Here is a 972,258-nt window from a genome sequence, read left to right as displayed (position 1 = left end):
CTTCCTTCTCTCTCTCTTTCTTTCCCAGACAGAAGCAGGGATTAAGCCAAAGCAGAGAGAGACCCTTCCTTTCCTCATTTCCAAAGGCAGCCAAACAACTCCATTTCCCCACAGCTTTCCCTGTTGCCTTTCAATTGAAAACAAGGGTTCCTCAGACCATGTGCAAAGGGCCTTTCTCTCCCAAGTGAGCAGAGCATCAATGCGCTTTCATTCAAAGGTGTATAATACACCTTTAAAAGTATATACATTCCAAAAAGCAAACCTTGGTTTTGCTTCCTTCCTTCTTTCCATGTTATATGACCCAGCATTGGACTACTTTGTGCCATTGGACCATGACTCTGGAGACCATGGAAACCCATTGAGAGGCCTTGGCCAAGTCACACTTTCTCAGCCTCAAAGGATGGCAATGGCAACCCTCCTCTGAAGAAACTTGCCAAGAAAACTTATAGATGCCCTACGTGGGAAATGACTTGAAGGCGCACAACAGCAACAACAAGAAGCAACAAGAGTACCACCAAAAGTTATCTGGACATCTCCTTTAAGGTTCGGACTAGACCCCAGAACGGACTGGCCACCCCACTTGCCATAGAAGCCACCAGACTGGACTCGGTTTACCTGATGTCCTCCGAAAGGTTGGAGTGGAAGACATGCCTGGGGAAAGGAGGACATGCCTGGTCCCCTCAGGCTGCTTTATGTTGTATGCATCCATGGTTCCCCTGAAGTCCTTTCTCAGTCCTGAGCTGCGGCAATGATCTCTGTGGGATCACTCTGCAATGTTTCCGAATGGCAACTGTTGAAAGGCAATGATCACCCTCTGCATTTAAAACAGGCATTTCAATCCCCCAGTTTATTGTGGCATGCCATGCTCCCCTAGGCCTAGATGTCTTCAAAGTGGGGTTGCCACTGCCTTCCTCTGGGGCTGAGAGAATGTGACTTCTTGCCCAAGGCCTCCCATTGGGTTCACATGGCCAGGCAAAAAGGGGATTCCAACGCTAGAACCCCAGAGCCCTGCGTTGCATCTGCACTGCGGAAATGAAGTGGTTTGATACCGCTTTAAATGCAATGGCTCACTGGGACTGGTCATTTTGCGAGGCACCGGACGATTTGGCAGAGAAGACGAAAGACCTTGCAGAACTACAGATCCCTGGGTTCCGCAGGACAGAGCTGCAGCACTCTCCAACTGCATTATTAGAGGAATAATTAATCCTCCTCGATATAATTAATATTGCCAAGAAAATCCTAAGAGAGTCAGCATGGTGCAATACTAGGAATGTTGGACTAGGACTTTGGGATCCCAGAGGTCAGCTATGGAGACCCTCTAGGCAAGTCACACTCTCTCAGCCTAAAAACTGACCACAAAGACCCTAGTAAAGAGTTTTGTGGGGTTTTCGGGGTATTATGTGGCCATGTTCTAGAAGAGTTTATTCCTGAAGATGCCAAAGCCACAGATGCTGCTGGTGAAACATCAGGAGTAAACTCTTCCAGAACACAGCCACATCGCCCGAAAAGTCCACAAAAATCTATGGATGCCGGCCGTGAAAGCCTTCAACTTCACCTTAGTAAAGGGTTGCCATAAGGGACTTGTAGGACACAGAGCAACACAGTTGGTAGCGTGAGGTCTGGTGTGTAGCTGGAAGCCTAGTAATTGATAGTGTCTAGGGAGCCCACAGGGCATAATGACTGGGAACGCATCCACACTGCAGAAATAATCCAGTTTGACGCTGCTTTAACTGTCATGGCTCAAAGGTATGGCGTTCTGGAGATTTTGTGGGACATTTAGACTTCTCTATCAGAGAGCTCTGGTGGGTCCCACAACTAGAAAGGAAACACATGGCCCTCATAATAATAATAATAGCAACAACAACAAGAACAAGAACTTTATGTATATGTTGATGCTGGACTGCAACTCCCAGCATTCATCTACCAATGCTGACTGGGGCTGCTAGGAGTTGCAGTCCAACCACAACCGAGGGATTATTTTCTGTGACTTTTGTATTTGAAATTTTCCTTGCTGTTGTCCACCTCAATCCTCAAAAGGGAGAGGCGGGATACAAATAAATACTATTATTATTATTATTATTATTATTATTATTATTATTATTATTATTCTTTTTTCCCATCCCTTCCCATAGGATCCACAGTCCAGTCCTAGACAGTGGTGCTTTCTTTCCTTCTTGCAGAGAGTTTCTGGACACTCTCCTAATGGAAAAACTGAACCAAAGGCAAGCGGCGAAAGGAAAAAGGCCAGAACCGTCCTGATTTTTCACGGTCTGGGCCCCATTTCTTTTTCTTTTCTGGCTGGGTTTGAGTCTGGTGCCTTACAGGATTATGTAAATCAAAGTGTTTACGCTTCCAGACGGACGGAGATGGCTTTTTTCGGCACCTCCGCAACAACGCCGCTGCTCCAACCCAGATCTTGCGTTTTTCTGTAAAAATATTAATATGCGCAAAGTCTGCGGGAAATGTGCCTCGAGAATGAAAGCGCACCGTTCTCCCGGCGGATGATGTATTGGAAAAGCACTTAGAATAAAAATAATATTGTCATGGATAACTTGAGCCACTCGTTCCCGTAATAACAAAACTTTGGAGATCCTAGTAAATGTTTTTATGCGTCTAGCTAATTTATATATATATATCTATATTAATAATGTCTCTTAATACATAAGTGAAAGTGGAGTGAAACCCTTTCCTCTCTGAAAACAATGTTCTGAAATCAACTAGTCAAGGATCATCCCACAAATGGAGAGAGGATGCATGGAAAATGCAAAAGAAAAGAAAACCAAGGGCAGGACTTGTACAAAATGTGTCTTTTTAAGGGTCATATTTTTGTTGCTGCATGGCTTCAAGTCATTTCCAATTTATGGCAACCCTAAGGTGGACCTATCATAAGGTTTGCTTGGCAATATTCTTCAGAGGAGGTTTGCCTTTGCCATCCTCTGAGGCTGAGAGAGTGTGACTTGGCCAAGGTCTCCCAATAGGTTTCCATTGCTGAACCTGAGTTCAAACCCTGGTCTCCAGAGTCATAGCCTAAGGCTCAAATCACTGTCCCAAACTGGCTCTCTAGTTCTGTAGATACGTCAATGTATTCCTTAATCTGTCTCTTCTTGGGAACTGTAGTTCAGGGGAGAATTCAAAGTACATGATGAAACTACAAACCCCTGGATTCCATAGTATGCGGTTTTATTCGCTTATTAAAATGGTGTCAAACCGCCTTCGTTGAGCCATACAGATGCATGTGTGGAAACCACCTTGAATCCCAATTTTGGGAGAAAGGTGGGTTAGAAATCCAGTACTGTACATAAGTAAACTCCCAGATGCTGCAGGATTTGTGTGCAAAGGCAGTGGGCTGCCCAAAGGTTTTGCTAGTCTGTTTTATAAAGTCCTGCGTGCAAATCTCTCTGTCTATCTGGAAGAAATATTATTTCTTACTATTATTTATTACATGCATTCATCTTTTAAAAATCCCTGCCTGCCTTTCTTTCCAAACGGGCAAATCGCAATGCCCCAAAAGTTTGCACGGCTAGATTTGGGGGAGATGATCCCTTTTCCTTCGAAATTGCAAACTCCTGCTCAACATCTTGAAAAACAAATGGTTTCTCTTCTGGTTGGTGTCTGGGGCTGTTCATACAGTCCTCAATATTATTATTGATTAATCACCAAATACCCCATTCATTACTATTTATTTTATAGGCAAGGGTCCATTTCTGTTGTTAAAAAGTCTAGGCCATGATCCTATAGCAAGATAGTATAATTTTACGCGCATGGTGTGGCGCATAATGCAAAAATGCAACTTCGTTTCTTTCTTTCTTTCCAACCTTTTCCTTTATAGGAGACATATTAGGTTTGTAGCGTACGTTGGAAACCAAAATAAAGCTACAATAACCCATAATACAAAAGTTTGAAAGTGATGAATGATGCAAAACTCACAGAATTTAAAACCATTCGTAGGTAGGTAGGGTTTGTGAGATGTCTAGGGATGCAACCCGAACCTAAAGGTGGAGAGAAGAAATGGGTCGGGGGCACCCAAATTGGGGCAGAGATGCCCCTCCATCCATCCTTCTTTGTCCCCCCTCCTTCTATGGGTTTTTATGCAATTCCTGCGCATAACCATCTGTTCCTCCCATATAATTTCAGTGTTTGCGTTCCCCGCTTCGCCAGAACACATCTGTTTAAAAAATCTCCATTTCCCTCCTCGGACTGGGCACTCCGTATCCGAGCGAGTGTTTAAAGAACGGGGTTTTTGAAAAAGCCTTTAACAAGTAAATATATTTTCCTTATTTTTATGAATGGAGCCCTGTTTTCCTGGATCTGCGCTGGAACGCCTCTTTGTTCCCTGTCTGCTGGACTCTGATAAAAGGATATTCTTTACTCCAGGAACATATTTGCGTTTTTAAAAGACATTTTTTACAAGGCGGGTCGAAGAGGAGATGGATCCCGGTCGCGGTAAATAGCGAAGGCCGCAAAAGTTTGCGCTGCTAGATTTGGGAGAGATGGTCCCCTTTTTGTTTGCAGAATTGCAAACTGCTGCTCAGCGTCTTGCAAACCAAGTGGCTGCTCTTGTAATTTGCGCTCATCGGTATCTGTAATCGTTTATACAGTCCCCAATATTATTAATGATTAATCACCAAATATTCATTCATTACTACTTATTTTGGAGGCATGGGTCCATTTTTAAACAATCCAGACCACAATCATATAGCAAGGAAAGATAGTGTGGTTTTATAAGCATGGCGTTGTGCCGCATTGCAAAATGCAGCTTCATTACAAAATTGCACAAACAAATGTACAGTTTGCCTGTCTACCTGCATGCGCAATGTACCTGCAGCTTTACCTCTGCTGCCTTGAAGTGAACACAGACATTTCGCATCAGACACAAATGTTCAAGTGCTTCTGGATGGGAACTTCATGGATGCATAAGACAGCTATGCTTAGGGTCCATACTGGCAGAAACTTGCTCAGCAAGATAACAGAGCAGAAACTACAGTAGTAGTCCTACATCTGCACTACAAATTATAACTCACATCTATTCTAGTTTAACTGGCAGGGTTACCCCCAATAAAGCCAAGAAGAGTTATCCTGTTTGTAGTGCTGAGCCTGGTCATATATTATAAGTTGCATTTTGCTGTTTATTGGTGTCTAGTCGACTTCGCCTTATGGTGACCCTATGAATGAGAGTTGGGTACAGTGTGGCCTAGTGGTCTGAGTGTTGGACTGCGACTCTGTAGATCAGGGTTCGATTCTCAGCTCAGCCATAAAATCCATTGAGTGATCCTTGGCAAGTCACACTCTCTCAGCCTCAGGGGAAGGCAATGGCAAAACTCCTCTGAACAACTCATGCCAAGAAAACTCTGTGAGAGGTCTGCCATAGGGTTGCCATAAGTTGGAAATGACTTGTAGGTACACAACAACAACAATGGAGAAAGCAGAGAGGGAGAGCTTCTCCGTAATGCTCTGATCCAGAGAGGTCATCCACTGGAGCTAAAAGGCTGGAAATTCATTGTCATTAAACCACAGGACTCGCCATGCCATCACAAGATGTAAACATGGTTGCCCATTTGGAGGGCTTTAAATGGAGGTTTGTGCATTGGACTATGACTCTGGAGACCAGGGTTCAAATCCCGGCTCGGCCATGAAATCCACTGAGTGACTTTGCAGAAGTCACATTCTCTCAGCCTCAGAGGATGGCAATGGCAAACCTCTTCTGAAGACACTTGTCGAGAAAACCCCATGATAGGTTAGCCTTAAGGTCGCCATAAGTCGGAAATTACTTTGGGAGATTGCTTTGGTCCCATGATCCGGCTTGAGAGCAAGGATGTGCAAAAGAGTTTGCACCAGGCCCTGGAACAGAGAGAGAGGCCCATGCGAAATGTTTCTCATCAGCATAGGATTTTCCACCCTCCAGTGGGCCTCTGTTGGCTTGGCATTTGAGAGCGCTCCGTCACATGCCCCAGTTTTGGATTTCAATCTTCCCTGGACTGGCCTTTAAAAAGGAACCACTTTTGCCCACAAATCCTCCGGCAAAGGCTCCCTTCTCTGGGGTTCAGGGCTGGCACCCCAAAGGAGGCAAGGCAGACCCAGTGTCCCTTGCCCAACACACACTGCCCAGCTTACTCAAGCGCAACGGGAACAGTGTGCGCTGGCACAAGAAGGGCGATTAAGCCAAGAAACAAAAAACCCTCCGCCATAGTCTTGGATCATCAGCGTAATTATGTTTGCAACATTGATTGATTTGACAGGCCAGCTTTGACGTAAAAATCTGGCTTGGGGTTAGTTCATCTCATCCTCTGCATTAGGGTCTGTGTTAACTGGGGAATAAGGAGGTTTCCTGTAGCATTTAATTGTGAAGAAAAGAAAAGAAAAAGAGAGAGAGAGAGAGAGAGAGTAATATAGCTTCCTTAAACTGAAAATTCTTCTTTGCATTGCTGGATTAGTGTAATTGGATAGATAGGATAGCATAGCATAGCATAGCATAGCATAGCATAGCATAGCATAGCATAGCATAGCATAGCATAGCATAGAGAGGTAGGGGGGAGATAGAAAGGCTAGAGAAACAGATGATAGATGATAGATAGATAGATAGATAGATAGATAGATGATAGATAGATAGACAGACAGACAAGGATAGGATAGAGAGAGAGGTAGGATAGAGAAATTTGGGATGGAGAGATAGCATAGATAGATAGATAGATAGATAGATAGATAGATAGATAGATAGATAGATAGATAGATTACATGGCATAGAGCAGAACTTTCTAATGAACGCTTCCTATCTTTTCTCCATCCTATTGCACATCCAGTGTCAGAAGAGCTAAAGGTCCCATGAGTTCAGAGTGAGGAAAAGCTCCTTTTTTCCAACTGCAGCACCCAGAATCCCCCAACCAACACCATCAGGGCATTCTACAAAAGCAACTGAAGCCCTGCTTGATTTCACCTTCCCAGTCCCAACTGTTGGACAGTTCTCAGGCTTGGCAAATAAATGTGATAGCATGCTGCAGGAGTCATTACAACAACCTTGTAAGGTAGGTCTGGAAGTAAGTAAGAGAGGTGGTCACGGACGGCGCCAGGGTCCTAGTCCCTTAGATTTCCTGACATAATTGCTTACAGACTTTGCATGCTTATAGTTATTTTAATAGTGGACGGTGGGATGTGCTGCACTGTGTTAACCATGGTGCTGGCTACTTGCATTCTTTGAAGTGGTTAATGTGGGGGTCTATAGATCAGTCCCATGAGAAGCTTCAATGCTGGTTCCATGAGAATGACTGGTTATGGGACCAGAAGGAGAATCTGTCAGGGATACTTTAATTTAGATTTCCTGCATGGCAGAATGGGGTTGGACTGAATGGCCCTTGCGGTCTCTTCCAACTCTATGATTCTATGAAAGAGAATATGCAAGAGTGTTTTGTTTTATGGACAAATGGGCTGCAAGTCCACTCAGGGTTTGAATTGCTATATGCTTTTATTACATATAGTTAAACATGTCTCAGCCACTGCTGTTCCCAAACAAAAAGTGACCCTTCTGCAATAGAGCTGGTTGGGGAGATTCTGGGAACTGTCGTCAAAAAGGTTACATTTCCACACTCTGGAGAGAGAAGTTATATATGTGTGTGTGTGTGTGTGTGTGTGTGTGTTCAAGTGGGGATAGAAAGTCAAAAGAATATAATAAAAGAGAGGGACATAAGTATATTCTGGTCCAGAGTAAGGCCTGAGTCCTAGTTGGACCATTGAACCAATGGGTCTACTCTAGTTGAGATTCACAAAATCTCTCTTTGAAGGGCAGAAAACTGCATCAAGCAATGGCCATGCATATATGCCAGACGTTAGTAGAAAATCCATTCCTATTGGTGTGCTACACCCAACAGGCTAACTATTGTAACTGTCACAAACTGGTTTTCTCATGCCTTGCAGTTTCAAAAATACATTGTTGTGGTGGATGATGGGTCTTGCTTTTTGGAAAGGGGTCATTTCTGAAGTCCCACTGGGTTCACAGATCAAGTTCTACAGAGCTTTGGGTCCTGGACATAATTCATTGTTGATTGTTCCCAGCTTAACAGTTTAATAAAATGATTTTTAAAACTCTTGAATAATGACTGAGATCCTACACTGGAAGTGTGAAGAGTAAAACTCAACAAGCAAGGCTGCACATCGGTGACATTGCACAACTGAACCAGGACGCCAAATGCATAACTGAACGTGTATGCACATAAGGGCAATGCGCATCCATGCGCCATGGCACAACATGTGTAATTCTGCTTTCATAACCTTGAACTGAGTGCAGCTAATCTATAGTGGACAAAAGGAAAATGTCCATCTGCTTTCATAGGGTAACTCACACATGGGTCAGGAGCCACCAAGAGGTAGGATGCCAAAAGTTTTTGGCCAATGTCTTTGCAAGTATTGACCTGAACTGAGCCCCAATTAGAGTAGACATGCTAAACCAAAGAGATGTACCTACGAATTGATTCCCCAGTCAATGGCTCTATCAATGGTTTCTCTTTCACTATTATGCACTGGCCCATAGCCATCCCAACCCCAGATTTCTAGCCATAGGCTTGGGAAGCTTGAACTGGGCATTTCAGGAGTCTTCCAAGAGCTTTACCTTTACTACTGCTGCTCTGCTTCTCCTTCTTGCTGCCTAGACTAAACAAGAGCAACCGACCTCTTGGCCACAAGGACCAACCTTGGACATCCCTGCATCTGTCCAGGAGACGAAACCTCTGGACTGCGCTTCCTTCCTCTGCCTTTTTATAGCTGCCAAACCTTCTCAAAGCACACAGGGCCAGACTGCAAGAGAAAATAAGACCCAAGGCCAAGGGAGCCTCTGTTTACGCGGATGTTTGACATACAGAAAAAGAACGTTTTCTGAGCCAGCAGGTGGGCAAAACAGGAGCTCCATTGAGAAGGACTTTGTTGGGAGCTTTGGCCAAATGGCTCAAATGCCAGGAGAGCACTTCCAGGTCACTCCGTTCCATCCGCATGGGCATCTCTTGCTGACTTTTCTATGTGTAACAGGAAGGATGAAAGACAAGGGTCATGAAAATGGCAGGTGCTGGCCTTCTCAGTTTCCTGCTCCTGGATTCCAAAGAGAGCTTGGGCTTGATCTATTCTAGGACCCATTTGTTAGTCTCTAGCCCTCTCCTAAGTCTAAGGTATTGGAAGAAGGAAGCCCCACAAGCCTCCTTCTCCATCCTTGGCCATGAAATAACAAAATAAGTAACCATTTGCTGCTCTTGCATGAATGGCAAGCCTTGCCACCTAACAATAGGGCCAGCCCTGCAGAGGAAGCAGTTGGTGGCTGAGAAGTGAGAACTGATAAACATAAAAGAGGAAACCCCGATATGGGAGCCTTGCTTGGCTTTCTCACTTACCCCCCAAAAAGCACAACCTCAGACACAGTGGGCAGGATCGCCTTTGTTAGTCCCACCGAGAGTGGACCCACTGAATCAATAAGATGCATTAACTCACTATTCAGCAATTGATTCAGTCAGTTTAGTCTAGTTAGGGCTAGCCTGTAGGATTCAGGACATTATGTACAGTAAGTAAGTAAGTAAATAAATAAATAAATAATTTTTATCCTGCCTCTTCCAAAGATTGAGGTGGTGTACAATAACAGACATATAAAGGGGACAATAAGGGTCCAGGACCTTGGATCATGATTTCAGTTTAAGGAATACAATCTGCCATTGGGTGACAGGCAGTAATAACAAATGCTTCTGAGCCTGTGCAAAGTTCTGCTGTTAACTGTGCAAGCATGACTCCGAAGACGAAATTTGCTTTAATTTACTGTGTGCAAATAATGACTTCCTTTTTTCAGGAAGTGTGGTCTAAGGAAGAGGTTGTGGCAGCCTGGACTAATTGAAATATTAATGCGTTTTTGGTCAGCCACACCTTGGAATCTCTCTGGCTTTTGCTTTCTGGCTCAGCGAAGGCCAGCCGCCGGGAGAGGAATGTGCCAAGGCAGCGCACAGGGACCCCGGGGCCATTTGCCCTGCGGACCCGACTGAGTCATTCCTGCAAGCCTTGCTCCGAAACGCCCACGCAGGCAAAAGGGTTTTACTCAGCACCTGACGGAGAAGCCAGCATGAGTCACAGGTGGCGCTTTGCAACAATACCTCCCAACATATGGCTCAGTGGCATTATTAAGAACAGAAATCGGAGGTTTCCTATTAGTCACATGGGAAAGAACCAGACGGAAGAGGAGGGATGCAGGCACACACAGTCACATATGCACACCTTTGCTGGGGAACATGGAGCTCAGCAGCACACATGAATCACCCCGAATCGGGTCATGGCATTGCCTTTCCTTGGCTTCCTGGTGAAATGGAGAGGAGGCAATGGGTGCTCTTTTCGTCTTTGCAGAAGCTGGGCTAAAGGAAAGCCAGTCCAGGGACAGACCAGGTGGCATAGATTGCAAGTCTGCACCACTGAATCCAAAATCAATAATCAAAGGATTAAATCAAAGGAGTAAAAAGTTTAGCAAAATTTCAAATATCGGCTGGAATCCTGGCTTGGGAGATGTACACACCTCACATAGCTACATCTGATGCCAGCCCCCAAATCCCCACTTGGAAAGCAGAATGGCCCCCAGTCCAACCTGGCCATTTCTGGGCTGGAGAGTGGGGAGATCAGTGGAGATGAGTCCTGTGGCTGCACACATTGAGACAAGCCCTGCTCTCTTGGACTGTCCTTATCCAGTTGGTCAGGCCTTACCTGGAATAATCTTGTGACCAGTTTTGGGCACCACAATTCAAAAAGGAGGTTGAGAAGCTGGAGCATGTCCAGAGGAGGAAGACCCAAATGGTGAAGGGTCTAGAAACCATGTCCTATGAAGAAAGACTTGGGTTACTGGGGATGTTCAGCTTGGAGAAGAGATGGTTAAGAGGTGATATGATAGCCCTGTTTAAGTATTTGGAGGGATGTCATATTGAAGATGGAGCAAGCTCGTTTTCTGCTGCTCCAGAGAACAGGCCCCAATGGAGCAATGGATTCAGACCACCGGAAAAGAGATTCCACCTCAACATTAGGAAAAATGTCCTGATGGTAAGAGCTGTTTGACAGTGGAAGACACTCCCTTGGAGTGTGGTGTCTCCTTCTTTGGAGGCTTTTAAACAAAGTCTGGATGGCCATCTGTTAGGGGTGCTTGGATTGTGTATTCCTGCATGTCAGAATGGGGTTGGGTTGGATGGCCCTTGAGGTCTCTTCTAACTGTACAATATTATGAAACTATGATAGGATTTTCCAATATCTTGATTAACCTTCCAATCATTGATTGATTGTGTCTTTCTGCATGTCAGAATGGGGTTGGATTGGATGGCCCTTGAGGCGTCTTCCAACTCTTGCATGAGGCTCACTCCATCTTCTATATGACAGCACTTCAGATATTTAAAGATGGCTATCATGTCACCTTTCAGTCTTCACTTCTCCAGGAAGGAGATACCCAGACCTCTAAACCTCTCCCCATATGTCTGGCAGTTCCCAGATCTTTTGTACCATTGGTTCTGAATGTGTTCCAGCTTGTCAATATCCTTCTTCTTGGATAACACTTGCTTCACACTAAGAGCTGAAGCAAAGGTGAGTCTAGGCTCTCCAAATTAACCAGGAAATCTTTGCTGCTTTCCAGCTGGTCAAACCTCAGTTGACTTTGATGATGCATCATGTTTAGGATGAACAATGAAAAGCACCAGAGTCTTGCAACTGTGTTTGCTCAGGGCCACGGCTTGTGTAAACAAGGCCTTGGTCGTCACATCCACTTCGCTCTTCCGGAGAGCCTTGTCTTGGCTGGGTCTCTTCCTTCATCCAAAGGGGCTGATGCACATTTCTATGGCCGGTCTTGTGACTTCATCTTTGCCTCTTGGGGTCTTGGGCAAGAGATCAAAGTAGCAGTTGATAGAGGAGCGATGGAGATGAATGGCATGATCTAACACAAACAAAAGACTCAAATGGGGACCGAAGAGTGAGGAAGGAACGGCCCGCTGTTTCTGGCAAGTCAAGGCTGAGCATCAAACGCGCCTTCACAGTCTAAAGTCTGCCTTGGGACATGTCTGTCTGTTGCAACCACATCTTTCTTTGACTGAGATCTCAAGATGCTTTGAAGCAGACAGTGCAATTGGCCTTTCTGAGCCGCTTGGACAGTGGTCAGTGTTGGTTCTAATGTCAACGGAGCAGAGTGACCCAATGTCCTAACCATGAAGGAGGACAAGGCACTGCAAAACAGGACATTCAAGAAATTATTTTGGACTTTCCAAAATAAAAAACACTAATATAAATGTAAATTCGTGCTTCTTAGTCATGCTCAAACTAGAGGACATTTTGAAATTCCTCCTGGACAGAAGGTTGAAATGTCAGACAGGTCCTGGAAAAGAAGGACGTCTGGTCACTCTGCAACTGAGTCAACAAATCCACTCCTGGGTTTCACTTGATCTTTTAGAGTATTGAACATAAGGTACTGAGACGATGGTTCACTTGTGAGGGTATGGCTCAGCTTGGACTAAAAGTGGCCTCACTGACCAGCCGCCATTGCCTCCCAGACCGAGACAAAAAAGGTCTGTAGCAAAGGGTTTTCAGACTGGTGGGAAGGACTGGCCTTATACCAAGTCAGACCACTGGTCAGTCCAGTCTAGGATTGTCTTCACCTGGGCCACTGCAGCCCTCCAGATGTTTTTAACTACAACTCCCACTATCACTCACAATTGATTGTGCTGGCTGTGGCTAATGGGAGTTTCAGACCACATTTGGCATATTTATTTTTATTGTTGTGTGCCTTCAAGTCATTTTTGACTTATGGTAACCCTAAAGTGACCCTCTCACAGGGGTTTGTAGGCAAGATTTGTTCAGAAGGTTTGCCATTGCCTTCCTCTGAGGCTGAAAGAGTAATTTGCCCAAGGTTAATCAATGGGATTCCATGGTCAAGTGAAGATTCAAACCCTGGTCTCCCAAAGTCCTAATCCAATGCTCAGACCACTGCTCTGAGAGAGACACTGCTTGCCATTCGTCCTACAAGGATTCATGGTCATGGCTGGCTCTGACCCTAGAATACAAAACATGAATACTCTGTTGGGCACCTGGCATAGAGGCTGAACTTAATGAACCTCTGAAGAATCTGGGCCATTTCTACTGGCCGCTCTCACCTCCCTCTCAGTTCCCTTCCTCTGTTATCTCCCTTATGTCAATTCTAGATTGTAAGATCCCTGGGGCAGAGGCCTGTCCTATCATTCTTTGCAAAGCATTGCATGCAACCTGTGTCCTACCACCTGAAAAAGCTGAAAAGTGTCTTCTGGGGAAACAGACTGAGCTGGTTTTCTGCAGGTAAGCAGCAAAGTTGCAGACTTTGGCTCACATCTCTTGCAGAGCGATATGTGCGGCTTTTCAGTGTTTGCGCGCCCTCTCGTGGCATTCAGCATACATTGCAGAGCGGTATTTGGAAAGCTTCACTGCTCCAGACTTGGGCATGGTTGGTGAATTATGACGGTGTAAGAGCCAGCTTGGTGTGGGGATTTAAATGCTGGACTATGGCTCTGGGAGACCAGGGTTCAAATCCCTGCTCAACCAGGGAAACCCACTGGGTGACTTTGGGGAAGTCACACTCTCTCGCCTCTAGGGATGGCAATGGCAAGCCTGCTTTGAACAATTCTTGCCAAGAAAATGCCATGGTTCACCATGAGCTGGAAGAGCTTCAGGGGCACCGTAAGTGGGAAACTATTTGAAGGCGCACAACACACCAAGTCAGACACATGCCATTGCAACTCACTCCTATGGTTATTGTGAAGATTGGAATTCTGTTCCACCCATTGTTGTTGTTGTTGTTGTTGTTGCGTGCTTTCAAGTCATTTTCAACTTATGGCTACCCTAAGACAACCCTGTCATGCAGAGAGAGTTCAGAGCTTTGAAGGGCTCCTTGAGATTTCACGTTAATGCGCCAAGTGGATTCCTTGCTCCACTGATGTGGAAGCAACTGACTTTCCCATAGCGGAGATATTTCCCCAAACTCTCTGGATCTGAAATGGAGATGTCCCACCAAGCAAGGTTTCATGCTGGCTTGCAATGAGAATGAAAAGCACATCCAAGTTGGTGCACCAAAAGGTGCACCCAGAACCGTTTGTTTATCGACGCCGTTAAACCGATCGGAGTATTTATTTTTCCTTCTTAACCAACACAACAGCAAAACCCACAAACCTGAGTCCAGACATCTGTTCTCCGTTCCATTGCAGCATTGCAAGGCAGGAGCAGCAGGTGCTGGGAGTAGCTGGTGAACATTAAGGGAAGCTCTGCTCTGGAGCAGAGGCGATGCCAGGAAGAGGCTGCTGCCGTTTGGACAGATGTTAGTTCATTACTGTTAACTTGGAGCCTCGGATATTTCAAGGAACAGTTGCTGGTTGGGAAGAGACAGCTGCGAGTGGCGGGAAGGAAAGCCTTGGAAAAGCCTTGCGAATGTCTTCGAAGGACAGAGAAGACATACTCTGGTTTGGTCCAAAAACTCTCAGAAGAGCCAATATCCCATGCCTGAGTGCGCCAAGATGTCAGTCCTCCATCCAAGCATGTTCAAGACTTCAAAAAGTTATTCTTTCAATGACAACTTCTGAATTCAGGAGTCGTCCCCTTCCAAGTCCTAGCCTTCTTCTGATTTCTTGACTGCAATCTCCATTAGGATTAATGGCTTGAGCCAAGTTACGGGAAATCTGGAAACTATTTCGAAGTCTACTATTTACTTTAAAGTTATGCTAGCAATGGGGAGAACAAAACAGAGCACTCCAGACCTGGGTGGATCGTAACTCCCATAATAATAATAATCACAACAACAACAATAATAATAACAGGTTAGAGGCAGCTTACAATAAATATAAAAAATACAACAATATAACAGTATAAAATAAAACCATCATCCGTTCCATTAATACAACAATTAAAATTCCCTCACTGGGTTGGGATTCTAAGAACTATGGCTGAAAAAGCAACTTTTCCAAACTCCAAACGTAATTTGTGTAAAGATTTCACTCCTGCAACCAAATGCATTCAAGACTTTCGAAAGCTTGGGAAAGTCATTCTTTCAGCAACAGCTCCCCAAATTCAGGGAACCATGGTTGAAAAGACCAACTCTTCCAGGATCCAAATGTAAATGGCTCCAACTGAAGTTAAAAACCAAGGTCTGGACCCTGTTAGTAGCTCCACGTAGAGTAAACCTGTTGAATCAGTGGTTTCAATGGCAGCTGGTGGCTTCCGTTTCAGTGGGCTGGTGAACCTGGGTTCGCCATTCCTTGCAAATGGGTCCAAAATCTGGATTGAGTCCAGAACTTTGCAATGGCTTTTGTTCTGGTCCCATTAAATAACATCCCAAGTGGGGCAAGCGTGGAGGTTTCTATCGCACAAGGGACAGAAATACTTGAAATTATAGCGCAGGCCTTGGTAAGTTAAGCAAAATTAAAAAGTGTTGAGAATTAACTAAGGGCAAGCTAGACTGAACGGATAATAAGATACCCCTGGATCTTCATCATCGTGGATTTCCAGACAGTTAAATTGTTTAATGTGTTTCCTTGGGTTCTCCTATCAATCTCGCAGCCTGTCTGAAGGGCCCTGGTGATGTTTCTCCCCCTCCGTTCGAGACGATTATGGCTGAAATGCCTCGGTGGCGCCAGCGGTGCCTCTCCCACCAGGTAGGGCCTGTGATTCATTGGTGGCACTCGGCTGTGGAAAATGGATTGCCAGCCGTTGTCAGCGGGCTGCGATTAACTCGCCCGGGTTGCCTTCCCGACGCAAATTAATCGCGGGGGGAGCGCCAAAACAGGGAGGATACGTTTATTAATTAATCACTTCCTGTAAATAAATGGATCTCGGTTTCCAAAAATGGAGGCGCTGGGGAAATGTCAAACCATCAGGTTGGTTTCCAAAAATGGGGACTGATGCCCTTTGAGACCCACTGCAGGTTGGCATGATAGGAGAGATTATAACGAAGGTAAAGGAAATTGGGTTGATAGTTCAATAGCTTTCTTCAAAACTTTCTATGGAAAGGTAACAACAAGGAACGCTGAGTGAGAACCAGCTGGAATCTCTTTTCCTGAAGTTTGAATCCATTACACCAGATCCTGTAGTGGAGTCTCCTTCCTTGGAGGTCTTTAAGCAGAGGCTGGATGGCCATCTGTCAATGGGGATGCTTTGATTTGGATTTCCTGCATGGCAGAATGGGGTTGGACTGGATGGCCCTTGCGGTCTCTTCCAACTCTATGATTCTATGATTCTATGATCCTAGTCTCTGGAGCATCAGAAAACAAGCTTGCTCTGTCCTCATTATGATACCCTTTCAAATATTTAAACATGGCTATTGTGTCACCCTTTAACCTTCTCTTCTCCAGGCAAAACATCCCCAGCATCCTAGTCCACTCTTCATAGAGTTTGGGGGGTTCCAGACCCTTCACCATTTTGGTCACCTTCCTCTGGACTACGCTCCAGCTTTTTGAATTGTTTTGCCCAGAACTGGACACAATATTTCAGGTGAGGCCTGACCAAAGCAGAATAGAGTGGGACTATTACTTCCCTTGATCTAGACACTATACTTCTATTGATGCAGCTTAGAATCACATTCGCCTTGTTAGCTGCTGCATTGCACTGTTGACTCATGTTCAACATGTGGCCTACTAGGACTCCTAGGTCACTTTCACATGTACTGATGTCAAGCCAAGTGTCCCGCATCTGAACTTGACAAAAGCTTCAAGTGTAAAGATCTATCACCAAATACCAAAGTCTGGGTTGCCCACAGTCCTGCGGAGACCTTGGAGACTCCCTTGTCATCCTTGGGGCTGTCAAGCCACCTTAAACATGATCTTCCTCTTTTTCTCCTATCTTCCAGTTTACCAGAATGATCACTCCTTTCCTCTTAGGGTCCTACTTCTGACATTCAAAACTGCATTAAAGGGAAGATGAGGCTGACCTTCTCCCTGTTAGATTCCTACATCTGTTGTTTTTGTTGAATGCTTTCAAGTCATTTCCAACTTGATGATGATCTTAAGGCATTTAGCAGGGAAGAAACAGCCTGTTCATGGCAGCTGGTGCCTTCAGTGTCAGTGAACTCTGGATGTGTTCTGGGTTTTAGTCCAAATATTAAAGGATCTGTTGGAACCCTATCCTCTAAATAAATTTAGAGGATAAGCTGGGATAGCCATCTAAAACTTCAAGTGGATTCTCTGCCCCAATGGTAAGGTGCTATAACTATTTTGGAAATAAGGTTCATTCAGCATCTTGGACCCAGTGACTCCAATCAAATGTCAAGCATATCTTATTGCCTGGAATCCTGTTGGTGTCTTACACATGTGTAAGTTCCCCTATAAAAGTAGTTGGACATTGTGGAAACTCAGTTCAAGTTTGGGAAAGAAGAGTTGTGCATGCAGTGTCATTTGTTTGCACATTTTGGTGTCTTGGTTCAATTGTGCAACGTTGCCATTCAACGCAAGAGTTGAGTAGCAGAATTAAAGAGTAATTCTGCAAGCGGAGATTGGCGCTACGCTCCCACAATGTAGGATCTCAGCCAGTCATTGCTAGGATCCAGCCCTTGCTGTGGATCAATATTCGGTTTCTGTGTGTTAAACTTGTAAGCTTCAACAAGGACGCACATTCTTCCAAGTCTTGAGGCTTGAGGCAATCTCCGATTGATCGTTGAGACAAGAAAATTAAATTTGCATTTTAAACTGACAGCAGCTGTTCTCCTGGTAATGTTTCAGAAATGCCTCGGAGGGCAGATTATCAACGGCAAAAAACCTCGAAAAAACGAAAAGAATATTGCACACTTGTGGTGTTTCTTGATGACTGGCATAGCATGCTTGACGCATTAACACACCTTTCTCTTGCGCAAGGCTTTTGAAGTTCATCGCTTGACCTTGCCACACTTTCTTTTGACTTCAGTGCCTCCGTGGAGGTAGAACAACAACTTGGAGGGGCAGCTTTTGATGGGAAATACTGCGGGTGGAAGGTGGGATAACCCTCCATCTTTGCGAAGTACCAGCCCTAGGTTGGGAAATCCAGAAGGTACTCTTCCTAAAGAAAATGCACGCTGGCATCACTTGCACAGTTCCAAAACTCTGCTTCCACAACCTTGAGCTGAATGTGGTCACTCCACATTGGACACAAATGTCCATCTATTTGCAGGGGAACCTATTCATGTGCAGAACATGAGCAGAATTCTGGCCAAAATCACCTAAGTCCCCAGTTCAGCCTCTGATTGAAGAAACTCTTAGCCATAACATTTGTCACTTAATGTTTTCATAGCTGGTCATTGGAGTTGGCCAACGTTTCTCTGAAGATGCCAGCCACAGATGCGGGCGCAACATCAGGAATCAGTTCTTCCAGAACACAGCCACATAGCCTGAAACACTCACAAAGAACTATGGTTTCTTTGGAATATTTGTCTTACCACACCAGAGCAAATTTTATGCAATAATAAGCACCCTGATTTATTAAATACTGCCCTTGGTTTCCTGGGGGTGCAATGACACAGAGATCTACCATGTAAAAGGAACAAGTCGTCTTTACGATCTCAAAAATCACATCCAAAATAATGTCTGAGCAAGGTTTGGGGCACAGAAAATCAACTCACTTGAAATGTGATGCCGAAAGAGAGTTCTATGGTTTGTTGTTGTTGCCATTGTTTGCCTTCAAGTTGTTTCTGGTGACCCTAAACCAACCCTATCGCAGGGTTTTCTGAGGTTGAGAGTTTGTGACTTATCCAAGCTCATCCAATGGGTTTTCATAGCCGAGCGGGGAATCGAACCCTGGTCTCCAGAGTTGTAGTCCAATGCTCAAACCAGTACGGCATGCCGACGCAACTGTGATTGCCATTTTTTGGATGTATTATGACACAACATGATGCAAGATGATAATGCTTGGTAAAGTGGAAGGCAACATGGAAAGACAAAGTCTACACTGCAGTTGAATGGAGTCCATCAAGGAAGCCACAATGACTGCTCTGAGTTTGCAAGAGCTGAGTTCTAGAGGTCTCTAGGTCTTATGATATAAGACTTGGAGGTCTTATGATGTAGAAATCATAAGGTTTCCATAAGTCAAAGTCAACTTGATGGCAATTCACAGAAACAACAACAACAAGGGTTTGGAGCACCCTGCCTCCAACATGAAGTCAGAATCTTTTTGTTGGGATGGTACTATAAATACAGAATATTAAAGATGCATCTTCTGGTCATCAATAAATAACCCAGAGGAGGAAAACACACAAGATTTGTCACCAGCCGGGAGCACGCTCCAAACAACAAAACTTTCCAAAATTAATTTTCTTCATTTCAGTTTATTAAAATTGCTTCCATCCATCTCCCGCCTTAAATATTTTATTCCCCCCCCCCCCCCCATATTAATGGCTGCAATTTCAGCCGCGGCTTCTTTCTGTCATTAACACTGTACAAACTTTAATATCATTAGTAGTTTTTTCCTTTAATTATGTGACTGGGAAGAAGAAAAACATCAAAGTTTCCGTGAAATTGGAATAGTATATCTAAATTGCCTCATGTTTATTTTAACATTAACAGTAAATGAAGCTAATGGGCTTGTATATTATTAAAAGCAGCCATTTGTGTCTCGCCTGCTTTAAAAGATGTTAAATAATTAGTTATTTAATAGAGAGGTGCAAAACAAATCAAACAAGCCAAAAAACTTCCCTGCGAGGAGGAGAAGGAGGGGAGCGGCGGCGCTTCCGTCCGGAGAGGCCCTTGGAGAGATGGAAGATGGAGGCCTCCTCCTCCTTCTCCTCCTCTTCCTCCTTCCCTTCTTCCTTCTCCTCCTCCTCCTCGTCACAGTGTCCTTACGTCCTACTGTGAGTTTGATAGCTCTAATTTAATAACAAGCCCTGAGGGCTTCCCCTGCCATCTCTGAGATGTAAAGGAGTTGCCTGTCTGGAAATGGTCTTTGGAAATAATTTAATGAGTTTTGATTCCATTCCTGGCCTACTTGGGATGGCGGCTCAGCAGCAGCAGGAAGAGAAGGATGGAGCCAAAGTCCCAGGAGCAAAAGGTGGAGGAGCAGATCGCTCCAGCTTTCTCTCTCTCTCAGACACACACACACACACACATTAGGTTGCACTTGGGAGTGCGCATTCAGTTGTGCAATATGACCCTTCAACCCAAAACCTGGAAAGGACACATTCACAGTCGAATAATGAAAGGAGGCACAGGGCCTATACAGATGCGTGCCCTTCCAGATGGTGTGCAGCATCATGGCGCGACTCTGGTGCTGCATCTACATGATGCAGTGCCGGAAGGGTGTCACAAAACTGTGCTGCCATGGCTATGGCACCCCTTGGAGAGTGCAAAAAGGAGCTTCTTTTTGGAGCTCCTTTTTGCACTCCAGAGACCCCAATCCAGCCAGTAAAGGGGTAGCTGCATGCGGCCCATCTGTACAGTCCCACATGCTGTGCAATGGTCCAAAAATGTTTATTTCTTAAAAAGCTCCACATATTCATCCTTATCACCTTCTTCAGGAGCAAAGAACAGACACTGCTGGAGTTGCACTTACAAACACACATACATTTTCTCTCTCTGGACTACTTTCATTGGTCAACTCCCTGCCTTGGGGTTGTTTAATGTCGATCTCTGCAAATGTGGAGTTGTGTGTCGATTGTGCTCCATGAGTCTGCTGTGGTTGAGATTGCAGACTACTGCAACCTCTCTTTCCAGGGATGCCATGCTGGAGCCAGTGCTGCCAGTCGCAGTTGACAATACAGAGCCAGATGGATCAGGGGTTTGACTTGGTGTAACACAGCTAGAATCACAACATTCCTATGAACATGGTTAGCTATTCAGCCCACATTGCTGTCTCAAACCAACCCTCCGCTTCCCTTCTCTTGCCAGGAGAGGGCTCTGGGGCTTAGGCAGCCCTGGCTCCCTCCGTCTTCCTCTGCCACCAAAATGAGGCCAAAGAAAAGTGGCATCTCTATGTCCAATAGAGAGATCCACTGAGTATAGGCCAAGAAACATTAAGCAGTTGCAAATCAGTTTAATTTCAAGGAGCATTGGTGGAGGAATGATGGGGGAAATATGCATTTAACATTGTCTGCTTTTATACCAGACAGCAATATCACCATTTTTAATAGCTATACACAAAGGATAGACCCGGCTTCGAATCCCCACTCAGACTTGTAAACCCATTGGGATTCCTTGGGCAAGTCACACTGTCTCAGCCCCAGAGAATAAAATAATAATAAATAAAACAAAACTTTTATTTACATCTGCCTCTCTGTCCATGACGATGGCAATGGCAAACCGCCTCTGAAGAAACTTGCCAAGAAAACTCTATGTCTGATGTGTTCGCCTTAGGGTCGCCATGAGTTCGAAACAACTTGAAGGTGCACCACAACAATAACAATAGAAAGGATGGGCATCTTTTTGATTCAGCAAGTCCTGTCCCAGTTGTGGATGGGAACTTCTATGCCATTGACTGGTGCATCTGCTCTGGGTTTCAATTTGAAGTTTAAATGAGATTTCCAAGGTGACTCTGGAGACCAGGGTTCGAATCCCGGCTCAACCATAGAAACCCACTGGGTGACCTTGGGCAAGTCACACTTTCTCAGCCTCAGAGAAAGGCAACAGCGAACCTCCTCCAAACAAATGTTGCCAAGAAACCCCCATGATAGCCTTAGGGTCGCCACACATCAGAAATGACTCATAGAATCATAGAATCATAGAGTTGGAAGAGACCGCAAGGGCCATCCAGTCCAACCCCCTGCCATGCAGGAACTCTCAATTAAGGCACACAACAACAACAACAACAACAACAACAATGCTCTCTTAAAGTGCAGCATGATGGATAGCCCTTCCTTAAAAGTCAGCACTATGGACAGCTCTCCTTAGGTCAGTATTACACAACAGTTGGCCCTTCATGACTTTTGCAGATTTGATTATTCATGGATTTAATGGATTTTATGATCTCTCTAGGAATCTCCCCCAGTGTGATTTTGCTGGAAGTTGACCATAGAGTCCCTCTGGAGGACTTAGAGATTCCTAGACAACATACTTCTCTAGGCCTCTGTAGGTCCCCCAGCTCCATTCTAGGCCCAACCTTTGGCCATGTTGACCATAGAGTTGTGCTGAAGGATGTACAGATATCTAGAGAGATGTTTTCTCTAGAAGAAAGTAGAAAAACTGCAAATAAATAACCACTGGTATTTTTTTTAAATCTGAGATAAAGCCTCTCTAGGTGTTATCTGTAGGTCCTCCAGCACAACTCTATGGTCAACATCAGCCAGAAGTTGACCATAGAATAGAGTTGGAGGACCTACAAATGCCTAGAGAAGTGTTTTCTCTAGGAATCTCTAGATCCATCATAACACAGTGACATTGTCCTAAAAACTGGAGTGGGTTCAGTGTCTACTTTGACAGAGAAGCTACTAGCCATGCATTGCTATAACTGTTTTGTTGTTGTTGTGCACCTTCAAGTTGTTCCCAATATATGGCAGCTCTAAGATGAATCTATCATAAGGTTTATGGGGCTGAGAGTGTGTGACTCGCCCAAGGTATAAAGCGGAAGAAATTGTTCCTGACCTTTGCACAGGGCAATAAGAAAACCTGAGAAGCAGCAAAACCATAACCTTCAATGCCAAGGTCTTCAGAGCATCAGTTGTTTTGCAAACAATGCATAGAAAGAGAACGCCTGAACAATTGCTCCCATTTTTCCGTTTGCAAATCATTATTTAAAAGGAGAGCAAGTGCCGCTCGGAACGACTGTCAGATGTGCAATCGGGAATTTCAGAAGGCATCCAGAATCGCCAAATACCTTGTCAGAATCCCACCCGGCGAATATCCATCACCCGGTCCTTAAGACAGATTAAAGTGGACTTAAAATGACGCGCGCATTTCCTCTTTTTAAAGGAAGACATTATTTTTTTTAACGTAGGCCTTTGTTTTAATTAAAATAGGTATTGAAACCCTCCACGAAGCTTTGGCGGGTTGTTAAAAAGGCGACCAACGCATTCGCCAATCTGCAGTGCAGCCAAAAAGATAAAATAAAATAAAACAAAAACCTCCTCGTAATTGTCATTTTCCAAGACGGCAGAAGGCGTCATTTAGTTCAATCAAATCAAATAAAAAGCAGCCTTAATTTACAGAGCAATAAAACCCACAAGCGTCGCTTTCGATCAAAGGACTGGGGAGGGAGAATGGTCCAAAGCACCAGAGGAATGTTTGCTTTGTACAATGGCCCATAACTGTGTTTATGCCATTTAAAAGCCCCTTTCTCCCCTCCTTTCTTTTGGGAAGCATAGAGAACTGACTACTTGCTATGGCTCATTTCCCCCCACAGAGACCCAAAACCATTTGCAACTCTCTCCCAACCCCAAATATTTCTTTTTCCATATAATTCTCGCTGCATATTTTAAAGGGAACTTTTGCATTACGAATCCCCTCCACTTCACCTGAAGATGATGGTCGCAGATGGAAATTCGGTTACCGAGAGGCTGCTTAAGATTTCTCAGAACCGTGGCAGACGTTTATTTCCATTGCTGTGATGGGCAGAAGAAGAGTTTTCTTTAAGAAGACCCACAAACCTGTGCTTTTATGCCTGACAGATGCTTCGCGAGGCTCAGAGTGCTGTCCTTTCACATGGGGAGATGTGGGTTTTCAGATAGAAACGTGTGCTTTGGATAGCTTCATCAAAACCCCATACCTTTCCAAATGAGTTGGCCCAAGTTTTAAGAAAGAGACATCATGGTGTAGTGGTTTGGGTGTTGGACTAGGAATCTGAAGACCTGGGTTCGAATCCTTGCTGGACCATGAATATGCACTTGGGCAAGTCACACTCTCTCATCTTCTGAGGAAGGCAAAGGAAACCCTCCTCTGAACCAATCTTGCAAAGGAAATCAATCCCTAATAGAGTTGCATTAGGGTCACCATAAGTTGGAATTGACTTGAAGGCACACAACAACAACAATGTTTTAAGACCAGAGGAGGGCTTTCTCTCCATCCCACCATCCTTGCAGGCTCATCTGCTGAGGACCACAGGAGATAAGACCTTCTTGGTGGCTCCTCCTAAGCCAGTGATGTCCAAACTCTGGCCCTCCAGGTGTTTTGGACTTCAGTTCCCAGAAGCCTCAGCCACCTTGGTCAATGGCCTGGGATTCTGGGAGCTGAAGTCCAAGCCACTTGGAGGGCCAGAGTTTGGACATCACTGTCCTAAGCTATGCAAGTCCTTCCCAAGGGAGGCTGTCTTGGTCCCTGCTTTCCATACAGTTTGATCCTTCCATTACAGTTGGTCCCTGGGGTCTGCTGGGGTTTGGTTCCAAGACCACCTGTGGATACCCAAATCCCTGGATGCTCAAGTCCCATTAAATACAACGGCAGAGTAAAACAATGTCCTTATGTGAGATAGCAAATTCAAGGTTAGCCTTTAGGAACTCTTTGAATTTAGACTTGTGTGATGGGTGGAGATATTTATATGGCAATAAAAGGAATTATACTTTTTACTCGGGGAGACATCAATCACTTTCCAAAATTGACACGGCCTTTCTTTGCAAACCAACAATTAACAAAGTTATCAATGTGGAAAGAAAAGAAGAGACCATATATTTGGAGACTTAAGAAAGAGTTATTACAAGATCAAGATATTACTGTCAGAATTAAGAAGCTTATTAACCATTATTTTAAAGAAAACATGTCCAAAGGAATTCTTTGAGATGTTTTCAAGCCATGGCTGGTTGACTCTATGGATAAAGAAATTCCATGGATATGGGGGGCTGGGTGTACTTGTGATGCTTCCATCTTGGTTGACTTTTGCCAAGGCCTCAGACTTCAGGACCACCAAAGGAAGCACCGTTCCATCCAAAATTGCAATATTTAACCTTTGGAGGATGCTTCCCTTTTGATGGACCTGAGTCAAAGGTGCCTCCCTAGCCTGGACGGTTTTCCCCAAGGCCAGTTTGGTCCGCCAGTTTGAAAACACCAGTAGGAACTGGGATAGGCCTCCTTCCACTGCCATGTCCCCTCTGTCCCTTGTGTCCCAATTGTTTTGGAATCGGCTCTTCTCCTTGTTGCCTTTTGAGGATGGCTGGGTGAGAGCAAAGGCAGCTCCGATCGCAGCAGCAGATGGCAGATAAGTAGGAATGGTAAATAGTTTTAATTACTGCATAATGTAAGTGAGACAATCGTGGGGAAGAGAGTTGGAGCAAGCTGCTGCCACGGCACGCGCTGGAAGTGTTGCGGGACCCAATTTGTCTGGGAGGCAGCATGTGTTGCTCCTGAGTCTTTGGAGGGCTTTAAAAAGAGAACGCCGAAAAAGAGAGAGAGAGAGAGAGAGAGAGAGAGAAGGGGGGAGGAAAAGAAATATTAATTGCATGGTTCATCTGCCCATCCGTCTTCGCCGCCGAAGTCGCACGCTTCCTTTAATTTCAGGGGAATGGTTTTCAAATGGGAATCATGCAAATGAGTATCTTAGCTATTCATTTGTTTTACTGCAAGCGTTTTGTGAGCAAATGGCCTACAGCCTGCAATGAATTAACAGACACCGGCACTGGAGACCGATTTTTAATACAAAGTCCTGACACGAAGACGACCCCGACCGACAGCACCGAAAATGTTGGCATAGCAACTTTGGGCATTTTCATGCAAATTGGCTCCTATATAGATGATACGAGTGCAATGATTTCCTTCAACTAATCATCATAAAATTAGTTTCACTATATTTAAATGCCTCTACTTAATGCATTTTATCCATATGCATGAAATTGCCTCGGCTAATGCAGTACATAAAATGCCAAAGACACAATGAATAGCCAAATTGCAAACTGTTATGCTGTCTCCCATTAAAAAAGAGAGAGAGAGAGAGAGAAAAGAAACACTTTTTGTCTATTTTTTGGCAGGGGGGGAGGAAGAACAGGGGGAGACGTGTTGTTATTGAATGCGTGGTTCCCCAAAGGCATCTATCACTGATTGTAACAACAAGCACAACAGCCAGCCTTCCTTTAAGTAACATTAAGGTTGTAACAAAATCCAGCATCACCCACAGCATTGGAAGACTGATGCCCTTTCGGTCTCTGGATGCTGGCAAGAACAGATACCCGTTCATATACCTGTGTCTGTTTTGTTACACCTGCAGCTGTATTCGGTTCAGGTGGCCTAAACTGAGTTCAGAAAGTATGGTCATTCACATGATCATAAATCCTATTGCTAGTCCCACCTGGAAGGGAACCAATGAACCTGTTGGATTTACCAATGCATTGACTCAACGTTCAACAGTTGGCTCAATGGGTCCAACCAACAGGATCTTGGCCATACAGTTGAACCTTCTTGGATGGTGTATAACTCCTGGATTTGCAGAAACATCTACTGCACATTATTCCCACTGCAATAATTGGGCACCCAGGCTTATACACCATCAATTGCACAATGTTGGTATTCAGAACAAGGGGTGTGTAACTACACGAGTGTAGATTTACACTGCACTAGCATAATGTAGGTAGGATCTTGGATCAGGAGCTTGCTGTTAACTGCCATCCAGTTGACTCTGACTTATGGCAACTCTATGAATGAGAGGCCTCCAGGTCACCCTGTCTTCCTCCAACTTTGCTCAGGTCTTGCAGACTCAAGGCTGTGGCTTCATTGAATCCATCCATCTGGATCACACTCTTCCTCTTATCCTACTGCCTTTTACCTTGCCAAGCATTATTGTCTTTTCTATTAAGTCCAAGTATGACAGCCTCAATTTAGTTATGCTAACTTCTAAGAAGAGTCCAGACTTGATTTGCTCTAGGACCCATTTATTTGTCTTTTTTTGGCCACAGCATCCATAGATTCTTCTCCAGCATTGAATTTCAAATGAGCTGAATTTCTTCCTAGCCACATTCTTCACTGTCCAGGTCTGTGATTCTATGATTCTATAGGACCTCATAAGTATTTGTGATGTTGTTGCTGTTGTGTACTTTCAAGTCATTTCTGATTTATGGCAACCCTAAGGCAACAGGGTTTTCTTGGCAAGTTTCTTCAGAGGCAGTTGGTCCTGGCCATCCTATATGGCTGAGAGAGTATGACTTGCTCAAGGTCACCCAGTGGGTTTACATGGCCAAGTCAGGATTTGAACACTGGTCATAGAATCATAGAGTTGGAAGAGACCCCAAGGAGGGCCCTTATCCAGTCCAATTCCTATTCTGCCATGCAGGAACTCTCCATCAAAGCATCCCTGACAGATGATCATCCAGCCTCTGTTTAAAAACCTCCAAGGAAGGAGACTCCACTACACTCCAGAGTCATAATCCAATACTCAAACCACTACTTTATAATGGCTCTTCTTCATGATCACAAATTGCAACTATTCTTTCCATCCCTATTTGTTGGTGACCTCCCCTGTTGGTACTAACCAGGCCTGACCCAGCTCAGCTTACAAAATCAGATGGGATCGGTTGTATTCAGGGCCATTTACGGCGCTTCTTGTCTTTGCTGGAGAGGTCAATTGCTTGGATGAGGACAAGAGTGGACTCCCTTCCAGACAGAACTTACCACAACTGGGGAGGCCCATCCCGGTGCCAAGCGCACTCCGGAACAGCATAGAAGAGACTTTGTCAAACAAGCTTTGGAGTCTCCTTCCCAGACAGCCTTTGAACCTCTGTTTGCTCTGCACATTTTCTGAATTGCTTGGCACCAGACGCACCAAAGGCCACATCCAGCTTGGCATTCCAGGCTAAATCTCACCGAATGCTTAATGGCGCTCCATTAGGCACCTTGTCATGCCTCAAGAGGCACCAGCCTTTAAGACTAAGCCTAAGGAAAATGCTCCCCTAATGGAAAAGAATACAACTGGCTTATGCGATCATGGGCCATCCATCAAAGGCTGTTCTTTCTTTCTTTTGGCTTGCACTTTCCCAACCCAGCGAAACTCAGGTCATGTTCCTTGTGGAGTCCCACTTCATCTTCAGCGTGGCTGACCCCAAACACCTGAGATGCATAACCTAAGTCTCCATACAAAGAGTTATGAGTTAACTCTGCTACGCAAATCTTGCAATGAATGGCAATATTGGTAAACCAAACCCAAACACATAATGCACAGCCAGATGGACCAAGGCACCCAAGACACAGCCATCCATGCAGAGTAAGCAACGTACATCCATGCGCAATGACACTCCCTGTGCAACTCTGCTTCTCCATCTTGAACTGAATGCGGATGTTCTGCATTGGTCAAAAAGTCTCATGACTTCCATTGTTGTTGTTGTTGTTGTTGTTGTTGTTAACAACATGTCAATATCAACTCATGGTTGACCCTGTGGATGAAACATCCCCAAGACTCCCTGTCTTCCACCACTTTTCTTAGTTCTTGCAGATTCATATCTATGACCTCCTTAACAGAGTCCATCCATCCAGCGTGTGGTCTTCCTCTCTTTCTCCTTCCCTCCACTTTTCCTTAATATTTCTATTATTATTATTATTATTATTATTATTATTATTATTATTATTAGCCTTTTCTAATGTGTATTGTCTTCTCATGATGTGGCCAAAGCATGACAGCCCCCTGACTTCCCTAGGAAAACTTAAACACTTGTAAGACACCAATAGGTTTCTGCATAATTAATCAGCTTGACACCACTTTAACTGCCCCGGCTCAATGCTATGGAATTCTGGGATTTGTAGTTTTGTGAGACTGTTAGCCTTCTCTGTCGGAGCACGTCCCAGGATTCCATAGCACTGAGCCAGAACAGTTAAAGCGGTATCACACTGCATTAACTCTGCACTGCAGATGCAGCCAAAGCCATTTCTCCTGGCTCTCTGCTGAGCAAACCAAACCTGTGTGAATGTCTGCCCTAAACACATGCTCCCAACCTTCCTTGGATTTTCGATTTTCCTCAGTGGCTGAACTCCAAGTGCCTCAAACCCCCGTAACTCATCTCTCAATTACTAATTGCAAAACTACTTAATTAAGGCGGACCCTTATTTCCCCCATGTTAGCTGTATTTTCTATTGCTCTAGCTGGAGTCATTTTCCCCGAAATGAAAAATGATGGGCAAGTCCCTGCAAAGTTGCCCAGGTGCCATGCTGCAGAGGACTTGACTCGGCTCCAGGCTTTGGAAGGCTGGCACCCTCTCAGGAGACCCAAAATGTTTGTGGCAAGGATGTTACTTTGGCATGTGTGCAATGTCTCCCACAAATGGTATATGTCTGCAAAATAAGTGTGGGACTGACACATCTGGAAAGTTGCCCAGCTTTGCTCCTATATGGAGTTGCCTCCTTGGAGAAACTAGTCCTGCACTTGGGCCTCCAGCAGATCCTGAAACAGATGATGCTCTCCATCTTGCTTTTGATGTAGAAGAGGTTCAATTTGATCTTAAAGCAGAGGTGGGCAAAAGTGGCCCCCCAAAGCTGCTATTTTCTTCCCTCAACCCACCCAGACTCTTTGGACTCTGCTTTTGCTGTCCTCCCCCAAGAAAATTGCTTTCCTAGAAAGCCTCCAAGGATGCATTTGCACTGCAGAATTAATGCATTCTGGCACCACTTTAACCGCCATGGCTCAGTGCTATGGAATCCTGGGATCTGTAGTTCTGTGAGCTATTCAGCAAACTACAAGTCCCAGGATGGCAGAGGATGGAGCCATAGCAGTTCAGGCAGTGTCAAACTGCTCTCCTATGCAGTTGCAGCTCAGGAGTGGCAATTCCTTGTTTTAAAATAAGTTGCAGCCTTCATACTGTTTAACATCAGAAAAGGCTAGGACCATAAGTCAACACTAGAGGTAGTCTTGCAGACTTTTCTAATGCCTTTCATCATCATCATCATCATCATCATCATCATCATCATCATCATCATCATCATCATCCTGCCTTCCTCCCAGTACAGGGACTCAAGACAAATTTAAAACTCTCTAAGGAGTTTATCACACTGGGGCCGATTTCAGCATTAAAGAGAGATTAAAGTGCATTTAAAGCATCCCACAAATGAAGCTAAAATGACAAGTAATTGCGCAAATGATAATCACACGCAATGGCGCAAATAAAGTGATATTGGAAATGCATTGTCACTGAAATCCCGAAAGTAAAAAGATGCATGTTAATGCTTCTCTGCGACAACTTTAATGGTGGGTTTTGCACAACGTCGTGTGAAATGGTTTTGCGTAATTAAATGATTTTTTCCCGGGATGTTCACGGGATAAACTTCTTTGCATGATAAGCTCCTAAGTTAAAATAGTATAAAACGTTTGGAGAGTTTGGAGGGAGAGTTTGTGGCGGTCTATAGCTTCCATAGAATCCCAGGGACACAAAGTTGATCCCTAGACCTACCAGAGTCACCTATCACTTTGTTAAAAGCATCAAGAGGGAGTTAACGGGATTTATTTTAACTGTATGTTGTGTTTTATCTGATGCTGTGTGCCGCCTTGATACTACGGGAAAGGCGGCATATAAATAAAACATCCTCATCATCAGATGGTGCCAGTTAAATAAGGGACACACATTCTATATTAGGGCTGCATAGTGTGCTTCTCTGCATCCAGTATCCCATGGCAGTTGTGCTACACAACCTTTGTGCTGAATGATGATGTGGTGCAACTGAATGCACACCCAAGTGTACAACTTAAAAGCACAACTGAATGAGCATGTCACATGCAGTGAGAGTGCCACATGCGCTACCCCAATTCTGGGAACTTTGAACTGATGCAGACATTTTGCACCAGACAAAAACACCCAACTACTTCTGCAAGGGAACCTTCACACACCTAGGACACTGATTTGTGCTTTCAGGATACCAAAGAGATCTCTTGCTGTGAATTGGCATCGCAGGTGAAGTATGGCTAAGGTTGGCTGTGCCGTATTAAGAGGAGGAGCAAGAGAGAGCGATTGAGAGGGAGAGATTTGTGGTTATCTTCAATTTCTCAATGAATATTTCATGCGTTTATATTGCACCCCTATTTTCAAGCTGTTTGCTGTGGCTATGCCACTGTGCATGTTCCCGCATCTCAGGAAAGATGATTCTTGGAAGGACTCCTGGGGAGAAACGGATGTGAAAAGAAGGGACCGTCTCTCGATTCTCAGAACAAGGAGGAAAAGCCATTTGTTGTATGCCCACTTCTGTATGTTTTTAGTTGTATCGTTCTTTAATTTGTAAGCCACTTTGTATCCCATTTTTGAGCAAAAAGCAAGATAGAAATAATAATAATAATAATAATAATAATAATAATAATAATAATAATAATAATGTGCTACAAGAGGCCTTTATGTAATGATATTCCAGACTAACATGGCTATGGCATTTATCATATGGGGAAATCGCACGTAAAAACAGGATTTAAAAGGTAGAAAAAAGACCATTTTCACACGTTGTTGTTAAACTTGTGTTAACCTGAATGGAAAGTAGACAAAAACCGCTCCTTTTTACTTTTGGGATTTTCCGAAAGTAAAAAGGAGCAGCTTTTGTCTCCTTTCGCTCCACTTTCCGTTTTGACGTCGTGTGAAAATCGACCCACTTTTGCATTTTGTTTTCCAATGTACCCCCCCTTTTGCACAGGATTTCCCCCTGAGATAAACTCCTGTGTCTCTGTGTCATGAATTCTTAGCTATAGTTTGTTTTAGGTGGCTGTAGACGAAATAAATAAAGATGGGGAAAGTGGAAGGCAATAGGAAAAGAGGAAGACTGCACTGCAGGCGGATGGAGTCCCTCAATGGTTGCCCTGAGTCTGCAAGACTTGAGGACTTGGAGGTCTCTCATTCATAGGGTCTCTGTAACAACAGCAACCTTACAAGGTTGTTGTAAGGATTACAAGCAGAGAATGCACAGGAAGAGCTTTTAACGCTATACAAACCTTTCAATATTACCATTCCTGGGGACAAAAGACCAAGGCCTCATTTCCACTACGTTTTAAACCAGTTCGCAAATCGGTTTGAAGCGGTTTACATGACCCTGGTTTGCACTTGAATCAAATGGCTGAAGCCATCTGGAGAGGGGGGGGCATGCGCTGGACGCATTTAATCTGCGTCTTTTTGACACTGATTTTTTTCCGCATCTTTTTGGATAAATCGATTCCACGCAAGTGTGAACTAGATGTAGATCAGAATCGATTTACTATGACGCGATAAGGGGTTGCCGGATGGGGAAGCAGAAATTAACAACCTGCGTCCACACACCCTTCGACCCTCGTATGGAAATACATAAATGCGATTGCATTAATGGACGGGGGGGGGGGGAATCCCACTGAAAATGCTCCAAATTGAACCGATTCATTTGCCAATGTGAACTACAAGTGGGCCATTTTGAAAGACTCTCGCAGGAAATGGTTTAAACTGGATCGATTCATTTGTCCATGTGAACCACAAGTGGGTTGTTTTATTATATTTTGCAGCAAGAAAATGCGATCGGGGCAAATGTAGTGTGAACCATGCTCCGCTGCTGAACCGATCCATCGATTCAGATCGCAAAGTGATTTATTTGCAAGTGGGAATGAGGCCCAAGAAGCACATTCCAATGGAAGTGTCATCTGGCACCTTGGATCTTAGGTTCCCAGTAGCCTGCAAAGAGGTTTGGATCCCATTCACTTTGTTGAAAGGTGAAGAACCCATTTGTGTGTGTCTGTGGGTCAGCCATAGGGATTGTGTGAGCCTTCCCACCCGCAGCGGCCCGGTCGCAGGGGAAATAACTGGAACGTCGCACGGTTTCCCTCTTCTCCGGCGCCAACCATTTTTCAAGCTGTTAATTCACTTCGTCTCGCCACTCGCAAGGGGAGTGCCTCCAAGATATTGGCAATCATAATTTTTATGACTAGTTATTGTAAAGCCAGCGTCGAATTTGTCTCCATGTCACCCTGGAGAATAACGCCGCATCAAATTAGCATGGTAAGCAAAGAGAGAAAGGGAACGAAAGAGAGAGAGCGAAGAGGGTTGGTCGCGCTCCCAGTGAAGGCCAGAGACAGGTATAGACCCCACTGGAAGAGACACCAAATGCTCTGCAAACATTATTTTTTCCTTTTTAAAAATGGTCCCAAAGTATGGAATCTTTTGTGGAGGTTAGTCCTATTTTGTGAGCCAGCATTGCACAGTGTGTTGGACCACAACTCTGGAGACCAGGGTTCGATTCCCTGCTTACCAGTGAAACCCACTGAGTAACCTTGGACGAGTCACACTCTCTCAGCCTCAGAGGAAGGCAGTGGCAAAACCGCCTCTGAACAAATCTTACTAAGAAAACCCCATGGCCTTAGGGTTTAGGGTTGCCTTTGGGTTGCCATAAGTCAGACATGTATTGAAGGCACATAACAACAACAACAACAACAACAACAACAACACCATATTCTCCCCAGTGCATCACTATGTGTTTGGATATACTTTCTCAATGAAGATTTGTGAGTATAGTTTGTGTCCCCACTTAGAGATAATACAGAATAAATCTGCCACGGGAGAATAGAAAGAAAGGCCAAAAAGTGGAGCAACGTAGCAGCTAGGTTGCATTGTAAGTCAACACAAGAGTGCAACTGAGCTATCCGTGGGGTCTGCTTAGGTTGGGATGGTTTATCAATAGGATTGTCTTAAAACAAGCAACAGAGAAATACGTACCACTTCTGGAAAGTTGAAGGCAAAAACGTTTGTAGTAGAAAATAGTTAGATCACATAACATGGTAAATATCGTTGATGCCTTGGGGCCCATTGTGGCTGGTAAGGTGAGAGAAGAAGGAGATGACTGGTTGCAGTTTTGTCCCATACGATATCAAGAGACAAGTAAACTGAAGTATTGAGTACATCCACACTGGGCAATTATAGCAGTATTGTACCATTGTAATGGTCAAGGAGGCTCCATCCTCTGGGATCCTGCAATCTGTAGTCTGCCAAAGTCCATAGAATTAAACAGAGGCTGGATGGCCATCTCTTGGGGATGCTTTGATTTAGATTTCCTGCATGGCAGGATGGGGTTGGACTGGATGGCCCTTGCGGTCCCTTCCAACTCTAGGATTCTGTGATTTTATGATTCTATAATTCTCTGTACCTCATCAGACTGCAAACTGATTACTCACTACTACCAATAGTTGCTACTAGTGGTTCAGGAAAGTTCCTGCGTTTCATGAAATCTCAGCACTAGTAGTCACTACTCCCTAGCAGTCACTAGTAATAGTCACAACTAGTAGTAGGAGTAGTCACTACTACTTGGAGTACTACTACTACTTGGAGTAGTCACTAATAGGAGTGGTCATTACTAGTAGAAGTGGTGATTATTAGGACTTTCCTCAACCACAGCACTAGAGCCATAGGGAGATACGGGATATAAATTTATTATTATTATTATTATTATTATTATTATTATTATTATTATTATTATTGTCCCAGACTACACATCCTGGAACTCCATAGACTGCAGCTGTTGGAGTTTAAAAGGCATAAAACTGCTTCAAACATGCAATGTGCAGATATGTCTTATACTACTTCTTGGAGTAGTACTTGGAGAAGTGACTAGTAGGAGTAATCACTACTAGTAGGAGTGGTGACTACTAGGAGCCACAGCACTAGAGCTTCCTAGCAGAGAATTCTAAGGTTTTCTCCAAACTACCTATCCTGGAACTCTATAGACTGGAGCTGTTGGAGTTAAAGTGGCATGAAACTGCTTCAAAAATGCAATGTGTAGATGCGTATTATACTAGTTCAATGGTTTTCTATGTGATCCTACTTGATCCTGTCCTGTAAGAGTATGAGTTCGGTCTCTATAACCCTTATAGCCATCCTTTAGTCTGGTTAGCCCATCATTGCAAGGTAACCACCGAAACAATGCCCCATTTGGCCCCCAAAACCAGCCGACGTTGTCTGTGCCCCTCCGAGTATTACTTAAGGCAAATGCAAGATCTAGAAGTTCATTAATTTTTCTTCTTCCTTCTTCGATTTCCTTTTTCATTCCCACCCTCCTCCCAAAATTAAAAAAACCCTCTTCTAAAATGGAAGTCATTTGCGCTTATCTTCTGCTAAACAACCCGGGTCATAAAAGGTAATGCCATGGGTAGCAGAATGTAAACACACACATTTCCCCTCAATAAACATGCTAATTTCTGGCGGTAATATTCACAAGTAAAATATCCATCACGGAGATCCTATTTGGCGAAAGCAGCAGCCCTCATCCGTCAAGGGAAGGGGCTCCTGCCAGTTCGCGGCGGGAGGCAAATAGTGCGACTTCACGCGCGCGACGATGCCCGCCGGGGGAAAACATGGGCCCAGAAATGAGCCTGGAAATGTGATAAAGGGATAATCTTGCATAAATGAGATCATATCATCATTACCTGCACAAACATAACTCTGCAAGAAAGAAGAGGAGGAAAGAAAGAGGCTTCATTTGAGCAAAAGAGTCATCTTCGGTGCAAATGAAAACCCACCAAGAGAGGCAGCTCTGCACCTTGAAGGGAGATGACTTCCAAAGAGCCAGAGCCAGAGTTTGGGTTTTCCTGTTGTCTTGCGGTTGCCCCCTTAGTTTGCTCTTGTGGGCCTTCAAGTCGTTCCTGACTTATGGCGACCCTAAAGTGACCGTATCATGATGTTTCCTTGGCAAGGTTTGTTCAGAGGTTGGCCATTGCCTTCTCTTGAGGCTGAGAGAGATGACTTGCCTAAAGTGGGTTCCATGGCTGAGTAGGAATCAAACCCAACACTAAACACTGTGACTTTGTTTGTTTCCAACTTATGGCCACTCTAAGGCCATATATCATGGGGTTTTCTTGGCAAGATTGGTTCAGAGGAGGTTTGTCATGGTCTTCCCCTGAGGCTGAAAGTACATGACTTGCCCAATGTCACTCAATGGGTTTCATGTCCAAGCGGGGAATTTAACCCAGATCTCCAGAGTTGTAGGCCAACACTCAAACCAATAGGCCATGCTGGCTCTCTTACAGTTCACCAAAATGGTTGAAATCCATCAGGCTTTGTTGTGGTTGTTAACTACCCTTGAGTTGGTCTTGACCCATCTACTCCCTGTAGATGACCTATCTACTCTCTATACAGGGACCCATCTACTCTTTGTAGATGAGACACCTCCAAGATTCCCTGTCCTCCGCTGCTCTGCTTAGTACCTGCAAATTCATACCTATTATTATTATTATTATTATTATTATTATGAATTCCCATTACCTCTTTTATAGAGTCCATCCATCTAGCATGCAGCCTTCCTCTCTTTCTGCCTCCTTCTACCTTTCCTAGCATTATTGTGTTTTTCCAGTGAGTCCTTCCTTCTCTTGATGTGTCCAAAGTACAACAGCCTTAATCTTGTCATCTTGGCTTCCAGGGAGATTTCTGGCTTGATCTGATCTAGGACCCACTTGTTTGTCTTTTTGGCCGTCCATGGTATCCTCGGCACTCTTCTCCAGCACCACATCTCAGCGTTTGTGCACCCTTGTTATCAAACGAGGGCATAAACAGTATATCGGATAGTATATGTTTTAGGCGCTTGCATAGGAGGTGCCAGTGCTTTGCCCATTTTCCCATGGAGCATTAGCATAGAAGCATAGCTATCCCCATCCTGGAACATCCACTGGAACATCCCTGGAAGAGCCTCTGGAACGGTTAGGTAGTGTGAATCTTCACAGAGTTGCACATGGATTACGTGTCACCATCCTTATGTGTGGAAGGGCCACAACGCACAACTGAAGGCACAACCAAATATGGGTTATTTTTGCCTTGTGGATGCATCCTGGGGGATAGTTGCCCGTTCAGTCCTCTTCGGTTGAAGTCGATGTCCTGAATTAATGGGGTGGATTTTGATTATTTTGATACTTTTTCTGCCCCTGAAGCTGAGAAGAGTGTTGGAAATGCAAAAAGCTGGGAGAGTATTTGGATTTCCATCTTTTTTGCAAAAGGTACAGATTGGTCCAGTTTCTACTGGAGTTCACAAAGACCAGAATCTTCTCTACTGGACAATAGGGTGGATTTGGAGGTTTCTGGATTGAAGGTGTTCCTCCTTCCTCATCTCCTGATCTATTATCATTTCCGCCGAAGTAAACCTGGGTCCTGTTCTAATTGGAGTCTCCCACTTTGAGGGTCTCCCGTCTCTCCTTCCAGGCTCCTCGCCTGTCTAAACATCCCAAACCACTTATCTCCTCCTCTTACGCAGACCTCATTATATAGTTTCCCACCGAGGGAATATTGATCATAATTTTATCCCATCTGTCAAAAGTTGAATGCTCTGGGAGGAAATTGAGTTATTCGGTGAGTCGATATGCAAAAAGGGTCCTTCACGTCCTCCTTTGATGCTGGCTTTCCCGGAGCCTGGTGTGTTTGTGTATCAAGTGTGTGCTTGCTTGCGCATAGACAGCAACATTGGGCCCCAGGGAGAGATGGACGCATTTGCTCTTCAGCCCTGGAAGGGAAATGCAAAATCTCTATTAATTACCATGCAAATCACTGTGTGAAAAGATTCATTCCCTCCAGCCCTCCGAGGGTCGCAGAAGCTCAGCCTCAATTCCAGAGAGCTCGCAAAGTTACTTTTTTTAAAAAAGGTAATTCATTCCTGTTAAGTCATTAAAAGTAACCCAAAAGTCATTTGTTTTTTGCTACTAGTTCTGCTGCTGTCGAGGAAACTATATCCCATGCATTCTTGGTGATGCTTTCATTGCTTTGGTTACTTAAGAATGGTTTTAAAAATGGAATCAGGGTTTAAAAACGCCGTTAGAAGTACCCTGCAAGAGCAACATTTTGCAAAAACAAGAAACAGTTGCTCTTGCTCAAGGAAAGTTACTTCCTTCCCCATCAATGAGCTACGCCAGCCATATAACTATGTTGCATCCTGGGTTATCAAATGAGGGCATAAATAGTATATTGGATAGTATATGTTTTAGGCACTTGCATAAGGAGGTGCCTGGTACATCTTTAAGCCAGTGGTTTCCCCATTTTTCCACGGAGTATTAGCATATGAGCATAGATCTCTCCATTCTGGAACATCCACAGTGCAAAACTTCCATCCTGCAGAACAAAAGGATGGACAATGCCAGGTCTCTCTCTGCCTTTGTTTAAACTTGAAACAAAGAGAAAAGAGGCAGGTTCCCCTTCAGTTCTGTTGCTTCATTGCATTGTTGCAATCCAGCTCTCTTGCATTGCAAAGAGACAGGGCATCCTACACAACATGCATGTGGTTCTGCGGACCTTTGTCCCACTGCCCTGAATGGAAAAGAGAGGAAACGCAAGCCTTGGAAAGGAGGTAAATGCAAAGGATTGCAAAGGTAGGCCATGGCTGGAGGCTTTGGGTGGCTGCCAATGCAATCCCAGTTGCGGAGGGGAGAGGAAGAAAGCCGAGGAATTTACCTAATGAAGTCCTTTGACCTGCGCCTCTCCTGTTATTGTTGCAAATAAAAATTTTTCTTGTGTTGCTGAAAAACTCCACTATATAAAAAAATATGGGATGGTGGCAGGAGAGGGATGACCTCTGGGAGACACAGCCCTGGCTGGAAAACTCTTGGCTGGAGTCCTGGGCATAATGAATGGTCCTGTTCCCAGGGAGAGACAATGATGGATCTCTGTGTGCGCCCGGCCATACGGTTGTGCCTAATTCAACACTTGTCAGCCGCACTTCGGGTCTGTATCAACAAGCCCTTCGGACTAATGAGCAAAAGGCTCAAACAGAGAGTGACCTCATAAGGGAAAGGGATGCCAGCCACAGGAATCTCAGAGGCAATGTTTCCACACAGATGCAGGCTTCGGCTTGCTGCGGCTGGGATCACAATTGTTCTAAATCAGTGTAAGACGGGCACCAAGGAATTGGGAGGGATGGATGCAAAGACCGAGATTGCACACTCGGATCATGTGGAATAAATTACGTGCATTGGTTGTAGCATGCAACACTTGTCTTGGCCTGCAAAGAAACGCACTACTGGACCCAGGTCTGAAAGCACAGTTTCCATGGAAAGCACTGCTTCCATGATCTTGGACATCATGCATTGGAGAAATGCATGTGTTACACTGGTTTTTAGAACATTGCACAAGAGATGCAGCATGCAACATGCCAGTTCTCCTCAAAGTTGCCTATGTAATAGAATACTCCCCCTGAGGATAATCCTCTTACTTCAACAGAACTCATGTGAGGCTAAACAGAATGTGTCGCTTTGACACTTTAAGACTCACAGGTCAGCTCCTTGGCAGACTTGTGTTACGCAACATTTTGAAGACCTGACATAACTCTCTGATCCCATCCCCACAACTGTGTTGTTGCTGTTGTCGTTTGCCATCAGGTAGACCTCAACCTATGGCAACCCTGTGAATAGGACACCTCAAAGATCCCCAAACATCAACTGCCCTACTCAGGTCTTGCAAATCCAAGAGAGACAATCTACAGTACTTGTAGTGCGCTCTCCCTCTTTTCCTACTGACTTCCACTTTAAGGAGCGTTATCGTCTTATCCAGTGATTCACTTTATCTCATGATATGTCCAGTGTATGACAGCATCAGTTTTGTCCTGTTGGGTTTCAGGAGAGTTTGGGCCTGATTTTCTCTAAGACCTATTCATTTCTCTTTTATAGCAGTCCAGATGTGACTGTACTTTGCTCTATGGCCAAGGCAGCTACTCATGGATTTAGTTACAGAAATAGTCTTAAAGATGCCTCAAGGTCCTTCCTTCCTCTACATTGGTTTTAATTCTATGCGCGCTCAGGAGCATTGGAGCAGCTTTGAATCGAAGAACACATAAATGAGAAATCTTGCAGAGCACCAAGTTGCAGCTTTCCTGGGGACCTCTGGAGCAGCGTTAGGTCTCCTCTTCCACGCTCCTCCCAAAAGCAACTGAAAATAGGACTTCTTCCTGGAAGAAGACACCCTGCCATTATCTACACAGCCTTCAATCCCTTTTCCTTTCAAAGGCCTCCACTTATTGCTGGAGCAGTTTGGATCCAAATGACAGATGGGCCTGAAAGGAGACTTGCAATGCACACCCTTTATTAACCGAGTGGAGGGCTATGGTTTGGGTTTGGGAGAGGTGGCTTTGGCATTTTTGTAAGGAAAAAGAAAGCCCTGATAAGGGATACAGTGCCGGGAGTCTTAAATAACCCCTCCGAAGTTTGTCTGGGCTGCAATTTACGCAGTCAGTCGCTGACTCTTTGACCAGGGAAATGTGTAATTTCCTGGTATCCTCAATGGCCCTCAGACGCTCCAAGATGCCTGCAGCCGGGCCTATAATAAGCAGCCTGGATCGCTCTGCATTTTATTCCAGAGAGACCAAATGTTATGGCTACAAAACCAAGCGGTTCTGCTCTCCGTCGCATTTACAGACAGCAGCTTCAGCAACCGTTTGCTGTGGACTGGGTTTCTCACTGGCATGGAAAATCATGCGGCCTCTGGACTACAGAGGGTCCTGTATCCCTCTTGCCCCCAGATCATGAAAATGTTTACATCTGGGCTTGAATCCTGTTCTAACTCCTGGTTAGAATAGACTCACTGAATAAATGGTGTTTATCCATATGTTGACTCACGAAGTGTTGAATCAGCAATTGATTCAATCATACCTTCCAGCTGTCCCATATAATCCTCTGTCATCCCACTTTTTCATCTGTTTTCAAAATGTCCCAGTTTCTCTCTCTCTTCCTCCTACTTTCACCCTTTGTCCTCAGCTTATTTCAATTGCTGCAAACTCAATGCAAAGTGCAGAGGTACTTTGCGTTCAATTAACTCTCATAGGGAAGAAGAGAGGAAAGGACAGAGTCTTGCCCTTCCCAGCTGGCTCCATCAAAAGCAAACCGCTGCAGCCTCTCTTCGCTTGTGTGCCCTTCCTCATTAACAACTTTTACCATCATGGCCCCATTCTGATGTTGCTTTGACACTCTCAGCCAATCCAGTCCAGTCCCCTGCCATGCAGGAAGACACAATCCAAGTGCTCCCAACATACAACCCACAATGCAAAATGCCTCCCTTTTACATCTGCTCATTACCCAACTCCAAAAAAGAGAAACATTCCTTCCACCCAGCAACACCTTGGAATATGACCTATCCCACCATCCGCTAATTCAAAGCAAAGCAGGTACATCATAAATGACTAACAAGCATGGCATGTCTATATAAATAGAGTAAACAAGGGCCTGATTTGGTCAGCTGCTCCAACTAAAGCAGACCCATTGAAACAATTGTTGTAGGGGAAGTCAGCATGTGGGTCCTTGGTATCCGCTGGACTTTGGTCCCAGGATCCCCCCATGGATACCAAAATATGTGGATGCTCAAGTCCCATTACATACAATTTATTATTATTATTATTATTATTATTATTATTATTATTATTAAAGTGGGCTCTTGGTATCTGCCGGGGTTTGGTTCCAGGATCCCCCATGGATAACAAATTCTGTGGATGCTCAAGTCCCATTACATACAATAGTGTATCATCATCATCATCATTAAAGTGGGTCCTTGGTATCCGCTAGGGTTTGGTCCCAGGACTCACCATGGATACCAAAATCTGTGGATTCTCAAGTCCCATTATAGACAATGGCCTAGTAAAATGGTGCCACTTATATAAAATTGCAAACTCAAGTTTTGCTTTTTGGAATGTTGTTTTTGGAATATTTTCAAGCCGCGCATGGATGCAGAATCTGTGGATACGGAGCACCAACTGTATTCGCTTTGCATGTCTTCTTTCCCTCTTGTTGCCTGGCCCCAATCTTTGATGTTGCTTGGCCATAAATGTCCTGGTTTTCATTTGTGAAATGTTAAAGGGTATATGAACAAAGTCTTGGGGAGGCCTGGGACTACGCTCACTTCTTGCACAGAAGAAATGTATGGCATGCCAGTCCTTGCTTTCTGTGCTGGCCCTGCCTAACGCCGCTAGGTGGCAGCAGAGGGCGTTGCAAAATGCTTTGCTCTGGGAGGAGTTGGCACTTTGCAACTTTGCTGCTCAGTCTGGGCTCTGCAGCTGCATGCCTTTCATACCTGAAAGAGCAGCACTGGGGTCTTTAGGGGGAAAGCGCTGAGGGTCTGGGTGGGTCCTGCCAAAAAGAGAGAGACATCATAGCCATCCTTTGTGGCAAAGAATGATTGTTTGCAACTTTTTAGTCCCATAAATCTAGGGAAAGGGGTAGATAATAATGCCTTGGAGGGGATGCCATTTTTGACTCCCTGCAAGATGGATAGAACTAATAGATTAATAGAACTTAAAACAGGAAAATAAAATTGTGAAAGACATGCTAGCTATATAAGGGGCACCATTTTACTAGGCCATTGTCTACAATGGAACTTGAGCATCTACAGATTTTGGTAGGTTCCTGGGAGATTTTGGTTGCATCTGCACTGCAGAAATAATGCAGTCTGACACCGCTTTAACTGCCATGGTTCCCTCTCACTGAATCCTGAAATTTGTTTGGGAAGTCCTGGGGAAACCACATTTTCTCAGCCCCTGGGTAATGCAATGGCAGCAAAGCTCCTTAGCAAGAAATCTTGCTCAGAAAACCCCAAGAGAAGGTCACTGTAATTCACTACAGTCAACTTGAAGATACACAAGAAGAAGAAGAAAATACAGTCTGGAAAATGTTCTGTCATGAATAGCAGCCTGCTTGCTCTAGGAACCATGTATCCTTATACATAGGATGTCAGGCAAACTAGGCTAGAATGCAGTGCCAATGTCAGAAAAGGCAGCACAGCCCTTTCCTCTGCCAGCGGTGCCAAATGTTTGCTCATCTGAAAATCATCTATATTCTTAATTGAGGAAAGTCCAGCAATCCAAGGCTTGCTGCAACTCTGCAAGGGAAAGTCAAAGCAAGGGAGCGATGTGCACGGAGGTACAGATGGATCTTTATTAAAAGCTGACATACCAAATTATGGTGATGCAAGGATATTTGCAATGCATTGCATTTCACCCAAACATCAGTGTAGGTCTCTTTGTGACCGGAGTTCATTTAGACCGTAGAAACAACACACTTTTGACACCACTTTAAGAGCTGCAGCTCCATCCTTTGGAATCCTGGGATTTATAGTTTTACAAGGTCTTTAGCCTTTCCTGTCAAAGGATACTGGTGCCTTGCCAAACTACAAATCCCAGGACTCTGTTGGATGCAGCCCTGGAAGTTAAAGTGGTGTCAAAGTGCATTATTTCTACAGTGTAGGTACACCTCAAGACGATGCACAAAAGCCAGTGACTTTCCGGATGCTGGGACCGCAGTTCCCAGTATTCCTCCCCATTGGCTAAGGATGCTGGGATATTCAGTCCAAGCATATCTGGAGGGATTTAGGACTCCCACTTCTGATGTGGAAGGTCTGTGATGCAAAACGCTTAGGATCTTCCCACCCAGTTATAGAGAGAAGCTATGCTAGGATGGACGGTAACCATTAGGTGAGGTTGCCCCACTCTACCAACCCTTGTGCCTGCTCTTTGGACTGCAGCTCCCATCATCCCCCTCACTGCTGTGCAAAAAAAGAGGGGGGTTTTCCCCCCAATCCTGGAGTTTAAAAACACATTATACACCAGATGAATTTGGAATAGTTATGAGAAATTGCTTCCATCTTGCGCTTTAACAAGACAAGGCAGATGTCCAGAAAACAGCCGTGTTTCCCTTCACTTTCCTATCAGACCATGCAGGGAAAGGAGACAAGGAAGGGCACTTTGCCGAAAATCCCGGTGTCCCTCTGCTGCAGGTGCTGCAGACCAGATGGACTTCCAGTAGCTCAGCCCTCCGCCTGTTTTCACTTTGCTTAACACCTGCCCTCTGTGATCTCCGCTCTCTGCAGACAGCAGATGGATGGAGATGTTTTGCAGAACACATCCACCCATTTCAAAGGCTTTCCTCCGACTTGGAGCATCTTGGCCTGAGAAAGGAACAGGCAAACCAAAACAAATGAACCTCCAGTCTCCTCCTCCCAAGGCGATGAATTCATCCCAGTACAGAATGGCAGTAGTTTGCATATTTCTTGTCAAATAGTCGCAGATGCAAATGACCCCCAAAAAGCCGGTGTAATTCGAGGCTGCGGGAACAGGAGCTTAGGGTCCAGATCAAGGGAAGTTGCATGATGCCAATTTATTCTGCTTTGGTCAGACTTGGTCTGAAATCGCTGTCCAGTTCTGGGCATCACCGTTCAAGAAAGATATGGACAACCTGGAATACATCCAAAGGAAAGTGACCAAGAGGATCCAAGGTCTGGAAACCTAGGATTTTGAGGAAGAACAAACAATGCATTAATTGACACAGCGCTGATACCCTTCAAACCAGCCAACTGCCTTTGTTTGCTTTCAGTATCAAATCGATGTAAAGTCTTTGTTCTTGCTGGATCAAATGCTTTGCCGTTAGCAATACAAGAAGAGTAACTTTAAAAGATGTCGCATTGTCAATGCAAATATCCCCGAAATAGTACTGCGACTACCACCATTCCAACAAAGAGGTGGTCAGTTTTTGGAATCGTTGCACATTCCTCCATGCACCTTAACTCAGCCATGGATTCAAGGGTATCCTTCCCTGCGAACCATGTTCATTTGGAAGCCATTAGCCCAAAGATAGCGAGGGATGCTGGCATGTCAAGAGGCAAAGCCTGGCTAAAGCACTGGTCCAGAGAAGGGGGGAATAAAGGAAGCCAGGCTTGTTAACACCTGTCCAGCGAGCGCCCAACAACTTCCTTATTATCTCTCATTCACAGTTGGTTCGGAGGCCCAGGATTTGGCAGGCATCCAGAGCGTTCCAGAAGAGTTTCTCCTCTGTGATTCCATACCTTCCAACATTTCTCAGATAGAAACCAAAGCCTCGTTCCCACTACCTTTTAAAACGGATTGCAAATCAGTTTGAACCAGTTTAAATGATCCTGGTTTACACTTGAACCAAATCACTGAAGTGACTCGGAGAGGGGGGCCGTGTGCTAGACCCATTTAACCCACGTCTTTTCGACACTGATTTTTCCCCACATCTTTTTCGGTAAATCGATTCCGCGCAAGTGTGAACCAGATGCGGATCGGAATCGATTTAAACTGGCCCTTCGACTGGCTGGAGCAGGTCCATTTTGAATCGATTCATTTGTCGATATGAATCACAAGTGGGTTGTTTTATTTTATTTTGCAGCAAGAAAATGCAATCTGGGCAGATGTAGTGTGAACCACGCTCTGCTGCCAAACCGATCCATCGATTTGGATTGCAAAGTGATTTATTTGCAAGTGGGAATGAGGCCCAGGACATATCAGAGTGTGGTCAAGATGGAAAAAGTTATTAATGATTACAGAGAAGGACAAGACATTGCCTTCCTCTGAGGCTGAGAGCGTGTGATCTGCCCAAGGTTGTTTTATGCAATCATTAAAGGTATAGGAGCTCTCTCAATTTTTCAACCTGGCAACTCTCGCACAATGGCATCAAGACGGCGGCCTTTCCATCTCAAAAAAAGCAAAATGTAGTGGGACAATCTCTGAAAGGTCAGATTCGAAGCCAAGTCAGTTTTAGAAAGCTCAAGGAAAACTGAAACAATAATGACAGTCTATAGATACGCTGGTTTAAAATATAGCTTTCTTGGTAGGATTTTCTAGTACCTTTTCCTTCCTTTGAAATTAACATCATTGTTCTTTGAACTAATCATTTATCCCCAAATTGAGGACTCTACAGATGCACCCAAACACTGTGCGCCATGGGAGGCTGGCATCTTCCATGTCAACATGGTGGAGAATCCACTCTGTACTCTAGTTGGAATGCTAAAGGAGCTGCCCAAGGTGCGGACATGATTTAGGAGATATCTTTCATCACTTTGGAAAACTCCATTGAAGTTTAAGCTAGAACCCAGAGCAGATGCACCGACTCCTCCTGAGATGGAGGCCACCAGCTCTTTGTGGCATAGACAGAGAATTGGGGAAGAGATGGGGAAAGGGTTTGTCAATGCATGTCCCCACTCCACTTCTCTTGACTAGTGAACATTTAAAAAATATATCCTTCTGCAAACCGAGTAGCAAATAGGATTTGGTCTCTTTTGGACTTAAGAAACAAAACAAAACACCGCAGCTTTTTGAACTGTATTATACGAACCTGAGACCTCAGATCGCCCGCCAGACACTTTCTTCCTGCCAAAATCAGGGATTTGAAAACAGACACATAAAAACACACCATAAATGCAGTACTTTGTTCCTTCTAGCCTGGGGTGGGTTGGAAGGATTGGGGTGGGACCGGGCTTCGCTTGGTTTGGGACTTGGTTTGGAGTCCAGAACGGTAGCAAAGGGTCTCTTTTTTGGAGGGAATAACCAACTGGAGAGAATTATGGGTCAAGCCAGGAAGCCCAGCACCAGGTTGTTTAGTTATTTGTTATTTTTTAAAGCCAAGTAGAAATGTAATGTTGAAGGAGCGAGTTCCGGTTGGAGGCATGGAAGCAGAAAATCATTTCATCAGGGCCCAAAACGCAGGAAGATAAGGAAGAGAGTGGGAGGTAGGTCAGTCGGATCTAGGAAAGGAAGGAAGGAAGAAGGAAATGTCCAGATTCCATGCTTCCAAAACAGAAACCTGATCTGGGTTGCCAACAATGAGAAGGGAATGGGGAAATTGCACATGCAACCCAGTTCTTTTGCTGACATTCTTCCACTGCAAATGTAAAAATGACCATTCCAAGCACGCTCAATTTTCAGGGTCCATCTAATGCTTCCTATTTATTTTTATTTAGGGTATTTATACTCCACTCTTCAGCCCTAAGGATCTCAGAGCGGTTTATAGATAGTTGTTCGGACGTTTCTATGCTTGCTAGTCCTGAGTGGTCTAGTCCTGCTTGCTCTTGGTGCGTCTCCAACCTGCCAAGAGGGCCACAAAATCAGCCTCAGGGCCACATGCAGCCCCATGGCTACCCCTTCTCTGCCATCAGTCTCTGCGACTCTATGTTAAAATGTTTTGCAAAAAGCCCGGGTCTTTCAAGAACATGGTCCACCCATCTTCAGCCCAAAGAACAAACATTTGACATGCCTTCCGCCAGCTCATTCCCATCGGACAACACACAGCGGATTGTTCTGCAGACAAGGCCAACAGTGTTTTGGTTCCTCTGACATTTCCAAGCGGGGTTTCAATTTGCTTTGGTGGCACCCACTTGCTCTTAGGCCCTTGTTCCATACTGGGTGGCATTGTTGCCAGCAAGACGCCGCGGACCGACTGGCTCCGTTACATCACCCCGCGCGGTGGAGGCATCCAAACCCACCAGAGCCAAGGAAAAGGCCCTCTCTTTGGGATCTGTATCGTCCAGCAGACCTCTTGTCGCCAAGCTGGGATCGCAGATGGCCTGAGCGTGCGCAGGGCCCAAGGATGTACCCAGGCCAGGATGGCGCTGGCTCAGAAAGAAATGCCCCCGAGTCTGTCTCAATGCAACCCTGGAACGACCGGCCACCCATGGGACCTCTTGTTCCCAAGCCTAAAATGACGTTCCTAAGGAGGCGTGTGGAGGTGGCGCTGATGGTGGACAGGCATCGTATTAATAGTTTCCATTAATGGATCAAGACTGCTCCCTTTATGCTGTTGTTATGTACCGAGATAAAAACTGGCGACAGCAATTGAGAAAGTGTCTGGGGCTTGGCACTCCGTGGCTGTGGCTGTTTAGGGCTGGGTGGCAAGAGGAAGGGGGAATGACCCCCGGGATGGAAGGGAAACATTCTCCAGATATTTCCATCTTGCTTATGGTCAGGAAAGCGGAGAGGAACAATCGGACTCCTCTGCGGAGTTGAAACTTAAGCCCTGGGTCAATGGGTGGGAATGTGGGAAGGTTCCCACTCGATCTTGCCTTTTCAGCAGTACTAGAGGCATTTGGATGAGGCCTCACTAGCTAGCCACGTTTCAAAACCTATTATTATTATTATTATTATTATTATTATTATTATTATTATTTCCTGCCTGTCTTTTTCCCAGTTCGTGGCTCAAAGTGGCTTAAAAGAATTTTTTTTAAAAACCTATCGGAGATAACCGCATGAGCGTGCGTCTCCATTGCATTTGCGCATTTCCTTTCATGTGATTGCAGCGTTATCAGTAACATTATAGAAACAGTTCTTTCTGCATTTGTGCAATTGTGAGACTCTTTGGCTACAGAGAGCTGACCATAAATGGACAGGTACAAAGCATATTATAGTTGTGGAACTGGGATGGAACGTAATATGATCCAGAAAGATCAAGTCATGACTCTTGTCCTAAATTTTCAAAGCAAGGTAATGCAGGTCCTTCATATGCAAGACACTAACAGGGTCATTTCCCCCTCAACAGATTAAGAAGCAATGGCTGGAAAGCAACAGCCAGCTTTTTGGTTTCACTGAAACCTGTTTTTGACTTGATGAAGGGTCTTGCAAAGTCCAAATGTTAATCAATGTTGGCTTAATTGCAAATACTTGAGCACTTTAGGAGCTCTTAAATATTGCATGAACAGCCGGAGACATATCCTCAGTGTCCAGGGGACCCAGCTCTCAGGACCCAGCAAACCTATAAAATGACTCACCTGCAAAGCCTAGAAATAAATCAGTGAAAAATATTTTGCATCTCCAGATGAATGCTAAAGCTGGTTTTGAAGTAGGAAGGGATCTTTAAATAGGGAGGAAAAGATGTCCAAGCCCAAAGAAATGCAAGCAAGAAAGAAAACTTGTGCCGCTGGAGTGACCTAATCTCCCACGACAGCAATTCCAGACAATTATTTCTAATCCTTCTCAAACTTAAAGGGCAGGAGAAGCGGAACTTGAAAAACATGAAAGTGGGACTGGGAAAGTGTTTGAAAGCAAAGGATGGAGACATTGAGCGCAGATGGAAAAGATGTAACACAGTAAAGAATGGCACACTTTTAGATGCGACATGCATCTCTTCCTTGGCAATGGGCTCAAGAAACCAAGGACTCGCTCTTGGATTGAGGTCCCACAACTGATGAATTTATTATGCCTCGCCTCAAACGCAAAGGCAATGCTGGCAGGGATTTTTGGTTAGCAAATCTACCTTGTTGTAGTCTGAATTTTAAAGGAGATATCTAAGCGGCTGGAGCCATTTTAAGAGGGAAAGCCTCTTGTAGATGCTGACTTTAAGGTCCACACTAAGCTTGAATCTACACTGTAGATCTAATGCAGATTGGCACAACTTTAAGGGCCATGGCTCCATCCTATAAAATCCTGGGATTTGTAATTTGTTTGGCACCAAAGCTCTCTGGCAAGGAAGGCCAAATATACCTCAAAACTACAAATCCCAGATTTCCATAGCATTGAGCCATGGCAGTTAAAGTGGGGGCAACCTGCATTAATTCTGTAGTCTTATGCTCTCCAAGGGGAAACACTTGTTTTTAACATATAAATCCCATGGATGGGATATATTCTTCCATAAGAATCCACCAGTTTTAGGCCTGGCTCCGGAGGCCCAATTGCAAGTCTCAAATTATTTGGAAGCCCCACTGACTTTTCCAAAAAGCAGGGCCTTGTGGGTTGCAACCCCAGAATCGGAAAACAATCCTCCGTGGGCACTTTCCCTTGTCCTCCCACGCTTAGGGCTTTCTGCAGATCAGTTACATTATTTTGTGGATTTTAAAAAAAGAAATCTGATTTTTCCCCTTGCTTTAACCTTATTTTTAATCATTTTGTCCAACTGCTTCAGTACATTGTTTCAAGAGCCTCAAGCAGAGGCCCATCTGAAAAGTTTCATCCAAAAGAAAAGGAACAAAACCATAATGGGGTAAAAAATCATTTCCTGAGGGTTGTCCTTTTCTTGGCTTCCAATGTGGAACCCATTAGTAGCTAAATCCACTCCTTCCACAAGCCCCAGCCTCCTAATTGTGCTTTTCACTAGCATTTACGGCACAGAAGAAAGCTTTGTTGGACCGCTAGTATCTCTTACCCACAGGAAATTAAATAAAGTCGCCTTTTCAAATGGCTGTCAAAACAAGCAAGGCTGCCGTGCTTTCCGTGATTTCGCCTCTAAGCCCTTATTTTTTTTTACTTCTGGGCTAACTTTGATCTAATTTAATCCAGAGTCAGGGCTCTCCAGACAGATGGCTGCTCCGCTCTCTGCGGCAAAGGCCTGCAGATGTCTATGGCAGTGTCCTCTTCCATTAGGACTGCAGGAGCAAAGGGGAATCTGGAGAGGTTTGCATTGAACAGGGAGGCAGGTTTCTGCATCGTCCGTAACTGCAACCATGTGTGCATTATCCTGGGAACACTGACACACACATATCTATGTGGCCTGGATCTATCCGGCTAGTCTACACTAGAGTAAACCCCTTGAAATAGCTGTTGAATGGACCGCCAGCACATACTGTCAGTATGTCTAACCAAGCTGAAACTAACAATTTGATTTAGACTGTTTGTCTGTCTATGAATTCCATCTATCTATGAGAGCGATGGGCTGCGTCTGCACTGCAGAATTGATGCAGTTTGGCACTGCCATCATCTCCCATTTTGGCCAGTGGTCTGAGATTCTGGGAGATGAAGTCCAAAATCCCTTAAAGAGCACAGTTTGGGGACCACTGCATTAGATCCTTTGCTATGAGCCCCTAAATTTTACCCTTGACTTATCCCCAGGTCATGGCAAAATCCATAATTTTGGCCCCAAAACCTGCCCTCGACTTATACACGAGGTCGGCTTATAGTCAGGTATATATGGCAATCTTTAATGAAGCCTTTTGGTATGTCTTGTTTCGACTTGCAACCTAAAGCCTGCAGAAAAGAAAACAATCCGATTTAGCTCCAGTGTTAAGTTGTGTAGATGTGTGTGTGTGTTTTAATAGGGAGAAAAAGGAAAATATCTCAAGAGCCTTACAATGGCCCCCTTTTATCCTCTGGCTTACTCAGTAGGAGCACAATCGGAAAGACTGGGGCAAAGAGAGTCTCCTTTGGACACACCTAAAGAATAACTGCCGCATTCTTGGAGGGAGTTATCTCTGGAATGTCTCCCTGGCACCACCTTCTCCCTTTCCACAAAGGCGGCCTCCGATAATAACTGTAATGGCCTCCGCATCGGAGGTACAAATCCCGTCAGGTTTAAACAGGGTCACGTTTCATCAGGTTGCCTTAATGGGCCTTTCAAGAAAGCGGCGCGCCACATTTTTGGTTTATTTTCCAAGTCCTTCGCATTCCAGAAATGCAAACCGTCACCTGCTTATCTAGGAGCAAACCCCACTGAACTCAGTTGAACCTCCTCCTGAGGAGACCCATAAAGGAGCCTAAGGAAGGCATGAAAAACGTATCGGGACACTCGCCAATGTTGGAACAAGACTTTCGAAAACACCGGTTGTCTTTGAGCCAAGGAATACATGGCATTAAAATAACTTTGCATGTTTCCAGCAACAATGGCGTGGGTCTTGTTTCCAAGAGATGGCAGGGAGATAACTTTCTATTTGGTAATCAAAGGAAGGAAAGGCCGTCTTAAAAATACTTGTGGTGTTGTGGTTTTCTTACCATGAAAGCCCTAACTTTGCTTTAGGGTCACTGTAGGTTGGAAATGATTTGAAGGCTCACTACAGATTTGAAGGCACACTGGGGCTAATTTCGGCATTAAAGAGAGATTGAAGCGCATTTAAAGCATCCTGCAAATAAAGCGAAAATGGCGAGTAATCGTGCAAATGATTATCACACGCAATTGAGCAAATAAAGCGATGTCGGAAACGCATTGTCACTGAAATCCCAAAAGTAAAAAGATGCGCGTTAATGCTTCTTTGTGACCACTTTAATGGCGGGTTTTGTGCGACAGCGTGTGAAATCGTTTTGCGTCATTACATGATTATTCTGGGATATTCACGGGATAAACTCCCGATCTCCTTTGTGTGATAAACTCTAGCAACAAACTTCCCTGAGTTTCTTTTCTGGGGACAAAGGAGGGATATAAATATATAACATAACAGTCATTATCATTATCATCATTCTGAATGTTTTTGTAAAACTGGATAAGCTTTTGAAGACTGGCGATGGGTTTTTGGGGATTGCAAAAACAAGGTTCACTTTTGCAGCCCTGTTCTCGGGGACGACATTACTTCCAAAAACGTAACCGGCCCAAGACCCGAGTTTGGTTGGGATGGAGAGGAAGAGGACTAACAAAAGACACGATAGAGAGGTTTATAAGATATTTCCTTTCCTCTCTCTTGATGGCTTGGAACCAAACCCTGGTCTCCAGAGTCATAGTCCAAAGCTCAAACCACTATGCCATGCTGGCTCCTGAAAAGGGCTAAAATGTCTCTCCCTGTATCCCATCCAAAAAGGGAGAATTGGGCATCTATGCTCAGAGATGTCCCCAACAGGATGCTGCCCAAGATGGTCCATGTCCTAACAATGGCTGCAGAAGAAAGCCAAGCCCTTTCATCCTCTGGTATCCTGCAGCACTCTCTCCTGAAACACCCATGCTTTCCTGAATCATCCCTTTCTGAACTGAGCCTTCACCCCTTTGCTTCAGGCGATAAGTAGGTTACATCAGAGAGGAGTAAGGAGCTGCCAGACAGAAGAGAGTTGGCACAGATTTTGGCTGAGGTCAACTTGCCAATTGATCGGCTGCGATCGGCAATCCCTTCTCCAGACTGTGGTGCAATTGCTTCCTAATACATTTGCATGGGATTCTGCAGCAGAGGCAGCCAGCCAAAGCTTTGGGCAGATCACCTGAACCAGATAATGTAAAGCAACACCTGCCCTTGCAACACTATGGGAGGGAAAGCAGGAGGAGGCAGCGATGGCTGGAGGGAAATGGAGGATCCATTGGGAGAATTCAAAGATATAGCCACGTTAAATGGCTGTAGAATCAGTATGTAGAGAGATCTTGCAGCATCTTTGAGACTCACCGAAAGAAAGATGTTGGCAGCATGAGCTTTTGTAATGCATCTGAGGAAGTAGACTGAAGCCTACGAAAGCTCATGCTTCCAATTGCTTTCTTGCAGCGAGTCTCAAAGGCGCTACAAGATCTTTCTATATACATTTGGACATTGCTACTAGACCTGTCACTTGGGAGTTGGAAAAAGAGCCAAGAAAAAGAACATGGTGGCTTCATGTCACTGGAGCATTGAGTCCATTCTGGGTTTTGGATCCCTTTAGAAAGGAGCTATCCAGGATAGGGCTCACCGTCTTGCAGATTTCTTTCCAAATCTGGATTGAAACCTGGTCAGTTTACCATCAGCTGATGGAACCATAGGATCGTATCCTCCTAGAGTTGGAAGAGACCCAAGGGCTATCCAGTCCAATTCCATTCTGCCATGCAGGAACACCAAAGCATCCAGCCTCTGGTTTAAAAACCTCCCAACAATTTTCACAACCCTGTGGGAAACCAGAAGTCCTACTGAAAGGATGATCCTGACTTTGGTGTCCAATTATCTATCTATCTATCTATCTATCTATCTATCTATCTATCTATCCATACAGCTATCAGATAGAAGACAGAGACAGACAAAGAGACAGACATCACTTTCTCTGAGTAAATCTGGAAACGCTGTAATGAGAGCTGGAGGCCTTTGTGTGTATATTATTCCTGGCTGCAACCCTTTGCTGGAAGCTGGAAACAGAGAATCTCTACGAAGGAACCAGTTCATTTTGTTGAACTTTTGCTCGCACTCCCCTTCCAAAGGAGAACAAAGAGGATTTCCCCCCTTTTCTGTGTTTTGCCCCCTTCTCTCATTTGTCTCTCGGAGCGATTCATGGCGGTCTTCTATAACCCGATTAGCGCTAAGGAGCCTCTGCCAGGACTTTTTAAAAATCACTTTTCCTCTCCCATCCTCATCAGCCTCCTCTTTGGAGCCAAACTGCCTGGGTGTCCCAAGGAAAGCGGGCCAAACCTTATCCTCCAGAGATACGTGGATAATATCACTCAGATTAGAATCTGGCCTGCAAAGGCAAAACTTGGAAGTAATTGGTTACTTTTGAGGTAGTTCCTTAAAATGAGTGACTTTCCTTGCAGGCATCATCCCTCTTCTCCAGCATCACAGCTCAAATTATCTTCTTATCTTATTTACTTTCTTCGCTGTCCATCTCTTGCATCCTTATCTGGTGATGGGGAAAACAACAGCTCGAACCATTCTAACTTTAGTACTAAGTTGTGTATCTTTACACTTAAAATCTTGTCTAGTTCTTTCATGGCTGCCCTTCCCATTCCTATTTGTCTTCTGATTTCTTGGCTTCAGCCTCCATTCTGATCCATGTTTGATATATCCTATGCTAGTCTTCAAATGCTGGTGTTCCAGAAAGAATTCCAGACTATTGGCCACACTGGCTGGATTTAGAGTTTGGGGTTCATGTTAGTTTTAGGGCTAGAGCCAGGACAAGAGCTTCTAATAAGGTTAAGGTTTGGGTTCAGATTAGGGTTACGGCCAGAGACAGGGCAAGCACTATTGCTAGGGTAAGGGACTGGGTTGGGGTTCATATTCAGGTTAGGGCTAAAGCCAGGACAAATGCTTTTGCTAGGCTTCGGGTTTCAGGTTCACATTAGAGTTAGGGCTAATGCCAGGGCAAAAACTATCTAGAAGCTGACCTCCAAAACATCTGGAGAGCAAGAGATTGAGAAGCACAACCCTATACTTCTGTGCCCAAATCCATGGGCATCTGGGCAGCAAGGTGTCTCCAGTGGGTCTTGCCCAGCCAAGAGTAACTCAAGCCAAAGTAACTCATGCCCAACCAAGAGTAACTCAGGCTCAAGCCAAAGACCAGAAGCAGTTCTCATGACAAGAGAGTCCCAAATCTTCCAGGCTGCACCCGACCCCCTGAAATCCCAGGTCAACCCGTCGTATTTTATATTAAGCCCAGATGGAGATTATCCTTTCGTCAAAAAGAAGGATCTCTCCAATTGTTACAGAGGGCCAGCTGGTGTTTCGCTCTTCTATTCCCCGCAGAGCAATATATATAAGCAGCCGCCGTTCAGCCGAGATCCCAGTTTGCAACCTCCGTCTTCCGAACGCAGAAACCGGGGCACTGGATGCTCCAAAAATAATGCCTCGAATTAGCACTGCGCCTCCATTTAAAAATAAATCTTCTGATAATTCAGAATCAGGGAGAAGTCATCCAAGGCGAGAGTCGATATTTTCTTAAAGAAGCTTTTTCAAAACAAACCCAAACCAGTCTTACATGATCCACAAGGGGTCACTCGCTCTCTTGGAAGACATAATAGCTTGGAAAGGGACTTTAAGGCCTCATTCCCACTTACAAATAAATAGGCTTGCAATCCAAATTGATGGATCAACTCGAATGGACCCGTCTGAGCCGGTCGAAGCGCAAATTTAAATCAATTCCAATCTGCATCTGGATCACACTTGCGCAGAATCGATTTATTCAAAACGATGCAGAAAAAATCAGTGTCAAAAAGGTGCAGGTTAAATGGATCTAGCGCATGGCCCCCCTCTCTGAATCGCTTCAGCAATTTGGTTCAGGTGTGAACCAGGCTCATTTGAACCAGTTCAAATTGATTTGTGATCCACTTTAAAAGGCAGTGGGAATCAGGCCTAAGAGTAACATTAAACATGGATTAATTGTAATGGTCCTAATGAGAAGTAACTACATCACTGGTCCCAAAGTGCCCAGATTAGCAACAGCGAAACGTCCCACCTTAAAACAACAAAATGAAACTCCTGTTTCAAAAGCAACAAAACTGAAATAATTCCAACAGCTCAGTTTTAAGGGGATGCACCATCGAAGCTGTTTTGCATCGAAACCGCAATAGAAAAAGGAGTCCAGATGCAGAAGATGCTCTGAAGATGTTGGCTTCAATCTGCTGGGAATGGAGAATATAAGCCACTTAGAGGATCTCAAGAAGACAAGACAGCTGAGGACTTGGAAAAGTTATTTCTTTGGACCAAAGCTGCTGTTTTTAATTATTTATTATTGTTTTTAATTATTTATTATTTAACTCGTGGGAGCAAAAAAGGCATCGGAAAGTAGGTTGGGGAGTCCTATTTCCTCCAAGGATCCTGGGAAATGCCAGGGCTGCCTTTGCAATGAGTCACAAGGTTCAGTGGCACAGCTTTCCAAAGCCAAACTAATATATATATATATATATATGCCAATGTGTGAAACCAGCCAAATAAGTTGAATGAGGAGAGGTAGGAATTGCCTTTATTTTGGATCCATCCCAAGAAAGAAGTCCTTAGCTGCACAACCTGAACCAAAAAAACCCAAAACAGTGGGACTGTGCGCACAGATATTGTCGTTTTCCCTGTATCTCAGAAACATGCTCGATTCTAGGGAATCCATGGTGGTTTGGGTTTTGTTTTTTCAGTTTGCCAAATATGCTTGCTTTTTTAAAAAAGAAATACTGCAAAAAATAAGGACTTGGCTCCACAAAGACACAACTGTAAGAAAGCTTGTAATTTGCCCAAATAAAACTTAATTTGAGCCATGAAATAGCTGCGGTTTATTGTGTAATATATGTGCTATGTGTTTTAATTTAATAGAATGCAATATAATTGCATGCCAATGGAGTTTTTTAGTGTTATTTTGAGAGCAACCCCAAGCTGTTCATGGAAGGCGCACGGCTCCCTTTATAGATAGCGCACACGAGGCGAGCCATAAATCAATTGAATGAAGAGGGACAAATCATAAAGGACTTCACCCCTTTGCCTGGAAAGGAGGTCTAGGATGGTATCCTCTTCCCAGATCTTGCAGAAGAGGTCTCTTGTTCTTCCTTTGTTGCTGTCACCTTCTACTTCTCTGCATTGATTCTTATAGACTACTTGTCCCTGTGCACAAGTCCTTGAACATTGCATCTAGGGTTCACACCCTTTCATTTTTGTTTCTCCGCTGTCCTTAACTGCAGGAAGAGTTTCATCTGTTATCCATTGAGGCTTCCCTCTTTCTTTTTGGCTGCAGAGACTGCCTTTTTGCATCCTTCGCTCACAATGTCCCTGGCTTCAGCCCAAGTTTTTCAATTAGGCTCAATAGCGCATGTCTGTTTTTCACATTCCCTTTAAATTTAGCTTATGGTTATATTGGTAGGTTTTTCCTTAAGTCTTATTGATACGATTCGGTCAGACTTTGCGTTATATCCTTTGATAGCCTTTGCTACATCTCTCCTCACTATTAATGCCACCCCATTTCTTCTTAGATTTTCAGTTCTGTAATTATCTGACTCAAAATGTCCCATTCCTGTCCACTTTACCTTGTTTGCCTCAAGTATTACAGTGTTTATAGCTTCTTCTCTTACTATCTCTAGCTTCCCCAATTCATGCTTCTTACATTGCATCTTCCCATAATATGTTGTGCAGCTTTAGACTTTTATCTCAACAATTGAACATCCTTTCGGCTTGAGTCCAGTTGTATCATTTAACCTTACTCATGGCTGTCTTCCATGTGGCTCATTGAGTATCATCCAACCTGGGAGTCTCATCTTCTAGTGTTGTCTCTCGTTTCATTTTGGATTCTCCCATCATAGGGTTCAAATCCCATTCAGCCAGGGAAAGCCATCAGGTTGATCTGGGGGCAAGTCACATTCTCTTAGCCCCAAAGGAAGGCCAATTGCAAACCTCCTCCAAATAAATTCTTCCAAGGAAACCATAGAACATGTCAGGGTTGATGCAACAACAGTTCAGAAGGCATATGGTTGCCTTGCAAGCAGCGTCAGGATAGCAATAGTTGGAAGAAAGGCCAGTTTCTGGGTGGGGAACACGCACCCCATGCCCTCCATCCAGATGGAAACAGGTTGCTATAAACAGGCCGAAGTGTTGGGAAGTTTGGGATTTGATCATGCTTTTCAGACGCTGCATTAAAACCTTCATTAAAAGGGGATTTGGTGACCTCACTTGTGGAAACGCTAGAGCAAGCGGAGGGGAGCAATGGTGCCCTTCGTAATTAAATTTTGTGTGGCTGAACCAAAAAAGGAACAGGGGAGTGGGATCACAGAACGAATCGGGCAAAAAGAGGATGGCATTCTTGATAGCTGGTGACCCAGAATGTGAAGCAGTTGGAGACATGGAAGAGAAAAGAGAAGAGAAGAGAAAAGAGAAAGCATGCTAACTGTCTGAGATGCAAAATACAGATGTCACCAAGGTTAAATCCCTATACTTACAAAATATGGATCTGGGAGGAGAGTTGAGGGACATTATGTCCAACCCACTGAGCAAGGAAGGCTCTGTGGTTCAGGATGAATGACGGGAGGGTTGGGAACCTGAGGCCTACCAAGCCTATTAGGGATGATGAGAGTTAAGAGTCCAGCCTCTGGAAGGCCACCAGTTCTCTGACCCAGCCCTACCATATATCCTTGCTGGATGTCCATCCAAATTCCTCTGGTGGTAGTCTGTGCCATTGCCAAAGGTTGAGATGCATGTGTATGTCTGAACTGACCCCAACATTCAATTCGGATCACAAGTCAGAAAGCAACCCCATTTGACCCAAGACTAATTTGGAGGCTGCCTGGTGCAACTCAGGTCTGGATCCAATTGACTCCTCCATGAAAGGATGACTTAGGATCTCGTCCCTTATTTCTTTTGCAAAAACATATTTGTGTGCAAAACACAACGCTCTGCTTAAAATGTTTCTCCTGCCAAACTCTACCTTGTTTACACAGAAATATTTTTCTCCTTTACACACACACACACGATCTTGAAAGGTGAAATATCTCAGCAGTGGCTGCCACTGTTTCCAAAGGACATCAAGAAGAACCATTTTTAGTCTACAGACCTCCCAATGTCTCGAACATCAGTTCCAGTACGGCCGATGGTGAGAGATCACCACTTTAACTGCCATGGCTCAATGCTATGGAATTCTGGGATTTGTACCAGAACTCTCTGACAGAGGAGGCTAAATACCTCACAGAACTACAAACCTCAGAATTCCAGAGCATTGAGTCATGGCAGTTAAAGCACTATCAAACTGGATTATTTCTGCAGTGCAGATTTGACCCCAGTATTGCTAATCCAGCACTCAAACCACTTTATCATGTTGGCTCCCAACACCCAAAGCACCATACTGATTTCTCAGTCTTGTTGTCATGTGCTGCCAAGTTCACACTGATATGCAGAGACTCTTTCCTAAGCTTTTCTTGGTGAGACTTATTCAGAGGAGGTTTTGCCAATGGCTTCTTCTGAATATATTCCACAACACACAATATTCTCTGGCAGTCTCTCATCTCAGTACTAACCAGGCCTGAACATGCTTAGCCTCCGAGATCAGAAGTTGGACCTATGGTGCTATATGCCATTAACAAGAGAGCCAGTGTGGTTTAGTGGTTTGAGCATTGGGAGACCGGGGTTCAAGTCCTGGCTCAGCCATGGAAACCCACTGGGTGACTTTGGGCAAGGGACACTATCTCAGACTCAGAGGATGGCATGGGCTAACCTCCTTGGAAGAAACTTGCCCAGTGTCTTGCCGTTAGAGTTGCCATAAGTCGGAAATGACTCCAAGGCACACAACAACAACAACAACAGCAACACTAACAGGATGCTAGTCTTTTGTTTTCTCCCAACTGTACCTCCCTTGACAGTCTGAACCCAAAGGATAAAACCTTATGGACATTCCCAGTTTGGTTTTGGGGAGATGGTCTGGAGGGAGGCAGAAACTGGTGCCCAGTGGCTTCCCATCTATTTTAAGCCTTGTGGGTTTTTTAAAAAGTGGGGAAAGAAAACTGCAGACATGTTACATGACGTCTCCTGTTTAAATCCCAGAAAGCTGCTCCGTCAACATCATAAAAACAGCTGTTCCTTCCATCTTTTTGTTTTAAAAACACACAATTTTTGGAGGGGGAGCCTATAATGCAAATACTTTTTATTATCAATGAGTGACTGGTATTAGCTTTGTGTCTGGATGTAAATTATCAAAACAAAACTATGCAGCAAAAAGTTGGTAAACGCTCTCTTTTTGCTGTATAGTTTTCTTCTCCTTAAAAAAACAACGGTACTGAAAAGTCTTATAAGCCAAAGTGCATTTTCCTTTTTTTGTCCATATACGCATTGCACCATACATAAATAATTACATTGTAAAAATGACTCCATAATTACAAGTATAATATATATATTTTCATATAATATATATATATATATAATATATATATATATAAAAAAACTTTTATATTAAATCTAGGTAGATGATATTTTGGGACAGTCTGGTGTTCCGCTTGGCTCTCCCTCAAAGGTTGATGATCATGATGATGATGGCTTATCTGTGGTTGTTGTTCAGCAAAATTTCTAGCCAACAAGGGCAAGAGGTGATAAACTGTCTCGAGTAACAGGGTCCCCAGCCTTTTGCGAAACTAATCCGGACGCTGTTGGGGTCGTAAGGCCCGTCGGGATACTCCAAGTCAGTGGTGTGTTGTAAAAGGCAAGATTTCTCGTAATCGAAGACCTTTATCGAATAGCCGGGCATCACTTTGCGCACGATCAAAGTCCGACAGTTGGGAATGTCCAGTGTTGGCGAGTTGACGAAGATTGGGTGATCGCTGCGATTGTAAGCCCAGACGCCGTCTGGCTCTTTGCTGAGCAAAATCCCATACCCGATCTTACTCCGAGTCCGCCGGACAGTCTCATTCCTGTTCTCCAGGTTTAGCTGTCCGAGACAAAAGCCATTTCCTTGAGGTAGGTCGTAAAATATACTGACAGATTGTTCATACACTGCGTAGAGGCGTCCGACCCGCGTCCGGTGTTCCCAGTAGGCGACGCTACACCAGGAGCTTTGCTTCATAGCATCAGGCGACATACTGGCATCTGCGGGAAAGAAGAAACCAAAACAGTGGGTCATTCCAAAGCAAGAGAAACCAAGGTGCGTCTCCAACCAGCATCTCATCTCTCTTACCCTCCCAGAATGTCATTTCCCCAACGTTTGCTTAGGCTCTGGGACTGAAAAAACAGTCAAGTGGGCCTGATATGAACACAAGTCAAGCACTTGCTGGGACTTAAAAGACAAGAGTTGCAGCCCTCTCCTCTCCTTTTGCACTTCTTCTCAGCTCCTGGAAATGGAAGCAAGGCAAAAGAGACCACAGACTGCCCTCTGCAGCCCTGTCTGGAAACAGCTCAGTGCCGAAATTTGCATCTTTAAAAGCCGTCCTTTCCCCAAATTTATCATCTGGTAGGCTAGACATGGTTCTTTGCTGTAAAACCATTTTAATGGGGTGGGATGGTGGATTCCAAGGATGACTGTGAAAACAAACAGGAATCGAAGCATCCAAACCTCCTGCCTGTGTCAATTCTGTCCCCCTCTGTCTTTTGCTCAGCTTTGTTTTCCTTCTGATGCCAAAGCTGAAACACATTTGTGCCACTTACTTGGCATCTCTCCTGCCACTTTGGGATAATTTATTCCCAGGATGGGAAAGTAATTTTCCAACCTGAGGACAGTTCAGGGACTGCACCGGCCACCCTCCCTTTCCCATCTGAAGCAGAAATACTCCTTTTCATGTGTTAAGCCCATCCAACAAAATTAGCCTGGAGGGGTTGTGCATCCTATGGGTCACATAAGTTGCACCCCTGATCTAAATGAAGGTCCTCCTGAGGTTCCTCCAGGCCTGAGAGCAACATTGTCCCTAGAAAATTTCAAAGGGATCTTGTATCACCTTTGAGACTGAGCAAAAGATATTGTCCCATCGTAGCCTCAGTCTACTTCTTCAGATGCATGGAGTGAACTGATGCCCAGGAAGTACCTTTAGACTGTATGAACAGTCACAGAAATGCAAAACTTGCAGGTATAGTGAAGTGACAAGTTCAGTTTTAATGATGGTCTCGCTCACGTTTTGTATTTCCATGGCTATTCATACCGTCAATTGCAAAGGTCCTTCCTGGGCACCACTTCACTCCATGCATCTGAGGAAGGAGAGCAAGTCTACAAAAGCTTATCCTACAATGTCTTTTGCTCAGGTACTCTCAAAGGGGCTACTAAAATCCTTTTGCGTACTGATATTCCAGATTAACACAACTATGGCCTGTTACAGACAGGCCAAAATAAAGCTGCTTCGAGTCACTTTGAAGATATGGTATTTCAATGATGCATGCGTCCTAAGAGTCCAAAAGCCGCACCAAATCTGCACTCTAGTCCTTAGAACTGGCGCGTGGCTTTGGTGTGGCTTTTGGACTCTTAGGACGCATGCATCATTGAAATACCATACCTCCAAAGTGACTCGAAGCAGCTTTATTTTGGCCTGTCTGTAACAGGCCTATGTCACTGAATTGTTTCCTTTGAGGAACCAGGACAAGTCACTTTCCAAGCCTCCCATCCTATCCATTTGCTATAAACCCCATCCTTTTGCTAGCCAAAGTTTTCAAAGTTTGCCTGAAACGCTGCAAAACCATTTCCTCCGAAGAACCAGGACAAGTTGCTTGCTGAGTCTGCCATCCTATCCATTTGCTATAAACCCCAGCTGGCCAAAGTTTCCAAACAACGATGCCCTTCAATTGCCCAGCGAAGAGGAAAAACAAGGGAGACCTCAATGGAGTCCTGGTCGGTTGCTCCGTGCAAGAGCTGGCCTTTATTTTTTGGTTCTGGATGGGTTTAGCTTCCTTTTGTGGGCAACTGCGCAATATCAGCAGAGCCTCCTTGGTTTGGGGAGGAAGACGGAGCCCTGGAATTACCATATATACTCGACCATAAGTCGACCTTGTGTATATGTCTAGGGCCAAAATTATGGCTTTTGATATGACCCGTAGATAAATCGAGGGTTAAACTTGGGGGCATGTAATGAAGGATGTAAATGACAAAGCAAAGGGAAACAATGCCAACAAACTTACAAAACCCTATCAGGCATAACTATTGGCGCTCATGCTAAAGGCTGGATGGATGAGAGAGTAGAAGGGGGTCAGTACTTCCAGGGCAGATTAAACTCTTGCCTTTCACCAAGTACAGCACTTACATTGACCCCGTGGATAAGCTGACCCAGTTTTTTGGGGTCAACCTAAATTTCTAGACTTATCCATGAGTATACACCGCACAAGCCTAGCAACTCGCCGGGCCCTTTTGGTTTCTTATAGGGCGGGTATTCAGCTCCCTAACAATCTATCACAAGACGGCGGCCTCCTAACCCTTCTGCCTCGGGGCCATCAGGTCGGATTAACTCGCACACAAGCTGATGCCATCATTTTGCTTGAGAGGCTCTATTGACTCACCGGATTTCAAAAACAGAGGCCTGGCCTCCCCCTCCGGTTCCCTTTTCATTCTCAGATTTCACTGGCGGAGGGGGAAAGAGACCTCGGAGGGAAGGAGAAACCTCTGAACTTGCCCTGCTTTGTTAAGAGTTTAACTTGAGTTGTAACTCTGCAATTCTAAAAGGGAATGGTGGGGAGGGCCAAGGAGGAAGCCAAAGAGAGATCCTTTTTGCTTTTCCCACCCCTTCAGGCCAGACATGGATCGAGAATGGATGGGAAAGAGAAAACAGTCTCCTGTTTTATCTGTCAAGAAGAGGAAGAAAGCTTCTTTAGAAAAGGCTGGGTTTCCCCCTCAGTGATAGTTTTGTCATTGTGCGCCTTCAAGTCGTATCCAAACTTATGGCAAACCTCAGGCGAACTTATCTTGGGGCATTCTTGGCAAGATTTGTTCAGAGAGGTTTTTGCCTTGGTCATCCCATAGGTTTCTATTTATTTATTTCATGTATTCCGTTTATATCCCGCCTTTCTCCCCGGAGGGACCCAAGGCGGCTCACAGATTATACCTTTAAAATTATTATAAAATTCAAACAGACTGCTTTGGCGCTCCATCGCTATATGGAGACTCAAACCCTGGTTTCCACAGGCATAATCCAATGTGTTTCCCAACAAACTTGTGAACTTGGATTAGTGGGCACAATGTAATAGGGTTTTCGCTGAAGCAACGCCTCAACTAAGGACCAAAGAAAGTTAGATCGGCCCCATCTCTTTTTAAACTCTAAGAATCTCTAGGTCTTCCAGCGCGGAGGTCAACCATAAATTTACACTGGAAGGCCTAGAGATCCCTAGAGAGAACCTAATATTAATCAAATCCGTGAAGAATCAAATCTGCAGAAGTCAACGCCGCAAATGTGGAGGGCTGACCATAAACAAGTATGGCCCACATGTGTTCTAAAACACCTCTTGCAGAACCAGCACCAAAGAAAGAGCCATACTATGAGGTACCTTTTAAAAGTGAAGCAGGGGATTGCAGGAATTAGGCCAAAATACATTTTAAAAAATCCACATTCAAAGATGATGATCTCTTGATCGAGGGCCTTGGGCTCCCAGGTGGGGAATCAGGTGAGAGAAAGCCAAAATCTCCGAGTCAGGCCCCAACAGTGGCAGGTAGAGAAGACGCAGGTTGCGGCTTGATAGCAAAGTAGGTGGAAAAGGTACTGATGACAGGTGGGGAGAAGCAGCTCAGGTGCAGAGCAGGTAACATGGCAAAGGCTTAAGATCGGATACACAAAAGGAAACTGCTTTGTACAAGCCCAGCCCCAAGAGTACAAGTGCGGAGGGGGCCGAACGAAGGTGCTGTCCCCAATAAGAATCCTAAACACACACACGGTTCATTTTTCTTTAGTTTTAGCATTGCAAGTAACTTAGAACTTGTCAAGCATTTAGGGAAAAGGGCAGGCAAAATGACCAAGGAAATGCACATGCCTGCATCAAATTTAAGAGTTTTGGGTGTGAACTATTTCCAATGTCTCACTGCACTGCTGGAAATTTGGGGTCTGAAGGCAAAGTTTATTTAATGGGCAAAAGTGCAATGAGTTTAATTGTGGGGTCTTTAAAACCATTTTATAAAAACGGTTTGGTCTTTTCCTTACGAATATACACTGCTTTCATCTGTTCTCTATCACCTATACGTATCTTCTATATGGCAGCATATACAGGTTGAGCCTCCCTTATCAGGATTTCTGCATTATTCCAAAGACCAAAACGTGTTGCATGGATGTCTGAGATAGCGACACCTTTCTTTTCTGATGGTTCACTATACACAAACTTGTTTCATGCACAACATTAGTCAAAACATTGTGTATAAAATTACCTTTTGTGTTTAGGCTTGGGCCCCATTATTTGCAAATACGCGTATTCCAAAAACCCCCAAATAATCTGAAATCCAAAACACCTCTGGTCCCCAAGCATTTCAGATAAGGGAGACTCAACCTGTATCAATTTGCATGCATGCAAGCATATGTATGCAATGCATCCATGTATGATGTCAGCATGTATGTATTTAAAGTATTTACCACTGCCGCTCTCAGCTGCCAATACAAAAACGGGAGGATTTCCAAGTTCACAGTTTTCCTGGGGAGACATCCCTTGGAGACCTAGGACTCAACCTTGGATTTCAGGGAAAGGATTCAAAGACCCCAATGCTGCCCAATTGTCCAACCTTGTGGCGGAAAACACAGTTCCTGTTGAACTCCGAAAGTCATAATGTCAAAGGGGACAGAAGACCCATAGAAAGCACATGACTTAAGCCCTCCAATTCAACCCTTGGCATGACCCATTGCTCCAGAACGCACCAAGGGCCTTTGCAAAAACCCACTGGCGTCTGGAGTGAGGGATGACCGACGGAGAGGAAACCACTTTGAGTCAGCTTATTGTAACAGTCGCCCGGTTCTGTTTGCAAGGAACGGAGTTCACAAAGTGTGGAAGCAAACTTCTTTTTGCTCTGGCAAGTGGACTTTCCATCCCCAGATGACCTGCAGAAGGAGGACCATTTGCAGCTTCTCCAAAACAAACAGGTGGTCTGCATCCGCACTGCAGAATCCATCCAGTTTGCACATGCCCACGGCTCAATGATATGTAATTAAGGGATTTGTAGTTTAGTGAGACGTTTAATCTTCTCTGTGTGTGTAAGAGAGAGAGAGAGCTCAGGTGCCACAAGGACTACAAAGCCCAGGATTCCATAGCATTATTGAGCCACGGCAGTTAAAGCGGTGTCAAATTGCATTGCTTCTGCACTGCAGATTGCAGGCATGGATGCCACAAGTTTCCCAGATCCCAATGTGGGCAAATCTCTGTTTTCACTCACACCTATTCAGTATTAACTCAGCCTCCAGCTTGACTCCAAGCCCACCTCTTGAGAAGAAGAAAAAAGTGTGCATGCATATATATATATATATATATGTGTGTGTGTGTGTGTGTGTGTGTGTGCCCTCCTGTTCTAAGTCATGCCACAGTCCCAGCAGAATGGGGAGGTTTTTTCGTCTGTAAATTTTGGAATCTGGGAACAATTAAGAGAGCCTTTTTCGATTTAACCCTCTGCAGCCCTTTCCAAAGCAGTCCCTGGCCCATTAGATACAGCAGGCGGCTGCTATATGGGGTGCGGTGGGTGGGTTTTAAAGAAAGCACGGCTTAACCCTTAATGTTCCCCTTCAAAAGGAGAGATGAAAATAGGAGGACCCTTATGTCTGACCACAGTGCAATGAAATGGAAAGAGGTTTCATTTTCAGCCTCTGCCCAGATGGCTTCAAGGTACATTAACTGGTGCATGTGCTGCTAACACCTTCAGTTGTTCTTCTCCTGTTTGGTTTGCAACACTTTGCCTGATGAAGAAGGCAGCGAAGCTTCGAAAGCTTGCAACGTGTATATTGTTCATTTTGGTTGGCCAATAAAGGTATCGCTATCTGGTGGGTTTTTGACCGGATTTGCTGTTGGCATGTTTAGGATTTTTGTTAAATGTTCAGTGGGGCCTCCACATTTGCTGAGGTTAGAGACACAGGACCCCCGTGAATTTGGGTGGAATTGGCCCCAAACTGAGGCGAGTCTTTTTGCGCTTTTTAAAAGACTTTCATGCTGCAGAGGGAAGAAAATGACTAAAGTTACTCATAGCTTCCTTTGAGGACAAAATTAGCAAAGGAAGAGGAGGAGGAAGAGGAGGAGATGATGATGATGAAGGAAGGAAGGAAGGAAGGAAGGAAGGAAGGAAGGAAGGAAGGTAGGAAGGAAGAAAGAAGGGAAGGAAGGAATGGAGGGAGGGAGGGAGGAAGGGAAGGAAGGGAAGGAAAGGAAGGAGAGAAAGAGGAGGAGATGAAAAATGACGAAGAAAAGTAGGAGATGAAGAAGGAAGGAAGGAAGAAGACGAGGAGGAGGAAGAGGAGATGAAGATGAAAAGTAGGGAAGGAAGGAAGGAAGGAGAGGAGGATGAAGAGGAGGAGATGAAAATGAGGATGAAGAGTAGGAGATGAAGAAGGAAGGAAGGAAGAATGAAGAAGAAGAGGAAGAGATGAAGATGAGGATGAAGAGTGGGAGATGAAGAAGGAAGGAAAAGATGCAGAAGGGGATGGGGAAATGGAAGATTAAGATGAAGTGGAGGAGGTGATAAAGAAGAAGAAAGAAAGAAGAAAAAGGGCTGGAGGAGGAGATGAAGAGGAGGAGGAGGAGGAGGAGAGGCGTAAGTCATAGTTGTCGGCCTCCCTCTTCCCGCATCCTGCCCCAAGAACTCTTTGAGTTTTCATCAAGGCAGTATACTTAAAATACCTCAGCCTTACAAGTTTCAGCTGGAATGCATCACTATAAAACCCAGCGAAAGCCAGCCTCCAAGGCTATCCCATTACATGCAAAGCGCCAATGGAGGGGAGCAGAGGGGACTTATCTGGCGGTGGAAACTTTTACAAGCGGCATGGCCCACCACCAACTCGCCTTTGCTTCCAAGGAGCCCCTCTGCTCCCTCCCCCAAACCATGTGTGTGTGTGTGTGTATACACACTCACACATGCTATTTCATTGCACACAAAGCCAGAACCAGAGAGAGAGAGCACTTCATGACAGGTCGGGCCCTTTGCAGAACTACTGCGCTTTCACAGCCCCAAACAGCTTGTTTGTACAAGCCAGCTCTTCAGAGACATACCTTCAGAGTTAAGTCACTCCAAAAGCCCTCAGCCGTAGTAAACTACTCTTTGCTTTCCTCCACTCCCGGTCCTTCTTCCAAGACCCTTCCCTGCCTCTTACAAGTTGCTTGCTGTGTTTCAACCCAGGGCCAGAAAATGAACTGGGCTTCCCATGGGTCCAAATGGATGGCAGGGCGCCCCAAGAGCGGCCCCCAACCATTGTGGCTACTGCAGAAGACCATGTTGTCCCTCCACATTCTCTGGGGTTAGGGGCACAAGTCCCCCATGAAAGTGGGAAAACCACAAGTAACAAAAACACTATGTTTTTACGTGAGAGAACACCTCTGTAGGACTCTCTAGGTCCTCTAGCGCAAACTCTGTGGTCAACATCTGCCAGACATTGACCATAAAATTGTGCTGGAGGAGCTAGTGGAGTGTTCTCTCTAGGAATCTTTAGGTCTTTCCATGCAACTTTTGGTTCAAGTTGACCATCAAGTTGCATTGGAGGACTTAAGAGATTCCTAGAGAGAACATATTAATAAAATCTGTGAATAATCAAATCTGCAAAAGTCAAAGCCACAAATGCAGAGGGATGAGTGTAGTATATTTCTGGCATCTGATGGTGAGAGAGCTTGGAAGACTTCCAACTGTTGACCACAGAACCCATAATCCCCTAGCCAACATGGCTACCAGTTACTTCTCAGTGCTGATGAAGTTGGGAAAGGATAAGCAACCCTGAGCTAGGAAGTAGGATCAAAGGGAGCCAATATAGCAATGTCTAGGGCAGTGATGCCCAAACTTTGGTCTTCCAGATGTTTGGACTGCAACTCCCAGGATTCCTGGATATCTGGGGCTTCTGGGAGCAGACACACAGCCTGGAGGTCATTTCATATACAATATTTTAAAATAAGTTTGTGCAGGAAACAAAGTTTGTGTACAGTGGGCCATCAGAAAGCAAAGCCACTCATGTGGGCAATTTTGGATCCTGGAATTCCAGATAAGGGAGACTCAGCCTATACATACATACATGCATTTATGTATGTGTATACAATGGGCCCTCAGTATCCACTGGTTTTTTATTCAACCATCCATATATTCCAAAAAGCAAACCTTGATTTTGCCATTTTATAGGAGGGACATCATTGTATTATGCCATTGTATTTAATGGGAATTGAGCATCCATGGATTTTGGTATCCACAGGACATCCTGGAACCAAAACCCAGTGGATACCAAGGACATACACACACACACACACACACATCAATCTGGGATTGTGTTGCATGTTTCTATAGTCGTTCCCCACCTGTAAAAAAGGACATCAGATGGAATGACACCAATGGTTTTTTTTTCCTTCCCGGTTTTAGCTCTTCTGCTCTGTGTGCATTACACAGAAAACCTGCAATAGTTGTCCACACTCTGGAAGCATCACCCTACAAAGATGTTCTTTCTCAGGTCCAAGAGAAACCACCCCATCATGAACCGCCTCCCCCTCCATCGCGGCCTGCTTGCCTGCCTTCCTTCCTTGTCAACCGGTGGAGGCTGCGCACTGTCTTTTGTGTTGGCTTTATCTCTCTGCTCCCTGGGAGCGTGGCACCGCGCCAGGGCTCGCTATTAATTAATCTTGAGGGTGCGCGCTACATTCCTGGCAAGCCTAACCGCTTCCTACCCTGGCTGAGGCGGTGGGCACAGGCTGGCGCGCTTGCCAGCTCCTTTCCACGTCTCACAATACTGTGACCGCAAGACATAGGAAAGAACATTCGTAGCTTGGCGTTCTACACCAAAGAAATCCCCCAAACCTTCTGGCTTCTTTTTCCCCCTCTAAAAAAAGCTATTTGTTTGTCTTAAAAGCTATTTGCTGATGGAAATCCTACTTGGATGGAACAGCCTGAGAATTGACTATGAATGCAACAATGTGCCACTGGGCATGCACAGAGTGACTCCACTTTTGGCTTTAAATATACATTTTGCCTTCATTGTGAATGCAATGTCTTTGAGGAAGGGTGAGACCCAACCATGGCATCATAGCCCTGGTCACAAGCCATGCCAGCAAACTGGTAGCCCAAACCAAACCTCAACCATCATCCAGGCATAGGTCCATCCCTCCCAAAACAGGGATAACCGGACAGTTTCACAAACGGTCAAGATTTGGGATGGGATGTGACCTGTACCGGCCCCAAGGATGGCAGAAGTGCCATTAAAAATAAACCTCGGGGCTTAGCTGCATCTGCACTGCAGAAACAATCCACTTTGGCACCACTTTGGCTGCCATGGCGCCACACTATGGAATTCTGGGAATTGTAGTTCATTGTGGCACCAGAGCAAATTTCTGCACTGTAGATGCAGCCTATACTAGAAACAGAAGCAAAACACAAGAAGTCAGGAAGACATCTGATATGATTTTATGTTGTGAATCTGGAGGGTGGGTGAAAGATTTGATATTTTAATGTGTTTATAATCAGGTGACAATGACACAGTGCCCAAGTACTATTTATTATGATTTAGTTTTGTTAAGCTTTCCTATTGCTTTTTGGGTGGGAGAGGTGGAGAGGGAAATTGAACTCGCCTCATCCCTTGCATGCAAGGAGGACTGGGCATTTTCTCAGAGCAGAATCCCAATTTGGCTTCAAATCCCAAACCAACCGGAACAACAACAGCAACTACAACAACAAGTTGGGGAAACCGAACTGAACCATTCTCGTTTTACAATATGTAAGTAAGTAAATCCACCAACATGGGTTAAATCAACATCTGTAAAAGATATCTCCACTAAAACAAAATAGCAGGATTTCATTAAGCAAATTGCAACTTGGCAAAAATTTCTGAAAGAGAAAAAGAAAAGGGAGGTTTTAGGGGTGGGTCGAGGAGAGAAGAGAAGCCACAGCCAAGCCTGTAATTTAAGCCCTGCCTTAAACCATGATGGCATGACTGCAAGAGACGGCGATCCCAAGTTATTTTTCTGGCCTTAGGAGGAGAAAAGGAAGAAAATCCCCCCTCCCTCCAGGCAACCTGGCTCCTGCTCCCCTTCGCTTCCCAACATTAGGAAGATCTTCTCTGCTGCAGAGATTAAAAGGGTTAATGGGGGAATAAAGGAGAAGAGAGGCCTCTCAAGAGCCTCTTTGCAAAATCCAGAATGAATTCACAAGTACATTGAGAGCGCAAGTCTGTGCAGAGGGCTTTGGCCACAAGGGTGAGCTCAATGCTGCTCTTGAAGGCAGGCTTCCTGGGCAAAATGTGGCTGCCACACTGAAGAGTTAATGCAGTTTGTCACGGCTCCCTCTTACTGGAATCCTGGGATTTGACGTTTGTTGTGGCACCAGAGCTCTCTGGCAGAGAAAGCCCAATATCTCCCAAAACTACAAGTCCCTGAACTCCATAGCATTGAACCATGGCAACTAAAGCGGTGTCAGACTGCATTAATTCTGCAGTGTAGATGCAGCCTCAGGCTAGGCAGGCACAGGCATGGTTTAAAGGGCTAGCCTGGAGCAAGTGTGCTAAGCCCAGCTCCTGGAAGAATACTTCTTCCCAACCCTAGAAGCATATGGAAACAGAATTAAGTTTGCTTGGAACAAACGTATTCTTGGAAACTGTGGGAAACACTATGCAATCACACTTTTCTCATCTGCCTGGCAGCATCCTTCGGTCAGTAGTACAAAAGACTGAACTGCCATCCCTTCCAATGATTTGATGTTAGGTACCTTCAAGTTGTTTTTGACTTATGATGGCCCTAAGATGACTCTATCATGGGAATCAAACCCTCACCTCCAGAGGCGTAGTCCAACACTTGAACCATTACACCACACTAGTTGTCTGCAATGATATTCTGCACCATGAAGCAAAGAAGAAAAGGCCAGGGTACAATCTGTCTCCTTAAAAAGAAACCCAAGACACAATTTGCTGAGGCTAAATGGCAGAGCTGCTCTTTGCTGTAGGCTTCCTTTCTTTAACTCCAGCCTTAGTTTCAAACTCCCAAGGCAATTAAAATAACTTTGGGGCTAAACCCCCTCAAAACCTTGCCTTTTTTCAAGAGGCAAGATCCAGCAGCAAGCAAGGCTTCACCACCACCAATATTTGCTTAGACTGGCTTCTCTCTGGCTTTGTGCAATTTTCCTGGCACTTAAAGACCACGGTCTGTTATTCTGGAAGACTCTCCACTGTATACAGAGCTGAGAAAGCAGCAAACTTGCTTCCTCCGTGGTCTAAACATCCGCATGCCGTCCCTAGCCGGATAAACGGCGTTTCAGGAAACGGAGCAAGAACCCTCAGTCGTTCTGCCTGCAGAAAACAAAAAGCCAGCACCAGAAGGGAAAAAAAGAAAGAAAAAGATCCAAACCCCATCAAATGAGAGGCTCTCATGGACCATTTGCCAGCAAAGAGATCACAAAATAAACCCATTTTTCTGTATGATGCTCTCCCCAAGCCAGGAGCTGTCAACCATCTCTTTCCCCGCACCAGTTTCTATGGCCCAAAGGGTTTATTGGTGGTTTCAATAAGAGTCTTCTGCCTCCCAGGCTTGCAAGAATGAGTCCAACCTCTGGCCTTTGTTTTATTAAGTTAATTCATATCCCACCACTGACTTGGCCATCAAGTTGACTCCTTCCTTAGCATATAGCATCCTTTGTTGCTGGTTTCCTGTATGAGCATCTCAACATTTTCTCCACGGCCTTAAACACACCAAAGGCAATAGCATTTACATTTCTATACCACTCAATAGTGAACTCAGCACTCTCTAAGCAATCTGGAAGCCAATTGCCCCCAAGAAGCTGGGTATTCATTTTATAGACCCAAGAAAAGATGGAAGGCTGGTTCAACCCTGGAGCCCCTGGGATCGAACTCATAACCTTGCAGCTGCATTACTGGCATTTAATCACTGTACCACTAGAACTCCCAGGCAATTCAAATGGGAAAAAGGGATACAGGAATGACCAAAGATACCTAGACATTGGGCTGGGGAATGCATGGGGCAAATGTGGCCCTAATGCTCACAAAGTGTGTGAGTTTCACGGCAGAGCCTCGGATCCAGAGTGCATCCAGTCAGTCTAAATGCTTCTTGCTTGCAGGATCGCGGTTGGAAAGAGCAGAACCGACCTCCTTCTGTTTGCAGAGTTATTTCAAGAGGCCTGGAAAACCTCGCTGGCTGTTTGGAAAGGAAAACAAGCCAGCCCTTGTACGGTCCCCTCCTTCCAGCCAGACTAAAGAATCTTTGAGTGTCCTGAAACAAGTCTCCCCCTTTTCCCCAAAACCGTCTCACTTCCAAGAACGCCGGGGACACGAGGTTACCACAATACATAAAAACTTGCCGTCCCCGAAACGCCAGGAATGTGGGGATGGCGAAAAATGATTTAGCGTGAGAAAACATTATGCCAGGGCATAATTGAAAAAGGAGACCTTCTTGTTCTTTCTTTGAGCTTTTCGTCTGAAATGCCTTCCAAAGCTCTGCTTGCAAGTCCTTTGCTCGCAAGTCTGTGCCGTCTTCTGCAGGGCAAATAAACACACCCATCTCAGCTTTTTAATAAAACTCTTTTTCTCTCTCTCCATCCCTTTCTTTCTCCCCTCCTCTATTAAAACCCATTTTCAGCTCTGCTCTGCTCTGCTTCCAATAAAGAAACAGTTCAAAGTTGAGTGTCCTGGATGCAACTGCCGACAACAGCTGGCACCGGGGAGGAATGAGGTGACCAAGCAAATGACCGCAAAGTCTCCAAGGCCTTCCAGATGGAAACCGCACTCATTACCCATGTATTTGTAGGTGTAGCATCTTTTTTCCTTTGACGCAAGCGAGGGCTCCGGGTAATGGAAAAACGTCCGACTTGTTGCCTCGGCCCACTTCGCGGCTTCTATGGCAGGGAAGCAAGCCATTTTGCCGCGTAAGGCTGGCAAACGGTGTGTTGTGTGTCTGTTAAAAGTTCCCCAAATTGAGTTCTTGCATAAACTTCCAGAGTGACAGTGGCCATGCTAAACTCTGGGAGCGAACAGAAAGAGAGAAAGGTAACCCTTGGAGTTTATTTGTTGTAATGTGTTTGTGTATCTCAGCACAACCTCCACTGCGAGCATCAGGAACACGAGTTTTGTGGCCTTGAGTTTTCTCTAACTCTCCCAATACAACCAAAAAGTTCAGAGCGAATGTATAGTCTACTGAGTCCAAAATTAGCATTTGGAAAGATCTGTGTTTGGGTTCCCCCCCTCCCCAAACTGCACAGACTATTTCTGAAAAGATACCTATTTAGCAAGCTCTGAGAAAGATTTAAGGCTTTACCAAGCACACTGTATACATTCTAGGAAGTACTTCTAAACATTTACACGACAGAAGCATTTAAAGTAAACCTGTTATGTCTCCAGAATGCAACCACGGATCGTTCTGAACTAATTTCCATGTTCCTCCCCCCATCACTCCCCAGATGTTTTTCTTTAACAGGGGCAGATAATGGCAACATGAGACAGGCTAAATAGTTTTTCTATCTTGGCTTGAGACCTGTTGATCATTAGAGGATGCCTAATCCTGGCTGGTCCTCTCATAGACCAAGGACCATTGCATCCTATGCAATGATAGCCCTATGAGCACCTTAACTGTCATGGCAGCATCCTATGGATGGGGTTTGGAGTTAGTATTAAGGTTGTAGAATCTGGCAGAGAATCATAAAAAACTCTCCCCAAACTGCAAAGTCTATTAGATGGAAATATGGCATATGGCGGTATATTTCTGTAGTGTGGAATGATCCTTAGAGGGTACACATGGACCTGGTACAGATGACAGGACTGGTCAAGAAGTAAAGAGAAATCTTGGCTTGTTCACGCACAAGTTGTTTGCTGGAGCATGATGCTCACTTGCTCTGGTCTGCAACAAGAGCATGTCATCCAACCATTGTAGCTGTTATGATTTTCAAAAAGTCATTTCTGACTTATGGCAACTCTAAGACAAGCCTATCATGGGGTTTTCTTGGCACACTTTGTTCAGAGGGGTTTGCAACTGCCTTCCTCTGAGGCTCAGAGAGTGTGACTTTGCCCAAGGTGAGTTCCCACAACGATCTCCCCAAGCCCTAGTCCAACACTCAAACCACTACGCCACACTGCCCTATCCAAAACACCACTGTATCTGCTGGGATCAATACTCATCAAGAATTGTTCCCTGAGGTCAAGTATAACACTTTAACTGGCATTGCTGTATCCCATGGAATCCAGGAGTTTGTAGTTTGGGTTTGGCATTAGAGCCCTCTGGCAGAGAATTCCAAATCTCTCATGACACTAGGAATCCCAGGATTCCATACCATGGTGGCATTGCAGTTAAAGTGGTATGCAAGTGCTATAATTGTGTAGTATGGAAAAGACTGCTCTCCGACCACTAAAGCAGGCCTTTATGATGAACTCAGAGTCACAACCAATTCAGTTTTCACAGAAGGGGAACCGACATGGAGAGAGTTTCCTTTAAGAAGCAGCCACAACCCTGCTGTAATTTGATCTAAATTGCAAAAAGAAAAGAAGAAAAAGTGGGGGAGTGGCAGGATAGAGAGGAGGGCAAGCGAAGTGGAGCGCAGGTAAGGCCAGAAAGAAGCCCGTCTCAGGTTTCCCTAATAAACAAAGAAATGGGTTTGCTTGTCCTCCTGCAACCATTTTTGCTGGGTTTCTAGGGCCTCGTTCCCACTTACAAATAAACTGGTTTGCGATCTAAATTGATGGATCGATTCGACAGTGGAGCATGGTTCCCACTACATTTGCCCCGATCGCATTTTTTCCCTGTAAAATAACCCACTTATGGGTCGATTCAAAATGGACCCGCTCCAACAGGTCGAAGGGCAAATTTAAATCGATTCTGATGCGCATGTGGTTCACATTTGCGCAGAATCGACTTATCCGAAAAAGACGCAGAAAAAATCAGTGTCAAAAAGATGCACGTTCGATGGCTCTAGTGCATGGCCGCCCCTCTCCGAATTGCTTCAGCGATTTGATTCAAGTGGGAACCAGGGTCATATGAATCGGTTTAAACCGATTTGCGATCCAGTTTAAAAGGTAGTGGGAATCAGGCCAATCTTTGAGGACAAAAGAGGCAGCATCACCATGGGGTTTTCTTGGCAAGACTTGTTCAGGAGGGGGATAGCCATTGCTATCCTCTGAGGCTGAGAGAGTGTAACTTGTTTAACATCACCCAGTGCATTTACATGACCAAGCCAGGATCTGAACCCTGGTCTCCAATGTCCTAGTCCAACACTCAAACCACAAAGCCATGCTGGCTCCCACATTCCATATCTATTCTTTGCTACATTCTGCTCCTATTGAATGAGACTCACTGAGAGGTAATGAAATACAAGCAGACACATCCCAAATGCTCTCTGAGACTTCATCCTCAGGGGTCTCCAAATAGGTGGAATATCCTTCCAATGTATTTGGAGCTGGTGCTTCCCTGCAGAATTTCTATCTACAACTGTTGAATCATGTGCTGAAACATCACTCTTGTTTCTGTTTGGTTTTTAAAGCACAGCCAGGAACTTCTACATTTTACATGCAAATGTGCAGCACTGAAATCCAGCCCTGCAAAACATGACTTTGGGAATTTTTCACGTTCTGCCCAGGGGCGACCCTTGTTGTTGAGGCTGGAAGGGAGAAAGGGGTTGGAAGCGAGCATGAAAACTGGGCGCATTTCAAAAGCAACCGAAGAGGGGAGCCGAAAGGCCGCCAGGCAGCATTAAGAGACAAGTAAAGAACATGCAGCGGCAGAAACGCTGCCAATTCCACATCCAACCAGCCTTCCCCCCCAACCTCCAACCCATGCAGAGTTTTGCTCCTGCCTTCGAGGGAAAACATTCATATTCATCACCAGCTGTTTTTAATTGTGCCTTTCCCCCACAAGCATGCCTAAATTAAGTGGGGTGGTCGCTTGGGGGAGATGGAAAGAAGAGAACAGAACTGGCAAGGAGAGAAGGGGAGAGGAAAGATCAGGAGGTAAAACAAGGGGAGACAGATGTGGCCCTAGTTTTTGTGGTCCTCGGCCCCCTGTTCCTTCCCAAAAGATGGACTGCTTTTCCTAGAAGCCAACATGGGTGGCAAATGACCTTTGAAATATGCTGAAGAAGGGAGGCTAAGCTCTTTAGCATTTTAAAATGTCCATTCTTTCCAAACAAGAAGAGCACACCCAGTTTGTGTCCAGTTTTTTATACATATATACAGTGGGCCCTTGGTATCTGCTGGGGTTTAGTTCCACAATCCCCCGTGGATTCCCAAATCTTGGAATTTATATATTTTATGTATTTTGCTTGAATCTGTGATGAAGAATCTGTGGATATGGAGGGCTGGGCTTGCACACCAACACTTGCATTTGGAGCAAACTGCACATATCACGCCCTCGTTCCCGCTTACAAATAAACCGCTTTGCGATCTGAATTGACCAATCGGTTCAGCAACGGAGCATGGTTCACGTTACATTTGCCCCAATCGCATTTTCTTGCTGTAAAACAAAATAAAATAACCCACTTGGGTTTCACATGGACGAATGAATCGATTCAATTTAAACCGTTTCCTGCGGGAGTCTCTCAATATAACCCACTTGTAGTTCACATTGGCAAATGAATCGGTTCAATCTGAAGTGTTTTCAGCGGGGTTTTCTCTCTCTCTGTCCATCGATGCTATCGCATTGACATACTTCTGTACGAGGGTCGAAGGGTGGGCAGACGCAGGTTGTTAATTTTCGCTTCCCCACCTGGCGACCCCTTATCGTGTCAAAGTAAATCGATTCCGATTCACATCTCATTCACACTGCCACTAAATTGATTCGTGAATTTGATTCTTGAAATCGATTCTGATCTGCATCTGGTTCACACTTGTGCAGAATCAATTTATCTAAGAAGATGTGGGTTAAATGGGTCTAGTGCATCCCCCCCCCCCGCTCTCCGAATCGCTTCAGCGATTCAATTCAAGTGTGAACCAGGGTCATTTAAACCACTTCAAGCTGATTTGCAAACTGGTTTAAAACGTAGTGGGAATAAGATTCTAAGAGTTTCAGGACAGATTTAGCCCATGGCCTGTTGCCCAATACTGTGATTTAAAACAATACTGTGTCTCCTTCAATGGGAGGGATGCAGAGAAGGATGGAGTGGTCATCCTACTCACTATTCCCATGGAAGACCCCCAAAGAGGGAAGAGCCAAGACTCCTAGTAAGGCTAGGAAGAAATCTGGCTCAAAGTGACAGGCAGCCATGGCCGACTAGATAAGCCTTCAGCCTGATCCAAGCACAGCTTCTCTTAAATTCAAGATTCAAGATTCAAGAAGCAAACTCTACCCATTAGAGCCTGAAGGTAGGTAGCATGGAGGCCATTAGCCCGGGCAGCAACAGCAAGGCTAGCCCTTCCGCCAGGGCAGCTCCCACACAAAGCGACAAAGGTTCTTGCCCAAATTCAACAAGACAAGCCCTCAAAGCATGTGCTGCGGGAAGTGCGTCATGTTCCGCAAGGAGCCTTTTGGCTGTTTGGGCCCCAGCTGAATCCAATTTCAGATCGCCAGATTGGTATCAGTGGCGCTGAAATGGAAAACACTGAAGGCATTTTTTCAAGTTATGTGTGGGCTGCAATTATCTGAGAAGCTAACTTTTAAAAGAGAATATATGGAAGTGCATGGAATGTTTCCACTGAAAAAGAAGCAATGGGCTCTCTAACATCTTCAGCTGATGTTGGCCTTTGTTGTGTGCCTTCAAGTCGTTTCCGACTTATGGTGACCCTGAGGCAAATCAATCATGGCGTTTTCTTGGCAAGATTTGTTCAGAGGAGGGTTGCCATCACCTTCCCCTGAGGCTGAGAGTGTGTGACCTGCCAAAGTTACCCAGTGGGTTTCATGATCATGCTGGGAATTGGACCCAGGTCTCCAGAACTGTAGTCCATACTCATGTTGGCTCTTGTGTTTGTGTGTAAGGGGGCCATATTTAGGTTGGAAGTCTTGGGAAATGGAGCTTGGTGGTCGGATGGCATTGGCACAATTGATTCTACACTTCCAAAAGTTTCAAACTACAGAAAAAAGAGGTTCCACTTAAAAACTGGAAGAGCATCCTGATGGTAAGAGTTGTTCGACAATGGAAAGATGCTGCTGCCTTGGAGGGTAGTGGAGTCTCCTCCTTTGGAGGTTTTTAAACAGAGGCTGGATAACCATCTGCGACGGGGAGTGTTTCGAATGTGTATCCCTGCATGGCAAGGGTTGATCTAGATAGCCCTTGGGATCTCTTCCAACGCTAGGATTTTAAGACAGGAAAACGTGTTGGGGATAATGCTGCTAATCCTTTATACCTCAGCCTCAAGGCTTCAAGAAAAAATGGGGGAGACTCAATATATTTTCCTGAATTTTTCCAGTCTCTCTCCCTTTGGCTTTCACATCTTTAATGGTTACAAAACCATGGATCTCCCAAATCTACGTTCATCACTGACACAACAGTGGTTCTGCATATAATAGCTTTCATTTTGAAAATCCAAATGGACTCCAGCAGAGGCCAGGAAGCTCCAAAACTCCAAAAACTGTAGAAACAACAAGAGGAGAAGTAGATGAGGCCAAAATCTGGGTGGCCACCTTGGAGAGGACCGGCTGGCCAAATGACCTTTGGTGAGGCTGACCACCGTGTGACCGGAGGCACAGCCCTGGGACCAAATGTCTCCTTCCTATGCTATCAAGGGGAATACGAAAATCCCCCACACTATGATTTGGGTAAAGAGAAACTGGATCCCGGAAACACTTCGCGAAAACCAACTAACCCGTATCCGATGTTTTCCACAACAATGGCCTTGGCTAGAAAGCAAGCAGAAAGGGAAATACACACACACACACACACCCTTAAGTAAAAAAAACCCAGAAAGACAAGCAATCTCCATCCAAAAGCATTTCCCAACTGTAAAACAAGGCTCACTTTATTTATTATTTTGAAAACACACAGATGACTTCCAAAAGCAGGAAAGCAGGAAGGACGCAGCCTGCCGGAGTTGGCTGGCCCACCGGCGCTGGGCCAATCCCATAAACGTTTGGCAGCCGACAAAATACAGAGCCCTCTTCTACTGAAAAGCGGCGAGCTGCTCCTAATTTTTTCCCGCCTGCATTCCCAATGGATTCATAAAACACTTTTCAGATTTCAGAATGTACTTCCTGAGCTTCTCCGGATTCGAAAGCCGACCCTTCGGAAGTTCCTGGCCCTTGGATTTGTTTATTTTTTTCCCTCCTGTTATGCACAGAAGGAGATGCTCACTTCTTCCTCCAGTTATCATTATAACATCTTGTTAGGCAAGGATCTCCCAACATCACATGCTGAAGCCAACTTCCAAATGTTCATCTGGGCATAGCCCTTCCATCATGCCAGAGATTTCCATAGGGATTACCTATCCATAGGATATCTATCTATTCATCATTCTCTGGGCAATTATATTGGAGTCAACCATGTCTAGTGGGCTAAATCTAGGATATGTAGGGTCAAAGACAAATCAACTACCTCCTTCTCTCACAGATGTTGTTTGCCTCCAAGCCACTAAACCACTACCATCACTGCCTCCATCAAGAGCACTGCCTCACAAATGTGTCCAGGTGGAAATATTAAGGAGGATATCTCCACACATGAGAGATGCTCATCCCCTGCAAGCTCAGTCCAACCACGTGCCAAACAATAGTCAAATTCCGTATTCCTTCTTGAAATGTGGTTACAACTGTTGACATCTCAATTATGGTAATCCTAGCAAGGGTTTGAACCAACTGTTGAATGGAGAGTCATCACTTACGCGAACCATGTTGATTCTACAGTCTACTCTATTTGGGACTAAAAACAAGATTCAGGCCCTTCTGTAACCGTCTTACCAGGACCAGCTTGGTGGCGGCACCAAATCAACCTTTTACATCCAAATCTCAACTATGAAAATGAGAGAGAGAGAGAGAGAAAGAGAGAGAGAGAGAGAGAGAGAGAGAGAGAGAGAGAGAGATGAAGCGATAGAAGGAAGGCCACCATCAGCTACAGAGATGGGCGCCTGGATCCAGGGCAGGTGGTGGTGTCCCTGACTTTAATAAGCTCAAAACCCAAAAACCCAGAAAACCTCTGGAGGGGAGCCTTGCCTTGGCTTCTTCTGGCTGCAAAACCAGCTAGGAACAAAGAGGCAGGGAACGGCTACCGCCAGCGAGCCGCCATTGTTGCCGATCTTTATCCTGGGCTGTCATCTCCCCAATGCAAATGAGGCCTGCACTATCTGCCTCAGCATCTCAGGTACTGTTTGGTTTGGCACGTATTCCCTGCGTCTAATATACCGGGGTGGTGCCAAAACACCACGGACTTCAAAGCGCATGATTTTCAGAGAGGCGCCCAACTCACAAGCTACCCAAGGCAAGGCAAGGGCAAGAAGGGAATCCAGCAGGCTTCCACATCAATGGGAACCCAACTGGAAGACATGTCTGCAACCAAAGAAGGCAATACAAGAACCAAGAACTGGGAAGTAATGGGTGACAAGATTGTGTTTACGTGCATTATGTAGCTTCATGCTATGGAGTCCTGGAGTTTGGAGTTTTACAAGGTCTTTAGCCTTCTTTGCCAAAGGCTGCTGGTGCATCACAAAAGTACAAATCCCAGCATTCTGTAGCTTGGAGCCACGGCAGTTAAAATAGTGTCAAGCTGAATTACTCCTACGGTGTAGATTATTATTATTATTAAGCTTTATTTATACAGCACTATAAATTTGCACTTATTTCAGACCCTCCAAACCTCCACCAAACACTCCATCTGGCCCAGAAGACTGCCTCCATATCAGTTAGCTGGACCTATGTACCTCCCAATCCAACCCAACCCAACCCACAGATTTTGGACACATGCCATTTCTCATTGCCATCTGGGGGATTCTGGCAGTTTTAGTCCAAGACAGAAATCTTTCCAAGTTCTGGACCTCACTCAGTATAAGGCATGACACTCATTTCTGTGTTTCTTCTTCTGAACAAAACCAAGGAAAAGGAGCTGGAGGAATCGTGTCTTAATATACTTGCCTCCCGCTCTCCCCTGCGCCACCATGAAGAAATATTTCATTTCCAAAACACGAAAGGGCTGCAGCCCTTTGGATCCAAGATTTTGTAAGCCGGCAAGGAGGTCAGCCAAAAGGGGCAACTCCAATGCAAAGCACTTTTGTTGTTACACAAAAGCCAAACATCAATTCGACACATTTCCATCCGTTAAACCACCGCCATCCTTGGAGCTGGAAGGCCTCATCTGGAACAGGTTAATCCAGACCTCCCTCCTTGTTATGCTCTCCTTAGGTATTACATCTCTCTTTTTTCCCTCTAGATCAATCATCCTCCAATCCTTGAGAACCAAAAGGATTTCTTTTTAAAAAAGAAAAGATCTGAAGTAACTACATAAGTGACTGTAGCTTACGGAGATCAGGGGTGATGTCGGGTGGGAATTTAGGGGGGGTCTTCAAAGCCCGTGTTTTAAAATCCATCTTTTAAATGTGTTACAGGAGCCCCTTTAATGTTTAACCTTAAAAACACAAGCTGCTTTTTTATTTTCAAAACCAAAATTGGATATGTGGCTACTTCTATTTTGGGGGATTCCCCTCCAGATTTGGGATTTTGGGCAGTCCCTGGGGTCCCCAGTGGCTCCCAAAGGCAAAGAATGAGCCTCCCCAAACCCAACACAGCCACCCATCTATGTTTAAAGGCATGTTCCTCCATCCACCTATCTCTGCTCCTCTCTCCTTCTTCCAGTTCTGCCTCTTCCCAAATTTTGGCAAATAGGCATAAAGGGAAAGTGGTCAATCAGTAGCCTATGGACCCTGCAAGGCCCCCATGATGGCTTCTGTGGCCTCCAGGGAACCTCTGTGATGCCTTGAATGTCAAAAATAAATTGGAAGAGGAAAAACAGGCTTTCCTGGGGTGCATTCACACTACAGAATTATAGTGCTATTATTCCACTTGAACCACAATTACGATATCCTAGGAAATCCTGGGGTTTGTAGCTAAGAACTCTAAATGTGTGTGCATGTGTCTTCAAGTCGTCTGTCTACGTATGGCAACCCCATAAATTTCATAGGGTTTTCTTAGGCAAGGAATCCTGAGAGGTGGCTTTTCCAGTTCCTTTCTCTGAAATACAGCCTACAGCACCTGGGATTTGTTGGCCGTCTCCCATCCAAACACTAATCCAGGGTTGACCCTGCTCAGTTTCCAAAGTCAGACAGGGTCTATGCCTTTAGGAAACTGAGGCCCTGTGTTATATTGTGTGCATGTGCCTTCAAAGTCACCTGGTGACTTATGGTGACCCCATGAATTTCCTTAGGATCATGTCCTCTTTGACTGAATCTATCCATCTGGTGTGTGATCTTCCTCTCTTCCTACTGCTTTCTGTATTTCCAAGCACTATCATCTTTTCTCATGATGTGGCCAAAGTACAACAGCCTCAATTTTGTCATCTTGGTTTCTAGCGAGAGTTCAGGCTCGATTTGTCCTAGGACCCATTGGATTGCCATGCCTTCTCATGATGGGGCTGATGTAAAAGAGCCTTAACTTTGTTTTCTTGGCTTCTAGGAAAAGTTGAGGCCTTATTTGTTCTTGGACCCATTTGCTCATCTTTTTACCCATCCATGGTATTTGCAGATTAACAATTTGGAAATGCTGTGGGCACTCGGTATCCACTGGGGTTTATTTCCAGGACCCTCCATGGATGCCAAAATCTGTGGGTGCTCAAATGGCATAGTAACACGACATCCCTTATATAAAATGGCAAAAGCAAGGTTTGCTTTTGGGAATTGATATTTTTCAAAAGTATTGCATTTTCAAGCTATGGGTGGTTGAATCCATGAAGAAAAAAATCTGTGACTATGGAGGGCTGGCCCTACTCATTTTCTTGATGCAAATACTTTGCTCTTTCATGCAAAAAGAAAGTGGGAGCAGTGGGGAGAGAAAAAGAAGAAGCACTGCTCCAAACAAGTAGTCCGAACCCTTTTGCCGTAGTCCAAAGTACTTCAAAGCCTTAACCAGAAACAGTAGTTGCCACGTTCCTCTGAGCTGAATCCACACAAACACTGACTGTTCCAAGGCGGCAGGATCCAGCCATCAGAAGCTCTTTGAAATTATGGATGTTTTTCCAAAGTCCTCTCTCCCTAAGTTTGTCTTGGGATGGTTCTGAGTTTTGTTAATTTTTCTTCCACCAGCCCCACCTCCGGCTCTCCAAAACAGGACCTTCCCCCCTTCTTTCCCCCCGTTTGAGACTGGCAACTTTCTCCCCCCAAAAAGTAAATTGCTGAGTTTGGATTTGGCATCGTCGCCAAGGAACGGAGGCACCTTTGATGAATCCCAAAAGGGGCGGACTTCAATCGCCGCACATTTAATAAGTTATTTCCGTGGAAAAACCTTGGTCACATAGTTTGGAAGCAAAGGTTAGAAACGCCTCCCAGTCTTCAGAGCAGCGTAAAAGAGATGGAGAGGAAAGGAGGAAGATCCCTCCTTTACTGTAACTTTTCTCAACAGGTTCCCAGAAGGACCCAGAGTTTCTCCTAAGTTCCTGACTTCATTTTCAGGCACTGTAAATAATCTACAGCCAGCAGCCAGCTTCTCCTTCCATCTTCAGAAACGCAAATCAAACTAGCTAATATTTTCCCCATAAATACAGCTTTAGAAGAGAATTCAGGCTGAGTCTCCCTTAGCCAAAATGCTTGGGACCAGAAGTGTTTTGGGTTTTGGATTTATCTATTCGGACTTTGGAATATTTGCATGTGCATAATACATAATGAGATATCTTGGAGATGGGACCCAAGTCTAAACATGACATTCATTTATGTTTTGTATACACCTAGCCTGAAGGTAATTTTATACACAATCCTCTTAATAATTTTGTGCACGAAACATAGTTTGTGCACTTTGGAAATCATTTACCATATATATACTCGACTCTAAGTCGACCTCATGTATAAGTCGAGGGCAGGTTTGGGGGCCAAAATTGTGGATTTTGCTATGACCCATGGATAAGCAGAGGGTAAAACTTAAGGGCATATGCAGTATGTTTCACATACACCTTATACCAGTGGTTTCCAATCTTTGGCCCTCCAGGTGATTTGGACTTCAGCTCCCACTATTCCTGATTGTTGGCCTGGTTGGCTGGGGCTTCTGGGAACTGCAGTCCAAAACAAATGGAGGACCAAAAGCTGGGAACCACTGCTCTATACACACAGCCTTAAGGTATAGTCGGCCTCTGAGTGATCAGAGGAATTACTCTGTAATAATATTATGTGTAAAGTGAAAGATAGATTTGTGGCTGATGGCCCATCATTTGTTTTTCTTTTTGCTTTAAAGCAATTTGTTTAATTATTCTTGGACTGCCTTTTAAGATTAAAAAAACGCTCACAAGGTAAACATACCATAAAAGCATCAAAGTAAAATGTGTGCCACCATAAAACGCAGTATCGCTGTTGCCATCAATTAAACACCAGTGTTATGTAACATCAGGCCAGAAAAATACCATTAAAAGACAGTAAAAGTAGTCTCCCTTACCCAAAATACTTGCTTGGGATTTTGGAGGGATTTTGGAATACCTGTATTTGTACATATGTACATAATGAGATATCTTAAGGATGGGACCCAAGTATAAACAGAAAATGTATGTTCTGTATACGCTTTATCCACATAGCCAGAAGTGAATTCTATATTTGCAGCCCCTTCTCTGAGAGTTCTGGCACCACAATAAACTAGAAATCCCACGACTCCTTAGGATGGAGCCACAGCAATTAAAGTGGTGTCATAGTGCATTAATTCTGCAGTGTGGCAGCAGCCATAAAGAAGTTTATAAACATTTGCATGGAAAAGGCTGGATGCACGAAGAGACCTGCTGACTTCCATTTTTTGCTTTGAGATTTAGGTCTTTTCTTCAAGGAGAAGGATGTAGCTTCCAACTTACTGTGACCCAAATGGAAACCTATGATAGGTTTTTTTTGAAAGTTTCTGCAGAGGAGGGTTTGCCATTGCCTTCCTCTGAAGCTGAGAGAGTGTGACTTGTCCAAGGTGGGCTTCATGGCCAAGCAAGGATTCAAACCCTGGTCTCCAGAGTCCTAGTCCATCACTCAAACCACTACACCATGCCGGTTCTCTAGATTAAACCCACTGAATCAATAGGATTTGCCAATATGTTGACCCACCATTCAACACTTGATTCAATGGGCTGACTCTGCTTGGGACTAGATAATGGGACTTAAGCATAAAGTAAGACCAAAAGTTATCCTGAAGGCTTTGACACAATTTGAGGTCCTTCTCTATTGTTCCATCACACTTTGTTGATGGAACGGTACTTTTAAGGAAGGAGTCTGGCAGAACTTAAAGGCTCACTAGGTTTATCTGGCATAAGCTTTTGTGGACTGCATCCTATTTGGTTGGAAGCATGGAGCACTGCTGCCTCCCAATTGCCTCCTAAATCAGCACTGTTAAACGAATCACAGATATTTGCACCTTTTGCATTCCTAATTCCTTTGCATCCCGCTCTCACGCCAACGTGTTTCGTATCAAGGCCTGCCAACCGAGGCAATGCTCCATGTATGTCAGGAAATGGGCTGCCACCCACTCAAGCGGGTGCCAACTAAAACCCTTTTAGCCTTTCAGGTGCCTCTGGACTCTTTGAAGTTGTTTTCGCTGCAACAGACTAACCGAGCTAAACTCCATCACCGGAAATGTAAAAAAAAAAAAAAGACAAGGATCTGTTACTGTTGAAGTTCAAAGCTTTCTTGCGCTCCTAACTCATTAATAACCATCACTATTATAATTTTTAAAAAGCAACTCCCCTTTTTTCTCATAAGTAACCAGATGGGTTACTTTTGGGTCCTTTAAGCTTAGCTTCCACTAAGTTGTATTCATATAATTATAGAATCTTAGTGGTGGAAGAGGTCACAAGTGGTCAGGAAATCCAGCCCTTGGCCATGCAGGAATACACAACTAAAGCACTCCTGGGAAATGCCCATCAATGTTGGTTGAAAGACCTCCAAAGATGGGGGGTCCATCACCCTCCAAGGCAACATATTCCACTGTCAAAAAGCTCTTACACTCAAGACGTTCTTCCTAATGGTGAGGTGGAATTTCTTTTCTTCTAGTTTGCATCCATTGCTCCATGTCTCAGTCTCTGGAGCAGCAGAAAACAAGCTCCATACTCCTTCTACATGACACCCTTCTGGAAATTTAGAGATGTCCACCATGCCACCTCTCAGTCTTCTCTTCTCCAAGCTAAACATACATAGCCTGCTCAGTTGTTCCTCACTGGGCTTGGTTTCCAGACCTTTGACCATCTTGGTCCCCCTTTTTCAAAACACACTAAAGCTTGGCAATGTTGTTGTTGTTAGGTGCCTTCAAGTCATTTCTAACTTATGGCAACCTTAAGGCGAACCTATCATGGGGTTTTCTTGGCAAGATTTGTTCAGAGGAGCTTTGCCATTGCCTTCCCTTGAGGCTGAGAGAGTGTGACTTGCTCAAGGCTACCCAGTGGGTTTTATGGTTGACCCAGGACTCAAACTCTGGTCTCCAGAGTCTTGGTCCAACACTCAAACCACAATACCATGTTGGCTCTCTTCAGCTTGGCATTAAGTAAGGTAACCAATGGCTTGCAAGTAACTAGCTATACGTAACTGCTATTTTTTGTAGTGACTAGTATTATTTCCAAACCCTGGGCTTTGAGTAAGACAACTGCATGCCACGCCGCCATGTTGAAGGAATGCCAGCTCAACCATGAAGCATGCAAATGTCATTGGATCTTACACTTTGGGGATACCTGTAAGAGTACCCCAATACATCTGGATGCATTCGAGGAACCACTCAAGTCTGTGATTTTGTCTGAAATGGGGAGAGCAGGCCTACCCTTTTGGAGACGCACACTTTTCCCACCTAAAAGTTAGGAAAGTTAAAAAGTTTTATCTGTCAAGAGGAAGAAAAGAGACCAAGCTGCTCTGGGAACCCAAGAAGTTACTTTTGCCACCTTGCCCCAAAAAGGGTTAAAGGTGGCATGAAAAACCAAGGAAAGGAATGTATTGACCCTGTCTGTCCCCCTTTCTTTTTTCAAGCTACAAAACTGCTCAGTCATGCTGTCGCTCTCGGATTTTACAGGTTTGCAGAGTAGTCCAAAGCCATAAGGAAGAAATTCTCAGAAGGATTTTGTTATACTTTAAGCAAACTGGGAAAGAAATATGCTCCCTTTCTTTAAAATTTCCCATCGGCAAAATAGTCCGCCGAGGGGGAAAAAGTTCAATGGGAAAACATCTGATCAAAGAACCTCTAAGACGTTGTCTTTCTCTCTCTCTCCCTCCTCCCTCTCTCTCTATCCCTTTTTCTTTTTGGATCAAAGTTGTCATTTTTTGGCAACAGACAGAGTTAGCTCGACAAGAAGCCTCTTCAGCCAAGGCCTGACAATTGTTGGTGATCTGAAACTGAAACGCCAAATAACCTGAAATGAAGAGGCAGGGCATGGAGGGTGCAGGGAGGCAGGGATTGTGAAGGAAATATACACATGGCCCCAAATAAACATGCATCTCAGAAAACAGAATCATAGACTGGAAGAGACCCCAAAAGCCATTCTTTCCAACCTCTTCTGCCATACAGGAAGACACCATCCAAACATTCCCAACCGATGGCCATCCAGCCTCTGTTTAAAAGCCTCCAAAGAAGAAGATTCCACTACCCTCCAAGGCAGCACCTTCCACCATCAAACACTTCTGACCATCAAGAAGTTCGTCCTAGTTTTTAGGTGGAATGTCTTCCCCTGAAGTTTGCATCCACTGCTCCATGTCCTAGTCTCTGGAGCAGCAGAAAACAAGCCTGCTCCATCTTCAACATGATCTCCCTTCAAATATTTAAACATGGCTACCATGTCACCCTACTCACCTTCTATTTTCCAGACTAAACATACCCAGCTGGTGGTTTCCAGACCGTTCATCATTTTGGTCACCCTCCTCTGGACTTGTTACTTGTGCATTAAGAGATGCCTTGTCCCAACCACTTTGGTGTGGCTTCCCTTCAAAGATGTGTGCAGATGCCTTCCTTCCTTTGATATGGCCAAAAGCAGCAACCTCCTTCATGGGAGGAAGGGGTGTTGAGTGTGAAAAGTGTGTTTGTGTGTCCCCTAGTAACTGCCTTCTCCAGTCCAGCCTTGCAAAAAACATCTCCCTCCTGTTCATCTACTTCTTGCATCTTTTGACTAACAAACTGGTCAAACACAGAACAGATAGGGACACTGTCATAATAACTGGCTGGAAAGACATGCTCAGAGAGTCATCGTCACAATACGCTTTACACTGGAATGAGTGGAGTGCTTCAGGGTCCTGTCCTAAGGCCATTACTCTTCAACATTTTTATAAAGGACTTAGATGACATGGCAAAGGGAATCCTTATCAAGTCTGCAGATGATGCAGAACTAGGAGGGGTGGTTAACCCATTGGAAGATAGGGAGAGAATTCAAAAGGACCTAGACAAACTAGAAAATTGGGTAGAAAGGAATAAAATGAAACCCAACAGAGGCAAATGCACAATTTTACCCAAATCCACAGCCAGAGATCCAGCCTGAAGGATAACCACTTGCTGACCACAACTTCAGCAGAACGTAAAAGGATGGATTATTTTGTCAGGCAGGCTTTCCTGCCGATGGGTTTTCCTGCTCTGGCTGTCATCAGCCAAACTGTAAGAAAAACCGTATTTCCTGCAAATGAGCGGCTACCTTTACCTCTTCCAAGCCTATCCTTAAATGAAAATGACCACCGGACACAATGGGAAAACCACCAAGAAGTCACGCCAGCTGACTTTAGCGAACCGCATGAGCCTGGCTGTTTTGAATGAGCCAGCCAAGGCTAAATTTAAACACCTCTCATTGTGTGATGCACACTTTATTTTTATTTTGTGAAAAAAACGCAGCCAGGATTGCTTCAAATGAGCAATCTCTCTCTCTCCAGACCTGCGGTTCCACAACAAATAACAAAGCCCAGCGAGTGTGAGAACGCGATTATCAAAGGCTCCCTTGGGCAAGCAAAGTCCTGCAAAACAGGAGAGACGACTGAGAAGGAAACAACCAGCCGCCGAAAAGAGCAGAGAGACACTGTCCCAAGAGGAGGAAAACTGATGTGGTTTTTCCTTCCCCAAGCCAGAAATATGGAGCAAGAGAATCTTTTAACTGTCAGCTAGCAAGAAATGGATGTGAGTTCTTTATTTCATAAGCACTTTTACAAGAACTTGGAAAAGTTAGCTAGTTAACTGGATTGCAACTGTCTCCAGGATTCTCCAGATAGCATAACTATTTGAGAGGTCAAGTCCAAAAAGGAATTCTTATAAAGCTTGGGCTTCAAGAATCCTACTCTGAGGCTACTTTTATAAGGCAAGCTTCAACTGATCTTAACTAATTTACCTGCCATGACACCTCCTAAAGAACCCTGGCTTAGTAATGGTTTTAAAACCCATATAATGAGATCCCAAACAACTCGTTTTCACAGGCATATAGCCATGTTAGTCTGGAACATATCAATATGCTTGTAGCACTTTTGAGATTAACTGAGCAAAAGACGTTGTAGCAGAAGCTTTCGTAGACTTGGTCTACATCCTCAGATGCATGGAGTGAACGAACGGACCTTTATAATTAGATTGTATGAATAGCCATAGAAATGGAAAACTTGAGGGACAACCACCATAGTTAAAACCGGTCACCTCATCACCATTCCCACAAGTTTTGCCTTTCCATGGCTGTTCATATAGTCTGATTACAGAGGTACTTCCTGGGCACTAGTTCACTCCATGGATCTGAGGGCATAGACCAGGTCTATGAAAGCTCATGCTACAATGTCTTTTGCACAAAGGTGCTACAAGATCCATGTTCAAACTAATTTTTTCTTTATGATACAGTCCTGCCTTGATTCTGGCCTGCTTTCCAATACAAACAAGGCCATGATGTTTGGTATAATCCTGAAGCTCTGGGACCTAGGCTCATCTGAGATGATTGACCATCTCCTCTCTGTTTTCCATTTCCATGATTGGCAATTTTATCTCAAGCCTCTCAAGAGCAGAGTTTGAGGAAGCTGCCACTTGCATTCAACACATTAAAATGTCTGCCAACCTGAGAATTCTCCCGGAGTGATATTGGGCGAGTTCGTAGCCTCCGTTTCAGTGTAGGACAATGTTGAATCTGATAGATCTAGGAAGCAAGATGAGAAAGGGGAATGGTTAAATGAACAGCATTAATTTTCCCATTTTTAAAAAAAACCTGAGTACGAAATGCAAGTTGCGACATGCTCTGAACCCAGGTTTGCATTCGCACAAGCAAGCGGAACACAACCTTCTAAACGCCTGGGTGTTCTCCTCACACCATCCATGAACATGTTGCCTTCCTGAACAGAAATAATGAAGCCCACATTTGGATTACCCAAACCCTTTTCTGGCAGACAGCTTTTCACAAGATGCTGGAAGTTGTATAGCCCACCCACTTTCTTTGGGGGAAATCAATAAAAGAGGAACGGGGTGGAGATGCTGGAGAAGGAGAAGAAGCCTAAGACGGCAGCAACTGGGAATCACAAACTAAGGAAAGCATCTGTGAAAAGCGCTCCCGCCATGCTGCTTACAACTGGCACGGGCGCAATATGGTGGGAAACGAGAGATGCACGCCGGCGTTTTCGTGGAACAAACCATCGTTATTAAAAAGGGTTTTATTTGTCCAGCTGCCGTGTTTTGGGAAAACCCTTCTTCACAAGCTGATTCTTCCGTTTCTCTTTTTGTGCTGTTGTAGCCAAAGTTTTGAGTACATTTCTAGCAATTTAACACATTAATGCATTTCTCCCCTTCAACTCTCCCCCGTTGGCATGATATGGGCCCCAGACTGTGTGCAAGCTCCTAACCCCCCCCCCAATAAAAAGTCAGTGTAATTTCCAGGCAATTGTTGCCTCCAAGCCACAGGGAAATCCTCCCCCAGCAAAATGCAAAAACACATGAAAATATCCCCACCCGCCAGCAACTAAGAACCCTGTACAAGCCCCGTGAATGAAAAGTGGCGCAATTTTGCCGCTTTATTCATGGGATAATGCCGGGACAATGGCCACGTCGCGTGATATCATCTGAAAACAATCTCATTGTTGGGGGAAATACATGGGATTTAATCGTCATTTATTCACGGGATATGGCCACTTTGCATCCCGTGTGAACAAGTCCTGTGATAGGTTTGTCTTGGGGTTGCCGTAAGTTGGAAACAACTTGGAGGCACACAACAACAACAACAACAACAACAACAGTTCACGGGTCCATCCTTCCCAGGACTTCCCATTCCGACTGGCAATGCCATTTGGAAGTCAGAGGCAGGGAAGGGGGTCTTTCCTGACCGGTGACCCTGGCGCTGGAACCTGGGACCCTTTTGCCAGCAAAGAGGCCCTTGGCAGACGAGGTTTCCCTTTGTTCACTTTCCTGACACATCCAAACTGCCCTCAAAAATAACCAAGGCTGAGCAGATCAAACGAGTAGCAACTTGGAGCTCCTCGGATAAGGTTACGCTAAGCCTCCAAACAACTCGTTGTTACTATACTTAATTATCACTATTAAAATTCTTGAAGCTGTTTATTCTTGTTTCCTTCCTTCCTTCCTCCTCTGCTGGAACCAAGAAAACTTTGTTTTAACAAGTTTAACGTCTTTTGTTGGTCTTTTTTGCTCTCTTTCTGTCCCCCCCCCACCAGGAATAGCCTTTTAATTAAAAAATATACTCAAAAAGATTGCTTCAAAACCAACCAACTCTGGGTTGGGCTTTTTTGGGGGAGGGGGGTCTTCTTTTCCTTTCCAGACATCCCAACCTTAAAGAGCAAACTTCCATTCCTGAGCAACTCATTCAAAAGCTTTCAATGTAGAAAATGCAGCCACAATTTCAGTCAAAAATAGCATGGTTCTCAAGACTGTTTTTGTGGCCCTTGATCCCACCAAACTCCAGTCTGGGGTTAGTCTACATCTAAGTTCACTATGCAAATTGGTGTGCATTTTCACACATTTGTGTCGAGAGCCTTCACTTAATTGCACAAATTTGCATCAATTCACTCTCCCTCTGCTGAAAATTCACAGCCATCCAAATGCATGCAAAGCAAACTGACAGCCAAAAAGTGTGATCATGTGCATTTCTGCAAATTACTCCACAAAGCCTTTTACCACAAGGTTTAAGAGTTTTTCAGAGAAGGCCCTGCAAAAAGCCCAAACCCCTGCGAATTGCATGTGGCTGGATCACATTCTATTCAACTGGGATGAGGAGCATTTTAGTCTTCTCTTCACTCCAAAAATAATGGACTGCTTTTCCTAGAAGACACCAAGGCTTGAAAATGCACCTTTTAAATGGGTTGTAGCCCACCTACCTACCTACCAGGTGCTGTTGAATGTTAAAGAAACCCTGCCATTTGATCAAAACCTAAAGCACATTCCCAGCCAATTCTGCTGCTGGTGTTTTTTCTGGCATTTTCCAATCCTCCGTGAAAAATTTTGTCAGTGTTGTGGGATTTCTGGAGAACGTAGAACTGGAACATTTTACAGAACTCTTTCCATTGATCTAAATAACGTTATCTGATTTAGCACATATATTATATTCATACACATCCCATGTTTTATGTGGAAATTATTTTATTAGACTATTTGTAATAATGCAATGGGAATAGCATATACTTCCCTTACATTTAACCAAATGACTGCACCTGAAAGAACACTATTTTAAGACAAATACCTAGAGATACCTGAGATATCAAGGGTTTAACTTTCTTTTGCTACAAGTATAGTTTAACATCACTCTTTCATTCTCTGTACTTTAGCAGAACCTTTTATATCCTTGAAAGATAGATGTGAGCGTGGCACAGGGACATTGCATCTCGACTACTTGTATTGGTGACTGGTCAAGAAGTAAGCCATTTTGTGATATAGAAACAAGCTTAGCTGTGTGTTCATTTGTTCGCCTCTTTGCCTGAACCATAGAGTCTGTCAATGCATGTCTCCTTAGAAGAATAACTAGAACTTTGTATCCTATAGTTAGCGCATCGAACATGACCAGTGACAGTACAAGAGCCCACTCAGTGTAGTGCACTGACCATTGCAATTGACTGGGATTTGGGAAATCCATGTTCATGTCCCACTGGGCCATGAAACTAGGGTTGCCAGGTTGCCTTTGTACCTTCAATGGCCATGCAGAAGAAACTCATGGAACAAGCAAAACCTGCTGAAATCCCTTCTTCTAAACAACTACTACAGGTACAGCAGCCCTGATCCTGTTTTTCACCTGTCTACCTTGCAGCGATTCCCAACCTTTGGTCCTCTATTTGTTTTGGAATTCAGCTCCCAGAAGCCCCAACCAACTTGGCCAACAGTCAAGTGCAAATAAATGGGGGACCAAACAGCAAAGAAAGTCTTGAGGTCCTTACCCAATGGTTTTTGCTCGTCGTTTGGAGACAGCCGGGAATAAGGAGGGGGTGGCGATTCTGGAAAAGAAGGAAGACTTGTATTAACACTCAGCTGGGGAGTTTAAGATACAGAAATTTTGCATCCTCCCAACATAAGGCTCTAAGTACCTGCAAAGACCATTAGGAACGTCTTTGCAAGCTGCAATAACCTATAAAAAGAGTAGCAAGCTAGTGCCTGACTAGCTGAACTGGAGATTTGCACACAGTCCTCTCCCACCAAAACTGGATAATTTGCACCCACAAAATGAGATGACCCACAAAAACTCGAGACGCAGGGCAAGGACCTGAGATTTGACAACCCTAGTTCAAGAACACACACACACACACACACACACACACACACACACACACACCTTTTTTTCCCCCAGCCAGGAAATCAGTAGAAACCAATTATTCCTTCTATCTCTGGTGGAGCCTCAGTGATTCACTGTAGTCATGGAGAGACTGTCTGAACATTTTGTCACCCCAAAATGATCAAAGACTCACAAGAAAGACCCAGAATAATAATAATCAGATTTTTAAAGTAACCCAACACCAAGTACTAGGAGCTCCTTTGCCAGGGGATGGGGCATGAATGGGTATTGCTAAACATAGCCCAAACAACCCTAGAGCACCTACACACACAATGTGGGTCTTGAGGAAGCCACTGACTTGCACCTCTTAATCCCATAATCCCTCCAGAGTAGCAGCATCAAATGCAAGGAGGTTGCTCTGGTTAGTCAATCCCAACCTGGATATTTACTGGAAATGCAGGACGTCTGCACCGGCCAAAAAGACCTATTCCTCCCACATTGCACTGTTTGGACAACACATGTCCGAAACCCCAATTGTAGTGCAAGCAGTCCAGATGACATCCAGCACATTCCACACCAGAACCAGGGTTTCACAGCCTATGTTGTTGTTGTGTGGCTCCAAGTCATTTTCAATTTATGGCGACCCTATCATAGGGCCACTTTCTTCAGAGGGGGTTTGCCATTACCATCCTCCAAGGCTGAGAGAGTGTGACTTGCCCAAGGACAATATTTGCTCTGGGTCTTCCAGGAAGATACTGGGACGTTCCATCCTATGCCACCATGGCTGTCTATATGGGCATCCCTGTGTGTCTGATGTCCCCATGGGTCACTCGTTGTGAGGTCAGCACAAGATGCACAGTCTTGTGCCCATTGCTGGGTGCTCTGTCCTGATCTCAGAAGCAAGCAGCCTGGGATGGACATACTGGGAGGACCAGTGCAAACAGCCATGGTGCAGGAACAGAGACCAAGGTAATGGGGACAGGCCTCACCTGCCCACCAGAAAAGGTTAAAACATGCAGTGACGTTTTACATGCAAGTCTCGGGTGCATTTACTGGAGAGGAAGGATCACGTTTATGAGACAACTCAGGCTGCAGCCACACTGCAGAAATAATCCAGTTTGGCACCACTTTAACTGCCATGTGCTCCATGCTATGGAATTCTGGGACCTGTAGTTCTGGAGACACTTAGCCTTCTCCATTGGGTGCCACAGCAAACTACAACCCCCAAGAATCCGTAGCATTGAACCGTGGCTAAAGTGTTAAAGTGGTGTCAAACCGGATTACGTATTCACTGGGGATCCAGCCTCAGTTGCAAGTCAATGTAGGGAACAATCACACAGCAAGGGACCTGAACAAGTCAAACTCTGGAGGGGAAATCAAACATTTTATGTTACTTTCCCTAGCTTGAAAGAAACTTGGGAACTGTAGTCACTCTTTGCCAAGTGCCTTGTTCCAAAACTTGTGGCCAGCTCAAAAGAACTACAAATTCTGAGCTCCTGCGGGAACAGAGATAGTCAAACAAGCTGGTTTACATCTGCTCAAGAAACTGGCTTATATCTGTGCAGCGCCAAACTGGTTTCACGCACGGGATGAGTCCTTCCTGAATCTTCATTCGCGAAGCAAAGCCAGAGAGAGAGAGAGACTTAGGAATGTTCCTAAGGATGCCGTCAAGTTGTTGGAAAGCTACTTCCATTGCAGTTGTTACAAAAATGGTAGATCCAGCCCAAAAACCCTCTTTGTCACGACAATGCGCCTCTGTTACAAAGAACCCGGTATCTGGTGTCGAATTTAAGGGAAAGGATCCCATCACTCCCTGCAGAAAAAGATACAGAGCAAACTGGATTGGGAAGCACTGCATGAGGCACTGGGATTGCAAAACCTGATTTAAGGAAAGTTTATTTCCCACCCGTCCTCAAACATGAACACACAACTAAAGGAGGAGAGTAAAACGTCCAAAACTTTCTTCTTCTTCTTGAAACAACAGAGAGAACAAAAATTAGGGAAAGACCCAAAAATGCATATATGCACAACACACACACACAATCCACAAACGGGTTAACAAGAACCAGGACCTTGCAACTAGCATCCAAGAAAACTTTCTGGGACTCTTTCATTCCCAGATTCTGCTGGAATTCATTGTTCCGGGAAAAACAAGAAAGAAAAATTCAAGTGAAACCAACTTTTTAAATTCAATTTGAGATGGCTTGGTTTTGGGGTTTTTCCCCCCTCTTCTCTTCCTCTAAAAAGAGTTACGACAGAAGTACAGGTTCTGCTGCTTTAGAAGAAGAAGGGAAAAATTAAAAGCAGGGGGGAATCCACTTTGCAAGGCGAAAAGTTGGAAATAGAGCCGCTGCAGCTTTAAGAAAGGCAGTCAGATAAATTGCCAGCCTGCCTGGCGCCAGCAAAATGCAAACTGCGTATTATCACCACTTCTTCACCTAAATAGCAAGAAGGGGGGAACCCTCCTTAGGAAAAGAAGGAGGGAAGCAAAAATAAAAGGAGGAGGAGGAGGGAGGGAGGAAGAGCTTTTTAAGCCCAACTTGAAACTGATCTCAATTGAAAGGGGATAATGCCAGGCCAAAGGGAAAGGAATTTGTCCCTGTGTGTTTCCCCCCTTTAATTCCCATCTTCTTCTTCTTCTTCTGGCCTTCAGAAAGTGGTGATTTTCTGCGCTTGCAAAAAAAAAGAGAGAAAGAAAGAACGAAGGAAAGAGTTATCTCTCTGTCCACACTGCCAAAAAAGAATATCATCATTTTTCAGTGGATACAGTTACCACAAAATAACAAGCCAGGCCTAAGTTTTGTTTTGCCAATGCATGCTTCTTGTGGGATGATGGGGCTTTATGGCCGTGTAAAATATACTTCTGATGGGATTGAGATGCTGGTCAAAGGTGGCCATCCACACTGCAGAAATAATCCAGTTTCAAACCACTTTAACTGCCACGGCACAACACTACAGGATTCTGGGAATTGCACTTTGCTGTGGCACCGGAGCTTTGCTCTGCAATTTTTTCCCTTTTTGCTGCAAAACTGCAAACTGCCATTCCCAGGCTTCCGCAGTATTGAGCCAGGAGAGTTTAAAGTGGTATCAAACCCAATTATTTCTGCAGTATGGATGCAACTAGAGTTTCCTCTGATCCTTTTCTTCCATTCCAACACGAAGGAGGAAGGAAGGTGACTATACATATGGGGCTTTTCCCTGCACAATTCAGCCCACATCCCCAAACCAGCACCCATCTTCCTAAATTCACCCTGAGTTTGTATCTTTGCAACATGTCCAAGGTTTGGGTTTTAAGTCAAATAATAAAGTGCTTGTTGTCAAAGCAGAAGAAAACCACTCCCGCCTTCCCTCCTTCTGCCAGAGAGAGACTTATCATGATCTGCTCCAGTGAACGCCAGCTATTCCAGCAATTTCGGCAGAAAACCGAGACAACGCTCAGCTTTCGGGGGACCTGGGGACGGGAGGATAGGTGTGAGGGCAACCGAAGAAAGGAAAGAGCCAGGACTTTTTCATATGGAGGAATGTGTCACCCTCCCGAAAGAAGAAGAAAGAAGGGGGCAATCTGAAAATGCAAGAAATCATGTAGTAGCTTATCACACGCACAGACAGACGCGGCGTCCATCCGAAAGAGAAAGCAGTGCGTCTGCAGCAACTTGTTCAAACACCAAAAGGCCTGTCTAAATAAAAAGATATTTGTCTGGCGGAGGAAAAGAGAGTAGGGATCGGAGAAAGACGTTTCCCCATCTTGGGGGCAGCCACAGAGAAGGCTCTGTCATGGACCCTGTGGCTGCATCTGCACTCCAGAAATGATCCAGTTTGAGACCACTTCAACTACTGTGCTCCATGCTATTGAATTCTTGGAAATGTAGTTTTGGGAGACATTTAAGCCTTCTCTGTGAAAGAGCTCTATTGCAACAACAAGCTACAATTTTCAGAATCCCATAAGCTTTCAGCCATGGCTGCCAAAGTGGTGTCAAACTGGATCATTTCTGCAATGCGGACGCAACTTGGTGGTGGGACAGAGAAAGCCCCCCACTAAAGATCTTAAAAATTCAGGTAGGTTCATGGCTGTTGTCTAAAGTGAAGTTTTTGAAATTCGCACTACAGAAATATTCCAGTTTGTTTGTTCTTATGTTCTGATGAGTCTCGTATTTTGTTCTTATTTTGCCTATGGTTTGTTAACCTGCAGTAAAGGTGATTGATTGATTGATTGATTCCAGTTTGACACCCCCTTTAACTGCCACGGCTCAACGCTACAGAAATCTAGGAACTTTACTTTGTTGTGGCACAACAGCAAAGTCTCAACATCCCACAAAACTACAATCCCCCAAATTCCATAGCACTGAGCCACAGCAGTTAAAACAGTGTCAAACTGAATTATTTCTGTAGTGTGGATGCAGCCAGGGTGAGAAAGAGAGGGGGGTGTTTTGACCTACTTCAGGCATATTTTAGAGACATGAAGGAACCACTCCGGGACAAAAATATACCGCAAGAAGCTAGGAGGCTAGTTTACAACAGACTAGACCCAGAGTTTGGAAAGTTGCATTTAAGACAAATGAAATATAATAACATGCTGAAGTTACCCAGAATGGAACCGTCATTATGCCACCGCCGGCTTCAGCGTGGCATTACATTCATTCGCCTTCAAAGCAACTTTCCACGCATTGCTCCACATATCTCCATAGCATCTCCTCCATCCCTTCTCAGGCATCAGATGCCAGCGTTGGCCATGCTGGGTAAGGCTGATGGGAGTTGAAGTCCCAATAACTATCTATAGAGACCCACATTTGGAGAAGCCTAGTCCAAATTGCCTGGAGCTTTCTCACTCTCCATCTTACAAAGAAAATGGAAATGCTTGTTGTGTGACAAGCCAGTTTCCTTCTTCTGCACAATCTTTAAAAGTACTAGGAACCCTTTCTAATTTTCAGTCTGTATCTCTGGTAGGATTGCCAGAGTACTAAATGGAGAGGGCTCCTGTACTTTTAAAGGTTGGGAGGAAGCAGGTACTGTATTGCTTGTTACTTGGTTGTGCAACACCTGCTGCAATTCCCCCTTTTACACAGCCATTAACGATACAGGAGGTCTCTTTTCAGTTTGCTTTTCAGTACCATGAAACCCACTGGAAGGCCCTTGGCAAGTCACACTCTCTCAGCCTCAGTGGAAGGCAATGGCAAACCTCCTCTGAACCAATCTTGCCAAGAAAACCCCATGATAGGGTCTCCTTAGTGTTGCAATAAGTTGGAAACTACTTGAAAGCACACAGCGACAACAACAACGACTCATTAAAACCTTGTACAGTTAGATCCATAGCCGACTGGGGAAACCGAGGCTGAAAAAGAAAGCTGCCTTCTGCCTGGCTTAGAAGTTGGGATAGTTTATTTACTTTGGGACTACAACTCCCAGCATTCCCCAGACAGCTGAGTGACAGTGCTGGCTGGGACAAAGGATCCATCCAAAACCTAAACTTTGCAAGATTCATAAACAGAAGTGATGTGAAACTTGAATTCAGGGCTGCATCTACACAGCAGAAATAGTGCAGTCTGACAAAGCTTTAACTGGCACAGTGCTATGGGATCCTGGGATTGAGCCATGGCTCAATGCTATGGGATCCTGGGATTTGTAGTTTGTAGCACTCTCTGACAGAGTACAAATCCCAGCATTGCACAGCATTGCAACATGGCAGTTAAAGCATTGTCAAACTGCATTGATTCTGCAGCATAGATGCAGCCCAACCCAAGTCTCAGTCCCTCTGTACCCATGTGAACATTTTTGGATCAAGGATGGTGAAAAGTCTGGAAGCAGAAATGAAGCGGATGGTTGGGTAAAGCGAGGCAGCCTCATTGGGATTCCCACCAGCTTTTAATGCTCCACTGAGCGCCAACTACTCCATGCACCAGGCACGGTACAAAACAATGCTGTGCCACAATCCCTGCCAAGAGGTTTGGAGCAAAACAAGAGCAGTGGAATGCAGATCAGGGCTGGACAATGAGCGTCTGCGTGTGGAAGGTCTACACGCGAGGAGGGGCTTTGGTCCCCTGTATTGCCAGGGCACCCCCAGCAACCTCCACTTCAGGGACGCCATTAGTTCTCAACAGGACAGGAGCCTGATACAAATTTCCATTTATAACATACAGCGGGCCCTTGGTATCTGCTGCAGTTTGTTTCCATGGATGACAAAATCCAAGGATGCTCGTCCCATTAAGTACAATGACATAGAAAAATGGTAGAATTCAAAGAGATAGCCGTGTTAGTCTGCAAGATCAGTATGTAAAGAGATCTTGTAGCATCTTCGAGACTCACTGCAGGAAAGAAGTTGGCAGCCTGAGCTTTCCTAGGTCCACAACAAACTGCAGAAATAGTCGTTTGCGACCACGTTAACTGCCCTGGCAGTGGGGAATCCTGGGAACTGTAGTTTTGTGAGACATTTAGCCTTCTCTGTCCAAGACAAACTACAGTTCCCATGGTTTAGTGGTCTTGAGCCAAAGTATGAAAAATCTTTAACTATTTCATTGTCTTCATCATCTGCTTTAAAGCTATATAGATCATAGCACAGTAGTTTGAATGTTGGACTACAACTCCGGAGACTAGGGTTCAATTCCCACTCAACCACTGAACCCACTTTGGGCAAGTCGCACTTTCTCAGCCTCAGGGGAAGGCAATGGCAAACCTCCTCTGAACCAGTCTTGCCATGATGGGTTCTCTTTTGGGTCGCCAAAAGTTGGAAGCCACTTGAAGGGAGGACACAACACGCACATACAAACTGCATCAATGCAGTGTAGATGCAGCCTGGGCCAGTTGCAGTCTTTCCCACACCTGCAACCACAGAGATGGCTGTTGTATCAGGATTGTATACTGTTGTATAAGGATGCAACTCTGGCTGAACCCTTATATTGGTTTCCAAAGAGCCTCATCCCAATGGGAGAGGAAGTGCCAGAAGACAGCTCTGCCCACATTCTCAAGTTCCCAACCCAACCTTGCCAGGATGCGCCAGGCTAGTGGCACACCCTTGAGTGTCTTTCCTCTGACTTTTATCAGTCTACCAACAGCTTGCAAGGGAACAGCTTAGGGGAAACCTCAGAAGCCTAGGTACATTGGGGAAGGAAGAACCATTATCCTACACAACCAAGTCTTTCGCACAACTGTGGCAATGGCAATGGCAGCCATAGGTGTGTGGCACAGGATTTTAGGGAATGGCAGCCAGCCGACAAACTCCCAGTTGCCAGCCCCTGCTTCAGGCAGGTCAAACATAGATTGAGGCTGCATCTGCACTGCAGAAATAATACACTTCAAAACTGCTTTAACTGCCATGGCTCCATGCTATGGGATCCTAGGATTTGTAGTGGCACCAGAGCTCTCTGACAGAGAAGGCTGAATATCTCACCAAAATACAAATCTCAGGATTCCATAGCATTGAGCCATGGCTGTTAATGTGGTCTCAAACTGGATTATTTCTGCAGTGCAGATTCAGCCTTAGCGCATAGGTGCTACCCTGAAACACCCCACAAATTATTAAGGTGTATTACCACTGCGTACATTGCACCATCTGTGTTTTGGGACATGGATCAATGGAAGCACAGCAGAGTTGTTGTTATGGTTTTTCAAGTGATGAAAATGAGGAGGAGTGGGGTGTGTTCTTGTAAGCCTTCACACTTTTTAAAAAGTTACTTTTTGGACTGCAAGGCCTAGAATCCCCTGGCTGACCATACCAACAGATTCTGGAAGTAGTAGACCCCTCTCAAAGTAACTTTTCTGAGCTCTGTCTGTAACCCTATATAAAAGGACACATGCGTATATAAATAGAGCCTGAGTTCTTTCCCTAATTTAGGCTACAATCTATTGCAAAAGAGGGTGGAACTGACATGCAAGCAAAGGTGCTCCGGGGGTCAGGTTTGTTTTGCTTTGGTCCTTGCTGGAGACCAAAGTTTGAGACGGGTTTGTTTGGTCCCGAGCTCCTCTAGATCCCCTGGATGGCCCTTTTTCTGGCAAAAGAAGAAAGAGGATCAACTGTTTCTCCTGCAAGGCTCCAACTGAGGCAATTCACCTTCCAAATAGGCATCAGAGGTCTCCCGGCACTGATGGAAATGGGGGGAAAGCCATATGTTTTTCTATACCAGAAATGGACATTTCTGGGTTGTCTGTTTTCTGGCAATCTATGCAACCTTTGGAGGTTTATGGGCAGAACATTTGATCTAGGAAGCAATGTCCAACTCGCCTCATCCATCCATCCATCCATCCATCCATCCATCCATCTCATTTATAGGTCACCTTTCTCCCAGAGTGGGATCCAAGGCAGCTCACAAAAAAAGATTCACCAAAACCCTAACAATAAAGTTTTATCAAAGCAATTAAAACCATCACATTAAAGAGTACAGAATCTTTAAAAGCCACACAAAATGTATAAATAAAGCGCACACACACGCGCACACATCATAAGACGCTTCTTGCAAGCAGTTGCACATTAAAAGGTTGCTTAAATGAACAGGACTGCAGGGAGAGGGTTCTCCATTGATCCATTCATTATCTATTGATCCATCCATTCATTTTTCTATACCTTCCCCAACTCGAGGCTGACAGTTTGAGCAGCATTTAGGCTTAAAGAAAGGAGACACATGTGATGCGGTCAGCAACTAGAAACCTCTGGATGGAGCTACAGCGCTTAAAGTGATGTTGAACTGCACTATGTCTATAGTTTAGATACACCCTAAAAATATTAAACGCCCTGATCCTAAAGATTTCACAGCACACTCCTACCTGTGGATGATGGGAGGGCCAATTTGCACTGCAGGCTGCATCGTGGCCCATGCTTCCCAAAAATGAGTGAGAACTGACCCAAACAGGAATACATTTTTTTGTAGTTGAGGTGTCTCTTTTGATGGGGGGGGGGTGCTCTTTAGCTTAGTGGCACTTTGCCCATTATGGGGAGTAAGGGGTCTTTTCAATTTTCAAATCTGGGAAGGGACATCAGGGGCTGCAAAAATCCTTTGGGGCTGCTGCATGGACCCATGCTCCCCCAGCCCTATTTTGAAAGAATACCAAGAGGTCACCCTTTCTTAATGACATCCGAAACTACTAGGCCTTGGAAAGTGACCCCAGAAAGTGCAACTTGAACCATTCACAGGCTGGGCAAATTAAATTTAGACTGACCTTTCTCCAATGCCCATGGTGTGGATAATGGGCATTTGTAGTCCAAGATGTCTAGTGAACACACAACCAGGTTAGGGGACACTGGTTTTTAAACCAACATTCCCAGGATAAGGCAGACTGGGAGTTACTAACCATAAACACAAGAGGTAGGACACCTTATGGAAAAGCCACACCTTATGACCGCAAATGTAATGCGCCATTATCCCAGAATGCATCCTGCTTATGCTCCGATGCACCCTTCCGGGGAGCAATCTGGTTTTCAACAGCACCAGCCCTTTATGAAACTTCATATGCAAAAGAATGATTAAAGTTTCTGCCATCAGGAGTTTGTCAGCATGGGCCATCTTTGCAAAATTTGGAAATGTTATGGTTTTTTGGGACCACAACACCCATTATCCCCAGACAGCTTTGGAACTATAGTCCCCCAAAAGTAACTCCTCTATGGTTTGCATGTTCCAAGACTGCAGCCACACTGCTGAACTGGCACAGTTTGACATCACATTAACTGCCATGGCTCAATGCTGTGCAGTCCTGGTACCTGGGTTTTGTAGTGTTAAAGTGGTGTCAAACTGCATTGTTTCGACAGTGTAGATGCACCCCGACATGCGTTAAAAAAACAATTGTTCTTGCAAGAAACCTTCCTTGATTATTCCAATTTAACGTCCGTTTTTTGGCCCCTGTAAAAGCCTCCATATGCACAATGTGTGCCTTGCTTTTATTTTTGGACTTAAGCAGCATACAAATCTTTGTATATAAACACACAACCCCCTTTTAATTCCCTGGTTTGTATATTGTGCCTGTTGTACGTCTCACTGATAGACACCACTTTCCAATTTATGTTTTAAATCGAACCAGAACGCATAGCTTTGCAAAGAAGTGATTAAAATGTGGCCGCCAGGCCCTCTCCACCATTAAAAACAGACTTATTCCTGAAAGGCGTCCCATGCAACGCTGGCAGGAAGAGTCCAATCCTAATCATAGGTTTGATTTATCCATTTCTTGGAGCCGGTTGGATGCTCTGGCTAGACTATGTTTCACTGGCGAAATCCTATGTTTCACTGGCACAGAGTTATAGAAACGTTGCTTAGAAATCCCACCCGCTCCGTCTGCTCTTAGTTTCTGACATGTGTTTTAAAAGCATCCTCCAAATCTTAAGAGTTGGAAAGGGCCACAGAGGTCATCTAGTCTTCCCCAAACTTCAGTGATGGTCTTCCAGGTGTTTTGGACTTCAGCTCCCAGAATTCCTGACTGTTGGCCAAGCTGACTGAGGCTTCTGGGAGTTGAAGTCCAAAACACCTGGAGGACCAGAGTTTGGGAATAACTGAACTCTAGACCAAACTCAGGCCATTCAAGGAAAACACAGTTACTGCCGTCTTGAAAGATGTCCATCTAACCTCTCTATAAAGGCCCCTAAAGAGAGTGTGGCCTAGTGGTTTGAGTGTTGGATGATGACTCTGGAGACTCTGGATGACCCTTGGCAAGTCACACTGTCTCAGCCTCAAAGGCAATGGCACACCTCCTCTAAACCAATCTTGGCAAGAAAAACCCATGAGAGGTTTGCCTTAGGGTTGCCCTAAGTTGAAAACGACTTGAAGGCACACAACAACAACAACAACAACAACAAGAATCCATCCCCACAGAGAAAGTCTATTTCACTGTCAAACAACACCTTTTACAGTAACTAGAACGCTTCCTAATGTTTGGCAGTGACTTGAAGGTTGGGCCATGGCTCTGGAGGTCAGGGTTGGATTCCTCGATCCATGATGGGAAGCCACTGGGTGATCTTGAGTGAGTCACGCTCTCTCAGCCCCAGGAAACCTCAATGACTGGGTTGCCTTAGGGTCGCCAAAAGTTGGAAACAACTTGGAGGCACACAACAGGAAAGAAGGTTTTGAGTGTTGGACTGTGACTCTGGAGACCAGGGTTTGGTTCCCAACTTTGCCATGAAAACCTCCTGGGTGACCCTGGGCAAGTCACACTCTCTCAGCCTCAGGAGAGGCAATGGAAAGCCTTCTCTGGGCCAGTCTTACCAAGAAACCCCCAGGACTGGCTTGCCTTAGGGTCACCCAAAGACAAGAACTACCTGAAGGCAGACTAGACACACAGAAGAGCAACTGTTGGGTGACCCTGGGCAAGTCACACTCTCTCAGCCTCGGAGGATGTCAAGGGCAAGCCTCCTCTGAAGCCATCTTTCCAAGAAAACCCCAGGAGAGGGTCGCCAGAAGTTGAGAAACCCACTGTGGGACCTTGGGCAGGTCACACTCTCTCAGCCCCAGGGGAAAGCGACGGCAAAGCCTCCCCTGGGCCCACATTGCCAAGAAAGCCCTTTAGAGTTGCCAGGGCTCAGGAAGGACCTGAAGGCATCATGCCACAGAGAGAGAGAGAGAGAAGAGCAACCCATGGAGAAGCATGGCAGGAGACACAGGGCATGGGAGGAGGCTGCCCTTAGGGGATACCAAGGGGGCACACTTGCCCATAGAGAAACCTGGGGGGGGATACTAGTCCATGGTATCCCCACCTCCCTCCCCGCTTTTGGGGGTGCAACCCCCCCCCCCAAAAAAAAGACCCTCTGGAGCTACTTCAACAGATGAGGCACCTTTCCCCATAGGGGAAGACTTGCCCATAGGGAACCCTTGGGGGCCACTTGCCCATAGAGGGGCCTTGGGGGCTACTTGGGGGAAGAGGTGTCTATAGGGGAACCCGGGACTCCCCCAGAGGGAGGCCTTAGGAAAGAGAGCCCTGGCGGGGCTGCTGGTGTTCTCTCTCTCTCTCCGGCTCACCTGGCCCGCAGAGGCGGCTGAAGTGGAAGGGGTTGCAGCAGCAGCAGCCTCCGTCTTCGGGGGCTTGGCGGGGGAGTCCGGGTCCGGCCAGCTCCCTGCAGAGGGCCTTGAGCGGGGGCCCCCCCTGGAGCAGCAGGTCCGGCCATCGGAAGAGGCGTCCCAGGAGGAGGGCCGGCGGGGCCGGGAGCTGGCGGAGCTCGCTGCGGGGCAGGAGCAGGCAGGGGCCCGGCATGGCCCCGCGGGACTCGACGGCCTCCAGCAGCTGGTCCAGGGCCCGCTCCTTCAGGCGCTTCAGCAGCCGGTGGGCAGCCGCCTTCAGCTCGGCCGCCTCCTCCTCCTCCTCCTCCTCTTTCCCGGGGCAGCCGCCGGGCAGGGCGCCCTCCTCCTCCTCCTCCGCCGCCCCCGCCTGGCTCCTCCGCCGCCTGGGCCGCCTGCAGGGCGCCTCTCGGGGGCCTTTCCAAGGCTCATGCTGGCCCTCGTCGTCGGAGGAGGAGTGGGGCAGCCGGCTTCGCCAAAGCCTCCGGAGCAGCCCTGCCCGTCTGGACCGGAACATGCGCCTCCCGTCCCAGGCTCAGCGGCGGCGGCGGCAGCAGCAGCAGCAGCAGGAGGCCCAGGGGCCGGCCAGCCTCCCGGCCAGCCCCGCAGGGCAGCCCCGGGCCCCGGGCATCAGGCGGCGCCAGGCCCCTTCCCAGCCCCAAAGGAAAGCCCCCAAGCCTCCGCCACGAAGCTCTCCCTCCTCCTCCTCCTCGACGGCGCCTCCCTTCCAAGAACCAGGCCCCAAAAGGAGGCAGGGAGGGAGGCAGGGGAAGCCTGGGCTGCTTCTGGGGAGATGGAGGGATCTCTCTGGTCGGCCTTTTCCTTCCTCCGGGTCTTCTCTTCCAAAAAGGGGGCAAAGCCAAAGGAGAGGAAAGAAGGGAAGGAAGGAAGGAAAGCAGCCGAGCCTTCTCCCTCTCTCTCTCTCTCCTTCGGAAGCGGCGTCGGGGCTCCTCCGGGCCTTCGTTCTCCTCGGCGGCGCTGCCCCTCCAAAAAAGAAAAATGCACCCGAAAAGAGGAGGAGGAGGAGGGAGGGAAGGCTGGGCAGATGGAGCTGGCTCTCTCCTCTGCTGGCCTGGCTTCTTCCCCGGGAGAGCTGGCGTCGGGGCTCCTTGGCTTCCCAAGGAGGCAGGCGTCCTTCGGGGGCTTCTCCTCCTAGGAAGCGGGGGCGGCCCAGGGAAGGAGCCCCGGAGCCCCCGACGACGACCACGACGCCGCCCCGACGAAGAGGGCCAGCACTAGGCACATGGCCCAAGATTAAACTCCCACCAGAAGAAGGGGGCGGCCGAGGCGGGGGCTGGGGCTCTTTGCCCGGGGCTCCTCCGCCTCCTCCTGCTGCTGCCCAGGCGCCTCTTGCTCCCAGCAGCAGCAGCAGCCTCTCCTCTCCTCTCCTCTCCCCGGGCCCTTCGGCGTGTGTTGCGGGCGGCGGGGCTTGTGTGTGTGTGTGCTGTGTGTGTGTTGTGGAGGAGGAGGCGGCGGCGGCGTCGGGCGTCCGGAGGAGCCATTGGCTGCCTCCCATCATGTGCCAGCAGCAGTCTAGACACTTTGGCGGCGCCCAGGCCCTCCTTCCCTCCCTCCCAAAGCCCCCCCGGCCGGAGGAGGAGGAGGAGGCTCGCCGGCTGGGAAGGAAGGAAGGAAGGAAGGCCCCCAGGAGAAGAAGGAGAAGGAGAAGTACCGGCCCCGAAGAGAAGGGACGCCCCTTGCCCGCAGGGAAGCTTCCCTGCCCCCCTGGAGCCAGGGCAGCCAGCGAAGAAGGGAGACAGAGCGGGATACCACTCCAAAGGGACCTTCTTCCCCAGTCCCTGCCCTCCTGCTCTGGGGGATGTACACCCCCCCCAAAAAAAAAGCCCCTCTGGACCCACGGCAACAAATGGCACGACTCTCCCATAGGGAAGCATGGAGGATTGCTCGTCCCTAGAGAGACATAGGGAATACTTACCCATAGGGAAGCATGGAGATAGTCATTGCCCAGCCCTCCTCGCCCCCAGAGAAACATTGCAGGACACACTTGTTGAGGGCCAAAAGCATGCCCAGCTAAGGAGCGAGTTCTCTCAGGGCCCAGAAAAACATTTGGCAACCTTCTGCACCAACACTGGAACGGGCCTCATCGGGTGGATCTTTCCCTTGCAAAGGACCAGGAAAACCCCTCCAGGGCTGCCTCTTCCAAAGCAGAGGCGCACAGCCAGGGGAGGAATGTGGCAACCCCCGGTTTAGCCCTAGAAACCCCTTATTTAAAAAACCCTCCAGCGCGCCAAGAGTTAAATCCCCGCCAGTCAGCCAGGCTAGGCCACGCCCCCTGGAATGTACTGTATTAAGTTCAGGTTCCGAAAGCCCTGGTTGGCCTTTAAAGGGAGGAGGCCCCGCCTCCGCAGAGCGAGGGTTGGTTGGGCGCAGGAGCCCGGCCCCGCCCCTTTGGAACGCTGAGCGTGGCTTGAATGAAAGGAATTCCGCTGCTCCCATTGGCTGCTCGCCGGGATATTTATGCAACATTCCACTGGCCCAGGTTCTGAATGAAGCGCGAGCGGAGGGGCGGGACCGAGGGGCGGGGCCTGCGCCTGTTGGAACTGCAGTGCATCTGCATTGTACAATTAATGCAGTTTGGCACCGCTTCAACTGCAATGGCTCCATCCTGTGCAGTTCCTGGGATCTGTAGTTTGTGATGGCACCAGACACTCACCCATAGGGCAATACGTCCCCATGGGGAAACAGAGGTGACTTGCCCATAGGGAAAGACAGGGAAAGACGTGTTGCCCATAGGGAAGCATGGGGAATATTTGCCCATAGGGAGACACTGAGGGATACTTGCTCGTAGGGAGACACTGGGGAATATTTGCCCATAGGGAGACATAGGGAATACTTACCCAGAGGGATACATTGAGGGATACTTGCCCATAGGGAAACATGGGGAATACTTGCCCATAGGGATACATAGGAGGATACTTGACCATAGGGAAACATGGGGAATACTTACCCAGAGGGATACATTGAGGGATACTTGCCCATAGGGAAACATGGGGAATACTTGCCCATAGGGATACATAGGAAGATACTTGACCATAGGGAGACATAGGGAATACTTACCCAGAGGGATACATTGAGGGATACTTGCTCAAAGGGAAACATGGGGGATACTTACCCATAGGGAGACATAGGGGGATACTTGACCATAGGGAAACATGGGGAATACTTGTCCATAGGGAGACATAGGGAATACTTACCCATAGGAATATATTGAGGGATACTTACTCAAAGGGAGACATAGAGAAACATTGAGGTATTTATTGCCTATAGAGAAAAGACAGAACCCTTCCTTGCCCACAGAGATACAAATCCCAGGTTCCCCTGGCATGCGGCATAGTCTAATGCTCAAACCATGCGCCATGCTGGCTGCCTTACTATTTGGCAACTTAAGTCAACTTATATCTTTTAAGGACTATAGTTTTGGTGAAGAAGAGCCAGCCTGGCATAGTGGCTTGAGCGCTGGCCTATGACTCTGGGGACCTGGGTTTGAATCCCAGTTTGGCCACTGAAACTCACTGGTTGACCATGGGCAAGAAGTCACACTCTCTCAGCCTCAGAGGATGGCAATGGCAAACCCTGTTCTGAAGAAACTTGCCAAGAAACCCCCGTGATAAGTTCGCCTTAGGTGCCTTGGAAATGGGCAAATGCTGCATTGCCATCTCTGTCCACGAGGCGGTAGAGGAGCAGCTGGCGCTCGGAGCCATGGCATGCTTTTAAAACCTTCCGGTAAGAATAGAAAGAATATTCCTTGTGCAAAATAGTTTAAGCTCCAGATAATTTCAGGCACTTAAGGTCAACAACACCAAAGACATCAAAACCCGCATAAAATACAGGCAATTTGTTCTCCAGCAGTGACACAAAAATTAGCCCTTGTGTAGAAATAATACAGTTTGACACCACTTTTAAGTGCTATGGAATCCTGGGATTTGAAGTTTTGCAAGGCTTTTAGCCTTCTCTGCTGCAGAGTGCTAGTGCCTCACCAAACTACAAATCCCAGGATTCTGTCAGATGGAGCCATGGCGGTTAAAATGGTGTCAAACTGCATTATTTTTACAGTGTACATGCACCCATGGTTTGGTGCCGCAATAAACTACTGTTCCCAGAATAGCATAGCATTGAGCCCAGGCAGTTAAAACAGTGTCAAACTGGATTATTTCTAGAGTGTAGATGCACCCACTGACCAGTGCCACAATGAACTACCATTCCCAGAATAACACAGCACTGAGCCACAGCAGTTAAAGCGGTGTTAAACCAGATTATTTCTGCAGTGCGGATGCAGGATCAGTCCCTGTTTCCAGATGTCCAAACCTCTTGGTTTGAAGCCTTCTGTGAAGATCCCCAAACCGGAGTCCTCCAGTTCTCTTGGCCATGCTGTTTGGGAATGATAGGAACTGCAATCCCTACACAGCATTTGAAATCAGAACCGGATGCTGTGGTTGTGAAGCATTTGCCCAGGGAGAAGATGCACGGTTTGTTTGGAAGGAAGTCCAAGGAAACAATGTGCCGTCCCACAAATGCAACTTATTTGACATTTGCAATCTGAAAGCGTCAAGTTCATCCCTTTAAAAAACTGAAATAATGGCGAGGGATTAAAATAAAGAAACGCATCTCATTCTTGCCGGTGCATTCAGCCCTTTGGACTGGTTAAGAATTAACTTGCCAAGGCCACATTCATGGTGGTTTATTCATTGACTTCCCACCTTCCCCCAAAAGGCTGGAGAGCTACGCAAACTCAGTTTGGACTCTGTGGGATTTAATGCCGCTTTGGACTCCATGGAGTTTCCCATCTGAACCGCCTGAAGAGCTGGATTTTTCAGGGTCAGATATAATTGTTGAGTTTGAGTAAAGTAGACGACAATTTTCCTTTCCTTTTTTTGCAAGCAAAAGCAAGTTGGAAAAATGGTTCCTTCTCTTGCACACATAAGAGTTTGGCTGCATCTGCACTGCAGAAATAATTCACTTTGACGCTGCTTTAACCTCCGTGGCTCAATGCTCTGCATTTCAGGGGTCTGTACTTTTGCGGGACATTTAGCCTTCACTGTCGGAGGGCTCTGGTGCCACAGCAAACTACACATCCCAGGATCCCATAGCTTGCAGCCAGAGCAGTTAAAGCCGTGTCAAACTGCATTAATGCTGCAGCATGCGGATGCAACCGCTGCCTCGTCTCCTGCGGAACGGAGAGACTGCCCTTAATGCAAAAGACTACTTATGCATTATGGTGGGATTTGCTTAGAGGAGAAGGTCAGAGGCAGCTGAAGCAAGCATGCTTTTAAAGGAAATAATGAAAGGAAGAATAATTCCCCTCCCTTGGAAAATCCAAAGGCAGGCGCCTGGGCCCAGCAGCAGCCCTCCCTCTCCCTTTCCCCTATCAGCTGCCTTGGGCCATAAGTCCTGTTGTGGGAGCTTTTGCTGAAGAGGTTGGCGTCTGGCATATTTCAGAGGCAGACGCCAGGCGCTCACTAGAGAGAGCCACTTTCGACCAACTCAGTAAATATTTTCTGCAGTGTTGCGGCTCCAAGGCTTAAAAGGACAGGGCCAGGGTTGCTCCAGGCAGGAAGAAAGGAACCAGAGCGTGCCTTGATGTAACACAGCCATGGGAATCCTCGGCCCTTAGGGCTCCAGAGCAGACCACAGAACCACAGTTTGTTCCCAGACCCCCCACTTCCAAAAATGTTAGTTTGTTCCAGGGAGGAAAGAACAGGAGTTTCTGTTTTCCAAGGAAATAGGCGCGATGTGGCTGTCATACTTTGGATGCATCATGAGAAAGCAGGCCTCATTGGAAAAGAGGATAAGGCTAACTGTTTGCAAAGTGCCATGAACATGTCGTGCCGACAGTCCTCCATATTTGGGGCTTTGGCTTTTGAGAATTTGATTTTTCACAGATTTGATTAATGTGTTTGCACTTGCAGATCACTTAGGAGGTCAGCAAACCGGTTTATTTCTCCAAAAGAGTAGGGCAGCTGGAGAGCTATTGTGGAAGAGCTAGGAGTCTTCTTCATCCCCCAAATAAAATCTGCCATCTGTGGCAATTGCCCCAGGGTCCAGCTAGAGGCAACGCTTAGCATGCCTGACCATTCCTTAGAAAAAGAGCTCCCCCGAGTGGTGAAAGACATCTGCTTACCATAGCAGGTGTTTGTCCTCACCTCTGTATATTGCATTTGGCATTCTTTCTTTCACAATTGGTGAAGTGTGAGCTGAGTTCACAAGTCTGATGGCTGCGGCACACACTTTTGTGGAAATCCCACTGGAGAAGTGGAGAGAGGTTAATTGCAAGGCACACACTTAATGTTGAATTTGACCCTCATTCTGCCTTAGGATAGGTCTGGCTCTTCTGCTTTCAAACCTTGTGCTCTGACCACAACCGAGCTCTGGTCTCTCTCGGCAGAGATGGGATTTGCCTTTCAAGGAGTGACACACAGATCTGTGTGAACCAGTGCCATGAATAGACATCCAGGAAAAACAAAACCCATCTTTAGCCTCTGCAATTATCATCTGAAGGTCTGATTGCAAAGAGTTAAATGTCTGTCATCTGACTGTTTGGCCTTTTTCTTGGAGTATTGCTAAAGCCTTGGCCATGGAGCCATGGAGACAACCGGCCGAGTTAGTCACTCTGACCAGGGTGGCCAGTCCCTGAGAACTGCCTGAGGTCATTTCCAAAACAAGAAAGAATGGAGCCCCTGGAGACCTGCAGGAAACCAAGCTGGAGATGGAAGACACAGATAGGCCTTGACAAAGGAACACAAGAGAGAATCTCCCTTGTTTCTCTCTCTGGGCAAAAGAGTTCCTCCTTCCTCACCAAAGGCTCCATGTTCTATTTTAAGGTCCTTTGCAAACCAAAAATGGGCATTTCGGTCCCTGCGTGGTTCTCAGCACCAGCCCCATCCGAGGCAGGATCCGACGATCGAGGAAACGAAAACCCTGAAGCTGACTTTTTTGTGAGTGGAATTCTTTGCAGCGTTGTCTGGTGGCGGAAACCATCTGTGACTTGGTTTTCTTTGTCCCCAGTTGGCACTGGAGAGCGTCTGGAGCTGCAACCCGGTGGCACCGCCGGAGATCCAAAGGCCAATGATTGTTTACTCTGGCCCAGGCTTTAGGATGATGGCTCAGAGGCTTGTGTTTTGCAATATGGTCAGGGTGGCGCACCTGGCAGAGTTGTTGGAATAGGACTGGACAGACCTGAGTTCAAATCCACGTCCATCCATGAAACTCAGTGGATGACCGTCCGCATATCACTGTCTCTCAGCCTAACTGGCCTTACAAGGTTGTTGTAAGAATCAAACAGTGAGGCAGACTGTGAACACTGCCTTGTGTTCCTTGGAGAAATACAAAAATAAAATATTAAAACTGTTTTAAAATGAAGCAAGCAAACAAGTAAATAACTACATTTACAAAGCCACTCTTGAGAAGGATGGAGCTAAAACTAATCCAAACTTTCAAAAAGTTCCAAGAGGGGCAACTATCGCTCCCAAAATCTCCCAGGGAGGAAAAGGCCACTTTTCTATGCCAGCTGGGGGATTCTAGGAGTTGTCGTCCAGAAAAGGGCCATTTCATGCCCTCTACCTGTCCAGATTTGGCAAAGACAGTCCTCTTGTCCCACTTTTTCAGCTGCTTTTAAAATATCTTAGTTTGTCTCTTCCTCCTCTCACTTTCCTCCTTTGTCTTCAGATTTCTTGTACTGCTGCAAACTGAGTTGAAAGTGCAAAAAAGTGCAGGGACAGGTACCATATTTATGGCATGGCATGTTATTATCATATGTGCATAGTTTCCTGGCAACACAACTAGTCTAACAAATGAGGAAAATGGATATATATGCACACTTCTGAAGGAGGACTGAAGAAGAGGAGCCAGACCCTGAGGTGTGGGATGCTTCCTGTGATGATGCTTTCCATCCAGCTTTTCTGTGCATTTTTGTGCTCCAAAGAAGCAGCTTAAGGGATCCTGGGAAAACCTGCCTGTGTTGTTTTGCAGCTGGGGGCAGATTTTTTGGGAAGGGAGGAGGACAGATAGCAAGCCTTGAAGTAGGCAATGATATATCGTGTTCCATTATCCACACGCTGCTGGCTCCAGTGGGGGAAACCACAGCCAGAAATGGAGAAAGGTCACCCTCCGGAGATGACGGATGAAGCCGGCTACGTGGAAACAGCAGAGATTTGGGGGGTTGTGGGGAGGGGGATGCCTTATCTGGTGCTGGCCAGTTTGATGAAGCGGGTTGGCGTCTGTCTGGTTAAGCTCCCATTTAACCCCAGCAAAAGGCTGCCTCAAAGGAATGCCAAGTGAGATAGGGCTGAGCCTGGCTATCTAATCGCAAGGCCTGGTTATTATTTTTGCTTGCAAAAATAGAGAGAACACAACACATGGGTGAGGGCCTCTCTGGAGACCATCCCTTTTAGGAAGAGGCTGAGCGCCTCTGTGCCTTTTCACAGGGGGGAGAGGAAAAACCCACCCGGTGAGCCATGGCCACCCTTTCAAAGGCTTCCCCAGCCGGTGCCGAAAATCAAGATGGGCAGCAAGGTCTTTTTTAATCGGTCAAAGCTGGCAGACGGCTGTTCTCCAGCTTCCAGGCCCCTGGTCTCCCCACTCCCTTCTGGAGCCTCCATCCAGCTAGACATCAAGGAGACCTTCTGGAGATAAGGGCTCTCTTTTCCCTTGGCACTCTTTGCGGCAGTTCCTCTCGGTGGCCCCTGGCCTGAGAACCTACACTCCCCCTTCCTTTTGCTCCATCAGTACTATTATTATTTTTTCCTCCCCTTCATTAAAGAAGGAGAAGCTTTGATGAGCAGCTAAAGCTTTGCAACTCACTAGATGAAAATTGCATTAAGGCTCAGAAAATGTATCCTTCTTAGGCTTTGCTGTGTGCCTTCAAGTCACTTCCAACTTATCGAGACCCTATGGAGACCCTATCATGGGGTTTTCTTGGCATGGTTTCCATTGTCTCCCTTGAAGGCTGAGAGAGTGGGACTGGGCCAAACTCACCCAATGGGTTTACATGGCCGAGCCAGGATTCGAACCCTGGTTTCCAGAGTCATAGTCTAATGCTCAAACCACTACATCATGCTGGTTCCCATGTTCCATTTTCATCTATAGCTTTTGTATGTCTTTAGCTATGTTGTTGTTGTTGTTGTATGCCTTCAAGTCATTTCATTTCAAATCATGTGTTGTCTTATCTGGATAAATTAGGGGAACAAGGTGTTCACTGAAATTGCCAATTTGGTTGATAGGTCTGCTTTAAGGTTGACGTAAGCTGGAAACGGCTTGAAGGCACACACCAACAACACAATTTGTTTTGTAGGTCTCATCCCCACTGCACCCTGAAGTCTGGCTGTTTTACATCCATAAATCTTTAACCAATTGGCACCCTCAATGAACACCTTGTTCTCCCAATTTATCCAGATAATGCCATGTGTGTAACTTAATGCTCCCCTGTCAGTCTATCTCCCCATGCAAATGAATGGGAATTTTACCAGCCAAATTATCAGCACGGAGCCGGAGCCAAGTTGCTTTCTTTGCCTGGGCCTGGAAGGGACTTTCCCACCACTGAAACGACTGGGAGCATCCAGGCTCTCTCTAAAAACGGAGTTTGGACGCTGGTCTCCTGGATAGCTTGCAATACATTGCAATGTCCTATGAAGGGTTGAATATCAGGTGAAATGGCAACCGGAAGAGATGCAATGCCAGTTTTCATGCACCTACACATCGATGTGACCCCTGTCGAAGAATCACCCCACTCCAAGGAGTGACCTACCAATCTACAGAGAGGGTAGACCATCCATAGCATTTGGTAGCTTTACACAGACACAACTACCAGCGCCATTTGAAGTGACGGTTTTCCCATCCAGCACCTTGGATGGAGTCCCTTGGTTAGAAGGCCAGCTTCAGCTACCAAATTATTCCCTTGATTTGTCTATAAATCTAAGACCTAGACCTGCATCCTCATACCTTCTCTGCATTCCCAGAACACCGCCCAAAGTAGATACGAATAGTAATTTATTTGCCTCCAACTTGTCTCCATTCCTCCCGATTCTCCCTAGTCCCCTCTCTCTCATTCTTTGCTTTCTTCCCTTCTTCTTTTTCATCTGATGTGTGTTTGCTCAGCCTGGCTGCCAAAAAGTCCGGCTCAGCATGGCGCTAAAAATGCAGACTTCTGAATTCCAAACTTTCGCTTGAAGAATAATTTATGTTTGGGTGGCGGAAAGTACATTTGCTCATGCCAGTGGAGACAACAACAACGACAACAGCAAAATAGTTTTGCAAAAATATATTGGCTGCAGGAGAAAGTCCATGCGTTCATTGCTGTTCTTTTTCATAATGGAGGAATCCAGGCACTCATGCAACCTGAAAAATAGCACTGACCTTTTTTTGGAATCCAGGGAACCCATTTATTTTACAGTTTTGCATTGGTTCTCCATTTGTTTGCCCAGCAGGAGGACACACCAAGGCTGAGATCCTATACCAGGTTTGTGCCCCAGTAGGTTTGAGGATTGGGATTAGGGAACCTCACAAGTGAGGCTCAGTTCCCATTCATCCCAATAAGATTTGCACGAGAGGAGTTCCCAAGGGATTGGGCCCAGATTCTCAAAGGCAGGACTAATCTGCGATGGGTGCTGCCATAAGAAAACAGAGTGAGCAAAAATGAATGTAAATGGGGCCGTGGGGAGGAGGAAGGACCTTTTCGGTATCAGAGATCTGGTTCCCTAGCTGATGAAGAATAGAACTGGAAACAACTGGGAAGGAAAAAGGAAAAAAAGAGGGGAGAGGGAATCAGAAGTCAGAATCTCAAACAGGAAAAGCCCGGCGTCAGGACTGGCTGGCGCTAAGAGAGAACTCCGCTGAACACACAAACAAACAGAGGCAATCGGGTGAAAGCAGCCCTTCCAGGGGTGTTATCCCTACAAACATCATGGCCATGGGTCTCAATGCAGTCCAGTGTGGGGATCAGCACCCCAAGTAAATCCACTGCTTGAACAGTTTGGAGGCAGAGGGAATTTTTTTTTTTTGAATGACAGCTCCCAGAATCCTGCAGCCAACATGGTTATTATGACGCATAAGGTTTCATATAGTGCTGTGCAAATCTACAGCGCTATATAAATGAAGCATAATAATAATCCATCCATTGTGTGAGACACATGGTGGAGTGTTATCCTAGACAGAAACCAAAGTCTTCTTGGTGTCATATGTATGTGTAACTTCCCCCACTGGGTACATTTGTTCCAGTGGGCGTTTGCACATGGCTCCACATGCATCTCGCACATGGATCTGCCTGTGCATTACACATGGATGTCCATTGTGCTTGAAGATGTACATTTGCATTCTGTGGCACAATGTTCACATTCGCTAATGGTGGCATTGTAGAACTGCCACATAACTCCATTGTGCTCTATCACCTAATTTTAGGATCTCAGTTGGAGAGAGAAATAGAAGGAAAAGGACCACATCTGCACTCCAGAAATATTGCAGTTTGACACCACTTTAACTGCTATGGCTCAATGCGATAGAATTCAGGAGTTTGTAGTTTTATGTGTCATTTAGCCTCATGTCAGAGAGCTTCGGTGCCACAGTAAACTAAATTCAAAATTCCATGATGGCATTTAAAATGGTGTCAAACTGGATTATTTCTGCAGTGTAGACGCAGCTTGAGTGATGGAGGTTTGTTCTGCTGGTGACGTCTCCAGCCCGCTTTCACCATTGTGCCAAGCTGCAATTTGGATCTAAGGCTCTATACATGGAGCAGTTGCAGCTCCATAAATCTAGGTTACGAATCTGCACCTGCAATACAAGATAGATAAATAAAACTGATAAATGAAATCAATTGATCAATAAAAAAGACAGGAAAGAGGATAACTCTTGGGTAGAAGGAAACATCAGCTTACATGCACACATCAGTTGAATATAGCAAGTGAGAAAGAGAAATAGCCCTCCATAGTATAGGACCAGAAATAGAGTTTCACCCAATACATGCATATTTTCTTAGCAACACAAGCACAACAAAAAAGAAAGACCTTAACCACAGGAACGGTTATGGTTTCTCTTTCTTTTTCTTCTTTTTTCTTCTTCTCAAAAGGAAACAGGAGAGCACTTATGCCTTTCCATATTTTATGAAGTGAGACCTGATCCAATTGGCCAGAGCAGCCCAAATACGCAACCTGGGAAAGCTTCACTCCTGGTATTGTTACTTTGGCTTCCTGCAAACAAGGCCTGAGACTGCAGCGCAAGGCTTGGGAGATCCCTGCAGGATTTCAGAAAACAAGCCGAAAGGGCCGTTCGGTGACATTTCTAAATGCTGTTGACATGTTTGGGTTCCTGGATTTGTCACACAAGCCTTGTAATCTCCTCTTGGGTTACGGGAGACCCATTCAATGGACTGGTTGTATCTGGAAGGTGTTGCTAGTGGCATTTAGGTTACAAATCCTTGCATACCCTCCAATATTTTGCAGGTGGAAACCAGGACATGTGTGGCCAGGCAACACCAGCATGTGGCCAAGATAGGAAAAATTATGAATGAGGAAAAACAGACAACCTAAGAGAAGGGGCAGGAGTTTGCTTTTGCCTCAGCCAAATGGGAAAGGCAAGATTCCTCCACTCCTTTCCTCTCCCCCCTTTAACTGAATGCAAATTATGTTGAACTCAGGTTGCAGCAATTGAACTGAGGATGAAGAGAGGAAAGTGGGAGGAAGAGAGAGAAACCAGGACATTTCAAAAGCTGAATGAAAAATGGAATGACAGAAGAGAGGACATAAACAGGAGACTGTTGGCTTACAGAAATTCAAGTGCAGGACAGTCATCTGCAAATAGGACTGCGACCACAATGCAGAAATACAGCAGTTTGACACCACTTTAATGCTCAATTCTGGTAAATGCAATTTTTAGTGGCACTGGAGCTCTCTGACAGGGAAGGCTAAATATCTCATAAAAATACAGATCTCAAAATTACATGGCACTGAGCTGTGGAAATTAAAGTGGCATGAAATTATAGATCTATGGATGCCGGCCATGAAAGCCTTCGATTTCACATTGGCATGAAAATGCTTTATTTCTGCAGTGTGGCAGAAGCATAATATACACATGGGGTACATCCACAATATGATTTTGATTGACACAGTGACAGAGCGGCCCTAAGGTAGAGCCACACTGCACAATTATAGCACTTTAGCCTCACTTTAACTGCTGTGGCTCCATCCTATGAAATCCTGGGAGTCATAGTTGGTGAGGTTTTTCAAATTCTCCAGTAAACTCCCCTGTTGTTCTCTGCTAGATAATTAATGGAACTACAAATTCCAGGATTTCAACAGATGGAGCCTTGGGAGTGGGATAAAAGTGCTATAACTGACTAGTGTGGATGCACCCCAGGGCCACTCTGGCTGTGTCTGCTTCTCAACCCAAGCTGAATGGCCAATTGCCCAAAAGTTTAAAATGTATTTTAAAATGTATTTTGTCCTATGCTACAATGGGCAGATATGTTCAAGTTCAGTAGATGCAACCTAGAACTAGTTTCTGTCCATAATTCATAAGGAAGAGCGGAAGGAAGAGAGAAAGAGTAACAGGAATAGGTTAAAAGCATTTTGTATAGCTAAAATTAAAATAAAGACTGGGCCGTTCTTTGCTTCCCTGCCACACATGGCTGCAGCATCCATGCTGTAATCAAAAGCATATTTGGGCCATTTTTGAGGACATTTTGCCAGACCCACAGACGCATCAAACTTCACCAGCTAGTCCCAAAATACCCAGCATGTAATTTATGCCAAATCAACAAAACGCATCTTTTGCCCCTCCCCAGCCACATCAAAGAGTCTGTGGTCGGAGAGGCCAAATGTTAAAAGTTCAGGAAGAGGCCTTTCGTCCTGCAATGCGCTGGTTTGGGATCGGGAAACAGGCGAGCGTTATCCCCGTGCGCCACTCCTGTGCCAGGGATGGGGAACAAAAATAGTCCTGTCTCTTTCGTACTAGGACTTGGAGATTAACTGTTCAGTCAATTGCATCAATCAAAGATATTGAAAGTTTGTAAAACCAAGATCCAGGGAGAGGGGGATACATCCAGTGTGCTTTGCACAGGAACAAACCATCTGAGATCTTTCATCAAAGAGATGTAGCATAACTTTACACTTCTATTACAGTACTCCACTTCACTACAAAATAGTAATGTTGCACAATTAAACATGCACTGCATGTGGATGTGTAATGTGCGATCATGCACAACTGTGTTATCGAGGAACAGCGCACAAGGATGCAGAAAATGCTAACATCCAAAATCCACTAAACAGTGATACCTTTATTAGACTAACCAAAATGCATAAAGGATGCATCTTTTTGTGTTGCTAATGGAATTCAATGTTATTTCCTAAACTTTATGATTTTGTCTCCTAGAACCTATATGGCCAGATATAGGTCTGCCTACATGAATATACCATCTATACCTATCTACCTACATCCACCCCCCCCCCCAAAGTTGCCATAAGTCGGAATTGAAGGCACGCAACCACCACCACCATTCCCGAAGGTTCGGTCAAGACAGAGCAAAGTGTTTACCCCCCCCCCTCAAATGCATATGAGTCTGGAAAGCCATTGAGGAAACCAAATTCTCCCTCTCTTTCTGAAAGCCAGGGGTTTGGGTCTTGGCCATGTGAAGCAGGCATTTTAAAGCCATGGATGACCTTCTTGCGTGGCCTTCTGGGGCTATTTATCCTGGCTATGTTTCCCCCATCCTCTTGACTTGTTGTCCCAGCAGCCTTGGCCGCATGCAGTTTTTCCAAGCGTGCGCTCTTGACGCATTCCCTTTGCTAATGGCCGGTCTTGACTTCATTCCTCCCCCTCCAAGAAAAAGGTCTTTGTCCTGTCTCAGGCCTTTTGCTGTCAAAACAACTTGGCCAGGAAGATAAGAGAGCTCCAGATATGAAGAGGCTCCTTCCTGCAAGCCGCCTTGGCTATCTCAGAGAAAGCCACGTCTCGGAAGGGCAACAGACGCATGGAAATCACGATGGTGGGCCCCTTCTAGGGCTTGCGCCAGAAATACTCCAAACCACTCTTGACCTCCAGTTGTGATGTGTGGGGCGGGGTGTTTAAAGCCGCAAGCAAGTCTCATGTTTAGGAAGGGAATCGGTTGCACATCTTGCTTGCTTGCCGCAAGATTGGGATGGTCTTCAGGGTTGGGGGGAAAAGGACAACTATTCAGGAAAAGAGACATTCCTTGGCAGGGTTTATCTTCTCTGGTTGCTGAAGCCTAGTTTCCCACCAAGGATAGTCCGTCCCGTTCAGCTTAGGATCTCTGGAGCCTCCTCCTCCTGAATTGAATTAATCTGAGGCTTTGGCTTCGGCCCAAACCTGCCCCACACAGATATATACAAGAGGAAATAAGATTATAAAGGGATGTGATTCCTTTGGTTGCGTTTCCCCTTTTTAATTACTAAGCGCTTCCTTTGAGAAAAGTCATCTTCGGCCCAGAACTGGAAACTGGCAGCAATATCAATAGTTTCCTTGTGGAGGGGAGTCTGGAAAGGAAAAGGAATATGGTAGAAAGTGTGGGACAGATGAGGGGACAGAGAAGGCAAAAGCCCCTGCCTCTAAGGGAGAGGATGGAAGGAATTGGTGGCAAATAACTAATTGTTTAGAAGGAATTCCTTTCCCCAATAAAATGGCTGGCTAAGATTTTGCATCATCAATTGCTGACTGAGATCTTGCTGGCTCAGATCTTGCACCCCTTACTTGCCTGGTAGATTCCCAGCCCAAACATGTCAAAGTGAGGTCCTCACTGCTTTCCTGGTTGTGGAATTCAAAGACATAAAATCAGTAAGGAAAGATATCTTGTAGTAGCACCTTTGACACTCACTGAAAGAAAGCTGTTGGTAGCATGTGCTTTCGTAGACATTTGCAGCCTACTTCCTCAGATGCAGTTGGTTTGTGTGAAAAGAAGATCCTGTGGGAAGGCTGGATGAGCCATGGGACTGTAGCCAGGGCTCCAGATTTTGGGGTCAGAGGAAAGCCTCTCTGGATCTCCCAGGGTCTGTCTACACCATTGATTTTCAGCCTTTGGACCACCAGTTGTTTTGGACCTCAAATCCCAAGAGCACCGCTAGTATGGCCCAAGTTCAAGAATTCTAGGAGCTGAAGCCTCAAACATCTAGAGGATCAAAGGTTGAAAGCCAGTGTTGTCGTCATTGTGTGCCTTCAAATTGCTCCTGACTTATGGCGATCTTATTATGGGGTTTTCTTGGCAAGATTTGTTCAGAGTAGGTTTGCCATTGCCTTCCCCTGAGGCTGAGAGTGTGTGTGACTTGTCAAAGGTCACCCAGTGGGTTTTATGGCTGGGTTGGGCATCAAACCATGGTCATAGTCCAACACTAAAGCCATTATGCCACCATGGTAGACACTGCAGAAACAATGCTGTTTGATACCACTGCTATAGCTCCTGCTATGGGATGTGTAGTTTTACAAGGACTTCAGCCTCCTCTGCAGAAAAGTGATGGTGCCTCACAAAATTACAAATCCCATAATTCTGTAGGATGGAGCCATGGCGGTGCCAAACTGCATTATTTCTACAGTACAGATGCATCCTTGCTTCTCTATGAATTTTTTCTGTTATTGTTGTTGGATGCCTTCAAGTCATTTCTGACTTATGGCGACCCTAAGGCAAAACTTATCATGGGGTTTTCTTGCCAAGTCTCTTCAGATGGGCTTTGCCATTGCCATCTTCTGAGCCTGAGACAGTGTGATCTACTCTCTAGGAATATTGGTGGACCCATAATATGTGGGGAGGCCCTAATCCTAGGATCCTGCAGTTAAAATGGTGTTTTACTTCTACACCCCTGGAAAGACCCCTGGCCCCAAATTCAGCGTCCCCTTCTCCAATTTTCCAGAGGTTTCTGGGCTTTCAATGCGGGCGTGCAAGAACTCCCTTGGGCCTCTGGAGACCAGCCCCAGGGAGCCCCCCACTCAGTGCCTTTCTTCTCTTGGCGGCTCTCTTTGTTGGGTCCCGTCGGCTTGTCCCTTTCCCAGGCCAGGGAGAGATTTGCCTGGTGCCGGAGAGCTTTCTGTCCCATGGCGCGCCATAGCTGTGGCTGCCTTCCCCTGCCCCAGATAAACACAAGCCTGGTTGGGCTCAGTCTGTTGATAAGTCCCAGCAAGACTTGATAATGGGGCCGGTCGGATGTTGTCAGGACCAAGGAGTCAGACATACTGGCAGCAGCCTTTTCCCTTTCAAGGCGCACATGTTTAGAGAAGAGAAAAAGGGCCGCCAATGAGGCAAAGTGCCACTAGAGACGACCAGAGGCAGCATCAAACGCCCGGCAGAATCAATGCCCTTGCAAGGCCTGAGAGCTTAGTTTCTGCCGGTTCCCTCCCAGGAATAAAAAGATCTCACATGTGCATACATACACTGAACATGGCAAAAGCGGGGCAAAGCAGGATATTATTTATGGTCAAGGAGGTCTTGGGGTGCATCTACATTGTAGAAGGAATGTGGCTTGGCACCACTTTTAAGTGCTGTAAGCCATCATGGCATAGTGGCTCAAGTGCTGGACTATGACTAGGGTCCACAATTCGATTTCCAGCTCAGCCAGGAAACCCATTGGGCGACCTTGGGCAAGTCACACTCTCTCAGCCTCAGGGCATGGCAATGGCATACCCACCTCTGACCTAAATTGCTTTAAAATATTAGGCCCTACAAGGTTTGTACATGGGTTAATTTTCCTGCCCTCTGTGCTAATGACATCTTTTCTTAGTCTGCCATTAAAGCTTTAAGGTTGCGCTGGTTCCCATGTTTACAAGTCAGCGCATCATAAAGACACTTCTAAAGATTTTTGTGTCTAATGGAGAGGGAAAAAAGCCCTGCAGTGGTTCAGTTTTTGGAAAGAATTACTTCAGGTGTTTACAACTGAGTGCACTGTAGATGACGACTGGAGGGCTGGCGACCATGAAAAATATATTTTTAAAAAGCAAGAAGAGATGCTATCCAGATTCCTGTTGGGTTGCGGACGTTTAGGGACAAACTTTTCAAGGTTCTGACAGTTTTTTGATGGGTTTGCAGAGGTTTGCGGGATGCAAAAAGTAGGATTGCTTGGTCAGAAGGGAAGGGGGGAATAAATACTTTGGACATATTTTTATTAGGAACTTAAAGGAAGGAGACCTCATGAAGTGAACTCTTCAGCATGAATAAAGCTAAAAGCCCCTTTCCAAGTGCATGGTTTGCACAAGATCGCAGCCTGCATCTACACTGCAGAATTAATGCAGCTTGACACAGCTTTCATTGCCATGGCACAGTGCTGTCGTATTCTGGGAATTGTAGTTTTGTGAGAGATTTAGCTTTCTCTGTCAGAGGGCTCTGGGGCCACAGCAAACTACAGTTCTCAGAATTCCATAGAACTGAGCCATGGCAGTTAAAGTAGTGTCAGATCGCATTGTTTCTGCAGAGTGGATGCAGCCTCAGTTTGGACATTCAGTTGCCAGGCACCAAGGCTATCCATGATGCAGCCTTTAAAACCGTGTGGTCCTCCAGATGCTGTCAGACTGCAATTGCTATGAAGCCCTGCCAGCCTAGGCCAGAATAGTGTCAAAGCATGCTGGGAACTGCAGTGGAAGACATCAGGAGAGCTACATCATGATTCTGGATTGGCTCATTTTGCCCACTTTCACCTGCGGAAGTAGAGGAAAGCTGGCCTGGCTCTGTCCTTTGTTGTCTCCAGTGTCAAGTGCCATCTTGCCTGTGCAATTCTCCCTCCTTTGCTATAGTTCACAAGGCTTTAAATGTCATAACTTTGGCGCCCCTGCCGACTGCACCTTCTGCAAATTGTAGGTGTGTTGAGCTTGTTTAATCTGTTTATGACTTCTTCCTTTTTATTTTTAAACTTTCAAAACAACAAAAGGCAGGGTTGCCTCCTGGCATGAGGTGCCTCCATTTCCAGGTACTGGTTGTACTGGGGGCTCCTCACCCCATCAGAAGGAGATGCCAGGAAAGGTTTTCATCTTCTCAGCAATGAGTGACGGATGCCCCTGGCACCTCGACTTGGCTTGGCATCCAACCTGCTGGTGGTGTTTCTCTCCATGCACAAATCCTGTTTGTCAGGTTCAGCGCTTTTCCAGATTTTATTTTCCCCCTTCTTCCTTTGTTTTGGACTCTTCTGGTTGGGTTAAAGAAGCGTTGGATTTTTTGCAATGTGCATCCTTGGGTTTGGCTGGTTGCTGTTGCTTTTGCACCCAGTCATTCCATGCTATTGTTTTTGCTCTTTTTGTAGTGATTTTGTAGTGAACTCTGGTCTCCAAAGTCGCAGTCCAGCATTCAAACCACTAGAATCATAGAATCGTAGAGTTGGAAGAGACCACAAGGGCCATCCAGTCCAACCCCATTCTGCCATGCAGGAAATCACAATCAAAGCAGATGGCCATCCAGCCTCTGTTTGAAGACCTCCAGGGAAGGAGACTCCACTACACTCCGAGGAATGAGTGTGTTCCACTGTCGAACAGCCCTTACTGTCAGGAAGTTCTTCCTAATGTTGAGGTGGAATCTCTTTTCCTGGAGCATGCATCCATTGTTCCGTGTTCTAGTCTCTGGAGCAGCAAAAAACAAGCTTGTTCCCTCCTCAACATGCCATCCCTTCAAATATTTAAACAGGGGTATCATATCACCTCTTAACCTTCTCTTCTCCAGGCTAAACATCCCCAGCTCCTTAAGTCGTTCCTCATAGGGCATAGTTTCCAGACCTTTCACCATTTTAGTCACCCTTCTCTGAACACGCTCCAGTTTCTCAGTGTCCTTTTTGAATTGTGGTGCCCAGAACTGGACACACTATTCCAGGTGGGGCCTGACCAGAGCAGAATAGAGTGGCACTATTACTTCCCTTGATCTAGACACTATACTTCTATTGCTGCAGCCTAAAATTGCATTGGCCTTGTTAGCTGCCGCATCACACTGTTGACTCATGTTCAACTTGTGGTCTACTTGGATTCCTAGATCCCTTTCACACGTAGTTTCATTCAGCCAGGTGTCACCCATCCTATATCTGTGCTTTTCGTTTTTCCGCCCTAAGTGCAGTACCTTCCATTTCTCTGTGTTGAATTTCATTTTGTTAGCTTTGGCCCAGTTTTCTAGTCTGTTCAGGTCATTTTGAATGTTGATCCTGTCTTCTGGGGTATTAGCTATTCCCCCTAATTTGGTGTCATCTGCAAATTTGATAAGTATGCTCCCAATTCTGTCATCCAAGTCATTGATAAAGATGTTGAACAGCACTGGGCCCAGGACAGAGCCCTGTGGGACCCCACTGGTCACTTCTCTCCAGGATGAAAAGGAGCCATTGTTGAGCACCCTTTGGGTTCGGCCGGTCAACCAATTACAGATCCATTTAACAGTTCCTTTGTCAAGTCCACATTTTACAAGCTTGTTTGCAAGAATATCAATGGGAACTTTGTCAAAGGCCTTACTGAAATCAAGATATACTATATCCACAGCATTCCCTTCATCTACCAAGCTAGTAATTTTATCAAAGACCTACACCACATGCATACACAAATATTACGAAATCCTAAAAACTACAAAATCCAAAACACTTCTGGACCCAAGACAAGGGAGACCCAGCCTGTACTTATTGTTCCATTCATACTATGCTGATGAATTTGTTTTGAGGGTCTTTTCCCTCTCTTTGGTCCTCCTTTGGAGTGTCTTGTGCGATTGATAGACAGTCAGAGCAACATGGCAATCTGCATGTTTTCTCTCTCCACGATGCTGTTGATATCGCTGTCATGATGAGATCCTGAACTTGGGTGTTTACAACTACATCACTGATAGAAAAGATTGCTCAGGATTGTGGCCATGGCGCATGTTCTCTGGAAGTTAACACCTTGTTGCCTGTTGCTGCAAATCGTCTTCCCCCGCCTTTGAGGCAACCCAGCAGCAAGATCAAGTAACTCAGGATGGTTTGCTAGCAGTGAAGAGCCATTTCTTTCACAAAACACCTGCTCCCCATGCAGATGAAATCTGCTAGAATGATTGCTTGGATTTGTTTGCTTTTTTAAAGTAGCTTGACACAGCCTCCTTCTTCATTTTGGGACCTTCCTTGGGGGTCTGGGATAATAAGGAGGGCCCGCACTTTCAAATCCAGCCGCGCTTTGCCTTAATTGCCGAGGCTTTTTTCAGCCAAACCCGTGACGGTCTTGCAAGTTGCAAATTGTTTATAAGTTCATGTTTGTAATGAATCATGCAAGGAAGTGCTCACCGCATGGAGACAAAAGTCTGGAGTTGCTAAATCAAAAGGGAAATAAAAGTACGATGCATTTGCCTCTCCCCTTGGCACCGAGTCTCTTTCGGGATTTCTTCTTGGCTTTTATATTCAATTTTTTGCTTAGTCTGGCTGTTTGTTTTCATCCAGTTTTGGGCAGACTATTTGGATTCAAATAAATATGGCTTTGTACACCCCTCCCCTCTCACTTTATTATTGAAAGTGCAAATAAGGAGTCCATTTTCTTTTCCTCTATTATTATTGTATTATTATTATTATCATTACTACTGCTGCTACTTTGGTTGGAATCATGTATCAGTTACTTAGATGTCGTTGTTATGTGCCTTCAAGTCATTTCCGACTCAGGGCGACCCTATCACACGGTTTTCTTGGCAAGATTTGCTCATAGAGGAGGTTTTGCCATTGGCTTCCGCTGAGGCTGAGAGAGTGTGACTTGCAGGTCACTCAGTGGATTTCTATGGCTGGGAAGGGATTTGAACCCTGGTCTTCAGAGTCATAGCTCAATGCTCAAACCACTACACCATACTGGCTCTCTAGCTACTTAGTTACATATACTTTGAAAAGTAACTTCTCTTGGTGTTTCCCTTACGGAAACGTGATTGACGCATGCTCCAGTCGCTGGCAGAATGAGAAGCTGATGCTGAGTAAAGGAGGTTGGAAGGTGAGTTAGGACTGTGGCCATAGTGCCACAATTGTGACTAATGCAATTGTGAATGCAAAACAGTTGCAGATGAGTAAATTTAGGTAACTGTCCCGTATTCACAATCGCTATTGATTCACAATTTTGACACTTTATGTCACAGGTGGAGACTTTTCGGTTTCCTCCTGCAATCGATTTAAAAAGGTAAAAATTGCTTTCCAGGAAAGGAAATCCACCCCTTTGGAGAGGACAAAAAAGGAGGACAATTTGGGATGTTTGGAGGAGTCCAGGGATGGAAAAGGAGCTTTTTTTGGGGGGGGGGCTGCATGATTTCCCCCCATCCTTTTAGAAGTTCAAATAATAGCCTGGTTTCCAAGTTCTGGTTCCTCCAAACTGTATGTTGGTGGATCAGGACTTGGATGGGAGACTGACAATGGATGCCCAGTGCCTGAATGGACCCGTTGAGTGAAGGAACACCTCACCTGCGCACAACAAGAGCCCAACAACTTTCACCCACACTTTTGCAAGCCAGAAAGATGTCCATTTCTCCCCTGGGGCCTCCAAGTAAAATGAGATGCAACCCACAAAATTTTTGGGTCCAATTTCCTTCCCCCTCAGTGAGTCTCAAGAGTGCAACCGGCTAACATGACTACACCTCTGAGTATTCCTCCCCTAGTAATTACTCACAGCCACAATCCCAATTGTCGCCATGGCTGTGTTTTGCCACACTCTGATGTTTTTGCAGCCGTGAGTCACCCAAGGAGCACCCTCTTTCATTGGGCTTTCCTCCCAAACTATTATTATCATCATCGGCCGTGATGCTATGGCCCTCAGACTTCAAGGCCACCCACTCAGTCCTAGCATCCCACTAAAACTAAATTTCGCAGGCAGCTAAAAGCTAAACAGGGCCAGCCCTGGTTAGGATTTGAATGGGAGACCTCCAAAAAATACCAGGTGCTGCAAGCTTTATTTCAGAGTAAGGAACAAGCATAGCTACCTCTGAGTCTTCCTTGCCCAAGAAAACCCTATGAAATTCATGGTGTCGCCATAAGTTGACTTGATTTATGATGACACAAGGTGACTTGAAGGCAAACAAACTGCACCAGAATCTGATCTTGGAAGCTAAGCAACACCAGCTCTGGTTAGGGCATGGATGGGAGACTGCAAACGGATGCCAGCTGCTAGAGGCTATGTTTCAGAGGAAGGACCTGGCAAAAACACTTCTGAGGATTCACTGCCCAAGAAAACCCTATGAAATTCATGGGGCCACCATAGGTCGGCAGGCAACACGAAGGCACATGCACACTGAGGAATGGATGGTGTGCTCCTTTGGTGCCCTCTGCTGTATTGCCAAAGCATGGAAGACTGGAAGACATTGGAGACAGCAATGCAGAAGGATGAACCCTTGGTGGGATGAAGCTGGAAGGTTTTAGCAGGGGCCTTCCAGGACCTAGTTCATTTCTTTATCACTGGGGTCAGGAAGGTGTGGTCCATTAGTGCATATGGGATGCCAAGGGGTTATTTGGGGGCTCAGAGACCACTAGCACTCCAATGTTTTTTCACAGTGTAGCATACAGCACCTGGTTTAGAACTGAACATTAACAAAAGTAATGGCCACAGATGATCTGTGGTGTGTGTGTGTATTGTGTGCCTTCAAGACATTTTTGTGCTTTGGGCAGCTCTGGAAGAAACATGGGATTTATGCTTTACTGCTGTTGTGTGGCTTCAAGTCATTTCTGACTTTTGGTGACCCTATTATGGGGTTATACAGCATTATGCCTTCCCCTGAGGCTGGGAGAGTGTGACTCTCCATGGTTTCCATGGTCGAGCCAGGATTCGAACTCTAGTCTCCAGAGTTCTAGTCCAACACTCAAACCACTGTGCTATGATCTACATAACTTCAAAGCAGATGATTTGACACTGAAATAGGTCAAGATTTTCTGTACTTTGGCTCAGTCATTAATCAAAATCAAGAAATCAAAAGAAGACTAGGACCTGGAAGGGCGGCTATGAAGGAACAAGATAAGATTCTCAAGCAAAAAGAAATATCATTGAATACTAAAGTTAGGAGAGTCCATGCCTTCCTATTTCTGTGGGGGGACCTACAGGGAGGGATGCTACACATATTAGACATGGCATGGCTTATGTTTTTTAAGTGGAAGGTTGGAATAAATCAAAACATGGCAGGTTTCTCTTTTTAAAAACCCTCATTGTGTCAGAGCAACTGCCAGTGTATTATAACGTGAACAGTGCAGACTGGTAATGATAGAAAAGCAATTATGCGTTGTACTTTTCCCTCCCAAAACAAGAGTTTTTTGCAGCAATTAGGTCTTAACTCTTCTCTCCCGGCTGTCTCTTGTCCTCCAGTGCTCCTCTGCATCGAAACTTGCTTAAGGCTCTTGTTCAAGTGGCGCCTTTCCTTCTTGCTGGCAGCCACAAAGAAGACAAGTTAAAATGGTGCGTTTTTCACCATGTTGCTCCCTGAGTCCCTTGCTGGCAAAGCACAAAAATGGCAAAACCAACCTGTCTATTAATTTAGCCTTGGTGCATGGATTCTACAGAACCCTAGAGTTGGAAGGGGCTTCATGGGCCATCCAGTCCAATTGCCTGCTCAGCATAGTATTTTCAGGTAGGAGCAGGGATTCCCAAACACTGGTCTTCCAGGTGTTTTGGACTTCAGCTCCCAGAATCCCAGACCACTGACCAGGATAGTGGAGGCTTCTGGGTTCTCCAGGTGTTTGGGGCTTTGAATCCCAGAAGCTCTAATCAGTTTGGCCAACAATCAGGAATTCTGGGATATGAAGTCCAAAACATCTGGAGGACCAAAGTCTGGGAAACACTGAGCAAGAGCCTCTCCAGCAGGGTAGCTGCCCAGCTTCCTTTTGAAGACCTCCAAAGAAGGAGACCTTTGCTGAACTGAAATGAATGAAACAGTTTGGAAAGCAAGAATTATGAGGCATGACTGAGGGAGCTTGGCATGCTTACCTTGGAGAAGAGAAGACTGCGAGAAGGTAGGATAGCCATCTTTAAATGTCTGAATGGTGCGGGGTCATAAAAATGATGGAGCCAGATTGTTTTTGTGCTGTTGCAGAGACTAGAACATGGACCAATGGATTCAGATAACAGGAAAAGAGATTCCATCAAAGAACTTATTTATTGTTAAGAGCTGTGCAATGGTGGAATAAATTGCCTTGGAGGGTGGTGGATTCTTCTTCTTTGGAGGCTTTGAAACAGAGGTTGGATGGGCATCTTTCAGGGGTGCTTTACTGCATTCTGTGTGCCAAGAGCTTTGGCCTTTGTGGTCCCTTCCAATGCTAAGATTTTTAAATGCCTCATATATATATATATATATATATATATATATATATGATATTAACAACAACAGGTTTTCAACTGCTTTCCAGATTTCCTTGCTTCCTATCTCTTGACCAATCTGACACTCCAAAGGGGTTAATAAAGTCCAGCTTTGTACCGAGACCCAAAGCCTGAGTCTTGCTGGGAATCGGTAAGCTCTCTCATAAGATCTCCCACAAACAGCGTCAGACTATCAAGAGGATCAGATTTGCCTGGAACTGCAACAATCTTGTTCTCAGCAGTCCAGGTCTCCATTCATTCACTAAACCCAGCACCCAATGCTCCATAGTCTTCAATAATCCTTAATTTCCCTCCAAATACAATGTTTCACTCAACAAAACATCCTTCTTGGGAGAGATGACTTGCAGGAGTTTCCATCTGTCTGTTTTGCATGCAACTCTTTCTCATTCTGTTAGCAAAACTGAACAGGAGGAGGAGGGTGCCATTTGTGAAGCATCAAAACCAACCCACTGATTCCCAACACAACACCTGAATAAAATAAGTTTGAATGGTTCAGGTGGAGCTGAAGCAACTGCAGTGCATCCAGGGGACAATTTTCTGCCCTTGGGCCCAGCAACAAAGAGTGGCTGCAACAGAGTTGGAAAAAATATTTGAAATAACCCATTGCTAGATTGAGAAATGGGTTTCGCCCTAACTGGAAAACCCCATTGAATCGTAAAGAAGCATAGAGTTGGGAGAGACCCCAAGGGCCATCCAGTCTGCCATGCAGGAATACACTATCAAAGCATCATCCAATCTCTGTTTTAAAAGCCTCTTAACCTCTTCCCCAGCATACGGTCGCTGAGATTTACAAATCAAATTATCTTTTAAAAAAGCCCCGATGATGTTTATGCACATCACAAAGTAGTGAATAAAGTCAAAGCGGAGAGAAGGGAGAGTTCAGCCAGGAGGCTCAGAACGCCTGTTGCCAAATTCATGGGTTGGCCTTTCACAATCTTCCATAGTGCCAAGGAACACTTGAAAGCAACAAGTCTCATTATATAAACAGAGGTGGACGATGCGAGCTGGGAGAGGTGCCACTTCATCAACAGTTTTTCACATGGCAGCTGCAGCGATTGGTGGGGAATTTGGGAAGCTATTGGGGGCTTTGGGTAATGCTAGGAGCACACAGAGGAGGAAGAGGAGGCAGTTTTTGCTGCATCCAGAAATGCAAACCGGTTTCGCTCCACAAAGAATGCAGCCTGAAAGGAGTGAGGAAGCGCTGCTATATTTTATTCAAAATTATTTGGTCTGGGTTTTTACATTTTAGCTTTCAGCTGAAAATGTAAATTTTCTAGGGTGGATTTTTGTTTTAGGTTTGCTCCACTGCCGTTTCATAACTGTTGATTCAGTCATTGGTTTTTGCAGTCTTTGTTATGAGTTTTCCATTTTTGCTAGCTGCTCATTCTGGATGCCCATGCGATTCCACTTTAATCACTACGGTTACATCCTATGGACTCCTGGGATTTGTATTTTGGGAGTGATTAGAAATCTCAGCCAGAGAGTTCTAGTGCTTTTCACTCCAGGATTGCATAGGAAAACAAAATCAGAGTGTGAATGGACCTCTAGGCTGCAACCCTGGTATAACCGCAGCATTGCTGTATGCTTATTTGTAGCCCACTTTCCCCTGCAAATTGGGTCTCAAAGCAGTAGTTTACAGTCCAAAAACACAATACCATTAAAAATTTTGACAAATGATTCATGCCCAATGAATAGAGAGACTTGTGCATGACAGCCCAAGTGTGCTGTCTATGAGGACCCAAACAAATAGCCATTCACTTTTTCTTTTAGGATTTCCATATTAAAATGACAATAACACAGTTTACACACCCTAGAGAATCGCAAACTGAAATATACATACAGTGCACTTGTCTACAATAATATACTGACTATTACAAATACACATATATTTACTTCCCATTTGTTTCCTTGGGTTTCTGGGATATGATAACCTTCTTTCATTATATTCTGGGTAAGTGTAAATTTCATCATGTTATTACAGTCTACCAAAAGAGATTATTAGCAATGCTCCCCCTCCAAAAATATACTTTATCTTGTAAACTGTTAATCTTTCCAAATACTTTCACAAATGCCTTAACGCCAAAGCCCAATCCTTTTTGATGCTTTCTGCTGATTTATGATTTACGGCCATTCGCTTTTGCAAAAGGTTGCAAGACCCAAATATTTGCACTGCCTAATATTTGCTAAAGTCATTATTCCAAACCCAGGGCTGGCTTTCTGGCCTCTTCTCACAGGGTTTTTGTGCCTGCTTTTTTGGCATTCCTGCAGTCATCCCAGGGGCGGAATAATGGCCCACAAGCCCATCCCAGTTGCCCACTCCTCAGCTACAGCTTAAACATGGGTCATAAATACAGGGAAACAGGCAATAAAAACCAACACATTCCGGATTTCACAGACAGGCTGGAAAAGCGAATCCCCAAAGCCTCCTCTCCTGCTTCCATCCCTTTTTTTTAGCCAGCAAATAGTAATGAATTGCCTCAAGGCATAAAGTGAACCGACTCTGATGTGAGGAAAGCTATGCTCAACTGTGCTCAAGCGAGTGAGAAAAAGCTCATGTGCAGAGCTTTGGGGAAACATTACTTTTTATGGACTACAAAGCCCAGAATCCCCCAACCAGCGCTGCCACACTGCTCCCAGTCTGGATTATGAGCTAACCCGAGAGACTAATGAGCAAAACGTACTTTATTAACCAAAATATTTATTGTTGATGCTGCTGCTGTTGTGCGCCTTCACAACTAGATGTGAACTACTTGGTCTGAATGTTGTACTAGGACTCTGGAAACCAGGGGCTGAATCTTCAATCGGCATTACTTAAAATAAACTGAGAAACAAGTCAGCCACAACATTTCTTAAAGATTAGAAGTTGGACAGTCCAACAAGCAAGCAAGACTTTCGGCCTTAAAAGATGGGCAACATGGAGTTGCTTCTCGCTTCTAGGACATTGGTGCAACTCTTGACCTTCCTAAGCTAGGTTTATTGGGTTTCCTTGATGGGTTCTGAGTCTGAGATAGGGCTTTTAGGCGAGAGTCCCAAGTGTTTACCTAATTCACTTGGTCTTTCTCTGCCAACTCCTCCGTCTCCCCTGTTTTTCAAGATAGTGCCATCTCCACTTTCTTGCAACACCCATGGCGGGATCTTCCATTTTCAATCTTTCTTTTTGCGGTCTGTGGAGAGGAGCCTGAAGAACATGGAGCAATCTGGGGACCCAACCTTAGGAACACGTCTGGGAGATTTTGCCTTGTTTGGGCAAGATTCCCTCCAAATTGCTTGTTTTCTTCTGGTGCCCGTGCCTGGGAGCCAAGATTACCTGCAAGATTGTGGCGACTGATATGCCAGGGTGTTGCTGCCTATCAGTCAACAGTAAAGCAGGAGTCATGTTATAGGGAGTCTTTCCCTTCAATGTGTGTCTCTGTTTCACCCTCTCCAGAAGACCAAGCGTTAGTGTCTAAAACAGGGAAAGCACAAAGTCGAGATGGATAGGTGTTTTCATGGCCTGCAATTCCCAGCCCCTCTAGCCAGAAATGTTTGGGAAAGTATCTGCAAGAGGGGTGAGCAAAATGCATCCCTTCATATGTTGATGGATTGCGACTCCCAGCATGTCTTGCCAATGGAGACACAAGCAAGGGCTGGTGAGAGTTGCAGTCCAACCTGCTCTGTGGATTTTTATCGTTTGTCTTTTAACAGTTTTGTTGCAAGGGGTTTTAATTCTATGTATCGACGATACTGAAACTGTCGTACTTTGGCCATATCATGGGAAGACACTAGAAAAGGCAATAATGATTGGAAAGGTAGAAGGCATCCAGGGTTGTGGATGACAGAATGACTTGGAGGTCTCTCATTCATAGGATCACCATAAGCCAAAGTCAACTTGACAGCATTTAACTACAAATTGTTTAACTTCATTTTAATCATAACATCTTAGACCTTTTTATAATTCTTCTGAATCAAATTTAACTTTTGTAATCCAATTTGGATCCCAATATTAGGGGGAAAGTGGGATATAGTTTTATTCTCCTCTTCCTTCTCCACTATTTCTTCCTCTTCATTTTGCCTGCTATTGATCTTCTTGTTGTGATGTACCTTCAACTTGATTCCCAAACAACAATAACATGAAATTAATTTAAATCAAAACACATCAACCAAAATGCAGTCTTCTTCAAAGGACCACAGTGCAAAAAACAAACCAAACATGGAATCCACATGGAGTCCAAGGCAACACAGGAACATGTTATCACAGGAGAGGCTGTGAAATCCAGGGTGCATCTACGTGGCAGAAATAATGCATTTTGACACCACTTTAAATGCTGTAACTCCATCTTACTGACTCCTGGTATCTATAGTTTTCAAGATCTTTAGCCTTTTCTGCCCAAGAGTGCTGGGGCCTCACCAAACTCCAAATCCTGAGATCCTATAGGACGGAGCCATGGCGGTTAAAGTGGCATCAAACTGCATTATTTCTACTGCATAGATGCACCCCCAGACAATGTGAAGAAAGTGAAAAGCTGAAGAAACAAGTCAAAAGATACTGTAGACTGTGCAAACAATTTGCGCAAAAGACCGTGCAAATAATTGCACAGTTGCATGCTGCCTGTGCAGACAGCTATGCGCATTTTTTGTTCTGTGGTGTGCTAGAATAATAAATAAATAAATATACAGTTTGCACAAAAGACTTTTCGCGCGCTGCCTGTGCAGACAGCTATGTGCATTTTTGTTCCCTGGCGTGGTAGAATAATAAAGGCCGCGCTGACAGCTAGCCAGCTCTGGTCTTCTGTACTGAAAGATAGATGGCATTTCATTTTCAGCCGCCAGTCCTTGCCATCTCCATCAGAGAGACCTGCCTTCTAGTAGCTGGAGCAAGCTCACCGAAAGCCAGGAGGAAACAGTGAGCCTCTCTGTTGCATGCACACAATCCCTCTTTATAAAATATTTGTTTGAACATTTCCTAGCCAACCTTTTATAATAAAGATTGGGTACTTTCTTTGTGGGGAGGTGGGCTCCGCATTTAACCTTTCTGTCAACTTAGCAAGCCCACCTCCAGGAATGTGGGGCTGTGTATCCTGAATTTTGTAAGTGGGATTCGAGGCACCAGAGATCTCTGACAGAGAAGGCTACATGTCTCACAAAACTACAGTTCCCAGAATTTCATAGTATTGAGCCATGGCGGTTAAAGTGGCATCAAGATGGATTATTTCTGCAGTGTGAATGCGGCCTATACATGAATTTTAAAAAGGGAGAAAGAGGAAATGGTGGTGGAGGTGGTGGAAAATTAACAACAACAACAACAATAATAATATACCCATGCCTCAGTTAGCAAAGGCTCTGACAAATAACTTTCTTCTTACAAAGCCTCTTTTATATCCATCAGCCTCTCTTTCCTTCCCTTACTGTCTATCCAGCTGCAGGTTTTGTATAGTATCACCAATGTCTTGACAAGTTTCTTAAGAAGGGTTTTTGTCATTGCCATCCTTTGAGGCTGAGAGAGTGTGACTTGCCTAAGGTCACCCAATGGGTTTCCCTGACCGAGCCGGGATTCGAACCCTGGTCTAAAGAGTCGCAGTCCAACACTCAAACCACTACTCCATGCTAGCTGTCAATAGTTCCACGGCCGCATCCTACCAAATCCAGGGATGTCCCGTTTGTGGAGGGAAATACTTTGAATTCTCAGCAAAGAGAGAGCTCTAGTGCTCACCAAAGTGCATATCCCTGGGATTCTGTAGGATGCAGCCATGATAGTGCTATAACCATGTTGTGTGAATGGGTCCATTCCCATTTTTAGCACCAAAACAGTGTCCTCCAGATCCACGCCTTGTGTCCTTGGCGTGGCATCAAGAGAAGCCATCCAGAATCCAAACAACCCCCTTTTTCTCCTTTCCTCGGTGGTTTTGCCACCCAGATTTCTGGGTCACCTAGCGATTATATGGTTTTTATTTAGGCTAAGAGGCAGCAACCACAATGCCAGCCCTCCTCCGGCAGAAAGCCCTGTTGCATAAACAATGCTTTTTTTCGAGAGAATAAGCAAAGTTCTGTGTCGCCACGACCCACGACAGAGCCAATAAATTAGGTCCCTGGTAATAAATCGCCCAAGAAAGAGCCCTCTTGTTCCATCAGAAGAATGAAGCTCAACTCTGACCCCGGGAGGAGTAATCATATTACAGAATTAATAAAACAAGCTCCATCGGATCTCTGGTTTGCTTTCCAAAAGGAACATGGGCCCTCGACTTCCCAAGGAGGGGAGGAAGAAGTCACAGTTCCACAGTTCACAACGCAAAGGGGGGGAAATGCATAAAATGCACCACTACAGCTGAAAAGGAAAGACGGGGAAAAAGATTTATAGGGTAAACTCCTAAGGCTTTCAAGTCACATTCCTCCTGCCCACAGTCTCACTCAGCCTTGCTGCAAAAGTGCCTCTTTCTCAGGCTGGAAGATGGAGTTTAAGATTGCTTTTAATTACAGAGGGTGTGGGAGATGGTTTTCATGGGAGACAAATGCCTCTCGTGCTTCTGGAGCATGTTGATTTAAAAGGTTCCCGTCCAAAAAAACAAAGCTGGCAAGCAATCCCACACAAGCAAAACAATGTATTGGCATCAGGTATATCATACCTTGCTTCGGATTTCTTCAGGAGCTTAATCTCTTGGGCAGAGCGGAGAGTTTGCAGAACAGAAGTGGGTCTGGTGCAGTTTCTTTAAAATACACGGTGTGTTTGGGGTGGACATAGCCTCCCAACATTTTGCAAATGGATACTGGGACACAGTGTGGCCAAGCCACGTCAGACTCTGGTCAAGGTGGCAAAAGGATGAGCAATGAGAAACAAACACAGGCTAGGAATGGCTGCAGCTGTTTGCTTTTGACTGAGCCAAGTGGGAAGGGTAAGAATCATAAGTGTTTTATCACACAAAAGAGATTGGGAGTTTATCCCAGGAATATCTCGGAAAAACCATGTAATTACACGAAATGATTTCACACGTCGCACAAAAACCGCCATTAAAGTGGTCACAAAGAAGCATTAACGTGAGTCTTTTTACTTTTGGGATTTGAGCAACAATGCATTTCCAATATCACTTTAATTGCACATAAAACATGCTAATAGTAATGCAGTGCGTTATGTGAGCTGGTGACAAGGACAAGGGCTCCATGTTTTGTTTGGCAAAACAACAAAATAAGTAGCAGTACTCACTGTTGCGTCTCCTTGCAATGTCTACTGGTTGCCCAGGGAAGGGCAAAAATTCTTGGGTGCATTTTTGAGGATGTCCTCCTCTTCTCCAGGTTTAGGCCACTTTCTCCTTTTTTAAGATAGATGGTGGGTAGTTTTTGAGTATTTTTGACCTCCTCTGAACCTTGGCAGGCTCCACTCCCACAGCTCTTCTGAACGAACACCACTGAGTTCCCTACAAAATAAATAAATGAGTTAATTAAAATTACCCTGAAAATGGCAAATTGCATCCTTGGAAGCTTTTTAAATGCAGCCTCCACACCATCCCTGAGTCCAGGACTTTATCACACAGGGGCAATTGGAAGTATCAATGGGGTTATCTTGTGAAAATCGTGCATTCGCAATTAAGATTTTCACACGATTGGACAACCATTATCCCAGGAATATCCCATGAAAATTGCGCAATTGTGATAAAGGTTTTCACACGACGTCACGTTGAAAGCGTTAAAGTGCCATTAACCCGTGAATAACCAGGCAATAAACAGCAACAAATCCTTCATGAGAAAATCTGTTCATTGTGATTTATTTTTGTTGATTCCCTGGTTATTCCCGGGAGAAGGACTCCGTGCCATGGCTAGACTCCAGGTAACAATGCCCTGGAGTGTATGACTTGCCTTTCTCTCAAGGTGGATCTACCAGTTTGGAGATGCCAACTGGCGTCCCTCCAGAGACTTATGATGCAAAGCCCATTAAACTGAACTTGGCTGGGTTGCCACTTTCTTTTTTCAAACAAGGATAGAGCCTAGTCATGAATGATCAGAAGAGGGAAGAGAATCCATCAAAGCTTTTGTTCACCTGCCCCAAAGTTTTATTGCCTGTGTATGATGGATTGTGTTTCCTTTTTATGACTGATTTGCATCTTGTCCAGAGCTTTGACTTCCAGTCCTGGTTGGCCACTATTGTCTTACCCTTTCCAAAGCCCAACTTATAAAGATTAGGGTTTTTTTTTCTGGCAGAAGTACAGCCTGGATCGATGACACAAGCGGACTGGACATTTAAGGTAGATTTCCTCTACAAATAAACGCACTACTTTTATTTCAATTTAGCAGTCACTGTTGTCGTTCTAAGAAAACTAGCTCCGAACCTTCAATTTTTATAAAGCTAGCACCACTGCCTTAATCTATAATTCTAGATAGAGTCCTTGATTGAATGGAATTCATATACATATTATACACTTTTCTTATAGCATGACTGTACCTTATTTTGACTTTATGCTCAGCTTCTGACCTTTCCCTTCATTTACTTAGTTGTTATGCGCCTTCATGTTCAACTCAGACCTATGGTGACCCCATCGTGGGGTATTCCTGGCTTCTTCTGAGGTTGAGAGAGTGTGACATGTCCATTGTCAATCACCAGTGGGTTTCCAGGGCTGAGCATGGATTTGAACCCTGGTTTCCTGGAGTCTTGGATTGCAGTTTGACACCACTTTAACTTCCAGGGCTCAATGTGATGAAACCCTGGGATTTATAGCTCTATGACAGGGAAGACTAAATATCTCAGAAAACTACAGTTCCCAGAATTCCATAACATCTGAGTCATGGGAGATAAAGGTGGTGTCAAAGTGCTTTTATGCATTTTTAAATCAGTCCTAAGGATTTTCCCTGTTTGCCAAAATAATAAAATTCATGAAAAAGCACCAGGGGAAGATATTTCAAATGTTTTGCTAATGGAACGGCAACCAGTTAAGAGACGTGTGTGAAGGCTTTGCAATGAATTATATAATTATGTAAATTTAAAAAATACAGGCCGGTCTCAATTTACAAGGTTGCATTCCTGGACTTGTGATGTAAATTGAGGCTGACACAAATGGAGAGGAGCCAATTCCATAGGGGATCCTTGGAGACCAAGGGGATGCATTCCAGCAGAGCTGAAGTAGCCACAGAGTTAGCAATTTCACTCAACTCCCTCCCCCCATTTTAAAGAGTATTAAAGCATAAAAAATCAGAGCTGAACCTTTTCCAGGTAGAGAAAGGGGCAGATAGTCTCCAGAGAGAGCAACTGCTGATCCCCAGGGAATTCAGGAGCATTTCTAAGGGGGTGTGGATAACACGGGGTGACACTTCAGATGTGCACATCTGTCTTCTGGTGTGCACTGGTGCTCCTTTTTGCAAGTAGACTGGGACTCCCAGAGACTGAAGGTCCTTGAAAGTACATGGTCTCCCTACCTGGTCACTGAGGTCATCGGCTGAGACACTTTTGGCACACTACAGTGAACTTTGGCAAACCTCTCCCATTGCCAAAGGGCACTTGGATCCCTTCAGGACTTGCAAAAGATGTTTAAACCAGAACAAACCAGGTCATGGACAGTTTCCTCAGTCCATCAGCTGTTGGTGGCAAGCAGATTGGAGGCTTTCTCTTCAACATCTAATCCAGAGGGACCATTGACCTGGCATCTCCAAGCCTTGTAGTGACAGCATTAGGTGACCCTAGCGTCATCTGTGACATGTTGCACTGTATGCACTGCCAGATCCAAAGTTTAGCTCCTTTGGCAGACACAAGACAAGCTGAATTCTCATCTGTTGTTGTTGTGTGCATTCAAGACATTTCCAACTTATGGCAATCCTAAGGCAACCCTATCATCCACTGCTACTAAGTTCTCAACATCAGCATCTACTGCCATGTGCAGCCTGCCTTGGGCTCCTGTGGCAAAAGATGTTTGGGGAGATGTTTTTGTGACCCTGGAAACACCATGCCACCCACGCTAAACTTAAGGGCAATACTTTCTTCCTTGAAGTTGGAGAAAGTGTTGGGCAGAAAAGGATCGTCCCCTTCTCTTTGGCATGACTGAGCAAACCGCAGGCCTCGTTTCGATTCATGGGCAAAGAGCACACCGTTCCCACAGGGCCCACTCGAGTGAGGAATGGCTGCCAGGCAGAACGGTTCTTGAAGAAAACCAGACTTAAGTGTCATTTAATGGAGTAGCAGCGTTGCATTCTTTGAGAGTTAAATAACCAAGAGAAATAATCATAAATTGATCTCACCACAGTGTGTATATTCCTCCCCTCTCCCCTTTCAAATATTTTATCATTCCAAGGCTGCTAACATAGTAACCAGAATCACATCCCAGGGAATGATGGAGGGCATAAGCCCAAATGTCAACCAAAAACCTGTCAAGGGAAGAGGAACCACCTGGTGCGTGTACCCAAAGCACTTAATGCCATTTATGCATTTATGCAGCAATAGAAGTATAGTGTCTCGATCGAGGGAAGTAATAGTACCGCTCTATTTTGCTTTGGTCAATACTCACCTAGAATATTGTGTCCAGTTCTGCACACCACAATTCAAGAAGGACATGGACAAGCTGGAGTGACGAAAATGGCGAAAGGTATGGAAACCACCAAGTCCTTCCTGGGGAAGAGAACGTTAAGAGGTGACATGATTGCCATGATTAAATATTTGAAGAAATGTCATATTGAGGAAGGAGCAAGCTTGTTTTCTGCTGCTCCAGAGACTAAGACCCAGAGCAATGGAAGCAAACTACAGGAAAAGAGATTCCACCTCAACGTTAGGAAGAACTTCCTAATGGTAAGAGACGTTTGACAGTGGAAGACGCTGCTCCTTTGGAGGGTGGTGGACACTCCTTCTTTGGAGGTTCTCAAACAAAATCTGGTTGACTGTCACTGGGAGTGCTTTTTGTGTGTATTGCATGGAGTTGCTTGGGTATTACAAGGATTGTGGAATGTTGGACTTGTTGGCTCTCTCTCTGGGCACAAAAGAGAGAAGAAGTTAAAAACACAGCAAAGTGCCCCATCTTAGATCCTAGGGGGCATTCGGGGACCCCAAAAATCATTTTATGGCATTTAGTCTGCTCCAAAAAGGTAACTGTTCCAAGCTCTGTAAAGAGGAAAGGAATGGAACATGTAGCTCTTTGGCACCTCCAGCAGGCAGGAATGCATTGTATTGCAAGTCTAAATTGCAGAGAATAAAATGTCAGACAATAAAATCTTCTCTTTCTTTTGAATGATTTGATTTTGAATCCAGAAGCCTGATTTACTACTCACAAGCACGGGCTTTGATTTTTCCATGGGAGGTCTAGAATTAAAACTTCTATTCTCATTGCCAAATGCCGCCTGACTCTATGTTGGCATCTTTGGTGTCTGGATTTGCATGCAAACCCTTTTGGGGTTATCAAGTGTGCTGAAGTCTGAAGATGCTGCTCTCCCATTTCAAAACTTAATGGTCCATGCTTTGTGTTTCCTCCAAAGAAGCATATGTACCCTCAGAGCACTAAATCTTTCCTGTGCAACTGACAAACAACAACAACAAGAGCAACAACCTTGCCTTAGTTTCAAGGCAGGATCTAAAATGGGGATTATTTAGGTCAAAGCCGACATGCATTTTAACTTGCTAACTCTTATTTCTTCAGTAATTAGAGGTGATAGCCATGCTGATCTCGAGCCATAAAGTGATCTCCCATGGCTTGTCTATCCCAAATATGTCTCCTTCACATTTTTATGGATGCTCTGTTCCACGTGTGAAGCTGAGGAGGGATTGCCGAAGTCCCTGCTAGCCATTCGCAGAACACCCTAAATATCCTTTTCAGCCTTACTTGAACAGTTTTGCAGTTCATTGGCATGACAAATGCCTGTCATTCGTGCTCCAAAGAGTTGGGAAAGAGAATAAAAAGAAGAGATGCAATCGGTGCATTTCAGTCAACCAAGACACCCCTCCTCATCTTCCATACAACCCTCCAATTCTGTAGGATGAACCTCAGGAGCATTTGGTGGTTTGGAACAGGACTCAGGAGTAGTTCATGCAATCCCCGTTTGGCTTTGCTGCACTTTGCTGCAGGGTTATCACAAAAGTTTTGGCACTATGGGCAAAATTAGGGCATTGACACCCCCACTATAAAAGTTCTGCCAATCTCCTCCACTCCCCAAATTTCTAGCATTGCTTTAACTTTAAACTTCAGTCAATCTTTTAGAAATACATTTTAAGAGACTGCATGGGGAGATACAATTATGGAGACACGTCAGGAGAAAGCATTCAATATTGCCTCTCTATGAATCTCTAGGTCCTCCAGTTCACTTCTGTCATCAACATCTGCCAGAGCTTGGCTATCAGTTGCACTGAAGGGACTACAAATGCATAGAGAAGTGTTCTCTCTAGGAATCTCTAGGTTGCCCAACGCAAATCTATGGTCAACATCTGGTGGAAGGTAGCCATAAATTGCGCTGAAGGGTCTACAAATGCCTATAAAAGTGTTCCCCCCAGGAACCTCTAAGTCCTCCAGCACAAGTCTATGGTCAACATCTGTTGGAAGTGGACCATAAGTTACACAAATTCCTAGAGAAGTGTTCTCTCTAGGAATCTCTAGGTCCTCTAGTGCAATTCTATGGTGAACATCTGCCAGAGGTTGACCATAAATTGTGTTGAATGGTCTACAAAAGCATAGAATTAATGGAGTGTTGCAATATTTCACTTGATACAACGCTAGAAATTTGGGGACCGAAGGAATGTTTCATGGAGAGGCAGAATTCTTCTTTGGGAAGGCAATGACCTCCTTTTGTCCCCAACCCTGTAGTGAACCTCTGCCTAGGGATGCCCGTCATTTGGGTCTTGAAAAGCCTCCCTCGTGTCACAGTATCCCGCCATTTCAATCCTAAATCATATCATAGAGGCCACATTAAAGACAGACGGAAAGTAGCAGAAGTAGTCCGTTGTCTTTTTTTAAAAAATAATTAACAGCACTTTGTGTTTATGCCTCTCTCCGAAGGGAAGTCAGGAGAGGAAGCAACCCGAAATATACGTTGGTTATCCAGGCGAGGTCCTCTCCGCCTTTTCAGCCAATGCCACAGCCATTCATTAAGGGTTTTCCAAAAGGGGACTTTCCCCCCCTCCATCTTTCTAAAAAAGATGTCAATTTTTATCCCGGGTGTTAGTGATGGATGGATGGAGGGAGGCTTTGGGGCCTCTTAATTGGGTCCGTTTGTTCAAGCGGCACAAAGGCTTTTGACGTGAAATGTTCCAGCACAGGTGGCCATGTCCCTGACAGCTCCGGCGTTCATGTCCGATCCGTTCAGGGCCCGCGCCACTGAACAGACGGCTTTGGGCCTTACAGTCATTAACCCTAATGTTCTCCCCCCATCACTTAGCAACCGGGCTAAGTAGCCGGGATCTGTAGCATCCGTACCAGACATTTGCCTAAATAGATGCCGTTCTAGGGAGGACTGGATTTTATGGACATGGATCTTATTAGGGTTAGCTTGTGTCTTTTTTCAACCGCTTAACTGTCTACGCTTTACCTTGGATGGTTTTGAAGGACAAATGAGAGACTTGGGCTGCATTCGCACTGCAGAAATAGTAATCCGGTTTGACACCACTTTAACTGCTATGACTCATGGCAGTTAAACTGGATTCTTTCTGCAGTGCAGATCAGACCTGGGACATTTTAAATGCACCTGGAAAACTGGGAGAGAAAAGGGTTGATATACACTGTTCATGCCAAACTGAAGACAGCTAGAAAATATGCATTTTCCTTCCCTCTCCTCATCCCAAACCACAGCTTTGTGAATGCACAGGGCCATCCTAGGTGAGATTGTTTAGTTCGCTTGCTTTCTGCATGTGTTTCAGATACAGAAGTCCTCCTCTCTGGAGAACTACCTTTTCCTCTTTCCAGCAAAAGAGATGCATGATTGACAGTTTGGAACCAATTTCATGTTGCCTATTATTGATACTCCGAGCTTTAGATTTATTGCTGTTCCAAGTTTTTCCTTTTCCTACCCATGCCATAAAACTCCAAAGCCAAGCTGCGCCGATAAAGGAACAGACAGCAGCTTGTATTACACATGCAAATGGGGGTGTTTGTTAATCCTCCATTAAGCAGCCCTAAATGAAATACATGGACAAGCTGTACCGTCCTTTGCAAAAGAAATTAGTTAGATAGCAATCTTGGAATGGCATCTGGAAAAGCAGGAATGAGGGCAACGAAACCTGCCATTTTAGGATCAGTGCTGATCTTTCGCAATGTCTTAGCTAGCTTGCTGCCAAATTTTCCTGCTCATAGAAAGCAAGCAATGAGTTCTCCAAGTCTGGCTGCTTTGGATCATACTAATTCTTCTAGGTAAATGGACATTAGAAAAAAGTCACCCTGTTGGGACAGTCCTGATGAATCATGTCATCCCACTTTTCACTTGCTTTTAAAATGTCCCAGTTCCTCTCTGGGCTTATTCAGATAGTGAAAATAATCTGGGATGAATCTTTGGGATCATTCACATGTTGCTTTTTTAAGGACAACTACGCTAATAATCCTACTTACACATTCTGGGTTTGTTGTTCATGCTACGGAACAGCATCTCTGCACATCTCTGGAAGTTTGGTTGCTCACATGTGTCCGCACTCGAATAAAGATGAAGTCGATGACACAAATGCATCCGAAGCACATTCATGACATTCTGGGTTTTATCCCAGGTTTACTTGCATCGGTTATTCACACGGCCGAGAATCCAAATCTTTTAGGAAAACTCACTTCAGTTCAGTTCATCTTTAATATGGACACAGACCAGCACAGGTAAAAAGGGAATACAGAATAAAAGTAGTTAAAAGCAAGGTAAAAACACAGGTTAAAACACTATTTAAAATAGCCTTTTAAAATCCAGTATGCCAGGGCAGGAAAACTCAGAAAAACCCCCAACATAGATTATCCCAAGTTAAACAGGGTTTGTTTTTGGCAGCCCCCCCCCTCCCCAGTTTAATTGGATGTATTCAAAATGCATGTGAACAACCCTAACCTGGATTATCTTCACTGTCTGAACAGACCTGGGATAAAACCTTGCATGCCTTGAAAGTACTTGGAATACGTTTGCGTCATCGACGGTATCTTTATTCAAGGCACATGTGAGCAACCAAACTCCCAGACATGTGGTTCCATACTGTGAACAACAAACCCAGAATATGTGAGTGAGATTATTCGCACAATCATGCTAAAAAACAACAGCGTCTGAGTGACCCCTCTGTCTAGGAAAACCTCAGGATTTAAAAATGTCCAGATAACATTGTTAGCGTGTCTGTGGGTGTCAGAAAGGGATGGATTCATAAACAAAATACAGTCAGCCCTCCATGACCATGAATTCTTCACCCATGGATTCAAGCATCCATGGCTTGAAAATATTGCTATTGTATTTAATGGGACTTGAGCATCCACGAATTTTGGTATCCATGAGGGGTCCTGGAATCAAACCCCACTGGATACGAAGGATCTACTGTATATACAAATTCCCAAAAGCAAACCTTGATTCTGCCATTTTATATAGGAGACATCATTTCACTATGCCACTGTATTTAATGGGACGTGAGCATCCATGGATTTTGGTATCCACGGCGGTTCTAGAAACAAATCCCGGCGGAAACCAAAAGCCCACAGTAATGTTTTGACGGTTTAGTGTCCAACGGGAACAACTTGCAGGGTTAAAAGGAGACACTCCCGACTGCACATTAAATAAAGTTGCTTCTTTAACTCAAGATTGCTGCCGTCTAGTGGTACATAATTAATATTGATCCGAAAGGCAGACTTCCCAAGGGAACCAAAACAAATGTCGGGGTTACAGATTGATAATAGAAACAATCTGAGTATCCGGTGTTCTGCTGATCCCATAACCTAAATAAATAGGAGTCTCCCTGTGTTTGGTTTTACTTTTTTCTCATACATAAATGCTTGCCTTTAAGACCCTTGGGGAAAATGGGAATGTGCAAGATGGACTATACTGACTGGTGAATGGGAAGAAATAGCTGGAGCAGATGGCACTGGCTCCTAATAGTATCAATTGTATCAAGGGTTTAAATGCAATTTAAACATGTCTTTTTGTATGTACAAAATTGGTCTGTTTTTGTATATTTGGTATATTCAACTTCTTTTACTGATGTGAGCTTGCTATTATCATATTTATCTGCATCCCGCTTTCACCCCAAAATTGGGACTCAAAGCGGCTTACGGTCTAAAATCACAGTACAATTAAAAACTTACTAAAGCGACAATTAAAATGGAATTAAACTAGTACAGTATTAAAACACATCATTTGCTGGGAAAGGTTGTTTTGGACTACAAATCCTATATGTTTTTAATGTAAATAAACCTGAAGCTCAGTAGGAATCATTCCTAAAATAAATCCCCGGATCCAGTCAATTTCATGAAACTTTGGAGCCAGGAGATCCCAACTTATCCACTCTGCAAGAATTTCAGCCAGCCATGGAAAGAGCCTGTAATATCCACAATGAATTTAAGCAAGAGTTCTTAATTCTTAGCTTTGGATATATTAAAAAAAATTAAACTTTGCATTGCTGGCAAGACGGAAGATTGGCAGAACATTAAAGGGACACCAGTTTTGCTGAAAGAAACACACATCAGATTTTTCTTTCATTATTACAGCTAAAGAATAATCCCGAGGAGACAAAGTTCTTTTCTTCAAACAATGCCAGCAAACTTTGCTGAAGAACCAAATTGAATTAAAAATGTATATATAATTTTTGTAGTCATTTTTAAAGAAGAAAAATTTGCCCCATGACCCAGAGGGAACAAGACTAGAAACATCCAAAAATATTCCATTTTAGTGGCTAAGCCAAGTTGGAGAATTTACATAGAAAACGAAATGCTTTCTGATGCCTCCAAATGCCAGATTTCTAAATGCTAACATTCATTTCATGCTGCAGGATACTGTACTGAAAAGTGGAGCAGAGATCCTTCCATTAACTATATAGCACAAACTTTCCCCTGAGTCCAAAGGAAAGTTTTGTAGGGATGCATCTACACTATGGAAACAATGCAGTTTGACACTTTAATTGCCATGGCTCCATTTTGCAAAATCCTGGGATTTATAGTTTGGCGAAGCACAGCACTCTTTGGCTAAAGACCTTATCAAACTACAAACCCCAGGAATCCATAGGCAGGAGCTGCAATGTCAAATTGTATTGTTTCTACAAATGTAGATGCACTCTAGGGCAAGAACTCACTGCAAAAATAATCCAGGTTGACATCACTTTAACTGCCGTGGCTCAATGCTGCGGAATTCTGGGAATGGCAGTTTGTTGTGGCACCAAAGCTCTCTTGACAGCGAAGGCTAAATATTTCACTAAACTATAAATAATAATAATAATAATAATAATAATAATAATAATAGGTTTGCACAGGATTGCACAGCATCAAGCTTTGACCATTAAAGCTGTATCAAACCGCATTATTTCTGCAGTGCAGATGAAGCCACAGAAACCAGAACGCTAGGCTTACAACAGTTTGCTCCAGTTGTGGCATCATGCTTATGCTTTAAAGTCTGGTTTTCACAAGGCAAGAGAAGGAAAGACTTAGGTTAGTGCTGTTGAATTGTAGCCTGGGGGCCCAGTGAGGACTTTAGAGCAATGCCAGTTAAGCCTGAAAGCATTCCTTGATTGCTGAGTGTGATTAAGCAATTAATAGCTTGATTACAGAGTAAATATCCATCCCTGGTTAATTGGAGCTGGCAACCCACTGGGGAGCTTCCTTTCACTTCCACTACTAGAACTGGAGTGTTGTTCAATGTTCCCCACCATCCTTCCCCATCTTGCTGCTCCCTTTGTCTGAACGGTAGTCTTAACCCAGAACATGGAAAAGCCACTTTTGGGAACCACATTCCCTAAAATCCAGTTACATAGTCACTGACTCTGTTGGTTTAGAGGATTCAGGGCATTATGGTCCAAAAACATCACTTGCTCAGGCTTTGACCTAAACCCTTCTCAAGTTCTTTGACAGACCAGGCTGAATACTTCATTATTGTTGTGCGCCTTCAAATTGTTTCTGACTTATGGCAATAAAGTGAACCTATCATGGGGCTTTCTTGGCAAGATTGGTTTAGAGGAGGGTTTGCCATTTCTGTCTTCTGAGACAGAGAGGGTGACTTGCCCAAGGTCACTCAATGGCTTTACATGGATACGCCAGGATTCGAACTCTGGTCTTGTCATAGTCCAGCATGCAAAGCACTATGCCATGCAAATACTGGTGAACAAGAATGGGCGATGCTGTGCCAATGCTGCCATCTTGTGGTGTGAATGGCATATGGCTTAAGTGCTTCCGATTACCTTGTGAGTTGTGTGTCTGATTACTACAAACGAAGTCTATCACTATAAAAGAAGTCTTAGGCAGAGAGAGGCATCATTTATAAACGAGTTTAGGATTTGCAAAAGAGCCTAAACAACACTTCAATGCCTGTGGAAGTTTCCTGTGGGCAATTCAGCTACAATGGCTGAGGCATGAGACAAGTGTTTTGCAGGATAAGTGTGTGTACTTTTGTTTGTTTGTTTGTGTGTGTTTGTGTGTGACAAAGAGAGGGTCTTTGGAGTGTCAATGTTACTTTCAATGTACTAGAGCTCCCAAAATCCATCTACCTCTATGATGGCTAAGAGATTCTGGAAGCTGTAATCACAAACAGTAACTTCTCCCAAGCTCTGGCTGAAAGAGGGTGACCAGATGACATAGCCGCAGAGGACAAGGCACCTCAAAATATAGGAGATCCAAGAAAAATGTAGGCTATTACAACAATAAAAGTTAAAAACAGTAACATAACTATGAATTCAGGCTTCTTAGTCATGCTCCAAATGGAGGGCACTTCCTCCTGGGCAGGTTGAAATATAAGGCGTGTCATGGAGAAGGAGGATGTCTGGTCACCCTTGTGCTTGAAGCGATGGTGCTATGGCCAGAAGCCAAAGCTGGTGTTGGGTGAAATTTGGTGGCAACCTTTTAAAACCCTTTTTAAATCCTCAAGACATGACATTGTTTGAGACTAATGGAGGAATGGCAGAGAGCGATAAAAGAGGGAGGGCAACTGTTGTGGAGAAACAGAACACTCTTAGCATGGACTTTAACAATAATGCCAGTGGAAAGGACATTGTTGATGTTTTTGTTTTTATTATTTTCAAAAAGGCCTCCTTTCTTAGAGATACAAACAATATTTGTCTTCCAACCCTGTTGGCATGCTTCTGGATTAATTTATACATTTAACAGTCATTGTGATGCACTAATCTAACTTCTGGACAATCTGGCAGGGACAGAACCATCTCCTGGGTCGATTCCGTAGAAAGACAGTCCTAAAAATACTGACTGCGAGTTCCCTCTCCTTCCCCTGTGTTTAGTAAAGGCACCAGACATACTGTAAATATTACATAAATACTATATACATATCTATGTGCATATATGAAATGCATGTTACTTTAACACCCAGCGGTTATATATATACATTTTTACCCTTTGCATTCACTCTTCTTAAGCTATAATGCAGCTAATTTCATCATTATGTCGTTTATCAATAACAGTTTTAAGGATGCCTAAATAGTCTACTGTTATCAAAAATATACCGGACAACTATCAGTCATGGTGATAAAACACATTTCCTCTTTATGGCCACAAACGTCTGTATCATCCAGGAGGCCTGAAAGACAACAACAACAACAATAATGATAATGATAATAATATGAGAAAAGCTGCAAGAAGCAGCTTAAAAGATGGCCTGGATACCAGAGAGGCACCAGACCTATTTGTAAGGATTCTTTCTTATTAAGGCAAGAAGGACTGATTCTTCACACAGGTCTCAGGTCTGTCCAGTTCAACTACATGGTGAATGCATAGAAAGAGGGAGTTAGGCAACTGTCACATGGAGAAAGATGCTCCGAAGCAGAAGACAGGACAGAGCTATACTGTACGGGTTCAATACAACCAGCTCTAACATTCCTTAAATTCACCTCCAAGCCCAGAGTTGAAGTCAGCTGACGGACCAATACGTTACTGTATGTCAGTTGGAGGCAGCATCAATGAGGGGAGCACAACCTCAGCCTTTGCCTCAGCCAGGAAAGTGTCTTGGGATGGATATGCCTATGCTGGCAGTTACCCTTTTAGTGAGAGCCCATTACCAATTGCATTACTGAACCAAAACGAAAGAAGGAAAAAGGAAAGAAAAAGAAAAATGGCACTATCAGAAAGGCTACAAAAGATGTAACATCAAAAATAGTATCACACCACATTTCAGACTCACCAAAGCTGCTTGAGTACATTTGTTGAGCTGGAGGGCTGGTGCTGAATTGCCACATTGTTCTCACTTTTTTCAGTCCTTGTCCGCTGCTGATTTCCACTCTCCAGACTTGCGGGTAAGCACTGACCAAAAGGTGAAGATGAAAAACTGCTCTAACAGCTGAAAGTTAATACTCCGGAGGCGCAGGATACAAAATCAAGGTGAGCAACCTGCAGATCAACCTTTCCTTTGTGAATTCCCACAACACCCCCATACTTTACTTCTAAAGGAAGCATCACACCAGATGCTTAGGTATCAAAATGATACATGCTTCCTCTTACTCAGACACACACTTTATGGAGGATCTCCAAGAAATGGAAGATAGCACCTCTTCTTAAAGTTCAATTGTAATGTCTCCTCCCTAACTAACTATCATGGGCCCAACTCACTCATAGTCTAGATCCTCAGGCATTGCCCCTTGGCCTTTTGTGGACTTCTTTTACCTTCCTGGGAGGTAACTTGCTTTGCTCCTGGCTCACAGGCGAAGGCTCAGCATCCTGTCTCTGTTCTCATGACCCCATTTTCCAAAAGGCAACAACAAACTTTAACACATTGAGGCCAGAATGCTCTTAGTGACTTATGCTGGCCCAAAGAAGGGTTATGTCCCCACAAGTCCCTTTTTGGGCACAGCACAGTATTGCAAAATCCTCACACAATGATTTCCCCCAAACCATGCAAAGGCAGCTGGTTGGCAGCTTCAGCTCCCGACTCAACTGGCCACCATTTGTTCCATTCACTTCTCACTTCCCTCCCTGACATTGTGCCCCATCAACATTGAACAAGATCTTGGTGAAAAGTTCATTTGTAGATAATGAACAGACTTTTAAACTAAATTTTAAAAACCATGAGTAGAGTGGGGAGAGAACGTGGATGAGCAAGAGAGAGAATGAATGATGGATGAATTACATAGAGACATACTGCCCGTCCCACCATCCCTGACCTCTAAGGGAATATGGCCCTCAGCCTCAAAAGGATTGCCGATACCTGGTTTAAGCACTGAGGTTTTGCTTACTTTTGGTAGAACTCCTTCACAAAAGCTGTCTTAACTGGTAGTTGAAATACATGTTTTTCATTCAGGGGTTTTTCCTTGTAGTAGTTTATACAGGACCTATGAGGAGATATTTCATAGAAATATTTGTATCTTATCATTTATTACATTAAAATACTACCCTTCTCTATGATCTTAGGGAACATACATTGTGCAAGAGTATGCTGTGTTAAAGCTTAAATACCCTAAAGGCACCAAATCCCATCTGACTTTGGAAGCTAAACAGGGTTAGCCCTGGTTAGTACTTGGATGCGAGGCTGTCAATGGATTACAGATGCTGTAAGCGATATTTTAGAGGAAGGAACTGGCAAAAACCACCTCTGAGGATCCCTTGCCTAAGAAAACCTTGTGAAATTCATGAGGTCCTCATAAGTCGACAGGCAACTTGAAGAAATGTACATACATATTTCTGCATCCTTAAAAGAACAGACTACGTTTGTTCAACTAATTTTTGATTTCTTTAAAGACATGAATTTAGAATTAAGCTAAGAAAAACTGAACTAAACACACTCGCCCCTTACAGTTGCCAAAACAACTGTAGAAGCTATACAGGTTTGGATAAAGGGGAAAACCAAAAGTGGATCCTTTAGAATGGGAACAACTTTAGGAGTGCAATTCCCAACCTCAGTATCAGAATGAAAATGCCCATCTGTCCTTTCACTATTATTTGAAAGTGCAAGAGAATCCACTTATTGTTGCAACTGGAGAGAGAATGCTGGCAAACAATTACTGTGTCAGAAAGATGAGGTTCTCTTGCTCAAGCTTCAGAAGTTCCACACAGTTGTGCACTATTTCCAGCATATGATGGAGCTTCTGAACATGATGAACCTGTTCCTGCAGTTCTACAGAAGTAGACAAGAAGTAGTCCTGAGAAAGTGAGACAGACAGATGCAAAGATCATAAGCCATTAGGGTTGAAGTGAATCACAGAGTATAGATAACAGTATGTATTCTACAAGAAAAGCTAAACAAGAGTTAGAGCTTCCTTCTCTTCCCCCCAAAAGAGAGAAAACTCAGTTCAACAGTATCATTGCATTTCTGCTCATAAATCAGGCATAGAGGTGGGTCAAAATCTCTTACCAGGTGAATACGTGTTGCAAGTTCTTTGCCTGAAACAAAGATAGTTTGAATTAGCAAAGTTTTACATGGCAAAAGTATGAAACGTTACAAAATTGTTTGCCACAGCAGAACTTAACTTCGGTTCCATGGGGCTGGGACATGAACAACAACTTTGAGGGAAGAGCCATCTGGCAACCTAATCTAAGGAGGTTTCTTCAGAAAAATAGTCATTATTTGTTAGTTAATAGATCCAATCACTATTCATAGGAACAAATCCAACATCTGATTATTTGCCAGAACTTCCAAACTCTGTTTGATGATGTGCCCAAGGTCTGGTGATGGGGGTTTTTTAATCAGAAGGGATTACTTTGAAAAATGACAGAATACTGGAACAAACCCAAGAGTACTGCAATGGTTGGGCCAAAACCCTACATACCTACAAAATAGCTGACATAATCTCTCTTCAGCTTATCCACACCGATTTCCAGAAGCATTCGTATTGGAGTATCACCACTAAGAGAAACCGTTTCAACATTTCCGTGATAAGACTGTCTAATTAGTTTGCTCAGCAAACTGTTACTTCCTTGATGAACCTGTGCGGACGCAACATATATCCTTTATATCCTGCTCAGATATATCTTGAAATATAAAACAATGATGGCAACAAATGTGAACTTATTTTTGAAGGCTATATGAATGAGACATTCAGCATGCAAAACAAACTTCCTACTGTGATCATTCAACTGAAATATACATGTAAAAATTCCCTCAAGCCAAGATGGTATTGGACTCGGCCCAGCAAGTGATGACATATCACTTCCAGTTTTGTTTTTAGACAATTTGGGAGAGTTTAAATGGTTAAGATATGGGGAGGCTGGGGGCTGTGAGGACAAAATTAAACTTCTATGAAGCCTTGGCTCAAATTCTGAAGGCAAGGAGGAGAGGATATAAATATGCACCTGCAAATCCCTGATCAGTTTTGCTAAATGGTGTGTAGGATTGCTTTGCCCCGATTCCAGCCCCATTGGTTATACATACCGGGGCCTGCAGTTCACCACATTGAAGGGATTTCATTACTAATGTGAAACACGTCACCAGTTCTTCATATGAAACAATATCTTGGAAAAAAAGAGGAAAGAAAAGAGAGAACTGAAAAAAGCAGATCAAATGGATCAACGAGTCAGTTATGAAAGGACAGCATATAAACCTTCAGCCATCTCTCTTATGGGCTGAAAATCTGAACGGCAACAACTGGAGTTATAGCCTAGAATTATACGTACTTGACCATATCTTAGACCACAGCTGCTCCACAAAATCCAGGTCTCCTCTCCGACTAAAAAGAGCTTTCATGGAACCATAGGCTGCAGTGATATTGTCCTGGGGACTCTGAGAAAGAGAAGAAGAAATCTCAACACAACCACTGAAAAATAAAGTAACGTTTCTTAAATTATTACAACTCTTTATATCCTACTCTACAAAAACCCCAAACCCTATGCAACCACATCTATCCCTTCTAAACAAATCTTACGAAGAACACCCCATGATAGGGTTGCCATAAGTAAAAAATGATTTGAATGCACATAACAGAAATTTGGCAAACTTTATTACTACTGAAGGAGTGACTTCTAACTTTAATCCAGTTCTAGGGGGTAAATTCATAGAAATTGATTGTAGTTAGTGGGTAACACATTAAAGATTTTGGGAAATGAGCCATGATGAGCTTCCGCTTTGGATCCAAGATGAAGCATGCTATCAACCTGAGGAAGGGCAGGTACCTCTGCAAGTTCCCCCCCAAACACAGAATCTTACTTAATACCTCAGATTCATTTTTGTTTGGTATCTTCAACCCATCTACTTCATCCTTTAAATCTAAAGGAGGAGAGAATATAAAACAGTAGAGTTATATCACAAAAAGAGAACAATATCATGAAGATAAAGGAAATAATTCAGCTGAAACTAATAAAGCTGTGCCTGGAATTGACATTTACTGAAGTGAAACAGCAGGACTGTGAATAACTATTTCCTCTACAGTTATGTCAAGCTTTGCATGACAAGTATTTCTAGAATACTACAGCTTTACCTTTCAAGAGTTTTTGTACAAGTTCAATAGCAGGTTTCTGTCCCAAACGCTTCGGCCAGTCAGATGTGCCAGTCTTCAAGCTCTCAGCTAAACTCTGGCAATCCACAAAAAGAAAGCAAACAGAACTAGGCATGGGTCATATTCCACCTCTAATAATTTTCACCAGCATCTGTTGCATCAGCATTATGCACTTTAGCTACTCATATGTGACTCCCATGAAAATCAAAGGCCCAGTGGTAAGAATGTTTAGGATTATATTTTCAGTTTCCCTTCTGAAAGTTTTAAACCTCAAGAGGGACAGTTTATTAAAAACAAGCTGTGTAGTCAGCCTTCTGAACTGGAAATGCCACAGGTATACTTACAAGGAGAAACTGCAGCTCCCTGTTCAGCTCATACACAGAACTCAAGGTGCTCCCAGACGCCATTTGCACTTTCTAGAAATTCAAAAAACAAAATTACTGATGTGGAAACGACCTTTGCTGGACCTCATTAAGACTATGAAGTCACTTTACCCACTATGATTATATCCCAGTATTCACAAGGCTAAGGGGTCCTCCAGGAAATCTTGAAGAGCTGCATCCCCACCCCGGGTCTACTTCTTCTAAACAATTAAAATAAAATAATAATCAAATTTTGTCTCCCTCAGGGGACAAAAGGAGCATTTATACCATGCTTTTGGAGCCATTTTTTAACAGCTGGAAGTGAGAGGAAGTAATTTCCCATTTCCAAAAAGGCCTCTTACTTAAATAGGCCCAGGCTGGGCCAAAAAGTGGTGGAAATGCCCCTCAGACATCCTAGACAATCTTTTGGGGCAGTTTTTAAAAACTGTTTAACCCCTGGGCTCATAGGGGCCTTATCAACATGATGGAAGTACCTCCAACACCTTTTTTCCCAACCCACTGGGCCCCCAAAATGACTCTTGAGGGAGCACATGTGGCTCATGGGCTTCACTTTGCCCACCACTATACAACCATAATAAAACAAAGGCAAATGTTTCCCATACCAGTATAGCAAGTGAAGTGAGGGGAGGCGTCTGCAGAATCTTTGTGACGTTGTTCCAAGTGAAATCCGCATATATATTTCTCTCCAGGGGAGTGAGCATGTCCTCTAAGGAGAGGGACTCCAGTGAAGTGGTTTCAAGGAACTCATAACGGGCAAAGCCCCTTATGGTCAGCTAGAATTGATACAGTAAACATACAGCCTCCTATTACTATGTAGGATCAATAGTTGGGGTGTGTACGGGAGATAATCAAAACCCAAATACAAGTAGTTGTCTTAAGAATTCTCATTAAGAATGCAATTCTGAACATGCTGATACGAAATGAGGAATTCCCACTGAAATCAGAGGGCCTTACTTATGCGTAAATATCTTTAGCAATTGAGACGTGAACATTCATCATACCACTTCCAGTTCTGAGGCATCAGCATCAACTTTTTAATGTAATCTTTTAAGAGCCTAGATAGTTAAGGACCTTGTAGTTTACACTTTAAAATGAAAGCAGTGCCAGATGTGAACAAAGACGTACACAGAGGTGAATAAAGAAACTAGAGAAACCTACATCAGAAGAATGATGTCTCATTCGATGCTTCTCTTTCAGTTTTTCCAGGTCTGCAGAAATTTTTTTCTTTGGCACAGGACCTGGGAGGAAAATTTAGCAACTGTTATCAAGTTGCAACGGCATTTTAGAATAACATCCAGGTTTTGCTTGTTTTGGAGATCCCTGTCATGCCAACCTAATGCTCTGACGTTCATGTTTTTAAAGTGTTAAAAGCCTTTCCATACTTCTTCACGTCAAGCAAATTTGGCAAGCAACTTTGTGAGAATTAAATGCCCCAACCGGGAGGAATGCTTACCGACACACGTGACTGAATGGAGAAGGATGCCTTCTGGGTTGCTTCCAGCTCTGAGAGGCTCAGCTCCCATCCAAATAGTTTGTTTAGGATCAGAGCCATCACATCGCACCCACAGTGGAGGAAGCGGGGCTGATTCGTTTCTTTCTAAGTGGCTCATATTTGGGTTTTGAGACATTGTGTAGAATGAAATCAGCTGCCTAGAAAGAAACACAAAGGCCTGTTACAGACTGCCAAAATAAAGCTGCTTCGGGTCTCTTTGGAGGTATGCTGTTTAAATGATGCATGGGTCCTAAGAATCCGGAAGCTGCACCAAAGCTGCACTCCAGTGCTTAGGAATGGAGTGTGGCTTTGGCCCGACCTCCGGACTCTTAGGACCCATGCATCATTTAAATAGCACACTTCCAAAGAGACCCGAAGCAGCTTTATTTTGGCAGTCTGTAACAGGCCAAAGACACAAATCTTGATAAATAACTGTCACAGTTTAATGTAAGGTGCTATGAGTTGAATTCTTTCTATATCAAACAGATTTGGGTTTTTTGTTAGTTACCCATTTCTCCTTGCTTTGGGACATCCTAATGATGCATTCCAAATTGCAAGACATAATGCTCTACCTCAGAACTCAATTGTCCAGCTAGATAATCACATCTTGATTTAACAAGATCTGTTATGCACAAGCTGTTTTCCTCATAGGTTTTATCCTTCTGGAAAAGACAGATGGCATTCTATCAGGCACAATTTTCCATTATGCCCAAATCAGGGGCCTGGTTGCCAGTTTTGGAATGGGCTGCAAAATTTTAGCCATTCATTTTTGTAACAGACAATTATCACAAGTTTCTGTTTGATGAGAAGAGTGTGCATTATTTTATGGGGGGAAAATGTTAGCATTAGGATTAAACACACCTTGCTCTTGAAACCGGTAAAGCAAATGCCGAAGGATTCTCTTTTGTAATAGCCAAAGAAACGGAGGCATCGTCTACTTGCTGACCTTCTAGCGCATTGTTTTCTTCACATGGTTTCTATAAGAATAAACAGCGTTCTTATAACGACTCCTTGCACCAGACGAGTAAGTGCAGAATTTCACACTACTTACCACTTTCTCCAGAATAATCACTTCTCCGCTTTTGTTCCAGAAATTCTCCAAGGGATTTGCACATCCCTCACCATTCAAATAGCCTTGCACTTCCACCTAAGCAGGGAAAAAAGGCAAGTTGTCATAGTGCACTTTAAAAAAATAACATTTAAAATGATATTTCAAGCGGAGGACAAGATGATGTCCTTTAATTGGTTTATGCGCTTCAATTATTTTAAGAGCATTTCAAGAAAAGCTCTCATCTTCTCCTCTTCAGCATCATTTCCACTTCCTGGCGCCACCTCCCAAAATCCCAGGCACAGCTTTTCTGCCTCTTTGTTTTCATAGGTCCCTTTAACAACAGGTTGAATTTCACACTTGCAATAAAAGTGTTCTCCCATTGAAGTACACAGGCGTCTCAATCATAATGTATGCATAGCTTGAAAACTGGGCCAAAGAAGATTTCAGTACAGTCAGCCCTTTGTATCTACAGATTCAAGCATCCGTGGTTCGAATGTAATTTTAAAATGTATAAGTCCCAAAAGCTTTGATTTTGCCATTTTATATAAGGGACACCATTTTGCTACACGACTGTATTCAATGGGACTTGAGCCTCCATGGATTTTATTATCCACAGAGGGAGGAGGCAGGATAAAAATAACATTTACCATTATTATTAACCAAACCCCAGCAGATACCAATGGCCCACCGTATTTAAATTTAGTATCCGTTTCTAAAACAGCATAGCAAATGGCATCAATAGTGCACCAGGAAAGCTCGAGACCCTGGAACCAGTGAGAATGAGGAGGGAAGATATCTTTTTAAGGAGTTCATGTGAACATCCTCCCAAATCTGCAACTTCCAAGAATGAAAACTCCTCTGCCTCAGTTCTTATCATGTTAGCTGTCTTGTTATCTCAAAGCAAAACAGATCCGTTTTCCAGAAGGAGAAAGCTGCGTGTTTTAAGTTCACTAATCCGATTCCAGCATTAGACCACTTCCCTTCCTCGCATTGTTTCTACTTCCCTGAATATGTACCTAAACAAGATCAAGCGTATTAACAATTGCACAGACTGTGTAGCAAAAACCATTTCAACTTCGGTATCACTGCAAAGAGCGATGGTTTATTCGGAAGCAAATTCATGCCTGCGCACCTCAAAGACAAATCGTCCTTCGTCGGCGTTCTTCTTTCCTTCGTCATGTACCCTGAAACATAAGAAACGAGTCTGTTTACTGATCAAACGTCAACAAAAATAACTCTTAAGCTGCCTGAATGGGAGCTTTTAAAAACCTGGCACAGCGTTGTCAATACACAGACCCATGTTTACTTACCATGCAGCCTTCACTTTGATTCATTCCCATGCTTTAAGGTCAGCGCTTAGGCTGCATCTGCACTGGAAGAAATGATCCAGTTTGACACTGAGGCTGCATCCATATTGGAGAAATTAGCCTTTGTCTGGCTCAAAGGCTATGGAATTCTGGGAGATGGAGTTTGTTGTGGGGCCCAGAGCGGAGCTATGCAACAAACTCCAACTCCCAGAATTCCACAGCCTTTGAGCCAGACAAAGACTATGTCTGTCCCTGGCTTTGGAATGCTATGGAATCCTGGGACTTGTAGTTTCCTGTGGCACCAGAGCCCTCTGAAAGAGAAAGTTCTAGTGTCTCCTAAAAACAACCAATTACAGATTCCCGGCGCATGGAGCCAGGGCGGTTAAACCGGTGTCAAACCGCGTTACTTCTGCAGTGCAGACGCAGCCTGAGGCGCGATATGAATTAATTAGAGGAGAATAAAACTACACTTCGCAACAATTCCTTTTCAAAAACGTGATTATTGAGAAGAACCCGTGGGAAAAACGACTATCTGGAGGTATTAATGGACAAGAACGTTGTATTTCGCACTCACTGCTGAAGGAAGCCGCAGAAGCGAAGAACCGCCTCCTGAAGCCGCCTGGGCGCCATTTTGTTTTTCCAAACCGCCCGCCAGGACTACTTTTCCTCCCTCCGCTTCTGATTGGCTCCTTCCTTCAATCCCTCCGCTTCTGATTGGCTCCTTCCCTCAACCCCTCCGCCGACGCGAAGCGGCCTCCTCTAGCCCTCCCTCCCCCCCTCGAAAAATAATCCCTATCAATTCTGAGGCGAGTTGTTGCTAAAACTATAACCGACGAGAGGATGCCCCTCAGAAGCCGATAGAGAAGAGCCGGCTTTTTAACCCAGGGCCCGAAAAAGCGGCGGCGGCTGAGAAAAAAGAAATGGAAAGTGGGCGGGGCTAGGTGGCGGAGGAGGAAGGCGGCGCAAGGACAGAGGAAAACTCAGCGGCGGTGGTGAGAACTTCCTTTTCCGGCGAGGGCCGCGGAGGAGTGAGGAGGCTTCGGCACGAGGGGAGCCTCGGAGCGAGGCCGAGATGGTGAGGAGGAAAGGCCGGGGATGGACAAAGGAAGGGCAAAGCAAGGGGAATGGGGCCTTCTTCGCCCGCGAGGGAGGCAAACGGAGCCCGAGGCCCGGCGGAAGGACGCCATTTTGGAGCCGCCGCGTGGAGGCCGACGGGGCCTGGCCCCTTTTGGACCCAGAGGAGCCCAGAAACAGCCCCGAGGCGGCCGCTTCCTTCGTTTCTTAGGCCCCTTTCTCATTTGCACCCGCCTTTGAGAGTCACGTGGGGCCCAAGGCAGAGGCCTGAGTCCGGCCTAAACCCCCCTCAGACCCTGGAAGCTAAGCAGGGCCAGCCCTGGCTAGGGCTTGGGTGGGAGACCGCAACAGAATGCCAGGTGCTGCTAGGTGCTCTTCCAGAGGAAGGGGCTGTCAAAAGCCACGCCTCAGGATCCCTTGCCTAACTCTGATCTTGGAAGCTGAGCAGGGCCAGCCCTGGCTAGGGCTTGGGTGGGAGACCGCCAACCAAATGCCAGGGGCTTCTAAGCTCTGTTTCGGAGGAAAGGACTGTCAGAAGGCCCTTGATAAGAAATTAAAAGCACTAGCTCTTGTCTGATCTCAAAAGCGTAGCAGGGTCAGCCTTGGTTAATATTTGTATGGGAGGCCGCCAAGGAGGATCCCTTGCCTAAGAAAAACCTATGAGGAGTTAATGGGGTTGCCCTCAGTTAACAAGGGACCTGAGGCACTGGATCTTGCCTGATCTTGGAAGCTAAGCAGGGTCAGCCCTGGTCATTACTTGGATGGGAGACCGATAGATGTCAGGCACTGTGGGCTTCAGAGGAAGGAACTGGCAAAAGCCACCTCTGAGGATCCCTTGCCTAACAAAAACCTATGAGGAGTTAATGGGGTCGCCATAAATAAAGAGAGGGTCCCATGATAGTTGCCCACTCTTTTCCAATGGCTTCTGTGCAGGTCTTTTAAGTTTTCAGTTAGTGGCTCAGATGTAATTTCAACATGATGGTGATAATAGTATGTTACCTATTAGGTAGTTTTACCCTTAGGCAAAGAATCGGACCATCCATTATGTGAACATGCTGCATTCATATTTAGGAGTATGGTTATCCACAGTGTTATATCTGACTCTACATATTGCTATGATGTTGTAATTTGCGTCTTATGCGGTCTTCAGGGACAGTTGCCTGCTGTCCGCTTGCTGTTACCGTTGAGCTGAAGACTCTCTCAAGCTGAGCAATACTTGTGCTTTTATTGGACAGCATTACTTTTGAGTGCCCTGTATCTTAACAGCGGTGTCCTCTCTTTCTCCTCTCCCCGCAACGCAGGCTTGCACTCGTCCTCTAGTCTCGGTGTACTCCGAAAAGGGAGAAGTGTCAGGCAAAAATGTCACCATGCCTGCCGTCTTCAAGGCTCCCATCCGGCCAGATATTGTGAACTTCGTTCACACCAATTTGCGGAAGAACAGCAGGCAGCCCTATGCGGTCAGCGAACTCGCAGGTAAATGCTAACAGTTGTATAGCAAGAAAGTCTTGCTGGTGGTGTCAAGATGATTTCAATGTCAAGAAGGCTTTAACTCTTAGGTCCAAAACACATTCCAGAAATAACCTGGTTTAACTGCCCTGGCTCAGTGCTACGGGATGCTGGGAGTTTTAGTTTATCGAGGCACAGCACTTGGACAGAGAAGGCTAAATGGCTCACAAAACTACAGTTCCCAGAATTCCTTAGCGCTGAGCCAAGGCAGTTAAACTGGATTATTTCCGCAGTGTGTTTTGGACCTTAGTTATATGAGTTGAGCTGAATATGAAATATGCAGTGTGTGATTGTGCCTTCAGCCCTGTTTGTGTTGCTGCTGTAAACAGGCAACATGAACACTGTAGTCCTACTCAGTGTGCTGCAAGAGTGGAGCTTTTTTCGTCGGCCACATAGAAAATGATGAGATTCCACTTCATTGGTCCGTGTTTCTGAATTCTGTGATCTCAGTGGAAGTTCTGATGTAGGCTGTTTGCAGCTTCAGGAAAAGGACCTAGAACATGTGACTACTAGTAGTACATGAGTTAATGCTGTGCTGTTGTTTCTCCACAGGGCATCAGACCAGTGCTGAATCCTGGGGCACTGGAAGAGCGGTTGCTCGTATCCCAAGGGTTCGTGGAGGTGGAACTCACCGATCTGGCCAGGGTGCTTTTGGCAATGTATCCTTGACTCTGGCTGCCGTTTCTGACAGTTCTCACTTGCTACCATTTTAGCCTTTTAAAGTTTCATTTATTTAATGTATATTCCACCTTTCTCCCAGTGTGGAATCCAGTACTAGTATGTAGCTGCACTTACATGAATAGAAAACCTAGATTTTACAGCCAAGAACGGGATGCCATGTGTAATCCATGGCATTTTGGGGAGTAATTAGAAAAGAGTGAAGGGATCACACTTGCCATGATGTCGTAATTTGCGTCTGACTCTGTACCCAGCGACAGTTGCCTGCTGTCATCAGGCTGGTGCAGATGGATGGTGACCAGCTACCTCTGAGCAAGGCTGAAAGGAGGGGCTTCTTCAATAAATGTTCTGGTTGCATCCTTTATGCTGAATAAATAGATGTGTCGTGGAGGGCGCATGTTTGCCCCGACCAAGACTTGGCGACGCTGGCACCGTCGGGTGAACATAACCCAGAAGCGCTATGCGATCTGCTCTGCTCTGGCTGCTTCGGCCCTTCCGGCGTTGGTTATGTCTAAAGGCAAGTACTTTGTGTGTGTGTAGCCCAGGATTCTGGGGAAGAACATATTTGATGAACATGTTGCTAACAGACAATTTAAAGTATGCACAGAGAAATTGTACTTTCTCTAAACAGTGATAATGTTGGTGAGATTTAGATTACTAGTCCTATAGAGCAGTTTCTTCTCACAGTCTTGGCCTCATAATCAACATGCACTTGACCCTGAAACCATTTGTCTACCAGGCCATCGCATTGAGGAGATCCCAGAACTTCCTCTGGTAGTTGAAGACAAAGTTGAGGGCTACAAGAAGACAAAGGAAGCTGTTCTGCTGCTTAAGAAGCTGAAAGCCTGGAATGATATCAAAAAGGTAAACTAATCATTAATTCCAAAATGAGGTTTTTAGCATTTATTACAGTATTTGATCTCACAATACTTTGTGTTTGGATTGACAAATCATTGCATCAGTCTGAAAATACATAACAAATTATTAGACTCTACTGACTGGATTTTCAAACAAAGGCTACTACCGTGTTTCGCTTAAATATTTCTGTATCACAAGAACTAATCCATGAAAGTTACATGCTTATAGGTTTGTACGCATGTAATTTTTAGTTACTGTTGTCTCTGCAAAGTGATGAGTTTTTCACTGGTCCGTGTTTCAGATAATTGATGGTGATGGTGAAGCTCTGAGTTGGAGAAGAACATCCATTCATCTATAGAGTGGGTGGTGCATTTTTGGATTTTAACAATGTTGTTTTTGTTGTCCAGGTCTATGCCTCTCAGCGTATGCGCGCAGGCAAGGGTAAAATGCGGAACCGCCGTCGCATCCAGCGCAAGGGACCTTGCATTATCTACAACGAGGACAATGGCATCATAAAAGCTTTCAGGAATATCCCAGGTAGGTCTTGACTTTCATGCAAATTTTGAGAATCGTGGGCAGAAGTGTTCAAAATGATGATATTCCACTTCATTGGTCCGTGTTTCTGAAACACATGATTTGGTGGAAGTTCTGACTCAATACACAGATAGTGGAAAGTCCCTTGGAACAGGGATGGGAATAATGCAGGCCATCAGATTTTGTTAAGCTGCAACTCAACATTCCTTGGAGAACTGAAAGATTTCCAACCCCACTTTTAGAAGGAGCTTTCTTTAGCATATTGGCACCAAAAATACAATGTTTCTTCATAGTTGGGAGTTGTAGCTACTGCATAACATGAAGGGTACAAAGCTCTGTGGTTTTATTTAATAGGAATTACTCTTCTCAATGTCAACAAGTTGAACATCTTGAGGCTTGCTCCTGGTGGCCATGTTGGACGTTTCTGCATTTGGACTGAAAGCGCTTTCCGCAAATTGGATGAATTGTATGGCACCTGGCGCAAGGCGGCCACCCTGAAGAGTAACTACAAGTGAGCATGCTTCAGATTTTGTCTTTGGCTTTAGCCTAATAGGAATAGAGATGTTGCTTTCCCAGTTGGGGAACTTGAAAATTCCAGTCAGTCTCTCAAGAGTTTTTTGAATGCCAAAGATGAACACTTCCAGTTATGCCAAAGCTACTCCACTTATCAAGAAGGAGGGAAGTTGGTGGTAGAAATTCTAGAATGGTATCTGTACATGGACAGTGGGAAGATTAGCTCCAATAGATGGGTTTGAGAGCTACCTGGAATTTCCAGGTGCTGTTGCCTTACTGCTGAGCTTTCCTTAAACATTTAGTCTGCTACTGGGAGCTGGTTGCTGAACAGGAATGGCCTTTGGTCCAACTCAGCACAGCTGCTGGTTATTTCACTTATTTACATTCTTATTCTTATGGCCATGCTGGGTGGGACTGATATCATTATTGCCCAGGACATCTGGCTTGATGGGAGGTCTAATGCAGGGCCTCAATACCCTAAGAACACTAGATCCTGTCTGGTTTTTGGAAGTTAAGCAGGGTCAGCCCTGGTTAGGACTTGGGTGGGAGACTGCCAACAAATACCAGTTGCTGTCAGACTAGATTTCAGAGGAAGGGCCCACCTCTGAGCATTCTTTGCCTAAGAAAACCTATGACATTCACGGGGTTTCCATCTTAGCCAGCGGGTGACTTGAAGGCACATACACCACAAGTACAGAAATAACTTCTTTAGTCAAGGACTGTTCAATTGTGAGTAATACACGAATCTGTTCCAATGCAGCTTGCCAATGCACAAGATGACCAACACCGATCTTGGAAGAATCCTGAAAAGTCAAGAAATCCAGAAGGCCCTACGTGCACCAAAGTGAGTATCTGCCCTGAAAGCCTCCAATTCATTTGGGTGTGAGTGTTGGTGGACTGCAACTCCCAGCAGTCCTAGCTAGCACAACTGAAGGCGATGAATGCTGGGATTTGATATTTAACAGCATCTGAAGGGCCCCATGGTTAACACCTTTGCTGTAAATGGAATTGCAGTACTGCGCAGTGAGACACTGAAGTGTTTTAGGAATGGGACTTGTGGTTTTAAGTTTGAAACGCTGCTTCCTTAAATGACTCGGATTGATGGAGACATATTTGTCTGGTAATACTTGTCTGATTGCTGTGTCTAGTAGAAGTTAATAAAGCTGTCCCAGTTGCCTTCATAATCATTTTATATATTCATTTAATCTCTCTCAGGAAAAAGATTCACCGCAGAGTTCTTAAGAAAAACCCACTGAAGAATTTGAGAATTATGATTAAACTGAACCCATACGCCAAGACCATGCGACGCAACACCATTCTGCGCCATGCTAAAAATGTGAGTGAGGTCCAAAGGTGGCTAAAGTTAGGTAAGGCTTAACTTTTAGCAGGAAGGACTAACAGTCTTCTGCCTTCTTTTCTTCAGCACAAACTCAAGGAAGAGAAGATAGCCAAAGGGAAAGAAAAGGCCCAGGCTCAGGCTGCTGCTGCTGCTGCTGCAAAGAAGAAGAAGACTGAAAGTGCAGCATAGACCCAGCCAGGTCTGGCTCTTGGCTGCTTCAGGGCTGAAAAGGGCTGTACTGTGGAGACAGTGAATAAAAAACAATTACCCAGAGCAGTCTCTTCTTTTTCCCCTCCTCCATCACTGCAAAAGCAAGTACGTTTTTGTGGAATGGCTTGAGATTGTATCTTTAAAAACTTACAACATTCTTACAAGTGTGTGTAGACACAAAGTTATGTACATTGCTTGGTTACATAAAAGGTAAACGTTTTTTGCTATTGCCTTTCTTTTCACAGTTAGATTGGAAAAACAAAGCAAAGGCAAGTCCGTCTTGCTACAGAAACAGTGGCGGAAGGAGTAAATGCGAAGGAGCAATGTAGGTTTTCTGTTGTAAAACCTAGGTCTGAGCAAGGGAAGCTATCCAAGTATCTTTGGATTGCAACTTCCAGCAGCCCCAACTGTAGCATAATGTAATGTCCAAATGGGGGTCCTCACTGGAAGAAGAGTTGGCAGCAGGAGCGTTCCTAGACTTAAGTCTGTCTCCTCAGGTGCCATTTGGTTACTGTTCTTATTTAAAGATCTAGCCATGTTAAATGTAGAATCAGTACAAAGAGAGCTCTTCTGGCCCCTTTGAGACTGACTGAAAGAAAGAAGCTGGCAGCATAAACTTTCATAGATTAAAGTCTCCTTCCGCAGGTGCATTGATGGAAAGTTTTGTCTTGGTTTTTCCCAGTTGTTTTGCTTTGTAAAGCACTGTGTAAAGATTACGGTGCTCTATATTATAATAATAATAACAACAACAACAGATAAAGATGTTGAATAGCAAAACTGGGCCCAGGACAGAACCCCACTGGTCACTCCAAGACAGTGGTCACTCCCAGGAGGAGCCACTGAGGGCCCTCAGGTGCATTTATGTAATGTCCAAATGGAGGTCTTCCCTGAAAGAACAGTTGGCAGCAGGAGCTGTCCTAGACTTCACCTCCTCAGATGCTGTTAATATTCAGAGATATCGCCATGTTAGTCTGTAGGATCAATATGTAGCAAGATCTTGTTGCACCTTTCAGACTAACTGAAAGAAAAGTTGGCAGCAGGAGCTTTGCTAGGCTTCAGTCCACTTCCGCAGGTGCATTTAGATAGTAATAATATGCAAAGAGGCCTTGTGGCACAGAAGTTGGCAGCAGGAGCTTTCCTAGACTTGAGTCCCTTCCTCAGATGCTGAAGTCTAGGGGAGCTGCTCCTGCTGCCAATGTCTTCCTGGCATTGAAATGCCGGGTGGACCGTGCCATTGTGTTTCTTGGGGGCGGTTGCACAGTCTTTGCCCCAATTTAGGCCGGGGCCATTTTAAACATCCGTCCAGGCAGAGAGCCTTTCCTCCCAGTTCCAGCACTTGCCGCTTTTCTCCCCTTCGACCCCAAAACCGGGCCAGGTTTCAAAGCAACGCCCCCTCTGCTTTAAAATGGCGCAGTCCGTTCTTGAGGGGATTAAGCTGTGCCTTCCCCTCCCACGGAGTGGTCCCGCCCCCTCAACGGCGTCTTCGCGTGTTGCCCCGCCCCTTCCGGCGGAGGAGAGGGTTCCCCCCGCTTCCGCCCTTGAGGAAGAAGGCGCCTCTGGCTTCGCCTGGCCCTGCTGCGCCGTCGCCTCTTCCGTGACGTCATCGCCGTGCGCGGCGGCGTCAGCGTCGGTGCGGAGGAAGGAGGAGGATGCTGAGCCGGCTGCAGGAGCTGCGCAAGGAGGAGGAGACGCTGCTGAGGGTCAAGGCGGCGCTCCACGACCAGCTCAACCGGCTCAAGGTCCGGCTCCAGGAGGGGCCCCGGGCTCCACGTGTACAGTAGGAGAGGACACACGTCTCCTGTGACACGTGTCATCTCTGACGCGGTCCCCCCCCCCCCAGTGGCATCCTTGAGAAAGGGGCCTAGGCAATGCCACTGCTAAGTGGGTTAGGCATGGGCCGCCTGAATGGCTCCGCACGGAGTGGCCAATGGGTCCTCTGGGAGTGACCAGTGTCTTGGAGTGATTGATGGATCCACTTGGAATGACCAGTGCCTTAGTGACCAGTGTCTCCTCTTGCATTGACCAATGGCTCCCCTTAGAGTGACCAGTGGCTCCTCTTGCAGTGACCAATGGCTCCCCTTAGAGTGACCAGTGGCTCCTCTTGGAGTGACCAATGGCTCCCCTTAGAGTGACCAGTGGCTCCTCATGGAGTGACCAATGGCTCCCCTTAGAGTGACCAGTGGCTCCTCTTGGAGTGACCAATGGCTCCCCTTAGAGTGACCAGTGGCTCCTCTTGCATTGACCAATGGCTCCCCTTAGAGTGACCAGTGGCTCCTCTTGGAGTGACCAATGGCTCCCCTTAGAGTGACCAGTGGCTCCTCTTGGAGTGACCAATGGCTCCCCTTAGAGTGACCAGTGGCTCCTCTTGGAGTGACCAATGGCTCCCCTTAGAGTGACCAGTGGCTCCTCTTGCATTGACCAATGGCTCCCCTTAGAGTGACCAGTGGCTCCTCTTGCATTGACCAATGGCTCCCCTTAGAGTGACCAGTGGCTCCTCTTGGAGTGACCAATGGGGTTCTGTCCTCAGCCCAGTTTTGCTATTCAACATCTTTATCCATTATTATTATTATTATTATTATTATTATTATTATTTAATGGAGCGCCAAAGGCTTTACACAGCGCTTTGCAAAGCAAAGCCAGATAAAGTCCTGCCTACAGCCTGCAACCCATATAAAAGTAATAAAATAAGATTATATTAAAATGACACGGTGGGATAAAATAGTGCAAATCAGTACAAATTTGCAGATTCCTAGTCTTGGAGTCTACTTCCTCAGATGCATTTAGTGGAGTGCAAAGCCAGGGAGATATATATATATAGTCTTTGTTTGGCTCAAGGCTATGGAATTCTGGGAGTTGGAGTTCGTTGTGGGCCCAGAGCGGAGCAGAGCCCCACAACATACTCCAACTCCCAGAATTCCTTAGCCTTGAGCCAGATAGAGTTAAAGCGGTACCAAACCAGGTTTTCTCTCCAATGTGGATGCTGCCTTAGAGTGTTAGTCCAGCTGTCAGCCGAGTGGCAAGACTCTGCCATGAAAGAGGCATTGCATCCCAAAAACAGCAGCATTATAAATAGACAGCCAAGGAATGTGCCTGTTATTAAGCCTTAAGCCTCTGGGCATGTGCGGACGGCTGTGGGTCCTGCGCCAGCCCTGGGTTGCTATTGTTTGGGAACCTAAAGACAGGTCTGTTGTTATATTAGAAGCCCAGGGATTAGCTTTCCTAGGCTGTTACCAGCTTTCGTTTTATTGTCTGCACAACTCTAGTGTGGATTTCTAGATCTCACAATGCGGTCGTTTCAGAAACCGAGGGTCAATGCTTTCCTATTTCATTTCAGCAGGTCTTGCAAAGGGATAACTCCCTTTTGTATGTAGTGTGTGTGTGTGTATGTGTGTATACCTTTTGTATAGAGTTCTTATACTGAGTGCTGTAGAAGCTTTGTTGTGTTTTGAGACGGCCCATTAACAAACCTTGTTGCTGTCCTCCTTTCCAGGTGGAAGAGTTGGCCCTCCAGTCCATGATCAAGGAAAGCGAAGGGAACATGTCTGTCTCATCCAACGCTGCAATGGAGGAAGAAGACCAAAACGTAAGTGTTTCCTCAAACCCTGATATGATAGCCCTCTTTAAATATTTGAAGATATATGTCATATTGGGGATGGAGCAAGCTTGATTTCTGCTGCTCCAGAGAACAGGACCTGGAGCACTGGAGTCAAAGTACAGGAAAAGAGATTCCACTGAAACATTAGGACTGACAGTAAGAATAGTGTGACAGGGATACACACTCCCTTGGAGAGTTGTGGTGTCTTTTGGGGAGGTTTTTAAACAAAGGTTGGATGACTATTGGTCGGAGATGCTTTGTGTATTCCTGCATGGCAGCGAGTGGCCGTTGGGAGTCTCTTCCAACTCTTTGATTGTATTATTCTAACCCTTCCCATCCTGGGAAAGGCAGCTTTCAAGCTTTGCTGCTTAAAGACACAACTGGGCTTAGCGTAATGAAGTGGTTTGTGATATCGTGCCGTAACTTGTGTGTGTGAGATAGCTGTGGATTTCTGTGTCGAGCATGTTTTTGCAACCCTTATTAGATTTGCCAGCTTGCATTAACCCAGATGTTTTGTGCATGCTTGACCCCCTGGACAGATGGACAACGAAGCAGCGATCAATCAGACCAAACTGCAGCTACAGATGTGCGTCAGTGAAGAGGAGGAGGAGGAAGAGGAGGAGGAATCGGATTCTTAAAGTGGGACTGTGTTTAATAATCCCAGACTCAGGAACAACCTCCTGTCCACCTTTCAAGATTTTTGCCTGGTGCTACCGAGTCCAAACTACCCTTGGAAATGCGGCTGGGTTTCCGTAAGACTTCCGGAGGCAGCGATAAACTGCGGGTATGAGCAGGGGGCATTGGGAGAATGTGTTGTGGATTCAAAACCAATGTAGCATGATTCCTTTTAAAACACACACACACCCTTGTTTTGAGCCAAGTAGCATTTGGGAGATGCAACACACTACTCTCAAAAGCAATAATTGAGTCTTGAAACATCATCCGCTGCTGCTAAGGGCAAACAGCACAAATATATGAAAGGAAAACAAAAAGTGGTTTTTTGGGGGACTCTTTTCACGTAGCCCTTGGGTGCATTTTGCAGCGGCATAAACAAAACCCACTAGAGATGCTTAAATTCTAGTGTGAAACTTTAAAACGCTTCCATGGATTTACTGCGGGTAATATTGGGAAACATCTGAAATTTGTGTAGCATTTCCCATCCGAAGGTGTTACTTGGAAGGTCGCTCCTTTCCAGCTGCTGTCAGAGGATTGTATGGCTCTTTAGCTTTGCTAAATACAAACAAAAAATTACTGATCTTCCCTAAAATGAGGGGCCTTTTGCCATGAATGAGGATGGCCAACTATTCCTCCCTACCTGTAGTTTGGTCACTGGAAAGGAGGCCCTGCTGCAAACCAATAATGCAGCAAGGACCAGAATGAACCCCTCTGCCTGGAAAGTCCTTGCGGTGGCTACCTGCCCCAGTAGTCCCTATATTTTCCTTTACAGCACTTCTCCATCCGTATCTCTGGAGATGAAGTGGCCAAACAGCAGCCCTGCAGCTGTGGCTTCCCTTAAAGGATGCTGGGAGTTGAGGTTTAGCTGCATCTGAATGGCTGCACTTTGACCACCTCTGGCCACAGTAGCTCCTTTGCAGTGACCAATGCAACAACCTGTTTTTTTCTCTCCATGAAGGGAGTGAAGTTAGTCACATTCCTGCCTGTTTTCATGTTCTGGCTGTGTTTGTTTTCCCTTTGCTCTGGGTGTAACAGAATTAAAGCAGCTCGACACTTTAACTTCCATGACTCTTGTCCTACAGAGTGCTGGGGTTTGTAGTTTGATGTGGTCTTCAGCCTGGTCTGTCAAGAGAGCCTCACCAAACTACACATCCCAGGATCCTTAATCATGACACTTAATCATACTGCTTTAATTCTTCATTGCGGCTGCGCCTTTTGTTTCTCTTTCCCCTTGATTATGAGCATTAGAATAGGACTAGAGAGAAAGGGGACTTATTGGCATTAGAGGTTGCCTGAGGGAAAAGGACAGACCTGTTTCCAAAGTCATGGTCAGAATTGGTGATAGTGGGGGAAATCACCTTTTTTGTGGACTATGGCTGCCAGAATCATCCAGTGGCCATTCTGACAAAGGGATTTTGGGAACGAGTTATTTTCCCCCAAGTCTGGATTGCGATCAAGGATCAGCTCCAAGCTTAAATGAACATCGGGGCCCAAGTGAAGTCAACAAAGGTGTCCCCTTCTGACTTGAAGGTGGAAGGAATGAGTATAGTATCGGGTGAGAAATAGCTCTAATAGGGAACGCACAGCCTCTCCCGCCTCTAAAAATGCCCCCAGCATTGTCTTAATAACAGCCAGTAGCAGTTAATCTTTTTCTTTTAATCAATTCCCCAAAGTAACACCACGACATATTTATTAGTGTAGGATGAAATGGCTGAACATCTGACAGAATAAAATGATTAAAAGGATTTTTCAAACACTTGTAACAGTATGCAGACTTTTCTTCATAGACAAACTTCAGCTGATCTTAGAAGAATTCTGGTGCATTCTTTTAAATAAAAAGAAAGGCGTTTCATTCTGGCCGAAAGGCTTTTAGTCTTCTTACGACCCATTCTCAAAATACACATAATTCGGATTGACTGGGGAGAGGGACGGGTCACTTCTCCAACGAGACACTTGTTAAAATAAATAGAAGTGCCAACCAATTTCTGTATTTTGACGCGACGGGAAGCAGAGGGACCATCCAGGATGCCATCGCTGCCCACGCTCATCGAAAAGTCCTTACACAAAGGTCAGAAGAGTTACTGCGATTTCCACCTCAGCCTTGTAGCAGCTAATACATACCTGGGAGAGGAGTCCCTAACTGTTTCACCTGAGAGACTGGATAAGCAAGACTGCAAAAAGGGCCACTAAAGTCACAAAAAGGCTCACGGTCAACAACCACTTAGGAAGGGGGGGCGAGATTTCCCATTCGGCCGGGGGAGGAAAAGATGCTCAACTTTTCACTCCAAAAATTGGTAGCTTGTTCACTTAAAGCATCACACATTTGGTCAGTTAGCAAACAAGTCATCAAACACAACAACTGTTAATTTGGGACCCCGAGAGGGAAAGGAGGGCAACACAGAAAGAAAAGAATTTGGCACATGCTATGTAGGGAGATGGGGGGGTTTCCTTAAAAAGGACAGGTTTCTCCCTGCCACAATGGACAGAAGCTCTGAGAAGATGGGACCAAAACTGCGTTGCTTTAAACAGCCGGACAGGAGGAAGCGGATGCCAATCCACCAAGCACTGCTTCCAGTTCGTTTTTCGTGGGTCTGGGCGAGGGGCTCTTTAGTCAAGCTCCCCTTGGAATGAAGGTTGCTCAGCAGTGGTTGCGGCGGCAGCATTTGGTGGATTCTCTTCCCCGGTTTGAGAGTCAGACACCTCCAGTGTGGGTCGGGGTACTGGGCTGGTTTAGGCCAATGGTGGAACACAGCCAGCCTGCAAAGTCCACCTCTTCGGCCTCCGATCTCTTGATGAACGCATGGACCTGGCAGGGAGCAAAAAGAAAATGTAACAAACAAAATAGGCAAGGTAGTATTTCAACGTTCCTAGGTACACAACACCTGAGTTACAAGTACAGACTGAATCTCCCTTATCCGGAAACCCAAAATATTCCAAAGGTGTTGTCCACATGGGCGGCTGAGATGTGACACCTTTGCTTTCTGATGGTCCATGTACAAAATTATCAAATGTATTGTGTATAAAACTCCTTTCAGGCTTTGGATAAGGTGTTGAGGAAACATAAATGAATTTTGTTGCAGTATGTATATGCCAATATTCCAAAATTTGGAAAACTCCAAAACTACTCTGGTCCCAGGCATTTCGGATAAAGGAGACTCAACCTGTAGCAGTTCTTGAGCAAAAACTAACAAAAAAGTCAGAGGAAGATTGGACAAATTCCAATCCATTAGTAGAAGTAAGAAGGAGGATAGTGGTATGTTGGCATTCTATGAATATGAATGCACAAGTTCTCACAACTATACACCTAGCAAAAGAAGTCTCAGAAGGTTCTGTCTCCAAGGAAAATTGCTCTTGCTAATGTATTTAGTTGTGCCTCAGTATAAAAGACTTGATAGACCCTTATCATCCTAGATCACAATGCACATCTTTCTGTGTGCGACTGCGCTGTGAACCCACTCCCACAGCTATGTAATTGAGCTCCATCAAGTACAGCTGATGAAGTGGATTGATAAGCCATCAAAGCTCATGCTAAAATAAGTCTATTTGTCTAAAAGGTACTACTAGAGGCCTCCTCCCAAACTCATTTTCTTTTTCATGTTGTGACCGACTAACAAAGCTCTCTTGTTGGAAACCAAAAGGGTTGTTTTGTGTGATGTGTGTCAGGAGCAACTGTATACAGCTAGTGTGAGAAGAAGCCAAAGAGAGATTCCTTTCTATTGTAGCTTCAATTACCTTGCTGTATTTCATAGGAGAACTGCAGCAGCCAGAGCATAGCAACATGGAAAACCGCAGAGCATCAAAGTTGGAAAGGGTCACAAAAGCAATCTATTCGAACACCCTGCTATGCTGGAATCTAGAACTAAAGGACGCCAGAAATAGGGTCATCCAACTTTTGTTTAAAGACCTCTAAAGAAGGTGAATCCATCCTCCTCCTCCAAGGCTGCCTGTTCCACTTTCTGGTAGCTCTTACAGCCAAGAGAAGCTGACAGAGAAGTGTAAAAGTTTCCACTTACCATCAACTGCTTGAGATCAGCTCTCTCTGCTGGATTCTTGATCAAACTGTGCAAAAAGGAAGAGAAGAGTCACATTTCTGACGCATTCCTACTCCCCCCAGCAAGGGTCCATTCAAAGCTACACTAGAGCATAGGTAGTCAAAGCCACAGTAGCAGCAGCAGCATATGCGTTCAGGTATGACACTTTTTAAGCTTCCTTTTTTAAAAAGGCAAAAATCCGGTTCTTTAGGAGACGAAAGTGCTCAGGGGCTGAACTCACCACTTGTTCACAAAGTCCTGGAATTCTGGGCTGAAGACTCCGCTGGGAAGCTTTGGAGGTGGCTGCAAACATCAAGAGGGAAGACACCATTACCCCCAATGCCATCTTTAATCTTCTCAAAGCAGCAGCTGCTGAGCCTCTCTCCACAACCCAATTCATTAGAAAACCTAACTGGGGGATATCTTGGCCAGGTGACTCCAGGGAGTCAAATGGGGAAGGAGAAGAGTGGAGTGGAAAGTGGCGATGCAACTCCTCCCTCCATTTTGTATTCTGGTCTGGGATTTGTAGTTTGGGCAGTTGCTTAGACTCCTCCATCTCATTCTCCTGGATATATGGCATTATAGATCTCACACAGAGTATGCCAAGCAACTCACCAAACTGCAAAGGATCCCAGGTTCCCACAGGATTCAACCATGGCAGTTGAAGTGGGATCAAAATTATAACTATGGCCTGTTACAGACTGCCAAAATAAAACTGCTTCGGGTCTCTTTGGAAGTTTGCTGTTTAAATGATGCATGGGTCCTAAGAATCTGGAAGCTGCACCAAAGCTGCACTCCAGTGCTTAGGAATGGAGTGTGGCTTTGGCGTGACCTCCAGACTCTTAGGATGCATGTATCATTTAAATAGCATACCTCCATAGAGACCCGAAGCAGCTTTATTTTGGCAGTCTGTAACAGGTCAAAGTGATGTGAAAATAATCTGAGACTGGGAGGGTTCTTCCTCTCCTCCTCCTTTTTCCAAGGGCAGACATAAGTATGAATGAAGGAATGTATGTTTTCCTCTTGGGTCTGCTGCTTTTGAAGTGCTGCTTGTTCTCAGCTCTAACCCCCAAAAAGAAAAATTAGATGTGCATTAAGAATTCCCAGAGGATTTTGCCTTGAGGTAGTGACTGCCTCCTAATTCTGCTTGCAAAACCCACCAACAGCTACAATGCAAAATACACGGCGTGACGCTGGCTAACTTACCTCATTGACAATATAGTCTAGGAGTTCAAAGATGGCCATTGGAGGTCTGCTGTCTGAACCATAGGCTGGAAAATCACAGCAGAGAGTGGAAGTCAACAATAATATACTTCCTTTGGATAATAACTTTTATTATTGTTATTCACTAACTTTTCCAGGAACATTTTATGAGGTTTCCACGATGTCAGAAAAGGATGACTTTTGTCAAGAGACAGTCATGACTTTAAAATACAGTTATGGCATGTTGCTACCACCTGCTTTTAATGGACTCCTGGGATCTGTCAGTGTCTGCACACTAGTGTAAGTTGCAGCAAGCCTTCCTACTGTTGATCCTAGACTATCATGATGATTAATTCTCCTGCAGCTTGTAACCTAGAATCTTCTCCACATAGATAGCAAAATCCCTGAAATACTTCTGTGCTGGTTGTTGAAGGATCCTGTGTAACTTCAAAGCTTGCTTGCAACCACCCCAAGCCCAGTTTGGCCTAACAAGACGGCTAAGTTCCTACGCCAAGGAGATGGAGTATAACTTTATGTTAATAGAGATACCCAGCCCCATTAGTGAATTACAACACTTGAGCAACCAAATGTGCATACACATCTGTATGTGTGATGTGCATCCATCTATGTGCCCAATGCACAATACCCATCCAAGCACAATGGCATGCCATGTACAACTCCACTCTTTCAACGTGGAATGGAACGCAGACAGTCAGATTTGGGCCAGAACATCCAACTTTTTAAGGATGTGTAAAACATGAACAGGGTTCCACTCAATGTAACCTGACTCATATTTCTTATCCCCAAAGAGAAACGGCATCGGTGCAACCTTACCACTCATTGGCCGACCTGGTGTCCTTTGTCTGGGGGACGTTTCGGAGACGGGGGAGTCACCCCCAATGGGACACCCAAACATGAGCTCCAACTCCTTCGAATCCGGTGGAGGAATGGGATACCTTCCAATGGCCATTTCCACCAAGGAGAGCCCCATGCTCCAAATGTCCGACTGCACTGAATAGTGCGTTCCTTGTAGTCTCTCTGGCTACATGTACAACATGGGGGGGGGAATAAAATAAATATTAATTATATTTAAATATCTTTTAAAAGTTGCGGCAGTTGAAAATGGCAACAATAAATTCGTATCCAAGGAGGAAGCATCAACAGACCCCTTGTATCAAGGAAGGGAAGCCAGACACCAGACTTGATTCCACTCAGCTTGTTCTTCCGCTTTCCCATTTACATCTCAGCTGAGATTCACCAACTAGGATCCCTGGCAAGGAGGGGTTTTTAGCAGCAATAGTCACAACTGTAGCACTTCAGGTTAGAAATGAGACTGTGGGGACTGCAGACATTTTAATTCTGTTGTGTGTACGCAACTGTAAAATATACTGGGGATGGGGGAAGGAATCTATCCGAGGATTACACCTTCATGAATTCCTAACACCAAACGCTGTCTGCCTTAGGCATTTTGCTGCGTGTGAATAAGATTATCACAGATCTATGGTCTGTACTTACAGACATGTAGGATCGTGTCCCCACAAAGGAGTTGGCCATGGAATCGATCAGCTGCCCACTGACCCCAAAATCGCAAAGCTTGATCTCCCCTCTAGAGTTTACCAAAATGTTCGATGGCTTCACATCTGGGTGAGGATAGGAAAGAAAAAAGATGAATGGGCTACAGCCTAATTTATTTTACCTTAATATCTCTGATACACATTCATATGATTAAGATGAGAAGGGCATGGGGAAGAAACTAATTCATGAAAGGAACAAATGCTTAAATTATGATATTCCCCCATCTGCTTCTTCCTTCCAAAGGCATGCATTTTGCTAGATGGCCATTGTGTTCTCATTTCTATGGCTGATTTTCACGTAATCTTTGGCTCCAAAACAGCTCAAAGTGTGTCAAAACTGTCCATAAATACGGCAGTACAAACAACCAACCCAGCTACAAGCCCCCGTGCCCCAAAAATCCATTCAAAATTGCTGAAATGAGATGACAATGATGGGTAGAAGTGATGTCGCATCATTATCCGGTGCACCTGGAATGCAAACATGCAACTTGGGGGTAAAAATTTGGCTCCACATCATTGCACCTCCTTGATGCGCACCCATTATTTTCCTTCAAAAGAGCAGAAAGTCCAATTTGGGATAATAAAAATGAGTAAATCATCAGCCTCAGTATTGTCATCTGCAGAAATGAAAGGCCTTTTTTCAAAACCAGGGTTCCCCAGAAGTAAAGGTGGTTGTCCGAATCAAAGCATCACGGGAGCATTTGCATGCATCTGTCTCCCGGCTTCCTTCAAGGGTGGCTGCCTGTAACCAGGCAACTGGAGCCTGTTTCCGAACGCTGAAGCCTGGGAGCGTTCCTTTTCATCCTTTTCTGCTGTAGGCGTAAGGACTGCTCGCTCTGTAGAACAGAGCACTTATCCAGTCATTAGCAGTGCATTATGCCTCTTACATCCGCTAATCAATTCTGCCAGTAAGAAGAGGAAATTAAGGGAGGGAGAAGTGATGGGGGTACATCCAGTGGCCAGCCGCCTTCCATCATTTCCAGAGGTAGATTTAGCCCATGGTTCCTTCTTCTTTCTTAGAAGTGCCTCTGAAGACACTATACAGAAAGAGAGAATTGTGGGATGTTGCTGGACTCCAGCTCCCAGCATCCCTCATCCTTGACTATGTTTGATGGGGCTGCTGGGAGCCATGGTCCAATAAATAACCTCTGGAGGGGTACATTTGCCCCACTTTGTAGATAAGGACACTCAAGAAGGTTCTCCCTTTGGCCTCGTTTATCTCTCAGGCTGCATTTACACTGCAGAGATAATGCAGTTTGACACCACTTTAAACACAATGCTCTATTCTGTAGGAATCTACAAAATCCTGGGATGTGCATTGTTTTAAAGTGTGTACATCTTATTTGTCCTTTTAACTGATGTGTATTCTGATTGATGTGTTTGGACTGACCTTGTTTGTCTGTTAACTGTTGTTGTTCCCTACTTCAACCCACGGGGAGAGGTAAGAAATATAGTAAGTGTAGTTTTGTGAGGCGCCAGCACTCTTGAGCAGAGAAGGCTAAAGACCTTGTAAACCTTTAGTGCTTAGTTTGTATATCTTTACGTATTGCTTCATTCTTTCACAGCGTCCTTCCCATTCCTAGTCTTTTTCTTACTTCTTGACTGCAGTCTCTGTTCTGATTGACATTTGATCCAAGGTACCTTTAACTATTTCAATTTCCTTGTTATTTAGGTTGAATTTACATAGCTCCTCCGTGGTCACTATTTTTGTTTTCTCTGTGTTCAGCGGTAATCCTGACTTTGCCTTTCCTTGTTTAACTATTTGAAGGGGCGTCATACTGAGGATGGAGCAAGCTTGTTCTTTGCTGCTCCAGAGAATGGGGGCACGGAGCAATGGATTCAAAGGGCAGGAAAAGAAACACCATCTCAACCTTAGAAAGGACGTCCTGATGGTAAGTGATGTTCAACCATGGAAGCGGCTCCCTCTGAGTCTGGTGGAGTCTCCTCCTTTGGAGGTTTTTAAACAAAGGCTGGATGTCCCTCTGTCGGGGATGCTTTGATTGTGAGTTCCTGCACGGCTGAATGGGGTTGGACTGGATGGCCCTTCTTGGGGTCTCTTCCAACTCTATGATCCAATTACTCTTCTTTAACTTTCCTTAGTAATTGTTTAGAAGTGTTAGGTCCAGGTGTCAGCAGCCACAACCCCTTTAGTGGCAAAGGAAACTGGGAACCCCTGGAGAGCTTCACTCTGCCCACCCTGAATTATAACTTTTAGCACAGCTTCTGTCCGGGTTTTCTGGGATGAAGCATTTCCCCAGGGCTCCTCTCGACTTCCGTTCCAGGCCTGCAGCCGTCATGCCGCTGTGTTTTATGGCTACAGAAGGAGCCGGCTAAGAGCCTAAGTAAATGCAGTCAATTAGGCTAATGCAAGCGTCCAGCCCTCGGTTCTTTATTGCTCCCCTGCCAGCATCCAGGCCAAAACACCATCCAGATTATTTATGGTGCTCAGAAAACCAGGCTCTCCTCCTCCTCCCCTCTTTGAGGTTGGCTGGACAGTCTTTCCCTCTCTTGTCTTTACTTGCGTGAAGCACCCCTCCGACGGAAAGATGTAGGGGCATGTTTTTATGTGACCAAATTATTTTTTTCATCAGTGAGATGGAAATCATCTCCTAGATCGCTGCTTGTGGGGGGGGGGGAGCCTTTCTTGGTGCCCCAGTAGAGTGGGATTGCCCCTCAAAAGCTCCCTATGAGGAGCATTTGATGACAAAATAAAATCAAAATTGGTAAGTGACACAGCAGGGAGTGCTGCCATACAACAAACTTTAAAACCTTTAACACTCTTTGTGCCGCTAATTTGAATCAATAGACCAGTTCAAGCAACCCAGCTGCCTGACCTAGTGGGTTCAGAAATATTGACATGGAGGGGAACAATGTTTCTCAGCTTTTTCCTTTCCTATTTATATGAACTCTCCAGCTGTATTGATTTCCGTTGCCCAAACATCCAGTAATGACTGGCAGGAAGGGACAGGCTGATGATGATGCGAATACACTCTCAGGGTAATTGAGTTTTGAAAACAGCACGTCCAAGGTTTGTAAACATCATGGCGCACGCCGCGCTCCTAAGAAACTACAGCGGGAGTCGTGTCGGATACGGAAGCGCACAGCCATTAAGGAACTGCTGAGCAGCTGTTGGACACAGGAGGCAAACTTCACACTAAATGAAGAGGTGGGAATTGGATTCAGTATACATGGCACGAAAGCGCGGGCAGGAAAATAGCACCTTACTTGGAACATAGCGCTTGAAGAGTTTTACGGAAACAGCACGACCTTGTAACCACGAGGGATACGTTCCCATGGGTAGTGAAAACTCCAGATAACAGTGAACCTATATTTCTGGCAGAAGTTGACCACATCTAGGCATCTGGAGGTTCTCCAGTGAGACTCTATGCCCAGAGAGACCATAGTTTTTCAGACATGGGTAAGTGAAACCGCAGTTGTACTGTACTACAGAACAACATCACTAATACTAATACTAATACTAATACTAATACTAATAATAGGGTATGAGAGCAAATCAATTCTGAATTGTCCCTAGAAGCCAAAATGATGAAACTGAGACGACTGTACCTTGGACAACACAACTTGGTGGAAAAGACAGCAATACTTCAGGAAGAAGAGTGGAAGGCAATAGGAAAAGACGAGTACATGACAGATGGATGGATTTACTCAAGGAAGTACTGCTGCCCTGGGTTTGCAAGGTCTGAGCAGGGTTGTTGAGGCCTCTCATTCATTGGGTGGCCACAATTCAAAGCCAGCACAAATACCATTCAATTTAAGAAGAGTAGAGTAGCTAGACACAGACAAGGCTTTGTGCAACAAAAAGGGATGGCAGAGATCCCCTTCCATACATCCACAGATGCAGCATAGAGTTCAACCACTTCTCTGCACATTTTCATGGTTCTTAAACCAGTTGGTTGGTTCCATAAAGCGTGATTTCCTTTTGGATCCAACTTCTTAACCGGCTTTCCTTCCAAAATATGGAACCAAGACATTCATATTTTCTCCGATTCCAGCCACCTCCCTGTTTTCCACTGTGGCCCAAGATTAGCTACTGAGAATAATAACTGAGCAGAGAAATGGTTTCCTTGGCCTAAGTCCAACACTTATGAACTACGTCTTTGCTTTTTGGTAAGCAAAGATGTGCAAAGGCAGTTATTAGCATCCAGAATATAATGAGACAAAAGGATCCATTCTTACCTCGGTGCATTATCTTATGCTTCTCTCTCAGATATGTTAGGCCTTTTATCACCTGGATTTGAAAACAAAGTAATCCATTATATAATCATTAAAGAAATAAAATAAAAGCAGGACATGAAAAAAAATTGCATATACAAACATGGACAATTAGCAGTATTTCTTCCTCAACAAATCAAAAAAGGGCAGGTTATCTCCATATACAATTACATATAACAATTCTGGGTTGAATCCACTTTGCTCATCCTAACTTGATCAGATCTACTGATTCAATCGTTGAAGACTAAATCCCATTGATTTAAGGCCGAAACCCAATAATTGGGCTACACTGACTTGTTGAGCCTTATGGGTTAATAAAATCCACTCAAGCTCTTTTAGAAATTGTTCTTCCAAAACTATCAACATATATCTATATCTATCTATATAAAACGTACCCCTAGATACATGCAAAATGCTGAACACCACCATGGAAAGCCATATAGAATATTCTGAACCAGGGATCTGAATCCTATGACATGGGGACCCTATGAAGCACAAGAGTGAAAAACTTTTGTTTGCCAAAATCTGACAACAGGCAACAGTCATTTTGCCCCCAAAATGCCAATGGGGGGGGGGGGTCCTTCATCCCAATAGCTAAAAGAAACCCCCCAAAAACGCCCCACTAGAAAATGACTGGTTGTGACTGGCTTATCACTTCTAGTCTTCCATAGCTCAATGCTGTGGAGTCTGGGGATTTGTAGTTGTGTTGTGTCACCAGAGCTCTCTCACAAAGGAGGTGAAACGTCTCACAAAATGACAAATTCCAGAATTTCATAGCATTGAGACATGGTAGTTAATGTGGTGTCAAACTGTATCATTTCTGCAGTGCAGATGCAGCCCTAGTCTTGCTGCCTTTGGCCATCCCTCTTGTAGTGGCTGCCTGGTGCTGCTACTGTCAACTCAGGGCTTCTGGCCATGCAGAAACCTCCCTCTCCAGGATGGATCTCCTCTGCAAACCTGATTTTTTCTGAAGGCCCTGCGCTTAAAATGCAAAAAGCAAAAGTACAGGAGCGTGGTCAGATCTGTCCTCGTTGCTGCAATCTGCCTGGAGGAAAAACATTCACCAGCTGTCTCTGTTTTCTGGGGTTGACCTGCTGTTTCCAACTGTAGTTGGATCCTGCTTCCTGAATGCCAAATACTCACAGCAATGCTAACTTTGCCGAGAATCTTCTCCGGGATTCTGCCAGCCTTTTTCAGGACTTGATCCAAGGAGCCTCCATCCTGAGAAGAAAAAGACATTGAAACATTTGGAGCATTAATTATGTTTACATGCGACGTGTCAACGGCATTCTGCTAAGCCCACTGGGAAGGGAAAAGCATCCTGACATCTGATAGCAGAAAAGGAACAGCTGGGCTGCACTTTTGATGAAACGCAACGGCAAAGAGATCTGTGTGCAGCAGAGATTTAAGGACAGAGACAGGAAATGCTCAGGTTGTTTAGTAAGTAAACCCAACTGGAAATTGGGAGTCCATTTGGTTCTGCCTGCTTAGGCCCATGTGCTGGATTACTTGGCAGGAATATGAAAGCGGTCAATCCTTATCCTTAATAGGAAATACGTACTCCACTATTCTCTTATTAATCCTAAAAGTGGTTCAAAAAATTATAGGGACTAATAGAAGAGCAACTGCGGCAAGTTACTTTTCAAGTGCTGCTGACAGATTTGCAGGAAAGAAACAGCTGTAGCCAATGGGCACAAATATTATCCAGTCCCTGGCACATTGGGGGAGAAATCCATATGAAATAGATGTAGAAGCACTGCCTTCAAACACTCTCTAGTTGTTTTTTTTGTGGGTTTTTCAGGCTATGGGGCCATGTTCTAGAGGAGTTTATTCCTGACGTTTCGCCAGCATCTGTGGCTTTGGCATCTTCAGAGAAACAAAAAACTATGGATGCCAGCCATGGGAGCCTTCGGCTTTGCACTCTCTATATGTTCAAAAATAGTCTCAGAAGGAAAGATGGATGGTGGGGAATAGGGAAAGAAGACACAGCGAAGCAACACTGTAAGCCTAGTTGATCCTAGAATTCAGGCTTAAAAGTAAATCACTCCACTGGCTTATCAGGACCTGATTCAACATGTTATGCAAAGCAAACACACCCTCTCCAAGTTAAATATAAACTGCTGTTGCTAAGAGCTTCATGAGAAGGGGAAACAGCAAAAGCCTCATCGATTCTAAGTAAAGCGCAACCACTTTAAGTCAAAGCTTCTTCTTAAAAAAGAAAATTACAAGACCAGAGCAACAGCAATCTGGATCTCAAAAGCGTTAACACATGGTTCTGAGCAGGTAAACTGTAGCAAGCATACAATGTGCATCATGGAGTGCCAAAGGCTTCCTTACCATGTGCTCCATGCAAATGCTGATCTCGCCGTCGCTGTAAAAGGCTCCATAGAAGCCCACAATATAGGGAGAATTGCATTCGTGCAAGACTTGCAGCTCCCGGATGATCTGGTTCCGAATTGCCGGCTTGATCTCCAGGTGGATCAACTACAAAGCAATCGATTGCCATTAAGTACCATTATTGGCCAACTCTTGGGAGTTGAAGAGAAGAATCATCCAAATGTTACGATATGCCATTCCCACGGCGAGCTCCAGAACCCCCCTTCAGGGAGGGATCCCAGATGACGTTTGGGGTAAGGGCATCACAAATCACTCAGCCTGAGAGTTGAACTTCTTCCCAAAACTATACTTTATTTATCTACGGTCCAAAGACCTGACAATGCAAGCAGCAAGATGCCAACCCACCTCAGTTGCCCATCCATGGCTTTGCAAGGTTAGTAGTTGCGCTCGCTCACCTTCCTTGCCATGATGAGGCCCGAAGGCTTGTGAGAGACTTTGAAGACCACCCCGCCATTCCCAGCGCCCAGTTCACAGATTTTCTCGAAGTCGTCATCCTTCAGCTCCCCAACCTTTTGCTTCTGGGTCAGAAAGGCCTCCAGACGTTTCCGCTGCTGCTCATCCAGTTCTAATTCTTCCAACTTTTTCTGCAGGGCTTCCAAATTTGTCCTATGGCACAAGAAGGGAAGGGGGGGCGTTAATAAACATCAATTAATTGAGGAGAAAAGCAGAACCGTTCAATTGACACATTGGTTTGGAACTTGGCGTTTATTCCTGCTGCCATTTTGAGAGGGACTATAGAGGGAAACAGACATATTGCTTGTGGAGGAGTTTGAAGTCCTGGGGTGCTTGTGGAGGTGAATGAGGGTAATTTTGCATGTTATGTATTTGGGGAAACTGCTTGAAAATCATATCAATTCTTTTTAAACTTGAGAGACTGGGTTTTCAGGGACTACAAAAGTACGGTTCAAAGGCTGCATGAAGCTCATGGGCTATACCTTGCCAACCTTTATGTTAGGAAGATCATGTTGAAATGCTTGCTGTTAACATCTTACCTGATGTAAAAATTCATTTGCTTTAACATTTTGTGGTCCTTGTTTTGGTTTTTTCCTGTTTTTCTGAATTTATTCATGTTTTGCTAGCCATAGAAGCAGACAAGAAACTATGCAGGTACTGAAACATCCCCTTAAGTACTGGTAATCTTGTGTTGAAAGTACAACCACATCCTTTTAAGCCCAGTCTTGTAACCAAGGAGTACCAGGGAACACATGCAAGTATGCACAACACACACACACAGACATCAGGACTCTTTAAAGCATATTCTGCATTTTCCTTATATTTGCACAGACCTGCAGCAGGACATCACCCGCTGTGTTGCAATATCGCCAGTAACCAAAAAGTGTTTAGCATTTCGGAAGAGCTGACTGGCTTCCAACTAGCCATTCTTTTGCAACACAAGACGGAACTAAGTTTTCATTTAAATCCTTCCTTCCTTCCTTCCTTCCCTCCCACACTTTTATTGACTCAGTCCTGCTGATTCAAACCGGTGAGCCGTCATCATTTCTGAAGAAAATGTTGTAAGGCTGGCTTTCCTCAACCCGATCCCCTCCAGATGTGCAACTTTGTGGACCGAGGGACTATGGGAGTTGTAGTCCAGTACATCTGGAGGGGAATGGAAGGCCATGCTGGATGGATGGAGGGAGGGAGGGAAGGAGGGAGGAATGTTGCAGTGGCAGCATATTCCAGAGAGCCTGTGTAAATATTTTACACACTTATCTGTGCCAATTCTCAGGCAATTACATAACCACCAACACACCGCAGGAAAGCTTCTTGCTTGCACTTCCTTCCCTCCCTGCATAAATAAAACATGTCTGTAGATGAAAGGGAACGTGAACAAGGGAATGGGAGGCAGAGGCTTCACTTCCCAGCAGGGCTTGTATCACTCACATCTCTTCCAAGGTGTCAAGGGACGCTGTTGCTGTTTTTATTCTCCTCGTTAAAAAGTGATTAGAGTGGTTTTCTTGCTGGATTTGAATCCACACCCCACTCCCATTTTTGGACACCTTTTTACAAACTGCAGCAGTTGCAAAACTACTGTATTTGATTTGTTAAGTATCCCAGGTGCAGGCTGCTAGTAACTGAGATGGATACCCACGCTGGCACTGAAGAACTTCATGGCACATCCCAATGACGCAGGAAGCTCAAGTGCCCTCCTTATGTGCAGGGACTGCAACACCCAGCTGCCCCAAGTCGGCACAGTCAATGGTGAAGGATGCTGGGACTTATAGTCCAACGATGTTTGGAAGGCCACACGATTGCTATCCTAATGAAATAAAGAGAAGCTGCCAACTGTACACCTCGCTCAGCAATGCAGCCAGGACTCTGAGACTTTCCAGGACTACATCTCCCAGAATCTCACTGGCTGGGACACTGAGAGATGTGGCCCTAAAAAGAAACACTTCTAAATGCTGCTCCCACAGAGAAACCAGCAATACATCAATTGCAAATTACTAGGTTAAATTGATTTCAGGTTTGTACTGTATTATATATATATATATATATTTCCAATGGCATATAAATTACTAGCAAGAAACATTTGGGATTATATCTAAAAGGGAGCCGTCTTCTGAGACTGTTACGACACAAGATTATTGATTTGTTTTTGCGAGAGGCATGGAACGAAATGCACGCAGCCATGTTCGAACAATAAGCATCTGTTCAGAACTGTACCATGAAGGACGTGAGGGTTATGTTTTCCAAACCAGCGCACGCATCCCTCTCCCCTACCTTCAGGATAAAAAGGCTGAGTTCTTCTTGCATGTCTGCTGCAAAACAGCAAGAGCAGCCATGAAGAGCTGGCAATATATATAAACCCCAGCTGCCTTCTCTCTCCTTATCTTTACGCCGACAATCAGAAAACTAAATTAGAGCAGGCTATCATTAGGAGGAGCAGAGGAGCCTGCCTTTATCACACCACTGTAAATATTTGAGTGTCATTGCAATCTGATTAGGTACTTCCTGCCTTGGAAGTTTTCTGGCAAGAGAGGAGAATAAGCAGCTCACGCTCTCGAAAGCACATCCGTTGGCAGGGCCCCTCCGAGGCAGCTTTGGCCTAAGTGACAGCTGAGCCAAAGGAAGCAGAGTGCTTCCCCCGTGGAAAATCAGATGGCGCCAAGAGCCACAATCCTGCCCCAGGTCAAGAGATGCTCCATTTCCTACATATACCCCTTTGCCCTGGACTTTGGCTTCGCCACAAAGGCAGGCAAATGATGTCCAGAGCCTGGGAAGCCAAGGGGTTTGCTTGTTTTTCTTGCACATATAACCCTTCTGCCTCCATCTCTGCAGTTGGTCCTCTTTTCTTGCACCCTTCTCTACAGAGTTAGAATCATAGATCATAGAGTTGGAAGAGATCTCAAGGGCCATCCAATCCAACCCCATTCTGACATTCAGGAAGACACAATCCCCATGAAGATGGCCATCCAGCCTCTGTTTAAAAACTTCCAAACAAGGAGACCCCACCACCCTCCAAGGGAGTGTCCTCCACCATCAAACAGCTCTTACTATCAAGAAGTTCTTCCAAGTGTTGAGTTGGAATCTCTTTTCCTGGAGCTTGCATCCATTACTCCAGGTCCTATTCTCTGGAGCAGGACAAGCTTGCTCCATCCTCAATGTGACACCCTTTCAAATACTTAAACAGGGCCATCATATCATCTCTTAACTGTCTCTTCTCCAGGCTAAACATACTCAGCTCCTTCAGTCTCTCCTCATAGGGCTTCATGGTTTCCAGACCCTTCACCATTTTGGTTGCTCTTATTTTTCCTAAGTTTGAAGTTCTTGAGTAGGGCTGTTGATGACCAGGATTCTTGGAGGTCCTCTCATTCATCATTAGTCACAGCCAACGTAATAGTAATTAACAACAACACTTAGTTAAGGAACCAACCATTCATAAATAATAGGAACTCTTGGAGGTCTCACGTTCATAGGATTATCATTACTCAAAACTGACTTCACAGCAAACAACTTACGTTTTACAGAATGTGCTATTGGCATTGTTGTTTATTCTTCTTTAGATAGCCCTTGAGATGAAGCCCTTGTTGGGAGAAAGGTGGGATATTAATTAATTAATTAATAATTAATTAAAAGAACCCATCAGAATCTGCTTTGACTTTTGTTTCCGTAGTCATGAGAATTGTGCTTCTCGGAGGACACAGAGCTGTCTCCTAGATTTCACACTCTTCTGCCTCAAGACTAGCATTGTTCATGCAAATTGTACTGTCAACTGCCTCCTACTCTTCCAAGAGGCGACAGGTGCGTAGGTGCTCAGATGAGGATTCATCGCTTCACTCCTAATCCCCGCCCAATCTATACTTCTCTGCATTCACAGATCTGAAACACCCGTTGGCCCGACACCATTTGTACAACTAACAATGGCACAAACGGGTGTACAGTGTTTTTAAAATATCAAACAAGGGTGCAGGTAGGCTGGTTTTTAGACCAAAGGGGAGCATGACTCCATAGTGTCCCCTTGTCCTTGCTCTATATCAGTGGTCCCCAAGCTGTGCTCTTTAAGGGATTTTGGACTCCAGCTCCCAGGATCCCAGACTATTGGCCAATATGGCTGAGACTTCTGGGAGCTGAAGTCCAAAATCTCTTAAAGGGCACAGTTTGGGGACCACTATTTTATATCAAGGCTTCTAGCAGCTCCAGAACTGACTAGCAGAGCTGCACAAGAAATCTGGTCAAAGACAGTGACTCTACAAACAAGGAATGCATGCTATGGATAGCACCAGGCCAAGCATGGCCAAGAAAACCTTTTTCTGCACTTGCAATTTTACTTACTATTGTTAAGTTACTGCTTGTCAGAAACTCTTGCTGATCGGCTGCACATCACCCATGACTGGCCCACAGACCTACCTTCTACCCATCACCTGCCCTGCCACAAACTAATCCGACTCTCTGGAGCATTTCTTGCCCTGGTTAGTACTTGGATGGGAGACCGCCAATGACCTTTTAGCACCCTTGGCACACGTGGGCGGTGGAATGCCTAAGGGGTGATGAAATCTCTCAAAGGAATACAGAAACCGTGCCCCGGCCCCTAAGGAATGCCAGCCGACGACGTTCCAAAGGAATTTGCTCCCTTCCTGTCCAGACACAACTGTGGGTAGGAAAGAACTTCCATCGGAGAGCAGATGTTGGTCAGGAATTTCTGAGCGGCACATGGCTCCTTCCTCTCTAAACAGCTGTTAACTCTCTGCCGCGTTGGGCCTTCCCTCTGGCCTGCCGCCACTTCTAAAAGCACCGTGTCCTCAAATGCATCCTTTTTGCAGAGGGAGGAGAAGGGGGAAAGAGGAAAGGCAGCTGAGTTTGGCACCAGGGAAACCCTGCCGATGGGGAGGGTGGGCAAACTTTGCACCATTAGGTTCTGATAATAACATTAAACAGGGTTTAAAACCTGCTCTGGCGATCTGTAGTTTGAGATGATTTTCTATCCCCCTTCCCCTGCAAAACAGGGCAAAGTAAGGAATTGTTTGTATCTCTAAATATTGCTAACTAATGAGACAAACAGAAGGATTATGGCAGACTCTCTGCCAATGTTTCATTTTATGTTTCTAAATGCCGTATTAGGTTCTTTGTAAATTAGAAAAGAGAGAGAGAAAGAGAGAGAGGAATCTCTCTCTCTCTCTCTCTCTCTCTAGGGGCTAGATTTGGAAAGCAGGTGCCCCAAGCTGTCCTTGGGATTGAATAGGGATTAAAACTGGATTTGAAGTGCGTATTTAATAATAAACTGTTCCATCGCTGGCTGGGACTTATGCTAAATTCATAACGCACTGCTTACCAAATACAATCAGCAACGCACACGTAGAGATCGAGTTAACAGCAGGGATGGAAAAGGAGACAACGTCAAACGCACACCTAAAAAGAGAGGAGGATTTCCCAAGGCAATTGGTTGAAAGGGAAAAAGGAAAGAAAGCAACAACCAAAAGTGACTTTTGCAAGAATGGGAGATGCAGAAAAGGAAGACTATTTTATTAGCATAGGTCTGGTGGCAGGTTTGTATTATATATTTGTAACAGACTGTGCCTAGAGAACTCTGCTCAGTGGACATTTTGAAGCGCAGGCCTCTGATAAAGAAGGTCCTTTTGACAAAGTCTTTTTAAGCCCCTCACCCTTCGTCCTCTCTCTGAACGGAAGGGTTTTTTTTTTAGAATAGTAGCACTGTTTTGTGGCATTGCTCTTGTTGTGTGCCTTCAAGTAATTCCCAATTTATGGCGACCCTAAGGCTAACCTATGATGGGGTTTTCTTGGCAAGATTTGTTCAGAGGTTTACCATTTACCCTGAAGCTGAGAGTATGTGACTTGCCCATGCTTACTCAATGGGTTTCATGACCAAGCTGGGAATCGAACCCTGGTCTCCAAAGTTGTAGTCCAACATTGAAACCACTATGCCATGCTTGGCATTAGGAGGATGGCAAAGTAGGGCTGGAGGAACACAGACTCCAGGTGTCAGGTTGCAGCACCATGCCTGCTGTAAACAATGCAGTAAAGCCTGAGATAGGAAAGAGTGGGATTCTGCTCTCTCTGATCCTACTTTAGCCATGTGTCCCTGAGGCATAATAAACAGTAGCTTCCTCCAGAATAATCCCTTCCAGAGCATGTGTGAATAGCAAAACAGAGAGAAGAGGGGAGAGCCGCTAAGCCAGCCTCACCAGTTACTCCCAGCTTGTTAAAAAAGCATACATAGGTTTTGGTCACCAAAATGGAAATCATAAGAAAAGCAGAGACTGGTAAAACAAAAAAGTGATCCTTGGATGCATTTTGGAAGAAACTTTCAAATGGTTTCTAGAAGGTTCAAAATGTCAACCTGAAGGCATGAAACAACAATGAAAAGTAGAACCACCTTCTCAATTTGAAAAACCTCTGCTTGGTTCCCATGCCAATATTGCTTTATAATGTGAACGCCACATGTGTATAATATAGAGGACTGGCAGTTATCGCAGCTGGCTGCTGATATAATGGGAAAAGAGTAAGGTTGAAAGTGGGCATTTTCCCCATTTCCCGTTCTAAGCAAATGATGAGAAATAATGGACAGAGAAAGGGTTCAGGAAAAGTACAAGAATGCATTCCTTTCCAAAGTGTCACAATGCCCCCATTTGCAGCCAAGCTGACTTCAGTATATCATTTGCAGATTCTGAAAAATAGTGGCAGAGAAGAAAACCTGCAAGATGAATGAGTCACAGTGTATTTCCTCTTCAAAAAGTGCATTGGCTGATGGAATTGCAAGCCAAAATCGTGGCTTCATTACAAAATTTCCTGGCCTCTGGTTTGGCCTGACTCAAGGAAGCGTGAGCAGAAGAGAACATCGGTCACTCCACAGGTTTGTCCCTTTCCTTCCTCCTCTACTGCTTCTTGTATAAATTCTCAAACAAGGGAAGGCAAAGCGGAGCACTCCAAGTGATGTCAGACTGCAACTTCCATCATCCCCAGCTAGCGCAAGCAATTGGTGATAGGAGCAGTGCCACATCACCTGGAGCAATTGAAGAACTCAATGTGCTTTATTTCTTTGGTACCAGAGGTAGAAATAACATGGAAAGAATAGGGATAGGTTCCACAAGCGCAAAAAAGAAGAGCTGTTCAACCCATTTCAGCAAAGTTATTATTCAAAATTAACATTGTGCATATGTGAAATGAGTCAACCAAGTTAAAATCCAGAAGCAGAGGCAAGAGAGACAGACAGTGGAGGAAGGAAAGGGTTATGCAGGTAGGAAAGGATAAGAATATGCCATGAGTCCACCAAGTATCTTCCAGGAATTTGACTAATCCCACTTTGAAAATCTCATCCCATCTTGTAGGAGAGAGTTCTGCACATTAATGTCTGCACTGAATGGCTGTCCTGACTCTATTGCCCATCATGCTCCCTGGATGACCACTGGGACAAAGAGAAAGGGTCCCTATAAGTAATATATATAATCCTACGAACCTCTATCACATCCTAGCAACAATTTAGTATGGCCAGCAGAAGGAGTTAGATTTACAAAATTGTTGGGTGTGCAAACATACATTACAGCAGCATATTAAAATGCTGTTTGCTTGTAAATGCACACTCTCTCCAACCACATACTTCTATAATTTTTATATATAAAACACCCACATAGATTCCAAGAAGTGCACGGGAACATTTGGGGAACTCAATGGCCCATGGACTGGCAAGATCCTTTCCACCCATTCATCTGGAAGATACAGATGGGTTCTCCTCAAAGCAGAATTTGCAAAGGCTCAGTTCCTCCAGCATCTCTATTTTGGGAAGGCATTTCCCACCTCTTGCATCCACCGCAGTTCAGCAGTGAACCTGTTGCATTGCAGAAGTACTGCTCTCCACTCCTCATTAAGCAGAGAGCTTCCACACAGACTTTTCCGGCTGTAAAATTCACCATAGCAATTCACTGACACAAGTAATCCTGCCAACAGTTTGGATTACTGCAACAACTGATGGCGCTTTTTGCATCGGAAGAGTGGACATCACTGAGCGGCGCACTCATCCTGCACCCCATCAGCCTCCTTTACTGGGAGAAAGGGGGCCTAGAGAGGAAACAAATCGTAAACACATATTAAATAACCCTCCCAGTTTGTTGGCTTCTTGTTGCACATCCTCAGCCCTGTTCTCTGGAGATGCCAGGGAATGCTCCTTTTACTGGAACAGACGCAGGTGATCCTAGCAACAGCTCAGTATGGCAAGCGGAAACAGTTGTGATTGCAAAACTGTTAGGTGTGCAAATATATATTACAGCAAGTGCTTAGATGGCATTTTAAATGTGGTATTTCTTGATGTTGTGTGCCTTCAAGTCATTTCTGATTTATGGTCACCCTAAGGAGAACCTATTGTGGGGTTTTCTTGGCAAGGTTTGTTCAGAGGAGGTTTGCTATTACCTTCCCCTGAGGCTGAGAGTATGTGACTCACCCATGGTCACCAAGTGGGTTAAATGGCCAATCGGGGAATTGATCCCTGGTCTCCAGAGTTGTAGTCTAACACTCAAACCACTATGCCTCACAATACTGTGGTAAGAACACTCTCTCAGCCTTAGAGGAGGGAAGTGCCAAACCCTCTCGGAAGAAACATGCCAAGAAAACCCCATGATAGCTCTGCCTTAGGGTCGCCATAACCTGGAAAGGACTTGAAGGCACACAACGGCAACGACAACTGTAATGAAAATGACAAAAAGGAGTAGGAGGAGAGGAACTCTGCCACTTCATGAATTCAAAGGAGCCTGCTTCTAATTGACAACAGAAATGCTACTTTTTCTGAACACAAAAGGGTAATATTTTGCAAAGAAGGGCTACTTCCCCTTCAAGTGAAAACAGCTCCAGAGACATGAAAGCCACCGAATTCTTGCCTTGGGACAGTTTAATAGATCCACTCCCCTGACACCAGCATTTCTTTTCATGTGCAATATATATATATATAGTGCAATTTTTATTCCACATTTCAGCTTCAAATACGCTGTTGTCCTAAATTCTCCTCTACTTTAACCTCTGCCACAAAGCCGAAAGCACCAGACTGCTCACGGACCCCATTTTTAGGCCAGCAGATTCAAACCATTCCAGTTTTAAAGAATGAGAAGAAGTCCAAGCAAACCGTAAAGTGAGGATTATTTTCTGGAAGTGTGTGACGGGGCTTCACTTAAACCTCTCACACTCTTGAACTAAGGTAGCCGTTGTGTTGCTGTGCATAGTAAGACCACGTTCCTTATATAAAATGGCAAAATAAAGGCTTGCGTTTTGGAATTCATATATTTTCAAAACATCTTCTAGCCATGGGTGCTTGAATCTGTGGATACGGAGGGCTGACTGTACAAAGTTTTTTTTTGGGGGGGACACCTCCAATTCAACCACGTTCTTGTCCTCTTGAACCAAAAATTGCAAACTTCTTCTTGCAAAACACAACACGTCGAGACACACAAACACACTCCGGATCCCTCTGGTACAGAAGTCTCCAGTATCCTGAGGTTTCCTTGGTTCAATTTGACAAGGAAATCATGTTTTAATTCAAAATATAGCCATGTTAGTCTGTAGAATCAGTACATAGAGAGATCTTGTAGCACCTTTGAGACTCATGAGAGAAAGAAGTTGGCAGCAGGAGCATTCAGAAGTCCCAGGTATCATGAGGTTTCTCTGGTTCAAGAGGACAATAACATTGTTGAATTCGTTCATTCAACAATGTTGTTGTCCTCTTGAACCAAGGAAACCTCAGGATAGGGTCGTCCTCAGTCCGAAAAGACTTGAAGGCACACAAGAAGAAGAAGCTCAAAACAAGCAATGCAAATGCCAAGTTTAAAAACAAACAAACCAACCATCTTCACAAGAAGGAGGAGGAGAACTAGACTGCACTGCAAAGGAAAGCATTGCAATGGAAGTACAAAGTTTAAAAACAAACAAAGAGTCCAACCATCTATACAAGAAGAAGGAGAATGCAAAGTTTTAAAAACCAAACAATTCAAGCATCTTCAGGAGAAGGAGAAGCTCAAAGCCATGCAAGGCATCGCAATGGAAATGCAAAGTTTAAAAACAAAGAATTCAACCATCTTTATAAGAAAGAAGGAGGAGGAGAAATACAAAGCACAGAACTGCAGTGCAAATGCCAAGCTCAAAAGCAAACCAGCAATCCAACCATCTTCACAAGAAGGAGATGGAGCTCAAAGCACTGCAAGGCAAATGCAGAAGTTTAAAAGCAAGCAAGCAACGCGACCATCTCCTTGTCCTCTTGGACCAAGGCTTGCAAAGAAGTTCTTCTTGCAAAACCCAACACAGAGATTGAGAGAGAGAGAGAGAGAGAGAGCCCTGTGCCAGGGGAAGAAGCCCCTTTGCAAGCCAGGCATGGCTCTCCCTTGCCCCAGGGTGGCTCTCATGTCCTCCCAAGTCCTCCAAGGCCAGGGACTGCTACTCACTCGGCGGCGCTGGTCCCATTGATGGCGGATCCGTCTGGGGCCGGGTTGAGCTGGATGGGCATGGGCTTCTTCTTGGGCATGATGGTGCCCTCCTGCCTCCCTCTCTCTGCCAAGGCGAAGAAGGCGAGAGGAGGATGGAGGAGCCCACGAGGAGGAGGAGGAGGAGGAGGAGGAGGAGGAGGAGGAGGAGGCTTTAAAAGGGACACCCCACCCTCTGCCTCCTCCTCCTCCTCCTCCTCCTCCTCTTCCCCGCCCAGGAGGTGCCAAGGCCAAGGGCGCATGTGCAGAGTGCTGCTGCCCAAAAATCCATGCCTTGCACATGGGCAATGGGCAAGGAAGAGCCACTGCCTAGCTCCTGGCCAAGCTCAGCAAGAGTAGGAAGGAAGGAAGGGCTGGTGGTTTGGGACAATAGAGCCAGGCAGGGTCCTCCTTTTCCCAGAGCCTGTCCTCCATCCCAGGCTTCTGCCCAGGAGGGGGGGAGTCTCAAAAGGTCCTCCATTTGGAGCAGGGCTAAAAAGCATGGATTGATACTTAATATAAACATCAATCTGCAGTTCTGTGTTCAGTATAAATATCTGTCTGCAGCTCGTCTTTGCTTTTGCTAAGACATTTGGTCCAGGGTGACCAGGCACATCCTCCTTTTTCCAAGGCCTGCCCTCCATTTCAGGCTTCTGTCCAGGAGGAATTCCAAAAGGTCCTCCATTTGCAGCAGGACTAAGAAGAATGGGTTTCTAAGGGTGTTTTGACCTTTTATTTGGCCATGTCCCCCATTTTTATAGAACATCCTAAAGTTTTCAGTGCTTTGCCTTCCTTTGCAGTTAGGACACCTGGTCATCCTGGGTTCGGACATCTGGACCGGTCACTCATGCAGTCTGACACTAACTGCCACCCTATAGTCCTTGGATTTGTAGTTTTGTAAGGCACCAGCATACTTTGGCAGAAACCTTGTCAAACTACAGACCCTAGTATTCCATAGGATGGAGATGCAGCACTTAAAGAGTGTCAGATAACATTATTTCTACCAGGAAAAGAAAACCCTATGAACCCTATGAAATTCATGGGGTCACCAGCTGACTTGAAGCCACATGTTTCCTTTCTATGCCTTAAGTACAAAGATCACAAACTACTGCAGAAATTTGATCTAGTATAAAACACTGCTTTTCTCTTTCCAGATTAATCTTGTCTGTAAATAAAGGGCCAACAACAAATACAGACAACCACTTAATTAAATGAAAAAGCCACTGGATAAATGGTTGAAAGGAATTGTGATTGTGATGGAAGAAATGCCCTACAAAGAGCCAAATGTGAAGCCAGTTATCAAGCAGAGGACTACAGTAAGTGGTTGGGAGACGTTCAAATAACGAATTTAGCGTAATAAGGCAAAGGGACGTCTCCCTCGCAGTATTATTCATTAACTCTGAAGTATAAATTTGGCAGGAGAGGATCCCGAATGATTTCTTACCTGATTCTGACTCTCCCTTGGATACGTTCATGGAATGTTTTAGAGTCCTGCCAGGAAAAAGAGGGTAGAAACGTGCATGAATGATGCACTTTGAGACGCATGGCTACAGTACACCCATCATCACTGTAATTAATGTTCATACACTGATAAATATTATCAATTCAATGGGTCTCCTCTCATTGGAGTAAACAGTAGCATTCAGGCCAGAGTGAGCAACAATGTAGGTTTCCTGGGTCAGAAGCAACGGCGAAGGCACAGCTTGAACCCAGTGGCTCCTTTCTAAAATAAGATGGGCTTAAGCCTGCTTAGAAACCACACAAAGCAGGCCTTGTCCTCTCTAATCCCAAATGCCCTGTGTACCTTAACATGAGAAATGTGGGTGTTAATACTCAGTGACGCAGGGAAAGGAGCATCTTTCGTGCAGAGGGTAAACTATGGCATCAATACAGCTTCATCCTGCTCTGGTGTTTAAGGGCCACACAGCAGAGCCCAAGCCTGTTTGGATGCCATGTTTTCTGAGCTGCAAAGCTCTGACCTTCCTGCTCTCTAGTGTGTTTTTGTGTGTGTGAGAGAGGAAGGGAGCTGCTGTTAAACATAGTCATAGTCACAATAGCCTAGCATAACCGCAAAAGCAATTGAAATGGTTGAAACCGGTCCGTCTTCATGGGACAGGGTCAGATTTTGCAGAAGACAAGGCTGCAGTTGCCATGTCAGGAAGATGATTTCGGTGAAAGGTCATCAAATTGCTAGTTATTTACTTTGTTAACTACCAACTACCTTCTACTGTACTTTGCTAAGCATTATGGTCTTTTCCATCTCTTCTATGATGTGTCCAAAGTACGTCAGCCTCAGTTTAGTCATCTTGGCTTCTAGGGAAAGTTCAGGCTCGGACTGTTTTGGACCCATTTTTTGGTCTTTGTAGCAGCCCCTGTGTCCTCCAGACTCTCCTCCATTTGAGAATTCAAAGACCTAGCCGTGTTAGTCTGGAAAAGCAGTACGCAAAGGGATTTTTAGAGTAATTGAAAGATAGAAGTCGGTAGTGTGAGTTTCGTTTAACAAACTTTGCACACGCGTCAAATGAACGACTTTTCTTCCTCTCAGCTTTCTTTGTGGGCTAGAAATGAAGAAATAGGATGCCATGGGCCGTCCTGGGGTTGGTATTCAGTAAGTGAGCTTGACAGGATCTTGTCTAGTTCCTTCATAGCTGCCTTTCCAAGTCCAAGGCCTCATATGCCCTTCTTGTTGTTAACTACTGCTGAGTTGAGTTTTCATGGAGACTCCATGAATGAGAGACCTCCTCCAGTCCTCCACTATCCTACAATTCAGGTTTTGAAGACTGAGGGCAAATGGCTTCTTTGAGCCTGTTCTCCATTGGCCGAGATGACCATGCATCTTCCCTTCTGGCCCTCTTTTTGGGGCTCATCTGTTCATTACAATATCTTCCTCACCTTGCCACACAAGTTTAGAAGAGACACACAGAGAGACATTGTGTGTGTGTGGGGGGGGGGGGGGGGAATGCTTATATACAGGGAGCACTCTATACTTTTTGTAGTCTATGAGCCTGTGTTCTCGCGAGAACTCGCGGCTCCTATTTTGTATCTAGATGTGTTCTCGCGAGGTTACACCGCTCCTGCTTTCCAACACACACAGCTCCTGTTTTCTACATTTTTCTGTAGTCTAGGAGCTTCTATTCTCGTTCTCGCGAGATTACACGGCTCCAGCGTTCTACCCCTTTTGTAGTCAGTGTTCTCGCGAGGTTACACGGCTCCGGCTTTCAAAACCTCAACAACCGAGGCGCCACACTCGTGTGTGAGAGAGAGAGGCCGCCGAAAGCTCTCCAACGCGCGTGCGCGGCGGCTCTAACAGCCAGGCACTTCCGCTTTGAAGCGTCAGCCGAAGTCTTCGAATCCCCGCCGGGCCTCCGCGCATGCGCGTTGCGGAGTTTTCTCCTTGGCGCCTTTTTAACTCCTTCCGCCGCCTCAGCTTTGCTTCGCCCTTCCGACCGGAAGTCGGGCCTCCGGTTCCTGAGGGAAAAGGGTCCGCGGAGAGGATTGCGTCTTCTTGGGCTTCGGTAGGTTCCAGTCAGGCCTAAGCCACCGTTAGAAAGCCCGGTTAATGGGGCAGCAGAGGGTCCCGGGGGCCTCAGGGTCTAGGTTTGTATCTCTAGGCATCTGTGCATCTATAAGTATGTAATACATATGGGATCTGTATATATATATATATATATATATCTCCTATGTATATCTGTGTGTGTCTCTCTCTCTTTCTCCTTCTCTATATATAGGTTGAATATTTATTTATTTATTTATTTGGAGTATTTATACCCTGCTCTTCAGGAAAAAAGGCTCTCAGTTAGGAGAGATATATATATATATATATATACACACTATATATATATATATATATACTATGTAAAAATATATATATATATATACACACACTCTCTCTCTCTCTATATATATATATATACACACACACTATATATGTGTACATAGAAAGTATATATATATATAGTACACACATATATAGTATATGATATATATGAATCTATATATACACATATAGTGTATATCATATATATATATATATATATATATATCCTATGCACACAGACATATATTACAGTGTCTGCTTGTGTGTGTGTGAGTTGAATATTTATACATTTGGAGTATTTATACCCCACTCTTCAGCAACAAAGGCTCCCACAGTGGCACTCTCTCTCTCTCTCTCTATATATATATATATATATATATACACACACACACACACACACATATATAAATGCATGCACATGTATATATTATAGTTTGTTGAATATTTATAATTTTGGAGTAGTTATACCTTGCTCTTCAGCAACAAAGACAATCACAGTGGCTATATATATATGTGTGTGTGTGTACTCTATATATATATATATATATATATATAATATATATATACACACTTACATATATTTATGTCATATAGTGCATATATACGCATGCACACATATATATTATAGTCTGTCTGTGTGTGTATATATATATATATTATATATGTTGAATATTTATACATTCTGCGCATGGAACGAAGTCTGCGTCCCTTGAACCGCCAGAAAGCCAAGGTGCCACTCTCTCAGGAAAACAGCCAGGATGGCAGATAAGGGAGACTTGACTGTGGGTCCGAATAGGAGTCGCTAAAGAACAAGGAGGGAAGGTGCCTTTATTGCCGCCTGTGATTCCACCTTCTCCCCTTCTCTTATTCCAAGTGCCTCAGAATTCGCAGGAGAGAAACTTCCTTCATCGCAAGCTATACTTCAACCCATCCTCTTCCTTTTCTCAACACCTGCTGCTAAAGCCATGCCCTGTCGTTCCAAAGGTGTTTTTACATCCCTCTTAGGTCCAGTGGTGCTAACCCTTTTCATTCCTTCTTGACGATAGCTGTGCCGTTGCTTTTCCAGAACGGAGCTGCTTTTCCGGAGGCAAGATGATAGACCCAATAGAAGGCAATTTGTTTGATCTTCCTGCCTACGAAGACATCCAGGACGAGAGGTTCCTGCCTCTGCTGCCCCCCGACTCTCCAGGAGGAGATGCTGAAGCCAGCCTAGGCAACGGAGGTAACTGTCCGTCTGTCCTGAACCGTGGGATGCTAACAGTACGGACCAAAATGAGAGGCTTTGCTTAAAACTGGAAGTAAATGTTACTTTGGGCTTCCTTGAAAAAAGCCAGGTGGGAGGTGCTTTGTGCGTTTGTGTGTGCAGACACAATACTCCGGCACAGAAGGCAAACAACACGGACAATACATTTCTGTGGGGTTGGTGCAACATTAAAATATACTGTATACACTCATGCATAAGTCTAGAAATTTAGGTCAAAAGATTGACCCCCAAAACCTGAGTTGACTTCTCCACCAGATCAACGTTAAGTACTGTGTCTTAACTCTTATTTAAAAGAAGGAACCATCTCCTGGTGAAAAGCAAGAGTATAATATGTGAAGCACCGACCCCTTCTACTCTCTCATCCATCCAGTCTTAAGAATAAGCAGAAAGAGTAAAGTCTCCTGGAATTTTATAAGTTGTTTGACATTGCTTTGCTTTGCTTCATCCTTTAGGTCCTTTGCTATATGCCCCTAAGTGTTACCCTCGACTTATCCATGGGTCATAGCAAAATCCATAATTTTGGCCCCAAAACTTGCCCTCAGCTTATACATGAAGTTGACTTATAGTTGAGTATATATATGGTTTTTGTGTACCATATTTAGCAGTACAGTTGCCCCTCCATTTTCATTGGGATCCGTTCTGAACTCCCCCATGAAAACAGAAATTTGGCTATATTCAAGCGCCATTGGCTTGAATGGCGGCACGCGCCCCATTTTGTCCCCCTCCACCATTTGCCACTAGCGTCAAGTCTGCAAAAACGGAGGTGCGGCTGTGCTTAATTACCACGAGGGACTTACTGCTGTAAATCCAGTTGTTGTCATTTGCAGTTTTAAACTAAATTGTCCTTTTTTTTTTTTTTTTTTTGGCAGAGCCAGAGGGAAACAAATCATCACAAAGCAAGGATTCCTCTGGGGCGGCCAGGAGAGCCGTGAAAAGGCCATTGCCTAAGCTAGATGCTCAAAGGTATTTTAGTACAAAGGGTAATACCCCGACCCTCTGTATGTGCAGACTTTGTATTCAGTAAGGAAATGCTTTTATTGACTGCATTGAAGCCTTTTTAGTGATGCTGACTTCCAGAACCTGGATCTCCAGCTGTATTCCATTGTGGATGTAAGTTTGGTTTAAAAAGGAAAGCCACAGGGAGGTATTTTTGGTAGCAAATCTTCAAGTGAACCTGTCTGTTTCCATCTGCCATTACTACAAACCCTGTTTATATTAACCCTGCATATGGTTTGTTTCACTGGGATGCGAGGGAGATCTTTCAAGTGTGGTGTCTCCGTTATGGCTTTCTTTATATTCCTGAGAGACACAGTTGGCTTCTTTTTTATGTTTTATTTCCCCAGAATGCTATCAACTCCTTTTCATTTTGCCATGGCTTTCCTTTGGTTTAGTTTCCCCCACACATAGGATTTTATTGTCTAACTTTTGGTCTTCAGCTTGCCTTTTTATATATTGGTCCAAAACACACTGCAGAAATAATCCAGTTTGGGACCGCTTTAACTGCCCTGCCTCAGTACTAGGGAATTCTAGGAATTGTAGTTTATTGTGGCACCAGAGCTCTCTGACAGAGAAGACAAAACGTCTCGCAAAACTACACTTCCCAGAATTCCCTAGCACTGAGCCAGGACAGTTAAAGCAGCCTCAAACTGGATTATTTCTGCAATAGGCTTTGGACTCTAGTAGTTCCTGTTTTGTGCATTATATATTGCTTTAATAATGTCAACCATCTTGGGTCCATTGCCAAGAGTTGAAGGGTGGGATAGGGATATTTAAACAGATAGGTAGTCTTTTTAGATTAGTTTAATGATGGGTTGTTCTGCTTTAGCATCATTTACTTGGCGGAGGATGGGGAAGACAGGATGCGTTGTGACAGAATTTTTTGTGATCCAGTTGCTTGGAGAAGGGCCTTCTTTGTACCACAGCACTCTTCTCCCATCTAAAGAACATCCTATACATGAGTGTTTTTAACATGGTTCTATGCAGTTTTGATGTTCTATGTAATTTTATTGGGTTGTATTGAGCCAGATATAACAGGTGACATACTGTGCTTCTTACACCCGTTGACACAGTATCAAGATATTGGATGGATAGCTTCTTTTCCTCCCAAGTAACCGGAGACACCTCTAACCTTCACAGGCTAATTTCAGAGCGAGGACTTCCAGCTTTGCGGAGTATGTTTGATAATATCAAGTTCAAAGGGAAAGGTCATGAGGTAAGCTATGCTGAGAGGTCTTCTCCTGATTTTTGTGGGTCTGAAATAACTATCTACAGTGTGCTCTTGGTGTCTCCTGTGGTTTGGTTCTAGGACCCCCCATGGATACCAAAATCCATGGATGCTCAAGTCCCATTATAGACAACTGAGTAGTAAAATGGCATCCCTTATACAAAATGGCAAAACCAAGGTTTGCTTTTGGGGATTTATATATTTTCATGCCTTGGATGGTTGACTCTGTGGATGCGGAATCTGTGGATACTAATTGTTTATTAGTGAAAGGAATTGATAAAACATTAGGGGTCTTAATGACAGTGTAACTACTTTCTTTGTAACTACTAACTGAGTTACCATTATGGTTATGGCATTATTGGTACTGTATAAAACTGAGATGATAGTTGTGTGTGTCCGGAGCATTGTAAAGGAAACTGAGGCAAGACACAAGATTGACTTAAGTCTGAAGAGATCACCGTTCAGTGTATTAGTCTGTCTTTCAAAATGCCATCCCAAGTAACTGCTTTTTAGCCATGCTATATCTTATAGATCAAAGTAATTTGCTGTGGAAAAAATGTATGAGCTGAGAGAATAGCCCTCTTTTGTGCAGTGTGTTTTGGATAAAGGTTACCAAAAAAGGTCTTTAGTTCCTTAATAATCTTTTAGAGATTAGTATTCTTTCTTTAGATTGGCTGTACTTGGGGTCTAGAAATGAAAACATAATAGTTAAGACTGTGAGTGTGCCTTGTGTGATTTTGCCAATCAAGCAGTTTAATGGTATTTTGTTCTTACCATTAGGAAGCGGACCTGCAAACGCTTATAAGACACATGGAGCACTGGGCTCACAGGCTCTTTCCTAAACTTCAGTTTGAAGACTTTGTTGACAGAGTAGAAAGGCTGGGAAATAAAAAGCCAGTTCAGGTGAGTGTCAGCTGTGTCTGTTTTGAGTAAACATAATGCTTAATTGAAAGCAATAAGTAATGAATGGCACATTCTCATTCTAGGCATGCTTAAAGCGAATTAGACTTGATCTACCTATTTTACATGAAGACTTCACAACTAATGAAGGCAAGTATGCACTGAAAATTCCTACTACTGTATTTCTTTTGTCTTATCCTACGTTTGGATGCTACTGGGAAATAACATCCAATATTCATAGGTGAACTGCCCAGCCCTATTTAAAAAATGCTTATGCATATAGGTTTGTTCAAATAAAACCTGTAGCCATTTTGCTAAGCATTTTTTTCATGTTTTTGTAATAGACTTTCTAGTCTCTTTGGATACTTTGGTCTTCTTCGTGACATAGCAAATCATGAAATTCATGACAACTTCCCCAACGCTGGTGTGAAAAGCTCACTTTGTGGCTGAATAGACCCTTCTGAGGTATTTAATGGGACAGTAAACTGGAATAAGAAAGAACTTAATTTTTGAACTATCGACTTGACAAGATGAAAAATGTCTCGGAAGTAATACACAATGAAGACAGTTCTGTGCCTCCCTCCCCTGTATCAGAGCAATTAGACAAATGTGGCTGCAGTGAATATTGGTTGCATTTGTTAGGAATACAATGCAGCCCTAGGCAGCCACATACATTAACAGAATGGTTCCTGCCGACAGCGTCTGTCTAGTTATCAGATTTCTGTGCGATGGTTCCAGACATGATTAGAGAAATAGACAGTAGTTTGGGTTTCAGGAAAGGGTAGTGGCATTTTTGTACTGGCATGCATACTCCTATCATTCACCTTAAGATAGCTTTCTAATTGATAAGATCCAAGAAATATGCCAACCCTGGATAAATCACTTCTCCAACTGTGTTTTTACTGCTTCATGAAATGAGAGGATGCAGACTTGTGTTGTTCTAGCAGTGCAGAGAAACCTACCATATAATGTTTCATGTTATAGTCACTTTGAACCAAACCCTCTAAGATGCCTATAAGTACTAATAGGATTCTTGTATCCAGTACAGGTGAAGAAGCAGGAAACAACAGGCTTGATGTCGCCACCGAAGAACTAGATGTATTTTCTGAAATCCAGAATACAAGGGAAGGCTGTAGTTCACCTGTAAATACTAAGCTAACAGAGGAGCAACAGGAGAGAATCGAAAGGAACAGGCAGTTGGCCCTTGAAAGAAGACAAGCGAAAATGCAGCTGGACAGTCAGTCGCAAGAACATGGTAAGTCCTAAAGTGTGTATTGATGCTATTCAGGTGGAATTTGGGGATGCTTGAACTATGATATCCCTGGTAAAAATTACTGACTGGTCCAGTTCTGACAGTTGCAAATAACAAACCTGTTGCTCTTTTCTTTAAATTGGTTTTAAAAAAAAAAAAATCAAAATTGTATTTATTCTCAGAGAGAAAGAGAGAACTTTTGAACTTATAATAGCTGTCTTGCCATGGCCAAGGGAGCATTCAGACCCTGATGTCCACAGTCCTTGTCCAACACTCAAACCTGGCTCAGCGAAGCCCCCAAAATGTTTTAAACATTGAAGAAAGGGGTAGAATCTGAGAAGAAATCTGCAAAAGAATGAGTGCTAGTCTTAATCATTGTATCTCACTCCTGCATGGAATAGTACACTAGAGGTAGTCATCTGTAACCAGAACACAGTCTTCCTATTTAACGTTTGGTTTTTTGTTATAGGTAACTGTTTTCTGCAGCTTGACCTCCTGTCTTAGTGATAATTGCTTCCTTTTTTCCTGTAGAAATTGAGTTTACACAAATTGATTATTTCTATTTTCTCATAAAACTCTCCAAAGTTATTGACTAGCTTAGAGGACAAGTCCTGTGAATTAAATTACAGAGGGACTGGATGCAAGAACAGCTATTTAAATAGTCAATATTTTCTTGTTTCCAACAGAGCTGCCTGTTACTCAGCCGAGTGAAGAATGTGAAGGTCAGGAGCCAGAAAGTGTGGCCACACTAGAAACAGAAAATGTACCTTTCCAAACTTCTACGAAGATGCAGACTGAGAGTATGGAAGATGACAAATGACCTGTATGACTAAGTGACTAAGGACTTCCACATCTTGAAACAACAGTGGCATATTCGTCATTCCTTGCTGCTAAAAGGTTTTTTTTATGCGTGTTTTCCTTTGGGTGCTAAGGCTTACCATTTTTGCCACTCTCTTTAGATGAAAGTAGCACTGTAATTTAGAAAATTCTAACCCACAACCCTGAAAAGTTTGGCTTTCCATTTAAAAGGAGATGAGTCGGAGCTTGGATGGAACTAGCTGCAGTAACCTTTGAGCTAGAAAGCATTTGCACAGTAGACAGTAACAAAAGCTGCTCTGAGAGAACATTTCCAATAATTAAATCTTTTTTATAACTGTCACATTGTGAAATATTTGCAGTAATGTCCATATTTCATATGCGGAAAGTGATAAATCTTGGATATCAGAGGGGAAACGCAAGCTTCAATAAGAAAAACAAACTAGCCCTGGTCTTAAGGAAATGGATCCTACTTAGTTTGTAGAGAATCCAGAGCCTGTGATTTCAAAGGTAGCCACAAATCAAGCAATGCAGTAATTTCAGTCTAGGCTGAAGGAGGAACAAGGAAGAATAAACAATCCTCACTAGCTTCCAAGTGAACATGGACAACAACTTGCACAGCATGCTATCTGCTCGGTGTCTTTCTCTACAACGACGATAGCTAGTGTTTTAGTGTGGGAGGACTGCTGATTTTGACCCCACTCCCCCTTTCTTGCAGTGACACCAAGAGCATCTAAGTATGGCAGTACTAAAAAGCAGTGGCTCAACATTTTCCCTTGCCCCAGGATCCTCTTAATTTTGCCTGTTTTTAAACTGAGCCTCCCACAAACCATCCCATCACTTCTGTGGACAGCAATTCAGTTAACTGGCTGTATGGCATTCCAGAGACTGTTTAGCTGCCGTGAATCCCATCTTGAGAGAAAGGTGAGATAAAAATTCAAATAAATTAATATGTAACTTTCCCAACTATCCAGTTATTGTTTTATGCTAGTATATTTGCACATAGTGAAGTTAATGACTCTACTGATTCATCCAGACCTTCGCCCACAATCTGATTGAAACTCCTTTTCTGTTTGACTGTGGGGCAGGGGGTCATTCCCTCCAGGGGATTATTAAAACTAGTCTTGCTGCCACTTGCATCTGAAGACGAATGCCTAGTCTATGAATGCTCATGCTACAACCTCTTTTGCAGTAGTTTCAAAGGCACTACAAGACCCCTTTGCGTATTGTATAGAAAATACCTGTGATGATTAATGTAGTTTTGGCTGTACATCAACAGCCAGCCTCATCCAGTAACGTTTTGAAGTACTACCAGGTTGGCAGGTATTATCAATTTAATACTTATCCCTTGAGGTATGTTCACATATTTACATTTTTTCTTTACTTAATTCATACAAGTCAATAATACTTTTCATTGCCATTCAGTGTGTTTAAAAACAGACTTTTAAAATATAATGACCCACTTTTAACATTGTAAAAATAACCTTGTTTTATTATACAAGGTAAAGCAGCGTCAAGTAAAATTGTTCAATGTATCCTCATTTTTTAAAAAAAAAGTAAAGGTAATTAAAACGACTGAGTGAAGCTGACCAAACGAAGAGCCCTGTGTGAATTGAAGTGTCATGCTCTGCTATCTGCAGATACATCTAGCAGAGCCCAATCCTTGATTTCTTCCAACAGCTGGTACAGGCTCAAGCCCTGCGTCTGGCGATATTCCTCATATCCTTCCTCGATCTTCTCTGTTCTGGCTTTGTCATGAGCCAGCTGAGCTTCCTCGGCCGTCTTGGTTACTTCCCTTACCAAATCTGTTCTGGATATGTGAGAACTTTGAGACGGATCCCCTGCTGACATCTTGTGAGGCTTGCAGCTGGTTATCTGAAGCCGGATGGTATCGACATGGCAGCGAGAACTCTGTACGGAGATTTTTACCTGAGAGGAAAACACAGGGTTAAGATTTCTGGTTTACTCCCATGAGCAAGCTGGTGGTATCTAGGACATGGGTTTGTAACTTACGGTTACGTGGTCGAAGAGGTTCAGAGTAATGGAATCCCCAGCTGTTGGAGCAGAGATGATTTTGCTGGGAAAACGCTGGAGTGAACCAGGTTTCCATTCGCAGGTCCCATCAGTCTGGCCAGAGAGGACCAGCCCCTCCTTATTTTTCAGATAAGCAGCACCTTTAATTCCATACCTGTGACAGAATGAGATTAGACAGTGATCTAAATTAAAACCCAATTACTAGGACACTTTGAATTTCACAACAGCAGAGTTGGTACTTCAGGGGAAAGTGTGACAGTGATTAAAAACTATAAAAGGCAATATCACACGGAATACAACACAAGATAGAAAGCTAGTGAGAGATTGAGCAATAGTATTTGCTGAACGTGTTCTTGGGAATTCTGTCCCATATTCAAAAGCTCAAGATATTCCCAAACAGAATGGGTCACATGCTGTAGAGATGGATTGTCACTAGAATCAGTCTAGCTGGAGCTGGCAAAGACTCCCACGGGAAATAATCCCTGGAGCATGGCTGCAAGTCAGTATAATCTGCTGATGTTTTGAACAATTGTCATCAGCTGCAACCAGTACCACCAGTTCTTGGGGTTATGGCCACCAGTCCAATACACCTGGGAAACACTGGCAATAGACAATGCTTGGTTAGGAGAATCAATGCTTTGATTTGGTACAGAGCATGGATGGGCTCCTGGACCTCACTCTTGCATCCCTTGTGTGACATGTCCAGGTTTACCCAGTGGGTTTCCATGGCTGAGTGAGCTCCCAAGGAGCTCTGAAACGGAAACCTGCCATGTGGATGTTTTCTCTCGTTTTGAGCCACTGTTGTCTCACCTCGGGACGAAGATCAAGACGCCATTTTCTCTGATGGAATAGATCACCCCATCTGCTGTGCACTGTTCCTCTCTTTCTGGGCTCTTGTCTTGGAAATACATGCACTGGAAAAGCTCTGTTGACTGCTTCTGGGCATGCTGGGCAGCCTATTCGAAAACAGTAATTTAAGGCAGAATTTTATTTTCCTTCAGGAAGTCAAATTCACAAGGTTCCAGCCTCAAACGTTGCCATGATCAGAATCTTGCTTGCTATTTCTACCTGGCCAAATCTTTGGACTTTCCTGTGCACCCAACGCAGGGGTAAAATGGCTGCAGTGCTTGTACCTATTTGTTGTTCTTAGCAAAGAAAGGTCCTCTAACAATACACAGCTTCACAGTTACATACTTTTAAAGGCAAAATAATGTAATCCCTATACAGGGTAAATATGCCTTATGGAGAATTCTAAAACCCGAAGGAGTCCAAAAAAGATCTGAGCTACAACACAAGCAGTATAGTACCTATGCGTGCTGTATTTGTGATGCTGGAGAATCCACTCCTCTGTTCAGTTCACAAGAGATTTCAGAAATAATGTGTGGGAATAATGAGGAAATCCCTTTCAAAGCCTGCCCACCTGTTCCAGGTACAACAGAGAAAAGCTGTCTTTCTGAACAACAAAAGTCAAACAAGCCTTTTTCTGCTAAGCCGCTACCTAAACTCACACTAAATGCCTTCTGCCTCTTACCCTGTTTCTGTTGTTGATGTGTCTGCAGAGTTCCTCAAGTTCTTTGTTTCCAAACAAGTTATCCTTGGTGCCTGCTTTGTCTTCTTTGGCAGTGGCTGCCAACAGCAGTCGATGGACTATTATATCAGCATACCTCCGGATGGGTGAAGTGAAGTGGGTATATTTATCCAGAGCAAGACCTAAGGCCAAGAAACCCAAGAGCCATTAATGAACAAGGCGTCCATGGATGAGATCCTGTATAGACTTAGATGAGTGAGCCTCTACAAAGGTAGTGCTACTCCCCACCTCAGACACACAAACACACGCACACACACACAGAAGAACAAATGAAAGCAGATACCGTAGTGAGAGAACTCTTCTTCAGGGTAAGATCCAGTTGAAAAATAAACCGCATTAGACATTGCCTGCGTGGCCATAGATCTCAGGAGCTTATTCACAAGAGGATCGGAGGGATCCACTGCTCTGTCCAGGGAGTCAGCTAATGCTTTGTTAGACCTATAAAGAGAAATAGGATTGGTTTTTACAGATTTACCTTCCCACTGACATGAAGTCAATAACTGTCTCTGCAAAGAGCTACTGTACAGTCAAAACTTCAAAGGAAACAAAAATATTGTGCAGCTAAGGCCTTTGAAGCATTTCCCATTCTACTTACCGGGTGTCTATGGTGAAGCCTTTGGCACTTGCACATTCTCGGAGCTCAGAAAAAAATTCCTGCCGTGGCGGCGGGTGTTGGCGCAGGAGAGCTTGATGAGGGAAACTCTCCCAGATCTTCTTTGCCACCCAGTGATTTGCAAGGATCATACACTCGGCAATAGTCTCGTGAACTTCCAGGGGCTGCTGGGGGACAAGGTCATCTATGTTCTTTTTGTCATCCAGTTGAATTCTGACCTCAACCCCTTCCAGTTCCAGTGCCCCACAACTGTCCCGTTTAGCTCTAATGTGCCGGGCAACATCAGTCAGCTTTCCTATGGCCCAGACCAGCTCCTCCAACTTTCGTTTTCTTGTCTCATCATCCATGTCTTGGAGCTCTGGAATTTCATCCGCAGTGGTCAAGTCTCCTTCTAGCAAAGCCTGTGCAGCCTCATAGAAGAGTTTGAAGGAAGAGCGAATGATGGTCCTGTTGTACCAGACTTGTTTAATTTCGTAGGAAGTTTTGTCGAGCTCCCACATGACACTCACGGCGTACCTTGAGAACACACATCATCACTGTTTGGTGAGCAAATAAACTTATCACTGGGTGAAACTGCTAGAGTATTTTGAACATGAGAGAAACCCACACAATCAGACTGTTTCATTCTCTTAATACTGCTTCTACAATACATACAGGGCTATAGATATCAGCCAGACAAAATCTACTTGTATTCTTAGTAATGCACCTCTCTGGCATATTGCACTAACCAGATTATAGTTGGTGAATTTTACTTATAACCAGTTCAAAGGTGCAGAACACCATTTTCTTCGAATACCACAAAAGACTATGTACAAATCTGCTTCTTAAAGACTTAAGTGCTGGAGGAAAGCACAAGACCATATGAGCCTTAGACATAGATCAAACGTAAGCGCTCACCTGTCAACATTTCCGAGAAGAGAGCACAAATTGGCACTCAAGATGGCAGGCAGCATGTCGTAACGGCGATCAGGTAGATAGTAAGTGGTGGCCCTGAGATATTGAGAAAAGAACAGCAATAATTTATCATCCATTTACTGCTTAACAAACAGACATGTATATCTGACCATTCAGGACAGACCGTCTATTATCCCCTCTGTTGTAAACCACTCGGATTCCCAGTGATTGGGCGGTGTATAAATAAATCCTATTATTATTATTATTATAATACTGTAATGGGACTTTTATGTAGTCGCTGGATATTAGGTTCAGTGAAGCACAAAAGTGAACCAAAAAGCTTTCATCCCTTCTGCTGTGGGCTATTTATATTTATGCTCACTGTAAAGAAAATAAGATGGGCAGCCATTTACAAAGTACGCACCAAAGGTACAAGTAAGGTAACTGCAGAAGAGAGGGAGTGTAACACTACATGACTGTTGTACAGGTTGCTTACTTATCAACTGAAATATTGTACAACCAAATGTACATACACACCTAAACTTTTCTTGCCAAGAAAACCCCATGCTAGGTTTGCCTTGAGGTTGCCATAAGTTGGAAACAACTTGAGGGTACACCGCATTAATGACACCAATGTTCTGCGTCTCATTTTTCACAAGTTCTTATAGAAATATGGCTGCATGCAGCTTCCTCTCTTTTTAGTACAGTTGGCTGAAGGATTGTAACCAAAGAAACTGAGAAGCAAAACTCACCTTGCTCTTGCTTCAATGTCAGTGTAAGAACCTGCAGCCACAAAATGAGTGACATCTGCAATATGGACTCCTAGTTCCAAATTTCCATTGGGCAGCATTCTAATTGACAGAGCATCGTCCACATCTTCACAGCCTTTTGGATCAATGCTGAATACTAGGTGTGTATCCCTCAGATCTGTGCGTTTTATTTCTTCTTCTGGAGTCACTTTCCATGGCGTCTCTGGGATGACAACTGGCATCTCACACATCTGTGGGAATCAAATCCTGCTGATCAGCCATAAGAGACAGAAAACTAACTTTTATTCAGACCATCTCTACCGACCAGCTATTCAAAACCAGAAGAGCCCAATGACTTGGTCTCCCATGGATTCAAACTAGAGGAAAAGAGATTCCTCCTAAACATTACAAATGACAATTAATCAGCCAGTTAAACCCACCCACACACAAGTAAGACAGTCTGACCTGTGCTTCAGAAAATGGGCTGACTGAGATGCTATTTTCCACCAAGATAGATTGGATTTCGCTTTCAAGATCTCCTATCCGTCCTAAAACCCGCACGAAATGCCCATTGGGATACAGTGATGTCGACTCCCAAGAATCAATGCGCACAATGACACGGAAGTCCTGGGGCAAAACAATACAGTACATCAGAACACTTAAGGCAGTGGTTGTACATGTCACCAAGAAGAGACTGGCAGATGTTGGATAAATCTCTACCTGTAGGGCATCTGCTTGCTGGGTACTAATTCTGATTTTGGGAATCCTGTAATCCCAAGGTGTGACAAGGATTTTCTGTGTGCTTTTGCCATGTGACTGGTTCTCTTCTTTGGATGGGAAAGTGACCACATAGTCACGCCAGTTCTTCTGTAAGATGCCCACAACTTTCCCTTTGAAAGAAGAATCAGACGGATTACATAGCAGTGGTGTAAAGAGAAGCAAAAGAACCCAATGGTGGCTTTTAGGCTTGATCTATCTATTAACAGTAAGCTCTATTGACCTGTGAGGCAGTAAGAGAACTGCTAATATGATACAGTAAGCCAGTGGCTGACAATGCTGGGGAAACTACTGGCAATGCCAACTCATCCAAAAGCCCACTCCAAATATGACAAGATGCTGCTCCACTGCCTTACCTGTGGGCATTGGTTCACAGCAAGCCTCCCCAGAGGTCTTTTCCTCTGCCTCATTCTCACAAAGGGCAGCAGTCCGTCCTTTCCATTCACTCCGTGGCAGTAATTCAACAGCCACAACATCACCGTGGATTGCCCTGTTCCGAGCTTTGGTGCCATAAATGAGGACATCAGTTTTGAGATCTGGGTGCAAATCAAGGAAGAATGAATCAGGAGGGCTGAAGGAATCAAGCGCTTTATTTATACCCCACCTTTCCCCCCACAAAACGGAGATTCAAGGTGGTTTACAGGATAAAAATACAAACAAAATTATGTGTAGCTCAAATACACACCCACACCCATCAGGATGGAAACAGTATTAAACTGCCTATAGAACTAAAACCATTAAAAATATTAACTGAAAACCACAGAATAAAAATTGTATAGCACACTACAACAGAAAGCCTTCTTTGTGAAAACAATCCGTTCCCAAATGCCTGCTGGAATAGAAAGGTCTTTTCATGCTAATGAAAGGACAGCAAAGAGGTTGGCTGCCCAGATTGCCTAGCAAGGCATTTCAAGATGAGAACAGCCACAAGAAGGCACTTTTTTGCATTGCATCAAGAGGAACAGAATTTTTATTCAGTAACATTCTTATTTTGCACTTTCTACAGTTGCAGCCCTGGGACAAAACCTAACCAAGCCAAAGCCAGTTTCACTTTACAGATCAAAAATAATGAATCAGTTCTCACCTTTTTCTTTGTTGCTGGCTCCTTGAAGTCGGACAAATGCTTCTACTTGTGCTCTGTGCTTATTTACATTCAGGACTCCCTGCAAGACATAAGATTTGGAACGATGCACAACTGATGCACACATACCAGGCCTGTGGCAACCGTGACAATACAAAAGACTCTGCTCCAGAAAAGCAATTTGGTGCCCTCTCCAATAACTTGTCCCTCCATAAAGACTCATTTGCTCTGAGGTACATTTGTACAGCTAGCTGGCTGGTGTAATTTTTTTAGTACAGTCTTCTGTCTGCTGTAAGCATTTTCTTGTGGCTGTATTTTAATTATGTGATTTCAAGTGTTTTTATATTGAGACTTTGTCTTGTGAGCAGCACCAGGCATCCTTGAATGGAAGGGCAGGATTGAAATTAAGGGAAGCAAATAAATAGCTTGTGAGCACAATGCCAGATCTTCCAACTGATGGTTTTATTTCCCATCAGCTCTTTAATGACCTATAAAGGCCACTGGAGACATTTCGGCAAGAGTTTCCAATCTATCTTTTCTGGCACATACAATGCCCATTTTACGATGTCAGGGCAAAAGGGCAAGGAGGAGACAAAAGACTGATAAGAAAGGAACTTATTTACAGGAGATCCCAAGCGATATCTCTTTTATATCCCTACTCTAATCATTACCGCTTTGAGCATTTTACAGAAAGCAAGTGTAGGAATTTCATATAGAAAAATGATAAGCAGTGCCTCCTTCTCTACTCTTCTGTATGTCTGACGCTTTCAGATTAAGTACAGTTTTCTGGCTGCCAGGGACAAAAGCAGCCTACTTTTTTCCATTACCAGGTCTGGCCCAGAAACTTTGATATATACTTCTCTGAGGTTTCAAGAGTGACATTTCAGAGACTTATAGACCTCAAGCATGTTTATTGGAGTCTCCTTGTGTGTATTCTCTGAAAAATATCCAGAGTTACAGAAAGGTGGGTTTTGCTCTGTCTGTGCATACATGACGCATATCACCTGAATGTATCTTCCTGATTTGATCCCAGCTTCCAGGGCTTCTATAGGAACATGCTCAGCATACTCCTTCCCTTTATTCTCTTGACTTTCGTTCTCCCGTTCGCGACGCGACTGGAGGATAGAATCGAAAAGGTCATGTGCGGCTTTTAAGTCAGGCCAGAAGTTGTCCAAATAATCCTGTTTAGACAGACAGAGGAGAAGAGAAAGAAAATTAGCACTGGAGGTTTTCTTAATGCCATGGCCCTTGAACTTGGGATCCAAAGAGGACATTCCAGCTAAGGATGGACATCCATGGAGGCATGGTACCCCCTGCTTTCTGGTAGCTGAGAATAACTCCTTCTTGGTGCCTCCCAGAAGTGCCATTCTCTGTTTTCTCCCTGTAGATTAAATATTCTGCAATAGACCCAGCATGGTGTAATGGTTTGAATGTTGAACTAGGACTTTGGAGACCAGAGTTCGATTCTCTGCTCAGCCATTAAACCCACTGGCTGACCTTAGGCAAATCACATGCTCTCAGCCTCAGGGGAAAGCAACGGCAAACCTCCTTTGAACAAATCTTGCCAAGAAACCCCTATGATGGATTCGCTTTAGGGTTGCCATAAGCTGGAAACGATGTAGAGGTACACAGCCACAACAGTAGGGAACTCCGCAAGCAGGGCTTCAGGAGGACGGCAAAGAAATGGTTTTGGTGGGCCAGGTTATTCCCTCCCCAACCCTCCCACATCCTTGGACTAAGGACAAATTCCCAGGAGCAGTTATATTTTCTAGACCAGTGTTGATGTGGCAGACTGGCAGGTTTTTCCCCTAATGTGCCAGGGACCACTATCGCATGGAGGTTGACCACAGAATTGCACTGGAGGACCTAGAGATTCCTAGACAGGAATATATATGTATTCCTAGACAAAATATGTGTGGTTTTTCCACTTCCATGGGGGTCCTGCACCCCTAATCCCAGTGAATGCGGAGGACCCACTGGATGTCATTTTATATTATTAAATGTTATGTGTTGATATTTTTTTTTAATTACCTTGAATGAAATCACAAAGACACCTTCCGTCTCACTTCCGAGCTGCTCGATCGAATCTTCATCATCTGTTACCATTACAATGGGCATCTGACCCAAGAAGTGATGATAGTACCACACGGAGGCATTGTAAATACTCCTAGGAACCAAGCAGCCACATTTACTCATCTGCATCATGTTACATCTTTTTCAAAAATTCATATAATTCCTAACGTAGAGATGGTCACAGTCACATTCCCAACTGCGCATGATAACCATTTAATATCAAGCCACTAGAACAAGTATTCTTGTCCTAATACAATTAACAACTAATCAGAGGGGCTTCTTTATGGTGGCATCCCAGTTGTGGAATATCTCTCAGAGAGAGGCCTGATTGGCATTAACAGCCGTTTCATTCTGTGCCAGGTAGAAACATGGCTTTGTGTATCAAAGCCTTTGGGATCTAATTGATCTCCTCCACACTCTTTCCCACACTACAAAGTGTAGCACTGTGGTACCACTTTAACTGCCACAGATCCATCCTATGCAATCCTGGGATTTATAGTTTGGTGAAGAATTATAATTCTCAAACAGAGGGCTCTAAAGCCTCTTCAGACTACAAATTCCAGGATTCCTTATGATGCAGCCATAGGATTTAAAGTTGTGTCACACTGTTATGTGTAATGTGGAGTTGATTAATGTCTGTACTACAGGCTGAGAGTTGCTAACCCCAGGTTTGCAACAACACTTGTGAAGTTTTTAACCGTCAGTGCCGCATTATTCTGAAGACGTACCGCGTCTGCCACTTCTCCAAAGGTTCTCCTCTCTCTCTTGGCAAATACGAAAGCAGCTGGAATTCATTAAAAAACATAATGCAGTCGTGGCGGGCATCTCTCACTAAATTTCGCAGTTTATTGTATTGTCTGTAGAAGAAACAGGGCAGAAAAGGCACTGTGTCAAAGCGATGCAACATTTTACCATTTATGAGTAGAAAAATTAATTTTTAGTAAAAGATCATAAAAAATTAGACCCTCTTGCAAAGATCACTCGCATCCATAAGCAGCTTTACTGATACCAAAGAATCTGCTTTCTCCATTAACAGGACTGCAGAGACATATGCAAATGATATTTGTATAGGTAGACTTTTTCATTGTCGTAACAGGGAAGATTTACTGAAACAATTATACAAAACAAATTACACAATTAAATGCTGTTGCCTGAATTTAATTGCTTTCTTCTTCCTTCCATACTCCCCTTTCCCCCCTTTTTTTAGATTTAGACTCTTAGATTTTAGATTGCAGGGAACGTCTTATCTTTGCAGCGCTTAGAATATATTAGGTGCTTTATAAGCTATTAATAATTATTATTAATAATAAATCAAATTTCAAACTGGATGGAATCATTAACCGCACCCTTACACAATTAATATCCATTAAATAATTGAAAGAAGAGAGGGTATTTTAAATTTATAATTTAACATTGATGTTAATTACGATTAATAAAAAATGGCATTGCCTTGGCAATCTGCAGTATGATATTTTTAAAACATTTCCTTACAAGCTTAAAATTCATATATAAAGACAACAGTCCTGCAGATAATTAAGATCTTATTAGAGTGTAAGAAAATGAATTTAATGACTGTATCTGGTGCTGTATATCTACTCATGCAATAGCAGAATGTAACATAGGTTTGGGGAAGGGGAAGAAGAGAGAAACAGCCCTGTACACCATAGGTCCCCCCAAATACCCCGAAAAGCTGCTCCAGCAGCCAGTTTTGGGGCAATTGCTTGGACTGCAATGAGATGAGAAAGGAAGGAAGTTATGTGACAACATCACACTGGATTTAGCTCTCTGTGGTACATCCACACTATGCAGTTATGCCACTTTTATATCACTTTAAAAAGCCATGGGTCCCACAGATATAATCCTGGGATGTATATATTGGTAAGAGGCTTAGTGTGGCATAGTGGTTTGAGCATTGGACTAGGGTTTGAATCCCATCTTGGCCATGTAAACCCACTGGGTACCCTTGGGCAAGTCACACTCTTTCAGCCTCAGAGGATGGCAATGGCAAACCCCCCTCTGAAGAAACTTGCCAAGAAAGCTCCATGATAGGTTTGCCGTAGCATCACCATAAATGGGAAATGATTTGAAGGCAGACAACAAAAGGGAGTTGGGCTTCTCAGTAGACAGGTAGCTGTGCGCTCTAGCAGAGAATTCGAAGTCCCTCACCAAACTACAAATCCTAGGCTTCGGTATGATGGAGTCAAATTGGTATCAAAATTGATGTAACTGTAGTGGAGACCCACCCTGAGTTGTAGATCCACTGTGTTACAGACCATAGTGAACAGGGCTAATGCATTGGAGGGAGGTCAGGGTGACCAGACACCTTCCTTTTCCAGGACATGTCCTAGGTTTCAACCTGTCCAGGAGGAATTTTAAGATCTCCTCCATTTGGAGCATGTCTAAGAAGCACGGTTTTATATTTCTGTGAGTGCTTCAAGCTTTTATTTGGTCATGTCCCCCATTTTTCTTGAGCGCCCTACATTATGTGGTGCCCTGTCCTCCTTTGTGGACTTTGTCTGCTGCTGAACACAGAGGTCTTGGTGAATTAGTTAGTGCACATGGGAAAAAGTGTCTGGGATGTCAGGAATCCCTTGAGTTGTCCCATCAAATGAAGCGACTGATGCGGAAGAAGGAGTTTTGCAGGCTGTAGCATCATATTCCCAAAGCTCTGCAGCCAGCATCAGGGCTAAACAGAAAGATTAGGTCCAGGCTGTGTTTCATAACTGGGAGGCAAAGAAAGATGAACATGTGTTTCCCCCCCAAGGCATCCAAAGGGGGAAAGAAATGTTATCACAACCAAAAAAGTGCCCTCTGGTTAGAAAAAACGCAAGTGTCAGGGAAGCATTAAGCGTTTTCATTAACTTGCCTTGTTACAACTGAGGATTAGAATATTTCCATTCCCTCTGAAATATATTCATAGATAATAACGCTATAATTAATGTCCACGAGAGAAATCCCTGATTAACCTCCAGGGCCCCAAGGGCAGACACAGGGCTGATGCACTCACAAAGTCGCTGTGGCATATCATTACCCTTTGCCAGTCTAAAGTAAGGAACATATTTCGCAGTTTGGTCCTCTATTCCTTGCTGCCAGGCTGCCGTATCTCAAAACCGTAATCTATCTGCCCAATAGGAACCTGAAAACGCAGTTCATCCTTGAAGCACATCTATGGACTGGCAGAAACAGACTGTCTTTACATGGAGGGTGGGACCATAAAGCAATGTTTTGTTGTTGGTTGTGTGCCTTTGAGTTGCCTCCGATTTATGGCCACCCGAAGGCAAGCCTGTCATGGGGTTTTCTTGGCAAGTGGGTCCTCCAAGTCCTCCCAGGTGCCTAATGCAGCCCAGCTCTTCAGGCAGAGCGGATACCTGCGTCCTCTTTGGTGCTGCATGGCCTGACACGCCGTCTGCATGAACACAATGCCCTTCAACTGGGGGAACTCCAGGATCTCCAGGTAATCCTGGACCACCTTCCAGTCCGGGACGAGATAATGAGTTGCGTCGTCCGATAGCAGTTTCCCATCTGAAAGAGAGGAATCCAGGTCTGATTAACATTGGACACATTCACCTGTTTGCTTCACAGTCTGCAAGGCAAGAAGCTCCTGCCCAGAAGAGTTTACAATCCATAAATAAAAGTAGGGAAACAAAAGAAGAGCCATCTTGATGTAATGGTTTGAGTGTTGGACTAGGACTCTGGAGACCTGGGTTCAAATCCCAGCTCAGCCATGGAACCCACTTTGGGCAAAGTCACACTCTCTCAGCCTCAGGGAAAGGCAATGGCAAACCACAGCTGAACCAAAAGAAACCATGATAATTCACGGGAGCCCTGAAAAGGCAACTTCAGAAGGACAGTACAACGCTTAGGGGGAGAATTACAGCCCTGAACTACAACTCCTAGCATTCCCTTCAATATAAAGTTGGTGGGAGGAATTCTGGGAGTTGTAGTCTCCTCCACAAGCCCCACCCCTTAACAATATGGGCACATTTAACCCTTGCGCATGCGCAGCGTCGCCTACCTCGGGGACAACCCTCCCGGCAGAGGGCGCTGCCGCAAGGGACGTCGGGCCGCAAGTAGTGCTCGCGCACAACCCTCACGGAGCGGCCTTGGAGGCCCCGCAGCAGCAGCACTTTCTCTGTCCTCAACATCCGAGCCAGGAGCCAGAGCGCACGCGCACCGGGTGGAAGGGGGGAGCGGGTCAGTAAGAGAAAGGGGCGGAGCCTCAAAGCCCCGCCTTGCAGGCCCTGATTCGCCCTCGCTTCCGTCAGTCTTGAAAGAGCGCTGACTGCGGCTGAGGGGGCGTGGCCGGCGCTTGGAAGAGCGCGAGGGCGGGAGCAGCCGAGGAGAGAAGGGCCCGAGCCTAAAATGGCGGAGGCTTCTAACTGAAAAGGGGCGGGGTTGAGCTTAGCGCCTGAGGCGTTGGACTACAACTCCCACAATTCCTCCCTCTAACATTATATTGAAGGGAATGCTGGGAATGGTAGTTCAGGAATAACAACAACAACAACAACAACAACAACAATAATAATAATAATAATAATAATAATAATAATAATAATAATAATAATAATAATATATGGAGGATGTAATTCTTCCCCCAAGCTTTTGTACTGTCGAATTTTTTGCTGAGTGTGAAGCGTGGGAAAGTTACTTTTTTGGACTACATCTCCCACAATCCCTTCAGGTAAATTCAGTCGGTTTGAGGAATTTTTTGAATTCCCAGAATTCCCCAGCCAACATGGCCTCTGGCCACTTGGGAATAAGGGGGATTCTGGGAATTTTTTGGTAACTCTTCCCAGCTCTCTCATGATTAACATTGTTCCACACGGCAGAAACACTCCAGTTTGACACCGCTTTAACTGCCTTGGCTCAGTCCTGTGGAATTCTGGGAATTTAGTTTGGTGAGGTGTTTCGCCTCCTCTGTCAGAATCCCAGGATTCCATAGCACTGAGCCATGACAATTAAACGGTCCTCAGACTGGATTAATTCTGTGGCATTCAATCACCTCAGATTCCAAGAGACCAAGATAAATTACGGCCACCGTAATTCACAAAGCACATAAAAACCAATAAGTATAGTATCTATAGAGTAAGGATGCCGGTGTACCTTTTATTAGTTAATGAGCCTTTTCCTTTTTGGGCCCAGTCTGTAATTTAGAGGCGATTCTAATCCCTTTATTCGCTATTTTGCAAATAGGATTTTGTGCATTTTGGTTGGTCCCACGAAGGCATCAATGCTTTGTGGATTTTGGATTTTATCGTAGTAACTGGTAGTTATGGGGAAATGAGAACAAAACACAGACATTCAAGGCTCAGAAGAGAGAGAGAAACCGGTTTTTAAGAACCGTCATTTGAAATTCATTAGTATCTTCGTTCTGGGCTGCCTTGTCAAGAGATCTTATTATCAATTATTAAATAAAGAAGAAGGACAAAATAAATAACATTTGGTGAGATACCATTAATACCAGACTACTTTTCCCACATCGATATAGCGGTGATGCATCATCTTTTGACGTTTTAATCTTGCAGCTCTTGTATTTCAGATTATGCCTTCCACAAAATGCGGAAGAAGTTTCTTCAGTCGGTCTTCAGTCCTTGCATTTTTGGAGATTTAAAATAAATGGAGCCCAAATGCGGGAAAATGGACCGTGAAAGCCAAGAAAAGGGCTCCTCTCCTCTGCTTCTGAAGACTTGTGCAGTGAGATCCTATGAATCTTCCCTTATTGTTGGTACAGTTGTCCCTCCATATTGGCTAGGGTTAGGGGAACAAGGCCCCCATTGTGACTATGGAAAAACCCCAAATAACAAAAACACTGTTTTTACCTGAGAGGACACCTCTCTAGGAATCTCTAGGACCTCCAGTGCAACTCTGGGGTCAATGTCCAACATAGTCTGAACATAGAATGGCACTGGAGTAGCTACAAATGGTCTTTCAGTGCAACTTCTAGTTAAAGTTGACCACAGAGTTGCACTGGAGGACCTAAACAGTCCTAGAGAGAACATATTAATGAAATCTGTGAATAATCAAATCCCCAAATATCAAAGCTGCAAATATGGAGGGATGACTGTGTTATGATTATGATTTTACTTAGAACTGGGAGTGCATCTACAGCTAATGCACATTAGCAACTTTAATTATCCAAAGTGATGCATTGGCTTGAACGTGGGTGCATCTACACCATAGAAATAATGCAGTTTAACACCACTTTAGCCGCCACAGCTCTATCCTGGGATCTATAGTTTGATGAGAGCCAGTGTAGCATATTGGTTTGAGCATTGGACTATGAATCTGGAGACCAGGGTTTGCATCCCAGCTGGGCCATGAAACCCACTTGGAGAAGTCACACTCTCTCAGCCTCAGCGAATGGCAAAGGCAAACCCCCTCTGAAGAAATTTGCTAAGAAAACCCCATGATAGGTTTGCCTTAGAGTCACCATAAATTAAAAATGACTTGAAGGTACACAGCAACATCACAAAGCATCAGTACTCTTTGCCAGGGAAGGTGTGCATAGCCTTGTAAAAACTACAAGTCCCAGGATTCTATGGGATGGATCTACAGCACTTAAAGTGGTGTCAAGGTATGTTATTTCTGCAGTGTATTATAATTATTACGTTTATTTGTATAGTGCCATTGGCTTTACATAGCGCTTTACGAAGGAGAGAAAAAACAACCATCCAAAACAGAAACAAAAGGCTGCCCTACGGCACACGATCTGAGACCCAAAACAAGGTTATAAAATTAATAAAATATGTTACTGTAATGAAGTTTAAAAAGTACTGTAAAAATGTAAATTACGTAATACGAACAATATGGTCATATAATCAAAACGAAAGCTGGAAGGCTTCCCTAAAATAGAATAGTCTTTAGTTTAGTAGTCTAAAAAGGCTGGACCTGCACTGCAGAAATAATGCAGTTCGACGCCGCTTTAACTGCCATGGCTCCTTACTATGGAATGCTGGGATTTGTAGTTTTATGAGCCATTGAGCCTTATCTGCCACAACAAGCTACAAATCCCTGGATCCCACACCTTGAGACGTGGCAGTTGAAGTGGTGCCAAACTGCATTAATTCTGCAGTGTAATAAATAAAAGTAAAATAGAGTTAGGTCTGAGGTTATTGTAGCAGAATACATTTCTGTAGATGGTTTCCATTGTGCATTTTCCATTGCTGTCACTGGGAGTCACTGTTTCACTAAGCCAGCTTGACCACACAGTGCTGAAAAGTAGACTGTTTTATCCATGCGCAGCAGAGCAAACTTTGTGGCTGCTACTTTTTGCTCCAACCCTTGCTAACAGAATCACATGATCCCTTCCAAATTGAGAAGTTAAATATTGTTCTACACTGCAGCAGTGATGTATTCAGGTCATTTAATCCTAGTCTCAAATCAGGTCTGAAAGTCTCTGCCTTCGAGTCTCAAGTCAAGTCTCCAGTCCAGAAGTGCTTTGCATGTTAAAAAGTTGGTTTTTTTGGGAATACATGTATTTGCATATACATGCATATATACATAATGAGATATCTTTTAGAGATGGGACCCAAATTCATTCGCATTATACATATAACCTTCAGATTATACATATAAAGTGTGTATGAAATGTAAATGAACTTAGGTCCCCTCTCCAAGGCACCGCTATGTATATATGCATATATGCGCAAACACAGCTATACAACATTTATAATGGTTTTGTGCATGAAACAACGTTTGTGCGTACTGAAACATCTGAAAGCAATGGAGTCACTGGCAATTTTGGATTTTGGAGTACTGTATGTACTCGATTATAAATCATGTATAAATCGATGGCAGATTTTGGGGCCAAAATTATGGATTTTGAAAAGACCCATAGATAAGTTGAAGGTAAAACATAGGGGCACCCAACCAAGGATCTAAAGGCTGAAGCAAAGGGAAGCAATGCCAAAGAACTTGCAACATTCAAGCAGAGATAACTGTTTGTGATCATATTAAAAGCTGGATGGATGAGAGAATAGAAAGGGGTCTTTACTTCCAGGACAGACTATACTCTTGCCTTTCACCAGGGGATGGATATATATATATATATATATATATATGAATGATTAAAGTACAGTATTTTGGTCAATGTTTAACCCAAATTTGTAGACTTATACATGAGTATGTACAGCATTTTAGATTTTGGAATTCCAGAGGAGGGATACTCCATCTGTATAAATCAAATTAAGTGAATTATTGGGAGGCGCAGGTTGCTCATTCCTGGCCATGCAATGGGGAATAACGCAGCATAAATAAATAAAGGGGTTCTTCCACTGGGGACTTGACTTTATTCCAGGTGAAACCTGATGCTTTCATGTCACCTGCTGCAGAACCAGGTCCAGCAACGTTAGCCTCCGGAAAGGAATGCTGCTGGCTGCTGGTGATATTTTCCTCTTGGATTTCAAAGCACACCTTTGAGCCTCCAAGGAAAACTCTTCCTATCTCATTTGTACAGCAAATGACAACCAGGAAAGGTTCAATGGAGGTCGATTGCCTCCTTATTTAATATCTCATGATGGGTAGCTAAAAAGGAATCCATCAGTTTCACCCCAGTCTTTCAGTCTGTGAACGTGAAAGATTTTTTTTTTCATAGCTGCCAAAATGATCCCAGAAGAGTCAGGAACTGGATAAAAAATGTGAAATAATGGGGTTTCACAGGCTGCATCTGCACTGCAGAACTAATTCAGTTTGACACCGCTTTAACTGCCATGGCTCCTTGCTATGGGACCCTGGGGTTTGTAGCTTTGTGAGATACAGTATTTAGTTTTCTCTGTCGGAGAGCTTTAGTTCCATCACAAACTGCAAATCCCAGGATTTTGTAGGATGGAGCCATGGCAGTTAAAGCAGTGTCAAACCACATTAATTTTGCAATGCAGATGTAGCCACAATCGGGGAAGATGCTGAGTTAGGAGCGAGACCCAGATCATTCCCATTACACTGATTTATTTAACCCAAAGGCTAACCTTTGGGGCCCATTTTTCATCCTTGGTATCTCTGGGGGCCACAAAGATTTGCAAAACTGCCTCCAAACCTCCCCCAGACTGGAAGTGGCCAGAAGTGGACCTTTGGAAAACACAGTGTTTGACATTAAACCGTGCAATGTGTCTCTTTATGCCATTTAAAAGGTGAACCTCCATTTCTAGAGCAGAGATAATTCACACTTATTTTTTGAGCAGAAAAAAGTCTGTCCAAGGAGTCTGGACTGAGGGCCCCAGAAACATAGTGGTTGCAGAGTTGGACTAGGACTTGGAAGTCCAGGGTTCGAATCCCCGCTTGGCAATGGAAACCCACTGGGCGACTTTGCCACAGAGGATGGAAGTGGTGGCAAACCTCCTCTGAAGAAATCTTGCCAAGAAACCTCTAGGATATAGGGTCCTCATAAACCAAAGTTGACAACAGCCAAAGTTGCAAGCAGAAAGAGTTTTCCTGGGTCAATAAAGGCGCATCAGAAGCCCAGGGCTCCTTAATCCAAAATAAGATTCCATAATCTCGCTCCTCGTTTTTGTGGATGGCTAATTGTAAGACGTTAAATACCCATTGGCAGAACCAGTGGCCAATGCAAAGTGTTTCGGTACCATGGAGAGTTCCTGATTCCCTTCTTATTCCTTCAACAGCTTTCTCTTCAGTCTATGGCTGGATTCCTGCTGTTGTATTTTGTCGTTCTTATGTGCCTTCAAGTCCTTTTTGACTTATGGCAACCCCAAGGTAAACCTTGGAAAGGTTTCTTCAGAGGACGTTTGCCATTGCCCTCCCCTGAAGCTGAGAGCATGCAACTTGCTCAAAGTCAGGGAGTTTATCACATGAAGGAGATCAGGAATTTATCCCACGAATATCCCGGGAAAATCACATAATTAAGCGAATCGATTTCACATGACATCGCACAAAACCCACTATTAAAGTGGTCACAAAGAAGCATTAACACACACCTTTTTACTTTCGGGATTGCAACAACAATGCATTTTCAATATCACTATTTGTGCGATTGCATGTGATAATCATTTGTGCAATTACTCACCATTTTTGCTTTATTTACGGGATGCTTTAAATGTGCTTTAATCTCTAATACCAAAATTAGCCCCAGTGTGATAGTGGGTTTCATGACCAAGCTGGGACTTTGAACCCTGGTTTCCAGATCAATACATTTCCCAACAGAAGCAAGAAGTGAAAAATGTTTGCATTCAAGTTCAAGGCTGCATAAGCCAGGTTGCATATGCAGTCCCATTGTGCATTTGGACGGATGCACATGTGAGCCATATACAGGGGCATGCATTGTGTATGGATGCATGTGTGCATTGGGGATTGCATTCAGTTGCATGACATTGGTGCCTGAGGATGCATCTGCATTGTAGAAATGATGCAGTTTTGACATCAATTTAACTTCCATGGTACCATCCTACACAATCCTAGAATTTGTAGTTTGGTGAAGCACCAGCACTTTGGCAGAGAAAGCTGAAGCTCTTGTAAAACTGCAGATCCCAGGATTTCCATAGGATGGAGCTACCGCACTTAAAGTGATGTCAGACTACATTATTTCAACAGTATAGATGCACCCTTAATTCAGATAAGGAATGTTAAGCCATTCAACAAAGCATAACTAGGGATTTATGATACACAACTCTGATATCGGATCTTGGCCAACACTGCTATGTATTCCCTTCCATTTCCTTTCCAAACTTTCTTCCAAAGTCTTTGAAATACTAAATTTTGGATGAATAATCCATTTCCCCGCAAATAAATCTATATATTTTTTTCTCATATGCATCTTGATTATGGAATTTGAATTTTCTTGAGGGGGAATAATTGAGATTTATTTTATTTATTTATTGTCTTTTTGCACAGCATGTTCTCTTGCGCACGGCTCCCATCTGTTCTCCGCATTCCCTTCCAAGGAGGCATAAAAAGAGTTTGTGCTGACACACCTCTCAGGATGCAGGTAAAAAAGTACGGAGCAGTCACCCGTCTCAAGGAGGAACCTTGCAGGACCAGATTGATTGATATAGTTGCTGATCGTTCAAAAAAAGGAGAGAGGGGAAAGAATGAGCTGTGTCATTCTCACTTTCTCTCTCTTTTGGTTCAAGGAAGATCTTGGCTCAGGCAGAAGCCAGAGGCGCATTACTCCAGGGCTCAGGGGCTCTGAGATTTTGGCAGACTGCTGGCTGAACCGGCTAAGGCACATGAAGGTCAAAAGACTGGCCGGAGGTCATCCGTTGAGCCGTGTATCTCTGCCAGGATGGCCGCCAAGCCTTCCTCCTGCTTTTCCTGGTACGTTGCCCATCGGCTGTCAGTGCTGGGCTCTGTTCTTTTCTCTCTCTGTTTCATTCCTAAAGGCAAAACAGTTTCTCAGAGTTGCAATAATTTAATATACCCCGGTGTTAAAAAGGGAGAGGAAGATGCCTACAATGGCTTTACTATGTGTGATGACAAAATGTCAAGAGAGGCCAATACGGCGTATGGAGCAGGACTCCGCAGAGCCTTGTTTATTTCTCGTGAAAAGTGGTCTGTAACTCTGGTTGTGGCAGCTTGTTGCAATTTGCTGTCAAGGCAGCTTTGACTTGCAGCAAGCCTATGAATGAGAGAGACCGCCAAGACATCTTCTCATCCACAGTTCAACTTGGGTTTTGCAAATTCGGGACAGCTGTGGCTTCCTCAGTTGAGTAATTCCACCTGGAATATGGTCTTCCTCTTTTACTGCCTTCTACCATCTTTGTTGGTTGGGTGCCTTCAAGCCATTCCCAATTTATAGTGATCCTAAGATGAGCCTATCATGGGGTTTTCTTGATAGGTTTCTTTAGAGGGGGTTTGCCATTGCCTTCCTCTGGGGCTGAGAGAGTGTGACTTGTCCAGGGTCACCCAATGGGTTTCCAAGGCTGGGCTGAGATTCGAACCCTGGTCTTTATTGTCCTAGTTCAACCCTCAAACCGCTATGCCATGCTGGCTCTCACCTTCTACCATACCAAATTTTATTATTGTTATTATGTATTGATCATGCCATGTAAATTTTGCACAGAAGAGTAGCAGCCTTATGTAACTTTTTATTATTTATTTTATTTTTATCCCGCCTTTCTCCCAAAATGGGACCCAAGGCGGCAAACATATAAAAACATAACAGTTAAAATTGTACAATTAAAATTATAAAAATATAAAAATTACAAATATAAAATTTTAAAACATACAGAGTTAAAATTAAACAGTCCAAGTCCAACCCTCTCATCTCCCAATAAAACCAAGCCTGCCAGATCTCAAAAAGGTCTGTTTAAACAAAAATGTCTTTGCCTGCTGCCTACGAAAGGTCAGCAGTGAAGGCCAGCCTACTCTCCCATGGAAGGAAGAGACTTCCACAGGGAAGGAGCAGCCACTGAGAAGGCTCTCTCTCGGATCCTCACCAGGTGAGCCTGGGATGATGGTGGGACCGAGAGAAAGCCTTCTCCTGAAGATCTTAGGGCTCTAGGTGGTTCATATGGGGAGATACGGTCTTTCAAATAGTCTGGATCTAAGCCATGTAGGGCTTTTTAGGTCATAACCACACTTTGAATTGTTCTCAGAAATGAACCGGTAGCCAGTGAAGCTGTTTCAATACAGGAGTTATTCGCTCCCTGTAACTGGCTCCGGTCAACATTCTGGCCACAGCATTTTGGACTCGCTGAAGTTTCTGAACAGTTTCCAAAGGCAGCCCCATGTAGAGCACATTACAGTAGTCCAAACGGGATGTAACCAAAGCATGTGTCACTGTAGCCAGATCTGACAACTCAAGGAACGGGTGCAGCTGGTGCATAAGTTTTAATTGTGCAAATGCACTCCTGGCCACTGCTGAGACCTGGAAATCCAGATTTGGACTGGAGTCCAGAAGCACACCCAAGCTGCGAGCCTGAGATTTCAAGGGGAGTGTAACCCCATCCAGCTCAGGCATAGCCCCAATTCCCTGATCTGCCTTACGAGTGACCAGGAACACCTCCGTCTTGTCTGGATTAAGCTTCAATTTATTTGCCCTCATCCAGTCCATTACTGACATCAGACACTGGTTCAGCACAGGGACAGCTTCCTTGGAATCAGATGGAAAGGAAAGATAGAAGTTGGGTGTCATCTGCATACTGATGACACCGCGCCCCCAAACTCCGGATGACCTCTCCTTGTTCAGTGCGGAACATCTGTATTCAGTTCAAGGTTGCAAAAGCAGAATTAGTGGTGCCATTGCGCATGGATGCACATTGCATTTGGTAGTGCATTTAATGGTGAAAAGTTGTAATTCACCAGTAGGGAGGTGCTTTGTAACCACTGCGTAACTCCATGAATATGTGGCCTGTTACAGACTGCCAAAATAAAGCTGCTTCGAGTCTCTTTGGAGGTATGCTATTTAAATGATGCATGGGTCTTACGAGTCCGGAGGTCGTGCCAAAGCCACACTCCATTCCTAAGCACTGTAGTGCAGCTTTGGTGCAGCTTCTGGATTCTTAGGGTGCATGCATCATTTAAACAGCATACCTCCAAAGAGACCCGAAGCAGCTTTATTTTGGCAGTCTGTAACAGGCCAATGAGTCTCCTCAGTTCAGGATTTGAACCATTGTTTGGGTCCTGCTCAGCCTTTCCTCAGTTGTTTCATGGGAGTTTAGGAAGGCATTCCTGCCTTTTGTTTCCCTCTGAGTTGTCTTTTCTCCTTTCTCTCGCACTCGTGCCTCTTTTCTCCACTGAATGGTTGGCTCCCCATGTGTCAGATAATTAAAAAAATGGAAATTGCAGGCCAGGGAAGGCACCAGAAATCCATACCGGTCGAGGTCCTCTTGAATATTAAAATGGCTTTACTTTTGAGTGCATTGCGGATTCCGGCCTTGACAATTTCATTTTGAACACTATTTATGCTCACAAAAGTCCATAACAACATTTCCATTATGTACTTGCAGGGTTTTCTTTGCGGTCTTTATTTTTGTGAGTCAGCTTTTATTATTGTTCGGCGCTGATGTCAAGCAATGCAAATGCAAAACGGAAAGGGATATAAAAAAAAAAGCTTTGCAGTAAAGATATTGCTGTTTCTCTCTGGGCACAAAGGTGTCTGTTGGCCTGCAGCCCTGATGCATTCTCTCCCCAGCCTCCCTCCGTCATGCAAACCAGACTAGCGCGGGTGGAATTTATTCTGCCAGGGTCCCAACCTTCATTATCTGCCCCAAAGTACTCCATCTCACTATATTTAGATTTCTTTCCAGTGTTATCTCAAGCGTCTAGGCAGCTTATAGGACATAATTACTGCATTTCATCTTCACAGAAGCCCTTAGTGTTGCAGAGTTAGGCAGGGAGGTAGTCACTTGCCTAAATCAGGGCCAGGAGTGGACACATCTGCACTGCAGAAATAATCCAGTTTGACACCACTTTCACTGTATTATGGGGTTTTGGGAACTGTAGTTTACTTTGGCACCAGAGCTCTCTGACAGAGAAGACTACATGTCTCCCAAAACTACAATTCTCAGAATTTCATAGCATTGAGCCATGGCAGTTAAAGTGGTGTCAGACTGGATTACCTCTGCAGTGCAGATGCAACCAGTGTCTCTGCAGGACAATGGGCAAATTCCTGTTCTCTGGTTTATGTCCTGCACTTTGGACTAATTCTGCAGAAACTGGGTACAGTCTCGCATTAGGAGCATCTATGTTCATTGAAGCAGCTGCAGGGAGTGTGGGACATTGCTCAAGAAACCATACGGCTGATATTATTCTTTCACATATTTTATCTTAAGGACTGGAGTTGTATTGATGCCTTGGACAGATGTCCGTTCCCCAGTGGAGTCACTCTGACATTTTAATCTGATGTGCCGTGTCCACATGCTCAAGATCACAGAAACAAGAATTGCACATTTCGTTGCATCTAAGGTGGTGCAATGGAAAGCAATAACATGGGTCAAAGTCAGAGGTAGAAACTGTGCCCTACAGATGTTGTGGGACTATATCTTCCATCGGCTCCATCCAGCATGTTGGGAGATGTAGTCCAAAAGCATCGGGAAATCCACAGAATTCCCACCTCCTGATGTAGTCTCTGAAAGCCAAGGGAACTACAAAAAGGGGAACAGGGAGAGGGGATGTTGAACCCCCTTCCCATAAAACACCCATCATCTATAGTTTCTTCACTGGCTGCAAAGTCCATGAGGACTGTGCATTTAAATGGGATTTTCTTGTCTTTTTTCCCTCCCCCAGTGTCTTGTTCCACTCGCGTCTTCTTGTGCCAAGAGAAGAGCACCACCCTGGATTCCTTCCTAGGACATAATGAAGACAGATGGTTTACCTGGCAACGCTGATTCTTGCCTTCTGTCTGAGGGCAAGCGGATCAGAAGAGAGGAGGGGGAATCGAAAGAGGGTTCACCCAGCCCACAGTTGGTTTCTGAGCTCCAGAGAAGATGAAGCCCAGGAGCAGCGCCCAGGAAAGAAGGGAAAGGTGAAGGTAAGCAGAAGAGAGAGAGCGAGAGACTGTGCCAAAAACAAAGGTGACCATGAACCATTGTTCTGACACAGGCTAAGACTGCTCTTCTGTGCTTCTCCCTCTCAAGCAACCTGTCTGCTTTGGAGCTGGCAATCTGTGCTCTGCGTAGGAGGAGGCAGAAGGCTTCACAATCATCCAAATGCCACTGCCACTTATGTAAAACTTATACATGTGTACTTTCAAGACTTCAAGCACAGTGCGGAGGGGAAAGCAAACATGTACAACCCCCGTATCTACGGAACTGGTATATGCAGTTTCACTTACCCGCATCTCTAGGCCTTTCTAGGTCCTCCAGTATTATCCTATGGTCAACATCTAGGTCCTCCAGTGTGATTCTATGGTCAACTATTGACCCAAACATATCATAAAATCATGCTGGATGACCTAGCAATGCCTAGAGAAGAGTTCTGTCTAAACATTTCTAGGTTCTCCAATGAGATTCCATGGTCAATTTCCAGCCCAAACATATAGAGTCATGCCAGAGAGCCTAGAAATGCCTAGAGAATTGTTCTCTCTAGGCATTTTTAGGTCCTCTATGAGATTCTGTGGTCACCTTCCAGCCAAAACATACCATAGAATCACACCAGACAATCTAGAAATGCTTGGAGAAATGTTCTCTCTAGGCATTTCTAGGTCCTCCAGTGTGATTTTATGGTATGCTTGGACCAGAAGTCATTCATTTTAATAGGGTTTGCTGTGTTCCTGCAGCAGTAGCACTGGGCAGCTTGCAGGGATTGCAAGGGATTGCCATCATTGCTGCAAAAGGAGCCAAAAACCCATAGCAAAAGGTAACTTAGTAAAAAGATAACATCCCATGTTCTTCGGATGTTGCTTTTCTTTTGGGCCATTCCTCTCGAGTGAAGCCAGCCATAAAGTCCCCAAAGAGAGGATTGCATTTGATTTCGTTTCCTTTGGTCTCGGCACCTAAATCTAATATATGTTATTTGATTTGGGTTCTTTGGATTAGTAAAAAGAGATTAGCTGTTAAGGGGACCATATCATTATTCAGCGTTATTAATGATATTGTCTAGCCTTAGATTCCCCCAAACTAGAAAAACCCATAAATTTTACTTACGGGGGAAGGAGGAATCTCAGAGCAATCTGACAAATGTATAAATTCTTTGAAGTATTTAATATGTGTTAAGAGGACAGCATGATAAATTCAATATTGAAAACCAATATCAGGTTTACAATTATTTGCCATTTATCATCCCTGATTGCACAGACAGTATCTTATTGAAAATAATAAAGCGATTCATAAAGAGGCTTCTATTACAGAAGAAAAGAACAAAAATCACACACAGGGAGGAAAAAAAACCCCAAACAAACCCATTGGCATCCCTTGTTTTTTCTCTTTTGTCGTTATTGCCAACCATTATTTCCTCTTTCGAGAAACAAACTGTGTGTGTTTAATCACTTGTGCTTTGATATTAGAGATATGATAAATTTATTAAGGGGAGAAACTGGCGCCTTTCCCAAACAATGCTCTGACAGCGTATTTTTCTCCGAAGATCTGATTTTCCCTTCTCAGAAGAGAACAAGACAGATGCCTTAAAAATAAAACAAAACAAAACCTGACTTGGTTGAATGTTAATGCACTCAAGGAGGAGTGATTGGTTGATGAAGTTGTCATTCACTCGCTGGTAAGGCTTTGCGCAGGCAGTTTTGCCTCCCAAGCCTCCCTTTTGGAGAGGGCATTTCACGTGGCAAAGGAGGAGGGCATGGGGCAACACCTGGTTGCATCCCATTTATGATCATTTATCAGAAAGTGTCCCAATTTCTGGCTGCACAATCTTAGGACTTTATCACATGGGGAAAATCACACCAGCGTTTATCCCGGGAAAAGTGCACAGTCACGATTAAGGTTTTCACACGGCGTCGACATTAAAGGGCCATTATCCCAGGAATAAACTGGCAATAAACAGCAACAAATAATTCCAAGGGAAATCACATGAATGATTTGTTGCTCTTTATTGCCTGGTTATTTTCTCGTGATTCCCGAGATAATGGCCCCTTAAGCACAATGTGCGTGAAAATCTTTAATCACAATTGCGCAGATTTCATGGGTTAATTGCTGGTTAAACCCCCAATTTCTCCCATGTAATAAAGTCCTTAGGGGTTATTCACACTGTGAAAATAATCCAGGATGAATCTGGAAGAATCTGAAGAAATCTATTTCTCGTTTGCTTTGTTAAAATGGCTTATTAATCCGGCAGTATACTTTATTTGTTCCTTTTTTTACTGCTGTAGTAACTACAGACTAGTAAATACAGGGTAGTTGATATTGCATCTGTTGTACCATATTACGCTTTTCATTAGATTCTGTATACCATCCTAGTAGTGTTAAGATGAAGGCGCATGCATATATATATATATATATATATATATATGATATTAGTCTGTGTGTACTATACAAATATATTTATTTTTAAATACACACACACACACACACACACATATATATATATATTTACATATATATTTATGTATATATTTATTTACATATCCATCTATATGTATGTGTATATATGTATATATTTTTATATATTTACATATACATTTACATATTTATGTAACTATATATATATATATATATATACACACACACACACACATTGTGTTCTATACAAGTATATTTATTGGTTTTATATATATATGTATATATATATATATATATATATATAACAAATAAATATATTTGTATAGGACACACACATATACACTTGAGGCTTTTATTATTAGCAATTCATATTCTTACAATCACTGAATACTTTTAAAGCTAAAACGGGGGAGAATATAAACATTTGGAATAAGTAAAGATAACTAAATAACACACACAAACACCGGTCTGTTTTAATTCTGGGAATACATAAACCCAAATTGCATGGTTATAGCCTGATGACCATCTTGGTTCTATTTCTATGGAAACTTGGGATTTGTAGTTTGGGGAGAGATGCTTAGAAATATCTACAAGAAAGTTCTTTTCCAGCGTTTTTCCAGCTTTGGACCAATTTTGGAGTTGAGGGTCAAGCATTTTGGGAATTAAAGTCCAAAACATCTGGAGGAGCAGAGATTGAGAGCCAATGCTCTAGTCCATTGCCCGGAATTATGGCAACTAGAACTCTCCAGCAGAGAACTAAAGGACGTATCCAAACTACAATTCCCAGGAATTCATGGGACAGACCCATAGCAGTTCAAATGCTTTACCTTTGTAGTATGAAACTCTGAAAAAGGGGGAGAATGAGAGGGTTAAAGAGCTAAAAATGCAAACCCTGGCTTTTCTTGCAATGGCCCTCCATTGGTTTTTTAATATTCTTATGCAAATAATAAAGAGAAGCAATTAAGATGCTTCCTTATTTACTCAATAAAGCCATTGCTAAATTTCAATCAATATTCAATGGCCTTCGATCCCTCCCATAATTTAATCAACAATTACTAATTTATTATTGATGTTGTGATCTAAGAAGAAGTTTGCAATTCATTTATTTGGGGAGGGAGGAGAAGGAAATGATTAAAAACCGAGTGAGGAGAGAACACCAAGTTTTCTGGAATCTGCAGAGGACCTAAACTAGGAGGAGTAGCTAATATCCCAGAGGAGAGGATCAACATTCAAAATGACCTGAATAGATGAGAAAGCTGGGCCAAAGCTAACCAAATGAATTTCAACACGGAGAAATGTAAGGTACTGCACTTAGGCAGAAAAAATGAAATGCAGAGATATAGGATGGAGGGTCACTTGGCTTAAGGAGACTACATTTGATCTAGGAGTCCTAGTAGACCACAAGTTGAATGTGAGTCAACAGCATGATGCGGCAGCTAAAAAGGCCAATGCAATTCTATGCTGCATCAATAGAAGTATAGTGTCTAGATCAAGAGAAGTAATAGTGCCACTTGCTTCTGCCCAACTCTCAAACCACGACACCAGTGGTTCTCAGCCTTCCTAATGCCGCGATCCTTTAATACAGTTCCTCATGTGTGGTGACCCCAACCATAAAATGATTTTCGTTTCAACTTCATAATTGTAATTTTGCTATATGTTTTCCAGTGGTCTTAGGTGACTCCTGGGAAAGGGTCGTTCAAACCCCCCCCCCCCCACACACAGGGTGAGAACTGCTACATTACCCCACATTGGCTCTCAATGCTGAGACTAACACAACTAACACCTGGATAATGATGAAGCCAACGTAGAAGCAGGGCTTTGAGAGCTTGCATTGTGTATTTTGTGCATTTGGATCGGCTGAAGAAAGGGATCACTCTTTGGGGGATTTTTGAGGTGGTGGTGATGATGGAGATGGTGATAATGATAATAATAGTATGGTGATGATGATGATGGTAGTGATAATGATGATGGTGATTATGATGGCGATAGTCATGGTGGTGGTAGTGGTGATGATGGTAGTGATGGTGGTAATGATGATAGTAGTAGTGATAATGGTGATGGTGATTATGGTGATGATGATGGTGATAGTTGTAGTGGTGGTAGTGGTGAGGATGGTAGTGATGATGATGGTGAGGATGGTGGTGATAATGATGATGATGGTGGTAATGGTAGTGATGATGGCGATAGCAGTGGTGGTAGTGATGGTGATGATGAATAAGCTAAGCTTTGGAGAGAGCCAGCCTGGCTTAGTGCTCTGAGCGTTGGACTTCCATGGAGACCCCCTGGGTGCCCTTGGGCGAGTGCCACTCTCTCAGCCTCAGGGGATGGCAACCAGGGCAGACAGACCCGCTTGGGAAGAAACCCTGCCAAGAGAGCCCTGTGCCCGGTTTGGCTTGGGCACCCCCTCCCCTCCTGGCCCTGCGCGCTCTGCCCATGCTCAGGGGCCCCTTGCCTCTTGGGCAGCTGTGCTGTGTCTCTCTCTCCTGGTGGCTCCTCCCGTCCTGGGCTGGCAAGAGGCGGGTTTAAGGAGGCGTCGCAACTTTCCCGGAGCCTTTTGGTCCTTCTTCCAAGCGGAGCTCCTCCATCCTTCCTTCCTTCCTCCTCCCAGGTAGGTCCCTTGCCCGCCCGCCTCCTGAGCATGTGCAGAGTGCCTTGGGGGTCTTGCGGGGATGGGGGTCCTCCCTGGATGATGGGTCTCTCTCTGGGTGCCCCCCACCCAAAAGGAGAAGGGGGGCTGGCTGGCTGGCTGGCTGGCTGGGGGGCAGTGCCTTTCTTTGCCAGCCAAAATCCTGCCAGCCCTCCTTGGGCTGCCCTTGCAAATAAAACCCCCCAAAACGGAGCTGCTAAAAGCTCACCGGGTTTGGAGAGGAAAACCCCAGACAGAGCCAAAGACTTTAAATAGTGCAATAATTTGTTTCAGGATGGGAATCATTTCATTTTATTGCAACGTATCACTCTGGTTTGCTTTTAATGGTACTGTTTGTTTTCCAATATTGGAGGCCTTTCTGAGCCCCAGTTTTGGAGAAAGGGTGGGATATTAATAATAATAATATGGATATTCATAATAATAACCATGGCTTTCCTAGTCCCCTTGACTCCCAGGTTCCCAGTCCCTGGCAGAGGAAACTCCCTTAGACTTTCTGAGATTTTGAGGAGACTCTCTCTCTCTCTCTCTCTCTCTGATGGATGGGATGCTTTCCAGGAATAAGACCATCATCTTCATCCCTTGAACTCTAAATCTCAAGTCCCTAAGACAGGAAACTCCCTTGGGAAACTATCACTCTCTTTTATTTAGCAATAAGACCATCATCTTCCAAATCCCTCAATCTCAAATCCCTGGTCCTTAGGATGACTTTTGGTCTCCCTGCCTTGGTCTTTGCAGAAGGGCTTTCCTTTCTCTCCTTCCGCTCCATCTTCTCCTTTGGCACTTTCTGGGACCTTCCCTTGGGCCAAATGGAGGGTTAAGAAGTCCCTTCTTCCCAAGCACCATTCTTCCTAAACTTTATCATATATTAAACTTAATTCTTATTATTAAAAAAAAGGCAATCCAAATTCATTGGGAATCCCTGGGGCACATGTGTCCGAATCAGAACTCAGGTCCCTGCTCTTGGAAGGATGTATACCACTGGCAGGACCATTTTATTTGATTTTATTCTGTTCTAGTTTATGTACAGAGCTGTGTAAACTTACAGCACTTTATAAATAAAGTTTAATCATCGTAAAATAAGGAAGGACTATGTAGCCAGCCATCAAAACTGCAAGAAGGAAAACAGAACAGAATAGGAATAGCCTGCTCTTCACCCCAATTGAGTTCCCTGAGACCCCCCCAGGACCCCCCCCAAAGGACCCTATAGCTTGTCTGAATACCTGAGCCAATTTGGGGGAACCCTTTCTTGCAAAAAGAAGGACTCCTGATCTCTTTGGCCCCCCCATAATCTGGGTCTCTCCCAAATCCTCTCCAAAAGCTATTGCAGTTTTCCCCCTTGCTCCAAATCCCCTCCATGCAGCTGGAGTGGTTTGATGGATGGGGTTTCCTTGGGGCTGACTGAAGAAGAGGAATGACAATGCAGGCTTTGTGTGTATGGTGTGTTTTGTGGTATGTATGATGTGTCTGTGGGGCACTGGGAGTCATGGGGACAGAAGGGGCCCAAGTTCTGATCCTGACATGTGCAAACTGTGCCTAGGAATTCCCAGTGAGTTTGGAGTCTTTCCTTTCCTTTTAAAAGAAATCTTTATTCAAATTTGAATCCTGCTCAGATCCATAGGTTAGTATTGGGGGGGAGAAGCCCTTGAGGATGGGGTGGGAGGTCTCTCTTTGGCAAAGGGAAGCCTTCTTGCTTGCTGGAGGGAGTCCAAACCAAACCCCTCTCTGCCAGCTAGCCTGCCTCTTCTCTCTAGGTCTGCAGAGAGAGAGAGAGAGACAGAACAGAGAGGAGAGAGGAACCCCAAGCAAAGGGGGAATGAATATATATATATATATATATATATATATATATATATTATAGCATTGCTTGTACACATTTATATGTGCAGTATATAGGCAACAGTGCATTGATTTGCAGTAGCGATTTGCAAAAGGCAGCCCTTGCCATCTCTACCTGTGTGAGAGCAGAGAGTGAAGTTGGCCGGTTGGTGGAGGGAGGGAGAAGGCATAGGATGCAAGCTTGGGGTGGAGATCCCTTCTGAACCCTCTTTTCCCCTTTGATTCTTTGCGAAGTCCTTGCTGGAGCAGCGTTGGCGGATGAGGAGAGAATGGAGATCCCGGCAGCGGCGTAGAACAGCAAATGTAAGCAACCTTTTCATTACCTCTTATATATATAAAAATGTTTGCAAATGCTTCTCCTTTCTCTCTGGACCGCTCTGTAAGCCCACAGTGGGTTATCTGCATGCTGAACTCTTGGAAAGAAAAAAGGTTTTGTGTTTTCCTCCCCTTGGCTTCTTTCTCCCTGGTTCCCAGACCTGAATGTAGATGAGACAGAGCCGCATTCACAAGTTAATGAGTTCAGTGCAATCCCCAAACCCCTCAGGGTCAGCAGCTTTGTGGCTTCTGCACACTGTCCGCCAATCCAGAACATGTGTCTTTGTGTGTGGCTCTCGGTCCCTCAATGCGCCAAGTAAGTATGCATAGGATCGAAACCTCAACTGTGTTTAAGGAACAAATGTGCCAGGAGGACTGATGGCACGGGGTTATTTGTTGCTTTCACTTTGCTGCTTTGTTACAACGGCTTTGGTTTATTTAGACCACACAAATGGCATTGTAAACTTGCATAGCTTCTTTATTGCTTGTGAAACACAAGCCACCAGGCGAGGTCATGCGCCGATGGATTATTTTAAAACAGAATAGGGTGCACATGCAACACTGTTTAGTGAGCATCATTGGCTGCTTCACATCCCTGCATGGCCAGCATCCTCACAGGTATTTGCTAGCCCTCTGAGAGCCGTACCAGAGGAGCACTGCCACAAGGCTTTGAATGTCTTACATCTAGTTGGGCACTGATGGCAAAGGAAGGTGTGTGGGTTTACGCCTGTTGGAGTTTGCAAGCTCTCTCCCTTGGGAATGCATTTCCATCGAAGTGTATCTTAGCAGAGCAATCAATGGAGCAAAAGTAACTTGCACCGCACCATATGGAGTCGGGAGGAAGGTGTTGCATGCTGAATATTAGCAATGTAGCTGGGCTTTTGGCACATGGAAGGAATTTATGGAGCACATGGGGCCATATGAAGCGGTCTCCTGATGCTCCAAAGGTAAATGTGGACTATTTACTCCTTGGCTTCTTGGGGTGTGAGATGTGGGTTGCATTTCCAAATGTAACCCTCCATTCCTTCTCTCACCCCTCCACCACATCGCAAACACTTTGTAAACTTTATTGCTGAAATCTTTGATGAAAGTTGTCTTGCTCTTTTCTTCTTTGCAAATGGTGTTGTCGAGCCAATTTCTCTCCCCCTCCTCTTGCTTTTCAGAATTCAATAAAATACGATTATACCAGGTTTGCCACAGGGAAAATCAGATAGACGGTAGCTGGATGCTGTTTTATAAATTGTAGTAAGTTATGAGATTCTCCTTCCCCCTCAAATAAAAAAGACAGAGAGCAAACAACTATATTATTTTTCTGGCCCTCCTACGTTCCCCCTCATGCAAACTTTGGGGAATGTTTTTTCCGGCACTTAAATAGCAAATGAAAATAATAATGCCCAGCGACAACCCACCAGTCCAATGGTTTCGCCTTACCAAGTTGCCTTCTTCCATTATGCTTAAAGCGACTATTATCGTTCTGTGTCTCAAAGCAAATGCGCTACTCAGCAAAATTACGATTCCTTGCAAGCAGGCAGTTCCTAATGGAATGGTGAATAGGGGCTTTTAAATGCAGTTTTCACAAGCTGCCTCTCTCTGTGTCAAGAGGCACCTCTTCCCCTGAATGTGAGAAATGGTTTTCTTGAGCTGGTACAAAAACATAGGGTTGGCTGCAAGCTGGTCTTAAATATAATATTTAGCGCGCGCTCCTAGGTTGCCTTGAAAATTAGGAAACGAAGAAGTGAAGGAGGCGGAGTGCAGGGGAGGAGGAGGAGGAGAAGCTGGATATTGTTAAAAATGTAATGTACATTAGCAATTTAAATGATCCAAAGGGATGTATTGTTTGAGTGTGGGGGCATCTACACCATAGAAATAATGTCTTTTGGCACCACTTTAACTGCCATGGCTCGATCTTACATGGGATGTGTAGTTTTGCGAGCGCTTTGGGCAGAGGAGGTGAAAGACCTTGTAAAACTACAAATGCCAGGGTTCCATAGGATGGAGCTACATTATTCAGATGGCATTATTTCTCCAGTATAGATGCACCCTAGGACTCTGGGTTCAGAGGATGTTTGCCATTGCCTTTTGCTGAGGCTGAGAGAGTGTGACTTGGCCAAAGCCACCCAGTGGGCTTCATGGCTGAGCCAGGAATCAAACCCTGGTCTCCAGAGTCGTAGTCCAACACTCAAACCACTAGGCCACACTGTTTTTACTCTTTTGCAAAAGTCCTGACCTGCCCTTGGCTGTAAAAGAAGTCTGGCGGTGGCTTACCATAAAGCAAGCCATGAAAACCCAACAGTGTGGGACAAAAGCAATTATTTGCCGACAGCTCCGTCCCTTGCTGTCCTCCAGTTTTCCACGCTTCAGCCGCACCGTGAGTGAAATGCCATCCTCCTCCTGAGCCTTCTCCATTTGACTGGCAATTTGGATGCGATGGGAGAGATCATATGCGTCTTGCTTGGTTTCGGAGCGGGTAGAAACTTCTCCAAAGTTCAGCTTGACATAATGAAATATGCCTCTTGAAGAGACATGTTTGCAAGAGGCTTGCTGGCCCGTGTCTTAGGCTGCATCTATTGTTGTTGTGTGCCTTCAAGTCCTTTCGGACTTATGGCGACCCTAAGGCAAACCTATCTTGGGGTTTTCTTGGCAAGATTTGGCCAGAGGGGGTTTGCCATTGCTTTCCCTTGAGGCCAAGAGAGTGTGACTTGCCCAAGGTCATCCAGGAGGTTTCATGGGATTCGAACCCAGGGCTCCAGAATCCCAGTCAAAAACTCAAACCATTGCACCATACTGGCTCTACAGAGGGCATCTAGACTGTAGAAGTAATGCAGTTCGACCCCACTTTAAGGACTGTAGCTCCATGCTGTGGAGTCTTGGGATTTGTAGTTTTACAAGGTCTTGAGCCTTCTCTGCCCAAGAGTACAGGTGCCTCACCAAACTACAAATCCCAGCATTCTACATGATGGTGCCATGGCACTAGAAATGCTGCATCTGCACTGTGGTAATAATTATCCAGTTTGGCACCACTTTAACAACCATGGCTAAATGCTGTGGAAATCTGGGAATTGTAGTTTGTTGTGCTCTTGGACAGAGAAGGCTAAATGTCTTACAAAACTGCAATTCCCAGAATTCCATAGGCAGCTAAAGTGGTGTCAGAGTGAGTTATTTCTCCAGTGCAGATGCAAGCCAAGTGGTATCAAGCTGCATTATTTCTATAGTGTAGATGCACCCTTAGGTCTTAATCTCCACAACAATAAAAATACTGTACAACTAAAGAAATATTTCTGATGGAAGAAAGCAATATCAGGGAGAGAGGAAATTATTGCAAAATGCTTCCTTTGGAAAGGATGCAAGATGCTGAAGAAGACGAATAGACTTTGTTCCCTCCAAGGTCATGGTGCAAAGTGACATTTCATATCAGCAGGAATGGGTTTTTCTTTTTAAAAACTCTGCATTGCAGCCGTTGCTGATCTGAGTTTTCTGTCGGGTTGGTCTGCAACTCCCAAAATCCCCAGCCAACATGGGAATAGTAGTCCAACCCATCTGGAAGTTTGGCCAAAGCTGGAGTAGAGAACATCCATCGCAGCCCAGCTCCATCCTTTACATTGGTCCAAAACACACTGCAGAAATAATCCAGTTTGAGACTGCTTTAACTGCCCTGGGAATAGGAGTTTATTGTGGCACCAGATCTTTCTGACAGACTACAGTTCCCAGCTCTCTGACTACAGCTCCCAGAATTGCCTAGCATTGAGCCAGGACAGTTAAAGCGGTCTCAAACTGGGTTATTTCTGCAGTGTGTTTTGGACTGTTGTTTTCCAATGGAAAGAGTGTTGCAAGAGTACTCTTACCTCTTGCTCCCTTGGGCCAGAACATACTTTGCATGCTGTAGTGGTTTGAGTTTTGTACTATGACTCCGGAGACCAGGGTTCGAAACCTGGCATGGCAAAACCAAACCCTTGGTGTTTATTTGACGCTAATCAGAAAGACTTTCAGAAAGATTTTCAGTAATAATAATAAACACAGTGATCAATGGAGACAAATAGGGAAAGAAATAGGGAAGGTGCTAACAGTGGCAAGAAGTTCATTTGCAAATTTCCTGCCCTGCCCAAAAAAGATGGGAGAGCCAGACCATAAGAAGATCTGCGGATATAGCACCACTCTTAACTTATTTTATTTTTTAAAAGTCAGAGGTTCAAAAAACCCTGGATCTTATTAGTATTCCCAAATAGATAGACCTAATAAATCAATGGGATTTATGTATGGATTGACTCCCCTTTCAACAAGTGATTGAATTGATCAGCTTTAGCTGAGGCTACCAATAAGATTCAGTCCATAAAGCATTAAATTATGTTTTTAAATGTGGGAAAGATATATACAAAGACATCCCTCAAGTAAGACAAGCCATCCATCATACGACGTTCTGGTTGATTTTTATCCCAAAGTATCAATCCTAAAGGTGCCCATTTATCTAATTTGAAAGGCGTCTCTGCAATCAGTTTGTTCAGATTTAGCATAACTGCACCAGAAATATCCCCAGGAATTAATATTCCAGGAGAAGTCATAATGTCTGGACGCCACTAGCGTTGCCAATCAGCAGATATACCGCGTGGCATATTGTCACCCACTGGCATCCATTCAGATTTCGACCGGTTAATCAAATGAATGCATATTGTCGAAAATGCTTTTCAAAAAGACGGAGATCAACGGTAAGGTGATTTATACCTGCAAGAATCATATTTGAGATATATATATATATATATATATATATATATATATATATATCAGGGGTGTCAGGTTTGAGAAGAGATGCGGGAACTAATGGCAAAATTAATGGACGAAGATGAATGGACGATGCCTTGATTTGATGATCTCACTGCAAAAAAGTGAGCAAAGATGGGAATTCCTTTCATGCTGAATGCTTCACACAGAAGCCTCCAAAGTTTGTCTAATTCTGGGAAATAAAGTAAAAAATGTCAATGAAGTGGACTTATAGTAATTCCCTCGGAGTATAGCATGCATGGACCCATAGTGGTTTCAGTGTCGGACTACAACTATGGAGAGACCAGGGTTTGAATCCCATTGGGTGGCTTTGGACAAGTCACACACTCTCAGCCTCAGAAGAAGCCAGTGGCAAACTTGCTCTGAACAAATCTTGCCAAGAAAACCACTGTAAGTCGGAAACGACTTGAAGGCACATGACGGTGCATGTATGTCTCTTGTAATAGAAGCACATCTGCACACTGGTATTGAATGATTTATCAATATGGCTTGCAGAATCCTTGCTAAGCTTGAATTGCTTTAAAGCATCTGGCTAAACAACCAACTAAGACACTGGTAGCAAACCCAGAAGTCATATTAATTCCTAACTAGTAGGATCCTGGAGGAACCGGCGCCTACCATCACAGTAAAGCTTTCAAGTGCCATCTCTCCAGAATTTGCTTGCGTTGCACATTGGAAGTCGAAAATTGCAACTCCTAGCACAGAAGAGTTCAGGTCCTTTTTTTCCTCCTCGCCACCCGTTCTTTGAGGAAACACCAATTTCACAACTTGGAAAGCAAGAGCGGGAACAATGTAATAAACCAAGGTTTCCTTTCTCAGAAAGCAAACAAACTCCACTGGAGTGAGAAGCTAGAAGAGAAGAGAGAAATTATTTATCAGGGCCAAGGCGATTCTTTGAAAGGAAGAATGAAGGCTGTCCAGCATTTTTGCAGGGAAAGTCTGGGCGAAGAAAAGAAACAAAACAACGAGATTCCTCTTTAAACATTTCATTTTATTTAATTGTTGGTGTTGTGCACCATTATCTAAAAGTAACCACCTCCTGAGCAATGAGTCTAGCATCCCAGATTGCAAGATGAAACAGTAGACAGAAAGTTGGTTTTTAAATATTTCATTCCACAAGCAATATTTGCAGAGAGATGCAAAATGGAGCGCTCAAATTTTTGTTTCTGAAATGCAAACATCTGAAGGTTCGGCTTTGAGGAACTTGCTTTCTGGTGAATACAAATAGAAGTTGCAGTAAAACGTTGCAGTGCAGAGTCACCTTCCTTAAGGCTTTGGCGATGCTTTCTTCAACAAGACTTAATCCTGTTCCCCTCCTGTTTCTCTTATCCTGAATTTGGGGTGTTTCTTTTAAGACGTAGTTAGTTGCAATACAAGCCCAAAATTTTCCTTTTTTATTGCATATTATGAAAGACGGACCTTGTTTTCCAGTTTCTTACAAATAAGGGAAATAATTACTTTGAGTTACTTTTTTAAAAACCACGTGAATGATATACAGAGCTTCTGGCCTGTGAAACAGAACAAGCCTGAGACAACATTAAAAATAAATACACACATAAGAGGGGAGAACAAAAGAATTTTTTATCCATAGGATTAATAAAAGAGTGGCCCCTGTTCCAGAGCAATGAGGCACAAGAGTAAACTTGGAAAAAGTTAAAATGTCAGCGCTTTATAGACTAAGTCTAGAGTTTACTCTGGTCTTAGCATCAGGCTGGCCCATAGTTGCCCAGATGTAATGATAAGGACATATTGATCTGTCTCCAGCCATCTGTTCTTCCAGGCTGCATCTGCACTGAAGAAACAATGTACTTTTGACACTCCTTTAACACTTCTGGCTCCATCCTATGAAATCCTGGGATTTGTAGTTTGTTGTGGCCCCATTGCTCTCTGACAGCAAAGGCCAAATACGTATCTCACAAAACTAAAACCTTGCATAGAGCCATGGCAGTTAAAGCGGTGTCAAACTGCATTAATTCTGCAGTTTAGATGCGTCCTTAGAGTGACAGAGTCAGAAGGGATCAACTAATTCAGCCCTGTGCCATGCAGGGTACCACAATAAAAGCAGTCCTGAAAAATGCCCATCCAACGTCTGGTTAAAGATTCCCAAAGATGGAGAGTCCACCATCTTCTGAAGCAATGTAATCCACCGTCAAAAACACTGGGAAGTTCTTCCTAATGTTGAAGTGGAATCTCTTTCCCTGTAGTTTGCATCCATTATTTGCTCTGCATCCTAGTCTCTGGAGCAGCAGAAAACAAGCTCTGTCCTCAACATGGCATCCCTTCAAATATTTAAACAGGGCTCTCATATCACCTCTTAATCTTCTCTTCTCCAGGCTAAATACTTGGAGCTCCCTAAGCCGCTCTTCATAGGGCTTGGTGGTTTCCAGACCGTTCACCATTTTGGTCACCCTTCTCTGGTCACATTCCGGTTTATCAATATCCTTTTTGAGTTGTGGTGCCCAGAATTGGACACAGGATTCTGATCAAAGTAGAATAGAGTGGTACTATTCCTTTCCTCCATCTAGACAATACACTCCTATTGATGCAGCCTAGGATCATATTGGCTTGCTTAGCTTTTGCATCAGACTCATAATGCAAAAGGATCTTGTAGCACCTTTGAGACTAACTGAAAGACAGAAGTTGGTAGCATGAGCTTTTATAGACTTCAACCAACTTCCTCAGATGCATCTTTGTAGGACTTGTTTGTCGTACTGCTGGGACTTGTTCTTGGAGGTTGTGATGCATGTAAACGTCCATCTGAGGAAGTAGGCTCAAGTCTATGAAAGCTCATACTACCAACTTCTTTCTTTCTGTTAGTCTCAAAGGTGCTACAAGATCCCTTTGCACACTGATTTTCCAGACTAACAAGATCCCTTTGCATACTGATGTTCCAAACAAGATCCCTTTGCTTACCGATGTTCCAGACTAACAAAATCCCTCTGCATACTGGTTTTCCAGACTAACAAGATCCCTTTGCATACTGTTGATTCGTGTTTGATTTGTGGTTTACAAAGGCTCCCAGATCCCTTTCACATCTATGGGACACAATATCCCAGGTGAGATCTGATGAAAGCAGAATAAAGGGGCACTACAACTTCCCTCGATCGATCTGGGAATGGTGCTCCCGTCGATGCAGCCTAGAATTGCGCTGTGGTTTGGGGAGTTTTTGCTGTTCTTTACTAGTCTAAATAACTTTCTCCTTAAAACAACTCATGGAGGCTTGTGCGTAATTTTCAGTTGCATTAAGAGAGCTGTCCAGGTGCATTAAGAGAAAAATAGACTCATTGACGCGGGGCGTCGCTTGGCATTCTCAAGTAACGGCAAAACTATAAATGCTGGTAGACAAAGACTGCCTGTCAAAGCGTTATATATTTGCTTCTCTGGCATGAAAGGGATTTTTTAAAAAAGAAAAATAATAATACAGTATCGGCTGACTATAACTAGCTTAGCCTGTAGTCAAATGAAGACAATGCGGACCGCAATGTAGTAATAAATGGAGCCTTAATTAGTCTTTTGACTGCCTTTATCTTAAATTCAAGAGATGTTAAGGAAAAGCCTCACTTTCTAAAAATGGGTGGGCAATTAATTTTAAACTGTATGTAATCTCCACTTGTAAAAAAGATAAGGGTGATCTGAAATGATGATTCCTTCTCTCTTGCCCCACGAAATTGAACCTTGGACTATCTGAACTGCTCATATTCTTTCCCCCTTCTCTGCAAAGCAGATTACAAGGAGGAAGGGAAGGAGAAAGAAGCTGTATTCTGCTGGATATCCAACAGAAAAGAGGTGGCATGAAAAGGATCAGAGATCTCTTTGAACTCCTGGGGAGAAAAAGATGAAACGTGGGGAAGACCGAAGCCTTTCCTTCTCCTTGCAGGATGTAATGGGGCAAGGAAGGGTCAGACTCAGACCTACAAAAGTCCCAGCCTTTGCACTGCTTTTGTTTCCTCCAAACCTCACATTGCTGGTCAACTTCCATACTAAATGGAACTTAGGTCTGATCCACACTGCAGAAATAACGCAGTTTTGCACTGCTTTAACTACCGTGGCTCCATGCCATGGAATCCTGGGATTTGCAGTTTGTTGTTGCACCAGAGCTCTCTGGCAGAGAAGGCTAAATATGTCACCTGGCTACAAATCCCAGAATTTTGCAGCATTCAGTCATGGCAGTCAAAGCGGTACCAAACTGCATTATTTCTGCAGTGCAGACTAGACCTTGGTCTTGCTACAAGACGTGATGAACTCTGTTCAGGACAGCCATCTGATAGATTGTCCAGACATGCTAGTAAATACAGACCGTGCTGATAAGATAAAGATAGTAAGATAAGAAATATGTCTAGGTTACGCTAAAATAGATATGTGTCCGGTTATAATTGTAATGGATCCTTATGGATGTAATGGATGCTATTAAGATTTAAAATGCTTGAGGTGATGAAGCCTCAAATGCCGGTGCACTTCAGCTGAGAATGTATACCTAAATGGCTAAAGTCATATTGTATAAAACATTAGCGTTCCTCTGTGTGTTATCTACTACAAGGCCTGTGAAGGAGATGAAGAGAGATAAAGGTTCAGTCCTTATGTCTTCGTGGACATATACTCTAATGTAATGATACTTTACATGCAATATAATATAGTCTGATGAAAGCAGGTGCCTGGGCATTGACATGTCCATGTTTCCCTTAAGGGGATGTATATGTTTGTATATCTATGGATGCATATAATAAATAGCCTAAAAGATGACCAGAGGGCATGCACATTATCCTATAGAAATACCCAGAGACTCCAATATTTAGGAATGCCTAAGTGGAGGGTTGATGTTAACTCTTCCTGTCTGGTTTTAACCAGCATTGTAGATTGGGTCAGAAGGTGATAAGGGAACCTCAGACTGAATCCAGATTATCTGACCAGTGTCAAGGACTCTCAATTTCTCAGTTTAAAGAGATAGGGGTAGGGAAGCATGCCTATTTCAAGATATATCTGCGAAGATGTGCGACAGAAAGCAAGACCTCCGCAGATGATCTCAGAACATTGACAGACTCATATGAAAGAATATAACCCTTCAGACAATCTAAACTTGAGCCACATAGGGCTTTATAGGTCATAAAGAGCACTTTGAAAATCTACTGCTGCAAAGGATGTATGATGCTCCTTTTAGAGTGTTCCACAACATTCTGGCGAAGAGAGTATTTCAAACCAATGCTTCCTGCGGAAGGGACACGATGAAGGGCTGTATTTTTAACAGATGCTTTTTTGGAATAATCTGTGCAGAGTGCCCATCCATCAAGGCTTTGACTTTGCTGCAAGAGGGAGTTAAAATGCTGGCTTATGAAATGCTCATTCGGTTAACCTGGAAACCGATTATCAGTAGGACATTGTGATTCTGCTTAATTGGAAACGAGTTTTCAGAATGGCCTGCGAGGTCTATTCTGGACACAGCGCTTGGATTCATCTGCGTCGAAGAGGAAGGACTTATTTAATCTTCCAAGTTTCTATAGTTGGAGGCTTTCAACTTCTTTTTCTTTTTTCTTTTAAAAAACACGTGTGGGATTATTGTACTCTTGTAAAAGCAAGGAGTGAAAAAACATTAAATCCAGCGTTAAGGTGAGGTTCATTTGCTTGGCTCCTGCTAAAACTCAATGGGATGTGAAATTCTGTTTTATCAGGGAGGAGGATGGGTCTGGACATGTCTGTTTAGGAATATGTCCTAGGAGCTAAAATTGGCTTTTCTCTGTATGGTACGCAAAGCAACAATGAGCGTTAAGCTACATGGAAAATAGATGAGAGTGTTTCTCCTGGGAAGGTCTGTTGGGATCTGCAACCAAAGACTCTTGCATGAAGCCCAAACCCCTTAAGGCTACTTGCTGGTCCTAAGTTTTAAATATGGAGGTATGAGGGGTTTGTAGAACAAGGTTGGGAATCTCATTCAGCCTATGGTCTGGATTTCAGTTTAGAGAAGTTATTGGGAGCTGTGCTGGAATGATGGGTGAAATCAAAGGATGTTGAGAAGCTGGAGCGTGTCCAAAGCTGGGCAACCAAAATGGTGAAAAGTCTGGAAACTATAAAGCCCTATGAGGAGAGCCTTAGGGAGCTGGGGATGTTTAGCTTGGAGGAGAGAAGGTAAAGGGGTAATATGGTAGCCTGTTGAAATATATGAAGGGATCTCATACTTGAGATGGAGCAAGCTTGTTTTCTGCTGCTCCAAAGGTGGGGCAATGGATGCAAACTACAGGAAAAGAGATTCCACCTCAACATTAGGAAGAACTTCCTGAAAGTAAGAGCTGTTTGAAAGTGGAAGACACTCCCTGGGAGAGCAGTGGAGTCTCCTTCTTTGGAGGTTTTTAAACAGAGGATGGATGGCCATCTCTTGGGGGTGCTTTGATTGTGTCTTCCTGCATGGCAGAATGGGGTTGGACTGACTGGCCCTTGAGGTCTATGATTCTATGAATACCTAGAACCTTGTTCTAATTACCACAGTTCAAGAAACATATTGACAACCTGGAATACATCCAGAAAAAGGCAGCCAAGATGGATACCAAGCCTATTGGAGGAGTTGGATATGTTTAGCTTTTGGAAAAGAGAAGATTGAGAGCTGACATGATGATAGACATCCTAAAATATCTGAAGGGATGTTAGGTGGGAGATGGAGCCAGCTTGGTTTCTGCTGCTCCAGAAACAAAAACATAAACTTATAAGATTCAAATGACAAGAGATCCAACCTAAACATTAGGAAGAACTTCTTGACTTGTCCAATAGTGGAATAGACTGCCTTGGAGGATGGGGGATTCTCCTTCTTGGAGATCCTTAAAGAGAGTTTTATTTGATGTTTCTGAGGAGTGATTTAGTTGTGTATTTCTGCATGGCAGGAAGTTGGTCCAGATCAGTGATGCCCAAACCTTGGCCTTCCAGGTGTTTTGGACTTCAGCTCCCCAAATCCCTGACCATTGGCCAAAGTGGCCAAGGCTTCTGAGAGCTGAAGTCTAAAATACCCGGAGGACCAGAGCTTGGGAACCACTGATCTAGACGGTCCTTGCACAGGGGCTCAAGAAGAACTATTATCCAGATGCAGGGTAGTTTGCTGCAAGTGTCCCCATGTATGTGTTGTGTCAGGCGGTTGCTTCTCTCTGCCACATGGTCGAAACAGCCTTGGGCAGGACTTGGTAATGAGAAAGCTGTGCCTCTCTCTTATAGATCTGGCTTCTTTCCATAGTCTTTGGGCAAGCTAAAGACTCATTTATTTTCATTATAGCCCCATGGGTGTTAATTGTCTAAAAGCCTATTAAAGACTTGGCTGGCTTTACGCACTGCGAGGATGATTACTGAGAGCCAGCGTGGCAGACTGGGTTGGACTAGAGGAGACCAAGGTTCGAATCTCTGTTTGACCATGGAAACCCACTGGGAGACCTTGGGCAGATCACACTCTCTCAGCCTCAGAGGAAGGCAGTGGCAAACCCCTTTTGAACAAATCTTGCCAAGAAAATCGACATAAGTTGGAAATGACTTGAAGGTGCACAACTACAACCTGTAATAGAATTGTATTAACATACCATAAATCATGATTTTTAAAAATGGAATTGCATTGATGCTGATCCCCTCCCCTCATACTGGGTTTACCTCTTCTGGGGTAGTGTAATGATTTTTATGATATCTGTTTTTAATTTGAACTGTTCCTATCTCATACAGTCATATCAAAGCTGCTGTTCTGAGAGTCTTTGTCTTCAAACCTGGGTGGGACTCTGGCTGTATTGCAACCACCAGCATTCCTTCCCCATTGGCTGTGATGGTTGGGGCTGATGAGAGTTGCCGTCCGTCAACAAAATCTGGAGGGCCACACAACTCCCTTCTTAGCCCTTAAAGAAGCAGCCTAGGGATATTGTAAACAAAGAAATATATATCCCATGAGGCTATGCAGGGATGCTGTTAAATGGATGACAAAAATGATTTTTAAAAACCAGCTGCAGCTTGTAATCTATCTGGCAGTAGTTTGTACATCCAGAGACGTATCTTTTTCTAGGCTGGATTTCAAGGGAGCAAACAGAGGCCAAAACCCTGCTAAAAGTTTGGCATCAGACCATCATGTTCTCCCCCCCTCCCCCAGTGATTCTGCCTTCTTCTACGTAAGAAAAAGCTGAGATGGAGTGGACCATTTTTTGGTCTTCTAATACTCTGGTGCCAGCCACTTAATGGTCCTAAAACATCTTAACTTTTCCCCTGAGCTTTGAAAATATACTACAGGTCCCAGAATCCCCCAGCCAACAGGGTCAGTGGCCACAAGAGAAGGTTCACTGACTTAATCTCTTTCTTCTCAACTTATGGTGACCCATTAATTTCATAGGAATACTCAGAGGTGGTTTGGCATTGCCTTTCTCTGAGATGTAGCCCATGGAAACCCATTGGATTGGCTTGGCCAAGTCCCACTCTCTCAGCCTCAGAGGAAGGCAATGGCAAACCCCCTTTGAACAAATCTTGCCAAGAAAACCCCATGATAGGCTGCCTTTGTTGTTGTGCGCCTTTGTTTCCAATTTACAATGTGTATAAAATTACCTTCAGACTCTTTATAAGGTATATTATTCTTGTTGAGTAACTTCAAGTCATTACCAGCTTATGGCAACCTTAAGGCAGGCCTATCATGGGTTTTTCTTGGCAAGATTTGTTCAGTGGAGGTTTGCCAATGCCTTCCCTGAGGCTGAGAGAGTGTGACTTGGTCTCCAGAGTTATAGTCCAACACTCAAACCCACTACCCAGGGTTGCCACCAGTTGCTATTTTTTTAAATCCCAGTGGTTGGTGTTTAGTTACAGGTTGTTTGGTCCAAGTGGGGTGAGCTGCTTCCTCCCAGGTTCTCCCATTGCTTTCTCCACCATTCCATCATTGTTTCCTCTTTCATTTTTGTTTGGAGATGCCAAAGAAATGAGCCAGGGACCTTCCTACATGGCAAGCATGTGCGATTCCACTAGTTGGAGGCTTCCTCCAGTTGAAGAACATTACTGGACAAACTGGAGCTCCATCCACAGGTTTCGAATGATCGATCCCCAGTTTTGGTGACCTCCCTCTTGGTTTATCCCTCTCCAATAATGGAACTCCTCCCGCAGAAGAAATCAAAGCCACCTAATTGCCATTCATGGATCCATTTTTTAACGATGCCAATTAGGAATAGTTTATTAGCGGCCAGCTTGAAAAGCATCGGGGAAGCTAATTTACCCAAGGAGGCCTTTCATGCGCTTTGAAATCTGGGCTCGGTATCCAGGATCCAAATGAGATCACAAGAGGAATGAACCTGCCATTTAAAAGCTAATTTGTACACAGGAAATTTAAGGCCGAATATTCCTAGTGATGAAAAATGCATTATTTGGTCTTGTTAAGATGCTTCACTGCGGCTGTCTCTCCTTCTCCGATAATAATAATAATAATAATAATAATAATAATAATAATAATGATGAAATTTTGCTCTTGTTTTTGGCTGTTGGCTGTTTTTTGGTTGGCGATGAAAATTCTGCATTAGTTGTGGGTCTGTCCAGTGGAAATGCAGAAAATATTGCCTCCTTTTCAAATTTATTTATACCCCACCTTTCCCCCAAAACTTGGACACAAAGTGGCTTCTACGTTTCAAAGATTGCAATTAAAAACCAAGAACCGTAGTAAAAACATTCATTCTAAAAAGAGTTTAGAAGTGACAATTTAAACAATACAGCACTTACCTTTGGTTAAAAGCCTTCGATTCCAAAAGATTGAACAAAAGATTTCTCATCTCCAGTCTGAAAAGAAGACAATTCCTACTCTTTGTCTCTGCCTCCATGCTTTTACAATTTGCACAAAAGGTGAGGTTTGAGTCTCCTTTATCCAAAATGCCTGGGACCAAAAATGTTCTAGAGTTTTTTGGAGTTGGGGATATTTGCATATACCAATCTTGGAAGTTGGACCCAAGTCTAACCATGAAATTCATTTGTGTTTTGTATTCATCTTGTACATCCGAAGATAACTTTCTAGACGGCATTTAAAATAATTTGTGCATGAAACAGTTTGTGCACACCAAACCCTCAGAAGGCAAAAGTGTCACTCATGTGGACAGCTTTGGATTTTGCAGTATTCTGGATTTTGGAATTTTGCATAAGGAAATCTCAGCCTGTACTATAGATTTTTAATTCTCCATGAAACAAAGTGGACAGCCAGCTTTGAAGGAAGGGCAAAAAGGTACAAACGTCGCACCCGGTTGTTTCTAAGAACCAATATCTTGCAGGAGAGGAGAGGCATACGGTGGTTTCAAAAAAGCAACACGTTGGAATTTACATCTCTGTTCGCATGTAGTTTGCGCCTAGTTCTGTATCTAAAAAAGGTCTAATTTTGTGATTGGGGTTAATTATGTAAACCTCTGAGGCTTGAGTTTTGGCGTGCTTTTTGCAAATGAACCATTTTTCTTATGATCGCCAGGTGTAGAAGCTATTTAAAACTGTATCTCATTTTCTCCAAACAACCAAAAATGCTTTCGTTTGATTTCAAAGATTTCACCAAACGTTGTCATATACTATTTTGCAAACTCCATGAGGCTGGGGTCCAAAATACCTGACGTTTCATATCTGTGTGAGAATTTGACTTGTTCTTGAGCTACCTGGCTATGCTACTTAGTGGATTCTGGGAGTTGCAGTCCCCAAGATGAATTTCCCAAAGGTCTCTGTCAGACCTGCAACTCAAGGTGCATCTGCCATGTAGAAATAATGCACTTTGACACAACTTTAAGTGCTGGAGCTCCATCCAAAGGACTCCAGGAATATGTGGTTTTGCAAGGTCTTTCCCTTCTCTGTTTTGGTGCCTCACAAAACTACAAATCCCAGGATCTTGTAGGATGGAGCCATGGTGGTTAAAGCAGTGCCAAAGTGCATTATTTCTACAGTGTAGGTGCGCCCTCAGTTTCCTTCTGCTTTGCTTTCCAGATGGAAATTTATCCGTCTTTGATAACCACACTGTTAGTTCTAAAGAGTGAATTAAAGGAACCAGTTTTTCCTTCTTCTTCTTCTTGAAAAAACCTCCCTGTTTGTTTGTCAGGTTTTTGTATGTAGTTTAGTTACAGCGCCAAGGCAACAATGCTAAATTAAAATCCCTACGTTTGACAGCCCTGACATATTGTGCAGCAAGGGTGCATTAGCAGAAAGGGAGCGTTTTTCAAAGGAAAAATCCACATTAAAGTACTTTTGGTAGTACTCTTGGAACATTTGGGGTATGCACGCTTATTTAAATGCTGGGTTTCATTGTAATGCAGATGGTTTTTATTTTATTTTATTTGAAAAAATGCCATGGTTGGAAGAATGAATGAGTGAAAGCTCTTAGCTTAATTGAACTGGGTGTCTTAATATGGCAGCTCATCAGTCAGGAGTCAGCGTTTGCTCCTTCCATTGGTTGGGCTGGGTTGTATTTCTCTCTAGGACTTGGCAAAAGTAATGGGCAAAAGAGGTCGAGAATCGCCCCTCTCTTCCCTCCTCAGGAATAAAAAAGGGCTGGCCATAATAATAAACCAGCAAAGCACCATGAAAAATCTATTTTGTGAGCCAAGGTAGGAGGTGGGATTTGGAAAGGTAGCTTCAGTGAAGGGTGAAACCACCACGAATCCTGCAACATCTTTAAGACTATTATAGCACCAGCATCCAAGGGATGTCGCCTGCTTCATCTAATGCACAGAATGTCACCCAGTATTCCAAGTCTGTTTTTATTTACTTATTTATGCTCAAACTAACTCCCATCAGGGACCCAAGACCTCGCACAGCATGTTCGCCCTTTCTTTAAAATATTTAAAATATATATTTATATTTTCCCTTCCATGTACCAGCATGGTGTTGTGGTTTGAGTGTTGGACTAGGACTCTGGCTGACCAAGGTTCAAATCCTTGTTTAACCATCCCTGATTTGAAACATCCCTGGTTTAAAACAGTTCTAAGAGTAAGACTATTAAAGTGGAGGAAGGGAAATGTCCAACTGGAATCGTAGGAGATCTGCCTCCCTTGGAGAACCTCCCTCTTTGGATCCCCATCTTAAGAAGGATGAACTCCATCCTAGATGAGTCCGCTGGGTCTTTGCCAAGGCTTTCCAGACCAGCTTTGCTCATCCTTCGGGAACAAGGCGTCCATTCAGAGAGAACCCAGGAGACACAAAAAGGGACTCAGAGGCAACGTTGCCATTGGGGTAGGCTAAAAGGCAACTTATGAAAAGGGCTGCCGGCAGTCACAGCCAAGATCAAAGCTTCTCTTTTTGGAAGACGACATTCCCTTCTCTGTCCTGCCATTTCCGGCCTCCCAAATTCGGGCCCCATAATTCACAAACCAGCCTTTTCACTGGGAGATGCTGCAGTTGCTCTGAACTGGCACATGAATGTGCATCAATTAACTACATTCATTTGTAGTTTTGTGAGTCATTTAGCCTTCTCTAGGGCCGCAACAAACTACAGACCCCAGAATCCCAAAGCATGGAGCCATGGCAGCCAAAGTGGTGCCAAACTGCATTATTTCTGCAGTGCGGATGCAGCCATTGTGAACACCAAATGCTCCTCCTCTCTCCCTCCAGCCTTGCAAAGCGAAGCCTTTTGCCTTATTTCATTTGCAGGCTTATTATTATTTTTTGTGGGTGCACCAATTCCCTAAAGTTATTGTAAGAAGTGTTATTTTGATGTAACACAATTGCTGCGCACAAGCCATCTTGCCCGGCCTGGAGAATCAATGAAGTTAATTAGCAGTGATTAATGGGAAAGGGCAGATTTGTTGACTGTAAGCATTTGGGTTTGCAACTGGGCAACCCATTGTTGGCAGTGAGGTGTGAACCGACGCAACGTCCAACCCAACGTTGGCTTTATTTTCTGCAACCGTGGCATGCACTCCAAAAAAAGAGGGGGCAGGGAAAAAAGAACTCAAACTAGTGAAGAAAATGAAGGGATAAATATCTTTATTTCTAGCTCTTCCAAAGCATTCTTGTCCAGTGGAGTTGGGATGAATTCCTTGGAGCTGGGAAGACTCCAGGCAGCTTTAATGGGAGGAACTTTGGCTGAAAACTATAGTTTTGAGACTGCTGAAAAATCATCGAATGGCGGGGTCAGGGCTTCATAGCTGGTTCATTGAGGGGCAGCATGTTCTGAGTGTTGGACTAGGATGCTGGAGACCAGGGTTCGAATCCCCACCCAGCCATGGAAACACATTGGGTGGCTTGTGCCAGCCAGTTCACATGGAGACTCCAAGAAGCTTTAATGGGATTTGGTGTAAGGATGCGAGAGCTGGGCAAAGAACATAGAAGATGCAAAGCCACAGACACTGGCAAAACATCAGGAAGAAACTCTTCTAGAACATGGCCACATAGCCCAAAAAACCCACAAAAAGCTATGGATGCCAGCCATGAAAGCCTTCGACTTCACAGATAAACAAAGAAATAAATTCATTTGGGATGTGGTGCTGGAAAAGAGTGCTGAGGATATTCCATGGACAATCCACCCCACAAAACACTTGAATAAATGGGTCCTAGAACAGATTAAGCCAGAGATCTCCCTGGAAGCCAAGATGATCCTATTGAGGCTGTCATGCTTGGGTCATGTCATGAGAAGGTATGAGTCACTGGAAAAGACAAAAATGCTAAGAAAGGTGGAGAGAAGTAGGAAGAGAGGAAGACCGTATGCCAGATGGATGGACTTGTATTATTGAGGTCGTGGGTATGAATTTGCAAGAACTAAGAAAAGTAGTGGAAGACCAGGAGTCTCGGAGATGTCTCATTCCCAGAGTCGCCATGAGTCGAGATCACCTTGAGGGTGATTAACAACAACAACCACAGCAATAACCACGCCAACAGCAGCAGCAGCAGCAGCCCTGGATTTGAGACTGGACTAGGTCTACAACACATCAGTGACTTGGCAGCTGGTTTATTGCTGACTGGTCGTAGGTGGCCCCAGGGGCAAATTTGAGAGGCCTCCTACGTTGGAGCAAGACCTCCAACCCCTTTGTATGGATGTCTATTGATCGCCTATTTTGAATTTTATGCTGAAGTCCATTACTCTTGTGTCCTTTGAGCCTGGGCAGCATGCAAATAAGTCATTTAGCAATACACCACCGCAGCAGATGTCTTTCCTGGGGATGTTGGTCAGATGCCCTGGGACTCCTGCAGCCATTGGCTCCTCTGGCTTTCTCTGTTCCTCTTGAGTCAGCTCTTCGTTGCTCTCCAGGTAAAGCAGGTCACCTAGAGACTCTGGTGCCTTAATTATCCTTGCATTTGCCTTTCTCCGTCGCCGGTGATTTAAATGCAGCTACTTGAGCATGGATGTAAACATCGTGGTCCGCAGTCCAGCCAATGCGTTGTCGCTTTGCTGATTCCAAGGATGGGGCAATCCTGGATGGATTTCATCTCTTGCTGGGCTTCACCTTAGTATACCAACGACAACAAATGCTCATGCAGAAAGTTTGTCGAAGAAAGGTGTAGTTTGTCTTATTTGCCCATCTCTGTAAAAATAGCAAAAGAAAAACATGTGAGGCAGGAACTCTACTGGCTTTGGCTGGCTATTTTGGAATAGAGTTCAGCACTTTTAAAACCTGGATTAAAATCTGCATGACTGCCATGGGGACTATCATCTGCCACTGTATTAGATGTTTTTGGATTGCATCTCCCGCCAGCATAGCCAGTGGGGAAGAATGCTGGGATTTGCAGTCAGACAGCATCTGGAGAACTACATGGCTTCCACCTCTCCATTGTACCTACTCATAACTTGCTTCCCAGAACTTGGTGAAGATAGCAATGTCCCTTTTGCTTTTGCACACTCTGATCCTGAGGAATGTCCTAGTTGTCATATCCATGACTGATCTGTTGTCTATGGCTTTGTGGCATCCAAATATCAAAGCCAGCCTTTGCTTTGGCCCTAGAATTTGCTCTCCTTCCAAAGCCTCCCCTTTCATCCCAGCTCATCCTCTCTGTGTCGCGATGCCACGGCTCAAACTGCACACTGTTTCATCTTCCCCAGAAACCATCCCAGTTCGCCTGTGGCCACTCTTAGGAAAGGGAGAACAAAACCGAACACAAACAACACAGAATGAAGGCCTTCTAGCAGAGACAGCCTTTAATGGGCCCTGCATTGAGCTGAGCTTTTAACTCAATGGCACGGCACGCGCTTTCATGCACCCGGCTGAGGGCTTTTCTGAGCGCCACGGTCTCCTGCATATAAACAAGAAAAGAAATAAACTCACATTGGCATGATGAGACGCAGAGCATCTCTTTCCCTTTTCAGCAGAGAAGCTCAACGCTTCTGGTAGGCTCTGCATTGTAAAACCTTCCTAATTGAGACCAGATTGTGGAGCACATGAAGGAAGCCAAATGGCGCATTTGCGCTTCCTGATGTCTCTCTTTCTCTCTCTTTAAAGGAGTGGATGAACTAACCAAGCTGGAAACTGTGGCCTGTTACAGACAGCCAAAATAAAGCTGCTTCGAGTCACAGTGGAGGTATGGTGTTTCAATGATGCCTACGTCCTAAGAGTCCAGAAGCCACACCAAAGCCACACTCCAGTCCTTAGGGCTGGAGCGTGGCTTTGGTGCAACTTCTGGACTCTTAGGATGCATGCATCATTGAAACACCATACCTCCACTGTGACTCGAAGCAGCTTTATTTTGGCTGTCTGTAACAGGAATGTATATCCTGATACTTGTCTCTTTCTTGGGTTTGTGTTACTGCGTTTGTCCCAAGTTGCAGGGGATTGGGGTCTTAATGGGGCCACCCCACCAGAGAAGAAGCAAGGGTGCTAACAATGTGAGGAAAGCCATTGGTATATAAGATTTATGGGTGACTAGTGGTTTCGGTGTTTGACTACCACTTTGGAGACAATTCTGAGCTTGGCCATGAAACCCATTGGGTGACCTCGGGCAAGTCACTACTACTACTACTACTACTACTACTACTACTATTACTTGTCATCGTCATCATCCCACTTCCCCCCAAGATTGGGACCCAAAGTGGCTTCCACTGTAATGCTTTCAGCCTCAGGGGAAAGCAATGGCAAACTCCCTCTGAACAAATCTTGCCAAGAAACCCCCATAATAAGGTCAACCTGAGTTGGAAAGGACTTGAAGGCAGATAACAACAACACATTGGGCCCTTGGCATCTGCCGGGGTTTGGTTCCAAGACCCTTCATGGACATGAAAATCCATGAACACTCAAATCCCATTATATACAATGGCCTAGTAAAATGGTGTCCCTTATACAAAATAATAATAATAATAATAATAATAATAATAATAATAATTCTGTCCCGCTTTATGCCAAGCAATCAAAGCGGCGTACAGCAAGTTAAAATACAACCATATATACACAGTACCCCCCTTAAAACAAGATTAAACAGTATAAGATTAAAAACCAACTAATCCAAACAAAAAAACAAAAAATCATCATGGGCAGTCACTAGATGGGAAGTCTTGTCCATGGCCGAGTATTTTATTTCGGGAAGGCCTGCCGAAAGAGATCTGTCTTAATGGCTTTTAAAAAGCTCTCTAGATTGTTAATGTGACGGATCTTGTCCGGCAGGCCATTCCATAAATTGGGAGCGATTGCAGAAAATGTCCTCTGGGAGGTCGCCATCAGCCTGGTCTTTAAGGGTTGTAGTAAATTCCTCCCAGAGGACCTGAGGGTATGGGGCGGATTGTATGGAAGCAGGCGAGACCTCTTAGATAGGTTGGGCCCAAGCCATGTAGGGCTTTATAGGTGATAACCAACACCTTGTACTGTGCCCGGAAACTGATAGGCAACCAGTGGAGTGACTTCAGTATTGGTGTTACAAGGTCACTCCTTGCTGTTCCTGTGACCAATCTGGCTGCCATATTCTGTACCAACTGGAGTTTCCGGACTAGGCACAAGGGTAGCCCCATGTAGAGCGCATTGCAAAAATCAAGTCTTGAGGTTACCAGCGCATGTACTACAGTTTCGAGGTCACCCTGTTCCAGGAAAGGGCGCAGCTGGCGTATCAGCCGAAGCTGATAGCACGCACTCTTGACCATCGCATTCACCTGATTCTGATCTGAAACGACAGGTCAAGAAGCACCCCCAGACTGCGAACACAGTCCTTTGAGGAGAGCGTGAGCCCCTCTAGGACTGGAGGTTGCAGACCAGTACCTGGTTTGGGGGCCCCTACCGTAAATGCCTCCGTTTTATCTGGATTCAGCTTGAGCTTGTTTTCCCTCATCCAATCCATTACTGCCTGAAGACACTGGTTGAGGGGAGAGATGCTATCCGTCGTTGTCGCTGATGACCGGGACATGGAGAAATATATTTGGGTGTCATCGGCATACTGATAACACCCAGCCCCATATCCACGGATGATTTCTCCCAGTGGCTTTATATAGATGTTGAATAGCATCGGGGACAGGATGGCGCCTTGAGGGACACCGCAATTAAGCTTTGTTTTTGAAGAGCGACTGTCCCCGAGCATCACCCTCTGGAACCTGCCTGAGAGGAAGGAGTGGAACCACTGCAACGCAGTGCCTCCAATTCCTAACTCAGGCGTTCCAGGAGGATGTCATGGTCTACTGTATCGAATGCCGCTGAGAGGTCCAGCAGCACCAACAGGGTCATGCTCCCTCTGTCAATGGCTAGACGGAGGTCATCAGTTAAAGCGACCATGGCAGTCTCCACCCCATACCCGGTCCTGAAGCCCGTTTGAAATGGATCAAAATGGCAAAATCAAGGTTTGCTTATCTATCTATCTATCTATCTATCTATCTATCTATCTGGATTGGATCCATTACCCTACTGATGTGGGAGACACTGGCCAACACCGATACAACAAATACTCGTAGGGCTGCATAACTTCCATGTTTACAAAAACTGCTTAAAAACTCATGCAGCTCTCCCTGTTGAAGAGTAGTAACCTCAACTGGAGGAAGAACAGAGCCAGGCCTCACCTGCAGCTCATTTGGCTGCAGCTCATTTGGCTGACCTTCCGCAGCTGGGCAAAGAGTCCCAAGTCTACAGACCCAGGGAGAGCAGAACAGAGAAACTCAATGGGACTCCTTTCCCAGCTGCAGGAGAGGTGCTCTGGATTGGAACCATTGGACCATTTAACAGCCAGCTCTGGTTGTTGGAAGCAACTTGTTTGCCATTTTGTTTTATGGCTTCTGTGACCTCTGGACTGTTAGATGACCTTGCTGGATTCTTCGGCCATGGATTGCTTAACAAACACTGCTTGTTTCTTTAAATCTGGACCAACCTTGACCACCAAACAGGCAGGGATGCTTTCTGAGCCCTGTTAATGTTGACGTTACCTGAGCTATCTCTGTTACAGGCTTTCTTCCTTGCTCAGTTTGCAAGCGTTTGCTAGGTGAGCCAGGCAGCAAGAACCTCCTTGTTAATTGGTTGGATGGAGGCTGTTTTCCCTTGAAATGAATGCAATCCCACAGGCATGGGAGAAGTGCAATTGCTCTGGGGTTCATATGTGGCGCCAGAGGTGTAGGAGCTGACGGCCAAAGTTTTAAGGAGTGCATTGCTCTTGAGAATGGGTATTCTTTGTCTTGGTTGTATTGAGCTTCTGCAAAAACTCAGGCAAAAGAGCATTGGGTTCAGGAATTGGGCCTTGCTGACTGAGGTTTCACTGGATGAATGGACAGCTGGCCTTCCACATCTGTGGCTTTGACTTTTGCAGATCTGATTATTTTTGGACTTGATTAATATTTTCTTTCTAGAAATCTTTAGGTTCTCCAGTATGATTCTGCCGTAGGCAGCTAAATATGTCGCAAAACTACAACTCCCAGAATTTTATTGCATTGAGCCAGAGCTCTTAAACGTCGTGCCGAGATGCGTGGTTTCTGCAGTGCAGATGCACCGATTATTTCAAATGGCTGTAGACCTTGCACAACTACAAGTCTCAGAATTGCGTAGCATCAAGTCATGACTGTTAAAGCAGTGTCAGATTCTGCAGTGTGGCAGCAGCCTAGATGCATTGCAACTCTCACAATCCCCGATCCAGTCTGGCCTGTCCAGTTCCCATCATCCCCAATCTGGATGGGGCTGATGGGAGTTGTGGTCTAATATGGGGAGGGAGAGCCTTCCTAGAAAGTCTTTCCCCACCTTTTGTTGTGTGTGTGTGTATCTGTGTGTGTGTGTCTGATGGAGGCTTTGGCTCTTCCAGGAGGCGTTGGAGGGGAGATGAAGCAGGAATCTGTTCTGTCTGCTGGAGGGTATTGCAATATTTTATCAGCCTGTTTGATCGCGTGTTGGTTTTATTTTTATCTCTATGCTGTCAGCTACTTTCTGAGTATTTCTAATGGAAGAAGAGCAGAATGGCTTTTGGGGGAAAATAAGTAGCAAAGCAGGAGGAAAGAAAGAAAACAATGTTTGGGCTTATCCATAATAATGTACAGCATAAGCGAACATCCTGGCTTTGTACAAGAAATACAATACAAAACAAAGACAGAGCGCTGAATTACATGGCTTTTTCAGATTAGGATTAGGCTACTTTTGGGACCCTGTTCCTCAAATATCAGCAAAGGATAACCCTTCTCTACTATCCCTGCACCCGAATCTCCCAAATTTTCATGATGCCATGAAATTGCCATGCAATAACATAACATTGGAGTTTATCACACTGGGGCTAATTTCAGCATTAAAGAGAGGTTAAAGTGCATTTAAAGCATCCCGCGACTAAAGCAGAAAATGGTGAGTAATTGCGCGAGTGATTATCACATGCAATTGTGCAAATAAAAGTGATATCACAAATGCAATGTCGCCGAAATCCCGAAAATAAAAAGGTGCGTGTTAATGCTTCTTTGTGACCACTTTAATGGCGGGTTTCGTGCGACGTGTGAAATCGTGTCGCGTAGTTACGTGGTTTTTCAGAGATATTCACAGGATAAACGCCCGATCTCCTTCGTGTGATAAACTCCATAGCGCACTTTGCAGCACTCCTTGAACAAGTCCCAAAATGGCTTCATTACTTTTTGGACAATAGGCTTTCTTTTATTTTCCCAAGCCCTGCATGTAAATGACATTTAATCCTTGGCGCAATAGACCTTGTCTTTAAACTGTTCTGTAAGTATTTATAATAAATTAATTGGAGTGGACATTTTAAAACCAATCAATTTTGATGTAATTATTGTGGTGGGGCTCGGCTTAGCAAACAGAACAAGGAATCTTAAGTAGCTTTCCCTTGCATGGTTTGCCAATATCTTCCAGGGTTGGGGTTGGGATGGATGGAGGAGGCAACAAAACACTACATTCGCACTGCAGAAATAATCTGGTTTGACACCACTTTTAACTTCTGTGGCTCAGTGCTAAGGAATTCTGGGGATGGTAGTTTGTTCTGGCACCAGAGTGGAGAACTGTAGTTTTTGGGAGATATTTAGTCTTCTCTGCCATAGAGCTCTGGTGCCACAACAAATTGCAGTTCCCAGGGTTCAATAGCACTGAGCTGTGGCACTTAAATTGTGTCAAACTGGATTATTTCTGCAGTGCGGATGCAGCCTTGGGCCTCATTCCCACCTACAAAAAAAGCGGTTTGCGATCCAAATCGATGGATTGATTCGATAGCAGAGCATGGTTCCCACTACATTTGCCCCGGTTGCATTTTTTCCCTGTAAAATAACCCACTTGTGGTTCACATTCACCAATGAATCGGTTCAAAATGGACCCACTCCAGCCGGCCGAAGGGTGAATTTAAATCGATTCCGATCTGCATGTGGTTCAGACTTGTACAGAATTGATTTATCCAAAAAGACATGGAAAACATCAGCATCAAAAAGACGTGGGTTAAATGGATCTAGTATGTGGTCCCCCTCTCCGAATCGCTTCAGTGAATTGATTCAGGTAGGAACCAGGGTCATTTGAACTGGTTCAAACCGATTTGCGATGCGGTTTAAAAGGTAGTGGGAATCAGGCCTTGGTTTCATTGTACTGTAGCATTTGGCCAAGCTTTATACAAAGTAGGATTAAGTTGCTGGATTCTGCTGACCCAGCTAGATAGCAATGGAAGAACTCAGGCTTTGGAAGGAGAGTGCAAAAAATTGCAAAGGAGTCCTAATGTTTTGCATAGATCTCGCTGGGCTTGGTAATGGCAGCAGCCTCCAAATCTTTTCCCAGAGGAAGCTGATCTGCGCTGTGCATACGGAAAGTGACTTTGAAAAGGGATTTGGAGCAGGAATTGACTCAGCTCATGATAAAAGGGAAGCATAGTCAGATCTGATATGGGGCAGCGAACACTAATTTCTGAAGTGCTAGGTTTCTTTTTTCTTTGGAAAACTTCATGAAAATTGCACTGTTGAGTGTTCTTCGGCTTTAAGTTGTAAGAAGCTCACAAGTACAGCTTGCGACGTAATGTTGTAGCATGGAGGATGTGAAGTCTAAGGCTTTCATGGACAGCTTTTGTGGGTTTTTCAGGCTATGTGGGCATGTTCTAGAAGAGTTTATTCCTGACGTTTCACCAGCATCTGTGGCTTTGACATCTTCGGAGAAATTGTGGCCCATGATATAATCATGCTGTAATCTTCAATTCCCCTCCACTCTTCACCATTTAAGTAATCCATTTCTGCTGCTTTCACTTGTATTAAACTACCCCTAACACACACACACACACACACACACACACACACACACTCTGTCTCATCCCTCCATATTTGTGGCTTTGATATTTGCAGATTTGATTAATATGTTCTCTCTAGGAATATTTAGGTGGTCCTCCGGTGCCACTCTATGGTCAACTTTAACTAAACGTTACACTGAAAGACTTAGAGATTCCTAGAGAAGACACTCCACTAGGCATTTGTAGCTCCTCCAGCACAACTCTATGGTTGGTGTCTGTCGGACGTTGTCCACAGAGTTGCCCTGGAGGACCTAGAGATTCCTAGAGAGATGTCCTCTCTGGTAAGAACACGGTGTTTTTGTTGTTTGTGGTTTTTCCATGTTCATGAGGGTCTTGTGCCCCTAACCCTAGTAAATATGGAGGAACAAGTGTGTGTGTGTGTGTGTGTGTGTGTGTGTGTGTATTAGTTTAATGCTATAAGGTGCAAGAAAACCCCAGTGAGAATTGGTGGCTTCCATCACAGTGAGGCAGTGAATCTGTTCTGGATTTTGACATCTAATAATAATAATAATAATAATAATAATAATAATAATAATATGTTTTATTTATAGACCGCTATTCTGCAATGATCATAGCGGTGTACAATAAAAATTGCAGTACAAAATTAGCCCCTACCCACCCCCTCACTCCCTCCAGGCTGGACGATGACAGTTGGCCGTGGAGGGAGGGCTCTGTCCCTTCAGGGCAGTCTGTGTGTGCATTGTGTTCCTTCAAGTAATTTCCAACTTATGGCAACCCAAAGGTAGACCTATCATGGGGTTTTGTTCAGAGGAGGTTTGCCATTACCTTCCCTTGAGGCTGAGAGTGTGTGACTTGCCCATTGGGTTTCATGGCTGAGCTGAGACTCGAACCCTGGTCTCCAGAGTTGTCGTCTCAACACTCAAACCACTACACCATCCTGGCTCTCTTCTGGATTTTGGGCTGAACTTTAAAGGATCCTGGATCTCTTTGGGGATCAGTCTGAAACCTAAAGCAGATTTATTGCCTCTGCTGGCAAAGAAGCCTCCAAGTGGCGCTGGCTTAACCCAGTTGAAATGCCAGTCCCAGCACAACATCCAAATCAGGACAAGTTCAATTTTTTGCTTCAATTAATACATGAACATGAATCCATTTGGAGATAATCCTAGAATTAATAATTCAAGCAAAACAGGGTTAAATATTTACAGGGAAAGCAAAACAAAGCGTAACACACGCATTCAGAGAATGCAAATCAACGCACAACAAGTAAATGGCACTTGAAGGCAAGGGAATGCACGGGAGGGGGGAATTATGAAAAGTATATGATGAAAAGAAATATGAATTAGATTTAGATAAAGTAGTAAAGAATGGAATATAAAGGGATATATTATATGTATGGGGGATATTATGTAAAAGTTTTTATATATTATTGTAAGGCGAATTAACTAATATTTTGTTTTATCAATTTATTATAATTACATTTATTAATGTCATTCTACCAATAGAATGGGGGGGAAAAGGCAAGGGAATGCACAAATTACAGGAAAAGAGATTCCACCTGAACATTGAGAAGGGTTTATTTTGCAAGACTGCCTCGGAGGGCAATGGAGTCTCCATCTTTGGAGGTCTTTAAACAAAGTTGGAAGGCTGTCCCTCAAAAATGATTTATAGTCATATATTCCTGTATGGCAAAATGGGGTCGGGTTGGATGGCCTTTGAAGTCCCTTCCAACTCTGTGACTTTATGATTGTGTTAGTGTTTTATGCCGTCTCTGCAGATGCTTTTCAGGTCAGCGAAGGGAAAGGCTATAACTTTACAGTGTTCCCAGTCTAGCAAAACAGTCCAGTTTTTGCCATGCAGCTGGTTTGTTTGCAACATTGCAGAAGTAACTTCTTTTAAGAGGCTTGGCGGTCCTTTGATTGCTCTGACAGGCTTATGCCTTGACATAAATCTTGGGTTCAAACTGGGACTGTTGGAAAGCCAGTGAAGGAGTTTTTACCTTGCGGTTTTTCGACTAGGCCAGCAGAAATGCACCTTGTAAAATGGTGTTTTGGGGCTTTTCCTTGCCATCATTATATTCTACTTTCTTTGCTGGGAAGGAAAATAAATGTGTGGCCTGTTTTGGAGGGAGTGTTTCATGCGTTCCTGGAACTATATTTTTCTTATGGGTCAGAAATGGAGTGGAAAGAAGAAAGCTACTTGCTACATTTGCAAATTAGTTGCTAGTGTTGTTATCTTTAACAATCAAAGAAAAGGGGATATCAATGAACAGAGTTACAAGTAACATTGTTATAATGACATGATTTTTTAAAAGGTGTTGGAGGTGACTGGTTTTTAAAGTGATTGCTCAAAAAGTGGTGCAACACAGGAGTATTTGTAAAGTGAAACCATGTTAGCATCAACAGATTTACTCCTGCCCTCCATATATAACATTAGGGCTGGTATTCTATTGGGAATTTATGATTGTTGTAAACCAGCTTTAAGACTGTGGGGGAACGGCATCATTGCACAACGGGGGCATTCCCAGGAGGGCCGCATGGTTGTAAGATGGACACTTTGCTGGACAGGTGAACAAGGAATAATTCCCGGAGAAATTAGGGGGCCATGCTGGTGAATCAAAAATCCAACTTTAAAAGCTGTGTCTGGAGTCAACTTCTGTAGGTCAGAAGGCAAGAGAGAGACAGTAGAGTAACAAACTCCTGAGCAATGAGTCTAGATAGTTTCTTTGATAGTTACGGTAAAGTTCACAACATGTCAAATAAATTGTTGTTGTGCTTTCACGTTACAGTCCTCCCTCCGTTCTCGGGGTTTTGGAACCCGCGTCCCTTGCTTATGTGTGAAGGACGAACGGAGGGAGTATGAATGGGGCGTGTGCCCCTGCGCCCCACTCCTATATACAAGCCAATGGGGCTTGAATATAGGCAAAACTCCATTTTTGCGAGGAGGGGGCCGGAACGGACCCCCGTGAAAAAGAGGGGCAACTGTATTTTCAACTTATGGCATCCCTAAGGCAAACCTATCATGGGGTCTTCTTGGCAAGGTTTGTTCAGAAGGGGTTTACCATTGCCATCCTCTGCGGTCGAGAGAGCGCGACTTGCGTGAGATCATCCAGTGAGTCTCCATGTGTGGCGATAGTTCAGTTTTAACTATAGTCATTGGGTGACAAAGGCAGGAGGAAATGTGAAGAACTTGCTGCAAAAATGAGCTAGTGATTTTGGTCCAGCCCTTTGGGCCCAATGCAACCCCCCAAACAACTTCCCTGATACTAAGAGGTCCCCCATCCTTATAGTATGCACACACCTCTTGTTTAAAAACATACAACCCAAGGATCAGCTGGTACCCTTTAGGGATGTGGAGTTCAGGTGTTTGGGCCCAGCTCTCCTGGAAAGTGGTCCAGAGTTAACTTCTCTCAAACATAATTTGATCCTTGGGTTGAAAGAGGCTGCATGCATTTTTGTAGACTTGCTGACAGAAGGGCCGGCTGACCTTCCTCCTTCTGCCCCATGGTTTCTTTTTCAAGGGCAGTTTTATCCTGTCCAGCTGAGTGGGAATGGATGTGTTTGAGCTCCCTTGGGTCTGCTTTGAAAACCAAATTTCTGCAACTGGTGTTGGAGCGGAGTGACAGGATCCTGCCACGGAGTAATCATTTATGGATTGGATAATGATTCCTTCTCCCCATCTGGTGACTTAATGACATCTTCCTCTGCCTTGGAGAGCTACGCTGCTTTGGTCAAATATTGCTGAGATCCCCACTTACGTCTGCCAATGCTGATCAAAGCTCACTTGCTTTACTTTATGTGTACTTGAGTTGTTTGGCATGCAAAAGAGTTAGGAACTGTTGCTTTCCCTGTAGGAGGAACTCTTCTCTGTCTCCTTTTCCATTTTTCTCCTGCAAACAGAAAGGAGGCAAAAGGGCTACTCAAACAAGGATATATTCAAGGGTAACAAATACAAACAAAAACCCATCAGTGATACCTTTATTGGCCAACTGAAATGCACAACATACTTGTTGCAAGCTTTCAAAGCACCATGGGCTTCTTCAAGAAGAAGAAGGACATGAGTCCAGTTGAGCGATTCATCAAGAAGCCCATGGAGGTTCGAAAGCTTGCAACAAGTACGTTGTGCATTTCGGTTGGCCTACAAAGGCACCACTGATGAATTTTTGTTTTTATCAAACAATGGTTGTTTGATGACAAAAGTGGGAAGAATAGACTGGTGGTGCAGGAGAGGAATCTCATTGCACTCAACCATCTGGATTTAAGGAATATTTGCAGACCTCCCAAGACTTCATGCAAGAAATGCACCTTAAGGATTTGCACACTTGCAAAGTTTATGAAGCACTGCCAAGAAATAAAGTGCACAATAAACCATGCACACATTTTTTTTAAAAAATGCAAATCCTTAAAATATACGTAATTGGGGAAAAAATAGGCACAGACATGTTTTAGCCAATGCAGAGAAGTTGCATAAATTTGGTAACCTGAGAGCATACGACTTGCCCAATGTCACCCAGTGGGTTTCATGGCCAAGATGGGAATCGAACCCTGGTCTCCTGAGTTTAATTCCAACACCCAAACTACTATGCCACACTGGGTCTCAGATTGTGGATTACCATATATATATATATATATATATATATATATATATGGAACAGCTTTCAAAAAGTCTGCTGCCCAGTTAATCAGGGGTGACTTTCAAAGGCTTTTCAAAAAGTTCTTAATTGCTTTTAATTCTAACTGGATTTTAAGTTTTATTTTATGTACACAGTTTATGGTCCATCTGTTCCTTAACTGGTGTTTAGAGCTGCTTAATTGACCCTAGTTCTTATTCAGCTTTTCAAGAATGGGAAGGGTTTGCAAGAGCTATTCCCAGTCATGTTATTCCATCACCTACTGAGATTTTGTGACGTAGGGCAGGATGTAAATGGATTAATGGAAGAATATAAATAAAAATAATAGTAAATACAATAAAATATGTTTTGACCCGATGTGGAATTGTGGATGTAGATCTGGGTTTAAATCTTGCTTCTAGGCACTTGTGTGTCAAACTATTTCGTTTTGCCTTTAGTTTACTGTTGGTTGTTATGTGTCATTATGTCGACTTCAGTGTGGCGCAGTGGTTTGAGTGTTGGACTACGATTATGGAGATCAAGGTTCGATTCCCAGCTCAGCTATGAAACCCACTTAGTGACTTTGGGCAAGTCATATACTTTCAGCCTCTGGGAAAGGCGATGGCAAACCTCCTGGGAACAAATCAAGCCAAGAAAACCCTGTGGTAGCATCCCTATAAGTTGGAAAAGACTCGAAGGCACACAACAACAACTTCAATTTATGGCAGTCCTATGCGTGGGAGACCCCCAAAAGCAAATTGAAACCCATGTTTTTATGAACCAAAATGGCAGGAAGGTAGATACAAATCTGCTTAATGAATGAAAAGCCAAAACGCGTCCCAGAGCGGGAGATTATGGACAATCGGTTCTTCGGTCTTCCATCACGGTGCTTTTCTTTGTAATCTTCTTTGCTCGGTAGAAAATAGGATTATTGGATAATTAGACTGTCCGTATCACGGTGATGTAATTAAAATCCTACGGCAGCTAATTAATTTTCCACAAAAAAAGGTTTCTTTAAACCTACCTGTTAGTTGCTTGATATAGGCGCTCTTTATTTTAAGGAAAGGCATTGCTATTCCTGGCTGCTGACTGTTTGCTGGTGTGGGTAAAATAGAATAAAACAGCAGCGTACCCATTATTCATTTTTGGCATAGTCTGGGCTTTTTATATTCCTGAGCCTCCCACGGTTTGGATAGAAACCTTTTAAGAGTTCTTATCTGCTTCGTCTTCATGCAGGGCAATTGTTTTTCTCAATAGCCGAGGTACGTAAGAGTCAAAAAGGCTTAAAAAAATTTGCCAAACTTTTGATGGACTCCTAGCTTTGTACAGAGATGGAGAAAGTGACTGGGGGGACTACAACTTCCAGAATCCCCAACTAGCAAGCAAAGCCAGCTGTGAGACTCTTGGATTTGTACTCCTTCCCACCAAACTCACTTTCTGCAGCTCTGGTTCTTCGATAGGTGATACCTAGAAATGGCAAATTTGATAACAGGAGAGCTGCATCTGTTGCTTGATTATAGGTTTCTAAAAGTACTTCACTTGGGCAAGTCACACTCTCTCAGCCTCAAAGGATGGCAATGGCAAACAACTTACAAAGAAACTTAAGAAAACCTTATAGTAGGGCCACCATAAATCAGAAATGACTCGAACTACAATAATGTTAATTTTTTTTGTAGGGTGCATGGGTGTTGGATGCATAAGGGCTGAAGAAGCATATTTTGCCCATCTACAAATGCCAATAGTTGGCATTTAGTTTAATTGAAGTTTGAGAAAGACCTGACCTCTGTGAAGTGTCTGATCTGATCAATGGCTATCGATCAAGCCATGATGGTTAATGGAACTGCCATAAGAAGAAGCACTATACCAGGGGATATCAGTGTCACACTATCTGGCTATTAAAGCGAGACCTTGACCACTTCTAGGAATGAACTGGGTTGCCATATTGTCCAGAGGATTCTGGGAGATGCAATTCCCCAAATAACTTTTAAAACTAATGTCCTTTAATAAAGTTTTGCCAAGGTCCTGGACAACAAAGATGATGAACAATTTGATTTTTTAAAAACAACAACTTCCAAAAAACCTCATCCTGCACTGCTTTGACCAAACCCTTACATTTCAAGCCTTTTTCTTGCCTGGCAAGAGAAGAGAGGTTTGCATCATCTCTATGACTCTGGTCCAATCTGCATTGCAGAATTAATCCAGTTTGACACCACTTTAACTACTATGGTTCAATGCTATGGAATCCTGGGACTTGTAGTTTTCTGAGCTATTTAGCCTTGTCTTACAAAGAGCTCTGGTGCCACAACAAAATCCAAATCCAAACATTGCATAGGATGGAGCCATTGACAGTTAAAGTGGTGTCAAAGTGGATTAGTTATGCAGTGCGGATGAGACCTCTGTCTCCCTCTTAGCACTGATAGATCAAAACCTGGCCTTGAGGTCTAGTCCTTTTCCTTTCCTTCTGGGTGTTTTCGTGTGTGTTTTAAAGCAACATATTTCTCTGGTAAGGCTTAGTAACATTGACTATGCGCGGCTCAGGAGAGACAGGACCCCTGTGTGTATGAAATGTGAGAGAAGGCGGCCCTGTTAAGGGAAAGCAAATAAAGATTTTCGCTGGAAAGTAATAGTTATCTGTAACAGGATATTGCCAGGTTGACAAGTTGTAAATAGTCGTCGTTGACAGGATTTAATATCCTTCTCACCTCTGGCAGAGATGGGGAGAGATGAGTCTCCATCATCTCAGAATTCCTGCAAAAGGTGGATACATCTCCCATATTGTCAAGTGTCACCTTTATCTCAAGCACCAATTCTGGGACCTCCTTCCCCCCCCCCCCCCATCTCCCAAAAAAGACCCTTGCAGACCTCCCAGTTTCTCCCTTTCCTTTGTTTCTCAAGGTTCTTCATAAAACCCTAGGAGTTTGGCTGCCATGGTTTATGACATTTCGCTCCACCGCGTGCCATGAATTACTGCGGTGTTTGAGCTTTGCTTTGGCTGGATTTACAACGCTGAGATATTAGGGGGAAAGTTTGCATTAAATTAACAGATGTCAGACCTTTTTCTGAAGTTGTTGCAACCGTACCTTGGACCTCAAGGGCAACGCACAGACGCCGGGGCCTTGAATTTGACATTTGGGGATGCTTTCTTTTTGGAAGAGAGAATAGAGTTAACTGTTACTATGGATTGGACTGTTTTACTGTAAGCCGCCTCGGTCCTAGATGGAGTAGGAGGGATATAAATAAAAGTTGTTGTTGTTGTTGTTGTTGTGCCATTGCAACTGACTCAATTTCTGCTGCTGCCGCCATCTCTGCAGACTAGCATTGCCATAACTTCCTCATTCCAGAGTCATTTCTGGTTCCTTTTGCCATTTAAAGCTTGGAGGAAACCTTGGTTGTTGTGTGTCTTCAAGTCATATTATTATTATTAAAGGAGGAGAAAGGGCTACTCAAGGGTATATTCAGGGGTACCTGTGTTGGCCATTTAACAGATACAAGCAAAAATCCACCAAACAGTGATACCTTTCTTGGCCAACTGAAATGCACAATATACTTGTTGCAAGCTTTCAAAGTTCCATGGGCTTCTTCAAGAGGTGGCATATTATTATTATTATTATTATTATTATTATTCCATGATCAGGAGGGCCACACGATTCAAACCCTTACAACAGCTTTGTGGAAAGATTTTTGCAAAGTCCAGTGTAAGAAACAAAAGACAATGCTTCGGTTTTCCGGTCCTCGAAGGCTCCTGCTTGTAGGAAACTGGTTCCTCTTTAAGATGCTCCCTTGCTAACTTGCGTTGGGAAAAAGAAATGTTTGCCTTAAGATTTGCAGCGTGATCAAAAGCTTATGTAGATTTCCAGCCTCCCTGGATCAGATCTGACAAGGAGCTAAGAGGCACATGGGAAAATGCTGCTGCAAGAGGGCCGGAAAATGAGGGGAGGCGGTGGGGAAGAGGAAGGGGGAGAACGGTGGGGTTATTAGAAGAGACTTTGCCAAGTCGATGGAGCTGGGGAATCTGCATTTCAGCTTGTCACTATTACTTTGTGACCTTACGGATCTTAATGTGGCCCATCTGTTATTGGGAAGTTGCCTGTGTGTCGTGGCGTTAATGGGGGAGCTTATTCAGCAGGAGCGCTTGACCGGTAATCAATGGCGCAGGCCATAGGCTGTAAATTAAACCACATCTGACTGGGGCCTGATAGGGCTTTTTTGGCACTGGATGCACTTTGGAAGCCGCACACATGCCAATGAAGGGCACCCCTTTGGAGAGCAAGACCCTGGACCCAGGCAAGGGGTGGGCAACCCAGGGAGGTCCCAGTGCCAACTTTCTGAGAATTGCACTCCGGTGTTATTGTGGGGAAAAACATTGGTCCCATTCCCACTTACAAATAAACCACTTTGCCTTCCGAATCAATGGATTGGTTTGGCAGAGGAGAGTGGTTCACACTACATTTGCCCTGATCGCATTTTCTTGCTGCAAAACAGAATAAAATAACCTACTTGTGGTCCACGTTGATGAACGAATCAATTCAAAATGGACTCGCTCCGGCGGGCCAAAGGGCACATTTAAATTGGTTCCAATCCACACCTGGTTCACACTTGCGCGGAATCGCTTTATCCAAAATGACGCGGGATAAAATCAGCATCAAAAAGACACAGGTTAAATGGGTCTTGTGCATGTTCCCACTCTCAGAATCGCTTCAGCAGCTCGGTTTAAATGTGAACCATGGTTATTTAAACCAGTTCAAACTGATTTACGATCTAGTTTAAAAGGTAGTGGGAATGAGGCCATTGTTGTTTGAAAGGCTTTTCTCCTCTAGCACTGAGCCAGGGCTGTTAAAGCAGTCTTAAACTGGATTATTTCTGCAATGTGTTTCTGCAAAATTTTATGACTTTGACTTTTTACCAAAAAAATAATAAAAATTAAAATTAAAATTGTTTTCAAAGCCAGATTTGGGTGATGCTTCGCTCTCTGATACCTTTGGTGCGGAGCTGGTGCGCATCCTTTTTTTGTGGTCTGTCAGCGGGTGGCGTTTTTTGTGCGCCTGCCCACCGCCGTTACGTGGAGCTGGTGGTGCTGGTGATGTGCTAATGGCAGTTCAATTAATATGATAAGATCTTAATTGGCTGTGTAGAATATTGTCCCTTTTTTAATCTATGCAGAAAAACTTCAAGGCTACCAAGGGAGAGGTGGCTGTAATTCTCCCAAGTTGTAATAAAATTGCAGTATCAAAGCTTGTGACTGCCTGATGGACACAGGAGAGGGTTGTGGGGTGTGTGAGTGTGTATAGAAGCTGGTTGCGGACATCAGCTACTGGATTTTCCTTTCTCGTGTTTGTGCTAATAGCATCATTACCAGTGTCAGGAGTGTTTTCCAGTTGTTGCAATGTATTGGACTGGGGCGGTGGTCTTTCAATATGGAAGGAAGCAGGAACTGAGATACAGACCTTCTTTGCTTGTGGTTGTTGTTCTTGTTGTTGTTGCTATTGTTATGAGCCTCCAACTCGACTCTGAATTGTAGCAACCCTATCCTAGGGTTTTCTTGGCAAGATTTACTCAGAGGAGTGTTGCCCTTGCCTTCCTCTGAGGCTGAGAGAGTGTATCTTACCCAAGTGTAACTTGAGCAAAGATTCAAACCCTGGTCTCCCAGAGTCCTAGTCCAACGCTCAAACCACTACACCATGCTGGATTTTTTGCTTTCTGTATCATGCATTAATTTGGATTTGTCATAGACAGATAGCAGTGGTTAGCAAGGATTCTCCAAATCTTAGTTATACCCAAATATCATCAACTTGCCTGGCTGATAGCTGTGGGATTTTTTTGAGGCGTTGCCTAAAAAGTAACTTTTCCAAGATCTGATAGAAATAAATATAATGGTGCTCTCCATTTCCTGTGTGTTTATTTGACTAAGAAAATAGTAATGGAATGCTAGTCAAAGTGGATAGGCCATTCATCCGTCCATCCATCCATCCATCCATCCATCCATCCATCCATCCATCCATCCATCCATTTGCCTTTGCTTCATGCAAACAGATAAACAAACCAGGCTGTGCAAAATGAAGCACAATATCCAAACTCAAGATCCTGGCTTATTTCATCCCAACAAACCAGGATTGTTTACAGCAAACCTTGATGTAAAGCTGACATATGTTCCTGGTTTGTCTGGGTGCAATAAATCATCATTTCAGGTTCAGACACCATACAAAGTTTCCTAGTTTGTTCACCCTGAGAGAAAACTGGGGCCGCATCCTTTATTCACAACATTGTCAATAAGCCTGAATTTGTGCCTTGTTGTTATGTGGGATTCTCCCTTTGTGGGCCTGAATTTCCCTGCTTTTTTATTCTTTGCCACTTCTAAACAATACCAGGCGATGATGATGATGATGATGATGATGATGATGATCTGCCCTGCAATATCCTCTAGTTTAAGTAACTCTCTTTTAATATCCAGCATGGTTTGGGTGTTTTAATTCTCATATGGGCGAGCCCTCTGTTTTCTGAACAATGTTTATTTTTACCTTTACGGATTGTGTATACGTGTGATTTGGGATCGTAACAAAAAGGGAACTCCACGCTTAATTTAACTGAGCAACTTAAATTTCTTTCTCTGCTGTTGTATATATGCATTTGGCAGATGCAAATTAACGTTTGGCAGCTTGCAATAAATCCTAACCATGATTTATGCCTGATCTGATTGAGAGAGTGGCAATGGGAAAACGACTAATTCTTAAAGATTTAAAAGAAGGAGATGATGATTGAGGCAGCCTGCTTGGTGCCTGCGGCTGTTAATATTGAGGGCAGGCAGGTGGAATGGGTGGAGGAGGACCGGGTTTAATGCATTTCAGTAGAGTATTGCACAGTCCTGTTGTGGCTAAATATGGGCTTAGGACAACCTGCAGCCCTTGCCAGCACAGGCTTGGGTGACTGTTGTCCAGAAATAACTGAAGGGCTGTGTACTTTAACACTTAGGACTTGGAAGAATTCATTTCAAATCCCCATTTAGGCTGCTGCCACACTGCAGAATTAATGCAGTTTGATATACTTTAAATGGTCCATGTTCCATCCTATGAAATCCTGGGATTTGTAGTTCATTGTGACACCCAGAGGTCTCTGACAGACCGGGCTGAATACATCACCAAACCCCTGATTTACATAGCATTGAGCCATGGCATTTAAAGCAGTGTCAAACTGCGTTAATTCTGCAGTGTAGATGCAGCCTGATACTGAGGAAATCCATGGGCAAAATATTGGTATATTTTCCCCATGGAAATTGGTATACTTATAAGTAACTTATATTGGTATAAGTCAATCAATCAATCAATCAATCAATCAAATCCATTTGGCCCCCTCCAGTCCGTCATATTTGATGGCTTGCATGTCAATGGGTGTGGTTTTATTTTAACGGTGCTGTCCGAGGTGCCGAAAACATTTGGGATGTTGGGATTCAGCAATATTGAGATTTCCTTTAAAGTCTGTGCGGATGACACTCTCCTTTGCAGACTTTCCCATCCCTTGGGAGAAGATATTGACAAGAATCCTCTTTGAGTCCTGAGCATGCAAAAGTTCCCCTGCAGAAATGTGTGGATATGTCTGGTCTTGCAGATCCAAGATTTGATAGGACCAGAAAAACAAGCAAAGAAAAAAGACCAAGGATGTATTTTCTTATCTGAATGGGAGAAGATGGTGACGGGGTGAGGAGAAATATGCAAAATAATAATAAAAGAAGCATTAAAATCATAACCAAGGACATGGCATCTTTGAAAGCTCTCCCTAAGGGGAAGGCGAAAGGAAGGCGAGGTGGCCAGAATCTGCTTCAGCTCTTACTAGGGATGAATAATTATGTTCAATTCAGCCAGTGATATGGGTTCACAGCAGGTTAATTGGTAATAATGGGTTTCATTCCAAACAGTGAAGGGAAATGAAATTTCTATGGGGGGAAAAAAGGGCTGTCTCTAAGATGTCCTTGCACTTGGCATTACGCAGTGATAAATAGCGGCGGGACAAATGGTGATGGGACTTTTCCATGGGCTCCTGGCTGCCTATCTTCTGCTTGCAGAGGCTGAATCGATCTCTCGGGGCTGAAAAGAATAGGATGGGCATCTCTCCAGCAGGTAGGACCTGTTGCTAAGAAATGCTCAGATATCTCCCCAGAGATCCCCCCCGAAATGGTCTGCTTTGGCTGGGAGATGCTCAGGCAAGTGGAGAGATCCATTGGAGTTGGTGCAATAGAGCTACAGAATCACACTTTTGGAGGTTTGGGGGAAAGTTTGAGGTTCAGGGTGAAGGAAGTAAGGTGTCAGAGAGCTAGGTTGCAATACTCACGGCTTGCAGGATTTGTCTGCTCTCCCGCACAAATGCTGCATGACTCTGGAGAAGGAGCAATCTCATCCTTCCATTCATCATCTCTCCATCCATCACTTTATTTCTATCCCACCTTTTTCCTAGACTGGGACTCAAAGTTGCTCAGAAAAAGGCAGAAAGTATCAAAACATATGGGCTGCATCTGCATTGCAGAAGTAATGCTGTTTGACATTGCTTCAACTGCCATGGCTCGATGCTATGGAGTCCTGGGACTTGCAGTTTGTTGAAGCACCAGAGCGCTCTGACAGAGAAGGCTAAACATATCACAAAACTACCAATCCCAGAATTCCATAGCACTGAGTTGCCATGGCATTTAAAGCAGCGTCAGACTGCATTATTTCTGCAGTGCAGAGGCAGCCTTGGTCAAGCTCCTATGCCGCTAGTGTAAGACATCAACAGCATCCTTTGCAGTGAATCAGGCCGATTTTTTATTAGAGGTATGCTCTTTGCCAATCTGTGTATTTATTATTTTCATGAATTTGCCACCTTTTCTCCAAAGTGGCATATGTAGTTTACCTCCCTTACTGCTTTATCTTTGCAATGATCCTGCAAGGTACACAACAACAACAACAACAACAGCAAGTGATTGTGAAGAACTTTTCAAGGAAGCTGGTGAAGGACTTGGGTGAGAGGCATGTCTAAGTTAGAGACAGAATTTCTCTATGGACTTTGATGGCTTCAGCTGGTGTTCTTCCTGGATCAATTCTTATGAAACATTCAATCTGAGTCCAGGATGGCATTGACTAGGATAACTTATTTCTGACTGTAAGGAACTATTGATCCCTACTGTGATTGATCATTGCCCACTGATCACTGCTGATACGTTGTTAGCATGTGAGCAAGTTGGCTATCGGTAGCATTGACTCCTTGTTTTGCTTGCATGGCAGGCAAGATGCAAAATGCAAGGTCTAGGAACTACTGTGGCAAATAAGCATTAATTCATTGCAATGAAAAGAAGGGCCATATTTGCTTGTATCTTAAATCTTTTGCCAAATACATCTATTATAGTGACTGAATTAATACTAGATATTCACATGTTTTGCATTTTTAAGTGCATAAACATGGACATATACCCCAGAACAGAGGAAGCAGGGAGGTCTTAAGCCCCCAGACTATTCTGAGGAGGGATCTGAGTCCCCCCAGAAATTATTAGGCAAAATTGGACCACCTCCCCTGTAGTTGATCCCCTTCAAGAATTAGCCATCATACATCAATGCAAAGGTTTTTTTTAAGATTAAGATTCAGTTGAAACCAGAACTGTTTCTTTTGGGCCTGTTGGATGTGCAGTTGGAGAGGACCCATGGAAGACTATTGCAATATATGGCAAGAGCAGCAAGATTACCGTATTTTCCGGTGTATAAGACGACTGGGCGTATTCATTTTATTTTTATTTATTTAGGTATTTATACCCCGCCCTTCAGCCCTAATGGCTCTCAGGGCGGCTTACAATTATTACTTTTAATCAGACAGTTCCCTGCCCTCAGGCTTACAATCTAAAAGACACGAAACAAAAGGAGAAGGGAATGATGGAGACCACCCCCAACTTTTCCAGTTAAAATATAGAGTTTGGGATATACTTGCCGTATAAGACCACCCCTCTTCCAATGCACACCAAATAAACATTTAAAAAACAACACTGCATTTACCCCAACTCCTTCTCTAATCTTGGCTGGCTGGCTTGCTTGCCTGCTTGCTTCTCTCTCTCTCTCTCTCTCTCTCTCTCTCTCTCTCTCTCTCTCTATTTCTCTCTCTCTCTCTCTCTCTCTCTCTCTATATATATATATATATATGTATCATCTATCTATCTATCTATCTATCTATCTATCTATCTATCTATCTATCTATCTTCCCCCTCTCTCTCTATTTCTCTCTCTCTATCTCTATCTATCTATCTATCTATCTATCTATCTATCTATCTATCTATCTATCTATCTATCTATCTTCCCCCCCCTCTCTCTATTTCTCTCTCTCTATCTCTATCTATCTATCTATCTATCTATCTATCTATCTATCTATCTATCTATTTCTCTCTATCTATCTATCTATCTATCTATCTATCTATCTATTTATCTATCTATCTATCTATCTATCTATCTATCTATCTATCTATCTTCCCCCCCTCTCTCTATTTCTCTCTCTCTCTCTATCTCTATCTATCTATCTATCTATCTATCTATCTATCTATCTATCTATCTCCCTCTCTCTCTGTCTATCTCCCTCTCCCTCCCTCCCCCCCTCTCTCTCTATTTTTTCTCTCTCTCTCATCTATCTATCTATCCATCCATCCATCCATCCATCTATCTCTATTTCTCTGTGTGTGTGTGTGTGTCTATCTCCCTCTCTCTCTATCTCTCTATCTCCCCCTCTCTCTCCCCCCCTCTCTCTCTATCTATCTATTTCTCTCTCTCTCTCTTTCATTTTTTATTTTTATTTTTATGTACCCCAGGCCTTTGCTGAGGCCTGCAAAGCCTGCCTTGCATGCAGGCAGTGCCCTGGCCTACTATAGGCCAAGTTTAGGGGGCCTGATGCCCACAAACGCCGGCTTCCAAAGGGCTCCGGAGGGCTTTGGAAGCCGGCAGCCAGGGAGGCACCCCTGCGCTGGGGCAGGACAACCAGGTAAGTGCGCTGGGTTCCTGGGGCTCTCTTGTTACTGGCGTACAAGACGGCCCCCAGCTTTTGACCCTATTTTAGAGGGTCAAAAAGTCGTCTTGTACGCCGGAAAATACGGTATTATATGCCAAAAGATGGAAGAATCCAGATTCATGAGATGTTACCTAGGTCATGCCTACATGGGACATACAAACCAATTTCCCCCTGCCCTCATGTTGCCTTGTCTTCATGGTGCAAGGACAAAAATTCGATTTCAGGCTGTCTTCATGTGGAAAGGCCAGTTCTGCAGTGAATCTGGGCCATCTCTCCCTTACAGTAAATTTTAAAAAATGCACCACTTGCTCTAGATCTTCCCAAAAACCCCAGAGCATTCGAGAGTGATGCCGGGTAGCTGTCTATACATGCATCCTGCTGTGTTGCCTGGCACCACTGCCATGGGTTCCTCCATCACAACCAGGTACCCAACCATGTGATAGATGCTGGGCATCTCATATTCAACCTCAGAGGGAGCAACTCATGCCAGCAGCAGTGGGCACTACAGCCGAACACGTGTAGATACTGCCTGGCATTTTTCAGGAGTGGCCCGACAACTGGGGGCATTCAGAGAAACGTCAAAGCCAGGATACTCTTAAGTACAGACCCACTTAGAGTTAAGTATATTTAACTATACTTGATGAAGTAGCTGATCTAGGATCTCAGCTGGAGTTTTGCAGAAACATAGCCACAAGTGGTCAACCTTCCTGCCTGAAAAGCCTGTCCTGGGGTCCCTGTGTGTGCGACTGTAATGCAGAAGTTGCTTGCTCCCAGGCAAAGCTGCCAAGGGCTTTGTTGTGGAAAGAGATCCGTCTCTGGGGAGAAGAGGGGCGAGATTGACAGGCAGCGTTCACGCGGCTCTTTCCTTTGGTTGAGCAAGCCTTTGAGGTTGTTCTAAGTCCTAGCTGGATTTGATTTTTGTGTGTGTGTGTGTGTGTGCATTTCACGTCACTCTGCACTTGGAACACAACTCCAACCTCAGCTTGAAATCTATTCTCCTCTTCATTTTTGCTTTGTTCTGTTTGCCTCCCTTCCTGTAACATATCTCTTAAGCCGGTCCATTGCAGAATAAGGCTGGGCTGGAATAGGCAACTGCAGTGGGGCTGGGGTCCACTTTCAGCCCTGGGACCCTCTAAGGATTGCACAGAATGCTCAGAAAGGATTTAAAAAGCCACCACCACAATTTTACCCAAAGCTAGGCTGTGTCCGCACTGCAACAATAAAGCAGCTTGGCACTACTTTAATGGCCATGGCTCAATGCTATGGGATTCTGAGACTTGTAGTTTGTTGAGGCACCAGAACTGTCTGACAGAGAAGATTAAATATCTCACAAAACTAGCAGTCCCAGAATGTCATAGCATTGAGCCGTGGCTGTTAAAAGTGGTGTCAAACTGCTTGGTTTCTGCAATGTGGCAGCAACCCCTAGAAGTGTCTTCAAGTCCATTTTTTGGTTTGGAAAAATGGATATTTTCTGATATTAAACAGTACGGTGATGTTTAAAAGGTGAATTGCTCTTTCTAGAGATGGCTGCACTTTCTTTCCTTCCTTCCTTCTGAAAAAGGGCAGCTTGGGGAGCGAATGCAACCCAGAGAGTATAGTATCCCCACTTCTGTTGTAAACTCTTGTGTCAGCTTCTTTCAGTTTGTACCTTACATACCAAAAAAGTCCTGTTAACATGACTTTTGCATGCCTTGTAAAAGCCCACTGCACATTGTTGCGGTGTTGTGTAGTGGGCCCAACCTGGGTCTCTTGTTGGGAGATTGCTGGGATATAAATCAATAGAAGAATTAAGATGCACCTTGCCTCTGCCATGGCTCCATTTGGTAGCCTTGGGGAACTTGCTATTCCCTTAGCTTCAGGGCCTTGCTTTGCAAACCGGGAGCAATAAAGCTGTTGAGGTTCTCCAAGAAGTGGCTGGCGTATTTGCACAGCTGTGGATCAATGCAAAGGCTTGGCCTCCCTTCTCTCCCCGGGGTCTGTTTCTATGAAAACAAACATGCTTGGAAAGAGATGGCGAGGTTGGTTTTCTGTTTGCTCTCACTGAAAATGTATCCAAAAGGTCAGTGGTGTTCCCTCCAATTTCTCAGGCTCAGCTGGGAATTGATTAAAACGGCCAGCGACGGCATGTCAAGGGTTGTCCGAGGCAACTCTACAAACCCTCTTTTTTGTGTGTGCATTTGCTTCGCAAGGCGATAGAAATGTCTTTTATCTTCTTCTGTCAAGTTGCTGACAGGACAGGTGCAGGAACATCAGCAAGAGTTCAGGCAAAGGGACCTGATTAGGATGTCACCAGAAGTACAAGTGGCTTTGTCTTGTCACCATTCAGCTTTGCTTTATTTTCCTTTAATGATCTTACAGGGTCATGGCTAAGATTATTATTTCGGCAGCTTGAGATACAGTATATACAATTTCTGCAAATTTTGAACCCATGGAGGGACAATGCACCTCCTCCCCCTCATTATTTTCAGGGAAAGAGTGGAAATTTTCATAAACATAGAAAACATGCAACATTAGCACCTTTCATAGACTGAGATGAAGTCTGACCAAAGCTATATTCCTCTTGTGTTTTTGTTTTGTAATGGCATACACTATGCACTTGTGGTTGATGTTTAGTGGCATCATACACAGACTGCACCTTGTAACATAAAATCATAGAAGAGACCCACAAGGGCCATCCAATCCAACCCATTCTGCCATGTAAGAATACACAATCCATGCATCCCTGCCACATGGCCATCCAGCCTCTGTTTAAAAACTTCCAAAGAAGGAGACTCCAAGGTAGAAATGTATTAAGCTGTCAAGAATCTCTTACCATCAGGAAGGTCCTCCTAATGTGTAGGTGGGATCTCTTTTCCTGAATCCATTGCTTTGTGTCTTAGTCTCTGGTGCATCAGAAGACATGCTTGCTCCATCCTCAACACAGCATCCCTTCCAATATTTAAACTTGGCTATCATATCGCCTCTTAACCTTCACTCCTCCAGGCTAAACAAACCCAGCTTCCTGAGCTGCTTCTCATAGGACTTGATGGTTTCCAGACCCTTCACCATTTTGGTTACCTTTCTCTGGACTTGCTCCATTTTGTCAACATCCTTCTTGAATTGCAGTGTCCAGAACGGGACACAATATTCTAGATGCGATCTGACCAAAGCTGTATCCCTCCTTTGTTTTTTTAAATGTCCTGATGAAGTTGATGCTTCATGGCACCATACAAGGTCTCCCCTGTAATATCATTCTTGCAACATCACCAGGGACCAGTGTGGGCATTTCTACTCATCCCACCACTTTCCCCATTTCTAATAACCTCCTTTGGATTATCTAAGATACTGTCAAAGAGCGTGCTTGCATATAAACAAATTAATTCCTTTAACCAGAGAAGATAATGCAACTGTTCTCAGTTACTTGTTCTTCCAATGCAGGCGGTTCTTCCAATGCACACTGTCTTTTAGCTTAGTTCCTACTATTACTTATAGGCTTAAATACTTATTCTAATTAACCTTCCTTAAACATGTCGCACTCTCTCTAACCAACTGACCCCTGACTGTTCCCCGACTGCTGTCTTCGCTCCATCTCTTCTCTAATCATCTCTAACTAATGGGTCCCGAATAATTCATATTTCTAATTCACTAACTGTCAGACTGACCAACCCTTTTAAAAATCCCATTCAAATAGCTCAACCGACCATCAGTCACCTCCACCTTTCCAGGCTCTCATCGCCTCCTAACAGACCACTGGCCTTATTTCATATAATATTTGTACATAGCAATCCATTGCCTTTTTTGTTTTCTGTAATATAAATGCAACAACATACAGGTTGCTTGGGACCAGATGTGCTTGGGATTTTGAATATATATATATATATATATATATATATATATATAGAGAGAGAGAGAGAGAGAGAGAGAGAGAGATGATTTGGAATATTTGCATATATATAATGACATATCTTAGAGATGGGACTCGAGTCTAAACACAAAATTCATTTATATTTCTTAGACCCACTGTGGCATAGTGGTTTGAATGTTGGACTATGACTCTGGAGACCAGGGTTTGATTCCCAAATTAACCATGAAACCCACCTTGGGCAAATCACATACTCTCAGCCTCAGAGGAAGGCAATGGCCAACCTCCTCTGAACAAATATTGCCAAGAAAACCCCATGACAGGTCTACATTAGGGTCACCATAAGTTGGAAATGACTTGAAGCCATGCAACAACAACAATATACCTTATGAGACTGAATGCAATTTGATACACAATATCTTTGATCATTTTGTGCAGAGAGCAAAGTTTGTATACAACAAACCATTAGAAAACAAAAGTTATCTCAGCTATCCATGAAAAAGGTTTTGGAATGTTTTGGATTCCGGAGTTCGGATAAGGGAGACTCAACCCGTAATGTATGTTGCTTGATATGTGAAGCCTTGTCGACCAGTGATTTTGAATATGGTCAACATTACCCACATGTTTTTTGTGGGTTTTTCGTGCTATGTGGCCATATTCTGGAAGAGTTTATTTCTGGCATTTTGCCAGCAACGAAGATGCCAGCCACAGATGCTGGTGAAACATCAGGAATAAACTCTTCTAGAACATGGCCACCTAGTCCGAAAAACCCACAAAAAACTATGGATGCTGGCCATGAAAACCTTTGACTTCACATTACCCAAATGGTTTCTTCAGTATAGACTCAGGGATTTAACTTGGATTGGTAGATAAATTGGTCTCAAAGTGGAAAGAAGGTGTCCTTTTTTGCCAGTTGTGATGTTCTTGGCTCGGGAAAAGGGGGCCACCATTGCTCAGGTGATGGTATTAAATCCTTGAGGAGAAGGCAATGGTTGTCAAGGGATGTTTGGGGTCATCTTACCCTTGTAGAGGTGACCTCTTCTGAGAAAATGGCACATCACAGTACTTGAATGCAGGAGATTCAATCCTGGTTTCCAGGGAGGCCTAATTGGAGCGAAGTGCTCACAAACCTAGTTTATGGGTTTTCAGCAGAATGAAGATTTGTGCAGAACTCCCACTGATGGCAATGGGAAGCGGAGTCGTCCCTCAACATTAATAATAATAATCACTTGCAGCGATTTACATCCTGGCTAGGGATGCAAATGCTCAGCTATTTTGTCCTCACATGAAAGGATGAATAATAATGTTGGTAGTATTCTTCCCACTTGTGGGAGAGAATGAGTATTCCTCCACTGTATTCTCTCCTTATTGATTTATTCGGTTTGTATCCCACTTTTCTCCTAGTATGGGACGCAAGGTGGCATATCTGAATGCCATGAAGTGGGGTAAGGAATCATTCTGGGGAAGATACAGAGTTTTCTTGCAAACCCTTCCCCCCAAACTCTAGGTAGGATTTCTTTTGCACAAGAAGTCCCTTTTCTGCAAGAAAATAGAAGGAGGGAGTTCATTAAAAGGAAATTATTTTTCGCTGCAGAATAATTCCAGTGCAGAACTTTGGGACACTTACATTAACAGAAGAAAATGGCACAGAATTCTCATTCATCTCTTATTCTTCCTGATGGAGATTCCTGAATCTCGGGAAACTTGTTTTATTGACCTGGGAATGATTAATTATGAATATTATCTCAATCCATAGACACATCCGTTCATCTAATTGAAATCAGAATGCTCTCCCCGAAGCCAGCGGTTCCCTAACTTTGGTTTCACCAGATGTTTTGGATGCCAGTTCCCAGAATTCCTGACTTTTGACCAAGCTATCTGAGGCTTCTGGGAGCTGGAAGTCCTGGAGGACCGTAGGTTAGGAACCATTACCATAGGCCAGTCATGTCCAAACTCTGGCCTTCAGCTCCCAGAAGCCTCAGCCATCTTGGCTAATGGTGTGGGATTCTGGGAGCTGAAGTCCAAAACACCTGGAGGGCCAGAGTTTGGACATCACTGCCTTAGGCCAATAATAGGCAGCATATGACATTCCAGATATTATTGGTCTGCACTCCCTTGAGCCTAGCAAGTGTTGAAAAGTTGCCTTTTACATAGGTTTGTTACAAAACTTTCTATCTTTACGTCATTGCTCATTACATTTCTATCATTAGTATGTCTTGCTGTATACACTGTAGCTTATATTGACCATTACACTAGTAATAGTATTAGGAAGTAGTGTTACATATAGCTTGTTACATGACTGTGAGTCTCCGAATACTGACCAGAATTGGTATCCCTAGCAAGTGTTGGCATTAGGGGGACATGCTTGGGAAGCCATGCATGATTGCCAGTGTGCCAAAACAGTTAAGAAAAGTTCCTTTTTTGGATTACAGATACCATACTTCCTTCCTAGGGAAAATCTGCAAAGATGCATCCAGAACTTTCCCAAGCTGTACAATGGAGAAACCTGCACAATTGAGTTGAAATCTTTATTACTACAAATCAGAGTTTCTTCCAACAGCCTAAATTATGGGTGGAACATTTTTGGTGTTGTTTTTGTTCCTTGGGAGCCAGAAAATTTGTCTGATCTCCTGCAAATCACCCATTGACCAGTATAAGTCCAGTACAATGCTGGTCTTGGAGGAGCCATTGGCACACATACGATGCCAGGCTCTGGCACATTGAGCGGAAAAGAAAATGGTTCCCTACATTACAGTTAGAGAAACACTGTTCTAGTCAACCCAGAGTTTATTTATCTGATTTTATTTCCCCACCCCAAAAAGATTATTTATATCCCACCGTTTTGCCAGGGAGCTCAAAGCAGCTGTTCCACATGATAAATGCAACAATTAAAAGCATCCTTGCAAGTTTTTATAAAAGTCCCTGAAATATTAAAACGCGCCAGCTCCCCACCGCACCCCGACCTCCGTCTGAAGCGATGGTGCCTCTCTAATTGCCGTTTGCTTGCGGGAAGCCGAGGTTTCAATTGCTCCATATGAAATCCATCACAAGAGAGATATTAAACTCAGGTAGAGATCCCAGTGTGAGGGACGAGAACAAGGAAAACACAAGTGATAAAGATGGCTCTTTGGTCTCTAAGGCGGCATGGCTCAGTCATATGGAATCCCAGGATTTGTAGGTGCCAAAACTTGGTCAGGGAAGGCTAAATAGCTCACAAAACTACAAATCCCAGAATGCCATAACAGTGAACCATGGACACTAAGGTGATGTCAAACCGCTTTATTTCTGCAGTGTGGCAGCAAGCTGTATGTCCAAAGGCTATTCCCTTGCTTGCATCATGAAGGAAATGGCTAAAAAGACTTGGTGCTTCCTTTGAGATGAAAATTAGTTTGCAACTGCACTGCAGAATAAATACAGTTTGACACCTCTTCAGTTGCCATGGATCAATGCTATGCAATCCTAGGATTGATAGTTTATTGTGGCATTGAAGCACTCTGACTCTAAAGGCCTCACAGAACTAGAATCTCATAGCATTGAACCACGGCAGTTAAAGCAATGTTCAGCTGGACAGTTTCTGCAGCGCAGATGCAACCTTAGTGGACAATTGAGTTCCTAATAAGAACCATGGCAGTTTGAAGTGCTATCACACTTGTGTAACCGTGCAATGTGGAAATGCTAAGAGACAGAGGAGAAGGAGGAAAAAACAACAACCCTACAATTACTTTTTAATAATAACACCCCATGCTCTGGGATTGTTGAGCTCCCTTAGCCATTTCTCACTTGCAAGCCACCTGTCAGTGTTGCAGCCAGCGGGTGAATGGACCTTCTTCGCAAGTGTGTCCAAGGAAATAAAAAGCAAGACTGGGAAAATATCTGGTTCTAGGGCTGAGCAGATATGCTCTGCTATGCCAGGCAAGTTGCCATCTCTCCCTCTTTCTCACTGTCTTTTCATTTCCCCCTTTCCATTCATCCATTTGTGAACTGGAAACTGAGACCTTTCACACAGATGACTGCAAGGCCGCATTCCCACTTACAAATAAATTGCTTTGCAATCTGAATCGATGGATCTGTTCAGCAGCAGAGCATGATTCACACTACATTTGCCTCAATCGCATTTTCTTGTTGCAAAATAAAATAAAATAACCCACTTGTGGTTCACATTCACAAATGAATCGATTCAAAATGGACGCACTCCATGCAGCTGAAGGGCAGATTTTAATCAATTCTGATCCACATCTGGTTTACACTTGCGCGGAATTGGTTTTTATCCAAGAAGACATTGAAAAAATCATCGTCAGAAAGATGCGGGTTAAATGGGTCTGGCGCATGGCCCCTCTCTCCAAATCACTTCAGCGATTCGGTTCAAGTGTGAACCAAGGTCATTTAAACCGATTTGTGATCTGCTTTAAAAGGTAGTGGGAATGAGGCCCAAGAAACCTAAGACAATACCAAAGCAGTTTTCAGGGAGGGCAGTTCCAAATATCGACAGCACTTTAAGCTTTCCATGGGAGGAATTTATTTTATTCACTTGCTCGTTCATGGGGAGAGCGTATTGATTTTTATTGGTCGATGTGTGCGCAGTATACTAATTTCTGAGTTTAAAGCACAGTGATTGGCATGCTTTTTTTATTATTGAGCACGCATGGGTTTTCAATGCATCGATTATTAGGTTCCAACACCTTTTTACCTTTTTTTTTTAACAGAGCAATGTATTTGTAGGACGTCTTGCAGAAAACTCTTGGTCTTAAGTTTTTGGCACATTAGTTTCAATGCTTCTTGCTCTTAAGGCTCAAATCATATTGGGTACACTTGGCAAGCAGTTGGACACTGTAGGACATTCTTGTGAGTAAATATGCATTTGTATGCTCATTTTTATTGAGTTTATATGCTGCCTTTGTTCTGATCTGGGATTCAAGGGGGCTTGCAAAGTAGATGAAAACAAAATATTGCTAAAATCTAATGATAGGAGCACTTAGGATGGAGCTTCAGGACTTAAAAGTGGTGTCAAATTGCATTATTTCTACAGTGCAGATGCACTTAGGGAACAATACTCTTCCATCCAGCATTTAGTGTGAGCCAAAACCTTTATGCCTGCCATAATATTGTAGGTTCTTTGGCATAGTTTTCCTTTGTTTCATCATTTAGATCCTTCGTTGCATGGCCCTAAGTTTTACCCTCGACTTATCCAAGGGTCATATCAATATCCATAATTTTGCCCCCCAAACCTGCCCTCGACTTATACATGAGGTCAACCTATAGTCAAGTATATATGGTACTTTTTAAGACTACAGATTCCCGAATCTCTTGGACATGCTGGCTAGGAGGATTGTGGGAGCTGTAGTCCAAAAACCTAACCTTCCCAAGTCCTGGCACCAAAGGCAAGGAAAAATCCAATCTATGGATTGGCTGTGCTCAACCGCAAACACATGCTGCCTTTGCTCTTCCGTTGCAAGAAAAGGGCTCCTGGTTGTAAAAAAATACTCCCTTCTCATTTTTAACATTTCTTGGGCATTGGCTGTAATGGACGTCAGAGATTTATCCTCTCATGCAAAAAAAGAAAAAAGAAGAAGGCCAGAAATACAGCCTGAGCAAATTAAAGTTAATAACTCCATCTTTATGATGTTGAGTTGGAGGCGGCATTAATGTTAAGGTGGCGGTAAAGCTGGGAATGAGTTACAGCCCAGATGTTTACAGAAAACGAAACAGGAGTTTGAGCCAATCTGGGTCTGTGTGTGTATGTGTATGTGTGCGTTTCTTTACAAAAGGGCCCTTTTTGTATTCCAGCCTCCACCGAATTGGTGTGTGCGTATCCCATTAAGCAAAAGATTGGCGTTACAAAGTTTTTGGTGTCTTTTTGACGTGTCTTGGAATGGATGCTTCCGAGCAGAACAGGTGTGCAACAAGGAGCCGTTTGCTTGCAAAAATATGCCGCCGTCGGAGTATTAGGTTACTGATGTGGAAAATTGCTCTGACAGTGATGATATTGTGCTTTCTTTTTATTAAGGCTTAAAACTGTTGTTAGCTTTGAATGTGTCTCCTGTTCCAACCCGTGCCTGGCCTTGGCCCAGGGCTTATAATTGGCTAGTTGCGTCTTTCGTGCACTTGCGGTGAATTGACATGCCACGCGGAGTTGGCGAGGGAAGGCCCTGCCCTCTGGATTTTCCCCATTTCTGTCCTTTGTATAGATGGCTCACTCAAAGAGACTTGGGTGCTTTTTCAGACTACACAATTACAGCACAAGTATTCCAGACATGGCTCTATACTGTGGAATCCTGGGATTTGCAGTTCAGGAAGAGGTTCTTAATCTCAGCCATGGAGTGCTCTAGTGCAACACCAGACTACACATGCCAGGGGTTTATAGGATGCTGCTATGGCACAGAAAGTGAAATCATAGTACTATATTTCTATAGTGTGAAAGGACACTCTCTCTGTTGAGCTCAAAAGCAAATCTTGGAAAAATTCTTCCTCTCCTTCCTTCCTTCCTTCCTTCCTTCCTTCCTTCCTTCCTTCCTTCTTTTTTCTTCTTCTTCTTGTCTTTTTCTTTCTTCTTCTTTTTTCTTCCTCCTTCCTTCCTTCCTTCCTTCCTTCCTTCCTTCCTTCTTCTTCCCCTTTCTTTTTCTTTCCTCCTCCTCCCTTCTTTCCTTCTTTCTTCTCCTTCCTTCTTCTTTCTTTTTGTTTCCTCCTCCTCCTCCTTCTTCCTTCCTTCTTCTTCTTCTCTCTCTTGCCCCTTTTCTTCTTTTTCTACAGTTCCGACAATACTTTAACCATCATGGCAATTGCTACTATTCGCTTGGGGATTCTGAGACCTTTAGTCTAAAAAGGTGTCCAGGACTCCATTTCAACAGAATAGATAGAAGCTTAAAGCAAAGATGATTGCATTGTGGAACGTACCTGCGTCATTTGATCCATGAAAGCACCCCATGAGTATTTTCAACTTCTGCTGCCAGTAGGCAGCTGGTGATCAGGAGTAAAACAGTTTTGGCCTTAAGCTCCTTCCCAGAGCATTTTGGATAGGACTGTTGCCATGCCAAGCAAATGTATATGGGGGAGTGTTAATGGGGTCTGGTGGGGAGCCAGTTGGTCAATTGGACAGAAAGCCCTAACTTATTAGTCGCCTTGAGTCCCTATACTGGGAGGAAGGTGGAGTCATTGTCATCATCATCATCATCATCATCATCATCATCGCTTGGGTGTCTAGCATTAGTCCATTAAGGTAAGGTTCAGTAGGTGATGGTTTCCCTTTTTGGATATCAGTAACTCTTTAGAACAAGCAACCATTTACCCCAGATCATGCAAACTTTCTGCTGCTCTGTGTTTTGAGCAAGGTTCATGCCATAAGATAGAATATTACATCTTGAGTCTGGGGCTCCCGAACACTTGTACACTTTGTACACTTGAGGATTTGTCTTCCTAGCTATCAAAGCTACATCTGCAATGCAGAAATAATCCAGTTTGTCACCACTTTAACTGCCATGGTTCAATGCTATGGAATCCTAGGATTTGTGGCTCTGGTGCTGCAACAAACTGTACATCCCAGGTTTCCATAGGATAGAGCTGTGACCATTAAAGCCATATCAAACTGCATTAATTCTGCATTGAAGATGCAGCTTTGACAACTAGGAAGACGGATGCTCCAAGTGTACAAACCAATTCTCTGATGTTCGGGATATCATGCTAATACATTTCACCATTCCAATTAATTTGCCACCAATGAGGCAGAAATGTTTGTCTCGGAAGGCATTTCCCTTCTACGTTTGGGTTTGTAGACATCTTTCTGGGATAAGATTTGAGTTTCTTTCCCCTTGTAAAGAAGATATAACTACGATTGCATCCCAGAGAGCCTTCCTTGCATGAGTTCAGCCACTCCTGTTGTCTTCCACAATAATAGTTACTCTGAAATAATTCCTCAATTATAACAGGTTTTTTTTTAAAGGCGAGACTTAATTAGCTCTTTCTCTATGGGCCTTTTTGCCACGTGTGTTGTCATTAATTAACATCAGATGCCATTAATGATCATTGAACTTATGCAGATCAAAGTCGGTGTCAGTTGCAGCCGAAACTGAGAAATAAGCGCACGCTTACTAATTATGATTTTGGAATTTTTATTTTATATATATATATAGTTTGAAAACCTTAATTATAAGTGATATGAACTGGACTTCATAAGAGTCTGTTGGGGGTGCTTTGAACATGAACCGTTGCCGGCATTTTCTTGCAACTCTTTAACTTCTGAGGCTAATTGAGTATCCCTTTTCAAAAGGTGATGTTTTAATGGACATTGAAACCTGGGAAAGAAAAAGGAGAAGCAGGTTGCATCTGGTGCCACATGAAAGAGGCAGGAGATTTGGGACTTTTTTCCCCCTTCCCCTGTTTGTTTCCATTTTGAATTTTCTGAACGGCTCTGGAGACAGAAAGGAATGAAAGGTTCGGATCTGTAGGCGGGATACTTTTGAACAGCAAATATATATATATATATATATATATATATATATGAAAACATCCCTTCCTTTTAATTAGCAGGCTGTTTTAATGCACTTTCTCCCTAGTGTTGCCTTCGACTCCGAAAAGCTAAAAATTCCTAAAGTTAACAATACATACTTTTTTTCAGGTTTGGAAAAGTAGCTCTCAGTAAGAGCTTTTGCAAATGGGGGGGACCTTTGGGCAGCTGCTAAAGTGCGGGATTAATGCAGTTTGACACCACTTTTTAAGTGTCATGGCTCCGTTTGATGGAATCTGGGAATTTGTCATTTGTTGTGACACCGGAGCTCTCTAAGGAGTTTATCGCACAGAGGCTAACTGTATAAATCCCATGCAGAAATGAGATTTAAAAGTCTGAAAAGGTTTGTTTTTCAGACGTCTTTGTGTAAAGGAGAATAATGTGGCATTAACCCGAACGGAAAATTGCCAAAACCCACTCCTTTTTTACTTTCGGAAGTTTCCGAAAATAAAAAGGAGTGGGTTTTGGCGACTTTCCATTTGGTTTAACGTCACATTATTTCTGCTTTACGCAAACGTTGTCTGAGAATCTACCCGTGTTCGTGGGTTTCGTCCACTTTTTGTTCAGCCCCAGACATCATTTTGCGGGTTTTTTCTGGTTTAAATTCGGTTTCTGCACGGGATCCGTCCCGCGTGATAAACTCCTAAGAGAGAATGAGAAATATCTCACAAAGCTACAAGTCCCAGGTTTCCCTTAACTGCCTTGGCTCCATCCTATTGAATTGTGGAGTTTGTCTGGAGCAATCTGGCTAGAGAGGGCTAAATATCCCCAGTTCCAGAGCATGGAGCCGTGGCAGTTCAAGCAGTGCCAAACTGCATTAATTCTGCAGTGTAGATGGACCCATGGAGAACGGACAGGGAAGGAAAAGGGAGGAAGACATGTCATAGAAATTCACCCCTTAAAGCCTTGCCTGGCTGTCTCTTGGTGAGATCGAGAAAAAAGATCATTAATGTATTGGGTGTGACGGATGTTTTCAAAGCAAAGCGGGAAAAGGGGGATAGATCAATGGCGTAATTGCAAAATTCAGTACCTTCTCCTCTGGCCCCTTGCCTTCCTGCTTTCCTTAAGAACATAAAAACATCTATTTTTGAACAGGTGTCTGGCTCATTAACTCTGCCGTTCCGTGACACTGCCTCGGCCCTCTCTTCATAGGAGTAATGGAGGTAAAAAGTTACCCAAATGCTAACTGAAACTGCAAGGCAGAGCCACATTATTCCGCTTTAAAGGACACTTTTCCATCTGTCACTACAACACTGTTTTTCAGCTCAGCTTCACCTTTGGAAAGAAGGGGCGGGAGAGAAATTGAGGAAGAATTTAAGCAACTAGGACCTTGACTGGGATGTGAATATTCCTCCCATTTCTAAGCCAAAAGAAAAGTTGAACCTTGCATCGTCTCTAAATGCCTGCAGACTTAGTAAATGCATGCATTTGGCATGGACTCCTAGGCTGCTCCCAGACTGCAGAGTTAATGCAGTTTGATACCACTTTAACTGCCATGGCTCCTTGCTATGGATTTGCAGCATTGTGACATATTTGACATATTTAGCCTTCGCTGTCTGAGAGGTCTGATGTTGCAGCAAACTACAGAACCCAGGATTCCATAGGATGGAGGCACAACAGGTGTCAAATTGCATTAATTTTGCAGTGTGGCAGCAGCACTAGAGTTGGAAGGGTCCCTCAGAGGCCACTGAGTCCAATTCCTTGCTCCATGCAGGATCTCCAGTGAAGCAGTAATTCCCAAACTTTGGTCCTCCAGATGTTTAGGAGTTCAGCTCCCAGAATTACTGTTGACCATGTGGGCTAGAGCTTCTGGGAACTGGAAGTCCAAAACACCTGGAGGACCAAAGTTTGGGAACCCTTGAGCTAGAGCATCCCTGGCAGGGAGCTCTCCATCCTCCTTTGGAAGATGTCCAGAGATGGAGACATCTATCCATGCAATTGGTTCCTCTGCCCAATGGTTCTCAATTTCAAGAAGTTTCTTCTAATGTTCAATCCAAATCTACCCTCCTGCAACTTAAACCCATTAGATGTAGTCCTGCTTTTTGGGGTTATAGAAAAAGTCACCACGCTGAACATGCCCAGATCCTTCATCTCTCCTCATAGTTTTGTTCTCCATCCCTCTTATCATGGGGAGGGAAATCTATGAAAGACACGAACTCCTTCCCTCCGCGTTTCAAAGATTTCTCCAGGCATTGCCAGATCATCCCATAGTTTTTCTTTGCAGTTGTTGTTGTGTGCCTTCAAGTCATTTTCAGCTTACGGCGACCCTAAGGCAACCCTATCCTGGGGTTTTCTTGGCAAGATTTGTTCAGAGGAGGTTTGCCATTGGCTTCTCCTGAGACTGAGAGCATATGACTTGTCCAACTTGTGGGCTTCCATGGCCAAGCAGTGATTCGAACCCTGGCCTCTACAGTCCTAGTCCAACGCTCCGACCACTGCACCATACTGGCTCTTCCTTTGCAGTCTGCAACATTGCATTAATAAAGAATAAAATGAAAGCTGAGATGCTTGGATACAACTCAGTGTCTTCTGCTCTCATCTGGAATTGCAGAGCCCCAGCTGCTTTGCAAAATAGCTTTAGGGCTTTTCCCTGATAGCAGTTTAATTTGAGATCTCCACCGCTCTGAGGATTTCTTTAAAGGGGGAATGTAAACATTTATGTTGAAGGTCTCGCATACCGATAAACAGGGGCTATGTGCAGGGGAAAAGCAATGACGGGGTTTATTTTATTTTCCCCTTGAAATGTTTAGAACGTAGAGATTTCCGAGGCAGCCGAGAAATAAAAAAATATATCGAATGCCGCTGTAAAATTACGCATAGAGAAATACTGACAAGTCAACCAGCCAACTAACTGCGGTTCAAAAAGTCCTGCCTTCAAATGGTTTTTAAAAGCGGAAGAGAAAAGCAGCAGCTCAGTTTTTCCACATCTGATGATCAATAGGAGTGAGAGTGATAGAAAGAGAAATAGCTGTAATGTCAAAGGAGGGGGTGCCATGACCGAAAGGCCCTGCTTTTTATTGTAACCCACCTCGGTTCAAAAGGTGAAGGAATTCAATTCAGCCCTCTAAAGAAAGACCTTAATAGTGGGCTTCATAGGGAGGATGCTGGTCTTTCAGGTACCTTGATGTTGAGCCATTTAAAACTTCCAAGTGACTGTAGCATCCATTGCTTTTGACAGGTATCCAAATAGAGCTGTCCTTCCACTTCTCCCAGGACGTAAACATGAAATATGTGACTTGTGGCGCATCTAAATGAGTCAACGGTGTGATGCGGCAGCAAAAAAAACCAATATGATCCTAGACTGCATCAATAGTGTCTAGATCAGTGGTTCTCAAACGTGATCCCTTTGGGGGTCGAATGACCCTTTTACAGGGGTTGCCTAAGAACATTGGAAAACACATATTTTCGATGGTCTTAGGAACTGAGACACCGCAAGTTTATGGTTGGGGGTCATCGCAACATGAAGAACTGTATTAAAGGGTCGTGGCATTAGGAAGGTTGAGAATGACTGGTCTAGATCAAAGGAAGGAATAGTCCTGCTCTATTCTGCTTTGGTCATATCTTACCTTGAATCATCCTGTATCCTGTTCTGGGCAACACAATTCAAGAGGGATGTGGACAAGGTGGAGCGCACCCAGAGGACAGTGACCAAAATGGTGGAAAGTCTGGAAACCACCAAGTCCTATGAGGAGCAGCTAAGGGTGCTAGGTATGTTTAGTTTGGGGAAGAGAAGGTTAAGGGGTGACATGATAGCCATGTTTAAATTTTTAAAGGGATGTCATGTGTAGGATGGAGCAAGCTTGTTTTCTGCTGCTCCAGAGACTAGGACACGGAACAGTGGATTCCAGCTACAGGAAAAGAGATTCCAGCTCAACATTAGGAAGAGCTTTCTGATGGTAAGAGCTGCCCAAGAATGGAAGACGCTGCCTTGGAGACTGTTGGAGTCTTCTCCTTTGGATGCTTTTAAACAGAGGCTGGAAGGCCATCTTCACATGGAGAGCTTGGATGGTGAATGGCAGAAGGAGGTTGCATTGAATAGCCCCTGGCGGTCTCTTCCAACAGTAGAAATCTAGGTTTCTACACTAGAAATAATGCAGTTGGATACTACTTTAAGTGCTGTAGTTCCATCCAATGGATTCCTGGGATGTTAGGTTCACAACATCTTTGGATTTTTCTGTCAAAGCATGCTGGTGTCTCTCAAAAAGGGCCCAGTACTGTGTCCTAACAAAGTTGGCAGGTTTGACATCGGCTGGTGGTCACTTTGCTCTGACTGGCATCATTGTTAAAACCATTTTGCATTTTATTTGCCTGTCAACCCCTCTGAAAAATTCATGTTTTTTGGCAGGTATGGCAAATTCTTTATGTTTCCAAACAACGCCAATGTGTCTCTTTTGTGTCAATAATATATCATGATCCCAGGACCCCTGATGGACCTCCAGTCAGGGAGGAGCCAGTATTTGTGTGTACTTTGGACACACCTGGGTGAAGGTTGAAATAACCCAATGGTGTGGATCTGTCTACGGAAATGGCAACAGGGAAAAAATGGCTGCCAAGTGGCTAAGAGGACAGATGAAGGGCACCCCAGAGCAAAGTGAAATGCAGTCACCTGCTGCCAGTTCCACTAAGGTTTTATGGGCATCCCCCAATGCTGGCACCTGGCTTGCAACTTAATTTTTGCTGCTGTCTCCTTCGGTGCTTTTGGCTGTCTGTCTCCATTAACACAAGTAGATGACTTGTTGTTCTTGCCTGTTTTTAAATTGAATGTGGAATTGACAAGGCACAAGATGTTTTCCATTACTGCAAGGAAGGTGGTAGAACCAGGCGCACAGGGAAAACAATTTCAAAGAATTTCAGCATTACTTCTCATGTTTAATTGGGATCTACCTTCCTATAACTTCAACCCATTAGACCTGGGAGAGGTGGGAAATATAAATTATTATTATTAATATTATTATTATTACCCTCAGGGGCAGCAAGGAACAAACCTATATCACCTGCCCAGGATTAAGACACGTATTATTATTATTACTATCATTAGTATCATTATTATTATTTCCCACTTTTGGCCAGCATGGCATTCAAGAGGGCTCACAACAGATTAAAAAGAAATATTTGAAATCCACAAAATACAAAACTGGAATTATGATCAAAAAAATTAAAGGTGGTTAAAAGCTTGGACCATTAAACGGCATAGTACAAAAAGATCCTATGTTGTTGTTGTGTGCCTTCAAGTAGTATCCAACGTATGGCAACCTTAAGGTGAATCTATCATAGGGTTTTCTTGGCATGCTTCTTCAGAGGGGGCTTGTCATTGCCATCCTTTGAGGCTGAGAGAGTGTCACTTCTTGCGCATGGTTACCCAATGGGTTTACTACTATCTGCAATCAAAAAAAGAAAGGGATACCTCCATGGATGACAGATGAAACTCTTCAAACAGTTAAGAATAGTTTGAGAATGAGAAGAAGGTCTGGGGAACATCTGGACCCCTGGGTCTTGTTGAACTCTAGTTCCCATCAGCCTTAGCCAGCTTGACCAGTGGTGATGGGAGGGTTTCATCCAGACCTGGAGGGTCAGACTGGTCCCTTTCTTTGGGGCCAACCATAAGCAGTTCTGCCAAGTTAATGCCAGTCTGGCCTAGCTGTATAGTTTCAGCTTGTTTCCTCTGTATGCTTGGGTTCCCAGGGTTCATACTTGATGGATGTTTCTCACAGAGAATGAGGCTGTTTTCATGTCAGAGGGAATATTTTGCATTCTGAGCATGCGATGCAAAGTCGATGGGAGTGCTGCCTAGATATGGCTGTGGGGTGCCCTCTTTTGTAAAAAGTCATGGACCAAAAAACCCCCAATGCTTCCCCCACCGAAAAAAAGAAAATGAAACAACCAACCAACAAACCTTCGAGAAAAAACCCAAGCTGCGTGCCTTGTGTTTCATTTCCATTCCCCTTCTTAGGGCCGTTATTGATGGGAGAAGCAAACTGAATGGGAAAGCTAAAAGTGCCCAGAGGTTTGTTTCTTTTTCCCCCCCTTTAAAATAAAGCTAATGTTTCTTTCTCTCGAAAGAGGACAGTTTGTCTTTAGTGTGTTTTATGGACGAGAGCTTGGCTAATAACGGAGTGCCAAGTGGCACGTGGCCCTGGTTGCTTTTTCACTTTGGCAGCAAGAAAGAAGCTCTCTGCAGTGAGCAGGGCCTCTGTTACCAGGCAGATGGGCTTTGGAGTCCTTGTTTGCATGTTGGATGAACCTTAGCAGCTGTCTGAAAGTGTGGAAGAGTTAACGTTTTGCATTAGCTTTGCAATTTGGGGCTAGGAATGGATAGGAGAATGCATTTTCCTCTTTTGCTAACCTGCTTGTGAGACCCAGTGTACTAGTGTAGTGGTCTGAGTGTTGGACTAGGATTCAGCAGAATAAGGTTCAGTTCCCTACTTGACTATTGAAACCCATTGGGTGACCCTGATCAAGTCACACTCTCTCAGCCTCAAAGGATGGCAATGGCAGAGACAAACCCTCCGTGAAGAAACTTGCCAAGAAAACCCTATGATAGGTTTGCCTTAGGGTCACAATAAGTTGGAAACTGCTTGAAGGCACACAATACACAACCTGCTTGTACAGGTCTCATAACTTCTTGGGGGAGATGGGTCACACTTGTGCATTTGGGGTTTCCTTGTTTGCTTCTACACTGTATGGCCCTTAGGACTGGAGCCCATCTTCCAGTAGCTTCATATCCCAAGCAGTCCTCATTGGAGTATTTCATTGTTGGCTGAATACAGGGCCTGAACACACAGGCCAAAATAAAGCTGCTTCAGGTATGCTGTTCAAATGATGCATGTGTCCTAAGAGGCCGCAAGTTGCACCAAAGCCATATTCTAGTCCCAAGGACTAGAGTGCAGCTTTGAATGCAGCTTCTGGCCTTTTAAGATGCATGTGCCATTTAAAAAGCATACCTCCAAAGTGACCCAAAGCAGCTTTATTTTGGCCTGTCTGTTCGGACCCATACTCTGGATAGAACTTATTTGGGATCCCAATTCTACCATTGGCTGCATGTGGTGGTAGACCCATCAGCAAAAGGGCTGGAATGCTTCTCTGCTGTGCACCATCCTTTGCATCACTGACTGTCTTTACAGAGCAATATAAAAACCATATGAGGACAACGCATAAGTACATGAGGTCCAATTACATAACAGCATTAGTATATTTGTACAATTGTGCATCCTGTCTGCATACCCATTTTAAATCAAAGCGACAAAAATGTCTGAGCCAGGACTTCCAAAACCACTCCCTGGCAATAGGAACGCATCTTTATAAGGGCTGAAGGGAGCCCCCCTTCCTCTTGTAAGTAGACGGTATCAAAAATAGCAATAGTGTTCAAGGGCAAGTGGATGTAGTTGGGCAAAAGGGAGAGACTGCAAGATTTTATGGGCGTGGGAGATGGCTTCCTCGTTTAACAGAAAAAGTTGAAGGTTTTAAAGTTATTAAATTTTTAAGCTTATGAACTCTGTGAAATTGTTATGACAGTAGGAGTTAGTTTCCTCATGTAAGTCTGAAAGGGCCAAAAAGTTAAATCATAAACTACAATCCACCTCCTGTTTAAGCAGAACCCTTTGTCAATAGAGTTCACCTTCTTTGTTGCCCAAAATCTAAAGTCTTCTGCAGATCGGTGTTGCTCTTAAAACTGGCTCACTGAGGGAACACCTATTCTCCTGATTCTTATATTCAAAAGCTCTTCCTCTATAAGTCTCTTAAAGAAGTCTATTTGTTTCCCCCAAAGAATTTGTACAGCACAGCGTGACCCACAAAACTGCTTTTGCAGGTGGTAAAATGGTGCAAAGCACATCTTTTCGTGGTTCATGTGGTCCATGAATTCTGTTCTTTGGAGGTGTATGCATCTTCATTGGCAATAACATGTACATTTCTATCATCTTAATGGTGAACTCAGTTCTAAGTGGTTTACAATCTGTAAACCAATTGCTTCCAACAAGCTGAATACTCATTTTACCAACCGACAAAAGGATACAAGGCTTGAGTGGATCTGGGATCGAACTCACAATGTTGTGGCTACAATGTTGTGGCATTTAACTATTGTGCCATCTGGGCTCCATTAGACACAGTGACCACAGAAACAGTGTGCTGAAGGTCAGGTTACACCAGAAGTGTCATGAGTAGGGTGCAAGGAGTGAGTCCCATACTGTGTGACATCTCAAAGTGTGGGTGAGCATGCGGAGCAGTAGCTCATTGTCCATCTCACCCCCCAGCCACTGCCCATGCCACCACCTAGAGCATCTCTGCAAAAGGGTGAAGGAGAGGCATGGAAGAGGAGGAGGATACCACTGATGCAGAGCATTACCCCATCCTCTTTCCCTTGCTACCTTGCCTTTCTTCCCGGCCAGTTACCCAGCCAGCCCCAGACATTTCCAGGTCTGGGTAGGTGGGCAGCTGGGTGGATGAGCAGGCAAGCAAGGCAACAGGAGGGCAGGATAGTCCATCGCCCCAGCAGCCCTTTCCTGGCCAGGGGTAGAAGGCCAGGCAAGTGAGGCAGTGGGAGGGCAAAGAGGGTTGGACAGTCTGGTGCCCCCTGGCACCCCATAGCAGGTGACACCAACCCTTGTGATACTTCTGGGTTATACCCATCAGAGTATTACCTGGCATTTACTTGTGCCTCTTGAAGAATAATACTAATTATTATTATTATTATTATTATTATTTGTAAGAATATGCTCCTTAGCAGGGTATCTTTAACATTGTTAGTTCTTTTGAATGAAATCTGGAGGCTCTCTAGACAGCCTGATACGTATTGGACTAGATGCCAATGTTTCTCTGTAACACCCTGCAAACTGTTAGTAATATGATTAAAAGCAAGGCTGCGGCTGGAGACCGTTGGGTCATGATCTTTTGTATGATGTTTTATTCTTATACTGTTGTAATCCTCTTTGATTCCTCTACTAAATAGTGGAATATAAATAATGTTATCATCATCATCATCATCATCATCATCATCATCATCATCATCTGTTTTGGTTTTGGTAAAATTAAGATCATGTTGTTTGCGATGCTTTGTGCCACAGAGACATTACGTTTTTTGTGGGTGTCTTCTATCCTGTGATGCTTTGAATAAGCTCAAAGACATTATTTTTGGGGTGGTATCCTCTATCTGTCAGTTGTTCTGTCAGTATACAGGCTTTATTTCTGAAGTCAATATAAATTCAGAAAAATGTATTTTAATCTAAAAAACTCAGTTGAGACATAAACTGCTTTTAGTTCATGGCGTCTAGGAAAAAGCAACATGGCCTTTAGGATCAAGCAGTGTAAACCTGGCCTATATTGTGCTTTGCTTTGCAAGAGCTGGGAAATTAGGCAGGCTTTTTCCCACTGACGTTTGCTAACAGAACTTTTCATTTCTGAAAAAATTCACCGTAACCCGAAGAAAGCAAAATCTTCAGTTATTTACAAGCTCTTGACCCTATTGCATTTTGGCACAGATGGCATTCCAGGAGGCCGAGCAGATGCTAAAAGTTGTCACTCGGCGCCCACAGACGGCATCTGAACCCTCCATGGACCGCCGTAATTAAATCCAAACACACCCACCGGGAAATTGGAAGTTACCTGGAATGACTTCTTCTTGCTCTGCGACGGTTGGCTTCCGAAAGAAAACGGCGCGGGATTGTAAATGTGGTTTTATCCCAGCGTTTTTGCAGGCAGGGCAGTGGGAGCATCGGAGAATCAAAATGGCCCCGGGGGGAAAGGGGCTTTGGGGAGTCTGAAAATGTAGTGTGCAAACGGAAGCGCTGAGATAATAAATCAAGGAATAATAAAAAGCAGTAGGGTGGCAACCTGTCTGGTTTTAAAATTGGACCCGGCTGATATCCTGCCAGCTGACCTGCTGTTAACTGTTCTGGTTTATTTTATTTTTTTAAAGCAGCAAAGCCTCTTTTGTTAGGAAAACGGTGAAAAGAAATTAGCATTCAGTGGCATATTAGAAAATCCTTCCAGCTTTTCAAACAGTCAAGCTGCAAAGGGTACTTTTTGGCCCTTTATAGATCTGGAACTTGGACCGGCAGCAGCCTTTGTGCTGTTTGCAGATCAGGTTATGCAATGAAATGTGGGAGAGACTTCTTTATAAATAAGGGATTGGCAAACTTTGATCCTCTGAGTGTTTGTTGAACAGTCACTTTCATCCTTCCTATCAATGGGTAGGAATTATGGGAGCTGTAGTCCAAAAACATCCAAAGGGCCATAGTTGCCCATTCTTCCTGTAAAGTGTTTTATTGCTCTCTTGCAGAAAACCAATGCTTCTTCCTTTCAGTGCTTTTGTATAATGTGGGGTCCAAAAGACATCCTAGCAAGATATTTGACTTGGGATGATGCTTCTTGTTTTTCTTATTTGCTGCCAAGTCATCTTTGACTTAAGGCAACCCTATGAGCAAGAGACTTCCAAGATCCTCAGCTGCCCTTCTCAGGTCTTGCAAACTCGGGGCAGCCATGGCTTCATTGACTGATTCTATCCACCTGCAGCATGGTCTTCCTTGTTTCCTATTGCACTTCCACTTATGGAAGCAATGCACCTGAGATTTCTAGTGTTGTACAGAGCTATACTGGGTTAGTTTTAAAAAGTTGGAGTTCTCCCAATAGAGCTTCTTGGGTTTTGCTGGTTGTTGCCATCAGTGTATCTACTCATTCCTGTTTCTGAGGAGGTGGTTTGCCACAAGTTTTGGACCTGTGTTAGGACTCCTCCAAAGGTTCACTGTAGTGGTCCTGAGATTTGAAGGGCAAATACAGTCCTCTCTGAGTTTATCTTTTTTTAAAAAGCATTATAGAGTTGTAGTGCGAAAGTATCATTTCACTCATTATTATTATTATTATTATTATTATTATTAAACTTTATTTCTATAGCACTGTAATTATACACAGCGCTGTACAAAGTCGGTAAAATTAGGAGTAAATAAAAGCCTGCCCAAGGCGTACATTCTAAGATAATAAGAATTAAAAGAGGAATAGATAAAATTACCATATAGAAAGGAAAAAACAGATTAAAAACATCAAATATCAAACAAATCACATCACATCAAATATTGTCAGACAGCCAGATAACAATCACAAATTCCCTGAGAACGCTTCCCTAAACATTATGGTTTTCAGCTCAGCTTTAAAGCTGGTTAGGGAAGTGATGAGCCGTGCATGCAGAGGAAGAAGGTTCCAGGAATGAGGGGCAGCTAGAGAGAAGGGACGTATCCGGGTCGGGGCAGAGGAGATCCTGGGTTGAGAGAGGAGATTTTGGCTACCAGAGCGGAGAGTGCGAGTAGGGATGTAGGGAGAGAGAAGATCAGTTAAATAAAGAGGGGCCAGCCCATGCAGGGCTTTAAAGGTGAGTAGCAAAAGTTTGTACCTGATGCGGAAAGGAAGAGGGAGCCAGTGAAGGGAAGACAACAGAGGGGAGACATGATCATAACGGCGAGCGAGTGAAATAATGCATGCAGCTGAATGCTGAACAGAAATTAATGGGTGGAGGTGAGAGAGAGGAAGCCCTGCCAGGAGGAGGTTACAGTAGTCTAATCGTGAGACCACTAGGGCATGGACTCATGCACTATACCTCTTAAAAATTAAAAATAAAAAGGAAGGGGGAGATGGGAAGGGAATAAATTGTTCCGACACATTACTGAATTTAAAAGAAACCCACTTGAAAGTAGGCATGAAATGTTGCAGAATGTTTTGGAAAATAGTCTTGGGACAGCAGAAACATAAGTTTGCATTTTGGAAAAAACACAATGCACTGAGAATTGCAGCAACAGATACCACAACAATAGATACCACAAAAAACTATAGATACCACAACCTTGTATTACATTTGCCCCCATCTGGAAGTGCGCTTTGAATGTGATGCATTTGCAAGAGTTACCTGTAGCATTAACAAGACTTGTAGGGCTTTGGCACAGTCAGAAGCAGTTTAGGTCAGTCTTTTTCCAGCTGTCCTGGTTGCCTCTTTATTATCATGTCTGATACATTCATTAAATGGAATTTGTCCATCAGTCTCTTTGATGGATCATTGTCACCTGCTGTGTTGCTATAAGCCTGGCACTTATTTTCGTGATTTCCTGGGGAGAGAAGTCCCACCTTCCAAATAAAGAATGGATAATAGATGAGCGGAAGATGGATGAAGAGAGATAAAATATTGGTGTCACAGCCTGTTTTCTCCCTGTTTGTTGTTGAATCTCTGGTGCGGCCCATCCAAATTATTGCACTGCAACTCCGAAAAGAGAAATCATGTCTCAGGAGTTTATCACCTGGGGCTGATTTTGACATTAAAGAGAAATTAAAGTGCATTTAAAGCATCCCAAAACGAAGTAATTGCATGAATGATCATCACATGCAATGGTGCAAATAAAGCGATATTGGAAATGCATTGTTGCTGAAATCCCAAAAGTGAAAAGATGTGTGTTAATGCTTCTTTGTGATCACTTTAATGGTGGGTTTTGTTTGACGTCATATAAAATTGTTTTGCGCAATTACACAATTTTTCCAGGATATTCATGGGATAAACTCCTCAATTTGGTTCATTGAGGGGTTAACCCTGTTTGGATTTCAGTGTGAGAGTGTGAATGAAGCCATAGAAAAGAGACGCCAGAAATGAAATATTAATATTAGTCAAAAAACTTCAATGGGAAACAGAGCAGAGAATTAGAGGTAGTTCCAACACCAGAAGTTCTTATCTGTGGAATAGACAAAAGACATTTTTTAATAAGACCAAGCGTGTGCCGAGCATATTTCTCACCTTTTTAGTAATTATAGTCCCTTCTGCAAACCCAAGATTAGGTGTCAAAGTATCTGTATCAGACAGGACATAGTTTGACGTCAAGGTGCTGTTAATTTGAACTGGCCATTAACGTGTCCTGAAGGTGCAAGGAGTTTTCACAACACTTAAATGTAACTTGCCTTCCCTTTGACAAGTAATGGCATGGGATATGATTACATTGATATGTGCCTAGGTTTTCTAATTGGCCACAGCCACCGTTGAAAGATATTCGGGTGCAAAATTTATAGGAAGCAAACACCAACGCTTCTTGAAGCCAGTAAGTTTTTTCCTTCCAACTTCTTTGCTTGTTTTGTTTAGTTGTGTTTTTAATTGCCTCTTTGCAGCTTCTAAGGAACATCTAAAACTGTGACAGCTTCCTCCTGTCAATGAAGTCTCCAAACTTCACCGATTCATAGCTGCAAAGGAGTTACAACACACTGAGGTGAGACTGGGGAGATCCTTAGTTTTTACAGTTTCAAACTGGTTTGTTAAGCTTGTACAAAATGTTTCTTTTAACTCACTGGGTTGAATGCAGTTGGTCAGTGGCTTGTGCACAGTGATAAGAATCAATGCAGAAAACAGGAGATGGCAACAAAAAAAGGAAGAATAACAGACCTCTGCTGCAAGAATTGAGAAATCAAAGGGAAATTGCAACCAAGAGCGGGGAAGTGCTACAACTAGCAGGGGAACACATTACACGACCAAGGCTACATCCACACTGCAGAAATAATGCAGTTCAATGTCGCTTTAACTGCTGTAGCTTAATGCTGTGGAATTCTGAGATTTGGAATTTGTCATGCCACCAGAGCTCTCTGGCACAGAAGGCTAAATAATCTCACCAAACTACAAATCCTAAAATTCCCAGAGCATTGAGCCATGGCAGTTAAAAGTGGTGTCAAGCTGCATTATTTCTGCAGTGCAGATGCAGCCCAAGTAGAAATAAAAGGATGACGGAAACGATACACTGGAGAAGTATATTTAAAAGAGTTGGAGGCTCGCTTCCAAAAGTCCCTTTCAATCAGATGGGAATGAGAAAAAAATAGAGTAGACATAGACATGGGGTCATCTTCATAGAGTAGAGTAAACATAGGGTCAACTCTATTGGTTCAGTTGAGAGATCACCAGTCTTTCTTTTTTGGTGGGGGACTCCTTTCTTTGTGCTTGTTTTCTGATCCAGCTTGTTATATACTAAGAAGGTAGACAAGCTTTGGCTGCATTGCAGCCATTGCAACGACAGACTTAGAGTTACCGGTAACTATAAGAAGAATTTTATGGCTTTAAGAACAGGTGCCTGGATATTCATGGTTTCCTTTCTCCTCCCCTCCATCTCTCCTTTTGCATTGAGTCTTTTTTATATTGTAAGGCAAGGGCTGTCTTGTTTTATTGATCCATATGCTGCCCTGGGGCCCTCTCTGGCTGAGGCACTGGGCATAAATGCATTAAAGAAGTAAATAACTTGCCATTTGTATTGTAGGCTAGAGCGCTATCGCAAGACCCCAGCAAGTGGGTCATAGTAGCACTGCAGAGCAGAAGGCGATGATCTCCGAAATATATTGGGGCATTTCTACATTATTCTACCGTTGTTCCTGGAAAACAAAGGGAATGCCTCTCCCCGCTCTTAATAAGGGCTGAAAATTCAATCGATTTTCTGTCTGTCGGGTCCTAATCATGCGTTTTTTTGAGATTTAACAACTCAACTATCGACACATGCAGACCCCATTAGAATCGGCAAGAATCAGTTTCTACCTTGCGTCGGTCAGAAAGTAGGGTTTTCTTTACAGATTACTTTGCAGATACTTCCAGACATAGCTTCTCCTTTATAGTCCCATTAACGCGTTCACAGATGTTTACAAGAGGTCCAGGGGGTGAAATGTGCAATTCTCTTGTGTTTTCCTGGGACTTCCTTTGTATGTATTTATTTTATATATTGGCTTTATATCCCACTTTTCTCCCAAAATGGGATACATCCATGAAGAAAAACATCTGTAAAGGGGGGAAAAAACCCAACCATTGTCCAATTTGTTGCAGATGTGTGCTATTCCCACTTACAAAAAAGAGGTTTGCAATCTGAATCAACATTGGAGTGTGGTTCCCCAATCGCATTTTTCCCCTGTAAAATAACCCACTTGTGGTTCACATTCACAAACGAATCGGTTCAAAATGGACCCACTCCAGCCGGCCGAAGGGCCAATTTAAATTGATTCCGATCCGCATCTGGTTCACATTTGCCCAGAATCGAATTTATCCAAAAAGATGCAGAAAACATCAGCGTCAAAAAGACTAGTCTAGTGCATGGCTTCCCTTGCTGAATTGCTTCAGTGATTCGATTTAAGTGTGAACTAGAGTCATTTGAACCAGTTTAAATGGCAATTCGGTTTAAAAGGTAGTGGGAATGAGGCCAATCTTGGTGCTTGTGGTGTACAATGCTTTCCAGGCATCAGTAATAACATCCCCCTATCTGGAGGCAACTTGGGAAAAGATAATCCTGGAAGGAGAAAGCATGGCCATGAAATCAGGCCTTTGGAAAAGTTATTTTTGGGCCACAATTTCCAGAATCCTCAGTGGTTTGCAGCATGCAATGTAAGGCGAATTAGTTCCAGTCTTCAGGTTTGGCCAGCTCCTTTCAGGTGATGAAATGAGTAAGTAGGCATAACTGGCTAAATACAAGTTGCTTGCTTGTCTAATGCATTTCTCTTTTCCATTAAGAAACAGCGATGATGTTCTGTCTCCTTCTGTGGTGGAACCTCAAAGTCCTGGCCCTTTCTCTCCTGCTGAAAGCCACCAACTCCTTAAACCCAGACGACCCGAATGTTTGCAGCCACTGGGAAAGGTAGTGTGTTTAACTTAACTCTCTTTCTTAGTTTATTTAAAATATTCATACGCCTCTCACTTCCACGCCACTCAGTTAACAGCATCCTCTGGGAGATTGACCGTAAAAGCTAAAACCTGTGTAAACAAATCAAAACACAAGGTCCTAAAAATCAGGCAGAAGGAACAACAAACCGTGGCATGAAATGAAATAAATGCCAGCCTGCAGGATTAAATGCAGTTTGGGACTGCTTTAACTGCCGTGGCGCAATGCTATGGAGTGTTGGGATGTGTAGTTTGTTGTGGCATCAGAGCTCTCTTAAGGCTAAATATCTCACAAAACTGTAGTCCCCCCCCCCAGTTCCATAGCAAGGAGGCATGGCAGTTAAAGCGATGCCAAAACGCATTAATTCTGCAGTGTAGATGCAACCCAAGACAGCAAAAATACATTAGCACAGATAAGAACATTGGAAAACATAAAATGAGAGTAAAGAAGTCTAGGTCCAGGGATGAAAAGACTGTAATTTGGGTTTCAGGAGATCCTCTTTGGGAAGGATATTCCACAAGTGGGGTGCCACCACAATAAGCCACCCATGTTACCTTATTTAATAGGGGCACCCTAAGAAATGCCTCCCTGTAGGGAATCATATGGTCCAGGCAGGTAAACCTGGGAAGATCTGACTTAAAATAAGCTATCCTAAGTTAGAATTCAAAGATATAGCCATGTTAGTCTGTAGGATCAGTATGTAGAGAGATCTTCTAGCACCTTTGAGACTAACTAAAGAAAGAAATTGGCAGCATGAGCTTTCCTAGACTAAAGTCTAGTTTGATACATTTAGACTTAAGTCTACGAAAGCTCATGCTGCCAACTTCTTTCTTTCAGTTAGTCTCAAAGGTGCGACGAGATCTCTCTACATGCCATCCCAAGATAATTACGAATTAAAAGGTTATTGTCTTGGTACGATGAAGTATAGATTCAGCCTAAGACTTCCAACTTCCAAACAGCAGGTCATGGAAACTGGCCTTCTTTTGCTGCTTCCAAACCAGAGTGAACTTCACTTGTAGTTGTTGTTGTTGTTGTTGTTGTTGTGGGCCTTCGAGTCATTTCCTGCTTATGGTGACCCTATCAAGATTTGATCCGAGGGGGTTTGCCATGGCCATCCTCTTGAGGCTAGGAGATTGTGAAATTGCCCAACGTCATCCACTGGGTTTCTATGTCTGATTAGGGATTCGAACCCTGGTCTCCAGAGTCCAACGCTCAAACCACTCTGCCACGTTGGCTCTGGAACTTCACTGAATAGGTAGAGAAAAAGATCTGCTGCAAATCCTAATAAATGTGACTGTGTCTTTGCACCCTTGTGACCTTCGCTGTTCTAGTAAAATGTTTTTATGCTGGGACACAATCTTGACTGTTCTGCCAAAGGATGAGCTCTTAAACCTCATGTTCCAGGAAAGTATGTCGACCACACACAACACCGAGCCATCTAAAGCAAACATGGGTGGGAAAACAACAACAACAACAACCCCGTAACAGCTGTGCCTGTGATTTGGAATTGTTGGCAGCTCTGTGGCACATTTCAAGCCCAGGAATCCGATATTGATTTTGTGCGAAAGAAGTCAGCAACCCGGAGGAGACCCAATCAAGGGGAAACAAAAATTAAATCCCAGCATTGATTGGCTGCTCAGGCCAAGATGACTGGGATACTTAGACCGTAATAAATCAAGCCCCAAAGATGGAGTTAGGGGGAGGTCAAGAGGAGCAAACAGGCTCATAAAATAATAATCAAGACAACGGGGAGATGGTTATGTTAATAAAGACGAGTCTAAATGCATTATGTTTGGGCACGGTTGCTGGGAGGAAACCTCCTTGCAAAGAGCACATGGAAAAGGTTCAGCACATGCTAGCTTCAGATTCTGCTCTGAGCTTAAGTATTACCTGCAAAGGATATGTGCAGGGGGAGCTGTGTTGGCCATTTAGCAAATCCAAACAAAAATTGACCCAACAGTGATACCTTTATTGGCCAACCGAAATGCACAATGCACTTGTTGCAAGCTTGCAATAGTGATAGCTTTACTGGCCAATCGAAATGCACACTGTACTTGTTGCAAGCTTGCAATAGTGATAGCTTTATTGGCCAACTGAAATGCGCACTGTACTTGTTGCAAGCTTGCAATAGTGATAGCTTTATTGGCCAACTGAAATGCGCACTGTACTTGTTGCAAGCTTGCAATAGTGATAGCTTTATCGGCCAACTGAAATGCACACTGTACTTGTTGCAAGCTTGCAGCAAGTATATTGTGCATTTCGACTGGCCAATAAGATGTATCACTGTTTGGTGGATTTTTGTTTGAATTGAGTTATCAAAGGTGCTGAATCTATTTCAGGTATTGGGTTTAGTAGCAGCTTGGATAGCTCCATTCATACTAGAGCTGGTTTACCATTTGCCACCAAGGAAGTGCCTACAGCTTGGGATGGGCAATATGGGCATACTTGGGCAGAGGTCAGACCCTTCCCGAAGCAGCTGCCATGGGCTATCCAAGGCCCAGAAAGGCACCCTCAGAATAAAAAATCACTATCAGAAGAGCTGGTTTTGAACTTGGAGACTGAAGAAGTCTGAGACCTGTAATATGCAAAAACGTTGAGTAGAGAAAAAGATCTGCTGCAAACCCTGTTCTGGGATGTTTCCAGCCATGGCAGTTGTTGGGGAGAGGGATGATTTACTGCCAATTTTATGGCAAGGGGGGGGGGGAATTCTGCGGAGACCTGGGGGCCACAAATACATCTGGGAATGTGTTCCTGTGGGCCACACTTTCACCATCCCTGAACTCTTCTTTGAACCTGAAAAATCAGATACTTGAAGCGTTCATTTTGACTCCTTCTTCGCATTCCAGAGCTCAAAACACTAGATCTGAATTTGACCATGGAAGGGGCTAGTAATTCAATAAGCAAACCTGTTTTAAAATGTGGGGATGGTTGTTCCAGTGCTGGGTGTCTCTTGCCAAGACCCCTCTCTCCAGCCTTGGACTTGGACCAAGGTTCAGCATGTGGTCCCTTCTCTTGGGATTGCTTTGTTGCAAATGCCCAAGTCCAGGACATCTCTCTTCGCAGTGTGTAAGCATCAAGAGGTGAAGAAGATAATTTTGAACTTTGACCACAAGGCCATCAGTAGAAATACGCCAGACCAGTGAGCATTAAATATTGTATCAAGGTCAGTTCTGCCTTGCCACAGGACATTGATGTCAAAAAGGGCTCCTCTGTCACAAAACAGCTTGCATCCAACACCATCGTCTTAATAAATGTCCTTTTTTGGGGGAATTTTTGGAATCTAAAGATTGGTAGAGATTTGTACATCTGCAAATAATCAAATCTTGATCAGATCTGCCTAGTTTCTGCCTAACTAACACTTTGCAGGTTTGTTTCTTATTTTGTTAACAGAATGCTTATGGATGTTGCTTTTTAAAAATTTTCTTGGGGGGAGCAAACTTGCTTAGTTCACAATTTACGGTTCTCAATTACCGGTTAATATTCTGCTACAAATTATCACAGATTGAAACGGTTTCTGTTTAGGAAAGAACGAAAGTGTGTGTGTGGGGAGGGGATGAAACCCCAGGGACCTCTCTCTTTTTCTCTCTTCCAGTTTTTTAATAAAAAAATTAATGATGATTGGTATAGCCGTCATTTCGGATTCTGGCTCCTTCATCATAAAAAATGAGATGCCGGGATCCTACCATGCTGGGAAAACTCGACAGCATTATGTTAATATGTGCTTTTAATTAGCTTTTTGTACACAAGTAAAGAAGGGAGTAGTCCCAGGAGGAAGAGTATCTGGTAGGATTTTATTTAAGGGCATAGACCTCTCCCCCCCCCCCCTGATACTTTCATTTTATTGGAGGCAGAGAGCTTTGGTTGCTTTACATTTCCCATTTCTCTTTGTGGGGATATTTCCTCCACTCACTCTCAACTCACAAGCGTTTGCAACGTCTACTTGTTCCTTCTTTACTACTCCACTTTGTGGAAAGAGTTTCTGCTGACTCAACTGGCCTTGAAGTAAGCTACTAGTAGGCCACTTTCTCTGTGACTTTCACTTGCTGTCAGCAGCTACAGAAACTAATTCAACTGGTGTTGGCCAATTCTAGTTAGCGGTGCTACATGTCGGGGGAATGGGAGATGATGGTGGTTTCGATTTAGGTTCTTCCTTAAAAGTGGAAGTGGAAAAGGATACAGGGGGCCCTTGGTAGTGATGAATTCAAGCCTTTTATTCCAAGTCTCAAGTCTCTCCCTTCACGTCTTAATTCCTTGCAAGATACAGTTGGACCTCCATATTTGTAGTTTTGCGGGTTTGATTGTTTGCAGTTTTGATTAATATGTTCTCTCTAGGAATTGCTAAATCCTCCAGTGCAACTCTGCCAGAAATTGACCATAGAGTTGTGCTGGAGAACCTAGATGTTCCTAGAGAAAACACTTCTCTGGGCATTTGTAGGGCCTCTAGCATGATCTGTGGTCAACGTCTGGCAAATGTTGACCATAGAGTTGCACTGGAGGACCTGGGGATTCCTAGAGAGGTGTTCTCTTAGGCAAAAAGAATACTGCTTTTTGCAGTTTTTCCACATTCATGGGATCCTTCAACCCTAAACCCAAGCAAATGTGGAGGGACCACTGTACTTTCAAGTTGAGTCTCAAGTCTGGGAGCCAACTTTAACCAGAGCGAAAAATGTTGTAATTTAAGCTTGCACATACTGGGTCTCCTTCCTCAGATGCATGGAGTGAACTGGTGCCTAGGAAAGACCTTTGTATGAATAGCCAGACTATGAATGGCCATAGAAATGAAAAACATGTGGTTATGATACTGGGAACCATTTCACTCCATGCATCTGAGGAACAAAACAAAAACAAACAAACAGCTTCATTTATATACTGCTCATACTGAACTAGCAGTGTCCATGCAGTTTACAACTGTAAGTTAATAAGCAGACCAAGTCTTCAAAAGCTTATGATACAATGCCTTTCACTACGTTACTCTCAAAGGGACTACAAGATCCCTTTACTTACCATCAGCATCAGCATCATATCCTATCTCCCCCCCTCGAAATGGCAAAAGTAGACCAAGGTGGCTTGCAGAATTATATATGTTACAATACAACACTGGGCAGGCAGCAACAATCTATGAATTATGTGTGTGCTTTATATTATCAGTGACCATTCTGAATGGTTAGTGGCAATTTTTATGTGCAAGCAAGATACGATGCAGAATATGTATCCTAGAGAACAAAAAGTAAATTGGTGTCTAAGGTGCTTCAAGATCCCTTTGCGTACTGATATTCCAGACTAACATGGCTAGGTCTCTGAATATTTTTCTAAAGCATCCAGGAATCAGTTTTGATGACAGGACGTATGTAAATGGATGTCTGTTCAAATGGATGGACGGATGGATAGATTAGAATAGAATATGATGTCTTCCACCTTGACCATAGCAGCATGGTTTTCCCATATTTGCGATAATTTGCAGTCATCCAGTGTTTTGAGGCTGGGTTTTACTATCTAAGAGAGAGAGGGAATAGGGCTTTATAGACTAATGATCCCCCCTTTTCTCCCCCTTTTGACTGTCTGTTTCTAGCTACGCCGTGACTGTTCAGGAATCGTATGCCCATCCCTTTGATCAGATCTATTACACAAGATGCACCGATATCCTGAACTGGTTCAAGTGCACTCGACACAGGTAAGTGGCGATTGGGAGGCATTTCAAACTGCTTCTCTGCCTTTTCATCTTCTCCGTATCGCTGTCTTTTTATCTGTGCCTTGGCGAGACTCTTGAGATGCTGGGGATAAATATAGGCCTCCCTCACTCTCACTCTCTTTCTGCCAGAATCCTCCTGCAAAATTAAAGAGACGGAAAAATGGATATTTCATTTTAGGAGAAAGTGTTTGGGTTTTCCCAAAACCTGACCAATTTTGCGTTGTAAATTTGCAGTTAATCTGGTTTAGCGTTCTGCAATAAAACTAGGAACAGCCGTGCCAATGAGTGGCGTGTCTGTTACGCCTCTCGTTCTTAGTTTTCCCTTTTTGTTTCAAACAAGCTGGTCAACCCCAAAAGTAATTGAATTTAAGTTTTCACTGAGGCCTGCTGCACATAGGTGCATCCGTTGCTTGCTTTATCTGTGGAACAAATATACAAAATGAGGGATTGCAGATGACTGGGATTACTGTAAAGAGCCATTATTTGTGTCTGAAATGACATAACAAGTTTTTTTGTAGATATAGACCTGCTCATGTGCAAGCCATTGCTTGATGCTGCAAGCATCTAAGGCAGAAGTGGGAATCATATAGCCTTTTAGAGGCTTCTGGACTGCACCTCCTATCAGCTCTAACCACCATGTGACGAATGCTGAGAGATGCAATCCAGTAATACCTGGACAGCCGCATGAGTCTCACCCCTGATCTAAGAGAGTCAGCATCCACTTCTAGACCAGAGATACAGCCAAGGAGGGATGTCAGCTATTTTCATCTTTATTAAGACCAATGGCTTTGCCTAAAAGATGTTCTCAAGACGATGTTCATAAATAAAGAATTGGTACCGGGTGTCCTGCGGAGCAGTGTGTGTGAGTGTGCACCTATGTGTAAAGTACAACTTTAAAAAATTAAGGCAAGTTTCTAGTCCTTAAGCTGCAAAACCTGAGGACTGCATCTGCACTGTGGAAATAATGCAGTTTCGCACCGCTTTAGCTGCCATGGCTCCATCCTACAGAAACCAGGGATCTGTAGTTTTGCAAAGCACCGGCACTCTTTGGCAGAGAAGGCGAAAGACCTTTTAAAACTACAAGTCCCAGAATTCCATAGGATGGAGCTACAGCAGTGTCAAACCACATTATTTCTGCAGTATAGATGCACTCTTGGAATGCCTTGAAAGCGAGAGGCCCTATGGGCAAAAGAGTTCCTAGGTTTGGGGTGTACACTTTTTATGCTAAATTAAGCAAGTCTGAAGAATGGATGCACCTTGCAGAATTTAGGGTTTTTTTTTTTAAACTGCAAACACACAAAGTATGTCCCAATGCTGTTTGGTATAGGGTCCCCTTTTCAGCACCCAATAAATGCTAGTAAAACTCCCTTGGACTGCATGTGAGAAAATCACCATTATCGTCCTGCATATGTTTGTTTGCTGAGCTCCATGTTCAGAGATAAAGGATTTTGATATATTCATTTTTCTATTTGTCCCTCTCACTTCCTCAGACACACCAGAAGAAAACTGGTTAGTGTAGGAGTGAAACTGTAGGGCTCACAAATTTGTATTGATCCTTTTTTAAATATCAGAATTTTTACGCATTTTAAAGTCATTATGAAACATAGCAACCATGCAGTAACATAACACAAATACAATTCCAAGTCTAGGCATTGATTTCTTGTGTGTGTTCCCCCCCTTCTCTGTCTTACAATTTAGAATAAGTTATAAAACGGCGTACCGGAGGGGGCTGAGGACGATGTATCGGCGACGGTCGCAGTGCTGTCCGGGATATTATGAGAGCGGAGACTTCTGCATCCGTATGTATAGATGACGCTTTGGGGTGGTCTATATGATTAAAATATTCCTCATTCCAGTTGGGGAGAATGTGATCCAGCCATAGGCAATTCACAAGAGTGAGGGAACTCCTTAACTCCTCAGAAAAAGACTGTGGTTTTTATCGGAGTATCCACTGAAATCTGCAGAAATGCACATTGTTACATGTATGGCTGTCTGTCTGCTTTGCATGGGTTTGGATGGGTGCACACTTTTGGCAGAGGGAGGTTGAATAGATGGCAATAGCAATAGCATGTACATTTCTATACCACTTATCAGTGAATTCAGCATTCTCTAAGCAATTTACAATCTGTAAGCCAGTTTGACCCCAGCAAGCTGGTTACTCATTTTACTGACCTACGAAAGGATGGAAGGCTGAGTTAATCTTGGATTTATGTCCCACCTTTCTCCCCAAATGGGATTCAAGGCAGCTACATTAGGAATGTAATTTAGGAAGGAACAATCTCACTCCTTTTACAGAAAAAGAAAGTTAAACTATGTGGATGATGAGTAAAATCCAACAACGATTGGATTATAATTACAGAAAAGTACAAGATGGAAAGAATGACAGAGTGTGAGATAGATGCATGGCTAAACTCTCATGCACCCAGATAAGAAGCTAGCACCAAATGAATTGAGCATTTTATGACCACATTGGAATCCTATTTTACAGGCAATAATAATAATAATAATAATAATAATAATAATAATAATAATAGGTTTTATTTATATACCGCCCAATCACTGAGAATCCGAGTGGTTTACAGTAGAGGGGATAACAGACAGTTCCCTGCCCACAGGCTTACAATCTAAAAGACACGACACAAAAGGAGAAGGGAATGGTGAGAGGGGTGGGAATCAGGTCCAGCATTCTTCTCTCCCTCTGAGGCCTGGACCAAGGCAGATGGACCAGAGGGAGGGCTCTGCTTCTTCAGGCTGGCCCTGATGGAACTGGGCCAGCCTACTCTCTCCCTCAGAGGCCGAAAGATGACAGTTAGGGAGGGAGGAGCTTCTTTCTTCAGGCTAGCCCCTGATGGTACTGGGCCAGCCTTCTCTCTCCCTCAGAGGCCGAAAGATGACAGGGAGGGAGGAGCCTCTTTCTTCAGGCTAGCCCCTGATGGTACTGGGCCAGCCTTCTCTCTCCCTCAGAGGGCGAAAGATGACAGTTAGGGAGGGAGGAGCCTCTTTCTTCAGGCTAGCCCCTGATGGTACTGGGCCAGCCTTCTCTCTCCCCCAGAGGCCGAAAGATGACAGTTGGGGAGGGAGGAGCCTCTTTCTTCAGGCTAGCCCCTGATGGTACTGGGCCAGCCTTCTCTCTCCCCCAGAGGCCGAAAGATGACAGTTAGGGAGGGAGGAGCCTCTTTCTTCAGGCTAGCCCCTGATGGTACTGGGCCAGCCTTCTCTCTCCCCCAGAGGCCGAAAGATGACAGTTGGGGAGGGAGGAGCCTCTTTCTTCAGGCTAGCCCCTGATGCTACTGGGCCAGCCTACTCTCTCCCTCAGAGGCTGAAAGATGACAGTTGGGGAGGGAGGAGCCTCTTTCTTCAGGCTAGCCCCTGATGGTACTGGGCCAGCCTTCTCTCTCCCCCAGAGGCCGAAAGATGACAGTTAGGGAGGGAGGAGCCTCTTTCTTCAGGCTAGCCCCTGATGGTACTGGGCCAGCCTTCTCTCTCCCCCAGAGGCCGAAAGATGACAGTTGGGGAGGGAGGAGCCTCTTTCTTCAGGCTAGCCCCTGATGGTACTGGGCCAGCCTACTCTCTCCCTCAGAGGCTGAAAGATGACAGTTAGGGAGGGAGGAGCCTCTTTCTTCAGGCTAGCCCCTGATGGTACTGGGCCAGCCTTCTCTCTCCCCCAGAGGCCGAAAGATGACAGTTAGGGAGGGAGGAGCCTCTTTCTTCAGGCTAGCCCCTGATGGTACTGGGCCAGCCTTCTCTCTCCCCCAGAGGCCGAAAGATGACAGTTAGGGAGGGAGGAGCCTCTTTCTTCAGGCTAGCCCCTGATGGTACTGGGCCAGCCTTCTCTCTCCCCCAGAGGCCGAAAGATGACAGTTGGGGAGGGAGGAGCCTCTTTCTTCAGGCTAGCCCCTGATGGTACTGGGCCAGCCTACTCTCTCCCTCAGAGGCTGAAAGATGACAGTTAGGGAGGGAGGAGCCTCTTTCTTCAGGCTAGCCCCTGATGGTACTGGGCCAGCCTACTCTCTCCCTCAGAGGCTGAAAGATGACAGTTAGGGAGGGAGGAGCCTCTTTCTTCAGGCTAGCCCCTGATGGTACTGGGCCAGCCTACTCTCTCCCTCAGAGGCCGAAAGATGACAGGGAGGGAGGAGCCTCTTTCTTCAGGCTAGCCCCTGATGGTACTGGGCCAGCCTTCTCTCTCCCTCAGAGGCCGAAAGATGACAGTTAGGGAGGGAGGAGCCTCTTTCTTCAGGCTAGCCCCTGATGGTACTGGGCCAGCCTACTCTCTCCCTCAGAGGCTGAAAGATGACAGTTGGGGAGGGAGGAGCCTCTTTCTTCAGGCTAGCCCCTGATGGTACTGGGCCAGCCTTCTCTCTCCCCCAGAGGCCGAAAGATGACAGTTAGGGAGGGAGGAGCCTCTTTCTTCAGGCTAGCCCCTGATGGTACTGGGCCAGCCTTCTCTCTCCCCCAGAGGCCGAAAGATGACAGTTAGGGAGGGAGGAGCCTCTTTCTTCAGGCTAGCCCCTGATGGTACTGGGCCAGCCTACTCTCTCCCTCAGAGGCCGAAAGATGACAGGGAGGGAGGAGCCTCTTTCTTCAGGCTAGCCCCTGATGGTACTGGGCCAGCCTTCTCTCTCCCTCAGAGGCCGAAAGATGACAGTTAGGGAGGGAGGAGCCTCTTTCTTCAGGCTTAGCCTTGTGTTCGGAGTTAAGGTGAGGTTTATTGTGTCCTTTCTGGACTTTTCAAACCCACTAAGAATTCCAATGTACCCCAGCCTCCATCTTATTAACAACGAGACGGTGTTATTTCTGCTTCCCAGTGTCATTGTTGGCCAAAATTTTCCCCCTGATGTGTTATGTATGTGTTGTGTCTCTTCAAGTTGTTTCCACCTTATTGCAACTCTAAGGAAACTCTATCATGGGGTTTTCTTGGCAGGATGCATTCAGAGGAGGTTTGCCATTGCTTCCCCTGAGGCTGAGAGTATGTGACTTGCCCAAGGGCACCCATTGGGTTTAATAGTCAAGCGGGGAATTGGACCCATGTGTTACCCTGGCTGAAATAAAAGAAATACCCCAGTGCCAAAACAGTCAAACAAACAAAAACCCCAAACCAACAGATTTCCTTGGACAGGCTATGTTTTGGTCTTTAAATGTGCATTTGGCAAGTTGCTAAAACTTGGGGATGTTGTTTGTAGCTTTTCAGGTGACATTGTCATTGAATATTTACCTTGTAGGTCCAATTCCATATGGGGTTTTGTAACAATATGTGATTTCTTTGGGACGAAAATGTCCTGCCCTTGAGCATGAAGGTTATAATGGACATGGCATTTGGAAACCCTTTCCTATGGCATCTGAGCCTTTCTTTTGGGTCTCAAACCTCTTCAATGCTACCATTTGGGCTTATATATTGGTGGCAGTGACTTTGCGACAAACCACACGGTTATTTTATGTGGTGTCCATAGACACTGATGCCATGTTAATATTTTTATTTTAGTTTTTGGACTCTGCTTGAAATAACAAGCCTGAGATTTGCATCCCGGGGAACTGCAAGAATTGAGAGAGAGAGAGAGAGAGAGAGAATGAGAACCTCCTGTAAATAGCACATTAAAATGTAGTTTGAAAATTGCTTTTCATAGAATTAATAGTTGGTTATGCTGCCACAATTTCCAGGCCTGTTTTCCTGATAAGAAATGATGGATGCTTCATGCCGGAAATGGTTGCTTGAACGTAGCAAAGTCAGTCGGACAGCAGTTGCACGCTTGAGTTATGTGGCTAATTATATAGCTAAGTACATGCATGCAGTCATTTTAAATTCTCTGGGTTGCCAACTCCTGTGACTTTGTCTTGGTCGCTTGTTGGAAAGCGTGCGCTTAAAACTTCAGCAAAAAACAAAAACGGAGAGATTCTAGCCCTCATGGCTGTGGATGCAAAGTTTCCAAACTCTGGTATGTACATTTTGGAGATTAAACCCACTACTTCTCACTTTACTCCAAGTCTGACTTGTGGGACCATCACACTGACCTCTCTGAAGTGCTAAACCAGTGGTTCCCATACTTTGGTCCTCCAGATGTTTTGAACTACAGCTCCCAGAACTCCTGACTGCTGGCCAAGCTAGCCAAGGCTTCTGGGAGTTGAAGTCCAAAACACCTGGAGGACCAAAGTTTGGGAATCACTTTGCTAAACCAAATGCTAGATGTTGGATGGAACAATGTTCATTCTGTAAATGCGTGGGAGACTCAACAGGAAAATGTCTACCTGGAAAGGTCTTCTTAAAGCTTCTTTCTTATCCTGTATTTCTAAAAGCAGATATTGGCAATACTGTGTGCATTGATGACAGGCAACAGTTCTCCATACTCTTCCCTAGTCCTGAGATTCGGAGCTTGGAAGAGTTACTATTTGGGACTAGGGCTGCATCTGCACTGTAAATAATAATGGAGTTTGACATCACTTTTAATTGCAATGGCTCCATACTATAGAATTCTGGGATTTGTAGTTTGGTGAGATGTTTAGCCTTCTCTGCCAGAGGGCTCTGGTGTTGAAAGAAGCCACAATTCCCAGGTTGCCATAGCACTGAGCTATGGCGGTTAAAATGCGGCCCAACAACATTATTCTTCCTAATGTTTAGGTGGAATCTCTTTCCTTGTAATTTGAATCCATTGTTCTGGGTCCTATTCTCTGGAGCAGCAGAAAACAAGCCTGCTCCTTGTTCAGTATGGCATCCCTTCCAATATTCAAACATGGCTATCATGTCCCCTCTTAACCCTCTCCTTCCCAGGCTAAATGTACCCAGATCCCTAAGCCTCTCCTTATAGGGCTTGGCGGTTTCCAGACCTTAGGTGTTCATTTAATTCAGCCCGCAACTAAGACCACATCTGAGTAAAAGGTCTCTTCAGGATCCTTGGTGCTGCAAGGAGGAGCGGATCTCCAGATCGCAAGTTCCTCTGAGGAAGACAGTGCTTCAAAAAAGGTGCTTTGCTTGACCTTGCAAAGTCGTTTTTGTTGGTGCTAACCAGAGTTAATAGCGTGTGGCGAAGGGAGACTATGTCTCTCAGAGCATGTAATGCTCAAAAGCTCACCTTTTAAAAGTTTTTTTTCAAAGTTTTGGATTAAAAGCTAATTGGTTCCTCTTTTGCTCATATACTGCCCTTGCTTTCTTGCATTTTTAAAAAAAGGCAACTGTCTAATTAAGTGCAATGCGTTTATGGAATGGCGAGTGCTGAGTTTTTAAATCTCTGTTAACGGCACTCTTTGGGGGCTTAACAGAATGATGTCGAGATTTGTTCCTGCTGCTTTGTGATTTTATTCCCATTTCTCCCCCTCACTTTCACTCGCCATAAAAGCCTGGCCTTTCTGTGAGCATATGTTCAAGGCTGCGTATAAAATAATATAAAAATTCATACTTAACAGCAAGATAATCCAATTTCTATAACCGGTGGGAATCATGCAGATTGGCATTCTCTCCTTCCTTTTCTCTCTCTGTATACAAATCGGCGGCTGGTTCCAAACGGACAGCTCCGGGTGCTAGAAATCAAAAGACATTGTGCAGCTATTCTGTCTTTTTCTCCTTCAAGCGTGTGTGGAAAGAGAAAAGGCCGAGGAAGTGGAGAGAGGATGTGGGCTTTGTTATTAATGGATGGAGGGTAGCATCAGGAGCTTTCCAGGAGCATCATGTCCCTCTGGCTGCCGGAAATCCTTCTTGGCTCACCCTCTTCTTGGCTTCTTAGATTTCCTAGTTATGGCTTTCTTATTTCCAAAGCAAGATCTGAAATCCCCCCCAAGCAGGTAATACTGTTATTAGGAATGAGTGTAATTCCAAGGACAGATAGCATGGGATGACAAAAAAACCCAAATCAATGGGCCCAAGAGCAAATTGAGCTTCAGGTTTCCCTTGAATTTTGTGTTTTGACTCGGGTCGCATCTCCAAGGTATCTCATATGTTAATGCAGGTATTCCGAAATCCAAAACATTCCCAGTCCCAAACATTTCAGATAAGGGAGACTCCACTTGTATTGATTTTATCCTCCGAATTAGGAGGGGTATCTCATACTCCAGATTATAGGATTAGAATTCAAAATGATTTCAACAGATTATAGAGTTAGGCCAAAACCAACAAAATGACTTTCAAAGGGAAAAATGTAAGACGCTACACTTAGGCAGAAAAATCATGAAAGACTCAGATATAGGACAGGGGACACCTGCCTTGATAGCAGTACATGTGAAAGGGATCTGGGAGGCTTAGCAAACCACTGTGATGCAGCAGCTAAAAATGCCAATATGATCCTAGGCTGCATCAATAGGAGTATAGTGTCTTGGACAGAGGGAAGTAATAGTACCACTGTATTCTGCTTTGGTGAGACTTCACCTTGAATACTGTTTTCTAGTTCTGGGCACCACAATTCAAGAAGGGCATTGCCCAACTGGAGTGTGTCCAGAGGATGGCAACCAAAATGGTGAAAGGTCGGGAAACCACCATCCTTGGAGTGCTTTCATTGGGTCTTCATTGTGCATGACATTGGGCTGGACCTTGGAGTCTCTTCTGGCTCTATGATTCTATATCTCATTATGTACATATATGCACATATAGGTATAAAATCCAAAAATACTTTTGGCTCCAAACATTTTGGATAAGGGAGACTCAACACGTTCTGCTCTTCTCCTCCAAATCAGTACGCAAAGGGATCTTGAGACTAACCGAAAGAGAGAAGTTGGTAGAATGAGCTTTCATAGACTTGAGTCTACTTCTTCAAATGCATGCATCTGAGAAAGTAGACTTGGGTCTTCTAAATCTCATGCTACCAACTCCTCTCTTTCAGTTAGTCTCAAAGGTGCTACAAAGATCCCTTTGCATACTGACTTTCAGGCTATGTCTTTCAATTCTTCCTCCAAATTAGGTCCTGGACCTTGGACAGCTTCATTAAAGGTTTTATAATACTTGGAATGGGATTTCCTTGCACACATCTCCTACAAACAATGAGAACTGAAAGAGCTTGGAAGAACAGCCTAATTGTGAAGCAAAGCACTGTTTAAACCATTCGCTTTCAGGATCACAGTCGACTGCTACAACCTCTTTGCACCCACCATGCAACCCTTTCTGGACGTGGTAATTTTTCAGCCGGCTTCTCCGACTGAGGTGGACTGCTCCTGGGACAGGGGGGTCTTGCATTATGGATGAGTGGTTTCCCCCATTCCTCCTATTGCAAGAAGACCATCAATCTCATTTTACTGTGACATGATGGATGTGAGTTGGTGGCCAGAGGTGAAAAGAGTTCAGTCGACGGAAGCACTTTGTAGCTAAGGCGCAAAAGCTTTGAAGCTGGAGAAATTCAGAGAGAGGATCTCCCCTTTGTGTCTCTCGAGTGGGAGATCTCAGGTAACCACTAATCCTGAAAATGCATTTCATATCATTTTATAGGCTTTTATTTTAACATGATGGCTCAGAGGGAGAAGAAAAGCATTACTTTGATCCTTCCTCCCCACCTTACTATAATAATTCTTTGACGCGCATCAGAGAATGTGACATATTAAGGATTAATGTTTGGGAGTAATGCTTGAGTTAATAATTTCCCCATGTATTAATAATTTTGCATTGTCTGTTTGGGTGAAGTGTAGGAGATGGAGCAGTATATGGTGAAGGCTGGCTGTATTTAGGAGGCAGGGGTTGGATAATAAAGCAAATGTTGCAATCTTTTAGGATCTCTATAAGAAGGCTGTTTAAAACGTCTACCTGACCATCCTGAGCTGCTTGTGTCATGAGGATGCTATAATCTGGGTTACGATCTGTGGTTGCCAGCATATATAAAATGCTCTTCTCTAGTGAAGGTGAGCCTTTGGCTGCTAAGATGTCTGTCTTCTTATGTCTGTGTACCCAGAAAAACTGGAACCCATTGCTTCGCTTACATACGCAGCTGTGTGTAATTCCCTGTCCTTGAATACTGGGAGAGCTTCTCCTTTTCCTGCAAAGTGATTTGCTGCCACTTCTCTCTTCCTCTTTTTAAACTGCATGTATCCATGATCCTGCTTTCTCCAAACCCTCTCTTTGCAAACAAGCTGTGAACAATAAGCAGTAAATCCATGCAGAAGTGTGATTTAGTGTATTTCGTTTGCTAAGGTAAGCCCTTTTTTTGGCAAAGCCAATGCATAAATTGCAGAAGCCACTCCATTCTCTGATTTTGCAAACCTAACCCCCTCTTTTTTAAACAACACAGGCTTTTGAAATTATTTAGGCCTTATCTGAGCCTAGGCTAGCTTTCCGAATTCATCCATGGTGCTTTTAAAACATCCTGGAGGGCTTCTCTTGTACGTTGCCCTTTCAGCAAAGATGGCGATTGAAGATCTCCCCTCGCTTTTAAAATTAATAATTGTCCAGGCAGAAAAGAGACTCCAGTTTACTAAATGGACCCATTTTGGATGGAGCTTTTGTTCAGCCTGTCCTTTGAAATCTTTGTACATGGCGGGTTATTATTTTTAATGCAGCAGACTTTCCTAATCTGGTACCCTGCAGCCATTTTGACACTTTGGCTCCCATTCGTCAGCCTTAGACAGCAGGGTCAGTGGTCAGGGATGCTGGGATTTGTAGTCCAAAGCATGTGAAGTGATCTGTTTGTGGAAGACTTCTATGAACCATCTACAGGGCAATGTCAGAGCTCAGAAATGTTGGTATTGCTGTTTTTATTTTATTAAGCACACAGGATTCACCAACCATTATGGCCACGCAATCTGGATGACTCTGGAAGTTATAGTCCTGGAGGCTCTGCTGCTGCAATTCAAGTTTTAGAAGAAGAAATAGAAAACAAATAAAGAGAATCTGGCTGCTTGGGAATAGCAAAGAGGAGGAAGAATGAAACACTCGCAACAGTGACATTTTGCCTCTGGAGACTAGAGTGATTTGGAGCTCATTGATGGATTCCTCCATCCATGAAAAGGGATGCCCTAACCATGCAACTCTGGATTGAAGGCATTGTTTTGTGACAAATATCACCAAAGCCACTTCTTTCCCACCTCTAATTGTGCTTTGAAATCCACGTGTGATAAAGTCAGTAGTCAAAACAGCACCATGCATGCGCAAAGGGGAGATAATAGCAAGTTCAGGGAAATGCATGGTTTGCAGAAGCCAAGCAGCTGCTTCCCTTAAAATGAAAGAAAGAACAGAAACCCAAATAGCCCAATGAGGCTGTTAGAAAAGAGGAACTGGAAAGCTATCTGAGGAAGGGAGAAATGGAATTGAGATGGAGAATTTTGAAAAAGATTAAGACTCGGTGAGAGAGCCAGCATGGTCCAGTGCTTTGAGCATTGGACTCTGGAGACTAGGGTTTGAATCTCTGCTCAGCCATTGAAATCCATTGGGTGGTTTGGACAAGTCACACTCTCTCAGCCTCATAAGGCAAAGGCAAACCCCCTCTGAACAAATCTTGCCAAGAAAACCCTGTGATAGATTCGCCGTAAGTTGGAAAGGACATAAGGGCACAACATGGCTTGGTGGAACCCAGAAAGAAGTGGTCCACAATGCAACATTTTGCTATTTGTCCTATTTGAGGCGGCTGTTTTTCCTGAGTTCCCATATCTTTTTCTAGCCTTTATTCAGACCTTTCAAAGCTGCTCTCTTTGCCCCCATGGCAGCCCTTGAGTACAATTTGTACGGACAACCATTTGTAGCCTGGTGTATGTAGGCCTCCTTCCTCCACCTGATGTCGCCAAGGTGGCAGAAGTAATGGATTATTTGGGTTTCAAAATCCCAAGGGAAGGCTCTGTCAATTAAGCCATATGGCCTGATTGTTCAACATCTGGACGCTTGAAGTAACAATTTTGCAAGCTTCTCTTCCATCTGCATCAATCTGATTTTCCTCGCCATTTGGGAATCAGTTGGCACATTAAGTACAGCGACACAATGGCATGCTTCTGACTTGAGAAGCAAAGGGAGACGGAGCTTCACGGCTCATGTGCAAATTGTGCGCAGGTGGGAAACGCCAAGTCAGCACTTCTGCGTTTCCTATATCTTATTTCCCCCTTGATAATCCTTTGGAAATATTTAGAGGAGGGTGGTGCTGGTGGCGTCGCATCGCAAGACTATTGATCCTAGGATGAATGTTGGTATTTCAGCATTTTAGCACTCTAGAATGATATACTGAAGTGTGCTTAATTCTTTCTCTCTCTCTTTTTTAATGCAATGATTTTCCTTTCTGCAGAAGTGCCTATTAATAGCACAAGTGCTTTTGTGAAGAGTATATTTTTCTATGTGTGTATATGTCTCAGCATTGCGTTGTACCAACAGTGTTGTTTAAATTAAGAAAAGCAGTATATTTCATTATCTGGGATCATTTCTGCCAGGGCAAGGTGCTTCTGGGTTCCTTGGGTGGGCATAGAAACTGTTTTAGTACCAAAACAATTCAGTCATCCATGGAGCAGGAAGTAACCAGAGGTCATCTCTAGCCATAGGGGTTTGCTGTTGTGTGACTTCAAATAATGTCAGATTTATGGCTCCTTGACTAATCTTTCCTTGTTTCATCTGGAAGGGTTGCACAGTGTGGTGTAGTGGTTTCAGCATTGGACAACAACTCTGGAGAGCAGGTTTCGAATCCCAGCTTGGCCATGAAACCCACTGGGTGACCTTTAGGGAGTCACATTCTCTCAGCCTCAAGGGAATGCAATGACAAACCTCCTCTGAACAAATCTTGCCAAGAAAACCACATGATAGTTGGGAAGTTGAAGTAGAGAACATCTGTTTTTGGACTCCGCTCAAAGGAAGGTCTTGACAATTCAAAATATATAGGTATCTCTTCCTGGACTGTTGTCTCAGTCTCAGATCTTCATTGCTGGGGAAACCAGGTTTCTATTGTTGAGATGACTAAAGTTGCATGAAAGACACTGTGTGAGATAAAATGCATGCTTAAAAATTAAACTTGCTGGGGAGGGCGGGGTTGGTTTTCAAATGTACCTCATTTCTGCCTGTCTTGAATGGAGTAGACTTATTTCTCCTTTCCGTTCCGGTAAACTTCTTTGCAGCACTCTTCAAAAGGAGAAAAATAAGAGGGAAGAAAACACAATAGTGCCTAAATCAAGATGACCTTTAGAAAGGACATGATGTGCGCGGTCAAATGCAGAGATACCATCTTTCCCACTTTGTCCTATTATCCTCCCCTCCAGCTGTGCCCCTTTCTCGCCGGTCCCCTTGTTCTCGCTGCTGCAGAATAGCCCTGAACATCAGGGATGCCAAGGAGGAGAATCAATCTCCAAAAAAGATTCCCCGCCTGATGGAGACGGGCAGCTCTTTGGAGCACTTTCCCCCTCCTCTGCTTGACTTTACAACTTGGAAACCAGGAATGAAAATGAATCAATACGGCAACAAGGGAAGTGCCTTTGAAGAATTCTGATAAATAAAAAGCTGGGGACTGCAGCGCCGGCTCATTGGTCACAACCTAATTAAACTCCCAGATGTTAATTGAGTCTTTGGGAGCCTGGCTGGTTTTAAGCAGTTGCAGAGAATTGAGCTGGAATTGCCATTGAGGGGTTGCTTTCCCAGCTAAATAAAAATCTCTAGTTAACTAAGGTCCCAAACACACTGCGGAAATTGTCCAGAGAGCACTCTAACTGCCCTGGCTCAACGTTGGGTAATTCTAGGATCTGTAGTTTTGTGAGACATTTGCCCGCCTCTATCAAAGCACTCTGGTGCTACAATAAACTACAATTCCCAAGATTTCCTAGTCTCAAACTGGATTATTTTTGCAGCGTGTTTTGGACCTAACCCCAGAGAATGAGTATTGTGCCACCGTTCTGGGTTTTTAAAAACAAGAAAGGATTCAGGGAGGGCTTTTTGGCATATTGAAGCTTTGCATTCATTGCTTCCTTTAGCTAGTTGGCCAGTTTTTCTCTGGCTCCTTTTATAAGCCAAGAGGACCAAGAGTCCAGCACCTCTCCAGAGATCTCATCCATAGCCTTAGGCTATATACAATCTGATAAGTACCCATTATCATTGTACAAGCAGAGCCACCATCGGAGATCCAGGCTTCCTTTGAGCTTGGCTGGGTATCCTTTTGCTAAATATGTGGGACAAGCTGATCATGCTCATGGGAAAGGCATATTCTGTACTTCTTGAGCAAGAGCTTGGAAGCATCATTGGCGCAAAGATCTGACAGTACATGCCTTCATTGTAAGAAAGAGAGAGGCAGAGCGACAAGCCCCTTTGTGATGTATGGTATAATGGCTCATTTGATAATAGCCCACTTTACTTTGGCAGGATCCCACCTCGCTCCACTTATCGCCGCCTAAATCAAATGAGCTCCGGACGGCTGAAAATGTTTCTGTTTTATTCTGGGTCATGCAGTACAGCAGTGAGGATATGTTGGCACCCTCCTTGGGATGCGGACCAGGGATGCGGGTTTAAAAATAGTCCCTGCTAGCCTTGCCAATGTCAGTAGCCCACTCCAAAAGGGTTTCTCTGTCCTTAGTAGCCAGGTATCGCTGTTTACCTCTCCATTTGGGATATCACCAAAGTCGTCGTCCAACACTCAGACCACTACTCCAGACTGTCCCTAGAGCAATCTCCTTACTACAAGATTTTGGGGAGTAGCGTATATACTCAACTATAAGTCGACCTCATGTATAAGTTCAGGGTAGGTTTTGGGGACCAAATTATGGGTTTTGATATGACCCATGGATAAGTCAAGGGTAAAATTTAGGGTCATGTAATGAAGGATGTGAAGACAAAGCAAAGGAAAAGAATACCCAAAAAACTTATTTGTGCTTATAGTAAAGGCTGGATGGATGAGAGTGTGGAAAGAGGGTCAGTGCTTCCAGGGCAGATTAAACTCTACGTATACATATATGTACACACACACACACACACACACACACACACACACACGAGTAAAAGTACAGTACTTACATTGACTCATGGATAAGTCGACTCAGTTTTTTGGGGGGTTTTAACCTAAATTTTTAGACTTATACATGAATATATACAGTAGGTCTTAGAGGGATTTTGTCAATTTTTGGGACTGTTGATTTTATGTATCTGTGTAAATGCAGGAACTTTAAACTCAGATAAACATTGTCTTGCTGCATGGACAGCTCAGAGTAGTAGCACTGAGTGGGTTGTTTGTGTCTGTTTGATCAATTGGCCGTTCTTTGCAGTGCTTGCTGTGTGTGTGCTTAAATAGATAATGTGAAAAGTCCCTAGCACCAATTTTGTAGAAATTGCAGCAAACACACAAAAAGGACTTGATGCTTTTTTGTCTTATTCTGGAGGTGAGACCTCAGGGGCGGGGAGTGGAAGATTCTCAACAGGTTGTTTCAATGTGTTGAGAGAGCCTCTCTCTCCCCAAAATCGCTCCAGCTGGGATTTCACACTCCTACTTCTGAGTTTATTTTAGGTTGTGTGTGGTGCATTCATGGAGTCCAAAGGTCCCCATCATACAAAATTCCATTTTTGGAGTCTTCTGAAATGATGTCAATAGAGGTGTCCATTCACCATGGGAGTCTGCTCAGGATTTCCCTGAGTTTGATCAAAATCATCTTTGCTGAAATCCTAGATGCATTTTTTGGCTGTACTCTTCTTTGGCCTGTTCCAAAAATTGAATTCTAGCATGATGATGATGATAATAATAATAATAATAATAATAATAATAATAATAATAATTATTTTATTTTTACCCCACCATTCCATTTGGATCTAGGTGGCTTACAACCATGGTAATACAATACAATACAATGCAAAATAAACCTCCCTCCCTACCCCACAACAAACAATACCAACGTAATAATAATTAAAATATCATGCAATCATTAAAACAAATATTATTAATAATAAAAAAAATATTTCATTTTAAAGCAGTGCTTCCCAAACTTTGCTCCTCCAAGTGTTTTGAACTTCAACTCTCAGAAGCCACAGCCATGTTGGCCAATGATTGGGGATTCTGGGCGCTGAGGTCCGAAAGATCTGGAGGATCCAAGTTTGGGAACCATTGTCCTATAGTGCCAACTGCTTTCATCCCAGTGACCAACTCTTCCCTATTGTTAGGATCAATTCCAGGATGGCTGATCCCTTCGATCCTTCTTCCAGTTGATGAAAAACTCTATATCTTCCCCAAAAGTGCAAGGACACAAAATGCTTTCTCTTAAACTAGTGAGGCTGGTGAATCACAAGAGAGGATGCGGTCCAAGGTGGTGTTTAGGCATGGATGCCAGGGTCATCTGCTGTGCTGAGGCAGCAACTGCTTTAACTCCATTATCCCACTGAAGATATTTGTAATTCATTGCTAAGTGTTCTAATGGCAGCTTAGAATCGTGCGGCTGGTAAGCTTGGCTCATCCATTGGTAGATATTAAACGGCGGGTATCATACGAGGAAATATTATGGTATTAGCAGTATTGATTTAGCAGAATTGATTGAGCCCTGTGTGGCTTTTGCCTTCGTGCTGGAGAAGGAAAAAGTTGCTTTTAGCTGGAATGACACCAGAAAAGGTTTTTGCCTTATTTTCTGTCTTGGGGATTAAACCCATAGGATGAGAGGCTTTAAACATGTCTGTGATGATATGCTTGGGAACATACAGACGTTGCAAGTCATTTGTGTATATCACCTTTATATATTGTTAGTATATATGTGTGTGTTGGTAGACACAAGGGAGGCTGTGTAGGTTTTTCTTATCTGGGAAAATGCCTGTATTGTATTTTACCACTTTCTCCTGTTGTTAATGGGGTTTTGCATCCCAGTTTGTCCCATTGTCATTTGTGCACTGTCATTTGTCATGGTTTGAGTGTTGGACTAAGACTATGGAGACCAGGGTTCGATTCCCAGTTCAGCCATGAAACTCATTGGGTCACCTTGGACAAGTCACATTTTCTTAACCTCAGAGGAAGGCAATGGCAAACCTCCTCCGAAGAAACCTCCCAAGAAAATCCCATGAGCCCTAAGTCAAAAAGAACTTGAAGGAACACAATGACAACAACTTGTTCTTCTGTCCTTTATCCTGTGATAGTTGAGATTCTGCATTCTGGTTTAGAAGCCCAACCCTTAAGCACTCAGTCTTTTCTTATGAAATGAGAGGTGCTGTTGTTGTTTTTTTTGTCTGTCTATGGCTTGTAAAGATGGAGTCTATCGGTGTCGTTGACAAGTGCAAGTTGCCTATTTGCATTGCACATTTGTGTCCAGTGCAGAACATTAGCATTCACAAGTGTGCAAGAGCAGAACTGTGCATGCATATGTGTGTATGCCTTGTGGATTTGGTTGCGCCTTGGATTGAACTTTTGGCTGCAGTATTTCCATTCAACACAAAGGATGCATAGCACAATTGACTCCATGCAAGAAGACTAACATTGTGTAACAGTCTTTGGTCCAAATTCACAGCAGTGTGACAATATCAACCTGGCCAAACTAGTAGCATCTGTTCTCAATGAGAATAAGTCAATGGTAAGCATTAGGCGAATCTGTTTCTCTCCTCCTCTCTGGTTGCTTTTTCTCTTTAAATTCTCTGCTGCTGAGGAATGGTTACAGCATGACCTTGAATGAGCCCCAATATCTCACGCTAAACACATTTGCTACCAAGCTGGCATTTTTGGCAGAACGTTGATGTAGGTCATTTTATTACCAGGATGGATCCAACTTGGTACCGGTGCCAAGAATGCTAATAATAAACCAGTCAATGAGATGCTGGAGAAAGGGCCCCGGAGGTGTGGAGCAAGGGAAATGGAGGAACGGAGGGTTGCAAATGGAAAAGAGATGGAACTTCAGGTGCCAAGCTGTTACTCTGGGCATTGAGATGCTACCCATGTGTGCCTTCAAGTCACTTGTCAACTTCAGGCAACTCCATAAATTTCATAAGCAAGGAGCACTCAGCTACAGAAATGGTTTTGCCAGTTTCTTTCTCTGAAATCAAGCCTACAGCACTTGGCATTCATTGGCAGTCTCCCTTCCAAGTACTAACCAGGGCTGACCTTGTTTAGCTTCCAAGATCAGATGGGACCTGGTGCCTTTGGGGTATTTAGGCCCCTAACTACTTTTGCTTGCACCTAAGTGGAGAGTTTTCTTTGCGTCCAGGGCCTTTGGGGTGGCTAGCAAAAAGGGGTAGCTCTGCCGGAGAGCAGAGGCTCATCTTTATTTTTTCCTGACCTTTTGATGCAAGTAATTTTTATAGTTCCATTAACTGGCAAGACTGTTTCCAAAAGTACATTAGGAAAGAGTGCCTTGGGGACCGCTGTATCGTATTATGTGGAATGTTAATAGAATGAAAAATTAATTAAACACTAAAGATTACAAGAGGACAAGTATTCTCTTTCGGTCTTTTCCCCCTCTTACTACCTCCTGCTTCATGGGGCAGGCACAGAAAGTTGCAATAGCAGAAGACCCTATTTCTTAAATGGGACCCTAATCTTTTTCTATGAGAGTTTCTCAAGCGGATGCTTTGTGCTAGTCTGTTATAGCAAAAAGAGTGCCATAATCTGATGGGGAAAAAGGTGGACTCTAATTAAGATGATGATAGTGATGATGATGCACCTTTGAGTCTAACTGGGAAAAAGATGTTGTAGCATAAGCTTTCTTAGAACTGGTCCACTTTCTCAGATGCCTGAAATGACCTGGTGCCCGGTACCAAGTTTTGCATTTCTATGGCTATTCATACAGTCTGGCTATGCACACAAAGGTCCTTCCTGGGCACCACTTCTCTCCATTCATCTGAGGAAGGAAACCAAGTCTACAGAAGCCCTTGCTACAACTTCTTTTTCTCAGTTGCTCTCAAAGGGGCTACGAAATCCCTTTGCGTACTGATTTTCCAGACTAACATGGCTAGGTCTTGGGATTCTATCCCTATAATGATGATCGAGGTGGTTGTGTGATGATGATGATGATGATGATGGATGATGACTGATGATTGATGATGATTACGGCAACAACTTTTTTCTCTTTCCAGCTCTCTGCACTGAAGAATGTGTCCATGGAAGATGTGTTTCTCCTGACACCTGTCACTGTGAACCAGGATGGGGAGGTCCAGATTGTTCCAGTGGTGAGTTGAGAAAAGAAGATAGAAGTGTTCCTGCTCTATTACCTTGAAATACCCAACTGTTCTGGGAACAAAATGGCGTAACCTAAAATATAAGTGCAATCTACCTGGGAAGTCTTCCGTATTTCTCCCAATATTGCCTGTGCAAAGCTGGAAAGACCCCATGGGATGGCGATGCGATGGCACAAGCTTCTGCGTCTGAGACTGTGGGCCTAGTGGATTGTGCCCTATCATAAAATGATTGCTTAAGAGCATCTCTGTTTTGCATTAAGGATCATTCCAGTAAAATATAGAATCTGTTACTTTCCACTTGCTTCTATCCTTAGGTGCTTTTCTGCACAGTCAAGCTTTCCAAATGCCACAAATGCATCATTAGTCATGTGTTGCTCACTATCCAGGGATTTTCCCTCCTGGGTGAGCTTCAGCTGGGAGATTATTGCGCTTCCCTGCTACTTGATCCTTTCAGCTTTCTGTGCGGAGAAAATGCCATTCTTCTCACACAGACAGGGAAACCATTGCTGTTGGCGGGCGGCATCCCATTGTGCAAGTGTTATAGTCATTTATTGGCTTGCTTCTCTGCCCCCATTACAGATAAACCAAAGAAAAAACTCTTATTTGCTTTGTGATGTTTTTCTCTTTTCACTCGATTTGTATGGAGTACGGAGGTGTCTCATATCAAGGCCAGGGTTGAGGGAACCAGGTCAAGATGCTGTCCTGTTGAAGTTCTCTCAGCTGCGGAGGAGCTATTTTGAAGGCTGTCCTCTTTCAATGTGTTTTCTGATGTTGTAGACACAAACATACACCTTTCAGTGGCAGTTGGTGGCTCCTTAGCCTGCGGAGTGGTGCATTTGCTCAAGGTTTTACTTTGCATTTTGAAGTTGCTGAATACCGTGTCCCTAAAGTGGTTCAACGCTTTGGAAAACTTTTTAAAATCCCATTAAAAAACAGAATGGATTTGCCACCCACCCCAACTGCCATGGGAATTGCCTGTTTTTATGGGGCATGGGGGAAGTTGGCATCCTCACTGCCAGGCACTATGGATATTTCCATCAAACTCAAAACTTTGAAACACAAAAGTTGTTCTTCCAACGAAGGACAACTTTTGCATTTTGAGGTTCAAGAGCTTTCCAATTGCAGAGGCCCTGATTAGTTTGATTTTTTTGCTAATTGCTAAATTACTTCGTTTGGTGGCTTGATGAACCCGTTCTGGAACAAAATGTCGCACGTTGCCTCCAAAGTAAGCATCGGAAAGTTACGCAATGCAAGATGATGTCTCTGTTAACTGACATAATGGAACTGGGCTTGTTAATTCTCCGAGAACAGGAGGCGGCTTTGTCTAAGGAAGATGCCAGAGTTTATTTACTGTGTGGGCAGCCTGCCTACTATTTCCAGTATTGATCAGAAACTTTGACAAGTGTCTAGTACAAAGGAAGGGGATCATTGAATGACAGTTTGGTCCCATATGTTGGAATGAGATATTTTGCTTCATATAGTTTTGGATGTTTCTTTCTATGGCTATAGTACCATGAGTTGAACTTTAGACGTATTGCTGGGCCTGAAGCACATGTAGCTGCTGGTGGTGAACAGCCAACACAGTTGGATTTTGGCAAAGGGGCTGTTGCTTCTTGAGTCCCCTATCAATGGGATGGTGGATCTGTGCTGTCTGGAAATTGACCATAGAGTCATACTGGAGGACCTAGAGGTTCCTAGAAAAACATTTCTCTGGGCATTTTTTGGTCCTCCATTGTGATTCTGTGGTCAACTTCCACCGCATGTTAACCATAAAATTACACTGGAAGTGTAATTATCCTAGTCCCCTCCAGTTGTCTTGGACTACAACTCCCATTATTCCTTGGCTAGCCTGGCTAACCATGTTGGCTGCAAGTGAAGGCGGAGAAGGCTGCAGTGTGAGTAAAACTTGCAAACATTTCCTGTCTTGGACAAAAACTCATAACATCGTTTCACCAACATGCTGACAGGAGATTCTTGGAATTGAAGTCCACAAAGGAAAATTTGCAAGCTTGTCATATAACATATGAAATAGTCCTTGTTGTGTTCAGGAGGGAGATTCTGGGCTATCCAAGTAGGAAGGATCCAAAAGCAGCCTTTTTCGAAGACAAGTCCCTTTCCAAAGAGTGGTGTTGTGCGACGTTGTTTAAGGATGTTAAATTTGCTTGTCTTGAAGAGAGGAGATCTGGACCTCGGAAAGGAAGCTGATAAGAGCTGGAAAGTCTGGATGAAATAGGGAGTTGCTATTATTAGAAAAGCTTTTAAAAAAGCCCTCGGTAAGAATGATTATGAAATATTGCCCAGAAGTCATGTTATTCTGAATTACCCTTTTTATCATCTTCTTTTCTTTCCTCTTTCCTTTCCTTTCCTTTCATCTCTTTTTTCTTTTTATGGACACAGTGGGTACTTATGTCTTGTCCGTAGATTTGGAGATGCTGTAATGAGCAACTGTCAAGAAGTCAAAGAGAAAGAGAGAAATTCCATCTCACAAAAGCAATAGAGAGTCAAGTGTAAACTAGGGATGGGTAAGATGCAACCCTCCATAGGTTGAAAGACTTCCACTCCCATGATCCTTTACCAGAATGGCAAATGGTGAGGAACGCTGGGGGTTACAGTCCAACAACATCTGGAAATATGGTTTTGCCAGCTGTTGGTGTACAGCAGTGGTCCTCAACCAATGGTCCTCCAGATGTTTTGGATTTCAGCTCCCATAATTCCTGACACTTGACCAAGTTGGCTGGGGCTTCTAGGACCTGCAGTCCAAAGCAAATGGAAGACCAAAGATTGGAAACCATTGGCATACAAGTAGTCATTCCTCCTTCTTTCTCTTTACATCTGGATAAGATGGTTGTGTGATCCCATGACCACATTTTCTCTGGCTTTATCTCCTCTGTGAGATGGTCAGTCTTATGTTGTGAAGAATTCGGACAACGCTGGACATTTGGACAAATGGAGATGGGCTAATCTGGGAAGTGACGCTTTCCTTTCAAAAGGTTGCAAGGAGGGGCTTCCTCGATTAAATATTTTAGCTTTTAAAGGTAATTAGGAATATTAAAGCCCTGACAACGACGGAATTGGAAACATTATTCATAACTTTTATTTCCTCACTGGGCAACGGTCCAGTATGTTTCATTTATGGGCGGTTTGGGGAGGCTTTAGGGAGGGGAATGTTAGCCAACTCTTAAATTAACGATTCCCCGGTTGTCTCCGCAAATGATATCCCAGGATTAGCCCTGAAATCGCAGTGTACTCTTTTTGTTAAATGTAATTACTGCATTTGTTAGTCTTGGCGCTCTGGATTGTCACTTCGATCCCCTGGTGTGCACAACTCCCCCGACAAAGTCTGCTGAGCTTTGAATGTGACCCTAAAAGTAGTCGTTGTTGTTGTTGAGATCCATTTTTGGGGTTGTTTGTCAAGAAGCTCTTGTGCAAAGCAGTTGTGCTCCAGCAGTGCAACCTTTTGCACAACGACTTTGGTGAAAAGAGACTTCTGCTTCCAAGTATCAGACTCCTGACAGATGTGTGTCCAGGAAAGATAAAGAGGGATGCAAAGACATGGCAATTCCTTCCAAGCAAAAGCAGAGTCTCTGAATTGCATAAATCAGCGCAAACAAGCTTTGATAGAAATCAGGAGGTATCAGCTATGTTCTTGTGCAATAACATCCCAAATCCTCAAAACAGGCCAAAATGCATTGACTCAAGCTTTTGAAGCTCCGCTGGCTGCTTCATCATGCAAAGGCGCTTTTAAAAAATCATACAAGAGAAGAAAAATTATAAAATGACAATGTTAGTCATAGGTTTGCATTTTATCAAGGTGTTGTTGATGTGAGGTCAAAGGCTTTCATGGCCGGCATCCATAGTTTTTTGGGGGGTTTTCGTGCTATGTGGCCATGTTCTAGAAGAGTTTATTCTCTGACGATGCCAAAGCCACAGATGCTGGCCAAACACCAGGAATAAAATCTTCTAGAACATGGCCACATAGCCCAAAAAACCCCCACAAAAAACTATGTTGTTGGTGTGTTGTACTTTGGAGGGATATCTATGCAAGCGGGTACCTCTTCCTTCTGGTTTTGTGGCAATGGAAACAAAACCATCCAAAGTCCAATGCAAAAAGGTACTTATTCTGAGATCCAAGATGTTTCCATCCTTTCTGAGATCACAGTCCCCTTTATTAGATAAAGAACTTGCTCAAGAGTAGCTCCATGCTTTTGCATTTGGGAAATTTTAGGTGCTGATTTGGTAAAACATACCAAATATATTCCTAATAGAAACCCTAAATAGTAAAGTCCCAGTCTGTTGGTTCTCTCCTTAGGATCTGTATTCTAGCTTACAGATGTGATTAAATTTGCTTGCTCAGTGTGGTTCACCTCCTGTTCAGTTTTCTCCTTTGGGTTGTAGAAGCCTTTTCTCACCTTGTTCCTCAAGCATTTGTGCACATTTGTCGCCATTCCTAACCTCTGTAAATCTCTGCCCTTGAGTGTGTCACTTAATACTACACCGGAATAATACACCGGAAAAGGGCAGACTCAAGTGTTGAGAATAATTGGAGGGAGGGGTTGGCATAAAACTGCCAGTTACAATAATGTCTTTATATAAATCCATAGTTCAACTGTGCCTGGAATATCCCGGTTGCCCTGTCTCAAAAGGGATCTCATAAAAGCCGAGGAAGATGCAGGAAAGGGCAAGTGAAATGATCTGGGAGTAGGTGCGCCTGGCTTACGATCCGAGGCAAAGCATTCAGGGCTTTTTCAGTGGAGAAAAGGGGGTTTTTCAGTGCAGACCCAATGACGAGAAAAAGTATGAACAGCTTGGAGAAAGTAGTTACAAAACTATAGTTTTTTGTGGGGTTTTTTTTTGGGGGGGGGGCTATGTAGCCATGTTCTAGAAGAGTTTATTCCTGATGTTTTGCCAGCATCTGTGGCTGGCATCTTCAGTTGCAAAACCCCTTTTCTCCTCATGATACTAGACCTTGGACCAAACTAGTCTTAATTGATAAGCAGAAAACATCCAGGGTTAGGCACGTTGGCCATATAGCAAATCCAGTAACGTCAAAAACCCACTGAACAGTGATACCTTTCCTGGTCCAACCAAAATGCACAATGGACATGTTGCAAGCTTTCGAAGCTCCATCTGGCAAGGTGTTAAAAACCATACAGGAGAGAGAGAAAAATGAAGATGCTAGTCATAGGTCTGCATTTTGCTGGGTTTTTTCTCAGTTTGGATGGTATGGAGGGGCATTTCTTGCAGGTTGGCACTTCTTCCTTCTGGCCATATGGGTACCAAGAGATTCTCAAAGTCCAGGAAATTTAACTTCCATTTGCAACACAGAAAGATACTTCTGTTGCAATGAAGAAAGTTTAGAATGGACAAAGGAAGTTTTTCACTCAGCACATAATTACCTTCAATCCCTAGAAGATAAGTGTTTTCCCGGGTACTGTTCTGCAGATTCACAGCTGGCATCCATCGTTTTTGGTGGGGGTTTTCGGGCAATGTGTCCATGTTCTAGAAGAGTTTATTCCTGACATTTCTTGCAAATTAGATGGTTGGGGTGATCCATTGGGTTCCTCCATTGCCTTATTGACCACTTGTTGAAACCTAGTGATGTAACACTTGGTTTCCTGCACAGCTTTCCTTGCTGAAGATCATAATTCCTGCTAAAGAGTTCCACGCTTTTGTCAAGGTGAGAATGACTTTGAGACAAACGGTTTATGCATTGCAAAAGGCAACCTGTGCCATATTTGACTCAGCGTGGTTCTTTACCTTTTTTTCCCTCCACGCTGGCTGACATGCTGCTACCTGCGCCTGCGGGCCTTGCTTTTGATTTCAAACCCGAAAAAAGTGCAATCTATTAAGGCTCAATTACCATAACAATAACAAAGGCGAGTAGTAACAAGGTTTGAAACAATAATTCTATGACTCTATGAAAAGCGACCATGGAATGAAATAGGCCTTAATGACATTTAAGGGGAATGGCTCCAAGCCAGGAAGAAATGGTTGGCCAGCTCAACATTTTGCTTTTTGAGCCTCCCTGCTCTCTGTTTCTGTCCACTTTGGCTGTACAGATGCAGGAGGAAATGCAGTAAAAAAGCTCAGTGTGAACTTTTCCTGCTCACCTGCTCAATTATTTCTAAGCAATTAACTTCCAACAACGCGGCAGGTTGATCTGGGGCTCCCTGCAGGGAGACGGTTGGGAATATACCTGGCTTTCAAATGGAGGTTCTTGTGGTTAGGCATCCAGATTGATCAACGTTCGGCAAGACAAACACACATCAGCGTGCCATCCGAGGGCGGCTCTGCAAACGTCCTTCACACACGAGAGTTGCTTTTGCTTTTTGAAAGGCTGTGTTGCCGCACTTGAAGTTAAGGATGTATTATGGGAACGATTGCACCGGGTGCCACGTCCCAGGAGTTGAATGGAAGTGCCCTTGCTGAAATGAGCTAGCTGTATGGAGGGACGTAAGCTAAGCTTTGCTTCATTTTCCCCCTTTTATAGCCAAGTGTTTTATGCAAAGGGCAGTGCCATCCAAAATCAAAGATGCATTGACAGTTGTGGATTAGAATTGGACACAAGCTTTGTGTGCTCAGCAGAAATGCCCTCCTTGTGACTGATCTAATGACATGATGGTTTTGTTGGGGTTTTAGGCTCTGTGGCCGTCTTTTGGAAGAGTTTAACCTCCTGATGTCAGGAATAAATTCTTCCAGAACATGGCGACAGAGCCTGAAAACCCCACAAAACTATGGATTCCAGCCATAAAAGCCTTCGACTTCACATTGATCTAATAACAGTTTGTCCTTAGATAGTTTGCCTGCCATTCAACAACAGAAAAAATGCACAGATTAACATGGAAATCACTCCTCCCTACCCAGGGTCACACAGTATGCATGTGTGTGTATATATGTATACACACACCCCACTCTCTTGCATGCCAGCATTCTCTGAAGATGCAAGCCACAAATGCTGGTGAAACATCAGGAATAAACTCTTCTGGCCACATAAGCCCGAAAAAACCACACAAAAAACCCTATATCCTGAGAAGTCTGATGAAAATTATACTATCTGGACAGATTACTGACCAATTTATCACTGGCTGCTACTATACTTTTTGTTTCCCTCTCTTTCTCAGAAGAGAAAGATGTTTGGAGTCATTTCCCTCCGCGACAACAGCAGCAACATGCCAAAATATCCCTAAATTTAAAAAAACTCTTAGGACCAATACTGGATTATATTTTAGATCCATTTGTCCCATGCTGTTGTTGGCCATTTAGTGGCACCTTAAATGAACCTCTCGAAAAGGGTTCATCACACAACCTGGCTGGGCTTGAGACGGTTGGCATTTCTTGATCCTTGGCATTTCCGTGCAACTTAGTCCTTTTGTCTGCTGCAGCCCTTTGCAGAAGTCTGGCCTGTCAAGTTAAGATAACTTTTGTAAAACTCTAAACTCAGAAGGCAATAAAGGGGAAGGAGAATATATTTTTCCACTCGGTTGCCCTGCTGTCATCTCAGGTTGCCAAATCCAGCATTTGTCCTAAGGTTTTTAAATACAGGGATTCTTTGCATGTTGATGCTGTTGTTGAGGAGGGAAATGGCTCCAAGCGTCTTTCATCTGAGAAAAAGAAGGAGCCAGAAATTATAGTACCAAGTTGGTCAGCAATCTGTCCAGATAGTATACTTTTCATCAGACTTCTCAGGACAAACTGTCATTAGAACAAGAACCTATTTCAACTTTCTTCTTTCCCTTGACAAAGCAAGGAAATGATCTGGTGTAGTTCCAAGCAGACCATCTTCCAGAAGAGCCCAAGTTTCCAGCTGTTCCAAGGCTGTACCTCTTGCTGAGACGCTGCACTTGGTTGTTACGAGCTGGGCTATTTTTGAAAACAGAAATAAATATACAGATACAGACCAAAGTCATAACAGCCTTGTGTACCATCTCTGCAAGATCCCTCTTAAGGGTATAGCTTTGAAAAAGATGGAAGCTTGGAGTCTTGATGTGTGAGAAGCACAGTAGGGAGATGGTTTGCTCAGGGCTTGGGATATAAATAAAATAGATGATGATGATGATGATGATGATGATGATGATGCATTTTCCATGTAGGAGGTGACACAGACACATACCAAAATGGACAAAAAAAAATCAACCCCCTTTACAAACCTCTGGCCCAACATTTAATTTTAATCTTTGGCTACTTCACTCTTTCCTTCCGCACAAAACTCCAGCTTGGTAAGAAATGGCTAAATTCTACATTTTAGGACTCAATGAGGCCTTTGAGAGCCATGCATATTTTCACTGAAATTGCACTATACATTTCTTGTAGAAGGACTCTCGATTTGCAAGGAGGGTTTTTATTCCTTCGGAAGCTTCCAGTCTTGGCAGCAGTACTTTTCGGAAGAATATAGGGTTGCGTCCTCTTTGCTTACAGATGCAACAAAACAGCAAATTGTTTTTTTAGCAATAAATACATGTGGAAAGGTAGCTGTAGGCGGCTATGGAGAAAACCTCTTGCATGAGAAGCCAGTCTGTTAGAAAATGGTTGGGTTTCCCCAAATTAGATGGTGATGGTCTTGTTTTTTCAGCAAGGAAATCTGTTTCTCTGCTGGCTCAATCGTGTCCCTTCATGAGTGAGCACCTTTTATCTCTGCTCTGCGAGAAGGGAAATACACTGAGATAAAGTTGGTTAGGTTTGTGGCATTTATGGGACCGATGGAGCTGCTAAAGGGGGGAAAGGTCTGGTTTCTTTGCATACCTAGGGATTCTTTGCACTCCTTGTTTTTCGTGAACAGCGGATATGGGATCAGATCCAGTTGGATTAAGACCTAGGTCCAAGTGATCAATGTGACATTGCTTAGATATTTAAACAGGGCTATCATGTCACCTTTACAACCTTCTTTTCTCCAGGCTAAAGATACCCACTCCTCATAGGAAATCTTCACATCTTCGCTAAGATAAAAATGATATAATCCCAAGAATGCAGTTATTGGCACCTAATGCTTATTTAGTTTATGTCTTGCATTATATATAATACATGCAGGAAAGTGTGCCAGTCGCAACTGAAGACAAAGGTGTGCCTGATCTGCATTGTCTTCTCTTTTGGCTGGAGTTTCTGTACCATTTCATCTCCATAGTTCCCTGGCATTTCTGAATCTTTCTTAGGAATGCAGCAGGACTCAGATCTCAAACCTGTTGAAAATGGATGGTTAATGTCCTGGCAGAGTCTTCTGACTTTACGTTGTTGGTAAAACGCAGCTTTGTGGGTGAAGTTCAGTTTTCCAGATGGCAGAATTAATGCACTTTGATGCTGCTTTAACTGTCATGGTGACCAGATGTCTGTTTTTTTCCCCAAGGCATGCCCTACATTTCAACCTCCTGCCCAGGAGGAAATCCAAAATGTCCTCCATTTTGAGCATGACTACAAAGCATGCTTTTACATTTCTATTAGTGCTTTTCTTTGGTAACATCCTACATTTTTCTTGAATATCCTACATTTTGCGGTGTGCTGTCTTCCTTTGCGGTTGGGACATGTGGTCACCCTGGTCATGGCACCATCCTATGGAATCCTGGGATTTTAGTTTGTGGTTACACTAGAATTCCAGAATTCCATAGCATTGGGGCATGGCAGCTAAAGCAGTGTCAAACTGCATTAATTCTGCAATGTAGATGCAGTTTGAGATTCTGGAATAAAGCCCAGCAAAGCTGAGCTTCCTAACCCTGCTTTGATTCCCGGAAGGAAAGATGCTCACGGTCGCAAGCAGACAACCAGATTGGCTTCTCCTCTCCGACACGTGTGTCTGCCCACCCATCTCCGCCAAACATAACCCTGGCACTTCCATCTCCCTTTTCTACAGCCTTTTTTAAAAATAAAATCCCACAAATTATTCCCAGCTGCTGCCAAGAAAGGTGTTAATCTCACCAAGCCAAGCAGATTGTGTTTATACTTCACATCCCAAGGGTGCTGGGCCCACCTACGTATGTTGGCGCTTTTCTCCACCAGTATTTTGCAGCCCCAGGATGCCATAAGGAATGGCGGCTTGTGTTCAGGACACAGGAAAGCAGAGAGGTGTGTGTGTGTGTCTAGTATATATCAAAATGTCTCAGCTAGTATATAAAACTAAGATGGTAGACATGATCAGGAGGAAGATGAATGTACTTGATACATGAAAACAGAGGGCTAAATCTGATTTTGGTGTAGTGGTTTCAGCATTGGACTAGGACTCTGGAATTCCTATTTTAGCTACTCACACTGTCTCAGCCACAGAGGATGGCATCAACAAAGACTCTCTGAAGAAACCTGCCAATGATAGGTTTGCCTTAGGGTTGCCATAAGTTGGAAACGACTTGAAGGCACATGACAACAACAACAAAAATCCCATTTTGGTCTCCAATTGAGGAAACCCTGAATGAGAGCCAGTGTGGTGTAGTGGTTTGAGTGATGGAGCATGACTCCAGAGACCAGGGTTCGAATCTCCACTTGGCCACAAAAACCCATTGGGTGACCTTGGGCAAGTCGTACTGTCTCAGCTTTATAGGAAGACAGAGACAATCCCTGTCTAAACAAGTCTTTCTTGCCTTTGGTGTGCCATACATTGGGAATGACATGAAGGCACACGACGACGACAAGTCCAAATAAATAAGGACTTGTTACTCATCATTGTTTGCAATGGTTTTGCCGCATGTTGGACTGAAATTTAGCTTTATCCTTCAGTAAACAAGAACATTTAACATAGAAATGGAATGGATTGATATATAAATATGCAGGGGTGGAATAATTCATAAAGCATTAGATGCTTTTTAGCTGGAAAAGCAAGAGAGAGAGAGCAGTTTTCACTTAAGAATTCTTCGGTTTGGTTTTTTTGGTTTTTTAAGGACCCTAGTTGCAGTAAAATTCTTCATTTAGGATTCTCAGAACTACTTCCCCAAATTGTATTTTTGAAACTGAGCAAAGGTCTCTTTTTTCCAAATAGAGCAGGCAAATATTCCATTTATAGCATCTCCCGACTCCAGCTCTCTCTCTGACTACAAACATTGATTCTTCATCCTGTTCTTCTCAAACTTGCAACTATAGCCATGCTTACTTACCTTTGGGATATACTTCTGAAAAAGCCTGCGTGGCATTAGGCTGTTAAGCACCTTGAACATTTTCTTAACAGACTCTCTTCTTGTCGCCCCACAATGCAAGGTTTGCATTTCTCAAACAAGCTCAATGTTTTTCTCTTAAAGAACTGTTACCATTAGAAAATGCTTGTAGTGTTGTTCTTACATTTTAAATGGCTAGAATCAGAGAAGGAGGTAAATAGCTTTGTCTTGTTGTTGATGTTATTGTGTGCCTTCAAGTTATTTCTGATTTATGGTGACTCTATGGCTATGGTTTTCTGGGGCTGAGAGTATGTGCCACCCAATGGGTTTCTATGGCTGGATGGAGAATCGAATGCTGATCTCCATAGTCCAATGCTCAAACCACTATGCCACTAAGGCGACTCTAATCATAGGGTTTTCTTTGGCAAGGTTTCTTCGCAGCAGGTTTCCCTTTGCCTTCCTCTGAGGCTCAGAGAGTGCGACTTACCCAGTGAGTTTCCATTGGTGAGCAGGGATTTGAACCCTGGTCCGCAGAGGCATAGTCCAATGCTCCAGTGCTCAAACCACTACCCCTCACTGGCCGTTTCTTTTTGGAGGTGTGCCGTGGTTTCTGCCATTGTTTGGACAGAGCAGAGACTTTCAGTGCCAAAGCTTGCAAAGGCTAGCTTGAATTCTGAATGCTGAAGCAACCCTTTCCGTCCCATCCTACCTCTGTCCCATTTAGCTTGGATTTGGGCTAAATTCATTTAGCAAAGTTTAGATCATTTACTTTGCTCATCTCCAAGTCCTCCATTAGACTGCCTTGCCTAGATATCATTGTACACAATCATCATCATCATTTTAAAATAGTATTATCAGTGTACATGGTGTTTTACAAATAGAAGAACAACTAGTCTGCCAAAAGTGATGGTGTTTGTTGAAGGCACACAACAGCAAACAAAACTTTGGCAGGGCTAGCAGTTTCTTGTTGTTCTTCTCCTTGTAAAACATTATGTACGCTGATATTACTATATAAATTGATGATGATGATGATGATGATGATGATGTTTCCATCTTATGACCACTCTAAGGCAAACATATCATGAGTTGTTTTTTTGGCAAGGGTTGTTCAGAGGAGGTTTGCCGTTGCCATCCTCTGAGGCTGAGTGAGTGTGACTTGCCCAAGATCACCCAATGGGTTTCATGGCAGAACTGGGATTCAAACCCAAGTCTCCAGAGTCGAGTCCAACACGCAAACCACTACGTCAGCTCCTCTTGTCTCTTCTTCCAGATCAATAATTCTTGTTGTCTTGACCACACTTCATTCTGGACAGTTCCTAACTCACAGAGTTTGACCACTTGTTGGTATGCTCTTGCCCAAGTACTCTCTCGGTCATATGACCATAGAAGAAGAAGCGACAATGCACAAAAACGTCAGCGTCCATATCGGTTTTAAATGTGACAGGTTTTTCTCCAGCGGCGACAGGGGAGATTTCAATATTCAACTTGCCTCTTTGGCTTCTGTCTCCCTTTGGCTTGCTGACACTTGTGCCAAATAAATTATGCAAATGCGGACAGGTTTCATTTGCTTAATTCAGTTTGCAGAAATTGGGATTTATTGCAGTTTTTGTGGGGATTTTTACCCAGCTGTGCCTCATTTTGGATTGCGATTCTAAAGGTTATGGTTGAAAGGGAATCATTAATTGAAAGGAGGGTATGTTCAAAGGGGAGGTTTTGAAGTGCCTACGCCGGTCAGATTGTTCTTTTCCTTCTGCTTGCTAAATTTTACCTGCCAGAGGCTTCCTCATTCATCACCCAGCATTACAGGTGGGGAACAGATGGTGCCTCGGAAACGCGAAGGCGGTGGGCAAACTCTTTGAGAGACTCGATCCTCGACCACATCTGGACCTCTAAACCAAGCAATTTCCTAGTTCAGCAAAGTCAAGTAGTTTGATGCAAACTTCTTCTTAGCCTGATGCCTTTGTGTGTATGTGTCCCACACAACTCTTGTTCAACCAAGATGCAGGAAGGTAAGGCAAAGAGGAAGGAGACAGGGACGGTCTGTCACCATCACCATGGCTGTCCTCTCTTCCTTGACCCTGAAAGCTTTTATGTCCAGGGAATAGTGCATGACCCATGTTGGCCTCTTCCTACAAAGAGGCTCCTTTGCTTCGTTAGTTTGTTCCCCTGGTAGAGCTCTGACCAAGAAGGAAAAGTCTTTGAAGAGACCAGGTCATGAGTACTGCCTCTGCCCTGTGGAACTGCAGGTAGAGCAATGGCCAGAACCAGTGCCAGAGAGTCACAGAATCATAGAATCCTAGAGTTGGGAGAGACCCCAAGAAGGGACATCCAGTCCAACCTCCTTCTGCCATGAAGGAATTCTCAATCAAAGCATCCCTGACAGATAGCCATCCAGCCTCTGTTCAAAGACCTTCAAGGAAGGAGACTCCACTTTACTGCGAGGGAGTGTGTTCCACTGTCAAACAGCCCTTACTCTTAGGAAGGTCTCCCTAATGTTGAGCTGGAATCTCTTTTCCTGTAGCTTGGATCCATTGTTCTGGGTCCTATTCTCTGGAGCAGCAGAAAACAAACTTTCTCCCTCCTCAATATGACGTCCCTTCAAATACTTAAACAGGGCTATCATATCATCTCTTGACTGTCTCTTCTCCAGGCTAAACATCCCCAGCAACCTAAGTCTTTCCTCATAAGGCATAGTTTTCAGATCCTTCACTATTTTGTTCTCCCTCCTCTGGACACGCTCCAGTTCTCCACATCCTTTTTGAATTGTAGTGCCCAGAAATGAACATGAATAGAGTGGGACTATTACTTCCCTTGATCTAGACACTATACTTCTATTGATGCAGCCTAGAATCGCATGTCCCCCATGCCTGTGGGGCAATGAATCCACTCCATGTTTTAGTTTGAACTATAAAGGACTACGAGTCTGGAGACCATTTCCATGGCTGAGTTGGAAATCCTACCCTGGTCTCCAGAGTCCTAATCCGATGCCCAAACCACTAAAGGGCAGTACAATAACATCCCAAATCCACAAAACAGTGGACCAACTGAAATGTAAAAAATACATGATGCAAGCTTATAGCAGGACAGCATGACATTAAAGCCTCAGGTTAATAAGGCCTTTTGGCATCAGGGAAAGTAACTTTCCCCATCTCCACAGAGACCAAAGAGGCAAGTAGTTTAGACACAGTGCATCGCTTTGGAAAGAGAAGGAGAGCTCAGGCAGCCAGCCTGGGATTTTTCAGGCTGCTGAGCTATCAGCTGGAAGCAGAAGTTGCAGGTTTCTGAATTTTCATCAAAATACGAAAAGCGAGTGGCTGGAGGAAAAACCTACAAAGGAGAAACGACAGAGCCAGATGTGGGTCCTCCCTCCTCCCCAGTAAGGCTTTGAAAGAAGAAAAAAACCCTTTGAGCAAGGAAGAACTCCTCAGATGGGGAAAGAGCCGAACTGCCTTTTTTATCATCCAGACAATTTCACATGAAGTGAGGAAAGGACCTCATGACTGTAAACCAGCTGTAATAATCCGACAGCGGAAAGGAGATAGAGATGAGTGTTACCTCTCAAGAGGCATTCATCTGCTTCCCCCAACCCACCAAGGTATCTGCCAATGTGTTTATGAAGAGCGTAAAGATCTATTTTATTGTTATCGTCGGGCGCTACAGGCTCAATAAACATTGTTTAATGTTTAAACACAATCTACTGGAAGTGATTTTGCGTTGGCAGCCAAAACTTCTCTTTTCTGCTGTGAAAATGTTGGGAAGGAGGAGGAAAACGGAAGAGAGGAATGCAGTCTTGCTTGCACCCGGTTTTTGCCTGTGTTCAGATGAAGCATTGGAAATTCAGCCCCATCTGGCAGATGTCAGGAAATTCATCCTGGCCTTGTGTTAAGCGTCTTCTTCAGTCATTGCATGTCCTTTTTTCCCTGCAGCGACGGACTGGAGTGTGTTTCGTGCTCCTTCCCTGCAGAGTTTGATTGCTTGCTTTGTGGACAAGAAATTGATGGTTTGCCAGGCGCTGGAAAATATTGAAAAGTTTGGAGGTGGTAGAGTGGAAACAGTTGGAAGAGTGGCGAGGAAAATGTTAAAGAGCACAGAGAAGGTGTCCGTTGGAGTACAAATAGGAGAATGAAAAGTAGCGACATGATCCACAGGTGGAAACAATATTTAGGGTTGTGTAATACCTCTGTTGAGAGGCAGCGTGGCATAGCGTGAGCTCTGGTGTCACAGCAAACTACACATTCCAGAATTCTTTGGCATTGAGCCACGGCAGTTAAAGTGGTGTCAAGCTGCATGATTTTGGTAGTGCAGATCTGACTTTCCTTGGCGCGGCATAATGGTTTGAGTGTTGGACTACAAAACTGTGGAGACCAGGTTTTGATTCCCAGCTCAACTATGGAAAATCATTGGATGACCTTTAGCAAGTTGCATGCTTTCAGCCTCAGGGGAAGGCAGTGGTGAACCTCTGCACAAATCTTACCAAGAAAACTCATGATAGGTTCACATTACAGTCACCAGACGTCAGAAACGATTTGAAGACACACATCACCACCAGCTTGCCACCTATATTTGGACTCTCAATGTCTGCCTTCCTTCCTTCCTTCCTTCCTTCCTTCCTTCCTTCCTTCCTTCCTTCCTTCCTTCCTTCCCCAGTTCTTGGGTTTGCATAGATTTACTATATTATAGCAGATGATTTCTATTTGTATGCTGTTTCTTTGTAGCTCATCACAACCTTGTGTGGTTTGGCATGGGACTAGATCCATCTAGGACAGTGGTTCTCAACATTTGGGCCTCCAGATGTTTTGGACTTCAATTCCCAGAAGTCCCAGTCAGTATGCTCATTGTTCAGGCATTGTGGGAGTTCAAGTCTCAAAAATCTAGAGGATCAAAGGTTGAGAACCACTGATCTCGGAGACAGGGCTTGTGTACCCGTCATCCCCTTTTCAAGGACTCTCCCTTAAGGAACCTGTTGGATTGCAGACTCTCAGGGGCACCCCAACATGGGGTCTCTTGGACTTCCTTCACCTCCAGTTGGTATAAACATAGTGATTTATGCCCAGGTAGAATCTGCAAAACTCAAAAAGAGTAGCGGAGGACAGGGAATCTCGGAGATGTCTCATCCACAGAGTTGCCATGAGTCAAGGTTGGCTGAAAGGCAGCTAACAACAATGACAACAACAACAACCCACCCACCCCAGTTGAACAGCACTGCTCTAGTGGCAACCGTATCTGCAACTTTCTTTATTTTGGAAAGTGAACATTGCAAGTCAACAGAAAGGTTGGTATCTCTGAGGATACAGGCTTTGAAAGCTGTTGCATGTGGAGTGAAAGGAGCCTTCTTGGGTGTTATCTTGGTGCCCATCTGAAGATGGTGATGAGTGTGTCTGTGCGGCAGTAGAACGTAATTGCTTTTTAAATAGGAGAGCAGGTTGGTCTTAGTCACTGGAGTTGTTTGTTTTTGCCGTAATTAGGTAAATTCATCACTCTGTTAGTTTTTTAATTTGGAGCACAGACATCTTTTGGGGGAAAAGGAGGCGGCAGTGGCCTACTGTTTGCGCTATCTTTGCATTGCAAAGATATCTCTGGCAGGCCTGATTTAATGAAAGTGGGAAAACAAATGACCACACTGGGGGCAGTCCTAAATATATAATGCTAAAATCGCCGTATCGTCAATGGTGGAAAGGCTACCATTGTCTGCCTCTCCTGGTTGAGAATCAGAAGTTTCAGGATCAGAATAATATCAGTCAAGCAAACACGCTGCTTCAGCATCAAAATAGTCTAAACTTGTAACTTGTAACCCTTCATACCCTAAAGGCACCAGATGCCCTCTGATCTTGGAAGCTAAGCAAGAATCAACTCTGGTTAGTACTTGGATGGGAGATCGCTTGGAGTGTAGTGGAGTCTCCTTCCTTGGATGTCTTTAAACAGAGGTTGGATAGCCATCTGTCGGGGATGCTTTGACTGAGAGTTCCTGCATGGCAGAATGGGGTTGGACTAGATGGCCCTTGTGATCTCTTCCAACTCTACAATTCTATGATCGGCATTGAATATTAGGTGCTGTAGGTGCTATTTCAGAGAAAAGAAACCGGCAAAACCATCTCTGCGGATTCCTTGCTGAAGAAAACCCTGTGAAATGCATGGGATTGCCATAGGTCAACAGGTGACTTGAAGGCACACTCACTTGCACACACACACAACTTGTAGTTGCACTGATCTGAACAATTGCCACCCTATGCTAATTAAATCAACCGAAGCAATGAACGATTAGGATACTGGAAAGAAACCAAAGCTTGAAAAGCTTGTTTTTGGGATGATAACTTCTCCAGTACCTACCAGCTTCACCAGTGAATATGACCATGCCAATTGGGGATTTTTGGAGCTGTACTTAGAAAAAAAACTCTTAATGTTTCCAAGCTCTTAAGAGGAACCATGTCAGATGCGTGATGTGGTCTGGGAGGAGGACAGTGGGGAGGTGGCACCATGGGTTACCACACCAGGTGACACCAACCCTAGTGATGCCACTGGATCTTAACCCAGCTTCCTTCACCCGTCTCTCCAGCACAATGCTGCGTCTGTCTACTTTTGCCTTCCTCAAGGCTGCTAGACCTCACCATGGCATTGCCAAATTCTGCATTTCTCATACTGATTCATTGTACCCTCGGAAAGCTTAGCTTGGAGGCTCTTTGCTTTGGAGGAGAGACAGAGAAGATCAAGGCTGCTGGATTTTAAACCTGTACTTTGGAGTGACTCTCTTGGCAAACAGGCCTGGACAGATTAACCAGGCGCCTTTTGTTTAATTGCAATCATTAAAATGCCATTAGTGGAATTAGTGTTCTTTCTTGACTTTATGATACCGAACACTCGAAAGTAGCTTCTGCTGCTGAAGCAGTTTGCAGGGGAACTTGAAGAGAAGGGAAGAAGGTGGGGAGCGGGTTTGAAAGGGCCACAAGAAGCCTTGCAAATTGCAACAACTGCAGTTTACCAGCCCAAATGTTTGTTCTTTCTGTATGTGTGTGAGCAAGCTTAAAACATTAGGACAAAGTGGCAGGGAGGGAAACCCTTTCAGGATAGTCAGCTAAGGTGAAGTGGTTATAGGAATCTTGTAGCACAATAATAATAATAATAATAATAATAATAATAATAATAATAATAATAATAATAATAATTTATTTATAGCCCGCCCAATCACAAGGAATCCAGGCGGGTTACAACAGTACAAATAAAGATAATAAAATAAAATACAATAAATAAATAAAATACAATAAAATTAAAGAGAGCGAAGTGAGTACATTCACAGTTAGGCCTGATGGAAGTTGGGCCTCTCTTTTTCACTCCCTCCCAGGTCTGATGATGATGTCATGGAGGGAGGGCTCTTCTTCTTGAGGCAAGGATTTTATTTTAATTAATGTTAATTTAATTCTTCTCATTAAATTTAAGAGAAGAATTGGTGGACAGAGTAACATAAGTCACAGTAAATGGGGAGTAGAACTAGGTAGGGAAGGCCTGCCGGAAGAGATCCGTCTTAAGTAAATAAATAAATAAATAAATAAAATAAAATAAAATAAATAAAACCTATTATTATTATTAAGAGCCTTCTTAAAGGCTGTAAGAGTAGAAATGTCACGGATCTCCTTCGGCAGGTCATTCCGTAGCTTCGGAGCTGCAATGGAAAAGGCCCTCTGGGTGACTGAAGTTAGCCTAGATTTTATTGGCTGAAGTAGATTCTTCCCCTTCGAGGACCTTAGAGTGCGGGACGGACAGTATGGAAGGAGGCGATCCCTTAAGTATTCTGGACCCAAGCCATGTAGGGCTTTGAAGGTAATCACCAACACCTTGTACCTTGCCCGGAAACTAATTGGCAGCCAGTGAAGGGATTTCAAAACCAGAGTTATGTGATCGGTACGACGAGTACCTGTAATTAACCTGGCTGCCCTATTTTGTACAAGTTGAAGTTTCTGAACTTGGCACAAGGGTAGCCCCATGTAGAGCGCATTGCAGAAGTCCAATCGAGAGGTGACCAGTGCATGTACAACTGTTTCAAGGTCTCCCTGCTCCAGGAAGGGGCGCAGCTGGCGTATCAGCCGAAGCTGATAACAAGTGCTCCTGACTGTCGCATCCACCTGAGCTGTCAGGTGAAGCGACGAGTCAAGGAGCACCCCCAAGCTGTGGACAGAGTCTTTCAGGGGAAGTGTGACCCCATCCAGAACTGGCTGACATAATTCCATACCTGGGCTTGGGTTTCCTATAACAAGTACCTCCGTCTTACCTGGATTCAGCTTAAGTCGGTCTTCCCTCATCCAGTCCATTACCACCCCAAGACAGGCATTCAGAGGAGAGATGCCATCCATAGACACTGCATCAGTTTGAGACATAGAGAAATATATTTGGGTGTCATCAGCATACTGATAACATCCTGCCCCATGTCTCCGGATGATTTTTCCCAGCGGCTTCATGTAAATGTTAAACAGCATAGGAGACAATATTGCGCCCTGGGGTACACCAAATTTTATCTCTCTTTTAGTAGAGCAACTGTCTCCTCGTGCCACCATCTGGAATCTGCCTGAGAGGTAGGACCGGAACCACTGTGAATAATTGCATAGATGTTTTCACAGACTTGGTCTACTTCTTCTGATGCAACTTTACCCAAAGATTATAGGATGTGGAACATATCCCATGAGAGCTTGGAAAAGATACTTTATGAACTGGTCATCCCTCCATATCCACTGAGTATGTCTTAATTCCAAAATCTGAAATATTCCAGAATCCAAAATTGTGTACATAGTGACACTGAGATAGTGACACCTTTGCTTTCAGATGGTTCAACGTATATTGTTAGGCCTTCCATATCCACTGAGTCTTTATCCACAGAATCAACCATGGCTTGAAATATTTTTAAAAAATATAATTTCCAAAAAAACAAAACAAAACCCAACTTTGATCTTGCCATTTTATATAAGGGACACTATTTTACTGCACCATTGTACATAATGGAACTTGAACATCCATGGATTTTGGTGTCCACAGGGGGTCCTGGAACCAAACCCCAGCAGATACCAAGGGCCCACTGTACAACCTCAATGGGTCTCTGTGGTTGCAGCCGTAAATTGAACCTACATTCAAAACAGGTGCCAAACAGCTGTGTTCCAACATTTCTTCAGCTTGGCCCCAATGGTGTATATTATTTCAGAACACACATGTTTAAATCAAGACCCAAATGCAGGCGAGGATCTCTTGTATCCTGGATGCTCAGGAAAGAGAAACTGTGACATTTTTAAAAGCAGCTGAAAAATTGGGACAACCGAGGATTTATCAGGGTTGTCCCTGCCAAATTTGGGATGGTTGGAGGGTATGTGTTTATATGCTTTGCCTGTTGGCTTTCCGAATGAGTTGGATCTGGAAATGTGTCACTGAATATGTTACGGAAGTAGGCAGATCATCTCTAAGGGGTTTCTTTTTTCCATTTTCTGTTTAAAATTGGCCAGGTTTTATTGATCAGGGGCACTTGGGTGTCAATAATCTGATTGTTAAAATGGGTTGTTTGGGTTTATACCTTTAGAAGACCCTCTTGCACCTTCTTCTGCGTCGGTATCAAAATGAAAAGCATCTGCATGGATCCCTTTGAAGTTCTACTGCACTCCTTTGCTCACATTGCTCTAAATATTACTCTTTTTAAAAAAAGAAAAATCAGCCCAAAGGGTTGTCTTTCAATTAAGTTCATTAAATATAGCTTGAGCAAAGAGAATTATGCAAATATTCTTTTAAGCTTGTGGAAAATTGAATTATTTGGGGTTCCGACATTATTTTTATTCCCCCTCCTTCTTTTGTGAAGCAATTAATATTTAACTCCTTTGAAATAAAGCTGCCACACAATATGGCCTTTGCAATACGGGCTTAAAATACCCACCTATTCGGGGGGTTTTATGTCCCGCGATAATAAAGCACCGGCACAGTGATACTGAGTGGCACTTTAATTTGCTTTTTTATTCGCCCAGATATGGAGTCGGGTTTAATAACTGTCTTCATTTTGTCCCGTTTAATTTTTCCGTCTATTTGTGCAAGCAAACTTTTAAAAGCAAACGCATAAAAATAAAAAGGGGGGGATGACTTTTAAACGGACCTTTCTCGCCCGTCCCTTGTAAACATTTTGCAGGCTGCATCGAAATATATCCCAACTTTAATTCGCTGAGTTACAAGCAATTTGCAACTGGAGTTGTAATCTTCCTAACCTTTGCTATGCTGGTGTGTCCTTGGAGTGATGGAGAAGGTTAGAGTAACACATTAGTAGTCTTTTACTGAGCTCTGGTTATACCTGCGATCTAATGATATTTAACTCTGCACCTAATATGAGCTTTACAAGTGATTACAAACCGTCCTTTGGGACCCGACGGTGGGAGCATTTCCAAATAAGTTGCAAAACAGTTGACGGATTGACTTGTAGGCCTGTCAAAAGCAATTATCTCCCTTGACAACTCAACTCTGCTTTTCTTCATTGTGTATTTTTCCTGCTACAAAACCAACACAACTAAACAAGAGCCCAACTGACTTAACGGCGAAGTCCCGTAAGACTTTGCATTTTCTCTCCGGTTTGCAGAGGATGGATGCCTCACATTTCCAAGGCTCCTGCGGAGTTTGGGAATTGGGAGTATGGGCAGATAATCCATTGTCAAGTCTAATCAAAAACCATGCCGGTGATGGACCTCTGGGTCATATATTCGGTATTGATTTATGGGTGCCGCTTCTAGCTCTTTAATTAAAGGCCACTTTTAATTAAGCCTTTGGGACAGAGAGTGATCAGCCGCAGAGTCATCACACCCAACGCCTTCCCCATCTTATCTGGTATCATTTGGGTGCTTTGGTGGAGTGGGTTTATTGCTTTTATGCCTGGTTTTCCATTTACGAGTTCCAAAAGCATTTGTTGTTGATGCGAAAAATCTCTAGACTTCCATTTTGTTGAGTATCTCCAGATCCCAGCTGAATTTTTGTTCTGCCCCTTTTATTGCATGGTTGTCGGAAGTACACTTGTCCCTCCACATTTGCTAGGGTTAGGGGCACAAGACCCCCATGAATATGGAAAAACCGCAGATAGCAAAAACACCATGTTTTTACTGGAGAGGACACCTCTCTAGGAATCTTTGTGCAATTCTATGGCCAACATCTGCCAAACGTTGACTATAGAATTGCACTAGAGGACCTACAAATGCCTAATGGAGTGTTCTCTCTAGGAATCTCTAGGTCTTTCAGTGCGACTTTTACTTAAAGTTGACCATAGAATTGTACTGGAGTTCTTAGATAGAGAGAACATATTAATCGAATCCATGAATAATCAAATCCACAAATATCAATGCTGCAAATATGGAGGGATGGGTGTACTTTGCTTCCTGCACTGAAACTCCTTTAGTTTTAACATAAGTTCCTTAATTTGGGCTTTAGTTTGCACAATTTACTTAACATGTGTGCACCTTTCCCCCATTGACTAAAACATGTTTCCTTAGGTTTTTCTACCCTTAGTTACCTGCATTGCCATTTAGCTATGTTTCCTGCAAAATAGCTTGGCTGACTTTGTATACTTTGCCCCTTGATGTGGGTTAGTCGGCGGACACTGCTTGCTGCCATGCTTCAGGCAGCAAAGTGCGTCAGGGCGGCCCTGCTTGAAACTCTTTGCCTCGAAGAAAAAATTTGAGAACCTTTCAACTTTTCTCCAGAAAGTAAAACATATCTGTGCTTTCCTCCTTTCTTGCTCAAGAAGGACAAGACAACATAAATACAAGTAACGCGGAGTTGCCGGGCTGCCATTTTTCTGCGCCGTATGTTCTAAATATCTACTTCTGGGTGACATTTACTGAGGAAAAACATTTGCAAATTACCTGTTTGATTAACAGCCCCGTCTTTCACTGTTTCGAAAAGGGTAAGGTAATTGAACACTGAGTCGAGTTAAAAACGATGAACTTTTATGTGAGCTGCAGTCCTGGACTGCAAATCTCCTTGCCTCTCTGCTCCCCCGGCACCAAGGCTGCTTTCTTGACTGAAGGCCCTGGAGGTCAGAGTGCAGAATATATTTGGGACTCAGTTGTTGCTTTGTTGCACAACCATTGAAATAAGTGCAAGGGTTGAGACATCCTTTTGGACTTCAATTGCCACAGAACCATAGACTCCTAGGGCTGGAAGAGACCCACAAAGGCCATTCAGTCCCCAGACACCATCAAGTCACTCCTGACTGATAGCCACCCAGCCTCTGTTTAAAGACCTCCAAAGAAGGAGACTCCACCACTCTCCAAGGCAGCATCTTCCATTGTCAAACAGATCTTATCATCAGGAAGTTCTTCCTAAGGTTTATGTGGGATCTCTTTTCCTGGAGCTTGCATCCATTGCTCTGGGTCCTATTCCCTGGAGCAGCAGAAAACAAGCTTGCTCCCTCCTCAATATGACATCCCTTCAAATATTGAAACAGGGCTATCATATCAGCTCTTAACCTTCTCTTCCCGAGTCTAAACCTACCCAGCTCCCTTAGCTGCTCTCATAGGTACATAGTTGCACTGGCTCCCTATTTGATGTGGGGTGAAATTTAAAATGACCAGTTTCAGTAAAAGGCTGGGCAACTGCCAAGAGTCTTCCCTGCCCCATTTTCAGGCCTCCTCTGGTTTTCAGAAGGTGACTTCCAGTTTTGGAAAAGTCTATATTGGTATGAGTGTTGTACTATGACTCTGGAGAGATCAGGTTTCGAATCCCCACTTGGCCGTGGGAACCCACTGGGTGACCTTGGGCAAGTCACACACTTTCAGCCTCAGAGGAAGGCAAAGGTAAACCCCCAGGTGCAAATCTTGCCAGTAAAACTCCATGATAGGTTCACCTTAGGGTTGCAATAAGTCAGAAACGACTTCGAAGACCTGCAACAAGGAGTTAGGGCTGATGGTGGTGGTGGGAACAGAGCTACAAGTAGGTGAAAACATCTCTTCTTTCCTCTCTTTCAGTCACCCATCCCTTTTCCTTTCTCTCTTTTTCTCTCCTCCTCCAAATATGATGGGCAGACCACTCATTTGAGTGGTTTGCAGAGGACTTTTTCTCCAGGATGCTTTTGAAATTAGGCTGAGGACCAGAGGTTTGTGCCCCTCTCCCTGCTGTATGCAATGCATGGCTCTTCTCAGGAAGGGAACATGAGCCATTAACCATCGTGGCAACTTCTTGGGTGCCCATCGCTTCCCTTGGCACATGTAATGCAAAAGGAACATTTTAACATTTCCCTGATGGAACTCCTGTTTCATCGTGAATTGACTGTCACTCGCTGAATGGCGCTGCGATAAAAATGACTTCCCGCATCCACTTAGATCATTTCCTGCTGCTGCCTTTGGATTTACAGTGCCGTCCTGCTAAACCCAATCCATTTCTTTGGAGCATCGCTCCTCTGAAGAAAAACTGCTTATTTCTGGCTCTTCATCCACTTGTCACTCCCTTCAGCTAAATGCTACTGAGGTTTTTCTGATGCGTCTTCGGGGAAAAGCAAGCGAATTGGGGAGAACGGATCTTACGCAAGGCTTCCTCACACATACAACCAAGACAGACCCACTTCTTGAGGATTGTGTGGTTTAATGCCAGAATGTGGGCCAAAACTATATGATACACTTAACATATCCTTGCAGAGGTGCTCCCTCGAAAGATGTCTGTTTATCACAGCATGTGCTTTTTCTCTACTTGCATTTGTTGTGAATGGTAGATAGACAGCAAACATGGCCTCAGTTTACAAGTCTCTTTGGAAAGGCATGTAGCTCCCATTGCAAAAGGAAAAAAGGTGTCAATTGCTGGAAATATTAGTTTCCCCGTGCGCTCAGCCTCAGGGAAGGCAATGGCAAACGTCCCCTGAACAAATCTTGCCAAGAAAACACTATGATAGACAACTGCCTTAGGGTTGCCATAAGTTGGAAACAACAGTGCACAGCAACAAGGTCTAGTTTGACCCTTTGTTTCATATAAGGAACTGCAAGATACAAATGAAGCATTTTCCAAATGTCAAATCAGCCTATACATTTGGACGAAACGTAATTTTCTGTAAGACTGCTTGTAAGCATACATATTTTCTAAGAAAGGAAATCTGAAGCCACCTCTTTAACCTTCATTTTGCAAATCTAATCTGGTTCCGTATCAACTCTGCAGAGTTGGAAGGAGTAAATTAGAAACCCCTTCTAAACTGGTGGATGCAATTTTTTAATAGATTTATGAACTGTGGGATGGGTATGTTTTGAGATTTTTTTTCTTAAAAAATAATCCCTCATAAACAATGGCATTATATCTGCTATTATTCTTGTTTACTTGACTTCCAGGCGGCTGGCAACGGCACAGGAATAGATTTAGAGAATTTATACATTATATGCATCACGAGAAGGCAACACAAGAGCAGCTGCAAGATTGATTTTGGGTTAGAGTGAACATTGATCATATTTGCCTTAGCGGCAATGCTACGTCCCCAAAGAGTGGAAGGAAAAGAATAATTTGGTAGTTCGTAGTCCCTCTTGAGTACCACCAGCATCAACGTTGAGAGAGGAATGAAATAGCCAACCTGGCTTGAGTTAACATATTGGGACTTATACTGAAACCCTCCTATAGGCACAAAAAACTACATTGACCATAAAACACATTCCAAAATCTATAGAGCGGTAATATTGTTATTAGACCAGTTGAAAAGTCACAACATTCATTGCAAGGTTTCCTCTGCGCACCGTCTAGGAAAACTCATATGACCAGCGTCTTTTGGTCTCAAAGGTGCTACAAGATCCCTTTGCATATGGATTTTGCAGACTAACATAGCTATGGCTTTGTATTCCCCTGCCGATAGTCTTTGCTTTTACACACAATGCCCTTGGATGGGTTGAAAGACCTTGTAGATATGGGCTGAATCTGCACTGCAAAATTATTGCAGTTTGGTACCGCTTTAACTGCCATGGCTGCATGGTATGGGATCCTGGGATTTGTATTTTGTTGCAGCACCAGAGTGCTTGAGACAAAGAAGGCTAAATATCTCATAAAATGTTGTATTCTATATTGTATTATATCCATTATTGTAAGCCACCTTGAACCCTGGTCTCCCAGAGTCATAGTCCAATGCACAAACCATTGCATTGCATTGGCTCTCCATTACAAAACTGCCCAATTGTGATAACTCCATACTGTATGTACATCCGCTTTCAAAGATGTTAACTTCCATACAGGATTTCCGACTGTCTTTGGCCTGTGATCCTCTTGTGCCTTCTCACTACTTCTTCCATTTTTTTTTCTTTCCACAGAAAATCCATTAACAAGAGAAAAGGCAGAATAGCTGCACAATGTCATTCATCTGGAAGCACCCTTAATCAATACATTAAATGAGTTTTACTCAGTTCAACAATCAGATCTACACATGGGAGTAAACAATTCTAAAGGAAACCAAAAGCTTCTTTGCTTCTTCTATTGCAGAGTGGGCAACCTCTAGTAGTCCAGGGACCATTTTTCCTCTTTGGGGAACATTAGGAGAGGGGTCCTAGGGGGCTTACAGGATGCAAAGATGACCTGGAGTATTGTTTGCCAGCCCATGGGGGTTTACATTTTACCTTCCTTTTCTATACAACGTTATTTCAGGAGATGCCTTCCCTTCAGTTTCTGAGAGAAGAAGGAATGCTTCTTCTAGGATAGTGCTTTCCACTTGTGATGTTCATTAGTACTTGCATGCTTTTCAGTGAATACATCTGTACAATCTGCCTGGTTTCACCATGGGTATCTTTTTAACCTATCCAAAGGATTTTAATCAGTCTGGTATTCAAATCCTGCAGCTCTCCCTTCAACCCAGAAGTTGTTTCCACTGAATCGAGGAAGGTTCTCCAACAAGCTGTCCATGTTTTTTAGAAATAATCTCTGGCCAAGTGCTCCCTTCCGGTTCCTCTGCATTATGGTGCAAGCAAAACTTTTTTGTTGGTTACAAAGGAGGAAAAATGCTCACAATTAGCATCGTGCTGCTACATTCTTAACAACTTCAGTAAGGAATTTGCATTGATTCGTATTCATTAGTAAGTCAGATGTATATAACAAAAAAAATAAAAATAAATCTGTGTTTTTGGGTTTTGCTGTATTTTGGCTATGTGACCAACATGATGTTGTTGTTGTTGTTGTTGTTGTGTGTTTTCAAGTCATTTCTGACTTACGGTAAGCCTAAGGTGAATCTATCATAGGGTTTTCTTGGCATGATTTGTTCAGAGGAGGTTTGCCATTGCCTTTCCTTGAGGCTGAGAGCATGTGGCTGGCAATGCTTATTTGTTAAATAGCTTGGTTTAAATAGGAAATAGCTTTAAATAGGAATACCAACATACAAATAATGTGAAGTCGAAGGCTTTCATGGCCAGCATCAATAGTTTTTTGTGGGTTTTTTTGGGCCAGGTGGCCATGTCCTAGAAGAGTCTATTCCTGACGTTTCGTCAGCATCTGTGGCTATTGCATCTTCAGAGAATGCAACATATGAACAGTTAAAGATGTCAGAAACCAGAAAGCTAGTGTATAAAAAGCTGAAAGAACCATCCCAAGCATCAGGATGGCATGGCTGGGCAAATATTGTCACCTTTTTGTGCCAGTTGAGCAACGTCAGGCAGAAGCAGTGTTTTTGCTGCCCTGGAAAACCTTGGAGGGAGATACATTACATGGGTCCACAAGACTTCTTTTTTAAAATTATGAGCTGGAGGGGAATTTGGCCAAAGCAGGCCAAGAGGTTGGACCAAAGGTCTTTCCCCATCTGCCCTTTTGCTCGCTATAGACAGTATATTTTATCCATAGCAATATCACCCGCTTTCATTGAATCCAAGCGATACCCTTCTCACTGTTCTGCTCAATATCCCATCCTCTAAGTGATAATGATATTTAACCCATTTTTTTCTGCTCCAGTGGTGAAAATGCAATATAGAAACCCGGGCTTTTGAGCATAAAAACCTACTTGATTCTTAGGAAAGATGATCATATCCTGCAAAATTGGCAATTGCTGTTCTCTCTGACAGCGGCATTTCTGAACTCCTGTCAACCCGTCCCTTTTAAAATACTTCATTTTAATAGTCATGGTTGATCACCAATAGCCATTTGCTACTGTCCGACTTCCAGACGAGAACAGAAAACATCAGTAAGCCATGATTCTTCCTGCAGACTTGGAACCAGTTCAAGAATCTATTAATAACTCTAGGAGAGAGAAAAAGATAATTCTGTGACTAATGCCATTCTTTCTTATGGACATGACTTAATTTCCAGCAGCGACTGAAAGAACGTTAACACAAAGCAAGGGACTGTATTTTCTAGATCCCAAAGCTTTTGCGTTGTGGGGTCCTCTGACTTTCTCTGTAATTAAAAGCCAGGGCTGGTTCATGCGTCCTCATTTACTGGGAGCAATTAACTCCCCAAATCTGCTAACCTTTCAACAGTCTTCCTGTTATCATCAGGGAAACACTGACATTTAAGATGTGCATGCCAAGACTGAATATGTGCAGAGATGGTGTTTATTTGGAGAAAAAGAGGCATTTGTACACTCTGCTGGTACGCATGAGAGGCTCAATCCAATTGCTGGCCCCAACTAGGGAAGCTTACATAAATGTTGACTTACCAAGTCACCATTGAATCAATGGGTCTACTCTCCTTTGGAGAAAGGAGGTCTTTGCTTATTTCATCCTCGCTTGCAGTAATGATGAATGTCTCCGTTTCTCCCTTGTCAATGGGATTGCGAGGCTTTCTGTGCAATTTTTCATTATACTTTTTTTGGCATTGTGGGATATTTTTGTGACAAAAAATGTCTTTAGAAAGGGATTATTATAATTCTCAGCCTCTGGTTCTCCAAATGTTTTGGGCTTCAGCTCCCATAGTTCCTGACTATTGGCCAAGTTGAGGCTTCTGGGATCTGAAGTCCAAAACAAATGGAGGCCCAAAGGTTGGGAACCACTGGACTAGATGAATTCATGGAAGATGTGACCACTAGTCACTACTACTCCTGCATCTGAGACAGCATGCGTCAATCTGTCAGTTGCAATGGAACACAAGCCAGAGTGTGTAGTTACACTCATGTTTTACTGATAGGTTTTCCATGGAAAGATGATTAGCCACTGCGGGAAAAGAATCTGGGACTATATGGGTCTTCTGTCTGATCCAGCAGGACACTTTTATGCTCTTAGGTGCAGCTTCCATATTGGCTCTTGGAGATGCCTGTTGTTGAGCATGTCTTCGTCATACAGCTTAGAAAGTTGCCATACATCATGCATCAAACCATAGGTTCACCTATCGCAGTGCTGCACCCCTTGTCCAGATAAAGGGAGACGTTTCTTGCCATGTGCTACCTGAGATCCTTTAACCGGAGACCTCAAGGGTTGAACGTGAGACCTTCTACTCATAATTCATGTCCCTGCTGCTGAGCAAGGCAGCTTTTCCTTGCAATTCTCTCCAAGTTTTATGGCTTTCTGAAGAGTGTCCATGAACTCCTTTCCATGCATCACTCATTGTCTATATTCTGCCCACCTTTTTGCTGGTTCAGAACTCAAGGTGGTTGTTGAGATTCCTCCTTAACATTAAGAAGAACTACCTGATGGTAAGAGATGTTTGACAGTGGGAGATGCTGCCTTGGAGCATGATGGAGTCTCCTTCTTTGGAGGTTTTTAAACAGCGGTTGGATGACCATCAGTTGGAGGTGTTTTGATTGTGAGTTCCTGCATGGCAGAATGAGGTTGCGCTGGATGGCCCTTAGGGTCACTTCCAACTCTATGATTCTATGACTTCGGGAGGGCAGTGGCGCCATTTTCTGCTCTTCCTCCCAGATCTGAATGCAATGAGGATGAACACAACCTTGCCGACATTGCACAGGGTGTCTGTGTACTGTGCAAGCTTCATTCTCTTTATTTACTCTTCCATGTAATGAGGCTCTTGTTGGAATCCACTGTAAAGAAGTTGTTCCTCTTTGTCCTACAATTACAAGCCCAGGCAGCGTGAACTCCCCTGCCAGCCTCTTTGCCTTGGATAGCCATGTGGAAACGCTTTGCTCTGCAGCGTTTGCAGACAACTTTGAATACAAAAGGATGTTTAGAAGATTTGTTCAGCCATTCTTAGGCAGTGCGAAGGAAGGGAGGCGACAGCTAACAAAACCAGAAAAAGATAATACCTTGCGGACATTGATAATACAGTTCTAAACATAGCATTATAGAGGGCCTGGTGCAGAACTATTGATATACTCTTTAACTATTCTCCTTTTCTTTAAAGGTGGGATTGCATGCAACAGCACTGGAATTTATATACGCTTCAAGCTTCAGCTGATAGAAGATCACTTTGGGTCCAGTTTTAATGAACGGAGCTTAGAGTTAAGAGCACACTTTATTATTTATCCCATCTCAAGAAACTCCTGCTGTTCTTAATGCTGCTTCTATATATTTCTAGCCGGTAGCAGCTGGTGGCTTTTGTGTCAATAAGGCTGATAAATTGACTCTGGCTTTTAAAAAATTGCATTTTTAAAGGAATCCGTACATGGTGCTGCCCCTGTTTGGGAGCCAGGTTTTAGTATCCTGGATATCTAAAGTAAAACCCAGAGCAGATTCACCATGACAATGTTGTGAGGTATGTTGGGGGAAAGCACCCGTCAGTTTCATGGCAAAGTGGTGATCTGAATCCAGATCCATTCCAGGAGACTTGCCATTGCTGTTAACAGCCCTCAAGTCAACGTCGATTCATGGTGACCCTGTGGATGAGACATCTCCAAGATCCCTTGTCTTACAGTGCTTTGCTTTGGTCTTGGAGATTCAGGATCATGACCTCCCCGATTGAGTCTATCCATCTGACATACAGTCTTCCTTACTTTCTACTTTGCTCTATCTTTCCTAGCAGCATAATCTTTTCTAGCGATCCATGCCTTCTCATGATGTGCCCAAAGTATGACAGCCTCAATCTGATCATCTTGGCTTCAAGAGTTCAAGCTTGATCTGTTAAAGGACCCATTTGTTTGTCTTTTTGGCCATCCATCATGGTATCCACAGTGCTCTTCTCCAGCATCGCATCTCCAATGAATTCATTTTCTTTCTATCCCCTTTCTTCAGTGTCCATCTCTCACATCCGTACATGTTGATGGGGAATACAACGGCTTGGATGACCTTCACTCTAGTGTCCAGAGTTACATCTTCACATTTTACGATCTTGTCCAGCTCTTTTATAGCTTGACTGTTGTCTGATCAATCTTTGAACCAAAGTATAGGAACTCTTTGCCTGTTTCAATTTTTCTCATTGTCTAGGATGAATTCTTGGATATCTTTTGTGGTGGTCACATTATTTTTGTTTTGTTTGTAATATTCACCTTTAATCCAACCTTGGCACTTTCCTCCTTGACTTTCTTTAGTAATTGCTCCAGGTCTTTGTGGTTTTCTGCTAGTAGCATTGTGTTGTTTGTGTATCATAGCTTATTGATGTTTCTTCTGCTGATCTTCACTTCTCTTGCTGCTGAGTCTAAGCCTGGTCTGTGTATGATATTTTCTGTATACAGGTTGAATAAATAGGGTGATAATATGCAGCCTTGCCTGACCCGTTTGCCAATTGGGAACCATTTTGTTTCTCCGTATTCTGTTCTGTATTGAGTACAGGATATGCATCAGGACAAGCCATTAACCACTGCATTTCTCTTTGGTCTGGTAGCTTGCTTACAACTATTAAAATAGAGTTCTTTTTTTCTTCTTCGAACAATGGAAGCCTATTAAAAAGAAGAATTTCATCTTGAAATTCTGTAATGATTCTCAAATAAGTACCTGTATTGGCATTTGGGGGATATGCAAATATATCTAAACATGTTTAATTGGTAAATGAGAGAGAGAGAGAGGGAAGGAGGGAAAGAGGGAGGGAGAGATGATTAATTAAAATTGATTGGCTGGCTGCCCTAGATGTTATTAAGCGCATCCAAGTTGGAAGGGCTCAAAAGGTCACCCCGTCTGGGACACTTGCGCCAAAGAGGCCAGGAGTGACCTACGCATCAATCTACCCATAGATTCCCATTTCCATAATCCACGGCCAAAAACAAAAAGGGAAGACTTGTGCCAGAAACACACAGCAGCAACGAGCGGATGAGCAGACCTTTGGCAAAATTGAGCCAAGACCCAATCTACCAGGGAAGCTGTGGAGTAAATAGCCCAAATGTGTTTCATTCAGAATAGGTTTCCTCCAGAATTACTTCTCAGAAGCATTTCCAAAGTTTGAATGCTGTGAGATTTTCTCGCTACAAGTTGAGTCTCCCTTATATGAAAGGCTCGGGACCAAAAGTGTTTTGGATTTTGGGTTTTTGTTAGGATTTTGGAATAGTTTCATAGGTATAGTGAGATATCTTGGAGATGGGATCCAAGTCTAAAACAAAATTTACTTATGTTTTGTGTACACCTTATGCACATAGCCTGGAGGTAATTTTATACTTAATATTATTAATATTTTTGTGCACAAAACAACATTTGTGTACACAGAACCATCAGAAAGCAAAGGGATCCCAGCCATCCATGTGGACAATTTTGAAGTAGTTTGCATTTTGCATTTTCTCCTAGGGGATATTTAACTTGTACCATTGAGTGGTAACCAGCCGGGTTAGCTGTGTTGGCCATTTAACAAATACAAATTAAAGACCATCAGTGATACCTTTATTGGGCAACAAGTATATTGTGCACTAAGTGGTAGTGATACTATATATCCCTGATTTATGGCACCCTTCTCTGTTCCTATTATAATGCAGTCTGAACAGTTGCAAACATAGGGAAGCCTTACAGTCCTTAATGGCACAACACTAATTCGCTTTTTCTTTCCACACTCAGTTCTTCAGATCTGAGCCTCTATGTCAGTTCTCAGGTTTAAACAACAAAGAATCTTGTGGCACACTAAGGACTGCAAAACACATTGAGGGATAGCTGGGTTGACCATACAGCAAAGTACAATGACATCCAAAATCCAACCCAAATGCACAAAATACATGTTGCAAGTGCTCTGAAGCTCCACTGGCTTCTTTATCAGGCAAAGGTGATAAAAACCATACAGCAGCAATAACAAAAAATATACAACTATGTTAAAGTCACGGACCTACATCTTGTAAAGATGTTGTTGTTGTTGTTGTTGTTGTTGTGCACAGTTAAGATGCTATGTGGGATAGTCAAGTAGGCAGGCCAGTCCTGCTTATGGCCATCTGGGTTCTAGGAGACAGAGGATTGTAAAATCCAAGAAAGACAATTTAAATTACATTAGCAAGACAAAAATAGACTTCCTTTGATATCCAGGTTGTCTCTGTCCTTTTGAGGCTACTAGCCTCCTTTCTTAGGCAGAGAACATTGGATTTCTCAAGAAGCCTCCATGCTGTTGCATCAGGGAAACGTTTAGATGCTGTTTTGGTAAAACATGCCAAATGCAGTCCTATTTTTTAAATAAAAGTTCAACTTTTGTTGGAGGTAGAAACCTGAAAGAGTAAAGTCCCAACTCATTGGCTCCCTCTTTTGACTTGGCATAAGTTTGATGTGCCATAAGCTTTCATGGACTACAGTTCTTCTGGTGAACATCAGAAGAGTCCATAAAAGCAAATGGATATTTGTTGGTTGTTATGAAGCCATGGGATTCTTCATTGGTGTTGCTTCAACATATTAACACCCAAGCCAAATGTGGACAGGGTTTCGCTACACATGTTTCCCTCTGATCCTGATTTGAAGAGCTAAACATTTCCATACTCCATTTGCATCTTTTAATAAATACGTTAAGAAACCATCAAACGCAAAATGCCAGCAGTGTGCAAGATGGTGCACAGGGATCCAGGTACCAGGTGTCCAGATTTTGATAACAATAGCTGCAAGAATAATGAGACAATTATGTTTTGGCAGGCTGTTAAGGGGGTTTTGGTGCATGTGTATGTGTGCGGTTTTTTTAAAATTCAGTTTTGACATTTATATGAGTGGCATTAATGAAAAAGCTCAGCGCAAGATTATCTCTTTATCATACGACTAAAACAATTAGAGGCATTCCATTGATGGATGCTGTGGTCCTCTCCGCGGCACAATAATTATCTTTTAATGAGCCCACATTAATGTAAATTGGATTCATCAGGAAATAAATTTTGCAACGAATGGGAGACTCTCTCTCCAGGTAACCTTTCATGAAAGTGGCGTAAACCGGGAGTCTGGTGGGTTGTTGGTGGGCTTCGGAGAGTTTAGTCCCAGACAAGAGACAAGAAAGCAGCTGAGGTGTGATCACACGCCTCTTTAGACTTTGCGGCCCCTTCCTTGCATGGGACGGAAAGACGATGTCAAATTAGTTTGTTGCTTCACCTTTGATTAAACATGGATTTATGGTTCGTTAGTCATGCAAATGTGATCTGGCGCCCCTCCTCCTTTCCTATTAGCGAGGCTTCCCCTTTCTCAAGGGGTTGGCTGCTCAAAGGTAGACACTCATTATTGCTGTTGGAACGACCAAAATGAGATTTGGAGCAGGCAAATATACTTGCTTTGGAACCGGGGCCAACTAATTCACATATTGCTCCAAGTCTGTTGGGTCCCTAAAGCCTTCCCACAAACGTGCATCACTCCAAAGGCAGGATGAGCAACTGGGTTGTAGTCCCAGGACTCTGCGTGCAAAATAGAAATGTTTATTTCCACATTACTATGGTTGAATTACGTTGCACTGAAGTTTTAAACTAAGATCAATCTCGTTTTTAGTCTTTGGAACACAAGTTACGGGGTTTTGTTGCAAAGTTCTGAGTACCATATATACTCAACTATAAATCGACTTCATATCTAAGTCAAGGACAGGTTTTGGGGCCAAAATTATGGATTATTATATGACCCATGAATAAGTCAAGGGTAAAACTTAGGGGTAGGTAATGAAGGATGTAAAGGATGAAGCAAACAACGCCAAAGAACCTACAAAAGTACGTACAGCAGGCAAATCTATTTGTACTCACACTAAAGGCTGCATGGATGAGAGAGTAGAAAGGGGTTAGTGTTTCTAGGGCAGATTAAACTCTTGGCTTTCACCATATATATACATACACACACACACACACACATATGTGTTAAAATACAGTACTTACATTGACCTATGGATTAGTTGACTCAGTTTTTTGGGGTCAATTTTTTAACCTAAATTTCTAGACTTATACATGAATATATACCATATTTCAAAACCCTGCAAAACTTGTTCAGCCTGAGCTGGCATGGGACATGAACTTTGTGTGTCTGCCACAGCCAACAGCACTGTTTGTGTTATATATATGCTATTTTCAGCTCCCTTAAAAAGTATACAAAACCAAGCGTTTGCCTTGATTGATTGGAGCCGGTGGGTCAGGACAAATGTTTAAACCTGTGAGCAAAATTCACTAAAGCAACCAAACTGAAGAGAAAGCAATTGACTTCCCCTAAGGGATTCTTTGCTGGAGAAAATCCTATGAAATTCATGGCATCGCCATAAGTCAACAAGTGACTTGAAGGCACATATGCACTCACACGCACAAAGCCCAAAGTGTTCCTCCGGATCTTTTTGTACAGTATCCATCACCTCTAGCCAATAGGGTCAATGACGACAGATGATGGGAATTGCAATCCAAAAAGACTGAGAAGACCACAACTGCCCAAAGTTCAGGGTTGGAGGAAAATCAGGGGAGTTAAATATATGGACCTCTGCTCTAACATGACCCAAAAGTCTACACACAGACATAGTAAGTTTTATGGGAGCAGAAACAAGAAGTAGTAGTTATTTCTTCAAGGACTTTACTAACCTAGGAGTGGATGGCTGATGTAGAAAAAAGTTTGGAAAAGTTAATTTTGGGGTGGCTGGCAGGGGGATTCTGGAAGTTGTAGTCCAAAATAAATAGCTTGTTCAATGCTTTTTTTGTTTGGCACTCCTGAAACACACAAGTACAGCTTTCAGACAAAATGCAGCCGCATGCCAAATTTGGAAAATCCTTCAACAAGAGGGACTCAAAGGAGTAACAAAAAAGTACTCCCCCTCCGCCCTTGGGGCTTAGTATCATTGCCCACGCCATCTCTAACCTCCAGCGTTTGCATCTGGATCGCTGAGCATACCTGCGTTTACGCATTCAGAGGAAACTTAAGACATTATAAGCGATCGATGAAGAGGTTTTCATTTGCAGGCGGCACGTTTTGAAATATCATCATCTCATCCCATTGATTTTTGGAGCAAAACTTAACCAGAGATTCTCGCAGGACCAGTGGAGGATTGATTTGTGCACAAAGTTACCCTCTGGAAAGAAAACCAATGTTAAAAGTCAAAACAGTTGCAAGGATATGAATTCAAAAAGTTCTTGTTTGTTTTTAAATAAACAAGCATAGTGTTTGGGCTGTTCTGTTCTTTTTCATCCCCTCCCATATATATATATATATATATATATATATATATATATATATGCTGGTTGCTTATGTGATATATTTGCAGCTGTGGCTGAAGAAAATGTCAAACCAGTCCTGTTTGGAGAGAAAACAGAATCTGCACAGTCTGTGCATGTATTCTCATACATGCACTTATCTTTCCCAAAGACTGCATTGGCAAGTGTTCTGCAATAGATAAAATGCATTGCTTGCAGAGGTGGAACAGTGTGTTGTATTGCTGGGCAGCAATCTGACTTTGGAAAAAGTTACCTGCGCTGCATGAATAGGAATGTAGTGTCTAGATCGAAGAAAGTAAAAGTAACCCTCTATTCTGATTTATTCATCTGGACAGAGAAGGAAAGAAAATCAGCTCTTTTTCGAAATGTGGTGCTGGAGAAGAGGACTTAGGGTGATCCCATGGACAGCCAAGAAGACCAACAAATGGGTTCTTGAACAGATCAGGCCAGGGCTCTCCTTGGAAGCTAAGATGATCAAGTTGACACTATTGTACTTTGGCCACAAAATGAGAAGGCATGAAAATAATAAGGCTAGGAAAGGCTAGGAAAGATGGAAGACCACAAATGGATAGACATGAATGGGAGGTTATGGGCAAGGGCTTGCAGGATCTGGGCATGGTAGCAGAGGATAGGGATTCTTGGAGATGTCTCATACACAGGGTCGCCATGAGTCAGAACCGTCAGCTGATAACAACAACAACAACAATAATTTTGCTTTGGTCAGACCTCACCTGGAATATTGTGTCCAGTTCTGGGTACCACAAGTCAAGAGAGATATTGACAAGGTGGAAAGTGTCCAGAGGATGGTGACAACAATGGTGAAAGGTCTGGAAACCACCAAGCCCTATCAAGGACCTGCTGAAGAGTTGGGTATGTTTAGCCCATGGAAGCAAAGGTTAAGGGATGGCATGATAGCCATCCAGTTTGAAGAGATGGTTGAGGATGCAGTTCAGCCATGGATAGGAAGCAGATTCTCTCCTTGGTCTTACATCGTTGGCGTTCTTCTTGCCCATTGATTTTCATCTTCCAGATTGACTTCACACTCTGTAGAATCTCTCTCCGTCCTTTTCTATTGATCCAGTCTGTGGATGTGGAAAGACAGATAGAGATGCATGGATCTTTGGTGGTTATTATCCGGGATTCCTAGTAAATCTGAAAACCGGCAACCTGCTTAAGGATTCAGGAGCTGCTCAGGTGTCATCACCTGAAAGGGTGATGATGTTTTCGTCTTTTCTCCCTGTATCCATTTTCCCACTTGGACTTCTTTATGACTCCAGTTGCCAACTGGCCCAGAGCCAAATACTGGAGCAAGTCAGTTTAGTCCAGTGACCAACCCATCTCTCGCTTTCCATGCATGTAATAAAGAGTCATTGAAGCTCCGGCAGATATGATTTTTTCATCTTTGATCTGGGGGTCACAGGATTGGTTTGGCAGGCCTTTAATAAGTAAACAGCAGACTTGTGGGTTGCTTTTCTGTCTTTCCTTTCTTTTAAAGAAAGGACATAACCTCCTGCTGTTCCTCATCATTGGTTTGTGATTGGAGACAAAAGTATTGGCTGAATTTCAATGGTGGCATGTGACATGAGAGACTCCACTTCATTATGGATTAAAATGCTTAGTTGCAAAAAAGCAAGGATGACCATCCATGAGCAAAACAAACTCCAAATGTGGGCAAAACCTATCTTACTACAGGCTGAGTCTTCTTTATCCAAAATGCTCGGGACAAGGAGTGTTTCGGAGTTTGGATTTTGGAACATTTCACGTTCATAATGAGATATTTTGGAGATGAGATCCAAGTCTAATCATGAAATTCATTTATGTTTTCTGTACACCTTATAAACAGTTGGATTTTCCAAACCCCAAAATGTGCAAGGTGATGGGCGCATCTGAGCCTTTCCTGAAGAAGTGGCCGCCATATTTTGTTTTTTAATCTTAATTGCCCTTCCTCACACTTCCTTCTCTTTCCATTGCTCTCCCTGAAAAACGAAGATGATAGTAAAGAAGTTTTATTACACATTTAAATTAGTTTCAGTAAGTGTGATCGTTAAATGCATCATAAAAAGAAGTATTTGAATGTTGCAAAAGAATAATATATATATATATATATATATATATATATATATATATATATATATATCCATATCCATCCATCCATCCATCCATCCATCCATCCATCCATCCATCCCAGATAATTATTAAGGGCCACCAATACTGTGAGTTTTCAGGACTCACTGCAACATCTGTAAGTCTGTAAAGCACTTGCTTCCCTCAAGGTCTTCCCAGTGCCCCATTTGATATGGCTATAGTGCTGGCATTCTGCATGTATGGTTTTCCTGCTCCCAAAATATTCCACATTGGCATCCAAAGAATAGCTCTGGTGCAAATCCAATGGGATTTTAAACCTCTTTTTTCCTTTGAAGAGTAGCCACAGTTTCTGTGCGCCATTAGTGCTATCCAGGAAACAGAAATGCAAGTGCTAACCTGGGACTTGAACTTGCTGGATCCTTCAATATATCAATATATTTGCCATCAAGTGTGCCTGTTTTCCTAGTGCTTCCTAAAAATTAGGAAGAACTACCTGACAGAGCTGTTAGACAGTGGAAGATGCTTCCTCGGAGGTTGGTGGCATCTCCTTCTTTGGAGGTTTTTAAACATAAGCTGAATGGCCATCTGTTAGGAAGGCTTTAGTTGTATGTTCCTGCATGGCAGTGGGTTGGATTGGATGGCCTTTGGGGATCTCTTCCAATTCTATGGTTCTGCGTTCCATCTGTTTTTTTACTATTGATCTAGAGGCTGAGTTGTCGGTCTCTCTTGCTTTTGGACTAGCACTTCTCGTTCACCATGAAAATAATTTCCCAAAGTGGAATAGAAGTCAGTAAGCTCTCTGAGCCAGAGATCCGCCAGTTCAAATCCATTCTGGGGAAGCGAAAGCACAACCCAAAACCAATCTCTCTTCAACAAAGCAACCCAAATAAACATCATTTTCTCCCAAAACGGGACTCTGGTAATGAAGTTTTATGATCTGTTAGCTTAATGTTCAGGCTGATTACAACCAGCTGCTTTCCAGACTGCTGCTTCATCTAAACCCCATTTACATTAGCGAGAACAATCCATTTTTAACAGAGTGGATACCAAGGCAAAAAAATCGGGGAAATTCCTCTTCTTTATCAGCATTAACAGCTCCTGTTTGAAAAATGCTTAACAGATAGTGCTATACTCTAGATGCATTCATGCTCCAAACAAATGGTGCTAAGATAGGCTGAGGACAAAGCTCCCCAGATCTCCAGGTGTACTCACCCAAGGGCAGATGGATTTGAACTCAGGTCAGCATTTGGTACTGAGTTAGTATGGTATAGCGGTTTGGGCCAGGGTTCCTCACTTAGTCATTGAAATCCACTGGGTGAACTTAGGTAAGACAGACTTTCTCAGGTTGAGTCTACACTGGCACCAAGTGACCATGCAGACTTGGAACTGGTGCTATATTAGTATGATTAGGAGCGTATTGATGGTTTTCCCCCAGTTAATGACAAGGGCCTCATTCTCACTTACAAATAATTCGCTTTGCGATCTGAAATCGCTGGATCGGTTCAGCAGCGGAGTGTGGTTCCCACTACATTTGCCCTGATCACATTTTTTCCCTGTAAAATAACCCACTTTTGGTTCACATTCACAAATGAACCGATTCAAAATGGACCCACTCCAGCCGGGTGAAGGGCAAATTTAAATCAATTCCGATCTGCATCTGGTTCACACTTGTGCGGAATCTATTTATCCAGAATGATGTGGGGAAAAATCAGTGTCAAAAAGATGCGAGTTAAATGGGTCTAGCGCGTGGCTGCCCCTCTCTGAATCGTTTTAGTGATTCGGGTTAAGTGTGAACCAGGGTCATTTAAACCGGTCCAAACCAATTTGCGTTCCAGTATAAAAGGTAGTGGGAATTAATCATACTTTGAGTACAAGGCAGGGATGAGATGGAGATAGTGTTGTGAAACAGGTATCATCAAATCTATTTGTTGCTGTGTGCCTCCAAGTCATTTTTGATTTATAGTGACCCTAAGGTGAACCTATGGTAGGGTTTTGGGTTTCTTCAGAGGAAATTTGCCATTTCCATCCTCTGAGGCTGAGAGAGTATGACTTGCCCAAGTTCTGTTTCAATGGGTTCTTATGCTTGAACAGACATTTGAACCCTAATCTCCAGAGTCATAGTCCAATGCTCAAACCACTGCCCCATGCTGGCTCTCAAGGCACCATTATCCAACTTTTACGGCGGGTTCCAAAGCTGCATGTGATAAAATCCTAACATTTCAACTACTAATTTTAAAACAAGAAGCCATCTTGAGCGGCTTTTCTGTTTTGGCCCGGCAGGGATTGCATATACTTCAGATGCTGTTTGAGGCCAATTGCGGTTCACGCAACACCTAGCTATGCCATCCGCTCCGTTCTGTTGTGCACAAGACTGTTTGCAAATGCAACGGTAGTTCTTAGAGACAATTCCTTTGAAGCTCTTAAACATATGCTTCTATCTGGGAAGCCTCCTGTGTTCCCCAAGAGTTGTGTTTTACAGGATTTAGATGAGCCCTAAAAAACCTCCAAAGGATAAAGCAAAAGTCTTTCCATGCTAATGTCTCTTTCCAGAGAAGAAATAGGCCACGTTCTGCCTCTGGATAGCAGCAGCTGATTCCCAGGTTAGTCCCCCTCCATGGCATCAGAAATCCGGGGAAGGAATGGGATGTGCATCCGCTCTGAGTCTTTGCGGTGAATGGAGTCCCTTCTGAATCATGATTAAAGGTGGAAAGGAGTGATTTCTTGCTGCTGAGCTGCAGCTTATGAGAGTCCTGTGTGGCAGCTGTAACCACATGAAGAATGGCATCCATATTTCTGGGCTCCAGCCAAAACAGGGATCTTCACTAAGCATTTAGTTATTTATTTTTATTTTTGGATTTAAAAAAAACATACACAGTCCTCCCTCCATTCTAACAGTCTTCAGACTTGCATCCCTTGCTTATGCATGAGGGGCAAACGGAGGGAGAACGAATGGGGCATGCGTGCCCTGCATGCCTGCACCTGTATTCAAGCCAATGGGGCTTGAATATAGGCAAAACTCCATTTTCGCGAGGGGGTCCGGAACAGATTCCCTGCAAAAATGGAGGGCCTACTGTCTATATTGAAAATATATTTACAAAGACCTAAATGACCTTGGTTTAAACAATAGTACTGCTAAAGAATATTGGTATGTTATTTCATCGCATTACAAAACTTAAAACATTGTGTACTTCCAATAGTATCTCATGAGGGAAGGGCTGATAAAAGTTAGATGGCTAGAAGACCCAAATTAGGTAGCGTGTAAATAAAGTTCAGATTGGAGGAGGAGGGAGATGCACAGAGGATGCACACTTGAAACCCAACACAAATCAAGGATGGGAAGAAAATGCAGATGGAGTATGGAGAAATACAGTGAGTTTGAATGACTGAGTGAATCTCCCATCCTTATTTTGAAGAGTCAGAGCTTTGAGAGTTGCTACTAATAAGCTTAATAATAGATAATAGATAATAATAGATGATGCAGTAAACAGTTCTGGGCCTTATTTCTGTGCAAATTGAATCCTGCCAAGATCGCAAATGGCATTGGAATTGACCACTGAGAAATCCATGAATGCAGATGAGATTCCTCCAGCCACCGCCATCCACTTCTGCTCTGGCTATCTGCCCAAGCTTTGAGTTTCAGAGGTTGAAAAAGATTCTGACGCTGCAATTTTTAGAGACACATCCTGCAGCTATATAGTGGACTTTCTTGAATCTGAGGATGGCCTCTAGCAGCTGCTGAAATGTTATCTGTTTCTGTTATTTGGTGGTAGCATCCCACTGAATGATTGATTTTGCTCTTATAGTGATAAAGACTTATGGCGTTGGAAGCCTCCCAGCAAACATTAGGGTAATTGAAGTCCCCCAGAACTACTAATTCTTGCATCTTTGACATTTCTGAGATTTGTATCAGAAAAGCATCATCCACTGCCACTTCCTACAGTAGTTTGGCGGCCTGTATACCAGCATTACCATAGTGTTGCATTTATTTATTTATTTCTCCATTTATTTTTAAACAAATGCTCTAAACTGGTCTACTCTGATCACTCTTATAGGTTTCTATACAATCCACATATCAAACGGACCACTTGTGGGAGCCTTTTCTTCCTTGTGGGTCTTTAAAAACTGGCATCCTGAGAGGGTTTCTCTCGCTTGGACTGGACCCAGGAGCAGAAAAGAAGATGTCTGTGGCAAAAACCAGGGCTTATTGCTGCTACGGAGAGAGCGAGAGAAGCAGATCTGTAAGAAATAATTGCAAATGTGCCATGAGAAATTGGCTCAACATCAAGACAATTTCAGGGACACAGCAGGTAGCTTTTTAAAAAGCCGTATCATGTAATAAACATCTTGCTGTGCTATTAGGCATCACAATTTTATTTTCTCTCCTTTATTCTTTTTTAAAAAGGCTTCTATGTTAAGCATCACGCAGTGTTCAGAAAGATGCTGCTTGACAAAGTCTCTCCTTGGGTTGAAGCTGGAATTGTACCCAGCACCTTCTTGGCCTGAAGCCATTTGGCTGGAGGAGTTGCAAGAGCCAAGACGCTTTGGGCAAAAGGGATCCCCAAGTCTTTATATTGTTACTCTGTGCCAAATATAGCGTGGGATTTGGCACCAAATTTGAATTCCAGAGAATCGGAGCCCGTCTACTGCTTTATTGCCACAGACATCTTCTTTTCTACTCCTGGGTACAATCCAATGTTAACCTAAGCTGCTTTCTCTTTTATGCATGTATTCATACATTTACCCATGTATTTGCTTATTTTAAGTTTTATTAGTATAAAATGTATTCGTACTTATTTGCTCCATTTATATCTTACCTCTTCTTTAGGGCAGCTGATGGCAGTTTATGTGGCGGGTCTCCTCTCCCTTTTATGTTCACAGCAATAGGATGGTTTAGGCTGAAAGAATGTGGCTAACCTACAATCTTGAGTGAAGGAGTATGATTTAGTTGTGTTAGTCTGGAATATCACTATGCAAAAGGATCTTGAGACTTAACTGTGCAAATCTACAGCACTATATAAATAAAGCATAATAATAATAATAATAATAATAATAATAATAATAATGAAGTTGTCACATGAGCTTTCATAAACTTGGTCTCCTTTCTCAGATGCATGGAGTGAACTGGTGCCCAGGAAGGACCTTTATAACCAGACTGTATGAATAGCCATGGAAATGCAAAACTTGTGGGTCTGGTGATGGGGTAATAATAATAATAATAATAATAATAATAATAATAATAATATGATTTATTTATATCCTGCCTTTTCCCAAGCTTACAAAATGAGACAAATTTGTGATCCAAATCGATGGATCGGTTCAGCAGCGGAGCGTGGTTCACACTACATTTGCCCCGATCGCATTTTCTTGCTGCAAAATAAAATAAAATAACCCACTTATGGTTCATATTCACAAATGAATCAATTCAAAATGGACCCGCTTCAGCCGTCTGAAGGGCAAATTTAAATCAATCCTGATCCACATCTGGTTCACACTTGCGTGGAATCGATTTATCCAAAAAGACGGGGGGGGGGGGGAATCAGCGTCAGTAAAGACGCGGGTTAAATGGGTTGGAATTGGTGGATCTATTCCAATTCAATTGTTTCTCCTTCCAGTCATCTTTCGTACTTTTTCTGTTCAAGGACTGCTCTTCTGAGGTCAGAGGTAGGAAAATAAATGAGAAGTAAATCCAGGACTGTTTATGCAAACTGGCAGCATATGCGTACTTTGTATGCAGAGCTATCTTGAAGCACCTTTGAGACTTAACTCAGAAAAAGATACTGGTAGCATGGTGGAGGATCCAGGACATCTGTGTATACTTTGTACAAGTTGCAGAGTTTTGGTTGTGTGGTTGAAGTGGATGTCTTTGCACAGAGTAGATCTGCCCTAGGTCACTGTCGCTGAGTCCTGGGCTACGCCGGTAGGTGAGGGGGGCCCAAGAGGATCCATGATACAAAGTCGCAGACACTGACGGATGCTCAATACCTCATTAATGTAACTTTAACAAGCCCAAGTGGGGCAACATCAAAACACGACCCCGTATGTCCCAAAGCAGTCGTGGGCCAGGGTTAATCACGGGCCGGGCTTGGTATGGACCAGTGTCTCCATCTAAGGACAAGGGTTGGACCCGGGAGGCGAAAAAACCCTCTTCCAGGTCTTCCCAGTCACCTCCCCAACCACCGGTCGACCCGTGCCCTTGGAAGTACAGGCGGTTTACTTCGGCCACCCAGGCATCTCGTACCCAGGCCCCTATCTCCTCCTCGTAGCCTGTCTCTCCTTCCTCCCTCGGCATCCAGTTCCACTCTCTCCTCCCTCTGATCCTCCTTCTCCGCCCCTTTTCTACCCCCCGGGATCGCCTCCTCCCCGGCCCTCGCCCCAGTCCCAGCTGTTTCTCCTTGAGCCAGCCTGTCCTCTTTGGCTTCACCAGGGTCCTTCTGCACGGCGTCTTCAAGTGTGGGACCCCAACCCGATTCCTTCCCTTCTTCCACTCTCTGACAGTCATCTTCACCAAAGGGTCCTGCACCTTCTAGGCAATTGATATACGTGATTTTGCTTCTCTCTCACTTTCTGTAAACTCCACTCCTTCTTCCAACTTTTATGGGACACCTCTAGTCCAGAATACAAATGGGCAACCCAAATGCTGGCAGGAAACCTAAGAAACTCACCCTTGAGAATGAACCTAGGCTGTTGGCTTTTGCAAATGTGCTTCACAGCATCTAATATGTTCTCCTGCCGCATAACTTCCCTGGCATTTATTCTTTCATCCGACTTGCAATTAATTCGCCTTTCAGCTGGGCCTGCGTCTAAAAGCGTGCGCCGTCAGTGCAGCTGGTCCTTTGCGAACTGGCTGCCTCCTTTATGCTGTTGGTGAGCCTAAAATTAATTCCCTTGGAGAGATCCAAGTTGCGCAGTGGCACCTCTATTGTCATGCTCTGGGCAGAGGATTTTGGAACCAATTATGGGCAATCTGTCATTTCCAGATGTCCATAGACTGAACGAGAAACTGGATACATGTTGATCTCCCATGAGGGAATTTGAGCCGCTCTCTGGAGTCTTTCCTGGCTCCTGTTCTCTCTCTCTCTCTCTCTTGCCAGTTCTAGGCTGATTGTTGGGAAGTAACATTATTGGTCTTGTTTGCAAAGGGAACTTGTAGTAGCTTCGAGACTAACTGAAAAGAAAGACGCTGGGAGCAAGAGATTTCATAGAGTTGAGTCTACTGAAATCTATGGCAGCTTATGCTACCAGCTTCTTTCTTTGAGTTAAAGGTGCTGCAAGATCCCTTTGCATATTGATTTTCCAGACTAACTGGTTATATCTTTGCGTTATTGGTCTTGGTTTTTGCAAAACTTTTTGCGTCAGGTGAAGACTCCATCCCTTTGCAGGCAGAAAGTCCTCTGCTCCTCCTGAATGGTTCCTTCCATTTAAAAAGCAAACAGAAAAAGTCTGCATTTAACCCATAGCTGATTTTTCATTTTCTGGTGGTGCTAATTTCCCTTATTGCCAGCAAATATAGGGTGGAAAGATAGTTGTAGGATGGGCAAGATCAGTTATTCTTAACATTTTGGCAGCAACAGCCAAAGGGTAGTGTGCATCCAAGACTGCATCTGCACTGCAGGAATAACACAATTTGACACTGCTTTAGCTGCCATGGTTTAATGCTAAGGAATTATGAGATTTGTAGTTTTATGAGCTATTGAGCCATCTCTCTTGGCTTTCCTTGAATCAACCTGTCTTCTTTGATGATTTCTCTTAAGATCCTGTGCAATAGATTGAATTCTTGCATGCTGTTATTTCTAAAAAAATTCACTTCTTTGGTGGGTCTTCAGGCAATGGCAAAAATAAGACCAAAAGTAAGGAATGATAATGACGTGAAATAGAAGTTTTCAATTTTTTGCCCCAGAATGAGAGGGAATGCTGAAGGGAAATTCACCCAGAAAGTAGTTTGGAGCCCGTTGCAAAATATATGCTACTCGTAACTCTTGATATGTATTATACCTCCCTGCAATGGCTTTTGTATAGATTTATCTTAATGCAAGAAAATATAAATCCAGCCATCCGTCTTTTTTCTTTTGGGCGTCTGACCTGTGTCTTTGGGGTCGATGGAGCCTCATTCTCTTAAACCCTACGACGGCGTTCTTTCCCTGGGGCAAAAGGGTGGCTGTTCTCCATTATTGAGGGACCCAGACCAAGACGATGGGCATCTACAATAGAACAAATGATGTTTTATTATTGCCTCGAGTGCAATATTTTATTGTGGGGTTTGGGTAGCATCATTTTATCTTGCTGCTCTTCTTAACAGTCGGGTGGGAAGGAAGCAGGATTTCTTTAAAAAGAGGGTTTTTATTGAAATGAAGAGTGGGCGCCCTTCACGTTTCCGTCTTGTGCTCCTGTCAGCAATATTTCCTCCATCTCATCTTTTCCTGCCTAAGGAAGCTTTTAAGTCTAAAAATGGACTGGCCTTAATTCCTCTGGAGGTGGACTGAAATGACATGCTTTGTATCTCTTCTCATTCCCCTCCATCCCGAAATCCATCTTTGGACATAGGAAGCCTGCAGCGATTCTGGTTACGAGTTGAGCTCTTTTGGGGGGGATCACTAGAATAGAAAATGTTAAAGAAAATGAGTTAATGTATTTGTAGGCTGCAATGCATTTGTAGGTTAAGAGAGCCATAATGGCTTGAGCATTGGACTAGGACTATGGAGACCAGGGTTAAAATTGTGACTTGGCCATCTAAATCCATTGGATAACATTGAGCAAGTCACACTCTCTCAGCCTCAGAGGATGGCAATGGTAAACCCCTTCCGAAGACACTTGCCAAGAAAACCCTATGATAGGCAGATAAGACAGAAAACAACTTGAAGGCACACAACAACAACAACAAGGGTACAATACCAATGACAGAAATCATGCCTAACAACATGTTGTGACTTAGCATCCCAGTAAACTTGTGGCTTTTTGAGAGGCAGCGCGGTCCAGTGGTCTGAGTGTTGGACACTGGAGGTCAGTGTTCAAAGTCTAGTGAACTCTAATCCTCCGTCTTTTATTGTTCTGGGTCCTTGATATCTGCTAGAGTTTGGTCCCAGGACCCCCAAATCCATGGATGTTCAAGTCACATTAAATACAATGGTGTAGTAAAAAGGTGTCTCTTATATAAAATAGCAAAATCAAGGTTTGCTTTTTGGAATTTATATGTGAATGCTTGAATCCATGGATAAGGAGTCTGTGGATACAGAGGGCTGGTTGTATGTTGAAGTAAACCTCATGAGCTTTCAGTTTGTGTGCAATTTTATTACAAAACCCCCTCTCCACAAAATCTCTACATCTCTAAAAGTGTAGAAAGATGTCCATAGAGATGCCTTTGCTCTTTTGTTTTTAATGGCCTGTCTAGGTCTGACTATTATGAATTGAGAGCAAGACAGGGTCTGGAAATCCAAAGGCCATCACAAATAATGCGTTGCCCCCAAAGTTTAATCACTGTTAGTCTGCAAAGACTGAAAAGCCAGCTTTTTGCTTGGCCTCCAGACGCAGCTTCTAACACAGGGCACAGGAATGTCACCATTCCCTGCGAGCTGAAGGGGATGCCCTTGCATTTTAAAAAGCTGGTTTTGAAAGCACTGGGCGAAGGGCTTGAAAAGAGCATCTGCTCTCGGCAGTCTGGGCAGGCTGTGTATATAAAAGGGACTCTGCAGCATCGACGGAGCTGGGCTCGGATTACTGCCTCCGTAGCGAGTTCAAGGCAGATCTGCACGGAGATATTTACAATAAAATATGGATTTATGTCATATGCCTATCGCATGCGGCATTACAGACCACTGCTGCTCCGGTGACAGAAAGATGCTCTAGCCACCGGCGTAATACGGTGCCAAGAGGGAAGAAGCTGGAAGAACAGAGTCCCAAATTATGATTGGGAGATTGGCATTTTGAGCAAAGTGCCCCAAAGCCGGGTGTACCTTTCTCCCATGTTTAAACATTCCTGGTAAATGGGGGGCTAGTCTGCACTTAAGTGCATTATGCAAATTGTTGCAGGTTTTCACACCTTCTCATTGACACTTAATTGTCATCACTTTCCTGCGCAAATTTGTGCCTTGTTCATCCTCTCTGTGCCGAAAATCCACAGTCAGGCAAATCTATGCAAAGCAGACAGACAGCCGCATGTTTGACGATGTGCATCCTCATGGATACTAATAGATGCGACAGTAAAAAAAAATGTGAATCCTGTTTCAATATGGAGTCCCCCCCCCCTTTGCAAAAAGCCTAAACTCTTGCAAATTGCATGTGACCAGATTGTAATCTATTCAACTAAAATGAAGAGTATTTTAATTGTTTAGACAAGCCCTGGGTTAAAAAGCCAGAGGCATGGCAATTGGCAATAGCTCTTCAGGGAATTGCAATTTTCAAGTTTGTTGCACATTCTGCACTTCTGTGAACATATATGCAGACTAAGGGCTTGTCTACATTAGCGCTAGCCCTATACCCCAAATTTACCCCAGGCTGGCCATGTGGCATCTATACCATGCAGCATACATACATACATACATACATAATGTCTTCAGCAGGTAAGGAGATGAATTTGGGGGAATGCAGGGTCTAGAATACTCCAGTGGAAGCCCAGAGTATTCTGGCAAGCCTCATGTACAAACAGGCATATTGCTTTCCTCACCAGTATGTTCACATTGAAGGAAATACACATGACTGAAGTTGCCCATGGAATTTGTACTATCATTAATCTGGGAGTTAAACTATACTTTAAGCCAGTGATTCCCAAACATTGGTCTTCCAGGTGTTTTGGACTTCAGCTCCCAGAAGCCCCAGCCAGCATATTCAACAGTTAGGAATTCTGGGAACTGAAGTCTGAAACATTGGAGGGCCAAAAATTGGGAACCACTGGTGTTCAGCATGTTGCGCATGGCTTTTCTTCTGACAAAGGGCTTTCCTCAAAGTTGCAAGCATTAGCAAATCGACCTGAAAATGAAGCCCATGTTTATCTTTTAAACACACACTGAGCATGAAACACAGCATGTGCTAGGGAAATCAAACCTTTGAAAGATATAAAGTCATGGAGAAATGCGTTTTGACTCAGGTCATCCCAGGAATGAGCTGCACATGGCTGAAATAAATCCAGGCGTGCATATTGAGAACAACAACTTGCCTCCGATGATCCCAGCCGGGTTTGTGACTCACAAAATATTCAGTGTCCTTATACATTTCCCAACTTGTGGGGGGAAATGGGTGGAAAAAATTAAGTTGAATCTTCCACTAGACTGTCTTGGACTGGCAAAATGTGGTATTCTCTGTCTCGTCCCAAATTTGGCTGGTGATAATGAGGATACACTGGCTCTCCCTCTACAATTCAATGCTAGGGTACCAGAATTATTTGTTGCTGTTGTTTGGATGCGGCCCTTTGTATTCTTAACTGTGTGTTCTTGCTCTGTTCTTAGTGTTGTTAGTTACAGATGCTCCCTTTCCCTTCTTTTACCATTTTGCCCCTTCCATTCCTCCCTTTATGCCTTTCTGTTTCTCCCCATCCTTCCTTTTTTGTTTCCCATCCAATGTCAGGAAGGGCCATCTCTGAAGGGCCGGTCGCACACACGGCGTCACCAGCCGGGAGTAGCAGAAACCGCACCTTCAACAGTGAGTGGGTCCCACAGCAATCTTCAATGGTGGTGTCTTTCCTTGGTCTTTGCAAGAGTGCATTGGTTTGAGGTGGGGCAGGTTGTGATGGATTCATCCACACCTACTGTGCATGCCTTTCCTTTCTCATTACTTAGCCTCATTCCATGTGTACATTAGTGTGTGTGGGTGTGTTTATCTGCATAAGTGTTCCATAGTTCTTGCTGAAACGTGTATCATAATGTACAGTTTATGCACAACAGGACCCAATCCATTTTGTTGACTGGGAGAGGACTTGTTTGGCATGGTCTTCTGAATTAGAGGAGCCTCCTTCAAGACTATGGCTTGATTGACCTCTCTTTGCCTTGAATGAAGTCTTGATGAACCTTGGTCACACCACAGGAAAAGTTCCTCTTATTTTATGACTATAACTCCCAGAATCCCCTAGATAAATTATTATTATTATTATTATTATTATTATTATTATTATTAAAAGCTTTATTTTTACCCCACCTCTCTGTCAGAAGACAATCGAGGCGGTTTACAATTAAAAAGATAACATACAGTGTCCAATATCCCAATTATTCCCAGATTACACAGCAGCCCCTTATGCTGCATAGGGATTCTGGGAGCCATGGTGCAAAAAAGAGAGACTTTTCCAACTGTTTCAAGGAAGTTTTGACATGACAGACGTATTCCAAACAATCAAATCTGGAAGGTGTCCAGAGGAAGGTGGCCAAAATGGTAAAAGGTCTGGAAGCTATGTCCCCTATTCGGGAGCCTGGAGAAGAGACAGTTAAGGGGTGACATGACAGCCATATTTAAATAATTGAAGGGATGTCATGTTGAAGACGGAGCAAGCTTGTTTTCTGCTGCTCCAGAGACTAGGGACGTTATCAGACAAGGGAAATTGGAAGTATAATCAATGGCAATCCAAACACAATCATGAGGTTTAATGTTATTGCATGATAGACTACCACACACAATTTCGGGCAATGGGAAGTCAGTCCAAACGCAATTCGAATTCACGTAAATTCTCTGAACTAGAGAATTCATATGAATGCGTTCTGGCCCCACTTTCTTTTCATTCGAAATTAAGAGAAATTCCTCCAGTGTGATAAACTCCTAGGACACAAAGCAATGGATTCAGGAAAAGAGATTCCACCTCGACAATAGGAAGATCTTCCTGATGGTAAGAGCTGTTCAACAGTGGAAGGTGCTGCCTTGGAGTGTGATGGAGTCTCCTTCTTCAGAGGTCTTTAAACAGATGATGGATGACCCTCTGTCAGGAGAGCTGGGATTGTGCCCTCCTTCATGGCAAAATGGTGTTGGACTTGGATGACCCTGGGGTCCCTTCCAACTGTATTCTGTGATTCTGTAAAATCTCAGGTGACTGTTCCAAGAAAGGGCAGCCTGAAAGCTTGCCATCATTGTAGAAGAATGCTTGAACAGCCACTCCTTCATTTAGAGCAATGGTTCCCTAATGTTGGTCTTCCAGATGTTTTGGACTTGAAGTCCCAGAAGCCCCAGCCAGCTTGCCCAGCTGTCAGGAATTCTGGGAGCTGAAGTCCATCTGGAGGAGCATAGATTGGGAATCACAACTTTGATCCTCCAAGTGTTAAGTCCCAAAGTGTCCTCAGGATTCTTGGCTTTTGACCACATTGACTGGAGCTTCTGGGAGGTGAAGTCCAAAACACCTGGAGGACCAAAGTCTGGGAATCACTGATACAGAGTTTCCAGAGTTTGAGACCTCAGTCTCCTTCGGAGGCCGTCTATATCGATGTTCAGATCGTCTCTCATTTTCCTCCTTCCCCTTAATACTCCGGTTCCTATCAAGTTATGCTTCATTTACCAAAAAAAATTGATATCGAACCAAATTATGTGTGATTCATATAATTTATCCTGTTCATCATGTTTTGAAATTATTTGCCTTGGCTGTCTAAATAGCTCAGCCAAAGGGTCTGGACTGGCTAAATAGCTTAGTTGGAGTTAGCAGTTACCTTAGTTGGCAGCGAGTGCAGATTTGAATTCTGGGGATGAAATGTGGGGTAAAAAAAACCTCATTAGAAAACGTGGATGCTCTTTATTATTATTTTTTAACGGGATATGCACTTGGCATTTTGTCGCTTGCTATCCCTAATAATTCCCTCATTAGGGAAGAGTGAGTGACATCTCACTCCCTAATGTCTGGTGAGAAATTTCCCGATCTTTTATTATTGTTGGGACAACGAAATGTGTGTGTAAAGGCTTTGGGGCCTTGCCAGAAATAACATGATCTGATTGGAATCGCTTGTTCTGCACTGCAGTCTTGGGTCGGTGCCAACAGCTTTACAGAGTAAGGAGCAAACTAAGGAGGAAAGCCAGCGATTCTCTCTTTTCTGATCTTGCATGCAAAAGATGGCATTCCTTTTGCTCTGCCCGAGCTCATTTGCACCTGACTTTTTTAAACGCCGCTGCAAAAAAGGGACTCGGTTTGAGGTTTTAAAGCACGCACATGCAACATACATCGATGAAAGTGTACATTGAAATGACTGGGTTTTCTTGACGTGAATACAGATGCAATGACTTGATCCTTGACTCACTGATTGAAGGGCATTGATTCCATGTTTCATGGAAGGGGGAAACCCCATTGCTTATTTATTTTGCCATTTAAGCTCAGGTATACTTTTAACTTGAATTTCAGAATGAGTGGCCTAAATGGCATTGTTATTTGTGAGCTCAAAACACTAGAGTCAAGGTGATTTGCACAAGAGTTGGCCAAGAGTATAGTCAAGATGGTCCAACATTATGAATGAGGAAGAACACACAAGCTAGTAGATGCTGCAGCACTTTGCTTTTGCCTGAGTGACTGGGAAGGTCAAGATTTGTCCTCCTTCTCTCCTCTCCTTCTTGCTGAGTTGACTGCATGCAGACTGCTTTTGCACTTTGAACTCACTTTGCAGCGATTGACATAAGCTCAGGTTAAAGGGGTGAAAGTGGGAGGAGGAGAGAGGAACCGGGACATTTTAAAAGCTGCTGAAAAAGTGGGATGGCAGAGGATGAATCAGGAGAAATTGGGACTGTTGGACCACATGGCATCCCCAGGTGATGCTGGAAAGACTACTAGAATTACTGCTTGAAACCAGAGAGACAGAGATTGGTGTACTCTTTAGACAATACTGAGTTAGTTACCAATGACTTGGGATGAAGCAGTTTTCATACCATTATATTGAAATGGTATAAAAGGATGTTCTTCAGCCACGTCATTTGTGCCTAAAATAAAAATGATGATGAAGCTGAGGATGAACAAATGGGAAGGGTGGGCATGGATTACCAGAAGAACAGGATGGGGAACTCTATGTCCAACTGCTTTTGAATGTAAAAAAATACTATAGAGCGGCCAGATAACAAGAGTCGGACCTTTGATGGGCAGAAGCTGTCTGAGATCTCAAGCGGAACGCTTTCTGTTTGAGATCCGCTGTAACTGGAAATGCCAAGGATTAAACCTGGGACCTTCTCCATGTAGACAGGGCAATCTGCCCCTGAACTATGGACCCTGTGAAAAGTAGAGCCGTATGTTGTCATGAGCACAGGGCTACGCAACCTCTGTGCACTTTATTTCATTTGCCAGGAGGACCACTTCTGCAATGGCAGCGGAAAACTGAGAAGCTGAGAACAGCTTCTAATATGTTGTGTTCCTTCAATTCATTTCCACTTATGGTGACCTTAAGGCAAGCCTATTGTAGGGTTTTCTTGGCAAGTTTCATCAGAAGGGGTTTGCCATTGCCATCCTATGAGGCTGAGAGAGTATGACCTGCCCAAGGTTTTCAAGGCCAAGCCAGGATTCGAACCCTGGTCTCCATAGTCCAACTGTCAAACCACCACTCCATGCTAAGCTTCTAATATAAGGAAGGGAATCCTTCCAGATATTGTTCAATCCTTCCAGATATTGTTGGACTGCAGTTCCCAGCAGGCTTCGTCACTGCTGGGAGTTGCAGTCCAACAACATCTTATGAAGATTCCCAACTGTGAACTAATAACTGGAAGAATTTTTTTTGTTTTTTGGAGGTTTATTTTATTTTTATTTTTTTGCTACTGAGAATCTAGGGATCCTGATGCACAGGAATATAAAAAATATTGTTGCAAATGTAAAACTCTGTAAAGGTGTGTCTTGGATGGGCGAGCGTTGCGTTATTTGCCTCCTTGGATGCAAGAGTTTGGGAGACCCAACTCCCCATCTGTCTTTACGGGAGCTTTTAATTTCAGCCCATAACCATATGAAACATTTCCATTAATAATGCCTGAGCCACTTATAAGAATGATGAAAGGCTTCCAGTTTCTAGTGTTGTCAATCTTTCTCGCAAATATTAAATTCAATTTTTAAAAAGAACGAACAAAGAGCCAAAAAGCGGGGGGGGGGGGGGGTGGCGGAGGGAGGAAAACCTTAGTCATGCCCATAAAAAGCATGAGAATTTTTTAGCAGGGAAGTAGCTCTAAATGGCCTTGGTTTATGGACTTTTCACATTCTAAAAAGCCATCTGCTATAACCGTAGCCGGCTTAATTGGAAAGAGCTGTTCTATTAACGGGGACATGAGAGGCCTGTCACGGAGAACTGCAAATCACCCGGCACTATATTTTCTACTCTGAGATTTGGGAAGGGAGGGACTCTATGTGTATCTGCAGTTGTTGCTAACTGCCGTCGAGTCAACTTTGACGTATGGTGACCCTATGAATGGGAGACCTCCAAGTTAACCCTCTTATCAACAGTCCTGCTCAGGTCTTGCAAACTCAGGGCAAGCATGGCTTCCTTGATGGAGCTGATCCATCTGGAGTGCAGTCCTTTTCCTCCCTTGCATGCTGACTCTGTGGATTTATGGATCTATGTATCTATCCATCCTGGAATGCAGGAGTTGGAAAATTGCATTTCCCCAGAGGTTGATGCCAATAGTAGGGAGTGCTGGAAGTTATAGTCAAGAACAGTTCAAGGGTTTGCAAGGAAGCATGGGTTTCTTGATGGAAGTCTATCCATCTGGAATGCTGTCCTTTTCCTCCTTTTCATGCTGAGTCCATAGAGCTTGGTGAGCATTCCTTTTAGAAGGCTTCTGACCCCTTGCCAGATATGCCCAGGAGATATCTGTCTGTCTGTCTGTCTGTCTGTCTGTCTGTCTGTCTGTCTGTCTGTCTGTCTATCTATCTATCTATCTATCTATCTATCTATCTATCTATCTATCTATCTATCTATCCACCTATTCACCTATCTATCCACCTAACTATCCACCTATCCACCCACCTATCCATCCAACCTGGAATGGAAGAATTAGACAAGTGCAGTTCCTGAGTTCCTACTCCTTTCATCCATAGCCAGCAAAACCAGTGGTAAGGAGTGCTGGAAGTTATAGTCCAACAACAGCTGGCGGGCATCACTTTGCCATTTCAGCACATGCTGCCTCTTAATGGGATATATGTGGACTTCTCTGATCAGGGAAATACATGGTTGGTTTGTACGGTTTGTTGTTCCTCTCTCTTGCCTGCCTTTTGGGAGACATCTGAGCTAAAATGTAATTTTGTTGTATTTATGGCAAGATCAATCTCCCCGGTAAAAAAAAGTAATGGTTCCCACTGACTGACCTTGTCAAATGCCAGCCCTGGAACTCACAGCGCCTGTCACAAGATTGTTATGGCATGACTCTCTCTGACGGTCCATTGATTGAAATAACCTCACGGACAAATGAGTCTATAATCTGTGTGCGCCTTGATTATTATTATTTTTTGTGCTGGAGTGGATTTGATGTCAGAGAGAACTCTTCGATGTGACATGTCTTGTGCGAAGGATCCCAACGTCGCATGCATGTGGCGAATGGGCCGTTTCGGCAAAACTCCCTTGTCCTACAGTAGAGTTTCAGCCATAACAGAGTCATTGCTGTGGGTTACGGTCCACTCTGGAGACCTCATATCCTCGTAATGGCTTCTTCAAGCCTTATTGACTGATCAGTTTTTTGGAAAGTGCATTAGTTAGGGGGTGAGTGAGCGTGTTTTCCCATTCTGGCGGCACATCATCCTTTATCTGGGGAGAGAAGGTAACGGATGCTGTTGTGCGGCACCCAGGCTCTTATTCTCACTAAATGAGCAAGAGAGCTCTGCCTTCCCCCCTTAGGTATAGCAATTAAGAATTTATATGGCTATTCATTCCAGATCATAATGAACAGAAACTGTTTTCTACACTCTTGCCCTTTGCTGTTAGAGGGAAATAAAGCGGAAGAGAGCAGCCGTGCCAAGAAAGTACAGTTTTTGGTGTGCGGTTGATAACTGGAAGGGGCAGCACGTGTCAATTGGCCTTAGGACATTTCGTGACCCCTGAGCCTCATGTGTACAGTCGGTCCTCTGTATCCACAGATCCTGCATCTATGGAGTCAGCCATCCATGGCATGAAAGCATCTCCCTACCCCCCCCCCAAAAAAAAAAATCCAAAAAAGCAAAGCTTGATTTTGCCATTTTGTATAAGGGACACTATTATACTGCATCGTTGTATATCATGGAACATTAGCATCCATGGATTTTGGTATCCATAGGAGGCCTTAGAACAAACCTCAAGGGTCCACAGTACTTCAGGACTTTCTGCTTTGCCTGTTCCTCCAATCTGTGGGTAAACATATGCAACCATTGCATATCTGTTCTTTGTATCCATGAGGGATCCATTTGGGACCTTTGCGTAGATAAAGGAAAACACAGGAGCTTGAGTCCCACTGTTGTGAATGGCGGCACGTATGCTGCATGGATACGTACCCACTGAAAACAACTGTTGTCTGCAGATACTTAAATGGATGGCAAGCCTGCAGATACTAAGAGCCCACTGTACATGTAGCATGGTGGCGTCGCAAGAGAGGTGCGGGAGTGTGGAAGGCACTGGGATAACACCAGAATGTCAACCAGAAGGAGACACTCAACAGATCAATGGTGGGAGATAGACCAGGCCCACTGAGACTGGGGTAGAATGGGTCTTCCCGGGTCAAAGGAAATAGGTAGACATAGACCGGGCCCACCTGTTTATGTTTCTGCATGTAGGTGCAACAAGGATTGTAATTTTAGTCAGTTGCAATTGAAGACACCTAACGCACATGAGGGCTGAGGGAGAGCTATGGGGGGGAAAGATGAAATATATTGCAGATCTGTGACCTGGAGGTAGATTTGGTGTGTGTGTGTGTGTGTGTGTGTGTGTGTGTGTGTGTGTGTGAGAGAGAGAGAGAGAGAGAGAGAGAGAGACACCATGGCCCCACTGGGTGACATTGACCCGAATGACACCACTGATGTAGCACTTAATTTTGCCAGGAAAACCCTGTGGTAAGTCTGTCTTGCAGTCGCCACAAGTTGGAAACATCTTGAAGGGATGCAACAAGAAGCAAATCTTTGATACGAAGGCTGTCATCTTGGTGTTTTGCACACACTTAAGTTCCCTTACATGTCCGGTTGTAATGGCTTACCTCCATTAATAAAGACTTTTACAAAGTCTGTTTATGCCTGCCCAGCTCTCCTCGCTTTCCTCCTGGCCTTCTATTTGAGTGACTGGAATGAATAGTCATTATTAAACCAGTCTTGCAAAAGCTTTAATATATTACCTTGTTGCTGTGCACCTTCAAGTTGTTGCCGACTTATTGCAAACCTGTCATGGGGTTTTCTTGGCAAGATTTGTTCAGAGGCGATTTGCAATTGCCTTCCCTTGAGGCTGAGAGTGTGTGACTTACCCAAAGTCACCCACTAGGTTTCCATGGTCAAGCAGGGATTCAAACCCTGGTCTTCCCTGAGTCGTAATCCAAATGTTCAAACCACGCGGCTCCCATATTATTACCCATCATCTGTTTAAACAGGTATTTAACAATATTGAATATTGCTTGTGTAGGTACACAGCCCGAAGATGAGTTATTGTTTGAGTTACTGAAATGCATTTCGTGCAATTAAAATGTAAATGCTATTTTGCCGTATTACGTAATGATGCATGATCGTTATTACCTGGTTTTACCTCCCTTATTTTTCACGGTGGGTTTTTATATCGGCGGTGTGAGCGGCTCCGATTATAATGCCATTTTGCTTAAACAGATATGGTTTGTATCCAATTGCAGTCTACTTTGCCCTTCAGAAAATACTCATTTCTGCCACTGGGAATCTTTCTCATTAGAATAAAAAATGGATGCGTTCTCTCTCTCTCTCTCTCTCTCTCTCTCTCTGGGGCTGGATGGGTGGGAGCCTTTATCTCTTTTTTGCTCTTACAAAGCGTGATTCTTCCAGTGAGAATGTCTTGCAAGAAGTTTGGCGAGGGAGGAATATCCATTATTGTCATTACCTCTCAGCTGACTGCTTCAGGATTTTCATTAGTGGAGCAACACATAGAAAGCCAAGGAACACAGCCCTGCATTCTTTATGTTATTGACACAGTTTAGTAAACAAAGGCAGGACTGCGCCTAATAAGCCTTCGAGAATTAGAATTGTCACATAACAGCCATCTCCAGGCATTGGTTGTGCTACTGCGTGATAGGTTCAGTTAGGAAATATTAGCAAACTAGTACATTTGTAATGAAAGGCAGGAAATTTTGGGTCGTTCTGGCAGTTTCTAGATGCTTGCAGAGTTTTGCAAGGGTTACAAAAGCTAGGAGATGGGATTGTTCTACTTTGTGGCACCGCTACACAAGAGCTGCATCTACACTGCAGAATTAATGCAGTTTGACACCAATTTAGCTGCTGTGGCTCATTGCCCGGGATTCTGGGATTTGTAGTTTTGTGAGATTTTTAGCCATCCTCTGTCAGAGACTTCTGGTGCCACAAGAAACTTCAAAATCCCAGGATTCCATAGGCTGAAGCCATGACAGTTGAAGCGGTGTCAAATTGTGTTAATTCTGCAGTGCGGCAGCAGTTGTCGACTTGCCCATGGAGCAGAGTGTTTGCCTAGAACTAAGTTGGGCCAGAAGCAATAATTGCACCAAATGCTCTCTCTGGCTGTGATTTGACATGACGCGCACATTGACTTGTTTTGCTGTCTACCTTCAAGTCTTTTATGACTTATGGTGACCATAAGGTGACCCTATCATGGAGTTTTCTGGGGCTGAGAGTATGTGGCTCACCCAGAGTTATTACGTTATTAGTTACTAAAAAAGTAATAGATGATGATGATGATGATGATGATGATGGATATTTGGATACCAGATTCCCTTTTGTTGTTGTCATGTGCCTTCAAGTCATTTCAGACGTATGGCAGCGACCCTAAGGCAAACCTATCATGGCGTTTTCTTGGCAAGCTTTATTCAAAAGAGGTTTTCCATTGCCTTTCCTTGAGGCTGAGAGCATGTACCTTGCTCAAGATCACCCAGCGGTTTTTATGGCTGAGTCAGAATACGAACCTTGCTCTCCAGGGTCACAGTCCAGTGCCCAAACCACTGTGCCACACTGGTTCTCAACCCCATAACAAACCGACTTTGAAATGTCCCATTGGTTTCCAAAGCAATCTGCCATTCAGCTGTTGCAGAAACACAAGGCCTCCTTGGGTACTTTGGAGTGAATAGTGATGTTCTTTGGATCTGGACTGTAATCTGCTTTTGAAAATAGGATGCACATGCTTTCCTTAGTCTGTTTTTCAGTGTGTCTTTGCTCCCTCTACAGCCGAGTCTTATTGCGAGCGCTTCCTAATTTGTATTAGAACAAGTCTGCCGGATTCAATTTGGGAAGTGCCAAAGCCACCGACAATGCCTTGGCTTTTTATTTGTTAAGGTCGGGTGCGCCGGTTTGGAGCATCGCCTTTTGCCGGCGCCAAGGACTGCCCCGGGTGTCAGCCCCGTTATTGTTTTGTTCTCTTCCCAACAGGAAATCGATGGGTGTCAGGAACGCTGGGATCGCTCCGCAGTTCGCGATCAATGAGCTCTGATTAAAGTGGTCGGGTCTGTTGGGGGAAATTTGCCGCATCATAATTAGAATTATTAATTAAAAATAGGAAATCGATTGACACAAATTAAGCCACAAAGAATTTTTTTTCTTTATTGCTTTGACATTGTTGTCTCCGGAGGCCTTGATAACTGTGACAATTGCGGACGTGGCTGCGACAAGATGTCATTTGGGGAAAAAAGGGAAAGATGACACCCGTGTTGGGATTGTGTAGTTGTGTGTGTGTTTTTTTAAAAAAGGGATTGTCACAGAGCTGCTGTCCCAAGATGGGAACAAACACAAGGCTAGTTAAGCCCCGTATCTGCCGCTGCGCAAAATACTTTGCGCCACAAGCGCAAAATAGATAAATAGATTTAAGAGTCAAATTTATCTTCTGCACTTTTAGCTAATTGATCAGTTTGGTGGAGTACTTTTTAATACAGGGCAGGGGAAACTTGATGCAATGGAGGAAACATATCCAAGGGTAGCCATGTTTGACCATACAGCAAAGTACAATGACATCCAAAATCCACAAAACAGATCCCTTTATTGGGGCAACTCAAAAGCACAGAAGCCGGCAGGGCTTTGAAATAATGCATCATGTATTTTGTGCATTTTTGTTGGCCCAACAAAGGGATCACCATTTTGTGGAGTTTGGATGTTATTTATACTTTGCAATATGGCCTGCCTCTAGCTATGTTTTCTGGATTCTAGGATATAACTGCAACACTGGAATGCTATAGAAAGAACTAAGGGACTGGGACTAACTCTTTGAGGTTTCTACCTCCAACGATGGTAAAACTTTCTTCATTTGGGACTGCGTTTGGCGTGTTTAACCTAAACAGCACCTAAAGGTTTTCCAAATGCAAAATGTTATCTGCCTATTACGAGGGCGGGTAGCCTTGCAAAGGACAGAAACAACCTAGATCTCAAAGAAAGAGACTTTGGTAATGCTAATGGAGTTTAAATTTTATTTCCTGAACTTTAAGGCTCTATGGCCGCATTCCCACTTACGAATAAATCGCCTTGCGATTCGAATTGATGGATCGGTTCGGCAGTGGAGCGTGATTCGCACTACATTTGCCCCGATCGCATTTTCTTGCTGCGAAATTAAATAAAATAACCCACTTGTGGTTCACATTCATGAATGAATTGATTCAAAATGGACTCACTCCAGCCAGCTGACGCAAATTTAAATCGATTCCGATCCGCATCTGGTTCATACTTGCACAGAATTGATTTATCCAAAAAGACATGTCAAAAAGATGCGGATTAAATGGGTCTGGCCCCCCTCTCCGAATCACTTCTGTGTGAACCGTGGTCATTTAAACTGTTTCAAACCGATTTGCGATCCGATTTAAAAGGTAGCGGGAATAAGTCGTCTCCCAGAACTCACATGGCCAAAAGGATGCATAGATATCCCTTCATACCATCTTAAAAACTGAATCCTATTTCGGGAGAAAGGCAGGATATACATCCAGATAGACAAATAAATAACAACATCATGGCAAAATGTGGGCCTCTGATTCTAACATTTTTCCTTTCCTCCTATATGTTTTATAACACCTTTGCCTGAAGAAGAAACCGGTGGCGCTTTGAAAGCTTTGCAACATGTATTTCCCAAAAACACAGCTGTGTGAGTCTGTAAAATCAGTATCTAAAGAGTTCTTGTAGCACCTGATTGAATTTTGTGCATTTTGGTTGTCCAATAAAGGTATCGCTGTTTTATACAATGGGGCTTCCGGTTAAAAGGACTCCTTTGTTTTATTTTGAAGGCCGGTTTGGTTTTTGCCATGTTGGGAAACATTGACTTTCTTCCTAACTATACATGATAGATTTGTTTGCTGGGTTGTGGAACACCTTAGCTATTGTGAGATATCGTTTAATATGAAGGTTACAGCAAAAACATTTCAGAAACAAAAGTCGCAAATGGGAATGGTTTTATTCTGTTGGTGTAAAGAGTAATGGCAATCGCTGGCCGCCTTTAAAAGCTATTGTGTAAAGGCATTTATAAGGTTTTTTTAGAGGCATTTTGACAGCATTCCTCCCGCCCTAAGTTTTATGCTCCCATTTTAGTGAGTATATTCTAGGTATTTTTGTTTTCTTATCAATGCTAAGCTTTCTTTAAAAAGCAACCAAGTTGTGATAACTGATGGAACAAGTTACTTTTATAGCATCGCAACAGGAAACGACAATAACTTTGCAACCGCCGCAGCTGGAACAAATTCCTTTTTTGCAAAGGCAGCTTTCCAAGCTCTTGTTTTTTCACTCAGAAATTAACATTGACTTTGGCAACTTCTTGAGAAATTATGATTTCTTTTCCTCCCCGATTCTAATTGATGCAGACATGGCCATGTATAATTCAAATGTTCAGGGCCACACGTGTGAGATGAATGGTCGCGAGCTTTTATCGAGAACGTGAGCGGCAAGATTTAAAGGATCAAGTGCTCCGTTATTCCGCAGAGAGGAACTTTATGGCTCCCTTTCGATATTAAAACATTACGGCTGCTCTTAATGCTATTTGCTGCTTTTCGGCACTCTGCTCTATGCGGCATTTCATTAGCCTCCTTTGTAAATGGATATTGTGTCTTGGGCAACTTTCCTTCTTCATCTTCCTCTTTTTAAAGTGGCTTTATCGGTCTTGGCGTTTTAGCAGTTTTAGTGTAGGATTTAGTTAACTGACCAATGGGAAATTTGGAATGGTTGTTGTTGTCTTCAAGTCCTTTACAACTTATGGCAACTCTAAGGCAAACCTATCATAGGGTTTTCTTGGCAAGATTTCTTCAAAGATGGTTTGTTGTTGCCTCCCCCTGAGGCTGAGAGTATGTGACCTGTCCAAAGCCATCCAATGGTTTTCCATGGCAGAGCTGGGATTCAAACCCTGGTCTCCAGAGTTTAACAACACTCAAACCACTACACCATGATGCCCTCTCTTAAATCTTATTCTAAAAAGTTGTTAAAGGAACATTGGCCTTGATGATCAAATTATTTTTGCTCTGAAATGGCCATATTTTGAAGTCTTGAATCAGGCAAGTGGTAAATAGGAGAAGGACCTTCTCCATTTGTAGTAGCCTCATCTTGAAAGTTCTTCCTTCATCCTTAGAAGATCTCCGGTCACCTGCTCAGGTGGTACTTTAATTCTGAATCCTCACTGCAGAATTAATGCAGTTTGATGCCACTTTTAGTGCCATGGGTCCATCCTTTGGAATCTGTAGTTTGTGATAGTGCCAGAGCTGTCCGAAAGAGAAGGCAAAATAGTTCACAAAGCTTTTTCCCACCATTTTTTAAAAAAATGCTTGTCCTTGTCTGATCTGATGAGTTTTTGAGACTTACTGGATAGATATTCTGCTGCAAGGTCACTGTTTGCATGATCTCATGAGTGCATAATGATCTCTCTGTGTTTGTTGTTTGTGTGCTTTTATTCATGAGTTCTCTCTTAAATCAGTTTTGAAAAAACTCTGTAATATATTGGGGAAATATAGGACCGTATAATGGTCAGGAGGAAGAGGAGGAGAAGATGATGATGTACATGATCCATGTTGTGATGGTGTACATCAGGTAAAGGTAATGTAATATCTTGTAATATGTATTAAAGGCAATATATATCATGTAATGATGTACATCAGCAGTTCCCAAACTTTGGTCCTCCAAGTATTTTGGATTTCAATTTCGGAAGCCCTAGCCAGCCTGACCAGAGGTCAGGGAGCTGATGGGAGCATCGAAGTTTGGGAATCACTGATGTACATGATGATGTTCATGTCCCATGTTGGCTACACGGGGTTTAAATCTCCAGCTCCAGTAAATATTCCAGTTGTAAAAACAGTGTTTAGTCCGTTGAATCGTGCAATTCTGAATATATTCCAAAAGCTGTTCTATGGGGACCTGGTTTCTGTTTGGATCTTATTGGTGTGGCCAGACTCTGGCTCACTTGAAGTTATTCATTGAAAGGAAAATGAAGATTTATTTGGTTTAAACCTTGAGATGGTCTGAGTAGCTGGAATGCAAGTTGTGCAAGTTGTGGGGATGGATAATATATTAAAATGTGTATTCTGACAGGTTTAGCAAAGGCTGCATCATCGTCTGGCAAAAGCGGCACTCTCTCAGTAGCAACCGAGAACATATGGAAACGAAAGGAGGAGAGATCTTTCAAGCATATTGGGCCACAACTGTTGAGTGCCTTAGAAATCAATCTGCAAAGCTTTGGCGGCACATGGGGATTTTACACTGAGCCTGTGCAAATAGCATGAAATGTAGCTGATTGGTCGGACCTGGCAAAAGGAGAGGAGTTTCTGCTTCCTGAGCTAAATGAGTCCCGCAAGGGATGGAATTTAGGGGAATAGATGAAGTTCCAAAGAATTTATTAAGCATGGAGAAAATACAGATTTCCATTGAGCCAAATGGTCCAAGCTCTGTAAAAGCATCAGCTTCCTCCTTAGTTGTTTCAGGTAGACTGTGGCTCCATCTGCACAGCAGAAACAATGCATTTTGACACAGCTTTAACTGCCATGGCTGCATGCTATGGAATCCTGAGAACTGTAGTTTTGTGAGACCTTTAGCCTTCTCCGTCAGAGAGGCTCTGGTGCCACAACCAACTACAAATGAAATATTGGCTGCATCCAATCTTTTAGCCCACAGTGGTCCAAAAAAGTCATTTTTCCAAGCTCTTGAAGTAGGTGAGCGAAGTCATCTGCATGACAGTGGCCCACGAACCTCTTCCATCTAGTGAAGCGTAGACTAAATATTCTCTCACTTTTCATAAAAATGCAATATAACCCATTTGACGCTGGAGCCAAAACAGCTTTTAAAGCCTGCCTTGTTCCAAGGTAACAGCTTCCAATTAACCTGAATTGTTGATCCTGCAGTGAATTGTTAGACGAATAAAGGGAAGCTTGGGCAGGAAGGACAATCTATAACAGATCCACCCGGATCATAACAGTATGGTCAAGGGATATAATTATTTAAGAGAGTTCTTTCTATAATCTATCCGCCAACGTCAGAGTTTCTCTTATTTACTAATGAAAATGAAATACACGGATACGCGATCAAAACTTCAATACCAGCCGTTAACAGCAGCATTTACAAGATATTTTAAAAGGGTTCTTCAAAGCCAGGCAGGGCTCAGAGGTCTTCCCCTCCTGATGAAACACATAATATTAGACATGCTACTCAATGCTATCCTTTGGGGTTCTCCTAAGATGAAGTTTCCATCCAGGGCACAGCAACTGAAATGCTTTCTTCGTGGTATAGATGGATGGATGGATGGATGGATGGATGGATGGATGGATGGATGGATAGATAGTGCTGCTGAAACACAGCATCAAAGAGCTAAAGTCCTGCTCTTGTGCCATGTCTGCATCTAAAGATGCATTTTGTTGGGCACCAATAGTGCCTCTAGGGCCTCATTCCCACTTACAGATAAATCGGTGCACGATCTGAATCGATGGATCAATTTGACATCAGATCATGGATTACTCTGCACTTGCCCTGATTGCATTTTCTGTCAGTTTCTGCCATCAAAATAACCCACTTGTAGTTCCCATTCACGAATGAATCAATTCAAAATGATTCGGTTCCAGAAATTTTCAAAATTTGAATTGATTCCAATCCGCTTGTGGTTCACACTTGTGCAGAATCGATATATCGAAAATGAAGTGGGAAAAAAATCAGCTGAAAAAAAGAGGTGGGTTAAACGGGTCTGGAGCCTGGCCTCCCCTATTGCAATCGCTTCAGCGATTTGGATTAAGTGGGAACCAGGGTCGTTTGAACCGTTTCAAATCGATTTGCGATCCAGTTTAACAGGTAGTGGGATGAGGACTAGGCTTCCCCAGGTGGCAGAATTCACAACCGACCTCTGTTTGCATTCAATTTTCTCGACAGATTAGTTATCCTAGTAACTTGCAGAGTGATTCAGCTTGTCACCATTCGGCTCCTGTGTTCAATTGCTGTTAATTAGATCCTGTAGCATCTCTCGGGATTGACTGATTTATTAGTGTTAATAAACTGCAGGGTGATGGAGGCTACTTCAAGAGGGGGAAAAACCCACCACGCAGATTATTTTCTCTCCTTTCAGACCTCAGAATGGACTTTTACTCCCTTTTCAAGTAGCTATAGTGTGGAAATAAAAGACCCAGGTGGATAAATACTATGAGTACCATTTGACCACTCATGGATTCCCATCATTTTAAACCTCTAATGAAGACGGCCCTCGTACATCCTTTTAAACCTACTTAGGCTCTGTCGCTTTCCATCACATTAATGACGGCACCGAAAATGAATTTTTCTGCTCATCATCAAAGTGGATGGGACGCGACTCGGAGCTTATGAGATTGGCTTTCGTACCTTCTTTATTTGAGCTCTGTTGGGGGTTATTAAAATTAAAAAATGGTAAAAGTGGTAGTTAAGCCTTACAAACAGGAATAGGACAGTCTCTTTTCAGTGCTCCAGAAAAAAAGAATCTGTGATGATTCTAAAAAGAGGCTTTGGTGCACCTAAGAACTCTAGAAAGAAAGGCTTAAACCTTTCCGAGTTGCAAGCCATTTGTAAAGGCGCAGCTAGCTACCGTTCCTTAGAGGATGACTGTTGTGTCACAAAGGTAAAAAATTAAATGTATCAAAGGCTCAAAGATATCACTCCCTATGGGGATCCATTCCTCCAGGATTCCCTGCTTTTTCTTTGTCACTTTCCAATGACAGAGCAGTAGGGAACCATCAATGGTCCTGGCCATCCGACAAGCTTGCCATGGGTACCTCCCTTGCGCGGAGAATGCACAGCCGCACAACTGAGGTGTGAGATGGTTATTCTACCTTATCATAGGAGAGATGTTGCAAACCACTCTTCATCCCCGCTTGGCATTGTGGCATAGTGGTTTGAGCATTGGGCTACGACTCTGGAGACCAGGGTTCAGTTCCCATCTCGGCCATGAAACCCAATGGGGGACCTTGGGCAAGTCACACACTCTCAGCCTCAGAGGAAGGCAACATCAGCTGTCCCCGAAGAAACAACCAAGACGACCCCGTGATAGGTTTGCCTTCAGGTCATCATAAGTTGGAAAGGACTTGAAAGCACACAACAAAAAGGCATGGGACCATATTTTTCTAGCTGAGTTAGGTTTTGAAACCTGAAGCCTGAACAGACAGGCCAAACTACAGCTGCTTTGGGTCATTTTGGAGGTATGCTGTTTAAATAACACATGCATCTTAAGAGGCCAGAAGTGTGCCAAAGCTGTGCTCCAGTCTTTAGGACTGGAGTGTGGCTTTGGCGTGGCTTCTGGCCTCTTAAGATGCATGCAGCATTTAAACAGCATACTTCCAAAGTGACCCAAAGCAGCTTTATTTTGGCCTGTCTGTTCAGGTTCCTAGTTTCCCAATGTCCTAGCTTAGTCCACACTTAGTACACACAACAGATACATGAATTTTGTATTTAGATTTGGGTCCATTTCCAAGATATCTCATTGTGTGCTTGCAAATATTCCAAAATCCCAAACATCTCTGGACCCAAGCATTTAGGATAAGGGAGACTCAAGTGTAAAAATAAATGTGAAAAGATTTTGTAAAAAACAAACAAACCCATTTTGCTGTCAGAGGCTTTGTTAGCAAATGTATAATGCCTACAATGAAAAAAGACTTAAAACCAGGCAATTCAGGGTGTGTTTACGCTGTAGAAATAATAATAATTAATAATAATTTGTTTTATTTATATACTGCTATTCCAAAGATCATAGCGGTGAACAGCAAGTAAGCTAATTAACAAGTAAGCTAATTTGCCCCCAACAGTCTGGGTACTCATTTTAGCTCCCTCCTCGGAAGGATGCAAGCCTGAGTCGAGCTTGGGCCCTTTTGCTGGTCTTGAACTCGCAACCTTGTGGTTTTGAGTGAATGGCTGCAGTACAGGCATTGAACCACTGCGCCACCAGGTGCAGTTTGATGCCACTTAGAGCTATTGCTCCATCCTATGAAATCTTGGGGTTTGCAGTTTTAAAAGGTCTTGAGCTTTCTCTGCCCAAGAGTGTTGGTGCCTCAATAAACATCAAATCCTAGGATTCTGTAGGATGGAGCCATGGCCATTAAAGTGGTGTCAAACTGATTATTTCTACAGTGTAGGCGCGCCTACAGTTACAGCCAGAGTTCAACCAGAATTCTTATCTTCCTTATTTTATATACCAAGTACAGTACAGCAGTTTTGTCAGATGCGTTCTATTGAACTCATCTGCCATTTCTAATTTGCTGAATTGCTTCAAAGGTACTTAATTATCATATAATTGACTTGTTCAATTCTTTTCAAAAGCTTTAAAAAGGAAGATACACTCTGGCAGGGAAAGTCATACAGATTCCAGGAACACCAAAAACAAACTGACCCTGGAAAAGATGTCAGAACCTTTGATAAGGAGCATCCACCTTAGGTCACCGTTCTAAAAAATCTAATTTCCTGGGAAGCTGACAAATAGAATTATCATCAAGAATGGTAGATTTTTCCACAAGGGCAAATTATATATATATATATATATATATATATATATATATATATATATGGTATATATTTAAAGACTACATTGACACTTTATAACAAGTCATTTCCAAAATGTTTGCAATTCAGACCCTGTAGGAGTTATGATATGAACCAGTATGGATCCAAGTAGTGGCGCATGGATCGGCACTTGGCAAGATTTGTTCAGAGAGGATTTGCCATTGAGATAATGTGGCTTGCCAAGGGTCACCCAGTGCATTTCCATGGCCAACCTGGGAATCAAACCCTGGTCTCCAGAGTTGTAACCCAGAACTCAAAGCACTAAGAAAAACCTTGGAATTACTATTAGGCAACGAAAGCATTCTTGGGATTTGCATGGCGTAAAGTTCTGGGTGGGTGTCTTTACAGCTTGCTAGGCAATTTGCTTTGCATTATCTGGGATTCACAGATGGGATTTAGCAAGGGAAGCTCTGGATAAATCAACTTTACACCAGTTGAAAAAAGAAAGAGCAGAAGATAGTTTTTTGTGGGGTTTTTGGGCTCTGTGGCCATGTTCTAGAAGAGTTTATTCCTGCCACTTTGCCAGCGGCTTTGGCATCTTCAGACGTCAGGAAGAAACTCTTCTAGAATATGGCAAAAAACCCACAAAAAACTATGGATGCCAGCCATGAAAGCCTTTGGTTTCACAAAGAGTAGAGGATTCTGGGCTGTGGCCTTGTGTCTAATTTTTGTCCCAGAAGAAGGATTTGTTGGAAACCAGCAGGAACCAAATTTGTCCTGGAAGGACCCTGTTTTCAAGCCATGTTTAGAACCTCAGGACCAGTTCTATCCTGTGCAAGCAGACACTTGTCAAGATACAAAAAGAGGGTGAGATTATTATTGCATACCTGCCGCTTCTTAACTAGCCATGTAAATTGGTCCAAAAGTAGTCCTTTTTCTTTTTATGTGTTGTTAAAAGGGGGATGCTAATAATACTAACGGCGCATCGGCAGAGAAAGGGAGAGGTGTGTTTAAAGTATCCTGCATTCTTTGCTAAATGTTAAAAGGACATCAGAAGATTTAAATGTACTTGGAAGAAAAAGGAACAGCATGGAGCTACATGTAGATATCTAGAGAAACAGCCTTTGAAGTTTTTGAAATATGAAAGGAAGCCGTATTTCAAAGACTAAATAGGCCCATTGCTTCCCTCATTCTTTTCTGAAATTTTTAGAGAACGTAATTGTTTTATATTTTCGGTGGAGTGGGAGAAGCAAAGCGGAGGAAGTGAATCTGTTAGTCAGAGGAGCCATGGCTTGAACATCCATAGTTTTCCAGGAGCTACTGCTGTTCCTTAGTAGATGTGGAGTTATGGCAAACAAAAAGCAGCTCTTTTAAAATGAGCATTGGTAGAGAAGGCTAGGGCCTCAATCCCACTACCTTTTAAACCAGATCACGAATCATTTTGAACCAGTTTAAATGGTCCTAGTTTGCACTTGAACTGAATTGCTGAAGCGCTAGACCCATCTAACCCACATCTTTTTGACGCTGATTTTTTCCGCGTCTTTTTGGATAAATTGATTCTACGCAAGTGTGCACCAGATGCAGTTATGAATCGATTTAAATTTGCCATTTGGCCGGCTGGAGCGGGTCCATTTTGAACCGATTCATTCGTCAATGTGAACCACAAATGGGTTATTTTATTTTGCAGCAAGAAAATGCAATCAGGGCAAATGTAGTGTGAACCACGCTCCACTGCCAAACCGATCCATCGATCTGGATCACAAAGCGATTTATTTGTAAGTGGGAATGCAGCCTAGGAAAGCATAAACGACGCAATTTAAACATTGCTCTTGCCCCTTACCTGCACTATGGTGGTTTTTAAAACAAATTGCTGACTAGCAATGTTAAGACTGAATACATTGTCTGTCTGAGGGCACACCACATGGTCAGTCTGGGATATTATCCTTGATATCATTGCAGGATAGTCTTCATCTGATAGCCTTTCAAAAAGGGACCTGATTAGCTGTGTGTCTCTTTGCTGTGTCTGGCAAGCCAAAAGTTGTTTATTGGGAAGGGACACAGTTCCATGTAGGGACATTTTCCACTATGCATAAAGTCATTCAATCTGTCATGCCACCCTCCTTTAGAGTTTGGCTTCAGAAGACAAAACAGACCTACCGCAGCCATGAAAACCAATGGAATTCTCCAAAGGAGGGTGAGTTAGGAAAGAAAGTTCCAAATCCTCAGGAAAGATGAAGGCTTTGGCATTTGGCATAAACCCAGTCCCTTCCTTATAGGTAAAAGTGAGGGACTATGTGCATGCAGTGGGGAAAAGCACTCTTGAAATATGGTCTGCATGTTGCGTGTAGCTGAGTTGGTGAGCTTTATAATAGAGGTGTTTCCCCATTTGGTTTTCTGGAAGCAAACTTGGGCCCGTTACAGACGGGCACCCTAGGACGGACTCAGTCCATGCTAGGGTTAGAAAGGGGCATCTCTTCCAGACGCCCCTAACCCTAGCACGGACTGAGTCCATACGAAATGGCGGCGGCTGATCCACATGGCCGCTGCCATCTTGATGTAGCAGACGCACTGCGTCCGCACATCGCGCCCTGGAAACGACGCCACAAGTGCACGCTTCGGCACTTGCAGCGTCTCTTCCGGGGTGCAGGAAGGAGCACGATTTTCGCGCTCCTTTTTTGCAGTGTCCGGGAACTGCACCATTTGGCTGCTGCGGTTCCCGGACGCTGCAACTGGCAGCAGCGCGAGACTGCCCCTTCTGGGCGGTCTGTAACGCGCCTTGGTTTCTCTCTCTTAGTCTGGGCTACTATGAGATACGACCTTATGATTTGCGACCCTGGACTATGTCTAGACTCAGTCTCTTGCTACTCCTACTTGGACTCTGCTTTGATTTATGGTTCCTGACCCTGGACTGTTTGTTATTGGGCATGGCTTGTTCCTTTGGTTACTGCACTTTTGGCACTCTGAGTTTGATAGCAGGACACCATCACAGCTTCTCCCTTTATGGTTCTTAGATAGGGGAACCAGGAAAGACCCTCTCACTCAGACCAAAAGACCCAACTGAATTAAGGCCACGATGTACTGGATTAAGGCCATGATGCTGTATGAAGCAGCTTCATATATTCTGCATTTTCTGGGGATGTTGCCGGTTTCTGGAAAGCTTATCAGGGTTTCTATCCTCTGCACAGAAACTTAGAGATTGAAGGGATTCTGAAGGCTATCTACTCCAATCTTTTGCCCATGCAAAAAACACAGTTGGAGCATCCCTGACAGCTGTCCGTCCAACCTATGTTTTAAAAGCTTCTATACAGCTCTTATGGTCAAGAGGTTCTTCCTAGTGTGAAGTAGGAATCTCTTTTCCTTGTAATTTGGATCCATTGGTTCAGTTCATCTTCTCTGAGCCAGCAGCAAACAAGCTTTGCTCTATCTTGCACACGGCAGCCTTTCGGGAAACTGAGTGCCCACGTGTTTTTCAGTTGTGGATGTAAATAAAATACGGCCCAAAAAATGTTCATGATTTGGCAAGTGAAAGGTTCATTTGATAAATGGGCCAGCAAAGTGAAATCAGAAAGGCAACATTGCCTGTGCTATTGCCAATGAATCGGAGCTGGGAGTATTTACCCCTCAGTGGCTACTAAAGGGCAGCCTTTAAACTAAACATAAGAAGCTGGAACCTCATTTAATGGCCAGTGGCATCTACAAAAAGTAATAGAGCGCTTTGTGTCGCAAGGCAGGCATTTCCAGCCTTCCTTTCCCCGCTATAATGCTCAAAGTAGCCATTGATTAAAAATCTCTTTTCAACTCCCTTTTGATGTTTCTGTCGCTAGTTTCTTGCTCATCTTTTATGCGCCTGCCTTCCAAACTATGACAAGACCGTTAAGAGAATTGGCCAGCTGGGTTTGCATAGACCCTCTCAACTTTTCGCTTTATCAATTAGAGGTAAAAAAACCCACCCCAACTTGGTCTTATTTCCTTTAGCATTCTTTAAACCAAGAGCAAAATGCAATAGCTAAGATGCGATCTTTAATGGAGCACGGTGGGACAGATCTTTGTCGGGCAAAGGACCTTCCGAACCGTTCCAAATGAAAAGGAATGGCGAGCTTTTTTTTGGATGATCTGCAATTGAATTAGCGACTGCATTTGGGAGAGTTGGTGGCTAATGAGATGGTGGCCTGGGATTAAATTGCGAATGTATTAGCCGTTTCTGTGTTATCAGATGGAGACTACTCTATTGAGATAAGATCTGTTGGATCGTTCTTAGAGGATCCAAGGGCATCCTTGCATCTCTTTAGAGAAAAATGAAGAGGGCCTTAACCTCTCCTATGCGATCGTTTATCTTTTCACAGAGAGTTGGCAAGTTGCGTTGACTCCTTCATTTCCTTCCTTGCTTTGTTTACCTCTCATGAGTTGGATCCAAAGGAAGAACTTGGAAAGACTGGAGCAGAGAATCCTGTTGTTGTTGTTGTTGTTAACTGCCATCACATTGATCCTGATTCATGGTGACCCTGTGGATGAGACATCTTCAAGACTCCTTGTCCTCCATAGCTCTGCTTAGGTCCTGCAAAACTCAGCCTTGGGGCCTCCTTTATTGGCTCTGTTCATCTGACATATGGTCTTCTACCTTCTCTACCTTCTCTAGCATTATTTCTTTTCTAATGTCATGATGTGACCAAAGAATGACAGCCTTTGTGTCTCTTCTTTCCTTTACTGCTTGAAGCGTTCCATCTGTTATCCATTGTTTCTTCTCTTCTCTTTCGTTTTGGCCATCGCCAGCGTCATTTTTCAGTTTTCCCCTTGGCTTCTTCCCATAGTTCTTTGGTTTCTTTGTCAATCATGCGTAATAACGCAAATCTCGATGATCCTAACGTTACTTGAAAAGCAGTATGGTAGCTGCTTTGCCATGCTTCTGTTGCATGTTTTGCTCTGCAGAGAAGAACCCCAAGGGCCAGCAATTCCCATAGAGATGCCAAAGCTAGAAGCAAGGCATATTCTTTGAGGGATAGTTCATACTGTGTCTAACATTTGTGAAAGCTGAACAGGGAACAGCGATTTTCTTCAAAGACGGCCGGACTGGCATCAGAAACTGAGTGTCAGTTATTGTACAAATAGCTCCACTGGAAAGCAAGAGAGATTATGGCCCTTTTTTATGAGGTTAGATTTGGAATGACACATTCTCACATGGAATAAAACCACTTTGAAGATTTTGGCCATGCGTGTGTGAGTACCAGCTGAATTGCCTCAAATTCAGTTTGACTGCAGGACAAATCCAACATTGATAGAATATATTACTTAAGCATTCCTTAGTTTAAGGTATCTTCTTTTTTCTGAGAGTGTATGCATGTGTGTATGCGTTTGTGTCCCTATCTCTTCAGGGCTTCTGGAGAGCATTCCAAAGTTAGAATGACTTTAATAATGCATTAGACTCCCATGGGCAGTTTCTTCAAAGAAATAGTTGTGTTGTTCTTTTTGACTGCGATAGACTGCAGAGGCTGGGATTCAGTATTTTTTATGGGGGGGAAAGTGTCACTTACTAGTTAAAGTCTGCGTCTGCACTGCAGAAACAATACACTTTGGCATCACTTTAACTGCCATGGCTCACAGCTATGAAATTCTGGGATTTGTAGTTTTGTGGGCTCTTTAGTCTTCTCTGTTAGATAGCTCTGGAGCCACCACAGACTATAAATCCCAGGATCCCATAGCATTGAGCCATGGCAGTTAAAGTGGTGTCAGACTGCATCATTTCTGCAATATAGATGCGGACAAATCCAACTCTACATTATTCAGCCAAAGGCCAGCCAGCATCATCCTTTAACATAGTCCATCTTTCCAAAATACTGCTAATAATGGATACTGGCTTTTATGCTTATGATAAAGAGAATAAATTGATTTACTTGAAGGAACCCACAATGAAGTAAGGCTAACTCTATCTTTCTGTGTGGAACGTCTTTGACCTGCCCCTGTCCTAGTTTTTTCTTGCAATGCTTTTTGGATTGAGCCAAGTTAAAATCTGATAGAATCTTCTACATGCAAAATGGCAAGAAACCTAATAGTTACACCTGTAAAATCCGCGGAAAGTGGTTCTTGATAATGGTTGTTATTGCTGTTGTTTGCCTTCAGGTCATTTTCGACTTAATGGCAATCCTAAAGTTGCCTATGATGGGGTTTTCCAGGACTGAGACTCACCCAAGGGCACCCTGTGGGTTTGATACTAAATGTAAAAAGATTTGGCATATAATGCTAGAGAGTAAAGTGAACATGTTGAGAATAACCACCAAGTATCTAGTAATCTTAAATAAATATCATGTAATTATATAAAGAGTGTGAGATACACACATTCAAAAAGTGACTGACAATATTAACATAGCTAACTAGTCCTTGCAATATCACACTTGGTTGAAATGCAGTAGTAGTGGGTCTTTGTCCCAAAGCCTTCAAGTCTGGTATCCTTGAATAAATCACTATCATGCTGGTGTAGCATTCTCTTGGAGACTGTTTTGTAGTTTTTGTACAGTTCACTGTACCTTTCATGCGTTTTCGAAAACCCATGTCAAATGTCCATGCTCCATGACAAAATGCATCACTTCCAACAGCACAGCCATGATGCATTTTGAAGATAAAATATGGAAGAGAACCCTCAAAATCATTAGATTTTTAACAAGCCTTACCATGTCCCCATTGCAGCCCCGTTTCATCTTAGGATTGATGTTTAGGGTTGTGGGGAAAAAATCAAGTTGGTTTTCTTGGCTGGACTGAACCTTAGTTTCTTTGGCATCGCAATTTCCCCCCACTTGTCTTCTCTTTAATTCCCCCCCCCCCTTTAGAACGAATCTCTCTAATTGGCATCTCTCTTGGCGTCGCCTCGTCTCAGGTTCAGCTTGCTTCGTTCAGTTCGTTATTCACCTTCCTTAACAAGATTAGTATTTTATTTAAATTATAAAAAATTGACATTAGAAACCTTCTGGAAGAGTTTATTATTCCAGCTGAATCCTGCTTTTTCTTTTTCCCCGTCCTGCCTCCCATTTATCTGGATGTAAATTGGAAATAAAGCAAGCAGCCCTGAGGTGCCCCCGTGGTGTAAAGTGAGGCGTTTGGCTCATCCAGCCTCAGATTGGGCCAAGAAGTCTCCCTTTCCTTCTCTTTACCTTTGATGGAATATTTATGAAGTTCCCCTGACACCTCATGTAAAGAATATAGATTTCGTCACGTGCTCAAAGGCGGACGGAGAGAAGGAGACGGAGAGAAAGAGAGATTCAAATAAGGTCAAATTAATCCAGATCCCTTTTAAGGACAGAAAGATCTTGTTTGGCTGTAAGAAAATGTTGCCCCCTTATTAACATTCTCTCTGGAGGAGGATCATGGTGATGTGTTTTTTAAGAGTGCTAATGATGCTGTCTCCCTGGGATAACTCCATTGATTGCCGAGCGCCGTCCAAATGTCCAAGAGGAGTCCAACATCATTGTTTCATTTCTCGGCGCAGAGGGATGCTGAGATCAAAGGTTGCACTGGGTCCTAATCCTCTGTGGCCTCAAAGCTCTTTTCCCATCATTTGCTGCAAAGGAGAAGCCAGTCTGAGGATGTTCAGCCTGCCTTGTAGCTCAGGAGGAGGAAACTATGGCCCTGTACAGACCAGTGAAAAGTGCAGCGTCCGCATGCTGGACACCATGACCCTGCCACCAAGGTGCCATTTTAGTGCACACCGGTCTACACGGCATTCACCATGATGACGCACCTCTGGCACTGCGTCCAAATTACGCAGTGCCAAAGGGGCATCATCATGCTGCACGTGGGTGGCTATAGTGCCCCTTCTAGTGCGCAAAAAAGATCTGCTTGGGGTAGCCTCTTTTTGCACTCTACGGAGACTGGATCGGTGCCGTGGCATTCGGTTGCTGTGGCATTGATCTGGCCAGTAATGGGGTGGCTGCATGCTGCTCCAAAAGGGCAGTCTGTATAACCCCTATGTGTCCCTCCATGTGTGGTTGAACTTTAGTTCCCAGCATTCCTTACCATTGGCTATGATGAATGGTGGGACCCATATTTCAACAACATCTGGGAAGGCTGCACAATTCACCCATTCAAAGCTTCTTCCTTTGCCCAGTCATGGACCAAAACCAAAACCAAATCCAAGCCCTTTTTCCAGAGGCATGGAAGAAAGTCATGTGAAACTAGCCAGCAGAAACTCTCTCTAGCACCAGTCTTTCCCCTCCCCACCATTCCTGTAGAGGAGGGAGATAAATCTGACCCTGTTTATTATGTAATAAAAGCAATGTACTAAGAAGTGGCTGAATTGCCTGGGCTTGTTCTCTTCTTGTTGTAAATCCAGGGAATATGATCACTCCCAGAGCAGAGCAGATGCTGGACTGCACCATGTCCTTCCTTTTGGCACAGCCTCCGTTGTGATTTAAGAGACACATTAGGTTCACTCTGTTGTGTGGGCCAATACAATGCCGCTTCCTAAGGTAGCTACAGAATATGGCAGAGGGTTGGACTGGATGGTCTTTGTGGTCTCTTCCAATTCTACGATTCTAGAACATTGGTGGCTTTTCCAAGTGCTTAAATCCAGACACTTTCCTTTAGGCACCTGAGGAGTTGGCTTGTGCTTCCAGGCCCCTCTTCCAGGAGTCCATCAACCCCTTCAGTAGCACCTGTCCAAGTTTTTTCCTAAGGTATTCCCCAAATCAAACACTGAGAAGAGGATGCAGGACTTTGGAATCCATCTACTGTCAAATGTGGCACCTGGTTTACTCTCATAGATTAAATAGTGAGAATAAAAGATGTCATACAGTTGTCTGCTAAAAGTATGTTGCAAATGTATCAGCAGCTCACGATCCAAGGTGAAGGCAGGTATCCCATTCCACAAAGGTTTAGGATGATTCCTATTCACCAGCCAATGGTTCTGATGTCAATGGGGAGGCGATCCTTTCTGGATTGAAAGGGTCTCCAAGATGCTGAACCTATGAAAAAGGGTCGGGGTTCAGCACATTGGACAGCTCCGTTGAAGTCATTTAAATTTTCAAGCCATTGGTGTGCACAACGTCTCTCTCATTATTCACCAGCAGTTCCAAAGGCCTGAATCGCAAAGCTTTTTCAAACAGTGGGATTTGGCACAAGGGAAGTAGGAAATGGGCGCTTGCCAGTTGAATGGCTCACGACGCTGCGCTAGAGACAAAAAGAAGGTCATGTCTGATGAAGTCCTAAAATAGGGGGCTATGGTGTCGATGTAGTGAGCCTCTCAAGTTTGGGCATCTGCCATTCAGCAAGAGCACAAGTTGAATGGACATCTGGTCCACATCCAGCCTTCACAACACCACATGCAGCAACGGCTGCCAACGTGCTAAACCTGCCATATTTCTACCCACAGATGGGTTGTTGTTGTTTTTGATGTGAGGAAGTTCTTTGGCTCTTTTTCAAACGTGGTCAGTTTGTGACTTAGCTAGGGACAACCACCGCATCTATGCAGACCCCTTGATGTTGTTGATAAAGCCGACAAAGCCTTGAGGCGAGATCTTATTTGTTTCCTACATTTTCCAAGGGACGAAATGAAATGACCTGAGTAACAATTGATAATTTTGCCAAATGAGCACGTTCCTTTCTTTTTTTCCCCTCCCAGGCTGTGACAGTGAGCACTGGGGACCGCACTGCAGTAACCGTTGCCAGTGTCAGAACGAAGCTCTTTGCAACCCCATCACGGGCGCCTGTGTCTGTGCCATTGGATACAAAGGATGGCGCTGCGAGGATTTGTGTGACCCCGGAAGCTACGGGAAAGCCTGCCAGCTGAAGTGCCAATGTCACAACGGGGCCACCTGTGACCATAAGACTGGAGAGTGTCACTGCGCTCCTGGATACACAGGCGTGTTGTAAGTTGGATAGATAGATACTGCAAACTTGATAGTTCCTCTCTAGTGTTTGTCTTTCCCCCCTTTTCTTAATGCTATGGTGTTTTTCTTAATGGATCAGTTATGGTTCCCAGCTTTCTAGAGTAGGTTTCCACAGCAGGTAGCCAAGCAAGCAAACAAAGACATGATGGAAAAGTTACAGTTTTGGACTATATTTCCCAGGATCCTCAACTGAGGAATCCTGGAAGCTGTAGTCCAAAAATGTGACTTTTAGCCTCTGATGGTGACCCAACAAGGTGGCAGTAAGCCTCCTTTTCTGCACATAGGAGCCTGAATCCTACTGATAGGAGACCTATTGAGTCAACTGAATTTATATAAATGTTGATTCACCTTTGAAGTATTGAATCCATAGGATTCAGATGAGTCTTTGCATTTAATTTCCATGGCTTCTGACAACTAACAGACCTATCAGTTGGTTTCCATGGCTGAGCATGAGGGATTCCTTATGCCCAGCTCACATACTTTCTTCCTGCCCTGTCTCTTCTCACCTAGCTTTGGTCAATTTTACTGGACCTGTTACAAAATTGTAGAACTGGCAGGGACTCCAGGGATGCAGGAAATCCACAGCTAAAGCGCCATTTTAATGCTGTGATTCCTTGTCTGCGAAGGCTCCCCGGAGAAGAAGAGGCTGCCTTTGGGGCCGGGCTGAACAAAAGATGGCTTGTTGAACCAGAGAGTTCAATGCATTCTTTCACCGTCTCCGTCCACCTTGCAACCCATCTTGCCAAGCGTTCCCCAGGAAATGCTTTTAGCTCCCAGGAACTACGGGCGATTGTCTTTGTGAATAAGTCTCTGTTAACACGAACAGAGAGTTTGAAACAAAAGCAACACTGTTTAGAGCAATAAATATTGGATAACTGCAATTTACCATTGATGCTGTCGATGAGAATTCACTCCATGCCCGATGATTTGTGGGAAGGGCTGCTGCAGCGGTGCTAGAATGGCTTGCTCTCATGGCGCTTCCTGACATAAATTATTTCTGTCTCTTTTCTTTGTGCCGCTTTCTGGTTGCTGTCTCTTGCCCATCTCCCGACTGAACACCTGCAAAGCTGTGAAGAGCGTTGTCCTCCAGGCAGCCACGGCCCTCAGTGTGAACAGCGGTGCCCGTGCCAAAATGGGGGGACTTGTCACCACATCACGGGAGAATGCGCCTGCCCTCCAGGATGGATGGTATGTCATGCTAGAGTTGTTGCTGTTGTTGTGTGCCTTCAAGTTGTCTCCAGCTTATGGTAACCCTAAGGCAAAGTCTATCATAGGCTTTTCTTGGCAAGTTACTTCAGAGGGGGTTTGCCATTGTCTATGGCTGAGAGAGTGGGACTTGCCAAAGGGCACTCAGTGGATTTACATGGAGTCCAGTGCTGCAGCAGGGTTTCACACCTGAGAACTAATGGGACTGGTAGGCATTTGGGAGCATATTGACGGGTTTCCCCTGTCCATGAAAAGGGATGCCATAACCACGCTTCAGAGAAATAGCAGCTACAGCTAAAGCACGACCCACTCTTCTCCCTTTGACAAATCATTCACGGAGCATATATTTCTGTAATAACGGGATCTTCCGTTACACAAAAAATGGCTGCTCCATCAATGCTTTGACAACGGAAGAACAGCAAAATGCCTCAATGACGTTTGAGAAGTGCGAGCGGCGAGCCCACCTTGGTGCTTCCGAAGCATTTGGGCCACAATTCCAATGCAATAAGCACATCGTGTAATAAGGCCATAGGAGGAAAGCTAAGATTTAATTGCATTTGCAAAAAAAAGAGTTCTATCAAGTCATAGAAAAGGAAGTAGAAAACACCATATAAATGGAAGAATCCGGGGGTTTGTTTGCACAGCATCAGAGGAGCCTCGGAAACAAGGGTCAATGCAATTTTTCCCCTCCTTGGACATAAGCCACCTGCTTTCCAGTAGGATTTCACTGGTGCTAAAGAGGTCACTGAGATTAGTTTATAGGCAACGTATTATTCCTCGCCTTTAATTCTGTGCGCCAAGGTAGAAAGGCTAAGCTGTCTTTTTCCCCACCACAAAAAATAATAATCTAAATCTGTATCAATAATGTGATAATTAACTCCCTCCGGATTTGCCAAGGCTTCATTCAGCTGAGCTTCGTTCCCTGGCATCACTCCATCATTTGACAATTAGCCGGTTGGCAAGTTTTGCTGCTGGAATAGGGCAAAGAGAGAGAAAGAGAAGCGCATACTGGCGTCTCTGGGGAATCTTTTTTTGTTCATACCTTGGAAGGTCACAGAGATGATCGGAAGCGGTGAATGATGGGAGCAGAGGGGAGGGAACTCTTCCCAGATGGTGCATAGACTGAATCCCAGATTTGTTCTGTACAGCAGGAAACAGAGGCTAAAATGAAGGACTTTGGTCCAGGGGGAGGCCAGGTAGCTGAAATCACCAGGAATAAACAACAACCCTGCAAAGTAGGATCATCACCACTCTCATTGTCTAACTCAAGGTGCATCTGCACTGCAGAAATAATACAGTTTGACACCACTCCAACTACTATGACTATATCATACAGAATCCTGGGATTTGTAGTTTGCTGTGGTGCCACAGAGCTCTGGAAGAGGAGTCCAAATCTCTCACCCAACTACAAATCCCAGCGTTCCACAGCATTGAGCCGTGGCAGTTAAAGCCGAGTTAAAACGGCATTGTTTCTGCAGTGCCGATGCAGTCTTAGGAATGCATCCACACTGCAGAAACAAAGCAGGTTGACACCACTTTAACTATCATGGCTCCATCCTTGGGATTTCTAATTTGCTGAGACATTCAGCCTCGTCTGTCAGAGAGCTTTGATGCCTCACCAAACTCCAAATCCCAGGATTCTGTAGGATACGGTCATGGCGGTTAAAATGGTGTCAAACTGCTTTATTTCTGCAGTGTGGATGCACCCTCAATCTGGGCCAGGACATAATCTTTACCTTGCTGGGTATCTCTGTGCTTTTTGACAACTAGAGGCAAAATCCTGCAAATCTGTGAAGTCTGACACCATAACAAATACTACTCAGAGGTGGATTGAAAATGTCTGGATGGGGGAAAGAAACCTGAAGTCTCAACCCCCTCCTTTCTCACACATCTCAGCTTCATCCCAGGGGAGCTCCAACGATTCCCAAGCACATTCTTCAAAGACTATTAAGAAAAATGTTAAAGGAAGGTAAATTAACGTTAAACAGTGGCGCAATAATAAAAACGACATAGCAGCCATTAATAAAATGCTGAGTTCACAAAAAGTACATTGTCGTCATAGGCAATACTGCTTCCAGAAGCGCCTCACATACGCCAGCATTCATATGTTGCCAAGCTCAGGGTGAGTCTCCCGTATCCAAAAATGCTTGGGACCAGAAGTGTTTGGGGTTTTATTTTGGACTATTTCCATATACATAAGGAGATAGCTTAGGGATAGGGGTCCCAAGTCTAAACATAAATTTTCTTTATGTTTCATATACGCCTTATACAATATATTTAACAGCTTGGTGCATGACACCAGTTTGTACACACTGAACCATCAGAAAGCAAAGAGGTCACTATCTCAGCCACCCATAGAGACAGTTTTGGATTTTGGAGTATTTTGGAATTCCAGTATTTTGAATTTTGGAATTAAATCTGTACCCAAAGACCCTCTAGCACAGCTGATCATGCAGGAAATCCAAGCAAGCTGCTGTCTGGTTCTTGTGCCTTTTTCTGGCCATTGCTGCTAAACTGATTTGTGATGGCTTTTTAGTACAAATAGGTGGCCAGCGGCAGCTGATGCCTCTTGGGACTGGTAGCTCCAGGTGGACCCAACTCATTCTGATTTTCATAGAATTAGAGAATCATAGAGTTTGCAAGGGACTGGAAGGGTCATCCAGTCGAACCCCATTCCTGCAATGTAGGAATACACTTCAAACAAGGAGACCAACATCTTCCATTCAAACAGCTTTTAATCTTTTCTTTCCTTCATCCTCCGTTGCAATGATGCTGCAGAGCCACTCTCTGATATATAATATTTAACTGAACTGGTGAAGAGTCTCTTACATTGGCTCTGTATGCTACTATGCGCTCACAATCCTTTCTCTGCTTGAAAGCAAAGTACTGTTGACCCACCACATTTGCACCTTTGACTTTTGCGGCTTGGATTGTTCACAAATTTGATTGCTGTGTTCTCTCTAGAAGTCTCTAGGTCCTCCAGGATGACTCTATGGTCAACTTCCACCAAAAGTCACACAGGAGAACTTAGAGATCCCTAGAGAGAGCACTTCTCTAGGCATTTGTAGGTCCTCTGGTGCAGTTCTATGGTCAACATCTGGCAGATGTTGCTGGAGGACCTAGAGGTTCCTAGAGAGACGATCTCTCAAGTAAATAAATAAATAGTATTTTATTTGCTGTTTTCCCATTTTCATGGGGGTCCTGTGCCTCTAACCCCAGCGAATGTGGAATGTGCCTATTGTATAGCTTGATCATATAGAGGAGGCACTTCCCCATTTGACCTTATGGACCAGCATCCTGAAGCTTGTTATGTCAATCTTTCCGTGCACATTTGTGCCAAGACAAATACAGCTAAGGGGCTGTTGCCCAAGCAACTTTTTTGAAAGGAGAGAGAGATAGAGATAGCATTCGGAGAGATTTCTTCAAAATCATATTGTTGGCTGTTTTGTTCCCTGGGGACAAACCTGTAGTTAACAATGTCTGCTTTTGAACCAAGCTAAGTTTTTTATTTGGAAAAAAAACCCCAAACAAACCAAGAAAAGCCAGGCCAAGGACTCTAGGGAATGAAGCCAAACTTTATAAGTAGAAGCACTCCACTTGTAAATGCTGGGGTTTTAAGTTTAAGGGCCCTCTCCAGGGCTTTCATAAAAGAAGAGGAAGATTCTGCACACAAAAACACAGAAGCTTTTTCTTCATCCTTCGCTGGGGTTTTTAACACTTGGTGCTTGGAGTGGTCTGTTCAAGCCCAGCTCCATCAGACTAGGGAACTTGAAAGCCGAGAGATACCTGAATAATGTGTTAGCGGTCCCCGGTCTGTGGAATATCGTCTTTGACTGCAGATGTTTTACTTGCAAATTTCCATGCGCTTTGAGAGGGAGAGCATGGGATGTACATAGTGTACTCTGGGTATGTGCAAGCTCTCCTCGGAGTTGTTCAGAACTTTTATTAATATACATTAATGTAATGCCAACTTGATTTCGACTGGGACCAGACACTTCTCTCCTCCTGTAACATCTTTTTTTGGTGCTCTCTTGGGGTGAATGTGATGAAAAGCAGGTCTGCTAAGAGAGTTGCTCCCTTGAGGAATCAGGTTCCCAGTTGAAATAGGTGGAAAAGGAAGATCAATATGCAAACACACATGCACACTCCTCTCTTCCTTTCCAGTCTCTTTGTTTCGGAGGCTGTAGAGAGTGCGCTTTCTGCATAGATGGGAGCATCCAGCAAGCAACCCAATACTTTACAGTAGTCATTATACTAATAATTGTATAACCTGACGCAGTTGCACAAGGGAAACTGGTTCTAAGATGAAGGATGTCCCAGGCTGCATCCATGCTGGAAAGGAGGAGAGTACAAAATCAAAACATATGTCAAAGGCACCATGATGCATTCACTGTAAATTGACTGGGCCTGCTGCCACACTGCAGGTTTAATGCAGTTTCAGACCGCTTTAACTGTCATGGTTCCATGCTATGGAATCCTAGGATTTGAAGTTTGTTGTGGCATCAGAGATCTCTGATGGAGAAGGCTAAATATCTCACCAAACTACAAATCCCATTCTGTAGAATTGGGAATTCCATAGAATTCATAGCATCAAACCATGGCAGTTAAAGTGATGTCAAGTTGCATTAATTCTGCAGTGCATAGTCACCCAAAGACTCCCCCAGGGAAAAGAGGGCTGTTCTTTTGCTCCGCTTAATATTGAGAAAGGGACACCCAGAAATGCAGAAAGTCTTTGAAATGTTGCTGACGGAACTTTCGGTGCTGATGAGATGCATCAAAAACCTGCCTTGCAACTTTGCTCTGACATTTGTTCCTCTGGAGATGGTGAACATTTTGTATTCCCTTAACACACATTTTGTGCCAAACGATTCACACCTCTCCTGAGAGACACATTCCCGGAGCATTGCGCTCTCATCATTTGCTGACAGAAATCCTGTCCTCTTTGAAACATGATGAGCAAATGCATTTACTTTGGAGATAAGTGGATATTTATTTCCCTTTCCTGGAGAGGGAAAGACAAAATAGCACATCATGCTGAAGCCTAGACGCTAAGTGTTACGTTAGCATCTAGATGCTCCAAGGTTTTTCTTCCGTAGCAAAGGAACCACCAATCACCAGTTAAGAGAAGGTTTCCATGTCCTTCAGGATGTTTAGCCAAAGCACTTGTCTTTTATTCTGAGCAGTTTAGTGAATCTTTCTGGTCAGTGAATGAAGGACCTGTCAGAGAGAGTAAACTGTAAAGCCACTCAAACTCTCATGTGAGATGTGTTATATTTTCCTTGGCCTGAGATCTATTCAATGTGTCACACACACATCTGCAATGCTTCAAGGTGCTTGTCAGAAAGGAGATGGACAGAGGAATGGATAATAAGGTGATTTTCCTAATCTTCATTGCGCAGATTGTGTAAGTGTCTGGCTAAGTTACAAAGAACAAACAGCATTGCATTGGTTATGTTTTAGACAACTTTATGGATTCTGAGCCACAAACACGGTCAGTTTCCAAGATTGACTTTTGCAGGAGAAAATGTATGTAAAGCTTAAGCTTTGCTCCAGATTAACTTGCTTTTCCGTATCAGGCTTTAGAACTGGAACATGTGAAATAATCACAAGGAAGGAGAAATTGGTCCAGGTGCAAAGTGCCTTTTGGCAGCACATTTGGAAAGAGTAGCAAAGTCATGCGGCATGATTTCTGAGCATTCATTTCATTTCAAGGTATCAACTGCTGGTAGAAATTGAATGAGAAGGGCTTTTATTAACTCTGTGCCACTGCTGGGGCCTTTTGTCAAGGTGCAGAAAACATCCATTGTGTATAAAATGACTGGTTTCAGAGCAACTCGTGTTCAAAATGCTGGAATCACATCCTTCAAGTGATGCATTGTTGTCAGGGGCATTTGGTAGTTTCCATCTTATCGGACTCAGAATATTTATTCTGAAATTTAAAAGAAGATATCTAAGGCCATGAATCCACAAAATAGTCATACCTTTGATAGCTCCTATTAAGAAGCCTTAACTAAAATTTTGACCAGCTGCTTCAATGTTGGGACTCCAACCTGAAGTATATTACAATATATAACTGTACAATGGGAGGAGATGTATAAAAAGGTATGGAAATTAGCAATTAATGATAAATTGACATGCAGATTGAAAGTGAAAAAAGGGGGGATTATGGAAAAGAAGCATCTTGGATGGAATTTGGAAAGAATTCACTGAGAACGTATTGAGAAAAGAAGAGGGAAGATTACCTCCATGAGAGGAACTGAGATTTTGGATGGAATATAAAGGTGAAAGTGGCTCCAGGGAAAGGGAGCACTGAGGTGCGATATAAAAGATATTCTGATAAGTTGTAATAGACTGTAGAAAATATATATATGGAATTATGTATTGTATAAAATTCATTGTATGAACTTTAGTTTCAATAAAAATTATTATTAGAAAAGAAAAAAAGGAATGATAAGCAACACGCCTTCTTTCACAGTCTCAAAATGTTGCAGGCTTGTCTTGGTCCCAAGTTGAATTAAACTGACAGTTTTCTGTCTGCGAAGTTGGAGGCTTTCATGGCCGGCATCCATAGTTTTTTGTAGGCTTTTCTAGAACATGGCCACATATCCCCCCCAAAAAAACACAACAAACTTATCATTTTCTGTCTTTCTCTATCCTTTCTCCGCTATAGGGCTCTGTGTGTGCCCAGCCATGCCCATCGGGAACATACGGCGTCAACTGCAGCCAGGATTGCCCATGCCACAATGGTGGGCAGTGTGACCATGTAACAGGGGTATGCCTCTGTACAGCAGGATACATAGGAGACAGGTGAGTGACAGCCAAAGCTCTTGTGTTTCTGTGTGCCTTCAAGTGGACCGTTGACTTATGGCAACTCTGAATCTCATGGGTTTTGCTTTGTCAAGGAATCCTCAGATTTGGTTTTGCCAGGTCCTTCCTCTGAAATATTGGCCTCGTTCCCACTACCTTTTAAATCGGATTCAAACGACCCTGGTTCCCACTTAATCCGAATCACTGAAGCTCTAGACCCATTTAACCCACATCTTTTTGACGCTGATTTTCCCCCGTTTCTTTTTCAATAAATCAATTCTGCGCAAGTGTGAACCACAAGCAGATCGAAACCGATTCCAATTTCCCCTTTGGTCGGCTGGAACCGAATCATTTCGAATCGATTCATTTGTGAATGGGAACCACAAGTGGGCTATTTTGGTGCCAGACAATGACAGAATATGCGACTGGGGCAAGTGTAGCATAAACCATGATCCGATGTTGAATCAATCCATCAATTCGGATCGCACACCATTTCATCTGTAAGTGGGAATGAGGCAGCTCAGATAGCGACCCCTGTGCTTTCTAAAGGTCCTGTACAAATATATCCATACAAATATCTTTTCATTGTTTCCTTTTGGGGCAGGGGTCTCCCTTTTCTTATTGTACCATGCAGCTTCTTGTCTACCTGTTTTTAATTCTTGGTCATGCAAACTGGAAAACAAAACTTATTCATAGTAAAAAAAACAACAACCCAGGTCTCAAGTGCTAAAAATAAAATAAACTAACTCCAAGACAAACAGACAGCCTTTTCTGTATCGTCATGCGATCTGCTGCGTGGTTGAAATTGGATGCATTTTTCTAAAGCGATGTTATCACTCTCAGGGCTATTATTGGCAGTGCTCCTCTATTTTTGTTATTAGCTAGGCTGCTTTGTTAATGCCTCTTATGAAGCATAATGGATTACATTTAATTTAATTTAGATATTTACAGCAATAAATTTAACAGGGAGGGCTCCATGTTTACAAGATATGCAAATGATACGCAGTCGGACCAATTAATCCCCACAAGAATAAGCAGTTCGTTTCTGCGTTTCAGGGGAAGGGTATATTGTGACTTTAGGAGTTTATCGCACTGGGGCTAATTTTGGCATTAAAGAGAGATTAAAGCGCATTTAAACCATCCTGCAAATAAAGCGAAAATGGCGAGTAACTGCACAAATGATTATCACACGCAATTGTGCAAATAAAGTAATATCAGAAATGTATTGTCGCTGAAATCCCGAAAGTAAAAACATGCACTCTAATGCTTCTTTGGGACCACTTCAATTGTGGGTTTTGTGTGACGTCATGTGAAATTGTTTTGCATAATTACGTGATTTTTCTGGGATATTCGTGGGATAAAGTCCCAATCGCCTTTGTGTGATAAACTCCTAAGGCAAGGGTAGCAGGTAGTTTTCATGTCAGTGAGATGGAGAATATATGCTCTGGGTTGTAGCCTGAAATGTAAAAGAATTTGATTCCTAAAACAGATCCAGAACCTTGGACCAGTCCTTTAAAGTTTTGACCAAAACCCAAAGCAGTTTTATCTCCCAAATGTCACAGGGGCCACCAGTTGCACTTATCCATATGGTTTGCTTTTGCAAACTTTTCTCAGCTATTCCCAAATCTTTTGCTGCGTCTTGATACTGCTTAATGCTCTCGCTGTTCCATCTTTGAAAAGCTCTAAAGGTTGGGGAAGATCCCTCAGAAGAACCACTTGAACAACCACGAGGAACTGGAGCTTTTCTTTCTCCAAAAAAGATAGGACATATACTGTTTATACTCATGTATAAGTCTAGACATGTTAGTCAAAAAGTTGACCTCAAAAACCTAAGTCAACTAATGTGCCCAAGTTCAACCAGGGGGTTTACATAGCCAAGCCAGGATTTGAACCTTGGTTTCCAGTCATAGTCCCCATGCTCAAATCATTGCACCACTTTGGCTGAATATGCACCTATTTGCTAATTTTTAAAGGAAGCACGCCTCTGAAACAGAAATGCACATAGATACAGGCTTGGATCCCAAAAATTGGGCACAAGGGCCAAACCTATGGGAACCTAAGTGCTTGGTGCCAATGATGGATCACTAAAATCCTTTTCTCTTTTCATTTCCCGGGGCTGTTAACGGTGTTTTCATTTAATTTGAATGGGACCAACCAGACCATTTCGTTTTTGTCACTTTTGCTCCCTGAAATTGAAGGGCTGAAATAAGATTCTTTTTCTCCACCCCGTTTCTAGTGACCTTTAAATAAATCAAGACAATGTTCCTGTTAATGGGTGGGCTGTTACAACAATCCCTGCTGGAGCCCATTTTTATTACTCCGAGAAAGTAATCTGTATTAGCCTAGAGCATACAGTCCCGTAAAAAGAGATAATAAAACATGTATTTTTAGATAAATATTTGATAGAAATAGCTTAGGCACACACATTGAAAAAAAAAAAGCCCGTGGGAGTTGAATTGCTACTTTTTGTTGTTCACTTTCTGGTTAGCGGAACATGGCTGTGCATTTTGAATAACTCGACAAGTGCCACATTGATAGCGCCGGATAACTCCTGCATTGCGCTGAAATTATGCAATCTGAGTTAACCAGCGGAAAATGTTTGCATTGTAAACCCCTTTTAAATGGGAGCAATAGCTTTGGCTTGAATACCAGCCGCGGAAATAAGTTCCCAATCTTTCAACTGTCAAGGAACTGTATTTTAGTTGTGTTTTTCCATCTCGCCGCACGATTAGGATCTGTCTGTAGCGAGTACAGTCCCATCCATTTTGCCAACAATTGTAATGAGCAAGCTTGTTTTTCCTCCCGCTGTTTTGTTGCCCATAAGCATTTCATAATGGTATTTATGAAAATGTACGGCCGCCCAACGTTTTAAATGTCCGCGATTCTTTGGATGCTATTTCAAAATCTTTTCATTGCCCAGAAGTATATCGCTGTCGAGAGAATAGGTAAGACGGCATAATGCATCCATTCTTATGGGGTCTGCATAGGAAACAAATACTGTTATGTGCGTGCAGTGTGCTAAATGAGACGTTGTAATGTTCAATATTTTGTGAAATGCAGCCATTAATTCTACGACTGACAGGTGTATTAACCCAACCCCAAATAATTGTGCATTTATTAAAGCCCAGTGGTGGTGGTTATAATGTGGCTGTCTTCAGATAAGGAGGAAGCCATGTAAAATTGGACAAGAAACATGACGAAGGTGCAATCGCTCATTGTATAATTTAATTGAGCAATGCATCTGGCTGCTAATGGTGTTGCAGGCCCATTGAGATGGATACCTTGCAAAGTGAGGGTGTTTCCTGAGCAACTTTAATTCCTGCGGTGACGATCTTTGCATGCCAAAGGAGCCATTATTAGGCATAAAATTCCTCCTCGAAGGTGGCTTGATCTCCACAATAAATAGCTTGCTTCCAAGTGTTAGCAAAATAAGTGTGGCAAGAGGGAGCGGGTGGCTAATTATGTAAATGGATTAGGTCATTGATGTTTCATTTTGAGATCCTCTTTGCGCTCTGCTGTATCGTGCTTTATCTCCTATAAATATAGGATGATATAGCGGGGTATTGACTACCTATTTGTCTTGTGGAGTATTGTCCTTTTCCGCTTAAATAGGCAGGACTGCACTTGGAAAGCAAACTGTCTTACAGAAGATCGTAGGCCTGCCAGAAGGAGTTGCCAATTCTTTGGAAAGGAGGCATGCCAGGCGGTGTGGTGGAGAGAAGAGTCTGCCATCAGTCTTCCTTTATTGCCACAATGTTGTGTGTACTCTCCAGATTGCACAAAAGGAAGGGAAACCCTTGCCCAAGATGAGTTAGAGGGACACTTGGCGACTGTTAACCAGCAAAAGTCTCATTTGTGGCGAACAGAGGGAATGCAAATGGACTTGGTCCAGTGGCACCATAACCAATGTTTGTTGGTGGCCCTTGTGAAGGACCTACAAGCGTTGCCATGGTTTGGGCCAACACAGCTTGACAATGGAGTTTTGTGAAATATAGTAGAAGAAGTGGTGCCAATCGTGCTGCTAATCTAACACGGTCATAGGTCCTGTTTGCACCAGCCAGGGTTCTCTGGGAGCATCCTGGTCCCAGAGTTGCTCTAATGTCTCCCCAATAACACAAGCCCTTAATTCTAACAAGGGCAGCTGTTCACATGTGTGTCCTGCTATGCCACCTGGCACATCTGCCACTGTGTCACATTGCTTTGTGCTGTGGTCAGAATGAGGCAGAACAAGTAATCACAAAGGGCCCAAACAGACTAGCCAAAATAAAGCTGCTTCAGGTCACTTTGGAGGTATGCTATTTAAATGATGCATACATCCTAAGAGTCCGAAAGCCGTGCCAAAGCCATGCTCCTGTCCTAAGGACTGGAGCATGGCTTTGGCCCAGCTTCTAGCCTCTTAAGATGCAAGTGTCATTTAAACAGCGTACCTCCAAAGTGACCTGAAGCAGCTTTATTTTGGCCTGTCTGTTCAGGCCCAAAATCCTCTCCTTGGAAAGCCATTCTGCAGACTCCACAAAGTATCTGTGCTCTGGCTCCTCTGATTTTTGGAAGAGGCAGAACGTCCTGCAAGAAGCACATAGCTTTGTCAGCATGATCTGCCACGAAGGACCCCCATGCCGTGTTATTAGTAAAAGCCTTATCATGAGAGTAGCAGGGGCTGAGAATTGCCCAATCAGCATTAGTTTAATCCCGCCATTGATTAAAATGTTTACAGTAGCCGCCACGCAGAGAGGAGATTGTTAAAGGCCGTTTTGTGTGTGTCATTTTGCAGACGATGCAGGAGAGAGTTAAAATATGAGGAGGAGGAGGGGAAAGGTTTTAAGCATGCGTCGCTTGCACAAAGAAGAACCAAGGAGTTGGGGGGAGGTGGGGAAAACAGCAATGAAATTGTCTGATGCAAAATGGAAAGTCCTAGTTCCATTGCTGGTTCAATTGGCTATGTTTTTCCCAGGGGCTGGGGTGAAACCAAATTGTTGGCTGCCTCTGCATGGCAGAAATAATGCAGTTTTACACTGGCATTAACTGCCATGGCTCCATCCTTATGGGATCTTGGGTTTTGTGGTTTGTTGTGAAGCCAGAGCTTTCCAACAGGGAAGGTTAAAAAGATCACCAAACTGCAAGTTCCCAATTTCCATAGCATGGAGTGATGGCAGCTAAAGTGGTGTCAAAACTCCCTTATTTCTGTAGTGCAGATGCAGTCATAATCAACCATAAACATTGATTTATATGTTTACATCAGAGTTCACAAAACAATGATTCCAAAATATTTTCAATTAGTCCAGTTAAATACAAATGCCTTTAACTTTAGCATCCTGCAAGGTCAGCCCATTTAGAAAAAGGAGAGTTACTCTCCCAAGCATATACCATAAAGTAAGTACATTTAAAAACAAAAAGCATTTCTGTCTGTGGAAAACTAGTTTCACAGGGACAAGAACTCATGCCTTCCTGGTGTGCCATGAAACCCACTGGCTGACCATGGGCAAGTCACCCTCTCTCAGGGGAAAGCAATGGCAAACCTCGTCTGAACAAATCTTGCCAAGAAAACCCCATGATAGATTCATCTTAGTGTCACCATAAGTCAGAAATGACTTGAAGATACACAACAACAACCAAGTAGTGACAGTACATTTTTCTTGTTCATGCTTATACCTATTGTTGCTCACCCTGAGCTCAGGAATGGGGTATGTTACACCCTCACATACCAGTTTCGCCATAAGTCAGAAATGACTTGAAGGCACACAACAACAACAATATGGAGATGGCCAGGAACACTGATCCACTTTTGATCCACCAAGGACAGCAGTATTGATACTGACTGACCACAGACCTCTACAGTGTCAGAATGCAAGTATTTTCCAAGTTCTACTTGGAGATGGCAGGGGTTGAATCTAGGTCTTTTGCATGCAAAGCATGCACTGTACCACTGTGCCTCCTAGGGTCTCCTATTACTGTTAAACATGACTGTCTCTTACATGCTCTCCAGAGTCTGTCTGTTCATAATAAACAAGCTCCTGATGCTTCTTTGCAGGTGCCAAGAGGAGTGTCCGGTGGGCACCTTCGGCTTCCAGTGCCTGCAGAAATGTGACTGTGAGAACCGCGCCAAGTGCTACCACATCAATGGGGCGTGCATGTGTGATCCGGGCTTTAAAGGGATTCATTGCCAGGAGCGGATGTGTCCTGAGGGATATTATGGCCTCAAATGCAACAAAAGGTGTCCTTGCCACACTCCAAACACGGTCAGGTATGCACACCGTGTTTTGCTGTTTGCTGTGGGAGTGATAGATACATTAGAAAGCTTTTCTTGGGCAGGGGCAGGGGAAGATGTCAGACAAGGTGGCTTTCTCTGGGCACACCCCAGCGATACAAAATCTCCCATATGGACCACCTGCTGAACCTAGTGGAAGTAGGAAACACATGGAAACTTTGTTGGATGGGCTCAAAAGAATCTACAATGGGGTGTTGAGCAGCGAGAGGGTTTACTAGTGATGTGTACACCCAAGTGGTGATGTCTGCACTTGTGGGAAGGTGATGGATGGAAATGCTTTCCAAACAGGAATGGAATAACTTTCCCCTTAAGATCCATCAGTGACACCTTTATTGGCTAAACGAAATGCACAATATACTTGTTGCAAGCTTTCGAAAGCTTGCAACAAGTATATTGTGCATTTCGGTTGGCCAATAAACATATCACTGATAGATTTTTGTTTGTATTTGTTAAATGGACAACACAGCTACCCCTGAATGTGTTCCCCTTAAGAGTCCATGTTACTTAGGGCATGTGCTAGTAGTGGTTAGAGTCCTTCCTTCCTTCCTTCCTTCCTTCCTTCCTTCCTTCCTTCCTTCTTTTTCTGATCATGTCAGGCTTTGATACAGGTGTAATCTAGAAGGGTTTCTACCTATCCCTCCACTGCCACCAACTATGAGAGCTTCCATTCATTCCCACCTCTGCCATCAATGTGTGGACTTCCTCATGTTCCAGCATCATGACCACCAACCATGGGGACTGCTCCATGCTATGGAAACCTGGGATTTGTAGTTTGTTGTGGCCCCAGAGCTCTCAGACAGAGAAGGCTAAGTGTCTCACAAAACTGCAAATCTGAGAATTCTATCGCATTGAGCCATGGCAGTTAAAGCTGCATTATCCCTGCAGTGTAGATGCAGCCTGAGTCTCTTTTCCACCCCAGCATACTCAGTAGCTTCAAGTTCACTTGGCCCTGCATAAACCAAGACATTTTTCATTTGTCAGATCTTTTTCTGGCTTTGTGCATACTACATTTCAAATTGACAGCTTTCAGCTGAGAGGCAAACAGGAAGATGTAGAGGTGTAGGCTGCTGAATTTTTTAGAAAACGCGATGTTCAGCCCCCCCCCCCCCCCCCCGTTCCTAATTTTCGCCTCCTTCCTCCTGCGGATAAATATGCAGGGTCGATGGTGGGACTGACTTCTCCATAAGATGATGAGGATAATTCATGCCTCAGTAAATGTGGCTGTAAGTCATTCCTAAAATTTAAAACAAGGAGGGTGAGAACCTGACTCTCCTGCTGATATCGGGTAATCGTCTGTCCGCAGACTACTAAAACAGAATAATGCCAGGCCTTGGGTTAAGCATGCAAGCGACACAACACAGTTCTGCAATATGTTGGAAACAGATCTTGGCATTTTCCTCTTTTAGGGGGTGGGGGGGGTGGCAACTTCCAGAATCCCTCTGCCACCAGAGCCACTGGCCCCACTGATCAGGGATTCTGGGCACTGCGATCCAAAAAGTCACTCTGCCAAATTCTGGCTAGAGGAAGTCTGCTGTTATGATTGTTGGAGAGATTATCTTACACTTGAAACAGGCCAGCATGGGGTTGATCACACATTTTCTGTTACTGGAGCTGATCATCCCTGTGGATTTGGCTTCATTTTTCCAGAAATGCATCACATCTCTAGCTTTCCTCTATGGTGCAAATGCTGCTGAAACCTGACTTTGCAGAGTAAAGCTGCTCTATGGGAAAGCTTGAGATGTCTTTCAAGAGCTGCCTTCCAACCATCTTGTCACATAGATATATTTGAAATGCAACCAATGAAATGAAATCAAGCCTATTTAAGCCCCATTTTCATCTTGTTCCTCCACATGGAGCAGGAGAGGGATTGTTTCCAGCTGGCCCTGGGCCCAACCTCCGTCATCCATTGGCCAAAAGACCACATTCCTCTGTACAAAGAGCACTTGATAAGTGCACAGAGGTTGGCTTGCAGGGGGAGATATACAACTTGAGGATGAACCAAAGTCAGTCACACCCCAACTGAGAAGCTTTTTACCTGGCAATGCCATCCCTGCCTGGCATGTCTTCAGGGCACATGAGGACCAGTAATGTGGACTTCTCTGTCTACTCTGGTTTTATCTACAATCCCTACAGTAGCTTCTGGGGGAAATTCTATGAGTCTATGATTCTGTTATTCTAATACCAAACAAGTATTAGGCACTATTTCTTTGGGCTTCCCCCCCATTTAATGCTCCAGTTGTTGGAGACAGCTTCCACCTGAAAACCACCTCAGTGGATGGAGGCTGGCATTGATGAAGGAAGACTTTATTTCCATGGAATTAGGTGCCTTTCTTAACATGTACTCCTTTGGTAGGATGCTTGCACCATGTTTGTGCAATCCATCCAGGTTGTTATTCACCGCTGGTTTCCTTTTCTTTTCCTGTCTGTCTGTTTTCTGCCGTCTTGCCTTGAAGCATTCTTGTCTCCAGATGGTATCTCCTTCTCTTAATAAATGAGTCTAGTCTCTCGGTTGATAAGATCTGTCATTCCGCTCAGTCTTATCTCGGTCACTGTGGAACAAAAAGAAGATAGCGGGAGGCGTAGATCCATAGATGTTCTTTGCCTTCATCCCAGTGGTGTTTCAGCTTTTGACTTTCCAAGGAACTCTTCAGAAGGCTATCAAAGTTGGAAGACAAGGGGGCACCTCACCTGGGGGACTCCAAAGACACCCAGTGACTATTAGAATTTGGGCTTCATCTCAGTCCATGTTCCTGTAGCAGCGCTCATGCTAAACTGTCCTCCCCAGAATTCATGAAACCAGTTTCCAGGGTTTTGTCACATTCTTGTGACCATGTTCTCTCCACATCTTCATGGACGACGCAGGGCCTAATTCCTGGTTCTGGTGTGAACTGTCCGGATGACATACAGCCACTTCAGCACCGAACCCATGGTATACCACCCTTCTGTGTGCACCTTCAAGTCACCCGTTGACTTATGGCAACCCCATTTCATAGGATTTTCTTAAGCAAGGAATACTCAGAAGTGGTCTTTCCTTCCTCTGAAATATAGCCTGCAGCACCTGGTATTCGTTGGCGATCTTCCATTTGAGTATTAACCAGGGCTGACTCTACTTAGCTCCCAAGGTCAGAGAGTCTTGGTGCCTTGAGGTATTTAGGCCTTGTGGGTACGTGTATATGTGCCTTCAAGTCATCAGTTGACTTATGGTGACCCCAGGAATTTTATAGGATTTTCTTAGGCAAGGGATTCTCGACTTTAGGTTTTCTAGTCATTTCTTCTGAAATAGAGCCTACAGAACCCAGTATCCTATTCGAGTACTAACCAGGGCTGACCCTACTTAGCTTCCAAGATTAGACAGTCTTGGTGTCTTAGTGGTTTGTAGGCCTTACACTGGATTAAATATACTCAGCTTTTGCTTCAGATCTTCCCAGAAGATCCGGAGCCCTCTGGAACAATACCGGGCAGCTATTCACAATGTGTCTCGCAATGCCACCCACTGCCACTGGCATGGATCACTCCCTCTAAGGTCCGAACAAGATGCCCTGGTACGTCATTGATATTGAACACCTTGTTTTCAGACTCAGAGGGAGCAGCTTGAGGAGAAAGTTGGTGCCACAGTCGGACATCACTGGAGTGCCCAGGTAACAGGGGGACTATGTGAGAGCTTTGGGGCCAGGATGCAGAGACAACCGAAGGATGTGATGGACCATACGTGGCCCGGAGCCAGTATGCAGCCCCAAGTCTGGTATTTTTTAACAGTCCAGACTTCTCAGTCTTTCATTTCATTTTATTTTTTAATACAAGATGCCACCTTGCACTAGAATTTTTTCTCCCTGTCCACAAAGAGCGAGATCTGTCTCTCCAGGAGACCTCCAAGAATGGTGATGCTCCTTATAAATGAGTCGCACTGTTAAAAAAGGAAAGTCACCTCATTTTTCAAAACCAGAAGTGGCCTGTTGGCAATTTCTCGATTTGTTGTCTCCACCTTTTCTCTGTCTGCTCGGCCCAGAGGCGAAAGAATTGCCCCCCTGTTAGACTCCGGAGAGCTGCGCAGACCTGGATTTTGTGGGTGATGTAAAGGATCGAGTCTTGAATTAAATGCACACAAAGTCAGAAACAGAACTCCTCTTGTGAAGTGAGCTTGTACAAAGGGGAGTGAGGAATGGATTAAGGAGATGGGAGATAAAGAGGGGAATATGGCTGGAGGCGGAGAGGTTGAATAGACTTTAAATGTGAGCTGTTCTAAAAGGCCCCTTCTGCCTCTTATTGGCTCATGCAGTTGCGTTTCATTCTGTTTTCCTTGAAGTTTACCACTCACATAGTCTTTATAACTCTTTTGCTATTCATAAAGTGTCCGTATTTCATATGGGGATTTTGAAAAGGAAGAAAAAGAAGAGTTCTTTTATTTTATTTTTTTAATAAAAACTCCACCTTGCACTAGAATTTTATTTTATTTTTTAACCAGGAGTAGCTTTTTTCAATCGAATTGTAACAGAGCAATTCAGATTGCCAGGGAAGCGTATATTACGTTTGGAAAGATTTAATTTAGCTATCCGACGCAAAGCTGGCTGCAAACGTACTTGGGACAAATGCAAAACCAAGGCGACACAAGTCTTCTCCTTTGGCGTTTAGTTTTCTGTCCCCATTACATGAAGATTAATTTTTTGCGGGGGAACAGCAGCATTTTTTATTGCTTTTCATCTAAATGTTAAGAGGTGTGAACCGAGCAGTGTATAATTTCCAGGAGCACTTTGTCAAGCGGAAGACTTGGTGCGCGTGTGTTTTTATTAAGCTGATGAATTGTTTTAATTAGTTACGAGAATACTCTGGAGGAGCATATGACAGCTACAAAAGTTGGTAATTTTAGTCACAACATTATGTGCTCATCTCTTCTGTTGGCAGGAAAACAAATTGGTGTCTTTGGAGGGGAGAGAAGTCAAAGAAAGGGAAAGAAATGAAAGCCATGCCAGTCAAGACAATGTGTTTTTTTATGAATAGGGCATTTTCAAAGGAGTTGATTTCATCAGAGCTACTTGGCCATGGCTTGGCACCAGCACTCTTTGCCAGCAAAGGCTAAATAATAATAATAATAATTATTATTATTATTATTATTATTTATATCCCGCCTTTTCCTGAAGAATCAAGGCGGGTTACACAAAATAGATAAGATACATAATACAACATAATCAAACTCATATATCCCTTATCCCTTACCTAAACTAAAATAACAGCATTATAATTACACTAAACACTAAGCTGACCACATTATAAATACAATTTAAAATTCAGTTTTAAAAATAAGCTAACTTTAAAATAGGCAGGATTTGGGAGAGACCTTGTAAAACTATAAATCCCAAATTCATCACCTGGTGCAATAAAACATGTTTTTCTTCCTTCCTTCCTTCCTTCCTTCCTTCCTTCCTTCCTTCCTTCCCTCTCTCCTCCTCTTCCTCCTCCTCTCCATCTTTCTCTCTTTCTTTGCATTTGGTGAGCAGGAAGCTCTTTGAATGATGTGCAATGGAGAAATTCAAGGCCTGAGCATGGGTTGTGCATTCAGTTGTGCAACTGTGAGATCCAGCATGGCTATACTGGTGTATCTGATACTATGCTACACTACAGTCTCTTTCATACCATGCATCTATATGTACAAATAACACAGTTTGACACCACTTCTAAGTGCTGTGGCACCATCCTATAGACTCCTGAGATTTGTAGTTTGGCAAGATGTTTAGTCTTCCCTGCCAAAGAGTGCTAATGCCTCACCAAACTACAAATCCCAGGATTCTGTAGGATGGTGCCATGGCAGTTAAAGTGGTGTCAGACGGCATTATTGCTACAGTGTTGACGCACCCAATGTCAAAACATGTGCATACACTCCAGAAACAACTGCAGCCCATCTCCAACAATTGTACCCATGTGAATCATATCCATAATAAATAATGTAGTGTACGGTCATGGCAAGATTGCAACGATTAGCATGAAACAAAATTGTTTGTTGTTAAAATTTATGGGTGTAGTTGTACACAAAGCACCTTCTCATCCAGTTCTTTACTGACAGCGGAACCGTTTAGTACCAAAACAGATTCCTTGGGGCTGAATAGAGAGAAAAATAGAGGCTGGTTATAAAGCAAGGCTGGGAATGATTCATCCCCCGAATGTTGTTCCAACTACATCTTCCAGCAATCCTCTCCACTGGCTGTGTTGTCTAGTGGCTTGCTGAGATCTGTAGCCCAACAACATTCGGAGGGTCACACATTGTGAAACGTGGGTATAAAGCAGCGATGCAACAGATAACTGCCCTACATGTGTTTCAGCCAGAAGTCTTTCACAATACACAGTTATGGCACTTCCATCACACTTCAGCTGCCATGGATCCATTTATTTATTATTATTATTAACCTTTATTTATAAAGCGCTGTAAATTTACACAGTGCTGTACATACAATCTTTTTAATTGGACGGTTCCATGCCCTCAGGCTTACAATCTAAAAAGACATGACACAAAGGGAGTGGTGGTGGGGAAGGGGCCTGTCTAGTAAGATAATACATATAAAATACATAGCAATACAGGAAATGATTCAATAAAACAGACACCAAAAGAACATCAAATAGCAAGTGACAATTATGCAATGCCTGGGAACGCTGCCCTGAACAGAATGGTCTTCAACTCCGTTTTGAAGCTGGTTAAAAAAGTGATGGCTCTTGCTCGCGGGGGAAGAAGGTTCCAGGAGTGAGGGGCAGCGAGTGAAAAGGGGCGAATCCGGGATGGGGCAGAGGAAATCCTGGGCTGGGACAGCAGACCTTGACTACCAGAACGGAGGGCCCTAGTTGGAAGGTGAGGAGAAAGAAGGTCTTATAAGTAGGGAGGGGCCAGTTCATGGAGGGCTTTAAACGTTGACAGCAGGAGCTTATACTGAATGCGGAAAGGGAGGGGGAGCCAGTGAAGGGATGCCAACACAGGAGAGATATGGTCAGAGCGGTGGGTGGAAGTGATAATGCGTGCAGCTGAATGCTGGACAGAGATTAAAGGACAGAGGTGAGAGAGAGGAAGCCCAGCCAGGAGGACGTTACAGTAATCCAGTTGTGAGACCACTAGGGCATGGACCAGGATCTTGGCAGAAGAGACAGAGAGATATGGTCAGACTTTGGCAATATTGTATAGAAAGAATCTACAAGCCTTGGCTGTGGTCTGGATCTGAGGGGTACATGACAGAGAAGAGTCAAAGATGAAACCAAGACTGTGGGCTTGCTGGACTGGTTGAATAGAAATGTTGTCCACAGAGACAGAAAAGGAGTGTTGAAGGGTGGGCTTAGGAGGAAAGGCAAGAAGCTCCGTCTTGGACATGTTGAGCTTCAAACGTCAATGGCGCATCCACTGCAAGACGGCTGTGAGGCAGGACGAGACTTGCTGTTCAAGCCTTGGAGAAAGGTCAGGGGTGGAAAGATACAACTGGGTGTCATCGGCATAGAGATGGTAGGAAAAACCAAAAGAGCTAATGAGTTTACCTAAGGACAGTGTGTAGAGAGAAAACAGAAGGGGACCCAGAACAGAGCCCTGGGGAACTCCAACAGATAAGGGAACAGAGGATGAAGTCTGTCCACCTGCAACCACTGCAAAAGATCTACCAGACAAATAAGATCTAAACCAGTCGAGAACAGTCTGAGAACCCAAGGTCAGAAAGTATATCCACTAGAAGACAGTGATCAACGGTGTCAAAGGCTGCAGACAAATCGAGAAGGAAATCCATGCTGCAGAGTCTTAGGGAGTTGTAGTTTGGGGACACTTAGAATTCTCTAGTGCGCTTCTAGCAGAGAATTTGAAGTGCTTCACAAAACATCGAAACTCAGCAGTCCATAGTAGGGACCCATGGCATTTAAAGTGGGATCAGAGGGCTATACATGTGCTGTGTGTGGAAGAAACCCTTTTCAGATGCTTTCACCTGTTCCATCATATCAGATTTTGGGCTGAAGATAATATGCAAAATGATATGCCTTTTCCTGCAAGACATGCTAATACAAAGCCATTTATATGCACTGGTATATGCAAAAAAATGTGCTTCTATTTCTTTCCGTTTTATTGACGTCTCTTTTCTTCATCATCCATCGCTTTCAAAGGTAACACAATCATTTTCTGCCGGCATATGTCTATAAATTTTGAAGCAAGGGATCCTTCCCACCCAGGTTTTGCAGAGACAAAGCCAAGGATTTTGAGTACCAGCAGATCTCATGGCAAATTTTGTCAGCATCTCTATCATAAAGCAAAGCTGGGGAATCTCTTTTGACCCGAGGCTTAAATTTAGCTTTAAAAATGTTCTCAGGAAGTGCATCCCTTTAAAAAACTGTTTTTATTTTTTGCAAATTGCAAACCAGAATGATAGAAAATCAGCAATAAATCGTGTGACGACATGTTTCAGAACTATAAATGGAATACAGTTAATTGGAGGAAAGAGGCATCGTTGGTATGTAAAGCAGAAAGCCATTTAGATAAAATAGACCTTTAATGGTGGAGATCTCTCCCCAGATCGCTATGTGCTGACAGCAGGAGATAAGCATATTGTTAACAGGATTAATAAACAGATGCTACCCTTCAAATAATTTATTGTGGTCTGGTGGGTCGGATGGCATTAATGGGAAGACCCAAATGACCAGCGTATTTTAACTTAATGCTCCTACGGCTAAGAACTCATCCTTAAGAGAGGCATTTCCGCTTTCCAGAACGTGTAGAAGAGTCTAGTGCAAAAGCTGGGAAACTATCAAAGGATGCTTGACATGGGAAAGCAGTGGGGAACCCAAAGAGGGCCAGATTCGGCCCCAATGCTTGAGGTTCCCCATCTCTGGAACAAAAATTGCATGTCACGAAAGAGTTGGAGGAGAACTGGGAATCCGGGGCTGTCGTTCTCCTGGAAAGTAGAGGAGTCAGTATCGTTGTACTGCACAATGGATGCTGTTTGACACTATTTTCACTGCCATGGTGTCATCCTGTGGAATCCTGGATTTGTAGTTTGTTGTTTCTTCCCTTCCCAAATGGCAAAGCTTCTCATTGAATACCTGCCCCTGGTTTTCTTTTTTGGCAGCTGCCATCCTTTGTCTGGGGAATGCAACTGCAAAGCTGGCTGGGCAGGACTTTACTGCAATGAAACCTGTCCCTTGGGATATTATGGAGAAAGCTGCCAACAGGTCTGTTCCTGCCAGAATGGAGCCGATTGTGACAGCATCACGGGAAAATGCACATGTGGACCGGGATATATGGTAAGCCCTGGCATTTGCCTCTCCTTTGTTGATGCATTTGAAGATGCTTTGGTTCTGAGTTTCTACATGACATGGTGTTGGACTGGATGGCCTTTGCGGTCTCTCCCAACTCTATGATTCTATGATACATATTTGACCAGTTAATTTTTGGACTGCAAGTCTCCAACTAGCCTGGCCTATGTATCTTAGAGATTCTGGGACTTGCGGTCCAAAAATGTAACATGTCCAGTCTGTTTTATGTGGTTGAAGTGTGCGTTTGTGTGTGTATAAGAGACAGAAAAAGAGCAAGAGAGATTTTATTTTAAAAAAACCTTTAAGTTGTGTACAGCAAACTAACCTTTCACATTTTGTGAACTGCTTCTCCAGGAATGGCTTGGAAATCTTAATTTAGCAATAGATTCCCCCAAGCAGCCTGGCCTATATATCCAGCGATGCTGGGACTTGTCATCCAAAAAAGTAGTATGTCCAAGATGTCTTGTGTAGTCGTGGAGTGTGTATTTGTGTAAGAAAGAGAAAGAGATTTCATTAGCAAAATGTTTTAAGCTGACCATATGCATCTAAGGAAGTAGACTGAAGTCTAGGAAAGCTCATGCCACCAACTTCTTTCTTTCAGTTAGTCTCAAAGGTGCTACAAGATCTCTCTCCATCTCTGATTCTACAGACTAACACGGCTATATCTTTAGATTTTAAGTTGTGTACACCACACTGACCTTTCACATTTCACAAACTAGCTTGTCCAGCACTGAATTGGAAAGATGTAAATCTTAATTTAGCAATGGGAAATTGGGAGGGCCATCTGGATTTGGTGGATATTTTTATTCAAACATCTGCCTGAGTGTGTCTTTGCAAAGGGCCATGATAATCTATTTAGGGACAAAGTGGACACAGAAGGATCATCCATATTTAAATGCATTTTGAGTGTGTGTTATTGGTTGGGTTTTTTTTTTAATGATGAGCTGTTTTATTTTATGTTATCAAACTTATATCAATTCAAGTCATTTGTTTGCCAAGAAAAACCCATGATAAGTTCGCCTTCAGGTTGTCATAAATCCGAAATGACTTGAAGGCACACAACAAAGAAGAAGAAGAGTGTGGCTCCCAAGATCTTGAGCCTGTTGTAGGATATTCTCTATAAAGTTTCCTCCATGTCCAGATTCACAACATGAAATGCTCTCAAGGGGTGCAACTCAAGCCCCCTTTTGGTACGCATGTGTTTACCCACCAGTAACCAAAATAACAACACCTCATTCCAAAGTAACATTCTCGAAAAGGTTGATGAGTTTTTTCTGCCCTGTTTGGAAAATAACATTTCATCTCCCGCTAAAGAGCCTTCTCTACGCTGACATTTAAACAGCTTGGTTATTGAAAATAGCACCATAATCACTGAAGCATATTTAGGCATTAGTACCATTGCGCTCTCATAATATACAATAATCTCTGGCAATTAGTCCAGGAGGAGTTGTTAAGCCTGGGAATTGCTAATTTATTGTGGTGGAAGTGTGTTTGTCATGCATGCAACGAGTTGGGGTCCGGAGTTGCTGTCTCAGAATGGGTTGCGGAGTTTTGTCAGAATCTGCTGGCTCTCAGAACTGGTAGTCCTCCTCCTTGGAGTGGAAAGCACCACAACATGATCCATGCTCCCCATGCACCACAGCATGATCCATGCTCCTTTTTAGTTTCCAAGCATGCAATAGAGTGGACAGATTGTACAATACTAACAAATACTAAATATCCCAAAGGCAGCAGATTCTGTCTGATCTTGGAAACTAAGCAGGATCAACCCTAGTTAGTTTATGAAGCTATCCAAGGTCTTTAACCCTTGTTGTTGTATAGTCATGCACCACAGCATGATCCATGCTCCTTTTTAGTTTCCAAGCATGCAATAGAGTGGACCGATTGTACAATACTAACTATCCCAAAGGCAACAGATTCTGTCTGATCTTGGAAACTAAGCAGGATCAACCCTAGTTAGTTTATGAAGCTATCCAAGGTCTTTAACTCTTGTTGTTGTATAGTTGTGTGCCTTCAAGAAACTTTTTTCTTATGGAGACCCTAAAGTGAACCCATCACAGGGGTTTTCTGGCAAGATTTCTTTGGAGGCTTCCCACCTTTACCTTCGTCTGAGGCTTTCCGCAGCTTTTCTCAGCTGGATTGCTCTCCTCCAACACCCAGACCTCTCTAACTTTTCTGTATGTGGGCTTCCCTTACCACTAGACCGCCAAGCCAGGCTTTAGATGACAACCGCAACAGATGTGAAGGCTTGGGTGAGAATGGAGGGGGCCTACGGATGTCTTGGTTCAATCCCTTTGGGTGCTTGATAGGCACACCTTGAATTGGGCTCAGCTACCAAGAAGCACTGAAGGTTTAACTGAGAGGTGGGTAAGTGCATGGGGGCCACTACGCCTCATGGGATGCACCAACACTTGGGTGATGCACTGGTAGTTACAGCACATCACTTCTGCATCACTGTTGGGCCTATCCAAGAGGGAACTGTAAACGATGTAAACCACTGCACTGCAGACAGTTTGAAAGCTTTTGTGATGAGTTTCAGGCAAAACACCACTTGAAAATGATAATTGTAAGTTCCCCATCTCTGCCAGTCCTGGATCATGCTGTGGTGCATGAGAATCGTGAATCATTCTGTGGTGCATGGGGAGCATGGATCATGCTGTGGTGTAGATCTATCCTCGGCTAGGTGGCCTTTTCTGCTAAAATGGATATTCTGCTCAATCTATATATTCACCTCTCAAACCCATTCCTATCCTTCGTTCTATCTTCCCAGGAAATTTCTTTTTTCCACTGACTGTGTTTCCAGCATTTGAAAACAGTGGATCTTTTTCTATAGAAGTGGGATATGTACCGTCTTCCCCGCTGTCCACAGATTTAACCATCTCTGCCTTAAAATGAATCTTAAAATATATAAATTCCCAAAAGCCAACCTTGGTTTTGCCATTTTATATAAGAGACGCCATTTTACTCAGCCATTGTAATATAATGGAATTTGAGCATCTACAGATTTCGGTATCTACAGAGTGGTCTGTGAACCAAACCCAAACAAATACTAAGGGCCTGCTGTGTTTTCTTCCTTCTGTAAAAGTAGCTGGTTTATGCAGAAAAAGTCCATTCAAGCATCTATGTCCAAAAAAGAATGAAAAGGGGATTTTTAAAAAATAAAAAACAGTGTGGAAGTTTTTTTAAAAAGGAGACTCATGCAAAGGTATGGTTTGGAGTATTATATATTCCAGGTAATTACGGAAAGGGCATCACCTCCCAAGATATGATCAAGTGAAATCAGATTCTGCTGCCAAGTGAATGGTAAGTGACACCAAAAGGGAGAGAAGAGGGGAGGAAATCACCAGCATTCCTTCCAAGTGTTGCCCAACATCTATAGGGCTGCAAAGACCATTTGGAGGCATAGATTTGCAGATAGATTTATGCATTTCGAGAAAAACTGCTGTGCAAACCCCCTCTTTCGTTTCTTGGCCAGTGTTTCCAGGGCAAAATGAGATGGCTAACTAGGCAGAAATGCATCTTAGTTAGGAACATCTAAGCGACATTTGGAAAAGCCGTGGTCGCTGTATCGTTTTGCATTCCTGAGTGTGCCTGAGCCGAGTTTAGCAATGAAAGGTCGGCGGGTTCAAACGCTTCCTCTCTTTAATTTTGCCCTTGTCTGATAAAGTTCAGGTTTATGTTGAAGTGAGGTCAAAATTTGCCTTCCTCCTAGAATAAATTCCAATTATTTTTATATTGTGCTTTTTTAAACGGAGGGTACAGTATCTCCCAGCCGATAGAAGAGGGGAAGGAGCAGCACCTGCCTGACAATGGGGGCACCTGTAATTCAATCCAGAGGTGGATAGACTGAGCTGTAAAAATAACAGTTCCCACTCAGTGACCCGCGAGACCTGGGTTCGAATCACAGAGAGTCATTACAGAGCTTGAGAGCAAGTCCTTGTATCTTAGCCTCATTTCCCTGCCCTTGTAAATGGGGATGAGAGGGCCATTTGCCTTGAGAGTGAAACCATCTACAGGACTTTATACATTATGGATACATTACTATATGAATAATAGGTGGGAATAATTTGAGGACTTTATTATGCGTGCATATTTTCCCTTAAATATAGAAAAAAGATGGCTAAGTGGCCATCTAGATGCTGGAGGAGACTTCTGCGGATACTGTGGACTACCACAAAAGACAAATAAAGGGGTCCTAGAGCAAATCAAGCCTGAACTTTCCCTAGAAGCCAAGATGAATAAATGGAGGCTGTCATGCTTTGGCCATATCATAAGAAGACAAGACAGCATAGAAAATATAATAATGCTTGGTAAGGCAGTAGGAAAAAAGGAAAATTGCATTACAGGTGGATAGTTAAGGAAGCCATGGCTCTGAGTCTGCAAGACCTGAGCAGGGAAGTTGGTAACTTAGAGGTCTGTCATTCATAGGGCCACCATGAGTCCAAGTTGAGTGGATGGCAGTTAACCACAGGATATTTATTATATTAAGCTGTGGGGGGGGGGGGGATGCAGACATATAGATACAAAATGTACACTCCGTTTTTAAAATACAACTCGGTTTCTTATTTCTGTAGAAGGGCAAATGCCTTTGCATAGGGGCAGTGGTGCACCCATAGACCACACCAGTGTGATTCAAAGGCTCACAGGGTTGTCGTTCTTGCTGTGGTTCCCTCCCTTGCCATTAATGCCTGCTTTCTTCCAGGGAGGGAAAGGATGCTCACAAATAGGTTTTTTGTGAGTTTTTCGGACCATGTGGCCATGTTCTAGAAGAGTTTACTCCTTACGTTTTGCCAGCATCTGTCGCTTTGGCATCTTCACAGAACAAACTCTTCTAGAACATGGCCACATAGCCTGAAAAACCCACAAAAAACTAGGGATGCCGGCTATGGCCTTACATTGATACTCACAAATGTTCTCCTCCTCAACAAACCATGGAGTCAAACTGCAATGCAGAGGCAACCTGAGTCTTACTCTAAACCTTTAAGGCTGCATCCACACTGCAGAAATAATCCTGTTTGATGGCACTTTAACCACTGCGGCTCAATGCTCTGGTCCGACAACAAACTACAAATCCCAGAATCCCATAGCACTGAGCCATGGCAGTTCAAGTGGTGTTAAACTGGATTATTCCTACAGTGTAGATGCAGCCTTAAAAGATCTTTGAAAGGCACTATTAAGCAGAGATGCATAGATTTTACTCAAGATGCAGAAGGGTGGCAGCATTGGTGGTTCTGTTAAAGTTTTTGTAAAGATAAATCACTGGGACTCTTGTCTATAGTTTGCAGTTGCTGTAAAAGGCCACAACTTGATGACACATGCTTTTCAGGCTGCGCCAAGTGAATGAGCATTACGAAGTGCTACGCTGCGGTGACAGGGTTTTTCTTCTAGAAAAAAAATGTATTCTAAATATTAAAGAGCCTTTAACGTAATGGCAGGAGGGATGTCAGGGGCTGTAAAGACTTTCTGCATTGTCTAAAAAGAAAAGAAGGTAGGGGAATTCCTCCAGACCTATAAAGACTGAAGCTGTGCTCTCATTTATGGCAATGCAAGGTAGTGAAAAAATATGCGGGTGGAAGGATTTGGAGATAAGGGACCAATAAGTCATTAGGTTTGGAATTTCTGTTTCATCTCTGATTTTATGTCCGAAAGGGAAGCACATGCCCAAAGAAGAGCAGGTGGCATTGGTGTGTCAATTAAATATGACACAATGCCATAGCGGTCCTCACCTGGCGCACAGGGAAGTCCTGAGACGACCCTCCGGGAATCACCTGTTCCCTCCGAGGGCCATTAGGTGTAACCTTGAAGCAGAGCTGGCAATGCTTTCCCTGCTGAGTCTCCCAACTAATTGCAACTTTCTTGGAGAGAATCATTAACAAGATGCTGAGCTGGCATTCAGGGATAGCACTTTCTTTCTTTTTTCTTTTCGGGAAAATAAGAAGCAGCTCATTTCATTGTCTTTCCTTGTTGCAAAATGGATTTGACTTTGGTCCTGTTCGCTGTTGGACTGCGGAGCCTCTTTTAGATCCAGTCTTACTTGGGGCCTGTTTCCACTGCAGTTTTCTCAAGAGCTTGGAAATGTCAAGTTTTGGACTATAATTCCCAGAAGCCCCTAGAGAGCATGCCCATAGTGACTTGGGTTTCCAAGTCCAACATTTTTAAAACTCTTCCAAGCTCCAAGACACCTGGAGTGAAAAAGATCACAGGTGAAAGAAGTCACAACATGGATCTGCAGAAACTGACCGACTGTTTTGAGAGTCTGTTGTAGAATCTGTGAATGCTCAAGTCCAATTGTATACAATGGGATATTATTGTTGTTGTTGTTGTTGTTGTTGATATTACATTGAGTCCTTGGTATCCACTGGTATTTGGTTCTAGGACCCCCATGGATACCTAAATCTGTGGATGGTAAGTCCAGTTGTACTCAATGGGTTGTTATTATTGATATTACATTGGGCCCTTGGTATCGGCTGGGGTTTGGTTCCAGGACTCCACATGGATACCAGAATCTGGGGATGCTCAAGACCCATTACTTACAGAAGCATAGTAAAATGGTGTCCCTGATTTAAAATGACAAAATCATGGTTCACTGTTTGGAATGTATACATTTTTGGGGAGGGAATATTTTCAAGCTACAGATGCTTGAATCCGTGAATAAAGATCCATGGATATGGAGGGCTGGCTTTATAATAAAGTACAGTGGGTCCTTGTTATCCGCTGGGGTTTGGTTCCAGGGTCCTCTGAGGATACTAAAATCCATGGATGCTCAAGTCCCATTAAATGCAATGGTATACCAAAATGATGTCCCAAATACAAAAGGGGAAATCAAAGTTTGCTATTTGGAATTTATACTTTTTAAAAAATATTTTCAAGCCATGGATGCTCGAATCTGTGGATATAAAATCCATGGATAAGGAGGACTGACTGTACAATAACATCCAAGAGGGTTGCCATCACCATCCTCTGAGGCTGAGAGGCTGTCACTTGCCCAATGTCAACCAGTGGGTTTCCGTGGCCAAGCAAGGATTCGAACCCTGGTCCCCAGAGCCATAGTCCAATGCTCAAACCACTGCGCCATGCGGACTCTCAACACTTCAGCCAGAAAGAAGCTTATAAAGCTGAGAAGCCCTTGAACTCTTGTCGACAACGGAGATATTCTGCTACCCACGATTAGCTCCTTGGTGCAAACTGATGCTATATATCATGAGGAGGTGACAGAACCTGTATTACTTGAATGGGTTCATCTCCTTAAGCTTCCATTTGTCGAAGGCCTGTCTGCAGTTATTGAACCCAAAGCAGCCGCCGGCAGCCAATAGCACTCCATCACCAATATGAAAGGGATTTGATGGGAAAGGCATCAACTTGCCTTTCTGCCTTCATTGGGGAGATGGTTTCCCTACAAGACAAGAACATCCTTTTCAGAAAAGAAGATGCTCTTAGCAGTCCCAGAGCCATGCCCTTTTCAAAGATGTCCAAGCCGTATCCTACATAGATTGTCTGATAATAAAATTTATGAGCGATCTAGAGAGAATTGGAAAGGCACTAGGTTTTCGAGAGAGAACACCGGCTTTGGAGTCTTAATGCTCAAAGGTTCTCCATGGAGCCATGGTTCTTGTAAGTCAAGATCCAGTATTTGGGGAAATCTCTGTGCAAAGCTCTATTGCTGGGTCGACTTAAGGAATCCCACCAACAGATGGGACTTTGCACCAACATTGTGCGTGTATGTTTCATTGTCACACTGTGAATCGGATGGGATCCACTGAGGAATGGCAATAATACTGTATATATTCGACTATAAGTTGACCTTGTGTATAAGTTGAGGGCATGTTTTGGGGCCAAAATTATGGATTTTGCTATGACACGTGAATAAGTCAAGGGTAAAATTTAAGGGTATATAGCAAAGGAGCTAAAGGATGAAGCAAAGCAAAACAAAACTTACCAAATTCTAGCAGAATAACTCTTTGTGCTTACTCTTAAGCCTGGATGGATGTGAAAGTAAAGGGGGTCGGTGCTTCACATATTATACTCTTGCTTTTCAACTGGAGATGGTTTTTTTCTTTTAAATAAGAATTCAGATATAGTACTTACAATGACCCATGGATATGTCAACTCAAGTTTTTTGGGTCAATTTTTTGACCTAAATTTCTAGACTTCTACATGAGTTTATACAATAATTTACCTCTTTGAAACAATTGCTTTCGCTTTGATATCAATCCAAGGGTCCTTTTAGTGTTGGAAATCCATTTTCAGGAGTTTGCTGGATTAAAAATAAAAAACAATCTTGGTGGTGGTTGGGAACGTTCAAATAGAGCTCCTACCCTTTTATCCTTGATTTAGCGAACAACACATCAGATACCCCCCTTTGTTAAGAGCCCTTTTTTCATTTGGAAAATAAATTTGCCTTGTTTTATTGGGCTGCTTCTGTTAGCCGTCGCCAGCATAAATTTCTCCTCTCTGTGAGTTTGGGAGAGGTATTATGGCACAGCGGTTGTCCAATTAAGTGGAGCATGGCTTGCAAAATAAAGTAAAATAAAATAAAACAAAAATACCCCTGTCAGCTGTTCATTTTGCATGTTATCGATGGGCACAAGAGGGCTGTGTGTGTTCATCACGGGGTTGTTATTGCCTTGCTCCGGAACGTATTCTTCTATCCCTTTCCTATCTAACTAGCTGTGACTCTCTTGACTGCTGGTGACGCAGAAAATAAAGGCCTGCTGTTGTCTCAGAGGTGAGGCTGTCTTTTTGGATAAATCGATTCCAAGCAAGTGTGAACCGGATTGGATCAGAGTCGATTTAAATTTGCCCTTTGGCCAGCTGGAGCGCGTCCCTTTTGAACCGATTCGTTCGTGAATGTGAACCACAAGTGGGTTGTTTTACAGGGAAAAAATGCGATCGGGGCAAATGTAGTGTGAAGCATGCTCCGCTGTTGAATGAATCCATTGATTCGGATCGCAAACCGATTTATTTGTAAGTGGGAATGAGTCCCGTAAGTTGGAGACATCTTCAAGACACACAACAGCAATACAAAAATAGAGGGGAAGGTGGGATGAAAATCTAGCAGATCAAGAGACTAGAACGTGAACCAATGGGTTCAAATTACAAGAAAAGAGATCCTGCCTAAATTTTAGGACTTCTTAGCTCTAAGAGCTGTTTTAGGCTTTTTCAGAAGTTTGTAGGCTCTCCATATTAGGAGATCTTTAAGCAGAGGTTTCCAAAATGCTGTAGTTGTGTATTCCTGAATGGCAAGGGGTTGGAGTAGATGACCATTGTGGTCCCTTCCGCTCTAAAATCCAGTGATTCTACATGGGTTATGATGTATTTTAATTTTCGCTGGAAATGTTAACCCTGTTTCATTACATGGTAATCTGTTTTGTTGCTTGCCACGGTTTGGTGCTAAAGCAATACAGAACTGGGATTATTAAATTAATCATTCATTCCTTCATTTTGATTTATGCCCCGGCTTTCTCCCAAAACAGCAGCTTGCAACAAGATTAAAGGCAGGAGGGGGAAAATCAGGTACAAATAGAAACACAAGAAGTTCTAATATTAGAACACAGTGAAACAAATCCTAACGTTAATTGGATTAAATGGATAAAATTCACTTAAAAGCAATGCAGAAGGGTGTTCAAAAAGTACCTCCCCCATTAAAAGCCCATTCCTCAATGTCCAGTCAGTTTTTGTGCTGGTCAGTCTTCATCTGGAGTACCTCTGGGTGCTTCATTTTAAGAAGGATAGAGACAAGTTGGAACAGATTGAGAGAAGTCAACAAGGATAGTAAGAGCTTTGGAAAACAGAACATATGAGGAGAAGTTGAAGGAGCTGGGCACGTTCAGCTTGGAGAAGAGAAGATGAATGCAGAACACGATTGCCCTCTTTAAGTATCTCAAGGGCTTTCATGGAAAAGAAGCTGCAGCCCTGCTCTCTGATGCCCCAGAAGGTAAGACCAGTCTACTGGTTTTAAGTTACAGGAGAGTGGATTTTGATGGAACATTAGAAGGAACTTCTTGACAGTGAGAACAGTTTGGCAGTGGAATCCATTGCCTGGAGAAGTAGTGAGGTCTTCTTCTCTGGACATCTCCCAAAAGATGATGGATAACTACCTGCTTGGGTTGCTTTAGCTGGAGGTCCTACATTGAGCAAGAAGTAGGACTAGAGGGCCCATAAATCCCCTTCCAAGCCTTGGATTCTAGGACTCTATATGGATTTAAATCAAATATTCATTAGGTGACTTGGTGGCATCTCCCATGTCTTTGGGGTGTGAATCCATTTGACTTTTCCATCTGAACTTTAAAGGAGTTATTCAAAGTGCTGAACTATATCAGCATTGGGTACCTTTTTCAAAGTTTATACTAAAACCTAAGCTGGTGTGGTGTGGTGGTTTGAGCACTGGATTATGACTCTGGAGAGCAAGGTTCAGTTCCCAGCTCAGCCATGGAAACCCACTGGGTGACTTTGGGCAAGTCACACACTCTCAGCCTCAGAGGAAGGCAATTGCATACCTCTTTTGAATAAATCTTGCCAAGAAAACCCCATGACAGGTTTGCCTTAGTGTCGCCTTAAGTCAGCAACAACTTGAAGACACACAACACAAGGTGCAGTGGTTTAATGCCAGTCCTGCAGCCACATGGTTGTGAGTTTGATCCCAGGACTCCAAGGATGACCTAGCCTTCTATCCTTTCGTAGGTCAGTAAAATGAGTACCCATTTTGTTGGGGACAATTGGCCTATAGATTGTAAACTGCTTAGAGAGGGCTGAGCTCACTGGTAAGCAGTATAGAAATGCAAATGCTATTGCTAACAGCAACTAAAACCTGGAGCATGGAAGCCACCAGCTGTCCCTGGGCTGACAGTGATTTCATCCCCTCTGCTTTCACTTCTCTTTGCTCTTGCTTTGCTTCTCCTCTAACTCTCCTCTGCATTTGTGTTTGTGGCAGTCCCATGGCAGTTTGCGCACGGGTCCCTCCTTGCAGCATCGTCGTCTCTCTTCCATTTTGCACATAATTGGCAATGCAGCCGTGTTGGATTACGTTTCTGTTGCAACCGCCTTTGGGTGCCACAGGGGCCTGCTACCTTACCTTTAGACTTCAGTCCTAGTTTATTTCATCTCCATTTCACAGGGCAATCTCAACTTTGCCAGCAGTAGGCCTTTCCTCTTCATGTAGTTGAGGGCTTAGGAATTTTTAATATATATATATATTGCTTCATTGAGGGTAACCTGCTTGCATATCAAGAGCAAGGGCTGCCTTCATTCGTGGCTCAGATCATAAACTGGGAAGCGGGGGATGGCGAGGCGTGGGAGGGCACCTGAAATATTTCTGAGAACCTCTACAATAGAATTTGAGCCTTTTATTTCAGTTTCTATTTAACTGCATCCCTTTGAGGCCCTCTGAGGCAAATGCATGGAAATGTTAGACTGTAATTTCATACGATCAGCCTTTCCAGCAGTCCTTCTTGACTATTGTAGGGTTGAAAAGTGGCCTAGCTGTGGTCTGGTTTGTGTGTGCAGAACCTGCACAAATGCCCTCTTGTTGGGTTGCTTTCTGGAGCAGCCAAAATCATGCAGCTAGCAGCACATGCGCAGAGATACAAACTGCCTGGAAAACTGCAATGAGCCATATCTTTTGTGTGCCTTCAAGTCATTCCCAACTTATGGCAACTCTAAGCCAAACCTATCATTGGGTTTTCTTGGCAAGATTTATTCAGAGCAGATTTGCCATTGCCTTCCTCTGAGGCTGAGAGGATGTGACTTGCGGTGGGTTTTATGGCTGAGCCAGGATTCGAACCCTGATCTCCAGAGTCGTAGTCCACATTCAAACCACTGTGCCATGCAGCTTTAGTAGAAGGATTTAAGAAGAAGTAGTTTGCTAGGGTGAAATCTCTTATTTTAGAAGCTGTATGCAATTTTGTGTGACTCTTGAGTTTTCCTTTTTTGGGGTACTCCATGTGTCTCCTTGAAGCCACAGAAAGGGCCCTGTCCCTCCTATTGTATGATCCGGTTCATAATTGTGTGTTTATATGTGTGTTTGTGTGTGTGTAGGACAGGGAATAAGTGCTTCCCCCAGGGATTCAGTTCCTCTACTTGTTCCTCTGGAAAATCTCTCTCTGTCCAGACTAGCTGCACTCTCATGCCACTTTAATTATGGCTTATGAATTATGGTTTAATAAGCTCAAATCTCCAGCATGCTGATGCATATGCAGCCCATTTGCTCCCATTTCACCCCTTGCATTTGCACAAGTGGTTAAAATACCAGGAATGTGGCTGGGGCCCATTGCTGGTGGTGGGGCAGGGACAAGGTTATCGCAGCCAAAGGGTCCCAGAGGATGGCCTTGCTGTCCTAAAATCTCAGGTGGTGCCCTTCCTCATGCGCATGTGTTGAGACATCCTCCCCCTTTCGCTTGCACGTTCTGCAGAGCACCTGAAATGACACCACCAACCCTTTCTGAATGTTAAACGGCTATCGTATAAATGGAAAGACGGCTCTTTGCCAGCCTTGGGAGCTTGCTGTGCCCTGGGGAACAACAAGCGGTGGGACTTCACTCCTTTTCAGCGTGGCGTTCAATAATGTAGAGTACTGAAACACCTGCAAACAGCCTTCTTCTGTATGCGAAAGGGAGCCCCCTCATTACCTGGCCGGTAGCATCCCTCCTTTCCCCTGCTAAATATTCATGGCGTAAACAAAGTCACCGGCTTTCTGTTTGAACAACACAATGAGTTTGTTTTTACCGCTTTGACCTTAAATAACAAACTGATCGTACATGATGAGGACTCAGAATAACAATGCGGTTTAGTGGGATGCTTGGCTGCACTCTCGTCCCCACCTGCCCTGGCCTTTTCAAATGTTTTCATGGAGGAAATTATCTAGCCTTTTCTCTCCCTTCTGCCAGGGTGCATCATTTTCATCATAGACACATAGGATCTTAAGAGTTAGAGGGGCTGCAAAGGCCACCTAGTCCTACCCCAGCATTCAAGAATACACAACACAAGGACTCCTGAGAGATGTTCATCCAACCTCTGATTTACAAAGAAGGAGGGTCCACCATTCTCCAAGGCAGCCTATTCCATTGTTGAGCAGCTCTTACAGTAAAGTTCTTCTAAATGTTTAGGTGGCATCTCTTTTCTTGTCATCTGAATCCATTGGTTCATGTTCTTGGTTCTGAAGCAGCAGAAAACAAGTTTCTTCCTCCTTCTGCATGACATCCCTTGAGATATTTAAAGACAGCTATCATGTCCACTCTCTTCTTGTAACTAAGGCCTGATTCCCATTACCTTTTAAATCAGATCACAAATCAGTTTGAATTGGTTCGAATGACCCTGATTCCCACTTGAATGGAATTGCTGAAGCGATTTTTTTTTTGGGGGGGGGGGCATGTGCTAGATCTGTTTAACCCATGTCTTTTTGATGCTGATTTTTGGATAAGTCTGTGCAAGTCTGAACCAGATGTGGATCAGAATCGATTACAATTTGCCCTTCGACCGGCTGGAACGGGTCCATTTTCAACCAATTCATTTGTGAATGTGAACTACAAGTGGGTTATTTTACAGGAAAAAATGCAATCGGGGCAAATGTAGTGTGAACCACGCTTTGCTGTCAAATCAGTCCATCGATTCAGATCGCAAACCAATTTGTAAGTGGCCTAAGTATATCCTACTCCCATTAAAACTTGGGTAGTATCCTCATTCCACTAGAAATATTTGGAGCCATGCCCTATGAGTTGTGGCTTCGGAAGCGGGGCATGCTTGTTGTTTTTGTTATTGTATGCCCTCAAGTTATTTCTAACTTATGGCAACCCTAAGGCGACTCTCTCGCTGAGTTTTCTTGGTGTAATTTGTTCACTCAGGCCACTACTCCATGCTGTGTAGGCACCCCTTGAAATGGAAACAGCAGCTTCCGACAAGAGATTTGGCTCTGGAGCAAAATGTGCATTTAACATTATGCCCACTTTGGCCCTTAGTGCAATACAGATTCTGCTTGCAATGTAACAGTCATGAAAATATTATTTCCCCTTTTCTTCCTATGTTTTTTGCTCTTATTAAATGAAAACTGGATTTGGAACAAGCCTTCCACATATCCATGGTTGCTCATGAAGATCCCATCAGAGGGGCTGGGGAAGTTCAATGCTATTGTTTGCTTTCAAGTTGATCCCAACTTATGAAAAGTCACATCTTATGGCAAGATTTGTTTAGAGGGGTTTCAGCATTGCCTTCCTCTAAGGCTGGGAGAGTAAGACTCAGCCAGTGTCTCCCAGTGGGTTTCCAGCTCCAAGCGGAGATTCAAACCTTGATCCCTGGAGTCCTAGTTGAACACCAAAATCACTCCATTGCATTGGCTCTCATTTAAAAATAAATAGAGTCAAGGTCTGTATGCTTTCCCACTGACTGGTAATTTCCCCCCTTTCTATTAAATCATATAATTTGCTTGCTTGTTGGAGATTCAGGAAATTCGCTTCGGGGTTTGAAAAAGACTTTTGTAAGGACAACTCTCCTGTCCAAAAACACCTTTAAAAACCCTGCTGGTTTGGTGGCCACAAAAGAGTGACCTCTTGTTTAATGGGGCTCCTGCCCCTGTAATAATAGTTTAATTATTTAATACTTGTTTATCACATATGCTTCCCTTGTTGAAATTCCCTCTTGACAGAAGCCACCTTGTTACTGGGGCTGCATCTGCATCTGAATGGAGATTTGAATCCTGATCTCCCAGAGTCTTAGTGCAGTGCTCAAACCACTACACCACACTCTGAATTTTATTACCAGAATAACATTCTGCAAATAATACAAATAAAGACACCAAAAAACGAAACTCTAGCAAACAGAACTCATGCCTAACGGTGCATCTGTGCTGTAGAAATAATGCATCTTGACCCCACTTTAACTGCTATGGTTCCATCCTACAAGTTCCTGGGATTTATAATTTTGTGAGGCACCAGCACTCTTGGCAGAGAGAGGCTTTGCAAAACTACAGATCCCAGTATTCCACTGGATGGAGCAAGAGCACTTAAAGTAAGGTCAGAGTGCATTGTTTCAACAGTGTAGATGCACCCTTGGTCTATCACCTATGCACAGGTGCAAAAGTAGCATGCGTTCCTCAGATTTAATGGTCAAACTAGTCGCGGTCAGAGTTCCTAATCTCTTTTTCTTTGTCCAAAATCACCCACAAAAAGAACTAAATCTACAGAACTGCACCAGAGAGAAAGGGGGTAAAACCCTCCAGTGGTTAAACCTGGTATTAGCTTGGAGAGGTGGGTAATTTGCAGAGACGCTAAGAATACCCCCAACCTGCCTTGTTTCCCCTTCATTGCAAATACCGTCTTGGGAGGGGAAACAGGAGCTACAAGTATTCCACCGAGGGAAGAATGAAGAGCAGTCTTTTCAAATCTTCACGTGGAGCAGAAATCCCACAGCAAACAATTAAGTACCATTCATGTGGCCCATATGGACTCCTCTGCCGTTGAACAGAGAGGTATTAAATATCAGTCTATTTATGGCACGGTTCCTTAATATAGCCGTAACGTGTCGTCCCCCCCGGGGTTATCCATTTCCACCTCTTCGAATTGAATTAAGTATCACTTTTCCATTTTTACTCACTCCTCCAAGCGCAGCCTCTCCGCTAGACTATACAACACTGATTAAGTTGCTGAACTCTCCAGGGAAAAAAACGGAGTCGGGGCTGGGATGGAGGCAACGGAGGAGGAGAGAACGGTCGCCACGCCAAGCCCAGCTGCGGATTAATTTTAATAAATGGGATGGAGATCTGAGACCATATTGCCAGAGAAAAGATCCAAATAACACTTGATGCCCAGCGTAATGGAATAAATGACTCGCTAAGGACTGGTGAGGGAGATAGCGTATTGTTGTTATTACAGAAGGTGGAGAGGTTGCGCGCATGTATGTTATTTGTATAAGAGTGCCCACCCGCATTTTAATTCCATAAGTCATGCTTCCCAAATTGAGGTTAGAATGTTAATGATTTTTCCTGCTAGGATTAATAATCTCCTGCTGATTTTGAACAGCCCTTTGCCTGCTACAGAACTAATAGTGATGTCCTATTTGTATTTACTCAGAAGTGAGTCCCATAGTCCACTCTGTTGGACTGCAATTCTTGGAGACATTCTTGATTCCTGGCTTGGCCATGAAACCCACTGGGTGACTTTGGGCAAGTAATGCTCTCTCAGCCTCAAGGGAAGGCCATGGCAAACCTCTCTGAACAAATCTTGCCACAAAAACCCCATGATAGGTTTGCATTAGGGTCGTCATAAATTGGAAAAGACTTGAAGGCACACGACAACAACAAAGTGTACCATAGGCCTCACTCTGTAGTAAGTGTACATTGGACTATAGACAGACTGGAGGAAACGCTAGGCACCATGAATGAAAAAAACTTGAAGTAACTCCTTTCTTGGAGGAGGAAGGGCATGCAGAACTATATGTCCCAGAATCTACATGTTCCAACATGACCACATCTAACCACCCAATCTAGCCACCTTGGAAGCTGGTGGCTTCCAAGTCCTTGCAGTAGTAGTAATTTTTGCTATGGGGTTAAATGTTAAAGGAGCTGTCCAAAGTGCATAGCATATAGGTGACAAGAAGGCATGTACAGTGAGCCCTTGGTGTCAGCTGGGGTTTGGTTCTAGGATCCCTCCATGTATCTGCGGGTTCTCAAGTCCTGTTATACACAACGGTGTAATGAAATGATATTCCTTATATAAAATGGCAAAATCAAGGTTTGCTCTTTGGAACCACACTTTGCGGAATCGTCAAGCTAACATGGGGATATTAGACAGAGTTGCAGTGCAAAAAAGTAGGCTTTATTACCTGATCCTTCCTCACTCTCAGTTATGTTATAATCCTGCTAATGTCAAATGGTCTTCCTTATTTCTTTGCACCACTTTTCTGCATCATCCCTAGTGGTAATCCCTACAAAAGTAGACCCATTTAATCAGTTGTTGAATGTTGAGTCCACATATGTAAATCCCATTGATTTTTGTGGGTTTTTCGGGCTCTGTGGCCATGTTCTAGAAGAGTTTATTCCTGATGTTTCGCCAGCATTTGTTGCTGGCATCTTCAGAGAAGATGCCAGCCACAGATGCTGGTGAGACATCAGGAATAAACTCTTCTAGAACATGGCTACATAGCCCGAAAGCCTTCAACTTCACATTAAATCCCATTGCTCTTGCTGAGGTTGCCAATAGGATTCAGGTCTTAATCTGTGTGTCATCTGCATTGTGTGTCCCTTAAGTTATAATCTTTATCGAACATGTTCCACGCTTGGTCACCTGCTTTCATTGCTATGATAATGTTCTTTGTTGAATGGGTTCAATTTAAATTGTAAGAGTCCATGAGGACTTTGTGCTGTGTTTGTTCCCATTGCTCCCTTCTCTCAGTGGCAGAGGTGGAATTTAAGCTGCAGCCTCCTTGGGGTAGAGCCATCCCTCCCTTGCTTTCGTTTGCGTTCATTTGCAAATTGGCTTCTGCAATCTAAGTAGTGCATAATTTTGTGTAGCAAGCCGTTTATCTCGGATTTTGAAGTCACACTTGTTTGGAGCCTCGCTCTATCTACTTGTTTGCTTGCCTCCCTCAATGAGGACAGTGATTCACACGACATTAAGCCCTTGTCGTCTTTTGTGATGAGCGTTTCGTTCATGATGTTTTTCTTAATGAGCAAACAGCTGTTTGGAGAGATTTGACATCCTACCTTTCCCACCTCCCACCGCTGAACAGCTGCCAAGACTTTGTCCCTGTCCGCCTTTCGCAATTGCAAAACAGCCATTGTAATAACTATCATTTCAGAAAACAATGGAAGTTTTGCAGGAGGACATTATCTAAACCAGAGAGGAGCAACCATCCGCCGACTCAGGTTATATCCAGGCTCCCAAAGACACTTTCTTAGTACAGTCAGCCCTCTGTATCCATGGGTGCTTTATGCATGGTTTCAACCATCCATGCTTTACAAATAGTAAAACTATATTGCAGAATGGGACCATCAGCAGAAACACTATCCTTTGCACCAACATTGGTATTCAGGACAAGGGTAGTGTGGCAGAACTGCCATTGATCAGCATGAGTGTAGATTTACACTGTGCCAGCACACAACACAATGTAAATTTACACAATGTAATGTGTAGTCCAGCCATAGTCCAGGAAGCGTGAATTGTGTCAGTTCCCTTAAAACTGCAGACCAAATGACATTCTCCCCGTCCCAAGTGCCACCATAATGGCAAGTAGCTTACTTTTTGATTTTTTAAGTTATCAACAGTAAGTTATTATATGTCACTTTGAGCAGCTAAGGGATCAGTATTTTAAAATATTAACATTTTCCACAGTTGCATTCTTTCTTTTTTCCCCATGAAGTATCTGCAAGCAAACCCATGCTTCCGTTCTCTCTCTCCATTGGATTATAAAGGAAACAAAGGCCCTGAAAATATTCCTGGTGCAAACATATTCTCCAGCAGACAAGGATTTCCCAGCATCTGTCCTTTCTTGCTTAACCTGGTTTCGTTTTTGCTTTTCAGGGGGAGGACTGTTCCATTACATGCGCAGCTGGAACCTATGGCATCAACTGCTCAATGATCTGCAACTGCAGAAACGATGGCTCATGCTCCCCGGTGGACGGTTCCTGCTTTTGCCGAGAAGGTAAAGCCAGTCTGTTTCAAGGGTCGCTGTGAGGAAGCATTCTTTCTCATGGAAGGGTTGCAGACTGTGAAAGAAGTCACCGTTGCCAATTGCTGAAGAAAGAAAAGCGTACAAAACAGCCCCTTAGGTAGAACTTGGGTGCATCTACACTGCAGAAATAATGCCATTTGACACCACTTTAGCTGCTGTGGCTCCATCCTACAAAATTCTGGGATTTGTAGTTTGGTGAGGCACCAGGACTCTTTAGCAGAGAAGGCTAAAGACCTTGTAAAATTACAGATTTGAGGATTTAATAGCACAGAGCTACAACACTTAAAGTGGTGTCAAACTGCATTATTTCTACCCTCAGACACACTATTTTACTGTCTCTGTGTTAAGAATATTTCTACAATGGTTTTCAATTGAAGAGTACTCACTTCACTGATGAATGGTGGAATGAGGAGAAACCTAGTGCTTCATTTAACCATCTATCCACAAAGTCACACATTGACTTTTATCTTGGTTGTTTCTGAGATGAACATGCTTCACACAACATCTAGAGGAAACCTCTCCAGATGTTGCCATGTCTCCTTTATATCCTTTGTCCCACACTTGGATGCACACTGAGAAATCTGGAAGTGCATGCAACAGCATCACTTTTTTAAATGCATGCTTTTTTCCAAGACAGATGCTCAGTGGGAAGCAGCAGTTGACTCACCTGTCTTGTTTTCTTGTGTTTCCAGGTTGGCAAGGAGTGGACTGTTCCATCCCTTGTCCGAGCGGCACTTGGGGTCTCAGCTGTAACCAGACCTGCTATTGTGCCAATGGAGCTGCCTGCGACCCGGTGGATGGGATGTGCCTTTGCTCCCCTGGATGGCAAGGGGACTTCTGTGATGAACCATGCCCTGTAAGTCTTCCTTTCATCCTTAGTTGTTGTTGTGTGCCTCCAAATCATTTCAAGCTATGTGAAGCCCAGAATTCTCCCAGAGGTTGTCCGCCCTTTTGGACTGACAGCATCACTGTTGTTGTGTGCCTTCAAGACATTTCCAACTTATAGCAACCCTAAAGCAAACCTATCATGGGGTTTTCTTGGCACGTTTCCTCAGTGCTTATGGTGATATACTGCCTATATCCAAATATTTAAACCAATGTTGCAGATAATTTCTGCATGCAGTGATGGAGGGGAGGGGGAGAGAAAGAAACTGAGAAAGATTAAATATGACAGAAAGGCTTTCCCTGCCCTTGTTTTTCTCTTTTTGGAAGGATGGGACCTACGGCCTGAATTGCAGCCAACGCTGTGACTGCAGCCATGCAGATGGATGTGATCCTGTCACGGGATATTGCTGCTGTCTTGCTGGATGGACAGGTAAAGTGGCATGCAGTCCAGTACATTGCCATGTTATTCAGTCTGCAACCAGTGTTTAAGGAGTACATTAGTCTTTAAACCCTGTTTTATCCCTTCAGGGTCTGCAATGCTGAAGGTTTATCTGCACTGCAGAAATAATACAGTTTGACACTGCTTTAATTGCTATGGCTCCATGCTGGGATTTCCCACCTCTGTCAGAGAGTTTGAGCACAACAACAAACTACAAATTCCAGAATTCCATAGCAGCGAGCCATAGCAATTAAAGCGGTGTCAAACTGTTATTTCTGCATTGCAGATACAACCTAAGACTCAGCCAATGTTGGACAAAGGGAGCAGTGGCAATTCTATCTTGCAGGGTTGTTGTTTATTCCTGGTGATTTCATCTACCCATCCTCCTCTTGGACTGCAGTCCTACACACACGCCGCCTTAGTCTGTTTTTACCAAAGCACAAATCCTGATTTCAGTATATGTACTATCAGGAAAGTCTATGTATTATTTGCTCCCATTGCGTCGGTCTCTCTGACAGACAAGGCTAAATAATCCCATAAAAACTACTCATCCCAGGATTCCATTGCACTGTGCACTGTGTTATACCCATTGCATAGACAGAAGACGGAGGCTGAGAGGTGGAGGAAGGTGGCTGCATTGGGGCAAATGATGCTTTAACCAATTGATCTATTTGAAAGGCAGCAGTTGTGTGCAGTGCATGTATTATTTGTAGAGTTGTATGCAGCGCGTGTATTGTGTGCAGTACATGTATTATTTGACCCAACTTTACCCTGACGGTTGCAGAATCAAGTTGGGCAGCATCTGTGGCAGCGGAGGTGTGTGAGGTTTTCTTTGAGAATTTGGCCACTTTCCTTACAATTCAAAGTAGAGCGTGATTTGGAGCAGTGCTGAAGTGTGTAGATTTGAAGTTGTTGCACACAGGTCCTTAATTACCGGCCCTGGACAACTTTCTCCTCCTTCTCCCCCGTCGAGCGGCATCAGCATCGCAGTGGCAAGGCTCCCCTAAGAAAACAGTGGGGTTGCGGAGGAAGCTTTGTGAAGTCCTCCCAAATCAAAAGGCAACTTTATAAATATAATTAAGCAGCATGGAAGGAAGAAAAACAGGAAGGGAAGGGAAGGAGAGGAAGCGACAGAGCTGCGTTGCTTAGAAACCAGGCGCATCCCACGCCGTTTATGGTGGAACATTGACAGTGTGCAAATCCACGTTGTGGCTGCGTCTCCTTTCTCATGCCAAATGCTCACCTGGGCACTGTGCAGCCAGAGACTTTATTCCAGAAAGGAAGCTGTGTAAGGCTTGGCAGCAAAACAGCAACACTTTTCAGTGAGCATATTTATTGTGGCATAAGGCGCAATTGTCAGACACACCAGCCTGTAGAGGATCCACCAAGAGATATGCTGACATCTCCAGATGCCCACGTTCCTATGGAGAAAACAATGTGACCCTTGTTTTCTTGCCTCATTTGTCCCCACTACAAAAATGGGCATAATGGAAATCTATTTCTTTGGATGGTTACAAGGACGAAGAAGACACACTAGCTTGTAGAAGGTCCACCAGGAGATTTGGTGACATCTTTAGATGCCTATTTTCCTATGGAGAAAACAACGTGACCCTCATTGCTCTCCACTGCAAATTGGGCATAATGGCAATCTATTGCTAGGATGGTTGCAGGGATGAGAAAGGTATTGGAAATGGTGGACATGTTACTCCTTTCCCCTGACATTCCTAGCTTTCTTCATACAAGGGCACTTTTAAGATGGAGAAGCATTCAAGCACATGATTCTTGCTCCTTGCACTTTGAAACGGTGCAGTGCTAGCAAGACAGAGTATTTCCAAGCAATATGGTTTGGTTCTGATATTTGTAGAGCTGTGTTTGGGGAAGAATATCTAATACAGGTTGAGTATCCAAAATGTTTGGGACGAGAAGTGTTCTGGATTTTGGAATTTTTCTCTTTTGGATTTTGAAATGTTTGCATATACATAATGATATCTCTTGGGGATGGGACCCAAGCCTAAACATGAAATTGATTGATGTTTATTATACACATACTGAAGGTAACTTTAAACACATTTTAAATAATTTTGTGCATGAAACAAAGTGTGTACATTGAACTATCAGAAAGCCAATGTGCCACCGTCTCAGCCACCAAAGTGGACAATTTTGGATTTTGGTCTATTTATTTTAGGTTTCTGGATATGGGAGACTTAAACTGATTTTAAAAGTCAACCTATGGATTCTTCTTCCTTTAGCCCAGTACTTTTAGTGCAACATGATTTTTTCTCCTATTTGCAAAGTTTGCAAACTGAAGAGGAAATTGAAGTGATAAGAGTCCCATATTAGATGTGCATGGTTATTTAACATTATTTTGTGAACCTCACCATGTTGTCCGTTTTGCAAACATGCCCTTATAAATAATAGAGGGTCTAAACTTGCAAGGGAAAGTAAGAGATGCTGTCCTGGATTTTATTCCTAATTAGACATGGCCTAGAAAGATCAGAAAAGTTCAGGCACTTCTGAAGCGCTTGCGCTCTCGGCGCACAAGGGCGATCCACACGACTCTCAGATCCTAATGGCCACCGCCGGTCTGATCTTTAAAAAGTTATTCTGTATGTTCATCTCCACACACGGGACTTGCATTGATGTCGGTTTCTGTGCAGAAGATCAAGGAGAGGAGAAATAACTGTACTTTTAAAAAGAGAGAGAGAGAGATTCCCAAGATAGCATTCATTTTATTTTTTATATATATATTAAAAAAAACCAGAAACTAATACTATGAATAAAGCAGACCAGAAATCCTGGGAGAGGAAACTTGGATAAAATGGCGATAGGCTGGCATGTAGTCCTTGGCTTATTTTTTAAATTATATTAAAGCAAATTTCTCATCCACTCCATCAATCCAGGTAATGATAGATTTTAAGGATCTATGTCCGTATGCTGGGTATGAGAAGCAGCAAAACTGCAACTGACCTTATATCTAAAAAGGACAAAGTTTGGTGAGCCTTCTCCGTTGGAGAGCTCTGGTGCCACAACAAACTTCAAATCCATAGCACTGAGCCATGGCCATTAAAGTGGTGCAAACTGAATTATTTCTGCAGTGCAGATGGAGCATAACTCAATATATTTGGCTATAAGAAGCAGTAAAATAGCGACTACAAAGGACAGTTCTGGACATTACTAGTTTCTTGCAAAAGAATGATTTCAAGTTGTTGTAGAAGCAACACTCCTGACCCTTAGCCATAGTTAAGAAAGTATAGGGTTTACAGGTACAATCCCTCTCCATCTCTCCCCCATATTCTCCTAGCCATAACTTGCCTCCCCACCAGCCTTAACCATGATTAAGCATTGCTACTACAATGCTATTAATCATAGTTAGTGCTTAGGCCTGTTCATTCTTTGCATTGCTAAGATCTGAGGCTAGTTTCGGAGCCCAAATCAATCCTTGTTCAGAATTAACTGGGGTTAATAATGCTGGCATAGGTTCTGGCTGCATCTGCACTGGAGAAATAAGGCAGTTTGACACTGCTTTAACTGCCATGGCTTGGTGATAGGGAAGTCTGAGATTTGTAGCTGGAAGAAGCATTTAGGGTACATCTGCACTACATAAATAAGGCAGTTTGACACCACATTAACTGCCATGAGGGAAGTCTGGGATTTGTAGTTTGTGGTGGCACCAGAGCTCTCTGACAGAGAAGGCTAAATATTGCACCAAACTACACATACCAGAATTCCACAGTATTGTGCCATGGCAGTTAAAATGGTGTCAAACTGCATTATTTCTGCAGTGCAGGTGCAGCTCCTGGTGCAATAATCCACATGCTTTAGTTCTACCGCTCTTTCCTCCCAAGAACAGGACTTAACCTTAGAGAATAAAAAGAAATACAGCCTCAGACCGCTCAGCCTCCTTTTCAGTTATGGAAATGATGCATTTGCTCTGCCTTTTCCAAGGATGCAGCCAGAGATTTTGCTCCTAGGTTTTGCAGTCGGCGCCTTTTCTCTTCTCCTCCAACCCTTGACTGATTCCTTTGGGGGATTGAGAAAGCCTGCTAGGAAATGATGCTAAATATGCCAGGAGTATAAACAGCCCCATAAATCTTCAGTGGGGCTAAGCCCAGGTTATGACTTATGGCACCCAGAAGAGAGCCGTTGCAGTAGATTTTGATGTTGCTGACATATGTACATAGGGGTTTATCACACAAAGGAGATTGGGAACTTATCCCATGAATATCCCGGAAAAATCACGTAACGGTTTTGCATGACATCGCACAAAACCTGCCATTACCGTGGTCACAAAGAAGCGTTAAGGCACATCTTTTTACTTTTGGGATTTCAGTGACAAAGCATTTCCGATATCACTTTATTTGCATGTGATTATCATTTACACAGTTACTCGCCATTTTCACTTTATTTGCGGGATGCTTTGAATGCGCTTTAATCTCTCTTTAATGCCGAAATTAACCCCAGTGTGATAAACTCCACAGCGAAAGAGACTCATGATGATGTTGACTCCGGGAGTTAATGGTATAGAGAAGAAGTAATAAGGGAACTCTAAGGAAGGAGAATTCAGCTCAGAGAGATGCATTTGGCAAGCCAAGAGCAACATCCCTACTGTCAGTCAAACGCACCGAAACATGTTTCAGGTCTCCTGTGAACACATTAATTCAGGAATGCCGGGAAAAAACCCTTCTTTTTTTCTCCCTTCCACTCGGGGGAAGGCTGCTTTTGAATCTGGAGAGAAACGGACACTTTTGACGCAAAGCTGGGAGGTATTTTCAACCAGGTTTGCACACCGGCACTATAGGCGAGCGCAGGAAAGGAAGCCATCTTTGATCCGCTTTGTAGGGAGCAATAAAGGAGTTATTTTAAACATCATTGTTTTGCCCATTTCAATAGTGCTGTATTTTGCCCATTTCAATAGTGGTATAACCTGAATTTAGGTGGTTTGTGTGGTTTTTGAATACCATTAACGCTTAAAGGGCTGCAGACATAATCCAGTTCTTTACCACTTGAACTGCCCTGGATCAATGCTATGGAATTCTGGGAACGGTAGTTTTGTGTGACATTTAGCCTCCCACAAGAAACTACAGTTCCCAGCATTAACACTGAGTCAAGGCAGGTAAAGTGGTGTCAAAGTGGATTATTTCTCCAGTGTGGATGCAGCAATATGTACCAAGTTTCTGCTCCTTATGACAATGTTATCAGTCCATGCTTCACACAAATAGGTTTGCATTGCACAGTTGCTTCAGATAATGACCATCGATTAAACATCCTTTCACGAATTAACGTATTTTCACACCATGTTTCAAGCCCAGTATATTTCAAGGGAATCATTTCACATATTGCTGCCATGAATTATAAGACAGTATTGTTGTTTTTTCACACTTGCAAATGCCATCATTTAAAGACTACATATGAAACGATGGCTTGCATATGTAGATAATTCATCCCAGAACTGAGTGCCATGGACAGAACTTGCTGTCGTCTTCAGATGCAATGCTATTAAATGGAATGCATTTTCCCTGTTTCCTTCCCAGAGTCAAAACAGAAATGAAAAGGAATACATATTACATGAAATTAATCCTTTATTTTTAACCCTTCGCTAAATAATTTCCTGAAAGGCAAATGTAGTGGGGACCACACTCTGCTGTCGAATTGATCCATCGATTCGAATTGCAAACGGCTTTTTTTGGTACCAATCACAAAGCAAAGAATGGTAAATGGAGGTGAGGAAAAGCCCATGCTATGACAAGCAGACATCTTTCACCACTTGAGGGCGCACTTCTGTAAAATATGTGCTATGCATATTGTATAATTCTTGCATATTGTATAATTCAGTGGATGGAAGGGAATCAAGTCATTTGTGCCAACCTTGACAAACTATGAATATGCTGAGTTCAGGTTCCCTTGGCCGATATAAGGGCAGACTATAAACATCTTTGTCCTTAGGAGACCTCCGCTCATGTTTTATAAAGTCTGAGTTTACAAGGTGTGTAAGCTTTTTGCAACCTACACAAGCCAGGTTGTTAAACAAGAGACTTACGGTGCATTTTAGTGTGTGTTTGTGTTTTAAAAAGCCATTATGCTTAATTGGTTCCTTTTAGTCTTCTTCCATCATATAAAATATAATGTAAAATATAGCCAGAATTTTTTTTACCCATTTCCCATTAAGTCGTCATTTCTGGCTGGCTGTCCCCATTATCTGCAGAATTTTGCATTTAAATGCCATTGAAAACTCGGCCGGATTTTCAAACTATAAGTGTTCATTGCAGTGGTCATTCTTGCATCCTTGTATTATCCTTTTTTTACTTAAAAGGGTGGGCATTTCAGTCGGCCGCCGAGAAGGTTTTATTTCGCCCCGTCTCCTCTTTTACCTGCCTCCATTATTAGGCTTCTCTGAAAGGCAAAGTCTGTCTCTCCCTTTTATTTTATTTTTTCCCTCCATCAAAAATAGGAACACTTAGTGCTCTGGCTTCTGTGAGGGCCCTCTAAATCTTTAAATGTATCATAAGCCTATTAGAAATCAACTTTAATTTTTCATTGGCTTAATTTCAAGCGAGATGATAAGATTTTAATGTCCTCCTTTTGCTTAAAAATTCTCTCTTTGACAAGGAACCTTAAGAATGACTCCTGCTGGTTACCAGGCTATTTTATACCCCCCTTTCCCCCCCATTTAATTTGCATTGGCCAAGTTATCAAAGGCTTCGCCAAAGTCCTTTCCCCGTTAATTCCGCCTCTCAAACTTCTTGAGCGGCACCAGATCCGTATCTTTTGGTCAAGTTGACTTTTCCTTGGCTCTAAAGATAGTCAGAAGCAGCCACAATTTATTTTTTAGGGCACAGGCTGGGAATTATTCAAAGAAGAAAAGGCACCGTGGGAAGGCCAGAAATAAATTACAAAATAAGGAGATTAAAATGGGAAGAAAGACGATGGATGATGGCTGCAATCCTATGGCAGAGACCTCTGGTACCAAAGCCTCTCAGCTTTCTGCAGAGGTGCAAACAGAGCTGTGTTTTTTCTTCCCTCTGTGGTTTAATATATAGGGTGCATTTAATATATTATTATTATTATTATTAACCTTTATTTATAAAGCGCTGTAAATTTACACAGCGCTGTACATACAATCTTTTAGTTAGACGGTTCCCTGCCCTCAGGCTTACAATCTAAGAAGACACGACACAAAAGAAGAAGGGAGTGGTAGTGGGGAATGGGATCAGGTCCAGCAGTTCTTCTCCACTTCCGAGGCCTGGACCAAGGCAGATGGACTGGAGGAAGTGCTTGGCTTATAGGATGCATTTTTGTTGTTCTTGTGTGCCTTCCGGTCATTTCTGACTTATGGTGATTCTGAAGAGAACTATAGGGAAAAAAGGCCAAATGGCATTTGTCCTTGATCCAGCATTGGTCTCAAGCTGCTGCCGCACTGCAGAATTAATGCAGTTTGACACTGCTTTAACTGCCATGGCTTCATCCTGGGATTTGTAGTTTGTTGTGGCACCAGAATCACTATACATCGCCTTACCATTCGGTCTGCCACCGCTTCAAGGGAGTATATTAGTCTTTTGACCCTGTTTTTATCCCTTCAGGGTCAGGGAGATTTGCAATGCTGGCTAAGGTAGCATCTGCACTGCAGAAATAGTACAGCTTGAAACTACTTTCATTGCCATGGCTCCATGCTATGGGATCCTGGGATTTGTAGTTTGCCGTGGCACCAGAGCTCTCTGACAGAGGCGGCGAAATAGCTTGCCAAACTACAAATCCCTGGGGGTTTATTGATGACCCAGAATTGGATAGCAGGGAACCATGGCTGTTAAAGCAGGATCAACCTGGATTATTTCTTCTGTGCAGATGCAGCCAGTAATGTATTTTTCTCCTTCCCCAAATTATTATTATATTTATATCTCACCTTCCTCCCAGTACAGGGACTCAAGGTGGCACTGGAAGCAAACCAACCTACCTTCCTTCCTTCCTTCCTTCCTTCCTTCCTTCCTTCCTTCCTTCTCTTAAATCATTCTGAAAGGCTTCCCATGTGAGCAAGGCGAGCCCGCCATCATCAGAAGCACCAGTCTGGTGTTTCCGTTTTCTCTGTGATTCCAAGCCAGGGGATCCTTTCCACTACAATTTAAAGTGAACTGTGACTCGAGGTATATGACCCTCGTTCCCATTCCGATCCTCATTGGGCAAGGGAAAAAAAACCTTTCATAGTTGGAACAAAGGGCCTTTTAGAATCGATTGCCAAAATGGAGCAAAGGCGAATCAGGAAGCGATTCAAACTGCCAGTGGGAATGACCCCCAGGAGCAATGGAAAGCAGAGCCTTCTGCTTGGCATTTGATCTGATGATCCAGATTGCATCATGATGCCAGGGCATGGCTGCTCCTCCGCTCTCAGCACGCCAGGCGGGGGGCTGATTGTACAGAGCCCAGACCGGAGGAATTAATTGTTTAGAGAGGCATAGAGCCCTGGCTTCTGTGGTTGAGCTCCTTGGGCCCTTTAATTAATTTCTGGTGGCATCCTAATGTGCCCCGGCACACTGTTTGGGAATTACTGCCTTGAGATGTGTCCTCTTCATCTGTGACCCCCCTGTTTGTCCTTATTCCTCCTCTGGGCCTAATATGGAACTAATCAGATGGGAGCCTTGCAAACCTTCGCCTCGAGTTTCCCTTTCTCCAGCTTGGAACGGATGCGGCGGCATGCTTGGTACACATATAGAGGCGAGCGGGGCTTATGTAATTATTAATGAGTGGATTTAGATACAAAGAGCCTTATGCACAAAGGCAAGAGTACAGCCGCAGAAGCAAAAGAGGAAAATCGCTGGAAGGACAAATAGTCTGCCAGGTGCCAGATTAGCAGATAGAAGAGATAACTTTTTCAGTGATGGTTTATTTTGTGGAAGCAGTAGATGGAGGGCAAGAGGTGGAGAACCTTTTCTCTACATATTTTGCAGGATCCGTCCTTAGGTGAAACTGTGGTGAACATACAGAGCTTAGGAAAGTTACGTTTTAGACTGCAACTCTCAAAATACCCATCAGCATGGCATGCCAACATGGGGGACTGTAGTCTAGAAAGGTAATTTTGCCAAGTCCTGAGTGTTAGGCCCCCAGGCTCAGCTCTCAAGCTGAAAGACGTAATGCTGACCTGCCTTGTAAAAATGTTGCGATGGATTGTTGTTGTTGTTGTGTGTCTTCAAGGTGTTTCCAACCTATGGCAACCCTAAGGTGAACCTATCATGGGGTTTTCTTGGCAAGCTTTGTTCAGAGGAAGTTTGCCATTGCCTTCCCTTGAGGCTGAGAGAGTGTGATTTGCCCAAGGTCACCCAGTGGGTTTCATGGCCAAGCTGGGAATCGAACCTGGGAATCTCCAGAGCTGTCATCCAGTGGTCAGATCACTACACCATGCTGTCTCTGAGGTGTAATCTATATGGGGTCTGGCCAACTTCTCCATTCGCAATCTGGGGTAAAAAAGGGGATTCTCTAATTTTGCATACACATTCTTCCAATCCTACAGTCAAGTATGAGTGGCAGGAGGCTCCCATCTCAGTGGGATGATGAAGTTGCTACCGGTTTTACTCCACATTTTAAAAAGTTGCTATCCAGCCTGATAGACCCTTTTATGGAGTAGGGCACAGTGCCTTGGATAACTCCTTTAAAGTTCAAGATTAATGCCCCGGGGTAGGTTCATTGTCTCATTGATATGTGGCCACCAGCAGATGTTTCAGACTGTGTGGTTATGGAGTATAGCTCTCTGGAGGTGGCTAGGAAGCCTAGTGCCGTTGCAGATCATGCGCTTGCATAGAGAAGGTTCCCAGTCGAGTCCCAATACCTTCCATTAGACAAATCTCAGCAGGGCTTTGCAGTGTCTCCCTATTCCCCAGAGGCATCAATAGCGAATGCAAAGGGTATGGACTGCACCGGATGAAAGCCCAGAGGGGGTATATTGGCTGCTGGATTGGTAGGTGAAGCAGGGGGACAGAAGGGTGGCACGGTCGTTTGTTGCTGCCAACCACATCCCAGTATTAAGTGACACCAGCCCTAATGATGCCACTCTGTGTAGCTACTGTCTGTTGGAACTGAGAGTGCAAAGGGAAGATGGATGCCATGTGCGATAGCCTCCTATGTTCCTCTTCGCTCACAGAGTTGAGCAAGAGGTAGACAAAACCCAACAAGACCGTCAAACTTTCCTGACAGACAGGCGCTTTTAAGCCTCTTGCGGCGGAAAGCAGCGCAGAGCCTCTCAATGCCTTAAAAAACGAGTCAATTTACGGTTTTGTAAGCTAGCAGCTAAGTTCAGGAGTAGACTCTTGCTTACAGCTTGGAAAGAAATTTGTTCCTGATGAGTAAAACCATGCAGGTTGCCAAGCTGGGAGCAAGACTCCATAGTGGAGGTAGCCTCCAGCCTACAAAAAACTTGTGCCATGCTAGTTTTTAAAAGCAAGTTTTATACCAGTTTTTGAAGGCAAGGCTGTTGCCGTCCCTACTGCTGTTACTGCAGTAGATTTAACACAGCTGTCTGAACCACATGGGATGCAAAGAAGGGGCTTGCATTGTTGCTCACTTGTAGACCTTTGGCATAGCTACGTTCATTTTTTTGGGGCAAGATCAACAGCAGGGTTGTCTTGTCATTTGGAACCAGGATACCTGATCTGGAAAAGTCCAGGATTTTCCTTTTCAACACCAAAATCTAGACCCCTGAGAGGCCCCCGCAACCTGCAATAAATAGGACATCGTCCCTCTGCGCTCCAGGAATCAGTTCTTTCCATTGGTATTCCAAAGACGAGGGACGGTTATGACTCGGTGTCATGCTGAGAAGACGGAAGAGACTGGCAGAGTGTTTAGTGTCTGATCCGCCACATCCGTCGAAGCCTGTCGCTGCTAATTTCAGTGGAACCTGTCTCAAGGTTTTGATGCATTGAGGGTTTTTTTGGTAAAAAGTTGGAGGGGAGGAGGAAGAGAGAGAGAACGCAGAAGGGGAAATAATTACAGCTGTATGATGATCTATCCGTCTCCCTGCGGAGTTCCCACCACCAACACCACCTTTCTCTGACTCCTTTTCAAACAAGAGGAAAGGAGGCTACATTCTGTAATTTCTTCTGTCCTTACATCGCTGAAAAATAATTAGACTCAGTTCAGCAGCAGGGCTCACCCTCCCAAAGACCCAGCTACAGTCAAGGGGATACAAGAAGTAAACCTGATGCAAGTCTTGCTCTCATTTAGTCTGTTTTTTCCTCCTTTCTCTTTCTTTGGAGATGTCTGGTTGTGTCTCTAGACACAAACAATGGAAAAGGGGGATGAAGGTTGGCGAATGCTGGAGCGAAGCAGCAAGGGCAAACACAGGGATGGATTCTTTCTCCAAAAGTGCAAAAACCTTGGGAGGGAGGATGACGCAGTTCAAAACCAAGCATCTCCTATGTGTGCAAGGCACACCAAGGACCGGTTGTTAATCCTTCTGGACAAGAGCGCACAGTTTTCTGTGTAAAAACGGTCAAGATGGGCATGGGCAGCAGTTTTGTCTCCTGCAGGAAAAACAACAACAGATAGGCTAGAATCCTCTCTGTGTTTTACATAGGGACACGTTCCTCCTTGGAAGCAGCCTCACAATTAACATGCACTTTCAGTTCCAGATTAATTTATATAGTTTTGAGTCTCCCTTATCCAAAATGCTTGGGACCAAAAGCATTTTGGATTTTGGGGGGAATTTTGGAATACCTGTATTTGCATCTACAACCATAATGAAAAATCTGAGTTTACCACACTGGGGCTAATTTTGGCATTAAAGTGCATTTAAAGCATCCCACAAATAAAGCAAAAATGAAAATTAATGGCGCAAATGATTATCACACACAATTGCACAAATAAAATGATATTGGAAATGTATTGCCACTGAAATCCCAAAAGTAAAAAGATGCGCGTTAATGCTTCTATGTGACCACTTTAATGGCAGGTTTTGTGCAACGCCTTGTCCGGGATATTCATGGGATAAACTCCCGATCTCCTTCGTGTGGTACATTCCATCTTGGGATCCAAGTCTAAACCCAATATTCATTTACATTTCACATATACTTTAGACACACGGCCAGAAGGTAATTTTTACACCTTTTTTAAAATATATTTGTGTGTGTGCATGAAACGAAACTTGTGTACACTGAACTGTCGGAAAGCAAAGGTGTCACAACCTCAGCCATCCAGATGGACAATTTTGGAGTATTTTGGATTTGGGAATTCCAGATAAGGGATACACAAGCTGTGGGACGCATACTTACATAGCATTTTTGCTTCAAACTAAGCTGCTCAGATTTATGAGGAAGGAGAGAAGAAAGTTGTGTCTCCTCTTGGAAGGTTATCCTCCATTTAAAAAAATCCAGATCGTGGAGTAATGTACAGAGTTTGAATTGCCTGGATAAAAAATTATGCGCCAATCACTTTGTGAAATAGATGCAATAAAAGCTGGCCTTTAGCACATGAAAGATAAACATGGACACTATGAACCTGAAAACATCTGAAAGTGTTCCTGGCGTATTATCTCTTTGCAGACATTTTGAATATAAACCTCATTAAAAGGTGTGGAATTGCTGTTGTCTTCTGGGTGCAATTAGGCCTTTGCACCACTCTTCTCTGTTGCATTAGGACAATATCCCCATCAGGAATCATTTCCCCTTTATTTAGCCCTGTGCGGATTCTGCTCATTACTCTTCCATTAGAAGTGACATTTCTCCCATGAAAAAGAGAGATGGATTTTAATACTTCTACCTTTTTTTTTCCAGAGGAAGGAGTCAGTGTCACTCTCTCCAAACCCCAAGACAAGAAATAATGTTCCTTAATTGTCTCCATTTATAAATAGCTCATCTTACAATAAAAGAATCCGAGTCCAAATATTGCTGTCGGAAAAATGGGAAATGGGACATGACAGCCATTCCTTTAATCTCGCCGCGAATTTAATTCCAGGAGCCTGGCTTTGGCAGCATTCAACACTGTGGTGAATAATCTGCCATCAGGTCAAACATGGGAACTGCACAAGTCATGTGCCAGTGCGCCAGTGCAAATGCTGCTAAACGGACTCTCTCACAAGGTCAGGATCCACATTGCAATTGAAACACAGGAAGGTGCTGCTCTTAAAGGTCTTCCAGCGCATGCACGTGATGGTCCCAGAGCAGGCCCTTCCATTAGATCTGGGTGTGGATCATGTGCCCCCCACCACCACCCAGATGTTGTTCAACTTCAATTCCCAGCATCCCTCACTATTGGCTATGGTTATTGGCTGGTTATTGCTGCCAAGAGTTGCATCTATGGGACCATACAGCTCTCGCATTCATATTAGGTCATATTAGTATGCAAAGGGATCTTGTAGCATCTTTGCTCTCCATGTCTGGCCTTGTTCAGTGGCCCTTGAAGGAAGACTGGAAAAAGAAACAACTGAATTGGAACATACCCACGTATTCCAGTCCATCAGCAATGGGTTGAACTGAAACTATGGCTTTCTTGACACACTATTGCAACACTGGTTAACACCTTTGTCTCATTTATCTCATCTCCTTTTTGGTCCCCATTCTGCACAGACCACCTTCCAAAAGTCCATGATAAAACATCATTCAAGGCTCCTCTTCTCTTTGCCGTTTGCACACTTCCCAACCTCATGTTACAACGTCGCTAACACTAGCACCATCACTACCAGCCTGTCTGAAATTTGTGTTTATTTTTGGGCTTGGAAAATGGATACCAAAGAGGGATGGGTTCTTCTGTTCTCCTAGAGTGCAGTAATATATATCTGCACTGTAAATGCGTTCCGTGATTACCGTTCTGTTGATTTAATCATCCTCCAAAACAAGATGACTAGGATGAAAAAATCCCACCAAGGTGGTATGTTGCTTTTGGTGTTGCTTTTGGAATCCTAATGAAGTTATCAGAAAGGAGGAAATGACTTGAAAGGAGTTTTATCCGTGGCTGTGCGTTTAATCCAGCCTTTGGCTGAGTTACGGTCTTGCACCATCAGCGCCTGCATTTATCCTTTTATCCGATAGAAACATGCGCCTAGCTGATAAAGAACTCCCAGGTGTTGTAGGGATTGCTTAAATGAACTTGGTATCAGATCTCATTGCATTCGGAAACAGCAGTAAGTCGCCAGGTCTCTCAGTTTGCTGTTTATATGTTTAAACCAAATCTGCACAACTTGTGACCTGCTGAGTCAGGTGCCATCCTTTGCCATTTTGCCATAAGGGTGGCTTGCCAGGCTTCGGATGCCACTCTTGTTTTTACAATCCTAGGAAGGCATCATAGAATTACTAGAAGGTTACCACTTTCCAAGGAAAAAAGTAACAAAAGGGTGTTTTTGTTGTTGCACACTTTCATGTTATTTCCAAGATATGGCGACCCTAAGACGAATTGATCGCAGGTTTTATATCAGGTATATCAAAATGTAAAGGATATTAATTGTGACAATAGAACTAAATCTGAAATATTGTTGTTCATGATGCTTTGTTATTCCCACATGAATCTTCCTATAAACCTCCATTGGCAGTTTGATCATTGCAGCCTCTGTACCTGATTCCTAATTTGTTCCTAGTTTATGACTGACTTAACATGGGAGAAGCAAACCAGAATGATTGCCTTATAGTACAGTTTCCCTTATCTAGAATTCCAAAATCCAAAGTATTCCTAAAACCAGACAGTGGAAAACATCCTATGGATAGAAACCACAGTTGGCCCAATTCCCCCTTCTATGCAACTGTTAAGGATTTAGATACCAAATCTTGCATGCCAGCACTGTTTCCAAAAGAACTCCTATTTCTAGAATCTAAAATAATTAAAGTGTTTGCCTAGCAAGACTACACCATTGAGTAGCCTTTCGGACTATTGTAGATTTGCAGGATTGGGTTTTGGTTCCTTTTAATTCACTTGTTGACAAGAGAAAGAGTAGATGCCCTTATTTAAATGTCACTAATTAAAGGCATACCAGACTCTGCATTTCTTAAATCTCCTGCAAATACTCTACTACCTATACGCATGCGCGCCCTGAACTTTAGTAGATTCAAATGTTGGAATAAATGGCAAAGTATTGTCTTGGGAGCCATTTGATGCCCACATTTGCATTTTCTGCATCTCTGCATGTTTGCAGAGCATACACATTTCTGAGGATGCAGACAGAGAATCCAGGATATGGGATCAACTCTTATGCTAAGTACCCTGCAAAGTAAAGGTCCAGTTATGACTTAATCATGGATCAATCATTATCTAACCGAAATCGCTCCATAGAAATGTGGGGATGTAAGAACAGGATCTCTGGGGGTTAAGAGAGGCCTCTCTTACACACTTCCAGCAGAATTGACTCAAGTTCTGGGCATCACAATTCAAAAAGGATTCTGAGAAGCTGGAGTGTGTCCAGAGGAGCAACCAAAATGGTGAAAGGTCTGGAAACCATGAAGCCCTGTGAGGAGACACATGGGGAGCTGGGTATGTTTAGTTTGGAGAAAAGAAGGTTAAATGATAGCCCTGTTTAAATGTTTGAAGGGATCTCATATTGAGGAGGGAGCAAGCTTGTTTTCTGCTGCTCCAAAGAATAAGAGACAGCACAATGGATGCAAGCTATAGGAAAAGAGATTCCACCTAAAAACTAGGAAGAACTTACTGGTGGTCAGAGCTGTTTGATGTGGGAAGATGCTGCCTTGGAGTATGATGGAGTCTCCTTCTTTAGAGGTCTTCAAACAGAAGCTGGATAGTCATCTGTTGAGGTTGTTTGGATTGTGTGTTCCTGCATGGCAGAAAGGACTTAGACTGGATGGCCCTTGAGGTCTCTTCCAAGACCTGTGGAAGGGACCCCCCAAACCCAACAGGCATGAGATCAGGTCAGCTCTTGGTTGCTTCTCAAATCCATTTCACTGTTGGGTCCTGAGTTCCAAAGCAAAATATGTCACTGTAGTTGTTCAGATGGGCTTTGGCATCTGTTGGGCAACCCAGAGATTAATCTATCTGTCTCCATTCCCCAGGCATCCATTGCGATAGTGTCTGCACGCAGGGACGCTGGGGACCCAACTGCTCCATCGCCTGTAACTGCGAGAATGGCGGGTACTGCTCCCCAGAGGACGGGACCTGCGAATGTGCGCCCGGCTACCGTGGACCCATGTGCCAAAGAAGTAAGAATCTGGGTGCCTCCTTTTTTGCCAGCTGTTCCTCTAGTCACAGCCATGAGGGAAGGGGTTCATACATTTCTTGCTCCAAACCGCCCAGTTCTCTCATCTGGAAACCACCAAGCTTTATGTCTTAGCGGGAGCTAGGTATGTTTAGTTTGGAGAAGAGGAGTTTAAGCAGGGAGATGGCATCCATGCTTAAATATTTGAAGGTGTGTCCTATTGAGGATGGAGCAAGCTTGTTTTCTGTTGCTCCAGAGAATAGGATGCAATGAATGCAAATGACAGGAAAAGAGATTCCAGCTTAACATTAGGAAGAACTTCCTGACTGTAAGAGCTGTTCAACAGTGGAGTCTCCTTCTTTGGAGGTGTTTAAACAGAGGCTAGATGGCCCTCTGTCAGGGATGCTTTAGTTGTGAGTTCCTGCATGGCAGAATGGGGTTGGACTGGATGGCCCTTTTGGGGGTCTCTTCCAATTCTGTGATTCTGTGACCAGACAGGTTTTTCTGTGATTCCTGCCCTACATTTCCAAAGGTGATACAACTCTTTCTGACCTTTCCCGTGGTCGGTTCTTTTTGAAAAGACCTCTTTAACACAGCAAGTCACTTGGCCGTGGAACAAAACAGCCCATTTCCCACTTGATTTCCACAAGTCCCGCTTCCTGCAGCGGTACGCCCCTCTTCTATCCAAAAGAATTTGTAACTGCTATCCTCCCCCCCCCTTTTTTTTTTCCTTTTTTAACTTAAAAGCAAGCCTGCGACCCCCTGCTGCCACAAATGGCCTTTGAGAGTTTCCATTATAAGTCCGTTCCCTGGCGCTTGCTAAGTGTTCATAGACCAGCTCTACAAACCTGGAGTAAGATTCTCCAAGAGTAAGGGAGACAAGGGAGGCATCCTTGGTTTTTCCCCTTCATCTGTTTGTTTCCAATTGGACTTAAAGAAATGGAAACTTTTCCAATGTGAGAAGAGAGGAGCAGCTTAGTTCTGTCATCAGCTGCTGGGATGCAGATCAGAGGAGCCTTCAAATTCCTCCATAATGCCATTTTCCATGCATTTTCCACTCTTGTGTTGCCTCTGACACCGAGGGAGGTTTTGCGCGCCTCCTCCTCCTCCATTGGAGCGGGGACATAATTATGCCATGCATTTGCCTTTTAAGAATTGCTTGTCATCAGCCTTGTCCCTGAACTGAACTTTTATCCTGGCTCATTGTGAAGGTTGACAGCCGTTTTTGTTTCAGGGGATACATCTGTATCTTGGGCGCAGGGTCAGTGAGCCTCCCCTGGAAGGGTCTCTAGCATATTGTGCACAATTGTAGAATGGAAGAATGCAGAGAAATGGCTGTATTCGTCTGGAATACTAGGGATCTTGTAGCACCTTTGAGACTAACCGTGCAAAAGAAACTGTAGCATCAGCTTCCGTAGACTGGGTCTACTTCCCCTGATTCATGCAATGAACTGGTGCCCAGTACTATACTTGCAGGTTTTGCATTTCTGTTGCTGTTCATACAGTCTGATTATAAAGGTCCTTTACAAAGTTACATAAACAAATACATAAAATACATAAATTATTATGTTCAGAATTAGTTGCCATAACAGTTTTAAGAAGCAGTATGGTCTGCTGCCACACTGCTGCAATAATGCAGTTTGTTAATGCTTTAACTGCCATGGCTCCATCTTATGGGATCCTATGGAATCACCGGAGCTCTCTGACAGGGAAGGCTAACTATCTCACAAAACTGCATATCCCATAATTGCGTATCAGTGAGCCATGGATTAGTGGCCATGAACTTAGTTGGTAGCCTTGGGCAAGTCATTTTTTCCTGGACTATTGCCTCCCTTTTTTGATCTGCTGTGAGTAGAAAGAGTGTAAAGTTCTTGCGTTGCAGGAAATGCACATTGTAGAAACAAGGTTGAGGGCTAGCAACTTGTCTGAGTTTTCTCTCCTGTATTTATTTGTTTGTTTGTTTGTTTGTTTCAGTTTGTCCTCCGGGTTTCTATGGGCATCACTGCAGCCAGCCATGCCCACAGTGCATTCACAGCACTGTCCCTTGCCATCACATCACAGGACATTGCAGTTGCCTCCCGGGGTTTTTTGGTCCGCTCTGCAACCAAGGTAGGAAGACTTTCAATGGTTCTCATTGGTACCATGTGTTTGGGAACAATTGCTCCAAGGCATTGAAATGTATCTATAGGCCCATGGCAAGGTTACTATCATTATTTAAAAAATAAACATCCCCTAAAGGGTTTGAGGTCCAAGATAGCAAGTGGGAAAATCTGTTTTCCTTCATAGCCAGAAATGCATATGAGCACTTGCACCTTTTTTGTTTTGTAAATAAGCGGCATGCTAATAATATGCATAAATGGGAGAGACGCAGGGCTTGGGATTCAAGCATGTGTAAATTAAATGCGACAGGTATTGTAGAGTCACCTGGCTGTTCAGGTCTCGCTTTTCATTGCTGTCAGTTCTAGCCCGTCCTAAACACACCATGGCACTTGTGAGTTGTGAGTTCTTAACAAATGGAAGAAGTATGTGCCGATGCCAATGTGCCAATCACAAATCTTTCGAGAAATGACGTCTGGAAACCAACGTGTTTGTGATCCAATAGGCTGCAGAGGAGTGATGCAAAAGAAGCCTGGCTTTGCAGGCAGAAAGCCCTGGGATTGTAACCCTTCTTTTTAAGGATCTCAGGCTGGAGGGTTGCAAATGCCCACCAAAAAGGGCTTTTGGGGTTGGAATAGGCAATACTGTACCAACTCAGAACATAGATAAGAAGACAGTATCTTCTCCCTGTATATTTTGGATTACAGCTGCACTGCAGAAATAATGCAGTTTGACACTGCTTTAACTGCCATAGCTCCATTCCATGGAATCCTGGGATTTGTAGCTCTCTGACAGCGAAGGCTAAATATCTCACAAAATAGCAAATCCCAGGATTCGATAGCATTGAGCCGTGGCATTTAAAGCTGTGTCAAACTGCATTATTTCTGCTGTGCAGATACTGCCTTTATGTTTTAATGCCCATTTTATATGTTTTTAATAGTACTGTTTTTTTAATATTAATCCATTTTGTGTCCCAATTGTGGGGGGAAAGCAACAACAACATCAATACTAATAATAATATGATGCATGCTCCAGAGTGCCTATTCCCATCTTCCCATTTAGTGCAATGAAAATGACCTGCTCAGTCTGGATCATGCATTTTTCCCTTCTTTTTCCATAATTTGGACGAAAGGAGGCTGGAATCTTCTGTTTTGGACAGCGTGCAATTTAGCATCTTGTCTAAAACCCTAAACTCTTAGTTCATCTTGAGGTGAAGTTGGCTGGCTTCCACTTGTTACAGAGGAGATGGAGCACAGTTTGCCCAGGTTTGCAAGATGCAGCAAGCAATGCTTAATCCAAAACAGACTCCAAACTCTTTCATCATAGCAAGATCCAAGGGGGAATGGGAAAGTGTAACCCCTGGAATAGTCTAAATTGATGGGTTCGTTTCATCGGAAACTCGGGTCTGCGCTTAAGGGGAATTCCTCCTCTTTGGATCTCATTCTTTCGTTGCAAGGCAGACAGATGGACAGACTTCACCCTCTCTTGCAATGATTTCCTAGTTGGCACATTACAAATTAGCAGGCGGCACTTAGGCAAAACCATTCGGCATAGATTAAACAGAAACATAATGTTTTCTTTTTCCTCCTTGCTGCTTACCTTATCAAGATGTATCCCAATTTATAGGAGACCCAGCACTTCACTTTCCCCCTTTCAATGAAATGGGCCGCTTTCGGTGCAGAAACCCAGTTCAGTTTTTCAAAGTCTGGAGCCAGACTAATTATCTCATTAAGCTCAATCCTGTTTTCTTGCATTCAATCTGTTGAGTGTCCCTTGCTTTCCCTTTGAAATGTTGATCCGCCCAGCCAAATTGCCATAAAATATTCATGTTCTAATTAAATGCGGACGGTGTTGCAATTTGTCATAATGTGCCAGCATATGATATGATATATGAGATATATATATTCTTATAAAAATATAAAAAAGGAGGATGAAGAGATTTAATATTTTGCTTTAGACTAATGTGATCCAAATGCTGTTTTTTAAACTGCAATTATGATAATACTTTCTTTCTTTTGCTCCCTGTTGTTGAGACTCTAGTAATAAGCAGCAAGCATCCATTTTAACAGCTCTAAAAGTTTAGCGTTGGCCTTTAGCTGGCCTGCTCCCACTCAAATGGACTCCGCTACTTTGTGTATTCTTTTAAGGCACTGGTTTTCAACATTTGCACATACAGATGTTTTGGACTTCAGCTCCCAGAAGTCCCAGCTAATACGATCAATTGTGAGGAATTCTGGGAGTTGAAGTCCCAAACATATGGAAGCCAAAAGGCTGAGAACCGCTATCCTAAGGATTGAGAAGAGGGTGAGAAGAGGAACTGTAGGCCTGATTCCCACTGCCTTTTAAACCAGATCGCAAATCAGTTTGAACCAATTCAAATGACCCTGGTTCCCACTTGAATCGATTAGGGGGGGGGGGGGGGGGCATGCGCTAGACCCATTTAACCCACATCTTTTTGACGCCGATTTTTTCTGCGTCTTTTTGGGTAAATCCATTCCGCGCAAATGTGAACCAGATGCGGATCGCAATCAATTTAAATTTGCCCTTCGACCGGCTGGAGCGGGTCCATTTTGAATCAATTAATTCGTCAACATGAACCACAAGTGGGTTATTTTATTTTATTTTACAGGGAAAAATGCTATCAGGGCAAATGTAGTGTGAACCACACTCCACTCTCGAATCGATCCGTCGATTCGGATCGCACACCGATTTATTTGTAAGTGGGAATGAGGCCTATATTTCAGAGGAAGGAGCTGGCAAAACCACATCTGAGGATTCCTTGCCTAAGAAAACTCTATATAATTAATGGGGTTGCCATAAATCAACAGACGACTTGAAGGCACATAACACACACAATAAGTCCTAAATCCCTGAAGGCACCAGATCCTATCTGATCTTGGAAACTAAGCATACCTGGTTAGTACTTTGATGGGAAGCCACCCATGAATCCCAGGAGCTGTAGGCTCAGTTTCAGAAGAAGGAACCAGCAAAACCACCTCTGAGCATTGCTTGCCTAAGAAAGCCCTATAAAACTCATGGGGCCACCATAAGAACAGGGGGTTTGAAGGCACATACACACACAATATAACACAGGACCTAAATCTCCTGAAGGCGCCAGATCCCATCTGATCTTGGAAGCTAAGGATGATCATCCCTGGTTAGTATTTGGTTGGGAAGCCACCAGTGAATCCCAGGTATATTTCAGAGGAAGGAACCAACAAAACCACCACTGAGCATTCCTTGCTGGAGAAAACCTTATGAAATTCATGGGGTCACCATAAGTCAACAGGTGACTTGAAGGCAAAGACACATATTTTAATGGATTCTTATCGATCCAAGGATGAAGGATGCATCCCAATGAAGTGATGTCTTTTCCCGAGAACCAAATTGCGTTTTGTAACGTTGCAGAGATGTTGGCGCAAGGGAAGACAGGTGTCATCAAACACCCATCCCAAATACACACCTTTCCATTTGCTGTATTTTTGTTTCATTTCAGTTGAGAAGCTGTTCGGTTTAGCATTTAGCTTCAAAGTCAACGTTATCTACTCTGGGAGAGATAAGTGCGTTGCAAGGCTGTATATGCGATTGTCTGCCAACCTGTTTGCGCCATCCCTGTCATTGACTCAGAGCAAATGATTCCCGGCTCCAGATTTCATTCTAGGATTGAATCGTTCGGAGAATAGATTGAGGTCATCTCCCACGAATGTGCGCTGGAAACCGTGAATTGTCAAAATGTTACCATAACAAAACAATGCATAGAGGACGCATAATCACTTCTTGTAAAAAAATTTCTATCTATTTACAAGTGATATGAGTCTGCCTGTGTTTCTGTTGCTTTCTTTGTGGTCTATGCATCTTCCGTATTGGAGGGAGGTCCGCCGGTGGGGTGAAAAAGACGCCAGTTTTTCTCAGGGGGAGAAGCCAGCAGCCATTACAATTCCTGCAATTTAACCATGTCTTCACAGTGGTTTAGACAACATCAGAACTTGGAATTTATATATTTTTATTTTTAACATCTATACCCAGAATCCCCTACTCAAGCTGGCTGGGGCGGGGTATTCTGCTGGCTGTCGTCCCCAAAAGTAACTTTTCTAGGTTCTGCTCCAGAATGCACATTCCCATTTTCAAGGGAAAGCAATTCCAAGCAATGATAATGGGGCCTGAGTGAGAATCATGATACCAAGGCTGCATCTGCACTGCAAAATTAATGCAGCTTGACACCGCTTTGGCCTTGTTCCCACTTACAAATAAATTGGTTTGTGATCTGAATCGATGGATCAATTCAACACAAAACGTGGTTCCCACAACATTTTCCCTGATCTCATTTTTTCCCTTTAAAATAACCCACTTGTGGTTCACATTGACGAACGGATCGATTCAAAATGGACCCACTCCAGCCGGCTGAAGGGCCAATTTAAATCGATTCTGATCCGCATCTGGTTCACACTTGCACAGAATCGATTTGTCCAAAAAACATCAGCATCAAAAAGACACGGGTTAAATGGATCTAGTGCATGGCCCCCCTCTCCAGATTGCTTCAGCGAATCGATTCAAGTGGGAACCAGGGTCATTTGAACTGGTTCAAACCGATTTGCGATCCGGTTTAAAGGTAGTGGGAATAAGGCCCCAGACAGCAGGGATAGATATAACACAAGAAGCACATCTAGAGCTTCCGTGGGGAAATAGGCTGATTTTTGCCTTCCGTGGTCTGATCTTTGCTATCGTTCCAGTGGCCAAGGCATGAGACTCAGCAACACCAGGAAACTTGATCTTTTTTGTGCCTTTGTGTTTCTACAGTGTGCCCAAGCGGAAGATATGGGAAGGACTGCACAGAAACATGTTTGTGTACGAACAATGGGACCTGCAATCCGATTGATGGATCTTGCCAGTGTTTCCCCGGCTGGATAGGCAAAGACTGCTCCCAAAGTAAGGCGAAAGCTCTCTTGCCCCTCTTTTCCAGGCTCAGATATCTGTTTTCTGTTAATGTTAAAAGGCTGGTCTGTTTATGGCTGCAGAAATAATCCAGGTTGACACCACTTTAACTTCCAGGGCTCAATGCTATGGGCTTCTGGGGTTTTGTGTGACGTTTAGTTTTGTGTGACATTTACCCTTCCCTGCCAGAGAGCTCTGGTGCCACAGTGAACTACAGTTCCCAGAGTTCCATAGCTACACTTGGTCCACAAATTAAATTCTGCTTGGTATCCTTATCTGGACTTTCCCTGGGCACGTTTGCTTTGAAATGCAAAAGCAGAAGCACTCGTTCTGATCGTGAAAGGCAGGCCTCTTGATAATATTTTTCCCCACCACTTTCTTGAAGAAATCATTAAGCCATTGACAGTCCTGTGTTGCAAGGTCCATATGGCTGAGAAATTAGAGAGATGAGATATTCCTATTACAGGTAATTTACTTGTTAAAAGTCGGAGCGTTTTTTTGGAAGGACGGGTGGAGAAATTGCTTAGGTAGGAGATTGACATTTACGGATCCAAAAACTGGCATTTCCCAAACAGTCCTTTAATTGGAGGCAGATTGTCCCTGGGAAAGCCCCAGCCTTTCATTCAGAACTGTTGCTTCATATTCAGGAGGCAGCAAAGGCATTAGACAGGCATTCACAGTAAAATATATTAAACCTCCGGTGATAAAGTAGGGATCGGATAAAAACAGACAGCTGTAATTTTGCTTTTATTGTGCCTCTTCCCGGGGCTGAATATGGCTGTCGCTCAAGACGAGAATGAGGAAGGCTGTCAATTTTGGGGACTGTTCATTATATTTAGAGAGTAATTGGGAAATGACTGTTCGTTTCTATTTAGCATTGGCCAGTGATGAATTTGGGGGATTTCTTCAGAAGCAATGGTGACGGTTCAAAATGTCTCAACAAACACTGGTCCCTGACATGACACTTCTGTCCTCCCCAATATTTCCAGAAGGATTTTGCTCCCCAGAGCTTGGGAAATTTACTTTTTTTGGATTGGAGCCCCCAAAAAATCCCCCAGCCAGTGTGAGCCCATGCAACTGTGGTCCAGAAAAGTACATTTTTCAAGCTGTCCCATTCTCCACATCAAGTACAAGACATCCCAATGCATGCTCAATGCTTCCCATTCAGTTCTGTGGTGGCTACAAATCAACCAGATGCATTGGTGAACCTCTTCCAATGTGGAATATGGAAGAACAGTTACATTCTCTCCTCCTTTTTTCTTTCTCTATTTCTCTCTCTCTCCGCAGCTTGTCCAGTTGGCTTCTGGGGTGCGGATTGTTTCCACTCTTGCAGCTGTCACAATGGCGCAACATGCAGCCCTCATGACGGCGAATGCAGATGCACCCCTGGCTGGACAGGTCCCTACTGCACACAGCGTAAGTTTTGGGGCTTAGTTTCCAACAACGTGGTAATGAATCTCCAGAAAGGACGCACTGTCCTCTTGTGTTAATATTTAGCACTGCAACACTTCAAATGCTTGTGAATATAGTCGACCCTTGGTATCCACTAATTCTTTATCCATGAATTCAAGCATCTACAGCTTGCAAATATTCCGAAAAAGCATAAATTCCAAGTAGCAAAGCTTGATTTTGCCATTTTATATAAGGGGCACCATTTAATGGGAGTGGAGCATCCACAGATTTTGTACCCACATAGGATCCTGGAAGCAAACCCTCGTGGATAACAAGGGCCCACTGTGCCCTTTTCCTGAAGATGCCAGCCACAGATGCTGGCAAAACATCAGGAATAAACTCATCTAGAACATGGCCACAGAGCCTGAAAACCCCACAAAAATCCCACTATATTGCTTGTTTGGCCTTAGTCTCCTTCTTTGGAGGTTTTTAAGCCGATGCTGGATGGCCATCTGATGGAAATGATTAGAGTATATATTCCTGCACGGCATGTTGGCGTTAGATTGGATGGCCCTTGCATTGTCTTCCAGCTGTATAATTCTATGATTCAATGTTTTAAATTTAAATATATATAAATAAGAAGAATATATGAAGTTCTCATCCTTGATTTAGCATAAAAACAACGCTGAGTGATTGGCTCAGAGTCACCCACTGAGCTTCATCTCTCACTGGATATTTATGCCAGATCCTCACTTTCAGTTTTCCTCTGTCTTTCTATAATTCCTGCCCTCCCAGGATGCCCACCTGCCTTCTATGGGAAAAACTGTGCCAACGTCTGCCAGTGCCAGAATGGGGCGGACTGCGACCACATTACGGGGCAATGCACATGCAGAACTGGGTTTACTGGGAAACAGTGTGAGCAAAGTAAGTTGCTAAAGACAGTGCCCCAGGCTTCCTAGGGGAACCGACCGATTTCCCGCTTTCCTTTGCTGTGTCCATTGATGATAAAGAGGTTTTTCCAGGTTCCCTTCTAAGACCTTTTGTGAATCTCTATTCAGCTCTCAGGCTGAAAGAGGTCTTTCTTCTGCCAGCGGAAGCGCTCCAATAGATCCTGACTTTTGAAGCTGGTCTTTGCAAGGGAGGGAAAGAGCGCACCTTCTTTGGTGCTGACTTTGGAGGCATTGCCAGTCTGCACCCATGCTTTCTTGTAGTACTAAAGAGGCCGAGTTGCACCCTGAGGAGACCCATTGATCAACACAGCATTTGCTTCTTGCACACTGCAGACAGAGCCTTCCTCCCAAAGTCACCAGACCAGTTTACGTCTTTCCTTTCTCTTTCTTATTGAACGTTTCCCAAGGATCTTACCATGAGCCGCCTGCAGATTTATTGTCCTAGACCATCATGGTAATTGAACGAATAATTTTTATTTGTCACTTGACATTCAATCATTTCTCTGCGACAGAAATGCAGGAAACCCCAATGTCATCATTCTAAAGGAGAAAAGACAACAATGCACCTTTAGAATTCAAAGTTTATTTTTGTTGCTATTTTCAGAGCTTCAGGGTTGGCTTGGCCAGATTTTCTCCCAATGTCCCTGTTGTTGAATCCTCACCTGACTCTGGTTGCACAGCTTTGAGCCATTTAGTTGTTGTTGCTGTTGTTGTTGTGTGCCTCCAAGTTAGTCTTGACTTATGGCAACCCCGTCGTAGGGTTTTCTTGGCAGGTTTCTCTGGAGTTCGCCATTGCCATCCTCTGAGGTTCAGAGAATGTGTCTTGCTCAAGGTTACCCAGTGGGTTTTATAGCCAAGCTGGGATTCGAACCCTGATTTCCAGAGTTGTAGTCCAATGCTCAAACTAGTGCACCATGCTGACTCTTCAGCAAAGGATTGCTAAGACAATTAAGGGACTGGGACCTGTTTTTGCTGATGGAAAGTGACAGTATCGGCAGTCTCTTGGTTCAGAAAATTAAAAAAGTATATATTCCTGTGGGGAGATTGCAAATGGAGAAACAGACAAGGCTTACAAATGGCATCTCTTAGCCAGAACATAACAACAGGACTGGAGGATTTCCCCAGGGTCTTTCCATTGCTGTCTTAACCAGTCTTTTATTTCATTCAGTGCTGCCTGCCTTCCCTTCTGAAATGTGCAAAGCGCAGATTCCCTTCTAAAAGTCCTCTGTTGAGAAATTGACTGTCTTTGTCAAAGTTTCCAAGCAGTCCTTTCCAGCCACTTTTCTTTTCCCTTTGAATTGTCTGCAGAGTGTCCGCCGGGAACCTTCGGTTACGGTTGCCAGCAGCTGTGCGAATGCATGAACAATGCAACCTGTGACTATGTTACAGGGACTTGTTACTGCAGCCCAGGCTTCAAGGGAATCCGCTGTGACCAAGGTGAGGCACATCCCTTCTCCCTTTTCTTTTAGAACCCAGCAGTCAAAACATTTCTTTGGGCAGCCTTCCAGAAGAGCTAAAAAAGACTTTCCCTGGGTGACCTGAATACATACCATTTACAGATGAGAGGGGATTTGTAGCTGTATATGTGTTTTCCTATGGTCTTAGGCAACCCCTGTGAAAGAGTCATTTGGCCCCCAAAGGGGTCATGACCCACAGGTTGAGAACCGCTGGTCTAAAGCACCCCAATCCAAAACTGAGATTTTAGATCAACCAGGGGGAGAATAATACCCTACCCTCAATGTGACATCCCTTAAGATATTTAAACATTGCTATCATGTCCCCTCTTAACCTTCTCTTTCCCTGGCTAAACATGCCAGCTCTCATGCAGAACGCATAAGCCACACTTAGGTGCACATAGGTCACTCAACAGGATTTTGGCTACATGTAGGCTTCCCTATTCATTTCAGTGGGCAGGATGAATAGGAAGGCTTTTTGGTGGAGCTCTTGATAGGGCCAAAGGTGGAAATTCTTTGCCCTCTGGATGGTTTTGGATGACTGCTTCCATCAGCCCTGGCCAACATAAATGAGGAGTGAGCTGGGATATGCCCTCCCAACGTTATTGGGGACCCCTGCTGTAGAGTCCTTGAAAGGAATGGAGAAATCTTTGAAGGTGAGGATGGTCTTTGTGGGTGCCAAGCCCCACTTCAGTGAGAAAAGATTTTTGGATATAGCTACTAGGCTGCAAGGTCACTCCTCTGGGCTAATAACTGTTTCCAACCCAACGTCTATCGCATAACTGGCGCCTTTCAAAAGAGCGCAAGGGAAAAGGAAGGGAGGGAAAGTGGAGCCGAGATATATAACACAAAGCCTTTTCCAGCCGAATGGGCTCTGCCACTCAATTTAACGGTACATTGTGAATTATTTTTAACAGCGGCTCTCATGATGGAAGAATTAAACCCCTATACTAAAATTAGTCCGGCTCTTGGATCCGAGAGGCATTCAGTGGGAGCAATCATTGGAATTATTATCCTCCTGCTAATTATTATGGTTTTGCTGGCACTGTTTGTGTGGTATCGACGGAAGCAGAAGAAGGGCCATGACATGCCAAGCGTCTCGTACACTCCAGCCATGCGGATGACAAACACCGATTACTCACTCTCCGGTAAGGGGCTTTTTATGATAATGAAATGTGGGCCTCCACTCTTTTCGTGGGCTGGAGGGGAGGGAAAATAAATGTCCTTTCTCTGCAAAGAGTGGCTTTCCTTGCCCTTCCTTGGAAGTGCCTTTCTTTTTGCAAGTTTCGCCTGGGATGCATATTGGGGCTAGAACTGCCACCCGCCAACGGAGGAGATGAAAAGAATAGCCCCAAATATTCCGGTGAGAAGTGAGATGCTGGTCTTTTGCAAGTAGCAACAACAACATTCTGCGGTTTGGTCTGGTTGAACATGCATCTCAAGCTATCTGATGTGGGGGGGACCAGAAATGATTTATTTTCCAATGTGCCAGGGACCGGTGCCATATTTGTGCCCATGATTTTCTCTTTCTTTCTTTCTTGGGATGCACCTGCACTGCGGAAATACTGCAGTTTGACACCACTTTAACTGCTGTGACTCCATCCTACAGAATCCTGGGGTTTGTAATTTTGGGAGGCACCAGCAGGGAAGGCAAAAGACTACGTAAAACTACAAATTCCAGGATTCCATAGACGGAGATACAGCGCTTAAAGTGGTGTCAAAATGCATTACTTCTATAGTGTATGGTCTCAATGGTTCCCAAATGTTGGTCCTCCAGATGTTTTGGATTTCAGCTTCCAAAGTTCCCGAGTGTTGGGCCAAATTGGCTAAGACTTCTGGGAGTTGAAGTCTAAAACACCTGGAGGACTAAAAGTTGGAAATCATTGGTGTAGACACTTGCCAGGGACTGGCAGCCAACATTTTAGGGACCTTAGGGAATGCTGTAGATGATATGTCCATGGAAGTCCACCATGATTCTCCATGGAAATTAAAAGGCCTGAATCCTATTGTTCAACCCCAACTAGATTTTGTCAAGTAGCGAGTCAACATAGGGATTACCTAGTCAAAACAAAACCCAGGCATTTCAGGGCCAAATCTAGGGCTGACCCCTTGCGATGTTGCTTAGTGATGTTGAAAGGAGCAGCCCCTGGTGATGGCATTAAGCAGCATATTTGAAGCAGCAACCACACTTGCACAGAGTACGCCTTTCAAATAATAAACACCAGGTCTAACAAATGAAGGACATATTTGTAGGCACACTTTTCCATAGCTCACCCTTTGATTCCTCCCCTTGCCCTGAGGACTGGTGAAAATTGCAGAGGGCTTGAGATACAAGAGCTCCCTAAGATCTGGGGACCATAGTCAACATGCAAGTAAATCCCATTGGTTCCAATGGGTCTTTTCTAGTTCAGACTAATGGTAGGATTTAGGCTAAACAGTGGTAGAACTGTACTTACCTTGATACAACAATGGTGCAATTCCAACCCTTGGGCTCTTCTCACTCTTTCCCCCCTTTTCCCCTTCTCAATCCCTTCCTAGATTGGGTCTTTGGCCCCCCACTGGATACATGGACCAGTGGCTGCATTGTTTTGGTGGTTTTTCTGTGGTATACGCAAGCATTGGAGCCACAACAAACTACACATCCCAGAATCCCCTAGCATTCAGCCCTGGCAGTTAAAGTGGTGTCAAACCAGGTTATTTCATCAGTCTGGAAACAGCCTAAGTGAAACAATTTGCTCTGCTAGAGTTTTCTTTCTCAATGCCAAATGCCGCATACGAATGAGGAGAGGGATAGACTGGGTCCATTTTGCAACTGGAAAAATTTTACAAAGTCAAAGACTTTCATGCCCAGCATCCATAGTTTTTTGTGGGTTTTTTAGGCTATGTGGCCATATTCTAGAAGAGTTTATTCCTGACATTTCACCTGCATCTGTGGCTGGTATCTTCGGAAAATGATGGTATGGGAATGAATGGGGTATATATGTACTGTGTGACCCCCATTAATATATATATATACCCCACTCACTTCCAGGCCAGCATTCTCTGAAGATGCCAAAGCCACAGATGGAAGCGAAACATCAGGGATAAACTCTTCTAGAGCATGGCCACTTAGCCTGAAAAACCCACAAAAAACCTATGGGAAAGTTTTGTTGGAAAGGTTTAAAACTTTAAGAATTGCTTCTGGTACTTGGATTTGAAGATCCACTCCAGTTTCTGCAGGGAAGGATTTTGTATTGAGAAAGTTGGAAAAGGCAGAGCTGGGAAGCTGAACGCTTTGAGCCAACAAAGGCAATGCCAGGATCACAGTGAACTGGACAGTCATATTCTCCTGAGATTAGAAGCCGCTGCCGCCGCCGCCGCCTTTAATGCACGCCATCCTCTTATAGACTTGGCTTGCATTCAGCCATTGCATTTCCTAATTTTCTCCAGTGTTTATTTTCTTCCTATCCTGGTATGGGCCTCCCTTTAGAGAAATTACTTTTGCTAGCCAAAGTAAATCTTTCCATAATGATTTCCCAAACAGGACTCTATATGGAAAGAGAGAACCTGAGCATGGAGGAGAGAGACAGGTTTCTAGCTGGGCAAGGCAAGTAAAATTAACAATTCCAGCAGCTTTATTGCAAATGGGTTTCTCACCAGCTCTCAGTTCTTTCTTTAGTGGTATGCAAAGGTCACTGGGATATTAGAATGAAAACCCCCTTCTCTCTCTTCTGATGTATTGCTGCAGAAAGGTACAATGGCAGATTTCCAATTCGGATCGTTATCGTCAACTGGAAAAATCTCTCATTATGACAAGTTTTGGAGAGGAGGGAGGAAGCCTTGAATATTGCAAGAACCTTGGGATATGCAATAGGTCTCTGCATAGAGAGACATATTTCCCCTTCCTCATTTTACTATGGGGTCTTTTTCAAAGATAGCCAGGGCACTTGTATTTGGAATAAGGGGACAGGTTGCCCCCATAACAGTAGCCTTAGCCTGAAAAGGCAAGCCTCCGTCTTTTTGCAAGGTACTCCACTTAGGCAGAAAAAATGAAATGCAACAATGGCCTCATTCCCACTACCTTTTAAACTTGGTTTGAACCAATTCAAATGACCCTGGTTCTCACTTAAATCGCTAGACCCATTTAACCCGCATCTTTTTGGTGTTGATGTTTTCTGCGTCCTTTTGGATAAATCAAATCTGGGCAAGTGTGAACCAGATGCAGATCAGAATCGATTTAAATTTGCCCTTCGGACGGCTGAAGCGGGTCCATTTTGAACTGATTCATTTGTGAATGGGAACCACAAGTGGGTTATTTCATAGGGAGAAAATACGATCGGGGGAAATGTAGTGGGAACCCCGCTCCGCTGTCGACTTGATCCATCGATTTGGATCGCAAACGACTTTTTTGTAAGTGGGAATGAGGCCAATATAGGGTGCTTTGACAACAGTACATGTGAAAGGGATCTAGGAGTCTTAGTAGCCCACAAGCTGGACATGAGTCAACATGGTGATGCGGCAGCGAAAAGAGCCAATATGACCCCAAGCTCCATCAATAGGAGCATAGTGTCCAGATTGTGGGATGTAACATTGCCACTCTGTTCCGCTCTGGTCAGACCTTAACTGGAATTCTGTGTCCAGTTCTGGTCTCCACACTTCAAGAAAGATGTGCCAAGCTGGAGCATATCCAGAGGAGGGCAAACAAAATGGTCTGAAAACCATAAAGCCCTATGAAGAGCGGCTTAGGGAGCTGGGGATGTTTAGCCTGCAGAAGAGATGACATGATAGCCCTGTTTAAATATTTGAAGGGATGTCACATTGAGGATGGAGCAAGCTTGTTTTCTGCTGCTCCAGAGAATAAGACACAGAGAAATGGATTCAAACTGCAGGAAAAGAGATTCCACCTTGATATCAGGAAGAAACTTGACATTCAGAGTTGTGTGACAGCGGAAGTCCCTAAGAAGGCATTGTTGTACATACACATAGTATATATATTCATGTATAAATACTCATGTATAAAGTCTAGAAATTTTAGTCAGAAAATTGACCCAAAATATCTGAATCAACTTATCTACGTCAATACTCTACTTTAACACTTATAAAAACAAACCATTCCCTTGGAGAAAAGCAAGAGTGTAATCTGTCCTGGAAACACTGACCTCCCTCTTACGTTTTCATCCATCCATCGTTCGGTGTGAACACAGTTATGCCTCCTGCAATTTTGTAGGTTCTTTGGCATCTTTTTCCTTTGCTTCATCCTTTGTTACATGACCCTAAGTCTTACGATCAACTTACCCACAGGTCATATCAACATCCATAACTGTGGCCCCCAAACATGCCCTCGACTTATACATGAGATCGACTTATAGTCAAGTATAGGCAGTAATTCCATGAGTTTAATGTTACATATAGGATCTTGATGTAGATCTTGGTCAGTGTTGAAATTCTCACAGATTGAGAAAATTGTCTTTGGGTGGACTACAGCTTGGCTGAGAGATTTTGGAAGATGTAGTCTGCTAATAGATACTTTCTCAAACTCTCTTTATTCTGTCTTTATCCATCACTTTAACGGCTCTTCTCTCATATGCCAACAAGATTGAAAAAGGAAAAGACAACGGAAGGTAATAAAGGGAAGAGAACATTATCTGGACAGAGGGCTGTAAATGTTTGTTTCTTTTTGTTCTGATTGATTTCAAAAACGTTCTCTCGGCTTGATCAGATTACGAAAAGTTGTGTGCATTTTTCAAACTTTGGCGGAGGGTTGTGGAAAATCTTGTGGGTTTTTTGGTCTCACTATCGGAGATCTTTTGGTGTGACGGAGAAGAGGGCTGTTTTGTTATTTTGTGCTGGTGGCACATGCTTCGCATCACTAATCTGGACTAGTAGAACTCAAGTTGTGGATCAGTAGAACTAGGATGGATGGATAGGATAGGATAGGATAGGATAGGATAGGATAGGATAGGATAGGATAGATAGATAGAAGAGCACCTCCATTTGGAAGTGTCTATCTGCTCAGCAAGGTCACTAAAGAGGCTTTCTTTGCACAATTTTCCACAATGAATTTGAAGGCATCAGAAACTCCATAAGTTTCCCAGCGTACAAAAGGCCCGCTAAGACCTACAAGCAAATTTTATCAGCTATTTGCCATTTTCTTTCACTGGTCTAGTATTTCTTTAAAAACCAAGGCTCTCATTAATGCGCCGCAAACAAGCAAATGTGCTTCCTCCGCTTGGCCTTGGTTTCCAAAAGTCACTGGCTGTTCTTTGCAGCCTTATCGGCTGGCTAATAAATCTGCAAGCAGCAGCTTAATTACTACAGAGAGAGAGTTTTAATCTTCTAAACAGTGTTACTATTTTGATCTTCATGGATGCATTGGTACCCCCCTCGCTTCGCATCAAAGTCAAGAGAAATTGATTCCTAGCAAGCGCACGGTTCGGCGTTCCTTAAAGAGTTAGCATTGCTAGCAAATTGCAATAGGCGCTGGCCACAGATAATGTAAAGACGCTGCTGATTCATTGATGCATTGGCAACAGTTGGATTTGGGGATTGAGAGTATCCTGGAAGTTAGCTCTGCTCCCTGAAAAATGTCCCATCTTTTCTCAATAAGGAAAGTCAAGTTGACTTTGACTTATGGTGACCCGATGAGTGACAGAATTCAAAGATACAGCCGTGTCAGTCTATAGAATCAGTATGTAGAAAGGACTTGTAGCACCTTTGATACTAATAGAATAGTACTAATAGAAAGAAAGAAGTTGGCAGCATGAGCTTTCGTAGACTTCAGCCTACTCCCTCAGATGCATTTGGTTTCCTCGGATCATGCTGCCAACTTCTTTCTTTCATTTAGTCTCAAAGGTGCTGCAAGAGCATCGCCATAAATTGGAAACAACCTGAAGGCACACAACAGCAACAACAACAAAAACCCATTTCGCTACACTGTTGCATTTAATGGGACTTGAGCATCCATGGATTTTGGGGGATCCTGGAACTAAAAACCAACTGAAACCAAGGGCCATGGTGTTGCATACTAGTCATGTTCTTGCATAAAGCACTTTATGCTGTACTTTATGCAGCCCCATGACCAAGAGCAACAAAGTCCCTTTTAGATGCCCTAACAAATTACTTTTTAAGAGTAACTTTCCCCAAGCCCTGAGACAAATGCGTTCCTGGCTTAACCCAACCGGAGCCAATGTGTGGTTCCAGCCCCAGACCTTACCTGTCCAGGTGTGCGTCTTGTGTGCCGCATCTCCCCTGGCCTTCCCCTTCGGCAGCTCCAAAAGACTCTTGTGATGCCTTGTTCTCTTCCCAGATGTCTCCCAAGGTAGCGGCAGCGCACACTGTTTTTCCAACCCCAGCTACCACACCTTGCCTTGCGGTGTGACGTCACGGGTCTTTCCCAGTAATCTGGATGGAAACCTCTCCAGGAAGGTAGATATACGAACCTCGTGTTGCACCCCCCCAACCCACCCCCCTCCCATCCACCCAACCCTTCCCTAGCAATGTTCTACCGGTTCAAGGAAATGTACAAAACATGGCTCCGTTGCGCAGCTGTGGCCAAAAAGGGCACCATCTCTTACCCAAATACTTATAGTGCAGATGTTAAGGGGAGGTTGGTAGTATCATGTTTTATATGGATATGTGAAACCATGGATAACAGCAAACCCTATTGAAACGAACGACTTCCAGCAGAGGTTGGCCATAGAGTCATGCTGGAGGACCTAGAGATTCTTAGAGAGAATGCATCTCTAGGCATTTCTAGGTCCTCTGGCACAACTCTGTGGTCAACTTCTATCAAAAGCGTACCAAACAATGGAACTGGAGGACCTAGAGAATGCCTAGAGAGAACATAGTTTTTCAGACGCGTGTGATTGAAATCCCAAGTCCTGGTCCCACTGATATGGAGACTATACTGTATACTCTGGGTTTATTCTGGACTTTAAAGAAGCCGTCCAAAGAGTTTTTTCCTGTGACCGCTGCTTCAGTTTAATTATTTAATCAATGACGGATTCATTCATGCCGTTTTAGACTGCTTTGACTGCCATGGCTCCATCCTATGGGATCCTGGGATTTTTAGTTCGTTGAGGCTTTGGAGCTAAATTAGCTCACTACAAATCCCAGGGTATGGAGCAAAAGCTGTGAAAGTGGTGTCAAACTGCATTACTTCTGCAGCGTAGATGCAGCCAGAGGGATGTGGAGTTTGGGGTATTCTCTGAGGTGTATCCAAGGCTACTTTTCCAAGCTTGGGAATAAACCATTCAGTAGCTATCTTCTTAAATACCCTTTTTTTACAGTTTGCTAATGAACACTTTATTCTCCTCCAGTGTTGCTCTGTTGTTGTTTTTCCTTGAATTGGGGGAATTCCTGTCTGTTGCGTGTCTCGGTTAAATGGCCTTTTCCTTTTTGTAACCCCGCATTTAGATTGTGGCTGCATGACGGTGTATCATTCCTGGTGGTGGCAGGTTCTCCTTGTTTATTTGTTTTGCAAAGTTTGCATCTTTGCTGTTGTTCTGAGTCGTGGCCAAAGACCTTGTTGCCTAATCCGTAAACCATGTTCCCTAGCATTTGAAGGTTGCATGCATGCTCCTTCCATCCCTCTGTTCTGATCTACTCCAAAATGAGTCTACCTGCCTGGAAGGTCCCTCACCCACTTGCCTCTTTTTAACTCCATCCTCATCCCTTTCTTGGGTTGCTTTGCCTTTTTAACTCACTGCTGTCATAACTCTTTGAACAGCTCAGTAACAAAATCCTTGACAGAGACACTGCAGACTGGAGAGCCTACTGCTATCTCAATGATCTAGGTCAGTACATTTCATCCCTTTAACCGTCCGAAGCGGGACCTAGAGCAATCCCTAGTCCTTTTAATTATGAGATGATGAAGTCGGAGACCCGTGTGGATGTGTTTGTTTTCTCCCCATCATCTGTGTTCTGTTAATAAGAAAAGCACAAGAGGAATATCCCCCCTAATTTCAATGAGAGCTTTGTTTGAAGGTGGCACTTGGAGCAGAGTCCTCTCTATAGAGACACATGGGGAAAACCGCCCTCCAGTGAATAGCAGACAGCGCAACAGTGGCATCTAGTGGCAGAATGCAAGCATTACTGCCCAGTTTTAGGAACACAAGGGGGAACCATATCTAGAAGGAGCGTCTCTTTCTATTTGCTGTCTGTCACCTAATTCTGGATTCCAAACACAAGGAGGGCACTTTCACATAGTATAATTATAATTATATTGTTATATCATTTTAATGTATTGTAAGCATCTTAATCTTTTTAAACTTGATTTTAGCACTGAATTTGTTTTAACTATTGTAGTAATTTAATTCATTTTAATATACAATTTTTGTATGGTTTTTAACTGTATGCTGTTTTTAAAATGTAAGCCACCCTGGGTCCCAGCCTTGGGAGAAGGGTGGGATATTAATAATAATAATAGTACTTTAACTGCCATGGCTGCTTCGAATGGGTTCCTGGGGCTTGCACTTTGGTGAAGCATCCAAGCACTCTCACAAGTGATTCCAAAAACCCCACCTTAAACTGCAAATCCCAGAATTCCATAGGATATTTTGTAGGATATTGCCATGGCCATTAAAATTAAATAGGAATTATAATGCTATACTTGTGTAGGGAGGGAAAGGCCCCAAGAACACTGCCTATCTATAAAGTTAGTACAAGTTTCCCGGAATGACACCTAAATGCATCAAACTGGTGTTGCCAAACTGTATTCTCTTTCTTTTCCTTTAATTATTGATACACAGATATTGATATTTCTTTAGATGTGGATGCGCGTTTCTAGCCATATCCTAGGATTAGAGTAGAAGAGTACCTGGGAGTGTCTCTGCCAAATCAAGACAGTTAGAGGATATGTGAAATATATATTGAGATATATTGGAGCCAAGCTAAGCCCACTCCAATGGTCTGGTGGGAGGCAATGTCTCTGACCTTTGCACCCCTTGGATGCATACTGGGATAACTGGGGATCTTACTAAATTATGAGGAGAAGGTAGGATTCAAAGACATTGCTGTGTTAAGTCTGGAAAATCAGTATGCAAAGAGATCTTGTTGCACCTGCTGCCAGCATCTGTGGCTGGCATCTTCAGAGAATGCGTTCCCCACATAATAATAATAATAATAATAATAATAATAATAATAATAATAGGTTTAATTTATGTCCCGCCTTTCCAGAAGGCTCAAGACAGGTCACAATAGAATACATAAATAAATACATACCACATACGTAACTAAAAATGACATATGCCATTATCTCTTAGCTTAAAAACTAAAATACCAATGCTAACAATACCAATTAAAATCAATTTAAAATAGGCAAGACTGGGGAGAGACATTTGGGCAAATGAAGGGCAATCTACATCGGTGTAGATAAGTCGAGGGTAAAACTTTGGCACCTATAATGAAGGATGTAAAGGATGAAGTAAAAGAAAACAATTCCAAAGAACTTACAAAATCCCAACAGGGATAACTATTAGTGCATAATACTAAAGGATGGATGGATGGATGGATGGATGGATGGATGGATGGATGGATGGAAGAGTAGAAGGAGGTCAGTGCTTCTAGGTCAGATGAAACTCTTGCCTTTCATCATATATGTATATATGCATTAACATGCAGTACTTCCATTGACACGTGGATAAGTCAACTCAGGTTATTTGGATCAATTTTTAAACCTAACTTTCTAGACGTATACGTGAGTATATACAGTAATGTGACATGGCCACGTAACCCAAAAAAACCACCCAAAAAACTATTTTCCACAAGCTTGCCCACCCATAAATGCAGGTCCTGGATCCCACCTTTTCAACTGGAATACCAGTTCAAAACCATAAGGGGAAGTAACTTTGCACCCATTGAACTTGCTGCCATTTTTAAATTTAAATGGGAGTCCTTTTCCATCCACTTGCAAAACATCTGTGGCACATTTTGCAGGCAATGGCCTCCTATTTTGCAGCAACCTTCATATCTGCAAATAGCAGAAGGCTTTTTTGGGGAGAAAGGTGCTGTACTTAGAGGCAGGCTGATTCTGCCCTCCTTGTTTTCTTTCAAGGATCGCTCACCGATTTGGCTGCGTTTCCCCAGTAGGAGATTTTTCCCTTCCCCAAAGGCATGTTTTCTTGCTTTGAGGAGTCCCAGCTGTGGGGAAGGGAACTTAAAATAGCAGCATAGCCTTGCATAGATTGGGACCCTTTCATAAAGAGGGGCAAACCGTATCCAAAAGGTTGGGTCGGAGACGCCTCTACCACGTTTTGCTGTTACCACATCAGTGTCCCTCTCTGTTTAGAAGTATTTAACTAGCCACAGCTCTTTAGTTTATGACAAATTTTGCACATCAAGCAAATCTCCATCTATATACTTTTTAAACTCATTTGCATAATTTATTCAGCTAATTATACTAATCAGGGAGAGTCCTGTCGCTCTGCAAAGGGAGAAAGCCATTGCAGACCTTGCAGAAAGTGGCTTGGATGATGCAGTATGTGTAGGGACTGTGGGAAGAGTAAATATCTTTATGTACCTTGCATCTACTCTTTTGTTTGGCCTGAAAGAGGAGGATTGCATCTTCTCTAATGGGAAGAGGCAAATACTTCATAGTTTATAACACTCACCCAGATTTTTGCATCTCTCATAGATTGAAGCCACTTTCAGATCCCCTTTTGCTTTCTGGGATTTCACCAGGAATTGGTTTGTAATGTGTGATGCTATCATGAGTTCTAGACACATCTTTTTGAGGTTTTAGGAGTGCCACATTCTGCACCCATGTTGAGTATATTAACTTCTTGCATATAGCTTCAAATGGGTTTGGTTTTGGCACATCAGTACAGAGGCTTAGATCCAAGTTGCATGGACCTTCCTGCTCCTCCGAGACACAGGATCCATTTCCAAAACTGTTGGTTCGATGCAAGCTTTTTGCAGAGGGGCACCTGCTCAGATCTGTGGTGCTTGAACATCTTTCTGCACCACAAAAGCAGCTGCTGGTGAAAGAACAAAGTAGTGGGGTATGGCATTGACTGCATCCGCACTGCAGAAATAATCCAGGTTGACACTGCTTTAACTGCCACAGCTCCATCCTACAGAATTCTGGGGCTTGCAGTTTGTTGTGGCACCAGAGCACTCTGACAGAAAAGGCTAAATATCTCGCAATACGACAAATCCTACAATCCCATAGCATTGGGCCCTGGCGGTTAAAGCAATATCAGACTGCATTATTTCTGCAGTGCAGATGCAGCCTAAGATTTATCATTTGTTTATTCAGGCAACCAAGTCAAGATTGCATTCAGCCTAGAAACCAGTTGCTTGGTTGCTGGGGGGGGGGGGAACCCTCCTGTAACCCAACCCGGTTCCCCCATAAGTACCTTTTACCTGTCCAGGATAGGAAGGGGACTGGGTTTGCCCCACATCCAGTGTCCCAAAACTTAGAATCAGAGTGAACCAGAGGGGGAAGGTCTTTCTGCTGCACCATCCAGTTTGCATAAAAATATTTATGCATTTTCCATTGTATATTATTTTTGTGCAGGTGCTTGTGGGATGAATAGACGTCAGAACACATACATTATGGAAAAAGGCTTCAAAGGTATAGTATCTGATGCCGACAAGTGACCCCATAGCAGTCAGTCTGGGGAAGGCAGGAGAGGTGAGCTAGCCTGTCGATGTATCTCTGGAAGGCGTCACTGGTCAGCTGCTAGGCAGTCACCTATGCCAAGAAGCTGGCCATGGGATGATTTGTGGATGGAATCATAGTCTTGGGAATCTATGCGATTCAGAGCTTTCACATACCAGAACAGGTATCTGTGTGGAACAAGACAGGGTCGAGTAGCTGGCTGGTATAGCATTAAACTTATGCTTTGTGAATGCCAAGCTCAAAGGTCAAGGACTTGCTCACAGTAGCAGAAGCCTTGCAGCCTGGCAGATCATGCCCTGTCTTGAGCAGCTGTAGTTGAGCAAATGCAAAAGAGTTTAGTTTCTTTTCTTGGCACCTTATTTACAAAAGCGTTTCATGATCCAAGACTGGAGGAAGACTAGGAGCTGCTAGCCATGGGTAAAGACTCTGTGGCTACAGAGGGCCAACTGTGTATCTAATAGGTAGATTCAACCGGAGCTCCCAATGGCTCATAGCTAGAAGTATTGAAAGTTATACTCTGTGAAGAACAGTGGAACTTATTCCGTAGCCCCTTCCCTTTGTATGGCATCTTAGGGGACATGTTGAAATAATTGAGGAATGATATCTCGCTTTCCCCCAGCCCCATAGGTTTCACCCTAGTCTTCACTCCTTCAAATGGTCTTTTGAAGAAGGTAGAGTGGGCTGAGCTAGAAAAAGTATTCCTGGCAATGGCAGCAGATCACCAGCAGCATCTGCTGGATCTATGATGGATCCAGGAAAGCAAGTTGCCTCTATCTTTCTCTCATTCACTCAACATCATTGCCAGACCCAGAAATGGGTGCCAGGTGGCATAAGCCATTGCAGGGATGGCTTGGCTAATGGAGGAATGTGGTTGGGGTGTGTACCAGGCAACTTGAGATATGAGCAGTATGAGTATGGCACCAACTCTAGTGATACCGCTGAGCACTGATATGTGAGCAATTGTCTACCAGCTCATGGTGAGTTTCCAGGAAAGAGAGACATGGCTATTGTAGTCAATGGGTACAAATATAATGTTGGTCCCTGGCACAAACACTGCTGGTTTCTCACATCAGAAAGCTAAAGAAGCACTGCTGTAGGTGACATACGCTGGTATAACTGGAGCAGCCTCCTTGCCCAGCGGATGTCATAAATACAATGGTAGACATCTCTATTCCACCAAGCTACTCTCTTGGAGCTCAGCTTTCATAGTGTTCGCTGTATTTTGCGTCATCCTGACATCTTTTCATTATTATGTCCTGTGTGCCTCTGGTTGATACTGTGGATTTTGGTCTAAACTCTGGGGTTTTTAGTGCCTAGGATTTATGTACCCCACTCCCCCAGATGTTGTTGGTCTGCAGATCCCAGCAGGCCAGGCCAGCATAGGCAATGGTGAGGAATGCTGGGAACTGCAGTTCAACATCAAGAGGGGCAGAGAATTCCCAACCCTGCAGTAGCAGACCCATTAAATCAGTAAAGCTTGCAAAAACATTGACTTCTCAAGTTCTTCTTTTGCAACAATGGATCCACACTACTTTGGAAAAGGAACTGGTTGTCACCAGACTGCAAATCCCAGGATTTCATAGGATGGAGACGTGATACTTAAAGTGGTATTAAGCTGGTATAATCATATAGTGCAGATAGACTCTGGGCCATAGTATCAGGGAAGGGAAGTCCCAAGACTAACAGTGAGGCAGTTCTCTAATAGGATTTTCAGTAGCAGATTGCCTCTCTCTGGATTTATCCTAAGGAACATGCAAAAACCAGCTAATATGCTTAAAGCAACAGGTAAGTCACTTTGCAAGGAGAAACTTTTCTCTTAAGAGGTTAAGAGCAGGAACCAAACCATTTTTCCACTGATAGTCAGATTTTTCTTGCTGCTAAAATGACCGTCTGTAGGCAAAGAAGAAATGCCAGCCTGGTGTTTGCTCCTTTTGTTGCTGATAAGAAGGTTTCCTGTATTGCTGCGAATTGTGTTTTCTTGTTAAAAATAACAGAGAGTTAACCCAAGCAAAACAATAGTGGGTTCCTGCCCCACAAGACTTCCAATTATAATGGTGAAAATGGGGCAGCGAATGCAGGAACAAAAGAAGTAAGCAAAGATAACAGTGGATTTGTTTCCTATCATGAAAAAAGATATGCTTGCTATTTGAATGCTGGTTTGGAGAGGGATGGGGAAACGGCATTCATAAAATGTCTACAGTTGCAAGCTATTAGTTTTTCTTTCAGACCTTTTTTTGCATCATAAAGAACCTTAAGAAGAAATCCAGATGTCCACAGATTTCTCAATATGGGTCCAGTCTCCCTTGTCTGGAATTCCAAAAGCCGAAATATTCCAAAATTGCCCGCATGCATGGCTGAGATGGTGACGCCTTTGTTTTATGATGGTTGCCCCTCCATATCCACAGACTCTTTATCCATGGGTTGAAACACTCAGAGTTTGAAAATATTCAAAAAATATAAATGCCAAAAAGCAAGCCTTGATTTTGTCATTTTATATGAGGCACCATTTTGTGAGGCCATTGTATTTAATGGGACTTGAGCATCCAGAGATTCTAGTATCCACATTCTGGAACCAAACCCCAGCAGATACCAAACGTCCACTGTATTGTGTATAAAATTGCCTTCAAGCTATGTGTAAAAGGTGTATACAAAACATAAATGGATTGGGGGTATCTCCAAGATATCACATTATTTACATGCAAATATTCCAAAATCTAAAAAACTCCAAAATCCCAAATACTTTTAGCCCTAAGCATTGCAGATAAGGGAGACTCAACCTGTAATGTCAGTCTGGAAATCCTTGGTACATGTTATTCCAATTCCAAAAACATGTTGTCTCCTGTAATGCCAGCAATGGGGTACAAGAATTGCAAGAATCCAATGTGCCACCGGGTTTGAAAAGTTGTCTCTAGACGGGTGGAAAAGTGGCGCATGGTTTCTAGGTGAAGGGCATATACAAGGGGTATTTTCCTGGAAGGATTTTGTGGGGCGTCGGGTGGGGCGGGCAGAGCGTGTGCGCAATGTAATGTTGTACGATCGCAATGAGACCCTTTTAACCCTGAGAGCCGTGGCACTGAAGGGCTGTTTTTCTTCCTACTGAATGTTCAGGAAATGACTTGCGAATGAGTTTGGATGAGCAGATGGTTTGGAGAGACAGTGGTTCGGAGATACCTGAGGCGTAACTGGTGGGTCACAGTGTCGAAAGTTTTGAGGGCTAGAGCTCCCCCCTAACCCTCCCCCCAAACCCTCCCCTTAACCCCATCCCTGCAGTTTTTTAGCAAACGCGCTAAGAGGCCGGCGGGGGTCTTGTCTTGCAGACTATATGAAGGGATCCGCCTGCAGCTCCAGCACCTGTTCCCTCAACAGCAGCGAAAACCCTTACGCCACCATCAAAGACCCCCCCATCTTGACATGCAAACACCCCGAGAGCAGCTATGTGGAAATGAAATCCCCCGTTCACCAGGAATCATCATATTCTGACACGCCAGCCTTGTCAACCGCTAACAGAAACATCTATGATGTGGGTAAGTCCAGTGGACCCTTGGGATCTGGCTAGGGTTTGGTTCCAGGACCCCGCCGTGGGTACCAAAACTGGCAGATGCTCAAGTCCCATTAGATGTAATAGCATAGTAAAATGGTACCCTGTATATAAGAGGGCAAAATAAAGGTTTGCGTTTTGGAATGTATATTTCTAATAAATGTTTCAAGTGGTAGATGCTTGAATCCGTGGATACAGAGGGCTGTTAGCAATCCCGAGTAACCAGCAAGTGTTAACCAGCCATAGTGCCAGGTTATCACTTGTTTATCTAGCCACATTTTTGTCACATTTGCACATGGCTCTCCTCCCAATTTTACTTTCACAGCAACCCAGTGAGTTAGGCCTGACAGAGAGAAAAGCAACTGGAGATCACCCAGAAGGATCTAAACTGAGGGATGGGGAACCGGCTCATTGTACACCAACTTTGATTCATGCACAAAATTATTTTAAAATATTTAAAATATTCAATATGCATATGAGGTGTATATGCAACATAAATGAATTTGTTTAAATTTGGGGGCCCTTTCTACAATATTACATAGAGCCAGAATATAGTGGTATGAACCTTGGACTATAACTCTGGAAATCAGGGTTCGATTCCCTGCTCAGTCATGGAAAGCCACTGGGCGAGTCAGAGACGCTCAACCCCAGAAAACCCCACCACAGGTTTGCCTTAGGGTCTCTGTAAGTTAAAAAAGACTTGAAGGCACACAACAACAAATGTGTATGCAAATACAGGTATTTCAGACTCCAAAAAATAAAAATATTCTGAAATCCCAAACACTTCTGGACTCCGACATTTCTGATGAGGGAGATGCAACCTGTATCAGAATGCAGCAAACCACTGCTGTGACCCCCCCCTACTCTTCACTGGCCACTAAATGGCCATGGGTACAGATTAAAAAGTGGTTTTCATTGTGTGGCCCATAGAGATTCCTCCTCAATGACCACAAAAGGGTTAGTCCTGCCCCGTCATAAGTCACACACAGGATGCCAGCCTTTATTTCTGAAGACATCTGTGCCCTGTGAGGAGTGGCTTAGGGAGCTGGGAGTGTTTAGCCTCATGACAAAAAGGCTAAGAAGGGACATGATAGTCATGTTTAAATATTTGAATGGATGTCATATCGAAGAGGGAACAGGCTTGTTTTCCATGGCTCCAGAGACTAGGACAAGGAGCAATGGATTCAATCTGCAGGAAAAGAGATTTCACCTAAATCTCAGGAGGAATTTCCTGAGGGTCAGAGCTGTTTGATAGTGGAATATGTTGCCTTGGTGACACCTCCTTCTTTGGAGATTTTTAAACAGAGGCTGGAAGGGATGCTTTGATCATTGTTGTTGCTTGGCAAGGTATGATTCTATGTCTCTACATATCTTGTTGGAGGAGATGACGCCATGTGTTCCTGTTCTTGTCTTCACAGAGCCCACCACGGTCAGTGTGGTCCACGAGACCCGTCCCCGCAACGCTGGCTACATCCAAAATCCATACGACCTCCCCAGGAACAGTCACATTCCCTGTCACTACGACGTCCTCCCCGTAAGACACAGCCCGACGCATGGGACCCTTTGGGACAAGCAGTCATAAAGGGCTGTGTTATGTTGCCCCTGTAAACAAACACACTGCTCTCGGACACCACGAACGAGGAGATGACAATCCGTTCTGTTTTGCTCTGCTACATGCTGGAGAAAACAAAAATTAAGACAAGATACACCAGACAAGAAACCTAAATGGACACGCATTTGGGGCCAATTTCCTTCTGCATGAAACTCTTTATTTTACAAGACAGTTTTTTATACAGATCATAGGAAAACCAAGAAAACTCTGCATACAATGGGAGGGAAAGGGGAAGACGTCTGGAAGCCATCGGTCTCCAGTTCCACACCAGGCAAAATGTGTTTTCTTCACTTTTGTTTTGCTTTTTAAATTGGAGAGGCATGGAGCGAAGGGAGATCAAACTCCCTTTGCTTCACCCTCTTGCAGCTGCACCTGTACTATACTATCGCTTGCTTCAAGAGATCTTTTACTTTTTGAAGACAAGATGTTCAGAAAGATTGTTGGACTCTGTTGCGCGGTAAAGGATGCGTGCCCAGAGCAAACCCAGGGAAAATTGTGCTTCAGCTGTGAGCATTATCTGAAGATGCTGCTGTCATGGCTAGACTATGTGGTTGAGCACCATTTCATTCCTCCGTGTGAAGCTTGAGTGTCTAGCTGCTATTTATGATTGTGAGTGGAATGTAAAAGAGGTTGGTGGGAGTCTCTGAGGATTACAGTGGCTGCAGAAGCTTCAGAATGATCCTTGCTCAGATCGACGCAGAGCAGTAAGTGTCAAGACCCAGAGAAAGGTGGCACCCGGCTGAGATTTCGCTTCCGTGTTCCTTGTACATTTCTTGGTTTCTTGTGTCCTATTGGAGCTGGTCTCCTTCAGCCCATCTTGGAGAGATGTGGTTGAGCCAGCTGACTGACAGCGGTTCTCCTTTAGCATCCCCACCCTGCTCTTCTCAATTGCTCCATGCCCTGGCTGGCTGGCTGCCTAGATGGCCACCACAGGCGACAATCCCAAAATGCTCATTTGCCTCTCCTCCTCTACAAGAAAAGATTTGCTGGACAGAGTTAAGACACAGTGGCCCTAGCAAGAGGAAAAAGCCCCATGTGCTGTTTCCTATACATCGGAAGTGAGGCTCATCAAAGGCTTGAAGGACCAGCAAAATGATACACGCAGGCAACACTTGGTGCCCTCCAGATGTTGGAGACTTCAACTCCCAAGAGCCCCAGCCAGCATGGTCAATGGTAAGGGTTGTAAGATCAGTAGTTCCAAGTCAGGAGCCAAAGGTTCCCAATCCCAGCTTTTACAACACTTCCAACCATTGCAAGGGTACTTTATCATACCAAGGCCTCCCCAAACTGGTCCAACCAGACCCATATTATAGCAATACTGGCACCTTCTTCACTCTGGTACCTACTGGGAACATTGGCCTACAGCCCCCATTTCGCAGGCTGAGGTTTCTGGGAACTTCTTTCCAACATCTCATAGTTGATAAATGGTGGTAGTCTGTGATTCTGCATTGCTCTTTCATGGTAGTACCTGGAGGCAGCAGGAATTGAACCTGGGACTTTGGGGATGAAAAGCATATGGTTGGCGACTGAATTACCAATACAGAGCCTGTTGTAAGTCAGTCTGTTGGTCCATATAGCTCAGTATTACCTACACCAGGAGTGACAACTGTGTGGCCTTCCAGAGGCCGGGCTGCAACACCCAGCATCCTAACACACAATAATATCTGGAAGGCTGTATGACTTATCTTCACTCACCCATCCACCCACCCACCATTCAATGGGTCTGCTGTAGCTGGGACTAACCATTTGATAGAGAGATGAGGACTCTATAGATCTCCAAATGGTGTCAAATTCCAGAGGCCCAAACACATCTGCTTGCATCAGGCCGTTTAAGCCCATTTCCACTGTTTAGGATTGTAAATTGTAATGCATGGGAGAGATGTATTGAAAACTGACCAAAATTAGGCAAGCTCAGTCCCTAAGTTGAAGCAAGAGCATCCTTTCTCAAAGGAGACGGGGACAGAGTTAGAGGAGGAGGTCTTTCTGCCCTCTCTGTCAGACAGAGCCAGGCCATTCCCAAGGAAGAGTCAAGGCAGGCAAGATTTGTCCAAGGCACTGGAGGCAATGTAATTATTTACAGGAATGCTGCATGTGTGCATGGGGGGAAAGTGACCGATCAGCAATAGCCGTTTTACTTTCCAGGAAAGCCTTATCCAAAAACATTAAAGAAGTAGCAGAACCTTATTTTGTAGGGCCACTAGGGATATATATTTTAATTACATGTATGGGGGAGGGAGAGGGGATGACTTACCTCAGAATCAGTGGTGCGACAAAGTCCTCCCTCGAAGGCTTTGTATTCAGACAGGGACAGGGTAACTTCTTGACTGTGTTCGCATCTCACTTGCAAGTTCGCATATTTGACTCGAATGAAGCAAAGCCATGCAGACTGTTGCACACCATCAGTGGGCTGTTGTTCTGTGTCTACATCACATTCTGGACTTTAAACAACATTCAGCATTTTCCACCGCTGCCTTGGGTACGGTGGAAACATACATTGAAAACATGGACAAGCCCCAGTCCTACTCCTTTAGCAAAGGTATGCAAGCTTTCAAGTCAACACAGCACTCTTCCTCTGGCAGCAACATAGACAGTGTGAGTCCAAAAGAGTACATATGTTCCACTACAGTCCGGTTTGAGACTGGGTCAGGTAGATGACCATCCTTTGGCTTTGAGGAAAGCTGGATGGCCAAAATTAAGTGGAAGAGGAAAGAAGTGTGTATTGCATCCAGCAGGAGACAATGAAAAATCCGTATTATACATATATAAATATATATATATATATATATATAGCATTCCTTTAAAAAGGGATCTCTAGACATTGTAATGGCAATACTTTTTTAAAGCAAGACATATTTGTAATATTTCTTGGCCACGCAAAGAGTGGTGTACCTTGTAAAAAATAAACTGAATTTCTGTCAGCCAATATACTTCTCCTACACAGTCTTTTGCATACTTTTAAACGTCACTAAACTTATCAATGAAAGGTTTCCTCTGTCAATAGAAAAATACAAGGTTCCCAACATACAGCAGCTCTCCCTTCTGCCAAAAGGTCTGGAGGTGAGAACAGTTATGTTCAAGCAGATGGGAAACGTTTTACCAGGTCCCTCTCCTTTTTGCTTCTGGGAGAAGAATTTGAAATGCAGTCACCAGATTTTCACGGCAGACTGAAAATAAGAGACGCAAAGCAAATGCAAGGCAACACAACCCCATCCGGTCTCCTCCAGAGGTTTGGGGAGATCTTAAGCTTCATGTTCTGTGGCCAAAAGAGTTTTCCCATTCACTTGGCTCTCATTAGACTCCCCAATGGCCAAAGATATCCCAGTGCTTCATTTTCTGTCCTGCTCTTTATAAACCCACAACTCCCAACATTTTGCAAAGGTACACTTTCCCACAGCAACGCACAAAAACGGGAACAGTAAATAATTCAGATTTGCACCTTAAATTGATTTGCATAATTTATTCTGAGTACTGTGCATTATAATAATCTCCATAAATCTTAAGTGCAACGTTTTTTACTTTCAACACCAGATGCCCAACAACGGCGTTTTTTAACTCCGAAGAAGTTCACTCCACAACAACTGAACAGTCCCCTGTGATTCTTTTATTAGAATTCCAATAATTGAATAGCTTTAAATCAATTCTTAAAAAATATTCAAGGTACAGAATGTGCATACAGTACAAAGCAATGTACAAAAACAGAAGAAATCAGAGAAAGAAACCGCGTGTGGAAACGGATTCAAAACACTACGGAGAGCGTGAGACGAAGATGAAGGGACTACAGCAATGCCCTCTGTGTGCCTCACACGTCATGAGCACCGCAAGACCGACAGGCTGGCTGAGAGATTCAGCAGCGCATTGTGCGTGCCCTCGCAGAGGCGGCAGGAAGGCAAGGCACACGCTGTGCCCGCCGGGTCTTTGTGATGAGCTTCCTTCCTCTCCTCACCTTCCAGGCCTGGTCACCCAGGAGGGATTTCCTCTTCCGGTTGCAACTCCAATTTCCAAATACCACAGTGTGTGTGTGTGTGTGTGTGTGTGTGTGTGTGTGTGTGTATGCAGGCACACATAGACATTTTAACACACACACACCCGCCGTGAACAGTGCTTGAGGAAAGGTGCAGCCACAGTTTGCTGCAAACCACAATACACAGAGAAAGGAACAATGGCCCTAAAGATCACCATGGACAGACCCAGAGAGCTCCGGAGCCATGCGCTTGAGTGCAGACTGGGCCTCTGCTCTAAGTGAGGAAGTGCCACCAGGCTCCAGAACTGGCCATTAAGTGGCAACAACTGGCCAGACCTATAAAGCCACTGGCCTGCCTCTGCTGAGTGGTGAATTTAGAACCAAAACCAGTTTAGAAGAGGATTCAGATTAAAAGGACTGGTTTTGTTAAAAGAGTGAGGAGCCAGGCCAGACCCATCCCTATGCATTCTCTACATTTCGTGTGGTTTTGTTTATATGTGATGAAGAACAAGCATCACTCCATGAATCAACAGAGGCCCAGTCATGGCTGCCACAAATCAAAACCGTAAGCCACAGACACCAACCATCAGGCAGAACAAGCGAGTGACCGGTCCCACACTTTTCTTCTCACACCACACAGAGAACCCCTCAGCAGTCCAGTCAGCGTGAACACAACTAACCTCCATTTGCTCAATTCACACAAAGCTACCTCCAACACACAATCTCCCACTTGCTTGCACAAGGATGAGCCTTTGATCGCTTCAACTAGATAAAAGTCTGATCTAAACGATGCTCTGACAAGCTGTCTTCCATAAAAACAAGAACAATATTGGCAATTTGGGAAATATACTAAGACACAGGGAGCGGGCAGTTTCTTGAGCCCTTTGAGGAATGTCGCTTGCAGCCCCTAATCCATTAGTCCAAGTTGCCCGGACTGGCTGCATCCAAATGTATCTGTAAAGAGCTAGGAAACTCTGCCCATGGAAGCAGGATCGCTGCTCTCAGCCCCACTAAATGCAGCTCCAAGAAACCGTGCGCATTGGAATTGTGGGGTGCTGCCGACAGCCACAAAATAAGCCATACGCTGCTCAAAATAAGCCATACACCGCTCAGTCTATGAGATACACAGCATCTAATAATTAAGGTTGAAAGAATGTTTAAAAGGCTCAGGTCTGTCCTCTACTCACACTTGCAGGAGTGTCCAGCTCACAAGATTATTGCAACTTAATTTACATCTCGGTTGAAATAGACCAATGCATTTGGGAAATAGATCTGTCATGATTTTTAAAATTGTCCTGCCAGGACTAGCATTCTGATAATGCTGCAGCCACATGCAAACAAGGGATGATGGTTCATAATACTGAAATTAAAGGTGAGGGGGAAAGAGTTAAGACATGGAAAAATCTGGAAAGAAGAATAAAAGAGGCTATACTAGGACAGAAAGAGGGAGCGAGGGAAGAAAGGACAGTGAGAACTCAAGATCTATTTCCATCTTGGACCTGGGGAAATATACACAGCTTTCGAGGAATGGAACTTGCTTATATATTCTGACAGCACTGCATCTTTGGTTTGTTTTCCGTAGTCGGGGGCACATGGATAGGGACCACATTGTTGCTTGGAGACATGTCATTCTCACGTCTGTCTGACATCTGCTTCTGAGACACAATGCGATAGATCTCTAAAATGGGGGAAAGTCTTGTTACTACAAATGCCGCATCTAACTGTTATGAAATTCTGGGCCTGAATGTGCCCCCACCTCACCTCACTCCACAGCACCTAGGAACTCCTAGCTGTAAGAACCAATTCCACTCAACTTTGTTTTTGTCTTAATACAAGCTGAGGCGTCTTACCTGAACTAATAGGAAGGTAACATGAGAATACACAACTGGATCACTGAAGCTCTCACTGCACTAGGCCAGTCACCTAAGGAACCCAGGCGCCAGGACCAAAGCCAGTGGCTGACCACCATTTGCTTCTAGCTCTAATAATGGCTACATGGAGGCTACTCCTTTCCAGGCAAAACCCCTCCACTCCTAGAGAACCTAACTCACCTGTCAGGATGGTCTGGAAAGCAGCTTCCACATTCGTTGAGTCCAAAGCTGAAGTCTCAATGAATGACAAACCGTTCTTTTCTGTGGGAAAGAGGAACAGACGATCAGCGGTGGTGGTATCTGCTGGATCACTCAGGTGCCTAATAAAGTGGCCTGGATAAAAGCTTGCCAAGCTTCACATCACACCTCACTGAAAACCACACCATTCCAGCTAGAAAGATGAAAACCCCACATGCCTTTGGTTCCATGACGCTTTCCTCAAGCCTGTCCAATTACCATCTGAACACTCCTTCCATGTGATCTTGTGTCCTCCACAATCCTCCGCTGCCCACCAATTCTCATATGCTATAAGCTTACTATGGGTTCCCATTAGCCAATCAATTCACTAAGTGATGATTCCATTCACCAGATTATAACCTGGTTCTCAAATTCAATCATTAGCACAACCACTAAGGTCAAACATTCAATGCCAAAACTGAAATCCAAAAGCATTTTAATGCTAACAGCCAAGTGGATCCTGAATACTTTCACAGCACGATTAGTGTCCTTAGAGCCTAATGAGTCGCAGGAGTAACCTCCTGCCAAAATCCTACACACACACAGCACTGGACGGCCAAAAAGATCATCAATAGGTCAGTAGGAAAAAGACCTGATGCCTACCATCAACAGGGAGTAGGAAAAGAGGAAGACTGCATTACAGATGTATTTACTCAATAAAGGAAGCCACAACCCAAAGTTTGCAAGACCCAGCTACTAACAACAGGATCTCTTGGGAGGTCCTCATTCATGGGGTCACCATATAAAGCCAAATGGACAGCACATAGCCTACAATCTGGGGAAATGGATGTAGATACTTAAATGTTATCAACAGTTTTCTTCATTTAAAATAAATTCCAATATACTTATTAAGTTTTTTGGACCTGAACTACTTAGAAAACAGCCCAGTCAAGTATTTATTTTGGTCTGTGGGAGCTGTGAAGCATTTACTGAAACACCAAGGGAGCCATTAGCTAAAGACATTTGGAAACCTGTGTAATCTACTCACCTTGGCTTCAGCAATATAGTTCCACCCATCTTTATCCCTCAACAGCCATAATTAAAACTAACCTCATCACCATACACAACATGACTATGTCTTCGAATCCCTTTTGCATATGTCCCTCTCAGTATATCCCTGGAAGATGCTGGAAGCTAAGACCTGTCTCCTGTCACTTGGATGGTGGTGCTGTATAAAATACTGTGGTTGTGTGCCTTCAAGTCATTTCCAATTTATGGTGACCCAATCAGATCCGATCACAGGGTTTTCTTGGCAAGATTTGTTCAGAAGGGCTTGCCTTTGTCTTCCTCTGAGGCCGAGAGAGTGGGACTTGCCCAAGGTCACCCAGTAGGTTTCCATGGCCTTTTCAAGTGATCTGAATCCTAGTCTCCAGAGTCCAGCACTCAAAACACTATACCAGTGATGGTGAACCTTTTAGAGGCCGAGTGCCCAAACTGCAACCCAAAGCCCACTTATTTACTGCAAAGTGCCATGTCCCTCTGGCTTTCTAGTAACAAACTCTGGCAAACTCTGTGCTGCAGCGATGGCACATGTGCCCACGGAGAGGGCTCTGAGTGCTGCTTCTGGCACGCGTGCCATAGGTTCGCCATCACTGCACTATACCATGCTGGCTCATATAAAATACTTTGGTATTGTGACCCTAAGGTGACCCTATCTGGGTTGAGTGACCAGCATGGAATTTGAAACCTGGTCTCCAGAGTTGCAGTCCAACACTCAGACCACACTGGTTGGCATAAAATACTAAGCCCCATGAATTTGATCTCCTGTATTTGAAAAAGCCTTTCTGTTTCTCAGATAAGAAAAGCTGAAATGCTCTGCAACGGGAAAAGAGCGGAGTGGGAGAACAAAGCTGGCTGAGATTCAAGGTTCCCCGCTGATGTTCCTCTGGCTCACCCTTCCTGAAGTGATTAAGCCAAGTGTCACCTGACCAAAGAAGAGGCAGCCTTGAAACCACCATAAAACTGTACCTTTAGTGCAATGAACTGGGGAGGAGGGAGATGTTCTTCTGGGATGGAAGCCAGAGAATGCCACCATTCCCTTCTCCCCCACGCTCTCCCCAGAAATCCTCCCTGACAGCAAGGGACATAAATCAAACATTTTTAATCATGATTAGTGGAAAGAAACCCAAGCCACATTCCAGGGAGGGAGAAACTGTAGCCTGAAAGCCTTGCAGATTTATGACCAGGCCAACAGTTTCAAGAGAGGCTTTCGCATCTTAATTGCTCCGAACATCAGGGAGGGAAGGGCCAGGATGCACTCTCATTTAATTAAACAAGGCCCTGGCATTTAGACTGTGCGCACATTAAACCACATGCAAACACACACACACACACACACACACACTCCTCCTGATCAATATTTTTATTAACTGCCATCATGTCAACTTCATCCTGTAGAGACTCTATGAATGAGAGACCTCCAAGTCACTCTGTCATCAACAGCTTTGCTCAGGTCTTGTGGGCTCAGGGCCATGGCTTCATAGCCAGAATGGCTATGCATCACCTCTCGCATGAAATGCATTTCTGAACTGGTTTTAATAATTTGTAAGCCTACTTGAGTCCCAATATTGGGGAAAAAGCAGAAGAACAACAACTTCAACAACTCTATTGGTAGAGTAGACCCACTGAATCAATTACTGATTAGTGTGTCAACACATAGATAAATTACACTACCTAATGAGTCTGCTCTAGTGGGAATGAACAACATGTGACTACACTGCAACAATCTTATACAGTGGGCCCAGGTATGCAATTTCAACCATCTGCAGGTTGTTACACCCCATATTATTAAATGATGGTGACACAAACATGAACATGCTTAAGTATGCACATTCACATTGTTGCCATTTAATAATATGGAGTGTGATCATCTCCATTTTTGCATATCCATGTGGGGTCCCCCTGTTAATCTGAAGGGCCAAGTGTGTATTTCCCTTTCCTAACCCTTTCAACGCCCCACTTATATCTACCCACCTGCAAACGCTCGAGCCTCATCTGTCGGAACAGCTCGCAGGTGGCGCAAGTCACTCTTGTTGCCCACGAGCATGATGACAATGTTGCTGTCAGCATGATCTCGCAGCTCCTTCAGCCACCGCTCCACATTCTCATATGTCAGGTGCTTGGCGATATCATAGACCAGCAAGGCTCCCACGGCTCCGCGGTAATAGCTGTGGACCCAAGCAAACACACCATTAAGATGATGTGCCCCCATGACTTGAGAACAGCACACCTCACCCTCACCCCACAAACCATCTGGACTGACTGCTGAGAAGAACTATTGCTGGCTGTATCTATAACTCAACTGGTTTGTAGTTACCTCAGGGTCCCCAAAGCGGAGGAGAATCTGTTACCACCATCTGCAATATGGCTTCTTAACAGGCCCAACAGATTTCTAATTTTGCTATTGCTAGGTTTTAGAAGCTGTCTCAAAACCAAAGACTAAGGGAAAGCTGGTCTTTTATAACAGCCAAAAGAAAAACTGATTCAGTGTGATCACTTCAAAGAAAGAAATCTTACATTTTTTCCAAAGGGACACTTCAGCATCTAGCAGGTTACTAGGGGCTGAAGACAAACTCCTGACCTAACTTTGGAGCCAGGCAATATCCAACAGAGCATTTTCGACTGATCTTAGGTATGGGTCACTGGTCAAACTGATCACATACAATAGGCAGGCTGTAGGGTCACAGATCCCCATCCGCCACAGTGAAGACAGAGGACTTCACGGAGGGACCACTTACGCAGAGGTGATGGCCCTGTACCGCTCCTGCCCTGCCGTGTCCCATATCTGAGCCTTTATTGTCTTTCCATCCACCTGGATGCTCCGTGTTGCAAACTCCACACCGATGGTGCTTTTGCTTTCCAGGTTGAACTCATTGCGAGTAAAGCGGGAGAGGAGGTTGCTCTTGCCGACTCCAGAGTCTCCAATAAGGACAACTGGAAAGGCAAAAAGGCAGCATTTTTAGAGAAGCACTGAGCAATCGCACAGACTGGCAGCCAGCATGGCCTCTCTTTAAAGTTAAGAAGAAAAACAGAGGACATAGGGGAAAACAGGCTATCAAAGGCCTATTTTGGACACTGTGTTTTGAGGCCAAGTACATATTACTGAAATATGGTTTTTGTGAAGACTTAGAAATGCATAGAAAGAACTTTTTTCCCCCAGACATGATAAATGAAACCAGAGATAACCAAAACCACGGATGGGAGGATCATATTGTAGTTTTAAATTGTCTGAATGGCGATGCCACCCTGAGAGCCTTAGATACAGAGCAGGATATAAATATTTTAATAAACAGACAAAATAATATAGAGGGGGAAACCTACCCAAAGTTAATATATGGTCACAGTCAAGGGGAATAGTCTGCAGGATCACGCTGAAAGACTGTTTAAGGCAAGTCAGAACTTATCCAAGGTCAGTGGGAAAACAAACCACATGAAAAAGCTTCTCATTTACGCTGGGAAGGACAACCAACTTCAAACCAGAAGAAGGGCTGTGCCAAAGAAGGATCGTGACATTTCTAAGTACACAACCTGTATGAGTAAGCACTGGCTGTAAACACCAAACTAACTGGACTAGCCAACTCTTGTGGGTTTTGTGGGGAATAGGGAGGGGAGACATGGCCTAAAGCTGACTTTCCCTTACCCTGGCGCACTGCTCTCTTCCCTAGCCAATGCAGCCAAAGGGTGCAGGAGTCCCACACAATGTGGGTGCGGGGGATGAGGCTGCTCTACAATAAGGAGCAAGCAGCTGGGCTCAGCAACTCCCAAGGACACACCAAGAGGAAAGCGGAAGGGAATGACTTCATGCTTAATCCGCTGGCTCAGACTTTTACCAGGAACAGCAGGCAAAGGGTCCCGGAAAGTGGAGCAAAGTGGAATCGGTGGGGAAAGCGGCCTCTCTGATGCACAAACCCAAGGCACCGCAAGCAGCTTCTAAAGACACAGCGAGAGCTTTGAGAAATACTTGAGAGCAGGAGAGAGGATACATGCATGCGCTCACGTTTACATTTTTTCCCTGCATTGTTCTCTGGCATTGCCTTCCTTGGCTTCATCCTTTAGATCCTTTCTTACATGCCCCTGAGTTTGATTTACCCATGGTTTATATCAAAATCCATGATTTAGTCCCCAAACCCTGCCCTCAGCTTATACACGAGGTCAATTTACAGCCGAGTCTAGATAGTAATTTGTGTTTTAATATTACAGTATAACTTGTCTGATAGTATTTCACTATTGTACGTTAACCAAGAGCACCAATGCTCTCACAGAAAAACAATGTTTAACTAACTGAGTCCCAGCTTGGGAGAAAGGCAAGATGGGAGTCAAATAAATAAATACAGAAGGTCTTCAATTATTGCTTATGATGATAACTGTAAAACTCCCTCTGTTCACATACCTCAAGAAAGCCTGGTCTGTCTGGACTACAGAAGTCTTTGGTCCCAGAAGCAAGAATGGAACCTAAGGAACTACAGTGGTATGAGACAGATACTTCAGGGCTGTGAAAATGAAGGCTTTCCTACTGTGTGAATCTTACATCAGAAGGCGGCATACTTGGGCCGATCAATGACACATCCAGTGGGAGCGTCAGCAGAACCGCTCATAACAGGAACTAGGCACATTGAGGAGAGGATTGTCAGGGCGGCAGTAAGGAAAACTAGGTCCAAAGTCACGGAAACGGTTCAAAGTCCACTTCCACTGGTGCAGCCTTTGTTGCTGAAACCTGGATTTATAACCCCTTGCAGCACTTCCTTTGCTCAAGGAAGCACCAGTTATCTGAGCAGCCAAAAATGTTGTTTCTCAACACATCCTGCACACACTGACAGAAAGAAAATCCGCTGAATAATCAACCTGGGAAGAATGCGCACAAATCCTGGAAGAGGAGGAGGAGGAGGATCAGCACCGACGCTCTCATGGAAAAGCATGGCTGTTATGCAGCAACAGCAATGAGAGCTAAAGTGAGGGTGAGATCTCGGTTGCTAGAAAAGACAAAGAGGCCATGGTTATGAAGTAAGATGCCGCAATAAACCCTTCTTACAGCCCCAGAACTGGGAAAAGCTGCACTGCCTTCTGCCAACCCTATTGAGCACGACTTTGTAAGGCAAGCGCTACTCCATCTCCAGAAAGTAGTTACTCCTCCACTTCCAGAAAGGCTTCTTCCACTTTTGGGCTCAAGATACAGGGCTTACATTCCTTTGAGCGATAAGAAGGAAACAAGTCTCCCCACCCTCACAGCCCCAAAAGGGAGAGAAGCATTCCAGACTGACACTGGTCTGGGTTTTTAACCTGCTCTGCCCCAGAGGAATGTGTTTACAAACCGCAAAAGCCTACAACGCCAGGCAGCCCACCTTCAAACAAAAGCAACAGCTGGAAGCTGAGGTCGATCCATGAAATCACTTTCTCTCTCCTCGTTCTTTAATAACCCCTTCCCCCTTTTTTCAAAAAGAGAGAGGGGAAAAAGAACGAGGGGAGCAAAATGTCTGAGAAAAACCACAAGGCGAAGACCCCAAAGTCGGGTGTGTGACTCCGAGGAGGACTTTCACCTAAACTGAAACCATAAAGCTCCAACTGTCAAAAGGAAGTACATTTAAATCAGTAAATCTTTCTCCTAAAGGAATTTCCCCCCCAGGATCAAGTAAAAAGAGGGCAACCCACAAAGCAGGGGGGGGGTCACAGTGTTTGTTCGATATGATAGTTGCCTAGACAGCCTCATTCATACAGCTAAGCCGCCAGGCATTGTAGTAATATAAAATATATGCCCCTCTCCACGCCTCTGCAAAGCGGGCACCGAAATAATGGAAGCAGCCAGACGTGGCAGAAACCAAGGCGCCTGGATGGCAGATTTATTTGGGAGACCTGAGACGGTGCAGATATTTCAGAGAAGGCATCCAAACCTCCTGGCCGCTGATAACCACAACAAAACGATGGCTTCTCTGGAGGGGCTGGGAAGGAGGAAAGGGATGCTACACACGGAAGCAGTTTGCTCACACTCTGACAAAAGAGATAGACAAAGTCTACAGTACAATACCTTTGGCTGTTCTGTACGCCCAAATCCATTTCTTAATCAGTTTCCTGTAACATTTACACCTTTCTCAGGACATAGGTCCAAAACACACTGCAGAAATGATCCAGTGTGAGACCGCTTTAACGGCCCTGGCTCAATGCTAGGCAATCCTGGGAATTGTAGTTTATTGTAGCACCAGAGTTCTCTGACTCAATGTCTCACAAAACTACAGTTCCCAGAATTCCCTGGCACTGAGCCAGGGCAGTTAAAGCGGCCTCAAAGTGGGTTATTTCTGCAGTGTGTTTTGGACCATATGTAATGTTTTTTGTGGGGTTTTCGGACTATGAGGCAGTATTCTAGAAGAGTTTATTCCTGACGTTTCGCCAGCAGCTGAGGCTTTGGCATCCTCAGAGAAGTTAGGATTTTTAAAAGTCTGCGTCCTATTTCATTTTACCTACGATTATTAGTGTTTTCACAGGGCTAGTGACAAGGATTTGGGGCCGCCAATAACTCAGACACTATCCAAGAGTCTAGGAAGAGTGAGGTGTTGTTGGACAAGGTGCCACATTTTACAACGATGTGGCAGCATTCCTCTCCCTGGCAATTTCATTCAGAGTTTTTCATGGCTGCCCTTCCCAATCCTAACCATCGGATGTCTTGGCTGCAACCTCCGTTACAATCAATGTTTGATCCAAAGTAGGGGAAATCTTTAGCTACCCTGTTTCCCCGACAATAAGACAGACCCATAAAGTAAGCCGTAGCAGGATTTCTACTTAATAAAAACAAGACATGCCCTGAAAATAAGCCACAGTGTCTTTGCAGGACAAGGCCTGCGCTGCCAGAGTCTTGGAAGGACCAGGGATAAGCCGGTTCTGCTCATGCAGCTCAGCTGGAGCAACTGGAGCTACAGCCATTTAAGGTCTGTGCCATGAGGCTGCCAGCCTTTGCCACTGAATCGCCGTCTTCTGCGCTGTCTGTAGCTGCTCTGGGTGCATTGACTGTTAGAACGGTTCGGCAGAGGAACTCACCCCCTTCTTTGGAGGTCTCTGAACAGAGGCTGGGTGGCTATCTGTCACAGGGGATGCTTTGGTTGTGAGTGCCTGCATGGCAGAAGGGGCTTGGACTGGATCAGGGCCCTTGGGGTCTCTTCCAACTCCATGATTCTTTGCACAAAGGAATTCTTCCCTTTGCGCTGGATCTGTGTTCTTTTGCACAGGGCATCCTTCCCTTTGATGGCATCTGGCTGAATGGCAGTAGGAGACTGGACTATATGGCCCTTGGGGTATCTTCCAACTCTGTCTATCTAATCTATCCATCCATCCCTCCAAGTGTGGCTGGGTGTCCATCTTGGGAGGCCTTTAAGCAGAGATGGGATGGCCCTCAGTTGGGGATGCTGGGATTGTGTCTTCCTGCACGGCTGAATGGGAGAAGGAGGCTGGACAAGATGTTACAAACCAAACAGGAAAAGAAGAACAATTGGAGATGTCAGTCAGATGTCAGTCAGATGCCAGGACTGAAGCAACATGCCGGCATCTGAATAAGGCGGCCGATGGTTTTGTTTTCCCTTATTTGGTTTGTAACATTTTGTCTGATGAAGAAGAAGAAGAAGAAGAAGCCCATGGAGCTTCGAAAGCTTACAACAGTCTGTTGTGCCAATAAAACGTATCGCTGGTGGATTTTTGTTCTTCTTTGACAGAAAGGGTTGGATTAGACAGTCCCTTGGGATCCCTTCCAAGTTAGGATTCTAAGATCGAGGTTGAATTGAAGAATAGCCTCCATGGTTCTTAATGCTTGGGTTTACGTATATCCTCCGTGGTCATTGATGCAAACTTACCCTCGATGCAAACACAACGGCAGCTGCTAAAAACAGTGGGAGGGTTTCAAATATTACAAATAACAACAATAATAATAATTTGTTTCTATCCTGCCTCTTCAATAAAGAACGAGGCGCCTTACATCGATATCAAACCATGTTACACAATAAAATAAGCCTCTCTCCTTCCTTAAAACAATCCAGATATGTTGGTATAGTGCATGTGTCTGTGTCTGTGTATATATATATATATCTCACAGCATTTTGCCCTGGCCCTCTCTGCAGAGGCCTTGGGGCTGCATGGCATTCTCCAATACTTGCCAAACCGAACAGACTGCAGAGAGTCCAGTCTGAGGCCGCTTTCACTGCCCTGGCTCAATGCTAGAGGATTCTGGGAAGTGTAGTTCTTTGTGGCCCCAGAGCTCTCTTTCCGACAGAGAAGGCCCAGGATTCGCTAGCACTGAGCCAGGGGCAGCTAAAGCCGCCTCAAAGCAGCGTGGACCCAGATGGAGAGCGCTTTGCCCCGCCCTGCCTGGACGCCAGGGGATTCTGGGAGGTGTAGTCCTGTGAGGCTTGGAGGCTCCTCTGCGGGCGAAGGGGGCTGGCCCTGTTCCTGGGAGGCTGCTGCGTGAGCCTTCGCGTCGCTTCCAGCCTCTGGGGCCCTGAGGCGAAGCTACAGCAGGGCTTCCTGGGCAAGGTCTGTCCACTCGAGAGGCCTGCCCTTGCCTTTCCTGAGGCTGAGAGAGCGTGGCTCCTGGCCCAAGGTCACCCGGCGACACACCCGCCTTCGCTGGCGGCACGAGAAGAGTAACTGAAAAGGCAGCAATAGCACCAGAAGGGCCATTTCCAGGCCCAGGGAGAGGCGCCTTTGGGGCCCTGGAGCCTTAGGGCGGGGAAAGGGCTGCCTCGGAGGGGCTTCGGGGCCTACCTTTGAAGAGGTAGTCGTACTCGTCGTCGCGGGAGCCCCCCATGGCGATGGCGATGGCGGATGGCGACACAACAACGACAGCGGCGCCTCGCCTTCGCCTCACAATCCGCCCACTGACCGGCCTTCACCCGCTCCTCTCTTTTTTCATTCGCCTCCTCCCAAGCTAGCAACACTTCCGGGGATAGCAACCTCACTTCCGGCTTCCGGTTGCCCTCTCCGCCTCCATTTTCTCAGAGGGCACTTTCTCGCCCCTCCACGGCTTCACTTCCGGTATGTTGCCACACTTCCGGTCTGGGACGGATGTCGTATCGCCACACTTCCTGTCTTGGCCGGAAGTGGCTCGCTGAGGGAAAAGCAAATGAGGGGAATGAGGCATAGAGAGGCAAAGGAGGCTAGAGAGCGGCTTTCAGTTTTGTTGGATTCGGCATTATAGACTTTCGAAGAGAAACAGCACGCTCAAGAGCTACGCCCAGTGTACGTCACTTCCGGTTCCCAACTCGAAGAGTTATTTCCCCGCTTATGGCGGCTGCCGATTGGGAGCCGGAAGTGACGTACACTCGGCGTAGCTCTTGAGTGTGTTTGTTTCTATGGCGGATCGTGGTGGGCGGGGCGAAGAGGTGCCGCCCTCTTAAAGGAGCCGTACCCGAATAAAGATTGGGATGGAGTACTTGGCCTCTGGAGTGGTCTCTGAGCATGTACAGAGTGGGGTTTTTTCAGCCCACTTTTTTTTACCCTGGAGTCCTCGCATCTCAGTCACACTTTCCAAATTGTCTTTCTCTGTGTATAATTTTTAATCAGTCGCAGGGAATCCTGGGGATTAGTTGCCCATAGAGAATCCCGAATGATTCTCTGAGGGCAAGCATGGTTTCCCTATTGGCAAGTGCTGTCCTTTGTTTTAGCTCTTCCCCAATAACAGAGAAGGCTCAATGTCTCACGAAACTACAGTTCCCAGGATTCCCTAGCATTGAGTCAGGGCAGTTAAAAGTACTATCAAACTGGGTTATTTCTGCAGTGTGGACGCAGCCTGAATATTCCCAAAGCTGATGTCGCAACGGTCCGAAACACACTGCAGGAAATAATCCGCTTTGAGAGCGCTTTAGCTCTCCTGGGTCAACGCTAGGGAATCCTGGGAAATGTAGTTTTGTGAGACATTGAGCCTTTCTTTCCTTAGAGAGCTCTGGGCCACAATGAACTACAATCCCCAGGATCCCTTGGCACTTGAGCCCGGGCAGTGAAAGGGTCTCAGGCTGGGTTTATTAGACTGCTGCAAACCGTTTGCAAAGAGGCCGAAAGGATCCCGTCCATCCTTTGTTTTATTCTGGAGTCTTTATCCCGCAATAAAAGAAGGAACACTGCTAATGAGCCCATAAGTTCCGTCTCAGTCAAAGAAGCATTGGAAGCAGCCGCTCTGAGAGCCTTTGGGGCTGAAGGGCGGGGGGTAAATGCCCTAAATAACAACAACAATAATAGTAGTAGTAGTAGTAAACCCTGGCTGCATGCGTGTGTGGAAGCACAGACACGTGTCTTTCTCCTTCCTCCGTTATCAACCTTGACATGTTTTCCTTTCTTTGCAATCAGAGGGGGAAAGCCCTAAAATTGCACCTAATGTCCTGGATCCAAGCAATTAGAAATGCAGCAGCCACTATGGAAATGGAAAAGAAGAGAAGAAGCAAATTGAGAGATAGATAGATAGATAGATAGATAGCTATTTCTGCTCTGAGAAGGAAAGGAGGCGCTAAGCGAATGAAGGGGAGGAGAAAGGAAAGAAGAGATCCGCTGCTCAGCAAATCCTATTGAAGGGAAGCTGCGAAGGCATTTACTCAGAGGTGGTTCCATGGTGTAATGGTTAGCACTCTGGACTCTGAATCCAGCGATCCGAGTTCAAATCTCGGTGGAACCTACGAAAACCTCCCTTTTGTGACTTCTTCCAAAATTAATAAAAGCAGAAGCCAAAGCAGAGCCCAGATCCCTGGCAAAACTGATCCCAAAACAGCAGTTGGAACGAGGAAAGATCAGCAGAGAGGAAATGGCTGCAGATGCTTCCCCGAAATGATAAGACCCTTATCGAACCAATGAAGGAAAAACAGCATTCAAAGGGGCGACAAGGTCCCTCTGCAAAAAGTGCTGTGCTCCCATTTCTTTGCATGCAAGGAATTGTAATTATAATTAGCTGCAAGGAAAGATAACAAAAGCAATTCTCTCTCTCTCTCTCTCTCTCTCTCTCTCTATATATATATATATATATATATATATTTCAAGGGACACCATTTTACTATGCCATTGGGTCCCATTGGATACCAAAATCCATGATGCTCAAGTCCCATTACATACAATGGTGTATTATTATTATTATTATTATTATTATTAAAATGGATATCCCCTAGGGTTTGATTCATATATATATATATATATATATACAGTATGTGTGTATATATATATATATACACACACACACACACACACACACACACATATATCTCAAGCAGTGGATGGTTGAATCTGTGGATACAGACTCAGTGGATAAGGAGGTCCGACTGTGATTGTGATGCTCAGGCAATAGAGAAAATACTCATAGCTTGGAGGATGTTACTATTGTTGTTATTGCAACCAGTCTGACCCTACAAGGGAGGCCTGCAAAAGCCACTTCCTCTTTGGAAAGGCCTCCTTGCTCACTCCTTCCTGTGCGTTGATCATGCAAATACGTTCTCCTCAGTTGCGGCAACCCTGAGTATCTCCATGGAGACGCAACACAAAACTAGGCAACAAAACAGTGAGGATCTGAACATGTCGCAGGCGTGTGAATGGCTGTCAGTAACAGTCACGAAGCGTACGCAACGCGTTGCAAGCCTTCCCCAGTTTCTCTCACCCTCTGACTTCGCTGGACCTTACTAAGAAATGTGTCATTCTTTCCGTTCTCAAAAAAATCAGGGCAGGAAAGAAGTCGAATTTTGCTTTCCCTTCTTTTGGTATCGCATGCTTATTTCGCACCCAGTACTGTGGGTTCTGACTGGTTTCCCGGCATTTCCCCCCCTAAATGCAAGCCTCTCCTCTGTTGTAATTCATATGGGGAAATAGCACTGCTGACCCACAGATAAGTCGTCCCAGTTTGTTGGGGTCAATTTCTTGGAGTAAAATTTCTAGACTCATACATGAATATATATGTACAATAATGACAGAAAACATGGCGCAAGATAGATTGTGCCTTTTAATTCTACAGTCCTGTGATGCATCGCCAGAGGTTCTGTGTCTTCCATGGCCAGAAATGAACAGGTGAAGCCTTTTCTATCTCTTAAGAATCCATCCTCCCTTTTGGCATTCATTCTTCTGTTTCTCCAAAATGCTGTTCCTCCCTGGGCCCCTAGGTTTGTGTTTTAGCAGCTGTTTTCTATTGTGTTCCCAGACCGGGGCCAACGACAGCATGGAACGCATGGCTCGCCAAGAGCGTTTCTTAACACTATTATTCAGCCAAAGACGCAAGGCCGGCTGTGATTCCGAGGAGACGGGCAGCTAAGTTGCGACACAGTCTTTCATAGAGCCAATAATGGAGCAACTGTTAACTAAATAGTACTCTGCAGCAGCATGTAGTAGCCCCAGGCAAAACTGGGCCCTTGCTCTCATTGATTCGTATAGAAATCCCTCACGTAAAAGTGCATATATCGATATGTGTGTGTTTGTGGACGAACAGATGCAGTGGCCGCTGGGAGCTTCCATGGCAGAGGGATGGTAAATTAGCCTTGAGTTTAAATCTGGATTCTAAAGGGCTATGCAGTGTCCAGATCGATAGCCTCAAAATAGGTTCAGCATTTTGGAACGTTCTTTCATACTAAAATCCAGAATGGAGTTGCCAATAAACCAATATGGCACCCACCAGTAAATGGATGGATGGATGGACAGTGGCATCACTAGGGTTGGCATCACCCACTGAAGTAATCTATGGCATCACACGTCACACCATACAAAATCCTAAGTAATGTTTTCCATCTTAATTCCCATAGGTCACCGAATGGGTCTGGAAACCATGAAGCCCTATGAGAAGAGGCTGGAGCTGGGTATGTTTAGCCTGGAGAAGAGACAGTTTAGAGCTGACCCTGTTTAAGTATTTGAAGGGATGTCATACTGAGAATGAATGGAGCAAGCTTGTTTTCTGCTACTCCAGAGAATAGGACACAATGGAGCAATGGATGCAAGCTCCAGGAAAAGAGATTCCAGCTCAACATTAGGAAGGCCTTCCTGAGAGTAAGAGCTGCTCAGCAACGGAAGACGCTTCCTCGGAGGGTGATGGAGTCTCCAGAGGATGCTGGTAGTCTGAGTACCTCTGAAGGTGGGTGTCCTGGTTGAACTTGGCCGAGGTTAGTGACAATAAGCACCCAAAACCATTCCTCTTTCTGGGAAGGAACAGCTGCAGACAGGTAATCCGCAACAATCCTTGCGGCTTCAGAGTTCTTGGATGCGGGTGAGTCACTTTGTACGCAGCCCAAGGTTTGTGTTTCCCAGCCCCTTTGCCTCCTCCTGAAGAGCGGCTGCAGCGGAGGGAAATCTGATGTTTTCCCCAAATCAATCTGGGCCTTGGCCCTAGAGAGGCTTCATGCGAGGCTTTGCAGAATCTGGATCATCAAAGGCAGCTGGCGACGTGGGTGGCCCCTCGGCGCTGGTTTTGTTGCTGAATTATCAAGTTTTAAATGATCTTAATATGCCTTCCATGGCTAGATATTATTAGACTAATTAGAGGGAACATATGTTTTTATTAATGAAGAAAGAGAAGAGAATCGTCTGAAATGAGATAATGGTGGCAATGGAGATATGCAGATATAATCGTTGTTGGGTTTGTTTGTTTTTTGGATCAGCATTTTTTAAATTGTATTTCTGTCAACAAATCTGCACCCGAGGAAATGCAACTCTTCAAAAACAGAAGTTGGGAAAGATTTGATCCATCTGTTGCACTTCAGAAACATCAGATTCTTTTGTTGTTATTGTGTGTCTTCAAGTCATTTCTGGCTTATGGTGAACCTATAGAGCACATAACACACATGATCCTGAGAACTTGGGAAAAGTTACTTTAGGAATACTGTTGTTGTTGTCAATTGCTTTCGAGACGGCTTCGATTCATGGCGGCCCTATGGAGGAGACCTGTCTAATTTGTCCTATTCTCCAACACTGTGCTTAGTTCCTGCAAATCCATGCCGGTGTTCTCTCTGATGGAGTCTGTCCATTCTGATGCGCAGTCTTCCTCTCCTTTTTCAACCATCTACCTTTCCTAACATGATTGTCTTTTCCAAAGAGTTGTGCCTTCTCATGATGTGGCTCTTCATAATACTGTATAGCAAAGTCAAATACTATTCAGAAATTAAGGGATTTTTCCCCAACTACAAAGTGCGCTCTTCACCGCTAGAAGATTAAAAGGAAGATACAACAAGAGTCCAAAGAAGACAGGAAAATAAGCTTGACTGTATGCTTAAGGTCAATTTTATTTGTATTTCATGATAATTCAATAAAGATCATTTAAAAGAAGATTTCTCTGTCCTAATGTGCGCATGTGCCTTCAATTTGCCCCCCCGACTTATGCTGGCCCCATACACTCCACAGAGTTTTCTTAGGCAAGGAATCCTCAGAGATGGTTTTGCCAACTCCTTCCTCTGAAACACACCTGAGATTCCTTGATGGTCTCCCATCCAAGTACTAACCAGGTCTGAGCTTGCTTAGTTTCCAAGATCAGACACAATCTGGTGCTTTGAGAGCATTTAGGCCACGTACCATTGACTCCTATTGACATCTCTTGTACAACGATCTCTGCGCATTAATGTTTGGTTTCAGACCATATTCTTCTAGGAGGGCTTTGTGGCGACTGCTTACGAAACTCCTTTCTAACAGAGGCCAGGCTTTTTATTCACGTTTGGGTGGGTTTTTGCTTTTGTTTTGCAACTGACTGATTGATGCAGAAGATGTTTTAATGGGAGGCGAGCATTTCCATGTGTTATTGTTTTTAATTCTGTTTTCTTTGTTGTGAGCTTTTTTGTATTATAACACATTGTGTTTTTGCTGTATCTATTTTTAATTGTGTTGTGAGCCACCTTGGTTCTCAATACAGCGAGAAAAGTGGAACAGAAAATAAATAAGTAAACACGGCTGTTGTTCTAGAAACGTTCCTCAACGCTTTTCCTCCGGAGTATGGCCTTGTTAATTATTTATTCTTCTTCAAATAACTCTGCATTTCTGAAACGGTGATACATACCTGTCTGTTGGATGCAGGGGAAGAAGGGGGCTGATCTTAGCATGGTTTCATGCTTGCATGCACATCTTCCCATCTTCTATCTAAGTGGGTTGTTAGCAATAAAAAAGGACCAACCCATCATTTTTCAGAAAGCTCCTTTCCCTTCCAAAACCTGTTTGGTAAACAAAGGAGAGCATCGCTGCATTTCATTGTGCCATTTCTCTTCCTCTTCTTAACTTGTATCAATCCCCGTCGAACGCCATTCTTTTTAAGCACAACAGGATCAATGTTACATCTCCTAATGGACCAAACCGAAACCTCTTTTGGCTTCGCCGGCTGGCTTTTAATAGGGGCGCACCGTGCCAGAAGTACAATTTTCGTTGCATAGTCTTTAAAATGCAGAGACACTATGGCATTAAAAGCGAGCCAACAGAAAGGATGCCATGACTTGCTGTTTGAAATAAGAAGCGTTTTGGTGGGACTACAAGTATTTTAAGTTGTATTATAATTATCGTAAGTGACATCCTGGATGGAAAAGAATAGCAGTCTTCAGAAATAAATAACTGAAATCTGCATAAAACATTATGATTGCAAAGACAGACGTTTAAATTTGGGACAGAGTGTCATGTTCAGACCGGTCATACATGGATTAATGCAAATATCTATTACATTTCGCTGTATATGTCCTTTCATATCACCTGTTGACTTATGGCAACCCCCTTAATGTCATAAGGTTTTCTTAGGCAAGGAACACTCAGAGGTGGTTTTATAGAATCATAGAATCATAGAATCGTAGAGCTGGAAGAGACCACTAGGGCCATCCAGTCCAACTCCATTCTGCCATGCAGGAATCCAAATCAAAGCATCCCTGACAGATGGCCATCCAGCCTCTGTTTAAAGACCTCCAAGGAAGGAGACTCTATCACCCTCCGAGGAAGGAGTGCATTCCACTGTCGAACAGCCCTTACTGTCAGGAAGTTCCTCCTAATGTTGAGCTGGAATCTCTTTTCCTGTAGCTTGCATCCATTGTTCCAGGTCCTGTTCTCTGGAGCAGCAGAAAACAAGCTTGCTCCCTCTTCAATATGACATCCTTTCAAATATTTAAACAGGGCTATCATATCACCTCTTAACCTTCTTTTCTCCAGGCTAAACATCCCCAGCTCCCTAAGTCGTTCCTCATAGGGCATGGTTTCCAGACCCTTCACCATTTTTGTCGCCCTCCTTTGGACACGCTCCAGTTTCTCAATGTCCTTTCTGAATTGTGGCGCCCAGAACTGGACACAATATTCTAGGTGGGGCCTGACCAGAGCAGAATACAGTGGCACTATTACTTTTCTTGATCTAGACACTATACTTCTATTGATGCAGCCTAAAATAGCATTGGCCTTTTTAGCTGCCGCATCACACTGTTCACTCATGTTCAACTTGTGGTCTACTTGGACTCCTAGATCCCTTTCACACGTAGTTTATCCATGGCTTGAAAATATTGTGTGTGTCTGTGTGTGTATACACACACACACACACACCAAAAGCAGTGCTTGATTTTGCCATTTTATATAAGGGACACCATTTTACTATTGCATTTAGTGGGACTTGAGCATCCACAGGTTTTGGTATCCATGGATGGACCTGGAAGCTGGAACCAAACCCCAGCAAGGGCCTACCATATACATTTTTATGTAGGTAATGTCAGCCTTGGGTGAATCCAATATATGAATATAAATATAAATATAAATATGAACCATAAGTGGGTTATTTTATTTTACTTTGCAGCAAGAAAATGCGATTGGGGCAAATGCGAACCACGCTCCACTGCTGAACCGATCCATTGATTTGGTTTGCAAAGCGACTTATTTGTAAGTGGGAATGTGGCCCTAGGTTCCTATCTGACAGGAACATGCAAAATGCATGGAAGCAGCATGGATTTATATTTATAGGAGTCTGGTTTTATTTGGTCATGGCCTACATTTTTGCAGTGCCTTGTCTTCCTTTGAGGCAATGAGGGCCCTGAGTATTCTCCCTCAATATCCCTTAAGCACTGGGTATATTCTGAGTTACAATCGGTCACTTCCAGGACACAAAAAGCAACTCCTCAAAAATGAACTATATATATTTAGATACTGGTCAATATATAAATGTGATTATTATTAATATTATTTAAAAAAGAGAAATAATATTAATTACACAGGAGGATGGGGGGAGGAAGAAAAAACAAAAAAACAAAGCTCTAGTGCCCCAACAAACTACAGCTCCCAGAATCTCAGCCTTGACCCTTGGCAGTCAAAGTGGCGTCAAACTGCGGTGTGGATGCAGCAGGCTACAAAGCATGAATATATATATATATATATATATATATATATATATATAATTGTATATTTATATATATATATTTCTAATAATATATTGTTATACTATATTATTTATACATATTTATACTATATATATAAATATATATTTATAATATAGTATATTATATTATATATTATTTATATACAAATATAATAGTATGTATATATATATTTCTATTATATTATTTATATATAAATATAATTAAATATATTATATGTATATATTATATTTATAATATGTTATACTATATTATTTTTATATAATTTTAATACTATATATATATTTATATTATATTGTACATTATATATATATATATATATATTATTTATATATAAATAGAATGATATATACAGTCATCCCTATTTATTTGCGGCTTTGATATTTGCGGATTTGATTATTCAAATTTCATTAATATGAACATTAATATGTTCTCTCTAGGACTGTCTAGGGCTTCCAGTGCAACTCTATGGTCAACTTTAACTAAAAGTTGCACTGAAAGACCATTTGTAGCTACTCCAGTGCCATTCTATGGTCAGTGTATGTTGGACATTGACCACAGAGTTGCACTGGAGGACCTAGAGATTCCTAGAGAGAATACTATACTAGCATTTGTAGCTACTCCAGTGTCTGTCGGCCATTGACCATAGAGTTGCACTGGAGGCCCTAGAGTTTCCTAGAGGACACTCCACTAGGCCTTTGTAGCTCCTCCAGCGCAGTTCTATGCTCAGTGTCTGTCGGACATTGACCATAGAGTTGCACTGGAAGACCTAGAGATTCCTAGAGGTGTCCTCTCAGGGAAAAACAGCGTTTTTGTTATGTGCGGTTTTTCCATATTCACAATTGTTCCCCTAACCCTAGCCAATATGGATGGACAACTGTATTATGTTTATATTGTAATTTAATAATACATACTTTATTATATTATACACACACACCCAGGAGTGTATTTTTATTTATTTATTTATTTATTTATTTTGCTTTTATTGGGTCAGGGGGCCTACACTTTTGTGGTGCCTTGTCCTCCTTTGAGGTGACTGGGACCCTGGCCTTCCCCCCCCCCTTTTTTTTTTCCCCTTTTATTTACGCATTTATTACATTTCCCCATTATTATTATTATTATTATTATTTGGGTGGGTTGTCTCTGGAGAAAGAGAACAAGAAAAGAGACCCTGGCTGAGGGGGCCCCCTTGCCTTGGCCTGAGCCCTTAATGGCGGCGCAGGACTGAGGCAGGCAGGCCTCCTTTGGGCCCCTCCTCCGCCTCAGAAACAAAATGGCGGCGGCTGAGGGGAGAAGGAGGAGGAGGAGGAGGAGGGAGGGAGGGATGCCGCCTGAGGCGCCAATGGAGGAGGAGGAGGAGGAGTAGATAGAGGAGGACGGCCAGCCTCGCTCCATGAGGACGCTCTCTGCCTCCTCCTTCTCCTCCTCCGACCTGCTGTTGCCTCAGGAGGTGAGCAGCGGGGGAAACGGGCACCATGATAACAATAATAATATTGAAGAAGGGGCAGCCATTGAGAAAATGTAGGCGCAGTGGCCCTTTCCCTCTCTCTCTCTCTCTCTCTCTCTCTCGCCTACAAGGAAGAAGAGAGGGTTTTTTGGGGGAAGAGAGAGATAGAGAGAGGAATGGGGGATTTTGGGGGGATCCAGAGTTGGCATTGGGGATTTGGGATGCCTCTCTTGAGTTCTCTCTGCCTCCTTCTCTCTTTCTCTCCTTTATCCATCAATCTTTCTCTCTCTTTTTCTCCTTCTACCTCTCTCTCTTTCTACCTCTCCATCTCTGTCTGCCTCTAACCACTTGTATCTCTCTCTCTTTCTACTTCTTTCTCTCTGCTTCTCTTCTCTCTCCCTCTCTTTCTCCTTCTGTCTTTCTATCTGTATCTCTCTGCCTCTCTTCTTTATCTCTAACTACATATATCTGTCTTTTTACCCCTTTCTCTTTCCTTCTCTTCTCTCTGTCTCTAACTACCTGTATCTCTCTCTCTCTACTTCTTTCTCTCTGTTTCTCTTCTCTTTCTCTCTGTCTATCTCTTTCTACCTCTCTTATCTGTCATCTCTAACTACCTGTATCTCTCTCTATTTCTTTCTCTCTGTTTCTCTTTCTTCTTCTGTTTCTTTCTCTCTCTCTGTCTGTATCTCTCTTTTTCTACCTCTTCTCTTCTATCTGTCTAACTATCTGTCTATCTGTATTTCTTTCTGTGAATCTCTCTCTATCATTTGTATTGCTTTCTCTCTACTTAGCCCTGTCTCTATCTTTGTATTTCTGATTCTCTCTCTGTTTCTCTCTCTCTATTTGCATCTTTCTCTGTCTATTTGTATCTCTCTCTCTCTCTAAGAAGGGAGAAGAAGATGCGAGGAAAGAAGGCAGTGTTGCTTTTTGGGGTTGTTAAGGGTTTTGGGGGGGGGGTTGCGATCTGGGTCTTGGGTTGTGTGTGATGCAACTCGTGTGCCATGATGCACGTGTGAATGGGTTGCTTGTACTTGGATCCCCTCCCTCAGCCCTGGCTCTGAAATATTCAAAGGGGGGGGGGGGGAGAGAGAGAAATCGTGTCATCAATTATTTATCCCCCAAATGGGGGGAAGTGTGTGTGTGGCTGTTTGGAGAGGGACTGTGTGGTCTGTTTGGGTGGAGCAGGACTGGTCTGTGCCATAAGAACAGTTCCAAAAATTATTACTACAGGGGGGATTAATGCTTTCATTTGGCCAGATCCCTCCCCCCAAAAAAAAGTGGAAAGGGAAGGCAGATATCTATCTATCTATCTATCTATCTATCTATCTATCTATCTATCTATCTATCCATCCATCCATCCATCCATCTATCTATCCATCCACTACCTATCTATCTACCTACTTCTGTCTATCTACTCATCTACCTACCTACCTACCTACCTACCTCTATCTATCTATCTATCTATCTATCCATCCATCCATCCATCCACTATCTACATACCTACCTCTATCTATCTACCCATCTACCTACCTACCTACCTACTTACTTGCCTATCTCTATCTATGTATCTATCCATCCACTAACTACCTACCTATCTCTCTTTATCTATCTAGCCATCTACCTCTATCTATCTATCTAGCCATCTACCTACCTACCTGCCTACTTACCTCTCTCTCTCTCTATGCTTTTGAAACCAGCATATGCTTTTATCAGGCAATCATGTTGAAAACATTAGACAGCAGAGAGATGACTTGATCTTAAAGTTGTGTTTGCATATTGTATTAAGAGGTAATGGGGAGGAAGGGAGGGAAGGAATTGTGGAATTAGCTACCTGGCATGTCTAATTCACCTGCAAACAAACACACACACACACACATATATATATTCAGAATTTGGGGAAAGCTGTCTTTCACACATTAATGCTTCTGATCCACAAATGTTCAAAAATGTTATGTTTACCTTCTCTCTGTTCTCCTCCCCACCTTTTAGCAAATATATAGATAAAAGCAAATGCTGATATCTAGGTTGAGGAGCCCCTTGCAGAATTACACCAATTTATCTCTTGTGTGTGAAAGGATTTTCCCTTTTGTCATAGACTGGAAATAACTCTCGTGTGCATGCCAGCATGGACTCCAATTTGCTGTGTGTAACAGATGTCAGAGCAAGGAATTTCAGCACCAGGATGGGATGAGGAAGATCACAGAGGTTAGCTTGGCTTGGTTAAGCTTCCCAAGAAATAAATAAATGCCTACCTCCGTGTCTTAGGTGCATGCCTTTACTTTTTCCCAAGTGCAGGAGCATCGCCAGCCCTACTGTTAGGTAGAGTGAGGCAGCCGCCTCAGGCAAGAGAACTGGGGTATGTTGTTGTTGCTGCTGCTGCTGTTCTGTGTTTTCAAGCCATTTCCAAGACACAGGGAGACACTAAGGCAAACCTTTCATGGGAAGATTAGCTGGCAAGATTTTCTTGGCAAGATTTGTTCAGAAGGGGTAATTCTGGGCTACCTTATAGGGCAAACTCTGTCTGTCTGTCTGTCTGTCTGTCTGTCTGTCTAGATAGATAGATAGATAGATAGATAGATAGATAGATAGACATCTCCCTGTATAAACAGTCCAACTCTAGCTAGCTAGCTGAAACATCTAAAACATCTGGAGGACCAAAGTTTGGGAACCACTGCATTAGAGGAAGAAGACACTGGGGCATAGGCATCAAGAGTGATGACGGAGGTGAGGCTGGTTATGTTGGAACAGGAAAGAGTTGGAAAAGTTGGTTTTAGAAGTGGCTGCAATATTTGGGGGGGTGAAGGCTAAAGACTGAGTATCATTTGCTGCTTGAAATGTTGTCACTGAGCGTAAATATTGTGGGAATGGCCAATATTTGGTCTGCACTGTTCCTGCTTATTGGGGTGAGTGGAAGGAGTAACTCATTTTAGGATGCTCACCCTTTTATTCCTGGGAAATACTGCCAAGGCAGTGATTATTTAAAGGAGTGATTCCCGAATTCTGGTGTTTTGGATTTTAGCTCCAGAGGCCTCAGCCGTTTTGGGTTCTGGGAGCTGAAGTCCACAACACTTGGAGGTCCACCACTGATAAAATATTGGAGTATTTGTGGGGCTTCTAGGGAGACACCTGCTAAGATTTGCCATGGCTTTCATAGCCGGCTTCCTATGAAAATCATGGATGGATGGATAGACAGACATTTCATTGTCATTCTTTTACTCTTTGCCGTGGGTGATGGTGGGATGTGTGTCTGTGATTTTATGTGTCTTCGATATCTGTAAGGAGGGGATTATGCTGCCATCTAAATTTAGATGCCTGGGATTTGTCTTATTTTAGGAAGTGTGGTGATATGATTTCTCCCTCCTCCCGTTTCTAATGGAGACGGGAACTTTCCATTAGGATCTAGAGAGAGAAAGCGTTCGATCGAAGACTAAACTTTTAAACTAATGTCAGTTATGGATTAGGTGGCGAAAGTAACCTTCACCTGATTGTTCAGTTGCTCTTTGTAATCAGGAACTATGTTAAACATCTTCGATGAAAATCAGATAGGATTCTGGAATTTGGCAGTATCATGGAGTTGTGTTTACATATAAGTAGTTTAAAGTTTTCAGTCCCTTTTTCTTTTCCCTTTCTGCAAAAAATAAATGTATATTTAGCAGGGTTGGCCTTGAGCTGATAGGAGGAGAAAGCAAGGCAGGGATTGCCTACAACTAGAAATCGTTTGTAGACATTGATTTTTGAGCAGCATTGCACTGACCCTGTAATGTTACAAACATGAAGAAGAGCTGGGTATATGTCCAGGATGCCTGCAAATCTATGGTTGATCATAAACCTCAGGAAGGCTACAGCCAGGATGGATTGGTGCTATGCGTAAGGACATAATTCTGGACTGACGCAACACATTTTGATGCTCATTTTGGAAAATTCAAACAACACTAGCCTTTTTACTATGGTCATAATACACTGAAAAGTTCTCCTGGCCCTTTAAAAGGAGCTGTGGAAGGGTCTAATAGAAGAAGAAGAATTATAATGGAAGAAGAAGGAGTGGTAAAGTGTGTCCCGTACGTTGGGTCTCTCCATTTCTCATGTCTCATGGCCTTAAGAGTATCCATAATGTTGCAGTTACAACACTTTCTTCCTTCTGGGGAGGACTGCTTGTGCCTTACCTACTCCTCCTTCCTCACCATGAATTTCCTGTGGTTACATAGAACAGATCGCCTCAGTGATGAAATGGGTTTGCCATTACATTTAATTGTCCTAGACTCAGGACAAGAGACCATGGTCAGGACAGAATATGGAGAAACGGAATGGCTTCCAGTTGGCAAAGGAGTCAGACAAGGCTGCATTTCATCGCTCTTGTCTATTTAACTTGTACCCTGAACATACATATATAACTCAGGATTAGACTCGGAGGAAGGAGGTGTGAAAAGTGGAGGAAGGAACACCAATGAGTAAAGCTGTGCAGATGACACCATACTACTAGCAGAAAACAGCAAAGACATGGAGCGGTTACCGAAGAAAGTCAAGGAATGAAGTGCAAAGGCAGGTTTACTGTTGACCTTTAAGAAAACGAAAATACTGACTACAGATTATTTATATAACTAAAGCAGACGATGAAGGCATTGACAAGGTCTTCTATACCTTATCTCAGTCATTAACCAGAATGGATACTGCAGTAAAGAAACTGGAAGAAGACTAGGACTTGGAAGGGAAGCTACGAAGGAACTAGACAAGATCCTGAAGCGTAAAGATATATCATTGAATACTAAAATGAGGGTTGTCCATGCCATTGTATTTCCAATTGTAGATAAAGCTGGTAGGAAGAAATGTGGTGCTGGATAAGAGTTGGATGGATGTCTGTGAATACCATGGACTGCTAAAATGACAAATAAATGGGTCCCAGAGCAAATCACGCCTGAACTTTCCCCAGAAGCCAAGATGATGAAACTGAGATTGTCGTACTTTGGCCCAGCGTGAGAAGACATGACTCCCTAGAAAAGGCAATAATGTTTAGTGATTCAGGAGGAAAAGAAGAAGGTCCCATTCCAGATGGATGGACTCAGCCAAGGAGACTTGGAAGTCTCTCATTCATAGGGTCACCATAAGTTGAGGTCCTCTTGATGGCCGTTGACGACAACAAAATAATAACTCCAAAAGTCAGTGGGCCAGTTATTAATAACACTTAATGGCTTGTTAATTAGGTTGGTGGCTTTGAGCCCTTGTTAATCTGATGTTCTATTTAAAGAATGCACAAGTGTGTCTCTGAACCACTCCACACTCAGACCGTGCGCTGATACGCAATTTAGAAACCGGCTTTGTATTTAGCTCTTGAAATTGAATGTTTCAAGTAAGCTGATTAGTGGAGTGATGTTCTGGACAGCTTTCCAGTTCATGTTTGCATTTCTCCCTGAACTTTTTGTCAGCCGGTACTTAGAATCTTTCACTTTCCGAATAATTAAATGCAGAACTGTCTATAAGTATATAAGCTCTGGGGGAAATTGATTTAAATAATGGACAAGCAAAGTCCAAAACACTGTAGAAATAATTGGTCTTGAGTCCGCTTTAACTGCCCTGCCTCAACGCTAGGGAATTCTGGGAATTATAGTTTTGTGAGAGATTCAGCCTTCTCTGTCAGAGAGCTCTGGTGCCACAATAAACTACAATTCCCAGGATTCTCTAGCACTGAGCCAGGTCAGTTAAAGCTGTCCCAAGATGGATTATTTGGGCAGTGTGTTTTGTACCCAAGTTACCTTTAAGTTATAATAGTACTGTATATTTTAAAACTATATGAAGAGTCAGAATGCAGTTGATAAACTGAATCAATAATCTATGTGAATTGCTTCTATTATTCCTCTAAAGTAGATGGAAGTCCTGGAATTGGCTCTCCAAGTGCAAATTTACTTGTGCTCCAACATACTTCTCATTTCTGTGTTTTATGTTTTTTAGTTATCGAATGTGTTCTTGTCATTTAAGTCTTACTCTATTGTTGTATACTGTTTAGATCTGTTTTACGATAAGCAGCCTAAAATGCGTTATAAAAACAAAAGTTTAGGTATGGAAGGAAAAGCTGTTGCCAGAATGGAAGGGCTTTGGAGGGAGTGGATTGATAACTGTGGCTTTAGCTTAACCACCTGGCATTGCTTTTTCAAAGGGACTTTCTAGCAAAGCTGGTTGCAGACGAGGTTTCTTTGAAACTTCTGTAATGTTTGGCGTAACCAGGATTATTCATAGGAAATACAGTAAGACAACCATTCTGTTAAACTATATGCAATGGCAGCAAAGTTTTAACTGTCTTGTAGCCTCTTGTACTGTCCATCTACAATGTGTGTTTAATAACAAGTCCCAATAAGTTTGACAGAGCTGACTTGTAAATAAGAATGGACTGCACCAGGATAACTAAAGCCTTTGTGGCACAAAAGAACACTACAGTCTTGTAAAAGAAGAGTTGGAAAGGGCCTTCTAAGTCCAATCCGCCTCTCAGTGCAAGATCTCTAGCTAAAGCATCCCCAGCAGCCTATATCTTTGAATTCTACCGGATCTGTCAAAATTCCTGGAGATTTCCAGGGACCTTAATGGGACATGGATTTCTCCCATATTTGTGGTTAGGTTAAGCGCTTGCTTTTTCAAAATGGGAAAGCTAAAATGGATTGCACAATGCAATAAAAATAATAATGAGGGGCGGCATTGATGTAATCCTTATTTTAAATACTTTGCTGCAGTTTCCTAGAAGTGAAATCTGAAGCTCTTAAGCAATTGTGGTGTGTCATAGGCAGGAGGCTTAAGAGGTACAATCGTCACTGTATTCTGGAACTCCAGGCCTTGCATTTGGAAACGGCACTTTGCAAGATGCTCCGATACTCCATAGGGAGCTGTGTAAAAATAGCTAGAATTAGGCAGAATGACAATTTTGCAAAATGAAACTCCTTTATACTCACTGGAAGTTGAATTCGTTTTAAGACAGTCTGAGAGACAGCCAGGTTGTTTTCAAAAGGGGGACCTAATTATCTTCTGTTTACAGACTCTGAGGTTCTTTGAAATGCTGCCCTGTCTCATCTTTGTGAATTAACCATTTTGGAGAAGGATTAGCTTGTTTTACAGAGAGGGGATGGAGAGGACTTCGCTGCTTGGCTCAGGCATGAGTCATCTCTGTTTTCTTTTCTCCGTTCTGCCAGAGCGCCTGGTTGGCTTTAGACAAACCGACAGCCTCCATCCATGGGAATGGTAGACCTCTTTTCAGCAGGGTCATTCTATTTTGGAAAGGTCTGAAATCTTGCATAATCCATTTCTGGTTTGTTTTTTAAACCACCTTTCCCTTTTTATACATTTTAAGCGGATATCAACTTGTAGGATTTTGGATGATGCGGAGGAGGGATGGTTCTGGTGGTTCTTAGGTACAGTCGTGTCTGCCTTCTGCCTGCCTCTGTATTGCTTAGATGATAGCAATACCTGTCGTCTACTCAGTCCTATCAGTATCTCAGCATGGATTGATATGATGTGTGCTGCTGTGATGTTGATGGGCCAGATCTCTTCTTTGGTTGGGTTTTTGCTTCCCTTTGGATTTTCCTGTAGTGACTGTCAAGAGAACGGTGAGCCGTCTGCCATATCTACACTACAGTATGCATTAATTAAAATACTAATTCCCTCTCCTGGGGGAAACTTGGTAGCTTGGTGAGCTAAGGATCTCTAACAAATAATTTTCAACCCCCAAATTAGGAAAAACAATAGTCATGCCTCAGTGGGGCTTAAACAAGGTAAGCTTCCGGAAGTCAGGGGGAAAGATGCCTTGTTGCAGTATGAAGCCTCATCCCCAAAATTGGAAACCCCATTAAAAGTGTCTCTTCCTATATGTTACATTGATATCTAGAAAACTGAGATTAGCAGGTTGCTGGGTTATGCTTTTGTTGCTGCTGTATGCCTTCAGATTGTTTCTCACTTGTGGGTGAACCTAAAGTGAAGCTGTCATGGGGTTTTCTTGGCAAGATTTGTCCAGAGGTGGTTTGCCATTGCCTTCCCTTGAGGCTGAGAGCATGTGACTTTGCCCAGGGTCACCAAGTGAGTTTCATGACAGAGTCAGGAATCGAACCCAGGTCTCCAAAGGTATAGTCCAACACTCAAACCACCACGTCACCATCAGCTGCTACAGCTTTTCTATCCTTGCACAAAATGTGTATCAAAGTGATCAGTGCTGTTTGTTAATATGTTTACTCTGGCATTAGAAGTGCAGAGGGTGGTTTTTTTTCCCCTGCTTAAAATATTCATTAGTTGCTTGCTACAAGCAGAATACAGTATGTCTTCTCAGCTGCGGCAATGATCAACAGCAGAGGAAAATGCTATGACAGAGCAAAAGAGGATGCTCTTCTTTGTGGTTTGTGACGTTTGGGAAGTCCAAAAAGGGAAGGAGAGAGGAGGACAGGATGGATATGAGAGGCTCTTTCATGTTGCTCAACAGATTGAATAATGGAATGCTCTTTAGTGGGGTTTTTTAATGAGTAGCTTTCTCTTTAGTATCAGAAATTACACACGCTTCTTTCATTGTGTCTGTTGTGGGGGGGGGGTGTGCCATTCAACAGGGTGGGACCTGTAGGCCCTTCTCCTGGTTTCCATCCTTTCCCAAACTTTAGTCCTCTAGATGTTTTGGACTTCAGTTCCCAGAATTCTTGGGTGACTTGGTCAGAATTACTCTTAGCTAAGCTGGCTGATGGAAAAACAACAGCGTATGTAAGGGAAGCTGTAAATGACCTAGCATATAGAAAACAAAAACTTGATCCTGAAAGATTCTCAGATCCAGTCTTGGCCATGAAATGAGTTGACAAACTTGGAATGGAAGTCTCTTTCTGTTTCTAATTTTTCTTTCTGGGTTGTTTTGAGGATAAAGGATGAGAGGAATGAACAATGAACTATGTTCGTTACCCTGAAATCTTTGAAGGAGGATCAGGTTGAAAATGGAATGAATCATTGGGTTGGGTCAAAATCTGAGGTTGATCCAGATTTAGTAATACTGAAAGTATAGATATCTTAAGAGCCATTTATTTCAGTGGGTGAGTCTAACCTAAACATGACTAAGTCTGGATTCATCCCTTTATGTTGGATAAAAGCTAAAGCTGCAAAGTGAATTTAGACTCCGAAATACAATAGGAATGCGGTTAATTGTGAATATAACTATTGCCATCATCTCCAATCCTCAGTGTAAATTGGCTGAAAAAATCTTCAAGCTATTCAGGTAACATGATCTCTTATTTAGTAGATTTTAAACCATACTGACAATGCACTGACAATCATGCATTTAAAATGAAAGAAAACTGAAACCAATCCCCACTGCAGTCAAAAAGGCAACAGACTCCAGTGTTTATTTTCCTGAAGGGTGGCTGGCATTTGGCCTTAAGGCAAGAGAGAGGATAGTCCAGCTGGTACAGAAAGACGTGGCTGGCATTATCTGCCTCCATACCTCCTTTTCCTGCCTTGGATTCCTGAACACAGGGCAGTTTATGTTAGGCGATCCTGTTGCGGGAGAGGAAACTGCCTGCCTAACCCAGTTCTTTCTCTGCCAGATTATTCACAACATCCTTTTAACCACTGAAATCATGACTTGTGCCTCTCTGCATTCTATCTATACTCTGATGTTTTTGCAGGGCATGCCTTTCTTTTTGCCAGCATCCTTTCATCAGTTTCTCCAAAGAAGTAAAAACCAGGGGGGCGGGTGGAGAAAGGAAGGGCTAGTGGTGGGCAAGTGACTAAGCTCCATTGCATCGCTTAAGCTGTGAGGAGCAGATGCTTATATAATGCACCGCAGCTTTAGAAAAGTGCCTGTGTCTCATTGCCTTGGCACAAGCTGTCTGTGATTGTTGAGGTTTTTAGTTGAATTAACATTTCACATGCAGTAGGGATGCTCCAAAAGAGTTTGGTGCTGTTGGTTTTTGAAACAGGCGAGTAGTGGCATTTATTATAAAAGCCATTCCTCCTCTTGGCAAGTGAGCCTCATATCCATGCAGACGCATCAAGAGCAACAAGCTGCTCACCAGCTAGTGCATTTGTGTTTGTATTTCTGAAGCTGCAAGTTAGGTATGTAAGTGAATAGTGGCATCCCTGAATGTTTTTCTTCCAATATGGAGGGAGAGAAAAGTATGTTTTACATAGAACAGGCCACAGAAAGCTGTTGCAGAAATACGTAGTGCTTTTATTGTGTATTCCTGATTGTTTTTATTTTATTTTGAGAGAGGCTCCTGTGCATTCAAGTTTCCCATATCTCACTGTTCTTTATTCCTTGCCAGCTAGAACGTATCTGTGATGGAAAATGGAAGACAGAGGAGCTCGTGTCGCTGACTACTTTGTTGTGGCAGGACTGACGGATATTTCCAAACCACTAGAGGAGGAAATCCATTTCAATGATGCTTGTCACAAACTTGCGAAGCCAAAAGAGCCAATCACAGATGTAGCGGTCATAATTAAATCTCTGGGAGAAGACGTCCCGCATGGCTACAAATGCATCGATGTAACTCCATCAGGATTGTCAGCGGATCTCAACAATGGCAGCCTTGTGGGACCACAGATATACTTGTGCTACAGGAGAGGAAGGGACAAACCTCCACTTACTGATCTGGGGTGAGTCATTTTTATTAACAGTGTTGTTGGACTTTAATGATTAAAATGGGGCTTGTCATGAGTAGAGCTGCTCATCTCTTTACATTTCAAAAATGCTAGCTGTTGCTAGAGCCTGACATAAGAAAGTACTTAGTGGATCAGGGATGAAACCTGGAGGATCTGGTCAACACAGAAGTAGATCCGAGGCATAATCTGATGGGTTATAGGTGGAGCTTGAGAATATTTATATGTCAGAACCCCAATATTGTTTATTATCTTTTAGTTTCTGAATACTGACTTTGTGTTTTGGGGTTTGTCTTCTGTCTAGGGTTTTATACGATGGGAAAGAGAGATTAAAGCAGGGCTGTGAAATTATTCAAGCAACTTCATATGGCCGCCCTGCAAATATCAGCGGTGGCACCTCATCGCAAAAAGTATACATCACATACCGAAGAGCCTCGGAGAACATGACACAGAATACTTTGGCTGTCACAGATATATGCATCATTGTACCAAGTAAGGGAGAAACCCCGCCCCATACGTTCTGCAAGGTTGACAGGAATCTGAACAATAGTATGGTAAGCTTACTTCTGGATTTGTACAATATAGTGTTTAGCAATTTCATAACGTGGGTAACAGATTTATAATAGACATGTTTATTTCTCATTAATGTAACCCTCCTGAAAAGCCCAGAAGGCCCATGTAAGGCCCTTGTACCTCATGCCTCAGCATTGGTGTGTTTATTGTCACCATTAACAACCAGTATTCTGTTGCAAGTTTCTTCTTGTGGTCCTCTCTTCTCTACCTATAGACAGTGGAATAAATATAGTTAAAGAATCTTCTCAGGAGGTTATTTGTAAAGCCCTAATGTAAGAGCATAAAGACATAACTATTGTTTTACTGGATTAGATGAAGAGCCCATCTAGTTAAGCAGCCATATGCTGCCACAAAATGATATTAACTGCTCTCGTCATTTGTCCCAACCATCTGGTAAAAAGATGTGTACTGCTTTAGCTCCAATTGCTATCTTTAGCTATACCTGGCTTGTTGTCATGAGCGTTCAAGTTGACAAATAGGGTTTTATTGGCAAGATTTCAGAGGAGGTGTGCCATTGCCCTCTCTGAGGCTGAGCATGGCTTTGTCCAAGGCCACCCAGGGATTTCCAGGGCTGAGTGGCAATTGAAACACTGGTCTCCTAGAGTCCTAGCCCAACACTTAAACCACTAGACTACATTGGTTTCCAGTATACCTGGCACACATTGTGGAAACGTTGATTGTTCACATACTCTAGAAGCTGGCCCTCCTAGATGTTCACTGCTTTAACAACATGAATAAGAATATCAAACTAGTTGCCAGGAGTTTATTGCATCCCAGTATTTTACTGTAAACAAAGAACTGTAAAAGACAGGAATGTCCTATATGAGGAGCCAGTTGCTTAGTTTTGTGTTTGTTATGTGCTTTCAACTTGACTCCATCCTTTGGTGACGCTATCATGGGCTTTTCTTGGCCAGACGTGTTCAGAGGAGGTTTTTCATTGCCCACCTAAAAGGTTAAAAGAGTGTTTTAGGCTGTATATTGAAATTCCAAGCTGGACATAATAGAGTGGGTTTCTGACCATAATATGGGTTAAGTAGAAAGTATTCGTCCAATTCACTGTGGTATGAGAGGCTGCTGTCTTGTATGATGGGAAAGAGAGATTAAAACAGAATTGTATGACTGTCTCCCGTAATTTTGGCTTTTGTGGAATCATATTATTGTCAAGTTGCTTGGAATTTTGTTTAAAAAAAGACTTTCCCACAGGGCTTAACAAGCCCTTACATGTGTTGAAATGAAGAGTTTCCTCCATCTCACTGGCCTGTTGGGCTGTTTCTGAATGATAAAATGTGGCTGAGGCAGAACAGGGAGAGAGAGTCATCATGTAGTTTTTTAGGGCAGCTCTGGTGACTAGTGAAAACAAGTCCAACTTTGAATGGTTTGCCAAAATGTGCTTTTTAAATAGATAAAAATAACCCTCAGCTACACGCATATCTAAAACGTATAGCTTAGTGACTCATAGTTCCCCATTTTACAAAGGTGCTTGTTGAACATGCCTGTTCAAACGATGCAGTTCATTTTTGCTGAATTTTGTTTCAGCTTGTGTTGCAAGCACTTCTTTGGCCCTTTAACTGGATAAAGTCAGTGTATAAACATTTTTTAACAAAGTGTTTGAAATCTCTGTTTACTTCATCAACTTGCCGCCAACATAAAGACATCGGTACTGTTCAGAAATTATGAAATTGTATGACATTTATGCTAAAAGGAGTCACAGAGTGAAAAAAATTACAGGTTAAGAGATTCAAGCATGGTTATAAAAGGCTTAAACATCAGCATGAATCAAGCCCAGGAAAATGAGCTATTGCCTTATGAGTCAGGTTCTTTGAGTTGACACATGATGCTTCCATTATTTGTTACAAGTTGTATATTAATTTTTTAAAGGCAGAATTTGACCTTATTGGCTTGCTTACCTTTCTCCATTGTGACATTGGACTCTTTGTCTCTGCTTTATCTATTAAATCAATTCGTCTTTTCCTCCCTTGCTTTTCAGTGGGGCTCAGCAGTATATTTGTGTTACAAGAAGTCCGTAGCAAAAACAAACACCATATCATACAAAGCTGGTAAGTCATTGTTCCAAAAAACGTTTATTGGTCACACATAACAGAAGAAAAAACTGAACACTTCATTTTCATATTTATGGATCAGTTATTTTTTGGAATTGTGTCTATGTCATGTCATGTGTTTAAGACTTAAATATGAGTTTCGTAATGTCAAAAAGACTAAAAATGTTATGGCATTCAGAAAAAAAATCGAATTATTATCACCAGGATCAAAAAAATTACAGACTCAATACTGTATTCCCAAGTGGATTTTCAGTTGCTTCCAGCCAACAACAAACCAGTTTTGAAACAAGGGCAAATTCGGTGCTGAGTCTGTTTATTATATTCCTCTAATAAAATATTTTATATAAGGGAAACCATCTTATTGTGCCATTGTATGTAATGGGACATGAGCATCCACAGATTTTGGTATCAACGGGGGATCCTGGGACCAAACCCCAGCAGACATAAAGGGCCCAATGTACAAAATAACTCATGTAATTGGGATACTTGAGAGACACACCGGTACAATTTGCCAAGTAGAGAAGCACGTATTTCCCTTTGGAGCTTGCCTGGGCATGACTGGTTGAAATGGATGCAACATTACTTATTACCCTAATAAACAGGCAGAGGAAAATGTCAAGTTACTCTGTCTGATTTTGTTACTGGGAAAACTGGATTGCATTGATTGAAAGAACTAGGAAACCAGGAAAAAGTAGTAATGCTATCCATAACAGAACCAGAATGATAGAGGGAATAGAATATTAGCTTTTGCTCAGAGGAGGTCTGGGGCAGAATTGCTGCTTAAGCATGTGGAGTGGCCTCAGGCAAAGTGCTGTCTGTCATCTTCCCAGGATGCTTGGGAGGGTGCAGTGATATCACTACATATGCTGAGATAAGGAATGGCCATTGCTTCAAGGGGTGAAGACTCATCTTGCCCATAGAGGAAGTTGCACTAGTGCATTATTGGCTGAAAACTATTAATAGATGATAACTGCTTACGTGCCAAAGGGAAACGTGTCCCTTTTCCTTTCCTTGCTCCTAAAACTGCTGTATTTTGCAAGAAAGGAGGATTCTAACACATCTCCCCGGCCCTAATAGCTTCTGGCTCTGGAGTAGTATAAGTTATTTGGGGCTCAAGCAGCCACTCTTCCCTTTTGCTTTTCTTCCATCCTCCTCCCATCTTAGTTAGAATCATAGAGTTGGGAACATAGGTTTATTAGATATAATATTTGTCATTTTTCTTTAATTTTATGATAATGGAACTTAGTTTTGAGACAACAAGGATAGGATTTCATTGGTTAAACATGCAAACAGAGAAATTAAAATAATAAATGGCAGCACCCTAAATGTTTCTAATGTGCATTATAGAATTCATGTCTTTAAGTAACATGAGAAATTGCTTTCTCTAGGTCTAATATGTAGATACCCAGAAGATGACTACGATTCATTTCCCTTGCCAGAATCAGTACCTCTCTTTTGCCTCCCAATGGGGGCAACAATCGAATGTTGGCCATCAAATAGTAAATATCCCCTCCCAGTATTTTCTACATTTGTACTTACTGGAGCGTCTGCTGAAAAGGTATGCATCACTGTCTATAATTTTCAAGTGCAACTTGTTCATTTCATTTTTCTGAGTTTGTTCATGCATGGATACCCTTCTTGTAATGACAGTATAGCTGTCATAAACTGATGCAATAATCCAGGTTTTTGTTTGATCTTCACTTGAGTAGTTACTTCTGAGCAGTGAAGAGTTTGTTCATAATATTCATTTCAAGAAGTGCAGTGTATTAAAATAAAACCATATGCAAAATGAATATCTTTTGGAGTTTCTTGCCTTGAGTATAGTGCATTATCATTTACAGGTCTATGGTGCTGCTATTCAGTTCTATGAAACATATTCAGAGGAAAAGCTCACAGAAAAGCAGAAGTCTCAGTTAGGTCTCATGGATACTGTGGATGGGAAATCTGCTTGTTCCAAATCAGTCCAGACTAATAAATGCATCTGCCTTCTTTCTCACTGGCCATTCTTTGATGCTTTCAAGAAATTTCTTACCTTTCTGTATCGTTACTCCATATCTGGTCCACATGTCCTGCCTATTGAAAAGTAAGTCCAGTGGAATATTTTTGCATTTCACATTGAGTATTGTAGTAAGTGTAACATTGTTGAGTGAAGGGTTCATAACTGAAAGTGCCTTCCATCAGTCAATATCTGGGTTTCCTTCCTTTTGTCATTGTTTGAATTGGATATCACTCCATCAGGGGCTAAGTAAGCTTAACCTTGGATTAGTTTAGATGTTTTGCCAAACCATTACTTGGCAGTATGTTGAAAAGCTTATCTAAATAAAGAGGCATCTATATTATGTCTCCCTGCATCCTCTTGTATTCTACAGTTTTCACTCTCCTTTTCTGATTTGCAGCAAAATATAGTTTTATCTTGGCAACTACGGTTTGCATTTGCCTTCCATCCAAGACTGCTAATCAGAGACTCATTCCAGGCCAGTGCATGTAGTGCCAAACTCTGCCTTGTCATTGTGTTTCAACTATTCCTATGTTTAGGTTTGATGTATGAACTACATTTCTCATTTGTTATTTAAAACCAGAAACTGTAACCTGCACTGAGGTCACAAGATGTGTTTTTTCCTAACTAAATGCAAGTCCTGTGTCTCACTTTGAGGCTGGCCGCAACCAGAGGCCCAGTTTTTGTGCAAGCAAGCATTGGGTGGCTGGTTTTGTAACGAGGACAGATTTGGGGGAAGATCCAGAAGGGCCAGAAGTAGTTGGTGTGGTTGAACATAAGATGCCAGGTTTCAGAGCAAGTGTAGAAGGATCAGAAACAGGATGGACAACTGCTATGAGGCTGGGCTCATCTACATATATTTAAAAACGGTAAAATAGGGTATGAGAGCTGGTGAAACAGGTGGCAAAGTTATAGAGACTGGGTACTAATGTTATGAGACTACTTTTTACCTCTGGTTTACATGGAGGTGTCCTATAATGTCTGACTTGGTAAACTTAGCCTATATTCAAAGGCTGCTGTAAGTTAAAATGCATCATTTCCTCTTTTACAGGCATATTTCCCATTTTATGCACAAAGTTCCTTTTCCATCCCCACAGAGGCCAAGAATTCTAGTCCAAGTAAGTATAAATGAGCATAGCGTCCGAACGTGTGGACTGTAGAACATGTCTACTACTTATAAGATTAGTAGTTAGTAGTTAGATCTGCATGACATGTCAGAACTTTTCTCCAGATAAATTTATGAATTGTTTCTATGAATTAATAGCTATTTCTTGGGTATGGCTACAATCTTCGTATCTACCGTTAACTCTGTAGTTCCAGAGAGTGGTTTTTATTTTAACCCTCAGGCTTTTCTTCAGTTATTCGTTATCTAAAGTACAAAACATGATATAAATGTGTTTTTTTAAACAGTTATCACCTCATGACAGCCTGATTCTTAGTCAGCCCATATCATCTCCTCTGCCACTGAGGCAAGTATGCGTGTGTGTTGTTATAGTCAAGAGATAGGAGGGGAACTGAGAAATCAGCAATGAAAGATTTGAAATAAGAGTTTCTTCATGATTTTTAAAGCACATCCAGATGTGGGTGGGGGCCAAAACCTTTTTCACTATTTAGTGACTTGGGCTGTGTCTGCCTGGGCCAAACAATACAACTTCTCACTGTTCTCACAGCTGTCAGCCCAAATGACGCAGGGCCCAATCCCCAGTCCTGGTGTGAACTGTCCTGGCAATGTATGGTCAGTTCAGAACTGAGGCCGTGTTATATCACTTTTAAAATGGATTTCAAAAACTCGCCTTCTGTTCTGGATTGTCCTAGAAAATCTGGAACCCTCTGAAGTGACATTGGGTAGCTGTTTACAATGTGTCCTGCTGTGCTCCCTGAATGAGGTGCGATCAATGCTGGCCACCTTGTTGTCGGCCTTAGTGTGAATGACTCATGCTGGTAGTGGTGGTGTGCACTGGTTGGCATAGCAGGACATGCATATGAACAGATGCCCAATGCTACTCCAGAGTGCCCAAGTAATGGCAGGACTTTGGGGGCACCTTTGGGGCCAGAATATCCTGGGTTGCCCCCAGAGCATTGTGGCCCATGTGGACCTTAATCCCACCCCAGATGCTCTCACACAAACCTCTTCAGAACAAATTTTTACAGAGAATGGAGGGTTGTGGGGAGAAGGGGCAAGAAAGAAACTCCACTGTGCCAGCACCATGTTGATATGTAATAGTTATTTAATAATCAACAGGGTGTAGTGTTCAGGATGTTGGACTTAAACTAGGGAAACCACAAGGCATATGCTGGGTGATCATGGGACAGTCACAATTCCTCAGCATAATCTCCTCTCAGAGAGTTCTTGTGAAGATGAAAGGACTCATTTGAAGGAAAGGTGGCATTAACTTATAATAGGTAAATAGTATTGATCGCTGTTTTTTCCCCCTCTCCTTTAAATGCTAGCGGTGGCAAGTTTTCTGCTCTTCTGCAGAATCTTGGTCCTGAGAATGCTGTAACTCTGCTTGTATTTGCGGTGACCGAACACAAGATCCTTATCCATTCTTTGCGACCTTCTGTCCTTACCAGTGTAACAGAAGCACTTGTCTCAGTAAGCACCATTTGTTGTTGTCTTAAATATGCTATCCTTTAAAAACGTAGGGGGGGAACCCCATAATTAATTATTCCTAAAGTTCTAGGTACTAAAAAAATCTATTAGTAAAAGTCTCTTCTTTATTCAGGTGTAAAATGAGCTGGAATGGATTTGTTTACTTGATACTACGGTCAGGGTCTACTGCTGTATGAAAAATGGTTCTGTGAACCCAAGGGCTTTAAACTGTTTTGTTTGAACGCCAGCTGCATGTCATACTGAGGGAGAATTTCAAACACAGTTTGTGGTATCACATGAAGGTCAATTCATCAAAGAAATAAAGTCAAAAATTCCACTGAGCTAGCACAAGCCCCTTGCATAAGCCTCAGAGTAACTCTTGGAGATGTGACTTCTATTTCACGCAAGGGGTCATGTGTTAAACATTCGGTTTGTTGTTTGGTTTTTACTTTCTGAGGATGTTTGTGCAGATGGGCTGCTGAGGATGTTTGCCATCTTCACCTCTCTGTTCTGTCCCGAAACAATGCTTAGATACAATTCAATAATGCTTTGAATGACTGTCTATTTAGAGATTATGAGTTCTATTTTATATTGCCTAAGGATGTGAAAGATTTGCTTGGATGGGAGAGGTTGAGCACTTGCCCCTTCCATTGTGTCCATCCTGACTGCTGAGTAGGGGGAATTGGCTGGTCAAGTGATGAAGATGGAGTTTATAAATGCCTCCTTGAAAGAGGGCTGTGTTCCAGTTAGATAGTGGTAAAATTAGTTTCACTACTCTGAAACTAGATGAAACAGCCTTGGTCAGCTTCTACTACTCTTGATAATCATTGTCCAGTCTCTAAAGCCCCCCTTCCTCCCTTTTTTGGAGTACATTATTTGAGGGGACCACTCCAGATTTTCCTGGATGAAATGGATCATCTGTATTCTTTTCAAACTCAATTTTGAGGCAGAGACAGTCTTGGCTGCCTTGGTGGATGAGGAGCTGGTCGGGAAGAATGTCTCCTTATCAATTTTGTTTGATCTTTCAAATGGCCTTTGGTGCCAACAGTTGTGGTAACCTTCTGGGTTGCTTGACCAATATGGAAACACCATGTCCTACTCGTTTCTAGGTGTTGGAGTAGTACTTCTCAGCCCCTTGTCTTGTAGCATTTCCTTAGGGCTTTGTTTTGCTCCATGTGCTTTTAAATATCTGTATGAAGCCACAGGAAAGGCCATCCAGTGTTTATGGGCTGGATATCATCATTATGCTGATAATACCTAGCTCCATCTCTGTCTCTGTTTCTAATGACAAAACGAATATTGAAATCTTGAACAATCATCTGGGTGTATTAAGAGAATGGACATGGGTAAATAAACTAGTGTTCAGTTCAGACCAGATGGAGGTCCTGTTGGTTAGTAGACACTTCAACTGGAGAGAGAAAGAGTGCATCCTCTTCTAAATAAGATTAAACTCCCCTGGAAGGTCTTCTGTACAAATTTCACTGAAATAAAGCGAAGAACTCCTGTACCGTTGAAACAGGATTTGAGTAGGAGAACTTCCCAGGTGACTGTGCCCTTGTCTGTTATCTAAGCAAAGCAGTCGACATGATGAAAGAAAGGAATGGCTGTATTTCCCACAAGGTTCAATTTGTTCAGTAGTTGCACTGATGTGACTCAAACTGACAGCATGTGTTCATGCTGAAGATGGAGGAAATGGTCTGGGTTTGTTGGGTTGACTTGAAGCACATCTGTTTGTTTTTACACAATGCATGTATTTCTCCTCTTTTTAAAGATGATCTTTCCTTTCCACTGGCCGTGCCCATACATTCCTCTCTGCCCGCTAGCCCTGGCAGATGTTTTAAGTGCTCCGTGTCCATTCATAGTAGGAATTGATTCAAGATACTTTGATCTCTACGACCCTCCGCCAGATGTTAGCTGCGTTGACCTAGATACAAACACCATTTCACAGTAAGCATCAAAACATTTCTCTGTACCATTTTGCAAGATTTTACTGGCAGGCATAGGAGTGAAATACTTTTCTTTATCGTGTAGTTTAACATACCAAGAAACCGTATTATGCTTCCACTGACATTTCACTTGCATCATTTGTTTCCTTAGCACTGAATGAGTCGCAGCAAATGTGTGAACTGATTCTACTGAAAAGCTTTGCAATGGAGTCAATTAGCAGTTCATCTGTCTATTCAGACGATTCAGTAAAACAGGCCAGCACTGCTTATAGGGTGAGACTGAGGTCTAATCTGCATTGCAGAATTAATGCAGTTTGATACCAGTTTAACTACCATGGCTCAATGATTGAGCCATGGTAGTTAAACTGGTATCAAACTGCAGTCCTGGGATTTGCAGTTAGTTGTGGCACCCAAGCCTCTCTGACGGAGAAGGCTCAACGTCTCATGAAGCTACAAATCCCAGAATTCGATAGCATTGAGCCACGGCAGTTAAAGTGATGTCAAACCTCATTATTTCTGCAGTGCAGATTAGACCTGAGAAAACAGTAGTCGACTTCAAGCTGTGTATTGATTTCCAGACTCCTCAATTAGCTTACTCAGCCACTACACTATTCTAGTTACATCATGTTGCATAACCCAGGGATAAATATACATATGTGTACTATTACCTTGCAGCATTATGTGCCGAAGGAATTGTGTATTCATAGTTAACAAAGATGCATATTGTTTGCCTTAGCAATTTGCCTTTGCCAATACATGAACACATTAATCTCCTAAGTAAATTATAGATAGTCTCCCAGTAATCTTCTCAGTGTTGTGAAAAGCACACAGCTTTCCTCAAAAGAAGAGTTTTAAACCCATGGAGATAGAAAGTGAGTTTTAAGATTACACAGCTTGAAAGAAGAAGTGAAATTGCTTTTCTGCAGTTCTTGGTGGTCTAGACTTCATAGTTAGTCTCCAGTTGCGGGGCAGAGACAGGGCTGGAGGAAACGTCTGTAAAATAAAAGAAACAGGCTTAACAGATCAGTTTCCATTCTGTTGCTAATTTTACTTCTCTCAACTTGTAATTTTGTCATACTGTAGAACCAAAGTTGAAAGCTTTTGAAGCTACCAAAGTTGGTAGTTTTTGAAAGAGCAACTTCTGTTTCTTATATTCAAGGAAATGGAAAGAAGCTAGCATTTCTGTATATTTGACGAGGGCACATTTATACTTCAAATTTATATCTGTTTTCCCCTAGTTTACGAGTGTCATGACTCTCTTAAGGCCGTGGTTGGTTCTAGTGTTTCATATCTTAAGTTTCACCGATCATTTGATCAAAGAACCACTGTAATGGAAACAAGAAGACACCTGTCTATCTGTAGTGGTATTGCTGAGAGTATGGGAGGAACAAACAAAAAAAGTGCACTATGGTTGTGTATAAATTTTTATGGCTTTTGTTGGCTACCAGTGACTTTAAAACATAAAGACTATAAAGCAAAATTGTTATAGTATCATTGGGAATAATTTTATTTCTTTGTTTGCTGTAACTGAAACATTCTTCTGTGAGCTGCCTTGGGTCCTGCTCCATGAGAAAGGTGGCACATAAATGAAATAATGTTTTTAAAAAATAAAGAAATAAAAGATTCCTGAGAATTGTCATTGATGAAGGTTAAGTGAATTGCTGGATGCCTCCATTGAACTATAGTTCTCTGGTGGGAAATACTGAACCAGTTGGTCTGTAGTGTTGATATTCTGTTGTTTTAACAGATGAACCACCGTGGCTAAAATCCACTCAGATCATCTATCTAGCCTTGCATTTTGGATTCAATTTATGAATTGTTTTAGGTGTTTTGTTTTTTTTAAATGAGAAAAGTCAAACTTTTATTGTATAATAATAACTGCACCCCAGATAGCTGGAACAAGTTTCTAGAGAGGAAAAGGAACAAACAGACCCTCTACTTGTCCCTATCCTCATTTGCAAGGTTGTTTGATACCTTCCAAAGTGCCCACTTCTGAAGCTTCTGGAGTGGAAGTGTGGAAGCAAAGAGAACCAAAGAGATTTAAAAAATATTAATAGAAACAAAGAGAATGCCGAGTGCTTCTCACAGAGAGGGACAGAGGTGGAGTGGGAATCATTATTCATCCTTGCAAGGTTTCTGGCACAATAGTGTAGAACATAGGCATGAAAAATCAGAGAGGAGTGGAGAACACATCACAAGATAACATTTTTAGAAGGACATTTTAAAAAGCATATTAAAGCTATAAATAAGTTCTCTAGTGATAGCTGGTTGTGATTATGTAATCACTTTAGTTGTTTTTCTCTGTATTTAGCCAGATATTTCAAAAAGACCAATCCCTTCCATATTACCTGTTTTCTTATTCCAGACCTGGAGATAAAAGGAACATTGCATGGAAGATCTTGCCAAAGAAACCTTGTAAAAACCTGATGAACACTTTAAATAACTTATACCAACAGCTAGCTGAATGTAAGTCGGGGAAAGTCCCAAACGGTGGAATATGTGTTGCTTCTAGGCCATGTTTTCAGATGTTTGTGCTGCTTATGAGGAGCAGTTGCTTCAGGGGATGTGATGAAAAAGCTAATTTCAGACTACAGGAGAAAAACATATGGTGTATCTTACTCTGTGCAGATGGTGTGGACAGTTATTTGGAGAAGGACATTGCTCAGTATAGAGAACGTGTTTGGCATACTAAAGGACCTATATTTCAACCACTGGCATCTCTAGGTAGATGCCCTAGAGATATCCTGAAACTCTGGAGATGCATGACAGTTGGTGCAGGCACTTTTGAGCTTAGATAGACTAAAGCTCTGATTTGGTATAAGGCAACTTCCTATGTTCCTGTTCCCTTTCTCTTTCTCTGTGAGAATGTGATAGGGAGGTTGAAAGACAGAGGTATAACACAGGAGAAATGTTATTTATAGCAGTTACATACTCCCTGCATATTTGCTGTTGGGCAGCATTTTTTCTTACATATGGACTAGCATAGTTTAAAGTTAAGGTGTTAAGAAATTAGCTTTATTTGTATAATAATGCCAGTGAGTTGAAGGGAAGATTTCCCAAAACAAGCAGCTGTAGGATTTTTGTAAGGGCCTCGAGTGTAGAAACAGTGGAAATCCATTGTGAAGTCGAAGGCTTTCATGGCTGGCATCCATGGTTTTTTGTGGGTTTTTCGGGCTATGTGGCCATGTTCTAGAAGATTTTCTTCCTGATGTTTTGCCAGCATCTGTGGCATCTGGCATTTTCAGAGAAGTGGAAATCCATTTTTAGGAATTTTTTAGACAGATACCTTGTGCCTGAAGAGATATTTGTATGGCAGTATCAGTGTTGTAGCTGCCTTTTTCTATTTTCAGATGCCTAATCCCTATGAATATGGCCTTTAATGACAACCACACATGGATTCATGAATGTATTCAGTAGGAAACTGCAACTGGGACACCCAAATTTAAATCCCTATTCAGCCATGAAGTTCAGTTGTGACTGTGTTATTTCTCAGCCTAATCTATTTCATGGGATGTTGTGGGGATGAAGTGTTGGGAAAGTCATGTATGCTGCCTTGAGCTACTTTAGGAAAGGTGGGGTACGAATGCAATAGATAAATACATTTAAATATAAGCATCTAGCTTAGAGGAGCAAGAGTCTTTGCTGGTCACCTTACTGAAAATGCTCTCCCTGATCAGCCTGTTAAAAATACCCCTGAGACAACTCAGAATGGCTCAAGACCCATGTGCAGAGGGCTAAAATAAAGAAAGTATTGGTGTAGGAGCCGTTCCTGGGGGGATTTGCTCCTAGGCGTACATGATCTCATTAACTCATGCATGCATTTCAAAACCTTATGTGAATTGTCCTTGTGTAGATGTCGATGAGGTTTTGCTCAGACCAATTCTGTCATTGTTCCCATAGCAACCGCTGTGTTCTGCAAATGTGTTTGGGTCTTTTGTACGGCTCAGAGACTCATGATTTGCATGCTCTTCTGTCATAGTTAAGAGCTGTTAATTCATTTCTCATTTGAACCACATCTAGAGAACTAGCAAATAAAACTCCATGAGATGGGTCTTGGGTATTATTGACTCTCCATCCTCATGCCCCTGCATTCTCCTCCTCGTCTTTATATTCTCTGCCTCTCTCCTTTCTGCTTGCTCTGCCTCTCTTGGGATGCCATTGCTTTATGTGCTCCAGTATCATAGGAACATCAGTTAACAGAAGGTGTGGTCCCCTCTGGCTGACATTGGCTTAGATGTTCTGATATCCCAGAGAGGTTAGCCAGAGAACCCGGCTAAATACTTCAGTTATTGTTGGAAATGTAGGACACAGCTGGAGAACCCATGACCGTTCAGATGTTACTGGACTGTAATTCCAGTCACCATCAACTATTCGCCACGATAGCTGGGGCTGATGGGAGTTGGAATCAAATAACATCTGGAAGGTCATTGTTGACTTAGGATGTTAAGTCTTTAGTACATGAATACCTGGAACAAATTTAAATAGTAAATAGCAGTATACTAAGGGCTTTCAAAGAATACAGTGACAGGACCAATCAATTTATCAGCCTCAGAAATCTTTGAAGGAAATAAACACATGCTCCATATGTTGCAAAGTCATAATTAATGTAGGGGAGTGAGATTGCGAACTTGACACTGCAATAAACCCTGTAGAATTGAAAGAAAACTGCCAAGTGTAACACTGCTTATGTTTTCATAGTTATATCTTATTTTTATTCACAGTGCAACAAAGACCAAGAGAAGATGCCCTGATGGAGTTGGCCATGAATGACTACGATTTTCAATCAGGGTCAAAGCTGCATCTGTTAGATTTAGAAATCCAGGAAGCATTTCTCTATTTCATGGCCTCTATAATGAAAGGTTACAGGTCATACCTAAGACCTATAACCCAAGCACCTTCTGAAACAGCAACGGACGCAAGTTCCCTCTTTGAACTGCAAGGTAAATGAACAGTATCTTCAGCTTTCTTGTAATATGCAAGTTGGGAAAAGGGGTAGAAGATGCAAAGGGATTATATTGAAGCAGAAATACATGTTTTAGGAACAGATGTACAAAACCCACCTAGACAGTTTCTGAGATTTTCCTTTAATTTATCCTGAAATTTTCTTACCTTGAAAATTCCTATTTTTGTTTCATTGAGGCTAAATTCGATGTCAAGTCTGGGTTTAGAGCTATCATATATTGCATTAAAAATGTGACAGTCTTGTGTTACATAAAATGATGATGATATGATGATAAGAGTATCAAGTGCACACCTTAGCCGATGTAAAATGTACAGTTATATTTGGAGATGATTGAAAACAAAGTTGATTTAAGCATCACATGGGAAAATGCCCTTCATATCTGAAATGATTACTTATAAAAGTATTTTGTAGCAGTCTGTGGCCAGGTTTGGATCTGTGTTCCTGGCTTTTTAAACCATAATTTACTAAGCCAGGGCCCACATGATTTCTCCTCACCTTCTGTCTTTATTGGCAGCCTGGTCTAAATGTGGTTTGAATGTGAGTTAAGAGCACATTGTTCATAGAATGCCATGGTTCGCCATTTCAGATGAAAGAGAGAATTATTGCTCAAGTTAACTTGTATTGGCAGGGTGGCAAAGAATGGAAAACAGCAAAATCAGTTATGCAAAGCCAGCATTTCATTCCAGTTTTTAGTAGAATATATGTCCTTTGCTGTCCCTGCCCAACCATGTTCATAATATCTGTATTTTTTTTCCACAGGATTCTTAAAAAGCCGCGATCGTTCACATCAGAAGTTTTACACTATGATGACCAAGACACAGATGTTCATTCGTTTCATTGAAGAATGTTCCTTTGTTAGCGATAAAGATGCAAGCCTTGCGTTTTTTGATGACTGTGTAAATAAAGTAAGTGTGCCTGATAATCTTTCTCCACTGCAGAGAGACATGCAGTTGACAAGATTTCTGCTAACTTTAAGCAATTTAAACTGGGTCACTCAGATATTCACTGTTCCCAGAAATTCATGGGAGTGTGCAGTGAGGAGTGGTTTACCACTGTTACAAATGTGACTCACTGAGGACACAATCCTTCAGAAGAAGGCTGCTTGGGAGGGGTGATCCCCCCAGCCACTTCTAGGGGATCCCTTTCTCCAGTTTGTATATGTGGGCCTTGCCTCCATTGAGAAAACAGGCAGGCTTTGCTGCCTTTGTTGAGGTGTCTAGATCTGTTTTCTTGTCTTTTTTAATCCCTGGGCTGTTAGCCTGTAGGGTCCTTAAGGGTTCTATTTTGTCCCCCATGCCATTTAACTAAGACACAAAACCACAAGGAGCAGTCATCCAGAGTATTGGGGTGTGATGCCATATATATGTGGATGACACCCAACTTTAGTGCTCTTTCCATCCCAATGTGAGGAAACTATCTTGGTCCTAAACAAGTGTCTGTCATCAGTAACAAACATATTGCAACTTTTAATCCAGATAAAACAGATGTGCTCCTGGGCAGTCAAAAGGCAGATCACAGAATAGGGGAATAGAGGATTGGAGAATCATCATCATACCCAAATAATTGGATTAGATATCAAAGACTACAGAAGGAAACTAAATCACTAACTCATGATGCTTTCCAGCAAACAGCAATAAGCACTTTTATATCCATATCTGGGATGGGGGTTGGTACCAAATGACAAAGAAGCGTTTAGGTCCTTGGCTTCTCCTTGCAGATGTTCTGTTGGAGGAACTCTAATCCAAGAAAGGCAACAGCTGCAACAGGCAAGCCCAGAGATATTTATCTGAGATAGGTCTGAGACCACAAATGTAAAAATGAAGTGTAAGAGGCAGCAACTATATTGTGATGCTGCTCCTGTATACCTTGCACTGTGTTTATCTAATTGCTTTTGATACCAAAGATTGGCTTCTCACAGAACTGAAGGGCAGTGGCAACCAGGGGAATGGCATTTTTACAGCGGCTGCTCAATCTCAAAATGTGTCCTTGAAATTTCTGTAAACGGCAGAAATGTTCTGAAGATGGTGACATTCATTTTTACAAGCATACCCTTGAGGCAATTGCTGCAAACATAAAAGAATAAGTCACACACCTGAGAGGAATAGGGCAACTGTGAAATTGGAGCATTTTCCTTGTGTCCTAGGAAGGTGGACAGCTCCCCAAAGTGCTGCTTTATTGATTTCAGTCAGTTTCCCTGTGAGCAGAAGTGTGTTCCTGTGTCAGGCAGTCTGCACTCACATAGGCTATAGTGAAAAATGGGCTGTTCAGAAACTGGTGGTTTGTTCTTCTGAAGGTAAATGGTCTGGCAGATTAACTAAACACTATGCATTATATTTATAGTATAAATATACACAAACAAATCTGCTTATTTAATAAATAAGCATGGCACTGTTTCTGAAATGGTTGAAAAACATTATTCATTGGAAAACCCAGTACTGAATTATTTGCAAGACAACCCTCTGAAGTCAGTATGGGGTTATTATATAAAAGGAGTGTGTTTTGAAACTGCAGGTGTCTTTTGAAAGAAGCATGTTGAAAACAACACGTCATCTTTATATTGATTTTCTAAAGTTGCTTACAGAAGTCCAAGGCACAGAATTGTCTCCTTTCATTTTTAAGAGATTAGAAGGGAGAAAAATGGCAGACAGTGACAGTCAGTTAAGAAGGAACAGCATCTATGTCTCTTATATGTACCTCTGACAACTCTTTTCACATTCTCTGCTTCCCAACCAGTTCTTCAACAGGCACAAATATAATGCTTTGAAGAATAATAATAAATTTTAAATCCATTTTATGCAGGTTGATACGGATAGGACTGGTGAGGCACGGCTTATGGAACTTGATGAGTCCTACAGGAGTGAGCACACTGTTTTCATAACTCCTCCTGAGATTCCTCACCTTCCCAATGGAGAAGAGCTTCCATCACAGTACAGGTAACCCTTGGAGCATTGCAAAAACCTTGGGGGAATGGTGGTTCTTCTGTTGTCTTAGCAGCAACATATGTCACACCTGTGCCTTTGGAAATCCTTCCATGGAGTCATCTTTTATATCTCTTTAAGAACTAAAGATGAAAAAAGCCATCTTTTGTATCCCATTAAAACCTAAAGAAGTTTCTTGTTTTGCGGTATGCTTTAGCTTTTTGTAGTATCAGGTGATTAGGATAAAAATGCACGCAATGAATTTAGTAATTACAAATGTCAGACAAGGTTATTTCAACAGGGTGCTTGTTTTGCCTTCCTGAACGTCCGTTTTTAATCCAGCAACTTAATTTTCTCTTTCAAATGAATTTACAGGTTAGTATTGATTTTTAGAGGTTTCTGATCCTGCTTTGTTCATTAGAAACTAAATCAGCTTTACAGACGTTCCTTGCATAAGTACAATCAATACTAATAATGTTGTCAATCTAGTGGAATAGAGTACTTTAAAACAAATATTAGTTAAATACTTAGCTTGTAGTAAACACACAGAGGTTTGGTCCTCATGTAATGTACCTGAAGGACCATTCTAAGAAAAGGGTGGCAAGGCCACAGACCATTCCCCAGATTAAACTGCTACCATTGCCAAGCCCATGCTCAGTGGCTGTAGCCCATATAGTGGCCCTTGGTATCTGCTGGGATTTGGTTCCAGGACCCCCCCCCCCCCCCATGGATACCAAAATCCATGGATGTTCAAGTTCCATTAAATACGATGGGTAGTAAAATGGTGTCCCTTATATAAAATGGCAAAATCAAAGTTTGCTAACTGTTCTTACCATGCAGAAGTGCCAGGTACTTAGGATCCCAGAGCAGTGTGATGGCTCTGAGGCCTCAAGATAATGTGGGCTGTAAGTCAATAAAATAAGACAGGGCCTCTCTTTTTCTTCAGTTACAATGGGTTTCCTGTGCTGAGGCAAGATTTATTTGAACATCCTGTGGGACTCCTGACAATCCGAAACAACAAATTATCTTCGAAAGCCAGCAGCCCCAACAGCCCACTGCCAATGTTCAGGAGAACAAAACAGGTACGACTTAGTAAGCGTGTTGCACCTTTCGTTGTTCAGACATCTGGATTTTCTGTCTCTTATGGCGTTGCGAAAAACATTTCACTTGTCTCTTCCTGTGTCTTTGGGGAATTCTGGTGGATTGCTTCTACCAGAAAACTGGATGCCACATTTCTGGCAGCTTTTGAGTAAATCCAGTTCAGTTACAGAATCTCACCTCCTGTGAGGATTTGGGCTGGAGTGCTTCTCAGACAGCGGCCCATCAAAGCATGACAGCAAAGAGCTTTCGAAACTCAGGAGAGCTAAATAGCATGATCCAGGATGGCAAATTTCATCTATTGTTCAAAGGAAGAGGAGGAAAAAAGTCAAAACCCACAGTGGATGTGCCTAGAATAGCACTTAGCATTTTAGTTGAATTGAAGAAAACATTCAGACCACACACGTTTAATGAAATAAGAGCAAATATTGTGTACAATTATGGATGCCTTCTTTTAACAATGGCATTGTTTTGAAAATAAAAAGAAATGATTGACATACCAGTAGCCTTGTAGCAATCCAGAATTACAGATTTCTCTTGCATACGAGCATTGCAGGAATAATTATTCCAGTGTTCAAGTGCTCTATAAAGCTTTGTCTCTCGATAGCATGTACTTAGATTGAGTGCCTCTACTGAATTCTAAAGAGGAATTCATCCTCCCTGGAGGCTCTGAACTATAATTTAATCTCACTTTTTTTCTCTTTCTTTCCTGCTGCTGTTCATAGCAGTTGTTGCCCAGCTACTAGAATTAGCCCTATTACATCACTAAGGCTGCACTTCTGTACTGATTCATCTGGGAATGAGCCTCTGTGAGATTTATTCTGGGCAAATGCACACTTTATTGCACTGTGAGTCCTTTTCAAAGCCATTTCTTCCACAGTGTGCATCTTCTTCCTCATAGCGTGTCTTCCTAGATAACTTCTTTTTTCTACTGCCCTTATGAATAATATACTTATGGGATTCTTGTTGTTGTTGTTCTCCCCACTTAGTCCTTGTTAATTTTTTTGGGAGCTTTATGTAGTGCCTGAATTGCATCAATGATTTCTTAATTGCCCAGAATGAATTAGGGTGGTCAAGAATCTAATGTGGGTACCCCTGTGGTCACAGTTACATAGCATTATTTTTCTTTTTTTCACTTATAACCCAATTTTATGTCTCTTTGAGGTTTGCTTATTCCAGCATTCTGGACATGTTGAATGGCCACAGATATTTCCAAGAAGCCCACAAGACAGAGATGAAAACATAGCACTTTTCCATTGTTGCTCCACAGCAGGTGGAACTCAGAGCCATACTACCTCTCACCCTGGCGGCCATCAAAATTTGCAGTCATTTGACAGACTTATCTTGCATGAAATTGTTTCATTTTAAAACCATTTAAGGTGAGAGTTGGTCACTACTCACCGTAACTCATGTCAAGAATTAGATACTCCATTGGAAAGCAGTTTATCATCATTTTCTTCCCTATGGATTGCTGGAGGCATCTTTTCTAGCAGCGGTGGCTGCAGCTGAAAGCAGATTTAACATCTGGTTTGGATAGTTAAATCACTTGGCCTTATTTATTTTTTCCTCTGAACAAAACTTGGCATGTAGGAATGAAGTGATGCACCCACACAGTGCTTTAATTAACGAACATTATTTTCAGCACCTGCTGGTTGCACAGCAAGCATAACGAACCAGCAGCTCATCATTATTTTCTATAGATCTCCTCTTGTTCAGCATTCACATAGCATCACCTTGACTTTTATCTTATCTGTCTTGTGGTTTGGGCAACCATTGAAAGGAACCTATTTTCCTCTCTAATGGACTTCACATTCTGCTGCCTTTCGGATGAATAGTTATGTTCTGTAGTTGTAATACTGCCATGCCGTCACCCTGTAATGATTTCACCAGAGAACCGTTTGCATTTCAGGGTTTTTAAAAATGCTATTAGTAGAATTAGTCATCTTTGTGTCTTCTCAGTTACAAGCAAAAACATCAGTTTAGTTTATGTTAGAAATGATGCAATACTGTACTATAATTAACATGAAAGTCAGAGCTGACTGCTTTGATAGGCAGGTAGAGTTGTTTATTAGTGAATACAAAACCTAAAGAGTCAAAGCATAGACATCCCTTAGTAAGCAGACAAGTTAACTGAAAACCTTTACAGAAATAATTAATGATGGAACTCTACTTTGCTCTTTTCTTCCTTTTTTAGGCCCATGTATTATTTCAAAGGTGTAACAATCTCTGAGTGTGTTGTTTTCAATGTATCTTTGCAGGAAATCAAGTCAGCCCATAAGATAGCTAAAAGATACTCCTCCATCCCTCAGATGTGGTCCCGGTGTTTGCTGCGCCACTGTTATGGCTTATGGTTTATCTGTCTCCCTGCCTATGTTAAAGTCTGCCATTCCAAAGTAAGAGCTTTGAGAACAGCCTATGATGTGCTGCGGAAAATGCATGCTAAAAAGATTGACCCACCTGATGAGGTACATGGCTATTTGTGCTGGTCCATGACACCAGTATGATATATGTCCACTTCTTGAGAGCGAGATGCTAACAAAAACACTTTCCCTTTTCAGGTATGCTACCGGGTGTTGATGCAATTGTGCGGACAATATGGGCAGCCTGTGTTAGCTGTGAGAGTCCTATTTGAAATGAAAAAGGCTGGAGTTGACCCTAATGCCATTACATATGGTTATTATAATAAGGTAAATAAAATATACGGGATGCAGTTGTTGCTAACGATAGGGAAGCATTTCATTGCATACTTTGTTAAGGCAGCTTATTGCCCTCCGATTTTCATTCAGTGACTAATTCACCAGAAATGTAAAGCATGCCCTTTGCTCACAAATTTTTGACAGTGAACACATTGAAGTGCCATAACCATCAGTCTGAAACTACAATGCTCTTTGGAAATGCCATTGTTGTTTTAAAAAGTGTTGATGTGAAGCAATGACAGTAGAGAGAGAATGTTTAACCCTTTTCCCCTGCATCATATTCCCAATCCAGAACTCCTCCTCTGAAATTCTGTTAGCTTTGTTAGGTAAGGGATAGTAGTATAAACACAGTGCATCCATTGTCTTAGACTATAGGTGGGAACTCCCATTAACTGCTTCTTGTAGCAAAGCCTTTCAGAAAACAAGACAAAAGCTTCATCAAATCAGTGTGCCATATCAGTAAGGTAACAGTGCTTTTGTGCTGCTTCAGCAACTAATGGCCAGATGTGATATTTCCTAATATTTGGTCTTACCCTTTCCCTTCACCACTCCCTTCTCCTTCTGTGTCATGTCTTTTTAGACTGTAAGCCCGAGGGCAGGGAACCGTTTAACTAAAAAGATTGCATGTACAGCACTGTGTAAATTTACAGCGCTTCATAAATAAAGGTTAATAATAATAATAATAAAATGCAGTGATATAGGCTGATGACCACAACTGTTGTCTTTAAAAAATAAGAAGCAGACAAGAATGCTGAATATAATTAAGGAAGCTGAAACTCAAATCCTAATTCATTCATCCTAATAAATTTCTTGAGGTTGAGGCAATATCTCTCATCCTCACCTGACTATTTTAATTCAGAATGGAATCAGAGCTGGCCTTCCCTCCAGATGCATGAGTGTGTGTAGCTAAAATTCCACTTCATGTTGTTACAGGCTGTTTTGGAAAGCACCTGGCCATCAAGCAATCGAAGTGGCTATTTTCTGTGGACAAAGATAAGAAATGTCGTCTTAGGTATAGCACAGTTCAAAAGAGTCCTAAGAAAGCAGCCTGCAAATGGCATCCACAAAGCTCTTTCTGGTAAAGTATTCATATAAGTCTTATAGCTTGTAATTGTGTGTGTGTAGGTGTGCTGTGTGCCTAAATGTAGTGGGTCAGAGAGAAAGATCATCAGAATCAGAGCCAAGGAGAGCTATTTTTAATACCGTATATATAATTTTAACCTACCCTGTTATCTTACCTTAAGACTGCTTTTTTCAGAAATCAATATTTCACCGTTTCTTTATTTTCACTGGAAACCTCCTAATAACAAATTAAGTTCTGCAAAATGGCAAAAATTTTCTTGTGTTGTTTTTGTATGATGATAGGAGAGCATTCGGATCTCTTATACAGACTGTCTAAAGAAGCAGTTAAGCAAGGGAAAGCACCTGTTCAGAAGGATGGTGAACAAAAAGAAGAGAAAAAGGAGAGTGACTCCAGTTCTTGTACGTAACAAATCTTGACACTTGTCATGCTGTCTGTGCTTTGTTCCTCGACATCAAAACTGGGTTTATTTTACATTTTAGCAGAATTCCCAAACTCTGGTCCTCCAGGTATTTTGAACTTCAGCTCCCAGAAACCTCAGCTACCTTGTCTGATAATGAGGGATTCTGGGAGCTGGAGTCTAAAACACCTGGAAGACCAGAGTTTGGGAACGACTGCACTATATAATGAAGATTTATTCATTTATTATATCCTTTCTTTCTTCTAGCATGGGATTTAAGGCAGCTTACAACCATTTAGAAACACTTAAAAGTTTTTTCAGTGTTCATTGAAGAAAAATAAACACTGCAGAAATAGCAAAACTACTGCGGTTTCACATAATATATTGACATTTATATTAAGTGGTAGCAGCACAAGAGTTTCTAGTCTTATTATGATTACATAAGCCAAAAATGAAAAACCTGATAGGTGAAAGCATAGATTTCTTGCACTTCTGGGAAGAGTGTGAAGACTTTGTAGCTCAGTTGTGTAAGTGATAAGAGTAACCAGATAATGAAGGGAGTATCTAAAGCAACATTAATACAGTTGGGGCTAGGAGACAAGACGTTTCCTTTCTCTCCCAATGTTTTCATCTCCCACTGAGTGTTCTTATCATGTATGCTCACTGCTTTCAGTTGTGGCAGGTGTACTGTTTCAAGTCTTAGCATTAATAGTATCTTAGCATATCCACAAGCGCATTGTATTGTATAGAAGCATCTATAATAAGATACCAGCCACCAGCATAACAGCAAAAAGGAGTGATATCTACAGGGTTTCAAATGGTTGTCTTCATCCTGGCTTTTTGATACCTTATATTAAGCAGAAATGACCTGCAGTTAATTGATGTTTTCAAGTACAGTATTATTAAGAGCAGTTCAGTTCCTGATATTCTCTATGTATCTTGTCTGTATACAGTATCTGAGATAGAGAGTGGAAAGGGAAGTGGTGACTGCCTTCATGCATTAAATTATCAGAATTCCAATAGTGCTAAGACTGCTTCAAGGATTGTTCGTATTAGTGATAAAATTGGCAAAGTAACAGATGCAGCCGGAGATATCAGTACAGGTGAGTTGATATGCTTGAACGTTTGTTCTTACTACATAGTGGGTTTTTAAAAAAACTTTTATTTTTACCCATTTTCTGTCAGAAAGCATCCCCATTATATGCATTCATTCATACAATGGCTATGTATTTCTAATCCCTGAATAGTTTACTTGTAAATATAGTACAAAATACTGAACTCTGCATACTCTTGTCATGTTGAGAAAAAAGTATGCATACCTTATTGGGCTTTATGGCAAGTTCTTACCTTTGTGTTTGTAATGAAAGTAACCCACTTTCTCGGCTTTTGTGTTTGCTTTTCCCTCTCAGAAAGCTCGGCAGGATTGCTCTTCTCGTCCTTTGAGGGTATCAACAAAACAAGAGTTACTAAAGTTGTAAACTTAAGAAACAAGCATTTAAATGCAGCTGAAATAGAACGCAAACGGATAGTTTGGAGAAACAGGAACCGCAACCTGAGCGGAGATGCTCTGATAGAACTCATGAAAAATCAAATTAACCATGAAGTAAGTCCTGAAGAGATCGTTGAAAAACTAGGAGTAGATGCGAAAATCCTTTCTAAAGTGTTTGAGAAGAGAATAAGGCCAAAGACTCTCAATATCAGGCAGTCTTCTTTGGAACCCATTAAGAGAGGGAACCTGGAGAGGGAATCTAGTGATGAGGATGCCCCCTACGAGAATTGTTTTGTGGACAAAATGGAGTCTCCAGTTATATTCGATTTGGAAGATTTGGATAATGAACCCGTCTCAGTGAAAACTGTGAAACTATTGCATAAAAAGCCAAAGAGGATTCAGCGCACCATCAGCTTTCCAGTCAAGCCCATTGAGAAAACTGATGTTGAAACAGGATTTGATCCACTCTCCTTGCTGGCTGCTGAGATAGGACCACAGGAAGAGGATGAAGAGGATAGCAAAAGTGTCTCAACCCCATCTGCAAGGCGAGATTTGGCTGAAGAAATAGAGATGTATATGAACAACATGAGCAGCCCCTTATCGAGCCGTGCACCAAGCTTAGATCTGCAAAAAGCATACCATGACAAGAACACTATTAAAAAGAGCCCAACGTTTGCTCAACCATGTCGGCGATCTAGCCTTCCTCCAAACTCACCCAGACCAATGAGCCTTACCAAATCCAAAAGCTATCATGCCAAAAATGAAGAAAAGGTAAGGGAAAGACTTTGGTCCTCGCCAGTGTTCTCCCCGAATAATCTTTCACGGGGACAGTCTCAGGATATGGCCAGTGCAGTAATGCTTGCTTCTCCAACTGCGTTCAATTTGGATACACTCCTAACACCCACCTTTGATGTCCTGAAGAACAGCATGTTTTCTGCAGGGAAAGGAGTTGCAGAGAAGGCCAGCAAGTGGTACTCAAAGTTTGCTACATATGCGTCATCGTCAAAGGTATGGCTCATAAATCATTGTTATTTAAGGAACAAAATGCTTCAAGAAAGTTTCAGGCCCTGAGTACTGTCCTTCACTTCATGCAATCTGTCTCACATGACGTTAGTCGCATATTAAGAACAGGATGGTCTTCACTCTTGCAAAAGATTCCTATTTGCATTCTTTAGCTTGATATAGAATTGGTAACTCTACAATGCCAGAAACTTAACACTGCCATTGGTGGATTATGCTAAATATGAATTACTTTGGCAGGAGTGTTGAAGTCTCATTTGCTTCAGTACCAGAACAGCTCTAGTGAAGATGTATATACAGATGTTTCTTTATCACTGCAGGTTAACATAATGTTTTAGACAAAAATCTGTGTATATATGGGAATCTCATGGTTTGAGAACCGTTGAGAAATAAGGAAACACTACCTAAATTAGTACGTCTATTTTTTTCCCCTGGGAGATTCTAAAAGGAAGGGAAAACCATGATTTTGTCAATCATAGAGCAGCGTTTCTATTAATGTATGCTAAGATATAATATAAGTTCTGGGAAGTAGAATCTAGGCCTCTGTGTAATAAAGTCTGAACTGAGCACTGAACATTTCCCTATAATTAATGATAGTGAATTTTGATGATCAGAACTGGCAGGAATTTTGCTCCTGAGTGAGGCTTGAACCAACAGGGCCATTGAACTGGCTGTCACTGAACTCCATGGTGCCACTGCTTCTTCCAAATACTTTTTGTTGACAAAGAAATGGTCTTTGTTTTTGTCCTCAGGATCAAAATTCAGACCGGGCGAGCATTTCATCCCTGGGAGCCCTAGATTCAGAATCTACCTCTCTGACAGATGAAGAAGTCTGCAATGATTTTGACAGTAACTCTTCTCCTCAAGAGAATACCTCCTCTGTGTTAAAAGGGATTGGTTTGAGCAGGACAAGTCTCGAGAGTTCAGCTTCCAACAATGGCTCATCAAAGCGTGGTAAGTGATGTTTACACGATTACTCGGATTTTATTTCCTCATCCTTAAATACTTGCAGTGCTTTCTAATGGTTTTAATGCTTGCTTTTTAGGCTCCCTTTCAAAGTTTCTTTTGCCGGACAGATCAGAGCTGGTATCATCTTGCAGCACAAGCAGTACAAGTGTGTTCCAGAATTATGCATTGGAGGTATGGTATTTTAATTTTTTTAAATAGCATGTTTATTATAACAGGGAAAGACCAGCAAAAAGAATGGTTTACATGTTTTCCAGTTCTACCTTTCCCTTTAAATAGTAATTACTTTAGGATAGGCTATCTCAGCCTACTATGCATGAGATGAGGATGGTAATTCCATAATCCCCAGCCTCTATTGCCCTTTGAAGGGCATCTGGTTGGGGATAGCTGCTTTCAGATGCAATATAAATCCAGATGACCTTTTCCTTAATAAACTAAAATTCCAATATTAATGGAAGTACACTTTTGCCAGTTACTTCTATTACTCTTCCAAATGAACCCCCTTAACACTTAATTAATGTTAACAAATGAGCAATCATTGATACCTAGTGATAGTCTGCTGAGAGGAGGATCTGGCTAATCAATCTGAAATGTGTTTGTCAGTTCTATAAAGATATTAATTTAGCTGCTAATTTGTTGACATTAGGGTGCATCAGAATCCTCAGGGCTGCTTTTTCTTCTGGTGAGGAAACTAATTAATTTTTAGTGTCAGGGAAGAGTGTCCTTGACACAATTCACTAAAGACTACAGAACTGTGTAGAAACGTATGAAAGTACGCAAAGGTCAGGAGGAGAGAATTAATTCTCTGGGTTTGAAAATTAGGCCACCAGCAGAGAGGGAAGGAGAAGGCGCATAATATGGATTTGGCTGCTGATCTTGGAAGCACCTTGGAATGAACAGCATCTTGGTTTTTTGTGGGTTCAGTCATTGAACTCAAACTGTTTTTTCCTAGGTCCATACGCTTTAATTGGCTTAATTAGCTGAACCGTCAGCTATAGTTGTAATTGGTTTAATTGGCAGGGGGCAATTTTTGTTAGTGAAACTGAAATTTAAGTGCACGCTTGTTTGCTTTCCGAGGCTCTTTTAATTCTGGTGTGTGATAGGAAATGAAAAATGATCAGTTAAAGAAGCAAATGTGTTTGCAGACGTTACTGACCTGCAAAAAAACAGTAACCTTTACTTAAACACACACACACACACATATACACACACACATGTATGTTCGCTAGAACAAGATGTTTGATATGTAATGTCCTTTCACAAAGGCATTGTGGAAGAAATGATGACCAAAGTGCACTAGGAGTGTTGCCACTACTTCATGAAGCAACAAAATGTCTGCATGCTTGTAAAGAGAGAGGAACCTCTGTTGTCAGCAGTTCAAAGTATGACTCCACTGTCCTTTATATCTGCAAGAATTCATCCAACCCATCCCTGAAAACAGAGAAGAATATTTTCCATTTTTGCAGCCAGTAAATGGGGTTATTTGTATGACTTCAGCAAACCTCTTTTCTGTGGTATATTATTGCCCTCACTAGTGAGATCAAAATTAATGCCAAAGGCTTAAAATAAGTGCTTCTCATAGGTCCTCATCTCAAGTTGTTCACGGTGTCGGACGTGTGACTGCCTCGTACACGATGAAGAGATCATGGCAGGCTGGACTGCTGATGATTCCAACCTTAACACAACCTGCCCGTTCTGTGGGAACCTATTCTTGCCCTTCCTGAACATTGAAATCAGAGATCTCCGTGGGCCAGGAAGGTAACTGATTATCTTTCATTGGACTCTTTCTTGTATCATTTCTGTATCCTTGTTTTTAAAACATCTTTTTGTCACATGAACTTCTTTACTTTAGATATTTCCTGAAGTCCAGTCCATCTTCAGAGAACATGCAGCTTCCATTATCTTTTACAAACCAGACGGGAAAGTCTTGCTCCTCTGATCCCATTTCAGGATTTACTGCCTCCCTAGTACCCACTCATGATAACTTGCATTCAAATAGGTAAATGCAACACATCCTGTAACTTGGGGTGTATCTACACTGTAGAAATAATGCTGTTTGACAACACTTTAAATGCTGTAGATGAGCAATGAGGATTATAGGAGGTACGGAGAACAAAACAAAAATGAGGAAAGATTGAGGGAGTTGGGCATGTTCAGCCTGGTGAAGGTGTGACATGATCATACTCTTTAAATACCTCAAAGGCTGTCACAGAGAGGTTCTCTGCTGCCTCAGAACTAGATCTAATGGTTTTAAGAGGGTATATTTCGATTGAACATTAGAAATAATGAGACCAGCTGAGTGATTTGGCAATGAGATCAGTTGCCTAGAAAAGTGGTGAGGTCTCCTTCTCTGGCTGCTTTCAAAGAGGCTGGACAGCTACCTGCTAAGAACGCAATAGCTGGAGATCCTGCCCTGAGTAGAGAGTTGGACCCAGTGGCCCATGAGGCCCCTTTAAACTGTATGATTATATGATAAGATGTTGTACTGTATTGGAAAGACTTGAGCCTCATCCCACCAGGCAAATCTGAGGTAGGGTAGGAGGTGATTTAGAATAAGAAAATGCATATCGCCATCAAAAACGCAAACGAGACTTTAAAACACTTAATGATAGAAACCAGTTTGAGATTAGCATTGCTAAATATTATGAACTGATATTTTATTAAACATCATTTATTCAGTATTAATTAGCAGCAGCATGGTAATAATTTTTAGGCAAAGCAAAGATGTAGGAGAAATGGGGAGGAGGTTTTCAGGAAATCTTTGAGTAGAGGAGGAAGAAAGAGAGTATGTATTTCTGTTAGATGGAATTAAAATGGAACAAATCTTTTTACAGCTGCAAGTCTAAACAGTCTGACACCAGCTGTACCAGGGGCATCCAGATCCCTTCTCGAAGAAAAGAGAATACAGTTAGCACTGAACACAGCAGCCACCCGCTGTCAAGAAGCATCAGTACATCCAGTCCACTGGAAACAGAGGAAACAGAGAGCCACAAACACAACCATGTGGTTCCCACGGGGAGCCTGCCTACCACTTTGCAAGGGACGCCTGTGAGTAGCTGGGTCTTCTTTCCCAAACTTTGAATTTTCTGGGCAAGCCTGAAATCTCTAAAGCAAGATTGGCTTTGTAGGAGTGGTGCAAATCAAGTAGCTGAACAATTATCAAGGGAAAGGTCTCCTGATTATGTTTAATTGCATTTTGGAGAACCTTGTGATTCCAGAGTTTGATGTTGTCATTCACATACTACTATATTTGTTTATTTTAAATATTTTAATGTCAGCCATTTGAAAGGCATTTTAAGCAAACCATAAAAAGGGCAATTCTACAATGACTGTAGAACCAAGTTAGACAATATTCAAAATAATCATGTCAGAAAGCCTTGAGTGAAAGTAAATGGATATAGAAATGTCTTTGCCTGGCACCCTGAACCTCCAGACAAAATCTTAGTAGACAATAATAATGATCCTACTTCTTTTATTGTATTTGTACACCAGGATCCTCTGGGAATAGAGTGGCACTTACCCAGCCCAGAGCCTATAACTGTTCCTTATCTGAGCCCTCTGGTTGTATGGAAGGAGCTTGAAAGTTTATTAGAGAACGAAGGGGACCATGCTATCACAGTGGCAGACTTTGTGGACCACCATCCCATTGTGTTCTGGAATCTAGTGTGGTATTTCCGACGCCTGGACTTACCCAGTAACTTACCAGGATTAATACTGTCCTCTGAGCACTGCAATAAGAATTCAAAGGTAAGAGAAAATGAGCTTCATTGACTGTAAGACATCTAGTTTGTTTTAATGTCTACATATATCTTCCTCTCCCTATTCCCACCCTTTCTCAGTGAAGCCCATTGCAGTTTACTTTTTAGAAGCCATTGACACGATTACTTTGTATGACTTGTCTAGACTGACACTTAACACTAGACCCAGTTTACCCATATCTTTAAATATCCTCCTCCTTTCACTCACTTTTCTTGATATTCAAAGTACAACACTGAATATTATAATACGATGGGGTACAGCATACTGTTGGCAAGAGGTGTCACTGAAATCTGATGGATAATTCCACCTAAAACAGACTATGACACTCAAACCATTTTGGCCACACTGGAGAAGGAAGTATTGGGGAGTAAAGGATAAAGCTAAAGAACAGCAGAGATCAGGAGATATTAGTAAAGGTTGGAATAGGAACCTAGTTTTTTAAAAAGCCATCCTCGTGAAGTAATTGCTGAACTGTGCTCTCTTTCTCTTTATATGTATGTATGCATATGTTAAATAAAATAGGTGTGCTGATATGCTGTAGTTTCTTGTAGCTATATTTACAGACTTATTTTTTTGTGTTCTTCCCATTCAGATTCCAAGAAATTGTATCTTGGAGGACAGCAAGTATGTTCTCATTCAGATGTTGTGGGACAACATGAAGTTACACAAAGATCCGGGGCAACCTCTGTACATTTTGTGGAATGCACAGAGTAAGTTGTCTGTATTCATTCTGGAAGGTTTTTTTGCATATTGAAAATAATTCCCACCACTGTCAACAGTCTCTTGAACTGATGGGCAATGAGAATTTTAATCATGGCATTTTCTGTGTCTTGCAGGTCAAAACCATACTCTTGTGTTTGAGAGTGAGTGTTACACTCTGTCCTGTTAAGGCTGATTTATTTATTTTTAATCCAGTTTTATTCCCCCCCCCCCCTTTTGTGTGTGTGTGTGTGTTTTATGCGGTGGCTTGTCGCTTACAACATACTGCTTGAGTACGTATTTAATTTTTGGGCTGTTTTTGTTCTATGTGTGAATCCTTGCCCAGTTAAAGTTCCTTTGAGTCAATCCACTGGAGTTATTCTAATTATTTGCTTTCTTGGAGAAATTGTTCATAATACCTAGAATTAGCCTTTTCTTTGCAGCTGTTGTGCTCTATGGATTATAACTCCCCCTTTATGGCTTTGTTGTGCTTACTTTTTGTTCTCTTTTATCCTAAATCATTCACCATGAGATTTGTGTTACATTTTAAGAACCAGAATAAAATCTGTTCCTTTTTTACCTTTAACTTGTTTTTTTTCCTGCTGCTGTTCTTGTTTTGTTTCCTTCTTGAATATTTGACTTTTCTCTTTCCCAGCTCAAAAGTACCCCATGGTTCGCTTGCTGCAGAAGGATGATAGTTCATTTAACCAGGAGCATTTAAGGAGCATGGTGAAGAGCATTAAGATGAATGATGTCTATGGACCGATGAGTCAAATCTTGGAGAGACTTAACAGATTTCCACAGATTAAGAGGCAAAGGTAAATGAGTGAGTTCGAAAGAGCCTGCAGTTTAAGGCAGGTCCAGATGGAGGGTGTTTAACATGACAAATCAAGGTAGACATATAAAAGCCACAATAAAAATCTTTTTGGCTAAAATTACTCACTGCTTCCTTCAGAAATGAAATTAGCAAAGAAATTTATACCTGCCCCCAACTGGAAAGGACAGAAAATGGGACAGGAAAAGTACAAAAAGTACAGTGCCTAACATTAACGTGTAATTTCGTATAACTGAATTAAAATGCCAGTCTTTAAAATAAATGCTTTTCCATTCTCTTTTTAGGAGCCTTTATAGAGAGATCTTGTTTCTCTCTCTCGTTGCTCTCGGAAGAGACAATATCGATATAGGTAAGCTACGTATCCATAGAGTTAATCACTGCAAACTGTTGTTTCATAAGCGGTAAATAATACTTGCATTTTGAAGCCTCTTTTAAAATCCTGATGCAAAAGGTCTTTTTCCCCGGTCTAGAAAATTTACAGTAATGGTTGGAAAGCTACAATTGGACTCATTGGGTTGTTTTTGTACTACATCCAGCTGTGAGACTGATCATTTGATGAGGGAAAAAGCATGAACACTGGAGGTGTCCAAACTTTCTCAACTACACTGTTTCTCTGATCTGTATCAGTGGAGTTTGGGCAGCTTTCAAAGGTGGAGGTGCTTTAGATGGAGAAAAAGGTTAAAGGCTACTGGGCCTTCTGCCAATTCCTTGGTCAAATTAGTGCCGCAGAAATACTGCTGTCCTTAAACTGGGATACTCCTTATGCCTATTCCTTTGCTATAGTGTATACCGTATATACTCGACTATAAGTTGACCTCGTGTCTAAGTCGAGGGCAGGGTCTGGGGCTAAAATTAAGGATTTTGATAAGACCCATGGATAAGTCGAGGGCAAAATTTAGGGGCATGTAAATGAAGGATGTAAAGGATGAAGCAAAGGGAAAACAATGCCAAAGAACTTACAGAATTCCACTAGACATCACTGTTTGTCCTCATAAGGTTGGATGGATGAGCGACTGGAAAGAGGGAAGCGCTTTCAGGGCAGATTAAATGCTTGCCTTTCACCAGAGGATGATTTTATATATGTGTGTGTGTGATTTAAAGTACCGTATTTACATTGGCCCATGGATAAGTCGACTCAGGTTTTTTGGGGTCAATTTTTTGACCTAAATTTCTAGACTTATACATGAGTATATACAGTAATTATTCCTCCCTGTTGTTACAGATGCTTTCGACAGAGAATACAAAATGGCTTACGATCGCCTCACAGCAAACCAGGTCAAGAGCACCCACAATTGCGATAGGCCTCCAAGCACCGGAGTGATGGAATGCCGAAAAATTTTTGGGGAACCATACCTTTAAAGAACAGAGAAAACATTGCGTGCGTAAGGAATTGTTGCAGTGTTCATATGTGGAGAGAGAAAAGGGAGACTTCAGAAAGACTCACCCTTCTCCATTAAAAAGCATATTTAATTTTAATTAAAACCAGAATTTCCTGGAGGCAAAATGATACTGGAAAGACTCATGAAGAGCAGGCCATTTGGAAGGCTCTCTTGGATGGTGTCTACAAACCACTTAATGGAGAAACCTAATGGTCCATTGCAGGAAGCGGAAGCGGACCAAATCCATGCACTAACAGTTTGCATGAATGAAATAAGCTTTTCAAAACTGTTTACAGAGAATGTTTTAAAAAGAAATGTTACAGAGCAAATACCAGAGTTGTATAATAGCAGATTTTAAATTATTTATAGTAAGTTCCTATTTTTTTAACTTTTTAAACCGCTGTAGTGAATTTGGTGAGCCTGTTGCATCAGCAATACGTTTGTCCTCCTTCTGAGAAACGGAGTTTATAGCAACGGACCTTTTTACAGGAAAAAAATCCCTTTTTAAAAAACAAAGTAATGCAGAAACATTGGTACTTTCCTCGGTCAGAATAAGAATTGTCAATAGGTTTTCTTCCAAAAGGAAACAAAAAAGGGGAACAAATTCTATAATTCCGTCTAAAATTTTAGCTGACAAGAATTACAGACTTGTGTGAGGTTTTCAGAATTAACACGCATTTGTCACTTTTAAAAAATGTGGGCTGATATGTCATTTTGATTAGTGATTAATGTTAGGAAATTAATTGTATATCATCCCCACTCAATATTTTGACTTTAGGGAATTAATTTCCTCTCACCAATTCAGAGCTAATGCCTTGATACCGACGCTGATATTTCCAAGCTCTGGTTGGAAGCCATGTTTTTGTGTGCCTTCAAGTCATTTCTGACTTATGGCAACCCTAAGGCAACCCTTTCATGGTGTTTTCTTGGCAGAACGTGTTCAGAGGGGGTTTGCCCTTGCCTTCCTGTGAGGCTGAGAGAGTGTGACTTGCCCATGTTCATCCAGTGGGTTTCCATGGCCAAGCAGGGATTTGAACCCTGGTCTCCCAAAGTAGTCCTGCACTCAAACCACTATGCCATGCTGGCTTCACTACTATATAGATAATTCCTTACAAAGACTATGATCTAAAAAGAAACTGCCCAAAACAGCAAGCTCTTGACCAGCTCATAATCTGCTTTTGAATGTGGTTTGTCATGTGTGTCCCTTAAAAATGACTTGCAGGCCTGCTGTTCCTGAAGGATGCAGCAAAAGCATCAAGCGGGCACATTGAACTTAATTTTATGGCTCTTTAAATCCCAACCAAACTTTGGCAAGATACCGGAGGAGTGGCAGGAATCTGTTATATAAATTGGATTACATAGATGGAAACATTTCAGGAGGGAATCTAGTACAAGCTAAGCTAAACAAAACATTGGAGAGAGTGGCAAAAAATAACTTTATGTGACTGAGCAAAGTATAGTCTCCTTCCCCGTTATAGTGTAAAATAGATACCGGTATGCGTTAGTTTATTTTATGTTCGGTTTTATCCGGGCAGCATGGCAACTTCTTTTTTTGTCACATAGCTTCAGACGCTGCTTCTGTTTCATAGTTGAGTTTTAAATGTTAGGAACTAGAGAACTTTATGACATTTGGTCTGATCTCACATCTGTGTGATGCTACTTGTTCTCAAGTTGCGTTGCCTCTTCTGGCACCTCTCTTCAAATACCTTCTCAATGAATTGCAGATCCTGTGTGGTTTGAGTGTGCTAAAGATCATGGGATTAAACCTGGCCTTGGTGATTCTTATTTTTATCTTGAGGCCTGGATCCAGAAAGCTACCCATAGGATTTGGAGAGATTTTTCTCTTTGCACAGTGGATCCCTTTGTCATATTGCACTTGGCTTTTGAAGAGCTCCCATTGTAAACAGCTTGTCAGGGGCATCTTTGGCTAAAGACACATCTTTGGTGTGTCTTAAATTGGTCTTCAAACACAGCCATTTCCCAACATGGTATTCTCCAGATCCGTCAGAGTACAACTCCCATTGTCCCTAGCCGGCAAACCCTATGGGAGTTGTAGTCCGACGTTATCCATGGGGTACAGCTTCTGGAAAGGCACAATGCACCAAGAATGCATCGCACGCAAGCCAGCTTGCATATCCTGAAACAGCTGCCTTTCAGCTTAATGGGGTTTGTATGGACTTTCCTGTTGTATTGCCATAGGTTTCCATATGTGTGTGTGTTCATTGAGCAAGTACAGATGAACACAGGTAGTCTTCCGGACTCCTGTTTCTTTGAATTATGTGATGAAGCTGTACTTTCTAAAACGGTGAATACAAACTTTGGAAACCACTTAGTGACAAAGCAGAGCGTGTGATAAGGAGCCTTCACAGAAACGGCATTGCGTTTCCTAATGAAAACCTGTACACAGTAACTGCCAATGTAAATGAGCCCTTACCTATTTGTTCTATGGAGAAGAGGGCCTTTGAAATGCCACATCTTGTATAAAAGTCACTGTTTCGTAGCACTTTTGAGCCATGACGGAGGGCCCTTCCTGAGCTCCGTTCAGTGTTTGTGTGGATAGCAAGAAAACTACAGATCAGCCTTTCTCTTTCATCTTCCTTTGGAAGACTCAAATTAACCTAGTTTTGTCACCCAAAAAATTATAATAATTGTAAAACAAAGTCTCTATCTGTCAAGGTTGCGCGCATGGATGAGGGAGGAATGAAAGCAAGCATCTCTGTCGAAGTCCTGTTAATATGAATAAAAAATGAGCTTCTCGATTCCAGCTGCAGCGTATGCCATCAGCTCAAGTTTAGGTACTGTAGAAGGAAGCCTATATTAGTACAGTATTACGAGCGAAAGAGAGTTGGAAAACCAAGTTGCAGCACCTTAAAGGCTAAGCACATAATGCTCCAAAATTTGTGGTGGCCCTTGAAACGGCCCCTCACACATAGCCCACCCAAAATTGGTTTTGCAAAGCTCTGCTCTTTTCCAGAAGCTCTTGGTTCACACATGCAGGTGCCTCTCTTTGTTTCCTTTATGCTCAATGAGTGGCAAGTGCATTTGTGAACTGACTTTATTGCAGGAGGGGATGCGAGTTGAAACTTTAGTCCAGCGACAACATGTTTTAATATTCATGTCATCCCTTCATCTTGCAGTTGCCCTGCTAAGCCACTTCTTGTATAAGAACTGGTTATTTCAGTTAAATTTCCCCGGAGATGTTGGGATTTGCAGTACTGGAGCAGCAGTTCAAGAATCTGTTTTCCTCCCCAGTTCTTTCCAGATAGCTGTGTCATATGACCACTGTTACATATAAACCTAATATTGCCTTCTCAGGCAACATCCACACTGCAGAAATAATCCAGTTTGCCACCGATTTATCTGCCATGGCTCAATGCAATGCAGTTCTGGGAACTGAAGTTTGTTGTGGTACCAGAGCCCTCTGACAGAGGAGACTAAATGTCTCACAAAATGACAATTCCCAGGATTCGACAGCATTGAGCCATGGCTGCTAAATCGGTATCGAACTGGATTATTTCTGCAGTGCGAATGCAGGCTCAGACTGGCAGCAGCTCTCCAGAGTCCCAGGCATTAAACCCTTCCTTATCCCCTTTTCTAAGGATATTTTAAATGGAGACAGGAGTAACTGAACCTGAACTTTCATGTGGCAAGAGCTGCCTAATTCGAATTAGATGTTCAGAATATCAGGCTTCTGGATCATACAGTTCTTTCCCTTCCTCATATTCTGTTCGGTTTTTCCCATAAATAACAAATTTAAAAGCTTAAAAGTCTATTTATTACAGAGGAGACGTTGTGATTTCTCCTAAGACTGTGACGCAGTCCTGTGTTTCCATTTCACAATGTTTCAGTGCTTTTCATCTGTCTGCTTCATTGTTTAGTAGTTCAAGTAAAAAGGAGCGGAGTTTCTTCTCAGTTACGTGTCCCTAATTCTCTGTGACATTAAGATTTGCTTTTTGTAAAGACTATGGCTTTATTGTGTCGATGGCTTCTGGTATTTCAGTAGGAAATGCTGTCCTCCAAAGAGAGAAACGGATACTCATTACATGTAAATGTGTATATAAAATAATTATAGGTACAACTGGGGGATTTCCATGGAGTACTTTATTTCTGGAAAACAATATGGATTCATTGGAATTTCAAAACAGACATATTATGTTAATTTGCAAAAGAGCACTTTCATAAACGGACGGTTGTAGATTTGTACATATGTAATGTTCTACATTTTATTTACCGACGAAAGACATCTGTGTAAGTGTTTATTTTTGTTTGGGATTTGTAGGTCAATTTCAAGGTGTATATTTTCACAATGTTCACAAGCGGGGAAAGTGTGTTTTCCCCCGAAAGGTCATAGAAATTGGGTCTATTTAAAATTTTACAACAGCTCAATAAAGAAAAGTAAAAAAGGATCTTTGTGCTTGTTGTGTTGTTTTTAATTTGTATAGAGGACAAATGCTTTTAAAATTTCATTTCTAGGTTTAATAAGACCTTAGTGACCCGAATTAGTGGCAACTTTTCTGATAGTTACCGAAATTTGTGCAGAATGCCCTTCATTACATTCAGGTTTGTTAGGAGTGAGGAAGGATTGTGTGACTTGTACCTCCTTAACACTTCCAGATTTCATGTAAATGTTAATAGCTGTAGTACTAGTCCAACCTGAGATTCAAGATACACGTGCAGTCCATATTCCCCAGCATTTCATAGGCCTCCAGCTACGTTTTAAGTGTATACCCAATATTTTATAATATCCTTTTAGGTTGGCTACTGACAACTTAGGCCCCATACAGACAGACCAAAATAAAGCTGCTTCAGGTCACTTTGGAGGTATGCTGTTTAAATGATACATGTGCCCTAAGAGTCCGGAAGCCGTGCCAAAGCCACAATCCAGTCCTAAGGACTTCTGGACTCTTAGGACGCATGCATCATTTATTTTGTCCTGTCTGTAGAGGCCCCTTATTGCCTGGCTTTCTGCATTACTACAGCCTGGTAATGTTTGGGAGTGCATTTACACGGAGGAAACAACATAGTTTCAGTGCGACTTTGACTGCCATTATTTCCTATGGGCAAGCAATTTCTTATGTTTCCCTATGGGCAGGTAAATACTATGTTTCCCTAAGGGCAGGTAAATACTATGTTTCCCTAAGGGCAAGCAATCTCCAATGAATCTCTATGGGCAAACAATCTCCATTAGTTCCTATGGGCAAGCAATCTCCAATGACTCTCTATGGGCAGGTAAATACTATGTTTCCCTAAGGGCAGGTAAATACTATGTTTCCCTAAGGGCAAGCAATCTCCAATGAATCTCTATGGGCAAACAATCTCCATTAGTTCCTATGGGCAAGCAATCTCCAATGACTCTCTATGGGCAGGTAAATACTATGTTTCCCTAAGGGCAGGTAAATACTATGTTTCCCTAAGGGCAAGCAATCTCCAATGAATCTCTATGGGCAAACAATCTCCATTAGTTCCTATGGGCAAGCAATCTCCAATGACTCTCTATGGGCAGGTAAATACTATGTTTCCCTATGGCAGTGTTTCTCAAATAGTGGGGGGCGCCCTCCAGGGGGGCGTGAGGCTCCGTAAAGGGGGGCCACCTACTTGGAAGAGGGCCCCGTGTGCCATGGGCCAGAAAGGGCTGGCGGCGGCTGGGTCCTCCTGGCAAGAGCCCCGCGGGAGGCGGCGGTGGCAGAGGGGCCGAGTGGGCCATGGAGGGAGCCTCTCCAGCGGCGGAGTGAGCGGGAACCCAGTCCGCCCGGCCATTGGAGGAGGAAGGAGGAGGCTCTGCGCTGGAGGCAAGGGCCGAGAGGGGCTCCTCTGACGGGAAAGAAGGCGCCCCTCTGGGGCAGAAGAAGAGCAGCCAGGGCCAGGCTCCAGTCCTTCTCCTCCTCCTTTGGGAGGGGCCGCCCTGGCCTGGGCGGGAAAGGAGGAGGCCCTGGGCCGAGGAGGCTGAGGCGTCGAGGAGGATAAAGAAAGGTACTCAGTTTGAGACCCCTTTGGTCAAAAACACACTGCAGAAATAATCCAGTTTGAGACCCCTTTGGTCAAAAACACACTGCAGAAATAATCCAGTTTGAGACCCCTTTGGTCAAAAACACACTGCAGGAATAATCCAGTTTGAGACCCCTTTGGTCAAAAACACACTGCAGAAATAATCCAGTTTGAGACCCCTTTGGTCAAAAACACACTGCAGAAATAATCCAGTTTGAGACCCCTTTGGTCAAAAACACACTGCAGGAATAATCCAGTTTGAGACCCCTTTGGTCAAAAACACACTGCAGAAATAATCCAGTTTGAGACCCCTTTGGTCAAAAACACACTGCAGAAATAATCCAGTTTGAGACCCCTTTGGTCAAAAACACACTGCAGAAATAATCCAGTTTGAGACCCCTTTGGTCAAAAACACACTGCAGGAATAATCCAGTTTGAGACCCCTTTGGTCAAAAACACACTGCAGAAATAATCCAGTTTGAGACCCCTTTGGTCAAAAACACACTGCAGAAATAATCCAGTTTGAGACCCCTTTGGTCAAAAACACACTGCAGAAATAATCCAGTTTGAGACCCCTTTGGTCAAAAACACGCTGCAGAAATAATCCAGTTTGAGACCCCTTTGGTCAAAAACACACTGCAGAAATAATCCAGTTTGAGACCCCTTTGGTCAAAAACACACTGCAGGAATAATCCAGTTTGAGACCCCTTTGGTCAAAAACACGCTGCAGAAATAATCCAGTTTGAGACCCCTTTGGTCAAAAACACGCTGCAGAAATAATCCAGTTTGAGACCCCTTTGGTCAAAAACACACTGCAGAAATAATCCAGTTTGAGACCCCTTTGGTCAAAAACACACTGCAGAAATAATCCAGTTTGAGACCCCTTTGGTCAAAAACACACTGCAGGAATAATCCAGTTTGAGACCCCTTTGGTCAAAAACACGCTGCAGAAATAATCCAGTTTGAGACCCCTTTGGTCAAAAACACGCTGCAGAAATAATCCAGTTTGAGACCCCTTTGGTCAAAAACACGCTGCAGAAATAATCCAGTTTGAGACCCCTTTGGTCAAAAACACGCTGCAGAAATAATCCAGTTTGAGACCCCTTTGGTCAAAAACACGCTGCAGAAATAATCCAGTTTGAGACCCCTTTGGTCAAAAACACGCTGCAGAAATAATCCAGTTTGAGACCCCTTTGGTCAAAAACACGCTGCAGAAATAATCCAGTTTGAGACCCCTTTGGTCAAAAACACGCTGCAGAAATAATCCAGTTTGAGACCCCTTTGGTCAAAAACACGCTGCAGAAATAATCCAGTTTGAGACCCCTTTGGTCAAAAACACACTGCAGGAATAATCCAGTTTGAGACCCCTTTGGTCAAAAACACGCTGCAGAAATAATCCAGTTTGAGACCCCTTTGGTCAAAAACACGCTGCAGAAATAATCCAGTTTGAGACCCCTTTGGTCAAAAACACGCTGCAGAAATAATCCAGTTTGAGACCCCTTTGGTCAAAAACACGCTGCAGAAATAATCCAGTTTGAGACCACTTTGGTCAAAAACACGCTGCAGAAATAATCCAGTTTGAGACCCCTTTGGTCAAAAACACACTGCAGAAATAATCCAGTTTGAGACCCCTTTGGTCAAAAACACACTGCAGGAATAATCCAGTTTGAGACCCCTTTGGTCAAAAACACACTGCAGAAATAATCCAGTTTGAGACCACTCTGTCAGAAAAGGATAAAACTACAGTTCCCAGAATCCTATAGCATTGAGCCAAGGGAGTGAAAGCAGTCTCAAACGGAAACTGCAATGTAGACCTTATCAAGGCATGCCTCTTAGTAAATGGAGGGCATTTTGGAATTCCTCCTGGACAGAAGGTTGGAATGTAGGACGTATTTCCTCAGATGCATGGGAATTGTAGTTCATTGTGGCACCAGAGCTCTTTCTCACAAAACTACAATTCACAGGGTTCCCTAGCACTGAGCCAGGGCGGTTAAACCGGTCTCAAACTGGATTATTTCTGCAGTATGGATTGGACCTTGAGTATTTTTAATAATGAAGGTCCAAAACATTGCAGAAATAATCCAGTTTGTGACCGCTTTAACTCTCCTGCCTCAGTGCTAAGGAATCCTGGGAATTGTAGTTTGTTGTGGCACCAGAGCTCTTTTTGATAAAGAAGGCTCAATGTCTCACAAAACTACACTTCCCAGGGTTTCCCTAGCACTGAGCCAGGGCAGTTAAAGCAGTCTCAAATTGGATTATTTCTGCAGTGTGTCTTGGACCCAACTCAGGCTGCATCTTCACTCCAGACTCCAGAGACAATCCAGTTTCATACCGTTTTTACTGCCATGGCCCAGTGCTATGAAATCCTGGGAATTGTAGTTTGTTGTCACACTAGAGTTTGCTGAGAGAGAAGGTTAAATGTCTCTGAAAACTAGAATTCCCAGGATTCCCTAGCACTGAGCCATGGCAATTAAAACGGTGTCAAACTGGATTTATTTCTACAGTGCGGTTTCAGCCGAACACATTTCTATTTGGCACAAAGCGTCCTGAACCCCTTCATGTCAAAATAAATATCACAAAAGAACTGAAACATTCTTTGTTTGGTTCAATGGTGATTTTGAGAGTTTAAATAAGTTACAATTATTTTTATTCAATTATGTTTACGTTTATTAGCAAAACATCCGCCATTTTAACATTATGGGAATTTTCCGGGAATTGTGACTGAATATTCCGTGTGATTTGGGGGGATTCAGTGGGTTTTGGACAAACGTTTTCGAGAATTATCTTCGAGGCTTGTTCGCAAAAAGCCAAATAATACTATTTAGAGTTGTGTGGGGCCCCCCGAAATGTTTTCTTCTTCCTAGGGGGGGCATGACAGAAAATAATTGAGAAGCACTGCTCTATGGGCAAGCAATCTCCATTATTTCCTATGGTCAAGCAATTTCTTATGTTTCCCTATGGGCAGGTAAATACTATGTTTCCCTAAGGGCAAGCAATCTCCAATGATTCTCTATGGGCAAGCAATCTCCATTATGTCCTATGGGCAAGCAATTTCTCATGTTTCCCTATGGGCAGGTAAATACTATGTTTCCCTAAGGGCAAGCAATCTCCAATGATTCTCTATGGGCAAACAGTCTCCATTATTTCCAATGGCTAAGCAATCTCCATTATGTCTTATGGGCAAGCAATCTCCAATGATTCTCTATGGGCAAGCAATCTCCATTATTTCCTATGGGCAAGCAATTTCTTATGTTTCCCTATGGGCAGGTAAATACTATGTTTCCCTAAGGGCAAGCAATCTCCAATGATTCTCTGTGGGCAAACAGTCTCCATTATTTCCAATGGCCAAGCAATCTCCATTATTTCCTTTGGGCAAGCAATCTCCAATGATTCTCTATGGGCAAGCAATCTCCATTAGTTCCTATGGGCAATCAATTTCTTATGTTTCCCTAATGGCAGGTAAATACTATGTTTCTCTAAGGGCAAGCAATCTCCAATGATTCGCTATGGGCAAGCAATCTCCATTAGTTCCTATGGGCAATCAATTTCTTATGTTTCCCTATGGGCAGGTAAATACTATGTTTCCCTAAGGGCAAGCAATCTCCAATGATTCTCTATGGGCAAACAGTCTCCATTATTTCCAATGGCTAAGCAATCTCCATTATGTCTTATGGGCAAGCAATCTCCAATGATTCTCTATGGGCAAGCAATCTCCATTATTTCCTATGGGCAAGCAATTTCTTATGTTTCCCTATGGGCAGGTAAATACTATGTTTCCCTAAGGGCAAGCAATCTCCAATGATTCTCTGTGGGCAAACAGTCTCCATTATTTCCAATGGCCAAGCAATCTCCATTATTTCCTTTGGGCAAGCAATCTCCAATGATTCTCTATGGGCAAGCAATCTCCATTAGTTCCTATGGGCAATCAATTTCTTATGTTTCCCTAATGGCAGGTAAATACTATGTTTCTCTAAGGGCAAGCAATCTCCAATGATTCGCTATGGGCAAGCAATCTCCATTATGTCCTACGGGCAAGCAATTTCTTATCCTTCCCTATGGGCAAGGAAATACTATGTTTCCCTAAGGGCAAGCAATCTCCAATTATTCTCTATAGGCACGCAATCTCCATTATGTCCTATGGGCAAGCAATCTCCAATGAATCTCTATGGGCAAGCAATCTCCATTATTTCCTATGGGCAAGCAATCTCCAATGATTCTCTATGGGCCAGCAATCTCCATTATTTCCTATGGGCAAGCAATCTCCAATGAATCTCTATGGGCAAGCAATCTCCATTAGTTCCTATGGGCAAGCAATCTCCAATGATTCTCTATGGGCAAGCAATCTCCAATGATTCTCTATGGGCAAGCAATCTCCATTATTTCCTATGGGCAAGCAATTTCTTATGTTTCCCTATGGGCAGGTAAATACTATGTTTCCCTAAGGGCAAGCAATCTCCAATGATTCTCTATGGGCACGCAATCTCCATTATTTCCTTTGGGCAAGCAATTTCTTATGTTTCCCTAAGGGCAGGTAAATACTATGTTTCCCTAAGGGCAAGCAATCTCCAATGATTCTCTACGGGCAAGCAATCTCCATTATTTCCTTTGGGCAAGCAATTTCTTATCTTTCCCTATGGGCAGGGAAATACTATGTTTCCCTAAGGGCAAGCAATCTCCAATTATTCTCTATGGGCAAGCAATCTCCATTATGTCTTATGGGCAAGCAATCTCCAATGATTCTCTATGGGCAAGCAATCTCCATTATTTCCTATGGGAAAGCAATTTCTTATGTTTCCCTATGGGCAGGTAAATACTATGTTTCCCTAAGGGCAAGCAATCTCCAATGATTCTCTGTGGGCAAACAGTCTCCATTATTTCCAATGGCCAAGCAATCTCCATTATTTCCTTTGGGCAAGCAATCTCCAATGATTCTCTATGGGCAAGCAATCTCCATTAGTTCCTATGGGCAATCAATTTCTTATGTTTCCCTAATGGCAGGTAAATACTATGTTTCTCTAAGGGCAAGCAATCTCCAATGATTCGCTATGGGCAAGCAATCTCCATTAGTTCCTATGGGCAATCAATTTCTTATGTTTCCCTATGGGCAGGTAAATACTATGTTTCCCTAAGGGCAAGCAATCTCCAATGTATCTCTATGGGCAAGCAATCTCCATTATTTCCTATGGGCAAGCAATCTCCAATGAATCTCTATGGGCAAGCAATCTCCATTAGTTCCTATGGGCAATCAATTTCTTATGTTTCCCTAATGGCAGGTAAATACTATGTTTCTCTAAGGGCAAGCAATCTCCAATGATTCGCTATGGGCAAGCAATCTCCATTATGTCCTACGGGCAAGCAATTTCTTATCCTTCCCTATGGGCAAGGAAATACTATGTTTCCCTAAGGGCAAGCAATCTCCAATGATTCTCTATGGGCACGCAATCTCCATTATTTCCTTTGGGCAAGCAATTTCTTATGTTTCCCTATGGGCAGGTAAATACTATGTTTCCCTAAGGGCAAGCAATCTCCAATGATTCTCTATGGGCACGCAATCTTCATTATTTCCTATGGGCAAGCAATTTCTTACGTTTCCCTATGGACAGGGAAATACTATGTTTCCCTAACGGCAAGCAATCTCCAATGATTCTCTATGGGCATTCAATCTCCATTATTATCTATGGGCAAGCAATTTCTTATGTTTCCCTATGGGCAGGTAAATACTATGTTTCTCTAAGGGCAAGCAATCTCCAAAGATTCTCTATAGGCAAGCAATCTCCATTATTTCCTTTGGGCAAGCAATTTCTTATGTTTCCCTAAGGGCAGGTAAATACTATGTTTCCCTAAGGGCAAGCAATCTCCAATGATTCTCTATGGGCAAGCAATCTCCATTATTTCCTTTGGGCAAGCAATTTCTTATCTTTCCCTATGGGCAGGGAAATACTATGTTTCCCTAAGGGCAAGCAATCTCCAATTATTCTCTATGGGCAAGCAATCTCCATTATGTCTTATGGGCAAGCAATCTCCAATGATTCTCTATGGGCACGCAATCTCCATTATTTCCTATGGGCAAGCAATTTCTTATCTTTCCCTATGGGCAAGGAAATACTATGTTTCCCTAAGGGCAAGCAATCTCCAATTATTCTCTATAGGCACGCAATCTCCATTATGTCCTATGGGCAAGCAATCTCCAATGATTCTCTATGGGCATGCAATCTCCATTATTTCCTATGGGCAAGCAATTTCTTATCTTTCCCTATGGGCAAGGAAATACTATGTTTCCCTAAGGGCAAGCAATCTCCAATTATTCTCTATAGGGACGCAATCTCCATTATGTCCTATGGGCAAGCAATCTCCAATGATTCTCTATGGGGAAGCAATCTCCATTATTTCCTATGGGCAAGCAATTTCTTACGTTTCCCTATGGACAGGGAAATACTATGTTTCCCTAAGGGCAAGCAATCTCCAATGATTCTCTACGGGCATGCAATCTCCATTATTATCTATGGGCAAGCAATTTCTTATGTTTCCCTATGGGCAGGTAAATACTATGTTTCCCTAAGGGCAAGCAATCTCCAATGATTCTCTATGGGCAAGCAATCTCCATTATGTCCTATGGCAAGCAATCTCCAATGATTCTCTATGGGCAAGCAGTCTCCATTATTTCCTATGGGCAAGCAATCTCCAATGAATCTCTATGGGCAAGCAATCTCCATTAGTTCCTATGGGCAAGCAATCTCCAATGATTCTCTATGGGCAAGCAATCTCCATTATTTCCTATGGGCAAGCAATCTCCAATGAATCTCTATGGGCAAGCAATCTCCATTAGTTCCTATGGGCAAGCAATCTCCAATGATTCTCTATGGGCAAGCAATCTCCAATGATTCTCTATGGGCAAGCAATCTCCATTATTTCCTATGGGCAAGCAATTTCTTATGTTTCCCTATGGGCAGGTAAATACTATGTTTCCCTAAGGGCAAGCAATCTCCAATGATTCTCTATGGGCACGCAATCTCCATTATTTCCTTTGGGCAAGCAATTTCTTATGTTTCCCTATGGGCAGGTAAATACTATGTTTCCCTAAGGGCAAGCAATCTCCAATGATTCTCTATGGGCACGCAATCTCCATTATTTCCTTTGGGCAAGCAATTTCTTATGTTTCCCTATGGGCAGGTAAATACTATGTTTCCCTAAGGGCAAGCAATCTCCAATGATTCTCTATGGGCAAGCAATCTACATTATTTCCTATGGGCAAGCAATTTCTTACGTTTCCCTATGGACAGGGAAATACTATGTTTCCCTAACGGCAAGCAATCTCCAATGATTCTCTATGGGCATTCAATCTCCATTATTATCTATGGGCAAGCAATTTCTTATGTTTCCCTATGGGCAGGTAAATACTATGTTTCTCTAAGGGCAAGCAATCTCCAAAGATTCTCTATAGGCAAGCAATCTCCATTATTTCCTATGGGCAAGCAATTTCTTATCTTTCCCTATGGGCAAGGAAATACTATGTTTCCCTAAGGGCAAGCAATCTCCAATTATTCTCTATAGGCACGCAATCTCCATTATGTCCTATGGGCAAGCAATCTCCAATGATTCTCTATGGGCATGCAATCTCCATTATTTCCTGTGGGCAAGCAATTTCTTATCTTTCCCTATGGGCAAGGAAATACTATGTTTCCCTAAGGGCAAGCAATCTCCAATTATTCTCTATGGGCATGCAATCTCCATTATTATCTATGGGCAAGCAATTTCTTATGTTTCCCTATGGGCAGGTAAATACTATGTTTCCCTAAGGGCAAGCAATCTCCAATGATTCTCTGTGGGCAAACAGTCTCCATTATTTCCAATGGCCAAGCAATCTCCATTATTTCCTATGGGCAAGCAATTTCTTACGTTTCCCTATGGACAGGGAAATACTATGTTTCCCTAAGGGCAAGCAATCTCCAATGATTCTCTATGGGCATGCAATCTCCATTATTATCTATGGGCAAGCAATTTCTTATGTTTCCCTATGGGCAGGTAAATACTATGTTTCCCTAAGGGCAAGCAATCTCCAATGATTCTCTATTGGCAAGCAATCTCCATTATGTCCTATGGCAAGCAATCTCCAATGATTCTCTATTGGCAAGCAATCTCCATTATTTCCTATGGGCAAGCAATTTCTTATGTTTCCCTATGGGCAGGTAAATACTATGTTTCCCTAAGGGCAAGCAATCTCCAATGATTCTCTATGGGCAAGCAATCTCCATTATTTCCTATGGGCAAGCAATCTCCAATGAATCTCTATGGGCAAGCAATCTCCATTAGTTCCTATGGGCAAGCAATCTCCAATGATTCTCTATGGGCAAGCAATCTCCATTATTTCCTATGGGCAAGCAATCTCCAATGAATCTCTATGGGCAAGCAATCTCCATTAGTTCCTATGGGCAAGCAATCTCCAATGATTCTCTATGGGCAAGCAATCTCCAATGATTCTCTATGGGCAAGCAATCTCCATTATTTCCTATGGGCAAGCAATTTCTTATGTTTCCCTATGGGCAGGTAAATACTATGTTTCCCTAAGGGCAAGCAATCTCCAATGATTCTCTATGGGCAAGCAATCTACATTATTTCCTATGGGCAAGCAATTTCTTACGTTTCCCTATGGACAGGGAAATACTATGTTTCCCTAACGGCAAGCAATCTCCAATGATTCTCTATGGGCATTCAATCTCCATTATTATCTATGGGCAAGCAATTTCTTATGTTTCCCTATGGGCAGGTAAATACTATGTTTCTCTAAGGGCAAGCAATCTCCAAAGATTCTCTATAGGCAAGCAATCTCCATTATTTCCTATGGGCAAGCAATTTCTTATCTTTCCCTATGGGCAAGGAAATACTATGTTTCCCTAAGGGCAAGCAATCTCCAATTATTCTCTATAGGCACGCAATCTCCATTATGTCCTATGGGCAAGCAATCTCCAATGATTCTCTATGGGCATGCAATCTCCATTATTTCCTGTGGGCAAGCAATTTCTTATCTTTCCCTATGGGCAAGGAAATACTATGTTTCCCTAAGGGCAAGCAATCTCCAATGATTCTCTATGGGCACGCAATCTCCATTATTTCCTTTGGGCAAGCAATTTCTTATGTTTCCCTAAGGGCAGGTAAATACTATGTTTCCCTAAGGGCAAGCAATCTCCAATGATTCTCTACGGGCAAGCAATCTCCATTATTTCCTTTGGGCAAGCAATTTCTTATCTTTCCCTATGGGCAGGGAAATACTATGTTTCCCTAAGGGCAAGCAATCTCCAATTATTCTCTATGGGCAAGCAATCTCCATTATGTCTTATGGGCAAGCAATCTCCAATGATTCTCTATGGGCAAGCAATCTCCATTATTTCCTATGGGCAAGCAATTTCTTATGTTTCCCTATGGGCAGGTAAATACTATGTTTCCCTAAGGGCAAGCAATCTCCAATGATTCTCTGTGGGCAAACAGTCTCCATTATTTCCAATGGCCAAGCAATCTCCATTATTTCCTTTGGGCAAGCAATCTCCAATGATTCTCTATGGGCAAGCAATCTCCATTAGTTCCTATGGGCAATCAATTTCTTATGTTTCCCTAATGGCAGGTAAATACTATGTTTCTCTAAGGGCAAGCAATCTCCAATGATTCGCTATGGGCAAGCAATCTCCATTATGTCCTACGGGCAAGCAATTTCTTATCCTTCCCTATGGGCAAGGAAATACTATGTTTCCCTAAGGGCAAGCAATCTCCAATTATTCTCTATAGGCACGCAATCTCCATTATGTCCTATGGGCAAGCAATCTCCAATGAATCTCTATGGGCAAGCAATCTCCATTATTTCCTATGGGCAAGCAATCTCCATTGTATCTCTATGGGCAAGCAATCTCCAATGATTCTCTATGGGCAAGCAATCTCCAATGATTCTCTATGGGCAAGCAATCTCCAATGATTCTCTATGGGCAAGCAATCTCCAATGATTCTCTATGGGCAAGCAATCTCCATTATTTCCTATGGGCAAGCAATTTCTTATGTTTCCCTATGGGCAGGTAAATACTATGTTTCCCTAAGGGCAAGCAATCTCCAATGATTCTCTATGGGCACGCAATCTCCATTATTTCCTTTGGGCAAGCAATTTCTTATGTTTCCCTAAGGGCAGGTAAATACTATGTTTCCCTAAGGGCAAGCAATCTCCAATGATTCTCTATGGGCAAGCAATCTCCATTATTTCCTTTGGGCAAGCAATTTCTTATCTTTCCCTATGGGCAGGGAAATACTATGTTTCCCTAAGGGCAAGCAATCTCCAATTATTCTCTATGGGCAAGCAATCTCCATTATGTCTTATGGGCAAGCAATCTCCAATGATTCTCTATGGGCACGCAATCTTCATTATTTCCTATGGGCAAGCAATTTCTTACGTTTCCCTATGGACAGGGAAATACTATGTTTCCCTAACGGCAAGCAATCTCCAATGATTCTCTATGGGCATTCAATCTCCATTATTATCTATGGGCAAGCAATTTCTTATGTTTCCCTATGGGCAGGTAAATACTATGTTTCTCTAAGGGCAAGCAATCTCCAAAGATTCTCTATAGGCAAGCAATCTCCATTATTTCCTATGGGCAAGCAATTTCTTATCTTTCCCTATGGGCAAGGAAATACTATGTTTCCCTAAGGGCAAGCAATCTCCAATTATTCTCTATAGGCACGCAATCTCCATTATGTCCTATGGGCAAGCAATCTCCAATGATTCTCTATGGGCATGCAATCTCCATTATTTCCTATGGGCAAGCAATTTCTTATCTTTCCCTATGGGCAAGGAAATACTATGTTTCCCTAAGGGCAAGCAATCTCCAATTATTCTCTATAGGCACGCAATCTCCATTATGTCCTATGGGCAAGCAATCTCCAATGATTCTCTATGGGGAAGCAATCTCCATTATTTCCTATGGGCAAGCAATTTCTTACGTTTCCCTATGGACAGGGAAATACTATGTTTCCCTAAGGGCAAGCAATCTCCAATGATTCTCTATGGGCATGCAATCTCCATTATTATCTATGGGCAAGCAATTTCTTATGTTTCCCTATGGGCAGGTAAATACTATGTTTCCCTAAGGGCAAGCAATCTCCAATGATTCTCTATTGGCAAGCAATCTCCATTATGTCCTATGGCAAGCAATCTCCAATGATTCTCTATTGGCAAGCAATCTCCATTATTTCCTATGGGCAAGCAATTTCTTATGTTTCCCTATGGGCAGGTAAATACTATGTTTCCCTAAGGGCAAGCAATCTCCAATGATTCTCTATGGGCAAGCAATCTCCATTATTTCCTATGGGCAAGCAATCTCCAATGATTCTCTATGGGCAAGCAATCTCCAATGATTCTCTATGGGCAAGCAATCTCCATTATTTCCTATGGGCAAGCAATTTCTTATGTTTCCCTATGGGCAGGTAAATACTATGTTTCCCTAAGGGCAAGCAATCTCCAATGATTCTCTATGGGCAAGCAATCTACATTATTTCCTATGGGCAAGCAATTTCTTACGTTTCCCTATGGACAGGGAAATACTATGTTTCCCTAACGGCAAGCAATCTCCAATGATTCTCTATGGGCATTCAATCTCCATTATTATCTATGGGCAAGCAATTTCTTATGTTTCCCTATGGGCAGGTAAATACTATGTTTCTCTAAGGGCAAGCAATCTCCAAAGATTCTCTATAGGCAAGCAATCTCCATTATTTCCTATGGGCAAGCAATTTCTTATCTTTCCCTATGGGCAAGGAAATACTATGTTTCCCTAAGGGCAAGCAATCTCCAATTATTCTCTATAGGCACGCAATCTCCATTATGTCCTATGGGCAAGCAATCTCCAATGATTCTCTATGGGCATGCAATCTCCATTATTTCCTGTGGGCAAGCAATTTCTTATCTTTCCCTATGGGCAAGGAAATACTATGTTTCCCTAAGGGCAAGCAATCTCCAATGATTCTCTATGGGCACGCAATCTCCATTATTTCCTTTGGGCAAGCAATTTCTTATGTTTCCCTAAGGGCAGGTAAATACTATGTTTCCCTAAGGGCAAGCAATCTCCAATGATTCTCTACGGGCAAGCAATCTCCATTATTTCCTTTGGGCAAGCAATTTCTTATCTTTCCCTATGGGCAGGGAAATACTATGTTTCCCTAAGGGCAAGCAATCTCCAATTATTCTCTATGGGCAAGCAATCTCCATTATGTCTTATGGGCAAGCAATCTCCAATGATTCTCTATGGGCAAGCAATCTCCATTATTTCCTATGGGCAAGCAATTTCTTATGTTTCCCTATGGGCAGGTAAATACTATGTTTCCCTAAGGGCAAGCAATCTCCAATGATTCTCTGTGGGCAAACAGTCTCCATTATTTCCAATGGCCAAGCAATCTCCATTATTTCCTTTGGGCAAGCAATCTCCAATGATTCTCTATGGGCAAGCAATCTCCATTAGTTCCTATGGGCAATCAATTTCTTATGTTTCCCTAATGGCAGGTAAATACTATGTTTCTCTAAGGGCAAGCAATCTCCAATGATTCGCTATGGGCAAGCAATCTCCATTATGTCCTACGGGCAAGCAATTTCTTATCCTTCCCTATGGGCAAGGAAATACTATGTTTCCCTAAGGGCAAGCAATCTCCAATTATTCTCTATAGGCACGCAATCTCCATTATGTCCTATGGGCAAGCAATCTCCAATGAATCTCTATGGGCAAGCAATCTCCATTATTTCCTATGGGCAAGCAATCTCCATTGTATCTCTATGGGCAAGCAATCTCCAATGATTCTCTATGGGCAAGCAATCTCCAATGATTCTCTATGGGCAAGCAATCTCCAATGATTCTCTATGGGCAAGCAATCTCCAATGATTCTCTATGGGCAAGCAATCTCCATTATTTCCTATGGGCAAGCAATTTCTTATGTTTCCCTATGGGCAGGTAAATACTATGTTTCCCTAAGGGCAAGCAATCTCCAATGATTCTCTATGGGCACGCAATCTCCATTATTTCCTTTGGGCAAGCAATTTCTTATGTTTCCCTAAGGGCAGGTAAATACTATGTTTCCCTAAGGGCAAGCAATCTCCAATGATTCTCTATGGGCAAGCAATCTCCATTATTTCCTTTGGGCAAGCAATTTCTTATCTTTCCCTATGGGCAGGGAAATACTATGTTTCCCTAAGGGCAAGCAATCTCCAATTATTCTCTATGGGCAAGCAATCTCCATTATGTCTTATGGGCAAGCAATCTCCAATGATTCTCTATGGGCACGCAATCTTCATTATTTCCTATGGGCAAGCAATTTCTTACGTTTCCCTATGGACAGGGAAATACTATGTTTCCCTAACGGCAAGCAATCTCCAATGATTCTCTATGGGCATTCAATCTCCATTATTATCTATGGGCAAGCAATTTCTTATGTTTCCCTATGGGCAGGTAAATACTATGTTTCTCTAAGGGCAAGCAATCTCCAAAGATTCTCTATAGGCAAGCAATCTCCATTATTTCCTATGGGCAAGCAATTTCTTATCTTTCCCTATGGGCAAGGAAATACTATGTTTCCCTAAGGGCAAGCAATCTCCAATTATTCTCTATAGGCACGCAATCTCCATTATGTCCTATGGGCAAGCAATCTCCAATGATTCTCTATGGGCATGCAATCTCCATTATTTCCTATGGGCAAGCAATTTCTTATCTTTCCCTATGGGCAAGGAAATACTATGTTTCCCTAAGGGCAAGCAATCTCCAATTATTCTCTATAGGCACGCAATCTCCATTATGTCCTATGGGCAAGCAATCTCCAATGATTCTCTATGGGGAAGCAATCTCCATTATTTCCTATGGGCAAGCAATTTCTTACGTTTCCCTATGGACAGGGAAATACTATGTTTCCCTAAGGGCAAGCAATCTCCAATGATTCTCTATGGGCATGCAATCTCCATTATTATCTATGGGCAAGCAATTTCTTATGTTTCCCTATGGGCAGGTAAATACTATGTTTCCCTAAGGGCAAGCAATCTCCAATGATTCTCTATTGGCAAGCAATCTCCATTATGTCCTATGGCAAGCAATCTCCAATGATTCTCTATTGGCAAGCAATCTCCATTATTTCCTATGGGCAAGCAATTTCTTATGTTTCCCTATGGGCAGGTAAATACTATGTTTCCCTAAGGGCAAGCAATCTCCAATGATTCTCTATGGGCAAGCAATCTCCATTATTTCCTATGGGCAAGCAATCTCCAATGAATCTCTATGGGCAAGCAATCTCCATTAGTTCCTATGGGCAAGCAATCTCCAATGATTCTCTATGGGCAAGCAATCTCCATTATTTCCTATGGGCAAGCAATCTCCAATGAATCTCTATGGGCAAGCAATCTCCATTAGTTCCTATGGGCAAGCAATCTCCAATGATTCTCTATGGGCAAGCAATCTCCAATGATTCTCTATGGGCAAGCAATCTCCATTATTTCCTATGGGCAAGCAATTTCTTATGTTTCCCTATGGGCAGGTAAATACTATGTTTCCCTAAGGGCAAGCAATCTCCAATGATTCTCTATGGGCACGCAATCTCCATTATTTCCTTTGGGCAAGCAATTTCTTATGTTTCCCTAAGGGCAGGTAAATACTATGTTTCCCTAAGGGCAAGCAATCTCCAATGATTCTCTATGGGCAAGCAATCTCCATTATTTCCTATGGGCAAGCAATTTCTTACGTTTCCCTATGGACAGGGAAATACTATGTTTCCCTAACGGCAAGCAATCTCCAATGATTCTCTATGGGCATGCAATCTCCATTATTATCTATGGGCAAGCAATTTCTTATGTTTCCCTATGGGCAGGTAAATACTATGTTTCTCTAAGGGCAAGCAATCTCCAAAGATTCTCTATAGGCAAGCAATCTCCATTATTTCCTATGGGCAAGCAATTTCTTATCTTTCCCTATGGGCAAGGAAATACTATGTTTCCCTGAGGGCAAGCAATCTCCAATTATTCTCTATAGGCATGCAATCTCCTTTATGTCCTATAGGCAAGCAATCTCCAATGATTCTCTATGGGCATGCAATCTCCATTATTTCCTATGGGCAAGCAATTTCTTATCTTTCCCTATGGGCAAGGAAATACTATGTTTCCCTAAGGGCAAGCAATCTCCAATTATTCTCTATAGGCACGCAATCTCCATTATGTCCTATGGGCAAGCAATCTCCAATGATTCTCTATGGGCAAGCAATCTCCATTATTTCCTATGGGCAAGCAATTTCTTACGTTTCCCTATGGACAGGGAAATACTATGTTTCCCTAAGGGCAAGCAATCTCCAATGATTCTCTATGGGCATGCAATCTCCATTATTATCTATGGGCAAGCAATTTCTTATGTTTCCCTATGGGCAGGTAAATACTATGTTTCCCTAAGGGCAAGCAATCTCCAATGATTCTCTATTGGCAAGCAATCTCCATTATGTCCTATGGCAAGCAATCTCCAATGATTCTCTATGGGCAAGCAATCTCCATTATTTCCTATGGGCAAGCAATTTCTTATGTTTCCCTATGGGCAGGTAAATACTATGTTTCCCTAAGGGCAAGCAATCTCCAATGATTCTCTATGGGCAAGCAATCTCCATTATTTCCTATGGGCAAGCAATCTCCAATGATTCTCTATGGGCAAGCAATCTCCATTATTTCCTATGGGCAAGCAATCTCCAATGATTCTCTATGGGCAAGCAATCTCCAATGATTCTCTATGGGCAAGCAATCTCCATTATTTCCTATGGGCAAGCAATTTCTTATGTTTCCCTATGGGCAGGTAAATACTATGTTTCCCTAAGGGCAAGCAATCTCCAATGATTCTCTATTGGCAAGCAATCTCCATTATGTCCTATGGCAAGCAATCTCCAATGATTCTCTATGGGCAAGCAATCTCCATTATTTCCTATGGGCAAGCAATTTCTTATGTTTCCCTATGGGCAGGTAAATACTATGTTTCCCTAAGGGCAAGCAATCTCCAATGATTCTCTATGGGCAAGCAATCTCCATTATTTCCTATGGGCAAGCAATCTCCAATGATTCTCTATGGGCAAGCAATCTCCATTATTTCCTATGGGCAAGCAATCTCCAATGAATCTCTATGGGCAAGCAATCTCCATTAGTTCCTATGGGCAAGCAATCTCCAATGATTCTCTATGGGCAAGCAATCTCCATTATTTCCTATGGGGAAGCAATCTCCAATGAATCTCTATGGGCAAGCAATCTCCATTAGTTCCTATGGGCAAGCAATCTCCAATGATTCTCTATGGGCAAGCAATCTCCAATGATTCTCTAAGGGCAAGCAATCTCCATTATTTCCTATGGGCAAGCAATTTCTTATGTTTCCCTATGGGCAAGGAAATACTATGTTTCCCTAAGGGCAAGCAATCTCCAATTATTCTCTATAGGCACGCAATCTCCATTATGTCCTATGGGCAAGCAATCTCCAATGATTCTCTATGGGCATGCAATCTCCATTATTTCCTATGGGCAAGCAATTTCTTATCTTTCCCTATGGGCAAGGAAATACTATGTTTCCCTAAGGGCAAGCAATCTCCAATGATTCTCTATGGGCACGCAATCTCCATTATTTCCTTTGGGCAAGCAATTTCTTATGTTTCCCTATGGGCAGGTAAATACTATGTTTCCCTAAGGGCAAGCAATCTCCAATGATTCTCTATGGGCAAGCAATCTACATTATTTCCTATGGGCAAGCAATTTCTTACGTTTCCCTATGGACAGGGAAATACTATGTTTCCCTAACGGCAAGCAATCTCCAATGATTCTCTATGGGCATTCAATCTCCATTATTATCTATGGGCAAGCAATTTCTTATGTTTCCCTATGGGCAGGTAAATACTATGTTTCTCTAAGGGCAAGCAATCTCCAAAGATTCTCTATAGGCAAGCAATCTCCATTATTTCCTATGGGCAAGCAATTTCTTATCTTTCCCTATGGGCAAGGAAATACTATGTTTCCCTAAGGGCAAGCAATCTCCAATTATTCTCTATAGGCACGCAATCTCCATTATGTCCTATGGGCAAGCAATCTCCAATGATTCTCTATGGGCATGCAATCTCCATTATTTCCTATGGGCAAGCAATTTCTTATCTTTCCCTATGGGCAAGGAAATACTATGTTTCCCTAAGGGCAAGCAATCTCCAATTATTCTCTATGGGCATGCAATCTCCATTATTATCTATGGGCAAGCAATTTCTTATGTTTCCCTATGGGCAGGTAAATACTATGTTTCCCTAAGGGCAAGCAATCTCCAATGATTCTCTATTGGCAAGCAATCTCCATTATGTCCTATGGCCAGCAATCTCCAATGATTCTCTATGGGCAAGCAATCTCCATTATTTCCTATGGGCAAGCAATTTCTTATCTTTCCCTATGGGCAAGGAAATACTATGTTTCCCTAAGGGCAAGCAATCTCCAATTATTCTCTATAGGCACGCAATCTCCATTATGTCCTATGGGCAAGCAATCTCCAATGATTCTCTATGGGCAAGCAATCTCCATTATTTCCTATGGGCAAGCAATTTCTTACGTTTCCCTATGGACAGGGAAATACTATGTTTCCCTAAGGGCAAGCAATCTCCAATGATTCTCTACGGGCATGCAATCTCCATTATTATCTATGGGCAAGCAATTTCTTATGTTTCCCTATGGGCAGGTAAATACTATGTTTCCCTAAGGGCAAGCAATCTCCAATGATTCTCTATTGGCAAGCAATCTCCATTATGTCCTATGGCAAGCAATCTCCAATGATTCTCTATGGGCAAGCAATCTCCATTATTTCCTATGGGCAAGCAATTTCTTATGTTTCCCTATGGGCAGGTAAATACTATGTTTCCCTAAGGGCAAGCAATCTCCAATGATTCTCTATGGGCAAGCAATCTCCATTATTTCCTATGGGCAAGCAATCTCCAATGATTCTCTATGGGCAAGCAATCTCCATTATTTCCTATGGGCAAGCAATCTCCAATGAATCTCTATGGGCAAGCAATCTCCATTAGTTCCTATGGGCAAGCAATCTCCAATGATTCTCTATGGGCAAGCAATCTCCATTATTTCCTATGGGCAAGCAATCTCCAATGAATCTCTATGGGCAAGCAATCTCCATTAGTTCCTATGGGCAAGCAATCTCCAATGATTCTCTATGGGCAAGCAATCTCCAATGATTCTCTATGGGCAAGCAATCTCCATTATTTCATATGGGCAAGCAATTTCTTATGTTTCCCTATGGGCAGGTAAATACTATGTTTCCCTAAGGGCAAGCAATCTCCAATGATTCTCTATGGGCACGCAATCTCCATTATTTCCTTTGGGCAAGCAATTTCTTATGTTTCCCTATGGGCAGGTAAATACTATGTTTCCCTAAGGGCAAGCAATCTCCAATGATTCTCTATGGGCACGCAATCTCCATTATTTCCTTTGGGCAAGCAATTTCTTATGTTTCCCTATGGGCAGGTAAATACTATGTTTCCCTAAGGGCAAGCAATCTCCAATGATTCTCTATGGGCAAGCAATCTACATTATTTCCTATGGGCAAGCAATTTCTTACGTTTCCCTATGGACAGGGAAATACTATGTTTCCCTAACGGCAAGCAATCTCCAATGATTCTCTATGGGCATTCAATCTCCATTATTATCTATGGGCAAGCAATTTCTTATGTTTCCCTATGGGCAGGTAAATACTATGTTTCTCTAAGGGCAAGCAATCTCCAAAGATTCTCTATAGGCAAGCAATCTCCATTATTTCCTATGGGCAAGCAATTTCTTATCTTTCCCTATGGGCAAGGAAATACTATGTTTCCCTAAGGGCAAGCAATCTCCAATTATTCTCTATAGGCACGCAATCTCCATTATGTCCTATGGGCAAGCAATCTCCAATGATTGTCTATGGGCATGCAATCTCCATTATTTCCTATGGGCAAGCAATTTCTTATCTTTCCCTATGGGCAAGGAAATACTATGTTTCCCTAAGGGCAAGCAATCTCCAATTATTCTCTATGGGCATGCAATCTCCATTATTATCTATGGGCAAGCAATTTCTTATGTTTCCCTATGGGCAGGTAAATACTATGTTTCCCTAAGGGCAAGCAATCTCCAATGATTCTCTATTGGCAAGCAATCTCCATTATGTCCTATGGCAAGCAATCTCCAATGATTCTCTATGGGCAAGCAATCTCCATTATTTCCTATGGGCAAGCAATTTCTTATGTTTCCCTATGGGCAGGTAAATACTATGTTTCCCTAAGGGCAAGCAATCTCCAATGATTCTCTATGGGCAAGCAATCTCCATTATTTCCTATAGGCAAGCAATCTCCAATGATTCTCTATGGGCAAGCAATCTCCATTATTTCCTATGGGCAAGCAATCTCCAATGAATCTCTATGGGCAAGCAATCTCCATTAGTTCCTATGGGCAAGCAATCTCCAATGAATCTCTATGGGCAAGCAATCTCCCTTAGTTCCTATGGGCAAGCAATCTCCAATGATTCTCTATGGGCAAGCAATCTCCATTATTTCCTATGGGCAAGCAATCTCCAATGAATCTCTATGGGCAAGCAATCTCCATTAGTTCCTATGGGCAAGCAATCTCCAATGATTCTCTATGGGCAAGCAATCTCCAATGATTCTCTATGGGCAAGCAATCTCCATTATTTCCTATGGGCAAGCAATTTCTTATGTTTCCCTATGGGCAGGTAAATACTATGTTTCCCTAAGGGCAAGCAATCTCCAATGATTCTCTATGGGCACGCAATCTCCATTATTTCCTTTGGGCAAGCAATTTCTTATGTTTCCCTAAGGGCAGGTAAATACTATGTTTCCCTAAGGGCAAGCAATCTCCAATGATTCTCTATGGGCAAGCAATCTCCATTATTTCCTATGGGCAAGCAATTTCTTATCTTTCCCTATGGGCAAGGAAATACTATGTTTCCCTAAGGGCAAGCAATCTCCAATTATTCTCTATAGGCACGCAATCTCCATTATGTCCTATGGGCAAGCAATCTCCAATGATTCTCTATGGGCATGCAATCTCCATTATTTCCTGTGGGCAAGCAATTTCTTATCTTTCCCTATGGGCAAGGAAATACTATGTTTCCCTAAGGGCAAGCAATCTCCAATTATTCTCTATGGGCATGCAATCTCCATTATTATCTATGGGCAAGCAATTTCTTATGTTTCCCTATGGGCAGGTAAATACTATGTTTCCCTAAGGGCAAGCAATCTCCAATGATTCTCTGTGGGCAAACAGTCTCCATTATTTCCAATGGCCAAGCAATCTCCATTATTTCCTTTGGGCAAGCAATCTCCAATGATTCTCTGTGGGCAAGCAATCTCCATTAGTTCCTATGGGCAATCAATTTCTTATGTTTCCCTAATGGCAGGTAAATACTATGTTTCTCTAAGGGCAAGCAATCTCCAATGATTCGCTATGGGCAAGCAATCTCCATTATGTCCTACGGGCAAGCAATTTCTTATCCTTCCCTATGGGCAAGGAAATACTATGTTTCCCTAAGGGCAAGCAATCTCCAATTATTCTCTATAGGCACGCAATCTCCATTATGTCCTATGGGCAAGCAATCTCCAATGAATCTCTATGGGCAAGCAATCTCCATTATTTCCTATGGGCAAGCAATCTCCATTGTATCTCTATGGGCAAGCAATCTCCAATGATTCTCTATGGGCAAGCAATCTCCAATGATTCTCTATGGGCAAGCAATCTCCAATGATTCTCTATGGGCAAGCAATCTCCAATGATTCTCTATGGGCAAGCAATCTCCAATGATTCTCTATGGGCAAGCAATCTCCATTATTTCCTATGGGCAAGCAATTTCTTATGTTTCCCTATGGGCAGGTAAATACTATGTTTCCCTAAGGGCAAGCAATCTCCAATGATTCTCTATGGGCACGCAATCTCCATTATTTCCTTTGGGCAAGCAATTTCTTATGTTTCCCTAAGGGCAGGTAAATACTATGTTTCCCTAAGGGCAAGCAATCTCCAATGATTCTCTATGGGCAAGCAATCTCCATTATTTCCTTTGGGCAAGCAATTTCTTATCTTTCCCTATGGGCAGGGAAATACTATGTTTCCCTAAGGGCAAGCAATCTCCAATTATTCTCTATGGGCAAGCAATCTCCATTATGTCTTATGGGCAAGCAATCTCCAATGATTCTCTATGGGCACGCAATCTCCATTATTTCCTTTGGGCAAGCAATTTCTTATGTTTCCCTATGGGCAGGTAAATACTATGTTTCCCTAAGGGCAAGCAATCTCCAATGATTCTCTATGGGCACGCAATCTCCATTATTTCCTTTGGGCAAGCAATTTCTTATGTTTCCCTATGGGCAGGTAAATACTATGTTTCCCTAAGGGCAAGCAATCTCCAATGATTCTCTATGGGCACGCAATCTTCATTATTTCCTATGGGCAAGCAATTTCTTACGTTTCCCTATGGACAGGGAAATACTATGTTTCCCTAACGGCAAGCAATCTCCAATGATTCTCTATGGGCATTCAATCTCCATTATTATCTATGGGCAAGCAATTTCTTATGTTTCCCTATGGGCAGGTAAATACTATGTTTCTCTAAGGGCAAGCAATCTCCAAAGATTCTCTATAGGCAAGCAATCTCCATTATTTCCTATGGGCAAGCAATTTCTTATCTTTCCCTATGGGCAAGGAAATACTGTGTTTCCCTAAGGGCAAGCAATCTCCAATTATTCTCTATAGGCACGCAATCTCCATTATGTCCTATGGGCAAGCAATCTCCAATGATTCTCTATGGGCATGCAATCTCCATTATTTCCTATGGGCAAGCAATTTCTTATCTTTCCCTATGGGCAAGGAAATACTATGTTTCCCTAAGGGCAAGCAATCTCCAATTATTCTCTATAGGCACGCAATCTCCATTATGTCCTATGGGCAAGCAATCTCCAATGATTCTCTATGGGGAAGCAATCTCCATTATTTCCTATGGGCAAGCAATTTCTTACGTTTCCCTATGGACAGGGAAATACTATGTTTCCCTAAGGGCAAGCAATCTCCAATGATTCTCTACGGGCATGCAATCTCCATTATTATCTATGGGCAAGCAATTTCTTATGTTTCCCTATGGGCAGGTAAATACTATGTTTCCCTAAGGGCAAGCAATCTCCAATGATTCTCTATGGGCAAGCAATCTCCATTATGTCCTATGGCAAGCAATCTCCAATGATTCTCTATGGGCAAGCAATCTCCATTATTTCCTATGGGCAAGCAATCTCCAATGAATCTCTATGGGCAAGCAATCTCCATTAGTTCCTATGGGCAAGCAATCTCCAATGATTCTCTATGGGCAAGCAATCTCCATTATTTCCTATGGGCAAGCAATCTCCAATGAATCTCTATGGGCAAGCAATCTCCATTAGTTCCTATGGGCAAGCAATCTCCAATGATTCTCTATGGGCAAGCAATCTCCAATGATTCTCTATGGGCAAGCAATCTCCATTATTTCCTATGGGCAAGCAATTTCTTATGTTTCCCTATGGGCAGGTAAATACTATGTTTCCCTAAGGGCAAGCAATCTCCAATGATTCTCTATGGGCAAGCAATCTACATTATTTCCTATGGGCAAGCAATTTCTTACGTTTCCCTATGGACAGGGAAATACTATGTTTCCCTAACGGCAAGCAATCTCCAATGATTCTCTATGGGCATTCAATCTCCATTATTATCTATGGGCAAGCAATTTCTTATGTTTCCCTATGGGCAGGTAAATACTATGTTTCTCTAAGGGCAAGCAATCTCCAAAGATTCTCTATAGGCAAGCAATCTCCATTATTTCCTATGGGCAAGCAATTTCTTATCTTTCCCTATGGGCAAGGAAATACTATGTTTCCCTAAGGGCAAGCAATCTCCAATTATTCTCTATAGGCACGCAATCTCCATTATGTCCTATGGGCAAGCAATCTCCAATGATTCTCTATGGGCATGCAATCTCCATTATTTCCTGTGGGCAAGCAATTTCTTATCTTTCCCTATGGGCAAGGAAATACTATGTTTCCCTAAGGGCAAGCAATCTCCAATGATTCTCTATGGGCACGCAATCTCCATTATTTCCTTTGGGCAAGCAATTTCTTATGTTTCCCTAAGGGCAGGTAAATACTATGTTTCCCTAAGGGCAAGCAATCTCCAATGATTCTCTACGGGCAAGCAATCTCCATTATTTCCTTTGGGCAAGCAATTTCTTATCTTTCCCTATGGGCAGGGAAATACTATGTTTCCCTAAGGGCAAGCAATCTCCAATTATTCTCTATGGGCAAGCAATCTCCATTATGTCTTATGGGCAAGCAATCTCCAATGATTCTCTATGGGCAAGCAATCTCCATTATTTCCTATGGGCAAGCAATTTCTTATGTTTCCCTATGGGCAGGTAAATACTATGTTTCCCTAAGGGCAAGCAATCTCCAATGATTCTCTGTGGGCAAACAGTCTCCATTATTTCCAATGGCCAAGCAATCTCCATTATTTCCTTTGGGCAAGCAATCTCCAATGATTCTCTATGGGCAAGCAATCTCCATTAGTTCCTATGGGCAATCAATTTCTTATGTTTCCCTAATGGCAGGTAAATACTATGTTTCTCTAAGGGCAAGCAATCTCCAATGATTCGCTATGGGCAAGCAATCTCCATTATGTCCTACGGGCAAGCAATTTCTTATCCTTCCCTATGGGCAAGGAAATACTATGTTTCCCTAAGGGCAAGCAATCTCCAATTATTCTCTATAGGCACGCAATCTCCATTATGTCCTATGGGCAAGCAATCTCCAATGAATCTCTATGGGCAAGCAATCTCCATTATTTCCTATGGGCAAGCAATCTCCATTGTATCTCTATGGGCAAGCAATCTCCAATGATTCTCTATGGGCAAGCAATCTCCAATGATTCTCTATGGGCAAGCAATCTCCAATGATTCTCTATGGGCAAGCAATCTCCAATGATTCTCTATGGGCAAGCAATCTCCATTATTTCCTATGGGCAAGCAATTTCTTATGTTTCCCTATGGGCAGGTAAATACTATGTTTCCCTAAGGGCAAGCAATCTCCAATGATTCTCTATGGGCACGCAATCTCCATTATTTCCTTTGGGCAAGCAATTTCTTATGTTTCCCTAAGGGCAGGTAAATACTATGTTTCCCTAAGGGCAAGCAATCTCCAATGATTCTCTATGGGCAAGCAATCTCCATTATTTCCTTTGGGCAAGCAATTTCTTATCTTTCCCTATGGGCAGGGAAATACTATGTTTCCCTAAGGGCAAGCAATCTCCAATTATTCTCTATGGGCAAGCAATCTCCATTATGTCTTATGGGCAAGCAATCTCCAATGATTCTCTATGGGCACGCAATCTCCATTATTTCCTTTGGGCAAGCAATTTCTTATGTTTCCCTATGGGCAGGTAAATACTATGTTTCCCTAAGGGCAAGCAATCTCCAATGATTCTCTATGGGCACGCAATCTCCATTATTTCCTTTGGGCAAGCAATTTCTTATGTTTCCCTATGGGCAGGTAAATACTATGTTTCCCTAAGGGCAAGCAATCTCCAATGATTCTCTATGGGCACGCAATCTTCATTATTTCCTATGGGCAAGCAATTTCTTACGTTTCCCTATGGACAGGGAAATACTATGTTTCCCTAACGGCAAGCAATCTCCAATGATTCTCTATGGGCATTCAATCTCCATTATTATCTATGGGCAAGCAATTTCTTATGTTTCCCTATGGGCAGGTAAATACTATGTTTCTCTAAGGGCAAGCAATCTCCAAAGATTCTCTATAGGCAAGCAATCTCCATTATTTCCTATGGGCAAGCAATTTCTTATCTTTCCCTATGGGCAAGGAAATACTATGTTTCCCTAAGGGCAAGCAATCTCCAATTATTCTCTATAGGCACGCAATCTCCATTATGTCCTATGGGCAAGCAATCTCCAATGATTCTCTATGGGCATGCAATCTCCATTATTTCCTATGGGCAAGCAATTTCTTATCTTTCCCTATGGGCAAGGAAATACTATGTTTCCCTAAGGGCAAGCAATCTCCAATTATTCTCTATAGGCACGCAATCTCCATTATGTCCTATGGGCAAGCAATCTCCAATGATTCTCTATGGGGAAGCAATCTCCATTATTTCCTATGGGCAAGCAATTTCTTACGTTTCCCTATGGACAGGGAAATACTATGTTTCCCTAAGGGCAAGCAATCTCCAATGATTCTCTATGGGCATGCAATCTCCATTATTATCTATGGGCAAGCAATTTCTTATGTTTCCCTATGGGCAGGTAAATACTATGTTTCCCTAAGGGCAAGCAATCTCCAATGATTCTCTATTGGCAAGCAATCTCCATTATGTCCTATGGCAAGCAATCTCCAATGATTCTCTATTGGCAAGCAATCTCCATTATTTCCTATGGGCAAGCAATTTCTTATGTTTCCCTATGGGCAGGTAAATACTATGTTTCCCTAAGGGCAAGCAATCTCCAATGATTCTCTATGGGCAAGCAATCTCCATTATTTCCTATGGGCAAGCAATCTCCAATGAATCTCTATGGGCAAGCAATCTCCATTAGTTCCTATGGGCAAGCAATCTCCAATGATTCTCTATGGGCAAGCAATCTCCATTATTTCCTATGGGCAAGCAATCTCCAATGAATCTCTATGGGCAAGCAATCTCCATTAGTTCCTATGGGCAAGCAATCTCCAATGATTCTCTATGGGCAAGCAATCTCCAATGATTCTCTATGGGCAAGCAATCTCCATTATTTCCTATGGGCAAGCAATTTCTTATGTTTCCCTATGGGCAGGTAAATACTATGTTTCCCTAAGGGCAAGCAATCTCCAATGATTCTCTATGGGCAAGCAATCTACATTATTTCCTATGGGCAAGCAATTTCTTACGTTTCCCTATGGACAGGGAAATACTATGTTTCCCTAACGGCAAGCAATCTCCAATGATTCTCTATGGGCATTCAATCTCCATTATTATCTATGGGCAAGCAATTTCTTATGTTTCCCTATGGGCAGGTAAATACTATGTTTCTCTAAGGGCAAGCAATCTCCAAAGATTCTCTATAGGCAAGCAATCTCCATTATTTCCTATGGGCAAGCAATTTCTTATCTTTCCCTATGGGCAAGGAAATACTATGTTTCCCTAAGGGCAAGCAATCTCCAATTATTCTCTATAGGCACGCAATCTCCATTATGTCCTATGGGCAAGCAATCTCCAATGATTCTCTATGGGCATGCAATCTCCATTATTTCCTGTGGGCAAGCAATTTCTTATCTTTCCCTATGGGCAAGGAAATACTATGTTTCCCTAAGGGCAAGCAATCTCCAATGATTCTCTATGGGCACGCAATCTCCATTATTTCCTTTGGGCAAGCAATTTCTTATGTTTCCCTAAGGGCAGGTAAATACTATGTTTCCCTAAGGGCAAGCAATCTCCAATGATTCTCTACGGGCAAGCAATCTCCATTATTTCCTTTGGGCAAGCAATTTCTTATCTTTCCCTATGGGCAGGGAAATACTATGTTTCCCTAAGGGCAAGCAATCTCCAATTATTCTCTATGGGCAAGCAATCTCCATTATGTCTTATGGGCAAGCAATCTCCAATGATTCTCTATGGGCAAGCAATCTCCATTATTTCCTATGGGCAAGCAATTTCTTATGTTTCCCTATGGGCAGGTAAATACTATGTTTCCCTAAGGGCAAGCAATCTCCAATGATTCTCTGTGGGCAAACAGTCTCCATTATTTCCAATGGCCAAGCAATCTCCATTATTTCCTTTGGGCAAGCAATCTCCAATGATTCTCTATGGGCAAGCAATCTCCATTAGTTCCTATGGGCAATCAATTTCTTATGTTTCCCTAATGGCAGGTAAATACTATGTTTCTCTAAGGGCAAGCAATCTCCAATGATTCGCTATGGGCAAGCAATCTCCATTATGTCCTACGGGCAAGCAATTTCTTATCCTTCCCTATGGGCAAGGAAATACTATGTTTCCCTAAGGGCAAGCAATCTCCAATTATTCTCTATAGGCACGCAATCTCCATTATGTCCTATGGGCAAGCAATCTCCAATGAATCTCTATGGGCAAGCAATCTCCATTATTTCCTATGGGCAAGCAATCTCCATTGTATCTCTATGGGCAAGCAATCTCCAATGATTCTCTATGGGCAAGCAATCTCCAATGATTCTCTATGGGCAAGCAATCTCCAATGATTCTCTATGTGCAAGCAATCTCCAATGATTCTCTATGGGCAAGCAATCTCCATTATTTCCTATGGGCAAGCAATTTCTTATGTTTCCCTATGGGCAGGTAAATACTATGTTTCCCTAAGGGCAAGCAATCTCCAATGATTCTCTATGGGCACGCAATCTCCATTATTTCCTTTGGGCAAGCAATTTCTTATGTTTCCCTAAGGGCAGGTAAATACTATGTTTCCCTAAGGGCAAGCAATCTCCAATGATTCTCTATGGGCAAGCAATCTCCATTATTTCCTTTGGGCAAGCAATTTCTTATCTTTCCCTATGGGCAGGGAAATACTATGTTTCCCTAAGGGCAAGCAATCTCCAATTATTCTCTATGGGCAAGCAATCTCCATTATGTCTTATGGGCAAGCAATCTCCAATGATTCTCTATGGGCACGCAATCTTCATTATTTCCTATGGGCAAGCAATTTCTTACGTTTCCCTATGGACAGGGAAATACTATGTTTCCCTAACGGCAAGCAATCTCCAATGATTCTCTATGGGCATTCAATCTCCATTATTATCTATGGGCAAGCAATTTCTTATGTTTCCCTATGGGCAGGTAAATACTATGTTTCTCTAAGGGCAAGCAATCTCCAAAGATTCTCTATAGGCAAGCAATCTCCATTATTTCCTATGGGCAAGCAATTTCTTATCTTTCCCTATGGGCAAGGAAATACTATGTTTCCCTAAGGGCAAGCAATCTCCAATTATTCTCTATAGGCACGCAATCTCCATTATGTCCTATGGGCAAGCAATCTCCAATGATTCTCTATGGGCATGCAATCTCCATTATTTCCTATGGGCAAGCAATTTCTTATCTTTCCCTATGGGCAAGGAAATACTATGTTTCCCTAAGGGCAAGCAATCTCCAATTATTCTCTATAGGCACGCAATCTCCATTATGTCCTATGGGCAAGCAATCTCCAATGATTCTCTATGGGGAAGCAATCTCCATTATTTCCTATGGGCAAGCAATTTCTTACGTTTCCCTATGGACAGGGAAATACTATGTTTCCCTAAGGGCAAGCAATCTCCAATGATTCTCTATGGGCATGCAATCTCCATTATTATCTATGGGCAAGCAATTTCTTATGTTTCCCTATGGGCAGGTAAATACTATGTTTCCCTAAGGGCAAGCAATCTCCAATGATTCTCTATTGGCAAGCAATCTCCATTATGTCCTATGGCAAGCAATCTCCAATGATTCTCTATTGGCAAGCAATCTCCATTATTTCCTATGGGCAAGCAATTTCTTATGTTTCCCTATGGGCAGGTAAATACTATGTTTCCCTAAGGGCAAGCAATCTCCAATGATTCTCTATGGGCAAGCAATCTCCATTATTTCCTATGGGCAAGCAATCTCCAATGATTCTCTATGGGCAAGCAATCTCCATTATTTCCTATGGGCAAGCAATCTCCAATGAATCTCTAAGGGCAAGCAATCTCCATTAGTTCCTATGGGCAAGCAATCTCCAATGATTCTCTATGGGCAAGCAATCTCCATTATTTCCTATGGGCAAGCAATCTCCAATGAATCTCTATGGGCAAGCAATCTCCATTAGTTCCTATGGGCAAGCAATCTCCAATGATTCTCTATGGGCAAGCAATCTCCAATGATTCTCTATGGGCAAGCAATCTCCATTATTTCCTATGGGCAAGCAATTTCTTATGTTTCCCTATGGGCAGGTAAATACTATGTTTCCCTAAGGGCAAGCAATCTCCAATGATTCTCTATGGGCACGCAATCTCCATTATTTCCTTTGGGCAAGCAATTTCTTATGTTTCCCTAAGGGCAGGTAAATACTATGTTTCCCTAAGGGCAAGCAATCTCCAATGATTCTCTATGGGCAAGCAATCTCCATTATTTCCTATGGGCAAGCAATTTCTTACGTTTCCCTATGGACAGGGAAATACTATGTTTCCCTAACGGCAAGCAATCTCCAATGATTCTCTATGGGCATGCAATCTCCATTATTATCTATGGGCAAGCAATTTCTTATGTTTCCCTATGGGCAGGTAAATACTATGTTTCTCTAAGGGCAAGCAATCTCCAAAGATTCTCTATAGGCAAGCAATCTCCATTATTTCCTATGGGCAAGCAATTTCTTATCTTTCCCTATGGGCAAGGAAATACTATGTTTCCCTGAGGGCAAGCAATCTCCAATTATTCTCTATAGGCATGCAATCTCCTTTATGTCCTATAGGCAAGCAATCTCCAATGATTCTCTATGGGCATGCAATCTCCATTATTTCCTATGGGCAAGCAATTTCTTATCTTTCCCTATGGGCAAGGAAATACTATGTTTCCCTAAGGGCAAGCAATCTCCAATTATTCTCTATAGGCACGCAATCTCCATTATGTCCTATGGGCAAGCAATCTCCAATGATTCTCTATGGGCAAGCAATCTCCATTATTTCCTATGGGCAAGCAATTTCTTACGTTTCCCTATGGACAGGGAAATACTATGTTTCCCTAAGGGCAAGCAATCTCCAATGATTCTCTATGGGCATGCAATCTCCATTATTATCTATGGGCAAGCAATTTCTTATGTTTCCCTATGGGCAGGTAAATACTATGTTTCCCTAAGGGCAAGCAATCTCCAATGATTCTCTATTGGCAAGCAATCTCCATTATGTCCTATGGCAAGCAATCTCCAATGATTCTCTATGGGCAAGCAATCTCCATTATTTCCTATGGGCAAGCAATTTCTTATGTTTCCCTATGGGCAGGTAAATACTATGTTTCCCTAAGGGCAAGCAATCTCCAATGATTCTCTATGGGCAAGCAATCTCCATTATTTCCTATGGGCAAGCAATCTCCAATGATTCTCTATGGGCAAGCAATCTCCATTATTTCCTATGGGCAAGCAATCTCCAATGATTCTCTATGGGCAAGCAATCTCCAATGATTCTCTATGGGCAAGCAATCTCCATTATTTCCTATGGGCAAGCAATTTCTTATGTTTCCCTATGGGCAGGTAAATACTATGTTTCCCTAAGGGCAAGCAATCTCCAATGATTCTCTATTGGCAAGCAATCTCCATTATGTCCTATGGCAAGCAATCTCCAATGATTCTCTATGGGCAAGCAATCTCCATTATTTCCTATGGGCAAGCAATTTCTTATGTTTCCCTATGGGCAGGTAAATACTATGTTTCCCTAAGGGCAAGCAATCTCCAATGATTCTCTATGGGCAAGCAATCTCCATTATTTCCTATGGGCAAGCAATCTCCAATGATTCTCTATGGGCAAGCAATCTCCATTATTTCCTATGGGCAAGCAATCTCCAATGAATCTCTATGGGCAAGCAATCTCCATTAGTTCCTATGGGCAAGCAATCTCCAATGATTCTCTATGGGCAAGCAATCTCCATTATTTCCTATGGGGAAGCAATCTCCAATGAATCTCTATGGGCAAGCAATCTCCATTAGTTCCTATGGGCAAGCAATCTCCAATGATTCTCTATGGGCAAGCAATCTCCAATGATTCTCTAAGGGCAAGCAATCTCCATTATTTCCTATGGGCAAGCAATTTCTTATGTTTCCCTATGGGCAAGGAAATACTATGTTTCCCTAAGGGCAAGCAATCTCCAATTATTCTCTATAGGCACGCAATCTCCATTATGTCCTATGGGCAAGCAATCTCCAATGATTCTCTATGGGCATGCAATCTCCATTATTTCCTATGGGCAAGCAATTTCTTATCTTTCCCTATGGGCAAGGAAATACTATGTTTCCCTAAGGGCAAGCAATCTCCAATGATTCTCTATGGGCACGCAATCTCCATTATTTCCTTTGGGCAAGCAATTTCTTATGTTTCCCTATGGGCAGGTAAATACTATGTTTCCCTAAGGGCAAGCAATCTCCAATGATTCTCTATGGGCAAGCAATCTACATTATTTCCTATGGGCAAGCAATTTCTTACGTTTCCCTATGGACAGGGAAATACTATGTTTCCCTAACGGCAAGCAATCTCCAATGATTCTCTATGGGCATTCAATCTCCATTATTATCTATGGGCAAGCAATTTCTTATGTTTCCCTATGGGCAGGTAAATACTATGTTTCTCTAAGGGCAAGCAATCTCCAAAGATTCTCTATAGGCAAGCAATCTCCATTATTTCCTATGGGCAAGCAATTTCTTATCTTTCCCTATGGGCAAGGAAATACTATGTTTCCCTAAGGGCAAGCAATCTCCAATTATTCTCTATAGGCACGCAATCTCCATTATGTCCTATGGGCAAGCAATCTCCAATGATTCTCTATGGGCATGCAATCTCCATTATTTCCTATGGGCAAGCAATTTCTTATCTTTCCCTATGGGCAAGGAAATACTATGTTTCCCTAAGGGCAAGCAATCTCCAATTATTCTCTATGGGCATGCAATCTCCATTATTATCTATGGGCAAGCAATTTCTTATGTTTCCCTATGGGCAGGTAAATACTATGTTTCCCTAAGGGCAAGCAATCTCCAATGATTCTCTATTGGCAAGCAATCTCCATTATGTCCTATGGCCAGCAATCTCCAATGATTCTCTATGGGCAAGCAATCTCCATTATTTCCTATGGGCAAGCAATTTCTTATCTTTCCCTATGGGCAAGGAAATACTATGTTTCCCTAAGGGCAAGCAATCTCCAATTATTCTCTATAGGCACGCAATCTCCATTATGTCCTATGGGCAAGCAATCTCCAATGATTCTCTATGGGCAAGCAATCTCCATTATTTCCTATGGGCAAGCAATTTCTTACGTTTCCCTATGGACAGGGAAATACTATGTTTCCCTAAGGGCAAGCAATCTCCAATGATTCTCTACGGGCATGCAATCTCCATTATTATCTATGGGCAAGCAATTTCTTATGTTTCCCTATGGGCAGGTAAATACTATGTTTCCCTAAGGGCAAGCAATCTCCAATGATTCTCTATTGGCAAGCAATCTCCATTATGTCCTATGGCAAGCAATCTCCAATGATTCTCTATGGGCAAGCAATCTCCATTATTTCCTATGGGCAAGCAATTTCTTATGTTTCCCTATGGGCAGGTAAATACTATGTTTCCCTAAGGGCAAGCAATCTCCAATGATTCTCTATGGGCAAGCAATCTCCATTATTTCCTATGGGCAAGCAATCTCCAATGATTCTCTATGGGCAAGCAATCTCCATTATTTCCTATGGGCAAGCAATCTCCAATGAATCTCTATGGGCAAGCAATCTCCATTAGTTCCTATGGGCAAGCAATCTCCAATGATTCTCTATGGGCAAGCAATCTCCATTATTTCCTATGGGCAAGCAATCTCCAATGAATCTCTATGGGCAAGCAATCTCCATTAGTTCCTATGGGCAAGCAATCTCCAATGATTCTCTATGGGCAAGCAATCTCCAATGATTCTCTATGGGCAAGCAATCTCCATTATTTCATATGGGCAAGCAATTTCTTATGTTTCCCTATGGGCAGGTAAATACTATGTTTCCCTAAGGGCAAGCAATCTCCAATGATTCTCTATGGGCACGCAATCTCCATTATTTCCTTTGGGCAAGCAATTTCTTATGTTTCCCTATGGGCAGGTAAATACTATGTTTCCCTAAGGGCAAGCAATCTCCAATGATTCTCTATGGGCACGCAATCTCCATTATTTCCTTTGGGCAAGCAATTTCTTATGTTTCCCTATGGGCAGGTAAATACTATGTTTCCCTAAGGGCAAGCAATCTCCAATGATTCTCTATGGGCAAGCAATCTACATTATTTCCTATGGGCAAGCAATTTCTTACGTTTCCCTATGGACAGGGAAATACTATGTTTCCCTAACGGCAAGCAATCTCCAATGATTCTCTATGGGCATTCAATCTCCATTATTATCTATGGGCAAGCAATTTCTTATGTTTCCCTATGGGCAGGTAAATACTATGTTTCTCTAAGGGCAAGCAATCTCCAAAGATTCTCTATAGGCAAGCAATCTCCATTATTTCCTATGGGCAAGCAATTTCTTATCTTTCCCTATGGGCAAGGAAATACTATGTTTCCCTAAGGGCAAGCAATCTCCAATTATTCTCTATAGGCACGCAATCTCCATTATGTCCTATGGGCAAGCAATCTCCAATGATTGTCTATGGGCATGCAATCTCCATTATTTCCTATGGGCAAGCAATTTCTTATCTTTCCCTATGGGCAAGGAAATACTATGTTTCCCTAAGGGCAAGCAATCTCCAATTATTCTCTATGGGCATGCAATCTCCATTATTATCTATGGGCAAGCAATTTCTTATGTTTCCCTATGGGCAGGTAAATACTATGTTTCCCTAAGGGCAAGCAATCTCCAATGATTCTCTATTGGCAAGCAATCTCCATTATGTCCTATGGCAAGCAATCTCCAATGATTCTCTATGGGCAAGCAATCTCCATTATTTCCTATGGGCAAGCAATTTCTTATGTTTCCCTATGGGCAGGTAAATACTATGTTTCCCTAAGGGCAAGCAATCTCCAATGATTCTCTATGGGCAAGCAATCTCCATTATTTCCTATAGGCAAGCAATCTCCAATGATTCTCTATGGGCAAGCAATCTCCATTATTTCCTATGGGCAAGCAATCTCCAATGAATCTCTATGGGCAAGCAATCTCCATTAGTTCCTATGGGCAAGCAATCTCCAATGAATCTCTATGGGCAAGCAATCTCCCTTAGTTCCTATGGGCAAGCAATCTCCAATGATTCTCTATGGGCAAGCAATCTCCATTATTTCCTATGGGCAAGCAATCTCCAATGAATCTCTATGGGCAAGCAATCTCCATTAGTTCCTATGGGCAAGCAATCTCCAATGATTCTCTATGGGCAAGCAATCTCCAATGATTCTCTATGGGCAAGCAATCTCCATTATTTCCTATGGGCAAGCAATTTCTTATGTTTCCCTATGGGCAGGTAAATACTATGTTTCCCTAAGGGCAAGCAATCTCCAATGATTCTCTATGGGCACGCAATCTCCATTATTTCCTTTGGGCAAGCAATTTCTTATGTTTCCCTAAGGGCAGGTAAATACTATGTTTCCCTAAGGGCAAGCAATCTCCAATGATTCTCTATGGGCAAGCAATCTCCATTATTTCCTATGGGCAAGCAATTTCTTATCTTTCCCTATGGGCAAGGAAATACTATGTTTCCCTAAGGGCAAGCAATCTCCAATTATTCTCTATAGGCACGCAATCTCCATTATGTGCTATGGGCAAGCAATCTCCAATGATTCTCTATGGGCATGCAATCTCCATTATTTCCTATGGGCAAGCAATTTCTTATCTTTCCCTATGGGCAAGGAAATACTATGTTTCCCTAAGGGCAAGCAATCTCCAATTATTCTCTATAGGCACGCAATCTCCATTATGTCCTATGGGCAAGCAATCTCCAATGATTCTCTATGTGGAAGCAATCTCCATTATTTCCTATGGGCAAGCAATTTCTTACGTTTCCCTATGGACAGGGAAATACTATGTTTCCCTAAGGGCAAGCAATCTCCAATGATTCTCTATGGGCATGCAATCTCCATTATTATCTATGGGCAAGCAATTTCTTATGTTTCCCTATGGGCAGGTAAATACTATGTTTCCCTAAGGGCAAGCAATCTCCAATGATTCTCTATTGGCAAGCAATCTCCATTATGTCCTATGGCAAGCAATCTCCAATGATTCTCTATTGGCAAGCAATCTCCATTATTTCCTATGGGCAAGCAATTTCTTATGTTTCCCTATGGGCAGGTAAATACTATGTTTCCCTAAGGGCAAGCAATCTCCAATGATTCTCTATGGGCAAGCAATCTCCATTATTTCCTATAGGCAAGCAATCTCCAATGATTCTCTATGGGCAAGCAATCTCCATTATTTCCTATGGGCAAGCAATCTCCAATGAATCTCTATGGGCAAGCAATCTCCATTAGTTCCTATGGGCAAGCAATCTCCAATGAATCTCTATGGGCAAGCAATCTCCCTTAGTTCCTATGGGCAAGCAATCTCCAATGATTCTCTATGGGCAAGCAATCTCCATTATTTCCTATGGGCAAGCAATCTCCAATGAATCTCTATGGGCAAGCAATCTCCATTAGTTCCTATGGGCAAGCAATCTCCAATGATTCTCTATGGGCAAGCAATCTCCAATGATTCTCTATGGGCAAGCAATCTCCATTATTTCCTATGGGCAAGCAATTTCTTATGTTTCCCTATGGGCAGGTAAATACTATGTTTCCCTAAGGGCAAGCAATCTCCAATGATTCTCTATGGGCACGCAATCTCCATTATTTCCTTTGGGCAAGCAATTTCTTATGTTTCCCTAACGGCAGGTAAATACTATGTTTCCCTAAGGGCAAGCAATCTCCAATGATTCTCTATGGGCAAGCAATCTCCATTATTTCCTATGGGCAAGCAATTTCTTATCTTTCCCTATGGGCAAGGAAATACTATGTTTCCCTAAGGGCAAGCAATCTCCAATTATTCTCTATAGGCACGCAATCTCCATTATGTCCTATGGGCAAGCAATCTCCAATGATTCTCTATGGGCATGCAATCTCCATTATTTCCTATGGGCAAGCAATTTCTTATCTTTCCCTATGGGCAAGGAAATACTATGTTTCCCTAAGGGCAAGCAATCTCCAATTATTCTCTATAGGCACGCAATCTCCATTATGTCCTATGGGCAAGCAATCTCCAATGATTCTCTATGGGGAAGCAATCTCCATTATTTCCTATGGGCAAGCAATTTCTTACGTTTCCCTATGGACAGGGAAATACTATGTTTCCCTAAGGGCAAGCAATCTCCAATGATTCTCTATGGGCATGCAATCTCCATTATTATCTATGGGCAAGCAATTTCTTATGTTTCCCTATGGGCAGGTAAATACTATGTTTCCCTAAGGGCAAGCAATCTCCAATGATTCTCTATTGGCAAGCAATCTCCATTATGTCCTATGGCAAGCAATCTCCAATGATTCTCTATTGGCAAGCAATCTCCATTATTTCCTATGGGCAAGCAATTTCTTATGTTTCCCTATGGGCAGGTAAATACTATGTTTCCCTAAGGGCAAGCAATCTCCAATGATTCTCTATGGGCAAGCAATCTCCATTATTTCCTATGGGCAAGCAATCTCCAATGATTCTCTATGGGCAAGCAATCTCCATTATTTCCTATGGGCAAGCAATCTCCAATGAATCTCTAAGGGCAAGCAATCTCCATTAGTTCCTATGGGCAAGCAATCTCCAATGATTCTCTATGGGCAAGCAATCTCCATTATTTCCTATGGGCAAGCAATCTCCAATGAATCTCTATGGGCAAGCAATCTCCATTAGTTCCTATGGGCAAGCAATCTCCAATGATTCTCTATGGGCAAGCAATCTCCAATGATTCTCTATGGGCAAGCAATCTCCATTATTTCCTATGGGCAAGCAATTTCTTATGTTTCCCTATGGGCAGGTAAATACTATGTTTCCCTAAGGGCAAGCAATCTCCAATGATTCTCTATGGGCACGCAATCTCCATTATTTCCTTTGGGCAAGCAATTTCTTATGTTTCCCTAAGGGCAGGTAAATACTATGTTTCCCTAAGGGCAAGCAATCTCCAATGATTCTCTATGGGCAAGCAATCTCCATTATTTCCTATGGGCAAGCAATTTCTTACGTTTCCCTATGGACAGGGAAATACTATGTTTCCCTAACGGCAAGCAATCTCCAATGATTCTCTATGGGCATGCAATCTCCATTATTATCTATGGGCAAGCAATTTCTTATGTTTCCCTATGGGCAGGTAAATACTATGTTTCTCTAAGGGCAAGCAATCTCCAAAGATTCTCTATAGGCAAGCAATCTCCATTATTTCCTATGGGCAAGCAATTTCTTATCTTTCCCTATGGGCAAGGAAATACTATGTTTCCCTGAGGGCAAGCAATCTCCAATTATTCTCTATAGGCATGCAATCTCCTTTATGTCCTATAGGCAAGCAATCTCCAATGATTCTCTATGGGCATGCAATCTCCATTATTTCCTATGGGCAAGCAATTTCTTATCTTTCCCTATGGGCAAGGAAATACTATGTTTCCCTAAGGGCAAGCAATCTCCAATTATTCTCTATAGGCACGCAATCTCCATTATGTCCTATGGGCAAGCAATCTCCAATGATTCTCTATGGGCAAGCAATCTCCATTATTTCCTATGGGCAAGCAATTTCTTACGTTTCCCTATGGACAGGGAAATACTATGTTTCCCTAAGGGCAAGCAATCTCCAATGATTCTCTATGGGCATGCAATCTCCATTATTATCTATGGGCAAGCAATTTCTTATGTTTCCCTATGGGCAGGTAAATACTATGTTTCCCTAAGGGCAAGCAATCTCCAATGATTCTCTATTGGCAAGCAATCTCCATTATGTCCTATGGCAAGCAATCTCCAATGATTCTCTATGGGCAAGCAATCTCCATTATTTCCTATGGGCAAGCAATTTCTTATGTTTCCCTATGGGCAGGTAAATACTATGTTTCCCTAAGGGCAAGCAATCTCCAATGATTCTCTATGGGCAAGCAATCTCCATTATTTCCTATGGGCAAGCAATCTCCAATGATTCTCTATGGGCAAGCAATCTCCATTATTTCCTATGGGCAAGCAATCTCCAATGATTCTCTATGGGCAAGCAATCTCCAATGATTCTCTATGGGCAAGCAATCTCCAATGATTCTCTATGGGCAAGCAATCTCCATTATTTCCTATGGGCAAGCAATTTCTTATGTTTCCCTATGGGCAGGTAAATACTATGTTTCCCTAAGGGCAAGCAATCTCCAATGATTCTCTATTGGCAAGCAATCTCCATTATGTCCTATGGCAAGCAATCTCCAATGATTCTCTATGGGCAAGCAATCTCCATTATTTCCTATGGGCAAGCAATTTCTTATGTTTCCCTATGGGCAGGTAAATACTATGTTTCCCTAAGGGCAAGCAATCTCCAATGATTCTCTATGGGCAAGCAATCTCCATTATTTCCTATGGGCAAGCAATCTCCAATGATTCTCTATGGGCAAGCAATCTCCATTATTTCCTATGGGCAAGCAATCTCCAATGAATCTCTATGGGCAAGCAATCTCCATTAGTTCCTATGGGCAAGCAATCTCCAATGATTCTCTATGGGCAAGCAATCTCCATTATTTCCTATGGGGAAGCAATCTCCAATGAATCTCTATGGGCAAGCAATCTCCATTAGTTCCTATGGGCAAGCAATCTCCAATGATTCTCTATGGGCAAGCAATCTCCAATGATTCTCTAAGGGCAAGCAATCTCCATTATTTCCTATGGGCAAGCAATTTCTTATGTTTCCCTATGGGCAAGGAAATACTATGTTTCCCTAAGGGCAAGCAATCTCCAATTATTCTCTATAGGCACGCAATCTCCATTATGTCCTATGGGCAAGCAATCTCCAATGATTCTCTATGGGCATGCAATCTCCATTATTTCCTATGGGCAAGCAATTTCTTATCTTTCCCTATGGGCAAGGAAATACTATGTTTCCCTAAGGGCAAGCAATCTCCAATGATTCTCTATGGGCACGCAATCTCCATTATTTCCTTTGGGCAAGCAATTTCTTATGTTTCCCTATGGGCAGGTAAATACTATGTTTCCCTAAGGGCAAGCAATCTCCAATGATTCTCTATGGGCAAGCAATCTACATTATTTCCTATGGGCAAGCAATTTCTTACGTTTCCCTATGGACAGGGAAATACTATGTTTCCCTAACGGCAAGCAATCTCCAATGATTCTCTATGGGCATTCAATCTCCATTATTATCTATGGGCAAGCAATTTCTTATGTTTCCCTATGGGCAGGTAAATACTATGTTTCTCTAAGGGCAAGCAATCTCCAAAGATTCTCTATAGGCAAGCAATCTCCATTATTTCCTATGGGCAAGCAATTTCTTATCTTTCCCTATGGGCAAGGAAATACTATGTTTCCCTAAGGGCAAGCAATCTCCAATTATTCTCTATAGGCACGCAATCTCCATTATGTCCTATGGGCAAGCAATCTCCAATGATTCTCTATGGGCATGCAATCTCCATTATTTCCTATGGGCAAGCAATTTCTTATCTTTCCCTATGGGCAAGGAAATACTATGTTTCCCTAAGGGCAAGCAATCTCCAATTATTCTCTATGGGCATGCAATCTCCATTATTATCTATGGGCAAGCAATTTCTTATGTTTCCCTATGGGCAGGTAAATACTATGTTTCCCTAAGGGCAAGCAATCTCCAATGATTCTCTATTGGCAAGCAATCTCCATTATGTCCTATGGCCAGCAATCTCCAATGATTCTCTATGGGCAAGCAATCTCCATTATTTCCTATGGGCAAGCAATTTCTTATCTTTCCCTATGGGCAAGGAAATACTATGTTTCCCTAAGGGCAAGCAATCTCCAATTATTCTCTATAGGCACGCAATCTCCATTATGTCCTATGGGCAAGCAATCTCCAATGATTCTCTATGGGCAAGCAATCTCCATTATTTCCTATGGGCAAGCAATTTCTTACGTTTCCCTATGGACAGGGAAATACTATGTTTCCCTAAGGGCAAGCAATCTCCAATGATTCTCTACGGGCATGCAATCTCCATTATTATCTATGGGCAAGCAATTTCTTATGTTTCCCTATGGGCAGGTAAATACTATGTTTCCCTAAGGGCAAGCAATCTCCAATTATTCTCTATTGGCAAGCAATCTCCATTATGTCCTATGGCAAGCAATCTCCAATGATTCTCTATGGGCAAGCAATCTCCATTATTTCCTATGGGCAAGCAATTTCTTATGTTTCCCTATGGGCAGGTAAATACTATGTTTCCCTAAGGGCAAGCAATCTCCAATGATTCTCTATGGGCAAGCAATCTCCATTATTTCCTATGGGCAAGCAATCTCCAATGATTCTCTATGGGCAAGCAATCTCCATTATTTCCTATGGGCAAGCAATCTCCAATGAATCTCTATGGGCAAGCAATCTCCATTAGTTCCTATGGGCAAGCAATCTCCAATGATTCTCTATGGGCAAGCAATCTCCATTATTTCCTATGGGCAAGCAATCTCCAATGAATCTCTATGGGCAAGCAATCTCCATTAGTTCCTATGGGCAAGCAATCTCCAATGATTCTCTATGGGCAAGCAATCTCCAATGATTCTCTATGGGCAAGCAATCTCCATTATTTCATATGGGCAAGCAATTTCTTATGTTTCCCTATGGGCAGGTAAATACTATGTTTCCCTAAGGGCAAGCAATCTCCAATGATTCTCTATGGGCACGCAATCTCCATTATTTCCTTTGGGCAAGCAATTTCTTATGTTTCCCTATGGGCAGGTAAATACTATGTTTCCCTAAGGGCAAGCAATCTCCAATGATTCTCTATGGGCACGCAATCTCCATTATTTCCTTTGGGCAAGCAATTTCTTATGTTTCCCTATGGGCAGGTAAATACTATGTTTCCCTAAGGGCAAGCAATCTCCAATGATTCTCTATGGGCAAGCAATCTACATTATTTCCTATGGGCAAGCAATTTCTTACGTTTCCCTATGGACAGGGAAATACTATGTTTCCCTAACGGCAAGCAATCTCCAATGATTCTCTATGGGCATTCAATCTCCATTATTATCTATGGGCAAGCAATTTCTTATGTTTCCCTATGGGCAGGTAAATACTATGTTTCTCTAAGGGCAAGCAATCTCCAAAGATTCTCTATAGGCAAGCAATCTCCATTATTTCCTATGGGCAAGCAATTTCTTATCTTTCCCTATGGGCAAGGAAATACTATGTTTCCCTAAGGGCAAGCAATCTCCAATTATTCTCTATAGGCACGCAATCTCCATTATGTCCTATGGGCAAGCAATCTCCAATGATTGTCTATGGGCATGCAATCTCCATTATTTCCTATGGGCAAGCAATTTCTTATCTTTCCCTATGGGCAAGGAAATACTATGTTTCCCTAAGGGCAAGCAATCTCCAATTATTCTCTATGGGCATGCAATCTCCATTATTATCTATGGGCAAGCAATTTCTTATGTTTCCCTATGGGCAGGTAAATACTATGTTTCCCTAAGGGCAAGCAATCTCCAATGATTCTCTATTGGCAAGCAATCTCCATTATGTCCTATGGCAAGCAATCTCCAATGATTCTCTATGGGCAAGCAATCTCCATTATTTCCTATGGGCAAGCAATTTCTTATGTTTCCCTATGGGCAGGTAAATACTATGTTTCCCTAAGGGCAAGCAATCTCCAATGATTCTCTATGGGCAAGCAATCTCCATTATTTCCTATAGGCAAGCAATCTCCAATGATTCTCTATGGGCAAGCAATCTCCATTATTTCCTATGGGCAAGCAATCTCCAATGAATCTCTATGGGCAAGCAATCTCCATTAGTTCCTATGGGCAAGCAATCTCCAATGAATCTCTATGGGCAAGCAATCTCCCTTAGTTCCTATGGGCAAGCAATCTCCAATGATTCTCTATGGGCAAGCAATCTCCATTATTTCCTATGGGCAAGCAATCTCCAATGAATCTCTATGGGCAAGCAATCTCCATTAGTTCCTATGGGCAAGCAATCTCCAATGATTCTCTATGGGCAAGCAATCTCCAATGATTCTCTATGGGCAAGCAATCTCCATTATTTCCTATGGGCAAGCAATTTCTTATGTTTCCCTATGGGCAGGTAAATACTATGTTTCCCTAAGGGCAAGCAATCTCCAATGATTCTCTATGGGCACGCAATCTCCATTATTTCCTTTGGGCAAGCAATTTCTTATGTTTCCCTAAGGGCAGGTAAATACTATGTTTCCCTAAGGGCAAGCAATCTCCAATGATTCTCTATGGGCAAGCAATCTCCATTATTTCCTTTGGGCAAGCAATTTCTTATCTTTCCCTATGGGCAGGGAATTACTATGTTTCCCTAAGGGCAAGCAATCTCCAATTATTCTCTATGGGCAAGCAATCTCCATTATGTCTTATGGGCAAGCAATCTCCAATGATTCTCTATAGGCAAGCAATCTCCATTATTTCCTATGGGCAAGCAATTTCTTATGTTTCCCTATGGGCAGGTAAATACTATGTTTCCCTAAGGGCAAGCAATCTCCAATGATTCTCTGTGGGCAAACAGTCTCCATTATTTCCAATGGCCAAGCAATCTCCATTATTTCCTTTGGGCAAGCAATCTCCAATGATTCTCTATGGGCAAGCAATCTCCATTATTTCCTATGGGCAATCAATTTCTTATGTTTTCCTAATGGCAGGTAAATACTATGTTTCTCTAAGGGCAAGCAATCTCCAATGATTCGCTATGGGCAAGCAATCTCCATTATGTCCTACGGGCAAGCAATTTCTTATCCTTCCCTATGGGCAAGGAAATACTATGTTTCCCTAAGGGCAAGCAATCTCCAATGATTCTCTATGGGCAAGCAATCTCCATTATTTCCTATGGGCAAGCAATCTCCAATGAATCTCTATGGGCAAGCAATCTCCATTAGTTCCTATGGGCAAGCAATCTCCAATGATTCTCTATGGGCAAGCAATCTCCAATGATTCTCTATGGGCAAGCAATCTCCATTATTTCATATGGGCAAGCAATTTCTTATGTTTCCCTATGGGCAGGTAAATACTATGTTTCCCTAAGGGCAAGCAATCTCCAATGATTCTCTATGGGCACGCAATCTCCATTATTTCCTTTGGGCAAGCAATTTCTTATGTTTCCCTATGGGCAGGTAAATACTATGTTTCCCTAAGGGCAAGCAATCTCCAATGATTCTCTATGGGCACGCAATCTCCATTATTTCCTTTGGGCAAGCAATTTCTTATGTTTCCCTATGGGCAGGTAAATACTATGTTTCCCTAAGGGCAAGCAATCTCCAATGATTCTCTATGGGCAAGCAATCTACATTATTTCCTATGGGCAAGCAATTTCTTACGTTTCCCTATGGACAGGGAAATACTATGTTTCCCTAACGGCAAGCAATCTCCAATGATTCTCTATGGGCATTCAATCTCCATTATTATCTATGGGCAAGCAATTTCTTATGTTTCCCTATGGGCAGGTAAATACTATGTTTCTCTAAGGGCAAGCAATCTCCAAAGATTCTCTATAGGCAAGCAATCTCCATTATTTCCTATGGGCAAGCAATTTCTTATCTTTCCCTATGGGCAAGGAAATACTATGTTTCCCTAAGGGCAAGCAATCTCCAATTATTCTCTATAGGCACGCAATCTCCATTATGTCCTATGGGCAAGCAATCTCCAATGATTGTCTATGGGCATGCAATCTCCATTATTTCCTATGGGCAAGCAATTTCTTATCTTTCCCTATGGGCAAGGAAATACTATGTTTCCCTAAGGGCAAGCAATCTCCAATTATTCTCTATGGGCATGCAATCTCCATTATTATCTATGGGCAAGCAATTTCTTATGTTTCCCTATGGGCAGGTAAATACTATGTTTCCCTAAGGGCAAGCAATCTCCAATGATTCTCTATTGGCAAGCAATCTCCATTATGTCCTATGGCAAGCAATCTCCAATGATTCTCTATGGGCAAGCAATCTCCATTATTTCCTATGGGCAAGCAATTTCTTATGTTTCCCTATGGGCAGGTAAATACTATGTTTCCCTAAGGGCAAGCAATCTCCAATGATTCTCTATGGGCAAGCAATCTCCATTATTTCCTATAGGCAAGCAATCTCCAATGATTCTCTATGGGCAAGCAATCTCCATTATTTCCTATGGGCAAGCAATCTCCAATGAATCTCTATGGGCAAGCAATCTCCATTAGTTCCTATGGGCAAGCAATCTCCAATGAATCTCTATGGGCAAGCAATCTCCCTTAGTTCCTATGGGCAAGCAATCTCCAATGATTCTCTATGGGCAAGCAATCTCCATTATTTCCTATGGGCAAGCAATCTCCAATGAATCTCTATGGGCAAGCAATCTCCATTAGTTCCTATGGGCAAGCAATCTCCAATGATTCTCTATGGGCAAGCAATCTCCAATGATTCTCTATGGGCAAGCAATCTCCATTATTTCCTATGGGCAAGCAATTTCTTATGTTTCCCTATGGGCAGGTAAATACTATGTTTCCCTAAGGGCAAGCAATCTCCAATGATTCTCTATGGGCACGCAATCTCCATTATTTCCTTTGGGCAAGCAATTTCTTATGTTTCCCTAAGGGCAGGTAAATACTATGTTTCCCTAAGGGCAAGCAATCTCCAATGATTCTCTATGGGCAAGCAATCTCCATTATTTCCTTTGGGCAAGCAATTTCTTATCTTTCCCTATGGGCAGGGAATTACTATGTTTCCCTAAGGGCAAGCAATCTCCAATTATTCTCTATGGGCAAGCAATCTCCATTATGTCTTATGGGCAAGCAATCACCAATGATTCTCTATAGGCAAGCAATCTCCATTATTTCCTATGGGCAAGCAATTTCTTATGTTTCCCTATGGGCAGGTAAATACTATGTTTCCCTAAGGGCAAGCAATCTCCAATGATTCTCTGTGGGCAAACAGTCTCCATTATTTCCAATGGCCAAGCAATCTCCATTATTTCCTTTGGGCAAGCAATCTCCAATGATTCTCTATGGGCAAGCAATCTCCATTATTTCCTATGGGCAATCAATTTCTTATGTTTTCCTAATGGCAGGTAAATACTATGTTTCTCTAAGGGCAAGCAATCTCCAATGATTCGCTATGGGCAAGCAATCTCCATTATGTCCTACGGGCAAGCAATTTCTTATCCTTCCCTATGGGCAAGGAAATACTATGTTTCCCTAAGGGCAAGCAATCTCCAATTATTCTCTATAGGCACGCAATCTCCATTATGTCCTATGGGCAAGCAATCTCCAATGATTCTCTATGGGCAAGCAATCTCCATTATTTCCTATGGGCAAGCAATTTCTTACGTTTCCCTATGGACAGGGAAATACTATGTTTCCCTAAGGGCAAGCAATCTCCAATGATTCTCTATGGGCATGCAATCTCCATTATTATCTATGGGCAAGCAATTTCTTATGTTTCCCTATGGGCAGGTAAATACTATGTTTCCCTAAGGGCAAGCAATCTCCAATGATTCTCTATTGGCAAGCAATCTCCATTATGTCCTATGGCAAGCAATCTCCAATGATTCTCTATTGGCAAGCAATCTCCATTATTTCCTATGGGCAAGCAATTTCTTATGTTTCCCTATGGGCAGGTAAATACTATGTTTCCCTAAGGGCAAGCAATCTCCAATGATTCTCTATGGGCAAGCAATCTCCATTATTTCCTATGGGCAAGCAATCTCCAATGATTCTCTATGGGCAAGCAATCTCCATTATTTCCTATGGGCAAGCAATCTCCAATGAATCTCTAAGGGCAAGCAATCTCCATTATTTCCTATGGGCAAGCAATCTCCAATGAATCTCTATGGGCAAGCAATCTCCATTAGTTCCTATGGGCAAGCAATCTCCAATGATTCTCTATGGGCAAGCAATCTCGAATGATTCTCTATGGGCAAGCAATCTCCATTATTTCCTATGGGCAAGCAATTTCTTATGTTTCCCTATGGGCAGGTAAATACTATGTTTCCCTAAGGGCAAGCAATCTCCAATGATTCTCTATGGGCACGCAATCTCCATTATTTCCTTTGGGCAAGCAATTTCTTATGTTTCCCTAAGGGCAGGTAAATACTATGTTTCCCTAAGGGCAAGCAATCTCCAATGATTCTCTATGGGCAAGCAATCTCCATTATTTCCTATGGGCAAGCAATTTCTTACGTTTCCCTATGGACAGGGAAATACTATGTTTCCCTAAGGGCAAGCAATCTCCAATGATTCTCTATGGGCATGCAATCTCCATTATTATCTATGGGCAAGCAATTTCTTATGTTTCCCTATGGGCAGGTAAATACTATGTTTCTCTAAGGGCAAGCAATCTCCAAAGATTCTCTATAGGCAAGCAATCTCCATTATTTCCTATGGGCAAGCAATTTCTTATCTTTCCCTATGGGCAAGGAAATACTATGTTTCCCTGAGGGCAAGCAATCTCCAATTATTCTCTATAGGCATGCAATCTCCATTATGTCCTATAGGCAAGCAATCTCCAATGATTCTCTATGGGCATGCAATCTCCATTATTTCCTATGGGCAAGCAATTTCTTATCTTTCCCTATGGGCAAGGAAATACTATGTTTCCCTAAGGGCAAGCAATCTCCAATTATTCTCTATAGGCACGCAATCTCCATTATGTCCTATGGGCAAGCAATCTCCAATGATTCTCTATGGGCAAGCAATCTCCATTATTTCCTACGGGCAAGCAATTTCTTACGTTTCCCTATGGACAGGGAAATACTATGTTTCCCTAAGGGCAAGCAATCTCCAATGATTCTCTATGGGCATGCAATCTCCATTATTATCTATGGGCAAGCAATTTCTTATGTTTCCCTATGGGCAGGTAAATACTATGTTTCCCTAAGGGCAAGCAATCTCCAATTATTCTCTATTGGCAAGCAATCTCCATTATGTCCTATGGCAAGCAATCTCCAATGATTCTCTATGGGCAAGCAATCTCCATTATTTCCTATGGGCAAGCAATTTCTTATGTTTCCCTATGGGCAGGTAAATACTATGTTTCCCTAAGGGCAAGCAATCTCCAATGATTCTCTATGGGCAAGCAATCTCCATTATTTCCTATGGGCAAGCAATCTCCAATGATTCTCTATGGGCAAGCAATCTCCATTATTTCCTATGGGCAAGCAATCTCCAATGAATCTCTATGGGCAAGCAATCTCCATTAGTTCCTATGGGCAAGCAATCTCCAATGATTCTCTATGGGCAAGCAATCTCCATTATTTCCTATGGGCAAGCAATCTCCAATGAATCTCTATGGGCAAGCAATCTCCATTAGTTCCTATGGGCAAGCAATCTCCAATGATTCTCTATGGGCAAGCAATCTCCAATGATTCTCTATGGGCAAGCAATCTCCATTATTTCCCATGGGCAAGCAATTTCTTATGTTTCCCTATGGGCAGGTAAATACTATGTTTCCCTAAGGGCAAGCAATCTCCAATGATTCTCTATGGGCACGCAATCTCCATTATTTCCTTTGGGCAAGCAATTTCTTATGTTTCCCTATGGGCAGGTAAATACTATGTTTCCCTAAGGGCAAGCAATCTCCAATGATTCTCTATGGGCAAGCAATCTACATTATTTCCTATGGGCAAGCAATTTCTTACGTTTCCCTATGGACAGGGAAATACTATGTTTCCCTAACGGCAAGCAATCTCCAATGATTCTCTATGGGCATTCAATCTCCATTATTATCTATGGGCAAGCAATTTCTTATGTTTCCCTATGGGCAGGTAAATACTATGTTTCTCTAAGGGCAAGCAATCTCCAAAGATTCTCTATAGGCAAGCAATCTCCATTATTTCCTATGGGCAAGCAATTTCTTATCTTTCCCTATGGGCAAGGAAATACTATGTTTCCCTAAGGGCAAGCAATCTCCAATTATTCTCTATAGGCACGCAATCTCCATTATGTCCTATGGGCAAGCAATCTCCAATGATTTTCTATGGGCATGCAATCTCCATTATTTCCTATGGGCAAGCAATTTCTTATCTTTCCCTATGGGCAAGGAAATACTATGTTTCCCTAAGGGCAAGCAATCTCCAATTATTCTCTATAGGCACGCAATCTCCATTATGTCCTATGGGCAAGCAATCTCCAATGATTCTCTATGGGGAAGCAATCTCCATTATTTCCTATGGGCAAGCAATTTCTTACGTTTCCCTATGGACAGGGAAATACTATGTTTCCCTAAGGGCAAGCAATCTCCAATGATTCTCTACGGGCATGCAATCTCCATTATTATCTATGGGCAAGCAATTTCTTATGTTTCCCTATGGGCAGGTAAATACTATGTTTCCCTAAGGGCAAGCAATCTCCAATGATTCTCTATTGGCAAGCAATCTCCATTATGTCCTATGGCAAGCAATCTCCAATGATTCTCTATGGGCAAGCAATCTCCATTATTTCCTATGGGCAAGCAATTTCTTATGTTTCCCTATGGGCAGGTAAATACTATGTTTCCCTAAGGGCAAGCAATCTCCAATGATTCTCTATGGGCAAGCAATCTCCATTATTTCCTATGGGCAAGCAATCTCCAATGAATCTCTATGGGCAAGCAATCTCCATTAGTTCCTATGGGCAAGCAATCTCCAATGATTCTCTATGGGCAAGCAATCTCCAATGATTCTCTATGGGCAAGCAATCTCCATTATTTCCTATGGGCAAGCAATTTCTTATGTTTCCCTATGGGCAGGTAAATACTATGTTTCCCTAAGGGCAAGCAATCTCCAATGATTCTCTATGGGCACGCAATCTCCATTATTTCCTTTGGGCAAGCAATTTCTTATGTTTCCCTATGGGCAGGTAAATAGTATGTTTCCCTAAGGGCAAGCAATCTCCAATGATTCTCTATGGGCACGCAATCTCCATTATTTCCTTTGGGCAAGCAATTTCTTATGTTTCCCTATGGGCAGGTAAATACTATGTTTCCCTAAGGGCAAGCAATCTCCAATGATTCTCTATGGGCAAGCAATCTACATTATTTCCTATGGGCAAGCAATTTCTTACGTTTCCCTATGGACAGGGAAATACTATGTTTCCCTAACGGCAAGCAATCTCCAATGATTCTCTATGGGCATTCAATCTCCATTATTATCTATGGGCAAGCAATTTCTTATGTTTCCCTATGGGCAGGTAAATACTATGTTTCTCTAAGGGCAAGCAATCTCCAAAGATTCTCTATAGGCAAGCAATCTCCATTATTTCCTATGGGCAAGCAATTTCTTATCTTTCCCTATGGGCAAGGAAATACTATGTTTCCCTAAGGGCAAGCAATCTCCAATTATTCTCTATAGGCACGCAATCTCCATTATGTCCTATGGGCAAGCAATCTCCAATGATTCTCTATGGGCATGCAATCTCCATTATTTCCTGTGGGCAAGCAATTTCTTATCTTTCCCTATGGGCAAGGAAATACTATGTTTCCCTAAGGGCAAGCAATCTCCAATGATTCTCTATGGGCATGCAATCTCCATTATTATCTATGGGCAAGCAATTTCTTATGTTTCCCTATGGGCAGGTAAATACTATGTTTCCCTAAGGGCAAGCAATCTCCAATGATTCTCTATTGGCAAGCAATCTCCATTATGTCCTATGGCAAGCAATCTTCAATGATTCTCTATGGGCAAGCAATCTCCATTATTTCCTATGGGCAAGCAATTTCTTATGTTTCCCTATGGGCAGGTAAATACTATGTTTCCCTAAGGGCAAGCAATCTCCAATGATTCTCTATGGGCAAGCAATCTCCATTATTTCCTATGGGCAAGCAATCTCCAATGATTCTCTATGGGCAAGCAATCTCCATTATTTCCTATGGGCAAGCAATCTCCAATGAATCTCTGTGGGCAAGCAATCTCCATTACTTCCTATGGGCAAGCAATCTCCAATGATTCTCTATGGGCAAGCAATCTCCATTATTTCCTATGGGCAAGCAATCTCCAATGAATCTCTATGGGCAAGCAATCTCCATTAGTTCCTATGGGCAAGCAATCTCCAATGATTCTCTATGGGCAAGCAATCTCCAATGATTCTCTATGGGCAAGCAATCTCCATTATTTCCTATGGCCAAGCAATTTCTTATGTTTCCCTATGGGCAGGTAAATACTATGTTTCCCTAAGGGCAAGCAATCTCCAATGATTCTCTGTGGGCACGCAATCTCCATTATTTCCTTTGGCCAAGCAATTTCTTATGTTTCCCTATGGGCAGGTAAATAGTATGTTTCCCTAAGGGCAAGCAATCTCCAATGATTCTCTATGGGCACGCAATCTCCATTATTTCCTTTGGGCAAGCAATTTCTTATGTTTCCCTATGGGCAGGTAAATACTATGTTTCCCTAAGGGCAAGCAATCTCCAATGATTCTCTATGGGCAAGCAATCTACATTATTTCCTATGGGCAAGCAATTTCTTACGTTTCCCTATGGACAGGGAAATACTATGTTTCCCTAACGGCAAGCAATCTCCAATGATTCTCTATGGGCATTCAATCTCCATTATTATCTATGGGCAAGCAATTTCTTATGTTTCCCTATGGGCAGGTAAATACTATGTTTCTCTAAGGGCAAGCAATCTCCAAAGATTCTCTATAGGCAAGCAATCTCCATTATTTCCTATGGGCAAGCAATTTCTTATCTTTCCCTATGGGCAAGGAAATACTATGTTTCCCTAAGGGCAAGCAATCTCCAATTATTCTCTATAGGCACGCAATCCCCATTATGTCCTATGGGCAAGCAATCTCCAATGATTCTCTATGGGCATGCAATCTCCATTATTTCCTGTGGGCAAGCAATTTCTTATCTTTCCCTATGGGCAAGGAAATACTATGTTTCCCTAAGGGCAAGCAATCTCCAATGATTCTCTATGGGCATGCAATCTCCATTATTATCTATGGGCAAGCAATTTCTTATGTTTCCCTATGGGCAGGTAAATACTATGTTTCCCTAAGGGCAAGCAATCTCCAATGATTCTCTATTGGCAAGCAATCTCCATTATGTCCTATGGCAAGCAATCTCCAATGATTCTCTATGGGCAAGCAATCTCCATTATTTCCTATGGGCAAGCAATTTCTTATGTTTCCCTATGGGCAGGTAAATACTATGTTTCCCTAAGGGCAAGCAATCTCCAATGATTCTCTATGGGCAAGCAATCTCCATTATTTCCTATGGGCAAGCAATCTCCAATGATTCTCTATGGGCAAGCAATCTCCATTATTTCCTATGGGCAAGCAATCTCCAATGAATCTCTATGGGCAAGCAATCTCCATTAGTTCCTATGGGCAAGCAATCTCCAATGATTCTCTATGGGCAAGCAATCTCCATTATTTCCTATGGGCAAGCAATCTCCAATGAATCTCTATGGGCAAGCAATCTCCATTAGTTCCTATGGGCAAGCAATCTCCAATGATTCTCTATGGGCAAGCAATCTCCAATGATTCTCTATGGGCAAGCAATCTCCATTATTTCCTATGGGCAAGCAATTTCTTATGTTTCCCTATGGGCAGATAAATACTATGTTTCCCTAAGGGCAAGCAATCTCCAATGATTCTCTATGGGCACGCAATCTCCATTATTTCCTTTGGGCAAGCAATTTCTTATGTTTCCCTATGGGCAGGTAAATACTATGTTTCCCTAAGGGCAAGCAATCTCCAATGATTCTCTATGGGCACGCAATCTCCATTATTTCCTTTGGGCAAGCAATTTCTTATGTTTCCCTATGGGCAGGTAAATACTATGTTTCCCTAAGGGCAAGCAATCTCCAATGATTCTCTATGGGCACGCAATCTCCATTATTTCCTTTGGGCAAGCAATTTCTTATGTTTCCCTATGGGCAGGTAAATACTATGTTTCCCTAAGGGCAAGCAATCTACAATGATTCTCTATGGGCAAGCAATCTCCATTATGTCCTATGGGCAAGCAATCTCCAATGATTCTCTATGGGCAAGCAATCTCCAATGATTCTCTATGGGCAAGCAATCTCCATTATTTCCTATGCGCAAGCAATTTCTTATGTTTCCCTATGGGCAGGTAAATACTATGTTTCCCTAAGGGCAAGCAATCTCCAATTATTCTCTATAGGCACGCAATCTCCATTATGTCCTATGGGCAAGCAATCTCCAATGATTCTCTATGGGCATGCAATCTCCATTATTTCCTATGGGCAAGCAATTTCTTATCTTTCCCTATGGGCAAGGAAATACTATGTTTCCCTAAGGGCAAGCAATCTCCAATTATTCTCTATAGGCACGCAATCTCCATTATGTCCTATGGGCAAGCAATCTCCAATGATTCTCTATGGGCAAGCAATCTCCATTATTTCCTATGGGCAAGCAATTTCTTACGTTTCCCTATGGACAGGGAAATACTATGTTTCCCTAAGGGCAAGCAATCTCCAATGATTCTCTATGGGCATGCAATCTCCATTATTATCTATGGGCAAGCAATTTCTTATGTTTCCCTATGGGCAGGTAAATACTATGTTTCCCTAAGGGCAAGCAATCTCCAATGATTCTCTATTGGCAAGCAATCTCCATTATGTCCTATGGCAAGCAATCTCCAATGATTCTCTATGGGCAAGCAATCTCCATTATTTCCTATCGGCAAGCAATCTCCAATGATTCTCTATGGGCAAGCAATCTCCATTATTTCCTATGGGCAAGCAATCTCCAATGAATCTCTATGGGCAAGCAATCTCCATTAGTTCCTATGGGCAAGCAATCTCCAATGATTCTCTAGGGGAAGCAATCTCCATTATTTCCTATGGGCAAGCAATCTCCAATGAATCTCTACGGGCAAGCAATCTCCATTAGTTCCTATGGGCAAGCAATCTCCAATGATTCTCTATGGGCAAGAAATCTCCAATGATTCTCTATGGGCAAGCAATCTCCATTAGTTCCTATGGGCAATCAATTTCTTATGTTTCCGTAAGGGCAGGTAAATACTATGTTTCTCTAAGGGCAAGCAATCTCCAATGATTCGCTATGGGCAAGCAATCTCCATTATGTCCTATGGGCAAGCAATTTCTTATCTTTCCCTATGGGCAAGGAAATACTATGTTTCCCTAAGGGCAAGCAATCTCCAATTATTCTCTATAGGCACGCAATCTCCATTATGTCCTATGGGCAAGCAATCTCCAATGAATCTCTATGGGCAAGCAATCTCCATTATTTCCTATGGGCAAGCAATCTCCAATGATTCTCTATGGGCAAGCAATCTCCATTATTTCCTATGGGCAAGCAATCTCCACTGATTCTCTATGGGCAAGCAATCTCCATTATTTCCTATGGGCAAGCAATCTCCAATGAATCTCTATGGGCAAGCAATCTCCAATGAATCTCTATGGGCAAGCAATCTCCAATGATTCTCTATGGGCAAGCAATCTCCATTATTTCCTATGGGCAAGCAATCTCCAATGAATCTCTATGGGCAAGCAATCTCCATTAGTTCCTATGGGCAAGCAATCTCCAATGATTCTCTATGGGCAAGCAATCTCCAATGATTCTCTATGGGCAAGCAATCTCCATTATTTCCTATGGGCAAGCAATTTCTTATGTTTCCCTATGGGCAGGTAAATACTATGTTTCCCTAAGGGCAAGCAATCTCCAATGATTCTCTATGGGCACGCAATCTCCATTATTTCCTTTGGGCAAGCAATTTCTTATGTTTCCCTAAGGGCAGGTAAATACTATGTTTCCCTAAGGGCAAGCAATCTCCAATGATTCTCTATGGGCAAGCAATCTCCATTATTTCCTTTGGGCAAGCAATTTCTTATCTTTCCCTATGGGCAGGGAATTACTATGTTTCCCTAAGGGCAAGCAATCTCCAGTTATTCTCTATGGGCAAGCAATCTCCATTATGTCTTATGGGCAAGCAATCTCCAATTATTCTCTATAGGCAAGCAATCTCCATTATTTCCTATGGGCAAGCAATTTCTTATGTTTCCCTATGGGCAGGTAAATACTATGTTTCCCTAAGGGCAAGCAATCTCCAATGATTCTCTGTGGGCAAACAGTCTCCATTATTTCCAATGGCCAAGCAATCTCCATTATTTCCTTTGGGCAAGCAATCTCCAATGATTCTCTATGGGCACGCAATCTCCATTATTTCCTTTGGGCAAGCAATTTCTTATGTTTCCCTATGGGCAGGTAAATACTATGTTTCCCTATGGGCAAGCAATCTCCAATGATTCTCTAGGGGAAGCAATCTCCATTATTTCCTATGGGCAAGCAATCTCCAATGAATCTCTATGGGCAAGCAATCTCCATTAGTTCCTATGGGCAAGCAATCTCCAATGATTCTCTATGGGCAAGAAATCTCCAATGATTCTCTATGGGCAAGCAATCTCCATTAGTTCCTATGGGCAATCAATTTCTTATGTTTCCGTAAGGGCAGGTAAATACTATGTTTCTCTAAGGGCAAGCAATCTCCAATGATTCGCTATGGGCAAGCAATCTCCATTATGTCCTATGGGCAAGCAATTTCTTATCTTTCCCTATGGGCAAGGAAATACTATGTTTCCCTAAGGGCAAGCAATCTCCAATTATTCTCTATAGGCACGCAATCTCCATTATGTCCTATGGGCAAGCAATCTCCAATGAATCTCTATGGGCAAGCAATCTCCATTATTTCCTATGGGCAAGCAATCTCCAATGATTCTCTATGGGCAAGCAATCTCCATTATTTCCTATGGGCAAGCAATCTCCACTGATTCTCTATGGGCAAGCAATCTCCATTATTTCCTATGGGCAAGCAATCTCCAATGAATCTCTATGGGCAAGCAATCTCCAATGATTCTCTATGGGCAAGCAATCTCCATTATTTCCTATGGGCAAGCAATCTCCAATGAATCTCTATGGGCAAGCAATCTCCATTAGTTCCTATGGGCAAGCAATCTCCAATGATTCTCTATGGGCAAGCAATCTCCATTATTTCCTATGGGCAAGCAATCTCCAATGAATCTCTATGGGCAAGCAATCTCCAATGATTCTCTATGGGCAAGCAATCTCCATTATTTCCTATGGGCAAGCAATCTCCAATGAATCTCTATGGGCAAGCAATCTCCATTAGTTCCTATGGGCAAGCAATCTCCAATGAATCTCTATGGGCAAGCAATCTCCATTAGTTCCTATGGGCAAGCAATCTCCAATGATTCTCTATGGGCAAGCAATCTCCAATGATTCTCTATGGGCAAGCAATCTCCATTATTTCCTATGGGCAAGCAATTTCTTATGTTTCCCTATGGGCAGGTAAATACTATGTTTCCCTAAGGGCAAGCAATCTCCAATGATTCTCTATGGGCACGCAATCTCCATTATTTCCTTTGGGCAAGCAATTTCTTATGTTTCCCTAAGGGCAGGTAAATACTATGTTTCCCTAAGGGCAAGCAATCTCCAATGATTCTCTATGGGCAAGCAATCTCCATTATTTCCTTTGGGCAAGCAATTTCTTATCTTTCCCTATGGGCAGGGAATTACTATGTTTCCCTAAGGGCAAGCAATCTCCAGTTATTCTCTATGGGCAAGCAATCTCCATTATGTCTTATGGGCAAGCAATCTCCAATTATTCTCTATAGGCAAGCAATCTCCATTATTTCCTATGGGCAAGCAATTTCTTATGTTTCCCTATGGGCAGGTAAATACTATGTTTCCCTAAGGGCAAGCAATCTCCAATGATTCTCTGTGGGCAAACAGTCTCCATTATTTCCAATGGCCAAGCAATCTCCATTATTTCCTTTGGGCAAGCAATCTCCAATGATTCTCTATGGGCACGCAATCTCCATTATTTCCTTTGGGCAAGCAATTTCTTATGTTTCCCTATGGGCAGGTAAATACTATGTTTCCCTAAGGGCAAGCAATCTCCAATGATTCGCTATGGGCAAGCAATCTCCATTATGTCCTACGGGCAAGCAATTTCTTATCCTTCCCTATGGGCAAGGAAATACTATGTTTCCCTAAGGGCAAGCAATCTCCAATTATTCTCTATAGGCACGCAATCTCCATTATGTCCTATGGGCAAGCAATCTCCAATGATTCTCTATGGGCAAGCAATCTCCATTATTTCCTATGGGCAAGCAATTTCTTACGTTTCCCTATGGACAGGGAAATACTATGTTTCCCTAAGGGCAAGCAATCTCCAATGATTCTCTATGGGCATGCAATCTCCATTATTATCTATGGGCAAGCAATTTCTTATGTTTCCCTATGGGCAGGTAAATACTATGTTTCCCTAAGGGCAAGCAATCTCCAATGATTCTCTATTGGCAAGCAATCTCCATTATGTCCTATGGCAAGCAATCTCCAATGATTCTCTATGGGCACGCAATCTCCATTATTTCCTTTGGGCAAGCAATTTCTTATGTTTCCCTATGGGCAGGTAAATACTATGTTTCCCTAAGGGCAAGCAATCTCCAATGATTCTCTATGGGCAAGCAATCTACATTATTTCCTATGGGCAAGCAATTTTTTCCGTTTCCCTATGGACAGGGAAATACTATGTTTCCCTAACGGCAAGCAATCTCCAATGATTCTCTATGGGCATTCAATCTCCATTATTATCTATGGGCAAGCAATTTCTTATGTTTCCCTATGGGCAGGTAAATACTATGTTTCTCTAAGGGCAAGCAATCTCCAAAGATTCTCTATAGGCAAGCAATCTCCATTATTTCCTATGGGAAAGCAATTTCTTATCTTTCCCTATGGGCAAGGAAATACTATGTTTCCCTAAGGGCAAGCAATCTCCAATTATTCTCTATAGGCACGCAATCTCCATTATGTCCTATGGGCAAGCAATCTCCAAAGATTCTCTATAGGCAAGCAATCTCCATTATTTCCTATGGGCAAGCAATTTCTTATCTTTCCCTATGGGCAAGGAAATACTATGTTTCCCTAAGGGCAAGCAATCTCCAATTATTCTCTATAGGCACGCAATCTCCATTATGTCCTATGGGCAAGCAATCTCCAATGATTCTCTATGGGCAAGCAATCTCCATTATTTCCTATGGGCAAGCAATTTCTTACGTTTCCCTATGGACAGGGAAATACTATGTTTCCCTAAGGGCAAGCAATCTCCAATGATTCTCTACGGGCATGCAATCTCCATTATTATCTATGGGCAAGCAATTTCTTATGTTTCCCTATGGGCAGGTAAATACTATGTTTCCCTAAGGGCAAGCAATCTCCAATGATTCTCTATTGGCAAGCAATCTCCATTATGTCCTATGGCAAGCAATCTCCAATGATTCTCTATGGGCAAGCAATCTCCATTATTTCCTATGGGCAAGCAATTTCTTATGTTTCCCTATGGGCAGGTAAATACTATGTTTCCCTAAGGGCAAGCAATCTCCAATGATTCTCTATGGGCAAGCAATCTCCATTATTTCCTATGGGCAAGCAATCTCCAATGATTCTCTATGGGCAAGCAATCTCCATTATTTCCTATGGGCAAGCAATCTCCAATGAATCTCTATGGGCAAGCAATCTCAATTAGTTCCTATGGGCAAGCAATCTCCAATGATTCTCTATGGGCAAGCAATCTCCATTATTTCCTATGGGCAAGCAATCTCCAATGAATCTCTATGGGCAAGCAATCTCCATTAGTTCCTATGGGCAAGCAATCTCCAATGATTCTCTATGGGCAAGCAATCTCCAATGATTCTCTATGGGCAAGCAATCTCCATTATTTCCTATGGGCAAGCAATTTCTTATGTTTCCCTATGGGCAGGTAAATACTATGTTTCCCTAAGGGCAAGCAATCTCCAATGATTCTCTATGGGCACGCAATCTCCATTATTTCCTTTGGGCAAGCAATTTCTTATGTTTCCCTATGGGCAGGTAAATACTATGTTTCCCTAAGGGCAAGCAATCTCCAATGATTCTCTATGGGCACGCAATCTACATTATTTCCTTTGGGCAAGCAATTTCTTATGTTTCCCTATGGGCAGGTAAATACTATGTTTCCCTAAGGGCAAGCAATCTCCAATGATTCTCTATGGGCAAGCAATCTACATTATTTCCTATGGGCAAGCAATTTCTTATGTTTCCCTATGGACAGGGAAATACTATGTTTCCCTAACGGCAAGCAATCTCCAATGATTCTCTATGGGCATTCAATCTCCATTATTATCTATGGGCAAGCAATTTCTTATGTTTCCCTATGGGCAGGTAAATACTATGTTTCCCTAAGGGCAAGCAATCTCCAATGATTCTCTATGGGCAAGCAATCTCCATTATTTCCTATGGGCAAGCAATCTCCAATGATTCTCTATGGGCAAGCAATCTCCATTATTTCCTATGGGCAAGCAATCTCCAATGAATCTCTATGGGCAAGCAATCTCCATTAGTTCCTATGGGCAAGCAATCTCCAATGATTCTCTATGGGCAAGCAATCTCCATTATTTCCTATGGGCAAGCAATCTCCAATGATTCTCTATGGGCAAGCAATCTCCATTATTTCCTATGGGCAAGCAATCTCCAATGAATCTCTATGGGCAAGCAATCTCAATTAGTTCCTATGGGCAAGCAATCTCCAATGATTCTCTATGGGCAAGCAATCTCCATTATTTCCTATGGGCAAGCAATCTCCAATGAATCTCTATGGGCAAGCAATCTCCATTAGTTCCTATGGGCAAGCAATCTCCAATGATTCTCTATGGGCAAGCAATCTCCAATGATTCTCTATGGGCAAGCAATCTCCATTATTTCCTATGGGCAAGCAATTTCTTATGTTTCCCTATGGGCAGGTAAATACTATGTTTCCCTAAGGGCAAGCAATCTCCAATGATTCTCTATGGGCACGCAATCTCCATTATTTCCTTTGGGCAAGCAATTTCTTATGTTTCCCTATGGGCAGGTAAATACTATGTTTCCCTAAGGGCAAGCAATCTCCAATGATTCTCTATGGGCACGCAATCTCCATTATTTCCTTTGGGCAAGCAATTTCTTATGTTTCCCTATGGGCAGGTAAATACTATGTTTCCCTAAGGGCAAGCAATCTCCAATGATTCTCTATGGGCAAGCAATCTACATTATTTCCTATGGGCAAGCAATTTCTTATGTTTCCCTATGGACAGGGAAATACTATGTTTCCCTAACGGCAAGCAATCTCCAATGATTCTCTATGGGCATTCAATCTCCATTATTATCTATGGGCAAGCAATTTCTTATGTTTCCCTATGGGCAGGTAAATACTATGTTTCCCTATGGGCAGGTAAATACTATGTTTCTCTAAGGGCAAGCAATCTCCAAAGATTCTCTATAGGCAAGCAATCTCCATTATTTCCTATGGGCAAGCAATTTCTTATCTTTCCCTATGGGCAAGGAAATACTATGTTTCCCTAAGGGCAAGCAATCTCCAATTATTCTCTATAGGCACGCAATCTCCATTATGTCCTATGGGCAAGCAATCTCCAATGATTCTCTATGGGCATGCAATCTCCATTATTTCCTATGGGCAAGCAATTTCTTATCTTTCCCTATGGGCAAGGAAATACTATGTTTCCCTAAGGGCAAGCAATCTCCAATTATTCTCTATGGGCATGCAATCTCCATTATTATCTATGGGCAAGCAATTTCTTATGTTTCCCTATGGGCAGGTAAATACTATGTTTCCCTAAGGGCAAGCAATCTCCAATGATTCTCTATTGGCAAGCAATCTCCATTATGTCCTATGGCAAGCAATCTCCAATGATTCTCTATGGGCAAGCAATCTCCATTATTTCCTATGGGCAAGCAATTTCTTATGTTTCCCTATGGGCAGGTAAATACTATGTTTCCCTAAGGGCAAGCAATCTCCAATGATTCTCTATGGGCAAGCAATCTCCATTATTTCCTATGGGCAAGCAATCTCCAATGAATCTCTATGGGCAAGCAATCTCCATTAGTTTCTATGGGCAAGCAATCTCCAATGATTCTCTATCGGCAAGCAATCTCCAATGATTCTCTATGGGCAAGCAATCTCCATTATTTCCTATGGGCAAGCAATTTCTTATGTTTCCCTATGGGCAGGTAAATACTATGTTTCCCTAAGGGCAAGCAATCTCCAATGATTCTCTGTGGGCAAACAGTCTCCATTATTTCCAATGGCCAAGCAATCTCCATTATTTCCTTTGGGCAAGCAATCTCCAATGATTCTCTATGGGCAAGCAATCTCCATTATTTCCTATGGGCAATCAATTTCTTATGTTTTCCTAATGGCAGGTAAATACTATGTTTCTCTAAGGGCAAGCAATCTCCAATGATTCGCTATGGGCAAGCAATCTCCATTATGTCCTACGGGCAAGCAATTTCTTATCCTTCCCTATGGGCAAGGAAATACTATGTTTCCCTAAGGGCAAGCAATCTCCAATTATTCTCTATAGGCACGCAATCTCCATTATGTCCTATGGGCAAGCAATCTCCAATGATTCTCTATGGGCAAGCAATCTCCATTATTTCCTATGGGCAAGCAATTTCTTACGTTTCCCTATGGACAGGGAAATACTATGTTTCCCTAAGGGCAAGCAATCTCCAATGATTCTCTATGGGCATGCAATCTCCATTATTATCTATGGGCAAGCAATTTCTTATGTTTCCCTATGGGCAGGTAAATACTATGTTTCCCTAAGGGCAAGCAATCTCCAATGATTCTCTATTGGCAAGCAATCTCCATTATGTCCTATGGCAAGCAATCTCCAATGATTCTCTATTGGCAAGCAATCTCCATTATTTCCTATGGGCAAGCAATTTCTTATGTTTCCCTATGGGCAGGTAAATACTATGTTTCCCTAAGGGCAAGCAATCTCCAATGATTCTCTATGGGCAAGCAATCTCCATTATTTCCTATGGGCAAGCAATCTCCAATGATTCTCTATGGGCAAGCAATCTCCATTATTTCCTATGGGCAAGCAATCTCCAATGAATCTCTAAGGGCAAGCAATCTCCATTAGTTCCTAAGGGCAAGCAATCTCCAATGATTCTCTATGGGCAAGCAATCTCCATTATTTCCTATGGGCAAGCAATCTCCAATGAATCTCTATGGGCAAGCAATCTCCATTAGTTCCTATGGGCAAGCAATCTCCAATGATTCTCTATGGGCAAGCAATCTCCAATGATTCTCTATGGGCAAGCAATCTCCATTATTTCCTATGGGCAAGCAATTTCTTATGTTTCCCTATGGGCAGGTAAATACTATGTTTCCCTAAGGGCAAGCAATCTCCAATGATTCTCTATGGGCACGCAATCTCCATTATTTCCTTTGGGCAAGCAATTTCTTATGTTTCCCTAAGGGCAGGTAAATACTATGTTTCCCTAAGGGCAAGCAATCTCCAATGATTCTCTATGGGCAAGCAATCTCCATTATTTCCTATGGGCAAGCAATTTCTTACGTTTCCCTATGGACAGGGAAATACTATGTTTCCCTAAGGGCAAGCAATCTCCAATGATTCTCTATGGGCATGCAATCTCCATTATTATCTATGGGCAAGCAATTTCTTATGTTTCCCTATGGGTAGGTAAATACTATGTTTCTCTAAGGGCAAGCAATCTCCAAAGATTCTCTATAGGCAAGCAATCTCCATTATTTCCTATGGGCAAGCAATTTCTTATCTTTCCCTATGGGCAAGGAAATACTATGTTTCCCTGAGGGCAAGCAATCTCCAATTATTCTCTATAGGCATGCAATCTCCATTATGTCCTATAGGCAAGCAATCTCCAATGATTCTCTATGGGCATGCAATCTCCATTATTTTCTATGGGCAAGCAATTTCTTATCTTTCCCTATGGGCAAGGAAATACTATGTTTCCCTAAGGGCAAGCAATCTCCAATTATTCTCTATAGGCACGCAATCTCCATTATGTCCTATGGGCAAGCAATCTCCAATGATTCTCTATGGGCAAGCAATCTCCATTATTTCCTATGGGCAAGCAATTTCTTACGTTTCCCTATGGACAGGGAAATACTATGTTTCCCTAAGGGCAAGCAATCTCCAATGATTCTCTATGGGCATGCAATCTCCATTATTATCTATGGGCAAGCAATTTCTTATGTTTCCCTATGGGCAGGTAAATACTATGTTTCCCTAAGGGCAAGCAATCTCCAATGATTCTCTATTGGCAAGCAATCTCCATTATGTCCTATGGCAAGCAATCTCCAATGATTCTCTATGGGCAAGCAATCTCCATTATTTCCTATGGGCAAGCAATTTCTTATGTTTCCCTATGGGCAGGTAAATACTATGTTTCCCTAAGGGCAAGCAATCTCCAATGATTCTCTATGGGCAAGCAATCTCCATTATTTCCTATGGGCAAGCAATCTCCAATGATTCTCTATGGGCAAGCAATCTCCATTATTTCCTATGGGCAAGCAATCTCCAATGAATCTCTATGGGCAAGCAATCTCCATTAGTTCCTATGGGCAAGCAATCTCCAATGATTCTCTATGGGCAAGCAATCTCCATTATTTCCTATGGGCAAGCAATCTCCAATGAATCTCTATGGGCAAGCAATCTCCATTAGTTCCTATGGGCAAGCAATCTCCAATGATTCTCTATGGGCAAGCAATCTCCAATGATTCTCATTGGGCAAGCAATCTCCATTATTTCCTATGGGCAAGCAATTTCTTATGTTTCCCTATGGGCAGGTAAATACTATGTTTCCCTAAGGGCAAGCAATCTCCAATGATTCTCTATGGGCACGCAATCTCCATTATTTCCTTTGGGCAAGCAATTTCTTATGTTTCCCTATGGGCAGGTAAATACTATGTTTCCCTAAGGGCAAGCAATCTCCAATGATTCTCTATGGGCAAGCAATCTACATTATTTCCTATGGGCAAGCAATTTTTTCCGTTTCCCTATGGACAGGGAAATACTATGTTTCCCTAACGGCAAGCAATCTCCAATGATTCTCTATGGGCATTCAATCTCCATTATTATCTATGGGCAAGCAATTTCTTATGTTTCCCTATGGGCAGGTAAATACTATGTTTCTCTAAGGGCAAGCAATCTCCAAAGATTCTCTATAGGCAAGCAATCTCCATTATTTCCTATGGGCAAGCAATTTCTTATCTTTCCCTATGGGCAAGGAAATACTATGTTTCCCTAAGGGCAAGCAATCTCCAATTATTCTCTATAGGCACGCAATCTCCATTATGTCCTATGGGCAAGCAATCTCCAATGATTCTCTATGGGCATGCAATCTCCATTATTTCCTATGGGCAAGCAATTTCTTATCTTTCCCTATGGGCAAGGAAATACTATGTTTCCCTAAGGGCAAGCAATCTCCAATTATTCTCTATAGGCACGCAATCTCCATTATGTCCTATGGGCAAGCAATCTCCAATGATTCTCTATGGGGAAGCAATCTCCATTATTTCCTATGGGCAAGCAATTTCTTACGTTTCCCTATGGACAGGGAAATACTATGTTTCCCTAAGGGCAAGCAATCTCCAATGATTCTCTACGGGCATGCAATCTCCATTATTATCTATGGGCAAGCAATTTCTTATGTTTCCCTATGGGCAGGTAAATACTATGTTTCCCTAAGGGCAAGCAATCTCCAATGATTCTCTATTGGCAAGCAATCTCCATTATGTCCTATGGCAAGCAATCTCCAATGATTCTCTATGGGCAAGCAATCTCCATTATTTCCTATGGGCAAGCAATTTCTTATGTTTCCCTATGGGCAGGTAAATACTATGTTTCCCTAAGGGCAAGCAATCTCCAATGATTCTCTATGGGCAAGCAATCTCCATTATTTCCTATGGGCAAGCAATCTCCAATGATTCTCTATGGGCAAGCAATCTCCATTATTTCCTATGGGCAAGCAATCTCCAATGAATCTCTATGGGCAAGCAATCTCAATTAGTTCCTATGGGCAAGCAATCTCCAATGATTCTCTATGGGCAAGCAATCTCCATTATTTCCTATGGGCAAGCAATCTCCAATGAATCTCTATGGGCAAGCAATCTCCATTAGTTCCTATGGGCAAGCAATCTCTAATGATTCTCTATGGGCAAGCAATCTCCAATGATTCTCTATGGGCAAGCAATCTCCATTATTTCCTATGGGCAAGCAATTTCTTATGTTTCCCTATGGGCAGGTAAATACTATGTTTCCCTAAGGGCAAGCAATCTCCAATGATTCTCTATGGGCACGCAATCTCCATTATTTCCTTTGGGCAAGCAATTTCTTATGTTTCCCTATGGGCAGGTAAATACTATGTTTCCCTAAGGGCAAGCAATCTCCAATGATTCTCTATGGGCACGCAATCTCCATTATTTCCTTTGGGCAAGCAATTTCTTATGTTTCCCTATGGGCAGGTAAATACTATGTTTCCCTAAGGGCAAGCAATCTCCAATGATTCTCTATGGGCAAGCAATCTACATTATTTCCTATGGGCAAGCAATTTCTTATGTTTCCCTATGGACAGGGAAATACTATGTTTCCCTAACGGCAAGCAATCTCCAATGATTCTCTATGGGCATTCAATCTCCATTATTATCTATGGGCAAGCAATTTCTTATGTTTCCCTATGGGCAGGTAAATACTATGTTTCTCTAAGGGCAAGCAATCTCCAAAGATTCTCTATAGGCAAGCAATCTCCATTATTTCCTATGGGCAAGCAATTTCTTATCTTTCCCTATGGGCAAGGAAATACTATGTTTCCCTAAGGGCAAGCAATCTCCAATTATTCTCTATAGGCACGCAATCTCCATTATGTCCTATGGGCAAGCAATCTCCAATGATTCTCTATGGGCATGCAATCTCCATTATTTCCTATGGGCAAGCAATTTCTTATCTTTCCCTATGGGCAAGGAAATACTATGTTTCCCTAAGGGCAAGCAATCTCCAATTATTCTCTATGGGCATGCAATCTCCATTATTATCTATGGGCAAGCAATTTCTTATGTTTCCCTATGGGCAGGTAAATACTATGTTTCCCTAAGGGCAAGCAATCTCCAATGATTCTCTATTGGAAAGCAATCTCCATTATGTCCTATGGCAAGCAATCTCCAATGATTCTCTATGGGCAAGCAATCTCCATTATTTCCTATGGGCAAGCAATTTCTTATGTTTCCCTATGGGCAGGTAAATACTATGTTTCCCTAAGGGCAAGCAATCTCCAATGATTCTCTATGGGCAAGCAATCTCCATTATTTCCTATGGGCAAGCAATCTCCAATGAATCTCTATGGGCAAGCAATCTCCATTAGTTTCTATGGGCAAGCAATCTCCAATGATTCTCTATCGGCAAGCAATCTCCAATGATTCTCTATGGGCAAGCAATCTCCATTATTTCCTATGGGCAAGCAATTTCTTATGTTTCCCTATGGGCAGGTAAATACTATGTTTCCCTAAGGGCAAGCAATCTCCAATGATTCTCTGTGGGCAAACAGTCTCCATTATTTCCAATGGCCAAGCAATCTCCATTATTTCCTTTGGGCAAGCAATCTCCAATGATTCTCTATGGGCAAGCAATCTCCATTATTTCCTATGGGCAATCAATTTCTTATGTTTTCCTAATGGCAGGTAAATACTATGTTTCTCTAAGGGCAAGCAATCTCCAATGATTCGCTATGGGCAAGCAATCTCCATTATGTCCTACGGGCAAGCAATTTCTTATCCTTCCCTATGGGCAAGGAAATACTATGTTTCCCTAAGGGCAAGCAATCTCCAATTATTCTCTATAGGCACGCAATCTCCATTATGTCCTATGGGCAAGCAATCTCCAATGATTCTCTATGGGCAAGCAATCTCCATTATTTCCTATGGGCAAGCAATTTCTTACGTTTCCCTATGGACAGGGAAATACTATGTTTCCCTAAGGGCAAGCAATCTCCAATGATTCTCTATGGGCATGCAATCTCCATTATTATCTATGGGCAAGCAATTTCTTATGTTTCCCTATGGGCAGGTAAATACTATGTTTCCCTAAGGGCAAGCAATCTCCAATGATTCTCTATTGGCAAGCAATCTCCATTATGTCCTATGGCAAGCAATCTCCAATGATTCTCTATTGGCAAGCAATCTCCATTATTTCCTATGGGCAAGCAATTTCTTATGTTTCCCTATGGGCAGGTAAATACTATGTTTCCCTAAGGGCAAGCAATCTCCAATGATTCTCTATGGGCAAGCAATCTCCATTATTTCCTATGGGCAAGCAATCTCCAATGATTCTCTATGGGCAAGCAATCTCCATTATTTCCTATGGGCAAGCAATCTCCAATGAATCTCTAAGGGCAAGCAATCTCCATTAGTTCCTATGGGCAAGCAATCTCCAATGATTCTCTATGGGCAAGCAATCTCCATTATTTCCTATGGGCAAGCAATCTCCAATGAATCTCTATGGGCAAGCAATCTCCATTAGTTCCTATGGGCAAGCAATCTCCAATGATTCTCTATGGGCAAGCAATCTCCAATGATTCTCTATGGGCAAGCAATCTCCATTATTTCCTATGGGCAAGCAATTTCTTATGTTTCCCTATGGGCAGGTAAATACTATGTTTCCCTAAGGGCAAGCAATCTCCAATGATTCTCTATGGGCACGCAATCTCCATTATTTCCTTTGGGCAAGCAATTTCTTATGTTTCCCTAAGGGCAGGTAAATACTATGTTTCCCTAAGGGCAAGCAATCTCCAATGATTCTCTATGGGCAAGCAATCTCCATTATTTCCTATGGGCAAGCAATTTCTTACGTTTCCCTATGGACAGGGAAATACTATGTTTCCCTAAGGGCAAGCAATCTCCAATGATTCTCTATGGGCATGCAATCTCCATTATTATCTATGGGCAAGCAATTTCTTATGTTTCCCTATGGGCAGGTAAATACTATGTTTCTCTAAGGGCAAGCAATCTCCAAAGATTCTCTATAGGCAAGCAATCTCCATTATTTCCTATGGGCAAGCAATTTCTTATCTTTCCCTATGGGCAAGGAAATACTATGTTTCCCTGAGGGCAAGCAATCTCCAATTATTCTCTATAGGCATGCAATCTCCATTATGTCCTATAGGCAAGCAATCTCCAATGATTCTCTATGGGCATGCAATCTCCATTATTTTCTATGGGCAAGCAATTTCTTATCTTTCCCTATGGGCAAGGAAATACTATGTTTCCCTAAGGGCAAGCAATCTCCAATTATTCTCTATAGGCACGCAATCTCCATTATGTCCTATGGGCAAGCAATCTCCAATGATTCTCTATGGGCAAGCAATCTCCATTATTTCCTATGGGCAAGCAATTTCTTACGTTTCCCTATGGACAGGGAAATACTATGTTTCCCTAAGGGCAAGCAATCTCCAATGATTCTCTATGGGCATGCAATCTCCATTATTATCTATGGGCAAGCAATTTCTTATGTTTCCCTATGGGCAGGTAAATACTATGTTTCCCTAAGGGCAAGCAATCTCCAATGATTCTCTATTGGCAAGCAATCTCCATTATGTCCTATGGCAAGCAATCTCCAATGATTCTCTATGGGCAAGCAATCTCCATTATTTCCTATGGGCAAGCAATTTCTTATGTTTCCCTATGGGCAGGTAAATACTATGTTTCCCTAAGGGCAAGCAATCTCCAATGATTCTCTATGGGCAAGCAATCTCCATTATTTCCTATGGGCAAGCAATCTCCAATGATTCTCTATGGGCAAGCAATCTCCATTATTTCCTATGGGCAAGCAATCTCCAATGAATCTCTATGGGCAAGCAATCTCCATTAGTTCCTATGGGCAAGCAATCTCCAATGATTCTCTATGGGCAAGCAATCTCCATTATTTCCTATGGGCAAGCAATCTCCAATGAATCTCTATGGGCAAGCAATCTCCATTAGTTCCTATGGGCAAGCAATCTCCAATGATTCTCTATGGGCAAGCAATCTCCAATGATTCTCATTGGGCAAGCAATCTCCATTATTTCCTATGGGCAAGCAATTTCTTATGTTTCCCTATGGGCAGGTAAATACTATGTTTCCCTAAGGGCAAGCAATCTCCAATGATTCTCTATGGGCACGCAATCTCCATTATTTCCTTTGGGCAAGCAATTTCTTATGTTTCCCTATGGGCAGGTAAATACTATGTTTCCCTAAGGGCAAGCAATCTCCAATGATTCTCTATGGGCAAGCAATCTACATTATTTCCTATGGGCAAGCAATTTTTTCCGTTTCCCTATGGACAGGGAAATACTATGTTTCCCTAACGGCAAGCAATCTCCAATGATTCTCTATGGGCATTCAATCTCCATTATTATCTATGGGCAAGCAATTTCTTATGTTTCCCTATGGGCAGGTAAATACTATGTTTCTCTAAGGGCAAGCAATCTCCAAAGATTCTCTATAGGCAAGCAATCTCCATTATTTCCTATGGGCAAGCAATTTCTTATCTTTCCCTATGGGCAAGGAAATACTATGTTTCCCTAAGGGCAAGCAATCTCCAATTATTCTCTATAGGCACGCAATCTCCATTATGTCCTATGGGCAAGCAATCTCCAATGATTCTCTATGGGCATGCAATCTCCATTATTTCCTATGGGCAAGCAATTTCTTATCTTTCCCTATGGGCAAGGAAATACTATGTTTCCCTAAGGGCAAGCAATCTCCAATTATTCTCTATAGGCACGCAATCTCCATTATGTCCTATGGGCAAGCAATCTCCAATGATTCTCTATGGGGAAGCAATCTCCATTATTTCCTATGGGCAAGCAATTTCTTACGTTTCCCTATGGACAGGGAAATACTATGTTTCCCTAAGGGCAAGCAATCTCCAATGATTCTCTACGGGCATGCAATCTCCATTATTATCTATGGGCAAGCAATTTCTTATGTTTCCCTATGGGCAGGTAAATACTATGTTTCCCTAAGGGCAAGCAATCTCCAATGATTCTCTATTGGCAAGCAATCTCCATTATGTCCTATGGCAAGCAATCTCCAATGATTCTCTATGGGCAAGCAATCTCCATTATTTCCTATGGGCAAGCAATTTCTTATGTTTCCCTATGGGCAGGTAAATACTATGTTTCCCTAAGGGCAAGCAATCTCCAATGATTCTCTATGGGCAAGCAATCTCCATTATTTCCTATGGGCAAGCAATCTCCAATGATTCTCTATGGGCAAGCAATCTCCATTATTTCCTATGGGCAAGCAATCTCCAATGATTCTCTATGGGCAAGCAATCTCCATTATTTCCTATGGGCAAGCAATCTCCAATGATTCTCTATGGGCAAGCAATCTCCATTATTTCCTATGGGCAAGCAATCTCCAATGAATCTCTATGGGCAAGCAATCTCCATTAGTTCCTATGGGCAAGCAATCTCCAATGATTCTCTATGGGCAAGCAATCTCCAATGATTCTCTATGGGCAAGCAATCTCCATTATTTCCTATGGGCAAGCAATTTCTTATGTTTCCCTATGGGCAGGTAAATACTATGTTTCCCTAAGGGCAAGCAATCTCCAATGATTCTCTATGGGCACGCAATCTCCATTATTTCCTTTGGGCAAGCAATTTCTTATGTTTCCCTATGGGCAGGTAAATACTATGTTTCCCTAAGGGCAAGCAATCTCCAATGATTCTCTATGGGCACGCAATCTCCATTATTTCCTTTGGGCAAGCAATTTCTTATGTTTCCCTATGGGCAGGTAAATACTATGTTTCCCTAAGGGCAAGCAATCTCCAATGATTCTCTATGGGCAAGCAATCTACATTATTTCCTATGGGCAAGCAATTTCTTACGTTTCCCTATGGACAGGGAAATACTATGTTTCCCTAACGGCAAGCAATCTCCAATGATTCTCTATGGGCATTCAATCTCCATTATTATCTATGGGCAAGCAATTTCTTATGTTTCCCTATGGGCAGGTAAATACTATGTTTCTCTAAGGGCAAGCAATCTCCAAAGATTCTCTATAGGCAAGCAATCTCCATTATTTCCTATGGGCAAGCAATTTCTTATCTTTCCCTATGGGCAAGGAAATACTATGTTTCCCTAAGGGCAAGCAATCTCCAATTATTCTCTATAGGCACGCAATCTCCATTATGTCCTATGGGCAAGCAATCTCCAATGATTCTCTATGGGCATGCAATCTCCATTATTTCCTATGGGCAAGCAATTTCTTATCTTTCCCTATGGGCAAGGAAATACTATGTTTCCCTAAGGGCAAGCAATCTCCAATTATTCTCTATGGGCATGCAATCTCCATTATTATCTATGGGCAAGCAATTTCTTATGTTTCCCTATGGGCAGGTAAATACTATGTTTCCCTAAGGGCAAGCAATCTCCAATGATTCTCTATTGGCAAGCAATCTCCATTATGTCCTATGGCAAGCAATCTCCAATGATTCTCTATGGGCAAGCAATCTCCATTATTTCCTATGGGCAAGCAATTTCTTATGTTTCCCTATGGGCAGGTAAATACTATGTTTCCCTAAGGGCAAGCAATCTCCAATGATTCTCTATGGGCAAGCAATCTCCATTATTTCCTATGGGCAAGCAATCTCCAATGATTCTCTATGGGCAAGCAATCTCCATTATTTCCTATGGGCAAGCAATCTCCAATGAATCTCTATGGGCAAGCAATCTCAATTAGTTCCTATGGGCAAGCAATCTCCAATGATTCTCTATGGGCAAGCAATCTCCATTATTTCCTATGGGCAAGCAATCTCCAATGAATCTCTATGGGCAAGCAATCTCCATTAGTTCCTATGGGCAAGCAATCTCCAATGATTCTCTATGGGCAAGCAATCTCCAATGATTCTCTATGGGCAAGCAATCTCCATTATTTCCTATGGGCAAGCAATTTCTTATGTTTCCCTATGGGCAGGTAAATACTATGTTTCCCTAAGGGCAAGCAATCTCCAATGATTCTCTATGGGCACGCAATCTCCATTATTTCCTTTGGGCAAGCAATTTCTTATGTTTCCCTATGGGCAGGTAAATACTATGTTTCCCTAAGGGCAAGCAATCTCCAATGATTCTCTATGGGCACGCAATCTCCATTATTTCCTTTGGGCAAGCAATTTCTTATGTTTCCCTATGGGCAGGTAAATACTATGTTTCCCTAAGGGCAAGCAATCTCCAATGATTCTCTATGGGCAAGCAATCTACATTATTTCCTATGGGCAAGCAATTTCTTATGTTTCCCTATGGACAGGGAAATACTATGTTTCCCTAACGGCAAGCAATCTCCAATGATTCTCTATGGGCATTCAATCTCCATTATTATCTATGGGCAAGCAATTTCTTATGTTTCCCTATGGGCAGGTAAATACTATGTTTCTCTAAGGGCAAGCAATCTCCAAAGATTCTCTATAGGCAAGCAATCTCCATTATTTCCTATGGGCAAGCAATTTCTTATCTTTCCCTATGGGCAAGGAAATACTATGTTTCCCTAAGGGCAAGCAATCTCCAATTATTCTCTATAGGCACGCAATCTCCATTATGTCCTATGGGCAAGCAATCTCCAATGATTCTCTATGGGCATGCAATCTCCATTATTTCCTATGGGCAAGCAATTTCTTATCTTTCCCTATGGGCAAGGAAATACTATGTTTCCCTAAGGGCAAGCAATCTCCAATTATTCTCTATGGGCATGCAATCTCCATTATTATCTATGGGCAAGCAATTTCTTATGTTTCCCTATGGGCAGGTAAATACTATGTTTCCCTAAGGGCAAGCAATCTCCAATGATTCTCTATTGGCAAGCAATCTCCATTATGTCCTATGGCAAGCAATCTCCAATGATTCTCTATGGGCAAGCAATCTCCATTATTTCCTATGGGCAAGCAATTTCTTATGTTTCCCTATGGGCAGGTAAATACTATGTTTCCCTAAGGGCAAGCAATCTCCAATGATTCTCTATGGGCAAGCAATCTCCATTATTTCCTATGGGCAAGCAATCTCCAATGAATCTCTATGGGCAAGCAATCTCCATTAGTTTCTATGGGCAAGCAATCTCCAATGATTCTCTATCGGCAAGCAATCTCCAATGATTCTCTATGGGCAAGCAATCTCCATTATTTCCTATGGGCAAGCAATTTCTTATGTTTCCCTATGGGCAGGTAAATACTATGTTTCCCTAAGGGCAAGCAATCTCCAATGATTCTCTGTGGGCAAACAGTCTCCATTATTTCCAATGGCCAAGCAATCTCCATTATTTCCTTTGGGCAAGCAATCTCCAATGATTCTCTATGGGCAAGCAATCTCCATTATTTCCTATGGGCAATCAATTTCTTATGTTTTCCTAATGGCAGGTAAATACTATGTTTCTCTAAGGGCAAGCAATCTCCAATGATTCGCTATGGGCAAGCAATCTCCATTATGTCCTACGGGCAAGCAATTTCTTATCCTTCCCTATGGGCAAGGAAATACTATGTTTCCCTAAGGGCAAGCAATCTCCAATTATTCTCTATAGGCACGCAATCTCCATTATGTCCTATCGGCAAGCAATCTCCAATGATTCTCTATGGGCAAGCAATCTCCATTATTTCCTATGGGCAAGCAATTTCTTACGTTTCCCTATGGACAGGGAAATACTATGTTTCCCTAAGGGCAAGCAATCTCCAATGATTCTCTATGGGCATGCAATCTCCATTATTATCTATGGGCAAGCAATTTCTTATGTTTCCCTATGGGCAGGTAAATACTATGTTTCCCTAAGGGCAAGCAATCTCCAATGATTCTCTATTGGCAAGCAATCTCCATTATGTCCTATGGCAAGCAATCTCCAATGATTCTCTATTGGCAAGCAATCTCCATTATTTCCTATGGGCAAGCAATTTCTTATGTTTCCCTATGGGCAGGTAAATACTATGTTTCCCTAAGGGCAAGCAATCTCCAATGATTCTCTATGGGCAAGCAATCTCCATTATTTCCTATGGGCAAGCAATCTCCAATGATTCTCTATGGGCAAGCAATCTCCATTATTTCCTATGGGCAAGCAATCTCCAATGAATCTCTAAGGGCAAGCAATCTCCATTAGTTCCTATGGGCAAGCAATCTCCAATGATTCTCTATGGGCAAGCAATCTCCATTATTTCCTATGGGCAAGCAATCTCCAATGAATCTCTATGGGCAAGCAATCTCCATTAGTTCCTATGGGCAAGCAATCTCCAATGATTCTCTATGGGCAAGCAATCTCCAATGATTCTCTATGGGCAAGCAATCTCCATTATTTCCTATGGGCAAGCAATTTCTTATGTTTCCCTATGGGCAGGTAAATACTATGTTTCCCTAAGGGCAAGCAATCTCCAATGATTCTCTATGGGCACGCAATCTCCATTATTTCCTTTGGGCAAGCAATTTCTTATGTTTCCCTAAGGGCAGGTAAATACTATGTTTCCCTAAGGGCAAGCAATCTCCAATGATTCTCTATGGGCATGCAATCTCCATTATTTCCTATGGGCAAGCAATTTCTTATCTTTCCCTATGGGCAAGGAAATACTATGTTTCCCTAAGGGCAAGCAATCTCCAATTATTCTCTATAGGCACGCAATCTCCATTATGTCCTATGGGCAAGCAATCTCCAATGATTCTCTATGGGGAAGCAATCTCCATTATTTCCTATGGGCAAGCAATTTCTTACGTTTCCCTATGGACAGGGAAATACTATGTTTCCCTAAGGGCAAGCAATCTCCAATGATTCTCTACGGGCATGCAATCTCCATTATTATCTATGGGCAAGCAATTTCTTATGTTTCCCTATGGGCAGGTAAATACTATGTTTCCCTAAGGGCAAGCAATCTCCAATGATTCTCTATTGGCAAGCAATCTCCATTATGTCCTATGGCAAGCAATCTCCAATGATTCTCTATGGGCAAGCAATCTCCATTATTTCCTATGGGCAAGCAATTTCTTATGTTTCCCTATGGGCAGGTAAATACTATGTTTCCCTAAGGGCAAGCAATCTCCAATGATTCTCTATGGGCAAGCAATCTCCATTATTTCCTATGGGCAAGCAATCTCCAATGATTCTCTATGGGCAAGCAATCTCCATTATTTCCTATGGGCAAGCAATCTCCAATGATTCTCTATGGGCAAGCAATCTCCATTATTTCCTATGGGCAAGCAATCTCCAATGATTCTCTATGGGCAAGCAATCTCCATTATTTCCTATGGGCAAGCAATCTCCAATGAATCTCTATGGGCAAGCAATCTCCATTAGTTCCTATGGGCAAGCAATCTCCAATGATTCTCTATGGGCAAGCAATCTCCAATGATTCTCTATGGGCAAGCAATCTCCATTATTTCCTATGGGCAAGCAATTTCTTATGTTTCCCTATGGGCAGGTAAATACTATGTTTCCCTAAGGGCAAGCAATCTCCAATGATTCTCTATGGGCACGCAATCTCCATTATTTCCTTTGGGCAAGCAATTTCTTATGTTTCCCTATGGGCAGGTAAATACTATGTTTCCCTAAGGGCAAGCAATCTCCAATGATTCTCTATGGGCACGCAATCTCCATTATTTCCTTTGGGCAAGCAATTTCTTATGTTTCCCTATGGGCAGGTAAATACTATGTTTCCCTAAGGGCAAGCAATCTCCAATGATTCTCTATGGGCAAGCAATCTACATTATTTCCTATGGGCAAGCAATTTCTTACGTTTCCCTATGGACAGGGAAATACTATGTTTCCCTAACGGCAAGCAATCTCCAATGATTCTCTATGGGCATTCAATCTCCATTATTATCTATGGGCAAGCAATTTCTTATGTTTCCCTATGGGCAGGTAAATACTATGTTTCTCTAAGGGCAAGCAATCTCCAAAGATTCTCTATAGGCAAGCAATCTCCATTATTTCCTATGGGCAAGCAATTTCTTATCTTTCCCTATGGGCAAGGAAATACTATGTTTCCCTAAGGGCAAGCAATCTCCAATTATTCTCTATAGGCACGCAATCTCCATTATGTCCTATGGGCAAGCAATCTCCAATGATTCTCTATGGGCATGCAATCTCCATTATTTCCTATGGGCAAGCAATTTCTTATCTTTCCCTATGGGCAAGGAAATACTATGTTTCCCTAAGGGCAAGCAATCTCCAATTATTCTCTATGGGCATGCAATCTCCATTATTATCTATGGGCAAGCAATTTCTTATGTTTCCCTATGGGCAGGTAAATACTATGTTTCCCTAAGGGCAAGCAATCTCCAATGATTCTCTATTGGCAAGCAATCTCCATTATGTCCTATGGCAAGCAATCTCCAATGATTCTCTATGGGCAAGCAATCTCCATTATTTCCTATGGGCAAGCAATTTCTTATGTTTCCCTATGGGCAGGTAAATACTATGTTTCCCTAAGGGCAAGCAATCTCCAATGATTCTCTATGGGCAAGCAATCTCCATTATTTCCTATGGGCAAGCAATCTCCAATGATTCTCTATGGGCAAGCAATCTCCATTATTTCCTATGGGCAAGCAATCTCCAATGAATCTCTATGGGCAAGCAATCTCAATTAGTTCCTATGGGCAAGCAATCTCCAATGATTCTCTATGGGCAAGCAATCTCCATTATTTCCTATGGGCAAGCAATCTCCAATGAATCTCTATGGGCAAGCAATCTCCATTAGTTCCTATGGGCAAGCAATCTCCAATGATTCTCTATGGGCAAGCAATCTCCAATGATTCTCTATGGGCAAGCAATCTCCATTATTTCCTATGGGCAAGCAATTTCTTATGTTTCCCTATGGGCAGGTAAATACTATGTTTCCCTAAGGGCAAGCAATCTCCAATGATTCTCTATGGGCACGCAATCTCCATTATTTCCTTTGGGCAAGCAATTTCTTATGTTTCCCTATGGGCAGGTAAATACTATGTTTCCCTAAGGGCAAGCAATCTCCAATGATTCTCTATGGGCACGCAATCTCCATTATTTCCTTTGGGCAAGCAATTTCTTATGTTTCCCTATGGGCAGGTAAATACTATGTTTCCCTAAGGGCAAGCAATCTCCAATGATTCTCTATGGGCAAGCAATCTACATTATTTCCTATGGGCAAGCAATTTCTTATGTTTCCCTATGGACAGGGAAATACTATGTTTCCCTAACGGCAAGCAATCTCCAATGATTCTCTATGGGCATTCAATCTCCATTATTATCTATGGGCAAGCAATTTCTTATGTTTCCCTATGGGCAGGTAAATACTATGTTTCTCTAAGGGCAAGCAATCTCCAAAGATTCTCTATAGGCAAGCAATCTCCATTATTTCCTATGGGCAAGCAATTTCTTATCTTTCCCTATGGGCAAGGAAATACTATGTTTCCCTAAGGGCAAGCAATCTCCAATTATTCTCTATAGGCACGCAATCTCCATTATGTCCTATGGGCAAGCAATCTCCAATGATTCTCTATGGGCATGCAATCTCCATTATTTCCTATGGGCAAGCAATTTCTTATCTTTCCCTATGGGCAAGGAAATACTATGTTTCCCTAAGGGCAAGCAATCTCCAATTATTCTCTATGGGCATGCAATCTCCATTATTATCTATGGGCAAGCAATTTCTTATGTTTCCCTATGGGCAGGTAAATACTATGTTTCCCTAAGGGCAAGCAATCTCCAATGATTCTCTATTGGCAAGCAATCTCCATTATGTCCTATGGCAAGCAATCTCCAATGATTCTCTATGGGCAAGCAATCTCCATTATTTCCTATGGGCAAGCAATTTCTTATGTTTCCCTATGGGCAGGTAAATACTATGTTTCCCTAAGGGCAAGCAATCTCCAATGATTCTCTATGGGCAAGCAATCTCCATTATTTCCTATGGGCAAGCAATCTCCAATGAATCTCTATGGGCAAGCAATCTCCATTAGTTTCTATGGGCAAGCAATCTCCAATGATTCTCTATCGGCAAGCAATCTCCAATGATTCTCTATGGGCAAGCAATCTCCATTATTTCCTATGGGCAAGCAATTTCTTATGTTTCCCTATGGGCAGGTAAATACTATGTTTCCCTAAGGGCAAGCAATCTCCAATGATTCTCTGTGGGCAAACAGTCTCCATTATTTCCAATGGCCAAGCAATCTCCATTATTTCCTTTGGGCAAGCAATCTCCAATGATTCTCTATGGGCAAGCAATCTCCATTATTTCCTATGGGCAATCAATTTCTTATGTTTTCCTAATGGCAGGTAAATACTATGTTTCTCTAAGGGCAAGCAATCTCCAATGATTCGCTATGGGCAAGCAATCTCCATTATGTCCTACGGGCAAGCAATTTCTTATCCTTCCCTATGGGCAAGGAAATACTATGTTTCCCTAAGGGCAAGCAATCTCCAATTATTCTCTATAGGCACGCAATCTCCATTATGTCCTATGGGCAAGCAATCTCCAATGATTCTCTATGGGCAAGCAATCTCCATTATTTCCTATGGGCAAGCAATTTCTTACGTTTCCCTATGGACAGGGAAATACTATGTTTCCCTAAGGGCAAGCAATCTCCAATGATTCTCTATGGGCATGCAATCTCCATTATTATCTATGGGCAAGCAATTTCTTATGTTTCCCTATGGGCAGGTAAATACTATGTTTCCCTAAGGGCAAGCAATCTCCAATGATTCTCTATTGGCAAGCAATCTCCATTATGTCCTATGGCAAGCAATCTCCAATGATTCTCTATTGGCAAGCAATCTCCATTATTTCCTATGGGCAAGCAATTTCTTATGTTTCCCTATGGGCAGGTAAATACTATGTTTCCCTAAGGGCAAGCAATCTCCAATGATTCTCTATGGGCAAGCAATCTCCATTATTTCCTATGGGCAAGCAATCTCCAATGATTCTCTATGGGCAAGCAATCTCCATTATTTCCTATGGGCAAGCAATCTCCAATGAATCTCTAAGGGCAAGCAATCTCCATTAGTTCCTATGGGCAAGCAATCTCCAATGATTCTCTATGGGCAAGCAATCTCCATTATTTCCTATGGGCAAGCAATCTCCAATGAATCTCTATGGGCAAGCAATCTCCATTAGTTCCTATGGGCAAGCAATCTCCAATGATTCTCTATGGGCAAGCAATCTCCAATGATTCTCTATGGGCAAGCAATCTCCATTATTTCCTATGGGCAAGCAATTTCTTATGTTTCCCTATGGGCAGGTAAATACTATGTTTCCCTAAGGGCAAGCAATCTCCAATGATTCTCTATGGGCACGCAATCTCCATTATTTCCTTTGGGCAAGCAATTTCTTATGTTTCCCTAAGGGCAGGTAAATACTATGTTTCCCTAAGGGCAAGCAATCTCCAATGATTCTCTATGGGCAAGCAATCTCCATTATTTCCTATGGGCAAGCAATTTCTTACGTTTCCCTATGGACAGGGAAATACTATGTTTCCCTAAGGGCAAGCAATCTCCAATGATTCTCTATGGGCATGCAATCTCCATTATTATCTATGGGCAAGCAATTTCTTATGTTTCCCTATGGGCAGGTAAATACTATGTTTCTCTAAGGGCAAGCAATCTCCAAAGATTCTCTATAGGCAAGCAATCTCCATTATTTCCTATGGGCAAGCAATTTCTTATCTTTCCCTATGGGCAAGGAAATACTATGTTTCCCTGAGGGCAAGCAATCTCCAATTATTCTCTATAGGCATGCAATCTCCATTATGTCCTATAGGCAAGCAATCTCCAATGATTCTCTATGGGCATGCAATCTCCATTATTTTCTATGGGCAAGCAATTTCTTATCTTTCCCTATGGGCAAGGAAATACTATGTTTCCCTAAGGGCAAGCAATCTCCAATTATTCTCTATAGGCACGCAATCTCCATTATGTCCTATGGGCAAGCAATCTCCAATGATTCTCTATGGGCAAGCAATCTCCATTATTTCCTATGGGCAAGCAATTTCTTACGTTTCCCTATGGACAGGGAAATACTATGTTTCCCTAAGGGCAAGCAATCTCCAATGATTCTCTATGGGCATGCAATCTCCATTATTATCTATGGGCAAGCAATTTCTTATGTTTCCCTATGGGCAGGTAAATACTATGTTTCCCTAAGGGCAAGCAATCTCCAATGATTCTCTATTGGCAAGCAATCTCCATTATGTCCTATGGCAAGCAATCTCCAATGATTCTCTATGGGCAAGCAATCTCCATTATTTCCTATGGGCAAGCAATTTCTTATGTTTCCCTATGGGCAGGTAAATACTATGTTTCCCTAAGGGCAAGCAATCTCCAATGATTCTCTATGGGCAAGCAATCTCCATTATTTCCTATGGGCAAGCAATCTCCAATGATTCTCTATGGGCAAGCAATCTCCATTATTTCCTATGGGCAAGCAATCTCCAATGAATCTCTATGGGCAAGCAATCTCCATTAGTTCCTATGGGCAAGCAATCTCCAATGATTCTCTATGGGCAAGCAATCTCCATTATTTCCTATGGGCAAGCAATCTCCAATGAATCTCTATGGGCAAGCAATCTCCATTAGTTCCTATGGGCAAGCAATCTCCAATGATTCTCTATGGGCAAGCAATCTCCAATGATTCTCATTGGGCAAGCAATCTCCATTATTTCCTATGGGCAAGCAATTTCTTATGTTTCCCTATGGGCAGGTAAATACTATGTTTCCCTAAGGGCAAGCAATCTCCAATGATTCTCTATGGGCACGCAATCTCCATTATTTCCTTTGGGCAAGCAATTTCTTATGTTTCCCTATGGGCAGGTAAATACTATGTTTCCCTAAGGGCAAGCAATCTCCAATGATTCTCTATGGGCAAGCAATCTACATTATTTCCTATGGGCAAGCAATTTTTTCCGTTTCCCTATGGACAGGGAAATACTATGTTTCCCTAACGGCAAGCAATCTCCAATGATTCTCTATGGGCATTCAATCTCCATTATTATCTATGGGCAAGCAATTTCTTATGTTTCCCTATGGGCAGGTAAATACTATGTTTCTCTAAGGGCAAGCAATCTCCAAAGATTCTCTATAGGCAAGCAATCTCCATTATTTCCTATGGGCAAGCAATTTCTTATCTTTCCCTATGGGCAAGGAAATACTATGTTTCCCTAAGGGCAAGCAATCTCCAATTATTCTCTATAGGCACGCAATCTCCATTATGTCCTATGGGCAAGCAATCTCCAATGATTCTCTATGGGCATGCAATCTCCATTATTTCCTATGGGCAAGCAATTTCTTATCTTTCCCTATGGGCAAGGAAATACTATGTTTCCCTAAGGGCAAGCAATCTCCAATTATTCTCTATAGGCACGCAATCTCCATTATGTCCTATGGGCAAGCAATCTCCAATGATTCTCTATGGGGAAGCAATCTCCATTATTTCCTATGGGCAAGCAATTTCTTACGTTTCCCTATGGACAGGGAAATACTATGTTTCCCTAAGGGCAAGCAATCTCCAATGATTCTCTACGGGCATGCAATCTCCATTATTATCTATGGGCAAGCAATTTCTTATGTTTCCCTATGGGCAGGTAAATACTATGTTTCCCTAAGGGCAAGCAATCTCCAATGATTCTCTATTGGCAAGCAATCTCCATTATGTCCTATGGCAAGCAATCTCCAATGATTCTCTATGGGCAAGCAATCTCCATTATTTCCTATGGGCAAGCAATTTCTTATGTTTCCCTATGGGCAGGTAAATACTATGTTTCCCTAAGGGCAAGCAATCTCCAATGATTCTCTATGGGCAAGCAATCTCCATTATTTCCTATGGGCAAGCAATCTCCAATGATTCTCTATGGGCAAGCAATCTCCATTATTTCCTATGGGCAAGCAATCTCCAATGAATCTCTATGGGCAAGCAATCTCAATTAGTTCCTATGGGCAAGCAATCTCCAATGATTCTCTATGGGCAAGCAATCTCCATTATTTCCTATGGGCAAGCAATCTCCAATGAATCTCTATGGGCAAGCAATCTCCATTAGTTCCTATGGGCAAGCAATCTCTAATGATTCTCTATGGGCAAGCAATCTCCAATGATTCTCTATGGGCAAGCAATCTCCATTATTTCCTATGGGCAAGCAATTTCTTATGTTTCCCTATGGGCAGGTAAATACTATGTTTCCCTAAGGGCAAGCAATCTCCAATGATTCTCTATGGGCACGCAATCTCCATTATTTCCTTTGGGCAAGCAATTTCTTATGTTTCCCTATGGGCAGGTAAATACTATGTTTCCCTAAGGGCAAGCAATCTCCAATGATTCTCTATGGGCACGCAATCTCCATTATTTCCTTTGGGCAAGCAATTTCTTATGTTTCCCTATGGGCAGGTAAATACTATGTTTCCCTAAGGGCAAGCAATCTCCAATGATTCTCTATGGACAAGCAATCTACATTATTTCCTATGGGCAAGCAATTTCTTACGTTTCCCTATGGACAGGGAAATACTATGTTTCCCTAACGGCAAGCAATCTCCAATGATTCTCTATGGGCATTCAATCTCCATTATTATCTATGGGCAAGCAATTTCTTATGTTTCCCTATGGGCAGGTAAATACTATGTTTCTCTAAGGGCAAGCAATCTCCAAAGATTCTCTATAGGCAAGCAATCTCCATTATTTCCTATGGGCAAGCAATTTCTTATCTTTCCCTATGGGCAAGGAAATACTATGTTTCCCTAAGGGCAAGCAATCTCCAATTATTCTCTATAGGCACGCAATCTCCATTATGTCCTATGGGCAAGCAATCTCCAATGATTCTCTATGGGCATGCAATCTCCATTATTTTCTATGGGCAAGCAATTTCTTATCTTTCCCTATGGGCAAGGAAATACTATGTTTCCCTAAGGGCAACCAATCTCCAATTATTCTCTATAGGCACGCAATCTCCATTATGTCCTATGGGCAAGCAATCTCCAATGATTCTCTATGGGCAAGCAATCTCCATTATTTCCTATGGGCAAGCAATTTCTTACGTTTCCCTATGGACAGGGAAATACTATGTTTCCCTAAGGGCAAGCAATCTCCAATGATTCTCTATGGGCACGCAATCTCCATTATTTCCTTTGGGCAAGCAATTTCTTATGTTTCCCTATGGGCAGGTAAATACTATGTTTCCCTAAGGGCAAGCAATCTCCAATGATTCTCTATGGGCACGCAATCTCCATTATTTCCTTTGGGCAAGCAATTTCTTATGTTTCCCTATGGGCAGGTAAATACTATGTTTCCCTAAGGGCAAGCAATCTCCAATGATTCTCTATGGGCAAGCAATCTACATTATTTCCTATGGGCAAGCAATTTCTTACGTTTCCCTATGGACAGGGAAATACTATGTTTCCCTAACGGCAAGCAATCTCCAATGATTCTCTATGGGCATTCAATCTCCATTATTATCTATGGGCAAGCAATTTCTTATGTTTCCCTATGGGCAGGTAAATACTATGTTTCTCTAAGGGCAAGCAATCTCCAAAGATTCTCTATAGGCAAGCAATCTCCATTATTTCCTATGGGCAAGCAATTTCTTATCTTTCCCTATGGGCAAGGAAATACTATGTTTCCCTAAGGGCAAGCAATCTCCAATTATTCTCTATAGGCACGCAATCTCCATTATGTCCTATGGGCAAGCAATCTCCAATGATTCTCTATGGGCATGCAATCTCCATTATTTCCTATGGGCAAGCAATTTCTTATCTTTCCCTATGGGCAAGGAAATACTATGTTTCCCTAAGGGCAAGCAATCTCCAATTATTCTCTATAGGAACGCAATCTCCATTATGTCCTATGGGCAAGCAATCTCCAATGATTCTCTATGGGCAAGCAATCTCCATTATTTCCTACGGGCAAGCAATTTCTTACGTTTCCCTATGGACAGGGAAATACTATGTTTCCCTAAGGGCAAGCAATCTCCAATGATTCTCTATGGGCATGCAATCTCCATTATTATCTATGGACAATTAATTTCGTATGTTTCCCTATGGGCAGGTAAATACTATGTTTCCCTAAGGGCAAGCAATCTCCAATGATTCTCTATTGGCAAGCAATCTCCATTATGTCCTATGGCAAGCAATCTCCAATGATTCTCTATTGGCAAGCAATCTCCATTATTTCCTATGGGCAAGCAATTTCTTATGTTTCCCTATGGGCAGGTAAATACTATGTTTCCCTAAGGGCAAGCAATCTCCAATGATTCTCTATGGGCAAGCAATCTCCATTATTTCCTATGGGCAAGCAATCTCCAATGATTCTCTATGGGCAAGCAATCTCCATTATTTCCTATGGGCAAGCAATCTCCAATGATTCTCTATGGGCAAGCAATCTCCATTATTTCCTATGGGCAAGCAATCTCAAATGAATCTCTATGGGCAAGCAATCTCCATTAGTTCCTATGGGCAAGCAATCTCCAATGATTCTCTATGGGCAAGCAATCTCCAATGATTCTCTATGGGCATGCAATCTCCATTATTATCTATGGGCAAGCAATTTCTTATGTTTCCCTATGGGCAGGTAAATACTATGTTTCCCTAAGGGCAAGCAATCTCCAATGATTCTCTATTGGCAAGCAATCTCCATTATGTCCTATGGCAAGCAATCTCCAATGATTCTCTATGGGCAAGCAATCTCCATTATTTCCTATGGGCAAGCAATTTCTTATGTTTCCCTATGGGCAGGTAAATACTATGTTTCCCTAAGGGCAAGCAATCTCCAATGATTCTCTATGGGCAAGCAATCTCCATTATTTCCTATGGGCAAGCAATCTCCAATGATTCTCTATGGGCAAGCAATCTCCATTATTTCCTATGGGCAAGCAATCTCCAATGAATCTCTATGGGCAAGCAATCTCCATTAGTTCCTATGGGCAAGCAATCTCCAATGATTCTCTATGGGCAAGCAATCTCCATTATTTCCTATGGGCAAGCAATCTCCAATGATTCTCTATGGGCAAGCAATCTCCAATGATTCTCTATGGGCAAGCAATCTCCATTATTTCCTATGGGCAAGCAATTTCTTATGTTTCCCTATGGGCAGGTAAATACTATGTTTCCCTAAGGGCAAGCAATCTCCAATGATTCTCTATGGGCACGCAATCTCCATTATTTCCTTTGGGCAAGCAATTTCTTATGTTTCCCTATGGGCAGGTAATTACTATGTTTCCCTAAGGGCAAGCAATCTCCAATGATTCTCTATGGGCACGCAATCTCCATTATTTCCTTTGGGCAAGCAATTTCTTATGTTTCCCTATGGGCAGGTAAATACTATGTTTCCCTAAGGGAAAGCAATCTCCAATGATTCTCTATGGGCAAGCAATCTACATTATTTCCTATGGGCAAGCAATTTCTTACGTTTCCCTATGGACAGGGAAATACTATGTTTCCCTAACGGCAAGCAATCTCCAATGATTCTCTATGGGCATTCAATCTCCATTATTATCTATGGGCAAGCAATTTCTTATGTTTCCCTATGGGCAGGTAAATACTATGTTTCTCTAAGGGCAAGCAATCTCCAAAGATTCTCTATAGGCAAGCAATCTCCATTATTTCCTATGGGCAAGCAATTTCTTATCTTTCCCTATGGGCAAGGAAATACTATGTTTCCCTAAGGGCAAGCAATCTCCAATTATTCTCTATAGGCACGCAATCTCCATTATGTCCTATGGGCAAGCAATCTCCAATGATTCTCTATGGGCATGCAATCTCCATTATTTCCTATGGGCAAGCAATTTCTTATCTTTCCCTATGGGCAAGGAAATACTATGTTTCCCTAAGGGCAAGCAATCTCCAATTATTCTCTATAGGCACGCAATCTCCATTATGTCCTATGGGCAAGCAATCTCCAATGATTCTCTATGGGCAAGCAATCTCCATTATTTCCTATGGGCAAGCAATTTCTTACGTTTCCCTATGGACAGGGAAATACTATGTTTCCCTAAGGGCAAGCAATCTCCAATGATTCTCTACGGGCATGCAATCTCCATTATTATCTATGGGCAAGCAATTTCTTATGTTTCCCTATGGGCAGGTAAATACTATGTTTCCCTAAGGGCAAGCAATCTCCAATGATTCTCTATGGGCAAGCAATCTCCATTATTTCCTATGGGCAAGCAATTTCTTATGTTTCCCTATGGGCAGGTAAATACTATGTTTCCCTAAGGGCAAGCAATCTCCAATGATTCTCTATGGGCAAGCAATCTCCATTATTTCCTATGGGCAAGCAATCTCCAATGATTCTCTATGGGCAAGCAATCTCCATTATTTCCTATGGGCAAGCAATCTCCAATGAATCTCTATGGGCAAGCAATCTCCATTAGTTCCTATGGGCAAGCAATCTCCAATGATTCTCTATGGGCAAGCAATCTCCAATGATTCTCTATGGGCAAGCAATCTCCATTATTTCCTATGGGCAAGCAATTTCTTATGTTTCCCTATGGGCAGGTAAATACTATGTTTCCCTAAGGGCAAGCAATCTCCAATGATTCTCTATGGGCACGCAATCTCCATTATTTCCTTTGGGCAAGCAATTTCTTATGTTTCCCTATGGGCAGGTAAATACTATGTTTCCCTAAGGGCAAGCAATCTCCAATGATTCTCTATGGGCACGCAATCTCCATTATTTCCTTTGGGCAAGCAATTTCCTATGTTTCCCTATGGGCAGGTAAATACTATGTTTCCCTAAGGGCAAGCAATCTCCAATGATTCTCTATGGGCAAGCAATCTACATTATTTCCTATGGGCAAGCAATTTCTTACGTTTCCCTATGGACAGGGAAATACTATGTTTCCCTAACGGCAAGCAATCTCCAATGATTCTCTATGGGCATTCAATCTCCATTATTATCTATGGGCAAGCAATTTCTTATGTTTCCCTATGGGCAGGTAAATACTATGTTTCTCTAAGGGCAAGCAATCTCCAAAGATTCTCTATAGGCAAGCAATCTCCATTATTTCCTATGGGCAAGCAATTTCTTATCTTTCCCTATGGGCAAGGAAATACTATGTTTCCCTAAGGGCAAGCAATCTCCAATTATTCTCTATAGGCACGCAATCTCCATTATGTCCTATGGGCAAGCAATCTCCAATGATTCTCTATGGGCATGCAATCTCCATTATTTCCTATGGGCAAGCAATTTCTTATCTTTCCCTATGGGCAAGGAAATACTATGTTTCCCTAAGGGCAAGCAATCTCCAATTATTCTCTATGGGCATGCAATCTCCATTATTATCTATGGGCAAGCAATTTCTTATGTTTCCCTATGGGCAGGTAAATACTATGTTTCCCTAAGGGCAAGCAATCTCCAATGATTCTCTATTGGCAAGCAATCTCCATTATGTCCTATGGCAAGCAATCTCCAATGATTCTCTATGGGCAAGCAATCTCCATTATTTCCTATGGGCAAGCAATTTCTTATGTTTCCCTATGGGCAGGTAAATACTATGTTTCCCTAAGGGCAAGCAATCTCCAATGATTCTCTATGGGCAAGCAATCTCCATTATTTCCTATGGGCAAGCAATCTCCAATGATTCTCTATGGGCAAGCAATCTCCATTATTTCCTATGGGCAAGCAATCTCCAATGAATCCCTATGGGCAAGCAATCTCCATTAGTTCCTATGGGCAAGCAATCTCCAATGATTCTCTATGGGCAAGCAATCTCCAATGATTCTCTATGGGCAAGCAATCTCCATTATTTCCTATGGGCAAGCAATTTCTTATGTTTCCCTATGGGCAGGTAAATACTATGTTTCCCTAAGGGCAAGCAATCTCCAATGATTCTCTATGGGCACGCAATCTCCATTATTTCCTTTGGGCAAGCAATTTCTTATGTTTCCCTATGGGCAGGTAAATACTATGTTTCCCTAAGGGCAAGCAATCTCCAATGATTCTCTATGGGCACGCAATCTCCATTATTTCCTTTGGGCAAGCAATTTCTTATGTTTCCCTATGGGCAGGTAAATACTATGTTTCCCTAAGGGCAAGCAATCTCCAATGATTCTCTATGGACAAGCAATCTACATTATTTCCTATGGGCAAGCAATTTCTTACGTTTCCCTATGGACAGGGAAATACTATGTTTCCCTAACGGCAAGCAATCTCCAATGATTCTCTATGGGCATTCAATCTCCATTATTATCTATGGGCAAGCAATTTCTTATGTTTCCCTATGGGCAGGTAAATACTATGTTTCTCTAAGGGCAAGCAATCTCCAAAGATTCTCTATAGGCAAGCAATCTCCATTATTTCCTATGGGCAAGCAATTTCTTATCTTTCCCTATGGGCAAGGAAATACTATGTTTCCCTAAGGGCAAGCAATCTCCAATTATTCTCTATAGGCACGCAATCTCCATTATGTCCTATGGGCAAGCAATCTCCAATGATTCTCTATGGGCATGCAATCTCCATTATTTCCTATGGGCAAGCAATTTCTTATCTTTCCCTATGGGCAAGGAAATACTATGTTTCCCTAAGGGCAAGCAATCTCCAATTATTCTCTATGGGCATGCAATCTCCATTATTATCTATGGGCAAGCAATTTCTTATGTTTCCCTATGGGCAGGTAAATACTATGTTTCCCTAAGGGCAAGCAATCTCCAATGATTCTCTATTGGCAAGCAATCTCCATTATGTCCTATGGCAAGCAATCTCCAATGATTCTCTATGGGCAAGCAATCTCCATTATTTCCTATGGGCAAGCAATTTCTTATGTTTCCCTATGGGCAGGTAAATACTATGTTTCCCTAAGGGCAAGCAATCTCCAATGATTCTCTATGGGCAAGCAATCTCCATTATTTCCTATGGGCAAGCAATCTCCAATGATTCTCTATGGGCAAGCAATCTCCATTATTTCCTATGGGCAAGCAATCTCCAATGAATCTCTATGGGCAAGCAATCTCCATTAGTTCCTATGGGCAAGCAATCTCCAATGATTCTCTATGGGCAAGCAATCTCCATTATTTCCTATGGGCAAGCAATCTCCAATGAATCTCTATGGGCAAGCAATCTCCATTAGTTCCTATGGGCAAGCAATCTCCAATGATTCTCTATGGGCAAGCAATCTCCAATGATTCTCTATGGGCAAGCAATCTCCATTATTTCCTATGGGCAAGCAATTTCTTATGTTTCCCTATGGGCAGGTAAATACTATGTTTCCCTAAGGGCAAGCAATCTCCAATGATTCTCTATGGGCACGCAATCTCCATTATTTCCTTTGGGCAAGCAATTTCTTATGTTTCCCTATGGGCAGGTAAATACTATGTTTCCCTAAGGGCAAGCAATCTCCAATGATTCTCTATGGGCACGCAATCTCCATTATTTCCTTTGGGCAAGCAATTTCTTATGTTTCCCTATGGGCAGGTAAATACTATGTTTCCCTAAGGGCAAGCAATCTCCAATGATTCTCTATGGACAAGCAATCTACATTATTTCCTATGGGCAAGCAATTTCTTACGTTTCCCTATGGACAGGGAAATACTATGTTTCCCTAACGGCAAGCAATCTCCAATGATTCTCTATGGGCATTCAATCTCCATTATTATCTATGGGCAAGCAATTTCTTATGTTTCCCTATGGGCAGGTAAATACTATGTTTCTCTAAGGGCAAGCAATCTCCAAAGATTCTCTATAGGCAAGCAATCTCCATTATTTCCTATGGGCAAGCAATTTCTTATCTTTCCCTATGGGCAAGGAAATACTATGTTTCCCTAAGGGCAAGCAATCTCCAATTATTCTCTATAGGCACGCAATCTCCATTATGTCCTATGGGCAAGCAATCTCCAATGATTCTCTATGGGCATGCAATCTCCATTATTTCCTATGGGCAAGCAATTTCTTATCTTTCCCTATGGGCAAGGAAATACTATGTTTCCCTAAGGGCAACCAATCTCCAATTATTCTGTATAGGCACGCAATCTCCATTATGTCCTATGGGCAAGCAATCTCCAATGATTCTCTATGGGCAAGCAATCTCCATTATTTCCTATGGGCAAGCAATTTCTTACGTTTCCCTATGGACAGGGAAATACTATGTTTCCCTAAGGGCAAGCAATCTCCAATGATTCTCTATGGGCACGCAATCTCCATTATTTCCTTTGGGCAAGCAATTTCTTATGTTTCCCTATGGGCAGGTAAATACTATGTTTCCCTAAGGGCAAGCAATCTCCAATGATTCTCTATGGGCACGCAATCTCCATTATTTCCTTTGGGCAAGCAATTTCTTATGTTTCCCTATGGGCAGGTAAATACTATGTTTCCCTAAGGGCAAGCAATCTCCAATGATTCTCTATGGGCAAGCAATCTACATTATTTCCTATGGGCAAGCAATTTCTTACGTTTCCCTATGGACAGGGAAATACTATGTTTCCCTAACGGCAAGCAATCTCCAATGATTCTCTATGGGCATTCAATCTCCATTATTATCTATGGGCAAGCAATTTCTTATGTTTCCCTATGGGCAGGTAAATACTATGTTTCTCTAAGGGCAAGCAATCTCCAAAGATTCTCTATAGGCAAGCAATCTCCATTATTTCCTATGGGCAAGCAATTTCTTATCTTTCCCTATGGGCAAGGAAATACTATGTTTCCCTAAGGGCAAGCAATCTCCAATTATTCTCTATAGGCACGCAATCTCCATTATGTCCTATGGGCAAGCAATCTCCAATGATTCTCTATGGGCATGCAATCTCCATTATTTCCTATGGGCAAGCAATTTCTTATCTTTCCCTATGGGCAAGGAAATACTATGTTTCCCTAAGGGCAAGCAATCTCCAATTATTCTCTATAGGAACGCAATCTCCATTATGTCTTATGGGCAAGCAATCTCCAATGATTCTCTATGGGCAAGCAATCTCCATTATTTCCTACGGGCAAGCAATTTCTTACGTTTCCCTATGGACAGGGAAATACTATGTTTCCCTAAGGGCAAGCAATCTCCAATGATTCTCTATGGGCATGCAATCTCCATTATTATCTATGGGCAAGTAATTTCGTATGTTTCCCTATGGGCAGGTAAATACTATGTTTCCCTAAGGGCAAGCAATCTCCAATGATTCTCTATTGGCAAGCAATCTCCATTATGTCCTATGGCAAGCAATCTCCAATGATTCTCTATTGGCAAGCAATCTCCATTATTTCCTATGGGCAAGCAATTTCTTATGTTTCCCTATGGGCAGGTAAATACTATGTTTCCCTAAGGGCAAGCAATCTCCAATGATTCTCTATGGGCAAGCAATCTCCATTATTTCCTATGGGCAAGCAATCTCCAATGATTCTCTATGGGCAAGCAATCTCCATTATTTCCTATGGGCAAGCAATCTCCAATGATTCTCTATGGGCAAGCAATCTCCATTATTTCCTATGGGCAAGCAATCTCAAATGAATCTCTATGGGCAAGCAATCTCCATTAGTTCCTATGGGCAAGCAATCTCCAATGATTCTCTATGGGCAAGCAATCTCCAATGATTCTCTATGGGCAAGTAATCTCCATTATTTCCTATGGGCAAGCAATTTCTTATGTTTCCCTATGGGCAGGTAAATACTATGTTTCCCTAAGGGCAAGCAATCTCCAATGATTCTCTATGGGCACGCAATCTCCATTATTTCCTTTGGGCAAGCAATTTCTTATGTTTCCCTAAGGGCAGGTAAATACTATGTTTCCCTAAGGGCAAGCAATCTCCAATGATTCTCTATGGGCAAGCAATCTCCATTATTTCCTATGGGCAAGGAATTTCTTACGTTTCCCTATGGACAGGGAAATACTATGTTTCCCTAACGGCAAGCAATCTCCAATGATTCTCTATGGGCATGCAATCTCCATTATTATCTATGGGCAAGCAATTTCTTATGTTTCCCTATGGGCAGGTAAATACTATGTTTCTCTAAGGGCAAGCAATCTCCAAAGATTCTCTATAGGCAAGCAATCTCCATTATTTCCTATGGGCAAGCAATTTCTTATCTTTCCCTATGGGCAAGGAAATACTATGTTTCCCTGAGGGCACGCAATCTCCAATTATTCTCTATAGGCATGCAATCTCCATTATGTCCTATAGCCAAGCAATCTCCAATGATTCTCTATGGGCATGCAATCTCCATTATTTCCTATGGGCAAGCAATTTCTTATCTTTCCCTATGGGCAAGGAAATACTATGTTTCCCTAAGGGCAAGCAATCTCCAATTATTCTCTATAGGCACGCAATCTCCATTATGTCCTATGGGCAAGCAATCTCCAATGATTCTCTATGGGCAAGCAATCTCCATTATTTCCTATGGGCAAGCAATTTCTTATGTTTCCCTATGGGCAGGTAAATACTATGTTTCCCTAAGGGCAAGCAATCTCCAATGATTCTCTATGGGCAAGCAATCTCCATTATTTCCTATGGGCAAGCAATCTCCAATGATTCTCTATGGGCAAGCAATCTCCATTATTTCCTATGGGCAAGCAATCTCCAATGATTCTCTATGGGCAAGCAATCTCCATTATTTCCTATGGGCAAGCAATCTCAAATGAATCTCTATGGGCAAGCAATCTCCATTAGTTCCTATGGGCAAGCAATCTCCAATGATTCTCTATGGGCAAGCAATCTCCAATGATTCTCTATGGGCAAGTAATCTCCATTATTTCCTATGGGCAAGCAATTTCTTATGTTTCCCTATGGGCAGGTAAATACTATGTTTCCCTAAGGGCAAGCAATCTCCAATGATTCTCTATGGGCACGCAATCTCCATTATTTCCTTTGGGCAAGCAATTTCTTATGTTTCCCTAAGGGCAGGTAAATACTATGTTTCCCTAAGGGCAAGCAATCTCCAATGATTCTCTATGGGCAAGCAATCTCCATTATTTCCTATGGGCAAGGAATTTCTTACGTTTCCCTATGGACAGGGAAATACTATGTTTCCCTAACGGCAAGCAATCTCCAATGATTCTCTATGGGCATGCAATCTCCATTATTATCTATGGGCAAGCAATTTCTTATGTTTCCCTATGGGCAGGTAAATACTATGTTTCTCTAAGGGCAAGCAATCTCCAAAGATTCTCTATAGGCAAGCAATCTCCATTATTTCCTATGGGCAAGCAATTTCTTATCTTTCCCTATGGGCAAGGAAATACTATGTTTCCCTGAGGGCACGCAATCTCCAATTATTCTCTATAGGCATGCAATCTCCATTATGTCCTATAGCCAAGCAATCTCCAATGATTCTCTATGGGCATGCAATCTCCATTATTTCCTATGGGCAAGCAATTTCTTATCTTTCCCTATGGGCAAGGAAATACTATGTTTCCCTAAGGGCAAGCAATCTCCAATTATTCTCTATAGGCACGCAATCTCCATTATGTCCTATGGGCAAGCAATCTCCAATGATTCTCTATGGGCAAGCAATCTCCATTATTTCCTATGGGCAAGCAATTTCTTACGTTTCCCTATGGACAGGGAAATACTATGTTTCCCTAACGGCAAGCAATCTCCAATGATTCTCTATGGGCATGCAATCTCCATTATTATCTATGGGCAAGCAATTTCTTATGTTTCCCTATGGGCAGGTAAATACTATGTTTCCCTAAGGGCAAGCAATCTCCAATGATTCTCTATTGGCAAGCAATCTCCATTATGTCCTACGGCAAGCAATCTCCAATGATTCTCTATGGGCAAGCAATCTCCATTATTTCCTATGGGCAAGCAATTTCTTATGTTTCCCTATGGGCAGGTAAATACTATGTTTCCCTAAGGGCAAGCAATCTCCAATGATTCTCTATGGGCAAGCAATCTCCATTATTTCCTATGGGCAAGCAATCTCCAATGAATCTCTATGGGCAAGCAATCTCCATTAGTTCCTATGGGCAAGCAATCTCCATTATTTCCTATGGGCAAGCAATCTCCAATGAATCTCTATGGGCAAGCAATCTCCATTAGTTCCTATGGGCAAGCAATCTCCAATGATTCTCTATGGGCAAGCAATCTCCATTATTTCCTATGGGCAAGCAATCTCAAATGAATCTCTATGGGCAAGCAATCTCCATTAGTTCCTATGGGCAAGCAATCTCCAATGATTCTCTATGGGCAAGCAATCTCCAATGATTCTCTATGGGCAAGCAATCTCCATTATTTCCTATGGGCAAGCAATTTCTTATGTTTCCCTATGGGCAGGTAAATACTATGTTTCCCTAAGGGCAAGCAATCTCCAATGATTCTCTATGGGCACGCAATCTCCATTATTTCCTTTGGGCAAGCAATTTCTTATGTTTCCCTATGGGCAGGTAAATACTATGTTTCCCTAAGGGCAAGCAATCTCCAATGATTCTCTATGGGCACGCAATCTCCATTATTTCCTTTGGGCAAGCAATTTCTTATGTTTCCCTATGGGCAGGTAAATACTATGTTTCCGTAAGGGCAAGCAATCTCCAATGATTCTCTATGGGCAAGCAATCTACATTATTTCCTATGGGCAAGCAATTTCTTATGTTTCCCTATGGGCAGGTAAATACTATGTTTCCCTAAGGGCAAGCAATCTCCAATGATTCTCTATGGGCACGCAATCTCCATTATTTCCTTTGGGCAAGCAATTTCTTATGTTTCCCTAAGGGCAGGTAAATACTATGTTTCCCTAAGGGCAAGCAATCTCCAATGATTCTCTATGGGCACGCAATCTCCATTATTTCCTTTGGGCAAGCAATTTCTTATGTTTCCCTAAGGGCAGGTAAATACTATGTTTCCCTAAGGGCAAGCAATCTCCAATGATTCTCTATGGGCAAGCAATCTCCATTATTTCCTTTGGGCAAGCAATTTCTTATGTTTCCCTATGGGCAGGGAAATACTATGTTTCCCTAAGGGCAAGCAATCTCCAATTATTCTCTATGGGCAAGCAATCTCCATTATTTCCTATGGGCAAGCAATTTCTTATGTTTCCCTATGGGCAGGTAAATACTATGTTTCCCTAAGGGCAAGCAATCTCCAATGATTCTCTATGGGCAAACAGTCTCCATTATTTCCAATGGGCAAGCAATCTCCATTATTTCCTTTGGGCAAGCAATCTCCAATGATTCTCTATGGGCACGCAATCTCCATTATTTCCTTTGGGCAATCAATTTCTTATGTTTCCCTATGGGCAGGGAAATACTATGTTTCCCTAAGGGCAAGCAATCTCCAATTATTCTCTATGGGCAAGCAATCTCCATTATTTCCTATGGGCAAGCAATTTCTTATGTTTCCCTATGGGCAGGTAAATACTATGTTTCCCTAAGGGCAAGCAATCTCCAATGATTCTCTATGGGCAAGCAATCTCCATTATTTCCTATGGGCAAGCAATCTCCAATGATTCTCTATGGGCAAGCAATCTCCATTATTTCCTATAGGCAAGCAATCTCCAATGAATCTCTATGGGCAAGCAATCTCCATTATTTCCTATGGGCAAGCAATCTCCAATGATTCTCTATGGGCAAGCAATCTCCAATGATTCTCTATGGGCAAGCAATCTCCAATGATTCTCTATGGGCAAGCAATCTCCAATGATTCTCTATGGCCACGCAATCTCCATTATTTCCTATGGGCAATCAATTTCTTATGTTTCCCTAAGGGCAGGTAAATACTATGTTTCCCTAAGGGCAAGCAATCTCCAATGGTTCTCTATGGGCAAGCAATCTCCATTATTTCCTATGGACAATCAATTTCTTACGTTTCCCTATGGACAGGGAAATACTATGTTTCCCTAAGGGCAAGCAATCTGCAATGATTCTCTATTGGCAAGCAATCTCCATTATTTCCTATGGGCAAGCAATTTCTTATGTTTCCCTATGGGCAGGTAAATACTATGTTTCCCTAAGGGCAAGCAATCTCCAATGATTCTCTATGGGCACGCAATCTCCATTATTTCCTTTGGGCAAGCAATTTCTTATGTTTCCCTAAGGGCAGGTAAATACTATGTTTCCCTAAGGGCAAGCAATCTCCAATGATTCTCTATGGGCAAGCAATCTCCATTATTTCCTTTGGGCAAGCAATTTCTTATGTTTCCCTATGGGCAGGGAAATACTATGTTTCCCTAAGGGCAAGCAATCTCCAATTATTCTCTATGGGCAAGCAATCTCCATTATGTCTTATGGGCAAGCAATCTCCAATGATTCTCTATGGGCAAGCAATCTCCATTATTTCCTATGGGCAAGCAATTTCTTATGTTTCCCTATGGGCAGGTAAATACTATGTTTCCCTAAGGGCAAGCAATCTCCAATGATTCTCTATGGGCAAACAGTCTCCATTATTTCCAATGGGCAAGCAATCTCCATTATTTCCTTTGGGCAAGCAATCTCCAATGATTCTCTATGGGCACGCAATCTCCATTATTTCCTTTGGGCAATCAATTTCTTATGTTTCCCTATGGGCAGGGAAATACTATGTTTCCCTAAGGGCAAGCAATCTCCAATTATTCTCTATGGGCAAGCAATCTCCATTATTTCCTATGGGCAAGCAATTTCTTATGTTTCCCTATGGGCAGGTAAATACTATGTTTCCCTAAGGGCAAGCAATCTCCAATGATTCTCTATGGGCAAGCAATCTCCATTATTTCCTATGGGCAAGCAATCTCCAATGATTCTCTATGGGCAAGCAATCTCCATTATTTCCTATGGGCAAGCAATCTCCAATGAATCTCTATGGGCAAGCAATCTCCATTAGTTCCTATGGGCAAGCAATCTCCAATGATTCTCTATGGGCAAGCAATCTCCAATGATTCTCTATGGGCAAGCAATCTCCATTATTTCCTATGGGCAAGCAATCTCCAATGAATCTCTATGGGCAAGCAATCTCCATTAGTTCCTATGGGCAAGCAATCTCCAATGATTCTCTATGGGCAAGCAATCTCCAATGATTCTCTATGGGCAAGCAATCTCCTTTATTTCCTATGGGCAAGCAATCTCCAATGATTCTCTATGGGCAAGCAATCCCCATTATTTCCTATGGGCAAGCAATCTCCATTGAATATCTATGGGCAAGCAATCTCCATTAGTTCCTATGGGCAAGCAATCTCCAATGATTCTCTATGGGCAAGCAATCTCCAATGATTCTCTATGGCCACGCAATCTCCATTATTTCCTATGGGCAATCAATTTCTTATGTTTCCCTAAGGGCAGGTAAATACTATGTTTCCCTAAGGGCAAGCAATCTCCAATGGTTCTCTATGGGCAAGCAATCTCCATTATTTCCTATGGACAATCAATTTCTTACGTTTCCCTATGGACAGGGAAATACTATGTTTCCCTAAGGGCAAGCAATCTCCAATGATTCTCTATTGGCAAGCAATCTCCATTATTTCCTATGGGCAAGCAATTTCTTATGTTTCCCTATGGGCAGGTAAATACTATGTTTCCCTAAGGGCAAGCAATCTCCAATGATTCTCTATGGGCAAGCAATCTCCATTATTTCCAATGGGCAAGCAATCTCCATTATTTCCAATGGACAAGCAATCTCCAATGATTATGGGCACGCAATCTCCATTATTTCTTATGGGCAATCAATTTCTTATGTTTCCCTAAGGGCAGGTAAATACTATGTTTCCCTAAGGGCAAGCAATCTCCAATGATTCTCTATGGGCAAGCAATCTCCATTATGTCCTATGGGCAAGCAATCTCCAATGATTCTCTATGGGCAAGAAATCTCCTTTATGTCCTATAGACAAGCAATTTCTTATGTTTCCCTATGGGCAGGTAAATACTATGTTTCCCTAAGGGCAAGCAATCTCCAATGATTCTCTATGGGCACGCAATCTCCATTATTTCCTTTGGGCAAGCAATTTCTTATGTTTCCCTAAGGGCAGGTAAATACTATGTTTCCCTAAGGGCAAGCAATCTCCAATGATTCTCTATGGGCAAGCAATCTCCATTATTTCCTTTGCGCAAGCAATTTCTTATGTTTCCCTATGGGCAGGTAAATACTATGTTTCCCTAAGGGCAAGCAATCTCCAATGATTCTCTATGGGCAAGCAATCTCCATTATTTCCTCTGGGCATGCAATCTCCAATGATTCTCTATGGGCAAGCAATCCCCATTATTTCCTATGGGCAAGCAATCTCCAATGAATCTCTAAGGGCAAGCAGTCTCCAATGATTCTCTATGGGCAAGCAATCTCCATTATGTCCTACGGGCAAGCAATCTCCAATGATTCTCTATGGGCAAGCAATCTCCATTATTTTCACCGGGCAAGCAATTTCTTCTGTTTCCCTATGGGCAGGTAAATACTATGTTTCCCTAAGGGCAAGCAATCTCCTATGATTCTCTATGGGCAAGCAATCTCCATTGTTTCCTATGGGCAAGCAATCTCCAATGATTCTCTATGGGCAAGCAATCCCCATTATTTCCTATGGGCAAGCAATCTCCAATGAATCTCTATGGGCAAGCAATCTCCATTATTTCCTATGGGCAAGCAATCTCCAATGATTCTCTATGAGCAAGCAATCTCTATTATTTCCTATGGGCAAGCAATTTCTTATGTTTCCCTATGGGCAGGGAAATACTATGTTTCCCTAAGGGCAATCAATCTCCAATTATTCTGTATGGGCAAGCAATCCCCATTATTTGCTATGGGCAAGCAATCTCCAATGAATCTCTATGGGCATGAAATCTCCATTAGTTCCTATGGGCAATCAATTTCTTATGTTTCCCTAAGGGCAGGTAAATACTATGTTTCCCTAAGGGCAAGCAATCTCCAATGGTTCTCTATGGGCAAGCAATCTCCATTATTTCCTATGGACAATCAATTTCTTACGTTTCCCTATGGACAGGGAAATACTATGTTTCCCTAAGGGCAAGCAATCTCCAATGATTCTCTATTGGCAAGCAATCTCCATTATTTCCTATGGGCAAGCAATTTCTTATGTTTCCCTATGGGCAGGTAAATACTATGTTTCCCTAAGGGCAAGCAATCTCCAATGATTCTCTATGGGCAAGCAATCTCCATTATTTCCAATGGGCAAGCAATCTCCATTATTTCCAATGGACAAGCAATCTCCAATGATTATGGGCACGCAATCTCCATTATTTCCTATGGGCAATCAATTTCTTATGTTTCCCTAAGGGCAGGTAAATACTATGTTTCCCTAAGGGCAAGCAATCTCCAATGATTCTCTATGGGCAAGCAATCTCCATTATGTCCTATGGGCAAGCAATCTCCAATGATTCTCTATGGGCAAGAAATCTCCATTATGTCCTATAGACAAGCAATTTCTTATGTTTCCCTATGGGCAGGTAAATACTATGTTTCCCTAAGGGCAAGCAATCTCCAATGATTCTCTATGGGCACGCAATCTCCATTATTTCCTATGGGCAAGCAATTTCTTATGTTTCCCTAAGGGCAGGTAAATACTATGTTTCCCTAAGGGCAAGTAAACTCCAATGATTCTCTATGGGCAAGCAATCTCCATTATTTCCTATGGGCAAGCAATTTCTTATGTTTCCCTATGGGCAGGGAAATACTATGTTTCCCTAAGGGCAAGCAATCTCCAATGATTCTCTATGGGCAAGCAATCTCCATTATGTCCTATGGGCAAGCAATCTCCAATGATTCTCTATGGGCAAGCAATCTCCATTATTTCCTATGGGCAAGCAATTTCTTATGTTTCCCTATGGGCAGGTAAATACTATGTTTCCCTAAGGGCAAGCAATCTCCAATGATTCTCTATGGGCAAGCAATCTCCATTATTTCCTATGGGCAAGCAATCTCCAATGATTCTCTATGGGCAAGCAATCTCCATTATTTCCTATGGGCAAGCAATCTCCAATGAATCTCTATGGGCAAGCAATCTCCATTAGTTCCTATGGGTAAGCAATCTCCAATGATTCTCTATGGGCAAGCAATCTCCAATGATTCTCTATGGGCAAGCAATCTCCATTATTTCCTATGGGCAAGCAATCTCCAATGAATCTCTATGCGCAAGCAATCTCCATTAGTTCCTATGGGCAAGCAATCTCCAATGATTCTCTATGGGCAAGCAATCTCCAATGATTCTCTATGGGCAAGCAATCTCCATTATTTCCTATGGGCAAGCAATCTCCAATGATTCTCTATGGGCAAGCAATCCCCATTATTTCCTATGGGCAAGCAATCTCCATTGAATCTCTATGGGCAAGCAATCTCCATTAGTTCCTATGGGCAAACAATCTCCAATGATTCTCTATGGGCAAGCAATCTCCAATGATTCTCTATGGCCACGCAATCTCCATTATTTCCTATGGGCAATCAATTTCTTATGTTTCCCTAAGGGCAGGTAAATACTATGTTTCCCTAAGGGCAAGCAATCTCCAATGATTCTCTATGGGCAAACAGTCTCCATTATTTCCAATGGGCAAGCAATCTCCATTATCTCCTTTGGGCAAGCAATCTCCAATGATTCTCTATGGGCAAGCAATCTCCATTAGTTCCTATGGACAATCAATTTCTTACGTTTCCCTATGGACAGGGAAATACTATGTTTCCCTAAGGGCAAGCAATCTCCAATGATTCGCTATGGGCAAGCAATCTCCATTATGTCCTATGGGCAAGCAATTTCTTATCTTTCCCTATGGGCAAGGAAATACTATGTTTCCCTAAGGGCAAGCAATCTCCAATTATTCTCTATAGGCAAGCAATATCCATTATGTCCTATGGGCAAGCAATCTCCAATGATTCTCTATAGGCAAGCAATCTCCATTATTTCCTATGGGCAAGCAATTTCTTATCTTTCCCTATGGGCAAGGAAATACTATGTTTCCCTAAGGGCAAGCAATCTCCAATTATTCTCTATAGGCAAGCAATCTCCATTATGTCCTATGGGCAAGCAATCTCCAATGATTCTCTATGGGCAAGCAATCTCCATTATTTCCTATGGGCAAGCAATTTCTTACGTTTCCCTATGGGCAGGTAAATACTATGTTTCCCTAAGGGCAAGCAATCTCCAATGATTCTCTATGGGCATGCAATCTCCATTATTATCTATGGGCAAGCAATTTCTTATGTTTCCCTATGGGCAGGTAAATACTATGTTTCCCTAAGGGCAAGCAATCTCCAATGATTCTCTATTGGCAAGCAATCTCCATTATGTCCTATGGCAAGCAATCTCCAATGGTTCTCTATTGGCAAGCAATCTCCATTATTTCCTATGGGCAAGCAATTTCTTATGTTTCCCTATGGGCAGGTAAATACTATGTTTCCCTAAGGGCAAGCAATCTCCAATGATTCTCTATGGGCAAGCAATCTCCATTATGTCCTATGCGCAAGCAATTTCTTATGTTTACCTATGGGCAAGTAAATACTATGTTTCCCTAAGAGCAAGCAATCTCCAAAGATTCTCTATGGGCAAGCCATCTCCATTATTTCCTATGGGCAATCAATTTCTTACGTTTCCCTATGGAGAGGGAAATACTATGTTTCCCTAAGGGCAAGCAATCTCCAATGATTCTCTATGGGCAAGCAATCTCCATTATTTCCTATGGGCAAGCAATTTCTTATGTTTCTCTATGGGCAGGTAAATACTATGTTTCCCTAAGGGCAAGCAATCTCCATTATTTCCTATGGGCAAGCAATTTCTTATCTTTCCCTATGGGCAAGGAAATACTATGTTTCCCTCAGGGCAAGCAATCTCCAATTATTCTCTATAGGCAAGCAATCTCCATTATGTCCTATGGGCAAGCAATCTCCAATGATTCTCTATAGGCAAGCAATCTCCATTATTTCCTATGGGCAAGCAATTTCTTATCTTTCCCTATGGACAGGTAAATACTATTTCTTCTTCGTGGTCTCTGCGAATCATACAAATGGGTTTTACTGCGCCTGCGCAGTGCTGTTCGGAACCTTCTGGAATCACTGGGCAGAGTAAACTCTGCAACATATTGAAACTTTTTGGCGGTAACTCCGCCCACCCGTTATAAGGCCCCTGCCTTCCCGCTCTTTTCCCCAGTTCCTTTTTTCCGCCGCGCTAGCTGCTTCAGGGAACCTTCGCTTGCTTCGCTTGCTTGGAATCACTTTCGTTTTTGACCTCGGACTGTATCTTGACCATTCTTTGTCTCCCGCCCCTGGTAACTTCGGACCTTCGGACTGCTGACCTCGTTTCGGATCTCCCTTCGGCTTGACGTTTTTGGAGATGCCTGCGCCTTTCAAAAAGTGCGACATCTGCAAGGGCAAGGTGCCCGTTCAAGACCCGCACTCCTCCTGCCTGTTGTGCCTTGGACCCAGCCATGATCCCAAGGCTTGCCCGCTCTGCGGATCCCTCTCCACTCAGGCCCGTAAGAACCGTGAGTCCCGGCTCACGTCGGCGATCGCCCTGGGGAAAGTGCAGGAGGGAGGTTCACGGTCCTCCTCTGTCCCGCCTCCGGCGCCCCCCGCTTCATCGTCCCGGGCAAGTGTCTCCAGCGTGGGATCGGGGAGAGTAGCCGTCCCCAGTGTGGTGTGCGTCCCGGCCGGGACCACTTCCACCACCTCCGATGTGGCCTGTGGCTCCAAACCGCCCAGCGCCACCGACAAGCCCTCCAAACGCCCCCAGAAGTCATCGGGTGCTGAGGGTACCGAGCGGGCCTCCAAGCCGAAGAAGGTATCGGGGGGCTCCCGTTCGAAGGAGGCTACCGAGCCTAAGGTCCACCTGGCCTCGCCTTCCTCCTCTAAGGCGTCCAAGACATCGCGCCATGCGGCACCGAAGGACGGGACCGAGCCGGTACAAGGGACGAGGTCACCGAGGCCTTCGTCGTCGACAGCGGCTGCTGTCATCCTGGACCTCCCGGACAACCCGTTCTTCCCATCCGAGGAGCCTCCCAAGCATGGGAAGAAGAGGCGCCACGAAGAGGCTGGGCGCGACCCTGCCCCTAAAAAGGCAAAGTCCTCCAAGGATCGGACCGCTACCGACCTACCGGGACCGAAGGAGAAGAAGCGCTCCCCCTCCAAACAGGCTCGCGCCTCCGCTCCATCAGCTCCCCGTGACCAAGAACCGACGCTGGACCAAGGGACCCCGGTACCGGTCACGCCTCTGCCTCCTCCGACCATGGATTTCATCCACGGTACGGATGATACCGCGCCTCCTCGCTCCCCGGAGCACCGGTCGCCCTCTCGCTCGGCAGCTGAAGATGAGGACGACTTGCCCCGCGAACAAGACGTTCCGGACCTTTTCTACGACATGCAGTCGCGCCGCTACTACATGTCGGTCCCGGAGGACAGAGCCTTGAGGGAGTTCACCAAACTGAACCCCCCTCTCGCGGACCGGCCTCATCCTTCCACGTCGGTTCCGACCGTGTCTGTCTACGAGAGGTCGTCGACCCCACCCCGTAGACGTGAGAGGTCGCTGTCTCCACCCCGTCGGCGCTCCCGTTCTTCGGTTGACTTCGCTCCAACCCGCCCGAGATCCCAGGTCAAGGTGACGGATCCCCTCTCTTCCGACCTGGACTCCGAAGACGAGCCGCTGCTACCCTCGGAGGCACCCTCGGACGAGGATGTCCTCTCAGGCTCGGCCTCCCCCCAGAGGATGCACAACCCGGAGCCATCTTCGCCGTCGGACGATGTCAGGTCCTTCACGGAGCACGTGATCAGGATGGCGAGGGCCCTCGACATCGAGCTCGCGTCTGCAGTGGACGACGCCGAGGACCCGGTTGAGCGTCGGGTGCATGGTCGAGTACCCACTCCGCCGTGCCTGCCTCTCCTTCCCTCCCTTCAGACCATCGTGAAGAGGTCCTGGGACTCTCCGGCCGCCCTTTCGGCACCCTCCCGCAAGGTGGAGTCACTTTATAGGGTCGCCCCGGCGAGTTGTCCTTGGTTGGCCGAGCACCCCCGGCCCAACTCTGCCATCGTCGAGGGAGCCCAACACAGCTTCGTCCCGAAGCAGGCCACTTCTCCTGTCGACCGCGAGGCCAAAAAGGTGGACGGACTGGCCAAGAAGGCGTACTCGGCTTCGGCGCTTGGGGTCAAGGCCGCCAACTACACCGCGTGCATGGGGGCCTACATCCAGACCCTCATGGAGCGGATCTCCCCCCTCGTTCCAGATGTCCCAGACGACGTCCAGAGGCAGCTGGTGGAGATCAGGGACGAGGCCCACTCCATTGGAAGCTGGCTAATCACCACTTCCAGGAACCTGGTGGACTGCTCCGGGAGGGCCATGTCAGCTTCCATGGCTCTTCGGCGCCACGCTTGGCTGAGGGCCTCCGACCTCAACCCGACCGTCAGGGCTGCCATCGAGGACATGCCGATCGACGGGACCGGCCTCTTCCACGCCGAGACCGACGACCGCCTAAACCGCAAGTTTAGGATGAAGGCGGCGGCAAAGAAGCACGGCATGTCCTCCGCACCGGCTTCTCCCTTCCGGAAGCGCCAACGCCCGTGGCAGCCACAAGGTCAGTCACAGGGGACCTTCTCCTGGGACCGACAGCCCCAACAGCAGGGCTCTCAGAGGCAGCGTTTCCCCTCGCAGTCTTCCTCCTCCTCTGGCCGTTGTAACTTCCCGCCTCGGTACCGCAAGTCCCGCCGGCAGGACACCGACCAGGGGAAGAAGAGAGCCTGAAGGGACGCAGCGCGCTTCGTCTCCCCTTCACCCCTCTTCTTCTTGGACATCTTGAGGCCCTATGTTAACACCTGGGCCTCTATAACATCGGACTCGTGGGTTCTCGACATCGTCCGTAGGGGTTATGCCCTCGAGTTCCAAGAGCTCCCTCCAACTGGAGCCTTCATGTCCACTCCCCCCTCGGACACCCTTCTCGACGAAGTGCGCACCTTGCTTGCAAAGGGGGCAATCTCCTCCTTGCCGCCCGACCAGTGTGCTCGGGCCTTTTTTTCCAGGTACTTCACGGTACCGAAAGCGGATGGGGGCATCAGGCCCATCCTGGACTTGAGACAATTGAACTTGTTCCTTGACTACCGTCGCTTTCGAATGGTAACCTTGGCTTCCATTCTACCTCTGCTCCACCAGGGCCTGTGGTTCGCGACCGTCGACTTGAAGGATGCCTACTTCCACATCGGCATCCGACAGTCCCATCGGAGATTCCTCGCCTTCGCTGTCGGCCCCGATTCGTACCACTACAACGTGCTCCCTTTCGGCCTGGCCACGGCTCCACGGGTCTTCACGAAGTGCATGGCACCGGTGGTGGCATACCTTCACCAGAAGGGCTTCATGGTCTTTCCCTATCTGGACGACTGGCTGTTTGCAGCCGAATCCCAAGACGAGCTGCGGGAGGCAGTCTCATTCGCCTTGCGCCTCCTGGACTCCCTCGGGCTGGTCGTCAACAAGGAAAAGTCCCATTTTACGCCGACCAGGCAGGTCAAGTTCATCGGTGCCGTCCTCGACTCCGAAAACTGCCTAGCTCTCCTTCCTCCGGATCGGTTTCAGGCCCTGACAACATCCCTCAGACCGTGCATCTCCCACAGAAGGGTGAGAGCCAGAGATGTCCAAGTCGCTCTGGGCCACATGGCGTCGACGACATTCGTCACCCCCTGGGCAAGACTTCGTCTTCGACCCCTCCAAGCCTGGTTCCTCTCCGTCTTCTCCCCGTTGGAGGATCCGCCTTCGAAGTGGCTCACGGTACCGAGACCGGTGGTTGCTTCCCTCAGATGGTGGCTAGACAGTTCCAACGTCTGCACCGGGATGTCCTTCCATCAGCCTCAGGCTCAGCTGACCCTGACAACCGATGCATCCCTGGAGGGATGGGGTGCCCACCTGCTCGACCTGATCGTCAAGGACAGGTGGTCCACACAAGACAAGCGCCTCCACATCAACGCCTTGGAAATGCTTGCTGTGGAAAAGGCTTTGAGAGCGTTCGAGTTTGCGGTCTCGGGAAGGGTGGTCCTCCTCAGGACGGACAACACCACCGTGATGTACTACATCAACAAGCAAGGTGGTACCAGATCCAGGACCTTACTCGATCTCACACTCCGCATCTGGGATTGGTGCATCCAGAGACGCGTCCTCCTCCAAGCGATTCACCTTCCCGGAGAGGACAACGAGCTGGCAGACCGCCTCAGCAGATCTTCTTCGGTGTGCCACGAGTGGAGGCTCCATCCCGAGACGGTCAGCGACCTCTTCGATCGGTGGGGAACCCCCCGGATCGACCTCTTCGCGACCAGCTGGAACAGCCACTGTCCCCAGTTCTGCTCCAGGAAACGAATGGACGGATCCCTCGGAGACGCATTCGCTTTCCTTTGGACGGGAGAACTCCTCTACGCTTTCCCTCCGTTCCCTCTCATCATCAGGGTGGTGTCCAAGATGGCTACGGACCGCTCGCACGCGATCCTCATCACCCCGTGGTGGCCGAGACAGCCGTGGTTCGCATCCCTTCTCCACCTCTCCAGGAGATGCTTCCTCCGTCTCGACCCTCGCCCGGACCTGCTTTCGATCCAGGACGGCCGGATTCTCCACCCCGACATCGAGAGCCTGCCGCTGGTGGCCTGGAGGATTCGGCGCTGACTACCTTGCCGGAATCGGTGAGGGCGGTGATCCTGGCTGCGAGGAAACCTTCCACCCAGCGCTCCTATGCCCTGAAATGGAGGAGATTTTGCCTCTTCCTTGACCAGAAGGGCTTGTCTCCTGTACAGGTGTCCACTCCAGTGGTGTTGGAGTTCCTGATGGCACTTTTGGATGGGGGGCTGTCTCTCACATCCATCAAATGCTACCTGTCTGCCATCTGTGCCAAATACCAGTTCGGGGGGAGGGTTTCTTTCTTCAAAGACCCCTTGGTGAAGGGGTTCCTGAAGGTTGTGCAAACCTTTACCCTCCTGTGTCGGTACCAACGCCGGCTTGGAGTTTGGAGTCGGTATTGTCCGCCCTCCAATCCAAGCCCTTTGAACCAATGGCCACAGCGGACTTGAGACTATTGACTTGGAAAACCGCTTTTCTTGTGGTCATCACCTCTGCCCGCCGTGCGGGCGAACTCTGTGCTTTACGTAGGGACCAGCCATTCCTGAGGTTCCACAAGGACAAGGTGGTCCTCCGGACGGACATTACCTTCCTGCCTAAGGTAGTGTCTGCCTTTCACATGTGCCAGGACATTGTGTTGCCCACTCTCGCATCCAATCCTACATCGGATGAGGAGCGACGCCTGCACTCTCTTGATGTCAGGAGGGCACTAGCCTTCTACCTGGACAGAACTGCTGCCTTCAGTCGGTCCGAGAGACTCTTCCAGTGCTACTCGGTACCGAAGAAAGGGTTGCCTGTGTCTGCGCAGAGGTTGTCCAAATGGGTGGCTGGTACCATCCGCCTCTGCTATGAACTGATAGGCAAGCCTCTCCCTGGCAGGGTTCGGTCTCACTCCACAAGGGCAATGTCAGCGTCCTCCGCATTCCTCTCGGGGATTCCTTTGGAGGATGTCTGTAAGGCTGCTGTCTGGTCCCAACCACTGACTTTTATTAAGCACTATAGGTTGGACACCAGGGCCATCCGAGACGCAGCTTTCGGGAGGGCTGTGTTGGTTTCAGGGTTACACTGATTGCACTACTAATGCTTATGCTTCAGCATTTATGTATACAATGCCACTGTTTTACAGTCTGTTGAATGTTGTTTGCACAATTCATTGGGACTGGTCTTGCACGACCGTGTGTCCTCTTCTCAGGTTTAGCAATGTTGCTGCTATGCATTGATTTGGACATGGACGAAAAAGGCTGACTCCCTTTGGGGTTTAAGGTGTTTATTGTTACAATAAATATACCTTTGGTTTACCATAGCTTTGGTCTCAGGACACTCCCTCCGCCGCTACCTTAGCTTGTCAGTCTAAACCCATTTGTATGATTCGCAGAGACCACGAAGAAGAAGGACAGGTTGCTTACCTGTAACAGTATTTCTTCGAGTCGTCATCTGCGAATACATACAAATCCCACCCGTCCATCCCCTCAGTGTCCTGCTCTCATTGGCTCTCTTCCTTCGCCTGCTTGGCGGAAAAATTGCGGAACTGGGGAAAAGAGCTGGAAGGCAGGGGCCTTATAACGGGTGGGCGGAGTTACCGCCAAAAAGTTTCAATATGTTGCAGAGTTTACTCTGCCCAGTGATTCCAGAAGGTTCCGAACAGCACTGCGCAGGCGCAGTAAAACCCATTTGTATGTATTCGCAGATGACCACTCGAAGAAATACTGTTACAGGTAAGCAACCTGTCCGTTTCCCTAAGGGCAAGCAATCTCCAATGATTCTCTATGGGCAAGCAATCTCCATTATGTCCTATGGGCAAGCAATCTCCAATGATTCTCTATGGGCAAGCAATCTCCATTATTTCCTATGGGCAAGCAATTTCTTATGTTTCCCTATGGGCAGGTAAATACTATGTTTCCCTAAGGGCAAGCAATCTCCAATGATTCTCTATGGGCAAGCAATCTCCATTATTTCCTATGGGCAAGCAATTTCTTATGTTTCCCTATGGGCAGGTAAATACTATGTTTCCCTAAGGGCAAGCAATCTCCAATGATTCTCTATGGGCAAGCAATCTCCATTATTTCCTATGGGCATGCAATCTCCAATGATTCTCTATGGGCAAGCAATCCCCATTATTTCCTATGGGCAAGCAATCTCCAATGATTCTCTATGGGCAAGCAATCTCCATTATGTCCTATGGGCAAGCAATCTCCAATGATTCTCTATGGGCAAGCAATCTCCATTATTTCCAATGGGCAAGCAATTTCTTCTGTTTCCCTATGGGCAGGTAAATACTATGTTTCCCTAAGGGCAAGCAATCTCCAATGATTCTCTATGGGCAAACAATCTCCATTGTTTCCTATGGGCAAGCAATCTCCAATGATTCTCTATGGGCAAGCAATCCCCATTATTTCCTATGGGCAATCATTTTCTTACGTTTCCCTATGGAGAGGGAAATACTATGTTTCCCTAAGGGCAAGCAATCTCCAATGACTCTCTATGGGCAAGCAATCTCCATTATTTCCTATGGGCAAGCAATTTCTTATGTTTCCCTATGGGCAGGTAAATACTATGTTTCCCTAAGGGCAAGCAATCTCCATTATTTCCTATGGGCAAGCAATTTCTTATCTTTCCCTATGGACAGGTAAATACTATGTTTCCCTAAGGGCAAGCAATCTCCAATGATTCTCTATGGGCAAGCAATCTCCATTATGTCCTATGGGCAAGCAATCTCCAATGATTCTCTATGGGCAAGCAATCTCCATTATTTCCTATGGGCAAGCAATTTCTTATGTTTCCCTATGGGCAGGTAAATACTATGTTTCCCTAAGGGCAAGCAATCTCCAATGATTCTCTATGGGCAAGCAATCTCCATTATTTCCTATGGGCATCTAATCTCCAATTATTCTGTATGGGCAAGCAATCCCCATTATTTCCTATGGGCAAGCAATCTACAATGAATCTCTATGGGCAAGAAATCTCCATTAGTTCCTATGGGCAATCAATTTCTTATGTTTCCCTAAGGGCAGGTAAATACTATGTTTCCCTAAGGGCAAGCAATCTCCAATGGTTCTCTATGGGCAAGCAATCTCCATTATTTCCTATGGACAATCAATTTCTTACGTTTCCCTATGGACAGGGAAATACTATGTTTCCCTAAGGGCAAGTAATCTCCAATGATTCTCTATTGGCAAGCAATCTCCATTATTTCCTATGGGCAAGCAATTTCTTATGTTTCCCTATGGGCAGGTAAATACTATGTTTCCCTAATGGTTCTCTATGGGCAAGCAATCTCCATTATTTCCTATGGACAATCAATTTCTTACGTTTCCCTATGGACAGGGAAATACTATGTTTCCCTAAGGGCAAGCAATCTCCAATGATTCTCTATGGGCAAGCAATCTCCATTATTTCCAAAGGGCAAGCAATCTCCATTATTTCCAATGGGCAAGCAATCTCCAATGATTATGGGCACGCAATCTCCATTATTTCCTATGGGCAATCAATTTCTTATGTTTCCCTAAGGGCAGGTAAATACTATGTTTCCCTAAGGGCAAGCAATCTCCAATGATTCTCTATGGGCAAGCAATCTCCATTATGTCCTATGGGCAAGCAATCTCCAATGATTCTCTATGGGCAAGAAATCTCCATTATGTCCTATAGACAAGCAATTTCTTATGTTTCCCTATGGGCAGGTAAATACTATGTTTCCCTAAGGGCAAGCAATCTCCAATGATTCTCTATGGGCACGCAATCTCCATTATTTCCTTTGGGCAAGCAATTTCTTATGTTTCCCTAAGGGCAGGTAAATACTATGTTTCCCTAAGGGCAAGCAATCTCCAATGATTCTCTATGGGCAAGCAATCTCCATTATTTCCTTTGGGCAAGCAATTTCTTATGTTTCCCTATGGGCAGGGAAATACTATGTTTCCCTAAGGGCAAGCAATCTCCAATTATTCTCTATGGGCAAGCAATCTCCATTATGTCTTATGGGCAAGCAATCTCCAATGATTCTCTATGGGCAAGCAATCTCCATTATTTCCTATGGGCAAGCAATTTCTTATGTTTCCCTATGGGCAGGTAAATACTATGTTTCCCTAAGGGCAAGCAATCTCCAATGATTCTCTATGGGCAAGCAATCTCCATTATGTCCTATGGGCAAGCAATCTCCAATGATTCTCTATGGGCAAGCAATCTCCATTGTTTCCTATGGGCAAGCAATCTCCAATGATTCTCTATGGGCAAGCAATCCCCATTATTTCCTATGGGCAAGCAATCTCCAATGAATCTCTATGGGCAAGAAATCTCCATTAGTTCCTATGGGCAATCAATTTCTTATGTTTCCCTAAGGGCAGGTAAATACTATGTTTCCCTAAGGCAAGCAATCTCCAATGGTTCTCTATGGGCAAGCAATCTCCATTATTTCCTATGGGCAATCAATTTCTTACGTTTCCCTATGGACAGGGAAATATTATGTTTCCCTAAGGGCAAGCAATCTCCAATGATTCTCTATTGGCAAGCAATCTCCATTATTTCCTATGGGCAAGCAATTTCTTATGTTTCCCTATGGGCAGGTAAATACTATGTTTCCCTAAGGGCAAGCAATCTCCAATTATTCTCTATGGGCAAGCAATTTCCATTATTTCCAATGGGCAAGCAATCTTCCCTATGGGCCAGTATGCTTCCCCTATGGGCAAGTACTGTCCTTTTTTTTAGTACGTCCCCTCCCAGGCTGTGCCTTGTGAGGATGATGGGAAGTGTCCTCCAAGACCTAATTTATATGTGTTTGTGTGTATATAAAGCTTTGTATTATTTGTGTGTGTGTGTGTCTGTGTGTGTGTGTGTATATATATATATGTATAAAACCGTGTGTAATATTATGTATGTGTGTGTGTATATATATATGTATATCTAATTATACACACACATACATATATAATTATATATGCATATGTGTATGTATTTATATACAATTATTACTATGTATACATAACCATGTATGTAATGTTTTGTGTGTGTGTGTGTGTGTGTGTGTGTACACTTGCGCAGGAGGAGACCATTGGAGTCATCGCTTCTGGCAAAGGAGTCGGGACTAGGCTCTTGTGGCTGTATTCAAGCACATTTCCCAATGCTAGCCACAGGAGGGCGCCCGAGAGCCATGCAGCGTTGTGTCTTTTCTGCTAGATTGCTCCACCACTTGTTCTGAATGTCTCTTGAGTTTGTGTTGGAGTTGACTACATGCGAGGCGAAAGGCTGCTTTTCTGACATGGCAGGATGGCTGTGGGAGGTGTGCCTGGTGAGCAGTTCTCTTCTTTGCCAACAGCTCCTGGATCTCTTGGTTGCTTTCATCAAACCAGTCTTGCTTTTTCTTGAGGGAGAACCCTAAGGATTCTTCCGCAGATTGCAGGATGCTGTTTTTGATAAGTTGCCAAAGCGCTGTAGGAGAAGAGTCTATAGGGTGGTCTTCAAGTTTTGTTTGCAGATTTGCCTGAAAGTTGTCTCTCATGGCAGCTTGTTGAAGATTGTTGACTTGGAGTCTCTTCTTTAGGATTCCACCCCTCTTAGATTTGAACTTAAAATGAAGATTTAGTTTGCATCTTACGAGGCGATGATCTGTTTGACATTCTGCACTGGGCATCACTCGGGCATGACGGACATCGCGAATATTTCTCTGGTGCACTAGGATGTAGTCAATGAGGTGCCAGTGTTTGGATCAGGGATGCATCCAGGTTGTCTTCAGGCTGTCTTTCTGCTGAAAGATGGTGTTTGTAATAGTCAGCTGCTGTTCTGCACAAAACTCTAGCAGGAGGCGTCCGTTATCATTACAGTTTCCAACACCATGCTTGTCTAAAACACCTATCCAGGCTTTGAAGTTCTTTCCTACTCTGGCATTGAAGTCACCAAGGATAATGATTTTGTCTTCTGCAGGGACTTTTTGTATAAGGTGGCGTAGGTCTGAGTAGAATTTGTCTTTCTCCGCAGGGTCGGCTTGCATAGTTGGGGCATATATACTGAAGAGAACAACATGTGGGAGGCGTAAGGAGATAATGCGTCAGAGTGTCCTGTTGGCAAGGTTTCGAGTTTGGAGGCAATGGAGTTTTTGATCATGAAGCCTACACCTGAAAGATGTTTTTCAGTTCTGGGTTTGCCAGACCAGTAGAGTGTGTAGCCGGCACCGTGTTCTTTAAGGCTGCCTTCTTCATGGAGACGAACTTCACTAAGAGTAGTGATGTCAATGTTAAGTCATGACAGTTCATGGGCTATTAGGGCAGAACGGCGCTCAGGATGTCCACTATCTGAAGAATCTTGCATGGTTCTGATGTTCCAGCATGCAAGTGTTAGTCTATTTGCACCTTTGGAGGCTGGTGTGTGCCTTTGTCTCTTTGTCTTTGTTTGACCGCACCAGAAGATGCCCGTTGGCTGCGGCTAGCCAGCCAGGTTGTTGGGGATGAGCTTTCTTCAGGCCACCTTTTCTAGGCCCCTCTCCATATGGAGCAAGCAGTGCTCTCCTTAAAAAAGGCTGCTTGGTCATTCAGGATGCTGCTGAACAAGACTGTCATCCCCAGTCAGTCTCAAGTGACCAAAGTCCTGAACTGCCCGCATGCAGAGTTGGGTCTGCAGCTTCCAGTGCATCTTTACATCTGCCATTTCGTCCCTCGCCTATCGCTACAGGGCTTTTTCAGAGATTGGATGTATCCTTTGAGATTGTGCAATGGATTTTTCTGGTGGAGCGCAGCGTGCACAGAACTGGCCTCACCCTTTAAACCAGAGGTTCGACTGCTGAGGCCTTGACAAGCATGGACAGTGGCAGCGAGGTCCTCGGGTTGTAGGTTTGGTTACAGTTTCCTTCTCTTATAGATGGTTGACCTTAGAGGATTAGACGAGCACCATCTGCCCGGTTTGGGATTAGAGTTTTCCTTCTCCTAAGATGGTTGCCATAAGGCTAGAGAGCCCATCCTGCGCTTTGGCGCTCTTGGTCAGACCCTTTGGTTGTGACCTGTCTGGCATGGGAGGCCCTGCCAGTGGCTATTATACCACTGCCAGCATAGCTCACAACTTCATTGTACATAAGCCTCTCCCCCGCGACAAAGGGGCGTCAATGGAGAGGCTTCCCATCACCCCCAACCAACCCACATGGCCATGGCCCTGGAGGAGGGCTCAAGGATTCTGGGAATTTCCAGAAAGGGACTTGAAGGGCCAATGGCACAGACAGGCTGCAGGGAGACCTCCCCCAACCTCTGCTGGTCTGAGGATGATGGGAAGTGTCCTCTAAGACCTCCCCACATGCTGTGCCTTGTGAGGATGATGGGAAGTGTCCGCCTCCAATCCCCCTTTTAATGCTAACAAGTCTGCCTTGTTGTGACGACGACGACGATGATGATGATGATATCAGCAAACTTCTGAGGCGTGTGCCCACTCTTTCTGAAGCTGAGAGAGTGTGACCTTCCAAAGTGTGTTTTTGTGTGTTTTTTGTGCTTTTAATGCTAGCAAGTCTGCCTTGTTGTGACAATGATAGTGGTGATGATGATGGTGATGATATTTGATATCAGCAAGCCTCTGAGGCATGGCCAATGTAAGTTGCTGTGAGTTTTACAAATTCATACGCAGTGAAGAAAATCCAAAGTCTCTTGAGAAAGTACACACTTCTGAGAAGTACAGTTGGTGCAAGAAACCTGAAACCAAGGGCAAATCTGCTTCTTGTTAAACCACCTTGACATGTTCAATATGGATAGCCATGTTCACCCATATCCAGTGTTAAACCCAAAGGGTTTGGTTATGGAATAAGCCTCTGAAATATGCAAGAGATTGCCATGTTAAATAAAGCCATGTCAAATGCCCAAATGTGTGCCGTGTGTGTTTTGGAATGGCCAGAAAGGGCCATCTGTCCAGGAATAATGCCAAAATGCCCTCCATTTTGAGCATGCCTAAGATACATGTGTTTATATTAATGCTTTTTAAAATTATTATTATTATTTTAGTTGTTCGTGTGTCCTCCATTTAAAAACATGTCCTACATTCGGGGCTAAATTTTGTCCTACTTTTTTTTTACATTTGTCCTGGTTTGGAGGTTGACAGTTACGCAACCCTAGATCTGGCTCATGTGTGCTACTCCAGTCTTATGTCTATAGAGTTATGGGGGAAACTGTTGTGAAACGACTGATATGAAGTTGACATTTCTGGCAAAGAAGCCGTGCGGGTGCCCCCCTCTTCCTTCCTTGGCAGCGTAGGTCACCCACCCGTCCTCCTCTGGGATAAAAGAAGGATTATAGCAAGGCCTAATCTAGAAAACAGGACCATGGCAACCTAGCAGGGGAAATAACCCTTGGAATTTAGTTACGTTTCCAAGAGGCAGAGTGGGGGGAAACAGGTCGCTGTGGCTTTTTCCCTCTGCCTCGTTCCTCCTTTGCTCCTCATGGTGAGTAAGGCACAAGGGAGGTCAAAATGAATTGTAGAGCCTTTCACAAGCAGGCTTGCTTTTGCTTGCAGGTCGGGTGACCGGACCAGCAGAGCTGTTCCAAGAAGGTCCACCATTGAATTTGTCGCCATTTGCACCTCCTTGTTGATGGTGGCTACCTTGTCCTGGCAAGGACTGGTGCCAGGAGCAGAAGAGAAGAATATGGAAGTAGCATGACCCTGGAAACAAGCTTATATCTGCCTGCAATAAGACTCAATGTACGATCTGAATGGTCAAGCTCGTAGAAGAAGGTAAGTCCTTAGAATAAGGGAAAATATATAGCTGGACGAGGCTCCATGGCTACAGGTCTAACTTCTACTCAATTCTGGAATTCCTGCAAGAGCATCCCCATTAGGGAGCTGTCCAGCCAATTTTTGGAGACATCCAGAAAAGGAGAACCCCAGCACTTCTTTAGGCCATTGGTTCCATTATCAAACAACTCTTATGTCAAGAAGTTCCTTCTAAAGTTCAATTGGGAGCTACCCTCCGGTAACATACAGTGGGCCCTTGTTATCCACTGGAGTTTGGTTCCAGGACCTCCCTATCGATAACAAAATCTGTGGATGCTTAAGTCCCATTAAATATAATATGGAGGGCTGACTGTAAAACCATTAGACTTGGTCCTACCTTTGGGGATAGTAGCAATAACAAATTGCCTCTCCATCCACCTCTCTTTTCTGAAAAATGATGAAATCCCTTCTACCAGGTACATATTATTCTCTATATTATCCCACTCGGAATGCCATGTATGCAGAAGGCTCTGTCTCTGTGCATGACCCTTGCTTTGATTTCTTCTAACCAAACAAGAGCGCTACATAGCCCTAGCTGCGGAGAATATCTTGGCTGCTGCACAGGGTATAAAAATAGTCTCCACAAGCTCTCTGTGTTGCAGTCATCTGCACAGCTCCACCTTTGCTAGGTGCTCTCCGTCTGGGCAAAACCACTTTGTGACTTGGAGTCCAAACCTTTGCTCTCGATGGGATTGCAGGTGATGCAGGTGAGTGACTTTTCTCTCTCATTGGGGACTCTAGCAATACTCCCCCTGGCATTATGATCGTCTTACCTGGAGAGAAGGCAAAATTTTGGTGCATTAGTTGCGCTACGACTTCTGTAGCTCACCTTTCCAATCCTGGGTGCCACTGAAGAGTAAAGATGCTACACAGAAGGCTACAGAGAGAGCTAGTTTGAAGCACAGCAGCAGCTGGGGTAAGGAAAGGAAACCTGCGTTTACTTCTTCCTGTTTTCTTTCAAGTTGAAGAGGCAGTTCAGGTGCAATAGTCAGCACTTCAACAGAGAATAGGTTTTTGGGTGTCTACCGAGTGCTGTCTTGTGTTCCTTTTATTGGCTACTCAGTCATGCGAGGGGCCTACTGCGCATCCAAGGGATAGTATGCTGTAGATGACCTCTGTATGCATTAGTTGCACTACTCATGTGGCCGAATTATTCGCTGTAGTGCAATGGAATGTTCTGCTGAGAATGGTGGAAGTGTAGTTGCGCATACAACAATGTTGCGCATTGCAGTGTGCAAGGGCTATTGTGAAAGACAGTAACATGGAGATTGGGATGGTGCATTTCACATGGCCCAGTAGCACACTGTCATGGACATTTGTTGTGCGGTGTTGCGGCTTTGCGTGGGGGTTGTGTAGCACTGGTGCAGCATATCTCTCCATGAAGATACAGTATTTACTCTATGCTGAGGGGATGTCGGATTACAGTCTTGCTGTATCAATGGGCGTGAAACAAGGTGGCAGGTGGTTCCTACATCAGTGGGGTGGTGAATGTGATCCCAGTTTGATCCAAAGCGCAAAGGACCTCTCCGGAGCCTAAAGCAACTGGGATGAATTCAAGGCTTTGGCACTTTGGACAACTCCATAAAAGCCCCAGCATGGTTTCACTGCTCCACCGACATGGAAGCTGTCAGACGCCACTAAGGTGAAACTCTTTTGGAATCAGACCATGTTTCCTTCACCATCCATATGGTCATCCATCCGCTCTGGCCTTAGACAACATCTTTCCACTGCCCCTTAACAACCGTAGTTAAAACTGGACTTGCCACCTCATCACCAGACCCACAAGTCCTGCATTTCTATGGCTATTCATACAATCTGATTATAAAGGTCCCTCCAAGACAACAGTTCACTCCATGCATCTGAGGAGGCAAAGTCTACAAAAGCTTATACTATAACTTTTTCACATCTGAGGAAGCAGACCATATCTATGAAAGCTTATGCAACAATTTATTTTGCATTAAAGGATGTAAACCAGGACTACACAAGCTTATGCTACAACCTTTTTCATATCTGAGGAAGCAGAACAGATCTATGAAAGCTCATGCTACAACTTTTTTCAAACAGTTGGTCTCAAAAGTCCTGCAACATCCCTTTAAAATAATTTTGGGCTGATTCCTTCCAATGTCCGCCGAAGGTCAGCCAGTGGATCAATTCAGTCTTTTTCTGCAGCTCGGATTTTCAATTCCAGCATACTTGCCTTCCTTCTTTAAAGGTCACTTGTGGGTTTTACGTCATGATCGCTAAAGAAACCCACAGCCAATTCCTGGCTTAGCTGGAATCTGTCTTTGCAGAGCTGTACCTTTAATATTCATTTACTCAATCCTGTTTTGTTTATCACCATCTGTTTTTACTTTCTATTTAAATAATTGATTGACAGAGCTGTAATTACTGGAATTTTACATGGCACTCTGCACTTCCTTGTATTGATCTGGCCATTGCTCTCTGAATGGGTTTTTTTTTAATTATACATTTTGAAACGTTGCATTTTACCTTGCTACACACACAGGTATGTCAATGCTGCATTGTTAAAACAATCTCCCTGTGTCTCTTTCTCCAGGGAATGACGGAAGGAGAACCACTGATGAACGATCTCCAAGGATGCAGCGCTGCGGATGAGAACACCTCCGTCTCCGTTTGCCCCAAGGCCTGGGTTGAGCCCACCTTCACCCTCGCTGCCAAGGCTCGGGTTGTTGTCACCAGCTGTTTCTTCGTGGTGGCGGCATGCAGCAACTGGGCGGTCTTGTACAGCGTGACGCGGAAGAGACGGAAATCCCATGTCCAGCGGCTCATCCTCAGCCTCACCGTGGCCGACCTGCTGGTGACCACGATTGTCATGCCGCTGGACGCCGTGTGGAACATCACCATCCAGTGGTACGCCGGAGACGTCCTCTGCAAGCTTCTCAACTTCTTCAAGCTCTTTGCCATGTACTCGGCCGCGCTGGTGCTGGTGGTGATCAGCTTGGACCGGCACTCGGCCATCCTTCACCCCTTCTCTTTCGCTAACTCCAGCCATCGCAACCGGATCATGCTCTCCGTGGCCTGGGCTCTCAGCGTCTTGCTGGCCTCTCCCCAGGTAGGAAACCCTCAAAGCGGATGGGAAACTCATGCAGTGTTGTTGAGCTGCAGCTCCCAACATTCCTCATCGTTGGGTAGGCTGGGAGTTGCAGTCCAACAACATTGCAACATTGTCAAGCCCAGAAGGATACCAAGTTCGGAAATCCAGGCTTCGGAGTTTAAAACTCAGAAAACCTTATCAAGATCCAGTCCAATGGCATTGATTGTCAGAACTGACCAGGAAACCTTAAAAGTGCCTAACTCACCATTTAAAATTTCGGGCAGGCTTATTTCTTATTTTAATAAACACATTTTTCTTCTCATTCTCATCCCATCCCCTTCTTTGTTGATACGCTTTCTTTCACGGAAACAACCCTGGAATGGGCTTGGCTCTTGCTTGCCTCTCTTCCAGCATTATCTTAGCTAACAAAGACTTAGCAATACAATTTCCACTGCATAACCCATCACACCTCATTCCCAGCGTTTCTATGGCAGGCCTGTCGCCTGCAGATCTCATGACAGATTCAGGTGGTTGGAGCCCCAGAGCATTTCCACAATAAGGTCTCTTTTGCACAGATGTGTGAGCCATTGTAAGAATGGTTTATGGAAACTGAAGAAATGGATGGACTCCATGGCCCATGTGGCCCCTTCCGGTTCTATGATTCTACAAACGCTTGTCCCTTAATGGAGTGGTGACTGATTCCAGCTCTATGGCTTTTGTGAGCACCTTGCCCTTGCAGATAAATCTAAGCACCTTTCCTTGTATCCATTCTAGCTGTTCCTCTTCCACCTCTACACCATCCCAGGGGTCAACTTCACCCAATGCGTGACGCATGGGAGTTTCAGAGAACGCTGGCAGGAGACCACCTACAACATGTTTACCTTCACCACTCTCTACATCACTCCTCTGAGCGTCATGGTCGTCTGCTATGTCCGCATCTTGTTTGAGATTAGCAAGCAGCTGAAAATTAACCAAGGTGAGCGCATGGTCCTCAAATGGTGTGAAAGTGGTGCCCAGGGGCTTTATCTAGTGTAGACTCCCCTTTTCAAGAGCCATTGCTCCCAAAGAAATACCCATCTGGACCAGCTCCAAAGTGAAAAATAGAGTTAAAGGCATTAGAGTTACTATACAGTAGAGCACAAATCAGGAAAGTTTGACCCTGCAGACAATGTCAAGTACCCATGTCAATAGGGCAGTTAATCAAAATTTAAAGGGACCGCGTTCTTGTGTGCCTTCAAGTTGTTTCTGATTAATGGTGACCCTAAGGTTATCATGGGGTTTTCTTGGCAAGATTTGTTCAGAGGAGGTTTGCCATTGCCTTCCTCTGAGGCTGAGAGAGTGTGACTGGCCCAAGGTCACCCAGTGGGTTTCCATTGCTGAGCTGGGATTCGAACTCTGGTCCAACACTCACACCACTATGCCATGCTGGCTCTCTAAGGAACTATCCAAGGTGCAATTTTGCACACCGTTTTCAGCTTTTTTGAAGAGAGATCTTTACAATTCATCACCCCAACAAGGGTTGCTGTTCTTGCCACCTTGATGGATTGCAACTTCTATCATCCATCACTCTTGGGTACAATGATAACAGATGAAAGTTGCATTCCTATAATCAAAGGACAGGTAGAGCTTGTTGGTTGCTTCCAGATGCCCTTGTGAGCATTGGGGAGATGAAGCTGTCATGCATGGACACTAAGACTACACACACCAGCATAGCTACACTAGTGTAATTGTTGGGTCTTAACCAACATCTGCTACCATTCCTTCTCTCCATGCTTTTGTCCCGTTTGCCTCATCTCCCACTTTCCAACCCTCCAGCCCATCCCGGGTGGTAATCTAACTGACCACCTTTTACTTTCTTCCCAATTGATCCCTCTGAGATTATCCCACAGGTCTCGCCAGAGGTAAAGATGACCACATCTCCAAGGCCCGCATGAAGACCCTTACCATGACCATCTTGATTGTGGCCTCTTTCATTATCTGCTGGACACCATATTACCTCCTGGGCTTGTGGTACTGGTTCCAGCCCGACATGATCCGTCAAATGCCGGAGTACATTAACCACTTCTTGTTTCTCTTTGGCTTGCTGCACACTTGCACGGACCCCATCATCTATGGGCTATACACCCCGTCTTTCCGAGAGGACATGAAGCTGTGCCTCAAGAGCCTGAAGTTGACATTGACCCACCAAGAAAAGAGTCTTGCGTCCATTTTGGAACTGAAAATTAAAGAGGAGCATGGGCAGGGTGAGCACCCTTCAAGTGTTTCCAATGGAGGGACGATGCATACGGTGTTCTAGAGTAACAGCCTTGGACAGAGAAGATCCTCATGCCTGTTGAACTTGCAATTTGCAATAACCATGCACTTGAGGAGCCAGCTGCTAAATATGTGAAGAAACTCCATTAAACTGAGGATGTGAAAGGTTTTTCTGTAGTGCCTTATTCACACATGCAAGGAAGACCAAACACATGTGGCCCATACAATGAACACTGATGGTGGATTTGATTTACATTCCTCTCCATGCCATTGAACAGAAGTAGGCTGGAACAGAAACAGAATTAACTTTCACATGGCTTGCCATGGCTGTAAGGGCCCATTCCATTGAAATCCAAACAGGTTGCCTGCTTGTGACTCATTCGTGGGATTGTCTGATCAGTCTGAACAATGAAAGCATGGAGAGGAAATAGCCACAGGTTGGCTTCTCACGCTGCTTCTCAGAATTTTACAGGTGCAGCATTTTCATTTCCCACTGGAGGAAACAAGAGAGCATTTCCCTGTGTTTCCCAATGTCATAATAGTGACACTAAAAGTGACTTATTAATAGTGGGTAACTCAGCAAGTTGTCTGCAATTCCAGATCAGCAATTTAGTTAAGGATACTGAACAAAGTAGTGTCTCCTGGCCTGATGCTTCCAATCTGGATTTGCTGGGCATCCCTGCAAATAATGGGAGTCTATTCTTTCATGGTACAGTGGACAGATGTTTCCAAACCCTCCCATGAACAATTGCCAGTCAGGGTGACCAGAGGTCCTCCTTTTCCCTGACATGTCCTACATTTCAGCTTTAGGTCCAGGGGTCTGGGAGGAGTGCCAAAATGTCCTCTATTTTGAGCCATATGTCAAGAGGCAGTTCAACAGATTTATTACTGCTGCCGCTGCTGCAAAAGGCTTGCTAGTTTTCGGCAAGCAATAAACGTGACCAAAATGTTTTGCCTTGCAACAATGCACCTTAATGACTGCAGAAAAAGTATTGCCTTGGAGAGTCCAATGAAAACTATTGCATTGGAGAGTCAAAGGAAAGGAGGACAACAAGGTTGGGGTGGTTTTGTTTTTCTTTCTTTCTTTCTAATGGAGGTGTGGAAAGAAAAGGAGGATCTGGATTGTTGAAGCAGAAAGTGTACAGTTTGGGTTGAGGAAGAAGCGGGAGGGATGAGAGAAGAAATGGGGGGAAAATACAAATGAATAGACAGTTTAAAACTGAATAAGACGTGCTTTACTTTTGCACTTTTTAAATCATTCTGTACAATTTTAAGCATTTGTTTTGCTCAGAGTTCTCTAAGTATATTGCAAGCCAACAAGACATTTCAACGAAGGTAAGTTCATCCGAAAAATATGGCTGAGTACATAATAAAATACAGTATGTGTAATATAGCTGTAAATAAACCATATGAAATGAATATGTTTATATTAGCGTTTTAGCTTCTTTTTTTCTTCAATGCCCTATGTTTTGTGGTGTCTGGTCCTCCTTTGCGGCTATGGCATTTGGTCACCCCATCTTCAATGCAACAGTCAGAAGCAGTAACTTCTTCAAACTCTGGTTGTTTCTGTTTGTTCATTTAAGTGTTTTCGGAGCAGAGACATACGAGACTGTTGTGGCTGTGTGCCTTCAAGTCATTTCTGACTTTGGCAAAAAAAATATCGCAGGGTTTTCTTGGCATGATTGATTCAGAGAAGGGATTGCCTGTGTTTTTCTCTGAGGTTGAGAGAGTGTGACTTTCCCAAGATCAGCCAGTGGCTTTCCGGGGCTGAGCAGGGATTCAAACCCTGGTCTCCCTGGGCCCTAGAACAAATTGCTAGACCATGCTGGCTCTCTGCTACACAGATTGCACTTTGGACTCAAATGTCAAATAGATGATCCCTTGCCACATTTGCTGTTCAGCATGGATCTAGGGGAAGTGTGGGGTAATGGGGGGGGGGATGAGAAAGAATGGTTGGAGGTACTAAATTCTCAAGATTTAAGGTTAGTTCCTTAACTCTTTTGGTCTCTTACAATAAAAAACAGACACCATTACTTCCCATGGATATAGCAGTTTTAATGTCCAAAGTGCTTGAGCATCTCTTTTGTGGTGGCCTTCACAATCAACTTGCAAGGCATCACTCCCACTTCGTAAATGAAGAACCGTGACTGATGGCAAATTGCCCAAAGGAAGATCCATGGCAGAATTGAGGCTTCAAGCTACAACTTTCAGGATGGCCTTTTCAAAGGGACTCTTTTGTTTGCCTCCCATGAACCAGAAAAGACAAAATGCAAACCATTGCTGGTGCCAGATTCCAGGTGCTCTTAAGGAAATTTAAAGCGGCCCCTTAAGTCTATGGCCGGGATTCAAATAGTTAGTCCAAAATAACATCAACTCACTGAATCAATAGCAACTTGTATGTCAGTGCTTGGGACATTAATTCAATGGATCTACTTTTAGTTGGGGCTAAAAACGGGATTTAGCACATATGTTTATTATTCCACATTGGTTTCCAATTAGATGAAGTGCCTCACCTTCTCCAATCCCTAAGCTATGCATGAGATCTTAGAATTCTGAGCATCTCTTGCACTACTAAAGGGTTGGTTGATCTACACTAGAGGTGTCTAGACTGCAGATAAATTCACTCGCTGGCAAAGTAAAAGATGCAACTGGTTATGCCCCAACTGCAAGGGATGCTCTGGAGGTTGCAAAACATACAGCCCATGGGCCTTAATTTCCCCACTTCTGATCTCCAATTGGGTGGCCTGCCCTTTGCTTGAAGCTAACTATGTTCTCTTCAAGGAAGAAGGTTCAGCTTGACAAGTCCAACAGACAGAAAGAAGAGACGCAATCTAGTCAAACCAGGAAGAGAGAGAAAAACCAAGATCAAATGTATGCTAGGGCGAAGGGTAGTGTGTTTTGCTCTTGAGTCGCACAAGCACTTCTGGCTTGGGTATTTGACAGACAGAAAAAGAGCTTTCCCCAAAGCCTTCTGCTCCTTCTCATGCATCCACATGCATCACACAACACACATATTAAAGCCACATTTCAGTGTTTCAAACACCCAAGCTGGAAAGAACATGGAAACTCTGAGAGGTATTGGACAAAGAGCAGACTCCCTGTTTGTGGATTAAATTAAAATACTGCTACATGCTTGAGGATGACACACCCCAGATCTGGACATCCTTATCCTATGTGGTGCCAGTCGTTGTTCTGTTGCATTGGCCTTCCCGAAATCCCTGTACTCCTTCTGGTTTTGTCATTAGTTGAACAAGAAAGAGCTTGCCTCTCCCGGCCTCTTGGGTATGGAAGCAAGACAAAAACCAAGATATTAAAAGGCATATCAGGAACCTAAGGCAGCAGAAACAAGTCCATTCCCCCCTGCAGCTCTCCATCTGTGCAGAAATTTAGAGCGATGGGGAGTTCAACAATTTTTTGTCTCTGGCACTGTTAAGGCATTTGGTGAAGTTGAGCGCCCCAAGTTCAATGCCTGAAGTCAAAGAGCCTGTTCCAGTAGTAAAGGAAAGCTGGAGAGTTGCTCGCTCCTATGATGATCAGAAGCAGCAGATACAAGCTCATCATCACAGCAAAGCGATGCGTGGAGACCCATGACTGACTAGAAGGCCTGCAAAAAGAGGGAGGAAGAGGAAAGAGTGGATGGACAATCACCATATGCTTATTTTTACATTTTCATTTTTAAAAAATGTCTGTGTGACAGTATGCAGGATAAATAATACATAATTAATAAACACAATACAACGTAAGAAATGTAGCACCCAAGGAGTCCTAGTAAAAGGCACAGCCCCACATGACCAAAATAAAAGAAAAGGAAGTAAAGAAGTAGACTAGGAAGCTACAGAAATCAGGGAAAGGAATATATGGTTCAGACACCTATGCAGCAGTTTCTTCCCCCAAGAGGAGAGAAACGGTGCTGTGCTCACCTCCGATATTGCTTCTGTGAATATACTAGCAAGTATTTCACTCGGATCAGCTGATTATTGGTCACAACGAAGTATTTCTGAGGGACATCACCGCCTTCACTGTTCCTCACTCTGGCTCTCTTCTTGTCTATTTCTTTAGAATCTACAGAAAGGAGGAAGGGAAAAAGAGAGGTCCTTTTAGCAAGAAGGGCAATATCCCACTGAGCACTTTAGTGCCAAAAATCTGGAAGTGAGGGGTTCAGTTTTGGATGCCACACTAGCTATCTTTGGTTCCCCAAGAATCTGATCTATTTGTCAAGTGAGAACTTAAGAAAGGACTAACTGAACAGTAGTTAGTCTGGTCTCCCCAAAGTGTGTTGGCTGAGGATGGTGGGAACTATAGGCCCAACAAATGAAGAGGACATGAGATCAGGGAAGGACATTTTAGTGACTCACCTTTCTTTTGGACTTGGCACTTGACATCTGGGTGATCAATGATCTCACAAACTGCGACACAGCTCAGGACTGGACCCATGATGCTTTGCTGCCAGCCAAGTCCATGGGGGCTGTAGAGAAGAGCCAGGCTCAGGTCACTGGTCAGGTAGGTACCTTCTCCGAACAAGGAGGTCTGAGAGAAACGGAAAGGTGTTTTACATCAACTGAATTACTCCCTGGCATCCTTCCCTTTTCCATAATGGTCAGTTGTGATTCTTATTAATTATATCCAGGCAACTAGAAATCAACATAAAAACGCCATTTGGAACTTTTTCATTTATGGGTTTATGCCAAATAAAGGACAACATGATAAGGCTTATTCTATTGGGATGGAACAGAGCAGCAAATAGGGAAGTGTGGCCCGCTGGGAGCATGTGGCCCCTGGGACTCATTTTGCGGCCCCCAAAGTCTCTCCATGAAATCTATTTCCCTCAAAGCGCTCCAGAATCCTGTACTACTTTCCAAATACCTCTGTTTCCTTCTACAGTCCTTCTCAAAATGGCGCTTGGAGATGCTGGGGCATGCGTGTGATCCACTGGTGGAGGTCTGGGAGGGAAACTAGTCCCAACCTATGTAGTTGCCCAACCATGCTTTAAAAGGAGATCAACTCACAGATGTGGGTGTATCAATGCTGCCCTCCAGGCTCAGAGGCAGTATACCTCTGAATTACCAGCTGCTGGGTAGAGCAGAACAGGAATACTGCCTTCATGTCCTGCTGCAGGCTGTCCAGTGGTTGGCCATTCCTGGCAGGGACGCACCTTTGTTATGATGGCACAGGGCTCTTTGGGAGTCTTTATTCTGATGCAAGCAAGACTTGTTCCTTACCCGGTTCAAATGACACTGTAACCCATTGTGCACGATGGAGTGGAAGTTCTCAAGGCGGCTCCCATGGAAGGCATAGATGAGGTCTCTCCCCGCCTTGGTCTCCTCAAATTTGGCATTCATCTGACTGGAATAGGTGATTTCAAACAGGAAGTCTGGCGCAGTAACTGGCACACTGGGTGCTCCTGTCAGCTCTTCGATCTTCTTATACTTCAACACCGTTAAGATGCAACAAGGTTATTCACTTTGAAGGCATTGATCATCCCATTTAAAAACATGTTTGCAGTGCCTCACACTTCTTTTGATCCTCAAAATATTTAGACTAAATCTAAGTAAGGTACCCCTGTAAACCTGCCACAAATTAAAACAGGTGGCTTCTGTAAATATAAGGTGCCAGCTATAGAGAGGGTGCTACCCACAGCATGATTCAGATTGTGTGTGTGTGGCCCCATGCATTCCATATTTCTTAGGTAAGGAGGTGGTTTTGCCACTTATGGTGATGCTTTTAAGAACCTGGAAATTTCTCAGACCTCTTCAGTATCCATGACTCCCACAAAGAACTTCCCACAGCACCCAAAGTTGTGTTTGACAGACACTGGTTCAAGGATTCAGCTATCTTGTCCCCATGATGATAAGACTCTAACCTCTGTTTTGCTGGCACTGTGGATGCACAAGGCCTTGGAGGACAAAACCCAGCCAAGCAACTCCCAGACCCTTTTGTCGGCAACTTGGGCAGACTCAAGCAGGTCCTTCAGGCTCCCGAGTGTGTTTGTATCTGCAAGCTGAAAGAAAGAGAAAAAACTACTTAGGGGACATTCCTGGCTTTTTAAAAATCATCTTGCACACCGAGGGACCCCTGTCGGTTAAAAGGAAGTGAGCAACATCTTAACCAGTCCAAAATCTAATGCAAGAACCATTGCAGGTGTGCAAAAGACAACAAATGGAAGGCACATAGGGATGATTTGGAAGAATAGAGACAGTGCTGCTTAGATGTAGTAAGTGTAGGAGCTCAGATCCAGATAGTGCTAAAAGATTTTGGAGAGACGTTACAATAACCTAGGCCACTGCTCTATCTAACTCCAGGTTGGGCAACTCTGGAAGTCATTTCCAATCCCCTGGAATTGCTGTGGGAAACGCTAGATATTCATTGTGAAACTGGAACTGATCAGAATTGCTGCTTCCAGTTTTTAGAAAGCTACATTGAGGGTTTCTTTTGAAATGCAAGGGTGCAACTGGATAAGGAAGGTATATATGATGTGCTGGTTTTAGAGGAAAATGCAGTTTGCTCCTTAATATCAGCACTCATTAAACCACACTCCTAGTCTGGGAAAGCATTGGCCACAGCTTCTGTGAGCAACCTGTCCATCCAGAAAGGATCGTTCTACATCCCGCCATTGCAAAACTTAATTTTCTGCAGCAGGAGCACAAGGTTTCTCTGCAGCATTGCCAAAAGCAGAAACAGCCCACTCTGCAGCTGGTGCACCTAAACAAAATAAGCCAGACTTAAAACTTCGGCCAAGTCACACGCTCTCAGCCTCAGAGAAAGGGAATGGCAAACCTCCCCTGAATAAATTGTGCCAAGAAAACCCCATGGTAAGGTCGCCACTGGTCAGAAATGACTGGGAGGCACATGGCAACAACACATTCTGGAATTCTGCACCAGGTAGACTCCGACAAAGCAGCCACAAATCTTTGGCCTCTTAGATGTTTTGAGCTATTAAACTCATAATCCCTTATCCACTGTCTGGGGTTTCTGGGAACTGAAGGCCAAAGCACCTACAAGGCCAAAGGTTTGGTTCACGGTTGACAAATCCCAGGAATCCATAGGCAGCTGGAGTGGAATTAAGGTGTTATCGCTATGCAATGTGGATCAAAAAGAGACTCCCAAGAGTAAAATAAATTCACCAAAGCCTCAAAATCCTTGGTCTCCTCAGTGGCATAGAGTCCAGGGAAGGGCCGGAGGACGGAGTCGCGCTTGTAGCTCTGCAGAGCGGAGACAAAAAAGCTGCACTTCAGGTCGGCGGCCAGGAGGTCCTTCTGGATGGCCTCGCGGACCCTCTCTTTGGAGACAGCAGCAGCATCACTGACGTTTGGCTCCTGCATCCCCTGCGGGGAGGTCCTGTTAAAGGAAAACACAAGCAGAGGTAAGAAAACCAAAGCAGGCTTGGCAGATGGGGCCACATCCGGCAGATCAATCGATCAATCCCAGAAATGACTTTGCTAGGCATGAAACACTAGGTGGGAAAGTATTTGGGGTCCTGAATTTCTGTACAGTCAACCAAAAGAACTGCAAGAGCCAGGTCCTTGCCTAAGATACACCAGAGTCTTCACTTTGAATTGTTGTCGCTGTGTGCCTTCAAGTCATTTTTGATTTATGGGGACCCTAAGGCGAACCTATCATGGGATGCCAAGAAAAGCCACCATCACAATACACACACACCTATTAGCTTTTACATTTTCTATACTGCTTCATATATGGAAAGTGCTGACACTTTCTCTCACTCTCTAGTATGTCCTGCAGCCTTGGGCCTGGGTTCAAAATAATTTATATATAATGTGTGTGTGTGTGTGTGTGTGTGTGTATGTGTATGTGTATGTATATGTATTGTGATGGTGGTTTCCTTGGTATCCTTTTTTCAGAGGGGGGCTTGCCATGGCTTTATTCTGAGACTGAGAGAGTGTGACTTGCCCATGGATTCAAACCCAGGTCTCCAGGGTTGTAGCCCAAGGCTGCAGGACATACTAGAGAGAGAGAGAGAGAGAGAGAGTGAGTGTTGAGTATATATATAGTATTTACATTTTCTATACCACTTTATATATACTCAACACTCTCTCTCTCTCTCTCTCTCTCTCTCTCTATATATATATATATATATATATGTGCTGCAGCCTTGGGCTACAACCCTGGAGACCTGGGTTTGAATCCATGGGCAAGTCACACTCTCTCAGTCTCAGAATAAAGCCATGGCAAACCCCCCTCTGAACAAAGGATACCAAGGAAACCACCATCACAATACATATATATATACACACATATATTATATATAACTTATACAAACAGACGCACACATATATATTACAATTTACATTTCCCATACTGCTCCATATAACCAGTACTGTCTCTCTCTGTCTAGTATGTCCTGAAGCCTTGCGCTATACAATTCTGGAGGCCTGGGTTCGAATCCCCTTTGCTCAGCCATGGAAACCCATTGGGTGACCTTTGGTCAGGTCACACTTTCTCAGCCTCAGAATAAAGCCACGGCAAACCCCCCTCTGAACAAAGGATACCAAGGAAATCACCATCACAACACACACACACACACACAGTATATTAGCATTTACATTTTCTATACTGCTTCATATAAATAATTTATTATTATTAATTGTTGTTATTATTATTATTATTATGGGGGATTTTATATATGTTTAAGGGAGGGAGGGAGAGGGATAATTTTGGGATTATTTTATACTGTATGTATTTCTGTTTTGTTTGCTTTTGTAAGATGACTCAATCCTGGTATAGAGGAGGCATATAAATAAAAATATGTTAATAATAATAATAATAACAATAATAATACATTCTATTTATATTTCCTGCCTTTCCCTGTGAATTGAGGCAGGATTACAATAAAAAGTCAAATCAACAATACAAAATACAAGATACAATATTATCTAATAATACGTCATCATCATCATCATTCTTATTAAAAATAATATTAAAAATAAAATTAAAACTAAAAATTATTATTAAAGTAATATTATTAAAAATATTAAAAATAAAATAAAATAATAAAAAGTATTATTAAAAATACAGTATTTTTATTACTAAAATAATATTAAAAACAAAATTAAAAATTAAAATTATTATTAAAATACAGTATTATTATTAAAAATAATATTAAAAATCAAAAATCAAAATTATTATCAAAACTACAGTATTATTATTATTAAAAATAATATTAAAATAAAAAATAAAATTATTATTAAAATACAGTATTATTATTATTAAAATAAATTAAAAATCAAAATTATTAAAAATACAGTGTTATTATTATTATTATTAAAAATAATATTAAAAATCAAATAAAATATTATTAAAATACAAGATTATTATTATTATTAAAATAATATTAAAATATTAAAATTATTATTAAAATACAGTATTATTATTAAAATAATATTAAAAATGAAATAAAAAATAAAAATATATTTTAAAATACATTATTATAATTATTAAAAATATTAAAATAAAATTATTAATAATTAAAAAATTATTTAAAATGCAGTATTATTGTTATTGTTATTATAACTATTATTTATTCATATACTCAGCACTCCATTTCTTTCTCTCTCTCTCTCTATTAGGACCTCCAGCCTTGGGCTACAATTCTGGAGTCCTGGGTTCGAATCCCTGGGAACCTTATGGCTGACCTTTGGCCAAGTCACACTCTCTCAGCCTCAGAGGGAGGCAGAGGCAAACCCTGACCTCCTTGAGGTCTTCCGCCTCCATTCTTCCCTCCTTACCTTCCGCAGGCGCCTTTCACACTGAGCTGGCTGAGTAGACCTATGCCAGCGCTTACTGAGCATGCGCAGGGGCTTCTGGGCACGCGCAGTCACGCCGACTGAAGCCAACGGCCGGGCGGCATTGCAGTTGGAGCATGCGCAGTGACAGAATGTGAAGCCGTGCCTATAGACCTTTTCCTCCTCTTGGCGCATGCGCTCTAGCGTCACCTGGCAAAACGGCTCCACGCATGCTCAGTCTCAGAAATTGAAGTCTCTCTTCTGCCCTCACTTTGTGGTGAGCATGCGCAGAAGGAGGAGGCCCTTTGCAACTGAGCAGCCTAAGCAATGCTCTGCCGCCACCACGTTTGGTCCTCCAAGTTTTTTTTTCTGGACTTCAACTCCCAGAAGCCCCAGCCACTAGGAATTCTGGGAGCTGAAGTCCACAAAAAACCCCTAGAGAGGACCAAATTTTGGGAAACCCATTACTTTCATTGTATTTTCTTAGGCTAAGTATATTCAGGCTGCATCTGCACTGCAGGAATAATGCAGTTTGACATCGCTATGCAGTGCTTCATTTTATTTCATTCACCGATAGATTTGGAGGAAAGATGGATATTCTCTATATAATCCTCAGGCTCCAAAGGGCTCATTCCTCCTCGCTCTCGGGCGCCCTCCTGTGGCTGTTGCGAGGAGGAGCAGGCACCGCATGTTGGCAAGCGTTCGATCCCATGCCTGCCTCTCGGGCGCCCTCCTGTGGCTGTTGCGAGGAGGAGCAGGCACCGCATGTTGGCAAGCCTTCGATCCCATGCCTGCCTCTCGGGCGCCCTCCTGTGGCTGTTGCGAGGAGGAGCAGGCACCGCATGTTGGCAAGCCTTCGATCCCATGCCTGCCTCTCGGGCGCCCTCCTGTGGCTGTTGCGAGGAGGAGCAGGCACCGCATGTTCGCAAGCGTTCGATCCCATGCCTGCCTCTCGGGCGCCCTCCTGTGGCTGTTGCGAGGAGGAGCAGGCACCGCATGTTGGCAAGCCTTCGATCCCATGCCTGCCTCTCGGGCGCCCTCCTGTGGCTGTTGCGAGGAGGAGCAGGCACCGCATGTTGGCAAGCGTTCGATCCCATGCCTGCCTCTCGGGCGCCCTCCTGTGGCTGTTGCGAGGAGGAGCAGGCACCGCACGTTGGCAAGCCTTCGATCCCATGCCTGCCTCTCGGGCGCCCTCCTGTGGCTGTTGCGAGGAGGAGCAGGCACCGCACGTTGGCAAGCCTTCGATCCCATGCCTGCCTCTCGGGCGCCCTCCTGTGGCTGTTGCGAGGAGGAGCAGGCACCGCACGTTGGCAAGCCTTCGATCCCATGCCTGCCTCTCGGGCGCCCTCCTGTGGCTGTTGCGAGGAGGAGCAGGCACCGCATGTTCGCAAGCCTTCGATCCCATGCCTGCCTCTCGGGCGCCCTCCTGTGGCTGTTGCGAGGAGGAGCAGGCACCGCACGTTCGCAAGCCTTCGATCCCATGCCTGCCTCTCGGGCGCCCTCCTGTGGCTGTTGCGAGGAGGAGCAGGCACCGCACGTTCGCAAGCCTTCGATCCCATGCCTGCCTCTCGGGCGCCCTCCTGTGGCTGTTGCGAGGAGGAGCAGGCACCGCACGTTCGCAAGCCTTCGATCCCATGCCTGCCTCTCGGGCGCCCTCCTGTGGCTGTTGCGAGGAGGAGCAGGCACCGCACGTTCGCAAGCGTTCGATCCCATGCCTGCCTCTCGGGCGCCCTCCTGTGGCTGTTGCGAGGAGGAGCAGGCACCGCATGTTCGCAAGCCTTCGATCCCATGCCTGCCTCTCGGGCGCCCTCCTGTGGCTGTTGCGAGGAGGAGCAGGCACCGCATGTTCGCAAGCCTTCGATCCCATGCCTGCCTCTCGGGCGCCCTCCTGTGGCTGTTGCGAGGAGGAGCAGGCACCGCATGTTGGCAAGCCTTCGATCCCATGCCTGCCTCTCGGGCGCCCTCCTGTGGCTGTTGCGAGGAGGAGCAGGCACCGCATGTTGGCAAGCCTTCGATCCCATGCCTGCCTCTCGGGCGCCCTCCTGTGGCTGTTGCGAGGAGGAGCAGGCACCGCACGTTGGCAAGCCTTCGATCCCATGCCTGCCTCTCGGGCGCCCTCCTGTGGCTGTTGCGAGGAGGAGCAGGCACCGCACGTTGGCAAGCCTTCGATCCCATGCCTGCCTCTCGGGCGCCCTCCTGTGGCTGTTGCGAGGAGGAGCAGGCACCGCACGTTGGCAAGCCTTCGATCCCATGCCTGCCTCTCGGGCGCCCTCCTGTGGCTGTTGCGAGGAGGAGCAGGCACCGCATGTTGGCAAGCCTTCGATCCCATGCCTGCCTCTCGGGCGCCCTCCTGTGGCTGTTGCGAGGAGGAGCAGGCACCGCATGTTGGCAAGCGTTCGATCCCATGCCTGCCTCTCGGGCGCCCTCCTGTGGCTGTTGCGAGGAGGAGCAGGCACCGCACGTTGGCAAGCGTTCGATCCCATGCCTGCCTCTCGGGCGCCCTCCTGTGGCTGTTGCGAGGAGGAGCAGGCACCGCACGTTGGCAAGCGTTCGATCCCATGCCTGCCTCTCGGGCGCCCTCCTGTGGCTGTTGCGAGGAGGAGCAGGCACCGCACGTTGGCAAGCCTTCGATCCCATGCCTGCCTCTCGGGCGCCCTCCTGTGGCTGTTGCGAGGAGGAGCAGGCACCGCATGTTCGCAAGCCTTCGATCCCATGCCTGCCTCTCGGGCGCCCTCCTGTGGCTGTTGCGAGGAGGAGCAGGCACCGCATGTTCGCAAGCCTTCGATCCCATGCCTGCCTCTCGGGCGCCCTCCTGTGGCTGTTGCGAGGAGGAGCAGGCACCGCATGTTCGCAAGCCTTCGATCCCATGCCTGCCTCTCGGGCGCCCTCCTGTGGCTGTTGCGAGGAGGAGCAGGCACCGCATGTTGGCAAGCCTTCGATCCCATGCCTGCCTCTCGGGCGCCCTCCTGTGGCTGTTGCGAGGAGGAGCAGGCACCGCATGTTGGCAAGCCTTCGATCCCATGCCTGCCTCTCGGGCGCCCTCCTGTGGCTGTTGCGAGGAGGAGCAGGCACCGCACGTTGGCAAGCCTTCGATCCCATGCCTGCCTCTCGGGCGCCCTCCTGTGGCTGTTGCGAGGAGGAGCAGGCACCGCACGTTGGCAAGCCTTCGATCCCATGCCTGCCTCTCGGGCGCCCTCCTGTGGCTGTTGCGAGGAGGAGCAGGCACCGCATGTTGGCAAGCCTTCGATCCCATGCCTGCCTCTCGGGCGCCCTCCTGTGGCTGTTGCGAGGAGGAGCAGGCACCGCATGTTCGCAAGCCTTCGATCCCATGCCTGCCTCTCGGGCGCCCTCCTGTGGCTGTTGCGAGGAGGAGCAGGCACCGCATGTTCGCAAGCCTTCGATCCCATGCCTGCCTCTCGGGCGCCCTCCTGTGGCTGTTGCGAGGAGGAGCAGGCACCGCATGTTGGCAAGCCTTCGATCCCATGCCTGCCTCTCGGGCGCCCTCCTGTGGCTGTTGCGAGGAGGAGCAGGCACCGCATGTTGGCAAGCGTTCGATCCCATGCCTGCCTCTCGGGCGCCCTCCTGTGGCTGTTGCGAGGAGGAGCAGGCACCGCACGTTGGCAAGCGTTCGATCCCATGCCTGCCTCTCGGGCGCCCTCCTGTGGCTGTTGCGAGGAGGAGCAGGCACCGCATGTTGGCAAGCGTTCGATCCCATGCCTGCCTCTCGGGCGCCCTCCTGTGGCTGTTGCGAGGAGGAGCAGGCACCGCATGTTGGCAAGCCTTCGATCCCATGCCTGCCTCTCGGGCGCCCTCCTGTGGCTGTTGCGAGGAGGAGCAGGCACCGCATGTTGGCAAGCCTTCGATCCCATGCCTGCCTCTCGGGCGCCCTCCTGTGGCTGTTGCGAGGAGGAGCAGGCACCGCATGTTCGCAAGCCTTCGATCCCATGCCTGCCTCTCGGGCGCCCTCCTGTGGCTGTTGCGAGGAGGAGCAGGCACCGCATGTTGGCAAGCGTTCGATCCCATGCCTGCCTCTCGGGCGCCCTCCTGTGGCTGTTGCGAGGAGGAGCAGGCACCGCATGTTGGCAAGCGTTCGATCCCATGCCTGCCTCTCGGGCGCCCTCCTGTGGCTGTTGCGAGGAGGAGCAGGCACCGCACGTTGGCAAGCGTTCGATCCCATGCCTGCCTCTCGGGCGCCCTCCTGTGGCTGTTGCGAGGAGGAGCAGGCACCGCATGTTGGCAAGCGTTCGATCCCATGCCTGCCTCTCGGGCGCCCTCCTGTGGCTGTTGCGAGGAGGAGCAGGCACCGCATGTTCGCAAGCGTTCGATCCCATGCCTGCCTCTCGGGCGCCCTCCTGTGGCTGTTGCGAGGAGGAGCAGGCACCGCATGTTCGCAAGCGTTCGATCCCATGCCTGCCTCTCGGGCGCCCTCCTGTGGCTGTTGCGAGGAGGAGCAGGCACCGCATGTTGGCAAGCGTTCGATCCCATGCCTGCCTCTCGGGCGCCCTCCTGTGGCTGTTGCGAAGAGGAGCAGGCACCGCATGTTGGCAAGCGTTCGATCCCATGCCTGCCTCTCGGGCGCCCTCCTGTGGCTGTTGCGAAGAGGAGCAGGCACCGCATGTTCGCAAGCCTTCGATCCCATGCCTGCCTCTCGGGCGCTCTCCTGTGGCTGTTGCGAAGAGGAGCAGGCACCGCACGTTGGCAAGCGTTCGATCCCATGCCTGCCTCTCGGGCGCCCTCCTGTGGCTGTTGCGAGGAGGAGCAGGCACCGCACGTTGGCAAGCGTTCGATCCCATGCCTGCCTCTCGGGCGCTCTCCTGTGGCTGTTGCGAAGAGGAGCAGGCACCGCACGTTGGCAAGCGTTCGATCCCATGCCTGCCTCTCGGGCGCTCTCCTGTGGCTGTTGCGAGGAGGAGCAGGCACCGCACGTTGGCAAGCGTTCGATCCCATGCCTGCCTCTCGGGCGCCCTCCTGTGGCTGTTGCGAGGAGGAGCAGGCACCGCATGTTCGCAAGCGTTCGATCCCATGCCTGCCTCTCGGGCGCCCTCCTGTGGCTCAAATGGCGCACTTCGGCCCCTTCTTTGGCTCCCCTGGCCATGGATGATGGGATCTGTAATCCGACTGAAGCCATTATGAACATTAAGAGAAATACTCATCTGGATATTTTATATTTTATCTCCCAGAAGCCCCAGCTTGATCAATAGCTGGAAATCCAAAACATCTAGAAGACCAAAGAATAAAAACCATTGTCTTAATAAGGGGGCCATTCTGCTCTGGACCTGAGTCCGAATTATACAGGAACAGCCCCGGTGGCTGGATATTTACAATTATTATTATTACTATTATTACTTTCTTATATCCCGCCTTTCTCCCAATACAGTGCTACCTCGGGTTACGAAATTAATTCGTTCCGCGGCGCCGTTCGTAACCCGATACATTTCGCAACCCGAAAAGGCTTTCCGTTAGCGCTGGAAAGCCGCTAGCCGCGCTTCGCATTTAAATTTCGCGCCGAAATGAATTTCGTAACCCGAAAAATCTTTCGTTACCCGGAACAGTTTTTTCCAATCTAACTTTTTCGTACCCCGGAAATTTCGTAACGCGATCAATTCGTATCCCGGGGTACCACTGTATAGGGACCCAAGCACTTTGGATAGCTCCTTTACAGTTTGGACTTGAACCCAAAGAGGATCGTTCCTGCCCCCCGAAACACACATTCACAGCTATTGGGATTACTGGCGGTAAACACTGCTTCCCATATTTATTATAGGACCATGTGGCAAAAAATAAAAGCAGAGCGAGGGTCACTTCTGAACGGCTGGGAAAGAAAAAGATGCCGGGGGAAGAACTGCCAATATCCACCGACGGAGACGTTACAGCTCTCGGTTTTTACAGGTCATTTTTCAGCACGGCAAACATCCCTATAAAGGAGGATTTATGGCCTCCCAGTTGAAATTAAGCATGGATTCATAAAAGCGCCGGCCAATGAGCCCGCCGGACCCAGTGCAATCTCCAAGGAGCCCAAATGACCTTTTCGGATAGCTCAGCTTTTTATGGCTCACGATAAAAGGCATGCTTGCCGGCGGCAGAATAGGAGGGTTTTTCCTCTCTAGGATCATTTCTGCTTTATCTGTATCGTTGAATAAGAGCGAAACAAAACGGGTTTGTAATGGGTTTCCCGTTCCGATCAGAGATGCAGATATTTGGGTGGCAAGAGATGGAAATCCTCAACCACTTCAAGGATGGATAAATAGGAGGAGGATATTTGTAGAGGAATATTTGTTTGCTTGAACTATTCCAGCTGTGTATGAGGATGAAGTAGTTGAGATTTACGTCTCTTATCACATATCTCTTATCTGTATTTGTGATAAGAATGGGAAACCCATGTTTAGGAACCTGTTTTGCATCACTCTTACTCACTTGGGACAAGCAGGTCTTTGGAGATTGCAAAGGTTCACGGGTCAAATGCAGTTTCTGGGGAGAACGGGCCTGTTCTCCGGGTGCGAATTCTCTCCATCCATCCTTCTCCCTACCTTATGTCACATTGTGACACCTCCACCTTTTAAAAGCCATTTCCAGAGCGATAACCTCCTCTCTTTGGAACAGTTCTGCCTTTGGGACTTTTGCTCTTTCTTCGCCTCGTAAACGTCCTATAAATCTTCCTCCTTTTACGGAAGGCCCCACAAGGCAGCCATAAAAGTAGGCACTCCAGAAAATGATCGTGGTTATTTTTGACTACCAAATGAATGTATATTTTCACACTTTCCTTTTCTTTTTTCGTTCCTTTTTCTTTCTTCCACCGAGGGCAATTTTAAATACCTCTCAAAATGCCAATTTCCCAGTCTTTTCCTCAAAAGGTATAAAAATGAATTGTCTGGATGGGCATTGGGAAAACTCCTTGCACATTGGGTCCAATTCAAGAGAAAGATGGCATATTAGATAGATAGACAGACAGACAGACAGACTGGATTTAGGAGAAAGGTGGCATATAAAATAGAGTGTGAAAGAGAGTCAGTCCGGATTGGCATTGGGAGTGCATCAGTAACTATTTTAATTATAAATTATACAATTACATTACAAAGAAAGGTGACTATTAGATAGATAGATAGATAGATAGATAGATAGATAGATAGATAGACAGACAGACAGACAGACAGACTGGATGGGCATTGGAAGCACTCCATGCACATTGGTACCACTTTGGGTCCAATATAGGAGAATGGTGGCATGTAAATTATATTAAATAAAACAAACAAACAAACAAACAAAGCAGTCAGTTTTGGGAAGATGTTGGAGGCTGCGGTCACAGTAAGGCAGAAGGGAGGGAGAGAAGCAGAATCGTGGCCATTCATGCCACATGGCTGCCTGAGCATTGCACCAAAAGGGACCTATGGCACAAAGGCAGTAAAATGGAACAGCAGCAAAATTGGGAGCCTATTGGCAGGTTTTGCCCATCGATGGAAAGGTGCACAAGAGTCACGAATGGAACCAAGGCAGCAACAGGACTGACACAACATCATGCGATATATATACCATCCAAAGATGCTTTTATCCTGCTAGAATTCTGCTTTTCTAGCCTGTGTGATAAAGATCCTAGTATCAATAATCCTTGCATTCACTAATGGCCCTCTCCTCTTTTCTACAAGTGTAGATGCTGAAGGACAACCGACAGACTTCAAGATGTGGTTTCTCCTCTCCTCCGTGTTGCTTCCAAGCGAAGTTCAGGAGTCAATTGCCCTCCATGCAAAGCATCTTTTGTCCTCCTCTTTTCATCCTCTCCTCTTCTTCAGAATGCTTTGGGATTGCAAGACGGATCCAAGTTAGCATCCTTCGAGTACTTCTTCTCTCCACCTGAGAGTATCTGAAGTAGTTTCGCATGACTGTCTCTTTGGCTGCCTGCTTTCCATCATTCCAGCCTTGGATACCTTCCCCTGTATCTAAAGACTGCAGCGAAATGGACAGATGGGGATTAAAGCAGTTCAAACCCAAGGCAAGGCAAATCCCAACAGGAGCGCATTGGATGTTGCTTTTATACATAAATACTTATACATTTCTCCTCATGCACCTGGCACTTCCCAGCACCACCAGTGCATCCCTTGCTTTGAATTTATCTGCTAGGTTTTGACAGTGAGGTTTGGAAAGCATCAGAAGGAAAATGAAGTGAGGAATGGACCAAGATTCAAGAAGGAAGAGTCCATTATCCTCTAATAGGTAGTCTATTCCATGCGCTAATGGCTCTTAAAGTTGCATCCAAGGAAGTAGACTTTAGTCTACCAAAGCTCCTGCTGCCAACTTCTTTCTTTCCGATAGTCTCAAAGGTGCCGCAAGATCTCTCTACATACATTTGGACATTGCACTACATTATATAAATGCACCTGAGGAAGTAGACTAAAGCCTGGGAAAGCTCCTGCTGCCAACTTCTTTCTTTCAGTTAGTCTCAAAGGTGCTGCAACATCTCTCTACATACTGATTCCACAGACTCATGCGGCTATACTTTTGAATTCTAGCTCTTAAAGAAGAAAGCTCAGGAGGAATTTCTTTTCTTGCAAGTTGAATCCCTGGTATTGTGTTCTCTGGAGCATCAGAAAGAGGGGCCATGCGCTAGATGCATTCAACCCATGTCTTTTTGACCCTAATTTTTCCGTGTCTTTTTGGATTAAGAGATTCAGTGCAAGTGTGAACCGGATGTGGATCAGAATCTATTTAGATTTGCCCTTCGGCCGGATGGAGCAGGTCCATTTTGAACCAATTCATTCATGGATGCAAACCGCAAATGGGTTATTTTACAGGAAGAAAATGCAATTGGGGCAAATGTAGTGCGAACCACACTTCGCTGTTGAATCAATCCACCGATTTGGATTGCACACCGATTTATTTGTAAGTAGGAATGAGACCTATATTAAAAGGCCTTTGGCCAGAATATTCATAAAGGGAGTTCTTCTTCTGAGCCGCAACCAAAATAACAGAACGACACACGAAGCCAAGGACCAACTCTAGTTCATTCTAGCTTTATTTTTGTTCCATCTTTGTATGAGTAACCACAGCCTAAAAAAAAATCTAAACATAGCATCCTACCAAAAAGAAATCTAGGTTTCCCCCTTCCCTCCCCATCCCAGCCCCGCTTTTCCTTTGAATTATTAAATACAGAACTAACAATCATAAGCTCAGTGGGATTTCAAAGAGCAAGAAAGGGAAACTCGAAAGGAAAGGGAGGAAAAGTGCTTTGCAGTCAGAGTCATTCCTGAAGAGGACCAAAATAGAGAAGGCGACATTCGATTTTATTATTGGGGAATGGTTGCTCCATAAAGAAATGGAATAATAGGTGACACTATGCACTTGGATGAGAACTTGGTTTTGCAAGACAAACTCCGGAGGCAAGACATAAAACTATTTTGGTGTGGCTTTGGTGTGTATTGTGAATCATGCTCCGCTGCTGAACCAATCCATCGATTCGGATCACAAAGCAATTTATTTGTAAGTGGGAATGCGACCATTATTTCCATCTCTACTGACAATTTTATCACAGCATCCCTTTGGGATTCAACTAACATCAGATGCTGTTTGCTCATCCTTCTTCTAGCAAACGCTGTGGCTGAAACTAAAAGGAAACTGAGCTATGATAAATGTGGCGCTGCATCTTATTCTGCGCATAGCAGCTTGGGTGTTAAGTGAACACGCAAACCGCTTCTTTCACAAGGTGGAAAGAGACCTCACCAAAAATATCAAGAGGTTGTGGGTTTGGAATTAGGGACTTTTTTTTGTTTTGGTTACAGTTCTCCTTTCCTCATGATTCTTCAACTGATGCCCTCGGACGAAACTGGTCTCCCAAGGTTTGGACCAGTTTGGTGCCAACTGGTGGCTTCCCTTTTCCTGGCACACTTTGAGTTTTAGTTTGAACCTAAATGAGCATTGAAAAGCATTGAACTCCTTTGGGGATTCAGTTCAGATGCGGAGATCTGTCCTCTTTTAAGATAAACAAAAGCATTGGATCAGACCTAAAAACATTATAATGATGTATTGTTACCTTCCTTTTTTGGATTTTATCATTATCTTTATTGCTGGCGTAAAATGCAAATCAGTCTTATTTCAAGGATACATTCCAGCCCTTCTTACAAATACTGTGGCTTGTACAAAAGAAGACACAAAACAAAGCAGATGGGGGACCAAAAACAAACCAGAGCTTTGAGAAACACAGACCTCCTTCGTGTTGTGCATTGGCCGACAACGCAGCCAAAGCGGGCTGTGTTCCTTCTTTTCTTCTCCCTGAGGTAGCAACCATCTCTGGTGATGTTTGGATGCCGATTGATGTTGATCAGCCTCAGTCATAAGTGGAAAGGAATAAAAACCTTCATTCTGGATAGTTAGAATAGTAGGAAGTAGAAGAATTTACAGTAGGCCATTGGTATCTGCTGAGGTTTGGTTACAGGACCCTCCATTGATACCAAGTCAAGTCCCATTATATACAATGATGTAGTAAAATGGTGTCCATTATATAAAATGGCAAAACCAAGATACACTTTTTGGAATGCTTTCAAGCCATGGATGGTTGAATCCACAGATGCAGAATCCATGGACACAGAGGGCCGGTGGTACTTATTTATTCATTGTATTTATACCCACTTTTCTCCTGGGATGTGATCCAAGATGGATCCCATCCAAGAACAAAGATAACACCAGCATTTCTATCATATATTGCCCACACATTCTGCAGTTGTGCAGAGGAACATTGAGGGGAGTGTGACATTGCTGAGGATATCTAAGGACTGCTGGGTCCAAACCAGGTTTGGAGAATGCATTGACACTGACGTGTTTTTAGACATAACGGCACCGGAGATCTTGATGGTTTGCTTTTTGTTGACACACACCAATGGTTCCCAAGCTCCTCCAGTCTTCCAGGCATTTTAGACTCCAGAGCTCAGAATCCCTGACCATTGACCAACTGACCTTCTGGAATCTGATGTCCAAAAGACTTGGAGGACCAGAGTTTGACCATCACTGGTTTGCACCTTCCTCTTTGGAGAGATGTGCAGACCCAGCCACAAGCAAAGTGGGTTTGAAATGGAGTTCACCTATACAATACAGTATCGTATTTTCTTACAGAAGCCTTAAAATGGCCCATATCCCAAAACTGTCCCATGTTTTCCTGCACCTTGTTGTAGACTTAAGGATATGTCAAGACATAGATTAACTCTCGCAAAGGTTTATCGGTCGGATATGTCTGTGGCTAATTAACTACGGCATTTTCAGCGTTTCAAAGAAATCCCCAGAGGAAAAAAATTCTAATAATCTAAAGCAAGGAATAATAATAATTAATAATAAGAATAATTAATAATAATAACAATCTTTAGAGATTCACATCCATCATCAGTTTGTCTTGTGCCAATGGGAAATCCACATTGGGTTTAAGCCATTACATTACTGGAAAGGAAGGAAGGAAGGAGAAAAAGAAAGAAAGAAAGAAAGAATTTCTATATGAGAAATGTAACGTCACTAATAAAATGGCACAACGTTTTCCCTTTTCATCAAAGGAAGCAGTGACAAATACTTGTGTACAGCATCACAATAACATGGTATTAAATTAAGAGCAGGTTCATACAAACCTGGAGATTTGAAGCCGAAGCTAGTTCAAAACATTATGTGTCTTGCTTTGGCAACAGGGTTTTTAAAATTCAAATCTGAATACTTTTATTTTTACTCAAATAATGTTTTTAAAAAATCCCTAACTAGTTGAGGTCGGCCCGACAAAGATGGGCTTTATTGATGTTGCAATTCAACGTACGGTCCAAGCAAATGCTTTTACTTTTTCTTTTCGTTTCATAGCTTTAGCAAGGTAAACTAAGCCCTAAATCATCGCGGACAGAACCAAAGTATGGGCAGGTTCAAGGAACATTGATGTTCAGATCCTAAAATCTCTGTTTGGAATTGTTGGGCAGATCCTCCAAGCATCTGGGTTAAAACTAAGGTTATAAAGCCAGTTATGAATTACGGTAAGCATGGCCATATGCGTCGCAGGCCATGGCAAGAACACATTACTATTATTATTACTGTCATTATTGCACGACTGGCTTGGGATTCTGGGTGGCAGTCCAGAAGAAAAGAAAGGAGGAGACTGTCATCTTGTTAGTGATGTGATGCAGGCATAAATCCAATTCATGTCTCCACAATATAGCCAATGTTGAGTGATGACCATCAGGGCATACCAATAGCCAATAGTGGAGGTCTTTAGAGGACTTTAAGCAGAGGCTGGATGGCCATCTGTCAATGGGGATGCTTTGATGGAGAGTTCCTGCATAGCAGAATGGGGTCGGACTGGATGGCCCTCCTTGGGGTCTCTTTCAACTCTATGATCCTATGATTCTAGGACAGGAGAAGCTCTCCCAACGACATTGGATGGGCTACAGGTTGCCCACTCCTAGCCTAACACAATGCTCCCCAAGTAGTCTTGGAATAAGGGGCATAAATAGCATGCAGACAACCTGCTTTCTTGTCCATTTGTCCTTTGGGCATTTTCCACAGGTGTTATAAGTTCCTTTGTGGAAGTGGTTGGACATTTTTATCAGAGCTGAATTCGGTTTAAGGATGAAGAAGTGGAGTTGTGCATGCAGTGCCATTGTGTTCGCTGCGCAAAGATGCTTATTGCACAGGGATCCACATGGCACATTTGGGATTACGTTCAGCTGCACATTTGGAGTCTTGGTTGGGTTGCTCAACATTGCCTTTCAACACAAGGAAGGCGTAGAACCATTCATTTGTTACCATCCATGTGGCAATTTACACTATGCAAGCCCAAGTTCCTAGGCTTGAGGCCTATTTTTCCTTACTCCTCCTTTTCTTTGCCATCTTTCTCTTGGACCCAAGTCTGCCACTATTCTCACAGATTGCCCTCTTTTGCCATGCGCTGGCACACATGCTGGTTCCCACATCAGTGGGATGGTGAACCTGGTTTGGGCTTTAGCCTGAATTTTAAAGGGACAATCCAATGCGCTGAACCTCATTTGGGGGATCTAGCACCATGGATGTCTCCTTTAACGTTCAGACTAAAACCCAGAGCGGATTTGCTCCTCCTTTCCCTCTAGAAAGCCACCAGCCACCTTGTTTGGAAAAAACTGCCACAAAGCAAGAGATTCAAATGTAGACACACATTTCCCTCCCTCTATCTTTGCATTGGGTCACATTTAGAGTTACATTAAATACATTCTACACCGAAAAAGAGTTTACGCTCTAAAAAACAAGCCATTTACGACGAAGAAGGAGCGGAGTCGCGGCAGAAATGCCACCTGGCCTCCTTATGCTGGTGCTCTCAATGGAGAATTTAGGGAGTACAGATGGCCCTCCACATCGGCGGCTTTCACTTTTGCGGTTTGATTATTGGTGGATTCAATTAATGCGTTCTCTCTAGGAATCTCTACAAGTCCTCCAGCGCAACCCAGCCAGACGTTGACCATAGAGTTGTGCCGGAGAACCTAAACGTTCCTAGAGAAAACACTTCTCTAGGCATTTGTAGGTCCTCCAGCATTATTCTATGGCCAACCGTTGGCAGATGTTGACCACAGAGTTGCACTAGAGAACCTGCAGATTCCTACTATACTGTAGTGTTTTGCTATTTGCATTTTGTTCAGATTCACAAGGGTCCGTAACCCCTAACCCCAACGAATGTGGAGGGACCACTGTATTTAGTTAACATTTCTTTCTATCTTTTCTTTTAAAGGCCATAAATAATATTGTTGAAGCATTTTTTTCCTTTAAAAAAAGAAAGAACCCAAACTAGTTTCTTTCTCCTCTCATACTTCTTGGATTCCTTTCGCTTCTTTTTTTTAACCTAAAAAATATTTTTATTTTAAACGAAAACCCCGGTATAAAAATAGCTATTGGAATTAAAGATACTAAAATAAAATTATACATAGAAAAAGAACATGAGAATGAAGTGGCTGCTGCTGTGGGCATGGAGGATGCAGCCCAGAAGGCTTCTGCATTTGCAAGGGAGATTGGCGCACGCTGGGACCATCAATGGGTCAGAAACAGGTTGCACCCAGGTTACAATAGCCCTCCAAACCAGTGTAGGAGGTGTACTTATGCTTTTCAAGGGAAGAGAGTTGGGTTGCAAACTAGGCACTGGTAGTAGATGGACCTCATGTCAATGGGGCAGTGGATAGGCTCCAGGTTTTGGTTAGTTATAAAGTAGAAGTAGGCAACTGGGGGAGAGGTTCATAGTCCATTTCACCCCAAAACACAGGCGAATCCCACTTTGTATTAGTGCATCAAAGCCCCTAGACACCTTACATTAAAAAAACCCAAAATCTTGCAATGTCTCCTTCCTTCAAAATGGTTCAAATCCACAGCGGTTTTGCTCTCCCAACACCCTGCATGCCTTAAAAACTTGCAAGAACCCATCACTTGCCCCAAAATGCAGAAAACTGGCTGAAAAGTGAAACAGGGAACGGATGATGACATCCCTTCCAATTTTGATGGACTTTCGTAGGTTTTAAAGATAGGTTGGGTGAGCAAAATCTTTGCGTTTTGAAGCGGTTTTAAGTCACTTGGGGAATTGAAAAACCTCTTGGAATTTGTTTTTCAGTTAATCTGGGGGCTTTGTGGGTGCTGCACATCATCATCTTTATTTGTATCCTGCTCTTTTCCCAGGAGACACCCAAGGTATAGAACATATCTTAGGGATACATTGCAGCAGATTGGATAACTTCTTTAAAGTCTGACCTTTAAAACCTGGAGTGGATTCACTGCCCCAGGGACATGGGACCCTTCAACCTTCAATGCAACGCCAGATGTAGTTGGCATCGAATTCTCATCCTTGTCTCTTGTGTCCCTGCTCTCTTCCCCAGCAGCCCCATTGGAAATGGAGAAACCCGTCCAACTCATGCATGCTTTGCTGAGTCCTTTGCCCCATAGGAATAGACTAGGAAGGGTTGAGGTAGCTCACCAACCTATAGAGAAAACACGCTACATTCTAAGGCTTCAGACTTGAGGTCTATCACCAGCTGTGCCACCACCAGAGACCTAAAGAGCAAACAAAGAGAGTCCATCTGCCAAGCGTCCATGCCAATAGCAATAAGTGTTTGGAGACTCTTCTGGTGGCATCCTTCCCCATTTAGCCCACAGGTCTGACTAGGCCACAGATCACTACAGACATGCACATGGTTCACAGTTTCCTGGTTCACATGTCCAAGCACATCACTTTGGCACATGTACTAAAACGAGCCAGATGCTGAGATTAGCATGGCACCCCTTTCCTCTAGGATGATGTGGTGGTTTGTATTATTTTACCTATCCCCGGATGGGTAATGCACAAGCTTTGCGCTCAAATTCCCAGGTTCAGTGCCCTTGGCATCTCCATGTTTAAAGGATTTAAACCAACAGGGCTAAAGCAACAAGGATTCCTCATGGCCTGCAGCCTTAAAGAGCGGCTACCAAGTAACACAGGCAATACTTGGATCAATTGCCCAAGCTGAGGTTGCTGAAGTTGTTTTTGGAAGTAATTGTTTAGTCTCAAATAGAGTAGATCCATTGACCCAACATATAGATAAAGCCCATGGATTCAACTGATCGATTCTAGTAGCAAAGGACAATACAAGTCATGTTGGGCTGGGATATTTTGAGATCTGCAAAATGTAAGGACTCCACACTCTGGACATAATAACCCCACAGAGAAACCATAACTAATCTTAAGCATGATGACCTGGGAGCAGGGCTATCTGGAAGTACAAGAGGATCCATATAAAATGTTCAGGAAGGCCATACCTTGGTTACAGAGCGCTCAGTTTTCATGCAGGAGGCCCCATGCTTGACTCACAGCATTTTCAGGGAAAAGGATCTCTGGTACCAGGAGGAGAAGACCATCCTCCACCCAAAACCATGAAGAGACCCTGCCAGCCAATGGAGAGAACACTAAAGTTAGGTGGACCCATATTTTGCCTTGATATAAGGCACTGGACGACTGGAACTTGGCCATATGAATTCCACTGAGGAGCCTTAAGTACACTGCAAAGTGACACAAGAGGTCCACTTGTGGTGCCCCATTCACCCACATGACCACAACTCAATCCTGCAATCATCAAATGAACATCCCTGGCATGAATGTGCTCTGGATAGAGCTCTTCAGCACTAACCTGTGGACCTGTGGAGGGCAACTTCCAGGGGTTAGTGGGCTGCACTGACCCCTCATGGGACCCTGGAGGGCCATGCAACCCACTGACACACTCCTTGCCCCGACCCTTGACATTTCTATGGGGAGAGAACGTTTTGACTCCATAGCATCCTCCTAAGCCTCTGGGCATGAGTGCTAATGGACATTTAACCACATTTTCAGGCATTTTCCACCCCCCTTCACCCTTTTTAGGCTTCCACGTCCTGGAAAAAAAGAGACCATATAGATCAGTGGTTCCCAAACTTTGGCCCTCCAGGTGTTTTGGGCTTCAGTTCCCAGAAGCTTCAACAAGCTTGGCCAACAGTCAGGAATTCGGTGAGCAGAAGTCCAAAATGACTGAAGGACCAGACTTTGGGAACTATTGGTTCCAAACACAGCCTTAAAAAAGGTCAAAGGGCCCCCCAAACACCTGAAAAAACAGTCAAAATAGCCAACAGTGCCTCCCCAGAGGTGTGGGGTGCTATTGCCCATGAGGGGAGCATTTGTTTTGGCCACAATGGGGACCCTTGGGGGCTCCAAACATGGCCATAGGAGGCCACATGTTTGCCCACGTAGAAGTTATCTTTAGGTTATCTTTAGTGGCCTGCCTTTCACGACAGCCCTAACAATCTTTAAAGGGGGGTTTTTGTGTGTGTTATTTTAAAAAGAGACAAACATGATATAAAAGCAACTCTTGACACAGTAAAAATCCTACACAAGTTAACTAGCCACTTGTCTAAAAGTAAAGCTTATAACGCTAAGGGGAGACGTCATCCATGACCGCTACTGGACACGAGTCCTTATGTTGCTCTTTGTCCTCGCTCTTTTGGGAAACTGGAACTGAGCCGAAATGAGAGAGAGATGAAGGCCGAGGAGGTCCTGGCGACACGAGACAATAGTTCTTTCTATAAAAAACATCTTGAGGTAGAACATTGCTTTCAAGGTTTTGGAAGTGCTTTACATCGGGACGACAATGAGAAAGAAAAGGAATACTTTTGTATTAAGGAAAATATATATATATATATATATATATATAACCGACGACCAACATGGTAGACGTGGGGTGTTGACTTCTGAGGTAGTACCAAAACATCTACTGACCAAATGCTACACTACTTGCTTTGAAAACAACAAAAAAAGGAAGACACAAGAGCTTTGCTTCTTCCCAGAAGACATTCAATTCCGGTTGAGGTAGGTTCATCCTACTCGGACATTACTCGGGATGTTTGTCCAAGTCTTTCCTTTCAGTAGCCTTCATGCAGGCTGTTTTTAAAAAATTTGACACGCTCGCTTTGCCTTTAAAACAGTTCATCGGCAACAAGAAGAGAAGGGAAAACAAAATCCATCCTGAGAATTACATAGAGCCGAACGCACATGATGAAAGAGTCATTAAATCCATGGAGAGGTTTGGCCAACCAAGCACCTGCGGGATTTTTGGGGAGAAGCCAATGTTGGATAGGTCTGTCACAATCTGTTCTCTCGACATGTTACCAAAGTGGATCCATGGAATAGTCTTCCTAAAGCTGCCAGCGAGGAAACACATTGGCAAACTGAGACAACAAACAGGTCCCATCACATTTGGTGTCAATGGTTACCAAGAAGTTGGCCAAGATGTCTTCTGAAATCACCAACTCAGCCGTTGCAGAAAGAACGGCCAAGATCTGGATCGGAAGGAAGGTCCCAAGAGACCTGAGGAAGGCCAGAAAGACAAACTTCATGAAGCATCCGCAAGGCTGCCTGTCTACAGTACACACATGTCTGTGTACAGAAACAGACGGTAGAAATCTTAAACTTGACCTGAGAATTGATGAGTCGTTTCAAAGACATCACCAGATACTAATAAAAAGTTGGCTGGAAAGTCTTCTAAGAAGCCTTGACCGGTCTTGGTCACTTATCCTTCATTGGTTGGAGCTGGGTTCAAAGCTGGTTCTTCTTGGCTGATGCTGAGCAGGCATCCACTGGGAGCCTCCGCCGAGGGCAGGTTTTGAAATGGCATGTGGCTCCGCTCTTCGATGATGCTGAATTCATCGGGGGGAAGCGTGGATATCTGGGTTTCGTCATGTGAGGTAGGAGGAGTATGATCCAACTGAGAAGAAGGGGGGAATGGGTTATTTGAATGCACATGAGTTATTAACAATCCTTCTGCAAAAACAAATGTTGAATGTCCTGGGGCCCATTCATATCACACAAGTATAGCACTATGATTTTACTTTGACTGCCTATGAAATCCTGGGAGTTGCAGTGTAGGGAGAGGCACTGAGAATTCCCAGCCAGAGCAATCCTGCAACTATCAAACTACATACCCCAGAGTACCATAGGACAGACCCATGGCAGTTAAAGTGGAATCATAGCAATGTAATTATGTAGTGTAAACAGGTCCCTGGAATGAGCAGACCCTATGAATTCCCTTTTCTTCATGACTTGAATCTTCTCTGCCTATGTTTCTGTCTCTGCCTCCAATGAAATGCATTCGGATTAACCCAAGGGTAGGCCAGGTGAGAACCTGGGATCCACTTGTAGTCTTCTGGGTACCAAAGTGCCAGCCATAATGTCTCATTGAAGCACCCAGTTCAATCTGTTGGAGATTCTTTTAAAAATAACATTAAGGAGATTTTCATCCCAGACTGTTAAAAATGGGTCAAACTTTTTGCAATATGCAAAAAATATAGGCCAAAAATGAAACTGGAAGTGGCATAACAACATAGCTCCTGGTTGTGTTGGGTGTGCTGGTCAAACCACGGGGGGCTTGCTGGTGTGAACCATGGCCCCCTATCCTCCTCTGTAGTTGCTTTAACCCTTCACCTTGGCTTTGAATTAAAACTAATCTCAAATACAAAGTGCATTTACACATTGCTAGATGCATCTACAGTGTAGAAATAATGCAATTTGACACCACTTTAAATGCCATGGCTCCATCCCACAGAATCCTGGGATTTGTCATTTTGTGAGGCACTAGTGCTCTTTGGCACAGAAGGCTAAAAACCTTGTAAAATGACCAGCCTCAGGATTCTGTATGATGGAACTAGAGAATTTAAAGTGCTGTCAAACTGCATTATATTTCTACAGTGTGGATGCATGCCCAATAATCTGATTCAGGCCATGATTATAGATAATGAAATAAAGAAAGCAAACCAAAGTCCTTGTTCCCCTTCACTTCTTACCATGCTGTCTTTATCATGTGGATCAGGTTGGGAAGGCGGTGCTGGGAACAACCTTTCCAGCTCATTCATGTCCAGCTGTTTCCCATTAGCATCTGGATCATCTCTTTCCCTCTGAGCAGATCCATTGAGGGCCAGACTGGCAGCATTTCTCTGGCTTCTTGGGATCTGTGGTGTTGACAGCTGCTCCTGGACATTTTTGCACATGAGTAGTCTGTGGAGTCATAAGGCCGGAGGGGAGAAAGAGATTAACACAAATCCTTCTTACCATCCATTTTCACAGACTTTATAGAAATTGTGAAACTGGAAGTTTATGGGAAGAGGTGCAGGTCAATGGCAGAGTGCATGCTTTGCAAGCAAAAGACCCAAGGTAGAATCTCTTTTCCTGTAGCTTGAATCCATTGATCTATGCCCTAGTCTCTGGAGCAGCAGAAAAGAAGCTTGCTCCATCCTCAATACAACATCGCTTCAAATATTCAAACATGGCTATCCTGACACCTCTTAACCATCTCTGCTTGAGGCTAAATATACCCAGCTCCTCATAGGGCACAGCTTCCAGACCTTTTATATTTTGGTCCCCCTCCTATGGACACATTCCAGTTTTTCAATATCCTTCTTGAATTGTGGTGTCCAGAACTGGAAAACAGTATTCCAGGTGAGGTCTGACCAAACAGAATGGAGTATTGCTTCCCTTGACCAAGACACTATACTCCTAAAGATGCAGCCAAGAATTGCATTGGCTTTTTGAGCTGCTGCCTCACATGGTTGATTCATGTTCAACTTGTGGTATATTAAGACTCCTTATTTTAGCTACAGCATTCTTGATTCTGGGGAGATCTTGAAGCAAGGAGGTTTCCCGAGATAGCTCATGCACCTACTTGCAAAGCCAAATCCATTTCACACACACCAAATTCTGCACTCTTACCGTCCTCTGTACCCAAACATGAGGAAGAGAACACAGAAGATGATGCAAGTGACTCCAATGTGGATCCCGATGATGATGCCGGTAGCTGAGGTCTTGTTGGTCTGTTCTTCTTTCATACAGTTGCAAGGTGGGTTCAGCCCTGTGTAGAAAAAGTGTTTGTAAGAAACAAGGGCCAGCGTGGTGTAGGGGTTTGAGCACTGGACTACGACTCCAGAGAGCAGGGTTTTAAACCTTCATTTCACCATTTTATTTAAGGGACACCATTTTATTACAATGTTGTATAGTGTGTGTTATAGGATGTAAGTTGAAACTCTCACCTGTTCTTTCGATGGTCTCTCGTAGGGACACAAAACGGACGGTGGCATTCCCGTCACCATGTTGGTTGTACGCAAGGAGCTTGACTTCATACACTACTGAGGCATCTGAAAAGAAGAGGATGGAAAAGATTCAGATCCACATTTAAGAGTGGGGAGTTCATTACACTCCATGGGAAAGCTGGCCAACTACATTATTGCTCAAGTGCTATGCTCCCCTTGATCATAGAATCATAGAGTTGGAAGAGACTGCAAGGGCCATCCAGTCCAACCCCATTCTGCCATGCAGGAACTCTCACTCCAAGCATCCCTGAAAGATGACCATCCAGCCTCTGTTTAAAGACCTCCAAGGAAGGAGACTCCACTACAATCCAAGGGAGTGTGTTCCACTGTCGAACAGCCCTTACTGTCAGGAAGGTCTTCCTAATGTTGAGGTCGAATCTCTTTTCCTGGAGCTTGCATCCATTGCTCCGGGCCCTAATCTCTGGAGCAGCAGAAAACAAGCTAGTTCCCTCCTCAATATGACATCCCTTCAAATATTTAAACAGGGCTAAAGGACAAATCATAGAATTGGAAGGGGACCCAAAGGCCATCTAATACTACCCTTGCAATGAAAGGATCTGAGCTCTACTATCAGTACTGAATAGAGTGCATCCATTGACTCAGTGGGATTTACCTGCATGTCGACTCACTACTCAACAGTTTATTCAATGAGTTTATTCTAACTGGGATTCCAACTACCAATACACAACTAAAGCCCAAATGAGAGATGGCCATCCAACTGCTGCTCAAAAGCCTCCAAAGAAGGAGAGTTCACCACCCGCCAAAGTCCAACAAGTTCTTCCTAACATTTAGGTGGAATCTTTCTTCTTATAATTTGAATCCATTGATTCATGTCCTAGTCTCTGGAGCATCAGAAAACGAACTCGCTTCATCTTTTCCAAGAAGTGGGTTGTGGCAGCCATGGGCAGAAGGATCAATGAATGGGGACCAAGACAATGGTGGGGAGAGGAGGAAAAAAGATTTTGATGAAGTCAATGGAGCTTCTGAGAAGGAGAAGGGCTGCAGGTACTTCTCAGTGGCACTAGGGACTAGTCACTCATCTTCTGTTTCCTTCATCCTTCTTACTCACCAAGATGGGTGATGTTGTAAGATGTGGCGTTACTGGGCAAAAGCAAGGGGCCGGTGAAATGGGACAGATGAACCTTGCGGTAGTAGAGCTTGAACCCTTCGTGTTGTCCCAGCTTGATGGAGGGCTCCCACGTTGCTTGAACAGTGGTGCTGTTGAGGACTTTAATGAAGAGAGATGGCACCGCTGGCACTGAAAAAGAAACAACAGGGAAAAGAGAAGCTTTCTGTAGACCTTGTACTTAATAAATAATAATAAAAATTTTATTTATATACCGCCCTTCCAACGATCAGGGCGGTGAACAACATAATAACACAATAATACAAATACATAATACATAATAAAACACATCTACATATACACATCTTAAAACCAAATTTAAAAACCTAAACAGCCAACCCTCTTGCCGATAAAAGAGGGAGGAAGGCCAACCAAGGCTTCATTCGGGGAATGCAGATCGAAATAAGAAGGTCTTTAAATCCCTTCTAAACTGAGCCAGGGAGGTGGCCGAGCGGAGCTCTATGGGCAGCGTGTTCCAAAGGGCCGGGGCGATGATAGAATACGACCTCCTCCCTGTGGAGGCTAGTCTGGCCCCCGGAACCTTAAGTAATTGCTGCCCAGAAGTTCTGAGGGTGCGGGGCGGAATGTATGGGGAGAGGCGGTCCTCCAGGTATCCTGGGCCCAAGCCATGTAGGGCTTTATAGGTAATCACCAACACCTTATACTGTGCCCGGAAGTGAATAGGCAGCCAATGCAGATCTTTCAACACAGGTGTAATATGGCTGGCCCTGGAAGTACCAGTGACCAGTCTGGCTGCCATATTTTGTACCATCAGTAGCTTCCGGGCCTGATATAAGGGTTGCCCCATGTAGAGCGCGTTGCAGAAATCCAATCTAGAGGTTACCAGAGCATGTACCACCGTTTCAAGGTCCCTCTGGGCCAGGTATGGGCGCAGCTGGCAGATAAGCCGAAGCTGATAACAGGTGCTCTTGACCGTCGCATTCACCTGAGCTGTAAGGTGAAGCGACGAGTCAAGAAGCACCCCCAGACTGCGCACGGAGTCCTTCACAGGAAGCGTGATCCCGTTCAGGACAGGTGGAACCACCGCCATTCCTGGGCCAGAGGAACCTATCACAAGTACCTCCGTTTTCTCTGGATTCAGACTGAGTCGGTTTTCCCTCATCCAGCCCATTACTGACTCCAAGCAGGCCACGAGAGGAGAGACGCCATCCTCGGTCACTGCATCAGTCGGAGACATAGAGAAAATTATTTGGGTGTCATCAGCATACTGATAACCCCATGCCCCATGTCTCCGGATGATCTCTCCCAGCGGTTTCATGTAAATGTTAAATAGCATGGGAGACAGAATGGCTCCTTGAGGGATCCCAGTTGTGAGGGCCCTCTTATCGGAGCACACGTCTCCCAACTGCACCATCTGGAACCTCCCAGAGAGGTAGGACCGGAACCACTGAAGCGCAGTGCCCCCGATTCCCACCTCTGCCAGGCGTTCCAGAAGGATACCATGGTCTATGGTATCGAAAGCCGCTGAGATGTCCAAGAGCACCAACAGGGACACGCTTCCCCTGTCGATGCCCAGACGGAGATCATTGACCAAGGCGACCATGGCCGTCTCAACCCCGTAACCCGCCCGGAAGCCAGTTTGAAATGGGTCCAGATAATCTGCTTCGTCCAAGACCGATTGAAGCTGGATTGCAACCGCCCTCTCGATCACCTTCCCTAAAAATGGCAGCAGCGAGACTGGCCGGTAATTACTGTGTAACAGGGGGTCGAGGGAGGGCTTTTTTATCAGCGGTTTTATTGTGGCCAATTTTAAGCTGGTTGGAAATTGCCCATCCCTCAGAGATGTGTTAATAATCCGGTGTAACAACGCGGTTACAGCCGGTCCCCCCTGAGCCGCTAACCATGAGGGTTCTAAGGATTTCTAAGGATGTAGCCGGAGAAAAAAGTTGGGGGGAAAAGGTGCAGCTGGAAAACAAAGACAGACATGCAATTGGAAAAGAAAATTAAATGCATGCTATGCATTGGATGTAAACCATTGGGAATGGACTTTGTAACAGAATGAGCCTGCAGGACACTTTCAGAAACTTTGAAAGCATTTTAAAATCTTCAAAACATAATAGTAGAGCAGATTCAAAGTGGAGCTCCATCATGTTACCCCCATCTGCTCATCCATTCTAGGAAACAAGAGCTTAGTGTCTAATCATCAATGGACTGAACTGATGATTTTATATAATGGGTTTTCTGTTTAGTGCTATACTGTTTTTAAAATCTATACTTTTAAATTAATGATTTATAAGGCCTTGGTGGTGTAGAGAACCTTTTGTATGCTTTTAGCTGCACATGGTTTTACGTGTGGGTGCATCTACAATGTGGAAATAACGCAGTTTAACACTATTTTAACTGCCAGGGCTCCATCCTACAGAATCATGGGATTTGTAGTTTGGTGAGTCCCCAGCGCTCTTTGGCAGAGAAGGCTAAAGACCTTGCAAAACTACAAATCCCATAGGATGGAGCTACAGCACTAAAAGTGGCGTCAGGCTGCTTTAATTCTGCAGTATGTCGGTGCATCTACGCTGCAGAATTAAAGCAGTTTGACACCTATTTTAATTCTGTATGGCACTTTTAATCCAACTGTTGGCAAAACATGGGATATAATTAAAACGATAACTAACTGAAGTGATCATTAATGCTAGAACAAAGCTGTTTTTAAAAACAGTGGCAGGGTCAAATAGCGCAAAGCATCAAACACGCATGTTATTTACTACAGCTGGAGGGAGAGTGGGAATCTTACACCCAGATTACTCTCCGCTTGCGGAAAGAAAACTTGGAAACCTCCAAGCTTTATGAGGCTGAGAGCTACCAGCCTGAACTTCCAGGCTTTGGGTCAAGGCTTTTAATGGGACTTTTAAGCCCTGCTGATCTTTCTGCCTCTTTAATGGAAAAAGGAGAAGGCTAGAAGCACAGATGGCCCACTCCCAGGATACTGTGAAAAGGGGGTCTAAAGAACATGGCCAGCCATGGATTTCTTCTACAATCCACTTCGAGGATTTATTTGCCTTTTGCTTAGATGTTTTATACAGAGCTGCTATGAACATTAGTTGCTGTGTGCCTTCATTTCTGACACCCTATAACGCCTGTCCTAAAAGAGCTGCATTGGTCTCCAGTATGCGTCTGGTGTGCTGTAATGGTTTGAGTGTTGGATTATGACTCTGGAAACCAGGGTTCAAATCCTGTCTTAGCTGTATAAATTCACTGGGCAAGTCACGCTCTCTCAGCCTCAGAGGATGGCAATGGCAAACCCTCTCTGAAGAGAAAATCCCATGATAGGTCCGCCTTAGGGTCATCATAAATTGGAAATGACTTGAAGGCGCACAACAGCCACAGAATCATAGGTCTCATTCCCACTTACAAATAAATTGGTTTGCAATCCAAATCAATGGATCGATTAGACAGCAGAGTGTGGTTCACACTACATTTGCCCCAACTGCATGTTTTCCCTGTAAATTAACCCACTTGTGGCTCACATTCATGAATGAATCGGTTCAAAATGGACCCGCTCCAGCCGGCCGAAGGGCAAATTTAAATCGATTCCAATCCGCATCTGGTTCACACTTGCGCAGAATCGATTCATCCAAGAAGACACGGAAAACATCAGTGTCAAACAAACGTGGGTTAAATGAGTCTAGTGCATGCCCCCCCTCGCCGAATTGCTTCAGTGATTTGGTTCAAGTGCGGAGCAGGGTCATTTGAACCGGTTCAAACCAATTTGCGATTCGGTTTAAAAGGTAGTGGGAATCAGGCCATAGAGTCCTAGTTGGAAGAGACCCCAAGGGCCATCCAGTCCAACCTTATTCTGCCATGCAGTAACTCACAATTAAAGTACCCCCAACAAATGACAACATGCATCTGGGCTGAACTCAAGGTGCTGCAGATGGCAAACCCAAAGCTACACACCGGGTCCTTCATGCAACCCAATCCAGGACAGTCTCTTTACCAATTCCTAGACCTGAGAATCATCAGTCCACAAAGCCTCCATCTTTTCACGATTTTAACTTATTGGCTCTCATCCCACACATTACACCTGCACAGCCCCAGCAGACTCCAAGGACAAGGGGAAGTAGAACAGAGGGCCATACAATTTTCTAACACATGGGCCTTTTGGTGACCCTTACCTTCTCCCAGAGTGCTGACCACCACCACTTCGGAGGCCTTACTGGCCCCCCGAGAAGTGTAAGCCTTTATGTAGAAGCTGTAGCTCGTGGAGGGCTCCAGGTCAGTCACAAGTTGTTGGAAGGTATTTTTGCTGACAGCCTCTTGGTACTCCATCTCTACAGGATCTGAAATACAAAAGGGAACAGCCATAGGCATATCTCAGGAATACAGTTAGGGAGTTATACAGTTATCCTCTTGGGCAAGGATGCAATCCATGAACCTTTACCTCTCCAGAGGTATCCAGAGGAGGGCCCCCAAAATAGTGAAAGGTCTGGAAACCACCAAACCTTATGAGGAGAAGCTTAGGGAGCCGGGTATGTTTAGTCTGGGGAAGAGAAAGTTAATGGGTGACATGATAGACATATTGAATTTTTTGAAGGGGTGTAATATTGAGGATGGAGCAAGCTCCAGAGACTGGGACCCAGAACAATGGATGCAAACAGCAGGAAAGGAGATTCCACCTAAAAATTAGGAAGAACTTCTTGACAGTAAGAGCTGTTCAGCAGTGGAAGTCACCTTCTTTGGAGGTGTTTAAACAGAGACTGGATGGCCACCTGTCAGGAGTGCATTGGCTGTGTCTCCTTGCATGGCTGAAGGATTGAACTGGATGTTCCTTAAGGTTTCTTCCAATTTTATGATTCTATGAACTGCCATTCCTACCTACCTGCTGCTCTTCTAATGTGCAATACGTAGCCAATGATTTCCTTGGTGTTCTGCAATGGTTCGCTCCATAATACTTGGATAGTCGTGGCAGAGACGGTGGCAGCTTTCACTTTCTGAGGTGGGCCCGGCAATCCGTCCGCCCAAAGGACCGTCAGCCGGGCGCTGGCCTGGGTGGAACCAGCGCTGTTCTCAGCAATGCACTGGTAGATGGCTTCATCCGCCTGGCTGATGCTGTAGATAGTGAGCGTGCTGCAAGGAAACCAGTGAGTTAGGGCACGATTAGTGACTTTCTAGCAAGGAACCTAGAAATAGCTGGCTGTTCCTCATCATTTTCTCCCCACCTCCTACCAGCCACATCTAGGTTAATCCTCATGTGTCTGAAAAGGATGCATTGGAAAGCCTAAGACCGCTTAAGCAGGCATTTCACTACACTGCCTTTTAGCCCGGACTACAGGACTGTCAGCCAGGATGGAAACTTGGATCTCAGTTAGGAACCAGCATGTGGATTATATTAAAGGAAAGAAAGAAAAAGGCAGGGGAGATTCGAGGAGGAGGAGGGGAAACCATTGGTGATAGTATTAACCAGCCCTGGTAATCGGACAGCTTAAGTCTGCCTTGAATTAAAGACATCGACTCACGAGGAATTTAAAATCGCAAATGCACAGATTCCTAAGAGGGAGTGTAAAAACAAAGAGGAGGTTCCTTTCAGATGTCACAAAAAGGTAGGATTATTTTACATATTGTCTGAAATCTTACATTAGGAGTAAATCTCCACATATGGAGTTAGGCTTTAGCTGTGCTACGCAAATCCTGTACTGAATGGGAACATTGCACAACTGAGACACCAAGCATGAGAGAGAAATGCACAACTGGATGTGCATGCAATCGTGCACAATGCACATCAATGTACAGTGCACAATTCCTGAACTAAGCAGTCCTGAGCCCATGGCTTCTGGGAGTTGAAGTCCAAAATACCTGGAGGACCAAAGTTTGGGAATCACTGGTCATCACTGTTTGGGACTGACCATTAGGGTTCAGGTCCTAAAGTGGTTTCTGCTCAGTCCCAGGTGCCACCTGGAGGCCAAAGCCTGGAGGGTGAGACAGAAATCTGTTTTGCACTCCTGTCTATTTGGGGTTGCCTGCCATTCCCTCCCCACAATGATAAACATTAATTCCTTCCTGCGGGGAGCAGCAGAATGCCCAGGGGAGAAGAAGATGGAAATTGTAGACATTATGCCCGTCTTTTTTGCAATCAGTCAGGATCTAATTTATGCTGAGGCACCATCTGGCGCATGTGTGAAACTGTCTCCGGATAAAGCCTACCAAGCCTTCTCAGGGCGAATGAGGGAGGGGAGGTGTGACAGACATGTCAGAGTAGCAAGGTGCCCCATGGCTGTCAAGGAAAAGGGAGCAGCCTCTCTATCACTGTCACCTGTCCCCCCTCCAAAAAAACCTAGAAATCAAGTGGGTACGTAAAAGCAACTTAATGCACAGCAAGGGAAGAGATGCAAAGGGAGCACAAGGAGTGGGGAACTCATCAAATCCTCCCTCTTTTGAAGACTTCCACCAAATTCTTGTCCCTGGCACACTGCAGGAGCGGGCAGGAATAGCACTTGATGACTATGCTCTGTGAATATGGCCAATGGTCACCAACTCCGATCAGTGGTGCCCGATGCTTTTCAACACAAGCTATCTACAGGTTTTGCAGCTATGGAAGAAGAGGTGCTTGAAGTTGGACAAATGCTTCTACTTGTGCTCTGTGTTTATTCACATTCAGGACTCTCTGCAAGACATAAGATTTGGAACTATGCACAACTGATGCACACATACAAGCGTATAGTTACTGTGGGGCCTTGGTTTGGTTCCAGGACCCCCTGCGGACACCAAAATCCATGAATACAGTCTTCCCTGCTCATACATGGGGATGTGTTCCGGACCTCCTGTAGTAAAATGTCCCTTATATAAAATAGCTAAATCCAGATTTGCTTTTTGGATCTTATATACAGTCATTCCTCCTAACTTGCAGATCTCTGCTGTTTCCAATGGCGTGTGCGCCCAGGCCACATGCCCAGGGGTGTGCCTCCATTTGCACGGGGTGTGTGTGTGTGTGTGTGTGTGTGTGTGTGTGCATTGACTATGTTCACGCCATGGATGCTTGAATCTGTGGATTAAAAGTCTATGGCTACAGAGGGCTGACTTTACACAGTGGAAAGAGACTCCTTTTGCGACCACCTTTCACAATGAATAATCGCTTCCCTCGGAGTGCCAACCCACCGCCCGCGCCTGGCCATCTGCTCTCTGGAAACTTGACTGCAAACACCAGTCAGATGGCAGCCTTTTCAACCAGCCAATGCAACGCTGGACTTTCTCTCCACCCCTCACACTCCACTGGTTGCTAAAGATACACTCAAAAACCCACGGTGAACTTGATCAAACCTTTGCACAATGAGGCTGACAGGCAAAGAATGGAAAGTGGGGGAAGGCGGTCTACGGAGAGCTGGGCTAAGCCCTGTGAAATGTTTTATGAGGAAGGCAGGGAGGAGGGCGCTGAGAGAAGGGGAGAGGGATTGGGAGAAGAGAGAGAATGGGTCCTTTCAGCCATTTCCAAAAGCAAGCCTCTTTGCAAGCTGTCAAGGTAGTCCACAGGCCATGAAGATGATAGATCTCCTCTCAGGTCAAAGCCCAAGCCCAAGGACCAAAGCTGAACTTTCCAAGGTGTCATTAAGGAGCAAAATGAAAGAACAGAAAGAATACAATGCCTGGGTGAACAAATGCAGGACCATGGGCATTCACCATCTTCTGATGGGGAGGTTATTTTTGCAGGTGGGGTGGGTCCCAATCTCTAGGGAGCAAGGGGTCCGAAGCTAGCCAGAAGGTTTTGACAGGTGCAGAAGGGATGTGGTGAGGTTGGGGTTTTGCGCATTTGCCATGAAGCTGGGATGTAAATCTTTCTCATGCTTCCAGGTGAAGAGAAATCATTTCAAAAGCATTCCACCCTGGGGGGCATTCATGAGAAAATTTCATGCATTTTGGATGTGTTTTTTTGCACATGAGGACTTTGTTTGTATTGACAACAGTTTCATTTCATTTTCATTTTCCCCTCCCCACTTTTCAAATCCACAAAAAGAAAAAGAAATCCTCGAGGGGCAATTCTTTCTCTTTATTAATATATAATGAATTTTAATCCAAATGAAAAAAAATTTGGGAGGAGGAGAAGCATATCATCTCATTAAGAGGCTCAGGCTTGCATCTCTGATTCTATGTCAGCTGGACTCATTACTGGAAGATAAGAGATCCCCGCCATTATAGAGACAAATATTGCTTTTCTATCCCAAGTGATATGTCCAAAGGCCACGTTGCAAACCAATTCTGCCCGGAATTAAGTGGGTTACGGCATTTAGTCACGCATGCAAGGATGAAACAAAGGGATGCAAAGATGGAGAAAGGAGGGGAAACAGCAAGAAAAACTCAATTTTTCTTGCAATTATTCATTTCCAGTAATATCCCCCCACCCTGCAAAAATAAATAAATGTGAAAATGGTTTTTATTTGTTTCAGGGGTTTGGAAATTAACTACCAAGAAGTGTGTAATATGTGTTTCCTCTTCTAGCTTTGGATCAATACACTATGGTTTTGTGGTTCTGTGATTTTTACATATATATTTAAACACAACATGTGGTTTTATAGCAGTACAATACTTGCAGATTTTCCCATCCTCACTAAGAAAGGATGCCTCAAAATAATAATAATAATAATAATAATAATAATAATAATATGTGCCATTTGGGTCTTTTTGTACAGCTCCTTTTGTACAAACACCTTCCTCTTCGTGCCCAAATTTTTGCATAGAGAAGAGCATTTTTGTGGTGGAGCTCCACACAGCCAACTTTATGCGCCTTGCAAGATATTTCAGTTTCATCCTGCAAGTATTCAAATATTCAAAGATACAGTTCTGTTAGTCTGTAGGATAAGTATGTAGAGAGATTTTGTAGCACCTTTGAGACTAACTGAAAGAAAGAAGTTGGAGGCATGAGCTTTCTCTCTCTCTCTCACACACACACACACACACATGTGCATCTGAGGAAGTAGACTGAAACCTAGGAGAGCTCCTGCTGCTAACTTCTTTCTTTCTGTGAGTCTCCAAGGTGCTACAAGATCTCTCTACATATTATTATTATTATTATTATTATTATTATTATTATTATTAATTATTGCATCTAAATGAATCTGAGGAAGTAAGTAGACTTAGGTCTACAAAAGCCCATGCTGCCAACTTCTTTCTTTCAGTGAGTCTCAGAGGTCCTACAAGATCTCTGTATATAGTATTACTATATTATTATTATTATTATTATTATTATTGCATCTAAATGCTTCTGAGGAAGTAGACTTTAGTCTAGGAAAGCTGACTCTGCCAACGTCTTTATTTCAGTTAGTCTCAAAAGTGCGCCAACATTTCTCTACATGCTGACTGAAATATTCAGAAAGAGATAAGCATCTGCGTCGAACCCTCGCCTTGGGACAGGTGGGTTTACCTGTTGTTGTTCTTCAGCTTAACATGCTCCGTAGGCTCCAAAATCTGCCCGTTCTTCAGCCAAGTGATCTGGGGAGGGGGTTCCCCTTGGGCCAAGCAGGTAAAGATGGCAGTGGTCCCAACGGGCCGAGAAATCGATTGCGGGTGCTGCACAAATTCTGCGGGAGCTGCAAAAAGAAAGAGCGGAGCAGAATTTATCCATCTGTAGAAACTTGGCATGGTGGGCAGGACACTAATGCAGTGGCTGAGATCCACTTTAATGCCCTGGTTCAATGCTAGGGAATTCTAGAAACTGGAGTTTTGTGAGACATTTAAGGGGTAAGAAAAGACCTGCCTTATAATGGGAATGAGGGACCCTTTGGAATTGATTTCCCACACAGAGCAAGGGCAAATCGGAAATTGGTTTAAACTGCAAGTGGGAATGAGCCCTTAGCCTTCTCCATCAGAGAGATGTGGTGCAACAATAAAACTACAGCGCGCCTGCGTTTTATGCGGCTTTCCACATATGCAGAAAGCCGCACTGGAAGAGCCTGTTGCGCCTCCCCGGAAGAACTAATGGGGCGTGTGCCACTGCACTACTGCACGCCGTGGGCACGAACCCCATTAGTTCCTATTGGGTTTCAGCATACGCTGATTTCCCCTTATGTGGAGGGATCCAGACCAACATTTTAAATCCTTTTTATGCATGAAACACACATCTGGAGGATACTACCTTCTTAGACCCATAGAGTCAAAAGAGACCACAAGGGTCATCCAATCCAACCCCATTCTGCCATTCAAGAATACCCAAGCCATTTTATTCACTTCATTTGTATTTCTATCCTGCCTTTCTTGGCATGCAAGGGAGTTTACAGCATACTAAAATGGCTAATAAAACACAGTAAGCTATAAATATAAAATTATAGATTGATTTAAAACACTCGTTAAAACATTTTAAAAAAGAACACCACAGTAATAAATACCGGCATTAAAACGTTAAGCCTGGGATCCTGTTGGACAGTCTCAGTTACAGGAGACCCACTGAATCCACTGCTGAATTGGGAGACGACTTATAGCTAAATTTCATTGATTCAATAGGTATGGTCTACTTTTAAGACTCATGCTTAAAAAGTCCAGCAGGTCCATTTAGATCCAGTTAATTAAGAAAGGCTTCTTTGAATTAAAAAAAAAAGTATTTGCAAAAAATAATAGGAAGGGAGCTAACTTGATTTTCCTGGGAAGGACATTCTGTAATCTACCCTCCAACATTTCGGAGATGAAAGTAAAGAACTCATGCTGCCAAACAGCAGTAGATTGTGGTCAAGATGGGAAAAGTTGTTAATGAGGATGAACATATATATTAGGAGAGGCTGCAGCAGCTTGCTTTTGTCTGCACCAACTGGGAATCTCTAGGTCCTCCAGTGCAACTCCGTGGTCAACATCTGCCAGATGTTGACCATAGAATTGCACTGGAGGAACTACAAAGGCCTAGTGGAGTGTTCCCTCTAGGAACCTTTAGGTCCTTCAGTGCAACTCCGTGGTCAGCATCTGCCAGATGTTGACCATAGAATTGCACTGGAGGAGTTACAAATTCCTAGTGGAGTGTTCTCTCTAGGAACATCTAGGTCCTTCAGTGAGACTTTTGGTTCAAGTTGACTATTGAGTTGCGCTGGAAGACCTAGAGATTCCTAGAGAGAACAGGTTAATAAAATCTGCAAAAGTCAAAGCCACACATGCGGAGGGATGGGCATATTTCAGAATTTGGGATATGGGATATTCAACCTGTACTGCTGCAAATTTTGAATCAAATTTGGTTTGCACCAGTGGAAGTAAGCCAAGGACAGAGGAAAAAAGTGGGAGGGAGGGAGAGAAACTGGGACTTTTTAAAAGCAGCTGGAAAAGTGGGATGGAGAGAGAGATTTAATCAGGAGTGTCACGGGTGAATCGAGAGAGTTGGAAAGCATGGAGTAGAAGCAGAAAGCTACTTCTAAGTTTAATCAGGAGTGTCAGGGGTGAATCGAGAGAGTCGGAGAGCATGGAGTAGAAGCAGAAAACTACCCTGGAAGTCAAAGGCAGGTGAGCGCAAGAGCAGAAGTAAACCTCTTGCATCAGCAACCCTGTGAAAATGTCCAATTAAGTTGCTCAGGCGAGAGAAATATAATTTTAGATGCTGGGGCTCATCAAGCCGCCCGTTAATGAGCAAAGCTGATGAGAATGCGGAGCGGCTTGAAACAGGCCACTTCAAAGACGAAGTGCGGACTCGCAATCAGGGAAGGATTAACACCATTGAGTCTCTTGCTGCCAGCTGGGTAGGTCCCCCCCTCCTTTTTCTTTTTTTCCAAAATGCATTCACTTTGTAAAAAAAATCACCCTGGAGACTCAATGCCCAGCAAACACTCAAGAAACTCCTTTCTGGCCGTTCTTGGGCGTTCTGGGCCCAAGTCATTAAAATTGGCTTTTCGGGGACCGGGGTTAGGTCTTTGGCGCGCAGAAACGTACCCAATTTCAAAGGGCTTTCTTGGGCACCTGGATCAGAGCTGCAGTCTCAGAGATCTAGCCACAGGAGGGCTCAAGGATTAAGCTAAACCACCACTACCCCTCTAAATTTTCAACCTTACTTCCCTCCTTAAGAACAAAACGCAACAAAAGCCAGGCTTTTCCTGCACAGAGAAAGAAGCGCATCTGGGGAGGCCCCATTCAGAACAAGCTGCAAAGTAAGTCCAGCTCTCATCATCTCATGCTCTGGGTGTAGAGTATGAAGGTAATAATAATAATAATAATAATAATAATAATAATAATAATAATACTCTTTATTTTTACCCTGCCTCTCCATCAGGATCAAGGCGACTTAAAAGGTAGAGGGGGATGGACCAATTTAACTTATTTTTTATTTCAGTCGTCTTGGCTTTTTGGGGGAGTTCAGGCTTGGTTTGCTCCAAGGACCCATTTCTTTGCCTTTGCAGCCGTCCATGGTATCCACAAAACGACAATTCAAAAGAGTTGATTCTCTTCCTATCAGCTTTCTTCACTGTCCTGCTTTCACATCCGTACATAGAAATGGAAAAAAACAATGGTACGGTCAATCTTGGATTTTTTGGTATCCGGTGTTATATCTTTACCCTTCAGGATCTTGTCCAGTTCCTTCATAGCTATCCTTCCAAGTCCCGGCCTTTTTCCAATTTCTTGACCGCAGTCTCCTGTCTGTTCAATGGTGAGCCAAGGTATTAAATCCAGTTAGACCAGATGTCCTCCTTTTCCTAGACCTGTCCTCCATTTCAAGTTTCTGTCCAGGAGGGATTCCAAAAGGTCCTCCATTCTGAGCAGGACTCAGAAACATGGGTTTACATTCCCAGGAGTGTTGGTCATGTCACCAATTTTTCTCGCATTGCCCACATTTTGTGGTGCTTTGTCCTTCTTTGCAGTTGTGACACCTGGCCACCCTGGGAAAATCTTGAGCTATTTCAGTGTTGTTGTTACCTTCTTTAAAGTTACATAAATCATATGTGATTTTTATTTTTTGTCTTCTTAGTGTTCAGCTGTAAACTTGCCCTTCTGTTCGGTTTTAGATGTGCAAGAAATACACAAGGACAATCATTTGAAGATCGGTTGTCCCAACAGGGCAATGATTTCAGCCTCCCCAAAACTGCCCCTTGTTCATTTAGTGACCCCCTTCCCTGGGGGTCCCAATCCCACCAGCCTTACCTTGCACCACCAGCCTTCCTTGGGCCGTCCTCCTCACTCGCGTACCAGGCTTGTTGGCTGCACACACATAGATCCCAGAATGCTGCACGGTCAGGTCTGAAATCATGAGGTTTCCAGTCCCAAGCACCTGAATCCCTTCCACGCCAATCGGTCGTCCATCTAAATTGGTGGGAGGAAAAGAGAGGAGAAGAACTTGACTATCACCTGCATGGGAAAAAGGGTCTGGGGCTTACTATCTTTTAAGCCAGGATGGCATTTCCCTGCATCCAAAGAGTCCATTTTATTCTTCTTATGTGCCCAGATGTCCTCCTTTTCCTAGACCTGACCTCTCCAACTCAACTCCAACTTATGGTGACCCTCTCCTAGGGAGTTCCTTGGCAAATTTCGTCAGAGGAGGCAGTGGTTCCCAAACTTTGGTACCTTAGGTGTTTTGGACTTCATCTCCCAGAAGTCCTAGCCAGCTTGGCCAACAGTCAGGAATTCTGGGAGCTGAAATCCAAAACATCTGGAGGAGCCACTGCTTTAAGGTTAAATGAGAGTATGGTTGCCCAGGCTCACCTAGTAGGTTTTTATGGCTGAAAATGGATTTGAACTAGTTGAACATTCAAACCACTACACTGTATTGGTTCTCAGAAACAGGACACATAATGGCCCTACATGCAGTATAGGAACTGTATAGCCCTGTGGATTTGTTTTGGTTTTTTTGGACTACAACTACCAGAAGCCCCGGCATCAGACTCTATAGTGAGGACTGCAGTGAGTTGCAGTCCAATGACATCTAGAAGGCTGCATGGTTTTCCTGCTCCTAAATCAAATGATCAGACCCAAGTACAGTTGTTGTTCTTGTGTGCCTTCAAGTCATTTCTAACTTATCCAAGCCCATTCTTTCAGCCGTAACCATCTTGGGACTCACATGGAGGAAAACCGGGGGGGGGGGGGGGGTATAAAAATAAAGTAAAATGAAGAGTTAAAATAAACTTTTGGCTCAGTGCTGGGTGGAACACAAGACAATAAGTACTTAAGCCACCGAGATGGGAAAGAGAGCATGGCAAAATTAACCATCTCTTGTTAAACGGTGGCTGGTTTGCAGAGTGGGCTGTAAAAGATCTGTAAAACAGAGCTTGCCAAGCATTTAATGAGCAATAAGAGAGACTGCCCTATGATCATTGCACGATTCTGTACGAAACTGTGCCTGAACTGAACAAAACGTACCTGGCCAAAGGGTATTTTGGTGACTTACCAAGTCGGCTCCAGGAGACAATTGGCCTGGGATTTCCAGTTGCAATGCATTCCAGGACAGCGGTCTGGTGCACAGTTAAGGTCAGGTTCTCTGGCCCCACAAGAATCATTGGGTCTTTATATACAGTAGAATGGGAACCTATGCAGACAGATGAACTTGTTTGTCAAAGACCGATTGCAAATGAGAAAGGCATGGTGTGTAAAATTCATTCCTGGATGCCCCCAGTCTACTATTTCAGAAATGCCATGTTATATCAAGGCTAGATGAGACGAAAGCAGCAGAGGTTGGCGATGACTCCTTTAAGGCTAATGACAGGAATGGATTCCTTGCCCCACTGATGTGGAAGCCACTTTCTATCTCTGGAGTAAAGCTGTCATGCTGGAACTAGGAGTGCATCACCACTGTAGAAATAATGCCGTTTGACACCACTTTAAGTGCTGTGGCTCCATCTTATGGGATCCTCAGATCTGAAGTTTTACAAGCTCTCTCGCCTTCTCTGCCAAAGCATGCTGGCGCCTCATAAAACTGCAAATCCCAGGATTCTGTAGGCTGGAGCCATGGCAGTTAAAGTGGTGTCCAGCAGCTGCTTGTGCAACCGTCTTGCCCAGCCTTGCAGCACTGGGCACAACTGAACACTTCTTGACCCAGACAGCAACTGAGCGGCTTGGAGGAAGGTCAGGAGAGCGCCGTCACTTGGCTGGCAGCCATTTTCCTCCCAGATTGTAGCTTAACAAATAGGATAAATAGGATTTTGGCTTTGGGCAGCTGTAATCCCAAAAAAGTAATGTTCCCAAGCTTGTTGGTTTAATTTATTGAAAGCATTTGTTCATTGCCTCTTAGTCCACCAGCCCCCCCCCCCCTTTTGACACAATTCTCAACAGATAAAAACTTTTTAAACATTAATGGTAGAATTTTTTTAAAAAATTAAATCAATCTCTGAATTCATCTCTCAGTATTTTTTTTCCGAAGGGAGAAAACTGTTCAGTCACCTTCTGCTCACCAGCAAAATGGAGCAGAGCAAGCCTTGGCTGCAAGAAAGCATGAAAGGAATGCTGTTTCTGGGTGAAGGTCAGCCTTGGCACAGACAAGAGATGAAGTCCTCTTTGCCAGCAGTTTAAGAGGCTGGTTTCCAGTTACATTCTGGGAAGCAGATGTGGGAGCTGTCACTTGCTAAGTGGGCGACAAGGCCGAAGGAAGGTGGCACTGAATGGGAAGAGTAGTTTTCAAGAGGGTGCAAGGAGATGTGGGAGATGGCCCTCAGCATTTTACTCATGGGAGCACTTCTTTGCATATTAGTTTATTTTTGTCTGATACAGCACAACCGCAGCCCATTCAAGGCTATGGGAGTGGAGTCTTGCATACACTGCCACTGGACATGCACATACACATGGAGGAACATGAATTCAAAGCCATAGCCATGTCAGTCTGGAAAATCATGATGCAAAGGGAGCCTGTAGCACCGTTGAGACTGACTGAAGGAAAGATGTTGGCAACATGATATTTCCTAGGCTTCAGTCTATTTCCTCAGGTGCATTTATGTAATGTAATGTCCAAATGTACATAGAGAGATCTTGCAGCACCTTTGAGACTGACTGAAAGAAAGAAATTGGCATCATGGGCTTTCCTAGACTTCAGCCCACATCCTAAGATGCATGTTTGGAGGGGAGAATTCAGAGACTCTGGAGACTTCTTTCTTTCAGTTAGTCTCAAAAGTTGCTACAAGATCCCTTTGCGTGGAGGAACATGGGCACACAGACGTCCATGAGTGTGCATGGAATGCACATGTGCATTTGGTGGTACATTCAGTTGCACAACAGTTGTACAACACTGCAGATCCTTTCCAGAAAACGATATGGAAGAGAGGGAATACAGGACAGGAATGCATTCAACTCCCTTCGGAGGGTTCAGGAAGAATTAGATACATGTAAACTTTCTGGTTGTTTAGAGCTAACTAGTTCCAGCCTCTCTTTACAGAACTCCTTTCTGCCTCCCTGTTGTTACACCCAAAGATTCAAAAGCATGGCCACAATGCAAGGCTCTCTCAGCGCAGGTGTACAGGACTGTTTCGCCAGGGGCAAGCGGCAGATGGTTGAAATTCCAGAAGCGTATTTGGTTCAGTAGCACAGGCTGCTTCTTTGCAGGGGATCAGGGATTCTGCTGCCTGGATTGTGCCACTTGCATGGGATTTTGGGTCTGTGAAAAGTGCTGTGTAAAATTAAAGATTCCGTTTACTGGTGTCTTTTTTTATCTGACCTGAAACATCTGTACTCCGTTCTTTTAGTAGACGACAACCTAAAGATGGGTCAACTGTATGATCTGGCGGCAAGGAAACAAATGCAATTTCAGGCTGCCTCAACCAAACTACAGAGTCCAGATGAAGGGAAGTATCCTGCTTCGGACAATGTTGGGTCTGTTTATTAAGATAAAAGTGTTCCTGGCCACAGTGTCACAGGACAGCTACACTGTAAGCCCAGTGTGGGTTCTCCTCCAATGCATGGAGGACGATATGTCACCCTGATACATGTAGGTTTAAAAAGTGAAAAGAGCCATCTGAAATCCCATACACACACAAACACACACTCCTCTGACCAACCTGATACAGTGAGCCTGGCTCCCCTGCTAATCTTCACGCCGGCTGTATTGGTAGCTACACAGTGGAAGATCCCAGCGTCTTCAGCTTGGAGCCCAGTGATCTGCAAGACACCTTTGGGCAGCAGTGTGTACCTACAAGAGCAAAGGCAATCGGTGACTATGCTGCTTCAGGATGGCAAACCCATATGGAGATTTGCAGAAACTACCCAAGCTTTTATGAATGCTATCCAAGGTGCTGATCCCATTTAGGGAACAGGATTCTGCATCTTGGATAGCATTTACAAATCTCAGAGTAGCTCCTGTAAAACCTAGCATGGATTCACTGCCCCAAAGCCACAGATTCACCAGGAGGAGCAAAGACAAGTTTGTGACAGCGACATCCTTCTGAAATGTGCAAAGTCAAGGGGAAACCTATAGCAGAGTTAAGGAAAGAAAAGCCTATGGACCACATGCAGCCTGTGGGGTTCCATTTTGTGTAATGTAGTGCCTTCTAAAGCCAACCCGCAACCTCAGAACCCTCCAATTTCTAAGCAGAAAAGTTTATTTTTTCAGCCCAAAAGACCTGAAAAGGGATGAAAGCTATCCTAAAGTGTAGCAGTTTTCCTCCAACGATCCCTCCGGTCCCCCATAAAACTTGAAATGCCCTCACAGCTCCTGTCATATCGGCCAAAAATTAAACAGAAAGTGACATTGTATCACTTCCAGTGCTGTTGGGGGTGCCCCCAAAGGCATGGGTTAAAAATGACCCTTCTGCAGTTAGTGTTCTGGAGGCAGGATCATCTCCATCCATTCAGAGCAATGGAGAGCTCCAACAGGCAAAATATGGTGCTCCTTAGCACACTTTCCAGAAATCTGTGCAATGTGCAGGAGAGGTGTGTGGATGTGATAAAGTTGCAAATGACATCCTCTAACCACACATTCCTGAGGAAACAGGGCCCCAGTCCTTACCTGTCATTCTCTGTATTGATGGGCAGGTGATTCTTTTGCCACAGGATCACTGGTTCTGGCAAGCCATGGATCTGGCACTGGAACCTGGCAACGCCGCCTTCTTCCACCACGGCACTCTGGGGGTGAATGTGGAAGTCGGACATGGCTGGAAGGAAAAGGAAAGATGAGATGGTGAGGTGGGATAGGTTCCCATCTATTCCTATCTGGCATCACTGCCAGCAAGAAGTGCCTGGAAAAGTGACTCTCAATATAAGAATGAATATTAGCAATGTGACAAAGCCATCCATAACCCAGCAGAGGTAGGCAATGATGACCAGTGACTCTCATGCCAGTGCAATGTGAATCTCTGGGTTTTGTTTTGCATTTTAAGAAAGCTATCCAAGGTGCTAAATCAGTGGTTCCCAAACTATGGCCTTCCAGGTGTTTTGGACTTCAACTCCCAGATGCCCCAGCCAGGTTGGCCAATTGTTGGGAATTCTGGGAGCTGACATCCAAAACATCTGGAGGACTGAAGTGTGGTGCTAAACCCTATCTTCCAAAATAGGTTTGGAATCTTGAATTGCTCTTTGAAAGCCATCTTTAAATGTCTGAAGAGACGTGATGCAGACTGAGTGAGCTTGTCTTCTGTTGCTCACTCAATCTGCACAGAGCGAACAGGAACCAATGGAATCAAACAACGAGAATAGAGATCCCAGTAAACATCAGGAAGAACTTCTTTGCTGTAAGAAATGCTGTTCTTCATGGGAATGGACTCCCTCAGAAGATGCTGGACTCTTCTGCTTTGAAAGTCTTTAAACAGAGATTGAAGTTATTAATACAGCCAGTCTTCCACATTTGCAGATTTGACTTTTGAAGATTTCATTATTCGCAGATTTGACTAATATGTTCTCTCTAGGTCCTCCAAGATAACTCTATTGTTAACTTCCACTGGAGGCTGGCCATAGAGTCATGCCTAGAAATTCTTAGAGCAAACACTTCTCTAAGCATTTTAGGTCCTCCAATGCGACTGTATAGTCAACCTCTGCCAGAAATTGACCATTGAGTTGTGTTGGAGGACCTAGAGATTCCTAAAGAGGTGTTCTCAGGGACAGGGGTCTTGTGCCCCTAACCCCAGCAAATGAGGAAGGCCCACTATATTATTATTATTATTATTATTATTATTATTATTATTATTATTATTATTATTATTTTAACTGCATGTTTTCAGTTATTCTCAGTGTTACTGTAACCTAGTGGCATTTTAATGTTATCGTTTAGTAAGCTTTAAACTGGATTTATTGTACGGTGCTCAGAGATCATATGAAACAGGCGGAGGACATAAATGGCTTGATCCTTTGTTAAATTACAAACATACTGAACATATTGCATGAAGAAAGACTCTCTTCCACTCAAACAGTCTCCAAGCTCTTGACTAATTTGTAGCCAAGGCATGGCATCCAAATGCCAAACTCCAAAACTGCCTGGCTCTTTTGGGCAGCTTTGTGCTCCTCCTTACACCACACAAAATGCCTTCTAGCTCTGCATTAAAAACCACACATACACACACACACACACACACACACACACACACACACACACACACACCTCTCCCATCTCCTCCTTCCTTCAACATACATCAAAGATAATAGATGTGCATCTTTTTCAGGGGAGAAGAACCACCATCCAGTGCGGATGTCAAGAGAGATCCATCATGCGTCTCCAGACTCCCATTGGGCTCCAGCAGCTGGGAGGCTTCTTCTTTTCCCTGCCATTTCATACATTAAACATGTGCCTTTGCACGCTCCCTTGTCATAAGCTTCAACTCCGCAAATGGAGAGAGAGGGAACGATGGAGAGAAAGAGAGAGGGGACACAACGCATCAATTGGGCTTTTAGGGGATCTGCTGTTGTTTCCCTTTTCTCCTCCTCCTTTCAAAAGAAAGAAAGAAAGAAAGATCTGGCTTAAACTGGAATTGAATGTAATCGGAGAGCATTTTATTAAATTATGTAAGCCCCTTGAGCACTAATTGCATTTTATTGTGCGCTTGGAAAAGTGCTCGGAGCAGCCGCCAACCGGTGTGCAAGTGCAAGAGGAATACACTGATTTTATTAGCGCTTATTGTCATATTGTCACGAGGCTGGATATAAATATTGCTGTGGTTGAAACAGCGATCAAAAGGGATGATGGTGATTAAGATCAACAGCACTTAAAAACACTGGAATATTTATATCAAGCCTCGAAAGATAGTAGCAGGCAACACTCCGGCAGACAACTGTTGTTGTGATTCTGTTTCACAATCTATTATGCTTTTCATTTCCAATTGCTCATTGCGAATGCTACGTTGGATCATAAAAGTTTTAGAGCTGTTGCAAATGACTTCCCAGGGTCTAGTTTTAGCCTGAAGTTGCTTTTCTGCTGCCCTACTTTTAAGCAAGTGTTTTAAGCAAGTAGGATGGAGCCATGAGAGTTAAAGCGGTGTCAAACTGTATTAATTCTCACCTGGCAAAGGGTGAACCAAAGAAGGGACTATGCCAACAAAAACAGTCCCGCGCCATTTTATTTCAATAATATCATCTCTCCCAGGTAAAACAGCAGCAATAACCTCTCCTCTTAAAGACATGTTTATCATGAATAAGACATGGCGAGGGTATCAATAATTCAAAGAGGAAGACACTAAGTAAAATATGGCTCTACAGTGACCCTATAATGCAGCTTTAAAGGCAAGCTTCATGTCAGATGCTGGGGGAAATGCCATGGCCTTTGGCAAAGCAGCTGGTTTTTATCACACACATTAAAAATGCATGCCCCCTGTTACCCAAATGCTGTGTGTGTGTGTGTATATATATATATATAAACACACACACAAAGAGCTTTCACACTCTCTCAGCCTCAGGGGAAGGCAATGGCAACCCTTCTCCGAACAGAGAGATAGGTTTGCCTTAGGGTTGCCGTAAGTTGGAAATGACTTCAAAGCAGCAGCAACATACCATTGAGACACCATAAGAGTTATGAGCCTCTATATCACCAAAACGGCCCATTTCATTTCTGCAGGGCTCCCTGATAAAACCATCAAGCCCTTCCTGATTCACCATCATGGCTCAATAGAAGGATTGAAACATAGTAGGATAAGATAAGATAAGATAGATGGATAGCATCAACAAACCTCACATTCCACAAAGCAATTCTCTAATAATAACGCACACATTTGCAAGACATGTTTTCAATGGCATCCTTACAATTAGCTAACTAAGGCTGCATCCACACTGGAGAAATAACTCAATTTGGCACTGCTTTAATTCTTTTCTGGCTTCACTTGGCTATGGAATTCTGGGAGCTGGAGTTTGTTGTGGGCTGCAGTGTCAAACCAGGTTATTTCTCCCGTGTGGATACAGCCTAAATGTCTTCTTGCCCTGGTTTCGTATTTCCAAAGAAAGAGTGAATCCCCTGCTTTTGTAGAGAACAGCCCTCTCCCTTCCACAAGGAGTCCATCCTTTGTTCCTTGGTAGTTCATCCCATAAGAGGTAGATGACATGCAAACGAATGACACGCCAGTCTATCACCGCACGCTCCACGTTTTAATATCTCTATCCTGGCTCATTAATTACCAGGGGAAGCTCCTTCCCCAAATGGAACGGGTGATTTATCGAGCGCTTGGGCAAGGGGCCATTTCCATCCGCCAAGCATCCAATCGCCCGGCCAGCGTTAATTGCCTCCTTCTTCCTTGACAATCGCAGACGTCATCTTTGCTCTGTTCTGACTCCATAACGCCCAAGGCTTGGCTTGACCATATATCCCAGGAGCTGGCTGTTGTCACATTCTCAAGGGTCGGATGACCAAACCCCCACATCCACAGGAGTTTGGAGGAAGCAAGAAGAAGGAGAAGTCTGCAAGGCTGGGTCTTTTGAATAGAATCTATCTCCTGTTTGAAAGCCATTCAAGCTGGGAAGCGCTTGGATTCCATCCTTCAACCATGCGCTTTGTGACAATGCAATTCCTTTTTATCCATCTTTATCCATAGTCCACCTTCACTGGATGACCCTGACTTCTAATATTATACAAGAAAGAGATTTTCCACTTTCTCTGTGCCATGTTGTTGTTGCATCTCCTGCAGTCCTACTCCGGCCCTCAAAGTACACCACAACACTCCTTACATGCTATAAACTTTGTGACTGTTGTTGTGCCTTCAAATCATTTCCAGCTTCTATCATGGGGCTTTCTTGGAAAGTTTCTTTCAGAAAGGGGCTGCCATGCCCATCCTCCTCTGAGGCTGAGAGAATGTGACTCGCCCAAGGTCACCCAGCGCAGAGATTTGAACCCTGGCCTCCAGAGTCATCATCCAATGCTCAGAGCAAACTACCAGGCCACAAACTACAAAGCAAGCCTCAAACTCCAAACTACATTTGCTACAAACCAGACTTCAACCCATTTTGTTGTTGCATGGCATCAAGGCAACGCCAATGTACATTGTAGGGTTTTCTTGGCAAAATGTCTTCAGAATGGGTTTACCACTGCCTTCCTTTAAGGCTGAGAGAGTGTAACTTGACCAAGATTTTACTCGGCTGAGCAGGGATTCAAACCCTGGTCTTCCAGAGCCCTAGTCCAACATTCAAACCATTACACCATACTGGACAGGAACAGGAATACTGGTCTAGTAAGCAATACAAGTGGCCCTGTATGACATCTACTGATCATGTTTCTTTCTTTCTTCTCTTTAATTCTTAACAGCTTTGCCTGATGAAGAAGCCAGTGGAGCTTTGAAAGCTTGCATCATGTATTTGCTACATTTTGGCTGGCTAATAAAGGTATCGTTATTTTGTGGATTTTGGATGTTACTGTACTTTGCTGTATAGCCAATATGGCAATCCTTGGATAGATCTCTGGTTCTTGCTAATCTTATTGGCACATCTGTAAGGATCTCTTGCCTTCCTTCTTGTATAATCAACCCTCCTTATCCATGGACTCAACCACCCACGGCTTGAAAATATTCCAAAAAATACAAATTCCAAAATGAAACCTTGATCTTGCCATTTTATATAAGGGATACCCTTTTACTGCACCACTATACATAATGGGACTTGAGCATGCATGGATTTTGGTATCCACAACAGTTCCTGGAACCAAATTCCAGTGGATACAAAGCACCGTGCCAGTCCTATCTTGGAGCAAAGCTACAAACGTTGTTCCTTTGCTCCTGCAATGGTTTTCTTTCTCTGGCAAAAGGCTCAGGGAAAAGAGCATGTTGAGTCAGCTGTTTCGTGAATGCACAGCAAACCCCTGGAAATGGGTCACATGACTGCTTACACACAGGGCCAGCCTCGCAACACACACACACACACATGCACACCCTGCTTCTATTTATTCACCGGGAAAAGCCCTGTTGGCTGAAAATAGCTTATCGCTGGAAGTTCCCTCTTCCGCCTTCTCCACCGCAGCAGCAGCCGCCGTATGCTTCTGTTGGCAGCCGTCCAATGTCTGGCGGCCTAAGAGAGAAAGTTCATACCGCTTGGCTGTTTACACCATGCGGGGTTTGATGGTTTTGCCCCTCTGGGCAATGTGGCTGCAACAACGCGTCTTTTGATGTCCAAATATTGGCCGTTTCCTGGATGAGCAAGAAACAGGGGCATTGCCATAGGGGTACGGGGAGTGCGGACAACTCCAGGTGACACCCAAATAGGGGTGACTCCATGCTTCCTAAACATCCACCGTTGGGCAGAAATGGACGGTGGTGTTCGCCTGCATCCCTATAAACCAGTGGTCCCCAAACTTTGGTCCTCTAGATGTTCCAGACTTCAGCTTCCAGAATTCCTGACTGGTGGCCAAGCTGGCTGGGGCTTCTGGGAGTGGAAGTCCAAAACACCTGGAGGACCAAAGTTTGGAAATCACTGCTATAAACCCAGGAAAGCTGAGTTGCAAATGCTTTCCACTAGAAATACCCAAAACTACCCCCCTGTTGAAAATACAGGTTAGCAATTTCCAAGCTGGGAATGGAGGAACTCCGTCTGATCCCATCCTTTGTCCGATCCTGTCCTTTGTTAATACAGAGCTGTTATCTATCAAACAGTTTTCAAGCTATTGCATTAAAATGCACATTCTGTCCTTGGCCCACCTCTCATGGGATTCAACAGGACAAGGGCAATACATACCTGGGCATTTGGTACCTTGGTGTACTGATGTCTGTTTTTGCTGTACCATGGCATGCTTTGGACAGCTGTACTAAGAGCCAGCATGGAGTAGTGGTATGAGTGTTGGACAATGACTCTGGAGACAAAGGTTCAAATCCCTGCTGAGCCATGAAAACCACTGGGGGAACTTGGGCATGCTGCAAGGTCTCAGCCTCAGGTGATGGCAATGGCAAACCACCTCTGAACAAATCTTGCCAAGAAAACCCCAGAATAAGTTTGCCTTAGAGTCTCTCCATAAGTCTTGGAAATGGCATGCACCCAAATGTCCTTGCATATGATGCATTTCAGCATGTGACATAGTGTGAAAGGGTCCTTGGTTGCCTAATGGGTCATATGTAGAAGCACAGAAGCGTAGAAAGCCACAAGGATCACGATTGTAGACCAACCCATTGCCATGCAGGAATACACAGCTAAAGCCCTCCCAAGAGATGGCGATCCAACCTCTATTTAGAGACCTCCAAAGCTGTGCCTTCCAAGCAGTCTATGCCACTTCAAAACAGCTCTTACAGTCGAGAAGTTCTTCCTAATGTACCTTTTCCAATATTGTCGCCCCTCCACATCCCCAGATTCTACATCCACCAAACTAGATTCAACCATTTTACCACCTCATTGGACATAATGGGACTTGAGCATCTGCGGATTTTGGCATCCATTGGAGGAGGTCCTGGAACCAAGACCCAGCAGATACCAAGGGCCCATGGTAACTTGAATGTGTTTTAAACAAGTCTAGGGAATGCTCTAGGAGCAGGAAACAACCTCCATTCCCATTTTACAAGGACCCAGTGGTGGTGGGGGGAAAGATGATGGTTTACAAGGAATTAAGACATTCCACCATAGCAATAGGACAATAGGGTTCAAACCAGCAGGGAAGGGGGAAAAGCAGGAGGGGGCAGCTCATCCTTCCTTTGTAATGAGGCTCTATCAACAACAGACAATCCCGCACAAACTTTGCAATCCACCATCTGGCTGGCCAGCTAATGCACATCCGTGGCTATTCAGCTGGCAATAGAAGCCACTGGGGAAATCACGGCCAACCCACACCATTGCTCTGAGCTCTCTCTCTCTCTCTCTCTCTCTCTGTGTGTGTGTGTGTGTGTGTGTGTGTGTGTGTGTAAATGCATATGGAATGAATGCAAATGGAGTGGCCAGTTTGGGTGACCCTCTGGAAGAGGGAGAGAGAAAGAGAGGAGGGAAAGAAGGTGGCCATCAGGACGCTCATGATATTGCACTAACAGTATTACGGCCAAAGAGAAATGCCTCCATGATCCCATGAGAGTAAGACAGATATATAGTACTTTCTTCTGGTGGACCCTAGAAAAAGTGCAATTGCTAGCATGGTTCACCAACACGATTCTGACCTTAGGCCACAATTCTGTATCAAGTTCTGTATCATTCTTTATTCTGTCCAGGTTGTATACTGTATATACTCCCATGTATAAGTCTAGAAATTTTAGTCCAAAAATTGTTTCCAAAAACCTGGGTCGGCTTATCTATGGGTCAATGTAAGTATTGTACTGCGTTTTAATTCTTATTTTAAAAAAGGAACCATCTCCTTGTGAAAGGCAAGAGTGTCATCTGTTCTGGAAGCACTCACATTCCCTTTATATTTTCTCATCCACGAAGCCTTTAGTATGCTGGAATTTTGTATTTGTTTTCTGGCACTGTTTTCCTTTGCTTCATCCTTTGCATCCTTTGTTATACACCCCTAAGCTTTACCCTCAGCTTATCCAGGAATCATATCAAAATCCATAATTTTGGCCCCAAAACCTACGCTTGAGATATACATGCGGTCAACTTATAGTATTTCACATGGCTCACATGTTGAGCAATGGCAGATACTCCAGGGCAGCGAAACGGAGACCTGGTGAAGCCGTGTCCCTTTCCCACAACTGCACACAATTATGTTTCAGCTGCCAGGGCCATTTGTGTTCCTGGCAGCAATCAGCCTGCAAGCAAAGGAAGAAAGCAATCAGAACGCAGGAAATGGTTACGGCTCCAGGACCAAAAAAACAAAAGGGGGGGAAGGAGACCCATAAGTCAAACCCAAAGAGTGGAGGGGGAGAGAGTATTTATGCTCCAGGAAAGTCGAGCCTGAGTTAAAGGTGCATTTTGTCAGGAACTGCGGGAAGGAGGCGGTGTTCCTTTCTCCTCTAGGCAGGAGGCTTTGAAATGTCAGGCATGGCTTTAATTAGCATCCCTGAGATGAGAATTGTAGCCATGTTCACAGGCTCTGGAGGGAAGCGCAGACAAAGCCCAGATACCCATAGGTCTCTGAGGGTAAGTCCAGGTTCGAAACTTCATAAGTTCTCAGCCACAGTGGTAGCTATTCCATCCTGGTCGAGAAAACAAATAGCTTTGCTTCACACCATCCATGGACACCTGAAGTCACTGTGGCTAGAATCCTAAGGCATGCAAAAGCTCCCTTTTGGAAGCGGTTGGACATTTTTGTCCAATGCAGAATGGCCATCAAGGTTGCAGAAATGGACATTTTTGTCCAGTGCAGATTGGCCATTTGCAGTTCAAGGTTGCAGAAAGGGACATTTTTGTCCAATGCAGAATGGTCATCTGGAGTTCAATGCTGCAGAAATGGACATTTTTGTCCAATCCCAGAATGTCCATCTGTAGTTCAAGGTTGCAGAAATGGAGTTTGCCACTGTGCATAGATATGCGCACACTTGGTGGCTGGTTGGGCACAGCTGGGCATGGCTGCAGGATGGGAGGACCAATGACCTTTTCTTGAAAAGTGGCAGCAGTGGGCCCCCGTTGCAACTAGCCAAACCAAAAACAGCAGCAGAAAACAATACAACCCCGAACACACATACGCGCATGCACACACATGTGCAATGAAAACCTTGACCCCAATAAAACCTAGAACAATTAACTTCCTAATTAGGCAGCAAATTACTGTTTCGCCATAGTAGGGATTGGATTGTTTAGCAAACCATTAGAGCAGTTCTAGTGCAATTTCATGCTTTGCTGGTGATGGATAAACGGAGGCTGATTTCGGGTCCCATTCATCTCCAGACTGTAAAGCTGGGAAGATCCACCAAGATGGCTAGCAAAGGCTTTCATCCAAAGGAGCAAATGCTGAGCACTGAAGCTCAACCTCTCCCACAAGGAGAGTAAAATAAAAAACGGAGGGGGAAGGAAAAACTCAACACGGTTATTTTTTTGGATCAAATCACCCAGCTAGGCCCTTCTGGCTCCCTTGAGAGCACAGTCTGAAAAGAGTGCATTATGGGCATATAGTCAAAACAAGGGGCATGAAAACAATGCATGAAATTCTGTTTGCATTTTACATATGTGTAAGTGCAAAGATATCAAACTGAATACAGTTGGCGCTCCCCATTTGGACATCCTATGGACACATCTCTCCTGGACCAGCTTCTGTTCTTTTTCCAAAAGGAAAGTGCATTTAAAAGGGAAAGGAGGAGGAAAGGGAGCCCAGTCCTTCCTCGTTTTTGCTTAACAATACCTCTGAGAATTACATCAAATACATATAATAAATCTCAGCTAATAACGCAAGGAGTTTACAAGCTTTTTAGAGATTTTATGGGATAAATTGAACTCCCGGGCAGCCCTGATTCGATTTTTTAATATGAGAGACATATTTATCCAGGTCTCTTAAAACAGCTATGTAGAGAGATAGAGAGAGGCCTGCCTTGTCATTAAAAGTGTACAACTACAGTGTGCAATGTACATTCTTCGCTGTTTGTTTAGGAATATCATTGTGAGCTTTAAAAATTCACTTTTGGCACCGGCGTAAGATAAAGTGTGACACAGTGGTTTGAGCATTAGACTATTATGACTCTGGAAGACCAGGGTTCGAATCCCTGCTCAACCATGTAAAACCACTGGGTGACCTTTGGCAAGTCACACTTTCTCAGCCCCAGAGGATGCCCCAAAAGCCCTGTGATAAACTGGAAAGAGCTTGAAGGCATGCGACATGTGAATTTTAAATGTGGGTTGTTTTGATAGCATGCGTCTTGTCTGTTCTTTTAACCAATATGTATTTTAACTGATATCATGTATGCGTTGGTCTGTTATTGTTCCATGCTTTGATCCACGGGGAGAGGTAAGAAATAAATATTAATGTTGTTGTTGCAATTGACTTTGCCTGATTGCGCTACCTAGAAAAATCTTTTTATTTAAAAGAAATGTTGCTGAGGTGTGTGGAAGATGCAAAGACATTTCATTGAACCTGACCATCTTGACAGAAAGCAGAGATATGGGACTCCAGGAAAGTAGGATTTGAACTCAAATCAGGGTGGAAAGGGGGTCATACCAGATCCTAGGGAATTAAAAAATGAGGGGACAAAAGTGGCCTGCATGAATGACCCAAAAGCTGCCCAGGGAGGTAACCACCTTTTTGGATAATGCCAGAATCCCTGAGCTGTTGGTCATGCTGACGTCCCGAAAAGGAACTTTCTGCAAACCTTTCTTCTCTCCCTCTATCCTTGAAGCTAAAGGCTGATGAAAGCATCGACTACCTTGAAATGTGTGTGTGTTGTGTTTTAATCATCCATCAGGAGGCCATGCTGGATCTGGATTCTGTCAACTGACCCTGCTAAGAGAGAAAATGCAAACTTCCCTCTCCGCTGCTTAGCTTCCTTTCCCATTCTCAGCCCTCCATTGCCCCCCATTGAGGCAGCTGTGGACCAGGTGAACCAAACCAGTGGGTCTGGACCACTCCAGACTGGGTCTAATTGGCATTCGGCTTTTGGGGAAGGCTCCCCTCTTTCCCGCCCAGCATCTCCAAGCGCCTTTGAAGCTCAGCTAATGACAAAAATGGCCTCCAGCCCTCCCTTCTCCTCTCCTTCCGAGACCCATTCTTCCCCCCTTTTGCACATTCAGAAGGAGGCCCCAGGTCCTGACCTTTAGGTGCTGCTGCTTCCAGCTCCAAGTGTTTCAGCTCCCAAGGAAGAGATGTGTGCATTCCAAAAAACCAGGGAGCAGAGAGGGAGCCAGCTATCTTGCAACTGTGCTTGCAGTGCAGGCTGAGTTTCCTTTATCCAGAATTCAGAAACCCAAAATACTTCAAAAGTGTCCACATGAGATAGTGACACCTTTGCTTTCTGCTGCTTCAAGTGTACACAAGCATTGTTTCACATACAAATTATTTAAAATACTGTGTACAAAGCTACCTTCAGGCTATATGTATAAGGTGCACATGAAACATACATGAATGTCATGTTTAGACTTGGGTCCCATCTCCAAGATATCTCATTATATATATGGAAACATTCCAAAATCCCAAACACTTCTGGTCCCAAGCATTTCATATAAGGGAGTTTCAACCTGTATATGCACTGTTCTTTATGTTTGACAAAATCTGTTAGGGGATATATATATATAGCTGTTCTTCTTCTATTACTATTATTAGTATTACTACTACTACTACTCCTTTGACAGTCTGCCGGATGTTACTGAAAAGACGTTTGGACAGTCAATGATTTGGATTCTATCCAGGAATCAGCAAAGTATGGCCAAGTAATAAGTCCTGTGCCAAGCACTGCACTTTTTGCAGTTGTGCAGTTGTGCTCCGGTCTGTTGTGCATATTGTCTTTCTGGATGCATTTCACTTGGTTTCTCTATATGCCCACTGTATGTTTTAAAGGTAAAGGTTTAAAGGTTTTACATCTATATTATCAGGAAGAAAAGGGACATTGTTGGGAAGGAGAGGGATAAGAGGGAAGAAGGGGGGATTTGCCCCCATCACTGAGAATTGCAATTGTCAGAAAGGGTCATTAAGGGAACGGAGGCAGCCCAAATGCATATAATCAGCAAATTTATGGTCTGCTGGTCCTGTCCTTTGGTGGAAACGCAGGGGAAGTTTCTAATCTGGAATTGTTAAACTGTGAGCTGGCAAGCCGACTTATGTATAGGCTTGTTTTGTTTTGCTTTGCTCGAAGGAGCTCTTGGGCCTTCCAGCTTGTTTTCAGATGCTTTTGTGGTTTCACAAAAGCACATGTATATAGATACAATGCATTTTCCTCAGCCCTCAGCCATAATTTCAGCGATTTCCCCCAGGCGCCTGGTATGAATTTTATAGGGCATAACTAATACTGATCAGCATGCTTGATAAGGAGGTGTTATTAACCAGCCGATGGGCCAGTTCATTTACAAATGCTTCCCTTGTTAAACAGGGAAAGCACATAGAGAGAGCCATAATTAAGGACATCAAAGCCTACTCATAATGTTATCTAGTGGAAAAAGGCAATCCGACTAGTGAAGATAGCCAAGAGCTGTATGCTAGGGTATAACATAGCTGTGTTGGAAATATCTTAGGACTCCCCTCCGAACTGGTGTTTGTGCCAGGTATCATCTGCAGATTTGATAAGCATGCCCTCTACTCCTTCATCCAAGTCATTGACAAAGAGGTTGAATAGCATTGGGCCCAGGACAGAACCCTGTGGCACCCCACTGGCCACTTCTCTCCAGGATGAAGAGAAACTATTGAGTTAGGCAACATCTGGTCAGTTGTGCACTGGAAGTGGACAACTGTTTTGGCCAGTTTGCATCTGATTTAAAGAGTCTGGTGGGATCGGGTGGTTGTGGTGGAGGGAAAGGAAGCAAGCTTGTGCATTTGCAAAATTGTTGGTGTGTTTGGGGCCACAAATTTGAAACAGCTCTCAATCCACCCCCAAAAATAAACAAATTGGGTAGCCTCAGGACTTAGGGGTCTGTTGGGGGGCTTTGGGGACTGCAAACGTAGCCCTGGAGGAGCCACACAAGGCATAAGAAGTCCAGCCTTTTCCATTCCTGACCAGCACCTCCTTCGGGGATCTTGCCATGACTAATCCCGCCGCAGCCCCCCACCGCCCTTGCCTTGGAAGAGACCCTCCTTCCTGAGACAGGGGGATAATGTATGCCTGTTTGGAGCATACCAAAGTCACGTTTGCAAGCAGCACTCTGGCATTCTGCGAAAGCCGAGGTCATGGGGCCCATGCCCCTGGGGTCCGGGAGAGAAAGGCGCGGAGGCAGGGGGAAGGGCCATCTGCTCGACTACTTATTCAGAGGTCACTGCTCTCTGTCACACAGCCTGCCAGCCTTTGGCTTCCAGGGCCCCTAAAGAGAGGGAGGCCCGGAGGGGTCTGCGGGGAAGAGAGGCATGATGAAAGCTGAGCCCTGATGCAGGGAGACAAGCCGGCCAGAGAGGGCTAAGTGGAAACAGCCATGGGCCCAGCGCACTTAAAGGAGCAGTGTGCCTTCTTCCCCGCCTTGCTGCCTCTCATCTCTTTTCTAGAAGCACCAAGTCCACCCAAACTATTTTTCTCAAGGATGGGGAGAAATATAAAACCACCTTATTATTATTATTATTATTATTATTATTATTAATTTGTTTTGTTTATATACGGCTATTCCAAAGATCATAGCGGTGAAGAGCAAGTTAGCTAATTAGCAAGTAAGCTAATTAGCAAGTAAGCTAATTTGCCCCCAACAGTCTGGGTACTCATTTTAGCTCCCTCCTCGGAAGGATGCAAGCCTGAGTCGAGCTTGGGCCCTTTTGCTGGTCTTGAACTCGCAACCTTGTGGTTTTGAGTGAATGGCTGCAGTACAGGCATTTAACCACTGCGCCACCAGGACTCCCTTACATCAGAATCACTGTGCTTTCCAAATTTACTGTTGTTGTTGTGAGCTCTGAAAACATTTTGGACTCGTGGCGACCCGGAGGCCAAGATGACCAAACTGAGACTGTCGTACTTTGGCCACATTATGAGAAGGCATGACTCATTAGAAAAGATAATGATACTGGGAAAGGTGGAAGGAAGTAAGAAGAGAGGAAGACCACATAACAGATGGATAGATTCAAGCCTGGAACTGAGCAGAAGCCAAAGAACAGAGGGCCCTGGAAGAGTCTCATTCAGATGCACAGTTCCTCCCATGCTCCTTTCAAGACTGTTATTGTTGTGAGCTTTCATGGCATTTCGGACTCATGGCAACCTTAAGGCAAACCTGAACCAGCATGGCACAATGGTTTGCGTGTTGGACTGTGACTGGAGATCAGGGTTCAAATCCCCCCTTGGCCATGGAAGCCCACTGAGGGACCTTGGGCAAGTCCCGCTCTCTTAGCGCCGTAGGAAGGCAAAGGCAAACCCATTCTGAACAAGTGTTGCCAAGAAAACCCATGACAGGGTCGCCATAAGTCAGAAATGATTTGAAGGCACTCAGCAACAACATCAACAGTGTGAACCTATCATGGGGTTTTCTTGGCTTGCTTATTTTCAAGGCTATCATGGGGACCTTGTCAGAAGGCCTTACTGAAATCAAGATACGCTACATCCACAGCATACCCTTCATCTACTAAGCTTGTAACTCTGTCAAAGAAAGAGATCAGACTAGTCTGGCATGACTTGTTTTTGAGAAATCCAAATTGACTTTTAATGTTCATGGCATTCCTTTCTAAGTCTATACAGACTGTCTCTTTCATGATCTAAAATCTTTCCTGGTTTTCCTCTCTCGGCTCAGAGGAAGCCAGTGGCAAACTCCCTCTGAATAATTCTTGCCAAGAAAACCCAATAAGCTCAACCTACATCAGACTCAGTTTTGAAGGCACACTGATGGGAAGCCCCATTTAGATGAATGGCATGCGTGCTGCGCCATGCACAGGAGTGCACCCCATTCATCTAAATGGGGCTTGAGTATGTGCGGAATATGCTTTATGTGGATGCCCCATGTAAAGCAAGGGTCCACTGTAGTTTGTTGGGTGTGAGGAGTCAGCCTAGTATAGTAGTTTGAGTGTTGGACATTGGGAGACCAGGGTTCAAATCCCTGCTTAGACATGTCTAAGCGGCCACACTGTCTCACCCTTGTAAGAAGTCAAGGGTGAGAGAGTGTGACTGCCAAGAAAATCCTATGATAGGACCGTCACAGGTCAGAGTCAATTTCAAGGCACACAACAACAACACGGTCCAAAAGAAGAACTTTTCCAGGCTCTGGGAATAGAGGAAGGGGGAATGCAGACTTCATGCCTCACTTGACAGATTCCCAGAGGGAAAAAGAGATAGCACGCAATGCTAGATGGGCCTTTTGTCTGATGGATCCATTTGGGTGTTTCTGACATCCTTTATGGTCAAGAGTTGGTGCTAGACCGCTGGCACCTTGTTCTGTTCAGAACCGGAGAGCATTAGGAAGAGGGGCAGCAGCTGTTTGCTTTTTGGTTCATTAATCCAGTGGTTCTCCTGAGCTACGTGCAAAGAGCATTTCCTTTGTGGATTTGTCATCCCTCACTTGGCTAAAAAACCCCAGCCAGCTCTCATGCCATCCACCGATCCATCGTCACAGCTCTGCTTTATTAAAGTCCCCACTTGTGTATTCAGTCACAATTCCAGTGTATGTATTCGGTCACCAGATGTCAAGGGAAAATGAGACCCAGGACTTGGGAGATATTAAATGCCATCCATCAAACAGGAGGAGGAAGATGCGCCTCTTTGCTCGGATTCATGCATAATGACAAGCCTACTTGTTTTCAGATTTGCCCATTTGGCTGTTGTAGTAGTTTATGTACTATTCAGCTAGTCAAGATCCTTTACCACTAGTCAAACTTTTTCCTGTGGCTCCTGATCAGAGTCGGGGGACTACAGGTCCCAGAATCCCCTGGGAAAGGTTCATTTGGGGTTTACAAGTCCCAGAATCCCCTGGGGATTGTGTTTATGTTCTGCCTTCCTCTTAATATGGGACTCTGACACTTATGCAAGTTCGTTTTCCTCTGCAGTCCCTCTCAAAATGGCACTCGGAATTGTCACTTCCTTCCCGACACCATTTTGAGAAGAACTGCGGAGGCAAACAGATGTATTTAGTGTTCTTGGATGGTTGTGACACCAGAATGAGGGTGTTTGCATGCATATTCATTTGATGATGTGCTAGGGAATCCTGGGAATTGTAGTTCATTGTGGCATCAGAGCTCTCTGACAGAGAAGGCTAAATGTCTCATGAAACTCCAGCTTCCAGAGTTCCCTAGCATGGAGCCAGGACAGTTAAAGTGGTCTCAAACTGGATTATTTCTGCAGTGTGTTTTGGAGCAAAGTGAGCCATAGCTACCGTGAAACCAGGGAATGATGGCTGCAACACTCCCCATTTTCTATAAGATGGCAATGGGCGATATTTCTGCCACTCTGGAAATTATAGAGAGGGTCCACTTTAATCAAGCTTTACAGGAAAAAGGGGAGGAATGGGAGGAAATGGGTTTAATTCATCTGCAAATATAATTACACTCTGCAGCACTAAGATTTCGGCGTTAATTTGCTCGCATTTGCCATGTCATCTGGGCAACAAATCATGAAACAGCTCAGGCTCCATCTTTCTCCCCTTTTTTTTTTGCAACTTTATGTATAATGCATTCGACAAATAATGGGAACAGGGAAGATTACATCCCGAACCCCGCAGTGAGTAAATTAAATGTAGTTGCTGCAAAGTAAATTGAAATACATATTGGACTTATTACACTGTCGGGTTTAATAGCCACCAGTGAGCTGAATTTCACCCGCTCAATATAATCTGCCTCCAATGAGAATAGATGCAGGCTGGGTTTTTTTGGGGGGGAGGGATTAAAAATAAAATCTCTGATCAGCGATGGCCTCGCTCCTATTGAAGCTATTTAGCAATTGCTGGCATTTCAAACTCCTCATTAGGGTTTCCGAGCTTTTGTCGCCCAACACTTTGTGCATTTTCAAGCTTCTTTGGGAGGAACGTTTTATTTAAAAGATGGTTTGAATTAGAGTTGCCAATTCAGAATTGTCCCGGCTCCTGGGATTTCCAGTCCAAAACCTGAGACTCAACTCAATGGAATGACAATAGCCAGAACATCTTTGCACAAGTTGTGCAAACATTTGTGCAAATGTTCACAAGCAGTTGACCTATTGTTCTCCCAAGATGCCAGCCACAGATGCTGGTGAAACGTCAGGAATAAACCCTTCTAGAACATGGCCACATAGCCTGAAAAACCCACAAAAAAACCTATCCATGTGCAATATTCACCTGCATGTACAATAGCCCCACATGCACAACTCTACAAGTTTGAGGAATAGCTTAGACATCTGGCCATATTTAGCTTGAAGAAGAAAAAGGCACAGAAGTGGCACAGAGCGCCATCTTGAAATATCTGAAGGGATGGCATATATGGGATGGATCGAGCTTGTTTTTCACTGCTCCAGAGACTAGAAAATGGATTCAAACGATAAGACATTCCACTTAAACGTAAGGAAGAAGATTCTGATGTTAGAAGCAGGAAATTAGTAGATAGCCATTGCAGTTCCTTCCAATTCTATGATTTCTCAGTCCTGTGAATGTGGATGTTCTGCATCAGACAAAAAAAGGCTAACAATTTCCATAGGAAATCCTTAACACGCATGAGATAGTGAAGAGATTCTGTCTCTCATCTCTAGGACTTCCTAAACAGTGAACCATCTAGGCAACATATCCAGGGGTAGCCATGCTGACCATACAGCGAAGTACAATGGCATCCAAAACTCGTAAAACAGGGATACCATTGCTTTTTGTGGGTTTTTTGCGTTCACCAGCATCTGTGGCTGGCATCTTCAGAGAAATCTAGAACATGGCCCCACAGCCCAAAAAACCACAAAAAACTATGGATGCCAGCCATGAAAGCCCTCGACTTCTCAGTGATACCATTATTGGGTCAACCAAAGTGCACAAAACACATGACGCAAACTCGCCATTTTGTGGGTTTTTGGATGTTCCCGTACTTCGCTAACCATCCAGTTTGCCCAGTTTATCAAGTCAACTGGATACTTGTTAGCTTCCCATGCCTCCCAGGAGGGGAGACTCTGTATGGCCACCCTTTCCTTCCTTTCCCATCCTCAGAGAATGACTTTGCTGCTTTACACAAGGGCTCCATGTTATTTTCTCCGGTGGGCCCCTGCGAGGGGAGAGTTGGGGGAGAGCATTGTTCCAGAGCTGTCCCTCACACAAAATAAATCCTTTATGCCTGGCTTTAAAAGGGGAGAGAGAGGGAGACTTAGTGCTTTCAGATTTATTCTCTGGTGCTCTCCGTTGACCTTGCATGACCTCCATTACTCAGGAATCCTCTAGAGGAATCCTTAAAAGGCTGGCTTGTAATTATGGACCTTCAAGCTCATTTGTTTGCTCAGGGCAGGGTGGTCCGGCACATCCGGACCCCCACTCCTTCCTCGCCACCATTCCCCCCCTGATCCTTTGGCGAGGGAAAGCGCCTTGCAAAAGTTATGATTATCATCATCATTATCCCTCGCTGCTTAAAATTGCAAATCCTCCTCTTGTGCAAAGACTGGCAAGACCCTTGTCAGCTTTGTGAATTTGCTGGCTTGGTGTTCCCAGCCCTGGGTTTCCAAGCAGAGTAGGGAAAGACCAGGGAAGGGGGAAGAAAGGGGTTCATCTGCATTATAAAACTGAAGCATGCCCCTCTTGAGGAGGCTTCTAGTGGTGTGAGAACATGGGAAAAGAAGAAAAAAAGGGGGGAGATGCTCTCTTTTTTATTTTTGGACATCTGCTTCCTGATATTCCAGAGAGTGAAAGAAGAGAGAAGAGGATGGAGGGGAAGGGGAGGTAACCAGAGATGACCGGAGAATTAGGAGCTGTGGGTGGCACTGAGTGGAAGATACTTAAAGCTGGGGAGGATGGAAATGGACAGGATTAATTTGTTGTCTTCAGTGCCTGTGTGTCATTTTTGCCATTGTTTTCCTTCGAGGCTGAGAGAGTATGACTTGCTCAAGCTCCTTCAGAGACTCTGTTTTCCAACATGGAAGACACCATGGCGCTCCTCATAGCTTTGTTATTGTATGCCTCTGAGTAATTTCCGCTTACAGCGAGGTTTTCTTGGCAGGATTGGTTCAGAGCAGAGTTGCCTTTGCCTGTCTTTGTGGCTGAGAGAGTGTGACATGCCCTAGGTCGCCCAATGGGTTTCCATCGTGGAACAGAGATCCAAATCCTGGTCTCCAGAGTCATACTCCAGAACTCAAACCACTACACTATGCTGTCTCTTCAAAGAAAAGAAGGCTGACGTTAAACATGGCCACCCTTCGTCATGAGCAGCAGAATCCAAAATATGAGTAGTAACTAATCCTAATGAGCATTGGCATCTCTCATGCCCTTGCAGCATTGCATTGACTCCTCCATTCCTGGGGCTGCCACTAGTGAGAGCAGAAAACCACCATCCCTTTTCATTTATATCCCATCTTTCTCCCAAGCTGCATACAAGAAATGCTCAGTGCAATAACATCAATAAGAGGTTGCAAAAGTTGCAGCAGGAGCATCATGCTGGCAGCACTATGCACTCATTGCTTGTAGACCCATTGAATCAATGAGACTCACGTGTGGGATAGGTGTGATACAAATAAATGGAGGGACGATGGTTTTCTGCTCTTGCCATTTAACAATTATGGTTGTGACTACCAAAGGGATTTCGGCTATCGTTCCACCTCAAATGGACATTGGTAACTGAACCGACCTCAAAGCATCAAGGGCAAAATATTTCACTGATGTAATTTTTTGCAATATTTTAAAATAATGTTGTGCAGGAGACAAAGATTGTATACAATGAACCACCAGAAAGCAAAGAGATCATATCTTAGCCACCAGTGGGAAAATCTATGTTTTTGGGAATGTTTCAGATTTCTGGGTAAGGGAGGCTTGACCTGGATTATCATCAGTTTCACAGTCTTCCAGTTTTACTAACTGGAATTTTTGACTACCAAGGATTCAGATGATGATGATGATGATGATTTTCATGCCATCACCTGCAGTGTTTTTCATTTGCACTGTAGAAAAGCAATTCTGAAAGTTTGCAAATCAGAGATCCCTGGCCCAAACAAAGCGGGCATCTGTTTTGCTTTGTTTGTGAAGGGTTTGAGTAAATACAGGATTCTGTCAACTCTAAGAGACACAACTGCTACTTTTTAATTGAGCATTCGAATTTCTCCGAAGCAACTTGGGCAAAGGCGACAATGAACAAGACTGAGAACCACTTCACACTCCACAATAGCCATTGCAAGGTCTGGGTAAACCTTATTTTAATAAGTCACCATTAGCCGGTCCTCTTTCTATTCCCTATTGTTAAGTGGGCCAGTTTGTCTAAATTGGATTCAAATGAAGTATTTTGCATGGGTAGTAAGTACCTGCCGCCAGGCTGTCAAAATGCCACTCATGTTTTTCGTAACACAAGCGCACATAGCCCATTCTTAGGAGAGACACACACACACACACACACAGAGTGCACAATTGTGAGGCTTTTCAGGGAGGGGATTTGGTGAAACAAGTGGATAAGACTTGCAAGAGAAAAAAGCTGGAGTAAAAAAACACTCTCACAATTATCCTCCATGGTTAAGAAAAGTGTTATTTGTCTCTCTGTTCCAGCACCAATGCCATTACTGTCACTGGCTTTGCAATCATTTTGTGTCACTGTGTATTGACATATTGCAAAATGTTGTAAAATAATACATACGTTTCCCTTTTGAACACCTTGGTTTACCATATATACGCGACTACAAGCCAACCTCATGTATAAGTCGAGGGCAGGTTTTGGGGTCAAAATTATGGATTTTGATATGACCCTTGGATAAGTCGAGGGTAAAACTTAGGGACATGCAGCAAAGGATCTAAATGATGAAGCAAAGGAAAACAATGAACCTACAATATTATGGCAGGCATAAAGGTTTTGGCTCACACTAAACTCTGGATGGAAGTCAGTGCTTCCAGGACAGACTGCACTCTTGCCTTTCACCAACGGTTCCCCTTTTGATAAGAGTTAAAGTACAGTATTTACACTGACCCATGGATAAGTCGACCCAGGTTTTTGGGGTCAGTTTTTTGCCTAAAATTTCTAGGCTTATACATGAGTATATACAATAATCATATACCCCATATTTCCATCCTTAATTTACACTGCAAGGTGCATTTCTGGAAAGCAGGGACAGAAAGTTGAGCTCCCAGTGACTGCTCCACAGCCTGCCAGAATCTGGTAGCTTTGTACTACATTCTCCATCGCCCCCTTGTCACTGTGAGGACAACAGGTGTTGTAATCAATGTAATCAATCAAAACTATCTGGAAGGCATCAGCTCAGAGATTACCTCTTTTTCACCATCCACAAGGGATCAAGATGACCCATACTGGTTCCTTCCATAAAAACATAACACATGAAAGCTAGAATCCTGAAGACTTGGGACCAGTCTACTTGCAAAATAGGGAGGAGCATTCAGACGTCTCAGTAAGTGGTATCTAGAGGAGTGCAAGGAGTGTGGATCGCACCAGTTTGACAACTCAGTGGAGGGGTGACACCCAGTTAGGCATGCAGGGTGCGAAGGGGAGAGCATGCTCCTCCTGGCTCCACTGCGGAGGTGACTTCCTCCTCACAAGGAGGCCACCACTGGATTAAAAAAGCGAAGTGCACCCTTTCGGTCATTGTCGCCTCCCCATGCACTCCCCCACACCGGATGATGCCAGGCATTGGGACATCACTGTTCTCAGCTAGAAGCCCAAACTTCAAATCCCAGGATCCCACAGGATACAGCCGAAGCACAATCATAATGCTTTCATTGTTTATTGTGAAAGGGATCCTAGTTGCACTGGGGGTCAACTCGGGGAGCTTTTGGCTTTCAGACTATGCGACCCCTCAGCCAATGCTCCCTGTGGCCTTCTTGCAACTGAAAGGCCAGGAACCTTTTCTTGCTTTTTTCCTTTTCATTTGACTTGCAACTAGCTATTCCTTCATTGCTTCTTTTCTTCCTTCCTCTCTCCTTCCCTTGCATCCATTTCCCCTTCTTCCTTTCTTATTCTGGCAGCCACAGCCTGGTCTATCTTTTCTTAACACTCTTTTACTCTCCCACACCTCATGGCCATACCCTGCTCTCTGGCCCGACGATGAACTTGTTGCCATGGCAGGAGTTTAAGTATGCGCCGCACAGCTTCAAATGGATTGAGCAGCAGCATGGAGCCTCACAGGTTTACTGGAAAATCCCGTCAAAAACTCACTTCTCACTACAGACAGGAATGGAGGCCAACATCCATGGAAGGCTGCCTTTTCTGTACAGGGGTGGTCCCTGGACCTCAATTTTGTAGCCTCCGCTAGTCCCACAAAACACCCAGGAAATCTGCAGGGAGAGTCTCTATCACATGCAAAAACACCCCCATCTTTGCAAGCTGCACTTAGTCCCTATACTGGGAGAAAGGTGGGATATAAGTAAATATCATCATCATCAGCTACATAAGCTATCCTTTTTTAAACATGGGTAAAGGCTGGAAGCGATGCCAGATCTACCCATAGGCTCTGAACCCCATCCCCCACGGCCCCAACACCACTCCATCTTTTGTTTGCAGTAAAAACAGATCCTCGCTCTTATCCGGGCCTCTCGGTCACAGTGAAATTCCATTTGTTTTCTTCCCAACGTCATCGCCTCTGCAGCCATTGTTCCCTTCCTGTGATCTGTGAAAACGGAGCCATTGAGCTCAGTGACAGCCGTGGGTGCAACCGCTGCGCATCAAAGGGATGGAAAGAGAAGGGGAGGAGGGAGAGGCGCTCTTGGCCTTGACAAAGAGTTGCCTTTTGAGAAAGTTGCCGGCCCTTTTGCCCCCCAACAGGAGCACCCCTTCCCCAAGAGAGGAAAGGAGCTTGCAAACAGGAGACGCCAGAAGAACAAAGGGGCAGTCTGCCCTCCGCATCCATGCATTCTGCACCCACAGATTCAGCTAAACACTGTTTGCAAATATTCAAAGCAAAGCTCATAGAACCATAGAGTCCAACCCACTGCCATGCAGGAACTCTCAATCAAAGCATCCCTGACTTTTTGCCATTTTATATAAGGGGTGCCGTTGTGTTGTTGTATGCCTTCAAGTCGTTTCTGACTTATGGCAATTCTAAGGTGAAGCTATCATGGGGTTTCTTGGCCTGTTTCTCCAGAGGGGGTTTGCCGCTGCCATCCTCTGAGGCCGAGAGAGTGTAACACACTCAGTGGGTGTCCATGGCCGAGCAGTGAATTGAACCCTGAAGTCCAGAGTTGTAGTCCAAACCATAATTCCTGTATACAGTGGACCCTTGTTATACGCTGGGGTTTGCTTCCAAGATCCTCCACGGGGAACAAAATCCGTGGATGCTCAAGTCCCATTAAACGTAATGACATAGCAAAATGGTGTCCCTTATTAAAAAAAAAATATGGAAAATCAAAGTTTGATATTTGAAATTTATACCTTTTTGGAACATTTTCAAACCGTGGGTGCTTGCATCCGTGTATAAAAAAATCTGTGTATAAGGAGGGCCAACTGTCTTACTGAATGTAATGGCAGCAACTGTGGCATAAACAAGTAGCAAACTTAAAAAACTATGGCCTGTTACAGACTGCCAAAATAAAGCTGCTTCGGGTCTCTTTGGAGGTATGCTATTTAAATGATGCATGGGTCCTAAGAGTCCGGAGGTTGTGCCAAAGCCACACTCCATTCCTAAGCACTGTAGTGCAGCTTTGGTGCAGCTTCCGGATTCTTAGGATGCATGCATCATTTAAACAGCATACCTCCAAAGAGACCCGAAGCAGCTTTATTTTGGCAGTCTGGAACAGGCCTATACCTTTAAGTTAACAGTACAGTATGCACACCCTAAATGTATTCACTTGAATCTACCTTCATGTGTTCAAAGTGAAAATGTGGTATGATATTATATTTTAATATATATATTAAAATAATTTTAAAAAATAAAAATTTAAAAAATTCCAAAAAAATAATTTTAATTTTTTAATAGAAACCCAGGGCCTCTCCTTTCTCCTCCCACTGAGTCTTTCCCCATGTGCACCATGTCTTCAGCATTTTAAAGGGACACAGGCAAACACCAGCTTGTTTCTGCCCAAAGGAGCAATGGTGTCACCTGGTGCCATCCGCACCCTTTGCACCCTCCTAATGATGCTCCTGGTGTCCTGGGAAAGAGCAAAACTGCTGGCTGTGTTTGCATCCCCTCTCAAAGCAAGAAAAGGAGAAGGCAAGGGGAGAAAGGGTCCCGTGAAAGATGGCACCACTTGTGCCCAGGCTCGGAGAAGCTCTTCAAGATGCGAGCCCAGCGAGCTGCGAGGCCTCTTTCTCAATCCCTCTCGAGAATCTCCATCCTTGTGGCAGCATCTCCCAAAGCCCTTGCAAAGCAGGCAGACTTTCGCTTTTCAGCGGGGCTCCATTCAGCCCCCAGACAATGGGGAACAATGGGCGGAGGCGAAAGGGGAGCCCTCTTTGAACAGTGTTGAAGAGGCCATCTGCTCCAGCCGTCAATGCCAAGGCTGGGAACTGGGAAGATCCCAGGTTCAGACTTAATCTCAGCCACTTAAGCAAGCGATCCGGAGGCCAAACTGCAGCTGACCATCCCCGCCTCCTCACCCCATCCTTGCCCCACGCCCATACACACACACACACACACACACACACATAGTTTAAAACCACTCCACTCCTCCCCTTGCAACAGATGATGCTTTGGAGAGGGAATCTGTACTCAACTATTATAGCACTTCAAACCCACTTTAATGACCATGGCTTTGTCCTGTGGAATTCGTTCATAGTTTGGTGGTGTGGCACCTTGAATTTTCTACCAGATCTCTCTGGCAAAGGAGAGTGGAACCACAATTCCCAGGAATTCATAGAATGGAATCAGAACATTTAAAGCGGTATCAAACTGCTATTAACTCTAATGCAGAGACATTCAGAATCTGCTTTCAGAAGTCCTTTGTTGAAAGTCTTGCAACAGCTCCACTGGCAGCCCATCCGTTTCTGGGCAAAATTTAAAAGTTCTGGCGATGATCTATAAAGCCCTATATGGTTCAGGTCTAGCTTACTTGAAGGACTGTAGTCTCCCATTATTATTAGTAGTTGTTGTATTAGTATTATCATAATGTGTTTTAGATTTCTCAAAAAATACTGTCCCAATCCTATACCTGTGGAGGACATGTTCCCAGACTTACCATGGATAGCAAAAAATACAGATAATGACAAATGCTATATTTCTGCTGGAGACTGATCACCGTGTTGCACTGGAAGACCTCCGGATACATAGAAAGGTGGTTTCTCTAAGCATCTGGAGATGCTCCAGTATGACTCTATGGTTAACGTATGTTGGAAATTGACCATAGAATTGCACTGGAGGACCTCCAAATGCCTAGAGACACCTTTTCACTCAGATATGGGTAAGTGAAACCATGGCTTCCAATCTATCTTTTAATCCAAACATTAAAGGGGCTATCCAAGATGCTAATGCCATTGGCGATAGTTTTCAGCACGTTTGACAGCTCCTTAAAAATAACCTAAAACACAGAGTGGATGCTCTTGTTCCACCAACTTGGGAGCCACTGACCAAGATGCTAAAGCCACTCAGTGCCAACACCCAGCAAGACTGTTTAATCCAGCCAAGAAAACAGAACCCAACTTACTTGCAGCCTGGATCCTGGCCTTGCGGCTCACTACCAACCCAAAGCGATTCCGAGCCAAACAATCATACTCGCCCTCATTGGAAGACCCATCGCCTTTCAGCTTCTGGAAGTGGGAGAAGTAGAGTGAGCCGTTGGCAAGCGTGAAGGAGTCCTGGCTGTCCCCCATCAGCACCCCGTTCTTCCGCCACGTGATGCTGATGGGGAGGATCCCTTCCACTTGGCAATCCAACACCAGCGGCTGCTCCTGGACAGCTGTGTGGTCACTGGGCTCTATGGTAAATGCTAGCTCTGCCGAACGGCACAGACCTGGAACAGAGAGAAAGAAAGGAGAAGTCATTTCAAGAGCCATGTGTGTTAGTCTCCCCAGTCTGAGGTAGAGTCCCCAGACATACAACAAGAGAACCAGTAATGGTTTGAGTGGTGGATCAGGACACTGAGAGACCTGGGTTCAAATCCCTACTCAGCCATGGAAATCCACTGGGTGATGTTGGGCAAAAGACATACTTTGCCAGCTTCTTCAGAGATCTTGTAGCACCTTTGAGACTAAGTGAAAGAAAGAGGTTGGCAGCATGAGCTTTCCTAGACTTAAGACTTACCCCATATATACAGTGCGGCCGCGTCATATGCGGACGCACCATACATGGCTTTCAACATACACTGAAAGCTGCTACGGAGCCTGTGGGAGCGCAAGGGGCGTCACGTCCCATTAAGAATAATAAGGTGCGCACCCGTGGCTCGCATGCACCGCCGCGCCATGCACAAGCCCCATTATTTTCAATGGGGCTCAAGCATACACTTTTTTAACGCGGGGGCCCGGAATGGATCTGTACTCAAGTATAAGTCTATCTCATGTATAAGTCAAGGGCAGTTTTAAGGGCCAAAACGATGGATTTTGATATGACCTGTGGATAAGTCGAGAGTAAGGGTCATGTAACAAATGTTCTAAAGGGTGAAGCAAGGGAAAACAATGCCAAAGAACTTACAAAATTGCAGGAGGCATAACTGTTTGTGTTCATACTGAAGGATAGATGGATGAGAGAACAGAGGAAGGTTAGTGCTTCCAGGAAGATCACCCTCTTGCATTTCACCAGGAGATGGTTTCTATTTTTATGAGAGTTAAAGTACAGTACTTACATTGACCCATGGATAAGTCGACTCAGATTTTTGGGGTCAATTTTTTGATTAAAATGTCTAGACTTATACATGAGTATATACAGTAAATTTCCCTCCTCGGATACCTTTGGTGGAGTGTAAAGGTTCTTCTAACCTTCCTGTTTTAAAATCTGGGTAATTGTCTTAAGAGAGAAGAGTGGAAGCTGGCATGACAGGATGACGCCTGACATTTTAAGATGCTTAATGGGTTAATAAAAGCATCGGACAAAAGCCATGTTTATTCTCAGACGCCGCCACTAAATGGAGCCTCTCTCCATTTGGAAAAATCCTGCAGCCTCACCTTTGACCCTCGGCTTGGTAACCCTTCCTTTCTTTGTCTACTCAGTCCATCTGCCTCATCTCAGGTTACACTCCAGCCTGATCCTCTCATAATCCAATTTATGTTGCCATATAAAGTGAGAGGGAGCTTTAAAAAAGGAAAATTAAATGCCCAAGCTTCTCAAAGGAGGAGGGTTTTTCTCCTTGAAATATAACTTTGATATGTTTCCCCCCCTCTTTTACCTTGCATGCTCTTTTTTAAAGAAAAAAGGGTGTTGGGGGGTATATGCAAGGAATTTCATTCCTCACCAAGGAGGCTCAGTTTGGATGCCTGGGAGCAATTATCACCACCAAAGGCTGGAAAAGAGGGGGGCAAAACCATAGAGAGGCCAAGCCAGAATGCCCAGTGGTGATGGAAGAGGCGCCGTTGCAAAACGCAAAGGCCCACATGCAGAGTAATGCATTCATTGTGTTGCTCGACCCTTGTGTGGAATGGCAATGACATGCAACCGGATGCATAGCTGCATGTGCAACGAAACGTCCAGCAAGATGGACTTTTGTGTACAATGTACATCCAAGTACAAGGGTGACATGCGCACAACTCCACTTCTACAACCTTGAACTTCCTACAGGTGTATTGGACTTCAGCTTCCAAGATTCTTGGCTTTTGGCCATGGTGACTATGGCTTCTGGGAGTTGAGGTCCAAAGCACCTGGAGGACCAAAGTTTGGGAATCATTGGTCTAGAGGCTTTCCCTAAGAAAGGCCACAACATTTGGATGTCTAAGGCCTAAAAACATCACACTGCTATCTCAGCATCTCTCCAGTGTCTTTCCAGACTGGTTCAAAAAGGACATCAAACTTGGATTTGGGGCTATGGGAGCGACCCTACCACTCATGGTTCTCCAGTCCAAATGTGCTCAGATTTCTCCTGTTATGTCCAACTTTGCAGCAAATTCACATCTACCATATACACAAATGGCTTGTGCATATTTTACTTGCAAAACAGTGCCCAGATCTTATATTAGAGTTGCACTGCATGTATCTCTGCACACAACAGCAAGTATACCTTGTGCTACTTAACCCTTGTATCAAATGGCACTCTGCGCAGCTGAACTAAGATGCCAAATGTGCAGTCAAATGCACAACCCAATGCACTCATGCATCATGCCATATGTGCAATGCAATGGATGGAAATGACTCACAGGTGCACAAATAGCAAAACCGAGGTTTGTTTTTTGGATTCTTTTGTGTGGATATTTTAAAATTGGACGGTTGAATCTGTGGATGCAGAATCCGTGGATACGGAGGGCCAACCGTATTACTTCTCAAGGCAATCTCTTGAAAAAGTTAGCATGAAACTGGCTCTGAGAGCACTTCAGGTCAGGCCTTTCCCAGCCTCTTTGCCACCAGTCCTTGAACAGAGCAATTACAACCCTGTTCACTTCCTTTGCCACCGCTTTTATGGGCTTGCGAAACACGTGAAAACATTTATTTTTATTCTCCCGCAAAAAAACAAAACCTCCTAGATGCTTTCAAATCCGCCAGCCCAGGACAGCCCTTTTTCACAAGCCCTGGTATATAATTTATGAGGTTTTTTAAAAACTCTGTAAAGTTCAGGGCAGTTGGGGAGACTGGAGTAATTCAGAATTGACTCCGTCATGCATTTGCTGTCTCATTATTTGGGCTTTAGCGGATGTTTATAACCCACAGAGAAGCTCTCCAGATTGACTGACTCACATAACATCATTTTTAGTATGCTAGAATTGTCCATAAGCTTGGGAAGAGAAAAATTAGAGCCCTTGTTGCCTTGAATTTCCCAATTGCTTCCAAACTAAAAACCAAATTGTGATGAGAAGTGTAGGTGCCTTTAATCCCAAGAAACCAGTAATAACTTGCGATGGCATGGCATCAACACAACAGTGTGATATCACAACCGGTCTAATGCAGGATGATTAAGTATGATAGAATTGCTCACAAGTTTGGGAAAAGAAAAATGAGAGCCTATGTTAGCTTGAGTTTCCCCATCACTTCCAAACTAAACTTAGTTTGCATTTAGTCCCAAGCAACCAACAATAATTTGCTGTGGCATCAACACAATATTGTGACATCACAACACAAGGTATGGTCTAATACAGGACATATACGCTAGAACTGTTTCCAAGCTTGGGCTGACTTGAACTTCTCCATCACTTTCAAACTAAAAACCAAATTGTGACAAGAAATGTAAATGCATTTCATCACAAGCAACCAGTAACAACTTGCAGTGGCATCATGACACTGTAACGCCACAATGGTGTGACATTATAACACAAGATTGTGGTCTAATGCAGGATGATTAAGTATGACAAAAGAATGGGAAAAGAAAAATGAGAGCCCACATTGGCTTGAATTTCCCCATCACTTCCAAACTAAAAACCGAATCGTGGTAGATGCATTTAGTCCCGAGCAACCAACAATAACTTGCTGTGGCATCACAACACTGTAGCGCCACAACGGTATGACTTCACCACACAAGGTATGCTCTACTATAGAAGATCTACATATGAAGCTGCAGGTTTGGACCCTCCCTGTTCACAGTAAACCAGGCATGCACTCCTGTCATGACAAGCTGATGCTCAGCACATAAAGCATTGTGTTGGAGTCCCAATGGTGCAGAGAAAGGCCCAAACTGGCAGCCATGGGAACAGGCACAAACAAGAGCCAGGCCTGCCATAGCAATAAAGCCAGGCTCTCTTGATCTCTCCTCACACGCCACACAAAGGAGCTGGTGTGGGAAAGGAGAGGAGGGGACGGTCTGGTAGGGCTGGGATAAAAGAATGCGCTGGGGATGGACGGCCCACTTGCAAAGGCAATGGGCAGAGCGCAGCTGGGCTGGTGGGGCTGAGTCCCTCCCCAGGGAGCAAGGAACCTCCGAGAACAAAAGGAGAAGAACAGAGAGAAGAGAAAGGAGGGAAGAAGAGGAGAGGCAGAGACAGAGTGGAGAACTGGTCCTTCCAAACGCACCAGATAACAACTACTTTCAGAGAGCACTCTTGCTGCATCTTGCCGTAGCAGCAGCTGGGGGCTTCCATGTCAGTGGGGTGGGGAATCAGTTTCACGTTTTACCTTGCTTCTGCTTTAAAGGAGCTATCCAAGACGTGGAACGCTTTCCCCCAGACAGCTTCAGCCCCATGGGTGCTGCCCCCTTTAAAGCTGGGGTTAAAATGGTGAATGAATTCACCATGGTTACGTGGCGCAGGGGTTTGAGTGTTGGACTATGACTTTAGAGACCCAGGGTTCAATTCCCAGCTTTGGCCACGAACCCCACTGGGTGGCCTTAGGTGGAAGTCACATGCTCTCAACTTCAGGGGATGCAGTGGCAAACCTCCGCTGAATAAAGCTTGCCAAGAAAATCCTATGATAGGTTTGTCTTAGAGTCTCCATACGTTGCAAATGACTTGAAGTCTCACAGCAACAACAACCTGACATGGGAAGCTTCGGCCATTCCTGCTTACAAACCATAATTTCACCTAAACATTTGGAAGAACTTCCTGGCGGTTAGAGATCTCCAAGAATGGAATACACTGCTTCAAAGTGTGGTGGACTCTCCTTCTTTGGAGTCTTTTAAACAGAGGTTGGACATCTGTCAGGGGTGCTTGGATTGAGTCTTCCTGCATGGCAGAAAGGGGCTGGAATGGATGACCCTTGGGGTCTCTTCCAACTCTGCAATTCTATGAATCTATGAATGCATTTCCCAATATATTGATTAAACTTCTAATCATGGATTCATTGTATATCCCTGCAGGGCAATATGGGGTTGGACTGGATGACCCTTGGGATCTCTTTCAAATCTGTGCTTTTAGTATTCTGTCACTACCAAAAGACCAGGCTTCCTGGTTTTCTGAATATCCACATTTGCACTGGATATTCTTTCCCAACGCAACCACCTACACTACATATATAAGCTGCGTCAGCTCCAAGATATTCTAGGTGTAGTAGTAGTCCTAATACATCGGGACATAGAAGGACTGGCAAAATTGGAGGGATTAAAGGAACACAAAGGCGTACATAATCGGGAAGAGTCATGGGGGGGAAACCACTGAACCCTTGACACCATTCCCATCCAAGCTCTTTCAAACTCTTCCCGCGCATTTCGGTTCACACACTGGAGAGCCAATCCTCTCCTTTGCCTTTTGTTAAGCCTCCTGTTTTGATTAGAAACGAGAACGGCTCCAATCTTGGGCCTTTCAAGTGCATTTCTACGCCGCGCACCAGCTTCAGTTTCATCTATCATGTCAACGCTGCCTTATTATTATTATTATTATTATTATTAGCAAAACGATACCCAGCATGTATTTTAAGCAGGAGGGAGAGAAAGGGAAGATGGGAGGTATTACAACAATTTAGGCAACAGCCATCCAGTTCCACCTCAAAAAACAACACTAAACCCATGTAGGCAGAGGAATTAATGACAGCTTAGACCCCTGAATAATTTAAAAAGTGAAGCCCTAGTTAAATATAAATGGCAAGATCTAATTCCAAGGGCTGTAACTGAGTAGAGCTCAAGCCTACATCTCATATCCTGTTCTTGCTCCCAAAAGCCAAACTCTGCAGCAGCAGCAGACAAAAGCTGTCTATCAACCAAAACGAAGGAATTCCTGGATTATTCTTCTTTAAAAAAATCAAGAGAGAGAATATAAGCAAGGCTTTCAGAGAAGGAATGGCTAAGGGACTGTGCCCAAACCGAGCCCTTGAAGTAGTCCACTATTATTCCAGTTTGGTTCCATTGGAGGATGCAACTGGATTTTGGCATAAGGCAACCCTATCATGGAGTTTTCTTGGCACAATTTGTTCAGAGGAGGTTTGCCATTGCCCTCCTCTGAGGCTGAGAGAGTGTGACTTGCGGAAGGTCATCCAGTGGGTTTTATGGCTGAGCGGGGAATTGAACCGTGGTCTCCAGAGTCATAGTCCAACGCTCAAGGAATTTGAGCCCTGGTTTCGCAAAGTCCTGGGGTTCATCTGCACTGGAGAAACAATCCAGTCTGACAGCACTTTAACTGTCACGGTTCAATGCTATGTAGTTCTGGGAATTGTAGTTTTGTGGGACATTTAGTCTCTTCTGTCAGAGAGCCACAACAAACTGTAATTCCCAGAATTGCATAGCACTGAGTCATGACAGTTAAAGTGCTGTCAGACTGGATTATTTCTGAGGTGCGGATGCACCCTAAAAAAATCCAGGGAAGAAAGTCACATGAAATCAAGGGATGCTTCAATCCCTCTGAGGCTGCATCTACACTGTCAATGTGATGCAGTTTGACATCGCTTGAAGTGCTGTGGCTCCATCCTATGGAATCCTGGGATTTGTAGTTTTACACAGTCTTGGGCCTTGTAAAGCAGACTGGTGCCTCATCCAGCTACACATCCTAGGATTCTGTAGGATGGAGCCATGGCAGCAAAAGTGGTGTCAAACTGCATTATTGCTACAGTGTAGATGCACCCTGAGTCTCATCAGATGCAGTGCACCAAAGAACCAGAAAGTAAAGACTCTCCTCTAGACAAATGACAATGGTTTCTTCTTCCTAATACCAGTCTAGCTGCCGGGTGGTTTGCATTTATGAAGGGTTCAGCTTGCAAAAGATTGTAGGAGAGGGAGGGAAGGAGAAATCAGCATCATTTCAATCATCTTAATTGCATGCTATCATCTCCCTTGACATGATGCCAGGAGCAGACTAATAAGCAGCGCTGCCTAATTGCATTTGGTTAATCAGCGCTTTTTGTACTTTGCAAGGGCCACATGTATCCCACCCTCCCTTCACCTTTGCCTGCAAGAGGTACACAAGCCAGAGACTTTCCTTCACTGAAATCAACAACTGAGTCCCTCTCCTTTCTTTCCTGAGAGACATCTGATCTCCAATTGACAAAATGCAGAGTTTCCCCTCTTTCAGCAGATCATCCCTGGTTACCTTTGTGTTGACGGCACATCACAACAACTACTCTGCATAGCAACATCTAGATCAGTGGTTCCCAAACTTTAGTCCTCCAGGCGTTTTGGCCTTCAACCTCCAGTAGCCCCAGCCAGCTTGGTAAGCAATCAGGAATTCTGGGCGCTGAAGTCCAAAACATCTGGAGGACCAAAGTTTGGGAACCACTGATCTAGATCATGGATGGGGAAGGTGTGACCCATGGACTGCATGTTGCCCCTAAAGCCATTTTGGGAGCTAGCATGGTATAGTGGTTTGAGTGCTGGACTAGGAGACCAGAGTCTGGGTTTCCCAATGGACGCTTCTGCCCAAATCACACTGTCTCCAGTCTCAGAAGAAGCCAATGACCCTCCTCTGAATCAATCTTGCCAAGAAAACCTTCTAAAGTCATCATATGACTTGAAGGCAAAGATCAACAACAACGTCTGACCGTCCCAAAGTTTCCTCTGGCCCAAGAATCTATCTCCAACACTTCCAGGTGGTGAGAAGCAGGGCATGAAGAAAACAGAGGGGCACATATTTCATACGAAAGAGATATTGTATATGGATGTTGCTCAGCCCCAGGATCTGGTGGCCATCAGAAGGAGGTCGCCTGCCTCTCAAAATCAAGGAAAACCTCTGCCTCTGCAGAATCAAAAAAGCAGGAGGCATTGCTAGCTGAGCTCCTAAGAGCAATTCCAGAGCCATGGAGGAGTGACCAAGTCTAGAGGAGGTGGAACGCCTATCTTCTCCTCCATGGAAACAAATCCACAAATATTTTCGTCCTACAGCAATAGATTTCACAAAAGAAGTGAACCCACAATCCACCGACCAAGAAAATAAAACATTTGGGGAGAAAGGCAGGAGAGAAATCTCATAAATAAATAAAGAAACCAATAAATCATAGGAGCATATCATCCCTTCCACAAAATGTGGGCACAGGCAGGATCTCATGTGACTTCTTTGAAAAAACACAACACTGATTTTTTAACTTTTCAAACTAAAAATGCCCCCCTCCCAAGTGAATAAGCCTTTCAGCAGCTATTAGCCACGACAGCTAAACCGAGCTTCCAAGCACAGGAGCAGTCTACCTTTGGATGCCAGATGCTGGGGCTAAACCCACTGGGCACCATTGGAAACAGATCCCTAGCTATACAAAGGTGTCCTGAGCCAACAGAAGGGGGTCTGGCCTTCTTAAAAAGCAAAGCCAAAGGATGGTATTCCTGGGGAAAGGTATGAGGAGTGGATGGAGTCCAGAGGTCCAGCAAGTGCTGTGTTTGTCTGTGGAAAAAAGCTGGGGAAAGAAGGCAGAAAGAGGGAGATCCCAGACAGTCATGGGTTTATTTACTGCACCTTGGCACATTTCCCTCTTTGGAGGAGGCCTTGTTGACAGAACCATGTGCTTTTCTAGCAAGGAGGGGAGAGGGAAAAAGGGGAAAATTCAAAATACAGCCCAAGGAGGAGGAGGGAAAGGACTAGATGCTCAGTCAGGGCCCAGTCTGTTCAGGATGGAAGACGGTGCAATGTACCCCAATGGGCCTAGCAAGAAAAAAGGCATCAAAGGGAACCCAAAAGAAAGAAAACCTTTGGAAGAGAGTAGACTTCGAATCCCACTGGGGGACGGACCCTGGGCCAAGTAATCCCACTCTCTCAGCCCCAGAGGACAAATAGCCTTGGCAGAGAAAGTTGCCAAGCAAAGTCCATGAAAGGCTGGCCAAAGAGGACTGGAAGACCCACACTCCCAACAAGGCTCCTTGGTCTTGCCAAGACCCTCAAGAGCCAGGCTTCAGTGCACTGATGTACACAATATCTAGAACATAAAAATGCCCTTGCTCTTGCTAGCAAGTACTGGACATCTCTATGCCACTGAAGCCCTGGGTCTGGAGGGCTTTCCTGGGATAGAAATGGACAGGACTTGCCAGCAAGAGAAAGTACATTTCTGTATTCTGGATCTTCTGGATATCAGTGGACTGAAGCCCTTGGTTTTTAGTGGTATAGAAATGAACAGGACTTGCCAGCAAGAGCAAGCCCCTCTCTTTATATTCTAGATATTCCAAGTCTCAATGCACTGAAGCCCTGGGTCTTGAGGTTTCAGTCGTGTAGAGATGGACCCTACTTGTTGGCAAGAGCAAGGGCATCTTTATATATCCTAGATCTCTGAGTGCATGAAAGCCCTTGCTCCAGCTGGACCTGGAAGGGCGGCCAGTGGGTCGAGATGGGTGTGCAAATGAAGGGATCCAGTGGCTCTCCTCTGCCTGGGGCTGGCCCTGGGTTCCAAATTAAGGTGCCCCCCCTTTTCCCTTCCCTCGACCAGATCCACATTCACCCCCCTCTTTCTCCTCCTTCTCCCCATCCTCCTTTCTTACCTGCTGCCAAGGCGAGGATCAGGAGGAAGGCGAGCGAGCAAACGGGGGTCGCCAAGGGGAGCCCCGGGAGAGCCATCGAATCCGGGGCCAAGGGGGCAGAGGGGGGTCTGGGTGCCAATCCTCCGCCAGCAGAAGCTGGGGCACAAAAGCCTTCTCTTTCCTTCCTCCCTCCCTCCCTCCACGTGCGCCTTTGCTCGTCTCCAAAGCTGAGCTGGGGGGCTTTGGGGGGTGATGCCAGGCTGGGGGCCCGGCTAAGCCGGAGGGCCAGGCGGGGGCTCAGCCGACGGTGGGGCTCCAGAGAAGCTGGGGGGGCCCGGTTGTGCCATTGTGCCCTCTCCGCCAAAGCAGAGGCAGAGGCAGCATGGCACACAGCCCTCCTCCTCCTCCTCCTCCTCCTCCTCCTCTCTGCCGCTGGATCCAGAGACAGAGAGAGAGAGAGAGAGAGAGAGAGAGAGACCCCCTTCCCTCTGCTTTGCTCCTTCCTCCTCCTCTCTTCCTCCCAGCCTTCTCTCCAGAGGCCCCCAGGAAAGCAAGAACAAAAGACAGAGAGAGAGAGAGAGGAGGAGGACTGCCTGGCTGGCTGGCCCTGGGATGCACAGCTTGGGAAGGGACCTTCTGCAGCCCCAGCAAAGGCACCGGCTCCCCAGACAAAGCCAAGGGAGGGCAGGGCAGGGGAGGGAAGGGCTGCCCCCATCCAGCCCCTAAAGGAAGGCAGATGCCCTGCGCAAAGGAAAGGACTCCAGGCACAAGAGCCAGCCCAACAGAGAGGATGCCCAGCTCCAAAGAAGGCAGCGCAAAGAGAAGGATGCCCTGCAAAAGGAAGGCAGATGTCCTGCGCAAAGGGAAGGGAAGGACTCAGTGCCCAAGAGCCAGCGCAAAGGGAAGGATGCCCGGTTCAAAAGATGACAAACCCAGAGCAAAAGACAGAGGGCCTTGCAAAAGAAAGGATGCCCTGCTCCAAAGAAGGCAGACCCAGGGCAAAAGAAAGGATGCCCTGCGCAAAGGAAGGATGCCCTGGAAAGGAAAGGACTCCATGCACAAGACCCAGCGCAAAGGAGCGGATTCCCTGCAAAGGGAAAGATGCCCAACTCAAAGGCAGGCAGACCCAGGGCAAAGGGAAGGATGCCCTGCGCAAAGGAAAGGATTCTCTGCACAAAAAGAAAGGATGCCATGGAAAGGAAAGGGCTCTATGCACAGGACCCAGCGCAAAGGGAAGGATGCCCTGCACCAAGGAACCTATCATGGGGTTTTCATGGCAAGACTTGCTCAGAAGGACTTTGCCTTGGAGGCTGAGAGAGTGTGACCCGCCCAGGTTGACCCAGTGGGTTTCATGGCCGAGTGATGATTTGAACCCTGGTCTCCAGGGTCATAGTCCAGTGCTCAAACCACTACACACCATGCTGGCTTTTGCAACTTTTATAACTCTTTTCTTTACTGAAGAAAAGGGGAAGGCGGCATCATGAAGAAACGTTGGCCATCCCTGCGAGAGGTCCAGGAATGGAGATGCCAGAACTTGGGGGAAATCCCCAAAGACTTGACTTTCATAAATATCTTGACAGAACAGGGTTAGTGGCATGCATCGAAAAATTACCCCCAGAGTTTTAAAAACAGCACCAAATCCAAACGGCACACGCTCCTTTCCCACTCCCATTTTTTAAAAAACACACACGTTTCTAGCGGTAATAGATTATATTACAAAACACTGAAACCGTATTCGATTTTGCAAGTGAGAACTGCGTCCGGCGGTTCATTTCATGGAACAGCTACCGAATTCCACCGTCGTCACTAACAGATTAGACCCCACGCTTGTAATAACAATCCCAGCTGCAGCGGGAGCAACTTTGCTTTCTGGGATTGTTAAGAGAGGAAATGGGGAAAAGGAGGCAATCCCCTTGGAAGATATTTTGTGATACATTCATGGTTGCGTGTTTTCGTAACGTCGAGGCTGCCTGAAACCAAAACATTTTATGCACATTATCCCCTTCTTAGAACGCTTTCCAGAACAACGTAAATGCAATTTATATTTCTGTTTTAGATGAACAGAAACACATTGACCTGATAATTTAGACCCAATTTGAGTAAACACACATTTGATTCAATGGCTGAATGCGAATCAACTCAGAGGTTGTCATTGCAGTTGTTGTATAACGTCAAGTCATTTCTGACTGATAGCAAACCTTAGGCCGCATTTGTTTTTGTTTGTGTTATTGGTGTGTATGAGTTTTGTTGCAAGATTTGTTGCAAGATTCTCCTCCCTCTGAATGTGAGACTTGCCCAAAGCCACCCAATGCGTTTCCATGGTTGAGTCGGGATTCAAATCCAGGTCCCAGAATTGTAGTCCAACACTCAAACCACTACACCAAGGCCTCAATCCAGTTACTCTTCCCAGTAGACCCATTGAATCAATGGATTTTAAATAAGGGTTGACTTATCATTCAGCATTTGATTTGTGCTCTTTTCTCAGGTAGCTAAATATCTTGGACAGTCCTCTGGGATTCGACAAAGGGATTAAGGAAACGATTCCAATTCATCAATAGAATTTACCCATTTGTGGATTCAACCATCAACAATTGATTCAGTTTAAACCAGTTGAATGACCCTGGTTCCCACTTGAATCCATTTGCTGAAGCAATTTGGAGAGGAGGGCCAAGCACTAGATCCATTTAACCTGCGTCTTTTTGACGCTGGTGTTTTCTGCGTCTTTTTGGATAAATCGATTCTGTGCAAGTGTGAACCAGATGCGGATCAGAATCGATTTAAATTTGCCCTTCGACTGGCTGGAGCAGATCCATTTTGAACCAATTCATTTATGAATGTGAACCACAAGTGGGTTATTTTGCAGGGAAAAATGCAATCGGGGCAAATACAGTGGGCACCACACTCCGCTGGCAAATCGATCCATCGATTTGGATTGCAAACCAATTTATTTGTAAGTGGGAATGAGGCCCAAGTCTCCTTCCAGCCTCCCTCGATTCTCCATTGCAGTTTTTATGATAAGGGAAACACAGCCAAACCGAACCCAGCCATCTCAGGTTTAGCACATCCTTTCGGTTCCCTAAGTACCTCTCCTTCCGGTCTTGTGCTCTTTTGCTCTTCCCTTTCCATAAAAACCAACATCTGCTTTTCTCCCTCCAACTGTTGCTGCACACAGAGCAGATGTTTTCAACCCGACGGCCGCACCGGCATGTAAACCTATTTCCTGAATGGTTGCAATTCATTTCAATTCCATCAGCATGTGTGTAAATAACCATTGCCATGTTGAGACTCATTCATCGACGATGGGCAGATCCAGAGGCAAAATGTAGGAAGTGAATGGCAAAGTGGACCTGGGCCTTGACCCAACATCATGCATTCATAGTATAAATCTACACTGATATAGTTACATTGGGGTGATACTACATCACTCTCCTGTTATCGCTGTCATGTAACAAATTGTGTTATCCGCAAATGTGCCTACTGATTGTCCTCTTGTGCAATGGGAAGTTCACAGCATTTGTTTCACTTACAATCCCAGCAAAGCCCAGGCCAGACTGCAGAACTGCTGTGGTTTGACACCACATTAACTGCCATGGCTCAATGCCATGAACTTTGGGATTTATAGTTTTGCGTAATCTTAAAAGCAATGGTGCCACAACGACAGTTAACACGGTGTCAAACTGCATTAATTCTGCCATATGACAGCAGCCCAAGTGGTACAAGGAAAGCAATGGCAAATAGTTACACACCATCCAGCAAATCCTGTCCCCATTTTCAAAGGGACTACAGAGGTAAATTGAAGCATTTGGAATGCTTGGTCCCTAGGTGCCATCATCCTATTTAAAGCCAGCAAACACACTTAGAGTCCACAAAAACTGTTAAGTAAAAAGCCAGACCAGTTTCCTGGGCTAGCAAGCAAAAGTATGGTCCCAGTAGTCCAAAATTCAAAGGGAGAAAGCAATCCAGAACAGAGTCCTAAGCTAAGAGGAGGACGGTAGAAAGATTAGTCCAGAGGTACATACCAAACATCAGAGAGACATCAGACAGATTTGCTTGGAAACATTGGGGAGTGTTGCTCTGCAGCAAGAGCTTCTTCTGGGTCCAACTAGTTTATAGCCAGCTGTTATTCAGCACAGCTGCCCTCTTTAGCCCAGAGCCCTGCATTTAAAGTGGGAGAGGGCCTTGCCTGGGCTTGGGGCTTTATTATTTATTACATTTTATTATCATTTTAATATTGTTGTACTCTTTACCTCTATCTTCTCATCTGCAGCTCCTGCCTGAGACGGACCACATTTTGGTCCATCTGCTGGTGCCATACTAGCCTCCCTTGGCTCCAAATGGAGCCCATCAATCCGGCTTTCCTCTTTCTCTTCTTCATTTTGAGAAGGTCCCCACCAGGTAGAACATATGGGCCTCATTCCCACTACCCTTTAAACCAGATCGCAAATTGGTTTGAACTGGTTCAAACAACCCTGGTTCTGACAAAAAGTAGCTTGGGACCTACCAGCAGGATCCTGGGAAGATCAAATAGATCACTGACAGTTTCTGATGCCACTTACTTAAGAAGAGTTTTTCTGCTGTTCTCCATTTGGCTGCTAATGGGGAAGATGGGCAAAGCTCCGAACATTAGCTTAAAACATTCATCCATTTCCATTCGTCACTGGTGGGCTCCCCAAAATTAATTTGTTATTGTTAATGTTCATCTTCAATCCATTACATTAGTTGTTCCGGTAATTGTAACATTAATCATTGCTTTTTAAAAAGAAGCCATAGGCATCCCACAAAGCAGAGCTTCTCTTCAAATGAGCTGAAGGAATGATGGGTTCGACCATTATTATGGGGGAAAATATATTCCCTGGACCTCTTGATACAATTAACTATTAATAATAATAATATTATAATAAATCAAATAGATCACTATCTGCTGCCTTCGAAATTTCTTCTCGAAGGTCCGCAAACTGATTCTGCAGATTTCATTTCCAAGCTCTGAAGGAAATGCAAAGTGAAATCCAGGAGTGGATTTTGCGACTGTGCTTTCCTGTGCCAATTTATTCCAGCATCATGGAGCATTTTATGCACATCACCTATGTTCCTTCTCTCCATTTACTTCTAAACTAAAAGGTCCTAAACTCCATCAACTCTCATTGTCTTCTCAGTGGTGGCACCTAGACTTTGCAACTCCTTTTTTCCAGGAGAGCTGCTTCATAAGGCAGACAACATTGCCTTCCAGAAGTCTTTTAAGACAAGTGGGTTTTTAAAAGAAATGTATGTTAATATCTAACAATATGCTGGTAGTGCATTTTCTGGCTGCTGCCATATTATGGATGCTTAGAAACGGCCTGCTTTATTATATCATTTAAACTGTGGTTCTAAACTGAATAGTGGTAGCAATGCAACACATAAATACAATAGATCAGAGGTGTGCAAAGTGTAGGGATAATAGTAACCCCCAGGAATGGTTTTATGTGGTCTTTAGGGCCTCCCAGGGGTCAAATAAATGCAAACAATTTGGTTTTTTAAAATGATCTCTTTTTTTGGCAAAATATTTCCTCTCAAATGCCCTTTAGAGGGCATGGAGAGCGTTTCCACCACATTTTGAAGTCGCCAGGGGCAAATTTAAGCCAGAAGAGACTTTTTTGTGCCCAGGAATGCCTGCCCTAAAATGGTGAAAATGCACCATGTTCTCTTGAGGACTTTTGGGGGGGATTTGGAGGTAAAATATTTTGCAGAAGTGGCTACATGGCCATCAGATTTTTGCAGAGGTGGGCAACCCTTCCAAAGTTGGCCACCTCTGCAGCTCTGGTCACAACGATCGCAACGTTTGGTAGAAGTCAATCCCAAAGACAAATCAAAAAGAGAAAAAGAAAAATAGAATGGCAAAAGAGCAAAATCTATTGCTTTTATTTTCCTTTTTTAAAAAAACAAGCTTGAGGTAGTTGTTGTGTTAAGAAGGAAAAACAAAACCACAATAGAGAATAGCAGTACAAATGCTACGGTAAGACACACGCTACTAATTTTTTCCCTTTTATATATATTTATATATAAAATTAAATAATATAAAGATGCTCTGAGGAAATAAAAAATACATTGTCATAACATTAAAAAGGGGAGCAGAGAGGGAAAGGGGAGATCAATACCTAAAATATTAGGTACAAGAACCTAAAGGGTGCCGTCCAACCGGAAATCCTCTCCGTTTGTCTGGTGGGACGAAAGGGAGATGTTGGAGATCCTGTGAATATCACCAGGGTCTGTGCAGGATCAAGGCCTATGTTAACATATGTCCTATGTCCAGGTCACTAAGAAGACCCAGCAACTGGAGAAAGGTTCTCTGATTTTTCCATACAATTTGTTGGAAGCACTCGCAGAGTGTGTAAGAAGAAACAACAAAAAGCATCTGCTCTGAAGGGCTGAGGCCCACCAAAAGAAGCACTCAAATTGAAATGCAACAGAATCAAGTCGCAAAGCTTTCCAGCAACTCCACCACTCTGGGTGCAAAACGAATGCAGTTTGACACCATTTGAACCGTCATGGCTCCATCCTACGGAATCGATGGCTGATAAAACAGTGCCAAAGTGCATTAATTCTGCAGTGTAGATGCAGCCCAGGTTACACGCAGGGAGATGGGGGAGACTGTGTGTTCAGATTCAGGTTGACCACTAGCCTGAAACTATCTCAAGTCAGGGAACCTTTAGCCATCAATTCCTGCACTGGAAGTGGCTGGCACTAAATGATTCATGGGACCTCTTCCAACTCTATGATGCCCTGAGTTGCTTTCTTGTTGGGTGCCCTCAAGTTGCTTTTGACCTATGGCCAACCTAAGGTGACCCTATCATGGGGCTTTCTGGGGCTAAGAGTGAGTAACTCACTCAAAGTCACCCAGTAAGTTTCCATGGCTGAGTGAGGAATGGTACCCTAATCTCCAAAGTCATAGTCCAATGATTAAACTATCTGTCTCTGACTTGCTATGGTGGGCTTCCCCATGTTCCATGGGAGAGCATTAAAATATGCACTGTCATTACACACCCCACTCTTCAGTCCAAAGTGGTGCAAACTTAGAAGGCTGCTCACATCTTGATTCCATTGAACACAGCTGACCCTCCACATTGGTGGGTTTGATTATTCATGGATTTGATCAATAGGTTCTCTCTAGGTCATCCAACATGACTCTGATGGAAGTTGACCACAGCCATACTGGAGGATCTAGAGGTTCCTAGAGAAAAGACTTCTCTAGGCATTTGTAGGTCCACCAACACCACTTGATGGTTAACCTCTGGTAGATATGGAACACAGAGTTGCGCTGGAGGACCTAGAGATTCCTAGAAAGGTGTTCTTTCAGGTTAAAAAACGTGGTTTTTAAAAAATGTGTTTTTCCACTTTCAGAAAGGTCCTGCACCCCTAAACCCAGCAAACATGGAGGGTCCACTGTATATGAATCTGGCCTAAACATTGCAACTCTTGCCAGCTGCTGCTACAACCCAGTTGGAAACGTCAACCCTGGCAGCAGCTGAAATCCTCTGACCAAGATGTTCTCTTACCTGGAATTTGGAGAATGGGGGAAAATTTCAAGCAATACATTGAGGGAAGTCTATTTGTTAGGGTACTTTCCCTCACCCACCTGTTCACTTCAATGTTTTAATGTCTCTATTTTGCAGCTGGCTGTCAATTTATTTGTTCTGCAGCTGGGGATGGCAAATCTATTTATTGTGTATCTTGGTTGTACGGAAAGCAAATCTGAGATGTCATACTGGAGAAGAGTGCTGAGGAAATGGCGGGCAGCTAGAAAGACAAACAAATGGGTCCTTGAAGCCTGAACTCTCCCTAGATGCCAAGATGATCAAACTGAGGCTGTCGTATTTTGGCCATATCATGAGAAGAAATGACCCATGATGGTCCTGTGGATGAGACATCTCCGAGACCCACTGTCCCCAAGTGCTCTGCTTAAATTTTGTAGATTCATGCCCACAACCAGTCTATCCATCTGGCTAGAAGTCTTTCTCTCTTTCTGCTGCCCTCCACCTTTCCTAACATTGTTGTGAGTTATGCCTTCTCATGATCTGGCCAAAGTATGACAGCCTCAATTTAGTCATCCTGGCTTCCAGGGAGAGTTCTAGATACCCCTCTCAAAACTGCAACTCCCAGGATTCCATGGTAGTCGAAGTGGAATCATAGCACTCTGTATATTGAGAAAGGACCCACAATGGAAGCATCTGCAATGGGTAGCCTTTCCCCTGTGCCATTCGTATGCATTACGCCTCTTCGGCATAACTTTGGCAGTAGCTTCTTGACCCTTTGCAGAGTGGATACAGCAGTAGAAGGGAGATGGCGTAAGGTGGAGGGCAGCCTTTGGGGTCCCCAAGCAATGAAGAAACACTCAGGGGGCTATTGAGTAAAAAATATAAGAGAGGCACTTCTGTATCTCCTTGTCTTCCAAACCATGAGTTACTATTTAGTATCACAGGAGGGCTAAACCTTACTTCGTTATGTTAACTTCTAGCTCAGCCGTGGTCAAGAATAGAGTCTCTTCAAAGATGGTGGGAGCAAACCATGTTCTCAAACCCCGCAGGGGAGCTGCGTAGGCCAGAGTGGCCACTACAAAGATGGGCCTGAGGTTGGCCAGTAAGGGAAGTGTCCTGCGGGGTTGGCTCCTCATTCTCTCTCCCTTCTTGGAGGGAATTGGAGTCTCCGCTTTGCACTGAACCCTGGCTTTCTTCCACACCGGAGAAGCCCAGGGCGATAGTCTCAGGCAAGCTGGAGGCCATCTTGGGAGTCTGCCAGTCAGTCCTCGGCCAAGAATCAGGGCCCTCAGCTTTGCTCTTCTCTTCTGCCTCCTGGGTTGGTTTGCTGAGATCCTCCTTTGAGGAGCTGGGAGAAACCTTTTGAGAGAGGTCTTCTGCAGGCATGGAGTCTGGGTCTTGGTCCTCAGAAAGAGTCCCCTCCAAGTCCACTATGGGAAGCTGGGAGACGTAGTCTCGGTGGGAGGCTGAGAAGTCGGAATGGACGATCACCTCTGCTTCCACCTGGTTGAGGCTACTAGGCATGTGCTCCTTGGCCACTTCATTCTGTACCAAAACATAGAGGAGAAAAGTGAGAGGATGCTGATCAAATGGTTCCAGAAATGCCTACAAACAATGGATCCCAGAATTCCACAGCACTGAGACATGGCAGTAAAAGCAGTGTCAAACTGCATTATTTCTGCAGTGCAGATGTAGCCTGGCATGTAGAATCCATGGCTTCTCTCTGTTCCCAATGACCCAAAAAGTTGCTTGACATCCTGAGAACCAGTTACAGGAATCCTTGAAATGGACCATGGCTCTACTTCTTCCTGATCTGAACAGAAAGTTCCTCCCGCTACAAATACCCACCGTAACAACTTCGTAAACCAAAGCTTGCAACAAGAGCTTCTGCCCGCCATTGGATGCCGTTTTCAGTGACCCATTCATAGCCACAGTGGACTCTTTGGGAATTGTGTCTCCATAGCCAGCAATGCTGTTTGCCCAGTTGTTCAGTGATTTCTCCCAAGGAGGCTATAAAATGGGAAAAGAAAGGAAAATGAGGGTTATTATGGGTATCCAGCACTCAAACCACTATGCCACACCAGCTCTGTTAAAAAATAAACTTCAATAAAAAATGCCTTCCCTGACTGAGGATACCAGATGCCCATCTTTTTCTTTCTTTGATAATACAGAGAACCAAGGCTTTCTTTGCACTTTGGTTGGAGGGAGGGGAAGATGAGATAAAGCAAAACTAACACTTAAGAGTGGGGAAACCATTCCTGGCTTGGGACTCTTGCCCAGCAAAAGTGCTGGGGATGCTTCTTCCTGACATGTGCCTGACCTTGGCTCAAGTCAAGCTGACCTCCTTTCTCAGCCTCAAAATGGAGGAAGCAGATGTCACATGCATGTGTCAAGCCATGACCCTCTGCAGCATGGTGCAATTGCCAGATGTGAAGGGTCAAGAAGGGCATATCAAAGGCTCCTTCCCGCTAATCTTTCCAAGAGGACAGAGGAGGAAGGGAAGGGAGAGGGATGACCTTTGGAGCAAATGTACCACAGGCCAAGTCTTAACAGTGAACATAAGAACCTCAGTGGATCAGACTGATGCTTGGCCCAACTCATTTTATAATTTTGCTGCTTTCTCATTTTAGACTGTATGCCATAGGCAGGTATCTGCATTTTGTTTGATGAGTTTGTAAAGTGCCGTATAAAACCTATGGCGCTATATAAGTAAACTATTATTATGTGAAGTCTAAGGCTTTCATGGCCAGCATCCATAGATTTTGTGGGTTCCTGTGAGAGGCTTCATGTTGTCCTGGTTAAGAGCATTAGACGAATACTGCATGCTTTTGTTGTATACCTCCAAGTCATTTTTTACTTATGGCGACCCGATCGTAGGGTTTTCTTGGCCAGTTTCTTTGGAACAGGGTTGCCCTTGCCCTCTTCTGAGGCTGAGAGAGCGTGACTTGCCTAGGGTCAAATGGGTTTTATGCTCAAGCTGTGAGCGGTTGTGTGTTGCCCTGGTTTAAAGCACTGGACTAATCCTGCTCACTTTTACTGTTGCAAAAAGACGTCTACTGCTAGGTTGGAAAGAGAAAGCTTCACCACATATCACACAACAGTGAGAAGTTCTTGCTGGTGTAGCAATACACAACTATGTGCTTTATAGACATTTACTTCAAGAAAATGTATTCTTGTAAAATAGGGTCAGATTATATTGATGTGTATGACTAGCCCTTATGTATACCCTTTGTACTTCTTTTCCTCTTTTCTCTTTCTTTCTTTGATTCCTTTTCCGTTTTAATTTTTGTTTGATTTTTTAAAAAAAGTACGATTACAAAGGAAAGAAACAGAAAAAATACAATCAGAGAGAAGAAAGAAAGAAATTGTTGAACTAAACCCAGAACCCTGATGGAGTGCCACATGTAAATTCCTCTATGGAGGTGGTTGGATGTATTTGTTCGATACTGGGAGAGCCACGTTTAATTCAAGATTTTGGACAGGGAGTTGCACACTGCGATCTCAAAGGAGATGAATCCCAAGGCTCTGCTAATCTCAAGATAACAGCAAGATTTCCCCAGCTGCAGCTTGCCTTGCCAACTAGCCCCAAATGTTGTTTGCGAGACGTCACGGTCGCCCTGACCCAGAACCGCAGCTGGAGAAATGGCAAAGGACAAACAACATCCACCTCCAACAGCACTGACAACAACTGGTGTCCGAGGGTGTGCTCCGGGGAGGAAATTAAAAAGGAAACAAAGGATTAAGGGAATGTCTTTTTCACTGGGCAGGCTGCCGGGTGGAAACAGAGAAAGCAGAATTCCCTCCAGCTGTTTCTTGCGGCTAAGAGCAACCGGAGGAATATTAGAAAATCTGAGCCAGGCTGCTTGAGGATTAGCCAACGCGTCAGAGGTGCCAGGACAAAGGAAATGAGTTTGCCGAGGCTGGATTAAGCCACTAGGACCTCTCTGCAGCCAAGGGTCCGAGACAGAATAGTCTCCCCCATCACTTGTTTTTATCCTACAACGTTGTCCCAAGACATTCAGCTACCTGAAGAAAGAGCACAAAGAAAGACACTTCCCTTCACAGCACCCATCTGGACCAAATGCTGAATGATATGTCAACTCGTATGTAAAAAATATTGATTCAGTGGGTCTACTGGGAAGAGCAACTGGATTTAGGCCAGAGGAGCCAGTATGCCATAGTGGTTTGAGTGCTGGACTATAACTCTGGAGGCCAGGATTCGATTCCCAGCTTAGCCACGAAACCCACTGGGTGACCATGGGCATGTCATGCTCTCTCATCCTCAGGGGAAGGCAATGGCAAATATCCTCTGAACAAATCTTGCCAAGAAAAACCCATGATAGAGTTGTTTTAGGGTCGCCGTAAGTTGGAAGTGACTTGAAGGCACACAGCAGCAACAACAATCCAAGGCTGAGCAAGTTATTTTGGCACCCGAGGCAGAAAATCCCACCAGAATGTCTGCCCCTAACTATTATTTAATAAGAAGAAATTAAATAAGTAATAGATTTTTGTGGGTTTTTCAGGCTCTTCAGAGAAAGATGCCAGCCGTAGATGCTGGCAAAACATCAGGAATAAACTCATCTAGAACATGGCCACAGAGCCCGAAAAACCCACAGAAATCTGTGGATGCTGACCATGAAAGCCTTCAACTTCACAAATGAGTAATCAATTGCAGTTTTTCACAACACACCCAAAACACATTGTCTGAGCAGCTGCCTAACAGAAGGACCAGCTTTTGGATCCAAAACTCCTTATGCAGAACAATCACACAAGAATGCCTACCCTTTCTGTGTTTTTGGTTAAAGACGTGGGCTATTCGTTCACATTCCCACAACAGGCTTCCCTTGTGGGACCATACCCAATGAACAATGAAGCAATACAATGAATCGTCAAGCTTCGGGATGGGTTGTTCTCTTTCCTTCTCACACTAGGAATGCTCGAAGTAGGAGAAGAGGCAAAGTGCTTCAGCACTGTGTATTTGCTCCCCTCTAGCGGCTTCTCAGGGATGCAAACAACAGGTGGGAATTGCCAACTAACACTTGCCGCTCAAGAGCAGAAATACAACCACTCGCAGCTGCTAGGAAAAGGACAGTTGCTAAACACTGCAGAGTCAAAACACTTCTTGGCTGTACAAAGAGACCCTTGGCTTGCCACTTCTTTCTTTTGTTCTTGCAAGGTGATCACAGAAGAAAGGTGGCGATGGCACATGATCACAGCAGCATGCAAAGGGATCTTTTAGCACCTTTGAGACTAACTGAAAGAGAGAAGTTGGTAGCATGAGTTTTCGTAGACTTGAGCCTATTTCTTCAGATGGAAAGTCCAGGGACAGACCTATATAGCAGTCCATGTGTGGGGATATCCATAAGGATTGCAAAACCTTGTGGGTGTGGAGCTGAGGTGACAAGTTTTAATGATGGTCACTGGTGGACAAAAGATGTTGCCTAAAGCCAAGGTTAGTTGATAACCATACGAATGAGAATTGGGATGTAGTGTGGGAACCTAAAAGGAGATGTGATGAACTGTCCAAGACACCCCCCATAAGGCTGAGGGGTTAGCTAGGGGAAACCAATTTCATAAGGCAAGACTTGTATCCAGGATGAACCTACTACAGGACAGACCAAAAACAGACTGAGCAAAGGCCAAGGATGGTTCCTTCTTGGTGTGTCTTCAGAGACAATGGGCTAAGACCATGGACTTTCCTCCAAGAACCTAACTGAAAATACCTTTCTCTTGATATGGCCCATGCTGTCGTCCAGAGGGCCATCCTGAATGTGGCCCTGAACTTCGGTCAGCTCCAGTATGTCAGTCGGGGGTGAGGGAGCCTCATCAGACAACGGAGACATGAGGGATTCCAATTCATGCGAGTTGGACGTGGCGACGGGAAGTGAAGGCACCTGGCGGCTGCGGTGATAATGGTACATGTGGTTCCCAGGTGTTTGGGGATGCAAGCCTGGCACAGACTCTCTGCTGGGGCAAGCAAGAGGAAAAATGTTTGCTGACCAGCAACCAGGAAAGAAAATCTTCATTAATGTAATTTTCATAGGCCAAAACAAATAACCTGAATCCAACCAGGCTCAGTGCCTTGGAAAGTTCTTTCACCATTGAAACTCATCCCCAGGACTTGGTGCTGCAAGCAAGACCTACCTCGGTTTGTTGTTACGAAAGCTGGCACACATGCAGAAGAGGACACAAAGCAAGCCCAGGCAGACGCCCACGATGATCCCTGTGACAGAGTGGACATCCAATAGGTCTGATGGGTGAGGGACAAAGAAAAGAGTCAATGTTTCCAGCAAATGGAGGAGCCAAATTGATCAGGAAAAAGTGAGACACCCTGTAGAAACATCAAATAGTGTTTGGAAAGACTAGCTCCCACAAGACATTGGAAACAACAGACTGCTACCTGAGAACCTCTCCCGCAAGGTTTGTACATCCTTCACGTTCGAGTATGGTCCTGATCCAACCACCGTCTTTGCTCCCATCTTGAAGAAATATCTGGTGTTGCTTTCCAGCCCATGAACTTCAGTGCTGAATGTATTGCCTGAGCAAAGGAGAAATTCAGGATACATTCAACTAGGTCAGACCAAAGTTAATAATGCCACTGTTTCACAGTTGCCAGGTAGATTCAAATGGAAGCCTGCCATCTTCCCCACTAAATCTGGAAACCTTTTGGTGATGTATGTACACAATTGTATTACAAGTACATTTTCTTGTGAATGGGGTGCAAGGGGCTAATCTCTAGACCAGTGATTCCCAAACTTTGGTCCTCCAGGTGTTTTGGACTTCAGCTTCTAGAAGCCCCAGTCAGTTTGGCCAACAGTCAGGAATTCTGGGAACTGAAGTCCAAAACATTTGGAGGACCAAAGTTTGGGAACCACTACTTTTGACCCTTGCATACCATCCAAGTGAGGCAGGAATTGAACAAGTAGAGCATTACACTTTGCCATTTTGATCTAGCATCTTGGCCTATAGTTTCCGTAGTTGTACATTTTCAGATATTCACCTTCTTTCGTCAGGAGAGTCCACATCTCATCAGGCTGAGTGTTGTTGGCGTTGTACAGGATGATGTACTCCACAATGATGCCATTGGGTTCAGAAGGCGGGCACCAGTGAACCTGCACGGCGTATGGGTTGATGGGGTGCAACCGCAAATCCGAGGGAGGCGTTGAAGGCCCTGCGTAAAAAGGAGACAATGCAAAAGGGAAAGGGCTAAGCAAAGAGGAGCAACCTGCATTCTAGGCATTTTGGGCATTAAACCACACATGACTGGAAATTAAGAATCCATTTTAAGAAGGGTGCCAAACAAGCCCTTATTTTCTCAGCCTCAGGGGAAAGCAATGGCAAAGCTCCTCTGAATAAATCTTACCAAGAAAACCCCATAATAGGGTTGCCATAATTCATAAACAACTTGAAGGCATACAGCACACACACATACACATGTACCAAGTACATACATAATGTTCATTTTAATTGTTCTGTTGTTACTGTTTTGATGTTCTTCTGTTGGGAACTGCAGTCGAGTAAGAGAAATTCCCTTGCCCTCCCGTTGCCAATTCCTTCCAGCTTTAACCTGGACATCTGTACATACATCATCATGCTGGGCAACTCACGGTCTGGAAGGGTGAACCATTCCACCACGTTCCCAAACGGCCCATCGATGCCAACCCCATTCGACTGCACGGCAAACTCGTATCTGGTGAACGGCTTCAGCCCGCTGATGAGGATGTCTTCATTGGAGCTACAGAGGGGAAAGAAATGCCCATGAGGGAGAAAATATTATGAGAGAAGCTGCCACCTGTGCAAGACTGGCAAGCATTTGGCAGCCAGCAAAATGCAGTCGAGTTGCCAGGTCTCGTAACACGAGAAGGTGTCACTTTGTAGGCTGGCTTCTTCCCATCCTTCTAGGAACAATAGGTGGTTTTTGAAAAGGAAGCCCTACAATAGGAGTCAGTGTGGAGTAGTGGTTTGAGTGCTGGACTATGACTCTGGAGACCAGGGTTTGAATCCTTGCTTGGTCATGAAACCCACTGGGTGACCCTGGGCAAGTCACAGTCTCTCAGCCTCAGAGGTAAGCCTCCTCTGAAGAAACTTGCCAAGGAAACCCCATTATAGGTTCACCTTAGGGTCACGGTAAGTTTGAAATGACTTGGAGGCACACAACAACAACAAACTGGAGCAATTTCATCTACTATTGTGAATCAGTGGAAGGTGTACAGTAACAGGATGGATACCTCTCTGGACTTACTGCTGGAGAAACAAGCAGGGATCAGTGCCAAAGAATGGCTGGGATCCTGTTGGTGTTCAGTCCCTTTTTTTCACCTGGACAAAATGGTGGCAGGAGGATAGCAGTGAAAGCCATTGTGGTTGGGAGATAAACCAGCCTTCATTTCTGCTAAAGTTTTCTAGGAAACCCATCCAGAATATTAATTCCATACCTTCCAACTGAGCCAGTTAGGAAGGGACAGTCCCAATTAATACTCTTACCATAGTCTTCGACTCTACAATTCTCTTACCATCCTGCTTTTCCAGCTGTTTTTGAAATGGCCCAGTTTCTCTCTCCTTTCCCACTATCCACCTTCATCTTACTTCAATTATTACAAACTCAGGGCGTATCTACATTGTAAAAGTCATTAAGTTTGACGCCACTCAAAGTGCTGTAGCTCCATCCTATGGAATCATGGGATTTAAGTTTTACAAACCTTCGAGCCTTCTCTGCCAAAAACTGCAAATCCTAGGATTCTGTAGGATGGAGCCACAGCAATTAAAATGGTGTCTACCTCCATTATTTCTACAGGGTAGATGTACCTTCAATTTACTCAGAACGGAGGGAATCTTGCCCTTCCCAGGAGGCGGAGGCAAAAGCAAACTGCTGTAGCCTTTCCTAGTTTGTGTTCTCATCCTCAACAATAACCTTTGTCATTTTGGCAATGCTCTGACATGTGTCCTAGTTTTCATTGAGCAATGTTGGAGGGGTATGCCATCCTGCTCTTGAGCTAGCTGCCACCTTCTTCCACTGAGCTCTTACCTCGTGTAGTAAGTCACAAGCGAGGCGTTCTTCAGCCCCCAGGGGCTGAATCGCACGGTGTAGTTGACAATCTCCACCGTGGTGAAATCGGGTTTCTTCCATCTCAGCCAAATTGACGTGGAACTATTGGATTCCACAAAGACGTGAGCCGGAGGCAGCGGTGGTCCTTTCTGAACCGGGGGATCTGAGAAGACAGTCAAGGAAACAGCAGGGATGGGATGACAAGTCCAAAAGCATGAAAGCGTTAATATCTGAATAAACATTGAAGGAACAGCAACATAGGAATGGGCAAAATGCAATCCCTTCACAAGGGATCCTAGACCCCACTTTTGGGTTCTTTAAGTCCCCCGAAGCCCCCTGCTCACATTTTGTTAAAAAATGGCATTTTTTGGACAATTTTTACTCCAAATGACTGCCTATTTAAGACACCACTCCATGCCAGTTTCCAAATCCCCAAAGCACAGTGCAGAGTAAACAATAAAACCCATGGAAAGGGGAGAAAATCCCTAATCAACCCCGAAATGACTAGGGGATAACTAACCCACCTGCCGCTGTGACCAGGGCTCTCTCGGTTTTGCCTTTCCAAATGGCGGCATAGCCGTCTTCATGCTTATTGAAGGCCACAACCTTCACCTCATAGAGCCTCCCAGGAACTAGGGAAAAGAAACAGAGAAGTGAACCAGCAAGGCCAACAAGACCAGGGGTGCATCTCCATTGCAGAAATAATGCAGTTTGGAACCACTTTAAAATTGCTATGGCTCCATCCTACAGAATCTTGAGATTTGTTGTTTGGAGAACCATCACTGGGTAGTTTAAAGTGAGAAAGATGAACAATTGCTATGAAAAAGCAGGGACCTCAATTCTACCCATCAAGCCAACTAAAACCAAGTGCTGGGCAGTGGAGGTTTGGCCGTTCGCTGCTTTTTGCAGCAACGGTACAAAAGGGACTCTATTCCACGCTCCCATTGACCTCCTGAATGGAAGGAAACTGGGGCAGGGCTTTTAGACATTCCCTGTTGCCAGTATATAAATAGGGCAAGCTAATGGGTGACAAAGAAACCCATTAAATAATTGCATGGGGCTCTTTGTCTCAATTTGCAGTGTCACCCCATCATTACAAACTCCCCACAAAAAGGAGCCTTGGAAGGATGCTGCACTTTGGTCATGGTCAGCTGGACCGACGGTGGCTTTGCACCAGAAGCCAAGCCCTGTGCGGACAGCCCCAAAAGGCCCTTTCAAAGCTTGCCTGCCCCCTTTGTTTTTCCTTTTCTCAGTCTTATTGGGAGCCATTCTCCATCTCTTCTTTTCGAGATCCGCTTATTCAAGGGGAACTGCTTGAGCGACTCCATGTTTACAAATAGAGAGGAGAATGAGGACAATTCTCTCTTTGGGCACCCGGTTCCTTGGGCCCACATGGCCTCTTTTCTCGTTTACTGACGAAGCTCCACTAATTAATGATGGGTCTATTCAGGGCCCGCCGCTAAGGATCGCCAGCTCCATTTGCAGCCCACACAAAACCCCTTTTAGCTAGGCCAACATTACCTCTCTTGCTTGGATTGGGCTGTAAGATGTGGGTAAGGGTGCTTGCAGTTCCATTTCCTCCTTCCAGCATTTCAAGGACAAGCAAACTATGGGGATCAGTAGTTTTTTTGTGGTTTTTTGGGCTATGTGACCATGTTCTAGAAGAGTTTATTCCTGACGTTTCCTTGGCATGTGTGGCTGGTGTTTTTAGAGAATGCTGGTGTGGAAGTATGTGGGGTGTGTGTGTGTATACATATATATACACATATATACACTGTGTTACTCTAGGTTGGTAGGAGTGATTTCCATGTTAATCTGTGTATTGTTCTGTTGCTGAATGGTAAGGCCTCAATGTGGGAGGATCTGCAAGGAGTGCAAATTGCTATTGCTGTTTGAACTCGATGTGCAGCCATTGATAGAAGCTGAGGACATAGCAATAGCAAGTATATTTCTTGGGGGGAAAGTAGGTGAAGGAGAGAGAAGCTGGGGCATTGTAAAGGGACAGAGGCTTTATAGGGACTATCCTTGCCAAATCAGGATAGTTGGAAGGCATGCAATATGATTCCACTTTAACTTCCATGGCTGCATCCTAAGGAATGCTGCAGTTTGTAGTTTGAAGAGGCATAGGGCTATCTGACCCAGAATGTTTTATACAAGTTCTCCAAAATACTTGGGACTAGAAGTGTTCTGTATTTTGGGTATTTTGATTCCTGTTCTGGAATACCTGTATTTGCATGCACAATGAAACATAAGGAGGTTAATCCAACAAAACCCCTGCTGACCACAAGTTACCCATTCTTTGTGGAGCATGAAAGAGATGATGCATACATGGTCAACTGTTGCACCATGTTTAATAGCTTAAGGACCCCAAACTAATTTGTAAGAAGAACAAGACCCAGGAAACTTACCTAAGTTGGTCAGTTCATATTGCTTGATCTTCTTCTTCAGTTTAATGGGCCCCACGTCCCAAAGGCCGTCCCCTGTGCCTTCGGAGGGGCTCTCCTCGCTTGTCTCATCCATAGCCACTTCTCGGTAGTAAAGCTTGTAGCCTGAAATCTGGGCATGGTTGGCTGGAGGTTGCCAACTGACCAAGAGAGATTCCATTTTGGCTCTGACTTTTAACTCGGTTGGGGCAAACAGAACTAGAGAAATGGAGAAGAAATGCGGGTGGCATTAAACTGACAAAGAAAATTAAGTCGCCAACGTTGCAGCATTTAAAAAGTTCAATGAAAATTACTTCATTGCTTAGTCTGTTAACTAACCCACTGAATGCAAAGTTAGTGGTGTTGGTTTTCTGTCAAAGCAAGTACAGTCAGCCCTCCATATCCATGGGTTTTTACCCATGGAATCAACCAAAAGATATTAATTCCAAAAAGCAAAAATTGAATTTGCAATTTTACATAAGGGACACCATTCCATTATGCCATTGTATTTAATGTGACTTGAGCATCCATGGATTTTGGACGGTCCTGGAACCAAACCCCAGCAGATACCAAAGGCCCACTGTATCAAATTTATTGCTGGGCATTTTAACAAATGAAGGCAACATATTAATTCTAACAAATCATTTCCAAGCTGTGACTCTCCTTACCATTTTTAGCTTTGTTCATCATTGCCTACAATTCAATTCAAAGTTGCCCTTTGTGGGGTGTCACAGATCTGTCCTTCTGCGAAACCCAATATCAGTTAAATTTTGCCATGCTTTTACTTCCTACCTCCTAGCTATTTTGGGATATGGGGAGACCATTTTCAAAGCCAGAAGTAAACCCGTCCTTCTGTACTTTGTGTTTTAAGCAAGGCTTCCTCTGGACCTAAACCTAAAAGGCATGGGATACATTTTGCATTTTAAAAAGTTCCTCCACATTTAAAAAAAAGAAAACACTGGAGGCCTTGGAAGCACCATAAACAGCCTTGAGGGTCACACAAGGCCTTCCCCTTCCCCTTCTCTGCTGTAGGCAAAAACCTTTTTTATTTACCCAAATCTTTTATCTGATGTTTGTTTCCGCTGCTGCATGTTAACCTTGTCCTTTGGCCCTTTGGTATTATTGCAAATTCCCCTACAAACCACTTTGAGGTAAGGCAGTATATAAACACTTGAAATAAAATGAAGACTTCAGCTCCATATCCCACCATGACTTGAGGTGCATCTACACAGTAGGAGTAATGCAGTTTGACACCACTTTAAGTGCTATATGGAATCCTGGAATTTGTAGTTTTACAAGATCTTTAGTCTTGTCTGCTATAAAGCTTTCTGTCTTCATCACTGATCATTCCTGGTTGCATCTCTAAAATCCAGACAGTAAAGCTGAGATTAAGCTCAGAAAAGGCAGGCTGGGGCCAAACAAGAAGCAGCCCTACCGTGGGTTTGGTTGTCTCTGTCTGGGGTTCGATGCTGCGTCCATTCCGAAGGCGCTCCATAACCGATGCTGGTGCTTGCCGCAATCCGTACTTTGTAGACCTTATTGGGGTGCAGGGCATAAAGAGTGAGTTGGGTCTCATTGGCACCAACCTCAGTGGAGGAAATTAGATCTGTTAGAAAAACAGAGCCCAACACCTTTTACAAATATTTAGGCCAAGAACATAGATCAAGAGGGAAGGTAATGCTACACCCAGAAAGTTACACAATGGCCATATGCAAGACTGTTAGTGAATGTGCAGCCAAATGTGAATGTGCATTTAAAACTGCAATGCACATTACATACCCTCCATGAGCAAGTCACACACTCTCAGCCTCAGAGGATGGCAATGGCAAACCCCCTCTAAAGAAATCTTGCCAAGAAAACCCTATCATAGGGTTGCCATAAGTCTGAAACCATTTGAGGCACACAACAACAAAAGCAACAACTCTTTCTCCTCCTCCCACTTTCCCCCTTTGTCCTCAACTTACTTCAGTTGCTACAAACTTAATTCAAAGGACAAAAGTGATTTGCATCCTATTAATTCCAAAGTGATTATTGCCCTTTCCTGTAGGCTCAGGCAAAAGCAAACTGCTGCAACCTTTTGTTTTCATCCTCATTAAAAACTTTTGCCATCTTGACCACACTCTGGTATTGCTTGGCCACATGTGTCCCAGTTTTCATCTTTGACATATTGGGGAATTTGAAACTATACCTCTACAGATGGAAATGCACAACTGGGGTTGGTACTTAACATGTAACACTCATTGGCATCAGCAGAATCCATCTCTAGGTCTCAGGTTTTGGGGACAATCCAAAACTGGCAACCCTAAGAAGATGGGTCAGGCTCCAAGATCTGGCAGCCGTAAAATACTCTACCCAGCCAACGTTTTTGTTTCCAGACTAGTCTCTCCCTCACCTTCCTTGAGCGGGGCATAGTCTATTTTGTATTTGGTGATCCTCCCATTGCTGAGCTCTGGAGGAAGAGGCAGCCACATCACTTTGATGTCGGTTGGCGTCACACTCGAAAGCGTAAGCTGCGGGGCTGTGCCAGGAACTAGGAGGCAAGGAACAAAACCCAATGACTCTACATTACCACAAAAGAAATGCACAAGACACCACTAATTCAGCCAAAGTTTAAAACTGCATTTGATCTTTGGAAGGGGTCACAGGCAAGCTTTGCATTTCCCCCAGGGTGCATTTGCACAGTAGAAATAGTGCCATTTGACACCACTTTAAGCGGGTCCTATGGAATCCTGGGATTTGTAGCTTCAGTGACTCAACTCAGACGTGACTCAGCAATAAATGATGAACTGGCTTGACTCAACTCACAATTGGCATGTTGGTGACATTCACTTGGAGCAGCAGGCAAGACTCACCCAAAGGGCATGAGGCACATTTCTCAGAGGGGAACTGCAAATGCTTTAGGCAATGGGACTGAGATAGAAGGATCCTACTAAAGGTTTTGCTCCTCTGATGTGCGGCAAGGACATCAAGCCCATTGCCTGTTTGCTGTACCCCTCCCTGCTTTGTTTTTTTTTCTTGAGATTCAACTTGAGACTTGACTTGGAAGTATCTTGCAAGGACTTGAGAGTCCACTTGAGTCTTGAAGACTGAGACCTGGAGTAAAAGACTTGACTACATCACTGAAAAATACTCTCACCTCAACCCCACAGGAACCCCATAACACCATGAGACACCCCCCCCCCCATAACTTTCCTCTGCAAGCCCTCTCAAACTGGCAACAACTATGAGAGACAGTATGGGAAAACAGAAGTGTTGGGGCTTGCTGTGGGAAGTGTGGCCTGTGATGGGTGTGAGCCATTGTGCAATTGAATTATAGAGTGATTTGCAGCAGTTCTGGAAGATGACCCAGCAGAAGAGGGTTCTGCCAACAAAGGGCCATGTCTCCTGGCCAAAAAGGCCCGTGGTTAATTGAAACACCTTCCATATGACACACTTCTGAAGCAACCCAACTCCATCCACATACTATGAGCCTTATTGCATTACAAAAGAAAGCCGAGATCTAGCAAGAGAGAAGTGGCTTTCTCCTTGCCTCTCTGAATGCTGTTGTCGCACTTTTGTTCTCCTTCCAGAGGCAGATGGTTGCAAAAGCATGCCTTTTGCCAAACATTTTTTTCCAGCATGAGAAAAGAGATGCTTTTATGACCATCTGCCTCAGGAAGAGAATGGAAGTGGCAAGGCATGTGGAAAGACAAGGAGAAAGTCACTTCTCTCTCACATGGCATTTCTTTTATCATGCACTTAGAGTTGAGCCAACACATGGTCTGCCACCTCCTCCTTTTCCAGGAAGCATTTGGAGAATGCCCCTTCTGTCCCTATTCTACGAACCGTCCTCCAGAGTCTGGACGTTTATGGGAGAGGAGGTCCGGCTGGCTCCGAGCTGAGAGTAGGCCACAACGTAGAAAACGTAGTTGCTGTTGGGATCCAGGTCTCGGACCTGAAACTCGGTCGTGTCGTTATTCACCGCAAACTGGTACTCCACGTTGTCAGTGCCTAGAGAAGGTACACAACGCTGTCAGACAAAAAAAAGGAGAAAGTTTTGTCCTTTCTTCAAACTAGCTTCCTTGGCGAGAAGCGCACAAAAAGTTCTTGATGCATCTTTCCCCCTAATAATGGAGCTGTGTGTGCCCTGTACACAACCTTGGTTAACAACCTGACTCCAGCTCTTTGGACAAACTAAAGTTTCTGACCACTTTTCAAAAGCAGCCCCCAATACAGTGCATTACAGTAACCCAAATGGGATGTAACCAAGGCATGCGTTACCATAGCCAAATCCAACTTCTACAGGAATGGAGATAGTTGGTGCATTAGTCTTAACTGTGCAAATGCACTCCTTGCTACTGCTGAAACCTGAGTCTTCGGGCTCAGAGCTCAATCAAAGAGTACCCTCAAACTGCGAATATCTGCATTTTCAAGGGAAGTGTAACCCATCTAACACAAGCTGAATCCCTATTCCCAGATCTGCCTTTCGACTGTCCAGGAGCACCTCTGTCTTGCCTGGGTTAAGCTTCAATTTGGATTGAAGTCATCCAGTCCATTATTGCTGCAAGGCACTGGTTTAGCAAGAGAGCAGCCTCCTTGGAACAGAGTTCCAGCACAAGTTGGAAACAACTGAAGGCACAGCAGTATAGCATTAGTAATATCTAATTTAGCCCAGGAACAGCTTCCTTAGAATTGGGTGGAAAGGAGTAATAGAGGTCCAGCACAAGTTGGAAACAACGTGAAGGCACACAGCAACATAGTATAGGTAATAAGGTAATAATCTAGTAATGAGCCAGGGTGGTGCAATGGTTTGTCCTGGACTAGGGCTAAGAACAGGGTTTGAATCCCAAAGGGTAACCTTGGTCAAGTCACACTCTCCCAACCTCAGCAGAAGGCAATGGTGGCAAACCTCTTCCAAACAAATCTTGCCAAGAAAACACATTAAGGTTGGAAATGGAAACAACAATAAAAGCACAAAGGTTCAGAGTTACGATCAGCATGCATGGTGTATTTGGAAAATGTAGAGTACGCACCTAAAGCTTTCTGGTAATGAAGGGAGAACCCAATGATCTGCTCGCTGTTGAACTCTGGACGTTCCCAGGATACCAAGACACTTGTGCTGGAGAGGGAACTGGCAGAGACCCGCTTTGGAGCACTGGGCAGACCTTCCCGCACAATCACCTCCAGCCGGGCAGTAGCACATGCCATGCCCAGGTGGTTTTCCGCCACACACTGATAATAACCAGCGTCATCCAGCCCAATCTGGTTGATGACCAGGGTGCCACTGGTCTGCGTCTTCACACGCCCTTTGGGCAGAAGGGGCTCCCCGTTCTTCATCCAGGAGATGCTGGGAAGAGGCTCGCCTTCCGCTTTGCAGACAAACCTGGCTGTGCTGGCACGGGTTCGAGAAATGGTTTCAGGAGCCTGGGAGATGGTAGGAGGAGCTAGGAGAGAGAAAAACTAGATTTAGCACTGTGATGCAGCGATGGATGGTGGCTTCCATGGCAATGGAAGTGGTCAATCCATTCCAGGCTTTTGCCAGAATTTCAAAAATCCAAAATTCAAAATACTTCTGGTCTCAAGCATTTTGGAAAGGGAGACTGAACCTGAACAGCACAGAAACGAAAACGGTTTGTTCTATCTGCTCACCAAGAACCCGGAGCTCAGCCGCAGCCATCACAAACTGCCTGGTTTGGGGCTTATTGGCACGGCAGACGTAAACTCCTGCGTGGTGAAGCTGGGCATGAGGAATCAAGAGGTTGGTCCATCCCACCACAAGCACATCCGTGGCCACAGGGTTCCCATCTGCAAAGGGAATAAACATCAAATCCATACGCAGGGATACTGACAGTGAAAAACTGCATACTATAATCTTAAAAACAGAGTGTGGAAAAGTTATTTTTTCCAGACTGTAACTCCCAGAATCTCTCAGCCAGTGCCCTATCTAGCTGAAACACAACCTTATTATTTTAGTTACTTGATTTTATACAATATCAATGTATACACCTAACCGATGAGCATTTGGAAAAACAGAATTTAGGCACCCCAAAAGACAAAACAAAACAAAAAAATAGGTAGCTAAAATTACCAAGAGAATATGAATAAAGCAAATATAAGAGTTCTGATATGAACAATTTTCAACATCTCACTCGCTGCAATGCTAGAAATTTGCAGCCTTAAAGAAAATTTCATGAAGAGGTGGGGAAATGTCAGCATTTTTAATTTGGAAGGTAATGCCCTCATTTTGCCCTGTAGCTATATCCCTGTTGTCTTTAAATGCTGACTGATCTCCCAGTTGTAGTGCAGGAAAAGTAGCACTTTCAAACCCTGCCATTGACCCCTGCTTGGGTAACCATTTGCTCTGTGTCAGATCTGGCTTGCTTTCCCATGCCACCATCACACCAACTGGAGAAATGCAACCTTTCTTCCAAACAGACACCCCACACACACATTTACACACACCTCCGGTTCCCAATCCTCCACCTCGGCACTTCAGTGATCTTTATCGCAATTTTATAATCCTAAAGATAACCCAGGAGTTATTTTCGCAAAGCTCCAAGAGAACAGATGTGCCAGAATTCCCAACCACCCAGCAATGCCCCTCCGAAAGAACCATCAAAAAGACCCCGACACACATGCCCTGACCTTCCAAGCCTGGATGCGGGGGGAGCATCATTCAATCCCACCCATGACTAATTTAGATCAAAAGGCATCCAGTAACTAGAATTTCGTATCTTTTACAGATCAAACGACATAACCGAACCGCGCCTTCGCTTTCAAACGGTGCTCAGAGGCCGCCTCCTGCCGGCGGAAAGCCCAGCTCTGGCGTATTCACCTGCACTTTCCAAAGCCTCCCAAAATCTCTTTTAATGGACTTAAAAAATAACCCTGAAAGGTCCAGTTGCATTGCCTTGCAGCATCAGAAGAATGATTATGGCCATTTACCTTCCCGTATCCAAGAGACAAATGGGGTGGGATTGGCAGATGCCATGCACTCCATCACGGCGCTTTCTCCCACCACCACTGTGGCGTTTTCTGGGGCGGCAACAATGATGACATCCCCAGTCGACGGCGGCAGGTGACCTACAGAAAAGACATGTCAGGTTTCCTCTTTTTCTGTCCCAAAAAGAGAGAGCGATTCAGAAGGTTCAACTAACACAAGGGTGGGCTCCCCACATTGCAGCCCTCTTTGGCTGTTTTTGAAGCCCCCCGATTTGAATATAATCATTCCCCTTCTCCACAAATTTGGGTTTCCTCCACTCAGACACTAATAATAATAATGATAATGATGATAATAATAATAATAATAATAATAATAATAATAATACAGTGTGTCCATGTCATCGCAGGTGCGACATACACGGCTTTCAGCATACGTTGAAAGCTGTGCTGGAAAAAGCCCTGGCACACCCCAAAAGAAGCAAGGGGGTGCGCGCCGCAGGCACAAGCCCCATTAGTTCTAATGGGGCCCCAGCATACGCTGATTTCCCTTATGCTATGGGGTCCGGAATGGATCCCCCACGTAAGGGAAGGGGCCACTGTAATTATTATTATTATTATTATTATTATTATTATTATTATTATTGTTATTTATATCTTGTCTCTCTAATTGGATCAAGATGGCTTACAACGTTAAAACAGGTCTAGGCGTGAAAGATTCTCAAAGGCTCCCTCGCTGCAGTGCTAGAAACCTGGGAGACCCAAGGAAAAGTTCATGGGGAGCGGAGGCAGAATTCCTATGGAGGAACCAGTATCTTTATTTGATTGCCCCGAGAGCCAAATCTCTGCTTTCTTCCCTGACCTGGTTTGCATTGCTTAATCTTTGAATTAAACAGACGAAAACTTGCAAACCTGAGCTAAAGAGTGAAGTCAAAGGCTTTCACGGCTGGCATCCACAGGTTTTTGTGGGTTTTTCAGGCTATGAGGCCATGTTCACCTGCATCTGTGGCTGGTATCTTCAGAGAATGATGGCATGGGAATGAATGGTGTGTGTGTGTGTGTGTATTGTGTGACCCCAATACACACACACACACACACACACACGCACACACCACTCACTTCCATGCCAGCATTCTCTAAAGATGCCAGCCACAGATGCTGGCAAAATGTCAGGAATAAACTCTTTGAGAACATGGCCACAAAAAACTGAGCTAAAGAGTTTTAAAATGAAATCTCTGCTGATTCTGGAGGGAATAGGGCTTTTTACAAATGAAGGAAGAAGGGTGAGTGAAGAAGAGGCTATATATTCCAAAGCTTCCTGGCCACAAGACTGGCAAGCTGGCCTCTTTTGCTATCTGCAGAAGAATGGGTGAAAAATCAGAGCGCGCAATCTCTTCTCTCCCCTTCCCTCCATTGAACAGCTGCTGGGAAAGCTCCAGGCTCCATCCCCTCCATTCCCAGGGGAGATTTTTTGGGGGCTCAATCAGATTTCAAGCTCCTCCTCTGGCAAAAGGGTGAGAAAGTTCACAACAAAACAGCCTGAGCGCTTACAGCTCAGTTGTCTCATATCTGCTGCCTCTCAGGCTGCGGACAGCTGGGATCGAAACAGCTCCTCCACTTCTCTCTCTCTGCCTAGAACCCCAAAAAGCTTGAGATTCCATGGATTTGAACGTTTGAACATTGGTGGAGCATTCCTGGGAACGGTTTCTGAAGCCATGAGTGGTCATCAGCATGGCGTAGTGGTTAAACCAACTGGAATGGGGCCACTTTTCATTGTGAAAAGAATATTCCAACTTGTTTTTTGGTGTGTTTTTCAGGCTATGTGGCCATGTTCTAGAAGAGTTTATTCCTGATGTTTCACCTGCATCTGTGGCTGGCATCTGAAGAAAGCAGTTGCACCTCCCCCCCCCCCCCCCCCGGCATAACATCCATGTTCAGTGCACAGTAACAGAAGCCTATGGTGCCATTGTGCATGCCAATATACATTGTGCAAGGATGCACAAGCACATTTGATTGTGCATTCATCCACACATTTGGTGTCCTGGCTCAACTGCACAACCTTGCCACTACTCCCCACAAGTGATGCAACACACTGTTTATGTGTAACATGGCATGAAACCCCCCATGTATGATCTCAGCCAATCCATTTCTGGTTGTCTTTTGTGATTGTGTGAAAAAGACACAGCTCTACATGTGACCAGAGGCTGACCCCTTGCGTTCATCCTGTCCAAACTGAGTCTGAGAAACACCAAGGGAATAGGTGTGGACACTATCACAGCTTTGCATTTTCTCTGGCAGCAAAATATGTTCCTGGAGAATTGGGATTTAATAAACCGTTATTGGAGATGACACTGGGAGATTGCTCCTGGCAGAACTTCATTTCAAGTGACAGCCCTAATCGCTCATTGTGGCTGGATCCTGCCCCCGCCAAGTGTGCGGTTTTGCTTCATCAAATATTTGGACAAGAGATGCCCAGCCAGAATACAGAGAGAAACCGAGCCCTTTTTTCTGGATGAAGCCACTATCTGGTGCACACTATCTGACATCTTTCATGGTGAGGGAAAAAGCAATCCCTTTTCCGAGGATGTTTTTCTCCTCTTCGATCTTGAGGAAAAGAGAGGAGAAAGAATGGAGGACAACTGCATGCCCATTTATAATATATTTTCATGAAGTGGGTGTTGAAGATGGAAAACTAATGAACTGGATTTTGGGCATACCACATATTAATATTCAAAGAATAGTGCAACTAATAATAGACAATACAGATAGATGGATGGATGGATGGATGGATGGATGGATATTTTGTAGTTGATTTGACAATATGTGCACATGTTAGCAATTCAAAGACCTAGCCATGTTAGCCTGGTAAGTCAGTTTGCAGCACCTTTGAGACTAACTGAAAGATAGTAGCATGGGTTTTTGTGGACTTGAGCCTACTTCTTCAGATATACATATTTTTCATTACCAACTTTACCCACTTTGCCATTCTGTAAAGCCACCCTACATCTCTCTCCCTCTGTGTCACACACTTACACTCATGCACACACACAGCAAAGAATATCTGTTTGCAAGAAAGCGCCTGCGCCTGGCTTAGCTGGGTTATGTTTTGCTTTGCAGCCAAGGACAAAAGTCGGGGGAAATGAGTGGCCAGGAATGTCTTGATCGCTCTGTTTGAGGTCCAGAAAGAAAACTTAAGGGACCATGGTTACTTACTTACTACTCTCCCCAAACCTACCCCGCCTTCCTACTCTTTCTCTCCCTCTCCACCAAGATATTTCCTCCACATGACAACAACTTCTCCATTTCAGGGCTGTGAAAAAGATCTGCTTGTAAAGCCCACCCCGACCCCCCTTTCCCCTGATCCTTGGCATGCAGCTCCCCACGGAGAGTCTGGAAATTTATACCATGAAGTCTGCCTGGCCTGAAACATCTGCCACTCACTCTGCCCAGCCATAGCCCCGGTTCCAGTTGCTGACCCAAATCCCCCCTTCACTACTACTGACAAAGAAGCCAACGGCGCTCCATGACCTTCCAAGGAGACTCCGTCCAAGATCCAGTAGTAAAGCCGGTGCTGCAAGGGTCTCCAATACATTTATGCGCAGTCTGGTGGAAGACTGCTGCTTCTGTTTTCCAAGGGCTTGTAAGGTGGGAGGAAAGAAGCTGAACCTGGGACTTTCCTACTGTTCTTGCAGAACCAACACAACAGGGTTACTAGAATCTTCCTCCTCTTTAGAAGTACCTACACTGGGTACCAGATGCTAGGCTACACTGCAGAGGAAGGATCTGGCAAAATCCCTTGCCTAAGAAAATTCTATACAATTCATAAGTCAACAAGCAACTTGAAGTCACAAACACACACAATAGAACACAGGGCCTAAATACCCCAAAGGCACCAGATCCTGTCTGATCTTGGAAGCTAAGCATTGGTGGGTGATCACCAATGAATATCAGGAACTGTAGGCTGTATATCAGAGGAAGGAACCAGCAAAACCACCTCCAGGGTTCCCTTGCCTAAGAAAACCCCATAAAATTCATTGGGTCACCATAAGCCACAAAATTCCCAGGGGTCACAAACTCAAACAATATAACACAGCACCTAAATACTGCAAAGCACTAGATCCCATCTGATCGTGGAAGCTAAATTGAGTCAATCCTGATAAGTCCTTGGATGGGAGACTGCTAATGGATACCAGGTGCTGCAGAAGATAAGAAAAACTACTTCTTAGTATTCCTTGCCTAAGAAAACCCTTACAGGACACCATTTAACTATGTCATTGTATATAATGGGACATGAGCATCCATGGATTTTGGTATCCATAGAAGGGGGCATAAAGGGTTGGAAGAGACCATAAGGGCTATCCAGTCCAACCCCATTCTGCCATGCAGGAACACAGAATCAAAGCACCCCCAAGAGATGGCCATCCAGCCTCTGTTTACAAACCTCCAAAGGGCCCTGGAACCAGGTCTCAGCGGATACCAAAGATCTACTGTATCATCCAGATATTAATAGGAGATGAGGCCACACCAAATGTTGGTATCTTACCTTCCAAAAGGCTGAGGACTCCTCCAGAGCTATAGCGCTTCCCGGCCCTGTTGGTCGCCAGACAGCGATACACTCCAGCATCGCTCTCCCTGACATCTATGATCTGAAGGACACCGTTTGGGAGAACAATAAATCTGAAGAAAGCAAAACACGTGGGTCAGGAAACATCTTTCCACCATGGAATCAAACCAAACCGTCCATCTGTAGCATGGTCAGCAGACAGACCCATTCTCAGGTCGGCAAATCCATTACCCGTCCCTTGACCTCTCTGCACTTTTTAAAATGATCTGCATGTATACTGCGGATACTGATAATATTGTGTCTGAAGTCTTATGAAATCGTTCTACATGAAGTGGCCTTTTCACATAATCAGGTCTTTGCTGGATATCTGGGGCTGCATCTGCATCACAGAAATAATCCAGTCTGACAGTGCTTTAACTTGCTGTGACTGAATGCTATGGAATCTTGGGATCTGCAGTTTGTTGTTCCACCAGAGCTCTCTAACAGAGAAAGATAAATAGCTCACAAAACTAAAGTCCCCATAATTCCATAGCATTGAGCTCAATCTGGAAAGGGAACCTTGGTCACCTCTGCTGGTCCCCAGGTCCTAAACAGACCTGGCCCAATTTAGCTTCTTAGATCAAGAATGTTCACAGAAGTGTAATAGAGATTAACATATAAAAGGTTTTTAAAAAAATAGATAAATAAATTGATAAATCTACCTATAAGCTCATGGTTGAAAGTGTGTCTATTACACACCCTTGAAGGCTATGTTGGTATCCCTAGAGCATCTTACCTGTCTTCTGGAGGCAGAGCCACACCGTCCTTCTCCCAGGAGATCACTGGTGGAGGCAGTCCTTCAATCCGACATTCAAAGCGAGCCATGCCTTTCTCTTCCACAGTTTGGGACTCTGGATGTTGAAAGAACGGAGGCAAACCTGGAGGCAGGAGGGAAAGGATTATGGTAGAGAGTGGAAGGGAGAGGAACAGGAGGGAGTTTAGAGAAGATGCGTTGCACACTAGTCTTCTCCCGCAAATGATTGCCATGATCATGAATGTCCCACCCATACCCAGTGACATAGTCAAGTCTTTTAGTCCAGGTCTCAAGTCAGATCTCAAGTCTCTGCTTTCAAGCCTCAAGTCAAGACCTTCATCTTCCCAGGAGGTCTGGCAACACTAGAGATAGCCCTCGTGTTCAAGTCTACACCTTTGAAACTGGATAAGCCCCCTTTCTTTATTTCTTTGCTTTCCTTTTGAAGAAGAAAGGGACAAGGATTGTAATCCTTCTGCCTCCAATGCAAGGGGGAAGACGATACTCACTTGTCACACGAAGCACAATAGTTTGTCCTGCGACCGAACCAAAAGGGCCATGGGAGACACAGGAGTAATTGCCATCCACACTGGTTGTCCTTAGAGATCTGCCCTCCTCTGAAGCAGCATCCATTGGCGTGACAAACAAGGAGCCATTGGGGAAGATATGGAGGTCATCCTCGTCCGCTAGCAGAAGTCCATTCTTCCTCCAGGTAACGTTGAGGAACTGCTCGACGGGAGCCAAACTGCAGCCCAGCTCCAGTGTCTGGTTTGGCTCCAGCGTCACCTGGCCAGGGCCAAGACCACAGCTCAATTCCAGAGAATGTGCCCAAGATGGTACCCCTGCAGCAAAAACATATGAGTCTGTCAGAAAAACCAGGTATTTTTCCAAACAAGGAAATTCTGACATCTATTCCGACCTAAATTCTATTAGAATACACCCACTGAATCAAATGCTGCATAGAGAGCCAACACTTGTGTAAATTTTGTGGGTTCAATGAGTCTACTCTATCTGGGATTACCAATAAAATTCAAGCCAAAGCACATTAAGCCAGGATTCATGGCTTAACAAACTATGATGCGAATCAGTTGTGCACTTGTGTGTGGAAAGACTGTTTGCTCCCCCCAGAATGAGGCAAAAGCCTCAGGCATAAGATACTGGGGGCAGCCTAATCATCCATGCAAAACATTGTCAGGCCCCCGTTAAACCAGAAACACCAGAGGTCCTGGGATTATGCAGGTGCATTATGCATTGTTTCTGCAGTGCAGAAGAGACCCAAAAATGCGATGCAGAAAAGTACAGCTGCCTGCCTGGTTAAAGGAGCTTTACGCTCCAACCAAGTAATCACCAAAAGCCAGTTGAAATGGTCCAGGCCAGTTCCACATCCTGGGAGCAGCTACCAAGAAGGCCTTCTCCTGTGTCCTCACCAAACAAGATTGTAAGGATGGTGGATGGAAGGAAAGCCCTTCCACAAGGATCTCAAAACTTAAAGTCATATAGGGAGAGATGACCCTTTTGGACCCAAGCCATATAGGATTTTATAGATCATAACCAGCAGTTACTTTGTTGGTTAATTGGGCGCATTAACAAACCAGGCGGTGGTGAAGCTGTTGTAACAAGGGAGCCAACTGCCAAGCCATTTCCTACAACTGTCCTCAAGGGTCAACAGACAATGTATAACCACTGCCATTTCCTTTGTGCTCAAGCCCACACAAACGCACACTGGCTGCACTATTGACAACTGGGCTCCAAATGATTTTGTCACTGTTCCAACAGCAAATGTCTCCTGGCCCCATAACACATTTATCAGCAGGGGCTATGAATCCAGTGGCTCCTTGCCCAGTGCCAACTGCAGATTAATTTTATAGCAATTTCAAGCACCCTATTAAACCGTCCATTGGCTTTGTGGGGATGGGGAGTGAAAGGAAGGAATGGGAGTAGGGGACAACACGCTTCAGAGCATGCAATGAATAGCAACCATGTCCAGCCTTAACAAAGAGAAACTGCCTGATGTTAAGAAGCACAAGGGAAGCCAGAAGAAAATGCATTATTGGTGCATAAAATAATGATCTGCTATCCTACTTTGGACACATCATGAGAAAACATGAACCATTAGGAAACACAATAGTGCAATACGACAAGAGGAAGAGTACATCACAGCTGGACAGATTCTATCAAGGAAGAAGAAAATGCATTATGAGTGATTATGACAACGCATTGCTATTGTACTTTGGACATATGGTGAGAAAACACAGAAATTAGAAAACACAATAAAGCTTGGTGAGGTGGAAGTGAGTAGGAAAAGACAGACTCTACCAAGGAGGAAGAAAGTGGTGAGTAAAACAACAAACTGCTATCATACTTTGGACATATCATGAGAAAACATGACTTGTTAGACAACACAATGAGACTTGGTAAAATGGAAGGTAGAGACAGCATGGCGCAGTGGTTTTAGCACTAGACAAAGACTGTTTTAAGGCCATACAACGACAACAGCCAGTTATATATCTGATCATGATTCTCATTTTGATTCGAGTCTGCCTGACTCCTTCAAAGTCAATTTCTGCTTGCCCAGCTCTCATTTGAAGAGATCAGAAATGTCAAAGCCCCTTAGAAACTCAATAGATTTCCATTTCTCTATCCCAGAATTTCAATTACAACCATAGCGATCGAGGACCTTGATTCATAATGACAACAACAAAACTCTAGTTTGGGTTTAGCTTCAGACAAGCCATTTCTTGGCAAGCCTGAGCAGACCCATCAGACCAAGCTATGCACATTTAAGGTACGCCAACAGGAGCCCAGGACTGGGTCCCAGGCATTCAAGGCACACTGCTAAACAACAAAATGGAGAGTATCACTGGAGGCAGAGGCCTTCAATTATACCATGACAGAGCCATTGCTGGCATATTAATGTATGCTGATGGGCAACCATAATCCGAGGGACCTCGAGCCTCGAGCGCATGCAAATTATGTAAATGACTTTAAAGAGCAAAGATCCATCAAGTTAATGAGTCGGCACATGATAGCATGGCTTCATTTCTAGAAGCACCATTTACCAATGCGTTTTATGGCTTCTACTGATGGCTAGCACTCTCCTGGCATTATCTCAGGAAGTCATCTAGCCTGGCTTCACCCTCTGCACAATGATATATGCGTAGCTACATTGAAGAACCACTGACCATCTCTTCTTGCATGTGCGGCTGTCAATTCTGCCCCACTGTCTGGCTTCCAAGGTGTTCCAGTTTTTGCTAATGCAGCATTTTAATTCATGCAATTGTTCAACGGATTATACCTTGCACCTACTGTTGCAAAGGTAAAGAAAAGTGCCTGGATAGTGGCTAAAACCTGAGTGCATGCATGCACTTTCCAAACTAACACGGAAGCCATCAGTATGCAAAGGGATGTTGTAGCACCTTTGCGACTAAGTGTGTGAAAGAAATAGTAGCATAGCCTTTCATGACTTGGTCTCCTTCCTCAGAAGCACAGAGTGAAATGGCATCCAAAAAGGACCATAATCAGACTGTATGAATAGCCATAGAAATGCAAAATTTGTGGGTATGGAAGCCACCAGCCACAAGTTATGCTGAGTTTCCTTGAGATCATATGTATCAATTCCAGTTGGACTTTAGCCATAGATGAATTTCACAAGCATAAATCAGGCCACCAGAAAGGCTATCCAATGCAGAACATGTATTGTACATGCCATGCTGATGTATTTACAGATACACATATGAATGTAATGCACATACATGAACATCTGGATGTCCATGTGATGCACATGAACATTTAGCTGCACATTTAGGTACATTTTCAGTTGTGCAACGCTGCCATTCAACACAAAGATTTCATAGCACAATCAGTGTATAATTCCGCATGCAGAGATGTATGCTGTGTAACTTCACTGTAGGATCTCAGCCTATGTGTGATGGGTAGGCAGATGTGGTCTTTCTCCCAACGCATCTGCCACATCAAGTGAGTTTTCAATCTGAATCAACAGATGGCCCCACACAGTCCTTTACGATAGACAGAGCCATGTGGCTCACACCAGTGCCCTCAAACCATTAAATTTTGATGGCTTTTTCCATTAATGATTTATGAAAAAGGAATATGGTTGCCAGGACACTATAATCCCATTTTCTGCCCATTATGGCTGTTATAAAAATAAAACTAATTAGCTGTAATTCTTGCCCAATGCTCAACATGAAAGCTCAGGCTTTCTGGAAAAAATGAAAATTGATTTGCGTTGGTTGGCATCGAGAGCATTTCTCTGAAAATGGTAAGCCCATGTTGACCCCAGTGGTGGTGCATGCCATGCCACCATTACGTTCCATTGCCCCAATGGCGGCCCGGCCACATGCACATGCCACCATTGGGGGCAACGCAAGCTTGAACATCCATGGATTTTTCATATCCATGGGAGGTAAATACATTCAGGCTGCACATATAGTATTGAAATTTAAAGGCACAATTTTCATTTTGCTAGTTCTTTATGGAAAAACTATTGCCATGACATTCAGCGCTATATAGGAGTGGTGATTTACAAGTAACGTGGTACCAAAAACATGACTAAGGATTCTGTATGGTGTGGTATGGAAGGAGATCAATGCAAGGGGTAACGCCATGCGTTACCACGCCGGGTGACGCCAACCCTAGTGATGCCATTGCTTCTTTCTGAGTTGACTGAGTACCAACTACTTTTGCACTTTGAATTCAGCTTGAAGCAACTGAAGCAAGCCAAGGACCAAAGGGGAAAGTGGGAAGAGGAGAGCAGTTGAAAAAGTGGGATAACAAGAGGGTTAGTTGGGACTGTCTTTGCCAAACTGGGAGAGTTGGAGGGTATGCACTTAGCCTACAGCTTCTTTCTTTCAGGTTTTTAGGAGCCCTGCATAGGAGGAAAACTTGTTACTTGTCCACAATTGGATTCATCAGACTTCCACTCTCACTGGGAAAGGATATCTATTAATTGAGCTTACAGTGTATTATTGTCTAAAGCTGATTTCTTAACCACTGTCCTATAATCATTCCCATTTTCCAAATCTGAGAAGTACAACTATTGCCAAAGATAGCTGGGATAATCCAAATCACATACAGTATTTTTCTCTTTTTTTCCCTCCCTTTTAGCAAATTCTTTACGCAAAAAACACATCCAATCGCCTGCTCCCTCCCAAATATCCAATTAGTTCGGCTTTGGCAAAGCCATTAACAAACAATCATACTGTGAAATTTCCAGACCTGCCAGTTCCACGGGATATTAGTTTCTGGCCTATTTCTGCACCGCTTTTGCATTTTTCAAATATGCTTCTGTTCGCCTCGCTCCAAAATCCTATTGCTGCCGAGGGTGAGCCTGCAGAACGGAGCCACCATATTGGATCCAGTTCACCTGACATACATCTAGTCTTTCCAATGCTTTGATACCTTTCAGCTGGCATCCTTGTAAACCCATCGGGTCTCCTTGGGCAAGTCACACTCTCTCATCCTCAGAGGAAGCCGAACAAATCTGGGACAAACCTTGCCAAGAAAACCCCATGATAGGTTGGCCTTACTGTTGCCGTAAGTCAGGAATGACATGAAGGCACACAACAACAACAACAACAACAACAACAACAACAACAACAACATGTAGTTCCACCTGCAGGACTATTATGCTACAGTGTACCATAAAGGGTTTGGGCCTCTGAGGATGTGTATTTTCCTATGTTATTTCTTGTATTTCCTCCTGCACAGTCCTCATATCTATAGTCGAAGATGGGTCACACTTGCGCACTTTGATTTTCTTGTTCACTTCTGCAACCCCTGAAGTCTGCAGGTTTGCTTTTTGGTGTGTGTGTGTTTATTGAATATTTTCAAGCCATCGATGGTTGAATCGGAAGATAAAGAATACATGTCATAAGAACACAGCACTTCCATTTCCTTCCCAAATACACACCGAGTGCAAATTTCTCCAAAGTCCAGAGGGAAATATATAAATAAAAACAAACAATCCACTCAGCCAGCTAATGGCCTTCTTGGTCACACCAATTAAGTTAATTATTTATTGACTGACTATTTAAAGATCAGCGAAAAGATTGAGCGTCCTCAGGGCAAGGGAGGAGAAACATGTATTCATGCTTTGCGCTGAGCATGCCATTGTACTGAGCTGAAAAAGCAGGCCCTGGAAGACAGGAGGACAGGTGCATGAAAGGACAGTCCCAATTAATCCTTTGCTGTCCCACTTTGCAACTGCTTTTAAAATGTCACGGTTTCTCTCACTTCCCCCTTTGCCCTCAGCTTCCTTCAGTTGCTGCAAACTGGGTTCAAAGTGCAAAAGACGTGTGCATGCAATTAACTCAACATGGAGAGATGAGTGGAAAGACTGGAGTCTTGCCCTTCCCTGGAGGTTCAGGCAAAAGCAAACCGCTGCACCCTCTCCTAGCTTATGTGAACTTCTTCATTAATATATGTTTTGCCAGTTTGACCATACACTGATGCCGCTTGGCCACATGTATCTGGGTTTTAATGGAAAAAACAGCATGGTATAGTGGTTTGAGTGCTGGACTATGATTCTGGAGATCAGGGTTCATAGCCCAACTCAGCCATAAAGCCCATTGGGTGTCCTTGGCCAAGTCACACTCTCTCAGCTTCAGAGGAAGGCAATAGCAAACCTTCTCTGAGCAAATCTTGCCAAGAAAACCCCATAGGGTCACCGTAAGTTGGAAACAACTTCAAGGCACACAACAACAACAACAACAACAACAAACCTGAAGCTACAGCTGAAACAATAAGGATGGCAACTACACCTTGCTTGAAGTTTCCCAGAGGCATTTCGCTGCCCTCTGAAAGAAGCAAATGGCTAGGGCTGCATCTACACTTCAGAATTAATGCAGTTTGACACCACTTTAACTGCCATGCCTCCATTCTATGGAAGCCAGGGGTTGGTAGTTTTGTTGTGGCACCAGAGCTCTCTGACAGAGAAGGCTAAATATCTCACTAAACTATAAACTCCAGAACTGCATAGCATTGAGCCATGGCTGTTAAAGTGGTACCAAACTTCATTAATTCTGCAGTGTAGATGCAGGATCCGATGCAATCTGATCCAACAGTTCTTACATGGAAATGTGATTTCATTTTTTGTTTTGTTTTGTTTTTCATCCACAAGATGCAATTCCATTCCAGAACCCAAAATAGCCTTTTTCTATTACCCCAACATGCAAAATTAACTTGCTACCCAAACAACAATACTCTCGTTAAGCTTTCCTATTTCCTCCCTCCCATCCATCTCCAAAGCAAATATGGAGTCGTGGAGAACTTTGGGATCCGGGCCAATATCAAATTACAGTGCAATTAGTCCCTCGCTTAATTATATAAACTAGTTCATCGCAGCGGCAAACACCAACAGCAGAAAAGCGGATCCGCAGCATGGTAAGGCTGCAATGTCTAAGGCTGCTGCCATGCTGCCGAATTAATGCTGTGTGGCACTGCCTTCACTGTCATGGCTCCTTACTTTGAAACTCTGGGGTTTATAATTTGTGGTGGCACCAAATAAGGCTAACTATGGCCCTGTAAAGACCGACGCACGTCCCAGCTCCGCCTCCAGGGTGCCACAACCCCATGCGCCGCGCCACATGGCATGTGACATCACGGCGCTCCACCTGCACTGCATCCATACAACGCAGCACCAAAGAAGCGCCGTGTAGCTGCGCTGCCATGGCAGTTCGATTCCCTGCTCAGCCATGGAAACCCATTGAGTGATCTTCGGCAAGTCACACTCTCTCAGCCTCAGGGAAGGCAATGGAAAACCTTCTCTGAACAAATCTTGCCAAGAAAACCCCATGATAGGTTCACCTTAGGGTCTCCATAAGTCAGTAATGATTTAAAAGCACATAACAACAGCAACAAATAACTGCTGAACACTACGCCAGCCTTGGCGGTTGAAAGAAAGTTGCATTTTGAATAGGACTCTGTACTTTTCCCAAAACAATACTGTGCCTGGGGTTGACCGACTGAGCGAAATCTGCATGCAGGTGATCCAGTCCTTTAAAAACATCCCAGGAAGCAAGTGATCCACTGAAAAGGAGAAAGGACACATGAGGGTATGTGCGGATAATGGCAGACCCCAGTTCTCAGGAAAAAGCACCAAGTCCATTCAAATGCAATGGGGAATAAGGGAACGAGAGAGAGGGAGAGAATGAATGAATGAATAGGAGAAGGAAGAGAATAAATGTCAGCAACAAAAACAGCCTTAAAGTCAAGGGAGAAAATCCGCCAAAGGGATCCGAGAGCTGATACAAACTACATAAACTGAGAATTATTTAATCGGATCAGTGAGCTGGAAAGGCGGCTTTTCCCAGCCCTTCGCCTTTTTCCCCAGAGCAAATGCTGTCCCTTTAGAGGGCCCCATTGCCACACAAGTTGCCTATACACACAGAGACACACACATACACACCCTTTGGGAAACCAAGAGGCATATCACCAGGTGTGTGTGTGTGTATGAACATATGTATTTGCTGACAAGTGCTTTGGCAGCTCCAACGAAGAGCAAATCCACAAAGGAAAAGGCTTTGCTGTGGATAGGATCGCTTGCACAGAGCAAGGGAAAATAAAGCCTATAAATTAATTTGGTTCCAAGACACATTTGCAGTTACGTGCTTTCGCTTCCAATGCACATTTGCACACTTTTACACTCCATGATCCAAGGATCGAAACAGAGACATAGAGAAAGGTGCTTTGAGGAGGAGAATGAACGTTTTCAAGCTAAGCTCTGGCAATAAGTGCTACATCTTAAAGCCAGGTTGCCACATTGCAGACTGTTTTCGCAGTCCATGAAATTAAGGTTGCCACCTTTTTTGAACCAGTCCTGCTCCTCTGCCTCTCAGAACAGCCTGCTGGGCATAAGACACAGTTTCCCAGCTGATGCTTTTTCCTTTTGGCACAGAGGCCAAACACTGGAATAGGAGAAAGATTTCCCCATTTTATCCAGTCAAGAGCTGGGGCACTTTAAGGGAGGGAAAAAAAGTTGGTTGCTACAGTTTAAGCAACACTTTTCAGCAACGCTTAATTACCCTAAAAGTAATGCCTCTGGACACTTCATAGAAAGATGCTTATCCCTTCACACACTTTGGCCAGTCTTTTCATGTTCACAATTAAAGCTTGTGAAAGAGTGAGAAAAGAGGAATGGAGTGTTTTTTCTTTTGAAACGCTTCGCCAAACTCCAGGCCAAGGCTGCCCAACTTTCCTCCTAGGAAGCTCCGATCGTATTCATTCATTTATTAATTGAGGATATGCAAGCCGCTCTTCTGGACTATCCCTTGTGCAACGCAGCAAAGAGCAATATGGAGCATTAAAAGTGCAATAATGAAACCTTGCACAGACTGTCACTCAATGAAGCATTCCAAGGAAACTTTCTAAAATGCACATTAAAAAAGGAAGAAAGAACTGCAGCACATTACTACCAACTGCTCTGGTTTGGTAAGAACCATCTCAATTAATCCTTTTCCTTCCCAGTTTTACATCTGGTTTTAAAGTGTCCTGGTTTCTCTCTCCTCCTTCCACTTTCCGTCCTGGTCCTCAGCTTACTTCCATTGCTGCAAACTGAATTCAAAGTGCAAAATCATTGATCAAGAACATTTTTAAATTGACTGCTAGGGCAGAACCAAAGATGTATCTGTTTTATAATATCGCTCATAGAATTATACTACAGTGTCCGTTGCGCTTCCAATTGTGTATTGCCATTTCGCTTGCTTGCACTGTCTATTGCCATTGCACACTGAGCCCTGTGGTTGCAATTGTGGCACTGCGCAACAGCAACCCAGCGATAGATGTGTGATGTGCAATGTTGCTATTCTGCATGGGAGTTGTGTGGCATTGGTGCACCACAGCTCCAGATACTGTTGAAGGGAGGCTGGATTGCAACTCCCAGCAATCCTCATCGCTGGCTTTGCTGGCTGGGGCTGATGGAGGATGCAATCCAACAATATCTGGAGAAGGGCATATAATTCCCATCCCTGGTAGAAAGTAGAGAGTCAGAAATACCCAGTACAAAGAAAAAACAGTATTAAGATATTGATGGTCTTGGTGACGTTATGCTAAGCCCCTTCTTCTCTCCTTGGATCTTATCCATCCCAGCTCTCCTTTTAGACAGAGTGAAGCAGCTGCTTCAGACAGACATTGGATATCACAAAAGAGCAGGAAAGAAATGTATTAATTCATTTAATGTGCTATTGTTGCATTTTCCTGCTAGAGATGGAGAGAAGGGCTTAAAATATTTCCTGTACCTCGTGCCAAAAAGCAGCTTGGATGCCTTTAGATATTATACCTCTGCCAAAGAAGGGAGAGCTCTGCTGCTGCCAGCCTGAGTCGACAATACTAGTCTAGACTGGTCAAACCTGATAGTAATATAAGGGCACCTTCTAAACCTTTTGTGCAGAAGCTCCCAGGCCTGGGAGAGAATCCTACATAAAAAGCCTGAGCACTCTGCTGCTGCCAGCCTGAGTCAACAATACTGGTTTAAGTAAGCCAGGTCTAATATAAGAGCAGCTTCTCAGCATCCTCTGCAAGAAGCTGCCAGGTCTGGGAGGGAACCATGCATGAACGGAGGGAACGCTCTCCTGCTGCCAGCCCAAGTTGGCAATACTGGTCTAGACAGACCAGACCTGTGACTTCAGTACAACGGCAGCTTTTCAACCTCTTGTTTAAGCCTCTCTCAGGGCTAAGAAAGAATCCTCCAGGAAAGGAGGGAGAGCTTGGCTGCTGCCAATCTGAGCGGACGATACTGATCTAGACAGACCAAATCTGTCACCTAACACAAGGGCAGCTTCTTGGCACCTTCTGCAAGGATTTCCCGGGGCTGGGAAAGGATCCTCCAGGAAAGGATGAAGAGATCGACTGCTGCCAGTCAGGGTCAACAACACTGGTCTTGACTGACCCAAACCTGTCACCTAATCCAAGAGCTACATCTCATTCTCCTCTGCAAGATTTCTCCATGCAAGGAAGCAAAGGTCTGCCACTGCCAGTCAGAGTGGACAATACTGGTCTAGAAGAGCTAAATCTGTCACCTAACGCAAGGGCAGCTTCTCACCCTCCTCTGCAAGCAGCTCCCAGAGCTGAGAGAGGATCCTCCGCGGAGCACTCTGCTGCTGCCAGTCAGAGTTGGCACTACTGGTGCCCTAATGCAAGGGCAGCTTCTCAGCATTTTCTCAGCTGGGAGAGGATCCTCCATGAAAGGAGGGAGACCTTGGCTGCCGCCAGCCAGAGTCAACAATACTGATGACCCAACACAAGGGCAGCTTCTCAGCACCTTCTGCTAGGATTCCTCTGGGCTGGGAGAGAATCCTTGCAAGAAAGGAGAGCAAGCTCTTCTGCTGCCAGCCTGAGTTGGCAATACTGGTCCAGACTGGCCAGACCTGTGGCTTCATCCATGGGCAGCTTCTCAGCCTCCTGTTTAAGCAACTCCAAGGGCAGGAAAAGAGGGAGAGCTTGGCTGCTGCCAGTCAGAGCTGGCAATACTGGCAATACTGCCCTCACACAAGGGCAGCTTCCCAGCCCCTTCTGCAAGGATCCCCCAGGGCTGGGAGAGGATCCTCCAGGAAAGGATGAAGAGATCTGCTGCTGCCAGTCAGAATTGACCCCTTTCCTGCCCCCCAAAACACCAAAGACACCCCCCAGCACCCAAAGCCCAGGATTTCCAGAAGGGCAGAAAGAAGGGGGCTTTGCAGCAACCTCTCCTCCAAGAGCCACCCACCTGTTTGCAACTAGCCCCAGCGCCTGCGTCCGCAGGGCAGAACTAATCCGCTTTGGCACCGCTTGGAACAAAAGCTGCCTAGTGAATCCTGGGCTATTGCAGCTTGCAGAGTTTGGAGGTGCCCCAAGCAATGCCCGGTGGGGCATTCCAAGCGGTCTCAAAGCGGATTAGTGGTGCAGTGCGGAGGCAGGCGTGCAAAAGGAGACAACAATGGGAGGCGAGCAGAGAGAGAGAGAGAGAGAGAGCCCTTCCCAAGGGGACCCCTTCCCCCCTTGATTCTCTCTTATTTGGGGGGTCCCCCAAATCTTCCTCTCTCTTGCAAAGGAAAGCTCCGGAGGAGAAAAAGGCAAGGAAGGAGGAGGCAGCCACCCAGAGAAAGGAGGAGAATACCCGCGTGGCACAAAAGGAGGACCAGCAGGGGACTGATCCTGCAGAGGAAAGGGGTGCTAAAGCGGGAGGATGGCGCTGGAGAGGGGTTACCTTGGAGGGCCAGAAGGGCAGCAGCAGCAGCAGCAGCAAGGAAGGCCAGGCAGAAGCCCCCTGCCCCGGCCATGGGCTCCTTCAGAGGGGGCTCTCCATCCTCGCCATCTTGCAAAGGAGGCAGAAGACCGAAGGCCAGCCAGCAGCCAGGAGCAGGCTGGCAAGGCGAGAGGAAAGTCCGGCAAGGCTTTGGGAGCCCCCTGGCAAGGAGAGAGCCTCCTCCTCCCTCCAGCCCTGGCTCTCCCCCCTCTCTCTCCTTCTTTCTCTCTTCCTCCTTCCCTTCTTCTTCTTCTTCCTCTCCTGCTGCTGCTGCTGCTGCTGCTGCTGCTGGCACTGCTGCTCTTCTGCCAGACTGGCCCCAGATGCTGCTGCTGCTGCTGCTGCTGCTGCTGGGCTGCTCTCCTCCTCCTCCGGAGCGGGGCTCTCTCTCGCGCCCTCTTTCTACTCTGCCAAAAACCAAACCAGGGGCGAAGGATGCCCAAGCAGGGACCCCTGGCATCAGCCAGCGCCCCCTAGTCTGGGATGGAGAGGCACCAGGGCTGCCCCCCTGGGCCCAGCTGCACAGGCTTTGGGGGAAAGAGCAAGAGAGATTTGGGTCTGGCACCCTATTCTGTGTGCCCTCCACATTGGCTGAGAGACCAGGAGTGGTGCCCACCTGTGCCCAGGGGGAGTTTTTTCTTGCAGAGGCTTTGTACTGGGTTTTGCGTCCATTGGCTGAGACACAGGAGAGACAGGAGTGGTGCCCACCTGTACCCAGGTGGAAGGGGTTCTTGCACAGTCTCAGTACTGGCATTGGGGGAAAGAGCAAGAGAGGTTTGGGTTGGGCACCCGATACAGTGTGCCCTCCACATTCACTGAGAGACAGAAGTGGTGCCCACCAGTACCCAGCTGGAAGTGGTCCTTGCAGAGTCTTAGTATAGGTTTCAGGTGAGAGAGCAGGGGAGATGTGGTTGTTTCACCCTATACAGGGTGCCCTCCATATTTGCAGAAGTGGTGCCCACCTGTGCCCAGGTGGAGGTTTTTCAGGCTTTGGGGGAAAGAGCAGGGGAGATTTGGGTTTGGCGCCAACTATGTAAGAACTAAAAAGAATCCTAAAATGCAAAGACATGCAACTCAGCACAGAAGTCAGACTCCCCATTCCCATGGATGGATGTGAGAGCTGGACAGTCAAGAAAGCAGATAGGAGGAAAATCAACTCATTTGGGATGTGCTGCCTACAAAGCCATTGCATCCATGGTGCCATCGCATGCTGCAAGTGTGCATTTTATATTTGTGCACAGCGTTTCAATGCACCAAAACTCACATAAACCTAGGAGTGTTACATTACACTGTAACTCCTTTCAGTTGAATCTCAGCCCCCAATTTTTATCTCGTTGAGGTAAATGCAAGCTACAGAGTATCCAGTCCATAAGTAAATGTGTTTTCACTCCAAGAAGCAAGGCCTGTAAACAAGATGATACTTTGTCCATCAAAAACGCTCCGCTTTCAAATTGATCCATCGATTCGGATCGCACACCAATTTATTTGTAAGTGGGAATAAGGGACAAAACACACTACAGAAATAATCCACTTGGAGAGCGCTTTAACTGCCCCTGGCTCAATGCAAGGGAATGCTAGCAAATGGGAGACATTTAGCCTTCTCTATCAGAGAGCAATGGTGCCACCGCAAACTACATTTCCCAGGATTCCCTAGCACTGAGCTAGGGCAGTTAAAGCGGTGCCAAAGTGGATGATTTCTGCAGTGCGTTTTGGTCCCAAGACAACTATAGAGCCAAGGCACAATGATATGAGTGACTTGGAAAGTCACAGATTACTTTTCAGGCCACTCTTTCCATCATGGCTCTCAGGACACTTTGAAACCAGGCTTTCAAGAAACAGGCAACACAAAACCAGACTTTCTCCTCCTAAACATCTAGTTTTAGGGTATGAGCACAACTATCAAATCCTTTAACTAATATCAGCATCTTCATCGTGTGGCTCAACACAATTCACAACTGGCAGCCTTTATGTCAAAACTGGCAGGACACTATATGTTCAGAAACTCAAGCTGCTAAAACTCAGAAAACCTTTATTCAGTAGCTACAGATCCAGTCTAGAGAAATCCATTGCGATGTCTTTAGGACTCTAACTGCTGTTAGCTATTATGCAAAGATAGCTATTATGCAAGTTTACATACAGACCTCCAAGGCTATTAGTTATTTATGGATTAATGGTTTCTTTTGTATCGCTGTTATAAAACGAATAAAAACACTCGATTAAAAGAAAAAAAGGAATTCACTGGCAGAACTGAGCAACAAGCGTCAACATTGCCGAAATAAACTGGGCGCAGTTTCAAAATTCCTGGCAGGTTTAATTCTCATTTGTTATCATCCATAAACACATTTCCCCCCTCCGTTCCCATTCTAGCCCCTTCTTTGTTGTGAAAGCCTGATGCTTTGCACAGAAACAGCCTTGAACAGGATTGACTCCTGCTTGCCTCCCTCCGATCTTATCTCCGCACCTGCGCCTGAAATCGCCATGTCTCAGCCGTATCTGCTTCTACTCTATAACCCATCGCAATTGCTTCCCAACATTTTATGGCAAAGCTGCTCTGAGTCGCATTATTACTTCCCCTCAGTCTAGACACTATCACTTCTAATGATACAGCCTGCAATTGCATTGGCTTTTTTCGCTGCCGCATGGCACTGTTGGCTCATGTTCAGCTTGTGGTCTACTAAGACTCCTAGATCCCTTTCGCAGGGAAGGGATCCTTGCACTGTGGTCAGGCCAGGAGTCACCCATCCTATAGCTATGCATTCGATTTTTCTTAGAATCATAGTATTGGAAGAGACCCCCCCAAGGGCTGTCCAGTCCAACCCCATTCTGCCATGCAGGAACTCTCACTCAAAGCACCTCTGACAGATGATCATCTAGCATCTGTTTAAAGTTTTGATCACTACTCTGACCACTGACCACTACTCTGAGTAGCATGGATCTATTTGGTCTTGATCACTACTCTGACCACTGACCACTACTCTGAGTAGCATGGATCTATTTGGTCTTGACAACTATTCTGACCACTGACCACTACTCTGAGTAGCACTGATCTCTTTCTTCTTGACCACTACTCTGACCACTGCTCTGAGTAGCACTGATCTATTTGGTCTTGACAACTATTCTGACCACTGAGTAGCATGGATCTATTTGGTCTTGACCACTACTCTGACCACTGACCACTACTCTGAGTAGCATGGATCTATTTGGTCTTGACAACTAGTCTGACCACTAACTACTACTCTGAGTAGCACTGATCTATTTGGTCTTGACCACTACTTTGACGACTGACCACTACTCTGAGTAGCACTGATCTATTTGGGAGAAGCTTCATCTTGAGTGAACATGATCCATTCACTTTACAAAAAAGCTACTACGCAGGGAGATGAAACCTACTAGAAATTTTACAGACAGACAAAACAAAACTTTGCTTGCATTTTTGGACTTCTTTCTCCCTGCTGAAATTCATTTTCCTAGTTTTGGCTCAGCTCTCAAATCTGTTCAGGTCGTTTTGAATTCTGATCCTGTTCCCTGGGGCATTAGCTAGCCCTATGAATTTGGTGCCATCTGCAAATTCGATAATCCACCAGACACCACTCTTTTAGAGCACAGTTTGGACCACTCTTGGGCCTAAACATCTGGCAGACATCACAGAAAAAGCAAGCAGGGCGACAGAGAAGTTTTTGCAGTCTGAATGCATGCTACCTTGCCAAGCCAACTGGGTCCAAAAAGGAGGGATAAAGAGGATAACCAACTATTACAAAACTTACTCACAAACAAGAAACAAATACAAACAGAGACAGACACAGAGAGAGAGAGATGCACACGCCAGCAGCCTGTTCTGTCTGAAAGCGCCTTGCCAAGGCAGAGCAGCTGGCTGCATTTAATAGCCAGCATCGTATATAAGCGAACAACAAAATATGCAATTTGCTCAACAACTCATGAGATATCGGGGCAATTCCGCGTAGCGAAAGGGAGGAAAACCTTTAAATGCTCAGGCCCTCGGGGAGCGTGTGGATAATACGTTCATTTCATTATGCCCATTCTCATAAATATTTATTGAACACAAGCTCTCATTGCTCTTTGGAGAGCAGAGGCTGGATGCATTATGGGCTCCCCACTTCAGACCCACAGACTGCCCCTTAGCCCCTTTCATTCAGGCCTTTTTGCAAGATGGTCATTGCTTCCTTGGACTGTGGAGCTGCGGAGTTGGGCAGAATAAAAAGAGACGTGGCTCCTTTTGTTTGCAAAGTGCCATTTGCATAACCTCCAACTGTCCTGATCAGGCAAGTACAGATCTGTGATCCCACATTTGCAGCTGCTTTTAAAAGGTCCCAGTTTCTCTCTCCTCCTCCTCCTTTGTCCTCAGCTTACTTCAGTCGCTATAAACTTGAGTTCAATATGCAAAAGCAGTTTGCACTCAAGTAATTCAACAAGGAGGAAAATAGATTTCCCAGTACATTTAGGCAAAAGCAACCTGCTGCAGCCGCTCCTAGCTTCTGGTGTTCCCCCTCATTCAGTCCTTCTGCCATCTTGGCCACAGTCTGATGTTGCTTGCTACACGGCTCCCAGTTTCCATCTGTGAAATACTGGATGAAATGCATTTATTCTAATGGGATTACCAGGGTATAGCTTGGTGCCTGACCTGTGTGGTGTAGTGGTTTGAGCACTGGACACTGGAGACCAGGATTCATATCTTGGCTTGGCCACTGGATGCTTTTGGGCAAGTCACACTCTCTCAGCTTCAGAAGATGGCAATGGCAAACCCACCCTCTGAAGGAACTTTCCAAGAAAACCGCATGATAGGGTCGATATAGAAACTATTTGAAGGCACACAACAACAGCAGCAGCAACAAGAAAGCTTTTATTGCTGGGATGCTGGAGCTTATTGTCTAAGGCAAATAGGGTTCATGATAAAAACAAGCAAGAAGGATGTGCTTTCTGAGCTTTGAGGCCTTGTGGTTTCTGGCATGCCAAGGCTGAGACCTTGGCATTTGGAAAGCCATGGAAATAGTAGGCAGACTCAGAAGCAAAAATTAAAAGAGCACCAACCACTGAAAATGAAGAGTGCATTCTTTACCATTCGAGGCTGCATCTGGGCTGCAGAATTAATGCAGTTTGACACTGCTTCAACTGTCACGGCTCAACGCTATCGAGGAATCCTGGGATCTGTCGTTTTGTGAGAGATTTAGCCTTCTCCAGCAGACAACAAACTGCAAATCCCAGGACACCATAGGATGGAGCCGTGACATTTAAAGCGGTGTCAAACTGCCTTCATTCTGCACTGTTGTTGTTAAACTCTTTGCAGTTCCCCCCCTTTGCTTCAAGTCCTTACAATGTCCACACACAGAGGAACAAATGCAACTTTGCCATATCCTCATCTCCTTCGTTGTCAATGCTTAGCTGCTCCCTCCCAGGCATGCGGCTACTCTGCAAACCTAAAGAGAGATAGCTATGTGTATTTATAGATGGCTGGCTCCAGGGAAAGGGAGCGCTGTCCCCTGGCCCTGCCCTCCAATGCTCAAGCAGCTATAAATAAGGCACTATTGTGCAGTCTTGCTCCAGCCATATTGCTCTATCTAGCCCTGCAAAGCCAGAGACCAAGGGATTGCAATCAGCTAACAAAAACAATGCAACCTCACATTCATTCAAAAGGATACAGTCATCATCATCATCATCATCATCATCATCATCATCATCATCATCTATCAGGTTCAGTGCAGGCCACATCTTAACTTGACAAACCTATCATTTAGAAGCATAAAGGCCAAGAGCCCACATCAGCGATGCATAGTGTAAATCTTTGCATGCAGAACAATGCGCTGCAGAGCCAGCACAGTATAGTGGTTTGAACGTCAGACGCTGGAGACCAGGGTTCGAGTCCTGGCTCGGCCACAAAAATCCAGCAGTAGACTTTAGGCATGTCACACTCTCTCAGCCTCAGAGGATGACAAAGGCAAACCCCCTCTGAAGAAACTTGCCAAGAAAATCCAGTGATAGGTTTGGCCTTCGGGTCGCCTTAAATCGGAAACGGCATGAAGGCACTTATGGCAACCCTATCTATCATAGGGTTTTCTTGGCAGGTTTTTTTCAGAGTGAGCTTGGCACTGCTATTCTCTGAGGTCAGCTGAGAGTGTGTGACTTGCCCAAAATCACGTAGCGGGTTTCCATGGCCAAGCCTGGATTTGAACCCTGGTCTCCAGAGTCATAGCCCAACAGTCAAACTACTACATGACATTGGCTTAAGTAAATGCCCCCCCCCCCCAGCAAATCGATTCAAGCCAGTCGATTCAAGTGAGAAACAGGGTCATTTGAACTGGTTCAAACCAATTGGCTATCCAGTTTAAAAGGTAGTGGGAATCAGACATGTATTTGGAAAGTGTAGAGAAGGCACCTTTGTCTTGAGAAACGTTCTCTTGGCCAGCCTTGATTATAGATTGCAGTGTTTTGGAAAAACTGTTCCATGCAACCTTCGATGCACAGATCCCTCCTCACTCTCCAAAATCCCCAAATCCTCAAATCCAGCAGCCCTCAGACCTTCGCTCCCAAAGTTTCCATGCCATCTGAGCAACTCTGAGAGGTTCACCAGCTTCCCTTTGAACTGTCCAATTAAATTTCCCACCCAACAAAGCTATTGTATTACAGCTGTCTTGCTGTAGCGGATGGGGCAGAATTGCTAATGAGATCATCACTGCTAATTGGTCTGTAGCCCATTCGTTCTTAAATGAAGTTTCCCAAAATGAAGTACAGTTGTGTGTGTGTGTGTGTGTCTGTGCATCAGACAGATGGAATGCACAAACACACACACACACACACACACACACACCCATGTGCAGAAAGAGAGATTGAGAGAAGGTGCACAAAGCAGAAATCAGGCTTGTGAACATTACAAGAGACAAAAGGAATCATTGGAGTTTATCACATGAAGGTGATCAGGTGTTTATCCCATGAATATCCCGGACACGACATTGCACAAAACCCGCCATTAAAGTGGACACAAAGAAGCATTAATGCGCATCTTTTTACTTTCTGGATTTCAGTGACAATGCGTTTCTGATAGCACTTTGTTTGTGCAATTGTGTGTGATCATCATTTGCCCAATTACTTACCATTTTCTCTTTATTTGCGGAATGCTTTCAATGCGGTTTAATCTCTCTTTAATGCCGAAATTAGCCCCAGTGTGATAAACTCCATTGCAGAACACAAAACGGTGGAATGAGAAGGCAAAAGACAAGGGAGACTTGGAAGACAGGAGGCCTTTCCTTTCCCCCCCCCATAAGATTCCAGGAAACCACATTGATTTTATATGCTGCCTTTCTTCTAAACCGGACCCAAGGTGGCTCACAAAATATACTTTAAAAACAAGAGAACTTTTACTTATTAGTAACTTATTATTGTTTGTCATTGCGTCTTATTAAACTTATTGTTCTTAAAGTTATTGTTGTTTGTGTCTGACTTATGGTGACCTGAAGGCAAATCTATGATGGGATTTTCTTGGGAGGATTTGGTCAGTGGAGGTTTGCCGAACCATTCTGATAACCTTTTGGCTGAACTGGGTTTCATGGCCAAGCGGAAATTGAACCCAGGCCTCTAGAGTCATAGTCCAACACTCAAATCAGGCTGGCTTTCGTTGAATCAGTTTGACACCAGTTTTACTCCCATGGCTCAGTGCTATGCAATTCTGCAAATTGTAGTTTGTTGTGTTACCAGAGCTCTCTGATAGAGAGAGCTAGAGCTAAAGGTTTCTACAGTTAAGCTATGGAAAGCTAAAGGAACTACGGTTCCCAGAATTCCATAGCATTGACCCATCATAGTTAAAGTGGTGTCAAACTGGATTATTTCTGCCGTGTGATTGCAGCTTCAGTGCAACCAGCGAAATCTGGGAAGGACATCCAGCAGAACCAGGCAGAGTGGGATTGGATGACCATTGCAAAAAAACCTTGCAGGCTTTTTGCTTGAATGGGCCTAGCTGCGAGTTCTTTATTATTTATTAACTGAAAGGTTTATATCCTGCCTTTCTGCTTTATCCCTAAAGCACCTGGGGCAGGGTACATATCCTTGCAATCGTAAAACAAACAGAAAGGTCACAGGTAAAAGGTGTTCCAGGGGTTGCTCCGGCATCAAACAGCCAGTTGGGCCAAAGGTATGCGCTGCGAAAGTCTTTGCTCGGTGGTTGGTGCAAAGATCTGTGCATGTTTTCAAGGTGATTGCTGGCTCTTTTTGCCAGGCAGAATATTTGCAAAAGTGGAGGAAGGGAGAGAAGGAAGGGAGGGAGGTGTCCCATGGGTGCATCTGCACTGTAGAAATGATGCAGTTTGACACCATCGCATTTACGTACTTCCATACGAAGGTCAAACAGCAGGCGAACACAGATTGCCAATTTCCACTTCCCCACCCGGCGACCCCTTATCGCGTCATAGTAAATCGATTCTGATCTGCATCTCGTTCACACTGACACTGAATCGATTCATGGATCTGATTCTTGAAATAGATTTTTGAAATCAATTCCAATCCGCATCTGGGTCACACTTGAGTGGAATTGATTTATCCAAAAAGACGCAGAAAAAATCAGCATCAGAAAGACGTGGGTTGAATGGGTCTAGCACATGCCCCCCCTCGCCGAATCACTTCAACGATTTGGTTCAAGCACAAACCAAGGTCATTTAAACCACTTCAAACCGATTTGCGAACTGGTTTAAAATGTAGTGGGAATGACGCCTCAGTTCAGGTGCATTCAAAAGAAGGGATTTTGTAGCGCAATTCATGCACAGCTCATAAGCAAAGATTTACACAACACAAGGCTGATGGAGGATCTTGATGGAAATCTACTCGCTACTCTGTCGCTTAAACCAGGTTTTGGTTTCCCCCATTGGATCAGTTGCATCAAAACAGATTCATGAGTAATCCTGTCCTTCGGTGATGCTTACTCTCCTCTGTGGCATTAATCATGCGCTGGCTCATTTCCCTGTTCCATCTAATTAATTAAGCAGCGACTGCCTTCATTTAAATTACAACGATCAGAAAGGACTTATCCAAACCAAGCCATTGAAGGTCTGTATCAGACTAATTAAATACCAGTTTCTTTTATAAAATGAAAAGGATTCTGAAGGGGGGGCAGCCAATAAATTAGTTTATCCTAGATCAACATACTCATGTAAAGTTTCTAATACCATTGTAATATCTGGAGTCCATATTAATTTCTACCAATGGATTCCACTTTTCATTGGCCAGGGGGAATATTTTCATATCTTGGTCCCTGGCAGAGACTGAGGCCACATCTGCATTGCAAAAATAATATCGTTTGATATTGCTTTAACTGTCATGGCTCCATGCTATGGAATCATGGGATGTGTAGTTCATTAGAGCTCTCTGACAAAGAAGGCTAAATAGCTCACAAAACTACAAAGCCCAGGATTTCATAGCATGGAGCCAGAACAGTTAATGCGGTGTCAAATTGTATTACGTTTGCAGTATGGATGCACTCTGAGATATTTCGGTCGCCCATGTTAAAGATTTCCTTGCAAGAAAAAGCCTTCCTAAAGGTTGCCACCTTCCACAACACAGGGATTGTTTTCCTCTGACGTTTGAAAAAGCTGGGCGGATAAGTGTGAAGATGGATGGGCCCATTAATGGAAGTGACCCGACTGGCCTCTGTTGCAAAGATGAGGGGGTCCCACCCAGGAATTTAACAGCCGGAGCTGAATGTTTTTTAAACTCAAGAGACAGACTGTAAATCATGGAGATTATGCATCTCTTGCTTTTTTGCTTCTCCCTGAAGCCCTGGCTGCAAGGCTGGGCATGAGAGGCCTTTTCACAGATGCAGCTGCACTTGAGCCACCATGGCTGCATCCACACTGGAGAAATAACCCAGTTGGGCACCGCTTTAACTGCCCTGGCTCAAGGCTATGGAATTCTGGGAGCTGGAGTTTGTTGTGGGGCCCAGAGTGGAAAGGGGAGCCTTGCGCTAGACCCATTTAACCCACATCTTTTTGACACTGATTTCCCCCCCGGCATCTTTTGGCATAAATTCATTCTGCACAAGTGTGAACCAGATGCGGATCGGAATCGATTTAAATTTGCCCTTCCACTGGATGGAGCGGGTCCATTTTGAATCGATCCATTCATCAATGTGAACCACAAGTGGGTTATTTTAGTTTATTTTGCAGCAAGAAAATGTGATTGGGGCAAATGTAGCGTGAACCATGTTCCACTGCCCAACTGTTCCATTGATTTGGATTGCAAAGCGATTTATTTGTAAGTGGGAATGCAGCCCAAGATAATTAAATTATTGTGCATCAAACACATCATGAGACAACATGACTCAATGGGAAAGACGATCGTGCTTGGCAAACGTGGAAGGCAGTAGGAAAAAGAGACCATCCCATTACAGGTGGATGGAGTCCATCATGGACGCTAGGGCTGCTGCCTTGAGTTTGCAAAGTCCTGGAAAAACTGTTGATGGACAGTTTTTGGAGATGTCTCATTGATACAATCACCACTGCAAATGACCTGAGAGTGAATAACGGCAACGACCAAAAATAACCCTCCTTTGGGGAAGTGAGGGGGGATCCTTTATGAACATTGCACTGAAGTTCCTCTTTGCAAGAAATTCCAGCCTGGAGTGGCCTTAATTGGGAGCGTGTCCATTTATGGAAGCTGGAATGTAATTAAGCCGTAACCATAGGAACTAAGGCACCTTGACAGGAGGATGACAAACAATGCGGCCGGGATCCTTGCAAAGGCAGGAGGAGCCGGGTCACTGCTAATAATGAACCCAGAATGGATGGCAGTGCTGGGAAACGATGGGCCAGAGCTCATCAAAAGCCCTCCCTGGGTAAGATCAAAAAGGAATCAGGGGGAAAGGAACATGGAGCATGAATACAGGGCTGTCAGGAAAAATGCATTAATTACTCCATGTGAAACCGGGAAGCTTTGTGGGTGTAAGAGATCGCTGAGATGTTTCTTAATGAGAGCGGCATCCAGTCCACTAAGAGTTAGCAATCTTATCCAAAAAGCGTATCCAAGGGAAGCCACGCTGGCCACGCAGCAAAGTAATAACACCCACAATCTACAGCCTTTATGGGCCAACCAAAATGCAAGCTTTCAAAACCTTTTGCCTGATGGAGAAGCCAATGGAGCTTTGAAAGCTTGCGTCATGTATTTTCTGCATGATTTCTGGCATGATTTCCAGACCTTTTGCCATTGCGGTCACTGTCTTCTGGACACGCTCCAGCTTCTCAACAACCTTCTTGAATTGTGGTGCCCAGAACTATACACAGGATCCCAGGGTAGGTCTGATCAGAATAAAGTGGCATTATTACTTCCCTTGATCCAGATACTATACCCCTATTGATGCAGCCTAGGATCATATTGGCTTTCTTAGCTGCTGCATCACACTGTTTAATCTGAGTTAAACTGAGTTTAATCCAAAGTCAGTAAGGAAAACATTAGCTATCATCTGCAAATGTATGAATTCCCTCTGGCTATGGGCTATGCAAGTTACACTATCTCGGTCTCAAAGGAGGGCAAACACCCTTTGAACAAATCTTGCCATAAAAGCCTCATGATATGTTCACCTTAAGATCACCATAAGTCAGAAATGGCTTGAAGGTGCACAACAACAAAAATTTGCACTCAGGACTCATATGGATGGAGAGACAAAGATTCCAATAAGGGTTTAGTATTCATAGCTCAGCCCCTAGATGGACTAATCTGTTGGGTTTTGCTTCTTCCCACATTTGTATCATTTTACTCTCGGGGTCTTTCTGTTCCAAATGTGCAGAGATTTGAAATAAGAGCCAGCATGCGCAGTGGTTTGAGGACTGGACTACAACTCTGGAGACTGGGGTTCAATTCCTGCTCATCCATGAAACCCATTGGGTGAACTTGGGCAGAGGCACACACTCTCTGCCTCAGGAGAAGGCCATGGCAACCCTCCTCTAAATGGACCTTGCCAAGAAATGATGCAGGAGAGGCTTGCCTTAGGGTCGCCATAGATCAGAAATGACTTGAAGGCACACAACGCACATGGAGATGGGAAAAAGTGGAGTAAAATCCATACAATAAGTGAAGAGTGATTAAATTATGGCCCCCATCGCTAGGCTGTTCTCCTTTGCCTTAATGGGTTTTCAGTGTGTTTTGAGAAGGGACGGAGACAAGAGAGTGAGAAATGGCCTAAGTAAAAGCTGGCCACGGATCAAAAGAGACACCTCTCGGAGGAAGGAAGGCGCTTGTCGCCACAAGGGCCCCGAGTCAATGGAAACCTTGTTAGGTGGAGAGCCAGACTCCCTTGCTAACAAGCTCTTATCTCCGTTTTTGTTCCCCATTGAAGGGGGTCCCATCATTAGCCGGAGTGTTAACAAGAGTCCTCTCAATAGCCGCCCAAACTGCCAGGCCCCTCTGAATATTCATGGAGGGAGGGGAGCAAGGGGGATGTGAGAAAGCAAACAAGGGAGATAAAAGGAGCCAAGGGCTGCCCCATTGTCCGCCCAGAAGGCCCTCATGTGCGGTGGGAAAAGGGGGGATTGAATTGCCCAAACAATGATGGGGCGAGGGCTTTCCTCCCCTGCTAAGGGATGCGTGTCCCATCTGCTGGGAGAAGTTATTTTCAGTTTTCAAGACAAGAGATGGAGTTTTTCCATGCAGCTCATTGTGATGGATGTCCAGCCGTGTTCAACCGGGAAATGTAGTTCTGGAAAAAGGACAAAGGTTGGCTGGGTTGGTCTTTCTGAGTAATTCTCACACAAAACTGCAGCACTCAGGATGCTTCACGGAAAGCGAGGGCCATTTGCAATACTCAGGAAACTGCAATATCCAGGGAAGCTTTGAAGAAAACTAGGACCATACTCCTACTACTGGTACTACTACTCTGGTGGTTCAGTGGTTACGTGCCTGTACTGCAGCCACTCACTCACAAACCGCAAGGTTGTGAGTTCAATACCAGCCAGGAGGAGATCAGGGTCAACTCAGCCTGGCATCCTTCCTCCATAGGTTGCTAAAATGTGTTCCCAGCTTGTTAGGGGCAATTGGCTTACACACATTGTACACCGCTTAGGAAGTGCTTAAGTGCACTGATAGGCGGTATAGAAATGTACTTGCTATTGCTATTACTGCTGCTGCTGCTACTACTACTACATTTGTGCCTCCACATTCGCTAGGGTTAGGGGCCCAAGACCCCGTGAATATGGAAAAACTGCCAATAACAAAAAAACGCCATGTTTTTACCTGAGATGACACCTTTCTAGGAATCTCTAGGTCCTCCAGGGCATCTCTGTGGTCAACGTCCGACAGACACTGACCATAGAGTTGTGCTGGAGGAGCTACAAATGCCTAGTAGAGTGTTCTCTCTAGGAATCTCTAGGTCTTTCAGTGCAGCCTTTAGTTAAAGGTGAGCAAAGAGTTGCACTGGAGGACCTAGATATTCCTTGAGGGGACATATCAATCAAATCTGTGAATAGTCAAATCTGCAAATATCAAAGCCGCAAATATGGAGGGATGAGTGTACTTCTTATTATTATTATAATTATTATTATTATTATTATTACTACAGTGTAAGAAAAGCAAAGCAGGGTCCCCCACCAAAAACCCCTCTTGCTCCAAAGCACCCACTTATCCGCTGCACCTTTCTTCACCAAGTTTTCCAAGCTTTTGGCTGCGGCTGGCTATCTGAGCCATAGGTTTCCCTCGGCGGATCAATGGAGGGCAACAGATTTGTGGGTCAAGAAGAGAGGCCTGGCGGAGATGGGGCACGAAGGCTGTCTAACAGCTGCTGGGGGGGGGAGCAGGAGGGGAGGCGAGAGCAAAACAGAGTCCTTTTCTTTTTATAACAAGCAGAGCGGAGAAGCGGCCTGTGAATCACAGCTGGGGAAGGGGAAACCATTTTCTGAAAAAGAAAACCAGAAGATGAAAAAGAAAGAACGAAAGAAAAGAAAGGAGGGAGACTCTCTTTCCCTGGAAAAGGCCCTTGGTGTTTACTTGTCCATTTGACATGAAGGAAAACCCCCAAGAAAGCACATTTAATAGCACTGGGGAAACTAATGATCCTAAACAACCCAGTGAAGGGAGCCAAAGACACTTTGGGAGCAAGCAAACCAAACAGGGGAATACAAAGCAGAAGGGCTTTGGACACAGTCTCTCTGCTGGCAGCAGGGCTCTCCGGCAGGGAGTTCGCCTTTGCCTGGCAAATGGAAATGGATCCTCGCCTCCAAAAGGCTGAAACCTCCCTCCCTACACACACACACACACACACACACACACACACACACACACACACAGAGCTTGGAAAGGGGCTACAGAACACAAGATTAATTCACCCCTTCCCTGTTGTTTTGCCTTTGGCCAAAAACCAGCCCTGCAAAGCTAATGGGTTTTTCCTTCTTCTTCTTCTTGAAGTGGTAGGATGCAACGAGAGAGGATGCAGAAGTAGGGCACTGCTCTCCAAAGGAGAGTTTTCCCTCCTGGTCAAATTTTCTTTCAGTCCCTAATTTTTATTATCATTTTTATTAGAATCATAGAATCATAGAGTTGGAAGAGACCACAAGGGCCATCCATTGCAACCCCCTGCCATGCAGGAAATCCAGATCAAAGCATCGCCAACAGATGGCCATCCAGCCTCCGTTTGAAGACCTTCAAGGAGGGAGACTCCACTACACTCCAAGGAAGGAGTGTGTTCCACTGTCGAACAGCCCTTACTGTCAAGAAGTTCCTCCTAATGTTGAGGTGCAATCTCTTTTCCTGCAGCTTGCATCCATTGTTTCGGGTCCTGTTCTCTGGAGCAGCAGAAAACAAGCTTGCTCCCTCCTCAATATGACATCCCTTCAAGTATTTAAATAGGGCTATCATATCACCTCTTAACCTTCTCTTCTCCAGGCTAAACATCCCCAGCTCCTTAAGTTGATCCTCATAGGGCATGGTTTCCAGACCTTTCACCATTTTAGTCACCCTCCTCTGAACACGCTCCTCCAGTTTCTCAATGTCCTTTTTGAATTGTGGCGCCCAGAACTGGACACAATATTCCAGGTGGGGCCTGACCAGAGCAGAATATAGTGGTACTATTACTTCCCTGGATCTAGATACGATACTTCTATTGATGCAGCCTAAAATCGCATCAATAGAAGTATCGTATCTATTTTATCAAGTTTTCATTAATAATTAAAACCATGATTTACAAAACAGGAATATACTGTACAATAGCTGTGATTATTTGCACAAGTACCAATAACGCTATTTAGACATGTCTATGTGATACAACTTCCCAAAAGTTCAGTTTGTGTCTACTCCCCCAAACTCCGGCCTCATTCCCACTATCTTTTAAACTGGATTGCAAATCGGTTTGAACCGATGGTTAAATGACCATGGTTCACACTCGAACTGCTGAAGCGATTTGGAGAGGGGGGCCATGCGCTAGACCCATTTAACCCAGGTCTTTTTGACACTGATTTTTTCTGCGTCTTTTTGGATAAATCGATTCTGCGCAAGTGTGAACCAGATGCGGATTGGGTTCAATTTAAATCTGCCCTTCGGCTGGCTGGAACCAAATCATTTTGAACCAGTTCATTAGTGAATGTGAACCACATGAAAATGCGATCGGGGCAAATGTAGCGGGAACCACACTCCGCTGTCCAATCGATCCATTGATTCAGATTGCAAACCGATTTATTTGTAAGTGGGAATGAGATTCTTCTAGATTCCTTTTCATTGATTTTCCATCAAACAAAATTCTAAACAGTCCTCCTAAATTTGCCCACCATTTCATATTTATATATCCCTGCTTATTTAGTCCCTTCATTTTTTACAACATTCCGCTACTGGAGACAATTCCTCCTCTGTTTCTTCAATATCTTTATTGCTCAAGTAACCAGTTAGTTTATCTCTTTCTACTACATTGTTAACCTTTAATATCCACTCATCTATTTTTGGTACTTCCCAGTTTCTCCCCCCAAAAAATCAACCTGGCCATTGTAATAAAATACAACAGGATTCAAGAACAGAGCTATTGCTAGACTAAAGGTGTTGTTGTTGTGTGCCCTCAAGTCGTTTCCGACTTATGGTGATCCTAAGGCAAACCTATCATGGGGTTTGCTCAGAGGATTGCTTTTCACTGGACACAGAGAGGGTGGGAAAAATAATGGTATTTAATAAATTGCATGCCTTTATGATTCCCTAAATCCTCCTGGCCCTTTCTGGATGCATTTAACACACTCACTCACGGCTCCAATTTCTAAAAGCAGTGGGATCAATCCCAAATGTCTGCATATTTGTTTCAGACACGGCCTGCCAATAGTTTGGATGCGGATGTCTTCCCAGGTCCAAGAAACCTTTCTTGGGAAGCCTGCCTTCCTTCAGGCCAACGACTTTGAAGTCATTGAAAATAACTTTTCTGAAAGACAGCCGCAACTTGACGGGGCAGAGAAACCATTTTGTTGCAACAGGTCCCTGGAGGCAGCAGGAGTTTCCAACGTTTTTATGGTACAGCTGGAGGATCTGGATGTTTTTGACTGGTTTAAGTGCCCAAATGGCTGCCCTGGAGTCCATACTATGTAGTTTCACTTTAAGGTTACACACTGGGTGCAATCCAAAACTGCTTGAGAAGCGATAGAAACCCAGCCCTTAAGTGGAGAAAGAGAACTATTCCATGATCAACAGATTTATTATTTTATGAACTTCATGGACCACAGCCCACTACGTCAGATGCACAAAACTACGGCGAGTAAATTCATTCTGAATTCTAAATGAGAGTCTATCAACCTTTTTTCGTAGTTATTATATGCCCTCCAACTGTCCCGATTTGGCAGGGAAGACCCAATTAATCCTGCGCTTTTCCATCTTTTCAGCTGATTTTAAAATGTCCTGGTTTCTCTCCTCTTCCTCTTTGCCTCTCTTCATCTTCAGCTTACTGTTGTACTTTGTTGTGGCTAAATTTCTCACAAAACTGCAAATCCCAGAATTCCATAGCACTGAGACATGGCAGTTAAAATGGCATCAAACTGCATTAATTTCTGCAGTGCAGATTCAGCCATTGGCTCTCACCCAATAAATGAAGTCATTCAAAGTCCCTTTGTGTGCATTACTGTGTTATACTGTCACATACAACAACAGCAACGTTTTGGTTAGAACATAATGGTGTGTCTGTTTGAACTACTCAGTACTGGAAGAAATAGGTGGAAATGATCCTTGAGTTACCCAGCCTCTTGCAATTGAGAAGGGCAAGACTTCTCCTCCTCCTCTTCTCTCCTCTCCGTTGAACTGAGTTCAAACTCATTTTGCACCTTGAATTCAGTTTGCAGCAATTGAAGTTAGTTGAGGATAAAGTTGTAAGGAGAAGAAAGAAACTGGGAAATTATAGAAGCTGCTGGAAAAAGTGGGACAGCAGAGGATTTATCAGGACACTCCTTGCCAAACTGGGACACTTGGAGAGGATTGCGCGCGATACCAGCAAAACTACTGTATACACTTAACTATAAATCGACCTCATGTATAAGTCAAAGGTAGGTTTTGAGGCTAAAATTATGGGTTTTGATATGACCCGTGGATAAGTCGAGGGTAAAAATGAAAGCCATGTAACAAAGGATCTGAAGGATGGAGCAGATGAAAATGATGCCAAAGAACTTGCAAAATTCCAATTGTTTTGTGTTCACACTAAAGGTTGGATGGATGAGAGAATAAAGTGCAGAATGGGGATCAGTGCTATCAGGACAGATTATGTTCTTGCCTTTCACCAGGAGATGTTTTCACCATAGACATGGTGTCCATCAAAAATGTAAGGGCAATGGCAATGTTAGGTGAGTTTGCTATACAAACCTGGAAAAAGTGGCACAGCGTACCCATAAGATCCCCACATTTCTTTCCTTTCCCTGCAGCTGCAACCCAACAGCCCTTTTCCTCAGGAAGATGCTCCCTGTTCCCAGTCGGCATTATACCCAGTGCAAAACAATTAGCAAAACAAGGTGATAATTGTTCTTTGGAGCTCGAAGGGACAGGCATTTCTAACCAAAGCCTCATAGAGATTAAGTGCGCCCCTCACCTTTCCAAGCTGCGTGGGCCAGGCTGAGGAGGCTTAGGTTTCTCTCTTCTAGCAGCAGCGCATAAGTTGGCATAATGGAAACTGTTGTTCTTCGACTGTGACTGCGCAATCTGAGAACAGAGAAGAAGCAACTGGCATTAAGGAAACACAATGCGCATTCTTCTCGCTGGACACATTGAGTAAGAAAGCTCAGACCATGGCGTCATGGCATCCAGTCCTCACTGACTTGGATCAAAATTGGAAGTAACCAAGAAACTGCATTGAGTGTGGGAAAAATTAGAAACAATTCAGCTTGACACCACTTTAACTGCCATGGCTCTATGCTATGGAATTCTGGGATTTTATAGTTTGTTGCGGCACCCCAGATCTCCAACAGAGAAAGCAAAATGTCTCACAAAACTACAGTTCCCGGAATGTCATAGCTTTGAGCCATAGCAGTTCAAAGTTGTGTTGACCTGGATTATATCTGCAGTGTGGATGCAGCCACAGTTTAGCTCAGTTTCCATTTGCTCTTATCTTGTGTTACAGCATCCCCTGCTGGCATCTAAGGCACTCCTTTTCAAGTCACAGTTAAGAGTAAAAACAGATCATACAGAGCCTATGACTGTCATTTCTTCTCCAAGCGGCTACTAAATATGGATGTAGATGAGTGGCAGAGAGAGTGAAAGGATGTTCCCAGTATTTATGTTATCTGCAGTTTTAAATGTATATGTATATATACAGTTTCTTAGAAAGGCAGAGAATTCAAACAGGTATTGCTGACCTTTTTACCATATATATGAGTGCCAGCACGGCATAGTGGTTTGCGTGTTGGACTATGATTCTGCAGACCAGGGTTTGAATCCCGGCTCAGCCATAAAATCCCAGTGGGGGACTTTGGGCAAGAAGTCACACTCAGCCTCAAAGGATGGCAATGGCAAGCCCTCTCTGAAGAAACGTGACAAGGAAACCCCAGAATAGGTTCATGTTAGGGTTGCCATATACTGGAAATGACACTCATAGCAACATGTATATGTGTATGTGTGTGTGTGTAATTTTTAACCAGCGTTAACAGTGCATTTCCATCCTTCTGTTGCAAAGCTGCAAATACAGATGAACCCATGATTTATTTATTTAATTTACTGTTTTAGTCCTAGTATTTCAAGAGATGGTTTAAATGCAACTGGCATAGTTCTCTTTTTGCATAAGGCTAGGAGTGAAGGCAGGTGTATCAGTCTTTGTCTGGCTGTGTCTGTGTGTATAGAGAAGACACTGGAGACCTGCAGCCTGGTTATTACACGCCAGGTGTTTCAGAACAGCAGGACTTTATGTTCTGAAACCTAACACCCGACCTCTACTCGCTGGTGCAGAACAACGCGGGGGGGGGGGGGGAACGCACCCACACATCCTCTTCAAGAAAGCATAGGTGGGTAAATCCATCTCACCATGTCTGGGTACACAGTGTTTTCACACAGCTTTTGTTCTCGATGCAAACCGGTTCATGAAAGTGGCGTGCCAAAACAAAATGTGGTAAACCTCCAGGTTTTGCCTTCTTTCTTTTTAGAAAATGCAAACCACTGAACTCTTGGTGCAAGGGAGACCCCATTTCCATTGACTGTAGATACACACATGTATAGGTCTAGACATTTTAATCACAAAACTGAACCCCCCAAAAACTGGATTGACTTATCCATGGATCAGTGCAAGTATTGTACTTTATCTCTTTATTTCTTATTCTCTGAGTAGTAGTGAAAGGCAACAGTTTAGTGCATCCCGGAAGAACTGAGAAGAAGCACCAACCCTCTCCACTGACCCCATTTTGGGAAGAAGGTAGAATATAAATCCTATAGATGACACGCTTTCTGCTGCAGTGCCACTTTTTGAATGCCTAGGAAGGAAAATGGCAGCGGTGGCAGCTCTTTGGTGCTTCCCCTTCAAAGGAGTGCCAAGAGGAATAGGTATTTGAAGGGTTTGAATAAGACATTTATGTATGTTTTGTCAGCTTTCCAGTGTCCTGGTTCACCAAATACCTACAAAGGCTGGCTGGGAGGGAACCTCCAACTGATAATGCAGGCAGAGGCAATGAATTACAAGCAGCTACAAAGCATCCTCACCTGGGAGAGTCCCTTAAGAGATAGGTGTTGGTCAAGCAGCCCAAGTCAAGGGAGGCAACAAGAACAAAGGTCAACATGGTCCAAAGTTCAAAGAAGCCAGGTCTGAATTAGGAATGCAGGAGTCTAAACACAAATAACATGTTTCCAGCAACTCCTTAAGCAAACTCAACTCTTAAATAGCCTGGCACCAGCTGGCTCTAATCAGTGCTTGCTTGCTGCTTAACCTGGCTGAGCATCTTTGCTCTCTCTATCTTTGGCTGGATCCTTTTGTTCCTCCTCCTTGATGGAGGCCTTAAGAGTCCAGCTGTGTCCTCTGTTTCATCAGCTCCAGCTGAGTCTTGCCCTTGTCTTGCTGACTGAGGCTGCAGTTCACCAGGAGGAGCTGGCTGAAGCTCTGCAATAGGGAGAGCTGCAGGCTCTTCTCCATCTGGAAGACTTGCCTGGGTCCCTTCCTCAGCCTCTGCATTGGACTCTTCCTCCAGGTCCCAGTCCTGCAGCTCCTGGCCCATGACATTCAGGGTTAAAATCAGACAAAGCTATCTGAAATGGCTGGTAATGCAATCGCAATATTGCTTTGCTCTGCCTTTCCACCCTTTTTGACATGTGTGCATTTTCTTAGCCCCACATGTACCTGGCTGCCTCCTCACACACTGCATAGCTACCACTGACCATTGTTCTCTCCTCCTCCATCCAGTCTTTAGGATGAGCACAAATAGTTATGCTCCACCAAAATACAGCATTTGCTATTATCTGCGATCTTTGCCAACCATGGCAATTCTGGGAACATGGATAATGATCTGTGAATGGAGATGCCATTTAACTATTATGAGCGGCAGCTATTGGCTGACATGTTCCCCCAAGAGTTTTAATATGAAAAACTGTGTCCCCCCAAAACAAGGACCTCTCAGAGATACACAGTTCTTTTCAAAGACTGCTTTCAAACATGCATGCTCCACCACTCAATGAGATCTAGTGATATCTGGCACTTGTGAACGAATGGCCTTTTAAACCACCAACATTTGAGATTCAGACTTCCCTAAAGCGACAAAGGCAATGCTTTGCTGGTCATACATTGAGTTGCCAGCTTCCTGATAGTAACTAAAGTGGTGCTGCCTATGTGGAATTATTTTTTGGGACAAGCTGCCAGTGGACCTATCCAGATAACAGTATTAATAACAGTATTAAGTAGAGCTGTGAGCATACATTATAGTACACAGAATCGGGTGTGGATGTGCACTGCCTCTATCCATTGCCTTTTTGTCATGTTTGCACTGACTCTTGTTCCACATACTTCATGCTACATTGGTATTCAGTACCAGGATTGCAAAGATATGCTTGACCAATGCTTGGTTTGGTGGAAGACAGTAGCAAAAGAGGAATGCTGCCTTACAAAAGGATGGACTCCACCAAAAAAGCCATGACTGAGTTCAATTTGTGGTACCTGAACATGGCTGTAGATGTCAGGGTGTCTTAAAGGTCTTTTATCCATATGGTTGCCATAAGTCGAAGCAGTCAGCAACACCTGTTCCACCAATATTTACAACATGCTGAAGCAGTGTAGGTTTCTGGCCACTGAGAGGAGGGATGAATATGGACAGATGCATGCATGCATGAACTAGCCCTAAGAGGGGAAAAATCCCATACTGCAAGGTAGCACAGACGTTTACTTTAATATTTACATTTAAAATTACTCTCTCTCTTTTTATTCCTGTACAGCTGTCTCCTCCTTGTATGGCACCGGGTTGATTTTTCCAAAAATAAAACCAATGGTCATAAAGACAGACTGTGTATGGATTCCACTAACTGTGTCAGAGGAGGGGGAGGCACTAGAACGCGACATTCGGCCCGAGGGTCTTAAGGAGCTCTATGCGTCTGCGGAGGGGGGATTTTGAAGGAGGGGGACATCACGGCACTGCCTTCAACGCAGCCATGCGCGATCCTAGGTTTTCTTGGAGGTAATATAAGAGGTGAAGTTCATAGTGCTCTCCAGACTCAGGGACTCGGATGCTGTGTCTTTCCTGGGGATAAATCTTAAGAGAAAAGAAAAGAAAAGAAGAGTGTTAGTCACTCTATATATCTGTTTTTTAATGTATTTATATATACAGAGAGCCAGTGTGGTGCAGTGGCTGAAGGGCTGGACTGTGACTCCGGAGACCAGGGTTCGATTCCCTGTTCAGCCATGGAAACACACTGGGTGGCATTGGGCAAGTCACACTCTCTCAGCCTCTCTGAACAAACCGTGCCAAGAAAACCCCATGATAGGTTTGCGATACACCAGAAACGACTTGAAAGCATGCAATAACAACAAGTTACATTGACCCATGGATAAGCAGACTCATTTTGGGGAGGTCAATTTATGACTAACATTTCTAGATTCATACAGTCCATGTATATACAGTATATAGATGGCAGAATTCTATAGGACTGAGTCATGGCTGTAAAAGCGGTGTCAACCTGCATTATTTCTAGTGCAGATGCACCTTATATCCTTCCTAAAATGAGGTGCCCAGAACTTAATGGCCTACTCCATTGGCCGTTTTTCACTGTTTTATAATTATTTTATCTATGTAATTTGTATTTGATTACATCAGTTAACAGATGAATTCCTCCTTACCTGCAGATCATAAGGCTTCCCAGCCCTGACCAGAAAACTCAGCAAGATACTAGTGTGTGCAAAGTGAACATTTTCATCTAAGAACCCGTGAAGTAGCAGCAACCTGTTGGGCCTGGAGACACAAGCAGGAGAACACATAATCAATTTAAAACTTCTGAACTGTTTAGACTTAAGGGCAATACGGTGGATTGAAATCTCAACCTTTTCCACAGCATTGCAATGCAATGCATTGCAATCCACATCTCAAGCAGTAAGATAGCCAAGGGAGAAGGAAAGCTTCCCATATCACAACTAAGTTTTGCAACAGAAACATGATCAGGTCTAGAAATGCATTGCTTAATAGATATTAGAATCACAGAATCACTGAGTTGGAAGAGATTATGTTATATTATGTTATATTATATTGAGAAAATATATCCTACTGTGTTCTTGAGTCGTTTTGGATATGGATGTGAATTATAAAGCACAACTTTGCTTAGGTGAAGCAAATTATTTCCCTCTAATTTTGGCTAATAGGAAAACTTTTAACAAAGCAAGGCTGGTCAATTGAATTATCCCACCTCCTTCGTTTCTTTGCTCTTGGGGCACCTCTCTTAGACATCCCAGGATATAAAACATAACCCCCTTCATCTTCATCTGGGACTGTATCCACACTGCCGAAATAATCCAGTTTGACACCGCTTTTACTGCCATGGAGCAATGCTATGGAAATCTGGACATGGTAGCTTGCTGTGGCACTAGAGCCTTGCAACAAACTGCCATGCCCAGAATATCATGGTATTGAGCCATGGCAGTTAAAGTGGTGTCAAACCGGATTATTTCTGCAGTGTGGATGGACTATGGGAAGAAGCAAGGCTAACCCACACCCATCTACTTGGGTGGCCCACCTAACCGATGCCCTTAATTAACACAAGGCCTAATTACCTAATCTGAGTCAAAGGGAGGTCTGCTTGTTAATATCTCCAAGCCAAAAGTTAATACCTTAATGACAATCAGACTCAAGGAGATTACTCCTAATGAGACCTGATTATGTAAATGCCCATTCCGGTTTATGAAGAAGCTTTTCTTGTTTTTTTAAAAAAATACCATACAATTATTTAAGCGTTTAATGAGGCAGGAAATGAAGTATTCGGGTGGGATTTCAAACGTCAGAGAAGAAGGCAAGGGGAAGAAAGAGAGAAGACCAGCTCTTACTCGGAAGGAAATTTATCTGCTTGCATAGCGACAGAGCCAAGGTAATAGCCCTGTTCGTTGTTATCCGGGTGGCCCATGTAACGCTCGGTGTATCCGGTGTCGTAGAACAACCACAGCGTGACGGGCGCCCCAGCCACAGCGACCTGCAGGGAAGTTAAAAAGAAAAAGATCAGCCGCTGGGACTGAACCCTGGGATCCCAGAACTGGAAGAGACCCCAAGGGCCACCCAATCCAACCCCCTTCTGCCATGCAGGAAGACACAATCCATCAATGATTGGAAGGTTAATCTATCTATCTATCTATCTATCTATCTATCTATCTATCTATCTATATTCCTAGATTTGGAATGGATTCCAAGGGCCATCCACTCCAACCCCATTCTGCCATTCAGAAAGACACAATCAATCAATGATTGGAAATTTATCTATCTATCTATCTATCTATCTATCTATCTATCTATCTATCTATCTATCTACAGTATTGATATCCCTCTCTTCAGCCCTAAAGGCTCTCAGAGTGGCTATAATATAATATATTGGGCAATCCTATCATAATTTCATAGAATCCTAGAGTTGGAAGAGGCCCCAAGGGCTATCCAATCCAACCCCCTTCTGCCATGCAGGAAGACACAATCAATCATTGATAGAAGGTTAATCAATATATTGGGAAATCTTATTATAGTTTCATAGACTCCTAGAGTTGGAAGGGACCCCCAATGGCCACCCAATCCAACCCCATTCTGCCATGCAGGAAGATACAATCCATCAATGATTGGAAGGTTAATCAATACATTGGGAAATCCTATCATAGTTTCATAGAATCCTAGAGTTGGAAGAGACCCCAAGGGCTATCCTGTCCAACCCCTTTCTGCCATGCAGGAAGACACAATCAATCATTGACAGAAGGTTAATCAATATATTGGGAAATCTTATTATAGTTTCATAGAATCCTAGAGTTGGAGGGGACCCCCAATGGCCGCCCAATCCAACCCCATTCTGCCATGGAGGAAGATACAATCCATCAATGACTGGAAGGTTAATCAATACATTGGGAAATCCTATCATAGTTTCATAGAATCCTAGAGTTGGAAGAGACCCCCAAGAGCCATCCAACCCCATTCTGCCATGCAGGAAGACACAATCAATGATTTAATCGCTTCATTTTACAGTGTAAGAAATGCAATTCCGAGACAAGCCCTTCAATTAACTTAAGGTCAACCAAAACAATTTACTTTAAAAGAGTGCTTTTTAAAGAACAATGATTACTGACAACATCTGAACCACATTTTGTCACTTAAATTTTCTGATTTAGTCCCACACATGAATGCAAGAAACTGTTTCCTTTTCCCAACCCTGAGACAAGCATACCTTGAAGATGTCTGGCCTCTGAAGCAACGCCGTGAGAGAGAGGTACCCGCCGTAGGACCAGCCGTGAATGCCTACCCGATCTAAATCTATGAATTCATATCGGGAAGCCAAGTACTGCAAACCTTCCACTTGGTCACTAATTTCAATTTGGCCCTGGTGGAAAAATAACATTTTGTAAGGAACCTGCTTTTGGTGGAGGTGCTGTGGTCCACCCCTGAGCCCTATACACAAAGTGTAGATGGTTCGCTTTGTGAACATAGGAGGAAACGTTCATCCTCTGAAATCTCCAGTTCAAAAGATTCCTGCCAGGCAATAAGGCTGAGAAATTAAGAATCACTAGTAGATAGGATTCAACAATGGTTGTAATCATGCTGGTGTTATATTCACACATATATTCTCTTATACATGTGGCTGCACTATTTATGACTGTTGTGCCACAGATATATTCAGCTCATGGTTGCATAAACTGAGTTCTGCAAAAATGTAAGCACTGCACATGCAGGTACAATTCAGATGTATCCATGTCTCTGAATTTAGTATGCAAAGGGATCTTGCTGAATGTAGTATTTAAAGGGATCTTGCAAAATGTTTGAGATTAACTGTATGAAAGAAGTTGTAGTATGAATTTTCATAGACTTGGTCTAGAGGCAGCTCCAAGGCAGTCTGTGCCATCGTTGAACAATTCTGATCACTAGCGCATGTGTGCTGTTGCAGCTTCATGCTCTGCTAGTGTCTAATCGGATCTTGGCCACTCAAGTCGATGGACAGAGTTGGTGTAAGACAGTTTATAATCGTTTTTAAATACTTTCCGAAGCACTCAGCTAACTGCAATATGGATGAACCATTGGTGGCTCTCTTGAGGTGGCTGGAATACAACACCCATCATCCCTACACTGAGTTGGAGTGATGGGACTTGCAGCCCAACATTATGTGCCCAGATCTTGAGTTTAAACAAGAAAATGGTCTCCTGTTATTGCCAGCATCCTTATTCACCCAAAAACTTATTCTACGCTCTGCTGAGAAATTGCAAAGCCCACATCAGCTCAACCTCCATTTTGCAGACTTACCATCTTATGTTTAAAGGCACCTTCGAAGTTCAAACCTCGGTGGCAAGAGCCCCTGTTGTCAATCACCACAACGGCGTAACCCAAGGAAGCCAGCGTGTTCAAGCGGAAATATTTGACCCCTTTAAACCTGTTGTTCACCAGCTGCACCTAGAAGGAAACATTGGAAAAAACCTTCCATTTCATACATGGAAGTGCTCAAAAATTCACTTCTTTAAAAAATTAACATATACAGTACCTAACATAAAAGCTTTAAAACCGAAATAAAGGCAGAGGAAAGTGTGAAAAGAAGAAGATAGGGATGTAATATATTGGTATCTTACAGGTAAGTTCCCTGATGGAGGGTCTGGTCTAAAATGCCCACATTCAGTTCAAGGTGGTGCATGCAGCTGTATACTGTACACTGTGTATGTATGTGTTTATGCATTTGGTTGTGCGCACAGTTGCCCACCCCTGCAACAGACTTACCTGGGGGCCGCCATATATAAAAAGCACAGTTGGATATTTCTTCCCAGGTTGTAGATTGTGAGGCTTATACATCATCCCATAAAGCACAAATCCTGAGGAACTCTCAAAGGAGAAGATCTCGGGGGGGATGTAATCTGGGAGAGGACCTACAGGAAAAGAAAGGAGTTGTCTATTGTTGTCAAGGAAGGAAGGAGCAGAGGGACAAGTGCTCACATCCGGGATTGAATACCCACAGACTTCTACCAATACAGTTGGCCCTCTTTATCCATGGATCTTTTAATCCATGGATTCAAGCATCCACAGCTTGAAAATATTCAAAGAAAGAATAGATTTCAAATAGCAAACCTTGATTTTGTCATTTTATAGAGAGGACACTATTTTGCTCTGCCTTTCTATTTATAGATTTTGTTATCCAAGGGGGATCCTATAACCAAACCCCAATGGATAACAAGAACCCTGCAAAATTAATGCAATTTGATGCCACTTTAACTGCCATGGTTCAATGCTATGCAATTCTGGGATTTGTAGCTTTGTGAGATATTTCTCCTGCTCCGTCAGACAGTTAAAGCAGTGTCAAAGTGCATTAATTTTGCAATGCGGCAGCACCTTGGGACTCCTGCTGGATCTGGGACAAATGCCATTCGATCTCTTCCGCAGCATTAAGTATAACAGGGAGGTTACCTGTAGAATCTAAAATGGTGGCCCAAAATTCCTTTGACTTGTTGGCAATGTTGTCTTCCAGGCCGGTCAGTTTATAGAGGGACACCTGGTGCGGGGTCTTTTGGCTGCTGAATTTAGAAATAACCATGTCACAGTTCTGGGGAAAAGGATAAGAAGCCATGACAGACCGTGCAATGATATCGCCTTGTATGCACAATTCCCTCCAAAGGAACAAAATGGACACTGAAAGCCCACCCTCTTCCTAATAATAATAAAATACAAATTTTCCCTAAGCAAAATAAGAGGGAGATGCTGTGTTTACTACCCAATAGCCATAAATGTCATTACTGGTGTTTACTGCTCAATGCTGAGCAATACTCAATCTGTATACAATCAATAAATGCAACCAAATTTCTTAACCCAAGTCGATGGCATCACACTACTTTCCCCTATTTAGGGGGAAACAAGACAAAGGCACAAAGAGGCAGGGAAAGTACCTGGCTGACGCAGCAGGCGTGTGAGAAACCGCTTTCCGTCAGCCGCTTGACTTCTCCTGGGTTTTCGTAGCTAGCAACGTACAAGTGATGCTCCAAGGGAGTATCCTTCGTACCTTCAAAATATACCAGTTTTTTAGCTTCATCGACCCGGATCTAATAAGAAACATACACATAAAAAAACCAGAAATGACCCGAGTTTGCAAACATCCGTCGAAAATTTCATCAACTGAAAATGACTTCATGTTTAGTCAGTTTCAATTGCCAAAGGGGGACCTTAATTCGCTGAAAGATATATACCGTATATACTCATATTTAGGTTAAAAAATTGACCTCAAAAACCTAAGTCGACTTATCCATGGGTCAATGCAAGTACACTGTATTTTAGCACATATATACCTAAATATATATATACAATGAAGAGTTTAATCTGTTGTACAAGTTGAGAACCACTTGTTATTACAGGCTGAGTCTCCTTTATCTGAAATGCTTGGGACCAGACCTTTTTGGAACATTTGCATGTACATAATGCAATATTTTGGAGACGGGACCCAAGTCTAAACACGAAATTCATTTACGTTTCACACGCACCTTATACTCAGAGCCTGAAGATAATTTTATATGCTATTATCTTTTAGTAATTTTGCACAAAGAACAAAGTTTGCGTACAATGAAATATCACAAGGCGAAGGTGTCACTTTTTATCCAGCCATGTGGACAATTCTAGAATATTTTGGATTTCAGAATATAATTCAAGGCAAGAGTTTAATCTCCCCTCTGAAGAAACTTGCCAAGAAAACCCCATGACAGTGTTTCCTTAGGGTCGCCTTAAGTAAAAAAAAAAAAAAAAGACTTGGAGACAAACAACAACAACAACGGGCATTTATTATAACATGAGACATCCAAATATCAGAGAAGAGCAAAACAAAAGGGCTTACATTGGAACCATGCCGGCCAAGGACTTCCCATTCCCCGCTAGTAATTGGAAGCTCTTCTTTAATGGGGCACAAGAAATCACCTGCAAAAGAGAAAGAGATTAAAATGATACAGGTCCCTGTGCAAATTCTCCTGCTTGTCTGTCCGGCACAACGTCCATTTCCCCATACCATTAATAAAATACTAGGAGGCATGGGCAATTATGCTTCCATTTTCTTAGGGATCATTCTACCCAAGACAGCACTTACACTTACATCTCACAACTACAAAAGCCAGAATCCTGTTGATGTATCACACCAGTGTAAAAATGGTTGTGTAGGAAGTACACAAGTGTGATGCAGACAACCATTCTGCAAGCACCTACACACTGACCTCTTTCACACTTTTGATGCGGTGGTTGCGGAGCAATTTGGCTATTGTGCAATAGGGGAGATCAAGACCTACTTCACAATTGCTTTCACAACTGTGGGATGACAGACACCTACCCCGGTGTACATTTACAATAGGCTAAAAGTTTGCAGGCTCTATACATTAAATATGTATAGATTCTATGCAGGCTAAAGGTATATAGGATCAATGCTGGTGGGTCCCGGCCTTCCATCACAAGCTGGAACCCTGCCAATAAAAGTTAGCAGCAAACTGAAAAAAGGCCATCAAAGCAAGTGAAAAATGCGCATATTGGAGGGCGTTCAGTGGTCTAACACAAAGCAGATTTGGGGACTTTGTGCCCAAGCGCATGGTGCACACCCGTGATTCTGAAGCAACAACAACAACGGCCGCAGCTGTTTACTTGGAGTAGGGAGCCCTCCATTTGACCGCTTGTATCTGCTCTCCTTTAAAACGGTAGTGATTCTGTAGAGGTGCCGAAATCCCGTCCTGCACTCAGAGGCGAAGATGAACTCAATCACATCCTCATGGGTTTGAGGGAAGACGTGGAAGATATCATGGATCTGTGGGACAAAGAAAGATTGAGAGCGAAAGCCAAGGGTATGATGGTTGAAACCCATCCCTCCTTATTGAAACTTTGAAATTGCCGATAATTTCACTAGGCAATATTAACGCTTGTTGGTCAGTTCTGGCAATAAACATCCCTGGAGTGGATCTACAGTTTCTTAATGAAGTTTTTCTGAGTTTTGACTACTAAAGCCTGGATTTCTGAACTAAGTATCCTGTTGGACCTGACACCTTCCATGCAATCAGACCTTTTAAAATATTCTACAACATCACAGCAGCAAACCAAATAGCAATGGCCAAGAGCTGGATCTCAAGAGGCTCAACTCTTACATTTATCCAGACGTCTGTAGTTTCTTCATAAATGATCAATGGCGTGACAGAGTCAGGCACAGCATCCATCAGTTTCTGCCTCTCCATGGCATCATCTTCCACAGCAATGAACAACGCTGGGGGCAGCAAGGTAATCTGGAGCCGCGTTTGGGAGCGGTCGAGCAAAATGGCCCAAGCGCTGAAAGGAAGAAAGGAAAATCAGAAACAGCAGTAGGTACTACTGAGCAATATGGTTTCATGGCAAGAAAGGCCCATTCATATCAATGGGAATCACTTCCAAGAAAGTGCCTAGAACTGGGTGTTCAACGGCAGCAGATGATGGCGATGCCCAGTACAGATATAAGACGACTATAGTCTCACATATGCACCATGAAAGTCCCCACATTTGGTGGCCATAGCAGTGAGATGAGAGTAAGTTCTCACTTTGGTGGTAGAGATAGGGATGGAAGATCCCTGGGTCTCTGAGTCATTATAAGGCAGTTTCCAACACTTTTAAGAAAATGCATGTGAACTCGGCCAATTCTTCTGCATATGGTTTAAAGCCCTGCAATGCAAGGAATGGCTTTAAAAGTTTGTCTCCAGGAGTGAATTAAGGTGGGCTTAGAATGTCCCAATTCGAATCCAGAGCTGCTGTGGAAACAAGAGACAAGGGAAAATACGCACTATTTCCCTTCCCGAGTCCATCCTGCTCTGGCAATATATTCCACGCCGTCGAACAGGATTTCAAAGGGCTGGACGAGCTCTTTGTCGACAACATCAGAAATCTGCCAGAAGAAGAAGGGAAACATAGATCAGAAAAGTTGCATTGGGAGGGCATTTTGGCTGGCCAATAAAAGTATCACTGTTTTGTCGATTTTGAGGTTTTAAACCAGGCATGTTTACATTTTGGAATAAACCACTTATAACCCCCCCCCCCCCCCCCCAAAAGGCTTTCTAAGGCTGAAAGACTCTCCTTCTTTTCTCTACAATGTTTCGGTTCTCACAGAATGCCTAATAGTCAAAATCATTTTGACTTACTCTGCCGTCCACATCGATCATTATTTCGGCCAACTTGAAAGTTACTTTGGGGTTTGCAGTGCCTAGAATGGAAGCGACAGTCACAAAAGAAATTAGTTGACACAAGCTTTATTTTATTTTAGTTTTACTCGCAGGAACGAATAATTTTGTATTCCCAATGATGCTTCATTCTGCTTGTTGTCTGAATCAGAGATTCGCCCACTCATTCATTCTCAACGCTGGTTCATACACTAAGGATCAAAATTGGCTTGTACTTAAAACACAGCAGGATCACACCTCACCTGTTTTGGGATAACGGAAGGAATCCGTCCTTCTGGTCTCCAACATGGGGGACGTGACGTGGATGATCTCCACCTCCGACTCATCATTCTCTTCATAAAGAATCCTGAGGATCTTGCCTCCTCCAGAAGCTGCCAAGAAAGACAGAGCAATTTTACTTACTATATATCCTCACGTATAAGTCTAGAAATTCAGGTTAAAAAATGGACCCAAAAAAACTGAATTGACTTATCCATGGGTCAATGTAAGTACTGTACTTCAACTTGTATATTTATATATGCATTTGTCCCTCCATATTTGCTAGGGCTCGGGGTGCAAAATCCCAGTGAATATGGAAAAACCACAAATAACAAAAACGCCATATTTTGACCTGAGAGGACAGCTCTCTAGGAATCTCTAGGTCTTCCAGCGCAACTCTGTGGTCAACGTCCGACAGACACTGACCATAGAAACTGCACCGGAGGAGCTACTATGCCTAGTAGAGTATTCTTTCTAGGAATCTCTAGGTCTTTCAGTGCAACTTTTAGTTAATGTTACCACAGAGTTGCACTGGAGGACCTAACTATTCCTAGACAGAACATATTAATCAAATCCGCAAATATCAAATCCGCAAATATGGAAGGATGTGAGAGAGAGAGAGAGAGAGAGAGAGAGTGAGTGTGTGTGTGTGTGTGTGTGTGTGTATATATATATATATATATTCCCCTGGTGAAAGGCAAGAGTTTAAGCTTTCCTATAAGCACTGACCCCCTTCTACTCTCTCATGCATTCAGCCTTTAGTATGAATATAAATAGTTGTGCCTGCTGTAATTTTGTAAGTTCTTTGCAAAGTTTTCCTTTGCTTTGACCTTTGCATCTTTCACTACAGGCCCCTAAGTTTTACCCTTGATGTATCCAAGGGTCATATCAAAATCCATCATTTTGGCCCCAAAACCTGCCCTCAGCTTACAGTCAAATACATACGGTAATCAGAACTCCAAACCGCAGTTCAATTGAATGCTTAAATCAGAGGTAGCAAATGCAAAGCCCTCCCAATGTTGTTGGACTGCAGTTAACCAGCAGCCTGAGTCAGCAGAGCCAATTTCATTCATATTTTTACAGTGGTTATCGGGTGCCAAGGTCCCCACCGTACAAACATACAACACACAACACCAGTTTAAAACACAAAAATCCTGGGATCTGGGTGCTTTTGCATACTCACTTGGCTCTGCCCTGGGACACCACCAGTATGCTGTGTATCTATCGAATTCCTCTTGAAGCACAAACGTAGCAACCCCGGCGGATTTTGGGTCTTCCTCGATGTTGGCAAATTCTACACAGACAGTGCAAGGAATGTTTTGTTTTGTTTTTCAGTAAAGAGGGCAACTTTGGGGAGGAAATTCGGCACATGCATGAGCATCACACAGTGGTTCTCCCGAGTCCTGTGTTTCTTTTCTTTTGCATTCAGTAGCTATCGAATACGCTTAGGGCCCATTTGAGTTACCCGAAACTTTCCCATGAAAAACCCATGATTAGGGTCGCCATAAGTCAGAAACAACTTGAAGTCACACAACAACATTAGTTCATCAACAGAAGTGTTATTGGCAAACATGTGCAACACTTAAGCATGGCTTGCTTTTCTCCTTCTTAATAACAGAATTGGGGTTAAGAACTGGTCACAAACCAATATGCTTGAAGTGGGCTCCTAAACCATGATTTGCTTTATCTAGGGTTAAGCGTTGTATCAGCACTAAGCAAACCATGGTTAAGACCCTTTCCTTAAAAGGTTTTGCTGGAGTCTACCTATCATCCATTCATAGGGTCAAGGTAAGTCCTATCATGGTTTTAATGAACATTTGGGGGGTCTTAACTAAGGATCCCAAAGAAAGGCAACAAACTATGGTTAGTGTTCATCAATTCCCAACAAGCCTAAAGTGCTGTCACCTTTGTGAACAAAGGTCAGTCTCCTTTCTTCCTTGGTTTCCAGATTGGAGATCCAGATGTCACTGCTGTGGATAAAGGCAATCCAGTTGGGATCCGCTGGACATATCTTGGGATCCATCCGTATGTTTGGGCAACTTGTCTCCACCAAACTGGGCCTCAAAGGCTGTTTCTGCAAATGTGAGCAAGAAAGGAAAAGGACATTTGGAAAGGGCTCAGCTGCTCTTGCTCCCTTGGGGATCCCAAAATTCATTTCTACCAACCTGTTCCAACTCACCGTGAACCCACGGGGGCCGCCATCTTTCACGTGGTAAATCCCGCTCCCCGCTTGGAACAAAAACGTCCCGCTTTCCTGGTGGTAATCGTAAGAGGCAATCCCGATCGTCCCGATCCGCTTCCTCTCCCGCAACAACTCCTCCTCGCGGGAGTACATCCCGTAGTCCAAGCTAGCCTGATATGGGAAGGAGATAGTCTCAGAAAGGATGGACTACAACCTGTTTCATCTTTGTGTTACTAATAGGGCTAGCTTTTTGTTTTCTTAAACTGACATTTGATGCATCTACACTGTAGAAAATAATGCAGACTGACACCACTTTAACTGCCATGGTTCCATTTTATAGACCCCTGGGATTTGTAGTTTTGTGAGGCATCAACACTTTATTGGTAGCAAAGGCTAAATACCTTGCAAAACAACAAATCCCTGGATTCCATAGGATGGAGCCATGGCAGTTAAAATGGTATCAAACTGAGTTTTTTCTTTAGTGCAAATGCAGCCTGCTTGAATTGAAAGAGGACTTGCATCACAACTAACTTTGGCTGCATTTTGCTCAAGGATGTCTTGCATTCTTTTCCTCCAGTCCAAGGCCATCAACAGTAAAATGCTCTTTAGCTGGATAGGAGAATGTATCCCAACAGAAGGCCATTTGCAAAACGCACCAAAGCCAAGCATCTTAAAAGTGGAAAATGCTTTAAATTTTTAATCACTGAAGAACACAGCTGGGCAAGAAAGTAATCGGAGCTATGAAGTTTTCCATTCTAGCTTCTGCTTAATGGTTCTCGTCCTCTAATAAATGCAGCTCACTCAGACAAGGCCTTGGGGAAAAATGTGCACTGGAAAGAATATTGCTCAAAGACTTCTTGTATTCTTTCTCTCTGTAATGAAATAAGGACTGAAATGTAGAAGATGCAACCCACCTGAAAAAGGTCTAAGAGAGGCTTCCAGGAAAGCATGAGGACAGCGGCCTTGTTTACGCTCTTGGGAATATCGGAATAGAAAAGCGTGTTTTCCCTGTTCTCACCAGACATAGCTAAATATTAAAAACAGACAAAAATTGCATATGGGATTTTCTTGTTAGCAAAACATTGTGCAGAGCAATATGACAGAAGACCCGATTCAAGGTCAAAATAGGTGACTTTAAATTATGAAAGCCTCAATTCATCTGCATTTATAAAACATGCATTCTTCTAGGTGAGCACAGCTTCGTTCCACTGTAACAAAATATATTGCTCTCTTACTCCAGTGGTAAAGCAGGAGGTTGGTTGTTTCCTCCCCTTTAAGACCATGCAAAAAAAAAAAAAAAAAAAAAAAAAAAACCTTTTCCATTGCATTCAGAACTGACAATTATGGGAAATTATTAAAAATATTGTGTATAAAATTGCCTTCAAGCTCTGTGTATAAAGGTATATATGAAACATAAATGAATGTCACGTTTAGACTTGGGGCCTATCTCTTAAGACATCTCAGTATGTATATGCAAATATTCCAAAATCCGAAAACCTCCAAAATCCAAAACCATTCTGGTCCCAAGCATTTCAGATAAGGGAGACTCAGTCAATCCACTGATGAGAACTATGACCGAAAAACAATTGCAATGGCGGAGGCAGGAACCGAAACAAGTTCATCTGGATTGGAGTTCGCTCCCAAACAATACACTATAAATTGACATTTTGGTACTATTTGGGAATGCTGGAAGCAGGACACAGTTCCAACCTGTAAACTTACTTACCCAGGTAGTAGATCCTGTCTGAATGAGGCCCTTCTGGGTCATTTTTCTTCACGAATGTAAAGTCATGGGGTGCCTTAGCCATCAGGCATCCGTGGTATTTTCTTGTGTCCATCAGCAACTTCTTCAGGTGACTCCAGGAGTACCTTTCCACGTAGTACGGCTCCAACTTTGCCTTCTCTTCCGGGACCACATTCTCCTCGTTCTCTGCTGTTTCAAAGATTTCGAAGCCTGGCTGTTCAGTCTCCATCGCTGCTGCCATATTGCATGTTGCGTCTCTGGAAAGGGAAGACCCAAGGCGCACAATTCAAAGGGCTGGTTATGACCCATAAAATCCTATGCAGCCTGAGTCCAGTATTTCCCCTGGTCTGAGGGTCCATGTGTACTGTAGAAATAATGTAGTTTGACACCACTTGAAGCGCTGTAGCTCCATCCTATGGAATCCTGGGATTTGTAGTTTTACACTATACACACACACACACACACCACTCTCTTCCATGCCAGCATCGTCTGAAGATGCCAGCCACAGATGCTGGCCAAACATCAGGAATAAACTCTTCCAGAACATGGTCACATAATACACACACACACACACACAAAAACCAACCCACAAAAAACTATTATTATTATTATTACTGTATTTACGCAACTATAAGCCGACCTCATGTATAAGTCCAGGGCAGGTTTTAGGGCCAAAATTATGGATTTTGATATGCCCCTTGGATAAGTCGAGGGTAAAATTTAGGGACATGCAACCAAGGATCTAAATGATGAAGCCAAGGAAAACAATGAACCTAGAACATTCTGGCAGGCATCAAGGTTTTGGCTCACACTAAACGCTGGACGGTCAGTGCTTCTAGGAGAGATTGCACTCTTGCCTTTCACCAACGGACGATTCCCTTTTTAATAAGAGTTAAAGTATAGTATTGACACTGACTCATAGATAAGTCGACCTCGGTTTTTGGGGTCAATTTTTGGACTAACATTTCTAGACTGACACGTGAGTATATACAGTATTATTTTCTGTGTCTTTAGATCCGGCCTTCCTTCCAGAGCAGGGACTCAAGGCGGTTTACTAATCTCAAACAGTCCAATATTAAAACACTCCAAACCATGCAAGATACCAGTCTAAAAACCAACTGAACCATCCAAACCCTCCCTCCCAAGAAGTGTCCTGCAGCCTCCTTCCTCCTGGGCAGATAGAGGCACCCTTTCTTTCCAGGAGAGGATCCAAAGCCTCCCTTCCCTTGCCAATCCCTTGCCAATCATGCCTCTTACCAAGAAGCCTGGGCCTTGGGATCCTCCAAATCTGCTCCTTCTCTTGGTCTTGGTGGAGAAAGAAGCCTTCTCGGATCCCCCAAGATCCCTTGCCTCGCCTCGCCCTCTTCCTTGGTGCGCCCTTGGAGCAGAAGGGATGGAGGGGCTTCTCCTGGGCTCCCTTTTTGCGCAGGGCTTGGGGGCTGGCAGGAGCCCGGGGCAGGGGGCAGAGGGGGGCAGGGGGCACCCGGAGGGTCCGGAGGGTCAGTGGCTGGCTGGCTGGGTGCCCCCTTCAAGCCCTCTCCTGGCACCAAGGGCTCAAAGAGGGTCCCCCTGCCACCTCTCCAAAAGGCGCAAGGCTTGGCGAGGGCCCTTCGGCGCTTCTGCTGCTGCTCGGCTGCCAAGCGGGGCCTTTCCGCTTCCTCGGCTTCTCGGGCTCGGCTGCAGGAGGAAGGAAGGGAGGGAGGGAGGCACCGCCTGCTTCGACCCACACTGCCCCCAAAGGCAAGCCCAGAGCCCGCAGCCTTTGCACAGCTGGCCTCCTTCCCTGCCTCCTCCTGAGCTCCCAGGCCCTTGGCCACAGGGCAGCCAACCAGCCAGTCCTCCTTCCCCAGGGCCTGTCCTCCATCCCTCTAGCCTTCTGGCCAGCAGCCATTTCCAAAAGCCCAGGAGGAGTTCCTGCCCAGGAGGAATGCTTCTCTCCAGGAGGAAATGGCTCCAGGAGGACTCAGAAGCAGCAGGCTTTGACATTGGGACTGAAAAGTGTTTCTATATCCTGCTGTTCCAGGACTGTCCTCCATATTCCCTCTAGCCTTCTGGCCAGGAGGCCTTTCCAAAAGCCCAGGAGGAAGCACTTGTCCAGGAGGAATGGCCTCCAGGAGGATTGCCAAGAAGCAGGCCTTTAGACTGAGAACAGTCTTTGGAGCTTTTATTGGCGCCTGTCCTGCATTTTGGCTAGAAGGTCCTCCATTTTGCAGGGCCTTGGGCCTGGCATTTATCTGGTCCAAGGTGACCAGACAGCCTCCTTTTCCCAGAACCTTTAGACCAGGAGACATTTCCAAAGTCCCAGGAGGCCTTTTCTCTAGGAGGACTCCCCTGCCTCCATTTGAAGCAGGAAAGACCCAGAAGGAGGCATTTGCGTTTACAAAAGGCCCCTTTCCCTTCCAAGCCACTGCTCCAGGGCTCTGCTCCCAGCCAGCCTCTGCCAAATCCACCCAAATGCCCCCAAACCCCTGTCTGCCAAACCAAAGAGCTGCAATCCTTGTAATAATCTCTGTTGGTCAGTTTGTGGCCCTGCATTTCCCCCCTCCTTCCCTAGTCTGCACCTGGGGAAAAAGCATCTTTTGGCCTGGATAGGTGGGTGACATAAAACTACAACCCCCAGCATCCCCTCCCCAACACAGGGGGATGCTGGGAGTTGTAGTTTGCACCTCCACTCTTCCCACTGGCTGTGCCAAGGAGGGAGGTGTCTGGGAAGGTGACGCAGGCGCGGAGGGAAGAGGGCAGGAAAAGGAGGAGAGGTGCTGCCTGTCTTCCTCTCCGTCCGCCCTGCTTCCCTTCCTTATCCCTGAGCAGCAAGGATGCAGCCCAGCTCCAAGAGCCTGACTCCGCAGGTGCATTGGGCGCAGAGGCACCAGGAGCTCTACCTGCGAGTGGAGCTCAGCGATGTCCAGGTGAGCCCTTGGGGGTCCGGGAGGCTTGGAGGACCCCTGCCTCCCCCTGTGCCTCCTCCTTGGCTTGCAAGGCTTGCCGATGCAGCATTTGTCCTCCCCTGATGCGTAGCCCTCTGGTGCAAGCAAGTGCAAGCGAGCAGCACGCCTTGGACTGCAAGTCCCAGCAGCCCTGGCCAGGCTGGGAGAGGGATTGGCTGGCATTTGATCTATAATGCAGATCAGGGGGGTGGGATTCAAAGATATAGCTGCATTAGTCTGTAGGATCAGTATGTAGAGAGATCTTGCAGCACCTCTGAGACTAAATGAAAGAAAGAAGTTGGCGGCAGGAGCTTTCCTGAGATGCATGTATGTAATGTAATGCAATCCTAGAATCATAGAGTTGGAAGAGACCACAAGGGCCATGCAGGAACTCTCAGTGTCCACATGGATGTAGAGAGATCTTGATGAGACTCACTGAAAGAAAGAAGTTGGCAGCAGGAGCTTTCCTAGACTAAAATCTACTTCCTCAGGCGCATTTGTGTAATGTCCAGATATATGTAGAGAGATCTTGTGACACCTTTGACATTCACTGGAAGAAAGAAGTTGGCAGCAGGAGCCTTTCATAGACTGAAGTCTACTTCCTCGGGTGCATTTATGTAATGTAATGTAATGTCCAAATATATGTAGAGAGATCTTGCAGCACCTTTGAGGCTCACTGGAAAAAAGAAGTTGGCAGCAGGAGCTTTCCTGGGCTTCTCTGTTGGCCACAAAGCAATGAAATCTTACCTGCTCCTCACAAAACTCTCTTTTCCTCGCAGAATCCCGACATCACCATTACGGACAATGTGCTCCATTTCAAAGGTAGGCCCATTTTCAATCTGCTTGTAGGACACAATTGCTTTGGGGAAGGGAACCGCACTGGACTGAAGTGGATCAGTACCTGATGCAGAGTTTGGGTGCATCTACACTGTAGGAATAATGCAGTTTGACACCGTTTTAACTACCATCTCTCAATGCTATGTAATTCTAGGATTCGTAGTTTGGTGAGCTGTTTAACCTTCACTGTCAGAGAACTACAAATCCTAGGATCCCAGAGGATGGAGCTATGACAGATAAAGCAGTTTCAAACTGGATTGATTCTGCAGTGTGGCAACAGCCCCAGAAATTGACACAGAGGCAATCGGAAATGAAACAGAGAATAATAAAGTATGATACGCATATATGAATGTAAATAATATGTGATATGTTGAGAAAGTAATCCAAGATTTTCTGACTGAATTTTTGGTGAACGCTTTGCGGGGAGAATCATTTAGGATTACAATTAAAATCATTACGTTCCCCAAAGGATTACAAACTGGGGTTCTGCAAAGCACTAAGCATAATAATCCTAGTGGCAACTGTCGTAGAGTAATACTGATGGATTAGATTATTGCTTCCTGATCTAGCCTGCATCTGCACTACAGAAATAATGCAGTCTGACACCACTTTAACTGCCATGGCTCCATGTTATGGCTCAAGCTACTACACCTTGAGATAGAGGCACATCATTTTGGCTTATGGGAATTTTTCACCAATAGAATGAGTTGCAATTGTATTCCTTATCCTATGTGTGAGTTTGCATGGGAGCCAAGGCAAACCCCCTCTGAACCAGTTTTGCCAAGAAAACCCTGTAACCCTTCATGACTTGAAGGCATGTGACAATAATATACAAAGGAAGGTTAAGAGATGGCATGATAGCCCTGTTTAAATATTTGAAGGGATGTCATATTGAGGAGGGAGCAAACTTGTTTTCTGATGCGCCAGAGAATAAGACACAGAGCAGTGGATGCAAACTACAAGAAAAGAGATTCCACCTCAATATTAGGAAGAACTTCCTGGCAGTAAGAGCTGTTTACAGTGGAAGATGCTGCCTTGGAGGGTGATGAAGTCTCCCTCTTTGGAGGTTTTTAAACAGAGGCTGGATGGCCATCTATGGCATGGAGGGCTTGGTGTCTTCCCAAATGGCAGAATGGGGTTGGACTGGGTGGCCTTTGGGGGTTCTCTTCCAATTCTATGATTCTATTGTTTTGATTCTGTTATCACTGTATAGAATTCTATAAAAACCAAACACGCATTTCTGTTTTCCTAGCCCACGGCCATGGCGCCAAGGGGGACAACATCTATGAATTTCAAATAGAGTTCCTAGAACCAGTGAAACCACAGGTAAGGTTTTCTGTTTCCTATTTGAGTCCGTTAAAAAAATCTTACGCTTGCTTTTGGGGAAACTGGGGGCAAATCAGTTAACGATTTGCTTATAACTGTGGTGTGTGTGGCATTTGGATTGACATTAAGGTGTGCGGTCATATATAGGTATGCCCCAGTTTAAAAAGTAGATATGTTCCTGGACCATTTTAATGTACCATTGTATTTAATGGGGCTTGAGCATCCAAATGGAACCAAACCTCAGAGCTGGCATACTCTTTAAAGTGCTATAGAGGCCAAGGACCTTTGCATCTAGCCACCTAGCCACCCAATTTGGCTGGGAGAAGCAATTACGACGTGGCCTAGCAGGTTAGTAGTTGAAAGCACTTGCGTTGGATTGCTCAACCGTTATTGCAACCTCACTAGAAATTCTCGCTGGGCAAGGTAGCATCTCTCATGCCAAGGTGGAAGGTGTGGGCATGCCAGTTAGGGAACGAGGGACTTTCCTTTCCTTCATGCTGTATGTGGTACCCGGTTTTTGCAATAATGTAATCACAGATAGTGGTTTTGAGTATTGGACCAAGACTCTAGAGACCAGGGTTTGAGTCCTGGGTCAGCCATAAAACCCACTGGGTAGCCTTGAGCAAGTCCTACTCTCTCAGCCTCAGGGGAAGGCAATGGCAAAGCTCCTCTGAACAAATCTTGCCAAGAAAACCCCATGATAGGGTTGCCTTAGGATTGCCATAAGTCGGGAATGACTTGATGGCACACAAGAAATTACAAGAGCCAATGTTTTGGAGTTGCGTGGAACCACTGTTCTTACATTCCTTGGCCCCTCCAGATGCCTAGCTTCCCTCCTTTCCCAATTCTTTTCCTAGACAAAAAGAAAAAAATGGATAACCTCAAAGTCTCCAGAAGCGGGAGATCTTTGGAACGGGTTGCAGGTTCCCCTTGTACTGTTTTAACATAAAAAATGTTTCTTTCCTCCCCAAAAACCTCTTGATCACTACAAAGTTTGGGGGGGTTCTGGTAAATATTTTGAGCAGTCTTGCGTGGTTCTCAGAGGATCCTATGGGAACAAAGATGACTCCTGGACCCACCGCAGATGTCCAACTTTGTGCCGCAGATTAATACAGCAATATACAATGAATGGGCAAAATTTCAACACAACCTGTGGCAGTGATGCAACCCTTGCTTTTTGATTTGGCTCCATTTTGCAAACTGGAAGAAGGCAGTCTCTCCCTTCACTTTCAGAGCTTCGTCACATCTGTTTGACTGGCAGTTTGACAGCCTAACCTTGGCTTATCAGGCAAAGTCCATTGCTTTACTATCAGGTCATAGGGCCAAGATTTGTAGAGATTTGTAGTACGTCCTGATTACTGTCAGTCAGCCATGGCTCCTATACCTCTGGCTGTGCAACTGGTGCCCTACTTCCATTGTAAGTTGCCTTTTAATATTTGCTTTATAGTTGTACGCTGTCAGCACCCACATTTTTTTTGTAGGTATAATGGTGAAAACATATTTCTCTAATGCTAAAGAAGAGTGAGTGTAATGGTTTGAGTGTTGGACTACGACTCTGGAGATCAGAGTTCGAGTCTCTGTTCAGCCATGGAAACCCATTGGGTGACCTTGGGCAAGACATACTTTCTCAGCCCAAGAAAACCCATAAGTCACTGTAAGTCGGAAGTGACATGAAGACACACAAGAACAACAATGCTGAAGCATGTTTAATCCTGCTCCTTACTGACGGTTAATTTAATTTTTGTTCAAAGTATGACTCTGTATCCAGGTGAGAGTCATGCATTGACTGAATTGCAACTCCCAGACTTCTTCAGCATTAGCTTAGATTCCTCCAGTAAAAACTATTCTTAAAAAATTATCTTGGAACCCAACAAGATCTGGAAGGCTTCATGATTCCCATTGCTCACGACTGAACGGCTCATAACCAAAACACTACTGGCATTGCATTCTTTCAGCCAGCCTACAAAGTGACGCACCGGCAGCTGAACATCACCGTGAAGAAAGCGGAGAGCCACTGGTGGGAACGGCTGACCAAGCAGGAGAAGCGCCCACTGTTTCTCGCTCCTGATTTTGACCGATGGTTGGATGAATCGGACGCTGAGATGGAGCTGAAGGCCAAGGTAAAATGCCCATGTCCGTGGGTTCGTCGGTATTGGCCCAGATCCATTTGAAAGCTGGTGGAGCAAAAGAGCTCACTGGCGAGTGCCGCTGGCTTTCTGTATTTGTCAGTGTGCAAGTGGAATGCACCATTATAAAAAAGTCTCCCACTCATGAGTACCAGGAAAGTAACACTACTCATGCTGTGGACTGTTGTTCAAATGGTGCGGCTGAGTTATCTTTCTTGCACATATTGTACTGGGCTTGTGGTTTCCAGAGGCTGACTATAATCTGCAGCAGTGATTCCCAAACTTGGGTCTTCCAGCTGTTTTGGACTTCAACTCCCAGAAGCCCCAGCCAGCTTGGCCAACTGTCAGGAACTCTGGGAGCTGAAGTCTAAAACACCCAGAGGACCAAGGTTTGGGAAATACTGATCTACAGGGTGTTAATAATTGCTAATTATTTAATTATTTAATTATTAATGGTTGTTTTAACAATTGATAATTTAACTGTATTTTACTATTACTGATGGGAGGTTAAGGAGGGGCTGGGTTATAATGTTATGATATTGTATTTTATTGATTTGTTTTCATGTAAGCCGCTTCGATCGTTCAGAGGAGCAGGATATAAATAAATATTATTACTATTATTAGTCTCTAGTTCAGATCTCCCATCAATAGTGAACTCACAAAGTGGCTTTTCAGAGGCCTTGAAGCCTTGGCCATCTCTACACCCAGAATATCAATATTTGCCTTACCAGTAAGAATTATTGTCTTTGCGCTTGTGTTGGGAAGATATTGAATGCCTCGAAGGTGCTAGCCAAACGCTAAGCATTGTTGGTTAAAAGGGACAGATTTGGTTTCAAGTAGGTGACATTGTGCCAGGATTACATGGCAGCAAACAGAACATAATTCATATAAGGATTTTTAAAAAAAGAAAATAAATGGTCACAGACAGATTGGAGGAAAGAAAGGATTGAAATGGATGGAGGGAAGTATCTGAACTATGCCGCACATGGTTACAAGGCAATGTGTTGGAGAGTTTAACTTGCATCAAATGTGAGCTGGTTTTTGCAGTGATGCAGTACTGTGACCTGAACCTACTCCAAATGGCTGTAATGCCCTCAGAAACCTTTCTCCCTAATTTTTAGGAGGAAGAGAGAATTAATAAAATCAACATCGAAAACAGGATCCCCAAAGACCGTAAGTGGTTGTCCTTTTCAGCTACTCCAAATAGCAAATCTTAATTTTCCATTTTATCTAAGGGTTAAAGTACAGTATTCACATTGACCCATGTTTTGGGGGTCAATTTTTTGACTAAACTTTCTAGACTTATACATGAGCATATCAGATTAGACAGTTATTTTCCCTGTGCCATGAGCTAGATCTGTCTAAGTCTCAGTGCATTACAGTCAGCCCTATTTATCCACGGATTCAACCATGCATGGCTTGAAAATGTTTCTTAAAAATCTCCAAAGCAAACCTCGATGTTACCATTTTATTGCACTATTGTGGGGCTTGAGCATCCATGGATGTTGGTATCCATTGTGGGTCCTAGAACCAAACCTGGAACTTGACACAGAGCCAGTCCTGACCTGTTGCTCAGTGGGTTGCATGTTTCCTTGTGTTAAAGATACTGGCTTAAAGCCATTGGAAAACCTGCCTTTAAGTTAACATGACCCATTTTTTAGGGGAGAGATCTCATGTCCCAGCCCTTGTTTCCTTCTCCTCACCTTTTCCTGCAACGGCTTGTAGCTTTCCGACACTTGAAGCGAGGATACCTGTTCATGTACAACCTTGTGCAGTTCCTGGGCTTCTCCTGGATCTTCGTCAACATGACGGTTCGGCTCTTCATGCTGGGAAAAGGTAAGTGGGTCTCCTGCGTTCCTTTCTGCTCTTGTTCCTTTGAGATCGTGCTCAGCTCCTGGCATGCTGAAAAATTGGATTAAAAATTTGGAATGAGTCACGGTCCAAACTTCTTGTTGTTGTTGTGTGCCTTCAAGTCATTTGTGACTTATGGCAACCCTAAGGCAGACCTATCACAGGGCTTTTTGGGGCAGGATTTGCACAGAAAGGGTTTGCCTTTGCCTTCTGAGGCTGCAATGTGCAAAGGCACTATGTCTTTGATATCAGAGGTGAAATCTGTCCATCCATTCTAGTAGCCATTGATGGCCCTATCCCTCCATGAATGTAAAACTGACCCAAGTGAGTAACCATTTTTACATCTTGTGGCAATGAGTTCCACAATTTAACTATGACATTGTGAAGAATGTCTGCCTCTTTTTATCTCCCCTGAATTTCCCATCTTTCAGCTTCAGTAGATGACCAAGTATATGTTTGAAGGGGGATGATGGGGGTCCTAGTATGAGCTAACCCTTCTTTTTCTTCCTCTGCGGTCAAAAGAGATGCTTAAACTGAGCGCTGTCTGCTCTTCCAGATTCCTTCTTTGACACATTTCACACGACTGCAGACGTGATGTACTTCTGCCAGATGCTGTCCCTCATGGAGATCGTAAACACCTTAATCGGTCTCATCCGAGCTCCTCTGGCGCCCGTCCTTTTCCAGGTAACGTTTCTTCAAGGCATCAAGAAAAGCCAGTTGGCAACTAATTCATAATATCTGGGGACTCTGATGTTTTGCAGGGGAGTTAGTCTGCTCTGAGCTTTAGTTTTAACTGCAAAGGAGGTATTCTAGGGTGCCTAACCTATTTCTCAGGATGAGGTTCATTAATGTGAATAGCACCTTAAAACTCTGTTGTGTGGCTTCAGGCAGTTTCTGTTGTATGGTGACCCTAAGGCGAACCTATCTTGGGGTTTTCTTGGCAAGATTTGTGCAAAGGAGGTTTGCCATTGCCTTCCCTGAGGCTGAGAGAGTGTGACTTGCCCAAATGGCTTTCATGGCCAAACCGGGGAGATCGATCCTTGGTCTCCAGAGTCCTAGTCCAACATTCAAACCACTAAACCACAGACATTGCTTCTCAGTAATTCCAGACTGTTGATCAAGATGACTGGGAGCTTCTGGGAGCTGGAGTCCAAAACACCAGGAGGACCAGAGTTTAGGAATTACTGAAATAAATAAATACCATACAAAAAAAATTTAAACCTCTTAAATATATGCTATGACCAATATGACTTTCTCCCATTGCGGCAGCACTGCTGGATGAGTCAGGGGGAAATACCAAACCTGTACTTTAGTTTGACCGTTAGATGCAGAGTTTGCAATTTGTAGGTCTTTTCCCTATTACACACAATTCTTGAACTCTCTCTTTCTCTTTTTATCCCCACCTTTAACAGGTCAGTGGAAGGAACTTTATTTTGTTCCTTGTCCTTGGAAGCGTGGAAGAAATGCAGAGCAAAGCCGTTGTGTTTTTTGTCTTCTACATTTGGAGCATGATTGAGATATTCAGGTACTTTGCCTGTTTCTCTCCCATTTCAGAGCATTTCATTTGATGTCACTATCAGCATCATGTTATTGAGGCATTAGGGCTACAGTAGTTCCAGATAACAGCTAAGCCCAGGAAAGCTCCCTAGTGTTGTTCAGTCCTCTCCTTCCATTTCATCATTTTGGCAATCTTCTTGAAAGAGAATTGACCACCTTGCATGGCTTTTGTTCTAGGTATCCGTTCTACATGCTGTCCTGTATCGATATAGAATGGAAGATCCTGACCTGGATTCGATATAGCATCTGGATACCACTCTACCCACTAGGGATCTTAGCTGAAGGTATGCTACTGATGATGCTCCCTGTTGCCCATGCTCTATAGTGTTCTCTGCATGTGTATCTTTTTGTTCCTGGAAATGATGGGGTGGCGAATGATGCTGCACAGATACTGCAGCTGTTTGGCTTTGACTCGTGGCCTCTTTTCCTTCTTTTCTCAGCCGTGTCTGTGATCCAAGCCATTCCTGTCTTCAACAGCACAGGGAGATTCAGCTTCTCCTTGCCCTACCCATTGAGCATCACCATCCCCTTTTCAGTCTTCCTTCAACTCTACCTTGTGTTGTTATTCCTCGGTGAGTTTAGAGTACTACCTTTACTCTTTTGAAAAAATATTTTTGTTCCCAAGGAACATTGGGACGGAGGTGGACTGCGTGCATTTATATTGCATGTTTATATTTTATATTCTATATGACCTATATGTACCTCTACATTTATATTCTACTAATGTTTGTAGGTGTATGTATTTCACAAATGGTATGTATGTACTGTATGGATGCATATGAATTTTGGAATATGGTCAGTGACCGCAATAGATCTATTGATTGCTATCAGGTAAACAGGTGAGGCATTTAGGCTACAAGACTCCACCTTTTGCGATGGTTCCAGATCTTGGAAATTCAGACTTTTTCTTTCTCCTTCCTTGCTTTTCTTCAGGGCCGTTTGTGAATTTCCGTCACCTCTACAAACAACGGAAGAGGCATCTTGGAGCAAAGAAGAGGAAAATGCACTAAGCCCAGCTCTGGAATAATTTCATGTTCTAATCTACCTTGGAACCCGGTTTAGGGCTCTTTCATTCCTAATGATTTTACTTGCCCTGTTAATCTGAAAACTAATTTTGTATGGTTATACCGACATGTGTCTTCCCTAATACACACACACACAAGAGTTTCCAGGTAATGGTCATCCTCTCCCTTTCTTCCCAAGCTAGATCTGGTTTTTCTTTGATCAAGATGAAACTAAACAGCAGTGGAGACAAAAAATTAAAACCTTGTTTCTTATTATACTGGGAAATAAGCAAAGCTCTTAATGAGCGCAAACCTTTGGGAGGAAAATTGAATGGCGTTTGTCTGGTTATAGCAGCGTGTGTAAGTTTCCCAGGCGGAAAGATACTGTATTTTAATTTTTTATTTCAATATAAAGTTTTGAAATAGCCCAAGGAGGAGACTTAAGCCTGAATGCTTTCATCAGCCCTAACTGGAGTAGACCCATTGGATCTAGGGAACCAACATACTAAGATACCATTGATTCAGTGGCTTTTCTAAAGCTGGGACTGAAAGTAAGTTTTAAGCCAAGGTGGGAATCTAGCAGTCCTCTAGATGTTTGTCAGACTTCAGCTCCCAGCATTCCTCACTTTGCTGGCTGGAGTCGCAGTCCAGCTCCATCTGCAAGACTGCATGATTCGCACCCAATTTAAATCTTCCAGTGTTGGTTGCAGGCAAAAATCCTTGTTGCCGTAAGTTGGGGTGATCAACTTTAGAGGTTCTTGGGCCATTTCCATATACCCCCCCTTCTAACTTTATTCCAATCCATGAAACCTGAATTTCTCCAAAACTATCCTCCCTTGTTAAAACAAGAGCTGGTTGCACCTTGTTTTCCAGCAGAAAGAGAAGATCCAGCTTCTTATTGCAACTCCAGAGGCTACAAAAACACTTAGGATGGATGGAGTTGCATGATCCCGTCCCCAAGGATAAGCAATTGGCAGGCGATTTGTTCAGTTCTGTCCTCCATTCTTTATCCCTGCAGTGAAAAAAAGCTAGATCTTCTCTTTTATCTGTCCTGTTTTTACGAATGGTGTGTCCCAATAAGATTCTTGTAAACCCCTCCATGCATTTGCCCAGTTGGTTTTGGGAACTACCGTATCTCTGCAGAAGACAGCATTGGAGCAAAAGTCTCCCATGAGGAGTGAGATGGGGTTGGATTGGATGACCTTTGTGGTCCCTTCCAACTATGATTGTTATCTCATGAACTTGGGCTTGACCTTTGTCATTCCCCCGTCCACCCAAAAATATTCACTCCTCTGCTTCTTGCATAAGAGGTCCTTTTGGGTCGGCCTCTTTCTTTCTAGGGCTTGTTGGGCTTCCAAAGGTTCTGGGAACGCTCACGGTCTCCATATTGATGGGATATCTGCTCTGGATTGTAGTCTGAACTACAGTCTAAAGAAACTATTGAAGGTGCTGAACTCAGTCCACAAAATAGCCACAGCACCTTAGGTGGCTCCATTTACATTGAGGCTAAAATCCAAAGCAGATTTCCCCACCCCAACATTGTTCCTGGGAATGGGAGAAAAATAATTTATTTGTCTTATCATTCATTACAAGCTGGTTTGGAGTGATATTGCAGTTTTCCATTTACTCCAGGTGGGTAAAAACAGTATGTTTGGGTTGCTATACTTGGAGAGAACACTTTTAATAGTAGCAAAACAGCTCCTAGCCTTTATGTTGCTATTCTGTCTGTCAAAACACTGTCTAGGGTGCGGGCACTTTTGTTGTGAATCTGGATTTGCTGGTCTTTTCAAAGGCAAACAGAATGTGGATTTCTAATATAAAGGTTTTAAAACCTCTCTTCAAATGGGTTGCTTTCTATTTCTAAATATGGAGTGAACAGAAAACAATTCCTTTCTGCTCATGGAGGCTATTCTACCAAGGTGAACTATTGAACGAATTAGACACTTTGCATAAGCATATTTGGTTATGGCCAGCAGGCCAAAAAAACAAGGAATGATGCAGAACAGAGGGGAGTGACTATGAATCAATAACTGTAATACTGAATGCTACTCATTGTATATATAGTAGTAGTAAAATATTACATATCCAGTATAATGCAGTTAAATATTTGCGTATTAGAGTGGTGCTGAGGAACTGGATATAAGTCTACAGGATGGGCAGAGGGTAGTTCATGTGGCCCTTGAGACCCGTAACTTGAGGGATCCAGAAGTCCCTTTTTTGTTTATGGGCTAATTTGGGGGGCAATTTTTTGGGCAAAACTAGGGTTGCAATTAGTCCAAGTCAACTTAAAGCAGCCAGTGGAGAAAGACTAGAGAATGCATCAACAAGAAGTTCAAAATTTGCCAGCTATTTAAAGACGGAGAACTAGGATCCTAAACTGGAGCCTAAGATAGTGCTTATGAAACTCTATGAGATGAGGAAAGGACAGGTTGCTTACCTATAACTGTAGTTTTGCCTAATGATTCCAGAAGTTTCTGAGCTTTACTGCACAGGCGCAGAATAACTCACTTGTGTGATTCGCAGAGGAGAACAGCAGGGTTTCCTCCCCATGAGCCAGGAACCGGTATCACAATCATGGCCATTGGCTACAACATTATTTCTTTTCTGAAAACTCTTCTTTACAGGTACATTGGCTCAATTTTTCTACCTTTTTGGCAATCCTTTCCCAAATCTCTGGAATCATGTGATGGATGTAACCTGCACTGCTGCCAGGTTTAGATTTTAATGTGCTGTGAATACTTTCTCTTAGATCATTGGGCCAATAAGGAAAGTGAAATACAAACTGTAGTAAAATTTAATGAGAAAGTCCAGTCCAATCTCATTGAGCAAGCATGGGGATGGGGATGGACAAGTCAAGTCTTTAGAGGGAGGGCTTGGCAACTGAAGGGCCTCACATCCGCTCGGTCCCACTGCCAGAGAAGTCAGTCTGTAGCGGTGTGATGTTGTGGTCATATGTCGCATATTCTGAGTTGCCAGTGCTTGCCATTTTGAGCTGCTGAGCTGCATGCGTCAGCTGGAAGGCGGCATCGGGGTGTGCGGTGTCGGGAAGAAGAGTGCATTCCCTCTCGAGGATGTCTGCCACACCTTTCAGGAGATCCAAAAATCCAAAGGCTAAGGCCGCCTTTCGTAAGCGATTCAGTTCCTAGAAAAGACAAGAGAGGACAAAGAAGAGGAACATCCTCTAGTCAAGCATTAATGTGAAAATGGAAGAAAGAAGCCATAAAAACATACTGTACAGCACCAGTGGGGAAGAGCCAAGCAGGTGAAATTTTGGGCATCTCTAGGACCTCCAGAGTGATCCTATGGTCAATTTCTTGCAGAAGTGGATCATAGAGTCAAACAGGCTGATATAGAGATTCCTAGAGTAAAGACTTCTCTAGGAATCTCTAGGTCTTCCAGAAGAGTGATTGCCTGTGTGTATTAACAGTTTAGAAGCCCTCTGGCAGCCTATGTGGCTGAAGAGCAGAGTATAAATATTCTAAATAGATAAATGGGTATGTCTGGAAGTTTACTCTTAACAAAGCATACACATGCTGGAACTGTGCTTCCTTTGAGAAAGGATCTATAGACCAGCCCTTAGTGCCATACTGCCTGCTTCAAAGTGTAAGAAACAGTGTTCCTTACCTTGTAAAAGGTCTGTGTCTTTTCAGGAAGCTTTCTTGCATTTCTAAGTATCTTCTGTACATCTGTCTGTTGAGAGAGTAGAAAAAAATGGGGGGGGGGAATCTGAAGTTTCTTTCCCCACTTAGGAAATCCAATAAGGCCCAAAGCCTTGGTATATCCCACTATCAAAAAGAAATCCTTTCAACCACAGCAGCACTTTTAATAAGGGACACACACTTGCCTAACAACTTCATTTCCATGCAAAACTTGGAATGGTGCCAGAAGACAACAGGAAACTAATGTAAATGCTGCAACCCCAATGCGACAAACTACCGTATTTTACACCAGTAGAGCTGTGACAACGTTCAATGTGAGAATCTCACACAGCCCCAACTTTATTTGCAAGAAAAGGTAGATCCTGCCAAAGTCTTTAAACAATCTACTGACCTGGAGGCCATTTGGTTTAATCCACACAGTTACATTCTGTGCGTAGCTGCGTTTATTCTTGGGTTGCAAGGGAAAGGGACTCTTGTTGTCATCGTCACCATATGGGTTCTCCTTAGCATCTAAAAGCAAACAGATCGTAGATATACATGAGAGTTTTCATGTTTTCTCTCACACACACTACACCTTTTTAAAAGATTATTTTTAAGAAAAAGTTCCACACCAAGAATATCCAAACAAAAGTGTCACGTTCATTTGTTTTACATAAATCCAACACACCAATCATACTGTGTCTAGAAAGGAAGGAATGAAGTTGTTAAACTAAGAACGGAAACCTTTTAGTCATTAGCCTCTAACAATTGAGCCTCATAGCTGACTCATATCTGAAATGATGGGGAAATCTGAATGGATCCATTCACACGGTAGCGGCCATTACCTGAGATGGGGCCAAGTTGGGCCATCTTCCCCAGCCACGGGAGAGGCTCTGGTCCTGGCTCAAAGAGAGACATCATCAGATTTGACTTCTTCTTGCTGTCTGCTTGAGAATAAAGCATCCCATACCATTCAGGCCTGAAAAGAGAGAGCAAAGAACATCCATAGCAAGAACAGACATTTTTGCTAAGAAGAGATTATCCTTTCCCATCCAGGGCTGGCCTTTCTTCAAGGGAAAAGGCTGGGCTTCTCTGTCTTAGAATAAACAGAGCAACCTCTTTGTTCTTACTTCTCCAAGCCTCTGACTGAAATCTTTTAGTTCTAAAATTGGTCCTCTGCTAGGTATGCCTCCTAAACTGAAATGAATCTTCCTCCTGGCAGAGGGTCTAGAGGACACCCCCATGGACAAATATTTCTAACCCCAGAGGTTATTATTCATATTCAACAAACTTGTTATAAATCTCTGGCCCAAAATACAATTCCATTCAGTGCCATCTCTGTGCGTCCTCCACCCTCCATGTCACCCTCCATACCCTAACTGAACAATGGCCACCATGCCTTCCACTTTCAGACTCCCATGCAGCAACACACAGAAGTTGGGGATCTTGCCCGCTATCTGGTTAGCTGAATTCTCATCTTCGACATCATCCGCAATCCCTGGGCCCACTTCATCACCTTCTAGGAGGAAGGAGAAGTGAAGGCTATCAGGGTATGCTCCCTCTTCATTTTGAGAGTGATAGCTTCTGGGCATGAGGACATCAGAAAGGCTCACCTTTGTTGAGAGCAATGGGCAATACCAAATGCCGAGACAGGACCGGGGGGCTGGAGATATCAGCTATGTCAATGAAGCCAACTATTTCCAGATCTAGAAAGAAAGCCAACAGTAAGATTTTTTTTAAAAAAAGTAGGAAGAAATCACTCTTTGAACACCCAGTTGAAAATATTAGAGTAGGCAACTTGGTGCCTTCCAGATGTTTTGGGGCTCCAGCAAGTAAAGGAGTTGGATCAAAACAGAATGGAAAGGTTTCTCCTTTCTCACTCTGACAGAAGGAAGACTCTTAGATGGAGAGATTTAAAGTCAAAGAATGAAAGCATAGAGGGCAAGACAAACTGGTATTAGTGCAGAACGCAGTAAAGAAGAAGTAAGTGTTTACCTGTATTAATTGTTTTAGGAATTGGATCAATTTCCTCATCTACCACAAAGGGCTCTGGCCTTGGAAAGGCTTGCACATCTGAAGACAAGCGGCCGCATTTCAGAACAGCATGGAAGGGTGTATAGGCTACATCTATTAGCTTCCTGAAACATAAATGTATCATTAGGACAAGACAGTTAATGAATTCAGGTGAACTCCTTTGAAGAACTGCATCAGGGAGTAATTTGGATTATTCTTAAACGGGGGGGGGGGGGGGGGACAGTCTAATCATAGAGTGATGCTTATTAGAGGTTTACTCACCCAAACATGGACTGTACATTCTTCAAGCAAAGAGGTCCATCGATAGTAAAAATCTGTCCTTCCCCATTGTTTAAGTCTATAAGACGTTCAAGACAGTCTAAGGAATCTGTGCTCTGGAGCTGTAAGTAGAAAGAAGCACCTCTTCATAATGCAGAACATACTAAAACATGCACATTATCACCTAAAATTAGGCTGCTGAAATGATTCCTGTAAACCTGAAGCCTGTCTATCCCAGCCAACAGTTTGAACACGAGCCAAATGCTAATACAGTGTCAACCCTCTACTTCTTCTTGCAGAACAAGCCCACCGGAATGGACTCACCTCCTCTAGATTGGCCATGCACATGACATACAGCTTTGATGGGAATGGAAAAGGCAATGGGAAACGGTTGCTTTCATTTCGCTGGCTGAGAGTAGCCAAAGAGTGGCGGAGGGAGCCCCTGCCAATGCCTAAGCTCCCATCAGTGACTAGGACAACCTAAGGAAGAAGGAACAAGAGAGGCAGAGATTATCTCCACAAAGTAAAGAAGAGGAAGGTATGAGGAAGGTATGGAAAAACATAGCAGCACCTTTAAGAATAACTGGTTTTTATTTTAGCATGTCTACAGAAGTTATCAGTGGCAGAACACCACAGAACTTTCCAAGACATGAACCCAGAAACCTTACCTGGCAAGGAATGGCAGCTCCCCATTCCTGTTGCACAGTGTTGCACACCCCAAGCAGAGCTGACTCCAGGCATGTTTTGTCATAGTCGTCCATATTACTCAAGGCTTCCTGTGAACATAGATCACACACCGTTAGCCTGGGTCAGGCAAGCTGTCTGCACTCAGACTACAGTTGGCCCTCCGTTTTCATGGGGGATCCGTTTGGGACCCCCCCCGCGAAAACAGAGGCTCGTGCATAGCCAAGCCCCATAGGCTTGAATGGGGCACATGCGATTAGTGTGGGCGGGCACCACAGGGGCACACCAAATTGGAAATAATGGAAGTCACCCCTCCATGAGTATTCAAGATCATGGTTGCCAGATCCTTCAAACTCTAAGCCAAAATACACACTATATTAAAAAAAACAATTAACGCATATCTCTGTTTTTAGATCTTGTACCTGGAGAGTGTTGTAGTCTCTTGTGAAGGGAACCATCAGTTCCCAGAGTGAGGAAAACACGATCAAAGCGGTAAATTCTAGTTTGTAGTTGGTAGCCATGTGTTCAAAGAGCATGGTCAGGCCGTGGGCTGCGAGGTGTTTCCGCTGATACTCCTCGGAGCCCTCGACGGAGACTGGCCGCGTCATGGAGAGGGAGACGTCCATCACCACCACGGTCGGCATGGCGGCTTCTTCCTCGTTCTGTCAGGCGGAGAAGAGGGAAAGACTGCAGAGGAGGAAAAGGGAATGAATATCAGGTAGGAAAACGTAGCCATATACGTAAACCCATGCCTCTCCTTCATAGCTGCCTTGAGCCTCTGAACTGGGAGGAAGGCAGAGTATAAATCATAAATCATAATAATAATAATATAGTTGCTAATAGAAACACTACTGCTACTGCTGCCACTATCATCCCCATCCTCTTCCTCCTCATTAATACCCCACTTTGTCCCCAAGGATGGAGATTTACAAACTCCCATGTAGTTAAAATATACAGAAGATAAACATTAATAATAATAGGATGTTTATTTGTACCCCGCCTCTCCCAGTGGATTGAGGTGGCTTACATACATGGAACATATAATGTAATATTCATTTATTTAAGCAATTCATGAAGGGCAATGCACAACATTAACTCTAAAAACCTAAGTTTGGGGCAGTTTATTCGTATCCTGCTTCTCCAAACGTCTGAAGAGGCTTACATTAAACATCCATAAAATACAATAACCGCAAGTTTCCTTACATTTTGTCATTTTATTGTAAACTGCCTCGTTCCTAATTGGAGTAGGTGGGATGTCAATAAAAGTTGATTATTATTATAGTTATTATTATTATTATTATTATTATATCCCTTACCCTCCCACCCACAATAAAATGCAATTAAATCATTAGGCAGTTGTTAAAAGTGGAAAGAAACTACCAGCAGAGCCACCATCATCACCTGTTTTAACCAGGAAACAGAAATATAACCAAGGTCCAAAACACAATGCAGAAATAACCCAGTTTATTATTATTGTTATTAAACAGTTTGAGACTGTTATTATTGATATTAATATTATTATTATTAACAGTTTGAGACTGCTTCAACTGCCCTGGGCTCAGTGCTAGGGAATGCTGGGAACTGTAGTTTGTTGTGACACAGAGATGGCTCAATGTTCTCTCACCAAAAACTACAGTTCCCAGCATTCCCTGAAGCTGAAGCGGCCTCAAACTGGTCTCAAACTCCTCAGCTTCCCTTTCATTCTCTTTGGGGCGATTACAAACCAGATACTCCAACGCCAAGCCTCCATTTCTGGAGACAGACGCCTCTCTGTGGCCAAGGATGGGTTTCACTTCCGGGTTGGAGGGCATCCGCCATTTTGGGGCCCCACCCTGGAAGCCTTCCCCGCCGCCGCCAGCCTTTGGTTCCGGGCGAGGAAGAGGCCCCTGCCAAGCAAGCGCTTACTACTGCGCATGCGCGCCTGAAAGGCTCTCTGGCTCTGTAAAGGCAGGGCATTGGGGCATCCACACTGTAGGAATAATACGCTTTGACACCGGTTTAAGTGCTGCAGGTCCAGCCTATGAAACCCTGGGGCATCCACAGATAGGGTTGCCATAACTGTCAACCTCCAAACTGGGACAAATGTAAAATAAAATGTAGGACAAAGCTATAAATACATATATATATATATATAATTATATATAAACACACACATATATAATTATATATATGTGTGTGTGTGTGTGCATAATTATATATATACACACACACACATATACACACACATACATAATAGTACACATATGGTTTTATATATATATATATATATATATACATACATACATACTATAGTCATATATATATATAGAGAGAGAGACATACACACACACATAAATTATATATATACACACTCTCCATATATATACATATACATATAGATATATATATACACAGATATACATTATAATTACATATATATATATATAGGTTTTGCTGCCCAGTGGGCCTCTCTGGATCCATCTAGAGGCTGCAGTGCCCTGCGTCTCCACAAGAGGGCGCCCTTGTATTAGGAATCATTATTATTATTATTATTATTATTCACCCAAGTTGACTTTCTGCAGAGAACTGCCTCCAGAACTGGCTCATCAAGGCAACCCCTGTTAGCAACCAAACTGGTAAGAAGAAGAAAGAGCTATGGAGAAACATGGCTGTATAAAACTACATGTTGTTATTGTTGCACTCTGTTGTGTACACAGATGTATGAATCCACATTTTGTTGCCTCCAAGTCACTTCCAACTTACAGCAACCCAAAGGCAAACCTACCATAGGGTTTCCTTGGCAAGATTTGGGCAGAGGGGGCTTGCCACCCTTGCCTTCCTTCCTCTGAGAGACTGTGATTCACCCAACGGAGTGAGTGGAGATTTGAACCCTGGTCTCCGGAGTCACTGTCCAACACTCAAACCACTCCAAGATGTGGGTCACACGTTTGAGTTAAGAGTATGAGTTGGATTTCGATCCCACCTTTCCTCCAAAGAGCTCCAAGCAGTGGATACGGTTGTCTACTGTCACTCCATCCTCACAACCACCTTCTTGCGAGGCAGGCCACCCTGGGGGGGAAAGGAAGAGAACAGCCACACTCTCTCAGCCTCGGCAATGCCGACCATCCTCCGAACAAACCTTGCCAAGGATAAAACGTATACAACATATATAAAACCTATATCTCAGCAAGGCATTGCTGTGGGATCTGTGTGTGGAAATAATGCAACTTGACCCCACTTTAACTGTGGAATCCTGGGATTTGTAGTCTTTTTAAGGGTCAGGGGGCTTTGGTGAAACTACAAATCCCAACAGGGCCTAAAGAGGTGTCAAAGTGACCCCCTCCTCGATCCCTTTAAGGCTGGGATATTTAGGGGGGGCACAAGAGACACCCCTCCCTCAGATTTGTTGACCTTCCCCAGTACTGAGGGGAAACACCCCCCTATGCAGAACAAATAAAGGTCAGCCCCCCCCCCCCCCCCAGATAAACATATATCTGCACACACAGCCTCCATTTAACTCTTTCCCACCATTTTAGGGTTAAAGAATAGGGGTACCCCCCAAAAAATAGAAGCCCCCCATTTTTCCCCTTTCCCCGCCCGCCCCACCTTCTTACCTGCGAGGGCGGGTCCTGGAAACATAAAGGTGTTTTTATTCTCCTCCCGTTCTAAGGGGCCCGCCCGCCCCGTTCTCAGAGAGAGTGCAAAGGAGTGAATGAGCGCGCGCCGCCGCCACTGTGGAGGCCCCGCCCCCTCTCGCTCTCGTCCCGCCTCTTCTCGCGAGATCGCTGGAGGCTGGGAGGAGGAAGAGTGGGAAAAAACTCCACACACCTCTCTGACTCCGCCCCCTATTGTCAATCAAGCTTGAGTCGGCCAATCGGAGGAGGCGTGTGGGCGGGAAAAAGGGCTGCGGTGAAAGTGGGGCAGTGGCGCGCTCTCTGTCTGTCTCCTACTACTCCCGCCTCTCGAGCTCTGGCGTCCAATCAGAGCGCGAGAAGCAGAGGCCTCGACCGATTGCACCCACAGCACATAGACATGCAGTCATCAGTGTACAGTACTGTTGACACCGCGCCCATGTCTCCGGACGATCTCTCCCAGCAGCTTTATGTCAATGTTAAAGAGCATGGGGGAGAGAATGGCGCCCTGAGGGACGCCAGATGTCAGCTCTCTTTTCCTCCAGCCTCACCATCTGGAATCTGCCTGAGAGGTAGGAACGGAGCCATTGAAGCGCAGTGCCCCCAATGCCTAGCTCCCTCAGGCGCTCCAGAAGGATACCGTGGTCGATGGTATCGAATGCCGCTGAGATGTCCAAGAGCACCAGAAGGGTGCTCACATTTCCCCTGTTGATGCCCAGACGGAGATCATCGACTAAGGCAACCAGGGCAGTCTCAACTCTGGATCCCGTCCTGAATCCGGTTTGAAATGGGTCTAAATCATCGGCTTCATCCAAGACAGCTTGGAGCTGGAAGGTGACTGCCCTCTCGATCACCTTGCCCACCAAAACCACAGAGTGCCCCAGCGATAATGAACCCTTCTGCACTCGGACGAGGCAAGAGAGGGAAGGCCACTACAACAGAACAACAGGGAAGCATGCCCTTAAGACGAAGCCCCCGGATCGCGGCCATGGATGCCAAGATGACCAAAGGCTTTTAGGACTTCTTAGAAGATCTATAGACAATAGACTTAGACTGTTAGTATTTTTTCCCCATTTGTTTATGTCTTCTCCGGAGACCCAGAGACCTGGACAGTGTGCAAAGTTCAACCCCAGCTCCTTTCTATGCCCCCTACTCTTGCTGCTTACCTCCTAGTTTTCCTCCCACAGTCACACACAAGCCCCCCCCCCTTAGCTTTGCCCTGGAAGCGAATAGGGGTCGTTCCCCCAGTCCTTGGCCTCCAAGATGGGGTCTAGTGGCTGCCAGGGCCTGGAACTGGGTCCCTGTCAGGAGGACGCCATGACAGCCTCTGTTCCCACTGGATGCATAGCCCACACTCCCCTCACATCCAGCGGCCATCAGCTTGCCTTCCCTCTCTTGCCTTTGCAGTGAGGCCGGGTTTGCTTTTACAAAGCACTGGGGCTCAGGTCCTTATCACTCAAGCAAAATGTGAAGTCATCTCAGGGTCAATGTGAAAGCAATGCAGGGGCAATCGTGGGGTTTCAATCAGGAGCCATCTTAAACCCAATCAGGGCTCATTCCAGGGCTTTTCCCTTGAATTTCCCTAACCCTGGCATGACCCCCGATTGCGTTTAGGTTGGCTCTTGATTGAAAGTCCATGATTGCTTCTGCATTGCCTTCACATTGTCTTTGACTGACCCCGGGCTAACTTCAAATTTTGCTCTTGTGATAATGTCCAGAGAGAAGCAAAGATTCTGGTTTTGGTGGAAAGGAAAGGGAAGGAAGGGGAAAAGATAGAAGCACTTTGGAAGTGAAAGGGAAGCAAGATCAGCAAGTGGGGGGAAAGGTAGAAGGATGGTGGGGCGGTGCTCCCTCTCTCAGTCCCATGCCTTTGAGCAGATTGAGACAGACACAGACATGGAAGTGCCCAGCACAGAGACATCCCTGGCTTGGCAAAGCCAAGGGCCCTTTCTTTCCTCTTCCTCCGTCCAGCTGTAAGTCTTTCCAGCAGCATTGTCCTCAATGGAGGAAGGAGGGAAACAAGGAAAGAGCCTCCTTCTGCAAAGCCCACTGGCCACTGCTTCTTCTTCGTTCTCCTGGGAATCCAGAGGCAGAGGTCCACCAGTTTTGGGGAGCCTTGCTCTTGAATGTTTCCCGAACAATAACAGTAATAATAACGATAAACCATTCACCTTTAAAATGCTTATACTTTTAGATTGTAAGCCTGAGGGCAGGGAACCATCTAATTAAACATAATAATTGTAAGCCACTCTGATAGCCTTTAGGGTTGTAGGGTGGGGGATCAATATCATTAATAATAATAATAATAATAATAATAATAATAATAATGAATAATTATTATGAGGATGCTCCATGTGCAAAGAAGGAGGCCACGCCCCTCGGGAATAGGCAGCCAATGGGAGCGGAGTTAATTCCAGGTCAAAGGATGGAGGCCACGCCCCCTCAGGAATGGGGAGCCAATGAGGAAATCACAGGAGTCCCCATAGACTTTGGTTTTATTAAGATGTGGCTAATAAAGAACATTCCTGATACAATGGCGCCCTCTTGTGGTTACTCAGGGCACTGCATTTGGGGGGGTTGGAGGAGGACACTTCCCATCATCCTCTCAAGGCACAGCTAGGGCTGCCATATCCCGCCTGGGGGTGGGACTTTCCTGATTTGGGGTGGGTCCGCACGATCCCGCCCCGGTTTGGCCCCACCCCCGGGATTCCCCCCCCCAGCGAGGCCCTGGGGGCGGCTCCGCGATCGCGGAGTCCTCCAAGGCCTCGCCGGGGCCTGGGAGGAGGAGGAGGCCGCTTGCCACCACGGCAATGGCCGCGATGACGGGCGGCCCCTGCGCTCCTTCCCGGCCTGAGAGGAGGCCGAGGCTTCCTCCCAAGCTGGGAAGGAGGACAAGGTTTTAAAATGTAGGACCTTTTTTTTTTAATTTCCTGGCCACGAAATGTTTTTTAAAAAAGGTCCTACATTTTAAAACCTTGTCCTACATTTCCCCCGGTTTGGAGGTCCTCAGGGATGGCAATCCTAGGCACAGCATGTGGGCAAAAGGAGACCCGCTTAACAGAACCTGCTGGGGGTGAAATGTACAACTCTGTGTGCGTTGTTCTTGTTTCCATCATAGGCTGGAGTCCTGTTGGCGTCAATTGACTTACACCTACTGTCTGAACTTTTCCACTGTTGTGCAATGGAGGCATTCATGTTTCTGGCATGGAAGCATCATTCTGCACATCATGTTAGGGTTGCCAGAGCCCTAGGTTTTGAGAACAAAAGCCTGAGACCTAAGAAGATATGATAAGGAGCATTTAATCCAGCCTTCTTGCTTTTAGCCATAAAGCGAATGCAGAAGATAATGGAGGGTGAGCCCTGACACCGAAACAACAATGGAGAGGGAAGGAAGAAGCTGGCTAAGTAATATGTAGACCGCCTCTCCAGCTCCAAGGAAAGTCAAGTCCCATCAGCCTCAGCTAGAACAGCAAATGGTGAAGAATGCTGAGAGTTGGAGTCTAATAACATCTGGAGAGCCACTCTTTGCTCCTCCGTCTAAAGTCTAATCCGTCGAAAGTCTAATGCGCTTTTCCGCTGCTTAGTGCTTACCCAACCTATCTCCGTAGCAAAGAGGGACCATCTTTCCCTTGTCAATGTTGTTGCAAAGGGGAAACGTCTGCCTCATGTAGCTGGATCCTACACAGAACGTCTAGTCTTGGGGACCGTGTGGTATGCGAATAAATATCAATAACCATTAAGTCATTTCCTTAAGACTAGAGGGAAATGAGCGCAGGAGGTACACCGGGTCCTCAGTTTAAAAAACAGGCCGGCCAACACATCTGTTTTTTGTTTTCTTAATCATTAAAAGCATCATTATTTGGCCGTAGGCTCCAAAACCACCCGGCTACTTCGGTCTGGCAAGAAAGGTTTTGCCATTGCTACATATACCAGTAAAGCAAGAAAGCGCTTTAATGGCATCCTTTGCCTTGGTGCGCTCCAAGTCCCTTTGGAGTTCCTGAAACAGGGAACGTCTGGATTTGGGAACCAGGACCCCTGCAAAATGGAAGCCTTAATAAGGGGCATTATTAATATTTCTATGCATAGACATCCAGAGGGCACTGGACAATGAAAAGAAACCAAAAAGAGAATAAACGTTGGCACAGCAAAATTCAGAATCGACAAGCAGCTATACATTTTTTTGGGTTTTGGTACAACTCCAAAACATCAGATGCATGTTGCAAGCTTTCAAAGAGGTTAAAAATGATACAGGAGAAAAAGTGGTGATGATATCTGTATGGTTATCCTTTTCCCTCCAGTCCTGTCCTCTGATTTCCAAATCAAGGGAAGTCAAAGTCCTTCTATGTTCTGTGCTGGCCAGACGTCATCTGGAGTACAGCGTTCAATTCTCATTTTAAGAAGGATAGAGACATGTTGGAGCAGGTTTGGAGAAAGGCCATAAGGATGCTAAGAGGTTTGGAGAACAAAACGTATGAGGAGAGGGTGAAGGAGCTGGGCATGTTCATCTTGATGAAGCAAAAGACTGAGTGAGGGGTGACTATTTAAATACTTCAAGAGTTGCAACAGAGAGGAAGGTGCTGTCTCAGAGGACAGGATCTAATGATTTGAAGTTATAGGAGAGTTGATTTCGGTTGGACATTAGAAGAAACGTCTTGACAGTGTGAATGGTTCAGCAATGGAAACAACTGCCTAGAGAGGTGGTGAAATCTCCTTCTCTGGATGTCTCCAAAAAGAGTTTTGACAGCTACTTGCTGGGGATGCTTTTGCTGGAGATCTTGCACTGAGCCCAAAGTTAGAATAGATGACCTAGAGGTCCAACCCTTCCAACCCTATGATTCTATTATTCTAATCCAAAGCTATTTGCAGAAAACAATATCTTGTGCTCATATTTCTTCCAATACATTTGGTGACACAAGCTGCTCGTGTTTTCCTTCGGTGAATTGCCTCTTTGTGCAGTGAGCGAGCTGTGGCTGTCAAGGAAGCGCTTATCCAAAAAGCAAAATTGCTTTCTCAGATTTATGATTTCCTGGCTGGCACAGCTGCGTGGCATCGCCTCAGTCGTCCCCTCCTCTCTGCCAGCCACCTGTTTCCAAGCCTAGCTGAAGAGTGTGCATCCTGCGCTATGATCGGTCGGAGCACTGAGCGCGTGTAAAAACTGTAGTGCAAACAGTTGTGCTTTCTCAGAGGTTACACGTTCACCTGTGCATTTTGCAAGCGTTCATGTAGCCCTCTCTTTTGCAGGGCTGAAAGTGAGGTTGCTCAATGCCTTATGGCCTGTCACACAATTCACCAAGTTAAAAAGAATGGTTTGAAAGCTATGCACATATGAACGTTTGTGTAAACCAAAAGGGCCCCAAAGTCTGTAACCACATTTTCACTTAGTGCTGGAAAGGCAGCAACTTTAAGTGCTGTAGCCCCATCCTATGCAATCCTGGGATTTGTAGTTTTACAGGGTCTTTAGCCTTCTCTGCCAAAGAATGCTGGTGTCTCACCAAACTACAAACGTTAGGATTCTCTAGGATGCAGCCATGGCATTTAAAGTGACGTCAAACTGCATTATTTCTACAGTATAGATACACATATAGATTACCTAGTCCTGGACCTCAATTGTAAAGAGATTATCGCCAAAAATCTAGATTATGGACCTCAGCCATATTGAGGGGAACCACTATGTGGGAAATCTTAATGAAACATAACCTTTCGTGAAAACATCATGGAGTTCTGGGCAGCCAATGTAGAAATCTGAACCAGATACGTTCTGGTAGGAGTCAGACAAAAGCAAAGAGGGAAATTATACTCCTGGGAATTCATGTGTGGCTTCTCAATGTGGAATGTTTTTTTATCCAAAAGATGTTCCAAAACAAGTGGAAAGTGGTAAACAAGTTACCCTGGCATAATATTAATTGGCATAATATTCAGCTACTTGTCAGCGGAGTAGGTTCGTCGTAGAAGATAGCTGAGCAAATGGAACATCTGCTGAAGACCTGCTGGCTGTCAAAGACAGGTTGCTCAATAGCCAAAATTAACAGTCTGTTTAAGGAAATGCTAGAGGCCCAGCATGGTGGAGCGGTCTGAGCGTTGGACTATAAAACTCTGGAGATCGGGGTTCGATTTCCCGCTGTGCCATGGAAAATCACTTGGGCAAGTTGCACACTCTTAACCACAGAAAGCCAAGCAATAGGGTCGCCATAAATCAGAAATGACTTGAAGGCACACAGCAGCAACAACAACAACAATGCAGCAAATGGCAACATGGTGCCTTTGAATCCACAAATGCATAACCAAATGTGCAACTGAATGCTCAGCCAAAGGCACAACCTGACATGTATCCACATGCACAATGGCACTATGTTCGCAACTCCATTTCCACAATCTTGAACTTAGTGCAGACATTCTGCATTGGACAAAAATCTCCAGCCAGGGAATTTACACATGTATAAGACACCAACCATATGCTAGGCAATGTCTCCCCAGTCTAACCTCAGCTTGATTACTGCTATCCATTATTTTCGTCTAAGCTGCACACATGCAAAAGAAATTCCAGAGATCCCATTTGCATGTAGCTGAAGAGACGGGCTGTATGTATTTTTGTATACATGTATTTATTGGCGCATGATCAAGTTTTTGGGGTAATGTTTTGTTTACTTTAACATCCAGTATCTAAAGCTAAGAGACAAGGCGCAACCCCTTCGCTTTCCTTTGCACAATGCAAAAAGAGAACACGGGGTTCCAGTTTCCTCGCCCACCACCGGCGCTCGCATCTGCTGATGCCTTTTCCAGCTGGGATAGATCCATTTGACAGATGTTCACCTCGACATCCATCCCCAGCTCTCTCACATGCAGACTTTCAAAAACTCAAGGCTTCCCTGTGCTTTTCTCAGCACTTTCTGTAGTAAGAGTCCGGAGAGCACTTGGGTGGAAGATGTCAGATGACTGTTTGAGGCCAAAGCGTCCCCGATATTGATTCACCAAAACTTCTCAAGAACTTGCTGGACTGGTTGAAGATTAGCAAGAAGCAGAATCTAGAAGGATTCTGTAAACGCCACAGGATTTTTCATGTTTCTGCAAAAGCGAAAGCCCTTCTCTGGCCTCATTCCCATTACCTTTTATATCGTATCGCAAACCAGTTTAAATGACCCCGGTTCGCACTTGAACCGAATCGCTGAAGCAGTTCAGAGAGGAAGGTCTTGCACTAGACCCATTTAACCTGTGTCTTTTTGACGCTAGTGTTTTCTGCGTCTTTTTGGATAAATCGATTCCGCACAAATGTAAACCAGATGCGGATCGGAATCGATTTAAATGTGCCTTTTGGTCAGCTGGAGCAGGTCCATTTTGAACCGATTCATTCGTGAATGTGAACCACAAATGGTTGCAGCAAGAAAATGCGATCGGGGCAAAGGTAGTGTAAACCACACTCCGCTGCTGAACCAATCCATCAATTCGGTTCGCAAGGAGATTTATTTGTAAGTGGGAATGCGGCCTCTAAAGAATGGAACAGAATCAGTCATCATTTTCAAAACTGACTCCCAGGCAACGCAATTTTGTTGTTATTCATATTCACTGAGATCTGAGATAGCTGGAAGAAACACCGTTTAACAGTCAAATGATTTCACAGAGCTGTTCGATAGTGGAAGAGGCTACTTTGGAGGGTGATGGAGTCTCCTTCTTTGGAGGTTTTTAAACAGAGGCTGGATGGTCATCTGTCGGGGATGCATTGACTGTGAGTTCCTGCATGGCAGAAGGGGTTTGGACTGGAGGATGGTTGGTTTCTTCTAACGCTATGAGTCTAACAAATATATGGAGGTTTGCATGTCTCCAAGAAACCTGTCCACATCCTTGGGTTGTACAAGCTGTTACTTTAAAATCGTTTTATATTATTTAAGGGCAGTTTTTCCATCAGCATGGCCCAACATTGTTCCACCTGCCACCCCCTCACAGTTTTGGGTAAAGACAGTTATTTCATTTCCTGGAGAAAATTAGTCAAAAGTATATAATTCTGAAATTGTAGCCCAGTCTGAGGTATAGCCCTGGCATGGCCATGCCAACAGGCCAAAGGTGTTAATCTCTGGCATTTATCAAAAGGAACAACCTCCATCAGTCCTGTTTTACAATTAAATTATCATTCCCCTGGATGGGAACTTCGTCATCTCCTTGATCTCATAAAAAGGAATGTGAATAGCGTAATTGAATCAGTTGAGATGGCTTGGCTCTCCCTCTCTCGCTCCCTGCCTTCCCCTTCTAAATGCAGACAGAAGGATTTCAAATGGAAATATGGAACCCATATTAATAGAGACAATGGGAGACATCGTGTAGCAACACTTTCAACTGGAGCTGAAATGGGTGATGTCCGCTGTAATAAGTGTTTGACGTCAGACTAAAAGAATCTGACTTGAGAAAAGGAGGTGCAGTGGGAGCAGGATATGGCCTACAAATAGCTTTGGGGTCACATGAAGCTCACAACTCACACTTTCTCCATCCCAATGTAGACTGTTGTTTGTTGTGTGCCTTCAAGTCAACTCTGACTTTTGAGACCCTCTATCGTAAGGGTTTTGGGGGGCAAAATTTATCAGAGGAGGTATCAATCCACTACACTATCCCCCTGGTAGTCTTCGTGTTGTTACTGTGTGCCTTCAAGTCATTTCCGACTTATGGCGAACCTAGGAATTTCCATTTCTGGAAGTTCCCAGGACAGATAATTCACCTTTCCTTCTGGACAGAAAATATGTAGTCCAGGGCATCTGGGGCAGTCAAGGGCCTCAAAAATAATCTGGGCCTCATTCCCACTTGCAAAAAAAGTGGTTTGCAATCCATAATCAATGGACTGATTCGACAGCAGAGCGTGGTTCCCACTACATTTGCCTCGATTGCCTTTTTCCCCTGTAAAATAACCCACTTGTGATCCACGTTCATGAATGAACCGGTTCAAAATGGACCCTCTCCAGCTGGCCGAAGGGCAAATTTAAATAAATTCGGATCCGCATCTGGTTCTCACTTCTGCAGAATTGAGTTATCCAAAAAGACGCATAAAATATCAGCGTCAAAAAGACGCTCGCCGAATTGCTTCAGCAAATCGATTCAAGTGGGAACCAGGGTAATTTGAACTGGTTCAAACCGATTTGGGATCTGTTTTAAAAGGTAGTGGGGATCAGGCTCTGGAAAGCACATTTGGTCCCAGGAAGGCAAGTTGCCCACCTTTGGTCAGAGGTCTCTCCACCTGCCATGATCCACAAAGAAAGTGAATGCACTACCCATGAGATCATCTCCCCCCAAGGGTCTTCCACATCTCTCCTGTCCTGCTTGAAATAACACATTACGTTCATGACTTTGCAACAGGATAGTTCATGTAAAGCAGGAGTATGCCAGATATGAGCAGTTGACCTTGGGGAAAGAACATTTCTTCCCGAGCAAAATTGAATTAAAGTTTGCTTTGCCACGGAAGGAGCCAAAGGGAGGCAGAGGTGAGGAGTGGGACGTCATTGCTTGGGCTTGCGGAGCCAAAGCTCCTTACACAAACCACCCTCTCTCTGTGTGTCTGCTTTTCTTTTGTTTAGGACCTGTTTTAGGTGGCGGAGAGGAGTATGGCGTCTCTTGTCGCTACCTGGCCAAGATATGATGATGACTCTTTGGATGCCCAAGCAGTGCAATAGGACAGGTCTGGCACAGCACCCAACTGTCCCAATTAATCCCACTTTATCAGCTGCTTTATAAATGTCCAATTCTCTCTCCTCCTCCCACTTTCTTCCTTTTCCTTGGCTTAATAATAATAATAATTTGTTTTATTTATATACTGCTATTCCAAAGATCATAGCGGTGAACAGCAAGTAAGCTAATTAGCAAGTAAGCTAATTTGCCCCCAACAGTCTGGGTACTCATTTTAGCTCCCTCCTCGGAAGGATGCAAGCCTGAGTCAAGCTTGGGCCCTTTTGCTGGTCTTGAACTCGCAACCTTGTGGTTTCGAGTGAATGGCTGCAGTACAGGCATTGAACCACTGCGCCACCAGGGCTCCCTGCTGCTGCATCTGCAGAGCAGAAATAATGCAGTTTGACACCGCTTCAACTGCCATATGCCATATCTCAATGCTATGGAATTCTGGGATCTGTAGTGTTGCGAGATATTTAGTCTTCTCCATCAGAGAGCTCTGGTTCCACAACAAACTACAAAACTCAGGATTCCATAAAAGCTAAAGTGTTGTCAAATGGCATTATTTCTGCTGTGCGGGCGCAGCTTGAGTTCAAAGTGCAAAAGCAGTTTGCACTCAATTAATTTGTTTTTATCTCTGCTGGGGAAAATAGAGACACTGCTGTGGAACGTATGGTTGGTACTTAACTGCAAAGGCATAAGGCAGGCTACATAAAGATGGAGTTGCAGAGGCAAGAAAGCTCAAAGTGCTGTTTTAGCAAGACACTGTACTCTCACCTTTACTATTGCTTGGCGAAGGCTACTAGAGGATTTAGGAGAGTTGTGTGATGCATATCTGTGTTCCTGTAATTTCCTGTATGGAGTTCCAGTAAACAAACTGCATTCTGGCAACAAGGGTCCGCTGTAATGCAAAGCCGGCCGAACCATCCTTTTCTTGGTTATTGCAGTAACATTCAGTGATTTCATCTGTTTTTGCTTTTTTGGACTCTGCAAACATCCATTGCACAGTGATTATTTTTGTGACAACTTTGCAAACAATTTTCTCTTTCTTCTGGCTCATCTCACAGCAGAGTTGGGATGGTTTAAAGCAGGGGTAGCCCTGAGCTGTGTCTTGTCTCTTTCCCAAATGCAAACCTGGACCAAGGAAAGGGAGACAGTTAACATCATACTAACAGTTAACATCATATGCAGAGAGATCTTGTAGCACCTTTGAGCCTATCTGAAAGAAAGAAATTGGCAGCATGAGCTTTCGTAGACTTCAGTCTACTTCCTCAGGTGCATTTGGTGGAGTGGAAATCATACTAACTCATAACTAGTAGTGGCTGGTGGCACCCATGTCAATAGGACATTAAATCCACTTAGGCTCTAAGTCAGAACTTTAATAAACATAACAAGTGCAGCTCTTGCAAAACTGTAAATATATGGACCTTAGAAGCATAGAATCATCTAATCCTGGAGCTGGAAAAATCTCCAAAGGCTATCTAGTCCAACCCCATTCTTCCTTGCAGGAGGACACCATTAAAGCCCTCCAAACAGATGTCTATCCAGTATCAAAGAAGGCAACTCCACCAGTCTCCAAAGCAGCGTCTTCCACCGTCAAACAGCACTTATGGTGAGGAAGTTTTTCCTAATGTTTAGGTGGAATCTCTCTTCCTACAGCTTGGATCCATTGCTCCATGGAGCAGCAGAAACTCCATCCTCAATATGACATCTGTTCAGATGTTTAAGCAGGGCTATCATGTCGCCTCTTAACCTCCTCTTCCCCAAGCTAAACAAACCCAGCTCCATGAGTCGCTTTTCACAGGGCATTGCTTCCAGATCTTTTGCCGCTGAATAGCTCTCTTAAAGTCTGGAATAAAACCCATTGCTTAGTGCCTCTGTCTGCCTCTATAGATTTTGTCTTGACTCATATGGAAGGGGCACCATTTCCTCTTATGCCTTGGGCATCCAAGTGTCTTGGGGCATCCGTGATGCTTACAGTAGTTTCCAGCCAGTATCTGCGTTCAGCAACTGACAGACGCTGCAAATCCCAGCAGTTCAGAAACAGGCCATCCAACTAACAGGGCACTGTATCCAGCGCATGTACATTCTCTCATTATGTTCTTCCTTCTCTCTTTTAGGGCATTGCCTTTTGCCTTGCTGGCTGCGTTACCCTTTTCCTGACAGTACAGAAAACTTTATTCAGTTCGCGCTCGCTCCTTTCCAAGGGAGTTCGAAGAGCTCTGGTTTCCTTGCTGCCAGAGCAGGTTTTCCATCTGTGTGGCTCGATGCCACCGCTTCTTGCAAGCGCTCCGCACAGAACTATATAAGAAGAGACCCCAGCAGTTTGGAAACATTCAGAACGGATGCCATTTGGACAAGAGTTTGGGGGAAGACGCAAAGGACAGAAGGGTTAGGTAAGCCTCCATTTTCATTACTCTTAACATTCACCGCTTCCTAGAGCATGACCAAATGGAGCTTCATCATCATCAACTCATTTTTAAACAGAAAGCTTTAAACGCATGAGGATGCCGCTTAGATGAGATGTACCTATATGTAATAGCCACTGGTATATGCAACATACATATCAAGAAACTAGGGGTTGGAAGGAAGAACCTGAAGTTACTTTGCTACTCGCTTGGTTGGTATTGCTTGACTGCAACTCCCATCAGCCCCATCCAGCAATGGGGGCAGATGATGGGAACTGCAGTCTAGCAGCATTGGGAGGGCCACAAGTTGCCTAGCCTGGGTTCAGATGGTCCTATAATTTTACAATATTGAAATGTTTTGTTGAGGGGTAAGAGATGTATATGGTTTTATATCCTAAATAAATAAATTATATAGAAATGATGGAACCATTGTGTAGTTTTCTGTGAGTTGGGTATCAAGGCACAAACTGATGCTTTTAGGTGGTCAATAGCTGCTAAAAGATGGACAATATTTTTCCTCCTATTATCCTAAAATGATGGGATCTTCAAGAGAGATCTATCATAAATGGTGCAATGAATGAGAAGGCATTACCATCCAGAACGGCACAGATCTTTCTAATATGTCCACACCATCAAGTCAGCATTGGCTAAATAATTCCCCAGTTTTCTCCACTTAAAACACACATCATTCATGCCATGCCCCAAACTCAAAGAACAAGGATTTGTTTTCCAAAATACTGATATCAAGTGGTAAATGTTGTGAGAGATTTAGGTTGCATTTATTTCGATGGGAGAAATTGAAGGGTGTCATGCTGATTTTGTCACAGGATTCACTGGCCGCATCCCCACTTACAAATAAATCACTTTGTGAACCAATTCGATGGATCAGTTTGGCAGCGGAGTGTGGTTCACAATACATTCGCCCTGATTGCATTTTCTTGCTGCAAAATAAAATAAAATAACCCACTTGTGGTTCACATTGAAGAATGAATCAATTCAAAATGGACCCACTCCAGCCGGCCAAAGGGCACATTTAAATCAATTCTGATCCGCATCTGGTTCACACTTGCTCAGAATTGATTTATCCAAAAAGACACTGAAAAAACCAGCGTCAAAAAGACATGGGTTAAATGGGTCTAGCGCACGGCCCCACTCTCCAAATCATTTCAGCGATTCGGTTCAAGTGTGAACCAGGGTCATTTTAACCGTTTCAAACCGATTTGCGATCCGGTTTAAAAGGTAGTGGGAATGAGGCCACTGATGATTTCCCTTTCCATTGATCCATTCTAATGGATTTTATAAACCAAGGTGGGGAAATCTTCTCAAGAAAAGAAAAAGGAAACAGCCACTTTTCCAGTTGGTCTCCCCCCCCCCTTCTTATCTAATTGCAAACACTATTGCAAAAAAGAAAGCAAAAAGGCTCTTTATTCATTTTATGTTTCTCAGCATCTGTTCCAGAAAACGTCCAGTTTTGCTAAGGAGGAAGGATTAAGTTACAGACTAGAAAGAAGATGGTCAAGCTCAAGTCTTTTTGCCATTCTTAGGTCCTCTCAAGCATAGTCTGGAGGCGTTTCATCCTTCTCCAAAGGGGCCTCCGAAACCATCGCAGGGAAGTTCTCATCTGCAGAACAGATTTAGGGGTGATGCTTAAGCGGATAGGCAGACACAATGCCAGAGAATGCAGCCTCCGCTCTATGCTTCATCCCAACGGTTGTTCTCCTTGTGGAGCAATGCCAGGATTTGGGGAAAAACAGCTTCCCAATAAAACAGAGCAGGTCTGGACAGTCGGCTTCCTTGCTCTCTGGCTTGACTCTTCTTTGGCCAAGAAGCCTTGTAAAGTAAACCTTCCCTGGCTCTGACATCCAGTTCACTCAAGAAAACAGAGAGAGCATGGGTACTTTTATTTCCCCATTGGGGATCCAGCCCAGATGGGTGGAAACGTTTTTCTTTCCTTTCTTTTTTTCCTTCCCAGGCTATTTATGGAACAAGAAAGGCTGAAAAGACCCTAAATCCAGAGGTGAAGAGAGACAGAGACAGAGGAAACATTTGGATGCATTTTCATCTGACTAGAGGCTTTCCTGCGCCGGAGAAAAGAATGAGTTCGATACAACGATGGTGTTTGGCTGCCTTGCTTCTTCTCGAAGTGCCATGCATTTTTGGTGAGCATCCCTAATAGTGGCTATTTATGCATTCCAAAATGGGAAAGGGCACGTCAGTGATGTTGGTAATGATGGATGGTAAAGATGGATGAAGATGGAGGCCAACTATAAGCAAAGTATAGCTTATAGGTGCCATGTGGTCCCCAGTGCCATTTGGAGACCCCTAAAAGCTCCCCCACAAAACATACACACTTAGATCCTAGAATCCCAGAGTTAGACAAGACCCCAAGGGCCAAGCAGTCCAATCCCAGTTGGACACATGTGTTACAACAGTTTCACACCACTTTAATAATAATAATAATAATAATATATTCCTATCCCGCCTCTCCGATAAGATTTCAGGGTTGCATCCTATGGAATCCCGGGGTTCAACTAGAGCATTCTGGTTGAGAGTCTTAAATTCCCCTCCCTAAACTACAAATCCCAGGATTCCATAGGATGCAGCCTTGGTTGTAAAAGCAGAATCATAAAAGATGGAATCGTGAAAGATTCCCATTGTTCCTGCCCCACTCTGAAGCATTTAGACTGCTGCCGCGCTGCAGAATGAATGCAGTTTGACACAGCTTTAACTGTCATGGCTCCCGTCCTATGGAATCCTGGGATTTGTAGCTTGTTGTGGCACCAGAGCTCTCTGATGGAGAAGGTGGAAGTGTTCACCAAACTACAAAGCCAGGATATTCCATAGCATTGGGCCATGGCTGTAAAAGTGGTGCCAAACTGCATTGATTCTGCACTGTAGAAGGGTGCAATGAATCCGCATTGAGTTTTATTCCAGACCCGAATAGGGCTATCCATGGTGCTGAACCTCCAATAGGATTGCACGTGCCTATGCCCAAATGGCATGGAAGCCACTGGTCTTCATGTTTTCAACTTCTTCCCATCAGCTTGGCCAGACAGCTGCTGTTTGGAAAGCCTCCATGGAAACAGGATTTGACAGAGCGCAGACACAAATCCTTTTGTTTCAGATTCCCAAAGCCAGCTGCTCTGCTACCCTCCAGGCTGCGTTGGCTGCCATGAAATTAACAAAATTGTTTTTCAGTTTAAACACATTTCACACATAAACACGCTACTCCCTCGTTGGCCACTGAAAACAACAGCCATGAAACTTTACCCTAGAACCATTTATTACATTGGAATCGATGCACACTAGCTTTCCCTATCCCTCTCTGGTTCCTTTCCCATCGCTGCCGTGAGCAGACAGGTTTGTGATGAGACTCAGGGTGCATCTAAACTGTAGAAACAATGCAGCTTGACACTCGTTTAACTGCCATGGCTCCATCCTACAGAATCCTAGGATTTGCAGTTTGGTGATGCATCAGCCCTCTTTGGCGGAGACGGCTTCACAAACTGGTAAAACTACACGTCCCAGGATTCCATAGGACGGAGCTACAGCACTTAAAGCGATGTCAAAGTGCATTATTTCTACAGTGTAGATGCACCCCTAGTCTGGTACCTGTTTTGTATTGGCCTTTCCTAAGAGAGATGGGAAGAGGTCAGCAGGACAATAATATGTTTAACAGAATGAATGTAAACAGAAGAGAGATGCAAGCAAAACAAGAGTATTCTAGAACAAACTAATCCCATCGTGGTGGTAAGATTGGCAGGAATTTTGCCAAGATCCTGGTACAGAAGGCTGCTTTATGTGGTTTCAGATTTTCCATTGCTTTGATTACAAGGGCTAAAAAATATCCTCTGAATGGCACAGGGCTCTCCTATAAAGCTATGTCCCGTTGCTGGAGGCAAAAAGGCCAGTCTGTCCAGTTACACCATCAGACCCCTCCAGAACGCCAAACAGGGGCTGCATCAACTGTTTTTCTTGCCTACCTTCTGGAATTTTTAATTTTTCCTTTCCTTTCATAAACTGCCTTCCTTTGAAGTTTGATTTAAAATGACATAACGTCTTGTCTTAAGGATGTGAGAAGCACTATAACATCCGGCTCCTTTGACCGTTTGCCAGATTCTTGCAGGCTTCCACCCATTTTGCTTTTGCACACACCCCAAGTTTGCATGCAGAAATCTCACGCAACTGATGTGGTTAAAACCAACAGTGGCACAAACAAAGAGTTTTTTCTCAATAGGGTAGCAGATGAATTTCTGGGGGGGACTCATTTTTAGGGGGCCCATGTTTCCAACCATATCTAGGAATGTTCATGCGGCATCCTTCCTCCATCCATACACACACACCTTTTACTTCTCTGCACAACTTCTGGCCTCAGGACAGCAGTCATTTTTCCCCTGTGAAATGCCAAGAGGGTATGTCACCGTGTGTAATAGATGATGCCATTATTATCACTTGAATATGTTATTTTCTCCGGTTAATTTAATCCTGCTTTTTCGGCTTCTTTCCTCCCAAAGGTGAGCCAGTCCTAAAGCAATCCGTCCGTAGGATCCAACCTGGAGAGAAACCTTATGGTCTTTCAGTCAAACGTGGTTCAGACAGTAAGTCATTTTCCATCATGAGCTGTTTATATATAGCAACATAATATATGACAGATCCAGCCATGTCCTTCTTCCGTAATGGAAACCATTGCCACTGCCTAACAGATTTTGGTTGTTGCCAGAACTGATGCAACCTTGCTGTTTCGGCTGCAATGCTGAAAAGCAAGCATGGAAATGCAGCTTATGTCTCTATCTTGAACATAGCACAGAGCTATCCCTCCCATGAGACAGAGTGCATACCCTGCAATATTTCACAGACGAAAACCATTTGTAGCTGAACGACATCAGGCTAGGCAAAAGAGGACAACAACGAGAAACAAAACACAAAAGTCTTAAGCAAGCTGTCCTGTAGGCTATAATTCAGAGGAAAGAACAGGTAGAGCCACCTCTTCATACTCCTGGCCTAGGAAAACCCTATGAAATTCATGGAGTCACCGTAGGTTAACAGGTCACCATAAGTTAATAGGAGTCCTGGTGGCACAGTGATTCAATGCCAGTACTGCAGCCATTCACAGCCACAAGGTTGTGAGTAGGGGCTCCAGGGTCGACTCAGCCTTGCATCCTTCTGAGGTTGCTAAAATGTATACCCAGCTTGTTGGGGGTAATTAGTTTATACATTGTGGGAACAGACAATAGGACCTTTTTAGTGGCTGCACCTAGGGTCTGAAACTCCATCCTTAAGGTGGGCAGAATACCCCATTCCTTGCAGTCTTGCAGGGTGTAAGTCAGTGGTTCCCAAACTTTGGTCCTCCAGATGTTTTGGGCTTCAGCTCCCAGAATTCCTGACTGTTGGCCAAGCTGGCTGGGGCTTCTGGATGTTGAAGTCCAAAATCCCCAGAGGACCAAAGTTGGGGAATCCCTGGTGTAAATAAAGTCCATCATCATCATCATCATCATCATCATCATCATCATCATCATCATCATCATCATATCATTGATGTAAAGGGTACCTGGCATTCAAGAGAAATGTCAACACTCCTGCGTCCTTCTTTCTTCTTCAGGCCATGGAACATGGACCACATGGTTCAACATTGACCACCCTGGAGGCAACGGGGATTATGAGCGCATGGGCGCCATCCGCTTCTACTACCGGGAGAGGGTCTGTCTGAAGCCCACCCGCATCGAAGCCCGAACGACTGACTGGACCCCTGCCTCCAACACCGGCCAGGTGGTCCACTATGATGCCCAAGAGGGATTCTGGTGTCTGAATAAGGAGCAGCCAGAAGGGCAAATGTGCTTGAATTACGCAGTGCGTTTCCTATGTCCTGTAGGTAAGGATCTAGGGTTTTCCTGTAGAGCCTTTAAGCAGCATACTTTGTACAAAGAAGAGCAAAGAGAGCATAGTTTTATTTATGAACGGGGTATTCAGATATATAGGGGCCAGAGGCCAATTTTCCATGCTCAGGGCCATACATACACATCCCTGACAGTGCTGCCAATTACCTCTATCTTCATTGGAGTCTTTCCCAAAATGGTGGCAAGAAGTAATGTCTCATTGTTTTCTGTCACTATTTTGAGAAGGACTCCAATGACAACAGAGATACTTGGGGCTTCTGGTGGGCTTTCTATGTGGGACTGGAGGTATTTTCCAAATGTTATGGGCTCTCCATGTAGTTTTTGGTCAAAAAACACTAGAAAATTGTGCCGGTTTTTTTTTTTTTTTGAAAAAAGAAGGGGTTGGTCATCCTTGGGGGAATGGTGGCTGGGATTCAAGATCTACAAAAGTGGGTTCCAGGGGCCATAGGATAGGCCTCCATCCCAAGAGATCCTCTGTATGAAGGGCTGTCAGAACAGAGCTTTCAGTCCTGTAATACGTGTGCACAATGTTGCTTCCAGGTTCCTTGCCACAGGACTCAAAAACACTATGGTCTTCGTGGTCAAAGTGGAGCGAATGCTCTGCAAAGTGTGACCAAACTGGTATCCAGACTCGGACGAGGACCTGCTTGGCGGAAAGTCTCCGGGACCCACGCTGCGAAGAAGTCAGCGAAGAAGGAAGGCGATGCTTGGGACCCCCTTGCTCAGGTGTTGTGTAGGACTTTAGGCTGTAATAGCAAACGTAAGAGCCGTAGCAAACTCTTCTTCACCAACTCTCGGCTTCGTGTCCTTTTTGTGCATTTCCCATCATGCATGAAACTGTTTTCACACAAATAGGCTGCTTTCATATGCTCAAGTGGGTTTCTTAGGCTAGGCCACAGGGATAGTCCTACCCTTTTTAGACAAAAAGGATACAGGGTAATGGCTTTCTGGTTAGCAGGACAGCCAAAAAGATGGGCAGAACTAACTCTTTGGGTTTGGTCCCCCCCCGACGAGGTTTGCAAGCCCCAAAACTTCTGGAGGGCATTAGCTTAGGGATGAACGGTCTAAAAACATTGCAACTATAATTTTGCCAGTTTGTTCTCACTGTTAGTTTTAATAGTATTTAAATGGATTTGGATTGATACTGTATTTCTATTAAGACTTCATTTTTAATCTGTGTTATTGTTAAGTGCCACTTTTGGCAGAAAGGCAATGTATAAATTGGACAGACCAGCAGAGAGGATAGATAGATGGATAGACGGGTAGATGGATGGATGGATGGATGGATGGAAGGAAGGAAGGAAGGAAGGAAGGAAGGAAGGAAGGATAGATAGATAATGAAAGAGGGATGGATGGATGGAAGGATAGAGGGAGGGAGTTTTCTCTAAATTTTATCAATTACAGGTGGAAATCATGCAGCCATCCAGATGTTTTGGACTGCAGTTCTCAGCAGTACTGAGCCACATAGGCAATGGTCAGGAATGCTGGGACTTGCAATCCAGCATCTGGAGGACCCCATGATTCCCACTCCTATTCTAAATCCAGCTGCTAGATCTGTACATCAATTGCTGAAAGTGACACCAGCCCTTATGTAAATCCTATTGATCCAATAGGTCCACTATACTTGGTAGTAGAAATTTGATTTAGGCCAAAGGGGAAAAAATGCCCGACAAGATCACTAATATAGATGTTAGCATGGCATGGTATTACTTTCTTTGTCTCCCTCCCCCCCAACAACACATCTTGTCAGTTTCAGAGAAAAACAAGTGAATATATATATTCATGAGCTCTTTTCCTCCATGCCCCAGTTTGCAACCTGACTTGCTCTATGGGCCGTGTGAATGCAGAGTGCGACGCTTGCATGTGCGAGGATCACTTACTCCGTGGCAAGGTCTCCCTTCAAGATGGTGCCCCTGCGGTCGGTGCTGCCATCTCCTTGCAAGCCAAGGTGACAAAGTTGTTAACGGTAACAGATGACGACGGAGCCTTTCAAGTTCCTGGCGTCTGTCCTGATGGAAAAACCATTTTGGAGGTTAAAAAGCCAAAATACACAACGGCTTTGCTCACTGTGCCTGCGAATTCTGGAAATGCCTCGTTGGTCCACGTCCATTTGAAAAGATCAGGTAAAGAGTGATTCAGAAGAGAGGATGGGTGCCAAATGGGCCCTTGAGGCCATTGTGATGAGATCCATAAATGGCATGACTCATAGTCCTCCATATAAATCTTGTGCAGTTAAATGGGTTGAATCCCATTTTGGGAGAAAGGCAGGATAAAAATAAATGAGCTGCTAATTTCTGTGGTCAACCTGCTGGATAAAGTTGTGCCTTCAAGGCTTCCCAGTCCCCAGAATATTCTCATGAGATTCTTTTCTCAAGATGATAGAAATCCAAACATAATTTAGATATGCCAAATCTCAGAATCTGGCCCTTCTTATCTCATCTTCAGGGGAAGAATCTCAGGGTAAGAGTATGGATTGATAGAAATTAAACACAAGAGATATTAAATTAACGCTGAAGTTCTCTCTCCCCAACCTTCAGAAAAGCCGTACATGATGACCCATCCAGAAAGCAAAGCAAGAAGAGAAGGGCAAAGTGTTTCCTTCTGTTGCAATGCTGTTGGAGACCCGGCACCTGATCAATATTTTTGGTAAGATATTGATAAGAGATTAGAAAATAAGTGTACTGTTTGCCACTTAAAAAGGCAGGAAAATCAAAGTACACGATACTGTTACTAGTTTGGCTCCAAAACAGGTGCATTGAGGGAAGCCGTGATTACACTTAAAATACATTAAAGTATCCATTATGTAGGCTTTGATATAAAAATAACATCTAAAAGGGATACATTAAAGGGTCCATCGAAGCCCCTTTAAAAAGTTTTTCAAATAGTTTTTGAGGCTGTTTTTGTGTCCCTCTTCTGCCTCAGATTTCCTCTGCCAATTCTTTGTTTTGGCAAAAGAAAAAAGCGTTTATGGTCTCTCTCCAAGCTTTGGTTCTGATCTGTGACCTTTTCCTTTCTCCAATTCCAACAGGTTCCACAATGAAACCCTCCTGGATCCAAGGTTGTACAAATACAAGAACATCCTGGTGCTAAAGAACTTGAAGATGGACCATGCTGGGCTGTATTCTTGCAAGACCAGCAATGAAGCAGGGACTGTGAAGTCGCAAGTTGCCACGCTTTCCATCATAGGTAAGACACTCTGGGAAAGAGGGTCAGGGAGCAGGATTTGGAAGGAAGACTAACTACAGAGCTTCCCAATTCATTTCTGTTGAGCTTCAAAGTAAAACGAATGGTCTTAGTAGGCAGAACTTGTATGTATAATTAGAGCACACAGCTGTTGTTGTTGCTGTTGTTGTTGTGTGCCTTCAAGTCATTTCTGACTTATGCCAACACTAAGGCAAACCTATCATGGGGTTTTCTGGGGCTGAGAGGGTGTGAATTTCCCAAGGTGGGTTTCCATGTGTTTCCAAAGTGACTTTCCATGGTCGAACGAAGAACTCCATTCTTCAGAGTCTTTGTCCTATGCTCAAACCACCGCGCAACCTGTACTGGCCCTAAAATAGCCAACAGTGACCACAGTTGCCCAAAAGAGTAATCCACCCAGCCATCAAAATGGCTAAAATTGACCCCAGCATGCCTCACAAAGTCTGGACATTCTTAGTCAATTTTACCAAGGAACATAACATACCGGATTCTAATAATAAATTAGCTTGTCTTGCTGCATAATATGAACAGTTCATCTTATGTCCCTTAAATGAATGATTGTCCAATACTAATGCCAAAAACCTTTCTCAATAGAAAAAAATGAAGCTCCCTGCAACCCACAGCCGGAGAGCTACCTCATCCGACTGCCCCATGACTGTTTCCAGAACTCAACCCGCTCCTTCTTCTATGATGTTGGGAGGTGTCCTCCTAAGACATGCGCCGGGATGTCTGACAAAGGTCTCAGTTGCAAGGACACCGTCGCTTACTGCTGTGGGGTCACCAAAATGGAGACGCGGGAACTGGCCTGCGCTGGGTATACCCTTCCCATCAAAGCGACTGTGGAGTGTGGCTGTCAGAAGTGCACTGAGGCCAAAGTTGTGGTTCGAGGAAGGGCAGTGGCTTCGGACACAGAAGAGCCCATGAGGTTTGGTCACATATACTTGGGGAACAACCGGGTGAGCATGACAGGTTATAAGGGGACCTTCTCAGTCCAGGTGCCACCAAACACAGACAGACTAGTGCTCACTTTTGTAGATCGCTTGAACAAATTTGTGAACACAACCAAAGTGCTGCCTTTCAACAAGGATGGCGGAGCCGTCTTCCACGAGGTCAAGATGTTACGGAAGAAACCGCCTGTCACACTAGAATCCAATGAGACCAGCACAATCTCCTTAGGGGACATGGAGGGAGAGGATCCAATAGCTGAACTGGAAATCCCTCCCAATACATTTTACAGACAGAACGGAGAACCCTACATAGGGAAAGTCAAAGCAAGTGTGACTTTCCTGGATCCAAGAAACGTCTCCAGTGCAGCCATGGCGCAAAGTGACCTGAATTTTGTGAATGATGAGGGTGACATGCTCCCACTGCGGACGTACGGTATGTTTTCTATGGACTTCACTGACGAAACGGCCACAGAGTCCCTCAATGCAGGAAAAGTAAAAGTCCACCTGGACTCTGCCCAAGTCCAGATGCCGGGACACCTGAAAGGCATGAAGCTTTGGTCTCTAAATCCCCAGACTGGCTTATGGGAGGAAGAAGGGGACTTCCAACACGACCGGAGCAGGCGCAGCAAACGGGAGGAACGGACTTTCCTGGTGGGCAACATGGAGATAAGAGAAAGGAGGCTTTTCAACCTGGATGTGCCAGAGAGCAGGCGGTGTTACATCAAGGTGCGTACTTATAGGAGCGAGAGGTACCTGCCAAGTGAGCAAGTTGCAGGGGTGGTGGTTTCGGTCATCAATTTGGAACCAACTGCTGGATATTCTTCCAATCCTAGAGCTTGGGGTCGCTTTGACAGCGGAGTCACCAGCTCCAACGGGGCTTGCGTACCAGCCTTCTGCGATGCCCAAAACCCAGACGCCTACAGTGCTTATGTCATGGCAAGTCTCGGGGGAGAAGAACTCGAGGCTGTCGCTTCATCTCCAAGGCTGAATCCTTTTGCCGTTGGAGTCCCACAGCCCTACCTCAGCAAACTCAGGTATCAGCGGACGGATCATTTCGATCGTAATGTGAAGAAAACCGCTTTCAGGATCAGTGTGGCCAAGCCCACCCCGAATGCCGCTGAAGAAAGCAACGGACCCATTTACCCGTATGAAAAACTCCAGGAATGTGAAGCATCTCCCTACACTGCTGCTCACTTCAGGTTTTATAGGGTAGAAGGAGACCGCTATGACTACAACACTGTTCCTTTCAACGAAGATGACCCCGTCAACTGGACAGAAGACTACCTGGCCTGGTGGCCCAGGCCCATGGAATTTCGGGCGTGTTACGTGAAGGTGAAAATAAATGGGCCTCTGGAGGTCAACATAAGGTCCCGCAACATGGGTGGCACACACCCAAGGACCGTTGGCAAGCTCTACGGCATCAGAGACGTGCGGAGCATCCGTGACCTAGACTACCCCAACCTTTCAGCTGCATGCCTGGAATTCAAGTGCAGCGGCATGTTGTATGACCAGGAACGCATCGACCGGACCTTGGTAAAAATTATCCCACAGGGAAACTGCTACAGAGATAGCGTCAACAGCATGTTGCACGAATACTTAGTCAACCACCTTCCAGTTGCAGTTAATAATGACTCAAGCCAGTATACCATGTTGGCTCCCCTTGACCCGCTGGGCCACAACTATGGCATCTACACCGTTACGGACCAGGATCCAAGGACAGCCAAGGAAATCGCTCTGGGCAGATGTTTTGATGGAACGTCCGACAGCTCCTCAAGGATAATGAAGAGCAACGTTGGCGTGGCGCTCACTTTTAGCTGCCAAGAAAGTGATGCACAGCGGCAAAACCTGTTCCAAGCTCTGCGAAACGTGCCCAGCCGGTATCCAGTAAGCCCTCTAAGAGAGCGAATAGGTGTACGAAGGCCAAGCCAAAGCCGTGGGGGCCTGATCCGGGGGAAGAGCAACTCTTTGGTTAGAATTCCACAAAAAGCCCAATAAACTCCTATCTGTCATTTCCCACTTCTCCATCTTGGAGTTTTGTGAGGATCCCAAACTCCTTGCAAATGCATGCACACTTGTGCTGACAGTGGTGGCCAGTCCCTTCCATGACTGCATCCACACTGTAGAAATAATGCAGTTTGGCACTACATAACTATTAGCTTGCCTTTCTGCAAATACTGTAAAAAGTTAGCATAAAGAATAGTTAATGGATATGCAGTATAAAGGAATGTACATAAAATCTTTTTTTTTAGTGGTAAGATCAGCTTTGCCAGCCCAGTTAGCAAACAGTAACCAATAAAAAGCAAAGGAAGTGATATTTCACATTGAATTTAACTGTAAGATTTGCACCTGAAATGTGAACAATGGTATTTATTTCCATATTTGTTGAGCAACTGTGTGAGTCTGTATTCCTTTCTGAAGTGGGTTGGTAGATTCACTTACTTATTACTGGGTTGAAAACAGTACATGTGATAAGGATCTAAGGGTCTTAGTAGACCAGAAAGTAAACACTAAATTGATAGTGTGATGTGGCAGCCAAAAACGTCAATGAAATTCTGGGCTGCGTCAACAGTACAGTGCCTACATCCAAGGAAATATAGTTGGCCCTCTGTGTGAATAGATCTTGCAGCTACAGACAACTATCTGGAAGGCCAACTGTATTCTCAGTTTTCCCCATGGAAAGCTTGAGTATACTTCAGTTTTGCTCATCCTAAATCTCCCCTCCAGTTATAAGTGTGTGAGTTGTCATGATCAGAAGCACACAAAGTGCCATCTGCTGGTTCGTTGGTACTACAATGCATTCAGTGTCTTTTCAAATAAATACATTAACTAGCAAGACAAGCATTACTAGGGCAGCGGGGTTGTGGGTGGGAAAAGGATTCACATACAGTATTAAAAGGAATCTCGCTAAAGCATGGGACTGTTATATACTAGGGATGGGTATCTGTCAGAGGCTAGGGGCTGCATTAGTGTTCCCCCCCAGAGACCTTGGAGGGCTGCACCCCCTTAAAAAAGATAAAAAATTTAAAAACTGGGGGAAAATAACCCCAAACTCCATCTAGGATGCATTTGCTCCCCTTCCCAAAGCTATTTCAGGCACAGGAGAGGCCTTTCTACAATAGCTTTTATAAGGCTATTGGATTAATCTATTGTATTTATATGTTGTGGCACAACAGAAACACTGGATGATTCAACACTCATTGGGATGTGCATACTTAAAAAAATAATTTATTGCTCAACAATACAGTATGCCACCATTCTCTTGGTTAATAAACGGAACAAAGCTATAATGCATTCATAAAGGAAGTCAGGATAAAGAGTTGTAGTAAACACTCCTTGCTGGGCCAGAAACATGTGTCAGAGTTCCAAGTGCTGAGGATGAACACAAGATTCAGGGTTAGCAGGTTCCCTCAAGTCCTCTGGGAGGCATAGGCAGAAGCAAGGGCCAAATGGCACCACTCCTGTTCTTTCCAACCTTTGATGTTGCAACTGACAGCTGTGCAATGAGATAAACACTGAGTTTTTGGTGCAGAGCTGATACAGCACAAATGTTTCCAACATCCACCTGGCTCTTTTAGACTTGTATACCAGAGCTTATTACCGCTATGCATTGTGCACCTGCAATACTGTTCCTTTTGGGCTCTTTTTTGCCGTGACCAGTTTGAGTGTCTGAAATCTGCATGTCCCAGAAGGCATTTGAGAATTCTGCTGAAACCAAGGATGCAAGTATCCATTATAGAAATCGGCAGCTGTCAGCTTCTTCTTAAGTATAACACCTTTGGCTCCAACCCAACCTTCCTAGAAAGGGAGAAAGAACACTGCAGTTATGTCACATGTAGATGAGATCCAATAATCATTTTCCCTTTTCAAACAATTTGTAAAACCCGCAGCTGGTGAGATGGAAAATGGTGCTGCTAACAGGTGCTTCAGGATGGCATGAAGAGCCTTCTCCCACCACCAAGTGACAACAAAATGAAGAGTTGTGACAGGACCCTACAGAGGCCCCTGCTTCTGCTCCCCACAACATTGCTTGCTAGGCACATCATCCTGCAGCACAGACCTCCATTGCTCTGGATGGCTGATTGGCTTTTAAAGTGGGTTTCAATGATCAAGCAGTGAGAAAAAGCATATCCACTGCAAGATCTCAGTCCATGCTTCCAAAGTGTAGATGGAAAACACATGGGCAGTGCCTGATGAAGTCTCAGAACTTTATTTGGGATCTGAGATTTCAGAAAGGCTTTATCATACAAAGTCTGCATCTCCAAGCCATGGGGAAGAGCAATGCAAGCAAGCCAAACATAAGCTTAATTTGGAAAAAGTTACTTCAATGAGAGCTGCACCAGGGCTCTCTGGTTACACTGTCCTGATATATAAATGTAAGTGTGTGTTAGAGTGAGAAAGTGAAACATTACAGATTATCAGACATACATGTGAAAACATACCTTGCAACGGATTACCAGTGTCTCCAACTGCTTATGGTAGAACACTGATCCTGGAACAGCTCCCTTTTCCGTTGCTGTCCTATCTGAATACAAAACATATATTCTACACTTTGCTTCTCCACAACAGTCAACTGCCAACTTATTCCTGCCTCTGTGATGCCCTGATTTAGTCACAGCCACCTGAAAACCAGGAAAAATAAAAATATGTTGCAATGCTTTCCAGTGTTCCTGAAGCTTAGGTTTTCCAAGAGGAGCCTGTGTAACATCAAATACTGGCCAATACAAATAACCATCCTTGTGTCCCGCGTCATCAACATTTACCACTGAGGGTAATCCAGACAGGTTAATCTGCTAATCTTACTTGTCCTGATGTGATACAGCCCCATAGCACTTTCCCAGATAGGCTGGGCTGGTTGTTCCTTGTGTTTAAAGGATTTTGTAGATTAAAAGCAGTGCAGGCCAACAAAAACAAAGGAATAAAGTGGAATGGCTGAGCAGCAGTAATAATTTACAGCAAAAGCAAGTAATAGAAATTAGCGTACTATAATCTCTGTTTCAGAGACATGCCTCCAGTATCGTTTAACCTGGTTTTTAGAAACATTTTAGAAATGAGGCTAAGAGAGATATGTGTCAATACCATGGAAGTCAGGTAATGTCTCCACTTCCACAAACTCCAGCAGTTTAACAGCAGTACCCATCCACAGTGTTTGCAGGGGCATCTGAAAAGACATAGCAAAATAAGACATCTAGGCATTTGAAAAAGTCACACTTATTTTATTCAGAAGTATCAACTGTCCCCCAATTCATAGATGGCTACCATATACCAATCAGATAGCCCAGCATTGTCAACACCAGGGCTGTCAAGGGAATCCAATAAACATTTTTCAAGCCCCACTTGAAAATGCTCAGGATTAAACCTGGGAGTTTCTACATGACATGCCTGTGTCCTCCTTCCGAACAGGGAGATCGATCTGTTTCATTCAAGGACTGACATTAGAGAATCCAACCTACCCCTCATCCTCAACAATGAGTATTTATTTGCCAACTCGTCTCACCATTGTTCCTAAGGCACGATGCAGGCGTAGTATCTGCTCAGCAGTTTGTTCTTCCCACTGGATACAGCTCATGGCAACAGTGGCTTTGGGTGCTTTAAGATCAAATAAGTGTAGAAGGAGTAGTCAGAAATTGTGCTATTCTTAGAACATCCCAATACACTCTTAAAAATTAAGCCCTACAGTTCAAACCATTGTACCACTAGTACAGGTTAACTATCCCTTATCCAAAACGCTTGGGACCAGAAGTGTTCTGTATTTGGATTTTGGAATACTTGTATTTGCAGATACTTTAAATGTTTTTAATTTTTCATTAATTGTTTAAAATGATTTTATCCACTAATGAATATCTATATCACACATGAAACTTACCAAATGTTGCTCCTTCCTTCGGTTGCTCTCTCTTGTTCCTTAAACTTTCAGGTAGGTTTTGGAGAACAGAAATGAGCTGAGAAATTAAAAAGCAGAACACAATATGAAGAAAAGACTCTCTCTGATGCAATTCATGTTCTTCACCCAAGAAAGTACACATGGAATTCAGGGTCACAGTTATCTAGATTTATGCATTAGTGTAGGGAATACGTAAGACCATAAAAATCCTCCAGTTTTGACTTACCAGGTATTGGCTGTTGCAAGTGATACAGGTCTCTTCTCCCATTGATCAAGATGCAGCAGACTGGCATTTTCATCCCATCTCACAAGTGATTTTTAGTGTGGCAGTTAGAAGCAGGATCTCTATTGAAATTCCTCCTCACACAGAGATTGCTCATAAGAGAGGGCTGGAAATGTCAGTCTGCAGCATCATGGTCAAAGGTAAACAGATCCCCACTGGTCGGAGTGGCTCATGTCCAGTAAGTAAAGATAGGAAGGGTTGGGCCAGATGATGCTACTTAGTTATATTTAACCAAGTAACAGATCTAGAAACTTGCCCTACTTTTCTTCATTATCACCTTGATCTGCTTCCCACTGTTGAATTCATTGATTTATATATGTCAGCATAAAAACACTAAAAAAAGTAGTGTTAACTTACCAGTTTGGTGCCTAGTTTGGACAATATCAACTCTAACTCTTTCGCTGAGCACTGGGCTGGGACCGCAATGGATTCCTGTTTAACAATTGGACCGACGTCAAACCTAGGAACGTAACATACAGTATTAAGTACTTTGTAAAACTCTCTGTTAGGTCTTTACATTCTGTTATCAAATTTTACGTAGATGGAGGCTAAAAAGAATGAAAGGGCTGTTATACCTCTTAGGCCTGATCTGGATAATTGTTGCCCCAGTACTTGTGTCTCCATGGAGCACTGTGTGGATGATGGGTGCTGGGCCACGCCACCTTGGAAGATAGCTGGGATGGACATTCAGCACGCCACTGAATCAGAACATTTGGAAATTAGAATAGGACCAGTAACTCTGTAACATATGTAAGTGGACAATGACCGCTGGAGAGTTATTTTTCTAACTGGCATCTTAACATTCAACAAAGTTAAAAATGCATATGAAGAAAGGGGGTATAATGGATCCAAAACACACTGGAGAAGTAACCCAGTTTGAGACTACTTTAGTGCTAGGTGAACCAGGGAATTGTACTTTATTGTGGCACCAGAGCTCTCTGACAGAGAAGGCTAAATGGCTCACCAAACTACAGTTCCCAGGATGCCCTAGCACTGAGCCAGGGCAGTTAAAGCGGTCTCAAACTGGATTATTTCTGCAGTGTGTTTTGGTACTAACTGGCTCTTAAAGAGCACAGATGAAGAGTACATATGAAAAAAGACAACTTGAGAATAAAGGGAAAACATGGGAACAAACAATTTGCAGAAGTAACATTATGAGATGCAAAAGATTAAACAGAATGGAGCCCCATTTTGTCCCAACAATTTCCCATAAAATAAAATCTCCCTCTCTTCACAAATGATTCAGAAGAAAGGCTTTCCTCTGACATCTACACCCAGTTCATTTTGTTACATTCTGTGATCACAGCCTTACTATGGGAACTTCAGGATGAGGTCCTCGCCGAGCAGACGCCCGAACGATGCCACAACGCCAACGTCAAAGTGTTCGCACGGACCAACGTCGGGCCACAGGTGGATTGGGAGCTGAAGCTCCTCCGCAGACCTCTTGACGGGGAGCCCCTTTGGCAATTGGGACGGCAGGGTCACCACTTCCAGGCGGTCTACTAACTGACCTGGTGTAGGCTCTCTGAAACGGCAGGAGAGAGAGGAAAAGGCATAGAGAAGGCCTGGAAACAATGCCAATACGCTATCACCCAATAAATACAACCCCACAGTGAAGGCAATTTACATCAAGTCATAGGAGGAGAGGCTTAGGGAGCTGGGTTATGTTTAGCCTGGAGAAGAGACGGTTAAGAGGTGATATGACAGCCCTGTTTAAGTATTTGAAGGGATGTCATGTTGAGTGGGAGCAAGCTTGTTTTCTGCTGCTCCAGAGAATAGGACCCAATGGAGCAATGGAGGCAAGCTCCAGGAAAAGGGATTCCAGCTCAACATTAGGAGGAACCTCTTGACAGTAAATCTGTTTGACAGTGGAAGACGCTTCCTTGGGGATTTTGGTGGTCTCTCCTTCCTTGGAAGACGTTAAACAGAGGCTGGATGGCCATCTGACATTGGGGTTGCTTTGATTGTGGTTTCCTGCATGGCAGAATAAAGGGGTTGGACTGGATCAGGGCCCTTGGGGTCTCTTCCAACTCTGTGGTTCTATGAGATTATTTGTCTTTTTAACCCAGTACATTGGCCCTCCATATCCACGGATCCTGCAGCCATGGATTCACAACCACCAGCAGCTGGAAAATATATCATCCCACCTAAAACCCCAAAGCTTGATTTTGTGTATTTGATGAACATTTACAGATTTGGGTATATTTGCTGCAACCGAAGTCCAGAGGAGACTGAAGGCCTGCTGCGTGCCTCCAGTGAGGCTCTCAGAGGTAAAGCAGTTTGACACCGTTTCGATGGACTGCCTGGACTCTACCCTAAAGGCTCCTGGGATTGTGGCTTGAGGGTTAGGACTGTGGCAGTGGAGATACGGGTTCGAATCCCTGCTCAGCCATGTAGACCCACTGGGTGACTTTGGGAAGAAAGTCACACTCTCTCAGCCTCAGCCTCAGGATAGGCTGCCTTAGGGTGGCCCTAACTGAGGAATGACCTGAAGGCACACAGAAAAGGCAACCAATTAAAATGAACTGGTGTCAAGCTGCTTTAATTCTGGCGGTGTTTGGTGTCAGGACTTCAACTCCCAGAAACCCCAGCCATTTTGCCCAACAGCGAAGGATTCTGGGAGCTGTAGTCCAAAAGCCTAGAAGGCCAACTCTGGGGACGGCAGGCCTCTATCGAAAAGGGAAAGAGGCCTTTTATAATAAAGGTCCAGAAGCAACTCTGTCTGTTGTGTTTCAAAAACCCCTGTCAGAATTTGTGACCCCACTTCCGGTTGACCTATGACCCCCCGAACCACTTCCGATCAAGGCCTACCGGGCCGCCTGCAGCGCTTGGAGGGCCTCTGCCGCGAAGCCGTCGGTGCCGAAGAAGAGGACTCTCCAGGGGGGCCTCTCTCGCCTCTGAGGAGCCTGGGCTGCGAAGGAGAAAGCCCGGCCGCAGCGGCCTCTCCAGGCACCCAGAAGGCGGCCCCTCATGTTTCCACAGCGCTTCCGGGTCTCTGCGTCGCGGCGTGATGACGTCACAGAAACTCGTTCCCTTCTTCAACCCCTTATGGGCGGAGTTGCCAGACTTGGGTGGGTGGGGCTTAGCCGCGCGGACCAGTAACCATGGCAACCGCCCCGAGCGGGAGGGGGAGCCGTAACCATAGCAGCAGGAGCAGCCGGGCGGGGCCTAGATTTTTTTCCCCAGACTCCCTCCTAGAGTTTCAAGCCACTGCAGAATCAAATAATGCAGTTTGACACCGCTTTAAAGGCCACTGTTCAAGGAATCTATGGATTCTTGGGGTCCATATTATTATTATCATTATTATTATTGTATTTATTTGTTGTGGCACCAGAGCTCTCTGACAAAGAAGGCTAAATAGATCACAAAAACTACAAATCCCAGCATTCCATAGCATTGGAGCTGGAGAAGGAGGAGAGTCATAAGCTTCAAAACTACAAATCCCAGGATTCCATAGCATTCCCAATGCTCCCTTCTAGAGTCCCTGCATCTGCACTGAAGAAATAATGCAGTTTGACGCCACTTTTAACTGCCATGGCTGAATGCTATGGAATTCTGGGAACTGTAATTTGTTGTGGCCCAAAAGCTCTCTGACAGAGAAGGCTATATCTCTCACAAACTACAAAGCCCAGGATTCCATAGCATTTCAAAAGACTCCCTTCTAGACTCCCAAGGCTGAATTTGCACTGCAGAAATAATGCAGTTTGACACCGCTTTAACCGCCATGGCTCAGTGCGCTGCAATTCCCATTCTGGTCTCAGTTTTGTGAAACGGTCGGGATATAAATAAATATAACAAATAATAAATACATTTGGCCATGGTTGTTAAAGCAGTGGGTTATTTCTGCAGTGCGGATGGAGCCACAATTCCTTCTTCAGACGTATGTTTGCTGACAACACACGACCGGCCCAGGAAATAAAACTTTATTTTTTATTGTCTTCAAGTCTTTGGCTTTCGGAGGTGAAAAATAAGAAATAAGGATGACAGCTCTAGTTATTCTGTAACCAGGCCAAGACACCGAAGAGGAAAGATAAAGAGTTACAACAAGGCTAGAATGAACAAGAATAAACACACCAAAAACCCAGATTCCTATTCCTTTTTTAGGAATATCAAGGGCAAAAGCATATTCTCCTGTAGGATGAAGAAGCCTCCAAAGCTTGCATCGTGTATTTTAGGCATTTCGGCTTGCAAGACTAATCTGAAAAGGGTTTCTAACTCATATATGATGTTAGTCACAGGCTTGCAGTTTCTCAAAAGGTGTTGTGTTGGTGTATTGTTATTTGGAGGGATATCTATGCAACAAGCCTTGTGGCAATGGGAACAAAGCCTTCCAAAGTCCAGGAGATATAACATTTGAATCCCATTAGCAGTGCAAAAAGGTACCTTTTTTTCCTGAGATCCCAGATGTCTCCATCCTTTATAAAGTCACATATCCCTTTTGGAGGCATGGAGAAGCATGGATGCTTCTCTTGAGAGATTCGGCGTTCTCAGTCTAACAAATTAAGGATGGAGACATCTGGGGTCTCAGGAAAAAAGTACCCTTTTTGCATGGCTAATGGCATTCAAACTTTATCAAGACTGTATCCACACAGCAGCGTTACAACCCTCAAGTCAATAAAAGCCAAGGGCAGGGGTTCACTCACCTTTGGCAAAGAGAGAGAGAGAAAGCCATGGGAGTGGAGAGTTCAGTGACTTTGCAAATGCAAAGAATATCCTCTCATCTATATCAGCTAAAGCAGGAGGGGAGGAGAATGAGTAGTTACTCCCAGTGAGTAACAGTAGCCCCAAAGAATGCACAAGTTTTCATAACCGAGGGATGCGCTGAACAGTGGATCTGTCTTCCAGGCAGCTGTTCCGTTAGCGTTCTTCCACTTGGGACAAAATTTGCAGGCTTTCTGGTAAGTTCAGATTTGGAAAGGGAAAAGGGAGGAAATAATGGATGCAATGTACCTGGGAAGGTGTCTTGGTCCAGAAGGACAATGCTTGGATCGTGAAAGGAGTACTAAAGTTCAGAACTGGAAGTGGTACTCACTATTCCAGATGTGTCTCTGAGAGACCTGGGAGACTTCAATAGGGATGCTCATGTACTCTACTAGGACTTAGAGATACTATGGGTGCTTCTACGTTGTAGAAATAATGCCGTTTCACACCCCCTTTAAGTGCTGTAGTTCCATCTTATGGAAATCCTGGGATTTGTAGCCTGAGAAGGTCTTGCAGAATGAAAAATGAAATCAGTTGGCTAGTATTATAATTGCTCCATGATTTTAAAAGGATATGTTCAATGCTGTGTTTTAACCTTGTTTTTAACCTTGTTTTTACCATTACCTTCTTTTTATTCTGTATCCCCTTTTTACCTGTGCTGGTCTTTGGACATAATAAAGATGCACTGAACTGAGCTTGTAGGATGGAGTCACTGCAATTAAAGTGGTGTCAAGCTGCATTGTTTTTGACAGTGTGGAAGTATCCTATGGTCATTTGTTTTGCAGAGGATTAATTGGGACTGTCCCTGCCAATTCTGGACAATTGGAGAGTATGCAATGATAGCGTTACGATTCCACTTTAACTGCCATGGCAACATTCTACAGAACCCCCAAATTCATAGGCACTTGAGCCAATTCCATGGGATGCAACCATGGCAGCCAAAGTGGAATCATAATGGTGTGTTTTGTCATGTGAAAAGGTGTCCGTATTCAATACAAAAGTGGAACCCATCCATCAATAAGGACATTTGAATTCTTTTTTCCCACTGAATATTATCAGCTAAGGCTGACTTGACTCCTTTCTTCCAGAAGTACTTTTGGAAAAGAGAGACATAAGAATGCAAGAGACATAAAGTTATGTGTAGCTGTTCTGTTCAGATTGCTGGAGAATCTCCTTTGGCCATGAAAAGTGAACTTTGAATTGTTAAGAGATTAAAAGCAAGGGAATGTTGCAAGTGGGAAAGTGATTAACAAGGTCAGTAACCGAGGGAGCCAACGCTTTGTGCCACGATCAGCAAAACTTCAACAGAGATGACTCACTCCTAAGAGAAGGTTAGTGGCCTTAGTGTAGTCAGAGGGGAATATTCAGATATTGAAAGGGTAAGGCTGTATGTTCCCACAACTATTGAGAACTAGGATGTGAGAACTAGGGACAGAACTAGGTAGTTCATTTCCATGCTTCTTTGTTAGAAAGCCAATGATCTCAAGTGGACTTATTTTATTTATATTTGACTTACTCTTAGATGAGTCAAACAGGAAGATATATTTAAACACAGCTTTTGCAGATGCATCCCACCACAAATGGTGAAATACATCTTTGTCATATGATGTCATTTTCCTCACCTACCTATCCAGCATTTAGTGTGCTTTGCTTTGTGCTTGGTCAAATAAAAACCTGGACATGATTTGCAAGCTGGGTTGCTGAGGCATGCACCTCTGAGGAAGTCCCATTATGGCAGATTAAACAGGTTAATCTCAAGGAAAGGTGCATCATGTCAAGTCTGATCTTAAGACAACTGCATAACAGTGCAATCCTAAACACTTTTTAGGATTACGTAGAAGTAAAGTCCAGTGCGTGTGCGTTCAATGGGATCTGTATTGTAGAAACTGTACTCAGAACTACATACAACAGGGTTCCAGCCACTGTGTTTACTAACCAGATTTGTAATAGCATAGTCCAATGCAGATAAAACAGGGTGGAAATGGTACATTGCTCCCAGATGTTGGCCTGCTCCAGATGTTGCCACTCCCAGAAGATCTTTAAAAGATCATATCATATTTGGAGATGATGGCTAAGAGTGCTGGAAATTGCAGTCCAACAACATCAGGAGGACCCATCCCTGATTTAAATGCAAGCAAATTTGCCATTATCAGATCCCATGCGCTTTGCACATTGGCCAAATGTTGGTCATTTTCAGAACAAGTGGGATCTGTCAATTAACACATTGGTTTCTTTTCCATCTTAAGTTTCCATTGAAGAGCCTTTGAAAGAAGCACACTCTCCTTGTCTGAAGGATTTCTTCAATCATCATGAAGACGTTTTGGACAATCCTATGTTTCATTGTATACGGTAAGCTCAATTGGACGTCCAAACAATAGAGAGTTAGTCAGGATCCAGTTAAAATATGGGTAGGAAAATTGCATTTTATGACCCAAAGGATCTTCCACCTTCTCTATCCTGAAAATCCCCCAAATTGCAAGCTTCATGCCTCAAAACTTAAACCTTGAGGATCTTGTCTAGTTCCTTCATAGCTGCCCTTCATGATGCCATGGCAAATGGTGGACTCTCTTGCAATGTACCAGTATTCTAAAGCAATAGAGTTTGAAGATCCTTGTAACAATGGCAGGTACATAGTTACATGACTAATTTGAAGACTAAATGCAAGATGTCAGTGGTCCCAGAAGAAGATCTAAAAATCCCTAAAGGACAAACCCTCAGGGTCTGATAGTCATAATAACCCAAAGTTAAGGCTATGGCTAGAGGCTCATGCTGTGCTGTTTTTCGGTCCAATAGTGAATATGGACATCAGTGGGCCTTCTGTCCTGGCCCTGACCAATTCACAGTCTTCAGACAACTCAGAAAATACTCCACCAGACTCTATGAAAGATGGGATGCCTCCTGAGAAGCTGGAGGAGCTGCTGTGGTTTTTCCGGAGAGAAGACCGTAAGTGTCCCCTCTTGTTTTTGGTGCATCCTTAGAAGTGGTTTTAGTATTGCTGGACTTTAGAAAGTGCAAACTCTTAAGACTCGTGGGTGAACCCCATTGGAGAAGAGGACAGAGCTTCAAGGTACTTCTCCTTACTGATACTGAACGAGGATGAAAAGGGTTTCACCATGTTTCTCCATTTCCCTCCCTTCCTAGCATCGACGTGGAGCTACTGCATTCTAGGCCTTTCGTTTCTGGTTCTGGTGATCGGTGTTGCCCTCCTGGGAGCAAATATCAGGGCGAACAGGTATGGATAAGGGGGCGATGTATTGAAGTCTTTTACTCCAAGTCTCAAGTCTTTACCTTCATGCAAGTCAGGTCTCAAACTCTTGCAAGATACCTTGATCAAGGCAATTGATCAAGACTGGCTTTTAGAAAAGTGAGGTCTGCTTACTCCCCGCAGCGGTGTCAAACTGCATTATTTATTTCTGCAGTGCATATGCAGTCTCAATGATTCTGTGGGTCTTCTCTAGATTTAAACCCTTGTCTGAAACCTGATAATTTATTGTTGCTGAGTTAGTTTATTTGATTTGATTTTTCTTTGTCTCTCAAACCTTTTAGGGCCCGGAAAATCTCGTTCCTGGCTAAAGAAGAATACAGAGTCGTCCAGCCTGCGGAGACAGAAATGAAGCAAGCGTTTGTGCTTCTGAAAGAGGAAAGCAACTCTGATCCTCTGGCAGACAGTTCGCTTCCTGCAACGGAGAATGCAGGACAGGTGACGATCCAGTGGAAGGATGGGAATGTCACAACCCTATATGAAGACAAGGCTGAAGCAGATATATAACAACATATTTCAGTGGAAAGCTGAATGACTGCCTTCATTCTTGGAAATCTATTTACAAAGCAAAAGGTCATCTACTGGAACCAAAGGGTCAGCATTCGCTGTGATGCAGGGGCCTGAATTGACTTCCCCTCTTCTCCAAACAGTAGGGTCAAGTCTGCAAAAGCCCACACTACCAACTTCTTTCTTTCAGTTAGTCTCAAAGGTGCTACAAGATCCCTTTGCAGACTGATTTTCCAGACTAACACGGCTACATCTTTGAAATCGTACCAACCCTGTTCTAATTTTTAAAATTTTAAAACAAGACAACACACCATATTGTGTTGACTTCTTGTGAAACCTATGGGTTGAGAACCTCAGCTGGAGAGAATTACTGCCCAAGAATAAGGATCAAGTGAGTCTGCATTAAAAACAAAACATAGCTGTGGCACATTTTGCATTCTTTTATTGGCACAGTTTCCCCTAAGAATCTTAGGAATTAAACTTTGAAGCCGGTGCTGAGATTTCTCCCTGAAAGAACCCTGTTCTCCCTTCATTTCCTAGGATTTCCTAGAAAATGGGGAGATGTGGGGGGGAACCTTTGAGTTTTAAATCTGTGGCATCGGTTGGTATTCCCCACATCTTCCAGGGTATCATTGATGTCCAACTCAGCACGAGTGATTCTGAACACAGATATAGAAATGGCGCATAATTCATTGTAATGAGTCTGTGGCTATGGGAGCTTTTGTGTACGATGCAAGTTATTTCAGGATCCTCGGCTGGAATAAATCAAAAAGTCTTTGTAACCGAGATGGAAAATTGCTCTTGGGCCAACAAGAGACGGTCCCACAACTGGCTTTCCCAAGGTTTCTTTTATTAAAATATTTTCCACAGCAGTTAAGTGCCGTTGTAGAAAGTTATCTTAAAGGTCATTTCTGAACAGGGAATATGGCTTGACTCGGGAGTGAAAGAGCATCACGCATATGATAAAGCCATTTCTACTCTCCTACGCATATACCCTACCCAGAAAAAGAGAATATCATTAGGGGGTTTTGTTGTATGTTTTGTTAATTCATCAGGAAGGCGCCACATTTTATTGTGCTAAGATTTTTACCTAGAATCCTCTTGGTGTCTGTTGCATGCATATGTTCCTCTAAGGAAGCAATTACAGGGATCACAGCGGTAAAAGGTTTGAGAAGCGTAGCACTATAGGATTTTAAAGGAGCTCTACATGATGCTGAGCTTCTTTGTGGGACTGGATTCAGGGCTGCTCTTGGTTGTTGTCAACTGCCCTTGTGTCAACCTCGACTTGTGGTGCTACAAGATCCCTTTGCACACTCATTTTCCAGACCAATGTGGCTATGTCTTTGAATCTAATAAAACCTGGAATACAGTCCCCACTGTGCAGATGTGGGAACCGCTATCCACCATTGCTCTCCGATGCAGAAACCTAAAGGGTTTCACCAACAGAAGGGGCCAAAATTAGTAGCGTCAACCTCCCCCTTCCTTTTTTTCATCCTCACATGCACAGACCACAAACTTCATAGAAAAATTGCACAGGGTTTTGGGAATGTCAGCACAAAGCAAGAATGAGAAGAAGTTGCATATGACAATACTTCTGCAAAGGGGAATCTGTGTCGCTTCCATCCAATTCTTCAGCATTCCTGTTGGAAAGGTTGGTACAGAAGGGTGTCTGCCCACAGCCTTGCTCATTGCGTTTCTGCCAGCATGCTTAAGTTTAAAATCAGTAACCAAATCAGTGGGAATGCTTTGCTGTACAACAAGGGTCCGCCTGGACTGCAAGAAAAGTCTTTATGTTGGCATTTCAAACAACTGCTGAATTGCACCGATCGGTTAGGCAGGTTTCCTCTCCATCTTGCAGCAGGCTTTACAGTGATGCATCCAGGGTTGCTTTTAAGGTTTGCAGGGACCCAGGCAAATCTACAAATGTTTTTTGGGCCAAAGTTGGCCTCCCATGCTAGGGAATATGCAGGGAAACCATGCCATATTTTTGCCTTATAAATCAAGGCAAGTCCTGTTTTCAAACCAAAATGGTCCAGACATCCCCCAAAATGGTTCTAATGGGGGCATTTTGGTGGAAAGCATTTTGAATTCTTTCAAAAATGGATATGGTGAGGGGTGGGAATGTGGCCTCCCAAGGAAAGTCAATGGGTCCTTCTGACCTCCAGCCCTTGCCCACCTTTGTTTTAAAATATCTTAAAACCCTTCAGCAAAGTCAACGTGGGTGCCTTCCTCTTGCTCTGAGCCCGCGAGGATTTCACCGTGACCAGTTTGGCTTGGGCTACGGAAGGGATTTCTTTGTAGTTCACCGTGGAAAGAGTGTTATAAGTGCAGCTGGCCAAACCTGGCTTGGTGGCCACAGCGGCCGGCGGGGCAAAATGGAGGGAAGGCTTCTCTTCGATGATGAACAAGGGCCGGACGGCCATGTACCTCTCCATCTCGCGCCTCACTTCCCGCACCGCTTCGTGGAAAACATGCTGCACCGACTCAAAATCCTGGCAGGCCGAGACTTCATGGAAGGGAGCGCCGTACTTTGTGGCCAGAGAGACGCCTTCAGCTTTGGTGACCTGTCTGGGAAAAGTAGCCAGATGTAAATATTCTCACAAGACCTACTTGACCCATACTTTACATGAAAAAGTAACTGTGGTCTTGGGTTCATCTTGTGGTTGTTGTTGTTGTTGAGTGTTTTCAAGTTGTTTCTGACTTATGGTGACCCTAAGGCTGACCCTAGCATGGGATTTTCTTGGCAAGCTTTATTTGGAGAGGGCGTGTCATGATTACCTTTCCCTGAGGCTGAGAAAGTGGGACTTGCCTAAGGTCACCCAACAAATTTCCATGGCCAAGAGGGGATTTGAACTCTGGTCTCCAACACTGAAACCACTACACAATGCTGGCTCTCTAGGTTCACCTTAGGGTCGCCATAAGTTGGAAATAACTTGAAGACCCACAAGAAGAAGAAGAGTTAGATGAAAAAGGAGAAGGAGAAGTAGCAGCAACAACAGCATTATAAGCAGCCTGTAGAGAGATCTTGCTGCACCTTTGAGGCTCACTGAAAGAAAGAAGTTGGCAACATGAGCTTTCATAGACTCCAGTCTACTTCCTCAGATGCTTTTAAAAGCATCTGAGGGAGTAGACTTCACTCTACAGAATCTCCTGCTGCCAACTTCTTTCTTGCAGTGAGGCTGAAAGGTGCTACAAGATCTCTCTATATACATTTGGACATTGCATTACATTACATATATGCACCTGAGGAGGTAGAGTGAAGGCTAGGAAAGCGCCTGCTGCCAACTTCTTTCTTTAGTTAGTCTCAAAAGTGCTGCAAGATCTCTCTACAGACGAACATGGCTATATCTTTGACCATTATAAGCAGTGAGGATTCTCCCAGACGTGGCTTCTACCGCTGCCATGGAGCAGGGGGCACACCTTGCTTTCACCTGCTAGACATTCACCTGTATTGCTCCATGTCCAGCTTGTTGCCCACCAGGAGAACGGGCGACTCTTGGTGGGCATTCTTCAGGTGGAGTCCAATGATATCCAGGTACTGCCGGCATCCGTCAAAGCTCTTCCGATTGTCGATGCTGTAAACCACGATGAAGGCACTGGCCCAGTTCAGGTATCGCTCACAGCTCACTGGGATGTCCTACCAGAGAAGAGAAATGGCCAGCAAGGCCCTCCATCACTTTCTTGTAGCAAACACCAGCACCTGGGGGAAAGTTGGCTTTTTGGACAGTAGCTCCCAGAGTCCCACAATCTATAATAATAATAATAATAATTTGTTTTATTTATATACCGCTATTCCAAAGATCATAGCGGTGAACAGCAAGTAAGCTAATTAGCAAGTAAGCTAATTTGCCCCCAACAGTCTGGGTACTCATTTTAGCGACCTCGGAAGGATGCAAGCCTGAGTCGAGCTTGGGCCCTTTTGCTGGTCTTGAACTCGCAACCTTGTGGTTTTGAGTGAATGGCTGCAGTACAGGCATTTAACCACTGCGCCACCAGGGCTATGCAGTGGTTCCCAAACTTTGGTCCTCCAGGTCTTTTGGACTTCAACTCCCAGAGGTCCCAGTCAGCTTGGCCAATGGTCAGGCATTCTAGGAGCTGAAGTCCAAAACATCTGGAGGCTTGGGGACCACTGATGTACAGCATATCCTCCAACATTTCATAGATGAAAACCAGGACATGTGTGGCTAAGCAGTATCAGAAGCCTCACCTGCTCAAATAATGCAGTTCGATGCCACTTTAATGGCCATGGCTTAATGCTATGGAATCCTGGGACTTGTAGTTTGTTGTGGCACTGGAGCTCTCTGTCAGGGAAGGCTCAATATCCCACTGAATGACAAACCCCAGAATTCGATAGCAGATGCATTGAAGAAGATGCATTGAAGCTATGGAATTTACTTAAGTCTTGACACATCATTCAACAATTTATTTAACGGACCTTCTCTAGCCGAGATTGCCAATAAGATCCAGCCCCCTTACCCCTTAAAAAGTAATTTTCCCATGCTCTGACAGAACAACACCTCATGCATCACGGAGCACCATATCCATTGAAAGACAGGGAAATCAATAAATGATCAATAAGCAATAACAAGTGTTCTGAATTGTTTAACTTTAAGCCTTTACTCTGAAGACAAGTGCCTACAAATATGCAGCTGCTAACAGCTTCCTCCTCCTCTGCACTTGGTTTCCAAGGCATTCATGGATCCCAAAGGATTGGGCACCTTTGTTGGCACTGCATTAAAAGGTCCATTGTAAAGACTGAACTGAGGTTGCAAAGACAAGAGGGTTGTTGGAGCCAAGGAGCTCTCAAAGCCCTGCAAGATCAGTTTGTGCCGTTCCGGCACAGAGATAACCACACAAGGCCAAGACTGGCACAGATCCATTTAATTAATTAAAAGGTCTGTTTATAAGAAACCCTGTTCTGTTGACCGGACTGTCCTGACAAAACCTCTTTTCAAGATGCACAGGGAGACATTCCAGGACAGCGAGTGATAAAAAGAAGTCAAATCTCTCCAGTATCCAAAACAGAATGAATGGGTTTTATGTCTTGGACTGGAAGGGTCATTTTTCATCCCTTGAGACCCATAACAAGCAAGACACTCCATCACTCCTAAATGAAATAGCAAGCGGCATCCTATCGCTTCTGATTTTTTAAGGTCATGTCATCACATATTTTAAATAACACAGTGGGTCCTTGGTATCCTCCAGGTTTGGTTCCAGGACCCCCCGCCCCCCGTGGATGCCAAAATCCGTGGATGCTCAAGTCCCATTAAGCACAATAGCAAGCTCATGTTCATTATATAAAATGGCAAAATCAGGGCTTGCTTTTTGGAATGTATATATTTTCAAATCATGGATGCTTGAATCTGTGGATAAAAAAAATCCATCAATGTGGAGGGCTGACTGTACGGATGAGGAAGTTTTCACCTCTCCAGAGATAGACATTCACACAGTCTATATAAGCCTATATATCAAATACTCGAAAGACACCAGATCTCATATGATCTTGGAAGCTAAGCAGGGTCAGCCCTAGTTAATACTCGGGTGGGAAACTGCTTATGAATACAATATGCTGGAGGCTCTGTTTCAGAGGAAGGAACAGGCAAAACCACCCCTAAGTATTTCTTGCCTAAGAAAACTTCAGTGAAATTTATGGAGTTACCTGAAGTTGAGAGGCAATTTGAAAGCACATGGCCACACATAGGCAGCTATGGAAACCCAATCTGCTTCCATAGCCGAACAAGAATTAAAGCCCAAGTCTCCCAGAGTCAACACTCAAACCATGCTGACCCTCATTATCAATGGCAGCGTTATTTAAAATCTCGAAGTTTCCAATAAGGGTTTGTAAAGGTCATCTCAAGTGTCCATGAAACCCCATCTTGCTTTACCTGGTCGGCTGTGTCCATCACCTTCAGCAAAACCGGCTGTTGGTCCACTATCTCTTCTGACGCATAAGTGTCCTCTGCAAGACAAACATACATATACATATATATACATATATTAAACATTAATCAGAAAGAGAGCTAGCTTCTCCTATGTGAAACCCTGAGATCCTGTCTTCAGGGACCACACTCTAAAGACACTCCTTATTTACTTCTACATTATCCATATATATATATATATATTCCTATATCATTCCTATATTAATGTGATTTTTACTTACATTTATTTTATAATTGTTATTGTCTTATTTTATGGTTGTAACCCTTTGGGGAAAGGTGGGCTATAAATAAATGTATTATTATTATTATTATTATTATTATTATTATTATTATTATTACCCTGACATCCATGTGCTAGTGCCAAAACACTTCGCAGAAATCATCCATTGTGACACTGCTTTAACTGCTGTGGCTCAATGTCTGGGAACTATGGTTTTATAATAGCAGTTAAAGGGGTGTCAAGCTAGATTATTTTTGCAGTGTGGTCTGGACCGAAGTGGCTAGTCTTGTGAGGATGCAACTGAGGTGGGAATCCTACCCTTTGTAGCAAATGTCTTGGACCAAGCATGGCATGCTCTGCATTGGATATGTCTCCAAATGCCACCCATTTGGACTTTTGCACCAAAACTGAACAATAATGACCTTCAAGCTAAAGGAAAAATCTCCCTTTGTCCCATTAACAAAGATGCCTTCCTCTTTGGGCCCACTCTCCGTTCTGTTTGCTAAATGCACAGGCAATGATTCATCAAACCAGTTATTATTATTATCATCATTTTCCAGGCTAAATGTTTTCAGAAACTGAGGAATGGCATCACAACTTTGCGGTCGGGATCTGAAGGACAGATATTTGGGAACGTGACCCAGAGGATGGCATGATCAGGACACATTTATGGGTTGTTTTTGTTCCTATTTTGGTTAACCTTCATGATAAATTATCCATGGCTTTTTCCTTGTTGTTGTTGTTGTCGGTGTCTCCTGGTAGCTTGGTTGTAAAAATAGTCCCAAGGAAATGAATGCAAACAGAGGAAAAACAAGCTGAGATAATTCCTGATGGGATGCATGAAAGAAAAGAAGGACCTGGGGAAGTTGCTTTGTTGGACTACAATTACCAGAATCCCCTTGGACCAGGGAGATTCTGGGAGCTGGAGTCCAAAAGAGTTCAGGGTTGTGTTATACAACTTTTATTAGGCTTACTAAAATGCAACATGGTGCAATGTTTTGAGTATTGAACTCTGGAGATCAGGGTTCGAGTCCCTCTTTGGCCATAGAAACCCATTGGGTGACATTGGGGAAGTCACACACTCTCAGCCCCAGTAAACCTTGTGATAGATTTGCCTAAGTTGGAAATGACTTGGAAGCAACAACAACAACAAACAAATAAACAACAAAATGCCATAAACACAGCAGACATTGAAGTTAATAATCATGCTGGATGGTGCAAAATGTAAGAGCTAGTAGAAGGAACACAAAGTCCAAAATTTGGCCAGATATAATGGTCTTTGTTAAAGGATTTCATGGCCAACATCCATCAATTTTTGTGGGTTTTTGGGGCAGTGTCGCTATGTTCTAGAAGAGTTTATTCCTGACGTTTCGCTGGCATCTGTGGCTGGTTAGGGTTTGGGCATCTCATCCAAACTCAGGCGCTTTGCCTTCTTCACTTTGCTTCATCTAAACACAGCTTTCATTGTCCACACAGCAGTTTACCATCTTGCAGCCCATGCAGAGTAAAAGAAATGAAATCTCTTTTTAAAAAGCACCCTCCCTTTTTTCTTTTCTATACAATCAGGTTTTTCCATCTCTGCTTTTCTTGGTATGCGCTCTAAATTTGGCTGTCTGTTTTTGAAACGACGGAGAAACAACAACACTGCGCACGGAAACGCCGGCGACTTAAAAATCCCCAGGAACGTTTCCGGACAAGCTCTCTCCTTTCGAAAGAAGCACAAGTTCTCACAATACGGCAGGCTGCACTTTTGGTGGTTGTTGCCACCTCTCCATCTCTCAATTTTTTTCTTTTGGGGGACTCTTTGTCATGACTTCTTGGGTCTCTGCAAGGGCTTTTCTTTTTCAAATCGGAGACACGGTTTCCTGAGATGATCCTATGATTCAAAGAGCAATCTTCCCCCTTTTTTCTTGTGCATTGTAACACTACGGTGCAAATGTGGCATTTTCATTGATTCGCCAATGCACCACAACAATGAGATGGATTTATTTTTTGGATCCGATATATCTCAGAATGAAAAAGAAACTGACTAGAGGGTAGGATTCAAATGTTGCAACTACTGTTAGGGTCTTGTCTACATTACTTATAAACCCTAAATCCCCCCTGAGTTCACTGCATGCTGTTTACAATATGCAGACCCCAAACCCTGAACCAGGTCCATTCTGTTTTCATAATGCCCTGACCCCCAATTTGGGGTTTCTACCCCTTGTTCCACATTTGAAAGACTCAAAAGGAAAAGGGTAAGTAGAACAATGAGGTCTTACCTAGATTGGGATCGTATTCACTTATAAACCTCTTGGTTAGAAACTTCACTGTCAGTGCTGGAAGAAAGGAGAGAAAGAAGAGGGAGTTTATCACACTGGATTTCGACATTGAAGAGAGATTAAAGTGCATTTGAAGCATCCGGCAAACGAAGCGGAAATGGTGGAAAAGAAAAAGAAAAGCCAAGAAGGATTGAGAAGATGGTCCCATCCCCTCTCGCCTTCCCTTTTAAAACCCATTACTTATCTCACCTGATAGACCCCTAACCATTTCCCTCCTTCTGAAGCTAAAGCTTCCAATAAAAAGTAGGACAAGGAGGATCAATGTCCTCTGCAGAACTGGACTTGCAAAACTGGGACAGCTAAAAGGTATGGCAGTATCTCTGCAAACCTTATCCCCCTCCTCTTGATAAACTCACACTCACACACACACACACACACACACACACACACACACACGTGTCCTGACCTGATTTTCCAGACCCTCGGCATCCTAAAATGGCCACATTGCATTCGGGGGGGAGGCTGGAGAGATGGCGCTCACGGACGCACGGAGCAGGTCGCGGTTTGCCAAACATGGACGACATCTTGAGACCAAGCAAAAATAAACATTGGCAAATATAAGTAAGTATAACACAACATTAATTTGTCTTGAGGTTCTCTAAGCTGTTCTACCTGAATGGCCCTTCCGGTTGTTCCTAAGCCTAGAGATTAGAAATGTGTAGCCCACATTGAAAATCATGTCACCATCCAAATATGGCAGGATCCCCATCAATTGGCTATGCCAGCTAGGTCTGCTGGGAGTTGCAGTCCATCAACATCTGGAGGGCTACTGGATTCCCATCTCTAATGGAAGTGTATGGATTCACTTTGCTCGCTAAACCAAACTTCAGCAATTGTCTTGGGGACAGAACATATTTCCTTTAGCAGAAATTCCAATATATGAAATAGTCCAAAAATCCAAAATGGTCTGCATGGCGGACTGAGACAGTTCTGTGTCAGGTTATGTGTGTAAGGTGTATTTGAAACATCAAGGCATTTCACATTTAGACTGTAGTCCCATCTCTGAGATAATCTCATTATGTATATGCAAGTAATCCAAAATACCTAACCATTTGGGAAAGGGGAGACTCAGCCTCTACTGTCAACACTGAGACTGGGATGAAAGGAGTATTGTGTGATAACATTTCAGTTTGCTAAACTGCTGTATGCTCAGCTGCTCTATCCAATTTGAAAATATTGATTTTGAGTATTACAACTGGTAGAATCCCCCAACAACATGGCCAGGAGACATGGTGGTATCTAGTAGTCCAAAAAAGGAACTTTGCCAAGCTCTCAAACAGAGGTTGACAGTTACGAAAAAAGACACGTCTGTAAAAATGCTTACACAGCCCAGGAGACGCTCTCCACATCATTGCAAATAAGAATAAGAAATCCCCTCTGCTGAAGAGAAGCTTACTCAGACTGTAATGGAGTTCTCCAAGCTGTTGAACTTCCTTGGTTTGGCACCTTGGATAACACCTTTAAAGTTTGGATTAGAACCCAGAGTGGATTCCCTGCTCCCCTGACATGGGAGCCACTGTGAGGCCAGACATCATAATCTCCAAGGTCTAATAAGACGTGCCAAATTTTGCCCAATAGCAAAAGGATCAAAAAGAGAGAGACCCACTCACCTTCAGATCAGAGCTGAAGAGAAGACTAGACTTCCATGGAAGAAGAAGGGAGCAGCAGTGCTTTTGCAAAGACCTTTAGAGCCACATCTCCCAGGCCTTTGGGGGCTGATGGTGTTCCTTTGGGGGCTGATGGTGGGACCTTTTCCTCCCAATCCCCCAATTTTGCAGCGGGGAAGGAGCCTGCAAAGCGAATGAAAGGGTTTTTCGGTGTCTCTGGAAGGGAGTGGTGCTGGCTTCTTCCTTGCAGCTGCTTCAGGGTCCCTTGAATGAATGATGCAGAGAGGAAAACTCCAGTCCTTTGCTAACTTTTGCCAGCTGAGCTCTTGCCAAACTCCTTGTAAGGAAAGCTCCTAATGTTGCTGCTGCTGCCTTGCTTGGCTTGGATGAAGAGTTTCCCATCAGCAGAGAGGCAGAGGCCTTTCCTTCAGAACAAGCGACAACCACATACCCACAAATATATACAGTGCTCAGAGGAGGAAAACCATTTTCCTTGGTTTCTTCCTTAAACCAAAACAATCACAGCAACAGAGCCATCTTCTGTCTCCTTTGCAAGAGGATCCCAGTGGATCTCCTTTACAAGTGGATATCAACCTGTTTCAAAATAGAAGTGGGCAAAGTGTGCTTCTCTTGCTGATGTTGCTGGACTGCAACTCCCAGCATCCCTCACCATCGACTGGGGAGGCTGGGAGTTACACTCCAACAACATTCAGAGATTTGTGCTTTGCATGTGCCTATTGTGGCACAGCAAGAAATGTGATACATGTGCATAATGCTATTCCAAGGTTTGGGAATGCTGCAGCCAAAGGATGGGAAAGAGTCTGTATGTGGACTGCACAGAGTTGCAATTCCAAACTAATTTGGTTCTGAGTCACTTTAGCAATGAGTGACTTCAGCAATTTCCTTCCTAATATGAAAATGCCTTTGAAAATTGTGCAGTTCAGTTTGGGACTTATTCTACACAAGATCTGTGCATGATGGGGTTGGGTTGCACAGAAAAGCAACATTTTCTGCTCCAAGGAAGTTATATTTCTGAATGTTGTGAAGGAGAAGTCCCAAAATGCAAATTTGGCCTAGGAAAGTCTTAGTTTTGGAGAGCCACAGGAGACACAGAGATGGATGAGTGGTCTGGCTTTTCTTTCAGCAGCCACTCCACTGACAGAAAGTCTTTCAAAAAGCAACAGAGGCTGGAGGTTGCCATGTCAAAGGGGCAGAAAGTCCTCTCCAGATTTTACCCTGAACCGTAAGGGAACTATTCTGGCTGCTGAACCTATTCTTCAGGATAGAGCTCAGCACCTTGGTTAGCTCCAGAGTAAAACTTGGACTGGATTTATTGCCCCATTGACATGGATACCACCAGCCACCCCCAATGTTTTGATACATTTACTGTCTTTGCTGCACTGAATTATTAATTTTGATCCGTTCCCCCCACAAATCCAGCCAGGAAGCCTTATTCCAAAAGCATTCTATGCATGGAGGGATAACATTGCAACGCTATCTCTTTACTTATGCGAATGGCATTCAGTTTGTTACATCTTGGCACTTTGCTTTTTACCAAATAGGAGGAAGGATTATACTCATTCGACACGAAGAAGGATTGGGTCTTGTCAAATGGTCAGTTTGGGTGGATAAAAAGCAAGGAGGAGGCAGATTCCAAACCGAAACAAATTTCTGACACATTTGCAGTTGGCCAAAAATGGAGAATGCAGACTGTGACCTTACGGTGTGGAAAAAGTCTCTGCAGGGTGGACCAAAGAAAGGACTTCTCCTCCCAACAACGCTATTAATTTTACAGACATGTGGCGACAAGTTGCCGGATCAGAGATCACTCTGGACACATTAAACAAAAGATAGGGCACATTTGGAAATGAGGTTGCCATCAAGACAATGTCAGTTTATGGTGAACCTATAAATGAAAGACCTCTAGGTCATCCTATCATGAACAGCCCTTGCAGACTCAGGGCTGAGGCTTCTTTGATGGAGTCTATCCATCTGGAATGAGCTTTTCCTCCTTTCCTTCTGCCTCTTCCATTACCAGAGAGCCCTAGTGCCTCACCAAACCTCAGATCCCAGGGTTTCATAGGGTAATGCATCCAAATGGAATAAATGTGCCATCACTGTATAGTGTGAAAGGGTGCTGAAACACGGAGCTGTTATCTATCAAACCATTTCCAAGTATGAAAATGCACATTCTGTACTTTGTCCCCATCTCATGGGATTCGACAGGATGTGAGCAGCACATACTTGGACACTTGGTTCCTTGCCCTGTGTTTATTTCTGCTTTTGCTGCACCGCGGCGTGCTTCGGACGGCTGCGCGGAAAGAGGCGCACGTTTCAAGGCATGTTGCCGTACATGTTTGCGAATGGTATGCACCCAAATGTGCTAGGATATGTGCTATTTGGGTTGTTTTAAATCTCCCTAAATATATGTGTCTTCCCCTCATAGATTGGGATAAGATTTCTCCCTCCAGGAATGAGTATGTGAATATTGCCCATTCCAGGGACTTGTGTGAAAGTGGGAAAAGATGGAAACAAGCGGAGACAATGAAAACAGGCATGCCCTCATCACACTCGGCTTGCTCAAACACCCCCAGGTTCTGGCAAAAAATCCACTTTCCCACAACACAACAGGCCAAACACTAGAATGTGTGACCTGACCACAACTATAATAAAAATTCCTAGACTCGATAAAGGAAAGTAGGGAGAATACATCAACTTCCCTCCAAGGAGAAAGAGCTGGGCAGGTCTACTCTCACAAAAGGCAGTGCCCAGCAAACAGTACCCAGTGATGTGTTTTCTTTGGGTGCATCTACACTATAGAAATAATGCAGTGCATTATACAATGGAGGTACAGCACTTAAAGTGGTGTCAAAGTGTATTAATTCTGCAGTGTAGATGCAGCCTGAGTTTGTTGGCCCCAGATGGTCAGACCAGAAGCCTCTTGATCTGTTTCCCATTAGAGGCTGTGAAGGGCATCTCCCTCAGGTCACACTCACCTTCAGCTGAAGGCAACCTCCAGTGATCTCTCTAGTCCCCTCCTGACACTTCTTTATTTAAGCTGCTGTCCGGCAACGAAGCCGAGCAAATGCTGACGATATCAGTTTGCAAATTGCCTTTGGAAAGACCCAGGGGCTGCTCTCATTCCCGGCTGCCCTGGTCACATGGACCACCCGCTATCTTTAGACGGAGGTATTTATATTGCAGAGTTTGCAGCTTCAGAAAGGCTCCAGCGGATGCAGAAAAGACACCATGCCGACCCATCTCAAGGGTTTTCCGTCCTGTGTAACACAGTTGTGGACGATCTAAAGAGGAAGAAGAAGGGGTCCTGGTGACGGAAGGTCACCCTTGGCTGGGCCATGCAGTCGCAACGTGCCGAAAGAGTCGAGATCCATGTGGAAGAGGAATGTTTCTCAGTGGACAAGGGTCTCCTGGTGGAACATAGTGAATATTTCCGGGCTCTCTTCCAATCAGGCATGAGAGAGAGCACTCAGAAAGAGATCCAGATCCGAGATCTCAGCGCCATGGGGTTTTCTATCATGTTGAAGATCCTGGAGGGGGATTATCCTGTGCTGAGCTGTGAGGAGAATCTCAAGGCGGTGGAGTGTGCCTCCTTCCTACAGGTGAAAACCATGGCCAAGTACCTGATCTCATCCCTCAATTCGGACAACTGCATCATTCTCTACCAAGCTGCTGCCATGTTTGGCCTCCTGGACCTCTTCCACAGTGCGGCACTATACATAAGAGATAGTTACACTGATCTGGAGGAGTATCTGGACTGCCTCTCTCCGGATCTTCTGGATTATGTCGAGTCCGTCATACCCAGCACTTTTGTGGCAGTGGGAGCTCACACGCCCACGTTTGAGTTCTTGGAGGATCTCTCGCGGACCATCTGCTACCTGGATGAGGAGAACAATACCTGGAGGACCCTGTCCTGCTTGCCACTGACCGCCAGCACCTTCCTTGCTGGTATGACCACCCTGGACAACAAGATGTATATTGTGGGTGGTGTCTACGGATACAACAAGCAGGTGGTGGACCAAAGCTTTTGCTATGACCCAGAGACCAACAGCTGGAGCGAATTCCCCAGCCCTCAGCAGCTCCGCTACGATGTCACATTGACCGCCCAAGGGGACCACCTTTATGCCATCGGTGGGGAGTTTGAGAAGATCCCGTTGAAATCCGTGGAAAAGTTCAACGTGTCCACCAACACTTGGAGCTTTGTCTCAGACCTGCCCCAGCCGGCCACTGCCGTCCCCTGCGCCCAAGCCTTGGGACGCATCTTTGTTTGCTTGTGGAAGCCTCTAGATACCACCATCATCTATGAGTACGAGACTGAGAAGGACGAATGGATCCCTATCTCAACCCTCAACAGGTCTCAGAGCTATGGCCACTGCATGGTGGCTCATCGAGACAACCTCTACATCATGCGGAATGGGCCTTTCGACGACTTCTTGCGGTGCGTCATTGATTGCTACAACCTGACCACCATGCAATGGACCTCTTTGCCCGGGCAGTACATGAACAGTAAAGGAGCCCTCTTCACCGCCGTCATCAAAGGGGACACCGTTTACACGGTCAACAAGATGCTAACCCTGCTGTACACAGTGGAGGACAACGCGTGGAAGTTCAGAAAGGAGAGAGCCGGCTTTCCAAGGAGCGGTTCTTTACAGACCTTCCTCCTCAGGCTTCCAAGAACAGATCACAGCATTGCGACGTAGATCACATCTCTGCTTCTATGGATTGCTCAGAGCGCGACATCTCCTTTACCGTATCTGGATTCTGGATATTTCACTTTTCTTTTTTGGGGCCCTGGGGATTACAGTCAAATTGAACCCAAGATTGTGATATCAACCTTCGTTCAAATGAAGGCTCTTTGTACCTTTTAAGACAAAAGGATCTAGTTTTAGGGGTTATATTGGATGCTGCAGCAGAGGGGCATTCTCCTGCTCATGCTGCTGGCCTTGTGGTTTTGTGAGCCGAGCTTATTGGCAACATAACCCATTTGCTACAACCAGCATGCCCTTCAAATAGCCCAGTACTATTGAGGGGCAGCAGCTGAAGAAGACGGACCCATAGAGAACTGTATTGGCTAAAGGTATCCCCAAAGGTAATCAAGTCCAACCCTTTGCCAATATAGGAATCCCCAGTTGGTAGCCCCCAGTCCCCAGTAGGTAGCCATCCATCCTTTTCAAAATCTCCTACAGAGAGAGTTCAACACTTAACCATTGTTTCCCTGTCAAACAATTCTTACTGTAAGGAAGATCTTCCTAATACTAACTGAAAGCTAATGCTGGCCAGGAGATTGGAGTCAGGCATGGAAACCCACGGAGTGACCTTTGGCATGTTACACTCTCTCAGCCTCAGAGGAAGGCAAGGGTAAACCTCTTCTGAACAAATCTGGTTAAGAAAACCACATGATGGAGTCACCATAAGTCAGAATTGACTTGAAGGTACATAAAGGCAGTATAGGAGAAGACAGGTATCGAGTAGGAGATGCTTATTCTAGTGGTCATACCTCCAGAAGGAGAATCACACAGCCTTCCAGATGCTTTTGGATAGCAAGCCCCAACATCCCTTACCAGCATAGTTGTAAAGTGAGGAAGGATGGGATTTACAGTCCAGCAGCATCTGCTGGGCCTGATGATACCCAGCCCTGGTTTAGGTTCACCCATGGATGAACAGAGAAAGTTAAGTTCTCCTTCTTTCTCCATGTTGATGTTAATGCAGGGAATTCTTTTATTTTGAGTCATATCTGTTAAAATATATTTCTAAATTGTATTGAAAATGTTCAGATGTGTCAATGGTTAACTAAGGTTTAAAATGGTTCCTGTTGAAGGCCAGAAAGTCTAGGCCCGGAAGAGCAAGTCTTCAAGGACATGTGCTGAGACATAATATCAACAAATGTATTATTGTTATGCTCCTGTGTAGCATGGTGACTTCATGGGAAAGAGGTGTGTCCACTTGGTGGGAAAGTTGATCTTGTGAGAGAACAAAGACTGATGTCACATTCAAGCTTTTAGCATGGACTCTAAAAGAGTATAGATGTATAGTAGCTTGCTGTAAAGTGTAAATAGCAACAAAGTTAATAAACCCTCATTTGAGTGAAAATCTGTGTTGAAGTTACTTTGATATTGAGTAGCTGAGAAGACTACATCTGTTCCAGTTGGTACCAGTTCAGAACCACCGGTAACAAGAGACATCAACCATCCCAAAGATCTTTTTCTCTAACAAGTGGTAGCAGAGGATGGTTAGGATGGTTGCCGAGATGGTTTGCCTGAGGATGGTTCCCAGGATGGTTGCCAAGCTGGTGTGCTGAGATGGTCTTCTGGAGGGTCTGCTGTTGCTGAAGTTCCTGTTCCACTGAGAATCTGCTGTGGAGTTTTTCTTCCAGCTGTAAGTTAGCTCTGTGTTGTTCATCTGTCCTGTGCCGGGAGGCAAATGGGAAGATAACAGTGTTTGTTGGACATTTTGCTGGGACTCTTGGCTGTTTTGCCGTTTGCTTTGAATCATGGAGGCGGCAGCAAGATTTCCCAAGTTAAACAACAACAATTACAGCTCTTGGGCTGTTTACACAGAATCGCTGTTGGTCCGTGAGGGTCTCTGGCGTGTTGTGGAACAAGGTCCTACTGAGGCTACACGTGCTGATGATTCAAAGGCACAAGCTACAATTTTACTCACTGTTGAGCCTAACCAGATTAATCATGTGAGGCTCAAGACTAGTGCTAAAGCTGTCTGGGACACTTTGAAGAATGTGCATGAAAGTAGCACTGCCTTGTCCAGGATGCTCTGTTGCAAAAGGTTATATGCTTGCAAGATGCAAAGTAACCAAGATCCTGAGAAGCATTTGGAGGAAATGCATGACCTGTTTGCACAAGTGCAGCTGAGAGGTGTCACCTTGCCTGAGGAGCAAAAGGCGTACATCTTGCTTGGGAGTTTGTCCCAAGACTTTGAGCACATATTGCATAGCTTCCAAGGGATGGCTGAAGACCAGATGACTGCTGAGTTGGTGTCGGCGCGCGTCTTGGAGGAGAGCCAGCGACGGAAGTCAGAAGGGCTCCAGAGGCAGCAGCGACAGATACCAAAGGTATTCAACCCACTGGAGGTTGTGGAGAATTGCCAGCAGGAGAAGGCTGCAGTGTCCAAGTCTTGTTTCTATTGCAAGAAGCCAGGGCACGTCCAAAAGAACTGTTGGAAGTTGGCAGCATCGAAGAAGAAGCAGGGAAAAGGTGCTAGTTGCAGGAGTGGAGCGGCAGTTGTGGCTGGGGACAATGACTGCAAAGCCCATCAAGCAGCCACAGTGAGTTCAGTCTGGATGCTGGATTCTGGGGCTTCTAACCATATGTGTAATGACAATAAGCTCTTGAAAGCTAAGTCTGTGTCAAATGTTCAGTCTGTTGCAATGGCTGATGGTGTTCCCAGAGAGGTAAAACATATGGGTACTGTACATGTTCCTAGTTTTGGGGAAGATTTTGAAAATGTTTTGTGTGTTCCCAAATTGAAGAATTGTCTTGTTAGTGTGTCTGCATTAACAACAGATGGGTATGCTTTGAAATTTGAAGGAGATAAATGCATAATTAGCAAAGGGAACAAGGTATGTGCAAAAGCACAAAAGAAAAATAAATTGTATTTTATGCTTGACAAAGCTGAGTGTGCCAGTGTCAGTAATGTGCCTTTACATGCAGATTGTGCACATTATTTTCACAGAGTGTTTGGTCATATAGGGTTTTCAGGTTTGGAAAAGCTAGGAGAGGTTTGTCCTGAGTTCAAAATGAATTCTTGTCCTAATCATCTTGATTGTTCTGTTTGCAGTAAGATCAAATTGAAAGCTTTTCCAGTGGCCAAGCAAACAAAATGTGTCACCAAAAGGCCGTTTGAGGTGGTGCATGCTGATTTGGCTGGGCCTTTAACTAAAACTGTTGGGGGAAGTCAGTATTTTCTGGTAATTGTAGACAGGCACACAAGGTACTCCTATGTGAAAGTCTTGAAGGAGAAAAGTGAGGTTGCTGAAGTCTTCAAAGACTGGGTGAATCAAATAGAGCGCCAATTTGAGTACAAAGTGGGTTCTTTGGTCACTGACAGAGGAGGCGAATTTTTATCTTCTGACCTTAAGAATTGGTTGCAGAAGAAAGGTATACGTCACAACACCACTAATCCTGCAGTTCCACAGGAAGATGGGTTGGCAGAGAGACGTATTGGTGTTTTGAAGCAGATGAAAGACTGTATGTTATTGGATGCTAATGTTTCTGAAAAATTTTGGGGTGAAGCAGTTTTAATGGCTAACCATATAGCAAATAGGGTGTGGAATTCAGCCGTGAAGCAAACACCTTATCAGATGCTACATGGTAGACCACCAAACTTAAAATACCTGAGGGTGTTTGGGCAATTTGCAAATGTGTTTGTGCCAGCAAAATTCAGAAAGAAGGGTGAACGTAAATGGAAAAGGTTGATGTTTGTGGGTTATTCTGGCAACAGTTATAAATTTTACCAGGGTCATGGGAGAATTTTGTTGTCCAGAAGTGCCAATTTTGAGAAACATTCTGGCTGGGAGAGGTTGCATTCCAATCAGGAAGTGTTTCTGCGACTGGGGCAAAGTGCTGGAAATGGAGGGGTAAGACAGCCCACAATGTCCACAATGTCTCCAGAGGAGGAGAAACCCAGTACTTCACAACACACTCAAACACAGCCAACACTACACACACCCATCACCACAAGTCAGTTTGAAGTTGTGTCAAAGAGGGACACTGAGGTGCAAACTAGTTCAGAAAGTGAGGATGAGAGAGGTAGAACAAAGGTGTTGATTCCTAGGAGGTCTCAGAGAGTGAGAAAGCCTCCTGACAGATTTGTTGTTCAGACTGCAACTGCTTGTTGTGCAGTGGCTGATGAGCCTGAGAGTTTTGAAGAGTTGCAGAAGTTTCCTAAGGAGGAGAAAGACAAATGGTTTTCTGCTATGGACCAAGAATTCTTGTCTCTAGTTGAGAAGCAGGTTTTTGATATTGTTGATAGGCCTAAAGACCACAAGGTTGTGGGTTGCAAGTGGGTCTATAAGAAGAAGGAAATGCCTGATAATAGTCAAAAGTACAAAGCCAGGTTGGTAGCTAAAGGGTTCACACAGCAAAGGTTTGAGAATTTTGACAAAACTTTCTCACCTACTGCAAAGCCAGAAAGTTTGAGATTAGTGCTTGCATTAGCTGTGAGGCAAAGAACAGTGGTAAGGCATTTTGATTTTGAGACGGCTTACCTAAATGCTAAGCTTGAGGAGGAAATTTACATGGAACAACCTCCTGGTTTTGGTAGTAATACTGAGACAAAAGTGTGTAAGTTGAATAAAGCGTTGTATGGCTTGAAACAAAGTGCACGTTGCTGGAATCAGTGTATTCATGCTGAGCTTGAAAGGCTTGGGTTTAAACGAAGTGTTGCAGATGCTTGTGTTTACACTAGAGGAGGGGTAGTTCTTGTGATTTATGTGGATGATCTTTGTGTAACAGCTAATTCAGAACAAGAAGTGCAAGAGGTACAAAAGGAATTGTCTCAGAAGTTTGCATTGAAGGACTTGGGAAATCTGAAAGCTTACCTAGGGATAGAAGTAGAGTGGACAGATGATGGCAGATGTCTGTTGAGTCAGAAGAAAAAGATTGAGAGGCTGATTGAGAAGTGTGGATTGCAGGATGCAAAGCCTGTGAAAAGCCCAATGACTCCTGGTTATGCCAGTGCAGAGTCTGCTGAATTGTTTGATAATCCTGAGTTGTACAGAAGTGTAATTGGTAGTTTGTTGTTCATTGCTAACAATACACGGCCTGATATTTCTTTTGCAGTTGGTTTATTGAGTAGAAGTGCAAATAGTCCAAAGGTGGATGATTGGACAGCTGTGAAACATGTTTTGAGGTATTTGAAAGGTAGCAAGAACAAGAAGCTTGTGTTTCAAGGAAGTGAAGAGAATCTAGTGTGTTACGCAGATAGTTCTTTTGCAAGTGAGGCAGAAAAGAAGTCAATAACAGGAATTGTGATTAAGTTTGCAGGTAGTCCAGTTGTTTGGAGAAGTAGAAAACAGAATTGTGTAGCACTTAGTACTTCAGAAGCAGAATTTGCTGCATTGTCTGATTTGTCTGGAGAGATAGTTTGGATTAGACAGTTGTTAAGTGATCTGGGAGAAAATTGCACTGAGCCTACTTTGGTTTTTGAGGATTCACAATCATGTATTGGGATGGCAGAGGCTGAGAATTTGAAGTGCAGGACTAAGTACATTGGAGTAAGGTACCAGAATGTAAGAGAGTTAGTTCAGAATGGTATCCTAAAGATAGAGTACATTGACACAAGGGATAACTTGGCAGATGTTTTGACAAAGGCACTTTCTGGAGAAAGACATGAACAACTTTCTTGTGCAATTGGTATGGTTCCTTAACTCCACAAAGATATAAATGTAAATACACAGTGTTATTCCACATCTGTACATTTTGGAGGGGCATGTTAAAATATATTTCTAAATTGTATTGAAAATGTTCAGATGTGTCAATGGTTAACTAAGGTTTAAAATGGTTCCTGTTGAAGGCCAGAAAGTCTAGGCCCGGAAGAGCAAGTCTTCAAGGACATGTGCTGAGACATAATATCAACAAATGTATTATTGTTATGCTCCTGTGTAGCATGGTGACTTCATGGGAAAGAGGTGTGTCCACTTGGTGGGAAAGTTGATCTTGTGAGAGAACAAAGACTGATGTCACATTCAAGCTTTTAGCATGGACTCTAAAAGAGTATAGATGTATAGTAGCTTGCTGTAAAGTGTAAATAGCAACAAAGTTAATAAACCCTCATTTGAGTGAAAATCTGTGTTGAAGTTACTTTGATATTGAGTAGCTGAGAAGACTACATCTGTTCCAGTTGGTACCAGTTCAGAACCACCGGTAACAAGAGACATCAACCATCCCAAAGATCTTTTTCTCTAACAATATCTTCCTAAAGATGCTGGGGATGTATTTTGGAGATGCAGTTTGAGTTCTGCCATAGAGTCCTGGGCATTCCCTGCCTCCTTTACTGAAGGTTAAAAAGGATTATGCGGACTCTAATTCTGAACACTGAGCCCTCCTGGCATTAATGTACACAGTTTTTAGGGGAGGGAATATTTAAAGCCATTCAGCCTTAACCACAGACATGCAAAGGCTGCAATTAAACATACAAACTGACTGCATTTTGATCATGTATATATATTTTTTCTTCCCAAAAATGACCCACAAGTTAAGCAAAGTGTAAGTCCTGTTGCACTGAACGGAACTTAAACCTACTTAAGTTATTGAAGTCATATTGGGTTGTTGTTTTTTTTTTTGGGGGGGGGGAAAGAAATGCTTCCTCATACAATATGTTTGGGGTCACCTCCTTGTATTATTACCTCTTGTTAACAGCCTCAATGATGTGAATGTCTGTTCATAGGTTTTATATTCCCAGTAATGCTATTTGAGTCAGGCTATAAATAGTCCCTCACCAGGGAATTTGTGGCTCCATAATAAACATGGACTGACTCAGATCCTGGGCTAAGCATGAAAAAGCATTTCTTTTTTTGCATTAAACAATTCTGAATTCATTCCAGATGGTGCTGTTTTAATGAGCAAAGTTAATTCTCCCCAGCCTCAAATGAAACGGCAAAAAACACAAGCCCTGCTTTTTCCAAATCTACTTCTATACTCATGTATAGAAGTCATTATATCAGAGAGGAGAAATAACAGATCAAGAATGATCAAATTACAATTACTGAAGCCTTAACTTTATTTATTTCTTTCACTTCTATGCTGCATTTCTCCAAGACTGCAGAACACTAAAAGATAAAGCAAAGTAAATGAAATCTCTCTCGCCTTCGAACTAATACTGCCTGTCTGTTTATTAAATGCCAGCCATTGAAGACCGTAATTGTTTAAAGACGTTCCCATGATAGAACGTGAACACAGGCAGGTTTTTTAGGATTTTGAAGGAAATGTCATATCATTTAAGAGCTTGCAAAATAAAAGCTTCCATTGGTCACCAGACGGAAGAAACAAACCCATTTGAATACCATATATACAGTACACTATGTCCAGGAACATATATGAGCCTCAACGGAGGCTGTTAAAGTTAAAATACATCAGGGCACTGCCTGAAAAAGATTGCAACGTTACAATAATAACCTTACTCTACAAATGCATTTTGAAAGTGGACTGCTTAATCTGGTTCTGTTTTCAGGGTGTGCCAATTTGTGTGCAGACAGATGCAACACAGCAGACTGCAAAATATGGATCCATGTTATATCCTACAGCTTTCTACTAGGTTTGAGTCAAGCCAAGGCTGTAATGCAACCAGAACTGATTTGCACAATGACTCTACTTCTGTCAATGTTTGCTGCCACAATAAGTGGGGATGGTAACTAATTTATATGCTGCTTTTACGAAAAGGTAGAAAAATCCACGCAGACAGGTATCCCAGCGTTCATGAAATAGCATTTCCATGTTCAGAGACATTATACTTCATAGTGTCTGGCCATCAGTGCCTTGTTCATGTACTTCCCAGTGGCAACCAGTTGGACGTCACTGGAAACCATGTGCTTCATCAGATAGAGTTTTGCTGGTCCAGAAAAGTTTTTAGTTGGAACTTGGAAGTAGGAGCCCAAAAGCTGCACATGTGCCTCCAGCTAGTTCTTAGAACTGGCAAAAAGTTTGCTTGCTACAGAGAAAAGCGAGGTTTATTGGGTTCGCGTCATGAGCTCTTCAAGGGCCAGGTCTCTGTGGTTCTCACACAGCAGGAGGACTTCTTTGATGTCGGCTTGTTGGAAGCCCATGTCGTTAAACTGCGCCAGGAGGTGAAGAAACTCCGTGGCCTGAAATTTAAAGGAAGCAGAGGTAAAACAAACACCCGCCTACACACAACACTCTCAGTGACCCACAAGAACACACAGACCAGAAACCTGTTGGTATCATAGGGGTTATTCAGACAGTGTAAATAATCCTGGTAGAACCTGGGTCGAATCTGTGTTGTTCACATGAATTGTGAATGCTACTGATCAAGGTCTTTGAGGGAGGGGGCTGCCAAACACCCTCCAAAACCTGGGATAACTGAACTCATGGTTTGCTTTGCTTAAGATTTACCTTGTCAGCTATGTGAATAACCAATGCAGACAGACCCGGGATAAATCTTTGCATGTCTTGAACATGTTTTGAATACATCTGCATCATTGACTCTGTCTTCACAGTGCTAACCTGTGTGAGCAACCGAACGCACAGAAATGCAGTTCCAATAAAAAACAGTATAAACAATGAATTGGGAATGCATGGATGAGAATATTTGCATGGTTGCACTGCAAAACAAAATGTGTGAATAACCCCTCAGATGTATCTAAGTTCCTCTAAAGCAGGGGTAGGCAATCTTTTTGAGCCGGGGGCCGGGTTGCTGTCCCTCAGACAACTGGGGGGCCGAAGCCAAAAAATAAATAATTAAATATTTTTTTTAAAAAAATTAAATATATAAATAAACCAGGACAAATGTAGGACAAAATTTTCAAATGGAAGACACTTTTTTTTAAAAAATGGAGGACACGCAAAAATTTTTTACTGATTTTTTAAAAAATGTTAATATAAATGCATGTTTCTGAGGCTTCTATAGACAATTGCTCCCCAAAGGCCCCGGCGGCAATCGGCAGCAGGACTGGGCTGGGGCCGGTCCCAAGGCCGGGCCGCATCCGGCCCGCGGGCCGCAGGTTGCCTACCCCTACTCTAAAGATATGATGGGACATTTTTTTGTCCAGTGCAAAAAAACCACATTCGGTTCATGTTTGTGGAAGCAGAGTTGCACATGCAATCCTATTGTGCATGTAGATGTGCAACTGGTTAGTCATCCAGTTTTCCCATTATGGGGTTTTATGAATTGGCATTGACCTTCTCCCCCTCTCCCTCCATCCTGATTATATCACATAGAAAGCAAAGACATTCAGTAATGTCTTCTCAGACAGTTGGGTCCTCACCTTCTTCTCAGAGTTCTGGAACATTTCCATGGCTTCCTCCACCTGCGCCTCTTCATAACCTTGTATCAGAAGTTTGTCGCAGGCACTGAGATAGCTGAGAAACTGTCATGGGGAAGCAGAAGAGGGAGGATGGAGTTAGTTAACACAACGTGTTTCCATCAGGATTCATGGTCATGAACCATGCCACCCACCCTCCATTAGCCTACATAAAATCCAAACTACTGGGAGTAAGAGTAAATTCTACTACTGGGAGATGTTGGTCACAGCAAACAGACTGAGACAATTCACACAAATCAGCAAGAGCTTCTAAGGCAAATCAGTGGGAGAGTTGGTTGTCAGACTCAAGATTGCATTTGGAAGTTAGGTTCAAAAATCCTCATTCAGCAATGAAGCTTGTTGGGTGACCTTCAAGCCATCATCTTATGGCCTAACATCCCTCACAGGGTTGTTGGGTGGGCAACCATGGGAAGGGAGAACCATTCATGAAATAAAGGACTCCTCAAAAGAGATAAATCAAGGGATTTATCTTTTAAAATTCTCTCTTCTTCCCTGTTCCCTTTGGAAGAGAGAGGACAAATTTGGAGGCTTCAGAATTCAAGTGTGCACTTGGACATTCTTCCTGATATACAGGGGAAGGGTTTCTTCCTCTACTGACCTGCCCCAAGCTTTGTTTCCCGGTCTTTTGGAGCGCAAGGATCGCCCGGCGTATGGGGTAGCCCAAGGCTAAAACTGGCTCAATGAGGTCACGCTCTTCTTGGCTGAGGGCCGAAAGCAAGTCCGTTGTTGAATCCAGATTAGCTTTGTGGGAACCAAGCGGTCGTTGGATGCCAGGCAGGGGCGGCAGGCAAGAATAAGGGCTCAGGGACTGGGAAAATCAATAAAAAGAAAGAGGGTGCATAATGCTGGTTAATGGGCAAGCCTCACTGCAAGAAGGCTGGTATTTTCACATCCAAAAAACAGACCCAGGGGGTAGCTATGTTGGCCAAATAGCAAAGTACATGATCATGCAAAATCCACAGAACAGTGATAGCAACTAAAATGCACATTATACATGTTGCAAGACGCCAGTGGAGCTGCGAAAGCTTGTCACACGTATAATCTGCATTTTGCTTAGCCCAAAAAAGGCATCACGGTTTTGTGGATTTTGGATGATGTTTATACTTTGCAAGAAGGCTGGTACTTCAAGAGAATTATATAGTAATGCATGCAGGAATGGTGGACACTGAAAAGCAATGCTTCTCATCCTTGCCTCTGCAAAATTAACTGAGACAAGACTGCAGGACATGCCAAGAAAGTTCCCTTACATGGAACTATTTCCCATTTGGTTTTCTGACTTTCCTCCTCTTCCCACATCCTGTTTTTAAATCTCTTTCTGAGCATTAATTAAAAAATGGGGTGACCCTTGCTTGGAACAGAATGCCTGGAACCTTTATTATGTTTCCAGGGTGATGACAAAGGATGAGATAACAAAAACAACAATAAGAACGACAACAACAACAACAACAACAACAGGGACTGGGAACATGTGCACTTAAAAAAAAGGGAATAGTTTAATAATAAAAATAAACAAGTCAAAGCAGACTCATATTACTGTTGTTATGGGATATGTTTGATGCATAGCTGATATGTTTCCTTCTGTGTAGTCTTTTAAATGGGGAGATGCACTTGAGTGATTTTTCCCTCTCCTTGGATACCAAAAATACCAGCATATTCTAGGTCTAGTTTGGTCCTCCAGATGTTTTGGACTTCAGCTCCCAGGATTCCCGAATGTTGGCCAAACTGGCTAAGACCTCTGGGAATTGAAGCCCAAAACACCCAGAGGATCAAAGTTTGGGAAACACTAGGTGAAAGCTCTTATTACTAAACCTTGGTTTAAAAATGGCAGGGCAGGAAAAGCTTTAGGAAAGCTAAAGCTGCATCCACACTGGAGAAATAATCCAGTTTGACCCTGCTTTTACTGCCATGGCTCAGTGCTATGGCATTCTTGGAATTGTAATTGGATTCAGCACCAGTATTTCTCCAGTGTGGATGGACTCTCAGAAACCACCAATGGATGGCATCACAGGGAAGGAGGCATGCACATCTGGGGAAATCCAGAGGACCACATTGGAGCCTTAGGAGGACCAGATTTTGACTGCATCCCTCTTTTTGCACACAAGTCTGAAATCTTGTAATTGTGAAAAGAGGAAAAAATAGAGAAAACAAAAGAAAAGTTGCTCCTTACCGGGATTGTGGGTTTGTGCTTTTGGACCGGAGGGACCACCCCTGCAGCGGTCAGTGGCCTTGGGCTACAACACGGAGTAGATGGTGGCGTGGGAGTTAGAGTCCCCATCAGGGATAGATCCGAGGAAGGTCCGTATCTCAGATTTCGGCTGCTCCTGGAGCGTTGATGGAGAGAGAAAGCTCTGGAGGCCAAGGTGGATTCTGTTGAGGTTCGGTTCAGAGGGTGCATGAAAGCAGCCAACTTCTTCTTGGCTCCTTCCAACTCGTTCTTCATGCTTCTGAACAAAAACATGGACTGCCGCTGTTTGAGCAGAGGTGGATTTGGACAGTCGCTCTCCACTGGGGTGGACAGTGGCCCCGGGGAAGTCTTTGGTCTACCCTGGGGAAGACTTAGGAATCGAGGCAAGGTGTTGGGAATGGGATTGGCGTCATCAGACGGAGGTCTTTCTTCTCCATCGCTTTCGGCGGAGGTGGTTGAGGAAGGCTCCTCGTTTTCTGAGCACTCCTCAGGATGGAAGTCCTCATCCACCTGGTCAGTCGACTGGTTTTGGTTCCTAAATGTCTCAGCTGCAGTGACCAGCCTCACACATCTCCGGACTGGTGCCATACCTTTGACTTTGCTGCCAGGTGCTTTGTCACCATCAGACAGGTTTTCTTTGGAGTCCACCAGCAGCAACCAACAAGGAGGAGCCGTTGGGACAACGTCAGTGGTCACTTGATACCAGCGAATGCCTTCCCGAGAGGCAGAATCTATCCAATAGAGCACTTTCTTCTCCAAAGAAAAATCATGCTGTTGGAATAAAAGAAGGACAGTTAGTATCCCTCTTAGCCTAGCTAAGCAGGTATGGAAGACCAGGAACCTATAGTCTATTTTACAACCAGACATACCACAAGATGAAAGCAGGAGGTGTGTATGTGAAGATGGAAATAAGTACACAAGGAGAAATATGGGCAAAACAATATTATTATTATTACTATGATTGCTGTAATACCAACATATGAAAGAAAGCAACTTACCATTGTGCACATGAGAATATCAGCACAGTTGGGCATCTCAAACTCAGGCGCATGCACAAAGTTTTCCTCTCCCATGGAAGCATCTACAAAGCTTATGGTCATTTTGAAAGGGATGTCTTCCAGGAAATTCATGGTTCTGCTTGTTATATAGGACTCTAATAATAAATAAATATATAAGAAGAGGTTGATTTGATGAGTTTTTAATTTTTTAATTTGGTGTCTTCTGAACAGTTTTGGCTGTGATTTGAGCATTGGACTATGACTCTGGAGACCAGGGTTTAAATCTTAGCTTAGCCATGTAAACCCATTGGGTGACACTGGGGGAAAGTCACACTCTCTCAGCCTCAGAGAAAGCAAAGGGAAACCTCCTCTGAACAAATCTGTCCAAGAAAGTCTTGGCTGAAAAGTGTTGAAAAGACAAAACAGTTTGACAATAACTTGTTGTTGTTGTGTGTCTTTAAGTTGTTCCCGACTTATGGCGACCCTATCAGGGGGTTTTCTTGGCATGTTTTCGAAGAGGTTTGGCAGGTTTCTGCAGAGGGGGGTCTGCCATTACATTCCTCTGAGGGTGAGAAAGTGTGACTTGCCCAGGGTCGCCCAGTGGGTTTCACGGCTGAGCTGGGATTTGAACCCTGGTCTCCAGAGTTATAGGTCCAAAACACACCACAGGAATAATCCAGTCTGAGACCTCTTTAACTGCCCTAGCTCAGTGCTAGGGAATCCTGGGAACTGTAGTTTATAGTGGCACCAGAGCTCTCTGTCTCACAAAACTACAGTTCCTAGCATTCCCTAGCATTGAGCCAGGGCAGTTAAAGCGGTCTCAAACTGGAGTTTGGACCATAGTCCAATGCAAAAACCACTATGCCATGCTGAGTCTATTATCTGTATAATACATATATTATATTAATTGTATCTTATCTCTATAACCCACTACAAAAATTATCCAAATCGATGCTAGCAAAACAAATGGGAAGGGGCATAATGGTTACTCCTTATGTTTAATTAGGATTCCCAGAGATATTTCCCCCACAAACGCAACTGGATTAAAGTGTTCATAACGTCAGCAATGGTGTTCTTGACGGAAGAAGGCTAATGCCAGGATTGGCTCTCCTGGTGCTATCTAAAGGGGAAGGCAGATAGATAGGAACCGGCTTTAGCGTCCGGCACATGGACTTCCAGTAATACCTTCCGCATGCCGTGCTTTTTAGGGACCTTGCCAAGGATCAGGTCATCTGCTGCTATGAGGTGAAAGACACTTCTCCCACGCGAGATAAGACATACACAACAGTTGTGATACGTGTGTAGAGGGGGGAGTGAGAAGACCGGGCAGAAGCAAGCCATAAACACTGAGGTATACTTAAACCAAAAAGAACAACCACAAATTCAATCTAGACAACTAGGAAATAGAAATAAAGGATCCCCATATCTAGGGTCAAACATTGACCAGAATGGAGACTGCAGTCAAGGAATCAGAAGAAGACTAGGAATGGGAAGGGCAGCTATGAAAGAACTGGAAAGGATACTGAAGAGCAAAGGCATACAACTGAGCACTAAAGTCAGAATCGTTCAGGCCATTGTGTTCCCAATTACTATGTATGTATGCGAGAGCTGGATCAACACTGCTCCCTGACACAAAGAAGTGACAGCTACAAAAAGGCAATACCCACCACAACAGTTAAGAACACTATTGTGAAATTAGGTGTAATAGAGTCAGCATTCTGTATCCGCAGATTCTTTATCGGCTGATTCACTACAGCTTGATAATATTCAGACACATAAATCCCAAAGAGCAAACCTTCATTTTGCCACTTTATACAAGGCACACCATTTTACTATGCCCTTGTATTTCATGGGACTTCAGCATCCATGGATTTTGGTATCCAGTGGGTCCTGGAACCAAACCCCAGCAGATACAAAGGACCCACTGTTTATGTTGTAGCTCTTATCTAAATATGAGTTTTGCAAAAGTGAATGCTTCAGTGACACATTGCTATTTAGTACACGTAAATGACACATTACCATTTAGTACACCGAAAAAGTGAACACTTTAAAGACACAATACATTTAGCACACATAATTACATACACATCCTATGCAACATTAAGCTTACCTTAGAAAGGAATCATCCAGCTACTTGTTGGGCAGAAGGCTGAAGAATCTTGCTGGCTGTCTTGTCTATACTAGGATTTAAAAGTGTTTACTCAAGATGTCAGGTGAGTGCCTGGCTCAGTTTTCTAAAGCTGATTATCAGGGCTTCTTGAGAGGTTAAGCTTGTATTACCTCCAAGAGAATATGACGCTCAACTACGTATGCAAAAGTAACCATTTTTATCAATGGGCTTGCTGTCTTAAATGTAATGCAATGGAGTTCCTACAGAACGTACGTGGGCTATTCTGTTCATTTACTAAAAAAAGCCTGGGGTGGAGGGAGAATACTTTTTAGGTTTGTTTTACCTATAAGTTTGCAAAGTAGAGATTTCCTATTAGTATTCATCCCTGTTTCTGTTAGTAAGGCATCATCACAACTCCCAAAGCTTCCATCACCTTTTAAAAATGGGTACAAAATCATTAAGAAAAGTAAAGTCCAAGACGACTAAACCATGTAAAATGTTCTTTTATTTATTTTTAAATACAAAATGTTAAACAGCAAAACATGAGAATTAAATAAAACCACGAACAACTGATATGTTTTTGACATTACAAAACTTTTCTTTCAAAGGGGAAAATGGTATTCGTAACTAGTATTTCAAGTAAACAGGTCTAGCTGTTGCTATGTAAGAGTGACACTCAAGCATTTGACAAAAGCTTTTTCATTTAACACCAGCCTAAACTTTGGCAGTGGAATTTGCACCCACAAAATGGCAATACTGCTATTAAGTCTCTCTGCATTTGGCTTTTTAAAGCACTAAACCAAACTTGGAAGGAGGTGACAATTACTCACGTCTCTCATTTAATTCACTATACATAAGGCCAAGGTAACTGCAGAGGACTTAATTGTTTTTAAATAGTGTCCAACCCTGATACTCCCCACAAAAAAACCTCTCCCATCCTACAGCTGTAACTTGAAAACCTGGATATAGTTCCAAAGAGCTCACTTGCAGTCTTTGGTGTTGTTTAAAAATCTCCCATGCCATAAACTCAATGCTTCTGAGGAAAGATATCTTGTTGTTAAAGTGCACAGCTGCACTACAGACAATAACATACCTCTAGTGGCATATCATTTATGATGAATGAGAAATTTACAAGGTATTTTAAGACCAAAGAAATGTGTGAAATGCACTTGATCGCTCATGAGCTGCTATTGTTCTGCATTCCTGTGGGACTTCAAAGACATCATCTTACAGCTGTGGCCCAGATATCATTTGAAGGTGGACTGGGAAGGACCCATCCTGGTGCAATACTATGTCCTTCTGGGTGATCCGCAGGCACCAAGTACCGATCCCATTCATGCCTTGAACAGAAAAGCAACAGGCAACATATTTAGCATCACGTTCAGTCCTTGTCTGAAGCTTGTATTCTGAAAACTCAAGTTTTGAACTACAAGGTATGCAAGGAATCCTGGTATTTAGACGTTTGGTTGGAGGCAGAGAGCAACGTACTGTGGACATATCTGTAGGAAAACAGTACTTACTTTTCTTCTACTTTACAGAAAAGAAAGCAAATGTGAGATTAAATAGGTGAGGAAGAAAGACTCACCAAAGCATTCCCTTGACCTTAGTAATTCCAACAAAAGGTTCTACTGCCATTAATAAATAGTTTTGCTATCTGCAAGCTGTTCCCAGTCGGAAAACTAGCTGTTCTAATACGTTTCTAATCAGAATGCATCTTGCATAATTAAGGGAAGGCAACTGAAGGCAGGGAAGAGGTTTCAAAATGTGGAATTACTGCTACATAAAAGCACAAAACCTTCCAAACTGTTTTACTTACTGTAATGAGGCTCACTCTTACCTGATCTGGATGAGAGCTGGCACAGAATATTCAGCTTGCAAATAATACTGGGTAAAGGGTTCCAAAATGTGAGCAAGGGGAAATTCATCTGCAAAACACAGGCAGTAATTAAGAACACACATCCAGATACAGAAACAGGAGGCAGTATTACTTAAATGTCATCCCAGAAGTCATAAGTTATTTGCTATGAGTATTCTCAACCCTACTTTTAAACAGAGTTACTAAAGAGTTTGACTGGAGGTCAAGGAGATAAAGGAAATAAATGAAAATATTGAGAGAGGAAGTGGAGTGGGGAAGAACAGTCCCTATCATTTGTATCTAAGTATCATTGCAATTCAAATCAAAAAGCTTTACATATAGATTACTCATAATAGGGGCTCCTAATTAAAGCAGAATTAATAACCCTGCATTCCAAATGTACCCTCATCTTCCCCTGTCCCCCAAAACCTTCATCAAAGTGCTGAAAACTACCTGGATCTCCAAACAGCTTGGAGTCCATCTCCCGCTTCTGCTGCAGGAGCTTCTCCCTTTCCTTCCTTTGCTTCCTCTCTAGGTCTCTCTTCCTCTCCTCCTCCTGCTCCCCTTCCAGCATCACACGCAAAGCACGCTCTTCCGCTTCATAGAGTTCGGTGCGCTTTTTGATTAAGGCCCTTAAGCTCTGGACCTCGTTTTCAAAGGCCTCGTCTGCAGAAGGGGGCGGACAAACACCTGTAGCCAAAAATAAACACAATGAAAGTAAACAAAGTAAATTTACCCATTGCTACCGAATCCCAATGTGTAACCAGAATGTAAGCATCCCTCAAAACATAAAAACCATTTTGCTAGATGGCATCCCTTCACATTGAATCTCATTTCCACGGCTACAGTCCGCCCTCAGCTTACGCGGGGATCCACTCCGGACCCCCCCCCCCCGCATAAGCCAAATTCCGCCTATGTTTGAGCCCCATTCACTTGCATGTGGTGGTGCGGCGGTGCACACATGCGCCATTCATGCGAATGGGACGCACCACTCCCTGTGCCCGTATAATGCGGGCGCACTGTACTTGCAACGGGGGTTCAAAACACACTACTAAACAATCCAGTTTGAGACTGCTTTAACTGCCCTGGCTCAGTGCTAGGGAATTTTGGGAACTGTAGTTCATTGTGACACCAGAGCTCTCCGCCAGAGAAGGCTAAAACTACAGTTCCCAGAATTCCCTAGCACTGAGCCAAGGATTATTTCTGCAGTGTGTTTTGATCCCAGGTGGCCATGATTCCTTGTTGCCTCTGCCCAGAATCGCAGCTCTCAGGTCAGCGTCCTGTCCATGAAGGAAGAGGGAAGAAAGAACCAGGGCAACCCACTGAAACACCTTAGATATGTCCACCAACTGTTTACACACACATTCATGCATTCAGCTGTCCTACAACTGTTTGGAGGGCACCTTCTCAGGCCCAAATATTTATTTTATCATTGCAGGTCTTCTCAGATCTTCATTTCCCACTGAGATCTAGACCACAGTTACTGACTGAGGAGCATCAATAAGGAAACAACACGAGGCACATCAGATTGTTAGGTTAGAGCTGGAACGCCAATAGCTTTTCAGCCAGTCTTCAGCATATGCATAAAGGGAACCAAGAAAGCATATATTTGTCTGTAATCCAAAGTGGTCCAGAGCTAATCTCAGTTTACCTTTCCTCCCTGCTGCTTCTTTCCTGAGCTTCCTAAGCTTTTCCAAGCCGCGCAGGATCTCCGCCATGCGCTTCGTGTCCGCTTGCTTCTTCCTGACTTCGGATAAGACGCTGTCTGCGGCGGCTTTAAGCTCCTTTTCCTAAATGAAGGAAAGTGAGAGGTACGAAAGTCAGGGATACAAAACCGAGAGCTCTGCCAAAAGTCAAAGCTGCAAATATGGAGGGATGAGTTTGTGTGTGTGTATGTATGCTGTGTGTGTATATATGTCTCACTCCTCCCTTTATACTTGTGGCTTTGATTATTCAGATTTAATATGCCCCCCTCTTAATATCTAGGTCCTCCAGTGCAACTCTATGGTCAACGTTAAGTAAAAGTTGCCCTGAAAGACCTAGAGATTCCTAGAGAGAAGACTCCACTAGGCCTTTGTTGATGTGGTCAGTCGACTAATGAATAAACTTGTTGTTGTTACTAGGCCTTTGTAGCTCCTCCAGCGCAGTCCTATGTCGACCGTAGAGTTGCCCTGGAGGACCCAGAGATTCCTAGAGAGGCGTCCTCTCAGGTCAAACCACGGTGTTTTTGTTAAGGGTGGTCTGTCCATATTGACAAGGGGGGTCTTGTGCCCCAACCCTTGGGAATACGGAGGGACGAGTGTCTTTTCTTTCTCCCAATATAGGGACTCATGGCGGTGGGGCCAAGTCCCAGCATCCGGGTGCCCCCAGGGTTTGTGGGGATGCTGGGTCTTGTAGTGCACTCTTATTTCCCGATGCTTCCAAAAGCATCTCGGGGCAGAGCTTTGTGTTCGGGGCCCTTTCTTTCAGAGGGCGAGCCAGGGCCTTCGCACCCGGTGCCGGTCCTCGACCTCCTGGGCCCGCCTGGCCCTCCATCGCTCGATGCGGGCCTCCTCCTCGGCCACGCGGGCCTCCTCTTCTTGCCGGGCCGCCCGGGCTTCCTGCCTCCTCCGCCGGCGCCTCAGCCTCTTCTGGCGGCTCTTCTCCAGCCGACGACGGAGCTGCGCTAAAGGAGGAGAAGGAGAAGTCTCCCGCAAAGGAGCCACTACCCTCCGCAGCTCCGCCATCCCCGCCTCGGCCTCGGCCACCTCCCCGGCCTCGGCCTCCTCGCCCCTCCGCCGCCAGGCTCCGCAAAGCGAAGCCACACGGGCCACCAGCCGAAGCGCCTCGGAGGCCAGGAGCCCGGCTTCGCTGGCGCCGAAGCGGAGGGAGGCTGGCGGGGCTGGCTTCGGGGGAGAAGCGCGGCGCTGGGCCACGAAGCGGCGGAGCCATGCCTCGTCCTCGCTGCTGCTGCTGTCGCCGCTTCCCCTCGGGCCGCTACTCGAGGCCGAGGCTTCGGGCCTCCATTGGAAAGGAGGAGGCCGCCGCTCCTGCTGCCACGGAGGAGGGCCGGGGAGCTGAGGCGGGAATGGAGGCCGCGGAGGCGGATAAGAGGGAGAACCGAGGCCTGGGAATGGAGGGAAGGCCGGGGAGGGAGGGAACGACTGAGGGGGGACCGGAGGAGGAGGAGGCGGCGGCGGCGGCCCTTGGAAGTGTCCCCGCGGGAAGCAGGGCAGCTGAGGCGGCCCCGAGAAGCGAAAGGGCGGCGGCGGTTGCTGGGACATATCCCTGTCAGGAAAGGCCTCGCAGTTGAGGCCTAGGCCTCGATTTCATCCCCTCAGACTGTTGCACTTCCGGTTTTGTTCCGAAACTGATAGCGCCCCCTAGTGCTGTGGAGGAGAAACCGCGTCGCTGCTGTGTTTCTTGGTTGCGAGGATTGTTTTTAGGACTTCAGCTCCCACAATTCCCGGCTGTTGGCCAAGATGGCAGGGGCTTCTGGGAGTTGAAGTCCACACAAACCACCTGGACAATTGGGCTGAAAAGACAAGGTTTTGGCTCTCAGTCCCGAGAAAGACCAGAATCAAGACTGAAGGAAATGAACGCCACTCAGAGTCACGGGATTCCCCCCACAGGCAACGGTTGCTAATGAAATAAGACACACATCGACCCCACATAGATGTCCTCCACACAACACTCTCCACCATTAATAGAGAAAGAACCACTTCTTCCCAAACAGCAGCTTTGATATTTGCAGCTTCATTATTCTCTCTAGGAACATCTAGGTCTTCCAGTGCAACTCTATGGTCAACGTGAACGGAAAGCTGCACCGAAAGACCTAGAAACCCCTAGAGGACTCTACTAGGCCTTTGTAGCTCCTCCGGTGCAACTTTATGGTCGATGTCCGTTGGATATCGACCACAGAGTTGCACTGGAGGACCTACATATTCCTAGAGAGGTGTCCTCTCAGGTCAAAACATGTTTCTGTTTCTGCAGAAGAGGTATTCTGACTGAAGGAGAGATTTCCAAAGTGTGTTTGAACCTTTATTTCCAGATTCACAGGGGTCTTGTGCCAACTCTAGTGAATGTGGAGAGACAAGTGTGTGTATGTGTGTGTATATGTATGTGTCTGTATATATACACACACACACATAGTATATTACTCCACACACTTCCATGCCACCACAACTGCAGGTGAAAGTCTGGAAGAACAAATTCTTCCGTAACGCAGCCACGCTGCCCCCCAAAATCCATAATTTCACACCAGCAAACATGCCAAAGGCTCAACTGGTTTGGAATAAGGCTAAAAACCAAGCAGCACAGCTGCTCTTCAAAGACTCCCAGCCCTTCAGGAGCCAAGTTGATTCTTTGGATGAATAAGGTCATCTTAACTCAGAAAGCGAGCAGGAACCAAATCCAGTCAGCTTTTAAGACACACCCGACACAAACATAGATGTATGTACAGAGTTTTAATTCCAGAAATCAAAAAAACGTACAAGTCCTTTTGTGTTGTTGTTTTACAAATACTGTACTAAAGCATCGAGGGGACTGTGAAACAAAGCAACCTTTGCTTCGCTAGGAGGTTTTAAAATGAACAAGACGCAAGACCGTAGTCTAAGCTTCATCACTTAAATAAGGATTTTGTGCAAACAGTCACAACTGATCACATGGGAAAAAAGAATATTGTACAATTACGTGTGTTATTTTCGTTTACCTCTTAAAACTTTGTAAGAAGGAAGGCTGGGAAAATATCCGGCACCAAAAAATTGATGCATGAGGAGGTTTCCAGTATGTTCATTAAAAGTACTATATTAAAATACTGGCATAGAATTCTAAATGTTCTATGGCCTATTTCTCCCTATAAACCTTTATTCCCTCGAAGGAAGGTGCGGCAAGTTCCTGGTTTACTTGTTCTCATATAAGATTCATTACCCCCTTCTACATAGAATTAAAGTGAGTAAATATTAGTGAAGCCTTTGGTAATATACCCAATTACTCAACGCACTGCTTTAGTAAAGTGGTGCAAGATGTTCTAAAACCATAATTCAAGAGCTAATTACTTGGGAGCAGATCTGCCGGTTTCTATCTACTTGCTATGGAGTTTGTGGACCTGAAAGAAACTGTCCTTGTTTTAAGATGCTGACAATCCAGTCTCCAAAGGCAGTTTCCATAATAAAGGTAACAACGCACTTCTAGCACCCACTGCGTTTCAAGAAGAGATGAGCCAAATGGTTTCCCTTTAACCATTCTAGTGCATTGTGTGTCTATGCGTGGGACTTATGTGAGGCCCAGTACCTCCCCAAAGACCCTCCAATTCTTACCTTTTCCACAATGATTCACTCCGTTTACAGCCCTGGCACCATCTTTGGATTGAAAAATCTCACCACTAACCCTTCCCTTGGTTTAAGGAAGGGTTGTGCCATGCAACTGATCAAATTTGTATCATGCAATTAGAACAAAGAAGTTCAGCAGCCTCCTAAATGGGGTTTGCTTGTACTCAAGACTGTCTATACTTAACCAAACCAAACTGGTTGCATAACTATACCATTGTTACAAGAAGGCCATGGTATCAATTGCAGCTGGCCCAGGCTGAGAAGAGAGGTTGCCAACAGAGTCCTGTTGACATCAACTGAAATATCTTGTATAATGGAGGAAGAACATGCTGCAGGTCACAGACGCACATGTGTGCGTTATGTGCTTTTATCTCTGCAGCACCTCCAGTGTGTAAAATAAGAGGCCCCCAATTGCCACTTTGAAGATCACCAAGGAGAGACTTTGTGGAGAAAGTGTTTATGCAACTTCCCTCAATCCCAACAGCATTTTGGCTCAGGAGTAAAAAAGAAAAAGAAAAAAGCTTACTTGTGTTTGTTTTTTAACTGAACAAAATGTAGTATACAATTCGTTTCTGAATAATACATTGCTGAAGTCCGAGTGTTGGAAAAAAATCAATGTGATGTTACGAGAAATACATGATCTGCTTTCCATTAGCGTTTTCTGACCATGTACTGCATTGGGGAGAGATCCAATGTTACCCCATCGGCGGCAAAAGCCAAGTGTGGTCTTAGAAGAATAAAAGGAAAACATTTAAGTGCATTTCCTGCAGATCGTTCTGACAGTGTTTTAATTGTTTGCAGCGTCGGCTTGCCGAGCCCAACTTTCCTCTTCCACTCCTGAGTCATATTCTTCTTCTGAAGCATCTTTAGTTGGAGCCCTGTGATGAAAGATAATTAGGATCAAATATTTTAAATAACGAGCAGAACAGAAAAGCTATTCTGGAATGCAAAGAATGTGGACATTGAGGCTGGGATCCAAAGAGGTGCTCAGTCTCATCTACAGAGTTTCTGTAGCTTGATTTTTTTTTACACTTATCTCTGTACCATCCTGCTGCTTAAAATCACAGGTTATATTACATAATATACTGCTGCCTATTGTTCTAAGACGTTAATAAGATCCACATTTTCATTACATCTTTTGTTATCCTGCTAAAAAAAAACCATATGTTGCACAGCTTCCAATGGCTTGAATAACCTCCACAAAAAAAAAATGGTCCCAGTGAATTGTATCAAAGGAGCACAGAATGTCTTTATAGAAGGTACAGCAATGTGTGGCCCTCCAGATTTGGTGGGACTTGCAAACTAACATCTGGTGGCCCAGAAGTTGTTTCCAGCCCACATTTGCTATTACTTTCCATTTATAGAATGTGTTAAATGCCCAGGGTCACCCTACTGTGAGCAGCATCTACTCAAACATCTACAAAAACATAACCACAGAGTTCTGAAGGATCCTAACTGTGAGAAGTCTTGCCTGACTTTGCAATCAATCTAATGCAGTGCTGGAAACTGAACATTACCTGATGTATCCGGGGTCTTTTTTCCCTTCCACAACATCTTTGTCAACCTCCACGCATACAATGTCAGAATTGGGTACTTCAAACATAGGCTCCAGCAGTAACTTTTCCTAAGGGAAAAGGAAAGAAAAGGCACCAAAGTTTTCTTCATGGAGGTTTGCACAACTACTGTGTGGTGGCATACCTGCTAATGGATGGTCTACCAGGAGTCCTGTCTGGGTTTTGGATTCCCACTCATTAGAAATTATATCACAATGCTGCTCCCTCAGCCATAAATACCCTTAATATCATCAGTGAATTATCTTCCTTCTAGAGGAGTAATATGTACTCATATTTTGTTTTACAAAGTGGCCTTGATGGCACAATGGTTCAGCGCTGGTACTACAGCCACAACGTTGTACTGTAAATTCAATCCTAGAGGAAGGCTCCAAGGTCCACTCAGCCTTCCATCCTTTTATAGGTCAGTAATATGAGTATCCAGCTTGTTGGGGGCAACTGGCTTACACACTGCAAACTGCTTAGGTAGTCCTAGTTTATTGATAAGCAGTATAGAAATGTACTTGCTATTGATATTGCCTGCCTCGATGAACCAATTTCTAAAATTCTGCAGTAGCTGGAAACAAATATTCCTTTAACCTGCAAGCCAATGCCTGCATTGCATGTGATTGACATCAGTGAGGAGAGGCTACTTCTTACCATTATAGACCGAAGACCTCTTGCACCAGTTTTGCGGTCTAGAGCCAATCTGGCTATAGCTTTCAGCGCATCCTCTGTTACGTTCAACTCACACTGGAAGACATAATACAACATTACCCTTTGCATGTGTGGTTCGTTTCCAAACGTATGTTGTTTTTCTCCATGAAAATTCACTTAGACAATTGTAATAAGACTTTAACATTCTGAAATAGTGATATGCATCTTTAAATGCAATTGGTATTCTAAACCAGTGCTTCTTAAACCTATTTGATGCAGGGGACCAGCAGGGCCTTTTTTTCTGTGTCAGAGACTGGTACAGCATTTGTGCCCAATGGCTACAAATGTTCCTTTCTTTCCTGGAAACGCTCCAGGGCTTGGCAGCCAATGGTGCGCAGACTGGCACTAGTCCATGGACTACTATGTGGAATAGCACTCTTCTAAATCAGCATTTTGAAATGATTTTGTAACAAAAAAATGCTCAGTGTCAAGTAGAAAAGAAATGCCAGACCTTGTCCATGCTGAATAGTGCCTGGTATTGGGGAATCACAGCATTCCGGGGCTCTGTCAGAATCCGTACAAGTGTTTTTTCATCAAGACTGTGCAAAGGAACCACCACCGGCAAGCGCCCCACAAACTCTGGGATCATGCCAAATTCAATCAGGTCTCGTGCTTCTACGTGCCGAAGCAAGCGGTCTTTTTCTTCCATATCTTGCTGCGTGCTGGATTCTCCGCCTAGGTTTGCCAGGTCGGCAGCTGCGGCGGCTCTTCGGCCTTTCCCCAGATTTGAAGGCGTTCCAAAGCCGAGGTACTGCAAGACAAATGTTTCTGAGATTAATAAGGAAGCCACACTTGATGTTTTTCATTTACATTGAGATGAACTGCATGTGAATACAGATATAAATGATAGATGCTCAAATTTGTGACCAGCTTGTTACATAAACTTGCAAAAAGGTAAAATACTTCACAAAAATGTGAAGTCTTAATTTGTTACAAATCTATCCCATTCTCTCCACAAGGAGCTCAGAGCAGAAGCTTTGCCAAAACCGTGTGAGAAAGTTTAGGCTGAATGTGAGTTGCCCATTGGTTCAATAATAGCATTTCAACACAGCGTTTCTGCAATGCAAGTCAACAGTCGCTACTGCACACACAAAATGCCTGTGGTTTTTATTCTGCAGACAATGGGTAAATCCAACATTCATCCTTGCTACAATAGACCCATTGAAATTATTGGGATTTGTTAATGTCCAGCAACCTAAGTACCATTCATTTCAAATATTCTGCTCTAGGTAGTATGAACATTAGACTTAGCCCAGCAACACAACTGTTGACTGCTATAACCCAGTTAATTAAAAACACAAAGGGACCTTGTAGAGCTAAAGTGTTTAATTTTAATTATGCTTCTTCTTACCTTCTCATTTTTCCTCCTGCTGATGATTCTATCGAGGCCGTTAAAAGCACCAGAAGCTACAAAGAGGATGTTGGTGGTATCAACCTGCACAGTCTCCCCACGTAACTTGCGGGAATTCTTTTCTGGAACGTTCACTATTGTTCCTTCCAGTAACTTCAGCAAGCCCTTCAGAAAAACAAGAGAGAGCTGAACAATGTTTTCCACACTTAAGAACATAAGACCCTGAGGTTTATCTAATTCAGCACCTTGTTCCAAATGAATGACTATGGGAAACCCACAGAGCAATATAAGGCCCCCAAAGTTATTTTTTTCTACCAAAAAACCCCTATTTTTTCCAGAAAGCACAAAAAAATCTGGTCACTTCTGGATTACCTGGAATGGCTGGACACTCTTAGTGCAGGAAAAACAGTCCCCAGTCCCTAGATCTTGCCTACCATGCTGGATTAACTTTGAAGTCATCCATGTCCCAGCCTTGCCAAAGTCAAGGGGGAAAAAGAGCAGGGAAGGATTTGACCTTCCTGACAAAACAGTAGACAATTCAAGGCACTCCTAAGGCCTGGGAAGACTGAGGAGACCATTCCCCCTGGGGCCGACTCTCTTTCCCAAAATATTAGTCCATGCCACAGAAAAACAGAGGTGGCGGGGGGAGCTTTTAATGCTTGCCTTTGATAGAATAATAGAGTTGGTCAACCAGTCCAACCCCATTCTGCCATGAAGGAATGAATACACAATCAAAGCACCCCCAACAGATGGCCATCCAGCCTCTGTTTAAAAACCTCCAAAGAAGGTGACTCCACCTTACTCCAAGGGAATGTGTTCCACTGTTCTCTTCTGCAAGGAGATCACATTACTCAATCCCTCAAACACATGGTTCAAGGAATTCCATGTGACATCCTTGAAGCAGGACAAATATTGGGCAGCAGCAATGCAAACCATGTGTTCTATGGAGGTTTGTTTTTGCAGCAATGTGAAAATATCAGAATGTAAAATTGAAGGATTTCAGCAGCCTCAATCAATAGCAGATCAGGAACATCCCCCTTCCTGTATTTTCACCACTGTGTGGATCTGACAGAAGATACTGCCAGTCCTCAGGCTGGCAGGGATATGAGTATGACTCTTAACCTCAAAGAAAGAGCAAGACAATAGCTGTAGTGCGACAGAGGCTTTGTGGTCTTCGCTAAACAAGGAACAAAGCTCCCAACACTCACTTGCTGAACGCCTTCTCCTCCCACGTCCCGCAGCTGATGAATGCCAGGTACACTGCCAATCTTATCCACCTCATCCAAGAAAACAATTCCTGTAAATCAGAGACAATTAATGGGAGGAGCATTTGGACTGCGAAAGTATGATCTATACACAGAGATGGCCATCTTTATAAAAAGGCACCGGCTGTGACAGTATTATGAAATGCTACCAACAACATGCACCTTGAATGAAAGAACACATCAAATACTGCAAGGAACCTATTATACAATAAGGAACCAATTATACAGTATACTTAGATGTGCAACATAATTAGGAATCCCAAGGGGAGAAAGCACACACTCTTTAACTGCGCTTGTGGTTGTGATGTGGCCATTACCTTGTTGAGCTTTTTCTACATTGTAGTTTGCATCCTGAAGTAGCTTTGCAACGACAGATTCAATATCTTCACCCACGTAGCCAGCTTGAGTCAGAGTGGTACAATCACAGATTGCGAATGGGACATCCAGGCATTTAGCAAGAGTCTGCGCCAGCAGGGTTTTACCTAGGTTTTGTTTTTTAAATGGTCTGTTATTAACAATTTTTGTAATATAGAAATGCAATTTAAAACAACCCCATCTCCCAGAAAGGCAACTATTATTACACCGGTCTTTCACTCTACAGCTAAGAAGTCCTTAAGGAAAGTTAGACAGTTGCTAGTCTTATTTTCATTGCTCATGTCTGTTTTGAATTGCTATGTTATCACCCTTGGATACAATAAACTACTTACAGTATTTACTTCAGAAATCTGACTGTTCTAATCCAATAAAGTTGTGCATATTTCACATCTGCATTTATTACATTTTACTCATACACAACTCCAATACTCTTCTCATATATTTGTTAAAAAATTGTAGTTCAAAAAGATGTGTCATCACAAAGCAAACAAAATGCACAACAATTTTCTTACTAATATGCAAGGTATAGTACGAAGTCCATCAGTTTATTTGTATTCTAACTGAGAAGCAGATTAAGGGATTATCTACACGTAGGTTACATTACATATACAAAACTAGATATGGGGGCATTTGTATTATCATGTAAAATACGGTCTCTTTCAGCTGTTGCAACCATTCTGGATTTCAAAGTGAATCTCTCCTTCTTCAGAAGCCAGCCATGAAGTGTTCATTTGTCACGAACGGCAAAAATCAAATCCCCGTGTATATAGGATTCACGAGGCCTGTGTATAAATCCATAATCAGCTCTCAGATAAGTGAATTCTATTTTGGTCTAGGAACAAGATGCGTTCCAACCGAAAGCTTTGAAAGAGATGGGAAAATATGGGCTAGCAGAAACAGAAGAATGCTGCACAAAAACATGGAAGCCTTTACAAGTGGTTATTATTCAACCATCGTGACAAGATACAACTTGGAAAACATCCCTGTAGAATTTAAAGATAATGTAAAAAATAGATTTGCACTGTTAAGCCTTATTGACCGGGAGCCAGAAGAACTCTGGATTAAAGCCAGGGACACTGTCAAAGAGGAATGCAAAAAGACACTATCTGCAGCCAAAAAGAAAGAGGAGCCTCAATGGTTGACAGATGAAACTCTTTAAGCAGTTAAGGGCAGATGAGAAGCAAAAGTAAAAGGTGACAGAGACAGATTCTGAACCCTGAATGCACTGTTCAGTTACTGAGTAGAAATAAAATGATGGTGGAAACAATACACTGAGGAACAAACTAATAGAGATGAAAGGATGACAGATTCATTCAAGAACCATTTCAAGATGAACCTCCAATTCTAGAGAGTGACTCAAACAAGGAAGCCATGGCTCTGAGTCTGCAAGACTTGATCAGGGCTGTTGATGGGTTGTCATAAATCAAAGTTGACCCGAAGCGAGTTGATACCAAATTATTCAAAATCCAGACAACATGGTCATGTAGGCCTTGGAGCAGCCTCTGGAAATCTGCCCTGGTTACAAATATGGCCACCATATTGGCTTCCTAAATTGCTGGAATGCAATTGTCTGTGTCAAGTCATTAGGTAAAGGTAGCAAAAGGCTGTGCTAGCTGTGCTAGCAACAATCACACTCTCTGACAAAAAAATCTGACTCAAAGTAAAGGTTAGCTGTCCTGCTCACAAGAACTACAGCAGGGCAATCTTTACATCTTATTTTTCTCTACAATTTTGCTCAAATACTACTGACATTGTTTCATTTACTTTTTAAAGCTATATTCACTGAACAGTCCAACTGAACGTGATGCAAGGGTCCATGCGCCCAACATACCTGAGCCAGTTGGTCCAAGCAGCAGGATATTACTTTTTTCAAGCTTGATGTCATCATGGGTTGAATCTAATACTTCACCTCCTCGCTTCTCCTGAGGCATCTGTTGATTCACCTGTTGCTGGACGGATGCGCCCAAAGCATTGCCATGGGGGCTAATGCCAGCAATCTGGAGAAGCTCTGAAATGTGCAAATCATTACTGACTGAGAATCATACAGAGTTCTTGCAGCGATTTGAGATAGTCAGCAGAAAATACATAATTTAACAGGGTTCCATGCAGTTTCGAGTACTGTCCCCTCTACTGAAAAATCATAGCACCTGAAGACAGGACTGCCACAAATAACCAGTGTCACAGGCAAGCATAAGATTTAAACATCATGCTTCACAATAAACTGCTCAGTAATAATGTGTTTAAAATTCAGAGTGAGAAATTTCAATTTCAACACACTACTTTTATGTGTTATTTTAAAAAGGTGTCAGATTACTTCTGAATTCAGATCCACAGCAGTTGCATATCTCTGTTTAACCCTTCACTAACTGGGGAACTATAGTGGGGACATTCAGCGTATGCACAGAAACTCTTTAGACATGCATATATTAGGGACATTAGATCCTAGACACTGTTAGCATCTCATAGAAATCTAAGGCATGTAATCATAAAACAGGTAACACTCCACAGAAGAGGTACATGGGTGTATGAGAGAAATTCTGGGTCTACATTTACCTGCTTCTCCATCCACCCACAATGGGATATAAGGCCTGATGATCCTATAACACACATTTTAAGAGCACACAGGTACAGTTCTCTCTGAGGTGGTTAAGCCCATGCCTGAATTGTACCACTTCAGAATGTACTTCCGCACAAAAAAAAAGCCCTTTAGTCTAATCTGGGCATCACAATAAGTCACAGACATTGTTGGTTTTGATGCTGGCTTGTCTGGAAAAGACAAATCAGAGTACCTAGTTTCAACATCGCAATAAGCAAACCATGGATGGAAGGCCCATGATTTATTTAGCTGCTCCTTTTTGCAGGATAAGCCAAGAAGGAGTGGCCAGGTATGATACACAAGCCAATAAAGCCACTGTCCTGGTTTAATGTTGCGTTAAAACAAGGCCATGACATCAAAGAAAAACATTCTAGCCTACTCTGCAAACCTGTCAGTTTTTCTGTGTAGGGATCTTTTCTTGTGAGGCATTCCAGCAAATGAACATGTATCTGCAGCCTCAAGTGGTACCACTTGAATTATACAGGTTTAACCACTTCAGAAAACATGAGGCCAAGCAGGCTATTTATGAACTTAACATGAACTAGACTTCTTCCTACAAAGTCATAATCAAAATGCTGCTCATGGTTAAATCCCGAAAAGAAGATATTTCAGAGGAGGACATGAGGAGAGACCACTTACTTGTAAATCTGTACTCATCCTCCCGTCTTCTTATTTCTAATTCTAAGAGAGAGGATGAAAACAGTAATACAATATATAGATATAGATATATATTTAAAAAGCATTGCATTTTCTTCACCTCTTGCCCTCTTCTGAATACAGGTTTAGGGAGCAACAGATTTCATTTACAAATCAGCAAATACTCATAAACTAATAGCCTCTCTTATTTGGAGCTTTTTACGCACACAAAAGCTGGTATTTAAAACGCTCCACCAAAGAAAGCATAATGTGTGCATTTATAATTCTAAAATGGAGGCAGAATGAAAAGAAAATGCTGCCATAAATGAAACACTTAAATGGAATACTATACATATCCACTAAGAAGAAAGACCCACTCAGTTCAATGGGACTTATTGCCACGCAAGTGAGAACAGGATTACAGACTCAATTTTTCCTTTAGAAAGCCAAATTTAAGACTGTAAGACAACCAGCTTAATTCTGATTCAGAGGATTAAAAAACACTCCTCTCTACTAAGAATCTCTTCTAAGGAAAGAATTATTGTGAAAGCACTTTGCTGAAATGTAACAGCATTAGATGTCTTTGGCAGTGATTGCATTGGGCAACAGGATATGATATTTTAAAAGAAAACCAGAAACATGCCCTGCAACTGCTTTTGAAACTTTGCTGGATTTCAAAACGCTTTCTAGCATGGCACAAGAGCATCAGTAAGGAATTTGTATGGCCTCTTATTTTATATCCAATCACTTTTTGTGCCAAAGATACTTAAATGATGGCAATTTGTGGAAACTCATCACCTGAAAAAATTCCACCTTTCAGTTACCATGTAGTGGAATATGAATACAGTAAGCACATGATAAACATCTCTATCCAGCTGCAGCCCCACAGGAAATGGGAAGCAAGACCATCCCATCAGCTCTGCTGAAAATCCATCTCCACAAGGTCCTCCCCAGTTATCACTTATTACCAGGTTAATGGCCAATTTTCTGGTGGAGGCAACAAGATTATGGCTTAAATTTTTAATAACGATCCTGAAGTTTTATTGTAAATGCATGTTGTTTTTCAATGCCTAATAAAGGTTGACTGACCTGGTAGCAGCCATTCAATGAAGTGGACACAGCCAGAGATGGAACATCATCAGCCCTGCTGAAATGTCACCTACAATGGACTCTTTCTCTCCCTGAATGTTTCCACCACTTATAATAAGAATTATTATTTAGGTTTAATTGCTGCCCTAATTTGCTTTAGTCTTCTTGCCTCCAGGTCCCCTTTTCTCCTCCCAGACAATACTGGCCTGAAAGCAGGGGCTGTCTTGTTATACTAATCATAGATAAGCTGGTCTGAGACCCTTTCAGTTGCTTTAAACACATTTTAAATATGTTTCTCTCGTACGGTTAATAATTTCTATTATGCAGTAAATACTCAACTGCATTAATAAAAAAATCAGTCAGAACCAAGAAAATTGTTATGGATCCCAATGATCTTTTCCTCTTTTAAACAAACCACCAACACTGAGATGACAACCGAACCCCTGCTAATTCCTCTTCTGCTTAGACCATGATTAGACAAGGAGAAGGACAGCTCAAATGACAGGGCCGGGCAATCTGAACATACAACACGAACAGGTATACACACCTCTTGGTGTTAAGGAAGTTTGCTTCTCAACTTCTGCTTGTTGCCTCAGATTGGCAGGAATATTGTTATAGATTCTCTTATAATGATTGTACACAGCAACCGAAAGCACCTTCTTGGCAAAACACTGGCCAACAACATACTTGTCGAGGTAGTTATAAATCTGGGAAACAGACAAGGAGAACAATTAACAGGTGCTCAGTATTTTTAAAAAGATCCTTATTTAATACAGATGCCCAGTACAATCCTGTTTAACTATGGAAAATCCCATAGCAAAGGTGCCACAACAGAGTTGGCAGGTGGGCTTCTATAATGAAACAAGACCTCCTGGCTTCTCTTTCCACGTTAAGGTAGTGAGTTCCTCTCCTCATCTAGGAAGCAACTTGCTCCTGGAATCTTTTTTCTTTTACTTAATAAATGTCAGTTACTGAACCCAATTAATGAATGCTACTGTACTTTCTTCGGTGGAGGTGGCGGCTTCTGTTGGAAGGCCAACTTCACAGCCTCAGCTGCTGACTCCGGTTCTTTAATGATGCTCTTCTTGGAGTCTGCTTCTGATAATACTACGAAGAAGTGGTGGCATTTTTCACATTTCACAAAGCGGGTAGAGGCTGCAAAAACGGTAAAAGCAATTGAGTTAAGAGCTGCCTGGCAACAACCAAATTACTATCGCACTGGAGTGGATTAACATAGGTCAAACTGATAGTACAATTTGAATGGTTTAGAGCACACACAGGAATTCCTTCACCTTTCAGACATTTTGGATTACGACTGCTACCAGCTGGGGCTTCTGGGAGCTAAAGCCCAAAACATCTGGAGGGCCAAATATTCCCTGACTTTGGTTTAGAAATATATTTGTGTACTTTCCTTTATATTCTCAAGTGTGGTATCTATCACTCAGTTCTTTTATAACAGTAATGGGCAAAGTGCAGCGCTCTACACTTATCACTGGACTGCCGCTCTCTGCATGCCAAGCCCCTGACTAGGCTGGTTTAGGCTGACTGGAGCTACAGTCCCATCTGGAAAGTGTGCTTTGCCCACCACTGTTTTGCAGCAAGATGTATTGTCAACAAAACATTTTTGTAGTTTAAATATGCATACAGCTACACCAGTGGTTCCCAAACATTGATCCTCCAGGTGTTTTGCACCTTAGCCCCCAGAAGCCCTAGCCAACATGGCCAACAGTCAGGAATCCTGGGACATGAAGCACAAAATATCTGGAGGACCAAAGTTTGGGAGCCACTGACACACATACACACACTTTAGCAAGCTGCTTCTAAATGACATTTAGATGAACACCTAAGAGTCAATATCAGCTATTGCTTCTACATGTAAAAGAGTTCTTTCATAAGCAAATACAGCTGAATCTAGAGTCTAAGGCTGACATTTTATTGGTGTGGATTGCATTCCCAGTTCAAAAGGGAAATTTCCATTACTTAGGACTCTTTATACCTACGGCATATTAAACACTCCCATAATCCTGAATGCTGGACCTAAAACAAGGACCATGAATTGGCTGAAGCAGATTCCAGGGCACTAGTAAGCTGGAAGCCGATTTGCGCAGGTGAACTGTAACTAGATCCAGGAGCCCTAAGCCGATAACAGGTGAAAACATCAACAACTGCTTTCTATTTTCCAGGAAGAAATGTCACTCTTGCCTTTTACTTTGTCCAATATTAAATTAAATTTGAAGGTGCTTACAGGGGCCCAGGAACATTTCCCAAGGACAGATAACTAACTACACATTCTCTGTTTCTTTTGATACCAGCCTCTTATTTCTAAGACTATTTTTAGTGTGTTGACCAAACCAAATCAACATTCATGCTTCAGCTCCGTTATTGTGTAACGTATTTGTATGCACAGTTTTGAGTTCCAAAGGTACAACCATAAGAACTGCCAAGAGAATTGTTGTTTGTTGGTGTTAAGGCACAAAGTTTCTTCCCTGGGAAGCAATGTTTTCTATTCTCTGTTCATGTAGTGAATAAACAGTGGAAAGGTTACAGCATCAGCAATTTATTTGGTAAAAAAGATAACTGATTCAAAGGAGTACACAAAGCAAGGTAACCACACCAATGTTTTCCTACAGAACAACAAGAAAGCAAATGAACGCGGACAAGCCTTTGGTTTTAAATGTTCGAACGCCCCCAGTTTAACTGGTTGAACACCAGCCCCGAGTACAGCTATAGGTATTCCACTAGTAAACAATGTGATCCGATAAGGGCAGCTAGGTCCTAACTAAATGCATCCAAGCCTTTTCACAAACACAGCAGGTTGTTGAATCTGGAGCTTTGCTGATCTCTCCACATACAGTACTACTATCCTTAACTTTAAGCATGATGCAGTTCTCTTTCAAAATACCCAACTGGTCAGTTTGTTATAGAAAGCCAAACTCTTGTGGAAAGCGGAGCTACTCGCGAAAGTAATGTCTGACATGCTATTTTTAAATGACAGATGGGGTGTGTTTTGCCATTGGCTTGTATTGTATACATTGGTCAGGAGGCTGGCTTCCAGTGGTTTCAAATATCCATAAATAAGCAGGAGATCACCTCAGTTTTGTTTTCTTTGGAGCAAATCAGGTTCTGCAAGACTACTGTTCTTCCATAAATCACTTTTGGAAGGAACACTGCGCATGCAAGACACTCCCCTCAAGCAGGTAAAACCAAACCAGCAACTAACTATCCATGTCTACTTGAGTAGTTGCCTTCCTTTTCCCTTCCATGCCCAAGCCCTTTTTATGGTTTCCTTGGTTTCAAAAGGGTATTCCTCTGGAATTTCTTGCTAAAACCGTTTTTCGGCTCCAGGATGGAGGTGGGATTTCTTGCTAAAAATCTCTTACCAAGAGCTAGACTGGACAGCTCTGGACTGTTATATGCCAAAGGTACATCATAACTGTTTGTAGGATTGTGCATCATCTGGGCTTATGGAAAGTAAACCTAAAACTTGCTTTGTAAAAATGTTTTCTAACAAATTATTTTTAAAATGTGGTTTAAAGTAAAGGTTTGGCAGTAGGGCTTAGAACTACTTAGGATACCTTCCTAAACAACTGGACAGATTGTGATCCCATGCTACTTTTAACCTGTGAAGGGAGCCTGTCACAATTCTTCTCCCAGGGAATCATTTTTAAAAAGGGGACCACCAGCTAGGTAAGACACAGACTCAAAACACTGTCACATCGTCCCTGTAACCCAGAGCACTTTCCTCCTGGTCCTGTTCAGACACCAAAATAAAGCACTGAACTCCAGTGAAGAAAGACAGGAGATCATGCAAAGTTCAGCTTCACACAACATTAATAACAGATCTTGTTATCGCATAAGAAAGAGGCATGTGAACAAGTGTGGATGCGCCAGACATTTTGTTTTGAACATTTAATTACACTGATAATCAAGAAAACAGATCTCTGCGTTGGTTTCATGCACTGTCTAGATTAAGATACATTTCCCCATATTCCTGGAAAGGCATGAAATTCCCCCTCTGAGTCTCGGTCGGCACTCCAACACCTTAATCTCTTAGTTTACTATCTGCAAAGAAGGCATCCAGAAAGACATAGGAGAAGCTCTCTGCTGCTTTTCTCTTGAGGCCCAGATGTACTCCTGTCCTAACTGCCATGTTAACTGGAAAGAGTCCCAGACTGAATCTGAGGGGGCACTTTGCCATGTTCCTGCCACCTTTCTCTTTCTGTGCAGCAAAAATGTACTTCAAAGTATCCCTTTGCAAGTCAAAGTATTCAGTCTCAAAGCCAAGGAACCAGAGTTTTGCCATGGGTATCACATTCCCATTTCCCATTTATGGGTATCCTCTCTTTACACTGCCAAAACCCACACATCAGTGCCCCACCAAATAAGCTTTTACTTCCACAACTGAGTCTAGGGCTCTCTTTTTAAAAAAGAAAACACAGAGCAACAAGGAGATTTTTGTAGCAGATGCTGCCTTAATGAGACAGCAAATAGTTGGGCCCTGCTGAGAAGATTCAAAAGAACCGTTGGAAACAAAGAAATAAAAGAGAAACTAACAACGCTAAGTGCTTCAGCTATTATTCCTCCCCTTAGAGTACAGGTGATGATATCTATTCTTTGGTGTTGTACAACTACAAAAGGATAAACTTCAATCAGACCGTTTCAGTTCTTGCCACTGCCCTGGAATGCCCTCAGGCTCATCTAGGTCCTGCATGACTTCCTGCACGTAAAAAGATTAGTCACATGAAAAAACACTGCTTCGGACCTTTGCGCTGTTTTCAAAAACTGAGACAAACTGGTAAACAAATGTGCATTTGACCCAAGGGAACTCGAATGCCACTTATGTATTGTTTTTCTGTTTACTGTGCCACACAGACACCAGGAGATTCTCAGTCAGTGGGACAATCTGCTTGTGTTGGGTGCCTTCCAAGTACTGTAATTTCCAATTTATGGCGACCCTAAAGGTGAACCTATCACAAGGTTTTCTGGGGCTGAGAGTGTGACTCTCAGGTCATCCAGGGGGTTCCCAGGGCCAACCGGAGAAGTGAACCCTAATCTCTGGAGTCATAGCCCAACACTCAAACCGGTATAGCATGCTGAGACAATACTATTTACATGTCAGGCTATTCAGCTGTTGTAGAGCAGCTTGTGAAGTCACATATGTCTATTCAGCCTTGTCATTTCTGACATTATGAGTGGGAGAAGCTACTGGCTATTGTTTGTTTGGAGTTAGGGAGATCTCATTTTGACACCTTGTTCATCTCAGTCCTGTGAAGTACCTTTTTTATAGGCTTCTAAATAGCAAGATAAGGTGGTCCTCTCTGTGGCTTTGACAAGCACCCTGCTTTGTTTCTACTGCTCTTATCACTATTTGTGCCATCTTTATATTTGACTTTTAAAAATACGTTCTATTCAGTTCATTTGGGGCAAGTCTCGCCCGGCCACTAACCTCCCCTCACATATACATTGATCTGCTTCACAAGGTTGTTCTGAAGATAAAAAGGAATAACTATTCTGATTTTCTTACAGGTGACAGGATATCTATGTGAGAAATAAAACTAAGGCAACTGGCATGTTGGAACGAAACCCTTAAGCCTCTTGTAACCCCCACATGTAGGTACCACATAGACTGGCTTATTCCAATAACTGAAACTATCTATTTCCAACCATCTTGATTGCTAAGGGGAAGTAGAGTCATATTGATGATGCAACATTCATAATAAGAGAAAGCCACATTCTGACTCTGCTTTCCAGGCATGTTGAAAGTTGCTGGTTGAAAGAATAAACACTGAGTCAGGCTCTGCAGTGTGATAAGGTTCAATTCTAATCTCCCAAAAGACTTTTGACATGTCCAGGCTCTTGGGCAGAGAACAAATAACTATATATCAGTTCCTGAAAACAAAGGACCCACCAAGGAAGAAACAGTGGAAAGCCACTAATCACACTTGCTTCTTATGACGCCACCTACTAACCAGGAACATGACACATAGGGACAGGCACAGACAAAGCCCAGCAAGTAAAACAAGGTTCCTCCAAAATATATAAGAAGCTACAAATAGTTAGAAAGACCACGGTTTCCCACACATTACAAAAAGATACTTAATTTGGTGCTTCTGTATTTTGTAATACACTTAAAACCATCAAATGTGGCAATCAGATTGCATGCTGTAAGCATTTTCAATGCAGTTTTTAATGCAATTTGCTATTTGCCAACCATGATGCATCCCACAGATAGAACAGAGAAACCACAACACTCAGGGGGCCAAAGATAAATAAGTAAAGTGCAATGAACCCATGCTGTGTGTAGCTGTGATGGATTATTCCACTTCTCAGATGTAATTCCCCACCGATTCCAGAATCAGCTCATGTTTACAAACAGCCAAACTTGAAGCAACATAATTTATCATTTAGAAAACAATGATTTTTTAAAAGTCTAATTAACGTAATGCAATTCTTTCACCAAAATGGTGACAGTCAATCTAGAGAGGATCCTCCTGCAACAACTTACACACGAAGGTCTCCACATGTGTGCATAGGTCACCACACTTTGGGCAACGCAGCTGGTTTCCACCTTTGCCAGAGCTTCCGGCACTTGACTTTTTATTGTTGCCTTCACCAGCAGTTTTCTAATGGAAGTAAATAGAATAGTATTTTGATTATTAGAGTAAGGCAGCACATTTCTAGGGTAATTTGTTGCATTTTGCATGCGTCACCACTATCATTATCAGGAAGAAGGAAGAGCCCTCCCTCCAATCCATCTGCCTTGGTCCAGGCCTTAGATAGAGAGAAGAACCACTGGACCTCATCCCCTTTCCCTCCACCATTCCCTTCTCCTTTTGTTTCGTGTCTTTTAGATTGTAAGCCTGAGGGCAGGGAACTGTCTGATTAAAAATAATAATCGTAAGCCACCCTGAGAGCCATTAGGGCTGAAGGGCAGGATATAAATACCTAAATAAATAAATCATCAAAGGTTTGCCCACTACAAACACCTGCTTGCGCCTTGCCTTCCTTCTCTTCTCTTGTTGTCCTTTATACTGTTTGCTGCCCAAACATGGCAGCAAAATACTTACAGTGAAGGTAGGTAACCCTGTAAAACTAGTGGGAAATGGGCTTGATCACTAAAGGATTAGTAGTGGGCATTAATATTGAAGAAAACCTATTAATATGGAAATATTAATTTTGTCATTTTGCATGGAATGCAACACTACTTGCTCCAGATCTGCAAGGGAGACCATGGCAAGATGTTTTCGGGAAGTGGGCCTCCTTCTCTAAGTAGGCCAACTTCCTTCTTCTCATTGGGCCTAATGCCCAGAAGGAGGGCACAAGGCAAAGGGAAGCTCCTGCTTCATTTCCACACACTGGTGACTAATTGTACAAGCAGAGAATACAGGTCAGCAAGTAGTGACAGCTAGGAAAAGCTAGGCCAGGAGGCTCTACTAATTGGCACTACACCCATAACAGGATTAGAGACAAGGCAGATGCCCAGGAAGGCTGACCAGTAATGCCAGCCCTGCCTATAAAAGATGAAGCAATCTTTCAACAGAGAACCACAAATTAAATCAGCAGTAACTCCATTTTTGTGGCTTCATTTATGGCTCAATTCAGACAGCATACTCATACTAGCTTGCAGTTTAGAATCTATTTCATTATCTGAGCTTCCAAATGTTCACTTTACTTTTGCCTTCTCAACTTCAAAAGTCTTCTCTTCTGATGTGCATAAATACTGTTGCTTAATTTGGACAAAGGCATTGTGTCAATTCACAGTTAACTCTCCTTATCTATTGCTCGGCATGCTGTCTGACCTGAACTTCTGTGTTCATGCGGTCTCTATGGTTATGGAAGTTTCCATTCACTTTTTGATTGGAGAAGTAAAGCAAACTGCTTTCTGTTAAGTGCAGAGTCTACTGAAAATGCCACATACCTTAGTGCCGTCTCCTGAACCGTCTTTACTCGCGCCATCTTTTGAAGCAAAGTATGCAGGTGTTTCCGAAAAAGCTCTAAAGGGAACAGTCCTTAGAGATTGAGTTTCAAAAGTCCCAATTAGTCCTAAAGCAGGAAAGCAAGAACGGCCACATGTGATACCTGAAAAAGAAAGAAAAAGTTCTTTTGCTTTATACAATACACAAACAAGAGAACCTACATTAAAAACCATCTGCCCTCAAGCAAGCCAATCTTACATAGAACCCGACATGTAACCACAGCATAGCTAACCAATTGCATTAATGATTCCAAAACAAGATTCAGTCTTAATCCAATGGAAAGCAAAACAAAAGGCCTAGGTATAAAGTCTACTAAAGTGTTAAAGGGATGGATGGCGGTGAGGAGTGCCTTCAGTTCATGTCCTGGGAAAGAGGCATATTAATGAACCAGGGCAATAAGCCAAGAGAAGGCCCTTGAGGCACAGCTTTATTCTGCAGTCCAGCCCTTTGAACCACTAAATGATGGAATGGAAGGCCAAGGGGAGAGCTCTCCTAAGCAAGGGCAGACTTTGCACGTCTCATCTTCCGAAAACAACCTCCCAGGCAGTTTGTCAGGCAAGTGTCATCTGCATAGGCACACACATTATTATTTCACGTAGAAATGATAAAGAACCGCTGAAGACATCAAACCAAAATCTTGCTCTATGAACAATGCTGAGGTAATAGGGAAGCAGCTTCAGAAAGCTGGCTCTAACCCAGTGCAAAAAGTCTTCTGGAGAATGCACATAATGGATATGAGTGGACATGTGGAAGTGTTTGAATGCAGACACAGTCTCCATTCAGTTGCTCAACTTTGTTGTTGTTAGCTGCCTTCGAGTCGACCTCAAGTCATGGCTATGAGACATCTCCAAGCCACCTTATCCTCCACCTCTCTGCTCAGGCCCTGCAAGTTCAGACCCATCGTCTCTCTGGCTGAGTCCATCCATCTGGCATGTGGTCTTCCTCTCTTTCTACTTCTCTACACCTTTCCTAACATTGATGTCTTTTCCAGTTCTGGGCACAATTCAAAAAGGATGTGGAGGAACTGGAGCCATGTGTCCAAAGGAGGGCGACTAAAATGGTGATGGGTCTGGAAACCATGAAGCCCTATGAGGAAAGACTTAAGGAGCTGGGGATGTTTAGCCTGGAGAAGAGAAGGTTCAGAGGGGATGTATGATAGCCCTGTTTAAATATTTGAAGGGATGTCACACTGAGGAGGGAGCAAGCTTGTTTTCTGCTGCTCCAGAGAACAGGAACTGGAGCAATGGATGCAAGCTGCAGGAAAAGAGATTCCAGCTCAACGTTAGGAGGATCTTCCTGGCAGTAAGGGCTGTTTGACAGTGGAACAAACTCCCTCAATGGAGTGTAGTGGAGACTCCTTCCTTGGAGGTCTTTAAACAGAGGCTGGATGGCCATCTGTCAATGGGGATGCTTTGACTGAGAGTTCCTGCATGGCAGAATAAAGGGGTTGCACTGGATGGCCGTTCTTGGGGTCTCTTCCAACTCCATGATTCTCTCCAAGGGTTCATGCCTTCTCATGATGCGGCCGAACAGCCTCAACGGACTCATCTTGGCTTCCAGGGAGTCTGGGCTCGATCCGGTCCAGGACCCACTTGTTTGTCTCCTTCCATGGCATCCTCAGCATCAGGTCTCAAAGAGAGCCTTTGCCCTTCTTTCACATTCCTCATCTTCCTCTGACTTCTGATGGCAATCTCTACCTGCAAGTGATGCTCTTCCTAATGATTAGGAAACCATGGCCCCAAACACACTGCAGAAGTAATCCGGTTTGAGAGCGCTTTGACTGCCCCCCCCCGGCGCAATGCCAGGGGATTCTGGGAACTGTAGTTTTGTGAGACACTGAGATGATGATCTGTCAGAGAGAGAGAGGATGATGGCAGAGGAGGCTCATAGCCCTTGAAGAGACAACATGATGCGCCTTTAAGGCAACGCTGCCCTATTAATACAAGCATTAAAACCCAATTAAATGTTCCGAGGCAGTTTTAAGGATGAAGAGAGGCAAGGCTTGAGTCCCTCCTCGGCCTCCCACCCAAATCCTAACCGGGGCTGACCCTGCTTAGCTCCCAAAACCAATGGGAGGAATCTCTTGCCTTCCAAGTTGTTAGAAAGCGGTTATAAACCTATTTGTTATCCAGGGACTTCTAGTGCCAGCCCCAAAACGATACAGACCCTAAGCCCTCTTTAATACTTAGTAACCTGGGAGTTGTGAGGCATTCTGAGGGGGAGGAGAGGCCCGAGGCCTACATTCCTGAGGGGAAAGGAGGAGGGAGACAAGGCCCTGAAGCCTCGGCCTCGATTACCTCTCCGCGCCGACGAAGGGAGCGAGGAGCTGAGGAGCCGCGCAGCCGCCGCGCAGGTGCTGCAGGCCGCCATGGCGGGCCCTCAGCGGCTGGAAAGAGACACAAACACCTTCCTTCTTCTTTCTCCTCAGCGCTCGACACCCATATGTGGCGTCACAGGCCCGTTTCCCCTCAACGCCCCCTCGCAAACTACGACTCCCAGCAGGCACCGCGGGGGAACTGCCATCGCATTAAAGGGACGAGCGGGGAGCAAAGGCTTCTGGGAAGAGTAGTCTGGGTGGAGACGGAGAGGCGAGACGGAGAAGGGGCGGGGCCAAGGACGTCGTGCGGAGCGGACCTTACGTCGGCGCAGTGCATCACGGGAATTGTAGGAAAGTGAGTCAGGGAGGGATCCGTGGCTCATAAACTTTAGTAAACAACAACAACAACAAACAACAACAGCAATAATACATTAATAATCCAAGTATTCTTTTTTGAGACAACTCTGTGAAAGAAGCTGTGGCTCATAAGCTTAGGTAATAATAATGATAATACTACTAATAATAACAGGGACAACAACAACAATTGCAGCAACAATCACTCTTGAACGGGATTATTTCTGCAGTGTGTCTTGGACCAATGATGACTCCTGGATTCCCCACAATGTGCATCGGAGGCTTAGCCTCTGGGTGGCAGCAGCCTCCATCCAGCCAAGGCTTAGGCAGAAAA

At 43.8% G+C, this 972,258-nt stretch overlaps 25 protein-coding genes and 6 non-coding genes across 65 annotated transcripts; 16 read left to right on the top strand and 15 right to left on the bottom strand.

Moving 5' to 3' along the window:
• Positions 1 to 59,472: 59,472 nt before the first annotated feature.
• On the bottom strand, positions 59,473 to 107,463 carry LOC149307492 (SMAD family member 6-like). Its single transcript, XM_089539285.1, has 4 exons — positions 106,010 to 107,463; positions 93,754 to 93,810; positions 90,444 to 90,521; positions 59,473 to 60,385 (listed from the first exon to the last, which is right to left on the bottom strand). Exons 1-4 carry the CDS (start codon positions 106,560 to 106,562, stop codon positions 59,841 to 59,843), a joined length of 1,233 nt encoding a protein of 410 aa, XP_089395411.1. The 5' UTR covers positions 106,563 to 107,463; the 3' UTR covers positions 59,473 to 59,840.
• Positions 93,767 to 160,635, bottom strand: LOC149307491 (protein zwilch homolog). Of its 3 annotated transcripts, none has more exons than XM_089539282.1 (21): positions 160,540 to 160,635; positions 159,791 to 159,842; positions 158,659 to 158,754; positions 158,469 to 158,584; positions 157,569 to 157,765; positions 157,274 to 157,353; positions 156,718 to 156,888; positions 156,077 to 156,148; positions 155,715 to 155,808; positions 155,451 to 155,503; positions 154,915 to 155,020; positions 154,673 to 154,752; positions 154,071 to 154,227; positions 153,656 to 153,684; positions 153,307 to 153,443; positions 152,541 to 152,636; positions 151,493 to 151,611; positions 150,819 to 150,892; positions 141,751 to 141,851; positions 138,468 to 138,678; positions 93,767 to 93,810 (listed from the first exon to the last, which is right to left on the bottom strand). In XM_089539282.1, the coding sequence occupies exons 1-20, from the start codon at positions 160,593 to 160,595 to the stop codon at positions 138,579 to 138,581; spliced, it is 1,986 nt and encodes a 661-aa protein (XP_089395408.1). In that variant the 5' UTR covers positions 160,596 to 160,635; the 3' UTR covers positions 93,767 to 93,810; positions 138,468 to 138,578. The 3 variants fall into 3 exon arrangements, with proteins under 3 accessions (XP_089395408.1, XP_089395409.1, XP_089395410.1); XM_089539283.1 differs by lacking the exon at positions 93,767 to 93,810 and adding an exon at positions 135,350 to 135,379; XM_089539284.1 differs by lacking the exons at positions 93,767 to 93,810; positions 138,468 to 138,678; positions 141,751 to 141,851; positions 150,819 to 150,892 and adding an exon at positions 151,088 to 151,381 and having other exon boundaries at positions 160,540 to 160,634.
• Positions 160,636 to 160,891: 256 nt separating this feature from the next.
• Positions 160,892 to 166,740, top strand: LOC149307486 (large ribosomal subunit protein uL4). Its single transcript, XM_089539281.1, has 10 exons — positions 160,892 to 161,040; positions 162,341 to 162,512; positions 163,098 to 163,204; positions 163,602 to 163,740; positions 163,963 to 164,087; positions 164,489 to 164,618; positions 164,970 to 165,126; positions 165,889 to 165,972; positions 166,344 to 166,464; positions 166,552 to 166,740. The coding sequence occupies exons 1-10, from the start codon at positions 161,038 to 161,040 to the stop codon at positions 166,654 to 166,656; spliced, it is 1,143 nt and encodes a 380-aa protein (XP_089395407.1). The 5' UTR covers positions 160,892 to 161,037; the 3' UTR covers positions 166,657 to 166,740.
• LOC149307490 (small nucleolar RNA SNORD16) lies at positions 162,151 to 162,251 on the top strand. The gene has a single exon (XR_016282424.1). It is a non-coding gene; the product is annotated as a small nucleolar RNA SNORD16 (small nucleolar RNA).
• Positions 162,940 to 163,011, top strand: LOC149307489 (small nucleolar RNA SNORD18). Its single transcript, XR_016282422.1, has one exon. It is a non-coding gene; the product is annotated as a small nucleolar RNA SNORD18 (small nucleolar RNA).
• Positions 163,439 to 163,538, top strand: LOC149307488 (small nucleolar RNA SNORD16). The gene has a single exon (XR_016282423.1). It is a non-coding gene; the product is annotated as a small nucleolar RNA SNORD16 (small nucleolar RNA).
• On the top strand, positions 164,667 to 164,737 carry LOC149307487 (small nucleolar RNA SNORD18). Its single transcript, XR_016282421.1, has one exon. It is a non-coding gene; the product is annotated as a small nucleolar RNA SNORD18 (small nucleolar RNA).
• Positions 166,741 to 168,270: 1,530 nt separating the features above from the next.
• On the top strand, positions 168,271 to 172,527 carry LOC149307485 (snRNA-activating protein complex subunit 5-like). Its single transcript, XM_089539280.1, has 3 exons — positions 168,271 to 168,416; positions 170,168 to 170,260; positions 170,812 to 172,527. The coding sequence occupies exons 1-3, from the start codon at positions 168,327 to 168,329 to the stop codon at positions 170,908 to 170,910; spliced, it is 282 nt and encodes a 93-aa protein (XP_089395406.1). The 5' UTR covers positions 168,271 to 168,326; the 3' UTR covers positions 170,911 to 172,527.
• Positions 172,528 to 172,620: 93 nt separating this feature from the next.
• LOC149307484 (dual specificity mitogen-activated protein kinase kinase 1) lies at positions 172,621 to 195,411 on the bottom strand. Of its 4 annotated transcripts, none has more exons than XM_089539275.1 (11): positions 195,263 to 195,411; positions 184,781 to 184,991; positions 184,326 to 184,472; positions 183,132 to 183,209; positions 181,953 to 182,004; positions 177,697 to 177,821; positions 177,016 to 177,223; positions 176,185 to 176,249; positions 175,220 to 175,281; positions 174,961 to 175,006; positions 172,621 to 173,753 (listed from the first exon to the last, which is right to left on the bottom strand). In XM_089539275.1, exons 1-11 carry the CDS (start codon positions 195,340 to 195,342, stop codon positions 173,640 to 173,642), a joined length of 1,188 nt encoding a protein of 395 aa, XP_089395401.1. In that variant the 5' UTR covers positions 195,343 to 195,411; the 3' UTR covers positions 172,621 to 173,639. The 4 variants fall into 4 exon arrangements, with proteins under 4 accessions (XP_089395401.1, XP_089395402.1, XP_089395403.1 ...); XM_089539276.1 differs by lacking the exon at positions 195,263 to 195,411 and adding an exon at positions 185,672 to 185,726; XM_089539277.1 differs by lacking the exon at positions 184,326 to 184,472.
• Positions 195,412 to 198,588: 3,177 nt separating this feature from the next.
• LOC149307482 (TIMELESS-interacting protein-like) lies at positions 198,589 to 206,515 on the top strand. Of its 2 annotated transcripts, XR_016282406.1 has the most exons (9): positions 198,589 to 198,795; positions 200,164 to 200,319; positions 201,231 to 201,324; positions 202,498 to 202,573; positions 203,366 to 203,488; positions 203,572 to 203,635; positions 204,534 to 204,740; positions 205,424 to 205,634; positions 206,272 to 206,515. XR_016282406.1 is itself a non-coding variant. In XM_089539269.1 (8 exons), exons 2-8 carry the CDS (start codon positions 200,190 to 200,192, stop codon positions 205,555 to 205,557), a joined length of 828 nt encoding a protein of 275 aa, XP_089395395.1. In that variant the 5' UTR covers positions 198,589 to 198,795; positions 200,164 to 200,189; the 3' UTR covers positions 205,558 to 206,515. The 2 variants fall into 2 exon arrangements, 1 of the variants encoding a protein (XP_089395395.1); XM_089539269.1 differs by having other exon boundaries at positions 205,424 to 206,515.
• Positions 204,095 to 204,228, top strand: LOC149307483 (small Cajal body-specific RNA 14). The gene has a single exon (XR_016282426.1).
• A 354-nt stretch (positions 206,516 to 206,869) lies between the features above and the next one.
• Positions 206,870 to 220,493, bottom strand: DIS3L (DIS3 like exosome 3'-5' exoribonuclease). 5 transcript variants are annotated; one of them, XM_089539266.1, is made up of 17 exons: positions 220,466 to 220,493; positions 218,731 to 218,884; positions 216,091 to 216,219; positions 215,321 to 215,456; positions 214,294 to 214,470; positions 213,293 to 213,371; positions 212,565 to 212,744; positions 212,152 to 212,321; positions 211,897 to 212,058; positions 211,435 to 211,682; positions 210,686 to 210,778; positions 209,771 to 210,304; positions 209,459 to 209,613; positions 209,119 to 209,297; positions 208,398 to 208,543; positions 207,567 to 207,741; positions 206,870 to 207,482 (listed from the first exon to the last, which is right to left on the bottom strand). In XM_089539266.1, the coding sequence occupies exons 2-17, from the start codon at positions 218,772 to 218,774 to the stop codon at positions 207,174 to 207,176; spliced, it is 2,916 nt and encodes a 971-aa protein (XP_089395392.1). In that variant the 5' UTR covers positions 218,775 to 218,884; positions 220,466 to 220,493; the 3' UTR covers positions 206,870 to 207,173. The 5 variants fall into 5 exon arrangements, with proteins under 5 accessions (XP_089395392.1, XP_089395390.1, XP_089395391.1 ...); XM_089539264.1 differs by lacking the exon at positions 220,466 to 220,493 and adding an exon at positions 219,378 to 219,554; XM_089539265.1 differs by lacking the exons at positions 218,731 to 218,884; positions 220,466 to 220,493 and adding an exon at positions 218,930 to 219,234.
• LOC149307480 (multiple epidermal growth factor-like domains protein 11) lies at positions 219,944 to 502,068 on the top strand. 7 transcript variants are annotated; one of them, XM_089539256.1, is made up of 31 exons: positions 219,944 to 220,043; positions 220,888 to 221,056; positions 226,202 to 226,295; positions 226,441 to 226,624; positions 230,537 to 230,780; positions 237,917 to 237,985; positions 305,363 to 305,460; positions 307,725 to 307,848; positions 313,442 to 313,543; positions 315,260 to 315,360; positions 332,442 to 332,534; positions 410,612 to 410,858; positions 411,947 to 412,067; positions 418,756 to 418,892; positions 424,921 to 425,133; positions 434,229 to 434,403; positions 452,919 to 453,039; positions 453,762 to 453,925; positions 454,282 to 454,384; positions 470,359 to 470,505; positions 472,476 to 472,610; positions 477,396 to 477,524; positions 478,818 to 478,946; positions 479,718 to 479,846; positions 481,181 to 481,309; positions 482,244 to 482,474; positions 488,612 to 488,730; positions 490,034 to 490,100; positions 493,823 to 493,879; positions 497,245 to 497,451; positions 498,884 to 502,068. In XM_089539256.1, the coding sequence occupies exons 8-31, from the start codon at positions 307,733 to 307,735 to the stop codon at positions 499,045 to 499,047; spliced, it is 3,336 nt and encodes a 1,111-aa protein (XP_089395382.1). In that variant the 5' UTR covers positions 219,944 to 220,043; positions 220,888 to 221,056; positions 226,202 to 226,295; positions 226,441 to 226,624; positions 230,537 to 230,780; positions 237,917 to 237,985; positions 305,363 to 305,460; positions 307,725 to 307,732; the 3' UTR covers positions 499,048 to 502,068. The 7 variants fall into 7 exon arrangements, with proteins under 7 accessions (XP_089395382.1, XP_089395387.1, XP_089395388.1 ...); XM_089539261.1 differs by lacking the exon at positions 498,884 to 502,068 and adding an exon at positions 497,036 to 497,112 and having other exon boundaries at positions 220,902 to 221,056; positions 497,245 to 497,330; XM_089539262.1 differs by lacking the exons at positions 488,612 to 488,730; positions 490,034 to 490,100; positions 498,884 to 502,068 and adding an exon at positions 497,036 to 497,112 and having other exon boundaries at positions 220,902 to 221,056; positions 497,245 to 497,330.
• Positions 502,069 to 502,519: 451 nt separating this feature from the next.
• On the bottom strand, positions 502,520 to 515,123 carry LOC149307479 (ras-related protein Rab-11A-like). Its single transcript, XM_089539255.1, has 5 exons — positions 514,882 to 515,123; positions 508,884 to 509,079; positions 508,120 to 508,313; positions 505,090 to 505,170; positions 502,520 to 504,716 (listed from the first exon to the last, which is right to left on the bottom strand). The coding sequence occupies exons 1-5, from the start codon at positions 514,922 to 514,924 to the stop codon at positions 504,577 to 504,579; spliced, it is 654 nt and encodes a 217-aa protein (XP_089395381.1). The 5' UTR covers positions 514,925 to 515,123; the 3' UTR covers positions 502,520 to 504,576.
• A 1,586-nt stretch (positions 515,124 to 516,709) lies between these two features.
• TRNAQ-CUG (transfer RNA glutamine (anticodon CUG)) lies at positions 516,710 to 516,781 on the top strand. Its single transcript has one exon. It is a non-coding gene; the product is annotated as a tRNA-Gln (tRNA).
• Positions 516,782 to 524,743: 7,962 nt separating this feature from the next.
• On the top strand, positions 524,744 to 572,343 carry LOC149307477 (C-myc promoter-binding protein-like). 3 transcript variants are annotated; one of them, XM_089539252.1, is made up of 33 exons: positions 524,744 to 524,886; positions 526,979 to 527,088; positions 535,149 to 535,479; positions 535,787 to 536,036; positions 538,043 to 538,112; positions 539,504 to 539,673; positions 539,957 to 540,198; positions 541,163 to 541,229; positions 541,522 to 541,580; positions 542,563 to 542,707; positions 544,476 to 544,651; positions 547,016 to 547,116; positions 549,372 to 549,590; positions 550,373 to 550,518; positions 552,413 to 552,546; positions 553,478 to 553,613; positions 555,888 to 556,094; positions 556,188 to 556,316; positions 557,259 to 557,403; positions 557,691 to 557,807; positions 558,760 to 558,909; positions 559,216 to 560,303; positions 561,068 to 561,269; positions 561,361 to 561,455; positions 562,864 to 563,039; positions 563,134 to 563,280; positions 564,116 to 564,329; positions 564,774 to 565,028; positions 565,633 to 565,750; positions 565,877 to 565,903; positions 566,395 to 566,557; positions 566,859 to 566,923; positions 567,797 to 572,343. In XM_089539252.1, exons 3-33 carry the CDS (start codon positions 535,172 to 535,174, stop codon positions 567,931 to 567,933), a joined length of 5,658 nt encoding a protein of 1,885 aa, XP_089395378.1. In that variant the 5' UTR covers positions 524,744 to 524,886; positions 526,979 to 527,088; positions 535,149 to 535,171; the 3' UTR covers positions 567,934 to 572,343. The 3 variants fall into 3 exon arrangements, with proteins under 3 accessions (XP_089395378.1, XP_089395379.1, XP_089395380.1); XM_089539253.1 differs by lacking the exon at positions 526,979 to 527,088; XM_089539254.1 differs by lacking the exon at positions 565,877 to 565,903.
• Positions 572,344 to 688,470: 116,127 nt separating this feature from the next.
• LOC149307476 (gonadotropin-releasing hormone II receptor-like) lies at positions 688,471 to 694,392 on the top strand. The gene is made up of 4 exons (XM_089539246.1): positions 688,471 to 688,485; positions 690,336 to 690,851; positions 691,608 to 691,809; positions 692,723 to 694,392. The coding sequence occupies exons 1-4, from the start codon at positions 688,480 to 688,482 to the stop codon at positions 693,127 to 693,129; spliced, it is 1,131 nt and encodes a 376-aa protein (XP_089395372.1). The 5' UTR covers positions 688,471 to 688,479; the 3' UTR covers positions 693,130 to 694,392.
• Positions 694,299 to 703,536, bottom strand: LOC149307475 (protein mono-ADP-ribosyltransferase PARP16-like). 4 transcript variants are annotated; one of them, XM_089539248.1, is made up of 7 exons: positions 702,827 to 703,536; positions 700,208 to 700,421; positions 698,947 to 699,084; positions 698,306 to 698,512; positions 697,442 to 697,613; positions 697,007 to 697,148; positions 694,299 to 696,690 (listed from the first exon to the last, which is right to left on the bottom strand). In XM_089539248.1, exons 2-7 carry the CDS (start codon positions 700,403 to 700,405, stop codon positions 696,549 to 696,551), a joined length of 999 nt encoding a protein of 332 aa, XP_089395374.1. In that variant the 5' UTR covers positions 700,406 to 700,421; positions 702,827 to 703,536; the 3' UTR covers positions 694,299 to 696,548. The 4 variants fall into 4 exon arrangements, with proteins under 4 accessions (XP_089395374.1, XP_089395375.1, XP_089395373.1 ...); XM_089539249.1 differs by lacking the exon at positions 702,827 to 703,536 and adding an exon at positions 700,611 to 700,869; XM_089539247.1 differs by lacking the exon at positions 702,827 to 703,536 and having other exon boundaries at positions 700,208 to 700,869.
• Positions 703,537 to 720,872: 17,336 nt separating this feature from the next.
• LOC149307474 (immunoglobulin superfamily DCC subclass member 3-like) lies at positions 720,873 to 777,726 on the bottom strand. Its single transcript, XM_089538568.1, is given in 15 exon segments — positions 720,873 to 720,923; positions 720,925 to 721,041; positions 722,117 to 722,327; positions 723,039 to 723,177; positions 723,356 to 723,460; positions 724,485 to 724,673; positions 728,675 to 728,839; positions 729,379 to 729,626; positions 733,909 to 734,074; positions 737,589 to 737,747; positions 738,829 to 738,966; positions 741,422 to 741,552; positions 742,369 to 742,513; positions 767,913 to 768,218; positions 777,651 to 777,726. Coding segments are annotated over 15 exon segments (2,346 nt in total).
• Positions 777,727 to 783,654: 5,928 nt separating this feature from the next.
• On the bottom strand, positions 783,655 to 839,236 carry LOC149307473 (immunoglobulin superfamily DCC subclass member 4-like). Its single transcript, XM_089539245.1, has 20 exons — positions 839,133 to 839,236; positions 809,388 to 809,720; positions 808,864 to 809,005; positions 808,068 to 808,201; positions 803,531 to 803,668; positions 802,235 to 802,390; positions 801,619 to 802,029; positions 800,432 to 800,596; positions 798,999 to 799,136; positions 798,042 to 798,212; positions 796,592 to 796,825; positions 794,708 to 794,815; positions 794,163 to 794,346; positions 792,748 to 792,875; positions 792,141 to 792,311; positions 791,541 to 791,678; positions 791,285 to 791,390; positions 790,864 to 791,104; positions 786,989 to 787,150; positions 783,655 to 786,685 (listed from the first exon to the last, which is right to left on the bottom strand). The coding sequence occupies exons 1-20, from the start codon at positions 839,203 to 839,205 to the stop codon at positions 786,149 to 786,151; spliced, it is 3,870 nt and encodes a 1,289-aa protein (XP_089395371.1). The 5' UTR covers positions 839,206 to 839,236; the 3' UTR covers positions 783,655 to 786,148.
• Positions 839,237 to 840,754: 1,518 nt separating this feature from the next.
• Positions 840,755 to 858,219, bottom strand: DPP8 (dipeptidyl peptidase 8). The gene is made up of 20 exons (XM_089539244.1): positions 857,804 to 858,219; positions 856,529 to 856,803; positions 855,717 to 855,829; positions 854,800 to 854,973; positions 854,526 to 854,694; positions 853,804 to 853,914; positions 852,605 to 852,733; positions 852,324 to 852,385; positions 851,970 to 852,070; positions 851,307 to 851,484; positions 850,813 to 850,972; positions 850,025 to 850,104; positions 849,090 to 849,242; positions 848,614 to 848,749; positions 847,933 to 848,078; positions 847,468 to 847,614; positions 846,401 to 846,553; positions 845,034 to 845,176; positions 843,840 to 843,951; positions 840,755 to 843,255 (listed from the first exon to the last, which is right to left on the bottom strand). The coding sequence occupies exons 2-20, from the start codon at positions 856,785 to 856,787 to the stop codon at positions 843,130 to 843,132; spliced, it is 2,652 nt and encodes an 883-aa protein (XP_089395370.1). The 5' UTR covers positions 856,788 to 856,803; positions 857,804 to 858,219; the 3' UTR covers positions 840,755 to 843,129.
• A 704-nt stretch (positions 858,220 to 858,923) lies between these two features.
• On the top strand, positions 858,924 to 870,017 carry HACD3 (3-hydroxyacyl-CoA dehydratase 3). Its single transcript, XM_089539243.1, has 11 exons — positions 858,924 to 859,455; positions 860,253 to 860,295; positions 861,563 to 861,636; positions 863,592 to 863,756; positions 864,884 to 864,935; positions 865,488 to 865,598; positions 866,170 to 866,297; positions 867,026 to 867,138; positions 867,348 to 867,454; positions 867,611 to 867,742; positions 868,104 to 870,017. The coding sequence occupies exons 1-11, from the start codon at positions 859,363 to 859,365 to the stop codon at positions 868,178 to 868,180; spliced, it is 1,095 nt and encodes a 364-aa protein (XP_089395369.1). The 5' UTR covers positions 858,924 to 859,362; the 3' UTR covers positions 868,181 to 870,017.
• Positions 870,018 to 870,950: 933 nt separating this feature from the next.
• INTS14 (integrator complex subunit 14) lies at positions 870,951 to 878,490 on the bottom strand. Of its 5 annotated transcripts, XM_089539238.1 has the most exons (13): positions 878,382 to 878,490; positions 877,751 to 877,836; positions 875,211 to 875,475; positions 874,773 to 874,880; positions 874,429 to 874,584; positions 874,108 to 874,226; positions 873,808 to 873,950; positions 873,426 to 873,518; positions 873,187 to 873,331; positions 872,658 to 872,791; positions 872,225 to 872,343; positions 871,799 to 871,864; positions 870,951 to 871,316 (listed from the first exon to the last, which is right to left on the bottom strand). In XM_089539238.1, exons 3-13 carry the CDS (start codon positions 875,430 to 875,432, stop codon positions 871,065 to 871,067), a joined length of 1,557 nt encoding a protein of 518 aa, XP_089395364.1. In that variant the 5' UTR covers positions 875,433 to 875,475; positions 877,751 to 877,836; positions 878,382 to 878,490; the 3' UTR covers positions 870,951 to 871,064. The 5 variants fall into 5 exon arrangements, with proteins under 5 accessions (XP_089395364.1, XP_089395366.1, XP_089395367.1 ...); XM_089539240.1 differs by lacking the exon at positions 877,751 to 877,836; XM_089539241.1 differs by lacking the exons at positions 877,751 to 877,836; positions 878,382 to 878,490 and adding an exon at positions 877,553 to 877,743 and having other exon boundaries at positions 873,187 to 873,328.
• CILP (cartilage intermediate layer protein) lies at positions 877,368 to 902,840 on the top strand. 2 transcript variants are annotated; one of them, XM_089539236.1, is made up of 12 exons: positions 877,368 to 877,403; positions 887,951 to 888,051; positions 889,547 to 889,650; positions 890,159 to 890,434; positions 892,419 to 892,605; positions 894,961 to 895,044; positions 896,046 to 896,315; positions 896,881 to 897,066; positions 898,149 to 898,463; positions 898,878 to 898,986; positions 899,369 to 899,526; positions 900,136 to 902,840. In XM_089539236.1, exons 5-12 carry the CDS (start codon positions 892,497 to 892,499, stop codon positions 902,481 to 902,483), a joined length of 3,579 nt encoding a protein of 1,192 aa, XP_089395362.1. In that variant the 5' UTR covers positions 877,368 to 877,403; positions 887,951 to 888,051; positions 889,547 to 889,650; positions 890,159 to 890,434; positions 892,419 to 892,496; the 3' UTR covers positions 902,484 to 902,840. The 2 variants fall into 2 exon arrangements, with proteins under 2 accessions (XP_089395362.1, XP_089395361.1); XM_089539235.1 differs by lacking the exon at positions 877,368 to 877,403 and adding an exon at positions 887,814 to 887,857.
• An 863-nt stretch (positions 902,841 to 903,703) lies between these two features.
• MTFMT (mitochondrial methionyl-tRNA formyltransferase) lies at positions 903,704 to 909,646 on the bottom strand. The gene is made up of 9 exons (XM_089539234.1): positions 909,464 to 909,646; positions 907,965 to 908,177; positions 907,228 to 907,350; positions 907,010 to 907,112; positions 906,352 to 906,427; positions 905,983 to 906,074; positions 905,565 to 905,646; positions 904,928 to 905,010; positions 903,704 to 904,283 (listed from the first exon to the last, which is right to left on the bottom strand). The coding sequence occupies exons 1-9, from the start codon at positions 909,622 to 909,624 to the stop codon at positions 904,089 to 904,091; spliced, it is 1,128 nt and encodes a 375-aa protein (XP_089395360.1). The 5' UTR covers positions 909,625 to 909,646; the 3' UTR covers positions 903,704 to 904,088.
• Positions 909,647 to 909,833: 187 nt separating this feature from the next.
• Positions 909,834 to 915,994, top strand: SLC51B (SLC51 subunit beta). 3 transcript variants are annotated; one of them, XM_089539231.1, is made up of 6 exons: positions 909,834 to 909,933; positions 912,442 to 912,684; positions 913,600 to 913,702; positions 914,147 to 914,296; positions 914,495 to 914,585; positions 914,900 to 915,994. In XM_089539231.1, the coding sequence occupies exons 3-6, from the start codon at positions 913,663 to 913,665 to the stop codon at positions 915,120 to 915,122; spliced, it is 504 nt and encodes a 167-aa protein (XP_089395357.1). In that variant the 5' UTR covers positions 909,834 to 909,933; positions 912,442 to 912,684; positions 913,600 to 913,662; the 3' UTR covers positions 915,123 to 915,994. The 3 variants fall into 3 exon arrangements, with proteins under 3 accessions (XP_089395357.1, XP_089395358.1, XP_089395359.1); XM_089539232.1 differs by lacking the exon at positions 912,442 to 912,684 and having other exon boundaries at positions 909,843 to 911,550; XM_089539233.1 differs by lacking the exon at positions 912,442 to 912,684 and having other exon boundaries at positions 909,859 to 909,933.
• On the bottom strand, positions 915,964 to 928,482 carry RASL12 (RAS like family 12). Of its 3 annotated transcripts, XM_089539228.1 has the most exons (7): positions 928,209 to 928,222; positions 925,216 to 925,476; positions 924,012 to 924,129; positions 923,546 to 923,602; positions 921,008 to 921,081; positions 918,569 to 918,759; positions 915,964 to 917,690 (listed from the first exon to the last, which is right to left on the bottom strand). In XM_089539228.1, exons 3-7 carry the CDS (start codon positions 924,127 to 924,129, stop codon positions 917,306 to 917,308), a joined length of 825 nt encoding a protein of 274 aa, XP_089395354.1. In that variant the 5' UTR covers positions 925,216 to 925,476; positions 928,209 to 928,222; the 3' UTR covers positions 915,964 to 917,305. The 3 variants fall into 3 exon arrangements, with proteins under 3 accessions (XP_089395354.1, XP_089395356.1, XP_089395355.1); XM_089539230.1 differs by lacking the exon at positions 925,216 to 925,476 and having other exon boundaries at positions 928,209 to 928,482; XM_089539229.1 differs by lacking the exon at positions 928,209 to 928,222 and having other exon boundaries at positions 925,216 to 925,654.
• On the top strand, positions 928,432 to 936,157 carry KBTBD13 (kelch repeat and BTB domain containing 13). The gene has a single exon (XM_089539227.1). It carries the CDS (start codon positions 928,569 to 928,571, stop codon positions 929,928 to 929,930), a length of 1,362 nt encoding a protein of 453 aa, XP_089395353.1. The 5' UTR covers positions 928,432 to 928,568; the 3' UTR covers positions 929,931 to 936,157.
• A 668-nt stretch (positions 936,158 to 936,825) lies between these two features.
• Positions 936,826 to 944,920, bottom strand: UBAP1L (ubiquitin associated protein 1 like). Of its 4 annotated transcripts, XM_089539224.1 has the most exons (7): positions 944,535 to 944,920; positions 942,425 to 942,579; positions 941,409 to 942,197; positions 939,840 to 940,049; positions 939,185 to 939,286; positions 938,313 to 938,423; positions 936,828 to 938,044 (listed from the first exon to the last, which is right to left on the bottom strand). In XM_089539224.1, exons 2-7 carry the CDS (start codon positions 942,554 to 942,556, stop codon positions 937,910 to 937,912), a joined length of 1,479 nt encoding a protein of 492 aa, XP_089395350.1. In that variant the 5' UTR covers positions 942,557 to 942,579; positions 944,535 to 944,920; the 3' UTR covers positions 936,828 to 937,909. The 4 variants fall into 4 exon arrangements, with proteins under 4 accessions (XP_089395351.1, XP_089395350.1, XP_089395348.1 ...); XM_089539222.1 differs by lacking the exon at positions 944,535 to 944,920 and having other exon boundaries at positions 942,425 to 942,694; XM_089539225.1 differs by lacking the exons at positions 939,840 to 940,049; positions 944,535 to 944,920 and having other exon boundaries at positions 936,826 to 938,044; positions 942,425 to 942,694.
• A 101-nt stretch (positions 944,921 to 945,021) lies between these two features.
• Positions 945,022 to 949,756, bottom strand: PDCD7 (programmed cell death 7). The gene is made up of 5 exons (XM_089539226.1): positions 948,882 to 949,756; positions 948,041 to 948,179; positions 946,843 to 947,079; positions 946,372 to 946,459; positions 945,022 to 945,874 (listed from the first exon to the last, which is right to left on the bottom strand). Exons 1-5 carry the CDS (start codon positions 949,650 to 949,652, stop codon positions 945,757 to 945,759), a joined length of 1,353 nt encoding a protein of 450 aa, XP_089395352.1. The 5' UTR covers positions 949,653 to 949,756; the 3' UTR covers positions 945,022 to 945,756.
• Positions 949,757 to 952,220: 2,464 nt separating this feature from the next.
• CLPX (caseinolytic mitochondrial matrix peptidase chaperone subunit X) lies at positions 952,221 to 971,749 on the bottom strand. 2 transcript variants are annotated; one of them, XM_089539219.1, is made up of 14 exons: positions 971,551 to 971,749; positions 969,196 to 969,356; positions 967,783 to 967,900; positions 962,278 to 962,432; positions 961,825 to 961,984; positions 960,192 to 960,233; positions 958,788 to 958,964; positions 956,899 to 957,063; positions 956,525 to 956,613; positions 955,317 to 955,481; positions 954,417 to 954,716; positions 953,909 to 954,001; positions 953,216 to 953,322; positions 952,221 to 952,576 (listed from the first exon to the last, which is right to left on the bottom strand). In XM_089539219.1, the coding sequence occupies exons 1-14, from the start codon at positions 971,621 to 971,623 to the stop codon at positions 952,486 to 952,488; spliced, it is 1,896 nt and encodes a 631-aa protein (XP_089395345.1). In that variant the 5' UTR covers positions 971,624 to 971,749; the 3' UTR covers positions 952,221 to 952,485. The 2 variants fall into 2 exon arrangements, with proteins under 2 accessions (XP_089395345.1, XP_089395347.1); XM_089539221.1 differs by lacking the exon at positions 960,192 to 960,233.
• Between the last annotated feature and the right edge of the window lie 509 nt (positions 971,750 to 972,258).

Source organism: Sceloporus occidentalis, unplaced genomic scaffold (assembly GCF_023333645.1).
Source record: "Sceloporus occidentalis isolate IW3139 unplaced genomic scaffold, rSceOcc1.0.p SCAF_9, whole genome shotgun sequence".
NCBI classification, from domain to species: domain Eukaryota; kingdom Metazoa; phylum Chordata; class Lepidosauria; order Squamata; family Phrynosomatidae; genus Sceloporus; species Sceloporus occidentalis.
The sequence above is the reverse complement of the archived record's forward strand: the minus strand, read 5'-3'. Positions and strand labels throughout refer to the sequence as shown.

What these genes read in the sequence shown, in the direction of transcription:
- LOC149307485 (XM_089539280.1), top strand. Translation starts at nt 168,327, where the DNA reads ATGCTGAGCCGGCTGCAGGAGCTGCGCAAGGAGGAGGAGACGCTGCTG. An exon ending in ACCAGCTCAACCGGCTCAAG is followed by an intron (nt 168,417 to 170,167) that starts GTCCGGCTCCAG and finishes CCTCCTTTCCAG; the next exon opens with GTGGAAGAGTTGGCCCTCCA. An exon ending in TGGAGGAAGAAGACCAAAAC is followed by an intron (nt 170,261 to 170,811) that starts GTAAGTGTTTCC and finishes CCCCCTGGACAG; the next exon opens with ATGGACAACGAAGCAGCGAT.
- DIS3L (XM_089539264.1), bottom strand. Translation starts at nt 219,507, where the DNA reads ATGTTGAGGACAGAGAAAGTGCTGCTGCTGCGGGGCCTCCAAGGCCGC. An exon ending in TTGGAGAAGTGGCAGACGCG is followed by an intron (nt 215,457 to 216,090) that starts GTACGTCTTCAG and finishes CTTGGTTCCTAG; the next exon opens with GAGTATTTACAATGCCTCCG. An exon ending in CTGTGAACCAATGCCCACAG is followed by an intron (nt 212,322 to 212,564) that starts GTAAGGCAGTGG and finishes CTTCTTTCAAAG; the next exon opens with GGAAAGTTGTGGGCATCTTA.
- KBTBD13 (XM_089539227.1), top strand. Translation starts at nt 928,569, where the DNA reads ATGCAGTCGCAACGTGCCGAAAGAGTCGAGATCCATGTGGAAGAGGAA.
- MTFMT (XM_089539234.1), bottom strand. Translation starts at nt 909,624, where the DNA reads ATGAGGGGCCGCCTTCTGGGTGCCTGGAGAGGCCGCTGCGGCCGGGCT. An exon ending in CTCATCCTGAAGTTCCCATA is followed by an intron (nt 907,351 to 907,964) that starts GTAAGGCTGTGA and finishes GTTCTGATTCAG; the next exon opens with TGGCGTGCTGAATGTCCATC. An exon ending in ATCCAGATCAGGCCTAAGAG is followed by an intron (nt 907,113 to 907,227) that starts GTATAACAGCCC and finishes TTACGTTCCTAG; the next exon opens with GTTTGACGTCGGTCCAATTG.
- LOC149307484 (XM_089539275.1), bottom strand. Translation starts at nt 195,342, where the DNA reads ATGCCCAAGAAGAAGCCCATGCCCATCCAGCTCAACCCGGCCCCAGAC. An exon ending in GCATTTGCATGGAGCACATG is followed by an intron (nt 183,210 to 184,325) that starts GTAAGGAAGCCT and finishes TTTTCTTCTCAG; the next exon opens with GATGGAGGCTCCTTGGATCA. An exon ending in TCGGCAAAGTTAGCATTGCT is followed by an intron (nt 182,005 to 183,131) that starts GTGAGTATTTGG and finishes TTTCAAATCCAG; the next exon opens with GTGATAAAAGGCCTAACATA.
- LOC149307492 (XM_089539285.1), bottom strand. Translation starts at nt 106,562, where the DNA reads ATGTTCCGGTCCAGACGGGCAGGGCTGCTCCGGAGGCTTTGGCGAAGC. An exon ending in CAGCCGCCTCTGCGGGCCAG is followed by an intron (nt 93,811 to 106,009) that starts GTGAGCCGGAGA and finishes CTTCTTTTCCAG; the next exon opens with AATCGCCACCCCCTCCTTAT. An exon ending in CACTCCGGGAGAATTCTCAG is followed by an intron (nt 60,386 to 90,443) that starts GTTGGCAGACAT and finishes TCTTTCCCGCAG; the next exon opens with ATGCCAGTATGTCGCCTGAT.
- HACD3 (XM_089539243.1), top strand. Translation starts at nt 859,363, where the DNA reads ATGCAGCCCAGCTCCAAGAGCCTGACTCCGCAGGTGCATTGGGCGCAG. An exon ending in CAATGTGCTCCATTTCAAAG is followed by an intron (nt 860,296 to 861,562) that starts GTAGGCCCATTT and finishes CTGTTTTCCTAG; the next exon opens with CCCACGGCCATGGCGCCAAG. An exon ending in TGGCGCCCGTCCTTTTCCAG is followed by an intron (nt 866,298 to 867,025) that starts GTAACGTTTCTT and finishes CACCTTTAACAG; the next exon opens with GTCAGTGGAAGGAACTTTAT.
- LOC149307480 (XM_089539256.1), top strand. Translation starts at nt 307,733, where the DNA reads ATGATGTTCTGTCTCCTTCTGTGGTGGAACCTCAAAGTCCTGGCCCTT. An exon ending in GCAGGATACATAGGAGACAG is followed by an intron (nt 418,893 to 424,920) that starts GTGAGTGACAGC and finishes GCTTCTTTGCAG; the next exon opens with GTGCCAAGAGGAGTGTCCGG. An exon ending in CACACTCCAAACACGGTCAG is followed by an intron (nt 425,134 to 434,228) that starts GTATGCACACCG and finishes CTTTTTTGGCAG; the next exon opens with CTGCCATCCTTTGTCTGGGG.
- LOC149307475 (XM_089539248.1), bottom strand. Translation starts at nt 700,405, where the DNA reads ATGCAGGAGCCAAACGTCAGTGATGCTGCTGCTGTCTCCAAAGAGAGG. An exon ending in ACAGTGCCAGCAAAACAGAG is followed by an intron (nt 698,513 to 698,946) that starts GTTAGAGTCTTA and finishes ACGGTGTTGAAG; the next exon opens with TATAAGAAGATCGAAGAGCT. An exon ending in GTGCCAAGTCCAAAAGAAAG is followed by an intron (nt 697,149 to 697,441) that starts GTGAGTCACTAA and finishes TCCTTTCTGTAG; the next exon opens with ATTCTAAAGAAATAGACAAG.
- LOC149307491 (XM_089539282.1), bottom strand. Translation starts at nt 160,595, where the DNA reads ATGGCGCCCAGGCGGCTTCAGGAGGCGGTTCTTCGCTTCTGCGGCTTC. An exon ending in TTCTGCGGCTTCCTTCAGCA is followed by an intron (nt 159,843 to 160,539) that starts GTGAGTGCGAAA and finishes CTTATGTTTCAG; the next exon opens with GGTACATGACGAAGGAAAGA. An exon ending in TTATGTCAGCTATTTTGTAG is followed by an intron (nt 153,685 to 154,070) that starts GTATGTAGGGTT and finishes TCTTTGTTTCAG; the next exon opens with GCAAAGAACTTGCAACACGT.
- PDCD7 (XM_089539226.1), bottom strand. Translation starts at nt 949,652, where the DNA reads ATGTCCCAGCAACCGCCGCCGCCCTTTCGCTTCTCGGGGCCGCCTCAG. An exon ending in AGGTCGAGGACCGGCACCGG is followed by an intron (nt 948,180 to 948,881) that starts GTGCGAAGGCCC and finishes TCCTTCATTTAG; the next exon opens with GAAAAGGAGCTTAAAGCCGC. An exon ending in CCAGCTCTCATCCAGATCAG is followed by an intron (nt 945,875 to 946,371) that starts GTAAGAGTGAGC and finishes TTTCTGTTCAAG; the next exon opens with GCATGAATGGGATCGGTACT.
- UBAP1L (XM_089539222.1), bottom strand. Translation starts at nt 942,676, where the DNA reads ATGCTCAAATCACAGCCAAAACTGTTCAGAAGACACCAAATTAAAAAA. An exon ending in AGCACAAACCCACAATCCCG is followed by an intron (nt 940,050 to 941,408) that starts GTAAGGAGCAAC and finishes TGATTTTCCCAG; the next exon opens with TCCCTGAGCCCTTATTCTTG. An exon ending in TTATTCACATAGCTGACAAG is followed by an intron (nt 938,045 to 938,312) that starts GTAAATCTTAAG and finishes TTTAAATTTCAG; the next exon opens with GCCACGGAGTTTCTTCACCT.
- LOC149307486 (XM_089539281.1), top strand. An exon ending in GGCGTTGGTTATGTCTAAAG is followed by an intron (nt 163,741 to 163,962) that starts GCAAGTACTTTG and finishes TTTGTCTACCAG; the next exon opens with GCCATCGCATTGAGGAGATC. An exon ending in AGCTTTCAGGAATATCCCAG is followed by an intron (nt 164,619 to 164,969) that starts GTAGGTCTTGAC and finishes TTTATTTAATAG; the next exon opens with GAATTACTCTTCTCAATGTC.
- LOC149307473 (XM_089539245.1), bottom strand. Translation starts at nt 839,205, where the DNA reads ATGCCAACTTATGCGCTGCTGCTAGAAGAGAGAAACCTAAGCCTCCTC. An exon ending in GGCCCACGCAGCTTGGAAAG is followed by an intron (nt 809,721 to 839,132) that starts GTGAGGGGCGCA and finishes TTTTTGCTGCAG; the next exon opens with GGGTACCATCTTGGGCACAT. An exon ending in CTATGCCCCGCTCAAGGAAG is followed by an intron (nt 798,213 to 798,998) that starts GTGAGGGAGAGA and finishes TTTTTCTAACAG; the next exon opens with ATCTAATTTCCTCCACTGAG.
- DPP8 (XM_089539244.1), bottom strand. Translation starts at nt 856,787, where the DNA reads ATGGCAGCAGCGATGGAGACTGAACAGCCAGGCTTCGAAATCTTTGAA. An exon ending in CTCTCTTAGACCTTTTTCAG is followed by an intron (nt 854,974 to 855,716) that starts GTGGGTTGCATC and finishes TTCCCATATCAG; the next exon opens with GCTAGCTTGGACTACGGGAT. An exon ending in GCAGATAAATTTCCTTCCGA is followed by an intron (nt 843,952 to 845,033) that starts GTAAGAGCTGGT and finishes TTGTGTCTCCAG; the next exon opens with GCCCAACAGGTTGCTGCTAC.
- CLPX (XM_089539219.1), bottom strand. Translation starts at nt 971,623, where the DNA reads ATGGCGGCCTGCAGCACCTGCGCGGCGGCTGCGCGGCTCCTCAGCTCC. An exon ending in GGATGAGTACAGATTTACAA is followed by an intron (nt 958,965 to 960,191) that starts GTAAGTGGTCTC and finishes TGCACATTTCAG; the next exon opens with AGCTTCTCCAGATTGCTGGC. An exon ending in GCTTGGACCAACTGGCTCAG is followed by an intron (nt 957,064 to 958,787) that starts GTATGTTGGGCG and finishes AACAAAACCTAG; the next exon opens with GTAAAACCCTGCTGGCGCAG.
- LOC149307482 (XM_089539269.1), top strand. Translation starts at nt 200,190, where the DNA reads ATGATAGACCCAATAGAAGGCAATTTGTTTGATCTTCCTGCCTACGAA. An exon ending in CCTAAGCTAGATGCTCAAAG is followed by an intron (nt 201,325 to 202,497) that starts GTATTTTAGTAC and finishes TAACCTTCACAG; the next exon opens with GCTAATTTCAGAGCGAGGAC. An exon ending in GAAATAAAAAGCCAGTTCAG is followed by an intron (nt 203,489 to 203,571) that starts GTGAGTGTCAGC and finishes TTCTCATTCTAG; the next exon opens with GCATGCTTAAAGCGAATTAG.
- RASL12 (XM_089539230.1), bottom strand. Translation starts at nt 924,129, where the DNA reads ATGTCGTCCATGTTTGGCAAACCGCGACCTGCTCCGTGCGTCCGTGAG. An exon ending in TGAATACGATCCCAATCTAG is followed by an intron (nt 921,082 to 923,545) that starts GTAAGACCTCAT and finishes TTTGTCTTGCAG; the next exon opens with AGGACACTTATGCGTCAGAA. An exon ending in TGATGGACACAGCCGACCAG is followed by an intron (nt 918,760 to 921,007) that starts GTAAAGCAAGAT and finishes CTTCTCTGGTAG; the next exon opens with GACATCCCAGTGAGCTGTGA.
- INTS14 (XM_089539238.1), bottom strand. Translation starts at nt 875,432, where the DNA reads ATGCCGACCGTGGTGGTGATGGACGTCTCCCTCTCCATGACGCGGCCA. An exon ending in GAGACTACAACACTCTCCAG is followed by an intron (nt 874,881 to 875,210) that starts GTACAAGATCTA and finishes CTATGTTCACAG; the next exon opens with GAAGCCTTGAGTAATATGGA. An exon ending in GTGGCCATTGTTCAGTTAGG is followed by an intron (nt 872,792 to 873,186) that starts GTATGGAGGGTG and finishes CTCTCTTTTCAG; the next exon opens with GCCTGAATGGTATGGGATGC.
- LOC149307479 (XM_089539255.1), bottom strand. Translation starts at nt 514,924, where the DNA reads ATGGGGGGCTCCCGCGACGACGAGTACGACTACCTCTTCAAAG. An exon ending in GTACGACTACCTCTTCAAAG is followed by an intron (nt 509,080 to 514,881) that starts GTAGGCCCCGAA and finishes TTGCCTTTCCAG; the next exon opens with TTGTCCTTATTGGAGACTCT. An exon ending in TACAGGGCCATCACCTCTGC is followed by an intron (nt 508,314 to 508,883) that starts GTAAGTGGTCCC and finishes TTGGGTCCACAG; the next exon opens with CTATTACCGCGGAGCCGTGG.
- LOC149307476 (XM_089539246.1), top strand. An exon ending in TCTTGCTGGCCTCTCCCCAG is followed by an intron (nt 690,852 to 691,607) that starts GTAGGAAACCCT and finishes TATCCATTCTAG; the next exon opens with CTGTTCCTCTTCCACCTCTA. An exon ending in GCAGCTGAAAATTAACCAAG is followed by an intron (nt 691,810 to 692,722) that starts GTGAGCGCATGG and finishes ATTATCCCACAG; the next exon opens with GTCTCGCCAGAGGTAAAGAT.
- SLC51B (XM_089539231.1), top strand. Translation starts at nt 913,663, where the DNA reads ATGAAGACGTTTTGGACAATCCTATGTTTCATTGTATACG. An exon ending in CCTATGTTTCATTGTATACG is followed by an intron (nt 913,703 to 914,146) that starts GTAAGCTCAATT and finishes TCGGTCCAATAG; the next exon opens with TGAATATGGACATCAGTGGG. An exon ending in GTTTTTCCGGAGAGAAGACC is followed by an intron (nt 914,297 to 914,494) that starts GTAAGTGTCCCC and finishes CTCCCTTCCTAG; the next exon opens with CATCGACGTGGAGCTACTGC.
- CILP (XM_089539236.1), top strand. Translation starts at nt 892,497, where the DNA reads ATGCATTTTCATCTGACTAGAGGCTTTCCTGCGCCGGAGAAAAGAATG. An exon ending in GCGTTTCCTATGTCCTGTAG is followed by an intron (nt 896,316 to 896,880) that starts GTAAGGATCTAG and finishes TGTTGCTTCCAG; the next exon opens with GTTCCTTGCCACAGGACTCA. An exon ending in GCACCTGATCAATATTTTTG is followed by an intron (nt 898,987 to 899,368) that starts GTAAGATATTGA and finishes CAATTCCAACAG; the next exon opens with GTTCCACAATGAAACCCTCC.
- LOC149307477 (XM_089539253.1), top strand. Translation starts at nt 535,172, where the DNA reads ATGGAAGACAGAGGAGCTCGTGTCGCTGACTACTTTGTTGTGGCAGGA. An exon ending in TCATCTCCTCTGCCACTGAG is followed by an intron (nt 541,581 to 542,562) that starts GCAAGTATGCGT and finishes TTTAAATGCTAG; the next exon opens with CGGTGGCAAGTTTTCTGCTC. An exon ending in AGATTGACCCACCTGATGAG is followed by an intron (nt 556,095 to 556,187) that starts GTACATGGCTAT and finishes TTCCCTTTTCAG; the next exon opens with GTATGCTACCGGGTGTTGAT.